At 41.0% G+C, this 1,130,450-nt stretch overlaps 1 protein-coding gene, 5 long non-coding RNA genes, 1 other non-coding gene and 4 pseudogenes across 42 annotated transcripts, besides 25 other annotated features; 7 read left to right on the forward strand and 4 right to left on the reverse strand.

Annotated features, from left to right (window-relative positions):
• Window positions 1-31,164: 31,164 nt before the first annotated feature.
• Window positions 31,165-38,578, reverse strand: LOC105371976 (uncharacterized). The gene is made up of 2 exons (XR_007066274.1): window positions 36,969-38,578; window positions 31,165-31,431 (listed from the first exon to the last, which is right to left on the reverse strand). It is a non-coding gene; the product is annotated as an uncharacterized LOC105371976 (long non-coding RNA).
• Window positions 96,110-96,479: a silencer, noted in NCBI's record as "silent region_9270". NCBI's record gives its function as "represses an Ori minimal core promoter by ATAC-STARR-seq in GM12878 lymphoblastoid cells {active_cell/tissue: GM12878}" and the evidence as "EXISTENCE:reporter gene assay evidence [ECO:0000049][PMID:35858748]".
• PTPRM (protein tyrosine phosphatase receptor type M) lies at window positions 96,429-935,969 on the forward strand. 36 transcript variants are annotated; one of them, XM_011525708.3, is made up of 35 exons: window positions 96,429-97,004; window positions 303,262-303,384; window positions 417,219-417,490; window positions 435,618-435,696; window positions 455,681-455,796; window positions 478,294-478,468; window positions 484,234-484,527; window positions 598,799-599,107; window positions 605,568-605,677; window positions 614,784-614,985; window positions 617,862-617,964; window positions 642,599-642,872; window positions 643,904-643,940; window positions 651,355-651,429; window positions 672,760-672,892; window positions 773,171-773,322; window positions 776,958-777,032; window positions 777,263-777,289; window positions 781,601-781,612; window positions 782,340-782,527; window positions 825,481-825,568; window positions 843,894-843,970; window positions 848,291-848,327; window positions 872,536-872,633; window positions 900,003-900,119; window positions 900,873-900,923; window positions 905,159-905,313; window positions 905,575-905,710; window positions 907,378-907,527; window positions 908,280-908,453; window positions 909,409-909,540; window positions 913,674-913,799; window positions 916,185-916,348; window positions 923,589-923,724; window positions 935,222-935,969. In XM_011525708.3, exons 1-35 carry the CDS (start codon window positions 96,932-96,934, stop codon window positions 935,273-935,275), a joined length of 4,524 nt encoding a protein of 1,507 aa, XP_011524010.1. In that variant the 5' UTR covers window positions 96,429-96,931; the 3' UTR covers window positions 935,276-935,969. The 36 variants fall into 36 exon arrangements, with proteins under 36 accessions (XP_011524010.1, XP_011524014.1, NP_001098714.1 ...); XM_017025894.2 differs by lacking the exon at window positions 96,429-97,004 and adding an exon at window positions 277,447-277,608; XM_011525712.3 differs by lacking the exon at window positions 651,355-651,429.
• Window positions 106,810-107,566: an enhancer, noted in NCBI's record as "H3K27ac-H3K4me1 hESC enhancer chr18:7577695-7578451 (GRCh37/hg19 assembly coordinates)". NCBI's record gives its function as "activates a minimal SCP1, AML or CMV promoter by ChIP-STARR-seq in primed H9 embryonic stem cells {active_cell/tissue: H9 hESC(primed)}" and the evidence as "EXISTENCE:reporter gene assay evidence [ECO:0000049][PMID:30033119]".
• Window positions 256,889-258,088: an enhancer, noted in NCBI's record as "MED14-independent group 3 enhancer chr18:7727774-7728973 (GRCh37/hg19 assembly coordinates)". NCBI's record gives its function as "activates an origin of replication core promoter dependent on BRD2, BRD4, P300/CBP and CDK7 cofactors, and independent of MED14, by STARR-seq in HCT116 cells {active_cell/tissue: HCT116}" and the evidence as "EXISTENCE:reporter gene assay evidence [ECO:0000049][PMID:35650434]".
• Window positions 263,939-264,440: an enhancer, noted in NCBI's record as "NANOG hESC enhancer chr18:7734824-7735325 (GRCh37/hg19 assembly coordinates)". NCBI's record gives its function as "activates a minimal SCP1, AML or CMV promoter by ChIP-STARR-seq in primed H9 embryonic stem cells {active_cell/tissue: H9 hESC(primed)}" and the evidence as "EXISTENCE:reporter gene assay evidence [ECO:0000049][PMID:30033119]".
• On the reverse strand, window positions 269,418-278,429 carry LOC124904242 (uncharacterized). Its single transcript, XR_007066277.1, has 2 exons — window positions 278,172-278,429; window positions 269,418-271,094 (listed from the first exon to the last, which is right to left on the reverse strand). It is a non-coding gene; the product is annotated as an uncharacterized LOC124904242 (long non-coding RNA).
• Window positions 486,825-487,326: an enhancer, noted in NCBI's record as "NANOG hESC enhancer chr18:7957710-7958211 (GRCh37/hg19 assembly coordinates)". NCBI's record gives its function as "activates a minimal SCP1, AML or CMV promoter by ChIP-STARR-seq in naive H9 embryonic stem cells {active_cell/tissue: H9 hESC(naive)}" and the evidence as "EXISTENCE:reporter gene assay evidence [ECO:0000049][PMID:30033119]".
• Window positions 495,824-496,118: an enhancer, noted in NCBI's record as "tiled region #1937; HepG2 Activating non-DNase unmatched - State 24:Quies, and K562 Activating non-DNase unmatched - State 24:Quies". NCBI's record gives its function as "activates a minimal TATA promoter and a strong SV40 promoter by Sharpr-MPRA in HepG2 and K562 cells {active_cell/tissue: HepG2 | K562}" and the evidence as "EXISTENCE:reporter gene assay evidence [ECO:0000049][PMID:27701403]".
• On the forward strand, window positions 524,683-524,898 carry LOC124904381 (small nucleolar RNA U3). Its single transcript, XR_007066495.1, has one exon. It is a non-coding gene; the product is annotated as a small nucleolar RNA U3 (small nucleolar RNA).
• Window positions 574,518-575,717: an enhancer, noted in NCBI's record as "P300/CBP strongly-dependent group 1 enhancer chr18:8045403-8046602 (GRCh37/hg19 assembly coordinates)". NCBI's record gives its function as "activates an origin of replication core promoter dependent on BRD2, BRD4, P300/CBP, MED14 and CDK7 cofactors, with strong dependence on P300/CBP, by STARR-seq in HCT116 cells {active_cell/tissue: HCT116}" and the evidence as "EXISTENCE:reporter gene assay evidence [ECO:0000049][PMID:35650434]".
• Window positions 591,709-592,313: an enhancer, noted in NCBI's record as "NANOG-H3K27ac-H3K4me1 hESC enhancer chr18:8062594-8063198 (GRCh37/hg19 assembly coordinates)". NCBI's record gives its function as "activates a minimal SCP1, AML or CMV promoter by ChIP-STARR-seq in primed H9 embryonic stem cells {active_cell/tissue: H9 hESC(primed)}" and the evidence as "EXISTENCE:reporter gene assay evidence [ECO:0000049][PMID:30033119]".
• Window positions 595,599-596,247: an enhancer, noted in NCBI's record as "OCT4-NANOG hESC enhancer chr18:8066484-8067132 (GRCh37/hg19 assembly coordinates)". NCBI's record gives its function as "activates a minimal SCP1, AML or CMV promoter by ChIP-STARR-seq in primed H9 embryonic stem cells {active_cell/tissue: H9 hESC(primed)}" and the evidence as "EXISTENCE:reporter gene assay evidence [ECO:0000049][PMID:30033119]".
• Window positions 613,169-614,035: an enhancer, noted in NCBI's record as "OCT4-NANOG hESC enhancer chr18:8084054-8084920 (GRCh37/hg19 assembly coordinates)". NCBI's record gives its function as "activates a minimal SCP1, AML or CMV promoter by ChIP-STARR-seq in naive H9 embryonic stem cells {active_cell/tissue: H9 hESC(naive)}" and the evidence as "EXISTENCE:reporter gene assay evidence [ECO:0000049][PMID:30033119]".
• Window positions 617,902-618,450: an enhancer, noted in NCBI's record as "NANOG hESC enhancer chr18:8088787-8089335 (GRCh37/hg19 assembly coordinates)". NCBI's record gives its function as "activates a minimal SCP1, AML or CMV promoter by ChIP-STARR-seq in primed H9 embryonic stem cells {active_cell/tissue: H9 hESC(primed)}" and the evidence as "EXISTENCE:reporter gene assay evidence [ECO:0000049][PMID:30033119]".
• Window positions 662,064-669,215, reverse strand: LOC107985119 (uncharacterized). The gene is made up of 2 exons (XR_001753548.2): window positions 668,973-669,215; window positions 662,064-664,395 (listed from the first exon to the last, which is right to left on the reverse strand). It is a non-coding gene; the product is annotated as an uncharacterized LOC107985119 (long non-coding RNA).
• Window positions 670,742-671,941: an enhancer, noted in NCBI's record as "P300/CBP strongly-dependent group 1 enhancer chr18:8141627-8142826 (GRCh37/hg19 assembly coordinates)". NCBI's record gives its function as "activates an origin of replication core promoter dependent on BRD2, BRD4, P300/CBP, MED14 and CDK7 cofactors, with strong dependence on P300/CBP, by STARR-seq in HCT116 cells {active_cell/tissue: HCT116}" and the evidence as "EXISTENCE:reporter gene assay evidence [ECO:0000049][PMID:35650434]".
• Window positions 691,924-692,218: a silencer, noted in NCBI's record as "tiled region #9307; HepG2 Repressive non-DNase unmatched - State 23:Low, and K562 Repressive non-DNase unmatched - State 21:Repr". NCBI's record gives its function as "represses a minimal TATA promoter and a strong SV40 promoter by Sharpr-MPRA in HepG2 and K562 cells {active_cell/tissue: HepG2 | K562}" and the evidence as "EXISTENCE:reporter gene assay evidence [ECO:0000049][PMID:27701403]".
• Window positions 716,586-717,087: an enhancer, noted in NCBI's record as "NANOG hESC enhancer chr18:8187471-8187972 (GRCh37/hg19 assembly coordinates)". NCBI's record gives its function as "activates a minimal SCP1, AML or CMV promoter by ChIP-STARR-seq in primed H9 embryonic stem cells {active_cell/tissue: H9 hESC(primed)}" and the evidence as "EXISTENCE:reporter gene assay evidence [ECO:0000049][PMID:30033119]".
• Window positions 761,739-762,561: an enhancer, noted in NCBI's record as "OCT4-NANOG hESC enhancer chr18:8232624-8233446 (GRCh37/hg19 assembly coordinates)". NCBI's record gives its function as "activates a minimal SCP1, AML or CMV promoter by ChIP-STARR-seq in naive H9 embryonic stem cells {active_cell/tissue: H9 hESC(naive)}" and the evidence as "EXISTENCE:reporter gene assay evidence [ECO:0000049][PMID:30033119]".
• Window positions 825,590-826,789: an enhancer, noted in NCBI's record as "BRD4-independent group 4 enhancer chr18:8296475-8297674 (GRCh37/hg19 assembly coordinates)". NCBI's record gives its function as "activates an origin of replication core promoter dependent on BRD2, P300/CBP, MED14 and CDK7 cofactors, and independent of BRD4, by STARR-seq in HCT116 cells {active_cell/tissue: HCT116}" and the evidence as "EXISTENCE:reporter gene assay evidence [ECO:0000049][PMID:35650434]".
• Window positions 889,933-896,147, reverse strand: LOC100192426 (uncharacterized). The gene is made up of 4 exons (NR_024419.1): window positions 895,970-896,147; window positions 894,858-894,942; window positions 894,022-894,102; window positions 889,933-890,204 (listed from the first exon to the last, which is right to left on the reverse strand). It is a non-coding gene; the product is annotated as an uncharacterized LOC100192426 (long non-coding RNA).
• Window positions 896,460-896,960: an enhancer, noted in NCBI's record as "H3K4me1 hESC enhancer chr18:8367345-8367845 (GRCh37/hg19 assembly coordinates)". NCBI's record gives its function as "activates a minimal SCP1, AML or CMV promoter by ChIP-STARR-seq in naive H9 embryonic stem cells {active_cell/tissue: H9 hESC(naive)}" and the evidence as "EXISTENCE:reporter gene assay evidence [ECO:0000049][PMID:30033119]".
• On the forward strand, window positions 923,737-932,710 carry LOC124904241 (uncharacterized). Its single transcript, XR_007066275.1, has 2 exons — window positions 923,737-927,113; window positions 928,726-932,710. It is a non-coding gene; the product is annotated as an uncharacterized LOC124904241 (long non-coding RNA).
• Window positions 930,337-930,867: an enhancer, noted in NCBI's record as "H3K4me1 hESC enhancer chr18:8401222-8401752 (GRCh37/hg19 assembly coordinates)". NCBI's record gives its function as "activates a minimal SCP1, AML or CMV promoter by ChIP-STARR-seq in naive H9 embryonic stem cells {active_cell/tissue: H9 hESC(naive)}" and the evidence as "EXISTENCE:reporter gene assay evidence [ECO:0000049][PMID:30033119]".
• Window positions 935,694-936,338: an enhancer, noted in NCBI's record as "H3K4me1 hESC enhancer chr18:8406579-8407223 (GRCh37/hg19 assembly coordinates)". NCBI's record gives its function as "activates a minimal SCP1, AML or CMV promoter by ChIP-STARR-seq in naive H9 embryonic stem cells {active_cell/tissue: H9 hESC(naive)}" and the evidence as "EXISTENCE:reporter gene assay evidence [ECO:0000049][PMID:30033119]".
• On the forward strand, window positions 941,098-943,744 carry COP1P1 (COP1 pseudogene 1; annotated as a pseudogene).
• Window positions 951,200-951,700: an enhancer, noted in NCBI's record as "H3K4me1 hESC enhancer chr18:8422085-8422585 (GRCh37/hg19 assembly coordinates)". NCBI's record gives its function as "activates a minimal SCP1, AML or CMV promoter by ChIP-STARR-seq in naive H9 embryonic stem cells {active_cell/tissue: H9 hESC(naive)}" and the evidence as "EXISTENCE:reporter gene assay evidence [ECO:0000049][PMID:30033119]".
• Window positions 952,446-953,069: an enhancer, noted in NCBI's record as "H3K4me1 hESC enhancer chr18:8423331-8423954 (GRCh37/hg19 assembly coordinates)". NCBI's record gives its function as "activates a minimal SCP1, AML or CMV promoter by ChIP-STARR-seq in primed H9 embryonic stem cells {active_cell/tissue: H9 hESC(primed)}" and the evidence as "EXISTENCE:reporter gene assay evidence [ECO:0000049][PMID:30033119]".
• Window positions 953,946-954,589: an enhancer, noted in NCBI's record as "NANOG-H3K4me1 hESC enhancer chr18:8424831-8425474 (GRCh37/hg19 assembly coordinates)". NCBI's record gives its function as "activates a minimal SCP1, AML or CMV promoter by ChIP-STARR-seq in naive H9 embryonic stem cells {active_cell/tissue: H9 hESC(naive)}" and the evidence as "EXISTENCE:reporter gene assay evidence [ECO:0000049][PMID:30033119]".
• Window positions 954,590-955,233: an enhancer, noted in NCBI's record as "NANOG-H3K4me1 hESC enhancer chr18:8425475-8426118 (GRCh37/hg19 assembly coordinates)". NCBI's record gives its function as "activates a minimal SCP1, AML or CMV promoter by ChIP-STARR-seq in naive H9 embryonic stem cells {active_cell/tissue: H9 hESC(naive)}" and the evidence as "EXISTENCE:reporter gene assay evidence [ECO:0000049][PMID:30033119]".
• Window positions 967,226-967,432: a silencer, noted in NCBI's record as "fragment chr18:8438111-8438317 (GRCh37/hg19 assembly coordinates)". NCBI's record gives its function as "represses an EF-1alpha promoter that drives an FKBP-Casp9 reporter gene in an ReSE screen in K562 erythroleukemia cells {active_cell/tissue: K562}" and the evidence as "EXISTENCE:reporter gene assay evidence [ECO:0000049][PMID:32094911]".
• On the forward strand, window positions 1,000,944-1,001,241 carry RN7SL50P (RNA, 7SL, cytoplasmic 50, pseudogene; annotated as a pseudogene).
• Window positions 1,041,940-1,042,954, forward strand: THEMIS3P (thymocyte selection associated family member 3, pseudogene; annotated as a pseudogene).
• Window positions 1,050,855-1,052,054: an enhancer, noted in NCBI's record as "P300/CBP strongly-dependent group 1 enhancer chr18:8521740-8522939 (GRCh37/hg19 assembly coordinates)". NCBI's record gives its function as "activates an origin of replication core promoter dependent on BRD2, BRD4, P300/CBP, MED14 and CDK7 cofactors, with strong dependence on P300/CBP, by STARR-seq in HCT116 cells {active_cell/tissue: HCT116}" and the evidence as "EXISTENCE:reporter gene assay evidence [ECO:0000049][PMID:35650434]".
• Window positions 1,074,721-1,076,070, forward strand: AKR1B1P6 (aldo-keto reductase family 1 member B1 pseudogene 6; annotated as a pseudogene).

Genomic DNA, 1,130,450 nt, shown 5'->3' on the forward strand with positions numbered 1-1,130,450 from the left:
GCCCTGTTCATTCCAGAGGAAAGTCCCTGTTCCTAATGGTATTTCTTTGGCCTGGAATGCCCTCTCATCGCTCCTACACTCCTCCCTCCCTCAAGCTCAGCTCAAAATTTATTTCTTCTGTGAGTATTTCTTGCTCATTTCAGACTTCACAACTTTCAGTAGGAATTAAACAAATATTTGTTGAACAGATGGAGGTACAGTATGGGATAGACAAAGGGCAGCCAGGATACACTGAAGGCAAAAGGAGGGGCCAGGTGCTATGGCTCATGCCTGTTATCCCAGCACCTTGGGAGGCCGAGGTGGGCAGATCACCTGAAGTCAGGAGTTCAACACCAGCCTGGCTAACACGGTGAAACCCTGTCTCTACTAAAAATACAAAAACTCAGCCGGGTGTGGTGGTGGGCGCCTGTAATTCCAGCTACTCGGGAGGCTGAGGCAGGAGAATCACTTGAACCTGGGAGGCGGAAGTTGCAGTGAGCTGAGATTGTGCCACTGCACTCCAGTCTAGGCAACAGAGCGAGACTCCATCTCAAAAAAAAAAAAAAGAGGAAGCCAAGCAGGTGGGTAAGTGCTATCTGGAGTAGGTGACAGGAGGTCTGGGTGGATGGTCAGGCAAAGTAGGACTGGAGTACTGAGGGCACCCAGTATCTCAAGTAGAGGGTTGGAGTGACCATAAAATCAGGAGAACTAATTACTGGAAAGAAGGGCACAGGGTTCTGACCATTTACTCAGAATCTTAGCAAGAAATCAGGCATACAAACCAAGATATCAGGTCAAAAAGGGACCAACAGCTCAACTAAGTTAACTCTCAACCTCATGAGTTCTTGGGCAAGGCCTTCTTACACTATGTTATCAGAATGAGGCAGTATTTGTCCTAAGAACTTAGAAAGTGTATGTTTGAAATATTGTGCATGGTTTTGCTCCTATAGTGCTATAAACTAGCGTTCTCACATTTTACTCTAAAGAATAGTAGCTTCCTAAGATGACCCATATCATCTTAGGAAGCTACTGTTTAATGATTAATTAATCAATTAATTTATCCTAAATTAATTGAGTTCCATGATTGAAAGATGTTTGAGAAATCTCACATGCTTAACAAATCGTTGGTGTTTGGGTGGACAGCCTGACTGATTCTGATATTATCTGGTGGTTAAACAAAATGGCATTTAAGGTGCCTCTCAAAGATGAGGGTTCTTAGAGTCTGTAATTTAATGGTTTCTAGAATCTGGAATTTGGTTCCCATTCATGTCTTATGAGTTTTCAATGTCAGATATCAATTTGTGATCCAAAATGTTAGAAAAACTTAAACGTTTTATTACTTTGCTTGATTTTCAACTTCACGTGGTTCTTACTCTGTTTTTGAGAGTGCAAATTGATACAACCTCTCAGGAAAGCAATTTGGCAGTATCCAATAAAGCTGAAAATTCCCATAGCATGTTGCTACGGACTGAATTGTGCCCCCGCCACACACTCTCACACACTCTCTCACACACACACACTCTCTCACACACACACACTCTCTCTCTCTCTCTCTCTCACACACACACACACACACACACACACACACACAGTCATATGTTGAAGCCCTAAGCCCCTATGTGACTATATTTGGAGATAGGAACTTTAGGAGGTAATTAAGGTTAAATGAACTCATAAGGGTGGGACTCTAATCTGATAGACTGTGACCTTATAAGAAAAAAAGAAGACCAAGTGCTGGGCTCACAACTGTGATTCTAGCACTTTAGGAGGCCAAGGCAGGAGGATTTCTTGAGCCCAGGAGTTCCAGACGACCCTGGGCAACACATCTCTCCACCCCATCTCTACAGAAAATTTAAAAATTAGCTGGGTGTGGTGGCGCATGCCTATGGTCCTAGCTACTCAGGAGGCTGAGGTGGGAGGGTCACTTGAGCTCAGGAGGTGAAGGCTGCAGTGAGTAATGATCGCACCACCACACTCCAGCCTGCGTGACAGAGTGAGACCCTATCTCAAAATAAATAAATAAATGGGAAAGAGATCTCTCTCTCTGTCTCTCTCTGTATTTCCCTCTTTCCCCCTACTATGTCAGGACGCAGCCAGAAGGCATCATTCTGCAAGCCAGGCGTAGGACCTCCATCAGCCATGCTGACACTCTTACCTCAGAATTCCAGCCTCTAGAATTGTGAGAAAATAAATTTCTGTTGTTTAAGCTATTATAGCTGTCTATGGTATTTTTAAATGGCAGCTCCAGAGGTTTAAGACACCTATAATCTAAGATATCGGAAGATCAACTTTGGCCGGGTGCGGTGGCTCACGCCTGTAATCCCAAGACTTTGGGAAGCAGAGGAGGACGGATCACAAGGTCAGGAGTTCAAGACCAGCCTGGCCAACATGGTGAAACCCTTTCTCTACTAAAAATACAAAAATTAGCTGGGCATGGTGGCGCGTGTCTGTCATCTCAGCTACTTGGGAGGCTGAGGCAGGAGAATCGCTTGAACCAGGGAGTCGGAGGTTGTGGTGAGCCAAGATCGCGTCGCTGCACTCCAGCCTGGAGACAGAACGAGTCTCCATGTCAAAAAAAAAAAAAAAACACCCTTCAACTTTTAGATATTCGAACAAAAGAAACTCTGAACATAAGTCTAAGGAGCTATGTACAACAAAAGTTGAAACTCACCTAAATATTCATAAATAGGAGAATAAAGAAATAAATTGTCCTACACTGATACAGTGAATACTATAAAACAGTTAAAAACAAATGACTCATCTACTAATCTGCAGTTGCCAATATCTCAAAATTTTAATATGGGGTGGAAAAGGCCAAGTTGCATGTTGATGTGTCAAATATGACAGCATTTGTATAAACTTTCAAACACAAAGCATTTTAATTTCTGTAAATATGCATGTGAAGCAGAAGTATTAAAATGTGTTGGAAAGAATATTCACCACCTCCAAAATAGTGGTTGACTCTGGATGGGAGGGAAAAAAAGAAGAGTGGGGGTATAAAAAGGACCCTCAATTGTATTTTGTTTGCTACCTGTAGGTGGGTTAGTCCATCTCCATTTTTCCTGTCATTCACTCTGAGCTCAGTGCAGTCTGTATTTTGCCCCAACCACAACACCAAAGCATATCTTGCCAAGACACCAACAACTTCCACAGTGACACTACACTGTCCATATTTTACTTGACTTCAGCAGGATTAGCCCTTCCTTTCTTCTCGATATTATCCCCTTACTTGGCTTCTGAAGACACCTGGCTCCTTTTCAGGTTTCTGTGTTACCTCCTTCTAGGTCAATAACAGAATGAATGCCCAGTGATTATTCCTGGGCATCTTACATTCTGGCATCTCTCTCCTGGTATTATCATCCCATCTAGATATTAATAACTCCCAAATTCAAATCTCTAGCACCGATTCCTTTCCTTGAGCTCTTGGCTCATATCTAAATGTCAACTTGACATTCGGACTTGGATGTCTACTAATTATCGCAGACATAATATGTTCCAGACTGAACTTCATGATCTCTTCCCATCCCCAAACATTCTTATGTGCCAGTCTTCATTATAAGTGGCTCTACATTCATTCAATTTCCCAAGTCCACATTCTAGGAGTCATACCTAATTCCTCTCTTTAGCTCCCTCTGCATCAATTATCACCAAGTCCTGTTGGCGCTACCCTGAACTTACCCCATCTCCACAATTTCTTGCCTGGATTGATGTATTTGCCAATCCTCCATTTGCTATCTCTGCTTTCACTCTCTCTTGCCATTTTCCACAAGTAGCTTAAGGGATCTTTTTTCTTTGTATCTGTTTTTTGTATCTAAAGGTTTCATAATAATATGTTGTATGTAAAAATAACAACCAAAAAAATCCCAGTCTATACCCATATACCCACTATATGCAACTTAATTAAAACAACATTGCAAACATTGGTGAAAGCTCTCAATATGTCTCCCTAATTAGGTCCCCTTTCTTCCCCATGAAAGGTAAGCATTAATCTGTATTTTGGTTTGTCATTTTCATGCATTTTTATACATTTTTATCCTTGTTCTTGATTTCTAAGCAATACATACAATGCTTGGGAGTTTTAAATTATATTTATGGGTATCATACTAGGTGTTTTTTCTACAACTTTCTTTCATTCCACAGTATGCTTGTGAAATTGATCTACTTTGATACCTCTGACTCTTATTCATCAATTTCTCACTGCTGTATAGTATCCTAAATATAGAAAATAATTTATTTTCCCATTGATACTTTCTTTTTTGTTATTACAAACAATGCTATTATGAACATATTTGAGGTGTTTCCTTGCATACATATACAGTACTTTATTTAAGATATGTATTCAGTGGTAGGATTTCTGGGTTGAAAAGAATAAGCGTCTTCAACTTTTCTTGGTATTTTATACCACTCTCCACGATATCGTTTACCACTCTAACCCCCACCAGCAGTGTGTAAGTACCGATTTCTCTACATCTTTTCCAGCATGTTATACGGTAGGTCTATTGACTTTTACCAATCTGATGGGAATGAAAGAGTATCTTTTGGCTTTTAAAATCTGCATGTCCCTGAACACCGGTCCCCTTGAGCATCTTTTTCATGTGAATTGACTTCCATTTTCCTATTGATATATTTAACCCACTTTTCTATTGAATTTTTTCCTTCTTCTTGATTTGTAGGAATTTTTATATTTATTCTAGATACTAACCATTGGTTGGTTTTATGATTGCTTGTCTCTTCCCTTTTTAAATCTTATTTTTTGGTAGAAGTTTTTATTTTAACAATAAAAAGTATGATTTATGAATCTTCTCCTTTGCAGTTTGCTTTCTATGTCTTGTTTAAGAAATCTTGCCCTACTCTGACCTTCCAGCAATGTAAATCAGACAACATCTGTGTTCTGCTTAAAATCCTCCAATGACTACCTTTGCCTGAAAATAAAATCCAATTTCCTTCCTTGCCTGCGTCTCTGACCTCACGGTGACACTGCCTCCCTCGCTTGCTATGTGCCCACCTTCTCTTCATTCCTCAAACACACCAAGCTCATTCCCAGTGCTCAGGGTCTCCCTGTTTCCTGCTGCCTTGATTGATCTTTGCTGATTAGGCGCATGGCTGGTGTCGTCTTGTCACTTTGGTCTCAGCTCGAAGATCACCTCAGAGCGACCTCCTTTGACCTAAGTATCCCAAGCTCCTCCCTCCATCATTTTCTAGAACGTCACCCCCACTTTCTATTCTCTGCAACCCCATGGCTGTATGGGATCCTCGTGTGTGTTCATCTGCTCTCACTCTATCATCGCTACTGATGTGCAAGCATCTTCGAAGCAAGGGCCCTCACCTTCCTGCTCCCTCTGTACCTTCAGCTGTGGAGCAGTCATTAATGCACAAAAATGCACACAATCGCTATCTGTTGAATGAATAAATAGAGAGCACGTATGGGGACCTCGTCCCAAGATGATGAGAAGGCAGCTGTCTGCAAAAGTCTGTAAAGATCACAGAGGTGAGATACTGAGCAAGAGACCCAAGACATGTGTCCTTCTTGTTTCTAAAGAGAATACCAGAGTAAAATGGAACCAAAACAATCAAAAATATAATAGATTTTTAAAGAAAAAGTGTTTCTGAAGGAAAGCTGAGTCTTCCCTCAACCTAATCTATTCTTAACACAGCTGTCAGAATGTTCCTTTCACAGCACAAGTCAGATCAGGTTTCTTGTCTGCTCAAAACGTTGCAGTGGCTCCCAGGTCACTCAGAAAGAAAGCTGAAGCCTCCGTCATGGTCACAGGGCTCTACTGGACCCAGCACCCTGCACTCCCTGACCTCCCCCTGCTCTCCCCTCCCGTCTCCTCTGCAGTTCGCTTCTCGCTGCTTCCCTCAGCTGTGGCTCCCTCTACATGAACCTCCTGTCCTTCAGGATGTGCACTTGGCTTCGACCCTCACCTCCTTCATCTTGGGCTCAAATGTCACCTTCCAAGAGAGAGCTACCCAAAACCACCCTACTGAAAATTGCATCCCACCTCTATCCAGCAGGTCCCTATCCCTTCCCAAACACTATGTAATTTACTCTGTTTTTTTTCTTTTTTAGACAGAGCCTGGCTCTGTTGCCCAGCCTGCAGTGCAGTGGCACAATCTCAGCTCACTGCAGCCTCCACCTCCCAGGTTCCAGCGATTCTCCTGCCCTGCCCTCCCGAGTAGCTAGGACTACAGGCGCATGCTACCACGCCAGACTAAATTTTTGTATTTTTAGTAGAGACAGGGTTTCACCATGTTGACCAGGCTGGTCTCGAACTCCTAACCTCCAGTGATCCACCTGCCTCAGCTTCCCAAAGTGCTGGGATTACAGGCATGAGCCAGCGCACCTGGCCTGTAATTTACTCTTTATGTTGTGTTTCCTAACCATCTCTCTCCATGAAAATAAAATCTGTGTGCTGGGAAAAAGTGATACAGAATCAACACCAAGTCACATTTGGGTAAATTTACAGAATCTCCATTTCAAAGGAATCCAGGCAGAGGAAGAGAATACCTCATGGGGGCAGGGAGGAGGGTGGAACCAGGCTAGCAATGATTTTTCCTTGACTGTTTGTGCCAGAACACAGTAGGGCAATGCCCGCGGCATTCTGAAGGAGAAAGCACATTAACACAGAACTGCAAAAGAGGCCAAGTTGTCCTCCATGTGTACATGTCTTTCATGTATAAAGGCAATAGATATTCTCAGCCATGCAAGAACCCAAGGAAATTAGAACTGCCCAACTACCACTTTCTGAACTAGTTCGCTGGGAATTGCATGGAGTAAGGTGAGGCCACGGTGTTTGCTGTGTGCTGTTTCTGTTCCCCGGGAGTGTTCATGACATAATTTCAGCTGTGGACCACAGGGCTGTCATTTGTTGAGTGACTAAGTACCACTGACCAGGGCTTTTCACCTCTCATGTATGAAAACCACACAACTTCATTTATGAGACAAATACTTTTAGCCCATTTTACAGGAGATGCAAAGCAGAGCAAAGGTAAACAACTTCCTAGAGTATTCAGTGGCAGAACCAGGGTTCAAATCCAGGTTTGCCTAGCAACAAGGCTTGTACTACATCGATTATAAAGATTAACCTGGCACCTGCCAAACAATTATGTGAACAGTCCCTACAGGCCATGTCACAAAGTTGAGATCTTCATTGTATAAAAATATTTTCCAAATCTGGATTTCTATGTTCCAATTGTTCAAGAATATGTCAGGGAGCAAAATCCCCACCCAGAAATGATACAGAAAGGACTGAGACTTTCCATCTAGAAAAGGAAATAGGAATAAAGAACTTCATGAATATAGTCTTTAATACCGTGAGTTTCATGGATACAGTTGATGCACTTTGAAGCTTGAGAACAAATAAAAAATAAGAGGAAGGCCCTTAACAGTCTGTAAGCAACCTGTGTAACCTACCCCAAAATGTGAGAGTGGCAGGAAATGTAACTAGATTCAAACCGCTTGGACACTTGGAAATCTGGTACCCTAAGAATCTATTTCCCATGTGAGAGTGTGGCCATCAGAAGGGAGACATGGTATCAGGAAGATCTGAGCCTGAATCTTATTCCTCCACTTATTAAACAAGCTATTTCAACACTGTGCAGCTCAGCTTCTTTAGCTATAAAAAGTGTCTAACTCACTGAATTGGTTTAAACAATTAGTGATAGAACATAAGTAAAATATTTAGCGTATCATCTGGTTCATTATAAGGTCTCAGTATGTGTTTACGATTATCAACGATAATGACAGTAGTTATAATACCCTCATGAAGCCTTTGGGAGCTTGATGCTAGCATGTTAGCAACAGGACTCCATGCAATATTGCAAGTTTTTTGTTGTTTTGTTTTGTTTTGTGGATGGAATCTCACTCTGTTACCCAGATTGGAGTGCGGTGGCATGATCTCAGCTCACTACAACCTCTGCCTCCCCGGTTCAAGCGATTCTCCTGCCTCAGCCTCCTGAGTAGCTGGGACTACAGGCATGTGCCTTCATGCCTGGCTAATTTTTGTATTTTTAGTAGAGATGGGGTTTTGCCATGTTGGCCAGGCTGGTCTCGAACTCCTGACCTCAGGTGATCCACCGACTTCAGCCTCCCAAAGTGCTGGGATTACTATTGCAGTTTCTTTACATTTGCTCCTATTGACTCTCCTCTGTCATCTATTTTGACCTTTCCTTTTTGACCTTGGCTTCTATTTGTCAGAGGGGAGGTAAAAATTGTCCTATCAACATCCACATTAGCTTCCACCAGGGCCTAAGGAATCATCATGTAACTTTCCCTTACCTATCCTTTTCCTCATTCTCATGGGCTAAAATATGAGCCTTTTGCTTCTGACCTTTGAAGGCTGAATACGCCACATTAATGTGGTGTGCAAATGTGTGCCAAGCATCCACGAGTAAAGTACACTTAATATTCAAGGGATATTTAATATATCTTTTTACTTATCCCATAGACTTGCTGTTAGAAGAAAGCAATAACTTGTTTCACCCAACTCTTATGACTGGCTTCATTTAATTTTTAAGGAATTATTTATTTACGTCATTTCTGTTGCTACTTGATAAAGAAATATTGCATTTTTAGAGATAATGGCTGGAAGCTCAGAAAACAAAACAATAAAGTGAGGAGAAAAATAGCAGAAGTGAAATAGGAGTAATTAGACTTGAATCTGACATCACTTTCTATAGCTAATGCAATATATTAGTGCAAGAAAGAGTAACTGTTTTCCATTTACCCTAGTATTTATGATCATTATAAAAAATCACAATCATATTTAGGGAAGTTCTTGGTGTAAGCCAGTGTATAGAAGCTTTTTACTTGAACTGCATTACGCTGACCCATTTCCGAGCAAGTGATTTTTTCTGCACACACACAAAAAATTTTTCAAAAAAAATGAAATGTTGCCAACATCATTCTTTTTATATCAAATTTACATACGTTCAAATAACGAATGCAATATCTGCTACTGTTCCAAAACATTCCCTTATTATTTCTGTATCACCAAAGTGTATCCTTTTGGGGGTTAAAATTTCAGCAATTACTGGAACATGCTGGAACATCTCGTCTTATTACCCTTTAAAAACATTTTGCTGTTGAGTAAGACACCGTGGAATCTGGTTTATATTTACTTTCCTTAACTGGACCTGTGTTGTGAAATGAGGTTTGCTTCTTATTATTGTATTCTTTTTTAAAAACTTTTTTCTACTTTAAACTTATGAATTGCAATCTAAGCAATGTGACAAAAATGAGTTCATGACATTGTTGCTCATCGGCAATGTGGGTCCCCGGCTGGGGGCCCTCTACACCCTGGGGTTCTCATGCCTGAGAACAGCGAAAGGAGATAAACACACTACTGAGCCTGAACTTGTCACCAGAGCCACCACTGTAAACCCCGGCCTGAGCTGCACATCACCTGTCCCCAGATGTGGCCATCAAGATGAGTACAGAGACTTCTGACTGCTGTCAATGACCCTGTGACTGCTGTAGGCTTTGGGCCCAGTTTGGGCATCTCACTCATGTGCCCAGCCTTTGTCCTGCTCCATCACCCCTGACTGAGGCCATTACCAATTCATGCTCTCAGAACTACCATCCAGACAGATGCAATGTCTAGCTCTTCCCCTCTACACCAGGCCTGGCCAAGAGAAGCCCCCAGCAGCACAGGAGGCCCAGAGTGAGAGCAGGGGTACATTGAATTGCCTACTTCATGGTGCTCAGGAGCCTCCTGTTTGATAAGGTAGCCACTAGCCACATGTGGATTTTCAAATTTCTTTTTTTGTTTGTTTTCGTTTTTGTTTTTTGAGACGGAGTCTTGCTCTGTTGCCTAGGCTGGAGTGCAGTGGCATGACCTCGGCTAACTGCAAGCTCCGCCTCCTGGGATCAAGCGATTATCCTGCCTCAGCCGCCTGAGTAGCTGGGATTACAGGTGCCCGTAACTGCACCCGGCTAATTTTTGTGTTTTTAGTAGAGATGGGGTTTCGCCATGTTGGCCAGGCTGGTCTCAAACTCCTGACCTTAGGTGATCCACCCTCCTCTGCCTCCCAAAGTGCTAGGATTACCGGCATGAGCCATCGTGCCTGGCCTCAAATTTCAGTTCATTAAGTGCAAAGAAAACTTGAGCTCAGTTTCTCAGCCTCAATATTTCACATGCTGAACAGTCACAAGTGTCTAGTAGCTATGGAAGTGGACAGCAAAGAGTATGGAAGGTTCCCGTCACTGCAGAACATTCCCATGGACAACACTGCCCTGGAAGGTATCACACGTCCTGCAGCTGACGATTGTTAGCCCAGGAGTTCTGCTAGCTCAGTCTGAATGGAAAGGAGCCCTGTCTTTTTCTGACTCTGTCACCTGTTGCGGATTGGGGTAAGTCAGCTCTTCTCTTTAGGGTTTTATGTCTCTTCCTGAGAGGGCTCCCCGGAATTAGATTTCAGTCCATGGTGGAAGGAGGGCGGGACTCACATGGTCATGGGTCCTAGGTTACTTGCCTGTGCTTTGACCTTTCGTAGAATGGCTTTTATTGAATTGAGGTTTTGCACTGTCTTCTACTTATGGGAGGACAGTCATAGAAAATTCAGTATTACAAATTTAGTGTAGGGATCTTTTGAACTTTAGAAAAATTATATTACATAGTTTTCTTTTTATAAGACCCAAGGGGAGAAATTTTTCTCAGATCCTGGGGCCAGGACAAAATGTCCTCCTCATAAGCAATTCATGGGTATTTAGGTTTTAAAACAAGGTCAATATTGTAACTAATTTCATTTTCCTCTTTGTTTGCACTATGAGGAGGCTCAGAGCAACAACATGCGAAGCAATTGGGCTGAATCTTGTGGTTGTCATTTTTCTTTCTTGGTTGTATCTCTAATAAAAGCTTTTTGAAAGCCACCAAAATATTTTTGAGAGAAAACTGGAATTGGAATAAATTACTTTATCAATAGAAGGAAATATATTTGCAGAACCTCCAAATGCATATATCATGAAAATACATAATCTAAAATCCAGGCTAAGAAAATCCATCTGTTGAGACGATATTCTTACAAAGGTGCGTTCTCAAGAGACTTGACCCTCCGTTGAGAAATCTGGTAAACAGGTATTTGTGGAGTACAACAAAAGACTAAAAGAACTTAATGTGCCTGAAGTTATAAACACAAATGCAAATGTTCTAAGGACTAAAAAATTTTTTTAAATTTATCACTTTGTTTTTAAGCAAAGGGTTTTTGTTGCTGTTGTTAAAAAAAAAGTTGAAAGTTTCTAAAACTGTCACATTGACAGAGTTCTCACCATTCCCACACTAAGCATGATCTCTATCATTGAAAACTATCTCTTGACTGAGGAATAAATTAGTAAAAGTAAAAGCATCTCACTCCTCAAAACACTTACTTTAGCATTGTCAAAATGTAGTTTGTTTTGTTAAAGGGTACTTTAAATTTTAAAAAACTTTCCTAGAAAGCTACAAATAAGGCAACTTCCCACTCAGAATTATATTGTCATGGTATCATACTTAACAAAGAAAGAAAAATAATTGTTTTGGAATTAAAATTTGAAGATTCTGACTAGAGTAGACCCAGATATAGTACATGAGAGCTGTCTGGAAAGTACTGAATTGTTGCTTAGTTGAAGTAACAGAACCCAAAAAAATCTCCTACACAAAGGCAGCCATAGAGTTTCAGCCCAAACATGTGCTCTATAGTGATCATCTGACATGCTGCTTTCAGGAAGAAGATACTACTCATCCCTGTGTTGAGTCATATAAAACAGTGCAGAGCATTCTTTTTGTTAAATATCTTAGTCTCTTTCATATTTGTAACACAAACACATGATCATCAATATAATTATGTCTTCTCAATCATTTGGTCAAATAAAGGGCAAGAAAAGAGAAAATTATTTAAATAATAATAAATTATGGTGTTTGAGAATTTATTGAGTGCTTTGCACGCTGGCCAGTGTTCTAGATGGATTCTCTTATTAATGATTTAACAAACTATGGGGTAGGTACTGCTCCTAATTTCATTATATAAAAGAGGGAACTTGGGGACTAATTTTTCCAAGGTCCACAGCCCCTCCTCAGTGATAGATGGGACTGTAATCCAAGACTGAGTGCTTGACCACAGCTCTGTAAACCCTGTAAAGAGGATAAAAGTCCTGACTGCAAGTCAGTGGTACAGCTGAGAAAAAAAAAGGAAGAGGGACCCAGATCTCACCAACCCCACACTGCAAGAGCCCTCCTAAGCTCCGTCTCCACTGCTTAGAATGAATGGGAGCAAGCCATGCCATTAGAACGAATAGGCACACACAAAGACTGGATGGATGGCTCTCCAAATAACTGGGAGAAAACAATTCTGCCTTGGCTCTTATTATCTGATGTCAAACTGTTTCATTCTGCATCTCTGTGAAGAGAGAATAAATGTGTTTTCACTTTTACAAAATTAATTTGCCTATAGTGTATTTAAAGTAATAATCATTCTAATTATCCATCTATTCTGACACCAGATAGTTGTGACCCTGAGTAAGCTTGGCTCTCCTATCTCCCTGCTCCCAATTCCATTAAACAAGGATGGATAAAGGGCTTTCTTATCAAAATACCTTAGTATTTGATGATGAGTGCAACAAACAAATGCTGAGCTGCCTTTGTATCTAGCCTGAAAGACCAGGCATTTTCCAGTGCAGCTTCTATCCACATTTAAAGGCCTAATCCAAATACAGTTTCTATTTGAAATAATAAAGAAATCATTTGGGCCAACATTTTAACATGCAAAAATAATTTAATACTAACAGCTGGCTGGACATCTGTCTACACATTGTGGCCCACTTCATCTTCCAAATACCTAGGCTATCCCTAGAATGAACCTGCATTGACCCTATGCCCCTTTCCAGATTGAGTAGAAGTGTTCAGGGAAGCGGGAGAGAGGGTCAACCCTTCCCGTTACTTCAGTCTTTGGGAACTGGTATGTCTCAGCTTGAAGGCTTGTGGCTGGTGGCCCTGCATATCCACCTCAAGGGTGTGGCTGAGAGGGCCTTGTGGCCTCCTTGAGAAGGGGATGGCATCTGAGCTCTCCCAGCCCCTGGGTGCTGCCAGCTGCCTCCTAAAGTAGGAAGCCTCTTACCAGCCCGCAGGACGGCTGGGTAAGCAGCCCTGAAGGAGCAATAATTCAAGCATTTTTATGATATATTTCAGCTGTCTTGGGATTCTCCCCCACTGCATCTAAACTTTGGCATTTATAACTCATTCCATGTGAAAGTAAGGGACTTCCTGGATTTGGGTCTAAGATTGCAGTTGCTGTTTATAAGTTTGATTAATCCAGCATTGTCTGTTTTTGTAAAATAGCTTATTTAGATATATTTGATTAGCATTTGTTGGGCTCCTTTGTACCTGCTTGTTCTCTCCTGAAGGTGAAGGAAAATACCATTCCTTACCAATCTTTCTTCTTTCCCTTGCTCTGGTCCAAAGGGGAAATTAACTTGGCTCTAGCTGACCAGCTACTGGCCACCTCCCATCTTCACCCTTACGTGAGGCCTGGGAACTTGGCAGGGGGTGCAGGGATGTAAGTCCTGATGTCCATATGCGGGAGAAGACAGATGCCCCAGCTCAAACAGAGAGGATAAATTCACCTTTCCTCTACCTTTTTTGTTCTATTCGGGCCCTCAAGGGATTGGATAGTGCCTATTTGCAATGGTGAGGGCAATCTTCTTTATCCAGCCCCCAGCTCAAATGCTAATCTCTTCTGGAAACACTCTCACAGACACACCCAGAAGTAATGTTTACCACTATCTGGGCATCCTTTAGCCCAGTCAAGTTGACACATAAAATTAACATCACAGCTGATGTGGGTCCTGAGTGGGCCTCCTCGGAGGGTTTGCTGTAGAAGGGCCCTCTGCAGATTTGAATAGCTCTTTCCAAGCAAACAGGCAGATCAAAAGTGAAATGATCAAAGAGAGTCTAACAAAGACATCGCGCCTGAGTGAGGTGAAGTGTGAATTGTGGAAGCTCTGTTTATGTTCCGATTCCTTGGGGAGTTGGGTACAAAGGCAAATTTTATTGCAGTAATGAAAAAAATCCATTGATTTACATGGTTCTGAAAATGCATCTAGCCAGATGAAAGAACACAAACAAAACAAGAATTAACATGATTCTCCTCCTGTCTCCTCCCTCCTCTTCCCTTCATGAATGTGGGTTTTGGGAGGAAATATGACTTGTGGATGAGGCAGAAAGCAGGGGCAAACTTCAGATGCTGCCTGGTTCCACCACGTGGACTTGTCTCGCCAGCCATCCAGATGGGCAGAGTGACAGGAGGAAGGCTTCCTGCCAGCTCCTAGCTGTCCCCATCCTGAGTTCCTATTTGACATGTTAAACAATTACTCAGATAAAGACATAAAAGGCATGGAGAGTATCAATTCTCCCCCCGACCTCTCTCATCTGAACCTTCTTCTTGTGTTTGGAGAATTGCTTACATAATAAGCCCTGATGGGAAGCAGAGCTTACCTCCAAAAATAGATTCTGAAAGTGTCAGACACTGGTTGGGCGCGGTGGCTCACGCCTGTAATCCCAACACTTTGGGAGGCCAAGGGGGGCAGATCACAACGTGAGGAGATTGTGACGTTGATGAAACCCCGTCTCTACTAAAAATACAAAAATTAGCTGGGCATGGTGGTGCGTGCCTGTAATCCCAGATGCTCGGGAGGCTGAGGCAGGAGAATCGCTTGAACCAGGGAGTCGGAGGTTGCAGTGAGCTGAGATCGTGCCACTGCACTCCAGCCTGGCAACAGAGTGACATTCCATCTCAAAAAAAAAAAGTGCCAGATATTTGGGTCCCAGGCCTCCGTGCAGCTGGAGTGTGGATAGGTGACACAACCACTCAGGCTCACCGCCCTCCACCCACTTTGAACAGAGGATAGGAACTCAGAATAGTGACTGAGACAAATTCCTTCTGGTGGCAGAAGCTCTGGGTTTCCAGGTCACCACTGGCACCACTGTAGCATCTATGTCCATGGTCCAGGGCCAGACACTGAGCAGGCAATGCCATCCAGGCGCCAGGAGCAGCAACATCCTCTGCAGCTGGGCTCTGTCGAGTGGTTTGTGATGCCATCCCTTCTGCTGCTCAGGCTACCTTCTCCCTGTTCCACCCAAAGTTCTGTGACCTTTCCAGTGCACCAATGAACCACTCAAAATATTTGCAATCAATTTCTTCTCTGCTTATAGCAGCCAGAGTTGGCTTTGTTGCTTCCGACTAAGAACCGTTGACTGGCAGCATGCTTTTCAAACTTTACCAAAGCCATGAGGCTGGAAGGAAAGCAATCTACTGGATGGCGTAACAGGATACAAAAGACTATCAGGAGTTGGAAACTAAGAAGAGGATATCAAACAGATAAATGGGTGTGCCCAAATTGAGCCCAAAATCCAGCACCATGAGACCAGGCTTGAGCAATACTTCTCCAACCTGAGTTGGAAAATTCAGACACTTTCACAAAACAAAGGGACACTCTCAGCATTGATTTTAAATATATTTTTTATCACATTGCTACTCAAATAAAAGAAATGTAAAATTAAGTATAAGCACCTTATGATCATGGCTCATTTACAGTTATAAAACCAAAACAAATTTACAAATTAATTACCAGCAGAACTACAAAAGCAATAACATCCAAATTAACGTCATTAATTTAATGTGAGAGATGATAATGTTTTGCTGAAACGGGATCATTGCTCGCCACATGACTCTGGCAGCGACTGCTAAGGCACGTGGGGTTTCTGAGAGGGGCTGGCCTGTCTACACTCCCCAAGCTAGGAATCCACTGAGCCCTGTAAACCCTCCCATCCGTCACATTTCAGCTTCCCCCCAATTTTTTTTTGTTGCTGCTGTTGTTGCTGTTCCTTTCACCCTTTCCTCCCTGCTCCTCTTAATTTTTATCAGAGTCTTGTCTCCAGCTAGCTGGGCTTTTGTCTTGGTGCCCTGACTTGCATCAGATTTTCTTCTTTCTGTGAATCAGTCCTTCCTAACTGAGTCCTAACACCCTGGGATTGAAGGCATTGGCCCAGTTGAAGCCCGGGGTGACCTCTGGTCAAACTAACTGAGGCCAGAAGGCAAGATCAAGTGGTGCTCATATGATGGCTCCCACAGCACCTTGGCATTAATGAAGATGCGGAGGGACAGTTCACAGCACAGTGATGTGGGACAGCCACCTCAGAGTAGTACAACATGGCTAAGTCATGTGTGACGCAGCTCCTCCACCCTGGTGCAAATGTCATGAAAGGTCTTAGGCATGTCCATCAGGGGACATATGTGAAGATGTTCATGGAAGCATTGTTTGTGGTGGCAAGGGGTGACCTGGTTTCCATCACTGGGAAAGTAATCCATGGCAGATAGATGCTGTGGCATACCATGCAGCAATGCAGCAATTAGAACCCATGGCAGTTCACATACCAACACGTGGTAGGAACTAGAATGAGACTTAAAATCCTATTTCAAAAGTAAAGATACCTACAAAAAAACTACGCATTTTGCAAAAAGCCATGCAAATATAAAGTGCATATCAAATTTAAATGTTTGCATGTAATAGTGAGCAGGAAGGGTAATGAAATGTGTTGATAAAAGACTAATATAAAAACAAACTCACTAACAAACAAGAGAAGAGCTTTATGTGAATGAATGAAAATAGTTTCTATGAATGTTAATGTTTAATGAATGCTTAAGTCGACCCTCTACGCCCAAAGCAAAAGAAAGAGAAGAGGAGAAAGAAGGGGAGGGAGAGAGGAAGAAATGAAGTGTTGAATACTACAGGTATCTGTCACACATGCAAATTACAAAGTTTTTTTTAAATCTTACATGATAAGAAAAAGTATTTTGAAAGTTGCAATTAGAAAATCACACTTCAAAAGGCAATAGGAAAATTAGCCGGGCCTGGGGGCATGCGCCTGTAGTGCCAGCTACTCAGGAGGCTGAGGTGGGAGAATTGCTTGAACCCAGAAAGTGGAGGTTACGGTGAGCCGAGATTGTGCCACTGCACTCCAGCCTGGGCAACAGAGCCATTACCCTGACTTTGACTTATCCAAATGCAAGTCTACCAAGCATGGTTGGAACATAATGAACATGAAGCTATTCTCTATTGCATAATAAGTTTGCACACAGCTTTATCTTTACAAGCCAGAATAATCTGTGCTATTTCAGTTACATTTGAGTGAAATACCCTAGTCAGGATTCACGAAAACATTTTATTAACTGATTATAGATCTTGTCGCTTTGGCAGGGAGACTAAGAAGTGCACTTCTGACCTAAAAATCCTTCGGCAGAGATTGAATGACATACCAAGTGTTACAATTCCCCATCCAATTGCCAGTAAGAGATGCTAGGAAAATGACATTTCTTTCTAACAGGCATCAGCCATATATTAAATAAGATGATGATTTTCATAGTTATCTTGGAATATGTGAAAATCTTTTAAGACTTTGCAGATAAGTTTTAAAAATAGTTGCTTTGTGTACACAAGAATCAACACCAGTTGATTCTTAACTCCAAGGCATAAAATGAAGCTTGTTATGGTTTGGCATTGAATTGAACTTTCACCTTAAATTAAATCACAGTAAGAAGACATACAAACAAATTATATGACATCTCTCAGCTGCAGGAAACATCATACAGCTTAAAATGTATTTACTTTCCAGTCCATTCTAGGTAACTATCAGTTTGTGTAAATATCTGAGTTATTCATGATGTAAATATTTTGCTTGATAGCCATGCGCCCTCCCATTCCTCAGCTCCATTACAGATAGGTGGAACCATGTGAATGGGGATGGGAATCATGAGTGTCACATGATGGGAATCATGAGTGTCATATCTGATTTGAGGTTTTAAAACCCGAAGTCAGCGCTCCACCCTCCCACCTTCCCACCTGCCGTGACCACAGAGTGCCCATATGAGGTGCTATAGCACCTCTCAGCATGGGTCTTTGAGAGACTATGAGATACAAGCTCCCTGCCTATTTGCACTGGGTAAGTGGCACAAATGAGAAAGAAACCTTTGTTCTATTTAAGCCACTGAGATCTGGGGGTTGTTTGGTTACTACAGCATAAACTAGTCTATTCTGACTAATATTCATATTGAATGACTTGGTTAACAAATAACCCAGTTGATTACCACAGGGAAGGAACAAAACCAGATTAAAAGATAATTGGCACCGGAAATAAAGGGCATCGAAATTGGAAAGGAGGAAGTCAGATTTTCCCTGTTTGCTAATGACATGATCGTATATATAGAAAACCCTATACAGATTCCACCAGAAAACAGTTAGTATTAATAAACAAATCCAGTAAAGTGGCAGGATACAAAATCAACGCTGAAAAAAATCAGTAGTGCTGCTACATGCCAACAGTCTGCCAAAAAAAGTGATCTATAGATTCAATGCAATTCCTATTAGAAATACCAATTACATTTTTTCACAGAAATAGAAAAAGCAGTCCCAAAATTTGTGAAGAATCCCAAAAGATCAAGATTTTTTTGGCTACATGTGATCTTTTGTGACCTCAAATAGCCAAAGCAATCTTGAGCAAAAAGAATAAAGCTGGAGGCATCACACTACCTGACTTCAAAATATACTAGAAAGGAATAGTAACCAAAACATCCTGGTATAGACATACAGACCAAAGGAACAAAATAGAGAATCCAGAAATAAATTCATGTACTTACAGCCAACTGATTTTCAACAAAGGCACCAAGAACACACATTAAGAAAAAGACATAATTAGCTGGGTGTGGTGGTGGGTGCCTGTAATCCCAGCTACTTGGGAGGCTGAGGCAAGAGGATCACCTGAGCCTGGAGGTCAAGGGTGCGGTGAGCTGTGATCATACCACTGCATTCCAGCCTGGGCCACAGAATGAGACCCTGTCTAAAAAAAAAAAAAAAAAAGAGTCAATAGGGAGTAACTGGGCTTTTCAAATATTAGATTTCACTATAGAGAGTGCAATCAGCTTTAGGTGAAAGTGGTTTTAGGACTATTAACAATATCAGTGTTCAGGGTCCTTTTGAGAGGTAGACTGAGTAGAAACCAAAGACTGGAGATCCCTCTCCAGGTGGGAGGTTCACTACTCCAGGTGGGAGGTCCACTAAGGTTGTGGTCATGAAAATGAAAGGAAGAGAGAGATATGAATGGCCTTTTGAAGAATCTACAGATACTTGTCACTGAATAGATGCACAAAGCAAAGGGGGATAACTACCAAGTCCCTCACTCATTCCTTCATTCTTTCATTCAGCAAATACATCTTAAGCACCCAGCACCTAGCAGACACTATTCTACACTCCTGGAATACAGCTGTCCCTGCATTACTGGAACTTAAATGCTAGTGGAGGGGAGACAAACAATAAGCAAATACGACACCATAAATCACATCAGGTGAAGAAAAGAGAACTAGATAAGGGGATAAAGAGGAACAGAGACTGGGGGAATAGTCATTACTATTTCAGTTACAGTGAGCAGAAGGCCACATTGGTAAGGTAACAGTCAAGCAAAATCTGAATAAAATGAAGAAGCAAACCATGTGAACATCTAAGGAAGAGCATTTAGGAAGCAGAACAGTAACTGCAAACACAAGAGGTAGGAGTGTGCCAGAAGTGTCCTTTCCAGCAAGGGATTCATTGGGGCTGGAGTTGAATGAGCAAGGGTCGGCATACAGAGGATGAAGTGGTAGAGGTACCAAGGGGACAAGCCATATTGGTCCTCCTGTACCATGTAAATATGGGAACTTAATTCTGGGTGAGGTGAGGAAGTTGTGGGTGCATTCTATGTCTAGAAGTGTCATTTAAAAGTATTTATTCTAGCTCTTATGTGAGGCATAGACTAGGGAAGGAAGAATGAAAGCTGAGAGACCAGAGAAGTTTGTTTCAGGAAGCCAAGAAAGAATGACGTGGTTTGGACTAGAATGATAGTAGCAGAGATACGGCCATATTTGAAGTGTGTTTTGGAGGTCAAGTTGGCAAAATTTACTAATAAATTTTATTTTAGCTGTGAGGGGGAAGATGGGTATCCAAAAATGATCACAAGTTTTCTGAGCAACTTGAAAAAATGAGTTGTGGATTACTCTGGAAGAAGCAGGTTTTGGGGGAAGTACACTAAGGATTCTTTCTGGGACATGTAAAGTTGAAGATGCCTGTTAAACATCCAAGTGGAGATGTCAGGTAGGAAGTTGGATATAGCATCTAGAGTTCAGGGAGATGGTATAGGTTGAAGATATAAATGGGGGAGTTGTCAGTTGCTATGATCTCCCCAAAATTTATATGTTGGAACTTACTCTCCAATATGATAGTATTGACAGGTGGGGCCTTTAGGAGGCGATTAAGTCATGAGGGCTCCACCTTCATGAATGGGATTAGTGCCCTTATAAAAGGGCCCAAGGGGGCTTGTTTGCCTTTTCCACTATATGAGGATTCAGTGAGAGGACACCATCTATGAGCCAGAATGAACCTTCACCAGGAGCAGCATCTGCTGGTGGTATGATCTTGGACTTCCCAGTCTCCAGAACAGTGAGTAATAAATTTCTATTATTTATAAGTTACTCAGCCTAACGTATTTTGTTATAGCAACCTGGATGTATTCTGACACCCACCTATAGTATTTAAAGCCACGGAAGTGAACAAGACCATTCAGGGAATGAATCTATGAAGAAAGGGGTCTGGCTTCAAATGGAGCCCCAGGGCAGTCTACCACTTAGAGGTCAAGAAGATGAGGAGGAATGCCAAGGAAAGAAACTTGAGAAGAAGTGGTGGGAGAAGACCCAAGAATGTGGTTTCCTGGAGGCCAAGTGAAGAATATGATTCAAGCAGGATGGAGTGGTCACTGTGTCATGTTTCCAAAAGGTCAAATGAGGACTGAGAACAGATCATTGGGCTTGGCACTGGGAGGACAGTGGTGACCCTCATCAGAACGGTCCCCAAGGAGCAGGGAGACCTGTTGGGACCAGGTTGAAGAGAGAACTCTATCAAGGTGTTTTACTGTAAAGGAAAGAAGAGAAAAGGGTCATTTCCCAGAAAAGAAGGGGGCAGGGTTCAAGGTGCTTTTTGTAGTGGGAGAAATTGTAGCATTCTTTTATGCTGATGAGAATGATCTAAAACAGAAGGAAAACCAACAATGGAAGAGAGAGAATAATTACCATTACAGGAAAAGACTCCCTGAATTGGCAGGAGGAAGTAGAATCCAGAGAATCACGGGAGGGTGTGTTAAGTAAATCAATTATGTCTTATAATTTGACAGATTACTTAGGTTTTGCTTCTTTTCATGTTTCAAGTTAACAGTGGAGTCTCTGGATGTTATCTATACCTTATCCCTATTTTTAACTAAATCGGATTTGTATCTAATGCTTCTTGTTGCAAATTATGGTGAAAAAAATTCATACTTTACGTACTTTAAAATGCCTGTTTGAGGGTAAGGGGTAGGGGGTTATGTGGGAGAGTGGAGAAGACTAATACATTGCAGGGGTGTAAATGTGGTTTAATTGGTTTTATAAGGGAATTGGATGGCTTATCTAGAGGTCTAATGGGATGGTTTTGAGGGCCCTAAATCATTGCTTTACACATACCACACCACCTTCAAAAGCCTTCCATAACTCTTACTGTGTAGTGAGGTTGTTTTAATCATGGACTGGATATTGTAGTCCTCAGTCTATCTCTGGAATCCTCCTGTACAACCTTGGACATATTCCAATTTCCTCATTTGTAAAATGGGGATGGTAATGCCTACTTGTCATGTTTGTTGTCATGATTAAATAATACAATGTGTGTAAACTGTTAAGCTAACATTGGGCCAACAGGATGTGCTCAGTAAACTTTAGCGAATACTATAACAGCTATTACTGACTTAGAGGACATTGTGGCAGCCTCTCCAGCGTTTACCAAAACCCCCGTGGTTTTGGTGGTACTGATTCTACTTCTAATTCCTGGGATAAACCCTGAAAGAATATCTTCACTATTTGGTTCAAGTAAGAAAAGTCTCTTTTTTCGTGACTAATAGAAAGGCCCCCTACTCCTTGGGGAGATATATTATATTAATATAATTAATAGAAAGGCCCCCCACTCCAGCAGAGATATATATTGTCCTGCAAGCATCTGGAAGCTATATTGCAACATGATTGGTGTCCACTCTAAGATGAAGTTGACATTTTGAAAGGCAGAGAAGAAATGGAAAGAAGCCAGCTCCATGATGAGTTTGAGTTACTAGTTTAAGCCAACATTTAAGTCAGTTATATGAGTTAACTAATGGTCCTAATATTTAAGCCAGCGTGTGTTGAGTTTTCTATCACCTATTGTTGTAGTCCATTTTGTGCTGCTATACCACAATACCTGAGGCTGGGTAATTTATAATCAACATACATTTATTGGCTCATAGTTCTGGAGGCTGGGAAGTACAACATCAAGGTGCTGGCATCTTGTGTGGGGCAATTTGCTGTTGGAAGGTTGAAAGGGCAAGAGCACAAGAGAGCAAACCCACTCTGGCCATCCTTTTTAATAATGCCATTAATCTATTCATAAGGGCTGAGCCCTCAAAACCAAAACACCTTCCATTACGCCTCACCTCCCAACATTGTCACAATGGGGATTAAGTTTCCAACACATGAACTCCAGGAAGCACATTTAAAGCATAACACCTATGTGTTGGAAAAAAAAAAAAAAGAACACAGACTTAAAGTTTAAGGTAAGATCCAGCTATTTACTAACAGCTAAATACTGGAGGGAAGGGGGAGCATTCACCATTCAGAAGCAAGGAGACTATTTAACTCCATTTCTTTGACTGGCTGCTAGGTTCAAAGTTTAGATCCACAAAATGGGAACGTGGGGAAGGGAAGGGAGTAGTGATAAAGACAATGGATTTTAAAAAAATATTTTTAACTTTTATTTTAGATTCAGGGGGTACATATGTAGGTTTGCTACATGGATGTATTGCAGGATACTGAGGTTTGGGGTTCAACTGATCCCGTCACTCTAGTGTTAAACATAGTACCCAACAGTTAGTTTTTCAACACTTGCCTCCCTTCTTCCCTCCCCCTACTAGTAGTTCCCAGTGTCTATTGTTGCCATCTTTACATCCATGAGTAACCAATGTTTAGCTCCCACTTAACAGTAAGAACATGAGGTATTTGGTTTTCCGTTCCCGCATTAATTCACTTAGAATAGTGGCCTCCAGCTACATTCATGTTGCGCAAAGGGCATGATTTTGTTATTTTCTATGGCTGCATAGTGTTCCATGGAGCATATGTACCACATTTTCTTTATCCAATCCACTGTTGATGGGCACCTAGGTTGATTCCATATCTTGCTATTGTGCCTAGTGCTGCAATAAGCATACAAGTGCATGTGTCTTTTTTGTAGAATGATTTATTTTCTTTTGAATATATACCCAGTAATAGGATTGCTGGGTCAAATGGTGGTTCTGTTTTAAGTTCTTCAAGAAATCTCCAAATGGCTTTCCACAGTGGCTGAACTAACTTACATTCCCACCAATGGTATATAAGTGTTTGCTTTTCAATGCAGCCTTGCCCGCATCAGTTGTTTTCCTGATGATGATGATTATTATTATTTTTGAGATGCAGTCTCACTCTGCTGCCCAGGCTGGAGTGCAGTGGCATGATCTCCACTCACTACAGCCTCTACCTCCTGAGTTCAAGCGATTCTCCTGCCTCAGCCTCCCTAGTAGTGGGGACTACAGGCGTGCACCACTATGCCTGGCTAATTTTTGTACTTTTAGTAGAGATGGGGTCTCACCATGTTGGTCAGGCTGGTCTCGAACTCCTGACCTCAAATGATCCTCCCACCTCGGCCTCCCAGCGTGCTGGGATTACAGACATGAGCCACTATGCCCGGCCTGTTTTTCTGATTTTTAAGTAGTAGCCATTCTGACTGATGTGAGACAGTTTCTTACTGTGGTTCTGATTTGCATTTCTGTGATGATTAGTGATGTGGAAAGTTTTATTTGTGTTTGTCATCCACTTGTATGTCTTCTTTTGAGAGATGTCTATTCATGTTCCTTGCCCACTTTTTAATGGGGTTAGTTGTTTTCTGCTAGTTGAATTAAGTTCCTTATAGATTCTATCCAGAATCTATAAGAATCTATAAGCATATTAGACCTTTGTCAGATGCATAGTTTGCACATATTTTCTTCCATTCTGCAGGTTGTCTGTTTACTCTGTTTATAGTTGCTTTTGCTGTGCAGAAGCGCTTTAGTTTAATTAGGTCTCGCTTGCCAATTTTTGATTTTGTTGCAATTGCTTTTGGGGACTTAGTCATAAATTATTTGCCAAGGCTGATGTCCAAAATGGTGGCCTCCAGGTTTTCTTCTAGGATTCTTATAGCATGAAGACTTATATTAAAATTTTTAATTCATCTTGAGTTGACTTTTGTACATTGTGAAAGGTAGGGGTCCAATTCCAATCTTCTGCATATGGCTATCCAGTTATCCCTGCACCATTTATTGAATAGGGAGTTCTTTCCCCATTGCTTATTTTTGTTAACTTTGTTGAAGACTAGGTGTGCACTGGTGTAGGTGTGCAGCTTTATTTCTGGGTTCTCTATTCTGTTGGCAATGGATTTTTTTTTTTTTTTTTTTTGAGACAGGGTTTCACCCTGTCACCCAGGCTGGAGTTCAGGGTGTGTTCATGGCTCACTACAGCCTTGACTCCCCTGGTTAAGGTGACCCTACCACCTCAGCCTCCTGAGTAGCTGGGACCACAGGCACATGCCACCACACCCGGCTAATTTTTTTTTTTTAATAAACGATATTTCACCATATTGTTCAGGCTGGTCTTGAACTCCTGGGCTCAAGTAATCCATTGGCCTCAGCCTCCCAAAGTGCTGTGATTACAGGTGTGAGCCACTGCACCCAGCCTGCAATGGATTTTTTAATCATAGTAACTCCTAAGAATATCTCGTCATAGAAAGGGGTTACAATACTGCAAAGTATTCTGTGGTGTTGAATATAGTTGTCAACTTAGAAAGCTAGTTTCAAGAGTGCTGAGAAACCCACTTGTCAACAAAGCCATAGTATTTGTCCAAGGAGAGTCAAACTCAAGGGTTCTAATGGGCTCACACTCTAGCCTTTTCTCAAACTATGTGACATGTAACTGTCTATTATGGGGATGACTTCTTCTGCACCTGCAACCAAAAGAGCCTTCATGGATACACAGGATAAAGTTGAAACTCTCATCCATCTGTCTAGACCTGTCGTAGCCCCTGGGACAGGTGCAGGAATAAGATGACCAACAAAATCTCAATGCTCTGCCCTCATGGAGCTCATGATCTACTGGAAAAGATGGATATTTCAATTCTAGGTCTCACAAATCAAGGGATCATACACACAAGTGAAAATGTTAAACCAGTGATAAGTGCCATGGGAGAAAGTCATGTGTTGCAATAGGAGCACATAAAGGAGTCCTGGTCTCTTGTGTTAGTGGAGTGTCACCAACCTTTTGTCCCTCATCCTTCTCCATCTAGCTGGGTAACTTGCTACTGAAGATTTCATTAGCTATTAATATCATTACTGAGTTGTCAGTAGAAACCTTGAGGTAAATCATTAGTAAGTCAATTTCACTACTTGTGAGCAGCTCTGTTGGTTTGTTTGTTTAAATCTAGTTGGGAAGGCTAATGTCTAATAGAACTTGATGTATATTGGTTTATTCAGTGGTTAAAATATAAAAGTATTGCCAAAAGTATGGGGAAACTGGCATACTTATGCAAATTTGGGGAAGAGAGAATCTTACACAATTAATTTGGAAGATTATTTGGCAATAACAAAACCGTGTGTGTGTCTGTGTGTGTGTATATAGTCAGGTACTTAGTTTCTCCCATTTTCTATTTGTAAAGTGGAGGTGCTGCTCACAGTGCCCACCTGGTAGGGGTAAATAAATCTACATGTGTAAAGGAAGCGCTCACAACAGTCCTCTTATAACTTTATCTTAGCTGGTTTTCTTACATCATTATTCTGAAAAAAATTTTTGTCTCATGTTGTAATTTTCCTTAGGAAATTATTTTTTTGAATAGGTATTACATGAACATGGCAGAAAAGTCAAAAGTTACAATAGAGTATACAGTGGAAAGTAAATTTTCCTCCCTCCCCAGCAACCACCCAGTTCCCCCTCCTCGAGGCAACCAATATACATGGATAAATGGACAAACGGATAGATGAACAGATGGATGGAAGGATAAATGCACACATATATAATTTTTTGCTTATGTTATTTTTCCAATAGAATTAAAAAAATATTCTCATCTCATGAAGAACAAGAAGGGAGGAAGAGGAGGAGGAGAATAGGAGGAGGAAGAAGAGGAGAAAGGAGGAGGAGAAGGAAGAGGAGGAGGAAGAGGAGAAAGGAGGAAGAGGAGGAGGAGGAGAAAGAAGAGGAGGAAGAGGAAGAGGAGAAGGAGGAAGAGGAGGAGGAGGAGAAAGAAGAGGAGGAAGAGGAGAAGAAGGAAGAGAGGGAGGAGGAAGAGGAAGAAGAACAGGAGGAAGAGGAAGAGGAGAAGAAGGAAGAGGAGAAGGAGGAAGGGGGAGGAGGAAGAGGAGGAGAGGGAGGAAGAGGAGGAAGAGGGGGAGGAAGAGGAGGAGAAGGGGATGATGGTGGTAATACCTGGCCAGATCTTTCCTTTTCCTGGCTCATGGAGTCTCTGAGAAATGGAGGAGTGATCTCTGGCTTTCCAAGGCATACCCTATAAAGGTTGGGGGCTCACTCTTGTGTAGAGCCTTCCCATCCTGTCTAGTTACCTCATGACTTGGGGAAGATGGTTATACAGAATCCTCAAAATCTCTCTCAAGACAGGATTTCAGTGTGGCACATCTAGTGAGTTCCCCTGTCCTGGAAAGGTTCAAGGTTCTGAATCAATATTTTTAAATCCATAACATGGAGTTTCTTTCTTATTACAAAAATAATAGGTGCACATTACCTTTTTTAAAAGTCAGAAAACATATAAAAGGATAAAAGAAAAAATTTATTCATAATCCTATGATTTATATAGTTTAATCCTTAAATATTACTATGGCTACTGAACTAATAATTTAAAATAAACTAAAGCAAATTAAACAGGAAAGTTAATATCATATCTAAAAATCACAATACAAAAAAAGGATTGGAAAATGTCTCAAATGAATACAGGCATTATTCTAAATAGTTTCTAGGCCAGGCGCGGTGGCTCACACCTGTAATCCCAGCACTTTGGGATGCCAAGGCAGGAAGGTCACGAGGTCAGGAGATCAAGACCATCCTGGCTAACATGGTGAAACCCTGTCTCTACTAAAAATACAAAAAAATTAACTGGGCATGGTGGCGGGTGCCTGTAGTCCCAGCTACTCGGGAGGCTGAGGGAGGAGAATGGTGTGAACCCAAGAGGTGGAGCTTGCAGTGAGCCAAGATCGCGCCACTGCACTCCAGCCTGGGCGACAGAGCGAGACTCCATCTCAAAAAAAAAAAAAAATAATAAATAAATAAATAAATAAATAAATAAATAAATGAAATAATAATTTCTAACATTTTTAAAGGTGGGATTTCAATATGATATTTGGATTAACTTAAGTTTCCTTTATCCTGTAGCTTTTCTTGACCTGGACATAAACATTTGGAAAGTGATAAATATATTCCTTGAGGGATGAATTTTAAAGCAAATCACCTATGCCAAATAATTTATCGTGTGTGAAAACTAGTCTCAGTATTTAATTGCTGGCATTTTGGTTTGTTGCTCTCGTTGCATAAGTTACGCACAGTGTTTGCTCCGGTTCCTTTGTCTCTGCCTCTTTTAATTCCACAGTCAGAAACTAAGATTGTCACTTCACAGGGAAAAAGAAGACAAGGAAGTAAAACCACAGTAGTACAGAGTCCATTATTTGAAAAATGTGATTAAGTGTAGACAGGGGTTGATTTTCTTCAACAAGTCAGTTTTCTTTTACTGTTAGTATGAATTAAAAGCTTAATCAACATAAAATGCTTAAAATATTTATAAAAGCAAGCTTGCCTTACATATTTTTGGAGTCATATAACTTGTTTGTTCATTAAAAAACAACCATTTTTTAATCCTAGTTGTGCTATGCGTAATATTTACCTTCAGATATTAAAATCATTTAAAATAAAATCCTTTGTTTTTTTCTCTGAACTAGTCCAAAATAGTAAGATGTTACTGTATTAAGCTTTCCAGGATATTATTGACTGGAAATACTTCTTTTTTTTCTTTATAGCTTTCGTATCTACCTTTTTCTTTTAATCACACAAAAATATGTGTCTTTGGGTGTGGTGGCACAGATGTGTAGTCCCAACTACTCAGGAGGCTGAGGCAGGAGGATCACTTGAGCCCAGGAGTTCAAGTCCAGCCTGAGCAACATAGTGAGACCCCACCATCTCAAAAAAAAGTGTCCATTATTTTTAAAGTTAAAATTATAACTAAGTTTTAAAACATTTAAAAGATGTGAAGATCTGAACTTGAACCATAGGTGTGTGACAAAGTAGAGATATTTATAAGGAATATCCCTTTTAAATTTCAATTTATTTTCCAGGATTTAGGCAGTTAAAACACACAGATTTATCTCCAAATTTATTTTATTTTAAAATGATTGCACGTTGACTGTGACTACCAAAGTCGCTATTAGTTTTCCTCTCTGTAACCAAATAGAAATAACTAATTCAACCCGCAAGCTGAACTATTCCTAATTAGTCAGAAACAAGTGCTTTTTAATTCCATTTGTAAAATGTCCAAGGGAAAAGAGTCCCAGTTTGCCTGAATAATCTGTTACTAAATTTCCTCCCTGCTCTTAATAGCTCTACCATAAAGAAGCCCTTCATTACAGTTCATTCAAATCTCTTAAGCCATAACTTTTAACCCCGTTTCTTCTCCCGGGATTGGTTGTGTTGAATTTATTGCCTTTGATTTTCACTTCTATCAAGACATGTGGATTGATTTATAGGTTGCTTTAGCTTCTTCCTGTATGATAGCAGTCATCAACCCGTGCTTATTTGTTCGGTAGGGACAATTATTTCAGCTCCATATGTGCCATACACATTCACAAATTCCACTTTTAAACTCAGTTTCTAAAATGGTTACGACCAGTAGGCCTACTTTTCTGGTAAAAATTCGTAAACCCTTGTAAAAATTATACAAGAAATACTCAAATACATTCTTACTGTAAAAGATTCAAAAATATAAAGTGTGTAGAATAAAACACTAGAGCATCCTTTCCTCTCCCCCACCCCATTTCATTTCCAATCCTTTCACTATGTACATTTTCTGTCCAATTCCTAGACATTCTGTCAGCGTGTTTTGAATTTTTTCCTCCCCAGACTTGATTAGGCCTTATTTTCTCTGTGTAGCACTGGAAGAAATGCAGATTCATAGACTCAAACAGACAGTTAAGCATCCGTCAGAAAAGACTCTTACATCTTCCTATGGAGGCTGGGCACTCGGGTCTAGCAGCTGCTTTTTTTTTTTTTTTTTTTTTTGGATGCAGAGTCTCGCTCTGTAACCCAGGCTGTAGTGCAGTGGCGCGATCTCAGCTCACAGCAGTCTCTGCCTCCCTGGTTCAAGCGATCCTCCTGCCTCAGCCTCCCCAGTAGGTGGGATTACAGAGGCCTGCCACCACGGCCGGCTGATTTCTGTATTTTTAGTAGAGAAGGAGTTTTGCCATGTTGGCCAGGCTGGTCTCGAACTCCTGACCTCAGGTGATCCACCCGCCTCGGCCTCCCAAATTACTGGGATTACAGGCGTGAGCTACTGTGCCCAGCCAAGTAGCTGCTATTTGATCCAGACTTTGTGTCATACCTAAAAGTAACATAAAAACATAAGAAACAGCATCTCGAGTCATATCGCTGCTTCATTGCATTCGGTGTCCAGCCTGTGGTAACTGGACTAGGACTCACTCATACAGAAAGGCATGATAGCCGTCCTCAGGGAAGCCCCACCCACCTCCCCAAAAGATCCTTTCTCAGCTTCCATTATCCTTGACATACTTGTTCCACTGAAATGCTCTTTCGTAGCGCTGAGTGACCTTGGGAACTTCACATAACCTCAGGGGCCTCATTTTTATCAGGTATAAGTCAGATTTCCTAAATCTCCTCCATGCTTCTACATGTTCTTATAATCCTTATGTTCCTCAAGTGAAAGGTTAAAATATGACAATGATATTATTAATAGTAAGAATATTCAAAAACACACATTCAAAAACGCAGTATTTTCCCCTGGGAAATTTTTTGCCTTGTTTTCGTATTTAAAATATTAATCAAGAGACGTCGACACCAATGGCTATCTGACATTTGAAATCCACAGCCTAGAACTGAATTCCTATTCTGGGGCTGGAGAGAACCGAGGAGTCTGCGCTAGGCTGTAAAGCCTCAGTCAGGGACTGCAACAACCAAGGGGAGAGGCTGGATCCTAGCGGAGGAGAAAAGCAAAAGGTCAAAGTTAAGAAAAAATAATCAACCGGCCAGGCGCAGTGGCTCACGCCTGTAATCCCAGCACTTTGGAAGGCCGAGGTGGGCGGATTGCCTGAGCTCAGGAGTTCGCGACCAGCCTGAGCAACACGGTGAACCCCCATCTCTACTAAAATACAAAAAATTAGCCGGGCGTGGCAGCGTGGGCCTGTAGTCCCAGCTACTCGGGAGGCCGAGGCAGGATAATTGCTTGAACCTGGGAGGTGGAGGGTGCAGTGAGAGGAGATCACGCCACTGCACTCCAGCTTAGGCGACAGAGCCAAACTCCGTCTCAAAAAAAAAAAAAAAAGAAAAAAAGAAAATCAGCCAGGTCCCACAGGTGAGGCAGGGTCTTAAAAGAGAAAGAAAATCACACCTCAAAAAAGACCAGAAACAAACTGGGCATGGTGGCTTGTGCCTGTAATCCCAGAGCTTTGGGAGGCCAAGGCAGGAGGATGGCTTCAGACCAGCAGTTTGAGACCAGCCTGGTCAAGATGTTGAGACCCCCATCTCAATAGCAAAATTCTTAAAATTTGCCAGCTATTGTGGCATGCATCTGTCGTTCAAGCTGTGTGGGAGGCTAAGGCAGGAGGATTGCTTGAGTCCGCCCAGGAGTTCAAGGCTGCAGTGAGCCTCAAAAAACCAAAAAAAAAAAAAAAACCAAAAAAATTAGAAACAGACTAGGGATATCAGACCAAGGAAGAAAGATAGTGCCCCAGTAGACAATACTAGACTGGCTGAGGTCTGTGTTGGTTATCTATTGCTGTATAACAAATTACTGCAAAATTAGCTGCTTAAAGGAGCAAATATTTATTTTCTTATATGCTGTCTGAGGGTTGGGAATCTGCGATGACCCGGCTGGATGGTCTGGGCCAGGGTTTCTCAGGCTGTTGGCTGAGGCCATACTCTCTGAATTCTTGACATCGGGCTGGAGGATCCACTTGCAAGCTCACTTGCAAGGCGTTGGCAGGAGGCTTCCTCTCCACACGGCCCCCACTGTTGGTTTGCTCACAACATGGTTTCCCCAAGCAGAGACATCTGAGCATGAGACTGCTAGACAGAGACCAAAATGAAAGCAACAGTGTCTTTATAATGGAATCTCAGGAATGACAATCACTTTCTCTAAATTCTTCTGGTCACCAACACCAACCTTAGCACACTGGGGCCATCTTAAGGGCTGGCTACCACGAGTCCCGGGTTGCAGCCTATCTGTTTGGGAACAGCTTTATTGACATTAAGAAAAGGAAAACTCAGTGTGGACTTACAATATGAACAAAAGCTCCACAGAGTGTGAGCAGCTGAGCTCAGGCTTAAAGGTAACTAGTGCTGGGGGCGGCAAACAAGGGGAGGCAGATGGGATTATCTGCCTGAAAAAAATCAACAGAACAGAGCAGGAGTTGTCAAACTTCTTCTGTAAAGGACTAGATCATATACTTAAGGCTTTTTGAGCCGTATGGTCCCTGTTGCAATTACCCAACTCGGCATTGCAGTATGTAAGCAGCCATAGACAAAATATAAATGGATACGCTGGCTGTGTTTCATTACAACTTTCATTTGGCTGGGTGCGGTGGCTCATGCCTGTCATCCCAGCACTTTGGGAGGCCGAGGTGGGTGGATCACAAAGTCAGGAGTTCGAGACCAGCCTGGCCAATATGGTGAAACCCCGTCTCTACTAAAAATACAAAAATTAGCTGGGCATGGTGGCAGGCGCCTGTAGTCCCAGCTGTTCGGGAGGCTGAGGCAGAAGAATCACTTGAACCCGGGAGGCGGAGGCTGCAGTGAGTCGAGATTGTGCCACTGCACTCCAGCCTGGGCAACAGAGCGAGATTCCATCTCAAAAAAAAAAAAAAAAACAACTTTGATTTATGGACAGCGAAATTTGAATTTTATATAATTGCCATATATCACAAAATAGTATTTACTGGATTCTTTTGTACCATTTAAAAATGTGAAAGTTATTCTTAGCTTACATGCCATACAAAAATAGACTGTAGCCAGATATGGCCTGTGGGCTGTAGTCTATGGATTCTGGAAGCAGAATGAATGTGGATGGCCAAAGCTAAAAAAGACCTGATTGAAACAGGAGCCATATAGCGAAGTGCTGTTTTTCAAGATAAGTTTTAACCATAATAATGTGGTGAATATTTGATGCTCTTCATCAAGTAATCAATCAAAATATGTAAAGTCCCCTAAAATCGTTTATAAGCAACTTTAGGGGTGTTTCAGGAAATGGAACCAGACCGGATATGAGGTTTAATCAAAAATTGTATCATCTTCTAAAAACAAAATTCCAGATTTTTTAAAATAAAAATGCTATTGAATATTTCATTTGATAATATTTGCTTGTTGAAGAGTTTTTCATTTTTTAAAAAAATAATTAAAAACTAAATTGACATATAGAGTAGTGCCCTCTTATCTGTGATTTTGCTTTCTGTACCTTCAGTTACCTGAGGTCAACCACGGTTGGAAAATCTTAAGATACTTTGAGAGAGAGAAAGAGAGAAAAACCACACTCACATAACTTTTATTACAGTATAATGTTATAATTGTTATATTTTATTATTATCGTTGTCAATCTCTCATTATGCCTAATTTATAAGTTAAATTTTATCATAGGTATGCATGTATAGGAAAAAAACAGTATATGTAGGGTACCATACTATCCAAGGTTTCAGGCATCCATGGGGAAGGGTCTTGGAACATATGTATCCCTGAGGATAAGGGGGAATGGGATTACTGTCATTAGGAGAATGTATGTAATTTGGCTAAAACAAAGAAAGCCACAGGATTTGAGATTAAGAATAAATATTTAAAAGGCTGAAGTTTTGAGACCAGTGTGATTCCCCAACAATAAAGACTTTTTGAATTCCTGCATCAACCTTAGTAGAATTCTAAGTAACAAAATGGCGAAAGGATTCACTGATACAAGTTGTTGTGATGGCTTGGGCAGAAAGTTAGTGATATCTGAACTCCTGCTCTTTTGAATTTTGTTTTATCCGTTAAAAAGATGAGAAATACAATAGAGAAAACATTATGCATGTTATTTGTATTTCCCAAATTGGAAAAAAAGTAAATCAGTTTCTTTTAATGACGTCCTATAATTCATTTCCAGAGCATATTGAATGTAAGTCTTTTCAATATCATCTCAGGGCAGTAACCAAACTCCTGTGTAGTATTGAAATGGGAGAGTTCCCTGACCTCCCTCACAGGACATGCGGTGGGTGTGGCTTTGTTTGGCCGCTGTGCACTCAACCCCTTATGGGAGGGGGAGCACGCAGACGGGCAGGTGCAAGAGCCAAGGGGAGCACTTTTGGGCTCTGGCCCCACTGTAGCATCTAGGGGTGGATGCCTGCAACTCCCAAAGCCCCAGTGGATGTATTACAGTGCTCTTTTAGCTCTGCCATCCACAGACGGCTTAAGTATTAACCAACTCAGTGCCCTCTTGGTATCCAGGTCCTTGTCTGGCATCCAAGAAGAATTGGGTCACACAGACAAATTGAAGGAGGGCAAATGTGGGGGATTTTAATGCCAGATGGAGGTGGCTCTAAGCAGGATGGATGGGGAGCTGGAAAGGGGATGGAGTGGGAAGATGATCTGCCCCTGGAGTTTGGTTGCCCCATGGACAATCTCCTCTCCAACCGTCCCCAGCCAAATTACTCTCAGCTTTCAGATGCTCCTTCTCTTCTCTCCTTCTCTGCTGTGCTGCTCTTCTGCTCCTCTGCTCTTCTGCTCATGGAGCCTGGGGTTTGGGGTTTATATGGGTGCAGGATAGGGCAGGTCAAAAGGCAACATATGGATGCACAAACAGGAATGGCTGCTCCCATTTAGGGCTGAGGGTTTCCAGTGTTGGGGGTGGGGCCTTTCCCAGGGAACCACCCTCTTCTACCCAGTATTTCCTTGCCTCCTGTCCATAGCAGTATCTTCCTTAACTGCTGATGGTCTCAAAGTACAAAGTTCTCCAAGTCATTCTCAGAGTAGACTGAGAAGTATTCCTAACTGGCGAAGTCACCACACACTGATGCCACCCCATTTCTCAGTCTGGATCCATCCTGATTCATCTATCCATTCAAACATCTACTATTGAGTTTTTGTTATTTTCCCAGCCCTGGGCTCAGTAGATATGATTTTGTAAGAGCTTAGACATTTGAACAAGGAAAAAAAAGAAAATTTGAACAAGGAAATGAGACATAAATGCATAAACTGTTAAATAATACAAAATAGCAAATGATTAAGTGCTAGAACAGATACTAGGGACAATAATTGTTTAAATGTTCAGAGAAAGAGAATACTGAATGAATTATCTGAATATGGTTTAGGGGAAGATGAGACTTGCAGCGGGCTCTAAAATATGAGCAAGGCAAATTCTGTGATTTAATTTGCTGTGACAGAGAGGTGAGAGCCTTCTATGCTGGAGGAAGATGCTTCTCTCATCTTCCTCTCTCTTCTTCCAGGGTGAGAGCATCTATCCAGGGCAAATAGGATCTCATCTCAGCAAGGCTAATCTCAGCAAGAGCCCCTCATCCCACATAAGGTTTTCCTCAGTTGTACAGCCTGAGAAACTCAATTCATCAGTGTGCTTTGACATTAACACAAATAAAATACAGTGTATTTTTTCATTGCCTTAATCTTTGTGGTTTTTAAATGTAACTAACAGCCAAAGCCCAATAGCACATCCTTCTACTGATTAATAAATGAACCCCATGTTTGTTTTATAGATATGTCTGCTAAGTAATAAATCTGTGTCATTAAATTAGGGGGAAAACAGAATTTGGAAAAGTACTTTTAATGGTTGTTGTTTAATTACCCCAATCAGGGTGTTGCATTATAAGGAAAATACATTTCTCATAGCTGTGCACCATTCTTAATTCAGATAATCTGTGCTCACAGGTGGACAAAAGGACCGTTTAGATGTGAAGCCTGGTGTTGTTCTCCCTTTTGACATCCAGCAACCTGGCATGATATCTCAAAGACGTGAGATGAAGAGCTGAGCCAGGGCAGAGGACTCTGATCATAAAACTGCATGATCCTTGTCAGTTATCAGAAGCTGTTTTAGTTGGAGAGGCTATTGGAATACCCTGGGGAAAATCCTCTGATTCTTTATTAATTTCATTTTGATCAGAGGACACCCTGCTCTATAAACCAGTTTCCTTCTTATGATGGAGCACAATTAGGAAGAAAATAAATGTACTCTTTGAAAGGAAGATCATGAGAAGGGACACTCCCTTGCGTGAACTGCTAACAAATCCATTAGAGAGCTGATAAAAGCTGGCACTTTTTTATGATATCTGAGCTGGGATGAAGTATGGCAAGATGGGCACTTCTATGTCATCATGGTATATGACGCTCTCAATTTTCCCACTCCAGCCTGTGAAGCCATTAGCCAAATATCCTCCATCTCATTCCTCTTTCTGCCATGTTTTGACCTCTGGGAAATTAGGTCTGTTAAAACTTTCAGACATTTGTCAAAATGATAGTTCTGAACTGATTTAGATCAGGAAAGATGCATATAATTTTAAAGGATTTCTTTTTCATGTGTGATGAATTTATCCATAATCTAACTCAATGGACAGAAGGAGCACTCATCCTCAAATAAAGAAAGAAACAATTTCACCTGTGGCATAAAATTTCTCTCTCTCTCTCTCTCTCTCTATATATATATATAATGCATCTAACTGCATAGCAAAGAAGCTTATACAAACTTAGTTCCTCTTTTAGGAGATGCCCATTCTGAGTGGAAACCATATAAATGAAACAGGAACTTTAGCATGAAAGTAATAAAACAATACATGAATATGCGCTGCCTTATTTGCATCAAATTCAAGTTAAAAATGATTTAAAGATAGCGATATCTTTATCTTTAAATCACTTTTGACTTGACCATATGGGGTAGGACTAGGAAAGTTGGGGGGTGCAATTTCAATTCTAGTCGGGAAGAAGTCTTAAACTTTTTCTAATCGATGCAGATTTTCACTGAACTGCATACCTAAAACAACAAGTTATCATTTGAAATGACCCTTTGTGGATAGGGCATTTCTTAGAAATAAAGAAGACATTGGGATTTAGAAGGAGTCAGAGCCCTGGGCTCTGTTGTCCATGGAAGCCCTAGGCTTGCCCCAGGGACTCCTGGGAGCTGTGCTGCAGACTCGGTAGACTTTAGGACTTCCTCTGTCAGTGAAGGTCCACACAGCACAGGCCAGGGGAGACTAGCGCCTAAGCTGGATTTGGGTGGTGATCCCGAGAGGCAGAAGTTAAGGAGGGAAAGTTTGAGGAACGGAAGGAATAAAAGCCAAAGCCAATGCAATGTATGTTATTGAGTTGTTTGCTGCTCTGGGCACCTGAGGCTCATGTCCCACTAGAAAACCCTTGAGGACCCATGCAGAAAAGTATCCCACCAAAACATAGAAGCCTGGACATTCTCTATCATTCCCATCACCTCTTGCTCTGGGGTTGCTTCTGAAGACATTAAATCCCTTTACTTTCCCAACCACATGTCCTCAGCTGAGTGAGCTAGTGCAACCTCAGAGAAAGTTCTGAAGCAGAAGGCACTGGAGGTCACATACTGCCACATACACAAGAACTGTCTGCCATACCTGCTGCTGAAATCAGGGTGGGTGGCAGGGCATGATGTGGGGCACCGCCCATGTCTGCTGGCCAATCTCTTGCAGATCTCAGCTCTACTTATGTCCACATTGGGTCGACTTTTTCACAGATTCACCCATCCTGGAGCACTTATGAGATGCCCCCATGAATTCCCTGGGTTCCAGATATGGTCCTCCAGGTTGCATAGTAGCAGGAACAATAAGTAGCTGTTCATGATAATAGAATTGATTTCCCATGTTCATATAGAAACTTCTTTTGCCTGCTGTTATCTCCTCTTGAAGAGACCAAATTGTCCAGGCTTCAGACTTGCTTTAGTTTCCATGGACATCTTACTGTGCCCAGGTTGAAGCAATGTTCTGCTGAGAACAAGAATTTTCTATCCATTGGAGCTTAGACTTGCAAGATTGGTGAGTCACTGTGAGTGATGTTGAAAGGGCCAATCCTTCTTTTACCCCTTAATTCTTGGACCCATGAAGTCTGACTGTCAGAGACACAACACTCTATATCAGCCAGTAGCTCAGTGCATAGACTCCATCCTGAAAGACAGCATCCCCAAGCTCACACCCTTTTGGAACCTTTACTATGTCATTCCAACATTCTTACTGCTTCCAGGTAATGGGAAGTATAAGGAGAACCACTGTATCTCATACTTCCTTTGCCATAAATGGGTCCTCTGAGGCAATACCGTGGAATCTGGAATCTGATGCCTATAAATGAAGCACTCAGCGCTCAAGCAGTAATGCTTGCAGATGTGCTGCAGGTGTGGAATGCAAACCCAAATCTGGTATAGATGGCAGTTCCATTAAAGATGAATCACTCCTCCTTCCAGGGTTGAGTGTACGTAGCATAACTTATCTGCCATCAAATGGCTGGCAGCTCAAATGTATCCAAAACAGGGCCCCTGATATTCTCCCTCAATCTTCCCCACCTCAGATAACGGCAACTCCATCCTTCCAGTTGTTCAGCACAAAAATCTGAGATAAACCTTGACTCCTCATTTTTCCTCATGTTCTACATCCAACCTGTAACAAATCACGTTGGCCCGGCTTTCAAAATATATTCAGAACATGGCTTCTCCTTCTCCATGGCCACCATCCCAAACTTACCCTCATCCACTTTCACCTGGATAGCATCTTAGTTGATCCTGTGCTTTTGTCCTCAGCCTGTGGGAGTCTATTTCCATTTGTTTCCTGTTAAAACAAATCACAGCATGTAATTCCTTGGTTCAAAGTCTTCCAATGGCTCCCAGTCTCAGAGAAAAAGCCAAAGTCCTTACAAGGGCATATATCCCTAGGTGATGAGTCCTTGTGGAAGACAGACTGTAAGGTGGCCTCATGATCCTCTCTCCTGGTGTTCATGCTGCTGTGTGATCCCCTTCCTTGAGTGTGGGTGGAATCCATGGCTGCCTTCTAACCAATAGAATACAGCAAAATGATGGTGGTTACTCTTTTGATTACATTATCTACCATTACCTCTTGCTAGCAGACTCTCTCCCTCTCTTGCTGGCCTTAAGAAAGCAAGCTGCCATGTTTTTATCTGCCTATGGAGCGGGCCATGTGGCAGGAAATTCTGTGCAGCCTCTAGAAGCTGAAGGTGGCCTCTGGCTGACACCCAGTAAAACAATCTTAAAGCTCTCAATTCTATAGCTGCAAGCAAGTGAATTCTGCCAACAACATGAATGAACTTAGAAGACAACCTTCCCTGGTTGAATCTCCAGTGAGACTGCAGCCCACTCTACATCTTGATTGCAGCCTTGTGAGACCTGAGCCAAGGGCCCTGTGATGAATCCCTGACCCATGGAAACTAAGACCATAATCAATGGGTATTGTTTTGAGCCTCCCAGTTTGTGGTAACTGATTATGCAGTGATAAATAACTACTGCAGTCCTACTACTTCTCTGATCACATCTCCTTCCACTCTACCCTTTCATCCACTCTGCTTGAGCCCACAGGTCTCTTTGCTGTGTCTCAAAAGAGCCAGGCACATGCCCATCACAAGGCCTTTACATTCTTGTGTTCTCTCAGCTTGGAATGCTCTTCCCTCCGATGTACACATGGTTTTGTACTCACTGATTTCTTGTTTTCGCCCAAAAGCTATCTTATCAGCAAGCCTTCCCTGGCCACCTTATCTAAAATTTCCCATCTCCCTCTCTTTTCATTACTTTCTTCCCTCCTTTATTTTTTTGCCTTTAGCATTTATCGTCCTCTAACTTACTATATATTTTAATGATTTCTCTTGCTTATTGTCTATTTTTCTCTCACTAGAATGATAGCTCCACCAGAATGGGGATTTCAGTCTGTTATGCTCCCTGTTGTATTTTGTGCCCAGTGAGTCCAGTCAGTGTGGTTGTGTGAGTCTTTGCTGCCACACTGAATTGCTCTGCAGCAGGTACAGATTTAGAGGATATCTAGGCTTAGCCAGGGTCAGAATATGATAAGGAGATTGAAAAGGCAATAGGGCGCTGCATGTTTTCCAGGGAGAGGTTATGGTGCTGGATCATCAAGCCCAGGAGAGAAATGAGGATGTGAAGGAAGCAGGGCATGACAGAGAGGTAGGGGCCAGTGGCTCGGAGGTCTCATTAAATTCAGGGAACTCGTAAGGTAGGCTGACTGGATGTGCTGAAGGATAGGAGGTAATTGCTGGAAATAAGATGTTTGCACTCATAATATTGGGAATGTGCTTGGTGATAACAAGGTCTAGGGCATGCTTTGTGAGTGGGTGGTTGAGGTGAGATGGAATAAGAGATTATTGGCTCTAAAAGATAAGGAACTGAATGACCAGGGTGTTAGATGGAACATTTATTAAATTCTGAAATCTCCAAGAATGATGGTAGGGTTGAAAACGAAGTGATTCAAGTGTTCAATTCATCAAAAAATGAGAGGAGATAACAAAGAGATTGGTAATGGATAGCTCAGATCTAGGAAGTTTCTAAGGGGGAAAAGCAACCTTCACCTGAACATTGTGGGAAGCACAATCCTTGGGGTATAGACAGGTTTCCCTCAGAACAGGCATCAAGAAACCACCACTCCTGGGCCAAGTGTGGCCCACCCCCAGGTTTTGTAAATAACATTTTATTGTAACACAGGCACACTCATTTGTTCACATATTTTCCATGGCTGCTTTTGTGCTAGAATAACAAAATTAAGTAATTGTGTCGGGGCATTAGAACCAGGATGACTCAATCTTGAATAAGACCTCGGTAAAATAAGGCTGAGACCTACTGGGCTGCGTTCTCAGGAGGTTAGGCATTCTTGGTCACTGGATGAGATAGGAGGTCGGCATAAGATACAGGTCACACAAGATACGGGTCACACAGACCCTGTCAATAAAACAGGAGGCAGTAAAGAAGCTGGCCAAAACCCACCAAATCCAAGATGGTGACAAAAGTGCTCATTATACACTAACTATAATACATTCACATGCTAAAAGACACTCCCACCAGCACCATGGCAGTTTACAGATGCCATGGCAACACCCGGAAATTATTCTATATGGTCTGAAAAGGGGAGGAACCCTCAGTTCCTGGGAAAATCCCACCTCTTTCCCAGAAAACTCATGAATAATCCACCCCTTGTTTAGCATATGATCAAGAAATAACCATAAAGATAACCAACCAGCAGCCCTCGGGGCTGCTCTGCCTATAGAGTAGCCATTCTTTTGTGTTCTTTACTTTTCCAATAAACTTGCTTTCACTTTACAGACTCACCCTGAATTCCTTCCTGCACAAGATACAAGCACCCTCTCTTGGTGTCTGGATTGGGACCCCTTTCAAGTAACAATGACAATGGAGATGATGTGGCCTGCAAAGCCTAAAATATTTACTATCTGGCCCATTACAAAAAAATGTTTTCCAACTCCCGAGTTAGAGCAAGAAGCGGAATGGAATATTTAGGTGAGAGGTTGAAGATACACTGGGACTTTATTGATGATGAACTATGAATTGCAAAGGGACATTTTGGAATAATTTGGGAGGATGGAGATGGGTGGGAATGAGGTTAGATTAGAGAATATTCAGAACAATCCAGCCAGTGGTGGTGATATTCAGACATGGACTCTGATGGTGACTGAGGCAGCTGGGTAGGTGGAAGGCTTGATGGGCTGAACTCCAAGGTGGGAGGACTTTGCTTTGAGGGAGGTGCTGAGGCAGCCAAGGAGCCTGCACAACTCAAAGCCTTAGAGAGGATGACTTGCCCTCAGCTGATGCCCGGGATCATGCAGCTGGGAACATCTCTGGGGTCCTGCGGCTCCTGGGAACGCTGGCAGGGTTCCTAGATGATAGAGGAAGAGAAGGAAAGAGAGAGAGAAAGGCAGGCAAGCAAACAGGCAAGCAATATAAATAAAAGCAAAAATGACAACGCTGTGTTCATATACATTAGTTCAAGAAATTCATAAACCATATAAAATATTAGCATGCCTTTCATATTTAAAAGCCTCTTTATGACCTTTGATGATCAAAGAAATAAATATTATCAGTGCTAAGGCCTATTCTGGGTCCTAAAAATCTGTGGTTCGGTGACAGCCAAGATACATGGCTGTCTTATTCCCTTTCAATGTATTGTCACTGTAATTAACTACCCACATCCTAAACAGGGCTTAGAGTGCTTCTTTCAAACTTGCCGGAGCTGGCATCAAAACTCTTGCAGAGTAAATGAGTAACACATGGCCGCTGGCTAACCCTGGCAGGCAGAACTGCTCTCCCTGTTTCTGCCACAGGCAGCTTTTCCCCATCTTCCATCAGAATGATGCCGGGAAGGCATTTCTTTTCCTTTCTTTCCACTCTGCTAAGATCCGTGCTCCACTGCTCCAAGTCCTCCTCTCTTCTTGCTTCCCATGAGGATGTACAATTTTGTTATACCCCCAGAGAAACTTAACCCAAAATCTCAGTAGGTAACTGCCAATTCTAGAATACTCCACTAGTTAATGACTGCATTTTAATGCATTTCCTTTTTTTAAGGGTAGAACAAACCCCCTCCCTTCTCTTTCATTTGGGGAGCTGCCTGCTGAATTTGCATACTGTTAAATATTTCTCATAGCTGCTGTCTTTAGCAAAGGTTTTTCCCTTATTCATTTCTTTACACCAAATGGCCACCCCAACCAGGAAAAATAAAAACAACATTCTGAAAAGGAAATTTAATAACAATTTTGAGCACAGTTGATATGGTTTCATCACAGAACCCCTGACATTCCACAGGGAAGAAACCTAATTTAAGGGCGGAGAGTAAAGTAACTCTGATAGCCAAAAGTTCTGAGAGCCAAAAGTGACATCTAAAAATAATATTTGTAAATGTACCCAGAGGCTATTGCATGATGGGCACCCACACGGGAGCAGGGCTCTAGGCATCTGCCTGTGCCTCAGGCTGCTTATGTTGATTGGGCGAAAATATCAATGGCATTCTTTCACCTAAGGCTTCTACCATCATTCCCCCCAGCTACAAATATAACTCCCAACCTAAGGATCAGACTGACTCTCTCACAAAGGATGTCTTCCATCCCCTTTGTGGGTAAGCCCACCCTTTGCTGCAGTGCACTGTCCCTTCTTTTTGGGGCCATTGAATTTCTGCCATCATTCTTCTAGCTGCTGTCTCTTGTGTTATTAAATGTATTTTTTCTTTATTTCCTCATTTCTGTGGGTTTTCTATACCTTTCCTGCCTCCATTACTTTGGGCTTTGGAACCCCAGAGGAAGAACAGTTAATTCTAGTGTGGGAGCTCTTGGGAAAACTTACATCCAGGGAAAGTCAACAGTGAAGTCAAAGTCACAGAGAGAGTGCACTTGGCATGTTCTGAGACCTATAAGCAGTTTATTGGGACTAAAGCAAAGGATATATATCACGGATCAGGTTAGCCTTTACCCTAGAGGCAGTGGTCAACTGTGAAAGAGTTTATGTCAGTGATACAGCTAAATCTATGCTGTGGAAAAAATTATCTTTCTATTATGGAGATCTGTAATTGTTATCTATGGCTGCATAACAAATTATCCCAATATTTAGAGACTTGAAACAACAAAAATTTACTATCTTAAGTTTCTGTGGGTTAGGAATTCAGCACAGGTAAGCTGGATGTCTCTCTTCAAAGTCTCTCCCAAGGCTGCAATTAAAGTTTCAGCCAGGATCAGAGTTCTCTCAAGGCTTGATGAGGGGAAGATCCAGTTCAACATAACTCAAATGGTGGTTGGTAGGATTCAGTTCTTACAAGGCTTGGACTGATGGCCTTAGTTGCTCACTGGCTGTAGCCGGGAGGCTACCTGGGTTCCTTGACACTATGGGCTTCTCCGTATAGAAGCTCACAATATGGCACCTAGCTCCACCAAGAGTGTGCAGGTAAGAAAGCAAGAGACGGCAAGTAAGACAGAAGCCAGTCTTTTTGCTACCTGCTCTTCACGAGGGACAGTTTATTGTTTTTGGTGTATTCTGTCCATTTGAAGCAAGTCACTACCAGCCCACACTCAATGGGAAGGGATTACACAAGGACATGAATACCAGGAAGTAGAAATCATTGGAAGTTGTTAAAAAATAATAGGAGGAGAACCAGGAGAGAATGATGTCTACAGGCCAAGGAAGAAGAGGATTTCAAGGAGTGGAAAGTTGTATATGGCGCAGAGGTGGCAGTGCCCTCCAGCCAAAGGCTACCAGGAAGACACTTAGAGTTGAACAAGTTGGGCTTATCTCTTGTTGCAGGCAGGGAAGACATACACCAGCGTAATTATGGCGTGTCTCAGTAAGATGTGTGACAACCTATTATAAGATCTGGGCTTTGGTTGGGTGATTTAGGAGGTGTCGAAGGAAGCAGGGGCATACCCTGAATTGGGTACTTTCAGGAGTACAACAATTCTGTGATTGGGTATCTCAATAAATCTTATGTGTAGAGAGGGACAATTAGAAAGAGGATAAAATTGTAATTGGTAAAGTAGCAGTCACTCGTTTTGGCTGGGAGAGGGGGTGTTTGGTATTTTGTGGGTGACACAGCGACCTTGCTTTTATCTCTTCTTAGACAAAATGACAAACTGGACTTGCTTTGACTCATTTTACCACAGTCTCAGGGTAGGCTTGTTTGAGGTTGGTATTCTGTGACGTTGTTTATGTCTAATAGGAAATTAACACATCCTAGCTGTGGGATATGATGAGGTTTCTCTTCAAATAGCCTGACCAATCCTTTATTCTTTAATTCATAGTAATCCACACCCCCCCCCCACCCCTTTTCCTTTTTTTCTCTTTTCTGCCTTTGTTACATGCCGGGACAAGCCACAGTACCAGGCTTATCAGTACCAGCTCACATTCCTTTCCTTATTTGGAAAGAAAACTAGCTCTCTAGCTCATTGCAGACACCCCTTCCTCTTCTTCTTTTCCCTCTCTCCCTTACGTGCCCACCTGATCTAAAAAAAGTTCAAATGTCTAGCCAACCGTGATTAGTTCAGATTGTGCGACCCGACCCCGGCCAATGGGGAAAGCGTACAGGGGCAGGACTTGTGTCAGGAGTAAAGGCTCTCATGCCCCTTTGTTCAGGTGTGCTCTCATGGCGACTGGCCAAGGGGAAGCACCCCTCTGCGTAGAAGTAAAATTGCTTTGCTAAGAATCCTCTGTTTGAGTGTTCAGTCTCCCTAGGATTTTGAGTGTTATTCCCAACACTAGCTATGAGTGCCAGGCCAGCTTCGGAATGTCAGGGGTTGCTTTTTTTTTCCATTCTCAGCGGTCAAATAAAAAGAGGCCATTGATAGGGCAATTAAGACAAGTAGTGGTTAAGAACATGACTCTGGAGCCAGCGTTGAGATTACAATAGTATCTATCTTATTGTCTGTTAAGAGGATTCATGAGTTAAAATATATATAAAGTATTTAGAACAAAGTTGGCAAATAAGTACTGTAGAAACGCTGATGATCAGTATCATATATGATCCTTGAAGGAGCAATTTCATTAGAGTGGGAGAAGGGAGAAGGCAGACCGCACTGATCAGAGATAAATAGAGGTTGATGAAGTAAGGTCAGCATGTGCCCAAGACCCCTTCAAGAGGAATCTTGACAGGGAAATCTGGAAACCAAGCAGAAGAGGAAGGGAAATGGTTTATCAAGGTCAGCATAGAGCAATGCTTCCCAATGTGTGTTAGAAATGCAAAATCTCAAGCCTCACCCCAAATTTGCATAATCAGAAACACTAAGTTATAAAAAGCCTTAGAGGTGATTCTTTTTTTTCCCCGAACAGCTTTGTTGTAGTATACTTGACATAAATTGCACCTATTTAAAACACACAATTTGGAAGTTTTACCACATGCACACACCATAAACCATCACCACAGTCAAGATAATGAACATATTTTTCACCCCTTGGTAGCCCCTCAGTCCTGTCTGCCTTGCCCCACCCTCCCCACATGATTCTGATACTAGTATGTGAAGATCAAAATTAATTGTCATTAAGAAGTCCTAGAGTCACAGCTCAAAAACCAGTAATAAAGATGAAATCCTAACAGCGAGGAAAGGAAGGAAATAGGAGGTAAGCAGCAAGATCAGTGTCTGCAAAAGGCAGCCTGGCCTTACAGAGCAGGTGCTCCTATTCTTTCTCCAGGTGGCCCGTTCAGGAAGTAGTGGGGCCACCACTCACACACTTCTGCCAGGAAAGTGTTTCAACTCCATGTCTCTGATTATGATATTTTCTGTCTCAAAAAACCTTTTATGGTTTCCCTTTGCTATAACATGTAGTAAAAAACAAAAAAGGAGACAAACAGCAACAAAACTTTCTTAGCCTGGCTTTTTGACGTCATGCAATCTGGCTTCATTTGCCCTTCCAATGTAACCTCTCATCCTTTCCACTCCAGATTGTTTGCTCTGATCCTGTACCATGGGTTTGCCCCGGTTCTGCATAATGAATTGCCTCTCCAGTTTCTCTTTCCTAGCTGTGCCTTACCTTAACCCTCTTCTCAGTGCTCCCCACTCCTCGATGTGATTAATACCTGTCTATTTAAATGCTGCCATTTCTTGGTGCTCCCTGATCGCACATCTGGGAATCATCTGGTTTTGCTCTGAATGTTCATATCAGATATGATGTCATTCTTGTTGAAAGTGGCAGATTCTTAAAGGCACGGATTGTGAGTATCTCATCTTTGCATCTTAGTACCTAACACACTGGAAAATAGGGGAAATTCACTAAATGTTTGCGAATGAGTGAATGGATGATCATGCGAATTTGACTGGAACTATTTGTCTTTCATTTACATGACTGTATTAGGAGACCAGGGTTTCTCAACCTTGGCACTTTTGACATTTTAGGCTGGATCAACCTTTCTTTTGAGAGCTGTCCCCTGCATTATTGGATATTGAGCAGCTTCTCTGCCATCTGCACACCAGATGCCAGTAGCACTGCTTTCCCAGTATGACAAGCAAAAATGTTTCAGGCATTGTCAAATTTACCCTGTTGTGTGTCTGTGTCTGTGTGATCAATTGGGGACAGGGGAGGAGTGTGCAGGGAACGGCCCTGGCCCTGGTTGAGAATTTTTTTTGCTTTTTTGAGACGGAGTTTCACTCTGTCTCCCAGGCTGGAGTGCAGTAGTGCGATCTTGGCTCACTGAAACCTCTGCCTCTGGGATTCAAGCAATTCTCTGCCTTAGTCTCCCAAGTAGCTGGGATTACAGGTGCCCATACCATGCCCAGCTAATTTTTTTAAGATTTTTAGTAGAGATGGAGTTTCACCATCTTGGCCAGACTGGTCTCAAACTCCTGACCTCATGATCCACCCACCTCGGCCTCCCAAAGTGCTGGGATTACAGGTGTGAACCACCACGCCTGGCCGAGAATCTTGAACATAACGGTTTTCCTATAAAATATTAAGAGAAGGAAAGTGACAACGATCTATTCAGGTTAAGGAAAGAAGGAAAATATTTAACACCTGGAACCCTTCCTCAGCCCTAGGAAACTCTATACTTTTCTAAGTGGATTCCTCCCATTTTCCCTTCTCCCTCCCCTTCCCTGCTGCATAGTACTTTATTCTAATAGACTGTCAATCAATCCCTGCTAACATCAAAGGAAAACACATCACAAACTAGAGTAGCAAAGCTTTAAGAATGGAATGACTTTAGGTAAGTGGGTATTTTGAAATAAGGTGTCCTGTAATATTCCTCAAACTGAGCTATGCAAGGTACCGCTTACTTTATCTCCTGATAATGCCTGCTGTGTATGATATATGACCATCTGTCCTCAGCAACTGAAGATGGTAAATCACTTCCTCGCATTTGTTATGAGATAAGACGTTTACCATCTTGACTTCATGTGGACAAGTTCTGAAAGTGACAAAGTCAGAAAACACGGATTCATGCTCCATTTTTCTGAACAATCTAGATCTTCACAATCTTAGGTATTTCCTCTTTCATCTTGTGGATCCAATCTTCTTTTAAATACATTCATTTTCTTCCTCATTACAATATGATATATGGTGTTCATTTGGCAAGTCTAATTCAATGAACGATTTGTTCGATGGACTATTAAAATAAAATAACGGCCTGTTACCCTCAGCCTCTCTTAGATCACTCAATGTCCTCAGCGTACCACCCTCTGACCCCACGTTCCACCCTCCTCTACTATAGATAGGGTGCTCCTCTCTCCTTTATAGCCTCTTCTGCCCACTTCTCTCTTTTCATTTTCAATCTATTTTTCACTGACATTTTCCTTTGATCCCTTTATGCTTTACAGACCCTTTGTCTCTGTTATCATACCTAGCTTCTCTCTGTTATGTGCTTCAATTTCAAATCACTGGGAACACAAGCTGTATATCACTGTTTCCCTCCTTAAGTCACAAAGCAAAGGGAAAAGAAAAAGGAAATTGTCATTCTGCCTGAGTGAAACGTTATTCATGCAGTTAGTCAGTGGGTTCGTTGTTTAAAACCAGCTGGAGTGAACACTGGACATGATCATGTCAATGGGAGAACTTCTGATGCAAATGAAAAGCATATGCTTGGGGGAAATGCCTGGAAAAATATGGTAAGATGCCCATCAGTAGGAAAACCAAACTGGTACTCTCATTGTTTTGAAATCATAACAATACTTAGCTTTCCACAGAATAGTAGAGTGTTTCCTTCACATAATGACTTTGGATTTATGTATTAATTCTGAATGTGTCTCAAACATCTGGGAAGTATCTTTGATTTTGGTCATTAATTAGTGGTAAGGTATTCAGCTAGCTGAAGTCAGAGTGCCTCTAGAAAGTCGGCCCCCATGTGAAGGATTCTGCCATTTCATGTGGTCACTTGTGTCTTTATCCATCTGTTTCTTTCTCTCGTCGTTAGGAGGAGTATCTATCACTGGAAATGGCACAAACCCTAAGATATGCAGAAATGGACATATAACCAGAAATGTGGATTTGAATGTATACATGATAGCAGGCTAGCAAATGTTACAAACCAGTTCTGGGAGCAGTGATCCACTGTTCATCCCTAAAAAAGCATGAAGCTCTCTCCCAGTGGCCCTCTATTCTTTGAACTCTCTTATTGCCTTGTCACCTTCCCTGATTACATATGCAGCCTGCAGAACCTAGAAGGAAAGAGATTCCAGGTTCTTACTCCTGACCAGAAAGTCTTTTCATGACAAAACAAAAAAACACTTATTTATCTCTTCTAACCCCAGGGAAGCTGAGAGCTTGACAGACGAGCAAGTTTAGAACGGCAAATGTGCTTTGCCTAAGACTGAAAGGTGATGGCAACTTTTGCAAATATGGAATGAATTGCATACTAGAGCTGATCAGAGAACCAGAGGGAAAATAGGGAGACTTTATGAATTTCTCCTGAGTAGATCTTCACAAGGGCCTCAGCATCTCACTCACTATGAATTCCCTGAATAGCAAATGCACACAAATTCATCCTGCAGTCCAAAATTCATTTTCCAAAACCAAATAGGAATAATTTTGAATATCTATAACTCTATCATCTACTAATAAAAGTGAAGATATTTTTGGACATTTTTTAAACTAGGCTGATTTCTTAAAATTTATAATTTCATAATATAATATAGAAAGGGGCATATATCTATAAAAAATAACCTCATCTTTATTATGACATTGACATTTCTCTTCATGAAGAGGAGGAAGATAATGCGAATAGTATTTTAGCCTTTCTCCCTTATGAACTCTGAGCTCATAAAGATAAATGTCATAAACAGAGATTAGCAATCATGGGGCATATATTACAAGGGATTTCATTTTGATCTGGCAGGAAGTATTGCTTTGTGATATTTTAGAAATTATTATAAAATTTTGGAGATTTTTTGCTTTTAATGTTAGCTTTTCAGCAGATGTAGTATTTTCTTTCTCTATTCTCACATGATCCTTGTTCCTCTCCTTTTTCTTTCTTTGAATTGGATTTGTTTTGTGAGGCCATATTTCTATCAGGTGCTTATAAATATTCTATTTTCTACCTCTTTCCTCATTTTCAGTCATAATGGATCCTTGAATTGCAACCTCGTGGGAAGCAAGATTCCTGGTCCATAATCTCTGGTAGTCTTTCTGATATTCTGAGGTAAAAATTATTACCTCAGAATTATTAATTATTAAATTAAATAATTATTAAATTAATTAAATTATTAAATTATTGAAATTATTACCTGGTGAATTATTAGATCTGGAAGTAAGACAGGTAATACAGCTACCTGGTTTGAGCTCTTGTAGACTTTGAAGTCCTTTGTTGGAACCCAGAGAAGCCCTGAACACAGCACGGGTAATTTGGCACGTGCTGCTCTATTGTTTAGAGTCATGGCTGATCAGTCCAGTGGTTATGCAGAGAGCAGAGATGAGGACAGGTGTGTGACCAGGACTTAAAACCACTAAATCAGAGTGCAGGGAAATTGTATCAGCAACTCGAATGCACAAAAGTATAACTTTGAGACGTTGGTATAATGTCAACAAACCGCTGAATGGTGAGGAAGGAGTTGTGCTAATTGTACTGTTGTAAAGGAAACTGACAGTAGTGGAGTAGGCAAAAGATGCTTACGGAAAGCTATTATGGTTCATAAAGATTCTTCAGAATTTGCCATTCTGAATAAATAACCAAACAGCATGGCTCCTGAGAAAGCCCAGGAGCACTGAGTCATTATTTATTTGGAAATACACTGAGGAGCTTGGTGAAACAGAAAGACTTAGAGGGCTGTGAAGGTTCTGAACTGTGGGAAAGAGAAGGTATTAAACCTACTTCCTCACCATCTGTTGTAGTGTTCTGTGACTCTACCTGCTATACAGAAAAAAAGCTGATCCGTAAGTCCATCAAAACAAAAAATAGGGTATGATCAAAGAAGTCTTTCTAGGGCAGTGAATGATTATGAAACACTAAAATAACAATTGTTAGCTAGAAGTGACTTTAGAGATCCTTTCAGCCTTTTGTGAGGAAACAAAGGTGCGGGGAAGTTAACTAACATTTATCAAATGCATGCCATTAAAAGACAACCATTTAAAGTCTCTGAAAAAGTTCTGAAGAAAAAGAGCAAGTAGAGAAACATCTATTTAAGAGAAATCTATGAAAATTTGGTAAGAAAGGTGAGTCTGTGGTATGTGCGCCAAGGCCGTTCTCTCTTCCCTCCTCCCTGCTCAGTAATGTGGAAACTCCACTCCACATCGCTGCAGCCAAGAACACAGGGTTCTCTTTCCCTCCAGCTCCCCGTAGGTGGATTTTCTTCCCAGAAAGAGGACATCAGCTTGTCTCATCTTCCCCCTAGCTGCTTGCTGATGAGGCTTGGTCCTGGGCAAGTGTCCTCAAGAGGTGGGGGCTCCCTTCTTCTACCCAGCCCTGACTCCCAGATGAGGCTTCACCTCAGACACAGCTCGCTGAAAAAACGAGGGCCCTGAAAACCCTTGCTCCACCTCTTGAGGCAGTGGTCCTGTGCTGAGGGAGTAAGCTGAGAAAATCTCAGCTGCTTCCCCGGTTCCTCCCCTACCCCCAGTCCAGCAAGCACTCAGCTCCTAGAGCAGGGGGACTAGAGGTTGCATTATTCCCACCCCAGTTCCAGAGCCCTGACTTAGAGATTTTCCTTGGAAGAAGAAGCTTGTTATAAAAAGGATAGCTCTTAATCTCTTCCCAATTTGCAGCAGAGCATGAAGAAGTTTAAACCTATCAAGAACAGTAGAGGCTATGTTGAGGCAACTGAGAGGAGATTCAAGATACAGACTAACTTCTTATGCCCCCGGGGGATTGTTGAAAACAATAGAGCAGGCCGGGCGCGGTGGCTCACGCCTGTAATCCCAGCACTTTGGGAGGCTGAGGTGGGCGGATCACGAGGTCAGGAGATCGAGACCATCCTGGCTAACATGGTGAAACCCCGTCTCCACTAAAAATACAAAAAAATTAGCCGGGCGTGGTGGCGGGCGCCTGTAGTCCCAGCTACTCGGGAGGCTGAGGCTGGAGAATGGCGTGAACCCGGGAGGCGGAGCTTGCAGTGAGCCGAGATCGCCCCACTGCACTCCAGCCTGGGCGACAGAGCAAGACTCCGTCTCAAAAAAAAAAAATAAAATAAAAATAAAAAAAGAAGAAGAAGAAAAAAAGAAAAAAAAAAGAAAAACGAAAACAATAGAGCAATAAACCAGCAGTTACTAGTGTTTAATAGCTGGGCATGGTTAGGGGAAAAAGAGAAATAGCGCCCTACCCAAACCACTGTCATTCCAGTGTAATTTTTGTAAGTTAAGAACCACTAGGAAAAAAGAAACTTTAAAGTACAATATGGCAAAATTTGCCAGGTGTGGTGGCTCACTCCTGTAATCCCCACACTTTGGGAGGCTGAGGCGGGTGGATCACGAGGTCAGGAGATAGAGACCATCCTGGCTAACACGTGAAACCCCGTCTCTACTAAAAATACAAAAAATTAGCCGGGCGTGGTGGCGGGCGCCTGTAGTCCCAGCTACTCGGGAGGCTGAGGCTGGAGAATGGCGTGAACCCGGGAGGCGGAGCTTGCAGTGAGCCGAGATCGCGCCACTGCACTCCAGCCTGGAAGACACAACAAGACTCCGTCTCAAAAAAAAAAAAAAAGAAAAAAAAAAGAAAAAGAAAAAAAGAAATAAGGAAACTGGGCCAGGAGCGGTGGCTTACGGCTGTAATCCCAGCATTTTGCGGGGTCGAGGTGGGAAGGTCACTTGAGGTCAGGAGTTCGACACAAGCCTGCCCAACATGGTGAAACCCCATTTCTACTAAAAATACAAAAAAATTTGCCAGGCTGGGTGGTGCTTGCCTGTAGTCCCACCTACAAGTCCTACAAGGGGGGCCGAGGCATCAGAATTGCTTGAACCTGGGAGGTGGAGGTTGCAGTGGGCCGAGATCGTGCCACTGCACTCCAGCCTGGGTGACTGAGCGAGACCCTGTCTCAAAAAAAAAAAAAAAAAAGAAAAGAAATAAGGAAACTGATATTCACAGAAACTATGTAAACTAGCAAAGTTTTGCTGTTCTTTTTACTGAGAGTGTGGTGCTATTCCAGCTTCCCATAGATAAAGGTCACATACCTCAACAATGGTTAACAGAAAGTAGCCCAGACCCAAGTACATAGATTCCTTTAGTGTAATATTCATATTAAATGGAAACTTTTAACGATATGCAAAAGAAGGAATACCTTCAAGTCTAGGGAAAAAATACATCTTCAAGTGAAACAATGTTCTCAATGTATTACTTCAATTTATTTATGATTCTTGGTCCCAGCTTAGTAGACTACAGAAAGGCAAAGAACACCCTTCTAAAAGCTGAAATTTTCAAAGCACTAATTTAATTCCTGTGAAGAGTAATGTGTTTTGAGCCTGCCCTTCTTCACTACTTATTTATTTAGCTGAATTGCAGATCAGCTTAAAAAGTCCATTAATGGTGAAATAACCTCTTTCAGAAGGGCAATTGTAAAAAATGTGTCAGAACTTTTATAAATAATAAAATGCCTAGCAAGAAGATTTGCCTTGGAGATTTCTGAAATTCAGGCTGATAGCAGCAACATGCATCTGCTGGTGGGATCCAACAGGTCAGCTCCCTCGCAGCTTTCTATGGTTTTCTTAAGAATGACTCAAAGGGCAATAGGCAGGCCCTAAGGCAAGGGCAATAGGCAGGCCCTAAGGCAAGCGGAATAAGGGAGCTGAGGGAAGTGGAACACTGCTTTTTTGGATGGAATGAGGGTCACCCAGAGGGGCCTTCCCTATCTGATTGTGCTGTCTCCTCCCTCCCCATCCTGGGAAATGAACAAAGAGTCACACAGAGCATCATTGTCAGGGAAGAGAACAGAGCCTGCACCTAAGAGCAGAGAAGCTGTGAATTCGACTTGGTTCTTCCTAAAGTAGGTCTTGGGCAGGAACTCTTATTGTCCCAGGCTAGTGTTCAAGGTGTAAAGCACTGGTTTCTGTTTAAAGACAAAATATCATGTTTTAAGACAAAATATCATGTATCATAAGTATAAGAACTATATTTAAGGGCCACCTGTCAGAAGTATCGTTTTGTGAAACCATGGGTGGCCTGCAAGAGTGGATTTCATGGGAGCAGCTCTCCCTGTAGGCAAAATACTTTTTTTACATCACAGCTTGAACAACATGGCTATTCTTTTTAAGATTCTTGGAATGCTGAATGTCATGCAGTCCTGCAAAAACAGAAGCAAAACCTGGGGAGACCTGATGAAATACCTATGGGAGTATTTGTCTGACAGATTCAGGCATTTGGCATTTTCCCAGGAAAGTCAGTCCTCCAACTGCTGCTTGGTCAGGTTTCCAACCTAATACTATCCCTGAATTCTAACTTATGCAAGTATAAAAAATCTTCAAGAAGGTGTTCAGAAAAAAAATTCACAGCCATTTAAAGTTAACCAAAACCCAAATGCCTGCATTATTTGCCTTTCTCAGTGTGTTGGTAATAGAAGCAGGATGTTTAATAAAATAGAGACAATGCTTCTTGTGGTGAAAACGCCTCATTGATGTTCTCTGCTTCACAGGACCACACCAAGTGCCCTTTACTAGTACATCTTTTGTTGGCTTCAGCTTCAGCCAAAATTTTGAACAACTTTGAGAGAAAATTAGTGCTAGGAAGCATTTTGGGTGTCTATTACTCTGAGACAAAACAGGAACCATTCTTGTTAGGAAAGAAATGCCTGCAAGTTCTAATAGTGAAAGAGAAAGCTACTTGGCTCATCCCCTCTCCCTCCCCCAGCTCTGTCTCAGATTTTTGGAAATGTCTGAACATCGTTTATCTAGATAGCAGCTGACACAGGCCAATGATTCACTTTGGGTTGGCAAAGTGATTTCTTGGGGATAATAGTCTCTTTAGCCTGTGATTGTAGAATTTTTACCCACTCTTTCCGTAATACCAAAAAAATCAACTTAGAAACAAACATATATGAAAGTTGTCTGTAATAAACTTGTAAGGCAGTTTCTTTTATTTTTCATTTTAGGTGGATAAACTTGACGCTACAGTGATATAACTTCCAGCTAATTGCCATCGTCCTCCTGAATTGTCATAGCTTTGGATTTCCTGTTTTGGGGTTGGACAGTGATTAGTGTGAGAGGAAGATTAAATTTCTGGGCTGTTTTTCCACATTTTCTGAAATTCTTTGACCTTATGATCCCATGAAGGGCTTTCCATCAAAGGAAGACTCCTGGCCTCTCTCATCTCCACCCCATTTCCTCCTTCCTATAAAGAGTTGTCACATCCTCCTGGAGATGGGGCAGGTCTTTCTGGGCACCTCCTCAAGGTCTGCCTGCTCAGAGAGGGGTCTGACTCCACCCAAGCTTCCAGCAGCCTGGGTGGGAGAGGCAGATGGGATGGGAGGAATCTGTGGTTGGCAAGTAGTAGAGTGAACTTAATTCTGAAGAGTTATTTAGAGCTAAGAAGCTTATTGTGTCCACACATCTAAGCTTTGTCCTCCAATCCAGCATTTATTTGTGATAATGCTGATTTTTAAAAATCTCCTTCTCTCATAGTTAAATTCTTAAAGACAGAAAGTAGGATGGTGGTTGCCAGGGAGTAGGGGCAGGGAGATATAGGAAGTTATTATCAAATGAGTATATAGTTTCAGATGTGCAGTATGAAAAGAGCTCTGGAGATGAATGGTGGTGATGGTTGCACAACAAAATAAATGTACTTAACAGCACTGAGCTATATATATATATATATTTTTGAGATGGGGTCTTGCTCTGTCGCCCAGGCTGGAGTGCAGTGGCAGGATCTCAGCTCACTGCAAGCTCTACCTCCCGGGTTCACGCCATTCTCCTGCCTCAGCCTCCCGAGTAGCTGGGACTACAGGCACCCACCACCACACCCGGCTAATTTTTTGTATTTTTAGTAGAGATGGGGTTTCATCGTGTTAGCCAGGATGATCTCGATCTCCTGACCTCGTGGTCCGTCCACCTCGGCCTCCCAAAGTGCTGGGATTACAGGCATGAGCCACCGCGCCTGGCCTGAACTATATAGTTAAGAATGGTGGCCGGGTGCAGTGCCTCACTCTTGTAATCCCAGCACTTTGGGAGTCCAAGGCGGGTGGATCACTTGAGGCCAGGAGTTCGAGACCAGCCTGGCCAACATGGTGAAACCCTGTCTCTAATAAAAATAGAAAAAGTTAGCTGGGTGTGGTGGTGCATGCCAGTAATTCCAGCTACTTGGGAGGCTGAGGCAGGAGAATCATTTGAACCCTAGAGGCAAAGGTTGCAGTGAGTGGAGATCATGCCACCACACTCCAGCCTGAATGACAGGCTCTGTCTCAAAAAAAGAAAGAATGGTTAAGATGGTGGTGAATTTTATGGTACATATATTTTACCACAATTAAAAAAATGGAGAAAAAGCTTCTCAGTTTAATTCTTTTCCTGTATTCCCCAATGTTGGGCAGTTTCTGTTTGATTATATATTCAACTACTTGTTTCCATGATTTAAAAGAGCCAAAATCTGGGAATGTTATAAAGGAGGATTCATCCCATGCTCTCTTGTTCCATGAGGGGGCTTCCCCTCAGAATAATTTTTCCAGCCACTCTCCACCTTCTCACTAACTCCTCCCCTTGAGAGGAAGAAACGTGGCTGCCTGCTAGGGGGGCTCTTGCTTGCTCTCTCAACACCACAGATGAGGTCTGGGGCTGTCCATGTCTGCCAGGAGGGGATGGGTGAGTTTAATTCTGGAGTAAATTATTAGGAAGTCAATTAGATTTTACAGTAAGCTGTGTTCTTCAATCCAGTTTTTTTTTTTTTTTTAGATGGAATTTCACTCTGTCGCCTGGGCTGGAGTGCAGTGGCACGATCTTGGCTCACTGCAACCTCTGCGTCCCAGATTCAAACAATTCTCCTGCCTCAGCCTCCTGAGTAGCTGGGATTACAGGTGCCTGCTACCACACGTGGCTAAGTTTTTGTATTTTTAGTAGAGATGGGGTTTCACCACATTGGCCAGGCTCGTCTTGAACTCCTGACCTCAAATGATCCACCCGCCTCGGCCTACCAAAGTGCTGGGATTACAGGTGTGAGCCACCGCGCACCCAGCCCAATCCAACTTTTACTCATTCGTTCATCCACCAAATATTTATTAAGTACCTATTATGTTCCAGGCACTGTTCTAAGCACTTGGGACAGAGTAATAAAGCTTTTTCTTTTCATCTCCATTTGCCCAGTGTCTGGGTTTTAATTCTTCATTGGGGAAGACAAAAACTAGGAAAGGAAAGAAAAAAGTATTATGCCTTGACCCCCTCAAGTCTCTACAGTTCATATATTTTTATTCTAATTAGCTCAATATGGAATACATATCAAATTATCAGTATATCCCAAATGGGATTCAACGCTACCCCATCACCTTCCTTTTAAATTCTAGAAGATGCCAGAAAGATGAAAATTTAGAAAGGAAGGCTAAGGAATAGCAACAACAAAAATGTATAAGCTAAAATCAGGACAATCCGATATTGCCATGCTTAGGGGTTAGCACTAACAGAAATCAACATAAAATGGGTAAGATTAGCCATCTGCAGAAATCATCCCAGGAAATAAGCCACCCAAGAGATGATTCACAAGCATATTGCTAGCAATTTGAGGGTGCTTTCTAAGTCTCACCAAGGGGTCTAGTATGCTTCCTTAAAAGGGAAGTCGTCAATTTAAAATGTAACTAGTGGAAGATTAGCAGTAATTTAAGAAATTGCAAACTGTCATAAGGAAATGACAGAGGTTTGGGATGACAGATAAAGAATATAGAAAATGAATGGTACAGTAGAATTTGTCAGTGTGTACTCACACTCTCTAGCAGAGGAAATGCTCTGATTCTAAAGACTTTTACGTATCTTAGAAATATTCTTAGGACCAAGAACGGCAAATTCATCTTATTCTATAGTTGGACAGCCCCTAATTACAGCCAATCATCTGTCTGCTCTTATTCTATATTCACTGATGAACCACCTCATTTAACCGTTGGCCAAGCACCAGCTCCCATCTGGGTGGCCCAGTGGTCACCACTAATAGTCATCCTGTTAGTTACAATCCCCAGGGTACACTAATGAATGGATATGCTCATTTCCAAACCATTCTTAGTGAGCTGGATCAGGGGAATTGCTCCTCCAGAGCCTGCTTTTCTTAAATCCCTAATAAAATTAATGTGCATTCCATAGTGTTGTATTGCTCAGCATGCTGCTGTCACCCAGGTTCAGTAGTGCACCTAGTTTGTCACTCTCTCATTCTTGTTTTATCCCTCAATGTCATTCATTTCCCATTCGCTCAGGCTCAAAATCTTGAAAACGTTCTTCAAATTCTCTATCTCTATCTTACTTTTAATATTCCATTCAAGTCCAATGGATTTTTCCTTCTTATTTTTTTGTCTCCCTAGTCTAGGCCCTGAGGACATCATTATTATGTGGCAAAAAAGTATTTCAAAATACCCACGCCTGCTCCTATGCTCACCTAAATCATTCATTTTTTTCCTAAGACCCTTCCCCCAATTAGAGAGGGAGGCCAGAGACACCCATGGTCCCCACAGAAGCCACGAAAGGCAGCAAAGGCAACCGATGCCTGATCCTTAAATTCAAAAGTCTCTGGTCTTGGGGTAATACTGAAAGATTTGGATCCACAGGAAAGACTCTCTTAGCTAGACTAGAAAAAGAAGAATCTCTAAGCTGGAAAAGAGGAAAATGAGGGGAGGGTTTGGCAAGGAAAAAGAGAGAGAGTTAAATGTATGTGTGGGGAGCATGTGCCCTGCCTTCTGCTTCCTCAGGATGAGCCCTGAGAGGGGACAGAATAGATCCCCTTAGTTAACTTTAGAGACCCATGGAAAGAAAGTTCTTCTGATACAGTGGGACTGGAAGACAGCAGACAGTGAAATGTGCAGAGAAACCTGCACCGGCCGCCCTGCAGTCATGGAGAAGCAGCTGCGGGAAAAAATGGCAGTGTGGCTCCCACTTGCGTGTCTGCTGGAGACAATTTGCCTAGTGCCCATGGGCTGGAGTGGTGTTGACGGAGTGGAAAAGTTCCCGTGGCCCTCCGAGAGGGAACCCAGGTTATTTAAGACAAGGACCTACAAAGTGTCTCCCAGCCATCGTGAGGGAACCTCTCCTAAGGAGGAGTCTGTGTAGGCCGCCTTTGCTCCCATGACCTCCAGCCTGGGTCTGAGGGGCCTCTCATGTGTCCTACACAAAGGACAAACAAGATGGGGACTCTGGAAACAGCCTCCACCATAGCGTTAGGGCTGAAACAAATGTCTCTCACTCCTACCTTCCTACCCTGTCCACACCCTCTTGAATTGATGGAGTTCAAAACCCTGAGAAAATGCAGAATTGGACTCATTTTACCTGGAAGTGACTAGACTAAATTTTCTGCAGCAATTCGAATGGAAACAGTGCTGGAGAAATGAATTATAGGACAGTTATGGGTTTTATTTATGCTATTGTTGCATACTTGAGTAGGGCCTTTAAAATTTGTACCTGCTATCCTCATATTACCAAAATATCTTTTTAATAAGCTCCCTGCATCCATTTTACATATTGCTGCCAAATTAATTTCCCTAAATGCCCACTTTAACAATGCATTCCGATGGCCCCCTGTTGTTTTCAGGATGAAGTCCAAACTCTTCATCCCTGAGGCATTGGGAAAGGTCCTACACCATCTGCTCCTCAACTCCTTTTTAACATTTTACCTTCTGCCATTTTCAATAGGAACCCTCTTTTTCCATAAAGCCAGCCTCTGACTTCCAGCCTCTCTGCCTTTGTTCATCATCTCTAATCGTCTTCACCATGTCTAAAATGTTCTCTCTGCTTCTTTCTTTTATATAAATCTAAACTTACCTCAGTCATTCAACAACTGGTTTTCTCAAAGTCCATCCTTGCAGTTTCCTGAACACACCTATCCAGTTTCATGTTTCTGTGTCATAAGAAAAGTAGCAATGAATGGCTACGGGAAATGAGAGAAAGAACAGATTACCTAAGGATGGGCAGCCAGGGAAGCCTTCCTAGAAAGTGTGTGCATGTGCTGGGCCATAGAAGTGGAAAAGATTTAAACATACAGAGACAGAAAAGATGAGAGAAGAGGCGTTTACAGGGAAGAAATACAGTTATCAGCAAGAAAACCACCCATGTGTTTGGGGATTATTGAATGGTTGAATTAAGGACAAACTGAGTTCCCCATTTTATTAACTCCTGAAATAGTTATTACCTATACCACTAACTCTTATTTGTAGTTGATATTTATATCCATACCATATCATCTCACCATATATACGATTTTACATAAATTATCTAACAACCTGAGTAGTAAAACAGTTCATGGAAAATGAACTGTAGAAAAATGTTACATGGATGTGGGTGGTGTGTCTTAAAGATCACAGATAATTTCTAACTGAGTAGCATTACCTTTATTAATAATAACACATGAAAAGTTAAGGAAACTTCAGTTCTGGATCTGAGCACTGACTTCTCTGTGAAGCTAAGTGCCATTTATCTCTCAATTAGAGCTTTTAGGAGAAGAAATATCTAAGATGACAGATGGCAAGATTTAACAATAATAATTAGAAAATCTGGATATAGTAAATGCAACTGGAGAGAAGGCGGTAGACATGGAAGAGAGAACAAGATGATCCAACATAAGGATAACAGGCATTCCTGATACAGAGAACTAAAAACAAGACAAAAAGGTGGTCAAACATATGATTTTTAAAAATACAGGACTGTCTCCTCCATGTTTCAGTTGTCTCTGATCCTTAATGTCACCGCTAAAGGACTAGTTCTTCTTGGCAGGACGTTGCGGCTCTAACACTGCAAGTTGGAAAACTGAATTTATTTTGCCATAGAAAATACGTGTTTAAATATAGTTAAATTCCTTTATTATCAGTTCAAGTAAATTTTGAGTTAAATGGGCTTTTGTGGGCTGGTTTATTTACAGAGTCAATGTTTTTAGTATGGCCTGTATGTGAAAACATGTTCTAAGTGAGAAACTTCTAACTTGGAAATAAACCTTCTGGAACATAAACCAGTTTTTAATTTGGGACATATCTGCATTTCTTTTGTAATAGCTTCAGAACCTAGCAGAAAACTACACTCAGAGCAGGAGTTTAGTAAATATCTATTGGGAAAAAATTTAATGTATGCAGGTGATTATTTCTGAATTCACCGGTTAAGAACAGTAATAGTTCGTGTGCCGGATGTGAAGTGTTCACATTCTTCAAATGATAATCATGGGAAATCAAAGCACAAAACAGTCACTGAACACTATAATAAATATTCTCACAGCAGGAGAGATGGTGGCTACCTCATGTTATCGTCTCCTTCAGAAGCTGTAGATGGAACAAAACTGACATGAATCAGCAAAGTGAAACAATATATTCTAAGGACCTTCAGGATTAACTGTACTTATGATTCCACTGGGTCTTTTGGGAAGGAATATAATAATTTCCACTCTGAAATCACCTTTAATTCATTTGTTCATGCATTTACTTAATTTATAATTTATCATTTATTTATTCAGTAAATGTAAGAATTTCCTACCACTGTGGCAACTGATACTACAAATTTAGAAGCCTAAACAACACAAATGTATTGACTCAGTTATATAGGTCAGAAGTACAGGTGGAAATCAAGGTATCAGCTGGCTGGTCTCTTATCTGGAGGCTCTGGAAAGAATCCACTTGGAAGCCATTCAAGCTGTTGGCAAAATCCAGTTCCTTACGGTTGTAGGACTGAAATCCTCATATCCTTTCTGGCTGCCAGCTGGGGGCTTCCCTGAGTTCCTAGGTGTCTCTCTGGTCCTTGCATGTGGGCGTCTACATACAAGAGCCAACAACAGGGCATTAACCATTCTCACTCTCAGACCTCTCTGATCTCCCCTCATCTGGATAATTCAGAATAGGGCCCACCCTCTTTTAAGGTCTCTAGCCTTAATTTTATCCACAAAATGTCTTTTGCCATTTAATATAGCATCCTCACAGGATCCAGAAAACTGAGTGTGAACTTCTTTGGGGGGCCATTCTGCACACCACAGTCAACAATTATTGTTATTACAGACTTAAAAAAATTCTGTACTCAATGAATAGCAGAAAAAAAAAGCGGGTCATTAACCTGTTGAAGCTCTGCCAAGAAGTGATCTCTTAGTCACATGTTTCATGAATAATCTTATTTTTTAGCTTTAAAAGAATCATTTCAACCCTTAGCTATATGAGCGGTTCTCCAGTGATTACAAATTATCAAAACATATTTTTTATTTTGGAGTCATGAACAGCATATGGACATTGTGTGCAAATATATAGCAAGCTATGCCCTGTGTAACTAATTTGTTGCCAAATCTATGGTGTGGGGATGTAAGAATTCTTATCCACTGTTGCTGAGAAGTAATTTGTTACATTTCTGGAGGGTGATTTGGCAAAATATAGAAAAGACTAAAAACATGCATATTCTTTGACACATAAATTGCCCTTCTAGGAATTTCTGTTAATAATGGATATGGATAAACCTTTCATTACAAAGATATTCAAGACCACATAATATATGTTCATAAAGGATTAATGTAATCTAAATATACAAGAGAATGGTTAAATAAATTATACTTCTTTCATACAATAAAATGATTATGATAATACTCCTAGAGTGGTTTAGAGATCTGACATCATAAGGGACCTGTGTCCCCAAGTCAGAACCAAAGCTGGAAGAACGGAAAGGTCTCAGATTTTCTCCATGCCCAATAAATGCAGAAGCAGAAGAGACATCTGGATGGGGAATCCAGGCCACATTCCTGATGGTCCAGCAGCAGTAGAGAGCACGATTTCCCCATCCCCGAGAATAGCACAGTTGTGGTGAAAGAATGTAGACTCTAAGAGTTTTCCATAACTCCAGAGCAACACGATCAGCCTGTCCAAGGTTCCTGAGAGATAATCAGACCTGGAGAGACCATGTGGTCAGGATTCCTGCATAGATCAGAAGCTGAGAAGCAGGCAGGTAGGAATGTAAATCCATGCAAGCTCCTTGGAAGTTTTAGATGCAAGCCTAGGCCTGGGGGGAAACCATGAATTGGCTGAGATTTGTTTTTGCTACCCGTAGACTAAGAGTTAGAATAAAAATTAAGCTGAATGCTGGAAAATAAAATTATATCTGATATTTCTACATACAACATATAAGTAGGGAGAGAAGTAGATACTTTATAATAATAATAATGGCTATCTCTCTAGATGTTATTATGAGTGATCTTAATTTTATTATCTGAGATTTCCTATATTTTCACACGTTAAAATAATGAAGTAGGTATGAGTCTCAAATGTAGGAGGAATATTGTAATTCTTTATTTTCTGTTACTCAGCCTAACATAGCCTCTAAGCACCAGCCCTGTCCAGCAGGTAATTCTACCTAAATTACTGTGTCAAGGTGTGTAAGTGTGTGTGGATAAGAGGAGGATCCCTCTTGTCAGTAATTATCTGTTCATACTGGTTCCCACTGGGTCATCTATTGTCAGCCACCCCATGGTTCCTTTGGCATACAGTTCTTCATTAGTATTTCCTTAAAATCCTTTTTTATTTCTATAAGAAGAGTAGTGATGCCCCCTATTTCACTACTGGTTTTAGCACTTTGAGTCTTCTCTCTCTGTCGCTCCCTGTTTCTCTCTGTCTCTGTCTCTCTCTCTGTCTCTCTCTCTCTGTCTCTCTCTCTCTTTCTCTCAGTCTGCCTTTTAAAAATCCTGGTCAGTCTAGCTAAAGATTTGCCAATTTTGTTGATCTTTTCAAAGAGCCAGCTTTTGGTTTTGTTGATGTCTCTATTGTTTTTCTATTCCCTATTTCATTCATTTGTGCTTTAATCTTTATTATTTTCTTCTACTTGCATTGGGTTTAGTTTTCTCTTTTCCTGTTTTCTTAAGGTGAATGTTAAAGTTATTGACTAGAGATCTTTCTTTTGTTTTAAATATACGTGTTTATAGCTATAAATTTCCCTTTATGCATTGCACTGTCTTAACTGCATGCCATAAGTTTTGGATGTTGTGGTTTAATTTTCATTCAAATAATTTTTGAATTGAATGAAAAATTTAATTTCTTCCATGTGAAAATTAATTTCCCAGTGATTTCTTCTTTGACCATTGATTATTTAAAAATGTATTATTAGGCCAGTGGTGGTGGCTCACACCTGTAATTCCAGCACTTTGGGAGGCCAAGACAAAAGGATCACTTGAATCCAATAGTTCAAGACCAGCCTGGGCAACATAGCAAGACCCCATCTCTACAAAAAATAAAAAAATTAGCCGGGCGTGATGGCACACATCTGTAGTCCCAGCTATGTAGGAGGCTGAGGTAGGAAGATCACTTGAGTCTGGGAGTTGGAGGTTGCAGTAAGCCATGATCATGCCACAGCGTTTAGCCTGGGTTACAGAGCAAGACCCTGTCTCAAAGAAAAGGAGGGTATTTAATTTTCACACATTTGTGAATTTCTCAGATTTCCTTCTGTTATTGATTTTGGATATAACTCTATTATGATTGGAAAATATTTTATGTATGATTTCAATCCTTACATTTATTGAGGCTTCTTTTATGGCCTAACACATAGTCCATCTTGGAGAATCCTATAATTGCACTTGAAAAGAATGTGTACCCCTCTGTAGTTGGGTGGAATATCCTATCAATGGCTTTTTTTCTTTTCTTTTCTTTCTTTTTTTTTTTTTTGAGACAGAATCTCGCTCTGTTGTCCAGTATGGAGGGCAGTGGCGTGATCTTGGCTCACTGCAACCTCTGCCTCTTGGTTCAAGTGATTCCCCTGCCTCAGCCTCTCAAGTAGCTGGGACTACAGGCATGTGCCACCACGCCCGGCTAATTTTTTGTATTTTAGTAGAGATGGGGCTTCACCATGTTGGTCAGAATGGCCTCGATCTCCTGACCTCATGATCTGCCTGCCTGGGCCTCCCAAAGTGCTGAGATTATAGGCGTGAGCCACCGTGCCTGGCCCCTACCAATATCTTTTAAGTCTAGTTGGCTTACAATATTGCTCGAGTCTTTGATTTCCTTTTAATCTTCTGCCAAACTGTTCTATCCATTATCAAAAATGGGATATTGAAGTCTCCAATTATGCCAGATTTTGCTTCTCCTAGAAGCAGAAGGCATGGCACCCCACATAGGGCCACGGTGGGAAGCAGAAGGTTGGTCAGGAGACAGAGGAAGTGAGGACAGAACATGGGCAAGAGCATTTATTATTTATTGTTATTTCTGTGGGAAGGAACAAGCAAGGCAGGGTAAGCACGTCAAGAATTTTCTAGTTTGAACAATTTCAGGGCTCTGGGGCACAAAGTTTGCCACTAGTTGTCTTGTACCTGGCCTTGGAGTGATTAGGAAAGGGGAATAGTGAGCCAGAGTATAAGATTCCATAAAGGAGGTGGCTGGGGGTATAGACTCCAGATTGGATGGTTGGTGTATTAGTCACGGTTCTTTAAAGGGACAGAACTAACAGGACAGATGTATATATGAAGGGAAGTTTATTAGGAGAATTGACTCACATGATCATGAGATGAACTCCCACAGTAGGCCCTCTGCAAGACAAGGAGCCAGGAAGCCAGTTCAAGTCCCAAAACCTCAAAAGTAGGGAAGCTCATAGTGCAGCCTTCAGTCTGTGGCCAAAGGCCTGAGAGGCCCTGGTAAATCACTGGTGTAAGTCTCAGAGTCCAAAAGCTGAAGAACTTGGAGTCTTCAGCTTTTGCTCGAGGGTACAATGTTCGAGGGTATGATGCATCCAACACAGGAGAAAGATGGAGGCCAGAAGACTTAGCTAATCTAGTCCTTCCACATTCCTCTGCCTGCTTTTATCCTAGCCATGCTGGCAGCTGATTAGATGGTGCCCGCCTAGATTATGGGTGGATCTGCCTTTCCTAGTCCACTAGCTCAAATGTTAATCTCCTTTGGCAACAGCCTGGCAGACACACCCAGGAACAATACTTTGCATTCTTCAATCCAGTCAAGTTGACACTTACTATTAACCATCACAAGTCCAACCCTTGTCAACTTGAACCCATACATATTTTCTGAAATCATACATAATCTTCAAATAAAGGCAATAATAAGGTCATAATTATGCCTAACATAATACAGCTATCCTTTGCACAACTGGAAATGCACCAATCCCCAACCCAAATGCTATTACATAAAGTTAACAATACTTAAATGCTGATATGAAGTCAATAAATATCTACGTCACATGATAAAGGAAAAAGAAAGGAAATAAAATGAAGATGTTTTCTTAGTACAAGTGTATACATGCACAAACATGTTCTTAAAATAAGGAGGAAACAGTCATGACAATTACAGTCCTTGTTTCTGCAACTGGTCATATGGTCATAGCTGGTATTGATGACCACCTTCTTCTACTACCCATTCTGTATCCCCTTTGCCTTCAGCAAGCACCTTGGCAGATCATGGTTTTTTACCTGGTGAAGTGACCCAAACCTTCATTCCTGAAGGGTCTGGGCCAATTGTAGTCTGCCTGGATTGAGCTGTTGTACCTTCCCATTGACCTTAATCACAGGGCATGGTAATACTAAGAAGTGCTCTTAGGGTGTCCTATATTCCACGCCTATTCTTCCTTACTTCCAGAGTGGAGTAGTAGACTGATTTCATCTTGATAGTCTGGGTCAATCACCCCAGCCAACACTGTAACTCCCTTTTTAGCCCACTGACTTAGAGATAGGAGGAACTCAAAGTGGCTAGGTGGCAATCTTAACTGCCAGTTTAATGGAATCATTGTTATGTCTCCTGGTGGCAGCATCCCTCCCTCTGAAACTAAGACCTCTAGGCCAGCAGAATGTAATGTCACAGGAACGGGAAGCAAAAATTTTGCTAGTGGGTCACTAGGGGTGATGGTAAGTGGTGCCACTTCCACTTCCACCCCTTGATTCCCGGACCCATGAATCCTGGCTATGGGAGAAACAGTACCACATATGGGACACTGATACACAGCATACACAGCCTTCTGGAGAAATTTGCTCCCGGCCCTGTAAAGTACTGTCACCTAGTTGGTGGTGTAACTGTGACCCATTCCACCATTTTGTCAACCCAGCTGCTTCAGGATGATAGGGAACAGTTGGCATATGAAAGATATGCCTGCAGGTGAGTCATTTACTATCTTTAGGAATTGGCTAGCCCTGGGAGAGTCAGTCCCTGCAGGGTCAGTTTATTAGTCTGTTTTCACACTGCTATAAAGAACTTCCCTGAGACTGGGTAATTATAAAGGAAGGGGTTTAATTGACTTACTGTTCTGCATGGCTTGAGAGGCCTCAGGAAACTTACAATAATGGTGGAAGGGGAAGCAGGCACCTTCTTCACAAGGCAGCAGGAGAGAGAAGAATGAAGGAGGAACTTCTAAACACTTATAAAACCATCAGATCAGCCAGGTGTGGTGGCTCACACCTGTAATGCCAGCACTTTGGGAGGCCAAGGCGGTTGGATCACCTGAGGTCAGGAGTTTGAGACCAGCCTAGTCAACATGGTGAAACCCCATCTCTACTAAAAATACAAAAAATTAGCCAGGCGTGGTGGTGGACGCCTGTAATCCCAGCTACTCAGGAGGCTGAGGCAGGAGAATTGCTTGAACCTGGGAGGCGGGGGTTGCAGTCAGCAGAGATTACACCATTGCACTCCAGCCTGAGCAACAAAAGTGAAATTCTGTCTCAAAAAAACAAAAAAACAAAAAACAAAAAACAACCCATCAGATCTCATGAGAACTCACTCATTATTATGAGAACAGCATAAAGGAAACCGCCCCCATGATCCAATCACCTCCCTCCCTCGACATGTGGGAATTACACGTGAGATGAGATTTGGGTGGGGACACAGAGCCAACACATCATTCTGTCCCTGGCCCCTCCCAAATCTCAAGTCTTTTCACATTTCAAAACTTATCATGCCTTCCCAACAGTCCCCCAAAGTCTTAACTCATTTTAGCATTAACCCAAAGTCCACAGTCCAAAGTCTCATTTGAGACAAGGCAGTTTCCTTTTGCCTATGAGCCTGTAAAATCAAAAGAAAGTTATTTACTTCCAAGACGCCATGGAGTACAGGCATTGGATAAATGCTTTCATTCCAAATGGGAGAAATTGGCCAAAACAAAGGGAATGCAGGCCCTATGCAAGTCTGAAACCCAGCTGTCATTAAATCTTAAAGCTGCAAAATGATCTCCTTTGACTCCATGTCTCACATCTGGGGCATGCTGAAGCAAGGGGTGGCTCCCACAGCCTTGGGCAGCTCCTTCATGCGTTGGCATTGAGTGCCTGCCGCTTTTTCAGGCACATGGTGCAAGCTGTTGAGGGATCTACAATTCTGGGGTCTGGAGGATGGTAGCCCTCTCCTCACAGCTCCACTAGGCAGTGGCCCAGTGGGGACTCCGTGTGGGGGCTCCAACCCTACATTTCCCTTCTGCACTGACCTGGCACAGGTTCTCCATAAGGACTCCACCTGTGCAGCACACTTCTGCCTGGAAATCCAGATGTTCCCAGTCAGCAAGGCCTCAAGATGTCAGATAATTAAAAATATAGATTTAAAAGACATGGTTAATACACACTCTATAATCTACCACATAGAAGATATACCATATAGCTTCTCTGGAATTCTGTCACCTCCCCAGGGAGTCCCAGGGCATAGGAAGAAGGTCCTCTTTGCCCTGGAAACCCTGAGCATGTGTGCCCTCCCAGTTAGGGAGTGCCCAGTCCCTCTTTAGAGCACAGGCTTTTCGCTCTAATCCAATCCTGCCTGGTGAGCTTTCACAGCATATCTGGTGGCTCACTGTCTGAAGAGCCTGAATCATTGGCAATCCCTGAAACTAGTGACCCTTTCCTCGAGATGAGGGAGGGTTTAATCTGCCATGAGAGGAGGAAAATTTTTTCGTTTCATTCCTCTAGTGCAGCAAAATAGGGAAGATAAAAACAGAACAGTTCAGATTTTACATTTGAACTGTTCAGATTTTACATTTAAAATCTGACTATTTATATTCTGTCACACATATACACATATATGTTGTATATATGTAATGTTGACATCAGAGAAATACAAAGATAAATAGTAATGTAAATATCCCTAACCATTCTTTAAGGCCTACCTCAATTGCCACGCTTTGGCTTTCTCATTTATTCTGTCCTCCTTCCAGTAATGTTAACTTCTCCCTCTTTTTGTTCAATAGTGCTTGGTCATGCCTCTTTTAGATCACTTTTCATTCTGAATTACTGTTATTTGTATGTATATATGTGTCTTCTGCTACAATGGTCATCTTTATGTGAAAACCCAATATTTAGACAGAGAGTAGGAACTTTTAAAAAGAAAGGATGAAATGGATGTGATTTCCTCCAAAAAGTAATAACATTAAATAATAAAAGAGAAATCCTCTGATTTTGCCTTTCATTTGTTTGATGATTTCAAAGTTTTAATGAAAATAAAGTTCTGTCTCCCTGAAGAAATTAAACAATTAAAAAAGAGTGGCCTGGCCTGGTGGCTCACACCTGTAATCCCAGCACTTTGGGAGGCTGAGGTGGGCGGATCACCTGAGGTCAGGAATTTGAGACCAGCCTGGCCAACATGACAAAACCCCATCTCTACTAAAAATACAGAAATTACCTGGGCATGAGGGTGTGCCCCTGTAATCCCAGCTACTTGGGAGGCTGAGGAGGGAGAATTGCTTGAACCCTGGAGGCGGAGGTTGCAATGAGCCAAGATCGTGCCACTGCACTCCAGCCTGGGTGACAGAGTGAGGCTCTGTCTTTAAAAAAATAAATAAATAAATAAAATTAAATTAAATAAAGTAAAAATAAAAAATAGTCATCACTTACTTAGGGGAGAGTCAGTCACAAGCACTCCCAGCAATGAAGACTAATTCTAGCTATGCCTGTGAGGTAAAAACTGATTCAGAGCCACGTGGATGAGGAGAGAAAAGAGAAGGTAAGGGACTGTGGACAACAGACTAGAGAAAAACTGAAGCGTGAGGAAGCAGATGTACTCAGTGGTAGATTTGTGAGCTTCTCTGTTACTCATCCCTGAAACAGGCCTTGAAGATGTTTCTGTCCATCTGTAGCTGGAAGCCCCTATATGAGTTCTAGACTCTGTCCCTAGGAAGAAATAAAGATCCTCCCTAGGACCAGTTCTGTAATTCTGGACCTATTTCAGTAATAAAGAATATGACCTAAAGTCATAAAAGATAAGTTAATATGGAAGTGTGTCTTCTTTTTTTTTGTGGGGGGGAAGAGTCTCACTCTGTCACCCAGGTTGGAGTGCAGTGGCGCTATATGGGCTCACTGCAAACTCCGCCTCCGGGGTTCAAGTGATTCTCCCACCTCAGCCTCCTGAGAACCTGGGATTACAGGCGCTTATCACCGCACCTGGCTAACTTTTGTATTTTGAGTAGAGACAGGGTTTCGCCAGGTTGGTCTTGAACTCCTGACCTCAAGTGATCTGTCTTGGCCTCCCAAAGTGCTGGAATTACAGCCATGAACCACTGTGCCTGGCCTGGAAATGTGTATTTTATAGATGTGGTAGATGGGGAAGCCAAGTTTAATATCCTTTAATATTTAAACTAAATAGAAGCTTCTCTTTGGAACTATGGCCAAATGGAGATTTTTCTTCATGTTACTATGAACTTTTATGTCACATCCAATGTCTTCTGGCTTGCAGCTCTGATGAAGTAGCATAGATTCTGAGTTGGTAGAAAGGTTGTAAGAACAATGTAAAGAGTAGCCAGAGTGGGTTAAAAATTCTGTGCCATTCTCTCTAAGCCTGAGTCTTTTAGTTTTGATTAAAAAGAGCACAGTGAATGAATTACTTAGATCCCTTCCTAAGGGGCTTGCTGGCTTAGAGACCACACTGATAAAACAAGAAAGATTAACTACACTCCATTTCTGATATGTGGCCCAGACTCTCTTTGGGTGAATGACGAGGCCTAGTTTTGGTTACACAGACGACTGAGTAGATTTTTCAGGTGAGAACAAGTGGAAAAGGCAAGAATACAGTATATGATGTATCTAATTGTAATTTTTATGTATATTATCTAAAAATAATGGCATAAATGGGCATGCCTATCTTTAGTTTCTTGGTATAAAAATGGGATAAAATAGGGGTCCGAGTGCGGTGGCTCATGCCTATAATCCCAGCACTTTGGGAGGCCAAGGCGGGTGGATCATGAGGTCAGGAGATCGAGACCATCCTGGCTAACACAGTGAAACCCTGTCTCTACTAAAAAATACAAAAAATTAGCCAGGCGTGGTGGCGGGCGCCTGTAGTCCCAGCTACTTGGGAGGCTGAGGCAGGAGAATGGCGTGAACCCGGGAGGTGGAGCTTGCAGTGAGCCAAGATCGAGCCACTGCACTCCAGCCTGGGCGACAGAGCAAGATTCTGTCTCAAAACAAAACAAAACAAAACAAAAAAAAAGGGATAAAATATCAGAAACATTAAAAAATATCTATACTAAAGCAAAGTAAAATTTATAAACATTAAACTTTGACTGTCATCAGTACTTTTAATATAACTTTAATTTTTACATTGGGGCTAAGTAGAAAATAAATATTCCATTAAGTATTGGTTCCATTTATGCTCTGTAACTTTTCAGTTCTGCTCACTCATTATTTGTAGTGTTTGAAGACTTAAGGAGATAGGGTATAAACATTTGTCACTTTGGTCTATTCTGCCTTCAAGTAGCAAAGCCTAGATTATCTGCAAACTTTAATCACCGTGGCTAGGTCTTTATCTGTGCCTTGCAACTGGCTGATTCTGTCCCTCTAGTCATGGTCCTGGATTCCTACCACATTGGATAACTTCCTTCCTAGAGCAGGGCATTCCTCTACCCAGCCACCAGGACAACAACCTGAGGAGAACCCTCGGTGGAGGCAGAGCTCTCCTTTTCATCAGGTTGATCACTTGGTGATCGCCATGAGGTGACCACATGAGTGGTCACTCATTCATGAGAAATGGACTTAACCTTCGGAACTGCTTTGGTAAATCTTTTTTTTTTTTTTTGAGACGGAGTCTTGCTCTGTCACCCAGGCTGGAATGCAGTGGCACGATCTCTGCTCACTGCAAGCTCTGCCTCCCGGGTTCACGCCATTCTCCTGCCTCAGCCTCAGGAGTAGCTGGGACTACAGGCGCCTGCCACCACGCCTGGCTAATTTTTTGTATTTTTAGTGGAGACGGGGTTTCACCGTGTTAGCCAGGATGGTCTCGATCTCCTGACCTTGTGATCTGCCCGCCTCGGCCTCCCAAAGTGCTGGGATTACAGGCGTGAGCCACCGCCGGTCATATTGAGTTCCCACATTTTACAATCATTCACAGTGCTTGATACAATCACTTTTTGTCCTGAAGGAGTTTTGCCTGCTTTTTTATTAGAACCATATTTTTATTATCCAACCTCAGAGATAAAATACTTGCAGAAATTCTACCCTATCATGTTCACATCAATTTGCAAATTCCAGATACTTCTGGATATATACAATATTAATTCCACGCCATTTAAAGGACCCTTTCATCTAAGTCTCAAGTTGGCTGTTTGTAGTAATGTCAGACTTTCAGAAGAGGCCCCTGATAATGTAAATTGGTGTTCTTTTAATTACCATCATTCTTGCTTCTCATAATGTGAGCCTTCCATCTGGGTTCTAGATGGAAGGTACTAGTTTTTGGTGAAGATTGGAATTGAATCAAATGGATGGTTTGTTGACCAAACGATGAAAAAACAAGATAATCAGAAAAATTTGTGTAAATTTTTAAAGTGTGTTTCCTCCCTCCCCCCAAAGTGAATGAAAATACTTATTAAGTAAGGGATCATTGCATTCTACTCATACCCATGTATGAGACTTTAATTAAACAATTTTCTGCTATTAGATATGTTTCCAGCTTTAACCTATAAAGACTAACATTATGCTGCATATTCATGATTGCTGTTTCTGTTTAAAGTTAATTTTTTAAAGCATTAATCAAAATACTTAATGTTATGCTATTTCTGTTTTAAAGCTCTTATTTTTTTAAAGCATTAATCAAAATATTTCATGTTATGAACATAACATTTATTAAATGTAGAATTTTAAGGAAATGTGCCTAGGAAAAAAGAAGAGATGAAAAGTTGTTCATAATACCACTACTTCTAATGCTTTGGGGTTTTAGTATACCTATTTCCAGAATGCAAAGTATTCCTGTAGGATGAGTGAGATCTTGTGATACGCAACAAGCTATAAATTATATATGCAAAGTAGATAAAATTCCTCATTAAATAGTAAGCTTCCATTATTTAAATTTTAGCAAACGTTTAAATTATATCTATAAAAGTCATCTCTCTATATTTCATCTCTATTTCTCCCCAAGCCCCTGAAGCCCAGTAAAATTTATTTTAGATGTGGTTTATAATGTTTGGAATGACAGCTACCATGAATATAAGCAGATATTCATTAAAGAACAAAGGCTAGCAATCAAACGATTTTGAGATCCCTGAAACTGAATTCTAAAATTTCCTGGGCAAAGATGAAGTAATACAAACCCCCCAAACCTGCCCAACCTGGCCAGAGATTTCCCAAATGTCCCTGGGAACTCAGAGCTGCTGCTGCGTTGCCGACTAGTCCAGAGGCAGATCACTGGCTCACAGGAACAAGAGACAAGGCTGATGTGTCCCCAACTAGGGATTGCTCTTCCGTATGCATCAAGCGATGCTCGCTTTCCTCTTCCCTCCAGCAAAATGTCCAAAAGGGAGATTATGCCTGACTTATCTACTACAGCTTTTTAGAGTAAATAATGAAAAAGCTGAGAAATAACTAATAGATCCTATTAATTTGAATCTTCAAAATAAAGTCTGACAGTTTCACAACAAAGGCAAATGAGCTATCTCAGGTTGGGGAGGTGGGCTGTGATACCTGGTCATATTAAAAAAATCTTATTAGCATCTAAAACAGTTTTGGAATAAATAAGCAGGTTTAGTCCTGCATGACTCAGAACTGACACTGATCTTATTTTACATTTTACAAAGGTTTGAAAAGGGAGAGAACATGCTAAGACATCCAGCGCACACCTGACATCAGGCTCCTCTGCGCACCAACATGCTGAGCCAAGTGGAAGCTACAAGCAGATCTTTTAAAGCAGAAATGAGCCATTGAAAGAGCTTCAGTGTTGGTAAGCATAAGCAGACAAATGTAGGGAATAATGAGGTAAACTGTGCTTATTGGATTATGGATTCACAATAGAGTATTTCTAGCATCTTACTTTGTGCTGGGCACCCTGTTAGATGCTGTCACACATTTTTTTTTTAAACATAATCCTCAAAACAAATGCTGCAAAGTCATTTATACTCATTTTACATATAAAGAATCTGACATTGGAAAGTGTAAGTTACCCAAGGCCAAAGCCCGCACAAGAGGCAGAGCCATCCTGGAGCACAGCCTTCATGGGCCACTGAGTTAGAATCCAAGGAGAGGTGTGGAAAGGGCTATAGACTTCACTCCGTAAACTCTGGCATAGCTTTTACTGTAGCAAACACTGTTAATACATTATTTTAGACATAATTATGAAAAATGTTAGAAAATAAATACAAATTACTACCCTAGCCTAATAACACAGCACTTTTTTTATATTTAGAATTGTATGTGTGATCTTAACATACAACTTTTCCAAAAAGAGATGTGCCAGACTTGGAGAAGTTCCAGTGATCAGCAATAAAAACAAATCTGCTCCTAGCAAGTGGTTCCTGATTAACTCAGTGCATCCTGATAATATGCTGCTCGGCAATATCATCACAGCTACACAAAAGCTCAAGTTCCATAACACTATAATATTCTTGCATATAAATGTTAACTTTGAACTTTTCTGTTTTCTCTGAAACAGGAAATGAAGATCTGCTGTTTTTTTTTTTTTTTTTTTTTTGTCCCCTCGTCCTACCTGCATCTATTTCCAGTTATGCCTTCCTTTTGGGGAACCTCTCCGCCTGCTATAACCCAGTCCCACCTTGTCAGTATGCAGCGATTGGCTCAGAAGTAGCCCTGTGACTCAGGTTTTCAAATCAGCACCATTCACATTACCTGGTGTATTAATTTCCTGGGGCTGCTGCAACAAATTACCACAAACTTGGTGGCATAAAGTAACTGAAATTATTCCCTTGCATTTCTGGAGGCCAGGAGTCTGGAATCTGTTTTAAGGAGCCAAAATCAAGTTGTCAGAGGGCCACGCTCCCTCCAGGGGCTCTAGGGGAGAGTCTGTTCCTTGCTAATTCTGTTGGCTGCAGGCATTCCTTTACTTGTGGCCCCATCACTCCTATCTCTGCCTCAATAGTCACACTGCCTCCTCCTGTTCTGTGTGTGGGGTCTCCCTCTGCCTCTCTCTTATAAAGACATTTGTGATTGCATTTGGGGGACATCTGCAATATTCAGATTAAATCTCCCAGGTCAAGAATCTTAAAGTAATCACATCTTTGAAGACTGCTTTTTCCTCATACGGTAGCATTTGCTTGTTCCAGGATTAGAACTTGATATCTTTGGGTGACTGTTATTCAACTAATTATACTTAGGCAGAATTAATGAGACGAAATATTGTTTCTTTTATTCTGGATGTGGGCTCTGACTGTGTGAGTCTGCAGATATATTGCTATTAACAGGAGAGTACCTACCAGCAAATAGGATCAGCAGAGGGAGAAAGTAGATAAGCAAGACAGAGAGAAACAGGGGCCTGATGACATCATTGTAGGATTCAAGCCGACCGAAGTGAGGCCAATGTCTGGACTACAAATTACGTAAGCCAGTAAATTCCCTTTCTTGCTTAAGACGTTTTTTGTTTTTCTTTTTGCAAACATAAAGCCTAATATAAGTTACATCTTCACTATTAGACTAAAACTTCTGGAAAAGTACTCACATTAGGTCCATTCATAATCTTAGGGATTTTGGAAATTTTGTATTTAAACCCAATGCTCTGGAATACCCACATGTGCATTTTATGAACAGTTACTTTGAGTCGAAGACAGAGTCCAGGTCTTCCTGAGAATTCTTGTGAGGTTTATTTTTCCTCTTTCCATTGTCCAAAGATGTTCCTTATCCTGGCCTTTCATCTTGTTTTTCTTTTAGCATCACCTGACTCCCACTCCATTTCTCTTTTTTTCTCACCTCAAAGGTCTCCTAATTGAAATGTGCTGAAGCAATTGAAATGTGGTACCTTGGCAAATTACTGTCAGACACTGTGGCCTTTGGACCAGCTAGAAGCTTGTCACGAAAGGTGACAGTGTATGTTGGTGGAAATTTAGAAAAAAGAATCTCGTAAGAAATTTTACTTTGGTAAAGCTGTTTCTATGAAAAGAAAATTTTAAGAAGAGATAGGTTGTGAAATGGGGAAATGCATCTATTGACAGCTAAATTTTTCACATGAAATATTCTGAGCATATAAAATAAAATATACCTTGCAGATACAGAGATTTGGGGTAATGTTAAATAACGTAGGTTTCAAGATTTAATTTCAAGGAAGGCAGCTTTACAAGCCTTTCTTATGGAGTTTCTATTAACAAGATGGGGAAGCCTGGGCTGAATGGTTAGACATGTGGCAGGTGTGTGGCCAGGTGAAAACTCGATCGAAGAGGGCGACAACTATTGTTCATGCAGAAAGGGGTCTTTAGGGATGTGCCTACACCTCTCTTTCCTTTAATGTGTTTCTTAATAACTTCAGTAAGGCCAGAAGTGGCTTGTTTACAAATCCAAGCATGACACTAGCTGGGGGAGACACAGATTAACATATTAAAAGATTAAATCCAAAATGAACCCGAAAACCTGGATCTTGAACTAAATCTAATAAGACCAACCTTAAGTGGCCTCTGCCCTAGGTTAACATTCAAATTCACAAACAAAAGATGGGGAAACTATGGCTTAACAATACTTTCAAAACAAACAAACAAAACCCAACATTTTTGGTTAACTGCTTGCTAGATCAATATCAGCCAAAAATGTAAAAACATTGCCAAATAGTTAACTGGATCTTGGTGCTCTGGTAGACCACAGTCCAGAATCTGGGGAAAGATGCCACCTCTCAACTCCACACCTGCCTCTGTGCTTTCAGTGAGAAACAGGCAGACGGATTTGTTCAAAGGACAGTGACCAGATGATCAATGGCAGGAAGCCACACCATCCAAGGAAGCACTGAAAGAACAAGGACTCTTGGGAAGAAAAATTAGTATTCCCACATGAGTCATGGTATGTGTTTTCAAAATTTTAAACCATACGGAGTCCTAGGGCCCCTCTCTGAAATTTAGATTCAGTAGTTAGGGAGGAGATTTTCGTAAATGATCCTTCCACAAATCTCCCCAGATGATTATGATGATCAAACAGATTATTTTTAAAAAAAACCTAGATTATATGACTTCTAGAGTGGCTTCCAACTCTTCTATGCTCCTAAAAATTTTCATTTTCCAAATAACTGTGTGTGTGCGCACACATACACGCGTTGTGTGTGTGTGTTTTATATGTATCTCACATTGGGTCTATTAACAATCTTAGGGACTTTTAATATTTTTTATTTAAACTCAATGCTCTGGAATACCCATATGTGCATTTTATTACTATGAATATTTACTTTTAGTCAAAGGTAGAGTCAAGTTGTTCCTGAGAATTTTCAGGAATATATATGTCTATATTATATATAATATACATATTTATGTATATATAATGTATAATGTATATATAAAAATATATTTTATAATCCTCCTTAAAATTGTTTTATCCTCAAATACGTATTATATGCTTACTTTTTGCTGAATACTGAGTTAAATATTACAGGGTAGTGCTACTGCTTCTCAAACCCTGCTCACACCCCAGCCCCCAATCTCATGAAGGTCTTTAGGAAATGCACTGCCAACTCCCAGCCTCAGAGACTCTGTAAACATAGGGCAGGGCCTGGGAATCCATCATTTCTAAAAAGCTTCAGTGATAAAAGGCTTTCCAAGTTTGAAATCACTCTGATGCAGGGAACAAACTAGGGAAAGAAAATGGGATCAGTTCCTATCCTGGCACCAGAAAAGCTTTTCTCATGTCTAAGTGTGAGGCTTTTCATTTACTAAAGCATTTTGTCTTTTATAAATTGACAAGTTTGATTTCAGGGGCTTCAAGGGAGGAAATGATGCCGGTAGAAGCAACGGTTAGAAAGACTGACTGACATCAGTAGGTTAGTCAGTTACGGTTCTGCCTCACCAGGTGTGGTGGGTGTCAACACGTGACACAGGAGGCTCGGGGACCAGATCTGTCATTTGTGCTCCTTAATTGTTTCTCGGGGTTTCATTGCGTCACGGCCATTACTGCTAATGGAAGTTGTGTGCACTCAGCGAGGGACGAGACCCCTGATAATTGTAGGATTCTGTGTTTGAAAAGTAAAGGCACATTTAATGTTTTACACTTTCGATAAGTCTTCCTGTCAGCCTTATTAATTTGCTCTTATTTTGGTAGTCACTGTTCTTTCATATGAGTAGTTATTTTAAAATGAGAAAGGAACCTAAATTAGCATTATACATTTTAAGATGTACATTTGCTTCCATCATAAACTTTAATTTATACTTTGGACAAATAATTGTAACAGTTGCTATAAAATCAGTTATTTAATAATAGTTTTTACCACTATATTGAATGCAGCAGGAGACAGGCTTAATGGCCTCGTGTCCACAACAAATTTCCAGCTATTATTGGAACATCCATGCCTTTGAAAACTCCACAGGCCAGCCAAATTCCTACTGATTGCATTATTCAAATCTTGCTAAAGACTAGTTCATCACGTGCACACAGTAGTTTTTTATTGAATACATCTGTTTCTCCAACCTCAATTTATTTCGCTTTCTCAGATTTATATCACTATAAAAACTACTGTTATTTTCAATAGAATAATTTTCCATAATCATATTTGTGCCCCTTCATGGGACATCTGCAATTCAGTTTTAAATTCAGTTCAATTTGGTGGGTAAATGAAATACACTTAATATTTGCATTTGTAGTAGTTAACATAAGATTTCAAGGGGGGAAAAAAAAAGCAAATTTTAGACATACGCCAAGATAGTTAAGTAAGAAAATTTCAACTGGACTATGTGAGAGAAAATGTAAAATAAAAAATACCAAAGTACGGCTGGGACCCGGGGCTCACGCCTGTAATCCCAGCACTTTGGGAGGCTGAGGTGTGTGGATCACAAGGTCAGGAGTTTGAGACCAGCCTGGCCAGCATGGTGAAACCCCGTCTCTACTAAAAATACAAAAATTGGCCAGGCGTGGTGGTGGGTGCCTGTAGTCCCAGCTACTCAGGAGGCTGAGGCAGGAGAATCGCTTGAATCCAGGAGGCAGAGGTTGCAGTGAGCCAAGAGAGCACCACTGCAATCTAGCCTGGGGGACAGAGCGAGACTCCGTCTCAAAAACAAAACAAAACAAAGTACAACTTGATCTCTCGTTTTGGCAACTTGCTTTTTAAAATTATGTTCCATTTTCTTAAAAGTATGAATATAGCTTCGAGTTCCTAAACGTAAGATAACTTTGATTATCTGAATTTAAGAAACTCTGAAATTATTAAATCCAATTAAGTGAAATACTCAAATCATCTAATTTATTTTTGTATTTTCTGTAATACCCAGTGTAGCACTTTGCACATGGAAATAGAAGGCAACATGTGAGTGGATAAATGTAAGGATTTTTTTCAGGAAATTATTAAATCTTCTTGAACTTGAATCATTGGTTTAGTGGCATCAATTTTTGACAAATCAAATGGTTCTCAATCTTTAAAAATTTGCAATACCTAAAAATAGTATGCAGAAGTAAATGAAGACCAACCAAATGAGAACAAGCAAAAGATATTTATACAGAGCCTGTTATAGGAAAGGAGTCGGCCACCATCACTTGTATTTTGCCAAGACTCAAAGGCAGGGAGAGGAGTGGGAAGACTTTATAGTGGAGAAAAGGCAGGCTCCAGGTGTGCTCTGATTGGAGGCCACTGGCCAGGGAAATTGGAGGCTGCTCACTGGGAGCAGAGCATCCTATGTGATTGGTTTGGGTTGTATATTTGGCTTTCTCTGATTGATCCTAAGTTGGAAGGAGGGACAAAAATTAGGAAAGCTGTCAGTTATTAATCAAGTTCTGGACTTTTGGGGCTGAATGCTACAGACGTTATTTTTTAATTTCCTGTACCGGTTGCTAGAGAGAGTAGTCCGATTTCCTATAGGTCAGAGTTACATCAGGCTGCTTTCACGGACTGGTTAACATAGAAAACTATTTGGCTTCCCCAGCTGGTTGCAGGAGATTGTGCATCAAAGTTATATTTTTATATATATTCTGGCCACTGTTCATTTGTAGATTCAGTACCTTGAGTGCTTAGAAATGGGGCAAGTTGTATAATCCAATGAACAAAGAAAAAATTCAAGGTGAGAACTTATAATTTTGTCCCTTGTGCCAAAAATGTAGTTTGGCAATTTAGTTGACTTTTTAGGAAATTTAGTTTATAGTTGTATTAAAGTTACATATGTACAAAATCTCTAGTAATGAATGCAGTATCCACAACCCAAACACACACATATGCATTTCCCCTTCTGAGAGATAGTCACCTTCAACTTTGTTGGCCATTTACGTTGGTATTGACCTTCATATCTCTAACTGTCATGTTTATACTGTTAATTTAGGACTTTGCCATTGACTCCCACCTTGGGAGATGAGAATTCAGCTCTTTATTTTTCTACCACCCCTCACCACAACCACTCCCATACTGCAGAAACACCACACTTCTGTCCTCTCAATAGAGTTGTATGATACTTTTGGTCAGAGAAATATTCATTGTTAACATTATTATGACAACTAATGCTGTTCACAGCTGAGATACTATTGTATAAGGTGATAACATTTCCTTTCCTTCCTAACATTTTAGGTTAATAATAGACTTGTTTTTTGCTGGCTTAAGTTGCTAAGCATCTAATTTCTACCACCAATTCATTCTGAATTCTACCCACAAATATTTATATCTCCTCATAGTATGCCTAGTGTATTAAGTATTCTGTCAATTTCATCTTCGTGATGACGTCTCTCATGGATCCTCTGATCCTATCCAGTTTTCACTAACTTTTCTGCACAGCTCTCACCCGTATATTATAATACCTGAGAACTTTTTTTGCCTCTATTATGTTGAATCTCTTGTATCCCAAATTCTATACTTTTTTTGAGACAGGGTCTCTCTCTGTCACCAAGGCTGGAGTGCTGTGATACAATCACGACTCACTGCAACCTAGACCTCCTTGGCTCAGATCATCCCACCTCAGCCTCCTGAGTAGCTAAGACCACAGGCATATGCCATCACCCCTGGCCAATTAAAAAAAAATCTTTTTTAGAGATGGAGGTCTCACTGTGTAGGCCAGCCTGCTCTCAAACTCGTGGGCTCAAGTGATCCTTCTGCCTCGGGCTCCCAAAGTGCTGGGATTACAGATGTGAGCCACTGCACCTGGCCATATTTATTTTTTATTAGGGATTTTCCTCAGTTTTCTTGTGGGGGCAGGGTCTCTGGTTTTCTACTCATATTTAAAAGTGGGCATTATTTTATTTTATTTTTTTCATCAAATTTTATTTTAAGTTCTGGGGTACCTGTGCAGGATGTGCAGGTTTGTTACATAAGTAAACATGTGCCATGGTGACTTGCTGCACAGATCAACCCATCACCTAGGTATTAAGCCCAGGATCCATTAGCTATTCTTTCTGATCCTCTCTCTCCCCGCAACCCCCTGACAGGCCCCAGGGTGTGTTGTGCCCTACCATGTGTCCATGTGCTCTCATCATTCGGCTCCCACTTATAAGTGACACCATGTGGTATTTGGTTTTCAGTTCCTGCATTAGTTTGCTGAGGGTAACGGCTTCCAGCTCCATCCATGTCCCTGCAAAGGATATGATGTCATTTCTTTCTTTCTTTTTTTTTTTTTTGAGACAGAGTCTCGCTCTGTCGCCCAAGCTGGAGTGCAGTGGTGTGATCTTGGCTCACTGCAACTTCTGCCTCCCAGTTTCAAGAGATTCTCCTGCCTCAGCCTCCCGAGTAGCTAGGATTATATGTGCGGTACCACCACGCATGGCTAATTTTTTGTATTTTTAGTAGAGACAGGGTTTCACCAGTTAGCCAGGATGGTCTCTATCTCCTGACCTCGTGATCTGCTCACCTCGGCCTCCCAAAGTGCTGGGATTACAGGCGTGAGCCACTGCACCTGGCTGATGTTGTTTCTTTTTATTGCTGCATAGTATTCCATGGGGTATACGTAGCACATTTTCTTTATGCAGTCTGTCGTTGATAGGCATTTGGGTTGATTCTATGTCTTTGCTATTGTGAATAGTGCTGCAATGAACACATATGTGTTCATTCTTTATAATAGAATGATTTATATTCCTTTGGTTATATACCTACTAATGGGATTGCTGGGTCAAATGGTATTTCTGCTTCTTGATTTTTGATGTATGTGGAGGGGAAAAGGCTGACTGTCAGCATTCTTTTCTTTTTTTATTATTATTATACTTTAAGTTCTAGGGTATATGTGCACAACGTGCAGGTTTGTTGCATATGTATACATGTGCCATGATGGTGTGCTGCCCCCATTAACTCATCATTTACGTTAGGTATATCTCCTAATGCTATCCCTCCCCACTCCCCGCACCCCATGACAGGCCCCGGTGTGTGATGTTCCCCTTCCTGTGTGCAAGTATTCTCATTGTTCAGTTCCCACCTATGAGTGAGAACATGCAGTGTTTGGTTTTCTGTCCTTGTGATAGTTTGCTGAGAATGATGGTTTCCAGCTTCATCCATGTCCCTACAAAGGACATGAACTCATCCTTTTTATGGCTGCATAGTATTCCATGGTGTATCTGTGCCATTTTCTTAATCCAGTCTATAATTGATGGGCATTTGGGTTGGTTCCAAGTCTTTGCTATTGTGAATAGTGCCGCAATAAACATACATGTGCATGTGTCTTTATAGCAGCATGATTTATAATCCTTTGGGTATGTACTCAGTAATGGGATGGCTGGGTCAAATGGTATTTCTAGTTCTAGATCCTTGAGGAATCACCACACTGTCTTCCACAATGGTTGAACTAGTTTACAGACCCACCAACAGTGTAAAAGTGTTCCTATTTCTCCACATCCTCTCTAGCACCTGTTGTTTCCTGACTTTTTAATGATCGTCATTCTAAGTGGTGTGAGATGATATCTCACTGTGGTTTTGATTTGCATTTCTCTGATGGCCAGTGATGATGAGCGTTTTTTCATGTGTCTGTTGGCTGCATAAATGTCTTCTTTTGAGAAGTGTCTGTTCATATCCTTTGCCCACTTTTTGATGGGGTTGTTTTTTTCTTGTAAATTTGTTTAAGTTCTTTGTAGATTCTGGGTATTAGCCCTTTGTCAGATGGGTAGATTGCAAAAATTTTCTCCCACTCTGTAGGTTGCCTGTTCACTCTGATGGTAGTTTCTTTTGCTGTGCAGAAGCTCTTTAGTTTAATTAGATCCCATTTGTCAGTTTTGGCCTTTGTTGCCATTGCTTTTGGTGTTTTAGACATGAAGTCCTTGCCCATGCCTGTGTCCTGAATGGTATTGCCTAGGTTTTCTTCTAGGGTTTTTATGGTTTTAGGTCCAACATGTAAGTCTTTAATCCATCTTGAATTAATTTTTGTATAAGGTGTAAGGAAGGGGTCCAGTTTCGGCTTTCTACACGTGGCTAGCCAGTTTTCCCAGCACCATTTATTAAATAGGGAATCCTTTCTCCATTTCTTGTTTTTGTCAGGTTTGTCAAAGATCAGCTGGTTGTAGATGTGTGGTATTATTTCTGAGGGCTCTGTTCTGTTCCACTGGTCTATATCTCTGTTTTGGTATCAGTACCATGCTGTTTTGGTTACTGTAGCCTCATAGTATAGTTTGAAGTCAGGTAGCATGATGCCTCCAGCTTTGTTCTTTTGGCTTAGGATTGTCTTGGCTATGTGGGCTCTTTTTTAGTTCCATATGAACTTTAAAGTAGTTTTTTCCAATTCCGTGAAGAAAGTCATTGGTAGCTTGATGGAGATGGCATTGAATCTATAAATTACCTTCACCAAAGTTGAAATGAAGGAAAAAATGTTAAGGCAGCCAGAGAGAAAGGTCGGGTTATCCACAAAGGGAAGCCCAACAGACTAACAGCTGATCTCTCAGCAGAAACTCTACAAGCCAGAAGAGAGTGGGGGCCAATATTCAACATTCTTAAAGAAAAGAATTTTCAACCCAAAATTTCATATCCAACCAAACTAAGCTTCATAAGTGAAGGAGAAATAAAATCCTTTACAGACAAGCAAATGCTGAGAGATTTTTTGTCACCACCAGGCCTGCCTTACAAGAGATCCTGAAGGAAGCACTAAACATGGAAAGGAACAACCGGTACCAGCCACTGTAAAAACATGCCAAATTGTAAAGACCATCGAGGCTAGGAAGAAACTGCATCAACTAATGAGGAAAATAACCAGCTAACATCATAATGACAGGATCAAATTCACACATAACAATATTAACCTTAAATGTGAATGGGCTAAATGCTCCAATTAAAAGACACAGACTGGCAAATTGGATAAGGAGTCAAGACCCATCAGTGTGCTGTATTCAGGAGACCCGTCTCACGTTCAGAGACACACATAGGCTCAAAATAAAGGGATGGAGGAAGATCTACCAAGCAAATGGAAAACAAAAAAAGGCAGGGGTTGCAATCCTAGTCTCTGATAAAACAGACTTTAAACCAACAAAGATCAAAAGAGACAAAGAAGGCCATTACATAATGGTAAAGGGATCAATTCAACAAGAAGAGCTAACTATCCTAAATATATATGCACCCAATACAGGAGCACCCAGATTCATAAAGCAAGTCCTTAGAGACCTGCAAAGAGACTTAGACTCCCACACAATAATAATGGGCGACTTTAACACCCCACTGTCAACATTAGACAGATCAATGAGACAGAAAGTTAACAAGGATATCCAGGAATTGAACTTAGCTCTGCACCAAGTGGACCTAATAGACATCTACAGAACTCTCCACCCCAAATCAACAGAATATACATTCTTCTCAGCACCACATCACACTTATTCCAAAATTGACCACATAGTTGGAAGTAAGGCTGACTGTCAGCGTTCTGAGAGGTGAGTGAAAAGAAGGGTTGAGATGTTTCAATATCCATCACTTGCGCTGTCACATAAACTTATTTTCAACAGGGCATGCCCAACCTCAGTTGTGGCAGAGTCTCCACAAGTGGGAACACCTTCTGTTAAAACTTTGTCAGAGAATTAACCTCTCATCTTCAGTCAGAGTGGATAAGAGGCCTCAACTCGCCTCAGCTAAGTGGACAAAGGATGATTTGGGGGAAGGGCAGTTCACTACATTAAAAAAAATTTAACCAATCCTCCTGGTTGCAGCCTACTTTAAGCTCCAATTCCTGAGGCCGCTGGCACTTCTTGTGTACAGATCAGAGCACTTCTTGGGTCTCCCAAATGCTGGCTGGCTATGGATCTGTTTTTCCTTGCTCTGTTGAGTCAGTTGCCACTCTTTTTTTGCCTGCTTTTCGACTCTCAAAAGTCTGTTGCTGTTGCCTTCTCTTGCATTCTTTGCCTTCATGGCTTAATTACATTTCCCCTTATCCTTCTATTGTTATTATTTTAAGCTTTCAGGAGGAGGCAAAGGTAAAAGTGTGAGTTCAGTCTGCCATCTTTAACCCAAAGCCCTGATAAATTATTTGACTTTTCTGCTCTCAGTATCTTTTCCTATAAAAAGGGCCTAAAACAGAGGCTAATGGTAATAATCATAAGACATAATTTTCATCCACATAGCACCTAACAGCATACTAAGTGTTTCACATACATCTCATTTCATCCTTCTGATTCTTTCACAAGTCAGCAAGCACAGGTATTGTTAGTCCCTTTAACCTGAGTGGAAACTGGATCAGAGAGGTTCCTGTGTGTCCCAAGGTCACACTGATAGCAAGGGGTGGAATCAGGACTGTGAATCCCCAAAAGAAGCATCTATGAGTCACGTGGCCTAATGGAGCTATCTGAACATACAGAGGACAATTAGAACAAGAGGGCACTAGGGCTGATTCTGGTTGCCGATTGAATATCTGTGAAATTTGACAAAAATGACACTATTATGCAGGAATACGACATCTACATTTCTACCAAGCAAATATTTTTGTTTAAAAAATCCAAGTAAATCTTTTGGTAGGGAAACAAAATGAAACCTAAATGTTCAATCAAGATTTCAAGACACCAGCTTAGTTCCCTGGTAAGGATGTGTATGATACAAGTCATGATTTAAGCATGAAACCCTATTGCTTAGGGTTAAATACTGATTTTTTAAATCTCAGAAGTTCCCTGGGAATCTTATTACCTTCAAGGCTATTCTTCTATCCTAAAGTAGCACTGAAACACAGAATTGAGCAGGCAGTATTTGCCTGTAACATCTGCTGGTATCTCTCTTTTTCTGCTGAGCTCTAAGTCTCACTCTGAAGAAAAATGCAGGCAACCTTGGGACTTATACTCCTTCGCTTCTTCCTGATTCTGTTATTGTAATGTTCATCCTCATTTTCAATCAATTAACACACACCCATGAAGTGCCTCAGTGAGAGGCCCCAAAGGGGATGCAAAGAAGAAAAAGACTGTCTCCGCCTTAAAGTGGTCATCATCTTTCCAGGGAAGCAAAACATCACATTGTAGCTATATTGTAGTGAGGCCAAGATCCCAGTTCCCATCAAAATAGTCACATCCCATCAAAATGATCTTTCAGAATAATTCATTCATTCAACATCTAGCTACTGCCCTGTACAGCTATGGAATTACTATGCCTGACCTAGTTAAAATAGTGCCATGTTGAACTTGGGATTTCTTTGAGCACTCTGCCATCTTCTCAGACTATTCTGTAGAGGTGGGCCATGAATCCTGATATTCTTGGACAGATCTGCATTGATGCCTGACCCCTTAGCTCTAATTTCATTTCCTTTTTTTTTTGAGATGGCATCTCGTTCTGTTGCCAGGCTGGAGTACAGTGGCAAGATCTCAGCTCACTGCAACCTCTGACTCCCTGGTTCAAGTGATTCTCCTGCCTCAGCCTCCTGAGTAGGTGGGCCTACAGGTGTGTGCCACCATGCCCAGCTAATTTTTGTATTTTTAGTAGAAACGGTTTCACCATGTTGGCCAGAATGGTTTCAATCTCTTGACCTCGTGATCTGCCCAGCTTGGCCCACCTTGGCCTCCCAAAGTGCTGGGATTACAGGCGTGAGCCACCGCGCCCAGCTCATTTCCTTTATTCTTTCAGTTATCTACTGCAGTAGGAAGGGGATGGTTTTCCACGTCCTCTCTGATGTGAGCTTCCACAGTATATCCTCCTTCCTGAGGTGACAGTACCCTTCCCTCTTACTAGGGCCATAGTTGTATACCTTGGGCGGGGAGAAAGCCCTGCTTATCAGAAATACAGCAGATATTCTCTCTCTCACTCTGAAAATTGAATTAAGCATTATAAAGGAAATAAACAGAGTGCTAATTAAGAGAGTAAGAGGAGGAACATATATTCAATGGGTGGCTAGAGAATCCCTTTCTGAGAAGACATTAACTGGAATCTGAAGGTTGAGAAGAAACCAACTATGCAAAAGTATTGTTCCTAGGCAGAAAGAATGAAAAATTAGTGCCAAAGAAATGGCTAGGTAATGTTGATAATTGGGAAAGACAAGTAGGTGGGGTTTGAGCTGGGCCTGCTGGGCGGTACTGAAGGTCAGTTCACTCAACCCCCATTCCCAGTCCCATTCTCCCCTGCCTTCCTCCACTGGAGAGGAAAATGAAGGACTAAACTTCCCCCCTCCACTGAAGCAAGCATGACCATAGGACATCATTGTGGCTAATGAGCTGTAGGAAAAACCCTTTGGGAGGCCTTCCCTTCTGGAATAAAAGCCAAAGGCCACTGGAATAAGTCATTTTTGTTCCTTGCCTTTCCTCTTTCTTCTGTCTGGAATGCCGAAGGAGGTACTTACATTTTACATCCCAGAGAATGAAACTGACATGCAGGAAATGTCCAAGCAGGGAGACAGAAGGAGCCTAGTTCCTTCCTGGCTTTGTGATGTGGCTGCACCACCTGGACTGCCTACCTCTGATTTTTTTTTTAATGTGAGAAACTAAATCCGTTTATTGGTTTAAATAATGACAACAGCAAATGTTTCTAGCACTTTCTAGGTAGTTTACATGAATTCATATTTAATCCTCATATGAACCTTAAACAGTGACTACCATTGTTATCCCAATCCTTAGATAAGGAAGCTGAGGCATGGAAAGGTTGAATAATTTACCCAAGTAACTCAGCAAGTCGAAAGGCTGGACTTTGAGAACAGGCAGTGTGCCCTTAACCAATGTTCTACCCCAGTGTTGGCCGGGTTTTCTGTTATGCACAGATTATCAGTCCTAACTTATACATCTTTGATGGATGAATACAATTTAGTTGGGAGCTTTTAGATCATTATCTAACTAGATCAGTGTAGCATGTGGTCAGTGGATGGCAAGTTAGACAACAATTTGATGGTGAGTTTATAGTAGGAAAAGTGACAAAGATGGAGATGGAAAATAGAGCAGAATGGGTAAGAAAGGGAGCTCTGGAAATTAGAATATTTGCCTACAAATCACAGCTCTACCAGTTACTACTAGCTCAGTGACCGTGGCCTAATTATGCTGCCTTATCTTTATAACATTTAAGTCTCTAGCTTTAAGCCTCAGTCTCCTCATCTCTAAAATGGGCATCAAAACTGTACATGACTTTCAGAGGTTTAATGCCCTAGCAAAATGCTTCGTTCACAGTAAGAGCTCAGTAAATGTTACCTTAAAAAACATACTAAGTTTGAATGTTTTCCTCTACAGCTTGTCTCATCTTGACAGTAATGACTGTCTAGAAATTGTCAATTCCAACCACAACATTTGGAAACTTTAAAATATCAAAGATGAAGAGAGACTAAAGATGATCTTTTCTTTGATGTTAGTATTGAAATGTTTTTATTTTTTTCATATTCTGTTGGAAACCCAGCCTTATTACAGATCACAGGACCTAGGACACCATTGTTGCAATAATTTAATCTGAGGTAAGAAAGACATTGTTAGCATAACGTTTCTTAATAGTATTAGTCAAGCTGAGTTTTAAGAAACATACCTATCAACTTCAAAGGATTTGTTTTAAAGAAAGTAAAATAAAAAGGAACTACAAATCCATGGGAACATGATAAAGTACTATAATTTCCACCCTGAGTTTTGGAAAATCTGACGAACCTCCAAAATGTGTTCTGAGGAAAACAGTTGTCTCAAAGGCACAAGAACTAATATGAAATGTTAGTTCAAAGGCTCTGGGCAAAAAGAGGGACACACAGACAGACGCTCTCTCCTTTAATGAACCCTCATGTGGAAAGTAGCTGCTACTTGGTGAGCTGCCGCCTGTGCCTTTGAACATACTATGATTCAAACAGTGAAGTGTTATTTCACACTCTCTGAGTTAGCCAGCAGATCTCTAAAACTTCCCAGCTCAAAAAAGTTTGCAGAAACCATTTTCTTCTAGTACTTCTTGGAGACTTAAACAAAAGTAGAGAGACTGTACAGTGACCTCCAGAGGGCTCTGATAAAATCTTCATAAATTGGCTTTTTGCTTTTTCTATAGATGATTAACCAGCCTGAAAACCATTGCCAATATGTGTGTGGGCAAGTGGTTACTATGTCTATACAGTGGCTGCAGCCGCTGGTCTTGTAGATGGAACCCTGCTTCCAGACAGGAAAAAGCCTGATCCGGGCTCTCCTGTCCCCAGGGGACAGGGCAGTTGGACTATTCTGGTCAGAAGACTGCTTTTGTGTAGGGAGTTGTTTCCCCTAGTTCAGGATGCAGGAGTGCAAGGAGAGGGTACAGCGTGACCTGTTGCCCCAGGTGGCCTCAGTGTCAGGCAGCCCTGGTGTTCTGCCCGCACTTGGATCAAGGAAGTCACCAGGAGACCTGGGCTGTCCCCAGCAGAGTATACAAAGCAACTCTCAGAGGGGATCTGACTGGTGCCAGGGACCTTCCAGCAGGTCATTTCCTGGGTCTCCTGGTTCCTAGGAACACAGGCTCAGACATGGCTGTAATACTCATATTTTCTGGTACCGTATATTGAGATTGCCTTGTAAGATCTGCCCTGCTACTGATCCCGTGACTAAAAGGAGAATTTTTAGAGATTATCAACCTACCTAGTCATTTTACCTAAAATAGCGAATAGGTAAAAGTTCCAATCAGAAAAAGATTTTTATAAAAATATGACCTATGTGTAAATTGTGAACTTTAAGTCCTATTTGATAAAATTAATTAAAAGAGCTTCATGAGAAACTCTGTTATAGATCTTAGATCATCCTTATTCATCAATCAAAGTCTAGTAATTGAGGGCCCAGTATACTACCTTCCATGTGCATAGGCTTTCCCTGTTTCTAAAGAACTTTCATGCACACTGTCATTGGCTCTTCTACAACACAGTGAAGGTAGACAGCACAGGAGTTATTCCCATTTTGTAGATGGAGAAATACTAAGGGCCTGTCATGATAAACCAGGCAGTTTTACTGGTCTGGTGCTGAGTCTGGCAGCTGATATTAACTCATTATGCCCAGAAAGAAGAGTGTGATGAGAAAGGACAGGAACATCTATTGGAAAGTCTTCCCATCTAAATGGTAACTGGGCCCAGTTAGATATTTCCAACCCATCTGCACACATATAGAACCCCAGCATGGAGTTTGTGCATGGTCGGTTCTCTCTAGTATTTAATTTAAAAATCAATGGTTAACATCATCAACAACAACAACTTTTACATCACTAATGATGTGCCAGGAACTGATGTTTTTTTTTGAGACAAGGTATTGCTCTGTCGCCCAGGCTGAAGTGCAGTGGTGCAATCATGGCTCACTGTAGCTGTGACTCCAGGGCTCAAGTGATCCTTCCACCTCAGCCTTCAAAGTAGCTGGAACCACAGGTGTGTGCCACCATGCCCCGCTAATTATTTATTTATTTTGTATAGAGACAGGGTCTCACTATGTTGCCCAGGCTGGTCACAAACTCCTGGGCTCAAGTGACCCTCTTGCCTTGGCCTCTGAAAGTGCTGCAATTATAGACATGAGCCACTGCACCCAGCCAGGAACTACTGTTTTATTACAATACTTATCACATTATTATTTAATCCTCACAACAACTTTGTGAAGTGTGGACAATGATTATCTTTGTTTTACAGATAAGGAAACTGAAACACAGAGAGGTTAAGTGAATTTCCCAGTATCACACAGTGTGAGAGGCTGATAACATCTTCATAACATAAAAAAGAATATGCAATACACTGCCTCAGTACCAACAATGCAGAGATTAATTTATATTCTGAGGGTAATGTGAGCAAAGCAAAGAACTAAAACCTATTACCTCTCTGCTTTTAATCAGGCCACGAGAAGGAATTCCTGGGGCATCTAAAAAATTCATCCTAGTAGTTTAAGCCTTTATACAAAAGTGGCTTTGAACTATGCTTGGATGAGCTTTGCCTTTTGTCAGTGACAGGTTCTGACCTTAGGTAGGATACGAACAGCCACAAAAAAGGGCACCTGCTCCCTTTTTGTCATTTGTTCAGGTGAAACAGGGCTTCGCTGGTGACAGTTGAAATGACCTGGTTTCTTCTGACCCCTGTGAAAAACTAATGATGTGTTTTTCATTTTCATTCCATTTTCCCTGGTTTCATGTATACACATTCAAAAGGTGAGGGAAGCTGTGAAGTGAAGTCAGTCCTGGGTGAAAAGTTCTATTTGCTCCTCTCATGCCTGAAGCTAAGTAAAGTCGACACAAATCGTGCGTGTGCACAAGGACAGGGATCTGCATATCACGTGGCCGAGGCCCCACTGCTGTGCATGCCTGCACTGTCCTCTGAGGGAAAGAATAATGGGGGCGAGATGGGTGGGGAGTGGGATGAGGCACTACTCACTCCCAGCTTTGCTTAGAGATCAACATAATAAATAATCAAGTTTGCTCAGCGCCTCAGAGTTTACACAGAGCTTTCACATGTAATTCCATTTCTACAAGTCAGGAAGTGGAAATGAACTCATTTAACTCACACAGTTGGAATTCAAATGAAGTTGGACTCTAGATAGTGCTAGCTCTCTCCTTTATCCCTTCCTTCCTTCTTCCCTTCCTTTCATCCTCCTACCTTCTCTTCCTACAACTTGCCATCCTTGAATATGTCATTTTGGAAATCTATACAAGAATGCTTATTTACATTTCCCATTTCTCTCAAACCACACTTTCATAATCCCAACATGCATCTAAAAGTGGGAAGTAATCATTTCAGCAAGGCCTAGATAAGAAAACATGAGCAATGGAAACAATGACAATCTTTTCTTTTCCTTTTCCATCGGTTACAATTGAGTGACCTTGGGAGGTATCCAAATGATCATTTTGTCCATGCTTCTTGGCAAATACTTCAGCTAGCTTAGGAACTTGCCGCACGGGGTTAACCTCCTAATTCGACATAACGTTTTGGATAGGTAGGGATGGGTTATGGTCAGATCAGTTTTCATTGTTATATTTACATTTTGACTTTAATGGGGTTTGGACAAATCTCAAGAGCAGAGTTGCTATTGCCAGGCCCCAGCACTGCACAAGTACAGCCAGCAATTCGGCCCACCGACTGGCAGGATGGGCTCCTGCCCTGGGCATCACACACCTATAAAAATAAATTTGTTAAGGAACATACAGCCACTTCTGTCAGTAGAGGTCTGGTGCTCAGTGTTAAAGACTGCATAAAACTTTACCCTAAACTTTTGCTTTCAAAACCAACACCGTTCGGGCCCCAGAGAAACACTTCTCCCCTATAGTCCCTTGTCCTTGAAACAAAGGTGAGTGCATCCCACAACCTGAAGATTTGCAGGGTGTGCTGCTGCTGACATGGAAGATGGACACTCCTAAACGTGTGGATGATGTATAGTGGAGGCGCTTGATTCAAAGAAAAGTCAAATGAATTAAACTGTCAAAACCTTCCTTTTAGATAGCAAGCATATCATACAGTCTTAAATAATGAGGGTTTCCTAGCAATGCCAAACATTCATTTTCTTGCTTCTCTTTTTGTTACAATTCATGGTTCTGGCAGAAGTCATACAGCAGTATAGCATTTGCATGCGGTTGAACGTGGTGATTGGCCAATATTTTGAAAAATTAACTAATTAATGTTACTGTTAAAATGGTAGATATGAAGTTATAACACATGAAACATAATACTGATTATTTATGTTAGCAACCAGGTGGACAATGAATGCTAGAATTGCTAAGTTTATGTTTTATTTACACATTAATAAGGTGTAATTAAATTTCCAAATATTAAATAAAATGTTTATGCTTTAAAAAAATAACTTTTCAGTGTTTATATTCATTGTCATAATTTGTATTTTGCATTTTAATTCTAATAGATAACTTTAAATCATTTGAAAGAAAACTTTTAACAACTATAGAAAAATAATTCTAATTTTCTGAAATAAAAAAAGGAATTTACATTTGTGGTGTAAGTACAAACATTTTGTATGATTTGACTACATTAATCCTTTATTTATTTATTTTTTAGAATTGGGATTTCATTCTTTACCCAGACGGAGTGTAGAGTGCACAGCTCATTGCAACCTCAAACTCCTAGGCTCAAATGATCCTCCAGCCTCAGCCTCCTGAGTAGGTGGGACTACAGGGATAAACCACCATGTTTGACTATTTAAAAAACTGTTTTGTAGTGACAGGATCTTGCCATGTTGTCCAAGCTGGTCTAGAAATCCTGGCCTCAAGTGATCCTCTGGCCTCTGCCTCTTGAGTCGCTGGGATTACAGGTGTGAGCCACCACATGGGGCCTGAATAGATGAATCTTTTAGATCAATGTTGTTCAATAGTGCTTTCTATGATGATGGACTTGTTTTCTCTCCATGTTGTACAATACATTAGCTCTAGCCACATGAAGCTACTGAGCATTTGAAATGTAGCTAGTGTCACTGAGGAACAGAACACCTGAAATGCTGTTAGGTGCTACCATACAGAACAGCAAAGCTTTCAATCACCGCTGTCAATGGAACACAAATTAAGTGAAAATCTCAATTATAACAACACAGTGATTTTACTAAAGAGAAATATCAATTTTATAGAATAAATATATATGAATCATGTATATTACTTATCCATATAGCCTATCAAAGAAAATCTAGATATGTATAATGTCTAGCAGATATGCATAATTCAGTTGCTGATATTTTGCTTTTTGTCATATAAAATCTGTAGGTTTTATATTTCAATTTTATTGTTATATGTGTCAAGGTAGGAATATACATAGTAGTTTGCTAGCTTAATTAATAACTTTGAAATATTAGGCATATGGTAAGTGGCTATGCATTTGTACTCTTGCCCAAGCCTACCAATGTCAGGGGCTGGCCTGACAGCACCCCTAACTCTGAGCAGCCATTCTGCAAATGTCACTATTGTCCTCAGTGAGTCAGGAGTGAAATGTGGTTAAAACTAAATCTCTACTGCTGAAAAAACAAGTCAAAGCAAATGTCCCACTGGGAGGATTCCTACAGCATCCCTTCCTTAGAGGAAGTCCAATCCATTCATTTCAGCAGAGGACTTCCATTTAGGCTCAAAGGCTGCTCTGACCAGTTACCTGTAAGAGGGAGTAAACTAACAGTAGTTGTCATGAATTGAGAGGGCAGAAGCTGCTGGCAAAAATCCCACCACCCTTTGAAATGTGGATGGAAGGCTGCAAAGGGTAGAGTCAACTTAACAGTGTAAAGATAGAGAACAGGGGTAATAGAAATTTACAGACCCTCCCACTAAGCTTTAAGTAACAGGCAGAAGGGACAGGGTTTGTAGAGGTTACCAAGAGGAGTCCTGTGGCAGCAGCAGTTGGAGTACTGGCAGGGATTTCTGTCTAATGCCTCAGTGGCAGGTCCGTAGAGTGGCCCTTTCCTCTTCCATCCAGCTCCTCATCGTCCCCCCGCAGGGGGATTGAGTTTCCCTTGCCCATAGTGGTAACCTGCTTATTGACACATCTCATATCGATGTCTGCTTTTTTTTTTCTTCTCTGTCTTGCTGTCTCACCTTCCTTATAGTGCTTTCTGGGATCACTTCCCCAATTCAAAACCACTTATAGTTAAATCCTAACCTCCAGGTCTGTTTCTGAGGGAGCCCAGCCTAAGACAACCTCCAGTACTTAGCACAGTGCCTGACATATGGTATTGACTCAGTAGATATTTGCTGAAAGAATAAAATACTTTGCAAATGAAATCCTACCCTAATATTAACTTCACCTAATTTAAAGAAGTTACTCTGAAGCAAAGTGATTAGATCAACTTTTGTCTCCCTAGCTTCCACCTCTGTCCTCCCACTAGCAGAAAAACTCCATTGGAAAGCCTATTACTAATTTTTTTTAAAGCAAATTTGAACTGCAGTATAGAACACAAGTACATCAAAATGGAAAGCCCAGGTTGCAGATTTGACCATCCTCACTTGCTGATCTTGAAGACATTGCTTCCTTTCTGAGATTTCAATGTTCATTTCACAATTAAAGATAAGGTTCCATAAGCACATAGTTGGGAGAAGTGGCAGGACAATGTAAGCTCATATTAACAAGCAAATGATTAATATAGAGACTTCTAAAGAGCAGGTCTGGTAAGTATCTAGTAAGTGGACTTCCTGAAGTAAGAGGAGTGTTGGTTGCCACACTAAAGGCAAGTCTTCTAGTCCCCAAATTTGCCTTGGGAGGATGACAGCTGTATCTTTCTTGGTTCTGGTGTACAGTGGAGAACAGGGTCAAGATGAGTGTGGAATCCATTTATTTTTTTACGTGTTTATAAGCACTAGAAAGCAGTGAGCACTAAGCAGAGGACCCCTCTTGCGGAAAAAGTGCAGGAGAGCTCCTGGGTGCCTCTGTATCACCGGTTTGCCTTCTAGCCAGAATCATTGCTAGAACCCTGTCACTCAGTTACTTTGGTTCCTAATTTAACCTCTTCCCAAGCCTTCTATTGCGTTCAGTTAGCTAGGCCAGGAGCTTACAGCTGTCTGGTTGGTGCTGGCTCAATGTGCTTATTCCCTGGAAGATAGAAGGATCACTTACAAAAAAATTTACAATTAAAATAAAAAAATTATTTTTTGCTGAAGCATTGTAAGGTTTTTTTAATTCACTCAGACCCAAAATCGTAAAACTAAAATATTTCAAGACATTACTTGATTCACCCCCCACTTCTCTTTCTCCCCTGTTTCTCAGCACTTTGCACCAGATACAGAAACCACGGGTTATGTCCAAACCCTGGTTTTGGTGTGACCACCGCCTTCCGTGTACTGCCTGCGGCTCGCTTCGGGCCCACACGGGACACCGAGGCATGATGAGGACGCAGAACAGCAGAAGCGCGCCCTGCTTCCCGGGCGCCAGTGCTCGGGGCCAGCGGCGTGTACCCGGCGGGCCCGGCCGGGAGCGGGCTGGCGATCGCGGGGCTCGGCGCTCCCGGCTCCCGCGCCATCTCCCGGCGCCCGCCAACTTCGCTCCGCCCGCGGCGTAGAGAAGCTCGCAGCCCTCCGGAGCCTCAGCGATCTCCTGGCTCGCTTTTCCCGCAGCCGCCGAGCAGCGCAGGCCCGGCGACTCCGGGTGCAGCTGGCCCTGTGCGGTGACATCGCCGTCCGGCGCCAGGCTCGAAGCCGCCTGGCCGCGCCCGCGGGGTCGCAGGCCGCTGGTCCCGCCCGGCCGCGCTCACAAACTACTCGCGGCTCGTGACCCGGGACAAACTTCTGGCGGCGGCGCAGCCTCTTCCACAGTCACCCTCCCCAGAGCCAGCTACCAAAATAGAAGACGCGGCCGGGGCGAGGAGGTGGGCGGGGGGAGCCCGGTGGCCGCTCCTCCCCGCGCGGCTGACGCCCGCTTCGGCGGCGGTAGTGGCTGTGGCCGCGGGGCCGCCCCCAGCCGAGCTCCCGGAGGCGCTCGGGCGCGGGCCGGCGGGGCACGGGCGCTCACGCCCTCTAGCGGGCCGCGGCGGCGCCGGGCGGCCGTGACGTGAGCGCTCCCTTCAGCCGGCCTGCGGGGCACCGCCAGTCAGTCGGGGAGCAAGAGCCCCGCGCGCAGCCGGCGCGGGCTCGGTCATCGGCGCGCCGCCGCCCGGGGCTGGGCTTGGGGCTGCCTGTGGAGAGGCGGCGGGCGGAACGCGCGCGGCCACGGCCACGGCCACCGCCACGGCCACGGCCGGCAGCTCGGGTCCCGGGTCCCGGGCAGGGGAAGGGGAGAGGCGGCGAGCTCAGCAACCGGAACCGAGGGAAGATTTTGGCTCCGCGGGCTCGCCCTCCGCTCCCTCTGCCAGCGGCGCCAGACGCCGAGTGGGGCCAGGGACAGGGGAGGAGGACCCAGGACCCTGTGCCCGCGCCCCTGGAGCCGCTGGAGTTCGGACTTCTGCAACTGTTGGCACTTTGGGGGCTTGGCTTAGCGCTCTGCTGTTTACCCGTCTCTCCTCGCTGCCTCGGAACCAAAGCTCCCGGCCCCCTCCGCCCTCGCGCGCCCACCCACCGCCGCCGGGGAGCGGCCCGGCCCGCACTCAGCACCATGAGGGGACTTGGGACTTGCCTGGCGACTTTGGCCGGACTTTTGCTAACTGCGGCGGGCGAGACGTTCTCAGGTAAGCGGGACCGCCTCTGCCGCCCCCGAGGCGCGCGGGCCGGCGCGGGACGCCCGGGACGCCGACAGCTCCCTGGTGGTAGAGCCCTAAGGCTGGCGTCGGGGCCGGGCGGGGGGCGCGGCGGGCCGGACACCGCTTCTGCCTGTGAGCCGGGCGCTGGGCGAGGGGCCGTGGGGCTGGCAGGCACCCAGTCCTCGGGCGGGCGGAGCGGACGGACCCCGAGGGCGAGCTCCCCAGCCGGGACTGCCAGCTCGGCCGCCGTCCTTCCGCGGCCTGGGCTAGTGCTCAAGGTTGGGCGGCTTGCACTCTTGAGTCCCTGGCCGGCTGCAAAAGGAACAGCAGAAAACTTTGCTTGAAGTTCCCAGTTGCAGCCGCCGGGCCGCCTGGCGTAGGCGCTGCGCGGTCCCCGCCGACCCCGAGCAGCGGCCGGGCCCAGGCCGCTGGTGTTCGGCTGCGCCCGCAGCGATCGCCGGGAACTGGCGGCCGCTCCGGCGGCGGCGATCTCCCGGTGCCCTGCCCTCCCTGTCGCCCCCTGCCCGGCGCGGCTGGCGACCCCGGGAGGTCCCCGCGGTCGTGCAGCGTCTGCGGAGAGGCTGGGGGGAGTTCCTCGCCGGTCCCAGCGGTAGGGCTTGGCGGCCGCGGAGGGAAGCGGGCAGGTCCCCAGGCCCTGGCCACGGCCCTGCGCCCCGCTGGGCTCCCCCTCCCCACCCTCGTCCCCCTAGCGGAGCGCCGCGGCCAGCTGCAACTTGTTCATCCAGCCCGGCTGCCCGGGGGTCCCAGGTGGGAAGGAGAGGCACTGGCGGTGTGCGAGCAAGCGTGTGAGTGTGTGCGCGTGTGTGCCTGCACGCGCGCGCGGGGGCGTTCTAAGCCCAGAGGAACCCCTCACGGAGAGGATCTGTGGATCGGAGTCGGGGGTCCGGCGTGGGGGCGAACCCGGCACGCTGTCACAGGGGTTTACAACCAGGATGACCTTTATTACCTGGGTGACACAGGTGGATAGACGGCAAATGCTGGCCCATTTGCACACCTTCTTTCTAGTGTTTATTAGATTAGTTTCATTAAGGTCCACATGCAGTGGGGGCGGTGGGCTTTCTTTTTCTTTAATAAAAAAGCCTGCTCTTTGGTCTTAAACTTGGTTTTTGCAAAATAGGTCTCTGCGTTTGGGAACAAGTGAGTTGAATGAGTAAGTTGGGCTTTTTAAGAATTTAATGAAGAGGACTTTCATAAACAGTAAAGAGCATATTTTAAGCAGTAAAAACCTTTGGTCCTCCGGTGCGTGGAAACCTTTTTATTTTCTTGGGGTCCAGGACCATTGGCTGCTGGAGCTCTGGACTCACAGGCACATTAGTTGTGTCTTGTGTGTTGCTGATCTGCAGGACCCTTGATCACAGTTGGCCTCAGAGAAGGAGTGGAACGTGTAGGTTTTGAAACCCAAAGCATCAACTTCAATACAGAAATATCCTTTCTCCAAGTTTTGTGTTTCCCTAACTGCCTGGTAATTGCACGTGCTCCAGAGGATTTAACACAATGATGCACTGTCGTCTGATTATAAAACTGATGCAGAATTTGGTCTGTGTTCTTATTAGTGAATAATAGAGTAGAATTTGAGAGCCTTGTAACTCATTAGTATTAGAAGCCAAGTATGAGAGCCCTAGTGATGGTTTTCTCTTTATTAACATCCATGACTCCCTTCTTGGGATTTGTTTAAAGTTAAGCTGTGTCAAATATCATTTGGATGGATTTTTAAATTGTGTGCAAGGGAGTGGAAACAAATATTTATATTGCTTATTTAAACCATGGGTTCCTCATCACCAAAAAGGATTTCAGCCTCAGTTGTACTGACCCATGTCCTTGTTAAGGCTGATGTAAATGATCAGTCAAGCCAAAATAGACTTCTACTAAAATTTAGCCTGATTTTTCATTTGGAAGAAATATATCTATTTGTTTGAGTTAATCATACCATTAAGTGAAATGTGTTTTCTTTTCTATCTAGAAAGCCAGAGTTATCCTGGCATGCTAGTGGGTAAAGGGCAGCATCCAAGCCATGCCTCAGAAACGTTGAACTTTAAAAAATGTAAAATTGGATTAGCTGGGTGTGGTGGCGTGTGACTGTAGTCCCAGCTGCTCTAGAGGCAGAGGCAGGAGGATAGCTTGAGCCCAGGAGTTTGAGGTTGCAGTGAGCTATGATTGCACCACTGCACCCCAGCCTGGGTGACAGAGTGAGAATCCGTCTCAAAAAAAAAGTGAAAAGTGAAGATGGCAAATTTCATATGTGCAAGGATCAGATATGTTTCACTTCATTATTTATTTTTCTCTCCATATTGCGTTTAGGTAGTACAGGTGTGAATCAGGGTTTTGTTTTTTGTTTTTGTATGTTGAGGAAGTTAATTCTGAATGCTAGGAGTGGCATTGACACATTTCTTTTTTATGTTTCTTCCAGAAATTGTAGTAATTGGCTGCTTTTCACTTGACATGGGAATAAATTTTAGAGCCAGAAGAGCTAGATTGTAAGCTCCCTGAGGGCAAAGCCAATTTTCGTTTTCTTCTGACTTTCTCACAAAACATTTCTCATAGATCCTTAGATGTCACAGGCATTATTACTATTTGTTGAATAAATCACTAATGAGAATCTTGATCATTTGCACATATTCAAATTGTGTGTGAATGGACCAATATATAATAAAATGGAGGGAGAGAAGTGATTGTTAAAAGTTAGACTTGGCTTGCCTTTTCCACACTGGGTTCTCTTTAGGCCAATGGACTAATCATGAGGGTTTATAAATATAATCAGTCAAGGGTTTTTGTATAACTCAGACATTATCTACACAAGGCACTCTGCCCTTTGCTTTCTGCAGTGCTCTCCTGTCCTCTTTTGGAATGGGTTTGGAATTGTTAAGATTGTTAATTAACCATTTCTGGAGGTGGACTACATGTGATTTGGATACCAGACATCAGAAATAGAATGCTAAACTTACTGGAAAAGTATTAGGATTTGGGCCTGTGATGACATTGCTTACTTATAATGATGGATTTCATTACAAAATTGTGGGTTTTTTTTTTTTTTTGGAGATAGAGTCTTGCTCTGTCGCCAGGCTGGAGTACAGTGGCACGATCTTGGCTCACTGCAACCTCCACCTCCCGGGTTCGAGCGATTCTCCTGCCTCAGCCTCCCGAGTAGCTGGAACTACAGGTGTGCACCACCACCACCGCCAGCTAATTTTTGTATTTTTAGTAGAGACGGGTTTTCACCATGTTGGCCAGGATGGTCTCAATCTCTTGACCTTGTGATCTGCCTGCCTTGGCCTCCCAAAGTGCTGGGATTACAGACATGAGCCACCGTGCCCAGGCTGAAAAATTGTTTTTTATCATTACCGTTTCTAATTTGTTAGGCAAAATAATGGAGGTTCACTTTATATCTTCTAGGTCTTTAGTGTTCACTAAAAATAACTGGTAAGATGGTATATAAGTAAGACATGAGAAAGAAAGTTAAATTATTTTACCTTTGTTGGAAATTCCCTTTTGCATGGTGAGAAACCAACGAGTTGGCAAGTTGTTCCTCTTTGACCCAATTTCTTAAAAGCCAAGTTGCAACATATATTATATAATACAATGAAGTGTTTAGTTCTACCTTATAATGGTTTTGATGTGTTAAGTTCTGCTAAGCAAGCTTTGGTTTGCAGAAATAGAAATATAGACTTAGCTCTTTGTTTCAGCTACAGTGGTATTTGAAATATATTAAATGTTAACATAACCTTGTGAATTTGGGACTCGTGGAGAAATTAATTTTTTAAAATATTTTAAGGATGTTTGTGGGAAAACAGCTGAAATCTGAATAAAGCCTGTAATTTAGTTAGTAGTGTGGTACCAATGTTAATTTCTTAGCTTTGGTAATTCTGCTCTGTGAATGTAAGATGTTAACATTAGGGGGAAGCTGGGTGAAGGGTGTACTTGCACAGTTTGTATTGTTTTTGCAAGTCTTCTATAAATCTGAAATTTTTTCAAAATACAGAATTTTAAAGCACCCTTTGCAAAGAGTGGTAATATGTTTGTTTAGCAGTTAAGTTTATTTTTTCTTTTTCAGATAACTATAGTCATAGCATTTTACATTTTCAAGGTGCTTTCGCTAGATTGAAAATTGATAATGAAGAAAATACTTCAAATTTAAATCAGTGAGCATGAAAGAAATATGCTAAGAAATTACTATAACATTCTTAGTGTTCTGTATATGTAAAGAAGAATTGCTTGAGCATAATAAATTGTTCCGATCTAGAAAATTATAGGTTTTAGTCTCTCATGTTTTCAAAGGGTTATTTTTACAGATTTTAAGAAAAGAATCTATTGACATGTAGTGATATATGGATAAGTGTGTATATAATTTTGGTAATTCAAAATGAATTTTCTTTAATGAACAAGTAATTTGAATTATGTCTTCAGATTATATAAATTCTTTATAAATGAAGCATAGCCTAGCCTTTAGATTTGGTAAAAGTTGGTTTCAGAATTTAAGCAATTCTGTGACAATTCTAGAAAAGTCAATACCTTTATTTAAATTTTTCATAATTCTCTAAGGATTGTAATATATTCTAGGAATTGTGAGGCTGTATACAGTAGAGGAACTATGTATTAGATTAAATATTGTTTTCTTTCAATTTTTGTTTTAGATTTCATTAAGTTTCTAGAATGAGCATGTATTATCTAAATATCCCAAGGCTTAGTTTTCATTTAGGGAATCAGGCATTTTAATGAGTTTTATGCTTTTCAACAGTGAAACATTTTTCTTAGGGGTTATGTCCACCATGCATTTTACTTTAGTTCTGAGATTCTTCTCTTTGAAAACCAACTTTCCTATAGTTTCACTTTTTAGTGTGCTTACTATCTTTATGAATATAACATGCATGTTAATAGGCTTATTTTATAAGCGAGGGAAGGTTTAATTATTAATGTCTTTCCAACTCACAAACATTCTAAAAAGGTACAAAATAATGTAAATCTTGCATTATAAGAGGATGTTGCTTTTTTGCTTCCTAAAATACCGCGGTGGTTTTCAGTTTAGTCATCAGAAAGCCTGAGTTGACACTGTAGCTCTGAAAAACCCAGCAGAGAAAAATAAGTTGGGCTGCCTTGGGTGGAGAGGAGGAAAGATTTAGTCACCAAGCTTCCTAGTCTGTAGTGCCCCCATCATTGGTGAGGAGGCTGGCAAGGCCAGGGCATAATTAAGGGTCTGGGAGTATGTGAGAGAAAAAGACAAAAACAGGATGAGAAGAGAAGTGTTGTGTACTCAGGTGTGGGATGTGACAAGCTCTAGAGATCTTAGCAAGGGAGGGTCACTCCCCTTGTGCCCTCTTAGCTATGAAGGAGAAACACATGGAAAGTTGAAGGAGGGCCATGAAGAGTGGCAGTTGTGCAGGTAGATCACAGTGACATCCTGCCTCAGTGACGTTAGGTGGCTCTGGGGAGGGCCTGGGAAACTGCACCAGTGTTGATGGTGAGCTAGGTTTTAATCTGTGCTTCTCAAAACCTGCTGTCCACGGGGAGCATCTGGAGGCCTCCTTTCAAAGGCTGCTTCCTGGGGCCCAGCTGTGGTGATTCTGATGTCCACGACAGAGGTCCCCCAGCATCCCTGGGTGGTCAGGGTTTGTAGCCACAGTTGAAGAAACGTTGTCCTGAAAGAGGAGGTTTTTGTTTTGTTTTGTTTTGTTTTGTTTTGTTTTTTTTGAGACAAAGTCTCGCTCTTGTCCCCCAGGCTAGAGTGCAACTGAGTGATATTGGCTCACTACAACCTCTGCCTCCCGGGTTCAAGCGATTCTCCTGCCTCAGCCTCCCGAGTGGCTGGAATTACAGGTGCCTGCCACCACGCCTGGCTAATTTTTGTATTTTTAGTAGAGACGGGGTTTCACCATGTTGGCCATGGCTGGTCTTGAACTCCTGACCTCAGGTGATCCTCCTGCTTCCACCTCCCAAAGTGCTGGGATTACAGGCATGAGCCACCACGCCTGGCCCTGAAAGAGGAGTTTTTAAAGTGTTGTCCTTGAGCCAGCAGCATCAGCATTACATTGAAAGTTGTTAGACTTGCAACCCTCTGACCCTGAATCCGCAACCCTGGGGATGAGGCCCGGCAATCTGTGTTAGAACAAGCCCCCCATGGGATTCTGATGTGACCTGAGATTGGAGAACCCTTGTTCTAAAAGAACTGAGATCTTCTGCCTGCCCTATCAGCCTCCCTTGACAAGAGCTGAAAGAGAACTGGGGGTAAAAATATCACATCCATTCATTCACTGCTTAGCCTCTTGATTAATACGGCCGGTATTACCAACATGGTGATGTGATCGTGTTGTCTCTGGCCAGACACTGGGGAAGAGACTAAATCCAGCCAGTTGTAAAACTCAAATGAATAAAAAAGTTTCCTATGTTTTTACTTACCACGATGTAACAATTAAATTTTGTTGTAATGGTTAGCCATTGGAAATTTCCCTGGGTTGATATTTTGTATAGGAGATATTTGTTGGCTTGTTATAATAAGCATGCAGCCCAGTGTGCTTATTAGAATATTTAATAGTGCTTATTAATAATTCTTATTGAAATATTTAATTCAAATAAATATTTATTGAGCACTTACATTTGTACGGCCCCTTTGTGGATGGTAATGGGCAAGGATAAAGCAGGTATAGTTACCACACTTTGAGAAGTTATTCATTTATTAAAATTTCAAAATCTACTAAAATGGAAAGAAACAGGGACTTTCTCAGGAGAGAACTGGAAGTTAGTAGATGTAAGATTTGGAATTGTAATGTGGAATTGTGAAACTTTGCCTTTGGCAATAAACTCAAATTCCAAATAGAAAGAAAATAAAGGTTTTTCGGCCAGGCGCGGTGGCTCACGCCTGTAATCCCAATACTTTGGGAGGCCGAGGCAGGTGGATCACGAGGTCAGGAGACGGAGACCATCCTGGCTAACGTGGTGAAACCCCGTTTCTACTAAAAATACAAAAAAATTAGCCGGGCGTGTTGGTGGGCGCCTGTAGTCCCAGCTACTCCGGAAGCTGAGGCAGGAGAATGGCGTGAACCCGGGAGGCGGAGCTTGCAGTGAGCCGAGATCGCGCCACTGCACTCCAGTCTGGGCGACAGAGCGAGACTCCGTCTCAAAAAACAGAAAAAAATAATGAAGATTTTTCTTGGACATTTATTTAAAGTACTGACAATGTGTATCCTAAAATTGAGCCTAATTTTTCTCTGAACCCTCAAAGACAACCATTGCATCTCTGTCATTTAACACTCCAGGTAAATAAAAATAATCATGATGTCTTTTAACAGATTGATCCTGAGCGCTTTGTAGCCGGCCTTTCTGAGAAACAGCTGAAGAGTGCTTCCCTGCTGCCGGTTGCTCCTGCTGCCATCCGCAGCTGATCACTAGGTGTAGCTGCGTCCCTTAACCCCCCTGCCTGAGCCAAGCAAGGTCCAGCCCCATCCATAGATGGCTTCCTGGACAGCTAAAGAAAGGCACGAGAGCGGACTTTCATCCGCTTACGTGTGCATCTCTAAGTCTTTATTGTAAAATTGAGTTCTTTAGTGGGAGTTGTAGTTCCACTGCTACTTGTAGTGTAGTTTGTTGAAATTCAGCACTGATCCAGAGACAACTTTAGATTCACCTGCTACAGTCTTACTCAATTTTTTCTTTTTTCTGCTGTGTCATATGTTGCTGCTAATCTACATGTAGTGGTAAAACTGGAAGAAGTAGTATATATTTGCCAACTAAGTAAAGGGTTCATGTTAACCTTTGGGGCCTTCTTGTAGTAGACCAGAAAAAGCAGTGGTGTGGATGGCTCTGTGTAGGTGTGTAACATCTTTAGGACATGGCTTGTCTGTACTTTTCTTACGTCTGCAAGGAGTGACTTCTACAGCACTGAGGGTTTAGGTATGTAATTCAAGAAGTCATGAAAATCTGCCTGGAAATCTGATTCAGCCATTTTTCCTGCTTAAAACTCAGAAGACTAATGAGTCATCAAAAACTTTATATGAAATGCAAGTGTTGGGCTTTGGGTTAGAAGTCAGGGCAGGGTGGAGAATCTGATTGAAGATGGCTGTGTGGCTTCCTTTCGAAACTGGGGCTAGCAGGGGTTGGAAATGACCTTGCAAGCTAAAAGAGCAAGGATTGCAGGACATACAGGAGAGATGAATGAGAGGAGAGGAGTCAGAGACTTGTCAAAACTGATAAGGTTTTAGCATCTCCCTCTGAAGAAAAGGCCACTGTTTAACAGAATGATTTATTTCAACATGCACCAGCCAAAGCAGAAGCAAAGCATTTACTTTTTATGGGCTGCAAAGCATAAAAGCTTATAGAGCATCAGTTTTTCAGATGGGTGAATATTCATTTTAATCTCTCTTTCTATTCAATATGCAGAAAGCAGATTTATTGCATACAATGAGAAGAGTGCATATTAGTGTGGGTTACTCTGGGAGTCTGAGGCCCCATTACTTTTCCCTGGCTTCTAGCTATGGAATCAAAATGGGCTCACAGGTAACAGGTAGGCTTTGACAGAGGGTGAGAAGGAATTGGACCACACCCTTTGTATAGTCTGTGTTTTTTTGATTTTTTTTTCTCAAGGCGTCTTGCTCTGTCATCCAGGCTGGAGTGCAGTGGCAGGATCACTGATCATGGCTCAATGTAGCTTCGACTTCCTGGGCTCAAGCAGTCCTCCCACCTCAGCCTCCTGAGCAGCTGGGTCCATAGGCACAAGCCACCATGCACGGCTAATTAAAGAAAAAAATTGATAGAGATGGGGTTTTGGTACATTGCCCAGGCTAGTCTTAAACTTCTGGGCTCAAGTAGTCTTCAGCCTCCCAAAGTGCTGGGTTTACAGATGTCAGCCACTCTGCCTGGCCCAGCCTGTTTTTGATGGATACTATTTGTTCTCTCTTCTCTGTTTGAGTAGCTTGAGGTACTTTACATCATGTAATAAGCACATGCTTAAAATGAACTTAAAATGGACTCAGTGTGATGTTCCATCTAGATATACAATTATAAGGTGGTTTAAAGCATTCCTTTTAACATACTCATAATGTGTAAAACCAGATTACTTAACAATTTTAGCATGTAGTAGTCACTCAATAAATATTTGTTGAATGAATGAAGAAACAATTTAAAGAAGCTCCCTTGGAGAAGAAAAAAATCAAATAACTTATGCTTAAGGCTGTTTTTTTTTTCCTACTTCCTATCAAGTTTGACTTAGGTATCTCCAATAACCTTAACAATAGAACCAGGCTGTGTGTTTAGTGCCTGGTGCCATTAGCAATTTATAGGTGTATAGAGACACAGTTGCTAAATTTAAAGGAAAAAGTATTACCTTTTGTTAATTAAATATATAAAAGTAAGACTGTAGTTTTATTGTGTATAATAAAAATGTATAAATCAGTTATTGCTATAAAGTAGCATTTTGATATAATACTGATCACTAAAAAATGAAATTTACTATGCAGTAGATTTATCATGACTGTACTCTAGGGGGATTTGATTTAGTCACTGGTATATTAAAGGAACCATGGTATCACCAGAAAGAAGATTCCATGACAGGGAATAATATATATTATCTCTGCTGCCTTTTATTTCTGATATAGAATGAAATGAATTATACCTACACAGAGCTCAGACAGCATCATGATAACATCAGGCTCATCTTCATTACAGCAGGCATGTTCTCGTTCCTTTTTCATTCAGTGTATCATACTCTCAAGTGATAAAACTTAATAAAAAGAGGCTACTTTGACAACAACCTCATAAACTGTGTTTTCTACTTCCTCAACTTCTGAAGTCTTGAACACCAAATGTGGTGTAAAATTTCCACCATGAGTTCAGGTCATTGGCTCTCATTGGCATTGTGTTCTGTGTGTGTGTGTGTGAGGGAGGTTCTCCCTCGTCTCTCTGTCTGTCATCATTTTCATCCCAAATGTGTGACTTTTTAAAGAGCCTCTGCTTTTCTTTCTAATCTTGCTCAGTAGGCAGGGGCCCCTGTGAGACAGCTGGTTGAGAATGCTTGGTATGTTTGGAGTGCAGCATGCTTTGTCAGAGAGGGACAGGACACAGTGGGGGTCTGAGGCTGTGACATCAGCCATGGGGATCCCTGAGCTGTTGAAAGAAGGGCAGTAGTAGCCTCTGGTTGGATCAGGTCTTCCTGGCATTGAGTTCTCCTTCTACCTCTAAGTAGCCATGAGACCTTGGGTGTGTTATTTCATTTTAAAATACCCTGCAGGATGATGATGATGATTATGATGATGATGATGATAATGATGATTTTTAGACAGGGTCTCACTCTTGTCACCCAGGCTGTAGTGCAAGTGGCATGATCATAGCTCACTGCAGCCTTGAACTCCTGGGCTCGAGCGATCCTCCCACCTCAGCCTCCTGAGTAGTTGGGAGCATAGGTGCATCACCATGCCTGGCTAATTAATTTTTTTTTTTTTTTTTTTTTGAGACGGAGTCTTGCTCTGTCGCCCAGGCTGGAGTACAATGGCGTGATCTTGGCTCACTGCAAGCTCCACCTCCCAGGTTCATGCCATTCTCCTGCCTCAGCCTCCCGAGTAGCTGGGGCTATAGGCGCCCGCCACCATGCCCGGCTAATTTTTTGTATTTTTAGTAGAGATGGGGTTTCACTGTGTTAGCCAGGATGGTCTCGATCTCCTGACCTCGTGATCCGCCCACCTTGGCCTCCCAAAGTGCTGGGATTACAGGCGTGAGCCACAGCGCCTGGCCAATTTTTTTTTTTTTTTTAAGAGACAGAGGTCTTGCTTTGTTGCCTTGGCTGGTCTCAAAACACCTGGGTTCAAGTGATCCTCCCACCTCAGCCTCCCAAAGTGCTGGGATTACAGGCGTGAGCTGCTAATGCCCAGCCTCCTTGCAGAGTTATTGCAAAGACTAAATCAGAGAACCAATGCTGTGATGTCAGGGGCCCCTGGGGTGATAGGGCTTCATGTGTAATTAGTGGTCAGAATAAGACGGGTCCATCAGTCTGTTCCCCCATCCTCATGCAGATTACAGATTTAAGCATAGGAACCCTGTGCTTTCATAAGTGAAAAAGTGTTGAATATTGGCAATTTCACATGATTCAGACTAACACATCCCCTTTCTGGGTCCAAGGCTTTGATAGTTGTGGTGCTGGGAGGTTGTATAAGTGACATAGAAGTATGTGTATGTGGTTATGTATGTCTAGATTTTATAAACAGGGCCAACATTATGTTTGAAAAGAAAAAAGCCCCCTGAAATTAGCAAAATAATCATGTTAAAATTGGCATCATGAAAAGCCAGCACTGCTCGGTGCCATGGAAGGCCCTGCATCCTGGATACCTGCATTACAGTCACCTGAAGCACTTGTTAAAAATGCAGATTCCTGGCCCCACCAGACCTACAGAGTCAGAAACTGGAAAGAAATACCTCATATGATTTTGATCTTCTTTAAAGTTGAAGAGCTACTGGAAGGAAAGTAACAGTGACTCAGAGACCCTGCCTTTGTATTGAATTTATCACATCTACTATGAGGAGTGTTAAGAAAGCATCTGAGGATTACTATTAATACATGAATTTTTACATAGCAAACTATAATTGGCCAGAGAGCATTTCTTTTATAAAGCAGAGGCTTTTCAGCATTAGAAGAGAAAATGAGTTATGAAACAATTACATTATAGAAACTTATCTGCTTCGTATATATCTTGCAACTTGGTGACCTCTAGTAAATGTGGCATCACTCTGGAATGTTTAGAATATAGTGAAAGAATAAAGACATTTTGGAGTAATCAGAACACAGATGATTTTAGATCTCTAAATTTGCCAATTTGAGCTGCATTTTGAGATGACTCATTCAGGGAAGATCATGAGACAAGATGATCTGCAAAGTATTTTGGGAAGATTATTTTCCAGCACTTAGTCCTTTACTTCATGTTCATTGAAACATGTGAACGTTGTGGAATGATTTGTCTTAGGTGCCCCATAAGGATGGACCAAAAGCTTGGTGCTTTGATTGCAGTAGTTTTAAAAAGTCTCACAAACCTCAAAATGGGCATATTGGTCTGTTAAAGCACTTGAAATTTCCACTAGCTCATCATTTTGGCCAAGGAAGAAAGGTCTTTGTCAAAATGTCGTCTCTAGGAGAGGTGGCTCATTAAGTTATCTTAAATATGACATCTCTAACTAGCTGTCACCTCGATAAGTTGACATCTTTAGATTCTCCCTTGTAAAATGACATTTGATTCAAGGATCTCTCCAATATCTTAAAGAGTATGAGGATTGTCATCAGCTTATGTCTTAGTTCAGATTAGTTTGTCAGATGGCACAGCAAAAGAGAATGAGACTTGGATCATTGGGTCATTTTTGATAGGTGAGCATGGGAGACATGTCTAGAGCACTGGGTCCCATCTGAGAGAGTGCCTGATACAGCATGAGGTTGCTTGCTAACAAGAAGTGGGTGTTGAAGGGCTGTCTGCAAGATTTTAGATGCTTTGAACATTTGCCATAGGCTTCATCTGCTAAGCTATGCACTTAGCATAAGCGAAGTTCACTCTTTCTCTCTGTACTTGAGAATGTAGCTACCATTCACAGGTGACGCCAAAGGCTCTTCAGCAACTAGACTGTTAAGGCCTGTGGCTTTCTTCTTAAATATTGATAATATACGTAAGCCTTATTTCAGGGGCTTAGCATTGATAGTCATAAGTGATAACCATATATTGAGCACTAAGTATGTGCTAAATAGTGTGCTGAGAGGGTATGATATTCTCAAACTTATTGCCCCCCATTTACAAATAAAAGCTTGGCTGAGAGAATCAACGGAGACTTTGGGAGGTAAAGTCGTCTCCACTCCCAACCCAACCATGTCATCCGAACGTGGGGTACATGTACCATATTATGTCTCCCTCCCCATACATACACAGAGTAGTGTTTTCCTGATTTATGCTTTACTTTGATGCCATCCTCCTGTATTGAAGTGTGCTCTAAGAAAAAGCATTTCAAATGTAGTGTTGTGGCTGCTAGGAAGATATTAAGTGATGTTGTATTATGTCATATAAAATCCGTATGATGACCTTCTGGAGAGATTTCTTTCCGGTTCAGGGAAAGGTGTGATTCTCCTGTGCAGTCAGATTCTTCTCGTGGACACAGTGAGCAATATAACCCATCAACTTTCTTTTTTCTGTCGGCTGTTAGAAAGCCAGATTCAAATGCATGTTTTGTAGTAGCTGGAACTTTTATATTGAACTGAAAACCTCAGTCAAAGCTGGCCTGCATCAAACAGGGAATTTTTTGGCTCTTGTAACAGGTAACAGAGAAGGCCAAAGGTGGGCACGGGATTCCAAGTCTTCCTTGCTAAGCATCTTTTCTCTCTATGTGATGTTTCTAAGGAGTTACAGGCTAAATCCCTCTGGCTCCAAGCCTAGTGGAAAGAGAAATTCTCTTCCCTCATGGTACAACTCACTCCTGTGATTGGGCTCCAAGAAAAAAATAAAAATAAATAGGTTCTGTTACCAGTTGAAGAGTAGATAGTACCTGGACGAAAAGCAGCAAACTGCCAGAGCATTCATCTATGCAGTCGATGCTTGTTTCTGGGTCTTTTTGCTGGCCTGATTCTTAGTCACTTCTCACATCATTTTAATTTATTTTGCTGTATTTTATGTATCATTATAAATGCATTAAACCTTTTTGGGTGGTGGCAGAAAGTAAATTAGTTTCAAATCTCATCATTTGCATCAGTGCTCCAAATGTACCTTTTGTGTGTGCATGTTTCATTTACTTTTTTTTTTTTTTTTTGAGACAAGGTCTTGCTCTGTCACCCCAGCTGGAGTGCAGTGGTACGATTATAGTTCATTGCAGCCTTGACATCTCAGGCTCAAGTGATCCACCTCAGCCTCCAGAGTAGCTGGGACTCCCAAGCAGCATGCGGCACTATTCCTGGCTACTTCACAAAAATTTTTTTTGAAGAGATGACTTCTCGTTATGTTGCCCAGACTAGTCTCAAGCTCCTCGCCTCAAGCCATCCTCCTGCCTCAGCCTCCCAAAGTGTTGGGGTTACAGGCATGGGACACCCCACCTGGCATAAAATTTATTTTTTTAAAGCATCAAAATCTTTTGGCTAAGCAAATTTTACATAGGTAGAAATGTGTACAAATCTTTTGGTTAAATAAAGTTTTATGTGAACATATTTTTAAAAAGGCTATCCAAATTGGCAAACAAGGTATATTGGTTAGCTATTGCTGTGTAACAAAGCACCTCAAAACTTAGTGACCTAAAACAACCACCATTTACTAAAACTTAGTGACCTAAAACAACCACCATTTACTATTCTTCATGTTCTATGGGTGCCTCTGCTGACCTAAGTTGGGCTCGGTATACTTTGTGTATATGTGTCTCTCCTCGGTGATCTTGGCTGAGCTTTCTTGAAATTTTGCTGCTGTCCTTCTGTAGGCTGGTCTAGGATGTCCTCAGCTGGGACAGTTGGACTCTCGTACATGTGATCTCTCATTCCAAAGAGAGAGCAGAAGTGAACCAAGACTTCTGGGCTAATGCTTGGGAAGAGTACGTTGTCACTTCCACCTCTTCTCCTGGCCAAAGCCAGTTACAAGGCCAGCCTAGAATCAAGGGTGGGGAAATAGTCCTCACTCCTTGGTATGTGAGGCTGCAGGGTCACATGGTAAAGAGTACGGATACAAAAAGAGGTGGGAAATTGGGACTTACAGAGGGGTCTGCTAGGACCAGCACATATGACCTAAATGCCTCAGCTTCTCAGAACAGTTGGGAAATCATGGGCAGCATGGGAAAAAGAAAAGTTTAGGGTTGGAAGAACTGCGTTCAAGGGCCAGCACTGCTGCTTACTGTCATCTGAAGGGTGAAGTTGTTAACTTCGGTGAACTCACTTCCTTATCTGCAAATAGGGTCAATCGGTGGCATTCTCATTCATGGGTTTACTTCAGAGATCAAATAATATGAATTTTTTTCAATCCCTGTGTCCCTGGGTGAGTTCTGAAGGTTATAATAGCCTCATTAAACTTGAGTTCTCAAGGTGGCTGTGCTATTTCCTCACTGTGAGAATCACATAGCTTCTCTAGTCCTTCATCTGTGAAAAGGGTATGAATTCTACTTCCTTGGTCATCCTGTGTAAAACACAGTGCCCAGTCCAGAATAGCTGCTGTTATTGTTGGAGCCCTATGACTACAGAATAGCCTTGAGCAATAACCTTGCCTTGTATTTTTCCTTTATGTCTACAAACCCCAAAGGGTATGGTTTTCCTCAGCCCCAGTTTTTCTTCCATTTGTGATCTTGATTCATAAATTTGCTACCATTTCTCCTGGTTTCCTAGAAATAAGGAAAAAGGAAATGTGACAATTGCATGCCACCTAGGTGCTAGGTCCTTTACATATCATTTATATACTTCTCCAATGTGATCCTATTAGGTGAAGATGACAGCACTGGTATTTTAGGGTTTATGGAACTGAGGCCTCAACACATTTCAGGATGTCCCATGGACAGTGGCTACAGCTGATTTTAGATCCAAAAGTGCTCATTTCCCTGGGCCCAAAGCCTGTTTTCTTGTCCCTGTCTGTTGGGTCCAAAGCGCATGTTATAATTTTCAAGTATGGCTTAAGAATTTGGTACAGTTTCTCATTTTGATGTTAAAACAATTGTAAGATTGGCACAGCCCAGAAGTGCAGTGTACTTACTGCTATTTTACAGCCCTCTGAAATAGTAAATTAAAAGGAAAAATACTTAGCTTCTTAGTGACTTGACTGAAATTAATTGGTTAGAGAATTACTTATATTTTTCATGAGCAGAGGAGGGCAGAATGTTGTCTTTTCTCTGGTTACAAATCCCGTAGATAGAACTGTGTTTTTGTAATTTCTTGTGTTTTCCATCCGAATATCTGTTTAACGTGAAAGGTGCAAAATCCTTTGTAAATCTCTAGTCTGTATGCCTGAGTGGTCTTAGGGAGAAAATGCCAGTAAGGTAAGCAATAATTTAAGACCTTTGACTTCAAGTGGAGGTGGGAGGCCCTAGGAGACTGATGTTAATCACCTTCTTTAGAACAAATTTCATTGCCTTTTGAGGCTTGACAAAGTAAAGAAAACATGTAGATCTGTATTTGAAGGATTTAAAATAATCTAGTGAGTAAATTCTTACTTTATCCGCAATGGGAAAGAACTGTTTGGTATATAGTACTCTACAGTGGTTATGTACTTTGCTTATTTAAATAACATTCTTGCAGTGTCATTAGGGAGAATTACATCAAAATAAACTGCATTAACAAAAGTAGAATAAGTGAGTATCGAGAATATTAGCATTTTTCAGAGTGACTTTAAAAAATTATGCAATTATGAATTCAGACATTTTATCAAAATTATTTATGAAGTAATGGTCATTGTCAACAGATGCAAGTTTGTAAGTAAGTACTGATTTTGGAAAGATTCCTGGGCAGATAGAGATAAAATGAGGTGTTTGTCGTCGATTGTTAGGGATGAGAAAGACCTCAGGACTGGGCTTTAGGAGATCTGAGCTCTGATGTCTGGTTCTGCTGCCATGTAGCATGTGATTTGGGTCAAATCTCTTCATGGTAACTCAAGGCCCAGAAAAGTAAAATTGATACTCTAATAATACTTTTTGGCTACCTAAAATAAAGACGAAGATCAGTGAGAAATTGTGATTGTGTTGGCATTTTTTTTTTTCTCTTGGGATGCTTTCTGAATACATATTGTTTATTAGATTCTGGGTACCCCCACCCCAAGATTATTCTCTCATGCCTCAGTTCTATAAACGGAAACTAAACACAGTGGTGAGAAGTCCTCCATGGCTGGAAGAATATTCAAGAGTTGTTTGCAAGGCATATTCTTTTCCAAATACAATGCTTACCTAGCACTGAGAGTGAAATGAGGTAGAATAATATCCCCCTGCTGGACGAGGTATCTGTGCCTTCTGTGGGTGAGTACCCATTTATAAGTCCTGTGCTGAGGCCCTGGGAGCCAGGCCTGTGCTGAGCATTGAAGATATAAAGGTTTCCAAGATGAGGGTTTGTCGTTAAGGAGCTCACAGGAAAACTGAAGGGATATCCAAGCAAGTCGAGCCCTCTATTTCTCAACTGACATAGACAGCGTGGAAATTAGGGAGGGAGAGAGGAGGTTGCTCCTTCCCCAGGCTGGCCTTGGCAAGGGAGCTTGAGGCCAAGTGTGCAGGAGGAAAGATCCGTGGGAAAACTGCAGGGAAAGCTCTCCTGTGGTCACCTAGGTAACTAGGAGGTTTGCAGTTAGACAATAGACACGGGAGCTGCCCATGAGGCCTTTAGGCACTATTCAGGTTGATGCAGAGGGAAGGGAGAGAATAAACTTTTACATAGTCTTTTGAAATGGTTTTTAATTTTTTTTTCTCTTAAAACGGGATGTCTTCTAAGCAAGTGAGTTTTCGAAGGCTGTGGTTATCTTAGAGTAGATGCAGAAAGGAGAACATCTGGGAAATTGCAGAGAGGATTGGAAATTGCAGAGAGGAACGAAGTTTGAATAGTTTTTGTTTTTGAACTTGGTGGCTTGGCAGTCTTCCCTTCTGTCCCATGCAGATCATATTTGGTGCTGTATTTAAGGGATGGATTTGTGCGGGATTGGAATTTGGCCAGAGGTTGGAAAAGTGTTGAGTATTGGGGAAGATTCATGACTCAAAATATTGGCTACTGTTCTATTCCCATGCCTGATATCAAGGTCCAAGGCTTTCTCTCTTTTTTTTTCCTCTTCTTCTTTTCCCTCATCTATCTCCCTCTCATGTGATAGATGGGTTTTGAAAGGAAGTGGTAAACCAAACAGGTATCTGTATCCCACTTAACCATGGCCACTCCTCTTGTAGTGGCATTGTCAGTGGCCAGGCCGCTTGTCATCGTATTTCTCCTCTGCAGATGTGGACAGGACAGAGTGTTCATTCACATAGAGTGAATTGGTAAGTGAAAGCATAACCAGTACCATGCCTGGTGAGGCACTGGGTGGTGCCTTATCTACTTTATATCTAATCAGCACTGAAGTTCTTGTGTGTAAATGTGTAATAACACCACAAAAGAACAGCTGATACTCATAGAATACTTAAAATTTCTAGGCATTGTCTTAAGCGCTTTTTAATTATGTATTATCTGATTTAATACTCATAACAACCTAAATTACCCTCAGTTTACAGGCCTGGAAATCAACTGAAGCAAAGTGGCCAAGATCAGGCAAATTGTAAGGGTAGAGCTGAGATTTGAACATTATCAGCTTGATCCTTTCAGCCACTAACCTACAGTTTGTAGTTCTTTGTCTACATCAGACAGGCTTACAATCACGCTGCATACATCGTGGGCTTAACCTGCTTCTGTTTCAATATCCGGGATCTTTTTGTATGCTTCTCTGTTGGTTGGTTAGTCAGGAGTCCACTACGGGTGGATGAATGGTTCAGGTATTGTAAGTGCACTGGCAATGAGGTGGCAGGACTAAGGACCTGGGGGAAAGAACATCAGTCCTTAGGCACTTAATCAGGTTGATATCTTTAGTTTGGGGGGTGACTTTTAGAACAAAGTCAACAGATAGGTTTGCTTATTTTGGAGATTATATTATAATATAAACCAGCCAAACTGTTAGGGTTGGGAGCAAAACCAGGGCTAGATACTGCGTGATGAAACCTTGCCAGTGAAATGGCTTTCTGAGCAGGGAGCTGATACTGCTCAGTTCCAAGGTCTGTGGGGCATTGGCATCTGACTTAAAAGCCTGTATATTCAATAAAAGAATGTTTAATAAAACAGCAACTCAAAGCACTATAAACATTTAAAAACAGAATTTTTAAATACTAGGCATTCCTTGCACATTGATAAGTTCACATCTGAAATTTGCATGACATAAACATACAGTTGAGAAGGAGAGAACGTATGCCCTATGGTAAATATTGACATTTTAAAATACAACTTGTACAAACATCTTTTAAAGGTATCCATTGTAAAGACCCAAGTACCAAAGGGATTCGATACCCTCCATTGTCCATTTAAAAATATATGAACAAACTTTTATTTAATTGAGAGAAACTTTACCTCTTTAATTTTTCTCCTTAAACTGGTACTCCCATTTTCTTTCCCTATAGAATCATATCCTATTATAACACATTTGTGCTTGAAAGTCTGTGATTACTTATCAGGCTTCTCTGTAACAAAAATATGTAAAAAGTTGAAATTTTAATTCTATATTTAATTTTATAGGAGTATAAACCTTTAAGTGTTAGATTTTTATGTAGTTGAATTATCACTAGTATGTAATCGAATCATTGTTAAAATTTATTGGAAGAATTGTTTCAGAAATCAACTGGGCTTTCGATGAAATAGTTCATTTATCTGTGGGTAGATATTACTTACTGGTTGAGTTAAACTGGGTTAAACATCAATTCTATTTCCATTTTTCATTTTTATAAATAGGTACTGAGAATCTTTGTTCATATAAATAGATGGATAGGATTAGCCACTTCTTTGAATTTCTTTTTCAAGTTTCATGCCAAGATTCACATCATTATCTAGTATCAGTAATTATTTTTAATGACCTGTTAGCTGACAGTTTGATTAAGCTCATTCTCAAAATTGTTGAAAGCAAAAATTGGGAAACCAAGTAGTCTCAAAAGGATTTGTTGCCCAGTTATGCACCCTCTCATTTGCTGGGAAGTAGACCAAGAGGCTTTGCAAAGATTTCCTCAATGACTGTTAATTTCACCTGTTGTTTTTTAACTTAAAAGCATCTTGTTTAACCCAGAAATATGAAGAAGTCATTGGGAAAACAAAAATAATATTAGTTTCAATATACTTTAGCCAATACATGTTTTAAATATATTTATATAAATAAATACACACCCAAACCCACATATGTATAGTTAAACCTTAGAGGTGAAGATTTAGGCTAATCAATAAGTGAACAATATATGATTCCATCGCAAAGCAGTTCTCATCAAGCTGTCGGTAAAATCAGACGTGCTTTCTATCAGATAAAGTCTAACATAGTTTTTAATTTCAAGTAAGTTTTAATTTGCATTTTGAGGAAAAAATTTTTAAATGGTAAAAAGAAATGATATGACAGATTACTAAAAGCAGTTTAGTCAATTTTGAAGCACTGTAGATTTAATAGAATTAATCATATTTTGTAATAAGTTATAAAACCATAATGAATCTACTTTGTTTCTTATTAGTCTATAGGAATGCCATATAATGGACACCTAAAATTATGAGCTATTATAAAGTGAGGATTCTGATTAAAAACATGCTATTTTTCTGGTAAATGTGTATGACTGTTTATACTGAACTCCGGCATTTGACTTCTGAGAATAATTAAACAGTAATTATATATATACTTTCAGAAATAACTACATTAATTTCCAAAGACTTCAGGGTCCAACTTTGTATTTAATTCTTACATATTTAATCAAATGGAGGTATGTGCTACTAAAAATAAATTGTTATAGCAGCTAGCATATTTTTGTTAAGAGGTAGAAAATACTAACTTATGAGGATTGACTATCATTGGAAAAATCACTACATAAATATTTGATAAAATAGATTTTAATGATCTTACTTTATAATGCACACCGAATCTAACTAAATCTCATTTTTGTGAGTTTTTATTGTATAATTAGAAAAATTTGGAAAGCATTGCAATTATACTTAAAAGAATCAGTGTCAGGAATCTTCACACTTTTGGTTGTTTGAAGATTCTTTTCTTGACAGCTAATGTGATGTTTGAGTGTGATCATAAATGCTCACAAAAACAAATTGTTAATGATTATATTTGGAAACACCAGAAGTAATTTTTTGTGTTTAATATTTACCAGTGTCATCTTTGCCTTAATGTCACCAGTTCTTCTGCTCTGAAATGTATCCTTTAACCGTGGTCACTTGAAGGAAGATGTGTGGTTGTTAAATTGTATATCTAATTTTATAACACCTCACAGGGAGGAAAACCCTCAATCTCTAGTACATTGCTTTACTTTTGCTCTGTTGCCTAGGCTGGAGTGCAATGGTGGGATCAGGACTCACTGCAACCTCAACCTACTGGGCTCCAGTGATCCTCCTGCCTCAGCCTCTTGAGTAGGTGGGACCACAGGTGCATACCACCATGCTTGGCTGATTTTTAAATTTTGGAGAGATGGTATTTCACTGTGTTCTCCAGGCTGGTCTTGAGCTCCTGGACTCCAGTGATCTTCCAGACTCAGCCTCCCAAAGTATGGGGATTACAGGTGTGAGCTGCTCCATCCATCCCATTGTTTTACTCTTAAATGAAATATGGATTTGACAGTGAAAGACAAGAAGCCCTCCAGCGAATGTCTGTTGTTTGAAAGCTTCCTTGAAAGCAGCAGGTCATGTGGTTCCTTTGGTGGCTGCATGGGAGTGTTTACAGGTGAGGGGTATGGCTTTCTTTTGGCAGCTATGAGGTCTGTTGAGAAACAGCAAATGGGAAAGGAGAATCTACCTGATCCTAGCACAGAAACGGGTGCCCTTTGGCCTGTCGGTGTTCTGTACCCCTGAGTTTCCATAGCCACGGAGTGTGGCTCTGCTGGGACTCTCATACTCATGGTAGGAATGCTGGAGCTGGGCCCTATGGCCCAACTTTAATCTTTCTAGATAGAGACCTGAACACTTGAAAGTGTGACATCCTCCCCTGCAACTCCCCCCCACCACCCTGGCCAAGAGGCAGAAATCAAGCTGGTGAATTCTGGTTTACAATATAGTAACTCAATTCTGGTCTTAGTCTGTGACTTTGGCAAATACTGTATGTCTCTCTGCTCCTGAAATCAAAACAAGTAATTCTGACATAATATAATGTAGATATTAAGACTTTATTAGTCATTAATAATTAAATGAACACTAAACAAAGGCATATACTCCTCATTTAACCTGAAAGAATCTTGCAAAACCATTAGTTTCCCATGCTGTAAGTAAATGTTTTGGACAGTGGGTAGTTTCCAGCTGAATTCGCACCTTATTCCAGGAAGCAGAACTTTGAGAGAACAAGAAGCAGATAGAGCTGTAGAGATGCTTAACACGTGCTGCATGTCATCAAGCCACTTATTATGTGACATTCACCTTTACACTTGGGTGGTCTTTCCAACTTGTCTCTAATGGGAAGCAGGTGGGTGTTGTTATCTTATTACATGGATCTGGAAACAATGGTTAAATTGTTGGTTCAGGCCCTAGCAGAAGCGAGAGCATGGGTTTCCCCTGAGTGAGTTCTACAGAGTGGTGGCAAAGCTTTTGTAACGCACTACCGAAGAAAATGACGAAGCACAGGGAATGGATGCTTATCCCTTTTGCTAATATTAAGTCAAGTTTCTCCTTAATTTTTCTTCAGGAAATATAACACTGGCATCTTAATCTTTGTATATAAGGATATTTATAATAAGCTTTGAACGGGACTGAAGAAGATAGTAAGGTGTGGGGGATTATCTGAGGTCAATTCATTGATCAGTGGCTGTTCCCAGGGTGATGGGTCATCCAAAACAGAGGTCTCCAGAGTGTGCACACCTGGAGGGTGGAAAGATGGTCACTTGGATACCTAAAGAAAATAGTGGAACTTTTTCCAAATATGATAAATGTCTCCTGAGGAAATAAGAGTGGATATATACAAAGAATCCCTGAAGGCGTATTCATTAAGGCATTATTTGGAGAAGTAAAAAAATTGGGAACAACCTAAATATCCGACAATAGAGAGTGGATTAAATCCTGGTATATTCATGTAATAGAATGCCATATAGCCACTAAGAATGATGACAAGAATATTTAAGGGTGTGAGATAATCACAAGATAGTGATGTGGGACAAAAACTAGTGACAAAATCATTTGTGTAGGATTATGCTGGTACTACTTAATTATTTAACATGTTTATTGAAAAATCTTTGGAAATGTATGGAATACAAGCTAAAATATTAACCACAGTTAATTATAGATAGTGGATTTATTGGTATTTTACTTTCAGTTTTTCTGGATCTACCAGGCTTTCTTGAACATGTTTATGTATCCATCTTATGATGAGAGAAAGTTACTTAAAATAGCTATTATGTGAATTTTGAATCCATGAGTGTTTAACTCAGTAAAGAAGGAACTGTGATGATTTTGTGAGTATGTATGAACTGGCTGGCAAAGAGTGACTCTCATTTCCTGCTTCTAGAAACCAAAAAGTGAAAGAGGAAGATTTCCAGATGACAAAACTTATCTCCATTTTTCTTTGCTTTCTATGTGTAAAACACAAAACATACAAAATGTAGGTGTGAAAATGCATCCCCGTGTGTTTTTTAAAACAGATTGTATCCTTAGCTAGTTGTCTTCTAATCCTCATTTGGCTGTCTTTTCCTCTGGAATTGTTTCTTTGCTGAAGTGTTAATGGATTGGTTAATTTGTGAGCAACACTCCTAATTGTATTAAATCTCTACAACCTTATTAAGCATTTGTGCAGGATTAGATCAGAGAGCTTGGAGAAGCAGCTTGCCAGTGGTCAGAGGGAGGGAGTGGGGAGAGCCAGGCTAACAAGTGAGTCTGGGCCACTAATTGATATCCCTAAGTCCCCTACTCCCCAAAATAAAACAACAGACTGGAAACCCCACCACTACAAGTTCAGAAGTATTCTAAAGCACATACAACAGCTTCTGTGCTGTATGTTTAAATGCCATTAAAGAGAGAGAATATGCAAGCCAACTTATTCTTTTTACTTTTATTTGAGGGAAAATAAATGATAATTAACATAAAGAATTAACGAAAATCTCCAGAGTGCTAGGTTTTTAATTCTAGTTGCTTGTGTTTATATTTAGACACCAGGCTACAGGTATTCTGTGCTTAAAGAGAGGGAAACAATTTCAGGAAATATAATTGAACCGTGTTTATTTTGAAAACGAAAGATAATAAATAGTCTGAAATATACTGACTTTTATGAACCGTGATTGACAGCTGCCTTCTGCATGTAAGGGAGGTGAATTCAGCACCTGAAGATGCTGGCTGTGCAATTGAGAAGTGGGGAAGGGGAGAATGCATGATGAGAGATTAATACCAACCTCAGGGGGCTCTCCCTATGTGTCCCGTTGCTTATTCCTGCCTGCTGATAATTCTGTTCCCAGAAAACTTTGAAGTTTATTTCCCAGCATTATCACAACAGTAATGGAACTCCCAGTAAAAATTTTAGTGACCCGTTGTTTGATTTAAATTATTTATTGCATTACATATTTTAGCATTTTTGAAGTAAGAGATACTGTAGTTCTGTTAAGGATGAAAACCAAGTCAAACCCATAAGCAGTCAGACTTGTTTTAAATTGGATGGTACCAGAGGTTTTTAAGAGCCACCTGAAAAAATAGAAAAATAAAGACACGAAATGGTTTTTGAGGTTTTACATAATCCATGTTTCTACAGGCGACATGGGAGCTAGGAGAGTAAAAATAGGGCAAATAGAACAAAATGTAAAGAGAAGAGTAGGCAATTTTGCCTTTTCAGTGCTTTGGGAGCTGTAACTCATCATATATTCCACTCAACAGGTCAGGAGAGCCATGGGGATGCCCCAAGGGTGTCATCAAATGCTTTCTTGCCCTCTGCCACTCTCTCAGGACTTGCCTGGTCCTAAGCAGAGCTGTCAGGCCTCTGCCCACCTGCAGGGGGAAAATCACTCCTGTCTCCTGACGCTACCCCCAGTTATGTGGTACAGAGCTGCCTGGTGCTATCTCAGAAACATAAGAGGAAGAGGCTCCTCAGTTAACTCTTCCCTTGCCCAGGGGCTATTATGAGGTCCATGTAATCTTTATAGTCAGCAGGGTCCTAGAATTGGGAGGGTAAAAATTGGAGTGTGTGCTATAAAAAAGGGGTGATGTTGATAGAGAAAGTTGTCAAGAAAGAGCAACATTCCCAGGGTTTGATTGATAAATACAAAGGCAGGTGTGTGTGTGCACATTCAAGTGTGTGAGCTGGGGAAGTGTTGCTGAACCGAGACAGAACATAGCCCTTTGCCTTGGAGGCCTTCCACAGCGGGCTGAAGGGAGACTCGGAGGTTCTGTCCATATCTGTGAGAGGTGAAAAGGAAAATGGCTTCTATTACAACCTGGATTAGAAAAATTCCTAGACATGGTGGCAGGTTTCTTCTGTTCCTTTCAGATTTTCTGAGTCCTTGTAACAATTGAAACACATTTCAGTCAGTTAAATATATAGGATATTTTCTACAATAAAATCAGTGGCAAGGAAAGTGTGCAAACTGCTTAGTTAATAATTGCTGGTGTGGAGCATCTCTTACTTTGCTTTTTCCCCCTTAATTGGTTGAGTATTAATAAACTCATGGTTTGTTTCAAGGGCACAGCTAGTTTTTAATGGTCTTACCGAAATTTCAGGAAGAAAGCTAAAGAATTAACATAATAAATAATTATTGCTTCCAGGGTTTTTTGTCGTTAAGATAATAAAATGTTAAAAAGCAAGCCACTTGAGCGGAAAGTAATTGCCCTGATAAGCACCACACAGGCAGCATTCACAATAAAGCAGCCCTTCCCTCAATGTCAGCCAGATTTGCATCCCACATAAATGCTTCCTCACATTATGGAAATGTACTTTTTCTATCAACAGAGTAGAATGAAACTCCAGGCTTCTAATTAATCTTGGCTGACATTTGATTTCATACCCAAGTTAAAGGCAAGAAGCGGTGGAGCTTCCCCCATGTACATGACCACAGGCAAATCTCTCCATTAATGTCAAATTGCATCTGTGCATCTTATTGTCACTGCCACATGTCAGTCATTAATGCATTAGCAATCACTTACGTCCACTTTCTACCTGCTGGTTCCCTGCTTGAGGAAATGGGCATTGCAGGAATTTTACTTTGCAAGCCTTTAACCTTGAACCTCTGGATTAATGACATAAAGAGCTTACTCAGATATAATGCTTTACAGATTTCAGCTTGCCTTTGCCTACCCTGCACATTGTAAATCTCAACAGCTTGGTGAAGAAGACCAGACACCCACAGTTTACAAATGTGGAGACCAAGACTTAGAAAACCTACATGGCTTATCTGAGGTTTCATGGAAGGTAAATGGTAGAGCTGGGATTTGAACCCAGAACTTCTTAGGTCCGATGTAATATTATTTTCTCTAAATGGATTAGAGAGCTCCTTGAGGGGTAGAATTAAGTAGCTTTGTCACTCTATACGACCCTCTCCGTTCTTTCCCAGTCAAGTTTCTGTTGATGTTAAGGAAGCAGTACACATTTTTTATTGGAAAAAGTAACAAATTCAAATTTATAGACAAAATAGTAAAGTCAGTTCCATTTAAATTATTTGAAGTGGGTCATAAAAAGAAAAGAAAATTGTCCAGGCGTGGTGGCTCATGCCTGTACTCCTAGCACTTTGGGTGGATCACCTGAAGTCAGGAGTTCAAGACCAGCCTGGCCAACATGGTGAAACCCTGTCTCTACAAAAATATAAAAATTAGCTGGGCATGATGGCAGGTGCCTGTAATCCTAGCTACTGGGGAGGCTGAGGTGGGAGAATCGCTTGAGCCCTGGAGGCAGAGGTTGCATTGAGCCGAGATTGTGCCATTGCACTCTAGCCCAGGCGACAGAACGAGACTCTGTCTCAAAAACGAAAAAAAAAACCAAACAAACAAAAAAAAGAAGGATAAGAAAATTACTCACATCAGGGTGAAAAAGTAAGGTGTGTATATCGCTCATTAGATGTTGGTTTTAAGCTCGCCTGCTGTCCTGCAGAAGGAAATGCAGAAAGCCTTTGTCTCAGAGAGAAACCATTTTCCTTGTTGCTACTCTGAGGTTTCCACCCAGGGTTTTATGTCAGAAAGTTGGACAACAGAATGGGTGATGCTCTTCTCATTAACAATTTTCTTGTCAATATGGCAGAATAATGTGTGCTTTTTAAAAATCTGGTCTCCAAATTAAAGGAATAACTTGAAAACAATTGAGTGAAGGTAGTTCTATGGGAGGCAAAGATGATGTATAACTGATTTGATTTAGAAACAAATCAGCCTACCTCACAAGGTAAAAAATAGCTTCTTTTAAATGATCATCCTCAAAGCCCACTTCTCGGGACTGAGTTTTGACAGTGGGGACAACAGTAGTACTCTTGAAGTGTCTTGGAGTTCTGGGGTCTTTCTGGCTAAGGGTGTTGTAGAATCACCTTGGCAGCCAATGTGCCACTCGTTGAATAGCTCCTTCAGTGACTTGCTAGGCCTGATGTTGACAGAAGACAAGCCATTCTCTTAAGGCCCAGAAAGGTCTTGGTTGTGATCCTAGAGCTGCTGCTGTTGATGAAGGCAGGGATGGCTTTTGCTGGACTATTTTAATTTCCATTTACCTTGAAGCCAGCATGAGAAGCATGCCTGGAGTATTTTGGAACAGGTATTGTGTGGGGAGCCATTATGACTATAGGAGAACTTTAGGAAGGTGCCCATGAAGTATCAGAATCTAAGCAACATTGATGCTTTCCTGATGTGCCTCTGAGGAGGAATTGGCTGCAAAATGCGCCTCTAGGTAATGAGGCAGATTGACCTGAGGATGGAATGGCTTTTTTATTAGCTATGTAAGTGTTGGGGAATGTCTGTCAAACAGTGATTTTGTTCTGGCATAGTTAATGTTGAGCCTTTTAGGGGGACAATAATGAGATGAAGGTTGTTTGGTAACATTGCTCTATGATAATGTCATCCTAGGAGACTTAGCATTGTAAGGGAGGCCCAGCATGTCAAATGCATTTTAGTCTACAGTGAAGTCTCAGGTGGCTACATTAAAAGCAGAAAGTCGTGGCACAGACTTCAATAGTAATGTTACTCTATCTGCATTTTAACATGTTTACTATCAGCAATAGATGATGATCTTCATAGTGATATTATTAAGACTATTTCTTGTGTAATTTTTGCATCTTTGCTGTTCATCTGAGAATATTTGAATTTGTGCACAGCTGAAGCCATTTGAGGCTTGCCTGTCTGATTATTTACGTAGAACAAATCACCCTAGATATATTAGTGGATCTCTGCCAAACTGCCTTCCAGAAACATTGTACCCATTTATATCCACACCTCTGAAAGATGCACCTGAATCATTTGAATCTTTTCCCACTTGTTTGACAAAAGATGGTTTTCTTGGAAAAAGATCGAAAAAGTATTGGTAAGGTGTTTTAGGCATTTGTGTATGGTAGTACCCCCTTATCTGCAGTTGTGCTTTCTGAGGTTTCAGTTACCCACAATCAACCCCAGTCTGAAGCTACTACATCTCCACCCTTGTGCTTTGGGGCCCTTATGAAGTGAAATATGTGAGTGACTTGAGCACAGGCACTGTCATACGGTGACAGTTGACCAGAGAACGGAGTCAGCTACTAAGTGACCACTGGGCAGGGAGTGTAGACAGTGTGGATCCTCTGGACATAGGGAGGAGTCATGTCCTGGGTGGGACTGAGTGAGATTTCATCACGCTACTCAGAACAGTGAGCACTTTACAACTTATGAATCGTTTACTTCTGGAATTTTCCATTTATGTCACAATGCCTTGTCTTTCACCTGACTTCATCTTATCCCATGGGCATTTCATCATCTCACATCATCACAAGATGCAGGGTGAGTACAGTACAGTAAGGTATTTGGAGAGAGACCACATCCACATACTTTTATTACAGTATATTGTTGTAATTGTTCCATTTTATTATTAGTTGTTAATCTTTTACTGCGCCTAATTTATAAACTTCATCATAGGTATGTGCATATAGGAAAAAACATGGTATATATAGGGTTTGGTACTGTCTGCAGTGTCAGGGATCCACCAAATAGGTCTTGGAACCTATTTTTGGGGTACAAGGGGGGACTGCTGTATGTTTATTGCCTTTTCCTTTGCTTTTTTCCTACTGGAGTCATTATCTGATTTGTTTGTTAAAACTCTTTGTAGAAATGCCACTCACTCCTTTCCTTCTCTTCAAAGTATTTTCCCTTACTTTCTTCATTTATCTTTTTTTTTTCCTTTATTTTCTTTTTTTTCAGACAGTTTCTCTGTCACCCAGGCTGGAGTGCATTGGCACAATTTCGGCTCACTGCAACCTCCGCCTCCCAGGCTCAAGCGATTCTCGTGCTTCAGCCTCCCCGGTAGCTAGAATTACAGGCACATGCTACCATACCCGGAAAATGTTTGTATTTTTTAGTAGAGACTAGGTTTTGCCACGTTGGCTAGGCTGGAATTGAACTCCTGACCTCAAGTGATCCACCCTCCTTGTCCTTCTAAAGTGCTGGGATTGTTGAGCCACTGTGCCAGCCTTCGTTTATCTTTTAATTCATAGCGTTTTTGTACCATAGAGAAACTTAACTGTGTGCACATGTGTGGTAAAGGGGGAATGATTGACTACTTTTATGAGCAGCAGTAGAAGCCTTGGTTCATGGAAGACCTCCAGAGGCCTTGAGGTGTGAAGTGGGGCTGGTGAGAGAATGCTGTTCTCTCTGTGTTCTCTTCTGGTCCCTTTGCTGGGTCTCAGACTTGGATGCTAATCGTTTCTTTACCTTTCGGATCAATATTGTCATGGGAGGTAATTTTCCCCCAAGTGGACAGATTCTTGACTTACTAGAGTCAGTTTTGTTACTCTCTTTGGCATGGGAATTTAATTATGTATTTTAGTGGGAAGGTGTGAGCAGGATGAAATTAGACACAGATAGGTAGTCACTGCCACAACCTGAGGTCAGCTGCAGTTTTCTTAAAAAGTCACTTTTTGCTAATAAAGTTTCCGTCCCTGCTTCTCCATTCATGTATTGCACTCATCTACACTAAGCTGGGTAGGCAGGAATCATGAAGTGGATTATGGAATGTCCAGTGGGTCTGGATACATAGCTCGCATATCCATTAATAGCCTGCATTACAGATTTTATGTAAAGTGTTAGTTTTAATTACGTAAGCATTAGATTTCCTGTAAAGATTTCAGAAACCACACTATTTGAAAGAGAGTACAAATTTGCAAAGAGAATACACATGTAGTGGATAGGTGAAAAGCTTACTCCCTAAAACTATCCAGATATGGACAATTCAGGGTCATCTGTCAGGCCATTTATAAATAACTCATATTAGCATTAATCAATAGTGCAGCGTTCCAGGCCTGAAACAATGCATTTAAAAAATGGGATATTTTGCCTTTAAAAAAAATTGTTAATATAGACAGTCCTCTTGAAATTAGTGGGGTTTAGGTATAAATTTAGATCATATTTGTGAATGAAACCAAGGCCAATTTAAAAAGCTATGTATTTAAAACTACAACAAAGTAAAATTCTTTTTATCTTAATCCAAATATATATTGGTCAGTATTTCTTATTCCAGAGCTCAGAATTACCCAGGAAATCTTTGGTTTCCTAAAACTCAAAATGTTTATTGCCAATAGCTAAGTAATATCTTCTCGTAAACAGTGTGGCTCAAAATTATGATCCTATGTTTATGAAACTGAAATCTGACTTAAGTGCTTGTGATTGTGTTTCTAGTTATACAAACTTTCATAGGAATGAAAGCAAAGCATAATTCTGAGGTTAAGACAAACATGTTTGGTATTCATTAAACTCTACTGAGCACGTCTACGTGTGTTTATTGATCATCTACTGCAGGCTTAGTTCTATGCTCAGTTCTTTGGGATGCAGGGACAGAAATTAGGTACTCAGAAATTTCTAGAACCAAGTAACATTATTTTTAAAATAGTGCAAGTCTGGGTATCCTTTTATAACAGGGTTTCTAACCATAGTTCAGCTTTGCTGTATTAATAGTATTGTTGATGTCAGCACTTTCTTGGAAGACATGTTTTTTGCTTATTCAACTTTTGCCTCATGTTAGATTTTTTTTTCTGCTAAACATTGCTGTTATCTTAGTGTTTGTTTTTTGTTGACTGGCTGTTTGGCCTGAGAATTTAGTTCTGAATTCCTTTTTTTTTTTTTTTTTTAAGGCAACAGAATAAACAAGCAACTGTGTGTCCCTTGGCGCGGTAGCCAATTTAAGGTGATTCATACCCAGTTACTTAATAGTAAAGTCTCATTCCTAAAGGATATAAACTCTATTTCTTGCAAGGATGCTTAAAGAGCTGAGCAAATCTTAAAGCATTATTATCACATTTTAGACTAAATAAAGATATTTTCGTTCATTCTAATTTTCGTCATTCCCAAACACACTGTGGCCTTCTGTGGCATGAGTAGTTTAATCAAGTGTTTAGAATTTCTTGGCCTCAACCAGATTAGAGGAATTTAACTCAGCTGTTGTTGAGAAGAAGTAATTCTTCAGTCACTACTGAGGTTTTGTAAGTGTTATTGTTAAAAAAAAGAAAAGGAACTTTGAAGTCTTTATTAGAAAATAAGGTGAACTCATTGTGTTTTATGTATGTTCTGAGATAGAGTTAAAATATTTCAAAATTACTACGGGGCAATTTTCAAGCTTAAAATAAAAAATGGCTCACTACCCCTGGACAGGTTGAATTTGTAATTCATAGCTGAACCGCTAAAGTTAGCATGCAGATTACACTATGAGAGTTCATGCAGGTCTAAATAGTCTCAAATAATTCTTTAATTTGTCTCTACAAGTGTAAGTTTACTAAAAGTACTATATGGAAATTCCACTATCCCAGCTTTTGCTGGGTCCCTTGCTATAACCCCTGACTCAGTTCCTTGCTTTCAGTGAGAGCTCCCAACAGCTCTCATCATTTCTTTCTGTGGCTTAAGTCTGTGCATGCTCCCAGTTGCCACAGCAGAGTTTCTGCAACCTGGGGTTCACAGGATCATCTGGGGGTGCTTATTCAAATGTAGCACCCTGCTACATTTTTCATTCCAGAGGCTAACACAGGGCCCAGGAGAATCTGCCATTTAAAAAAGCCACCCATGTGATAGAAAGCCCTCTTGAGGGAAAGCAAAGGCCTGTTTGTGATGAGAGCTGTTCTTGGCCTCCCTTCTTGTGGCACCCTCCCGAGCTGGGGACTGTGCACTGTGCATTTGCTACTCTTGAAGCACACTTGACCTTCACCTTTCACCCTAGTTCTTTTGCTTAGGTGCTGGGTGGGATCCATCCACCTTGCTCCTGGGATCTTCTACATGCCTTTTACCGTCTATCTGCATGTCACTGCCATTGCACCCTTCTCCTGTAATGCACCCTGCTTTGGTGTAAAGTCAGTTGCTCTCTTAGCTGTTCTCATAATGCTTGACCCTGCTTTCTTTTCACACTTACTGCAGAGGTTAGGAGCAGGACTCTGGGGCCCACCAATCTGGATTTGAAACCTAGCTCCTCCTGGTCTAGCTGTTTGCTGAAGGGTAAGTTATTTTATCTTTCTGAGCCTGAGATGCCTCATGTGTAGAGCGGGGAGAATAGTGACTACCTCACAGTCTGTTGCGAGGACCAAATGAGGTAATAAACATCCGGGGCTGAGAACAGTGACTGTCAAGTAGTTAGCATGCCTCGAAGGCCAGCCATTGCCATCATTGTGATTTCTAACATCGGCTTTTTCATGATCATCCTACAGAGCTCTGCGCAGCCAGAAATCTGGAGGCAGCAATCTTGTCTCCCCTTTCAAATCCAGCACATAACACACCACTTGCTCCCCACACCAACCCACAAGTGTTGACTGAATTGCACTGACTTTACTTGCAAATGCATTTCCTGACTTCAGTGTCACCAGACCTCATCAGTCTGTGGCTATCAAATACATTCTGTTGACTTCAGTAACTCAAAAGTCCATGTCCTTGTGATCACCACCTTGTGCGTTGTCTCTACCCGCTCCCCTCCCTGAAGGACTTGGTTCCCTTGCTCATTCAGCAGTCTCTCCACTCCAGGCCCTGCCCTTCCCCTGCTTCCTCACTAGCTGCAGGAGGGAGTAACCTGCTGGTGCTGGCTGTGCCATTGTGTGCTCTTGCTGCCTGCACCGGTAAGCTTGCTTGATGCACACCAGGCTGTGGCCCAAGAGGTGCCTAGAGGAAGACGCTGCGCCCCTCAGTTCCCCTCTGCTGCACTTGTGTCTACCTGGGCCTCTAGGTGCTGTCAGGGTTTCAGAGGAAACTGCTCCTGCATCTGCAGGGAGCTCTGCTGGACTGAGAACAGGCTCACCTCCTGAGAAACACAGAACCTGAATTCATGCTTGGAGAAGACAACAATTCTCCAAAGGCTGACCTCCCCTGTGTGACCGAGCCCCGGAGCCCCTCTGTTGGTTCAAGATCCTGCATTGGGGCTGCAGAAGCGGCTGGCCCAGTGGCGTGGCTTTCCTAGGACAGAAGGATTGCTCCACCCTACAGGGGAACAAATGTCCACCTTTTAGGAGACAGAAAACTGGCTGTTGTATCCAAATTACCGTTTTTCTAGCCCGCGGTTTCTGAACAGTTTCGTGGATCTTAAGTCTGAGTTTCAGTTAGGCTTTCCTCCCCACTGGCATATCTGCAGGAAGGACAGTCCTAGCTCTGGATATTTCTCTGCCCCCTTTTATTTCTTGCTGTATGAGTCACTACTCTCCCCCGGTGCATTAGTTTCCTGGGGCTGCTGTAACAAATGACCACAAACTTGCCAGCTTACAACCACAGAAATTTCTTCTCTCACAGTTCTGGAGGCCAGGTCTGGAGTCAAGGTGTGAGCAGCTACGCTCCTTCCTAAGGCTCTGGAGACACCCCGTTCCGGGCCTCTCTCCTGGCTCCTGGTGGCTGTTGCGAGCCTTGGCTCATAGCTGCATCACTCCAATCTCTGCCTCCGTCTTCACATCACCTTCTCCTCTGGGTTTATTCTCTTCTGTGTGTCTCTTTTAAGGATCTTTGTCATTGGATTTGGGGTCTACCTGAATAATCCAGGATTATCTCCACATTGTAGGATCATTGATCATATTTTAAAAGACCGCTTTATCAAGTAAGGTAGCATTTTACAAGTTTCAGGAGTTAAGACTTGATGACTTGGGGTGTTCATTATTCAACCTGCTACACCCGGGTAACAGTAATCTACATTCTCATACATCAGTTGCATTGTACCCATTTCATAAATTAATCTTGTGCCATTTAATTTGGTAATCTGGTTAGTGCTAGGAATTTTTCATATTTAGGGGAGAGAGAATAATAATAACTACAGAAACAGTATATAGTTCCTTGAGCCCCTAGGCATGCTAGGCACTGTCACACACAAATGCTTACACTGGCCTGGGAGAAAGGTGCCACCATTATTTGCATTTTACTGATGAGGGGACTTAAACCTGGAGCACTTAAGTAACTTGCTACGGTCTGCTTAGCAAGTCGGTGACAGAATCAGCAATGAATTGGCCGTCTCCTTCAAAGTCTGTGCTCTTTAAAGTGGTCAGGACTGCAGGAGGTGACCTCAAGTCAGAGCTGGGTGGGGACCTTGGTGTAGTTGTTTCTACCACTAAGTTGGTGGTAAGATCTTGGGCAAGTTATCCACTTCTATGAACTTGACTCCATCTAGCACAGTAAAAGGACTGTGAAGGAGGAATTAATAGGGAGGCACAAATTAAAAGAAGACCAGTGAGAAGCTTTGGGTTTGGTTGGATTCAGTTGAATTTAACATTAGATATTTGGGTTATCTGGGAAGTTTGATTGTGGCAATTTTTTTTTTTTTTTTTGAGACAGGGTCTTGCTCTGTAGCCCATGCTGGAGTGCAGTGGTGTCTTCATAGCTCACTGTAACTTTGAACTCCTGGGCTAAAGGGATCCTCCCACCTCAGCCTCCCTAGTTGCTGCAACTATAGGCACATGCCATCTTGCCTGGCTAATATTTTATTTTTTGTAGGCTTGGGGTCTTCCCATGTTTTCAAGACTGTGGCAATGCTTTTTTTTTTAAAGCATATTATTTACTATAGAGCTTTATAGAAATGTTAAATAGGACTATTGTTTAGTTAGTCCCATTTCTCCTTGCACTGTGAACGTGGAACCTTAAAAATAAAAGTGTTGGCATTTAAAAAAAGCTTGACAATGCTTCAGTGAATTTAAATATATATAATATATATATTTCAATACTTGACACTAAAAATATTAAGAGAAAATATGAGTTATTATGAAAATATCTAAGAACGATGTATTTGGAATTATTATTATTATTATTATTATTATTATTATTATTATTTGAGGCGGAGTCTCACTCTCTCGCCCAGGCTGGAGTGCAGTGTTGTGATCTCGGCTCGCTACAAGCTCCACCTCCTGGGTTCACGCCATTCTCCTGCCTCAGTCTCCTGAGTAGCTGGGACTACAGGTGCCCGCCACCACGCCTGGCTAATTTTTTTGTATTTTTAGTAGAGATGGGGTTTCACCATGTTAGCTGGGATGGTCTCGATCTCCTGGCCTCGTGATCTGCCTGCCTTGGCCTCCCAAAGTGCTGGGATTACAGGTGTGAGCCACCGTGCCCGGCCTGGAATTATTTTAATAATCTTTGGTCATGCTGTCAGTTAACTTTATGGTAAATAAGTAATTGGAGTTTTAACTGTAGAATTTGTTTTGTTGAGATTCATTGCAAAACTGTGAGACTACTTTGCAACTCCGTCTTGGGAGATTGGTGTTGAATCTTTCTGGTAAATGTTTGATTTGGATGTTAAGCTAACGTTTGCAGGGCCCCTGCCTGTTAACAGCTACCTGGGCTTTGCCTGTTTGGCCTTGACTCTTCTTCCTAACCTGGGGTGAGGTCTGCAGGATCCATGTGAGGCCAGATGTGCTCCATGGGGAGAGTCTGGTGGGCAGATCCTGAGTGATGGACTTCCCATTTCTCTCTCCTTCTCTGCTTTGCTGTCAGGAGTATCTGTTTGTCTGAAGCCTGCTGATTCTTTCTGTTCCTCCAACTTCCTTTCTGTAATGCCAGTTGGTAGCTTTGGCTTTAAAATGGGCAAACCTCCTGCTCTCCTGGTTCAGAATTAGTGATTTTTATCCTTTCAGGGATCATGCTGTGGAACACACAGCAGCCTGTGGAGTCTGCTAAGCCCGATTCACAATGGAGCATTGATCCCTGCTGCTGTGTGGCACCCTGGCCTCTGCAGCATACACATGCTTGGGCCAGGATCAATTTTCAGTGGGTTTTAGGTCTGACACACTGGCTTTAGTTTATAGTAACATCGGGGGCTTGTGTCTGCCTAACCCCATCCTTTATAAAGTGGGGATCAGTGCCTTACAGATTTTGATGCCAACATAATTATTTATAAAATCATCACATTACATAAGATGTGCTGTTTTTCTTTTTTCACACAAGAAATGATTTTCATTTGATGTATTGATCAGTGTAGTTACTGGGAATTGAGCCCAATACATTTATTCTTTTATTTGAGATCTGCTAAAATTGTCTCTTCCTTCGGAAGACTGAAAAATGATCCAGGTTGTGAATGAGTTGTTCCAATTCTTTTCATGCCGAGCAGGGCTTTACACTAAATTTGGGACCTGAGGGGCCAGATTTAGGATCTGGAGGGTTAAGAGTGAGACACAGCGGCTGCCTGGCCACATGCCAGATGCAGGAGGTAAGGCTGGAGGTTCGTGACCAGTTTGGACATAGCTGCTGCTCTGGTAAAACACAAACATCAACAACGAAAACTTGATTCCTGTGGAATATGTGCTATAATCTAGGAAACAGAGATTCTCTGGTATGGGAAATCCTTGAAGTCTTGGCATTAGTGACAGCACCTGGAAATACTCATTCCAATTCAAATGAGTCTGAAGTGGGCCCTGGAGGGGCTGCATGGGGAAATTTGCAAGTGGTGTCTGTGCCGGGAATGTTAAGTATTGATGGTGATGCTGAATTTATGAATATGGAAAGAATGCGTGTACTCAGAAGGAGGATGCAAACAGATTTTAAATTTTATTTTGACATTACCTTCCAGTGCAGTGCATGGTTAGCAGTAACTGTATACAGAAAGGGCCACAGAGGCTTTGGTTTCTGAAAGATGTCTGGGAGCTGCCCTGTTCACCTGGTGCCATACTTCCTCAGAAATACAGAAAGAGCACGCAGCAGCCAGCAAAGGTGTACTTCAGCTGGTGTCCCTATTTCTTCTAATTTAGTGTTGGATGGAATGATAAAATAGTTCTAATATGCTCATATTTGTCTGTGGTAGTACACAGTAATTTTCAGTTTATTTGATATAGCTGCTATAGGTCCTCAAAATAGAGTTTTGAATTTTCTTTCTTGGTGCTGACAAATTGATACCATTTGGAATACAGAGAAAAAGTTTCAGTGCAACACAGGTGAATTTTTTAATAGGATATACTAAGTAAGTTTAATCTCTGGCAGGGATGTCTGATCTTTTGGCTTCCCTGGGCCGTGTTGGAAGAAGAGCTGTCTTGGGCCACACAGAAAATACACTAACACTAATGATAACTGATGAGCTTAAAAAAATCACCAAAAAAACCCATGTTTTAAGAAAGTTAACAAATTTGTTTTGGGCCACATTCAAAGCCTTCCTGGGCTGCATGTGTCCTGTGGGCCATGGGTTGGACAAGCTTGCTGGAGTATTAATAAATATTGTGAAGCAGAAAGGCTGTGCTTATATAAAATTTTGATGATAAATTCTTAGAAATTAGCTGTATTTATCACACTCATTTTCTTTTAAGAAATCAGCAAAAATGTCCCCCCCCCACTTCCGTTCTAGTACCATACTTTGTAGCAAAGAGTTTTTGGAAAGAAAAGAGATTCTTGTTCATAGCACATCATCATTCTTTTCTCCTATAGATGTATAAGGGAGGCAAGGTGAAAATGAGCTCGTCTTTTTAAGCTCTTGTCGTGAATCGAACCAAATCTCTTTGGTTATTTTAAGGATTATTTCCTTGGTTATTTTGCAGAGTTCCAGTTGTGTGGGATGAGTTAATGTTAACCATACACTACTTATTTGCAATGTTACCTGTTGTGGACAGCTCTGGTTTTGCTTAAGCGTGTGAGGTTCAGGCCCTCATTCTGCAGTCTGAGGCTGTGGTAGTGATTTGGGAGAGGTCTGCCGTGTTGTCAGCCCAGCCCTCCCAGTCCAGCTCTACCAGGCAAGTCCTCCTCTCCTACTTAAGCACAGACCAAGAGCTGACATGGGATTAGGTGATATGTGGGGCCTGGTTCCTGCCATTGCAGAGCATGACAGACAGGGAGAGGGTGTGGCTTGAAACCTGGGAACCTTGTTTCTGGGGATGAGCAGGATGTAGGAAGTCAGGAAGGCAGGGAGCTTTTCTGGAGTCCCTCTCAAAGCAGCCACTCCCTTTACTGGTCTGCAGGACCAGGCAGAGTGGGAAGTGGGAGGTGGCTGCTCAGCACTTTGCTACCTGTTGTCTTTCTGAACTGAAGACTCAGACCATCTTTGAAAGTCCTGCGGATCTAGTGGCCTGCACTGGGTGTTTGGAGGAAGACTCCTCTCGTGAATAGTTTAAAGCTAGAGAAGCAAGTGGTTGCCATTCCTTGTTCCCTGGGACTGGTAATTTAGGGGACCCTTAGGATCTGCACAGGTCCAGAAAGAAGAGGCATCTTACTGTGGTTGCTTCTGTGGAAGAAGAGGCATCTTACCGTAGTGGCTTCCATGGCTGTGATCTTGGATGGGCGGGGCCAGATGGGGAGGAGACAGCAGGGATTTGGCTTCTTTTTCTCCCCTTCCCAGACCTGTGCGGTTGGAGAGCTTCTTATCCCAGTTAGCAGAGAAGGTAAAATCTGAAGTTAGCAGAGAAGGTAGAAATCATTTTTGATTTTTTTTTCATGTCTGACTTTGAATTGTTGAATTCATCCAAGGGTAAATATTCCTCTGTATACCACACTAGCCATAAGCACACAGTCACATATACTGCACATTAGATAGAGCGTGATGGTGACTTACAGGTCCTGCTTAATGGAGGTGAGCGAGGTGGTTTTATGTTATTTGGCTAATTTGTATTTGTTTAAAGGATAACTAGGCTGTTTCCCTTGCCCTTCATTATCTTTCTAGTTCATAACCTTTTTCTCCAGGCACAGACCTTGGCTTTGGTTGAGTGGGGAGGGAGGATGTCTTGTTTTCTTTAGTCTGCCTTACAGATGCTGGAGGAAGCTCCGTTGTTACTTTCAGGTCCCTGAATTCCCCAAAAAGCAGATTTTAAAAATCTTGGCCATGGATTTTCTACCTTGTTTTGGTGGAAACTGCTCTATTGGAAGTTGCCTGACTCCACCCAGCTCATCTGGGGGCTCCCAGAATTTTACTTGTAACCCATCAGATTTGCTCTTCTCCTGCTTGTAGACACTCAGGTGCCTAACCTGGGAGGTTTTCATGGGAACTTCACAAAAGACTTCAGAAAGGTGGAGAAGGAATTGCCGTTTATTTAGTACTCAGTGTATGCCAGGCCCTGGGTGCAAAGTTGCCAGTGTTACTGCATCAAACATTCTCACCAGCTCCTTAAGGGAGCTTAAATTAACACAATTTTAATGATGCAGAAACTGAGATCTGGAGCTGCGAGGAATAGAGATAGCTTAAGCATGTTTATTACAGAAATTCTCACTGCAACCAGTTGCTGGTTCTTTTCTTCACTCACTGGCATGTGGAAAAAGCCTGTTGATAAATTGTGATAAGAACGACTGATGTGCTGGGGTGTGCCGAGTTGTCTCTTCTGCACATCTCTCCTCTCCTACTTAAGGAGAGGAGGCAGCTAGCCTAGCCTAGCCTAGGATTAGGCTGGAGCTTGCACTCGGGAGCCGTATTTCTGGGTTCAGATCTTGACACCACAGGCCTTCTTGTGTGACCTCAGATAAATTACTTAACCTCTTTGTGCTTCACAATTAGTGATGTTTGTTAAATAAATTAAGCAGTTGAGTACAGTTCTAGTGATCTCTTACCACTGAAGGGGCAAAGATTTCTCCTGCATGTGCCAGCTTGATCTGGCAGAGGACAGGGTTGTGAGGCCCTCTCTGTGATACGTGCTAGGCTGCTGAGTGCTAAGATGTCACTTTCCTAAAATAAGTGTCCTGGATGCCGTAGGCAAGCCACTCATTCCTCGCTCTGCCTTCCTCGGAGCACTGCTCATCCTCTCTTCGTATATCAAAGCCCCCACACTGAACACGATTTCCTTTTGCCCCGCTGTCTGATATTTAATCCCGAATGGTGTAGGGGGTGAAGAGAGTGGAGTGAGGCAGTAGCCAGCTTATTACAGCTCCAGCCTTACCAGCTGCCTGTGTGGTGGCCTTTTAGGGCCATTGGGCCCTCCTGCTCTACAGGATCTCTCTCCCACCTGTTGCAGTAATGAGTGAAACCCTAAAGCCTTTCACTCCCCGGTCAGACAAGATGCTGGGAAGGCAGCGTTCCTGGGAGAGGCATCAGGCTGACTGATATTCACATCAAAGGAACGAACAACTCCTTTCTTTCTGAGTAGGCTGTTTTAGAGACGACAGGATAGACATACCTTGAGAGTATTGAGATGACTTGGGAAAAAGAGGCATGGATAGTCTGGAGATACAAAGAATACTTTTTTCTGATTCAGGTTTTATTTGGGGCCAGCATGCTTCTGCACACTCCTGACTTCACACAGATTCAAATACAGCTTGTCCAGAACAAAGACGGTTTCTACTAATTTTTTACATTCCATTTTTATGAAACATTCTCAGAGTTCCAAGGAAAAGAGAATCCTGTTGTTCTGTGAGATTACATTAAGAACCACTATATTGGTTATCTGATTTTCTTTTTCTTTCCTTTGAAGCTCTACATTGATCTCTGGAATTAATGTCAGTGAGCTTTTGAGGTCTCTAAAATGAGAATGGGAGGCACCTGGCTCCTTTTCAACCCCGAGAAGTTGAATGAAATTGGTGTGGGGATATCTGTGGAGTCAGATTTCCTTTGGATTTTTCATTTAACCCCTTGAGCCTTGAGCTAAAGGCACTGATTTTGTTCATGAAGGGCCTGCTCCCATTCTTGCGTCCCATTCTTGAGCCATGCTGACTGGAGATGACCGGTGACAACCACATCCAACTGCCCACAGCTGTCTTCGGGAAGCTGGAGAATTAGAATAGTATTGTCTGCTCTGAAACAGCCTGGAGAATTTTAGAGCTCTCTGGGAGCAGGGTGGGGTATGGGATAAGGGAAGATGTGATGAAAGAGCAGCCTTTCCCAGTTAGAACAGATGTAGGAAGCAAGCAACCCCAGAAACATCTGGAAAACTCTTAAAGTGCAGGCTAGTCCCTGTGCACCCCATAAGGTCGACTGATTAGAGGCAGTGGAGGCAGATGTCAGGGTCAGCTCTCTAGGATGCCCTTCATAATTCCTGTTTTCTTCCCCAGGGTATGTTTGTGCTATTATTAAATGATTACACATGCTTGTTCATTCCTTCCTAGTGTATACTTTCTAGCTAATGTCATTTCAAGCTAAAAATAAGTCTGGTCCTTAGTTAGAGTTCCTGAGATTTTTCTGCCCAGCCGTCTGTCTTTCTCCTGAGATTTGGGTCTTCTCACATCATAGTGAAGTTTATCCTCCTGGTCTGTCTTTGCATAGCTGTAAATGATGGGAGATTCTGGATGATGAGACAAAGTTCCCAGCTCACTACCCAGCTATGACCTGCATAGGGGGACAGCAGCATAGGTAGTCCTGTGGCGAAGCGTTGGCCTGGAGGACAGGCCTAGGTGCTCACTAGGTGCTCACTGCCTGGTGCTTTGGGGCGCCATTTCCCCTTTCGGAGAACCAGAGTCCTCTTGCATAGAATGAGATCATGGAATAGCAGTGCATTCTAGAAACTGCCTGTCTCCTTTTTTTTTTTTTTTTTTAAAGGCAAGCCCTGTCTTCAAACAATTTTGTATGGAATCTCAGTTTAAGAAGATATTTACTGTCCGTGGAACTGACAACCATTGCACCCCCTCTTCTCTTCATTTGCTGGTGTGGTTCCCAGGCATGCCTGCAGTTGAGGGCAAGACAGTTTCTGATCTACTGCCATTGGAGGATCTCCCAAACCCTGTGAGCTCTTGAGTGTCTGATTACTGCCCAGGGATGACCATTAGCCTTGAGTTAGGGAGAGTATTTCCACAGAGGTGAGAAGGTAGTTCCCATGGATTCCTAAAGGTTTAGGAGGAACTGGCCTCACCAGATGGTGAGAATTTTGCTAATGATGGCTGCTAATGAGGGACACTTCCCATGTTCCTGGTAATAAGAGTTGTGGCAATTTTGTTTCCTTGGGAACGTCCTAAACAAATGACTTACACTATTCTGTTAGTAGTGGGAATTGGAAGGCATTTTCATGACAGTGATAATTATATTACAAACATCAACAGGGAGACCCATCAGATAAAGTGGGATAGGAAAGAACAAGACAACACCTATTGGGCATTTTGAAAAGCTGATAAGGTAAATGGTCATTTTAAGAAAGGTCTCAAAGACTCCTTCAACTAGAAAACTTCTTATGCTGACCTTGAAATTAGGGCAAACTGACAAGAACAACTTATTTGATAGGAATTGCTGGGTTTTGCACAGTGGTTCTAAGTGAGGTTCTCAGACTTGGGTTCCTGTGATTATTCTCAGCCAACATGAATTTCACGTAATTTTTAAACTTTAAAATCTGGGTGTCTTAAAGTGTTTTCTATCATTTATGAAAGTCCGTTTTAGAATTTTTTTTTTTCTAGTATTAAGTCAGTGTTTCTCCAACCAGTGTCCTCCAGAACCCTTTAAGAAGACATTGTTTGGGTCCTTGAAAATTATTTTTCTTCAAAAATTTTCTGAACTTTATTCAAGTTTGAGAAATACAGACTAGGAGACAGGCTGGGGTATAATCATGTGTCACATAGCATTGTTTTGGTCAACAGTGGACCACATGTATGAGGACACATATAATCCCATACAATTATAATGGAGCTGAAAACTTCCTATTGCCCAATGACATCATAGTCTTCAGAAGATTGTAGCACAACGCATTATTTGTGTTTGTGGTGATGCTGGTGTAAACAAACCTACTGTGTTGTCAGTCATATAAAAGTATTACACAATTCTGTTCAGCACATGATTCTTGATAATAAATGACTATGTTATAGGGTTATGTATACTTTTAGATTGTTATTTTAGAGTGTACTGCTTCTTCTAATTAAATAAAAAGTAACCTGTAAAAGCAGCCTCAGGCAGGTCCTTCAGGAGGTATCTAGAAGAAGGCGTTGTTATTCTGGGAGATGACAGCTCCATGTGTGTTATTATGGCCCCTGAAGACCTTCCAGTGGGACAGGATGTAGATGTGGAAGACAGTGATGTGGATGGTCCTGACCCTGTGTAGGCCTAGGCTAATGTATGTGCCTGTGTATTAGTTTTTAACAAACAAAAAAAGAAAAACATATATAAAAGAGCTTAGAAAATAAGGATATAAAGAAAGAAAATATTTTTGTAAGCTGTACAATGTGTTTGTATTTTAAGCTAAGTATTATTACAAAAGTCAAAAAGTTAAAAAAAATTAAAAGTTTATAAAGCAAAAATGCCACAGTAAGCTAAGGTTAACTTATTAAAGAAATAAAAATATGCTTAAAAAAGTAAATTTAGTGTAGCCTAAGTGCACAGTGTTTATAAAGTCTATAGCAGTGTGCAGTAATGTCCTAGGCCTTCCCATTCACTCACCACTCACTGACCCATCCAGAGCAACTTGCAGTCCTGCGAGCTCCATTCATGGTAACTGCCCTATACAGGTGTACAATTTTTATCTTCTGTACCATATTTTTCTATGTTTAGATAGACAAATATTTGCCATTGTCTTACAGTTACCTACAGTATTCAGTGTAGTCACATGCTGTACAGGTGTATAGTCTAGGAGCAATAGGCCATACCAGCCTAGGGGTATAGTAGGCTTGATATGGTTAGGCTGTGTCCCCACCCAAATCTCATCTTGAATTCCCACATGTTGTGGGAGGAACCTGGTGGGAGGTAATTGAATCATGGGGGCGGGTCTTTCCCATGCTGTTCTCATGATAGTGAATAAGTCTCATGAGACCTAATGGTCTTATGAGGGAGAGTTTCCTTGCACAAGCTCTCTTTGCCTGCTGCCATCCACGTAAGATGAGACTTGCTCCTCCTTGCCTTCTGCCATGATTGTGAGACTTCCCCAACTGTGTGGAACTATAAGTCCATTAAACCCTCTTTCTTTTGTAAATTGCCCAGTCTTGGGTATGTCTTTATCAGCAGCATGAAAGCAGACTGATACAAGGCTCTACCATCTAGGTTTGTGTAAGTGTACTTTGTGATGTTCACACAATGACAAAATTGTCTAACTATACGTTTCTCAGAACGTGTCCCTGTCATTGACACATGACTGTAACTAAGACCACAGGTTACATGAATTCCTTTCATATGTGTTTGGAATAACATGTTTTTTTGCTTTGTCTCATTTTTCAGAAGGGAGAGAAAGTAAAGTGAACTAATTTGCATTGTGTATGTGCTCTGTGTGTGTGTGTGTGTGTGGTGTGTGCATGTATGACAGGCAATCTACTGTTATGCTACAGTTTACTTTTGCTCTCTTTTCTGAATAAATGTGCAAAATGTGTATGGAACCTGTTGTGAAGGTGCTGGCCACATTTTCTGATGCTTTAAGGACAAGTGATCCTTATTCTGCTTGAGAAATCTTCACGGCCTCATTTTTCACTGCATCAGATAATTTAAGTCTACGTTCTGGGCATTCCTCATGCCGATTTCTTCTTACAGATTTATCGCACTTTCTATGATTCCCAACATCTCTTGACCAGGCTGGTCAGACCTGTCTCTCAATTGTTCCACGATTCACTTTGATTTTATCAGCCTTGGACCCTTGCTTCATATTAGACCTCTTATTTAAAATGTCTTACCTTCCATTTATCTAAATCCCAACTTAATGTTTGGACTAAGTCATAGCTCTTCAGTGAATGGGAGTGAAGCTGTACGAAATCATTGCATTCTAGCCAGGTCCTCCAAAATTGGATATGTGAGAAAGAGAAGCTGAAATGCCCTTCTCTGTAAGGTTCTCACTCATTTCTGTTGTTTCTTTCATTTTGGCTTCAGGGAAGGTGTAATTTCTTTTAGCATTGTGTAGGTGAGGCCAGTCACTGCAAGAAGGCTTTGTAAAATAACATGTAACTAATTGGGCTTACAAAGTGGAATGTACCTAGCTCCCATCGAGTAGAAGGGAGGGTTCCCTTCATGTGTTTCTGCCACTCATGCTCCCAGCTCCTATTCTGCTTCCATCTCTCTCCATGAACAGTTTATAGGCAGGAGGGCAGGACCTGGAGGGTAACAGAAATCGCCCTCTTACCTGGCTCAGGAAACCAGCGTCCCATCTGTGATTCAGTTGCCACTGTAGTGTTTATCCACTTGAGGGCAGATATCACCCCATGTGCCTGGGAAGATAGGTTTGCTTATGACCTCAAAGGACAATTGGAGGGCTCTCAAACTTGGGTACCTATGGTAATTCAGATACAACACCAAGCATCCAACAATCCTGTAAGGATGTTGCATGGAGATTTTGAAGACTGTTCATTTAAAAACTCCCCCAGTCATTCTCTTCTCTCAGCTACTCCATACAATTTAATCCTTAATTATATTTTGTCATGTTCCCCTTTTTCATACAGTAGATGCTCAATAATGATTTCAGTCATATTGTTTCTTGAAATAAATTGAAAATACCGGCCAGGCGCGGTGGCTCACGCCTGTAATCCCAGCAGTTTGGGAGGCCTAGGCAGATGGATCATGAGGTCAGGAGATCAAGACCATCCTGGCCAAAATGCTGAAACCTGATCTCTACTAAAAATACAAAAATTAGCCAGGCATGGTGGCATGTACCTGCAGTCTGAGCTACTCAGGAGACTGAGGCAGGAGAATCAGTTGAATCCAGGAGGTGGAGGTTGCAGTGAGCCAAGATTATGCCACTGCACTACAGCCTGGGTGACAGAGCGAGACTCCGTCTCAAAAAAAAAAAAAATACCCTGAGAGCTGGGACCATGTTGCCTATGCAGTTATCCATCAGTAAATAAACACTTGGTTGATTCCAGTGCAAGGAAAAGGTTGACCCAGTTTGATTAACCTTCTGGGGTCAGCAGATTACTTTTGTCCCTTCCAATTGGTTTAATTCATAATGATTTTTATTTGTATCAGGTAGATAAATTATAATGTTGCATAGATGGAAAATGCTCTGTTGAATGGAAATCTGAATTTTCCTTATAAGGCTTAACATTTATAGTCTTACTGGGCTGCTAGATAGTTATTGGAAAAAAGAGAATGACACGTTCATGACTTAGTGGGGGGATTGCTGATTTGACTCATTTAACAATGGGGTCTGCCGATGGTGCATACATCACAGATAGGAAAAATACTTTTTCTTCCACCCTCTCCAGAATACTTTAGGGTAAGGAGAACCAGAGAACATGTGTTAAATGAATCCAAATCAAACCTACTAGTTATACAAATGATTTAAGCGTTATTGTGGAAATTTACATAAAACTCAGACTCAGCGTAAAACAGTACAAACACCAAGGCCAAATGAGTTACCACAGTAATAAAGTACACACAGGGCAACGTGCCTGTGATATAGGGAAGGCTGTCTTTAAAGTACTTCTGGAATGTCAGTTTCAGAAACTGAAAAAGATGCTAGAAGTTTGATTTTGTGTGATCAAACATCATTTAGAAGCTAAGGAACAGAAGGAATATTAAGGTACCCAAAGAATATTAAGGAACCTAGGAATGTTTGTGTTTGGGGTGATTAGAGCTTCTTGCAAGCTTAGAAGTAGGAAGCTAATGATAAGGGATCATAAAAAGAACAAAATAGATTGTTTTAACTCTGAAGGATTGTCTTTTTCTTTAGAGAAAATTGGATCACTTATAGGCAGCCAATCTGTTTAATAATCTGACTTTTATCATCCCCAACCAAAACATCCAGATGCATTTTGTTGCCTTCCCCTGTCTAATGTGAAATAGTGGTTCAGTATACTGTTCATTTTTCATTAAGAAATTGTCAGCTGCTGTTGACAAACAGGTAATGAGTTTGACACAGGATCGATGTGCTGTCAGTCTTGAGCACAGGCATGTGTTTATCTTGTAAGGTGGCTTTTTGCATGGGCTTAAAGAGTTGTTTTTGACTCCAGGGAACCTATGAATAAACTTCATTCTAATAACGGTTTTACAAGTTTTGTCAAGTTTTTAAGAGAGATGATCAGTTTTTTGAACCGTTTTACTTTTTAGAGGGAGTTTGGAGTTGAGAATTAAACTTTGATACTTCCTGTTGTCCATCCCCTAGCCAACACACACATTATTATAATAACATTTACCGAGTGGCTTTTTTCTGTATGTTAACATTTACATTGATGTTCCCATAGATTATAATTGAGAATTTTTAGGAAGGTTCTTCAAAATCGTTTGTTGCTTAACTCTGATAATTTTTCAATTTGGGCAGCTGGTTTGATTTTGCCTAAAACAAAAACCTCATCATTTAAATACAGTTACTTTAAACAATTAATGTAACAATAAACAAAATTCGGGAACTGTAACAGGAAAAAAAATCACCCATGATCTTATTATCAGTAAAGCACTGTCATCATTTCTATATTTTTCATTCTCTTTTTTTCAAGGATCATGCTTAGTTTTGCATACACACATGGAAGGGCAGGCTGTAGCAGGAAGAGAGACGGGATCACTCGCCCCTTTCTCTTTGGTGGTTGAGGCTTTCTAGCTGAGTGTAGCTGGCTCTCCGAAAGGCCCTGTGTCATGCTACAGAGACTAGGTCCATTCCCCAGTACCTCTCCAGCCTAGTCTCTGAGGAGCCATCCCTGTCATCTGGGAGGCCTCTGCCTTCCTTCTCTGGTACATGGAAGCAGCAGAAGGAACAGGTGCCCTTCTGTCTTCTCTTGAGAAGTCCTCCCCTCCCTTCCTGTAAGGTGGCAGGCCTCAACATTTTTGGCACCAGAGACTAGTTTCATGGAAGACAATTTTTCCACAGATGGGGTGGGGTGGGGATGGTTTGCAGGATGATTCAAGTGCATTACATTTATTGTGCCCTTTATTCCTATTATTACATTGTAATATATAATGAAACAAATATATAACTCACCATAATGCAGAATCAGTGGGAGCCCTGAGCTGGTTTTCCTGCAACTAGACGGTCCCATCTTGGGGTGATAGGAGACAGTGACAGATCATCAGGGATTAGATTCTCATTAGGAGCGTGCAACCTAGATCCCCCGCATACACAGTTCACAATAGGGTGTGCACTCCTATGAGAATCTGACACTGCTGCTGATCTGACAGGAGGTGGAGCTCAGGCAGTAATGCTCGCGAGCCGCCACTCATTTCCTGCTGTGCCGCTAGGTTCCTGACAGGCCGTGACTGGTAGCAGTCCATGGCCTGTGGGTTGTGGACCCCTGATTTAAGGGACATCAGGAAAGTCCAGCTGGGTTCCTGTTAGGATGCTGGTTTTTTAGACAGGGTCTCACTCTGTTGCCAAGGCTGGAGTGTGGTGGTGCCATCACTGCTCACTGCGGCCTTGACCTCTTGGTCAAGGCTGTGATCTTCCTGCCTCAGCCTCCTGAGTACATGGACTACAGGCATAGTGCCACCACACCCTGCTAATTTTTAAAATTTTTGTTGAGTTGGGGGTCTCACAGTGTTGCCCTTGGGGTCTTGAACTTCTGGGCCCAAGGTATGCTCCTGCCTCAGCCTCCCAGAGTGCACCCAAACGTGGTGTTTCAGACATGCCACAATGCTCCACTGCAGATCTCACTCCACACCTGACCAGGGGAGCAGCCCAAGGTCTTGGGATCACTCACCCCTTTCTCTTTGGTGGTTGTGGCTCTCTAGCTGAGTGTTGCTGGTTCTCAGAAAGGCCCAGTGTTGTGCGGCAGAGACTGGGTCCATTCCCCACTACCAGCCCGGGCACCCCTCACTCGTGGGCCCGCCTCTTTCCTCTTTGTCTCCCATCCCTGGCTTGGTTTCCTGGAAGAATGCCTTGAGAGAAGCTGCAGCCAGTTTGTGCTGGTGAGGAAAGCATAGTTTTCAGAAGCTTGTCCTCTGGTCCCCATCCTGCCTGTCTTCCCACTTGGGGTGGGAGGCCTGGGGAGATCTGCCTGTTCTCACTCGCATGGCCAAGCTGATCCTGGTGTCTGTTGTTTGTCTGGCCTGCTCTCCTGGCCAGCGCCCAGGATGTGCTTCCTTAGTGCTTCCACATGTGAGTGGCTGGGCTGGGGTGGGTTAGTCGAGGTTGTTCTCACTGTCAGCACCTCTCTGATCAAACAGAAGTACAGAGAGGGAGGTTCTGCATTCACAAAAAATCAGAAGGGTATTAAACGTAATATGTTTGAGTAGATGCCTTAGAAATAGAATTCACAGCAGAATGCCCTCTTTCCAGTAGAGAATAATTCAGGACCCCATACTGTAGCATGGTGGAGCATGTTTGGAAGTCACCCATCCCCATTATCAGTGGAAGTGCCGAGATCATTATTCTGAGCACAGGATCTTTTTCTAAGAGGATTTTATGGTTTTAAAGGGAGTTTGGAAAAGGGACATTTGGGAAGCTTGAAGTGATGGGACAGAAATATCGATTTGTAGGTTGAATAATTAGACTCCTCCTCGATGTTCAGGTCTTGCTGCAGTGTCCCCTGCTTGATGATTTTCTAGTGGCTGCAATATATGACCATTATACATTGCAGAAGTTATAGTTATTTGTTTAAACACCTTTCTCCTCTGTTAATCTGTAAGCTCTTTAAAGGCATAACCTCCCCTTTTTCTTTTATTTCCCTGGAGCAACTATTATACATACAATAAAGATTTATTGAAATGAGTCAGATAGTGTCTTCTTATTTTTGGGAAAAAACATAGTTTTCCAGAGTAAATTTAGAAGTTATTTGCTTAATTGAAAAAATATAATCCTTAATCAAAAAACTTAATTTTAAAGAGGGTTTGCACCAAGCTTAAACACTGGTGTGTGTGTGTAAATATGCATTTTTAAATGTAATATATGTGTTTCTTTCTCCTTTCCGCTGGTATAAGCATTTCGTGAGAAGAGGATAATCATCAACCGCTTGAGTTAATCTGGGGGAATGTCTGGGAAGTGGGAAGTTGAGGAATGCCGCATTGTTGAATACATTGAGAGCATTTCTGGTTTCAATTTGGTTTACCTACTCTTGGTCTGGGAGATCTGGAATGCTGCCCTGGACTTTCGGTTTTGTGTGAATTGGCTCTGAGGAAAAGGATTGCTAGAATTAGCTGTTGGAATGAGGAGCGGCAGAGACTGGGCTCTTGAGAAGCGAGTGGACTGGAATCTGTTCTCTGAGATGTTGCCTTGAATCTGACTTGTTGATGACAGACCCATATTGGAAATATTATTCCACTGTTAATAAGAACATTTTATTTTCACATGCAACTTGTTAAATATGTAGCCAAAAATCCTGAAACAAAACAAACCCCCTCTCCACTCAAAAAACTTTTCTGGAAGTGGTTACTTAATAGTGCACATTTCAATAGACCGTTGAATGAAACACTAAGATAAAGAAAATGTTCCCTGAGGGAAGAGTCCTGAGTTAATGGCTTAGAAAGGTGTTGTAATCAACTAAGTTTTCATGCCTCTTTCTTCTTCTCATTACTGCCATTTCCCTTATTCTGATTTACTGATTATTTTTTTGAATAATACATTTTAAAAGAGTATTTGTTTCTCTCACTTTAACTCAGATTTATCACAGTTTGAAACTTCTATTTAGTATAGTAATAAAATTAGTTTTAGTAGGAGTAGTAAATTGAGGATGTGACAAGTGAATAAATTACTGAAGGCTCAAAACAAAAAGCAATACAAAAAACCTGAAAGGAAAAAAACCCAAAAATAAATCCCCAAACCTGTTTGCCCACATCTACTATCTTTCAGAACCAAGTAAGAATCTCAGTTCTGCAGCACCTTTCCTCGTTCTTCTTTTCATAGTTTGTACCCTTTGATTTGTGATGCCTTTTACTTCACCCCAAACCCCCGTGACATTTAAGATGCGTGCTATACAAAATACGGTTCCTGGCTAACCAGCACCATAACGCTTGTTAAGCTTTTTCTATTCTGCAGAGGCGATAGCTCTGAAATATAGAAGTGATTGCATTAAATCCTTGGCTGGCAATTTTGTGTGGGATTGGGTATTGAAATGCAGCAAAGCAAATAATGAAGGCATATGTTTACCTATAATTCTTTTTTACCTTGGGAGAAGGATTAAATAGGAACAGTTTGGTTGTTGTCAAATTCTTAACAGTTGCTTTCAAGCATGAAACAGTCCCCGGGCTCTCGGAGGATTTACTTAGCAGTTTGAATAGAGAGGTCTTTACTGCTAATGGAACTGAGATGGCAGGCTTAAGCAATGGGGTGCTTTATAGCCTCTTTAGCCACTTGAGAAGATGTAACATCAAATAGCTGAAACCATCCTGATCTCCATTGGTGTTTAGGAAGTTGTGCAAAGATTGGTGAATAAATAATTCAGGGTTGTATGAATGTCTGGATGCCAGGAATGTTGAGAGTATCTAAAAGCTTGATTCACAGAGGATTTAGTTCTGGGAGAAACTCTGGAGCCCCTCCTTGAGCTTGGCACCAGGGAACATTTACAGATGATGACATTTTCTAAGAAAGAAAGAACTTTCACTTGGGATTGACTGGGCTTTGTAAAGCAACATTTCACTGGGGACTCCAGTCCCGGAAAAGTCTTATTTGTAAAATAAAGAATATTTTCAGTACAGATGGTTGGCAGTTGCTGCTGTGTGTGTGTGAATGTGTGTGTGTTTAAAATACAGGATGGTGATGATTATTTAGGGTCTTAAATAACCATTTAAGTTCTGTACTATTTAATGGTTAAGCTTTAAGAAATCACTTGTTGAAGACACAGGGGAGAAGTAGTCACAGTTTGTCTGTTGAAGCTTCTGCTTCACGCTCTCGTCATCTGTTTCAGACCTTAGTAAAGACGTCCCGAATGTGTTGTCCAATGAACAGGTGGGCAGCAGGTGTTGGGGACCCACTGGATATATGAATATTCACAAATATTCGGACTCTCCTCCTGCGCATAGAGTAGATAGCAGTTCCCTGTTCATTTGGACATAGGCGTGACCATATGACTTGCTTTGGCCAATTAAATGTCACTTCTGAGCAGAAGCAGGAAAGCTCGTGCTTGTTTCACCACATCCTGTGCCATGGAAACTTGCAGTTGATTCTTCAGCCCCAGGGTGAGGATGACTTGGAAAAGAGCTCCCAGCTGATGGCCAGTGGGCATGGAGGGTGCACAAGAAGTGATATGTTCCTTGATATTTTGTGATTGTTACTGCAGCATGACTTAGCCTGCCCCGATGCATACAACCTATAAAGTACTAGATTTTTCTCTAGGAGAAAACCACTCAGGCGGTCCATGGGTGTTTCCCTACCTTAGGCTGAATAGAGAACTTCCCATGGTGATGTGGTGGACAGGAGTTAGGGCAGAGAAACCGCTGGCTGCTACACAGGAACCACTGTACCAGGCATTGGCCTTTCTCCTTTGTTTCTTGTTGTCTGTTTCCCATAGGTTTCTACAACATTCTTTCTCTTCCTGCTTCTACCCGCTAAGTCTGTTTCTATCCTTTGCATGGTATCTTGGTGGGAATTCTCAATTTTATGCTAACCAAACATGGAAAGCAGCTTCTGTTCTTCCATTACATGACTCAGAATGCCTGGACCCCCGACCCCTCTTCTCTGCCACAGATGAGGACAACTCTGTGTCCTAGAGTGGGTGAAAGTGCTTGTAATTGCCAAGTGAGGGAGATTCACATGCTTTCATCAAGCCAGAGCTGGGCGGCTGGGGAATCGGATTCTAGACCTATTATCCTTAGGTGCATTGCAGTGCTTGAGAGAATCTGCTTTTCACAAATGTTTTCCACTCTTCACAAAACTCTTGGGAATTGGAAATATAATGCACACTTTATAGCTGGGAAGTTGAGGCTCACAGAAGGTAAGTACTGTGCTCAGATCATCACATGGACATGATATCACTGAAGCAGCTCCAAGAAGTCTCTCATTCCAAGATGTACACTCTTTCTACTGCTGTATTATACACTTCTGAGTGTGATTAAATAGGCATAGTTGAAAGAGGCAGTAATATTTGAACCTATCAAAAGCCAGTTCAAATAGATCATAACAGTAATACAGCAACAATAAAATAATAATAGGCTGGGTGCAGTGGCTCACACCTATAACCCCAGTGATTTGGGAGGCTCAGGAGGATTGCTTGAGGCCAGGAGTTTGAGACCAGTCGGCAACCTAGTGAGACCCCGTGTCTACTAAGTAAATAAATAAATAAATAAACAAAACTTTATAAAATAATAGCAGCTAAAACTTACGCAGTGCTTATTGTATGCTGCAATATTCTAAGGCCTTTAAATTTATTAATGCATTTAATCCTCATAACACTGTGAGTAAATATTCATATGAGGCAGTAGAGGCACAGAGAGGTTAAGAAACTTGCCCAAGGTCACATAGCTAATAATTGGTAAACTGGGATTTGAACCCAGACTCTAGAATCCTTGATCTAAAGAACAAATGTTTGAAACTCTGTTAAATTAAGACTAAAAGAGTATTTTTTAAAGAAGAGCAGTTTTATGTTCACAGCAGATTTGAGAAGGTGCTAGAGTTCCCATATAGCCCTGCCCCCACACATGCATAGCCCCCCATTATCAACAGCTCCCACAGAGTGGTGCATTGTTAAAGCTGATGAACCCACATTGACATGCCGTTATCACCCAGAGCCACAGTTTACATTAGTGGGCCACATTTGATGTTGAACATTATGTGGGTTTGGACAAATATGTAATGGCATATATCTGCCATTATAGTATCCTACAGGGTATTTTTACTGCCCTAAAAATCCTCTGTGCTCCATCTATACATCCATCACCTGATTCCAACCCCTGACAACGACTGATCTTTTTGCTTTCTCCATAGTTTTGCCCTTTCCAGAATGTCGTATAGTTGGAATCCCAAAATACGTAGCTTTTTCAGATTGTCTTCTTTCACTTAATAATATGCATTTAAATTCCCTCCATGTCTTTTTGTGGCTTGATAGCTCATTTCTATTTAGTGCCTAATAATACTCTCATCATCTGTATGTACCACAGTTTATCCATTCACCTACTGAAGGATATCTTGGTTGCTTCCAATTTGGCAAATTCTGTATAAAGCTGCCATAAACATCCATGTACAGGTTTTTGTGTGGACATAAGTTTTCAACTCCATTGGATAACTATCAAGAACTGTGATTGCTGGATCATATGGTAAGAATGTGGTTAATTTTGTAAAAACCTGCCCAACTGTCTTCTAAGTGGCTAGACCATTTCTCATTCCAGTGATGAATGAGGGTTCCTGCTGCTCCATATCCTAGCCAGAATTTGGTGGTGTCAGTGTTCGAGATTTTGACCATTCTAATAGATGTGTGAGAAGAATATTCTAAAAATTGAATTTTTATAAATAATAACATGGCCTGCAATTTCTGAAATACGTAGTGTATTTGTTCTTTTTTTTTGGTTTAAGAATCCTAAAATATGTACTGTGTATATGCATTATTCCTTTATCGATCAAGCTTCTAGCTACTTCCTCTACCCTCTCACACCCTCCTTACCATAGCAGCCATGGTTCATGGTCAGGCCTCTCATATGCTGCTATGAGAGGAATTGATACTGGGCTCCCAGGGGTCTATACTGGGTTTTCTGTGGTCTGTGCTGGACTCCCTTATTTACCTGTTTTGTCCTTTCAAAAAGGCTATTAACAGGGCTCTTGTCTGTATGATGTAAACAATTAGAAGGAAGGACACCCTAGATAAATACCTTGGGATGGTGCTGAAATTTGTTAGTCATCAAGAGATGCTGTCCTGTGGAACCCTAGGGAGTCAGGGTGGTTACAGAATGGCAAGCCCCAAGTCAGGCCTGCTGCCCTCCTGCAGGGCTGGAGAGGACAGTGAGATGGGCATAGGAGAAAATGACGTCCCTGCTGAAGTCAGTTTCAGCATCAGGCAGCAGGTACATGGTGCTGCTAGGGGAGTAGGGGAAGGTAGATTCTTGTATTTTTCTTTTAATCTGAGAGTTGAGAGTGAAATACTTCACTAGGCCCAGCTTTGTGTATGTGTCTGTTGAGGAGAGAGAAAGAGAATAAAAATTGGGCTTGTTGAAACAAGCCAAAGTTCAGCCAAGTTCTCATCTGAACCTCTAATCCCTCCAAGATTTTTTTTCCAGGCATAAGAAGAAAAATCATTTTCTAAAACTTTCCATTTCTGATTTTTCTGTGATTCTGGGCAGTCAAACTTGTGTAAAATTTTTATGATACCTTTTTATTTTATAAATTCTCAGCATGTTAAACTTGCTTATTTTAGTTTGAATTTTTGGAAATTATAATTTTTCTATTACTCTTCTTGGCATAAGGTAATTTCTTGTTGGGGTGATATTTTACAATTTAGTTACTTAAAACGATTTTGCTTTTAGTGTAAATCTTACCTTTTTTTGGAAAAATATGTATTGGGTGTCAGAATCACTTTGTTTTTAACCCTTTTTCTGATTATGAGTCTAATATTGTTATTGTAGGAAAAACTAGGAAATACCAGAAAGTATTAAAAGGAAGATAAAACATACTACCTACTCAAAGTAGCACTACTAACAATTTGTTGTATTTTTGCAGATTTCCATGCACGTATATATGTATTATACATGTGTACTTACTGTTGTGTATAATAGTGAATACAGCTATATAGGCAGTTTTTACAGCCTGCCTGTTTCAGTGGTCGAGATCATCATGATTTTTCCATGCTTTGAAATAGTCTTAGAAAATATGATTTTTAATAGCTGCATGTGACTTTAATACTATTCCATAATTTATATATTATTTTTTGGGTTGTTGGTATTTAGGCTCCTAACAGTTTTTCATTATTAATAATGTTACCTTGAGTGTCTTTGCTTGCATTTTTTATGAGGCTTAACAGTTCAGGTAAGAGGCCTAGAATATTAAAAATAACTCTTATTCACAAGCTCCTCCCATGTGACAGGTGTTTGACACTTTACTTACCCCCAGAACAAGCATGTGAGGTAGGTGGCATTGTTCCTCCTAAAAAAACAAACTGGTGGCTGCAAGCTGGTCAGCCATGGAGGTGGACACAGGACTTTCTGGACCAACCCCAGCTCTTTCTTGCTGCACTGTTCTGCCTTGGGCACACTTGGAGTGAACTGTGAGACCAAATTATGAGAGAAGGACTATAGAAAATCATGCAGGGGGTGGGGGTAACTATTATGATGAAACATACTGGCCAGTACTGGTGGATCTGAAACTGGATCAGGCGGTGTATACTGGAAACTATTATACAGATCCTCTTTCCCCTGCCTCTGGGATTTTACATTTTAAAAATAAGGTCTCCTGAAGCAAAGTGATTTGCCTGAGGCCATACAACTAACTATTTATAGCGGTGAGTGGGACCTTAACTCCCAGCAACTGCTTTTCCCAGCAACTGCTCTTCCATGTTCTTTCCACTGTGCTTGACTCTACAGGCTTCCCAAAGGATGAAGGCTAGAGGTCTGAACTCTGTATTCATAATAAGGTCAGAGTACATCCTTAAAGGGACATCTCCCCTAGTTATCTAGTTTGAAATCAGTTAGCCTCTACTGAACTATGAGGATGGCAGTACTGTAGACTGACTGACTGGATTTTGATCCTAGTTCTACCTTTTTCTTGTCGTGTATCCTGGGCAAGTTTCTTAACCTCTTTGTGCCTCAGATTCTGCTTTTTTTTTTGGGACAGGGTATCACTCTGTTGTCCAGGCTGGAGTGCAGTGGCGTCATCATGGCTTACTGCAGCCTTGACTTCCTGGGTTCAAGTGATCCTTCTCCCAAGTAGCTGGGACTGTAGGTGCGTGCTGCCACATTCAGCTAATTTTTGTATTTCTGGGTAGAGATGGGGTTTTGCTACGTTGCTCAGGCTGATCTTGAATTCCTGAGCTCAAGCAATCAGCCCACCTTGGCCTACCAAAGTGCTGGGATTACAGGCGTGAGCTACCGCACTCGCCATCAGATTCTGCTTTTATTAAATAGAGACAGCAGTAGTATCTACTGCATGAGATTGTTGCGAAGGCTGCATGAATGCACTGTGCAGAGCTCCTAGAACAGTGCTGGGCGTGTAGCAAGCCTGGTGTAGGTGTAGTGAGCCTGGTGTGTGTGTGGCGAGCCTAATGTGTGTATCAGCTGCTGCTGCTGAGTAACCAGGCACATTCCCTCTGCTGTTCCTCCATTAGCTACTATTTTCAAGGAACTCAAAATGATCACTTTTTGCCTCTAACAGAATTTACAGAAACTCTACAAGAGCTTGAAATGCACCTATAGTGGTCAGGGAGCGTATATATTTAGGGAGAGTAATAAGATAAAATCTTTCATGAAAAAAGCTTTTAGAAGACTAAGAAAACATAAAGGTCTTTTTAAGCAGGCATCAGAATGTCATCTCGAATCTGTTTCCTTTGTTTCTTGATAGGAAAGTAGTTAAAACAACCTAATAGCTTATCAATAAATCAGAAGTTTCCAGATTTCCTGATTTGCTTTTGCTTGCTAGTAATTTTCCCGACTCTTATCAAATTGGATACAAATAGATGTTTTTAAAAGTCAAGTTGCCCACACTATTTGATTCTGTTTGCTATTTTTGGCTTAAAAATGAAGAAGAAATATGGCCTAATTCTTGCCCTGTGGTGAAATTATATTGCAAGGTAAGAGAATAGAAAATAAAGCTTTTCATTATCACCTCTCCATGACCTCTTGAATGAAAAGGTTGGGAGTTTGAGAGGTTCTTTTTTTTTGAGACAGAGTCTCGCTCTGTCACCCAGACTGGAGTGCAGTGGCGTGATCTCGGCTCACTGCAACCTCCGCCTCACGGGTCCAAGCGATTCTCCTGCCTCAGCCTCCTGAGTAGCTGGGATTACAGGCACCTGCCATGATGCCCGGTTAATTTTTGTATTTTTAATAAAGACTGGGTTTTGCCATGTTGGCCAGGCTGGTCTTGAACTCCTGATGTCAGGTGATCCGCCCGCCTCGGCCTCCCACAGTGCTGGGATTACAGGCGTGAGCAACAGCGCCTGGCCAAGGGGGTTTGTTCATCAAGATAGACTTCCTCTGTCTCTATCAATAACTGGCAAAGTTGCAGTGAGACCAGTTACTAGTGGTCAGTGTGTGACATTGGGGCCCATGAGCCTGGGTTTGAAACCCAGGTCCTCGGCATCCAGCTGAAACAGCCGTTTCAGCCTCTCAGCTTCATTTTCCTGTAATATAGAGAAAATACTTCCTACTGTGAGGCTAAAATGCCTTAACATTCATAAAAGCATCTAATGCTAGGCTCTTGTAATTTTAGCACCTTTTCCTCTGATGACATTCACTGGGAAAAGGAAAGGCTCTGTAGCCCCGTCTTCAGAACTAAATTCTCCAAAGCAGGACTTCATTCTAGGCTTGCTTTTAAACAAGATTATTTCCATATACCATCCAATCAGGTAATATGACATAGGAAATGCCCTTCCCTCTGTGAGACATGCACTCGCGTTTGGCAAAGACTGTGGTCACCACCTTCATTTAAAAGGGTTTAATGATCTTTGGACTTTAGCAGACTCCATAGAGTACAGCCCTGATGGACAGAGTTTAGGCAGAGAGAATATTTTCCATTTCATAATCTCATACACAGGGACCTAAATTCCACTATCAGGGACTTCTTTAATGACTCCAACTGTCAGCCTGGACATGAGTGACCTGAAGAACCTGTATGGAGAGTGGAAGGGGCATACAGATGACTTCTGCTGGTATGACCCTCTCCCCTCTCCCAGCCACACAGCTGGTGGCTTCACAAAGAGCTAGGTTAGCAGTGAGGTTGTCCTGTGTACAATTTCAGTGCCCCTTGCTCAGGGTCTAAGCCTGACCCATGTTGCTGCAGATTGTACACTGGGGTTATCTGGGTTATTTATTTATTTTTAGAGACAGGATCTCACTCTGTCATCCAGGCTGGAGTGCAGTGGTGCAATAGCTCACTGTAACCTTGAACTCCAGGGCTCAAGTAATCCCCCCAATTTGGCCTCCTGACTAGCTGGGACTGCTCCTGAGTATCTGGAACTCCTGTGTAAACATTTTAAAAATTTAAAATTTTTGTAGACACAAGGTCTCGCTCTGTTGCTGGGGCTGGAGTCGGGAGATTTTTGACACAATTCCGTGGTTTATCCAATCCATGCCTGCACCTGGGAGTGCATCACACTCAGCTCACTCTCCCCTCGGCACTATCCCCCTCTGCAGGTGGCTTAGTGTCCTTCCTCCAAGCAGAGGGACTTCCCTGGTCTCCTTCCTCTTCTCGAGGTTCTGGGATGACTCACACTGAAATATTGGTGGAATGAGAATCCCCTGTGGAAGTTGTTGTTTCCATCCCTGCCATTTCTACTCACCTCCTGACCTCACTGACTTGCACAACCAGCCACCCTGTCATTACTCTGGGTGGGACAATTTCCCTTTTCAATTTTTGGTTATCAGATGTTACCATCCTTTTGGGCCTCCGGATATGGGCCTTTTCCTTTGCAGGGTTATAGCTGTCTCCCTCAAAGGCTTGGTTTAGTCCAGCAGCCAGGCGGGGAAGCATTTTATTCCTCTCTGTCCTGAGGCATATGTCCTGAAACCATTCTGTTCTTGGCCTCCTCAGCCCTTGTATGAGATCCTGTCTTCCCAGAGAACTGGCCCTTCCCAGTGACCACCCATCTTTGGGGTAAAGGTCTTTATCCTCATGTTTCAGGACCTGACTCTGGGCCTTAGGGTACATGGAAGGAGGGAGATTTGGGGACACAGAATGCCCAGTAACCTGCGGTGAGGCTCGGTTCATTCTAGGAAGTATTTAGGAAGTATTTTGCAGGCCTTGTGCTAAGGGAATGTGAAGATGAGAAAATTCGGCGGGCACCAGAGGCATGGGAGTTGAGTACTTGGCTTTGCCAATGTTAAATGCCTCCTTCAACATTTCAGACAGGGAATTTTTGTAGTGGAGAGTAGAGCTGAACTTTAACTCGGTGATTTTTCCTGACAGAAGGTCCTCTCTAAGGACAGCAAGGAAATCAACAGTAGCAGTTAGTTAGGAAATGGGGTGTTGTGCGGTGCTACAGTGACTAGAGTCAGAAGGAGTTCCATTGATTCCAAATAAGAGGCCCTGCACAAATGGAGATTCTGATGTATGCAGCTCTCTACCTGTGTCTATTTGAAAACAAAAAGCCACCTTATTTTGTCTAAAATAATTTGAAGAATTTTTAGATGGCCACATGACAAAGATACCATTTCAATAAGTAATATAAAAAATATGTGGTGTGAACCTGGGAGGCGGAGCTTGCAGTGAGCCGAGATTGCACCACTGAACTCCAACCTGGGTGACAAGAGTGAGACTCCATCACACACACACACAAACACACATGCACGCACACACACACAGGATATGTATTCTGTGAACCACTATTCATTTCTGTATACCAGACTGAATTTTTAAAAGCATTTGAAGCATTCACTATTTTTCACATTAATATCAAAGCAGTAAAATAATCCAGAAACAAAAAAAGATAAGTAGCTTAATGATTCTACTTAAAATTAATGCAACTAATGTATTTCTGTTATTCCCTAGTGTATTGTTGTTGCAAAGTAGTTACTGTCTTTCAAATGAAAGTTTAAAACGATAACTTTCTGAAAATTGCAGCTATCATACAAAAACGTGATTGTAAATCGTTTGTCTTTTGCCATTTTTCTTAAAAGAATTAGATATTTAAAAGATCATATAATCTGTTAAAACCATTAGTTGGCATTTTAAGAGTCACTTCAAGAATGTGCTTTAATTTAAAGGAAAACTAAGCTTGAATTCATTTTCATCTTTTTTTTACTATATTGAAAATTTTAACATTTCAATTCTAGTTTTGTCCATGACTGTTAATAATTCAGTCATTCAGCAGATAATTGAGGGCCCACCCTGTCAGGCACTGTCCTAAATGCTGCTGCTGCCCAACAAAATAGACCCAAAATGCTGGCTTCATGGAGCTCACATTCCATTTGTGTACATTTCTATGGAACAGGCACTGTGTACTTTCCGTGCATGCTTGAGCAATTTTAATTCTTCTATCAGCCCAAAGAAGGCACTATTACTATCCCAGTTTAACAATGAGGAAGCTGAGGTTGGCAAGGTTCGCAGTTTCCAGCTCATCTCCATCTACGTGATGCTGGTTTCATGACCACTGTGCAGTCACTTGCTTTAGAGTGGTTTGAACCATTGAGTTAGCTTCACTGAGAAGTATCATGGAACCACTTACACTGATATTACGAAGTATGCTTCAAAATGATGGTACACTCATGGAAGCAGCCTCAGAGGAAAGCCATTAAGATGGCGGGGGTGCCAATCATGTCATATGAGGGCAATTGTAAGATATTATTGAACTAAGATCAATGGGTACAGGGTTTGGGAGGAAGGATTCAGGTCAATGTAGGGAAGAACCATCTAACCTGTCCACAGAAGGGATGGATTGCCTAATTAAATGCCGAGATTAGAGAATTTAGCCTCGTGGATGTGGTCAAGAGGATTCAAGCATTAGGTTGATGATCATTTAGATCAGCTTCCCACACCTGCTCATCAGAATGATCCAGCCACTTGTTGAAAGGATGTGTTCTGGTTACCCTGAGATGTTTTCATTCATTAGATTTAGGGTGGGGCCTGAACATCTGAATTTTTAATCAACACAATAGGGGACCTGTTGCTGGGTAGAGGGTGGTGGGGTATAACAGAGGTCACAAATGTACAAAAGCCCTTTTTGGAGGAGCATGTATGAAATGTTTTAGGAACTGAAAGGTCAGCTTTGTGGTTGTACTCAAGAGAGTGAAGGGCAAGTTGTATTAGAAAAAAGTAGACATATAGGTGTGAGCCAGAAATTGGAGGTTTTCCAGAACCACATTAAAGATTTTAAGCACAACTGAAACCATTTTAGCCTAGAGTAACATAGGGTAACCAGATTTTGTGTGTGTGTAGTGTGTGTGTGTGAATGTGCAGACCCACACACTCAAAATACACATCATATTTTTAAAGATCTCTCAGACTGTGAAGAGAATGGACTTAAAAATGTTCATGGAGGAGGTAGAGTGGGTGGCAGTGGACTGGTTAATAGACTATTGAAGTATTCCAGGTGAATGACAAGGGGACATGAGGAGGTTTTTTTGGGAGCTAAAATCAGCTGGCCTGGATGGTAGACCAGATCATGGGGATAAGGGTAAGAGGGTATTCAGGGTGGAGAGGGATGCCATTTACTCACCCAGGGAATAGGTTTGTGGGAATGTTTTGAACGAATGGAAATTGAGGTGCCTGAGATGGCCACTCTGACATGTCTAATGGGTGGTTGGGTATGTGGGGTTAGAGCTCAGAAGGAGAGGTCAGATGGTTGAAGCCAAAGGGGTGGATGAAATTGTCGAGGGAGCAGGAAGAGTGTTAGAAGAGGGCTCCAGACATCTAATGTCTGGTGGTGGAGAGGAGGAAAACCAGGATTCGGCCGTCACCAGGGAAGCCCCTGAAGAGGGAGGAGGGTGTTTCCCAAAGGTGATATAGACAAGAGAGCAGGAGAGATGAGACCTGAGAAGAACAGCCTTGGATTCCTTGGCCTGGATGTCCCTGTGACTTCAGCAAGAGCCGTTTAGGTGCCACACTGGAGGCTGCAGGGAGTTGGGGTGAGGACCAGAGAGAGTGATTATGGAGACTGTCTCCTGAGAGATGTGGTTATGAGGAGGAGCAGAGACCTAGGACAGTCACTTACGCGCAACGTGGAAGGGAGGTTTTTAAACATTTTTAAAAGATGGAGTAGCCTTTTGGGCTATTTTGCTGGTTTATTTTAGAATTAAAAGTGGGGGAATTAAAGAAAAAAGTTTTGAGTAATGCTTTTAAAGTTTCATCTTTGTTATTTTAAAATGTTTTCTATCATGAACTCTGAAGAAATCTTTGAGAGGATGATGGATTTACATTGTCAGTCTCTTATACAAGTGAGCCCTTGTGAAGTAATTTTTTCAAAACTAAAGCTTTGTTTTTCTCTCCTTGAGATAAGATAAACACAGACACCATTAATAGCACATTTTGCCTTGTTATCTATGAAGGGGGATGGTTGCAGGCATATAGTGTAGTGTCACGTGAGCCAGTGGTAATTTACATGGGGACCCTTAGGTTGGGTTGGCTTATGTGCCATGTGAAAGTGAGAGCCTGTGCCCAGGATCTGATTTCCTCTTTAATTGAGTATCAAATTAAATTCAGAGATCCCGGGGACTACCGGCCAGAAACATTTTCCCTCATCCTGATTTGCTTTTCTGTTCTACACTTCTGTGTCCTGTTTTATTTAAAACAAATGTAAGACTTTAATTAAGAAGGTTTTAAAGTCATGAGATTACAAAGTAATCTTGAATCCAATCCTCTGTAATTTTAACCAAATCACTCAGTATCTTTAAGCTCAAAATGTCCTGTCAGCTTTAAATTGAAACTGAATCCCACTGAGAAAATATTATGCAGTCTCATCAAAACCTGTGCTAATTTCTTTTTTGTTTTTACCCATCCTTTCTTAAAGAATCAATAAGCTTGCTTTTCTATAATAGTGATTCTCAGTGTTGATAACTGTGATAAGATATATTTCTTTCCATTAACTTTGCTGTAATAACACATTTACGTTCAGAACTACAAGGCTGTTTTTTTTTTTTTTGTAATTTCACGATATGCCGGGGGATTAATTGGTGGGTGCTGTGCTCTTGAGGATTAAAGAGTCCAATTTGGGAGATAGATAATTGTCTAGAGCAAGGTTGTCCAGCCCGCGGCCCAGGATGGCTTTGAATGTGGCCCAACACAAATTTGTAAAATTTCTTAAAACATTATGATTTTTTTTGCAATTTTTAAGAAGTTCATCAGCTATTGTTAGTGTTGGTATGTTTTATGTGTGGCCCAAGACAATTATTCTTCTTCCAGTGTGGCCCAGGAAAGCCAAAAGACCGGGCACCCCTGGTCTAGAGATACAGACTATTTCCCAGATAGACGGGTAGGTTCCCTGTTACTGCCCTCTCTCTTGAGTCTGGGGTATTTTTGCAATTATTCTAGCACTACAGATCTGTCAAGGATAATAATGCATAGTTATTAACACTAAGTATGGATGTTATGAAATTTGATTGTCAATATATCCTGTGCTGATTGTACTCATTCAAGTTAAAATCACAGGGTGCAGATATATAAAAATCTCAAATGCTAGTTTATCACTTTACAGATAGAACTGTGATATAGTGTTCTATGCTAGGCACGTTGTGCTCAGAACTAAATAGCCTAAGTAGGAAGCCAAGTTAGAAGGTTGGTCCAGTATGGAATCAGCACAAGGGGAGTTGATCGGATGATGTCAGAGGCCAATTGTCATGAAGCTGTTTGCCTAGCATATCCATTTCACTGTAGTGACATACCTATGATGAGAACCAGACCATGGTGTTTTTCTGGATCAATGGCTGTGCTGTGTTTCTAGCAGTGCTCTACTCTAGACATTTTATATGTAAAGAAATGATGTTATATGCTCATTTTAGAGAAGAGGAAAGTGAGGCTCAGAGATGTTGCGTAATTGGCCTACAAGTTGCACAGATAGTAAGGGTAAAATTAGAATTGGAACTTGCGTTTAATTCCACAGTCTGTGTTTCTACTCTTTTTGCTTCATTGCTAAGATTTGGGCAATCCATAGGTCTTCAGTGATGCAAATCACCTCCAAGAAACCCCAGTGCCTTAGCACTTGGTGTCGTTTCCATGAACAGAGCTTTTGGTTTCCTTTGCTCAGACACTGTCCAAGTTGGGGCGGCTGAAAAAGGCTCCCTGAGCTGGCCACATCTGTTTTAATTAGGGATGTGTAAAATTCCAGCCATCAACTGTGCCAGAAGTCTGGATAGGCTGCATGTTACAGCTGATAAATGATCTAAGGCAAATTATCTGGATTTAGGGATGGTATTTGGGATGAAATAATGGAGAGTTAGAATGGTCTCTCAGCAAAGCTACGTGCTGTTTACTGTAGGAATTAGCATGCCTGATTAGTACAGCTCTGAGAAGGGATGAAAATGTCTAAAAAAATTCAGCAATTGCCTCAGTGCCCTAAATAGTCTTATGTCAGCAATTAGCAGTAACAGTCTTTCATTAATCCATCAGATTTCTGATGCTGCACATCCTAATGCAGGAGATAATAGAGAATCCTCAGGATTAGCCACTGATGCATCACACCACAGTATGTCATTACAGCAGCAGTGTTGAGACAGCATATTGAAGCAGAAAAACGGTAGAGCAACAATTCTCTGAAAGCAGGAAAGTGCTCCTTTTCTTCATTCATTTCAGAGTGCCATGTGCAATGAGCCATGACCAGGCAGCAGTCTGTATCACCAACTCTTTGGAGGTGTGTAAGTCGGCTTTTTAGTTGTATTAATGAGATGTTGCAAAAATAAGAGAGTCCAAGGAAAGAAACATATTGCTGGTAAATTCAAAGGGGTTCAGATTTTGCAACCATTCCTTGATGAAATGGACTCTCTTTCATGTATTCTGTGGTCGTGTTACCTAATCTTAGGAGGAGTCACCATGTTTTTGCTCTTCCCCAAATTCATCTTTGGATGGCTGTGTCTCAGAATCATTCAGCAAATATTTCACATCCTTTCTGGTTTCTTCAAGTCTCCAAATGCCTTCCCTTCCCCTCATTCCTGGCAGGGAGTCTTGCCTTGTACTTGACTTCCATCTTCTTAGCATCATGTGAACTCTCCCACCTTCCCTTCACTCCTCTTGGAATCCCCATGTTGTCACCTGTGTGTGTAGTGTGTGGTTGTCACACTTTGACAGATCTAATTTCAAATCTGACCTGCTCTCTCTATCTGGCAGAGTGACCAGGCACTACTCACTTGGAACCTTTGATCCCCTCCTTTCTTTCCAAATGCTCTTCCTGCATCCTCCGCATCGCAGGAAAGGACAGCATCTTTTGTCTGGTTCTCAAGCTGAGAAACTTGGAGTCATCCTGATTCCTGTTTCTCTCATGCCTACATTCAGCCAGTCAGCAGATCCTGTTGATTCTACCTTCACAGTATTTCCAACCACCATCCCGGCCCTCCTGCAGGTCTTTGCTGGCGTGATTCTTCCCTAGGACTTTCCCCTTTTCAGCATTGCCCCATAATGGTCTAGTCTGACCATTCCAAAATATGAATCTGATCACAGAGCCTCCAAAGTCTTCCATTTTTCACCTGGGAAAACACAGAATCTTTTCCAAGGCCCGCTGGGTATGGTGTGATTTGCTTCTAGCACTTCTCTTTGTTCATCTCCTACAGCTTCATCCCATCTCCTGCCATGGGCCCTGATGCTCCTCAAACACTCAAGCATATGTCCTCCTTGTAGCTCCTTTCTGTTTTTTCTTGTTGCTGTTTTTGTTTTAGTTGGCTGTATCCTCCGTGAGAATGTTCATTCCATAAAGAACAGGATTTTTTTTTTCCCATTTTGTTCACTGCCATCTCCAGCCTCTCGATTCCCATTGTACTGTTGCCTCTCTTCAATTTGAGAAATGCAGACCTATAGAATGAAGTTCAGGCTCTTTATCATAGTATTTGGTCTTCTCCACAATGCCCAGTTCCCTGTCTTTGGGCCATTACTGTTTGTATACTCACAGGAACCCTAGCTACACCCAGTTATACCATGGCTATGTCTTTGTCCCCATGGCTGTGAAGGTAGGACATGCTGAAAAGCTCTTTCCTCATTTTTACTTGTTAAAGGTCTATTCCTTATCTTTAATGCCCAAATGGATTGAACAATATTTTAGATTTCTCCCAATAAACATTTATCCTCCTTTCCTCTGAAATTTGCTGCCACTTGTATAGCATTTATCACATTTCGCCTTTGTAAGTTATTTGTGAACATCTTTCTCTTTTGTTATTCTTGTAAAATCCTTGACGATGGATTTCTTTTCATTTCAGATCTATTGTTGCATCCCTAGTTATCACCTTTTACACAGTGTTTAGCCAACTTATTTACAAATAGAAACAGCCTTAAGTTCATATTTCAAATGATCTCAATTAGTGTAGAAAGCTTTTATTATTTCCTCTTGTGTGAATTATTTACATGAACAAGAAATAACATGCATATGACAACAAATTAGGATATGTTATTTTCATATTAAATGTCCCTAAGATAATAAGCAATGAATTATTAATGTATCACACAGGCATATCTTTTATTTTATTTTTTGTTTTTTCAAATGTAAAAACAAAACTAAATTTGTCCTACCAGAAGCTCATAGGGTATGTTTAGGCTTTCAGGGAAAATAATTATTTTTACTTAGAGATCAGTAGCTAAATATAAAAAAGAACTTAAAATTTGCATTGTGCCCCCCAAAATTATGCCATGTATTTGGAATGTGTATTTCATATATGTTGGAGTTTAAAATATTTTTCCAGCAGTATAGAAAAACAGAAGAAAATGGACTTACATTTATTGTTAAAGCAACGTGTATTTTATATTTTTATATTTAAAATGCTTTTGATTATAATAGCTAAGGCAATTTTATAATGCAGGGCCCAAGTCTCATTTCCTTTCTGCTCTTCCACCAGGTAAGTAGTACTTCTTGATTTAATGCACTGATATTTTCTATAAAGTGCTTAGCATAGTACTATGTGCTTAATAGGTAGTTAGCACCCAATAAATATTAGCTTCTATTATTCATAAAGAAGTGACCTTCTCTTTTCAGAGTCCTTCTTGGCCTGTCATTTATCATATTATTGCCTTGTATTATTTTTATGTCTTTTCCAGCTAAGTGTCCTTTAATATTGTAGATAATTTTGTACATTGTAAAGGATTAATAAATTATTTATCCACTGAATAAATAATGAACTTGTGAACATTCTTTTAAAATTTAAGTAGCTCTGAAGTTTGCTCATATTGAGCCCAAACATGGCGGAAACTTCTGAGCATAGACAAGTTAATGCCATAAATAATCCCAGAAAAGCCACTGGACACAGAACGAGTCTCTGGGGATGAACCAGAAGTCACATTTGCCTGCCTACATTTTCCTTGCGGAGGCAGTTCTACTAAATTAACAGGGGATATATTAGCATGTTCAGAGACCTCTAAGGTACAGTAAAATCCATAGAATGCCCACTTCCACTACATTTGATAGAGTTACCCATTGGGTTAAGATTAGTTACTCAGTTTATTTATGTTGTAAATGACTTATTTGGCCATTTGTTTGGGAAAGGTAGGAAGAGCAGTGGAGAGAATGAGAGACTGCAGGGCAGACAAACGCTTCTGTTTTCTGACTGTGCACTCACATGAGAGAAAGAGAGCCTTTCAAAAAGTATTTGCTTGGGTGCTTCACATGGAAGATGTGAGCTGCTGAACTCTGGGAGCTGGCAGCCAGCCTGAATATGTCCTTTAAAGTGTACCTACCTGTTAACCACTGCAGTGCTTGGAATCTAGTAGGCATTCAAGGAAACTTGGATGTATAGATGACAAACTGGAAGTGACAATGTTCCAGGTAGAGGAGATAGCTTGCTTTTTATGGATGGCTTAGTTGCAGGCCTCCATTGGGTTCTCCCAAGGCTCAGTGTTTTGCCTGGAAGTTAAGCCATTTTCAGATCTATGAGTGCATAGGTAATGTAACCATTACATTATTATTGTTCTATTTCATTTACTTCCAAGTAAACCCCAGTCTTCCTTGTCATGATTATATTGATTGTATTCATTCCCACAATGATTCAAAAATACTGTGTGTCTCAGAATTGCATGGCCCTCCATTGGACAAGTGGGGCTAAAATGTAAGCAAGGTGGGCTTCCTAGAGAAGCCTACAGCCTAAGGGGGAGATGAGACCTGCTTACATGGCTGTCAGTACAGGACAGAGGAGGCGCGTGCTACACAGTAAAGGACTTCAGAGGAGGGAAATAGTCTGTACAGTCTGCAGGATGCCAAAGCACTTCAGAGAAGAAGTTGCATTTTAAGCAAGACTTTGAAGGAGATGTTGGATTTAAACAAAGGGACTGGGTTGGAGGTTTAGAGTGAGGACATTGAAGAGAAAGCAACAGGCATAGTAATTGGTAACTTTACAGTCATATCAATTAATTTATGTTAATTAAAAGTGTAATTCAGGCTGGGTGTGATGGCTCACTCCTGTAATCCCAGAACTTTGGGAGGCCTAGGCTGGCAGATGACATGAGGCCAGGAGTTTGAGACCAGCTTGGCCAACATGGTGAAACCCCATCTCTACTAAAAATGCAAAAATTAACCAGGCAAGGTGGTGCATGTCTGTAATCCCAGCTACTTGGGAGGCTGAGGCACAAGAATCACTTGAACCCAGGAGGTGGAGGTTGCAGTGAGCTGAGACTGCACCACTGCACTTTAGCCTGGGTGACAGAGCGAGACCCTGACTCAAAAAAAAAAAAAAAAAAACAGTGTAATTCATTTGCACATGTGTATCTGGCTAAGTAAAATGTTGTATATTGTCAAGTTTAAGATAAATTTTATTTCCCTTTATATCCTGTAGGACATCACAATAAAATTTTGTTTGGTCAGGCTTTTCTTATACTGTTTTATTTCTTTTAAGCATTGGGATTCTTCATACTCAAGATAAAAAAGGAAGTCATAATTGCATGTTATGATATTCTTTGAAGTTATGTTGGACAGCGTCCACAGTAGAAAAGGTTAAGTTCATTTCTTAATGTGTACACACTGCCTCTTACCCACTAGCATTGGGGCCACCTCATTCATTTGTTTGCTCATTCAACAAATATTTATTAGGCATCTACTGTGTGCCAGGCAGTGTCTAGTGTCTTTCAATTGTGTTTGCATTCCTCATGGTATGTTTTATATTCTTTTTCTTTCTTCTATTCTATGAACGTTTCTTTGGGGGATATAGTAGGTTCTTAATAATCATTGAATTAATGCACATTGAAAAATCTCACAAAGGAATTCAGGCATGAATAAGCAAGATGGACTTGTTGAAAGTTCCACTGCAGTTTTGGACTTGAGTACAAATATTGAATACTATGTTTCATAGGGTTTCATTAGAACAGAATGCGTTTACAACTTTTGAAAATTTTCTGGTGCTTTTCCTTAATTTAACAAATAATCCCACACATGAATCACATCACTGTTCAAAAATGTAACTTTGTATTTTGACTAACCTTACCTAATGGGGTTTTGGTATTAATTTAAGCATGAAGAACTATTCTTGGCTTTTGCCAGGAAACAGGTAGTTAAAGTTCTCTATACTTTTATTAATCATAACATTTCTTTAGGCCATTTCAGCTCTTATATGACTTGAGGGTGAATGAAAAACCATTCAGTTAACCAAACAGAGAAAACTGAAGACTGATTAGTTGAAGTCTCACAGAGTATATGCCCCTTCTACTCTACCCTAAACACTGAGATAGTCACATTTCCTAGAAAGACCCAGCGAAACCAGATTAGTAGAAAGAGGTCCAGAATAAAGTATCTGAGAAAGCATTATATCTGTAAGAGGAGAGTGTTTTACAGAAGATGAAGACTAATAATTTCAACTTCATGTGATAAATCCAGTTTGTTTCATTTTTAAATTTATGCTTCCTAATAAAGTAATTTATTCTAGGGCTCAAGGTTTTATAAATGGAGAAAGACAGTGCATATGATTAAGATTTCAAACTCTGTCATGAAAAGAATTATCCATGTTTCTGCCTGCCCCATGTTGTATAAATTTCTCTGTGACTTATAATTTCTTAGACATATTTATCTAATGATGTGTGTTTGAAAGCATCCACATTTTGTGTCTGCCCTAGTTTTTTAATGATTTTAAGTGCATTTTTAATGGTTGAAACTGTTATGTAGACCATCTTCTGAGGCAAAAACATGAAGTACTACATCACAATATTAAGTTCTTCAAATTAGAATTACAGTTTTAGTGCATTTGTTATTTAAGTATTATTAGGTTAGTTCTTATGCTAATTTTAGATTTATTAACAGATAGGCTGGAGCCTGCCAATTAATGCTTTTTACTCTTGATTCAGCAATAATTTGGGTAGTCAGAAATGCAGATGCATTTCTTATGGTCTTTTAGAAAATTATTTTCTTTTGATTTAATTACTTGGTGCAGGACATATTTCATTACGACACTTCTAAATCCAATTAAATATTTTTCTACAGGCAACAATTATTCTAAACTCTTTTCCTCACAGTGGAAAAGTTGATCATCTTGAATAATCTTAACCATGTTTATTTCTCCAAAACTGTAGTGTTTTACCTTGTAAATTTTCTTGTTTTCCAGGTGAATTTAAACTAGATATCTCATTTCCATTTTTCAGCATTTTCTCCAATTTGATTGACTTGTACTAATTGCTCTGTTGCCCAGGCTGGAGTGCAGTGGGGCGATCTCCACTCACTGCAAGCTCCACCTCCAGGGTTCACGCCATTCTCCTGCCTCAGCCTCCCGAGTACCTGGGGCTACAGATGCCTGCCACCACACCTGGCTAACTTTATTTTTAGTAGAGATGGGGTTTCACCGTGTTAGCCAGAATCGTCTCGATCTCCTGACCTCGTGATCCGCCTGCCTTGGCCTCCCAAAGTGCTGGGATTACAGGCGTGAGCCACCGCACCCAGCCTGACTTGTATTATTCTATATGCTTTTTTTTTTTTGAGATGAAGTCTCGCTCTTGTCCACCAGGCTGGAGTGCGATGGCGTGATCTTGGCTCACTGTAACCTCTGCCTCTTGAGTTTAAGTGATTCTCCTGCCTCAGCCTCCTGAGTAGCTGGGATTACAGGCACCTGCCACCACGCCTGGCTGATTTTTGTATTTTTAGTAGAGATGGGGTTTCACCGTGTTGGCTGGGCTGGTCTGGTCTCGAACTCCTGACCTCAGGTGACCCACCCGCCTTGGCCTCCCAAAGTGCTGGGATTACAGGCTTGAGCCACCGCTCTCGGCCTCTATATGCTTTTATATTCATATTCCACATGCTGTTTACATTTATATGGTGAACAAGCAGATATCATCCTGATATTGTAGAGCACATGATTTCTTGCTGTATTTTCATTGACTTTTTTCCAGTGAGCAAATAGAATATTTTTTACATTAGTTTTCACTTCTAGTTAGAATATATCTGTATTTGAAAATTTACCCAAAGAGTATTGCCACATCTTAACAAGTAGATTACTAAAGAAGGAAATAGCCTTGTTATCATGTTTTATTTTACTTGTAACAAATTCCAGTTTCTAAATATTCAAAGGAAGTGCATAACTAGTGTTTTCCAGATAACTTGTTTGGTAGGGGTTTTAGGGGTGGAGATGGTCTGTAATCAAAAATAAATGGCAGAATGGATGGATGACTGGCAGTGACAGATACTGAGCATTGAGGGGGAAATCATACTTAAAATGAATTTCCTATATCTTAGAATGTTAATAAAATATTATATAATTTATTATGCTGATGATTAGCCTGTGGGGTTTCTCTCCTGTTTCAGTACAGGTAGGCAGAACTTGCTACAGAAAGAAACTTCCAGTGTCCAGTTGAATGAATTAATTATATATATGTCATTCCAAATTATCTGATAGTTATATAATTTGAAGCAAATAATTATATGAAAGGAGCTTTAGAGATCATCTTACTGCAATTTTGTGATAATGAGGAAATTGAGGTCCGAGGAATTTTACTTTTCTCAGGTCATTGTGTATTAGGATGCTTTTGGTTGCAAGTGTCAGAGTCCCCAGTTGAAACTAGTTTAAGTAAACTAAAATATATATATATGACTGGGAAATCTAGGAGTAGATTTGGAGTCAGAAGTGCAGCAGCCAATTGGTGTGGTTAGGAGTTGGGTATTATAACTTTAGGTCATCCTTATTCCTAAGGATGTGGTAGGGAGACAGGTGATTGGCAGCTCCACTAGAACCATGGGGAAAGGGAGGAGCCAGTCTCTGAAAAAGGAAATAAACTCACCTAGTTTAGTGGAAGAATTGCTGCTGGAATCTGGCCTTTAGATTCCCAAGTTAATGCCATCTACATCAAAACCTTAATATGTAGTAGGATAGTTGGATTAATTAAGAGGGTGCTTAACTCTTAGTTGAGTAGATTGTCTACTTAGTTTTCATTTTAGAGCACCCTGAAGTTGGGGTTCTAAAGCCTTGTTTTAAAGCCAATAGAGCCTTTGGCTACAGTCTTTTGGAAGTTAGGGTTTTTATAAAACAAATGCATTGTTGGTGACATGATAAATGCAGATGAGAATAGAGCACAAATCTGCTAAAAATTTAGAATTTTTAAAAATGATAATGGAAATAACTCCCAAGAACATATAAACTATGATCTGTTCAACATGCAGGTCTTTTCAGCTTTTCTTTCTCTTTGTCCCGGAGCTAAAGCTTGATTCAGGACCTGGCTGTGTGTCCTACTTGGAGCTGCTGAAAGGTCCCCACACATTCCAGTCAACCTATATCTTCCTTCTCCAGGGACCTTGTCATCTCAGCGAGTAGATTTAATTTGTCTTTAATATTAAATATGTTCAGTAAGTATGTGTGTATGTACGTGTGTCTGTTTAAACTTTACATTTGATTTTTCCTAATTATCCTTAGTGAATTCTTAGAAATGTGATCAGAAATACCCATAATATTAAGAAAAGGAGAAAGAGAGACAGGAAAGGACTTAGTTAATTCAAAAACTGCATAATATATCAAGATATGATTGCTATCACATACTAACAGAATGTTTAAGTTCTCTCACTCATGAAAAAAAACACACATCTTCCAGATAAAAAGGTAACACAAATGTGTGTACCTTAATCATACCCATATGTAAAACTAGAGCGGTGGCATGAATCCCAAGAAGTGGGCGGTTGCCCACAGCTGTACTTCTGTCTCAGATGGATAACTGCAATCACTAACCTTTTTTGAAGAATTTGATATGATACTGAGAAAATAGTGATTAATCAAAGCCCCTTTTAAAATGGAAGACTTTCATCTATAGGCATTAACTTTTTATGATCAGAGAAAAAAGCAGTAAAGAATAGGTGAAACATTTATTGTATACTTACTTTCGGTCCAGCATTATGCTTTACATACTTAAATTTCTAATTCATCTTATCTGTGAAGTGAGTACTATTGCAAATATGAATTCACTTTACAGATGAGGAAACTGAGGCCTGGAGAGGTTAAGTAAATGATCTAAGGCGAATCCAGGTCAGAATGTGTGCTCTTGAGGGCTATGAGGGATGTGGAGGATTAGTATAGGAGCACTGTCTGGTTGTAAATGGCAGGGCAGAAACCTGACCTTTGAACCACTCTGTGTTCTACCTGCTTCCGTGGCAGACCTTGTCCCAAATATTTCAGGATTGATCAAGCAAGTAACAATACTAGGTTATTGACTCACGGTTCTGTGAAGGAAAGAAAATTGAATATTTCTGAGAAAAATTGTACCAAAATAGAGAGTGCCCTTAAACTGTATCAGCTTGTGAGACGTGTTTTAGGCAAGAAGTTTCCAGTTTTTTTCCTGGGAAATGCTGTACAGCAGTGGGCCCTGGGAGGAACGGCATATACATTAAACTCCTTCCAGAGAACTATTTGTTCTCTTTTAGGGACAAGATGTGTTCTTAAAAGTTGGGCAGACTTCACATCTAATTCTTCTACTGTCGTTACAATTTCCTACACTAATCCTAAATTCCGTGGAGTTTTTATTACATTGGTTGGTGGCATTAGCCTGTCAACAGCTGGATGAGATAGAAGTTAGAAAATGGACTTTTTGAGGTCAGGAAGCTAAGCAACCAGAAGAACCAATTTGTCAACTTAAATCATCTGGGGAATGGAAAAAATTATTCCACAATGTGGGAAATAAAAGACCGCCTGGAGCTACTGGTTTTTGTTTTTATTTTCTTTTTGTTATTCCTCTTTGCACTTCCCTTTTCCGAGCAGCATTATGTGTGGGTTATAGAAAGCTTACATGTTGACTTTGTTATGTGGTCATTTGATGTGGTCGCGCTAACGTTTATTGTAAATACTGTGAGTATTTTTCACCCTTCTGGCTTAATTACCTGTGGCCACATCAACCTGAATGTATTTGAGAGGTAAAGGGGCCCAAGACTTCAGTAAGAGCCTTTACTTAAAAAAAAAAAAAAAAAAAGAAGAAGAAAGAAAAAATTTTCATCTTTGTGTTGTTTATCTTTTAATAATGGGGCATTCATGCATTTTCCATATTTGGGGTGATAGTATTTGGGAAGGTGAACTTCATTTGCAGGTTTTATAAAACTTATTTCTTCACAATACTTAGGAATATATTTAGTATAATATTTTATAAAATTTAAATACTGTCTTATTCCCTTAAAAAGGATATTCCTTATGCTCTGGTACAAGAAAAAAGACATAAGATTCTTTTGTGAAACCATGAGATGATGATGTTCATGACTGAAAACACATGTCCTCCCATGGGTATTGGCTGGGTGCTCTCTTTCAATTACTTTTGCTTAGTTTTTCCCTAGTATAATGCTTTATAAAATAAAACTTTATGTACTGACATGGCCCAAAATAAAACCCATTATTGGAAAAACCTATGTTTCTTAAGGCCAAAAGGTACATTCCTTTATTTTTTATTTTTATTTTTATTTATTTATTTTGAGACAGAGTCTCGCTCTGTTGACCAGGCTGGAGTGCAGTGGTGCAATCTTGGCTTACTGCAAGCTCCCCCGCCCAGGTTCATGCCATTCTTCTGTCTCAGCCTCCCGAGTAGCTGGGACTACAGGTGCCAGCCACCATGCCTGGCTAATTTTTTTGTATTTTTATTAGAGACGGGATTTCACCATGTTAGCCAGGATGGTCTCGATCTCCTGACCTTGTGATCTGCCCGCTTTGGCCTCGCAAAGTGCTGGGATTACAGGCATGAGCCACTGTGCCCAGCCCTCATTCCTTTATTTTTTATGTGAATTTCTTCTCTATTTTTTTGGGGTGATTTCAATGGACCATGAAATCCAGGTTACTGTTTCTTTAAATAGTGAAGCAAATACACAATTTAAAATAATCTGAGCTTTTTTCTTAGCAGCCCGAAGAAAAGTGGTTAATTTTTACTCAGATTATCTCTTTTTCTTTTGACCATTGTGCTTTTACATATGAGCACAATTCATGAATGGATAATCTTAGTCATTAATTTCAAAACATTCTATTATGAAAACAATTTAATATTGATGAAATCAAGTTTTAAAAAAAGGTTTAAAGGGGAGAAAACTTGTAATAACCAGACAGCACATATTTAAATATAATAGTGTAATGGGAATGTTTTCTCTTTTCAAATGAATTTCCTTGTCTGCTAGTATTACTTATTAAAATAAGAGTATTTTTCTCTTAAAAGGTCCAATGAATTGAATTGCAATGAGTTTAAATGCCATAAATAGAATATTTTATAATACTTTGGAGGTTTCTACTTACAAAAGGTGCTCTGAGATTCTTTTGCAAAATGAGAAATGAGTTTTCAAAATAAACACCCTGTTATTTGTGTTTATAATAGATTGTTAGATACTATATTACCTTTACTTAAAGAGAAAGATGCTCGTATTTATGTTATTTTCAAATTAGAAAATCTTTCTATACTGTGGAAACATTTTAAACTAATACACTTGACTAATAATTCTCTATTACCTCTGTAGAACATGTAAACTGATGCCCACCCATGCTAAACACAGTAGAATTGTACGTCAGTTCTACTATGTAGAAGAGTCAGCTTTATGTCAATTCATCTATGTAGAAGGGTCAGTTGTATATATCTCAACTGTCTTTATGCCAAATCTATTTGTAATTTAATTAATTTACAAGATTACTCTATCAAGAAAATTGAAGAAATATGAGTAGGGGAATAGAAAGAGAGTTATTCCATAAAAACTCAGATGAGTCCCTTGGAAAGACTAAAAGTGAGCTATTAAAAAAATGCTATTGCACTAGGGTAAGCAAGCCAGCTGAAAAAAAATTGGAAAATAAGTAGAGGAAATCTAAGTAGGAAATCAGACAAAGTATAAATGGTTGAGGTTTATGCAAGACAAATGAGTGGGTATTCTAATTAGCACACCTATGCTCTGAAAAGACTATGGCCATACAGTAGAAGATGATATACGCTTATATCAGTTAAGTTCAAAATGAATTATTTATTTTGCAATTTTCATTTTGAAACGATGATCTTTCCAATTACCTAAACAATTAATCATTCCTCAAGGTTGAACAAAAGACCTTCTGTGCTAATGCTTACTATTAAGTATTCAATATATGTTTGCTTCATAGATTTCATTTCAGTTAATATGTCTACATAAAACTGTCATCTATTTGAAACAGTTATGCATTTTCTGTCATATTAAAGTAGTTAACTAGAAAAATAATATGTTTTTCCCTAAAACTCTACAAAATTTGTATGATTAGACTTTGGAGTAGTTTTCTAGTTTTTAAAGTGAAACCCAGCAAATAATTAAATATTAAATAATTAATGTAAAAGCCACCTTTTAATTTATACAAAAGCTAATTTTAAGTAACAAATCTCATTTGGCACTATTTATTAGGGGAGTAGTTCAGAATCGGGCACATTTTCATGCCTGTGGTTTAATCATCTTTCCATTTTACTTATGTAACGATTTCAACAATTCCAGGAAAATCCTTAGTGTTTAGAAATGAATTTGATTCATGACCCACCTATTTTGTCAAAATGGTAAAGCTTTAGTTGTTTTTGTTTGGGTGACTTCCTAATCATTAAAAAATAAAGACATTTTGAGAAGGCTTATAAAAATAAAAAAAGTCATTTCAGTTGTAGGCTGCTGAAATGGGCCTTGGTTGTTGCAAAGTATTAAAAGCACAAATGCTAATATAAACTGTGTAGCCTCAGAAGCAATATATGTGTGAGCTGTCTTTTCTGCCACTGTGGAATGCTACTCATTTTGGCTGTGAGACCAATAATAATTCAATATATAACACAGATAAAGACCAGCGATGGTGCCATTCTCTTCTGAATTTATAATACCTGGGAAATTAGAAGTCCATCCAGGGAGTGACACTGTAGAAGAATAGACCATGTAGCAACCCTGATAATCTCCTCAGAGGGTGCCATCTCCTCAGGAGTTTGCAAGGATCTTAGAATCCAGAGTCTGTCCCTTGCTCTTTTGAGAGACAGTAGCCAGGGTTTTGTCAGTCTGCCAGGATTGGGTCTCTGCCAAAACAGGTCATGTTGGTATTTTATTAATTTATAATGAGAAAATAAGACAAGCCTGGGGAAACTGTGTGCCCACAACCTTTAGCCAGCCAGGACAGTCATTCTTTCTGGCGAGCTCTGTGGGGAACCCATTAAAATCTGGTTTTTCTTGGTGAGCCTGGAAGCAGGGATTGGAATCCATTGGAAGACATCAGGTTTCTTTTGTAAACATATGCCCAGGATTTGAAGTGAGCTGTGTCAATACTCACAAAAACCCATTCTCCTCCCTTGCCTGTGTCCTGCCTGTACAGATAAGGGGTGCAGGTGGGATTACTGTCTCCAGAGTTTGCACCTGGGATCTTTGTTAGCATGGCCTTAGGCAGTCATTGCAGAGTCACACACACCTGTGTCCCCCAGGTCCAGCCTTTGGGCAGGGGCATCCTCATTGCCTCTGGGCTTTGATGGACATTGCTGGTGGTGGTAGATCACCATTGATGACAAGATGATAACGGTGGATAAACATGGCTTTTACTTTGATGTGTCTTTTGTAAATGTTACTTGCATACCTTTGTTGTGATTATAGTCCATTCCAGGCTCTTCCCATCTTGTTCCAGCTGTGTTTCTGACTTATCTCTCGTATACTGGAGGACTCGCTCTTCCCACAGGAAGCTGGGAACCTCAGTATTTGTGTGATTTTTATTACCTGGCTTTGCATTTCATTATACCCATTTCTCTGCTCCAGAGCCTTCCTCTGCTCTCCTGTGCTGAAATCCGAGCTTTCCATTAAGGCCTAGCACCTGTCTTACCTGAGCAGGGACTGCTTGCACATCCTGTGGTGTGCTCAGAGCGCTTTGTTAGTGATTCTAGGTGGTACTGGCCGCTCCTTCATACTGTGACAGTTATTTGAGTAACCTATGCAAGATTGAGAGCCCTTCTTGAGTGAGTGGCTTGTGTTCACATCATCCTTGTTTCCTCCAAGTTGGAATTGTCTAGGGAGGTCTCTGTATTTTTAGGGGGAGGTGGGGGATGGTTGGAGGGGAGAATGGCACGGACAAGGAGAAACGGGTTTCTGCTCTAGCATTTTGCATGCTTTACTATTTTTTGCCATGTGTCTTAGCACATTCGGAGGCCACCACAGGCCCTGTTTATCTTAAACAACATGTTCCTGAGACACGTAACAGTGATACCGGGGTGGGTGAAATGAATTCAGGGTACCATTTTCTTATGTATTTAGCTATTGAATGAGCAATAATTTTAAGATGCACACTGAGGGTAAACTCTTACTCATAAAGCAGCCAGGCAAAACTCTGATGAAATATGAATCAATAGTCTCCTGTCAAGTGCAAGAATTCCATTGAAAAACTCAATCTCACAAGGGCAAATTCAGATTATTTCTGCAATGTGTTGAAATAAAATCTGGTATAAAAATCTTGAGTTAGATTTTTTGACATTATCTCTCACTAATATATTTCTGGGCTTCTCCCTTAATTCTTACAAAGGTTAGAGTGAGAAAGTTATTAGGTAAGTTATTGTGACCCAGGCAGCCATCCAGATAAAGGTTCATTCTAGACAAGGTATGTATTTCATGGGCAGTGAGAGGGAATATATGAAGATACAGTTTCCTACAAGATGGTGAAATTTTGGTTCTACTTTAATTGTAGCATAATAAAGAAATATGATATAGTCAGAACTGCTCTACATTTGTAAGGCTACGCTGGTGTGTCCTGGTCATGCCCATAGCCAGCTCTCTTTGAGCCTGTCTCTGAACAGATTGGAATCTGGCACGTGGTGATTAACAACACTTGCTCCCTTGACTTCAGGGGTTGTTGACTTGGTCATGTAGATCAGTGATTCACAGCCATTACAGTGCATCAGAATCACCTGCCAGGAGGACTTGTGAAAACACAGATTGCTGGGCCCCAGCTCCAAAGTTGGGGTCGGGCCTAATAATTTGCATTTTTAATGTATTCTCAGGTGATGCACATGCTGCTGGTCTTTGGACCACCCTTGGAGAACTGTTGGTATACAGGCTTACCTCGTTTTATTGTGCTTTGCTTTATTGCGTTTCATAGATATACTTTTTTACAAATTGAAGGTTTGTGGCAATCTTTCATCTAGCAAATCTATTGGTGCTTTTTTTCCAACAGCATATTTGGAAAATAGGCCCACTTTGTATTTCTTTTTCAGATTTTGATAATTCTCACAGTATTTTAAACTTTTTCATTAGTATTGTATCTGTTACGGTGATCTGTGATTAGTGATCATCGATGTTACTATTGTAATTGTTTTGGGATGCCATGAACCGTGCCCATATAAGACTGTCAACTTAATTGATAAATGTGTGCTTTTCACTCCTCTGCTGCTGGGCTGGCTGTTACCCCATCTCTCTGCCTTTCCTTGGGCCTCCCTCTTTCCTGAGACTCAACAATATTAAAATTAGGACAATTAATAACCCCACAGTGGCCTCTAAGTGTTTAAGAGAAAGGAAGAGTCACATCTCTCACTTTAAATCAAAAGCTAGAAATGATTTTGCTTGGTGAGGAAAGCATGTTGAAAGCCGAGATAGGCAGAAAGCTAGGTCTCTTGTGCCAGTTAACCCAACTGTGATTGCAGAGGAAAAGTTCTTGAAGGAGATTGAAAGTGCCACTACAGTGAACGAATGATAAGAAAGTGAAACAGCTTTATTGCTGATATGGATAATGTTTGAGTGGTCTGAATAGAAGATTAGATCAGGACAAAGCCTAATCCAGACCAAGGCCCTAACTCTCTTCAATTCTGTGAAGGTTGAGAGAGGTGAGGAAGCTGCAGAATAAAAGCTGGAAGCTAGCAGAGTTTGGTTCATAAGGTTTAAGGAAAGAGGCTGTTTCCAGAACATAAAAGTGCAAGGTGAAGCAGCAAGTGCAGATGCAGAATCTGTTATCCAGATTCTGCAGATGCAGCCTGTTATCCAGAAGATCTGGCTGAGATAATTGATGAAGGTGGCTACACTAAACAACAGATTTTCAGTGAAGATAAATTAGCCTTCTATTGGAAGAAGATGCCATCTAGGTCTTTCATAAGTTGAGAGGAGAAGTCAATTCCTGGCTTCAAGGAGAGGCCAACTCTCTTGTTAGGGACTAATGCAGCTGGTGACTTTAAGTTGAAGCCAATGCTTATTGACCATTTTGAAAAATCCTAGGGCCCTTAAGAATGATGCTAAGTCTACTCTGCCTGTGCTCTGTAAAGGGAACAACAAAGCCTGGATGACAGCACATCTGTTTACAGTATGGCTTACTGAATATTTTAAGCCTGCTGTTGAGATCTACTACTCAGACAAAAAGATTCCTTTCAAAATATTACTGCTCATTGACAATGCACCTGGTCACACAAGAGCTCTGCTGGAGATGTACAAGGAGATTAATGTTGCTTTCATGCCTGCTAACACAGCATCCATTTTGTAGTCTACGGATCAAGGAATAATTTGTACTTCCAAGTCTTATTGTTTAATAAATATATTTTGTAAGGCTATAGCTATCATAGATAGTTATTTCTCTGATTGATCTGGGCAAAGTAAATGGAAAACCTCCTGGAAAGTGTTCACTGTTCTAGATGTCATTAAAAACATTTGTGATTCATGGGAGGAGGTGAACATATCAGCAGGAGTGTAATATTAACAGGAGTTTGGAAGAAGTTGATTCCAACCCTCGTGAATGACTTTGATGAGTTCAGGACTTCAGTGGAGAAAGTAACTACAGATGGTGTAGTTACCCGGGAGGCGGATGTTGCAGTGAGCTCAGATGGCACCACTGCATTCCAGCCTGGGCAACAGAGTGAGACTCCATCTTAAAATAATACTAATAATAAAGAAAAAGAAAAAGAAAAAAAATGAAATTGCCACAGCCACTCCAACCTTCAGCAGCCATTACCCTCATCAGCCAGCAGCCATCCACATCAAGGCAAGACCTTCCACCACAAAAAAAATTATGACTAGCCATAGGCTCAGATAACGATTAGCATTTTTTTTAGCAATAACATATTTTTAAATTAAGGTATGTACATTTTTTTAAAGACATAATGCTATTACATACTTAATAAAATACAGTATAGTGTAAACATAACTTTTATATGCACTGGGAAACAAAACAAAATTATGTGACTCAGTTTATTGCTATATTTGCCTTGTTGAGGTTGTCAGACCCACAGTATCTGTGCGGATTACTGGTACAGTATTCAGGGGATGCAGAGCTCTTAGATGTGGAGGGCTGACTTTTTGTATTAATGGGTTCTGCAGGGTGTACTACAGGACTTCGGCATTCGTAGGTTTTCATATCTTCAAGGGGCCCTGGAACCAATCCTTGCAGATACTAAGGGCCAACTGCATTCTTGGGATAAAAGGTAGATTTTAACCAGCCCTATATTTGTTTAAGGAAAGGATAAAAAGTCTTTAAAACAAATAATTTACTATGTCTGAAGCCAATGATCATTTTGCTTGATTCTGAAATTCTTAATGAGAAAACTCATTTGTATATTATATCCCTCTTGGAAACAATATACAACTTTCAAATCCCCCCCCCCCCCACTGTAATTTATTGTGGTTTTGGGCAAAAAGACTTAAAAATAATAAAACTCTGATATCTTAGTTTACAAATATTTAAATTTTCACATTAAAGAGCCTTAAAAGTTTATTTGAAGCACGTAACAGTATTTTTCTTTACCCTGATCTGTGACCAACCCTATACATTCTTATTCCTAGAAGGAAGACTCTTATAGGCACTATCACAGTGATATAGAGATTCATGATGCAGACTGTACCGAACCACCTTACAGTATGCTGTTTGTTCATTAGACACTTGTCAGCAGAAATGGTTGAAGAAACATTATAAAACACACATGGGTCCTTTCAACAAATGATGTCAGTTCAACATCTACATGAAAAAAAAAATGAATCTAGACACTGACCTTACACCTTCTACAAAAACCAACTCTAAATGGATCATAAACTCAATGTAAAATGCAAAGTTATAAAATTAGACAATAAGATAAGAGAAATATCTTTTTTTTTTTTTTTTTGAGACAGTGTCTTGCACTGTTGCCCAGGCTGGAGTGCAGTGGTGTGGTCTTGGCTCACTGCAAACTCTGCCTCTCAGGTTCAAGTGATTTTCCTGCCTCAGCCTCCCTAGTAGCTGGGATTACAGGCTCCTGACATGACAGCTGGCTAATTTTTGTATTTTTAGTAGAGATGGAGTTTCACCAGGCTGGTCTCAAACTCCTGACCTCAGGTGATTCGCCCGCCTCAGCCTCCAAAAATGCTAGAATTACAGGTGTTAGCCACCGCGCCTGACCAAGATGAGAGGAAGCCCATGTGACCAGGCTTCACAATACATTTTTAGATACAACAAAAGCTTGACTGATGAAAGAAAACATTGCTAAACTGGACTTCGTTAAAATTAAAAACTGCTCTTCAAAAAACACCCTTAAGAGAATAAAAAGCCACAGACTAGGGGAAAGTGTTCATAAAACATAAAAAGGGTTCATACCCACCAAAAAAGAGCCCGCATCGCCAAGTCAATCCTAAGCCAAAAGAACAAAGCTGGAGGCATCATGCTACCTGACTTCAAACTATGCTACAAGGCTACAGTAACCAAAACAGCATGGTACTGGTACCAAAACAGAGATATAGATCAATGGAACAGAACAGAGCCCTCAGAAATAATGCCGCATATCTACAACTATCTGATCTTTGACAAACCTGAGAAAAACAAGCAATGGGGAAAGGATTCCCTATTTAATAAATGGTGCTGGGAAAACTGGCTAGCCATATGTAGAAAGCTGAAACTGGATCCCTTCGTTACACCTTATACAAAAATCAATTCAAGATGGATTAAAGACTTAAACGTTAGACCTAAAACCATAAAACCGCTAGAAGAAAACCTAGGCATTACCATTCAGGACATAGGCATGGGCAAGGACTTCATGTCTAAAACACCAAAAGCAATGGCAACAAAAGCCAAAATTGACAAATGGGATCTAATTAAACTAAAGAGCTTCTGCACAGCAAAAGAAACTACCATCAGAGTGAACAGGCAACCCACAAAATGGGAGAAAATTTTCGCAACCTACTCTTCTGACAAAGGGCTAATATCCAGAATCTACAATGAACTCAAACAAATTTACAAGGAAAAAACAAACAACCCCATCTAAAAATGGGCGAAGGACATGGACACACTCTTCTCAAAAGAAGACATTTATGCAGCTAAAAAACACATGAAAAAATGCTCACCATCACTGGCCATCAGAGAAATGCAAATCAAAACCACAATGAGATATCATCTAACACCAGTTAGAATGGCAGTCATTAAAAAGTCAGGAAACAACAGGTGCTGGAGAGGATGTAGAGAAATAGGAACACTTTTACACTGTTGGTGGGACTGTAAACTAGTTCAACCATTGTGGAAGTCAGTGTGGCGATTCCTCAGGGATCTAGAACCAGAAATACCATTTGACCCAGCCATCCCATTACTGGGTATATACCCAAAGGACTATAAATCATGCTGCTATAAAGACACATGCAAACGTATGTTTATTGCGGCACTATTCACAAAAGCAAAGACTTGGAACCAACCCAAATGTCCAACAATGATAGACTGGATTAAGAAAATGTGGCACATATACACCATGGAATACTATGCAGCCATAAAAAATGATGAGTTCATGTCCTTTGTAGGGACATGGATGAAGTTGGAAATCATCATTCTCAGTAAACTATCGCAAGAACAAAAAACCAAACACCGCATATTCTCACTCATAGGTGGGAATTGAACAGTGAGAACATATGGACACAGGCAGGGGAACATCACACTCTGGGGACTGTTGTGGGGTGGGGGGAGGGGGGAGGGATAGCATTGGGAGATATACCTAATGTTAAATGACGAGTTAATGGGTGCGGCACACCAGCATGGCACATGTATACATATGTAACTAACCTGCACATTGTGCACATGTACCCTAAAACTTAAAGTATACTACTACTACTACTACTAATAAAAAAGGGTTCATGCCCCAAATATACGATTCTTAAAATTCAACAATAAGAAAACAAATAACCCAGTTAAAAAATAGGCAAAAGATCTGAACAGATACCTCATCAAAGAAAATGGCAAATAAGCTTATGAAAAAAATGTCTGAACAATACATGTCATTAGGGAATTGGAAATTAAAACAGAGATACCACTATGTACTTTATTATTATTATTATTATTATTATTATTATTATCATTATTGTTTTAAGACAGGGTCTCACTCTGTTGCCCAGGTGGGAGTGCAGTGGCATGAACATGGCTCACTGCTTTCTCGACCTCCTGAGCTCATGTGATCCTCCCAGGTCAGCCTCCCAAGTAGCTGGGACCACAGGCATGCACCACCACACTTGGCTAATTTTGTTTTAAAATTTAACTTTTAAGTTCTAGGGTACGTGTATAGCTTTGTTATATAGGTAAACTATGTCATGAAGGTTTGTTGTACAGATTGTTTCATCACCCATGTATTAAGCCTAGTACCCATTAGTTTTCCTGATCCTCTCCCTCCTCCCACCCTCTGCCCTCTTTCCCATAGACCGCAGTGTGTGTTGTTCCCCTCTTTGTGTCCATGAGTTCCCATCATTTAGCTCCCCCTTATCAGTGAGAACATGTTTTACTTGGTTTTCTGTTCCTGTGTAGTTTGCTAAGGATAATGGTCTCCAGCTCCATCCACATTCCTGCAAAGGACAATCTTGTTCTTTTTATGGCTGCATGGTATTCTATGGTGTGTATGTACTACATTTTCTTTATCCTATCTGTCATTGATGGGCATTTATGTTGATTCCATGTCCTTGCTGTTGTGAATAGTGCTGCAGTGAACATACACATGCATGTGTCTTTATGGTAGAATGATTTATATTCCTCTGGGTATATACCCAGTAATGGGGTTGCTGGGTTGAATGGGATTTCTGTTTTTAGGTCTTTGAGGGATCATCACAGTGCTTTCCACAATGGCTGAACTGATTTACACTCCCACCACCAGTGTATAAGTGTTCTGTTTTCTCTGCAACCTCACAGGCAGTTGTTATTTTTTGACTTTTTAATAATAGTCATTCCGACTGGTGTGAGATGGTATCTCACTGTGGTTTTGATTTGCATTTCTCTAATGATCGGTGATGTTGAACTTTTTTTCATATGCTTGTTGGCCATATGTATGTCTTCTTTTGAAAATTATCTCTGTTCTTGTCTTTTGCCCACTTTTTAAGGCAGTTGTTCATTTTTTTCTTGTAAATTTAAGTTCCTTAGAGATGCTGGATATTAGACTTTTGTCAGATAATATAGCTTGCAAAATTTTTCTCCCATTTGGTAGGTTGTCTGTTCATTCTGTTGATAGTTTCTTGCTGTACAGAAGATCTTCAGTTTAACCCACTTGTGCTGGAGGTTACAAATTTTTTTGTGTGAAAAATTAGACCTTGGCGATGACCTTGAGTAGCAGGATATAAAAAACCCCACAAGCTTAGTGTTCCAATAATGGAACACTAGGCATAAATAGGTTAATTAGATCCTGTTTGTCAATTTTTGCTTCTGTTGCAGTTGCTTTGCTTTTGGCATCTTTGTCATGAAATCTTTGCCTTTTCCTATGTCCAGAATAGTATTGCCTAAGTTGTCTTCCAGGGTTTTTATAGTTTTGAGTTTTACGTTTAAAGTCTTTAATCCATCTTAATTTTAGCATAGTATGTAGAGAAGGGGTCAAGTTTCAATCTTCTGCATATGGCTAGTCAGTTACACCAGTGCCATTTATTGAATAGGGAGTCCTTTCCCCATTGCTTGCTTTTGTTAGCGTTGTCAAAGATCAGATAGTTGTAGGTGTGTGGCCTTATTTCTGGTTTCTCTGTTCTGTTCCATTGGTATATGTGTCTGGTTTTGTACCAGTACCATGCTGTCTTGTTTACTGTAGCCCTGTAGTATAGTTTGAAGTCAGGTAGCATGATGCCTCTAGATTTTGTTCTTTTTGCTTAGGATTGCATTGGCTATTCAGGCTCTTTTTTTGTTCCATATGAATTTTAAATAGATTTTTCTAGTTCTGTGAAGAATGTCAGTGGTAGTTTACTAAGAATAGCATTGAATCTATATAAATTGCTTTGAGCAGTATGGCCATTTTAATGATATTGATTCTTCATATTCAGGAGCATGGAATTTTTTCCAGTTGTTCATGTCTCTGATTTCTTTGAGCAGTGTTTTGTAGTTCTTGAATAGGTCCTTTACTTATCTTGTTTGTTAGCTGTATTCCTAGTTTTTTTGTTTCTTTCTTTCTTTTTTCACACCGGCTAATTTAAAACATTTTAGAGATGGGATCTCACCAAGTTGCCCAGGCTGGTCTCAAACTCCTGGGCTTAAGTGATGGTCCTCCTGCCTCAGCGTCCCAAAGTGCTACGATTACAGGCATGAGCCACCACGCCCCACCTACACACATGTTAGAATGGCTAAAATCTAAAACACTTACAATGCCAAATGCTGGCAAGGATGTGGAACAAGAAGGACCTTCATTCATTGCTGGTGGGAATGCAAAATAGAACAGCTGCTTCAGAAAGCAGTCTGGCAGTTTCTTACAAAGGTAATCATAGTCTTAGATATGATCCAGCAATTCTGCTCCTAAGTTTTTGTCAAAAACATATGTTCACATAAAAATCTGCACACATGGTTATAGCAGCTTTATTCATTTTTGCCAAAAGTTGGAATCAACCAAGATGTCTTTTACCAGGTGACTGGATAAACTGGTACATTGAGACAATGGAATATTACTCAATGCTAAGAAGAAATGAGTTTTCAAGCCCCCAAAAGACATTGAGGAATCTTAAATACATATTATTAAGTGAAAGAAGTCAGTTTGAATAAGTCTGTATGTTTTATGATTCCAGTTATCTCACATTTTCGAAAAGGCAAAACTATGTACATAGGAAAAAGATAAGTATTGTCTCACATCCATTAGGAGCAAAAGAACAAGGAAAAGAAATGAAAAAGGAAACTAATGACTATTAGTGAGGATGCAGAGAAAGCAGAACCCTTATGCACAGTTGATAGGACTGTAAATGGTTCAACCACTGTGGAAAACAGTATGGCAGTTCCTCAAAAAACTAAAAAGAGAATGATCCAACATTGGATGCAACATTCCACTTCAGTATATATACCCAAAATAATTAAAATCAAAGTCTCTAAAAGAAATTTGCACACACATGTTCATTGCAGCATTATACACGATAGCCAAAAGGTAGAAGAAACCCCAGGTGTTCATCAGTGAATGAAAGGGATAAACAAAATGAAGTATATTCCTTTGATGTAATATTATTCAGCTTTAAAAGGGACACGTGTTACAACACAAATGAACCTTGAGGACGTTGTGCTGAGTGAAATAAGCTGATCACAGAAAGACAAATTCCAAATAATTTCACTTTTATCAGGCATCAAGAGTAGTCAGATTTGGAAACAGAAAGTAGAATTGTGGTTCCCCGGGGTGAGGGGAGGGCAGTTGAGATAGGAGAGAAGGGAGTGGGGAGTTATGTAATGGGGATGGTGTTTCTGTTTTGCGGGGATGAAAAGAGTTCTGGTGGCGATGGTTGCTTAACACTGTAAATGCACTTAAGACTGTGAATTTTATGTTATTTGTATTTTCCTATAATTTAAAGAAGAAAAGATCAATGGTTGCCAGAAAAGTTCAGTGGTTGGGGATGGTGGAGAGGGATATAAGGTAGAACAGAAGGGGTTTTTAGGGTAGTGAAACCCTTCTGTATGATGTTGTGATGGTGAATATGTGACGTGCATTTGACAAAACCCATTTGGTGGAACTATGGAACTAGGAAAAGTTCTCATTGTTTTCCCTATTCATGGTGGGGATTCATTTATGCTAATTGTTTTATCTTCTCTCCATCCTCAAAATTTGTCCTCCTCCTCCTGAGAACAGGTAGCCAGCTTGCAGTAGTAGCAGCTTTATCTTGTGCAGTCATCTGGTTGTCTTATTTTCATCTTCCTTCCCCAGTTCTTTCCCCCTTTCACTGCTGTAAGGCCAAGGTGGATGTGTAGGAAGCAGAGGTATCTCCATTTTCCTTTGGAAACTTTCTGCTTCTTACCAGCTCTACACTTTCCGACATACAATGACCCTTTTTGCTAAAATTTGGATTCTCAGTTTAACAAAAGATTGAGAGAAAATAGTTGTGTCCCTGTCCCTTGACTCTTCCTTTAAAAGATGTTTCCAGTCACCATACTTACCCTCTGAGTTTAGATTTTGCCAAATTGTTGGCAGGGTTTGAAGGCCAGGACGCTCTGTGTGCTGCTATTTCTGGATCTGCCATTGACAGCAACCAGATTACAGTGAAGCCCGTGAACTGACAGTCCAGGGCAAGTGTGCTGTTGCCGTGGGCAGTCCACGATGGGGGCCTCTCCATCCTTCTGAGTTAGGACAGTCATTCCTCCCGAGGTGGCTTGTCCTTTCTGATGATAGATTGAGGGAGACAAGCAGCACATGAGTAGACACACACCTTGCCCGAGCAGTTGGTGCCATTTAACAGTTTCTTCCCACTCTTGACATTTTCATTTTCCTCCTTCACCTCGCTCATCACTAGTTGTTTGCATCTTATTTTCTATACACAGCCGTAATGCAGAATGACAGAACACACACACAAGCTCCATTACTCATTTTCTATGCCGTATTCTACTCAAATTACACAGTGATTTTGCATGAGCTGAGCCATGAAAGGGGCATACGATTTTAATTGTACACTGGCCTTGTGCAGGGCATCATTCAAGATGGACCGAAATTTTCATGAAGCATGGCTGCTTAAAAAAGCAGCAGTGAAATGAAAAGGTGTTGCATTTTTGTTTCGCTCATGCTGGCTTGCACTTGCCTTGTTTATCAAGAAGTCTCTTTCCCAGGGAACAATGAGGATTTTTAAATCACATTCCTGGGGGAAGAACATTGTGTTGTCACCCTTTCATTCTCCCTCCCCTCCCCCAGTTTTACTGAGGTATAACTAGCAAATAAAAATTGTGTATATTTAAGGTGTACATCATGATGTTTCGATACATATATACATTGTGAAATGATTACCACCCCTCACCTCACATAGTTACCTTTTATTATTTGTGGTAAGGAAAGTTAAGATTTACTCTCTCAGCAGATTGCAAGGATACAATACAGTATTATCAGCTGTAGTCACCATGCTGTACATTACATCCCCAGAATTTGTTTATCTTGCACAACTGAAGCTTCATGCCCTTTGACCAGCCTCTCCTGGTCCGTTCATTCTTAAATGCTGTTCTGGGCTCTGGGGTGACTCAATTGTAGAAGCTATACAGCATTTGTCTCTTTTTCTCCAGCATGATCCCTAGAAAGCCTGAGAATCTATTAAAAACATTGTGGCTTCCTAAAATTAAAGTAAATTTATATATATATATATATATATATATATATACATACACACACACACACGCTATAAAAATGAACAACTTTAGTACAAGAGGTAGCAGAATGGTCGGTCACTGATGCAGACGTTTCTCAAGGATTTTAGCTTCAGACTTACATGGAATCAACCAGCCTCTCTACTTCCTTATTTCCATGATACTCAAGTCACCAGCTGTGTTAGGGGTTGCATGTCTGATGCCTTTGATTTTGAGTGCTGCTTTCCCCTCCTTGTAAAGACGTTTTATTCAAGGATGGAAGGTTGGCTCTGAAGCCTAACATAACTTACAGAAAAAGTGCCGCACACAGTGTCTTAACTCAGGTAGGTCCTGGGTTTAATGTTTGACGTAGTAAACAGCTGAGGACATGAGAACATGCTGGGACATGAGAATGTGCTGTTTTTCTCACATGAAGTTTTCCTAGTAAATAGACTGAATGGTGAATGTTAGCAGAAACCATTTCTTTTGGCCGCTTGTTTTGGTTTCTGGCAGTGCTTTTGTGCTGGTCACTGCTCTTACCTCATTCATTCCCCAGTTCTTGTTATCTTTGCTTTAGTCACATTGATGAGATTTCCAACCTTTTAGCTCACCAACCTTGCTTCTGCCTCAGGGCCTTTGCCCTTTCTGTGCATCTGCCTGAAGCTCTCCCCAGTTCTGCAGACAGCTACCATTTCCATATTCAGGTCTTCAGTCAAATTGTCCCTGGTTGCTAATGAGTTCTTATTTGATGACCATATTTAAAATTGCAGGTATACACATGCACATGTATGTACACACACACACACACACACACACACACACACACACACAATCTCCCTTCTCTGCTTTATTTTTTTCACTGACTGTTCTCCATCTTACATACTAAATATTTTCCTATTTTCGTTTGTCTCCTGCTACTAGTATGTGAGTCCATGAATTCAGGAATCCCTCTGCTCTGTATTCTCTGAATTCATTTCTGTGTTCCCAGTCTCCAGAACAATGTCTGGCACTTAGGATATCCATAACTATCTATTGAATAAGTGAATGAATGGTGGCCAGCCTGCCCACACTGTCTACAGCATCACCACAATTCATTTTCCACCTAGGCACTTACCTGCAGTCTAAAGTTATCTTGTTTATTAATGTGTTTCCTTAATTATCACCTGTGTCTCCTTTCCTGAAGTGAAAGGAAGCTCCAAGTGAGGACAGGCCTGGCTTACCTTGCTTAACTGACATTCCAGCACCTACTACAGTGCTTGACAGATAGTAAATGCTCAGTAAACAGCAGTTGGATCAGTGAAGGGCTTGTTCTTCCTGCTTCCCGTCTTCCTAATACAGCAGTTTTATGTCATTCTTCATAGCACTAGCTCCACTGAATATATCTTTTTTATATTCGTGACACATGTTTTCTTTGACCTTTGGGGTGCCTCTGGCAATGAAGACTCAAGTGTCAATGGGTTGATGGGAATCCTGGTGCCAAAAGAAATGGCCCGGTCTGTAAACTTGCTTAATCTAGTGCAGAAGCCTTAGATCTTTCCTAGAAAGTCAGTGATTTTGACTTTCTTGCCTCATTTCAAAGTCATCTGTCATGTGTTCCCACTCTGTTGGGTTCAGAGGGCTCTGTGGACAGTTTGGCTTGAAGATTTCCTCTCCATCCAGCCTTCTGGAGGGTGAAAGTGGACGTGCTACACTTGCTTACAAAAAGGAAAGATGACCATAATGTAGCATTTTCTGGCTGGGTGCAGTGGCTCACACCTGTAATCCCAGCACTTTGGGAGGCTGAGATAGATCACTTGAGGTCAGTAGTTCAAGACCAGCCTGGCCAACATGACAAAAGCCCATCTCTACTAAAAATAAAAAAATCAGCTGGCATGGTGGCGCATGCCTGTAGTCCCAGCTACTTGGGAGGCCAAGACAGCAGAATCGCTTGAACCTTGGAGGCTGAGGTTACAGTGAGTCGAGATCATGCCACTGCATTCCAGCCTGGGTGACAAAGAGAGACAATTTCTCAAAAAAAAAAATAATAAAATAAGTAAAGCAAGCAGTAGAAGTGGGTTTGGTCGATTTATGCTTCAAGAGGTTTTTGTATGGTGGCCCAGGCTGAGAAGCTGAGTGTGATTAAAAATTTTCTTTTGGGGAACCCCTTCCCAAAGTAGGGAAGACAGAGATCTGGAATGTTCCTGCTACCCCTATGGATCTATTCTAGATTCTTTTCCTCAGCCTCCGGGAGTCTGCTGGATTGGGGCCGGTGGGCCACACTCCTAGTTGAGATCAGAAGGTATGTCCTGCTCATGTTTTCCCTGAGTTTCTTCTCTTGGGCCTTAGCAGTGTCCACACAAAACCTCTAGAATGGGCTCTCTTGAGACCATCACAGCCTCCAGAGCCACAGTGTGCTGGTTTAGCGTGGCCTTGGCTGCAGTCAGACGTGGAATTTCTGTTTTGCCTTTTACACACCTACACATGATGAAACCTTGTCTCTACCAAAAAACAGAAAAATTAACTGGGCACGGTGGCGTGTGCCTGTAGTCCCAGCTACTCAGGAGGCTGATGCAGGAGAATCGCTTGAACCTGGGAGATGGAGGTTGCAGTGATACGAGATCACGCCATTGCACTCCAGCCTAGGTGACAGAGCAAGACTCCATCTCAAAAAAGAAAGAAAAAAAAAGCAAAGAAAAGAAAGAACATAGCATTTTCTAACATGACAATGTCAGCTTAGTGACAGGATGAATCACTTCAGGCTACAGCAGAAATATGTTTTGAAGAACAGGACTATCTTTGCACAGGGAAAAATGATGAAGAGGCAAAGCAAAAGATCTGTTCAATTTACAGATTTTTTTAAAAGCTGTTTTTCTTTTCATAAGGAATGATCTTTAGGATCTTTATTGGTCTTTCTAACACTCAGAATATTCATATTACGAGCTAATGTGGCACTGATGTGACTTTTAGAAGCTCCCCTTACAGATGTGGTTAAATTTCTGAATTCCACTAAGAAGACCTGAGATCTCCCATTGGTTTTGTTTCTTGTGTCAGCTGCATCTGCAGAGCATATAAACTGCTCATGTGGGATTCTTGCCAGTGCAGTTTGCTGTTGTAAAGACCTTAGCCCTGACTGAATTCTCCACAGGGAATGGTTGGGATGAGTCCTTGGGAAGGCAGTGACAATGAATGTGCCAAGAAGAGGGAGACAACTGTCTCTTGCCAATTTCCAGGCTAGTAAATGGAAATGTAATCTGCACCAAGTCAGAAGAATGTCTTTTACCCAATCATTCATAAAAATGAAGTCATGGATAAAAACCATCCAGGGGGATCAAGAAGACCCAGTAAGTAATCCTGTGGAGAGGTGAGCATGTTTCTGCTACAAACATGCAACTCCTGCCACATGCAAAATGATTTGCACTGCCAGAATATAATACTTCCAATAGACTCCTGGTGTATACCTTCTTTGTCCTGATTGGGTAAGTATTGAATGGCATCTGATGGTGAGGAGCAATGTGGGATCATGGGGTGAAGACTGCAGTAAGCCTGAATAATAATTGTTATTGCCATTCTGATCTTATTTTTAATGGCAATATAGTTTGACAGGTGTGCTCATGTATATGATTTTTTTTTTGAGACAGGGTCTTGCTCTGTTGCCCAGACTGGAATGCAGTGGTACAATCACAGCTCACTGCAGCCTTGAGTTCCTGGAGTCAGGTGATCCTCTCATCTCAGTCTTCTGAATAGTGGGGACCACAGGCGGGTGCCACCGGTGGGTGCCACCATGCCTGGCTAAATTTTTTTTTGTATTTTTTGTAGAGATGAGGTTTCTTCATGTTGCCCAGGCTGGTCTCAAACTCCTGGGCTCAAGCAATCTGTTCACCTTGGCCTTCCAAAATGCTAGGGTTACAGGCATGAGCCACTATATCCAGACCATATATATGATCTTGATAGAAGATTATGCTGAGATGCAGCACTATTCACAATAGCCAAGATTTGGAAGCAATCTAAGTGTGTATCAAGAGATGAATGGATAAAGAAAATATGGTATGTATACCCAGTGGAGTATTGTTCAGCCATAAAAAAGAATGAGATCCTGTCATTTGCAACAATATGGATGGAACTGGAGGTCATTATGGTAAGTGAAATAAGCCAGGAACAAAAAGACAAACTTAACATGCTCTCACTTATTTGTAGGAGCTAAAAATTAAAACAGTTGAATTCATGGAAATAGAGAGTAGGACGATGGTTACCAGAGTCTGGGAATGGTAGTGGTAGTGGGGAAAGAGGGAGGGTTAAAGAGTACTAAAAAAAATAGAAAGAATGAATAAGATCTAGTATTTGATAACACAACAGTGTGATTATAATCAATAATAATTTAATTGTACATTTAAAAATAACAAGTATAATTGAATTGTTTGTAACACAAAGGATAAATACTTCACGTGATGTATACCCCGTTTACCCTGATGTGATTATTACACATTGTATGCCTGCATCAGAATATCTCATGTATCCCATAAATATATACACCTATCAGTATGGATACCTATTATAATGTATCCACAAAAAAATTAAGAATTAAAAAAGATATATACATTTTAATAACATTATGCTGAGGACCATGTCTTCATCATGTTTGCACCTCCTTCACTTGCCTGGAATACTTGCTTAGGACAGAGTAAGTGTTCTGAACTTGTTTTTGAAATAGATGTATCATCCCCTCTGCTCTTCTTGGCAGGTCTGTGTGGCAGCACATTGGTCATGGGCCAGGACGTGGACTCTGAGGGCTAAGTGACTGGTCAGGAGCAAGGAAGGCAAGTCCTGCTTGCACAGTCCTAACTTGGTGCCCTCTCCCCAGAACCCCCAGGCCATGGACATAAGGAAAGGTCACGCACTCACTAAGCACACTGGCAGTCAGCAGCATCATTGCACACTTTCCAACTGTTTACTGCCAGTATTTTAAACTAGTTAAAAACTTAACTCTACTGGTGACCACCTAAAGATCAAGTTTCAGCAAAGTGGGACTTCATTCATTTATTGGGCAACTGAGAGGGGTGGGGCAGTGTTCTAGGCACTGGGAATACAGCAGTGAACAAAACACCCTCAAAATCACTGCCTTCATGGAGCTTCAGTCAAACTTGAACAGGGGTTGGAAAAGAAACTGCAAAGTAAGTGTTCTTGATATTTTGTTGCACAATCAGCCACCCCAGACTCAGTGACTTAAAGGAATATAGCAGCCATTTCCGTTGCTTACAGATCTGCAGTCTGGGCAGGGTTCCGTGGGGGAAGGCTTGTCTCAGCTTCACAGGGTGTCAGCCGAATGCTGGAGCAGGGCTCATGTACCATGAAGAGGACAAGGGCCTTTTGTTTGAAAAGCAGGGTAAAAGTGCCATTAAACATACTGAAATAGAAAACATTTTTCCTTTCTCTTGTGGTCTGTTTCTGGACATGTCGTGGTGTTTTCATTTGCCTCATATTGATGGGTTCCCTCAGGGCTGAGGATAATTGCTGGGCAGAGCAGACCGTCATAGGCACCTGGGGGTCCTGCCTCAGTGCCCCCATGGGACTAGCTGCCAGGTCCCTCTGCCCCCCTCCAGCCCCAGGACAGATGACTCATGCCTTAGCTCTGAGTGGGGATGTCAAGCCAGACTTTTCCCTTTCGCTTGGGCCCGCCACCTCAACCCACAGTGGACTGGTGACCCTCTAGGGATTTCAGCCTCCGTGCTGGATGTGCTTGGTAGCTAGATTGGGAAAGGGTAAGGGCTTACTCATACAGAGTCACCTGTCATACATGTCAGGGTTCTGCTAGCCCAGGATGGGACAGCCGCAACATCCCACACTCTGAAACATCATAGGCATGTGTGTACCCAGCCCTCTTTGTGTCTCTCTGCCAGGGGCAGATGAGGCAGCCCTCACTGTGTGGAGGAGCCAGGGTGGGGCCAGGGCGCCAAGAGAGTGGGTAGTGAGTGGCTGAGAACCTGTCCTGGGGATGTGGGATTACGCAGGAGCTAAGGATCCAGGTCCACAGCTCATGTGCCATTGTTCCACCTAAAGAACACATATTCACAGATAAAATAAGACTGTGACCACAGAGCATTAAACATTGAGCATAAGCCCTTGTGAGCACAGGGCCCTGGAGCCTGCGCTGTTCTCATATCCACGGCCCTAAGCTGGAGGAGATGCTTCCAGGTGACTGTCTCCCAAGGCCAGTGGGCTGGTGCTGGCTGTTGTCTAGGAGCGCATCCCAGGTCTTGGGAGGATAGAGTTTTCTCCATATGGGCCTCTTCATGCTACTCTTCATGTGGCTGGGCTTTCCTTGCAGCGTGGTGGCTGGGTTCCAGGAACCAGTCCTGGGAGATCCAGGCAGAGCTGCATTGCATTTTTAGGGTCTAGCTATGGGAACCACAGAGTCACTTCTGACATAACTCTTTTGTTGAGGGAATCACAAGGACCCAGCCAGGTTCAAGGGGAGAAGATACAGATGTCTGGATATATTACTGGGGCTGTATTTTTACAAAATACTATCTGCCACCGTAAGATGGTATGTGAGATGGGGATGAGATAGGATGTGAGATGTCATTAACTGTGATGTAGAAGTTTGTGGGGGAAAACAGGTTTGGGGTGTGATGGGGAAAATCAGAAGTTTGGCTTGGACATTTTAAATTTGAGATGTCACTACCTTAGTGGAGACGAGAAGTATGTATTGGACCTGTGGGCTGGTGTCCATGGAAGAGAAGTCTGGGTTGGAGGTGAAAATGTAGGAGTTGTCATAAAATTACTAAGTGTGAATGTATTTCCTGGTAGGGGACCCCTCAGGGATTGCAATTAATTTGCTATTGAAGGTGACCTATTCATTTTATGTTTAGACTGATGATTTAGAAGGTTTTATTGTCAAATCTTTTCAACTTATGTATTTCGATAGAAATGACAGTCAGCCAAGCAATTTTCCTTATGAGGGCTCTGAGTGTGTGTGCATGCATGTTTACCTGCACATATGTGTAAGTACTGCATTCTAGAAATCTCAGCCTTGAACTTTTCCTTATGATGTTGTACAGTCTATGGTTTTTAGTTTATGTGTATTTTGAGATATTCAAATTTTCATTTACATAGATATATGCATTTTACTTATTACCTCGTAAATTTTTCCAGGCATACTATGTAAGATCAGGTTCTAGTTTAAATAGTGCTTCAAAGATTGGGAGGCAAAATTATTCTTTCTTCTGTCTTCTGGTGATTTTATTTTGCTTGAAGTTATAATTTAGAAGAGCATTAAATTAGGATATTTGGAATTATTCTTTGGACCTTACCTATACTTGAATCAGGGTTTAATAGAATATATTGGACAGGCGCAGTGGCTCACACCTGTAATCCCAGCACTTTTGGAGGCCGAGGGGGGTGGATCATGAGGTCAGGAGATCGAGACCATCCTGGCCAATGTGAAGCCTCATCTCTACTAAAAATACAAAAATTAGCTGGGTGTGGTGGTGCATGCCTATAGTCTCAGATGCTCAGGAGGCTGAGGCAGGAGAATCGCTTGAACCCGGGAGGCGGAGATTGCAGTGAGTTGGGATCGCGCCACTGCACTCCAGCCTGGTGACAGAGCAAGACTCTGTCTCAAAAAAAAAATAGAATATATTTAACTTTTATTAATATTCTATGAATCATAAGTAGCAAATTTCCTCTCAAACAGTAAGATAAATTGACTGATGGCAAATGATGGGATGTGTTTTGATCTTAGGAGAAAGACATGCCATCATAAAATATTTTAAAGACATATCGTTAGAATACATTTCATTTAATAAAGAATGTTTCCATAAAAGACTTGAGGCAAAGCTATTGAAGTTTTATTTAAAAAGCATTTTATTCCTCCTTCCGTGAAGATTTTCCCCTTTAATCTTCTGTGTTTTCCTTTCTTTCCCACTTTCTCTGTTCCCTTTATTTTCTCTTCTCTTTCTGTTCCCTTCCTTTGTCTTCTCTTCCCAGAACAAAGACCTGGATTCTTGCTTGCAAGGGGGAGATTGAAATGCAAATGGAAAGGAAAACACGAATGATAACACTAATAACACTCCTGTCCATGTTACTCCCGCCTTTCACTGTAACTGAACCTGAAGAGGGAGCAGGTATCAGGGTGCTTTTGCTAGCATAAACACTGGGGCACCCTTATGTCTTAGCTAACTGTTCTCTTTGAGTTATTTAATAGAAAGACACCAGCGTCTGACGAGTCTTCACAGTACTTTGTCCCAACACTAGGGGCAATTATATAGATTTAATTCCACCTCCAACAGTTCTAGGCTGTCTTCTGGAAACCCAACACATTGTCCTCTCCTGATCTTTCCAGTTCTTAGTCAGTATATCAGGAATACAGTCTTCAGACTAAGGCCCTGCTGTTTTTGTCTAAACATTTTTGTTTTTATTTATCCCCTTCAAGCAACATTTTTCCCACTATATCCAATGTAAACAATTTGCATAGCAGTTTACAAAAGGGTTGTAAACCTTATTTTACTTGGAGGTTCCAAGAAAATCAGCAGACTTCTTGAGAGAACTAGGGATTTGGCAGGGGGTAGGTGGGAGGTATTAAGAGGAAGTCAAAAGCAGGGACTGATGATCTTATTTTAGGGCTGGCCTGGGAGGATGCTGGGAGTGTGCCACTCCAGGCCATGTTTCAGGTGCACAGTAATTGTTTTGTATTGAAGCAGATTTTCAGTAAACAATACTAGGGACCAACTCTGCCCAGCTGAGAGGAAATTAAGCACAGTTACTTGACTGATAATGATGCCAAACAGTTTCAGGTGTTAGGATTTCATTACGACTGTGTGTTGTCTCTGGCTGTACATTTACATTTTGTGTCAGGTATTTCAAATTAATCATGAGCATAATTAATAGTTGTAGTAATTAGATTACCATTTTATGATGATATCATGTAACAGAATATGAAGCAGCAGGAAAAATGCGGAGGACCACTCAGGTCTAGATAGAATCAGTGTTCTGTGAGACTTATCAAAACAGGTCAGCTCTAAGAGTTAACGTATTGATGCTTCATTACACAGCAGCTTCTTATTACAACAGGTGCAAATGAAGACAATTTTAATATTAAATGGAACCCCCTCGGGCCTATAGGTCCCAAAGCACTAACACAGAATTATTTTATGAGGATAATATTTTAACAGGCATTCTAGTTGAATTATAGGTTATTTGATAACTGTGAAGAAGCCAGAAAGCAATGTATGGTTTTACATTTCTTAAAAGCTAAATTGAGTTAAGGATCAGTGTGCGTAATAAGCTAAGAAAAAAGGGAGTTTGGCTTTTTAGAACTTTAATGAATTATTGAACATATTTCAGAAAGAGGATCTTTAAACAGCTTTTCGAATAGCTCTTGTTAACCTAAAGAGACACTTAGTAAACTATCCATAGGCTGATAGAAAAAGGACATTTGCATGGAAGTCACTTTTTTTTTTCCGCCATGGTTTGCCTCGGAAAGATTTCAAATGATTGTATAATGAGGGCAGAAAGTTGCAAGGCTACATATAAACTGCATGCTACTTAATAAATTATTCATGTTAGCCCAAAGGTATAATTATTCAGTGAAATGAGAACTCAGAAAATTAGTTCTGTATTAATGTTTATTTATACTGATCATTTTTTTTTTCTTTACATGCTCACATTTTCCTGCTCAGAGAGGTAATCGAAGGGCAGTCCACCTACGTGCCACAAGTTCTGAGTAAATGTGGAATCAGGTTGGAAGTCCCAGGGTTCATAGTGTCCCCCGTTTTTTATTTTTATGGTGGTGGTTGTAATGTATTTGCTTTTAGAGAAATGGTTTCTTTTGTATGAAAGGGAAAGTCAAGCTCTTATTATTTAGCAGTCCTTCTTCAAAGGGTGTGCATGGTGAGGAGCTGCACCACGGTGGTGCCCGCAGACGCTGCTTCGTGTCCCCCATGACAGCTCTGGTGTGAATAGTCACAGTGCCACCATTTTGGGTCCTGGTAATGGTGGTTTTCCCCACTTCTGTCACTTACCACCCACAGCCTTTTCTCTCTCAGCCCAGAGCAGACACCATTATTCTTATCTTTGTCTTGTTTGTTATTATGTAGCTCTCAGCTGCAACGGTATTTAACACGTTTTACACATTTTTGTTGGATATTCCCTGCTTGGCCCCTTGACTCCTAGAGAAGAATCCTCAGAACATTAGGCAGGTGCTCCTTTCGAGACAGACACAAGGCAGAGTGAATCATTCCTCTGCCATTCCAGAGGCTGCAGTCCTCACAGTGGCCTCTGAGTCCTGCATGGCCTGGCCCCATCACCTCTGTGACCTTCTGTCTCTCTGCCCCTCATGCAGCTGCCTCCTGCCAGTGGGGCCTCTGCTGCCTCAGCTCCCTCCCTGGAGGCTGTAATGGCTGCTTTCTCACCTTCTTAGGTCCTAGTGTCAACTTCTCAGCAAGGCTCACCCTGGCCACTGCCACAGAACTGCCATTCCTGCACCCAGAGGCCTAGAACTTCCTTACCCTGAGCTGTTTTTATTTCTGCTTAGTCACCACCTTCTAGAATACTATATAATTTGTCTTTTAATTATCTTTGTTGTTTATTGCCTGCCTCTCTGCTTGAACAGGGGATCTTTGTCTCTTTTCCTCAATGACATGTGTCAGATGCCTTAGACCAGTGCCTGGCACATAGTAGGAGCTCTATAAACATTTGTTGAATGAGTGAATGACTGAGTTTCCTGAAATTCTTCCTGGAAACACTAAATCTGCTGCCCCAGGGTCTGTTAGAGAGTGCTGGACTGCCATGCTATGAATGCTCAATGACCAGTGTGGGTTTCCAGTTATCCTTGAAACCTAGGAAAGAAAGGGCAGGGAGATGTGAAACCACTGAAGCAGTGGGGAGCTTTCGGAGGCTTAGGGGAGAATTCAGCAGGGGGATCCTGCTGGTCACAACACCGAATCCATTCCTCCATTGCTTCTTGGTTACCAGTCCTTTGGAAAGTATGCCTCTGCCTGGTAGGAGTGACAATACTACGAGAGCCACACATGTGGCTTGGGTGTTGAGCAGGGATGGCCACATGTGTGTTGAAGCCCTGCTTGTGTTTAACTGAGAGGGTTTTGTGAACTCCTACAGGTGTCTGTCCATTTGCATGCCTATTGGGCCCCCAGTTTCTAGAGCAGCATTGATTGCCATAGCTCAGCTGATTTATAAAGCATGTGCTTGCCTGGGAGATTGGGGTCACGGTTTGCTTGGAAACTTTTTGCAGCAGGAAGCAGTGGAGCAGAAGAAATTTTTGGAAGAGTTAAATGTCAGGGATAAGGCTAAAGGCAATGAGCTGAATCTTTTGTTTCAGTAAACTTCCTGATGGATAGCTTTGCCGTTCCCTCCCCATGCAAGGCACATGTGGTGAGAGGGTTAGGGAGAGAATGCATGCTATCTTTTACTTTATTTTTTTTGAGACGGAGTTTTGCTCTTGTTGCCCAGGCTGGAGTGCAGTGGTGCAATCTTGGCTTACTGCAACCTCCACCTCCTGGGTTCAAGAGATTCTCCTGCCTTAGCTTCCCGAATAGCTGGGATTACAAGCACCTGCCACCAAGCCCGGCTAATTTTTCTTTTTCTTTTTTTCTTTTTTGTATTTTTAGTAGAGAAAGGGTTTCACAATATTGGCCAGGCTGGTCTTGAACTCCTGACCTCAGATGATCCGCCTGCCTCGGACTCCCAAAGTGCTGGGATTACAGGTGTGAGCCACCATGCCTGGCCAGCCACAATTTTAAGTTAACATTTTCTAGTAGCCACATTTAAAAAAGTAAAGTTTAAATATATTTTATTTAACTTAATATGTTTGTTATTATTTTAATCTGTCATTAATATAAAATTTACTAATGAGATATTTTACCTTTTTTTCATGAAGCTTTCAAAATTTGCAGTGCATTTTATGCTTACACCTCAATTTGGACTAGCCACGTTTCAAGTATTCAGTAGCCACATGTGGCTGATAAATTGGACAGTGAAGCTATAGAGAGTTCCTTGATAACATAAAAAGCTTATCTCTTTGTTATACTTTTTACTTATATAGATTCTGTCTTTCTTTTCAAAAAAGTTTGATTTAAAGTATGTTTTCAGCCTATAAATTATGTTGTAGCATGCTTGATGTTATGAAGTCAGACTGTGGAACACAGAAAGAAAATGTGTATTACTCTATAGATGATCCTGAATATGTTTAATAGATGAAACCATTATATTTCTCCCCATTTAATAATTGATGAGTCAAGAAGTCTTAAAGGTATATCCAGTAGAAGCAGAGAACATAGGAACTGAGAGATATATAAATATCTGATACATGTTTTTATTTTGCTTAAGTGACACTTTATAGAGGTCTGGTGTAAGAATTCATATACTGTCGCTCTTTTGTATGTTGCAAAATTATTATCATTTCAAAACTGGGCTGGAACTTATATATAGGAGTTATATCTTAGACTTTCTCCAATGAATTTTGGCTACCAAACACCTCAAATGAATTCTGCAGATAGTATTTCAAGGATGCTTATGGTATGGTAAGTGTAACTTGATTAACTACAGAAGATGATTAGAAGTTGTAATAGACACTGAGAATCCTGTAGTGGTCTTTGATACCCATGATAGATAAGATGATGAAGGTAACTCTTAAAATTAGGAATAAATATTATAACATTACATTTTTGTCTTTAAATTTCTGAGCAAAACAAAGTTGATGACCTTTAGATTTAAAACAAGAAATTGTTGTTTAAAGATGTTAAAGATAAACATTTTTATCGTTGAATGAGTCCCTGAGTTTCAGCTCTCTTTCACATCAGGTCTTTAGTTTATTGCTTTCTTTAAACATCATGCACCTCCTTGTGCTGTTTTTCATTCCCCACCCCCGATTCAGAGAGACAGGTAATTATATACACACCAGCTAAATGTCTGGTAAAATCTCTAGGCAAAACTGAGTTGACTTGTGTGGAACTGAATTTAAAAATGCTTGACGGAATATTGCTCCAGTCTCTGAATACTTGTCAGGTTGCATTTACTGCAATTGCCTCCATTACCAGGATGTGTGCTTTGGTCCTGAGAGAGACACTTTTCCCTGCCTCTCCCCCTTTTCTTCCTTTTCACTATATAGCTCTGGCTTCTGAGGGGTCACAGTCCAGCAGTTATTCATTTTGTCCCTCTGAATTAGAAAAGAAGTATAATAATTTAACTGAAATTAGGTTTGTTTTAAACCTAGGCAACTGTCTTTTTATGAAGAAAACATTTACAGTATAAAATAGGAGAATGTCACATGAGCTGTATAAATGGAATATATAATAGTGTGGATGTATAATGATTATCATTTGTAAGGCATTCTTTCAAAAGTAAGTAACTGGATTTAGAGAAAATTAACCTTTCATTCGTAAGTGAATTAAATAAAGAATTGGACATTGCCAGGTGGGGGCAGAGAAAGCCAGAGTTTTTAAATTAAAAAAATAAGCAAATAAAATCTTTAAACATAAATGGAGATAAGATTTGAATTGTATCATATATGGTAACCTCTTTTTTGGCTGGTGTACCGAAGTCTAAAAATGTACAAGTGGTAGAGTTTATAAAAACTCATTCCTACTTGGCAAGGGTAAGAAAGGAAGGTGGTCACCTAGAATCAACATTTATTAACTTTTAAACGTCGTTTCGTAGGGAAGAATCTCCCTCCTCAAAGCATTCAGCCTGAGTTTATTTAGGATTCAGTTAATTGAAAGATAATCTGTGGCATCGATAGGAATCATCATTTTCCAAACATCTTATTTTTAGAAACGGGCTTCACAAGCTCTTTACAAACATTGGAATCCATAGTCATTGAAATGGGTGGCGTGTTTTTTCATGGGGATTGTGAATCAGTCTAAAGCAAAATATGTGTTTATGATTTGCATGTAAGGTAACTGAAGTTTAGCAAAAACAATAATTTGTCATTTAGAAATGATCCCAGTCTTTGGAAATATTTAGAATAATAAATTTCAGGTTAAGTTTTTTTTTCACGGTTTAATCAAGTTAAGATTTTTGGGATACTTAGTATTTGGTTGGCTTTACTAAAAGAAAAATATTTATTGGCATTACATTAAACTGCTTAAAAATTAAACGAAGACCTAGTTAAAAGATGCTGGCATTAAGACATGGTTTTACTCAATTTTTATACCTGGAACCCCAAAAGGAACAAAAAGAATGAGAAACAAAGAAGAAGATGCTATGCTCTGTTAAATAGCTACAACTTCAAACCACATTTTAAAGAATACCTGCCAAATAGAGTGACATTTGGACCAAAGGAGAGAGGATGCTGTGAGCTTACATAGTCCTCTAATTTGAGGCAGGGTATAGTTTTCTCAAGGAGTCAGGCCTGTAGAAATTAAATGGCTTCACTAAAATAATAAGAGAATAGAGGGGCGACTCTCTCTGTGCAACTTAGTTGTGCACCACAGAAAACTGGAGGACTCGGAGGTGAGGGAGGAAAAGAGCTTCTGTGTAGAGTTGGGCAGGCTGTGACTTAAACAGCTCTAGGGATCCCAGGAACATAAAAGTCTAGTGAGTGGAGGCCCCTGATGTTGGAGCCCAATCTGCACGCACACCTGCGTGCACACCTAGGCCACCATCGTGACTGAGTGCCATCTTAATGTCTAGGGCAGCTTCCTGAGAGTGGGAGACTTCTCAAAGTGAGACTGAAAGAAGGCTCAGGAAGGTGGTGTTCAGGAGCCTGTGACATGAGGGGCTTCTTTCTAACCTATATCAATGCTGCTAAAGTTTTACACTTGAGTGTAAAATACTCCCAGGGTACAGGACTTGACCATAGTGGAGAGAACTGGAGATTAATGCTGGACTTGAAGCTGGCTGCTCTTCCTATGAACTGACAGGTTGTCTCCACTGCAGCATGAATGCCTTCTAGTTCTGCCTGCCACACCTTGGCATAGGCAGGCAAGTTCATAGAATAATGGAACACAGACAAAGCTAGATGTGGAATATACATCAGAAGACAAATTATCTCACCAACAAAAGAAGAATTCAGAATCTTAGTATTTTGTGGCCTTAAAGGAATAATGAAAACTGGGTTTTCTCAAAGTTTAAAGGAAAGATATATGGTTAAAGAAAATAAGAAATATAGGAGATAGAAAGTGAGCTGATTAATCTGCGTGAAGAAGGAGAAAAACCATTAGGAAGAGGGAAGTCACATTGGAAGCCACCAAATATAACAAACACAAATGAAAACACAGGAATCAACAGACTTGAGAAACTTCTACAAAACAAAGTGAAAAAGATGAGAGAAAAAGGATTTCTGTGAAGATGATACATAGGAGAGACAAAGGCTTATTCATCACATATTACTTGTTTTTCCAAAGGAAGAGAATAAAAATGGAAACAAAAACATTCAAAGGTATAATAGGATAAAGCCTTGCTTATAAAAAAAGAAAGATGTATATGTGCTTGCAGGTCAGAAGGCCACACTATTTACTAGGAAAGAAACTAGAAACAAATCCCAAGAAATGTGCTGCTGAGCGGTCAAGGACATTGGGAACAACAGGACTGAGGGACACTGGGGTGAGCCACACGGCCTTTGGTAGCCTGGTGAAAGCAGTGCCAGGAGACAGCACAGCAAGTTGCAAGGCACTGGGTAGAGCAGAGTGGAGGTGAGGAAGGGGAGAAGAGTACACGCAGCTCTTCTGAGAAGTTTCATCATGAAGAAGCTGAGGGAGATGTGGATGGACCTGAAGGGGGAGATGGGACTGAGGGAGCCTGTGCTTTTTAAGATGGGAAAGACCTGCACATATTTAAATACCCCTAGTGAATGTGAGGAAAGAGAAGGGGGTTCTTAACCTTGCCTGCACATTGGAGCCACTTGGAGTGTTTAAAAAAAACACTGATGGTGGGTCCCACTCAGAAGGATTCCTATGTCATCGGTGTTGGGGATGGCTGGTGTTGAGATTTTTAAAACTGCCCAGGTGATTCTAAAAGGGAGCTGAATTTGAAAACCATCCTTGTAAAAGATGAAACAAAGCTTCAAGAGTTGGGTTTCCTCTTCCACTGTAGCTAGAGGAAGTGATGGAAGTACTTTGAGATAGGTAGGTTTGTGAGAGGGGAGCTGAAGGAGTTTTACTGCTTATGGCTTCTGCGTTCTCTTGAAGGGCTGGTGGTGTGATGGGGAAGCATGTTGGGAGGAAGATGGGCAGGCACTGAGAGGAGAGGAGTGAATTTGCAGCACTCTTTCATGGAGAAGGAGGGAGAACACCAAAGAGGTGTTGAACCAAAGGGTGGGCAGGCAGTGCTGAGAAGGCCGAAGTTTGAGATGATAATTTTATGGAGGCAGCTCTTTCTTCTTCCTAGGTAGAGAGTGGGCAGCCCATAATGTGTGGAGAAGTAAGTTTTCTAGTGAAGACTAGAGAAGTTAGTTACTTGGGAGATTTTCTTATTTTGCCCATAACATAGAGAATCAGACACTGGTAGAAATAAAATCAATTAGTTAATACACATAGTGCATTCTGTTAAATCCTGTCTAGCTCTGCCTTGGTAGGCTCTTAATCGTATTTCTGTAGTTACATAGAAATGAAGCTGAACACTATGATTTTGCTTATAGGGAAAAACATGACTTTCAGTCCCAGTGTTTCAAACGCATCAGTAGGAAGGGCTAATTTAGGCGCCGACTCTTTCCTTAAAGTGAAGCTTTTGTTATATTAATAGATCTAGCCTGTGATTCTTGTAAAGAGTGTTGTAAGTTGACATGGTAATAACTAAGATTTGAAACAATGTGCTTACCCAAGCTGTATCTTGAAATACAGTTTGAATCAACTTGGAAGAAAACCTAAACTAAATTGGGTTTTAGTAAAATAATCCTGCTTCGTAAATATTACAAAGAAAATGTTATCAGTCTTTTTGGGTATTGTTGGCGGAGTCCTTAGATCAGAGATTTTTGTTTTCGTTAGGGCCTTCCTTCTTTAATGTTTTAAAAACATTATTTCAGTTGTGCAGGTAGTTTGCATTTTAAATCATCTCACACAACTTGCTGGAAACTGAAATGGATGCTGAGGACATGGTGACTTTTTAAGGGAAAGATGAATAACATCCGCTGTGCGAGAGCCCTTGTTCCAGAGCACACCACATGAACACCAGGGCTTAAACTCACCAGGAGCCCACTGAGAGCCCATGTATTTAGATGGAAACAAAAATGGACATAAAAATTAAGTTTGAAACAGGTAGTCTAAAACATCACCGGGAGTTCACTAATGTCAGGACAGAATAAACATTGACTACTCAGGACAAGTTTTCAGAAGTTCCCCAAGCCCCTTCTCACTTGGTTGGGTTCTGCTGACGCTGGTTTACTCTGCATCTCACCCCTTTGCACACAGTAACCTTTGGAGATATTCGGCATCGTAGTAAACTTGGTGGTTGTTGGGGAAATTTTTGTTTGCTTTTTCATTCAGCATTTTTTTTTTTTTTGAGACAGAGTCCCACTCTGTTGCCCAGGCTAGAGTGCAATGGCATGGTCTCGGCTCACTGCAACCTCTGCCTCCCGGGTTCAAGCAGTCCTCCTGCCTCAGCCTCCTAAGTTGCTGAGATAACAGGTGCCTGCCACCACACTTAGCTAATCTTTTTGTATTTTTAGTAGAGACGAAGTTTCACTGTGTTGGCCAGGTTGGTCTTGAACTCCTGATCTCAGGTGATCTGCCCGCCTCAGTCTCCCAAAGTGCTCGGATTACAGGTGTGAGCCACTGTGCCCGGCCTTTCAGCATTTTTTTAACATTGTGAAATGGATGTATGGGTGATACTGTGCTAGGCACCAAGGCATGAAGACATAATTCAGACTTGGCTCTTATTCTCAAGAAGTGGACTCTAGACTTTTAGAAGCCCAGGGAAGCAAAGACATTTTTCTTGGCTTACTCTTTTAAGTGTTTCCACAGTATTCTTAGCTATTAGAAAATAAAAATTATTTATTGTTGCAATTGTTAGAAAAAGTCATTCATCTCCTGTCTCTTGGCCACTGTGGAGCCCTGGCATTAAGGAAAAAAAAGTTTGGTGGCTGGCGATCAGCTATAATTGTGGGTGTAACCTTCTCTTCTTCTAGGGTGTTGGTGAGCTTTAGCCTCCTGTCCGTCTTGTCCTTTGGCCTGACTTATACTGTGTTCAGCTTGCAAAGGACAGCTGTAAAGGAGCAGCATGAAGCCAAAATCAATAATAGTGATGTTTTTAGCTCAGCTGTCATCTCCCTACCCCCAAACCTCACCAAAATTTTATGTCTCAGACAGTTTGTCAAGGACAAATGTTTGGTCCATGTCCCACCAGGGCAGGTTTTCTGTCAGCCAGGAGATTCTAGCTGTGTGTGTGTGTGTGTGTGTGTGTGTGTGTGTGTATGTGTGTGTGTGTGTGTGTGTGTGTGCGCGTGCACGCGCACGCGCATGGATTAGGTGTTAGGACACCCAAGTCTAAAGATTTAATTGTACAAATCTTACTGACAAATGTTTTACTGATTTGAATGTGCCAGATTATTTAAAAACTGGAACAATATAACAGATGTTTTTTAAGTTCTGTGAATATGAAAATATTTTAAAAAGGTGAGTATGTTTTTAGTTCTTTGACAGGGGCTTATATGTCTCTGAACTGATATTAATTATCTATGCTTTGCTGTTTTGCCAGTGAAGTCACTGATAAGCCAAGACTAGGTCCAGCGATAAAAATTATTTGGGAATTTAGTTCAGGATTTAAAGAGTGGCATTTCCTCTGACCTTTTTTTAGAGCTGACACTTTGTGGCAGGCCAAGTGTAATATTCTATTCCTTCTAAATACCCTTCTCTTTTTCTCATCTTAAAATCTTTCTCTTTCAAAGCTGATGCAACAGTGGTGTAAAACCACGTTATTTCTAGAATTGCTCTGGGCCACCTGATGGTATACATATTTCTTACAGTTTACGAAGTCCTACCAGATTCTTCTCTGAATATGACCACGGGGAATTGTTTGGACATTAACAAGTGCATTGTGTAAGGGAAGTATTTTACTTTTCAGCAGTAATATTAGATGTTTGTGACCAAAGCTGACGAGTGATTACTGGTTTAACAGCCTTATGTTTCAACAGATACAGCATAACTATAATGTTTAAATATCTGCAGTGATGGCCACCAGGACTGAAGTTTCTTTCTCCTCTTACCTTGAACAAGAGAAGCAGAAGGGCCACTGTTTACAGGGAGTTGATGAGACCACCTTCCTTAGAAGGCCCTTACTTCTCTGGTTGATGAATGTCATACTGATTGCACCCAAGACTGAGTTCTTGGTACACGTGGCTGGGCAAATTCTTGGAACAGGTGTCTGGGCTCATTTCCCTGAGTGGCATGGAGAGCCTTCTTCCATGATCAGGCCTGCAACTTCCCTCCTACTCACTTATGGGCATCACGCTCCCCCTCTGGAGCCCGTTCCTGCTATTTCTCCTGCCTGAAATGCTCTGTGCCCCTTTCCTTCCATCTCTGCCTAAATGCTGCCTTATCAGAGAAGCCCACACGCCATGTAAAGAGCAGTACCCACTCCCTTGTCCTGTTGCCTATGTCCCCTACCCTGCCCTGGTTTGCTGTGTGGGACTTATCACCTATCCTATTAGATATCTGTTTATTTATTTATCATCTCTGCCCTAGGTGGAATGTTAGGTCCACAGAGACAGGATCTCTGTACTCCTCACTGTCGTACTCCGGGCACCTGAGTGTATGGCAGGCACTTGGTTATTGAATGAAGGACTGAATGAAGGAGTCATAGGGGCTCTGTGTGTATTTGTGGAATGAAAGAGGGGGGAAGGAAGGACTTGACACTTAGAGCACCTAAGTATGGAAGGACTTAGGACATTGTCCCTTGGAAAGTGGGTGGTGATTGTCCCGGATAAAGGAAAACACCCCTCCCCACAAAGGGGTTGCCTTGAGAAAGTGGGTAGTTAGGAAGTCCTGGCTTCACGCTCAGGGGTAGGGTGGCTGTATGTCTCCTTTTCCAGGGGATAGGGCTCCTGTTGACACCTATTTCTCCAGCTAATGTTTCAAAGCACCCTCTTCCATTCTTAAAAGTTTCCCAATCTGGGTGATAAATACATGGTCACCCACTTAAGGGATTTGATTGCATCAGGGATGGAGTTCTGTATATGAGAACTACATGCAGGGAGCACTGAGAGGAGTGACTCTGGGAGCACAGGCATTTTGTACCCTTGCCTGGACGGGGCCCTGAGGGAACGGGAGGCCGGCCTTCAGAGGACCACTGGGCGTGTGCAGTTAACAGTTTGGTTTGTGTTTTTCTCCATGTTTCTCTGTATACAGAGGTATATAAATTTAAATATGTACATACATATGAAGTCCACCCCTGTTTTATTTTTACAGAAATGGTATTATGTCATACCGTACTTACCAAAGTCTTTTTTATTTCGTATTTCAGAATATCTTTGCTGGTCTGTACCTATTGATCTCCTTCGTTACCGTTACTTTTAATTGCAGCATAATATTCTATAGATGGATATATCTGACTTATGCAGTCGTGCCCCTGTTGATGTGCTTTCAGACTATTTTCATATTCTACTGTTAAAAATACTTTTTTTGTGACAAAAGATATCTGTATGCATGTATCCGTATGCTGAGAGTGGGATTTCTGAGTCAAAGTGAATGTGCGTTTTTAAACAGTCATCACCAGATGCTTTCCCCAAAGGAAGTACAGTTCTTCCTGCCTGCAGCAATGTTAGGCGTGCCCTTTCCTCACATCTTGCCCAGCAGTGGATGCTCAGATCTTTTAATGTTTTTCTAATCTATCAGGTAAAAAATGAGATTATCTTTTCCTTTGGCTGTACATTTTTGAGCCTTTATCATAGAGTCAAGTGTTGTAATGCATTCTGTAACTCCAAGATATGTAGCATTTACTAACTGCAGTCATTCATTAAGTAAAACTTAGACCATTAGGAAGATATACTGTTTAAGTATTTAAATAACTGAACACATCTTCCTGTGTTTTATCACTTTTTTTCATATCTAGGGCATTTCACATGTTTCCAGGTTTGGTTCCTAGGTATGGCTATTAAAGAACTTTCAGATCAAGGTTGATAATTGGGCATACTGGGCTGGGGTGCAGTGGCTTACACCTGCAATCCCAGCACTTTGGGAGGCCGAGGCAAGTGGATCACTTAAGGTCATGAGTTCGAGACTAGCCTTGCCAACATGGTAAAACCCCGTCTTTACTAAAGATAAAGAAATTAGCTGGCTATGGTGGCATGTGCCTGTAATCCCAGCTATTCGGGAGGCCGAGGCACGAGAATCACTTGAACCCGGGAGGCAGAGGTTACAGTGAGCTGAGATCGCGACACTGCAGTCCAGCCTCGGCGACAGAGTGAGACTCTGTCTCAAAAACAAACAATAAATAAATACATAATTGGGCATACTGTAATATTCTCAGAGATCTATATGTAAAATTTGTATAGTCATAGTTTTATGGTGGGTTATAATTGTCTCTAGTAGATTCTGTGAGTCTAAAACAATAGGAAGACTGTGCTCCATTAGCTTGTCATGCAATTTTTAACTTTGACAATAGACTTTTTTTGAAAAAAAAAATATTTTATTTTTTGCGACAAGATCTCACTCGGTCACTCAGGCTGGAGTGCAGTGGCATGATCACAGCTCACCACAGCCTCAAACTCCTGGAGTCAGGTCATCCTCCCACCTCAGTCTCCCAAGTAGCTGTGACCACCGGTAAGTGCCACCACACCTGGCTAATGTTTTTGGATTTTGTAGAGACAGGGTTTCACCATGTTGCCCAGGCTGGTCTTGAACTCCTGGACTCAAGCAATATACCTACCTCAGCCTCCCAAAGTGCTGAGACTACAGGCATGAGCCACTACGCCTGGCTGACAATAGGCTTTATTTACTCATTTATTGAGATACAATTGACGGAAGCTATAAATGCTAAATATTTCAAATGTGAAGGGATGAAATGTGATGGAGGGGCAGGCAAAGGAGCAGTGGTGCCAGGTGTGGATTCTGTGTAGTGTGTGAATGGCGTCTCTGTCCCTTAAGCCCAAGGCAACAATGTGAATAGCCACTTGCGTACAGCAGCGTGCCATATTCAACTTGGCAGGTTTCCATCCCCAAGGGCCTTAGTGTGTTGTAAACACTTTATTGATTGATGTTCAATACATTGCAGCACAATATAAGAATATATTGTCATCATATAGTGATGAGGGGAATTGTGTTGTGGTGCCTCATGTTTGTAAGGGATGACATTTCGGGTAGACGTAGGAAAACCGTTTCACATGCTACAATTGTTGTATATTTCCTCTGTCCAATTGCACATGGGCCAGAGACTTATGTGTATGGGAAATGTTTCTTTGCTGCTTTACCAGGATGTCGGTCATTTTGCTCGGATAGGGAAAACTGGAAAAAGAAAAAGAAAAAGATGTGCCCAGATACTTACTGGTTTTCGGCTTCCTGGTGAAAGTACTTTATGAACATAGTGAAATGTGTCATTCTTTCTAATCCTTAAATCTGCATAGGCCATGCCCATAAGGGGCTAAGTGTGGGCTATGGGGTGGGAGTGTTGCTTTTCCTTCCCCCACCCTTGTTCATGCCTGTCTTAGCATGTGACTCTTGATAGTGAACTTGCCCAGATGCTTCAAGGTCACCATTTCCCATATTCTCTGGCAGCTGAAGAGCTGTTTGGATCTTGGAATATGGAGTGGGATGTTTGATATTGTCAAGAGAAATGTGGGTGAACAGTGCGTAGGTCCTCCTTGAGCCCCTGGGAAAGGCTTGACACCACAATTTAGAAACCCTTAACTTTCTTAAGGTTAACATCTGAAGAAAAGAAGTAATTTGTTCTGAGGATTTTTTTTCCCTTTTGTGATGTAGTTCATATTTTAATATGAATCTCGGAACTGCCTGAATAATAATAATAATAATAATGGATAAACTTAATGAGCCCATTTTATCAACTGTTATGCATTATCTCATTTAATCCTTTGGTAACTTTGAGAAGGTACTGATGTTATCCTTTTTGTTGTTGAAGAAATTAAATAGCTTGCCAAGATCAAGCATGACTAGAGAGTAGCCCACACTTTATAGGACTTGGCTGAAAGCACTTTTTCTTAATGAGCAAATGTGTAATTGTTGGTTTACAGGGAAGTGGAGCCTGATTAATGTCGGGGCTGTTACACGGGCCATCAAGTTCTCTCCTCATGATGATGTTTTTAGCATCAGTTCGTTGATGTGTATCTCTGCTCAGTACTCTTTCACTTCCTGTGTTTTGGAATTAAAGAGGTGTTAGATTCCTTAAAAAAAAAAACAAAAAACCCTTATTTTTGTTTGGAAATGGTTCCCAAATGCACTGCTGGTGTAATTACCAAATGCTGACTTCTAGATAGATAGCTATAGTCACTGCATAAGCCACGTTGCTCACTCAATTCTCAATTGCATTTCTTTTAATAACAATTCCGAAGTTCTAACATTATTTTTTTCATTTCTGTATCAAAAATGTGGTCTTCTCATACCTATGGCTGGAGATAAGTATGTTTATGGTTTAATTGGGTGGATATAAGGAGAGGGGCCCCTGGAAGTCCCCAGAGGTCTCTCCTGGATGCTTCTCATGCACTGACAGTGCTGTGATGAGAGTTTGTGAGTATAACAGAGGCAAACACTCATGAGGGCTGATAATTATAACTAAGTCTGGCACATAGGAGCACTATATCAGTGCTAGATGTATGTTTATTCATTTTACCTCTACAACCCTGTGGGGTAGGTATGATTATGATTTTCATTTTCCAGAAGAAGCAGCTGAGATTATATGTTGGTCTCAAGACTGCACAGCTAGTAAGTTGCAGAGCTGGGATTCCAGTTCAGTTGGTCAGATTCTTTAACCAGTTCTTAACCTGCAGGCTAGATTTTAGCCTTATCCTGGTTCACATGTATTTAAATATTCTGGCCGGAGGATACCCCACTAAGTATAAAATAGCTTTGAAATAAAGCTATTTCAAGGGAATGTCTAAGAAGGTATCTGAAGCATCTAAATGAAGAAACTAGCATTAGAAAACATACTAACTGGCAATTTTATTTAGAATCATGTGGCTGTGCATTCCATTTCTTAAAGATAGTAAATTTTCTTAAGAAAAAGAATAAAGAAGAAAGCCTCTAGCATCTTAAGTTTCACTCATTTCTGCTCCCTGACTTTTATTAGGTTACACCTGATTTATTTTAGCTTTCTCAGGGTATGGGACAATTGTTTATAGGATTGGTATGGTGTCTACTTAGTCTGCATTTGATAGGAGAAAGTATTTAAACTGCTCTTTTTGTTAGAGATGACAAATAAAAAGACCCATTGTGTTGTAACCATAGGGTTGATGAAATTTATGACCTCTTTGAGTTAGTTTTAAAATGTAGCTTAAAAATTAGACATTATTTATTTGTAAGAAATCACAAACATTTGAGGTTCACAAATAATTTGCTGAAGGGGCTTGGAGGAAGTCGTTTATGATTTTTTATTTTAAATGGGGCTCAGATGCTGCCTCTTTCCTCTCTGTCTTGGGCATTGGGGGGGTGCAAGTTATGCTGGCCAGAGGGCCCTGAGACTGAAACCTACTCTGGATACTTTTTTAGTGTTCATGTGGTTTAGTATCCTGCAGTGGTTTTGGGGTGAGTGCAAATTTAAGAGTAAAAAGCCAGTTTATAAGAGAGAAGCTTGTTCCTTGTTTGCTTTTTACCTGCTGCTGTGTAATGTTTAGCCCCTATTTGAGGTCATGTCCATGAGGCTTAGTGTCTCTGAGTAATCAATGAGGAAGAACAGTCTCATGTCAGGCTTGCCATGCACATTTAATGACGACTGCCCATGAAATCCCTGGCACTGGATTGGCTTGCCATTTTTTTTTTTTTTTTTTTTGAGATGGGGTCTTGCTCTGTCGCCTAGACTAGAGTACAGTGGTGCAATCATGCCTTACTGCAGCCTCGAACTCCTGGGCTCAAGCCATCCATCCTCCCTCCTCAGCCTCTCGAGTAGCTAGGACTACCAGTGTGTGCCACCGTGCCTGGCTAATTAAAAAAAATGTTTTTATAGAGACAGGGCCTTGCTTTGTTGCCCAGGCTGGTATCAAACTCCTGGCTGGAAGGGATCCTCCCACCTCAGCCTCCGAAAGCACTGGGATTATAGGCGTGAGCCACTGTGCCCAGCTTGGATCACCATTCTTAACTGTAACCATCCTTTCCTTTCTTTCTTCATCTTCAGTGACAAGTAAAGTATCTTATTGGATGTGGGAGATTGGCATAGGAAGTTAGAGAATGACTTCCCAAAGTCACTCTTTTCTGTGGGAAGAGACCTAGAAATCCTGGTGTGAGAAGTAATTTGAGGGGATCAAGAACTTCTTGATTAAAGGATGGATTTGTTTTCTTTTGTTGCATAATAAATTGCTACAAATTTAGCAAATTAAAACAACACTCACTTATTAGCTCTCAGTTCTGCAAGGCTGAAGTGAGCGGGCTTGCTATGCTCAGGGTATCAGGAAGCCCAGATCAAGGTGTCTCCTGACTCAGCCTTTACCTGGAGGCTCTGGGGAAGAATGCACCCCCAGGCTCATTCAGGTTGTTGGGGGAATCCAGTTGCTTGTAGTTGTCAGTCTGAGGTTCCTGTTTTCTCCCTGATATCAGCAGGGGGTTGCTCGCAGCTTTTCAAGGCTATCTGCCTGCCTTTTCCTGTGGCTCCCTCCCTCTTCAGGGCCTGCAGTGGTTTATCCAGTGGAAGCTCTCTGACTTTTCCCTGGACACCAGTCTAAGAAAGCGCTCCACTGAGAACAGCCTCAGTGATTAGGTCAGACTCAGAAATTAGAATCTCCTATTCTGTTTTTTCAGTTATGGTAGCCTGGTGTGGTGGTACATGCCTGTAGTCCTAGCTATTCGGGAGACTGAGGCAGGAGGATTCCTTGAGCCCAGGGGTTAAAGGTTGCAGGGAGCTATACACCACTGCACTCTAGCCTGGGTGACAGAGGGAGACCTCATTTAAAAAAAAATAAATAAATAAAATAAATGAATGAATAAAATAAATAACATGGTAAGAACACGTAACATGGGATCATAAGATCTACTCTTTGAGCATATTTTTGAGTGTACCATATGTTATTGTTGATTATGGTACAATATAGTACAGCAGATCTCTAGAACTTATCTTGGAGTACTGAAACTTTATACCTGCTGATTAGGAACTCCCCATTTCCCTCTCCCCGAGCCCTGGCAACCGTAATTCTATTCTATGCCTCCATGAGTTTGAATGTTTTAGATGCTTTGTATAAATAGAATCATACGCTATTTGTCCTTTTGTGTTGGCTTATTTCACTTAACAAAATGTCCCCAAGGTTCATCCATGTTATCGCACATTGCAGAATTTCCTTCTCTTTAAAGGTGAATAATAATACATTGTATGTATATGACACAGTTTCTTTATCCATTAATCTGTCCATGGACATTTTGGTCTTTTCTACATCCTGGTTGTTGTTAATAGTCCTGAAATAAATTTGGGAGTACTAATAGCTCTTCAGGATCCTGATTTCAATTTCTTTTTTGGGTAAATACACCTAAGTGGGATTGCTGGATCATATGATGTTTCTGTTTTTAATTTTTTTGAGGAATCTCTATACTGTTTTCCATAATAGCAAAACCAATTTACATTCCCAACAACTGTGTACAAGGGTTTCAGTGATACTCTCCCACTCTTAAGGCCAACTGTGCCATCTAACAACATGGCAAAATCATGTTATGATCATTATTATGCTTATGATGATAGGCACACGATTATAAACGTAATCACAGGAGTGGCACATCATCATAGTCACGAGTTCTACAGGATGTGGGATCTGGGGTGGGTAAGTGCATTTTTAAAATTCCACCCACCACCAGGGTCATCTCAGAATGCCTCCAAGTGCCCCTGCCCCTGTCTGAACCCTGCTGGAACAAGCCCAAGCTTGTACTGTTATTTGCTGGCCTGATGAACATCCTATTTCAGTAGTGATGGCTAATTTTATTTCATATTAAGGGATTTGTGGAAAGAAATTTTAACTAAAGTATGATCATTGTATCTTGATGCCCCGAAGGGTGTGAGAGATTCTTAAAGATGATAGTAAACGTATTAGAAAAGGAGCAATTACTGTTCTAGCTTTGTAGAACTATTTATATCCAGACTCTTAATGTGTATTATAGGTGAGACAAAGACATAATATGGATTAGTTCATTGCTTATTTTATTGTGAGAAGGAGTCTATGGAACTGGGTCACTGGAATTTTTACAAATATAATTGAGATTATGGATCATAAGTTAGAAGGTTGATTGTATGAATGGGCAAATGTAGCATTACCATGTTGATAGTTACCAAGTCCTAGGGCCACACAGCAAAAGCAAAACCATTAGAAGTAGTTTTCCTAAGGCTATTGGTTTTTTTTTTGTTTGTTTGTTTTTAAGTTTACCTCCTAAGGACTCCTCAGAGCCACTAGGCAAGGTCAGGCTGTAATTCATCTCTAGAAAGAGCACCTGATGGTTAAAATGGAGTCAATATCCATTACTTTATCATAGAGATGATCTCACAAAAGGGCACCTGCATCATTTAGGGTGCTTTGGTTGCAAGCAATAAAATTGGACTGCAGTTCACTTAAAGCAGAAAAGGAATTTATTATAAGGACATGAGGAAGCTCACAGACTCTAGTGGCAGGCCAGAAAACTGGGCTCAGAATAAAGATTGAGAGAGATAGAGGGTAGTTTTAGGGAGCAGGATCTACTATCTAACTACTGCCCTGTCTTTTCAGGGCATGTTGTAAAAAATGAAATAGAATCATGTCTCTGTCCTTGCACCATCCCAGTCAAGACCCAGAGTCCTTTGGAGAAAGGTCCATGGGACAAGGATCTCCCAGGTCTGCACCTGATGGAGGGATAAATCCATCAAAATGACTCGGGATGCTATTACTAACCAAAGAGAGAATGAATAGATGCTGGGGGCAAAACTCTAAAGCAAAAACCTGATGTTTACTGTAGAATCTCTTGTTACTTAAAATGCTTTCTCAAAAACTACTCAAAAAATGCATTGAGTGGTAATTTAAAAAACACTTTTGCCTTAAACAATAGTCTTTTATTACTACACAACCACTGCCTTAAATCATAGAAACCCCAAAGCACTCCTCCCAGTTAAGTTAGAATATTTCAGGCATATTCTTATTTGCATAATATCAATGAAATCCTTTGACTAGTGTATAAGAAGGGTCCATTTAGCATATCATGATGAAAACGGATTGCCAAAAAAAAAAAACTGCAAGCAAATACAGAGGAGCCAAAAATCATTGTCTGTTATCCTGGAGTCATGTTCACTGATTATTTATTTGTAAGGTGAATATAAACTACAAAAATAATCCTCATTCTATTTGTTGCATGATAATGGCTTTTAAAATGAACATTTGTGTCTAACATGAAAAAAACCTCTGTATCTAACAGTTTATGGGTAAGTGATCATGTTCTAATAGCATTGTATCAAAAGCTGCTTTTCTTTATAAATCCTTATATTTAATCCCTCCAACCAGCCAACAAGCCACAAGCTTCCCAGGGAATTAATTTAAGATTGAAGATAAAAAAGAGGCCAAAGTTAATGACATCAGAGAGAAAGCTCCTGAAAGAAGTAATAGTTTCAAAAAGATTTTGACTGTTTTATAAGACAAATATAAGCTGTCGTAGAAAGAATTGTTATAAAATAAGGTTATTGCTTCTGGCTTATTCAAAATGATTTTTTCTAGTTTATAACCTCAACTAATCTTGTAATAACATTTTAAAGTAAAATTTTAATGTGTACCTTGGGAATGACACTGACCAGTTTTACTATTAGATTGCAAAAAATGTTTTAAATATTGATAATGTAATTTTGTCAAGAGCAGATCATCACTTTTGATAGCACAGAATTCTATACTTAAAATATGAGATTTCTAAATTCACAGCAAAAAGGATTTTGTTGTGAATGAGATAAAATTTAAGATTTAATTGTGGTCTGGCAAGGAAATAATAGCATAAAACCACCAGGGAAATTCAAATATGATAATTTTGGTGAATGTTCTCAATTTTAAATAAAAATTTTTTAATGTAATGACTTTACCTATGGTGGGATTGAAGCAATACATTATTTACACATTTAATCTTATTTTGATTTACTCTAATTTATTTGATATCAGCAGCCTGTTAGATGATAATTTAAAAATCCGCTGCTACCATAGTTGCTTTAGGAAACCTTCCTGATGATAATTTTATTCACTAGAATAATTTAAGTTTCCATTTAAAATGCGTATTTAAACATTATAATGTGTTGGCAGCAGAAGATGTTTATATCAGGTAGAATGATGATTTCCTTAATGGACAGCAATACCGTACCTCATATTTTATGGTAAAGGAGATGGATTAAAATTACTTTTTACTACATGTACCTTCTATGTTTGCATGGAGCATAAACAAGGAGCTATAAGATTTTTTTTTTTTTTTTTTAAGACGGAGTCTCACTGTGTCACCAGACTGGAGTGCAGTGGTGCAATCTCGGCTCACTGCAACCTCCGCCTCCCGGGTTCAAGTGATTGTCCTGCTTCAGCCTCCCGAATAGCCAGGACTACAGGCACACGCCACCATGCCCAGCTAATTTTTGTATTTTTAGTAGAGACAGGGTTTCACCATGTTGGCCAGGATGGTCTCGATCTCTTGACTTTGTGATCCGCCCGTCTCAGCTTCCCAAAGTGCTGGATTACAGGCATGAGCCACTGTGCCTGGTCAAAATTTTTTTAAAAATTAAAAACATTCTCTAGTCGTGCCTTCATGGAGGCATACTGAGCATATGGCATCATATTTTGTCACACTCTCACGTATCTGCTAGTGTAAGCTACTTCCCAGCCCGGTAGCACTTTTGAAAGACTTACATTGGGCTTTTTGTGGCGGAAATGGGGAGCAGGATTTGTTCTTTGTCTTTCTGAACCTGTTTTAGCACTGCACACCCTCTCCTGATAGTGCCTGTGGCTTCTCTAAGGGAGCTTTATTCCTCAGAGAAGAAACCTCTGCTAGAAGAAAGGAAAGAGAATAATGGAGAAGGAAAGATTCTGTGGGGGAAATACACAAGATGGTCCTTCCAGAAAAGCTGCTCAGACATCTGAAGCTTTTGTCTATGAGTATTGTTGGCCAATTGTTGGAGGACTGAGGCTTCTACCTTTCTTCCTGCGAAGGTCGAGGACAGGTTAGGTGTTGGGTAAAACTAAACCCCAGATGATGGCCTTCAGGAGTATTCCAAGGTCAGCATGTGATGGGGAGAGAAGAGTTGTGGAAGAAGACTTTATGCCCAAGACTTTGGGAAGAGAGTAGTCCAGGCCCTTTCCAGGGATTTGCTGTAAGGTGACACCTGTTCCCCTTCTGGCATCTCTCATCCCGTGCGTTTGACTTTTGTTGGAACATCCAGCACGGTTGGTTGTGGCCAACTTGTCAGGAATAAATTTATTCCTGTATTTGATTTTGTCAGCCAGGGAAGATTTATGAGACAGAGCTGCTGTCTGGATATCCCTTAGAAGGAGACAGTGCTCCTGGTGGCTTGGGTGGCTTCTTGCCTCTCTAGTGCTGGAAGAAACCCTCAGCCCTGGTGACTGTGAGGGAGGTTTCAGCAACTAAATGCAAAATAGCATACTGATCTAGCTTTAAGAATTTCAGGAGTTACTCATTTAGTTTTTATTTTGTGCCTGTAGTCCAAACAGGATCTCAGCTAGGAATATGGCATGTCCTGTTCTTAAGGATCTGATTATAATATGGAAGGAAAGAGGATAGGTATGTAGGTAATTCAAGTATAAATGCCACATAAATGAGATATAAAGTAACTGGGATTCATGGAAGAAAGAACTGCATCCTGGTTGACGAGATTTTAAAAAAGTTTGTATCAATCAATCAAAAACTTTGTGTCAATGCAGAGAAGATAAGTTAAAGAAGAAGGAGCAGCTGTAGAAGTCCCTGAGTTCTAGGCAGTGTCATCTCAGACTGTTCGGGATTGGGCTCAAAGGGCTGGAAAGGTCTCAGGCACATCAGGTGCACGCACCCTTGGAGCCACAGTAGCAATGCCCTCCCTCGGCCCACCCCATGTCTCTTTGAGGTGGCTTTTGGATTTTCTCCTCACCAAGGAAAGATGTTGATCTCCTCATACTTAGGAAATACTCCACAAATGCTTTTAAAATTCCAATGACATCTACGCTAGGGTTACAGTTAAGCCCTATGGCCTCCTGCTCATTTTTTAATCAACTTGATCTCAGGCCTGAAAGTAACCAGAATGTTCATGTGTACTGTTCTTCCATGAGGTAATTAATTGAATGAGCAGGATGAATGGGAACTTGAAATTAACAATGAGCTATTGAAAAAATAAGCAACAAGTAATAATTGCTCCATTAATGGACTTTCCTTGTCTGTTGACATGACTGCCTTTATTCTTATTTACTGCACTCGTTAAGATGGTAATAAGTATTATCTTTTAATTTTTTAAAAATAATATTCTTAATTCATATTGGTGGTTTACACTCAGTGTTTTTACTGAATAATGTGCCTTCCTACAAAGAGCTTAACATGAAGGTGATAAATCATTATCCTTTATCACTCATTGCTCTATTTACATTATCTTTTACATTCACGTGCCTTAGGCATTTATACTGTATAAAGAGACTACTGTATGGACACTTTGTTTTTTTAAAAAGTATCATCAGAAATCAAAGGAGGGATCCATTTGCCAAATGGGCACCATAAAGACCTTTTAATAACAGCTACAGAAATCAATCTCATTCAGCAGCAAATCCTGAATTGTGATAGATGATCTGTATATCATCAAAGCTACAGAAAGCTAGACTTCTCTGTTACCATTCCTGTCTAGAAGAGCACATGTAAATACACATAGATTCACAATGGCCCTCTTGCTAGTCACAGGTGGTCACCAGTGTGCAGTGGAAGCTGCATTTCTGTAAGGTAATTTGTTAGTTGCTTGGAATGGTTTTCTTAAAAGAAATTGTGTTTTAAACTGTAGTTAGGTTCTGAGGTCAGCTCTCAAGGTACATAGTTAACCATTGTGTATTCTTCCATTGTTCTACTTTATATGTTATTTACATTATTATACATATCACATTATTTTATACTTTCTTTTATTTGTTGGAATGGCTTACTGGGCTGAGAGTACCTTATAAACAGGGACAGTGTGTCTTAAAAAGTGCTCAGGCCTATTCTTGGCAAATATGATTTGTTAGGTATTTTTAAAGTGAATGAAAGTTGACATTTAATAGGTTCTAGAGAACTATATGTCTGATAAGTGTTTTCAAGAGAGAAGTTTATTCAGAATTTCAAGTCTGAAAGCCAGGAAATATTCCTGGCATATATAAATTGAAGAATGTCTGCAAGTGATATAGTTCAGTACTTTAAAATTATGGTTGTTACCTAAAGTTCATTAACTCTTATTGCCTTGATAAAGCTCTTCAGGGAAAGCCTAACATTTCTTCAGCTACATAGTTATCAGAAATAAAGAGTTAGTACTGAGCTTCAGGGCAGGCCTTCTTCAAGTGTATACTTCTTTTCTGATTCAAAGATAAATTAAGTTATGATTATATGTATATTGAGTTCTTTGGGTTTTTTTGGAATTTTAATGGAATGTGAAACATGCCATTACAATAGATTTCAAAAGCTTAGTCCTATAACACAGAAAAATATTTACCTTTTTTTCACTATGGAGGTGAGGGTATTTCTGAGATGCCACATCTCGACTAAGTAATTTTTAAAAGAGAATTATTCAGTAAATGTTTTGATTTTATTTTTTTTTATTTTTAAGACCTTGCATTATTCTAACCAACTTCTTTATAGGGAAATATATGTAAATCAGAGTGCTTTTGCGTTTGGAAATATTGGAAGCAAAAATTCCAAAATGTTTTATGTTGAACATATGGGAACAGCATGGAAATTTGTGAGCAGTGCTTTAAATAAAAACCTGAATCATATTATATGTCTATATTTTGAGATTTAAATCTCTGTTAAACTAGCCCCATTCTGACTGCCAGGCATTTGAGGAGACACCATGTCTTAATTTTCTCTTATCTCAAGTGACACTCACAGAGCCTGGTACATAATAGAGCTACCGATGTTTGTGGGAGGAGTGGAGTATGAAAACTGACTTTGGCATGTTGAAAACCAAATTCGGTATTTCGGTGCCTTTTCTTTCTGGGATATTATATCTCATATAGTCCTAACTGCATATTAAAATCAGTGATGGTACCTTTGATCAAGCCTGAGGATATTAAATAACTTTAAGAAGTCAGAGCGTGAGGCTAGGCACCATAGTTCACACCTGTAATCCCAGCACTTTGGTACTTTGGGAGGTTGAGGCGGGAGGTTCTCTTGAGTCCAGGAGTTCAAGACTGGCCTGGGCAACATAGTGAGACCCTGTTTCTGAAACAGAAAAAACAAAAAACAACAAAAACAAAAAAACAATTGGTCATGGTGGCACATGCTCGTAGTCCAAGCTACTCAGGCGGCTGAGGTGGGAGGATGGCTAGATCCCAGGAGGTTAAGGAGGTGGGAGGATGGCTAGATCCCAGGAGGTTAAGGAGGTGGGAGGATGGCTAGATCCCAGGAGGTTAAGGAGGTGGGAGGATGGCTAGATCCCAGGAGGTTAAGGAGGTGGAGGATGGCTAGATCCCAGGAGGTTAAGGAGGTGGAGGATGGCTAGATCCCAGGAGGTTAAGGAGGTGGAGGATGGCTAGATCCCAGGAGGTTAAGGAGGTGGAGGATGGCTAGATCCCAGGAGGTTAAGGAGGTGGAGGATGGCTAGATCCCAGGAGGTTAAGGAGGTGGAGGATGGCTAGATCCCAGGAGGTTAAGGAGGTGGAGGATGGCTAGATCCCAGGAGGTTAAGGAGGTGGAGGATGGCTAGATCCCAGGAGGTTAAGGAGGTGGAGGATGGCTAGATCCCAGGAGGTTAAGGAGGTGGAGGATGGCTAGATCCCAGGAGGTTAAGGAGGTGGAGGATGGCTAGATCCCAGGAGGTTAAGGAGGTGGAGGATGGCTAGATCCCAGGAGGTTAAGGAGGTGGAGGATGGCTAGATCCCAGGAGGTTAAGGCTATAGTGAGCCAAGTCACAGCACTGCTCTCCCGCCTGGGTGACAGTATGAAACCTTTCTTAAAAAACTGGGTATTAGAGTGTGGATAGCAGAACATTTTAATGGGATTAAAAAATGTATTCCTTTAATGGTATTATTAAGGGGCCACCAACATTTTTATTTTGAATCATTATGTGAAACAGTTGGATAATTAGAAATTTTTCAGTGATTTGTGAAGCCAGCCATGCTTATTCTTGAGTTCCTTGGATGACTGCTACTATAGTCACAAAGTCCTATCTTCCTCTGTTTTCACTGGTTTAAATCAAATCATTGTTTTTCTAATGATAACAGCAACATGCCATACCTCGTGTCCACCACAATGTATGGATTACCTGATGATTGGAGAGAAATGCAGTGACTCTGGAAATGGCATTATTGTGATGTATATATGCATGAGAGATTTGGGTGAGAGATGGTACATTTATCCTTCCTTAATTAACTTGCCAATGAGAAAGAGAGAGTTCAAGAACAAAACCTTGGAAGTTATGGAAGAATCTGAAAATGATGTCCTGGAATTAGTTTGCTTATATTTTGGGAGTAATTTTTCAGGGGCACTGAATTTCACATGAGCACCTTACCAAATGCTTACGTGTTGTGTAGCACTAATGTAAACACTGTAAATGGTCACTCTCTGAAGATCAGTTATGATGACTGTGGCTAGCAGGCCGAGTTGGACTGCAGACCAGCCTGCCTTGACATTGCTTATTTTATTCTTAAGTGAGGGAGACTGATCTACATGAATGTGTTTTTATACAAAGATTAACGGGTGACATTGGAGGGGTACTACTTGATGAACACTCCACATGCAGGATCTTATTCTTCTTACCATCCTTATGAAGGTAAGAGCTGTTCTTATCCACTGTTACATAGGGCTCATTTGATGTAACTTGTCCACAGTCTCACAGTCAGTATGTGGCAGAATAGGATTGGAAACCAGACCATTCGATCCCAAAGACCTACCTTCCTACCGTTTAATAATACCCTCCTGTTCCAGAAATATGCAAAAGCCAATGACAAGACATAAACAGGAACATATGGTAAATTGGTAACCAGTAACATATGCCTAATATTTGAAAACTTTTAAGGTAATTCACTCCTTCTGCCAAAAAGATGTATTGACTACCTACCATGTGAAATGCTGTGTGGCGTGTATACAAGTCCCACTTAGGTTCTTGGTTCAGGGACTGAGTTGGGTGTAATAGAAGCAATCTGTAATATCAATGAAGAACTCTCCTACAAAGTGGGAGATTGCTGCTATTAAAGGACTGAAGAAGAGAGTAAATACACTTAAGGAAAATCTGGGAAGACATCATGGAGGAAGCTGGATTTGCACTGGGCTTGGGAAGGCCAGGAAGTTACCTGAGATGCAGACACAGGGTGGGGTTGGGGCACTGGGGTGAAGGAAGGTGGCACAGCTATGAACAGGAGTAGGGGAAGGAAGAGATAGGACTGGCGTTTTCAAAAATGGGAACAGTAGTGTGAATGAATCGTAATGGAGCAATTCTGTGGTGCCGTATCTGAGCAAGCCTTGATACCTGACTACTACTCAGTAGGCCGTGGGGTGTCACAGAAATCCTTGGAGTCATGTTGCTTTCTGCCATGCCAGTGAAGTGATCAAGTGTGACACAAGCAATCACAGAAGCCTGGTCATCTGCATTCTGGCAGTGTGGTCTTCTCCAGGCCTAATGACATCTCTGTTTCTGTTACGTTTCCCTTGTATTGTCAACTTCTCTTAAACTTGAGGACTCACCAGCCCTAGAATGGAGGAGGGGAGTGTGTTAGTCTTAGTGAATTCCATGTGTCTCATGTTTCTAAGTCACTTTCCATTTCATGAAACATTGTGAGAAATTACTGGTGTATAATGATGACTCCGCCTCATACAGAGAATGCTTTTGAACATACTGCCTTTGAATTTGATTAGGTGTAGACAGTCAATAGTAGGAAACGTAGGAAACTCCCTTCTTCCTTCCTTCCTTTTTTTTTTTTTTCGACAGAGTCTCGCTCTGTTGCCCAGGCTGGACTGCGGTAGTGCGGTCTTGGCTCACTGCAACCTCTGCCACCCGGGTTCAAGTGATTCTCCTGCCTCAGCCTCCCAAGTAGTTGGGATTACAGGTACCCACCACCATGCCTGGCTAATTTTTGTATTTTTAGTAGAGACAGAGTTTCACCAGGTTGTCCAGGCTGGTCTTGAACCCCTGACCTTAGGCGATCCACACACCTCGGCCTCCCAAAGTTCTGGGATTACAGGCATGAGCCGCCGTGCCGCTGGAAACCCTTTTCCACAGCCGTATAAAATATCTATAGAAGGACCAAGATATAAGAATGGGTGAATGTATTCATGAAACATTTATAGCTCTTTTAGAGAATGTGAGGTCAGGATCAATATATTTAAAACAATATTTTTTAAATTGAAGTTAAAAAAAAGTAAAAAGAAAGAAACAGAAACAAAGCTTTATTGAAGGCTTACTGACGACTTACTACAGGCTTCCTTAGCTCCTGTGCTAAGTCTTTCCTAAGCGCTTTTCCATTTAATCCTGACAGTCGCCATGAGAAGGAGGGCTTGTTGTTATCCCCATTTTGCAGATGAGGAAACAGAGGTTTAGAGTGTGATTTACTGATACTGTGTAACTGCTCAGTCGCAAAGTCAGGGTTGGAACACAGCTTGGCCTCACTCCCCATGCCGCTGTTTTCTAACGTCTCCTGTAAGTGGTGCTTCGGCTCGTAATGCCAGTAAAATCACTTATCAAGCAAACCTACAAACCGGAAAGGAGTCCCAGGTCGTTTATATTCTTTCTGACAGAAAAATGTATGCTTTAGATGTAAGACTGGTTTTGATAATACTTTGCTCCTTTTGGTTTTGTCTACATGAACACAATGCAGCGTATGGTTTGGGTTTCTTCGAGTCACTAGAGATGGGCTGCCTCACAATCATTTGTGTTATTGCATCTCATGCTGATCAATGGACCACTTATTGCTTACATGGGTTTGCTGGGGATGTTGGGTTCCACCGTCTTGCAGTTATTTCTGAAAGTTTTAAGTGCATTCAGCCACACATGCTATTCAGTAAGTTTACAACAATTTGCTCAATCTTTCTGTGCATCATTTTATAATTTTAGAGCTTTAAAAAATGCTCTTGTCTGTTTTTGACATAGAGTTGTTTATTTTCTATTTACATGGTATTCTTGTTTAGTTTTCATCTACCTCAGAAGGCTTTCATATAGAATTATCTGCTCTGTTGGCTTCTGCAGAGTTAGCAGGAAGAGTGGCACTTAGTGCCAGGCTGCATATTAAGGTAGTTCGAGTGGTATGGCCCACAACTGATGGCCACCCTCCTGTCAAAATGTGGTCTCCACTTTGTATCATCCACAAAGCAGTTGGATTCTGATTGGAATACTGACATTGTTCTCATAATCATTTAAAGATAAATGGGCTAAAAATGTTGCATAAATTCTGTGTTGTAAAATTTATTCTTTCGAAAGTTCGTTTCTCAGTGCCATAGATGACACTGACAGCATTATTAATACTTTCAATATTCTAGTGTCAGAAATCATTTGATGTCAGTTTAATCCTTTTAATGGTTAATGTCAGCATTTTAGCATGAACGTTTAAGTGTCCCCAAAGATTGGGTTGATTATTCTTCATCAAGTAGGCTCATTTTAAAGTCAAGAAAATGGCTCACTTGTACTATCAGCTATGCCTTTTCAGGGTTTTTTCTTCTTTAAATCAAATCATTACAACTTACTATGCTGACACTGAGTTATAGATCTATTTTGACTTACTTTATTTCTTAATAAGATCATAGGAAATCTTTTTGCAAATTAGGCCTTTGGAAAATGAAAACAATCTCGTGTTTCTGTGATTCTAACAATGTGTTTAAATCTTAGTGCATGACATCTAAATTTGAATTTTCGTAGAAACAGGTTTCCAGAGTGTATTTTCATGTTTTTATATATGATACTCTGTTGTATTTATATCACAGATAATTATTTGAATCAGATTTATCACTTTTCTGGCATATTTTGAAATAGTCATACATAGAAATGTGGAAATACTTCATTAGCTGTAGAGGTGCAAATGTACCATATAAGAATTATTTGAAAACTTATGTGCATTCTGAGTATCAGTACAGGACTTGGGAACACAGGCCACATGTGGAGTTTGGTGGTAGACTGCTATTGTTTCAAGGGGCGAGGATGAGATTTTGTTGTGGACAACTTCAGTTCATCCAACAGGTACACTGAACCACTCATGTCTTCCACGGTGTCCCGTCTGTTCTTGCATGTTCCTCTGCCATACAACTCACGAACTATTTGTGCACATTTTTTTGTTAACACATCAAACTTGACTACAACAGAACCAAATGACATAGTATTCTGTGTTTTCATAGCTTCCAGTTCATGCTGATCATCCTATTGCTGGGTTTTTGTTTATGCATGTTTTTATGCAGGGCCTGTCGATGGGGGTGTCTTTACTGTGCGGGCTTTATGTTTGCAGATGATCCATAGAAACACAAACAAGAAATTGTAGCAGCAGTATTTCATTCCTAAAGCTGAATGATGTCAGGCATAATTACTGAAACTAACATCTGGAGTGGTTTATTAAAGGGAAACCTGCCAAGATTGTTAGCATATACCAAACAGCATTATCCATATGTGCCATTTTATCACTATTGAATGTCGGGGTGTGTTAGTATGAAGGGAAATGAATAAAATCCAGCAAAGGATCACTACTAACACATTATCTTCCCAGAACTGATTTTAGTTTAGCTCGATGAAGCAGTTTGCTGGAGATTTTCAAAATTGTGCCCATCACCCATCTGGAGGGTTTCTGCATACCTCGGTACCTGGTTATTTGGTCTTGTTAGAATTAAAATGTACCCCTTCAGGAAAGTTCTCTTGAATTCTTTTTTTATGTTCCTGAATCCTAGACTATAAACAAACAAGCAAACAAACAAACAAGATATCAGATATTAATTGAGGACCCACTGTTCAGTCTTGTTGAAAACTTGGCACACATGCTTGAGGAGTTTAATAGGGATCTTGTCCAGTAGGGCGATGAAAGAACACTATTGTGTGATTGTCAGATTTCTTGAAGTAGTACTGAATTACTACTGTTCACTCTTTTCCTTAGAAGACATCTCAATGGTTGAATAGAGAGTCTTAAGGCAGCGAGGTGATCCTTGTCAAACTATGAGAGTTTCAATCCTTATGAGTAATATAGCTCTAATAATTTTGCCATTCAGCTTATTTACAGAGTAATCTAGAGAGGCTACACCAACCTGGCATGGTAAATGTTGTCTTCCTTAGGCACAGATAGAGGATGTCATGCCAGTCTACATTCTGTACATGGAGATGGAGGTGGAATTCATAGATCTTCAAAAATCATACTAGGACAGTTTTTGATACAATGGAAAAGAAAGTGTTCTCCAGAAAATGCTCCTAAGTTCTCCTTTGTGCCAATTATTGCCAAGTGGTAAAAACTGAAAGGCAAATGACATTGCTGTCATTTTGTTCTGTTGTAGTCAAGTTTGATGTGTTAACAGAAGAAATGTGTACAAATAGTTCGTGAGTTGTATGGCAGAGGAACATGCAAGAACAGAGGGGACACTGTGGAAGACATGAGTGGTTCAGTGTGTTTACTGGATGAACTGAAGTTGTCTACAACAAAATCTCATCCTCACCCCTTAAAACAATAGCAGACTACTACCAAACCCCACATGTGGTCTGTTGTTCCCTAGCCCTGTACTGATACTCCATTTCTAAATTCTGCACCAATACAGTGGCTCCACAGCTGCTACTGAATATCTAGCAATAGACACCCTGCTCTTAAATGGCTCTGGAGGTGAAGCTTCCATTACTTGTTTTTTTCCTGTAACAGCTTTTCAGAGAAATACCATTTGGCTCAATTTACTCATCATCCTAATCTTAGAATTTCCATGTTTTACGTAGTTCAATTTAGTAAACCTCTCAATTTATATCATTACTTTATCAATCCAGCATCATGATAAAAGGAAGATGTATCACATGAATAAAATTTTCTTGGATGATGGAAACTTACCTCATTAAGTACAAAATATTTCATTTTATGGGATAATTGTCTAAAATATATTACTGTATCAGGCTTCTAAGATCTTAGTGCCATCTTTATTTTCTGAGTATATATCTAGAAGTGGAATTCATAAGTGTTAGAATATGCATTTGTTTAAATTCAGTAACACAAGCAGTTTTCCAATGTGATTGTAAAAATTTTACTCCCTCAACAGTGTAAGAGTGTTTTGGTTTTTGCACATACTACTAACACTTGGTCTGTCATTTTCGTTTTCTCCATTCTGGTGGTTATGTGGTATTGTCACATTATGGGGCTGGTTAGCAATTCCCTGATGACTAGTGAAGCACCTTTCTTATATTATTGGCCATTTGGATATCTTTGAAGGATCTATTCAAGTATTTTTTGCATATTTTCATTGAATAGCCTATCCTTTAAATCAGGGGTCCCCAACCCCTGGGCTGGGGACCAGTACCAGTCCTTGGCCTGTAAGGAACCAGGCTGCACATCAGGACGTGAGTGGCAGGCCAGGGAGCATTACTGTCTGAGCTCCGCCTCCTGTCAGATCAGCGGCAGCATTAGATTCTCATAGGAGCACGAACTCTTTTGTGAACTGCGCATATGAGGGATCTAAGTTGTGCACTTCTTATGAGACTCTAACCAATGCCTGATGATCTGAGGTGGAACAGTTTCATCCCATGGAAAAATTGTCTTCCACGAAACCAGTCCCTCATGCTGAAAAGGTTGGGGACTGCTGCTTTAAATACTCATTAGGGTAGTTTCTTTATGTTCTGGAAATAAGTCCTTTGTCAGATATACTTATCGAAAATATATTTTTCTACTTGCTAGGTTGCATTTTCACTCTGTTAATGATGTTGTTTGATAAATAAAAGCTATTAATTTATTTTTATTTATTTATTTTTTGAGATGGAGTCTTACTCTGTTGCCCAGGCTGAAGTAGAGTGGCGCGATCTCAGCTTACTGCAACGTCTGCCTCCCAGGTTCAAGTGATTCTCCTGCCTCAGCCTCCTGAGTAGTTGGGACTACAGCCACGTGCCACCACACCTGGCTAATTTTTGTGTTTTCTAGTAGAGACGGGGCTTCACTATGTTGGCCAGGCTGGTCTCAAACTCCTGACTGCAGGTGATCTGCCTGCTGGGATTACAAGTGTGAGCCACTGCACCTGGCCAAAAGCTATTAATTTTAATAGAGTCTAACTTACAAGTTTTTTTTTTTTTTTAATAGTTAACATTTTCTGTGGCCTGTTTAAGTTTTTTTAGCCTATGCCAGGGTCACCAATATACTCTGTGATTTTCCGTGAACACTTTATTGCTTTATTTTTCACATTTACACTTGCAATCCATCTGGAATTGGTTTTTGTGAATTGTATGAGGTAGGATCAAGCTGCCTTTCTTCCACATTCAATTGATCCAGCACCATTAATTGAAAAGAGCATCCTTTCCCTCATTGCACTACAGGGTCACTGTTGCCATACATCACTCTATTATGCTGCCTTTGTAATGGAAAACTATAATGAGGACTTCTAGAAGTTTGTATGTGTCACAAGTTTTGTTTCTTAAAAATGTATGTGTTAGAATATGCAATCAGAGTCAGTTAATGTGGAACTCCCTGTCTTGCCATGCCAACATGAAAATAATAGATAAAATATTTTATAGAGATAAATATGTATCTGAGATTGAAAATAAGGAAGAAAAAATCTTTAGCTGCCAAGAAAGAAGTTAAGACTCTCAGTGCTGAGAGAGACTGAATCCACCTAGGTGATAAGGTGACTGGACCCAGTAAACCCTTTGTGTGCTGGGGGGTTTTATGCCTTGTAGAACCCAGTGTGAGCAAGATTTGGGTACCCTACATACATTCAGTAGCCAGGAAAGGGTGATTGGATTGCCAGACTCTGCCTGCTGGCAAAAGGATGAGCTGTAGAAGCTGAAGTCCTAGGTAGTAGATATAAAGAAGACAAATTAGGTGGCACCTTCTAGACTGTGCAATGCATGGATTTGGAATTGAATTTTTCCTCTAATTATTCTAGGGAAACCCTGGGCTAAGAAACCAATGTAAAACCTGATGAGGTAGTCTGTAGTCACACTGGGTAGAGGTAGAGGCAACCACAAAATTATTCTTAAGAATGCCTCCCAGGCGCCTGGAAGATGAAACTTTCTGGTGAATATGAGCTCATGGTAAAAATTTAGGTCGGATGCAGTGGCTCATGCCTGTAATCTCAGCACTTTGGGAGGCTGAGGGAGGAGGATTACTTTAGCTCAGGAGTTCAAGACTAGCCTAGGCAATATGGCGAAACCCATGTCTACAAAAAATACAAAAATTATCTGGACATGGTAGTGTATACCTGTACTCCCAGCTAAGTGTGAGAATTGCTTGAGCCCAGGAGACGGAGGTTGCAGTGAGCTGAGATCGCACCACTGCACTCCAGCCTGGCAACAGAGCCAGAGCCTATCTCAAAAAAAAAAAAAAAAAAAAAGAAAGAAAAAGAAAACAAGAAAAAAAAAGCCATGTGCGGTGGCTCACATCTGTAATCCTAGCACTTTGGGAGGCCTAGGCGGGCGGATCATGAGGTCAAGAGTTCGAGACCACCCTGGACAACATGGTGAAACCCCGTTTCTACTAAAAATACAAAATTTAGCTGGGCATGGTGGCATGTGCCTGTAGTCCCAGCTACTCGGGAGGCTGAGGCAGGAGAATTGCTTGAATTCAGAAGGTGGAGGTAGCAGTGAGCTGAGATCACACCACTGCACGCCAACTGGGAGACAGAGCCAGACCGTATCTCAAAAAAAAAAAAAAAAGGCTGGATGTGGTGGCTCACACCTGTAATCCCAGCACTTTGGGAGGCTGAGGTGGGTGGATCACAAAGTCAAGAGTTTGAGACCATCTTGGCCAACGTGGTGAAACCCCATCTCTACTAAAAATAAAAAAAAGTAGCTGGGCGTGGTGGCGCGTGCGTGTAGTCCCAGCTACTCCAGAGGCTGAGGCAGGAGAATTGCTTGAACCTGGGAGGTGGAGGTTGCAGTGAGCTGAGATTGCGCCACTGCACTCCAGCCTGGTGACAGAGGGAGACTCGTCTCAAAAAATATATATATAATAATAAAGCATATTGAGGAGAGAAGGAGACTATTATGAGCTTTCAAAGATAATAAGCAGGTAAGTATCAAAAAATGATGGACTTCCTACAGACTATTTTTTATTATTATTATACTTTAAGTTCTAGGGTACATGTGCAGAACATGCAGGTTTGTTACATAGGTATACACGTGCCATGGTGGTTTGCTGCACCCATCAACCCGTCATCTACATTAGGTATTACTCCTAATTTTCCCCTACTCCCCAACCCCCTGACAGGCCCTGGTGTGTGATGTCCCCCTCCCTGTGTCCATGTGTTCTCATTGTTCAACTCCCGTTTATGAGAACATGTGGTGTTTGGTTTTCTGTTCTTGTGTTAGTTTGCTGAGAATGATGGTTTCCAGCTTCATCCATGTCCCTGCAAAGGACAGGAACTCATCCTTTTTTATGGCTACATACTGTTCCATGGTGTATATGTGCCACATTTTCTTTATCCTGTCTATCATTGATGGGCATTTGGGTTGGTTCCAAGTCTTTGCTATTGTGAACAGTAAACATATGTGTGCATGTGTCTTTATAGTAGAATGATTTATAATTCTTTGGGTATATACTCAATAATGGGATTGTTGGGTCAAATGGTATTTCTGCCTCTAAATCCTTGAGGAATCGCCACACTGTCTTCCACAATGATTGAACTAATTTACACTCCCACCAACAGTGTAAAAGCATTCCTATTTCTCCACATCCTCTCCGGCATCTGTTGCTTCTTGACTTTTTAATGATAGCCATTCTAACTGGCATGAGATGGTATCTCATTGTGGTTTTGATTTGCATTTCTCTAATGACCAGTGATGATGAGGGTTTTTTTCATGTTTGTTGGCCTCATAAATGTCTTCTTTTGATAAGTGTCTGTTCATATCCTTCACCCACTTTTTGATGGAGTTGTTAGTGTTTTTCTTGTAAATTTGTTTAAGTACTTTGTTTAAGATTCTGGATATTAGCCCTTTGTCAGATGGATAGATTGCAAAAATTTTCTCCCATTCTGGAGGTTGCCTGTTCACTCTGATGATAGTTTCTTTTGTTGTGGAGAAGCTCTTTAGTTTAATTAGATCCCATTTGTCGATTTTGGCATTTGTTGCCATTGCTTTTGTTGTTTTAGTCATGAAGTCTTTGCCCATGCCTATGTCCTGAATGGTGTTGCCTAGGTTTGCTTCTAGGGTTTTTATGGTTTTAGGCCTCACATTTATGTCTTTAATCCACCTTGAGTTAATTTTTTAATAAGGTGTAAGGAAGGGGTCCAGTTTTAGTTTTCTGAATATGCGTAGCCATTTATTAAATAGGGAATCCTTTCCCCATTGCTGTTTTTGTCAGGTTTGTCAAAGACTGGGTTGTTGTAGTTGTGTGGTATTATTTCTGAGGCCTCTGTTCTGTTCCATTGGTCTATATATCTGTTTTGGTACCAGTACCATGCTGTTTTGGTTACTGTAGCCTTGTAGTATAGTTTGAAGTCAGGTAGTGTGATGCCTCCAGCTTTGTTCTTTTTGCTCAGGATTGTCTTGGCTCTTTTTTGGTTCCATATGAAATTTGAAGTATTTTTTTTCTAATTTTGTGAAGAAAGTCAGTGGTAGCTTGATGCGGATAGCATTGAATCTGTAAATTACTTTGGGCAGTATGGCCATTTTCATGATATTGATTCTTCCCATCCATGATGAGCATGGAATGTTTTTCCATTTTTTGTGTCCTCTCTCATTTCCTTGAGCAGTGGTTTGTAGTTCTCCCTGAAGAGGTCCTTCACATCCCTTGTAAGTTGGATTCTTAGGTATTTAATTCTCTTTGTAGCAATTGTGAATGTGAGTTCACTCATGGTTTGCCTCTCTGTTGGTCTATTATTGGTGTATAGAAATGCTTGTGATTTTTGCGCATTGATTTTGTATCTTGAGACTTTGCTGAAGTTGCTTATCAGCTTAAGGAGATTTTGGGTTGAGATGATGGGGTTTTCTAAATATACAATCATGTCCTCTGCAAACAGAGACAATTTGACTTCCTCTCTTCCTATTTGAATACCCTTTATTTCTTTCTCTTGCCTGATTGCCCTGGCCAGAACTTCCAGTGATGTGTTGAATAGGAGTGGTGAGAGAGGGCATCCTTGTCTTGTGCCAGTTTTCAAAGGGAATGCTTCCAGCTTTTGCCCATTCAGTATGATATTGGCTGTGGGTTTGTCATAAATAACTGTTACTATTTTGAGATACTTTCCATCAATACCTAGTTTATTAAGAGTTTTTAGCATGAAGGGGTGTTGAATTTTATCAAAGGCTTTTTCTGCATCTTTTGATATAATCATGTGGTTGTTGTCATTGGCTCTGTATATGTGATGGATTATGTTTATGGATTTACGTATGTTGAACCAGCCTTGCATCCTAGGGATGAAGTCGACTTTATCGTGGTGAATAAGGTTTTTGATATGCTGCTGGATTTGCTTCGTCAGTATTTTATTGAGGATTTTCGCATCGACGTTCATCAGGCATATTGGCCTGATATTTTCCTTTTTGCTGTGTCTCTGCCAGGTTTTGGTATCAGGATGATGCTGGCCTTAAAAAATGAGTTAGGGAGGATTTCCTCTTTTTCTTTTATTTGGAATAGTTCCAGAAGGAATGGTACCAGCTCCTCTTTGTACTTTTGGTAGAATTCAACTGTGAATCCATCTGGTCCTGGGCTATTTTTGGTTGGTAGGCTATTAATTATTGCCTCAATTTCAGAACTTGTTATTGGTCTATTCAGGGATTCGACTTCTTCCTGGTTTAGTCTTGGGAGGGTGTGTGTGTCTAGGAATTTATCCATTTATTCTAGATTTTCTAGTTTATTTGCGTAGAGGTGTTTATAATATTCTCTGATGGTAGTTTGTATTTCTGTGGGATCAGGGGTGATATTCGCTTTATCATTTTTTATTGTGTCTATTTGATTCTTCTTTCTTCTTTATTAGTCTGGCTAGTGGTCTCTCTAACATTAGATGAAAGAAGACATCGAAATTTGAAGTGCAAAGAGAAAATAAGTGTTAACCTAGAATTTTGTATCAAGCTGAATTGTCACTGGGGATTAAGGATGAGTATATTTTAAAACATGAACGGAAATATGGTATCTTTATATCAATAGGCAATGAACATAATTCTAATTTAGAGATAAAAATTTAAATAATAATTGTTTACTTATTTAAATCTGTGAAACTGAGAAAGATTGAAAAATATAGTAGACAATCTTGTTGACAAGAATCTTGGGACATAGAACAACTTCACACTTAGCTGGGAGATTTACATTATTCAATTTTTAGAGAAAAAGTGACAAAGGCCTTAAAATTATGTGAGGCCTTTGAACCTGTAGTTTCACTATGTGATATATTCTGAGGAAATAATATTTAAGCATTTAGCTACCAAGTGAGTTTAAGAGCTTGAATTTGAAAATAAAGTAAATGTGAAACATAGGGGGATGGGTGAAATAAATTGTTAAATCCATTTAATAGAATTACTGTACATTCACTAGAAACAAATTTTTTAACATGTCATTTGATAAGAAAGAACATGTTCAATGAAATAAATATATCAAACGAGAAATAAATACAAATTGTGAATAGCATGACCTACTTTTACAATAGCAAATAAGTATTTATATCTAAAATATTTGAAAATATCTATTTATCTATCTATCTATCTATCTATCTATCTATCTATCTATCTATCTATCTGTCTATCTAGCTAGCTAGCTAGCTATCTTTCTGTCTCTCTCTCTCTATCTTCCTATCTGCCTCTCTCTTTCTTTCTCTTTCAAAGTTTTAATGGTGGTTGTACTTAGGTGTTAATATTGTATAGTTTTAAAATATTCTTCATTGCCTATGTTTTATTATTTTTCTAAAGTTGGATTATAATGTTATATAAGAAGAGAAGAAACCTCATGTTGGAGAAACTCAAACCAGTGTAATTGTTATTATGTAGTATTGAATATACACATTGACTTTACAGTATTGTTGATAGACAGAACCTGTCTGCTGTGTTGGTTCATAGTTTTTTTGTTGATTTTAAGGATTAAGATGAATTTCTTTCTTTCTCTCTCTTTCTTTCATTCTTTCTTCTTTACTTTCTTTCTTTTTCTCTTTTCTTTTGAGATGAGGTCTTGATATGTTTCTCAATCTGGCCTCAAACTCTTGGACTCAAGTAGTCCTCCTGCCTCAGCCTCCTGAATAGCTGGAACTACAAGTGCTTTCTCTAAGATGAAGTTATTTCTGTGTTTTCAAGTCCACTAGATAGTTTTCATGTTTTTCTTACAGTTTCTTTAATAACCCAAATGATACAAGAGCACTATAGTGATTTATATATATATATATAAAAGGTAACATACCATATATAAATTTATATATTTATATATAATATATATACTATAATAGAAAACATACTATATATGTGTGTGTATATACATATATATAGAGAGAGTATGATTTTTGTTACCTTTTAAAATAGTTCTTTTTGATTCTCTATTCTTAAAAGCCTTTTTATATTTTTTTCCAGTATTGTTTTGGGTCCAGACCATTTGAGAGTGACATATAGAAGTCATTTGTTACACGCATGAGAGTGTTAGAAGTGACAAGAAAGAGGCAATAAAGAGGGTTTTCTGGATGGGGTCAGTTTTTAATTCCTTATTGAGATTTTACAGTAGCTCAAAAGAGATGCCTGTTGCAGGCCAGTTATGATGGTTCACATCTGTAGTCTTAAAACTTTGGGAGCCAAGATGGGAGGATCACTTGAGCCTGAGAGTTTGACACCAGCCTGGACAGCATAGGGAGACCCTACTTCTACAAAAAAATAAAAAAAATTAGCCAAGAGTGGTGGTGGTGCACCTCTGTAATCACAGCTAATTGGGAGGCTAAGGTAGAAGGATTGCTTGGGCCTGGGAGGTCAAAGCTTCAGTGAGCTGTGATCATGCCACTGCACTCCAGCCTGGATGACAGAACAAGACCTTGTCTCAAAAAAAAAAAAAAAAAAAAAAAAAAAAACAACAAAATGTGCCTGTTTCCATTAGAAGATAATTTATAAGGGATTGGAAACCAAGATTCTGGTATGGAGGGATGGACTATCCCAGCGGAACACAATGAAAAGTATACCTTGTTCTTGCCAATAAGAAAGAAAGTTGCTTCTACCTGTGTTATGAGATTACACTTAAATATACTATAAATATTGAGAATTTTGAGAGTATTAGCAGTGAGTTAGGATTTTTAAAAAACTATGGAAAGAAAACATCAATTATTAATCCTTTGACGTTTTAACCTTCCTAGGAGAGAAATTTTTTCTTTTGAGGGTAGCCTTGTAAACATACTTCCAGATTGGGGGATAGGGGTGAGTTGGGGTGTGGACATGAAACAAATACAAACATTGACATTTAAGGCAGTCATTTTTAGAATATTGTTATTTAGTAACTCTTGATGTCTGGATTTCTTATAGAGATAATGAAGGAGGTAGTTTTTAAAACCTGCCTCATGTATAAGAGAATGTTTAGGAATCTCTTTATAGGAAAATATAAAGCATTATTAATTACTTGAGCTTTTAACCTTTTAACTTTGTATTATAGAAGTCAAAATCATGAAGGGAGAAAAGTGTTTCATTAATCACTACAGGATATTTTTCAAAATGAGTTAATGGAAGTTTACTCTGGGTCTTTAAACAAAATATAAATTGACATACCGTGCCAGGTATCTAAAAATACTCTGTTTAGGGTCAGAAGCATGATGGCTCATACTTATAATAACAGCACTTTGGGAGGCTGAGGCAGGGGGATCACTTAAGGCTGGAAGTTTGTGAGCAACTTGTGCAACATAGTGAGAACCCTTCTCTAAAATAATAATAATAATAATAAAATTAGCTGCGTGTAGTGGTGCATGCCTGTCATTCCAGCTACTCAGGAGGTTGAGGTGGGGGGATTGCTTGAGCCCAGGAATTCGAGGCTACGGTGGGCTATGATCATGCAACTGTACTCTAGGCTGGGTTACAGAGTGAGGCCCTATCTCTAAATAATAAATAATGAATACATAAATATCTACTGTCTCATACTTTATAAGATATGTTCATATTCTTTGTGTTAACTGGAGTTTAGGGAGAGAAGCAGATAGAGTGGGATTAATACTTGATGGGGAAGCCCCAAACTAGTTCTGGCTCTAACAGTAACTTGGTATGTGGCTTAGAAAAACACTCAGCCTCCTTGAGTTCAGTTTTTTCTCAATTTTTGGGAGAGGGTTTAATTTATTAGTGGGTGATCTTCAAAGTCCCTGCCACTACAATATTTCATTTCTGTGTGCAGACACAGTGATCCCAAAAGTTGACATTCTGTCTATTGACTGTTTCTAATATTCTGTATCCAGAATTACTTTAGCACTAGAATATTGCAGAATATGCTACTCAAAAGTGTTTTTGATTATTTTTACCTAGCTGCTTTATTAGGCTCTTTCATTGGCTTTTAGAAAGCATTCAGTAAGGTTTTTAAATGAAGTGAATATATAGATTTTAGAAATATAAGTTAAACAGAGGTTCAAGTATATATATTTTTGGTACCATGTCCAGCTTTTACAATATCATATTGAGAGCCTTAACTGTAACCAAATAACGTTTTCCAGTCTGTGTTTAACTATACATCAACCCAGTGGATGGTTCATAAAGAGTATAATTGACAGCTAGTAAACTCCTAGCAAAAATGAATCAGCTTTTAACTTCATATTAAATTATCCTTTTCTAAAAAGACTGAAAACTATAATCAAGCTCTTTCTGTGTAATTTGCTATAGATTACTACTTTAAGAGAATAACATCCTTTGTTAAAAAGGCTTTTTATACTACTGGCTTGTGGTGTCCCCTCCTCCCACTGAATTAAAGCCTTCAACCTGCTGTTGTATTCCATGAGCTTTTCACCTGAACATTTTTACAATGAGAGCATAATGAGTGTTGAAACTGGTATAGATTATTTAAAATAGGCTTAGATTAGCTCTCTATTGCTGTTCTTGACCTCCAGGGAGAGGAAAAAAAACATGCTTCTTAGTACAGAAGTGGAATTTTTATCAAATACTTTAAAGCTTAAATTATACTGGTAGAGGCTAGACTCCACAGTTCATTTTTTTTATTTCTTTAGTCCACTTATCAGATGAGCAAATATGAATACTGTGACGGTTATGATGTACCTACAATAGAAACAATAGAAAATAGCATAATAATCAATATTTTACATAGAATAATTAGGAGCTTAAAATTGCTTATTTAATGATTTATCAAAAATAGTACTAAACTATTATAGAGTGTTGAAAAATGTGTTCAGGTTTGCTCACTTCATGGAATTTATGGAATTATGGTTCAGATGTTTATTATAATTCTTTTTATAGATGCTGAAAAGTTCAACACCAATTCCTCACTTTAAAAAGCACACTCCTGCTGCTGCTTCTACTTTTATATTTCACACTACTCCCTAAATCTATTCTGGCTCTAGGTAGGTTTAAAGCCTTTCATCAGCACGTGGAACATTCTCTAAGATAGGCCATATGATAGACCACAAAACAAGTCTCAATAAATTTAAGAAAATTGAAATCATATCAATTATCTTCTCAGACCACAGTGGAATAAAACTGGAAATTAACTTCAAAAGGAACCCTCAAAACTATACAAATAAATGGAGATTAAATAATAACTGAATGATCTTTGGGTTAATAACGAACTCAAGGTGGAAATTAAAAAATTATTTGAATTCAACAATAATAGTGACACAACTTATCAAAACCTCTGGGATACAGCAAAAGCGGTGCTAAGAGGAAAGTTCATAGCATTAAATGTCTACATCAAAAAGTCTGAAAGAGCACAAATAGATAACCTAATGTCACACCTCAAAGAACTAGAGAAACAAGAACAAACTAAACCCAAACCCAACAGAAGGAAAGAAACAGCAAAGACCAGAGCAGAACTAAATAAAATTGAAACCAAAAAAATACAAAAGATAAATGAAACAAAAAGCTGGTTATTTGAAAAGATAACCAAAATTGATATATCATTAGCGAGATTAACCAAGAAAAGAAGATGATGCAAATAAGCTCAATTAGAAAGGAAACAGGAAATATGACAACCGATATCACAGAAATGCAAAAGATCATTCAAGGCTACTATGAATACCTTTATGTGCACAAACTATAAAATCTAGAGGAGGTGGATAAATTCCTGGAAATATACAACCCTCCTAGAATAAACCAGGAAGAAATAGAAACTCTGAATAGACCAATAACAAGCAGTGAGAGTAAATCAGTAATAAAAAAATTACCAAGAAAAAATGTCTAAGACCATGTGGATTCACAGCTGAATTCTATCAGACATTCAAAGAAAAATTGGTATCAGTCCTACTGAAACTATTCCAAAGATAAAGAGGGAATCCTCCCTAAGTCATTCTATGAAACCAGTATCACCCTAATACCAAAATCAGGAAAGAACATAACAAAAAGAGAAACCTACAGACCAATATCCCTGATGAACACAGATGCAAAAATTCTCAACAAAATAACAGCTATCCAAATCCAACAGCGTATCAAAAAGATAATACATCATGATCAAGTGGGTTTCATACCAGGGATGCAGGGATGGCTTAACATATACAAGTCAATAAATGTGATACATCACATAAACAGAATTAAAAACAAAAATCATATGATCATCTTGATAGATGTAGAAAAAGCATTTGACAAAATCTGGCATCCCTTTATGATAAAACCCTGCATAAAACTGGTATAGAAGGGATGTAACTCAAAGTAATAAAAGCCATCTATGTAAAACCCACAGCCAACATCATATTGAATGGGGGAAAAGTTGAAAGCATTCTCCCTGAGAACTGGCACAAGACAAGATGCCCACTTTCGCCACTCCTATTCAACACAGTAATGGAAGTCCTAGCCAGAGCAGTTAAACAAGAGAAAAAAATAAAAAGCATCCCAATTGGAAAAGAGGAAGCCAAACTGCCGCTGTTTGCTGATGAAATGATTGTATACCTAGAAAACCCTAAAGATTCATCCAAAAACTCCTTGATTTGATAAACAAATTCAGTAAAATTTCTGGATACAAAAATCAGTGTACACAAATCAATGGCACTGCTATATAGCAACAATGATCAAGCTGAGAATAACATCAAGAACTCAATCCCTTTTACAGCAGCTACCAATAAAGTAAAATAAAATAAAATACATAGGACTAAACAAAGGAGATGAAATATCTCTACAAGGAAAACTGCAAAACACTGCTGGAAGATATTATAAGTGACACAAACAAATGGAAACACCCATGCTCATGGATGGGTAGAACCAATATTGTGAAAATGACCATACTGCCAAAAGCAAGCTACAGAGTCAACTCAGTTCTCATCAAAATACTGATGTGGGTTGGGGGGGAATCTCTCAAGATGGCCAAATAGTAACAGCTCCAGTCTGCAGCTCCCAGTGAGATCAATGCAGAAGGCGGGTGATTTCTGCATTTCCAACTGAGGTACCCGGCTCATCTCATTGGGACTGGTTAGACAGTGGGTGCAGCCCCTGGAGGGCAAGCAGAAACAGGGTGGGGCATTGCCTCACCCGGGAAGCTCAAGGGGTCGGGGAACTCCCTCCCCTAGCCAAGGGAAGCCATGAGGGACTGTGCCGTGAGGGACGGTGCACTCTGGCCCAGATACTACGCTTTTCTCATCGTCTTCACAACCCACAGACCAGGATATTCCCTTGGGTGCCTACACCACCAGAGCCCTGGGTTTCAAGCACAAAACTGGGCAGCCATTTGGGCAGACACCGAGCTAGCTGCAGGAATTTTTTTTCATGCCACAGTGGTGCTTGGAATGCCAGAGAGACAGAACCATTCACTCCCCTGGAAAAGGGGCTGAAGCCAGGGAGCCAAGTGGTCTAGTTCAGTGGATCCCACCTCCACAGAGCCCAGCAAGCTAAGATCCACTGGCTTGAAATTCTTGCTGCCAGGAGAGCAGTCTGAAGTTGACATGGGACACTGGACTTGGTGGGGGGAGTGGCATCTGCCATTACTGAGGTTTGAGTAAGCGGTTTTCCCCTCACAGTGTGTAACAAAGCCTGGGGGAAGTTCCAATGGGGCGGAGGCCTCCACAGCTCTGCAAAGCCACTGTAGCCAGATTGCCTCCCTAAATTCCTCCTCTCTGGGCAGGGCATCTCTGAAAAAAAGGCAGCAGACCCAGTCAGGGTCTTATAGGTAAAACCCCCATCTCCCTGGGACTCAGCACCAGGGGGAAGGGGTGGCTGTGGGCATAGCTTTAGGAGACTTAAACGTTCCTTCCTGATGGAACTGAAGAGAGCAGCAAATCTCCTAGCACAGCATTCAAGCTCCACTAAGGGTCAGACTGCCTCCATAAGTGTAAGGGAGCTCCGCTAAGGGTCAGACTGCCTCCTGACCCCTGTATCTCCTGACTGGGAGACACCTCCCAGCAGGGGCCAACAGACACCTCATACAGGAGAGCTCTGGCTGGCATCTGACAGGTGCCCCTCTGGGACAAAGCTTCCAGAGGAAGAAACAGGCAGCTATCTTTACTGTTCCGTAGCCTCTGCTGGTACCCAGGCAAAACAGGGTCTGGAGCGGATCTCCAGCAAACTCCAGCAGACCTGCAGCAGAGGGGCCTGATTGTTAGAAAGAAAACTAACAAAAAGAGAGGAAAAGCATCAACATCAAGGAAAAGGACATCCACTCAGAAACCCCATCTGAAGGTCACCAACATGAAAGAACAAAGGTAGATAAATCCATGAAGATGGGGAGAAACCAGAGCAAAAAGGCTGAAAATTGCAAAAACTGGAATGCCGAATGCCTCTTCTTATTCAAAGGATCACAACTCCTTACTGGCAAGGGAACAAAACTGGATGGAGAATGAGTTTGATGAATTCACAGAAGTAGGCTTCAAAAGGTGGGTAATAACAATCTCCTGCGAACTAAAGGATCATGTTCTAACCCAATGCAAGGAAGCTAAGAATCTTGAAAAAAGGTTAGAGGAATTGCTAAGTGGAATAACCAGTTTAGAGAAGAACATAAATGACCTGATGGAACTGAAAAACACAGCACGAGAACTTCGTGAAGCATACACAAGTATCAATAGCCAAATCAATCAAGCGGAAGAACGGGTATCAGAGATTGAAGATCAACTTAATGAAATAAAGCATGAAGAGAAGATTAGAGAAAAAAGAATGAAAAGGAACAAACCAAGTTTCCAAGCAATATGGGACTGTGTGAAAAGACCAAACCTATGTTTGATTGGTGTACCTGAAAGTGACAAGGAGAATGGAACCAAGTTGGAAAACACACTTAAGGATATTATCCAGGAGAAATTCCCCAACCTAGCAAGACAGGCCAACATTCAAATTCAGGAAATACAGAGAACACCACAAAGATACACCTTGAGAAGAGCAACCCCAAGACACATAATTTTCAGATTCACCAAGATTGAAATGAAGGATAAAATGTTAAGGGAAGCCAGAGAGAAAGGTTGCATTACCCACAAAGGGAAGCCCATCAGACTAACAGTGGATCTCTCTGCAGAAACCCTACAATCCAGAAGAGGGTGGGGGCCAATATTCAACATTCTTAAGAAAAGAATTTTCAACCTAGAATTTCATATCTAGCCAAACTAAGCTTCATAATTCAAGGATAAATAAAATCCTTTACAGACAAGCAAATGCTGAGAGATTTTTGTTACCACCAGACCTGCCTTACGAGAGCTCCTGAACGAAGTACTAAACATGGAAAGGAAAAACCAGCACCAGCCACTGCAAATCATACCAAATTGTAAAGACCATCAACACTATGAAGAAACTGCATCAACTAACGGGCAAAATAACACAGCTAGCATCATAATGCCAGGATCAAATTCACACATAACAATATTAACCTTAAATGTAAACAGGTTAAATGCCCCAATTAAAAGACACAGGCTGACAAATTGGATAAAGAGTCAAGACCCATCAGTGTGCTGTATTCAGGAGACCCATCTTATGTGCAAAAACACGCATAGGCTCAAAATAAAGGGATAGAGGAATATTTTCCAAGCAAATGGAAAGCAAAAAAAAAAAAAAAAGGAGGGGTCGCAATCCTGGTTTCTGATAAAACAGACTTTAAACCAACAAAGATCAAAAGACACGAAGGGCATTACATAATGGTAAAGGTATCAATGCAACAAGAAGAGCTAACTATCCTAAATGTATATGCACCCAATACAGGAGCACCCAGATTCATAAAGGAAGTTCTTGGAGACCTTCAAAGAGACTTAGACTCCCACATAGTAATAGTGGGAGACTTTAACACCCCACTGTCAATATTAGATTGGTGAGATGGAAAATTAGCAAGGATATTCAGGACTTGAACTTAGCTCTGCACCAAGTGGACCTAATAGACATCTACAGAACTGTCCCCCCAAATCAACAGAATACACATTCTTCTCAGCACCACGTTGCACTTACTCTAAAATTGATCACATAATTGGAAGTAAAACACTCCTCAGCAAATGCAAAAGAACGGAAATCATAACAGTCTCTCAGACCACAGTGCAATCAAATTAGAACTCAGGATTAAGAAACTCACTGAAAGTCGCACAACTACATGGAAACTGAACAATCTCCTCCTGAGTGACTACTGGGTACATAATGAAATTAAGGCAGAAATAAATAAGTTCATTGAAACCCAGGAGAACAAAGACACAATGTACCAGAATATCTGGGACACAGCTAAAGCAGTGTTTAGAGGGAAATTTATAGCACTAAATGCCCACAAGAGAAAGCAGGAAAGATCTAAAATTGGCATCCTAACATCACAATTAAAAGAACTAGAGAAGCAACAGCAAATAAATTCAAAAGCTAGCAGAAGACAAGAAATAACTACAATCAGAGTAGAACTGAAGGAGACAGAGACACGAAAAACCCTCGAAAAAAATAAATGAATCCAGGATATGGTTTTTTGGACAGATCAACAAAATAGATAGACCACTAGCCAGACTAACAAAGCAGAAAAGAGAGAAGAATCAAAAGACACAATAAAAATGATAAAGGGGGTATCACCACTGATCCCACAGAAATACAAACTACCATCAGAGAATACTGTAAACACCTCTACGCAAATAAACTAGAAAATCTAGAAGAAATGGATAAATTCCTGGACACATACACCCTCCCAAGACTAAACCAGGAAGAAGTCAAATCCCTGAATAGACCAATAACAAGTTCTGAAATTGAGGCAGTAATTAATTGCCTACCAACCAAAAAAAGCCTAGGACCAGACGGACTCACAGCCGAATTCTACGAGAGGTACAAAGACCATTCCTTCCGAAACTATTCCAAACAATAGAAAAAGAGGGAATCCTCCCTAACTCATTTTATGAGGCCAACATCATCCTGATACCAAAATCTGGCAGAGACACAACCAAAAAAGAAAATTTCAGGCCAGTATGCCTGATGAACATCGATGCGAAAATCCTCAATAAAATAATGACAAACCAAATCCAGCAACACATCAAAAAGCTCAACCACCACAATCAAGTCAGCTTCATCCATGGGTTGCAAGGCTGGTTCAACATACACGAATCAATAAACGTAATCCATTACATAAACAAAACCAATGACAAAACCACATGATTATGTCAATAGATCCAGAAAAGGCTTTTGACAAAATTCAACACCTCTTCATGCTAAAAACTCTTAATAAACTAGGTATTGATGGAAAGTATCTCAAAATAATAAGAGCTATTTATAACAAACCCACAGCCAATATCATACTGAATGGGCAAAAGCTGGAAGCATTCCCTTTGAAAACTGGCACAGGACAAGAATGCCCTCTCTCACCACTTCTATTCAACATAATATTGGAAGTGCTGGCCAGGGCAATCAGGCAAGAGAAAGAAATAAAGGGTATTCAAATAGGAAGAGAAGAAGTCAAATTGTCTCTGTTTGCATATGACATGATTGTATATTTAGAAAACCCCATCATCTCAACCCGAAATCTCCTTAAGCTGATAAGCAACTTCAGCAAAGTCTCAGGATACAAAATCAATGTGCAAAAATCACAAGCATTTCTATACACCAATAATAGACCAACAGAGAGGCAAACCATGAGTGAATTTACATTCACAATTGCTACAAAGAAAATAAAATACCTAAGACTCTAACTTAACAAGGGATGTGAAGGACCTCTTCAAGGAGAACTACAAACCACTGCTCAAGGAAATGAGAGAGAAGACAAACAAATGGAAAAACATTCCATGTTCATGGATAAGAAGAAGAACCAATATCATGAAAATGGCCATACTGCCCAAAGTAATTTATAGATTCACTGCTATCCCCATCAAGCTACTATTGACTTTCTTCAGAGAATTAGAAAAAACTACTTTAAATTTCACATGGAACCAAAAATAGTCCATATAGTCAAGACAATCTTAAGCAAAAAGAACAAAGCTGGAGGGATCACGCTACCTGACTTCAAACTATACTACAAGTCTACAGTAACCAAAACAGCATGGTTCTGGTACCAAAACAGATATATAGACCAATGGAACAGAACAGAGGCCTCAGAAATCACTCCACACGTCTGCAACCATCTGGACTCTGACAAACCCAAGAAAAAGAAGCAATGGGGAAAAGATTCCCTATTTAATAAATGGTGTTGGGAAAACTGGCTAGCCATATGTAGAAAACCTTTTACAAAAATTAACTCAAGATGGATTAAAGACTTAAACCTAAGACCTAAAACCATAAAAACCCTAGAGGAAAACCTAGGCAGTACCATTCAGGACAGAGGCATGGGCAGAGACTTCATGAGTAAAACACCAAAAGCAATGGCAACAAAAGCCACCATTGACAAATGGGATCTAATTAAACTAAAGAGCTTCTGCACAACAAAAGAAACTATCAGAGTGAACATGCAACCTCCAGAATGCGAGAAAATTTTTGCAATCTATCCATCTGACAAAGGGCTAATATCTAGAATCTGCAAAGTACTTAAACTTATTTATAAGAACAAAACAGCCCCATCAAAAAGTGGGAAAAAGATTTGAACAGACACTTCTCAATAGAAGATATTGATGCAACCAATAAACATGAAAAAAGCTCATCATCAGTGGTCATTAGAGAAATGCAAATCAAAACCACAATGAGATACCATCTCATACCAGTTAGAATGGCAATCATTAAAAAGTCAGGAAATAACAGATGCTGGAGAGAATGTGGAGACATAGGAATGCTTTTACACTGTTGATGGAGTGTAAATTAGTTCCCCCATTGTGGAAGACAGTGTGGCAATTCCTAGAAACTAGAAAACCATTTGACCCAGCAATCCCATCACTGGGTATATACCCAAAGGATTATAAATCATTCTACTATAAAGACACATGCACACATATGTTTATTGCAGCACTGTTCACAATAGCAAAGACTTGGAACCAACCCAAATGCCCATCAGTGATAGACTGGATAGGGATGGGAGCAAAGAAATTCTAGGCAGAAAAGGGATGGGGTTTCTGGTGAAAACCCCACTCTCAAGTTGAAAAACCTGAAACTGTGAGGACTTACATCCCTATTTTCCTGCTTGAATGTTGCCTTTTCCTAAAACACCCATGGCCCCACCCCACCCCATCCTCTGCCCGTAAAAACCCCAGACTCAGCTGGTAGATGGGACTACGGCTGGATGTTGGAGAGAAGCAGCTTGACTTCAGAGGGACAGCTTGATGGTGTAACTTCGAAGAAGAATCAGATCAGAGACGGCTGGACTTGAGGGAAAGATTACCTACCTGCCCCATCCCCTTTTTGTCTCCCCTTCCTGCGGAGAGCCACTTTGATCAGCAGTAAAATCGCCCACAGTTACCATGCTTCAGTTCATTCATGTGATCTCATTTTTCTTGGACACTGGACAAAAGCTCGGGATCCATTAGTGTAGATACAAAAGGCAGTCACACTAGTTCATTGCCTTCACTGGCAGAGGGCAGCTGCCTCATGCGAAAAGGCAAAGGGCCCACTGAGCTGTTAACACTTAAGTCATCTGTGGACAGCAGCGTTAAAAGAGCACTGAAGCCTCTGGGGCTTCAGGAGTGGCAGGCAATCCTGCCTGGATGCTGCTGTGGGGCTTCATGGAGTTTGCCCCTGCCTGTGCTAAAGCATCTAGCTGGTTCCAGCACCCACTCACCTGTGTGCTCCCTCCTGCAAGGAGTGGAACACAGCAAGTCTTGAGTGAGTGGAGTTTGATCCCGCTGTCACTGAAGTGGCTAGCCCTTTCCAGTGCTTGTTGACTCCAGTTCCCGCACCTGTTTGCTTGTGCTCCCTCCCTTGAGGAGTTGAGAGTGGCGGGCTAAGTAAACAAGGCACCCCTGTTGAGAGTCTCATGAAGGGGTCAGGGAAATATCCTGCTTCAATACCATCATCATTCTTCACAGAAGTTAGAAAAAAAAAATTTAAATTCATATGGAACCAAAAAAAAAGCCTGAATAGCCCAAGCAATACTAAGCAAAAAGAACAAATCTGGAGGCATCACATTACCATGCTTCAAATTATACTACAAGTCTCTAGTTACCAAAACGGCATGGTACTGGTATAAAAATAGACACATAGAACAATGAAACATAATAGAGAACTCAGAAATAAAGCCAAATACAGCCAACTGAGCTTAGACAAAGCATATAAATACATAAAGTGGGGGAAGGACACCCTATTCAATAAATGGTGCTGGGATAACTGGTAAGCCACATGTAGAAGAATGAAAGTGGATCCTCATCTTTCACCTTATTTAAAAATCAACTCAACATGTATCAAAGACTTAAATCTAAGACCTGAAACCATAAGCATTCTGGAAAATAACAACAGAAAAACTCTTCTAGACGTTGGCTTCAGCCAAGAATTTGTGACTAACAACTCAAAAGCAAATGCAACAAAAACAAAAATAAACAAATGGGACCTAATTAAACTAAAAAGCTTCGGCACAGCAAGAGAAATAATTAGCAGAGTAAACAGACAACCCACAGAATGGGAGAAAATATTTGCAAACTGTGCATCTGACAAAGGACTAATATCCAGAATCTACAAGGAACTCCAACAAATCAGCCAGAAAGAAATAATTCCATCAAAAACTGGGCAAAGGACAAGAATAGATGATTCTTAAAAGAAGATATACAAACAACGAACAAACATATGAAAAAATGCTCAACCTCACTACTTATCAGAGAAATGCAAATTAAAACCATAATGAGATATAAGAATGGCCATAATTTAAAAAATTAAAAAATAATAGATGTTGGTATGGTTGTGATGAAAAGGGAATTCTTTTATGCTGCTTGTGGGAATGTAAACTAGTACAACCACTATGGAAAATAGTATGGAGATTCTCTAAAGAACTAAAAGTAGATCTACCATTTGATCCGGCAATCCCACTACTGGGTATTTACCTAATGGAAAAGAAGTCATTATATGAAAAGACACTTGCACATGCATGTTTATAGCAGCATAATTTGCGATTGTAAAAATACAGAACCAATATAAATGCCCATCAGCCAATGAGTGGATAAAGAAAATGTGCTATGTATACACTGGGAATACAACTCAGCCATAAAATGGAATGAAATAATGGCCTTTGCAGCAATTTGGAGTTGGCAGCCATTATTCTAAGTGAAGTAACTCAGGAATGGAAAATCAAATACTGTATATTCTAACTTGTAAGTAGGAGCTATCAGGATGCAAAGGCATGAGAGTGATATAATGGACTTTGGGGACGTGGAGGGATGGCTGGGAGGGTGTGGGTGATAAAAGATGACATATTGGGTACAGTGTACACTGCTCAGGTGACAAGTGCACCAAAATCTCAGAAATCACCGCTGAAGAACTTACCCATGTAACTAAACACCACCTGTTCCCAAAAAACTATTAAATTTAGAATACAAAAAAAATAAAAAATAAAAAACACACTTAATAAAATAGTAATTGTTAAACAATTCATTAGGTGTAGATAAAACATTTAGACTACAGATAAGGTCAGCATAATACTTAGTGGTTAAATAAGAGAGGCATTCCTATTAAGTTTCCAAACAAGGCAAGGATCCCACTGTGTTCATTGCTGTTTAATATTACATTGGAGATAATAGCCAATGAAATCAAACAAGGAAAAATAGAGGCTTAAGAATTACACATAAGAAGGTGAAACTACCTCTTTACAGATGATACTAGAAAATCCAAACAATCAATGAGAAAACAAACACAGTAAAATAATTCAAATAAGATAGCAGAATATAAAATTAACATACAAAAGTCAAAAGCCAGGTGTAGTGGTGTGTATCTGTAGTCCCAAACTACTCGTTAGACTGAGGTAGGAGGATCTCTTGATCGCAAGAGTTTGAGTCTACCTGGGTGAGATAGCAAGACCCCGTCTCTTAAAAAATTAAGGAAACCCTTAAACTTCTCCTGGAGGGCCCACAAGTAGACTTGAACAAATGGATAGTTATAATTTGTTCTTTGATAGGACAACTCATTATCATAAAAATATCAGCTATCTTCAAATTAATAAATTTAATTCAATACTAATAAAAGTGACAAAGTTTTACTTTGAGCTTGATGATTTGATTCTAATATCCACATATAAAATAAACGTACAAAAATAGGAAGACCTGACAGTAGAAGAGTAATGGGGAAATTGCTTTTTCCAATATGCACACTCTAGAGCCTCTGTAATGAAATAGTGGGTGCTGGCATACGAATTGGTCATCAGAGAAAAAAAATCAGGACATAGACCCAAGAACACATGGAAATTCACTGTAATAAAAGTGGCTTCTCAAATCAGTGGGAAATGATAGACTTAAAAAAATTAATAGACTATGTTTGATTGTGGTAAAATCCATACTACATAAAATTTGCCATCTGAACTATTTTTTAAGGTATACAGTTCACTAGTGTTTTGTCATATTGTTGTGCAACCATTCTCCAGAACTCTTTTCACCTTGCTAACCTGATTCTGTACCCATTAACTAACTCCCAGCACCTCCCCATCCCCCAGCCACCGGAAACTATCATTCTACTTTGTGCCTCTCATTTTGACTACTCTAGGTATCCCATATAAGGAGAATCATACAATATTTATCTTTTTGTGACTGGCTTATTTCACTTAGGGTAATGTCCTTAAGGTTCATGCATGTGGCATGTCAGAATTTCCTTCCTTTGTAAGGATGAATAATGTTCCATTGTATGTGTATGTACCACATTTTGTCTGTCCATTTATTTATCAGTAGACTCTTGGGTTGCTTCTACTTTTTGGCTGTGATGAATGATTCTGCAATGAACATGGGTATACAGATTTCTCAGGACCATGCTTTGAATTCTTTTTGATATATACTCAAATGGAATGCAGGATCATAGGGTAATTCTATTTTAAACTTTTTGAGGGACTTCCATACTCTTTACCACAGAGACTATAATATTTTACATTCTCACCAATAGTGTGAAAGGGTTCCGGTTTCTCCACATCATCATCAACACTTATTATTTTCTTTTTTTTTTTTTGATATTAGCTATTCCAGTGGGCATGAGGTGATATCTGATTGGGTTTTGATTTGCGTTTCCCTAATGATTAATGATGTTTGGCATCTTTTTATATTCTTTTTGGCCATTTGTATATCTTCTTTGGAGGAATGTCTATTCAAGTCCTTTGGCTATTTTATAATTGGATTTTTTGTTATTGTTGATTTTTAGGACTTCTTCATATGTTCTGTATATTAACTCTTTATTAGATACATGATTTGTAAGTATTTTCTCTCATTCTATGGGTTGCCTTTTCACTTTGTTGATTGTGACTTTTGATACAAATAATTTTTATATTTTGATGTAATCCATTTTATCTATTTTTATTGTTGTTACCAGTGATTTTAGTGTCATAGCCAAGAAATCAATGCCAAATCCAATGTCATGATGAGTGATACAGTTTCACCTCTTTCATTTGGGTCTTTGATACATTTTGAGTTAATTTTTGATTATGATATAAGGCAAGAGTGAAAATTCATTATTTTTGCACGTGGATATCCAGTTTATTCAGTACCGTTTGTTGAAAAGACTGTTCTTTTACCACTGAATGTTTTTGACACACATGTCAGAAATTACTCAATCATATATGCCAGGGTTTACTTCTGGGCTCTCTATTCTGTTTCATTACTCTGTCTGTGTTTATGCCAGTACTACATTGTTTTAGTTTGATTTTATTTTTTAAGAAGTTTCAAGTTTACAGAAATAATCAAATGAAATGTATAGAGTTCCTATATATTCCTTCTCCCCACCAGTTTTCCTTTGTTCTTAAAATCTTGAATTTGTGTAGTGTATTTGTTGTAATTGCATAGGCAATATTGAGAGATTACTGTTAATGAAGGTTCATAGTTTACATTAGGATTCACTGTTTGTATTGTATATGCTATGGGGTTTGACAAGTATGTAAGGACATGTGTCTAGCATTACAGTATCATACATAAAACAAGTTTTACTGCTCTAAAAATCTTCTGTGCTCTGCTTATTCACCCTTTTGTCCCACTAATCTCTGGCAACCACTAATCTGCTTTCTGTCTCCATAGTTTTGGCTTTTCCAGAATGTCATATTGTTGGAATCATACAGTGTATAGTCTTTTCAGATTGGCTTCTTTCACTGAGCAATAAGCATTTAAGGTTCCTCTGTGTTTTTTGGTGGCTTGATGGCCCATTTCTTTTTATTTGAAAAGTTAGACTTTTAATAAGTTGTGTTGGAACACCTAGATAATCATTTGGTAAATATGAAGTAGGAGACATACTGTACACCGTACACCATCATAAAATCCAGATGGGTCAGACATCTAATTGTAGAAAAAAAGAAAAGAAAAATCAAGAAAAAAAGTGAAGCCAGATAAATACTAAAATAAAATGTGGGTAAATTCACTTATAAATTGGATATAAAGAAAGCCTTTCTATAACTCAAAACCAAGATGAAATAAAAGAAAAGATTGACAGGTTTGCCAGTGGCAACATAAAAACTTTCAAGAAAAAGTTTTTATGTATGAAGAAAACTACCATAAGCAAAACCAAAAGACAAATCATAAACTGGGAATAAATGTTTACAACACATCATATATAAAGGGATAATCTACCTAATATTAAAGGATTCTTAAAAATCAGAGAACACAGGAGAAACTTAAGAGACAAAGGGATAAAACAGGGACAGAGAGCTCATGTAAATCGGTACGCAAATGGCTTTTAGACCTATGAGAAGGTGTTCAAGTTCACTTATAATAGGAGAAATGCAAATTAGAATGGCACTATGTAACTAAACTCAGGTCTGAGCCACTTGAAAACCAAAAACTCAAGAGACAAGTTTTGGTGAATGGAAAGTTAGTTTTTTTTTCCAAGAAGCCAGCAACTCCAGGAAGTCAGTGAACTAGCGTTTGAAGACCGCCTTTCTAAGTTGTGAATCTAGATCAGGAGTTTTTAAGGGAAATAGGGGAAATGATGATCAGAGCATTCTTGTGAACATGCATAGTATCAGGTGGCTGTTAATCATTGCTTTTTCTTGGTGAAAGTCTTGTGGCCTCCTACAGGCTATTAACAGGCTGGTCAGCCCATTCCCAGCGCTGCTGGTATTTTCTTTTATCTTTCTTGAACATCCTGTTTTCCTGAGGCTGTATTAGATGAATAATCTACAAACTCATGCAAAATAATAATTACATTCAAGCAAGCAAGCTTTTTCTAACATGGAGTCAGTAGATACCATTAACCTAATAGATCAGAAAACATTTAAAATCTTGGTGAATTCTCTTGGTAAAGACAAGGGCAAAAAGAGCCCTTAAGTACCTGGCTGGTGTGAGTGCCCGAGGGTCCCACTCCATGGAGAGAGATTTGGCAGTGTCTAAGAATGAGACCTCCACTGACTGTCAGTGCCCACCCCTGCCCTCTGTGCTCTGCATCTTTCCATGTTCCAGGGTGAATTTTCGTGCTAGAACCGTGTAAGTTTCCTCTGCCCACCAGCTTGTAGGCTGGAATTCACATTCTCTGGGAGAAGCTCTCAACCAGTGGCTCTCCTGTTGCTGTTATTCCTCAGGAGGCATGATTTTGAGGCATGTTCCTTGCGCCACTTCCAGCGTTTCCCTTCGGGATTCTGAGACCCTGTCCCCTGGGGGCGCGGGCTGGGAGAGCACCCTTTTTGTCTGCCTTTTCCTCCTGTGTTACCTCCTCGCCTTCCTATACTCCCTGCATTTCCCTCATAAGCAACTTGCACTCTTTTCCTTGTTACAAGTTCTGCTTCTGAAGCTTCCTTACAAATATCTTTCAGTGATTGAAATTGAAATTAGTGTTCTGTGCCTCCAGGCCCTGCTCCCAACACCCTCTAAAAGTGACCTGCTCTGAATTCCTAATGATTTACCATTTCTGGAAACTTAACTCACATATCTTCTATGTACTCCCTAGTAATTTCCTTTTTTTTTTTAATGTGAGGTGTAAACTCCTGGAGGAGAAAAAGTGTGATTCTCAAGGGTCAGGTGTCGTGTCTTGCATATAGTTGTCACTTAGTACATTTGTTGAATGGAAAGTAGTAACACTTTTCTAATTTTTTCTCAAAATTCTTGTATACACTGATGTGATATTTATAAAGCTTCTTTCTTCTTATGTGTTTTCTTTTTCATCTGTTACACAAAGACAATCATGATCGTTTCTGTTGTTGAAAAAGTGTGACTTTAACCATTTTTTCCTCACTTCTCATTTAAAAATAAAAAATTTACAGCAACATGGACCTAGTAAAACCTGATTTAACCTAGACCAAACCTACAAGAAAATATGGCTCTTGACAAGTAGTAACTGTCTTAAAAAGAAGGCGGATTCATTTAAACCATTAGCACACCTGTAGGTTGCTGGTACCCGGCATTATCCCTACAACATTGGTTTTCTGTAAGATCGATTACTTGACCTTGCCTGAAAAGATTTTTTCAGAATCTAGCTGTGAACCTGTTATTATTGTTTTAACCCCAATATGGGTACATAAAATGGATACAATTCCCAGTGGTCAGAGGACATACACTGGAATACATTTAGCAGGAAGGCTGTAGCAGAGCGATTAGCAGAGATTAAGAAAGTAGTATTAAAGATTTGGTGGCTGTTCCTCGTATATTCATATATTCAAAATAAACTTTAAAATGTGTAGGGCAGTGGGACTCTGACTCATAATGTTAGTTTTAAACTAATTACTCTTATAGTAGTGCTGTTCCCTTTATTGAAAAATAAGTGTTGTATTACAATGTTCAGGCTCTTTGTCTTTATACACATACCAGTTACATAAACGGGTAGTATTTTCTAATTGTATTTGACCCTAGGACTCAACAGATGCAAATGGTTTATTTGCATTCCATCTATGGCAGCTAGTTCAGAAACTTATTCAACTTTCTCCTGAATTGGCAGAGACAAAGGGTCTTCAGTAGTGACACAGTTCATTCTGGTTATTCACCACATCTAAATGATGGACATCTAAATGATGGACTGTCATATTTATCCTGTCCCTAAATCTCATTTTCTCATTCTTCTAAGTGTTGATATTTGGGTCTCCCTACTGAAATTGTACAGAGTATCATTTTTGGGGGGTCCTTTTGTAAGGCAACTTTTTTGAGATATAATCCACACATTGTACAGTTCACTGACTTAACAGATGAGCATTCCCAGTTCTCCATATTTTTGCCAGTGCTTGTTATTGTCCATATTTTTTGTTCTAGCCACCCCAATGGGTATGAGGTGGTGATAGGGACAGGAGGCAGGGAAATTCTGGGCAGAAAAGGACGGGTCCCTGGTGAAGTCCCTATCCTCAAGCCAAAGAGCCTGGAACTGCAGCCCAAAGTGAGAACTTATGCTCCTGTTTTCTGCTCCAATGTTGCCTTTTCCAAAACCACCCATGGCCCTGCCCCCAACCCCCATCCTGTGCCTATAAAAACCCCAGAGCTCTGCCAGCAGAGGGGAGAAGCAGCTGGACATCGGAGACTATGGTTGGATGTCGGAAAGAAGCAGCTTAACCTCGGAGGGACAGTTTGATGATGTTGCTTTGGAGAGGATTCTGGCCAGGACGGCTGGACTCCAAGGGAACATTACCTTCCTGCCCTGTCCCTTTTTCATCTCCCCTTCGCGCTGAGAGCCACTTTCACCAGGAATAAAATCCCTTGCATTTACTGTCTTCAGTTCGTTCGTGTGACCTCATTCCTTCTGGACGCCAGAGAAGAACTTGGGTGCCACAAGTGTGGGTGCAAACGGTTGTCACACTGACCGTCCACTGAGCTGTTAACACTTAAGCCATCCACAGACAGCAAAGCTAAAAGGGCACTGTTGCACTTCCTCTGGGGCTTCGGATCACGGGCACTGTACCCTAAACCCTGCTGCAGGGCCAGTACAGAGTTCGCTCTTGCTCCTCCCCAAAAGCGCTCGCCCCAGCTCCTGCACCTGTTCACATGCACTCCCCCTCCTGTGAGGTTTGGAGCAGTCAGTGAGTAGAATTCGCCCCTGCCAGCACCAGCACGAGTGCACTCCATTTCCCGCCTGTGAAGGGGTCAGGGAAATAATCTGCTTCTGTGGTACTTGTGGATTTGAGTTACATTTCTCTAACGACTAATGATGAGCATCTTTTTTTGTTCATGGTGGTCATTTACATATCTTCTTTCAAAAACGTTTTCAGATCTTTTCAGATCCTTTGCTCATTTTTAATTGGGTCATTTCTTGTTGAGTTTTAAGATTTCTTTATAGATTCTGGTTAAAAGTCGCTTATCAGATAATATGATTTACAAATACATTCTCCTATCCTGTGCGTTGTTAATAATATCATTTTATATTTAATTTTTTAAGCTCTCATAGAAGGATTACTAATCTTTTACTTGCACACTTCTGGTACCCAGAAGTTCTTCAGTAGAGGTTTATGAATAAATGAGTGGTGTATCTTTACCTCCCTTCTCAACTACTAACCAAACTAAATATGCTTAGTTCCTCAGTTGAGCCTCATATTTTGCCATCTCTCAATCTCTCAAGAGTGAGAATGACCATTCTTTGGAAGTCTGTTGATGTACCATTGTGCCTTATTGCAGAATGGTGTTCCAAACTGGACTGTAATGTGACTTCCCTATTTTGGGTACATTGAGGGTATCAGTTCCTTTGAACTTGATACTGCTTTTCTATTTATTCAACTTAAGATTTCATGACTTTTTAATGCAACTCTGTTATTATTTTGCAAATCAGTGAACTATTGTTATATTCCGTGGAATAATAGATCAAAGTCAGAGAAAGTGCGTAAGTGAAAAATAGAGGATATCAGCCTTGACAGCAGTTCATAGAAAAAGACCTGGGCTTTTTAGTTAACTAATTTTATATAATTCAGTGGTAAGACAAACTTCAATAGTTTTGTTGTTCTTTGAAGTTTCTTGGTGGTTTTATTTTTAATGAAGTTCTTCCTGTCAATTAGAGCTGTGAAATAATGGAACGGGTGACTTGAAAAGTAATGACTTCCCTGTCACCAACATTATTTAAGTAGAGGCTGGGTGACTAACAGGGATATTGTAAGAAGGGGCTCTTGAATGGAGGGTCCATGACTGAGTAACCCATGAGACCAGCTTCTTTCACCTCTAATTTTGTGATCTAAGGATCACCTCTGCCAAGATCCTTAGGAGAAAAGGTCAGTTTTTTGTGTACACATGCATTATATTTTCAGTTTATTTTCTCATCAAGCAGATGCCTTTAACCTTGAAAGGCTGCTTTATTTCTTCATTGAATTATTTTGGCTTATAAGGAAAATATGTCTGTAGTACTAATCATTAATGATTTTAAGTGTATATACTCAGATAAATTTTTGCTTAGTTGTGCATTCCCACTTTTTTTTGTCATGAAGTTTCACAGCTGTATTTAGTAAAATCTTTTGAGAGACAGCCAAGTAACTGATTTTTTTGTGGCAAGCCAATGGCATGTCAAATTTGGATTTATGTTGGAAAGCTGTTTTGCAGACATAAAAGTTGAAATAAACAGCCAAATTATCATTTCTCCCAAATTTGGATGTGGGAAAGTGAATATGTGTTTGGCTTTTATTTCTGGAATAACTTGAGAATGGATAAATAGGTTTTCCTGTGTGCTGTATTAAACGTGTGCAATTTTGCAGCAAGTCCAAATGTGAGAAATTTAATCCCAAAGAATTATGTTAAGTGTTTGAAAAACATCTATTACTTGGGATCATCTCCTGTGTGCCAGGCACTAGGCCAGGTGCTTTACAAATGTTATCTCATGTAATCCCCAAAATAGAACTGTGGTTTTATAATCATTTCTGTTACAGGCACTAAAATCAAGGGCATCACAGTTTAAGGTAATTTGCTCAAGGTCACAGAATCAGTAAGTATGAATTACAAATTTGGGATTCGGACCCAAATCTTCTTGTCTCTGGTCTCTGGCCTATTCTTTGAAGGCTTCCCCAAGTTCTTCAAGTTTTACTTATTTTTGTGCTGTAATAGGAAATTATAAGTAAGGTTCAGATATTTGTTATTTAATAATGTGACTTCTGATTCATACTTAACAGTATTTCAGTATGTTTAATTCTGGTTTTGTATAATGATTTAAAATCCAAAATAGCAGTGATGCAGGATTTTGACTCCTTAGTTCAGCTAAATCTGGGTTCTTATCTCATGACCAGAAAGAATTAAGCACATGGACACATTGAAGGGTGAGGAGGGTGGAATTTATTAACCTCTAAAGGAAAGCTCTCAGCAAAGAAAAGGGTCCTGCAAGAAGGTTTCCACCTCACAAATTGAATACCAGGGCCACCATACAGGAGCTGAAGAGGCTACGCTCCTCCCTGCATAAGGCGCAAATTCCTGATGGCTCCGCCCAGTTCCCTCAGGGCACATGTGGGCATGCCCAGGCAAGCCATAGGTAGTATTGGAAAAGACAACATTCCATTGGTTAAAAGGCATTATTCAGAAAGAATCAATTAGGAAAGGGCAGGCAAACTGGGGCAGATGTTCTCCCTTTGGGTCTTGGGTTTCATCTGAGACCAGCAGTCCGGTCTTCAGCCTTCAGGCTGTTTTAGGCTTGAAGGTGAGGTTTCACCAGGGACCCTTCCCTATCTGCCTAGGCATTTGTCTGCCTCCTGCCTCTATCAGCAGCATTTCTCTATTATAATTGTTAGGAACAGAAATAATTAATCTGTGTCCTAGACTATTTGTAAACTCTACCTCAATGTAAATGTAGTTTTATAATTAAAATGAAGGATCATCAAGAATCTAGCTATTACTTTTTTTTGAAAATTAATTTTCCTCCAACCTTTTTTTTTTTTTTTTGAGATGCAGTTTCTCTCTATTGTCAAGGCTAGAGTACAGGCCCACTGCAGTCTTGAATTCCTGGCCTCAAGCAATCCTCCTGCCTCAGCCTCCTGAGTAGCTGGGCCCACAGTTGTGCACCACCACACTGGGCTAATTTTTAAATTTTTTGTAGAGACAGGATCTAGCTTTGTTACCCAGGCTGGTCTCAAACTCGTGGGCTCAAATGTCCTCCTGCCTCAGCCTCTCAAAATGCTGGGATTATAGATGTGAGCCCACACTGGCCCCCTCCAACTTTTTATGGGAGGTGTTCCTGAATGGAATGGCTTGGCCTTTGTTGTACATCAAGGTAATAAATAAATGGTCCTCACTTATGGCTTAACTTTATTTTCCCCAAGGATTTGGCACAGGTGTTGTGTGACCCTGATTCAGGGTTTGTGGAACCCCCTCTGGGTAGTGAAATAGATGATCTTCTCAAGATAGATTATACAATCATGCCTTAGGCTGGTCTTTGAGTGTTATATTATCTCTTCCTGGCTCTTTTAATTTTCTGCTACAGACAGAACTTCCATTGTATTTAAAATAGCATTTATTTTATAATAAGGCTGAAAAAAAAACAGTACAAAAGACTTAGAAGAATATAGTCAAGGTAGAGTTGATGTCAAATGGAAATGGTAACATTCATTTAAGTAGAGCAATTAAAAATGGCCTTGGGGCTCTTAGTTTTACTTGCCATATTGTCAGTTCTGGAGCCACTGGTAGGTATTTTGTCCTTATCATTTCAAAGCACACAGTTGAATTTATTACTTCAGTTATTATCCTCAGTTACTTCTATTTTTTAGGATACTTTTAACTTGAAGGATTAAAAAAAACTAATCATATAGAACCATCTAAAGCCAACATAAATTTAAATCTTAGTCTCATTTTTATCTTAATGATAAAATAATGAATTAAAGCTTTTATACATTCCGTGTTGAAGTTGTCTCTAGTGTATTCATGATTGAAAAATATACTCTACATGTACTTTCAGGCTTATATGAAATACTTTTCAAGTATCAAATATTTATGGAAAAAAAATCTGCGTTGGCTCTGAATCTGTTACACCTAGAGCCTCACTGTAACACTGTCCTTGGGTTCTGTAATGATTAACATTTGGCACTTAAGTAATAAAACCAGTTTTACAAGGGCCAAAATGGACCCTTGTAAATGAAAGTGGCCTCTAAACATACTAAAATGCATGATAACTTTAACAAATCTTTAATTCTAGATTCTTTAGAGGGTGTCACCATAGGATGATTGATGCTGAAAATGAGCTATGTCATGTTCACTTTTTCTCTGTTACGTACTGGATGCTTATTTATTTAGAAATTTGGTGCATAAATTGTTGTCTGACACTGTTTGAATATTTAATGGCCAGTCATTTCTATGTTACCCCTAAGGATGTCTTCCTTTACTTTTAGAGTTCCTATGGTTCCTCCTCAAGTTATGAATTAGTGTTTTCATGAGGTAGCAGAGAAGTGTCCATATTACCTTAAAGCACACATAATTAGAAACATAAATGCACTGAATACACTTAGCACTCAACAAACACCTGTATTGTTACCTAAAGGCCAAATGATTATTCTTGGATTATCCACAGTGTAGCTGGTCTGTATCACTCTTCATTCGAATTTAGAATAGGTAATTAAAAGTCATTTATCTGTGATTGTATTGCTCAGAAACATGAAGTATGAAATTTCTATACCAGTGCCTCATAGTAAATTCTTTCCCTAAAGACAAGTAATTATGGATCCAGAAACATTTTTCCTTCACTGAGGAGAGGGGTGATTAAAAAGCTCACTTCGAAGTCCAAAATACTGCAGATTTGTTGAGACAGTTTTGTTTCCCTGACATGTTGATTGCACTTCACATCACACACAATACCGAGGGACTTATTCTGTAAGGTTTCTGGCCTTCCCCTTTATCATAATTGCAGAGTGTCACATTGATCTGATGGAGATGGATTTAGAACAGTTGTTGATTGGAAGCTCTTGATAAAGACAGGGAGTTCAAACACAGACTCTGCCTGGAAATTCAGCGTGAACATCCCTCATCTATCATAATTTAACCGATGAGAAAGATCAAGTTAACCTGCCATCCATCATATCTATTTAACTGTACTCCAGAGTGAATTAAATTGTATTTAACAACTTTTATCTTACAGGGTTTGCACACTGAAAGAGAACAGCACTTCTTCATCAAGTTGTTGCTCTCTGTTTATCAATTTAAGATTTTGAAACTTGTTCTAAAACATTCAATATCCAGTAAATTCCTTTCAAAGACTTTATGGTCCTTAATTTTCCCCCAAGTTTTGTTCTTACTGGTAATAATCAATATCAGTTTAGTACTATAGCAATGGAGAAGTATTCTTAGGATGCAATGGTATAAAATAGTATCTTATCCTTGAAAATAGACGTGCTCAATTGAAATAAGCTTGGTTGGTATTGCAAGTATTAATTTGGAGTACTTTCAGACATTTTAAGAGGTATCGTTTTAGGGCCATAGAATAGTAGAGTTAGGAGGGCACCTGAAGATCTAATTTAATCCTTTAGTTTGCAGCTAAGGAAACTGGGCTCTAAGGGTACATGACTGTCATAACAAGGCCATCTAAGTTATCTGCAATAGTGCTGGGATAAACATGCAGGATTTCTGACTCCTGGAATAGCTTTTCTTTGATCCTACCATGTATCTTTATGTACAGATTCTATGTGGATTCTCTGAAACTCATGTCTTATCAGTATCTTTTAGGATTAAGGGAGAGGGGAAAGATAACCATGGCACGAAATAATATAACAGACCCTTAAAACTTGATACCATCAATTTTGAGTTACAAGAGGAAATAAATGGGGAAAGTAAGGGAAAGGAGATCACTCTCTGTTCTTGCTTTTCTCCAACCTACTAACATTAGAGAACTGATAAAAAATTTATTCATAGACTTTGCTGATCAAATTGTTATGTGTTGCCATCTTGAATAATTTGTACATCTGCAGAAGCAAGAAAAAATTAAGTTTTCTTTTTGGAGAGCAAGAAAATTCAATAAGAAAACATTTTCTAACGTCTTGATAGAAATTATTGGTATAAAAACTTAGGTCTTTAGTTAGGATTTGATCCAGCCCAAGATGGAAAACACAAAATAAGAATGGTGTAAGCAAGTAGAATTTATTTTTCCTTTAAAGGAAAAGGAGTACACAGGTTCCTTCTTTGCCTTCTCTGTCTTCCTAATGTGGCAATGAAGGTTCAACATACCTTCCCCAGCCCTGGCCATCACATCCTCAGCTAGCCTGAAGGGGTGAGTGATGAACAGTAGGGCGAGGGGAAGGGCCAGTATGAGCTGGCTTCGAAGGTGGTGTCTTAAGCAGCCACATGATACTTCTACTTCCATTTCATTTTCATTGATCAGAACTTAGTTATGAGAATACCTATTGCTTCAAGGAAGACTGGAATATTCAGTCTGTATTCTGGGTAGCCAGGAGTCCAGCTAAAATCAGGATTGTGTTACTTTATTTGATCTTAATAAATTATAATATTTGATTTTTTATTTTTAAAAATATTACTTTTTTTAGAGACAGGGTCTTGCTCTGTTGTTGCTCAGGCTGGAGTGCAATGACATGATCATAGCTCACTGCAGCCTTTGCCTTCTGGTCTCAAGTGATCCTCCCACCTTGGTCTCATGAGTAGCTGGAACTACAGGTATGCACCCCCATGCCTGGCTAATTTTTGAAATTGTTGTAGGAACGGAGTCTCACTATTGCCCAGGCTGGTCTCGAACTCCTGGTCTCAAGTGGTCCTCCCACCTTGGCTTCCAAAAACGCTGAGATTTCAGGTGTGAGCCACTGTGCCTGGCCTCACAATATGGACTCTTGAGCCCCATAACTGAACCGCAGAATAAGAATCCCTGTGTTTATTTGGAGGTTCTTTTCCAGCAAGCTTTTCCAGGGCTCCCTATGCAGCCAGCTTCACATGTTTAGGAATCATTGCACTACAATATAGGCTAGACATACTGATGCAGGATTTTTGCTCCTTAGTTCAGCTAAATCTGGGTTTTTGTCTCATGACCAGGAAAAATTAGGCATGTAGACACATTGAAGGGTGAGGAGGGTACAATTTATTTATTTTACTTATTTTGTATTTTAAGTTCCGGGATACATGTACCGAATGTGCAGGTTTGTTACATAGGTGTACATGCGCCATGGTGGTTTGCTGCACCTATCAACCCATCATCTAGGTTTTAAGCCCCACATGCATTAGGTATTTGTCCTAATGCTCCCTTTTCCCTTGCCCCCCACCCTCCAACAGGCCCTGGTGTGTGTTGTTCTCCTCCTTGGTTTCCATGTGTTCTCATTGTTCAGCTCCCACTTATAAATGAGAACATGTGGTGTTTGGTTTTCTGATCCTGTTAGTTTGCTGAGAATGATGGCTTCCAGCTTCATCCATGTCCCTGCAAAGGACATGATCTCATTCTTTTTTATGGCTGCATAGTATTCCATGGTGTATATGTGCCACATTTTCTTTATTCAGTCTATCAATGATAGGCATTTGGGCTGGCTCCAAGTCTTTGCTATTGTAAATAGTGCTGCAGTAAACATACGTGTGCATGTGTCTTTATAGTAGAATGATTTATAATCCTTTGAGAATATGCCCAGTAATGTGATTGCTGGGTCAAATGGTATTTCTGGTTCTAGATCCTTGAGGAATCAGAGCACAGAATGTATTAAGCAAAAGGAATGCTCTCAGCAAACAGAGGGTCCCTGTAAGCAGGTTTCCACCTCACAAACTGAATACCAGAGCCACCATGCAGGAGTTGAAGAGGCCAGGCTCCTCCCCTGCATAAGGCACAAATTCCTGGTGGCTCCACCCCATTCCCCCAGTGCATGTGGGCCTCCAGTCCACTGTGGGCATGCCCAGGCAAGCCCCCTGGGCAGGTTCTCTTTTCTGCACAAAACATCTGGTGTAAACCCTTGTGGGGCAGGTTGGAGATTCTCCGGGTACCCTTCCCTAATCCTAGGGGATTTGGCTGTCTGCTGCCTCTATGACTACCTTACCTACCATAGAGATGAAGGTTCCTCACACTAAACATTTCACACTTATGAAGGGGTCAGAACTCTCAGTATATTCCAAACCTACATCCAAAAGTAAAGCTGGCACACATCAGCTTTGCATTAAATATCTTGAAGCCATTTCTGAGCTCACTAGGACAATGGGCCCAGAGGACAAATGAGTAATCTTCATTTCGAGTACCACAAAGGACGACAGAGATCAAGCACCCCAAATCTGTATGTGTCAGGGGCAGTGGAGTGTGGAGGAGGATCTACAGGAAAAGAAGGAACATGATGGTACATTATTTCTGTTGAAAGCAAATGAGGGCACAGTGCAAATGCCAGGCAGGCACCTGTAATCTGTGACATTTCAGCTTTTAAATTTGATTTTGGCTTATCTAATAAATATGGGATCTGTTTATATTATTGTGATTTCATGTCTACTTAAGAGTTTAATGTTATAATTAAGTCCTTACTAGTTTTGTGAGTACTAAATCGAAGAATTGCTATCATGTAATTCTTTGAACAGATAAACATTTTTGGGAGAGGGAAGGCAAATCTGGATTCTGGTAGGGTTGATATTTAATATTTATCAGTTATGGTTTCAGAAGAAGTGAAACTGACTACAGATCTATTACCTATGTTAATTAAAAGAAGGGAGCAAATGGCATGGAATTTTACTACTCCTTGAAAAAGTTCTACTAGCATTAATGTTCTAGGGGGTATTGCTAAATTCAGTTAAAATTAGTCCATGGTAGCCTCGTTGGCATAATAGGGAAAAAGTGAATTCTCCAAAGAATGAAGCTTTCAAATTCATTAGGACAAAAAATTACCTGTCTTCCTCTGGGTATTTATTTTTGCTACAGCTTGAGCTCCTCTCTTAGTTTCAGTGCCACTTGATAGTATGGACAGATAAAACTCCACGGTGGGGGTCACACACACACACGTTAACCAAAAATAAAATTCTAAGCCCTGCAACCAACTGAATGGATCCCCCTTATGGCCGAGGGGATTCCAAAGAAACCTGAAAAACTAGTTCAGGTCATGAAAGGAAGTGGGGACCAGGCATGCCTCATTGTACCTTCTCTCTTTTGGAGTTTAGATACAACTGACCAGCATTAACATTAAAACAGAGATCTGGCTGGGCATGATGGCTCATGCCTGTAATCTCAACACTTTGAGAGGCTGAGGCAGGCAGATCACTTGAGGTCAGGAGTTTGACACTGGCCTGGCCAACATAGTGACACCCCATCTATACTGAAAATACAAAAATTAGTTGAGCATGGTGGTGGGCGGCGCCTGTAATCCCAGCTACTCGGGAGACTGAGGCAGGAGAACAGCTTGAACCTGGAAGGTAGAAGAAGTTGCAGTGAGCCGAGATTGTGCCACTGCATTCCAGCCTGGCCAACAGAGGGAGACTCTGTCTCAAAAGCAAGCAAGCAAACAAACAAACATTAAAACAGAGATCTTAAGACTGATAGAACATAGTCTTTGTACCAAATTCCAGCCTGACTCTAGTATAACATCACATGACAGATAAAGAAGGAAATAGAAATATTTTACCCTAAAATATGTCTCTAAATATACCTAAAAAATATACCTAAAAAATTTGCCATATTTTGAAATGGCTCTTTTCATCTATAAAGAATGTCTATTAACATAACTAGATCTTTCCCCTTGCAGTCCTTCCCAGTCCTAAAGAGATTAACTAATAGTCTGGCACCTTTCAAGGTCTTAAAAGAGGCATTTACCATCTATTCTTTCTGAAGCCTGCTACTGGGAGTCCTCATCTAATCTACCTAACAAGAACTTTGGCTTCCACAACTTCCCTTATCTTAAAGTCAAGCATTTTTTTTTTTTTTCCTGTTGACTTCAACTTCAGGTAAAGCTGAACTCTTTTAACCAATTGCCAATCAGGAAATCTTTGAATCCTTCTTTGACCTGAAAGCACCGCCTCCCCCCACCCCACCCTGGCCAAAATATGTAGTATTGATTGATGCCCTTTGTCTCCATAAAATATGTAAAACCAAGCTATAACCTAACTACCTCAGGCATATGTTCTCAGGACCTCCGAAGGCTGTGTCACAGGTCATGGTACTCACATTTGATTCAGAATAAATCTCTCTGAATATTTTATAGAGTTTGGCTTTTTTTGGTCAACACTCACATGACTTCAGGGCTGAGAGACAAGTGACCTTAGTCACTAAGTGGCTGGGCATAAGAAGGGTCACAACTGCTTAGCTCCAGGTAGGAATATAGGTCTAGTTTTGGCAGATCTTCTGAGTTTTCATAAATGCCAAACTCTGGAATTTATTTTATTTATTTTTATTTTAATTTTTTTTGAGATGGAGTCTTGCTCTGTCACCCAGGCTGGAGTGCAGTGGCATGATCTCAGCTCACTGCAACCTCCGCCTTCTGGGCTCAAGCAATTCTCCTGCCTCAGCCTCCCAAGTAGCTGGGATTGTAGCAGGACTAGCTGCGGACAAAACCTCTCAGACACCGAGTTGTAGAAGGAAGGGCTTTATTCAGCTGGGAGCATCAGGAAGCTACTGCCTTAAAATCCGAGCTCCCCGAATGCTTAATTACTGTCCCTTTTAAGGGCTCACAACACTAAAGATTTCACATGAAAGGGTCGTGATTGATTTGAGCAAGCAAGGGGTACGTGACAGGGGCTGCATGCTCTGGTGGTCAGAGAAAAACAGAACAGGGCAGGGAGTTTCACAATGTTCTTCTATACAATGTCTGGAATCTATGAATAACATCACTTTCTAAATTATGAGTTGATTTTTAACTACTGGGTTTAGGCCAGGCAGGGCCAGGCCTGGTTTCGGGCCTGGCGCTGGGCTGCCTGTCTTTGGTCTTATTTCCTTGTTGTTTTTTCTTAAAACAGGTACTGAGTATAAAACAATATAAAATAATATGAGAGGTCTTTCTCTTCCTTCAGGATTACAGGCTTGTGTCACCGTGCCCAGCTAATTTTTATATTTTTAGTAGAGATGGGGTTTTACATGTTTGCCAGGCTGGTCTCGAACTCCTGATCTTGGGTGATCCACCTGCCTTGGCCTCCCAAAGTGCTGGGATTATAGGCGTGAGCCACCACGCCCAGCCCCAACTCTGGAATTTTATTTTATTTTATTTTTTATTTTTTTGGAGACAGAGTCACACTCTGTCATCCAGGCTGGAGTGCAGTGGCACAGTCTTGGCCCACTGCAACCTCCGCCTCCCAAGTAGCTGGTATTACAGGTGCCCGCCACCACGCCCATCTAATTTTTTGTGTTTTTAGTGGTGACGGGGTTTTACCATGTTGGCTGGGCTGGTCTTGAACTCCTGACCCCGTGATCCACCTGCCTCGGCCTCCCAAAGTGCTGGGATTACAGGCATGAGCCACAGTGCCCGGCCAACTCTGGAATTTTTAAACGGAAACTTTTTTGTCTTTAAATGTTGCCAGTGAATTTGAAACCCGTATGTAATCTTCCGTCTACCTGTTTGTTTTTCCTCTGCTCCATGTAATAAGGTGTAGTTTGTTCCCATAGATTAGACAGACTCCAGGGCTTGTATTCAACCAGTGTGCATCTGGCTACTAAAGTGTTAAAATACCTGTGGACTGGCTGGTAAGTAGCCACTGCCTAGTGCTAGTGGTCCTGGGGAATGTTGTGTGTTCAGTGCTGGGGCCTGTGCCAGCCCCTGGTCTCCTGGCCTGTCTATGGCAGTTTCCTGTACTAGCCCTGTCTTCTGTACCTTTGGACCAATGTGGGCCCAAGTCACGATGAGAATCTGGCATTCTCAGCATAGGGGCAATGAGACACGCTGAAAACCAAAACCTGGATTCTGATAGGCTCTGCTCCTTCTCCCCAGGCTGTGGCTGTTGGCTGCTCATTGGCATATCCCAGTGTTGTCTTTGTGTGGCCAGTTCAGGGTACTGTAGCTTTCCCTTTGATTAATGAATATAACATTCATTAAATATTTTGGATTTCACTCTGCCATCTTTAATGCACGCTTCTCAAAGATGCTTTATCAATATGTTTTGCCCTTAGAGTGATCTTTTTCCATAGACATAGAGTTTTATCATTCATTCCTTTGTATTGATAAGGCTGCCTTTCTTTTGATTATATTAGGTTGGTGCAAAAGTGATTGCAGTTTTGGACCATGATTTTTAAATCATTATAACTAGGCTCAAATACATCTTTATTAATCAAAATAGGAACCATTGCAATCAACACATTTTTGCCAACGAGAAGTAAGTTTGTTTATTCCTGTAGCATAAAAATCCATGCTTCGGGATTCAGTGAACTCTTGGAAAGCATTTTCTGCATTCTGCTGGTTGTGGAAGCGTTTTCCCTGCAGAAAGTTGTTTAGATGCTTGAAGAAGTGGAGGCCAGTTGGCGAGAGGTCAGGTGAATATGTTGGATGAGACAAAATTTCATAGCCCAGTTTATTCAACTTTTGGTTTTTTTTTTTGAGACGGAGTCTCGCTCTGTTGCCCAGGCTGGAGTGCAGTGGCACGATCTCAGCTCACTGCAAGCTCCGCCTCCCGGGTTCATGCCATTCTCCTGCCTCAGCCTCCCGAGTAGCTGGGACTATAGGCGCCCGCCACCACACCCGGCTATTTTTTTTTTTTTGTATTTTTAGTAGAGACGGGGTTTCACCGTGTTAGCCAGGATGGTCTCGATCTCCTGACCTCGAGATCCACCCGCCTCGGCCTCCCAAAGTGCTGGGATTACAGGTGTGAGCCACTGCGCCCGGCCAGTTCGTTCAACTTTTGAAGCATTGGTTGTGTGACATGCAGTCAGGTGTTATTGTGGATAAGAATTGGGCCCTTTCTGTTGGCCAATGCCGGCTGCAGGTGTTGCAGTTTTTGGTGTATCTCATCGATTTGCTGAGCATACTCAGATGTAATGGTTTTGCCAGTATTCAGAAAGCTGTAATGGATCAGACTGGCAGCACACCGCCAGACAGTGACCATGATTTTTTTTTGGTGCAAGTTTGGCTTTGGGAAGTGCTTTGGAGCTTCTTCTTGGTCTAGCCACTGAGCTGGTCATTGCTGATTGTCATATAAAAATCCACTTTTCTCGTCGCACATCACAATCTGATCGAGAAGTGGTTCGTTGTTGCACAGAATAAGAGAAGATGGCACTCAAAAATGACAGTTTTTTTTTTCTAATTTTCGCTCACCTCATGAGGCATCCATTTACTGAGCTTTTTCCCCTTTCCAATTTGTTTCAAATGCCAAACCACAGTAAAGTGGTCGACGTTGAGTTCTTTGACAACTTCTCATGTAGTTGTAAGAGGATCAGCTTTGATGATTGCTTTCAGTTGGTTGTTGTCAACTTCTGATGGCCAGCCACTATGCTGAACTTGAATAAGAAAATTGCTCAAATTTGCTTTCTGTCTAACATCATTTCCATAATAAACAGCAAGTAGTAAGTCATTAGCATGACAACATAAAGCGAGAAATGTGCATTAAAATGATGTATAACATAACCACATTTGTTTAAAAATGTATTCCAATATCAAACAGAAAATTTCAGCAATGCAAAAACTGCGATTACTTTTGCACCAACCATTTTCCTTTTGCTTTCCCATTCTTCAACTTTAGGATAAATGGGGAGTGGATACAGCAGGCACCTTGGGAGTCATTGGATTTTCCTAGTTTGTCTAGTTTGTCTCTTATCCGTTGTATTGCCATGTTCTGCTCATTACCGTCTTATGGGCCTGCTCCTTGGGGCTTAGACAGTCTCCTTGCCTTTGCTTCTGCGGCTCTTGCTGCTTAGAAAACACTTCTGGTTCTATCACCTATGCTGGTGGGGTTGCATCATCTTTGATTTTCTACAGCTATAGGTAATGTCTTTTCCTTGAACATTTAAGGAAAGTGGCTCCATCTGTGTGTCTCTTAGAGTATTTACCACTTTGTATTTCCTGTCCTGTATTGACGTGAAAAAATGTCTTTTGTCTCTACTTAAACTCCAAGGCTGCAATGTCCATTACAGTCTCTGTTAGCCACATTGTGCTGTTTAAATTTAAACTCATAAAAATTAAGTAAAAAATATAGTTCCTCAGTGGCATTAGCTGCATGTGGCTGGTGGGGACTGTATGGAACAGTACTGAACATTTCTATCCTCAGAGGAAGTTCTGCTGAACTGGGCTGCTCCCATGGCTTGAGGGCATTGGTTGGTCCTGCCAACCCCACCCTACCCCTCAGCTCCAAGCTTGAAGCAGGCCTGTGACCCTCCTGAATTGTAGTAGGTTCTATTGCAGAAGAATCAGTATAGAGTAGTGGGATTGACCTAAAAGGAGGAAACTGAAGCAAAATTAACATAAGTAAAGAGTTTATTGGGGCCAAGTTTGAGGATTGCAACCTGGGGGCATAAATGCAAGTTGCCCCGAATATACACTCTGTATAGCAGCAGTTACAAGTGGATTTATTTCATTTTATTTTATTTTTAGAGATGGGATCTCGCTCTGTCACAGGCTGGATTGCAACGGTCTGATTATAGGTCACTGCAGCCTGAAACTCCTGGGCTGAAATGATCCTCCTGCTTCAGCCTCTCCAGTAGCTGGGACTCCAAGCATGTGCCGCCGCTCCTGGCTAATTTTTAAAAATTTATGTAGAGATAGAATCTTGCTATATTGCCCAGGCCAGTCTCAAACTCCTGGCCTCAAGTGATCCTCCTGTCTTGGCCTCCCAAAATGTTGGAATTACAGTTGTGAGCTGTGGAGCCAGGCCACAGTGGATTTTTAAAGGCAGAAAAAGGAGACAGAGTGGGCAGATGCAAAGTTGTTTGTCAGGAATTCTCATTGGTTTACAGAAATAACATTGATTAGTGATATGGCTATACATGGTTAAGCTATACGGTATGGGTTATAGTGTCCAGTGTGGCATTATTAGATTAATTTATAGCTACTTTTGGCAACAGGAAGCTGCTTTGAGAGACGAATACATAGCTGAAGCAGGGAGTAGGGCATGATTGAGTTCTCATTTTAATGCTTCTCTGGGCCTCACAGTTTGTAAGGGCTCACATTCCTCAGATGAAAGTGCTTTCTTTCCCCCGTGGTGTGTGTGTAGTGTAAATTCTTGGAGCTTAGCTGCTTGGCTCTGTGTACTGGAGCAAGTACTAAGTTTTCTGAGCCTACATTTTTATAATGGGTAAACAGTCATAATGTGTATAAATAACTCTTTATTCTGAGTTCAAAATGAGAAACCTTCTGAAAAATTTTTAGCATAGTGGTGGCCATACAGTAGGTGTTCCGTGAACATGTTCTTTCATGTGTTGTGCACAGGTGGGCATTGCTCCTGAGAATGCAAGGTGGTAGGCGGCCACCTGGGTCTGTAGCCGGAAGGTGACATGCGTTTTCATTGAGGCCAGAGGAGAGTGGCCTTCTACTCTGAAACATTTGTCTTTTCGGCTGAGCAATGGCCCAAATGACTTGCAGTTTAATCCACAGACAGGATCATTTTTAAAACATGGGCATCAAGGAATTTATCTTCCCAAGCCTGGTTTTTCTTGATGATTTCTAATGAAACTTTGTATTTGTTGGTCACTGATATTTTCAGTTAACGAAAACACATCGGTATTGGACTTTGTTTTTTTTATGGCTTCTGTGAAGCACTGAAGGCTGTCATTTTTGACAAAACTATTGTAACTCTTAATAAGTTGTCTAAGCTTTAAGGCTGGGCAAATAAATCTTAAGGAATTTTCATCTTGGTAAGGTGCCTGTCCCTCTGATGAGATTAGCTTCATATTTCAGGGTGTTCTGTTCTGGAGGAAACCAAGAATTTCTTCAGTATAAGTGAAACCTTAGCACTGGCTTCACCTCAGCAGATGCAGGGGAAATCAGCCTCTTTGTCCTGTAATTGCTTTCATCAAATTGAAGATCCCATGGGAGGAAGTTTTCCTGCAGGGAAATTCCTGTTTATGGGAATGGCTGTGCATCCATTTGTCAAGAGCTATTGTTATTCTGATGTGACACCTTCCATTCCTCCCAGTCCTGTAAAAAATATGACATCTATTAGAACCTAATTACTTATGCCATTAACATGTTGTTCCCCACTGAAATTTCCTGGAGTTTGAAGGAAGACAAGATGTGGGTGTATGATAGATATATTTAGATATTTAAACATTGGAATTACGTGGGAAAAGGTGGTATATGGTAGCACAGTGTAAGAAATTCTATGTAGAATTTTTATCTTCCTATTTTTAAGGCATTATATACAGTTAAAGTCAAATTATTTTAAGTTACAGTGACTAAAAAATATGTTGACAGTTTCTAATAACTTTAAAAAGTAGTCCAACACAGAATTTTGGATGAATGGATGCCAAAAAATGGGCTTTCAGTTCATTTTCTTTTATGGTGACTAGGCTCCTGGGATTTTCTTCGATCTGATTGTGCAAAATAGTTGATGCACTGGATTTTTCCTATCCATTCACAAGTATCCTCCCACCCATTCCTCCAGTCATTCAGCCAGCCATCTGGTAATCATTTTTATTTATAGTGCCAGGAAATTGGGTGGATAAAAAGATGTATATTTCAGAAGTGCAGTTTTATCTTTTTAAGGAACTCCTATCTGGGCACAGTGGTTCACTCTTGTAATCCCAGCGCTTTGGCAGGCTGAGGTGGGAGGATCACTTGAGCTCAGGAATTCGAGACCAGCTTGGACAACATGGAAGAGACCCCAGTCTCTACAAAAAGTGAAAAATAAATAAGTATATAACTCCTTTGGTTTGAAGGAGATTCTGTAATTCTGCATAGCAGATCAGAGTTCTGGCTCTGAACACAGACTCCAGAGCGTACTTGAATCCTACCAGCCAGAAGTATGAGAAATAGCCAAAGACAGCTTGTGGTAAGCCTCAATTTAGAAAATTGTCAATCATTTCTCTTGAAAGTAAAAATTTAATTTAAAAATTGGAAATTAAATTGGATTGATTTGCATAGATTATTTACCCATTAGTTAGGTGCTACATGTGCTTTATCTGATTTAATTTTCATAACAATGCTGTGAAAGAAGCAATCATATTCCTGTCTGACGGATGAGAAAGAGGGGCCAAACATGCATGGCTGCCACCTAACCATTAAAGGAGTCTGGTCTTGGGCTGAATCCATTAAAGTCCCATGCTTAAGCTTTAAGTTGTTCTCAATAGAAAGGAAAAAGTCCAGTCATCCAGTTCTACCACTTGCTACTGCCTGTATGGCCGCTGATTGTCACTTAGCTTTTCTTTGCCTAATTTTTATCAGCTACCACAATGGGAATTAATGCCTTTCTTATCAAATTTAATACACTGTTGTGAGGATGTCGTGGAATAATGTGTGTGAAAATGCTTGCTACAGTGTATCATGTTACATACATGAAAGTTAATATTCTTATACTTATTCCACTGCATTTTTAAATGGAGTCTTTCACAACAGTCTGAGAAATTCTTCTATTCTAGCTAATGTCAGTGAGTTGTCAATTTGTTCCTAAGTGTTTATTGGGCAATTATTGTGAAATACTGAAGTGGTGGAAGTAGAGACAATTACATGACAAATTTTGAATAATATGATATTAAAATAAAAAGAGAAAGAGCTGCTAAAACCTGGTATTTTAATAAATTAGACATATGGAACTCCTGCTTTATTTAAGAAGTAGACATAGGGCTTTATTAGTGCAGGATTAAGCATGTAGTTGGCTAATGTCAGTGAATTTTTCTTGAATATTCGGGACATAAAACAGAAAAGGAGTTTATACGTAGTGTAATTATTTCTTACATATGTTTTGGTCAGTAAGCCGGTTTATAGAGAAACCTATGCTTGTTCCTTAAACTGTAGATTAAGAATATAGGAGTTATTAAAATTAATAATACTTTTGTTTACATAAAAGTAGGACTGCATTATTTAGTAGCTGTTATTCAGAGCTTAGTGTGCTCTTTTCTAAGAGGCTTCATGAGTATCCCGAAATAACTGCAAAATTCATCAAATGGAAATGATTACCATGAAATCAGGCTTCTGACTTAGATTTTTCCACAATTAGTGGGAAAGCATCACACGTGGATTTATGTTATTTGGACAGACTGGGGAAAGCCTAAACCAGACTATACATTTTCAAGAATTACTCAGTAGAGCTTCTTAGAGAGGTCTAGTGAAAACTAAGTAAAATCAGGTTTGAAAAAATTAGACCACATATCTCTACAGATTTGAGGCTCAAAAAGGCCACGGTGTGAAGAAAACTGGATTCTGTTACAAAAGAATGATTAGTGTGTTTGTTTTCCTGCAAGTCATAAAGGCAAGCTAGTTTCTCAGAATGAATATTGAGTGCTGAGGTTTTTGTCCTAGGGCCTTGAAAGGTGGTGGAATCTAGGAAACTGAAATGGCAGGTGGAAAAAAAGGTTCAATTATTCTGTAAAGAGGCATGTCTTCATGAAGAATAGAGTGGGAGTAAGGTAGAGTAATTATCAACTATATTTGAGAAGGTCTTATATAAAAGTAAAATACTGCAACCTACCCAGCACTCTCAGTGCATTTTATGAGGTTCTGTTTTTCCTCTCATAGAATTTAAGATCTATATGATTGGCTTATTATGTTTATTGTTTAGGTTGTCTCACTTATTAAAATATATTCCTAGTGCCTAGACTAGTACCTGGCACATGGTAGGTAATAAATACATATGTATTGAGTGAATAAATGAACCAGAGGCTAGGTTCTTTGTGGCCCTTGGTCTATTTGTCTGAAAAATGAGAACTGTATTGGACACCCCCAATATTTTTCCCAGAGCCACTATGAGGATAATTGTGTTCATCGACTTTTATCTTATTTTTGACTGAGCTGGGGCTGTATTGTTTGCAGTTCAAATATATTTTCTCATAAGAAAAAAACAAAAGCTAAGTGTATTTAAATTCTTAACTCTAGTTGAGAGACCATCCAGGGGATCAGAGTCTGAAGTCAGAATACTAGCCCTGAACCCCAGCATGCCATTTTCTGAGTCTTTCTATCACTTATGTTATAGAAAGGATGAAATCAAAGGAATAATAATAGTGGTCAAGAAAATCACCTCTAACTTTTATTGAACTGGGTTCAAATCCTTAGCCTTTTGTTAGCTGATGACCTTGGGTAAGTTACCCAAATTCTCTAAACATTCCATCTTCTCTGCTGTATAATTTTAATAAGTGGTACTTCTTAGAGTTGTTGCAAGGGTTAAATAAGATAATGGAAATAAGAGTGTATCAGTTCATCAGTCAATGGCAATACGTCTAACCCTTTAAGCCAACCCTTTTGCTAAGAACAATCAGAAAACAGGACCATATATCTGGCCAGCTATTTGAAGTCATGAGAGGACTTCTAAAGAGGAGTTCCATGATCCAGAAGGTCCAGTGCAGTGATTCCTGCATTTGGGGCCACTTTTTTCCTCAAGACTGAGTGTCTCAGCCTCTCAGCCTGAACTTTGGTGTAACTTGACAGTAGACATCAAAGAGCAGAGCTCTCAGAAGACTCACAGGCTCTGGGAGAGGCAACTAAATTGAAGTTTAGGGCCTGCCAAGGAAGAGGTAAATACCTCAGGCTTTTGGATCCCAAAGGCCACATCTTAGGTGTTAGGGTGAATAGGAAGTAGACCAGCTTGACTCATCACAATTACTGATTAGATCAATGTGGGATGGATTGCCAGTGCCCCTAGCATATGTACTTGGCAGAAGACAATCACCATTAGCCAGGCATAGAAGAGATGGTAAATCAGTGACCAGAAACCAAGAGAAAATACAGATAATAGAAACAGATATAAGGGCATCTAGAAAAAGGAATTGAGAGACATTTGCTTTAAAGTAACCATGATTAATATGGTAAAGGAATTGAAGACAAGGCTGAGAATTTTGATATCAGTTACTGGAAATTATAAGATTGTAAAATAGCTAAAATTTTAAAATGATTTAAACCGAGGATTAGGCACATATGAAAAGTAGTGAAAATACAGAATAAAATATCCAAACTGAGTCAAAGAGAGACAAAGATGGAAAATACAGAAACAAACCTATGAGACAAATGGACATGGTGAATATAACCTAATATGGAAATGGAGTCCCAGAAAAAGAGGAGAGAATAGGGGGATAAAGGCAATGTCTGAAGAGATGATCCTTGAAAATTTCCAAAATTGATAAAAGACATTAAGCAGAAATTTGGGAAAATTACAAATGTTTACAAGACAAACACAAAGAACACTATATTTAGGCACATCATCATCAAATAGCTGAAAACCAAAGACAAAGAGAAAATGCTAGAACAGCCAGAAAAAAAAGACATGTAATCTTCAAAGAAGCAACAATAAGATTTTCAGTTGATTTCTCAACAGAAACAATGGAATCCAGAAGACAATGACATGATCTTTTTGAAGTCCTGGGAGAATTCTGCCAATGTAGAATTCTATATCTAATGACGATATCCTTCAAAAACATGAATATAATTCAGATATTTTCAGATATGTAAATTTTTGTCAACCTAGTAAATTCTTTTTTTTTTCTTTTTTTCTTGAGAAGAAGTCTCGCTCTGTCGCCCAAGCCGGAGTGTAGTGGTGCGATCTTGGCTCACTGCAACCTCTGCCTCCCAGGTTCAAGCAATTCTCCTGCCTCAGCCTCCCAAGTAGCTGGGACTACAAGCGTGCAACACCATGCCTGGCTAATTTTTGTATTTTTAGTAGAGATAGGGTTTCACTATGTTGGCCAGGCTGGTCTTGAACTCCTAGTCTCATGTGATCTTCCTGCCTTGACCTCCTAAAGTGCTGGGATTACAGGTGTGAGCCACTGCACCTGGCCCCATCATAGTCTTGACAGTAGGACAGTAAGACGCTTCCTTTCCACATTTCTTTTTACCAGCCACGTGGTGGCTGGATGGCGATTGGTTCTGTGGCCAGCTTGCTCTCTGAAGGGTGGATGGAGGAAGGTGACCCAGCTTCAAGTGTACGTGTACCTTCCAGGGAGAGGGCAGAGGTAAAGCAGGTCTCTGCTACTCCAGGGTTTCTCCCGGTGTGAACTCCCAGGGCTGTTTCTCACTCTCAGTGAAAGCTTTTTCCTCCTTTTCCCAGGGTGTTTCCCTTCTGCTTTCTGTTGTTTGTGGCCATGATTTTTGGTCATCTTTGGAATCTCAGTCTCAAAGCTTTTCTCTGGCTTTTTTGATCCTAGAACAAGCATAGGATCTTTTTAAGTTTCACTTTTGTTTTTTAAATGTAACAGTATGGGACATGTAAGGAGTCAGAACACCACTCCCAGACATACGCATTACTGCAAAGCATGGCAGTGTCCAGGATACTGAAGTAGGAATCAGGTGCACTCTAGAGATGCACCACATGGCTTGTTTGTCTGTCCACACTGGAACAGAGAGATGAAGAGGCAGAAAAGGAGAGGGAGCCTCCATGAGCTCCTGTTTCATATGCCAGCCATCCTAGGTGGTGGTGTATTAGTGTGCTAGGGTGGCCGGAAGACTGGGCGGGTTCCACAGCAGAAATTGATTGTCTCACAGTTCGGGAGACTAGAAGTCCAAGATCAAGGTATTGGCAGACTTGGTTCCTTTGGAGGGCTGTGAGGGAGAATCTGTTTCATGCCTCTGTCCTGGCTCCTGGTGGTTTTCTGGCTCTCTTTTCTGTTCCTTGGCTTTGTAGGTGCATCACTCCTGCCTCTGCCTTTTTACTCATATGGCATTCTTGTTCTCCCTGTGTGTGAATCTTTGTGTCTAAACTCCACCTTGTATTAGAATACAAGTTACTTTGGATTAAGGGTCCACCCTACTTGATTATGTCCTCATCTCAACGAATTATGTCTGCAATGACCCTATTTTTAAATAAGACCTGATTCTGAGGTCCCGAGGGGTTAGGAGTACAACATAAGAATCTGGGGGGATGAAATGAGGACAGAATTTGACCCATAACATTTGGCATTTCAAGGGGACCATTTTTATATAAGGAATGTATGAAAAGTTTAAAAGCCTGTATTTGAGGATTATCTCTGTGGAGGTGACACCTTTGAGATTTCAGGAAAATGTTTGAGAGGCTGCACTACCCTCTTCCCCAACATACTGCCTTCTTCTACAGGAAGGGATTGTATGATTTTATTTGGGTACGTGGCCCCCCACCACAAGGACTATATTTCCTAGTCCCTCTTGCAGTAGGTGTGGCCAGGTGTGGGCTGTAGACCAGAACTGTCCAGGAGAACTTTCTGTGATGATGGAATTGTCTGGTACAGTAGCCACTAGTCATACAAGGCTACTGAACACTTGAAATGTGGCTAGAGTCTTTAAGGAAAGAATGTTTAATTTTAGTTAGCTTTAGTCACTTTGAGTTTAAAGAGTTACATGTGGCTAGTAGCCCTGTGTTGAACGGTACAGCTGTAGACAGTGGGGTAAATGTGGAAGTGCTTGCACAGCACCTGCCAAGCTCCTTGTGAGGAGGGAGTGCCCCCTTCTTCCTCCCCTTCCTCTGTCCTTCTGCGTGGGATGTGGATGTGCTGGCTGGAGCCCCCTCCTGACAGTGACGATGAGGACTGTACCACAGGTACTGTGGAACTGTGGGTGGAAGGGTTGGGGTTCTTTAAGGACACTGTGGAGCAGAGCTGCCAAATCAGCTCCGGGCTACTTACACACATGAAATATATTTTGGTGAGAAATATTCTGATACCTTATTTAACCCACTGACATTTGAGTTTTCCTGCCCTCTTTGTCTAATTGGATCATAGTTAATATAGGAGGCAAAAGCCAAGTATAAATCCCAGCATCATTAGTGATGATGATAGAAATCTTTTATCTCCCCCCAAATCCTCCTTGCCACTTTTAAACAATCTGAAAAACAGGAAGCAGAGTTGTTGACTTAGGAACCCACAGCCTTCCATTCCCATTATTGGAGGAAGCCCTTAAGGAACTCCCCCACCCCAGTGGGATTAACCACCAATGTTGACTACATGTCCTGAAAACTTTTCTTCTGTAAAAAGTTTAGACCAATTTGTCCATGTTAAACTCTAGTATAATTTCAGAATTCCTCCATTGATATTTCTTGATTACAATTTAAATGGTCTGTTTCTCATGATGAGACAACTGCATTTGAGGAGCAGTTTCACTTACCTGTGACATGTTCTTAAGTCTTCGAGCTGCTCTCATGCTTGCCTTTGGAGTTACTTGCCCAGAAAAACACCCTGAATAGTCTCATGAAGAACCAAGGGGCACTGCAGGAACAGGCCTGGGAGGTAGCCCACTCAGTCACTGCTGAAAGGGAATGGAGGAGGGGACAGAGTTGTTCTTCTCACCCAACTGCATTTCGGCACCCTTTTAGCTGGCAGAATTACCACCCACTATTTTTGCTGGCAGCACTACTGCAAGTTGTGAGTTAAAAAAAAAAACAACAAAAAAAACTCACATTTTTTTTTGGTCAAGCTGTTTTGACAGGGGTTTTGTCTTTAAATAGTAATCACTCATTAATTGCCTTTCTCCCTGCAATCCAGAACCTTCCTGGTTTCCTTGTATACTTTGGAATAGGCAGAGATGTGAGCCACTAACGTTTTTATTTTAAGTGAGATTATGGGTGTGTTTTTAAAAGTATTCCTTGGGGCCCTGTGGGAAGTGCATGTCCTGACCTCTGTAGGACTGGGGCCCTCTGGAAGGGTAATTAGAGTCTGGCCCCATTTGCTCCTGTCTGAGCCGATCAGTGTGAGGAGGTGGTGTATGGTTTGTGCTTATCAGGTCACAGGCATAAAGATGAGGCTTGCTGCTAGACTCACTCCAGTGATGGATGGATCTACTGCCTTGTGGTTTATAAAGTGTAGATATATATTCTCAATTCCATGTTAGGGATCTTGAAAAACCAAAAATCTTTGCAGAAATCTCTGGAGTTAAGCAATTGTGTTTTTAAGTGGAGTTATCTGCCTCCCAAGGCCAGACCTGTCTTCGCTTTGACAAGCATTTAAAAAATTCAGTTAAGCAAGTGGGATAAAAGCCTGTGTTTGCAAATGGCTTAAGAGGCCTGCTGTCTACCATTATAATGACACATAACGTTGGTTAACTTGGTTTTTTGACTCCCTAAGCAAAGGTCTTATTCATTTTTGGTTTTAAGATCTGGTATTCTACTTGATAAGGGTTTCCATAAAAATCCACAAATACATAATATCTAGGTTTTGCTAGGAAAATAGGAATTACAGGATAGTGTTGTGACTAAAGGATATTTTTCTCTGTTATCGCTTTAATAACTATAAAAGGAAATACCATGGTTTAAGTTTAGTTTTGATAAGCTAAATTTAAGTTTATATCCTCTTTTCGCTTTTACATTCTGTTGTTTCATTTGTTTTAAAAAAAAGAACACTCAAGTGATTTCTAAGCCTCTTAGTAAAACAAGCTCGTTAAAGACTGTTTTATAACATCTTTCACATTCCTCTGAAGTACTTTGTAGAATTAACCCTTTACCCTAACTTTGGAAACCACCTGTGTGCTCACTGGCTATGCCTGGTCTAGTTTTCTTTTTGTTCTGGTGAATATTGTGCAGCTGCGGATAGAATAACATTCCTCGTATCAGTCTTTACTCAGCTGTTCAGAATGACTTTTTACTGGCTATTAGAGCCAATAGAAGTTTTCTGTTTTATATTTAAGACCCTCCAACGCTCCAAAATCTGACATTCTTACCTCTCTCATGCCATGCCCCTACCTTATCCTCCCCACCTGTTGGTCACTTTCAGCACAGGTTCTTTTCCCCACAAATCTGGAAAAAATACGTGCTATCTCATGACCACAGGTTACTTCATTTGGCTTCTTTGCTTTCGTATGAGTACACACCCACCTAGAATTGCCTCCTTCACAGCCTCTGTCTCCAACAAAACTGAACTCCCAATGCGGCTATGCATTTCAACATCCAGAGTTGAGCATCAAAGGCCAAAAATGATCAAATGGAAGCAAGTCCCCCTTGGGGTAGGAACAAGGATGCTGCCTGTGGCAGAACAGAGCTCTCTATGCACCAAATGGCTCCAGGTGAACCCCCCCCCTCCATTCCACATAGCCCCCCTCCCCGCAGAAGGACAGACACTGTGCTTTTCACTTACCCCAGTGAGATGCACACATATTTGCTTTCTGTATGTGCCATGGTAATGAGGAAGGCTGGGAAGCACTGACTGGGAAGCATCAGCCTCGAAGATAAGCCCTTGCCTAATGTTCAAGGTCAATGTCACTTTGTTCCCAGCTTACCTTTCTGCCCTGATCTGCTGACCCCAGGAATGCCTGTGCTTCTTGGCTCAGACTACTTCTGCCACAACTTTGAGGTGAAACTGACATTTCTGCCTGTCTGCCGGATGTGTCTCCAGTCGCTTTCCACTGGACCCTCCCCTGACTCACTGTGCTGTTGTAAATAGCCTAAAATGTTAGAATCTCATTCAACGTTTTTGTATCCCTCCACCCACATATTTAACTTGCTTGGATCTTCAATTCCCATTGATACTCCTCTTAATACATTGCCACTGCCATAATCTGCCTTTATTGACCATGCCATTCCAGGTAAGTGATTTCATGTCCTGGGGTCTTGAGTCTCTCATCTGAAAACAAAGGGAGTCAGGAGTCATGTTCTTTACGTATTATTTGGAATTAGACCTGTGTCTGGAAAGTCAAGTTTTTCATGTCCAAGTTGTGTGATTTGGGGTAGAAAACATATTCCCTCCAAACCCCAGTTTCTTCATGTGTACAGTATATACAGTTCTTTACTGATGGTGTTGCTACATCCTGATAGAGAATTAAATGAGACCCATCTTTTCGGTGTGACCTGCACACTACCAGGCACCTAATATACATCTGGTATACACTAACTACTGCAAAAGCCTTCAACCTAGTCAGTTCACTCTCTAGGGCATGATTCTTCCTCTGTGAAAATTTTCCACATACCTTCCTCTCTAGCTAATAGAAAATGCTTTCTCAATTTTTGTCGTTTCTTTTACAGTTAGTAAATAATGACAAGTGTGTTGAGTGCTACCAATGTGAAGTGCAAGTTTGACGGGACATAGGGAGACCTTATTTGGTTAGGGTGGGCTGGGCTGCCACCCCAACCAAATTAGGTTGCCCATGCAGAGTTGTTGGCTGAATGACTTTTCTGCTGTCTGGCATTTACCAAGCGTAATGACACCTTTTTGATTTTTCTTTTTCCTCCTGTTTCCCCTCCAACTCACACATACAGAATTAATTAAATGTTTTTTGGTTTCAACTCTTTATCTCATCTTGTATGGATTAGCCAAATTTCCTGCCTAAGTTATTAAACCAAGTTGAATTCTGCTATATGTGTGTTTGTGTCTTCGGGATCTGATCATCTTTGAGGTATGATTCTGAATGTCATTTGAGCTTATTCTTTATGACATTCTAGAAAAGTATGTATGCTAGGCCTCGAATATATTCTTTTTTTAAAAAAATTTCTATAATTTCAAAAGGTAGGAAACATGACAGTAATGGTTAGTTTTAGATTTTATTTATTTTTATTTTTTAAGACGGAGTCTCTTGCTCTTGTCGCCCAGGCTGGAGTGCGATGGCGTGATCTCGGCTCACTGCAACCTCTGCTTTCCGGGTTCAAGTGATTCTCCTTCCTCAGCCTCCCGAGTAGCTGGGATTACAGGTGCATGCCACCATGCCTGGCTAATTTTTTTAATTTTTTTATTTTTTGTATTTTTTGTTAGAGATGGGGTTTCACCATGTTGTCCAGGCTGGTCTTGAACTCCTGACCTCAGGTGATCCGCCTACCTCGGCCTCCTAAGTGCTGGGATTACAGGCATGAGTCACCGTGCCTGGCCAATTTTAGATTTTATTAATGTTAGACATAGACTCGTGTGTCATAGAAAACAATACTCAGAGAAAACTACGTACCTAGATGTTTTTTGGCCTTTTAGTTAGGCACTTGGCAATGAATGTGTTTTCTAAGTTTATTAGTTACTTTGATAGATATTCCTGGTCTAAAATCTATTTCTTTTTATTTTTTGTAAGTATTCTTTCTGTCTAACCCCTCTTTAAAATAAAAAGTTATTTAGGAGTTTAATGATTTGGGGGGAGGGGCAGATTCTGGTAATGTGATGAACGAGATGGGGAGGAGCAGTCTTGCAAACCTTTGGTTTAGTAGAGAACCAAAACCAGTTTGGAAGGGGATACAGGTCTCTTTCTAGCCATATGTATTTGACTGAACATGTTTGTTTGGAAAAACTAGTAGTTTTGTAAATCATCCATTGAGAGCCAGCAAGTTATCTCTACATTTGTGAAAGAAAAAAATTGAGGTGGATATGGGTTTCCTTTTTCTATGTGTGTCCGTATTGTTTTGATTGTATAGAGGTAGATATTTTTCTTCATTTTGACTGAAAGTAAAGTCAGAATTATATGTATATCTATACATATATATGTATAGATATATTTATTTTCTACATTTTAAGAGGAAGCAGCGTGTTTTAAGAGTGAAAGAAAATAAGCTTTGAAAGCAGACACATCTTGATTTGAGTGCTAGTTACTATCATTAGCTTGCTTATATAATCTTGAGAAATCTTTTCTTTCTCGAAGCCTTAGTTTGCCCATCAGCTAAATGAGCACAGTACATCCTATATGGTAGGGTTGTTGAGTATGAGTGTTAAGTGAGGTAAGTTAAGTCAACACAACGTAGTAAGAGATCAGTAAGTATCAAATTCCATTCTCACTCACTATATGTAATATAAATAGGTTTAAATCAACAGAGTGAGTTTATCTGTAACTGCAGACTTTCTTTGCCATAACACCTTTAAAAAGTTTTAAATGCTTAAATTTACTGTTCTTTCAACTGCCAGTTTAGTGTTAGTTCATATCATTTTGTTTTGGCCGTATTTGCTAATGTTATTGGTGGAGTCATACCATTTTCTGTTGGCTTCATTTATAATTCTATTTTTTTTTTGGCTGTCTACACATTATTTCATTTTGGGACCTGCTACACTGTTGGATTTTTGGCTTTACTCACCTTTTCCCCCCTTCTCCACTTTTGACCCATCTCCTCCTATTTCATTTTGGCACCAGTAAAGTAATGGTTCATGTGTATGCTGGAAGCCTACCCCATACATCTCTATGGGTGCAGTATTCCTTTTTATTGTGTTTTATTTTTCAAAATGACAAGCTTATATTTCCAGTATGTGAAAATGCTTTAGAACTTCTTGTTGAATATAGATTAGTTGACATTTTAAGTCTTAGCCCATGTTGTATGGTTGTGTTTTGGTTTTCTATTTCTTCTTTACTCTTTTCATCATATACCTTGTAGTTTTTGTCATCAGTGAATGATTTTTGAGAATCCTAATGTGCACAGCATTCTGCTGGATCTTGTACTAAGCAGTTTAAAGAGACCCTGTGCAATTACCCGACATTTCCTGTGTGCTTCTTATAGGCAGAATTTCATAGAATACAAATTATCCTCTTCTAGGTACTTGAATCTAAAACAAATATGGACACACAGAGCAAGAAAATAGCTGAACAGTGAGTATGTGAAGAGTAAACCAACAGACACCAGGATTATTCACCATAGGCCAGCCTTCTAGCTCCCAAGATGTTCCCTCCCTGCCAGTCTTCATTGTCTCTCAGTATTGAGATGTCAGCCTCCTTTCCATATTACCTGGAATAATTGCCAAGCAGTCATGCCACTTGAAAATGAGGTAACAAGTCCTTTGATTGAACTGGCAGTCCCACTCCCTGTCATAGCATCCTTGTATCAGTGTTGTTTATTCATTTCATGGTCTGTTCTCTCAAGAAATAAGCATCAGGAGTGGACAGTGATGTTTGGGGGGATCCCAAGGCACATGGGAGGCAGATCTTACCTCTTTCTGAGGAGGCCACAGAGAGCTGGATAGTCCCTCTGTCTGCTCCCTGGTAGCTGGAATGTGGATCTGTGACTCCATGCAGCCAACTGGAAGCTTAATGCAGGGAATGTGAACTTTGAACTAGTTAGAGATTATTCACTGTGAGGCTTTTGCAAAGGGCACAGGCTGGATGAGTGGCCGTGAGCGTCCGTGTTCCTGAGCAGACTGTGCTGTGGCCCAATCCTGTGCGTGTCTCCTCTTCAGGCTCCTGCCGGAGCATGCTTCTCTAATCTTACCATTTATCACTGACCCTTCGGTGAAACTCTCTTCTGTTTAAATTTACCAGGGTACACTTTGTAATACTTGGGACCAAGAATTTGAAGATAGTAATCAGACAAATCAAACAACTAGTAGTAGTGGAGAGACACGTAGCCCTACAGGAAGGGGTAGAATTATCATTAAAAACACAGACAAACCAGAGACTGCCTGAAAAAAAAAAAAAGATGAACTGGAAAGATTCAAAGTAGGCTCTATTGGAGGTGAGTATGGAAAACAAGCTTAGCTTTTTATTTTGAAGTTTCCTTCCAGGAGTTGGATACTGTGATCTCTTCAATCAGCATGTTTATATAGTGAGGAGGAAGACCAGAAATGAGAAGAGGAATAAGAAAATGGCAGCACAGCCTTTTGGGGTATGGATAAGGGTGGTCTTCCTGCTACAGCAGAGGAGAGGGGCATGTGTGGCCCATGTGGAAGAGCAACTGAGTTGGTGGCTGACTGAATTTGGGTCCGAAGCAAAAATAGGATATGAGGATAGGTATAAGAATTTTATTTTGTGCTATGTGTGTCATTTGGCTTTTAAACTGTCTAGAAATAAAATGAGATGAAAACAATCTGCCCTCATTTCTTGGTTGCTTTTCTTAAATATCATTGGCCCAAAGCATAGCCAAGCCTTTTATTTAGAAAATCCTACCTTCAAAAAGTGATAGGTTACACTAATTATATTTGTGCTGTTCTACAGATTTTCTATTTTGCACTGGTCCTTTACCTGCTGCTCGCTGTGCGGGCAGCTAAGGTGAGAGTTTGAAGACTATGGACTTTTAAGCTGAGAGGCTGCTGTGGTCATACAGTTTTCAACACAAAACTTGTTCTCCCTCTAGTGTTCCACTTGCACAGGGGTAAGTTGCACAACTTTGTTCCATTTTGAATTCTTTGCAAGATTTGTCTTCATTTCCTCTGTTGTATCAGATTCCTATATTTCCTTGTACTGTTTGGCCAAACTCCATTGTTTTCATCTTACTGAGTGGAACAGTAGATACTGTTCCAGCTTTGATATTAATTTCCTCTCTAGTACAGCAATTCCGAGTCTGGAGTACATTAGCATTTCAATTTTGAAGAGAGATTTTGATCTCTGAGCACCCTTGCCTTGTGTCTGTTTTCTTGATGGTTCCTTGTGGTTGCTTTCAGTGTTAGGTTAGGTTTCTCCAGTTAGGTTTCTGATGCAGATTGAAAAGCAAACAAGCAGTTAATTCTGTGCATCCCTCATTCTTCTGTAAACATGCCTAGTGCAGTGTATTGCCTCTCCAAGTGCTCTTGCTTAATTAACATGCTTTAGTTTGTAAAGGATTGATTTGTTTGGCAGAATTATCCATAGTTGATTCTGGGAGCAAATTTTCTCGGATATCAATTTGAGGAAATAAATCTCACTTCTCCATGCCTTTTGTTAATTAATTTGTTTCTGTTACCATCAAATCTTTACTTAATAAGTCTGTAAAGGATCTCCAGTGGTGTTGAGATGTCAGTGCTGTTTGGCTATAAAATTCAAGGATGACATCTAATGTGTGCCTTTTAGTAGAGATGCAATTTACTTATGTAGTAGATTTGTGAGGAGCATCCATGGAATAGTCATCCCACTATGATTGTATATAACAATTGTATGTACAATATACAATATATATATACAATAAGGAAAATGTGCCTCTTAGGGGTTGGGAAACCAGTGGTCAAATTCCACCTCTGGCATCATCTGCTCTGGGACTGCAGGCAAGCCACATCATTCGGATGGCTTCCCTTGTGTTGTAAAGGGGGGACAACGTTTTTGCCCTCCTTTTTTGCCAGGCTGCTGTGCATGGCCCTGTGGAATCATCAATGTGGCAGTGTAATAGTCTCCTTCCTGCCCAGTGTGGACCCCAGCTTGGCCTGTGCTGCTCCCATCCACCTTTGTAGCCTGATCTTCAGCCATGTTTTAAATATTCTTTGCGCTGCAGCAAACTTTTATTCCACACACACACCATGGCCTTCTCATAACGGGCCACCTGTCCTCTGTTAAGGCTCTTTTGGAATGCTCTGTATGTGCCTCTCAGAACTTCTCCCAGCTTCCCAGCTACACCTTAAATGCCTTCTCCCCTGTGAATTCTTCCTTGTTCTTCCTAATCTGAAGTAGGCCTTTTAGTAATCTCTGATACCATGTCATCTTCTGGTCACAATGTTGAATTATAGTAGGTCACACATGTGTTCTGTATTCCTGACTAAATTAAACTCAAGGGTCAGGATTCTGTGTTGGGCATCTCTTACTGTGCTAAGAGTGCCCTCGGATGAATCAGGAGTTTTTGGATGTTGACTGGATTGCTTTTGATGAATCAGCCTTAGTTTTTCATATTTGCACAATACTTTTGAGTGTTCTCTAAGGTCAGCTTCACCTATGGAGAATGACATAATTCTGTGTTCCACTGTAGAAATGTAAGTTGGGTATCCTTCAGTCTTGCTACCATAGTCAAGGAGTGACCCCTGGGCAGCCAGCAGCAGGTGGGCGTTTCTGCAGTAAGCCTCTGGGGCTCATCTGTTCTTGGGAAGCCAAGTAAAAACACACACACCATGTGGGGTGATAAGGGGCACAATCTCGTACGTAGGAGAATTGGGATGAAGTGAAAAATGAATAACCCAGGAATAGAGAAGGGTGCTAGTACATTCTGTGGCAGTGGGTCTTAATGGATGAGTGAGCAGGAGCTTATTGGGATGGTAGGTGAGAAGTGTCTCCAGGTAATGTCCAGAAGGGGGTCTGAGCTTAATGTGCATGGTTGCAGGCGAGTGGGTATGGGGTATCCCAAGCCCAGGGTGAAGAGTGGGTGGGGATGCAGGGGATGCTGGTGGTGATGCCCTTTAGTCATGGGGAGATAAAAGAGCTTGGGCTTCTCAGGGAAAATTAAGTGCATGCCATAGCAAAATGGCCATAACAGAGGTGCTTACCTGCCCATCAACCAGTGGCATAATCACGGGGGACACATCCTAAAATTCAGAGCCCCAACCTCACTCCCAACAATTCTGATTCCGTAAATCTAGAACGGGACTCAATATTCATGTGTTAGTAATTTATCCCAGTGATTCTGATGCAGGTGGCCAGTGAAGCACACTTTGAGTAAGTGTTGAATTACCTCTAAGAAAGGAATTATAAAATTTGCACAGATACGCATTTGTCCTAGGGAGGAGGATCCTGGGTAGCTCTGTTCAGATACTCAAAGGGATCCATAAGCTCTTCAAAGTTTCAGAACCACTGAGCTAAGACAAAAGCTTGTAATCCAGAATGAGAATAGCAGCACCATTGCAGGAATATTGGAGATCAGTAACCTTTAAAGAAACATTTTGTGTGATAGAAATTGTTGGTGTTTTCAGGAGCCCTACTGGAAACACATTAGGGAAGTGAAGGCTTACCACCCAATTTGTAAATCAGGATTTAGGTTTGTGTTAATATCTCAGTGTTTAAAGGACATACAGTGTTTAGTGGCTCTAGCAATTAACAATTTGTCTGTAATAGGATTTTTTTGGAAACACTTCAAGTCCACATCTTTCTCTGACCTAATTAAACCTTCTGGTTTCCCCTGGGTTTTACTTTTTAATTCTGAAGTTAGAAATATATTAAAGTTCAGTAGAATGAAGGTCTTTATTACTAATTATCAGTAAAGATATCACATTTTGCTCTCCTGTGGTTAAGGTCTTATCTGTATTTCTGTGATAAACATCTCTCTGAAGTTTATAGAGCATATGGAGAAAAATGAGATTGATACAACTTGGTTTTTACTCACTCCCAACCCCAGAATTTTTGAATCAGTGAAGTGTACTGCTGAAAAGTGATGTACACGCCCTCATTTCTCCCCTGAACCCAGGGTAAAATGAACATACTGTTTATACTGGCAAATTCAGTACAGCAAATGGGATGAAGTAACTGTCGGAGGGAGTCTGTGATCAGGGATGTGTTTCCTGGTGATGGCTGAGACAGAGCTATCAGCTGGTAACTGTAGCTTGTCCTTCAGCAAGGGGTTGCAGCTACTAAGCACACATTTGATCATTGGTTTAAACCTTACAGAAATTGAGCTGGTCTGTGAAGCCTCCTCTAGGCAAATTTCTAGCTCCATGAAGGGTTACTATTTCTTAAGTCCAGTCAATATTCCATCGATGCACAAGTGTTTATTCTCTATTCACAACACACACAGTACTAGGTATTGTTAAAGGTAAGTGTCCAATATGGCCAAGGGCCAACAATAAGGGTATTTAAAGAATATCTCAAAGAGAGATCCAAGCCACAGATAATCAAATATAAAATTACCCACTCAGACTATTAAAACCAAATATATGGTGACACTTTGTTTAACTTATCCCAGCAACCACAAGTTCTTACAAGTCAGCCATATGAAAAATAAAAAAGCTTCCTGAGAAACAGAACTCCCTACTCTCTTGGTATATTAAACATATCCCAATGAATAGTTTCTGGACGCAGATAAGGCTCATCCCAGGCATATTATGAAGTCATTGAATTTGATACTGTCTTCTTTTTTTAAACTTATTTTCCACCCACTTTTCATATGTCTAATATTCTTATGTAATCTGCATCAAAATAAGAAATATCTAATATCTAGTTATCCTTACTTGTGGATTGTTTATGTGGCCCTGTGCACAATAGGTCTAAATAAATATTTTTTTGGAGTAGCTGTGGTTAGAGGACTGGCTATGTGAAGCCATTTTCATATTATGTTCTTTTGAGTTTTAAATTTCAAGCCTCTTTGTTACAGATGGAAAAATGTAGACTTACTCAAATAATTGTAGACGTTAGTAAGCAGAGGCTGAGAAGAGGTTTGGGTTAAGGAGAGTTGTACGGAAACTATAATATTAGGTGTTCTTCAGTGATCTTTTCAGCAAATATGATGTCATTTTGGATTGACTGGGATAGGAACAGTCACCTAAAATGGGTCCCAGCCCATGTAGGATTGACAATCCTAGATGCCTTGTCCTGTAACCTCAAGTTTCTTACTTTTTCACAATAGATAGGGAGTCTGGCCAGCTCTAGCACTGATCTTCATATCAGTAGGGTTTCTTCTGCCTTCTCTTCTGCTGCCGCTTCTCTTTTTGCTTTAGCATTGAGCTTAGCCATCCTTCTTGCTTGTATATTTAACATTATTTTATTTAGTTTTTCTATTATAGCCACTTTCCCCAACAGTCCACCTGATCTAACCTTAATTATGTTGCTGATAAAGAATTATTGTCTTTAAGGGAAGCAAAGAAAAAAATAATAGCATGTGCAATCTTAGAGTGGGAATATTACCTTAGAGATAATCTAGGCCTGGAAGAGTCTAGTATTGTTAAATATTAATTTTTTTTGTGGCCTAGTCTTTCTGTTGCCCACAGTACACCAACTTTTAAGTAAATGAAAGTTGAATATATCTGGTTGAAGCAGGGTTTTAGAAGGGCCTGCGCTGGGTTCGCCCTCGTGGGCTGAGAGAGCCTGAGGATTCTGAGGATCACAGGGTGAAAAACTCAGTGATCCAAGTCATCATGCTTTTTTTTATAGACAGGACTGAGACCCAGAAAGGAAAGGAAACCCACAGTTAACTATTTACTAGGTAGCTAGATAGGTAAGTGCGTCCCAGGTAGCTAGATAGGTAAGTAGGTCGATAGATACATAGCATAATGTATGTGTTTATAGAAACACACACATATATGCAGAATCACTTAATTCTTATAACATTCTAGAAGGTAGATGGTTTTATAGATGAATAGATGAGGAAAGCTTGTAAGTTGATAGGGTTGGACTCACCTATGCTCCTTCTGGTGGCAAATCTACATTCTTTCCACCCTAGCTCCATTCTGCTGCTTGGTTGCCTTGTCCAAAGCCACACACAGGCAAGGACAGGACTGAAACCCAGACCATCTGCCTCTTGGTCCAGGGTTGTTCTCTCAGCAGATCTGTTCTCTTCAGTCAGTGGTAAAATAATACATGCTAAAAAGTAAATGGAATATTGAGTAAACACTCAGTTAGAAAAAGAGAGAAAGACGTCCCAGCTGTGTTGACCTTGAGAAGGGTTAATGTTTTTAGTTCCCTATATTTTAGCAACTAATTGGTCATGGAAAAGGATGGGAAGGAAAGCTGATTCATCACAGTTTTTTGTGCTAAGTATTGCTCAGAGCTTGGAGAATTGCATGGAATCTAGCTTCCTTATTTAAAAAATTAATAAGGAAAAATTTTTCATTAAAGCATGCTTTCTTTATGGCCTGAGTATTGAAACTTGAGATTGAATATGTATTAACTACTTGTATGTTTCATAAATTTGAAATACACATAATATGTAATTATTGACATTCTTCTCATGTTTGAAACAAAAGCGGCAGACACACTGACTGAGGAGCTGAACCAGAGTTCCAGTATGATGCACATAAAGTCCGTGTGCTTTTTGTTGACTTATGCTGAGGTCTGCCAGATAACAGCCTTATTACGCACATTCTTAGAATAACAGGCCATTGATATCTTAGTAGATTCTTACATTTAGGTACTGACTCTCTGGTTTTCTTTTTTTTATCTGGCTCATGTAGGAAAAGGAGACCTTCAGGATGAGTTTTTGTTCTTCCTGTTGGCTCTTACAGCATTTTTCATATTTATCCTTTTAACTCCTCTGTGTTCCACAAGTTGTCTTCCTTGAGGACAAGGACTTCTTTTTCATCCTGTCCGTTCTCTTATCCCTTCCCCTTTTCCTCCCTAGTGCCTGACATCATGCCTGGCACACAAGTCCTTAGGAGGAGTGATGGTGACAGGGAAGGAGGGAGATGCCATGAGTCAGATAAAAAAGGCAAAACTCTAGAATCAGGAGTTTCTTCTTCCTTTGATGTAGCCAGAGTGTTCAGTGAATGGAGTCCATTAGATGTTTTTTCTTCAGCGCTCCTTTCTAATAAAGATAGAGCAGTAAACAGTTTTTATTCTTACCTTTGTTACAAAAAACTTTACAACATTCTGTTAAATCTAGCAAGTATTTAATGAGTGGCAAACACCTTTCCAGGACTGGGGAGACAGAGATGAACAGAACATTGTCCTTGTTCAAGGACCGCCCAGTGCAATAGAGAAGACAAGCATGTCCAAAGTTACATTGCCCTGCAGTATGATAAGGACATCAAGAAAACCTGTATATTTGGCAGTGATGGTTACCACATGGGAAGGAGTGATTGATTTTATCTGTGAAAAGCCCTCAGCAACAGGTACCTGGGAGAGGTGTTGTCCGAGCTGGGATTTGAAAAGTGTGCAAGAGTTTTCCAAGCAGATGCTGGGGGAGGGGTGGGACAAGTGCTGAACAGGTGCAGGGACCGCATGAGCATAGGGGTAGCATATGGGCAGGAGGATCATTGGGGGTGAATCTACAGATAGTCGGGAATTACTAGAGTGTAAAACTAAAGGGAAGTGGTGGCAAGGAATGAAGATAAAGAGGTAGACGGGGGTTGAATCAGAAAAACAACAGATGTCACATGATTAAAATTTGAGTACTATCCGATGGACAATAAAGGGCTGATGAATAGTTTTAAGTAGGGAGAGAGCATTTTCAGCTGTGTATTTTATAAAAATTCAGCTTGTTGGGAGTGTGTGGGATATACTGGAGAGAGCAGAATCCAGGTTTGAGGGAATGGGTCAAATCAAACGGGAACATGAGCTGAAACTCAAATTGTGGCATGGTAGGAATAGGAGACTGAAAGAAAAATTTAAGCAGTTGTTTAGGAGATAAGGTGTCAGGCAGAGAGAGGCAGTCACTCAGCCAATATAGGCAAGATAAAGAAAGAAATGTCTGTGACTTTGTTATCCTGTTTCAGATAGCATGTGCCAAACATAGTTGTGACTTTCTTTGATGTTCATCACCTTGTAACAGTGACTACACTTTCACATACACCTCTAAGTTCAATCTTCCCTATTTCCCTGGGAGTTAGGTGATAGATATTACAAAGGACTCATACATTCTATAGGGCCCACATTCTCAGGGACTTGCTCATGTTCAAAATTGCACCCCAAAATCCTTAAGGAACCTTTTGGGTGGGAGACCAGCATAATGTTTCTCAGTAAGTCCAATAAAGTCATCCCCTGCACCCCCTTGTCATTGGATTGCTGTTTATGCATTTGAGCATAGGATTAGATTGGTGATTTGGATTTTGGACACACTTTAATTAAAATGCTGATCTTTAAGCATGAAAATTATTTGGACCCCAGTGAAATGTCACACTAAGCAAAGCCTGGAGATGGAAGGAGCAGAGGCTAACTAGGTGGAGGTGGAGGAGCACCAGTTCATATTTCTAATTTCTTAGTTTCAGCTTGTTTGGAGCGTAAGATTGTTAGGCTTCTGGACTAAATGTATGATTTCTCTGTCATATGCCCCTTCCTTTTCAATGTTGAAATCATGTAAGTTGAGCATACCTTTGATATGAAGACTGCATATCTCCTTTTGATGCAAAGAGCAAGACACATGTAACTGATCCAGGACTCTCTGTATCTCAGTTCTATGATCCCAATTAAATACACTCATCTGTACGAGTTCCCCATGGTTGTATTAGAAGAAGTTCTCCTCATGATAGGAAATTGGAATGAATATTTTACCGACAGGATATGTGAAACTATATTTACTTTTTCCTTATAATTTGATTCTACCCAATGAATATAATGTGTAGAAAAAATGTTCATTGAGGGAAGTACATTTAGTTGAGTTTAGGTTAATCAATGTCTGGTGAAAATAAATAGTTGGCTGTCTGTTTTAAGCTGAATAAATAGCATGGTTTGGCTGTACTGCATATTGGTGAGTTCAGGAGTTTATCAGCTGTCCCAGATAATGATTTTATGCTAATAAAATCAAGAGGTGGATTTGTAAATCACACTAAACTGGCAGCAGTGCTACTGGGCATAAAATGCAATTCTTTTTTTTTTTTTTAATTAATTTCCTGGGTATCTCTAACCAGTAACCAGGATTGTTTTCTACCTAAGATATCTCTTCTTGTTTTGAGTAACTCTACTTAGGAGAAAAATTATAGATCAGGGTTTTCTTAGCATGAAATTTAAGCAAAAAATTCAACACTTTGATCCAGCCGTGCTATTCTGTTGTCCTTTATCATCTGAGAGGTGTTTATGACTGAAAAGCATTATTTAGAGCAATAATCTCTGAATCACTTTCTTCACAACCTTTTTGAGGAATACAGTACAACTCATTGATGTATGGAAGAAAAGATTTGAACTTCAGCTTACATGTATTTTCTAATAATACTTAAAAAGGTCAGTATATGCATGCTTGTAATAATCTGCATATGTAGAGCACTACATGATTATAATTTATACATAAACACACATAGGATGGTTATACCTTTTTAAGAAAGGATGTCTTCTGAAAAATGTTTGAGACTACTGATCTCTGGAGCACTCTTTCTGGGTCAATGATTAGATTATTCTGGGACCTTTTTTTAAAACCACAGATTCATGGGGCTGTTCCCAGAATATTCTAGTTAAATAGGTTGATCCAGAACAGTGATTACCAAACATTAGAGTGCATTGGAGCCACCTGGAGAGTTGTTGAAACTCTGGCTGCCGGGCCCAACCCCCAGAGGTTCTGACTCAGTAGGTCTGGGATGAAGCCTGAGAATTTGCATTTCTGAGTTCCTAGGTGATGGTGGCTTGTCCAGGGACCCACTTGGAAAATCACTGCTCTAGTTTGGGACTCAGGACAACAGTGATTTCAGAGATCAGGTCATAAATACTGATTTAGTTTGACGATCTTCTCCCTGAGACATTTCTGGCAGCTGTTTCATCATTTTGTTTTCATTTGTTACTCCTGCTTCTACGATAGAGGCAGACAACTATTTTTTACACTCTCTCTCGTTTTCACTATTGTGGTATAGAGGATAAGAGCACCAGTATTATATTCAGATAGATTCACATTTATGCAGGGAATTCATGCAAGTGGTTTAATTCAATCCAATAGTAGCTCTATGAGGTGTTTATTTGTATGTGGAAAAATTGAGATAGTCAAGTTCCTAATAATTTGGTTGCATCTGTACAATATTTAGGAATAGAATAATACTACTGCACATTAAAGAAAATTTTACTATCAATAAGAAAAATACATCTTTGTTTGTCGCAACTCAGCCTTTTAAAAAATTAGGAATCCATAGATTGATATGAAATGAAGATGGGGTAACTGTAATAAATCATAGAAACTTCAAGAACAAGGCAACTTATTTCCTTTGTATCATATAAAATATATCCATCGGCAAATAGCACTTCTTATAATAGAGCATAGCATTAGCCATTTAAATGCCTGTGTAATGTGTAAAAACTGCTTGCTAAATTAAATTATGTAGAAGAGCCTTTCTATAATGCTTAGTGTCTGATTCACTAAACATCACTGGGGCACTCAAAGTTTAGGAGGCATTATATGCTTTTATTGTTTGTCAGGCAATTAAATGTAGAAGTCACTGTGATTTAAAAGAAGAAAGCAGGGCCTCTGCTATGTTGGTATAGTTTTTTTTTAATACTCCTAAAATAATTATGTCTATTAAATCTCACTTTCTGTTTATCCTTTGCATTGTGTAGTTTATAGCCATTTATTCTACACAGTTTTAAATTTGAGATAAATAGGATCCTCTGAGATTTCATGTAATTTAGGAAAATAGAACATATAACATTAATTCTTTTGGGGGGTACTGTAGCACTATTTTTTGATCTGCCTTCTCTATTGAGAGACCCATTTAATACTTTATGCATTTGATGAAGGCTGACTTAAATGGGGTCATTCTGTATTTGGAACAATGAGAAAAATTTTCCAGAAAACTCATCAAGGAGTATTACAGTCTTTTTACAAAATAACTTTAAATGGACTATAATTATAACAGGAAGAATGTTTGCTAGTGTATGTAAGTCAATTTAACCTGTTAAAGGCAGAACAATTCAAAATATGTGTGTATCTTACAAGTTTATGAAATTAACATTTGATTGTCCTCCACTGGCTTCTTAGAAACAGCACTTTCGAGAGCTTATTTACAATGCAAATCACTGAACAGTTCGTATATAAGCACTGTAAATTGTTGTTTACTTACTTTCTAGAGCTTGGTGAAAATGTGTGAGTACAGACCTTGTTTGAATTGCTAGTCCTGCACTGAAGCTCCTGTGTCTTTGGGTGAGATTATTTGACCCTTCTAAACTGCCATTTGTAAAAATAAGAATGTACCGATCAGGATCCAATCAGGAGAGAGAAGCAACATAGTAATTTAATTAGGGAACATTTATAACTGTAACGGGTATTAGAATACAAGAGATGGGTTAGTACAAGCTAAGGAGAGCATTGAAGAATAAAGGAATAGTGGATGTATGGAGCTGACGTTAGCCCAGGGGCAGAGACAGAGCTCCAGGGAGGAGACTCTTTCATTGCTGAGATCCAGGGGAAGGCTGTGGCTCAGTGGATGGCAGAGGAGTTACTATGGGGCTGCACCTGCAGGACTCAGAGGTAATGTGCCCTCTGATTGGCCGTGAAAGTTATTCATAGGGAATGTTCTGCTGGAGGCACTTGCTACAGAACCACTGGGGCACTGTGCAGGGGCAAGCTGCTGCTACTGGAGGAGCCAGGCAGGGGGGCGACCCTGCGTTGTGCCCTGAGGGACCTGCCAGGGAGCTCAGGGAGGCCACTCCTTCCTCCTGCAGGATCTCTCCTGTACCCTCTACTGATAAAGCTTATACCTTCTTGCCCACTAGTACAGAAAACGTAGTTAAAGCATCTGGATACATTTTTGAAATGAAAAAGATTTAGAGCTAAGAGGTGTAATACCTTGATAACTAGTACAGGGAATATTGATGCTTGCCTTTAGAATTTTTTTTTAAATTAAAATTAGGTAATACATGTTTATATTTGCATGGCTTTTGTTCTGTAACATGTTAATTGAATCAGACATGTTGAGTGAGATAAAAGTCTTACTGGTTGTGAGGAGTCAATGACATCATGACTATATTTTGCCTTAGGCAGAATCTGACTGGCACATGGTCTGTGTTCGCAAAATGGTAGCTGTTGATACCAGAGAACTTTGTAGCTTACAGGTTCCCCTTAGACTGTGTGGCAGTGCTCTCACACAGTAGTGTTGGTTGATAACTTCAAGCTAAATAAACAGTCTTAGGTGATGGCTCTCACCCCAAAACCTTAAGAATACAAGTAGCAATCTTGAAGGATCTTGAAATCAATTTAGTGGATCTAGAACCTCCTTTTAGAACAGAATGATAAATATTTGTATATCTCAGTAGAGATAAATTTGGTTTTTAAAGTGTACAGATGATTTACGTGTACTGGGTCAAGATGTCATGACTATGAGTCACAATAAAAAAAACAATTTTTAATATACTGCTTTAAATGGTAGACTCTATTTCTTGTCAATTTGTTTTCCGTTGTTTTGTCTCCAGGCCTGAAGCTTCAGTAGGATGTAGAATGGTCACATAAGGTTTCCTTTGGGGTGAAAATGGGCCATTTTCTTTATAGCTTATGACTTAATGATTTCATACTACTCTTGGATCAACTGAATCATCCTCAGCTGTTCCAAAGAAATAAAAAAGATAAATATCCTCCATTATGCAAGTGACAATATTTTATTTTCATAAATCAAGAATGACCTTTATCAACAACTAGCCTTGCTGTCTAATAATTGCCAGGAAAAAAAAAGAAAGAGAATTCAACTTTTGTAAGTCAAAAGCCATAATTTGTGGAGACTTCATTAACATTTAACTTGCTTATAGTTTCCAACCATACTAGAAAAATGAACAAGTTCGTTGATTTTGTCACATTTTGCAGTTGGTTCTTCCTGGGATACACCAGGACAGGGCTGGATGGTTTGTGGAGGAAGGTTAAGATTGTTTTTGTTGTTCAGATGTTTATTATGCTTCTTTTGGAAATTTCCAGGCAAAATAATTGCAGCCAGATTTTGCATAGAACTTTGGGGGATTCATTACCTATCCTTTTAAAAAGGCTTTATTGGGTGTTTATCATGCAGCCTGCTCTAAGGAGTACCAAGGTGACTAAGACACAGTTATAATCAGTATTGCTTTGGAGCAGATTTTCTACTCTGCCTATGGGCTTTTCTGTTCTGAAACTCTGTGATTTTCAGGAGAGAATATTGGGCCCAACTCCATTTTCTTTGATTTCTAAAACATGTAGGATCTGCGCATGGTGGCTCATGCCTTAATCCTAGTGCTTTGGGAGGCTGAGGTGAGAGGATCACTTGAACTCAGGAGTTCAGAATCAGCAACATAGGGAGATCTCGTCTCTATCAAAGGAAAAAAAAATTTAGCTAGGCAAGATGGCATGTGCCTGTGGTCCCAGGTACTCTGGAGGCTGAGGTGGGAGGACTGCTTGAGCCTGGGAGATCAAGGCTATAGTGAGCTAGGACTGTGCCACTGCACTCAAGCCTGAGCAGCAGAATGAGATCTTGTCTTGAAAAACACAAAGAATAAAAAGCATGTGGGTCTGCACTTGAATAACATTAGCACACACTACCTGCAGTTTTTAGTTGGAGTAAATGTGCAAACTTATAGTAGCCCACGAAGTCATTGTTGAGAGCAAGAGTATCCATAAAGATATATATATATATATTTTTTTTTTTTTTTGAGTTGGAGTTTCACTCTTGTTGCCCAGGCTGGAGGGCAATGGCATGATCTTGGCTCACTGCAACCTCCACCTCCCAGGTGCAAGTGATTCTCCTGCCTCAGCCTCCCGAGTAGCTGGGATTACAGGCATGTGCCACCACACCTGGCTAATTTTGTATTTTTAGTAGAGATGGGGTTTCTCCATGTTGGTCAGGCTAGTCTTGAATTCCCGATCTCAGGTGATCTGCCCGCCCCAGCCTCCCAGAGTGCTGGGATTACAGGTGTGAGCCACAGTGCCTGGCCCATAAAGATAATTTTAAAGCATATTTCAGTTTTAATCTAGAATGCACTGGGCTCCCACCAAATCAAGCTTGTTGACTTGGAGTGTGGTCACATACTGTCATAAGATGTTATTGAATGGGCCCTAAACCTCATTGCTCTGTTCTGAGGGATGCTGTTGAGAACTCTGTTCATTAACTTCCAACAATTGCTTCTTCCCAGGGTTCTGGGAAGGAAGATAGTTCTCTCTGAATTTAGGGTGAGGGTAGTTGTGTATCTTCTTGGTCTCCAGTTTGGGAGATACTATCCTGTAGTGTTAAGAATATGGGCCCCTTATGACTGGATGCCTGGATTCAAGTATCTGCTTCACGACTCTCCAGCTTTGAGACCTTGGACAGGCTGTGTAACTTTGTATGCCTTGGTTTCTGTATCTGTAAAATGAGGATCATAGTATCTACCTCATAGAGTTGGTGTGAGGATTAAACAAGTCCTGGGTAAATGTTAGTCTCTATTATCAGATTTATATATTATTTTATAGATACTGTAAATTTATGATCAGTCATATTTTCTTCTTTGCACTGGCTACCCCAAAACTCAAAGTGAAATCTGTGGATAAATTCCGGTACATGAACTTAGTGACTTTTTAAAAAATTTTTTGGTGGTGGGTGGGTGGAGTCCTAGCCACATTTCTAGTGTCCTTTTCTTTGCTCTACTTTCCTTGCCTTTTAACTTATACTTTTAACAGTTTTATCGATTTAATTTTTATGTTATTGTGTTGAATTGCATGTCTTGGAACAGTATAGGAATCATCACTGTCATCAATTACCTGGGTATTTGCCATCCATTGACGCTTCTTTTTGCATAGTAACTCATTCTTATCTAGAACCTGTGTGTTGTATTCAAAGTTGCTAAGGAAAAGCCTTTCCCAAGGTATGATGGAGACATGCAGGTACACGTGTGTGTGTGAGAGACAGCGAGAGAGAAAAAGAGAGAGAATGAGTGATGCCAACACCACCCCACCCAGCTTGTATCAACTTTCCTCCATCTTGTATATGACTTGGGTTTAGTCGTGATTTAGTCGTGATTCCCCCCTGTGAAACATGAATAATTTACTTTGATTTAACAGAGAAATATAGTACAACCATGGACTGCTGGGAGCCAGTCCAGGTGTGACAGTTCTGGAGAAAAGTTAGGGAGTCTGTTGCTGACCATACTGCTGTAGATGATGGCAAAATTTGTCTGTATTATTCAGAAAATCAAGAAGACTGTATTTTTAGAAATGCGTCCTTTTACTGTGTTTCAGGGGACTTTGCCTCCTTAACATATATTTTTCATTGTCCCCCATAGCATTTATTTGAAGAACCTCACTAACTGCCTGTTCTTGGCACTTCCATGTTTAATAGAGGAACCTACAGGATGTTACCTATGTGAATGCTCACAACTCTTCATCTTCTCATGAAGTGCAAGTTTTCAATTATATATTCCAACTAGTTGCAATGAAATGCACTCCTGAGAGTGCTTTGTTCTATGAGGTATATCTGGCAAGAAGAATTTAAGAACTGATAATAATTGATGCTGGCTGAACATGCCTGACTCTTGTTACACTGACTTTATATTTGCTGTCTGATTTAACTGTCAGAAATACCATGTGAGGTACATGTTATCTCTGTTTTTTACATAAAGAATCTAGACTTGGGAGACTAAGTGATTTGTCTAAAATCACCAAGCTAACAGTGGAAGAATTGGGGATATGCGTGTGTTTGACTCAGAACCTATACATTTTGCTATTACCTAAAGCTGTCCTGAAAACTGAAAGCTTAGTTGTTCTTTCTTTACTTGGTTATTTTAATTCTGATGTCATTTACTTTAACTCATCTTATTTTAGCTCAATAAACCATCTTTGTTATTTTGGGGGGGTCCCACATCTGTTGAATGAAGGCTAGGGGTGGATCTGAAAATTGGTGTGCAGGGAAATGTATCTTCACTGGGAAATATGAAATTCATAGTTGATCCCATTTTCCAGTAGTTCAATAATCATTCATAAGTCCCGAAAGAACCATATCATACTTTATTTGTTTCATTTCAAGTGATAAGAACAGCTTTGTGTAATGGGAAAATTATAACCTGGCACCAGTGTTGTATTAGTCTTCTGGGTTTGCTCTCAGCCACACGTGCATGCTTTTGCTTTATATGTGGTTCTATTTTAGTGCAATAGTGGTTTTGTAAACCGGGTCTGTAGCCAGCCTTAAGTTGTTTTGTGGATGCTTATCACTATTTCTCACTGTTTTAAGATCGCACTGTAGGACTTTCATCTGAGTGCTATCTGTTTCCACTGGGGGACCTTCTCTGTCAAAATTGAGGATTTCATTCTTTTTGAATGTTATTAGTGCTGTTGCCATTTGAGCTTATTGCTAGAATACTGAAGCTGTTTTCTACATCAAAATTAGGGTTTGCAACCGAGAGACAATACTTCTCGTAAATGTTTGCAGTCTTCTAACATTTCGTACCCCAAACTGGAAAGTTGTTAGTATTACGCATTTGAAACAAATCCATTTTGTTTCTGGAGTTGTTAAAACTCAGTAAGAGGGCAATATAAATGACCCGTTGTTGTCAAGTGAAATATTGAATTAAGTCTGTATCTTTTGAGTTGTTTTGTTCTCAATGGAGTGTTTAGTTGAAACAAGTAATTGTTAAAAGTGTTAGAGAAGACAGTGTCCAGGGACACTAATTTCACCATCAGATCTGGAGCTAACAACTAAGACAAATCTAGAAAGCTGGGACAGACAGTCTGAGGCTCCTTGATGCTATCCTGTTTAACATTGTTTATCAGAGCCTTGGAGGCAGATGTAGAAAGCATGCTCATCAGATTTGCAGACAACACAAAACTAGGTAAGATGGCTATTACCACAATTGAATGACAATGTCAGAGTTGTAGAATGGAGTGATGCACAAAAGCATGAGATGGGATTTAGGAAGGATAAATGGAGAGTCCTGGATTTAATTCAGAAAACCATCTACTTTCTTACAAAGTGGAGAGATGACTCAGTGGCAGTGGTGTACAAAAGCCGTATGGGATTTCAGGCTCGCAGAAGCTGAGAATGGACCAGCACCCTGTCTGCACTGTTGAGAAGAGAATGTGGTTAAGGGCAGTAGCCCGTTGAATTCTAAACAGCTGCCAGGATGGTTGAAGGGCCTGTAAACCTTTTAGTAGCAGGAATTACAGGGAGCAAAGCATACTTTGCCTGTTGCCTGGAGAAGTGAAGACTTAGAACATGACAGCTCTTTTCAAATAATCAGCTTTCCTGTGCAAAAGCTAAGATCTTTTTTCTTTTCTTTTCTTTTCTTTTCTTTTCTTTTCTTTTCTTTCTCTCCTTCCTTCCTCTCTTCCTTCCTTCCTCCCTTCGTTCTTTCTTTTCTTTCTTTCTTTCTCTTTCTTTCTTTCTTTCTTTCTTTCTTTCTTTCTTTCTTTCTTTCTTTCTTTCTTTCTTTCTTTTCTTTCTTTCTCCCTTCCCCTTCCCCTTCCCCTTCCTTCCTTCCTTCCTTCCTTCCTTCCTTCCTTCCTTCCTTCCTTCCTTCCTTCCTTCTTTTTTTTCTATTTTTTCACAGGCTAGAGCAAAGATAAATGGGTATACATTTCAAGAAGCAGAGTTTGGCCCTTTTTAAGGGGGGATGTTCTACATAGTCAGGATGCTTTACAAAATTCTGAGTGCCTCATCTATTCAGAGGCTGGCTGGCTGGCTGGGAAGTTGTACAGTTGACCTAAGCATTTGGATAGAAGTTGGACCAGGTGACCTCTAACATCTGTTTTTGCTCTGAGGTTGGACAATGGCTGTTTTACTTATCTTCTTGCCAACAGGACACACATTGTGGACATAATGTAAAAATATTCTTAAATTCATGTTTTCTTGAATGAGAACACTTAATTGTCATCAGTGGCAAACAATTATAATTTTTTGAATTAATATGATTAATAGCATTATATGGATAGTAGAATTTTCATAATAATTAATAAGATCAATTTAATTAATCACTTTCCCCATGTGAAACATGGAGAAAAGATCTTATACTATAAAAAGTAACAGGAGGCATTCAAGAGGATATGAGATGGGACAAAATCATCAACGTGCTGAATGCTATTGATGCTGAAACAGCTGAATTACTATGTATATTTTGCATTTTCTATTATTCTTTGTTTTTTTTTTAAGTAGTTTCATTTCTAGTACCAGAATTCAGCAGATGTTTACCACATGCTTAGTCTCGAATTTATTTTTCCCTTTAAAACTTGTGTGGACTGTAAGTGAATTTATCATCTCTTTTGATTTTGAGACCTCATATCTCCAAAGTATTAAAGTAAAACCTGTTTCTTTGTTAGATTTAGAATAATTCTTTGGAAAATATTTTGCAAGCTGTACCATGGTTTGTACTGCATTTTGTCCTCTATTATTGTGCCAGGATTGAGGTGAAAGCATTTCTTTTTTCATTTTTTGGACAAATTATAAATGTTTCTTCTTTATTGAAAACATGTTGAACATTTAAGTCAGTTCTCTTAAAATTTTTAATGCAAGAGCAATTTTTCAAATTCCTATACATCTGGAAACTATGAATTTTAAATTTGCTTAGGTCTTACTTTCTTTTTTTTCTTTTCTTTGTTTTTTTTTTTTTTTTTTGTTTGTTTGTTTTTTGAGACAGATTTTCGCCCTGTCGCCCAGGCTGGAGTGCAATGGCATGATCTCGGCTCACTGCAACCTCCGCCTCTTGGGTTCAAGCGATTCTCTCAGCCTCCTGAGTAGCTGGGATTACAGGTGCCTGCCATCATGCCCAGCTAATTTTTGTATTTTTGTAGAGATAGGGTTTCACCATGTTGGCCAGGCTGGCCTCGAACTCCTGACCTCAGGCGATCTGGCCGCCTCAGCCTCCCAAAGTGCTGGTATTACAGGCATGAGCCACCATGCCCGGCCAGATCTTACCTTCAGCTGGCTTCTACCAACATTAGATTGCTTTTGGAGAGCTGCGTAATACAGTGATGTGGGTGAGGCATGGTTAATACTCAGCAGCACTCAGCAAGGGATCACTAAGTGTTGGATGCACAGCTCCTGAGTGGAAAGACCTAATCAGATTTAGTTTGGCATCAAACTTGGCATCAAGTCTAAGGCTTCCTGCAATCATCATAGCTTATTCTAGAGGTCTGGTTGGTATTTACATTACTTTTTATTCTTTTACATTTTAGGTGGCTGCCTCTTTGATGAGCCGTATAGCACATGTGGATATAGTCAATCTGAAGGTGATGACTTCAATTGGGAGCAAGTGAACACCTTGACTAAACCGACTTCTGATCCATGGATGCCATCAGGTTTGCTTTTAGTTTTAAGTTTTGTTTTAAAGAGGAACACAAGAGTCTCAATCATACTATGTGTTCACTGGATATTGGTTAAATGAGTGACGGTGTTGGTCTTTGGATGTGGCAGTCAAAGTTGGATTAGCTAGTGAGAGTGGTGCAATTAACAGGATAGGTTATAAAAGTTTTATCTCTCTCCCCTTAAAGTCTAAATTATACTTCTTTTATTTGCAAGTACATCTTAGCTAGATTAGTGGGCATTACCCAGTTGATCTTTTCCCAAGCAGCAAATATGAGAAAAAGATTGAGATCTCTTCTGGTAAATGTGTCTAAGTGTTAGAACTCCAGTTGGGGAATCCAAATAACAGTCTCCATAGGAGGCCTTGGTGGGGGACTTTTCTTAGCCTCAGGGGCTCCCTTGGCACCTGGGAGATCTAGGAGAATGCCCAGTGATCTTGAAAGTTTTCTGAAGACAAAATGGCAATGCAAAAATGTGGGTATTTTTTCCACTGAAGAAATGTTTAGTGAATTTCTGATGAGTGAAAGATGTGTTCCACTGAACACCAAAAAGAATTTTACTTCTTGTTGGGAGGGAAAAGTAGGAAGATGGTGACTAGTGAGCTCTAATCAGCTTGGAGCTTGATTATTGCAATGGACCCTTTTTCAGGCTATGACATTGGACATCCCTTTAGGACTTTAGGTCTGCAGATTTGGTGATAAGTTTGCTCCACTCAGGATTCAAACTGTGAAACATGTTGTTCTGATTTGGATTTCAGATACAACACAATTTTTACACTTTTTAATGAATGCAGAGTTTTTCATTAATGCTCCAAAGCGTAGGAATAATTACACTTAGTAAGTAATCTTGTAAAGGTAGCTTTTAAACGTGAAGTAGAGTTTAATGTTGTCACTAAGGTTTAACAGTATGATGCTCACTGTGTTCCTGCCCTCTCCTTCCTACATTTAACTACTTATAACTTCAAAGAAGGGAGCATTGAGCTCTTTATCACTGTGGCTTCACTGGACCTCAAAACCTTTTTAGCTGTTGGTTATTTCCTTGCAGCTGCAGCTCACACCCTCCTTTTCTGTGTCTCTTGTTTTCTTTGTATGTGTGTGTGCTGTTGAATATGACTGTTTAAATCAGGTTTAGTTGCTTTTCCAAATTCCAGTTCCTGCTTCTGTTCTTGTCAGCGATAAAGAGAGGGGAAGAGGAGAACACAGCTGTGCTCCTCCTGTGGGGCCGTCGTTTCCCAAACAGGTGTCTTCCCCTGATGGCCTTTTGGTCTTTCCTGCCCTCTCAAGAGGATCCAGCCTGTGTCCAGAGAGGCTGGGCTAGCTGAGGCTGTGAGAGTGGGGAGGGTCCTTAGATTTAGTCCTGGTAGATTGCCCCAGAAGAGTGCACTTACTCTTGCTTTGTCTATTAACTCCTCATTTGATAAAAAATTTGAAATATTTCACATTAGGTAGTTGACTTCATTATTTTTGTTCTTAAATTGAAACTTGACTTGAAAAAATCAGCTTTTAAAAATAAGCCCAAGTATTTCAGAATCTTTTCTAGCCTCTCCTGACTCTGTTTCTGGCACAAGATAACTCACCTCCCTTGATAAATGAGGCCAAATAAATAATTTCTTGTCACCATCTTGTCCTTTTCTTTTTTTCAATGGCCCACCTTAGACTAAGTTGTCAACTTTAAAATATTAAAATCATAGGTTTCTAGCACAGGCCGTTAAAAAAATGGTAGTAAAGTTCAAAGCCCAGGTGTATCCTGGCACAGCCAGTTAGGTAATTGAAAGAACAAAGGTGAATGAAGAGGAAGTGATGCTGCACATATATGGCCTTTGAAGGCTCTTCTGACTTGAGAAGAATGACATGGAGGCATTTATATGTTTTCTTATGATTTATTCTTCTATTGATTAATAGAATACTTGATAATTAATATTAGGCCTTTGTAGCATAAGATCTGTGAGTGTTACATCTTGTAACGCTTTTGTCAAGTCTGACTTATTTCTGATAGTTACAGAAGGTGTGTTTTGGACCCTCACCCCCAAACAGATTGCAACTCATTGTTTGGACCTGAGAGTGGTTTAGGTGTCAGCATTTGAGTGAGGAAAGGGAAGGACTGGCAGTTCCCCCACCTCTCTGGCTGTGCTTATGTGCATGGGTGCAGCTCAGATTTCTGAAAACTATTGTTGCTCCATCAGATTAAATATTTTTGCCATAATATAGAACTGAAAATACAGTTTTTCTTTTTCTTTCTTTTTTTTTTTACTACTCATTAAACAAACTTTAGTCATTAGAAATTGTTTTTGAGCCCCAATGTATGCTAAACATGATGGTAATTATTGTAGGAGAGGAAGGATTATAAGAAATGACTTTTTCTCTTTAGGAACTTATCTACTTGGGGAAAAAAAGTTACAAAAATACAATTAGTGAACAATCTAAAATGATATATAATTAAGTGTGCTATAGACTGGAAGTGTTCTAAAAGCAGTTTCTCAATATCAACCCAATATTTTATAAAAGAATGTGGAGCTGTGCCCAGCTGACCCATCGACCAAAGTGAGGAGTTACATTCTCAAAGCACCGTTGTTAGAAGTGAGGAAACAGCATCTTATAAACATGCATGTACTATCCTAAAGTCTAGATTTTTAAACTGAGTTTCCAATATGTATATACAGCCATAAGTTTTAAATGCTTCTTAGTTTCCAGGGTTTTCACCTTCTTTTTCTTCTCCTCTTCCATTAATGTGTGCAAATGATTTATTCCTTTCAAAAACTGATTCCAAGGCTGGTTTTCCCATGCTAAAACAGAAATGACTCTTATGAATTTCTCAGGGCAAATGGGTGGGAAAATCAGATAGAACCATAGCTTTCTGAGGGCAAATTTTCTAAACCTTTATGTAAAATACTATTGGATTTATTCTTTCATGGGTATGTGTATTTGTCTTATGTATATAGGTTGGTTCCGTAACACTTTAGAGACCAAGAGTTGGCAAACTGCCCTGCTGGTCAAATCCAGCTCGCTGCTAGTTTTTGTGTGGCTTGTGAGCTAAGAGTGGTTGTTACATGTTTTAATAGTTAAAAAAAAAGCAAAAAGAATAATAAAATTTTGTGATGTGAAATTCAAAATGCAGCGTTTACAAGTTTTACTGACACACAGCCATGCCCATTTGTTTAAATGGTGTCAGTGGTTGGTTTCAAGCTACAGTGAGAGTTTAGTAGTGGCAACAGAGACTGGTCCACAAAGCGTAAGATATTTATGCCCTGGCCCTTTATGGAAAAATGTTGCTGATGCCCGTCTTAGACCATTTTGGCATCAGCATGTAATTGTTATTTTGGACCCATGGTTTATATTGTTGTTGTTTTCTATATTCATATAATTATTAATATACAAACATTTCACATTTTCTCTCACTTTCAGAAGATGTGTTTTCTAAACATTGGGCTATCAAAATCAGTAAGAAAAAGAAAAAACATGATTAGAGATTTCCTCTATCATTGCCTTAAATTTGCTATCTCTTGAAAAGCATCGTGATGTGATTTTCTTTATTTTTTAGTACCTAAATCTTTGTCACAGTCCTGTAATTCTAATAAGTGAATAATTCATCAAGGGCTGGGTGCGGTGGCTCATGCCTGTCATGCTAGCACTTTGGGAGGCTGAGGTGAGAGGATTGCTTGAGTTCAGCAGTTCGAGACCACCCTGGACAACGTGGGAAGACCCCATCTTTATAAATGAAGAATAATAATTCATCAAGATGAATTTAAAAGTTATGACAGTGAGAGACTAACATTTCATTCTAATTTTTAGCTTTTTACTTTTTCTGTGTCTTTTTAAAAGTTAGTGCTCCAGTGTATAGATTTGTTTCCCCATATCCTTATGTGTGAGGTTATTTTTAACCACATTTTAAAAAATTAAAATGCAGTTTGGAGTTTTGTGCAAGCTGGCTTGATAACTACTCTGGAGCAGTGACGTTAGCTCTGGAAATACATATTTAGGGGGAATAAATACTAAATGCCGTTTAAATTTTTGTATTTCAAGTGAACATTCATGTCATAGTAGATTAAACTTTTGCTGCTAGCTCTGAGTCATCACGGTTTTCTTGGTGGTGAAACCATGCCAAACCTAATTTCTCTGTTATCAGTGAGTGAGTGATTCGTTTCATATCAGTTGATCTTCTCTAGTAGCAATGGGGAAATTTCTTTCTTTTTTCTTTTTATTTTTTTGAGGCAGAGTTTCGCTCTTTCACCCAGGCTGGAGTGAAGTGGCACGATTTCAGATCACTGCAACCTCTGCAGCCTCCCACTACCTTCCCGCCCTGGTTCAAGCGATTCTCCTGCCTCAGCCTCCCGAGTAGCTGGGACTACAGGCACCCACCACCACACCCAGCTAGTTTTTGTATTTTTAGTAGAGACGAGGTTTCACGGTGTTGGCCAGGCTGGTCTCGACCTCTTGACCTCAGGTGATCCACGTGCCTCAGCCTACCAAAGTTCTAGGATTACAGGCATGAGCCACTGCACCCAGCCCACAGTGGGGAAATTTCTTGAACTTTATCATAAGGATTACTATTTGAACACAAAAATCTTGATATAGTAACCTGGTATTTTTTGTTAGCACTGTTACATCCTATCACTTTATATACTGCAGCACATTCTATAATTATCACATAGATTAAGAAGCATTAAGAAGGGTTTTATGATATAAAAACACCTACCTGGTTTGATAATGTGGTATTTTGTGTACTTGTACCTCAGTGTTCCAGTTCTATATAATTGATACTTAGTAGATTCTATGTGCTTAAAAATGTAACCCTGTCTTATAAAAAAATTATCAAATTCATCTACAATATTAAAAATGTGAAGGTAACTTATAATCATAGCTATAACCGTAGCTATTTGATACTCATGACATGTATTTATAGTCTATGTTGTCCCCTTAAGTTTTCTTACCTCTAGAAAGGCTGTAATTAAGTGAAAGTGGATATCAGTGTTGGGAAAACATAATTCTCTTAGTATTTTTCCAGGTAGTATAGCATGGGACTACATAAAGCTCATTTAGCTTTCCATGTCTTAGTTATATCTGTGGGGAATTGGGAATGATGCTGCTGCTAATTTTCATGGAAATGTGACTAAGAATTGAATCACGTCTGTGGGTGCCCGTATGAAAGACAGAGAGGAAAGTGTCAGGATGGAGCAGCGTGTGCACTCTGTGTGATGACCCAGAAAATAGAAAAATGACTACATATATTTGTTTAGAGTCAATTTCACATTTGGGAAGGAAGATGGATTGACAGACAAAGTAATTGAAGTTTTCTCTTTGGATGCACTTATCAGGCACATTTTCCTTGTGCTAAGGAAGACTTCCCTATTTATTCACACTTCAGGACTTATTCAGGTCTTAGAGAGTAACAAAGAGAAGATGACGGTGGGCTTGAAGACTTTTCCCCTCTAAAATTTCAGCATGTCTCCAGTGAGAAATGTTTTTGGCACAGAATATTCAGACAGTTCTCTAATTATCCTATTCATTCTTTCAAATCAGTCAACATTCAACAAATGTTTATTAAACACCTGCTATGTGCTATGCATTGTTTTAGATGCCTGAGATTTTTCACCGAGTGAAACAAATAAAGATCCTCTTCTCAGCCTACCTTAAATTCTTCGTCTGATAAGATCGTTCCTGGATGGGCTTACGATTATATGCTAGAAAACCACATTTTCCCACATTTATTAATGACTTTCTAGTGGCGAGTATTTAAGAGGTAATCCAAAATATAGTTCATCAGACCCAGCACATTAAAGCATCAAATCTAGCTTTCCATATAGCTTTCTTCTCTAAAAAAAGTAAGATAAAAAGTCTAAATCTTAGGCAAGTGGCAGCACAGTATTTTCAGATCAGTCTGCCTTAGAAAACAAAGTAATCTTGTACATATAAATGACACTAAGCAGTCAACAACATTTGCTTTTTTGTTCTGTATCATTTGGTTCTCGTGATGGGCCTGGTAGATTGGGTGGCATTATCCTCATTTTACAACATAGGAAACTGAAGTTCAGAAAAGGAATACTTTACCCAGGCATCCATGGCACAACGACAGCCTTCACTTTTGTTCTTTGGAGTACCCTTATGTATTCTCTTCACGTGAGAACATGCATCTGGGGAAGAGGCTAGTCTTTCATTTCAGGTGCATGCATTTGGATCTTCTTGAAATGAATGTGAAGGCTGTTGACCATGGGTCTACATGCCCTGCCCAGGTCAGCTGCTGGCTCTATCAATGTGCAGCTGTTGACCTTGGTCAAGTTCTGAAGCTCCCTGTTTTAGTCCTATTATCTGTAAAATATTAGTAATAGCTGTTCGTGGAACGACTACTATGGGCCTGGCTATAGGTGCTAGAGCTGTAGCAATGGAGTTTCTAGCCTCTTGATGATTAAATCCCATGGAGGAGGCAGGCAGTCCACAGGTAAGGGTAGAAAATAGACTGTCATGGTGGGAAGTGCCAAGAGTGCTGAAGAGGAATCAGGATAAGGGCTTAGAGAGCAATGGGGGTTGCAGACAGGGACAGCTTTTCTGAGGATGCATCTTTCAGTAAAGACCTAAATCCTGTCAAGACCAAGAGGCCATGGAGGCTGAGTGATCCAGCGTAGGGAAGAGCAGGAGTGTGCTCTGCTGGAGCTAGGGGTGGGAGTCAGACCACATAGGACCCTGAAAGCCATGGGAAGACGTTTAAAACCTACCTCAAAGAGTTATTGACCAGGTGAGACCCAATAACACACACCAGGAGCTTAGCCTCTAACCCGGCCCAGTGCAATGTTCAACAGATTTATTTCCTTTATTAGTATTATTAAATAATTTAGAGGCAATTTGGTATGAATTCATCTCTTAGCTTAATTTTGACTCAGCTAAATGGGCAGCTTTTGCTAAATTCTTATTTTCTCTTCTGAATGACGCCAGGTAAGAAATAGAAGATATAAATCTTCATCTAATTTTTGATTGGATTAAAAAGCCCCAAGCTGAAATAAGTCTATTAAAATACAATAATTAAAAAAAGTCTTTAATCAGTATATTTGTTTCAAAACCCTATTAATATCTCAAATGAAATTTTCAGATATTTAGATGCAGCAGTGCCTATTTTTTTGAGTCAAGATTTTTTAAGTTGTAAAAAATTAATGTTGAATCTGCAAACAATCAAATACACTGATTTTTTTTCTCCTTCTTTTATTTTAGGTTCGGGGGTACATGTGTAGATTTGTTAAATGGGTAAATTACGTGTTGCTGAGGCTTGGTATACAAATGATCCCATCACCCAGGTAGTGAGCATAGTCCCCATAGGTGGCCTTCCAGCCCATACCCCTGTCCCACCATTCCCCCCAAGCAGTCCCCATTGTCTATCATTCGTTCCCATGTTTGTGTCCATCTAACAGTGTTTTTTATCTGGATGGTAGGATTTGAGGTTATGGCCCCAGCATTTCCATCTGACACATTTCCTTTATAACCAAGTCTAACTTTATCATAAAAATTAACACTTAAATGTTTGGGAGGTGGGCATTGAATTTGACATTTTTTTTTAGTTGATTCTGAATAATTCCAGTCACTGAACCCAAGAAATGAAAATTGAGTTACTCTCCTTCCTTGAATATCTCATTCAGTTGTCCACACTGAGGCTCCCACCTGAGTTCTAGCTGTAATATAATCACTAGTGAGCATTCGTCCTCCCTAGGTCTTACTCAGACCACCTTGGTGAGGCTTAGAATGAGTTTACAGTCAGCTTTTATATGGTGAATGATGAGACAAAGCAAAATAAATTGGACTGGAGTTGTAGTCTCTCAGCAGTTTCAAAATTACAAAATTTAGAAAAATAACTTTAGATGATTATGAAAAAACAAACCATTTCATGTCAGTGACCTGTGGGGAGCACTTAGTGAAACACCACAGGCTCTGTGTAGCCTCTTTTCCATGTGCGTGGACACCATGTGCCCCTTCAGTGGCCCTTACTGGTTGTGTGGGTAATGGGTGTGTGAGGGAGGGTTCTTCCCATGAGGGAGATGCTGGGTGATGGAGCCAAAGGCTGGGATTACGTTTCATGTTAATTAGGAAGGAAGGAAGGAAAGAAGGAAGGAAGGATGGATTTTAGTTCTTGAATTACACATCTGATTTGGTGTTTTCCTCCTTTTAAAAAATGTAGTAGAATATACATAGCGTCAAATTTACTATGTGAACCATTTTTAAGTGTACAGTTCAGTGCATTATAAATGCATTCACATTGTACAACCATCACCATTGTCCTTCTCCAGAACTTCTGTGTCTTCCCCCAACTGAAACTCTGTACCTATTAAACTCTAACTCCTCCTTCCTCCTCCCCCAGCCCTGGCAACCACTGTTCCACTTTCTGTCTCTATGAATTTGGCCACTCTAGGTAGCTTATGTAAGTGGAGTCATACAGTGCTGTCCTTTTGTGTCTGGCTTATTTCATGCAGCATAATGTTTTCAATGATTCAGTTTTTCTATACAAAAACTTTCAGAGATTAAAGCAGTCATTCTTTAAAAAATATTTTGATTTTTAATATCACACTGTTTCAAGGGGGCCAATGTCAGCCACTATATTATGTATGACCACTTATTTCAGTAGTTTATATTTAACATTCAACAAATGTTTTCCTTTAAATTTGTTCCAAATTCCTGTCTTGGCAGATTGGAAGCTTACAAAAAGTAAGAATAGTGGCTAGCTGTGTTTTAAATATTTGCTAAAAAGTATACAAATTAGCCTGTGTTTATAAATAATGTGTTTTAATAGTTTTATTTCCTGCTTAAATTTCCCATAAAATTGTACAAGATGACATCATAAGAGTTATGTGGAGCCAAGTAATGGAATAAACAGGCTGATCATGACAGATGTTGTACATCTTTTAGTTAGCATCTGGTAGTGGAGTGGGTGAGAGGTGGGAGAGGTGAGGACTAAGGGTGATCAGCAAGGGGATGGTTATGCTACCTTTCCTGAAAATATCCACCGAGGATTCACTCAGCTCTCACAGCCTGTGTGTTCCACCTGTCGGGCTCCATAGTGTGAGGGACTCATGCTGGGCAGGGCCAATTTACTGGGACAGAGAAACCCACCTTGGCAATATGAGTCAAGAAAGGGACAATGAGTTTTGAGGTGACACTCATGGACATTCCCTTAGTCCCAGAGTCAGAGGGGTTAGTGGGTAGAGATGGAGCTGATTTTTGAAAACATTTTCTCTAAAGACCAGAAAGTCCAACGCCTGAGGAAGACTTCCCACTTGGATTCAGGGCAGCAGAACAGTGCCCTCTCTTTTTATTATTATTTTATTTATTTATTTGTTTTTAGAGATGGGGTCTTGCTTTGTTGCCTGTGTTGGAGTGCAGTGGCGTGATCATAGCTCACTGCAGCATCAAACTTGTGGGCTCAAGGGATCCTCCTGCTTGGGCCTCTGGAGTATCTGGGACTATAGGTGCATGCCACCATGCCTGGCTAATTTTTAATTTTGTGTGTGTGTGTGTGTGTGTGTGTATGTGTGTGTGTGTGTAGAGACAGGGCCTTGCTATCTTGCCCAGGCTGGTCTTGAACTCCTGGACTCAAGCAATCCTTCTGCCTTGGCCTCCCAAAGCACTGGAATTACAGGTGGAAGCCACTGTGCCCAGCCCAGTGGCCTCTCTTTACTGGGGTGGATCCATGGAGTCACAGGGGTTTGGAGTGGGCCATCACTGTGCTAACCGGCACAGCCCACTGGCCAGTGGATGGTGACGTTAGAAGATCCCTCACATTGACACCAAGATGGGGAAGGCCTTGAAAGTTCTGTGTGACCTAGGGCACTGCTTCACTGTATTCTCCTTCTGCCTGTGGGGGATCATTACAGGGTCCCCCATAAAAAAGTAGCTGTCCAGACTTTCCATAGTCCAAGAAGTCAAAGAGCCGAATACATTTAAATAAATAATTGGTAGGCCTAGATTATCCTTTTCACTTTAAGACCAGGAACAAATAGAAGTTCCTTCCCACTGTGAAAGGTGATCCCAGGAATTGGGTCATTCTTGTCATACCTAACTAAAACAGAGTCAAGAGGCCGGAGGGGAAAAGCACCCTGGACACACACCATTGCTCCAAGTATGTCGCTCTCTGCCAGCCCAGCTGCTGAAGCTGCCTGCTGTAACCTGAAACCAGTTTTATGTAATAGTTCCTGGAATACCTGCTGTGACTCCTAAAACTCCTTTTATCCCACCACCTTACCCACCATCGTCACTCAACAATCAGAGCTTGCCCAGCTTCTCCAAACTTTTCTAGTGCCAATGAACTATGGCACTAGAAATTATGTTTCAGCTTTTTATAAAACTATGTTTCAGCTTTTTATAAAACCTCCAACCTTCTATATTCTTCAGATCTACCAAGACCACCCAGTCTGCATGTGTGCCCAAATTGCAGCTCTTTTCTCCTGAATAAAACAGTAAATTCAGAGATTAGTCTCTACATTTTTATTTTGACATTGACACTGCTTTTTGAGCACTGCTGTGTGCAAGGTGCTGTTCCAGTCACCAGGGATTCAGGGAGACATCAGCCTGCAGTCTTCCAGGCCATGTAGAAGTGGTGTTGCAAGTGAATGCTCTGGGGGAAGCTCCATTTGTCTGCTCTGAGCCCAAGGAGGCTGCCACCCAGTTGGAGGCCATGGGGTGAGGGCAAGGGGAAGGCTTCCAGGAGGTGGGAGCACCCAAGAGGGGCAAGAGAAGGTGAGTAGTGATGCTGGAACAGGTAGAAACGCCAGACAGAAGGACATCCTGTGTAAAGGCAGTGAGGGGTGGGAAGGGAGCACAGGTGTTCACAAGGCTGCCTGGGAAACTGCATGTAGTTCTAGGGACTGCCAAGTACATGGAATGGGAAGAGGAAGAGGTCCAGACATAGGCGATGAGCTGGTGAAGGATATGAAGGAAGAGGGTGATTTGAGTGTTGATTTCTGGCAAAGTGAGAAGAAAAGAAAATATTTAACTGAGTATGTGTAGAGGAAAATTCAAAATTTCTGATAAGAGTGTCTCCAGAAAAGATGTAATAAGGAAATTTGGTTAGTAAATGAGTACCAAAAAGCATATGAATATGTTGGAGAATACCCTCGTTCTTAGGAGATTCATGCTGAAGTGTTAAAAGATATAAGTGTTAGGATATCTTTGCAGAAAAAAGTGTGTGTGTATGTTGAGAGAGAGAGAGAGCGCGCATGTGTGCAGATATGGTAAGATGTTAACAAATGTTGAGTCTAAGGGAAGTGTGCGTTTATTACTTAATTTTTCTGTACTTTTGAAGCTAAGCAAAATTTGCAGTATAAATGTGGGGCTACAAGAGACATTAATTGAGGTACACCGACTTCGTGTCATGCCAACACAGTTTTTCTCCATTGGTACATTTTAGGCAAAATGCTATTCCATCAAATTGCATTGAAAGTGTTTATTTACAAAACCCAGGTTGAGCCACGTCTGCACTTTCTGAGCATATCGTGATGATCATTGGTCATTACTGGAGAGGTTTAGTAGAGCTGATGGACTTATGTAATACCGATTTGGAGCCACTAACTTAAAGTGTGTAATTTTAGGACTTTCTTAAATAGGACAAATGCTTCACATGGTTTTATGCCTCAGTGGGTGTCTCAAATATAAAGATTCTTATCCTATTGGTAGATATTTTGGTGGTTAACTTTGTTGGAAAATGCATAAGGAATTATTACATTTTATTTTTGGATACATGCTTGCATTCATTTGTATCCTATCCATAATATGGGACTGAATACAGAAAAAATCATACAGAATTTCTTGGCAGACTCCACTAGATGATTGTGCAGATCATTATTTTAAATAAGTGGACTTTAATGCATAGTTAACTGATACTTTATTCTAGGAGATTGTGATGAATTATATCTTAAAGCAATATGTAAAAGCTTAAGTGGTCGAAAGAGAAATAAATATAGCTATTTAATTAATTGTCTGCCGGACAATTGTAATGCCTCTGTCTGGTGGGTGGACAAATTGAAACAACTGATTATGCAGCATTAGTAAGTGTCTAATTGGATATGTGGGGTAGCATATTAATATAGTGGCACTTTTAGAGAGGGTGTCACTGGAAATTTGTTTTTCAAATGACCAGTCCTTATTTGTATGCTTTGAGTCCTCTAATATGTGGTTGTTTCTTAATTGTATATTTCCTTGCTTTGTATCTTTCCTTGAAAGAGGTATCTTTTATATTTATTCTGTTACCCATAGAAAATGCATAAAAAATTGAAATCCTTGGCATAAAACTTGAAGGTGCAGACTAGGTTTGATCCAGTGCTTTTCAAAGTAAGTATAAATAAATGAGGTTTCTGGTAGTCATCTTGGGAAATTATGAAAACCATCATATGCCTTCTCATGACACATCTTTTTTCTCTGTTGAAGACGCATCCTATTACACACCTTGTGAAAATGGTGTCACCTCCCTAATTGTACTCTGTAAACAAAACATCCCTTAGTTCCTGATTGTCCTGGCTTACTGTGGAGTGACAGGCTGCAATTTGCCAGTAGGTCAACCACTGAACTGATGACAAGTGACCTTTCTAACACTGCAATCAATGCTTGTTATTTGGAAAACAAAATGATACAGTTTGTATTTTTTAGCAGATGGGTCATTGGGTCAACCCACCACTGACATGTGAATTTGTTACTTGGGCTGGATGAGTCAGTTCAGACAGAAATGTTAATTTATTTGAATTGATCTGAGTCTTGCTCTTATAAAAAGGTGTTGGACATTTGTTGATGGCACAAATTATTACAAATAATTGGTTTTATACATCAGTCAAACAAAGACTTTTAGAGGGCCCACTTGATACAATAGCATTATATACTAGCTTTGGGAAGCATTCACCATAATGTATTTTCTCCACACTTGATATTTCTCAATGGTTTTGAGAAAACCCAATTTACATAAGTGATCTTGCATGTGTCATATTTAAATAGTATCTCTCCCCATGTTGCCTGAAATGTGTTTGGTGTTAGACCCCATGAAGAGTCAGGAGGATGATTAAGTTCTGGAAAAAATGCTGGGAAGAGATGAACTGTCATAAGAGATAGCCCCTGTGGTTGTCAGCGTTGTTGAATGACTGCTTCCAGCTTTCACCTGCTAGAAACATGGGAACATTGGGCATCTCTGTTGCATTTGACTTAGATGTTACTGCACATGCTTTGGCTGGTGAGTGTGAGTGAAAGTGACATGTGCTATTTTCAGGCAGAAGCTGCTAGAACCAGGATGAGAGTCAAGGTGTTCTCTCCCCTTCTTCCTGTCATGGTGACTGTGGCAGCATTGAGACGCTTTTAGCCCAGATGCCTGAGTGAGGAAGATGTAGAAATGCCTTCCCTTGCCCCTCACACATTCACACACACTCAGATGACTGCAGTGGGTGTGTGCCTGAATGAGAAATAAGCTGTGTTGTATATGCCACTGAGATTTTGGAGTTGTTGAATGGTTCTCTAACTCTTTGGTCTTAGGACTCCTTTATACTCTGTAAATGTTTTGAAAAATCCGCAGAGCTTTTGTTCAAGTGGGTAATATCTACTTCTATTTTCTGAATTAGAAATTAAAACTGAGAAAGTTTGAAAACACAAGAGTCCATAAACATCTCTTCCATTGGGCATGAGAGCAGTGGTGTAGACCTGTGAGAGTTGAGCGTGAACTGAGAATAATAAAGTCAAATAATGTCTTCTTATGATCATGAAAATAGTTTTGACCTTGTGGCCTCCCTGAAAGGGTCTCAGGGATTTCAGGGGTCTCTGGCAGATACTTTGAAAACGACTGACCTAGGCCATGCTAAGTGATGAGCATACCTCGATAAGTTACAGTTACAGGCTCAGAGAAGTTGAGAAGGAAAAGAAAGAAGGGAAAAAGATTTTGGAAGCATTGCAAAAGACTATCCCTGAGTGTTAGGGTTTTCTTTTTCTTTTTGAATAAAGTCAATATAAATAATTCATTCCTGTTTTTGAGAAGTAGTCCCTCTTTATACTAATAAATGCCTATTTTACTAGGCTATCAAATGAAATAATGCACATAAAATTATATTGTATGAAGCCACATAACTGTAAATATTAATTCTATGAAGGTTGAGATTATGAAATATTTTGCTTTGGAAAAATATGAAAGTATGAGTAGTATTCATATACTTAGAATTAGGTGTAGGCTTTCTGGATGGTAGAGGGTTGGAGAAAGTGAAATATTAAAACATATATGAGTGAGCTTATCTAAGTTCCATCAGTAGTGCTGCTTCTGGGAGTTTTAACGGTGAAATTGTCATATATATTGTAATGATGAAATAATTCCAACCCCTTTTATGAAGTGTGTAGTGACAAAATGATACAAAGGTGGCTAAACATGTTTTGAAAGACTTGAAAATTGTGCTTAATGGAAATTTCATGTGCATGGATAGCAAATCCCATAGGTGAATAGTCACATGCCTATCAATAGCCCAATTCTGTAAGGCAACATATTTATTTCCTAAGAAATGAGTCCTAACAGAATTTGCTAATATTTGAAAGGCATCATAGACAAACATTTTCTGAGCTTTTTGTTAATATAGCCATGGGAAAGGTTACCAAGGGAATCTGATGATCTTTATAGATTTGTCCAGCTGTTATAGATAGTTAATATTTAAGCTTCAGGAAGGAGACCTAAGTGGGTGACCTCCCTAGCTTTTTGGTTCTCCTTTTTTTTCAGTAAATACTTATGAAGTATGTACTGTGGAATAGCTGTTATTGTATCCTACCAGATAAAGAATATCTTGGGCTGGGCACAGTGGCTCACACCTGTAATCCCAGCATTTTGGAAAGCCAAGGCAGGAGGATTGCTTGAGCCCAGAAGTTCAGTACCTGTCTGGGCAACATAGCAAGACCTGTCTCTACAAAAATAAAAATACAAAATTAGTCAGGCATGTTGGCACATGTCTGTAGTTCCAGCTGCTTGGGAGGCTGAGGCAGGAGGATTGCTTGAGCCAAGGAGGTTGAGGCTGCAGCAAGCCGTGATTGTGCCACTGCACTCCAGCCTGGGTGATGGAGTGAGACCCTGTCTTTAAATGATGATGATGATGATTATTATTAATATTGTCTTGGAGGATCTATGTACAAGGTTTCTGAGGTCACAGATTTCTGAGGTTAGCAAAGTTGATCAATGCTTTACTTGACAGAAAAATCAAGCATTAGAATAATGCACTGAATGGAAGAAAAGAAAATTAAATTCATGAAGTGGCATAGACTTGCTGAAGATTAATTTCCTCTACTAATTGGCTACCCATTATGGTGGTTTTTGAAGCCTGGGACTCACTTAAGAAAGGGCTTGTTATCTGGAGTCCCTAGCAGGCTGAAAACGCTAAGATTTGATAGATGTAATCAAGACAGCCAGAAGTCGCTATCTGCCCATTTGCTCTGGCTGGCATCTTTAGGAAGCTGAATACATATCATTCTCCTTTCTCAAGTATAGTTGTGCTTGTGCAGGGAAGGGTTGCCTTCGCTGAGAGACCGCTTATCTTCATAAAATGCCTATATTTTGTTCATATACGGTTACCCTGGCACTGAAAAGAGAAATGGTTGTGTGTTGTTTCATTGCAACCTTTAAGTAATAAAAGTCTGTAGTTGTGATTAGTATGAGCATTCACATTTTCTTACCCCTGAAATGAGGCAGTAGCTTCTTTTCTCATTTAATTTATCTTTAATAAGATTGTTGATAAGCTTTAAGCCATGCCACACTTTAAAATTTCAGTAATTCCTTAAATCCCCCAGCAGATGGAGACGTGGAATTCTTTGCTCCTTCACTGGGGCCTCTGCTGTTGCCCCAGGTGACTTTGCTTGACTTCTAGTTAAGATGCAGTGTCAGGTTTTGCAAATGAGCTAATGAATATGCTCTTTTGCATTTCTTTTCCTCCTCTTGTTGGCCTGCTTAAGAGTTCTTACTTACTTTTGCATCTCATAAGGTCATTATCATTACTGACCTTCCCCAGTAGATACGAACAATATTTTCTTTAGAGACATATTCTCAGCAAAGCACAGAAGAGAGAATCCTCTGAGCTCCAGGGGAGCACGTTTAAATCCCATGTGAGCCTTTCACAGGCAGCATCCTGCCCATGTTTTGATTCAGAGTAAATCCCAGAGGTCAGATGCTTTTTCAGCCAGCAGGGTAAAGTTTGGTCACGGTTTTCTGGGATCAGCATAGCGGCTAGAGAGCCTCTCCTCTGTGGCTTGTGGCTCTGCATACCCACTGACACAAAGAGGAAGGGATTATTAACAGTCTTATTTTGAAAGGGTCTTCTGATTCAAGTGATTATTTTTCTTTCCTCCCTGATTCACTTATATCTATTTTACGAGTATTAAAGAGGAGATCTCTCTAAGACTTATCTTTGACAAATGCAATAAAACCTTTCAAAAGTATTAATTGGTGTGAAGCCCTTTAGAAAGTCATGCCATTTGTTGCATTTCCTGCCTTTATTGCTATTTCTACTAATCACCTGGGAAAAATTACTGGTTTTTAAATTCTTAAGTCCAGTTCTTTCTAAGCTGATAAACTTTCTCCCAGTAAATTAAAAAGAAAAGGAAGGTAACCTTCCGAGGTAGCTCATGGGAGTGGTTGCTAACTCTTAATAATTGAAAATGAAAGTTGGTTTTAAAAAAAAAAACACATATGCAAAATAACTCACCAAACATGAATCAATAAAAAACAAATTGTGATAAAAGGCATGCTCTTTAAAGGAGCTGGTAGTTTGTCATGTTTATTTATTTTTTATTATAAGGCTTTCTTCATTATTTGAAGACTCATCTTACAAATGTGTTCTTTTCCAAGCTAAATAATGAATTACATTCATGTAAGACATTTTTACTTACCTTTTATGCCATTATAAGAGCAAATGACATGGTTATTTCATATATGTCTATCGACTTACTGAGATCTGAGAATAGGACACATCTGAATTCAGTAGGCCCTGTGGTCTAGATCCCTTTTTTTTTCAGATTAAAGAACTTTCCAAAGAAAAGGAAACTCTTTGTTTTTTGCTAAGAATTTACATAATAGAAAAAACGTATGTCTTGGTGTAACACTAGATGCTGTGACAAATAAATCTCACAATGTCAGTAACACTGTGGACCTTTATTTCCCATTCACATTATAGTCTATTGTGGTCCCAGCTTGGAGGTGGTTGGGTTGGGAGCTTGTTACACATAGACATCCTGGTTGAAAAGGACTCTGCATCTTCAACATGTATTTTCCAAGATTCTAGATGTCAAGTGGACATCCAGATGGCACAGGAAAAGTCCCTGGAGGATCTGTGTGGAGGTTTCTGTGGGCTAAGTCTGGAAGTGGAGAGAAAGGCAGCTGGGAGTATGGTTTAGTTGGATGCACAGAAGAAGAAGAAAAGGACATTTGATGAGTAGCTGGCAACTTCTGCCCCACTTGGCCTTAGAGGTTATTACTTAATAAAATGGTCCTGGTAAATTATTACAGGAGAACATTATTTAAATTGAATATAATGATTACTTTTTTGTTCTATAAAGGAGTGCTATCTTTAAAAATCCAATTAATTGACTAAAATAATGTTTTGAGAATTAACTTTATGATGTTTTGATATAAAAGTCAAGAATTAATCCATAACAACTAGATCTTACACAAGTAGATTTTTTCCTAAGCTTTATATTATTAAACCATACCCTAATATTTTCATAAAATATTCTCTTCCCTTAACTCTGATAATTTCCCAGATAGAGCAAAGATATATGAGCATATATTGCTACTTAATTCAGTAAAGCAAATATCATTGAATAAATGTCAGCTTTTCCAGGGAAACCACTGCATATAACCTCTCTGGATAATATATTTATCAAAAAATCAATACTAAAAGTAAACGGATTTTTAATACATCTGAAGGAGCTTCTTAATAAACCAAAATGCTAACCCATAATTTAAAGCTGTTGGTACCAGTAGGTACTTAGAGATGACATCATAATTTTTGTAGATTATTCTTCATAGTGGTCTGTATGCTACATTTAATTCAGTTTTTACTTTGTGCTGGGGAGATGTGATTTATTTTAGAGGCATGTAAAGACTATTCTGGCTTCTCTTTCCACAGAGGAAAACCCCAGAAGGTGCATGAAGAGCCTGTGGCTCTTCTGATCTCTTCCCTTATGTTTTGCTCTATTCAGTGCCGGGTGGTTTTGCCTGTTTTCTCCTGTCTATCATCCCTCTGAAAACATCTGCTTAACTTCCCCGGGCTCATACCCCTTGTTATTTGGGCCTGCATTTCTCAAACTCTTGCTATCCATTGATTATATGACTGACACATAATACATTTTTTAAAAGGTCAATCACAAATTTTAAAATAATTTTTGAAAAATTGTATTTTAAATTAACAAAAGTGTTTTTTTGTTTGTTTGTTTTTGCTTTTTATTTTGAGATAGGGTCTCATTCTGTCGCCAGCTGGAGTGCAGTGGTGCGATCACGGCTTACTGCAGCCTTCACCTCCCCAGGCTTTGGGGATCCTACCACCTCAGCCTCCCAAGCAGCTGGGACTACACAACACAACACTACACCTGGCTAATTTTTTTGTTTTTTGTAGAGATGGGGTCTTTCTGTGTTGCCCATGTTGTTCTCAAACTCTTGGGCTCAAGTAATTCAACCACCTTGGCCTCCCAGATATTAATAAAAGTAGCCTTTTACTAGTGAAATAATTTTTTTAAATTTTATTACCAAGTTACCTACATAGATGGCCCTTGAGATTTCTTTCTGCAGACTCTGCAAGGACCAAATCAAGGAATGTCCCACAATTAAAAGCTGGACATTTGGATATTTCAACTTGGAGATAATAATAAATATATTCCCAGAACACAGTTTGATGGCATTTGGCTTGTACATTTTATTGAAGTGTTAGGGTGTGGTTTCTAGTTATGTTCTGTCATATGCCCAATAGGAAGGCAGCTGTTAGCGTAGTTGTTAAGAGCACCCTGACTTCACCTCCTCACTACGTGACCTCATTCAGGTTACTGACTTCTCTGAGCCTCGGTTTATTCGTCTGTAAAATGGGGAAGTTTATGACTCACACCGTGATGTTCTTATAAGAAGTAAATGAGAGAATGTGTACAGAGCTTAGGACAATGTCTGATGCAGAATCCAATTAATCATTTTCTTTTCTTATGGGTACTACTTTTAATATTGTATCTCACAATGAGGAGCACTTTCTCTTATGTTTTCTCTTAAATTTTTTTCACTTACCTTCCTTCTAAATGACAATGTTCCACTGTAGCAAAGCAGTTCTCCTTCTCCATGCACAGTGTACTTGAAATGTGGTTATTTGGAAATTTGGCTAAAAGTTGGTTATTTTCCCCATTCTTCCTTATTCAACAGTGGCTCAAGATGGGGAGGATTATTGATATGGAAGGGAAGTGGTGGGAAGGGAAGGGTGTGGTCACTGGAGAGAGCTTCATGCCCGGCCTGTGCTCAGGGACCTAGGTGAGGACAGGCACTCCTGCCTTTGTGCCCAAATGTTGCATTTCCTAAGACCATCCTGGCCCACCACACCCCCATCTTGTCCCTATGAAAACCCCGAGACCTTTGCAGGCAGACACACAAGCAGCTGGACATCGAGGGGAAAACATTAGTGGAGGAAGACATAAGGGGCTGGAGGTCAAGAGGACATCGAGGGGAACATAGCGGCAGAAGAGCACACCACCAGACACTGGCACGCCTTCGGCCTACGGAACGATGCGGAGGTTAGCCTGGGGCAGTTGGAGGAGAGCCTGGGCCACTAAGTGGTCCGACTCCAGGGGAAAATCATCTCCCTTCTGGCTTCCCCATCTGCTGAGAGCTACTTCCACTCAATAAAACCTCGCACTCATTCTCCAATCTCACGTGTGATCTGATTCTTCCGGTACACTAAGGAAAGAACTCTGGGATACAGAAATCCCTCTGTCCTTGTGATAGGGCAGGGGGTCTAATTGAGCTGACTTAACACAAGCCGCCTATGGATGGCTAAACTAAAAGAGCACCTGTAACACATGCCCACTGGGGCTTCAGCTGTAAACATTCACCCCTAGACACTGCTCTGGGGTCGGAGCCCCTCACACTGCCTGTCTGTATGCTCCCCTAGAGATTGGAGCAGTGGGGCACTGAAGAAGTGAACTACTCCCCCTGTCATATACCCTGGGAGGGGGACAAGGGAACCATTCCCGTTTCATTATGATGTTGAGTTCCACCTGGGTATGTCGTGGTGTGAGGGTGAGGACAAGAGGACCATAGGGCCCAAGTCTCATCATTAGACTTTCCACATTATCTTCCAAAAAGGATATACTATAAGGGATAGAGACTTATGAGTAAGATTAAAAGTAGAATATGTTCATCATATCGCCAAACCTGCTCAATCACACTGCTGACAGTGTACCAAGAATTAGTATTTTTAGTGTACTTTTTAGATTGTGAGTAGCGTAACTATATTACATTATAATTGTTATTGTTTGAAGTGTTAATATGTTAAACATTTAAAGTAATACCACTTAAAAATTAAATCTTGGCATCTATTTAATATGCCAGGGACCTCACAATAGAATTGAAATGGACTCTTGGACCTCAAGTTGCCCTGTACCAACTGTTCCCTGGGGATAAATCAGGTATGGAGTGGTAGTTGTGGCTGTCAGCTCCCTCCACAGATACCTGGCCAGTGCTCCAGTAGCACCAACCTCAGAGGACTGTTCCCAGTCTACATCCTGGCTTACAAAAGCGAAGCTCACATATATTTAAAAGATGCTCTTCTCTCGTCAAAAGATCAAAGTTGTAGAGCACTTTTTCCTTGTGATCACCAGATGTACTAAGAGCTGATTCACGGGCTTCACTCAGGCGTTTGGCTGCTGGCAGGTATTGTGGATCGTCGTTGTTCTCCATCGAGTGCCTCTGATTTTCTGTTGCCATTGTATTTTGGCATTAGACTGGTGGCCAGTGGTGTCATTTGATGTAGGAATTCTGTCAGTAAGCTCTTCTATCTTCTCTCTGACCGTAGCCTGGTTCATCAGCCTTTCAGCTGTTTTTAGGAGCGTCTCAGAGTGGGATCTGTTTTTTAAAACTCTGAGGAGATTTTTAAACCTCTAAGGAGAACAATTTTGAATGGTGCCTGTGTAACTCAGGGTTCTTCTCTTTCTTTCCTGACAACATTCTTAGGTTTATAGAAGAAATTAATTGTGCTTGTTCTGGAAAAAAAAAAAAAAAGCTATATTGGAGTACCCAGAGAAGCCACTTTGAGACTTTCGTAAACTCTTTGTTATGTCTTTGTTTGTGAGAGTGTTATGATGGTCAGTTTACAGAGGAGTTGAGGTAGATGCATTGCAGGTCAAGTTACATCTGACCTTTAGCTATTCATCTTCTGCCTTCCTATTGGTACTTTCTCTATTTTGGCAAAATCTATGAAACCATCCCTCTTTGAGGTATTTTTGAATGAACACATACTAGTTTACATTGTATATTTGTATCACACAAAGTTTTGTTCACCAAGATATTACCACTATTTTTATCGCATTTTTTCTTTCTTTCTTTCTTTTTTTTTTTTTTTTTTTAGAGAGACAGGGTCTTGTTCTGTCACCCAGGCTGAAATTCAGTGGCAAGATTATAGCTCACTGAACCTTGAATTCCTGGCCTCAAGCAATCCTCCTGTTTCAGCCTCCCAAGTAGCTAGGACTACAGGCATGCACCACTACAGCTAATTTTTAAATTTTTTATAGAGACAGAGTTTCACTATTTTGCCCAGGTTGGTCTCGAACTCTTGGGCTCAAGTGATCCTCCTGCCTTGGCCTCCCAAAATGCTAGGAATAAACCACTTTTGAAACAGGATTTGTTTTTTTGAATTTGGACTCAAACACCACACAGCAATAACAAAGATGGTAGATTTAACAGATGTGATTAGTAACAAGCAGATGATGTAAATACACATTAACGGATGTTCACTGGTGATTGGCTGAACCTGCAGAGATCAGTGCCTGTGGATGGCAGGTGCCCCTTATGCTCACACAAGTCACAGGCCAGGCTGCAGATCACAGTACAGATCCCCTAACTTTGAATTTTGAGGAAAAGAAACACACACATGCGTAACCTATAAGAGTAAACAAAAATCACTTGCATTACCATGCAAACTTAGACCACATGGTTCAAAAAGTGTGGGCAGGAGGGCATGGGTACACTTTTTACCCTGCCTTTGCTGGAGCCAATTCATTCTGGGAGAGCAGCGTGAGAGCTCACCTCACTCCACAGCAGGTCTGAGCAGGGTACAGCAGTGTCACCCAAGGGGGTGTCCCTGATACCGTGGGCCATTCCCAGTGGTAGGGGAGCAGGCCAAATGCCACAGTCCTCTGAGGCTCAATGGCTCTTCAAGTCCACCAGACTTAGAGCAGTGGAGTCCAAGCAGCTCTGGATGCTGTTGTCAACCTCCAGTCACATCACTGGGTTCAGATTCACCCCCACACCCGTATCGCCATAACACAATGCTTTACAATCTGAGGCCTAATTTAGCCAGTCATCTGGTGACCATCTCAAGGGACCTTTGTCCAGTGGTGCACTGAGCCTGAGCATGCCAGCCTAAAGGGGAATTTTCTTGTCATTTCCCTCTGGATGCGTGTATATAGCACACATGTAACTTTTAGGGACCAAACAATTATTACCAAGGTGACTGTGAACATCATGACTTTTCTTATATTTCACATCTGTGACACGTATGCAGTGGCTGCATCACCATTGGGGGTCACCAGATAGAGGTCAGTGCTTCATGATGCCACGTGTCCATGACAGACTCAGCTCCACTCATGTACCTGTCCTTTTTCACCCTGAGCACTGGTTTCTAGGTTCTCTAAAATGAAGATGAAACGCCTACTTGAGTCGAGTGTCTAGGGCTGGGCTTTAATCAGTGCACATGGCCTCATCTCTTGTGACCCTGCTCTACTGTCCTGAAGCACATGCAGGTGCCTGGCCTTGCCTGCCTCCCTGCTGTCACTGCTCATGACACTGGTCTGTGAAGCCTCCTGTCCTGTCCTGAGGTCCACCAGACATTTGCTGTTTGTCCTTTGTGCTCCTGTTGCTTTGTGTGGAGATTAACAAGGTGCTGCCTTTATTTCTCTATTGCATTTGATGTGCCCATATCCAATGCCAGCCTCTCTTCTCCTTAAGATTAGGGTGTTCCTCCACTCAGAGTAGCCTCATCTCTGACCCTTCAGTTTGTTTGTGTAACGTTGCAGTGATCTTCAACATTGCAGTTGAAGATGACAATGTTGAAAAGAGATAATTTTGCAGATCATCTAGATGGCTTACCAGCTAGTTAGATGCATGTGAACTCATGTGGGCTTTTAGGCTGTTGTCTGAAAATACTCAATTGAGCATAATCCTCACTTCTTCTGGCCTTCAAATGTGGGAAAGCAGCACCCAGGAGAATGTGCTGTGATGACAGCAGCAGCAGAATCCCTGGAACATCGAGTTCCTAGAAGATTGTCTTTTTCATAGCAAGGGCCTGGATGACACCTGCAGTGTTTCAGGCAATCTAGTGTGTTCTTTAGCCACAGTCTTGAGAGCTGCTAATCTTAAATTTAGGGTCTGCAGCTGCTGCTGCCAGCACTGGTGGACATTCCTTCCAGCTGCAGAATCCCCTCTAGCCACTGGGATTTAATTTTTAACCTTGATATCTGCCTTGACTTCGGATGTCCCTGTGCTATTTTCATTGAAGCAGGGGAGGACTCTTCCATTCAAGTTAGGACTCTCTAATTAGATTAATTAATTAGGTCTTGTGGTCTGCTGGTGATAGGTACCCTAGGGTTAGAGGTCTCCCACTTGAGTGACAGAGATGAGTGAGCTTGTGATATGCTATCTGTGCAAGAAAGAGTAAATAAAATACCCACGAGGGTTGGTAGTTCAAAAATCTCATGGAGATTGGTAGCACAACAATGTGAACATACTTAACATGATTGAACTGTACCCTTAAAAATGGTTAAGATGGGCCGGGCATGGTGGCTCACTCCTGTAATCCCAGCACTTTGGGAGGCCGGGGTGGGCAGATCACAGGGTCAGGAGTTCGAGACCAACCTTGCCAACATGGTGAAACCCTGTCTCTACTAAAAATGCAAAAATTAGCTGGGCGTGGTGGCAGGCGCCTGTAATTCCAGCTACTCAGGAGGCTGAGGCAGGAGAATTGTTTGAACCTGGGAGGAGGAGGTTGCAGTGAGTAGAGATCATGCCATTGCACTCTAGCCTGGGCGACAGGGCAAGAATCCGTCTCAAAAAAAAAAAAGGTTAAGATGGTAAATTTTGTGTGTATTTTATCACAATTACAAACAAAACTTCTTAAAAAATTACCTCAACACCTCTCAATCTCTTTCAGTTCAGCTCTGATTTTTGTTTTTTCTTTAGACCATATTTTTGTGCATGATGTGAAATAAGGGCCAAATTCATTTTCCCTCTTCCTTTCTCCTTCTCTCTCCTTATGTCTTCTTAACACTCTTTTTGCTTCCTGCTAACTTCCAATATGGAAACTCACATTCCCCAACACCGTAATTTAAAAGACGATTATTCTCTGTTCTGTACCTTTGTTAAATAAATGTAAACACATAAACATATACCTATATGTATTTATGTATCTGGGCTCCTCATTCTGTTCCATTGCTTAATTTGTCCATTTTTGCACCGGTAATTACACAGACTTGACAACTATGGTTGTATGCTGTGTTTTGATATCTGCTAGACCAAGTCCCACCTTGTCCCTTTTCATGTTAAGAGTATCTTAGATACTGTTTTAGTCTGTTTGTGTTGCTATAACAAAATACCCAAGACTGAGTAATTTATAAATAATAGAAATTTATTTCCCACAGTTCTGGAGGCTGGGATATCCAAGACCAAGTTACTGATGGATTTTGTGTCTGGTGAAGGCTCACTGCTTCCAAGATAGTGCCTTGCTGCTGCATCCTCACATGGCAGAAGGAGGAAGGGCAAAAGGGCAGATGGAGCTCTCTGAAGCTTCTTTTATAAGGACATGAATCCTCTCCATGAGGACAGAGCTTTCAGGGCCCAATCATCTCCCAAGTGCCCCCCTTCTTCATACTATCAACTTAGAAGTTCTAATATATGAATTTTGGAGAGACATGCACATTCAAGTCATAGCCAATACTACTGGCATTTCCATGTGAACCTTAAAGGGAACTTGTCAAGTAAGGCTTTGGTTATATTAAATCTATAGATCAGTTTGGGAGAGGTTAATGTCTGCAATATATCATGTCTTTTAATCAGTGGTTTTGATATCCCCATTTATTTAGATCTTCTTTTTTCTTGCTAATTGAGGCATGAATATATATACCTTTTAAAGAATATATATAATCTACTTACCTGATAATTCCTTGAACACCTTTGGTTAGATTTATTCTTGTTAGTTGATATTTTTTGATGCAATTATAAATGTTGTCTTTTTAAAAAAAATGTTGCTGATACATAGAAATGTATTCTACATTTTTATGTTGAACATGTATCTTCCTGCCTTGTTAACTTCAGTTACAAATTCTTTAAGGTTTTCTGTAGATTATTCTGTAATTTTTATATGCATATATAACATCCTTATTTTGTTCCTGATCTTAAAAGGAAATATTTCCATGAAACATCATTAATCATTAAATAATGGTATTTACTAAGATCCCTTTATGCTGTCCTTACCTTTAACTGGGGTACAAGGCATGGCAGTATCTGTGAAAGTGACAGGATACTACCCTGCCCTAAATCTAGTAAGTATTGTGGGATATTTGGATTTGGGCATCTTACAAATATGAATCTAGGTGTATCCTAAGCAATAAAGTTGTCCCAGCTACTGCAAGCCCACATTAATTGTACCTATTACTAGTATGAACATTGGAAACATTAAATCCCCCCCTTCAGTTGATAGCACTTACGTTAAATAGCCAGGTGAGCGCCAAAGCATACACTAAATCTATTACAGCGCTGCCCAATGTCATTTTTGGTCATGGTGGAAATATTAACAGCCATGCATTGCTTAACCACAGGGATATGTTCTGAGAAATGACTGAAAATATGTTTATCAGTCTTTTGTTTATAAATTCATGTTTTTCCTCCAATGCAATGGAACCTTGTGCATGATACTGGGGGCAATGGTAAGCTCTTACTACTCTAAAGGGAGTGGCTGAGGGCAAGGTCAGATGCATCAGAGAATATAGTAAATAAGTTTCAAAGTGTATTTGTAGCCATCACATGCAATACAAAATAACAGAAAGCAAGTTGTCTTATTAATTTAAGGCACCCAGTTTGACAGGTTGGAGTATCATGTAATGGACAAATCAAATAATTGAATAAGAATTTTCAAAGAAGTAATCCAAATCTTAGTTATCCAATTTAAAGGTTACAGTTGGTCATATAGTCATGTGTCTTTTAATAGCAGGGATACATTCTGAGAAATGCATTGTTCAGGCAGTTCTATCCTTGTGCAAAGATGATAAAGTGTACTTACACAAACCTAGATAGTAGAGCCTATAAGACATGTTGGCTGTATGGTATACCCTATTGCTCCTGGGTTACAAACCTGTACAGCATGTTACTGTACTGAATACTGTAGGTAATTGCAACACAATGATAAGTATTAACGTATCTAAACATATGATGGCATAGAAGACTTAGAAAATATGGCATGCAAGATAAAAACGGCACAGCTGTATAGGGCACTTACAATGAATGGAGCTTGCAGGATTGGAAGTTGCTCTGGATGGGTCAGTGAGTGAGTGGTGAGTGAATGGGAAGGTCTAGGACATTACTTGACACTACTGTGGATTTTATAAACACTGTGCACTTAGGCTGCATTAAATTTATTTAAAAATATTTTCTTCAATAATAAATTAACCTTAGCCTACTGTACTGTTATTTTATAAATTTATAATTTTTAAAAAAACTTTGACTTTTGTAATAACACTTAGCTTAAAACACAAACATACAGCTGTATAAAAATATTTTCTTTATATACTTATTCTATAAGCCTTTTTCAATTTTTAAAAATTTATTGATTTTTTTCTTTACTTTTTAAACATTTTTGTTAAAAAGTAAGACCAAACATCTTACCCTAGGCCTAGAATTGGTCACTGATATATCACTGTCTTCAACCTCCACATCTTGTCCCACTCACTGGAAGGTCTTCAGAGGCAGTAACATGCATAGAGCTGTCATCTCCTAGGATAACAGTGCCTTCTTCTGGACACCTCCCGATGGACCTACCTGAGGCTGTTTCACTTTTTTTTTCATATGTAGAAGGAGTACACTCTAAAATAACAACAAAAGTATAGTATAGCAAATTCATAAACCAGTAACATAGTCATTTATTACCTTTATCAAGTATTATGTACTGTACATGATGCATGTTCTGTATTTTTACATGACTCGCAGCACGGAAGGCTTTTTACACTAGCAGCAACACTAACACATGAGCACTGCGTTGCACTATGATAGGATGACTGTAGTGTCACTAGGCGATAGGAATTTTTCAGCTCCCTTAAAGTCTTATGGGACCATCCTTGTACATGTAGTCCATCATTGGCTGAAATGCTGTTGTGTGGTGCATGATTGTATATTTGTGCTGTCCAGTATGGTAGCCACTAGGTGCATATGACCATTGAACATGAAACCTGGCTAGCATCACTGAGGAACTGAAGTTTTAATTAATAAATTTTAAATTTAGATAGGCAGATGTAGCTAGTGCTTACTATATTGGAGAGTATAGTGGAGAAAGTACATTTAGAAATATCCTATGTCCTTCCTTCTCTTAGGGATAGCAGCCTTTGGGCAGAAGAACTTTCTCCTTCTCCCCTCTCCCTTCTCTGAGGTTCTCACCGACCTTTTCCAGTTTGCCGCAGCTGCTAAGCTTCACTTGCCACTTGTTTCCTGAGGATCATCACCTTGGGCAGTCCACTCAGCCTGTTTCACCTTCTGACTCTGTTTGCTCAGGGTCCCGCTGCTGCCTCCTGTGTCCCTAAAGAAAGGAGTAAATGTGCTCTCTCTTTCCAAGGGGCCACTACTGGGTCAGGGAATTGTTTTATTTATTTCACCCAGTAAATGATTTCAGAGCTTTCAAAGTTAAGGGCAGAGGACGGTAAAGATGATGCCACATCACCTAGGCAAGGTTGTTGGAACTCCAGAGGGTTGGATGGGGTTTGTTCATGGAGGATTACCACTGAGACATGGGGACAGAGGGGAGCCCTGGTGACAGAGGACACCAGATACTCGTTGGCATCAGCATTTAAGGGAAATGTAGTTTATTTCTGCCCTGTTTTCTGATACTTTAATATGACAGCCCACTGCCGTTATTACAAATGTGTAGTATTTAACGCTGTATTGCAATTTGGAAAGACTCCTAGATAAATCTGAACAAGCGATTATGTCACTTTGGAATCCGATTTCCTAGTAAATTGATTTTTTTCCTGCAATAAGAAAGCTAGTATATTTCATTTCTACAGAAAGTATGACATCTTTTTATTGATTCTTTGATTCAGTCATTGATAACATCATTCACTCAACAAATGATTATTGAAAAACTGTTATGTTTCATGCACTCTGCTGTGTAGAATATACTCAAATGTAAAAAAACTCAGGGAAGTTACAGTTTACTGGGGATATAGACAAATAATTCTAATTGTATAATGGCAGTTAGAATTATGGGATGTCAATGCTGGGTAATACAGAGTGTTACGGAAGCATGGAAGAGGGGAACCTAACATGGGTGGTCATACAATGCTTCAGAAAGGGGGTAGTATCCAATCTGAGACCACCAGAACTGTAAGCATTTATGGTGGGAGGATGGGGAAAGGAAGAATGTTCTAGATAAATATATTGGCAGGTTATTGCTGTTGTAACAAGTTACCACACACTTTGTAGCTTATATTAAGAAAAAACTTCTTATCTTACTGTTCTAGAGACTAGAAACCCCCAAATGCATCTCACTGGGCTAAACTCAGGAGGTTGGCAGGGCTGCATTGCTTCTGGAGGCTCTCAGGGAGAGTCAGTTTCCTTACTTTTTCCAGCTTACAAAGGCTGCTTGCTGTCCTTGGGTTGTGCTTCTTTATCTTCAAAGCCAGGAGCTGGACATCTTTAAATCCCTAACCCTAGCCTCTTGCCTTGTTCTTCCACTTGTAAGGACTCTTGTGATTATGTGGAGCCCACCTGGATAATCTCCCCATCTCCAGGTCAGCTGCTGAGCAACTTTAATTCCCTCTTTCCATGTAATTTAACATCCTCATGCATTCTGGGGATTAAGACACGGACATCATTGGGGCTGCTATTATTCTGCATACTACAGCAGACAAAAGAACAAAGTATGTATGTAGAGCTGAAATAAATTTAGCATGGCTGAAGGTTAGCCCATGGGGAAGGAGATGAGAAGAGAAGGGGCTGAAGAAGGAAGCCAGGTAAAAATGTGATTGAATTTCATTCTAAGGAAAATGAGGGGCTGTTAAAGAATGATATTAATGTAATTAGATTTGAGTTATTGAAAACTTCCTCTACCTGCATTTGGAGGCTCTTCACGGACAACACATGCCTACTTCACTGACTATAAATTGAAGCTAATTAACTTAGAATTATCGGAGCTTAACCCGAAATCTGAGATAGTAAAGAAAAAAAAGAATGTCTGTATGTGTAGGCAGAAGATCAAAAAAGCAATTCTGAAAAGAATTTGATTACAGGCTGTTCAAGATATTGATCAATATTTGGATGAAGACTCTTTCATCTGGTGAATACCCAGGTGAGCCTAAACTTACACAAGAGGATTTACTGGTTTATGTAAGTGAAAATTCCAAAGGTACTCCCTTAGGTATAGCAGAGTCCAGAGGCTCAAATGATGCCATTGCTGCTCTCCTCTGCATTGACTTCATCATCGGTTGGGGTGGACTCTTCCCTTGTGGAGCTAAGATGTCAGCAACAGCTGTGGGCTGTTACCCTCCTGGATCACACACCCCAACACTGAGGGGGGTGGGCTGGCAGTAGTTCAAGTAGAAGTCCTGGAGTTGAGTCTCACTAGACCACCTTGAGTTGTGTGTTCATTTCTGAGCCAGTCACTGTGGCCAGGGAGATGTGATCTTGGGCAGGCCGGAGTTAATAGTTGACTACCCTGCTATTCAGGCAACTCCGAAAGCTTGCTTCTGTAAATAGCAGTATGTTTTGAGAGCCGGGCTCTGAGCTTTGTAACCAAAATTCAATTAAAACTGTTTAAATGGGGCCACTGTGTAAATTTCTTTGTCATATGTTATTAGTATGGATCTAAAAACCTATCATATTATTGCTGTTCTCTGATTGTTCTCTACAGATGGGCCTGGATTTGAAATCTTAAGATGTACATGTCTATGTTCTGTCAAATTTTCATTTAAAATCAGCACAAAGGCTTTTGGTAATTGACATCATTTGCCTGACTTCGAAAGTGGAAATATTTAATTAAACTTTATATAATAATGAAAGAAAATCATGCTTTTATTTTAGATCACTTTCTTCCCTTGAGCAACTGACTGTCTCTTTCAGTCTTTGTCAGCAGATTTAATCTCACTTCCAGTAAATGCTTTTCCATCACATTATCTTCATTAAAATACAGATGTTCATTAGAATCATCCCATGTTCTTTAGACATTGAGTACGTAATGACATTCTGCTCCCAGCATTTCTGTCATTTGTGCCTTAATGTTTGTAAATGGGGCATCTCTTTTCTTTTAAGGGTACAATTTCAGATTGAGCCAATGGAAAATATATTCGAGTGTGGTTATTTCCCTGATTGGCTTTATTTATGTTAAAAGTGACAGAAGCACTTGAAGTCACTCTTCGTCTTTATCCTCTTCTTCTCAGAGGTGCTGCTGTTTACTACTCAGCCTTCACCAACACATCTCTGCAGATGACTTGAAGCACATCTCCAAACCTGACACATTTTTCTACTTCCATTTCCAGCTTTGTTTTTCACATAACAGTTTTGTGAACTTAACATCTCTTAAACCGCCCTCATTATCTCTGATGTCTCTGCTGTGCTGACATCCCACGTTCACACTCTCACCACAGCTCATCATTTCTTCTCTAGCAGTTTCTACCCATTTCTTTCCAGAATGATTGCTACCAACTATTTAGTGCCTTATAAGATTTCTGAACCTCTTCAATAACCTGCTGTGCTTCTGTTTATGAGCTCTTTCACTTCCATCTTGGTACAACTGAGATAAAAAAACTTTCTAAAACACTATTAAAGCTTGAAGCGTTTTGAGAGTTGAGCTTTATATTCCCACTCCTTCTTTTGACAGTAGGTTGAGAAGCAATTTTTCTCAAGTATTAACCCTTGGTGATTGTATTATTTACTCAATACTTACTTGTTCTGTGTGCAGCTGTCTTATCTTTTAGTCTGGACTGTAACTTCTTGGAGGGCAGAAGACATGGTTTATACTTTCCTGTACGAAGTGTATACAGAACTGAGTACTAATCTTTATAAAAGGTAAATGCTTAGTAAATTTACTATGAAGATGATAAAAGGGAGTTTTGAGGTTGAGGAGGCTGTCTTTTTTTCAGAATGGCAGAATCAGTTAAAATGGATAGCACCCTTCAATCCTAAATCAAAGACTAGAAAAACATACCATATTTGTAATGTTAAAAGTATTTTAAGAATACGTACTCAAGCTTAAAATCAAGAAAGGGAATTCTTCAGGTGTCAGAAATGAAGAGGGAGGCCACAGCATTGAATGGCAAGGGGAATAACTTGAGAAGATCTGTGTAGTGGGGTCTACAGTTTTAAGCAGAGGCTGCAGGCTGCCAGCCTAGTGGCATACCAGAAGTGGGCTGAGACTTGGGCAGGGCACTCCCACTGGACATACTCTGAACTGAACCCACAGTGGAAACTGGGCCCTAGCTTTCCCTTTTCTGTTTGATGAGCCAAATTTTCATTGTGTGGAAGAACCAAGCTCAGGAACTAATGTCAAATTTGGTCTGCAAATTCAGACACCCCATATGACCTCATCAGGGATGTCTCCACAACCCAGGTTACTCAAGGGACTTCCACGAGGATAAAGGATTCTGAATTATTATGAGCTCACAGACAAATATTGCAAGCATATTAGAAAATCCACTGGGTGATAGCTAGTCAGCAGACACAGAAACAAGATTAATCAATTACAGATAATAAACACTAAAGGACCACAACCTGCAAGGAACAATAAGGGCATTAAAATTAATCACAGACTAATTTGGGGAAAGGGGAGTCTACAAATTAAAATATAGCAATGAAAAATTTTAAAAAATCAATTGACTGATTTATGAGCAAAAAGGGCATCATTGTCTTGGAAAGATGGAGCCACAACCACATTCTGTATTATTTTGTGCAGTGCAGTGCTGGGCTGTGGCCAGAGACTCTGGCCGCTCTGTGGAGCGCAGGCACTGCTGGTGGTAAGGACATTCTTCATTTATTTTCCCCCTTTCTCTTTAAATTTAGATGACCTTATTTTAGTTGCCTTTGTAATGTGGAGGTGAATTTATAATCTTTGTTTACAAAGAACAGGGTAATACACCAGCTGGTAAGATGATGCAAAAGCCTAAAATTGTGCTAGTGATGGAAGGGAGAACCTATGGGAAGAAGGTTGCTTTTTGGAAGACAAAACTTTGTTTTCTTTTTCTTTTTCCCATTTTCCCTGACTGCATTGTGTTCTGTGCCAGAGGTTTGTGGCCCTCTGCCTTTCCCACCTCCCTTTGGGGTAGCTACAGGTAGTATCTCCTTCATCTGTGGCACCTGGGCAGTGCTTTTTTTGAGAGTCTTGCTTTGGGCAGTGGTGCTCATCATGAAATAAGCAATTTTCATTTTGTATCCTAGATTTTTCTCCTATGCTAGACCTGGGTCTGCTTCCAAGTGTTCACGCTTTTTCACGGATTTCAGTTTTCAAAGTTGGAAGTGTTGAATGTGTTTTCTTGTAGTGCTGATATAGAGTAGATTTGTGATGAGATGTTTACTACCATGTCTCTTCCAGGAAAGACTCTTCTTACACTGCCATGGAACATGGTCAGCAAATACAGAAGGCAGAAACAGTAAACTTCCTGTAAGCTAACTTGACTAAAGTTTATTAAAATGCAGGATATTCAGCTGTTCTTTGACACTTTAGTGGTTGCTTTAAATTAAAAACAGCTGATACGCATAGGTTTTTAAGAAGCTTGTTCTTGCCCCATCCACAAGTTCTTCTATTTATCCAACCCCCACCACCTCCCGCCCATGTTGTGTGTCCCACAATAAGGGATTTCTGGATGTCTAATTAAAGTTACTTAAATATCAAAAAGGCAGCTAGAAAAGAAGGTGTGTCTGTGCCACTCATGTGATTGCCTGCATTTCTTTTTGTTGTTGTTGTCATCTAAGTGATTTTTGGAAGCCCCCAAGTGAAAAAACAAGTGCACCACTCTGTTGAGAAATGAAAGATAAACATAGCATAATTGGCTAAGACTAGGATCATGACGTGATGTGTGCCTGTGTCGTATTGCTGACGTTTATGTGGTTGAAGAATTACATCTAAGTAATATTTGAATATATGCGATTTTTGACTTCATAATAATTGACGCAGTGTGGGTAGAGTCTATGTAATGTTACCGTTGGTTAAATGGGTGTAGGTTTTGCCCCCCATAATTTACCCTGCAGGTACAAACATAACCTTTTATTTTTTACTCCTCGGATTCGTGGCTCTTTTTTTCTCACTCCAGAGATAAAGTAGCATATCTTTCCTGCTGTCCAAGGAAGACGAGTGTTCCTGTGTCCCTGCGTCTTATGCATATTCATAACACACTGAACCCTGGTGGTTGTGAGCGATGGATGGAGCTTCAGGGATTGTATTATAGGCAGTCTCCAAACCGTGTGTTTGCCAATATTTCTTTGTTCATCTCTATTTCATCAAATCTGTGAACTAGAAACAAGATTGACAGCATGGAATTCAATTTTCCCTTTCCGTGTTTTCTGGCACTCCCTTGGATAATTAGAGCCATGTGATGAAGTGGTGCAGACGGAGGTGGAGGTGGCTGAGGGCACAGAGGAGAAGCAGGGTGGGGGTGCTGGTCTAGGAGGCCCCCCTCCATCCATGTAGAGGCGAGTTAGATTTGGTCTTAACAGTGGGGAAAATAGAACTTATTTACTGTGAGATTCCACCCAGTAATTTCTGGGATGAAATCTGTGTCTTCTTAATTTAAATGGATGAACCTCACTGCATGTGGAAAACATAGCCTGCCTTTCTTACAGAAACTCTGCCTTTGTGAGGATTAAAGCAAAGAGTTGTCCTAATTTTTAATTCTTCACTGGATTCAAGTCATAGGAAATGAGCCTGAATTTGGTGACATACTTCAGATTTTTTTCTGTTGTGCTCAATCTTATTGTTTGACAAAGGACTGAGGTTGAACTGTTGAAGTTACATATGCAAAATCAAAAGATCTCAGCTAATCTTGAGGAAAGTTTTTGATGGGTTGGATAGGAAGTTAAACTCTAAATATAAGAAATGACAAATGTGTTAGAATAGAGAACATTTTATTAGCTTATTGGTATTATAACTGTCTCCTGAGTTTCCTTCAATGTGTGACTCTAATATTCTATAATATTCAACGTGAATTTGCAGTGAGTATAAGATGTTCACATCTGATTTGTAGCACATTCCTCATTGGAAGAAACATAAGCAATACAGACTTCCAGATTTTAACAACAACAGTAATAACAGCTGCTGATTATGGAGTACCTGCTCTAAGTCAGACGCCCTGGGAGGTTTTCCCCATGAATTTAATTCTCAGCAGTCATTACCCACATGTGACAGTTAAGGACCCTGAGACTTGAGGAGGCTAAGGATTCAATCTCAGTCCCTGGAGCTGGTGGGTGTTCCCATGAGGCTTCTAGCCTGGCTTTCTCTCTCATCAGCCCCCTTCATCACCTGGTGTTTTCCAGGATGCCGGTAGGAGGCGGCAGGCAAGAGAGTGAAGCTCTCTCTCCAGGGCTTGGCCGAATTGCTCTGCTTCTCTGTGCTCTATTTTCCATCTGCAAATAACAGCACCTAGCTCATGAGTAGGGCTCCATGAGTTAGTTCAGGAAGCGAGATTTAAAGGGTCACCAGGCACACAGGAAGCCCTCAGCAAGTTCACGGTCATGTAGGTTTCCCTTTCCTACCCCTTCCATGGTCAGCTGCTGGGACCGCTCTTCTCCCCTAGACCACCGCACTCACACCCCTTCTTCTCCAGCCCAGGTGCACTGTCATGTGTTGCCCTTTCCAAGACAGGGTGCAGGGGAGGGGATAACTCTGCCTCTGTAGCTCCTCGGTCCTCCACGTGGCCACTGCCCCTCCTGTGTTACCATGACCTCTCCTCCTGGCCTCAGCTCCTGGCCTGAGGGCCCAGCGCCTCCTTTCTCTGCATTTCCTACCGTAAGCTCATCCTCTGCCCCAACACCCACCCTGTTGTGATTAAATGCTCTGGATACCTGAGCCCCTTTCGGTGTTACAGTGATGTTTTACTAGATCCCTTCCTGTGATGTTTATCTTCCCTTTGAGTTTAAGATGATAAGGGGAGGGTGATGGTAGACTAGGGAGGAAAGAATGAGAGGATTAAAAAGGGTTGGGAACAGAAGACACAAGTGCCTTAAGGGATAGGAACTATAAAATTCTGAAGAAAACCTCTAGGTGTGTTCCTGTTTCAGGGAATATCTGCAATATTACATTCTTTGACAACAGATTGTCCAGAGAGAGTGATTATTCCTGAGCTTCTGTGGGACTTGGTGAGTTTGGAATAATAGGAGGCAGGTGGAACCTGGAGGTGGGGTTGGGGGAGAGGCAATGAGAGAGCCAGCTGGAATCAGAAATACCCAGCTTAGGGATCTGCAGTAGCCAAACACCCCTCGCACCTACCCGCTGCCTTTGTCACCGCCCCCACCACCTTTCTCGAGCTCTAGTCCTTGTTCCTCTAGGCCCTGGGAACTGCCCTTTGGCATGTTGAGCTTGAGATATGAATGAAGATAGGACCTCAAAATGCAAGACAAACTGAATTTTCCCCTGGTAGCGTTTTAATCTGGTAGTTGGTTTCTGTTGTGCATGTGTTACTGTGCTAACTGTGAGGATACAGTGTGTTATGTTGCTCATTATGAATAGCCTGGGGATGCAAATTACTTGAAGTACATAGTTTTCCTTAAGAACATTTATTATGATTTCTATATAGTCTGCTTACAAATGAATTTCTTGAGCAAAGCCTGTTTGTAAGCAGTGGATGTATGCATTTGTGCTTGATTCATAAAGCATTAGAGTTGCAATGGAAATAACCTGAGCCTTAGTTTCCTGAGAGACACCTACTTAGTAGCTTGTGTGTGTTGGGGAGAGACTGGGGTGGGGGGAGGAGGGACAAGGATTTAAACAGAGATTTGAATTGCACTGTCTGTGAAGTTTGCAGGGGGGCATTAAATCTATGGATTAATTCAAACAAAATGTCTCATGTATGTAACCTTTATAAACTGTGTTGTATTTATTAAGCCTATTTTATATAAATTCAGCTTCAACTAGAGGGTTATTCTCCATAGCATTATTTTTTCTATTGAAACATACAGATTTTACCAAAACCCCTTTTCATTACCTTTAATTCTTTCTGCTAGGTCATAGGCAGGATTTTGAATTATGCTATTAATTTAACTTCATTTTAAATGAATAAAATCAGCACATCCACAGTTTGGATATTTTTCTGAACGATTGAATACTTGTTTTATTTTATCCTTTGCCCAGTAATTTTTTTTCAACCAATATTGGGCCAGTGGCCACCAGTCATATTGCAGCATAGGCAAGCAGTGTGCCTCATGAAATAATCCTATAGGAAATAAAATATGCAAAAATCAATAAGGTTTCATGGAACAGTTTCTGCAAGGAGCAGAAAGGCAAGCGTGGCTCAATAAAGTGGCAACAGCCTGTGACAACAAGCCTGGAACTGGTTTCCATCAGAGACACCCTTTTACTGAGCACAGTGAATATTTCTGTGATATCCTGTCCCCATGTAGCAGGAGCATTTTGCCCTGGTTGCACAGTCCCAGCAAGGGGCTTTGCATAGGCTTTGCACAGGATGCTTGGGAGACTCAAACTCTCTCCCCACCCCGAGATGGAGTCTTCCTCTGCTGCTTAGCATGGAGCTCAGTGGTGCAATCATAGCTCACTGCAGCCTTGATCTCTGGGGCTCAAGTGGTCCTCCCATCTCAGCCTCTCAAGTATCTGGGAATACTGGCATGTACCACCAAGCCGAGTTCATTTTTTTATTTTTTTATTTTTAGTAGAGATAAAGTCTTGCTATGTTGCCTAAGCTGGTCCAAACTCCCAAGCTCAAGCATTTCTCCCATCTCAGCCTCCTAACATGTTGGGTTTACAGGCGTGAGCTACTGTGCCCAGCTGAAGACTTGAAGTCTTGATGCCAAAGGGAGGGAGGATTTGTTGTCTGCTCTTTGGTATTCCTGAGAGTGACACATGGGGCTGGGTTCTCTGTGGCACTGTTATATAAGTCAAGCAGATCCCTTGGAACTTTATGTGGGAAGTGTTGTTGGGCAATTATAATCTATATTCTGAACACTTGAAAGGGTTAATATAACCAGTGTTTGGGCATTTGGGTGGTGTTTGCACATATATGGCAGCCTCTTCCTGAGAGACTGGATAGATTAATACCCAGAATTACTTTATGTAAAGTTTTCCAGGATATGTTATTGGAGTGAATTTGAACTCTGGTTCTGAAACCTTTTATATAATAGTTATGTCCATCAAGGCTCTTGTGCACTGATTCTTAATCAAGAAAAAATGAATTAAATCCCCTTAAATGAATTAAACACATTTTCAATTTGATGCGTTATTACCAACTTTATCTCTGTGATAACAATATTGGATGAAGTAGGCATTACTGAGTGACTGACACTTCTCAAATTCCCAGTTTTTCTCTGCCCATCATTCACTTCCTTTAAGTATTACTTTTTTCCTTATTTCAGGTTTTCAAGTGACTTCTGACATTTTAAAAAACCGGTTTTGATGAGGCCATAGATTCTCTTAGGTGCATTGTGCACTGCTGTTGCTCTTCCTTTTATCTCTCTCCTTCCATAAGCAGGAGCATATTTTATAAGCTGCTTTTCTCTTTCTAGTCGAGGTACCTGGAGGCAGCCCCATTCACATTTGTGGGACTGATGGTGAATGGTATTTTGCAGTGGAAAGTGAGCCTCTTAGGTCTTAAGCTCCATGGGTTTAAGCACAGGAGGGGCATGAGCTGCTCCAGGAATCTCCTGCAGCTATTTATAAAAAGATGGACTCTTTCTCTTCCCTAGGGGACAGAGTATGATGGATTGTCATGGCAGTGTGTGAAAATAAAACTCTACAAAGCAGCACAGGAGAGCTGTGTAATCAGTCTGGAATTTAAAATATCTACTTGCCAACTTCACCAGTGAATGTTGAAAACTGAGACTTGGAAAGTTTTTTTTTTTTTTTCTTTGACAGCAATACTTGTTCAAAGTGCACTGGCTTATGATGGAGAAATTGGGTCTGGATGGTCTAGCTCTTTGAAGAGTGAACATTAAGTGCCACTGCACAGTGTATGAATGAGGCATGAAATGATGCCATCAGAGCAGCAGTGGCGCAGAGGTGCTGGGTGGATCTTGTCAGTTTGAGGTTGAACCGAAGCACAGAAGCACAGAACAGGGTATGTCTAAAACCTGACATGGCTTCTTTGTGCTATTCATGTGCACCTAGCAGTGCCTTAGCCACCTAGCTCTATGAGACATCATGCTGACGAATTACCCCTGTGACTTACCTGTGTGCAGGTTATGCCCACTTTGGTGATGTTTCCTTTCTAGAGGGTCTCTTTCTCTTGTTCTGTAAGAGACAAACATATGCCAGTGCCATGTTCTTCCATAGAAATGAAAGTACGAGGGATAAATGAGTGAGGGGAATGGCAGAGGGAAAGAAAATGTGAATGTAAGGGTACAGTAGATGTACATTAGTGTGTTGTGATCTCAGTGCAGTAGATTAACGTTAGTGTGTTAGGACCTCAAGGAGAAATTTAATAGCTGAATCATTGCTGAGATTGACAAAGATCAAGTGCTTGGAACCGGTAGCCAGTAAGACTATTTCTCAAAGACAGAGTGCATCATTTATTTCTGGGCTCTCCGTCCATGCTGCAGTTCAGTTATTGAATATCCTTTAATGCAACATTCTTGGTAACCACGTAAGAAATACTCAAATATTGAAGACAGAGGACCTGGCTCCAGGGCACTTATCATCCAGATGTGGACCCCCTTCCTATTCATCCTGCTTGGAACTTCGTGGGCCTTCTGGACCGAGAGGATATGTGCCTTCAACTCTGGGTACTTTTCTTCTCTTATCTCTTTAGTTTTGTCTGTTAATTTCTCTATATTCTTTTAAGTATTTCTTCTTAATTTTTTTTTCATATTAGGCATATGTTAAAACTTCTAAGTTCTTGCTTGTCTTAACTTTTTTTTTCACATTTTTTCATCTTTTTTTCCCCCTATGGGAGATGAGTTGTCTTGTGGGATAATTCTTTGGCTCTGTCTTCTAGATTACTAATTTATTCTTCAGCTGTATCCTTTCTCCTGTTTAGACCAAATGTTGTTTTTCCTCATTTAAAAATTGTCTAAAAATTTCAGATCACCTTTAAAAAATTATTATTAACATGGTAGTCTATCTATTTTCAGACCCCTTTTAAAATCTCCTCTTCACTTTAATACTTATTTACTAAAGCATTCCTTATACTATTGGTTATATTTGCTGCTTCTCTTTCTTGGTCTTCATTTTCTTCAAATATTTAACACTTTGTGGTTGTGTACACATCTCCATGCTTGACATCTGATGGTATACAACTTGTGAGGTTATACTTGTTTTCAGCTACTTTTCTATAGGGATTGTGGGAGATGGGTGCTGAGAGGGGTGTTTGCCTGTGCTGTGGGGATCCCCGTTCTTCCAGGGTCTTGGCAGCCTCCTGCAACAAACTTGCTGGGGCCTGCTGTGTGTACACACTGTATCAGGCTGGGTGTACCTCGTTAAGCACATAGGTGGTAAAATAAGTACCACGGTAAAATTATGGCTTAGGGCTCAGGGTAAAATTATAAAAAAGGAACAGATTACATCCCACTGTGGGCAATAAGAAACACTTTCTGCAGGATTCTGAGATGGGCCTGGAAGAATGGATGATATTTCAACAGGGGGTAATGAGGAAATGCAGTTTCGGTGTGGGCACCTGAACGGACAAAAGGACAGGTGTCATGGAAAACAGGTTCTGGGAAACCTGCATCACCTAATTCACTGGAGAGGGATAATAGTGATGCTATAAATAGCAAATGAAGTCAGTTGGGCTCTTATATGTGTTGAGCACCACCATCCATCTGAATAGTTGCTTAAGCCAGAAACTGGGGAGTGGCCCCAGCTGCTTCTTCCTTCCCTTCATCCAGAAAGTTAGCAGTTCCTGGATTTTCCTCCTCTAGAATGTCCCTCAAACCTGTCCTCTTTTGTCTTTTCTCATGTCTGCCACACTTGTCTTAGTCATTAGCGAAATATCCACATTTTATACTTCTGTTTTGAAACTGACGGAATTGTCCCAGAAAACTGATGTTTATGGTTTCTTTTAAATAAGTACAGAAATTTACCCTCCCAGTCTTAAATCTTGAGAAAGTTACATTTATCTTATCTGAGTTCCTTTTTCAGGAAACCAATCATCAGTCCTCCCAGTCTTAAATCTTGAGAAAGTTACATTTATCTTATCTGAGTTCCTTTTTCAGGAAACCAACCATCAGTCCTCCCAGATAGTATCAAGGAACTGAAACTTTCCAGATCACAGCATCAGGACAGTGAGACACCACACCCCTCACCCAACATGATTGCCTAGCCCACCACCTACTGCCTGTTGGCTAACTCCTCTTCCTTACCCTTTCCTGGTCTTGTTTTCCCACATGTCATTACGTTTCTTTCCTGCTGTGTAAATCCTTAATTTTAGTTGGCTTAGGAGATGGATTTGAGACTGATCTCCCATTCTCCTCTGCCGCAGTACCCGAATAAAGCCTGGCAATACTCTTTGTCCTAGTAATTGGCCTCCTGTGCGGCAGCAGTGACACCTATCTGTACCATACCTTTGACGCTTTGGGGGCAGTTCTGTGAAGGTGGGAAAATTGATTGTGGAATAAAGTGATACATTTGGTTTGGGGCATGTTTCTATCTTATTAATAGTATATTTTTCCTCATAGAGATGTCTACTACACAGTTAGAAATAAAGGCCTAAGCTGGGCATCATTGCCCTTGCCTGCAATCCCAGCTACTAGGTAGGTTGAGGTGGAAAGATCGCTCGAGGCCAGGATTTTGAGACTGTAGTGTGCAATGAGCATGCCTGTGAATAGCCACTGCGCTCTAGCCGGGCAATAATAATATTAATATATAGATGCCCTGTCTTTAAAAAAATATAGAAAAGAAAAGAAATAGAGGCCTAGTATTTGAGGGAAAGGTTATTGATAAAGCAGCACATTTTGAAGAGATTGTAGTTTAAAGTATGGGAATAGATTTAATATATGGACAGCAAATCAATAAAGAAAGGCAAAATGAGGTTCTACTACAAAATCAGTGGAACTCCTAAACATAAGGAAACGGCTGCCCTCATGTAGTGAACACAAGATCCACATTGTTTGAAGGACATCAGCGTATGTTCTGTCCTCTCCCTTTGAAGAGAGTCTAATTTAACAGGTGTGATAAGACATCAGTAATGGTGACTAATGTATCACTGAGTGTCAAGTGAGTGATATGTGCCTTAGGTCCCAGTTTATATTCTGGAAGGTCTAATAGCTTTACCAAAGCCAAAGAATTCTGTGATAAAATAAGCTTGGCAGTTCCTTTACTCCAGGACTTGGTAAAGTTAACACATCTGATTATATACAATATTTTCCCCACCAAGTACTGGAAACTTGTGTTCTGCTGGTTAAGGACTATTTCTCTGTTGTGGTAATCCCTAGAAGCTAGAGTCTCAGAGTTCATATGGCATAGACAGTTGGCATAGAGATCTTCCAATTAGTTTCTTCCAACTTTTCTCTTGCATATAACCTAGAAGAATTTTTAAACAATAATGTAAATAATATACTTCCCTCATATACTTGTAAATTGACATGCAAAGCTTTTAAGAATTGTAAGTTGCAAAATAGGAATAAAGGATGTCATTTCTAATAAATTACAAATCTTGGCACTTAAAAATTAAGTGGTATAATTATTCTTCTAAAGATGTCATCTAGAATCTACATTCGTTAGTATTGTGAGGTCAATTTTTTTAATATTAAATCATGAACAAGTTCTTCTTTAACATTTAGAAATTTTACGTCATTCCTTTTTCTTGGAGTCATTTCATTCTACATCCTCCATTGAATTTACTTCTAATATCATGTGTTTGCTTCCTTAACACTTTTATAGCTCACCCTTTCATGTTTCTCTACATCTAAAATAAACATATAAATTAAAGGAATACTTTACAAAAGTCTCATTACCATAAAGTTCTGTTGTAAAAGCAAATTCTTCTGGATTGAGTCATCATTACAATGATCAGTAACACACAGTTGATCTGAACAACATAGATATACTCAGGGCGGATAAATAATAGTTAAGCATAATAACTGAAATTTCATTTGAAATGCATCTCTTTGAGAAGAAAACGTCTTTTATTTTTTCTAGTTAGTTAATTAATTTTTTTTTTTTTTTTTGAGATGGGGTCTCACTCTGGCGCCCAGGCTGGAGGGCAGGGGCGTGATCTCGGCTCACTGCAACCTCTGCCTCGTGGGTTCAAGTGATTCTCTTGCCTCAGCCTCCCGAGTAGCTGGGATTACAGACATGTGCCACTATGCCTGGCTAATTTTTGTATTTTTACTAGAAACAGGGTTTTGCCATGTTGGCCAGGCTGGTCTTGAACTCCTGACCTCAGGTGATCTGCCCGCCTCGGCATCCCAAAGTGTTGGGATTAAAGACATGAGCTGCTGCCCCCAGCCTTTTTCTAGTTAGTTTATTTACCTATGAGTGATAATGATATATTGCTATAACGGGTATCAGTAGATCATATTGATAATCCAGTGTAAACCTGACATTAAGGAAAGATACAGTGGTACCTCATAAAATATTTATGTATTATGTGTAATAAGTTGATAGAAATGTAATATTAGATACCATTTGGGGTTATTATTGTACTACTCCTGCTCTTTTCTAGTAATTAACAGTTGGCCACTACAAACTTGCACTTGGATAAAATATAAAATGTGTTTTTTATAATTACAAAAGGGTTCCTAGCTTTATGAAAGATTTTAAATGATTCAATATGTGAAGTGATTTCTATGCTCTTTTTCTATCATATTATTCCATGAAATAAGGCATTCTTGTACAGGGATGAACTTTGGCTGTTCTGTTTTGCTGTAACAGTATGATGGATAGCATTATCTCTGGTAGGATAATTGGGGTCAGATTGTAAAACTGGAGTTGCGTTTGCACCATGTGATTCTCAGAAGTCTTGGGATGTGCAGATCCAAGGCAGCCTGTCGTGTTCCTGTGTGCTGTCTTAGTCTGACTGCTGGTCTCCGCTTGGAGTAAGACTCCCGGAAGCTGGAAGGGAATGAGGCTACAGACCTCTCTATTTGAGCTTTGAAAGAAGAAAAAATGTTTCCGTCCAGAAAAGAAAGCTCCGCAAGGCAGATGGTACACAGGGAAGGTGGTGTCTGTCCTTAACCTCACACTCCCTGGGTCAGGGCAGCCTAGGGATTTTGCAAGTTATTCACTTCCCTCCTCCAGGGCAAAATTATTTCCCTTTTATCTTAGCCAACACCCTCTTTGGAGGAAGCTCTTCATTAGAGTTGTGTGGGAAAAATGTCACTTAATTTCTAGGGAATATGATTTTATACAACAGCAGTCTCTCTTCTCTACTAATTTAGTTTTTTTTCCGACGAGTCTTGTATTGGAAAGTAGCTTAATAGTTAAGAAACTAGTATTAATTTCTTTGGTTAGGTCTAGGTATTATGGCCTCTCCATGAGAGCTTTAAAATGTATCTAACCATTCAGTTCCTTTACTTCGTTCAGTCATTCACAAACAGTTTTGACTCCATCCTAGGGTAAGATTAATTCCTTCCTTCTTTGTGCCTCTTCCTACCAGGTACAGACTAACATCCTAGCTCCTGCAACACTCACTTGCTCCCTGCGTGCCTGGTGTCCTCCTACTGGACTCTGAGGTTGTATTCATCTATGTATCTACTCTAGAAGGTGGGATACACAGTGAATTCTGAGAGAGGATAAAGAAAGAACTGCCCTAAGCACTTGGACAGTATTTAATCCTCTCTTTCTTTTAGTAGCTATGATATCTTGGGGCAGCTTTTGCTCCCCCAAAATGGAAGTAACAATAAGCCCTGCTCACAGAGTTGTGGTTGAAATTAAACATCAGTAAAACACTCTCTCTGCAGGTGTGAAATGCTTAATTCATATGAAGTGCCACTCTTAGTGTTACTGGTGGAGCAAATGCACAAATGAATGAGAGAGGATTTATTGATTCTGTGAGGCTTGTGAACACAGCTCCTGCTGTCCATGGAGGATTCATGTTCCAGTAGAGCTGGATACATACAATGTGTCGTGAGAGTACAGAAGGGTGGAGAGGATTATAGACAGAGCCCTAGAAACCTCAGGTGTGAAAAGTGTAATTCTTTTTAAGGTTAGGCTTGAGGAAGCTTCCTGGGAGAGGTAAGGCCTGAGCAGTGATTTGAGGAAAGGGTATTATTCTTGTCTAGATGGTCAGTATGGTAAAGTACAGATAGTGGGCCTGAGAAATGTCCAGTGGTTTCTTACTTCTATGGTGTTATTGATATGGAAGAGGGGCAGGGGAGTCCTGGGAGGAGAAGGTGGGCCCCTGGCTTGGGCTTCACCCCCAGGCCTGTGCCTGTGGACATAGGTGAGGACAGGCACTCCTGCTTTTGTACCCAAATGTTGCATTTCCCAAGACCACCCTGGCCTGCCATGCCCCCTTCCTGTGCCTATAAAAACTATGAGACCCTAGCAGGTAGATACACAAGCTGCTGGATGTTGAGAGGAACACATTGGCGGAAGAAGATAGAAGCGGCTGGATGTTGAGGGGAGCACACTGGCAGAAGAGCACACCGACAAAAGAGCACACCGACAGTTGTCATCAACCAGTGGAATGACGCAGAATTTGGCCAGGGCAGAGGAGAGCCCAGGCCACTAAGTGGCTCAACTCTAGGGGAAAAGCATCTCCCTTCTGGCTCCCCCATCTGCTGAGAGCTACTTCCACTCAATAAAACCTCGTCCTCATTCTCCAAGCCCACAGGTGATCTGATTCTTCTAGTACACCAAGGCAAGAACCCTGGGATACAGAAAGCCCTCTGTCCTTGCAGTAAGGCAGGGCTCTAATGGAGCTGACTAACACAAGCTGCCTATGGACAGGGGCTTCAGCTGTAAACATTCATGCCTAGACACTGCTGTGGAGTCAGAACCCCACAGCCTGTCTGTCTGTATGCTCCCCTAGAGGTTTGAGCTGTGGGGCGCTGAAGAAGCAAGCCATACCACCATCGCATGTCCTAAGAGGGGGACAAGGGATCTCTTCTTGTTTCATTTTGAAGGGGAAGGGGCCTGGAGCGGGAAGCAGACCCCTCCATGAAGGACTTTTCCCCAAGAGGCAGCCAGGAGCCATTGAAGTGATACATAAAGTGGATGGTCTCATGTTAATTTGTGAAGTCACCAACCCCTGTTTGTGAAGTGCGTTGCTAATAAATACTTTTGCTTTATCTTAAGCTTGGGTGAAACTGTGCAGGATCTTCTGGGAAAGACATGGAGGGGTCTCTTACAAGACCTCTTGTTGTGCCTGCCTGTATCCAGCTTCCAATTAGCTATATCCACTCTTAGCCAGATGCCATACTCAATGGCAGTGGGAAGCTTTGTCCTTGGAGCTGCCTGCCACAGGTACATCTACAGAGGTACGTTAGTTCCTTGGCTGTGAGCTGCAAGGAGGGCCTGGCCGGGGATTGGTGAGGGCCTGCTCTGCTCAGAGGGTCAATTAAATAACTAGGTTCAAGCTGCCCTAGCTCATTCCAGTCAACAGGCACCTCCAACTGAATAAAAGGTCATTATCCTAGAATGTGGCCTCTGCAAGTCTTCAGACAATAACCCCCAAATCCATTCACTTTACACAAACTTGCTTTACTTTTATTTTTTGTGTGATTCTTGAGGAGAGAACACTTAGAATCTGTTGGCAAGACACTGATTTTGACTGTAGAGGTAATTATGACAGACACCCTAGCAGCTTTATTGCTGGAAACTGGCCCCTTCGAGGCACCCCCAGTCAGAGTGTGTTCCCTGAAGAGCCTCGCCTCTTCAGTTCAGAAATGTTTCCCTGGAAGGTTCCAGGCCTCTTATGTTGCCAGGCTGATGATCCTCTGGGCACAGCCACCTCCCGTGGGTGACTTCCCCGGAAAGCACCACGGTGGCCTCGCCTCTCTTTGGCTTCTCTCATGGCAGCTGGGCCCTTTCCATTGATTCTTCACAGCACAGAGACCAAACTGCCATTTGCAGCCTGCCTTTGCCAGAGGCTTAGCTGCTGTGGAGGGAAGTGCGGCATGGAAATAGAGCAGCAGGTCAAGGTCTACACATGAGCTCTTCTGCTGGCTCCCACCTGCCTCCCCCAGCCCTGGTCAGCTGCCCCCCAAGGACTGGGAGAGTTCCACAAGTCAGCCTGCCTTGTGGAGCTACTGATTAGAGAAAGAGGAGGAAATTCTTCTGTAACCTGAATTCAAATCCCACCTCCTCATTCCCTCCTAGGAATGGTCTCAGTGTTAGTGGTGGAGAGAAAACCCATCTGGTAGAACTCACTCTCAGCCCCAGGACGTTGTTCTGGCTCTATGGCTTAGCAAGGCAATCCCATAATAGTCTACCATGGACACTCTCCATAGTCTGGGTTCCTTTGAGTTAAACAACACCTTATTGGGTAGTATGTGAACAGTCTCATCCAAGGTGGGCTGTGCCATGCAGGGACAGTTGCTTTTCAGTCCCTCTCCAGTTAGAATCTAGAGAAATATCACTGTGAAACAAGGAAAAGACATTCTTGTTGCCGAATGTGATAATGTGTTCTAGATGCCTATGTAAAGTAGCCCTTTTTTTACTCATAAGACAAATACTTAGAATTATGATGGAATATGGTAGTTTCCTCTTATCCACAAGAGATACGTTCCAAGTCCCCTAGTGGATGCCTGAAACCACCGAGGCAAGTACCGAATCCTATATATACTATGTTTTTTTCCTATGCATATATACCTATGATGATGTTTAATTTATAAATTGGGCACAGAAAGAGTTGAACAACAACAATAATAAAATAGAACAATTATAATAATTTGCCAGTATCACTAGTCTTGTGCTTTGGGGTCATTATGAAGTAAAATAAGAGTTCCTTGAACACAAACACTGCAATACCCCAACAGTTGGCCTCATAACTGAGCTGGCTACTAAGTGATTTGTGGGCAGGGCAGGTGGTATCTACAGCATGGATCTACTGGTCAAAGGGATGGTTCCTATCCTGGGCAGGACAGAGTAACATAGAATGAGATTTCATCACACTGCTTAGAACAATGCACAGCTTGAAACTTAGGAATTGTTTATTTCTGAAATTTGCCCCATGATATTTTTGGACCATATTTAATCATGGGTAACTGACACCATGGAAAACAAAGCAGCAGATGAGGGAGGACTACTATATTGCCACATTATAAATATAGCTGCTTAAGATGTAACTCCAAATATAGTTCTACTTCCTTCCTTCGTCAAATATTATTTTACATTTATATTTATTGACATCACCTTGCCCCTGATGTGTACTTTTAAACTATACTTTACCTCTCTCTGATGCTCAATACTTCTTGTCCCCCATCAAGTTTCACAGGAGGTGTGTGTATATCCAGAGCTATTGAAGCAAACTCTAAACTATCTCATCCACTTCAGAATGCCTGGCCTGGGCTATAATGTGGAAATATACTTACCTCCCCTTGTGATTTATTTGAGTCAAAACAATTTCTAGCTATAACATTTCCATTTATAGTGACTGAGAAAAAGGGGCAACATTAGTGATAGAACTCATTCATTTGCATTTGACTTGAGAGTTTCTGTTCTGATTGGTACTTTCTATACTATGAACTTATGGACTGATATTTACAATTTCGCCAATAGATAGAGTCACCAGAGAATCTTGCATATAAAATGGGCACAGAATATTTGTAGGTTTAGTTTCATTGCTCAGGCTCTTTGATGTGTTCTGTGGGTGGGAGAGGAGTGTTATCTCCAGCTTGTTCTGCATTGTCATTTTTTAAGGCGAGCCAAGCATTCTCAAGTTGCTTTTGCTTTCATTACAACCCTTAGAATGAATTCTCTCAAGGCCTCTGCGGACCTTGAACTAAACCCACCTAAATAAATGGCCAAATTCTACTCTGCCTTCTTAGTTTTTGTCCCTGTCACCTGAAATGCTTAGCCTCTCATGGCTTCCCTGGTGTCACACACTCATGAGCCTATTCTTGGCCGTCCTCTCTTGTTTTCACACTGCCTTTTGCACTTCCTTTCCTGCCGCAGCTGTGTGCTGTGGGCCAGGCTTGCTCTCCGGGGAACATTTGTTGTATAGTCTCCGTGACATCCTGTGCAGTGTAGGATGTTCAGCAGCATTCCTGGCCTCTGCCCACTAGATGTACACCCCTCTTGGCACTCAGAAATGTGTCTAGACATTGCCACCTGTCCTCTGGGAGACAAGAGTCTCCCCTGGTTGAGAACCACTGTCCTAATGTTTCTCCTATTTGTAGTATCCGTTCTACTCTTGTTGCCCTATTCAGGATTTAATATTCCATAGCCCCAGGATGCTTACAAAGCTTCCCCATGCAGAAACTCTCTTCCCTCCACTCCCTGCAGAGACACAGAATAGAGCAAGCTGACACTGTGGTGTTTCCCTGGGTGAAAGGTTATTTGGAGACTTCACAAGTACAGACTAAGAAAACAGAACGATGGTATTGTGGGGACATGGGAAAGGGGAATGCCTGCATTTCACACGTTTAGTTCCACAAACAGAAGGATGCCCATGGACAGGGGTGCCCAGCAGGCAGATATAAATTTAGCCTTGGTGTGATCATTAAGTGTCAACTTGATTGGATTGAAGGATGCAAAGTATTGTTCCTGGGTGTGTCTGTGAGGGTGCTGCCAAAGGAGATTAACATTTGAGTCAGTGGACTGGGAAAGGCAGACCCACCCTCAGTCTGGGTGGGCACCATCTAATCAGCTGCCAGCGCTGCTTGAATAAAGCAGGCAAAAGAAGTTGGAAGGAGCAGACTTGCTGAGTCTTCCAGTCTTCATCTTTCTCCCGTGCTGGAAGCTTCCTGTCCTCGAACATCGAACTCCAAGTTCTTTGGCTTTTGCACTCTTGAACTTAAATCAGTGATTTGCCAGGGGCCCTTGGGTCGGCTTCCCTGCTTTTGAGGTTTTGGGACTTGGACTGGCTTCCTTGCTCCTCAGCTTGCAGATGGCCTATTGTGGGACTTCACCTTGTGATCGTGTGAGTCAGTACTTCTTAATAAACTCCCCTTCATCTGTACATCTATCCTACTAGTTCTGTCCCTCTAGAGAACCCTGACTAATATACTTGGACAAAAGGGGCCCCAAGCCCCAACCTGCTCACTGGATGGATCTGTCTTTATTGGCCCCTTGCACTGGCTGTACAAGAGCCAAAGGAGTGAGTGCCCCCTTGTCCTTCCCTCTCTAACGTGCATATCTTCCATCCCCACTCCTAGGCCACTTTCACTGTCATCTCACAGACAAATCCCTGGTCTTCATCCGGGCCTCATTGTGGTCTCCCTTTCTAGTACCCCGAAGGTCAGAGCACCATTGTTCTTGCCTGAGCATTACCTGGACTCTGTTATGAGTTAGTCCCACTTTCCTGTGCTGCATTTGGGACATCACTGTTCAGAGAAAGCCTCTAGAGGAAGTAGGATCTCCCACTGTTCTGCGGGTGACATCAGTCAGGAGAGTGCGCACCAGTCATGGTGGGGACACATGAAACAACTCCGTGGGGTCTCAGGTGCACCAGGCAGCCCAAGAGCAGGTGGACGTGGTGATGTGGTTGGATTTTCCTGTGTGTGTGTGTGTGTGTTTTTTCCTCAGTAGCATTTTCTTTATTTGTAAGAAGAGATCTTTTAGCATTTTATAAAATTACTTTTATTGCTCGTTTTTTCCCCTTGTAACTTGAAGGGTTTCCTTCTCTCTTCTTTTTCTATTTACTTATTTTTCCTATTAGTAACTACTAGACTATTTCTATCAGCAAGGTACATTTTTAATATAGTTGTATTTTCTATTTTCCTGTCCAGTTACTAAGATTAAAAGCTTTGCTTTGCCCTTAATAATGGAACAAAACACCATCCAAACTGTGGTTAAAACATGGTTTTCTTCTGGGATGTGGTAAAACGAGAAAGCCCTCATCATCCCAGCATGCTTTGCCTAAGCTGACTTACAACAGAATTGTGCCCTGGATGTCAGTGCATGAACTCTGGCCCCAGGGAGGCTCTCTGGGCAGGCAGCGCTACTCAACATGGTGTCAGCTGCTTGCTGGGGCTCCCAGGATGCATGGAACCTCTATTGTATTTTCCAGACTTAAGCTTCTCTTCATGGATTTACACCAAATGCTTAAACATGTCTGTCTGTTTTTAAGATTTGGAGATATTGGTTTTCTCTTAGTTCAACTAGCATCAAGGCTTGCTGCGTTTCATGTGCAGGGCCATCAGTGCTACTGGGACCAGCATTTCTGTCCAGCAATTAAAGGAGGAAATTCCCTAGGAAGAAGTGGCCGGGAGCCAGGAGGCTGAACTAAATAGCATTCCAAATTAGTTGCAATTGTCCGAAAGAGGAAATTGCTAAGGCCCTGGTTCCCAAACTGTGGGCCAAGGCTCCCTGGAGTACTGGAACAACTACACCATGTTGTAAGTGTTCACGTTTTCAAGGGAAACACAGCTAGGTACCATGCAGAGGACTACTATGAGATTGCTTAGACTTCGCTATTTAATAAATGGAATGGATAGGTTGATTTTGCATAGGAGTACCATGAAAAAAATCACTGAAAGGTAAGAGCACTATGAACTGAGAAAGTTTGGCAACTTCTGCTCTAACGGTATAATGAAGGTTTTTGAAAAGCTGAGGATATAGCCAGGTGTTTGTGAGGGATGGAGGATAGGTATATAAAAGGATGTGAGGGAGGAGAAGACACAGGTTTGGAAGGTGGATAATTGGGCCAAAATGACTCTTAATTTACAAGGAATAGAGGTTGGCTGATCCCTGTGATGCCATGGGCTGGCAGCTCATTATGTTATCCCTGACATACAAGCCCCGAGGCTCCCATCCCCTAGAAGTAAGCACCACCCTAAGCCCCTCAGACCAAGCGTTTGCCTCTGTTTTTACCTTGGCATTTATTCATTCATGAAATATATTTTCAGTATCACCTGCATGCTAGGAGCTAGGGAGATGGTAGTAAGCAGAACAGATGGAAATTCCTGACGTCTTGAAGCTTATGTTTTTCTAGAATAATATCGAATGGGACATAGTTGGTGTTTCCTGTGTGCCTGGCATTGTTCTAGAAGCTTTCCATATATTAACTCATTTAATCCTCACCATATTTATTCCATAAGGATAGATAGGATTGCCATTTACATGTGTCTGGTGTTAACAGTGGCTCTCAGAGCACCTTGTTGCTTGTCCTCATTGGATGGCATCCCCGTCAACCTGATATTGGTCGAGAGCTCAGGTACAATAGCAGCGTTCAGAACCTCTCTGTGTCACTGAGTGAGGCTCTGTTAGGTGGTGTGAGCCTGCTCTGTGTTACCTCGCAGAAAGCTACACGCTGCATATTGACTAAGAAAACTTCTGTCCTAGCACATCTTCATCTCCATATGTGAGATTTATATTTCATAAAACTTATATATGATGAAGTATTTAAATTCAACAGAAGCTACATTCACAAAATGGTAAGCCTTGCTTTGGGAATGTCCCCTATTAACATGCCTTTCTAGGGCTTGCTCTTCCCGTACAGCAAGCTGAGTAGTACTGGCACTGCCACTCAAACAAGTTTCTGATCATAATGAAGAATGGCTGACTTATTAGTTGTGCTATCCTGGGATGTCAAGCATTGTTAAATTTGAAAATGTGAACTGGACATAGAAAAGTGGTTTATTTCATTTATCGTGTAGCTCAGTTGTTTCCTTGAAAAGCAGAAAGAAATTAAAGATGTTGAATATTTCATGGTTATAACAAATGAAACTCCCATGAAATAAAAGAGTTCACACTGTTACTTTATTTTCCAATAATGAAAGTACCATTTGTTCATCATGGAAAATACCGAAATTTATCAAACAAAATAAAAGTAACTCCCATCATATTATCCAAAGAAAACAACTTTTTGTTGTGTTTCCTTTTACCCTTTTTCTGGGCATAGATAAGCTTCCATTTTTTTAAATTAAAAACTTACTGTGGGCTAGATGCAGCGGCTCATGCCTGTAATCCCAGCACTTTGGGAGGCCCAGACAGGCAGATTGGTTGAGGCCAGGAGTTAGAGGCTAGCCTGGACAACATGGTTATATCCCGTCTCTACAGAAATTAAAAAAATAAATAAATAAGCCAGCTGTGGTGATATTCACCTATAATCCCAGGTACTTGGGAGGCTGAGGTGGGAGGATTGCTTGGGTCCAGGAGGTCGAGGCTGCAGTGAGCTGTGATCATGCCATTGTACCCCAGCCTGGGTGACAGCAAGGCCCTGTCAAAAACAAAAACAAAAACAAAACATCTTATTGTGTATGGACTGTGTTCAGGGCACTAAGGTTTGCTTTGGAGCAAAGTAAAATAAACATATGTTCCCTGTTAATACAGGTATAAAGAAAGGCAAATTACTGTGTCCCTCATCTTAAAAACAAACACAGTACTTTCCTTCAATCATACATCACTCTCGACTCTCCTGTCTGCCCCTTATTTTTCTTCTCATAGCTGTCGAATCGATTTCATTAAAGATAGCTGAAGCCTTGTAGCCCTTCTGGATTTTCTATTAAAATTCACCTAATGGTAGAGGTAAAATAAAATGTGCATCTTCACCCCTTCACTGTAGCACTCCCCACAGCTGTACTCTGGTTTACAAGACTCTCCCATTCTCTTGAGAGCAAATTACTTGAGGTTAAGGACTTAGGGCTTATCTGTCTTTTTACCTTTGGAAAATAGTGAATGTTTAATAATGTTTGCATCTTTCTGTGAGAGCCTTCGCTCCAGCACATCAATGATCTTGGGCACCAAGCACCAAGAGTCACCTAGATTTGTACATCAGAAGCCAAAATGGAATCAAACCATACACTGAATGTTCAGGGAATCTGTCTTATCTTTATCAAGGCTACTCGTCATGGTTGAACTGGTAGTGTTCTGATTTCCCATGTGAGCACGTGTGCCCATGTCAATACATTTATATATCCATAGTGGACATGTGGTCCATGATTGTCAGGAGGCATGGTTTTCTCACAACTGTGGGCGTGATTAATTACTTGCTAGAAAGTCCACCCACATATTCCACTTGTATTGTTACAGGGCTATTTACCAGACACTTCAGGGGCTTTAGAGAGGCACTGGATAATGCCCATGACCACAGGCGGTTCATCATCTGGAGCAGTGTGAGAGTGGCTGACATGATGATCTGAATCAGCAATGGCTGATAATCCGAATCATTTGGGAAGTTTAAAAAAAATTGTGCTTGTATAGGTGTATAAATATGTGCAAGTGTGTTTAATGTTTATATGTGGTCCTATCTCATAATTAGTAAAGTCAAATGAGGCAGGATTGTAGAATTACAAAGCTTTCAGGATGGTTCAGATGAGTAACTAGTTTTGGGAACTAATGAGTTAGAATTCTTTTTTTTTTCTTTTTTTATTTTTATTTTTTAATTTTATTATTATTATACTTTAAGTTTTAGGGTACATGTGCACAATGTGCAGGTTTGTTACATATGTATACATGTGCCATGTTGGTGTGCTGCACCCATTAACTCGTCATTTAACATTAGGTATGTCTCCTAATGCTATCCCTCCCCGCTTCCCCCCACCCCACAACAGTCCCCAGAGTGTGATGTTCCCCAGAATTCTTAATGCCAAAAAACGTTTGTCAGAGGGCAAACTGAAACCTGGCAGTGACAAGAGGGCCACGTCTCATGCTCCCTCATGGATGCCACGTTGCCGTATGTCCTGCCACTGCTGAACCCATACAGGGAGGCGCTTCATTTATGAGTGAGGTGAAACTGCGTTGAGAGTGGCGGAAGTGTGCTGTGCAGTACATCTGTGTGAAAGGATTCCGTGTTTTTCTAGGCTGAGATGAAAAGTAGGAAAGAACTACAGTGAAAGAGATTAGTCAAATGCAGAAGCAGTGTACTAGAAGCTGTCTAAGGAAAGCTGGTTTTAGAACTAGCCCTACTGGTCCTACAGCTGATATAGTACCTGTGCTGCATATATTTAGTGTTCTTGTAAAGGTAAATGAGGGAATAAGTATGAGCAAAAAAATTTTAAAGATAAAAACGTTTACACAAATGAATGATGGCATTATATAAGTATTGCAATAAAGAACTCCTTTTCTTCTCTCTCTCTTTTTTGTTTTTTGGTCTGGCCTCTAGTTAGAGTTCCAATAGTTTACATTCAGTGCTGTTAATTCCCACAATTTCAAAGATCTGCATTTCCTGTAAATACCTAATTGTATTTTGAAATTGAAATGATTTTTGGATAATCTGCCATTTGGACTATCTGCATCATTTTTATCTTAAATGATGGAAACCTGAATATAGATGATGATAACAGTGATATAATTGTGACATATTTATATGGTTCAAAGCACTTCTGTTGAGAGGAATAAACAAAACAACATACATAAATGTTAGAGACATTTTTGTGCACAATATTTTCAGGAAACTTGTATCTATGTACATAATAATTACATATTTGCTTTCCTTAGAATTCAAGATGACACTCTTCACATTCAAGATAATAATAGATGCACATTTGATATCCAGGAAAATACTGTTACATTCTATCCTAGCTAATCAACGTATTTGTATTTCAGAGATGGGTGGCCAAAACTAGATTACTAACTTAAAGTGACATTTTTACATGTTGGGTTTGTAGACAGGTGAGATATCCTTTCAAAAATTATATATGTAAACAAACAAAACATAAGTTTGTGTTATATTATTGAAATATTAAAAGCATGGCTGTGAGATTGCTCTTAAAGATATCTCAAGTCAAGGGGACCTATAAATCTCACAATATTATAAAGGATCTGCAAGACCATTTGCAAGGCTTCTTAGTATATGTGAGGCTTATGAAATGGAATTCTTTCATTTGGCCATATAAAAACTTTCATGTGGTACTTCCAAAACATTTCTATTTTAGCAGAAATGAGATTGCTCTTTCTTAGAAAAGGATTTCCTAACCAGAGTCCTCCTGTGTTGGGAATTGGAATCTCCCTCCCTCTCTCCCTCCCTCCTTTGTTTACTTATGTATCTATTTACTTTCCCCCCTTTTTTGTGTGTGTCAGACATTTCAATGTTTGAGTATTGATTATCCTCATTTTTTTAATGTTCAAGTGGTAATTACATTATTTAACAAATATTGTCCTATAGTTTTTGGAAAGGATGTTCTAATTAACTTAGAGCCAAATGGCATACCTCCTTTCTCACAACTCTTATGAGTTAAAATCTCGTTAACCTAATTCAATATACTTCATTGTTTTGGTAAATTTAATATAACAGAATGTAGTAATGTAGTATATTTATTCTCCATATCCATTCCCTTTCTTTCACTTCCCAAACCCACATTTCCTGTGGGCCCTTCCCCTCTTACTGGGCATGTGTTTCAAGTGGAGCCCCATCTCTGGCTGGAGGAGTGGGACACTCCTCAGGGCTGGCCAATCAGAGCCTCAGTTTCCCCCAGCCATGTGACTGGTTCAGAGGTAAGAATGTGACTTAGATACCGCAAGTCCATGTAATTCCATCTCCCTGTGTACACATTTACAGACATGCACCACTTAACAAGGGGGATATGTTCTGAGAAATGCATTGTTAGTCAATTCCTTTGTGCAAACACCACAAAATGTACTTGCACAAACCTAAATGGTATAGCCTACTACACACCTAGGCCATTTGGTATAGCCTATTGCTCCAACCACCATCATATATATGGTCTGTCACATGCAGTCTGCTGTTGACAGGAAAGTCGTTAGGCAGTACATGACTTACCTATGTAGAGATTGAGTTCATCCAATCAGAGTGAATAATGAGACATATGTCATAGTTGCTAGGAGGAGATATGTTCTATTTCCCAAGGGCCTTGAAATAGGTCGCATAAAGCCCACTGAAGCTGCCAATCATCCTGTCTAAAGAGACAGCAGCCAGTGGAGGGCAAAGCTGAAGGATAGAGAGGTAAGTCTGTGTCCTTCCTCCAACACACACCCGAAAGCATTTTTACCTCTGCACTTGTTATTTACCTGGTCCAATATATTTCCCTTTTGGATTAACGTAGTTTGATTTTTCTGTAGTCACTGAACAGAAGAGACTCTGCATTTTGGTTGTTTTTGGTGTAGGATATGGAGTTTGTCTTGAATTGCTTATCTCACTACTTAAAAATGTTGAGGGCAGTGAGAAGATTTGTAAAAGAAGGGGTTAAATATATTTTGTGATGTTCCAGAATTGTGTTCAGGCAGAGTTATGGTATAGGATGGAGATGATTTAAGGTTTTTGAAAGTTTTGGGCAATCACAGTCTTTACTGCACTTATTTTTTGAGGAAAATATACACTATTTTTATTTTCAATAAGGGCTAGATTGCAGTTCTTAACTAGGAGCAATGGTCTTAAATATTGCCAAAGATTATTTATATTTTACTTTGAAATAAATCTCTTGGGGAGCAACTCTGCCTTTCTTATCATGTCAGTCTTACATCAATAAAAAATATATTTATTTTCTGAACATTACAGATAGGCTCACTGACTGGTAGGGAAAGCCTTCCTGAGTTATTTTTTTAATGCAGACATAGAACATTTATCACCTTTTATTCTAGCAAATCTTCTGAAGAAAATCATTTTTGTTGTTCATAACCATTTTATTTTTTCCAAATCTCTTTTAATTTTTTAAAAATTGTTATGGTACATAGTAGGTATGTATATTTAAGGAGTGCATGAGGTGTTTTGACAGAGATGAAGTGCATAACAACCACATCATGAAAAGGGGTATATATCCCCTCAAGCATTTGTCCTTTGTATTACAAACCAATTATACTCTTTTAGTTATCTTTAAATGTACAATTAAGTTACTATTGACTGTAGTCACACTATTGTGCTATCAAATACTAGGTCTTATTCACTCTGTTTTTTTGGTATCCATTAACCATCTCCACCTTCATCTCCACTTCCCTCCTAACCCCGCATTACCCTTCCCAGCCTCTAGTAACTATCATTCTACCCTCTGTCTCCATGAGTTCAATTGTTTTGATTTTTAGATTCCACAAATAAGTGAGAACATGTAAGGTTTTTCTTTCTGTGCCTGACTTATTTCACTTAGCATAATGTCCTCCAGTTCCATCCATGTTGTTGCAGGTGACAGGATCTCATTCTTTTTATGGCTGAATAGTACTCCATTGTGTATAAGTACCACGTTTTCCTTATCCATCCTTCTGTTGATGGACACTTATGTTGCTTCCAAATTTTGGCTGTTGTCAGGAGTGCTGCAACAAACATGGGAGTGCAGCTATCTCTTCCATATGCTGATTTCTTTGCTTTTGGATATATATGTGCAGTGGGATTGCTGGATCCTATGGTAGCTGTAATTTTAGTTTTTCGAGGAACCTTCAAACTGTTCTCCGAAGTGCTAGTACTAATTTACATTTCCACCAACTGTATATGAAGGTTCCCTTTTCTCCATATCCTTGCCAGCATTTGTTATTGCCTGTCTTTTGGATATAAGCCGTTTTAACTGGGGCGAGATGATATCTCATTGTAGTTTTGATTTGCATATCTCTGATGACCAGTGATATTGAACACCTTTTCATATGCCTGTTTGCCACTTGTATGTCTTCTTTTGAGACGTGTCTATTAAAATATTTTGCCATTTTACTTATTAGATATTTTTCCTATAGAGTTGTTTGCACTTCTTATATATTCTGGTTATTAGCCCCTTGTGAGATGGGTAGTTTGCAAATATTTCCGATTCTGCAGGTTGTCTCTTCATATGGTTGATTATTTCCTTTGCTGTGCAGAAGCTTTTTAACTTGATGTAGTCCCATTTGTCCATTTTGGCTTTTGGTTGCTGGTACTTGTGAGGTATTACTCCAGAAATATTTGCCCAGACCAATGTCCTGGCGAGCTCTTCTGATGTTTTATTGTAGTAGTTCTATTGTTTGCAGTCTTAGATTGAAGTCTTTAATCCATTTTGATTTGATTTTTGTATATGGTGAGAGTTAGGGGTCTAGTTACATTCTTCTACATATGAATATCCACTTTTCCCAACACCATTTATTGAAGAGATTGTCTTTTACCCATTATATGTTCTTGGCACCTTTGTCAAAAATGAGTATACTGTAGGTCTGTGGATTTGTTTCTGGGTTCTCTATTCTGTTCCATTCATCTCTGTGTCTTTTTTTATGCCAGTACCATGTTCTTTTGGTTACTATAGCTCTGTAGTATAATTTGAAGTCAGGTAATGTGCTTCCTCCAGTTTTGTTCTTTTTGCTTAGGATAGCTTTGACTATTCTGGGTCTTTTGGGGTTCCATATACATTTTAGGATTTTTTTTTGTTGCTGTGAACAATGTCATTGGTGTTTTGATAAGGTTTGCATTGAATCTGTAGATTACTTGGGTAGTGTGGACATTTTAACAATATTGATTCTTCTAATCCATGAACATGGAATATTTTTTAATTTTTTGGTGTCCTCTTCAATTTCTTCAACAGGGTTTTATAGTTTTCATTGTAGAGATCTTTCACTTTTTGGTTAGGTTAATTCCTAGGTATTTAATTTCATTTTTGGCTATTGTAAATGGGGTTACTTTTTTATTTCTTTTACAGATTATTCACTCTTGGTGTATAGGAATGCATATTGATTTTTGGCCAGGTGCAGTGGCCCATGCCTGTAATCCCAGCACTTTGTGAGGCCAACGTGGGCAGATCACCTGAGGTCAGGAGTTTGAGACCAGCATGGCCAATATGGTGAAACTCTGTCTCTACTAAAAATACAAAAATTAGCCGGGCATGGTGGCAGGTGCCTATAATCCCAGCTACTCGGGAGGCTGAGGTAGGAGAATCACTTGAACCCAGGAGGTGGAGGTTACAGTGAGCCGAGATCTCACCATGGCACTCCAGCCTGGTCCACAAGAGCGAGACTCTGTCTCAGAAAGAAAAACAACAACAACAACAACAACAACAACAACAACAACAACAAAAGCAATGCATATTGATTTTTGTAGGTTGATTTTGTGTCCTGCAACTTTACTGAATTTATGAGTTCTAATAGGTTTTGGATAGCATCTTTAGGTTTTTCTAAATATATCTATCATCTGCAGAAGGATAATTTGACTTCTTCCTTTCCAATTTGGATGTGCTTAATTTCAGTTCTCTTGCCTGATTGTTCTAGCTAGGACTTCCAGTACTATCATCAATAACAGTGGGGAAAGAGGGAGTTCTTGTCATGTTCTAGATCTTTAATATGATACTAGCTGTGGGTCTGTTATATATTGCTTTTACTATGTTAAGGTATGTTCCTTCTGTACTCAGATTTTTCTATGATTTTTATCATGAAGGGCTGTTAATTTTACCAAATACTTTTTAGCATCAATTGAAATGATCGTATGGTTTTTGTCTTTCATTTTGTTGATATGATGTATCACATCGATTTTCATATGCTGAACCATCCTTGCATCCCATGGATAAAGCCCACTTGGTCATGATGAATGATCTTTTTAATGTATTGTTGAATTCAGTTTGCTAGTATTTTGTTGAGGATTGTTGCTTCAATATTCATCAGAAATATTGGCCTGTATTTTATATATACATATGTATATATAAATATAATATATGTATATGTAAATATAAGTATGTATATGTAAATATAAGTATGTATATATAAAATACAGGCCAATATACAAGTATACACACACACACACACACACACACACACACACACACACTTCCAGACTCATTCTTTCAGGTCAGTATGACCCTGTTACCAAAACCAGTTCAAAGATGTCTGGTTTTGATATCACAGTCATACTGACCTGAAAGAATGAGTTTGGAAGTACTCCATCCTCCTCTGTTTTTCAGAGTAGTTTGAGTAGGATTGGTATTAGTTCATATTTAAATGTTCGTTAGAATTCAGCAGTGAAGCCATCATCAGGTCCTGGCATTTTCTTTACTATAAGGCTTTTTATTACAACTTCAATCCCATTACTCGTTATTGGTCTGTTCAAGTTTTGAATTTCTTCGTGGTTCAATCTTGGTAGCTTTTATGTGTTTAGGGATTTGTTCGTTTCTTCTAGATTTTCCAATTTATTGGCATATAGTTGCTCATAATAGCCACTAATGGTTTTTTGAATTTCTGTAGTATCAGTTGTAATGTCTCCTTTTTCATGTTTGATGTTATTTATTTGGATCTTTTTTTTTTTTTTTTTTTTTTAGTCTGGCTAAATGTTTGTCTGTTTAACTTTTCAAAAAAACAACTTTTTGGTTCAGTGATCTTTGATATTCTTTATTTCAGTGTCATTTATTTCTTCTCTGATTTTTGTTATTTATTCTACTAAACTTGGGTTTGGTTTGTTCTTGCTTTTAAATTATTCGTTTGACATTTTTCTTTTTTTTTTTTTTTGTTGTAGGCACTTATAGCTCTAAACTTTCCTCTTAATAGTGCTTTTGCTGTATCCCATAGGTTTTAAATGTTGTGTTTTCATTGTCATTTGTTTCAATAAATTTTTTAATTTCCTTCTTAATTTCTTCATTGACCCACTGGTCATTCAGAAACATTTTGTTTAATTTCCATGTATTTGTATAGCTTCCAAAATTCCTCTTGTTATTGATTTCTTTTTTATCCCATTGTGGTCAGGGAAGATGCTTGGTATTATTTATATTTGTTTGAATGTTTTAGGACTTTTGTGACCTAACATATGGTCTCTCCTTGAGAATGATCCATGTGCTGAGGAAAAGAATGTGTATTCTGCAGCCTTTGGATGAAATGTTCTGTAAATATCTACCAGGTTCATTTGGTCTATGGTGCAGAATAAGTTCAATGTTTCTTTGTTGATTTTCTGTCAACAAATACTGAAAGTGGGATGTTGATATCTCCAGCTATTCTTGTATTGGGGTCTCTATCTCTCTTTAGCGCTAATAATATTTTCTTTATATATCTGGGTACTTCAATGTTGGGCCCATATATATTTACAATCATTATAGCCTCTTGCTAAATTGACCCGTTTATCATTATATAGTGACCTTCTTTGTCTCTTAAAGTTTTTTTTGTTTTGTTTTGTTTTGTTTTGTTTTGTTTTTTATCTTGAAAGCTATTGTGTCTCCATAGAGCTCCTCCTGCTCTCTTTCAGTTTCTATGTGCCTGGAATATCTTTTTCCATCCCTTTATTTTTAGTTTACCTGTGTCTTTATGCCTGAAGTATGTTTCTTGTAGGCAACAGATTATTGAGTCTTGTTATTTAAATTAATGTCGTCACTCTTTGTCTTTTGATTGGAGAGTTTAGTCCTTTACATTCAATGTTATTGATAAGTAAGGACTTACTCCTGCCATTTTGTTATTTGTTTTCTGGTTGTTTTGTGATCTTCTCTTATTTCTTTTCTTCCTGTCTTTCTTTTAGTGAAGTTGATTTTCTGTGGTGATACCATTTAGTGTCTGGCTTTTTTGTGTGTGTGTAAACATTGTATGTTTTTTGATTTAAAGTTGCCATCAGGGTTGCAAATACTATTGTATAACTCATTATTTTAAGCTGATAACAACACTGCATAAACAAACAAACCAGCAAAAAGAAAACGAATAATGCTCTGTGCCTCTTTAATATTTTGTAGTTTCTGTTTATATCTTCTTGCACTATGTCTTGAAAAGTTGTTATAGTTTTTTTATTGGTTCATTGTTAATTCTTTCTAATTAACATAAGTTCATTGTTTATTCTTTCTACTAAATATAAGAGTAGTTTACACACCACAGTTATAGTGTTATATTCTGTGATTTTCTGTGTACTTACTATTACAAGTGAGCTTCAGATGATATATTGCTCATTAACATCCTTTTCTTTCTAATCGAGGTACTCCCTTTAACATTTCTTGTAGGACAGGTCTGCTGTTGATGAAATCCCTCAATTTTTGTTTGTCTATGATAGTCTTTATTCCCCTTCATGTTTGAAGAATATTTTTTTCCAGACATATTCTTCTAGGATAAAAGTTTTTTTTCCTTCAGCACTTCAAATATGTCATGCTACTTGCTGCTGGCCTGTGGGGTTTCCACTGAAAAGTTTGCTGCCAGATGTATTGGAACTCCATTGTATGTTGTTTGTTTCTTTTTTCTTGCTGCTTTTAGGATCCTTTATCCTCGACCTTTGGGAGTTTGATTATTAAATGCCTTGAGGTAGTCTTTGGGTTAAATCTGCTTTTTGTTCTATAGCCTTCTTGTTCTTGGATAGTGATATCTTTCTCTAAGTTTGAGAAGTTCTCTGTTATTTTCCCTTTGAATAAACTTTCTACCCCGGTCTCTTTCTCTACCTCTTCTTTAAAGGCCAGCAACTCCTTTTTAAGTCCAATAACTCTTAGATTTGCCTTTTTGAGGCTATTTTCTAGTTCCTATAGGTGTGCTTCATTTTTTAAAATTCCTTTTTCTTTTGTTTCCTCTGACTGTGTATTTTCAAATAGCTGGTCTTCAAACTCATTGGTTGTTTCTTCTGCCTGACCTATTCTACTATCAAATGACTCATACATTCTTCAGTATGCTAATTGAGTTTTTCAGCTCTAGAAATACTGATTGATACTTTTTAATTATTTCAGTCTTTTTGTTAAATTTGTCTGATAGAATTCTGAATTCCTTCTCTGTGTTATCTTTAATTTCTTTGAGTTTCTTCAAACTCAAAACACATTTTTTTTTTGAGTCAGAGTCTCACTCTGTTGCCCATGCTGGAGTGCAGTGGTGTGATCTCAGCTCACTGCAGCCTCCACCTCCGAGGTTCAAGTGATTCTCTTGCCTCAGCCTCCTGAGTACCTGGGACTACAGGCGCATGCCACCACACCTGGCTAATTTTTGTATTTTTAGTAGAGACAGGGTTTCACCATTTAGGTGAACTCCTGACCTCAGGTGATCCACCCTCCTCAGCCTCCCAAAGTGCTAGGATTACAGGCATGAGCCACTGCACCTGGCCAACACAGCTATTTTTAATTCTCTGAAAGGTCACATATTTCAGAATTGGTCCCTGGTGACTTATTTAGTTCATTTGGTGAGGTCATATTTTCCTGGATGGTCTTGATACTTGTAGACGCTCATCTGTATCCGGGCATGGAAGAGTTAGGTTTTTACTGTAGTCTTCTCAGTCTGGGCTTGTTTGTACACTGGCAAGGTTTTCCAGATATTCTAAAGGACTTGGGTGTTATGGTCTAAGCTGTATCTGCATTAGGGGGCACGCTGATCCCAGTAACTCTGTGGTTCCTGAAGAGAAGACTCATGGAGTGTATTAGTCTCTTCTCAGGCTGCTGTGAAGAACTGCCCGAGACTGGGTAATTTATAAAGAGGTTTCATTGACTCACAGGTACACATGGCTGGGGAGGCCTCAGGAAACTTACAGTTATGGTGGAAGGGGAAGCAAACACATCCTTCTTCACATGGCAGCAGGAGAGAGAAGTGCTGAGCAAAGGGGGAAAAGTCCTTTATGAAACCATCAGATTTTGGGAGAACTCACTCACTATCATGAGAAAAGCAGGATGGGGTAACTGTCCTGTTTTAATTACCTCCCCCCAGGACCCTCCCACGACATGTGGGGATTATGGGAACTACGATTCAAGATGAGATTTGGGTGAGGACACAGCCAAATGATATCATAGAGGTACCACTTTAGTGGTCTTGGACAAGATCTGGAAGAATTCTCTGGATTACCAGGTAGAGAGACTCTTGTTCTCTTCCCTTAATTTATCTCCCAAAAAACAGAGTCTCTGTCTTTGTTCTAAGCCACCTGGAGCTGAGGGTGGAGACACAAGCACCCCTGTGCCCACTATCTCTAGAATTGCTCTGGGTCAAACCTGAAGCCTGTACAGCACTGGGTCTTTCCCAGGGCCTGTTGTAAGAACTCCCTGGCTATCACCTAATTTCACTCAAGGCCTTGGGGCTCTACAGTCAGCAGATGGCAAAGCCAGTCAGGCCTGCCTCCTTCCCTGCAGGGTGGAGAGCTCCCCTAGGCCCAGGTAGGGCCAAAGGTGCTGTCCCAGGTGCATGGAATTTGAGTCAAAAACCTTAGAAGTTTACCTGGTGTTCTGTTGTCCTGTGGCTGAGCTGGCACTCAAACCACAAGTTGTGGTCATTCCCACTCTTCCCTCCCCTTTCCAAAGGCAGAGGTGCCTCATTCCATCGCCACAGCCACCATGGGCCCACAGGGAGTACTGCCAGACTACCACCAGAGCTCCCTTCTGGCCCAAAGGGCTCCTAAGTCAGCCTGTGGTGAATGCTGCCTTGACTCTTGGATAGCATTTCTGGACTCACCCTTCATAGCAGTATGCTCCCCTCTGGCACAGGACATGTCCAGAAATGCCATCCAAGAGTCAAGTCCTGGAACCAGGGACCCCCAAATGCCCACTTGGTGCTCTACCCCACTGTGCCCGAGGTGGTACCTAGGGTGCAAGACAAAGCCCTCTTCATTTTTTCCCTCTGCTTTTCTCAGGTGGAAGGAGTCTTGCCTCGTATAGCCACCACAGCTGGGAATGTGCTGAGTCTCACCAGAAGCCAGCAAGTCTCAGAGGCTCACCAAGGCCCTTGACATAGCACCTCAGCATCCCTGCTGGCTATTCAGAACCCTTGGACTCTCAGTCAGCAGGTGATGAATTCTGCCAGGACTAGGTCCTTCACTTCAAGGCAGTAGGTTCCCTTCTGGCCCAGGGTGTGTCTAGCAATGTCATCTGGGAGCTAGAAGCTGGAAAGGGGGCCTCATGATTCTGAGCATTGCCCTATCCTGCTGTGGCTGAGCTAGTATTATAGATGTAAGATAAAGTCCTCCCCAGACTTCCCCCACCTCTGCCCAAGCAGAGAGATGGGGTCTCTGTTGGAGCCACAAGCTGTGGAGCTTGGGCTTAGGGTAGGAATGATGCCAATACTTCTTTAGCTGCCCTTGGGGATGTCTCAGTGGGTTACATGCCACCAAGTCCACTGGCTCTGGGCCCAGTTCAGCACTAGGCCTCACCTACGAGTTCCAGTCCTTGTGGCCTAGACTGCCTTTCAAGTTTGGGTTCCAGAGTACTTTAACTTGCTTGAGAGGCATGTGGGAGTTCAAGTTCGGACTGTTGGGACTGGTGATTCCCCTCTTCCTAGGGCTGGTTTAAATGCTCCCTTCATGGGTGGGCATCAGTTGAGTTTGCTCTGGTTTTGTTTTCTGCTGTAACAAGGCAGCACTGAGTTTAGTGCCTCATGGCTGCTGTGCTCCCCTCTCCCCAGCACACAGAAATACTCTCTGCACCATGTTGCTGATATGTGTGTATGGGGTGGGGTGGGGGGTGGGGTGGAGGTGGGGGGGGAGGGCAGGGTGATGGGGGAGGGGTGGTGTCCTTGGCAATTCAAGACTGTTTTTCCCACCTCTTCAGTGCCTCTTTCAGAGATAAGTTAAAACCAGTTACTGTGTGTGCTCACCTGATTTTTGGTTCGTAAGAAGGTGCTTTTTTAGTGTAGATAGGTGTTAATTGGTGTCCTTGCAGGAAAGACCATCCTTCTCTGCCCCCTGTCTGAGTTTTAAATTTTATTCTAGATATTTTTTCAAGAAAAAAGGTATATGTGTGATTAGTTGAGAACTAAATTACTTATTGGAGGACACATATAGACATAAGGTGATTAGGCAAATTCTTCCTCTGAAGGTATCGTATTTTGAAGCACTTGTTTGCTATCATACCTGGGTGCTATGAGAATCACTTGATAGATCTGCCTCCAAAAACTGACAGTGTAACTTTCCTGATCTGGATTTCTTAGCATTCTGGCAGGGTCTGTGCTATAAAAGCCATTGGCAGTGTGTCTGTTATTTTCAGGCAAGATTCAACTTCCTGTTCAGACTCCAGAACTTGCTGTAGCAGGAAATTGACAAATGATCAGAAATGTGCCGTCAGTGACTAGCCTCTGTGATGTTGTGTTTTGTTCAAAGGATGAATTGGCTTTATGTAGAATAAAAGCCATTGGAAACATATGGTACAACAGTTGGCTGTAGAATTTGTTTTGTTATAACTTCAGAAGCTGCTACTATTTTGCTTTGACATGCCCTTGAAAATCCAAGATGCTTTGGTCAATGTGTTTGTTATATTAAAACTAACATAAATTTTAGTGGAAGTTTGGTAGTGTAAGACAGGCTTCACTTATTTTTTGTGTGTGTTCCAAATTGACCTGAGATGAAAGGACAAGATGTAATTTGTAAAGTACTACAATAGAAGTAACTGGAGAAGCTATGTGCAAAAATCAGGCTCATTATTTTATAGTCACATAGCATCATTTTAAGTTCCTTGAACTGAAAAGCAGATCTCATACAAGGAATTTCTAGCCATGTTGAGCCCATGGTGAATTGTAAGTGATCATAATATAGCCAAAAATGTGTAATTCAGAAAAGATACAGGGGCTGTTCTGGAGCTTTGCTTTTGCATATTGCTTCCTTATAGGAATAGAATAGTTGTATTTCTAACTTCAGGTCAGACAGGTTTGGACATTTTTGGCTCAAATCATTTCTTTTTTTTTTTTTTTTTTTTTTTTTTTTGAGACGGAGTCTCGCTCTGTCACCCAGGCTAGAGTGCAGTGGCCTGATCTCAGCTTACTGCAAGCTCCGCCTCCTGGGTTCACGCCATTCTCCTGCCTCAGCCTGCTGAGTAGCTGGGACTACAGGCACCTGCCACCACGCCAGGCTAGTTTTTTTGTATATTTTTAGTAGAGACGGGTTTTCACCATGTTTGCCAGGATGGTCTTGATCTCCTGACTTCGTGATCCACCCGCCTCAGCCTCCCAAAGTGCTGGGATTACAGGCGTGAGCCACCACGCCTGGCCCAAATCATTTCTTAATGTGAAAAATGATTAGCACTTGATTATTCAGAGAGTATGTACAGGTTATCTGGCACCACGGTTGCTTAAATACTCTGACATTAGCATAATCGTGAAACTAGTCAGTTAACTAGAAAATGAAATGCCTTACACTACTGAAGCTATGAGTGGCCCCTTGTAGGTGATTTGAGCATTCTGTACAATGCCATTACGATCTGTAGGTTCAGAAATTTTATAGGATGAAACTTGGCTTGGAAGTGGGGTGTGTAAAAGTGCTAGAACAAAACAACCTACTTATATTTTGAAATTTTTATTCTTCATAGATATAAATATGACAATTTATGTTATTATTTTTTTTTCTTTGCTGCTCTCTTTAGCTTTTCTTGTTGACTTTGGCTTTTTCAGAGGCTTACTTAGTATGAAGGAGTGTGACTGTAGGTCCAGTTCCTTGAGCAGGTGAGGGCACCTGGAGCTGAAGAAGTTGATGACTTAGATCCATGTTCCCAGAAACACCAAGCATGTCTGCTTCCTTTTTCTTTTAGACCCACTTTCACATAAAGATAGGAAAAATATGAGGCTAAATGAACCTCTGGTTTATAAGGTTAGTTTGTAAGTAATAATGAAGGGACACGAGGGTGATATGAACAATTATGTGAGAACAATAGGTATAAGCCAGGGCTGTTCTGGGCAAAATGGTTGTCACCCCGATAATAACTAACATGCTTTGATCATTTTTTCATTGCCTGGCATTATGCTAAGCATCTATGGGCGTTAACTCAAGCCACCCAACTAACCAATGAAGTGTAGGTACTATTTTCTTATCCTTATGATGGTTAATTTGTGTCCACTTGGCCAGGTAGTGGTGCCTAGTTGTTTGGTCAAACAGAAGTCCAGACGTTGCCGTGAAGATATTTTTAGATGAGATTAACCATTTAAATCAGTGGGCTTGAGTTGAGATTAACATTTAGATAAGTAGACTTTGAGTAAAGCAAATTACCCACCATAATATGGGTGAGCCTCATTCAATCAATTGAAAGCTTTTAGAAAAGAGACAGAGTTTTCCTAAGGAAGAAGGAATTTTCAAGATTGTAACATAGAAACCCTGCCTGAGTTTCCAGCCTGCTTAATTTGGACTTGCCAGCCCCACCACTTACATGAGACAGTTTCTTAAAATCTCAATCAATCTCTCTCTCTGGCTTTCTGTACATATGTTTATGTGTGTGTGTGTGTATATATATATGTATATATATATATAGAGAGAGAGAGAGAGAAACATATATATATATATGTTTCTCGTGTGTATATATATATATGTTTCTCATATGTGTGTGTGTGTGTGTGTGTATATATATATATATATAGAGAGAGAGAGAGAGAGAGAGAGAGAGAGAGATTATATGAGCCAGGTTCCTCTGGAGATTCATGTAGTGCCTTTATGTTTCTCATATATCTACTATTGATTCTGTTCCTCTGGAGAAACCTGGCTTATACAATCTCCATTTTACAGATAAAAGCACAGAGAGGTCAGTTAACTCAGCTAAAGTCACACAGCTTATAACTGGCAAACATGAGATTTGCAACTAGATTTTTGGACTCCAGGGCTCACATGTTTTACTGTTAAGCTTTATTGCCTCTTAAAAACAGAAACAAAACAACATCAAGAGAAAGCTTTTATGATTTTTCATTCAACTGGCCCTGTCTCTCCTGAGAGTCTCCATTGTTAAGCAGCTGGCTGTTTTCTTTAACTTAGGACCCTGAAGCAAAGTTTTGTGATTATTTTGTATCACTATTACAGGGGACCACAGGCATTTCTGGTCAAGATTCTGCATTCTTTAATTGCCCTTATAGATAGTTTATTCAGGGCATGTGAAGGAATATTTCTGTGCAGTTTTAGAATTTCTGATAGGTGTTTTAGGGGAAGACCTACTCCCAGACTACTAATATATTATCATTGTCATCATGAGTTAGTGCTAATTCAGATGTGATACTCTAGGCTAGCATTTCCCAAACCTGCTTGAATGGGCTGTTGCATGAACAACATTGCAACTTTCATTTTCATGTTACACTGGAATATGGAATTTTTGTATAACATTAGTATTTTGAGGCACTATATAACATATGTATTTGTCATCTATTGCTGCATGGCTCAAAACAACAATCATTGTTATGCCTCTCAGTTTCTGTTGTCTGACATTCAGATAGGACACAATGGGAATGGATTATCTCTGTTCCATCATGTGTGGGGCTTCAGCTAGAGGTCTCAAGTACCAGGGCCTGGAATCATCTGAAGGCTTGTTCACTCACAAGTCTAGAAATTAATGTTGACTGTCAGGTGTGGACCACCTGGGGCTGCTGCTGGGATAACATACATATGGCCTCTTCATGTGGTCTGGGATTCCTCACAACATGATGACTTGATTCCAATGGCAAGCACCCTGAGGGGGCAGGTGGTCACTGCTGCACTGCCGTTCATGACCCAGCCTTGGATATCATGCAGCAGCACTTAGCCCAAAGTTGTAAAGACCCCACCAAGTTCATGTGAAGGGAATGTAGACCCCACCACTCAGTAGAGGAGTGTCTGTAACTTTTTAAGAAGAGCATGTGTAACAGGATATAAGTGTGGCCATGATTGCGAAATACAATGTCAGTATCCTCTTACCATAAGAATTCACATCATATGCTTCCTACATGTAAAATACACTCACTTCTTCCCCTTAAGATCTATAAATCTTATCCTCATTGGGATGTCAGATCAAAGTCTAGGATCTCAGCCCTTAAATCAGGTTCAAATATGGAAGAGATATTTTCATTGTGGATTTGCACAGCTTCTCAAATATAGATCTTAGTCTGAAGACCTGTGAACTAAAGAGACAAGTTATCTCCCTCCCACCCCCTCAACATGCAATGGTAGGACGGGCAGAGGAGAACTTTCATGTAGAGCCTCCTGTTCAGGAAGGGTGGAAACAGAAGGCATGCACGAGTCACTGGTTCATAGAAACTCTGAAAAACCACCTGGAATGTGATGTAATTACTTGACAAGGTCTCAGTCCTACTGCCTAGGAATGATTCTCCATAATTCTTGACTTCTGTCTGAGTCACTCCTCCTCTTCCCTAAGAAGTGGCCAGTTTCATTGGGTAGCTTTCCAAGTCTGATTTCTGCCTGTAGTACTTTTATTTTAGCCTCTTGGTAGTCCAAAGGTCTATTTTCATTGTAAGTGTCTCTGTCCATTTTGGTCTGAACTGGCAGTGTTTCTAATGGCAGTGTCAGACTAATTCTCTTAAAAATCCTATGGATCTCCTGTGAATCTTACTGAGGTTCATTTTGTTAGACAAAATTCACATTCATCAATCTCTTTGATGAATGAGATTCTTTGATGAATGAGAATCCCTTGAGATTCTGCTGAGGGATTACCCTGTTAAGGTTTTTATAGACAGTACTGTTAATAGACAGGATCTATAAGGTATGTCCGTAAGATTCTTAGCCTTTTATCTGAATGAACAGTTCTCTGAGGCACTGACTTAACACGTTTCTGAGATTTTATTAAGGGCTTTTATAGTGTACCCTCAGCTTTTAAGAGTTGTTTTCTGGGAGGAATTCATGATCTATCATAGGTAAGTATTAAACTAGAAAAAGTATGCATTCCAAAATTACTTTTTTTCTGAACAAGAATGAGAATATGGCTTTAATTGTGTTCAAAATTGTTGCATTTCATGAGCTTGCATTTGCTAAGATGGATTAATTTATGATATCTTTGAGAAGTTCATGAAAACCTGACAAATGTCCACGTCAACTTATGCTTTATATAAGTTAGCTTGTGTGTTCAGTCACTTTTTTTGTGAAGCAGTGTAACCATACTAGTAATAATTTATGTGAAAAGCATCTCACTCTTTCATGACCGCAAAGTTCCTGCAGGATTTTCTTATGATCAAATATTTTACATTGTAAAAATTTTTCGATACACTGAAACCTAAATATCCTATAGGACAAATGAAACAGTCTGATTAGAAATGTTTTTCTGTTGCTGTTGATTTCTCCTTTTCACATTTATGGACAACATTCCCTGTTATTCTAAGTTTGACAGTGTCTTTTTATTTTTGCCCTTCGTATTTCAATGGAGGAAATTTAGAAATAAGACTTCCTTATCTTTCTTTCCAGAGTCTCTGTGGTGGTCCTCCGTGTCCATACATAATAGTGCAGTTTTGCAGGTGGGATTCCCTGGGAAGCCAACTCCAAGGTGCAGATTAGCATACAGGATGACTCTTAAGGGTTGCTCTTGGGGTCAGTGTCTAGTGGAGGGAAGGGAAGGAAGCAGCCTTACTTCCCCCTCTGCCCAATCCTGTAATACAGGCTCAGCAAAGGCCTCTGCTGACCCTATTTGAAACAGCTGAAGCTTGGCTGTTCTTTCAGAGTTGTCCTGAGTCAGGGCAAGGAGATTGAGTCTTTAGACCCCAGTGTTCATCAGTCATTTGATGCGGATTACCTCGGGCAAAAACACTCTCTTCATTCAAGGCAATTCTAGAGGATGACAGCTGATGGCCAGTAGTGTTTGCTGCAGCTGGGACCATAAGCTTTTTAGTCTTAAAGCAGAGGAGGGATGTACATCAGAGTGTCCACTCACACGCCTGAAATAGAATGAGGTGGAAGAAGGCAAGACAAATTATTTGTATGTGATGGTGCTAGATCCCCCATTACATACAGCAGTGGTGTTTTTGGTTGATTTGTTTTTGTTTCTAAATAAAGGAAAATGTTTATATTACTGTACAGTGAATAAAACAATGAATTCTGTTCCAAAAGAATCATAGGTAACTTCAAACTCTTTTGACTGTTTTCCTGTATTTGCTATAACGAGTAAGAACTGTTTTTCTCTAGGATGTTAGGGTGTTGCTGTGGCAACTGGTGTCCTATGCTGTACTTGTTATTGCCTCATCCTTCATCTGGGCCTGGTGGCCCTCTCCCGTGCTTCTGTAGCCGGGAATTATGCACAGCATGGTTGTTATCCTTACAGGATTGTTATTGGTTTGTGTTCCTGGGTTCCCCAATGAATTGGAGGGCTAGGCCATGTTTTATTAATTTCACCTGATTTGCCTAGGGAAGCGCACAGCCCTGGAGGGCACTCACTAAATGCTTAGTGAACTGACTCTTGCCTGCTTTCCTGTCCTAAGGCACTGTTTTGCCTACCTGCTTGTCTTCGGAGCTCTGCTCAGCTATTCTGAGTAGTTACTGCTGGCTACTAATTCTGATACCTAATCAGACCAGGGTTTCTGATGTCTCTTCCTCTTCAGTGTTCTTGCCCACCTTCTTATTCTACTGTATTTTATCTTATCTCTGAGACTTCTTGGATGATCTACCCTTTATTTGATTTCTCTCCCTATTTCAGACTATCACTGTATTTTGAAGGATATAGCAACTTATATTCAAGGAAGTAGTTTAAACTAGGAATCTTTGCAAGGTCCCTTAGAATTTCATCTGCAGTTAGTTATCTAGTAGTTGCCTCTTCACTGACAAAGAGCAGAGTGTAGTGTTGGATTTAGAGGGGTATTCTAGTCTAGCTGCTTGGTTGTAGTTTCTGAAATACAAATCTGGCTTTTTTTTTTTTTTGACAGAGTATCACTTTGACACCCAGCCTGGAGTGCTGTGGTGCAGTCACAGCACACTGCAGCCTCAGCCACCCAAGCTCAATCGATTCTCCCACCTCAGCCTCCTGCGTAGCCGTGACTACAGGCATGTGCCACCACACCTGGCTAATTTTTGTATTTTTGGTAGAGACAGGTTTTAACCATGTTGCCCAGGCTGGTCTCAAACTCCTGGGCTTAAGCAATCCACCCGCCTCAGCCTCCTAAAGTATTGGGATTACAGGTGTGAGCCCCCATGCCTGTCCACAAATCTAGCTTAATCATAAATGGGGATTTATTGGCTTGTGTAGTTGGGAGTGGAGGAATAGAGTTTGGTTTCAGGCATAGCTGGATCCAGCAGCTCAATGACAACTGGGCTCTGTCTCCCTTTCCAGAGCTCAGCTCACTTCTCACTGTGCTGTGGCTTCATTCTGAGGCAGAGTTTCTCCTATAACATAAGAGATGACAGGCTCAAGCTTATCCCCCTACAACTAAAGATTAAAAAGGAAGGACCTTCCCACTCTCTCTCAGCATCTATATTACACATCTTATAGAGAGGGTCACCCATCCAAACCCAAATGATGTATTCACTGTTACCAAGGGTGGAGAATTCTCCTTTGCCAGCTGGTGGCATCTGCTTGTCTTGATTGATGAGCTGACCCAGGCGCTATGCCATCAGAGAGGCCCCCTCAAGGGAGTGGACACTAAGCACACAGCCGGTATTTTCTGTCACAGAAGAGGAAGAATGAGTACTACTGTGTAGAGAGCTGTTTCAGGGGAGAAATGGGCAAAGCAAAACTAGAGGAAATCTTCCTATCAAACTTAATGAGTCTGAATTCGCACCCAAATGTATTTACATTTCAAAATATGTGGACATAGACCTGCCCATAGTCACATTGCATTTACCTCCTTTTATCTGGGTTGGTCTCCCCCTTCACTGTCCTCCCCACCAGACTGTGTATCCTTGCTGCCTATGGGAGGTATTGCCTAATAGTCTGCTGGACTGAAATCATAATGTTAAGGCTTTTATTTGTATACTTACTTAAATAAGTTGAACATTTTGGAGTTGAGATTGGCCAGGCAGCTGTAAGAGATTTTGTCTTTCTGTAGTCAAATAAAACAGTATGAAAATTGCTTGCTCAGCCATGCTGGTTGTCATGTTGCTAATAAAACTTATGCAAGAATAGGCCAACCCCAATATTTCATGAAAAAAATGTGCTTTGCTGTCATTTAGTGTCTTCATTTTCATTAAGTTCTGAATTACAAGGAATTGCTTAAAAATAAATTTTGTGGCTGAGGCTGGTGGCTCAAGCCTGTAATCCCAATTTTGGGAGGCTGAGGCAGGAGGACCACTTGAGCCCAGGAATTTGAGACCAGACTGTGCAACACGGTGAAACCCTGTCTCTACTTAAAAAAAAAAAAATTAGCCAGGAATGCCTGTAGTCCCAGCTACTCAGGAAGCTGGGACAGGAGGATTGCTTGAGTCCGAGAGTTTAAGGCTGTAGTAAACTAGTGTCACACCACTGTACTCCAGCCTGTGTGACAGACCAAAATACTGCCTTGAAAGACAAAAATTTTAAAAATAAAATAAAATTTGCTTTGGGAAATTTCTACTTTACACAGTGAGAGTAAGCCACTGTTTCTAAAATGAAGTTTTTTTTAAATTTTCATTTAAAATGTTGGTAATTTAATGTATAAAGTTGGACATTAACTTTGGAAAGTTAAATAGCTTTCACTGAAAATGTGGTAAATTTTCATATAAACAAAATACTAGATATCTCTGAGCTTTGATTCTGATTTAGGAATTTGAAAGTTCTTGGTTCTTTTCCTCTCCCCTGCCACAGGGGAACGCATAGCAAATTTGGCTTGATCTGAGATGGCATCTGCCTCGTTAATTTTTTTTGGTAGAATATATTGCACCCAGAATGATTTTGGCTTTCCCCTCACCTATCAAATGGATTTTCATGCAGCGGCCAAACTGTGATGTTTTGCTCATTTCACTTTGGGTTAAATTCCTATGTCTATGACTGCAGGTAAAATGTCTCAAGTTTCATTGGGGATTCAGAATGTTTCAGGTTATCAAGAAAGTGTTTTTCTCCTGGAGAAGGCTGGTGTGTGGCTTAATGACTTCTCCACATGGCTCCTTCCTATACCCTGTGCTCATTCCCTGCCCTGGCAATCTTTAGCAAAGAGAATGAATCCTAGATGGGTCTCTTTTAGAGTTGTAGAGATAAAGTATAGCTGGAAAATTCAGATGAAAGTGGATCTCTAAAAAATAGATGTTAACTCTAGCTCCAATTCTTAAGTGGGGAATGAGGAGTAAATGTCTTTTTCTGGGGATGCCAGTACTAACAGTGAGGCACTTTTTAAACATATGTCTTTCAGTTTAAATGAAATGATTGGAATTGGGCTGTCTGTTAATATGTTTCTTTGCAGCTATGATATGTATACTTTTTGGAAATACTTTAAAATAATAAGGAGCTGTTGAAAACTATGCAGAAATAACTTAAAAGAATGGACCAGTTGTGCTGCAGAAATTAGCAGTGAGATGTGTCTTTACTTAGCAAAGGTTGAGAACAACATATGAGAGGGGGAGGCAGTCACCAGAAGTGAGCAACTCCAGAAAAACCACCAGTATAAGACACATAACTATCTTCCAAACAGCATGGTATGTAAGATGCTACTTACGTTGACATTTATTTTAATACTAGTAATCATAATAGTTTGCTAACATGTATTTGTAACATGTTAACTTTCCTAAACACATTCATGTGTTTTATTTATTTCCTCAAAGACACCTATGACATTGGTAGTAAAACTATCCCTGTTTTACAATCATGAAATGGATGCACAGATTGAGTAACTTGTCCAGAGTCTAACAGCCAAGATTTGAACTTAGGTGATCTTCAGATGTGGGTGATTCATGTACCAATATGTCAGTCTTGAATAAGAACTTATATTGTATATGCATGTTTACAACAATTTTGTCCCAAGGTGTATTTGAAGATATATGTTATTTGGGAGAAAATGAAATAGTGCCTTAAGATTCTGGGCTTTGTTCTTGAGCTTTTAAATAACAGTCTAGTAATTCTGTTTTCAGTAATGGTTAATGTGCTTGTTTCAGACCATTCTCCATTTAGAACAAATAGAAAATCTGGAAGTGGGGAGGGATATCAATTTGAAAGTATTGAGATCTACAAGATAGCAAGAATTTGTGGGGCCAATATTCCAGGGAGAAGGTAACCCAGAAAAGGAGCAACTTTTCCCATTCAGGCATTTGCTGAATTAAAAGTCTCATCTGGGAAGCTGAAAAGCTGAGTGGAGTTTTTGGAAAACTCAAAGAGCTGTGAAATTCATATTTTGCTAAGGAGGAGGAGCTCTGGAAAATAGCTCAAGCTTTTATTGGGACCTCAAAGGGTTTCACTGTAGGAATAAGAGTGAATCTGAGAAGTGATTTCTCACAGTGACTGAAGCCAAGCTTCTGATCATGCAAGCACTAGAAAGAAGTAATCTGTTCCCAGCCTGTGCCTCTGCTAGCTGCAAAAGTGAATCCACTCTGGATGAAAGTAACATTAACTGTAGCCTCAGATTTTCTCTACAAGTTTTTATTTCCAGTGTTATTCAATTAAAAATAACCAGGTACCCCAAAACATAGCACTTAACTGAAAATCAGTAGCACAAAAAGTATACAAATAGGAACTCTTAGGAGATCCAGATACTAGAGTTATTTAACTTCAATATAACATGGGTTGAAGGAGTTTAATATAACAATGATTAAAATATTTAGAGAATTGAATGACAAATGGAATAATTTCATAGAGAACTAATTCTGTTAAAAAGTGAAAAGAGATTCTAGAATGAAAATCTATGTTAAAACCTAGTGAGTTGGTTTAAGAGAAGATTTTACACAGCTGAGAGCTAATAAATTAACCAAAATTTCTACAGAAAAAAGTATTTAACTGGATATACAGAGAAGAACAAAAGAACGGAAAACACCAGAAAGAATGTACAAGCTGTATGACATGGCAGGTCTAGCATACATAATTGGAGTATCTTCAGGAAAGTCAAAAGGCAGAGGAATTGAAGCAATATTTTAGTAGATAGTCACTGGAGGTTTTCCAAAACTGACATCAAGCCACAGATGTAAAGAAGAGTTATGGACCCAAATGTGATAAACACAAAGAAAACTTATATATGCTGTCATCAAACTGCTGGGAACCAAAGACAAGAGAAAGTCTTAAAAGCAGCCAGAGAAGAAAGACATTCCACCTTCAAAGGAGCAATATAAGACTGAAAGCAGCCTCTCAGCAGAAATAATGGAAGCTACAAGACAGTGGATTGACATCTGCAAGGTACAGAAAGGAAATATCCACCAACCCAGAATTCTACTTCTAATGAAGGAGAAATAAAATTATTTTTATACCAACAACAAACAAAAAAACAAAAAAAAAAACTGAGGCAATTAATTACCAGCAGAATTGCACCAAAGGAAACACTAAAAGGAGTTCTTTTGGCAAAAGAAAATGATCCTAGGTAAAGCATGATCGTGCAGGGAATAAGGAGCGGTGGCAAGGAGTATTGCTGGAGGTAAATCTGAATAAAAATTGACTGTAAAAATTCTAAGTAATAATGGTTTTTTGGGTCTCACATAGAGATTTAAAATATGTGACAGCAATAGCTTGTTAACTCAAGAAAAAGAGAATGGGGTTAGTGTTTTAAGTTTCTTGAGATTTTCAGGATATGGCATATGTACAAACTGATATTGAACTTCAGTAATTTAGGGAGCCATATTGTAATCTCTACAGCAATCACAAAAAGAATAGAGAAGGGATATGTAAAGAACAAGCTACTGGCATGGAAATTATAATAATAAAAACACCAATCTAGAAGAGAGCAGTAAAGGGGAGATAAACAAAGAACACAGCTCAATAGAGAGCTCAAACCCAAATATATGAATTATAGTAAATATGCATAAAATTATTTCAAAGGCAAAGATTGTTAGATCAGATAAAAAAGGATAGGAAAATGTCTGTTTGCTGCTTGCAAGAGACATAAATATGAAGATATAGAAAGGATGCAATAAAAGGTTATATCAGCTGGGCATGGTAGCTCATACTTGTAATTCCAGTGTTTTAGGAGGCCGAGGTGGGAGGATCGCTAGAGGCCAGGAGTTCAAGACCATCCTGGGCAACAAAGCTGGATCCTGTCTCTACAAAAAAATTTTTTTTAGAAAAGAAACAACTTTGGGAGGCCGAGACTGGCAGATCATGAGGTCAGAAGATCGAGACCATCCTGGCTAACACGGTGAAACCACATCTCTACTAAAAATACAAAAAAATTAGCTGGGCATAGTGGCGGGCGCCTGTAGTTCTAGCTGCTTGGAAGGCTGAGGCAGGAGAATGTGAACCTGGGAGACGGAGCTTGCAGTGAGCCAAGATCGTGCCACTGCACTCCAGCCTGGGCGACAGAGCGAGACTCCCTCTCAAAAATAAAAAAAAGAAAAGAAACAACTGTGGATGGTGGCATGCACTTGTATTTTCAGCTACTCAGAATGCAGAGGTGGGAGGATTGCTTGAGCCCATAAGCCTGGGAGTTCGAGGCTGCACTGAACTATGATCACACCACTGTACTCCAGCCAGAGAGAGACCCTGTCAATCAACCAACCAATCAAAAAATAAAAAATAAATAATACATAGTTACATAGCCTAAACAAAAGAAAAGCTGACATAGCTGAACTAAACTGTTAAAAAGTTGACTTTAGGCAAGAAACTTAATATCCAAAAATAGGAAACTTTACACTGATAAGAGGTTCAATATAAACGGAAAATACCACCCTTTTAAATGTTTTCTACCTTACAGCATAATCTCAAATATGTAAAAGACATCATGTTGCCTAATATTTTAGTGGTTTGACTTCAAAGAATAGAATGTTCTAAAGTCAGAAAGAACAGATAATGTTCTAATGTTCTGTATGGACATTGGAAAAATATTGATACTGATTCCTTCTTTTTGCAGATTTCAAATTCAGACCATGTCATTTCTTTCCACAATCCCTTTCAAAGGAGGTTGGTGTTTTCTGTTATCCTTATGTGAGTTACTTAGTTGAGGAAGTGTAAATGTAGGGCTCAGCTTGAAGTAGGAGAGAAGAGACTTGGTCTCCCTTTTGCAGGTGGAGTTGGTGCTAGGTGTCCTCCCTTGGGAGCTTCAGGTAAAGTCTGGAATGGGTAGTAAGGCTGTTTGTTTCTCTGCTGTTAGCAGAAGTCTTACCCCAGAGTACAGTGGCTTCAGAAGTACCTGGAAAAATGAAAGCATACCAGGAAGAGTAAGAATCTCACCTTGCCTTGTTCTTTGGTATTTCACTCATGCATCAAAAATGTGAGCATCAGGAAAATTGCACTGGATTTCTGAATCTTCTCTTCTTCTCAAACAGTTATTTGTTGGCTATTAAGAGCATCTCCATTGATTAGAAGTGGTAGAGACATACTTGTGCCTTTGGAAAGGGGGAATAGAATGTGAACACAACCTATTCTTGAAAGAGCTTGAAATAATATTCTATACCAAGCTGATTCTCTTTGGAACTGCTGTTGTCCACCAAGATAAACAGCTTCAATCAGGGAGCAGTTTTTTCTAATCAGGTTTACAGCTTTGAACTTCAATGAAAACTGATTTTCTAAATTGTTAGTCAGTGGAATTATATTTTCAGTCTGGTTGTCTTTTCATTCAAAGAAGCTGAGCTAATGAGAGCAGGTGTTGGAGAGAAAATGAGCCATAAAATTCTCTGTATCTGTTGGACCTAGACTGCTGAATTGAGAGTTGCAGAATTGGCCATTTGTTAGAATGCATTTCAGGATTTCCCCCTGAAGTTTCACAAAACAGAAAATTTAAACAGCAATATTAGTTTTTATGTACCATAAGAGAATGAAGGAAAATAATTCCTTCAGCTAAAGGAAATGATGGACATAGTTGCTTTTGAAGAAGTGGTTGTCTACCATTTTCCAGTAATTGTCTTTCTTCTATCATGTTACCTCTGATTCTTATTGCTGAAATGTAGAAGAAATAAGAGCCTACAAGGGAAAGAGTTCTCTGAACTTGGAATTCTGACCTCATACTTCTTACCTCTCTTAGCTAAAGCAGAAATAATGAGGATCTAGTATATTACCCCTTTACACTTCTGCAAAGGTTCTTAACTTATGTAAGAATCAAGTCAATTTTCTATGTAAAATCTTGACAGGGATTGTCAGAAAAATTTAGTGTGGAATGAAATGGAGCCTAATTTCATTTTACTTGAAACTCCATTACAGATGGAAAGTTTGTAGTATAAGATACTGGCAGGTACTTGAAAATGCAGGTAGCAGAACAGAAATTCTTTGGCTTGCTCCCTAACCTTAAAATACTATTTAAAGATGGATCTTGTATCTGAAAGTGCACACACAAGATTGTTAGCAGTTGATCACCTCTGAGGCATGAAATTAAAGGGTTGAGAGAGTGGAAGACTTAATTTTTACTTTTTAAACTTTTGAAATGTTAGGAGTTTTTTTTTTTTTTTTTTACAACTGATATATGTTTTTAAAAATGGATTTTTAATGACCTAGAAGTTTTCTGTGTAAATGCATTGTTATATAAAGGGTATGGAAGAGAAGCTTCACTGCTTATTGCTTCATCCAGCCGACCTAGACTTTTGATCTTTGACAGATTTGTTTCCAAGCAAATAATTATAAATAAGTTATCATTTTACTGCATATCCTTGAAGGTTAGGTAGCATCTCCTACCCTCAGAAATGAGAATGCCAAGCAACCGCCCCAGGCAGATAAACATTTTATATTTAAAGGCTTCCAGGGGAGAATTTACCGCTCTATTTACTATGAGGATATTCTTGAATATATCTATTTTGAGTGACTCATGCTATAATGTAGGTGTTTTCTTCTCCTTCTCCCCTGGTGGAGGAGAACAGCTGCTTGCTAACCTTCTGTGTACCTACACTCTTACATTGTTATTATTAGAATGCTGTGCAGGGGGGTATCCACTTAAAGCTGGGTGTGACTGAGAAGTATTCCAGACATTATGTGACATACTGGCATGTAGTGATTAAGGAGACATGGTCTCACATAAAGACACCAGCATGGGCCTGTGGCTCAGGGGGCCTTGTGGCTTGGGAAGTGCCTCATTCCCATCTCCACTTAGCACTCCTCTATCTGATGGGATTGTTCCCCACCACAAAGCTGCTTTTGGCTCCTTCTCTTTGTGACTTCCATGGAACATGCCACCTACACAAAGAAGGAAGAAGAAAGAAGGCTGTGGTACCATCCTATTTGCAAAGACTCAGAAACTGACCTTCCTTTGAATTCCATTTCCACCCTCTACTAAATCTTAATTCTTCATTTGTTAAATGGAACTAATAGCACTGAACTCACCTTGCAGTTTGTGAGAACTAAGTAAGCTTTTTGTCAGTACAAGGAGTGTGGATGAGCTTCTTGGTAACTAAGCTCCCAAAAGACTTAGATGAAATGAAATTCCAGTTTATTATTTGGCAATGGAAAAATAGAGCCCTCCATCTGAGAAGACACTGTTTCCTCTGGCTAGCACATGAACTACATGGAGAGACATTTGTGTATCTTTGTGAACACAGATTCAGAGTAAGGAGAATTAATGGCATAATTCAGATGTTTGACGTTGTCAGGAATGTGGCTGAAAATAGTATCCCACAGCAAGTAGGTCACAGTAGAAAAAGCAGAAGGTGCCTGGGAATCAAACAGTCATCTGGGACAAGTTGCTTTTTCTCAGCTTCTGGAAAATGGGTATGATAACACTTGCTCATCAGCTTGGTTTAATTATGAGATAATTCAATGTGAAAAAGGCCCAACAAGGACTAGACTTTTTCATCTCCTTCCTATAAAACATTGAGCCATATCTGATTTGTAATTAGTGAAGTTAATGATCCAGCATTCTAGATTCCCTTCTATTTTCCATGGGAATGGAAGAGGCTTCTGAAGCCTGTTTTGTTCTTATCTTTGCTTGCTTATATCATGCTGTCCTTGAAAACCATAGTTACCTGTCTTGATTGCAAAGATTTATAAACAAGGCATAGTCACACTTTATACATACATATTCATAGACATGGAATGCAACTATGATAGCAGTTTGAACAGAGGAAATTAAAAAATGTTTTGAGTAATGCCCATGTCTGCATAAATTTTACCTAGTCACCCGTCTCTACTTTTGTTTATTGATACCCACATTAGACCAGTTGAAAAGGACAGCAGGCCGGGTGCCATGGCTCATGCCTATAATCCCAGCACGGAGGGCTGAGACAGGAGGATTGCTTGAGCCCAGGAGTTCAAGACCAATGTTGGCAACATAGTGAGACCCTGTCTTTGCAGAAAAAAAAAAAAGAAAACTACCTGGATGTGGTGGCACATGTCTATGGTCCCACCTACTCTGGAGGCTGAGGCAAGAGTATCACTTGAGCCCAGGAGGTCTAGGCTGTGGTGAGCCATGATCATGCCACTGCACTCCAGCCTGGGCAACAGAGCAAGACCCTGTCTCAAAAAAAAAAAAAGTCATCAAGAGTGTGCCTGCTTTGAATGACACTACTGTTATCTCCATATCTAAGCTGTAGACAGATGGTGTATATGCAGACAATAAGAGGCAGTATCAGTATTCCCTGTGCTGATGCAGAGGCGGTACTCACCTCAAAAACATCTGACTTATAAATGACTCACAGATAAGAGCAAAATGGGAGCATTATCTCCTGGCTGATGTCTCTTGCCCTCGCTCCTGAAACTAGTTTTCAGAGGACCTGTGGCTTCAGAATGCTTTCCTGCTCCCTCTCCTTTTATTTCCCTATCATTGCTCAATCTCACATGCCATCTCTTCTGGGAAACACTTCTTGAATCCTGCAGAATGAGTTTCTGGCTTTTCTCTGCTGTGGGAAATCAGTAGATGGTCTCTGAGCTGAGAAGTGGTGCAGAGGGGCACATGACGGGCAGGTTGACAGATGGTCACATTCAGTAGGTAGGCTGAGCTCAGTTCGAAGGGTCCTGTGTGGCATGCTGAGGATGTTGAGCTTTATCTGATAAGCAACTTGGAAACTAGATTGTTAAACCTTGAAATAGAGTAACAGATTAAAATTTTAAAACTTGTTTTAAAATATGTAGCCTGCAGGCTGATTGCCCTGTAGTCTAATAAAGTGCTAACAGGTAACCTTTCGATACAGCTGGGATGCTGGCTTCAGGGATTCTGCATGAAAGAAATCTTCATGCAAAGGCTGAAAATTATAGAAGAAATATTATTGCAACAAATGCATGATGATTTGCTGAAAGACGTATGAGAATACACCTGTGTTTACATTTCACTTTGAGATTTCTGTGGCTCATGGGCCTGTGACAGGACAGTTCTGTCTTCTCCATTTGCCCTTCCTGCAAATGGAGCATGGTACAGGTATCCTCACTCCTCAGGGCCATTCATCCATCCTGCATCCAGGGACTCAGTCAGTTTCTTTCAGCCATTACCTTTCCAGTAATAAGTGTGTTATTTGGCTTGTTTGTGGCTGTTTGTACAGCCAACTTTTTCGACATCAGTAGAGGACTAGAACAAAGCCCTTGAATACAGAAATTTGAGGTGTGGGTGGAAATCAAGCTAAGATTACATCATAATGTTCATTTCTTAGAGCTGCTGACAAAGATAAAGAAGCAAATGATGGAACCCTGAAAAAGTAAAGCAAAGTAGAGAAAGAGCTTACTTTAATGGCTTTCTTCTTAAGTGCTATTAGAAGAGAGAGAGGGCAGATCTTTCATTTGAATCTTTCTAATTTCTTGGGTTATAAGGCTCTTGCTTGGCCCTAAGTATTTCCAGCAATTAAATCAAAGCCCATTAAGCTTAGGTTCATCATAGATCTTATTAAGGATTTAAATCTTTATGCAGATTTTATTTTTCTTATTGAATAGGATAAATAAAGGTGACGTACAAGGAAGTTCACATTTTGAAAGAGTACAAGATTACTTCACCAATGCTTCCTTGAAATGTGGCACTGAGAAACTGCAAAGTTATGTTTTTGTTTATTAAAAAGTAAGTTCTGGGCTGGGTAAGGTGGCTCATGCCTGTAATTCCAGCACTTTGGGAGGCCGAGGTGGGAGGATCACTTGAGGCTGGGAGTTCAAGACCAGCCTGGGCAACATGGCAAGACTCCGTCTCTTATTAAAAAAAAAATTAAATAAGCCAGGCATCATGGCTTGCCTTCAGTCCTAGCTATTCTGGAGGCTGAGGTGGGAAGATTGATCGCTTGCGCCCAGGAGTTGACATTACAATGAGCTGTGATTGTGCCACTGCACTCTACCCTGGGCGAGTGAGACCCTGTCTTTTAGAAAACAAAAAATAAGTAAGTTCAGAGGGAAACTTCTAGTTTTATTGTTGTGATGAGAATTACCAATATAATTTAATATATTTTAATACAAGTGTTAATATATGTAGAATACTTAACGCAGTGCGTGGAAATGTTTTGGAGAGAAGTCTTGAAATAATAAGAGCTAGAGCTATCATAATGGAGACTCACACTATCCTTGTAGGCTATATCCTTGTTCCATCTACTAAATAATGTGCCTTTATTTACGGAGCACCTATTAAGTGCCAGTTAGTATGTTGATACCAAGGATATCTATAAACAAGTCCTCCCAGAGCTGATATCCCAGTGGACGATTAGCTAGTCTTCAATAAAGAGAACAATTCATGATTTGATTTACTTGTTACTGTAATTATATGAGTGTCTAAAAAATAGTGCATCCTTGAATTTTAGAACAGAGTTCCTGAGGCAGTCAGTGCATTCTGGGGTTTTGCCCCAAAGTGCAGGAAATATGAAATCCAAATTTATATAAATGAGATTTGAGCAGCTTCACTTATAACCTAATTTCTACTGATATTCCCAGTTTTGTGTAAACGTCTACAAAATGAGTTCTATCTAAAGCTGACGCCAACTGTTTAATATGTGTATTAGATATACATATATGTATAGATATATATGATAAATATGTATTATGTATATTAATGTATATGTTGTGCTGGACCCAGTTTATTCATCTCCCAGGATCTTCTTGGCCATTCTTTTCTGCTGTGCTTCCCTGATCCCCCTCTAGGGAAATTCCCTGATGCCCACTGCATTCTTTAGACACAGAGCTCAGATTTCTACCCTGATCCTTGCTGGTGGCAGCCAGGTAGTCAGGACACCTCTGCTGGGCCAGCCAGGCCCATTATTACTCCCGTCTCCCAACTCTGATGTCACTTGTGATCAAGAACTGGCATTACTGCCTGGCACCTGGGGCTTCCATGAGCCTTCTGAACTTCAGTGCTCCTATTCTGACCCCCAGGCACCTCTGGCCCAAGTATGCCCACTGGAGTTCCCATAACCCTGGCCTGCATAGCAGATGTCACTCCTGTTGGGGAACTCAGGCTTCCAGGATGGCTGCCAGAGGGACCAGGGAACCAGTCAGAAATGGGGGTTGAGGAGTCGGTACCCTGTGGTGCAAACATTGATGGTTGAAGACCAGAGCTAGTAGAAATTCTGCTCCCATGGTGGACTGTGTGCAGATTCAGGGGTTTTTACAGATACTCTGATCTGCTGTGCCTGTGAAAACCGTGGCCAGGTCAGTAACCAACCTGCCCCATATACCTCCCTCCCCTGCCTCAAAGCCCTGCCTCCCTCACAACCATTTACATGGAAGCCAGGAAGTGTTTTCCCAGGCTCCATTTTCCAGAGAACCCAGGCAAAAGTACAAGTGGAGGGCTAGTAGATTGGAGGTTTATATTTGAGAAAATTTATGGAGAATTTTCTGATCCTTTTTGAATTGTGAGTATTTCTGCCAGTTTTATTTTTTAAATGTTTTTATTTTATTTTTTTTTTTGAGACAGAGTCTCGCTGTGTCTCCCAGGCTGGAGTGCAGTGGTGCAGTCTCAGCTCACTGCAACTTCGGCCTCCCAGGTTCAGGCGATTCTCCTGTCTCAGCCTCCCAAGTAGTTGGGATTACAGTTGTGTGCCACCAAACCCAGCTAATTTTTGTATTTTTAGTAGAGACGGGGTTTCACCATGTTGGCTAGGCTGGCCTTGAACTTCTGACCTCAAGTGATCTGCTGGCCTTGGCTTCCCAAAGAGCTGGGATTACAGGTATGAGCCACTGTGCCCATTCTGCCAGTTTTTTAAGTTTTTCTTTTAGTTTGGGAGAGATAAAATGGATTCAGATAAACAGATGGATCTATGTGCTCAGTGAGGGAAGAGTGCAGGGGGCGGGGGTCTGTCTTGTTCAATCTCAGATCCCAGGCAAAGCACCTGCTGGTATATGCAACTTGGGAAACCCACCTGCTGAAGTCACAGAACTAATTAGCCTTTCCAAGCTCAGGAATCATCTGGCCTCTTTCACCACCTTTTCCTCTCGTTTATCTTGTTCCTCTGGATTATTTGCATTTAACAGAAATGCTGAATACTTCTATTTAGCAGAAACATTAAAAACAAGGTTTGTCCAGTATGCAGGGAAATAATCTTAGATGTATGTTACAGGAGAACTTAACAGGTAAAGATCCATGATTTGCACCATATTTGCATGGGGATTGTGATGCTCTTGAGCAAGGTAGAGGCCCACTCCCTACTCTGTCTCAGCTTTCCTGTCTTTGTAGACCATCCCTTGCTTTCTGGTTTCTGCTCCTACCATTTCAAATGAATTATGCTGACTAGTGCTGTCAAGTACTTTCCTTCTGGATCCTTATCCCAATTATTTTCTGGCACAGATAGCAAATGCATTCTTAAAAGTTCTTCCACTGAGAAAGAAGCCATTTCTGATCTGACTTCCTACTCTGTTCCTCCTAGGTCCCTCCCTTTTTACACTGTATGTCCCTCTGTTGGATGAGCCCATGATCTCCCTGAAGCCCTAGTCCATGTCCTCTTCATTTTTGCATCCTGTATCCTAGGCTCTTCGCTCTGTTTCTAGACCTTTAATAAATGAGTTCTACATGGCTGAATGTATGATGTTTCAACCTTTCTTGCCTTCCCTACAATTTTTTTTTAACTGGAGGTTTGCAGCTCTGTAAATCCCCTAAAAAAATTATGGTTTGTGCTTTTAAGTTTCTGCTTATAAAGTAAACAGAATAATGATTAAAATAAACACACTCAGTATTTATAGTAATATGAAAACTAAGTGAGACTAACAATTACTCACTGAGGATTTTCATGTCTTTAATATTTGAATGCAATCTGGCTTATTGCAGCAGGACTTTGCAGGTGACAGCATAATATTTAAAAATATTTATACTTGTACATAATCAGCATTTTCTACAACTTATTTTGGGTAAATTGAAATGACCCTAAAAGTTCTATAAAATATACCTAAAACAAGTCTAAAAACAATCAGACTTTGAAAGCTTCTGTTAGGAGGTTTCTATTGCTTGTCTTTCTGAGGATCTGGTTCGTTTTGGTGGGGTCAAGGCACAACTCGGCACACAGGTCTTCCACCTTTTACTCAAAATCTTGTGCACCTTTCTTGGGATAGGTAGTGGAATGAAGACTGTTTGATATTGGGGTGTGTGTGTGTGAGAGAGAGAGAGAGAGAGAGAGAATCTGCACATAAACAGGAAGCCAAAATGCTAATATAGACAAGCAGTAAACCTACTCTCTTACCCCCACCCTGCAAAGTAGACATGGATATGTAGGCTGTATATTTGATTGAATATTGGGGAAAAACCCTCTCCTTAAGATTTCTGTCTTACCTAGGTGCCTGAAATTCTGTGCTTTTTGAAAACCACTTTATAATGCACATGGTCATAAGGGACGAGGAATCACAGAAAGACATGAGCATTTAGAACATGAATTCTTGATTGTTTTCATGCCGTGTACACCTTTGGCAGCCTGGTGGAGTCTACAGACCTCTTTTCAAAATGATATGCATAAATGCATAACATAAAATTTATAAGATTATAGTGAAATCAGTTAAGTTCAAAATAAAGGTATCCAAATATTAAAACAAAATTTGCTGTATAATAGTAGGTGTCTTTATTTATCAGTGCCCTAATAATGATATCTAGCAATAAGTCTATTCACTCAGGTAATTTTAAAGTAGTGAATGTAACATGTTGATGTGAAGTGAATATCTTCTCATTTTTTAGTGATGACAACGTCACAAATACTGCTAATAAAATTGTGCTTTGTCAACTACATCATATTTGAAGGAAGTGCCACATTCAAATATGAATACCACATTCAGGTGTTTTCAATACTTTCAGTTAGAAGGTATTGAAAATTAAGATGTAATTTTGTTATCATTGACGTTTCTGGACCCTTTGAATTTTATCCATGGACACCTCCCAGGGATTTCTCTGATTCCATTGAAGAAAGTTTTAAGCAAGTGAATGGAGGCACAAGGAGATGGAGGGTAAGAAAAGTAAAATGGGAAAGAGGAAGGTGGAAAACAAACTTGATAACTTTGCTGTGGCTAGTTCTGCTAAGACTGTGAATGGTGCTCCTATGATATTGAATAGGCTAAATGCAGTTGCTCAATAAATGTAACAAACTCGCAGAATCATTTTACCTTCATTTGAATCTAAAGAGGACATGATTCTTCTCTGATTAATACAGAATTCTGATATCCCCATCAACAGGTCTCGGTATGCAGCCTGCCTGGGCAAGTTACCTGGGGATGTCTACAACTCTCTAAGTTGCTTAGGTTATCAGAAGTCACAGCAGAGTCTTTGGTGAGAAAAAATGAAATACGGACAAACTTGTAAAGGGAGATTTCTTGGGAAACTCTGTATTGCTTCCAATAGTCATACTTAGCTTTCTTCTATTAGGTTTGGGGTAGAGAAAAGCTGGGAATAAGATTCGTTCTCACAATTTCACCATCAGTTTGCTAAAAGGCTTGTCTTTTTAAGTATAGAAATGGACTGTAAACTATGGGTTTGACTTAATTGGTCTGAGATTTGGCAGTTTCATGTGCGTAGGTGAATGGTGAGGCTTTTACATTTTTTAGATTAAAAAAATTTTTTCATTATACTTTAAGTTCTGAGATACATGTGCAGAATATGCAGGTTTGTTACATAGGTATACACATGCCATGGTGGTTTGCTGCCCATCAAGCCATCATCTACATTAGATATTTCTCCTAATGCTATCCCTCCCCCAGCCCCTCACCCCCGACAGGCCCTGGAGTGTGATGTTCCCCTCCCTGTGTCCATGTGTTCTCATCGTTCGACTCCCTCTTATGTGGGAGAACATGCAGTGTTTGGTTTTCTGTTCCTGTGTTAGTTTGCTGAGAATGATGGTTTCCAGCTTCATCCATGTCCCTGCAAAGGACATGAACTCATCCTTTTTTATGGCTGCCTAGTATTTCATGGTGCATATGTGTCACATTTTCTTTATCCTGTCTATCACTGATGGGCATTTGGGTTGGTTCCAAGTCTTTGCTATTGTGAATAGTGCCTCAATAAACATACGTGTGCATGTGTCTTTATAGTAGAATGATTTATAATCCTTTGAGTATATACCCAGTAATGTGATTGCTGGGTCAAATGGTATTTCTAGTTCTAGATCCTTGAGGAATCGCCACACTGTCTTCCACAATGGTTGAACTAATTTATGCTCCCACCAACAGTGTAAAAGCATTCCTATTTCTCCACATCCTCTCCAGCATCTATTGTTTCCTGAGTTTTTAATGGTCACCATTGTAACTGGCGTGAGATGGTATCTCATTGTGGTTTTGATTTGCATTTCTCTAATGACCAGTGGTGATGAGCCTTTTTTCATTTGTCTGTTGGCTGCATAAATGTCTTCTTTTGAGAAGTGTCTGTTCAAATCCTTTGCCCACTTTTTGATGAGGTTGTTTTTTTCTTGTAAATTTGTTTAAATTCTTTGTGTATTCTGGATATTAGCCCTTTGTGAGATGGACAGATTACAAATATTTTCTTCCATTCTGTAGGTTGCCTGTTCACTCTGATGATAGTTGATTTTGCTGCGCAGAAGCTCTTTAGTTTAATTAGATCCCATTTGTCAATTTTGGCTGTTGTTGCAATTGCTTTTGGTGTTTTAGTCATGAAGTCTTTGCCCATGCATATGTCCTGAATGGTATTGACTAGGTTTTCTTCTAGGATTTTTATGGTTTTAGGTCTTATGTTTAAGTTTTTAATCCATTTTGAGTTAATTTTTGTGTAAGGTGTAAGGAAGGTGTCCAGTTTCAGTTTTCTGCATATGGCTGGCCAGTTTCCCCAACACCATTTATTAAATAGGGAATCCTTTCCCCATTGCTTGTTTTTCTTGGGTTTGTCAAAGATCAGATGGTTGTACATGTGTGGTGTTATTTCTGAGACCTCTATTCTGTTCCATTAGTCTATATATCTGTTTTGGTACCAGTACCATGCTGTTTTGGTTACTGTAGCCTTGTAGTATAGTTGGAAGTCAGGTAGCGTGATGTCTCCAGCTTTGTTCTTTTTGCTTAGGATTGGCTTGGATATGCAGGCTCTTTTTTGGTTCCATATGATATTTAAAGTAGTTTTTTCTAATTCTGTGAAGAAAGTCAATGGTAGCTTGATGGGGATAGCATTGAATCTATAAATTCCTTTGGGCAGTATGGCCATTTTCATGATATTGATTCTTCTTATCCATGAGTATGGAATGTTTGTTCATTTGGCTGTGTCCTCACTTATTTCCTTCAGCAGTGGTTTGTAGTTCTCTTGGAAGAGGTCCTTCACATCCCTTCTAAGTTGTATTCCTAGGTATTTTATTTTCCTTGTAGCAATTGTGAATGGGAGTTCACTCATGATTTGGCTCTCTGTTTGTCTATTATTGGTGCATAGGAATGCTTGTGATTTTTGCACATTGATTATGTATCCTGAGACTTTGCTGAAGTTGCTTGTCAGCTTATGGAGATTTTGGGCTGAGAGGATGGGTTTTTCTAAATATACAATCATGTCATCTGCAAACAGAGACAATTTGACTTCCTCTTTTCCTAGTTGAATACCCTTTATTTCTTTCTCTTGCCTGATTGCCCTGGCCAGAACTTCCAATACTGTGTTGAATGGGAGTGGTGAGAGAGGGCATCTTTGTCTTGTGCCAGAATGCTTCCAGTTTTTGCCCTTCAGTATGATATTGGCTGTGGGTTTGTCATAAATAGCTCTTAGTATTTTGAGATACGTCCCATTGATACCTAGTTTATTGAGAGTTTTTAGCATAAAGGGTGTTGAATTTTGTCGAAGGCCTTTACTGCATCTATTGAAATAATCATGTGCTTTTTGTCATTGGTTGTGTTTATGTTATGGATTATATTTATTGATTTGTGTATGTTGAACCAGCCTTGCATCCCAGGGATGAAGCTGACTTGATCATGGTGGATAAGCTTTTTGATGTGCTGCTGGATTCACTTTGCCAGTATTTTATTGAGGATTTTCACATCAATGTTCATCAGGGATATTGGCCTGAAATTTTCTTTTTTTGTTGTGTCTCTGCGAGGTTTTGGTATCAGGATGATGCCGGCCTCATAAAATGAGTTACGGAGGATTCCTTCTTTTTCTCTTGTTTGGAATTATTTTCAGAAAGAATACCAGCTCCTTTTGGTACTTCTGATAGAATTCGGCTGTGAATCCGTCTGGTCCTGGAGTTTTTTTTGGTTGGTAGGCTATTAATTACTGCCTCAGTTTCAGAACTTGTTGTTGATCTATTCAGGGATTTGACTTCTTCGTGGTTTAGACTTGGGAGGGTGTATGAGTCCAGTAATTTATCCATTTCTTCTAGATTTTCTAGTTTATTTTTGTAGAGGTGTTTATAGTATTCTCTGATGGTAGTTTGTATTTTTGTGGGATCAGTTGTGATATCCCGTTTATTATTTTTTATTGCTTCCATTTGATTCTTCTCTCTTTTCTCCTTCATTAATCTGGCTAAGGGTCTATCTGTTTTGATGATCTTTTCAAAAAACCACCTCCTGGATTCATTGATTTTTTTGAAGGTTTTTTCTTGTCTCTTGTCTTTTTCAGTTCTGCTCTGATCGTAGTTATTTCTTGACTTCTGCTAGCTTTTGATTTTGTTTGTTCTTGCTTCTCTAGTTCTTTTAATTGTGACGTTAGAGTGTCCACTTTGGATCTTTCCTGCTTTCTCTTGTGGGCATTTAGTGCTGTAAATTTCCCTCTAAACACTGCTTTATCTGTGTCCCAGAGATTCTGGTATGTTGTGTCTGTGTTCTCATTGGTTTCAAAGAAGTTACTTATTTCTGCTTTAATTTTGTTATTTACCCAGTAGCCATTCAGGCGCAGATTGTTCAGTTTACACGTAGTTTTGTGATTTTGAGTGAGTTTCTTAATCCTAAGTTCTAATTTGTCTGCACTGTGGTCTGAGAGACTGTTTGTTATGATTTCCGTTCTTTTGCATATGCTGAGGAGTGTTTTACTTCCAATTATGTGGTCAATTTTAGAATAAGTGTGATGTGCTGCTGAGAAAAATTCATATTCTGTTGATTTGGGGTGGAGAGTTCTGTAAATGTCTATTAGGTCCACTTGGTCCCTGTCTGAGTTCAAGTCCTGAATATCCTTGTTAATTTTCTTTCTAGTTGATCTGTCTAATATTGACAGTGGGGTGTTAAAGTCTCCCACTATTACTGTGTAGGAGTCTAAGTCTCTTTATAGGTCTCTGTGAACTTGCTTTATGAATCTGGGTGCTTCTGTATCGGGTGCATATATTTTTAGGATAGTTAGCTCTTCTTGTTGCATTGATCCCTTTATCATTATGTAATGCCCTTCTTTGTCTCTTTTGATCTTTGTTGGTTTGAAGTCTGCTTTATCAGAGACTAGGATTGCAACCCCTGCTTTTTGTTTTTGTTTTTTGCTTTCCTTTTACTTGGAAAATATTCCTCCATCCCTTTATTTTGAGCCTATGTGTGTCTTTGCATGTGAGATGGGTCTCCTGAATACAGCACACTGATGGGTCTCGACTCTTTGTCCAGTTTATCAGTCTGTGCCTTTTAATTGGGGCATTTAGCCCATTTACATTTAAGGTTAATATTGTTATGTGTGAATTTGATCCTGTCATTATGATGCTAGCTGGTTATTTTGCCTGTTAGTTAATGCAATTTCTTCATAGTGTCGATGTTCTTTACAATTTGCCATGTTTTTGCAGTGGCTGGTACTGGTTGTTCCTTTCCATGTTTAGTGCTTCCTTGAGGAGTTCTTGTATTGCAGGCCTGGTGGTAACAAAATCTCTCAGCATTTGCTTGTCTGTAATGTATTTTATTTCTCCTTCACTTATGAAGCTTAATTTGGGTGGATATGAAATTCTGGGTTGAAAATTCTTTTCTTTAAAAATGTTGAATATTGACTCCCACTCTCTTCTGGCTTGTAGGGTTTCTGCTGAGAGATCTGCTGTTAGTCTGATGGGCTTCCCTTTGTGGGTAACCCGACCTTTCTCTCTGGCTTCCCTTAATATTTTATCCTTCATTTCAACCTTGTTGAATCTGATGATTATGTGTCTTAAGGTTGCTCTTCCCGAGGACTATCTTTGTGGTGTTCTCTGTATTTCCTGAATTTCAATGTTGGCCTGTCTTTCTAGGTTGGGGAAGTTCTGGATAATATCCTGAAGAGTGTTTTCCAAGTTGGTTCCATTCTCCCTGTCACTTTCAGGTACACCAATCAAGCATAGGTTTCTTCTTTTCACATAGTCCTATATTTCTTGGAGGCTTTGTTTGTTCCTTTTCATTGCTTTTTCTCTAATTTTGTCTTCATGCTTTATTTCATTAAGTTGATCTTCAATGCCTGATATCCTCTCTTCCGCTTGATTGATTTGGCTATTGATACTTGTGTATGCTTCACGAAGTTCTCGTGCTGTGTTTTTCAGCTCCATCAGGTCATTTATGTTCTTCTCTAAACTGGTTATTCTAGTTATCAATTCATCTAACCTTTTTTCAAAGTACTTAGCTTCCTTGACTTGCATTAGGACATGCTCCTTTAGCTCGGAGGAGTTCGTTATTACCCACCTTCTGAAGCCTACTGTCAATTTGTCAAACTCATTGTCTGTCGAAGTTTTGTTCCCCACTGGTGAGGAGTTGTGATCCTTTGGAGGAGAAAAGGCATTCTGGTTTTTGCAATTTCAGCCTCTTTGCTCTGGTTTCTCCCCATCTTCGTTGGTTTATCTACCTTTGGTCTTTGATGTTGGTTGGCCTTTGTATGGGTTTTTGGTGTGGATGTCCTTTTTGTTGATGTTTATACTATTCCTTTCTGTTTGTTAGTTTTCCTTCTAACATTCGGACCCCTCTGCTGCAGGTCTGCTGGAGTTTACTGGAGGTCCACTTTGGACTCTGTTTGCCTGGGTGTCACCAGTGGAGGCTGCAGAACAGCAAAGATTGCTGCCTCTTCCTTCCTCTGGAAGCTTCATCCCAGAGGGGCACCTACCAGATACCAGCTGGAGCTCTCCTATGTGAGGTGTCTGTCAACCCCTGCTGGGAGGTGTCTCCCCATCATGAGGCACAGGGGTCAGGGACCCACTTGAAGAGGTAGTCTGTCCCTTAGCAGAGCTTGAGCTCTGTGCTGGGAGATCCACTGCTCTCTTCAGAGCTGACAGGCAGAAACGTTTAAGTCTGCTGAAGCTGCGCCCACAGCCACCCCTTCCTCCAGGTGCTCTGTCCCAGGGAGATGGGAGTTTTACCTATAAGCCCCTGCCTGGGACCGCTGCCTTTCTTTCAGAGATGTCCTGCCCAGAGAGGAGGAAGCTAGAGAGGCAGTCTGGCTACAGCAGCTTTGCAGAGCTGTGGTGGGCTTCACCCCGTTCGAACTTCCCAGTGTCTTTGTTTATGTTGTGAGGGGAAAACTGCCTACTCAAGTCCAGTAATGGCAGACACCCCTCGCCCAGCAAGCTGGAGCATCCCAGGTTGACTTCAGACTGCTGTGCTGGCAGTGAGAATTTGAAGCCAGTGGATCTTAGCTTGCTGGGCTCCGTGGAGGTGGGATCTGCTGAGCTAGACTACTTGGCTTCCTGGCTTCAGCCCCCTTTCCAGGGGAGTGAACAGTTCTGTCTTACTGTCTTTCCAGGTGCCACTGGGGTATGAAACAAAACTCCTGCAGCTAGCTCAGTGTCTGCCCAAACAGCTGCCCAATTTTGTGCTTGAAACCCAGGGCCCTGGTGGCACAGGCACCGGGGGGAATCTCCTAGTCTGTGGGTTGCAAAGACTGTGGGAAAAGCGTAATATCTGAGCTGGAGTGCACCATTCCTTATGGCACAGTGCCTCATGGCTTCCCTTGGCTAGGGGAGAGAAGTTCCTTGACCCCTTGCGCTTCCCGGGAGGCAATGCCCCACCCTGCTTCTGCTCTCCCTCCATGGGCTGCACCCACTGTCTAACCAGTCCCAATGTGATGAGCTGGGTACCTCAGTTGGAAATGCAGAAATCACCCGCCTTCTGTGTTGATCTCGCTGGAAGCTGCAGACCGGAGTTGTTCCTGTTCGGCCATCTTGCCAGCCATCGATCAGTTTTTTAGATTTTTAAGCTTCCCAAGGAAAGCAATGATCTTTTCTTCCTGAAGTGGCCAGTAAGTGGCCATTATTTAACTGATGGCTTTTTGAAGAGTGCTGATTTTTCTGAGGATATTCTAATGCAAGTAATTATTAGATGCTTTCTGTGGGGCGTGGATATCAGCTCACTTGATGTCTGACCACATGATGTTGCTCTTCTGTAGCTCCTAACTGGCATATGCATCAGGAGTATCCTCAAGGCTAAGAGCCCCAGTGTCTTCCCTTAGGCTAGAGATTGGGCCATATGCAAGTTAATCTTTGTAATCTTATGAAAGCTCATGGTTCTGAAATGAAAAGTAAAACTGAAGTTGAAATTGCACAGTGGCATGGTGGACTTTGTCTTCAGGAGATGAAGTCGGTTTAGAGAGCTGAATTTTCAAGATGGCTGACAACTGGCTGCACTATGGTATCAGGAAATTTTACTGCTTTTAGGTGAATATCACTCTAAGCTTTATCAGGCACCTTTTTGCCTTACTCAACATAAATTAACATGTTTGTGGTAAGTTAAGGCCATGTTGAAAAACATAAATGTTTTTCTGCAGATTTGCTAAAGAGTAGTGGCTTACTTATGCTCCTAACTACCCCTGGCTGCTGTGCTGCAACTTGGCATGACTGTATTTTATATTTTATTATGTCTTCCCTTTTGGCAACTCAGTTTTCTCATTGTTGCTTGGGTGTCTGCTTTAGCAGTCTTTCTTTCCTGTGAATTTCTGAAGGTGTAGATACCAGATAACATAATTTTTGTGCATATGGTTGAGTACAGGCTGTGAGTCAACTGAATAAATGCATGGATTTGACGACATCTGTTTTGGCTGCTCAGAGGTTTTGTTTTGGTATATGTACTCTCTAGTACTTAATTTTCTGTGTAACTGAAAGATACCTTAACTCTAAATTGATGGTACCCCATCCCCTCCTCTCTTCATTACACTGCCTACCAATCAATAAAAAATCTGATAGACAATTTTAAATATTAAATCACCTGAATATTTTTTATTTGAAATATAAAATCACTGAAGATTTTTTTTCCTCAACGATTTAAAAATATTCTTTGCCTTTAGTTCAGCTTTCTCCTCTGGGCCTGGCTGTAGACTCTATGGAAGTAATTCTGCCTAATAAAAAGGTTTAGAGATGTTGTCTAAAACACTTTAGAAAAGAACCGTCTCTCTGGCAGTTAACTCTCATGGGGATAAAGTAGCTTTCAAACTCCAACAATAATGGTTAGTTTTGACGTATCTGACCTGTTTGTGTGCAAAGTGGGAGTTCGCCTCCCTGGAATGCCACTTAAGGCAGCAATGCAGCTCTTGAAAGAAGTTTTATAAAAGCAAAACACCAAGCTGTAAAGGACAAGGCATTTTAATGTGAACTGCTATTACTTTCGCAAGAGCCCAGTTGCTTTCCTAGAAAGCCATAATGTGATTCCCAACAATAACTGTGGACATGCTGTTCCTCCTGTGGTTAAATCACATCTTGATTTCAGCTGTGGAGCACTGATTAATCCTTCTAAAGTTTGGACAATGAATGAAGTGAATGAAGTTTGGACAGTGAATAAAGTATCTTCCTCTACCCTCCAAGGTATTGATGGTCACTATTTGCATTTGTGTGTGCTCTACAGTTTCTCAGTGACAGTCCAGTTCAGTTCTTAATTTACCCTGATGATGATCCTAAACTTGCGTTAGCCATTGTTTTCTGCGGTGCCATTCTGTCACTTTGGCATTTGAATATGTCTGACATAGCAATTACAACTTCGTGTTTTAATTACTTAATTACACAGTTGCTTACTCTGTTAGACTGGAAGCTTCTGAGGGGCCGTGGACATGTCTTTTTCATGCCCAATGTCAGTGTCTGTTCACTGTAACAGGCTCACAAATGTTTGTGGAATGAACAAATGTTGAATCCCCAGCCTGTTCTCCATCTGTGGCCTGTCTTAATGCCTCATCCTGGAGGACTCAGCTCAGAGTTCCCTTTCTCTAAAGAGCTGTCACTAGCACCCCACCTCCCTGAGCTAGCTTCAGTGCCACTTTTGTGTGTGCCCTCAGTGAATGTTGAACGAGGGAGGTGTTCACACCATTGCAACATCACTGTCTTCCTGCCACACCTGACTTAAGAATGGGGCTTGAGTTATTATACTCAACTTTGAATCAGTGGTGCTTACGACAGTGCCTGGGCAGTGATTACTCAATACATATACACAGTACATTTTAAAGTTTGCTGTTTCTTTTTAGAATAATTGTGTAAATGATAAAGAAGAAAAAATTAAAGAAAAAGTGTTTCTGCCAATGAGATACATAAAAGGATTTAAAATGCCTCTGTTGTTATTTTTTGTTCATAGTGCATTGTGGTAGTTAATTCAACTAATTGAGTGCCAGGCATATCTCAGATTATCCGTCATTGGTGATATAGATGTATCAAATTACTGTTTCTGCTTTTTTGTCAGATAAAATTCAGTTGTCAGCATAAACTGGAATCATGTAAGTGGTGTAAAAGAACCACCGTTCTTTCACATATTTTAGGCTAAGAATCATTTTGGACACCATCAGCTCCCCAGCCTCTCAGTATCCATTCAGACAAACAATCCTTTGATTGTAACTCAAGATATCCCATTTATCCTTCCCACTTCCTCATATCACTGCCTTAGATTACCATTGGTCTACTATTCCCACCTAATATTTTCTCTTCATGTTATTATAAAATTATATTATTGTGCAGTTATTATTCATATTATTTTGCTATTCTACCCAGTGTGTTTATGGGTACCTGGTTTGTTTTTTTTACCCGGATTGAAAACGATTACTTGAAAGAGTTATTTACAAAAATACTGGTTAAATGAAAGAAAAATTAGCCTTGAATAAAAATACCCAAGATAATCAGTGGTATTACTTCTTGTACATTTCTTCCCATTTCCTTGTCGGCAACAATAAAAGTGCCATTTATACAGGAGTGAATGTTGGAAGTGATTCACGTGGCATCTCTTGACAGACCTGTGGAGGGCACTCTGTGGAGGCAGAAGATGAAGAGCACTTAGTATCGAGTGCCTCTGTGAGTCATCACAGATATGCTTCTGACCTTCAGACCATTTTGGCACTTAATAGATAATGTTTGTCTTCTCTTGGGTTGTGTAAGCTCAGAGAATTGGTCATCTGTTTTGAATAATTTGATCTTAAATAACATTTTTAAGTAAAGCCACATGAGTGTTATTATATCATTTTATTGCATTAGGAAGCAACAAGAATAAAAATATCCTCTGGGCTTCTGAAGAGATCCAGGGGTTTATTTAATTGTTTATATTATATTAAATGTCTTACTTAAAATTCATGTTTTTCAATGAATGTTGGTAGTTTTTAAATGATAGATTTTATTTTCATCTCCTTATCTTGCATTCTGTCACTAATTCTTTTGTTTCCTTGAGAAGAAATAATAGAATTAGTTTTGGTTCCATACTGTCATCATAAGCATAGTGAGTTTTAACTTTTATTTTTAAATAAGAGAATAGCTCATGTAATTTGAGAATCGATTAATTTTACTTTTTAAGACTTATAATTCAAAGCTGAAGATGACCCTAATAGCTTCTAATGCACTTTTTTTTGTTCTCTTTTTAATTTTCTCCAGAGAGCATATGCCACCAATATTTGGTTATCTGACTCTGAGATGTGCTATGAAACCTTGATTATATGTTAGACTAAATCATCAGCTCCAGAATCTGACTGACTGGATTACAATCTGCTTTTCTGTGTGACCTTAGGGAAGTTTTTTTAAACCCTCCTGGTTATAAAATGACAATACTTCTCTCAATGGTTACCGAAGGGACCAAATGACATAAAGTGCTTAGCAGAGTGGCTGGCACATAGCTAGCACTCAGTACAGGTTCGGTAACAACAAGAGCAACAGTAACACCACCACCACCAAAAGGAGGGAGTGGGGGAAGTCAAGATGATTGCTTGTGCTTAGAACAGAGGATGCCAAGAGACTTCTTTTCTTTTGGGCTGGAAGCTGCTTTCACATTAGCCAGTCTTCTTTTCTTTGAAGTAACAGGGCCACTTTATATAACTTTATATAACTTTATATAAACCACTGACCATGATCATTAATAAATTAAAAAATACTATTTTCATGTCTGGAGCAGTTGCTTAGTATTTATATTCAATAAATCAAAACCCTGGAAGATTAAAAATACATATACCTTTTGGCTAGAAATCTGACTTGTAGGACTCTCTTCTGTAGAAATGAAGACCATTCACATGGCTCTTTATTGGATGTTCTTTGTCGTAGCAGGTGTCGAAAGTGTAAATTTGGGTCTCTGTGTCCTTATTGGCCTGAAGAGTTGTCAACATTATATTATTGGTAAAGGATCAGAACAAGCTGCAGAGGAATGTGTCAGCTTATTATTCTTTGAATAAAGTAGGAAAAGTTTTAAAAAAAAAAATCCCTTCGTATATGTGTCTGTATGTTTATTTGTATATAAAGAAGTATCCTGAGGGAAACATACTATTGTCTAAATGGGATAAGTTTGTGGTCAGTTAAGTGAAAGTTAGGAAGAAATGTTTAATTTTTCCTTTGAAATCTATTTTTTGACATTTTATAAAGGCATATGCAATTTTTGTTAATGTTTTTAATGAAAAGTTAAAATGGGGAAAGAACGAACTGGGTCTCTATGTAAACAAAACAGTTTGCAAGGATATCTAGAATTTAGCTATCTTGTTTTTATATTCTGAGAGCTGATATAAAGAATTTTCCCTAATATACAGTTATTTCCCTGGAAAGCTGATCGATCATTCATCATCAAGTGAGGACATTTCAAATGAAGCTTTTAAAAAATGAAATTTTTAAAGTGGTTATGCTAGAGGCAAAAAAAAAAGAGAGAGAGAAACACCTCTTTAGACCTCTATGAAAAACGAGTTTTAAAACCTAAGGTTTTAATAGAAATGTAATAAGTTATACTGGGTTCTGAATTAACAACAACAAAACCTGAAAACGAAATAGTGTACTCAGTAAAAATAACTTTCCACCCAGCCAAGCTTAGAGATACAGTGATAGAAATATATGTGTATAAATCTGTTTCTAGACCACCTACCTAAGGGAATAAATCAAGATGCACTGAGTTCAGTTATTTTAATTATCCTATAGCTCCCACAGAAAGGAGCTGAGGAGCTGAAAACACTAGGAGAAACAGAAAACCAAAAGCTTCCTTCAGAAATTCTTCACAAATGGCCTGGCGCAGTGGCTCATGCCTGTAATCCCAGCACTTTGGGAGTCCGCGGCGGGCGGATCACTTGAGGCCAGGAGTTCGAGATCAGCCTGGCCAACATGGTGAAACCCCGTCTCTACTAAAAATAAAAAATAAGTTAGCTGGGCTTGGTGGCAGGTGCCTGTAATCCCAGCTATTGGAGAGGCTGAAGCAGGAGAATCACCTGAACCCAGGAGGCAGAGGTTGCAGTGAACTGAGATCGTGCCACTGCACTCCAGCCTGGGTGACAGAACGGGTCTGTCTCAAGAAAAAGAAAAAAAAAGAAATTCTTTACAAATGATAAGTGACATATCCCACAGTGGGTAAATTGTTCACTGTATTATGGTGTATCCTAGGATACTATGCGTATCAGTGAAACATTCTTGGTAACGTGCACCATTTTTTTTTTTTTTGAGAAGGAGTCTCCCTCTATTGCCCAGGCTGGAGTGCAGTAGCACAGTCTCAGCTCACTGCAACCTCTGTCTCCTGGGTTCAAGCGATTCTCCTGCCTCAGCCTCCCGAGTAGCTGGAACTACAGGCGTGCACCACCATGCCTGGCTAGTTTTTTTGTATTTTTAGCAGAGACGGGGTTTCACCATATTGGCCAGGCTGGTCTCAAACTCCTGACCTCGTGATCTGCCTGCCTCGACTTCCCAAAGTGCTGGGATTACCGGCGTGAGCCTCTGTGCCCGGCCAACATGCACCATTCTTGCCAAAGACCTGAACTTTACCATCTTTACTCTTTTTTCAGCAAATTTGTTTGTAAAAACCATTTCCTCCCTGCCTCTTCCTTTCTCTCTATCCCGGTCACTCTCCCTGTATATTTGTATGTGTGTATATACCTGTAATAAAGTCATGCATTGCTTGATGACAAGGATGCATTCTGAGAAATGTATCGTCAGGCGATTTTTTTTCATTATGCGAACATGATAGAGTGCACTTACACAAATCGAGATGGTAGAGCCTACAGCACACCTAGGCTATGTGGTATGGCCTATTGCTCCTAGACTACAAACTGTATAGCATGTGACTGTATTGAATAACTGTAGGCAACTGGAATACTATGGTAAGTATTTGTGTGTCTAAACATGGCAAAGGTGCAGTAAAATTAGAGTATTACAATCTTATGGGACTGCAGTTGTGTATATGGTCCATCTTTCGCCAAAATGTCCTTAAGTGATGCATGACTGTGTGTGTGTGTGTGTGTGTGCATGTGTGTGTGTGAGAAATTCAAAACGTCTGTATTGATATAAACTCATTAGGTGATTTAAAAAAATTGGTTTAGTCAAATTAAATTTTCAAATTGGTTATCCTTTTTTAAATCACATGTCCAATCAAGTACCCAAGAAAGACATATTAATTTTCTGTAATGCATTCTCAATGATATAACATGATCCAAAATTCAGGTCATTTAGATATTGTTTGCTCTTTTAAAAACTTTAAAAAAAAACATTTAAAACTTTTATTATAAAAATGCTCAAAATACACATGAGTAAGAATCCACCCTCAAGCTTGTCTTAAAACAACACTCATAGCTGATAATTCTATGGGTCAGCAGTTGGGGCTGGGCTCAGCTGAATGGTTCAGCTGATCTGAGCCATGCATGGCTGATCTTGGCTGGGTTCACTTTTGCATCTGCAGTCAGCTGTCAGGTCAGCTGGTCCTAACTGGGAAGGCTGAATCCTGCTCCACATTGTCTCCTGTCCTCCAGCAGTCTAGCCTGGACCTGCCCCCGTGGTAGTGAGCATGTTCACATGTTGTTCCTTTCTCTGCTATCTTAGGTTTATTTAGCTCTGCTATCTTAGGTTTATGAATAAAATTAGATATTATTTATATATATACTTACAAGGATATAATGTTCCTCCTGAAGTTATCTAACTAATGTGCTGCCCCTTAAACTGAGAGGCAGCTTAGTATCATGCTTAAGAGCACAAAGTCCAGAGCACATTTCCCTGAGGTTCATATTCTGTCTCCACCACTTACAACCTACATGATCTTGAGCAAGCTACTTAACCCCTCTATGCCTGAGTTCTGTCCTTGTCTGTAATGAGTAAAAGAGTTAATATATGTAAAACATTTGGAAGAGTGCTCAGCACGTATTAAATATCATGTAAGTGTTAGCTATTATCAATTCCCATATTAATTGTTAATATAGATATATATTTAATGATTTGAAAGTTTTTAATAATTGGTTTTATAAGTATAATTAGCAGCTTTCATAATCACCATTAATTATTGTATCCTTTTGCTCTTATAATTAAATATATGTATTTATAATTTAACAGACTTGGTAGCATCTAAGCATTTAAATCACACTAGGAGATTTTTCACTCCACGTTGCACCTAGAATGATTATTTATATTTGAAAATTCATGTTTAGATATTGAAGATAAATTCAAGTGCCATGCCTAGTTTGTATTACTGACCTTGTTATGCTGATTTAAAGATGGATGTTGGTAACCTGTGTAATCGCATGATCATTGATACACATAAATTTTATGGGTGTAAGAAATTTCCTTGAAGTAAGAACTCTGTTATCTTGTCTTCTAGGCTAAGTTCAAATACATTTGGATAAAAACTGGGACCAAGGTTGAATTTTGACATATATCTATTCTATGCCAGTCACCCTTTTAAGAAGTATTTTACGTGATTTACCTTATTTAATTTATTCAACCACCTCTTTGATTAGGAAACTTGCAAAAGAGAGTTAGTTCACTTACTCAAGGACATACAAGGTGTGACTGAGTCAAGATCCTAATTCAGGTTGTTTGGCTACAGAGCTTAGCTTTTCCTACCAAGCTCAGGGAGCCCTCCTCAGGTCCTGCCCAGCACAGTCCAGAGTACTTTGCTTGCTTTAGTCCAATTCTTTCACAGTAGGCACTGTTTGTTTTTGAGTTTATGGACGAACTGACTCAGATTGAGAGTGATTTTCATAAGGTCACAGAACTAGCAAGTTTTGTAAGGTGAGATTTATCTACCAGCCTGCTCTTGGCAAGGAGTGTGACTCTCTCTGTGGCCTCTGCTGTTGGGATGCTGTGTGTGATAAAATCCCCTGCTTCTTTCTTTCCTGAACCCTTGCAGGAGCTTCACCAGAACCTCACAAGCATATAGTGTTGAAATGTTTATGTAATTAAGAAATTTATCCATGTTAAAATTATACCCAGCATTTGCTTTAATTTAAATTTCTTGGTTTAGTGGTAAGATAACTATTTTCCCAGACATCTCCATTCTAATTGTATTTCTGCTAATGCAGATTGCTTTTTCATATTATTTGCTAATTATTTATTGGTATTTTGATGCTTTTTCTGGTTAATTAATCCAACAGATTACTTAAATTCCAGACTTTTGATAATTTATAAACTTGATACTGTGTTGTTAGTTTAATGTGGACACCGTTTCATTTTCTCCACTGACTCACCTTGTTAAATTTTGACCATTCCTTCTTTCTGCCTTCTGATCAAGCAGTGAAAATTCCTGCATGACTCTGGTTTCTGACCCTAGTTGGGCTAATGAAACATCCTTTGGCTTCTTCTTCAGGAATGTGGGGAGCTGTCAATCAGGGATGTCAACAGAACCCTTGGAGTCTTTTGAACTGTTTTTTAGGACAAAGGATGATTTAGCAAGCTTCTTCTGAGTACCACTAGCAAGTGTTTGAATGTGTCAAAGACAGACCTTTAAAATATTTAAGTTTGGCCTGCATTTTATGTAAAAGCTAACTGCACAATTTCTTCTTAAGGCAAGTCATAGTTTAGCTGGTAGACTATCACCAGATAGCTCTGATCTGCAGACCATACTGAGTAGCATAGGCTTTTTTTTCACATGTGGAAAAAAAAGGTTTCTGAATCAACACTAATTTAGGGGAAAAATAAATGGAAGCTTATATTGTGATGGCTTATGTCATTCTGAGATTTACAACAGAAACTAACCCGTTTCTAAAGATGTCAATCAATGAAAAACTTGACGTATGGGAAATTAAACAGTCTCTTTAGAACGTTCTAAATAGTCAACCTGTCACTACTCAATTGTTGTATGTGTGGCTCATTTCCTGAGATACAGTCATTAGCGTCATCAGATAGTTAAAAGGTTGTGTTTGCTTTACTCAGTGTTTGTTTTTTACTTATAAATTACAAAGCTCACACCTAGTATTTTCTACCTAAGTCACTGAAGCAGTTTGTCTAAATGACACACTGTAATACAATTTAGTTCTCATTAAAGCTTCCCTTTTCTTATAAAAGGAGAGCACATTGCTTGTTACTACAGAACCCACCGGGTTTCCTCTCTGCAGTGAGCCTCTTCCAATACTGCTTTGTCTCTTATGATAACTGTGTTTCACAAGTCCCTTTTAAGATTGATGGTCCTAAATCCATAAAGTTTACAGCCACTTCTGGTTGTTACTTATGTAACTGTTGGTGAACTTAATGATCTGATTTGCTAATTCTGTGAATCTCTTTTTATTCTTTCTGTGCTCAGTGAAAACAACTTAAAATATGATATACAACTAAACTGTGAAGTTCTTGCTGCAGGAATAGGTCCAAGTTTGTCTCGTTTGTAGTTCTCAAAGTGCCCCAATACATAATGGGTGCTCAGATGAATCCTGCCATGGCTAAAAGTGACTAGTTAAGGTGAAATAATATATTTTTCTTCAGCTCAATATTTTTATGAATAATAAAAATGGCCGTTCAGTTGTGCTGTGAATCACTAAATTGACAATTGAATATCTTTTTGGTATTTAATATAAATGTCTTAAAGCAAAGGTTATAAGCACATCTGAGGTATATGAGCTGTGCTTATTAATTTTGTAGCACCTAGATTCATGTGGAATTCTCTCAAGTAGAACAGAGTAACGTGAACTAAATGGCATGATTTGTAGAATGATCCATGCCAGGATGATCCCATCAGCTGCTGTCCCTGGTGAGGGAGTGTATTAGTCCATTCTCACACTGCTATGAAGAAACACCTGAGGCTCGGTATTTAAAGGAAAGAGGTTTAATTGACTCACTGTTCCGCGTGACTGGGAAGGACTCAGGAAACTTAGAATCCTGGCAGAAGGTGGAGCAAACACATCCTTCTTCACATGGTGGCAGGAGAGAGAAGTGCCAAGCAGAGGGGGGAAAGCCCCTTATAAAACCATCAGATTTCATGAGAACTCACTCACTATCATGAGGACAACATGAGGGTAACCACCCCCATGATTCAATTAACTCCCACTGGGACCCTCCCACGACATGTGGGGATTATAGGAACTACAATTCAAGATGTAATTTGGGTGGGGACACAGCCAAGCCATATCAGAGAGTAAAGGGATGTGCAGTTGGTTAGAGAGTTTTACTTCAGCTTCCCTGTGATACAGTATTACTTCTTTTTGCTATCTTACTGTGTTTTCACCAGCATGTCATGAATGGGGCAAAAATTAATACAACTAACAAATGGTCTTTTTCAGTAGTTGTTGGGAATCCACAAGGAAGGCAAGAAGAGACAGGGCAAACGGAAAGAAAATGTGTCATTTGGGAGAAGAGAGAATTTTTGTTATTCATGTCTTATTCCCTAGTGGCTGAGAAATAAGTATTTTATGTTTGTAGGAAGGGCATAGAAGAGGCAGTAGCTTAGGAGGGATATATGATATCTGGTCTGCAGAATGTGAATGCAGCTTGGAGACTGTGGTTTCATCAGACTGAAATGGGTGCTAATAAACATTTTTAGGGCGATGGTGGCACCTCCCTGCAGAGGCTTTGTTCCCTTTGAGCTTTGCTCCCGTAGTTCATTTATTTCTCCACAGGCCTTCCTCTTCCCTATTTCAGGAAATTTCTGGAGACATATTCTTTAGGAGCTGTGTCAGTACTGACTGAGGGAGTTGGAGGAGGGGTGTAACCTGGTATTATGATAATCAGGGGATGAGATCAAAGTGTAAAGGACAAATTAAAAATGAAAAGCTTTCTTAGGAAGCAGAGCACAGTGGTTTTGATTATTGGGAGGAGTTGCATTATGGTCTTAAAGCATTTGTGGGCTCTGATGTCAGTTGTAGGTTGCAGCCAGAATTGATTTGATTTTGCAAAATGCAATTGAGTTAGAATAGAAAATGTACATGCAGTACATATATACACATGGTTAGAAGCGTAGTGGTACACTTTTTTTTAATGAAAGCCTGGGTATGTGTGTGTGTAGGTAAATGTATATAGAGACATGTCGCTTTACACATGTATGCTGAAATGTAAAGAACAATATATTGGCGTGGCACAGTGGCTCACATCTGTAATCACAGCACTTGGGAGGCTGAGGCAAGTGGATCACCTGAGGTCAGGAGTTTGAGACCAGCCTGGCCAACATGGTGAAACCCCGTCTCTACTAAAAATACAAAAATTAGCTGGACACAGTGGTGCGTGCTTGTAAACCCAGCTACTCAGGAGGCTGAGGCATGAGAATCACTTGAACCCAGGAGGCAGAGGTTGCAGTGAGCCGAGTTTGTGCCATTGCATTCCCACCTGGGCAACAAGAGCAAAACTCCGTCTTGGAGTAGGGCAGCGGGGGAAGTACAACCTATTATTTCGTACTGAGTTAGTCAAAATGTTTGAAAAATATTAGTCTTAGGAGCACTGCCTTTGCAGTTTGAAGGTAAAAACTTTGCATTCCCCTTGGCCCTATCCGATGCTTTCACTTGTCCTCTAGTGGGTTCACCCTGCTCTCTCTTTCTTCAGAGCTTCATTGTTGTGAGGATTTAATTAGATCAAGTTCATGGAGCACCTGGCTTAGGCACTGGTGGCCCATTTTGTTCCCGTACCCTCTTCCCTTCTCCTTAAGACATGCAGATGTACGTGGTGATTCCATGTGCCGTGGCCTATTGGCACCCTTTATTTTCTCCTTTCCTTGAAGCCGGGTCTTTTCTATATTCAGAGCCTGGGTGCAGCCTTTCCATTCACCATGACCATGTGTGTCCACTTGCTTCCCACTTTCCCTCTTCATTTTCTTCTGCAACGTTCTTTCGTAGTCAAAGGGGTTGGCTTTTATAACTTACCTTTGGGTTAAGAAAGCAGATTTTTCTTTTTTTCATTCTTTTCTTTCAATTTTCCTCATCTGCTGTTGAGGAAAAATGTATATTTGGGTACCAAGGATGCTATATTGTTTACTCTTTGCTATAACTTTAAGCCTATGCTACTCAGTATGGTCGGCAGATCAGAGCTGGCCCACTCATTGTTTCTGGTCCCTGACCAGTACAGAAACTGAGAGCAAGTCTTTAGAAAATTTTTATAGGAATTGGACAGAATAATTTTATTTCATCGAATAATAACAAATCTGGGGCTACCATGTTGTGTGACTAAACAATTTCATTTTTCTAGCAATTCATGTTTATTGTATTTTATATAAATTGGTCTGAGATGCACTGGACTTTTTTTTTTAAAAAAACAACAACAACTGGTTTTTCATTACAGGTTGTTTGAGAAGTGCTGCTCTAGTGAACTGAATTGTTCTAACTGGTTGTATCTGCATAGGTCAGATGAAGCACAAATAACCCCATAAACTAGAGTCAGGAGATATGCCTGCAGTGATGGAACTTGTTAACATTTTGTTTGCCTCTCGTATTCTAAATCCACAAATTTAAAGGCATGGTCATACAAGAAAAAGGCAAAACAGCCAAAGGGAGGCAAAGACCAATAATCTGTGGCTTTTGCTAAAATTAAGAAGTTTAAAAAGTGAATTTTATAATAGCTTTAAAGTTCATAAAATGCTGCTTCTCTGTAAGCCAAAGTATTGAAGAAGCCATGTAACTCTTTCTTCCTGCTGGATAATGGAAAATATTCTTTTGTTGTTGTTGTTTGCAAAGTTTCTCAAATACACTTGGAAGAGAATTCATGTAGTTTTCTCAGCCTTGACAAATCTAGAGCTCCAAACACACCAATGCAAATTTTAATGATGGGTTAGAAAGGAATAATTCTGTGCAGTTATTACTGCTGTCACAAACAATGATGGAAGATAGTTTAATCAAAAGCCTTTGCCAGTGGATATGATTGGCTAAATTTAATTCACCCAGAGATTTGAGAATGTGAACATTGCATGTTCTTATCAAAGAGTTTTCCTTTTTGGGGAAACCAAAATAATTATTCTTAAGAAGCTTCTAAGTCTGCATCTAAAGGCTGTCCCTTTTTGAAGCTGACTCCATCATGCAGAGCTCATTTCATTTGCCTGCAATGGTATATTTTCTACTTATATACTAGTGACTTAAGGGTGTTTTGTTATCTGAACACAAACGGAATTTCTATGCTAATTTGAATTATGATTTTTTAAAAATTTACCGAGCTGGAATGCTTTTTGTAGGAGGAAAGAATTGTAAGGAAGTAACTACAGAGGGAGACCCAATTACTCTTTGAAAATGCATTACCTCGCAGTCAAAACATTTAAGTAGAAGGTGAAAATTAAACATTCAGCCATATAGGGATAGTTTAAAAAACAGACTTAATAGTCTAAAATTGAATATAAATGCTTTGAATTCTGTAATTCTCTAAACATTGGTTGGTGAGTTGACTTTATACCTTCATAGCAGATAGGTGATAAAAACGAACTAAGAAGCAACACTTCTCTCCCTCCTGCCAACTGTAACTTTACTGCAGGTTGCTAGACTTTCATATTTGCTTCTGTAAACTCATTGGCACATAATAGTACACCACTGTCAGGAAACACGAGTGTGGATAGAAACGTCACCTTTTGTACTTTAAAGCTGTGAGTTAAGTCCTGATGGCCACACACTGAAATAAAGATACCCTTTCCCCAAAAACGTAAGGGGAAGATTAATTGAGTTGAAGGTTTTGTGTTATCTCAGTACTAATGTTCTTCTCTCGTAAAGAAAGGAAACTTAAAAATTACCACTTAGGTGAATTATAGTAGGACCAGGAGAGTTGTGAGGTGAACAGGGGGAAATAGAGATAAATGGTAAAGAATTCCAGCTGGGCACAGTGGCTCACACCTGTAATCCTAACATTTGGGAGGGTGAGGCAGGAAGATTGCTTTAATCTTGGAGTTAGAGACCAGCCTGGGCAACATAGTAAGACCCTCTCTCTACAAAATAAAAAATAAAAAAAATTAGCAGGGTGTGGTGATGCACACCTATGATCCCAGCTACTCGGGAGGCTGAAATGGGAGGATCACTTGAGCCCAGGAGGTCGAGGCTGCTATGAGCCGTGACTCTGCCACTGCACTCCAGCCTGGGGGACAGAGTGAGACCCTGTCTCTAAAAAAGAGCCACATAATTTTAAAAAGCCATACATTTAGGAGGGTTGTGGAGCTAAAGTCATCATAATGAAAGTCAGGAGCATTTGCTGGGCTTGTGTTTTGTGGCAGGCTTTGTCCCGCTTGCCTTGTATGCATTCGTGGTTAATTATGAGGCTGCATAGATACACCAATTGGGAGACTGTAGAGGAAGGGAAAAAGGGAATCTCACAGAGGAGTGTACCGCAGGGGAAGGTGCTTGGCAGAGACTTTTCCTCTAAAAGATCATGAGTGTTGAAATCTGAGTGCTGCTTAATTGATTTCCAGATCAGTTGGGAGAGACTAGCTGTGCTAGTGACCATGGGGGCAGTCCAGACAGAATTGCCTCCCAAGGACCTGAACCCCTGCCAGAGGAAGACTGTGCATAGAGTCTGCATTTCCACCAAAGCCCTGCCCCTGCACTTGAGAAGCCTCTCATGAATTTCACAAAATCACATGCTGAAAATAGCAGATCTTAGGCCAGGTGCGGTGGCTCTTGCCTGTAATCCCAGCACTTTGGGAGGCCGAGGTGGGTGGATTACCTGAGGTCAGGAGTTCAAGACCAGCCTGACCAACATGGTGAAACCTTGTCTCTACTAAAAATACAAAAAATTAGCCAGGGATGGTGGCAGGCACCTGTAATCCCAGCTACTCAGGAGGCTGAGGCAGGAGAATCGCTTGAACCCAGGAGGCAGAGGTTGCAGTGAGCTGAGATCACGCCATTGCACTCCAGCCTGGGCGACGAGAGCAAAGCTCCATCTCAAAAAAAAAAAAAAAAAAAAAAAAAAAGGAGAGAGAGAAAATAGCAGATCTTGTGAGAAGAACAGGGTTGGGGCTGACCCTTCCAAATCTATGCAGCTTTGTAGCTGGCAAGTGAACAAAAACATTGACAAAACTAATAAAAGTGCTGGCTCTCTGAACTCCACTCTGGCACAGACCCCATGAGACCATCCTTGGCCCTGAACCCCAGACCCTGAACCCAAGGCCTCCACTTCTTCCCACTCTCCATAGAAGTCCTCGAAGTCATTCTCTTCTAATAGAGACTACTTGCTGTGAACGTAAAAATATCATCTGAGGTTTGTCTTCTTCATCAGTCCTTTTCTTTTTTTTGTCCTTTTTAAACACAGAGGAAGGGGGCAGAGGCTTCACAGTTCTTCACCCGTTCTTACAGTTTCAGAGACAGCTTAGGAGTGGAAAGAGGAATGAAACCACCAAACCCCCCTTCTTGCCACTCCTTGCATTGAGGAAAGATCCACTTCTGTAGGATCTTCAGCTTTGTTTAAAAGACATCATGCACTGATAAAGCTTTCCCTTTATTTGAGAGGACAGTTGCCCCTCATCACTTCACAACATGAATGTCCTGCAAAAAATTGCACATAAACCAAGAGGACTTGTGTGTAATAGGGATGTCACTCCCCTGTCTAGTAATCCTCTATGAGTTAATCTGCACTACAGAAGCATGCCTCAAAGCAAAATAGACTATTCTTAGTCAAACAGGGAAAAAAGGAGGAGAAAAGACTATAAAAGCTAGGATCACTTGAGTAACTTAGATTATACCTGAATTTCACCTGGATCTCAACATAAAAATTCTTGTGTACTTTAGACACAAGAGTGTAAGAGCATTTCATGCTGGAATGGAGCAGAGTGGATTTAGCATTGGAGGCAGGCTGTGTAGCTAGTAAAATAACAGTTTTGGAAAACTGGGTGATTTCCTTAACAGTAATGGTAGAAAGGTACCCAGTTTATGTAAATATGTGAAAGGAGGCCCCTCTGAGTGCTTCACAGGATGTGGGCAACACTTATTTTGCCGTCCTGTGTATATTGCCGTGCTTTCCACCCATGCTTGCCCAAGCTTAAGTGATGGGAACAATGAGAGATACAATATTCTTGGCAATATGGCCATACTCCAGGTTTTGTTCATTCAGACGTGACCTCAAGAACATGTCATGCCTCAGCTCCACCAGTAAGGATATATGTGGTAACTGTTGTAGATAACAGAGCCCCCAGTGATAGAATCTGGCGTAAATCAGCTTCTATTTCACTAAGAGCAGGAAAACACAATCTGTAACTCATACACAGGAACGTCCTACTCTGGATTTATGATGGGGTTCATCAACCCTGCATGTTTTGAAGATTTTTTACATTTGTAAACAGTAACTAACCTGAATTATTTCAATGATACTCTCGTCACTTGTTCTTTCTCTGCCCCTCTTTCTTAAATGACAGTTAAAGTTCTTCCTTAATGCTGAAATATATTTCATAGGTAAGTTATATTTCACAGATAGGTTCGCTTGTGACTTGGCTTTTGTATTTCTAGGTACATAACATTCATTGCTTGAAAAATTGCTCTGTTTTAAAATAGCTACTATAATTTCCCTTCACTGCTGTGAAAGGGTATTTTTTTCATATGTGTTCAAAAAGCACATGAAGAAACATGGGGTTACTGGAGTGTGGCATAATGAGTAATGGGCTGGAAACTCAGAAGCTCAAAGTTCTGGTTTTGCCACTAACTCATCCTAAAACCTAGATAAGCTGCTTCTAATCTCTCTGTGACCCCATTCCTGTTTATCATAAATGGTGTTAAACCTGGCTCACCTCATAGCTGTAAAGGTAGCAACCATAAGAAAGCATATGATAATATAGATCCTTTAACAACAACCTCTTAATCGGTGAAGGATATCTACATCTGTATTTTTCATTTGATACTTACAGTCATTCTTTGGGAATTACTATAAAAAAGTGGTCTTCTTGTTTTGCTGTTTAGGCAATCACAGCATGTAAACAAGACAGAAATTCCATACATTTTCTAGTACCGTGTATGTGTGTGTTTACTGATAATGTGTGGGTAGACAATAAACACATATTAACATATATACACACCTTGAACATTGTGATTCACAATGAGGGTACCCATCTGTGTAGTATTTTTATTTTTTTCATTTTTATACTCCAAGTTCAGGTGTACTTGCTCCTTAGAATTTCAACGCATTTTTTCTCTGTGCTAAAGCCGACCTATGATAGCCTATTTTCCCTTGTATCTTAGAACATTTTGCTTTTATCTTTTACTGTGTGAAATATAAAATTCATATGGGGAAGGCTCAAGTGCTTGGTATCTGGAAAGCTTGAATCCATCTGGAAGCTCCTCAACACTCATGGGTAGGTTAGGGCCATTGGGGTCAAGATCCAAAGAGCTCGTGAGACTTCTTAGAATGATCGTCCTTCAGTTGGGACAATGATTGCCTAAGTCATCACCTTGTTGTGAGAACACCTCCACTGTCAAGGAGAAGTCAGTTGTTCCAGTGATGGAGGTGGGGTACTGGTGCTGAAGTGCAAGAGGATCGTATTACATTGACAGCAGGGAACAGATGGGGCCAATATCATGACCCTAAGATGCACAGCCCACCCAATCTTTTGTCTTTCTCTAGGTTATACAGAGTGATTACTGAGTATTGCTAACATGATGGGACAGTGCTGTTCAGTAGAACTTTCTGCTGGATGGAGATGCTCTGTATCTGTGCTGCCCAGTGTGGTAGCTACTTGTCACACGTGGCTATTGAGCACTTGAAACACAGTTGGTGTGAATGAGGACACGCATTTTAAATATGGAATTTTAATTTTTATTTTAAATAATCACCTGTGACTCCTGACTGCTAGACCTAAGGCGAGTCTACAAACATTATGCTACATTTCTGTTATTTAGAAGTCAAATTACAGTAACATCCAGGGAATTTTCCATTAATACTATGTGCACTCTTGAGAACATATAGGGGGATGATAGGAGGAGGAGGTGGTGATATATGAAATAGGAATGGAAGAAATGGCAGTTTAAGCCTAAGTAAGACATGGAATTGCAGTGCCAACCCATGTAAATGGTGGTGGGTTTTCAGAGATAACCAGAAAGTAGTGTTTCAGGGTATGACTCTCCTTGATTTTGTTTTTGCAGGTTCTTTCATGCTGGTGAATGCCTCTGGGAGACCTGAGGGGCAGAGAGCCCACCTGCTCTTACCCCAACTTAAAGAAAATGACACCCACTGCATCGATTTTCACTATTTTGTGTCCAGCAAGAGTAATTCTCCTCCGGGGTTACTCAATGTCTACGTGAAGGTCAATAACGGGCCACTGGGGAATCCTATCTGGAATATATCTGGAGACCCAACACGTACATGGAACAGGGCAGAACTGGCCATTAGTACTTTCTGGCCTAACTTTTATCAGGTATGTGCTTTCTTTTTATTACATATTTTGAAGCATCCTCTAATTTCTAAAAATATAAATTATTGTTATATCATTATAATCAGAAAAGGTTGTTGTATTTTTGTTGGCAAGGTTGTGGAGAAAGGGGAACTCTCATCCTATACTGTTGGTGGGATTGTAAATTAGTTCAGCCCCTTTGTAAAGCAGCTTGGATACTTCTCAAAGAACTGAACAGAGACTTACTGTTCAACCCAGCAATCCCATTACTGGGTATATAACCAAAGGAAAATCAATTACATGAGTTCAGGTGTTTTTTTGGTAGAATGTTTATCACAGCACAATTCATAATAGCAAAGACATGGAATCCACCTAGGTGTCCATCAGTGGTGGACTGGATTAAAAAAAACATGGTACATACACACCATGGAATAGTGTGCAGCCATAAAAAAGAATGAAATCATGTCTTTAGCAGCAACTGGAAGCCATTATCCCAAGCGAATTAATGCAAAAACAGAAAACCAAATGCTGCATGTTTTTACTTATAAGTAGGAGCTAAGCACTGGGTGCACATGGACATAAAGATGGGAATAGTAGACACTAGAGAATACAAAAAGGAGGGGAGCAAGGGTGGAAAAACTAACTTTTGGGTGCTGTGCTCACTACCTGGGTGACGGGATTAATCATACCTCCAAACCTCAGAATCATGCAGTTTACCCAGGTAACAAACCTGCACCTGTTCCTCCTGAATCTGCAATTTAAATAAATGAATAAATAAATAAATAAATTTTTATAACAGTGCAAGAAAAACCTATGCTATTTGATAAGGAGTGTCTTAAGGCTTTGTCAAATTAGTAAAAAATACAATTCAAAATTTGTTTATGCCTGGCATGTATTGTTTTAAGAAAATAAAAGCAGTCACTTGTAGGAGGGCAAGAAATGCTATGTACGGGGTTTGCAAATATATTTTCTTTTCTTTCTTTTTTTTTTTTTTTTTTTTTGAGACTGGGACTCGTTCCATCACCCGGGCTGGAGTACAGTGTTGTGATCACAATTCACTCCAGCCTCAAACTCCTGGGCTCAAGTGATTCTCCCACCTCAGCCTCCCAAGTAGCTGGAACTATAGACATATGCCACCTGTCGGGCTAATTTTTTATATTTTTTTTGTAGAGACAGGGCCTTGCTATGTTGCCCAGGCTGGTCTCAAACTTCTGGTCGCAGGTGATCCTGCCACCCTAGCCTCCCAGAGTGCTAGAATTACAGGCATGAGCCATTGTGCCCAGCTGGATATTTTAGTTTCTATATTAAGTAGGCCATATGTGACGCAGAAAGGCATAGCACCTGAGTCTAAAAGAAGACACCCTCTGCAAATGGGTCTCAGGAGTAAATGAGATGAGCCCTGTGGAGACGAGCCAGTGAGGGGCAGGTCCCTGCTTCTACCCATGTAAGCAACAGGAAGAAAGTACCAGATGTAGATGGAGTCCTTGTCACAGAGGCACTGCCACAAGACCTGTCCTGTTATTTTGGGGGCTCTGTGGAGACCTGCAGTAACTGCTTTGAGTTCCTGTTTAAAGTAACTGAAGGGCGGAGGCCCATGGACATTCAGAAGTGGTACCAAAGCAGTTCTGACGTCACGTCCTGTCTGCCCTTCTGTGGGGGATTCCTGTGACACAAGAGCATCCTAACTTAGGATCAAAGTGGGAAATTAGTGACAATGGGCATTTGGAGAGCTTTTTCTTTTTTGTCCACAGCATCTTTTAAAAATAACAGTATTGAAAATACTCAATTAATGGCCAACTACGAGGAGGAATAAAGAGGATTGCAATATTTTGCTTTTCTCTTTCTTTAATTCCTTTGGCTCAGACAGGAGCCAGCTGGAACATGCATCTAAGATCATTTTTCATGTTTAATTGAGGTGCTTGGCTAGACATAGGGAAGGGAAAGCTAGGGCTTTCCAGGGCTGCTTGTCTTCAAAATGGGCGTGAACAGCATCCAGTAATCCATTCTGCAGCTTTGGTGTTTATGAGTTAAGATCCATCAACCCCAATTTCTCTCTCCCTGGACTGATGAATAAATGGGCTGTAAATTTCTTGCTTAATTTATCTTTGTAGGCATATACCTACAACAATTTCTAGGATTTAATGAGTGACAAGTAAATGTGTTGTTTTTTTTTAATGGAAATGAAGACATAGGGAAAGCTCTGTGAGTACACGTGTAAATTGTTAAGATCTTTTTAGAGTATGTACTTTGGCAGTAAGTTTTAAAATTGTTAAAAAATTTAGATATGCTTAAATCTAGCAGTCCACTATTAGGAATTTATCCTAAAGAAGTAATGAAGAGTGATTGCAAATAATTAACTACTGGGATATTCATAGCAGCTTATTTATAGTAAAGAAAAATCAGAAACAGTATTTTTCCAACAATAGAGGATTTGTTAATTTATGCTACCTCAATACAAAAATTTATTTTGCAGCCATTAAGAATAATGTTATGGAAGAAAATTTAATGATACATTTAAGGTTATGTTGTTAAATGGATTAAACAGGTATAAAGCAATACATTAAATTCTATTTTTAAGTTTAAAAAATCTAATAAAGACTGAAATATATCCTGAAATAAATACTTAAGAAAGTGGTATCTTGGCAGGGCACAGCGGCTCAAGCCTGTAATCCCAGCACTTTGGGAGGCCGAGGTGGGAGGATCACCTGGGTCCAGGAGTTTAAGACCAGCCTGGGCAACATGGCGAAATCCAGTGTCTCCAAAAAAAAAAAAAAACAACAAAATTAGCAGGACATGGTGGCGTGTGCCTGTAGTTGCAGCTACTCAGGAGGCTGAGGCTGGAAGATCGCTTGAGCCTGGGAGGTCGAGGCTTCAGTGAGCCGTGGTCATGCCACTGCACTCCAGCCTGGGTGACAGAGTGAGACCTTGCCTCAAGAAAAAAAATAAAAATAAGGAAAAAAGAAAGCAGAATCTCTCTAGCTAGTGGGATAACAGGTAAATTTTTTTTTTTTGGCCATCTGTTATATTCTCAGTTTTCCCCAACGTACATGTACTGTTTTTATTTATAAAACAAAAAGTAAAAATTTGTTTTTCCTCCAGAAGGAAAATATCTTTTTAATAAACACATGCTTTTTATATAAATGTACTGGTGACCAATCAGTAGTTTAAAGCATATGGCCTCTGGGACAAAACTTAGGAAATGCGTTTCATAGGGTTAAAAAGCAAGTGGGTGGCCGGGCGCAATGGCTCGTGCCTTTAGTCCTAGCACTTTGGGAGGCTGAGGCAGGTAGGCAGGTGGATTGCTTGAGGTCACGAGTTCAGGACCAGCCTGGTCAACATGGTGAAACCCCATCTTTACTAAAAATACAAAAATTAGCTGGGCATGGTGGTGCGTGCCCGTAGTCCCAGCCACTTGGGAGGCTGAGGCACAAGAATCCCTTCAACCAGGGAGGCGGAGTTTGCAGTGAGCTGACATTGTGCCACTGCACTCCAGCCTGGGAGACAGAACGAGACCCTGTCTCAAAAAAGGAAAAAAAAAGAAAGGCAATCAGTAGAACTGGGTTTGGCCAAGCTAGGCCTCCAGAGGTTTTTGTATGGTGGCCTAGGCTGAGAAGCTGAATGTGATTAAAAACCTTCTTTTGGAGGAGCCTTTCCCAAAGTAGGGAAGACAGGGATCTGGAATGTTCCCACTGCCCCTCTGGGACCTATTCTAGGTTCTTCCTCAGTCTCCAGTTGTCTGCTGGATTGAGGCCAGTGGACAGCACTCCTAGTTGATATCAGAAGGTATGTCCTGCTCATGTTTTCCCTGAGTTTCTTCTCTTGGGCCTTAGCAGTGTCCACACAAAACCTCTAGAATGGGCTTTCTTGAGACCATCACAGCCTCCAGAGCCACAGTGTGCTGGTTTAGCGTGGCCTTGGCTGCAGTCAGACGTGGAATTTCTGTTTTGCCTTTTATGTCCCTACCTCAGTCAGCTGCATTAAAGGAATGATGCGGTTTATGAACAGTCTTGGAAGACCAGACTTTAAAAAGGAACTGTTAAACTACATTGAGAGTAAGATGGTCCCATATATTTCAGGCCATTGTCATTTTCAGTGAATTCTTACTTATCTTGAGCACCTTTGGATAACATATTTCACCTTCCCAATTGTGAACTTTTCTGCTCCTAACCTTTAAGCCCTCTCACTTTTCACTGTCATCACTCACACTTTACTGAGCAGTAAATGATTTGCCAAATTAAGTTAGAAGTTTTTTCTCATAGCTTTTTGGTTCATTTTTGAATGTATTGCTTCATTGATATCTTAGTCTGCTGTGCTGCAGTAACAAAATACCACAGGACTGTACGGCTTAAACAACAGACAATATTTCTCACATTTCTAGTTTGAGAAGTCCAAGATCAGGGTGCCAGCATCGTCCGATTCTGGTGAAAGTTCTCTTCCTGGTTTGCAGATGGTCATCTTCTTTCTGTGTCCTCACACAGTTAGGGGGAGGTCAGGGAAGCAAGAGCTCTCACGCCTCTCTTCTTATGAAGGTCTACTCCCATCATGAGGGCTGTCCCCTCGTCACCCCATCGCCTCCCCAAGGCCCACCTCCTAATACCACCATTTTTGGGATTAGGGTTTCAGCGTGAACTTGGGGAGTACACAAACATTCAGTTCATAGCACTGATAGATTCATTAGGAATAGCTTCATACTTTGAATTTAAAGATGGATTTGTAGAGATTCTTTAATACAGTGTTGCTAAGTTTTTATTTTTTTGTTGTTGGGAAAATTTTTATTTTAAAATGGAAATGGAAATATACAGGAAAAGCTTGTGCTTTCCTTTTTTTTCTTTGCATAAACAATAATAATGCAATCCAGGTCAAAGCACAAGGCAGAAACTTGAGAAAAGAACAGTTATTACAAGTACATGGTCTTCTTTTCAAATATCCATGAAAACGTTTAACGACTGGATGGCTAGGTACCTACAGAAAGCTCCAAAGCAGTAATCTGGCCTTTTAGTTTCAACAGGACTATTTTGAATCTTAGATTTATCAGTCACTCCTTTCCCATTCTACTTGTTCTAAGAATTAAGTATATAATGAAAATAAAAAGCCCACATCCTGACTTTAAATCTCCACTCTCCTAAAAACCTGTTTGAGGAAACAAAAATGGGGAAGAAGAAGATCAGAGCAAAAATATTGTTAACACTGGCCGCCCTCATGCAGGTGGGCTACTACCAACTCCTGATGAACATCTGTAAAGAGTATAGATCTACTGAAAACCCACTTGTTTGTTTAATTCCTGAGCACTTCCAGCAAGCATCGGCCTTGGAACTTTTAAAGACAGAGTTAAGGTAGCACTTCCTTATTATTTCCCCTTTATCTGCTGGGCAGTAAACAAATTGAAATCATTGCCCTAATAGCAATATAAACTATTAGGTAAATGGCACATTGTAGATGCGGCAAGAGAAATGTCAGCAGGAAACTTCCCAGACACTGAACTGCAGGCCTTAAAATCGCTATGTAAGACCTGAATGAGGTTTCCCAGTTGGGTTAAGAAGGACAGGCCGTATTCACAGATACAAAGTAAAAGGAAGACACCTACCAAATCCAATTTTCACCCCTGGCCTGAGGTGTCAGCCTAATTAGAGATGGTCAGAAGAAAAGCCTGGACAAAAAACAAAACAAACAAACAAACAAAAAAACAATAAGCTCTGAAGTTGAGCCAGGGGAGGGGCTTCCTTGGGCTGCAGATCCAGTCCCTAGTCCATGGGGCCAGCACACGTGTACCGAGGAGATGCCTGTTGTAGTCTGATGCTCTCAGAAATACAAGTCATGCAAGAGCCCGTCTGCTTTTGATATGATTTCCCATATAGATTTCTTTATAAGGAGTTCTGTACTGGCCTGAAAATGTGACTCTGGTTTTTGACTATTATATTTCTGATTCCAAAATATAAAAAATATATTTTCCAAGCCAGGCATGGTGGCTCACGCCTGTAATCCCAGCACTTTGGGAGGCTGAGGCAGGCGGATCATGAGGTCAGGAGATCGAGACCAGCCTGGCTAACACGGTGAAACCCCGTCTCTACTAAAAAACACAAAAAATTAGCGGGCGTGGTGGCGGGCACCTGTAGTCCCAGCTACTCGGGAGGCTGAGGCAGGAGAATGGCGTGAACCTGGCAGGCAGAGCTTGCAGTGAGCCGAGATTGCGCCACTGCACTCCAGCCTAGGGGGCAGAGCAAGACTCCGTCTCAGGAAAAATATATATATATATATATTTTTTAATATTTTTTTTCCAGTATTATGTGTGCATGGATACATGTGTGTAACATTTTCTTATGTGAACATGGTGCATAAAACTCAATATCCAAGTGATGCATTCTCAGGCTGTTTCTAGGCCTGAAAGCTGAAGACAAGATAATAGGATATGGGCATCTAAAGGAGGTGACACCTTTGAGAAGCCCTCTCTCAAGGTACAGGAAGTCAGCTTCCTCTAGACACCACCTCTACAATTATTACGTAGGCTGCAGGATATATTCTAGAATTCTAAAATATTAATATAAGTTTCATGTATACTTGAAATATTTATGTGTTAAAATACTTCATGCAGTACTTTATTTCTATAAGCAAATTTCACACTAGTAAGTAGTTTTGATATGAGTGAAAATTGATTAATGAATTCTTTTAAAGGAATTTCATATTATAAATTGTTTGCACATGGGCAGCATCAGAGGACAGTAAAAGAACATACACTTTGTGTTACAAAGAATGGGATTTGAATATCAGCCCTGCTTACTTAGAAGCTTGGGCAACTGATTTAAACTTTATGAGCCTCACTTTCCTAATTACAGCGGGGTGGGGGGTAGTGATTAGGGGTAATTAGGGGTTGGAGATGAAAGGAAAAGCACATTGGGGATATGCTAGCCTCTTAAGAAGCGGTGGCAGTTTGTTGAGCCACTGTTAAGATTTGTGGAAGATGGTAAAAAGAGGGAACCAGTTAATAGTTGATGCTTTCTCCCTGCTAAGGCGCTTCCTAAATGTGTTTAGTGGAATGTCAAAAGGTGTTAAATGAAAAAGGGTTCCAGGAACAAATCCTTTTGTGGAACACTGCATGAGACAAAGTGAACCAAGTTCCCTTCTGTCAGAACATTCCAGACCTGCTGTCATACAGCACTGCAAGGTGAGGTTCTGTGAGGGTCCGTGCAGTTCTCCCTTCCCTGGACTTGTTTGACTGCATCTCAAGGACCAGGTGCCCTTGGGTTGTATTCAGGGACCGCTGTGTTGGGCTCTTCAGTTGGCTATTTCCCATGACCTTCTGTGCCTTCTTCCAGAACGTCCATTTCTCACTTCGCTTTGGCTACAAAATACTGAGTTAATTTTCATCTTGATCAGCATCTGAACTCTGCAATTGTTGGACTAGGCAAAGTTTTCAGGCAATCTAGACACAAGTGTCCTGTGTACTTTTGATAACCATAATAGGTCTTTTGGGGCATCTCTTACTTTCACAGTTTTTTCCTCTAGCTTTAATATTGACATTGTTAGACATTTATAGAATTTTGAAAAGTTTCTTAGCAGAGTAAAGTGTTCTTGCCACAGTAGTCATTTTGTGTAGTTTTTACTATTTATGGTAGAATAGTATGCTACAGGTACACATCACAATGGTAACCTGCATGGAATACAGCTAATCGCAGGTTAATTACTGTTCCTTAAAACATAAATTGCCAAGTATTTAGTGATTAACACATATTTAATTCCTTAATTAATGTTTTTCCTAATTGCTTCTGTGTTGACCTGCCCTCCTATGGTTGGGAAGCAGTGGGGAAGGGCAGGTACCTGCCATCCTCAGGGCACCTGCCTCCTTTGATTTAGACATTGATTTTTTGCCATTTGAAGAATAATATTTTCCTCATGTACTCGCCCTTTTGCTTTATTGTGCTGATAAAAAAAAAGAACTCTGCTTTGATTCTGCACCCCCGCCTCCTGTTTCCCACCCCTACACCCTGAGGCAAAGGAGCTAGCCACAGATTTCGTCATATTCTAATCATGCATGCACCCCAGAAGCCTCAGCTCCTACCCAGAATTTCAGCCTTCCTCTCTGCTTTCAGAAGACAGTGATTTTGAGCCCAGTCAGAGGCCAGGGAGGCAGTGATCTTTGATATAAATGGTTGCTTTAAAAAGAGAAACAATGCATAGGTAGCTGAAAATCTCCTTCCCCCATGGGTCTCCATAAAGAAGTGGGGCTGGGGAGGGTGGGCATGGACTATAGGGAATGGGAGGATAAAGTTATCAAATATGAGAGCCTTGTGGGTTCACGAGAGCCTCCTTGTTAAAACAAATGCCTTAGATATACTGAAGGGTCCTGGGAGAAGATTAGGTGTGGATTCAGCTTGCGCCCTGCTTGGAGTTCTTTGTGCAGCAAGGACTCAAAGGAACTTGTACTGGGGAGAGGGGCACTAAACCAAGATTCACCCTTATCAGTCTGACATCTTTCCTGGTAAAAGAGGAGTTGAGGGAATAGGGATGACTTGATCTTACCTATCTTTTCACATTTTGCTGCAAACTTTATTCCCCTGCACAGCTAGCTCGGTGCCTGTTTCTTTGCTGTATTTGCCTTCAGCCCACTGATTTTACTACAAAGCCATGTAAAGCCACAGCTAAGTGACAGCAGGCCCGCATACATTTGCTGCCTAGAGACAGTGTTTTAGAGTTGAATTGGTGAGTCTTTTCTAGATTGTGTTCCACAAATCCAGGGAATGTTAGGAGGCATTAATTGACCAAATGGAAAGAAGCACTGGGTTAAACAAAGTAGAACTGCTTCGTTCTGCAGGCCATTTCGGAGGCTAGGAGTGTTTTTGAATCTCCGGGAAGGACACATGGTGAGTGTGGGTGCCCAGCTGGAGCCAGAATTTGGGCTTTGCTGAGTATTTCTTGAGTCTAGTGTTCCCTGAAGTACACTTGGGAATACTGATATGTGCCAGTTGAAAAATAGAACATACTTTGACTCCATAAATTCCTTGGCTATGGCCCTTATTCCAAGTGCAAGACAATTGAATTGCTTCATGCCTCTAGAGGATGTGGGGAATTTGCTGTGGCAGTGAAATATCACTCTCTCTCAAGCAGGAAAGCTAGTCTAGTAGGTGCCGCAATACTCTGCATTTTGTGCTTAAAAAAGACAATATGTCTCAAGAAGCCACTGGGGACACAGTAGGTTGTCAGTTTAATATTGACTTAGAACTGTATTTAGGAAGTAGAACAATTTGCGTGATTGTTTTCACCCTCAAAGATCTTATTTTTGATTATTTTTTAAAACTTGCCACATCTCTAAATTTCATTCTTAACTTGTACTTCTTATGTGATGATAAAGGATAAGTACTTCTATTGTTTACCATCTTAATCTCTGCGTGGTCTGCCGCTATATGCATATCAACCCTGTTCTTTATGACTTCTAAGCCATGTTTTTGTCCTCTACCTTAATTTCTGTGCACGGCCTCTTGAATGAGTATATGACCTATGATTATATCATACTTTTCTCTAAAGGGAAGGAGGAAACAAAGAGAAAAGTGAGGAAGGTTGTGTTATTGGTAGGAAAAACAGGTGAAGACATTTAAAAATAACATTGCAAGCACTAATAATTAGCTCCATTGCAAATTTTGCTGTCTTTTGAGTGCCTTTAGCTTTCTCAAAGTAGATTTTTATTTTATTTTCTGATAACATGTCAATACAAACACAAATGCTTGAATATTTTGCTCCTGATTCTTAATGTGACATGTTTTGTGGTTTTGCCTGGACTCTTTAATATTAAAGAAACTTTACTGTATATGTTTTATTTTTATGTAACTCATTTGACACAAACAAGATAAAGTTTTTGTAAATGGGTGTGACCCACCTTTGCATTTTATTTAAATCAAAACCAGAAGGATAGACTAGGTAATGTGTGGGAGAACCAACGTTTAATCCCCTTTGTTCTAGGGAACTGACTAATGACTTCCACCAGCACATTTTCCTTGGTGAGTATCTGTGTTGGTAAGCAAATCCCTTTCTTTGCTTACACATAGCAAGGAAAAGTGGCAGCATGGAAAGCTAATTTTGCTCTTCACTGAAGCGGGGAGGATCAGGGAGGCTGTGGTGTTAAACTGCTTCTGCATTTCTCCTGTTTGGCAGACATCTGAAGGATAGCCTGATGTCAAACCTCTCAGAGGCCAGTATCCAGGATGGATTTTCATGAGCAAATGAGAGCAATAGTCAGTTTAAACAACTGGTTTAACCAGTTGTTTCCTCTCTGAAAGCAAATGGCTTTTCCCACAGTCTCCAAAGGCTATAGGGATACAACATCTTGTCTCCTGAAATGCTATTAGTTGAGATTGAATGAATATTGATTCTCTCTATTCTACATTTTCTTACATCCCAGGGCTGCAAATATCTGGGCGTTATCAGCAAAACAGTGAAATGGAGACTCAGAGTGAACCACATCACATGAATAGAGTTGATTCTCGATTATTTGCAGCAGTTATGTTCTGTAAAATTACAGAGAACACTGAATTAGTGAATACTGAACTACTTCTATAGGAAATATGGGGTTAGGTTCCTGTGAGCCTTTGGTCACAATGTTTTTGTAATGTTTTTGTCTACTGATCAATACCGGATGCCGTATGTAATTTATGTTGTTGATTCATTAACTTTGAACCTATGGCAAAGGCCAGTACCACTGTAACTCATGCTGACTGGAGCGCTTCTAACATGTGTATTTTTTCCTTAAGGCTCATCTTAGCGTCCTTGCACTCTCAGGAGCACTAGACAGCCCTGAAGCACTATATTTGGGTTCATTTTAAAAAGCAACGTTACCAAAAAGAAGCACAAAAATGGAAAAGCATGGCACTAACTAGACCACGATAAGGATACTCTTTTATAGTATCAGAGCTGAAACAAGGCGACAGAACATTGCCCTGCCTGACTTCAGCTAGGAACATGTGTGTTGAGCAACTCACATTTTTTGCTGCTCTGTGCATGTCCGCAGATACCATGAAAGCTTTGCAAGTATTGATTTTTGGGGGTTACAAATAAATTTTAGGGAGTAGCAAATTCACAAATATGAGCCTTGAATAATGAGGATTGACTGTATTTTCTGTCAAGCCAAGTCAAAAAAACTAAGTTCTGTGTTGTGACAAAATTATTTCATAATAAGATAAGGTGACTCTGTGATTCTGTCAGACCCACAACTTTTAAAATAATCACAATTTAGATTGGGCTAAAGGGCAAAAACATTTTTCCTAAAAATGTTTGTTTCAGTAAAAACAACAAACAAAAACCATTTAGTCCAAATTTAGCTAACACCAAAGAAGATGGTATAAAATGAGATCTTAGGGTAGGTTTTAATATTAAAGTGTTACTAATTCTCAGTAGTTTACAGTGTCTTTATAGAAGATTTTTGACTTCTAAATGAGTTAGGTTTTATTTTATTTTATTTTTAATTTTTCTGATATTTTGAGGCCTATGAAGTAATTAATTTTTCTGGCTTTGTTTTGGTATATTGCAAATATGTATTTTAAAAATTTGATAATGATATTACAAACTTAAGTGGGTATTTAGAAAACCACACATGTGATATAATTGAAAACAAGTCAAGCCAGGGACAGGGTCTTCTTCTCATTGCTAGAATGTGAGGCTCCCCCATGGAGCGCAAGGCATATTGTATTTGGCTGTGATAAAGTATTGCTTTTGACATGTGCTTTCTTGTTAATCAGAGTATTGATGGTGCATTGGTGAGCCAAGCAGGAAAGTTTTCTCTAAAAACAGGAGGCTAGATAGTAAATATTTCAGGCTTTACAGTCCAAACGCTGTCTGTGGCAGCTACTCAACTCTGCTGCTGTTGTATGAAAGCAGCCATAGCCAAGATGTAAATGAATAAACGTGGCTTTGTTCCAATAAAACTTTATTCATGGACATTGAAATCTGAATTTCATATAATTCTCTTGTATCACAAAATATTCTTCTTTCTGTTTTCTCCCACCAGTGAAAACTATAAAAACCATCTTTAGCTTGTGAGCGATATAAAAACAGGTGGTGGGACAGATTTGGCCGTGGGCTGTAGTTTGCCAACTCTTGTATTAAACTTGATGCTGTCAAAACTATGCCGTATCAGTCTTCCCAATTGCTATATTTCTTATAAATCTGGATGTAAAAATTTTAGAACCTGTGTATCTATACATTAAAAGGTGTGTGTGTGTGTGTGTATATATATGTATGTAAAGGTATTCTATATACATATAGTGTCTCATACTTGCTAGTTAGGCAGTTTGGCAACATGAAAAGAGTCCAGACTTGGAAGCAAAATAGATCTAGGATTAGACCCAAATCTGTAACTACTTGTGTGAACTCAGAAAAATTACTTAACCTTTCTAAGTCATCTTATCCCTGAAAGGGAGCTAATATGACCTACCTCACATAATTGATGGGGGAAAATTAGATAATATATGCAAAGGATACCTGGGACATGGAAGTATACAAATAAATAGTTTTTTTTGAATTACTAAATTATTCTTTTTGAAGAAAAACTTGGTACATGGCTCCATAAGAAATTCAAACCTTCTAATATAGAATATTTTCAATATATTTTGTTCCGTTTCATAAAAATGAACATGGCACATCCCCAGATCAATTTCTTACACGTTTCTTTTTTCCTTTTCCAATGGTACTGTTGGTATTCTCATGTTACTCTTTCCTCTGACCTCAATCTTTTTCGACCCGGATGCTGGCATTTTCAAACATTCCTATGATTCCCACTGGGTTCTGCACACACTTGGTATACTTCACTAGAGCAATACCTGTACTTTTCATTAGAGTAGTTCCTTATTTGACAAAAAGAGAAAAAAGATTATTTTTGCTTTTGAAGCCTTATAAGGGCACTGGCTAGAGAGGTGTACATAATGGAAAATTTGCCAGATAGCCAGAGTTCACAACAGTGGAACCTTGAACAGAATTCCAAAATCTGTTTATAAGAAACTTGTTTAAGATGACCCTCATCCTTTGAGCTGCATGTTTTTTTTTTCTTTTTTGATAACGGAGTCTTACTCTGTCGCCAGGCTGCAGTGCAGTGGCACAATCTTGGCTCACTGCAACCTCTGCCTCCCGAGTTCAAGTGATTCTCTTGCCTCAGGCTCCCGAGTAGCTGGGACTACAGGCGCCCGCCAACACGCCCGGCTAATTTTTGTATTTTTAGTAGAGACGGGTTTCACCATGTTGGCCAGGATGGGCTCGATCCCTTGACCTTGTGATCCACTCACCTTGGCCTCCCAAAGTGCTGGGATTACAGGCATGAACCACTGTGCCTGGCCTGAGCTGCATGTTTTAATCCTCTTGTTTGTTAGAAAAAAAACAAAGGGAAATCTCTCAATGGTTGGGTGTTTAAAATAGGTAATCTCAGACTACTGTATGGCATCTAAATTCAGATAACTTCATTTAGTCGTATTTATTTCACAATAGGAAACTCTCCAGTACAGCTCATACCTACTTTATAATTGTGGTATGTATTGAAACAGTTGCATACTAAGTTGTAAACTTGATGAAGCAGCTAATAAAACTTGTACTCAAGTCCCTTAACAAGTTTCTAAGAAAGAACTAGAAAATGGTTTTAATAAACATAGAAGTTGTTGCTTCAAACTTGTGACACAAATGTATGACATAAGAAACTTTTGTTTATATATTATGTATTAATTTTGTATGTATGTATGGGTAGGCATGCACACATAAACGTATCAACAAAGATTGCTTTTCTCCTATCTTGACTCTGCAATTAGCTTTAAGTCAGTGTTGGAACCTGTCAAGTTTGAGAAGTTTACTTTTTAAAGTTTCTAATTAAACTCAGAGGGGGCAGGAAACATATTTGTAATCAGCTGCTGTCCTTCTTTGCCTCTTGATATTCTAGTTGGAAGACTGAGGGGAGCAAATAAAATTGCAGATAGAAGCTTGTCTCTAATTCTTTTTTGTGGCCTTGCTGACAAGTCATCTTGCTGGGAAATATGGGGCGAATTGGCTTGTTTCTGAGACTCTCTTTGCCTCTAGTCCACAGGGATGAAGGCAGATAGTTGCTGGGAAATCCATGAGTTGATACTAGCAGGCTGAAGCTCTGTGCTGGGGGTTGTGTGGCTGTGGCACAGGTTCCCTGGCTTGTTTGGAGGGGAGGAGTCATGGTTCTGCGTCAGGAAAGGATCCCATTGCTATGAGCTGTGTTTATTGAATCTGTCATTTGGCCATTGCTATCTTGTTCTATTCTTTCATCATTCATGTTTCTTGTTTTTTCCCTAACTAAAGCTTACTTTTTATAAAACTGTCTGCATTGCTTAGATCTTCCAAAGCATGCGGTAGATATTTTATAAATATTTGGACTAAAAGGCTCAGAATTTCTTAGCGTAAAACTTCTGAGTCATCCATTCTGTGACGCGATGGATGAAAAAACAGATCTAGAGAAGTCTAGATGGCTCTTCCAGGTCTCAGATCTTCTCTGCCTTTTTTTTTTTTTTTTTGTACTCTCCTTTGCTTTGGTAAGGGTATGACCCTGTATAGCTTTAAACAAAACATTATGGATTAAATTTACACATACAGATCAACTTAAAAGTAGATTCACACGAGCACGTCTCACATGTACACTATGTTCTAAAAGGTAATGCATTCTCTTCAAAGAATAAGGATAATTCCATTTTTAGTAGAAGCTTCAGACATTGTAGTTGATAAAGCAAAATAAAATTTCAATATGAAAGATAGTTTTGATGAGGAAAGATTTCTTCAGCTGTTCTATCCATGATATATTCCAAGTGCTTATCACAGTGCCTGGCAGAGAGGTGGCACTCAGTAGAGCCTTGAGTTCATTGAATGAATGAATGCATGGATGAATAAGAGAGAAGAAGGAAGAGAGGATGGCAGGTGGGATGAAGGAAGGTCTGATGAACATTTCTGCGTTTGGTTTTCAAAACACATTTTTCTAACCACAGCACCCATGCTCTTGGGTAGCTGGTAGTGGTAGCATCAGCAGCCACCCCTCAGCTGTCCCTGCAGTAGCCATTGTATCAGAGCAGCTTGCAGGTTCCTGCAGTGCCAACTGTAGCTGTTTCCTGGGAGGCAGGATGTGACTGTTATTGAGGGGACCTGTTTTGAGGGCCTCAGGAATGCTTTTTCCTTTACTTGCTCTCAATATTCATTTTCCTTTTGTACTCTCAGTTGTCTTCTTATAGACTTTAGTAGTAGACAGATAAATTAGCAGGGTCCCATTGCAGGAATATCCGTGCATATCTTCCTTTCTCTTGTATTGTCAGTGGAAACTATTTATTAAACTTACGAACAGGATGAAGTTTTATTTCATTTCTGGTTTTCTGTTGTGCCTTTCCTCTCCGCTGTGTTATATGTTATTGTAATAGTGTTGTGGCACAGTGTCATCTAGTCTAGCAAGAGTTTCTGGGATGTCTTCTGTCCCTGTACTCTTGAGCTTTTCCACTCTGGGCTCTGCTGATTGCTTTCTCCAGTTTCACATCCATCCCATACACAAAATAATGCAGGCCTAGGATCAAAGTTTTTGTTTGAGCAATGTGTAGAAGTGAAAACATCATATTTGGAATCAGAAAAATTGAGTTTAAAGATTGCATCTACGATAGACTCGTTGCATTTATGGACAATTACTTTGTATCTAAAGATTTCATTTTTTTTGAAACATGAAATTCTTGATTTTTCGTATGAACTAATGAGATAATGGAATGATATCTTCCTAGTGTGTGTAACATATCTGCTTACTAAATGTTAACTTATAATTACTTTTATAAATTGAAATTTTTATGGAAATCATTGTAGAGTCACATGCAGTAGTAAGAAAAAAGATATTCTTGAGTACATGTTATGCCATTTCCCAGAATGCTAACATTTTACAACACTGTAGTACAATTGCCTTCTGTACAATTGTACAAATATGTACAATTTGTTGTGTACAACTTTGTTACCTGAATAGGCTTGTGTATCTTCCACCACAGTGACGATGCTAAACAATTCCACCAACACAAGGAGTGGTGGTGATGTCCTTTTGTAAGCAAACCCATCTCCCTCCTGTCTCATCTTCCTCCATTCCTACCCCTGGCAACCACTAATTTGTCCTCCATTTCTAGAATCTTAACATTACAAAATGTTACATAAATGGAATCATAGAGTACATGATCTTCGGGGAGTGGTGTTTTTCACTCACCATAGCTATCGGGAAGTTCACCCAAGTTGTTAGGTACATCATTAATTTGCTCCTTTTTATTGCTGAGTAGTATTTAATACAGTGGATGGACCACAGTGTATTATTTACAAGTTGAAGGACATCTGGGCTGTTTCTGTTGTTTGGCTATTATGTATAAAGCTTCTGTAAATATGATGTGCACAGATTTTTATATGAATGAAAGTTTACATTTCTGTGGGATGAATCTCCAAGAGTGCAATGGTTAGGTTGTATTTTAAGACTTACCATCATGAGTCATGGTTCCCCGGTGAGATAGTTTCATTCTGTGTGTAAATGGAGGTCAAAATAACATTCATGTGGATCTTTTAAATGATAGCCTGACAACTGACACTTTTAGTCAATTAATCAGATTAAGAAAATTGATAACCCTTTTACTGGTTCTTTCTTTCTTTCCTTTTTTTTATTTTTTTTTATTTTGTTGAGACTGAGTTTTGCTCTTGTTGCCCAGGCTGGAGTGCAATGGCACAATCTCGGCTCACTGCAACCTCCGCCTCCCAGATTCAAGCGATTCTCCTGTGTCAGCCTCCTGAGTAGCTGGGATTACAGGCGTATGCCACCACGTCCACCTAATTTTTGTATTTTTAGTAGAGTTGGGGTTTCACCATATTGGCCAGCTAGTCTCAAACTCCCGACCTCAGGTGATCTGCCTGCCTCGGCCTCCCAAAGTGCTGGGTTTATAGGCCTGAGCCACCGCGCCCAGCCCTGGTTCTTTCTTTTTTGCCTTAATTTCTCTGAAGTGGCTCCACCATCTTAAAAAACTCCGCCATTCTTAGAACCTCCAGGCATGTAGGCCTTTTCCTCTTCTCTTGCTTCTCCAATTATCAAGGAAGAGCTAACGCCCTCTTGATTTTGCCACTGTGGACATTTTTATATTATTTTCCTCTTGATTCATAGCTTTATTGTCTGATTTTCAGTTAGCATATTCTCTTCACTGCATTATTAATAGGCTATCTTTCCTGGTGTCTCTGTCCTGAAGTGGAGTCTTCTGCAGCCTGGCCACAGCTGACCTTTGTGGCGGTAGGTCCCAATTCTCCCCTTGAAGGCCATGGTCATGACCACCTCAGGGCCTTCACATGTGCCCAGGACTGAGCCTGGTCCTCTTCACACTGTTAGCTCCTTCTCATCCTGTAGCTATTGGCACAGATTTCACCTCCTCATGGGAGGTCCTCCATGTGTATATTCTTATAGTACACTGCACTCTTCTTTCATTACACTTACTGTATTTTTTTTCACTTGTGTAAATCTTACTACCCCACATGGTCCAGTGTGGTCAGAGAGTTACTTTCAGAACCTTCAGAAAAGGTTTAGATCACCTAAAGCAATCTGAATCTTAACGTTGTCTCTTGAGGGAAAACAACCACAATCCAAATGTGTGTATGGCAGTGGGTTTAACATACAGTGCAACCTTAAAAGTCTTCTTTAGACTTTGTTTCATGTTCAGGATCTCTCACAAGCTCAACCCTGGCTTTGGGTGGGGAATCCTTTCTATCTGCTGAAACTGTTGGAGAGGTAACCCCAAAGCCTCTTCTATCTTGGTGTCCCCATCTTCCACCCAAGCAGCTTACCCACCAACAAGTTGCCGTCTGTGCCAACTCACTATCCTGTGAGCTTCCTTGCTTTTCCTACAGTGTATGTGTCATCCCCCGCAACCCCATGAAGTATCCTTTCACTATGGGTTTTCTAAGTTGGGGTTCTGTCTAACGCATTCACTACCTATTGACCTCCCTGAAGACTGGGGTGGGGTCTTGCCTATCTTTGTAGTCTAGAACCTGGAACATTGACTAGCAGATGTTACGTACATGAATGAATGAATTGGTGAAAGAATAAACGAAATTATGTGTCTTATATATAGGAGATACTTGGTAAAAGTAAGACAAAATGAATAAATAATGTAAATCTTTCTTAATTTTCCAGGTGATTTTTGAAGTGATAACTTCTGGACATCAAGGCTATCTCGCTATCGATGAGGTGAAGGTGTTAGGACATCCATGTAGTAAGTTGTCTTTATTTGTAAATATTCGGGTACATCATTGGGGGCATGTTTACATTATGAATGAAGAGAAGGGATGAAAACCTGTGAAGAGGTCATCTTGCCAAGACAGTTCCCTGACAGGCCTGTATTGTTGGTTTGCCAGCCCAGAAATCCAAAAGCATGTACTTTGTGTAAATGCCATGGTTTGTATAAGTCTTTTAAAATTTGGTTCAGGAATGGGGAATCAAGGAATTCTTTGGCATGCTCAGACATCTTTGCAAAGAACCTGTTTATTTGTTGCCGTGGTCTTTAGAATTCGCTTTTCAGTAGTAGCACAAAGTTAAATATTGAGAATCTGTGCGTTTTGTTTATAAGTCCAGTATGTTTTTGGCACAGTTCCTTAGTATTTATCACATGGTTTCAGGTGATATAGCTGCAAACAGGCCTGGGATCTGTCAAATAAAAGACACCTACCTAAACCACCTGGGGACCCCAGAAATGGCCTGCTCTTCATCTTTTAAAAATTAATACTTTAAAAAAGTACAATAGGTGATAAACATACAATTTTTAAAATTTCTACTATGAACAACTAACAGTTTGTCATATTTGTATGTGAACCTTTTTCCTTAAATAAAATAGTACAAATTGCTAGATCTGTTTCTCCCCAAACCCTGCCCCCCAGGGGCCACCACAGTGGTGAGCTGGTTGTTGCACCTGTTATGGTTTCTAGTCTGCACACAGCAACAGACTGTAGCTGCTTGAAGCAGAAAAGGCATCCTGTTGATAGAGAATTGGAGGGCAGTGGTATTCCTGAGAACACTAGTGGTCTAGACTCAGATGATGAGCAGGCCCCCAAAGTGAGGCTACGCAAGCAGCCACAGCAACCACTATGGCAGGGGAGCCAGCTGCGAGGACAAGGGGAGCTGGCGCTGTGTCTCTGTGCACCTTACCCTTGGAAGATGACCCTTGCCTAGACATTCTGCGCTGATTTGGGCCTTGGCATCTTTGGCCTTAGGTGCAAAGCCCTGAGGGGGATAGTCAGGGTGAGCGAGCTAGATCATGCACTCATTCATGCCTGGCAATTGGTGTCACTAGGAAAGTGAGTTGTTGGCTTTTCCCACTCTGTCAAGGGAGCTGGGCCTCAACTTTTACTGAGAAACATATAGTGCTGAGCAACTGAACACCGCAAATGTGTGTGTGTGTGTGTGTATGCGCATGTGTGTGCTCTTTCCCATAATCCCCAAGGGTTTATAAAAGCAAAAAAGTAAGGATTGCCTTTTATAAATGCTAATGAATGGTTTCCAGCCATACAAATTTCTCTGTATTCTTTTTTTTTTTTTAACTTAAGTGTTAGATATTTTAGGTCAATCCATGGTATTCTATCATATGGATTTACTACATTCTATTTTTCTAGTATTTTATGAACATTTAGTGTTTCCCACAGTTTTTCTCTATTAAATATTGCTGCAGTGAGCATTATGGATGTGCCTACTGGTGCAGTGTTGAGAGCCTCAGTGGAGTGTGTTCTTAGAGGCTGAATTGCTGGGATGTAGTGCAGAGACGTTCTTAGTTTTATTGGGTGCTGCCAAAATGCTATGAAGTGTCTGAACCAGTTTATATTCCCACCAGCAGTGCATGGTAGCTTTATTTTCCCTGTATCTTTGTTCAAAATTGATATCACCAGACTTCAAATTTTTGGCCATCTGAGGGATGATAACCTGCTTTATTTTTAGGATCTCTGGCATTAAAGAGAAACTGGCTAGTTCATATATTTCATGGGTCTTTCCTGATGACCCTATGCAAAATTATGAAAGAATGATTATATCTACAATAATAAAAATGGAAATATTTGCAGGAGTGGCTCAGCTTTTTATTGCATGGATTTGAATAGACCACCAGGACCCTCTTTGTTAAGCTTTATAGAGAAGACCTGTGTGGTTGTTACCTGATGAATGTATCATGACACAGGTGTTTTAATTCCATCTAAAGGGGTTTTGCTCTCTCTGATATCTTTATTTGGTGCTTTGAAGCTTGCCAAACATTGAAGTTAACATAAAGCAATCATTTGTTCATTACAAAGGCAGATGTTACTTTTGTGTCATGTTACATTTGTCTTTTCTTCTGTTGTCAGCAAAACTGGGGAGTTCAAGAAGATTCCCTGTCCCCTCCCATTTCATGAAAAGACTGGAAAACCATCAAGGCTGTACCTAATTGAAACAGCAGGGTAAATTTAGGAAGCAGAATGCAATTACCTGAGCTGGAACTCAGCCAAATCCTCAGAGTAATAGCCTCCAGCTAGAAAAGTGCCATGAGATCTTCTAATATGCACAAAGTTCATGGACTCTGATTCACTTCTTACTAGGAGGTTAAAAACATAAGAGCTGTAATTGCATGCCTACTAAGTGCTGAGCACTCTAATGACATAGTCTGCCTCCCTGTTTCTTAGAGCAGAGCTCACGGCAAGGCAGATGTACTGGGTGCAGGTGTGGTGGCTGCAGTCAAGGTTGCACATGGCTTTCTATTACATATCCTGGGCTCCATCTTCCACATCTGGCCACTAGCCAGCATAAGAGCTCCTGAAGTGTAGTGCCTTCTATTTTACTGGATTTTAGTCATTGTGTGCAGCAAAGACCTAAAGACTTCATGCTTATCAGTGCCTTCCTAAAACATGTCTCAAGCAATTTTGTTCTTCCCATAGGAGAGAGCTTTCTGTAGCCATAGAAATGGTGTTTATCTTCTCTCCTTTGGAGAATACCTGTGCTAATACCTAATTGGCTTTGGGAACTGCTGTGAGGGCACAGAATTGCAAAACAGGCTCTGTACCAAGGTGATGTATGGTACAACAGCATTGTGAACTGGAAGCCTTAAATGGTTTTGATGATAGCTCTTCCTTAGCTTATTTTTTCCTGAATCTCTAAGTTAATGGGGGAAGCATGCAAATAAAGATTTTAAAGAAGGCAATAGTTTGTTCTTAAAATGAAAGCTTTACAGGTAATATTTTATGAGCTTTCTTATCAGGATTTCATAATAATGAATTATTTTGAAATTTTGATGTTCATTAAATTTAAATCCTAAAGGAGCATTAATATTTTATATCTAAAACTATGCTTTCCAAATGGCTGCAAAATTGCTGAATCTCATTTGCTCCACTGTAAAGGCTCTTGTTTGGATTCATATAGGTTTATGAGTAAGCATTACAACATTTTTTAATATTAGATATTCTGATACAAGTATATAGTTGCTCATAAAATTGACTTTAGTGACAATAAGATGCAAGATCAGCCTGAAATATGGAGATGACTTTGCAAAATCAGCAGCTCTCTAGCATATGACCACTTCTAATAAACAGATAATTTTTGCATTTGATATGCACACTAAAAATATATTTGGAATTTGGTTCAATAATCCTGGTAAGAAAAGAAGCATTTTATTACAATAGCTTCCTAATGTTGCCTCCTGTTCTTAAATACATTATGAGCTGTGCATATATGGGTATTTCTCTTATTACCTTCTGGTGCTGATAATGTATTTTTATGTCTTAAAAGCCGTATGTAATTTTAATAGATTTATTGACATATCACTGACATAATTTATCCATGTTTAAAGTGTACAATTCAGTAGTTTTTAGTTTATTCACAGAGTATGTACCCGCGACCATAGTCAAATTTAAAATATCTTCAACATCCCCCAAAAGACCCACTACCCATTAATAGTCATTCTTTATTTTCTCTTGTTACTGGTGGAGGGTGTCCAGGTTCTTGGTGTCTTGAACAAAGAATTGGACAAAACGCACAAACAAAGCAAGGAAAGAATGAAGCAACAAAAGCAGAGATTTATTGAAAATGAAAAATACACTCCACAGGGTGGGAGCTGCCCGAGCAAGTGGCTCAAGATCCCCATGACTGAATTTTCTGGGGTTTAAAATACCCTCTAGAGGTTTCCCATTGGTTACTTGGTGTACACCCTGTGTAAGTGAAGTAGTGGCCGATGGTCAGTCTGATTGGTCGTGGGAGGGGACCATTCAGAGGCTGAAGTGAAGATACAAAGTTACACCCTCTGCAAACATCTGATTGGTTGCAGAAAGTGACCAATCAGAGACTGAAGTGAAGTTACAAAGTTATACTCCTATAAAATGAAAACTTAGCCCAAGACCAGCCTGACTGGTTGCAGGAGGGGACCAGTCAGAGGTACTTTCAATTTTTCATCTGCCACCCAGAAAAAGTTGGGGGAGGCAGTGTGCAAAGGAAGTAGTCTCTGGTCCTTTTGTCACTTGGGTGTGGAAAGTTGGGATTTTCCTTTTGATTTAGTTCTAGGAAGTCAGCATGATTCGGCCTCAGGTTCCTTGCCTCTAGACCCTATTCTCCCGACTTACTCTGGCCACCACTCCTAGCCCTAGGCAACCATTAATTTACTTGTTGTTCCTGTAGATTTGCTTGTTCTCCATATTCATTTAAATGCAGTTGCGCTATATGTGGCCCTTTGTGTCTGGCTTCCTTCACTTAGCGTGTTTCAAAGTTCATCCATGTTATAGTGTATATCAATATTTCACTCCTTCTTAAAACCAAATAGTATTTTATTCCATGGATATACCACATTTTATGTAAGCATGCATCAGTTGATGGACATTCAGGTTGTTTCACCTTTGGGCTATTGGGAATAATGCTGCTGTGAACATTTGTTATCAGTTCTCTTGGGTATCATGCTCTCAGACATATACTTAGGAGCAGAATTGCTGGGTAGCATTTGAAGAACTGTGAAATTGTTTTTTAAATTGGCTGCACCATTTTCCATTTCAAACAGCAGTGTATGATTTCAATTTCTTCATATTCTTGCAAATATTTATGTCTTTAAAAAAATCATAGCCATCCTTGTGGGTTTCAGGTGGCACCTGTTTGTAGTTTGGATTACCTAATGACTAATGATGTTGAGCATCTTTCCATGTGCCATTTATATGTATGTTTGGGAGAAATGTCTATTCAGATCCTTTCCCCATTTTTAATTGAGTTGTTTATCTTTTTATTATTCAGTTATAAGAGGTTTTATATATCTACATACAAATTCCTTATCAGACATATGATTCAAAAACATTTACCCCCAATCTGTGAGTTGTTTTCTCATTTTCTTGATGGCATCCTTAACAGCACAAAGATTTAAATTTTGATAAAGTCCAATTTTCTGTTTTTTCTTTCATCACTTAGATACAAAACTATTTGGAGTTGTAGCTAATAATTCTTCTAAGATCACAAAGCTTTTCTGTGTTTTTTCCAGAGTTTTATGGTTTCAATTTTTTTTTTTTTTTTTTTTTTTTGAGATGGAGTCTCTCTTTCTCACCCAGGCTGGAGTGCAGTGCTGTGATCTCGGCTCACTGCAACCTCCGCCTCCCACGTTTAAGTGATTCTCCTGCCTCAGCCTCCTGAGTAGCTGTGATTACAGGTGTCTGCCACCAAGCCCAGCTAATTTTGTATTTTTAGTAGAGACGCGGTTTCACCAATTTGGCCAGGCTGGTCTCCAACTCTTGACCTCAGGTGTTCTGCCTGCCTCAGCCTCCCAAAGTGCTGGGATTACAGGCATAAGCCACTGTGCCCGTCCTATAGTTTCAATTCTTACTTACAGGTCTATGAGCTATTTGAGTTAATATTTGTGTATGCTGTAAGAAAGTGGTGAAAATTCATTCTTTTGCATATGGATATGCAGTTATTCCAGCACCACTTGTTGACACACTGTTCTTTCCCCATTAAATTGCCTTGGTACCCTTGTTGAAAATTAATTAATAAATATAAAGACATTTCTGGACCCTCAGTTCTATTCAGTTGATCTACATGACTATTCTGCTACAAGTATGATACTATTTTGATTACTGTAACTTTTTAGTAAATTTTGAAATTTGGATCAGTGGGTCTTCCAAGTTTGTTCTTTTCTCATTATTGTTTTGGCTATTCTGAATCCTTTGTACTTTCTTTTCTTTTTGAGACAGAGTCTCACTCTGTTGCCCAGGCTGGAGTGCAGTGGCACTATCTCGGCTCACTGCAAGCTCCGCCTACCGGGTTCATGCCATTCTCCTGCCTCAGCCTCTCGAGTAGTTGGGACTACAGGCACCCGCCACCACGCCCGGCTAATTTTTTTTTTTTTTGTATTTTTAGTAGAGATGGCGTTTCACAGTGTTAGCCAGGATGGTCTCGATCTCGTGACCTCGTGATCCGCCCGCCTCAGCCTCCCAAAGTGCTGGGATTACAGGCATGAGCCACTGCGCCCAGCCAATCCCTTGTACTTTCAAATGAATTTGAGAATCAGCTTATCAATTTCAGCCAAAAAAATTCAGCTGGGATATTGATAGGGATTGTGTTGAATCTGTAGACTGGTTTGGGTGAGGGGTTATTGCTATCTTAACATTATCAGGCTTTGTGATCTGTGAATGTGGGATGTCTTTCCTTTTATTGAAGTCTTTTAAAATTTCCTTTAATAGTGTTTGTGGTTTTCAGAGTACAAGTTCTGTTCTTCATTTGTTAAATTTATTCCTAAGTATTTTATTTTGAAGTTGTTTTAAGTAGAATTGTTTTCTTAATTTTATTTTTCGATTGTTCATTTCTCGCTTGTAGAAATGCAGTTGATTTTGTTTATTGATCTTGTATCCCGAGATCTTGATGAACTTGCTTATTAGCTCTAATTGGTTTTTTGGTGGATCCATAGGATTTTCTGTATGCAAAATTGTGTCATCTTCAAGTAGGTTTTCCAGATTCCTCTTTTTCCAACCCAGGTGAATTTTATTATTTTTCTTGCTAGTTTGCCATGGCTAAAACCTCCAGTACAATGTTGAATAGAAGCAAAAAGAACAGAACTGCTTGTCTTGTTCCTCATCTTAGGAGGAAAGCTTTCAGTCTTTTAGCATGATGTTGGCTGTGGTGTTTTGTAAATGCTTGTTTTTAGGAAGAAAGTTCCTTTTTCTTCCTAGTTTGTTGGATGTTTTTATCAAGAAATGCTGTTGGGTTTTAGCAAATCCTTTTTCTCTATCAGATTATTATGTGGTTTCCATCCTATATTCTGGCATATTATATTGATTGATTTTGGGATGTTAAAACAACCTAGCAGTCCTGGAACACATCTCACTTAGGCATGGTGTATAATCTTTTTTAATATGTTGGCATGTAGTAATGAAACATTATACGAAGTTACTGGGATATATGATGCCTTCAATTCTGAAATCTTAAAATTATACAGAATCATGCCCCATTATTTTGATGCCAATTTAAAAACAAAATAATACAGTAAAAAAGAGATAAAGCCCTTCTAAACCCATGTGCTGTATATTGGATAAATTGAATACAAAATCCAAGACTGTCCTGTATTATTACTTGGGCAATAGAAAATAAGTCAGCAATTTCTTTAAATATTAAAGTTTATAATATGGCCTCCTAAATTCAAAATTATTCTTATTTTTTAAAATAGTATTTTCCTTATTAATTTGTGTAGTCACACATTGCTTACCACTCCCAAATTTAGATTTTTTAATGAAGATTTATTAAATAGTGTGATTGAAATAAGAATAACAGTGACAAAGCACAAATTAGAATTGTTTTCGGAATTATGTTCTGCTGAATAAAGACAGATTCATGTGCTTTGGTTGAGAGATGTGTGGGACTCAGAATTGACCTTTCATTTTAAACATGTGGGAACACAATTTGGACTTTTCTCTAAAGGAATATCATTCTTCTTAAGATAGAGTCGACTTCTAAAAGTTATTTATATGTAGTGGCTACCTTAGTTTTCTCTGATAAGAATGTTGAATCTGTTTTTCCACTTGAAAAATTATTTCATTAAAGCCTATTCTTACCTTTCAAGGAAAACAAAACTGACTTTGACCTGAAACATGTTAAGAGAAATTTTCTGCTTCTATCACAGGAATTACTTGGCTTTTTTTGGACCTATAATCTCATTTGTATAAGAAGAAAATAATAATGTTTTTCTCACTGAGTAAATATAGGGATTACATTAGTTAATGTACATATAGAATTTATCACAATGCTTACCACATTCTAAGAATTTAATTAATGTTAACTATTATTATTATTAGGCACTACATTGTGATAGACTTGCTAGAATTAGTTAGCTGCTAATGGTAAACCTCTAAATAGCTAAAATGATTGATATGCTAGATGGGGAAGTTTAATTGTATGTCCATCGTTAAATTCCAAAAATGTTTGCAAAATATATTGGTTCTCAGCGTTAGAGTAAGCAGTACCAGGCTGTTCTTTTTGGCAGCAATTTGCTTCCTTGTTTGTGATGATATGTTACACAAATAGAGAGAAATATTAACTATTTTTATTCTGGTGGTTGGGCATGCATCCCGTACATTTCAACCTATGCCATTACATTAAAATGTAAGTTAAAGCAAAAGGGGGTTAGGACATAGTCCTCTTGTTCCACTTCAGTTTGCACTTTGATCTCACAAATTACTCTTCTCTGATTTTGTTGCTAGTATTTGTATGCAGACTCTGAAGAATCAATAATAATGAAACATCTACAAAACGATTTGTATCTTGGTCAATGATAATTCTTGGCTTTGGGATCAAAGGCTTATTTGAGATCAATTAATACACGAAAACCTCTATTCTTTCTTAGTAAGAAGAAACAGAATATGGAAGCGATGAGAGGATAGGAGGGTTGTACTAAGAACATGTTTGTTATTCATGGAAGATATTTAGTTTTTAAATCTCCTACAGGTTTTAGAAGAAAGCTGGCATAGCATTTTGAAAGGGTATCCAGGAGACAAGTGGGCCTGTAAATTTGGAGAGAGAGAGAGAATGTTTCTTTTTGAATATGAGATAGATTGAAATTTCTGTTCTAAAGGTGGTATACACCTGATGTTACAATTAAAGTAGTATGGCAAGATTCAGAGCATACAGCTCAGCATGGGATCTACACTTTTCTGGCCATAGAGCTCTTTTTCTTGGGCTCTTTTCCAGGTTCCAGTGATAGATCAGTTATTTTAAATAGTAAGGAACATTTTTGTGGGCTAAGTATGAGGCACAGAGAACACCTTGGCTTCATCAACTTGTTTATTCTTTATATCAACACTGCGAAATAGGTACTTTTAAAAAATCTCTATTTTACAAATAAAAAAATTTTGTGAAGATTTAGGTTTAAGAATTTTTGCATATATTCGGAGATAATAAAGGACTGAAGGAAGTACTGATGCTTGAACACAAATGTGCTGAAATCCAAATCTTAAAATAGTATCAGCCTAAGCTGCTTGCCACCTGAAAATGGTTGTAGGATTTATAGCACTAAACAAGGGGAATCTAGGCATCTTAAAAGCTTGGAAGATTATATAAGCCTTTAATATTTACTGAAAAAATTTACACCATTAGCAGAAAGTTTGACTTTCATGTTCTTGGAGAAATCTGATCTCACAGTCATTTTGTTAAGTGAAATAACTTAGAAACAGAAAAACAAAAACTACACGTTTTCACTTACAAGTGGGAGCTAAACAGTGTGTATATATGGACATAAAAGAATAATAGACATTGGAGACCCTGAAAGGTGGGACGGGGAAAGAGGTGAGTGATGAGAAATTACCTATGGTGAATAATGTACACAATTCAGGTGATGGGTACACTAAAAATCCAGACTTCATTGCTATGCAGTATATCCAAGGAACAAAACTGCACTTGGATCCCTTAAATCCATTAAGATACAAAACTTTAAAAGAAAGTGATATTCCAAAACTGGGCGTACCATAGATGAACACACCTTTAGCAGAACCAGCGACAATTCTCATATTCACATTATTTTTTTAACTCTTATAACGTTTGCTGATAGAGTGTATGCATTTTATAACTTTCTCAAGAAAGATTATAGAAGTTAGTACTTATTGTATTTTTTAGAATAAACAGCAGAAATATACTTCTTACAGTTCTGGAGCCTGGAAGTCTGAGATCAGGGTGCCAACACGGTCAGGTTATGGTGAGGACCCTCTTCTGGGTTGCAGACTTCCATCTTTTTTGTTGTGTCCTCACATGGCAGACAGAGGGGGAAAGAGCTGAGTCCTTTTCTTTTTTAAAAAAAATGTTATTTTATTTTAAATAATAAAAACAAAAAATAAATCGACACATAATTGTACATACCTATGAGGTATAGAGTGATATTTTGAAACATGTATACAATGTATAATGATCAAGTCAGGATTAATTAGCTTATCACCTCAAACATTTATCATTTTTTTGTGCTGGGAACATTCCATATCCTCTCTTCTATTAATAGGTATTTGCAAATATACCAGAAATTATTGTTAATTATAGTCACCCTACAGTACTGTAAAACACTGTAACTTTATTAATACTTATATCTAACTGTAATTTTGTTTTCATTAGCCAACATGTTGTCCCTCTACGCCCTACCTTTCCTATCCCTTAGTAACCACTCTTGACTTCTGAGATCAACTTTATGATCTCTCTTACATGAGTGAGAATGTGGTATTTGTCCTTCTGTGCCTGGCTTTTATCACTTAACATCATGTATGTACTCTAGGCACATCCATGCTGCAGCAAATGACAAGGTACTTTTGAAAAGGTGGTGAAAAAGCTCCTTCATACCCTGATGGTAAAAATGTGAATTGTTATAAGCTTTTATGGAAAGCAGTTTGACAATTTATGTCAAATGTCTTTTAAAATGTGTGTTTTAAAAATTATCTTTGGCCAGGTGCGGTGGCTCACGCCTGTAATCCCAGCACTTTGGGAGGCCAAGGCAGGCGGATCACGAGGTCAGGAGATCGTGACCATCCTGGCTAACATAGTGAAACCCCATCTCTACTAAAAATACAAAAAACAATTAGCCAGGCGTGGTGGCAGGCGCCTGTAGTCCCAGCTACTCAGGAGGCTGAGGCAGGAGAATGGCGTGAACCTGGGAGGCGGAGGTTGCAGTGAGCCCAGCTCGCGCCACTGTACTCCAGCCTGGGCGACAGAGTGAGACTCTGTCTAAAAAAATATATACTTTTTTATTGATACATAATATAAGTGCATATTTGGGGGTACATGTGATAATTTAATACATGTATACAATTTGTAAAAATGGAAGCAGTGTAACTGGGATATCCATCACCTTAACTATTGTCTTTATGCTAGAAAAATTTGAATTGTTACTATCTTCTAGATATTTTGAAATATACAGTAGATTTTGCAAACTGTGGTCACCCTGTTGATCTTCAAGCACTAAGTTTTATTTCTAATAAGTGTATATTTGTACCCATTAATCAACTGCTCTTAATTCTGCACCCCCACTCCCCCTATCCATCCCAGCCTTTGGTAACCATTAATCTACTCTCTATCTTCATGAGATCCACTATTTTAGCTCCAACATAAGAGTGAGAATATGTTCTATTTGTTTTTCTGTGCTTGGCTTATTTCACTTAACATAAGGCCTTCCAGTACCATCCTTGTTGCTGCAAATGACAGGATTTCATGCTTTTTTGTGGCTGAATAATATTCCATAATGTAATATGAGATATTGTGTTCTTGTGTGTTTGTGTGTGTGTGTGTGTGTGTGTGTGTATGTGTATTACATTTTCTTTATTTACTTATTTATTGATGGACACTTAGGATGACTCCATATTTTGGCAATTATGAATAGTGCTGCAATAAACATAGGAGTGCAGATATCTTTTTGATATATTGATTTCCTTTCTTTTGGATATATACCAAGTAGTGGAATTGCTGGATCTTATGGTAGTTCTATGTTTAGTTTTTGAGAAACCTCAATGCAGTTTTTCATAGGGGCTGTACTAATTTATATTCCCACCAACACTGTACAAGGGTTCCCCTTTCTCCACATGCTCACCAGTATCCGTTACTCCCTGTCATTTTGATAAAAGCCATCATAAGTGGAGTAATGTGATAGCTCATTTTTGTTTTGACTTGCATTTCTCTGATGATTAGTGAGGTTGAACATTTTTTTTCCTGTACCTGTTGGCAATTTTCATGTCTTATGAGAAAATTAATTAGAGGCTCTTACTTAACAACAGAATGGGTCAAGCAGAGGAAAGAATCAGTGAATCTGAAGACAGCTACTTGAATGTCCAGTTTTAAATTGGACTATTTGTATTTTTGCTTGAGTTATTTGAGCTTCTTGTATATTCTGATGATTAGTCCTCTGTCAAATGGATAGTTTGCAAGTATTTTCTCCCATTCCATGGGCTCCCTTCACTTTGTTGATTGTTTCCTTTGCTGTGTAGAAGCTTTTTAGCTTAATGTAGTCCCATTTGTCTGTTTTTGTTTTGGTTGCTCTTGAGGTCTTACACAAAAATTCTTTGCCCAGACCAATGTTCTGGAATGTTTCACCAGTGTTTTCTTTTAGTAGTTTCATAGCTTCAGGTCCTAGATTTAAATCTTTGGGTCTATTTTGATTTGACTTCTGTAGATGTCGAAACAGAGGAGGCTAGTTTCCTTTTTCTGCATATTGTTCTCCTGTTTTCCCAGCAGCAGTTATTGAAGAGACTGTCCTTTCTTCGTTGTATACTCTTAGCACCTTTGTCAAAGACAAGTTGGCTACAAATGCGTAGATTTATTACTGGGTTCTCTGTTCTGTTGCATTGATCTATGTGTCTGTTTTTATGCTGGTACCATGCTGTTTTGGTTACTAAAGCTTTATACTACATTTTGAAATCAGGTAGTATATGATGCCTCCAGCTTTTTTCTTTTTGCTCAGGCTTGCTTTGGCTATTTGGAATATTTTCTGGTTCCATATAAATTTTAGCATTATATTTTCTATTTCTGTTAAGAATGGCATTGATATTTTGATAGGGATTCCATTGAATTTGTAATTTTTGAGTAGTATTGTCATTTTAAAAATTATTGAAACAAATCATAACAGAAATACAACATACCTAAACCTATGGGATTTTCCTCTTAATTTCTTCGATTGGTTGTTCACTAGCATGTTTTTAAATTTCCACGTATTTGCGTATTTACTGAGGTTCCTTTTGTTACTGATTTCTAGTTTTATTCCATTGAGGTCAGAAAAGATACTTCATATTATTTCTACTTTTTTAAATTTGTTGAGACCTGTTTTCTGGCCTAAGATATGTTCTGTTCTGGATAATTTTGTATGTACTAATGAAAAGAAAGTGTATTCCATAGCATTTGGGTGAAATGTTCTATAGACGTCAGTTATGACTATTTGGTGTAGCGTGTAGTTTAACTTTAATGTTTCTTTGTTGACTTTCTGTCTGAATGATTGGTCTGTTGATGTTCCCTGCTATGACTGTATTACAGTTTATCTCTCTCTTTAGATCTATGTTTGCTTTATATACTTGGGAGCTCTGGTGTTGGGTGTATAATATTTATAATTGTTTTATCCTCTTAACCAATCCCTTTATCATTATATAATTACCATTTTTGTTTTTACAGTCTTTGATTTGCACCCTATTTTATCTGAAATAAACATAGATACTCCTCCTCTTTTTTTGTTTTCCAGTTAGATGGAGTATCTTTTTCTACCCACTTCACTTTGTCTTACCTATGTGAGTGCCTTTATAGTTGAGGTGGATTTCTTGTAGGAAGAATTTAATTGTGTCTTGGTTTTTTATATGTTCAGCCTCTCTATGCCTTTTAATTGGATAATTTGCTCCATTTACATTCAATGTCATTATTAAGTAAAGACTTACTACTGCCATTTTGTTGCTTAATTTCTGGTTGTTTTGTAGCTCTTCTCTTTCTTCCTTTCTTACTACTTTGTAGTTAAATGATTTTCTCTGGTCACGTGTTTTAATTTGTTGTTTTTCATATGTAATGAATCTATTATAGGTTTTTGCATTGTTGTTACAATTAGGCTTATAAAACATATCTTATAGATATAAGTTATCTTAAAGAGATGACAACTTATCTTTGATGACAAATAAAAGGACAGAAAAATGAAAAAAATGCTTTTATGCTTTAACTCCATCCCCCTCACATTTTGAATTTATGTTGTTTCAGTTTGCGTGTTTTTATACGGCCTATCTCTTAACAGGTTACCATACCTATTACTGTTTTTGATAGATTTGTCTTTTGGGCTTCACAATACTTACGAATAGATTGCACACCACAGCTGCAGTGTTAGAATATTCTGGATTTGTCTGTATATTAATATTATCCGTGGGTTTTATATACTTTTACATGTTTTCTTGTTGCACATTAGTGTTTTTTTCCTTTCAGATTGAAGAATTCCCTTTAGCCTTTCTTGTAAGATAGATCTAATAGTGATGAATTTTCTCAACTTTTGTTTGTCTGGGAAAGACTTTATCTGACCTTTATTTTTCTGTGGATAGCTTTAGTGGCTGCAGTATTCTTGGATGGCAATTTAAAAAAAATTTCCACACTTTGAAAATGTCTTCTTATACACTCCTGTTTTCATTGAGTTCTGTTGCCATATGAACCCTGATTCCTTTATATGTTATTTGCTTCTTTTCTCTTGCTACTTTTAGGATACTCTCTTTGTCTTTGACCTTTGAGAGTCTAATCATTATATCTTTTGGGGTAGCCTTATTTGAGTTGAATCTGTTTGGTGTTCTCTGAACTTTCTGTCCCTGGATATTTATCTCTTTCATGTTTTGGAAAGTTTTCTGTAATAGGTAAGCTTTTTGCCCCTTGCTGTTGCTCAACTACCTCTTGAGCACCAATAATTCTTAAATTTGATATTTTGAGGTATTTTTCAGTATTTTGTAGATAATCTTTTTCCTTTTCATTTTTTTCTTTTTGCCTCTCTGGCTGTAAATTTTCAAATAGCTGTCTTCAAATTCACTGATTGTTTCCTCTGCTTGACCCATTCTGTTGTTAAGAGCCTCTAATGAATTTTTTTTTTTTTTTTTGAGACAGAGTCTTGCTCTGTCGCCCAGGCTGGAGTGCAGTGGCGCAACCTTGGCTCACTGCAAGCTTTGCCTCCCGGGTACATGCCATTCTCCTGCCTCAGCCTCCTGAGTAGCCGGGACTACAGGCGCCTGCCACCACGCCCATCTAATTTTTTGTATTTTTAATAGAGACAGGGTTTCACTGTGTTAGCCAGGATGGTCTCTAACTCCTGGCCTCATGATCTGCCCTCCTCGGCCTCTCAAAGTGCTGGGATTACAGGCGTGAGCCACCGCACCCGGCCTCTAATGAATTTTTTAATTCAGCAAATGTATTTCTTAGTTTCAAGATTTCTGTTTTTTTTTGTTTGTTTGTTTCTCTGATAAGTTTCTGAATTGCTTTTCTGTGGCTTCTTAGAGATCAGTGAATTTCCTTAAAATGGCTATTTTGAGTTTTTGGTTATAAAGTTTACATATCACCATCTTGTTCAAGTCAGTCACTGGTTCCTTGCTTTGTCCATTTGTAGAAGCTGTGGTTCCTCATTTGTTTTTGTTTCTTGTGGATGTATGTCTATGTCTTTGCATTGAAGGGTTGGTTATTTATTCCAGTCTTCCCAGTCTGGCTTGTTTTGTTTTTTATTGGACATTTTTGCTTAGAGCTTCTTTGTAATTTACCTGTTGATTTCCCTTTTTTTCCTCTGCTAGGTTACTGCCTAATTTTTGGCACTAGATGACACCTTAAGCCAAAGTTTGCCTCAGTTATGGTAAACAATGAGAGTGCTACTTTCCCTGAATTTGAGAGGTCCCAAAAGGGATATACCAGTAGTGTGGGAAGGCTGGCTAAGGGTTTGTGCAGAAAGGATGAACAATTCTCCTACAGTGAGGTGCTGCTTAACAGCCACTCTGATTTGGCATCCCTTTGGCCAAGTTACAGAGAAAGTTTCTAATGCTGGGGTGGCAGTCCTGCTGCCCCGTACCTTTTTCTCTGTCCTTAGGGATATTTCTCCCTTCAGGCACTTTCGATGTTTCCATTGGGTTGGGGAAGGGACAGATTTCCTGCCAGGCAATCCACAATAGTGGGGAAATTGTTTACCCACTTTGACCTCATTTTTTCCAATGTAGAAATTATGAGTCAGAGGAAATTTTCCGGTTACTTTCTGCTGGGCAGATTGGGGGTTGGGGTTTCACAGATATTGAAGTCTGGTTTTCTTCCCTCTGCTCAGAAATTTTTCATGTCTCTGGCTCCTGGAATAGTCTCATCCTCATATTTGAGTTCTTGGGTATTGCTGGTGATAATCTCTGTGCTGTATATTTATTTATTTTTTGTGGGAGTGAGTGAAGCCAACTTGCTTCTATGCCACCATTTCAGAACTGGCAAAAATGCATGTATTTTTTAATTAGTAATTTCTAATAGTTTAACTTATAAAAAAAAGGTTTTAATTATGAAAACTTTTATCTTAGCATTATATGTAGTGGAAACAAACCTCAGTGTTCAATAATGGGGGATGTTTCCGTAAACTTGTTTATGTATGATATGTATTAGGGTTTCTTAACCTTGGTGCTATTGAGATTTTGGCACCCGCTAATTTTTTGTTGTGGGGGCTATCCTGCACATTTTAGCAGTGTCTCTAGCCTCTGCTTTCTGGGTGCCAATAGCACTGCCTTTTAGTAGCATAATTCTGCTGCGAGACACCAGGAGTCATTACTGAAAATATTTAACAACCCTTCAGCACAGGCTCAGAACTGACCAGCTTAACTGAGCGGGGTAAAATTTAGAATAGTGGCCGCAAGTGCAATACCCCTTTAACCCAAGTTATCCTGAGAAATGGCTACATACCCAGACACCTTGTGTTAGAGACCTAGCTTGCTGTAGTAACCTGTAGCTGGGGGAGAGCAGGATTAGGTGTCTGGGAAATCCACTGGAGAGACCAGCACCAGGGAGAGAACCTGTTGTTCTGAGTGTGCCAGATAACTTCAGCCTTTAACACTCCACAGGGAGATGGAAGGCGGCGGGGGTTGGTCAACATGTGGAATGAGGCTTCAAGGCATTGTCCTGAGATATTATTGGAAGGAAAACTTTTCCTTTTCTGATTTGGGTCCAGTGGTTGGGGACCTGCAGATTAACTGACAAGAGACAGATTAATTGAAGAAAAGACAAAGTTTATTTTCACAGGACAGAGTTCCCAGCAATGGAAAACCCACTAAATAACCAGAGATAAAGGTTTATATTCCAAATTTAACAAAAGATTGGGGAGTGGTTTTAGGGCTTCAGTGGGAAAATGTAGAAAGTTCTATCAGGCTTTTTGATGGTAATGGCAACAGGCAGTTTGTCTACCTGGGAGCTGAATTAGACAACTCCCTTACAGGGGAGTTAATGGCAACTATTTTTTCTGGGAAAGCTCTGTTTTAGTCAACTACTTGAAGTTCAGATAAGATTTCTTTCTGCATCTTCTTTTGCTCAAATGTTTTCACTTTAAAATAATCTGTATACCAACTCTGGGGATCTGAATGGGTCCCCGTATTTTCCCTATGTAGAAGTTCCTTCAAAAAAAGAAAGTGGGTTGATTGCTGCGCAGAGACATTTGTGTTATAAATTGCAAGGTAAGAGATCTATAAAAGAGAGCGAATTTAGATTAGAACAAGGAAACAAAAAGAAACCAAAGAATAATGGTTGGAGCAAACTATAAACTCAGATTCTGAGTCCAGAAGGCAGCCAGTTGTGATTTCCGGGTGTTGGATTTGAAGCGTCTTCAGTGATGATAGTAGTGTCACAGCCACGGTTACTCCCTGGAGCAGAATGTGGAAGAGGCAGGTATTCCAGTGGGCTTTCTGAGTGGCCCACACAGTGGTGGTGATTAATCTTTTGAAGTTTTATCAAGTCATCCAGCTTCAGCTTGCACAGCTTTGGGAGTATGCTTAGAATTATTTCATTGGGGAATTTTTTTTAATGTTTCCAGTTAATGACACATGTACTAAAATAGATTTATTAGAAGAAATTTGTTTAAATTTCCTTGACAAGAAACAGCTTTTGGCTTCTAATATATTCCTATTAATTGAGTTAAATCTTAAAATTCTTAGTGAACTCTATTCATGTTGGGGACTTGTGGTGTAGGTAAACCTAAAATTATAATGATTATAAAGTTTTTTATATGGTAACATTTCATTAGTATCAGATGAGAGTGAGAGAGTAGAATTCTACAGAAATTGAAATCTAAAATGAACAGTCTTTAAGGATAGGTGTGTGGTTTTAATAATTGTAAGTAATATGAATTTAATGATGATAATGAGTATCTGGTGTGTGTGAGGCAATAACATCAAGTTCTGTTGCATCAAGTGCTGTGGCCGTTGTGATATGAGAAGGCCTAACCACAAGGTGAGCGAATCTACAGAAGCTTCATGGAAGGAACAGCATTTGAGAAATGCCTTGAAAATTCCCGCAGGCAGACCCAGGGGAGCCACTGCAAGTGGGATGAAGAGATAAGGAAAGGCACAGATGGTGGGAAGACTGGGGAGAGGCACTGTGGCTTCGTAAACCGAGCCTGGTGTTTGGAACTGGATATACTGGAGTTTGTTCTTTTTCTTACACTTACTAGCCAAGTACCCATAAGTGTTCCCCATCTTGGAAATGGAGAAAATATCTCCCTCACAGAACATTTGTGAGTACTCAATGGAAAAGTTTCTGGCACATAAGTACCCAATAAAGGTTACCTTGTTCCATTTTCTAAAAACAATGGGTCTTTGACTTTTTCAGGAACAAAGACTAAAAGAGAAATTCATTTAGGGACTTTTTACAGAGATCTTTTAAAAACACATAATTATGTTATTCTTGAGCAAGGGGTAATTTGATTAAGTCAGTGAAAAGCAGAGATCATAGAGTTGTATGTTAATATATTAGTATTAAGAAACAATGGTCCATGGTTATATTGCTTTGTTGGAAGTTATTTAGAACATTTTGCATGCTGAGCATCATGAATACTTTGTCTGAATTATTAGTGGCCTCCAAATTAATAATGGGGCTTTCCTGTGTGTTTTTGACATTAAATTAAGTTTTTCTTTGTTCTTTGTTCTGAAGTAGTAACTCAACTTCCATTCCTAATTACGTTCTGCCCAGGCTAATATGAGCACTAGTTTGTAATCTTTTGCTACCCAGTAGTGGGGCACCCTTTTTTGAAGCTGCCTAGACATGGCTAAAGACACATTTGCAGTGGGGAAAAGCTGGCAAGGCGTGACAGATGCATTCTGGTTATTATCCAGATTTATCTGTCTCTCCCAGAAAGTATGATCATCCCCTTTGCTTCCCACCTCTTCTGTGGGAAGCACTCTGCTGTGCCCACCCTTCCCGCTTTGTTACTCTTTCACTCTATCATTGTTATAATAAGGAAATGTTTTCCTAAAAGTAGAATTTTCATAAAATTTAAGTCCTGACTTACCGTCCTGGTTCCTGGACACCTGTTTTCAGTGTGATGCAGAAATTGGCCTGTGCTTCTCATACCAAATAGAATAATCCTTTATTTAAACAGCTGTCCCATATGGACAATGTACATTACGAGACAATGGTGTTCACCATTTGGAATCCTTCTTTGTTCTTGAATTAGAAATAAGAATCAGCAAACATTGCCATGCTATGGCAGTCTCAGCATCATTTCACAGAGTGTGTCTAAAGGAGTAGTATTTTTGGTAGCTGAAAAATATTACATAAGTAATGCTGCATACCAGTTAGTTGTATTAAAATATATATTATGTACAGCTGTGTACTTGGCTTGAAAAGCTTCCTTGACAACATCATTTAACTTCTTACTGTTCTTTTCATGTTGCTGGTATAAATATCTAATATGTTTTTGTTCAAAACATCAATTAGGTTTCAGTATAATCTTTATTAATACAGATCTGTTATTACAAGAAGACTGCCGAGCTATGATAATTTGCACAGCAGGAACAATAAAATATCTCCTTTCTGTTTCATTCTATTCCAGAATGCTTGGCTTTTTGTTATTCTTTTACACAACATACTAAAACCTTTTATGATTTTTTAAAAATTATAGTTAAATCTTTAAAGCTTATATAAGCAAAAGCATTATTTTTTTCCCAAGGTGAACAAAATTGAAAGGCCAAAAATTTCAGATAGATTGAAGAAGACATATATTAGTTACAAATCTCCACTTTTAATATCTTTCATTCTTTTTCTTTATGTAGCCAGGACTCCTCACTTCCTGCGGATTCAGAATGTGGAAGTTAATGCTGGCCAGTTTGCTACCTTCCAGTGCAGTGCCATCGGCAGGACCGTGGCAGGAGACAGGCTCTGGTTACAGGTACAGTAACTCATTTTCATCAGTTGATGAGAGTCCAGCGGGAAGAATACACTCCCCCTGGAGGAGGAACCCAGAGAAACAGACTCAGGTCCTAGTGTAAGAGTTTCCTTCTTTGTTAATAAGTAGCCAGATTACTTAGTAATCTATAAAAGCTAATTATTTTTGTTTAAACACCTTTTGTGAATTTCTTTTTTTTTTCCTTTGCTTATGCTTAGTCATCTTGCTTGGAAGATCTGATTGTCAAATTACTTATATGGCAGTTTATTAAATTACAAAATATAGCACTCTTCTCCTAAGTCTTCCTCTTGAGAAAAATCTAAAGAGTCTCTTTCTCTCTCTCTCTCTCTCTTACACACATACACACCACAGAACACTTCATAGGCCTTTTTGTCATTTGAATTTCCAAGCTGTAAGCTTAAACTTAGAAATTAATAATACATATTTTACTTTTGAGCTTTTAAATTATATTTCTTTGGTGTAGTGATCAATTGTGTGACTTGTTTTGTAATTATTCAAATTCCACCATATGTGTTTTGCATGGCAGAGGGTTGCGTGGATACATCCATGCTCTCAGGAATCCTGACAGAATGAGTGGGAGTAAATTGCCTGTCCCTTCTAACCAGAATGCCACCCACTTCTTTAAGCTCTAGGTTTGGGGTTTGCCCTGCCTTGGTATTCTCCAGTTGCATTCTTGTTTCTTTCTTTTAAGCATTAATCTGGAGGCTGCTCATTTTTCATCTTGAGTGGTGTTGATTTTTTGTCCTTATCTTTCCGTGTTTTGTGTGGGTGTGGGTTTTTTTTTTTAAAGTATTATCTATTTATTTTTAGTTTGCTACTGAGTTGAACTGTCCTTCGGGTTTTAACCCTTCTGTGTACGCGGTTGTGCTCCACACTGGCTTCCGCTCCATCATGTGTGCTGGCCTTGTCTCTGCACGTGCCATCTCTCCACCTCCTGTCATGCCTCGCAGTGTAATTATGATTGTGATTGGAGACTCCGTGTGACACTCTGTAATTTTTAAATCCTTCATTCCTTTTAATCACTGCAATGTAAATCTGTAGTCATTTGTTTTGTTTTGTGTTTGTCTTAGAGACAGGGTTTCTCTCTGTTGCCCAGGATGCGGTAGAGTGGTACCATCTCACTCAACCTCCTGGGATCAAGTGATCCTCCTGCCTCAGCCTCCCAAGTAGCTGGTACAACAGGCACATGCCACCATGCTTGAGTAATTATTTTGTCATTTTTATAGGGATGGATTCTCCCTTGTTGCCCAGTCTGGTCTCAAACTCCTAGCCTCAAGTGATCCTCCTGCCTTGGCCTCCTAAAGTGCTGGGATTACAGGTGTGAGCCACTGCACCCAGCCCAGTAGTATTTTTATTCTTCTCTTTCTGGGGAAAATGGGAGACATTTGAGTGTATGTCCCAAGATTAATCAGCAATGCATTGTCAGATGGGAAATGCATTCTGGAGAGGCTTCTTGTTGTTTTCTCTGCCAGGATGTTCCACCCCTCTGCCCAGTGTCACTCTGTTTTTTCATACCCTACTGTCCCTTTTAGAGACTTTGCTGGCCAGGAAGTGTATGCAGAGGATTATATTGTATATTCCAAGTTCATCTTTACTTTCTTCTTTGTCTGTAAAAGTTTTGTAACTGCTAACTTAAGAGTTTTTTGCCGCTTGTGAAAACTGTCCTCCGTATTCAAATTTTTTTTCTCTTTTTAACCTACATCCCAATTGTTTTAAACTCTTGATGTTAAAATTCAGAATTGTTTTCTCAGATAATGGCTATTTGGTATTAAACACAATCAAGATTGGCCATCTGTGGTAATTAATGATGAGACAAACATCTTCTATTGACATTTTCCACAGAGTATTAAGCACCTTTTAAAAATGAAACTATTTGTTCCTTTGATTTATCTCTAGAAATCTTAATTATTTGTGGAAAAATACGTTTTGCTCCTAATATTTATGATATTACTTGAGAGAATACAATATAAATACTATATTAAGTCTAGAGAATACAATATAAATACTATATTAAGTCTAAGCTCTCGCCTTAACAGAGTCATCTTAGATATTCCCAAGAATTTAAGGTTTGTTGAGGACATGATTTGCTCTTTTTATTTTTGCAAACGTCCTGGACTTGGTGTGCTCCTGCTTAAACTTGAGCACTTATTTGGGTTGGGAATCTTTCACTACTTCCTACACTTCCAGGAACTTTGTTTTAGAGATAATTTGTCATGTGGTATGGAGAAAGCTACTTACAGTTTTGGGGTTTGAAAAACAAAGGGTCTAAATGCAAAGTTATCAGCCCTGACTCTACTATAGAACAACTTGGAAGGGTTTTGTTTTGTTTTGGTTTGTTTTTTTTCACAAATGTCTTGTCTATTTCCAGATTCTCATTTAGTTGGTCTAGGGTGGGGCCCAGCGTGCAATGTTTTATTAAAGACTCTCCAAGTGATTCCAGTGTGCACCCAGGGTTGGAAATTACTAGTGTGAAGCAAAATACAACACACATTCTAAATCAGGAAAGAAAGAAGGCAGACATAACATATAACTGGTACCTGTATTCAGTTGCCTCAGTTTGACCCCAACGTTTAATTTTCCATGTACTGATCTTTGAATTTTTTCTCATTAGATTTGAATGATGGTGTTGGTAGTTGTTTTCACAGTCGGTCCCTTAATGCCTTTCTTTTTCTCTTGCTGAGTCTTTTCTGACCCCTCTTGTCTTCAGTGACCATTTATTGCCCTGCAGCTTTCTACACTGCGCTGTCAAGAAGGAGATGACACAGATAGAACTGTTGTGACTTTGAGCTTTTTACTGAAACTTACTTTATCCTGGAATCAGGACACTATTTGGTTAGTGAATCTTTGTGATGTTAGAATAATTTTACTGTTAAATAGTTTATTTTCCCTGGTTGGGTAGGCATTTTGTGGGGAAATATTTATTTTATTAATAGCTTATGAAATAAGACCCGTGTCCTTCACCTGCAAGGGTGGTTTTTATTAATCTATATGTGTACAAAGCAGTTTCCAGTAGTGATGAAGGTTTTCAGCAGATGCTGGTTTTGCACAGCCCTTCCTGCCCTCTTGCCCAGGACCCCTCACTCCCCCTTGAACATTTTCTCAGTCCATTCTTTAGAGGTCGTGAAGACATGTAAACCTTTCGTCATGGACCAGGTCTTTCTAATCTAGAGTTGTAATACACTAACACCTGTCTGCGTGTAAACTCATTTGGGTCCTCAAAATAATCCTGAGATCCAGGCAGAAAATTGAAGAAAAGAACTTATTTTTAGTTTTTTCTGTGATTCGAATCTCTCTCAAGAGTGAGTCAATATTTAGAAATTAATAATACATCTTTGTTTGGGGGTACATTGGTGTTTTTGAATATAATCATTTACAATATTTTTTTGAGACAGGGTCTCACTCTGTCACCTAGGCTGGAGTGCAGTGGCATGATCTCGGCTCACTGCAGCCTCGACCACCTGGGCTTAGATGATCCTCCCACCTCAGCCTCCTGGGTAGCTGGGACTACAGGTGTGCACCACCACACCTGGCTAATTTTTTGTATTTTTTGTAGAAACAGGTTTTCACCATGTTGCCTAGGCTGGTCTCAAACTCATGGGCTCAAGCAATCCACCTGCCTCAGCCTCCCAAAGTGCTAGGATTACAGACGTGAGCCACCATGCCCGACCTATTTACAATAATTTTTACTACTTGTGTTGCAGTCTTTTGAGGCCCACAATAGGTATTCTGCACAAAGTTTCATGGTTGTATCCCATGGTAGTTTATCTGTTTTGTAGGAGAGGAGTTGGAAGTTTAGGATTGTCCTGGGTCACAAAGAAAAATGACATAGCTGGCAATAATACAACTCTGTTTATTTACTTTTATTTCACCTTTAAGTAATTCCACTCTACTATACCGTCTTGTTGAATTTGGAAGGTAGATGAATAGGCATTATGCACTTACGCTTTGATAGAAGAATTTGGGTGTGACCAATATTACATCGTTAATATCAAGGTGCCATCCTGACCGTGGAAAATAATGCTTATATGTATTACATGTCATATTGATCCATACCTGTGAAAATGGCCAAGGTTTTGATTTTTTTAAATATAGATTAAATATAACCCTTGTCAGAGTCTTTCACAATAACGTAACGTAAATAAATCTGATGATGACACTAATGAAGAAATGTTTATGATTAACAGATGTGTCCCATCTGTTTATATTTTCTTAGTCTCATCTGTGGACCACACAGGTTATGTTGCCAAGTGGGATTGTTTTCTCTAGAACACTGAACAATAGAATAAGACCCAGTGTGTGAGCGCATCCATTGTTACAGCTACAAAATACTTTAAAAAATTTTCCAGACAGTAGGAAGACAACATCTGTAGAACTCTTTTCTTGTATCGAAAAACCTATATGCAATGCAGTTCTTGAAGATACTTGTGATATGTTATCGGATATGGCAATCTATTCATATAAACATGGACTGCAACAGTGTGAGATACTAAAATTAAGTGTATTTATGGAAATCATTCAAGCACCCAAAATATTACTGTAATTTTTTGCTATCAACTTTCCGATCACTTTTTGAGCCCACATTTTGAAAATATCTCAGAGTCTGTATACATATACTGTGTGTATGTGTGTGTATATATATATAACACTGAAAAGAGAAAATGGAATTTGAGATTTTCTTTTTATACTTTCTGTACACTTTTATACTTTTGAAAGTACTTTCTTGGCTGGGTGCAGTGGCTCACGCCTGTAATCCCAGCACTTTGAGAGGGCGAGGTGGGTGGATCATGAGATCAGATCGAGACCATCCTGGCCAACACTGTGAAACCCTGTCTCTACTGAAAATACAAAATTTAGCTGGGTGTGGTGGCACGTGCCTGTAGTTCCAGCTACTCAGGAGGCTGAGGCAGGAGAATCACTTGAACCCGGAAGGCGGAGGTTGCAGTGAGCCGAGGTCGTGCCACTGCACTCCGTCTCAAAAAAAATAAATAAAAATAAATAAATAATTTTTGTTTGCTGATGGGAAACTTCTGATGTTGTATATTTTTTATGTAGTCACTGACCTTTAAGCTATGTATGGTTGTATTAAAACCTTTATTGTTCTTTCTTCAGTATTCCAAATATTATTTGCCTATATTTGCTTGTTTCTCTCAGGACTTTCTATTTATAATACTTTCCAGTAAATGAAGGTGACAACCAAAGCTAGCTAGTGTTTATGTACCTATAGATGACTCATGCACGTGCAGTTACAAGACCTGTGGCATGGGGGCCACTGCCTTTCTCTTCCCCTGCCTGGGGTCCCATTTTGGTGTTTTTGTAACTTCTGCTCTTTAATTCATTTCTTGTAATCGTTGTAGAGGTTCCTGCATTCCTTACTCCTGTTAGCAACCACATCACATTCAGAGTGGGTGGGAAATACAAAGGTTCTGCCTCCAGGACAAAGAGCAGAAGACGGAGGTGGGGAGGAGCGATGTCTTTTCAACAAAGGATGAACAGATCTTTGATCAGGCTAGGGGTTGAGGTGTGCATGTTGAGTGAATAGCAGTTGGCAGTGGAAACCTGGAAAATAACCCCTTTCTCTTCACAGTCATTAGAGGTCCATACCATTTTTAAATATCTTACTTTTTAAAATTACACAATTATGTAACCTCTGAATTTGGAGCAATCTTCAAATTAAATTCCTAATTTTATTGACGAGAAAACAGAAGCCCAGAAAATGTAGGAAACTTTAGTGCAGCTGTATATCCTGTTTTTATGTTTATTATAGGTAACTCCATTTTATTATTGAAAGTCAGTTTTATATGTCTAATATTTTTATGTCTGTATATATATGTACATGTTTATACTTACGTATAAGTATTGTTATTTATTTACAAATGCATGAATTTTTTCTCTTGGACATTTTTCTTCACTGAGTGATCTTGCATCTCAAATATTAGCCTTTTAACCTGATAGTCTCAGATTTACTGTGATTTACCTGTGTTAAATTTAGAACCTTAAAATCCATCATAGCACAATATAATTGAGAGTTTTACTGTTTTGCAAGCAGAGTTTGGCATTTATTATAAGTAATGCACCAGAATAGCCTTTTAAAATGATTCCATAATATGCATTAGTTTATACAAATAGAAAAGGAAATCAGATGATGTTACTGTAAAGTACAGTAGTCCCCTCTTATCCGAGATTTTCACGTTCCATGGTTTCTGTTACCTGTGGTCGATGAAAATGTGGTCCGAAAATGTCAAATGGAAAATTCCAGGAATAAACAATTCATAAGTTTTAAATTGTGCACCATTCTGAGGAGCACAATGAAAAGTTATTCTGGCCCACCCTGTCCCACTGAGGACATGAATCATCCCTTTGTCCAACAAATCCCACCACCTACCCAGTAGTTACTAAGGAGGTGTCTTGGTTATCAGATAGGCTGTCTCAGGATCACAGTGCTTATGTTTAAGTCACCCTTACTTTACTTAACCATTGCCCCAAAGCACAGGAGTAGTGATGATGGCAATTTGGATATGGCCAAAGAGAAGGCATAAAGTGTGCTTCCTTCAAGTGAAAAGGTGAAAGTGCTCAACCTAATAAGGAAAGAAAAAAATTGTATGCACTGCTTGCTAAGATCTACAGTAAGAAAGAATCTTCTATACTTCAAATTGTGAAGAAGGAAAAAGAAATTCATTCTAGTTTTGCTGTTGTACCTCACACTGCAAAAGTTTACAGCCACAGTGCATGGTAAGTGCTTAGTTAAGATATACAAGGAGGCATTAAGTTTGTGTGTGCAAGACATGACAGAAGCTATCCATGGTTTCAGGCATCCACTAGGTGTCTTGAAATGTATCTCCCATGGAACAGGGGGGACTGCTATACTGTTAAAAACACTGGTACAACCGAGCACCTAGACTAGTGCTTGTCACATAGCAAAATGCTCAGTGAATACCTACTAATGCATGGGGCTTACTGGCTACCCAAACAAATCGTGTAGCTCCTTCAGGTGAGCATCAAAAGTAGATTTGTAGTTAGAGCAGGAAAACAAGCACAGAGGAAATCGTTTCTCTCTGGGATGATTGCTTTAGGCCTGCAGTTCCTGTTCAGAGGATGGTCTTTGATGAGAGGAGCAATTCATAGAATGTAGTGGTGCCTCTGCTGCTTCAGGCTATATAGCAAATATCATGCAGAGTTACAAAAACTGATTAATAAAAACAGGCATATGTTGGAGTAATTTTAGAAGCAAATATGGTCAATATATCATCTTTCCTAAATCTTCATTTCTTGTACCCTTTGCCTAGGTTTTCTTATTCTGTCATGAAACTTCTGTCCTAATTCTTCCTGTAAAAACTTTCTTGCCGTGGCATCCACATTAAACGTTATAGACATACACCTTTATTTTTTTCCATGATCCCCATGAACATAAGAAATATACCTTTAATAAGGATATTCCACTTGAGTTTGCACAATGGCAACACCTGTGTCATAGTAATAGATGAATTAAACCTACGCCATCCACCTTTTGTAAAGAATGTAATTCCATTTGAGCTCTTCCTTTGAGGAGTTTAATTTTCTTAAAAAAACTTACTTAGAGTTAACAGTTTTTCAGCTGTTGGCCTAGAGATTGATATATTTTTTTTCTTTTGAGAGTTTGACATATAATTCCACCAAGCTGGGTATGAGCTACGCAATCGTGAAAAAAGTATGTTTCTCCAGTCTAATAAATTGCTCACATTTTGTTTTTGAGCTCAGATAATTTTAAAACTTTTTCTGAGAGAAAAGAGGGAAACCTTGAGATTTTTATAACCTACAACGATTTTAATGGGAACAGTTTCACTGATCTACCATAGAATTTGGCTTTTGAATGAATAAATTAAAAATTATATGAATAGTGTTTATATTACTGACTTCAGCAGGTGTGTTTGAAATAAAGTAATTGCAGCTACATTTACTGAACACTGCTATGTGCTAGTTACTCTGGTAGGTGATGTTCAGGCATTTTTTTCATTGATCCCTACAAGAATTTTATTATACGTCCATTTATAGAAGAAGCGGCTGAGGCTTCTTCTTTAATGACTTTTCCAATGGTGCATTGCTAATCACAAGAGCTCGGATTTGAACCCAGGCCGTCTATGTTGTATCGTAACCATAATGCATGTTTGGTACTGCAGAAAAAGACATAGATAGTTCCTCATGAATTCATAAGTATCATGTAATTTAAATGATAGCATTGATCAGAATGTACAATTAAAGTTGTTTTTGTATGTATGCGATGTTGCCTTGGCTTTCGTGTTATGGATATATGCTTTTGGTCAACCTTTCTAGGTGGCTTTTAGTTTCATTTGTTGATTATAAGGAAAAAAATCACAACTGTATTTCAGAACAATTTTGTTATTATGTATAAAAGCCACAAAATGATATGAAAAGAAGTAAAATTATGGTTCCCTTCACAAGCTTAACTTGGGTATTTTATGCCATATATATTAAAGCAGAAATTTAACATCACTTAGCATTCCAGAAAATACTAGAAATGCATAAAGGAGGACTGTCTTTAGTTGCTATGGGAACCATTTGCTCTAAAAAATTTTGAGTACTTAAAATCACATCCATTATTGTTTTAGTCAGTTAAATATCTATATCTATATTTATATAATATACTGAACAATCAGACTGAAGCTACTGAAAACCTTTAGGCGTATACCTTATGTTTTAACTTAATATGATTTTGGATTACCTTTATTTAAAAATAAACATTTCTTTTATATTGATGAAACAGTATAACATGTCTAGGGATACTCTAGAAGAAATTAATTAATAATTTTTCCTTTGTGATATTATCTAACTCAGCCAAAAAAAGATGTAAGCAACAGGTGCTGTAGGATGTGGCAGGAACAGGTAGGGCAGTAGAGAGCCCCTTCCTCCATAGCAACCTTGAGGTCTCCTGGCCTCGACTTGAAATTGGACTTTTTATTTTTATTTTTTTCTTTCCAGCTTTTATTTTAGGTCAGAGGGTACACATGCAGGTTTGTTACATGGGTAGATTTTGTGTTGCTGGGGTTTGGTGTACAAGTGGTTTTGTCACCCAGGTGGCGAACATAATACCTGTTAGGTAGTTTTTTGACCCTCACCTTCCTCCCACCCTCCACCCTAAAGTAGACCCTGTGTCTGAAATTGGGCTTTTAAAACTACTGGTCAGGTTGTGTCAGTCTGGAGGGCAGAAGAGAAGGAAGGGCATCACCACTAATCTTAAGGTCTGCTTCCTTTGGCCCTACAAACCATACATTCTGGGAAAGCCTTCTTTCTTCTTTTATTATATTCAGCGGAAGGTTCACTTGCTCTTCTTGCTTCCAAGTATCCGAGGCTATCCCATGAGAAAGGAAGACAGAGATGGCCATGGTTGGGGCTGCCTGCTTCATGGGGCTGGCGGGAACTGGGAACAGGTAGAAGCCCCACCCACTGCTGAGCTGGCAGGGCAGGAACCTCATGCTCCCTGAGCACAGCTGCGGCTGCCCAGCCATGGCTGCAGACCCAGCATCCCTGTGCTCTTAGAGGCTGGGAGCAGGCAGGAGCCCTGCCCTCCCAGGTGCAGCTGCAGCTACCCAGCCACGGCTGTGGACCTGGGCATCTTTGCACTCTCAGGGACCCAGGAAGACACCCCTGCACCTGCAGGCTTCGAAGTACCTGCTTCCACTGCCTGGCCTCTCCCTGTTCCCAGTGCCCGCTTCAATCTTGGAGCAAAGTTGAGGCTAAACCCAGGTGCTGTCGCAACCCAGCCAGGTGTGTGTGCACCCAGGGCAGCACTTACATGCCAGCCCCCTGCCGCCTCAGCCCCTTCCTGACTTTAGGCACTGACAAGCATGGGAGGAAGGCTGAGGGGGTGTTGAGGGCAGTTTGGCACTGGCCTGCAGGTGCCCCTCAGCATGAACAGCCTGAGTACCATGAACAGGAGGCAGACAGGCTCCAGGGCAGATGGGGGAGTTCCCCGGTGAAGTCCCACCTTCAAGCCAAGGAAGGCCTGAAGCCTGGGAGCTGTCAGTCCTGCAGTTCGGGAGTGGGAAATTATCGTGCTTTTTTGATGCCCACCCATGGCCACCCATGAACCTGTCAGCACACACTTCCTCCCCTCTGAAGCCCATGAAATCCATGGACTCAGCCAGACTCGAGCACTCAGGCCGACCTGCCTGGAGAGAGAAGCTGCCCACTCCAGGGTCTCCTCTCTGCTGAGAGCTGAGCACTTGACTGGATGACCTGCCTGCATACAGGAGCTACCCACTCAAGGGTCTCCTCTCTGCTGAGTGCTAAACACTTGTTGGGACACCCTCACTGTGGAGCAAAGCTGACCACTATGGGTTTCCTTTGCGCTATTCTGTCATTCAGTAAAGCTCCTGTTCACCTTACTCACCCTCCACTTGTCTGCATACCTCATTCTTCCTAGACACAGGACAAGAACTCGGGACCCACCAAATGGCAGGGCTGCAAGGGCTATAACACAAGCAGGGCTGAAACATGCTCCTTGCTCACCACGTTGTGGGTGACAAGAAAGAAGGAGAGAAGACCTACAGCCCTTCAGGGAGCCCAGACCTAGAAGCTCCCCGAGCCAGGGCTGTGACACCCTCTTCGTGGCTCTGCAGTTCCTGGTGTCTGAAGTTTCTGGGTGCCACCACGTTCCCCATTGCCAGCCTTGGAAGCTGCTTGCAGGGAGCTGGTGCCCATGCCGGCACCTGGAGCTGCCCATCCCACCACAGCCAGTGTGCCTGGCTGTGCTCAGTGGCCAGATCCCATGCTCGCTCACTCACACACCCGTCACCTCTCCCAACTCGCCCTTGGCAGGCATGGAATCCAGGCCGGTAGTGTCAGCCGAGCGCAGCCTGCCAAGCCAAGTGGGCCCGCTGGGCCCGAGCAAAACTCAGGTAAAGGTGCCACTGGCCACAGAGGTTTCTGGCTGGCGAAGCAACACCCCAAGGATCCCATAACATTATCAGCCATTGATGATCATTGCCTTGGTTCATTAATTCATTAGGAGTTGCAGAATGGTCTAGGTCTATCAGTCACTTACTGTCATCACCTAAAAGTGACCAAGGTAGTTATAATTATTGTTGTCATCATCAGCATTGTCGTCATCAGCTTGTGTGTTTGAACACATTTGATGTGTTTCAGTCCATTGCGCTTAATATCTTTATTGCTGCTCATGTCTTCCCCAGCCTTCCAGTGGGGCTTACTCTGCATGGGTGACTCCTGTCCTGGTCCATTTCAGGGAGCTTCTTTGCTTTCTGGTGTGATGACATATTCTAGGTGTATATTTTCCATTTTCTACTTCAGACCTAGAATTGGCCATTTTTCCAGGGAATCCTGGTTGTTTTTCTGTGGGAAATGGCCATTAGAACTTACAATCTGAACATAGAGATGCTCATTACTACTTTATTTATTTTATTGTTTATTGTTTTTGGATCTTCTCATTGGAGAGAGCTAAGATATCTTGGTATGCACACATACACACATTTAAAGACAAACTGTGCCCTGAGTGCATACTGACAATTCCTATGCAAATTCAAAACTGTAGGGATTTTAACCTCCTTTATCTTACATCTTTATCCTCTTTCAACTATGTTTTCAGAAGAGTTGTATATTTTAAGGCATATTGACTAAGGAAAAGTGACGTTATTAACCAGCCGTGTGAATGACTAGCCTGGCCTTTTAGATCATGTTTGAGAGGTAGCACAAGCACTGCCACTCTCCCCATACTAGAGTGCTATAAATACAGTTTAAAAGTGAACTGGCTTGAGACCTAGTTTTGCAAAGGTTTGAACCTTTAAATATATGAAAAAATGTTCGTCAGTGTTGGGCTCCTTAGTTTGATTTGGCCAAGTTAACCCAGTTAACAGTTGGGATATTTGATTTTAAGACCACAGAACTTCTAGTTTTGCTGGCATTTCTAGTTACTGCATTTATTAGGTATATTCTATATTATTTGGATTAACTTCTAGATAAAATTTAAATACAGGTTTATTAAATGATGTTATTCAGCTATTATGAATATATCACAAAATGAACTATGTCTAAATAGCAAAATGAAGCTCTAAATTTCCATAATCAAATTCTTCTTGAATATACCAATAATAATAGGATATAACTTTGGATATCTGTATGTTATTTTGGCTATCTGTATATTCATTAGCCAACTTAACGTGTGCTTGTCAATATATATTGCTAGCATATGATGATACAAGTCAGAATTTTTAGTTTTAGTACAGTACTCCAAATTGATAAATATTTGGGTTAACTTGGTTGTGGTCTAGAAATCAAAGGTCAACACTATGTTAATTATTAAAATCAAACTTATGGGCTATATAAAGGTAGATTCTTCTTTGAGATGTTCGATTAATACAGGATTTAGCTTGCATAAGATATTTCAAACAAAATTACTCCAGGCCCTGCTGATGTTATTAGTGATGTCGGTGGTAAGAATTTCAATCAATATCTCACAAATGGGCACATTTGAAAGTTGGATAATACAGACTATTTTCACTATTGAAGAAATGAAAGTGCCGTTTAATCCCCACCTGTATGTCTGAGGAAGGGGGACTGGCTCAGAGCTCCCTGCCTGATGCCTGCGTACTCAGAGCAGCTCCAAAATGCCTGAGATTGATTAATTTGCTGCAAGTGCTGCTAACTTCCCAGACCTCAATTTCTTTCAATCATTGCTCTGATTATTGCAAAACTATTTCTGAAAGACTTAATATGTATCTTTTGCTGGTAAATTACTGCTCATTTAGAAGTCCTAGAGTTAGTCCATTGCATAGAGAAGGTTGTAAGTCTAATTTAAATAACTATCAGTACTTTTTTCTAGCCTGCTCAAATTGAAATACATGCACATTTGAAGATACTCTTGCTTTTATAAAGAGCTGTATTTAACCCGGTCAGATATCTCCTCTCAGGCATCATCATTATGGTTATTTCACTAAGTGGACAAAAGATGGGTCAGTGATTTATTTAACAACCCAGGACATTCGGTCACTGTGCTTTGCATGGTGTCTGAGGTTTTTGTTCCCAACAACTGTGTCCTAGGCTGTCTCTCCCAGTGAACTCTCATATGGTAAAGAACAGTGCGATGCCCATCCTTCATCATTTTTTATGGTCCTTCTGTCACGCTATTAAGAATGTAGAGTGCCAGTGCTTGACGGGGCTGCCTGTTTCTTATTCTGAAAATGGGGCAAAATGTGGCTGACAATTTTGCTGTGTCCACCTGATGTATATTTTCACAATTTTGTTTTGCTGTGGGTTTCTAGATGCTCAGTGGTACCTGAGGTTCTGAACACACTGACCTCTCCAGGTGTCACTGTCATGGGGAAAGGACGGTAGGGGCAGACTCTCATGCCTGTCTGCACCTGACTTGCAGCAAAGGAATTGGGGCTGGCCATCACTCCCCACACTTCACTGTTTAATTCCAGCCTAGGGAATGGAATCTGGGGACCAAAAGACATCTTAAAATCAATTTAGTCACTTGTTCAATGCCTGAATCACTTTTAATATCACCACCAGTCCTCCCTAGGATGTACAAGGCATGGTTTATATGTTAAAGTTAGAGCAATAAAAACCAGGCAAGGATCCCTGCCTTCATGGGACTTGTATTCTAGTAGGGGAGATAGAGAGCAACTATGGTAAGTAAGAGAATTATGCAGCATGTTAGGAAGGGGTCAGTGGCACTCATAAAGGAACAGCTAGGTGGTGCCAAGTAGGAGCATGTTTCAGTTTGGAATTTAGGCGTCAGGTTAGGCCTCAGTGAAGTATTTGAGCAGTCCCTGGAAGGAGATGGAGTTGGCTCTGGGGGATGGGTGGGAAGCATTCTAGGAGGAGGAAGAGGTCTCAAGGAAGGAGGAAGCCTGGTCTGGAAAGAACAGCCAGGAGTCCACATGGTGGGGCTGAGTCAGCCGGCACAGTGGTGCGGCCATGGCACAGTGGGACTGGGAGTGCCTGAGGATGGGAGGACTGGGTGTGTGCCTTCTCGGTGGTCGTTCTTAGTACCTTAGCCTGTACTCCAAAATCTATAATCAGAAAGTTTCCATATCTAATTTGGTAGCAAAACCTCCCCATTTTTGTAATTCATTTGGTGACCAAACCTGACCTGAATGGATGTGAAGCTATTTAGGGTTTCTGTTTTTTCCTCCTTAAAGTCAATATTCCTAGGTTTGGATGCAGAAATGTCAAAACCTAGGAATTATGGGGTGCTGTCTCAGACTTTCCTTGGGGTGTCAAAGAATATGCAGTGCAGATGCCTTTATGAAATAAAATAAAAAATCTGAATTCTGAACCACATTTTACTGCGAGGATTTCAAATAAGTAAGTACTGGTGACTTTTACTAGTATCCTGTGGCCCAGACATTCACATCCCATTCCTGTTTTACGTGCCTGTCCTTTTCATGCTGGAAGATGGTTGTCCTCTCCCCCTCATTCTCAGCCAGCTGCGTTAATGACTAGCCTGGTCTCCAGCTCCTCCCCTTCTTCAGTTCCCTAACTGTGGGCCAGGGGATTTATTCACTGTCTAGCCCACAGTCCTCTGAACAAGTCTGCTTCTCTTATGCTCTGCCGAAAGCCTGAGGCTCCAAATGGAATGCTGTGTGCTGGGACAGGGACAAGAGGGACCATCTCTCCAGATACTTCATTAATACAACTGAAAATTGAATTAGGATTTTAGACAAAAACCTGCTCCACAATTGTTATGTATGTTTTAATGATGAAGATGATGCTAAATCAGAACTCTATCCACTTAACAAAGTCTGATTTTACAGGGAAGCATCAGATGCACATTTATTTTTATTGATGTTTATCTTGTTTTAATTTATTGTTTGGCTTTGTAGATATCTTTTTCCATCCCTTTTTGTTAATTTATGTGCTCATATATTGTCACCTGTTCATTTGAGAAGCACATCTATGACTATCAAAGGCAGGAATAAACTTGTTGGGAGAAGTCAGGGATGAGGAAATAGCCTTGTGCCAAGGCACCAGAAACAGACGTCAGCGTTGGTGCCAACGAGCAGCTGCGACTCTGGTCGCTTGCATGTTTCTAGTCCACCTGATCTTCCTGGCAGTTAGCCCATCTTGTTCTCCTTGTGTCCACAGAGCTATCATAGGAGACATTGTCTGGTGCTTTGCCAGTGACTCTGAACACTGTGCTTCCTCATTTCCTCATGCTCCAAGAAATATGGTTCGACACTGGAGGAAGAAAAGTAATACCTTTCCTCACCCATCACAAGGTTTATGGCTGAAATCCCTATAACAAAAGACAGATTAACAAGATAAACACATAAAAAATTATTTAATATGGCTGGGTGCGATGGCTCACACCTGTAATCCCAGCACTTTAGGAGGCCAAGGTGGGCAATTACAAGTTCAGGATTTCGAGACCAGGCTGGCCAATATGGTGAAACCCTGTGTCTACTCTAAATACAAAAATTAGCTGGTTGTGGTGGCAGGCACCTGTAGTCCCAGCTAACTGGGAGGCTGAGGCAGGAAAATTGCTTGAACCTGGGAGGCGGAGGTTGAAGTGAGCCAAGATCGAGCTGCTGCATTCCAGCCTGGGTGGCAGAGCAAGACTCCGTCTCAAAAAAAAAAAAAAAAATATTTAATACAAGTTTTACATGGCACAGGAGCCTTCAGAAAATGAAGACCCGAATACTCAGGGAAAACTGTGTTTTTATGGACAGTCGTGTAGAAGTGTGATTGAGGGACAACAGGGCAGGATCTGATGGTAATAAGCGGGGTGCACTGAACAAGGCCTGTTTGTTCAGATTCTCTGTGGCCTGTGTGACATTCCTGCCCTCCAGATACAGGGCAGGATACCTGCCACATGAAGGCCTTTAGGGGAGGATGGAGGGAGAAGTCAGAGAGTGACCTCTGAGTTTCCTAGCCCATCTCAGGGCAGAAAGGGGCAAGTGGAATTTCAGTTTCTGTGTCCTGCTTGGTGGGGGGGCGGGGAGGGAATGGTCTGCATGATCTTTCTGATGTTGTGGTTTTCTCAGCTTCTTTCAGCTTAAATACTTAGTATGCCAAGGTGCCATATTTTGGGGTACCATTTCCTGCACTGCATCAACACTAACAAAGTGGAGGGTGAGGTCTCTCTCCTCCCTTCTCCTCCCCACCCAGTACTTTGAGGACATCCCCTCATTTCTCCTCCATTAGTCCCAAAGTGCATTTGCTGCCTTACGCGTGTCTTCTTAGAATGGGGCTGATAGAGAGCCTGATGTTGCTCTTGCACCTGACACATTTTTTGCTTTAAGAACCAAGGAGGGGTCTCTGAATGTGTGCATGTCAGGATTTCAAAGGAAACTAATAACGTCATTGAAGGCTTGTATCTTTTTCCCTCGTGGATCACATCTTTCTGCGTGTTGGGTCATTTGGCCTTTCGTTTCTGTGCCTCTCCCCATCCTTGCCCTGCCTGGTCCTTTCTTCCCCATGCTTCCTCTCCTGTTGCCTCACCCAGCTTTCCCCACTCCTTTCTGATTTTCTGTCTTCACACTGTCATTCCCCCGCTCTTCTCCAGTGTAGACGGCATGTTTTCCTGTTTCTTTCTTCTGTTTTGTTATCCCACTGCCCCTGTGGCTCTTCTGTCTCTTCATGCCTTCCTGGTCTGGCCTCTGCTCATTTCATTCATCTTATGGGGTGCCTCCATGGTTGCTGTCTTTGGGCTGCTATTCTAGCTCATGATTCCAAAGTGGGGTACTCTACTTCGGTGACCCAACATGACCTTAAAGACTTGCTTATGCACCTCTGACAAATCAAGATGCACGACCCCTGGACACCTTCAAAAAGCCACAGGGCTTTTAGTTTCTCAGATGATCACCACATTGGCATCCTATTGCTGCTGTAACAAATTCGAACCTCGTGGCTTCATCATCTTACTGTTTTGCAGGTCAGAAGCCCTAAAAGAAGGTGACGGCAGGGTTGGTTCCTCCCAAAAGCTCTGGGAAGAATCTGGTCCTTGCCTTTTCCAGATTCTAGAAACCTCCCTCATATTTTGCCTCGTGATCCCCTCCTCACACTTCAGAGCCCGTCGGCACAACCTCTGCTTCTGTTATCTTTCCTTCACATTGACCCTTCTGCCTTCCTCATAAATAGAACCTTGTGATTACGTTTGGCCAACCCAGATAATCCAGTCTATCTTTCCATCTCTAGACCCTTATTTTAATCATACCTGCAAACTCCTTTTTGCCATGTAAGGTAACATAGTCCCAGATTCTGGGGACTGGGATGTAGACATCTTTGGAGGCCCTTATTCTGCCTACCACAGTCATGATGAGTTGGGGCAATGTTGCTGACTGACGACACACAGAACCTCTAAAACATTCTTTTACTTTCCCTGTTCGTCTCCATTGTAAATAGGGATTCTTTGTCTAGGGTTTGGGGTTTAAGCCTGTTAATTTAGTAGAACCTCATTTTTCTCTTCTACCCCTGGAAGATTTTTTTCCACTGAGGCTGTGATTCCTAGAGTCAGCCAGTATTTCTTGAGTTCTATTTATTGTGCACCTGGGTACACAAAATGAGTAAGATACGACCCTGGACCTTATGGACTGCTAGAGGAGAAAGATGTTACTGCAGTAGAGTACATGTTGTGTTGATTTCATTTTCTAGATATCTTTAGGTTCCGTCCCTTTGTTTCTGTCTTCTCTCATTGTGTCATTTGTTACTATGATTTCTGAAAACAATTTACCCAGTTTCCCTTGACATCAGTTGGACTCACACCGTATCTCCTCCAGTCCATTACTGTACACACAGAGGTGTTTGTGTTACCTCTTTGCCTAAGGTCCTTCCATTCCCAGCATCAGAATACACTGAAATCTTTAACATGTCATACTTCTTGTTGCAGTCTGTATTGTGCTTTTCCTTCTAGCCTTTTTACCTGCCATACCAAGAAGCACTTCTGTTCTTGCCATATGGGATAAGTTATACTTCCCTTAGAGTTCCCCTAGAGTTCTCCTATACTTTCCCTATAGTTTTTTTATAGTTCTCCTAAAGTTCCCCCATAGCTACCCTATATTTCCCCTATAGTTCTGTGCTCTCTCTTGGCTCCTGACTCTGAAGAGCTTCTCTTATTCACTAGACTTTTCCTCTTTATTCCCTGCCTAAGAAACTTCTGTGCATCCTGAAGCCTGGGCTTAAGCAGTGCTTCCTAGAAAGCTTGCACTGACAACATCTCCAGGACTATAGTTTGAATATTTGTCCCCTCCAAAACTCATGTTGAAATATTAATCACCAGTATTAAATCAGTATTTAATCTCCAGTGTCATTATTGAGAGGTGGGGCCTTTAAGAGGTGATTGGGTCATCATAGGAGAGCCCTCATTAATGGATTAATACATGTGTGGATTAGTGGATTAATGGGTTATCATGGGAGAGGGACCAGTGGCTTTATGAGAAGAGGAGAGACTTGAACTAGCACACTCAGCCCCCTCACCATGTGATGCCCTATGCTGCCTCAGGAATCTGCAGAGTCCCGGCCGGGCGTGGTGGCTCACGCCTGTAATCCCAGCACTTTGGGAGGCTGAGGCGGGCAGATCATGAGGTCAGGAGATTGAGACCATCCTGGTGAACACGGTGAAACCCCATCTCTACTAAAAATACAAAAAAAAAAAAAAAAATTATCCAGGCATGGTGGCGGGCACGTGTAGTCCCAGCTATTTGGGAGGCAGAGGCAGGGAGAATGGCGTGAACCCGGGAGGCAGAGCTTGCAGTGAGCAGAGATGGCGCCACTGCACTCCAGCCTGGGCAGCCAAGTGAGACTCCATCTCAAAAAAAAAAAGAGAATATGCAGAGTCCCCACCAGCAAGAAGGCCCTCACCAGATGAGGCCATTTGACCTGGGCTTCTTAGCCTCCATTACTGAAAGAAATAAATTTCTTCATAAATTTTAGTTTCAGATATTCTGTTATAAGCAACAGAAAACAGACTAAGACATCCAGTCAGGTCTTCTCCTCTGTGCTATGGGAGGCAGTTCATTGCTCTGTATTGTAATTATTGCCTTGTCTGTTTTTTTTTCTAGCCAGACAATAAGCTCAATTAGGTAAATGATGGTTCTTTTAATTTTATGCTCTCTTATATGATATAGTGTGTGCCCCATAAAAGACTGTCACTGAATATTGGTTGAACGAATGCCTGAATCCATGCACACATGAATGGTTTAATACAAAATGGCCTGCAGATTTGAGTAAGATGTGTGATTTGCTATTCCTGTGTAGATTCTAAGCTAAAACGATTGCTGCTTGGTTTCTCCTCCCTATGTACTATTTCTCTTGAAGCTGAAGCTGACTTTTCATGTGATTAAGTACAGGAGTTAAAAATTTATTAAAGGCTCATTCCTGAGCATTCATATGACTCACTAGAGTCACGCAGGGCTCCTAGTCCGAGGCTGTTTATTTTATAGGGCCCATCTGTGGCATGAAGACAGTGCTACTGTGAGTCATACTCCTCTCAGCATATGCATAAATCCAAAAAGGAGGGTTTCTTTTACTTGAGTGCCCTCAGTATAGCCTTGAATAGTTGTGAGGGGTCAGTAAGTGCAAACTTGAAATTGTTTTTGAATAAACATTCTTTTGATAGATGCTTCTGTTTGGAAAAATATTAGGAGATTATTACAAAAGGATATTATTACAGGATTCATGCCGCAAGTAAATAGATAAATAAATGGATAGATAGCCCTAAGGCCTCTTTGGTTGTTGTTAGCAAACAAATACTTACAGATATGCAATCTGCCTTTATGGCTTAATTTCTTTTCCCTTCAAAAACCAGAGATGTGGTTCTTTTTCAGTTTGGAAAGAAGACTAGGGAGTAGTATGTCTAAGATTATCCTTAGGGCTAGAATTTGCTTATTTCCTGGGGTGGGGTGAGAATCAGAGACTGAATATCTATGGAAAGCAGAGAGGAACCTTTCTCCTGTTGTATTATTAATGCTAAATTTGGTTTTGTTTCATTTTTTAACTTCTTGATGCTGTCTATGAGAACAAATTTAGGGCATTTAGTGAAAAAAACACACACAGACTTATGTGGGACTTTATTTTCTGACTTACGGCATTGTGTGGTATAAACAAGACTGTTTTACAGATAATACTAAAGATAATGTTGATGGAACTGTTCTTCCCCACTCGTGATGTTTCCTTCCAAGTGGCAGGAACTGTACTATTGCAGCACTCCTGTCTGCTTTCTCACTGCCCAAGCTGAAGCTGCCTGGGAGGAAGGGCTGAGCATGCCTAGCCCAGCCCCTTCTTTGGGGAGCTGACTGCCTATGGGAACCCTCTCCCTCCATCCTGTGAGTTTTACAGCAGCACTGAACATATGGGAGGCCTTGTGGTTTTCTAGGGTGGCCTGGGACTGGGTTAGTGAGTCTGTTTATTCTGTGCTTCAGGATTAGCAAGCCCATTGTTCCTGCACTCTTAAGTCATATTCCTCAGTCTCAGGTTTATCAGTAATAAAGGTGGTACTTTGATAGCCGCTCTGCCTTTCTCCTTGAATTCATCACTCAGGTGTTCCGGCGCTTGGGCGGGGCTGCATGGTGGAATTGTTATGGCTGTGTCCTTGCGTATGCCTGTGGGTTCTCCCAGCAGCCCTGACAGTGGGTGGTATCATCTCCTCTTTACAGATTAGGAAGTGAGGCTCTATGAAGGTTAACCACTCTGGATGATCACTATAGGTTTGGCATACTGGTCAGGCTAACTCCCAAACTTGTGTCCCTTAGGTGATTCGGCCAATGAAAATATCACAGATAAAAGCTTTTAAAGGACTTTGCATAGTATAAATCACTGGGTAATACAGATGAGTTTGATTCCTTTGTAGGCTAGCATTTTCATAGCTATGAATGTAAACATTTTAATATAGCCTGCAAGTCCCTGAGCACACAGGTGCTTGCCCACCTCCCTAGCTCCACTGGCTGCCTTAACTTCATCCAAAGCCTTCATCTCTTTCTCACCATCTTGAGCTTCCTGTAGCGTTTCCTATAACTAGAATGCTCTTCCCCTCTCACCCTTCCCCTTTGCCTGGTTAGCTTCTGTTTACCCTTCAGATCTCAACTCACATGTCACTTCCTCAGACTAGCCTCCCACAGCCACTATATCTGCAGTTTGTCTGCAATGGGGTTTCTGCTAGCCAGCTCATCTTTCCTAAACCACCCTGGCCATCGTTTCTGATTATGTATTCACTCTAAACCTATACACCCCAAACAACTGCAGGCCCATAAGCCCAGCCACCACTTTTCTTTTGGGTACCATTGTGATCATGCTATCTTGACATAGTGATAGCTCCTGGTTGGGATGCCAAGAGTGGTTGCTGAGTGAATAACGGACATAGTGCTTGGGCATTACGCTTGGCATAATGATCATGTATTAGCCTTGAGGTCTTTGTCCATTGTTTTTTACTAATACTTATAAATAACATGTTAAAGATAGCCTCTTTCCTGATTATAAAATACACACACACACACACACACACACACACACACACACACACACACACAGGTTTCCGCTTTCAGGGCTAGATATTTGTCCATATTCGTATTTGTCTATGGGGGACTGTTGGTGTGAGAAACTTTATATATATGTGTGTGTATATATATTATATATAGAGAGAGAGAGAAAGAGAGAGAGAAGAGAGAGCACAAGAGCAAGAGCACATACAAGAGAGAGAACTAAAATCTCTAACCTGCTTTTGAGACTTTAAATCTCTAACCTGCTTTTGAAGCCACGAGGTTTGAGGCTTTAAACTATTGGAAGCATAGAATGGATTTCCAAGTGTGCATAACTAAAAGGGTTACTTAATATATGGGGATAATAAAAGACCATATATGGGGATAATAAAAGACCAAACTGCCCCAGCTGTGGAACTTTGTTTATGTGGTCCTGGGGATATGGGATGTAGAGAGGAACCTCTCTTGTTACGTATGAATGTCATTTAATAGTTACTAGGCACCTAATTCTGTTTGGTTTTGTATATCCAGGAAGAACGTCAAAAGGGTTGAACTATTCTTTTAGTCCTGTTCAATAGGGAGTACTCTAAAACCTAACTTATAGTTGAATGTTATTCTTAATACAGTGTTTATTACTTCATTTATAAAATGAGGTCAGTAATAGGATAGTGGGTGAGCTACTTTTATTTCCTAGTCAAGCATACAAATAAGAGAAAGTGCTATAAGACCAAATGTGGATAGTTTGAAAACAAGGTAACAAGTTTTCTGTATTTTTACTCCCCTGTTGCACTAATTAACATAATATTTTGAAGAGGCAAAAACAAAAAATGTCTTCACACTTAATTTTGCATCGCTCAGTCTTTAAGGTGTTGATCATGGCAGAATTTTAGTTTCCTGCTCAGCTATTCTCCTGGTACAACTGCCCATGGGTAATAAGCAACTGCACCAAGGTCTGCATGAAAACAGCATGGATAATATACCATTGGGTGTCTGACTGTTTTGCTCTGACAGCTTATATTGCTTCTTTTTGTCCTCCCCACCCCACTTGATACAGGGCATTGATGTGCGAGATGCTCCTCTGAAGGAAATCAAGGTGACCAGCTCCCGACGCTTCATTGCTTCATTTAATGTTGTGAATACCACCAAACGAGATGCTGGAAAGTACCGCTGCATGATTCGCACTGAAGGAGGTGTTGGAATATCAAACTATGCAGAGTTGGTAGTTAAAGGTATTTAATGTGTTTTTATACCAGAATATTCTTCTAAAGTAGATATGTTAGGTGTTGTTAGTTCATTATCCCTTTAAAGCTCAAACTTACCCTTGTCTGTTTCTGAGCAGTGGTTTGATGACAGGCTATTTTGATGGATTGCATTTTAAGTACAAATTTTGCACGTGAACAATATTTTTGAAAAATGTGTTTTATCTATGTTGATTTAGTTGCACAAAAAACAATGAATGTGCTCTTGGCAAAGTCTTCTGCCAACTCTATATACAGAGATTACAACTTATAAATTTTTTTTAAGGAATAAAATTTTTTACTGATGAAAAATCACTTAAAATGCAAATATTCATCAGCCAGCGTGTTTATGATAGCAGAGTGGTTAATAAAATGAAGCAGTGTCAGTATAAACATGCTCAGTCATATCACACAAGCCATATTGATAATTCTGTGTTAACATTCATAATGTTCCAGTTAGGTTCTATTACTATATTTTGCATGACTGAAAAATTGAGTCATTATATTTAAGAAGGTGGGGGATGAGGGAAAATAGAAAGGGGAAATAAGTTTCCTTTAGCCGGTTTAATGGGTTTTTTGTAGGCTGAGGAATTTATAGCATTAAGCCACCAAGACAATTTTTGGTCCCAGACAGGATAATTTGGACTTTGAGGTGTACCATGAGGCATTTTTAGACAACCTGTGGCAAGCCATTGCTGTTTTTCCTAGGAGAACAGAATGAGGACTGCTTTAAGAAAAGTTTTCCCTGCATTTGTTAAATATGGCACATAAAATTGATCTCTCTACATATATAATCCCAGCACTTTGAGAAGCTGAGGCCAGAAGTTCCAGACCAGCCTGGGCAACATATTGAGACTCCACCTCTACAAAAATTTGTAAAAATAAAAAAAGCTAGCCAGGTGTGGTGGCAGTGCCTATACTCCCAGCTAGTCAGGAGGCTGAGGTGGGAGGATTACCTGAGTCCAGGAGTTCTAGGCTGCAGTGAGCTATGATTGTGCCCCTGCATTCCAGCCAACCTGGACAGAGTGAGACCCTGTGTCTTAGACAAAAATTGTCTGTTTCTTATGTGGTATAAAAGCAATAGCTTTTATCTGCACATTTCTCAAGATAGGCAGCTTTAAAGATTGCTGGATTCAAATCCCAGAACTAGGTATGTGGCTATGGGCCAGTGGCTTGCCCTGTATGTGCTGCTGTTTCCTTGTGTGTAAGGTAGATATCAGATAATAATGTTATCTACCTTACAGGGCCATGAGGAAGATCAAATGCAAAGTGTATATTATATATAGGACACTTAGTATACATAGTGAGCAATGGGTGCTTGAAAGGCCCTTGGTGGGAAGGGAGAGGAGGACAGGGATAAACTTCTCTCTGGTCCAGTCTGTCAGTGGTCTTCACTGGGGAATGGATGTCTGAACTACCTTTCTGACTTTTTAAAAATGTAAATACCTGCCCACCTATTGTCTCCTCCCTGTCTGGCCACACCCATATTGAGTCAGAATATCCAGGGACACAGCCTCTGTTATAAAACCTCCAATGAGTCAGCCATATGCTCTGTTGTGAGATCACCACTGCCAGTGTTAGTTAGTCACACGTAGCTTATGGGGGACAGTGCACCCCAGTGAGGCCACCTCGAGAATCGTCTGCAGCAGTGACTGATGTTCGGCGTAAGGAAGTGCACATTAAGATATCTACTCGGATAATGTATTTGTCACAGCAGATTCTTAACATGTTTTTATTTGTGATGAGACTTGAACCAGCCTAATATTTAGGTTTAAAGTCTCTAACAAAACTAAGATTCTTCCCTGCTGTACACACCCTACCCTGTTGAAAGTGCTCTGGCAAGTGAGACATCATGATGTACAGAAAGGACACTAGTTTGCCTACAAACTGTTTTGTCATTTTAGAGTTCATCATTATCATCATCATTATTACTACCATTATTTAATTTTCATCTTGGTTCATTTGTTTTTGATTATTTTTCCTTTTCTTTCAGTTGCTATACTGCTTCACTGTGACCTGCCACTACCCATGTTATTGATTAGTGGGATGCAAATCTAGTAGTATCTCTAAAAATTCCCTTGTGGAAAAGTTAATTTGTTGGAAGTTATAAGTAAATTATAAATTTCTAGTCTACCTGAACAAACATAAATAGAAAGAATGAATAGATTCGTATTCATATTTGTGCACCACATTTTCCTGTCTTATGGCAGTGTAGTAGTATCTTGGCTCACTGTGATAAAAATTACCAGGGACTTATTTCCATTTCCGCACACTGCCACAGCTCATGACAATTTGCATGCAGTTAGGACTCAAATATGAAATTTAACTTTTTCTCCAATTATAATTTTATGGCCATATTTTGTATATAGATATATTTTTTAATGAGATAACATGCTAGATACTACTAGTTTTATAAGGTTATTACCTTGAGGCAATTACTTTAAAATATACACTAACATTTTTAGGCCACTTGTCTATAATTTAACACTTTTTTATATACCATATCATATTTGGAGTGCTAAATTTTACAAATGGGAGAAACTAAAGTCCATAGAGTTTTTAACCTTTTAAGGTCACACACTGATTTGTGGCCAGCCTCCCAAATAAAGACCAAGTCCTTTAATTGACTAACCATCACTCTCATCTTTATTCATGTCTAGCCACTTTTGATAACCAAGGACATAAAAATATTTCATATAATCTCCACAATGCATGTATATATGCATATATATATCAATACCCTATTTAGTTACGTTTCTATATTTCATATGTAAACATATTTCATACAGTTAAATATGATACTGACATATTTATTGATGTATTAGGCATTTACATGTGCGTATCCATTAGATATATGTCTGTGTGTGTATAAATACTGCCATTACTGGCTTGATTTAGAATTAGTTTTATGGTGTCCTTTCACTTGAATTAAGAAATATTTTAAATTGCATTTTATCACTTTGTACAGATTAAGATTCTTGCCTTCTCCTTCCTTCCTTCTTTACCTCTTTCATCCTTTCCCTTTGGGAAAATTTGTTGAAAATGCAAATGTGGCCGGGCACAGTGGCTCATGCCTGTAATCCCAGCACTTTGGGAGGCTGAGGCGGGTGGATCACAAGGTCAGGAGATTGAGACCATCCTGGCTAACACGGTGAAACCCTGTCTCTACTAAAAATACAAAATTAGCCGGGCATGGTGGCGGGCGCCTGTAGTCCCAGCTACTCGGAAGGCTGAGGCAGGAGAATGGTGTGAACCTGGGAGACAGAGCTTGCAGTGAGCCAAGATGGCGACACTGCACTGGGCGACAGAGCAAGACTCCATCTCAAAAAAAAAAAAAAAGAAAAGAAAATGTAAATGTTGGCCGGGCGTGGTGGCTCATGCCTATAATCCCAGCACTTTGGGAGGCCGAGGCTGGCAGATCACTTGAGGTCAGGAGTTCGAGACCAGCCCGGCCAACATGGTGAAACTCCATTTCTAGTAGAAATACAAAAACTAACCAGCTGTGGTGGCACACACCTGTAATCCCAGCTACTCAGGAGGCTGGGGCTGGAGAATCACTTGAACCTGGGAGGCGGAGGCTGCAGTGAGCCACGATGGTGCCACTGCACTGCAGCCTCGGTGACAGAGCAAGATTCTGTCTAAAAACGAAAATTTAAATGTTGCCGTATTCTTGTGCTGATTCTTCTGTAAACCAAAAGTCCTTTTGAATGTCTGTCCCAATTATTTCCAGGTTCTAGTTGAATACTTCATTTGATTTAGCATATCTGGTACTTTTCTTAATGGAGAATTAAAACAGAAAACATTCTCAGGAAACAAATGCATTAAAGTCCCATCTATTTTAGGATACTAGTTACAATGTCTTAAATGAGTGAGTGTACTCATGACCCTTTGTGACTTTGCCCCTGAGTTTCATTTTGAATGGCAGTTCAACAACCCTTGCTAGCATTTGCAACTCGAAAGTAATTAACTGCTCTTTCAGTCTGGCTACATAAATGCCTTAGGATGTACCATAAAAGGCCCATTTCATGTCTCGGTTCAAGGAATCGCCTAATGATATGAATTGATGTTAAATCATTGTGAGTTAAGGCAGAGCTGTTTAAAGAAATGAAAAACCAGCACAAAGTTTCAGTTTATAAACAACAGGAACAATATTTTAGTAAATTTACATTATGTTTGTAGTCTCTGAAGGAAAATTCATTCACAGTTTTGTGTCTTATTTTGACTTAGTCGAGTGAGATTTCCCCAGCAATTGTAAAAAGTCAGTATGACTTATCCCACCTTGAATATAAAAAAGAACTAAGACAACCAACTCAACAAAGGGAACCAATGTTGCTGGTTTTTAGCTGGTCTAGGAGTTTACCCGGTATCAGCTCAGGTGCAAACCTCATGTGGTGCTAGCTTCTCTGAGGTCCTCTGCAGCAGGGAACATGGCTGTGATCGATTAGCTATGTCTGCCATGCAAGAGGATGCAAGAGGGTAGCAGAAATTTCAGCAAGCAAGCCAGCATTCCAGTAATAGGATATAGCGGATTTTATTTTTCCGTGCATTTGTATGAGCAAAATGAGGAGTTAAAAACAGAACATGCCAAAAAGGCACAAACCACCCATAGATACAGTCTTGAAAAAAATCACTAGATTTATGTTTTTCTGAGAGGGAGATTTATGCCGGTAGAAATACGTTGTTTTGTACAATGATCTCATTTATCATGTGTGGTATCACCCACAGTGGCATCGGCATGTGGAATACCTTCATTTGGTGCCTAGAGAGCCTTTCAACGGGCATCTAACTAATATACTGGGAGTACTATTTATGATAAGATTGACAATGATATAGGAAAGAGTCGGTCTCAGATTTTAAACAAAGAGAGGGACTTTCTTGGGTTGTAAAGTGTGTTTGCTAGTGATTTCTTAGTTTTATCAAGCTGTGCATGGTATGTTTTTTGCTTCAGAGCTTTCCTTTCTATTCACTGCTTTAGTAAGACTTACTACTGGAAGTTCCCTGAATGGCAGCAGTGGTGGACTTCATTATCCAGAATGCTCGATTCTCCTGTAGCAAAATGAATCCATTGTGATAGTTATTTTGGAAAATGAGTCATCCTGGAAATGTATTTTTGATGAGATAAACTGTAATTTCAGGCATGTTTTTAAAGTGGTGATACCTTTGGAATATAAATATAAGGAAACAATTTAATGATATAAGAACTAATACCTTTGATGATTTTGAAGACATTCTCAATAAGGAGATTAACAATGAATGCTTCCTAGAGCTTAAATACTACTACTTGAGAGAACTTTTACCAGTTAACTTTAGTGGAAAAAAAAAATCCTTTGATATCTGTGTAACTGACTCACTGTAATGAGTGGGCTTACTCATTCAAGATATTGTAATTAGTATCCTAAAACAGGCATCACTTTAATGCATTTTTGTCTTGAGAATATTTTCTGTATTCACCATTACAAAAAGTATCAGATATGCTAATTTGCATATGCTATGCACGGTGGTTGGTGTCCTAAAACAAATTAGGGTTATGCCTACTTGAATAAGCTTATGTGTTTAAAGATGGTTTATTTCACAACTTTGAATGCTATGAAAATCTTTTTCAACATACTTTTTCTTGTTAACCCAAACAAAATTTTTCTCATCAATTTATTCCTGAAATTTTATTATCTTCTACATTTTAATAATTGATGCATGTTTAGCTCTTTTAAGACTGAAGACAAAGCATCTGAAAGACAGCTTTCTGGTTTGTCTTTCAGAACCACCCGTTCCTATTGCCCCACCTCAGCTCGCCTCTGTAGGAGCCACCTACCTGTGGATACAGCTCAACGCCAACTCCATCAATGGGGATGGGCCCATTGTGGCCCGAGAGGTGGAGTACTGCACGGCCAGTGGGAGCTGGAATGACCGGCAGCCAGTCGATTCCACGAGCTATAAAATTGGACACCTTGACCCAGATACAGAATATGAGATTAGTGTGCTCCTGACCAGGCCAGGGGAGGGTGGCACTGGCTCTCCTGGTCCAGCTCTCAGGACAAGAACAAAGTGTGCTGGTGAGTATAAGGAACCCTGCAATTAATTGTCATTGTCTTTCCTGGTGTTGACTGGCAGCACTGGGGTTGATCAGATGCCTAGCACGCTTCCCCTAGCTCTATCAAAACCTGCATATGAACAGAAAATGCCCTTAGCCTGTGAATAGTCAGCTAACAGCTTGTGAACTTGGGGACCAGTAACCTCCAGGCTTGGTATTTCTCAGCCTGCCCCCACCCTTTTTCCTATTGTTAATTTACTTCTTACTCTGAGTACCACATTGTTCATATAGGAATTGTCTGTGAAGTTTACAGAAACTGTCTACTCTAATGATGTCCTCTAATAGGTCAGACTCTCTTACTTGGGCCCCTTTGTTTTATGTTCATAGTTAATGTGCCAGCAGCCTGGAGGGGCTCTGGAATAACAGATTCCATCTTAGAGATAGCCTTAAAGATGTGTTTTCATTGATGAGTGTTTAATGGAGGGTCTGCTGGCGAATGACTTGGGCCTGTTTGTATCATAAGCAAGAGTGATTTGTGTGCTGGGTGCAGTCTTTAGTTTCTTAGATTATAAATTTCTAATTGTGCTAAACCCATTCCGCAACTTAAGTAAAAGTAGGGTTAATGGAGAGAGAAGTGTAAAATCTTCCAAAAATCAAAACCTGAATGAAGCTCCCCAATTAGAGATTGTAGTGTTGTTTCCGTATGGCTACTCTGTGGTAGGAAGCAGAGAGAAACAGTATATTGGGATATTTAAGTGCTCTTTTGTCTTGTAAATGAGGAATTTCTGTGTTGAATTGTGTGCTGAGATGAGGAGATTCCATAAATTGTTATGGTGTTAGTTAATTATTCAGATAGCATTAGATAAGAATACATTTATCAATGTTTCATTTCTTTCTTAAGTTTTAAAAATGCTTAGCATAGTCAGATTCTATCTGGTAGGAGTAAGAGAAATTATTAAACCTTAACCATTGTAGCTGGTTTTTAAATTTTTTCTTCATAATTTGTATTATACTGTTTCCACAAGTTCAATACTCATGGAAAATTCTGTATTTTAAAAAAGACTTTTGTTAGAAAAGGGAACAGGTACTTTTTTCTTCTGGGGATACATGCTATTGAGTACAGGGACTGGCCTGGGTTAGTAGACTGTGTACTTTGCTGTTTTGTACATCTTTCATCTGTTTCTCAGACCCCACATCTGTATCCTCGTGGCACCTTTGTGCAGGCAGTCTGGTCCCTGGAATAAGACCTGCTGTTTTGATTTGGTGATTCCCACAGCCCTGAGTGGTGGCTCTAAGGAGAAAGGAGAATTTCCCAATCCTTTCTCTTCCTGTCTTCTTTAAACCTCGTCATCTCCTCTATTTAGTTGAATAAATTCCATCATTGTTGTAAAAGTTTTATCTTACCATTTGTTGCAATGCAAACAATAGCTATGGATAATACTGCCTATATCATTTGACAAGATAGGCATTGCTTTCAAATCTGTTATTTTACCACTGCCTTATGAATTCTCCAGGGCAGGTTCTTTGATCCCCATAATACAGATGGTGAAAGTGAAGCCCGTGTGAGCTCCTTTCTACTTCTAAGCTCACTCTGTAAGAAGTAAGTTTAGTGTTATTTCACTTTAGTGTTAAGAATTCCTGTTTTGGGCATGGCAATATATGGTTTCTCTCTCTCTCCAAAAGCAGGTTAGAATTTCATTGTTTAGACTGGAGAGAGACTGTGATCTGTTTCAATTCTAGTCACTAGCAGCCCCACCTACATAATGTTTCCAGTCCTGTTCTTTTTTTTTTTTTTACACATTTTTGCCTTTTCTTTTGGTTTTGTGTCTGTACATCTCAGCTATTGACACATTGCTGTATATATATCCACTGATTATAATGCATGTGTCTGTGTTTTCAGGAAGCCTTTTGATGCTGCTGCATAATGTGTAAATGGATAATGCTCAAAGAGACAAATTACCTTTTAATAATAGATTGACAGTTATTTTTAAGAAATGAAAACCAATTTTGAATTGATATTTGTAGGCCCACACTGTGCCTCAATGTATGAAACCTCACCTAAACCAGGAAGCCTAATGACGATGCGCCCTTTCCTCTTAACTGTTTGCAGCCTGCAGTTGGCACTGTTCGTGATGCATGGTCTGGTTGTGCCCTGTGCTGGCATGGAGTCACCCTTAGAAAATGGAGAGAGATATGTTAGGTGAAAGGGTCAAAGTTAGAAAGAAGAGGGGAAGGCATGTTAGGTGGGTGAGGAAAGTGAAAGGTGAGGAAAGTGAAGTCAAATGAGACTTTTTGCTATAGGAAGAAATATGGTTCACCCTTTCTTGACCTGGGGTTTTGAGAAAATCTGCAGGTAATATCAGTAATCACTGATTATGATCAGTGTGGAATTTTGGGAAGCAGGAGCAAGTTAAAGGGAAACGTGTGCTGTAAATTATAGACTGAAAGTTTGGTATCAGTCCCAAAGTATTATTCAGATGGTTTGTGAGCATTTAGAGTACCTAAAGAGCAAATCATGGATTTCATAAACATGGGAGAGACTAGAAGCATTCTGCAGCAATAAGTGGAAAACATCCTTGGCCAGGGGCAAATGGTTGATGAATCTAACAGGGTGATAAGTAATAGGAATAAATCTAAATCCTTCCTGTATGGTTCAAAAAAGCCAAGAGTACTGGCTTGGAATTAGAGTAATACAATTTAGCAGCAATATGTATGAAGAAGAGATTGAGGATTTGGCTTCAATGCAAATGAATCTACAATATCATCCATCTTGTATAAATTATCCCTGTGATGTTAGTGCCTCACCATCCCCTGCAAAAAAAAAAAAAAAAAAATCCTAAAATAATCTTAGGTTGCATCAGGAAAGCAAAATGCCCATATTGAAGGAGGTGATAGCCTTACTCTACCAGTGCTGTTTAGGCTTCTCATAATTCTCACATTTATTTCTAGTTCCTGCTTTTTAAGAGAGACAGCACAAAATAGATTTTGCCCATGGGGAGAGCAATCAGGATAGGAAAGGATGTGGAACCTTTCTTAACTAATGAGGAATGGTGGAAAGAACTGAGAAGGGGATGGGGAGGAAAGGGCACCTGTGTAAACTCGACAAGATCTGAGTGAGTTTCTTGTGGCTGATTTGTTCAAGCATAACCTGACATGGTAGAAATTGATTTCTATATTCAGAAGAGGATTGAGCTGGTTGACCTTGAAGATCTCTTCAGTATGAAATTCTATGATTCATTTCTTGTTTGCTTTCTGATGAGATGATCCACCGGATATTTCTACCCTGAAAGCCTTTCAGTTTCATTTTTATTTCATCCTTGTCTAAATACTCCATAATCATGCTTATCAAGTACTATTCTTTGGGCAGTGAAGGTCTGCTATTACATTTCCAAAAATCCGAGCAAAGGGGGAGAACGTATAAGTTTTTATTACAGTGAAGTAAAATAAATTTGAAGGACTGACTCACTCTGAGATTTCCTGCCTGGGTTTTGTGCTAAAACATCACTTCAGTTCTTGAAATAATAGTGCTTTTGGGTGCTAGAGCCAGAGTCAGCGGTTGAGAACACAGGCTCTGGGAGCAGCTACCTGAGTTTTAGTGTTGGCTCTGCCTGGCACTAGACATAGGACTAGAGAAAAACTGCTAACCCTCTCTGGGCCTGAGTTGCCTTATCTATAAAACAGAGGTGATGATAATAATAATATGTGTTTCATTGTTTTGTTGTGAGCCTTAATGAGCTACTGAATATCAGTTGCCTAGAACAAACTCTTACATATAGCATGTGGTCAATCAGAGTTAACTACCATTTAATAAATTTTTGTCTTTTAATATTTTCATTCAGAAGAATTAGACACTGGCTACCTCATTACCCAATGTTTTAGAAATATTGCTTATCTGGGAAATCTAAAATCTGAGAACCATGATTTCTATTGTGGGCTCATAGAATTCTTTGCAGTTGTGCATTATGTTCTCATCTGTTAAATCTGTTTATTTTGGCCAAGCTCTGTGTTTTCGTTTCTGTGCTGCATCAGTGACACCTGTCCTATCATTTTTTGGTGACACCCATGAAACTGTATTTAGCTTCTTGTATTAAAATGGCAAGATCACTATTTATTACCCATCATTCCTGTGTGGCTTGTAGACACAGTCTCATTACCTGGTTGGATTTCTGCAAGGATTGTATTGTAACACACTTCCAAAACTCTTGCTTCTTATGCTTCTGAAAATTATTTCCAAATATATGCACAAGCTCTCCATGCAAGACCTTGATCCAATCACATAGCTTCCCTGATTCCACATCTTCATCTCTAATTTGGGGCAGCAACACCTGCCCTGACTGTATCAGTGGTGTTTTTGAAGATCAGGGTAGATTTTATCTGTAAAGACATTTTTCAAAGTGATAAAATGCCCTGTCAATATGGGTTATTGTAAAAAGTGATTATAGTCAAGCTACCTTCAAGCTTTATATACATATCCAGTTGTTTTCCAACTTTGCAGTTCAGCTATAGTTGGGTAACTTCAGAGAGTTAAAATTACTTCAGCATCCAGTTAAACAAAATGCAATTTAGTTTGTGATTTCTAATGTATCCTATATTCTCAAATTATGTGCAGCCTGTATATCATAAGCCATTGAATAGTAGCTACTTGAAACAGAGAAATGGGTGATGTTGTTAGATTAATTTTCACAGTGGGCTTTTTTATGTGTTTTATTTGGAGATACTTCTTTTTATGTATTCTGGTTATTGGTTATTAACTGTGGTTAAGTGACTTGCCAATAACTGGCCCCAGGAGCTAACGAAGGATTATTATAAACTAATGACTAAACAATTAAGATTGGTGAGAGTGAAGCAAAGCTTAATTAAAATGTGTCCTTTAGCATTAATATACCTAAAAATATTTGAAACAATAATGATTGCACCTTAAAAAATTATCCATAAGATGCATATTGAGCATCCGTATTTGCCGGGCACTATTCCAAGCCCTGCCAGTAGAGTGACAAGATTTCTGTCTTCAGAACTTATATATTTTGGGGTACTGGAGGAAGGGAGTATATAGGCAACATATATATATATATATATATATATATATATACACACACACACACACACACACACACACGTGTGGCCAAGGCAGGAGGACTGCTTGATACTAGGAGTTTGAGGACAGCCAGGGAAACATAGCAAGACTCCATTGCTACAAAAAATTAAATGAAGAATAATTAGCTGGGCACCGTGGCATACATCTGTAGTCCCAGCTACTTGGAAGGCTGAGATAGGAGGATAACTTGAGCCCAGGAGTTGGAGATTGCAGTGAGCTGTAATCACACCACTGCACTCCATCATCGACAGAGTAAAACCCTGTCTCTAATATATATATATTACTCACATACCTACACACAACACATGTGTATACAATACAGTGTCAGATAAATGATAAATGTTATGAAGAAAAATAGAAGAAGGGATAGAGAATAGAGAGGTAGGAGATGATATTTTTTATTATTTTACTATGTTTAAATACACATAACAAAACTTACCATCTTAACGAGTTTTAAGTGTACAGTTAAATCATGTTAAGTATATTCAGCCAATCTCCAGAACCTGTTTCTCGTGTGTGGGTACATAGTAGGTGTATATATTTATGAGGTACACGAAATATTTTGATACAGGCATGCAATATGTAATAATCACATCGGGGTAAATGGGGTATCCATCACCTGAAGCATTTATCCTTTGTGTTACAAACAATCCAGTTACACTCTTTGTTATTTTTAAATGTACAATTATTATTGACTCTTGTCACCCTATTGTGCTATCAAATACTAGTTTCATTGAGAATCTTTACATCTTCCCAAACTGAAACACTGCATCCACTAAACACTAACTCTCCACTCCCCTTCCCCATAACCCTGGCAACCACCAGTCTCCTTTTTGTCTCTATGGATTTAACTATTTAGGTGTCTCCTATAAGTGGAATCATGCAGTATTTGTCTTTCTGTGACTGGCTTATTCCACGTAGCATAATGTTCTCCAGGTTTATCCATGTCATCACGTGTGCGATTGCACCTTTTTAATTATGCTGATAATTGAATTGTATATATTTGTTTCATATAATTCTTTGTGAACTACTTAGAGACTATAAGCACTGACTTTGGCATTCAGTTTAAAAATGCACCTTCTTTATGACTTAGGGAAATGTTTACTAGTAAAGCATGTACTGCTGGGTTCCTGAGGAGTCCAAGTATGATCAGTTATCCTAGAAATGTTCTGTCCTAATGGCAGAGCCATCCCATCCACAGCTAGCCTGCTGCTTGCTGGGAATAGGAGTGATGTATTAGAAGTCTTTAATAAATGTGATGTGTAAGAAGTATACACATTTTTATAAATGTGATTTTTTATAAAAGCGATAGTGTTTTTATAACTTCCATTTTTTTAAATGATTGAGTGAGTTTTAATATCTGTCTGCGTAGAGCTATATATTTGTCTGCCTAGTATCTGCCTAGTTAGAGCTTTTTACATAACTATAATAAAAACTTGGAATATGTATTACATTAAAATGTATTTTGTTGTACTTAGATGCTTTGATAACATGCAGTAATAGCTATCATATCTGCAGTATTTTCAGTGGCAGAAGATACTGGACATACCTTGCCACTATTTGGAGTCATTTCACCTTTCAATCTTTGTTCTGTGAAACGTTCAGTGTCTGCTTATCCCATTTGTGATATGCAGTTTTGTGAATCTCCTATTTTTTTGTGATGACAGTCGTACTGTTGCACTTGAACAGATGTATTTGTGTAGCTTTCTTGTATGCCTGCCTTGTTCTTCTGTGAACAAATAACATACATAAACAAACATATATTTGGGGGTATTGGAGGGAGGGAATATATAGGCAACATATATATACATATGGAGGATAAACAAAGGATTAGTGTTCCTTCACAGTAAGGACCCAACATTCCCGACTGTGGGAATTTTGTACTAAATACAAATTTACGGTGTTGTGTTTTCTTTTATCTTATACCCTGAGAATATCTCTCAGTGTGCCTTATGTAGTAGCACACCCTGTCTGTCATACCCGGTCCAGTCTAAATGTCACTAGATTTAGGTTCATATTGGTTTTGAAATATTAATTCGCTGTGTTTGCCTAGTGGTAACACTGGAGTGATTCGTTTTAAATATATCTGAATGAGATTCTCATGTTGGAAATGAGTAGTGACAGGTTCCTTGGCAAGGGGGCATTACATGAAGCCCAAACTGCACCATGCCTGCATTCAACCGAAGGCTGACCTCGCTGCTATTTATTTATTATTTTTAGTTTGTTTCTGTGGGAAAAAAGGAAATAATTCTGGTTGAAATGGGAATAATCTGAAATTAAACCCTGCCAAAACCTGATGTATTTTCTCTTAAATCAAAGATAGTAGTATTTGTGTTTTCTGTACAGAATTATCACTGGCATTGCAATAAGTATCTGGACTTACAGGGCTGACCCTCAGGTACCTGGGGCCATGTGGGAGCTAATCTAACAATGGCTGTTATTCGGAAGGCATAAAGGCCAAAGACCTAATTGAGTGGAGCATAATTTATTTTTGATTTAAGTTTATTTACCAGGGAAGAAATTAAAAGTGTTCTAATTCTAAAACAGTTCTGCCACAGGGCAACATGTTTTAATGAATTTTCAATACATGAAGCCATTAAAAACCTTTTTAAATTATGAACATTAAAAGGGCATGAGGAGTACCTTCCCTATTATGCTGCAGATGTCAGATACTTTGGGTCACGTCACCGTGTACATAGGACAGGGGCATATCAGCAATGCAGTGTCTTTTTTATTATAATATATTCAGTCCCTTCCTTACAGGTGTTTAGGCCCCAGAGATTCTGTAATTAATACCTAAACCTCAAGTTCTGCTGCCCTTAAACACGGATTCAGCACTTTCCCTGTGCTTGAACCCTAAGGCAGCAGCAGAGGGGTATAGAATAGAACTGCTGGAGCAATTCTGCATGAGAGGTTCAGAAGCTCCTCTAAAAAGTGTGGACAGATGGAGGTGGTTGTTCATAGAGTTATCCAGTGACTCTTAAGGTGTTGTGACTCTCTGGAAGGTGTCAGGCAGGCCCTTTGGCTGTGAAAAATGAGCGTGCTAACAGTGCTCCTCAACTTCCTCTAGGCTTGTTTTTGAAATCTTTGTAGGTGGCTTCTTGTGTAGCTTTGAATACACTGAGGAGGCCAGGAAAATCAAGGGAAAGAGCTGGAGATTGCAGTCGGGGGCCTGTGGCCTAGTCCTGCTGTCCCTCTAATGAGCCATCTAACATGGGGAAGAATCACAGAACCGTTTCAGGCTGTATTTTGTCTGTCTATCTGTGAGGGGCTTGACCAGCTTCCTTGTTCTAGGGATCTGACAGGTCATCAGTCGCTGTCAGAGGGGGTTTGCTATGGGAAAAACATGATTGTTGTTAGTATGAGGCCTTGTCTGAGCACCAGCTACAGCTGTGAGCGTGGTCCTGCAGCCCCTGACATGTTTGAGGATGCCTCTGCATCCTGCTGCAATATCTCCTAGGAAAGGAAGACATCTACTAAATCTGCTTTGAACAATTCTTAAAGAGACCCCAGGCCATCTTAATTTCCCCCAAATCTCTTATATATTTAGTAAGAAAAAAAATTATTGATGATGACATGATTAATTTTTTATTAGAGCACATGCCTTAATTCTTTATCACATTTATAATGTGGAGAGGTTATATTTTATGATCTTTATGTTAGCATTTATACTACACTGGGGTCCTATGCATAATCTGTATGTACTGCATACGTATGTGTTTTAAAAGGACTTGGAGCATAATTGACTGCTTTAAATTATCATAGAGGCTTATACTTTTGTGACTGCCTTTGTGAACATTCAGAGGAAACAGTGTTCCCCTGGGAAACTTCTTTCACTTTATAGTCTGACTGACTTGGGTGGGTGAATGTTGGTTCTGGCACAAATAGCTAAAAACTCTCAACAAACGAGTTAACCTTGCTATTCCTAGTTTCTTAATCCTTCTGGTCAGTGTTTTTTTGTTGTTGTTGTTGTTTGTTTGTTTGTTTTAAACAGTACCAGCATTGTCTTCATAATGCTGCTGGGAAAATTACATATGCTAATGCAGGAAAACTTGTTAGCAGAGTACTTTGGTCACCTGGTGGCTCCCGAATGAATCCTAAGTAGGTTTACTATTAAATGCTGATACAAAATTATGTTTTGTTACCACAAGGGAAACACACTCCTATGGTGAAATCTTTCAATAGGACTTTTAAGCTGAATGGATTGGGTTGCATTTGACACATATACAAGTTGCAGTTTAAGCAAAACAAAAAATATGTATGTATCTTCAAGGTAGTGCCAAGAAAAAGAAATGATCACATGTTCACTGGAACCTGGGAAAACTTTTTGTTTTGCCTCCTTAAGGTGTGGTCGGGATAGAAAATAGCATAGTGACCCAGGGTCCCTGTTCTGCAGGGTGGCAAAAAAATAGAATAACTGCAAATACTTCATTTACATATGAGACACTGTTATGCTGTGGTTGTGGATGTGTTGCAATTATTAGTGACATGATAAGTGTTTTTGACACTTTTAACTTTTTGGAGGGTTCTGCCCCCACTCTAACACTTTTTTTTTTTTTTTTTTTTTGAGACGGAGTTTCGCTCTTGTGTACCCAGGCTGGAGTGCAATGTGCAATGGCATGATCTCGGCTCACTGCAACCTCCGCCTCCCAGTTACAAGCGATTCTTCTGTGTCAGCCCCCCAAGTAGCTCGGATTACAGGCACGCGCCACCACGCCCAGCTAATATTTTTGTATTTAGCAGAGATGGGGTTTCACCATGTTAATCAGGCTGGTAGTGAACTCCTGACCTCAGGTGATCTACCCGCCTTGGCCTCCCAAAGTACTAGGATTACATGCATGTGCCACCTCACCCAGCCCACTCTAACACTTGTAAGTTTATCCAGAGGACTCAAAGCTTGATGGCAGTTTGCTTAGAGCTAGAAGGCTGAGGTGCGCTGGGAGACATGTTTCTCTTTTGCTCATTTGCACACATACCCCAGGAAGGTAGGTGAACCCTTATTGAGTGAGATTGGATGGCTGGGGTCTTGGTGGTGTGGATGTAAGGAATTAAAGCACACAGGTAAGATTGTTCACCATAGGGCTGCTTGTGAGCCAGGCTTACCTTGCATCCAGTGTCGCTGGCCTCAGAGCGGGCAAAGCCAGTCTTAGCCTTTGTCTTCTGAACATTTTAGGAAAAGTTCAGTCACTCTTGACTTACCAGGTATGTTATGTGTTATGTCTGGAACCACTGTCATGCTTTGGGAAGCAGGTGGATTTTATCTTGACCTCATATGTCCTGTGTACTTCCTTCTATCCATGCTCCTCTCAGCACATCCAGATGCATTCTCTTCTTATTCACCCAGCTCTCAGTTTATTCGTCCTCATTAACACGAAATGTGGGCTCACTGGGACATACTCAGTGGCATCTGGCCTCCAGTTAGGACTTGCCAACTTCATCTGTAAGGATAATGCTGCTTGTGCTTTTAAAAGCTAAATAAGAAGTAAGATAAATGAGAGCTAAAACTTGTATAGTCATAACAACAGATTATGAAAGATTGATAATATGTCAAAATTTTAGTTTATGAGGGTTAGCCATGTTCCTTTGTGTAACACTTTTATAAATTAATTTTAAGAATATAAATAACTGGTAATTACCTATTAGAATAAACTGCAAGTGAATAGAATGCTTTAAAAATGAATAACGCATATAAATGGAATTTAAATTATAAATACAAGAAATTTTATTAGGAAGTATAGTTATACCTGTTATTAAAATAGAAAAGATAATAGAGCTGTTTGATACCAAAATTGCTGATCCTCCATCCATGTTATTACCATTGTGGAATGAGTAATATAAGTAATGTAACTATTCAGGTAAAATATTCCCATTGACCAAATAGCAATATTTCCTTCTTATCCATCTGGACAAGTGACTGTAAACACATATTTATAGTCAGCATTGAAACCCTTTCTAGAAGGAGGAGCCAAGATGGCCGAATAGGAACAGCTCCGGTCTACAGCTCCCAGCGTGAGCGACGCAGAAGACGGGTGATTTCTGCATTTCCATCTGAGGTACCGGGTTCATCTCACTAGGGAGTGCCAGACAGTGGGCTCAGGTCAGTGGGTGCGCGCACCGTGCGCGAGCCGAAGCAGGGCGAGGCATTGCCTCACCTGGGAAGCGCAAGGGGTCAGGGAGTTCCCTTTCCGAGTCAAAGAAAGGGGTGACGGGCGCACCTGGAAAATCGGGTCACTCCCACCCGAATACTGCGCTTTTCAGACCGGCTTAAAAAACGGCGCACCACGAGACTATATCCCACACCTGGCTCGGAGGGTCCTACGCCCACGGAGTCTCGCTGATTGCCAGCACAGCAGTCTGAGATCAAACCGCAAGGCGGCAGCGAGGCTGGGGGAGGGGCGCCCACCATTGCCCAGGCTTGCTGAGGTAAACAAAGCAGCCTGGAAGCTCGAACTGGGTGGAGCCCACCACAGCTCTAGGAGGCCTGCCTGCCTCTGTAGGCTCCACCTCTGGGGGCAGGGCACAGACAAACAAAAAGACAGCAGTAACCTCTGCAGACTTAAATGTCCCTGTCTGACAGCTTTGAAGAGAGCAGTGGTTCTCCCAGCACGCAGCTGGAGATCTGAGAACGGGCAGACTGCCTCCTCAAGTGGGTCCCTGACCCCTGACCCCCGAGCAGCCTAACTGGGAGGCACCCCCCAGCAGGGGCACACTGACACCTCACACGGCAGGGTATTCCAACAGACCTGCAGCTGAGGGTCCTGTCTGTTAGAAGGAAAACTAACAAACAGAAAGGACATCCACACCGAAAACCCATCTGTACATCACCATCATCAAAGACCAAAAGTAGATAAAACCACAAAGATGGGGAAAAAACAGAACAGAAAAACTGGAAACTCTAAAACGCAGAGCGCCTCTCCTCCTCCAAAGGAACGCAGTTCCTCACCAGCAACGGAACAAAGCTGGATGGAGAATGACTTTGACGAGCTGAGAGAAGAAGGCTTCAGACGATCAAATTACTCTGAGCTACGGGAGGACATTCAAACCAAAGGCAAAGAAGTTGAAAACTTTGAAAAAAATTTAGAAGAATGTATAACTAGAATAACCAATACAGAGAAGTGCTTAAAGGAGCTGATGGAGCTGAAAACCAAGGCTTGAGAACTACGTGAAGAATGCAGAAGCCTCAGGAGCCGATGCGATCAACTGGAAGAAAGGGTATCAGCAATGCAAGATGAAATGAATGAAATGAAGCGAGAAGGGAAGTTTAGAGAAAAAAGAATAAAAAGAAATGAGCAAAGCCTCCAAGAAATATGGGACTATGTGAAAAGACCAAATCTACGTCTGATTGGTGTACCTGAAAGTGATGTGGAGAATGGAACCAAGTTGGAAAACACTCTGCAGGATATTATCCAGGAGAACTTCCCCAATCTAGCAAGGCAGGCCAACGTTCAGATTCAGGAAATACACAGAACGCCACAAAGATACTCCTCGAGAAGAGCAACTCCAAGACACATAATTGTCAGATTCACCAAAGTTGAAATGAAGGAAAAAATGTTAAGGGCAGCCAGAGAGAAAGGTCGGGTTACCCTCAAAGGAAAGCCCATCAGACTAACAGCAGATCTCTCGGCAGAAACCCTACAAGCCAGAAGAGAGTGGGGGCCAATATTCAACATTCTTAAAGAAAAGAATTTTCAACCCAGAATTTCATATCCAGCCAAACTAAGCTTCATAAGTGAAGAAGAAATAAAATACTTTACAGACAAGCAAATGCTGAGAGATTTTGTCACCACCAGGCCTGCCCTAAAAGAGCTCCTGAAGGAAGCGCTAAACATGGAAAGGAACAACTGGTACCAGCCGCTGCGAAATCATGCCAAAATGTAAAGACCATTGAGACTAGGAAGAAACTGCATCAACTAATGAGCAAAATCACCAGCTAACATCATAATGACAGGATCAAATTCACACATAACAATATTAACTTTAAATATAAATGGACTAAATTCTGCAATTAAAAGACACAGACTGGCAAGTTGGATAAAGAGTCAAGACCCATCAGTGTGCTGTATTCAGGAAACCCATCTCACGTGCAGAGACACACATAGGCTCAAAATAAAAGGATGGAGGAAGATCTACCAAGCAAATGGAAAACAAAAAAAGGCAGGGGTTGCAATCCTAGTCTCTGATAAAACAGACTTTAAACCAACAAAGATCAAGAGAGACAAAGAAGGCCATTACATAATGGTAAAGGGATCAATTCAACAAGAGGAGCTAACTATCCTAAATATTTATGCACCCAATACAGGAGCACCCAGATTCATAAAGCAAGTCCTCAGTGACCTACAAAGAGACTTAGACTCCCACACATTAATAATGGGAGACTTTAACACCCCACTGTCAACATTAGACAGATCAACGAGACAGAAAGTCAACAAGGATACCCAGGAATTGAACTCAGCTCTGCACCAAGCGGACCTAATAGACATCTACAGAACTCTCCACCCCAAATCAACGGAATATACATTTTTTTCAGCACCACACCACACCTATTCCAAAATTGACCACATAGTTGGAAGTAAAGCTCTCCTCAGCAAATGTAAAAGAACAGAAATTATAACAAACTATCTCTCAGACCACAGTGCAATCAAACTAGAACTCAGGATTAAGAATCTCACTCAAAGCCGCTCAACTACATGGAAACTGAACAACCTGCTCCTGAATGACTACTGGGTACATAACAAAATGAAGGCAGAAATAAAGATGTTCTTTGAAACCAACGAGAACAAAGACACCACATACCAGAATCTCTGGGACACATTCAAAGCAGTGTGTAGAGGGAAATTTATAGCACTAAATGCCTACAAGAGAAAGCAGGAAAGATCCAAAATTGACACCCTAACATCTCAATTAAAAGAACTAGAAAAGCAAGAGCAAACACATTCAAAAGCTAGCAGAAGGCAAGAAATAACTAAAATCAGAGCAGAACTGAAGGAAATAGAGACACAAAAAACCCTTCAAAAAATCAATGAATCCAGGAGCTTGTTTTTTGAAAGGTTCAACAAAATTGATAGACCGCTAGCAAGACTAATAAAGAAAAAAAGAGAGAAGAATCAAATAGACACAATAAAAAATGATAAAGGGGATATCACCACCAATCCCACAGAAATACAAACTACCATCAGAGAATACTACAAACACCTCTATGCAAATAAACTAGAAAATCTAGAAGAAATGGATACATTCCTCGACACATACACTCTCCCAAGACTAAACCAGGAAGAAGTTGAATCTCTGAATAGACCAATAACAGGCTCTGAAATTGTGGCAATAATCAATAGTTTACCAACCAAAAAGAGTCCAGGACCAGATGGATTCACAGCCGAATTCTACCAGAGGTACAAGGAGGAACTGGTACCATTCCTTCTGAAACTATTCCAATCAATAGAAAAAGAGGGAATCCTCCCTAACTCATTTTATGAGGCCAGCATCATTCTGATACCAAAGCCGGGCAGAGACACAACCAAAAAAGAGAATTTTAGACCAATATCCTTGATGAACATTGATGCAAAAATCCTCAATAAAATACTGGCAAACCGAATCCAGCAGCACATCAAAAAGCTCATCCACCATGATCAAGTGGGCTTCATCCCTGGGATGCAAGGCTGGTTCAATATACGCAAATCAATAAATGTAATCCAGCATATAAACAGAGCCAAAGACAAAAACCACATGATTATCTCAATAGATGCAGAAAAAGCCTTTGACAAAATTCAACAACCCTTCATGCTAAAAACTCTCAATAAATTAGGTATTGATGGGACGTATTTCAAAATAATAAGAGCTATCTATGACAAACCCACAGCCAATATCATACTGAATGGGCAAAAACTGGAAGCATTCCCTTTGAAAACTGGCACAAGACAGGGATGCCCTCTCTCACCGCTCCTATTCAACATAGTGTTGGAAGTTCTGGCCAGGGCAATCAGGCAGGAGAAGGAAATAAAGGGTATTCAATTAGGAAAAGAGGAAGTCAAATTGTCCCTGTTTGCAGACGACATGATTGTTTATCTAGAAAACCCCATTGTCTCAGCCCAAAATCTCCTTAAGCTGATAAGCAACTTCAGCAAAGTCTCAGGATACAAAATCAATGTACAAAAATCACAATCATTCTTATACACCAACAACAGACAAACAGAGAGCCAAATCATGAGTGAACTCCCATTCACAATTGCTTCAAAGAGAATAAAATACCTAGGAATCCAACTTACAAGGGATGTGAAGGACCTCTTCAAGGAGAACTACAAACCACTGCTCAAGGAAATAAAAGAGGACACAAACAAATGGAAGAACATTCCATGCTCATGGGTAGGAAGAATCAATATCATGAAAATGGCCATACTGCCCAAGGTAATTTACAGATTCAATGCCATCCCCATCAAGCTACCAATGACTTTCGTCACAGAATTGGAAAAAACTACTTTAAAGTTCATATGGAACCAAAAAAGAGCCCGCATCGCCAAGTCAATCCTAAGCCAAAAGAACAAAGCTGGAGGCATCACACTACCTGACTTCAAACTATACTACAAGGCTACAGTAACCAAAACAGCATGGTACTGGTACCAAAACAGAGATATAGATCAATGGAACAGAACAGAGCCCTCAGAAATAACGCCGCATACCTACAACTATCTGATCTTTGAGAAACCTGAGAAAAACAAGCAATGGGGAAAGGATTCCCTATTTAATAAATGGTGCTGGGAAAACTGGCTAGCCATATGTAGAAAGCTGAAACTGGATCCCTTCCTTACACCTTATACAAAAATCAATTCAAGATGGATTAAAGATTTAAACATTAGACCTAAAACCATAAAAACCCTAGAAGAAAACCTAGGCATTACCATTCAGGACATAGGCGTGGGCAAGGACTTCATGTCCAAAACACCAAAAGCAATGGCAGCAAAAGCCAAAATTGACAAATGGGATCTAATTAAACTAAAGAGCTTCTGCACAGCAAAAGAAACTACCATCAGAGTGAACAGGCAACCTACAACATGGGAGAAAATTTTCGCAACCTACTCATCTGACAAAGGGCTAATATCCAGAATCTACAATGAACTCAAACAAATTTACAAGAAAAAAACAAACAACCCCATCAAAAAGTGGGCGAAGGACATGAACAGACACTTCTCAAAAGAAGACATTTATGCAGCCAAAAAACACATGAAAAAATGCTCATCATCACTGGCCATCAGAGAAATGCAAATCAAAACCACTATGAGATATCATCTCACACCAGTTAGAATGGCAATCATTAAAAAGTCAGGAAACAACAGGTGCTGGAGAGGATGTGGAGAAATAGGAACACTTTTACACTGTTGGTGGGACTGTCAACTAGTTCAACCATTGTGGAAGTCAGTGTGGCGATTCCTCAGGGATCTAGAACTAGAAATACCATTTGACCCAGCCATCCCATTACTGGGTATATACCCAAAGGACTATAAATCATGCTGCTATAAAGACACATGCACACGTATGTTTATTGCGGCATTATTCACAACAGCAAAGACTTGGAACCAACCCAAATGTCCAACAATGATAGACTGGATTAAGAAAATGTGGCACATATACACCATGGAATACTATGCAGCCATAAAAAATGATGAGTTCATGTCCTTTGTAGGGACATGGATGAAATTGGAAACCATCATTCTCAGTAAACTATCGCAAGAAGAAAAAACCAAACACCGCATATTCTCACGCATAGGTGGGAATTGAACAATGAGATCACATGGACACAGGAAGGGGAATATCACACTCTGGGGACTGTGGTGGGGTAGGGGGAGGGGGGAGGGATAGCATTGGGAGATATACCTAATGCTAGATGACGATTTAGTGGGTGCAGCGCACCAGCATGGCACATGTATACATATGTAACTAACCTGCACAATGTGCACATGTACCCTAAAACTTAAAGTATAATTAAAAAAAAAAAAACATTAAAAAAAAAAAAAAAGGAGAGAAACATGGAATAGAAAAAAAAAAAAGAAACCCTTTCTAAAGGGCTTTTTAGAAATACATTAACATTTGAAAAAATATACATATTAAAATATATTTCTGCTAAATATTATGTATTGCTATTTTGCTATTCTTTAGCTCAGCTATAATGCTCCTAATTTGAGTAATGAATTCATGATAAATAACATTTTACTTGTTAATGTTTATATCTTGTTAATGGCCTTTGAAAATCACTGAAGTCATAGATGTGATATAAGAAGGCAAAAAATATAGAAGTATATGATGAAGAAGGTAACAGATTCCCTCCTCTTTCAGTCCCTTTGCCAGAAATCATCATCGTTAATCCTTTTGTGTTTATCCTTCAACATCTCTATGTAAGCTCATTTAGGTGTGTAAATATCAATATATGTCCTCAGTCCCTTCCTTACTAATTCTAACAAATAGGATTATATTGTACATGTTATTCATCAGCTTGATTTCACATCTGCCAGTATTTTCTGAACAGCTCTCTAGTTGTTAGAGTCTAGTACAATACATGTTATATAAACATATATAACCCACATATAATATATATAACCCACTCTTATTAGCAGCTGTTTATTCTTTTGTAATATGGATGACCTAATTTATTTAGCCCCTCCTCTCTTGATGGATAGTCAGGTTTTGTTCATTAATAAAGGGAATATTTCAGTAAATATCTATAAATATATATAGTATACAATTATTTCGATTTCTATAAGTTAAGTTTACAGTTTTAAGGTAGAATTGCAGGGCCAAAGATATATGCATTTAAGACTTTAGTAGGTGCTGTCAGATTACTTTCTACAAGGCTCTATCAAGTTATGCTCTACCAGCAAGGTGTCACAATGTCAGGGTCCTCAAATGCTTTCGAGCATTGAATATTAATGATCTTTTAAAACTTAAAAAATCAATTTATTGGTTTTTAAATTATATGTTCTTGTTTTAATTCGCATTTCCTCTTTTCCATGCATGTATTCAGTATATTTCTTCCTCAGCAAATTGTCCATTTCTGTCCTTAGGATGCTTTCTAATCTTTTCCTTTTTAAATTGTAGGGATACTTTCTATAGTAGGGTTATTTACCATTTGTCATATGTTTTCAAAATATTTTTCTTATTCTACCATTTGCTGTTGACTTTATTTGTGGTTTATTATAGAGAAATCTTCACATTTTATGTAGTTAAATTTATCAATTATATCTTTTAGGGCTACCCATACTCATTAATACACACAATAAATGTATCATTGGAATATAAATCAGTCCAAATATATATTAATTTATCTTGGTAGATGTCTACATATGCAATTATGTTTGCTAAATGACCCATTGTTTCTTCCTAATGGCTTCTTACTTTCTAGTCTTGTTTTAGAAGATATTTTTCTACATTTTTGTTGAATTTTTTTTAGAACTTATTTTTATACTTAGAGTATTTAGTCAGTGAGATTCTGGTAAAAAAAAAAAAAGACTTGAGGGGAAGACTCCAGGGCTGAGGAGCCTTCTGGGGACAGTTCCTTTGCACTTCAATGATGCGCGAGGAGAATGGTCCATTCTCACCTTTGCATTTTGCTTGACGTGGAGCCTGAGAATGTGGCAGGCAGCATGTGACCACAGGGAAACCAGCTAAAAAGGCAGCTGCTATGAAAGCCGAGTAGGCACAACTGAGTCACAGCTCATTTTGGTTTGCCCCATTTGTTTATTCATTTATTGATTTAGTCTAATATTTTTGAGCATCTGCTGAGAGGTATTCTCCTAGGCTTTGAGGATACAGTTAGTAGGCAAAACTAACAAGTCTCCTGCCCTCCTGGACACAGCTTTCTAGTTTCTAAAGTTCTCCATTGGTGTGCAGTGTGTGCACACATTTACATGAAGCAAAGCTTACAGAGATTCCCAGAGCAGTTGTAGAGAAGAGGTTCTGAAAGTCAACATAAATATTAGGTCAGACAGGAGCATCACAAATAAATGGTTTTAATCCGGACGTTTTGGGCTGCAAGTAATATAAATGCCCCTATAGGCTAACAATGAGGAAATTTATTAACTCGCATTAATGGGAAATCCATAGGTAAGGCACCCTTTACAGTTTGTTGTTCAGTGACTCAGTAATCTTCCCAGGGACATGGGCTCTTTCCAAATCTCTGATCTATTGGCCTCAACCCCAGGCTGGCTCTCTTTGTGGTGATAAGGTGACATTTAAAAGCAACTGGGGAAACATGCTGTGTTCACATCTAACGGGCAGAGAAGAATAGTTCCCCAGTCATAGAATGTAACTTTTTTCTTTCAATCTTTTACGTCAATTAAGGACCGATAATAACTAGCAGATTTTCATGGATTGATTGCCTTAGTGCACTTATTCTTAAACTTTAACGTACTTCAGTAATGACAGTGTATATCAGAATCACCTGGAGGACTTGTGAAAAGATCCTGACTGGCTTCTATCCCATGTTTATCATTCAGTTGGTTTAGGGTTGGATCAGGAATCTGCATTTTTAACAAATTCCTCAGTGATGCCGATATTGAAAACCACTGATTTGCAATGATGAAGATGCATCCTTGCACCACACACCTATTAGAATGGCCAAAATTCAGAACACTGCCACACATCAAATGCTGGGAGGATGTGGAGCAACAGGAACTCTTATTTGTTGCTGGTGAAAATATAAAAATAGGTGCAGCCTGTTTGGAAAACAGGTGGGCAGTTTCTTGCAAGAGCAAACCTACTCTTACTGTACAATCCAGCAGTTGTGTCCTTTGACATTCACCCAAAGGAACTTCAGACTTATGTCAACACAAAAACTTGCACACCAGTGTTTATAGCAGCTTTTTATTCATAATTTCTAAAACTTACAAGCAACCTAGAGGTCAGTAGATGACTGGATAAACTATGGTACATTGAGACAATTGAATATTTTTCAGAAATGAGCTATTAAGCCATGAAGAGACACAGAGGAAACTTAAGTGTATATTAAGAAGTGAAAGATGCCAATATGGTAATGCTACATACTGTATAATTTCAACTACGGTAAGGTTCCACATAACAGTCTTTCAGTCTATGAGGTCTGCATATAAGATGGTAGTCCTTTAAGATTATAACGGAGCTGAAAATCACCTAGTAACATTGTAGCCACTGTAATTTCATAGCTAATGCATTACCTTTTCTATGTTTAAATATACAAATACTCTCATTGTGTTACAGTTGCCTACAGTATTCAGTACAGTAACATGGTGTATATGTCTGTGGCCAAGGAGGAGTGGACTACAACATATACTCTCCGTGTATAGTAAGCTATCCCATCTAGATTTGTCTAAGAGCACTCTATGATGTTCACACAATGATGAAATCACCTAAAGATGTTTTTCTTAGAATGTATCTCTGTTGGCTGGGCTCAGTGGCTCACACTTGTAATCCCAGCACTTTGGGAGCCCGAGGCAGGTGGATCACGAGGTCAGGTGTTCAAGACCAGCCTGACCAACATGGTGAAACCCTGTCTCTACTAAAAATACAAAAATTAGCCAGGCATGGTGGCATGTGCCTTTAATCCCAGCTACTCAGGAGGCTGAGGCAGGAAAATATCTTGAACCTGGGAGGCAGAGATTGCAGTGAGCCAAGATCGCGCCATTGCATTCCAGCCGGGAGACAGAGGGAGACTCCGTCTCAAAAAAATAAAAAATAAAAAATGAAAAAAAGAACGTTTCTCTGTCATTAGGCAACCCATGACTATATATGACATTCTGGAAAAGGCCAAACTATGGATACAGTAAAAAATATCAGTGTTTGACAGAAGCTGGGAGAGGCAGGGATAAATAGGTAGATCATAGAGGACTTTTTCAGGTAGTGAAATTATTCTGTATGATACTATAGTAGTGGATATATGCCATTATATAGTTTCCAAAATCCATAGAATATACCACACCAAGAGTGAATCCTGATATCAATTCTGGACTTTGTGTGGTGCTGATTGTTCGTTGGTACGATGTGTTGATAATGTGGGAGGCTACGCCTAGGCTTGAGGGCAGGGGATTGTGGGGAATCTTCATATGCTTCGTGCCATGCAATTTTGCTGTTAACGTAAAACTATTCTACAAGATAAAGTTTTATTTATGAAAAAAAAAGAGCCTCACCCTTGAGTCTAGGGATGGAATGAGCCATCCCTGAGCCACGAACTGTGGAAGACTAAATCACTGAACAAAATCAAGGGTTTGGGGAACTACTGGAAAGGAAGAGAGGAAAATGAATGCGGAGTAAGCAACTGACAGTGGCCAGTATAAAGGTTGATATGAGTTGAATATAATAATTGTAGTCAAATGACTACTGAGAAATTGGGTAAGATTTATTTCTTTTCTTGAGTAAATGTATTCGTTTGTTAAGTACTATCAGTCAGAATTGAGATCTGCAAAGAAACTTGCTGTTTTTTTTTTTTTTTAAAGCTTGATTTTAACAATAAAAAAGGTTGATTGTGACATGGATATTAGAAGATTTAACTATGGGGATCAATTGTAAATCCATTCCTCATATTTAGCATGGATCTCACCTTAGCTCCAGTTATAATGAAATAAATTAATAATACCTGAATTGTTTTTGTTTTGTTTTGTTTTGAGACAGAGTTTCGCCCTTTTTGCCCAGGCTGGAGTGCAATGGTGTGATCTTGGCTCACTGCAACCTCCACCTCCTGGGATCAAGTAATTCTCCTGCCTCAGCCTCCTGAGTAGCTGGTATTACAGGCACCTGCCACCACGCCCAGCTAATTTTTGTATTTTTGTAGAGACGGAGTTTTGCCATGTTGGCCAGGCTGGTCTCAAACTCCTGACCTCAGGTGATCTGCCTTCCTCGGCCTCCCAAAATGCTGGGATTACAGGCGTGAGTGACCGCACCCAGCTTCCTGAGTTGTTTAGAGGATGTTGGCATGCACTTCACCGTAGGTCCCTCACACGTGCACACCTTGCAAGCAGAGGCACCGATGGCCTTTGTTCTGGTCCAGGGAACAGCCTTGGAATATAGAGATAGTGTCTCTCTCTGGAGCACTGGATGAGCTTTCTAGTTGTCCAACATAAGAAAGATAATGTCTCTCTTGAGAGCAAAGGGTAGGCAGGTTTGCTTACTGCCCATAATAAGAGATTTGGTTTTCCTAACTCAGGGCTCTTTAGCTGTGATACAAACTGACTTCATGTGTAGCATCAACTTGGATTCCTCTGTATTCTCCCTTGAGACTTTGGGGGCAAGGGGAAACAACAAGAACACAAAGCTCATGTTGCTTTGTGCATGCTTTGCTTTGTTGTTCATAATACAGTTCTATGTCTCTGGCCCAGGAGTCTCCTGTCTTCTGCCAGCATCCATGAAACAGTGGCAGGCAAACTCGTAGGCTTGAAACTTGATTAAGTCTCAGACTCCTCACAGTTCTGGACAGAATATACTTGAAAGAAAAAAACTGACTTCTTCATAATTTCCTCTAACTCAAATCTTGTTGACTGGGAAACTGAGGCTGGGAGTAAGGAAACGACTTGTGCAGTTTTGCAGTGCGTCTGTTTACAGAAGTGCCTGGCAAGGCCACTGTTACCAACACCCTCTGATAACTGGTGCCTGCTCCTCTCAGCGCACTTTGCTTTTAGCCTCACTACAAAGCCAGCCTCTGTGAGTCTGCCCAATAGCTCTGGCTTAGGGTTGATTTAAGGATGGGATTGGACAGTAAGAATCTTTCACTTCAAGACAGAGCCAGATAAAACTGACATGAACCAAGTGAGGTGACTAGTCGTATAGAACATACAGATATAAGCTGACAGGGTTATTCAACACCGAGAGATATTTATCTGCCAGGGTCATTTAGCTGTAACTCTACTAAGAACTAGAATGGAAAACCAGCTGACCATCTCCATTGTTTTTCTATTTTGTTTGCATGTTGCTGTAAACAGTTTATTTTAAATTATAAAACGGGACTCTATTTGACCACTAAATGGACTCAATTTGACCATTAAATATGCCTCGTGGCCCAAAGGATATCTAGACTTAGTGAAGTGGTCACGTTAATTATTTTGTCTGCAAGTAAGCTCTTGGTGAGCCTGCCATGCTAACTTACGAGGCGAATGTTGGTAACACTTTCTCTGTTTGACACGTTAGCTTGGCATATAACTTTTTCTTTTATAAAGAATTTCTTTGTAGTACTGTGAAATCATAACTCTTATTCTATACTTTATCAATATTATACGTGGCTCTTACTACATAATGATCAGTCTCAGCTTTAATTCTTAAAAAGGTTTATATCATAATATTAAGGTTAGGATATGAAACATTATGAAGGGTCTGTGAGCACGTGACAGAGTATTCTTTCATATAAATTCCAATAATGTTATATGATTTTTTTTTGAAAACTCAGACATTTCTTTCCACCCTCAGAATTGCGTGTAGCGACCTTTAAAAAACAGTGCTTCACCATGGAGCTGACAGAACTTAGCTCTGGGCTCCCCACCTGTATTTTCACTGAGCCATAGGCCCGTGGCAAAGAAAATTGAATGTTGCCTGGGTGACCTTATCTATAAGCTGGGTCTTTAATTTCATTCCTGGCTATATTGAAGCTATAGCTGTTGCCAAAGTGTCTGAAAACAAAAGGGAGGGCAGAGAGATGATTTCTGCAGATGATCTATGTCCAGCCAACTGAGGAAATCACTGACCCGCCACTGTAGAGTCCTTTGTTCTGGCCACCTTTGTCTGACCCTGTCTAAGTATATAAAAAACACAGAAGCATTCCCTTCTAGGATAGAATCCTGGAGTTTCTAAGATTGACTTCCAAAGACATCAACAATATGGGTTTCTATGTACATAAAACTATTTGGGATTTGGGAGGCAGAAATTACAATAGTTGGCAATTTGTAATTCTTACCGATAGGTTCATTGGTTGGATACCTTTGGAAACATTTTTTGAAACGCAGATCTAAGCTAAACATCTCTTTTGGGCAGATTATGAATCTAAGGTGTTTTATTTGAGACAAATGGTTAACGTGTTACATGACATATTTATTAGTCCAAATGAAAAATACTCGTTGAAATTAAACCTTCTTTTCCCAAAGATCGTGCAGAGCTCATAATATGTATTTGCATTACATATTTTTTTCCAGGAGTTTATTCTCAGGAAACGACATCGTTTTTAATATAATAGAAGAAATGAAATACAAAGTCGAAAAATGAGACTGGAAAAGCCCAGGCACTGGCATTTTGTGTTGTGCTAAGTGTTCCCTCGTCACCTTGCAGTCCGCTGGCAGAAGTGTGGAGCGGACACAGGAGAAGGCTGGGATGGTGCTTGGAGGCTGGGGAACAGGCTGCACTGGCATTTCCAGTGAAGTGACTTGGGACACACTTCCTCTTTCTGCCTGAAAAGGACTGAGGGTGAGGGGCCACCTTGTCCCGCCCTGGGTTGATCCCTCCCAGATGCCCACATCTCCAGGGCTGTGTCTTCAGCCCAGCTCTCGCTCCTGCCTCTGGGCATGCTGGCTCCTGGACACCCCACATGGATTCCCTGGATATCTCCAACTCCTCTGCTCTATAATGCCCCTGAGCGTCTTACTCCTCCCCCTTGGCCGTGCCTGTCTTCGCAGCCCCACAAAATATTTTTTTCTACCAGTGTCTCTTACCTGAATCAGTACTTCAAGCTGCCCACTCATTTTGGCCAGAAACCTGAATTGCCCTTGAGTCTTTCTACTACCTCACCTCTGCACCACATCAATCATAAATCTCATGTACTCTCTTTCCTAGGTGTCTTGGTGTTTCGGAGGTTTCTCTGCAATGCTGCTTGCCTAGCCTCAGCCACTACTATGGCTCCTTATTGCACCCATGTTCACTCTGCTGCCCCCTAGAGTTGCTCTACCCTACAGCCAGATATCTTTTTTTTTATTTTTAGTATTTTTAGAGACAGGGTCTTGCTCTGTCACCCAGGCTGGAGTGCAGTGGTGATCACAGCTCACTGCGCCTCAACCTCCTGGGCTCAAGTGATCCTCCCGCCTCAGCCTCCCAGGTAGCTAGGACTACAGGCACATGCCACCACGCCTGGCTAATTTTTAAAATTTTTGTAGGGACTGGGCCTCACTATGTTGCCCAGGCTGGTCTTGAACTCCTGGGCTCAAACAGTCCTCCCACCTCGGCCTCTGAAAGCACTGGGATCACAGGTTTGAGCCACTGTGTCCAGCCATCAGAGGTCTTTTATAAATGCACATTCAGTCCTACCATTTCTAAGCAAAAATGGACAGTGAGAGACTCCTTAACACACAGCTCCCCTATCCTCCTCCCCGTTGCCTGCTTCCCGTTTCTCCATAATTCTTCTCACAGCCAGGCATGCTACATGCTGAGATTTCATGTGTTGATCTGTCTCCCTCCACTGGAGCATGAGCTGGCCTGGCAGGGCTTTTGTCTGGCTTGCTTACTGTGCCTGAGTTGAGCCATCGAAGGCACTCTGGGAATGGAAATGAGTGGTTGGCGCACATTCCCCTATCATCTGGCTTTGGCCCCCTCTCCATCAGTTCCCCTTGTTTTTCCCCACTGCTTTCTTAGCTTCAGCCTTAGCACTTTCATTTTCTTGAGATCAAGGTGCTCTTCCTGCTTATGAAGCACCATGAAGGTAGAATCACACCTCCTCTCCCGCTGGTTTTCTACTACTCCTACCTCTCTGCCCCCCGCCCACCAACCCCACCTTCACTCTCTACTTAAATATCCCCTCCTCAGGGAGGCTTTCCCTAAGCAATCTCTGGACAATGGAGTCGTGCATTCCCTTATTATTTTTTAAACATCTAATATCCCTGCTACACTGGAAGCCTGAAATCTTCAGGAACCATATCTGCCTGTCTATGAATGCACACACAGCACCTAGCCTAGTGTGGGCTTTCAACAGATATTTTGGAGACTGAGTCCATGTGATTCAGTCTGCATTAGTAGTGCCTAATCAACAATGAATGATCATTATCTTTTCCTCCATGGAGCCACTTACATCAATTAAAGTGTGAGGCAGTCTCCCCTCCACCCCAACCCCTATACTTTTCCCACCTGATCTTCCAACTGAAGTTCTCTGGCTCCCATACTTGCCCCGGAGGAATGACTGTGATGTGACAGGACAAAGTACTGAAATATATATGAGTATGAAGTATATGCAGTCATGCATCCTTAAGCAATGGGGCTGTATTCTGAGAAATGCATCTTTAGGTGATTTGGTCATTCTGTGAACATCATAGAGTGTACTTACCCAATCAGAGGTAGCAAGGCCAGCTACACACCCAGGCTATATGGTATAGCCAAGGCTCCTAGGCTGCAAAATTGTAGAGCATGTTACTGTATTGAATGCTGTAGACTCTTGGAACACAATGGTATTTGTGTAGCTAAACATTGAAACGTAGAAAAGGTACAGTAAAAATATGATATTGAAGATAAAAATGGCACACCTGTACAGGACATCCACCATGAATGGAGCTTGCAGGACTAGAAGTTGCTCTGGGTGTCAGGGACCTAGTGGTGAGTGAATATGAAGGCCTAGGACATTACTGTACACCACTGTAGACTTTACAAACACTGTACACTTAGGTTACATTAAATTTATTTTTTTAAATTTGTGTCTTTAATAATAAATTAACCCTAGCTTCCTTAAACTTTTGTACCTTAGAAACGTTTCAATGCATTTTTCATTGTTTGGCTCTTTTGTAATAACACTTAGCTTAAAATACAAACACATTGTACAACTGTACAAAATATTTTCTTTTTTATATTCTTATTCTATAAGCTGTTTTCTGTTTTTAAGTTTTTACTTTTTTTTTTTTTTTTTACTTTTAAAACTTTTTTGATACCTAAAACACAAACACACATTAGCCTAGGCCTACTCTGGGTCAGGATCACTGATAGCACTGGCCCCACCTCCACATCCTCTCCCACTGGAAGGTCTTCAGGGGGCAGTAACACTCATGGAGCTGTCATCTCCCAGAATAACAAGGCCTTCTGCTGTCTACCTCCTGAAGGTCCTGCCTGAGGCTGCTTCACAGTTAACTTTTTTTTTTTTTAGTATAAGTAGAATGCTGTAAAATAAGTATTAAAAAAGTATATTATAGTAAAACCATAAACCAGTAACATAGTTGTCTATTATCATTAGCAAGTATTAGGTACTGTACATGATTGTATGTGCTTGACTTTTATATGACTGGCAGTGCAGTAGATTTCTTTACAGCACCATCACCACAAACACCTCAGTAGTGTGTTGTGCTATGACGTTAGGACAGCTAGGATGTCACTAGGCGGCTGGAAGTTTTCAGCTCCAGCATACTCCTATGGGATGACAGTGATATATGTGGTTCGTTGTTGATGGAAATGTTGTTATGTGGCGTGTGATGGTGTATCTTTCTCTGAGGTTTATTGAAAGTCAGGAAGCTTCTACAAGGATTGTGAGGCCTCACATTCATGACTCAGGGCCCTGACCAGGCCCTCCTGATAGCTCCTATTTGGCACTATCTGCATTCGCCACGATTCTGGCATTCTCTTCCCTATTTCCATGTCTTTTTAGTGCTGTTCACTTTCTCAGAAATGCCTTTTCCTCCTCTTTTCTGCTTGTCAAACACATGTACTTTCATATAAAGTAGGGGTCCCCAACCCCCTGACTGCCAACCAGGTACACCTGGCTGCACAGCAGGAAGTGAGCCAGAGGCGGGCGAGCATCACCACCTGAGTTCCACCTCCTGTCAGATCAGCAGCGGCCATTAGATTTTCGTGGGAGTGCAAACCCTATTATGAACTGTGCATGCGAGGGATCTAAGTTGCAAGCTCCTTAGGAGAATCTAGTGCCTGATGATCTGAGGGGGAACAGTTTCATCCCGAAGCTATCCCCCCAACCTGGTTAGTGGGAAAATTGTCTTCTACAACACTGGTCCCTGGTGCCAAAAAGTTTGGGGCCTGTTGGTATAAAGGAACAGGAATGCCTGTTTTACTCACCAGACAGAGTCTTTGCCCTGCCCCTGTCCTGCCATGGCACTTTCAATATAGGCATTTGTCTCATAGGCTAGAACTATGCTTTTTGTCTCTGGCTTTCTCATCATTCTGTGTAAGACCTAAATCTTACCTTTTTTTCTCTTGTGCGCTATTGCCTGGCACACTGTAGAAGCCCAGGAAAGATTTTAAACATTTAAGTAACTGCTCCTAGTTCTGTCTCAATCAGAACTAGGAGCAGTCCTACTTTCTACTTGCAACATATTTGCCTGTCTTCTTTGCCACTAACCTTCGTTGAGAAAATAATCTGTGAAAGGTCATTATCAAGTTATCTCAGCACTTATTTAATGTGTGTTTAGCTGCTTTAGCTGCTTTACTGTCACATAAAAACGTGCCATAGTAAAATAAAGTAACAAAGCTGTCAATAAAAACCCCACTTCCACTCAATATTTAATGCTAAAGAGCCAGAGACATTTGAGATTTTCATCCATAATGCTAAATTGATGTTATCAAGGTCGGTAGCTGATCAATTTGCCTTGAAATACTGTTCACTTGATGAATGAAACTGTAACTTGTTAGAATATGGTGTGTTCTGGAAAACAATGTGTTTTAGTATTCTTTACATAATAGTCTCCAAATAAGGTCAAGATAGGAAGCAGCCTCATGCTATGAAGCACCTGGTGTTTCTAACAAAGCAAGGGCAGTGATGACTGCTGATCAGCCACCATAGTCACCAAAGAGTCAAGAAAAATGCAACCACCTTCTTGAGGGCATTAGAGTTTATAAGGTACCACCACATCCGTTTTCTTACCTAATCCTCGTAATGATTGCAAGAGAGATAACAGTATCCTCATTTTCCAAGTCAGGAAGCTTGGGTTCAAAGAGGTTAAATGGTATTCAGAGGTCACACAAAGCTCAATACAATCCCAAGTGTTTCCTGACTCCCAACTGGGTTCTTTCTGCTATGATGTAGCTACTTCATTGCTACAGGACTAAAAATTGAAAATCTGTACAGCTGTATTAAATATTTAGAAAATCTACCTTCGTGATTAATATTTTTTAATTTTTTTAATTTTTAATTTTTGTGGGTAGTATACATATATGCCCCATATATATATGCCCCATATATATATATATATATATATATATATATACACACACACACACACACACACACACAAACCCCCATATATGTATATGTGGGGTAAATATATATATACACACATATATAATTATATATATACATATATAAAAATATATAAATATATGGGGTAAATATAAATATATACATATAAAATTATATACACATATATAAATATATACACATAAAATTATATACACACATATAAATATATACATATAAAATTATATACACATATATAAATATATACATATAAAATTATATACACATATATAAATATATACATATAATTATATATACATATATAAATATATACATATAATTATATATACATATATAAATATATACATATATATACATATATAATTATATACATATAATTATATATACATATAATTATATACATATAATTGTATATACATATAATTATATATACATATATAAATATATACATATAATTATATATACATATAATTGTATATACATATATAAATATATACATATAATTATATATACATATAATTGTATATACACATATAAATATATACATATAATTGTATATACACATATAAATATATACATATAATTGTATATACACATATAAATATATACATATAATTGTATATACACATATAAATATATACATATAATTGTATATACACATATAAATATATACATATAATAGTATATACACATAAATATATACATATAATAGTATATACACATAAATATATACATATAATTGTATATACACATAAATATATACATATACTGGTATATACGTATATAAATATATACATATACTGGTATATACGTATATAAATATATACATATACTGGTAGATACGTATATAAATATATACATATACTGGTAGATACGTAAATATATACATATACTGGTAGATACGTATATAAATATATACATATACTGGTAGATACGTATATAAATATATACATATACTGGTAGATACGTATATAAATATATACATATACTGGTAGATACGTATATAAATATATACATATACTGGTAGATACGTATATAAATATATACATATATGGGGTAAATATATATATATGTATATGTATATATGGGGTAAATGAGATGTTTTGATACAGGCATGCAATGCAGAATAACCACATCTCGGAGAATGGAGTTTCCATCCCCTCAAGCATTTATCCATTTTAAAATGTACAATTCAGTTATTATTGATGATAGTCACCCTGTTGTGCTATGAAATAGTAGGTCTTATTCATTCTTTCATGATTAGTATTTAAAGAGTAAACTTTAAGTAGTGTCCAGGGGATAGGTGGACTCTAGAATAGTTGTAGAGTTTGAATGTACACAAACCCTAATGCAAATGAGTTATTTCAGAGTCGGGATACATTTCAAAAAACTCCAACTGACTGTCCCTGACAGTGTAAAACTTTCAGAATTCCTCAGAAAAGTAAACCTTTGTCTCAAAATTATGCTTTGAAGTTTGAAGATAAAAGGAGAGCTGTCTAAGGCCCAATGCTCAAATAGATGGACTAAAAACATTTTAGAAAAATTCTGGAGAGGTTATCAGAATTTGAAATGAATGTGATAACAGATCCCCTATAGTTCAAGTCCTCAGTAGTGCGTAACAGGATTTAAAGCAGCTTAGCTCAGACTAACGCATACAAGAAATTAAAGCCTTTTACAGGGTTTTGAAATGTGTTTCATTTTCTCAGGAAAGAGAAAAGCAGATTCCTTACTTTTATGTACCTGGTCACTTAGGAATATTTTGTACTGTATGGTTCTGGTCCGTTCTTAGAGCAATACAGAGAAACACAGTAGAACTTATTCAAATCTGTGATTGCCAGCTGTTGCCTGGGCAGTGTTTCCCATTGCCTTTTGGTGCCAGAATGAGCTAGCATTGTTTTGGTGAGGATTGGAAGCCTGTGCCCTGACATGGAGAACAGTACATGCACATCCCCAGCCAAGGCCGGTGAATGAAGGTGTCATGGTCTGTGAGAGGTTCAGCCATAGCACCTGGTGCTAGAGTAACTCAACATCCATATGCAAGTGCAGGGCAAAATTGTGAACTAAAATGGCCTAAATTTAGCAAATGTTTTAAAAATTGGAAAATATCTTTATAGACACTCATTTATAATGGAGGTCTGAGTTGGTGTTTTGGACTGAATTTGTGTTCCTCACTGATTCATGTGCTGAAGTCCTAACCCCAGTATTATAGATTGTGACTATATTTGGATAGGGTCTTTAAGAGGATAATTAACTTAAAATGTGATAATCCATTATGAATGGTGTCTTTGTAAGAAGAGGAGATTAGGATACAGGCATTGTACAGAGAGAAGACCATGGGAGGACACAGGGAGAACACATCAGCAAGCCAAGGAGACAGATCCCAGTAGAAAGTAACCCTGCCAATGTCTTGATCTTGAGCTTCCAGCCTCCATAACTGTAGAAAATGTGCTTATTGTTTAAGCCACTCAGTCTAAGGTACTTGTTTATGGCAGCCCTGGAAAATTTATTCAGCTGGTAACCCCAACATGGGGACTGTCAGTTAGACACAGCGCTTTTGAGCTGTAACTGTCCTCCAAAAATCTGTCTTTAATTCTCTACTGCCCACAGTAGATCTCTTGAGAAACAAGTGTAAAAGTTTATGTAAACCCTTGGTCAGTTGTGTTTAAATATTGTTTTAGAAGAATTATTCTTACAGTCAGAGGAAAGTTGACTTGGTTATGATGATGTTAGTGGGTTGAAGCTGGCTAAGCCACCAGTAAGGGAGCAAGTGGAGAAACATTTATTATCTATAATTGTTTTTAAATTATTAATAACATAAGCTCTTGCTTCAGAATACTTAACGTATAACAGACATGAGAATCAGTGACTGGGGGAAGATTAGTCATGAATGTTTCTTGGCAGGCTCCCTGTCATTCCACTAGGTCCATGATCTGCGGTGAGTGGAGACAAACCTACAGCAAACCGATCTCTGTTATTCTCACAGGGATAAAGGATGGGGAATGGGGACCCCTAGACTCTCCAGGGCACAGCTGGGGCTGATGGTGAAATTAACCTGGGAGGTGCTTTCATTTCTATTTTATCTGGTTTAGAAAACTCATAAAAAGTAAGTAGATTTAATATCCATTAAATCACATCTAATTTTAAAAACCTACTAAAGATTAAAACCATTTTTTCAGAGTCAGCATTATGATTCACTTTTGTTCACAGTCCTCATGGATTTATTTTGAAATTTTAAGTAAACAGAAACTTTTCATTCTTTCTTGATATCTTCACAAACAAATATGTATTTGAAAATGTAAATGATAGCAGGCACAGTGGCTCATGCCTGTAATCCCAGCACTTTGAGAGGGGAGGCAGGGGATCACTTGAGTCCAGGAGTTCAGGACCAGCCTGGACAACATAGTGAGACCCTGTGTCTACAAAAAAAAAAAAAAAAAAAAAATTAACCAGGCTTAGTGGCATGTGCCTGTCCTCCCAGTTACTCAGGATGCTAAGGCAGGAGGATCGCTTGAGTCTGGGAGGTTGAGGCTGCAGTGAGCTGTGATCATGCTACTGCACTCCAGCTTGGGTGACAGACCTAGGGGATCTGTTATCATGTTCATTTCAAATTCTGAGCTAGACCTTATCTCAAAAAAAAACCAAACAAACAAAAAAGAAAATGCAAATGATTTAGAGATACTTTCAATGATCTGAAGTTTTTGGTAAAATTAACATAATCCTTTCATTAGTTTATGGTTTTAAAATTAGGCCCTTTCTAATTTTGATTAAAATAAATGAAAAGGGCTTTAAAATTTTTTATTTTTTATTGTAATAAAGTATACATAAAAATATTTATCAGTTTAACCATTGTAAATGTACAATTCAGTGCCATTAAATGCATTCATAATATTGTGTAACTGTCACCACGATCTATATCCAAAACATTGGTATCATCCCTTACTAAAGCCCTGTACTTAAAACGACAACCTCCACTCCTCCCCTCCACCTAGTCCCAGACAACTTTTATTCTATTTTCTTTCTCTGTGAATATGCATATTCTGGGTATCTCATAAAAGTGGAATCATACCATGGTTTTCCACGTGTCTGACTTATTTCAACAAGCATGATATTTTCAAGATCTATTCATGTTGGTAGCATATATTAAAATTTCCTTACTTTTAGTGGCTGAGTCATATTCCATTGGATGGATATACCACATTTTGTTTATTCTTTCACCTGTTGATGGGCATTTTGGTTGCTTCTACCTTTTGATTATTTTGAATAATGCTACTATGAACATTAATGTACAATATCTGTTTGATTTCTAAGGGCTTTTGATACAAGTTAGATTTAGGCCCCAGAAAATGTCAGATTGGAGATCAAGTTCAACATAAGAATGGGGAAAATCATCTATAGAGCAAATAACTATTGCTAAGGTTAGAGAATATAGTACCTTTATTTAAGTACATATTGCTTATTATTATTAATACATATTCAATTAATACTTGTTGGTCATAGGTAAGTTGTAAATTCACTCTATATTTGTTTTTGTGGCTATTACATTTATCCTAATTACCACTGACACAAACCTGAGAGAGCAGCAATGTTGATGGGTGTGGCTAATTTTTTTTTTTTAATTTCCTAGTTACAGGCAAAGTAACAGGAAAAACTAAATGACTTCTAGTAACTGGCATTACTGTACCAAACCATGGGCAGTATATCAGAGGCTTGCAGGTTCCACTGAAATTTATGCTCACCTTGCTTCCATATTGCTATTATTAGCCCCAAACCACCATCTTGGTTCATCTTAACATAGTGCTTTATTTACAGTGCATGTTAATGTTTATTTCTTAACACTAATTAAGATTTAGCCATGCCTCCTTGAGCAGGACGTGTAAGCATAATAAGAAGCACTTCTGTATGTTCTTACTTATAATAAGAAGCACTTCTGTATGTTCTTACTTCCAAACAAGAAGCTGCAGGATTCCTGTCCACCCACTATGCATATGGGATTTATTCACTTCATCCTGCTAGATAACCTCCTGTCCCCTTGTTGACTTCAGTTTTTCTAGCATAGCCAATTCTTCTTGGTTAACATTTTTCTTAAAACTTCTGGTTAACATTTTTAATGTTGAATTGATTTACTTCCTCACACTTTCTATAAGTTTCCAGAATAGGAAAACCATTCCTATATTATTCACTGGCCACCATCTGCTCTCATACTCCTCACTTCACCTCTCACGGGCCTCACCTTTGCTCGCTTCTTTTGTGAAGCTCTTCAAAGCTTTCTCTTTTCTCAGGATGATGTTTTTGCCTGACATTTTCTTCCTTCTTCTTCTTTTTATTCTTTTGAGACAGTCTTGCTCTGTTGCCCAAGCTGGAGTGCAATGGCACGATTTCGGCTCACTGTAACCTCCGCCTCCCGGGTTCAAGTGAGTCTCATGCCTCAGCCTTCCAAGTAGCTGGGATTACAGGCATGCACCACCACGCCTGGCTAATTTTTGTATTTTTAGTTGAGATAGAGTTTCACCATGTTGGCCATGCTGGTCTTGAACTCCTGGCCTCGTGTGATTCACTGGCCTCAGCCTCCCAAAGTGCTGGGATTACAGGCATGAGCCACTGCACCCTGACCACTCCTGATATTTTCTGAACATTTACTCTTTCCATCTATCCTAACACTAACTGTCATGCAAAATGCACCAATGTCTTTGTATTTTTGCAGTGTGAAGAATCGTGTGTGTTTGTGTGTGTGCGCTAAGTGTGTTCTGTGGTTTGATTCTCCTGTTCCTTCACTGTAGCTAGTTTATTTTAGGTTATATTCTCTTAATAAGAAGAGACTATGTTGACTTACTTTGGATAATGTCATAAATAGATTGCTGTGTACTAAATGGTTTCAATGATAGTATTTTTGAGTGATAACTACTTACAAATATTAAAAATATGAATATAAAAATTATTCAATATTCAGCCAAAATCTTTTAGGGTTAAAAGCCTCAAATGGGTTATTTTTATGATTCAGGAGTTCTTCCCAAAAGGATGGCAATGCTGATTGGCATTGATTCATGGAGATGAAGCTCTTAGCCTTCTGTCCTTCAGGCTTAAACAGAGGAGGTATACATGTAGACAGTCTACACTGATCACTGAGACAGAGAAGTGCCTTCTCCATTCATGCTGCCTTTTTAAAAGTTGTTTTTTTCTTCAAGGATAGACTCTGTGTTAATGTCAGCCCAGTTCTCTGTGTATACATGATGGTGGGGCCTGGGGGACGGGGGATGGGTGGATTGCAGGAAGCTTGTCTCAGTGTGCCAGGTTTTGTAGGTGACAGGGTGTAGTAATGGTTTCTTACATGAATGATTGCTATAGCTAATGGAGGTCTTGTGAAAATGATTCAGATTAAGCTTCTGGTTTGCTTTAAGCTTACTGACCCAGTATAATTGAGTGTAATTCAGTGGAATCAGTGAATTTGTATTCTTACAGTTAATAGCAATATATTCTTGAGAATGAAGAAACCATGAATGAGGTTCTTAATTTGCTTTTCTGCATCTTCCATGACCTTAAGAAGGATTTCATGAGAGCATTAGGGAAACTTCAAAAAAATTCTCTTTACAAACACTTTACACCTCACTCACTGTTAAACATGATTTATGTTGATAACTGTGCTAAAGTGAGAAATAATGCAAAATAGGGGATGTCATGGTTGTTTTATTTAAGGGACACCATGCCTTTAACCACCTGAGGATTGTAGTGACCTTACCAGTAATGTCAATGGAACTATTATTATTTGTGACTAGAAAATGGCTTATGACTATAAAGAAAAGAAAGGAGAGAGAGAAGGAAAGCTAAAAGAAGGGAGGAATGGAGGGAGATGAGGTGACAAAGAACAGAGGCAAATCTAAGGCAATCTTCAGAAGTAGTAAAGTAAAACGGAAATATTGGTTTGCAAGGCAGTAGCACATAATAGAATCGCAGGGTCTAATTTCATTAACATTCTTGCAGCAAATAATTTTCCTGAATGAAAGGAACCAGCTGCACCAAGCAGATTTATATTTTCAGTAGCAACCCAATCTAGCAACTTTGTGAGCATCTTAGATTTGGTTTAGTTTTAAACTAATAAAATCTTAGCTGCCTGACCCAGGAGAGCTTTTTCTCATTAGTAACTGACACAAAGGATTTTGTTGATTGTCCACATGGTTTCTGATTCCCAGAAAAAAATGAGCAGTGAATGTTATAAAGGCCCATAAGTTATGGGATGTGAGTAGGAAGCCGAAAACTTAATAGGAAAACCATAGGAAAGAACCCATCATGAGATACATGGATGATGTTTCAGATTCTCAGGAGATTAACAAAGTATCTAGAGGTATTTATCCAATATGATGTTTCTTGGGCATAGGAAAAGCTTTTTAAACCATCGACCAGCCTCCAGAAAAAGATACATGATAAGGTAAAGAAAGTTAGTCAAAAAGAAAAAGAATCTGTGACTCCATTAAGGAACAAGAGCTACTTTGTGTAAAACTGATGTGTATTTTCCTCAGTACCGTGCCCTGAGTGGGTAGGAGAGGGAGTTATTATAACCTCATTCCTGCTTCCACCAGAGCACCTGCACTAAAAACTGTTTTATCTTTTGGGGTTCTGGGTATGATCCTGTTTAACAAGATATTTTGACTACAAAAGTGTAATTTTTTTTTGAACTATCTGCCTATATCATTCACTTCTTTGAGCATGGAGGCAATGGAAAATCTTACTACAATCAAGTAATTGCTTCATTAGAGAAGATTTATCCACAGAAATTGATGAGATTAAGTGTCAAAGCATTGTTGTTTCACTCAGTGCTTCTTTGAGGTTCAGAAGTACTTCCTTTGTACACTTAAATGGCAGAAGTGAGAAGCCAAACTTCACATTTGCTGATACCTCTAAATAGCTTTCTTGTCATCATCATCAGTAAACACACACAGGTAGGTAGACAGTAGATCCAGGGACCAGGGGCAACAAAGAGTTGTGCATGAATTTGTAGTTTATTTGAGAAACAAAACGTTAACACACAGAAAACTGGTAGTACGGTACAGGAAGTCCTAACTTATTGTCATTGATAGGTTCTGGGAAACTATGACTTTAAGAAAAACATTGTATATCAAAACCAATTTTACCATAGGCTAATTAATATAAATGAGTTAAGTTACTATGTGATATTTCTGGTCAAGAAAACATCACCAACCTTCAAAATAAAGACCCAAAAACCTTCTAATGTTAAATATTGAAACAAATGTGAGCTATGTGTAAATGTAAGAAAGATTAATAAAAACAAGTAAGACAATTATTTATTCAATTTTTGGTGAATCAGTGAATGATGGCAGTAGTAGTAGTAGTATTGGTGGGTTAAATCAAAGAATACATATTTACAAACAAAGTTATAATGAGCATCTGTTACCATCCTACCACCACACAATTAAAAAAACATTAATGACATATCGTAAAAAAGGATTCCTGGCACTGAAAAATTTAATGAATGAAATAACAATACAGTTGACACCTTCAGCAGTGGATTAGGTCAAGCAGAAGAAAGAATGACTAAAGTTAAAGATAGGTCTTTTGAAATAACCCAGTCAGACATAAATGAATGAAAAAAATAATTTTAAAAAGAAAGCCTAAATGGCATATTGGTCACCATCAAGTGAACAAGCATTCAACTATTGTGAATGCCAGAGGAGAAGAGATAGAAAAAAGCATTGAAAAACCTATTAAACCTGAAATAATAAAAATTTCTTAAATCTTAAAAGAGATATAGACATCCAAATATAGGAGGCTTAAAGACTTCTGAATATACTTAACACATAAGTCTCCTCTTTGAGGCACATTATAGTTAAACTGTCAAAAGTTAAAGAGAGAATTCTAAACAATAGAAAGAGAAAAGCATCAAGTCACATGTAAGAGAATTCCCATCAGATTAACAGCAGATTTCTCAGCTGAAACCATATAGGTCAGGAGAAAATCGAGTGATATATTCAAAGTACTGAAAGCAAGAAAAAGACTCCTGGTGAAGAATACTATATTCACCAAATGTGTCCTTCAGAACGTAAGGAGATATAAAGTGTTTCCTAGACAAACAAAAACTGATGGGATTTGTCACCACTAGACTGACTATATGAGAAATGCTTAAGAAAGACCTACATCTGGAAGTGAAAGGATGTTCTCCATCACCGTGAAAACACACTAAAATATATAACTTATTGAAAGAGCAGATACGTATATGAGAAACCGAAAGGAATGAAATGTTATTACTACAGAAAGCTACCAAATCTCAAAGATAAACATCAGAGAGGAAGAAATGAATAAAGGATTTACAAAACAAACAAAAAACAATGAAGAAAATGACAGGAATAAGTTCTCACCTATTAATAACCTTGCATATAAACAGTTTAAATCTCCCAGTTAAAAGATATGGACTCACTGAATGGATAAAAATATATAATATAGCAAGACCCAACCATATTCTGCCCACAAGAAACTGACCTCACCTATAAAGACATATAGATTGAAAGTGAAGAGATGGGAAAAAATAATTTATGCAAAAAGAAACCAAAAGTCTTCAGTAGTTACTATACTTAGACAAACTAGAACTTTAAGTCAAAAAACATAAAAAGAGACAAGATCAGTACATAATTATAAAGGGATCAATTCAGCAAGAGGATATAAATAACACACACACACACACACACACACACACACACCTAACACTGGTGCACAAGATATATAAAGCAAATATCATTAGCGCTAATGGAAGAGATAGACTCCGTTACAATAACAGATGGGGACTTCAACACCAAACTTGCTTGCAGCATTAGATAGATAACCTAGATAGAAAATCAACAAAGAAATATTGGACTTAAACTACCCTACAGACCACATGGACCTAGCAGACGTTACAGAACCTTTCATCCGACAACTGCAGAATACACCTTCTTCTCGTCAGCACGTGGAATTTTCTCCAGGTTACACTATATGTTAGGCAACAAAACATACTTCCATAAATATAAAAAAGTCAAAATCACTTCAAGTATTTTATCAGAACACAATGGAATAAACTACAAATCAGTAGCAAGAGAAATGTTGGAACCTGGAAAAAATATGGAAGTTAAATAATATGCTCCTGAATGATAATTGAGTTAATGAAGAAGTGAAGAAGGAAATAAAAAAATGGAAACAAATGAAAATGGAAAGACAACATACCAAAACCTATAGGATTTCACAAAAGCAGTTCTAAGAGGGAAGTTTATAGTAATAAATACCTACATCAAAAAGTAGAAAGATTTCAAATAATCTAATGATGTACCTCAAGAAACCAAGAAAAGCAAGAACAAACCAAATAAAAAATTAGTAGAAGGGAAGAAATAATAAATATCAGAGCAGAACTAAATGAAATGGAGACAAAAATAGAGACTAAAAGAGATTAACAAAATGAAAACTTTGGTTTTCTGAAAAGATAAAATAGATAAACCTTTAGCTAGACCAAGAGAAAAACAGAAAAGACCCAAAAAAAATTAGAACAAAAAGGAGACATTACAATTGATACCACAGAAATAGAATCATTAGAGACTATTAGGAACAACTAACAACAACAGATTCCTGGACACATATAATCAACCAAGATAGAATGAGGAAGAAATAGAAAACCTGTGCAGACCAATAATTAGCAATGAGATTGAATCAGTAATAAAAAGCCTCCCAACAAAGAAAAGCCCAGGATCAGATGGCTTTACCACTGAATTCTACCAAATTTATAAATTAGAATTGAGATGGATTCTTCTACAATTATTCCAAAAATTAGAAAAGGAGAGAATTCTTCCTAACTCATTGTAATAGACAAGCATAACCCTGATACCAAAACCAGACAAGGATGTAACAAATAAGACAACTACAGGCATCATCATGATGAACATAAGTGTAAAAATCCCCAACAAAATATTAACATAGTAAATCCAACAGCACATTAAAAAGTTACAAAGACTATACTTTCAGGGATCATTTCTATAGTTCATTACTAGAGAAGTTTCTCTGAATGGGTAGAGCACTGGAAACCATGAGGAGGAGGCACAGTGTTCTCTCCTGAGCATGAAGCTGACTCTTGGTGTTGCTTCACTGCACCTGCCATGTGCCACTGATGATTGTTCTTGTCTTCCTCTGGGAGAGTAAGACGGAGAGCATGCAGTCTGAGTGCTTCCCATTTTATTGTTGTGTACTAAGAACAGTGTTTTTGTTGTACATGAGGGTGATAGCTTTAACATTTAGCAGGCAAATTGTTTTGAGAACATGTCAAGTGAGAGCTTTTTTCCTTTGTTCTTTGCTTGCTGAAGGGATCCTTGTGGGGTGGGCTGCTTGGTCTGTCACATGGCTCTCAAAAATAGTCTTTCTAATTCCAGTATTCCTTGGTTTTTCTGGGCTTCTGAAGGTTTTTACTATGTAGTGATTTCAGAAAGTTCATTATTGCTTAGTCTGCTGTGTTTAGTTCCCTTCAAGGTTTTGTAAAAGAGACAAAAGCTTTTATTTCTTGGTAGGTAAAGCATGTTGAAGTTATCCATTTACTCTTTTTTTCCTTTTTTTCTTTCCTTTCTTTCTTAAAAAAAAAAATAAATAAACACCATGATCAAGTGAGATTTATCCCAGGGGAAAATGGATGGTTCAACATACGCAAATCGATGAATGTGATACACTACATCAATAGTATAAAAGACAAAAGTCATATGATCATCTCTATAGGTGCAGAAAAAGCTTTTGATAAAATTTAATATCTCCTCATGATAAAGTCTCTCAATGAACTTGGACATACCTCAGAATTTTAAAGGCAATATATGACATACAGCTAACATCATACCAAACAGAATAATTTGAAGCTTTTCCTCTAAAATCTGGAACAAGACAAGGAAGCCCATTTTCACCACTTTCATTCAACATAGTAATGGAAGTCATGGCCAGAGAAATCAAGCTAGAGAAAAAAAATAAAAGTCTCCAAATTGGAAAGGAAGAAGTCGGATTGTCCTTGTTTGCAGATGACATGATCTTATATTTAGAAATACCTTAAAAACTATTAAAAAGCTATTAGAACATGTAATCAATTTCAATAATGATGCAGGGTACAATATCAACATAACAAAAGTCGGTAGCATTTCTATACCTAAACAGCAAACAATCTGAAAATGAAATCAAGAAAGCTATCGCATTTACAGTAGTTACCAAAAAAAAAAAAAAATACCTAGGGATAAATTTAAATAAATGAAAGTTTTCTACAGTGAAACCTCTAAAACACTAATGAAAGGAATTGAAAACACCAAAAATGAAAAGATATTACATGTGTATGGATTAGAAGAATTATTAAATAATATTCTTAAAATACCTGTATTACCTAAAGCAATCCATAGATTCATTGCAATCCCTAACAAAATACAAATGACATTGTTCACAGAAATAGAAAAACAATCCTGATATTCGTATGGAACCACAGAAAATCCTGAATAACCAGAGCAATCTTAGCAAAAAGAACAAGGCTAGAGGCATCCCACTACCTGATTTGACAATATGCTACAAAGCTATAATAAGCAAAACAGCATGGTGCTGCATAAAAACAGACACATAGACCAACGGAACAGAAGAGAACCTGTTAATAAATCTACATATTTATAGTCAACTCGTTTTTGATAAAGGCTTCAAGAGCATACGATAGGGAGATGACAGTCTCTTCAAAAAATAGTGTTAAGAAAACTGGATCTCTGCATGCAGAATAATAAAACTAGACCCCCATCACCAAATATAAAACTCAAATAAAAATGATGTAGACTTAAATCTAAGACTGAAACTATGAAACTGCTTAAAGAAAATGTAGGAGAATTGATTTGGTACATCATTGGTCTGGGCAAATATTTTTTGTTAAAATATTGAAAACACGTGGGAACCAAAGCAAAAAATAGACAATTCAGATTTTTTAAAAAGCTGCACAGCAAAGGAGACAATCAAGAAAGTGAAGAGACAACCTACAGAATGGGAGAAATTATTTGCAATCTATCCATTGGATAAGTAGGGATTAATAGCTAGAATATATGAGGAACTCAAACAACCCAACAACAATAACAAAAATCTGATTGAAAAATGAGCCAGTGACCTAAGTGAACATTTCTCAAAAGCAGACATTCAAATGGCCTGCAGCTGTACGAAAAAAATGCTCAACATCACCAATCATTAGAGAAGTGCAGATCAAAACCACAGTGAGATAACTTTTCATCACAGTTAATGTGGCTATTATCCAAAGAAAGTTATAACAGATACTGGCAAGGATGCAGAGAAAGGAGAACTCTCATGTCAATGTTGGTGGGAATGTAAATTAGTGTAGCCATTATGGAAGGCAATATAGAGGTTCCTCTAAAACTAAAAATAGAACTACTGTATAATACAGCAGTCCCACTGCTGGGTATTTGGGTATGTTGCAAAAGAAAGGAAATAAGTATATTGAAGAGAGATTTGCACTCTCATATTTATTGCAGTTCTATTTACAATAGTGAAGATACGGAGTCAACCCAGTGTCCATCAATGGATGAATGGATAAGTAAAATATAGTGTATACACAAAAGAATATTATTCTGCCATTAAAAAATGAAGTTTTGTCATTTGAAGCAACATGGATGAGCCTGGAGGACATTATGTTAAATTAAACAAGGCAGGCACAGAATCACAAATGTTACAGGTTCTACTCATATGTTGGAGCTAAAAAAGTTGATCTCATGGAGTTAGAGAGTAGAATGGTGGTTACCAGAGACTGAGAAGGGTAAGGGGTTGGAAGCCCCAATTACCCTGATTTGATTATTACACATTGTATACATGCATCAAAATATTACATGTACTCCACAATTATGTGAAATTTTTATGTATCAATTTTTAAAAATTAAAACATGACACTATTAAAAGTACTGCGTTTATTCCTCATGAAGATATTTGTGGACTAATAGGAAAAAAGCATTAAATATTTTAAATATAGAAAGAATATTCATATAGTGAAAAAAATTACAAATATGGCAGGCTCCCCAAGTACTTTTATACAACATTTTTTTTTATGTTTTTTTGAGACAATCTTGCTGTGTTGCCCAGGCTGGAGTGCAGTGGCACGATCTCAGCTCACTGCAACCTCCACCTCCCGGGTTTAAGTGATTCTCATGCCTCAGCCTGCTGTGTAGCTAGAATTACAGGCATGTGCCACCACGCCTGGCTAATTTCTGTATTTTTAATAGAGACAGGATTTTGCCATGCTGGTAAGGCTGATCTCAAACTTCTGGCCTCAAGTGATCTACCCGCCTTGGCCTCCCAAACTGCTGGGATTACAGATGTAAGCCACTCTCCCTGGCCTGTATAGCATTATTTATTGTGCATTTGGATGATTATTGTATACTTTATGAATTTTTATAATTTGTATTCATTCCTTTTCCAATCTGCTTATTCCTGCTTAGCATCACAAGTAGTCAGAGCCTATATTGGCAGCTCAGGACACAGGTGGGAACCGCCCTGGACAGGACGCCTTTCCGCTGCAGAGTGCACTCACATAGCCCCACACTCACTTACAATGGAACACTTGAGAGAATCCCATTAACCTGTCATGCACATCTTTGGGATGTGTTAGGAAACCAAGGTACCTGGAGAAAACCCTCACAGACATGGGGAGAATGTACAAACTCCACACAGACAGTGGCACTGGCTAGAAATTGACATATTTTTCTCATCGGTGTTATAACCAGATGACATGGAGTGAGACAGTGTTATTGAGAACCTGGTATATAACCAGTATTTACCATAAGAGTCAAGTCAATGATACAGATGATAGTATCAGTATAGGCTAGGTGATTGGGGTGAGTCCTTTGAGAAAGCAAGCCTTGAGCTGGGCTTTCTGGAAAGAAGGTACAATCCTTCTCTGAGCAGAGGCAAGTGGGATGGGATGCTAGGCACAGAAGACAGTACTGATGACAGTTTGCAGGAGGGACTTTCAGTTGTTTAGGAGATAGTGGTAAGGTATTAGGTTGGTGCAAAATTGACAATGGCAAAATACACAATTTTGCACCAACCTAATATAATGTGTTGATGCTAATTGAGCATTTGTTTTGAAAGAGTAGTAACAGAGAAGGTTCCAAGATAGACAGATGCTCAAATGTGGGAAAATTATTGTACTAGGGTTCTCCAGAGAAACAGAACCAATATGATATGTGTGTGCACACACACAAAGATTTATTATAAGGAATTGGCCCACATGTATGGAGGCTGGCAAGTCCCAAGATCTGCAGTTGGCAAAGTGGAGACCAGAAGAGCCTGTGCTGGTGTGGTTCCAGTTGTAAAGGCAGCAGGCTCAAGACCCAGGAAGAGCTGATATTTCAGTTCATGTCTGAAGGCCAGGAAAACAAAAAGAAAAACAAAAAACAATGTCCCAGTTCAGAAGCGGTCAGGCAAGGGGAATTACCAGTCTCTTTGTTGTATTCAGCCTTCATTCTATTGGACAAGGCCCACCTGCATTAGGGAGGGCAATCTGCTTTGCTCAGTAACGTGATGCAGGTGTTAAACTCACCCAGAAACACCCTCACCAGAAACATTCTTCACCAGATGTCTAGGCTGCCTCTCACCTTGTCAACCTGACACATAAAATCAACCATCAGAATCATGAATGCCAGGAATTTACATTTAAATTGTAGATAGTTGAATATGATGCTTTATTTAGGCAAAAGTCCATAGTTAGATAAACTGTCAGCAGATACATTTATTAAGGTGGCATGTGTCTGTTATTAATCATATCAATTTGTTTATTCCCCTCTTTTGATGTATAATGGTCTTACTGTGTGCCAATAAGTGAATATATAAAATAATATGTTTGGATTTCTACAGGTGTATTTGAATAACAGAATTCTCACTTGGGGGCCCAGCTTCAATTCATATTTACATGCCAAGATAATTGTTGATGTTGTAGAGAGGTGCTTAGTTAAGCAAAGAGATGAGCACATCTAAAATCAAGCTGGGAATAGGATCCTTAGGAATAAATATTTATGTTCACGGACATTAGTCTAAAGTGGCATCTTTAAACCTACCTTTTTTGTGTGTGATAGAAACATAGAGTTACACCTTATGGTGACCGCCTCATCCATTTCACACCATATATCATGAAGTCACAAGAAAAGAAGAAAATCAGTTCTGGATGGCAGTGCAGACTAAATGTTCTTTCATAGGAAGTCAAGAAAGTAGCTTTTACAATTGCCAACGTTTATGTGCTTTTCCAAAGACTTGTTCACATTCTTCTCCAGCAGTGGCAGGCACTTGAATAAACTACTCAATTTGGAACATAGCAAATGACTTCCTGGCCTATGAAGAATGGTGGTGGCAATAAATGGGTGGAACATTGCAGGCACCTAGGAAAGAGAGCACCATTTCTAAAATGTTTAGTGAAAATAGCATTTTCAAGCAAACTGGAAATGTCTGATTGGGGGCAGAAGAGTGAGCAACTGCAGCTTTGAAGGAGAGCAGGGTAACATGCTACATTCAGCATGTGCCTGAAGTCATGGGTCCAGCAGCTGTACCACCTCTTGCTGTCTCTGACAGCATTGGCGAGGGGTCTGAATTCGTTGCAAGTCTCTGCTGAGAAGGGCTGGCACATTTCTTTCCTGTGTCCTCTGTTAGGGGATAGCGATAGACTCCTCGTAAACTCCAGGATGGAGCCTAGTTAGGCCTGTAAGTGCTAGTGTCTTTGCTGACAGAATTGCTGAGATAATTACTGCCACCTCCTCAGTTTTGTGTGTCACAGGCCATTGTCCAGTTATGGTTTCTCTGAAGTGAAATTTGGTGCATGCGAATGGGTGTGTGTGTATCTGGCTCGAAAGGTGGAGCTGCTGAGAGATTGGACTGCCACTCAGGCTAAAGGTTTTCTGGTGCTAGACAACTGGATGAAAGGTTTGTTTTTTTTTTTATTTGCCCCTCCACCAGCCTAGATACACACTGGCTTTTGTGACTTTATAGAGTTATTCTCAGGTATGTATTCCAAAACTAGCAATAATTGTGAAGTGATTCCAAGAATCCAGTAGTTAAGTCTGTATGGCTCCCAAAACCCATGTCCCCTTCTCTGCCTAATCTTCCTTAATAAAAAGCCAGTTGATAGTTTTTCTTTGCTGAGCTCTAGCAGCCAGTTGGCCTGGTGAGATTGAATAACATCAGGTAGCCATGTCAGGCGTTTGGAAAGCCTACAGGCAGAAGGCAGTAAGAATGGTCTTACTGAACACATCATATTCTACCAATGTTAAGACATAGATTTATGGCCTCTAGCACAACATTCACTGTCAGCACCTGCTGTGTGTCATAATTGATGTTTCCTTTGGTTTCCTTGAACAGTTCTGCCTCAGCTAATGCCATTAAGTTTCAGAACTTAAAAAGAGTTATTGTTAAATGTGGAAAACTGCTCCTGATTATTTTGGCCATTAGAGGACCACGTGAGATGAGATCATAGAAAAATTGCCGGTAATCCATCCACTGACATTCACACTCTATCTAGATTTATGAAGCACTCCCCCAAGGCAGAAAATGCATCTGGAAAGAGTGCCTAATAGACATTTAGGTGTCTGGATGCTGAATAGATGCATATATGCATAGTTTCTCCATTTTGTTATTTCACTTCTGTTTCTAAAAACCTTGATAACATTTAGAAGCAAATGTTCAGAAGGGAATGAAGGTCCTGCCATCAGGACAAGACATTTGGGTAGTAGAGCACATAATTCCTTACCAGGTATGATTTGACCTGAATGCATGCTAGCTCTTGAGTAGGTTAGAAGTAAGCAAGACTTGAAACAAAGCAAAAGTCAGAACCACAGGCAGAAAAGACATAATGTCACATCCTTGGATGCCTGGTATGAGAATGCAGAATGTTGGCAAGAAAGATCCATGACTCTGGGAGAAGATGGGGACCCTGTTTTCTCCACCATTGTGAGAACCAGCTCTGCGTATTCTCCTGTGTCCGTGATTGTCACAGGGTGGTCTCCAAACCAGCAAGCATCAGCATCCTGGAGAATGCAGACGCCCAGGCTCCAACTCAGATGTATTGAATCAGAAACTCTTGAGTGGCAAGACCCAGCAATCTTGTTTTAACAAGTCTTGCTGGTGATTCTGATGCATTTTAAAGTTTGAGAACCAATAAAGTATCATCCCCAACAGAGGTGGAGTAAAGTGGATTTCACAGAACATTTCTCCGTGATTGCAATTCTCAGGCTGAGATGGACAAGAAATGCTGATACATCTCTGCCCACTGATTTGACAACTTGAGAGACTAATGGGTTTTAGGAGTTCTTATTTTTTTTAATTCCAAATGTTTCGTTTTGATTAAAAACTGAAATATCAAAGAATTCTCTAAAAATTCTCTATTAGGACCAAAAAGATGAAATATACAAAACAGTCTGGCATTTGCTTTTGTGCTGTTACCCAGAGTGTTTCTCATTTTGCCATGGCTGAGAAAAAGTGTTGGTGATATAGTTTGGCAGTGTCCCCACCCAAATCTCACCTTGACTTGTAATAATCCCCACATGTCAAGGGCGGGGCCAGGTGGAGATAATTGAATCGTGGTGGTTTCCCCCATACTGTTCTTGTGGTAGTGAATAAGTCTCATGAGATCTGATGATTTTGTAAATGGAGGTTCCCCTGCACAAGCTCCCTCTTGCCTACGGCGACATAAGACAAGAAGTGCCTTTGCTTCCCACCATGATTGTGAGGCCTCCCCAGCCATGTGGAACTGTCAGTGCATTAAACCCCTTTCTTTTATAAATTACCCAGTCTTGGGTATATGTTTATTAGCAGCATGAGAACAGACTAATACAGTTGGCAAATTTGGGCATCCCATTTCCAGTATAGACAACAGAATTATTCTCCAGATTTAGAAAGAGAGAGGAAGGTGCCTCAGCCAGGGCATCTGATGACTACACTTGCAGAAGATGGTCTGAGCACCGTATCACATCTGCTGAATAAAGTACGGATCAGTTCCGGTCCTCATGTTACCTTCAAGATTACTAGGCAAAAATAAAGTCATAGCTGTGGCTTAAAGCCTTAAACTAAATTCTGGGAGTTAATTACATTATGGACACGAATGCTTTTAAGAGATTGTGTATTTCTTTGCATCTGTATAATTGCATCATTAGTTCAACAGCTTCATTTAATGCACATTTGAGGGCCTATTACATACAAGCTGGCATTCCTTACCTGCTCTCCTAGTGTTGCCTCTTGGCCTTCTGTCTGTGACCATTCTACTTAAAGAAACTTAGGGAAGAAGGAAGATAAATATTCGCTTTCCTTTTCTTGGCCATAGAAGCACCAAGTTCAGTCATTCATTTCAATGGGAGCTGAGTGCATTCTTCCAGCCCTCAAAAGCACTTAAACTTTTCTGATGGCCCAGTGTTGACTATGTGGAAATTCCACGTCTCTGAAAGGAAATGGAAATGCTTCCTTTGTGGACTGACCTATTCAGGAATTTCATAGGGCCTCAGAGAACATGACAGAGGGGGAATCTCAGCTGTGCACTGAATTTCTCTACTCCAAGTCACTTTCTCTGATTGAGAGTGCGCTGAAAATTGTTTTGAAAACCAAACTGAAAGCAACCACTTACTTACAGTAAGGGTTGAGAGGGGCATGTTGGATAAGACCCTTATGAAAGGGATCCATAGAATCACTGTAATTTTGCAATTCGTGGATCTAGCCTATGTTTTTATGTAAATTGTGTGTGTGTGCCATGTGAGTAATGTCTGCCTTATAGGGAATTGCGTAGAAAAATTACTCAGGCAATTCAAATGGATAACATTTGGCATGAGTTCTCATATTTTGACTGGCTGTTTGCCTGCCTATCTAGTGAACTTTAAAAAAAAAAAAAGAAAATGTTCTAACAGGCTTGGAACTGAGTTTGCAAAGATAGGATGGGCCCAAGTTAGTATTACTTGCAGCCCCCAGTAATTCAGTTCAGAAGATGACTGACCTCTGGCATGAGGGATGAAAGACATAATGAGGGAAAGCCGATGGCATCAGGAAAGGGAGCAATGTTTCAACAGCTATTAGGCTGGTGCAAAAGTAATTGGTAATGGCAAAAAACACAATTACTTTTGCACCAACCTAGTAATTGCTATAGATTGCACGAAGCCAGAAGGAGCCAGGAGGAGAGCTTATGGGGGGCCCTGTGGCTCGTGCCACAAGTTGGAATAAACACAGAATCAGATCAAGGCAATCGCCGTTTACCCTACTTTTACTGAAAATTTGATTTCTTTTTTTATTTACTTAAGGATTGAATTTGTTGCTAACTCTTTTCCCTCAAATGGTTCCCCCTCACCCATGCATTTCAGTGAAGAATATGTTTTCAGTGCATATAAGTGATGACAAAATTTGCATTTCTGTAGACTCCAGCTGTCTGGTTATGTAAATGATGAGCATACACTATATTGTATTTTCCAAAAGCACATGTGCAGCTTGTATAGCTAAGTGTTAAATTTATTTCAGAACTTATTTAAAGAATGGTCCTTTGGGCATGGCTGGTGAATGGTTGCATGGAAAAATATACTCAAAGGCAGGGCAACGAAACTGTAGAAAATGTCTGTCTCAATTAAGGAATGCCCTTTGATATTCAAGTCAACTGTGTTACAAATAAATCAAAAAAATTCATAAACCCTCTCAAGTAGAGCCATCTGATTTTTATACGTATATAACTAAAATATCTTCACATATTACCTCTTGTCTTTATCCTATTAAAAAACAAACAGGCTCTCTTCAAAGTCACATCTCTGGGAAGTTCTTATTTTCTAGTTCTAGCTTTCTAATGCAGAAATATTGCCTCACTTTGATACACACCTTTATCTTTTTCAAACTACTTTTACATAAGTAATCCCATCTAATTCCCAGATCAGTGGTTGAGGTTGACATATGCCCATTTTACAGATGGGTAAACTGTGATTCAGAAAATTGAAAACTCCTTAAATTGTATAGCGAGTGAATAGCAGGGCCCAGATTCATATCCAAGACTCTTGGCCCCACCTCCAGCAGTATTTTTCTTTGTGCAGTGGTGCCTTTTTTATCACCTCAGGGGTGACCTCCCCTGTCCCAGGAGCCTAATGTCCCTCAGGGCTGCTCACTCTCTTCCCCTCCTCTGATTACAGTTCTCAAAGGTCATTTTATTACTATTATTACACAGCTGACACTCATTTTATACTTAAATATTGCCTCAATCTGTCTTTTGTATTTTAAGCCTTTTAATTTCTAATTGTGGAATAAGTAGTCTTTTTTCCTGATTAAAAATAATTTTAAGTGCTATATTAGAGCTGGGGACATCCTTCAGAAAATCCCCTGAATCACAGAGGCTCTGTGGAGCTCCACGTGTTAAGCGGGAACCTAATTTATTTGGCATTACAGTGACGTAGCAGAGCAAGAGGTGAAAGGATTCATGGGTTGCCTGATGCTGCTGGAGCCCTTGTGAGGGTTTGTCGGAGCATATGAACTTGAGACCTTCCAACTCGCTGCTGTTAAGCCTGCTGCCTGTCAGCTCAGGTTGATCTGTGTTGTGGTTAGTAATTAAGATAAATCTATTTTTGCATAGCTAATAGCTACTGCTCTGTGATTACTAGCTCATATCTTCTGTCCCAAGTAAACATTTATAAATACTTTGAAGACATCTCAGTGAAATTTAAATTTCCTTATAAAACTTCATTTTAAGAATAATGGGCCTGTATGCTATGCATAGCCATGATCAGTGTTTCCATGAGTGAGAGCCACATGAGTTACAGTGGCCCTGTTCGCATAATAAATGTTTAGCAGGAAGCATTTGCATATTACATTATGAGGCTTCCTTTCTGGCCTTCCTGTGTAATTTATCACAAACTTTGTGAGAAAATACTTGCACCAAAGGCATCCTTGCACAAAACAACACAGGTAAAGGAGGCTTCCTCCTCCTGCTTCTCTCATCTTTTGGCTTTTCCCGGGAGTGGAATTGGCATATTTCTTGCCCTTTCTCCAGGAAACCATGGGTAGAACTGGGAGGATCTTATATTCCCAAAACCATGGCAACCCCAGACAGATTCAGGATTTTAGAACTGCTGTGGTGTGCTGGGTCCCTGACACTGAAGCACCAGTCACACCAAACACTGCCACAGTTCTTTGTCTTCCCTGGTGTCACCCAGAACACTCGTGTGGGTTTGCAAAAGATGCACAGGCAAAGTGGCCGCTTGTTGCATCTAAGTGTGGGTTTTAATGTGGATTTTCTCCAACAAGTCATTTGAATCCATTCGAGATTCTCTGAAGTCTTATTTTAGGAAATTACCTCAGTTAGATAACAAATACATATTATTTTGTTCTCAATATTCCTAAGAGTTTAATTTCCATTTCACTTCTCTGTAGGATACTTGTCAACTCTGTCCAAAAGGTAAGACTAGATCTGTGCTCCTCCCAGTGTTAAACCGCATCATTCCCTCTAGATAATTATCCTTTGCATAGCTTATCTAAACCAACCTCTCACTTGCTGATTCTGAATCTCAGGGGTAGGACCTAGGAATCTGCAGTTTCACAAGTGCCAGTGGTTTTTATGATCAGACAAGTTGGGTAATGGATCTGTTTCTTGAGCAAATATTTGTTAGATAAATACCACCTTTAGTTTTCCCTACTAACATACGCTTCTCAAAACACTTGGTACCTGCGTTCTATCTCTAATATTGGAACATTCTTTATTATTATTATTATTATTTTCCTTTTTGCAGGCAGGTAAGAGAATCATGTGGATCAGATTGTGTCCCTTCCAAAAATCCATAAAGCAATCCAGAGGAGCCTCACTTACTTGCTAAAGCCCTTTACAAATTACAAAGTGTTGCAAGTTATTTTTATGATTAGGGAACATTCTGGAATCAGTCACAGTAAATAGTTTATCTCTTTTTCAAATGAAATTAAAGCACAGCAAAATCAAGTGACTTGTCTAACAGTGCCCAGCAAGCCATCAGTTTGTAACAGATCTAAAAGGAGATGTCTGACCACTGTTCATCCCGATCTAACAAGCAGTAAGATACTGGAATTGATCAAATGTCTGAGACACCGTGGTTGAGACCCACTGTTGTAAAGCATGGAGATAGCTAACAGGATGAATCAGTGGTGGGGGCCTCTAGGTTAGAGAGTCAGTACTAAATCCGCTCTTGGCCACTGAGGGTCTCATTCCAAACATGGGAATGATAACATTGGATAGAAAACTATATGTTAAATTATTTCATACATTGCAATTGTTTCTGGTGGTAGATTCTTATCTAATAGTTAAAAGACGTTAGGAGAGGAATCGATCTTTTTTATTCATTGAGTTCCCCTTGGTAAGTGCGTTCCTGCCTGGGCTGGAAGGTGCCTTCCCGCTTGTGGTGCTGTCTTTATTTTTAAAGTGACAGCACATCTTTGCCTATTTTTTAGGGTACATTGAAGACCTGGGAAATATTTCTGTGGAAATTATTCCTGAAATCCCTTTGAAGTGTTTGCACTTTGGCTATTGTGTGAAGAATGGAAAATCGACTGAAGTGGCATTGGGTTGGGGTTAGTGCCTGTGTAATCAGATGCTAATGTAGCTGCCCTGCTACCAGCCCCATATCACATCCTCCTCCTACCACTTACCATAAAATTGCAGAGGATCAGCTGTGTACAGTAGGAGGTCGGCAGTTCAGTTCTGCACAATGCAGAATAAATCACTGAGAAATCAATAAACAGCAGCTGACAAGACCAACTATAGGAAAATTAAAGGCTGACGAAGAAGGTCGGGGAAAAGTTTGATCTTTCAGCTTAAAAATCTTAACAGAAAAATCCACTTTTTTGTTTTATATTTTAAAATAAAAGGTCTTTACTTATTGTTTTTATGAATAGATAATTAAAGAATGAAAAGAAAAAAGCGTTCCCCATCCTAGCTCTTGAATGCCTTAGTTCAAAACTTAAATAACTAGTGATGTTATTTATTTGTACTTTGGGTGATGTAGGGTTCAATAATGTGGTTGGTTGACAGAGACAAAATAATGAATTGTTCTCTTTGACTTCCTGTAGCTTTGGATGTGAATGTTATTTTTCCTTTTCTCTAAACTTTTTGGAGGCTTGCTTAAAGAAAAGTGTTGCTGCAGGAAGCCCTGACTCCCTGGTGCTTAACTCCATAGAAACACGCACGTGCTTAGAGATCCACACTGACCTCGCTCCCTCCAGACGCCATCATTTTGGTGCAGACATTATTCAGCAGACACTAGGAATATGAAAAGATACAAGAGCTGAGTCTTGACCATTTGGAGTTCAGAGTCTAGAAAGAGAAATCCTGAGTAAATATTAAGTGCTTAATAACACTGTAAGGAGGCTTAAAATCTGGTGGCTGAAGGTCCTGGCTTGAAGACAGTTTAATGCTCAAGCCCCTCAAAGGAGATGCTGTAGTTATCGGTGGCCACAGGAGAAGGCATCACAGAGGGTTGGAAACTTAAGCTGAGTTTCGAAGGGCAGGCAGTTCTTAAGTAAGCGAGGAGGAGAGAGCAAGGACATTTCAAACAAAGGAGCTTCTCCGATATAGCTTCATCTTGTGTGCTGGGTGAGAATTAACAGTGCTGTATGTAAGGTGTGGAGTACGATGCCTGGTTTGTGAGGTGCTCAGTTGATGTTAGCTGTCATTCTGAAGGATGTGGCTAAAAGATGAAGCTTCTGGAGACAGTGAATAAGGCAGTTATACCTTATTGGCTTCCATAACTTTTTTTTTTTTTTTACCCTGAAAGCCTGAAAGAGCCCATTACCTACTTAACTTGGAGTCCTGATTTTTCCAGCAACTAGCTAAGAAACTAAATGAATCACTTTGGCCGAGCGCGGTGGCCCATGCCTGTAATCCCAGCACTTTGGGAGGCCAGGGCAGACAGATCACGAGGTCAGGAGTTCAAGGCCAGCCTGACCAATGTGGTGAGACCCCGTCTCTACTAAAAATACAAAAATTAGCCAGGCATGGTGGCGCACGCCTGTAGTCCCAACTACTTGGGAGTCTGAGGCAGGAGAATCGCTTGAATCCAGGAGGCGGAGGTCGCAGTGAGCCAAGATCGCACCACTGCACTCCAGCCTGGGGGACAGAGCAAGACTCTATCTCAAAAAAATAAATAAATAAAAAATAAAAAAATCACTTTTTGCTTTACACCTCCCTTTTCTTCCATGTAAAATGTGTCAGTTGGACTAAATAATATCTAGTGTACCTTCCATTTGGAAATATAGTAAATTTACTTTGCTATAATGAATGAAAGAAACTAGAACTCGAGATAATAAACTATTTCCCTCTTTTTTTCCTGAGTTTCTTTTTTAATGTGAACTGTAATACCTACCTGAATATAAACTTACTTTACATTCCTACTAATAGTAAGGCACAAAATTATTTGGGAATTAAAATTTAAGAACAGACATTTAGGTTAGAATCAGATGGGTATTTCTTATATGTAAGTATCTGTTCCATCCTGAAATAAAGTAGAAAATCTTAGAATATCTATTTTTAGAAGTGTTTTGTAGTATTTGTGATTTCTGTAATGGGATGTTATACAGAGACATGAGTACATCCTAGACTAGGTGACTTTTTAGGGTTGCTTTGTGATTTATAAGACAACTCCTTGTTGTCTTCCTTTTTCCTAATATCATTACCAAATTAATTTTCCTAAAATCTCTTTGGTCAAGGCATTTCCCTTTTCAAAAGCCTTCGGTGACTTTTTGTCTCCCAAGGTAAGTACAAAAGTATCTTCTTTGTCCAGATTTTCATCATTATCTCATACTATTTCCATTTATGAAATTTCTGTACCCATCAGTATGGTTGACTGCCAGACCTCAGAAATGTCCTGTTCCCTAAACCACTGAGTTTTGTTTTCATGGTCTCACAGCCTGCCCAAACCTTGTCCATTCTGAAAGACCCAGTTCAAGAAAGAGGATTCACCATGTTGAAAACAGCAAGAATTGAGAAACAAATGTTAAAATGTTCATATTGTGACTGCCCAGGCTGGGTGGCAGCACAGGAATGGGGGCAGGTGGGTTAAGGAGGATGGAAGAGCCCATGGACTTGGTGAGATGGAGGGAGAGACAGCCTTGCACATGGGAGGCTGAGGTCAGGGAGGGTAGGATCTGAATTTAAGGAGGTGGCATACTTTGAGGCTGAAGGTGTCTTTGAAAACCACAGGTCAGAAGAAGAGGCAGGGAAAGGAGGTAAAATTCTTTGAGCCAGATTCACTTTTAAAGTGGCTTATAGAGATACAAAGATTATAGACTGCAGGAGATGAAAGACAGGAGAAGGAGGTGAGCTTCAGGGTAGATTCATTGGGAATATGTTTGGATGTCATGAAGATAATTTGACAACAGAATCTCCTTGAATGTGGTGTAAAACAAAAATAAAGCAAAACATATAAGAGGCATTGATGAACCCAGCCCAAGATCCTTTCCTGTAATTCAGGATATTTAGGATGAGGAAAGTATTTTGATTTAAGAAAATCTAGATTGGAATAAATGGAGTGTCTATTCCGGACAGAACAGGCTTTCCCAAAAGAGGGACTGTTAGGGCCTGAAGAGCAGCAAAGGATTTGACTTGGGTTGAAATTATACAAGGACAGATAGAAGAGAGTAGATAAGGTATACTCAGGTTAGAGGGTAGATTGGAGACAAATGTTGGCAGTGGAAAACCGCAGCTGAAATATCAATGTCCCAAATCTCTGAAACAGGACCTGATTGCTGGGAGGGTGCAGGCAAGCAGGGACTCTCTCCTGGAGAGGGAGGACTGATGGGCACACTTTCTGATGATCATTCTTCACAGCCATCAATCTCTAGCCCTCTGTGCCAGTCACAGAGGTTTCACTCTTCATGGTTTCACTACATTCCCGTTTCTTTTAACCCATATTTAGGCTCATTTAAATATTTGATCATTTTTACTTCTGATACTTATTCATTGCTCTGAGTCACCCTTTGCCCAAAGCAAACTGTTGTAGCCTAGAGGGGACTTTTGCAGAAATATGAGACTTGTTACAATGATTCCCTACTCCTGTCTTTCCAGCCTAGCTTTCCAATGCAAAGGCAGACTTTAGAGTTTCACCCTTGCAGCTATTAGGAAATAACTGCCCAAGAAAATTATCACAGGTGACATGCAGAATGCATGGTGGCTAATTAGTTCAACTAGAATATCAAGAATGAAGCTCAAGGTATCATGTTTATAACACAGCTAAGGACAATTTGATATTACCTGTGCCTTTTAGAAGGGATCCCTCCTTCACCTTGAAAAGGAAAAATACGAATTTATTAGTACTTACCTTAAAATCATTTCTAGTAACATGACCAAATTATACGTATAGAAATAGGTATAAGTTGAAATGTTTCCTTGCACATTTTTTCCTTCTCATAGTTCATCCCTCCTTTTTGTAGAGAAGAAAACCAGGATTTGTTGCCACCGTGGTTTCCCTTTCTGTGTTTCTGGTTACTCTCTAGTGGACCTATCTGTGTGGTCACGGTTCTGCAAGTTGGAGAGACGCCACTGGGGGGCATTGACCTGTGCTACTTGAGCACTATAGTGAATTCTCACCTTTTTCAAAGTAGTAATTAGACCTCTGGTAGTTTGTATTTTTAGATACATAATTTCCTTTATTGATTCCATACAACTTTGGGAAATAGTACATCTGCTTTTATTTTAAACTGAAGAGTTACTTTAGAAATGCCATTTTTTGTTTCCAGAGGCTCTAAAGGATTTTCATTTCTGTGACAGATCGACAGGCCATGAAGATTTTCTCCAGAATGGTAACTTGGCATCTGCCAGGACCTTCCTCTGGCTTTCTTCAGCCTTCTAATTACAATCATGCCTCGATGAAGGACAGGGTACCTTGTGAGAAATGTGTTGCTAGGCGATTTCATCATTGCATGAACACCATAGAGTGCACATACACACACCTACATGGTTGAGCCTACTATGCACCCAGGCTATGTGGTGTTGCCTATGGTTCCTAGGCTACCAAGTCAATAACATGTGACTGTACTGAGTACTGAAGGCATTTGGAACACAATGGTAAGTATCTGTGTATCCAAACATATTTAAACCTAGAACAGGCGCAATAAAAACAAGGTGTACCATCTCATTTGAGACCACCGTCATATGTGCGGTTCATTATTATACAGCACATGTCTGTATATTATCTTTGTCATTTTGTGAAAACCTGTCACTTTGAAATGCTGTCTCTTAGCAAAAGGGATCATAATTCATTGAATTTTTTATTTTTCAAATGAAGTGTATTTTTTTTTCATCCAGAATGTAGACTAGTGGGAAACACATGAAAGAGCTGGACTACTCAAGGGTGATTGGCAGTGGCCTCGTGCTGCCTCTTGCACTGGGGAGGGTGGAGGAGGAAGAGTGGTAGCAAAAGGCCATTTGCTAGCCCAACCCTGTCCTGCAGGGCTCCTGTCAAGAAGGGAGGGGAAGATGGAGGAGGACTTCAGTTAAGTAAGTCCCCTATCTTGGTATAAACACTATTCTTAGGGACTTCATGTTTATAAGGACAGGTTCAGTTTCACCAGCATAAAAACCTTCAAAAAGCAGTATGAAAATAGTATTAAATAATAAAAATTTTCAATTTGTTTGAAAATAAAAATTTTCAAATTGGTTCAGAAAATATTATGAACCAATCTGTTTTAGTTAACCCTTGAACAGTGTAGGGGCTGGGGAACCACAGTTGAAAATTCACGTCTAACTTGTGGCTCCCCAAAAACTTCTAATGGCCTACTGTTGACCAGAAGCCTTACTGATAACATAAACCATCGATTAACACATATTTTGTATGTTATGTGTTTCACATGCTATATTCTTATGACAAAGTAAGCTAGAGAAGATAAAATGTTACTGAGAAAGTCTTAAGGCAGAGAAAATATATTTACTATTCATCAAGTGGAGGTGGATCTTCATCCTGGTTGTCTTCAGGTTGAGTGGGCCCAGGAGTGAGTGGGAAGTTGGTTTGGCTGTCTCAGGTGCCAGAGATGGAGGAAAATCCACATAGAAGTGGACTCGTACAGTTCAAATCTGTGTTGTTCAAGGGTCAGCTGCACAGCCTCCTGGGGTACATACCATCCCCTCTGTTGGCCACTGTGAAGGAGGAACGCCATTAGTTCAAGGATAACAGGGTCAGTTTGAAATGACCATGTACTCATTTTGGGGAGAAAAATCTATTTGAGCTTGTCAAAGTTTTTCTGTAGCTTCAAAAATATCAAACTGTAGGAGTTATAAAACTCCACTTTTAGATAATATACTTCTTAGCATTAAGAATTTAGACCTTTTAAGAAAAAAGTATGAATACATGTTTTAGGTACAGAGCTCTTTTACATCCATTAGTGAAAATTATATCTAAACATATCATCCCGAAACTCAAGATTTCATCATAAACAACAAATTCAAGTTAAAATGAATAAACCTAAGGTTTTTAGCATGAATTCCAGTTTTTTCTCTCTTTTTTAAAACAGAGGCAGTATAAGAATAATGAGATCTTATTTTGGTTTGCTTCATTTAATTAGGATTTCAGGAAATTAGGTAACTTTTTTCATGACCTTTAGAATACAAAAAATTAATATTCGGTCAATTTTTTGAAAAAAATTTATCACCAGGAATTTAGGCAATTAAACTTTAAAAAATAACATGCAAAAGTTAAAGCAATTTAGAAAGCCCTTTTTAAGCAAATTATTTGGTTTTTCATGATAAGTAATCTTTTGACTGAAAATCTTATTTTTCCTGTTTTGTTATTTCAAAGGTTTTTTTGTTTGTTTTTGAAGAAGTGACATTTTCCTGGATTAGTGAATTGTTAAAAAGTACATCCTTTCTGTCTCCATTTTTTCCCTTTCTTAAACAAAGCAAACATTTGTATACTCACACACTGAAGGAAAAAAGTGCAAGTGTTATAAGATAATTAGAACGGTTAGGATAATTGCCTTTTATGGATACATAATGCTTCAGTTGTTTACTGCTAAATGAAATGTAAAAGTATATATTAGACTAAGGAATAGTGTACAAAATAGATCTAAATACAAAGGAAATTGTGTTCTGTCTGAAAATTTGTAGATGGGTCTAAATTAACAAGAATAAATTAAGAAGGATATATACACACTCATTTATACCCTTGTGCGTATCTCACATATGTGAACACACACACCAAATACACTGAAATGTCCATATTTAGTGCCAAAAATTGTGATGAAAAACCAGTGGGATTATCCTTTGTAATAGCTCATTCTTTAAGTTGCATTTCAATAAGGCATTGCTGTGAATCCAGAGGAGATTGTCAATTACAGAATTTTTTTCATGATCTAGTATTTGCTTGGTGCCTCAGAGAAAATGGTTGTTCATCTCTGCCCCTCACTGTTCATGTTTGGGACTATTGTTTGGCTGCGCCAGTAGAACTTATTCTGATAAGCTCACCAAATTTCAGGAGTAGCCTCCTTTCAATAACTCCACACTTGTGCATGTGGCTTAGTGAACTTACTGGTGACTCAGTCATAGCAAGAAAGGGCATCTCATGTCTATGTGACTACAAATATCAGGGAACAGATTCTCCATCACCAACCCCAACCTCTACCCTAACACAAAGGTGTATGACAAAATGAGACAAAATGAAACAAAATTGCTCCACATGCTACAGTGGCCTACTGTTGACTAGAAGCCTTACTGATAACAGAAACAGTTGATTGACACATATTTTTAAATAAATATAATATTTCTCTAGTTAGGTTTTCTATTTCATTTTATTTTAAAGATGACAAAAACTAAATATGCTTCTCAAACCTCTACCTTTTTCAAATTAAGTGAAGTCTTCTTCTCATTTAAAGCTGTTTATACTCAATTTGAAATATGAAACATAGCTTCAAATCCAACAAAGAGAATGTTGCTAACTCTGGATAACACTTGGGGACTTGAGTCCCTGAAAGGCTGATTGACAACCAGATTGACAACTCTGATTGACAACCTTGCTTACTTTGATAGGGCTTACTATACTTAGTATGATAGTTTTTAAATTAATTTAGAGCAGAACCTTTCCAAGGGATCTGTGACAAGAATGGTTAAATACTGAAGTGTTGAAGAAAGAAATAATTTATCCTGAACTTTGAAAGTGTATTATTACTAATGAATTTAAAGATAAGTGTAGAATTGATCATTTATCATTTTTAAACCTTTTAAATTAGAATTATAATGAAAAATGCACTCCCCATCCCACACACACAAACCCCAACAACTCTTTAGGTGCCTACAGGTAGGAAAAATTGCATTTATCTGAATTAATCTTGGAGTGAATACTAAAGTTAGTTGGAAAAGCTCCTGAAATGTATGAGACCTCGAAATATCAATTAACAAAAAATAGTACCTAAAATGTCTTCTAAGAAGTGTAGTCTTTTAACTAGGATCCTTCTTCCTGTGTAAACACTGAAATGAAATTTTGGAATGAACCTAAGGTGGTCCTGAAGTGCTGTGTTACTAGAAAAAGATATAATTGGTGGAAAGGGTGGATGGATACACAGGAAGAAGCAAGAACCTGAACTCCTGCTGGCTGATGGAAGAAAATGGGTGATCAAGTTTTTGCTTCTGAATATTTGACATAAACATCATAATTAACCTCACCTAAAGAAAACTTAAAAGGCCAGGAGTAGTGGCTCACACCTGTAATTCCAGCACTTTGTGAGGCTGAGGCGAGTGGATCACTTGAGGTCAGGAGTTCGAGACCAGCCTGGCCAACATGGTGAAACCTCGTCTCTACTGAAAATAAAAAAGTTAGCCAGGTTTGGTGGTGCATGCCTGTAATCCCAGCTACTCGGGAGACCGAGGCATGAGAGTCACTTGAACCTCTCATGGCGGAGGCGGAGGCGGAGGTTGCAGTGAGCCAAGATTGCATCACTGCACTCCAGCTTGGGTGACAGAGCAAGAGTCTGTCAAAAAAAAAAAAAAAAGAAAAAAAAGAAAAGAAAACACAAGAAAAATATTTGAGAGTCCTCAAAGCTTTGTATAAACACATTCTTTCTGGTACATTCAAAAGGAACTGATTTCAGATTGGTGTAGGGCAAAGCAGAAAGTAAGTGTGTGGTCACAGAAATGAAAGGACAAGAGAGTTGACAAGAGTTACAAAAGACAGACAACAGATCATTAACATTGCTGTTGATTTAATTTGGTCACTAGAAATGCGGCATTCATTTTTAAAAGAACGTCTATCTATCCATACCAATAATCTGGAGATGATCACACTTTCCAAGCAGAGAGCTGAAGTGAAGGCTTGAGGGGATGCCTCTGCCTCTCTTCATTTTCTTTCATCTACATGGCTGACCAATATTCACGCATTAATAGATTTTGGTTTCTCTCTGGTTCCAACATTTACATAATACAGTAATAGTTATAGGAAAGGGTTTGCATGTTCATTATATAAACCCATACCGATTTTTTTTCTACATTCATCTATAAATTACATACGAGTGGGGTAGCTCTATTTCTTGCTAATTCCTGACAGTATTTATTTTAAGCATGTCTTTAATTCAAAGGGATCAAATATGTTATAAGGACCACGTATTTATTATTTCAGGTGTTTTACACAGTATATCACATTTTATCCTTAAACACATGCACATATAGGTATGACACTTTATACTTGTATAGTATAAAAATATTAGGCCAGGCGTGGTGGCTCATGCCTGTAGTCCCAGCACTTTGGGAGACTGAGGCAGGCGGATCACAAGGTCAGGAGTTTGGGACCAGCCTGACCAACATGGTGAAATATACAAAAATACAAAATTATACAAAAAACATGCAAAAAATATACAAAAATTTTGTCCTAAAAATACAAAAATTAGTTGGGTGCGGTGACATGCACCTGTAATCCCACCTACTCAGGAGGCTGAGGCAAGAGAATTGCTTGGACCCGGGAGGCAGAGGTTGCAGTGAGCCGAGATCGTGCAACTGCACTCCAACCTGGGCAACAGAGTAAGACTCCTTCTCAAAAAAAAAAAAAAAAAAAAAAAATTAGAGCGTCCTCAGTGCTTTATATAAACACACTTTTTACTAAAAAAATTTACAAAGCATATTTCCAGTTTTGCTTTGGAGTGAGGAAAACAAGTTCCCAGGAGCAGGTATCATGAGTCCACTTTACAAGTGAAATAGCTGAGGTAGGTGATATCACAAAGGCCACTGTTGCTTTGACTAGACCCAAGAACTTTGTAGCTCAAAGGTCTCTGCACTACATCCACCAAGCATTCATGGAAAACCTGGGACGTAAATAGGGAACTGTGCTTGGGAAGTACAGAGATAAAACAATTCTGGCCCCACCTCGCAAGGAGCTTACAGCCTTAAAAAGAATGATCATAGAAACTGTTAGGTACAAATGGAAACTTCTTGCTAAATACAAGAACTACTAAAATGTTACATGACCCAAGAGAATGGGCCAATGCTGAAGCCCATGTCAGCTAAGGCTGAGGTGAGGAAGTGGTCTTTTTGCCAAGCCTTGAAGGACAGGTAAGACTGCACTTGATAAAAGAAGGAAAGTAGGAGAGAATTCCAGGCTGAAGTAACGGCATTTATGGAGACTCAGGAGGCTGAGGCGGGAAGGGAAGATTGCTGGAGCCCAGGAGTTCAAGGCTGGAGTGTGCCATGATTGTGCCTGTGAATAGCCACAGCACTCCAGCCTGGGCAACATAGAGTTCATATCTAAACAATAATATTAGGTATTTGGGGGGAACCTTAGGAACCTTTTTAAATGCAGCTGTATTTGCTGTGCATTTGTAAAACGAAGAAGCAGCATGGTGAACCCAGTTTGAGCAGAGCTGCAAGTTGCTTGTTACGCACCCCTCATTGTCACAGAGCATTCGATTTATCCTCTGGGCAGAAGGAGCTTCTGCTGCTGATGGACAGGAAATGAAACATTTATCACATTGCTGTTATTATTTTTAAGAATTCTTTAAGGAAAGGAAAAATAATCAATCCACAATAATAGAGAATCAACTCCTTAAAGAGAGGAAAAGTATCTGAGTGTAAATTGATGGGCAAATTAATTTCCCTTTTTTTATGTAAAATTGTTGTGACATGTTAATAATTTATGTAATTTTAGAAAGTAAATTGGATTTTCTTTCAACCTTTATATATGAATATGTGGTCAACCTAACTATATACTGAATATTATACTAGAAACTGAATGATGATTCAGAATAGTATAGGTGACATTCAGTTTCATTAAAGATTAATAGTAGCATGGCCTTGTGTGTTTTGCCGTATCACAAAAAGCAAGATTTAGTGACTAGGGCCCTGGATTATGTATTAGGTGGCAAGACTTCCAGTCCAAGCTGCCACACACTTGCTGACATTTGTGCTCACGTTAATTTTCCCATCCGTAATAACGACAGTAATAACATCCAAAACCAGTATACCCAGATAAATGGTAAAGATTAATAAGGTAATATCTGTGACAGGCTTTGGGCTTCTTAGAAAAGCACTGAATAAAAAGAGCAGCAGCAAAACCTTCTAGATAGATAGTGTCATCAGTTCACTGCACTCTGCACAGAAGGACCACGTTGAGATTCTGTTGTGCAGTGTCAGTCCCGTAGGTCACTGAAGGAGGAAGGGGTGGCTTTGGGAGTGACTTTGTCACTCATTATTTGAATGACTTTGGGCAAGTTACCTAATTTGATGAATTTGTTTTATCTGTAAGTACTGATAACATACATTACTTGGACTCATAAGAATTAAATGAGGTAAATTAATTCATTCACAATCAGAAAATTCTACCTAAATTTCTCTTTTTGTTTTGGCCCTTGTGGGAACATATGTAAAAAGCAGTGTTCTTCTACACAATTGACAAAATGGCGTGATAGACCTTAGGATTTGTTGGTCATATTTCTGATTTGGTCATTATTTCTTATAATTTCACCATCTCTCTAGTCTTTGTTCAGTATTTTTTAAAACTATGCAGCAGTGGAAAAGAAAACATTTTTTATTTTCCTCCTACTTCTTTTCTTTTCTTTTCTTTTTTTAATGTAAACCCTTCAATTATATCCACCTCTTATTTCTTATCCTTTGTTTACTATCTGGAATTAAACAAGGAGGATTAGGGGTGGTGCTTCACCTTTGTAAAATGCACTTGAAGTTCATTATAAACATAAATATATAATTTATAAACATTTATTTTTATAATCATTTTAATAATTATAAACTAATAATTTATAATATAATATAAATAATATTTATTTATAATATACTTGTTTAAATATATAAATTTAACTTATTTAATTTATAAATTTAACCCAACGCTCTTGGGTTCTCATGCATTAAATCCCTACCAACCCAGAGTAACTTAGGAAAAGATCCTCCTGAGAAAGTTCATCATTAAATTTTAAAAAGGGGACCTTTTTACTTCTTTTTGATAATCTTAGGATAGCAAGAATTGACACTTACAAAGTCTTATTGCCAAGGAGAAGGCTTGATGATGCCTGTTAGTATATATGAATCAGTCATTTATCATTAACTGTTTGCATTAATGCTCCTTAGCTATTTTTATCGAATTAGTTGTGACAAAAAGTATCTGAAGTTTTTGTGCTTATTACTTTTTACTTAAATAAAACTGCACTCTCACTCCAATCTTTTTTTCGTGCGTGTGGCAGAGGTCATCCGCAGTGCTCTGTCCAAATAACCATTCATTTACTTTGAATTATGGCAGTGGGATGCTCAGTGTTTGTGGACTCGCAGGTCAGTATGGGTAAAGAAGGAGAGAGAGTCCAGGCACAGCCTTTTCAGTATTTCTCTACACTGTGTCTGAAGGATAATGCATGTGGTCAAGAAGAATTTTCCTAGTCCTGTGACTGTTTAAAATTTGAGAGGGGAAAAAAAGTCTAAGACTTCTGTAATGCTCCAAATTGTTTTTCAAATGAGGTTTTAGCAAGATGAAAATACCTTTCAAAGGATTTATAGACCCATGAGAATTTTTAAAAATCTCTTTAAACATAAAATATTCTCCTAGCTACTGGAATGTTTCGGGTGTCTCTGCTTAATCAGCTGCCTCACTTCCTGGTCTCTCAGTACTGGCTTGGTGCCTTTACAGCCCAATCATGGTTTATTGATATTGTGCTGCACACTATTCTTTCCGAGTTTTTTCTCCCACAATTGTTTGACAATTTTGTTCATTGGTGATAATGAAAGAGAAAAAAGAAGTGCCAGCCACCCAACACAGTCAACACCCATTTTTGCATGTCGTTTCTGTGCAGCAGAGGCAAGCACAGAACCTGAACGTGCTCAGTGAGGTACTGTTTAGTGTCGTTCTGTGTGGGACTCGGATTTGTAAAGCCCCTGCACTTGTAATTCACCAAAGTTTCCCAGACACAGTTCCAGTGGCACATTCCAAGCCTTTTGTTTCCAGTGCAGTATTGGGACTTGGTTGTAACTACAAAAACTCTGATGATAAATGCCTGGGATTCTGGTTGGAAACACCTGTCAGAAGGACTTCAAGAAAGGTTTTAGAGCCTAGGGTCTTCTGAGTAGCAGTACCTGTTGACTGACCTGCTGTGTGCTCTGTTAGAAAATTATGTTGGAAAATACTCTGTGTACTTGGCGACAAGCCTTTCTGAGCCAGGCATGTGTTGATATGACATGGCGGCTTCAAACAGTCCTGCAGGTGCTGTGGTATATTACTTAAGCTTTTTTGATTCCAAGTAACAAAAACCAAGTGATTTGTGCTTAAGCATAAAAGAGACACACACACACACACACACACACACACACACACACACACACATATAAATTTTACTTTAAGTTCCAGGATACGTGTGCAGAGTGTGCAAGTATGTTACCTACATATACATGTGCCATGGTGGTTTGCTGCACCTATCAACCCGTCATCTAGATTTTAAGCCCCGCGTGCATTAGGTATTTGTCCTAAGCTCTCCCTCCTCTTGCCCCCCACTCCTCGAAAGGCCCTGGTGTGTGTTGTTCCCCTCCCTGTGTCCATGTGTTGTCATTGTTCAACTCCCACTTATGAGTTTGAACATGCTGTGTTTGGTTTTCTGTTCCTGTGTGTGTTTGCTGAGGTTGCTGGCTTCCATCTTCACACTGCAAAGGACATGATCTCATTCTTTTTTATGGCTGCAGAGTATTCCATGGTGTATTTGTACCACATTTTCTTTATCCAGTCTATTTTGGTGGAGATGGGATCTCACTGTGTTGCCTAGGCTGGTCTTGAACTCCTAGGCTCAAGCAATCCTCCTGTCTCAGCCTCTCAAAATGCTGGGACTACAGGCATGAGCCACCATGCCTGGCCTAATTTTGTTCTAACATCTCAGTAAATTTAGACTAATCAGTAGATATTTTCAGATAAAATATAAATTCTATCAGTTTTATGAGCACATACATTTATAGATTTGTGGAATAAAATTTGTATTTTGTGGTGTTATGTTTGAAAATAAAAATAAAATTCAATAATGAAAAAAGGAAAATAAGAATACAGGCCTGCCTCATAGGGAGAACTGGTCTAGGACTTGGAAGCCTATCTTAAGCCAGTTCTCTCTGCCCCTCACCCCCATGTCTCTGCCTCCCTTCATTTTTTCTTCTCTCTGAGGGCTGTCCCAGGGTCAGGGACACTTTAAATAAAGTAATCTCTGGGATTTACTTCTGTAGAAGAGAGGACCACTTCAAAAGACTCACTGTGAATTTATGAAAAACACCTGAAGCCATCATATGGCGCTTATGTTGCTCTTGATACTTCTTTCTTTTACCTGCTACACCCCACATGAGTAAGAGCACAAGACTGAGCTGTTTAGGGTGCTCCAGGCAGAGAAGGCATGGAAGCTTGGAAAGCGTTTTCTAAGTCTTTTCTGCTACACTTAATTTTTGCTCATTACTGTTTGTATATAATCCTTATCATTTCATAGCTCCTGGCACAGTTGTGAATCTGAATCTTGAAGGGATCTCTGAAGATCACTCAGACACAGTCACCTAGACAGAAACCATAACAGGTCTCCACCCACCGTTATTAAATCATGCATATGGTTAGGAAGTGCTTGCCTTGTAAAGTTAGTGATGGCTGGGCAGCTCCTAACTGCGCTCCTATTGATCTAGGTCCGTCTGTAACTTCCTCCAAGGTGCACATGTTCCCTTTGCAGCAATACAGAATAAGGCCTGTCCTTATCAATGACTTCAAATTCCTGAATATGTAAGAAGTCACTCTGTCATTCACTTAAAGATATTTAAATGCCTAACGTTTACTGGGCAGTGATTAAGTGCTATGGATGTCAGATTTTAAAATGTTTGGCAAACATTTGGAATAGCAACTGGACAAGCTTCTGAGGAAGTGGGAGAGGGCAGAAGAGAAGTGGAAGCTTTCCAAGGACACCTCAGCCCCAGGAAGACTGGGTATCATCAATCTGATGTAGAAACGTCCTCTTTATTCAGTCACCCGGTGGTTTACAAAGTCTTTGACATGGGAGCCAGAAGTCACAATGTAAGGTTAGCCCTCTAATATAGGAATGTGGGTTTCATGTTGCGGAGGTGATGGAAGGACAAGAGCCAGGGCATTGTAAGTGACAGGGAGGATCGTGGATGGGATAAGCCAGGCTACCCCAGCTAGGAAGGAAAAGAGGGAAAAGTCAGGAAGGAAAAGGGCTGATGGCTGGGAAGAGATGGACAAACTAATGAAAGAGACTAAAAGTTCAGTCAAATGAATTTAGAGAGGACATTAATCCTTGGTAATATAATAATAAAGTACTTGTATAAAGTTCTTGTATGTTCTCAGGAGTAGGGATTGCTGATACCATGTACCAATATGGAGGAGAGATATATAGGCTGATTGGTTTCAAAAAAAGACCATATTGGTCATCTTATGTGTATTTAACTTAGGATAATACTGGATATAGTTTTCATTTTAAATAGTGTAAGTTTGCATTCATAACTTGGCATAAAGTGTTTTATCTCAAGAACTTACTAAACTTGCTCTTTAAAGTTCATTGCAGCCAATTGGTACACAAATAGTTTTAGAGTGTTCTATTGTTCTTCCTGAGAATTAGACTAAGTAATGTGAGAGGAGTCTTAAAATGTTAAATGAAAAGGCTCAGTTTTAGGCAATTTTTGAGAGCTCATCATTTTCAAGCACAGGAAAACTTTTTTAAAAACCTTATAGAAGCCAACTGGAATTGAACATTTTAAAAATTGCTATGGATAATATACAATGTAAATAATAATTCTTTGCCAATTTAAATGGTAAATTATCAGAAGACACACACACACACACACACACACACACACACACACACACGCACACCCCTCCTATGAATGAACCATTTTCTGGCTTTGGATTTATTCTGTCTTTAATGAGTCATTTTGAAATATGTGTTTTAATCAACAGAAGGAGTGCTAATTACTCACGTAACTGCTTCAAATTATTATGTACTTATTTTTTATGGGCTACATGTATGCCTTTAGGTTGGTGTCATAGGTCCATAGGGGCAGAAAACACGGAAGGTGCTATACTTTCTCTTAGGAAATCTCACATTGGTCTGTGTATTATGAGGACAGAAATGATTTTTAATATCTGGTATGAGTTGAGCTCTGTTTTTGTTTTATTTCTTTAATTTCTGCTTCTTTTAGTATCAGTAGTCTTATTTATTGATTTAAGCATTGTTAGTTGATTTTTTTTTCCTTTATTTCAAGTAACTGAAAATTTAGATGTCACATTTCTGACAGCCATATCATTTGGTTGATCTCCGTCATTAGTTTCTCTTGGGGCCTGATCGATTGTTCACAGTTTTGGCTGTCATTCTTACTGCCCCATGGCTGTGGGTGTTTCTGTCAAAGAGAACTGTGAATTGAGAATATAGTGGCAGTTTCATGGCTTGTTGGCAAGGTGACCACGTAATTTGTCATCTGAACAAAAGTGCTTTTGGCTAATAACAGTGATGCCAGGACAACATGCTTAACCCATTTCAAACCAGGACATATGGGCACTCAACTTATAGGTGACCATTTTGCACTTCAGAGCCTTAAATTGTCCATGTTTCTGCAAATCTCTCTCTTACATAAGACTGTACTTTTCACACCAAATTCCAAAGATTTGGAAACCCAAATCTTTTTTTTTTTTTTTTTACTGAGTCAGGGTCTTGCTTTGTCACCCAGGCTGGAGTACAATGGCATGATCTTGGCTCGGTGCAGCCTTGACTTCTGAGACTTAAGCAATCCTTCCACCTCAGCCCCCCAAGTAGCTGGTACTACAGATGCATGCCACCACTTCTGGCTAATTTGTGTTGTTTTAGGAGAGACAGTGTTTCACCATGTTGCCCAGGCTTGTCTGGAACTCCTGGACTCAACCCATCCTCCTGCTTTGGCCTCAAGTGATCCTCCTGCCTTGGCCTCCCAAAGTGCTGGGATTACAAGCATGAGTGACCGCACCTGGCCCAAATCTTACTTTATATGCAGAACTATGCGGTAGAAGTGGTGCCTTCCTAGAATAGCAGTTTTAATCAGGGCTAAATAATGTGCAGTACTCTTTTTATATTAGACATATTTTAATGGAACATGACCCAAAATGTGCATTTTTTTAGATGAAAGTTTGGGTCTTCAGAGAAATACCACGTTTGCAGCAAGTTGCTTAATAGAGCATCCCCAGGCCTCTCTGGTTTCTCTCCACTTAGACCAAAGTGGTACTTTGGTCTACATGTTTGAAAAGAGCTGACTTAAGTGACCATACATTTTGAAGATGAGAAAAACTGATTAACTCTGGTCTGAAAACGTTTGGACATTCCTGCTGCTCTTCTTTTGTCAAATAGAGACATAAAGGTTATGACTGGGGGGATGGAGAAGACCACTGAGGCCTCACATCTCTCTTAAAAATCTGCCTGATTAGGTGCCAGGAGAAGTTTCTTCTTTGTGTTACTCAATGTCTTGTCTTTAAACCTTCTGGTAAAAGGTGAATACACTCAAGGAAGGTGTTTGTTGATTCATTTAACAATTATGTTTGATGTGTTTATTTTTTATATCTGTATTTTATATAACATGAAGTATTTACAGTAGCAGAAACATAAGAAATGAATTATTTCAACAGCTGGTACGATATTAGCGAGAGAACTTTGTTTAGAAAAATATCTTGACCTAAAACCTGAGGTCAAAGATTTTCAAGGGAACAAAAGTAATTAAACCATTCCGGATAAAAACAAGGATTTGAAGATGGGAGGAGTGAGAAGAGATAGGACTGAGCTTTAAGGTAAAAACTCCAAGGATTTCTTTTTAATATTTAGCTGTCTATCATGAAGCCCTTTCTGTCTACTCCCTGAGAACTTCAGTTATGTGTGCTGCACAGGTAAACACCTGTGTCAGAGATTTTCCAGGGAGAGCAGAAGGAGAAAGGTGCTTTTTCAGTGAATGTGTGTGAAGCCCCAGTGTACTTGAGCATTCACAAGATTCATCAAGACAAAGATTTGAGCAAGAGCTCAAAGCCCAAAGAGTAAATGTTTTCCCACCTACTCAAAACTCCTTAGACAAATTGCTAGGCTAAAATGCAAGGCACCTTTAGATCAAAGTGCAGGGTTGAAGATAATTGCTTTTGTATTCAGAGGCGGGATTTCTCAGCTTACCTCTGGGTTGAGTTCATAAGACTTTTATGCCTCCATGGAAAGTCTGAGAACATCCTGGTAATCAGGGATAAATTTAGAGAAGTGGAAGCAGGTGGTATCAAACACCAGCTTCTTTTCCATTTGCATAGACATATCCAAGGCCATGAATCCTTTGACATGGGCCAGAAGTTCTAAGTTGAATGGTATGAAGGAATTAAAATGACACCTGTAGCAACAGAAGAATATGTTAACTACAAGAAATTGGGATACAAAATCACAGTATTGAGAGTCTCAAGAGAAGTGTGTTGAACAATAATAGCAATTTTGTTTACTTCATGCTGAATCCTAGTATGTAGTATATTATTTCAACAGTATTTCAGTTATTATCATATTTTCAAACATTAATATGCTTAAGCCGGGCACAGTGGCTCACGCTTGTAATTCCAACACTTTTGGAGGCCAAAGTGGGTGGATCACTTGAGGTCAGGAGTTCAAGACCAGCCTGGCCAACATGGTGAAACCCCATCTCTACTAAAAATACAAAAAATTAGCCAGGTGTGGTGGTGGACGCCTGTAGTCCCAGCTACTCGGGAGGCTGAGGCAGGAGAATCACTTTAACCCAGTAGGTGGAGGTTGCAGTGAGCCAAGATTGTGCCACGGCACTCCAGCCTGGGCAACAGAGTGAAACTCCATCTCAAAAAAAAAAAATGCTTAAAATAGAACAAAGCTTGTCATTTTTTAAAAACATGACTCATTTGATGTGGTCTTGTACAATAAGGCATTGATTTCTGGAGCTAGTGATATATTCATAAACAAACCATTTCCTCTGTCAAAGAATCTTTTTAAAATATAGATATTGGATACCCAAGTTATTAATATTTATTAGGACACAAATAGATATCCATTTTTACTGGCTTATATTCTTCTGTATTGTGTGTATGAAATAAAGAGCATTTCCCCAAGTTTGAAAATACTCATTCCTTCATCATAAAACAAAATTCACTTCTAACAAAGAACTATAAAATACTGTAAAAGTTAATTAAGTCTTGATTTATGCACTTAAGGATTAGCCTTTCAGGATTTCAGTGATATATAATTCAATCTTTTTATTATCTTAATATAAATAAGCTTGACAATTATTTCGTGATCTTAGTTTCATTCAATTTTTACTTAGTGAGATGGCCTGATATTCAATTCTTATTCCAGAATGAGAAACATATCCCTTAAAATAATAGAAGTCTTTGCTGCTTTAGCATATGAGAGTGATTAGGATTTTACATTCCTTCTAGAATCTATTTTATATGGAAATGTGTACACTTGTAGGGTAATAACCTTCATAAGTCATTTGAGATTTCTACTTAATCAGATTCTGCCCATTTCTGCTAACATATTGCATAGCCAAATACATATGTGTATAAAAGTACTTGTTTATCAGTCAGATGTTAAAGAGACTTCCCACGTGGCAAAATAACAAACCAACATAGAACAGGAAGACCCTTAGCCTTTAAAAGTTGATTTTAAGAGAAGAGCATAATTTCTGAATTAGTATCAAAGATTAGATAAAGAAGATCCAAGTGAAAAACTATCAATTTACTGCAGTTTTAGAAAAACGATTGACTAGATACAAAGACAAGTCTTATATTTTAAAAAAATTGCAAATAAAGAAGTAGAATTTATCACTGGGTCACTTTTTATCTGTTAGCGATTTCTTCCATCTCTAGCCCCAGCCCCTGTCTTCTGTCTCTTCTCCACGCCTCTGTCTACCCCATCCCTTCACTGTTATCTCCTATCACTGTCCCCTGGTTAGTTGTCTTTATGCACATGGCCGTTCATTGTTTCTTTCTTTTTTTTGTTTTTTGAGACAGGGTCTCACCCTGTCACCCAGGCTAGAGTGCAATGATAACAATCTGGGTTCACAACAACCTCCGCCTCCCGAGCTCAAGCCATTCTCCTGCTTCAGCTTCCCAAGTAGCTGGAATTACTGGCACGTGCCACCACACCAGGCTAATTTTTTACTTTTAGTAGAGATGGGGTTTCGCCATGTTGGCCAGACTGGTCTGGAACTCCTGGCCACAAGTGATCCTCCCACCTTGGTCTCCCAAAGTGCTGGGAATACAGGTGTGCACCACCGTGCCCAGCCCACTGTTGCTTTCTAAACACCTTCCAGTCTGATTATCCATCCTGATGATCATTCTTAGGTATGTAGATCCCTAATCTGATAACCTGATTTTTCAGGTTATCAGAGGCCCATAATGCTTGGGCCCTTAGTCTCACTCCCGGAAAATTTATTAAATAAATGTAGATATAATATGTGTGTTTTTGTATTTAGAGATAGCACCTTCAGCATGTTTTTAATTCATGGGCATTTTCAATATGAACTGTTGTCCAGAACTTGCCCATTAAAACCATATGTGTAAACCATATGTGTAATACTTTCTATGCTGCCTCCCAGAGCCCGACTTAGCAGTGGCCTTAATCAATAAATTATTCATTATTTAAGCTAATATTTATTAAATACTTACTATATCAGACACTGGAGTTAGGGGGTCATTGTACTAGTCTGGGTAAAAGAAGAGCGTATTTCTGCCTTGCTAGTACATCAGCTGGCTGAATAACAATAGCATTTACCAAGAGAGCACGACGAGGAAGATGAAGTGCAAAAAAGATCATGAATGTAGTCATGACAGTGTCTCCTTCACCACTGTGCCCTTTAATATTGGCAATAACATCTCAAATGCTGGCAAAGTCAATGACTTTTAATTTATACTCTTTGGTTTTTACTTGTAGAGCATTCTAATCCCACTGAATCCCTCAGGAAATGAATGTGTAGGTCTTTCATTCTCTTTCTCACCAACACCAGGGCTGGGCCTTCCCTATGCAATGGCTTACTGCCTGTATATCCTACATGGAGGCTGTGGTAACTTCCTGTCTGGTTCATTCATATGGGTTCTCTCACCTCAAGATCAGTTTGACCACCCTGACATACCTGCCTGCCTGGAGTTCCCTCCCTCATACCTGTCCTGCCTGGAGTGCCTCTCCTCCACCTGTCCTGCCTGGAGTGCCCCTCCCCCACCTGTCCTGCCTGGAGTGCCTCCCCCACACCTGTCCTGTCTGGAGTGCCTCCCCCACACCTGTCCTGTTTGGAGTGCCCCTCCTCCACCTGTCCTGCCTGGAGCACCCCTCCCCCACACCTGTCCTGCCATCAGTGCCCCTCCCTAACACTTGTCCTGCCTGGAGTGCCCCTCCCCCACCTGTCCTACCTGGAGTGTCTCCCCCACACCTGTCCTGCCTGGAGTGCCCTCTCCTCATGCTTGCTTGGCCACTTTCTGTCTACTCTTCTAGTCTTAGCTGGAGTGTCACCTCTTTTGGGAAACCATCCTGTGCTGGCTCCCTGCCACCATCCTCCCACATCCCCACTAAGAATTCCTTCCTTCCCTCTGTGTACTCTTTTGTATCTTGTATATGCCTCTATCACTGTCCTGATAAACATCTGTCATTCTCAGCAGTTTACATGTCAGTCTTCCCCACCAATGTGAGCTCCTCGAGAGTAGAGATTGTGTCTTATATACTTATTCAGTTTAGTATCTCCTGCATCAGTATAGTGCCTGGCACACAGTGAGCCTGCAGGAAATACTGGCTAAATTGAGTGTTTTCCTCCTGATGTCTTCCCAATGTCCACAGGATGAGATTGAAACTTTCCTGCCCCCTGTGTGATCTGACCATCCGTGTGGCTGAGGTGGCCTGTCTGCATGCCTCGGCCCTGTGATCCAGTTGCATTCCGTGCACCGCAGCCTTTTGCTACTGATGTTATCCTTGCCCAGATGTGTTCCTTCTTTTTCCCTGCGAAGTAAACAGCGCAGACCAATCCATTCCTTTAAGCAAGAGCACAGGTGCCACCATCTTTAAAAAGCGCACACAAGTCGATGCCAATCTGTGTTATGTCTCTCTTCTCAGAACCTTCAAGGAAGATACTGCATATGCTTTGTACAATACAGTGTGGACATCATATGCCATCTTTATTCACATAGTCCATGTAGATTACATTCATGCCTACCATAAAAGAAGACACTTTTTGAGCATAAAAGTTGTACCTTATACGTCTTTAATTTTCCCAGCAGCACTGAACATAGTTTGAGGTCTTAAGCTGGGTAACAAGTAATTGTTGCTGTAGGCAGAAAGGAGTGGAAAGTGATTTGAAAGCCTAGGCCCTGAAACTGGTTTCTCAACATGACTTCAAGGGAGTGTCCAATAGTTCTTCCCTCATCATGGTCCGTCAGTGTGAGAATTTGCTCAAAACCATGCATAAGGAATACTATGTCAAAGTGACTGTGTTAGTGGCATTTCTTAGTGCGTGTTCCGATAGTAATAGCCTGTGGACCTTGGGCATATTTTGAAGTTCATCTGTCTATTTTAGTATAATACATTTTGAAATATTAAGTTCTTTCAATTCCATTATTGAAAACGTTTTGTCTGTTCTGTGTAGAGCACAGATGGGATCCCTCACATGAGGTGTCTTCTCTCAAAATGTATGTGAAGTAGCATCAACTTTACAGATAATCCAATGACAACATGAGGTGGTTCAACTGAGATTCTTAATACGGTGACAGGTACACAGTAGGTCCTCAATATGTTGATTGATGAATGAGATAGTTATTAAACTTTTGAAAGATTCTTTATATATGTTTTATATAAAAAATCACAAATTCTGTGTCATAAAATCTCACAAAAGATGAGTTTCTACGATTAATGGTAGAATAAAATGCCTGTGTACTACCCAAAATTTTCCTAAATTTCAACGTTGAATACTTGTGTTTTCTTTATACTTTGGATCTTTTTCTCCATTTTTGGAAGAGTGTGCGCTTGTTTGTATTTTACTCCCTCCTTGGAAAACGGTTGCCCATTCATTTGATCTTTGAGAAATTTAAGCAATTACTTAATATTTATTTTTGTCTTTGCAATTTTGGTGTAAGTTTCGTGTTGTATAGGCTATTCGGTAGTAAACACTTTAGTTAGCACATGCTAATCACACTCTTAAATCTTCACCCACTTGAAGATAACTGATGTAACCTACTGGAAATTAAGGCTGTAAATTTTCGGGTAGAGATTTCAGTGTTGCTGCAATCAATACTTTGCAGATAGTGCTAACAGCTTTTTCTATGAAATATGTTGGCTAGTGGGTGGAAAATCAATGTCTGGGAATGAAAAACAGGTGTCAAGTTTGATAGGGACATCATGCGTTTGATATTTGGAGGCCAGAGGGGCCTGTCAACAAACACGGCAATAATTCCGTCAGATGCAGTATGTGTGGAATTAATAAAAATGCCAGAAACAAAGCAGTCTGGACAGAAAGCTAGTTCTGCAAAAAAACTCAGGGCAAAAATGTATCTTACTCGTGCACCTTAAGTGAATGAATTACAGAAAGACATTGAGGTAGAGTTAAAATGAAGGCACGTTTGCAGCACTATAGAGTCTGACAGGAGAAAACAGTAGGCAGAGCAGTAAGAGGTAGCCACACCACCCCACTCAAAGGGACTCTGCCAAGTGTCCAGCAGATGTGTGGAGATATGACGGTTGCTGTAATAGAGTGCTGTGATTTAATTTGGAAGTCACTGAACCCAAGCAAATCAGCAGTCTTTTCTAGGCCAGTCAAGCTTGGCCTCATTCAGGAGTTGGTGAAAATGATGAAGGCCTGAGTTAGCCAAGAAGAGAGAAGGAGCAAGGGATAAACAACTGAAGACACATTGATCACATGCAAAACACTTGCCAAATACAGTGACCATCAGTGTCTTACAATAGAAAGGATGCACAGTTATTCAGTATTAGGGAACTATTTGTCTATTCAATAAATTAGGGGAAAAATAATGTTGAAAAAAGGGGACAAAATTATTAGTCATCGTTGTTCATAGTATTCTCTTCCTGGAAAATGTAGAAGAATCCACTGAAAATCAATTAAAACTGTTACAAGAGTCCAGCAAATACATAGTTACAAAGTAACATATGTAAAAACCAGTAACTCTGGAGCCACATTGCTTGGATTCTAATTCTGGCCCTACTATCAGTTATGCAAACTTGGGCAAGTCTCCTTATATTTGTGCCTCAGGTTCCTCATGTGTAAAAATGGGGATTGTTATGCATATGAAATAAATTATTATATATAAAACTTCATAATACTCCCTGTTACACAGTCCAACATAACGTTTCCTCTTATTGTTGTTTCCACTGCTATTCCTAGCTTTCCTATAATCTTCATAGAAAATGTAATTAAGATTTCATTTACAGCATCAATAAAGAGTATACAATACCTAGGATAAAATCTAACTAGAAATACTACAATAAATGGAGGAAGCCTTTATATTTTAGAGATGTCAGTTCTCCCAAGAGTAATCTACAAATTTAATATAATTTCAATTAAAATCCCAAAAAGAATTATGAAGACTTGCAAAATATTTTTAAAGTTTATTTGGAGAATTATGGGCATGTGAAACTAATAAAAAATAAATTGAAACAGAAGCATTCAGGAGAGGATGATTTGCCCCCATCATATATTTAAATATGTTATAGCTCAGTAGGATAAAAATAGAAAATACAAGCATATTAAATTTAGAAAAGCGGCATTTCATACATAGGTAACCAGAAATGAGTTATTTACTAACTGGTTTGGGGCAGCAGAGTTATCATTTGGAAAAAAAATACAGTTAGATTAACCCCCTATAGGTTAAGGTTTAACCCCATAGAGATTAAGGTTTAACTGAAACAGATGAAGCCTTGGAAGTACTAAAAAAAAGGACAGGCAAATATTTTTTGTAGTTTTGAGCATTGAAAAGCCTGAGATTCTTCTCAGTATGATCTCAAAATTCAAAACCATTAAATAAAAGATTGATGAATTTGACTACATAGTTTTACATCTATTCATATAAAAAATATTTTTAAAAGAGAAGGACAAATGACAACTTAGAGAAAAAATTTAAAATCTGAAGTAAAAATAACTTCAGTCTATTATAGGGTCTTAAAAATCAATTAAAAAATGAATACTATAATATAAAACTGGGCAAAGGATTATAACAGGCAATTTGTGAAAACAGAGATAAAAATACTTATTAAACATATTTTAAAAGTCAGTACCAGCTCTAAGCACAGATGTAACTATACATATGTACTATACATACACTGTATGTATCATGACTATACACTATATGTATAGACACTATACAGTCATGTGTCACTCAACAATAAGGATATACTCTGAGAATGTGTCTTTCACCATTTCATGGTTGTGCAAACATCGTAGAGTGCACAGACACAAACCTAGATGGTAGAGCCAACTACACACCCAGGGTATATGGTGTGGCCCATTGCTCCTAGGCTACAAACCTGCACAGCATGTGACTATACTGAATACTGAAGGCAACTGTAACACAATGGTATCTATTTGTGTAGAAAAGGTACAGTAAAAATGCGGTATTGTAATCTTATGGGACCACTGTCTTATACACAGTTTGTCATTGACCAAAATACCATTCTCTGGGGCATCACTGTATAGATTTGTTAACGTCTATCAAACCGAAAAGTTTGTTTTTAAATGATAGTACCTGAATTATGGACTGATAACCTTTTACTAGTTATTGTAACAAATTTCTAACTTCCTAACATGAACTTTATAACTTAAGGCAACAGAAATTTATTCTCACACAGCCTGCAGAAGTCTGAAATCAAGGTGTTGGCAGGGCCGTGCTCCTTTCAGAAGCTTTAGGGGAGATTCCATTCCTTGCTTCTTCTAGCTTCTGGTGGTTCTTGCCACGTGCTGGTTCATTGGTTTCATCACTCCAGTCTCTGCCTCCATCTTCATGTGGCCTTCACTTCATTTGGTTTTCAAATCTCCCTTGTGTATCTCCAGAAAGGTACAGATTATTGGATTTAAGGTCAACCCATGTAATCTAGGATGATCTCTTCATCTCTAGATCTTTACATTAATTACCTGTGTAAAGTTTTTTTTTTTTCCGAACTAGGTCACATTCACAGGTTTTGAGACACAGACTTATCTTTTGGGGAACCACTACTCAGCCAACCCTCTGACCCCAAAACATGGTCCTCCAGCCCATGTGTAAAATACGTTCACCCTATCCCAACATCTAAAAGTCTCAACCCACTATAGTGTCAAATCTAAGTCCAAAATCCCATTTAAATATCTTCAACTCAAAAGTACCAAGTTTCATCATCTAAATCATCTGAATCAGATATGTCTGAGCCTCTGGGTGTGATCCATCTGTGGGCAAAATCTCCATTCATCTGTAGACCTGTGAAACTAAAAAAAAAGTTATCTGCTTCTAAAATACAGTGATGGGACAAGCATAGGATAGACATTCTCATTCCACAAAAGAGAAACTGGAAGGAATAAAGGGGCCACAAGACCCAAGCTAGTTTGAAATCCAGCAGATCAAACTCCATTATATTTCAGAGCCTAAGAATAATACTCTGTGGCCCAGTGCTCCACTCTGGGCTCACAGTTCTGCCGGCTTCTGCTTCTGGGCTCAAGGCTCTCCCCTAGGGATTGTTTTCCTTTTCCTTGAACAATAGTATATATTTTCAGCCAAGTGGCTCTATCAGCCTGTTTTCTTCCTGTAGAATTCCGGAAGTCTAACAGCCTTCCTTCATCTCATCCTGTCTCTGTCCTCATTCTGTCCAAGCTGGTAGTGTTTGTGCTGATACAACATTTTCATAAGCCTAGTGGGTCTCCTGTGTATGTTAGAGGATCCAGGTCATTAGACAAGAGAGGCCTCCATGGAATTTTCAAGGATAACCCCATTCTTATTCCTGGCTTCTGCTGACATGGCTGATTGGATCCATGAGTCACACACATAATCCCCTTAGCAAAGGGCTGTCCAGCCATTCCCTTGACCCTCTCTCCAGAGCACCTTTCCCCACAGTGGACAGCCTAATTTTAATATCCTTTGCAATCTGGATAGCCGAGAATCTTCCAAACTATCAAATGCTGATGTCTTTGGCTTAATAGTTTCTCAATTCGTCTCTTTTCCACTTCCATTTTATTATAAGCAGCAATGAGAAACCAGGCTGCATCTTCAAAATTTGGCTTGGAAATTTCAGCTAAATTGAATAAAAAGTTTAATTCTTAGATTTATTCTATCTGTGAAGAAAAATAACCTGCAAATCATGCAGAAAAAATATAATCATCCCTCAGTATCCAGGGGGGATTAGTTCCAAGACTGCCCCCCTCCTCCCCACCAGGACACCAAAATCTGCAGCTACTCAAGTCCCTGATATAAAGTGGTGTGCCATGTGCACACCCTCCCATAGCCTTTAAGCCATCTCTAGATTGTATATATTACCCAATACAATGTAAATGCTATGTAAATAGTTCTTATACTATATTATTTTTTATTTGTATTATTTTTATTGTTTTTTTCCCCCAATATTTTTGGACCGAGGTTGGTTGAATCCGCAGATGCAGAAATTGCAGATACGGAGGGCTGACTGTACCTATAAAAAGAGGACAGATCCCATGTTACGTGTTCTCTCCACAAAAGAAATAAACACAAACTGGAGGGGTACAAGGAAACTTTTGGAGATGACAGACATGTTTATTACCTTGATTGTGGTACAGGAGCACATGGATATATGCAAATTCATCACATTGTATACATTAAATATGCACAGTATTTTGTATCTCGATTATTTTTTAACAACCCTGTTTTTTAAAAATTGAGGTTCAAGGTGAATAAGGAAATAAGCTACTTGAAATGATTTTATAATACTGACATATTTATTATGCCTCAGTGTATATCTTACTGAGTATCTTAGAGCACCTATGCCTCAGTAAGAATGAGGTGTCAAAATGGAGTAAACACTCCAAATATTATTGAAATACAACAAAGAAGGATAGTTTCAGGCGGAGTAGCCACATCATGCTGGAGGTTGCATCAACTGGTGGTGGTTACTGTGAGAAAGGAAGACTTGGAGGATCATGATAGCTCCTCACATGGCGTCGGGGTAACTCCGGGGAACAGAAGGATAAAAATTATTGTGTTTGGTTTCAAAGTAAAAATGAATTGGTTCAAGGAGGCTGTTCTGGCACAATAGAAAATGTTCTACACTCTGATTTGTCCCAAACAGCATCTACTGCCCCAAGGCAATGCATGCTGAGACAGAAGGCAAAGTAACCTTTTAGAGATTTTTATAGAGGTGCTTATGCGTTGGGTAAGTAGTTGTATTAAATTGTCCTTCATTCCTTTTTAACACTAAAACAGTGGGAACCCAGGCTGTAGGTAGAAGACCTCTTTTTCTACTCAGTTTCTCTAGCTATATAAGTTCCTCAAGGGAGGAGGATTGGCTAAGGTGCAAAAATGGTAAATTGATAGTACTTTGTTCCCAAGTGACTATTATTTTGACTGCAGCACACAATGAATTTTTGTGGACAGAATGTAATGTGTGGGCACTCAGCTATACACAGATTAAAAGTTATGCTTTCTCAGAGATGTTGTTAACCATGGTTAGATTTAAGACCAGTTTGCAGAACCAGGCAAATCTCTCAGGCACTCTCTGACTTCTGCACCATTTCCTCCCCTGTTACCTGAGCTCCTGCAACATTGAAGACTTAATTTGGGCGCTTCGCTTGAGTGCACATGTAATGTGGGTATATCCAAATTGGATATGTGTTGTTGTGGCTCAAAGATGGCCTTATTTACAACTGATGATGTAAATACAGTTTTTCTCATGTCCACAGTGGCATAAATTTTAAATGCAGGAAAGTTGCTGTTTACTGGGTGTTTATCGGTCCTAAGGTTTATGCTTAATGAACTTCCTCTGCTTCTGAACTGGGATCATGGGCTCCTTGTTTTATGAAAGAAATCATTCCCTAAGCAAATGAGTCTCTCAGCCAGAAATGAATGATCTGGACAGAATGATCTGGTGTTGTTTATAAGTAATATATGAAGTTGAATAAAACATCTAAGATAAGGAGAAAAGTCTATTTTTAGGGCTGTCTTCTCAGACTAAAGGTTTCTTCAAAATCCCTGTGCTTTTTCTTATAGTAGCTTTGTGGCCTCTCCTCACACTTAATACCTTCATTAGTTACAATTAGCACATCTTTTTCTCATCCACTTTACAGGAAATAAATTTCTTATATCTTTACTAAATTCCAGGCTCTCAGAAATGTGTTTGTGAGGAAAAATATTTTCTGCTTCAGATAATGGCTTCTTTAGATGTTTGAAAAGTCTCCCTTTCCTTTTTAAACGTGATTTTACTATTTAATTAATGAGACAGTATACTGTCCTCCTTCTGTTGCTGATTCAACATCTTAAGTGTGAGAAGCCTATATTGAGTTAACTGCAGTTATTGAAAATACCCATTTCTCTTGAGGTACTAAATTGCTCATTTTGAGAAATGAGTCAAATGTATATATGAATAAAACAGTCTGAATTCCTGTAAATATACTTTCTCTAATATCCTAGCTTCACAAATCTTTTAGTTTCCAATCCTCTGATTATTTTTTTTTCTCAGTCCAATTCTGATTTGTAAAATCTTAAGTGAGTTAATTTCCTTAATTCTGGGGTGCTCTCTAAAGGCTGAGTGTGGATTGGGTGGTAGAACTCTGCTAATCTGCAGAAGACAAGGTCTGAGATCGTGATGGACTAGTAAGAAATCCACACACCCAAAAAGCATATGGAAGGGTGCAGAGGTGCGAGCCATAGTGTTGTATGTTAGCTCCTGATCAGTGATGTTTATCTAATAATTTTGGTGTTTTCCTCCTCTTTATGTGTCACTCTTTGACCTTGAACATGGTTCTACTTTTGCAGTTCTTATGGTATATTAAAATTATTTATGTTTGACTGCTGTAATAGACTCTGAGCTTCTTGTCTTTTCATGTTTATATCACCTCTTAACTTATGGTGCATATTCAATTATTATTTATTGAATGAATGAAGATGTCTCCCCAAATACTACTTGTGAATCTTTTAGAATAGAGACACGTGGCTATCTCTGTCTTCCACTGGACTGTGCTCTAACCCTGGTATCTTCAGATTTACCCCTGAAATGGACTTGATCTCTGGAATTTAGAACAAAATTAATTGTCATATTAATCATATTTTCATTGGTTTTAGTGAGAAACAGTTGAGAGGGTAGGAGGAAGACAGGAACCTGTGCAGTTTTAAAAACCCAGCTTTCTGGGTTTTGTTTTTATTTTTTCCTCAATTAGCTTTTAGATTTTTTTTTTTTTTTTTTTGGTGTTATTTGAGACAGAGTCTCACTCTGTCGCCCAAACTGGAGTGCAGTGGTGCAATCTCAGCTCAATGCAACCTCCACTTCCTGGGTTCAAGTGATTCTTGTGCCTCAGCCTCCCAAGTAGCTGGAATTACAAGCGTGTACCGCCATGCCTGGCTAATTTTTGTATTTTTAGTAGAGACGGGGTTTCAACTTGTTGGCCAGGCTCATCTCCAACTCCTAGCCTGAAGTGACTCACCCACCTCGGACTTTCAAAGTGCTGGGATTACAGGCGTGAGCCACTGTGCCTTGCCAGCTTTTTAGGTTTTTAAGCACATAGCCGTATTTCCAAGCATCTTATAGTCACAGTGTTCATAGTATTTCCAGCAGCCCTTTAGTCAGCCTCTTGATTGTTATTATGCAAGTCTCTGTCTTACCCCTACCCCAGTTTTAATTCTGGAAACTGCAACATGATTGAAGTACGCACATAGCCAGAATTGGGATAGTTGTTAGAGTTAGTTCTAGGAGCATAATCCATAGTAAAGCGTTTGGAACATCTTGAATTGGTCTGAATATTAGTAAATAACTGGAACTATTTTCAGGGGTTTTTTTTTGCCAGAATTATATTAGAGAAAACCTGATACATTTTATGATTTTATGCAACTCAGAAGTAATTACCAAATTCATAATTCTGTAAGAGATTTTTAATACTTGCATTATTAGAATATACCAGATTTATTATCTAGAAACCAGCCTTTGAAAGTTAATAAAATGCAGTTGTCAGAATTGCAAATACCTGTTAAATCTTATATATTATTTTATATGCATATAAACCATGCATAAGAAAATGAAGCTTCATAAAAAGTTGTAGGAACCTTTACAGATTACTGTATTTCTCTCCTCAACAATATAATACTTGTTCAGATTTGTTTTTTAATAAAAATTAAAGGAGATCCATCTTAATCTTAATATTTCCACAAAGTTTAAATGTTGTTTTAGAATCATTGCTTTTATACTTGTTTTTCTTAAAAATACTTAAGTATACCAGTTTAGAATACTGTTTGATTCTATAATAAGTATTCAAAAAATGGTAGGGATTATCTTTATTATTTAAAATGTGGTATTTGATACCTGCTAAGTTCCGTATTTTTCGTTTTAAACATTTTTAAATTGACAAAAATTACATATGTATGGTATAAAACATGCTTTGAAATGTGTGTACCTTGTGGAATGGCTACGTTAAGCAAAATGATATACATCACCTCTCATACATCATTTTTTTGTAGTGAGAATACTTAAAATCTACTCTCCCAGCGATTTTCAAGTATAGAATACATTGTCATTAACTACATTCATCATGTTGTACAGTAGATCTCTTGCAGTTATTTCCCATGTCTAACTAAAATTATAGATCCCTATTTATTATTTTCCAGGATAGAAGATTTTTAGAGGTGACAGGCCATGTAGATAAGGCTGGAGAAGTTCTTGAACCTTTAAAATTATGAGAAGGACCTTTTCATATGCATGGATACCTGGGCCCTGCTCAGAAATAATTGAAAACCCCAATTAAGAAAACAAAAACCTTTTCAGATATATTGCAAACAGCATATTGTAAACCAATAGAACAAGTTACGGTTAGACATTTCAAATATTTTTTGTTCTTGGCTTTACCAAAGAAGTAGTCATTTTATGAGATGGAAGAAATGAAGCCTTTCAGGGTTGATTTCCCCAGAAGTAGATGATTGGATGCATCCCATGTGAAGACTTCTGGGTGTGTTGTGTTTGAGCATGTGGAGGGTAAAGAAGTTCTGGCTGGCATGCTTTCTTAGAGTGTCTACCACATATCTATGCTTGTTATGTGCAGCCAAGCATGAAGCCTGTTGTTCTCACTCTCATCCTAGTCATCTTCCCATTGAGAATTATTTTTCTATTTGGGTGATTACCCAGGTCCAGGGGCACTAATCCTGCTTCCTGTAGGATGGTTGGGTATGACAAAGTGTAAGGTTGCATTGGGCTCATGGTATGGGTGCAATTATTAAAGTTATGTGTCAAATCGAAGCTGATTTGAAGTTAAAGGAATAAGGTATAGTTCAAGGTCATTGAAAGCGGTAAGATTTAAAGAACAGAATCACAGATTTGTTTGTAAACAGTGATATGTATTTTTATGTGAGGAACTAGAAAAAGAAGGTTCAGTAAAAAACTACAAGTGAGTTTCTTGTCGTTTGCTACCTTTTAATCTCAAGTTTTTAAATTTTCACTTCTGTGTTCTATTGTGCCTTGTTGTCAGATATTTAAAACAGTAAACATATAATTGTTCGATGAGAGAGCTATTTCTGTTCATTCTGGACCTGGATGCACTGAGCAGTTCAAAGTTTATTTCACCAGTTTATCTGGAGAATGTTGTTCATTTATCAGTTTCTGCATTTGAGAGTTAACTTGCTAAAATTGATTTCATCCTATATTCCTTGGCTCAAGTTGATTACACCAATCAGAATCTCTCCATTTTTAAAAAATTAACTCTGCTATTTAGCCATGCAGCATTAGTTGATAACATTTCTTTAGCATATATTTATGTGACCATGCAGTCTTGTCACTTGGGTTCAGTAAAGTCTTGTCTCGCATTCTCCATTTAGCCAACATTGTTGGTGGTAATGACTTGGAATTAATGCAGTTTGTCAGCAGCTATAGAATGCAGTGATAGCAGGAACGTCCTTCTACATCTTCTTCAGACTGATGTATGAAATAGCATATCCCATTTATTTCTGTACCACATTATAAACAACATCTATGCCTGGCTTTGCTCAAGGATGGAGCTACTAACATCTGTGAAGATTGATACCATGGTTTATCATTTTACCAGGTGAAATTCATGGCAACCTTAAAAGCCTAAGCCAAGAGCTTAAAGTATTGCTCAGGTGTGGATCATGGATTGGATTAAATAGTGCCGTGAAAGCCATTTTACTCTTTCAGCTCCTTGGTGGTATATAGACACACACTTGACATTTGGTGGGGCTTTGAAGTTAATTAAGGCATCATTAAAGGCATGACTTTGAGTTAGTCTGCACTGAGATGCACCATGTGTGACCAAAAGAAAAAAAAAAGGCCAAGCATATTTGTCATTTCTACTACAGTGTGGTTATATCTTCTTTCTTATAAGATGTGTAAGCAATGTCCTGCAGTGTGTTTGTGCAGCATTTATACCCAGAACTTCTTATGAAAAGCTGGCCATACTATGATTAAGTCCACTTGTGGTTGGGATTCAAAGTCCCCACAGTAGAGCTTGAGTTGGCTTAAGCAGATGAACAATCGTCAGACTTAGTTACTCTTTGTTGACTTACATCTGTATTGTGGCACCTAGGGTGCAGTGGGGCAAACTGTCACTGCCACAAGGGTGAAGTGAAAAGTATATGTCTATACTCTTTTATCTTTCATTTATCAGCTAGACACATGTTTCCTTCATGCAAGGGAAAGAAAATCACAAGGGCCCATGCTTGTCTCTCTTTAGAACTCTCTAGAATTAGCTTGTCATGAAATGTAAAACTAATGTGCAGTTGTAAAAACTGCTGCCAGCTTTTTCCTCACTGCAGGCTGATGGCTAAGTAGATTTGGAAATGAAAGGGGTTATTATAAAGTGATTACTGAATAGCTAGGTATGTCATCTTAAACAAGCAGCTAAAATCTCTGTGTTAGACATTCAGGCTGTAGTCTTGTTTTGTATCATTCATATTTAAGATGATTTTGATTGTGGAGGAGTAATCAAGCACTGGGGTAATTTAAGAAAAAATATATACTGAGTGATTTTTTTCATTGCTTATTAAAATACATTAGAATTTAAATGAGGCATTCTCTAAAATGTGTAACTATTAAGTATGTACCAAATATAAAAATCTGAATAGCAGTTGGCTTTAGTTCAGAGTTAAAAATTCTTCACTTGACTAAAAACGTATTTATCTTCTTTTAAAATTTAAGTAAAACGTATTGTAAAATAATATATTGAAAATGGCATATATCAAAGAATGAATGGTTTAAAAATTATAACTCTTAATATCTTATTACTGTCAGTTTCATATGAGAGGGCAGATGCCTTGAAGAATCTTAAAAGAAAAACAAAATTAAAATAAACTGCACTTTATTACAGCAAATGCGGTCATTTTCAATATCCTTCTATTCTTTTTAAATGCTTTTCTTGGAATTGCCATCTATGTTGCTGGCTTGAACAATCACATAACCTCTGACTCCTTCTCCCCTACCCTTGAGCTTCAGATCTAGTGTAAGTGACATGCTGGGTGTCCTTTGAGGATATCTCAAGCAGCAAGCAGTGGGAGGCATCTCAGCCTAGGCTCTTGTCCCATTGTCCCCTGTCCTGGCAATACTGCCTTCAGTTTGAGCTAGCTTTTTGGGTGTCTTTTTCCTGTCCCTTTTCCCACCTTCCTGCTGTACACCTGCCCAGCTAATTGATCACAGCCCATGGATTGTTTCTCATGTTGCCATTTTCTTGGTCCAGGCCTCATGTACTCATCGCCAAGACAGTTCCCCCTGTAGACCCTCCAACTCCCCCTTTTCTGCAGGCTTCCCCTCTTCACTCCGTCTCAACCGCCTACAGCTGCTTATTGTGTCTGCTTCCCAGGTCCTCAGCCCTCTGTTCCCCACAGCTGGGCACACTGGGCTCAGTAGGCATAATCCTGTACTGTCTTCAGGCCCTTTGCTGACCTCATGCAAGGGAGATGTGAAGAGAACATACAGCTCAGCACCTAGTTCCCTTGCTTCTGGTTCCTGTATAGCCTGTTTTATCTTGGTGATACATGAGGAGATCAGATCCTAACTTATTAGCCCTACCAAGCAACAAGGTGCCTGTCTATGGTGGTACCTGGCCCTCTTTCTTAGTAGTATGCCTAGTATGTGCCGCAGATTCTAGTCCCTGCCTGGGAGCTTCTTAGTCACTGGTAGAATTTCTTAATGTTAACCTGAAGCCGCAGTTTTAGTCTGCTGCCCAGACAGGCTGTGTGATCCCCTGACATTATATCTTCATCAATATGGTCCACTCTGCCTGGATTGTTTCTGCCCTCTTTCAATTATTTGGTCCTATGGTAGTATCTTTATTATATGCTTGCTATTCTAAGTTTACATTAGAAATGAGACTTGAGTGTACTGATGCTGTTTTTTTGAGGTATGCTAGTTAGGTATTTTTTTTTTCACTTCTTTTTCACGTTGTTCTCCATGTTGGGAGGAATGTTTATCCTACAATCCTGATGCTTCCATGGAGAAGTCAGGGCCACCTCCCCAACCCTCTTCCCTCTCCTGCTTCCTATCAAACATAAACAAAGCTGGACACTAGTTAAAGTGATAATTATTGAAGTGGGGAAAAGAGTCCAGCATGATCTAAGGTCACCCTTGATCTGTGCAGAGAGGACTGGGCATTTATAAATGAGAATGAGGGAGTAGGAAGGGGAGGGGGCGAGCTGGGTCTCAGGAGAGTCAGGGAAATGAAAAATTATAAAAAGCAGAAAGGGAGGGTTAATCCATGTGAAACCATCTGGGTTTGTTAGCTAGTGCTTATAGAAGTTAAGTTTCTACTCTTTGGCAGAGACCGGGCTTCTGCACCCTCTAAGACTGGGAGTCAGGGAGCCCTATCTTCAAGTGATTGCCACGGAACAAACAACAAATTCTCTGTCTGGAGTTTTCTCAGGCAGGCACTCTCAGAGGGGCTAGGATCATCCTACAGATGAAGCCTCGAGCTTTTAGAAACTGTGTTAGTGTTTGTTCAAGTCTTTATAGGCCAGGGTTGAGGCCTAGTCAACAAGAGAGCTCATTGGGGCCTGACAAGAGTTTGTTCAAGGGGAGAATCTTGGTAAGCTCTCACTTCACCCTATGAGAAAAATGATTCATTGAATAGATGACATTTGAAAAGGGAACCGAAGATATTCAGTCTGTTTCTTCTGGGCATTGTCCACGGGACACAAATGCTCTTTTCTGCAACTAGAGGTAAATTAACCATCCCTAGGTGGGAGTGCAGAGTGCTTGGATCATCTAGTGAATGGAGGATGTGTAAATATGACTCAAGAGTGGATTCACTACGCAGTTGCAGTAATCAAGACATGCGGGCACAATGATAAACATGTTGTGCCTGTAATCACTTTGGGAGGCCAAAGCGGGCGGATCACCTGAGGTCAGGAGTTCCACACCAACCTGGCTAACATGGTGAAACCCCATCTCTACTAAAAATACAAAAGTTAGCTGGGCATGATGGTAGGTGCCTGTAATCCCAGCTAATCGGGAGGCTGAGGCAGGAGAATCGCTTGAACCCAGGAGGCAGAGGTTGCAGTGAGCCAAGATTATGCCACTGTACTCCAGCCTGGGTAACAGAGCAAGACTCTGTCTCAAAAAAAAAAAAAAAAAGAAAAAACAGAAAATAAAAACAAAAACCATGAGATACAACTTTATACCCACTAGGATTTCTATAAAAAAATATGGAAAATAATAAGTGTTGGCCAGGATGTGGAAAAATTGAATCCCTCGTATATTGCTGGTGGGAATGTAAAATAATACACCCACTTCATAAAACAGTCTGACAGTTCCTCAGATGGTTAGACAGAATACCATCTGACCCAGTAATTCTACTTCTAGCTAGGTACCCAAGAATATACCTAGCACATGTGAAAACATATGTCCACACAAAACTTGTATGTAAGCAGGGCATGGTGGCTCACGCCTGTCATACCAACACTTTGGGAGGCCAAGGCAGGCTGATTACTTGAGCTGAGGAATTTAAGACCAGCCTGGGCCACATGGTGAAATTCCATCTCTAATAAAAAATACAAAAATTAGCTGGACGTGATGGCATGTACGTCTGGTCCCAGCTACTCAAAAGGCCAAGGTGGGAGGATCACTTGAGCCTGGGAGGCGGAGGTTGCAGTCAGCTGTGATCGCACCACTGTACTCCAGCCTGAGTGACAATGTGAGACTGTCTCAAAACAAAACTTAAACACGAATGTTCACAGCAACATTTGTCATAATGGCCAAAAAGTGGAAACAACATATAGTTCTCATCAACTGATGAATGGCTTAACAAAACGTCGTATGTCTACCCGGTGGAATATTGCCTGGCAATAAAGAGGAGTGAAGTCTGCTACATGCTACAACATGGATGAACTTTGGGAACATTGTGCTGAGTAAAAGGAAGCCAGTTACAACAGACCACATTTTGTATGATTCCAGTTATATGAAATACCCAGAGTAGGAAAATCTGTAGAGGTGGGAGGTAGATTAGTTATTGCAAGGGCACAGGGTGGTGATGGTTGTGGGAAATGGGAGTGACTGCTAATGGATGTGGAATCTCTTTTTGGAAATGTTCCAAACATAGATTGTGGTGATGGTCACACAGGTCTGTGAATGTACTAAAAACCATTGAATTGTACACTTTACATGGGTGGATTTTATGACATATTAACTATAGCTCAAAAAGATGTTGAAAAAAGGGACTTAAGTGAGGAAAACTAAGAATGATTGTAATAGCAGACTTCCACAAATCAAGTCTTTTTTCTTCAGTCGCATATGTCAGTAATTGATGTGGTTTGGCCGTGTCTCCACCCAAAATCTCATCTTGAATTGTAATCCTTACGTGTCAAGGGTAGTGTCATGGGGAGGTAATCGGATCGTGGGGGCGGTTTCCTCCATGCTGTTCTCATGATAGTGAGTGAGTTTCACGAGATCTGATGGTTTTATAAGTGCTTGTCATTTCCCTTCTGGCACTTATTGTCTCTGCTGCCACCCTGTGAAGAGGTACCTTCTGCCATGACTGTAAGTTTCCTGAGATCTCCCCAACCGTCCAGCCATGCAGAATTATGAGTCAATGAAACCTCTTTTCTTTATAAATTATCCAGTCTCAGGTATTTCCTCATAGCAGCATGAGAACAGACTAATACAGTAAAAAAGTCTGATATTAGTGAAATCTTCACTTGTCTAAAATCAGTAGGTATATGTATCTCTCAGTTGAGAACCTGAAAGAGAAGACAGTTATTTATTGACCTTCTAAAACCTCCACATATTAATGCATAGCTGAGTATACCACTTACCCTCTGTGTATCTTGCATCTATTTTCTATCTTGTATCCATCCTGTGTCAGCACTGTTGCGTTGATGTTTTTAAATCAGTTCCCAACTTGCAGCAGGGGAGGGAGGGAGCGGTCAGGGACGAAGTATGATTCCCTATCCCAGCCCCTCCCCAGGGCCCCAGTCCGTGTGTCTCTGGGTCCTCCTTGATGTGGTTTCCGTGCTTGAATCTATTACATTTTTTTCCATGACATCATTTATTCTCCCTGCCTTCCCCTTCCTCACAAGAAGATCTAGTTTCAGGGGCCAGCATTCCCCAGTATTCCCAGTGTGGTCAGATTGACTTTGTGCAGTTGCATCATTCATGGCATAAATGAGATATTAATAATACTATATGGCTGTCCTCCAGACCCATCCATACTCCTGGACCTCCAACTCAAAGCTAAGCATCACCACCTCCCCACACTTGCTCAGGGAGTGTTCCCCGCAACATCTGCCCACCATGTACTCTTGCAACAAGGTATTAATAAGCGAGAAGGTGTCTAGAACTTCAAGTGACCACTAGACCAAATAAAGGTTTTTTCTTAATTTGAAAGATTTGATTCTTCCCTGAGAATTCAACTTCAGAAAGAATGAACGAAACTAAGACTTTTTAAGTTATTTATCATATCTATAACCCATTAGAATTAATAGCTGTAGATCCTCATGAAAATTTTTAGTTAATTTTCAACACGGTAAGAATCATGAGCATTTTAAATTAAATGGAACACTAGATGGCAAATGAATGCTTTACCTTATTAAGATGATTCAATGTATTCCATAGTTTTTAGGCCACTTCTAAGCAGTATTTCAAGGAAACATACTTGGTAGTAATAAAAAAAATTTTTGTGGCAAATAAACAATTAAAAATGAAAGATATGCACATCAAACTGTGATTCATTTTTATAAGTTTAATGAAGAATTAGCTATATGATAATTCTTATTTTGTGACAGTTACATTGTTATTGTATTCAAGAAAGTAATACCTACAAAAATAGCAAATTTTGAAAAAGAAGATAGCACCAAAGAACAAAAATGTCTTGTTTTATATCAGTCACACAATGCACTTTCTCTAGGTGTTAAATTAGTAATACAGTATATGTGTGTACATGTTTCCCATTCAGGGATTTGTGACCAGGTGGAATGAGGGTGGTCTCTGAGTCACCTGGAGAGCTTTATAAAACTCCACCTTACCCTCATCCCCAATAGTGCTCCCCAGCCTCCCACCAAGATAGCTGAATGTCAGAACCTAGAGGGAAGAGGGTAAGATGGGTGTGGTACGTGGATGAATTGGCCAGGGACTCCTGGGGCTGTGCAACCCACACTCTCCTCATGTTGGTGGACTGTGAAGATCAAGGATGTCTGGAACTTTTTCCAGTTGAGTGCTATGGACTTGAGACCAAAGTTAATTTGGAAAGGAAGTTTGGGGTAGCCATTCATAAATACATGTAATAGACTCCTCTTGAAGGACTACGGAACAGATGATAGGCCTCCAAGAGTGTTAGAGTAAGTGAGTATGAATCCGTCCATTTTCAGTAAATAAATGATTGATTCCCTGGCTTCCAGGAAAACAATGAAAAACATCTACATTGCCTTTGTATTTTTTAAATCAGCAAATTGAGCTTACTCAGATTACCTTAGGCTTGAGAGAGATAGAAAAGTATTGCAAAGTAGTCTGACATTGGTGGGAAAATGGAGTTGATCCCACACAAAAACTATGTTTAGGGAAAAATTGACATTAAAATGGAACAAATTTGGTAGCAAAATAAGGAGATAATTCAGCAGAGAGGTAAACTGCTCTTTATTAAGGAGCAAGCTTTTTTTTTTCTTAAGTTGTTTTATTTGTAACAGAAATAATTTCAAGTTAGAACCTGTATTTTCCTTCTTTCTATCTTTTTAAAATAAAAGTGGCGGGTTCATTTTTTCCATAGCATACCTCCTCCTGCCCTGCCATTCCAGTTGTCAGTGGGGTGCTGAGAACACACTCTTCTATTGAAACTGAGTTTTCTGTCATCTCATTCCCCAAGCTTCCCTGGAAGATTAGCAGGATGGAAAACCTAGGTTTAAAATAAGAACTAACTTATCAATCATAGGCTCTTTTAAATTGAGGAAGTCTTTTTTAAAAAAAAAAAAAGTTGGTAGTGAAAACACAGAAGAATAATTACAGTATAGCCATCAATCTAGCAGAGTTGAGTGTGGTCTTTTGTGAAACCATTTGCGTAGACTTGTAAACAACTTCAAATAGAAAACTATCTAATCATAAGAAGATTGTAAATACCAAAATAGGAGGCTCTAAACAGGTAAAAATATTTTAAGTAACACTTATCTGCTTAGTATTAACTAGAGGTAATAGTTACATTTGGGCAAAACTGAAATTGTATTTGATTCACTTTTTTCATCACTAATTACATTACTTCTGTAGCAAAGAGTGAATGGTTTGGGTTCTCTTTTGCCCTGGGTAAAATATCAGTTCCGGGTAAAATATCAGTTCCAAACTTCCAAGGCTTTTTGTGGATATCATAGCTTTATGAGGGTTACAAAAGGTCAAAACCCATTCCAAACCAATTTTTGACAGTTCTGAAAAACTCTGTGAAAATCATTTTGCCTCCTCCTGTTTTATATAGTCTGAAATAAATATCAAGGAAGTCTTTCACTGCAGACTCATATTTGTTTCATACAACAGTTTCCTTGTAAAGTTCATCTATAGGATGAATTGCAGCCTGTTTGTTCCACTGTATAGAAACAATTCAAGATTCTAATTTTGAGTGTAGCAGTGGTGCTCCTTCTATAGTGATGAACTTTACACTTTGGAAATGTCACCAAGGAGCTCAAGCAAAAACCGAACAGTTCCAGTGGTGAGTGAAATCCTTGTTTATAGTGCCTGTGTGACTTCCTTAAAACAGAAAAGCACAACAGAGATGTGAGTCACAACACAGAAACTTGGAAAGGCTTTTCACAGAAAATAGGTAAATACTGCAGAAAAGGAGATATTTCTAGAGTTGATTTATGAGACAAAGAGTTGATTTATGATCTAAATGTTCGCTATATATTATATTGTGCTAGTATCCTTTTACCAAATATGTTGATTAACAAATGTAGGCATTTTCCAGGATAAAGATTCATGTTAATGGGATGAGATATGTAACTTGATGGTTACAGAATGCAGTAAGACATAGAGAAACATAATAAACATATATATATATATACTGGGATCTTGACCATGTGAGTCCATGAAAGTCTGTGAGGTTTTTTTTTTTTCTTTTTTGAGATGAAATCTTGCACTGTCGCCTGGCCTGGAGTGCAGTGGCGCAGTCTCAGCTCACTGCAACCCCCGCCTCTCAGGTTCATGTGATTCTCCTGCCTCAGCCTCCCGAGTAGCTGAGACTATAGGCACACACCGCCACACCCAGCTATTTTTTTGTATTTTTAGTAGATACAGGGTTTCACTATGTTGGCCAGACTGGTCTCAAACTCCTGACCTTGTGATCCACCCACCTCGGCCTCCCAAAGTGCTGGGATTACAGGCATGAGCCACCACGCCCAGCCAAGTCTGTGAGTTTTTATTGCAACTAAGAAGGAATAGTCATAAAGGGATTTGATTTTGAACCAAGACTGAAAGGAACTGAAGGCTACTTTTTGGCAGATTAAAAGGTGGCTGCCACTGTATGCATATTGGATCAGTCTGAACAGAGATATTAATTTTGGAGGGAGAACCTTATTTGAAGTACAGCAGATAGATTTGCTTGACTGGTATGGAAAGCAAGAAGGGTTCTGTGATCTCTTTGATAGTTGTGACGTAATAATGGAAAGGCTTTATTTCGGTCAGACGATAAGAGCATGAATTAGAAGTCCTTTGATTGTTGCAGATGAACTGTCACATCAGGAAGGCATTCTGGCAGTGGCTGGAGGGACAGATAAGTTAGCGGGGAGTAACTAGACTATGAACCTTGGAGAAAATGTAGTTTAAGTATGAATATGAATATGAATATTGAACTCTGATTAGTGAATAAGTGGTATTAGTTTCCTGAAAAAAAAAAACCCTCCATACACTCATACACTCCTGTCAACATGCATACCTCATAGTACATTCACTTTCGTAGGCTTGATTCATCATAAGTTCTGAAATTGTTAATTATAAATATATTCTCTAAGGACTTTCAGTGTGCACAGCATATACGTATATCAAGTAGAAAGTGTATCTTTTTATCATGAAACTTACATAAACATAAACCTCGTAGATTTGTGTATTTTTGTGGCAGTTTTCCAACAGATGAAAATAAGTGTCTTGAGGAAGGAAGGGGCGGGCTCTCTTTTCTAATTGCACAGAGGTACAATGTGGGTTAGCTGTGGCCTTGGATGGTAACCTGCCTGACTGCTCTCTTCCTCCTGATGTGACAGCCCTGAGTTCCATTTCATATCTAGCACTAAGTTTCCAAGAATGAGATTCAGAAGTTTGGGTGAGGGGAGGGGGAGCAACAACTGTACCCAAGTGTCAGAGCCAGGCTGCACTCAGGCCTGAGGCTCAGCTTTTAGGAACCAAGGTCTAGTTTCAGGGATAAGAATATTACTGGTAGGAAGCCTATTACTGTGTGTTTTGAAAGAGGGGGCTTTGTAATTCTTTTCAAGTCACAGGACTCCATCCCGTGGGGGTATCTGTGGAACTGCTGAATCTTTAATGACGTATGATCTTGCTTCCTGTAAGTTAAGTTTGCCTGGTAGTAACCATTGTACCTCTCTCAGAAGAACCAAGATATACTGTTATCCAGAAAAGAAATCTCAAAGAGCCAACAATCTTTCTAGGATATTCATGCCTTTCCTATAATAATGTTTTCTGAAGTTATGTAATATTTGATACAAACAAAAGGACATACGTAACCTACATAAATTGTGCAGCATAACAATAATCAACTTCCCATCTTAAAAACAGAATACTTCTAGAACCTTTTCCCCTAACTGTAGTCTTCTGCTCATTTTATCCCTGTGTCTCCAGAACAGAGGTAGCCAATATCTTCATTTTTATGTAAATTTTTCCTTTGCTCTTCTCTTACATTGTTATTAAAATAGTTTTATCGCATACGTATGTATTCTTAAACCATTTCCTTTTGCATGTTTTTCAGGTTTATAAGATTGCATCATAGTAGTCCTGTGGGACTTGTTTTTTTAATTCAATATAATGTGTTTCTGAAACACATTATAGCTCATAGCCATAGCTAATTCTGTAGTCTAACTTTCCATTGTAGGGATATTTATCTGCTTTTGGCTCAGTAAATATTTGGATTGTTTCCTTGCTTTTCTTTTTTATTCTTTTGACAATAATGCTGGTAAAGACATTTCTGCACATGTCTCCTGGAGCCCAGTGGGAAGAATTTCTCTAGGAATGCATTTTTCAAACCCTTTAGATGCAGCATGAAATGTATTTTCGTTGTTACATGGTTATTACATGATACAATCCATATCTTTTAAAATCCATTTTCATGTTTCTTTTCTATTCTCTTTCATTAAAACAAATGCCACTGTGATATGACCTAGGGATACAGCCTGCACTCTGAAAAAACACTCCTCCAAGACAGAACTTCTCCAACTTCAGTGTGCAGGTGAAGATTCAGCTTCAGGAGGTCAGAAGTAGGGCCTGAGTATCTGCATTCCTAGTAAGCTTCCAGGCGATGCTGCTGTGCTGGTGTGAGAACCAACACTATTTTGAATAGCAGGGCTCTAGGCTCTTTCTCAAATTTCTCTGATGACAAGAATCACCCAGGCTGCTTCTTATGATACAAATTCTGGGGCTTCATCACAGGCCCAACAAATCTAAGTCTCTGGGGATGAGGCCTAGAGAGTTTTATAGGGTCATGTGTTGCATAATGACATTTTGGTCAACCGCAGACCACATATACCACTGTGGTCCCATATGATTATAATACCATGTTTTCACTGTACCGTTTCTATGTTTAGATACAAAAATAGTTACCACTGTGTTTCTGTTGCCTACAACATTCAATACAGAAACATGCTCTTCAGGTTTGTAACCTAGGGGCAGTAGGTGGCACCCTATAGCCTGGGTGTGGAGTAGGCTCTACTGTGTAGGTTTGGGTAAGTGCACTCTATGATGTTCACACAATGAAATCACCTAACAATCCATTTCTCAGAATGTATCTCTGTTTTTGGGAGATGCATGACTGTATTTTTGAAAATCTGCCAGGTTATTCTTCTAAGTGAAGGAATACTATTCTAGGATTTATGCCTAAGAATATAACAGCTGGATTGTATTCTAAGGTTAGCTTTACAAGATGATGCCAACTTGTGTTCCATAGTGGCTGTACCAATCCCACTCTCATTAATGATGTATAACACATTGCATTGATCTACATTCTGCCAACAATCAGTATTACCAGACTTTCTAATTTTTGTGAATCTGATTGGTATAGAATGGAATTTACTTTGACTCTAATGTGCATTTCTCAGATTAGTATTAAGCTTGAGCATATTTTCACGTTTGTGGTCTATAATTTTCCTCTTCTTCAAAAGTCCTGTTCTTTTACCAACTTTTCTTTTGAGTTGTCAGCTTTTTCTTGTGATTGGTGGAAGTTCTGTATATAATCAATATCTCTCGTTTGTTTAGTGGTTGCCAATGTCTTCTATTCTGTGCTTTGCCTTTTACTTTTCTACTAAATACCTCTTTATATCATTTGTCTTTATTGTGTTTGGTTGTTTTCCCTTCTTTACAATAATAAGGTTTTAGCTTAGGTTTTCACTTTCCTTATGATACATTTTGATAAATATGTTCTTAATTTTAGTGTAGCATAAATTATCAAGCTTTTCATTGATAGTTGGTGCTTAAGAACTATTTCTTTGCCCTGTAATCAGAAAAAATAATCCCCTACATTCTTTAATTTAAAAAATTAAATTTGGGTTTTTGTGCTTCTAATTGAGTCAGAATTGATTTTTGTATATGATACAGAGTAGGAATCCACTTCTCCTAGCACCACTTGTGTTTCCCCCAGGAATCAGAAACACCACCTCTATCATATAGAACATCAGGATTTCTGTTGTGCTCCATGTCTGTTCTTTCAGCAACACCACACTGTGTAGTTACTGTAGCTTTTAAATAACTCTTGGCATCTGATAGAACAAATTTTCCTACCTCATTCTTCCTACGGAGTGTTCTGTTTGGGGACCTTTGCACGTCTTTATTTACTTTAGAATCAATTTATCAAGTTCCTTAAAACTCTAATTAGGTTTTAATTGAAATTGTAGTGATTCTATAGATTAGCTTGGGGAGAACTGACACCTTTACCACATTGAGTCTGCCCATTCATAAACATGGTATAACTCCAATTATTTTGGTCCTCACTAATGTCTTTCAATGAGGTTTTGGATTTTTATCTGTTATTGGTGTCTTGTAAGATTTATTCCTGGGCTCCTTATATCATTTGATCTTGTTGTAAATGAAAAAAATTCAGTAATGTTTCAGTTTGATAATATACAAAAAATGCAGAGGAGTTCAAAATTAATCCCCTATTTGGTCACCTTGCTGACATTTGCTATTTTTGTATAACTTGTAGGTCCTGCTTGTTTGCCAAGCCTGTCACATTGTCTGTGTATAATTAAAGTGCTGTTTTTTCTTGTTTCATTCTTACACTTTTCATTTCTTACTGTACTGAATGGAACCTCCAGGAAAATGTTATAGTGAAACAGCTTAGATTTATTTTTTGTAAACAGATTATGGCACGATGTTGATTTTACCTTTAATTCTCTGGGCATTTTAATAGACAATATTTTATTTACATGTATTGTCATTACTAGTATATACTAGTAGTAATATATACTAGTAGTAGTAATATATATATATATATATATATATTACTACTACTAGTGGTAGACTTCTGTGTACCACTTTTCTGTTTGCTTTCTGGTTTTTCCTGTTTTTCTACATTTCCCCTCACCCCTTGCCTTTTTTCTTTTCTTTTGTTTTTTTCCCATAATTGACTGAAATAACTTTTTTTCTTTAGATGAGTTACTTGTTACTGAAGGTATTATCCTATGGCTATCTGTATAGTGATTACCCTAGAGAGTTTGCCTTGCATACTTAAAGTTTATAGTTGATATCTTAAACTTCCCTTCCCAGTGATGGAAAGATCTTACAACACTGTAACTCTGAGCATTGCCCTACCTGTGTGTATGCTCTTGTTGTCGGCAGTCTAATTCTGTATATATAAAAAGCTCTAAAATTAGACAGTATTGTTATTTTACAAACATAAGTTTTTATGTTTTTTTGCTCACCATTTCTTCTAGCATCTCAGACCTTCTTTCAAAACTCATTTTTCTTTTTGAAGGTGATCCTTTATTGCAGGTTCATTGGTAGTAAGTTCACTCAGGTACAATTCTTTGAAATTAGCTTTATTTTGTCTTGATCCTTGAATGATAGTTTTGCTACGTATATAGTTCTAAGTTGACATATTCATATTTTCTCTTTGTACTTTGAATATTTTGTTCCCTTGTTTTTTGCCTTCCACTGTTGTTGTCTAGAACTCTTTGTTCAATCTGCCATTACTTTGTAGGTGATGTGCTTTTTCTCTCTAGATGCTTTTGAGATCATCTCTTTGATTATTTTGGTGTTGGTGGTTTAACTACATTATGTCTAAATGTGGAATTTAATTTTTCTATCTTTTGTATATGTTATACTTTCTGTATCTTTTGACTGATATCTCTTGTCAATTCTGGAAATTTCTCAGACATTATGTCTTCAGTTAGTGCCTCTCCTCTATTCCCTGTGTTCTACTTCTGGAATGCCAATTAGACATAGATACACCCTCTAATTTTGCCCTCCATCTTCCTTTCTTATTTTCTATTATGTTCCTATTTCTATTTTTCTGTGCTACATTCTAGATAATTTCCTCTGATCCATGCACTACTTCACTAATTCTGTCTTAAGCTGTGTCCAATCTTGCTGTCTAGTTTTATACAGTACATAATTAATGTCCTATCCATTGAGGTTTTTGTTTTATTTCAACAGTGTTTTTATTTCTAAAAGTTACGTTAGCTGTTTTTAAAATTGGTCATTTTCAGTGACGTATTACATGTTCATTTTTAGAATTACATTTTTAATTTTAGAAGTGGCACGCAAATTTTATATTCTGAATCTGGTAATTTGAGTGATGTGAATCTGTTGTTTCTTATCTCTTTTGACTCTGTCAGGGCATCTTGTTTTCTGTTATTTTTGTTAATCTTTACTAGTGAGCTTATATTTGGGTGGGCTTTATTTGTGAAAGTAGGAGGCCTATATTTATGTATCAGTGTGTTTATAGAAGATTTGTATTTGTGTTTGCTGGAATCAGGAGATGGTACTGACTGCAGATACTTTACACACTGTTATTCGTATGAGATTACCTTGAGAACATCATATTTGGCTTCCCTGCCCCTGGCCCATGGCTTAATCTTTGGATGCCGGTGCTGATATAGACAACTAGAGTTCCACCTTACCCTTTGTTTTGGATAAGGGACATGGTGTAAGGTGTTGCTGGAGACACACTACATCCTACGCAATTAAAAAAATTGTCTTATACCGGATCTAGTTGTTTTCAAATGGGAGAGTCCTTGAGAGTAAATGATATGCCATTCTGTTATAATCAGAAATTGTAATAATTACTTTATGGATGTATTCTTCATTTATTAATTTATCTAATTATTTGATGAGTCTGAATATTTTGCTTTCATACAAACACAATAATAATATGATATAATGAGTGGTTGTTGAGAGAAATTCTTAACATAAACCTTTGTCAAATACAGTTGCTATAGCCAAAGAAAGAAATAGTTCTATGTATTGTAAATCTCTATTTGAAATACTATGCCAAATAAATGATGCAACTCATAATCGCACATTAGGGCTGGTTGCAGTGGCTCATGCCTGTAATCTCATCACTTTGGGAGGCCGAGGCAGGTGGATCACGAGGCCAGGAGTTCGAGACCAGCCTAGTCAACATGGTGAAACTCCGACTCTAAACTACAAAATTAGCCAGGCATTGTGGCAAACACCTGTTTTCCCTGCTACTCAGGAGGCTGAGGCAGGAGAATTGCTTGAAACCAGAAGGTGGAGGTTGTGGTTAGCTGAGATTGTGCCACCACACTCCAGCCTGGGCGAAAGAGTGAAACTCCATCTCAGAAGAAAAAAAAAAAAAGATAAATGCACATTAGACTTTGCTTATTTACATTTAACTGGAACCATTACTTTAAGATCTGTCCTTCGGAGCCAGTATAGGCCCATAGCCTTGAAATGCAGCCTTTTTTAGCAAAAAAAAAAAAAATGGAACATCTGAACATTGTTTTTCTTTTGGAGAGAAGTTTGACATTGTCTGTTGTACTTAGAGATGTATAACATCTACAAGTCAGCAGTCTTACTTTTAACATGCACTAAGGGAAACTGGCCAGGAGGGCGTATAGACAAAGATGCTGCTCATAGCACTGCTTGTAGTAGAGAAAAGGTAAACTCAGCTATCTTTTCTGCAGTAAGGGAATGGATAAGTAAACTGTATTTTATTTATTTAATGTAATTCTAGACACCAGTTAAACTAACATAGCTTCAACTCTGCTATATTGAATGAAATCTCATGTTGCAAAAAATAGTAGCATTTTTGAAAATTTTTAAGCATCCTAGATATATATAATAAAAGTACAAAACCATGTTTGGGAATGATAGATAATAACCTTTGAATAGGAAGTAGGAAGGTGGCAAAATTTTATATCAGTAATATTTTATTTCTTTAATAAAAAGTGATCTGAAACAAAACATAAAATGTTAACATTTGATATTAGTGGATACACAGAATATTGTTTTATTTTGTACTTTTCAATGTGTTTTAAAGGTTTTATTACTTAAAACTTCAAAAACCCTAAACACCAACAAAAAATTATTCTGTTTAAAATGAAAACATATTTCAACCATTGTTGTGATACTGTGATACTTCTTTTTTTTTTTTTTTTTTTTTTAGCTATTCTTTTTTTTTTATTATACTTTAAGTTTTAGGGTACATGTGCACATTGTGCAGGTTAGTTACATATGTATACATGTGCCATGCTGGTGCGCTGCACCCACTAAATCGTCATCTAGCATTAGGTATATCTCCCAATGCTATCCCTCCCCCCTCCCCCCACCCCACCACAGTCCCCAGAGTGTGATATTCCCCTTCCTGTGACCATGTGATCTCATTGTTCAATTCCCACCTATGAGTGAGAATATGCGGTGTTTGGTTTTTTGTTCTTGCGATAGTTTACTGAGAATGATGGTTTCCAATTTCATCCATGTCCCTACAAAGGACATGAACTCATCATTTTTTATGGCTGCATAGTATTCCATGGTGTATATGTGCCACATTTTCTTAATCCAGTCTATCATTGTTGGACATTTGGGTTGGTTCCAAGTCTTTGCTATTGTGAATAATGCCGCAATAAACATACGTGTGCATGTGTCTTTATAGCAGCATGATTTATAGTCCTTTGGGTATATACCCAGTAATGGGATGGCTGGGTCAAATGGTATTTCTAGTTCTAGATCCCTGAGGAATCGCCACACTGACTTCCACAATGGTTGAACTAGTTGACAGTCCCACCAACAGTGTAAAAGTGTTCCTATTTCTCCACATCCTCTCCAGCACCTGTTGTGTCCTGACTTTTTAATGATTGCCATTCTAACTGGTGTGAGATGGTATCTCATAGTGGTTTTGATTTGCATTTCTCTGATGGCCAGTGATGATGAGCATTTTTTCATGTATTTTTTGGCTGCATAAATGTCTTCTTTTGAGAAGTGTCTGTTCATGTCCTTCGCCCACTTTTTGATGGGGTTGTTTGTTTTTTTCTTGTAAATTTGTTTGAGTTCATTGTAGATTCTGGATATTAGCCCTTTGTCAGATGAGTAGGTTGCGAAAATTTTCTCCCATGTTGTAGGTTGCCTGTTCACTCTGATGGTAGTTTCTTTTGCTGTGCAGAAGCTCTTTAGTTTAATTAGGTCCCATTTGTCAATTTTGGCTTTTGTTGCCATTGCTTTTGGTGTTTTGGACATGAAGTCCTTGCCCACGCCTATGTCCTGAATGGTAATGCCTAGGTTTTCTTCTAGGGTTTTTATGGTTTTAGGTCTAACGTTTAAATCTTTAATCCATCTTGAATTGATTTTTCTATAAGGTGTAAGGAAGGGATCCAGTTTCAGCTTTCTACATATGGCTAGCCAGTTTTCCCAGCACCATTTATTAAATAGGGAATCCTTTCCCCATTGCTTGTTTTTCTCAGGTTTGTCAAAGATCAGATAGTTGTAGGTATGCAGCGTTATTTCTGAGGGCTCTGTTCTGTTCCATTGATCTATATCTCTGTTTTGGTACCAGTACCATGCTGTTTTGGTTACTGTAGCCTTGTAGTATAGTTTGAAGTCAGGTAGTGTGATGCCTCCAGCTTTGTTCTTTTGGCTTAGGATTGACTTGGCGATGCGGGCTCTTTTTTGGTTCCATATGAATTTAAAGTAGTTTTTTCCAATTCTGTGACGAAAGTCATTGGTAGCTTGATGGGGATGGCATTGAATCTGTAAATTACCTTGGGCAGTATGGCCATTTTCACGATATTGATTCTTCCTACCCATGAGCATGGAATGTTCTTCCATTTGTTTGTATCCTCTTTTATTTCCTTGAGTAGCGGTTTGCAGTTCTCCTTGAAGAGGTCCTTCACATCCCTTGTAAGTTGGATTCCTAGGTATTTTATTCTCTTTGAAGCAATTGTGAATGGGAGTTCACTCATGATTTGGCTCTCTGTTTGTCTGTTGTTGGTGTATAAGAATGCTTGTGATTTTTGTACATTGATTTTGTATCCTGAGACTTTGCTGAAGTTGCTTATCAGCTTAAGGAGATTTTGGGCTGAGACGATGGGGTTTTCTAGATAAACAATCATGTCGTCTGCAAACAGGGACAATTTGACTTCCTCTTTTCCTAATTGAATACCCTTTATTTCCTTCTCCTGCCTGATTGCCCTGACCAGAACTTCCAACACTATGTTGAATAGGAGCGGTGAGAGAGGGCATCCCTGTCTTGTGCCAGTTTTCAAAGGGAATGCTTCCAGTTTTTGCCCATTCAGTATGATATTGGCTGTGGGTTTGTCATAGATAGCTCTTATTATTTTGAAATACGTCCCATCAATACCTAATTTATTGAGAGTTTTTAGCATGAAGGGTTGTTGAATTTTGTCAAAGGCTTTTTCTGCATCTATTGAGATAATCATGTGGTTTTTGTCTTTGGCTCTGTTTATATGCTGGATTACATTTATTGATTTGCGTATATTGAACCAGCCTTGCATCCCAGGGATGAAGCCCACTTGATCATGGTGGATAAGCTTTTTGATGTGCTGCTGGATTTGGTTTGCCAGTATTTTATTGAGGATTTTTGCATCAATGTTCATCAAGGATATTGGTCTAAAATTCTCTTTTTTGGTTGTGTCTCTGCCCGGCTTTGGTATCAGAATGATGCTGGCCTCATAAAATGAGTTAGGGAGGATTCCCTCTTTTTCTATTGATTGGAATAGTTTCAGAAGGAATGGTACCAGTTCCTCCTTGTACCTCTGGTAGAATTCGGCTGTGAATCCATCTGGTCCTGGACTCTTTTTGGTTGGTAAACTATTGATTATTGCCACAATTTCAGCTCCTGTTATTGGTCTATTCAGAGATTCAACTTCTTCCTGGTTTAGTCTTGGGAGAGTGTATGTGTCAAGGAATGTATCCATTTCTTCTAGATTTTCTAGTTTATTTGCATAGAGGTGTTTGTAGTATTCTCTGATGGTAGTTTGTATTTCTGTGGGATTGGTGGTGATATCCCCTTTATCATTTTTTATTGTGTCTATTTGATTCTCCTCTCTTTTTTTCTTTATTAGTCTTGCTAGCGGTCTATCAATTTTGTTGATCCTTTCAAAAAACCAGCTCCTGGATTCATTGATTTTTTGAAGGGTTTTTTGTGTCTCTATTTCCTTCAGTTCTGCTCTGATTTTAGTTATTTCTTGCCTTCTGCTAGCTTTTGAATGTGTTTGCTCTTGCTTTTCTAGTTCTTTTAACTGTGATGTTAGGGTGTCAATTTTGGATCTTTCCTGCTTTCTCTTGTGGGCATTTAGTGCTATAAATTTCCCTCTACACACTGCTTTGAATGCGTCCCAGAGATTCTGGTATGTTGTGTCTTTGTTCTCGTTGGTTTCAAAGAACATCTTTATTTCTGCCTTCATTTCGTTATGTACCCAGTAGTCATTCAGGAGCAGGTTGTTCAGTTTCCATGTAGTTGAGTGGCTTTGAGTGAGATTCTTAATCCTGAGTTCTAGTTTGATTGCACTGTGGTCTGAGAGATAGTTTGTTATAATTTGTGTTCTTTTACATTTGCTGAGGAGAGCTTTACTTCCAACTATGTGGTCAATTTTGGAATAGGTGTGGTGTGGTGCTGAAAAAAACGTATATTCTGTTGATTTGGGGTGGAGAGTTCTGTAGATGTCTATTAGGTCCACTTGGTGCAGAGATGAGTTCAATTCCTGGGTATCCTTGTTGACTTTCTGTCTCGTTGATCTGTCTAATGTTGACAGTGGGGTGTTAAAGTCTCCCATTATTAATGTGTGGGAGTCTAAGTCTCTTTGTAGGTCACTCAGGACTTGCTTTATGAATCTGGGTGCTCCTGTATTGGGTGCATATATATTTAGGATAGTTAGCTCCTCTTGTTGAATTGATCCCTTTACCATTATGTAATGGCCTTCTTTGTCTCTTTTGATCTTTGTTGGTTTAAAGTCTGTTTTATCAGAGACTAGGATTGCAACCCCTGCCTTTTTTTGTTTTCCATTTGCTTGGTAGATCTTCCTCCATCCTTTTATTTTGAGCCTATGTGTGTCTCTGCACGTGAGATGGGTTTCCTGAATACAGCACACTGATGGGTCTTGACTCTTAGATCCAACTTGCCAGTGTGTGTCTTTTAATTGGAGAATTTAGTCCATTTACATTTAAAGTTAATATTGTTATGTGTGAATTTCATCCTGTCATTATGATGTTAGCTGGTTATTTTGCTCGTTAGTTGATGCAGTTTCTTCCTAGTCTCGATGGTCTTTACATTTTGGCATGATTTTGCAGCGGCTGGTACCGGTTGTTCCTTTCCATGTTTAGTGCTTCCTTCAGGAGCTCTTTTAGGGCAGGCCTGGTGGTGACAAAATCTCTCAGCATTTGCTTGTCTGTAAAGTATTTTATTTCTCCTTCACTTATGAAGCTTAGTTTGGCTGGATATGAAATTCTGGGTTGAAAATTCTTTTCTTTAAGAATGTTGAATATTGGCTCCCACTCTCTTCTGGCTTGTAGGGTTTCTGCCGAGAGATCCGCTGTTAGTCTGATGGGCTTCCCTTTGAGGGTAACCCGACCTTTCTCTCTGGCTGCCCTTAACATTTTTTCCTTCATTTCAACTTTGGTGAATCTGACAATTATGTGTCTTGGAGTTGCTCTTCTCGAGGAGTATCTTTGTGGCGTTCTCTGTATTTCCTGAATCTGAACGTTGGCCTGCCTTGCTAGACTGGGGAAGTTCTCCTGGATAATATCCTGCAGAGTGTTTTCCAACTTGGTTCCATTCTCCGCATCACTTTCAGGTACACCAATCAGACGTAGATTTGGTCTTTTCACATAGTCCCATATTTCTTGGAGGCTTTGCTCATTTCTTTTTATTCTTTTTTCTCTAAACTTCCCTTCTCGCTTCATTTCATTCATTTCATCTTCCATTGCTGATACCCTTTCTTCCAGTAGATCGCATCGGCTCCTGAGGCTTCTGCATTCTTCACGTAGTTCTCGAGCCTTGGTTTTCAGCTCCATCAGCTCCTTTAAGGACTTCTCTGTATTGGTTATTCTAGTTATACATTCTTCTAAATTTTTTTCAAAGTTTTCAACTTCTTTGCCTTTGGTTTGAATGTCCTCCCGTAGCTCAGAGTAATTTGATCGTCTGAAACCTTCTTCTCTCAGCTCGTCAAAGTCATTCTCCATCCAGCTTTGTTCCGTTGCTGGTGAGGAACTGCGTTCCTTTGGAGGAGGAGAGGCGCTCTGCGTTTTAGAGTTTCCAGTTTTTCTGTTCTGTTTTTTCCCCATCTTTGTGGTTTTATCTACTTTTGGTCTTTGATGATGGTGATGTACAGATGGGTTTTCGGTGTGGATGTCCTTTCTGTTTGTTAGTTTTCCTTCTAACAGACAGGACCCTCAGCTGCAGGTCTGTTGGAGTACCCTGCCGTGTGAGGTGTCAGTGTGCCCCTGCTGGGGGGTGCCTCCCAGTTAGGCTGCTCGGGGGTCAGGGGTCAGGGACCCACTTGAGGAGGCAGTCTGCCCGTTCTCAGATCTCCAGCTGCGTGCTGGGAGAACCACTGCTCTCTTCAAAGCTGTCAGACAGGGACATTTAAGTCTGCAGAGGTTACTGCTGTCTTTTTGTTTGTCTGTGCCCTGCCCCCAGAGGTGGAGCCTACAGAGGCAGGCAGGCCTCCTAGAGCTGTGGTGGGCTCCACCCAGTTCGAGCTTCCCGGCTGCTTTGTTTACCTAATCAAGCCTGGGCAATGGCGGGCGCCCCTCCCCCAGCCTCGCTGCCGCCTTGCAGTTTGATCTCAGACTGCTGTGCTGGCAATCAGCGAGACTCCGTGGGCGTAGGACCCTCCGAGCCAGGTGTGGGATATAGTCTCGTGGTGCGCCGTTTTTTAAGCCGGTCTGAAAAGCGCAGTATTCGGGTGGGAGTGACCCGATTTTCCAGGTGCGCCCGTCACCCCTTTCTTTGACTCGGAAAGGGAACTCCCTGACCCCTTGCGCTTCCCAGGTGAGGCAATGCCTCGCCCTGCTTCGGCTTGCGCACACCCACTGGCCTGCGCCCACTGTCTGGCACTCCCTAGTGAGATGAACCCGGTACCTCAGATGGAAATGCAGAAATCACCCGTCTTCTGCGTCGCTCACGCTGGGAGCTGTAGACCGGAGCTGTTCCTATTCGGCCATCTTCCATTGTGACACTTCTAACCTTATTTTTGTACAGTTCATCATTCAGGGAGAATAAAATATGACATGTTATCATTATTAAGTGCCTTACCAATACCCACATTTCTTTATTTTGGAAGGTATCAACAGTAAATTTCTACCCCTCTTTTTCCAACCTCTCTATTCAATAACACTTTTATTTTTTATGGATTTAGGGGTACAAGTACAGTCATGCAATATGGATATATGGCGTAGTGGTGAAGTCTGAACTTTCAGCATTCAACAAGCTTTTTACTTAAAAATTTAACTTAAAAAAATTCTCAAAATATTTATCCTGAAAGACTTGGTGAAATTATTCTGAAACCAGATACCTTGAATGACTAGCCCAGGGTCCAGTATGTATTCTTTTACTTTATTTTTTAAATGTACTAGCCAAACCAAGAACTAAGCAAAGCATTTGGACATACTGCATTACCTAACATTCAACATTACCTAACACCACTAGGGAGTGCTCCTTCTAGGCTGTCAATTGTGGCCTATGTTTAGAGTGTTATTTTCCCTTACCTGAGATCTGTGTTCTTACTGTAAGTGTATATCCTAGTCATTTTATTATACAAGATAATCCTGAATGTTTGCCATAACATGTAAATAAGAATTCCAGCTTTCAAATATGATGGAAGTTTAAATGATTAGTTTTTTAAATTTTAAATTTAATAATTTAAATTAAATTATTTAGTTGCTATGTAGATAATCTATTTCCCAGCGAGATGGGGCAGTAGTTTACTTACCTTTACAATTTAAGCGGAGTTCAAACCAGCATTTGGAATACAAGAAAGACATGGTGAGACTATGTCCATCTTAAACCAAGAAATAAAGTAGAATGATTTTGTGTAGACTTTGGCATTGTTACACTTTCCTTCATTTATTCTGTAAGACTATTTTTTTTTTTGCTTCTCTTAAACGAGTACTGTTTTTGAAATTTGGCCTATTTGTTAGGAAGATACTATTCTCCCTTATATAGGATTGTATGATTTTTTGAAGAAAAACAGATTGTTTCCAAGGGCATTTTTTGATTTTTGTTATGATAAAATGTGAAAACTATTAATGTGATATCTATGAAAAGTATTCTGGAGGAAAAATATATTCAAATTTATATAATTTTTAGGATAAGTTTGAATTCGTTCCATTACATCACCAGTACATAGATGCCTGTAGGGCAGTGTAAATTAAAGATTGTTGTATCCCAGCAATTTCAGCTTGACTGACAAGGTACTTTTTAAACTCTGGAAAGCACTGACCAATTGAAAGCCTTTAACTACTTCACCTAAAAACAAGGCCATGTACCCAGAATCGTTGCTGCCTAGGAATACTGAATTTTGGGGTAGGCCACTATAATATTAGTTACTCAGACCTTTGCTCTGATTTCACTAAATAGTAAAGTAAAGGGAGCTATTGCTTTATTATTTTGTCACCCTCTAGTGTGACCGGTGAGGCAGGAGTACAGTAGCTGGAGGTCCTGAAGGGGCCCACCATGCCATTCTGGTTGTTATTCCCTTTATTGTAATACACCTCCATAGAGTTCATTGAGAGGTAGAAAAGAGAAACCTGTTAGTGGGAGCATTGGTTGTAATCTATGTTTTTGATTATCAATGACATGATCCTAAAATTATACCCAAATATCTCTCACAGGTTCTGAAATTGAGTTTCTGAAAAAGCACTGTAGTAGTAATAAAAGGTAAAGTGCAGAGTTCCAAAGAAATGAGCTGTGAATTGAACCTGCAATGGAAATTGATCCTATCAGTCAGTTTTTGCCCTTGTTCATAGAAAAATAGGACTGAATGTAGAAGGAGCCAGGATCACTGATTAAATAGGATGCTGAAGTGCTGGAGGCTAGAAGTGGGCTTGCTCGTCCCTTAGGTCAGACTTCTCTGCTGGAAACCTGGCTCAAGCTGGCAGAAAAAGAACAGAATGAAAAATGCTGCAGGCATCAGTGGGAGAGTCGGTAAGAGCTCACTGACTGAGCTTCCTGCGTGACAGCCAGTGCACTTCTCCATAGGGAGGCCATTCTCATCTCTTATCATGAGTCAGTGGGCCCACAGTGGACCCACTGGCCTCATGATTCATGCCAACGGGGCCTGTCATGATACCCTTTCAGGGAAGCAGGGAGGCATCAGTGTGGCCAGAGGGTGTGAGTGTGAAGAAAAATGGCTTTGCTATCAATTCCATTCTCAGTAGCATCCTCAGGATTGTGAGGAAAGAGGACAAATTTCCTACAACTAGTGGTCCTATGAATACCATTTATTACCCTTTTATCTAACTGTAAGAGATCTATATTGTGCACATAGAATGCTTGTAATGCTGTGCCATGTTTTGGGGGGACAGTGTTTGTATTCTACTCCCAGAAATGCAGTGTGAGTTGCAATTAGCCTACCAAAATTACACATTTCTGGTTATGAAGTTGCCATTTGTTTCCTACAGTGTAATATATTTCTACAGTGATGCCCTTCAGAGTGTTCAGTGATCATCAGTATAACTCACTAGAGTAAATGTCCCTGTGGAATGCCTCATTCACAGTTAGTAGCACACTAATGGAAATCGCTCTGTAGAAACATTGAAAACAAAGGTATTATAAAACACTAACTTGAGATGTAATTATTATAAATCCATTTCTGGATCAGAATTTAATTTTGCAAAATGGCAGAAAAAAAAGTAAAAACAAAGAAGCATTGAAATCAGGCAATTTGCTTAGTATGAGAATTGTAAAAGAATTGTATGAGAATTAGTAAAAGAATTGTCAGATTTCCTTAGTCATTGGTCATAGCCTATCAACACTATCATTAAAGAAGGCTGCTGTCATAGGTACATGGTAGCACATGGCATTTCCTTTATGTTATTGTATGTATCTGCTTTTCCAGCCATTTCCCCATCCCTCTTAACTTTGCGTTTGGACCCTGGTAAGAGAAAATGACAGTACTCCATCTGAAGTGGACCATGTCCCTGTGTCATGGTATTGATTTAACTTATCCTGTAAGCTTTTGACAAATGAGAATCAGAGTCAAAGAGGCCTTCATCCCTATCCTATGTTGACGTGACCCTTCCTACCCCCATTGATATTGACCCTGCCACGTTGATAGCAACACATTAGTAGGCACAGCAGAACTACAGACCATAGTCAAAGGCTCACAGAGGGCACAAAGGAAAATACTCTGCAAAAGCTTCCGTAAGATAGTTTTGCTTTGGTTAACTGTAGTTATGCTTCAACGTAAAGATGCAAAAAAGTGAGTGTCACCCTCTTTTCATCTAAGATTTAGACCTCATACAGCCTCTGTCTCCTGTCTGATTACCACTCATGACAATAGGCAATTTAGAGCCTTTGTCATAGAAATGATTGTTTTGTGTTAGGCTTAGCTGTAGTACTTGGCAAATGTATGGGAAATGTGAGACATAATTTTACCATGATGGAATTCTAAAAGGTGCTCACAGAGAAAGGGAGCATGCAAAAATACTTGACCGGTACACAGACAGAAGCCTTTGTTTTCAGTCCTGAATTTTAATTTAAGTATATATTTTCTTGGATAAGGAATACTGAATGATGCAGACTTATTTATGCAGTGAAAAATAGTTTTCCATTGAAATTAAGTTAGAACTGTACTTCTTGTTTAAACTAATATCTGAAGCCTTTAGTCATTTTATTAGTCAGTAAAATTGATGAAAACCTTAGGAAAATGCGTTAGAACAGTCCTGTGATGAATAGGAGGCCTGGGATTAATAAGGAAAAGGGCAAAGGGACACATGTTGATCTGTGTATGTATAGAGATCTGGAGCTTATTAGAAGTTTTTATGAACATTCAACTAATGAAGCATTATATAAAATTAGACATTTCCGTTAAGTTGTAAAAGTTACTAGTCTAGGGAAAAAAACCTTCAATGTTATTTCTAAATAATTTATTTATGACATTTTCCCAACAGTAGTAATTTAAATATGAAAAATTAATTTTGTAATAGGGAACATTCCATGAGAATGCCACTCACGATTTCTTGGAGGAGTTTTCATCTTTGGTTCTTAGATTTATTACAGGACAGAGTAGCATGAATGATCTTTATTAATCCCATTTTATGATTGCAGCAGATATCTGGTAAATGCTACGTTGCATATTTAACATTATTCCATTTTAAACATTTTCATTTGTCAGAGGTTGCAGGTAAAAAGGGGGGATTTTAAGTTCTCTCTGTGGCATAATTGATGGAGAAAACAGACACAAAGAATTTATGCACAAATAGGAATCAAGAAGGGAACTTCAACAATAGTCTAGACAAGTTTGCAGCACCCTGAAATGCAGGCCAGGCTCTCTGGTACAGCTGAACTGGGGAATGTGGCCTTGACCCTCTCGTCTATAGAATTAGCAGGAAAAGGGGGAAGAATTCCTCTCAGCACTTTTGTCTCAAGTTTAAATTCATTGGATCTTTATTATATTGTACATTCTTTGGTCATGTTTTAGGTGAAGTCTTAGTATCTTTAATATCCTGATTTCTTCTTATTTGATTCTCTTTAGTTTGGTAGAGAAAACAGTGGAGTGGGGACAGCATGATTTGTAGTTGTCAGGTCTAAATTTGAATGCCACAGCAAACCCTGACCCTGATCAAGTTATTGAGCCTACCTTGGTCACAATTTTTATGTCTATATATTAGAAATAAAAATATTTACAGGATTATTTTGAGGAATAGGAAATTTATAGAAAGCAACTCACACATAGTAAGTGTGCAATAAACTGTAGCTTTTATATCTCAAGTTTATTGTCCCTTCTCAATTGTAGATCTCTTTACATTCATATTTGGTGAGCACACTTCAGACAAACAAAAATCAAAATTATGAATCAAATGACCTATGGGTGTATAACACAAAACATTTTAGGTTAGGCTTTTCCTAAAACCCTGAATGCTGAATTTTTTGTAGTAGTGCATGGTACATTATAAGTGCTTGGTAAATGTTATTTATGTAGTAGTATTTATTTTCATCATTATTTCATAAACAAATTTAAGCTTTCTCTGCATATATTTTGTTTTAAATTATGCAAAAATGCTTATATTCTCTCCATGTCATTTAGATTTCTAAGCTTGAAACTGTACCTGGAGCTTGGGCTAAAATAAGATTACTAAAAAATTGTCATGAACAGGCAAGAATTACTTTAGCATTGATTGTGTGGAATTCTATTCAGATTGAAATCCAAAAATACCTGCTCTGCTCAGAAGTTTATGTTCTCTTACTATATTATTTCATGTATAATTCTCAAGCTTTTACTCTTGTTTTCCAATTACATGATTATAAATTAATGTTTAAAGATAAAACACATGTATCAGTATTAAGATTGGTTTATTTTGGCCGGGTGTGGTGGCACACGCCTGTAGTCCCAGCACTTTGGGAGGCCAAGGCAGGCGGATCACGAGGTCAGGAGATCAAGACCATCCTGACTAACATGGTGAAACCCTGTCTCGACTAGAAATACACACACACACAAAAAAATTAGCCAGAGGTGGTGACAGGTGCCTGTAGTCCCAGCTACTTGGGAGGCTGAGGCAGGAGAATGGCATGAACCCAGGAGGTGGAGCTTGCAGTGAGCCAAGATCACACCACTGCACTCCAGCCTGGGTGACAGTGTGAGACTCCGTCTCAAAAAAAAAAAAAAAAAAAAAAAAAGCAGATTGGTTTATTTTATCAGAGACCCAGAGAAAAAGAGGCTTAAGTAAGATAGCATTTAATTTTTCCTAATGACAAGTTTGGAAGTAGGAAGGTCAGGGCTGGTATGGTAGTTCAGTGATATCAGAGACCCTGGCTCCTCCTTCATCATTGCTTTGAATTCTTAACATTTAAGTGTCTCATGGTTCACCATGGCTGCCTGAGCTCCAAACATCATATCCTCCATCCAGCTAATAGGAAATAAGAAGGACCAAAGATGGTGAGCCCCTGCCTTTTAAGAACACCTCTCAGAAACTATTTTGGACATTTCATCTTATATGCCATTCATCAGAACTTAGGCACATGGCCACATCCATCTGCAGAAAATAATGGAAACTTTCATCTTTATTCTGGGTAGCCAAATGCCTAGCCAAGATTTAGGGATTTATTATCCAGGAAGAAGAGGAGACCAGGTGGTGGGGACAACTGGGAATATCTGTGACCTTTGGGATTGACCTGAGCCTTTATCTTTCTTCTCTCTCATGTTTTCTTTTGTCTTCTTTTCTAAATAGATCCCATGCGAGGCCCAAGAAAACTAGAAGTAGTGGAGGTCAAATCTCGGCAAATCACTATCCGCTGGGAGCCATTTGGATATAATGTAACTCGTTGCCACAGTTATAATCTCACTGTCCACTACTGTTACCAAGTTGGAGGACAAGAACAAGTGCGAGAAGAAGTAAGCTGGGATACAGAAAACTCACACCCTCAACACACGATCACTAACCTGTCACCATACACCAATGTCAGTGTGAAACTGATCCTCATGAACCCAGAGGGCCGGAAGGAAAGCCAAGAACTCATAGTGCAGACAGATGAAGACCGTGAGTACCTTTGAATGATATGTTTGTGTAAAACATGTTCTTTCAAAAAACAACTTTTGTTTCGAGATCTTTGCTGTGCAGATGGAAGAAAGAACTACTTATTTTGTTGAACAACACAAATGTGTATCTGTACTCTGTATTCTTAAGCGCTGATTGAAAGAGGGAAAAGGGAGTAGAGATATAGAAATGTCATTCTTTATTACTCATACAGTTACTTTTCTATATATAATCATTCCATATTGCTCTCAATAGTTCTTCAAGTTTTATTTCATTGGGCTGAAAAATTGTTGTTTTGGGTATTAGATTATTTATATAAAATCATTGGACTGAAAAATTGTTGTTTTGGGTATTAGATTATTTATATAAAATGTTTACCTAAATATATTTAAATGGCATTCTGAAACATTTTTCATAGTTCAGATAAAATTTCAGCACTAAATAGGGGCTGCCCTTGCTTTTCAACACAGTCTTGAGAAACTGTAAGTTGGTGGTCATGAAACAGGTCATTTTTCTCCACAGGAACAATGTTGAAACCGGATGTTACTTTAATAAACAACTACTTTACAAATAAACCATGCATGTCACCAGTAACGCATCAAAAAAGCAAATATACAGGAAACCTCCATAGTAATTTAAAACAGTAAAATTATGCCTTGAATCTCAATGCGTGGATATAAATGTTTCTTTACACAGATGACACAGGGAACCCTTGTGTGTAATGACATATTCATATAGTACATAAAATACAATGGTAGTATATCATAAATTTGACCTAAAAATCATTTTTCCGGCATCAAAATGAATGACAAAGAATGTAGGAAGACCATTAAACGAATGAACTGACTATTCCTAAGAAAAATAGTTGTTTAGCTTTTTGTTTCTTCATGTAACTGATAATGTAATTTTGACCATTGATTAAATTGTGAGTTGAATGTTTAGACTACTTTATCGTTTCATTTAAAGAGCTAAAAAAGTATTTTTGAGTGTTTCTACCTACCCAGCACCTGCGTATTTTTGTAGAAGAAAAACATAGAAATAGCTGGAGTAGATGAGGAACTCACTGCACATCCTTTCTTTCCTCTTTTATTGTCCCTCAAGTCCTGCTTGTGTTGGTTCCTCTCAAGCAGTTGTTTGAGAGGGAGTCTAAGTTTGATGGAAGCCACTCAGGCAAGGCTGAGACCAGAAGCTCTATTTCTGTTTCTTCCAACTCTCTCTCATCTCCCAGAAGAGGAGAAGATGGTGTCCACATTGTCATCAAGTTATGGCTGGCTCCTTCCTGCCTTACATTTCTCTATTGACTCTGGTCCTAACATCTGTTGTTTCTACTTCCAAAGTTTTAGATTGTTCTTTTCTGTCAATTTCCATTGGCTGTATTCAAATCCTTATTATTTTATGCTGAAATTTCTATAATTGTTTCTACCTTTTCTTTGTGGTTCCAGCCTTTTTCTATTCTAATGTCCCCCTACTCACTCACTCACTAATCTTAAAAATGTATTTTCATCTTGGCTGTCTCTCTACAAAAGTCTTGAGTGGCTCTTCACTTAATCTTCATTCCAGTGCCTTGGCTGTCAAGGTCTTCTGTATTCTTGGCTCATATTCTAGGAGTAATAACTTCTCCTTCACAGCATCTTGTTCTGCAAAGCCATCCCTGAGTGCTGGTCCCTGTGCCTGCTCTGTGCATCCTGGGCTTCCCATCGTTGCCTGATTGTTCTCCTTGGCCAGTCGGGGCCTCTCCTGGCCGCTTCTCAAGCTCGCCTACTCTGCTACCAGCTGAAGCTCTCCTCACATTTCAGGTCCTTCACATAGCTGTCTCCAGCTCTTCAGTCTGTGTTATTCACATCCCTCTGACCTTAATTGTACTTCATAAGATCCTTAACTCTCTGACCCTCAATTTCCTGATCTGAGAAGTGAGAATAATAACAATTCTTAGATACATTAGGGATAGAAGAAATTTATGTGGAGAGCTGGTTGTAGGCTGTCAGAAAGGGGCCTTTCTTAGTATTGTAATGATTCATAGCCACTCATGATTCTTCTTTGCTCCCTCATTATGTTATTTGTATGTATTTTTTTCTTTTTATTGTAAACTACTTGACAAGAAGTACTGTCTGTTTTTCTTCTATAGCAATAGGCGTGATATTGAGTAAGTAATAAACACCCCAAAATACCTTAGGTCTTTAAATGAAATAATAAAGTATTGTTGATAAGCATTTAGTTCATGTTTTAATAAACAATAATGGTTACATCAATGAGAGAAATAAAATGCAGTCACTTCCAGATATATATTGCTAAAGCATGAACCTATTGAACACTATGGGTTTCAAATTGAGAACTGTCATGAGCTAGGAATTCTGTTAAATTCCATCAAAACATGAGGACAGAATTACTTTGTTTGTTTAAATTATCTTGCTAGTCCCTGAAGCTGGAGCATGCATTACTTCCAAATAAAAATCTATTGTTTTCCTAGCACACTAGCGTTTCATTAATTAGAAAAAACTTTAATTTCAAATTATATTTTGTAACCCCTCCAAAAAAAATACTTCAGAAAAGGCAGAGAGAAGAAAGAAATAGAATAATTGTCAAACAGTATCCAGTTTGAAGAGAAAAGAATTGGGGAGTCACTTTGTTTATCCATCAACAAAAGTTATAATTCATTGAACATTGTGAGTTTTATTATAGTATAATACTTTTATTGAAATACAGTTTTTTTCATCAGAAATTGTGTGGGAAAAAATTTACCTTTCATTAATGTTAGTAGAATCCTATACAGCCCAGGGATAAGTTGTACAAACTTAGGTATTATGGCTTTATATCCCAGATCCTGAATTCCCAGAGCTTCTAAAAATAGGTACTAGACCTAAGTTACTATGAGGTACTATCTTCCGTAACTTAATTAGTAGTATATTAATTATTTATTCATATTGTTTTAATTTACATTGTCTTTCTCTGACCTTAAAGTGATTATCTGAATCCCCATTAGGGTTTCCTGTCAACTATTCTACTGCCATTTACCACAGGGTCACCACCAGTACATTCTAATAAGTCCATCCTTCTGAGATATCCTCTTCCTAACATGATTTTGAATACCTCCTGTGTCATATTACTGTTAGTATTTTCTTTTATACGAATTGAATGAAACAAATATTTGTTTTGTCTAACTCTTCACCTTCTTTACATCTGCACATGGATTAACACATATTTTCAAATAAGAAATATCACTGGCTGCTCCGCCTATGGAGTAGCCATTCTTTTATTCCTTTGCTTTCTTAATAATCTTGCTTTCACTTAAAAAGAAAAAGAAATATTATCACAAAATAGAGTCACTCATCTTAGTTATCTTGATGGTGTGAGAAAACTGATGATGTCATCATCATAAACACTTTCAAGGTTAAGAGGAAGAGACTTAGTCGAGTTTTCTCAGGCATGGCCTGTTTTAGTTCAACTTCTAATTATGATGAACATTTTAGTCTCAGAGCTTGGAATTCCAGTGTTCTTAGAACTCACCAGTGTTGTCATTTCTAATGTTTTTTGTTGCTTCAATGTAGTCGTATATAAATTTCTTCAACATAGGACTAACAATTATTTTCATATTTATGTGCTATTTAGGGTTTCAATGTTAAAATTAACTTGGCTGGGTATAGTAACTCATGCCTATAATCCCAGTACTTTGGGAGGCCAACACAGGAGGGGACCACTTGAGCCCAGGAGATTGAGACCAGCCTGGGAAACATAGTGAGACCCTATCACTACAAAAATTAAAAATAAATTAGCTGGCATGCTGGTGCATACCTATGGTCCCAGCTACTCAGAAGGTTGAGGTGAGAGATCACTTAAACCTGGGAGGTTGAGGCTGCAGTGTGCAATGCTAGCCCCACTGCACTCCAGCCCGGATGACAGAGCAAGACCCTATTTCCAAAAAACAAAAAATCAACTTAATCCAACTTCATTTTAGGAATGAGGCAAATGTGACCTAAAGAGGTTCAATGATTTGTCCAAATTGCACAATTTAATCATTTATTAGTCTTAAGTCAGAACCCGGGCCTCCCATATGAATCAGCATTTTTTTTGTGCCAAACAACACTTGACTTTAATTGGAATAACTGTAAATGTTCTACATTTATATATAAGTAGCCTCTAATCTCAAAAAAATAGGCATACTATCTATGAGTCCTTTTGAAATCCTAGGCAGGCTTTCCAATCTGTGGTAGTCTTAGCAATCATTAAAAAACTGCTCATATCCTCTCACAATCTAAAACATTTTTTCCAACCCCTTTTAAAAAAGTTTATTGAGATATGTTTGTCCATTCACCATTTGATAAATATTTGGGTTGTTTTCACTTTTTGGCTATTATGAATAATGCTGCTATGTATATTCATGAACAAGTTTTTGAATTAACATTTTTTTCACTTTTCCTGAGTACATACCTAGGAGTGAAATTGTTGGGTTATGTTGTAAATCTACCAGTGTTTAACCAATTGAGGCACTGCCGGAGTGTTTTCAAAGTAGCGGCATGACTTTACCTTCCCTCCAGCAGGGTATGGGGTTTCCGATTACTCTTCCTTCTTGCCAGCACTTGTTATCATGTCTTTTCGTTATAGTAATGCTAGTGGGTATGAGGTGATATCTCATTATGGTTTCGATTTACAGCGCTTGCTAGCTAATGATACTGAGTATCTTTTCCTGTGCTTATTGACTATTTGTTTGTCTTTTTTGGAGAACTGTTTATTCAGGTCCTTTGCCCATTTCTAATTGTACTATTTGTTATCTTATTATTGGGTTTTAATATTGTTACTTTTACAGTCTAGATACAAATCTCTTATATATATGATATGCAGAAGCCTTCTCCCATTCTGTGTCTTGTCTTAATAGTGTCCTTTGATGCCCAAAAGGTTTTCATTGTGATAATGTACATTTTATCTAGATTTTCTTTCATTGCTTTTGCTTTTGGTGTCATGCCTAAGAAATTGTTGCCTGATCCAAGGTCATGAAGATTTATTTATATGTATGTTTTCTTTAAGAGTTTTATAGTTTTGGTTCTTACAGTTAAGTCTTTAAACTATTCAGATTTAATTGTTATATATGGTGTGAGATAGAAATCCAACTTCATTCTTGTGCATGTGGATATCCAGTTGTGCCAGTAGCATTGGTTGAAAAGATTAATCTATCCTCATTAAATGTTCCCAGTACTCTTACTGAAAATCAATGTACTGCAACTGTAAGGGTTTCTTGAGTACTGGGATTCTCAGTTCGATTCCATATCTATATCTATCTATCTATATATATATATCTTTATCTATGTAAAGATATATATGTCTCCTATGCCAACACCACACTGTCTTGATTACTGTAGCTTTGCAGTCAGTTTTGAAATCAGGATGGGTGAGTTCTCTCCGACTGCTTATTGGTCATTCACTTCATCACCAAAAAATGTGATCATGTGCCCCAAAATATATGCATATTTATAAACAGGATAGCTATTTTGTAAATAAGATAGGCATACTAGTACACTAAATTGTCTATAACATGAAGCATACTAAAAAACTACATTTAAAATGATGATGGGATAAATAACATTTTATAATGATATTGAATATTATTTTATAGAAAACTGGCAAATGACATCTTCACTTTTGTTAGTTTTTTTGCAAACTTATAAGAAGGTGTTATGTATTTTAAGTTTTGAAAAATGGCATCAAACTTCCCCCAAATCACATATAGTATTAACAAATAAAATAATGTTTAAAGACTATATTGTTATTTCATCTATATCAACTTCTACTTTGTATGTATTTTAATAGATATATTAGTACAGTAGTTCATATATATTTTTAGCATGGTTTTATCATTCAGTGTTATGGTTATAACTTGAATCCATGTGATATATAACTGTTACTTACTTTCAATCTTTTCAGTATTTTATAACATAACTTACTAAACCATTTGACTTGTTTCTCATTTATTATTATTACAAAAATCACTGCTTTGTGAACATTTTTGTATATGTCTCCTGGTGCATATATGCGAGAATTTTACTAGGGAATATACCTGCACGTGGGACCATTGGGTCATATGTTCTGTGCATCTTCAGCTTTACTAAATGCTATTAATAATTTTCCAAGGTGGCTCTACCAGTTTACACTTCCACAAGGAGTATGTGAGAATTCTCATCACTTGAAATCCTTCCTCATTTCTTTTGGAAGAGTAAAAACGTTTATTTAATAGATGGGACTGAGCTCTGTCTAATTGATTAAAACTTTTAAGAAAAAAAATGATAAAGTTATTCTTTTAATCAAGACAGTGTAGCTAAAATTGTTTAAGATTCCAGATTTTTAAAGAAAAATTGAGTATATGTGTGGACTATTAAAATCTTTTCTCTCAATAGAAGGTTAAAACCAAGTCTAGAAAAATCTACTTTTTAATTGTTTATTACTTAAACATTTATTTCCTCCCACCCTCCTTTAGTCCCAGGTGCTGTTCCCACTGAATCCATACAAGGAAGTACCTTTGAAGAGAAGATATTTCTTCAGTGGAGAGAACCAACTCAAACATATGGTGTAATCACTTTATATGAGGTAATATATATGTTTGTTAGTAATTTTTAATTAGAAATACTCATGATCATGATAATGTAGGCTATCTAGTATTTAAAAATGCATACTTACATAATATATTTTAAGAAGTTTAATGCTTTCAGTAGTTATAATGGTTGTTATATAGAAGAAAATTGTAAAAATAAGTTTTTGAATTATATATAATTTGAGGATTTAGCTTTACAATGAGTTGGACCTTTCCAGATTATATGTTATTATATGTTAAGACACAGCATTACATTTAAAAATTACCTTTATTAAAAACAATAAGTATTTTGAAACATGCATTGATTATAAGACAAACACAGAATTCTATTCTTGCTTAGCTATTAAATATTTTACTACTGAATTATAGAAGGACACTGATTATCCAGTTAGCAAAGTCAATAAATATTGTCTCAGGACTAACAATAGAATAATATCTTTTGGTTTCTTAGTATTACCAAAACATCCTTTCGACTTCTGTGACATAGTTTTGTCTACTGAGGCATATCAAATGGTTGAATGATAGATAGCAGAGAAGAATTTGATGAATTGTTCAAGGAAAAAAGTAACAGCAATAACAGGGTGACATTCATCATCACATCTGTGCAAGCATCATTTCACTATGCCTATTGTCATAGAAACAAGCAGGTGTGTTTTTTTAAGCTAGCATTTATTTGAATGCAAATTCCACAAAATTATATGTTGTAAAGTTTCTAAAAATCGTGGCAAATTCTCATATGGAACCTCTGCTTGAATACCTTTCAGAACTACTGACAAAAGCCTGTAAAGATGAGCTGTCAGACAGTGATCACCAGTAAACCCCTTCCCTGACCCAACTAGCCTCACATTTATGTTTCCTTGTAATTTTTGAAAATTGGTATTGAAACACACACAAAAATTAATTCAAAGCTAAGCGAAGAAAGATAAAAGAAAAAAGTTGATTTTTGTACTGTTATTGATGCTGTTCATTGGCTGCTTCATTGTAAAAGAATTGAATATTATGAAAATTCATGGCTCAGCTTTTATAGAGCTAAGTGTTATAAACAAATCAAACAAGTTCATATTATTTTTTCTCAGTGATGAGAATCTTTTAGTTTTTATTTTTGGCCCCATTGCCATTTTTAGGTCTCAGTTTTGGGGGATTTTTACCTAGTAACAGGATTTTAAACTAGGAAACATGCAATCTTTGAAATCAACTTTAATTTCCAAGCCGTAAGTTCACCTGTCCTAAAAGCCACATGTTGCTATCTAGACAGACAGAAAATATTTAACAGATTCTTTCTTTTTAATCCTACAAGAGATATATCTCTGTGTGGTAAGTCACTTTAACATGAAAACAATGGGAATAATAATTCAAAGGAAAAACCCATTAGTCTCTCTGATTCTGCAGCCAGGACTACCCAGTTGAACACTGATCTAAATACTACTACAATGGGGATGCATGAATGTGTCATAAATCAGGGTTTTAAAAATCAGATATGTGTAAGTAGAACAGATTGGTTCAGTTTTGTAGGGACCAAAGGGGAAATATGTGATCCAGGCCAAAGTGATTAAATACAAGCTTTCTGGCCAACAAGTCTTTCTCCCTTTCCCATGTTTTCTACAAGTAGGAAGGAAGGGAGTCCCCAGCTCCCTCGAGGTAGGTCTTAGGTGGAGTCTCAGGAGGAGCTCTTCTTGAGCTGAAATGCACCTGTGAGCTACGATTCACCCAGCCTATGCCAGAGTTTACAACAGGCACATACAGCTTCCTCCCGGAGCTGAAGATACATGTTGACCCAGATTCAGTACCTCTCTGGAGAATCACAGACTTCTGAGACAAAATCACGCTAAGGAAATCAAACACTTGCCCCAAAAGAAGCAGGGACCATGGCAACATTGTTTTCTGTCATGGAGTCACATTTGAATACTGGTAAAAATCAGAGGGTGAGATAAATTGCCATGGTTGGAAAAAAGTTTAGTAACCAATGACACAGGTGTTTCTTTAAGGGAGGCAGCACACAGGATAATTTTTGAAGGAAAGAAGAAAGCACAGATGGAATATTGTTGATGTTTGTATTAGGCCGCTCTTGTTTGGCTATAAAGAAATGCCAGAGGCTTGGTAACTTATAAAGAAAAGAGGTTTAACTGGCTTATGCTTCTGCAGACCGTACAAGCATGGCACTTGCATCTGCTCCAGGCGAGGGTCTCAGGAACCTTATGAATGTGGCAGAGGGTGAAGGGCAGCAGGCACGTCACATGGCGAGAGCAGGAGCAAGAGAGAGCAAAGTAGGGGGTGCCACACTCTCCTGTGAACTCAGAGCAAGAATTCACTCATCACCAAGGGGGTGGCCCAAAGCCGTTCACGAAGGTTCTGCCCACATGACCCAAACACCTCCAACATTGGGAATCTCATTTCAACATGAAATTTGAAGGGGACAAACATCCAGACCATATCAGTGCTGGAAATGAATATGCTGTAGCTTTAGATTATTCTCTGTTCTCTCTTTGCTTATTATGAAAGATACACAAAAGCATTAATGATCAAAAACGGCTGACAGCATTGTTTTTTCCAGGAGTTATGGCAGTTCACAGCCTTACATCATTCTTCTGGTTTTCTTCCTTGCTTTCTCCTTTTCACTCCTCTGACTCCATTCTCAGCCTTCCAGCACTAGCCTTGCCTCTCTGACCTTGTCTTCGTTCTGGCTCAAGTCCTTCTCGTACGTTACCCTCCACCTCAGTCATTTAATTTTGTCAATCATCTTCCTACAACCTGGGTCTGATCATTACACCTTTACTCAGTAGCTATCAAAATCTCTTATTTTGTCGAGTTGTCAATTTAATACTGCCCTCTGAAAGAATACTTGTAAGTGCAGAAGTATTCAAAATAAAATATCCTTGCTTCCGAATTTTACTTTTCAAATGTAACTACTATTAACAGCTAGATACACATCCTTCTAAAATTTTACAAGGTAGAAACTGTAGTGCAAATTCATTAATGAATATAAAATGGATGCAGTTTAATAAATATTATCAAACCCAGCATTTTATTACAAGAATAAAATACCATATGAGACTCCCACCTCACATCATACAAAAATAAACACCAGATTCATGATCTAAACACAAAAGTTTAGAAGAACCTTCTAAGAAAAAGGTAGGAAGACATTTTTGTTATATATTTTTCTAAGCTTGATATAAAACTCAGCAGTCATTAAAAATAAAGATTGACAGATTTGGTTATATAAAATTTTAAACTTCTGAATGATGAAAGATACCATGAAGGAGGTCTGAGTACAAACAGAAGACTTGGAGAGATTATTTTCAGCACTTACAGCAGTCAACAGGCTGGTGGCTATAATATATAGAGACCTGCTACGTAGTAATAAGAAAAAAACAAAACACTCTTTTAGGAAATAAAATGGACAAAGACACTTCAAAAAAAAATTCACCCAGCATGTAAGTATATGGTAAAGTACCTACCCAGCCTTACTAATGATTGAGAAATGGAGTATTACAAGTGATACAGAAGTTTAAATTTCTATAATATCAAGTGTTAATCAGTGATGTGGAGAAATGTGTACATGCATAGTCTGTTGATGGGAACACACATTTTGCAGTCTTTTTTTTTGTAGGCAATTAGGGAGATTCTATCAAAATGTAAACATAGTATGCCAAACCTATTTCTAGAAGTTTATTAGTAATACTCCCCAATGTACAAGGATATTTGCCCAAGTATTTTCATTGTATCCTACTAACTTTACATATCTCTAGTGAGTAAATACCAGACTCCTGGTCATGAGACTAACACATGGATTGTTTTAAAAGCTTTAGTATGTCTGAGATATTGGAAAAAGACAAAAGTAGAAAAGGTACTGTTCCTTTTCTGTTGAAGTAACTACCCCATCAGCAACCAACTATAGAAAGAATGAAATGAGTTCCAAACTTAGGGACTCAATACATGAGTGTGTGACTAGAGTATCAAGTGCAGTTTTGGTTGGGCACTTTAATCAAGTAGAATGGTCTAGATTTGCCAGCTGATTGGGACATTCAAGAGTCTAGAGTTGAAGACACCTTAATATCCTTAGCCTGGATAACTGGGCTGTTAGTCACCATCAGCTGAGATAGGTGGTTATGTAGAGGGAATGAGAATTTAGGGGCCATGTTAAGAAGTTTGTTTTCAATACTCAAGGGCTTCTGTGATCCAACCCAAATCTATATTTATAACGCCATCTCCTACTATTTTTCTTCTGGAACTCAATGAGCCATGTATATGAAATTGTCTCTTCGCCAAGAGCCTTCTGAGCCATCACACACCCTGCTTTTGCTTAGATTCATTCTGCCTGTGCCATCCCATCGCTCTCCTCCTATAGCAGCTCTGCCTATCTTTCAGTATTTTATTCAAGTACTTTACTTTTCCTTGAAATATCCTAGGTCCTTTCCTCCCCTAAAATCAGATTTAATTATTCATTCCTTTGTTTTCTCAGAATAATTGCTTAAACCTCAATTAGAGGATGGTGTTTTATGCTGGCTGGAATTACCATCAACTCACAGTCTAGAAGATTTTGATTCCCCTCTTCTATAACATGCAAGTCAAAGATTGCATGTTATTCTATCTTGGTTTCCCATGAATCTCTCAGTTTAGAATTTGAGGCTTTAAGTAGAGAAAGGGAAGACAATTTTGGAAGATTTCAGGCACTTACCTGCAAATCAGAAATCATCCAATAGAAGCAACAGTTTACTCCATCTCACCCAAATCTAACCCTCACACATGATGTTGAGATCTCAGTTTGCTTTTGACATGGCACCTCCCATAAAATTACTTACATCCAACACTGCTGCAGCAACGTTTTTTACAGAGGCTTCATTACAGTTTCCTGGACCTTCAGCCAGGGACAGAGTACAAGTACAGAAGCTTCCAGACTTCCTTCTTGTAGTTTGCTGCTGTACTGAAGTACTTAACAGGCACTTAATAAGCATGTATTGAATGAACAAGTGGAAAAGTAAAGCTGAAACCATATGGACATTTGAGTTTGAGCATGGGAGTATATTTTGGTGCCCTTTAGAGCAGCTGCTGAGGTTGGTGAATGTCTACCATCAGCTCTGTGGCAGGCAGTGGGGTTGTAGAGTTAGAGTGCCCCTGCTGCCGAGAAGCTTTTCTCATTCTGATATTCAGACTCCAGGGCTCTGTGGATGGGTCTGAGATGGGGAAACCCATCACCTTTGTGACATTTGGTGGACATATACATGCCCAACATATTTGTTTGTTAGGCGTGAGGGAGAGGATCTGTAATTTTTAGGAGTGCATGAATTAGTGTATACATGTGTTTTTTAGAAGTAGGAAAGAGAAGGTGTCTAATTTTTACCAAATTGTCAAAGGGCTATGACTGGAAGCCAGCTAAGAACCCCAGTGTTATTTTGCAGCCACAAGGCTTTCAGCAAGTCCAAGCCCATCAGCCCTGCTGGAACAACAAGTCCCTTAGTAAAGCGTTTGCTTGATAGTCTCTGTGGGTGGAGCAAAGATCCCACTTGTCTTGAGTGTTTACATGAGCGGATGCACACACCCGCTCTCCCCAGGAGTAGTTTTAGGAAAATAGATACTGAGTGCCAAATATTTACTGATCACAGTGGGATCAGGAAAAGAATAAGACATCAGTCACTCCTCAGAAAGAAGATACAATTACATGAAATGTTCCAATTCCTCTGGTATATTTAAATCATGATTTAAGATCAAAGAAGAGATTTCACAGTACTCCAAGATTCATTGCCCAGTGAATTGTATGAATAGTCACAACACAGGCATTCAGTGGATCTAGTGATTGTTAGGCCAGGTTTAGGAAGGCTTTACAGATACACAGAATGAGAACTCTGGATTGGGACATGGATGGGTACTTTTTTTGTCCCAGTCTCATCTTTGGAAACCAACCCTCCCTCCCTCCCTCCTTTTCTCCCTCCTTCTCTCCCTCCCTCCCTCTCACCCTCCCTCCCTCTCTCCCCTTCTCTCTCTGCTTTTTTTTCATTTGGTTTCTGTGACAGCTTTCTCTCCTTTGGCTCTCTTCTTGCATTTCTGGCTCTTCTGTTGGCTTCTCCTCCTCTATCCTGTATTAAATACCTACATTCATTAGGGAGTGGTACCAGGCTCCCTTCTTTTTTTTCTAAACTTCCTTCCCTAGTGACCCCCTCCATTCCAGAATTGAATATCATCTCAATGTTCATCACCCCCAGTCTTCACTTCCAGCCCAGTCCTTTCAAATCACAGCTTCATGTCATACATGTGTGTCCACCTGACTGCCGTGGGCATTTCCAACTTAGTATGTCCACCTGTGTCTGTAAATTTCTCCTCATATGTTCCATTCTTTTCGATACATGGGACCGTCTTCTGATCAAGCCCAAAATGGAACCTATCCTTTATTCCATCCTCTTTTTTTTATATCCAGTCCTTCACTGAGTTCTGTCCATTTTATCTCTAAAAGATGCCAATTCTTTTCATCTCTTGCTGTCTGTACCAGCCCCACCTTATTCCAAGCCCCTGTATTTTCTCCCTTGTGCTATAGCTCTAGGCCCTGGACTCTGCTGTACTTCCTAGTGCCCTCCCTACTACTTCAATTGCCCCACCAATCAAATCAACCTTCCACCTGCAGTCAGGGTGAACTCTTTATAAGGGAAATTAGATCATTTTATTTTCATGCTTAAAAACGTTCAAGGGCTTCCTGTTGTATGTATCCAAACTTTTTATCTTGGGGTGCAAAGCACTGTACAGTATGGTCCTACCCACTTCTCAAGCCCCCAAGGAACCACACCGACCTCCTTTCTGTTCATATACTGTGCCCACTCACTCCCGCTTCACTGCCTTAGTTCCTACTGTTCTTCCCCAAACTCTCAGCATGATTAACTCCTTGGGAAAGTTCAAATCTCTTCAGCTTAACTGACATCTCAGTGGGCCCTTCCCCAGCCACTCTAAGTGGCTGTGTAATAACCTCTCTCCCCTGACAGTTCTCCTTATTTTAGCACCCTATTCGTTTCTTCCATGGAACTTGGTGTTTTGAAAGTATTCATTTACTTACTGTATGCCTCCCCAGCTCCATCCCACCCTGTCCAGATTCTCAGTTATCTGAAACAGGGCGTGTATTTACCTGCTGGCCATGGTGCTTGCAGAGTGTCAGTGTTCAATCAATGTTTGAATAAAGTAAATGAATCTGAATAGGTAGAAAACATGGAAACAGAGCTAACTGTCTCATGTTCCAGGCAGGTGAAAGCTTACGAGCAAAAGCAGTGTCAGAAAAGCCCCATTAGTGTTTGTAGGGCAGTTAGTCTTTATCCTCTGACCAGAACAGAAAGGAATATAATGGTGTAGTATCACAGATTCAGAAGTAAGTTTGGAGAAGGTGAGAGCAAAACTAAGGAGTTTGGGCTTTCTCTCGTATGCATTTATGTTTCATTAAGGTTTCTAGACAGGCAATAAAATGAATGAGAACACTAAGCTAGCCACGGTGGGCAGCGTCAGTCCTCATTTTAATTATACTTTGTCATAGTTGTTGGATCACTTCTCCCCTTCCCCTACCAGACTGATACCTCCTTCGGGGAAGGTACGATTCCTAAAGCACCATGCAAGACCCCAGCTCCGAACACAGTGCTTGGCACATGAGAGGGGCTCAATGAATATGTTTCAAATGTGTGGGTGAATTAGTGAGTAAACATTGGAAGCAATTATGCATTCATAATAGAGGTTTAGATCCGTCTCCTCCAAACTGCCTTGTTCCCTGGAGGTATCCGAATGGAGGACCAAGTAATCATACAGCGGTTACATCGCTGACGTCCTTCGCTCAGCCACTAGGGGGTAGATTGGCTTTGTCTCTTCTTGACTTCCTTAACCTTGCAGAGGAAGTCTGTTAGAGGATTAACAATAGATACTCTGCATGACTCCAATAGTGTCATGCAGTGCAGTGATTAATATATATAGCAAACAGTTTTCTTGCTAAAGCTTAGTTGATTCAATCTAAATATTCTTTCAGAGAGGTCTTCCTAATTGTAATGACATGGTATAAATATAAGAAGAAAGAATGTCAATTATCACTTCGTATAATAACAGTGTTAGTGTTCATGCACATAAATTACAAGTAAGTTTACCTATTTAAAAGCAAGAAAAGTGCTCAGTTTTGCAATTTAAAACTTTCGAATATGCCACATTTTAAAATTATGTCATTACAACCAGTAGAAGTTAGTAATCACCACTAAAGTGCATGTTCTTGAATAGTTGATGAACTACTCATAGTGAAATTCTTTAAAATATCATTTGAAAGGGTAGGATTTAAAGGCACCTATGTTATATTTATTTTCAAACACTTCAGACTCATCCAACATGCTTTGAATATCTGTTATGTAGCTAGTATCATGAAAACTTCTAGAACTGCACTGTCTCATATGGCAGCTACTAATCACACATGGCAATTTAAATTCAAATTTTCAGTTCCTCAGTCTCACTAACCACATTTCAAATGCTCAGTAACCAGATGTGGCTAGTGGCTACATTTCCATCATTTCAGAAAGTTCTATTGGAAGACATTGCTCTAAAGAAAAGAAATTAATATGACCCATAATGATCACTCTATTTGTAGCATCAGGAATGACTGGAATCTGTCTAGGATTCCAGTCATTGGAGCAGATGTCCTCACCCACATTGATGAAAACACTTCAGTGCCCTCGTTCCCAATAGGTAATGATCCTAAGTCAAATTATGGCCACTAGATTAAAGATGAGGCCTTATCCTTGTCAGTATCTTATCTGTTTGAGCTAGTTGTATATTTTCTTATTTTGTTCTAAACCCATTGTAATGTAGTTTTACAAAATGACATTTTGAAAGCAAACAACTTCAAAGTATTAGCTTAACCCCGAACTCATCCTGTATATTCTAATCTACTGGCTTAAGTTCCCCTGTCTATAAAAGTAATAACTCAGCAGCTTTGGCGGAGTTCCTTCATCCCTTCAGTGGATTCAGGATTTCAAGAGTCTGAGTAGGAGCTTATCATAAAGTGTCTGACAGTGCATACATCAGAAGGGTTTATTGGATAAAGATGCAATCTGAGTCCATCTGCTCCAGATATTTTATCACTTTCTCATTCTTTTGCAGATCACCTACAAAGCAGTCAGTTCCTTTGACCCAGAAATAGATTTATCCAATCAGAGTGGAAGAGTTTCAAAGCTGGGAAATGAAACCCATTTTCTGTTTTTTGGACTGTATCCGGGGACCACATACTCCTTTACCATCCGAGCTAGCACAGCTAAGGGTTTTGGGCCTCCAGCAACAAACCAGTTCACCACCAAAATATCAGGTACTCTACATTCGTGAGTTGTGTCTTTTATCAGAAGTAACATTTTTGTCCGTTTTCATTCCCATTGTCAAGTATGCCAAGCTCGCCCACACTAACATTGTATCCAAAGGAATACTCCTGGATGCCTGAAGCTCAGACTCACAGCTTTAAATGAAGTACTACAAATATTTCTCATTTGGGAGCTTAAGATCCTCACATGTTAGGAAGTGGCTATTGTTTTAGCAGGGCGTCTTGGAGGACTTGGGCATGAGGCAGAAGGTTCTGTTGAGACACTCTCATCCCCTTGTCAATCCCAAGTTGCCAGAGCAGTACTGTTGGAAAAATCTCTGTAATGAACCATGAACCATCGGGAGCTCTGCAGAAAGACAGTCATATAGAGTCTGCTTCCTGAAGGATCAGCCTCCTTGGGATCTCTACCATAAGAAACTTCTGTCCTGAAGAGAGAGGCAAATACATGAGGGTACCAGGAACTGAGGGCCTCCAGCTTTTTGCTTTTAGAGACTTAATTATGCCATCTAACAAAAGACGTAATTTGAGAAATATTTCTAGGCATGTTCAACTGTGCAGAAAATGTCTTTGTACTTCAGACTAGAGGAAATTAAGCTGCCATCTGGTATGGGATATACAACAGCAATAAAAAAATTGCATGAATATTTTTTCCCATTTTTTCCCCTTTGGGTATGAGTGTGGAAGTGTTGAGTTTTGGCTTTAACTATTTTGTTTGGGGTGGAGCAGGTGGGGTGGAAGTAGGGAAAGGAGCTAACTCTTGTTATCAGCCATGGTTAGGTCAATAATATTTAGCCTGACCTTTATATCTTTTATCTCTCATTCCTTGTTTTGTATTAATAAAAGTTATCATTTGGAGTTGAAGGAAAGGAATATTCACAACTAGAGTATTGTAAGTGTTTGGCTAGGTTTTGAGGGAGGGTTTAGAATTTTCTTTTTAAGCAATTATAACAAGGGATAATTTTTTATTGTGTAATATTTTATGAGCACAAACTTGACTTGAAATTTAATACACTTGATATTCTGTGTATAGAATTAGGTTATAGAAACAGTATGGAGAGTTGAGAAAGAGAAAATAAGTCTTTGGGAAGTTAGAATAATTAGAGATTAGAAAACTGACACAGATTGAAGAAAATGGGTTGGTAGAAGAAAGACCACTGGACTTGGAATCAAAAAATCTAGGTTCTAGTTATGATTTTGCCAGGCACTTCCTCTCTGATTTTGATCAAATAAATTTACTCCTACATACAAATTAAGATAATATTATCTAGCGCATGAATTTATCATGGGGATTTAAAGATGAAATAAGTGCCAATATATATACCTCGAAGCATGTTTTAAGAAATTTTTCCCATGTAAGTTACACTACAAAGATTATTGTCATAATGAGTGTATTTTTTGAATAAAATAATTCATTTTTGCTATTTTTATTAGATAAGAATTCTGATCAACATGGCCGTATTAGTCCGTTCTCACACTGCTAATAAAGACATACCCGAGACTGGGTAACTTATAAAGAAAAGAGGTTTAATTTACTCACAGTTCAGCATGGCTGAGGAGACCTCAGGAAACACAATCATGGTAGATTCTAATCAATGGTTTTGACCACTTTCAGCATGCCAAGTTCAAATAATTTTATTGAAAATCAAGCAACCTGACATTTTCATTAGCCTATATGGCTCATCAAGAATAAGTATTTGATTTTTATAGTCTTAAAACAGTTACAGTTTACAGGTCCTGTTTTCAATTTTCATGGACCTAAGAGAGGGAACCACTCTTGTTAATTCTATGTTATGAATTGGAGTTAATTTTTAAGAGAATTGAAATAAATTTTAATGCTGAGATCATTCAATAAATGGAACTCAGAAGTAACCCATATCTGTTATAAACAAATCTTTTTGTATATGTAAGACAATTTTAAAAACTGTATTTGCAAGAAAACGACCTCTAGCTTTCTCATCAGGAGTCTCTACCAGTGGGCTGTGAAAATATGGTATGCCCTCCCACATCACAGCTCCGTGTAATGATTTGTCTTGTCCGTAATTACTGAAGACCTCTGTTGCTATCATAATAAGACTTAACAGTCTAGAGAAGGAAGATGCTGGAAACTGGCCTTAGAAATAGGATTTACATTGGGAGGAGAACTAACATTTGTAGAATTATATTTGCCTGTCTCTCTGTTCTCTCTTTGAATTACGATAATAAACGTAGAGGGTAGTTCCCCCCATTTTGAGATGTATAGAAGCTCTTATGCTAATTAAAACAAAACACAGCAAAAAGTCAAACCCAAGCCTTTCTTATTTCAGTTCCTATGTGTTTTCCACTGTCATGCTTTTCTGAGAGCCCACAGATTGTCACTAATTAATTCCAACAAATCTCTCTGACTCCCACTGTCCTCTTTAAATCCCCAATGAGTCTGGTACATGAAAAACCTTGATTTAGATGGAATAACTATAAAGTCCAATGATTATTTCCTAAATATGCCTTTAGCATAAACAGTTTATTTGAGAATTCATATGTACAGAAAAGTGTACCAATTGTAAGTGTACAGCTCGGTGATTTTTCACAAGCTATGCTCATTTAGCCAGAATCCAAATCAAGAAACAGAATATTACTCACACCTTAGAAGCCCCCTCATACCATCTCCCAACTTCAACTCAAGATCACAGAGGACAGTATGGGCTGCTTTTAGCAGCTGTCCCTGTGATTCTATGTAGGGAATATATGTGAAGCTTGCTCGTGGTTGTTGATAGCTGCAATGTAAAGTAAATGCACTGTGTTCTTAATGCTCTTTGTAAAAGAAAGTGGAAACTAAACTGAGAAGATAAACCAGAAATAATGAGTCTCCCATTCTACGCCTTTTTCCCCAGCACCCTCTATGCCAGCTTATGAACTTGAGACACCTTTGAATCAAACTGACAATACCGTGACAGTCATGCTGAAACCTGCCCACAGCAGAGGAGCACCTGTCAGGTATGGAACAGAGGGTTGGGCCGGCTCTAGATAGAAGAAAACTAAATCAAGTTGATTAATTCCTCCAATGTGTTTTCTAGGGATTTGCTGCAAATCTCAGCCAGCATGTAAATCCATATGTTTATTAGCTCTAATTAAAAGTAATGACTGAGGAAAATGAAAGGGCTTTGATGTAAGGTGATCAAGTATTGTTTAAAGGGTTTTATTCTGATGCAAGTGAGTTGTTCTTTTGAAGATAAGGAACAAAGCACTAGTCTGTTGAGGAGGTAGTTTTAAATTAAAAGGTGACTGCTTGATGCAATTTGGTTACCCAAGGGCAGATGACATTTTTGTTCTCAGCTCTGTTCTTTGAATGGATGTTTCGATTTTTTCATTTGTGTGTTTACTTTGGGTTTTATGTCATTTATTTTTTAGTAAATTGGCTAATTTCTCAATAAAATATGAGATGTATAGTTTTTTGAAAAAATAACAGATTATTGGAAAGAACATTGTGAAGTCTTTATCTGAACAGATTAGAGTTAATTACCAACATCTAGGCCCGCATCTTATTCCATGATGATTTATATAGCTAAGCAATTATAAAGTATAACTTGTATAGTGACTGAATAAAATAAATTGATTATTTCCACGACAGAGCAAAGGATGCCTGAATAGCTCTGGAGTATCAACTTGTCATAAACTCATTAATCTACATAAGTGAAATTTCTACTTGATTCAGAGGGATTTAAATGTTTTACCTTTGTATTTTGGAATAGTTTCCCTTCAGAGTCATCTATTACTTTGAATAGAGTACTTGGAAGAAAGATTTACATTGACAATTAAGGCATTATAGGGTTTATTTTCATGTTTCTTTTGTAGAATTTGATTTCATTAATGTTTTGACACCTGGCTATATTTGATCATGTTTTCACTGCAGTATCATAAGGCAATCAGTTAGATTTCTTTCTATTCAGTAAAATATATATGGAGGTTTCGGTTCATAAAGTCATAAGTAAAACCAGAATAGTATTAGTTTTTAGTGAAGTCAGATTAGGGAAGAGTCACAGAAATTTTTATTTGAAAAATCTCCAAAATGTTTAAAACAATTTTTAGTTTATACTGTAGAATAATGCAACACAGTAGCTCATATGAGGTTTCATGCTTGCTGTTCATAGATGCAGTTTGTGAGAATACTATGAAATATATAAAATCTCTATTCCAAATTGGAGATAGTGTTACTGCTACCTTTCGAGTGATGTGCTTGACACTCCCCAGGCCCTCTGGGTTGATTCCTGTGGGTGGCACTGAGAGGTTGCACTAATCCAATGGACCCAAGGCACGCATTAGATGCTATCCAAGACTCAAGTGTACCCATGACCATGGCTCAGTCTTTTTTGACTTTAAAAGCTGAAATTTATTAAATGAAAATGTATGCTCTGACCATGGCCTTGGGAGTGTCATTTGTTTCTGACCCACTTAACAGTTGCTCAGACTCAGCAATAAAGGGTCATTGGGACAGGACTCAATATTTTACTGCAAAGCATCATGATCATGTGAATAGTTAGAGTTCACTCAGATTCAATGCCTCCAAACTGAAGGAAGCTGAAAGCTTAATCATTTTTCAAAAACAGCCAGTTATCCCATGGTACTTTGTTCTTATATGGATACCTTTTGCACATTTTCTATACTTGTATCTTACTTTCAAACCCTTTCAGTTGGATTTTCATTCGCATCTTTGTATAGATCTTTCCAAGACCAAGTTTTGTTGGTTTGTTTGTTTTTGAGATGGAGTCTCACTCTGGTCGCCCAGGCTGGAATGCAGTGGCCTTATCTCAGCTCACTGCAGCCTCTGCCTCCCAGGTTCAAGCGATTTCTTCTATCTCAGCCTCCCAAGTAGCTGGGATTACAGACGTGCTACTGCACCCAGCTAATTTTTGTATTTTTAGTAGAGACAGGGTTTCATCATGTTGACCAGGCTCGTCTTGAACTCCTGACCTCAGGTGATCTGCCCATCTTGGCCTCCCAAAGTGCAGGGATTACAGGTGTGAGCCACCATGCCTGGCCAAGACTAAATTTTAAAATAATTGCTCTTTGCGCAATATACCTGCACCCCTTTCCCAGTCCTCTTCCCTAGTCTTTACAAGGTGCCAGGCACACTCCAAACTACTGTTCCTATTTCTAGCATATGCCTCACTAAGACATTATTTTGTTGTTGCTTACTTTTACACATGTCTAGTTGTTTTTCGGAGACTTTGGGACCTTACTGGTAGTTCTTGGTGTCCTCAGGCTTCCTATTCTTACATCTATAAAAATACAGATCCAAATGCTTGTCAGAGTCCAAAATACATAACTTTCACTGCAGACCTTACATCATTTCATCACTTTGTATTGCCTCACCCTCTTTTACAGTTGTCATAACATCCCGGTTTCCAAGTTCAACACTGCTGTGCTTTTAGGAAGGGTCATGTCAGTATTGGTGAATATGCTCCTTGAATTTGCCAGGGGCACTTTGCATCCAGTCTCTAATACCTTCTTCCCCTGTTAGCATCTTGAAATTAATAAATATATCCATGTTCATTATTCACATCTGTAATTTTAGAATCATGATCAATCCTTAAGGGGCATCATTCAGTAAGCATTATGGGGAAACCTGCTATAGACATCATCTTTATTGGAAGGATGCCTATCTTAAATGGGTAAATCGTGTTGGCACAAATTTGAGAGAGGAAATTATTTCAACCTCACCTGTCGAAAAGATTTTTTTTTTTTTTTTTGCAGAAAAGTGAATGTTGTCTTCAAGGGATTCATTATATAGGACAACATAATTGGACTGATTATCTGTAGAATAGATGGAAGACCAATATAGCGAGAAAGACTAGGTTGGGGAAAAAAATGTGTATAGTACCCTCTAACTAAATAGGGCATATTAAAATTCTCAATTTCATGTAATGTTTAGACAAATAAGAACTCTGATTATGGAATCGTATGGACCTAAATATAAAGCCATAATGTAAATTAAAACATTTGAACACATCTGGAAATCTGCAAAATGCACATGTAATCAAACTGCAGTACAAGAAAGCTTTTCCCAAATGATAAGATAAATACTAGAAGGAGGAGGGAAATGGAAGCGAACATCTGTTTGCTTTCCTGGATTTTGCACAGTATTGTGTGTTCAAAAATACTGTCATTGTGTGATTTCCAAAACCCATTTTTTTCAATTGATTTGATTTTTTTTTTAATCCGTATTCATTGATGTTGAAAATTCAGTCGAATTTCGTTTATGCACTTCACTAAGTAAGGTGGTCATGTATTGATTTCCCTACAAACACTCAGCTTGGTTCATGTAGATTCTTGAAATTGCACTAAACTCTCAATGTAAATGATTGTTGTCTTTTTATTGATCAACACATCAGCTCTGTCACATAAAATTATTTAAATCCTGAGATGGCCAAGAAGAACACAATTCCATCATTCCAGCCAGTAAACTAGCATGTAGGAGAGAATTTTAATGTCTGTTCATGGATTCAAAGTTTTTTCATTAATAAGATATGGAAAAGTGTAACTTTCTTTCATTTATTTATGTATTTATTCTTTTTTTGAGACAGGTTCTCACTCTATTGCCCAGGCTAGAGTATAGTGGTGCAATTGTAGCTCACTGCAGTCTTGACCTTCTGAGGCTGAAGCGATCCCCCTGCCTCAGCCTCCAGAGTAGGTATTAGAGACAGGATGCACAGTGCCCCTGGCAAATTCAAGGAGCATATTCACCAATACTGACATGACCCTTCCTAAAAGCACAGCAGTGTTCAATTTGGAAAGCAGGGCACCTCAAATGTGGAACTGAAGCCAGAGAGAGATTATTATTGCTAATGAAAGTCTGTCCCAGCACTTTGGGAGGCAAAGGTGGAAGGATCACTTGAGGCCAGGAGTTTGAGACCACCCTGGGCAATGTAGCAAGACCCTGTCTCTACAAAAAAGAAAATTAAAAAACAAAAACAAACAAACAAAAAACATAGCGGAGCATGGGTATGTGCCTGCAGTCCCAACCTAGGCATGGTTGTGTGTGCCTATACTCAGGAGGCTGAGGCTGGAGGATTGCTTGAACACAGGAGTTCAAGATCAGCCTGGACAACATAGAGAGGCCCAACATAGACCCTCTACCAAAAAAATTTTTTTTAAGAAAGACAGGAGATAATCATGCATTTTTGTTTTAAAACGTTTCTCAGAAATTATGGTTGTTGGCATACAAATGGTTATGGTTTAGTAGTTCAAGGTTATGAAGCATAAAGCATGTTTTTTTTTTTCTCAAGCAGCAGCAACCCATTTGTTTATCTCACTGTCCGTAAGTCCAAGGAAAGAGATGTTCAGTCCATTAACACTACCTTCCTAGACATCCTATTCTCTTCTCCACGCTAGGAGCCTTTGAGCATGCCAACCTCATGGGGTTCTTGTGAAGACTAAATGAGGTGATATTATTTAACACTTCAAACCATGCTTTGCACATACTCAGCACCATGTAAGTGTTTACTCTTGCCTTAGCAGTAGTTCTCATTACACGTTTCTATTCATAAGACCAGCCCTGGTCCTCCAGCATTTCCTTTTTTCGTCTCATTTTATTCAAATCTGATATCATGAAAAATCTAATTTTACATGAAAAATATAATTATTTCCTCTATCAACAGAATCATAAATAGAATTCATATAAATTCAGATTTCTCTGATGAATCTTAAGTTTGATTGCAAGGAGCTACCAGTTTATTTGTGCATTTGCAAGTTTTCAGGAATTGATCTTATAAATAATTAGCAAACTCCCCTGACCCCAAATCTATATAATAACTCAGAAAAAAAAATGGATGTGTTTCCCTATTGATCCCTGAATCATTATGTGATTGTGGTTATTATCAGCTTAACTGAATAAACTTAGCCATAAAACAAGCAAAACGGTCTTCTGTTTATAACCACTCTAAAAGGAAATAAACACTTGGCAACATAGTAAATTTCACAATGTGCCATGGGTATGAAGAACCAGTGAGATGTATTACTTACGTAACTTAACAAAGCCTAATGTTCTAGTCACCCTTTAAGTATATGAATCTCTTTCCACTTTATTAAAAAAAGATATTTGTGATTTACATGCCATTTTATAATAATTCAGTCCTTATAATTATGTTAGAATTCACTCCCCAGATTCCAGAATTTGTTCTTTTAATCAGAATAGGTTTGTTCAAGAGTTTGATCCTGGCTTAGAGGAGCCAGCTAAATTCTATTATTTATTCAAAAAAGTTTATCCCTTTATAGTATTTTCCTGCTGGAATGACAATATTATTTTGAGAAACAAAAAACTTATAGTGTAAAACCTTGCAATGCAAAGTTTACCTTAAGATATAAATATTCTGGCCAGGTGCAGTGGCCCATGACTGTAATCCTAACACTTCGGGAGGCCAAGGTGGGAGGATTGTTTGAGCTCAGGAAGTCAAGGCAGCAGTGAGCTGTGATTATGCACTCCAACTTGGGCAGCTGAGCCAGACCCTGTCTCAAAAAAAAAAAAGATATAAATGTTTTGTAATATAAATTTTAAAGTGGCTTTATTTTAACTTAGCCTATTATAAATCAATATAGGGGCTAGACACGGTGGTTCAAACCTGTAATCCCAGCACTTTGGGAGGCCAAGGTTGGAGGATTGCTTGAGCCTGGGAGTGCAAGACCAGCCTGGGCAACAAATTGAGACCCTATCTCAATTATAATTAAATTTTAAAAATTTAAAACAAAATATAAATAAAATAAATCAATATATGGTTTCCAGATCTAAATAATGCTTACTCTAAATTAATTAGAAACTACTGAATCCATTAATAATTAATACAACTATTGCCCCTAAGATACAAGATCATATCAAGTGTCGCACATAGCCTTTTAGACAGAATTTTTCATTCTTCCTTTGGCAAATGTTAAGGAGGAAACTTCTAATATTCAAATAATCACTCACTTTATATATCACATAAATTATGGGCCTAATTTTTAAAACGAGTGCATGACATAGAGAAGGACACATTTTGAAATTAGATAAGCATAGTTTCAAATCCAGGCTCTCTCCACTTGTAGTTACGCCACTGTTAAAAATTCCATCTTAAGGTCTCTGAGCCTGGGCTTGCCTGTCTTTCCACAGCAAGGATAATACCCCTTATATCTTACAGCTGTGCTAGGATTGGATTTGTTAAATACTCATGAGGTTCAAGCACAAGGTGGTGCTAAGCATTGGGGATATGGAGGAGGCTGCTAAGGGCTCTCTTCTCCAGGGGCTGGCAATGTAGATTGGAAAGAGAGCAACATGGAATCTAGTGTCCTGTAGTAAGTAGGGATGAGGATGGGAACCAGTGGCCTGACCAGGGAGTGGTCAGTACAGGGAAGAGTCAGCTAAGACTTCAGAGAGGAGGTAACCCTGGGGCCAAGTAGCTGAATCTTGACAGACGGCTGTTGTTCAGAGCATCTGTGTGATGTGGAGTATGTTGCCAGGGAGGTTAGATATGTGGCAAGGAATAAAAAAATGAGAGAGACAGGTTGGCTCCATGAAGACAGGGAGGACTGAGTTTGGCCTGATCTGAGAATGAGAAGTGTGTTATAATCAGAGAGAGGGGTGGGATGGGAGAAGAAGCAAGGGAGATAGAGGATGAATTGGACAACCTTGTACTCCATACCAATAAGTAGCCATTCAAGGGATTCAGGTCAGGGAAAAAATGTAAGGAAGAGCTGCAGCAGCAATGGAGGATGGGTTAGAGGGCGTGCGGCCTCAGAACAAACTAATAGGAGCGGCATAAAGGCTGGAGGATGTGCTGGGCCCAGTTAAGATAGAGCTAACCCTGGCGGCATGGAGGAAGGGGGTTTCATAAATGCCAGATGCTGATTTTCATTAGAAATAGGATTTAGAGAAATCAAAAACACTTAGTCCTTTTTAGAAGGAAAAAAAGAGAATATATTGATGTTAAAAATACTGTCTGGGGTATTGTTAAAGTGAATACTAGAACGCTTGAAATTGAAAAACTAGCCTAGCAATGACTTTCCAATAATTCATTGGAAATCACTAATTATATAAATATTTTTAAACCCCAATTTTCATAAGCAGTAAAAAGTTGTTCTTAGTGTCTCTTGTTTGGAAGAACCTTCTGGATCTTTCTTTTGTTGCTTCTCCTACCTTCCTTATATTGCACCTTAACCCCTTTGCTGTGGGCCTGTGTCCATCAATTTTGTGACAATGACTGTACGTGTTGAGGTGTTACCATGATGCCTACTCAGTGGATGTGGGTGGCACCTCTGGTTACTAAAAGCTAGAGTGTGAAATGCTTCTCTCGGCTTCAGAAGGCATGCCAGCAGCACACTTAGTGGGTGATTGTGGCTCATTCTTGGCTAGGGCCGGGGAAGACCTAAGTTTTTTATCATACTGCTTTGCTATCCCCAAAAGAACCCATGCCTGTCCCTGAAAAGGCAAATATTTGAGTTGGAACTACAGACTCCATGAAAGCTCTCGAATGTCCTTCACAGTGGAGGCCACACCTTGCACATTCGTGGAGGCGAGAGCCAGGTTGTGTTATGCGTTCCCCTCTTATTGACCAGCTGCACAGAAGCCATTCGGCAGGAAGGAGGGAGACATTAAAGTCTACTTCATTTTCCATTGACCGTAGAGAAAGTTACATGCTGTTTCTTTTCCCTCATCTAGATAGACCGTCTTTAAATGTTAATAGTGGAATAAATTAGAAATAGTTTCAATTATAAACTCAGAGCACTAAAAGATTGCAAATGCCTGCACTGAACAATATATTACTTTACGAATTGTAAAGCTGCTCTGCCATTTGCTCTCGGGAACCCTTGGGTCTTCTTAATCACAGTTATTGATTTAGGGAGTTTAAGGGATGAACTTCTAGAGGTGTTCCAAGCTAGGGCTGATAGCCTTTCTTGGAGAGGATCTTGGACATTTTGAGAAAGATTAACTGATTTGACTATAGATGCCTCACTTTCACATATGTGAAATGTGAGGAAAGGTTGCAAATTCCAAGAGACTGATAAAGTCATGTGTGATCACTAAGCCGGTATGCTTCTTAGAGCCCTAGACTTTTAGAACTGAGGACGACCAACTCAGAAGTCCTGACCACATTCCTCATGTTACATTTCTGCTTCATCCTATTTTGGTGGTGGGGAGAGGAATGAGGGCACAGATACAGAAGGAATTATGTTTTACATCATTCTCTTCAGCAGGGCATTTTATCAACCAGCACTTATAAGTATACTCAATGTAACTATTTATTATAAGAACACCAGTGTACACAAAAGTGCTAATATGCCTTCTATTTCCTTAATAACTATTTTTTAAGTATATTATATTATGCTTGTGAGGCTTACCTGTATTTCATTGCAACTTAATTAAATTAATATTCAGCTCTTCAATCAGACAGTAGAAAGATTAGGGAGTGGTTTTGGTGTTTTTTCCCATATAATTATGTCCCTTTTGACATGTATGTATGGCCCAGTTCCATCTCATCTCTACTTCTACCTGCTAAGTGTTTTCCTGTCCTGTATCAATGTATTTTCCACTCAATGAGAAGTAGTAAGAGCTCTGTCCAGTTATTAGTACCTGGTTAAAATCCTGGCCCTTCATAGCATTGAAAAGTGTTGTAGGAAATGTTAGGATTGACACTTGGCTACTGTTCAGTTATTCTTCATTCATTCACCAGATATCTACTGAACACTTATTGTCTTCATGTCATTGTGCTAGGGTTGTGATAAAAGCTGTCTAGAAAAGTACAGGGTACTCTAAGAGTATGTGACAGAAGGATGAAATCTCAACAGGAGAATCAGGAGTGTCTTACTGAGAATGTGTTACTTAAACTGAAACCTGAGGAGGAGGTAGGTAGATAGGTTCACCAAGTAGGAGAGCAATCAGTAGAAAAGCCTAAGATAAGAGAAGTTAAAGAGACCTAAACAGTGGTCATCCTAGTCAACAAAATTAAAAACACACAAGGTTTGACCATCACTCAGGAGCATTAATTAGATTTACATGCAGTTGTGCAGAGCATAAGGACATTTCATTCAACAGACTGCGTATACAGCAGTGGTCCTGAAATATTATAATACTGTCTTTTCATTGCACCTTTTCTACATTTAGCTTTAGGTTTACAGATACTCCCCACTGTTTTACAGTTGCCTACAGTATTCAGTAGAGTCACATACCATATAGCTCTGTAGCCTAGCAGCAATAGGCTCTACCATACAGCCTAGGGGTGTAGTAGGCTGTACCATCTAGGGTTTTGTAAGTGCACCGTATGATGTTTGCACAAAGATGGAATGGCCTAATGAGGCACTTCTCAGAATATATCCCCATCATTAAGTGACTCATGACCATATTTAATGTTGAGAGTGAGCATTTCCCTAGGCTAAACATTATGTAAAACATATAAAAATATAATCAGAAATGCAAAATCATTTGATCACAAAATGATTTTAATAATTTAGTTTTTGAATATCATGCAATACCTCTAACCTAATTAAGAGTGCAATAAATGTTTATTGAATGAACCTCATCTTTTTCTTGCCAGCAGTAATAATTATCACCTGAAACATTTATTACAGATAAGAAGACCCTAGACCTTCATTTAACTAGTGGGACATACCAGGAACAAGTGGAGTTTTAAATTATATTTTCATCCCTAAATAAAAGTTAAATATCATGAACCTTCCATAGAATGCAGAGCTATAAAAGAACACCCTGCCTTTACCTTTGAAGCAATCTTTTTTTTTTAATAAGAAGAGTAATTGAGAAAGATTGCTTCAAATAAGCCATTGCTATAAATTCAGATCCAATCAGGAAGGTCACTCCAATTTGCAGGCTTATACTGACTCCTGCAAAAACTTGTCTTCTCACCTCTTGAGGACAGTGATGACACCCCCTCCCCTCCTTTTCGCTTTACCTTCCATCCCCCACAATCACTGTCTTAGTTCATATTTGTCTTTCTCAGGTCTCCAATCCCCATTCACCCTGTGGCTGCAGGGTCTTTCCTCCCAGCTTAATAACCCATCAGTGTCTCCCTATTGCCTTCAGCATAAATCCAGACTTCCTCTAATGGGGAAGCCTCTGGCTTCTACTCACTTCCTGGGGCAGCCTCCCTTCCACCTGTAAATATTTGCCTGAGAATATCCTGGGTGGTTCCATGCCATTTTGTGGGTTTATTTTGCAGCTGATGTTTCTTTCATGGAATCTTCTCTCTTTTATCTTCCCTCTGTCCTGCCTGCACACACACACACAGTCTCTCCACAGTCTCTTTCTCTCTCTCTCTCTCTCTTTCTCTCTCTCTTTCTCTCACTTATTTCCACTCCCCTCCTAGCTATGGCCCAGATGTCACCTCCTTGGAGAGCCCACCCTGGCCCCCTGCCCATCTGTGTCCTGCAGCTCTCCCAGAGAGCTCAGCCCTAGATTCATTCACTGCACTGGCTGGTGACCGCTTGTCCTGGCCACCTACTAGCTCCTTCAGGGCCAGGCCTGTCCTCTGATTTTACTTCTGTATTTCCAATCCTGGTTCTATGCCAGACACAGGCTTCCATGAGTATTTGTTTATTTGTTTTGTTTTTATTATTTGTTTCTCATTTTTTTAAACTGTAGAAGAATTTTTACTGAGGCAAAAACTATGACTGGGTTTGCATATTAGATCAACCACTGGGGCCGGGACATTGGGGAAGTAAACAGGCCAATGTGTCTTCCGGATGGAAAATTAACAGATTACCGTGGATGGATGCATCAAAACTGTCTTTTGCCAAACACAAAGATTTTGAATGGAGCAGGCTGTGCTCAGGGGTTCCACCTCCCAGTTCCCACCAAATGACTGAAGTTTCATTTGGTAGTATAAGTGACATCTAATCTCTCTGATGTAAACAATTCATACAAGTTAATAGTTTAGAAAGGTAGTATCACAAATTAAGAGAACACGTGGCACAGACACAAGAAGACTTGGGTTTGAATCTCGGCTGGGACATTTACTAATTGTGTGACCTGAAGTCACCCTGTGTGTGAGGCTCTTCTTGCATTGCTATAAAGATACCCGAGACTCGGTAATTTATAAAGAAAAGAGGTTTAATTGGCTCAGCATTCTGCAGGCTTTACAGGAAGCATGGTGTTGGCATCTGCTTGGCTGCTGGGGAGGCCTCAGAAGCCTCCAATATTCCACTTAAGACCATGGCGGAAGACAAAGAGGAAGAAGGCATGTCACATGGTGAAAGCAGGAGCAAGGCAGAGAGTGAGGAGGGAGATGCCACACACTTGTGTGTGTGTGTGTGTGTATGTGTGGAAACGGAGTCTTACTCTGTCACCCAGGCTGGAGGGCAGTGGCGTGATCTCGGCTCACTGCAACCTCTGCCTCCCCGGTTCAAGCAGTTCTTCTTCTGCCTCAGCCTCCTGAGTATCTGGGATTATAGGCGCCTACCACCATGCCTGGCTAATTTTGTATTTTTAGTAGAGACGGGGTTTTGCTATGTTGGCCAAGCTGGTTGTGAACTCCTGACCTCAAGTGATCTACCCACCTTGGCGTCCCAAAGTGCTGAGATTACAGGTGTGAGCCGCCACTCCCAGCCAGATGCCACACGTTTTTAAGAGACCAAATCTCGTGCAAACTCAGAGTGAGATATCACTTATCCCCAAGGAGATGGCCCAAGCCACTCATGAAGGATCTGCTCCCATGACCAAACATCTCTCACCTGGCCCCACCTCCAGTTCCCAATTGGGAATTACATTCAGTATGAGATTTGGGCAGGGACAAATATCCAAACTATGGCACCCTGTAAATTCTCTAAGTCTGTTCCTTCATTTGTAAAATTCGCATCAAGTATACTACTTGCCTGTCTCACAGCCTGGTCAGAAGGATTATGATCAGTGAAAATTATTTGCAAACCGAATTGCTCAAAGAGAATAAAGCTATGATATCATGATTTGCTTAAAAAATGTTGACTAGATTGCTATTCAGTCTTTATGCCCATTATACTCCGCTTTTAGTAATACACTTAAAATTTCCTATCATTACTGCCTTTTATCTTCTATGCTGATATTCTGTGGTTATCACCTATATAGGAACTATGTTTTAACAGTCACTGATATTTGACAATACTTCTATAGAAGTTGTAAGAAATATGTGTGTTTGGTATTAATATTGTGCATTCATTTGGTAAAATCATCAATGTTTTAGATCTCTTGTTCCATCAAAACATCCCAGCAATAAGAGAAGGCATTGTTGGTAGGACTGTTTATAGATAACAGCTCATTCCAGGGAGTAAAAGTGCAATGTTGTTAAGAAGCATAAAGAATGCAACCATAGCATGGAGCTTGATGCTTCTGGGTTTAAATTCTTATTTGCCAAGATTTATGTCCACCTCAAAGGTAATAATAATATCTACCTCAAAGGACAGCTGGGAGAATTAGTGACCTGTAAGCAAAGCAGTCAGGACAGCATCAAACACAGATGTTATCTGTTCAGTACAGGAAGCCTTTTCTTATTGTTGATTTCTATAGTGATAGAAACAACTTATAGATAACATGGTAGCCCCTTTTATTCTGCCTATGTCTTGGGAAATTTTCTGGGTCCTAGCATTGTATTCCTGAGCCTCAGTTATGTTCTTCTTAGCAGCTTGTGATAGATAAATAATAATTACAGCAATAGAAAATGAATAATCATGGTTACTTGGATTGAGGAGCTGTGATGTGCCAAGCCCATGCTTGGTCCCAAATGAAATAATTTATCATGATTCAGAGCAGGCTTCCTCGCTAGATGCCAGCATTTCCCCATTACAGTTGAAAGCACTGAGGTTCAGGGAGGTTAACAGACTTGTCTACTCTAACCCCAAAGCCATGAGCTTTCCGTGTAACACTTAATCTTGTGCTCAGAGCCACAGGGCACGTGAGCTGTCAGGACCTTGCCTCCTCCTGGGAGCTGTGCTCATTCTCTTGTCCCCCACTTTGCTTGATCAGAAGACATCTTTCCTCCTGACCCTTCAGAACCAAGATGGTTACACCTCCCTTTGCAGACGTGGACTATTCTGCAAATTAATATCCTTTATTTATTGTCTTTTCTAGTACAGGCATATCTTGGAGTTATTGCAGGCTCAGTTCCAGATCACTGCAATAAAGTGAATATCACAATAAAGCAAGTCACACACATTTTTTGTTTCCTAGTGCATAGAAAAGTTATGTTTATATTATACTGTAGTCTGTTAAGTGAGCAATAGCATTATGTCTTAAAAAATGTATCTACCTTAATTAAAAAATACATTATTGCTAAAAGTACTGATGATCATCTGAGCCTTCAATGAGGCATAATCTTTTTGCTAGTGGAGGGTCTTTCCTCAATATGGATGGTTGCTGACTAATCAGGGTGGTAGTTTCTGAAGGTTTGGGTGACTGTGGCAATTTCCTAAAATAAGACAATGAAATTTGCCACATCAGTTGACTTTGCTTTTCGCAAAAGATTTCTCTATAGCATGGGATGCTGTTGGATAGCATTTTACCCATAGTAGAACTTCTTTCAAAATTGGAGTCAATCCTCTCAAACCTTGTCAGTGCGTTATCAACTATGTTAATATAATATTCTAAATCATTTGTTGTCATTTCAACAGTGGTCACAGCATCTTCATCACAAGTAGATTTCATCTCAAGAAACCACTTTCTTTGCTTACCCATAGGAAGCAACTGCTCATCCGTTCAAGTGTGATCATGAGATTGCAGCAATTCAGTCATGTCCTCAGGCTCCACTTCTAATTCTAGTTGTTCTTTCCACCACATCTGAGGTGACTTCTTCCATTGAAGTGTTGAACCCCTCAAAGTCACCCTTGAGGTTTAGAAACAACTTCTTCCAAGCTCCTGTTAATATTAATACTTTCACTTCCTCCCATGAATCACAAATGTTCTTAATGGCATCTGGAATAGTGACCCCTTTCCATTGACTTTGACCAGACCCATTAGAGGAATAATTATATATGGCAGCTATAGCATCACAAAATCTATTCCGTGTATAATAAGACATGAAAGTTAAAATGACTCCTTGACCCATGGGCTGCAAAATGGATGTCATGTTAGAAGATATGAAAACAGCATTCATCCCATGTACGTCTCCATCAGAGCTCATGGGTGATCAAGTGCATTGTCAAATGAGCAGTAATATTTAGAAAGGAATCCTTTTTTTCTGAGAAGTAGGTCTCAACAGTGGGCTTAAAATATTCAGTAAACCATACTGTAAATAGATGTGGTATCATCCAGGCTTTGTTGTTCCATTTGTAGAGCACAGGCAGAGTAGGTTTAGCATGATTCTTAAGGGCCCTAGGATGGTAAATGAGCATTGGCTTTAACTTAAACTTGCTAGCAGCATGAGCCCGTAACACAAGAGTCAGCCTGTCCTTTGACACCAGACATTGACTTCTCCTCTTCAGCTATGAAAGTCCTAGATGGCATCTGCTTCCAATAGAAGGCCATTTCATCTACATTGAAAATCTGTGGTTTAGTGTTGTCACCCTCATCAATGACTTTAGCTAGATCTTCTGGATAATGTGCTACAGCTTCTACATCAGCACTTGCTGCTTCGCTTTGTACTTTTATGTTATGAAGATGGCTACTTTTCTTAAACCTCATGAACCAACCTCTGCTAGCTTCAGACTTTTCTTCTGCAGCTTCCTCACCTCCCTCAGCCTTCATAGAATTGAAGAAAGTTAGGGTCTTGCTCTGCACTAGGCTTGGTTTAAGGGAATATCATGGCTGGTTTGATCTTCTATCCAGACCACTCAAGTTAGTTTAATATTCTATCCAGACCACTAACACTTTCTCCATATCAGCAATAAAGCCGTTTCACTTTCCTATCATTCATGTGTTCACTGGAGTAGCACTTTTAATTTCCTTCAATAACTTTTCCTTTGCATTTACAACTTGGCTGTTTGGTATAAGAGGCCTAGCTTTCGAACTGTCTTGGCTTTTGACATGCCTTCCTCACTGTGCTTAATAATTTCCGGCTTTTAATTTAAGGTGAGAGGCTTGCAACTCTTCCTTTCACTTGAATACTTAAAGGCCATTGTATGGTTATCATTTGTTCTAATTTCAATATTGTGTGTCTTAGGGAGTAGGGAGGCCCAGTGCCAGGGAGAGAGATGGCTGTCTTATATGGACACAGTTCATAGCACCCCAAAACAATTACAAGAGTAACATCAAAGATCACTCATCACAGATCACCATAACGGTTGTAATAATAATGAAAAAGTTTGAAATGTTGCAGGAATTACCAAAATGGCACAGAGACATGAAGTAAGTGCATGCTGTAAGATAAATGGCACTGACAGACTTGCTGAAGGGAGGGTTGCCACAAACCTTCAATTTGTAAAACTTTAGTTCAGTATCTGTGAAGCCCAATAATGTGAAGTGCCTTATTAAGCTGGGTACGCCTTTATTAAGAAAATACGTTACACCTTTGTTTCTATATTATGATCATTGGAATCTCTGGGGTTTATCCCTACTGCTTGCTTAATTCTTAAATGCAATACTTTTGTATTCTTCATTATTTCCTTGTTATTATTTTTAAGCTGAAACATTTTGGGGTTTTGTTTGTTCGTTTTGTTATGTTTTAGTGGGGGAATCTTGCTCCATTGTCCAGGCTGGAGTGCAGTAGCATGATCATAGCTCACTGCAGCCTCAAATTCCTTGGCTCAAGCGATCCTCCCACCTCAGTCTCCTGAGTAGCTGGGACTTAGAGGTGGTGTGCCACCACACGCAGCTGATTTTTTTTTATTTTCTATAGAGCAGGGTCTCACTATCTTGCACAAGTTGGTCTCAAACTCCTGGGCCCAAGCAGTCCTCCCACCTTGGCTTCCCAAAGTGCTAGAACTACAGGCATGAGGTACCACACCCAGCCCTTGTTAATTGTTTAGCCATATAATTTTGAGAACTTGAAGAACTTAAACGAAATTGTTTTAGAATATTGGATTATTTTAATCAAATTAATCAGTGTTTTTCTGCTGGTATGTATGTTCTTTTTCCTTTCACCATTTTTATTAGTCTCCAAAGAATCAATAAATTAAGGATCAGTGCTTTTGAGGTACTTATAAGTGGCTTTTTAATTGTTCCCTTTTTATTTATTGGAGAAATGCAGACTGCAGGAGCATCTTAAACCTTCAGGGCTAAATGCACTTTTGTCACAGTTTTCAAACCTTTTGAAAAGGCTCTATCTGTGGCTAAAATTGTTTAGGGAAAGCAACTGACTTCTAATAATTTTCCTTTATTCATTGAGGTACACATAGGATCAAAATGTCATTGAGTGGTAAAACTTCAGCCTGCTTTTTATAGAATTTGTTTTTATTATTACTTACTGTTGCTGAATCGCTACAGTGAGTGTTAGCAAAAGGTGCCAGATCCCTTACTATCACCACCACCACTACCCCCACCCCACCTGCTTTTAAGTGAGTTTTATTGTATTAAAAAATAATACTCTGGATTCCTTTACTGCCAGAAAACAAAGATCATTTTTATTAATGTTGCTTCTAGGATGACAATGTCAGTCATCTCTTTGAAAATTCATTTTGGAAACTAAGTTTGTTCTTTAAGAACCTTTGAAAAGAAGCTTTAAAAATGGCAGAGGAAGATAATAATAATAGAGTAGATGTATTTGAGCTTTTATACAATGAAACTTAATTTAACTTTCCCTCAAACTCCATTTCAGACTTGCTTTTGTGCATGAAAATATGCTGCCTAGCCTTCCCTCCCCTACTTTTCACATTTTCTTTTCTTCAAAGTAATCTCTTCTGAAGGATTCTCTGCATGGGATCAGACCTCCATTCTCATTCCCAGGCCCCCAGTGCTGAGGGCGGCAAGCCCAGGGCGCCTGTGGGAGGGTGTACAGGGAGGCTGCTATAGACAGGGAAGGTCAGGAATGGCTCTCAGAGCCAAATTCCACTGCCAGTCACCCCCCAGAAAAACCAACAAAATACTTACGTAATATTTTGATATAACTTTAAGGATTAAAATGGATATCCAGTGAAGTACTGAAAACAAAAAATTATGGCCTTTGTAGCCTAAGGAGTGATTATAGACTCGACAGAGAGTAGTTCCAAGTTTGCCTGACAGTGATTTGGAAAGAGAGAGGAGAACAAAGACGAAGACCATGCATGCCTTCAAGCTTCTTTCCCGGCCCACCCTCAGGTACCTCCTTCTTCATCCTTACCTCAGGCCTTGTGGGCGCCTAGAGGAGTCAAGACTAGGAAGCCTGGTTTTCATGCTCTGCAGGACAGGAATTGAATGAGGAAGACCCTGCCATTCTTGTGTAGCTCTTGGGGCCACTCTGGGGACTCCTGGGGGCATACCTGCTGGGACCTGGGCAGTATGTGAGGTAGGACCCAGCTCATTGTCTTCCATCTTCTGTGCTGATGAAGGGTACTCACAAGCAATTGGAGTGAATGGAGACTGTATTGGGATCTGTTAATAAACATGTTGGCTTTTTTTTTTGTTGCTGTTGTGTTATCTTTAATTCAGGGAGAATGTTGGTGACTGTAGCATTGCAGGAGCAGTTTTAGGGTGAGAACATTTGGGCACTTGGTTCAGGTCAGATGCCCTCAATGTAGTAGATGCTAGAAGAGATTTTAACGTAGAGATTGACACATCCCTGGGTCCTGTTACTTTGTCCTTTGTACAAACCCTTATCAGATCCTTGGCATGGTAGTTCTTCATTGGTGTGATGTATTTCTGACACTCTTAGCCTGTGCTTTTCAAGGACGGGGCAGTCTGTGCCTAATTCCTCTTTTTATTCTTCCCCTGTGCCTGGAACAAGGCCTGATACGTGGTGAATATTGTGGAAAGAAAGGATGGAGGAAACATGAATGAAATAATTTTCTTCTCATTTGCTGATGTCACAACTTGCCTGATCTTGTGCTGAGAGTCATAAAATATTAGCGCCTGAAGGGCTTTAGTGGTCAGTTGGTGATTCAGGAGCAAAGCAGGAGCCAGTCACCTGTGGACGGTGATTCCCAAGTCAATGCTCTCTCATCAGCACCCCCTTGGGCACAGCTGCCTTTCTCTGATAGTTGCATTTGTATTCCAGCCCATCTGGCCCAAAGCACTGGAACTTTTCGGGACTGAAAGATTTTGAATTGGATAAAATACAAACTATAAAATATCATTCAGACAAACATACAGGAACAAAGCTATTTGGTGTGGCTTTGATAGTATTCTCTTTCTATTTTTATTCAAATCATTAGGACTATTTAAGAGAACATACTTTTCATAATAGTAACTAATTTTGGATTATACTTTCATAATCATGTGTTTATGAAATTGAGATGATTAAATTGTGTTAAATTTATATGAAATAGGAAATGCAAAGGAAATTGTCTTCACTTGTTAAAAGCAGGAGACATCACCCTTAAAGATGTTCCATCTAGGACTAATTTACTCGAAATGTGGTGCCTGTTGTGAAGATTAATGATAGGTGGCCTTTTACAGAGCTTCTCAGCCTGAGCCTAATGTTCTAGTTGTTCTTTTTATTATCCCAAACCTCCATAACTAAAGAATTTTTTTCACCCTGCCCTTTGTTCATAATATGGGATGGTAATTGAGTTCATATTTCTCACCCAACCTTTCATCTGTAATTAATATTTTATTATATCAGATTTTATCACTAACTAGCAGAGCAGCAGGGTATTGAACCGAGTATGGGAGCATGTGCACAGACACACACCCACAGAGCAATAGTAACTTACTGATGCCAGGCAAGCTCCTTGTTATGAGTTACGGCTGAGAGAACATAAAAAATGCTTGTGGTGCCCCACAAATATTCCACAGCAATTTCTGGCCAGTCTTGTCTATATCAGAGCAGGACAAAGAGAAATTAAAGTTGCTAATATAGAATATTCAGCCCCACAGGTCTATTTATCCTGTGTGATGTGTTACCCATTGCCAATTGTCTGTATAAAACTAATTACCATTTATCATTGATAATTTAATCAACAGGTGTGTGTCCAGTCAGTTACTCTCAGTGTTACCTGAAGGACTCTAAGGAATCTGAGCAGTAATAACAAACACTGAATTCTGATTTTTTTCCAGTAATTGTAATTTGGTGACATATTTTTTAAAACTGAGTTTAGTTTTATCAGGTTGTTTAGAGTATTAGGGTGTCATTTCAGTAAATGCTGACAGATTTAGGAAAAGACAATGTCAGAGCAAAGAACAAGAGGTAAATAAATTCAGTGTGGCTGCATGGCATTAACCCTTAGTTACACATTTATTTTTCATGCTTTGCATGTAATTAATATTTTCATTTTCTTTCATCTCCCCCCATATTAATCTTCAGGAAGCTATCAATACTAATATCTATTCTTTTTATACATATATAATGGATGGTTTTTACCAAAAATTACAAATCAAGCCAAAAGTCACTACTAGATATGATAAAATGAACAATATTCTAAGTCCCTGAAATGATCAGAAGTGCCTGTTTTAGAGGATTAGCAAAAACAACAATGAAAGCGTTACAACTTTTCTCCTTCTCTGTTCTCTTCCTTACCTCCCTACCTTCTATTATCCAATTGGTAACCCTCTGATATCTTATGGTGAAAAGAAATACGATAAATGGATAACAAAAATGGATTTACAACTCATCTTGAAATGAATTAGGACAAAACATTTTAAGTTAATTTCACATATGTATGAGGCTTCCTCTCCAGGAACTCGAAAGTTAGGAAAAAACTAAAAACATTTTATCACATTTGAACTTTCAAGTCTAAAAAAGTAGATGAAAGATGTTCAGATGTTCTTTTCTAGATTATACTTCATGTGCTATTCCATATAAATGCAGATTTTTCATTCTCCTTGTAAAGGCCTTAGAATTTTGTTGTAGAAATGCCTAGCATAAATTAAACTTTAAATTAAATTTCCTTCCATAGGAAAGTTCTGATATAATGATGTCACAGTGTTGGCAGATTCATCCTCACTGTGGATTGTGCTTTTAATATCGCACATGCAGTAGGAAGATTTGATGTTACTTTAAATTCCAGAATAATGGTAGGACAGGGCTAGGGTGGTGCAACTTTAATAAACAAAGGCAGCATGGGCAACTCATTAAAAGGATAATAGAATTTAAATTCAGCTCACTAAGCTAGAAATTTCTGATCAGTTTTCTATTCTCAGAAATTTGCTTTTTAAAACTCTTTCTAGAAACACCATTCCAACAGTGAGATTTTCAAAGCTAGTTTTGAGATTATGATTGTGGATGGAAAAATTTTATGAAACTCATTAGTGAAGTGATGTTACTTGTACAGATGAAAAACACATCAGCTATAAAGTTCTGTCAAGGTACTATTGACCTAGGTGCTAATAATGTGTTAATTTCCATCAGGGAAACAGCAAATTATGGCAATTGGGCAGCAGATAGGATTTAGCTATTTTTCATTAGCACTTGGGCTTTGATAAAGGGGACTAGAAAAGAGCTGCTTGACCTTTCAGTGCTTAAATTATTAAAGAGCAAATAGATTTGAGGTCTGGATGCTTGAAAATCTAATTTGTCTTGTGGAGCAAGGATGAAAAGACATTTTGGGTTTGAAATTGCTCCAGTCAACTTAGTTCTTTCTTTAATATATCTGAAGATGAGTGGATAGTAGCCATTTAAAAAGCAGTATGTCTGGAGTAGAGTGTATAATAGAACCCATGCCAACTGGCTAACATGGAGGCCTGTCCAATGATTGTTTAATTCTTAAATTTTCACCTAATCCTCATTAAACTACTGCTTGAAACAAATGATTTTTTTCATGTTTGCTTAGATGATATTTATATTACAAAACAAAATTTTGTATCATTAGAGAATGTCAAACATTGTGTTGTTTAAGGCAAACTAGAGCAGTGCCTGACACCTATTAGGCACTCAAAAAAATTTGTTGAAATAATAAATCAGTGTACACACTCACCCATCACACCTACGAGCCAGGTTAGGAGAGAGGAATGGGAAGTGAGAGATGGAGGTGTGGGGGGCACATAGAGACACAGCGTTTGATTCCCTTAGGTTCATTATTTAATTGTGGGTTATCCAGGATAAACTAAAACATAACTAGCATCCTCTTACCATAAAACCTTTTCCTTGGTCATTGCTTTCTCTTTGGCTCTTGAGTATTTGGGTAATGAATACAAAATAAACTTCACATTAAATTTTAATAAGGCAAAGCATCGTTGTGACTATCGGTGTGCTTCCTCCCTCCTGGTACATAGAATGTGTAATATACCCCCAAACCAAATAGAAGCAACTTCAGGATTATAGCATGCTTTCAGAAATATGTACTTCACAGCCGAAGTGTCACGAGACACAACAGTGACTAAACCTTTGCCCTTCTTCTTCAGAAGCTTGTAGGACTTTTGAAAATAGTGATAAAAGGACACAAAATGACTATGTGCTCACAGAAAACATGTTTTTGTGCATTTGGAGCAGAGCAAGAGAACATGAAAATGAGGGAACAGACTATAAGCCCTTGAGAGAGACTCATTGAGGGTCTGTGTTTTAGGACACAGGGCATCTGAGAGTGACCTAGAGTTCATTGCCTTGAGGAGAACTACATTTAAGTGGCAAACTTGAGTCCAGGCCAGGGTGAAGGAAAAGAGGCAAAGATGTTTGCAGTAGGAGAATCTAGGATCTTGGGACATGGAAAGTCTAGGAGCAGCTGTGCTGCTTTTTTGTCTAGCTGGGTTGTAACAGGAGGGAGCTCCTTGCAGGTTGAGAGAGGTGGGAAGATCACAGTGCTCCGAGGACACCAGCCCGGTGCTAAAGTCACTGTGGAGCCCAGGAGAACGTCCTCCCTGAAAGTAATTAATGATTCAGATATAGAATTGAGGAATGATTCTGTACATACCTTGATTCCTCATTCCAGTGAATGATTCCTCAATCATTCATTGAGGAATGATTCAGATACAGAAGGAATTGAGGTCAAAGCCAACATTATCGTCTATAACTCCCTTGATGTGATAAGTGTGAATCTTTACAATACTCAAAAGAAGTTGACTGTGGAAAGTCAGTGGAGACTAGCTTATGTGTTGGTTGTGTCTACAGGAGCAAGTGAAAATTCCCTTCAGGCCAGATGGTTTCCATCAGTGCCTTCACTGGACCTGTGAATGAGGAATGCCAGCACAGCCTGGTCTGATGATTAGGAGAACTGGCTCTGCTGTCAGACCACCTCTGCCACTTCTGTAGAATACCCTGGTAGAATGGCACTTCACCTCTACACCTCAGTTTTCACATTAGGAAAATGGGAAAGATAAACTCTGTGTGTGTTGGGCACCTGGCCTAGCACTTCCAGTATGGAATATCTGCAACATTTTTTTCTTCACACATATCCTTATTTTCCTGCTTTGTCTAGTATATGGATTTCCCAGAAGTTGTTTTTAAGTTGAAGTTTTGAAAATCATGTCATACAGGAAATGAACTGGAAAAACGATTTGAAGGAAGTGATGTTAAAAATTATTATATTGGCCAGGCGCAGTGGCTCATGCCTGTAATCCCAGAACTTTGGGAGGCCGAGGCGGGCGGATCACGATGTCAGGAGATTGAGATCCTGGCTAACACGGTGAAACCCCGTCTCTACTAAAAATACAAAAACAAAATTAGCCGGGTGTGGTGGCGGGCGCCTGTAGTTCCAGCTACTTGGGAGGCTGGGGTGGGAGAATGGCGTGAACCCAGGAGGCAGAGCTTGCAGTGAGCCAAGATCGTGCCACTGCACTCCAGCCTGGGTGACAGAGGGAGACTCCATCTCAAAAAAAAAAATTATTTTATTAAATGGAGAATCACTTTGCAAAGAAAATAATTATTCTTACGGTTTCTCTATTTTGTGAGATCAGTCCTTGTAAGTTGAATAAAAATTCTAGATATATGAACTCCATGTTAGAGATTCACTTAATTCTCTCATTTCGTAGGAGAAAAATAAAACTCAAATAAATTAATTGAAATGCATTTAAAACCCAAGCTTTTAGCAGAATTAGAATTAGAGCTCAGACCAGTGCATTGTCTTTACCCCTCCAAAAGCGATTTCAAGAGAATGGTCACGCTTCCTTAGGCCTGTTTGTTTTTAATGGTATTCCAGGTGAGACTTCTTTCACCGCTGTCAACTGTGGCTGTGCTACAGAACAGGTAGTATTTAGTCTTCCACTTTGACCTTGACCCTTTACCTTTACTACTGTATGAATGATCCACTAATGTGGAGCATTTTACGTGACTCAATCCGATAGAAAGTATCTGCTGTTTAGGAAATAAGAGTTGTACTCCTTTTTTTAAGTTTACATCACTGGTAATATTCACTTTATCATTGCCTTATAAACCTGCTGGTTACCTGTCTACAGAGAAATCAGTCTGATATTCTAAAACAATTGATTTTTATTTAGACAGAATTACCAACGAAATGGCAGCACACATTTTGTTTCTGTAATAGAAGGTGCTAAGTGGTTGTGCCCACAGAGATAGGTGGTTCTATGAGTGCAGATTCAGAGGTCACATAGACGAGAGTGTAGAGACAAACCTTTCTAGGCATTCCCCCCATGGGTGGGGATAGCAGGCAGCCCTCTTCTGTGCTTTTTCCTTGGCATTAATGGGTTCTTGTACTGGGCAGCTCTTGGTTCCTGGGAATTCTGGTGCCTTTCTGATACTGTAAGAAAAAGATCCCTCTTCCTGCCAGAGGACTTAAAATCTAATCTGGACTCAGTTCAGGGAAGCTGTTGTCAGGCTTTAGTTTTTCTCAGCATGAGAAAGGTTTTTTTCCAACAAAACTGCAAACAACATTCATCACTCTGGCAAATGTATTAAATAAATACCTTAATTTTCTAAAAATCTATCAGTTCAAGGTTTCTGCCATTCTCCTGAGGTTACTTCAGAATTCAAAGACATTGGAAGAGGATGAGCGGGTACCAGAGACCTACTCCTTAGTGGGGCTGTCATCCTTGCAGGCGTCTTCAGAGATACCCAGCCCATTCTTATATGAGATTCGAGGGGCCTTGTTCATTAGTTAGTCTTACTAATCACTTGGAACTCCAAGGCTTTGGCTTTTGAAACTATAATCCCTTATCTCTGCTTTTCTTATGCATTTCTTTCCACTGACTGAATACGGTGAGTGCAAAGGAACATAAGAAAACATAGGAAGATAAACCTTAGTTAACATGAATCACTACACATTGTGTTTTGTGATTTGTTAAAACTTTACTTGTGTTGTCATTAAAGAAAATAATGCATTGCTTTTTAAAATAAACTTACAGTTGGTATAATTTAATTGTATTTATCAGGTAAACTGAGTTAATTATCTGTAAAATCATCGTCAGTTACATGTGAGAAAAACATTACTTCTGCTCACATAAACAGTAGAGATTATCATATTAAAAATTTAAAATGATGGTGAATTTTGTTTCTCTCACTAAATAGTGTTGTTTTGGGTGAGAGAGTTCTGAAGAAGAACTGAAGAACCCTCCCTGTCTTTCACTGAGCAAGTGCTGCATGAGAGTCTGTTATATATCAAGCACTTAGTATGGACTGCGTCCAGTGTGTTCTTTATTTTGCGTGTCCTGTGGGTCCATGCAGTTGAAGGCAGAGTGGATCAGTTCAGTTATCATAAAATATCATTGATGGTACTCTTGTTTTTCTAGTGTCTATCAAATAGTTGTTGAGGAAGAACGTCCTCGAAGAACTAAAAAGACGACAGAAATCTTAAAGTGCTACCCAGTGCCAATTCACTTCCAGAATGCTTCTCTGCTGAACTCACAGTACTACTTTGCTGCAGAATTTCCTGCAGACAGCCTCCAAGCTGCGCAGCCTTTTACAATTGGTGATAATAAGACATATAATGGATACTGGAACACTCCCCTTCTCCCCTATAAAAGCTACAGAATTTATTTCCAAGCTGCTAGTAGAGCCAATGGGGTAAGTTGTACAGATAACTGTTTACTTAGGCTATTTGGGGTTGTTAATGTGAACATAGATTAAGTAAAATAGTAGTAAAATGGAAGTCATGCTTTTCTGCATTTCTACTTGTAAACAAATGTGATTTTCTTCTCTTAAAATTATTTTTGTCTAGAGAAATTTATGGAAAGAAACAAATATACTCATCTTTTTTTTTTTTGATTGGGGGAGTTTATCATCAACATGATAGGTTTTATTTTCAGTTTTCCTGTTACCAAAAGTTGGCTGGCAATTCTGCTTAGCTTACTATTTTACAGGAAGACAGTATAGCTCCAACACATACATTCAGCTCATTTAAAATTTTGTGAGATTCACAGCATCTGTCTTTTCAGCATAGTCTGTCCCATTAAAGAAATGGGAACTGAAGAAGTTCCACAAGAGTTTCTACTTCCTATACTTTGACTAAATTTGGTATCTTTTTTTTTTCCTAAGAGAAAATAGAAAAATGAGACGGAAACAAAATAAAAAGTGTCATTTCTGAATTTGCTTCCCCTTCCTGCTCAGACCAACCCAGAACTCTGATAAGATTGTAAACTCTCCTTAGACAGAAGGAAATGTTTCGCAGATACCACAGTGGGTCCCTCCTTCGCAGCATAGGTCTAGGTATCGTGGTCAACTTGACTTTTGCCGGTGTAAAGGGGGGAAATCTGAGATGCATCATGCTTCTCCAATACTGTTTGCTCAGGGGCAAAGTACAGATCTGGTCCTTTACTTTACCTCCTTACTAAAGGAGGTCCGGGGCCACCAGGCAGAGACATTTTATGTGTAGCTCCTTGCTCATCACCTGGTCTAGAAATGCCCAGCACTGCCTGCCACTGGAGCCAGAAAATGTATCTGAGTATGGTTCAAAGAATAATTGCTGTGTGATTAAAGACACGCTCAGAACAGTGAGATCCTTCCTTATCAGTGCTATTTAAATAGAATTACAGATATTTCTATTTGTCTTAAAGAAAACATGAATAATGATTTTTCCCTCTCTTTATTTGACACAGGAAACCAAAATAGACTGTGTCCAAGTGGCCACAAAAGGTAGGTTGAAATTGTGGGATATTCTCCTAATTAATGTTCCTTAAAAGTTTATTTTAACCTATGTTTCAAAACTTTTTGAACTGGAACTTAATTGAAAATAAAATGTGTGTATTATATATACATATATATATATGCATGAATGCATGTATGTATTAGGATCTGATGGTAATTAACATTGACTGACTGGAACTCATATAGATACTTTTTAAAATAAGAAGCTATATTTCTGTGTTCCAAGCAGTTTTCAATAGTTACCTTTTTCAGATTTTTTCAAATGACTTTAATTTTTATATGATCTCAGTACACGTTTTTTAATCCATAGTGTCATGCCTGGTAGTACCACATCTAGTGAATCTTCATATGCAAAGGAATAAAATATCACCCACTATTTTTAAGTAGTTCTCTAGTTATAATAGCAGTAGAAAGTGGAGTCTACGCGGGCTTTTTTCACTGGTGGTGCGTGTCTCTCTGAACCTAGTAACCAGGTTATGTTGCTGTGGAGCATCTATTTCCCAAGCCTGGTTAAAACTCTCTGAGAGAATGTGATAGAGGATGAGCTGCAAAAGTGGGTAGGGCGAGTTACCCTGAGCTCCCCCAGCATCTCCTGCAGAAGCAAGTGCAGACGTGTGTTTGTGAACATGAGCTGTCATCTGGTCAACTTGACAGTGTTGTTTTAACCGTCACATACAGAAATGTATAAGAAATGCTTTGAGAAATTTAAAATGTCGTCTTAAAATGAGGCAATATAAATTAACACTCAAAGTCAAATACAATCATTTAGATCATTGGAGTAACCATGAATACAGTGGGAAGTTCTGTATGATTTAATTTAGAGACGATGGTAAAAACACATCATTAGGTCTGTAGCAGAAGATTTAATCAGGTCATACTTGATGAGTTGTGTTGGATAAAATAACTTTTTGTTGTTGTTTAACTCTCAGGTGAACATAGTTTGAATATACCATGATGTACATGTGCATTTTCAAAATTCTCACTGAATTCTTATTTTGTGAACTTACATGACTCTTTTAGTCAGTGTTAGCTCAACAAATATTTCTTGGTTGCATGTTTTGTGCCAGGCATTGTGTGAGGTACTCACCTCATTTGTATCTTGTTTGTCCTCATAGGCTTGTAGTTCTATATCCAAAAATCTATTTATACTAATTTTAAAACACTCAATTTTTATATCATATTGTACCTAAGTGACTTTATGTATAGAAATAAATTGATATTTACTGAAATTATAGCTGCTTATGTGTTTCATAAACTGCCGTATGCTATCAGCTATTAATTATTACAGGACGATGAAGCCCTTGAACCAGGTATCCATTGATGCTCTTAGATCTCAAGATTATGGTCCATACTCAACAACAGGAATTTCAAAATACTGCTGTATTACATTTCACTTACACTTAAGGTCTGAAAAAGTAAATCCTGTTCCAGGGCCCCTAGTTTATAATGCTTAACGTTTAACGTCACAGCTGAAAGTTTTGAAATCTCTTTCATGCGTGTGTTCTCATTTATTTCTTCATTACTATGAAAAGGGAAACAGGTACTGCTATTCTTATTTTTAAGATGAGGAAAAGGTGTATTTTTGGAGACGAATTGACTCACCAAGGTGACTCAGCTGATAATCTGGGGGTCAAGGCCTGCACTCCTAGCCCCAGTGTTTCTTTCACCATTGCTCATGGCTCGTCACCCAGCAGCACCTCTGGCCAGTGACAGTATTGTGTAGTGTAAGCATCAGACCTCCTCTTGGTGAGGATTGAGTCACTGCCCAATTTACTGTGAAAACAACAAAATATCTGTCATCATGCTCATTTACATAGTTAAATAATTATATAAATAACACACTAGTAAATGTGGAAACCTGACAAGTTTGCTGTTTTCACAATAGATTGAATTAGATAGTGATTTGGATCATTTTCTTCCATCAGCTAGATTTCATCAATATTGTAATTTGTTTTTCAATTCACCAAAGGATGATTAAGCAATCAGATGACCTGATTGACTAAATATTCCCCACTCCTATTTTCTGAGTCATTTGCAAACATTTACACAGCAACAAACTCTATCCAAAGAACCTCTTTTGGGGAAAGAGGGACACATTTTAATATTTCCTGCATAACATTGTCATTCTGTTTCATAAAATCACAGCACAAGAGGAAACCTTGGAAGATATTCTCCCTCCAGGCAAAACTACACTGTTTTGTGCTATTTTATTAAGTTCTACATGGACGGATTCATCAACCCTCCTTTCAGCACAGTGTAATGTTTCACCACCTTTTAGTCAGAAAATGTGTCCCTATTGATACTAGAAATTCTCTTGCAACATGGGAAGCCATTCCATCTTGACTACATAGTCAAAACAGAGAAATAGGAAGATCTAATAACTGTTGATACCACAGAGTAAAGATGTTTAAAATGTAGAAGAGTTCAAACATCCTGAGTGTGTGTTGCCACATACTGCTCACAGTGCGATGGCTTAATTGAGTTTTCAGATACAGAATTGCTTTCCTAAGCAACATTTTGAATGTACAAAGATTTCAATGTTCTCCTGAAACAACTGTTGACAAGTATCTTTATAGAGAAAGTATGGAGGTGGATTTGTTTTCACTAAGAGCTAGCTTATAATTTAAAGTAAGGGTATGTCTCTTAAAAATATATTTCATACTATTTATAAATTTAATGCAGTGATTATTTTAATCATATTCCAAAGACATATTTTGACACTCATCATCTTAAATATAAACTTCATAAAAGTTAGACAGGAAAAAACCTAAGCTGTATTATTATATATCTCCATACGTGTGGGGGATTGCCTATATTTTTATGCATCCTCTTCGTTTATGCACCTAGATGAATTTCCTATAGGTACAAGTTAACTATAGGCAAACTCATCACAGAATATTCTCTCTTGAGTTAAAAGATAAAGACACCATAAACCAGGGTATACGTGATGTTTATGTGTTACCTGCCCAATTCAAGGGATTGTTTTTAATTGTATAGTGGAGTGAATAGAGTAGCTTTTAAATATTTCTTAAAATCTATGAAATTGTATTTTTCATTAACATTCACATTTTTATAGTTGGATTTTTTTATGACCATTTGGTCCAACTGTGTTTTAGTGATTAGTGTATGTGTTTTCTTTAGCTTTTATATTCACCATGGTGGTCTCATGGTAACTAGTAGGGTGGAAACTCTTTGCAGCTAGTTTTAGAAGGCTTCATTGATGATCAATTCTAAACTTGTAGGGTACACTAAAAAATCCAAATGTGTTATTAGTAAGTTAATTTCTTATATTGAATGAGGTCTATTCATTCTAATTGATGTAACAATCAGTTTAAAGTATGCACATTATATTAATCTTCCATAAAATAAGATTTTTTCATAATATGTTAGCACCGCATGTTTGTCCTTGGCAGTATAGCCATTTGGGAGCTTTCCTGTTGTTCATTTAAAAATTATTTGAGTGCCTCCTTGATTTATAAAAGTGCTTTGGGGTTTTTTTGGGTTTTGATATATGGGGAGCAGTCATATATGTTAATTTGATCCTCTCCTTGCTGTTATTTGACTATTGTCTAGCTCAAGCTTGTACAACCCATGGCCCTTGGGCCACATGCAGCCCCGGATGGCTTTGAATGCTTCCCAGCACGAATTTTTAAGCTTTCTTAAATCATTATGAGATTTGGCTGGGCATGGTGGCTCACGCCTGTAATCCCAGCACTTTGGGAGGCTGAAACAAGAGGACCACCTGAGGTCAGGAGTTCAAGACCAGCCTGGCCAACATGGCGAAACCCCGTCTCTACTAAAAATACAAAAATTAGCCGGGCGCAGTGGTGGGTGCCTTTAATCCCAGCTACTTTCAAGGCTGAGGCAGGAGAATCACTTGACCCCGGGAGGCAGAGGTTGCAGTGAGCTGAGATTGCACCATTGCATTCCAGACCAGAAGACAGAGTGACATTCCATCTCAAAAAAAAAAAAATATATATATATATATATATATGAGATTTATACATGGGCTTTTTTTTTTAAGCTCATCAGCTGTTGTTAGTGTATTTTACATGTGGCCCAAGACACTTCTTCTTCTTCCAGGGTGGCCCAGGGAAGTCAAAAGATTGGACACCCCTGGTCTAGCTAGAAGTCAAAGCAAAAACTTCACGTAAACACATGCTGAATTATTTTCCAAAACTATTAGAAAAATCAGACTGTAAGCCTTAAACAAAAAGAAAACAAAGCATTTTTCAATGTTATATTTTAAGGGACTTTTTCATGAAAAAGTTATTCATTTCACTGTTTTTGTAAGTAACATTTTATTTAAGTTAAATTTGTAATGGAATGTGAATATGGCTTATTGGAAGACCTTGAGGAAACTTTGAAGGATTTCCATTGTCCTGATATAATTTCTAGATTCAGAAATTTGAATGTTTCTTTTTTTAATCACTAAGCTTTTTGAGAAGTTTCTACAGACTGTTTTTCTGTTCACTGTTTTGTTCAATGAAATACCATCCTTTGTAGGCCATAATGGTACAGAATGAAAGAGCGCTGATAAAAGAACTGAAAAGAATGTCTGTTGAGATGTAAAGCTAATTAAGATTCCGTTTAATTTCTCATATTCTCTACATGAGAAAACCAATTATATAGCAAGACCACTCATATATGCTAATCTGCTGTTATTTAGGCTTTGGATTTTGAAATAGGAACATTAACATTCATCGTTCAGCATTTTATAGAGAAAATGTACTTTTTTCATGTCTGAAATAGTCTTTATAATGTACATCATGAGTATATTAAGGCCCCCTGAGAAGTTCCTAAAGAAAAGAATCCGGAAAAACCCTATGCTTTCCAAATTTATTTGATCCGAATTCATTTTTTAAGGAACACTGGAGTCATGCAAAATGCAGTTAGGTAAATGCTGGCTCAACAAGCTTCCAGGAGATCCCGCTGCACGTAACTGAGATGACCATTTAGAAGTCTGATCCACAGGGACCTTACATTTATCAGCACCAGATATTGTCTTCAAAGTGTAGGATTGGAATTTCTGTCTTTATTCCAATTTTATACTTTGAAGACAATATCTGGAGCTGATAAATCCTTTATCTTTTTTCATTATAAAAGAGAATATCACCAAACTTAGTGATAATTCTCTTTTATAATGCATCTTTATTGATATTTTAAGTTAGAGGTCAGCAAACTTTTTATGTTAAGGGCCAGATAATAAATATTTGAGGCCTTGTGGGCCATATGGTCTCTGTCACAACTACGCAGGTCTGCTCTTGCTGGGCAAGAGCAGCCATAGGCAATACATTAACAATTAAGCATGTGTTCCAATAAAACTTTATTTGCAAAAGCAGGTGGTAGGCCTGCTGGCCCATTTGAAGATAAAGTATAGCATAATCAAATTTTTTCCTCATGACTAAAAATAATAGTTACAAATAAACACTTTACAAAGCAGAACATAGAGATCATATAAAAATCCTTCCTGGTATTTATAATATACTTTTTACATGGTAGACTTAGCTTCTGATTATAGTTTGAGTTCCTTTTTATTTGTGAATACCTGGCTGACTGACATAGCTATTTTCGAGTAACTTTTTGTTCATATTGTTTACCTTTTTGGATATTAGGTGCTCTGTTTCTCTTTTTCTTTTTCTTTCTTTCTTTCTTTTTTTTTTTTTTTCTTGAGACAGTGTCTTCCTCTGTTGCTCAGGCTGGAGTGTAGTGGCGCGATCTCTGCTCACTATTGCAACCTCTGCCTCCTGTGTTCAAGCAGTCCTCCTGCCTCAGCCTCCCAAGTAGCTGGGACTACAGGCGCAAGCTACCACGCTAGACTAATTTTTGTAATTTTTTTAGAGATGGGGTTTCACCATGTTATTCATTTGATCTTAAACTCCTGAGCTCAAGCGATCCACCCACCTCAGCCTCCCAAAGTGCTGGGATTACTGGTGTGAACCACGGCACCTGGCCTGCTCTGTTTTTCTATAAAACAATTTCATTTTTCTCAAAAGGAGAACAGGTCAGACTCTCCTACAGATAATGCGGAACTGCATAGGAGTATTGGTTGGAGCAACAGTAGTCTATGACCAAACAAAAATGTTATGTGTATAAAACTTGGAATTGGTACCAACTTTGTAACCATCTTAGAAATAACATTTTACTGTGTACAGCTTATTATAACAGTATTCAAAATTGCATAATACGTCATATTAAGAAAATTATCTCTGTAATGCGTTAATGCACTGGGAGCTGCCTATTCTCTGACCAAACTGTTAGTTTGTTAATCTCACTTAACAAAACTAGAATATGTTCATTAATAATGTGTGAAAGACTGTTACACCATTTTTAACTCAGTTGCTGCAGTTGTCTAGTTGTAAGCAGCACTGCTTGCATGGTGCAGAGGGATATTTCAAAATATTATGCAGCAGCAGTTTTGGGTTTAATTGTCTGCAGATGGTAGATGATCTATTTTCCTTACTCGCTGCCACATTTCTAATAGTACCCAGGCTGTTCCATGTAAATTAGTAATCTTTCATGTAAGCCTGTCCTTAATTTTCCAATATTTTTTTGCATCATTTTCCAGCTGTATCATGTTAGAACTGATGTTTTAATTTTCTATTTTTTTTAAATATCTGTGTGTCATTAATGTTAACCACTTAAACACAACTGCTGAGCTGTGCAGGCAAACTAAGAAGCCAGCCTGGTCTGCTTCAAGACTCTTAATCATTTCTTTGTTCACATGTTAACCATGATAACTATAGCAAAGGCAATTCGTAGTTTCTATTCTTTTCCAACCAATACTTGGAGATGCATTTTTTATTCTCTTAAAGTGAAAAAATAAAGTTCCTGAATGGAAAGCTGCATGAAATTTAGATATCAGAGAAATTTTTCTACATAAAAACGTTTTTAGTGAAAGAGTGTAATATTCTTCTTTACAAAAGGGATTTAGTAAGAAGAGAAAACATTGTGATTTCAACAATAGAATGTTGAAAAACCTAATACGTTCTAAAAGCCTAAAGTTTGGATCACCAGAATTAACAATGAATCTTTCAGCACCACACTCAATTTCAATTGGAAACACTGCTCAGTCTTCACCTTTATTTAGGATGAATGTTTTTGGTTTTGTTTTCCTTTTTTTCTTCTTCAGTTGATCTATCCAAGATCTCAGCCAAACCTTGCAACTGTGTCATAGTTAGAAATCCAACTGCCTGACTAGAGCTTGTTTAAGGGAAAAGAATTCAGAATATTCAGCACCTTGCTATGTTTTTTTTTTCTTTTTTTCCTTTTCTTTTTGTTGTTGTTAGAACAAAGTTGAGACAATTTGATATACTGATGGGGATTCTTCTTGCTAGCCTAGCTTCAGTCTGGCTTTTTTTTCCCTCATGCATGCTGACCTGGAAATCCTCCTTTGCCTTAGCTGCGATAATCGTGACTCAGCTTACAACACCTTACATTCGCATCGCCCCCGCTGCAGGCGACGGCCAACTAACAGGTCAGATGTTCAAGTATAGACGAGTCATCTTGCCCATTTCCCACTCATTTTTCTCAGCTCTGTTTCCCCTCTACATTTCCTCCTTTGCTTAAGGCCTGTTTACAATGTTTCAGACCCTTGGTACAGACCTTTGCTCGTATTAAATTAAGTGACATGCTTGGCCTCTTCTGTGTGCACATTTATATCCATGCATTAAGTACAACTCCACTGCATGTTTTCATTGTGTGTTTGGTCTGTTGGTATGTTTCTTTCTAGACTAATGTTATATAGAAATGAAATTTGCTGGACTTGAAATAGCAATAACATCAAACAGGGTTTCCAACAAAATACATAAAGATATATTCCTAGTTTTCCAAATTAGTCTAAAATGGTATTCAGATTTGAGGGTGCAAGAGATTTATTTTTTACCTTGCCTGGTCTAGTTTGCACATACATTTAGCTATACACAATCTTGGCTGCCAGTAGTATTAAACGAAGCCCCCCAAAGGTGTTTAGGGTGGCAGTGTTCTAACAGCTTTGTGTGTATGTACAATAGTTGCAGAGCTGATTGCATTCCTTATAGATCCTTGTTTCAAAGCATAGTGTTTATATAAATCATGCAGTGGCATATCTGCAAGTCAAATGCTTTGAATAATTTAGGAAAGTTTAGAAAAATTGAATGGCTTAGAGTCATGGAGTTGAACTGTGCTTCCTTATACCAAGAGAAGTGAGCTTGTTCACTCTTCCCTCTAAAGCCTTATAGACATCTCTATACATTCATATAGGAAAAGAGTCCAGTAAATTACTTCAGATTGAAGGTGAGTAGTTAGTGAACTCCAAAAGACAAACTTTTTTGCTTCAGCAAAGGCAAGTCATTGTCAAGATTTCTAACATGATTACCTGGGCAGGACTCAAAATTCTGGTTTCAGAAGCACCTGCTTACAGTCTAGGCCTGATGAAAGCCAAGTAAGAAGCAGAAACTACTTTCTATATGATTTTCACTCCAGCAATTGTTTTTTGTGTGTGAAACTAGGCAATGTCCCCTAACATTTAAGAAAATGGTAAAGCTTAACTCATGGTAGTAAATTACAAATGTTTAAGTTGTTCTGTGAACTTATTATTTTGGACAGTAAAGAAAACTAAGCCTCAGGAAAATTGTAGACTGATGTTATAAGGTAAAGAAATGTAAAATAATTCTATTTCCTTCTCCACTGGAATTCTGTACATATTTTCAGTTTTAAAGCTATCAATTTATTGACAGTTCTGTTGCCCTTGCCTGCAAGTTTCTTTTAAGAGTATTTCTTTTCCTGATTGAAGTTCTACTTGTTACAGACTCTTCCTGCTCCTGAACTTCTGAAGTGTTCTTCCCACAAGTAAAAGTATTTGAGGGACAGTGCCTTTCTTAATAAGTCCTCCCCTCTAAAACCTTGACCTTTCAGGACTGGCCTGTGGCACTCTGTGTAGGGTTAGGAGTCCATCTTGAAGGTTATTGGGATCCTTCAGCAACTCTGACCACCCATTGTGTCTGAGCTGGCCCCAGACTCATCAGTACATTGTTAAAAATGGGTTGTTCCCACCTTCATAAAACAAGTACTTACGAAATATAATTCAGTAGTCCTTTTACCAAGCTTTACCTATAATCCACTAACTTCAGATGAAGCATGCTGTTTACTAGGAATGAAGTAAGCGAGGCTTCTGAATATAGTTTTCACTCTAAAACTCGCCTGATTCAGAAGATACTTCATAAAGCAGCCCCCGTCGTAAGGCATTTAGACACAGTGAGTGTCATTATTTTGGAGCTAGTCTGAAGGACACACACACAACTGCAGTGCATGGCTGCTATTCCTCCTAAGGGCTACAGGTGATCTACCTCATTTACTTTGGTTTATTAGGGATTAAAATGATGGTGTATCAGAATAAGCCTCAAAAACCAGTAAAAAACTACTCTTGTTCTTTCTTCAGTATTTACTGCTGGTTTTAATGATGGTTAGTCTTACCCAGATAAATTCACACTCAAATAATATTTCTTTTGCATTTTCCATTTGCATCACCCATCAACTTCGATAGCAGTGACACTGTCTTTTTTAAGGGATTTATTCATGAGTCATACTGCAAGCCTGAGACTTAATTCATTCAGTCATTTATTTGACATTTATTGAGCACCTTATGTGTGCCAGGTATGAATCGACCAACTCTTTTCAGGAGTTTTACTTTGTATGGTTGCCTAGACACCTTGGCATCAAGTACATTTGCATTAGTAACCCCAAAACCTACATAAGTGCATACTCAGATGAGTGAAAAATTGGTATCATACTTATCATTTAGCAAAGCTAAGAAAAGACAGCAGTTTTATAACTGATGGGAACCAAAGGACCTGTATTTCAAACCGTTTCTCACTGTGGTAAACAGCCTAGGAAGTGGTCGGTGTGACAGCTCTGAACATTTTCTATCTGTGACCCATTCAACCGTTGTGTTTAATAGATCAATCCTGTCCCTTCCAGAAGCCAATAGAAGATATAGGAGGTATACATTCTGAAGTCTTCAGCCATTTTTTGTTCATTTTGTTCTAACTGTGCTGACATCTTGCCCCTAAAAATCCTATTTGATGCTATACTTGCACTGGGAAGCTTTTGTGAGATGATGAGTCCTTTGCCTTGCTGTCCCTGTTGTACTGGTACGTGGTGCTTGCTGGTTAGGTTTCCCTTGGTGTAGGTGGGCCCTCCCCTACTTGTCTACCACCAATGAAAACAAGAACCTTGGTGATCTGACCCCAGCACCTAGGACTGTGCCAGGCATGATAGCCACTCAGGAGGCTGAGGCAGGAGAATTGCTTGAACCCGGGAGGCAGAGGTTACAGTGAGCTGAGATCAAGCTACTGCACTCCAGCCTGGGTGACAGAGTGAGACTCTGTCTCAAAAAAAAAAAAAAAAGTGCTCATAAATATTTCTTGACTGAGTTCATTGAACGGCCCAGTTGTCAGGAGGGTTCCAGAGAAGGAATTTGTGGAATGCTAGGACATTTCATGAGCAGTCCTGTCATTGCACTAGGGAGTGTTGCTTAAACTTCTTGACCCCAATCAATGATAAGAAATACATAACTACCCAGTACTGTATATACACATATACATACATGTACATTTAACTGTAATGAAAACTTTTAGAACCGTACTTCCAACACTACTCACTGCAAACATAAGATATACCCTGATTTTTGTATTCTGTTCTACATTATTCTTTTTCATTTTTTTAAAAAAAATTCTGGTTGCTGCCTTCTAAATTGATTTCATTTCCCGTTAATGAGTTGTCATCCACAATTTTTAAAAAAATGCTTTGCTAAGTTACTAACTAGATTTAGGAGATAGTAAAGGGGAGTGGAATGTCTGATTGGAATGAAGGTTCTGTCTACCTCAGAAATCCTACTCTAAAGAGTACACACAGAGTAAGTTCTAGAAATTGGAAATGCCCCTAGTCTCTTTCTTCCTTTTATCTCGCGATTCACTGTTCATAATACAGAAATGATTTGGGAAGAAAGTAGAAAGCTATACATGGTAGGAATTTCTCTTTAAAAACTTTTTATTTTTCACATATATCTAGGCTTTTTAAATTAAGATATCTTTGTTTATGATTTAATAACCCAGCCAACCCTGACATGCTGTGGAGAATGCTATATGTGTGTGTATACATATATATATATATATATATATATATATATATATATATATATATATATATATTTTAAATCAGTAGACCTTTCCATTGCAAATAAAACAAATCCTAGGTGTTTCAACTCACAAAAGCATGAAACAGCATTGTCTGTCTGTCTTGTTCCCAGTGTAGCCCACAGGCACCCAGGAAGTGTTTCAAATTGTTTGCTGAATGACTGAATGAATAACAGTTGATGACCTGTCTTACTAAATTTATTCCTAGGTATTGTATAGCTTTCATTTATTATTGTGAGTAAATTTTGATTGAGGGGAGGAATATTTTGAAATTGGTTTATTTTGTCTTCTTTTGACTGATTTTATGTTACTTTATGCAAGATTACAAAATATCTCTTTTTAATATGTATATATATATAAATTTAATAAGCTTTTCCATTGCAAATAAAACAAACCAATGGTTTTTCAACCCACTTACAAAAGCATAATTTCGATCACCCATTTCTTTTGGCAAGAGCCATAAAAAGGTTGAATGTTAATTGATTTTCTAAGAGAATGACCCAGCCACTCCCACCAACATTATCTGTTTTCCTCCTACTCTGCTGACTGTCTGTCCATTTCTCTACTTCCCACCAGTCAGATCCCATTTCACATCCTAAGTCCTCTTTATCTTCAGTAAACCGTGGCAGAGCTAAGATGTAGGTAGATAATGTCTGTCCTTCTGGGGACCCAAGGTTCTCTATTTGTAAGATGAAGATATAACTGATTGGATCTTAGCCACACTGAGTAGCAAGGAGGACAGTATATGGCTTGAAGATGGTGGGATTGTTTACTGAACATTAGCTTAGTTAGTAGCAGTAACAGCAGGTACAAAGGTCCGGTGGTGTGATGAAGCATGGTCAGATATGAAGAATTGCAGAAAGGTCATCATGGCTGGAGAGCAGAGAGCGAAAAGGATGTGTGGGGTGAGCAGTAAGGTGATACAGGCAGAGCAAGGCCAACTGTGACCGTGTACCTTACATTAAGGACTTTGGTCTTGATCCCAGGAGGAGTGGGAAACAATTGGAGTGTTTTAGGAGAGACAGAAAGGATCAGTTTTGCACTGTGTACTCCAAGCCACACTAGAAACATTGGAGAAGAGATGAAAAAGGCCAAAAGACCAAAAGTAAAACTATAAGAAATGGAAGACTGTCCAACACACTGGAAAAAAAAGAACAGAGTAAGTAGATGTGAATAGAAGAGGTAAAAGCCAGGAATTAATACAGTAAGTACTGGTCATGGGGAATGGATCAGCTGCAGCCAGCATGGAGGAGCACATGCTAGGGAACTTAAGGGACAGGGTCAGCCATATCAAAGGAATGCTTAGAATCCCTTCCAGGGGCCATATTTTATATATCTTTAAACTTTCCTCAGCCTGCCACTCAGTGCTTGGCACATGAACGGCACTCAGAGTCCAGCTGTATTGTTTTTTTTTTTTTTTTTGATGGGATGAAGTTATTTGTAAAAGATAAAATTCCCTTGAAGGGTGAACTAATTTTCACACTGCTTTTTAAAAAAAATAACATCCTTGCCACAGTGGCACTTCCACCTGTGACTGCAGTCAGGGTGAATGTGGTTTCAGGAGGGGCAACTGGACCAAGAGCTACACAGACCCCCTCCAGTTAGCCTTCCTTCAGACGGTGCATACAGTTTAGCTCTGACAGAAACCAAAGTTGCAGCTTTCTGTCCCTGAAATATGTAGCTTTAGGGAGCTGTCCTGTGAGCACTATCCTCTACTACTAGAGAAGCTATCATTCATTCATTCATTCATTCACTCATTCATTGTTTCCATCGATGCGCTTTCACCCCCTAGGAGAGCTGGCCCTACCATGAGCTCTACATAAGAGAGGAGGAACATTCATGGAAGTGTAGGGTATGCTCTTTGCTCTGCAGGAACTTATATTTAGTGCCTTTGTTAAGACCAACATAAACAGTTCAATAAATGCTCCACTTCCATAAGCTTACCAACACCTTGAACTATTTGTAATAGTGGTAAGTGGGTAATGAACTAAGTTAACATATACTCAGTTGCACTCGAAAACGTACTATCTCTATGATACCAGAGTCATTTTCAGTGTCAGAAGCTTCAATTTAACCTTTTGAGAGAATTTTGGATAAAAATTAAGGGAAGAAAATGCCTCCTTTAGATTTCTTTGTAAATAAAAGATGGCTAAACTCTTCATTTAAGCAGATAACCAACTGATTGAAAGTAGTGGCTAACTTAAAACTACCATTTTCCAACTAACTAGGTATCTTACTTTTTGTCAAATGTAGTATTCTGTAAATATAAGATGATTAACAATTCACACACACTGTTGTGGGCATTTCATATTAAATGGCAGAGGGGGATATCAGTGCTATGTGTTTCAGCTACGGAAGTTAATATAGAGGGTTGGTGTGAGGAGAATTTGAGATTTTTGAGATTTTCAGCATCTCTTTCAAGGGCTGCTTGAGGATTCTGAAATTTCCTTTCTGGCTAGAAAGAATGTAAAATGAGGGTAAAATTTTATTCTTTCTGCAATACCAGCTGACTGCATTTTAATGGGCTATAGTGTCACTGTTGATTTATTGCCCTTTTTGTTCTTTTATGTGTTATATTTGTCATTTTGCTGTGGCAGTTTCATCTATAAAACAGTATAGTTACAAGAAAATGGTGAGAGGATACAGGCATGCCATGAGGGATGCTGTTGCTTTTTTCTTGTCATTTTTTGGAATGGAATACTGAGTCAAATGTCAAGTATTTGATTTCAGAAACAATATATTTTAAAATCTCTATATTGCACTGAAATAGTATTATTTTCCATTTGTATTATGTAAACTTAAGAATTTCTATGTAAAAGATTTTCAATGTATAAAAACAATTTAATTTTTTGATACCATTTTGTGGTTTTCTTTTCTATCAGCAGTGTGATGAAGGAAACCAAAACAATATTTTATACTGTCTTTTGTTTGCTTAAGGCATAGAGCTTTCTGGCTTGAATGGCATATATTGAAATTTCATATTTTAGGAAACCTAACTTTTAATTTTGACGTTAATTTGGTGTATTACGCATATCCAAAAAGAATACTGAAAAGAAAGTTTTGAGCTCAAAATTAGCCAAGAGTTTGGTAAAAGATACGAAATACTATGAAAAAGAAAGTACTTTCAGTTTAAAAAACACTTGAAGATTTTTGCATGAAAGATTTTATATTGATAGTGAAATTGTTCTTGCCTTTTTGATAAGGAAATATATTATTTCAATTTTTAAGTAAAATTAAACCAGTTCATTCTTGATGTTAATAAAAATGAGAAAGGCTGAATGTTTTTTAAGTATTTATCAAAGCTGAATAACAATATCTGTGTCACTAGTTCTTTATCTTTACTCTGGTGACTAGCATGGAACTAGACACATAGTTGCTGTTCCCTGGCTGTACTGTTGATAGATACCAATTGTGATATTTTGATTTTCATCCATTTATTTATTTTAGGAAATTATTACTACAATTTAAAGTATAAGGAATCAATATTCAGTCTAACAGTTTTCAGTCTAAAGATCCCAGTGATGTCCCTTAGCATCTGTAGGCAAATGGCTGTGTTGTACTGCTGTGTGATTAACGTTGTGGTTGACTTTGGATTTAGGCTCTCTTGTACATAAACACTTTTAGATTACTATTATTATAAAATACCTAGTATTTGTGAGAGTTCTTTGAAAATATTTATGGTTGTGTTCCAATATATTAGATCCATTCAGAATGGAAAGGAAGTCAGAATTTCCTTCATCATCATAAGACAGCAGGATGTAGAGGAGGCAACAGATCAAGAAAATATCAAGAATTAATTTAGAATAAATGATACCCCTTTTTGAAGAAAGGATTCTTGTTTTAAATACTTTCACCAACCTTGTCAAAAAATCAAGGGAGAAGTCAGGCTGGTGAATGGAAAGAGAAAAAGCACAGTCCTTAGAGGAGATGCACCTCATTTGCCCTTTCAGCAATATCAGTGTGAAACGTGTTCTTCCATGTCTCCAATGGGCTGAGAGTGAGGCCCAAAGTCTTTTAAAAGTTGTCTTCTAAGATTCTATCATGTTAAAAATATCACCTACCTCCCCATTCTGCAACATGCACATACTACTTTTCTACTTTTAGGATTGCTGCTGTTGTTTTTAATGTGAAAGGATCTTGGATTTGGCGTTCATTTCTGATTATTTCTCAAGTCATGGCTTTTCCAGCTTAGCTACCCTATATTCTTGAAATAACCTCTCTCTGTCTGGGGAGGTTGTCCTTAGGAAAAGGGGAGGAGAGGTCGCTCTCCATGGTGGAACTGTTGAGTGAGAGCCGTTGTCCAGCTGCTGTCCCATCTCAAATGCTTGTTGACTGGAAAGCCTGGGCTCCATGAAACCGCAAGGCCAAGCATGGTGCATCTTCTGGGAGCATCACTTTCCTTGATGATAAATAATGCAAAAACGTTTTTGTCAAAAATTGATGTATTGTGGAATGAAATGCAACATTTGCATGCTTTATTAGAAAGATCAAAAGTCTTAAAAGAAAGATCGACAGTCTTAATAAAAATGTCAAGCTTGCAGTGGGCCACCTAAGATAAAGCTGAGCTTCCTGCTGGAATTTGTTCTCTCTCCTTCCCTTAATGGTACAGATGATAGGAAAGTGTACCTCAGGGGTAGACTCCAGATCATTTTCAAACCCACATGGCCCACTTCATTGGCAGTTTTCTAACATGTTAGATAGGAATCTGGACTTAACAGTCCCCTAACTGTGATTTTAAAAGGGAAATTCACACAGGAACTCTGGAACCCAATGCACACAGTTTAGAAAGCATGTACACAGCAAGTAGTGGGTTCAAGTCCAGGCTTCTTGGGGAAATCTCTTGATCTCTCAACATCTCAGCTTCCATATCTGTAAAACAGGGAGAATACTATTTCTTTACCTCATAGTTAGTGGTGAGACATCGAGTGCAAAAATGCACGTAGAGTAGAGCACAAACCTGGCTCCAAGGGAAGGCAGTGGAAATAGCAGTTGCTGGTGCTTCTCATGTGGCTTTGTTGTTGTTACTCTAATATAGGATTGTTTTATGGCCCATGAGGCTTTCAAGATGACTCAGTAATTAATCCAGGCCACTGCCAGTCCCAAGTTGACACTGCAGCTCTTCAGAGACATTCAAAATTGAACTTCTGGGAAAATGAATGGATTTCTTGATAGTATGTAGGGTATTATTTACTTGAACACCATGTGGATGCTGTGGTCTCCAGGAGCACCGAAGCAAGAGAGGGACATTATTATTCTGTCACATGTGAAGACCTGTGATGAGTCTCCCACTGATGATATTTTCCATTTACCTGTCTTTGGGATAAAAGCAGCATCAGCATGACCCAGGCTGTTACCTTGCTGTTGGCAATGATAAGCAATGCTGGTGTTGGTGATGCTGATGAATAAAGTTACTGCATTTTCAAATACAGCTATTTTATTTCAAGCAGTAATAGCCCAAAACAGAGCATAACCTATTTTATACTTCCCTGCCACCCAGCACACTGAATAGAACACCAGGCTCCCTTTCTTGGCCATTTGAGGTTCCTTTGTCCCTCAGCGTCCTTAGTTTAGATGAGGATGCCTTTCTTTGTGTTTATATTTCAACAGCATCAGTTCTCAAGAGAGCATGAGGGGATGCACTTTAATAGAACTCTATTATATGGATTATAGATATCTTATGTAATAACCTTTTCAGACACTAAGTATGAAAGTAGACAAATATAAAGCTATTTGTAAGGGAATGAGAAGTCTTACTTAGAAGCAGGGCTTAGCCACGAATTTTCTTCAACATGCTGTTTTTCTGTTTAGAGGAATAAATAACTGTCTCTGAGAAACAATGTTTGAAAATAAACTTGGCACCTGCCTAGGAGTTAATAAATGGCATCTGCTTAGTATATCGATCAGTATCTCTGATGAGCTTTTCCATTTGCTCTAGTAAATATCCAAGCAATGCATCACTTTAGCAGTGTAACTGATGTTCAGTTTAATATGTGTAATTTACTTATTGGTGTTGCTAATGATGCAGTTATTAATTATGGCTTATTATTAATTATAACATAGTTTATTCAAGTTGGAGCTCTTAGTCAAAACACATACTGGCATACCAACTTTTGTCTGAGATTTTGTGTAGGTGTTGTCCTTACAGTGATTTAATTTGGTATTTTTTACTCAGGATTTTATGTAATACCTCTTCACAGTAAACATGATAAACAAAAGTCTTTGTGATTGTAGTACCAATTCAGTGGGTTCTCCTTATATGTCTTTGAATAATTTCTTTAGATATTGGTATATGTTTATGTACAAATGCACACACGTGCACATAGGTAAAGACAGCATCAAAGTGAGTTGCATGTGTCTTTTAGCCAGTTTAGGGACTTAATAAAGGGAATTATTTATATTTCTGCCTTACTTCTATGAGTAACAAAGTCCGAAAATGCTCCCATGGTAGGATCATAGGACTGCAATAGCCATTTTGTTAAATAAAATTACTTTTAATAGTTTGAATCCTACTAATTATCTTATTAGACATTTCTCTGTTTTTTACTTTCTGAAGAGCCCCAGACCATTGTAATTAATATACAGCAGAAATTTTGGCTAGTTTAAAGACTTCTAAAACAAACTCCATATACAATCATGACAAATTACCTATATCTATTTAATCATTGCAAGTATTGAGTTTATAACACTTTATTCTTGACAGATACTCACTTTGTGTCTCTCTGATATGTACCTAGTTAACGTTCTAGTCATTGTTGGATATATATTTCACAGCGTTGAGTGCTGAAGATATAACGTTTTGCCACTAGTATTTATTTCCATGCTCTTACTTCCTGTTAGTCTCTTTTTATCATTGATGAAAGTTTGGCCAGCAAATTTTCTGGTAAGGATTTTGTCTTAGTCTGTTTTCTGCAGCTGTAACAGAATACCACAAATCAGGTCATTTATAAACAATAAAAATTTATTTGACTCATGGTTCTGGAGGCTGGGCAATCCAAGAGCATTTTGCTGGTATCTGGTAGGGTCATCTCATGACAGAAGGCAGAAGCAAGCAAGAGAGACAGAGAGGAGAAATCAGACCAAACTCATCCTTTTATCAGAAACCCACTTCCACAATAATGACATTAATCCATTCATGAGAACTCTGACCTCATGACTTAATCATCTCTTAAGGACTCCACCTCTTAATACTGACTCTTACAATGGCAACTAAATTTGCAACATGAATTTTGCAGAGGACATTCAAACCACAGTAGACTCTCATCTGTCATCACCATACTAAGAAAAACCCTTCTTTTCTTCCTGGCCATCTCTTGGCATCCTCAGTGGAGCTCATGTTCAAACATCTTCCTTCTTTCTTAGCATGTGAGGGCCACAAAGATGAGTAAGACTACTTTTGTCTCAAGGAATTTATGTTTAGTGTATGACATAAAGATTTACCAAAATAACTGAACTTGAGTTTGAAAATAGTTAAGTTCTGTGCAAGAGGGGACAAGCAAGGTGCTCTAGGAGTTCAGCAGGAGAGAGAATACTTTTCTGCAAAGCAATTAGGAGCAGTAGTTGGAATGTGTGGCCTTTGAAGATGGATAGGATTTGAACCTACACAAATTGAGTAGGGAAAGCTCCTATGCAGCAGGAGCAAAGGCCTTGGGAAGGGAAATATTGAGGGTTTGGGGAAACTGGGCATTTCCGTTTGGTGTATTTCAGAAAGGAGGGTGGCATAATATTAGGAAAGGGGGTTGGAGTTAGCTCATGGAAGGCCTTTTGAAATAATCATTTAGAAGCTCTTGGATTTGATTTTGTTTTTTTAAATGAAAGAGTGACTTGATTGGAGCTATTATTTAGGAAGATCCATACGGCTGCACTATGTCAAAGACACTGGCTAAGGTATCTACTTGGGAGTCAGGCATAAAAATCCAGAAGAGAAATAGATGGCAGTGAGAATAAAGAAAAAAATATGTAGCATTTTTAGACTTGTTAGAGATTGGGAAGGACAGTAATAACTGACCTCTCTAGTGTCAGATGACAATTCTTTAACCCAAGGGCGGAATAAACCTCCTTTGTAATTTATTCCAGTTTCATGGACTGAATACAACCAAAATTCATTTACTTGCTCTTTTACTGAATACTGACTACATTGTGCATAGACAGGGGAAAGCCTCTCTCAGCCTTTCTCTGTACAAACTTGAACTCCTGCTTTTACACTTATATGTTCAAAAATATTTTTCTCCATCTATACACAGACCACTCATGGTTATTGTTCTCTTTACAAATGCTTCTTGTGTCTTTTACAATATCCGTTCAGTAAAGGCTTGTCAAATGCCCACCGTGTTAAAGAGACTGTTAATCACTAGACAGCAAAGGTGGTAAGAAATGATCTTTACTCTTGGGAAGCTCCGATGGCAGGTCACCTGCTTGCCTTCTCCTGCATTAGATAAATGACCCTAGTTCCTTTTATCCTTCTTCGTAGTCCTTCTTTTTTACCTCGTTGATCATTTGTGCTTCTTTTCTTTGATTCCTTTTCCTCATCCACATGATGACTAGTATATCATGCTCCAGGATTATGTGCATGCCATTACTCTCATACATTTCAGAATTGTATTGATCATATTACCAGATCTTTCTTTTCTGCACTTTGGCCAGGAAGTCCTTTCTCCTCTTGTTTTTCTTTCGGAATTATTAGTTCCTTATTGAATTGTTCATTCTTTCCTTTTTCATTCTTTCCTTTTTCATTCTTTTGTTAGGCCCTCCTCTTTACAACTGACCAAGATCACTTTTAACTTGAGTCTTGTATTCCATAGCATGAGCAATAACCACTTGAGTTTTCTGTATTATATTGGGGAATGCTGTAGTGCAATGAAATAGGAGTCAGCTTCACAGTCAGACACCCTGGGTTCAGAGTATAGCACCATTCCTTCTCTTTCACTGACTTAGGACAAGCTGTTTATCTTGATGGCTTCTGTTGCTTCAGTTTCCTCATTTGTAAACTGGTATTAATTATACTTCATGGTATAATATTAAATAAAAATTATATAAGTTACCCAGCATATAAAGTAGGTCTTCAAAAAGATTAGTTTTCTTCCTTCCTATCTTATTTAGTAGCACCCAGGCAGTTGATCAATATACTTTAAATTCCTTTACAATTCAGAGTGTCTTCCAATCTCTACATACTGGGGCTAGTCATAAATGAGGATTTGATTCCACCACGTTTGCCTCTTCATTGTATAAAAGGATCTTTTCAAATAGTGCAATCAATGATGGAAATTGGATCGCTGAGAAAGTAAGATATTATTATATTAGGAGATGTTTTAAGGATAACAACACAATTACATTTTTTTTCTCATTTTGCCATAGTCTGAAAAACTTCCCCACTCATACTTTGGAGCCATAGTTCTAGAGTTGGTTTTTTCTCCATGTTGTGTAGGGAATCCCCAAAAGTGTTACATAGATTCCTGGGTCCTACCTCAGACCTTTGATCCAGAATCCACGGGGAACCCAGCCATCTGCATGTTTCAAAGCTCTCCAAATGATTCTTCACCCAGCCTGAGTTTTAAACTTCCTATAATTGGAGACCCTCTGTTTTAGAATATATTAAACACAACGCCACAATAAATATAAGCCATATTTATTAAAGCCATTTATTGTTTGAGGAACTATTGTGTGTTTACTAAATGAGAGTCTGGAGAGTACATGACTTCCACTCTCTCCTAAGACCGTGTGAGTCCTCATCACAATTCTAAAAGGCCATCTTTTGTGTGTGTAGTTCTTAGGCCCTGTGAAAGTCATGTCACACATCTCATGCAATTTGCTAGGCTCTACATTTTTTGAGCCTCAGAAATACTGATACTTCTAGCAAGCATACAGAATAGACTAGGTATACTTACTTTTTGATGAGATGGTGAATGACAAATTTCAGACAGCAGGAAAAGCTCTAAGTGGTTTTTGCAAACAACAACTACTTTGTGTAGGAAGCTGTGGTGATCCTTTCTCCCACAGGAAAAAATGTTAAGAGGTAAACACGAGGTCTAGACCATGACCTAAAATACAAATCTGGAAGAAATTTTGAGAGACAGTAGGTTTCCATTTTAATGCCTTCAAAGTTTAGTTTCAAGCAAATGGTTGGAAACTTCCATTCTGAACTACATCACCTTCAAGAATCATCTGTTTTGGAAGCAGCCACCCCCACTTCCTTTCTTGATTATTCACTTATGTGAAAGTTGCACACAGTTGATAACTTATTATTGACAGTTTGTTTCCCTATTTTATTACTTGATAATGATTTGAGAAATTCAAATGGAAAAAATAAAACTATTTCATCAAAATAGTAAGAGCAGTAATAATTCTCTTGGACTTTTAGTGTCCAGATGATAAGTGATAAGGCTTTGATAGATCATCTTCTCCACAGGGCGTCAGCCACATCAATAAATGAGGCAGTAACTGTCATGAAATTAGAACAAAAATAAAAAAAAGATTGATTTTTTTAGAGAAGATATATATCAAACAATCCATTATCTCAGTCTTATATGAAAAATTATGTTTCTGATTATTACTTGTACATTGTATATGCTCTGTTTGCCCTACACTGGAAATTAGGGACAGAAGAAGAGTTATAAATTCAAAAGCATAATCAGGTTACAAAGAATACACAAAATGTGACTGTAGATTATTCCAGGAATAGTGATTGACTTCGCATTCCCAGGAAGAAAAACAATAATATGTAATTTAAATGAAAAATCTAGGAGGTGTTTTGTGATTATGTATAATGTGAAGAAGGAACAGCTGGAAAAAACTAAACAAGACTGCAAAGGATTTTAATTCTCTGGGCAACAAGACCTGAATGAACTGTCTCACAATGATCTTTAAAACAAGGATGTTGCTGTTTTTAAGAAAAAGTATAGAAATTTACCTCTGCATATGTTCACACACACACAAAAGGAAAATTAATTAAAATAGAGTATTCCATGAAAGTCATTAAAATGCTAGCACAAAGTGATGGAGTACTGAATTTAAATTTTAGATTATCTTTTGGGACCAGTGCTCTTTGAAACGCACTTGAAGGAACAATATTTTTACATATTTCCACTGCTTCCATTTTATTTTCTACTTTTAGCTCTTCTCCCTGTCGCATCTCTTAAGGTTTTTCAGCCTCCTCAGCTTTTCTTTTCAGCAGTTCCCATTGTTACTGTCCTTAGCCCCTTTTTTCTTCCTTTCTCCCCAAAATACCAAGAGTGGCTTTGTGGTATTTGGTTTGCCACCGAAACCTTTTGCATGTGGTGTGAATGGGGTAGTTTGTTGCTCAGGTTCAATTCAGACATTGAACCCAACACACAGCCCCAGCTGGCCATGTAGTCCCAGAGCCATTGTGGGTGTTGTCACCTGTACACAGCTGACTGTGCCTCTGTGAGTCTCTTGTGTCCTGCTCGTTCCAGCCACCCTTGCAATTCAGGCAGGGGAGGCTCCAGGCCTGGGTGGGGCAGTAGCCTTCCCATGGCTCCCCAACTTCCTTCCCTTCCCTTCTTCAGTGAGCCTGCGTATTGCTGCCCAGTTGTTCTCAAGGTACTGTTCTGTTATTTTCTGTGGTTCCTTATTTACTAAATTTAATCTGGGCTGTCCTACCCAGTGAGCAACACCCATCCCACCATAAAGCCTCAGTTCCAAATCCTCTTCCCAATCACCCCCAGCCCCTGCTCCAGACCCTGCCCTTGAAGCTAGTATGTGACTCCAGAGGCCCCTTTGTTCTGGCTTATGAGGCACTCTTCCCACCCAGCGTTGAAGCCTTCCCGGTCCTTCCAGCCCATTCATTATCGCAGCCTCTGACAAGGAGCCCTCCCTCATCCCCTCCACTCTTCCCCAGCTGGACTCTGTAGCTTACCTGTGACACTTAAGGCTTCTGGCCTTATTTACTGTGGTCAACTCCCTGAAGGAAGAGGCACATACTCAACTCTAATTCCCCTGCAGAGCCTTGTTCCAGTACCTTGAGCACAAAACGTACTAAATAAGGGGCTGCTAATTCGGAGGCTGTGGAAGCCAACATGAGCCACACATATGAACAGGACAGTGCTGGCCCACGTTCACGGCTTCATCCCTTATATTTAGAGGGAACGTCAAGTGTCACAGGGATGCTTCTGTATCTCTGATCTGAACACTGGTCACACCCCTCCCCAATGTAAGTCTGAGTGGGGATCACCCCCTACCTTTTTTTTTTTCCCTCCTCTTCCCCTTCTTCATCCTAACTAGGAGGAGTGAAGAGACGGCCCAGGGCTCTGCATGCTCTTGGATACAGCCACAGCCCCACTTCCCACCCTCACTGTTGGCTCGTGGCCATCAGGATTGCTCTCACTGGCCCACCTTCCCCTTCTCTCTCACGCCTTAGCCCCCTTCCAACCCTGTCTTCTGTGTCCTTGGAACTCCTGGTTGGCTACCAGCAGATCCCACCCATGCCCAGCCTGGGACATCCCTCCCTTCCCTCTTCTAGACAACTTCAAAACTTTTTGGCCTGAGATTTCTCACACCTCCGTTCTGGTCCTCAGTCTCCCCTCATCTTCTTGGTTCCTTTTTCCCTGGGAAAATGAAGCCATCAAAAGAGACCTTTCAAATGCTCTGCTCCCAGACCAGCGCATCTGCCAAGAGCCTGTGCATTGCTGCGTGTGTGGCTTTCTGCTGTTCCTCTGGGTGAAACATCAGCCCTCGTGGTTCTGCGCGCTGGTCTCACCTCCCGCCTCTGCAAGGGCTTCCCTCCAGCAGGCAGCTCCTTTCCCTCCCGCATCATCAACTTGCCCTCTCTATGGTATCATTAGCATTCGCATTCAGAGATGCTGTCATTTCTCCCATCTTAAGAAAAAAAGACTGTTTCGTGATCCCTTTCTTCCTCTCTGGCTGCTCCGTGCGGATGCTCCCTGTGTCTGTATTCGCCTGGACATCCGCCTCCATGTGGCTGAGTTCCATCCTCCTTGACCCGCCATTGTTTCCCTTGTTCACTTCCTAAGTGTCCCCCGGCCGACTCATGACTGTAATCACCATCTTTTTTATGACAACCTCAAATTTATCTTCTACACCCAGATCTCTCCCCTGTATATCCATCCAACTGCCTACTTGCTATCTCTTTTGTATGTCAAATATCTCAAACCTCATTGGTCCAAAACTAAACTCTTGGTCTGCCCACCCACCCCTCCAAACCTGCTCCTCCTGCAGTTCTCGCCCTGTCAGTTAGTAGCAGCTGTGTCTGTCCAGTGACTCCTGCCAGAAATCTGGTTGTTATCCTAACACACTCGACATCCAGTTCATCGGCAAAACTGATGGCTGGACTGTCACAGCGTGTCTCAAGTTTGATGGCATCTTGCCACCTGCACTGCTACCTTCTCACTCCAAGCCATGAGTGTCTTCCCTGCATCTTCGTAATAGCCTCGTAACTGAGGTCCCTGCCTCCACCGTGGCCCGCTACAGCCTGCAGTACACACGGCTGCCGGGATAGTGTTGTTGAATATAAGCCAGATCAAGTTCCTCCTCTGCTCAGAATCCTCCCAAGGCTTCTCAAGCAGAGAGAGTCCTTCCAGCTATCTAAGGAGGTGTCCCCACCCTAAAATTATGCTTCACCTTCTCCGCAGTTCACCGCACTCCAGTCACACTCAGTATTTCAGTCTCATTTGCACCTTTTCCCTTTTTCTCCTCCCTGGATGTCACTCTCCCACTCCCTTTCCTCTTTCAGGTCTCTGCTCGAATGTTATTTTCTCAGTAATTCCTTCTCCAATCCCCCATCCTAATAGCTGCCTTGCCTTCACCCCCCAGCCCACTCCCCTTGATTTTTCTCTACAGCTAGCCTGGCCAGACACTGCCTACAATATTGGTTTACCTTGGTGTCTGTCTTCCCCACAAGGATTTAAGTTCCATGAGGTCAGAAGTTTTTGTTTTGTCCATCTGCTCACCACTGTATTCCTTAAACAGTGCTTGGCAAGCAGTTAGCTACTCAATAAATGCTTGTTGAATAAATGAAGAATATTGCTGGATTTTTTTCCTCCACATTCAAGGTCAACCTCGTACTAGTCACCACCGTGCAAAGTTCTGCAGCTGAGCTGTCCCTGCGGCTCTTCCTAACCCTGCCACTCCCCTCCCTTTGGGAAAGCTTCCCGTTCACTCGGGGTGAAAGCAGCCCGTGCTGTGGGCAGCATGGTCAGTAGCTCTGGGCACCACTGACAGCCTTCATGGCCTTCTGGGCTTGTACCCTTGGATCTTCTGGGAAAATTTGTGCAGCCAGTTCAGTAGTCAAAATTGGGCCCAGACCTCAAGCCAGTGGCTGAGTACATCGTGTTCTCAGCCTGGCTTGCTGCTGTTATTTAATTTAATGTTGAACACTGGGCCAAAGTGGAATTGTTTTCTGCCAAGTTGAAAACCAGCTAAATACTGCATTGGTTAATCATTCCATTTGTTTTGAGTTTTTTTGTTTGTTTGTTTGTTTGTTTGTTTTACATACTAGATGTTATAACTGAAATCTTAATGCAATTTGACTGGAATACCACTCTTTTTTATTTTCTTGGCCATTATAAAAATAATAACCAGCGTTATCACTAGGAGTCAGTAGACTGGGCATCTGTGAGGATTATGCTCTATGATTTTAGCAGTCTCTTAATCTCCCTGTAATATTTAGCTTATTCACCAGTGCAATGAATACGATACAGTAGCAGGCCTAGATAATATCCACTGATAAATGGACACATGCAAGTTTATTCTCTTCAAAAGGAACTAAATGCACACTGCTGTCCTAACAGAATACACACAAGAAGAGAAAATGCCTTTTAATAAGCAATTAAAATTTATACGAAAAAAAGGAAAAGTTTATACCATGAGAAACCTGGCAAGAAAATAACAAGACCGAGGGGGAAATAGAATGAAAACAACTCTTTTGCCAAGCAGTTTAGAAATTATACTGTTAAATTCATAGATTTGGGTGAGGAAAAATAAACAACCATCAGTTGCAACCATGTTCTGTCAAAAATATCCCCTGTCCAAGGCCCGCTGACAGGTCATAACCAGAACCACATGTTCCCAAAGCAATAAAAGAGGAGAGAGGAGCATCCTATTTAAGGAGAGCCTAAAGATGTTCATTTCAGGCAGGGATAGAGGGACAGGGCACAGGCAGGAAAGCAGGAACTTCCTGGGCAAGGGGTCTGGAGTCAGTGACACCCACCCATCAGGTTATCCGAGGGCTGTTTGTGTTTACACTGATGCTTCTGCAGAGTCCTAAACCCAAACACCCGACTCAACCGGATGGCCACTCCCAGGCAGCCCTCCCACCTTTTCTGAGTCACTGTCCCATTTAGCGTGGTTGCTACCGTCATCACGTTGCAACTGTGTCAGGCCAAGATAGAACATTTCATTCCCTTGACCTGCAATGTGAAATGAGTTAAAAGTCAGTGCTAAGAAATGATAATACTGAGCTTCCACAGGCTGCATAGCAATGTGCATGCTGCTTCCTAAAGGGGATGAAAGGCTGCAGGTAACCACCCCTCCTTGGCCCAAAGCAGAATAGTCATTCATCAGTTCCCACAGAGCCAGACCCTCCTCTACTGAGTGTTCACAATGTATGCATTACATGTGTGCTATTTTTATATTAAAATGTCTTAAGGTAAATAAGTTTTTCTAAACATTTTTTCCCAAGTGTTGCATTTAGTGACATAACTTAGTTACAAAACATACCTTAACTCATCTATTTAGGAAATATACATGGAGAGCCAGCTATCTATAACTAGTGAGATAAATGGAATGGCTTTCCAGTATGTCAACATTTGGAAGAATAAAACCAATTTGATTTTATTTTAAAAATTTGTTTTAATTGGACACAAAATCAAAATGGAAAAACAGACTTTTTTCAGTTTCGTGAATTTCAAATGTTACTTCTTTTTGTATAGATTGCTTATTTAACTTAAAAAAATTTTGTTTATCCACATACACATTTTATCTTTAGGTTTTTCTTAGCAATTTGTTTAATGTGACAATTTCCTCCCAGTCAGCCACCTGGTGATATGTTCCAATAGAATATTGGAGTGGTGTATTTCAGATGTAATTACCATAAAGGATAATTAACATTAATACCTTAAAGATTTAACTGAACAACTAGTTTGAGGGATATTCATTGAATCAAAATAGCAGGACTTATTCTCGACATTGTCAGAAATAAAATTGACCTGTAGAGGCTTCTTCAGAAGGGTTTTTATTTCATAAGGTGTGTTTTTTGCATCATGGCTGCTGCTGTTGCGGCTCTCAAATGATTGGAATATGCTTTGTCATGGAAACACTGACGAGCTTCCAATTTGCTTCTTCCCTGACCTTGACTCACTTCCTGGGGTCAGTCTAATGACTACAGCCATGTTCAGAATGCAGGGCCTCATGTATAAAATCTCACCAGGAATAACTTTGGAAAGAAACATCATTTACGTGTTCCCAAAGGACACAAAAAAACAGATGGAAGGTGATATCTGGCACTCCCTCTTTCTCAGTGATAACTCATTTTAGAGTTTGTCCTCCTGGTCTTGGGGGCTCAGACACAGTGACAACTAAGGTTTTCGTGAGTCAGGTGACGTAGGAGTGGAAAACCTCATGACAGAGTGGAAAGAGCTGGTTTACAAACACTCCGATTTAATTACATTTTTACCAACACAAAAAGAAAATTCTAAGGAGGAAAATTTGGACATAAAATTCCTCCATTCGGAATGACCTGTCACCTAGTAAGGGTGGTGTGGCTCAGAGCATCATCACATTCTGATTTTAAAAGTACAAGCCCTTTTACAAAGGAGTCTTTTTAGGGAATTGAACATTGCATTCCTAATATTTTTCATCCTGAATGCACTTAGCAGAGGAAACGTATATTTCATCAGACATGGATTTGACATTCCATTACATTGTAGTAAACGGGACAAACATGTCTCATGTTTTAGACATGAGAAAGGGGAGCTAAGACAGCCACCACCACTGTAAGACCCTGGTTATCTCATTTAAACAGATTTTAAATGTGGGTGCCAGTGGTGTGATCATCAGCCGCTTCCACTTTGTGAATAAATTGCTTAGAAGGAGTCTTTTGCCTACCAGATGTGACCTAGATTTAGATTTCCAAAGGCAGGGGGAAAAAACTCTATTGTGTTAAAAAACAATTGCTGGTAAAAATGCATGGTAAATGAGCTTATCTCAGTTTTCCAGGTGTTTGGACTAATATGTTATGGAATTACTGCTTCGTTTATGAAAAATAACTGAGGAAAATGTTCCAGCAAATCAAATTTGGATAAAGGCTTAGGGATAGCTATTGTGCTGTTAGTAAGTTTTTAAATGGCAGAAAGAGCAGGAGCCAATAGAGATAATAAAATAATATTTTTCTAAAAAAAAAATGTTTGAGAAGAGTCTCATAGAAAAGGGTCAGGCATGGGTGTGCTATCCAGCTTGTATATGGTTTAGTAAAATATTGAAGAACAATGTGAACAATTACGCTGCTTTCAGTGCATATGAAAGCTGTTTAAAAAATCAAAGCTTGTCTGTCTGCTGGCTCTGATAAGTCTTATTACTCTGTTAAATGCAGCGAAATTTTTTAAACTGTGGCATCTTTATTCTCTCTTACCTACAGTCTCTCCTTTTTCATTTCCTTTCATCTTCAGGAGCTGCCACTCCGAAACCAGTCCCAGAACCCGAGAAACAGACAGACCATACAGTTAAAATTGCTGGAGTCATCGCGGGCATCTTGCTGTTCGTGATTATATTTCTTGGAGTTGTGTTGGTAATGAAGAAAAGGTGAGCTCCTAGCTGTTGCCAAAGATACAGTTATATCCCATTGTTTGCTGGAATGTTTTGTGTGTGTGAAAATTCTCAGTTACTGAACTGGCTTTGATAACCCAGACACATCTGTGACTCTGTGATTGTTAACATTTTTCATCATGTGGCATGGAAGGTTATGGGACAAAAATTTAGAGTAAATGGCTATGATTCTGTGTGAATACGCAAAGCATATCATATCAGAATAACCATCCTGTGTCTTCCCACACAGTGGCAGATAAAGCTCTGCAAAATCTTAGAAGCCACTTATTCACCAGGAAATGTTTAGTACTGATTTCCAACATACTAAGACATTTGGTAATCACAAAGATATGAGAAGACTTTACTTTTTATTATAGTGAGGATGATGATGATGACAGATTTTATGGGGCCTGTGTTATATGTAGGCACCGTGCTAGGGAAGGTCATCAGCACAACATCCATGAGAAAGAGAACCCGCAAAAACAGCCCGACAGAAAAATGCAGCGCGGGAGCAGCTCGTGTTAGAACAAATCACAGAGCAAGTGGTGTGGCTGGGCACCGTGGCTCATGCCTGTAATCCCCGCATTTTGGGAGGTGGAGGCAGGTGAATCATTTGATCACTTTATCCCAGGAGTTCGAGACCAGCCTGGGCAACATGACAAAACCCTGTCTCTACAATAAATACAAAAATTTGTTGGGCGTGGTGGCACACACCTGTAGTCTCAGCTACTGGTGAGGCTGAGATGGGAGGATCACTTTGAGCTATGATCACTCCATGGCACTCCAGCCTGGGCAACAGGGCAAAACCCTGTCTCCAAAAACAAACAAACAAACAAAGTTGTGTGTTACAAGAGCCAAGGGATAGTCTGGGGGAGAGAAAAACAGATATGGCCATAATAAGTGATCCTCACCTCCCATACTTGAAAACTATGCAGTGTCTTGTTTTGTGGAAACAAGCAAAAACTTGCTTAATAATAAAATCTTCGATTTATGTAAAAATCAATACAAAAATATAGATACTAAGAATTGATGGCATAAAGTTTCCCAAATTGAGGGAATATGTGGATCTTGTTCTTTTCTCTATTGTTTCGAAACAGTTGTAGTCATGCATTGAGAGTGAGTTCATGGATGGGAGAAGGTAAAGGTGGAGAGGTTGGCAGAGTGAAGACTAGAAACTCTGATCTGGTCATGGAAGGAGGTTGACCTTGGGCCTGAGACTGTTGATGGCCTTTGAGTAGGTGGTAACATGATCTCATTTTTAGGAATATAACTCTAACGTTAGGATTGGACACAGTGAGGAGGGGAGAGAGCTCAAATCAGGAAGACCAGTAGAAGGAAGAGAAAGAGCAACTTTAGAAACAGTTAAGAGTTAAATTTTAGTAGCCATTTGGAGAGAGAAGGGACAATATAGAAAGACTTAGAATAGTTCCTGGTTTGGGCAAGTTAGTGGAGATATTTCTGTTCACCAAAATGTGGAACATAGGAACTACAAAATGGGGTGGGGGCACTAAAAATGGAGAGTTCAGCTTTGCACATTTTTTTTCTTTTTCTTTATTATATTTTAAGTTCTGAGGTACATGTGCAGAATGAGCAGTTTTGTTACATAGGTATACACGTGCCATGGTGGTTTGCTTTACCCATCATCCCATCACCTATATTAGGTATTTCTCCTAATGCTATCCCTCCCTTACCGCCCTACCCCCTGACAGGCCCCAGGGTGTGATGTTCCCCTCCCTGTGTCCATGCATTGTCATTGTTCAACTCCCACATATGAATGAGAACATGCAGTGTTTGCTTTTCTGTTCTTGTGATAGTTTGCTGAGAATGATGGTTTCCAGCTTCATCCATGTCCCTGCAGAGGACATGAACTCATCCTTTTTTATGGCTGCATAGTATTCCATGGTGCGTATGTGCCACATTTTCTTTATCCAGTCTGTTTTCTTTATCAATTGATGGTCATTTAGGTTGGTTCCAAGTCTTTGCTATTGCGAATAGTGCCACGATAAACATACCTATACATGTATCTTTATGGTAGAACAATTTATAATCCTTTGGGTATATTCCCAGTAATGGGATTGTTGGATCAAATGGTATTTGTAGTTCTAGGTCCTTGAGGAATCACCACACCGTCTTCCACAATGGTTGAACTAATTTACAGTTCCACCAACAGTGTAAAAGTGTTCCTGTTTCTCTGCATATTCTCAAGCATCTGTTGTTTCCTGACTTTTTATTTCTTTCTTTTCTTTTTTTTTTTTTTTTTTGAGATGGAGTTGTTTGCTCTTTTTGCCCAGGCTGGCATGCAATGGCATGATCCCAGCTCGCTGCAACCTCCGCCTCCCAGGTTCAAGCAATTATCCTGCCTCAGCCTCCTCAGTAGCTGGAATTACAGATGCATGCCACCACGCTAATTTTTGTATTTTTAGTAGAGACAGGGTTTCTCCATGTTGGTCAAGCTGGTCTCAAACTCCCAATCTTGTGATCCGCCTGCTTGGCCTCCCAAAGTGCTGGGATTACAGGCGTGAGCCACCGTGCCCAGCCTTCCTGACTTTTAATGATCGCTATTCTAACTGGCATAATATGGTATCTCATTGTGGTTTTCATTTGCATTTCTCTAACGACCGGTGATGATAAGCATTTTTTTATATGTTGGTTGGCTGCATAAATGTCTTCTTTTGAGAAGTGTCTGTTCATATCCTTTGCCCACTTTTTAATGGGATTGTTTTTTTTTTCTTGTAAATTTGTTTAAGTTCTTTGTAGGTTCTGGATATTAGCCCTTTGTCAGATGGATAGATTGCAAAAATTTTCTCCCATTCTTAGGCTGTCTGTTCACTCTGATGATAGTTTCTTTTGCTGTGCAGAAGCTCTTTAGTTTAATTAGATCTCATTTGTCAATTTTGGCATTTGTTGCCATTGCTTTTGGTGTTTTAGACATGAAATCTTTGTCCATGCCTGTGCTCTGAATGGTATTGCCTAGGTTTTCTTCTAGGATTTTTGTGGTTTTAGGTCTTATGTTTAAGTCTTTAATCCATCTTGAGTTGATTTTTGTATCAGGTGTAAGGAAGGGGTCCAGTTTCAGTTTTCTGCATATGGCTAGCTATTTCCAACACCATTTATTAAATAGGGAATCTTTTCCCCATTGCTTGTTTTTGTCAGGTTTGGCAAAGATCAGATGGTTCTAGATGTGTGGTGTTATTTCTGAGGCCTATGTTCTGTTCCATTGGCCTATATATCCGTTTTGATACCAGTACCATGCTGTTTTGGTTACTGTAGCCTTGTAGTATAGTTTGAAGTCAGGTAGCATGATGCCTCCAGTTTTGTTCTTTTTACTTAGATTGTCTTGGCTATGTGGGCTCTTTTTTGGTTCCATATGAAGTTAAAGTAGTTTTTTCCAATTCTATGAAGAACGTCAATGGTAGCTTGATGGAGATAGCATTGAATTTATAAATTACTTTGGGCAGTCTGGCCATTTTCACAATCTTAATTCTTCCTATCCATGAGCATAGAATGTTTTTCCAGTTGTTTGTGTCCTCTCTTATTTCCTTGAGCAGTGGTTTGTAGTTATCCTTGAAGAGGTCCTTCACATCCCTTGTAAATTGTATTCCTAGATATTTTATTCTCTCTATAGCAATTGCGAATGGGAGTTCACTCATGATTTGGCTCTCTGTTTGTCTGTTATTGGTGTATAGGAATGCTTGTTATTTTTGCGTTGATTTTGTATCCTGAGACTTTGCTGAAGTTACTTATCAGCTTAAGGAGGTTAGGGGCTGAGACGATGGGGTTTTCTAAATGCACAATCATGTCTTCTGCAAAGAGATAATTTGACTTCCTCTCTTCCTGTTTGAATACCCTTTATTTCTTTCTCTTGCCTGATTGCTCTGGCCAGAACTTCCAATACTATGTTAAATAGGAGTGAGTGAGAGAGGACATCCTTGTCTTGTGCCAGTTTTTAAAGGGAGTGCTTCCAACTTTTGCCCATTCACTATGATATTGGCTGTGGGTTTGTCATAAATAGCTCTTATTATTTCGGGTTGTGTTCCACCGATACCTAGCTTATTCAGTTTTTAGCATGGAGGGCTGTTGAATTTTGTCAAAGACCTTTTCTGCATCTATTGAGATAATCATGTGGTTTTTGTCATTGGTTCTGTTTATGTGATGGGTTACGTTTATTGATTTGTGTATGTTGAACCAGCCTTGCATCCCAGGGATGAAACTGACTTCATTGTGGTGGATAAGCTTTTTAATGTGTTGCTGGATTCAGTTTGCCAGTATTTTATTGAGGATTTTCGCATCGAAGTTCATCAGGGATATTGGCCTGAAATTTTCTTTTTTTGTTGTTGTTGTCTCTGCCAGGTTTTGGTATCAGGATGATGTTGGCCTCATAAAATGAGTTAGGGAGGATTCTCTCTTTTTCTGTTGTTTGGAATAGTTTGAGAAGGCATGGTACCAGCTCCTCTTTGTACCTCTGGTAAAATTCAGCTGTGAATCCATCTGGTCCTGGACCTTTTCTCGTTGGTAGGCTATTAATTACTGCCTCAATTTCAGAACTTGTTATCAGTCTGTTCAGGGATTTGACTTCTTCCTGGTTTAGACTTGGGAGGGTGTATGTGTCCAGGAATTTATTCATTTCTTCTAGATTTTCTAGTTTATTTGCATAGAGGTGTTTATAGTATTCTCTGATGGTAATTTGTATTTCTGTGGGATCAGTGGTGATATCCCCTATATCTTTTTTTATTACACATCTATTTGATCTTCTTTCTTTTCTTCGTTATTAGTCTGGCTCGTGGTCTAGCTATTTTGTTGATCTTTTCAGAAAACCAGTTCCTGGATTTATTGATTTTTTTGAAGGGTTTTTCGTGTCTGTATGTCCTTCAGTTCTGCTCTGATCTTAGTTATCTCTTGTCTTCTGCTAGCTTTTGAATTTGTTTGTTGTTGCTTCTCTAGTTCTTTTCATTTTGATTTTAGGGTATCAACTTTCGATCTTTCCTGCTTTCTCTTGTGGGCCTTTAGTGCTATAAATTTTCCACTACACATTGCTTTAAATGTGTCCCAGAGATTCTGGTACGTTGTGTCTTCATTCTCATTGGTTTCAAAGAACATCTTTATTTCTGCCTTCATTTCATTATTTACCCAGTAGTCATTCAGGAGCAGGTTGTTCAGTTTCCCTGTAGTTGTGCTGATTTGATTGAGTTTCTTAATCCTGAGTTCTAGTATGATTGCACTGTGGTCTGAGAGACTGTTTGTTATGATTTCCTTTCTTTTGAATTTGCTGAGGAGAGTTTTACTTCAAATTTTGTGGTCAATTTTAAAATAAGTGTGATGAGGTGAAAAGAAGAATGCATATTCTGTTGATTTGGGGTGGAGAGTTCCGTGGATGTCTCTTAGGTCCACTTTTTCCAGAGCTGAGTTCAAGTCCTGAATATCCTTGTTAATTTTCTGTCTAATTGATCTGTCTAATATTGACAGTGGGGTGTTAAAGTCTCCCACAATTATTATGTGGGAATCTAAGTCTCTTTGTAAGTCTCTAAGAACTTGCTTTATGAATCTGGGTGCTCCTGTGTTGGGGGCATATATATTTAGCATAGTTAGCTCTTCTTGTTGCATTGATCCCTTTACCATTATGTAATGCCCTTCTTTGTCTCTTTTGATCTTTGTTGGTTTAAAGTCTGTTTTATCAGAGACTAGGATTGTAACTCCTGATTTTTTTCGCTTTCCATTTGCTTGGTAAATATTCTCCATCCATTTATTTTGAGCCGTGTGCATCTTTGCACATGAGATGGGTCTCCTGAATACAGCACACTGATGGGTCTTGACTCTATCCAATTTGCCAGTCTGTGTCTTTTAATTGGAGCATTTAGCCCATTTACATGTAAGGTTAATATTGTTATATGTGAATTTGATCCTGTCATTATGATGATAGCTGGTTATTTTGCCCGTTAGTTCATATAATTTCTTCATAGTGTTGATGGTCTTTACAATTTGGTATGTTTTTGCAGTGGCTGGTACCGGTTGTTCCTTTTCATGTTTAGTGCTTCCTTCAGGAGCTCTTGTAAGGCAGGCCTGGTGGTGACAAAATCTCTCAGCATTTGCTTGTCTGTAATGGATTTTATTTCTCCTTCACTATGAAGCTTAGTTTGGCGGGATGTGAAATTCCGGGTTGAAAATTCTTTTCTTTAAGAATGTTGAATATTGGGCCCCACTCTCTTCTGACTTGTAGGGTTTCTGCAGAGATATTTACTGTTAGTCTGAGGGGCTTCCCTTGTGAGTAATCTGACCTTTCTCTCTGGCTGCCCTTAACATTTTTTCCTTCATTTCAACCTTGGTGAGTCTGACGATTATGTCTTGGGGTTGCTGTTCTCAAGCAGTATCTTTGTGGTGTTCTCTGTATTTCCTGAAATTGAATGTTAGCCTGTCTTGCTAGATTGGGGAAGTTCTCCTGGATAATATCCTCAAGAGTGTTTTCCAACTTGGTTCCATTCTCCTCGTCACTTTCAGGTACACCAATCAGACATAGATTTGGTCTTTTCACATAGTCCCATATTTCTTGGAGGCTTTGTTAGTTCCTTTTTATTCTTTTTTTCTCTAATCTTGTCTTCTCACTTTATTTCATTAAGTTGATCTTCAGTCTCTGACATCCTTTTTTCTGCTTGATTGATTCGGCTATTGATACTTGTGTATGCTTCACAAAGTTCTCGTGCTGTGCTTTTCAGCTCTATGAGGTCATTTATGTTCTTCTCTAAACTGATTATTCTAGTTAGCAATTTGTCTAACCTTTTCTCAAGGTTCTTAGCTTCCTTGCATTGGGTTAGAACATGCTCCTTTAGCTTGGAGGAGTTTGTTATTACCGACCTTGTGAAGCCTACTTCTGTCACTTCGTCAACTCATTCTCCAATCAATTTTGTTCCCTTGCTGGCGAGGAATTATGATCCTTTGGAGGAGAAGAGACATTCTGGTTTTGGAATTTTCAGGCTTTTTGCGCTGGTTTCTCCCCATCTTTATGGATTTATCTACCTTTGGTCTTTGATGTTGGTGACCTTCAGATGGGGTCTTTGAGTGGATGTGCTATTCCTTTCTGTTTGTTAGTTTTCCTTCTAACAGTCTGGCCCCTCTGCTGCAGGTCTGCTGTAGTTTTCTGGAGGTCCGCTCCAGACCTTGTTTGCCTGGGTATCACCAGCGGAGACAGCAGACCAGCAAAGATTGCTGCCTGTTCCTTCCTCTGGAAGCTTCATACCAGAGGGGCAACCACGAGATGCCGCTCAGAGCTCTCCTGTATGAGGTGTCTGTCGGCCCCTACTGGGAGGTGTCTCCTAGTCAGGATACACGGGGGTCAGGGACCCACTTGAGGAGGCACTCTGTCCCTTATCAGAGCTTCAACACTGTGCTGGTAGATCTGCTGTTCTCTTCAGAGCTGCCAGGTAGGGACATTTAAGTCTGCTGAAGCTGCGCCCACAGCTGCCCTTTCCCCCAGGTGCTTCGTCCCAGGGAGGTGGGGATTTTATCTACAAGTCTCTGACTGGGGCTGCTGCCTTTTTTTCAGAGATGCCCTGCTCAGGAAGGAGAAATCTGGCAGTCTGACCACAGTGGCCTTGCTGAGCTGCAGTGGACTCCACCCAGTTCGAACTTCTTGGTGGCTTTGTTTATACTATGAGGGGAAAACCGCCTACTCAAGCCTCAGCAATGGCAGGCACCCCACCGCCCCCCCCCGCCCCCCACCAAGCTGGGGCATCTCAGGTCAATCTCAGACTACTGCTGTGCTGGCTGCAAGAATTTCAAGCCAATGGATCTAAGTTTGCTGGGCTCCATGAGGGTGGGACCCACTGAGGCAGACCACTTGGTTCCCTGGTTTCAGCACCCCTTTCCAGAGGAGTGAATGATTCTGTCTCACTTGCGTTCCAGGAGCCACTGGGGTATGGAAAAAAAAAAAAAAAAAAAACTCCTGGAGCTAGTTCGGTGTCTGCCCAAACAGCCATCTTGTTTTGTGCTTGAAACCCGGGGCCCTGGTGGGGTTAGGCGCCAGAGGGGATCCCCTGGTCTGTGGGTTGTGAAGACCATGGGAAAAGCGCAGTATCTGAGCTGGAGTGCAGGGTTCCTCAGGCTCAGTCCCTCACGGCTTCCCTTGGGTAGGGAAAGAAATTCCCCGACCCCTTGCACTTCCCGGGTGAGATGACACCCCACCCTGCTTCGGCTCGCCCTCCATGGGCTGCACCCACTGTCCAACCAGTCCCAATTTGATGAACCATATACCTCAGTTGGAAATGCAGAAATCACCCACCTTCTGTGTTGATCTCGCTGGGAGCTGCAGACCGGAGCTGTTCCTATTCAGCCATCTTGCCAGCAATCCCAGCTTTGCACATTTTAAGTTCAATACTCCTTTAAAATTAAGTGGAGATGTTCACTGGGAGGTTGAATATGCTACTGTGGACTAGAAATAATAATTTCCATAGTCTGAAAGTCATCAACATTTCTGGAGCTGAAGCCATAGGTTTGGAAGAGGCTCCTCAGAGTTTTTGTAGAGTGAGAAGAAGGAATATCAAGGATGAAGGTAAAACCGTTGGCAACAGCAATATTTCAGGGCGAGTTAATATTCCAGTATAGATACATGCATCTACTCCTTTTCTGAGTCTCCCTCCATTTATGGTTCTGTTCTAGTCAAGCCCCAGGACAAACCGTTGCTCTGTCACAGCTGTGCGCATCCCTGGTCTTTGGTCCCCACCATTACAACTGTTTTTCCCCACTTGTCATGTGCCGTTTATCTCTTTTTCTACCCATCGTGTGATTCCTATCTTTATTTTTCATTCATTATTTATTTTCATTCCATTCCTCTCTACCCCTCTTTTCTTTACCCTTCTTTACCTATTTCTCTCTTTATTTCCTTTTTCCTCCATATTTCCCATATTTCCTTTTTTCTTTCTCTTTTTCTTATGCCTCACCTCTTTTTTTTTTTTTTTTTTTTTTTTGAGATAGGGTCTCGTTCTGTTACCAGGCTGAAGTGCAATGGCACGATCTGAGCTCACTGCAACCTCCGCCTCCTGGGTTCAAGCAGTTCTTCTGCCTCAGCCTCCCAAGTAGCTGGGAATATAGGCTCACACCACCAAGCCCAGCTAATTTTTGTATTTTTAGTAGAGACAGGGTTTCACCATGTTAGCCAGGATGGTCTTGATCTCCTGACCTCGTGATCCCCCTGCCTCAGCCTCCCAAAGTGCTAGGATTACAGGCATGAGCCACTGCGCCTGGCCTTTCCTGGATGTTCTTCGTCCATTCCCCACCTCAATGTGTATGTAGATAGCTTATTTTTGGCACCAGTAGTTTGTACTTTTTAAAAACATATGACCCAGTGTAAGTCCTAAGGAACAATAGGCCCTTCCATGCCTGGACATCCAAACTAAACATTTTGAAGAGGTTTATTTTTAATTCCGGGAATATGGTGGATATATTTTGTCATCTGGCAAGTTCTCTGTGAGGAATAGCCTGCAACTACTAATCCAGTTGCCCTTGTGACCCTAGCTAAATGTCAACTAATCCTCCAAGGGTCTATTTCTGCAATATTAATTCATGATTCTACCTGGGTCTCTCTGGTAGTCGTTGAGGTTATGTTATAAATTATGCATTGAAGAGATGCCTTTGGTAACACGTGGCCTTAATGCAACTTTAGACTAAATGCCAACAAGTCATGTCAGATTTACATGATTATTTACTAGATAATAATCTTAAAAGGGTTGTCTTCACAGCATGTGCCACTTTGGGATTTGCTTTTTCTGAAAAATAGAGTATATTCTCTGTCAGATGAATTAGCCAGTATACCATGCTCAGAAATACAAAACTTGCTATTATCTTTAGACTTGAGCAGTCTTGTACAAACTATCATATTCCATAGAAATTCTTAAAACGTCTAATTGTCCAGGACTTTTTACCAAATTTCAAGTCTAAATTTGAAAGGTAGTGTTTTTAAGCAGAAAAGTTAAAGCATAACATTAATCATAGAAAAATTGTTGGGGTGTTATTGATAGGTAATCACCACATTGTTTGGTTAGAAGAACACTGAACTTAGATGTGGAATTCCTAGATCTGTATTTTAACTGACTTTGTGATTCTGAACTTCTCTGGCCCTAGTTTCCTCTTTTGTAAGTTGAGAAAACTCAACTAGATGATCTCTGAAGACCTTCTCAATTCCAAAATGTCAGGTTTCCTGGTAGGTAGTAGCCACTGGTGACACTACTACGCATTTGCTATTCTAGAAGTACCGCATGTGTTTTGTTACTGTGTTTCCCTACTTAAACCTCTGCAGCAGCTCTTCCCCAGGCTCTCTCAGTTCAGTTCAAGCCCAGAGGTGATGGCTGATGAGTGGTTTATCTTCCAGCTACATGTTTTCGACCTTCACACAGGAGGCCCTCAATTAAAAGGGAAGCCGTAGGGAAATGGAAAAAGGAATGAGAGAGAGGGAAGGAAAGGAACTGCCTCGGGTGTGGATTTCAATATATTATTAGTTGTTACTGTCAGTTAGAAGCAAATGCTGTGAAACTTTGCACTCATTCCTGTGTGGACTGGTTAGCCTATGTTTCCTCTACCGCAGCATTCTGAGTCGTCCACCTCAAATATGTGCTGTTGGTCATAAAGACAGACTGGGCCCAAGAGACAGTGTGGGTGAAACAAATTCATTCATTCCTTCTAGAAATAAAATGGGAAGTCTGTCCTACAGAGGATGAGCCAGCCGCCATCGTCTGTACTTGTCACATGCCAGGCCAGCTCGCCTGCTAGCTTGGGAGCAGGAGGACAGCAAATTCAAACACTGGAAAATTGCTTGACATTTTATTGGGAGGCATTGTCAATTATTAGCTAAGATTGTTTTGTCTTCTGAAGAATTGGCCCTCTATAAAAAAATAGTTGTGGAAGGTGGGCTTTTAACAGAAAATGTAAAGTCTGTTCAGTTCATACTAATTAGTACATGGAATTATTTAACATATAGGCAATAATGGCTAAAAACTGACATGACCATCAGCTTTATTTTAGGATGTTTTACAAACCTATCACAAAGCAACAACTAATTTTTTGTTCATGTATATTAATTCATTTGGCCTTTACCTGGACTAATATCATCTGAAACCTTCTTTTCTTTGAAACATTTTATGAAATGTATACACTTATTTTTACTTTATTATGTAAGCAAAGCAATTTTTTATTTTCCGTCCCACAAATTATGTGTTCCTTTAAAGATTTGACATTTTGATGCAGCAAATGTTAAGAAAAGGTGTGAGATAAATGTCTACAAAATAAATGTTTTATACAGAACCACGGGGCAATGTACTCTCAAAATTAATATAAAATAACTTGAATAGGACATATTTTTTTTACCAGGTTTCATCCATGTATAATTAGATATATTTGTATAAATGAAAATACCTGTATTTTTAACATTTTTCATAAGGAATAATGTATCTCAATAACATGTTTGACAGAACTTAGTATGTAAGCACTATCAATTTTACCATGATTAATTATATTTACGATTGTTTCTAAAATAGCTATAGATCTTTCAGGAATTTGAGAACATTTGTATTAATTATAGTAATATTCCTGTCTCAGCCACTGTGGTACATAGAAATCACAGAAGTTGCAGCTATTGAAAATAATTAAAGAGTTAGGCATTCTGGGGCAAAATAGCAAGTGGTAGCTATTATATTACATAAATACCTGTTATAGGTAAATATAACTATTTTAATTCTGAAACACTATACCTCCATCTCCTTTCCATAACACATTTAAACAGATGTACATTTTGCAAATGCAGCATATTATCAAATATTTGGCACCCATTCTATTATATTTAAACAATGCTAGCACTACCAAGAAAAATCACAATAAAAATGGGAAGTTTTTCTGAAGACAACATGAAACAAAAAAGATAAGAGGGAAAATTTGATGAAAGCCCCATTTTCAAAGAGATGCCTGCAGCATGCAGCCGGAGGCAAGTTGACATTAACTATAGTTCCCCCGGCCTATCCATTTACATGTGAGGTAGTTTCTTTCCACTGTAAGTAAGTGTGACTTCTGTGTGGAAAATAGCTTAGGTCTGGATGCATTATTCAAAGTTTTATTTCAAAATCACCTTTCCTGAGACTACACTGAGAAAGTCACACATAGATGTTTCTTTGTGACAATTATTTAAAATATGTGGCTTTAATATGCAGTCCTATAAGTATGAACCAGATGCTGAGATCTTGCCTAGCACATACTTTGGCATGCTTGGAACAGGCCATATGTGCACACAAACATGTATGGATGTTTTATCTCAGTCTATCAATTAGCTGCCGTCCTTCAGGTTTCCAGATAATTGAATAGGGTTGAGGTACAAGGGTAAGTTGAACAAATTGACTTTTGTAAAGGCCTCTTCTGAGCTGGACTTTATATGATTACTGTAACAGTTCCTAAAGTAACCCCTATTTCTTGACTCAACCTAATGGGAACTCTTTTTAAAGAAGATTTTATTTTAAAAAAAGAGTGTGGGGAACATAGCTACCAATTTTTCATCTTATAGGAGGAAAGTGTCAGAGAATGATAAGAGTCATGGCTTTAGAATCTGACGAACCTGATTTTACACCACAACTCTTTACTTTGTGGCACTGTAAATTTAAATGAGTTACTTAACACCTCTGAACTATTTTGCACATGTGAGATGTGACGATGATGATAATGTGTACTGCATAGGGGATGCGGTAAAAATTAGATGGTATATGTACATAGTTGGTCTTTGATAGATAATAGCTTAAGAACCCAGCAGTTGGAGAACTTGTCCCAGGGCACGTAGGTAGTCCGTGGGAGGGCCTAGTCTAAGTCAGTGCATCTGACTTTTAACTGCCCTGCTACCCTGGCTCAGGCAAGTAAAACTCAAACATGCACCTTGCTCTGTAAAGCTCAGGTACTCTTTATAATTAGCTGACAACACCGTGCAGTCATCAGCTTGTTGCAGTTTACCATTGCTTTAAGTCTATAAATATTTGAAATTCTGCCAGCATGTCTTATTCTTTTCTTTGAGCCATCATTGCAGAATAGCTAAATAAATGCTTTTTTCGTATCCTCCTTTGCAGAAGCATTTTTAGAATTCTTTTGAATAGCTGTATTTTGTGTCATTTGTTGATTCCTGAGTTTACTTCTGATAACTCTCAATGGTGAGGATGCTGTATCCTCTTGTCTGGTTTACTGAACAAGAGAATCTTGTTAAGTTTTAGAGGAAGCCATAAAGCAGGGGAGCATTAGCTGCACCTTTCCTCCTCAGAGACAAATGCTGGGGTCTTCCGTGGTGAAAGTGGAGACCCTGGGGACAGCTGCCTTATGCCCACACCTTGGTTCCGTGGCTTACTGGCTGTGTGATCTTAGACAAGCCACCTAGCTCGGTGTCCCTCAGTTTCCCCAGCTATTCCAAGGGCATAATAATAGTTCTTACATCATAAAATGTTATGACAAGAAAACAAGTTGATACCTTTAAAGTGCTGGCCCCAGTAAATATTAACTCTATTGATAATATGCATTATACACCAGTATACAAGCTGTAGCTGCCTCTCTGGTTTCAATGCTCATGGCTTGCGTGCCTCGAAGTCTTTGTGTCCGGACATGGGAGAAGACCAAGGAACGGAGCTGTCTCCCCTTGAGAGGGGGTCCTCTCTCCTTTTCCCATGGAGAGCATCATTTCTTTGTACCCAAAGAAACACACGGGATGGGTCTTTAATTATGAAGCTAGCTAGGAACACAGCTAGCTGGAATGAGACAGCTCATTTTCTCCTTACCTTAAGGCCATGCCTTGGTGAAGGTGCCAGAGCTGATAGCACAAAGTAAAATCATTCTTCAGCCATGCTCAGCCACTAGTATTCCTTATGCCCAGGCTCCTACTCAGTCAAGTGGAGAGCCGGATTATAGGAAAAATTGTTCTCTGCAGATAAGTAAACCAAAGGTCCTGGGGCATCAATACTACCATGCTTGGGGAACGTCCTCTAAACCCCAAATGCTTCTGAGTGGGCATGGCATTGGCATTAAATGCAAATACTTTGGGTATTAAAACCTTCCAGACCCAGACGCAGCAAGGTGCCAAGTGGTCTGCCACCTGGGGTGGGAACAGAAGGACAGCATCACTGTCTTCGGTGTGCATAAAGGCCTTGTCATGTATCTGTGTGGACTCCCTGAGCCTCTCCTCAGTGCTGCTTGTTCACCTTCCACAGTTGCAGGAGGTCGAAGGCCCTGTGGCCAGGCACCAGCCCTGAACTTGCACCACATTCAGCAGGGCTGAATTCTCACCAGCCATCTCAGGGCACAATTTTCCTACTGATTCCTCATTTGAATGCCTGGTAACTCCACTCATTTTTAACCTCTATCTATTAGCATAGCTTATTAAAACTGGTTCTATCTGTGTCTCTTAATTCCTAAACTCAAGCCCTAGACTTCTTAAAAGGGTATTGAGAGAGGGCTGCATAATTACTACTAAAATTGATCATTCTTCACAGTTGATGTCTCAAGATGGAGTGTGTTGACATTCCCAGTCCCACCCAAGTGCTTCATGATCTTTACTGGGTGTGTGTTTTGATTCATGTTGATGTGACTTCACTTTCTAGTTCATAAGAGCGTTAAAAACTGAGCATATTTTTCTTGGGATGATCGTTTAAACTTGTATCTTGGTTATCGAATCCAGGAATTCAAACCTAATAATACCACTTTTCCAACTCTTTCCAGTTTTGTTTTATATTAATAAGTAAAACAATGAAGAGTATGAGGAAAGAAATATATGCATTAAGAAAAAAATAGTCCAATTTCTAACCTGACTTATTTGGGCAATGTATTAGTCCATTTTTGTGTTACTATAAACGAATACCTGAGAGTGGGTAATTTATAAAGAAAAGAGGTTTAACTGGCTTATGGTTCTGCAGGCTTTACAAGCATGGTGCCAGCATCTGTTCAGCTTCTGGTGAGGCCTCAGGAAGCTTCCAATCATGGAGGAAGGCAAAGCACAAGCAGGCGTGTCCCATGGCAAGAGCAGGAGCACGAGAGCGAGCGGGAGGGTGTCTCAGACTTTGAAACAACCAAATTTCATGTGAACTGAGTAGGAACTCACTCACCACCAAAGGGATGGTGTTAAACCATTCAAAAGGGATCCATCCCTACCATTCAGACACCTCCCACCCAGCCCACCTCCACTGTTGGAAATCACATTGCAACATGAGATGTGGGGGACAAAGATCCTGCAAACCATGTCAAGCAAGATTCATGACACCTCTTCTTCTAACATAAATCTAAATTTCTTTTTAACAGGGAAATGGTTTACCTCTGGAATCTTTAATTTAGATTCATTTATAGAAAATTACATAAAATTAATTTTTAAGAAGGATACAGAGGCGCCACTGTGTTGATTGAGAAAGGAATATTTTGGATGGATCTCAGCATTATAAGATGTAGTATTATATTAAGTACTATATTTTCTTGAATAGTAATATAAATTTTGCCTGGTATCCTTACAGAGTGTGCTTTTTAAAGTAAATAAAGCTTCACTGGATCCCCTGGAAGATGTTCTTATCATTGTTATATTCATATGTGCCGTTTGCTTATGGCACTGCTGTGGTGGAACTAAAGTGAAACTGTTTTTATGAGTTTTACTGCAAGTAAAAATGGATTCATTTATTAAATCCCAACATACTATTTCTTTGTAAAAACAAAACAAAATTTGACAAAACTGTAGTCCATGTTATCGTGTCTAAAGATGGCCCAGTGTTCATTCCGGTGTTTATTATGTTTCTGTGATGACTTAGGCAGCACCTGCCTGAGTACCAGAATTCCAATTTGGACACCTGGGATTTAGTGCTTTGCTTACTGTGTCCCTCCCGACAGTGCCGACAGTACGCTCTCCTGCATTCACAGTCCTGAATGATCTGGGTACCATATGTCTTTTCTATTAGATCCTTTTTAATCATCTTCAACATCCTATTCTTACATCTAGTCTAGTGTTTTCCATAGAAGACATGGAGTATACCGTCAGTAAAGAAAAATACTCTTCTTTCATGCAAGCCCTTTAGTGCAGCACTGGACTTTGAACAGCTTTGCTTTTTAAAAAAAAAATTTCAGGGATGTAAGTTTCATAATATTATAAGATGTTTTAATTTTTCTGTAGTGTAGATATTATAATGGACAGACTCCCTACGTGTAGTAGTATGAATTTGTTAAAGTTTGAATAATAATTATTTGAATTAAAAATTTAATATATTAAAATAGTTGAAATGAATAGGAGTACCTTTAAATTCAGATACAGCTTAATTCAAAAGAAAAATGGGCTCATCACTATCATTTATTTAAACGATCATTTATTTTTAAGCCACCTTTGAAATATTTTTTATAAATCGTGTATTCCATTGCATTTTTATAACCAACATCAATTGAGATTAACAAGTCCTTTGTTCAAAAAAACGAATAAACCTCCTTAAGATGAAATTTTTTTAAGGGAAGTCAGGGAGAACTTTATTCTTTTTATGTATTTTCTATTTATTTATTTATTGGAGATAGGGACTTGCTCTGTTAACCAGGCTGGAGCACAGTGACACAAGCTCGCTGCAGCCTCAAACTCCTGGGCTCAAGTGATCCCCCGTCTCAACCTCCCAAGTAGCTAGGACTGCAGACATGCGCCACCACGCCCAGAAAATTTTGGGGTTTTGTTGTTGTTGTTGTTGTAGAGACAGGGTGTTGCCATGCTGCCCAGGCTGATCTTGAACTCAGGGCCTCAAGTGATCCTCCTGCGTAAGCCTCCCAAAGTTCTGGGATTACAGGCACTGAACCACTATGCCTAGCCAGGATGAATTCTTCTTATACTGTGGGCATCTTAAGTTAAAATATCTAGTTTTTCAAGTCTTCTATTCAGTGGTTTTATAACAGAAATATCTAGACTTCCGTCTTCAGTGGCTAGGCTGCAGCCTAGTAATTTATTCAGGACTTAGCATTTCCAGGCAGCTCTTCTCGCTGTTAGCTGTCTCACTGCATCATTGTATGGTATTATTCCTCCAAGGGTGTTTGATAAGCATCTGTGATAAACATTGATTCATTGTTCCCATTGCCAGAAAGAAAGCATTAATTAATAAGAACAAATTCAGGAAAAGGCCGCTTAGTGTAAGTGCCTAGTTATTGGGAGCTATCAAAATGTTCTTTGTTCTTTATCCTTTTACCTGATTTCTATAAAAGCCTGAGTTGTGGGTTTGGAGTCAGTGGTCAGAATTTGAAGAAATTGGCCACTCTCTAAAGATATGTTCAGCTATCAATGACTAATTCTTAGGTTTAACTTTTATTAAAAAGGAAAGGAAGAAAATCTCAGAAATATATTAAGATCTTCAAAATGAAGAGGTGACATAGCATTCACTGAAAATATTAACTTGGAAGCTGTCATGCAGGAGTGGTGTTGGCTCCTTGGGGGACACTTGGGGATGCCTGAGGGTGTCTTTGCTGAGAATTACCTTATTGTAATTGCATCTGTTGGTTGCAGTTTTGTAGTCACAATTGTCAAGATTTTTCTTTAATAATTTGTCAGGCTAAGGTTGACTCTGAGTTCAGATCCTAAAGGTCATAGAAGGGTTAAAATCATAACTGCCTAGGGGGGCCAGTAGAGTTGACCTGTGTATGGATGAGCTCCTGGTGCAGAGAGTGTGGTGAGAAGGCACCCACTGTCCAGCTTCAGGCAAGTATATTACAGTGTCACAAATCTTCCCATCTCCCCTGAGGGAAGGGAGAAATCTTGATTTCTTTACTAAGTGTTCTAACTTTTTGGTTGGCAATGAATCACTTTTTAAAGTATGTGTTGGCCAAATAAAATAGATATCCAGTCACCCGCATGTGATTCTTAATTGTATTTTTAAGATAAACCAAGCAGGAGACATTTAAAAATCTTCTGTCACTTACATGTCTCTGGCTACACATGTTGTCTTATACCAACCAGGAAAGGACAACGGATCATTTCCTGGTCGTGCTACCCCTTTACCCACGTGCTCATTCATACCCTGTGATGCATGCAAATGGCACCACTGGCCTGCATCCTACTTCGTGATAACTGGTTCTTGCTCAGAAATCCAAGAGAACTTAGGCATCAGTTATCTTGTAGGTGATATGGCCAGATGGTTTGGAATAAGTGTGCCTCCCATTTCTAATTAGAGCTCATCCCTGTGTTCTGCACTGGGATTGCTGTTGACTCCTGTTATTTCTTGCTAATCCAAGCTGGAATTCCTCTGGACTCTTGTTGAGCCTCAGATAGCAATATCTGTTAGAATACTTTTTCTCATAAGACTACAGTTAAATTTTGTGGGGTTTTTTTCTTTTTTTTTTTTTTCCTACGGAGTTTCACTCTTGTTGCCCAAGCTGGAGTGCAATGGCGCCATCTCGGCTCACTACAACCTCTGCCTCCTGGGTTCAAGCAATTCTCCTGCCTCAGCCTCCTGAGTATCTAGGATTACAGGCACATGCCACCACGCCCAGCTAATTTTTTACATTTTTAGTACAAACAGGGTTTCACCATGTTAGCCAGGCTGGCCTTGAACTCCTGACCTCAGGTGATCCGCCCACCTTGGCTTCCCAAAGTGCTGGGATTATGGGCATGAGCTACCGCGCCTGGCCTAAATTAAATTTTGTAAATTCTGTTTACATGAATGGTCTTTCTGGACTTTGAAAACAACTCCGCCAGTGTAGGAAAGAGGAATGGGTGGCCCTGGCTGTGCCCACTTCTGCAGATGGTTCCCAGGAGGGAAGCCAGCCCACCCCAGCATGGCTCCTCACCCTGAGCACTGAGTGCTGGGGACCACCCGCTACCTCCTCAACACAGGTGACCAAGGCCGGAGACCCAGAGATCATCTAAGAACAAGGCTGTTGCTAACACGTGGCTGATGATTTCTTTATGTACCCTTTTATGCCGGGTTTGAGGAGTAAGATTTATCTGAGAATAAGTACATAGCATATTTCCCTATGTATCCATTCCTCTCTCCACCCCATACACACATCTTTACGTGTGTTTCAGGAGGTGGGGAGGGAATAAAAATTTAAACAGTCTCCAGGGCCCTGAAGTTTCTAAACTGCTAAGTGTCCAATCCACAGCCTGGCGAGCTGATGTGGTCTTGGCATCAGGCTGCAGTTGTAAAAATGCTCTGCTGCTTCTCCAAACAAACACTGGAGCCCTCAGGGCACATCTAACAGAGCCAGCCGTCAGCCACACACCTGCCCTCAGCCAGCTCTAGCGCCTTCCTGCAACCAGTGTCCACACGCCCCACGACAGCTAGCTCCCAAGGACTGAGCCAATCCACTTTCACTCCTTGGCAGGCAATTGCTCAAGTGCCTGAGCTGAACAGGCTTAGCTTCAGGATCAGTTTAATTTTCTGCTGTCCTAATTGCTGTGCTGGTGCCTGGACTTAAACAACCTATTCATTTGAATCTCCAAACAACTTCCTATTCATTTGAATCTCCAAACAACTTCTAACTCATGTTCCAAAACTTCCTAACTTCTAAAGTTGTGATTTTTTTTTTAACCTGGAACTTTCAGGATGCTAGCCTGATTTTCTAAATTTTGCCTGACTCTAGATTAAGTCTAGCTTGTCGAATGTTCTTCAAGAAACACACTCACCATTCCTCAGCTTGCCAGTGGTGAGGTCCAGTCTCTTTCACCGTATAATTAGCGGGAAGTGTCCCCTGCCCTCCTTAGCCAATACCCAGGCTGTTAGCCATGTCTCTCAAGGGAAGTCTGCCAAGCACAGAGGACAATATTTTACCAAAGGAACACAGCATAAATAAATGTTCTTATCCTGTGTACCTTTTTCACTTTTATGATCAACACTGATATAAAGAACAACAATAGCATTAAAATTAACTGAAGTTATGAGTACCTAAGTAGAATGATAATTCATTATGTGAAGAGGGTGGTTGATTAATGAGCACCATTAACAAGTTCATAGTTTCAGTGGTCAAAATTACAGATCTGATTATGTGCAGTGTAACATGCTCCATTGATTTTCAAGTACTTTTTCCTAACACCAACAATTATTTAAATACCATGTGTTCTATGACTTACACAATTTTGAGTTCTCAAAAACATCTTTAATTACTATCCTGACCACTGTGTTAGCTTTAGCACTTTTTAGTTAAATCGAGGACACTAGCAATCATTTCTCTTTCAGATGTTATACTGCTAATTTTAGTGATAATACGTGAAGAACTTGCAACCATTAAACCAGAGCTGTGTGCAAGTAACAATCTAGTTAAGCCAGGGTAAATGAAATAGCCATTATGAAAGATCCATAAGTTAAGAGAGCAACTAAGAAGAATAGAAGAAAAGAAATCGAGTTTTAGATTCTAAAATGTTGTTTAGTATCATAAGTTGACCTCACTGGATGAGACTGTGTTAGCCAAGAAGTCTCTTGCTTAGTTAATTTTGTGATTTGGCAAATACAGTCTGTAAAACATTTTTCTTTAACAGCATGCAGTCCCTTTTTAAGTGTGCATTCAGTGAAAAAGGTTCTATGCTGGGACCCAAAAATGCAGCCCTACCGCCATTATTTACAAAAATATATTTCTAGGTATATGTCCAAAAGAAATGAAAACAGGGACTCAAACAAATATTTGTATACCTCTGTTCATGCAGTATTATTCATGATAGCTGAAAGTTAGAAGCAACCAAGTGTCCTTTGACAGAAGAGTGGATAAACAAAAATGTGGTCTATCCATACAACGGAGTACTATTCAGTCTTAAAAAGGAAGGAAATCCTGACACATGCTACAACATGGATCAGCCTTGAGGACATCATGCTACATGAAATAAGCCAGTCACAGGAAGACAAATACTGTATCATTCCACTTATATAAGTACCTAGAGTAGTCAAATTCATAGAGACAGAAAGTAGTATGGTAGCTGCCAGGGGCTTGGGGAAGAAGGCAATGAGGAATTGATGTTTAATGGCTAGAGAGTTTCAGTTTGAGATGAAAAATTAGCGAGACAGACAGTGGTGATAGTTGCACAACTATGTGCATGACTCAATGCCACTGAATTATACACTTAAAAATAGTTAAAATGGTAAATTTTAAGTTATATATTTTATTACAATAAATATCTTCTAAGGCCAGGCGCAGTGGCACATGCCTAATCCCAGCACTTTGGGAGGCCAAGGTGGGCGGATCACTAGGTCAAAAGACCGAAACCATCCTGGCCATCCTGGTTGAGTGGAAACCCCGTCTCCACTAAAAATACAAAAATTAGCTGAGTACGGTGGCACACACCTGTAATCCCAGCTACTCGGGAGGCTGAGGCAGGAGAATTGCTTGAACCCAGGAGGCAGAGGTTGCAGTAAGCGGAGATCACGCCACTGCACTCCTGCGTGGTGACAGAGCAAGACTCCATCTCAAAAAAAAAAAAAAAAGAAAGAAAGAAAGAAATGTTCTAATACTGGTAGAGTGATTTAGACAGGTTTTGAATTCTTGGCACCGCTCATCATTCTAATCAATGGTCAGCCTCTGAGCATTGGAGCACTCAGTGGTACTTGTACACTTGGCTTGTCATCAAGTGTTTCCCTTTTAGACTGTTAGGCCAAGGATGGCTAAGAAAGTTACTGTCCAGCCGATAGCAAGAGAATATTTATGTTGTTGGTACATGTCTACCAGAGACCACAGAAATGCACAAAGCTACATTTGAAGCATGTCACCGGCAGTATTCCAGCATTATTACTGACAGTGGTGACAGTGAGAAAACCAAACTGCCTTGAAAAAACACCTCCTGAATTGTTACCACAATACCCCAGAGTTAGGCAGCGTGTACCGCCAAAACACTGGTGATGCCCAGATTCTTGCAGTCTCAAGTGAAGAAAGCAATATGTTCTGCTGCATTATTTTTAGGCACCAGAGAGTGAAATATGGGTAGTGTCAGGCCAGTCGCTTCCATGGCTATCAATTTTTGATCTTCTTTACTAGTAACAGTGAGGGTGGCACAAATTATCCATGGACAGAATAGGAATGTGCCCAGCATTCTGGAAGCTTATAGTGCTTCAAATCAAATCCACACAGCTCCCCACGTGCAGAATTGTGCAGTTCCCCCCTTATGGGCTTGATTTTTTTTAAATGTAAGAAAAGATATTCAGCATTTGCTACCTAACACTTAGGGCTCGGGTCCCTCTCAGTTGAATGAAGCTCTAATTATGCATCTTGACTTATTCTGTAGTTTCTAAGTAGCCTTTCCATTCAGGGTATTCTTGTGGCTGTCTGTGAACTAGAAACTCACAGAGGGCAGGAGCCATGGCTTGATCATGTTTGTCTCTCCCATTCCTAAAGCAGACTAAGCACATGATAAATGTTTATTGATCCACTGCAGAAATGAGTGAATAAACGCAGATCCTATCTATGGGAGTGCCTTGGTGCCTTGCCTACTGTGTGGTTTCTCCTCCCAGCTCTGAGAAGTGGCTTGGCGGACTCCAACCTATGCGCTTTACGTCATTACTGAGGCAAGGAACAAGTCATACTCTTGCTTCCCACTTCTCCCTGCAACCCGCTTTCCCTGGGCTGCAGCCTCTTTTCTGTAATTGAAGTCACCTTGAAGAAGACCATGCCCAGAGCATAGAATTTTGCCTCTCTCCCCATGTGAGGACCATATATGTTTATATTTATTATGTGTGACATCTGTAAGGAACCTATTACAGAGCCCTTCCTTCCTTCAAACAAGTTTATTAACCAGCAGAGATAATAATGACCAAATGAAAAATAAAAGCCAGATTTACCTTGCATAATCTAAATTAATAATAACACATCCATGAACAAATGTCTTGCCACTTGTATTATTTATTACTTATTTGGTGATGATGATGACAGCTAATATATATTAAGTGTTAAGCATCTGCCTCTTACTAAGCCCTGCTGTAAGCTTTTTACGAGTATTATCACTGTTTCGCTTTGTAATGACTCTGTAGCACATATTCTGTTGTCCTGTTTTACACTCAAGGAAACCAAGACTGAGCAAACTAAGTTGCTTAAAGTTGCATGGTCAGTAAGCAACTGAACCAAGGGGTAAAGCCAGGCTGCTGGTCTCCAGAGCTTCCACTCTGAGCCATTATGATACTTTGGTTGAAATAAAATAGACCTAGGCAAAGATAGACACAAGATCTACCTGTTGAGCTGGAAAGAAAGCAGCTGAAAATTCTGTGACTTGAATTATTATGATACTCATATCTCTCCCTTCACCCAGTTAATAAAAGAAGCACCCTGCAAAGCCAAGTGTGCAGGCTCTAAGCTACTCTTGGACACAGGCTCTGCTCACTTAAGGTCAGGAAGCAGAGAGGAGACCTGGGTGCCTCTGGCTCCTTTGGAAGCTCCTTTAGCATATGAAGCATCTAAGTAGGCTTGAAATATGCCACAAATGAATGGTCATCTTCACGCACCAATAGTTTTCAAGCCTCCATGGTATGTGTGCATGTTGTAAAATCCACATTGGTGCAGCAGCCTGTCTTACCCACATGCGGTGACTCTTTCCCTCCTCCTATCTGGTACCACATGGCATTAGGCCAGAGACTCCCACAAACAAAGCCTGTTGTTGCTTTGTGTACACTTCATTGTCACAGGGGACCAGGCTCCACACTTCTCAGCATCACTCTTAGTGGTTTGGCTCACCTTGGTGACTCAGGAGTCACAGTTAACATCATTTCCAACCCACAGCAAAGACTGGGACTTGAAATTTCTTCTGTGTTCTTATTACTTCTTCCATTGTCACTTGTTAGATTCTGAGAGAAGCAAATAAGGCTGCCCGTCTGTGGATGGAGCAGGCTCCAGCGCCCTTTTCATTGTAGTTGTACCTCTGAGGACTAATGAGGAGTCACTTGCTTGTGTTCTTGGAAGCATCTGTGGTCCAAAGGCAGGAATTCTCAACTCTGGACTGAAAAGATGCCATGCAGCAGGAGGAATTGCACTTTAGCAAGTGAAATATTGTGGGCTTGTGAACCCTTCCTTCAGAAACAGACACGGTTAGTATGTGGCTCTGATATGGGAGCAGTTGGTGAAGATGAATGTGATACAGCAGTTCCTGTTCTTTGCCCCTGATGATGCAGTGTGGCACCTGATGCTGAGATAAGTATTATCTTCCAGCGATGTCGCGAAGTGGCATGTTAAGCCTTTATGGTGATTTGTTGCACCTTGCCATTTTGGCTGGCATTAGAGCTCTAAACTCATTTTCTTCCCAGCTTTCTGCCCTTGCTTGTGTATTCCCAGTGGTATTTCTCATTAGCATTATCTTCTGTTAAGCAGGAAATGGTCTCTGCTTCTCAACCCTGGACAATGCTGAGTATGTTTCTAGCGCTCAGTTAAAAATATTTACTGGCATTAGTATGCCTTTTTTCATGTATTTCAATATTATTTTACTTTACGACAGTATTAGTATTAGTCTGAAAAGTAGTTCCTGAAAGTTGTTAAGTATTTTTACATAAATTTGACAAGGACGTATTTTCATTTTTAATCACAGCTAATCTTAGTTTTATACCAAACCATTTGGTTTTCACATTAAACCTTGCAGCTCCAGACCACTTTATAGCCAAACCAAGTAATAGGAAACTGGCAGGGCCTTATAACATCGTTTGTAATTGTTACAAAATATGCTTTGAAATATCATCATAAATATGTAAAATTAAAGTTAGCAAAAATAAGTGTATAGACTACATTTGGAGCCTGTGATACCCCTGATTTTAATTTTTTTCTCTCTCTCACTAGCAAATTTGCTAAATTTGTTAATTTGTAGACTGTTTCTTCTTAATTTGTGAGAAAAATAAGTTAGTTCCATATTCACTTTTCTTAAAATAACTGTTTTCTAAAGTTCTGTTTATAAGTGGAATCAACACTAAATTATTTGTGTTACTAGAGGAGAAAAGAGATCCAACTAAAACAATAGATAATCACAAATTGTTTAGATACTAAAAAAGTGCTGAATTTTGTGGAACAAAGCTGATTTATGGACCATCTACTCCTTTCTTACTATAAATTGTATGGAGCAGGATTTAACCATCTCAAACCTACATAGTGACAAGTATCTTTGCAATGGAATGCCCCTCACTGGGCCTTATCATGGTGTGTTCACACCTTTACTTATAGCACAGACTCCATGCCATGGTAGATAGTTTATGAAGACGAGTTTTTGCTCACCCATAATCCAGATTCACTATAATATTATGCATGTAAGTTCTGCCTAGACTCAATGGAAGAAGTTAAATTAAATATATTGCCTTCCTGTTTGACTTTGGAATTAAATTTCTCTATAAATATCTTATCACGCTCCTAGGAGATAGTTTCCTTAGATAAAGAAATCTTGTGAGTGAAAGGAAGGAAAATGAAGGTGGAAAAGGATAAATGTCATCGATATAGCACAATGAGAAACACCACACCTAGCAAGAAGAGACCCGAGTCCTATTTTCTCCAACCATTGTATATTCATTTTCTTTCTCTTCCGCTCGAAAAGTGAATTTAAAAGGTCCTATAGCAGTATATCACAGACACATGTTAACAAATGGCTGCCCAAAAAGTTACATCTTCAAAAATACCATGTTGATTTGGGCAAAAAAAAAAAAAATGCTTATCAAATTAGTAAGACAAAACCTTTTGCTTTTTGTGGCAGCAGTTGTGGGGGTGAAGGAAAATAAAAATAATAAGTCTAAAAGTAATAGGTCTACTTCCCCTGTTGCCGAGTACACTCTCTGAACACTTCATAAAGTGTACCTCCATGTAGCCTTTTCAGATAGCAGTGATTTAGACATAGAAACAACATTATCAGTAACAAGGAAGAAAAAAACCTTAATTGTCTAATTGATGGCTATTATGAGATTCCGTATAATTCATGGAATTGGTAAGAATTTCACCCAAGGCAAGAATTTAGCATGGTGTATGCGTGTACTTTTATTTAGTCTTCAGGAATCACATGGATTGATTGCTGATGAGACTATTTTTTAACTACCAAGCATATATATTCATATATGCTCAATGGATACAAATTTTCCAAGATGTTATTTTTTTCTTAATGTTGGGTCCATTTTTTCTTCTGTAAGTACTCATTTCTGAAACAACAGTGTAAGTAATTTGGAAACATGATTTAGTATGCAAGTATTCACTTTACACTCCTGTCTTTTGGAATGCATTTGATGCACATATTTGTTCAAACTAAATAAGGCAAAGAATTTAAAGAGCTAGAAAGAGTCTTGGAGTTCATCTCTTGCTAACCTCTCATTTTATAGATGAAAAAACAGAAACCCAGATAGGTTCGATGCTTCTGTTGGGTGAGGGGAAAACCCACAGCTGTGAATCCTAATTTACAGTTTCTGCACACATTTCTTTAATGTGACTTTTTTGATGACTGCTTAACAGAGTGATGTCAGCTATGCTAAAGTCCTGACATGTCAGTGACAATACAAGGACCACACGATGAATTTGAGGATATCTGTATTTTTCTGGTACAGCTAGGTGGGCTCTTTTAAGACAGAAGTCTTAATCTGTGAGAGCCTCCCGAAATCTAGAGAAAGTTCTCAGCCAAGAAAAGGTCCCGGTGTGATTGATGGCTGTGCTGGCCGCACAGTTATAGTCAGTTACAGTCCTTGCTCCTTCAAACTATCAAGCAGTAAATTTGTAAATGAGCTGAGCGTTTGTTGTTATTAAAGCTTCATTTTACCATTCTCTCTGTGCAACAAGCACTTAACATTGTACTTGCTCAAGGGTTAAAAAAAAAAAAAAAAGCATCCCTAAATTATATATAGGTAGTCTTGGGCCTATAGGTAATCTCTTTGGGGCTTTTAAAAGAAATATACAAAGATTTTCCTACCTTTCTGTGTATTCTTACAAATAAATGTTAAGACTCATGGCCTGGGGAAGGAGGAGAAACTCATTAAGGGAGCAAATTGCAGGGAGATTCCTGAAGAATCAGTCTCTGAGCCAGTCCAGGCACTTTAATTTTGTCTGGCCCTGGCATTATTATTGTAACTGAGTAGAAGGCCATGAGATCATAGCCTCTCCATAGCTCCCGATAGCCATCAAAGGTGACTGGCTTCTATTACTTTTGAAGTGACAACCACATTTGAAGATGGTATAGACTGACCACTGATTGTCAAAACTAGTCCAAAATAAAACCATTCATCCATACTTACTTCTGCCACATAACTTGCAGATGCCCTGCAGCAAAAATAAATTAGCTCTAAATTTTCTGTTGAGCACAGTCTTCCGATGGGGCCTCTGTGTGAATGTTCTTCAGTCATTTTGCTGAGGGCTAAGAGATGAGGGTAAGACCCTTGGGCTATAGGAGTAGCTAAAAACTGAAATATTCCCAAGGAAAGATTCTACATTAGATTCATGGATAATTAAGGCAAAACACAAATCTCATTCATTCTGGACCTAAATAACCTTTTCCTGCTAGAGAACTTTTTTTAAAAAGTTGCAGTGTTTACTGTCTGAGGAAGGCTTATAAAGGTTATGCTTCTTGCATCCAGAATGTGCAGAAATTCTACAGCTATAAATGTCTCAGCAGCAAATGGGCTGTGTGGCATGCTACAGCCACAGCCTGCTAGGTAATTTACGTTGCTCAGGGACTGTAGTTTTTCAATAGATTGAACTGTTAGTTTTCAGGAGGATTTAATGAAATATTGAACCAGATGCCACTGGTCTGCCATAGATGTGGGACTATGAGAAATGAGGAAATGTCACTCTGTAAACAGCTTGGACCTCTGTGAGTAGGGGAAAAAATTGTGTCCTTAGTGAAAGAGAATCACAACCAAGAGAAAACATGGCAGTTTGGGGGTAAATGTGTTTGTTTCTATGTCCATGTCCTGTGTTCATTTAAAATGGGAGGCTGGGTCTAGGACGGAGATCCAGAAAAATTGTCTGAATCTGGAGAAAGCTAAATAGAGGCTGAGATTTTTCCGAGTCTTTCTTGTTGTCCAGTGGTAATCCTCTGAATGGCCCTATACAGATGCTCCTGGACTTTTGATAGGATTATGGTCCAGTCAACCCATCATAAGTAAGAAATGCAGTTATTGCACCTACCCTACCCAACTTCATAGGTTAGCCTAGCCTCCCTTAAATGTGCTCAGAACACTTAGGTTAGCCTAAGTGTTGGGGAAAATCATCTAACACAAAACCTATTTTATAATAAAGTGTGGAATATCTCATTTAACTTATTGAATACTGTGCCGAAAGTGAAAAACAGAATGGTTGTATGGATACTCGAAGTACAGTTTCTACTGAATGCGGATAGCTTTAGCACCATTGTAAAGTCGGAAAATCATAAGTCAGGGACCGTCTACAATTGCTTTTGCTGTATTCTCGTTTTCAGCAATATAAAGACATACCCGATACTGAGCAGTTTACAAAAGAAAGAGGTTTAATGGACTCACAGTTCTACGTGGCTGGGGAGGCCTCACAATTATGGCGGAAGGTGAGAAAGGTGGCAAAGATACAGATAAAGCACTGTTCCTGAATAACATTTCAAGTCTTGACCTTTTTTTTTTTTTTTTTTTATAACTTTACAGACTTACCTATTCCCTGCAACTCATTCAGGGTATAGATGATCTTGTTTTATGGTCTTGCTGCAATTCATAGCCTGTTAGTAGCTGTGTCTTCAATGTACTGGGAAATTTATCTTTGTACAGGAAGGCACTGTTTCAAGACCCAGAGCTGTGTTCCTCAATAGTCCAAGGAACCTGTCTCAGAATCATCCGGGTACTTACAACAGTGCATACTTCTTTGTCATACCCCAGGCATATTGAATCAGAATGCAGGATGGAGGAATCTATACAAGTTCCCCCAGTGATAGGGATCCTCACTGATGTTTAACAACCACTGCTCCAGAGGGGTGGGCCAGCTGCCGACATTTCTTGTGTCCTAATTGTGAGGAAGGTTCTTAACCATAGAATGTTAATGTAAACACAAGAAAAAAAAAAAAGAAAAAAAAAACTTCTGCTTAACCTCAGCCCATTTGAAGCAGAAAGAAAATTGCAGGGAAACCCAAATCTGTGGTCCTGATTCTGCTGTTGCTTTAAGATCATCTCACCAGCAAACACCATGGTTTGGTCTCGAAAGGGTCCCAGATGAACTAACTCACCTGGCACTGTAATTAATTGTACCAGAGTATGATGATGCATGAAACAATGTTCACTGTGTGTATGTATGTATATCTACTTACATATACACACAAACACATATGTTTTTCTTGTGCTTATTTAAGTTTTCATCTTTCTTAATAAGGAACTGTACTCAGTTCAGGGATTAGGAGTGGTAGAGAGACATATTGATTCATTCAAAGAATACTTGAGATGACTACTTACTCAAAGCCCTAAGCTAGGTGCCGAGTATTATAGTCTAAGTGGAACCATTAACCATGTACCTAGACAATTTTAGATTGAAAATGATAAAACACCATAGGATGTGTGGGTAAAGGCTTCACAAGCTCAGAGGGAAAACTGGCTTTCAGTTGGAAGAATTTGGCAAGAAGGTGGTGGCAATTATGTTGAAATTTTCAGATATAATGGTAATGATATATATGCTGTTGGAACAAGTATTAGCATATGAATGATTATTATTTTCACAATATTTCTTAACACTTGGTAAAACCAGCAGAGCATCTATTTTGCTGTGTTAGAATCGGGCCAGGGTCAGACAAATAATATGAGTCAATTTATAAAACAAATAAAAGATTAAATATGACTTTGGAAGTAAACTCGTAACTGCCCAGTGGGTTCTTGCTGCCTGCTGCACAGATAAAACCAATTCACTGAGACTGTGGCATTGCAATAAAGAAAGAGCACAATTGACACGAGGTCGGCTATGCCATGTAGGAGACAGAGTTATTATTCAAATCAATCTCTCCAAACATTTAGAGGCTGGGGTGTTTCAAGAATAGCTTGGCAGGCCAGAGAGTCTGCTTCTGGGTAGGGCCACAGGATCTGTTGGTGGGTCTGTGTGGGGCATGGGTTGCCAGCAATGCAAAAACTTCAAAAGACATCTCAAAAGGCCAATCTTAGGATGGATGTGGTGGCTCACCCCTGTAATCCCAGCACTCTGGGAGGCCGAGGTGGGTGGATCACTTGAGGTCAGGAGTTCAAGACCAGCCTGGCCAACATGGCAAAACCCCATCTCTATTAAAAATACAGAAGTTAGCCTGTGTGGTGGTGTCGCCCATAATCCCAGCTACTCTGGAAGCTGAGGCAGGAGAATCTCTTGACCTGGGAAGCAGAGGTTGCAGTGAGCTGAGATCACGCCACTGCACTCCAGTCTGAGCAACAGAGCGAGACTCTGTCTCAAAAAAAAAAAAAAGGCCAATCTTAGATTTTACAATAGTGGTGTTATCCACAGGAGTAAAGGGAAGTTGCAAATCTTGTCACCTCCAGAATAATGGCTGGTAACCATTTTCCTTTACACTTTAGCAGAATTCTGGCTCTTCATCCCCCTAACCTGGTGGTCTTTCATTAGCTTTACAAAGGTGGTTTAGTTTTGGGGAAGGGTTATTATCATTTAAACTATAAAAGAAATGTCTCCCAAAGTTAGCTTGGCCTAAGTCTAGGAATAATTAAGGACAGTTTACAGCTTAAAGGCAATATGGGGGTTGGTTAGCTAAGATCTCTTTCACTGTCATAGTTTCCTCACTGTTATAATTTTTGCAAAGGCAGTTTAAAACCAAAAGATCAGAGCAAAGACATATGGGTTTGAGGTTTTACAATGTAAGAATTGTAATATATTATAGTTGATTTGATGAAAGAATTATCAACCAAGCAGTATAAGCACAATACTGACCAAGTGTGGAGGATTATTGAGCTCAGAAATAGTCATGCAGTAAGAGGCGAGGGAAATCTATAGGGAAAGTGCAATTTGCTGTCTCTTATTAAAATAAAAATATGCCTTGCTACCTGAGTAAGAATGCACATACTTTTTTTAAAAAAAATCTTTGTCATATGACTGCCTATTACTGTTTGAATCATAACCTCCATTGCTGCTTTCATTCAAAAGAAGCCATTAAATTCACAGACTTCCTGCATGTGCCCAGTGTGTGAAAGCTTTAATTAAATCTACAAGTAGAGCCTTAAAAGAACAAGAATCAAATTAATTGCAACATGGTCCACGCATTTGTCTCTCTGACAGTCCCTGTGCTTTGGAGAAAAGGCAATCTGTGCACTCTTATCTGAATTAGTAAACTCAATATCACTTTCCATTAGCATGGCCAGTTGCTGCCATGTGTCTTCTGGCTGACACTGTTTACATGCTAATGCCCTCACAAATAGAGTCTGTTCCAACTGGTTTGCTATAGGATTCTGGAGCACTAAATCCAGGAGGTGGAATATGCTGTCTTCTGCTTTCTGCATCACTGGCTTTTGTGAGTTCTCTAGATTGAGCTTCGTAATTAGACTGCAGACTAATTAAGGAAAATTCACCACATGCAAATAGAGCAAAAGGATTTGCTGCTAATTATGGTTCTTATGCCATAGTCAAGACAAATTAATTTGTAATATTATTATTCAACTTTTTGGTGGCCTGCAATAGTGTAAAATAAGGAAGTGATGTTTGTGCTTAAGGAAGACTTCTACAACTGGAGTGAATAAATATTCACCCCATGAGGAAATTAGAGGTAAAATCTGTATATTTGAGGTTTTAGACAAAAAAGACTCCACAATTCCTATATAAGCTTCAGTGTATAATTACTTTGTTTTTATTTTTGTTTTATATCCAGAAGGTACTGTTTCTTAATATGTCAATGCTATAATATAATCACACCGGCAATCTAGAAATACCTACTTCCCAACTTTCAGCATTTAAATGGGAGTTTAATTCAACAGTGTATGATTTTCTTGTTTTTAAAGGCTTCACCTATGAATCCCTTAGGCCAAATGTTTAAAGCTAATGAACTGTAGCTCGTTATATTCTGCTTATATGAGGGAAATAGCCTGAAGCAGGGTGGCCTGGCTTAGTGTGCTGAGTCCAGTAGGCATCTTGAAGGTAATTTCGTTGGTTGCACATAGTTTAGAATTATAACAAGGATTTCTGCCTTGAAACATTACGTATTTTAGCGTGAGAATTGTCTCACCGGCAGAGAATTAGGTTTTCTTGCTGAAAATGTAAAGCAGATTTATTTATGAACTGTCTGCCCCATGCTGCTGTTTTCTGACTTGCTTCTCATTCCTTAGACGCTGAAGCCTAAAGAACAAGCATGTGCTCTTCTTATGACTAAAAAGTGGTTCAGAAAGCAGCATTTTAAGAGTTAAAGGCTTTGCATTGCTAACTGAGAGAAGCAGTATTCACAAAGTATTAAAAATTAAAGATTTAGTCCATCTAATGTCAAATTGGGAAATTTAAAAATTTATGAGCTTATATTGTTAATAGTTTCCTGAGGGAAAATTCATCCAGTATTTGGAGCGATTAATGAATTGCTTGTTGTATGGCAGTATAATAGAGAGAGAGAGAGAGAGAGAGAGTACAGTTAGACATAATATCGAAGTTATTTTTGGAAACAAGCTAACAAAGAAGGCTGTGTAATCTCTATCTACTGCAATCTCAAAAAATAGGCCGAATAGCCATCTATTGCCAGTGATTTCAGAGGGATGTGCCTGAAGGCAGGGAGTTGGATCTGGTGACTTCTTAAGTCCTTTCCACATCTCTCATTCCCTTAATTATTCATCAAATATAAACACAGACAATGTGATTTTCTTTATTCACAATGTCCCTGTGTGAAAAAATATATGTATACATATGTAGGATTCAGTACTCCTTTTATAGAACATTGCTGTCAACTATTAAGCTTAACCCAAAAGAAAGTTCTCTGTTAATAAGAGAACCAAAGTGCACATCATCCCCAACAGGATGGCAATTTATGATGTATTTTGATCGTCCACATGACTTGCAGGAGAGTCTGGAAGAAAGGTCATGGGAAGATTAACTGCAGGCGCACCCGGTTGGTACTGAAGCAGGATTTTGCTCTGATTAGCAAAGCACTGAAGGCCAGTCAGGGAAAAAGATCAAGGTCAGTGACCTTCCAGAAGGGAAGTCAACCTCGGCAATAATAAAGGCTGCCACTCTGTCAGGACTCCAGTCTCATGCAGAGTTGGTGACTAATATCCTTCACTCTAGCTTGAAAGCCCTGTTGACAGTTTAGTTCTAATTATTTGTGGATCAGATTGAGCAGAAATACATCTGCTTCTTTTCTATCTTGTCTTTTGACCCTCCTTTTTTCTGCCCTTTTAAAAAATGTGCACTGATTTCTCAATTATGTTTTTACTTTTTTCATATTTCTTCTGTCAACCCCATTTTCTCCTGCCTTTCTGAGGGGATGTGTTTTCTTATTACTTGTTCAAATACTGATGCCTTTTGGAAAAAGCTAAATGACTTAAGTATTTTTTAACCTTTATAAAAGTATGAGAAGCATATTCTTAGAATCACAGTGTACACTTTCTCAGCCAACCATTCAACCAATAAAGTAAGTAGTTTCTTTAGTAATTCTTTGCAGTTTCCACACCTCTTTGTTTATTCATTCAACACATTTTTTGAGAACCTACTGTTAAAATAAAAACTTTAGACAAATTAAATTTAGCAGAGTTTAATTGAGCAAAGAATGATTCACAAATCTGGCAGCCCTCAGAACCAGAAGAGGTTCACAGAGTTCCCCTTCACAATGCGAGACAGAAGGCAGGTACAGAAAGGCTGGGCTGGTTACAGCAGTGTTTCCCTTATTTGAAAGTGATCTGATTAGTTGGTTCCTGTGATTGACGGAAGCTCAGCTGCTGTGATTGGCTAAGGCTTGTTATACTTGTTACAAAAGTATACTCCTCTTAGCAGCAGCAAATCAGTAAGTGTTGGGAGCAACCTCAATTCTTGCCTCCTCAGAAGAAAGAATTCAACCCAGGGGCATAAGGCTGAGTGAGAGAATGAGGCAAGTTTTAGAGCAGGAATGAAAGTTTATTGAAAAGCTTTGGAGCAGGGAGGAAAGTAAATAGAGTACATTTGGAAAAGGGCCAAGTAGGCAACTTGAGAGGGTCAAGTGCACGGTTTGACCTTAGATCTGGGGTTGTACATATTGGCATGCTTCCAGGGTCTTGTGTCTCTTCTCCCCTGATTCTTCCCTTGGGATGAGCTGTTTGTATGCACAGTGGCCTACCAGCACTGGGGAGGGGCTGTATTCACAGTGTGTTTACTGGAGTTGTGCACATGCTCACTTAAGACATTTTTCCCTTAGCAGTTGAACAATTCTAGAAGGTCATATACCAGTTAAACTCTGCCACTTTGCCTCTTAGTGTGCATGCTTGAGCCCACTTGCCCCACTCCTGAGATCTTATTGGGAAGCTGCTGATCACCAGTTTCAGATGTTGGGTGCATGGAGTTGCTAGCCGATTCTAGTATGTGCCTAGAATTAGAATATTAATCCAAATTTTTACATTACCCACCCTCTCGTTTCTTCTGAGCTATAGCCAGAGATCATTGGTTTGTTCACAGGAATAAGCAAGGTTAGTCTAAATTGCAGACAAAAACTCAAAAAGAACTGATGAGACTAGAATCTTTTAACAGGTTTGCCGTCATTCTTGAAACACAATTTTTCTCCCTCCAATCTCCATTTTCATTAAAAACAAATCATGATAGGACTGATTTGTTTGCAAAATAAGCTTTAGTCTTGTTATACTTGGCCTGATTATTTGCATAAATCACAGCAAGAATAATTATTTGCCACATAGGCTCCTTTTAAAATTGGCTTTGATGGGCTGGGCACGGTGGCTCATGCCTGTAGTCTCAGCACTTTGGGAGGCCGAGGCAGGTGGATGAACTGAGGTCAGGAGTTTGAGACCAGCCTGGCCAACATGGTGAAACCTCGTCTCTACTAAAAATACAAAAAAAACTAGCTGGGCATGGTGGTATGTGCCTGTAATCCCAGCTACTCGGGAAGCTAAGACAGGAGAATCACTAGAACCTGGGAGGTGGAGGTTGCAGTGAGCCAAGATCGCATCACTGCCCTCCAGCCTGGGCAACAGATCAAGACTCCGTCTCAAAAATAATAATAATAATAAAATAAAAAATAAATTTGGCTTTGATGGAACTTTGTTCCATTAGGATCTCAGATAAAATGTTTTAAAGCCATAAGCCTAGCTGTGGGTTTGTACCATCAAATACCTGTATGAGTTGGGTACATTCCTCACCTCTTAAGGTCCCAAGATAACTTGGTGCTCCTAGGCCTGTGAGAAAGTGATATTCTTTACTTACCACAGGTCAGGAACACTGTACAGGGACTGCATACAGAAGGTATGAGGCCAGCTTTCCCAAGGGACTTTTATTATCTCTATAAGTCAGATTTGATTCCTTAAAGGAAAGCATGCCATTCCATTCAAAGCCTTGGTAAAACAACCAGTTTCTCCAATTGTGTCCTGCTGCGAAAGAAGTCAGATTATTACTGCACTTATGCAAATAATGTAAGTTAACTTTTTCTTGCCACAAGTTAAGAATACACAAAAATAGTTTCCAAATTCTGGAGAAATCAGGTACAGAGAAACAAATATGCTCCAAATTTTGTTTGTAGGAATATACTTTACTCAATTGTTAAAAGCTCTAAATGGAAGGATTATTTCAGTCTTCTATTAGTTCAGTCCATACATTTAACTCCTGTTCTACTTGATATTCATGACACACCATTCTTGGACTTTCTGACTTGTCCTAAATATCCCTCTTTTTTTTTTTTCTTTTCTTTTTTTTTTTTAGATGGCGCCTTGCTCTGTCACCAGACTGGAGTGTAGTGGTGCAATCTCAGCTCACTGCAACCTCCGCCTCCCAGGTTCAAGCAATTCTCCTGCCTCAGTCTCCCAGGTAGCTGGGACTACAGGCATGAGCCACCACACCCAGCTAATTTTTGTAATTTTAGTAGAGAACGGGTTTCACCATGTTGGCCAGGATGGTCTTGATCTCTTGACCTCGTGATCTTCCCGCCTCAGCTTCCTAAAGTGCTGGGATTACAGGCATGAGCCACTGTGCCCGGCCTAAATATCCCTCTTTTTAAACAACCAGTCATTTTACTTTAGGACAACAATTTACCATACAAGATCCTTTCTCATATAAAATCTATTTTCTTTATAACCTTCCTTACCAAAAATACCTCTTTACCTTTATAACCTTTGAATTAGACAACAGTCATTTTCCTTCTATTAGGAAGTGATGGTTTGTACTACATGTTGCTGTGTGAGTCCTGTGTAGGGAAAGCAAATGTGGAGGTTATCTACGTACTGTGACTGCTAATGTGAGCCACCCGTTGGGGTGACCTGAAAAATCAGCTTGGAAGAGCAGAACCACAGTGGCCAAGAGGAATTGTTCTAGGGGTTGATTAGTAAGCAGGAGAGTGAAAGGGAGGGGAAAAAAAACATGTATGGAGGTTGAACACCTGCAGCCAAAGAAGGCAAGGTGTAGAGGTGTCTTACCACTGGGGAATGTATCAGAGTCATGTGGCATCAAAGTATATTACCACTAGAGAATATATCCAAGTCATGCAGCACCAAAGTTTGTTAGAAGTAGCAAATCTGTAAGGATCTGCAGCAACCTCAGTTCTTGCCTCCTCAGAAGAAAGAATTTGACCAAGGAGCATAAGACAGAGGGAGTGACTGTGGCAACTTTTAGAGCACCAGTGAAAGTTTATTAAAAAGCTTTAGAGCAGAAACAAAAGGAAATAGAGTACACTTGGAAAAGGGTCAAGCGGGCAACTTGAGAGAGTCAAGTGCATGTTTTGACCTTTGACTTGGGGTTTTATACATTGGCATGCTTCCAGGTCTTGCATTACTTCTCCCTGATTCTTCCCTTGGGGTGGGCTGTTCGAATGCGCAGTGGCCTGCCGGCACTTGGGAGGGGCTGCATGTACACTGTGTTTATGGGAGTTGTATGCATGCTCACCTGAGCTTTCTTCCCTTACCGGTTCATTATTCCTAGAGGAAGGTCATATACCAGTTAAACTCCACCATTTTGCCTCTTAGTGCACATGCTTGAGCCCACTTGCCCAAATCCTGAGATCTTATTAGGAAGCTGCTGATCACCAGTTTCAGGTTTTTTCTGTCTACTGGGAGACTGCCATTCCCATGTGCCACCTATGACCAATTATTATTTTAGTGAGACATTTAACTACTTCCTGACCATCACCTGATGGTCGACTGATGTTCTTAGTTTGATGGCGGGTGGGGGGGCCCTCTCCTGCCCTACTTGTGTCTGACTAGCTACCTACTGTGACACTCCTGAGTTAGGCTTTCAGTTAATTTACTGCTAAGTTCAGTTGCAGTTGGTTAGGAAAGGACTCAAGTATGGAGGCATACTCAAGCCAAATTTAGTTTAGTTAACTACATGTCCGACACTGTTCTAGACATTGCAGATATAGCCATGAACAAAACAAACAGAAATCTTTGCCCTTCTGGAGATTTGAAAGCTATGTCAGATGTTTTACTCTGAGCGATCATCAAGGAGGAAAAAGTGAGAATTGAGAGTGATTCCATCTTTCTCCAAGTGTACCCCGTCTTTTTTATTTTGGGTAATGTTGGTTAAATTAACACAGTCTGCTAAAACCAGGCCATAGAAAGCGTGGCAATTGCTGGAGGCAACTTCTGAGGAGCCCACTTTGGTGGGCAGAGTGGCTTCTGCTGAGCCTATCACAGAGGGCGGCGACCTCTGCGGATCACGCACATCAGAGCCTCACTGGAAGCCTGTGTTCCTCTGGAAGTAGACGAGCTATCCATCCTGAGACTGAGGGGCGAAAAAGGAAATGAGCCTGAACCAGACTCCACGGACCAAACAAATGACCAAGTGCCAGAAAGCCTTCTGTCTTGGGCAACTGTACTTCTGCCGGAGTTAATAGCATTTTCTGCTGCTTGTGCATCTTAGAAGAGTAAAATCGTTTTGTGAACTATTTCCACCCATGACTTCTCATGACACTCAGTTGAATCAGACAAGCTGAGGGTCTCTGAGGGAAGATGAATCCGCATCAGGCTTTCCCCAGCTTAACAGTTCAGAACCCACTTTTCCTTCATCGGTGCTGGCAGTGTTGCAAAGATAATTCTCAGCTCTTGAGCCCTTTAAAATATTTAGCTTTTTAATACGTGAAAAAAAAAAATACCTTAAAAAAGAAAAAGTGGAACTCAAAGGAAACCCCTTCTTTTAAATATAATGGTTCAATTTTAAGATGAAGATGAGTAGCATTTGTTGGGGGTCTTTAATTACGCTGGTCTGTGGCTTACCTTAGGAGCTAGCTGCCTTTGATGCTTTCAGTTCTTATTCTAATTTAACTATTTTTTTCCTATGCCATTATTGTACCATGAAAGGAAACTCCCTCATAAACCCATCATATTGTTCACTGTAGAGAAGCAGCGTGTGAATATGTTTATAGTTGCTGAATATATTCAAAAATGTCTTTTTTATATGATTATGGTCCTGAATGTTTATTTTTATTTATTTTATTTTATTTTTTACTTTAGCTTCAGAGGGTACGTGTGCAGGTTTGTTACTTGGGTATATTGCATGATGCTGAGGTTTGGGCTTCTAGTAATCCCATCATCCAAGTGGCAAACATAGTATCCAATAGGTAGTTTTCCAGCCCTTGCTCCACACCCTCCCTCCTCAAGACTCTCGTATATCTCATGTATTTTGAAATAATGGAGACATTACGCAAGCTAAACTTGAGTTCATTTTAAATATTTTAAGCTAAAGTGACCTGTCATGAATGTCACACTAGTGATAGTACCCTTTTCTCTTGCACTTATTTGTTGCTAAGCTGACTTCCAAATCGGAATTACCTAAAGGACTTTTCAGATATATAGATGTCTAGCCCACACTTTGAATTGCCCAAATAGAGAATAAACAGGAATCTTTATTTTTAGAAAGCATCATAGTTCCTACTTGGGGACCACTATTGCACTCTACTCAAAAATACATACTGCAGCTGTAAAATCACTATGATTAAATTATAACTTTGATCGCTTTCTTGTCTTTGGAAAACTAATACATGTTTATTATAAAATCTTGACTCATAGCAGAAAAGTGCCAAGAAAAAAGTAAAATAATCTATCATCTTTCCCTGCCCCCAAGTGCTGTGACTGCTCTGATGACCCTCTTTTCGTATAGCACTGTGAGTGTGCACGGGTATGCATCTGTCAGTCTGTCTCCCTGTTGGAGGGAGAACAGTGCTCTATGTGCGTTTCATAGCCCATTGTTTTTCGCGCAGTGTGTCACAAATCTTGCCACACCAAGAGTTGTATTTAACGATGTACTGTTAATAATCCCCCCAGACTCAGCTACAGTTAAGGTTGTAGTCACACAGCACTTATAATTAGATAAGTTTACTTTTGTTTCAAAACTTTCTTTGTTTTCATTGTAAGTCATGGACTTCCTCGTTTCCAAAACCTAAACAAAATAAACCATAGCTTCTAAATGGATTTAGACATTAAAAGCCTTCTCAAGTATGTCACTTTTTTTTCTTGATTAAAAATATTTAACTCTTACAAGTTATTTAAATATGGCTAAATTCTGTTATGGCTAAAATCCTAATTTTTTATTTTATTTCCAAAGATTTGATGCTGTGACTTTCTTATCAGAATCACCATTGTTGCTCATAATATAATCAATCGGGAGAGACAAAAAAGAGGCAGGAAAGCGGTGAACTTGTGATGCGATGACATAAAGGAAGAGAAGCTAATGCTGTGTTGTTTGTCCTGCAATATCTGCTTCATTTTGCTTTCAGCAGAGGTTTCCTGGCTGCTTTTTCCTCCTTTCTTTGCCCTTCTCCTCCTTCGTTCATTCTCCAGGAGCCTCGTACGGAATCTCATTCATCCTCAGCAGGAATATATGTATTGAGTCACATTCCAGGCACCGTGTTAACCAATGGGAGGAATAAAATAGTTAACCAATGGGAGGAATAAAATAAAGTAGGAGGAATAAAATGGAATAATCAATGGGAGGAATGAAATAGTCAAAGTTGCCACCCTCATGAAGCTGTCAGTTTTGGGGAGACTAAAAATAAACAGGTAGACAAAGGGTATTATGTGGTGTTTACATCCTCAACCTCAGAGGTGATTTGTCCCAAGTCTAGGTGGAACCGGCCTGCCACTTGGGCCCCAGGCTGTCTCCAGCTCAGGAAATCTGACATGGGGCACAGGTGGCCAATTCTGGCCCATGAGTAGAAGTCCACTCTGGGTCTGTGAAGGATGACTTAGACTTCTGTGTTCTATCCCTGTCTTTATGCTGATCTCCCAAGATACTGGAATGACCAGGCAACCACTTTGAACTTGAATTTCCCTGTACTGCATCCTCTTCCTCATCCCAAAGTTCCTGCCCAGGTCCACACCCACACTGCCACCCTAACCAGAAGATCTTCTGTCCCACCTGCTCCCTCCGTTTCTTTGCACAGACACAGTATTCAAGCAGGCAAGTTCATGGCCTGCCCTGCTGAAGTGGACAATCTTTGGTCTTGAGCTCCAGCATTTTGCCATTCTGGAGCACGAATAAATCTGTTTCAAGTTTATTTCATCTTCTCTGTTTCACTGATTGGTTTGATGTGTTTTATCCTGCTGCAACTATGTAAAAGGAAAGGGATGTGCTGTTTTTGAAAGTCAGAGGGTAAAGTCCCACTGACTTTAATGATAAGTCCATTAAAAAGATCTGTCCTGAGAGTCTTGGATACCCTGTCCTCTGTGCCTTCAGAGGAGACGAGTGAGATGAGTGAGGTTGCACAGACCCCACTGGACTGTTGGGTGGAGAAGAGAAGGGGAGCCTCGGCCCGAGCCCATATCATAGGCTGAAACATAGATGTAATGCTAAGAACAAGTGACGAAGGTTTAATGACTTATTTTACTTTAATATATACCAAGAAGCTAAGGAAGACAATTTGCCCTAATCTATAACACTGGCCTAAAGCTGAACAAATGCCTATGCTGAACAAATATCATTTTTAGGAAAAAGTTATATGAGGATTTGCCCTATGTATTTAGGATTTATTTTTGATGTTTAACCTTTTTTAGATTTTTTTCAGTTCTTAAATTTTTAAAAGTTGTCACCTACCACATGAGTGTTAGTAAAGAGTGCTGAGTGAGAGCGTCCCTTTGTCCTAGTCCTCTGGTCCTAGGTCCAGGCTAGCCTCACAGATAGCAGTTGCCCAGGTAAGACACCTGAAAGGGTCTTGCCACGGGCCTTGAATTCTAATGCAGACTTTCAAAGGATACCACTTTCTTTCACCAAGTATAATCTAACTATCTTGTTGGTTTTCTTTTTTTAAGAGTAATAAGTTAGTTGCTGTAGTTTTGAGATATATTAACAGCAAATGTACTTTGCCAATGAGTAGACAATGGTATATTTTACATGCAAAGATAGAATTAAACCCACTAATTTCATCTGATTACTAATTGTTAAAAAAAATAAAAAAAAAAGATAGTTTCTATCCTTCTATCCATGCCAAATACTTTCAAAATTTGTACATGACCATCCAGACATCCATCTCTCCTGTAGGGCTCAGCTCTCTGTCCTCTAGGGTAAGGCTGGCTGGGTATTCTTGCACCCTGTGCTGTGCAGGCCACACTTCACCAGGCCCCCCAGGAGCCCCACCAGGAGGCACCGCATGATCTCCATATTCTACACGCGTAAACTGAGACACAGAAGCTGATCACCTTGCTCGGGGTCCTGTGACTAGTAGGAGTGGGGCTGGGGTCGCGAGCCAGGCAGTGTGGTGTTTGGGCCTCTGCCCTGACCAGCCTGCCTCCTGGTAGTTGTCTCCCTATTCAGGTTTGTCACTAGACATTACCGTCTGGCACAGGGCCTGGCAGGTCAGTGGCCTCAGGTGGCTCTGGGTCTGTGGCCACCGTACAGAGCGATTTGAACTGTTCATCTCTATGACCCGTCTTTGTGTGTCTTGTTAATAGATGTTTCCCAGGGAGTATATGAGTTGCATAAAAACATATGTTCCTTTTGTGAAAAGTTTCTCTAGGCAGGCATATGGAATAGAGTGTGAAAATCATGTGACCACTGGAGGCCTAGTGCCTTCACCTGAAGAGGCAAAATTCCTGGGTAACAAGAATCTACAGAGGAAAAACAAAATAAAATACATAGGTACTATGTTAACGTATAAATGAAATGTGTCTCCCAATGTTGCCCCTTACCTCCTCCATACACAGTCCTGTTCCCCAGGGGGAAATCTGGTTTCTAAATCTGGAAAAGGAAGTATATTTACTTCTATTTGTTATTTGTTGGACATTTTGTGAAGAGATAGGAAAGAAATATTATGCAGAATATCTCATTTGTAAAAAGAGAGATACACAGAAGGTTTTTAAGAATAAAAAGTATTGGAGGCTGAGGCAGGCAGATCACGAGGTCAAGAGATCAAGACCATCCTGGCCAACATGGTGAAACCCCGTCTCTAATAAAAATACAAAAACTAGCTGGGCGTGGTGGCGGGCACCTGTAGTCCCAGCTACTAGGGAGCCTGAGGCAGGAGAATCACTAGAACCTGGAAGGCGAAGGTTGCAGTGAGCGGAGATCGTGCCACTGCACTCCAGCCTGGGCAACAGAGCGATACTCCATCTCAAAAAAAAAAAAAAAAAAAAGAATGAAAAGTATTTTGTTTCTTTGTAAGCTGAATCACCCCATCTTGATGGTCTGTGACTTTTTATTTAGCTTAATATGTATGAGGGCTCTTTCCATGTTAACCAGGATATATTGATCTACCTCAACTTTAGCTGTAGCTTCGTATTTTAACATTCCTTTTTTGACAGAAATGTGGGCAACTGCCAGGATTTTCTTCTGCTTTGTTTCTGCTTTCAGAGCAACAGTTGCCCTGCACTCTTGTGCATGGCCCTCAAAGCTGTTCTTTCTTGCCAGCTCTCACCTCATTTTCCACATAGCACTAAGATTTGAACCAAGGCTGAGAGACTCCACCATGTCTGTCCAGCCACTGTGTTGCACTCATGTGTCAGGCACAGCGCAAGGTGACATGGGGGAAACTGAGGCAGAGGCATTCCTGCCCTTCTAGGCCTTACATTTGAGGTTCAAAGACATCTAGATACTAATAAAATAATCACAAATTTAAATGTACAAATGCACTGTGACACAGGTAACAGAGGAGTGACGTGCATGGTTCTGTCTGCAAGCTCATAATAGAGAGATTGACTTAGAGTGGGCAAGGAGGGCCTCCCTTGGGAAGATTTTTTTTTTTTTTTTGAGACAGAGTCTCGCTCTGTTGTGCAGGCTGGAGTGCAGTGGCTTGATCTTGGCGCACTGCAACCTCCACCTCCCAGATACAGCAATTCTCGTCTGTCAGCCTCCCGAGTAGTTGGGATTACAGGCGCATGCCACCACGCTGGGCAAATTTTTGTATTTTTAGCAGAGAAGGGTTTTCACCATGTTGGCCAGGCAGGTCTCGAACTCCTGGCTGCAAGTGACCCACCCTCCTCGGCCTTTCAAAGTCCTAGGATTACAGGTGTGAGCCACCATGCCCAACCAAAGGATTTGTGTGATAGCTACAAGCGAAAAGGAGTTAATGAGATGAACTGGGAGGTGGAGCATTCTGTGCTGTGGAAGCAACATCTGTCTTGGGTCTGTGGTGGGAGGGAATATGGTGCATCTAGGGGCTGGAGAAAGGCCAGCAAGAGAGCAGCCACTGGTAGAGCGGGCAAAGCCTGGTGGGCAAGGCGGTGGCAGACGTGGGCTGGGCCTGAACTGCCTGGTGCCTTTAGGTCAGGTGGAAGAGTTTCCATGCCATCTTAAGTAGCGTAGAAACCTCTATTGTGTTTTAAGTAAGGGCATGATGTGATCAAATTTGTGTTCAAAGTGCTCTCTGGTAACAGTGTGGACAGCACGGAGGCCAGTATGGCTTCAGAGAGATCAGCAGAAAAACGTTAGCAAGAGTAGGTGAGAGCCTAGACTAAGTTGGCAACAGAAGAGATGGAGATTTAAGAGGTGAAGTTAACGGGACTTGGATAGAGCCAGCTGTACAGGAGGAATAGCAGTGACGGCAACCATGGGGTCTGGAACCTTGGCCCACCATAGAGTGTACAGGCTTTGAGTTGGTTTCATGAGATTACCACATGTTTTTTAGGAATTGCTTTAACCTTGAAGAGCAGTTCCACTGGGCACATCAAATAATACATCTTGCTCATTCCATTCGCCTTTTGGAGATTGGTATGCAGATGGCAACTGCAAATGCTTATATTAAACATCGTATTTTTTTCTGTTTCTTTCCAGTCATTCTTAAAAGCATACAAGCTTCTCATTCCATGAGCTAAAAACATATTTCATTCCATAAACAGAAGAAACTATGTCAGAAATTGTAGGCTCCTAAATCTCACAAATGAGGTAAACATACATTAATTGTTTCTCAGATATTTATGGAGAGGCAGAAAGGAAATGTTCAGTAGTATCTCACTTTTAAAAGGTAAAACAAAACAAAAATCCAGAAGCACATAGTTCAGCGTAAAGCTAATCACAGTTGTGCATAAAATTTGAATACCATGTAGTCAGAGGAAAGGCTCCTCCCATACTGTGGACAAAGGATGTACACAGCTGAAACCTTTAGTCCTTCCCTGTGGCAGCAGCCAACATTTTGCTGCATTCTGCAGTACTGAACCAACTCATCATTTTGAAGCAAGCTCCCTGGGAAATATGTAAGTGAATAATGCTGCTCTGTGATGAATCACGGACTGAACACTTCCTGTATGTAACAGGTGGTGCGTTACCATGATGTCCGAGAAAATGTCCAGCTGAAATACTAGCCCCACACCGTGACGAAACGCACATAGAGCTCAGGCTCAGACCTATTGCCTGTGCCCAGCCCTGGAAAGACAGTGACCAAGTAATGCCCTGGTCATTTAAATTTGCTAAGCAGCAAATGACTTATTGGTGAAGACCATCAAGTTGATGGTTTTATTGTAAAATTTTTGTTAGTTTCACTGTAACTAGATTAAAGAGCAAAATATAATTTTCTTAAAATGAGGGGCTGTGCTTCAGAAGAACCTAAAGAGGCTTTTGTGTGTGTGTTGGGGGTGGGGGAGTTATGTTTAATACAGAGATCCAGACTCCACCCCAGACCTAAGACCTACCTGACATCACCAGAGATGATGTAAAAGCATGTTATTTGAAATTTTATGGCATAAATATAAGTCATAAGCCACTGGATTATTAAGATAACAGTGGCCACATTCAACCAGTTTTTCAGAAAATACTTTTCCAAAGATGGCTGAGTATAAATTATTTTTGTATGTTTTTCATTCATAGATCTCAGGGTTGAGGCTGGGCGTGGTGGCTCACACCTGTAATCCTAGCACTTTGGGAGGCCGTGGCAGGAGGATCACCTGAGCCCAGAATTCATAGCCTGGGCAATATGACAAGACCCCATCTCTACAAAAAATAAATTAGCCAGGCATGGTGGTGTGCACCTGTGGTCCCAGCTACTCAGGAGGCTGAGGCAGGATCACTTAAGTCTGAGGCTGAGGCTTCAGTGAGCCATGCTGGCACCACTGTACTCCAATCTGGGTAAGAGCAAGACTCGTCTCAAAAAAAAAAAAAAAAGGTCTCAGGGTTGAAAGGTAAATGAAGAAAACATCCCCTGTTTTTGGAGAGATCAGCTCACGGGGGGTTCTGCTACTTCTGAGTGGTAAGGGGAAGGGCATACTGATGTCCTTCTCTGTCCACTCTGCATCTCCATGGACAGGTGCTTTGTCACCCTGTTCCACCTTATAAAAGCAAAAATGTTCCCACTGAGAATTAAGCCTATTTTGTTTTATCCTCAGCCCAAAGCGAAATAAAGCCATAGAAAGTTTTTGGGATGATTTATCAATGCCTGAATTGGCATCCTTCAGAGCTGATATGTGGGCTCTTTATTCGTTTATTCCCTGGGGGTGGAGTATAGGGGAAGGTGGCTTACCTGAGTGAGGAGCCTGGGGTTGGCACTGCCCACAGGTCTCCCTCCTCAGCTGGCCTGGCATATCCAGGGAAGACTTCCATCTGGAATACCTGAGTGACTGCTGGGTTACCCATCACTGGAGACTTTAAAGAGCCCTCTTTTAAAATCCAACAAGATAGTGTTCGTCAGTTTATTTTATTGACGTATAATTTGTTTGCATTTAAAATTCTTAGAAATACATCAGTCTTTCTCTGCAGTCACTTTTTTACTTTACTTACTTAAAAATTAAAATAATGCTATATGTTAAACATATATTCAATACCAACTCTCTAAGACCGAGTTATCTTTTTTACTTGTAGAGTACTTTTTAAATTGTTTAAATGACTTATAACAACTATATATATTTATGGTGTACAATATAATGTTTTGATATATGTATGCATTGTGAAACTGCTCAATCAAGCTAATTATGCTTATTTTTTGTGGTGAGAACACTTAAAATCTACCCTCAGCAATTTTCAAATGTACAATGTAGTGTTATTAACTAAAGTCACCATGATGTACAGTAAATCTCTTGAAATTATTCTTCTTGTCTAACTGAAATTTTGTGTCCTTTGACCAACATCATTCCAGCCTCCCTCCCCACACAGCCTCTGGTAACCACCTATCTTCTCCCTGCTTCTATGAGCTTGAGTTTTTACACATTCCACATATATGTGAGGTCATGAGGCATTTGTCTTTCTGTGCCTGTCTTCACTTAGCGTGATGTCCTCTAAGTTCACCCATATTGTCACAAATGACAGAATTTCCTTTAATTTATCCCATTTTTGTAAATGATAGCACAGTTATAGCTGCTCACGTCACTTTTTGAGTAGTTGTTCTAGTCTTCCTTCCCTTTCAGAAAGACAGAGATAATACAATCTGTTCAAGAATCAGTGACTAAATTAATTTTATTTAAATATTGTATGTTTTATTTCACCCTGTTTGGAAATAATAAATCTATGTTCTGTTTATCTGTAGTAATTTCATATAAAATACAGTTAATTTAATAGATAAGTTAGATTTCAAATACATAGATAAATTAGATTTCAAATACATAAATGTTAAAAGTAATATACAAGATGATGGTTTTATTGAGTGAAGATAGTTGTAATTCAGAGAATATATGTGGGGAAATACAAAAAACAACATTGTCATGGCCAATTTTTTTCCTGATATTATTACTAGAATGACTTTCCTCTTAATAAAAAAAATTGTGTGTTGGGGAGGAGTGAATGTTGGTGGGATAGGTCATACCTTAGCAGTTACAGACTTGCATAGGAAAGATTAATTAATATCTTATCAGCTGGAAGCCTGCTGCCTGCTAAGGACACAGCTGGGAAATTGGGTGAGCCTCTGGAGAAGTCTGTCTAAAAAGGAGTTACCAGGAAGAAGGGGTTGGAGGAATGGGGATGGGCACAGAGTAGGAAAGGGAACCTTAAGTTGGCAGGGTTGGTGAGAAAAGCTGCAGTCACACAGAGCCTGTTTTATGGGCTTGCCCAGCCAGCCAAGGATACTCACCCTGAGCCACCTATGGCCTCAGCCTTGGTAATGTGCCCTGCAAACTCTTAATATGGGCCATATCATTTGATACTTAGTTTAAGGCAGAGATTGGCGGAACACAGACACGTCTGAGGGGCCTAGGGAGCACATACTTGAGTACTGCACGGCTACAGAGGAGGTGGGAAAGGACTTCTCTGAACAGGAGTGGGGTGATTTCCAGAGACGGTGACACGCAGGAGAAGCATCTCTTCTTCATAGAAAGATGCCAGCTAATAAATGTGGAAGAGGCAAGGGAATAGGAAACCACCATGCTGAAAAGGCCTGAGAAATACAAGGTGCAAATGACTGTACATGGAGCCAAGCCTTCTGTGTAACGAAAAAGGGGGTATGAGTAAGTGTATGTGTATGTCTGTCACCTGTGTCACACAAATGCATGTGCACACACATCCCCCCAACACACACACACCCAAGAAGGATAAACCCAAAGCAATGGAAAATGGCTGCCTATGGGGATGAGTGAGCAGGGGAATGGGGAGGAGGGAATAAAGGTGAGAGCTGCACAGGAGACTCCTCTGACTACATTTTTTAATACAGTTTTGACTTTAGAACCAAATGTTTTTCATATCCCAGAAATAAATAGAATATATGAAACAAGCTCACCCTGAGATTGTATATAGATGGAAGCAGATGAATCTGACTATGTAGCAAATTGACAGTATTACCAACCTACAGGGAAAAAAAGATTTCAAGTAACTTCTGAACACATATCATTTTCTATATATTCTTGTAGGATGTAGTCTAAGGACAAAAAACTGAAATGAAATCTTAAGCTTTATTTAGATTTATTTTATTATTAATAATATTGATATTATTATTCTAAACTTATTTTACATATAGTAGGACTAAGTAAATAAGCCAATATATTAATGTAATTAAGAATCTAAGTTATCACTGTAAGAAAGATGCAGATACTTTGTTTAAAAGTAAGGAAAATCTCTGTAATATTAAATTTGAATTGGAAATAGTACAAAATCATATCAATATTCGCACACATATTCTAGGCTTTATTCATGGGAATGAGCTAGAAGCTATGAAACTTCAGTAGCAGTGAGCATGTATTACAACTAGATCTTGCTTTCTAAATACCACTCCCCAATAAAAGAAACCAGGACTTCCTGGAGAAATTGCTAATGAATTTTAGATCTTGGTCAGGGATAAACCAGTTGAACCTATAGCATTTTATGCCAAAATCAAGGTTGTACTCAAAGACTAATGAGATTATGTCAAAAGAACACAAGAGCCTGCATGAAAGGGCTCCCACAGGCCAAATTTGGGACAATTTGATCACCCAAAGAATATTGACAGGAATTGATTATAACACATTGAATTTTTTAATAAATATATGCATCTATGGTAAACTTAAAAAAATCAAAAATACTGAAAATAAATAGAAAGGATGGGGGATGTTTTTCCTTACAGCATACTGTAATGCCAGGAAATAAATGTAGAAATGATAAGATTAGAGAATGACTATTTTGCAAAGGCCAATATAAGATCTAATAATAAGAATTGTCAGTGTTTGCCAAAATGACCAGGTAAGAGATATTCTGGGAGTCACAATATTCACATGACCTTCAAGTGTCACCTATAGATTACTTAATTTCTTTTTTATGATGGAAAACTGAGCCTTAACAACAAATAGAAGAATCTAGTAGTCAACACCTTGCTCAAATTTAGCAAAGCCAGTAGTGATACAGCTTCACATTATGTCCTTGAGCTTGGATGTAGGAAAGAAAAAGCAGCTACAGAAAGCATGTGGGGGACAGTTGGATATATTGAATGTAGGCTTCCCATTAAGTGATATTGTAAAATCATTTTTCTTAGTTGTGATAACATTATTGTGGTTATATAGGAGATCCATGCTGAAGTCATATTTAGGGATAGAAATAATATCTAAAACTAAGTTGCAAATGGTTAGGGGAAATTCTATGTAAGATATAGATAGAGAGATATTGAGAAACAGCAAGAGAAAGCCAATGTTAACAACTGCTGGAACCAGGCAAAGGGTATTCAGGTGTGTGTTATACTGCTCCTTTGCCTTTACTGTGGAGGGGAGGATGTTCAAAATGAGAAGCTGTGGTGAAGAAAGCTATCAAGGGGCAGTAATACAGCTTCATTTTCTCTTCCAGGTGCTTACAAATTGATTATGTGTAATTTTAATTCTTCTTTCCAATTTTATACTTTCCAGTATAAAAGTCAACAAAATGTCTGTAACTCCCAAAGCCCTTTAAAAAATATGATTAAATGACAGCATAAGGGTTTTCTTCCCCAGTGAGCTATGGTCAGCTGTAATGAACATCAACTGTCCTGTAGCCTGTGGCCAGATGCCCTCCCCACAGGGGCCTCTCGCGCAGACTCAGGGAGCTTTGGTCACCTGGGCCCAACAAGTGTGGAGCAGAGAGCAGAACACAGTAGTGAGTGCACAGCTGGCAGCCTTCTGCTTTGATTAAGATGCAGAAAGTGTTGAGGGACCCAGGGCTTCCTGAGTTAGAGAGACTGTGGGCCACAGGCCAAGGCTTAAAGAGAAAGAGCTGCCCCTGTCTCTACTCCAGGCACAGTGGCTGTAGGGACAGCACCCAGGCCACTCTGCTATGTGTCGCTGAACCTTGGCCTGTCTTCTTAAAGTACTGTGTGTTTTCCAAATTGTTTCAGACACACTGGGTCTTCAATTTCCAGTTCTCATGGATGCTGTATTAAGAAACGCACCAGACCATATTAATCTGACATGGCTGATTTGGGTTGACATTGACTGTTTTATCTTCGTGACACTCTGTAATGTCACACTCCTACAAAGATCCTCCTTGTCAGACAGGGGGCCTTGAGAGGCCATCGTGAAACCAAATTTTCTCTCCAGACATCTGTCCTTTAATCTTTTCCCCCTTATTTTATGTGTCTAAACACCACAGTTCAAAATATGTTTAGAATCTTTAATTTGGTTCTAAAACTTTAATGCCATCTCCTCTTCTTATCATTTCTGTCTTCATCCCCTTCATCTCCCTTGGTAGCTTGACTATTTCAAAAGCTGGTTGTATCCATAATGGTTTTGTAGTAAATGTGGTAGCTTATGGTAGCTGAGAACACTGGTTATTTTAGCCAATTGAGTTTTGAGTTGGTGGGAAAGAAATCATGGCCGAGGTGTTCAAAACCAAGAGCTGATATGTGGAAAACAAGCATTAAAACAGTGTCACTAGAAAGTGACGGCGGTGGAAAGTTGTCCATAGAGTAACTCTGCTTTCAGGGCTCCGTGTGAGGACTGAGGGGGCACCCTGAAATCCACACTGGAAACAGGCAGGCCCCTTTATGAATAGGAGCTCCAGCTCCATCCATGGTAGCTGTGCGTGCTCATTCATTAGGCCTTACTGGTTTGTTGTGAGTGCAGTATCAGCATGATTTATGGCATAGGCAGCCTGGAAATAACATGAGCAGCACATAGCACAGCCGTGGCTGTATTCATCCAACATATCCTGTCTGTTCAAAGGAAATGTAGAAATCTACTTCTTAATGACATTTTGTGCTGCTTTTTAATTTTTCTTGCTTTTGAAATACTGCATTGTTCAGTACTCCTGTTTGGGAGTCACTTAGAGTGACGCAGTGTCAGTCAGCCCAAGACTTGGTGGTTATCTCTGTTTTGTCAGATCTGAGCTGCACTCGCCTCTTTTATTCTTGTAAGGATTGGGCATACAAACGTTTCTTCTCAGGAATCAAAGAAGGCTCTCATGAGAAACTGCCTCCCCAGCACCTGAGGGCCCCACCATCCCAAGGCAGGACTCTACATGCAAACAGCATCCACCCTGAGGACAACATTCTGCACAGAAACCTCTCAAAACTACAGAATTGTCATCCACACTTTGGCCAGGAGTACTGGGAAGTAGCTAGAATGGAGTTGAGTCAATTCTCAGCTCTTAGAAGTTCTTTTTTTTTTTTTTTTTTTTTTTAAATAATGTTCTGGGAAAGCTAGTTACAGAGGCCTTTCACAAGGACTTCATTGGCTACCTGTAACCTCTGGCCTAAGTATGTATTTGCTTCGTGGTTCCATCTCACATGAAATTAGTATAAGGTGAACCCAGTGATGGCTGCCTTTAACAAGGGTTAGCAACTGTTAGGATGGATGTGTGGATTGACTCAGCCAGCACCACCATTTTGAATGGGTTAGTGAACAGTAAAAAAGAAATATAAAATCCTATTACTAGTTATCTACCCAAAGGAAAAGAAAGCGCTATTCACAATAGCAAAGATGTGGAATCAACCTCGTATGCATCAGTGGATGATTGTATAAAGAAAGTATGGTATCTGTACACTATGGGATACTATTTAGCCATTAAAGACTGAAAGAAGTCATGTCTTTGCAGCAGCATGAAGGAACTAGAGGCCATTATTTTAAGTGAAACACCTTAGACACAAAAAGTCAAATACCACCTGTTCTCACTTACAAGTGGGAGCTAAATAATGTGTACATTTGGGCATAGAGGGTGGAATAATAGACATTGGAGACTCCAGTTAGTGGAAGAGTGAGCGTCGGGTGAAGAAGAAATTCCTTAATGGGTACAGTGTACACTGTTCAGGTGATGGTTACACTGAAAGCCCAGACTCCACCGCTATGCAGTATACCCATGTAACAAAAATACACTTGTACCATTAAATGTTATACAAATAAAAAATAAAGACAAAAAAATCAATCCTCACATCATATGAGAAAAAATGAAAAGAACACAGCTGACTCCTTATCTAAACTTAGGTAAAATTATCGTTACTAGTTAGTTGGTATTCCTTTCCACTCAAGCACTCTGACCAGCTGGCTAGAGGTAACAATCTTTCAGAAAGGTCTTAAAGAACTAAAATGACTGAGCACCTGCTTCTATCCAATGAGCCATCCCCTAGAGTGTGAACCGTAATTTGGCTTGGATATAGCTGGCAGTGAGGAAGTTTTGTAGGATTATCTTGCCTCAGCATTTCTTAAGAACTCGGGGAGTGGGGCCTGTCACCTTAATCCCTTTCAGAAGTTCCAAGGTAAGCCTGCCTTAGGCTGCCTTAGATCAGGAAAAGGTCATCACTACAGATGTAACAAGAGCTGTCAGATGCTTGCTTTTATTTTCAGGTGAAGTCCTATACCTCTGTTCCTTAGTGCTATTACTGTTAGAGAGATGGGAACAGGAGAGAGTGGAATGAGCAGTGTTTACCTCCTTGAAGGAAAGTGCTATGCCAATACAAGGAGGTGCTGCGCAGGTCAGCAGTGCGCCAGCATACTGGTTTCGTACAACTCAGAAACTATCCTGTTTGCACATAGCATTTGCTGAAAATATTCAGCTGTCTAGGACTAGTGCCCAGTAGAGAGATTGGCAGAAAAACACTCATTTTAGCTGGCTTTCAAATTATTTTTCAAATTCAACACGAAGTCAGTTAAGGAAGACCATTAGATTATGTCAAAAAGCAGTTTGGAAAACATTTATCATTTGTAGGGAGCCCAGCACTGACGTTTCTAAATTGTGTGTGACGTTGACATGTTCCCATATGTCACGATATGTTCCTTACTTCCCTTGTTATGAGCTTGGGTTAGAAGTCACTGTTCTTTTGAACCTTGATGTCACCTCAGGGCAGTTTGCTAGCACTCAGAAATTCAAAATTGCCTAAAGTGCGTGGTGGGATGTCTATCTGTATCATACCGTGGGCAAACGTCTGACTTGAAGGCATCAAACAGGCAAACGGAAGAACCATGAAGGATGCTAAGTTTTGACTGTGTCTGGGTAGCCAATTGGGAGTGTATTATGTAGAAAGCCAAATAAATGCTTATTTCAAGCACTTCAAGGTAAAGGACAATATTTAACTCTGGTTTGTTTTGAGAGATTAGAGTAGTTTATGCCCATAAGAAATATTCAGAAATAGTTGTTGAGTGTGTGAGTGAACAGCAGGGCATTAAATAACATTATAGTCATGGTCTTTATGAGCGTTAGGCCAATGTTCTATGTAATGAGGTAAATTATTTAAGGTTCTTATAATGTGTTATTTTAGGTAAGGATGTTGCTATTTACTCAGTGTTTTTTCACGGAAGATAGTGTGCTCTACAGATTCCGTGTCACTAAGCTAAGCATCTATGAAGCATTATTGATAATCACTCAGTTGACTATTACATACAAATTTCAATGTGGTCATCAACTCTTAAATTTCTTTATAGTTAAAGGATAGGAAAACTGACAAAAAATGTTACTTTTTATCACTTAGTAGAATTTCATGAGTCACTAGTTTAGAACTTTCATTTCCATTCACAGGACAAGGTTAAAAGAAACAGAATTAAGAAGTTGCTTAGGAGTAGGCTTTTCTGTTTATTGGGAGTCGGTATTGGACATTCATAAATTTATAATCTGCATTATGTTTCAGCGATACGTTAATGCTGAGTTCATAGGATTAATCAGGCCACATGCTGTCCTGTGGCTTCACTAATATACTCCTCAGTCACATCAGCACTTTCTCTTTCACACCACACACAAAAAGCCTTACGGAGCAGTGGGTAAGCAGTCCTAACAGGCAAATGTTCACACATAGTGAAAGAGAAGTTTAGTTTTTCTGTCATGGTTGCTGAACAAGATAATATTCTCTAATTCTTTGATAGGAAAATAGAGCCAAGGCATTTGACTGCCGACACACTCTCATTGGAACTCCATGCAGGACTTCACCAGTCATTAGAAGCTCATTCCAGGAATCCCAGCCTCGAAGGGATCATGGAGAAGGTGGGATGGAGTGACCTGAGTCTGATGGGTAGAAACAGCCACCCTTGCTCTCTCCCACCTTCTTCTGTGTGGACACTCTGCCTCTGGAATTTTTAGTAACTGGGTACCTGTTGGAAGATTAGTTCCTTTTGCTAGGCTATGAACTAGAGGGAGGGTGTGCATTCATTTCACTAAAGTAAAATTTTGCCTTTTCTTTGTTGTTAGACAGGATCTTACTCCCATCATCCTGGCTGGAGTGTTGTGGCACAAACATGGCTCACTGCAGCCTCGACTTCCCAGGCCCAGGTGATCCTCCCACCTCAGCCTCCCAAGTAGCTGGGACCTACAGACGTGTACCACTATACCTGGCTAACTTTTGTGTTTTTTTGTAGAGACAGGGTTTTGCCATGTTGCCCAGGCTGGTCTCAAACTCCTAGGCTAAAGCGATCTGCCTACCTTGGCCTGCCAAAGTGCTGTGATTACAGGCATGAACCATCACACCCGGCCAAAATTTTGCCGCTGATTTTTAGAAATTGAATTATTATTTTAGACTGAAGTTGTATCTTTTTAAAATGAAAGCCATACCTCCGTATTTCTAAGAAATCAGATGGGATCATCATCCCATCAGGTATTCACTGAGCTCCTGCTTGTGCTCCACTGTCTGCTCAGTGCTGGTTCTGTATTGCGGAGAGGATCTAAACAGAAAGTAATCCAAAGGGCTACATCTGTCTTTCTTAATGACGAACCGACGGCTTTCCACCTTACCCTTTTGGCTACAACCAGTGGGATTGACTGCTGTCTTATTGACTCTGTTTATCTAGATATGGTGGACATATTGCCCAGTTAGATGGGCTAAGATACCGATAGCCCCCCAAAATGCCAGATTCCAGAATAAATGAAATCACTCAGTCATTAAGGTGATATATTTAACTGGGCTGGCTGGGCTAATTTGTCCATGTTACCAATTATTATTGAGCAGACAAACTCAGGTAATGATGGCAGCAAAAGCCCATCTGGGGCCTGAGACTAGAGGAGGAGGAGGCTGGCCAGACCCTCCTCAGATGCGCAGAGGACAGCTTCAGGATAAGGAGAGATCAGATCATGCCTGCTCCATCTCGGCGGGCTCATCTTCTCTCGCCCCCATCTGCATGGTCCTCTTGATTTTCTTCATAATAATAACACTGAAATCCTTTGAGTGCTAACATTACTGTAAGTGTCAGCTGTTTATGCTGTTATATGCCTTAAGTTATTTCAGCCTTACCACATGCAGTGAAGGAGACACTAGTATTATCCTTATGTTGCAGCTGAGGAAACTGAAGTGTGGAGTTTAAGTAACTGGCCCAAGGTAACAGATGCAGTGATCAGAGGAGCAGGGACCCACAGCCAGGCACTGTGACGCAGAGCCTGCGCTCCTCACTCATATCCTGCTTCAGGCTTCACAGGTCTTGGGAAGAAAAAGAGAACGTTTACACCCTGAATAACATTGCAAAAGGATAGTGCGCTGTGTCTGCCGGTCAGCAGAGCTCTTTGATGATATTAGTAGGAGACACCTAAGCAAAGTAAAGTTGAGGTCAGTGTAGCTCCATAACAAAAGATAGGGAATGCTCTAGGTCTCCTCAAGAAAAATCTACACCATGGTTTTCTGTTTTCACCTACAGCTTAGTTGCCCAGGAAGATTCATTTATTATTTATTTAAGTAATACATCACAGGGACAAGATTCATTGAAGTGAAGGTATTTCACTTCCAACTGTCCTACAGGGAAACAATGAGCCTAAATAAATCCTACAAATTCTCCCTGGAGAGGGAGCAGTGATTGATTCATTTTTGCATCTGTCAAATGCCTCTATAGTCCAAAGAGTGCGTTTTGTTCCCTCCCTTAACAAGATTCTCTTACCTTTGTTTTGTTCAGGCTTTATTGGCGCTGTGTGTATAAATAAGATTACAATGAATAGAAATTAACACTGTATCCCAGTTTTCTGAGTCAAAGCCCCAATTCCAAACAGAAAAAAAAAATCTTGTTGTTAAATAATATATGGGTATTATTTGTCACATATGATAAATATTGCTACTCATGCCCAAAAAGAGACTTTACAACTGTCCTTGTGCTAGACGAATGACTGGTCTACAGGCTACAGACTATTCACAGAGCTTTGGGGAAGCCCTGAAACTCACCTGATAGCAGTGTCCTTGGGACTGAATATAAACTTCTACAGTTACAAGGCCTTAAGAGGTTACAAAGTAGAGCAAGTTTGGGGACTTCAAAAGCAGTGCCTGGGATGGCAGACATCATTGCCGTGGTGCAGGGGCCTCTCTATGATCCCATCGCTGTGCCCCCACCGAGACCCAGGTGGACAGTTTGGAGGTGGGGAGGGAGCTGGGATGTGACTCAGCAGTCATGTGGGGCAAAACCAGGGTGGGGGCACGACCCTGCTAGATTAGCCTGAAGGTGGGGCAAATGACTGGCACCTTGTCACAAGACATTGTTGTTTTTACGCATTTGACTTGATTTCACCCTTCAGGCTCAGGGCTGGCCCTGTGAGGCCTTTCCACTGCATTCAGTTGTTCTTTCTTGAATGTTAGAGGGAGGAAGTTGGAGTCTCTGTTCTGGGGAACTGAACACACCGCACGCAGCCCATCTGGCCTGTGCCGTGACCCACGCAGCACAAATCACTAGTTCCAGCGGCGACAACACTAACATTTATACATCATGCAAGTTGTAGTCTTTTATTTTAACTTAAACTTTTTATTTTCAAATAATTTCAAACTCACAAAAAGTTATAAAAATAGTACAAAAAATTGCCATATACCTTTTACCCAGATTCCCCAATTATTAAAATTTCACATTTGTGTGTTTCTGTATATGTGTGAGAAAGTAAAAAACACGAAGCCTTTTTACTCCTAAATACCTGGGAGTAATTCCTAAAAGATAAAACATATATTCCTTTACATAACTGCAATACATAAATTATAATGTTCAATAATTTAATAAAGTATATTTGTGTTACTCTAAATGGTAAAATAAGTTTTTTCTCCTATTAATTAATATGATTAATAATACTATGACATGGAGATTAGAAAAATTAAGATTTAAGGCCAGGCACGATGGCTCCCGCCTGTAATCCCAGCACTTTGGGAAGCTGAGGCAGACAGATCACCTGAGATCAGGAGTTCAAGACCAGACTGGCCAACATAGCAAAACCCTGTCTCTACTAAAAATACAAAAATTAGCCAGGCATGGTGGTGCGCACCTGTAGCCCCAGCTACTCGGGAAGCTGAGGCAGGAGAATTGCTTAAACCTGGGAGGCGGAGGTTGCAGTGAGCCAACATCGTGCCACTGCACCCCAGCCTGGGCAACAGAGCAAGACTCCGTCTCCAAAAACAAAAAAGAAAAGATTTAAAAACTAAAATATAATCTTCGGTTTTACATATATATTAATGATTGTTTCTTTTTCAGGTGATAATTTTTTTAAATATGTGAATGGCTCATTAGTACTTGTGTCCTTTTAAAAACACTTATGAATACCACAGCAAAATTAGGTTGTGGTGCTATTACTATATCTATTTATTAGTCTGCTCAGGCTTCCATAACAAAATACGATAGACTGGGTGGCTTAAACAATGCACATGAATTTTTCACGGTTCTGGAGGCCAGAAGTCTAAGATCACGGTGCTGACCAATTCGTTTCCTGCTGAGGGCTCTCTCCCTGGTGTGTGGATGACCACCTTCTTGCTGTGCCCTCTCGTAGAAGAGAGTTCTCTTCCTCTTCTAATAAGGACACCAATCCTATCAGATTAGGACCCACCCTAAAGACCTCATTTAATTCTAATTACCTCCTAGATACCCCATCTCTAACTATAATCACATTGAGGATAGGGATTCGACATATGAATTTTGGAGGGGCACAATTCAGTCCATAGTGCACAGTCCGTCATTTCATTTCAACATCATTGGAGAACACCTTCAAGCACATGATACCTCCTTTGATGTGTTTTGCTGTTTAAAGGCGTGGTGAACCCTTGACAGAAACATTATCATGGATTCTTCTCCACATGTTTACTGACTTCATTGTGCTTTTCAAGTTTTCTTCCTCCTTAAACAACATAAAACATTTTGGAAAAAGTACTGGAATATTAAATGTGTTGTTCAAATTTGATGCTGATGCTTGAATTTCAAGGCAAGGCACATCATGGGCTTGACCTTCATGTCTTCAGACTCACAGAGCTTCCAGTTTCTCAGACTGGATTATTATAAGATCTCATACGAGTTATTTTGAGGGAAGGGAATGGAAAATAAAGATTAACCAGAAATCAAATTCCATTTTCCCAGCCCTCCCTTGGCAATGCCTAGTGGTCACATTTCAAAATATTATACAAACCTATTTTACAGTAAATAGACATGTTTTGAAGTGGTGCTAGAAAGAAGAGGGGCGTCTCTGCCATATTCTAGTTATCATATTTCTGTTCATTCTCTGCTCAGTGTGGGCCCAGAGGACTGAAAAACAGTCAGTAAGCACCTCTACTTTTTGCCTATGGCATGCAGAAATTTCTCCATATGCAAAAAAGTGGGGAGAGGGGAGAAAGATTAAGATGTTTCTGTCTGGTTTCAGTCACATTTTTAGTTCTTTCCCACTTTCATTTGTTCTCTGATTTTTTTTTTTTAATGGTAAGAAATTGGCAGGTTTCTCACGGAACTGCCTGTGTTTACCATACTACTGATAATTCTTGTAAACTGTCTACCATCTCAGTTCCTTACCTCATCGCAGCTTTTTATTTCTTTACAGATCAAGACCATCATCCTTTTAAGCATTTTTCTCCTTGACTCTGTCTCGATTGTCCTGTTCTCTCTCACCTCCTAGGCAATTACCTTATCTTAATAAAATATAATTGGGCCGGTAGACGTTTCTTTCTATTTGAAAAGCCTCCCAGCCTAGCCTGTGGACTGATCTCCCTGCCAGCCAGTGTATAGGTCTCCACAGGCCTCCTCTTCTTCCATGAAGGGACTGCTAAACTCAGCTCAGGCAGCATAGGGCTATGATTGCTTTCCCATTCATCACCCCGAAAAATGAGTTTGCACTTTAATTTATAAATATAAAATATATTTTCTTGGTTACGGCGAATCAAACTGAATTATATTTGTGCAATTACTGAGTTACATGACCGAATGTATATCTACGTAGTTGAGATTATTCTTGGGAAATGCAAGGAGGGACTCCCATCTGATTCAGTTATATGGAGCAGCTCTAGGGTAGCACCATTCTGGGCTTTGAGGGTAACACGATGTAACTGGTATTGTATACATTAACATTAGTAGAGTTCCTTGGCTGTTTAAAATAGCTAGAAATCAGAGAAGTATGATACAAACTACTACGGACTGAATTTCTGGGTATGTGTTGTATTAAAAGAAAACAACAACACAAATTTCGGAAGTTTTTGTAGAACAACTGGCTTTCATTCTTTAAAAAGGTTGGTGTCATTAAAGGAAGAAATGCTGGGGATTGTTTTAGGTTAAAGAAACATGATGACTTAATGTGGTGCTTGATCCTTGATTCTTGAGCAAAATGAAAAGTTTAAAAGACATTGGGAAAATTTGGAAGATGTAGATATGCATATATATTAGATAATATTTTTGTATCAATGTTGTATTTCTTGAGAGTAGTAATACTGCAGTTATATGGAAGAATTCCTTGTTCTTAGGTGATACATGCTAAAGTATTGGGGGAAATTGTCATAATGTCTTCAACTTTCAAACGGTTTGGCAAAATAAGTGTATATATGTATGTATGTCTATAGTGTGTGTGTGAGAAAGTAAACACACACACACATGCATAGTGAAAAATAGAAGTTGCAAAGATTCATTTTTGTCATTCCTTATTTCTTCTAATCGAGTAAAAGTTTTCTAAATTAGCTTTCCTACTAATAAATAAAATATTTTTCTTATGCTCGGTCAGGAAAGCTAAATGGGAGAGGCAAGCCCACCTAAGTCCTTCCCTGTCAAGGAGGGGGTAGAAAATACATCGTAACAGTACACCCAGCGACCTCCAGAGTCACTGGTTCCATATGTGCAGGATTCACCTAAGCCACATGCCAACCACAAGATGGTTTTCTCTGAGACTTCTTGGAAAAATAAACCCAAGAAATTCAAATCACTTGATGTCAAAGGATCTAAACAGAGATTGCAGACTTTAGCTGTGTAGCTCTCTGGTTTGTGAGCAGAATGAGATTGGGGGTGGGGAATTGCACTCATTATTGAACACCTCTTCTGCTTGCAGTTTCAGCAGCAGCAGCCTAGCTTCCCCCTAAATGTGACACTTCTTACTTGTCATCACTTACCATACTTTGGGAGGTATTTTATCCTCTTCTTTATGTGTGTGTGTTCAGTTGTGTGGGGAAGTGAATTGAGTCTTAACATTTTGAAGTAAAATAGGCTTGTTTTCTTTTTAAATCCCTCTAGTCATTTAGTGAAATACTCTGATAAGGTTTTATTAATGAAATATAAATAGAAGGAAGATTCGTTTTGAAAGCACAGTGCCATCTTAGAAAACACCAAAAGAGGAAAGAAAAAAAAAATGAAGACTGTACCTTGATGTCAGAGCTTTGGGGGAGAAACTGATTCCACCTTGAAGGGAGATGACCCAAGCTTGACAGCTGCCTCCACAAGGAGTCCTATTAGCAAAAGAAGGGGAGCCATGTGCTAGGAGGGCCATTTTCTCTGTTCTTCGCATCACTGAGGAGTGTTCAGCAATCACACTTGGACTTGATACAGAAAATGACTGCATTGAGAGCCCTTCTTCATAAGTAAGCCATATATGGTAACTAAAAAAACAAAAACAAAAAAAAAACAAAAACAAAAACCCTAACACTTCCCATCACAAAACCAATTTTTTTGAGGATTACCAGGCTCGTGTTTTCTCTCTAGTATGTCAGGGTTTGTGATACTTCTGGTCAGAGTGTGGAAAGAGTTTGGGCTATCAGCACAGGCCATATTCTGTTTGCTTCATATGCATTTGGAGACATGAAATGATATTTTACTGGTTAAGTTTCCGCTAAGTGCTTAGATTTTCTTTATTGCGTTTCTCTTACACTGTTAAACAAAATATTGTGTGGCTAAATGATTTCAGCCTATCTAATTTGCTTGACAATTAGACAGTCGTTCTAGCCTTAGGAACAAAATATGTTCATCATAAAAAAATTAAGAATGTGATCTAAAGTTCAAAGCTGAAATATTAAAACATTAATAAATAGAAAGCTTTAAGAACTATTCACTCAGTATGCAAAGAAACAGTCATTTCTCGCTGCTCTAAATTCTATTCCTGCACATAAAAGGAAAATATATCAAGTTTAACAATTCAATACAAAAAAAAACCCTGCAATGTGAGTTCTCCAAACAAACATCCCTATTATCCCTACATACAGGTATAGCCTTAGGTTATATTTTTATGATTTCATTTTTGAGGTATATACAAAACATGCATATGGTTTTCATCACTAGAAATAAACTACACTGAGTCCTTTGGGTTTGCTTTCTTTATTTCTTTATTATATGTTTAATTGATCACGTACTTTATAACTTTCAGTATTTTGACATTTTAGAGTACAGCAATGTGCTGTATTGCTGTAATCCACATATAGTTATATTTGGAATGATACGTTATGCTTGAGTTAGAAAAATAATTTGACACATCCACTACCCATAACACATGTTCAGTGGATATCATGCCTGCCAGAAATATTTCCATTTACACACTGCTAGCTCTCATACATAATTACTTACTTGTTCATCTCAGGACATAGTGTCAGATTGTACTATGTAATATAAAATAATCTTATCTAGTTGCATAATGAATTTTATTATCTGAGAGTTGTTTATATTTGATGGCATTTTCCCTCTTAGAGAAAATGAATTTTAATGAGAGAAAAATTGCTAACGTTTTTAAAGCCAGCACTCACATTTTGGCATTACAGCATATTTGGAGTGCCCGGTGATTAGGATCACTGTTCTTTGGTGGCAGCGTGTGAGGTCTGTGAAATGTGGGAAATGGTCTGTAACCTAATGGATCTCATAAGAACTATACATATTGAAAGGTGATTAATTTAAAATAAGGGATGAGTTGAGGATAATGATTGCTTTGGAGTTGAGCGAAAAGAGAGGTTACTATGAACCAAAAGAGAAGATGCATGAAGATGAACAAAATGTGAAGATGCACCAAGAAATGGCTATTGTAGTAGTAGAAGCAGAGAGAAATGCAGAGTGAGATGAGGGGGAGAGAGAAGACTGGAGGCACAAAAAGACTTTATCAAGGCTGAATTTTTATTTTATTTTATTTTATTTTGAGACGGAGTCTTGCACTGTCGCCCAGGCTGGAGTGCAGTCGCGCCATCTCGGCTCACTGCAAGCTCCGCTTCCTGGGTTCACACCATTCTCCTGCCTCAGCCTCCCGAGTAGCTACAGGCGCCCGCCACCACATCCAGCTAATTTTTTGTACTTTTAGTAGAGACGGGGTTTCACCATGTTAGCCAGAATGGTCTCGATCTCCTGACCTCATCATCTGCCCGCCTCAGCCTCCCAAAGTGCTGGGATTACAGTCGTGAACCACCGCGCCTGGCCCTGAATGTTTTAATAAGCAACAAATGACTGATGTTCCTAAAGTAATCCATTCAAATTCACATACTTTAATAGAAAAATAGGCAAAGGACATGAACCATCAGTTTATAAAAGAGGAGATGCAGATGATCAATATATGTATTAAAGGCTGCACAACTTCATTAATAAGCAACAAAATGGAAATTTTCAAAGTAAAATGCTAGGTATCACATCATATTGACAACTTTTGAAATCCCATTAGGGTACAGTGAAAAGGGCATCCTTGTGTGTGGTGACAGAGAGAGACTCTGCTTCAAAAAAAAGGGGTTGGCGGGGTGGAAATTGAGACACAGGGAGAGAATGTGAAGAGACACGGGGAGAAGGCTGCGGGAGGACAGAGGCAGAGATTGGAGGGGTCCTGCCACAACCCAGGGAACATCTGGGCCACCAGAAGCTGAAAGAACAAGGAAGGGTCCTTCCTCTACAGGTTTCAGAGGGGGCATGGCTCTACCAGCATCTGGATTTGGGATTTCTGGGCTCTGGAACTGTGAGATAATAAATTTCTCTGGTTCTGATCCGCCCAATTTAGGGTACTTTTTACAGCAGCCCTAGGAAATTAGCACAGAATCCAAGTGGGACAGCCGAGGTCATGGGTGGATATGAAACTGTAGAGTTCAAAGGAGAGATCTGGACTAGAGAAATAAAATTTGGAGTTTTCACCGGATGATATTTCACCAGAATAGAAATTGGTACAGTTTTGTGGGGAAGCAATTTATAGCTTGCACCACTACTCAAACATGAGTCTCAGGTAAATTAATATACTTAGAATTTCTTCTAAGGGAATTTTCCAATGCAGTGATTTATAGATAGGATTGATGGTCACGGGATTATATATGACAGTGAAATATTTGGGCACTACCTACGTTTCCAATAATGGTGACATAAATAAATGATGGTGCACATTTCATTAAGTGCGGTTAGTCATTAAATCCTGTGTTTTCAGGAAAAGAATTCATGACATAGAGAAATGATGAAATAAGTGGTACAGTAAAATCCAAATGTCATTTAAAATAAAAATGTATAAAAAAGACTGGATAGGAATACTCTGAAGTGTTAGCAATTCTGAATAGTGAAATAATGATTTGTATTTTCTTAGATCTTCTCTATATGTTTTAGATTTTATGCAATGAAAATGAATTATTTTTAGAGAAATTATATTACATGTTCTTGTATTTTAACAATTTATTGAGACAGAAAAAATAAAATAGGTAGAGTGGAGTCCCAAAGAGAGGGACTGATTTTATGAATCAGTAAATGCCAGTGTTATCCCTGGACCAGCAATGAGGTTGCTGAATAAAAAAGTGTATGTTTGTGTGTGTTAGTGTGTTGTAAAGCTAGGAAAAATGTTTGGCAGTTTGAAAGAAATATATCTGCCAACAAATATTCAGAAATTACGTGCCATATTTTTTAAAAAAGAAAACTTTAAGCATTCTTTATAGTAGGAGAAACAGGGACTACCGAGGTCAGAGGAAATGAGCAGAGTCTAGAACCTCAGGGAGCAACAAAGGATGGGCATGGTCAGCAACCATAACCGTAAGCTGAGCTCTTTCAGACTCCTGCAGGCCTTGGCCTGATGCGTGCTCTCCTGTGCAGCCACGCCACTTGTACACAGTTCATTTTAGTGCAGGCGAGTTATCTAAATCCCACAGTAAACACCCTCAGTATGACTAGTGCACAGGTACATGCTGAATATGTGTCTCTTCATTCATTTAACAAATTCCACATGAGCAGCTGTGATAAGCCAGGCAAGGTTCTAAGCTTTGGAGAACAAAATTAACAAAATCTCTCCTCTTGTGGGGCTTGCTTTCTGATGGGAGGAGATAGAATGTAACTAAAATAAGTAGCTTATTTGTACTATGGAGAAAAATAAAGCTGGGAAGGTAGATAAGGAGTGGGGTAAGTGAGACTTGTAAGTAGAGTGGCCAGGCAAGGCCTATTTTTTTTTTTAAACAGGGTCTCACTCTGTCACCTAGGCTTAAGTGCAGTGGCACCATCATAGTTCACTGCAGTCTTGAACTCCTGGGCTCAAGTGATCCTCCCATCTCAGCCTCCTGAGTTGGGACCACAGGTGTGAGCCACCACCCTGAGCTAATTTTTTAAAAAAATTTTGTAGAGACAGAATCTCACTATGTTGCCCAGGCTGGTCTAGAACTCCTGGCCACAGGCAATCCTCCCACCTTGGCCCCCCAAAGTGTTGGGATTACAGGTGTGAATCACTGCATCCTGCCAAGGCCTTACTTTTGAGCACGTGATTCATAAAGAGGAAGGAAGCCATGAAGACATCAGGGGAAAGAAATTCGAGGCAGAGGGAGCAGACAGCAGTGCATGCAGGAGAGCATAAGCATGCGTGCTCTGGGAGGGGACAGCAAGGAGTCCTTGTGGCCGGAGCAGGATAAGCAGAGGAAGGAGTGTTGGCAGTTTAGGTCTGTGCTGGTGGGGAAGCCAGTGAAGTCAGATAGGGCATAGGGGCTGCTGTAAAAGGCTTCAGCTTTTATTCTGAATGCAATGGAGTCCCGTCGGAAGGTTTTGAAAAAAGGCGTGACATTGTCTGCTTTCTACTGTAGAACAGAAGAGTTTTCTGTGCTTGTCTCCAGTTCCTTTTGGAGGACTAAGTGTGGCTGCTGTGTTAAGCATAGACCAAGAGATGGCAAGGGAGGAGGCAAGGACACAAGCGAAGAGACTGCACCGACAGCACAGGCCAGAGGCAGTGATGGCTGGTCCCGAGTGGTAGCAGGAGAGAGATGGGTGGGTTTCAGACGTATTTTCAAGGTAGGACCAACAGGGTTTGCTGATAGATTGAAGTGTCAAGAAAAAAATCAAGGATGTCTCTGAGGTTTTCAGCTTGAGCAACTACAAAGATGGATTTGCCATTTTCTGAGAAGGAAACTACAGGAAAATGAGGTCCGGGTGGGAGATGAGGAGAAATTAAGAAGTCGGGATTTGTTTGGGGACTGAGAAATTTGAAATGTCTCTGACATCTGTGATGGATTTAATTGTGTCCCCCCAAAAAGATGTTGAAGTCCTAACCCCCAGTACCTCCGAAGGTGACCTTATTTGGAAACAGAGTCTTTAGGGAGATAATCAATTTAAAATGAGGCAATTAGGGTAGACCCTAATCCAATATTTTATAAGGACAAGAACAGAAAACCAGACACCGCAGGTTCTCACTCATAAGTGGGAGTCGAACAATGAGAACACATGGACACAGGGAGGCGAACAACACACACCAGGGCCTGTCAGGGTGAGGGGTAAGGGGAGGGAGAGCATTAGGACAAATAACTGATACATGTGGGGCTTAAAACCTAGATGATGGGTTGATAGGTGCAGCAAACCACCATGGCACAGGTATACCTGTGTAACAAACCTGCACTTTCTGCACATGTATCCCGGAACTTGAAGTAAAATTAAAAAAAAAAAAAAAAAAAAAAAAAAAAAAGGTGCTCGGGCAAGGTGGCTCATGCCTCATGCCTATAATCCCAACACTTTGGGAGGCTGAGGTGGCAGATCGCTTGAGGCCAGGAGTTCAAGACCAGCCTGGCCAACATGGCGAAATCCTGTCTCCACTAAAAATGTGAAAATTAGCTGGGCATGGTGGCAAGGGCCTGTAATCCCAGCTTCTCAGGAGGCTGAGGCACGAGAATCTATTGAACCCGGGAGGCGGAGTTTGCCATGAGCAGAGATTGCACCACTGCATTCCAGCCAAGGCGACAGAGAGAGACTCTGCCTCAAAAAAAGGGGTTGGGGGTGGGGTGGAAATTGAGACACAGGGAGAGAATGTGAAGAGACACGGGGAGAAGGCTGCGGGAGGACAGAGGCAGAGATTGGAGGGGTCCTGCCACAACCCAAGGAACATCTGGGCCACCAGAAGCTGAAAGAACAAGGAATTGTCCTTCCCCTACAGGTTTCAGAGAGGGCATGGCTCTACCTGCATCTGGATTTTGGGTTTCTGGGCTCTAGAACTGTGAGATAAATTTCTCTTGTTCTGATCCGCCCAATTTAGGGTACTTTTTACAGCAGCCCTAGGAAATTAGCACAGAATCCAAGTGGGAAAGCCGAGGTCATGGGTGGATATGAAACTGTAGAGTTCAAAGGAGAGATCTGGACTAGAGAAATAAAATTTGGAGTTTTCACCAGATGATATTTAAAACAACGAGACTGTATGACGTTCTGAAGGTGTATAGACAGTGAGCCCTGGGGGAACTGTTGCTTTAAAGGGTTTGGGAGTTGAGGAGGAACTAGCAAAGCAAACTGAAGGCATTGCCAGTGGTGTAGAGGCAAACCAGGAAGGATAGTTCCCAAGTAAATAAAGTGTTCTAAGGAGAAAGGAACATTCATCTTGACCAAATGCTACTGGCAGGAAGGAATGTTCATCTTGACTAAATGCTACTGGCACATTATGTAAGGTGAGGACTAAAAAGTGACCATTGGATTTAGCAACATGGAGGTCACAAGAAATCCACACTCATCGATTCAGATAGGATCAAAATCCTCACTGGAACGAGTTCCAGAGAAACTTGGAGAGGAATTAGAGATGGAGAATAAGTAGCTCTTTAGAAGACTTGGGCTATCGAAAGCATCAGAGCAATGGGATACCAACTGGAGGAATAACTGGAGGAGAGTTGCACAGGCAGGAATAGAGAGAATTGCTAGGGCGGCCTCCTGCACAACAGGAAGGGGTGAAATGTGGGGCATGGGGGAGAGCCCGTCTCAGTGGCACAGTCATCTCAGCATCAGAACAGGGTGGAAGGTGGAGAACCTTGGGGAATTGGGGAAGCTTGTGTAGGTCTCTTCTTCTTTTTTTTTTTTTTTTTTTTTTTTTGTTTGTTTCTAAGACAGAGTCTCGCCCTGTCGCCCAGGCTGGAGTGTGTGGAGTGCAGTGGTGTGATCTCGGCTCACTGCAACCTCCACCTTCCGGTTTCAAGTGATTCTCCTACCTCAGCCTCCCGAGTAGCTGGGATTACAGGCACCCGCCACCACCCCTGGCTATTTTTTTCTATCTTTAGTAGAGACAGGGTTTCACCATGTTAGCCAGGCTGGTCTCAAACTCCTGACCTCGTGATCCGCCTGCCTCGCCCTCCCAAAGTGCTGGGATTACAGGCGTGAGCCACCGTGCCCAGCCAGGTCTCTTCTGATTGACTCATTTTCCTCAATGAAACAGGAAGCAAGGTCATCAGCTGAGAGTGAAGATGTGGAGTGGGAGATCTGAAGACAGAGGGGGAGGCATGAAATTGTTCTGTTGTGGAAACGAAGGGTGAATGGACTGGGAAGGGCAGCACAACTCCCAGGCAGCATGGAGGGCTCGCTGGAGGCTGTGGCCATGCACTCGTCAGCATGGCTATGCCAGCCAGAGGGGAGTGGACTCGGTGCAGGGCTGTGACCAGGTGTCAGGGGTAAGCTGGGGAGTTGAGGGTTTTGTGAGGGAATGATGGGCATGACTGGCTGTAGGGTGAGCTGGGTGAGAAGAGAGACCAGGACAGAAGATGTCAAGACCTTTGTTGAATGAATGGGCAAAGATAAAAAAAAAGAAACTGTCATCTCAAACAGTTCAAGTCAGGACTGCAAAAGAGGACCAGGTGCCTGTGCCTGGTAGGAAGGAGGACCAAGATGGCTTCCAAGAGGAAAAGTCTTAAAGCATGAACGGAAATTTGGACAGACAGATGAGCAGGTGAGGAATGGGCAGGTCCAAGGAGAGAATGTTGTGTGCCAGTGCCACCCCAGAGGCGGCAATACAGGTGTGGCCTGCAGGTAATGCACTTACCAACAGGCCTAGAAACTGCCTTCTTCATTACTGAGGATTAGTAATAGTAATTATTATTTCTTAATTATAAATTTAATGCTCCTTTGTCACTCCCAGTGTGTGTGTATACACACACACACGAGAATTATGTATGTAACAATGACATATTTACATATGTAAGAAATTATAAAATTATCTATGGCTGGACACAGTTGTTCATGCCTGTAATCTCAGTGCTTTGTGGGGGGCCAAGGCAGGAGGATAGCTTGAAGCCAAAAGTCAGAGACCAACCTGGGTGCCATAGCGAGACCCTGTCTCTGCAAAAAAATTTTTTTAATTAGCTGAGTGTGATGGTGCATGCCTGTAGTCCCAGCTACTCAGGAGCCTGAGGCAGAAGGATCACTTGAGCCTAGGATTTCAAGGCTTCAGTGAGCTATGACTGACCTCTGCGCTCTAGCCTGGGTGACAGAGTGAGACCTGGTTTCTAAAAATTTAACTAATGTGTACATTGTATAAATATAAAACAAAAGCATATTGTCTGTCTCCTCCCCCTACCCACCACCCGTCTCCATTCCAATTTCCTTCTTCAGATCTTATGAACATTCTTCCTAGCCACCTTTAGGCCAACTCCTCATCTGCTGGGTTTCATGCAGTATTCCAGAAGACCAGCCTGAAAATAGAGAACTCAAGCTCTTGTATGTTTAGTCTGGGTTCCTGCCAAATAACGTGCAGCACTGTCGAGAATGATGTGACGGACAGAGCTTGATGCACAGCATGATGGGGCACCCTGTCCACTTGCCTGTGAGTCATGAACATTTCATCATAGGGTTTACAGTTTTTTGTTATAGATGTTTAATCACAAAAATAACAGAGGCCACTTACGCTAAGTATATTCTGTGAGGATCATTCTTGCACACGAAAGGTAACAGCATGACCTTGATATGGTAAGGCCTTGGCATTGCAGAGGAGAACAGGCTGCAGAAGGTAATGTGCAATCTCATAAACTGGACTCCTTGTCAGCATTCTTTTGATATTTCACAAATGACAAAAGTCATCAAGAGAAGATTCCAATGGTTCAGATATTTAACGGTCACCCGTGTTTATACTACTTTTGAATGGGTGAAACTTTAGGATGGGGATTAGTTAAATCATGCTATAAATTCAGGCCCAGAAAATAATGGAGAAAGAATTCCCAAAGCTACTAGAATTCTCCCACAATTGAGATGTCAGTTCACACCCACAGAGGGCTTCTGGTGGTGACAGTTGGTGGAATGAGAGCCAGGATCCTACAGCAACAGCCCTTCATGAAGGGCACATGAAAGCTCTGAAGAGTGCAGAAAGTCTCACTGTGGTCACTGGATGAAATTATGACCTCCAGTTTCTCAGAAAACTAAAAGTGGATCCACCATTCGATCCAGCAGTCCCACTACTGGGTATGTAACCAAAGGAAAATAAATCATTATATCAAAAAGACACCTGCATGCATGCGCTTGTCACTGCACTGTTCACAATTGCAAAGATACGGAATCAGCCCAAATGCCCATCATCCGATGAGTGGATAAATAATATTTATAGAAATATTTATATACCATGGACTACTACTCAGTCATAGAAAAGAATGAAATAATGTCTTTTGCTTTAACTTGGATGGAGCTGGAAGCCATTATTCTAAATGAAGTAACTCAGGAATGGAAAACCAAATACCACATGTTCTCACTTATAAGTGGGAGCTAAGCTATGGGTACGCAAAAGCAGACAGAATGGTATAATGGACATTGGAGACTCGGAGGGGGGCAGGTAGGGGAGTGAGACATGAAAAACTGCCTATTGGGGTACAGTGTACACTGTTTTGGTGGCAGGTGCACTAATATCCCAGACTTCATTGCTATCCATGTAACCAAAAACCACTTGTTCCCCTAAAGCTATTATAAAAACTTGTTTTGCAAGAAATTGAAACTTAAATTTTAGAAAACTTTTAAAAAATTATGACTCTGGATTCCTATAAATGTCTGCTTCTGTTTGGTGTTGTATCTATAGCAACATAGTGACAATATTAGGTAGCAATTTCTGAACCACAGCTTTGAAAATTTGAGCAATGGTGTTTCCAATTTCATTTATTAAATTCTTTTAAAAAGTTTAGTTATTACCGATGATGGCAAAGAACATTTAGGTTTCATTAAGTGAGAGTTTTTTATGTTATAGTATTCTATGTTTTCTTTATCTATTAATGGGTTTTTCTTCTTATCTGCAGTGACCCTGTCTCTTTGAAGTTTTAAATCCAGCCTAAGTTTTCAATAGTTGGTTTGTATTTCTAATACGAAATTCAGAACATCCTTGATCATGATTTTATTTATTTATTTTGAGATGGAGCCTCTCTCTGTCACCCAGGCTGGAGTGCAATGGCGCAATCTCGGTCCACTGCAACTTCAGCCTCCCAGGTTCAAGCGATTCTCCTACCTCAGCCTCCTGAGTAGCGGGATTACAGGCACCCGCCACCGTGCCTGGCTAATCTTTGTATTTTTAGTAGAGATGGGGTTTCACCATGTTGGCCAGGCTGGTCTCAAACTCCTGACCTCAAGTGATCTGCCCCCTTGGCCTCCCAAATTACAGGCGTGAGCCACTGCGCCTGGCCATCCTTGATAATGATTTAAATCCACTTTTCCATAGGACTAAGCTTGACTATCTTTGACACCATTTTGACCACATTATTAACTCTAGCAAATAGGATAAAATATAACAGTCATACTTTTAAAAAATACCTTCCCTACATCCAGAACTGGGTTTCTGAAAAATAATAAATAGGAAAATTCATGGTTGAGGGACAACATTGGGAAGCAATAGCAATAGGTGACCTGTGAGAACCCGAAAATAGTTATTTCTTCATTCCACATAATACAATAAAGGTGAAGCACCACATAAACAGTCCGCCAATTGTATAAACATATTTTAAAATAGTAATAACAAATATTATTCAGTAGTTCGTATTTACCATCTCCTGCTTGGCAGAAACTTTTCAAGAATCTGCCATTTCCAAAATTTCATGAAGATACTTATAAAAGCATCTCCCTTATTTCTGGAAATATGCCTATTTTCCCATGTGTCTGTTGTGATAGACAATTGTTCAGAGTCATTCTGGTTTTAAGACTCAGTTATTCTTTCTCTCCTTGCCTTAATTCTTTCCTTAAGTCCTACCTAGTGCTTTTTTTTCTTTCTTTCTTTCTTTTCTTTTTTTTTTTTTTTTTTTTTGAGACAAGATCTGTCGCCCAGGCCGGAGTGCAGTGGTATGATCTCAGCTCACTGCAGCCCATACCCGCCGGGCTCAAGTGATCCTCTCATCTCAGTCTCCTGAGTAGCTGAGACTACAGGCTCATGCCACTAGGCTCAGCTACTTTTTTTCGTTCATTTTTTGTAGAGACCAGGTCTCCCTATTTTTCCCAGGCTGGTCTTGAACTCCTGGACTCAAGGGATCCTCCTGCCTTGACCTCCCAAAGTGCTGCAATTACAGGATCACCACACCAGGCAGCTATTGCTTCTTATCTGGTTCCTTGAGATGCAGAGTAACCGGGCTGCTTTGAATGAAAGAAGGCTTGGAATAACCATCATTTAACCTATTTCACTTAACCCAGCCCCCTGTCTGTCAATAACCAGGTTTCCCTAGCCTAAGCTCTATCTGTGATTCCTTCCTGCTAAAGCACAGGCCTAAGGGCCTCTCACAGGAGAGTGCAGTTCTCTTTCTGTCTTCCTCCTTTCCCTTCATATTAATTGGTTTTGTTGCAAAAACCCGTATTTCTTTAATTTTTTTTATTTTTTCCCTTCTTTTCATGGAAGTCATAAAAACCTGGTCATTCTATTTCTAACCCCGGTTCTCTCTCTCTCTTTTTTCTTTTTCTTTAACGTTTTTCCAACAAGATTGTCTGTTTATGCATATCCTCTGTATCTGGAATTGTCCCAATGACTTCAAATATGTGGGGGTATACATTTTTGTGCACTAAAATTTTGAATAACAAGAATTTTTGTTTGAAAGGGATCATGGCATCCTATTTTAATTAATCTCAATAACAAATAACTTGTTCAATTCTAGAACCACAGTCTGTCATATCTACATATAACAGTAATAGCAGTTCAGATATGTAAAACTTGTTATTGCTCATCCTGTAAGGCGAAGAAAACACATTCTGCTGATGTCTTTGTTTTCAATACTTTTTCTCTCATTCATTGTGATCAGGGTGGTAATACACCTGTTTTAATTTATTTTTGATCATTTTTCCTATTTTGTTTTGTTTTTCTGAAAGACCAAAACTTTCATTTGGTTACCCCTTTCAAAAATTTTGTTTTTTGTTTTTCTTTCAACTGTTGACATACTCTCTCTGAGACATATGGTAACATATTATTTCCATGGGGCATGCCTAGGCATTTTGTGGGAAATTACATGTATTTCACAGAAGTAGATGCTCTTTTTGACCAATATTTTTATTTTAAATGCTATTAACCAATATGCTGTTAATATTCAGCAAGAGTAATCAAGTAACTCGTCCAGTGAAGCTGATGGGATTCTTGAGAGAGTGCAAGGTTTCCCTCTCTGGAGAATCTGTTGAAGGAGGGTTTTTGCATATATGCTGGTTTAAAGGAAATGGAGGTGTTGAACTTTAGAACCATGTTGCTTATGGAAATAGCTTCGCGTAGAGTAACTCTTAGTCCATTTTGAAACCCTCTTCCCTAGAAATTTCTATCTCTTTCATTTAATACTGTGGCAAGGTTAATAATATTTACACATACTTTCTTCTGTGTTGTGAGATGTTAGTTTAAGTTGGAACATGCTGGCTTGTCATTTTCTAAAGTGAATCAGTTTATCTTTGGTTTAGCCTGAAATTGCAGCAGAGAGTACGCATCCTCCTGGGATCTGAATGTAAAATAACTGAAACAGATTGAAGTTGGCAGTGACTAATGAAGTCTTGCGCATAAGTCGGCAAGTCAGTAGGTTTCTGCGTATCAAGAAGGAAGAGCAGAGGAACCCGAGCCCCTGGGGTCTAGGCATTTCTTCCTTCTTCCCCCTGTGCCCAGCTCTGATGGAGGAGGGGAATTTAACCACAGATATTCCACCTACATTCTTTCTAAAGACATCAAATTCCTAGTATACAAATTCGTTACATTACTGGTAATTCCCAGCTAGCTTCCTTGTTTAACGAGCCGTTTTAGCTGCCTAAAGGTATTCTACATAGCAATTTTAATCAGTCATATAAAATTGATGAAGCTGAGATACCAGGGAAAATTAGAATGGTTATATTGTTTCTTTGATAACTCCTTCCGCAGGCTGGCTACACTGTTCCACCTTTAGTGCCCTGGAAATGACTCCATGTCACCAATTTACATAGTAAAGACCACTTTGCTCATAGCTGAGTCTCAGTATGCCCAGTGAGGCTTTGTGTTGTTTTGTTTTGTTTGTGGTCAGCATTCATATATTTCCGTACATCACTACACGTATACACCTTTACTTCAGAAAATGCCAGATTAATTTCTTTGTTTCTTTCTTGAAATGTTTTCTTTTTGCACTTTTTTTTAACCATTAACATGGTATCAGGGATCCATAGTATCGCGTTGTATTTACAAGATTACAGAAATACAATCTGCTTGGCACATTTAGAAATATGTTTTGAAAGAAATTGGTGTGCTGTTACCCTTCGGTTCAGTTCTCCCAGCCCGTTCCCACATAGAGAGCAACAAGATTTGTGTTTTCCAGCTCATTAAACTGACAGCAGAAATTAGATTGTGGTATTAAAAACTAAAAAGTTAAATTACAGCTACACATGTCCTTTATGCAGTGGGGCGTGTGGAAGATGTTTGATTTTAATGTTTGCTATAATGGAGAATTTAAATTACAATGTTTGTCAAATCTCTAATCTTTGTTACAGAGTGGAATATTAATTACGCTTTTAACTATGAGAGGTAAATAAAATGAGCATCCACTGCACGCCCAGGGGTAAATTGCAGATTACCAACAACGTGACATAATGCACTAAATGTCAGTTTTGTCAAACAAATTTAGAAGAACGGTTAAACTATTAGCTTCCTGTTGTTCTAGGGCCTTTCTTGCAGCAAGCAACTATTGGGAGCAGCAGGGACACTGTGCCTTGTGGAAGACTAAGGGAGTTAAATTGAATAAGCAAGATGAATGGGGAGACAGCACCACAGAGGCACTCAATTAGTTTATAACTGTCTATTAACTTCTGTAGGTGGTTTTGAATAAACAGCAGATTATCTGTTGCACTCTTGGGGGACAAGGGGAGCCATGGGAGAGGGTCAGTGTAGCGCTCAAAGGAAAGAGATTTTTTGATTCTCAATTGCCCTCTGTCTTCTCCTTTCCTACTTTTGTGCATGAAGCATGGGTAATGGTTGTCAAAACCTTCTACATGTTTAAAACTTACACGCATACAAAGGAGCAGTGCCCGCCTTGACATTTCTCTTGGCAGTTCTTGCATGGAACACTGGTGTGATGCCCCCAAAGAATAAGTTGAATTTAGGTTCTTTGGCTACTTTTTCAGAACATGTTCTTGGGAAAAGAGTAGTAACTCTTGGTTCTTAGAACTCAGGAAGATAAAACCTCTCCATGAATGATCATAGCCAGGATTTCTTTCCAGAGAGGGCTGAGAGTGTGGAGGGAAACTGATGGAGCTCTCTGCATCATGCAGTACATCCTGGAGACTTGCAGGGCGTGGGAAGTCCCCTTGCTTCCAGTGAAGGCATTGTTTCTAGCTTCAGTGTTTATGCAAGTTCTAATCTCCTGATGCTTACCTTAGAGTACATTTAGGAACCAGTGCTCTGTTAATGGAAAAACTAAATTCTAAAAGATTTTTAAGAGGCTTATTCTGGCCAAGCCCGGTGGCTTACGCCTGTAATCCCAGCACTTTGGGAGGCCGAGACGGGTGGATCATGAGGTCAGGCGATCGAGACCATCCTGGCTAACATGGTGAAACCCCGTCTCTACTTAAAATACAAAAAATTAGCCGGGCGTGGTGGAGGACGCCTGTAGTCCCAGCTACTCGGGAGGCTGAGGCAGGAGAATGGCGTGAACCCAGGAGGCAGAGGTTGCAGTGAGCCGAGATCAGGCCACTGCACTCCAGCCTGGGTGACAGAGCAAGAGTCCATCTCAAAAAAAAAAAAACTTATTCTGAGTCAATATGAGTAACCGTGGCCCAAGGAAAAACAGTCTTAAGAGATCCTGACAAAGTCAAGAGAGTCAGATTACAGTTTTCTACATTTTGGAGAGGAAGGAGTTACAGGCAAAGACATAAATCAATACATGGAAGATATTGATTAGTTTAGCCCATAAAGGTGGGATATCTTGAGGTGGAGGCTTACAAGTCAATAGATGGATTCAGAGATTCTTTAATTTGCAATTGGTTAAAGGAACAAAACTTGGTCTAAAAACTTGGAGTTAGCAGAAAGGAATGTTTTAAGTTAAGATAAGCATGCTATGTCAGAGTCAGCCACAATATGACCTGCTTAACAAAAGCAGTGGCTTGCAGGCATGACTTAACCCTTGCCTTAGGTATTGTTTATAATTTGATATATCATTACCACAAAGAGTATGTTTAGTCAATCTTATGATCTCTATTTTAACATTAATGCTGGTCAATTATTGTGCCTAAACTCCAAAAGGGGGCGCTATAACGAGGTGTGTCTGACCTCCCCATCACATCCAGGAACTCAGGAAAATTTTTAAGATTTTTCTGAGTTCCTCTTGGCTACAAGTCAGTGGGGAGCTTAGGATTTTCTTTTACCGCATGGTACAATCACTAGATCATTATAAAGAATTGCAAATTTTAATGAAATTGCTGAAGAAACATGGTGAGAATTAAAGGGGAAGGAGATAAAAGATTAGAGATGAAGGAAAAAACAAGACCAAGAAGATGTGGAAACTATGAGTGATGACTTCCGAACTTTAAAGTATTTTTAGTGCTTCTGAATTTATGTCCTTCAAACTGTGTACCAACTTGCTTTTTTGAGCATGCAGACATTACATAATGCAAGCCATTTATCAGAGTTCTTTTACATAGCACAGAACAGTCATAAGATACTCTTACTTTTCAACACACATACACACACATATATCCCACAAAGGGATTCATTTTTCTTTTGCTATTTTGAAAAGGCTGAGAAATGTATGCCTCCACCAGCAGGATTGGGGCATTCTTTATGTGAACCTGTCCCACTTAAAACCAGTTGTCAAGGAGAGAATCAAGATAAAACACAGTGTGTGGTGGGTGGATCCACTAAGTGAGGAAAGCTTATTAGGAAAGAGTTAGGAAAGCTGTAGTTCCTCCTGAATAAGACTCCTTTGAGAAAAAGAGCCAAGACTTAATCTAACTCTTGGGTATCTGTTTTGACACCTGTGTCTGTAATTGCTGGTTTGCTTTGTAATAGGGGTGTTTTCTTTGGTCATCCATTGAATTACCTTTAATTCAATTACCATTGAATTACATTGAATCGATGCTCTTAATACCTAAGTTTTCTTTGAGCTAAATGTAAGCATTTATGTGCTGATGGATGTTATTAAACCCTACATCTCCTTTATAATCATTCATGAGATCCATCAGCATGAGGGCAGTTTCTTCATCAACAGACTGTACAAAACCCTTATGAGGTAAGATCTCAGTGAACAAAATGAGAATAATCAGATGAAATAATAGTCAAGTGATTGCCCTTGAAAAATAGAGGCACTTGATACAACTTAGACTTGAAGTCTCTTTTTTTTTCTGTTTTTCCTCCCACTAAACTATTGCAGATTTGACAGGGTGTTTATTTTGCAAATATGATTGGAGGGATTTGTCAAGGAAGACTAGGATAGCAATGGTCATGAAGAAAAGCATTATCCAAATTATAACCCAAAGTTTACTCACCCATTTCCCTGTGTTCCCTGGCACTTTGTGGAGCCTGTATTGTTGTCGCTGTGGGGGTTGGTTTCACATGCCGTCTATCCCAGTACCTGTGAGTTTCTCAGAGGCCAGGGCTGTCATTGTCACCCTGCATCCCAAGTACCTAGCCCAGTGCTGAGCTCACAGGGGATGCTTATGCAATGTTGAATGGATTGTTAAAAGAAAAATGTTAGACAAATTAAATTTAACAGAGTTTAATTGAGCAAGGAAAAATGATTAGTGAATCAGGCAGCCCTCAGAATAAGAGCAGATTCAGAGAGAGCCAATGCTGCCATGAGGTTGGAGAAAATTTATAGATAGAAAAACGAAAGTGACACACAGAAGACAAAAGTGAGGTACAACAGCTCCATTGGTTACAGCCTGGCATTTGCCTTGTTTGAACAGTTGTTTGCCTGTGAGTGGATGAAGTCTGGTGCTGAGTTTGTCTGGGGCTCGGCTATTGTTACAGAAGCACACTCCTAGCTCAGGTTTTCAGTCCGCTGATACTAAATCAAGTTTAGCCTAAACCTTCCTCCTTACATATTTTAATTTTGGCCTACAGATTTCCCTGTGCATAGTGAACTGTAACCTAAACAGACTGTAACCTACCAATGATTGTGATTGTGCCAATCACCAAGTCTTGGCCAAAGGTGGCCAACTGCTCAAACTGGGTTCAAGCAAGGCAAATACCACACTGTACCCAGTTCATTGTTTCTGTACCTCACTTCAGTTTTCTGTATGTACCTCACTTTTCTTTTTCTGTCCATAAATTGTCTCCCACCACGTAGCTGCACTGGAGTCTCTGAGCCTACTTTGGCTTGGGAGGCTGCCCAATTCAAGAATCATTCTTTGCTCAGTTAAACTCCATTACATTTAATTTGGCTAAAGATTTTCTTTTAACACTGACCTGCTAAGATAAGTTGTGGTTTGTCCATAAGAACTCAAGTATGCAAATATGGAGGTTTTTTCAGGCCAGATTTTGGTTGATTTAACAGAATGAATACTGGAAAAGACACCTTTCATGGGTATCCAGATATCCAAGAAGAAATCACAGTGCTGTTTAAAACAAAATTAAGCCATTAGGGAAAGTTTTTGTCTCATTTTTCCCTCCTATCTGTTGAGTCCTTACCAGGTATAGGAACTGTGCTTTACATGTATTCTCATTTCATTTTCATCAACCCCCTACAAAGTAGATGACATGCTTTCTCTGTCAAGCATATGAGGAAACCAAGATTTTACAAAGTTTCCATCTCTTTCATAAGGAAAGCCGGAACTGACAGAGTATGGGGGCTGGGGACGGGATCTCTTCCGATTGCCATTTACTCATTGAAATAAGTTTTCATCTGAGCGGGGACAGAGAATGGTTAATGGAGGTAGAAGGAGGTAAGAGAAAAGGGAAAATCAGTTTTCCTAAAATGTAATGTCTGTCATATTATTCTCCTGCTCAGCAGGACTTTCCTTGTCTAAGAATTATGTACCCACTTCTCAGCTTTGCCTCCAAGGCATTCCACAGAATGACACCAGGGTTTCACTATAGGCAGCTTATGCCTTATTTGGTTTTCTAAGCATTTTTTGAACTGGGCATGGTGGTTTGCACCTTTAATCCCAGCTGATCAGAAGGCTGAGACAGAAGGATTGCAAGCCCAGGAGTTCGAGACCAGCTTGGGCAATATAGTGAGACCCCCCATCTCAAAAATAGATAAATAATAGGCTAGTGTGGTGGCTCACACCTATAATCCCAACTCTTTGGGAGGCTGAGACGGGCAGATCACCCTGAGGTCAGGAGTTCGAGACCAGCCTGGTCAACATTGCGAAACCCCGTCTCTACTAAGAGTACAAAAATTAGCCGGGCGTGGTGGCACATGCCTGTAGTCTCAGCTACTCGAGAGGCTTAGGCAGGATAATTGCTTGAACCTGGGAGGTGGAGATTACAGTGAGCCACGATCGCACCACTGCACTCCAGCCTGGGAGACAGAGCGGGACTCTGTCTCAAAAATAAATAAATAAGTAATAAATAAAAACTGGTTGACTAATTATAAATAAACTGAAATGCATAGCCATGTGGTAGTAATTCTAAGAGTCAAGAGTTAATTCTTGTGTCTTATCAAAATGAAATGTTAAGGAAACATCAAGTCAGTGGCCTAAAGTTGGATAGATTAACAAAAGGCTTTTCTATTTTCTGTTCATCTAAGTCAACCTCAAATATTACAGATATTTTTTAAAGAACTACTTATTTTTAAAGGACTAAGAATTATTTTCAAAGAAGTATGTCTTCAAGCATCATGAGCAGAATGAAAGGCCGAATGCTCTCCTTGTGACAAAGTGAGTGGACAGACCCATCCGCAGTGCAGCATGCCTATCACCAGCCACCAGCGCAGTCCAAAGTTACATGATTGAAAAAGAAATTTGCACCTGATTGAAGATGCTTTGGGCTCAGTTTTGCTGTCCTCTCCCCACAGAAGTCTAAGCTGTTCAGACTGCTCAAGATAACACTTCACACAGTTTAGGAATTGTGGTTTATGTCGAACGCCAATCTATATCAGCTTTCATAACATTTAATATGGTGGGGGGAGTGATAGGTGTTTGAGAAATTAAGCAAAACCATAAATTTTCTCTTGGTATGTATAGTATATACAAGGAGAGCTTTCGAGTACCTTCTTCCTAGTGTTCTCTCTTAACTCTTGATGTGAGTGAAAAGCTTCATCCATTGCATGACACAGACTAGGTCATTGTGTTTGAATTCCTTGGGTTGGGGAGAAGTATGGTAGAGTCTTTCTCCTCACTTCAGAAATCAAAAGAAAGTACAGTACCTGCTTGGTAGGTATTCCTTGAAAGTTGCCAGCACTTTTGGCTAGACAGCTCCCAGATAAGCAGATGGCTTCTTTAATGATGAAACCCCACTTTTCTACAATGCTAATTAGTTAGAGAAAGATAATTTGAAAGTCTGCTGTACATTGCAGGAAATGTCTTTTGTGTCTGTGTCATTTGCTTCTAAGAATCATGCAACTGCCACCTGAGTAGGCTCCAGTTTTCTCTTTTTATTTAAATCTTGTGACTCTTCAATCACAAGAAAAGGGGAAAGACAGTCAATGAGGAAAAGGAGAACCCTCTTTCAGGATGAAACACTCAATTACAAGTGCAGCTATATTTCTGTTTTCAAAAATCAGCCTTATTGTTATGTTTTGAACTATACATTTGGAACAGTCTCTTCAGTGGCTTCATATGGCGTGTGCATCTCAATTCATTTCTCTACAGATTGCCATTGAGACTTGGAAAAACCAGATTGCCCATTTGAAAGCTGGTTCTGACTCAGCTTGTCAAGCCAGCCATCCTGGTCAGAATGTATTGGGGAAAAAAATGAATAAAAGTAACAGAGACCTGGATTTTTATTCTGATCCCACACTTGATTCATTTGTGACCCAGGGCAAGTCACATAACCTTTTATATATGATTCCTTATTTGTTATGTGGCATAATATGGTTCATCCCTACCTTACTTATTTGTTGAATAAACCCTTCATCCTGTAGAATTCCCCCACATTCCAAACTCACTGATGCATTCTTATGCTGTCATTTAACGCGTCCCTCAGTTATCTGGACTTGCTGTGAACTGGGGCTAGCACTAGAGGATTAATTGATTCAACTTTCTTATTTTGGTAAGAATTTTTCATAAGTAGTGTTCTGTACTTCCTCTTGCATTACATTAGGAAGCATATAAGGCTGAACTTGATTAGCGAGTTGCAGTTTTGCCAACCTCATCCATCCATTTTAAAGTTCCACATCAGCCCTTCACTTAATGGTTTTTTAAGCTACTGGTGATGATTGCCTGATACATTATTTTATTAGGGATTTCAAAATGGTGACATCTTAATTCTGTCATTCCTTCTGTATTTATTAAGTGTCATTCTCTACTCACCTGCTAGGTTACTGTGAAATGCAGTTCATATAGGAAACTCAAGATAAATGTCTGAAGTTTATTCTTCTTATTTACCAATTTCAGAATGAGTTGGTGCCTTAGGATTTTGTAAGATGACCAGTAGTGTCATTATCAGTGATTTTAACATATGTGATATGTTTGAATATTTTAGAGTAATTACTGTTTGGATGTTCAGAGTATCTCACCTTTGGCCAATAGGAGTTCATTCAAGTTGTCTCTTGTATTTTTTTTTTTAACATAACCCCAAAACTTTGGAGAGCTTCTGGTACAACAGGATGTTCTTAGCTCATCTTCTGTATTGTCTGCCCCATGGCTGGAATCAGTCATTTCTCTAATAAACCCTGGTTTCTTTTACTGGAAAATGGCATTTAGAGACCACAATCTGACCACAAGGGGAGCTCATTGAAGTGGGTCAGCCGTTGCTTCTAGGCTCACATCAGCCACTTTCACCATCGGTAGCCCTGCTGTCTGCTTACCTGACATGCCAGCAGCTAACTCATCCCCTTTGTCTGTGTTCACTAAGCAGAGAAAGACCATTGGTAAATAGTGAAATATAAGAGAATATCTTTATGACCTCAGGGTAGGGAACGTCCTAAAATCATAATAGACTTAATTGATACATTTGAGTATATCAAAATTATAAATTTCTGTATACCAAAAGATAACCATAAACAAAATTTCAAACAAGCTATAGATTAGGAGAAAACATTTCTAATACTTATATGTCAAAGTATCAGTAGCCTAAATATAATGAATTTGTAGACATCAACAAACAATAACAACCCAATAGAAAAAGGGATATAATATATAAACAGACAACTACAGAGTAGGAATATAGGCTGAATAACATTTGAAAAGATGTGAAACCTCACATATAATCAAGTATATGCAAATCAACAAATTATAAGATGCCATCTTTTCACCCATCAGATTGAGGAACGTTTCTGTAACAGATAGCAAATGTTGGCAAATGTGTGGTTAAAAAAAAAATGCATCACTCCGTTAACATAACACAACTTTGGTGATGCTTTTGAGACTTCATTTTAATTTTTGAAAAAGCAATCCCTTCTGTTCCCCATCATTCCCACCTAGCCCCCAATATCCCCCCCACACACATACATACAAACACAAATAAATAGCATGTAAAGGCCAAATCGTTTGCTTTCTACATTCTTATTAACAAGTAAGAACCTTTCACTACCAGTATACTCAAGTTCTGCAATATAGCTAGTTCATCTTGAGATCTATATCTGTGAAACAAGAAATTCAGAATCAGATCTAAAGATTTTTAAAGTGTGATTTTTATATTTTTCCTAGGAGAAAAAGGCATTTTTTACAATAAAGTGACAGTTGTTTAGGATAAATTAATAAGAAAATGTAGGCCCTTGTTGGGAAGAATTGTTGATAGATGGGTGTTTTAGAAAAGCCAAATGGTTAGTCAAATGACCACAGAAATGCCTGTAGGAAATAAAATATTAAAATTCTGAACACTGTTTGATTATATGCCTTGTATTAGTTTCCTGTTCCTGCTGTAAATAAATTCCTACAAACCTAGTGGCTTAAAGCAAAATAATTATCTTATAGTTGAGTAGGTTAGAAGTCTGACACAGGTTTTGCTTGGCTAAAGTCAAGGTGTCAGCAGGGCTGTGTTCCTTTCTGGGACTCTAAGAGAGAATTCATTTCCTGGCCTTTTTTCCACTTCTGGAGACTACCCGCATTCCTTGGCTTGTGGCCCCTTCCTCATCTCCAAAGGCAGGAAGGGTGGGTTGAGTGCTCCTCACACCCATCATTCTGACCTGCTGTTTTGCCTCTTAAGGTGTCATGTGATAACACTGGCCCACTTGGATAATTTAGGATAATCTTCCTTTTTTAAAGTTAGCTTATTAGCAACCTCAATTCCAACCACAGCTTTAATTTCATTTTGCCAAGTAATGTACCAGATTGGTGCAAAAGTAATTGCGACTTTTGTCGTTACTTTTAATGGCAAAACCACAATTACTTATGCACCAACCTAATAAAATATATTCACAGGTTTCGAGATTAGTAGGTGGATGCCTTCAGGAGACCATTCTGCCCAGTGAATGGGATCTGGGCCCTCCAAAAAGAGACATCCTTTTCTGGGTTATCATTCATGCACCTGAAGCAACCTCTTTTAGTTACTGCTTTCCATGCCAGTTGCCAGGGCTCCTGAACAAACAGGAAGTATTTACTCACACATAAATTAATCAGCATCTATGTTTTTAACTTGGAATAGAAAGGTTTTTTAAAAAAAATTTTCATCCTTTGTGTTTATGAGATGCTTGGATACTTAATTCTGCACATCCAAGGGATCACTTGGATTTTATGAAGTCAGTGCTTAAAGTGGGATCCAGAATATGCAATTTTATCAGGCCCCCATTGTCCTATGTGCAGACATCAGTGGCTTGCCTTGTTTCTATTACATAGAGACATTCCAGAATTTTTTAGCGAGTTTAACAAACATCATCAAGAGGAAAGTGGAGGTAGTGTTCCAATATGACATGCATTAAAAATTCTTCTCTTTCTCACTTATATTTATAGTCTGATAGAGGATCAACAGTATACCAATTTAATCTTGCTGCAGAGTGACATTTTTGAAACCATTAAATTTCCAGATAATGTGCACATGTGGAATTCAGCAGCATAAGCCAGCTGTGAGTGGGGACCCACTATCACTAATGTCACTTGATTCCCATCTTGCTTGACTATGGATTGTACCAGTTTCATATTTCTTGCACTGTCACCGGTTCCAGCCCCTCTGGATTCATATTGCTGTGATGTGAGAAATAAAACTAAACAAAATATTACTAAGGATGACAGATACTACATCTATTATTTTTATGGCTGACTTATTTCAGTGTTTAAAAATCTTCGGTTGGTTTGGGGAATGGCGTTAGGCGCTCACGTGAGCTGTGGGTTACTCCCAAGTGGAGGGTGTTGTTTCAGGAGGGATCTATTTGCAGGTGGATATTGGAGGGCAGAATGCCTCTTATGTGCAGGTCTTGCCACACTGTGTGTTCAGAGGAGCCCAGCTGAAGACACGGTGGAACTGATCTGTATGGGGCACTCCTGCTCCAGGCCCAGGGACTGATAGAAAATGAGAGGGAAAGGAGGAAACAGAGCTCACAAGTTTTTCCTTGGTGGGAACGATATCTAAGGGACTTAGGGAAGGTGCCCCAGCCAGATATATAATGAGAGACAGTGATGATTAAGTGCATTTCAAGATCGACCCAAAGGCTTTTTTCCAGGGCTGTTATATTGTCATATGAATAACATTAAATTCAAGTTATAAATGAAGTTGTTTTAAAATATGTGTATATGTGTGTGTATATGTATTTATATTCCTCTTTATCATTTAGAAAAAATCAGAAATAGGCTGGGTGTGGTGGCTCACACCTGTAATCCCAGCACTTTGGGAGGCGAGGCAGGTGGATCACGAGGTCAGGAGATCGATACCATCCTGGCCAACATGGTGAAACCCAAACTCTACTAAAAAAAAAAAAAAAAAATACAAAAATTAGCCAGGTGTGGTGGCATACGCCTGTAGTCCCAGCTACTTGGGAGGCTGAGGCAGGAGAATCGCTTGAACCTGGGAGGTGGAGGTTGCAGTGAGCCGAGATCACACCACCGCACTCCAGCCTGGCGACACAGCAAGACTCCGTCTCAAAAGAAAAGAAAAAGAAAAAGAAAAATTCAGAAATTAAAATATATATACCTATGAAGTGGTTAGGTGTTTTCAACTTCCAAGGTCTTTTTCTTTCAACAACTTGAAAAGTGGTAGACCATAGGATCAAGCCATGAAATGTGAGAGTCGTCACCAAGCCCTGAGCTGGAACCTTCAGGATCATTAGACATGCATCAGTCAGTGTCCGTCTGTCTGTCTGTCATGCCTCTCTCTTATGCACGATTATGTTTATCATATATTTTTTATGATCAGGAAGTAAGGTATTAAGATTAATCAGACAAGCAGAATAAGAACAAACAAATGTTTGGTGAGCGCCTACCACATGCCAGGCACTTTCTAACAGGAGATGTTAGAACAGAAGAGGCATAAAGCCCTGTCCTCACCCAGCTGGCACGTGATGTTTGCCCAGGAGCATAGTAAAATACCTGTTGGCTAAGAACAAAAACAGTGGCTTCCAAGTACGTAAGGATAATGCTTACTAACCAGAGATTCTTTTGAAATTAAAGAGTAGGAAAATGTTTCCTTTTGATCCATTGAACACTCTACAGTTAGAAAACTTTAGGTACTCGTGCCCTCTCCAGAAAGCAGCAGGCTCTTTTCTTAATTTTTTAGTTCTGAAAATAAAAATTATTTAACATATAAGGATATTGGGTGTATTTTTTATCTCACATGTTGGTTTAGCATATGATTCCTTGAATTTTGTTGCCATAAATAACATCATCATGATTCTTTTGTTTATTGTAATTTAATTATCATCTCAGAGTCATGCAAGACATTTGTGTCATGGTTTTGAGGTGATCATAGATACATGTAATTTCAACTTGTTTTAAAAGAAAGCCAATCTTTTCCAAATATTTGATTTTCAACTTGTAAGTTTGAGAAAGACTAATTTTTATTATATTTGTATAATATGACTATTATTTGAACCTCTTCAACATGAAGTACACATGGTTATATATATATGTGTGTATACACACATGTACCAAGAGATCCTGACAGTTACTTGCTGAAGAGATCCACACACCTCTTTGCTTCTTTTGCTCTGGTGCAAGTTCATTTGCAGACACCTTTCCTCACCAGTGACTCATCGTGTGGTGTTGTTACCACTAGGTCATCTGAAATAAAGTTGTAGCCTAAAGCGATATGTGAATAAAACCCATACCCGTTTCTCACTTGGTGAGGTAGGAAGATACATATCCAAGTCCTTCTGTCTGGTTTCTTTTTAGCCTATCAGCCTTTCTAAGAGTCCTTCAGTCTGTCATTTGATATAACCCCATGGTGTAAAGAGGTGAACTCTACAACAGAGGCCCAACAAAGATAAAAACCCTGACTTGTCTTAAAAAAAACTGTTTTTTTGTGATAAATGTATGTCTGTTAACTAGTGAATGAAGAACAGAGAGTGGCTGGGTAGGTAGTGTGTGCCATAGTTTGTTGTCTCTAGAGTGGGCTTCTTAAGTGATGATACAGTTAGCGATGTTAGAAGAACACTTTCACCTCAGTCAACAGCTATAAAGTCCAAGCTGGGAACTTTATGGACAGTGTCCAGACATAAGCAACCATAAGTGTAGCTAGTGATGCCAATAGATTCCAGATTCCCAGGATCATTTTATCTCAACATGGGAAAATAATGCCAGATGTCTAAAGTTCTCTAGCCATGTGGCCATGGACAGCTTAGCACCACTGTGCCTCAGTTTCCTTCTCTGGAAGATAGGGATAATAATGGCAGTTTCCTCATTGGGCTTTTGTAAGAGTTAAACGAATTAATGAACATAAAGTGCCTGGCATGGCTAATCTGAAGCCCTACATAAATTTTTGTAATTACTATTTTCATGTTGTATTTCTGTCAACTGTTGCAGTGCTGGTTCTTTTGAATTGGAATAATTAAATATCAGACCACTATGTTTCTTTCTTAAAATTTTACCTTTAAATGCAACAGGATCTGCTAATTCTTACAGATCCATCTTTAATGTGACAACCTCTTATTCATTCTGGTTTATTTAAGTGGATCTTGTAATTTGGTATAATATATGCATTGTTTGACTAAACCAATAATAATTTCATCCCTTCTTTAATAAAAAATAAACACTTATTCTTGTTACCAGCTCCTACTGCAGCCCTTAATTAAGTCTAAGCACACACGTAATTGTAGATGCCAGGACCAAAGAGCCATTTACCCTTTCATTCTTAGTTTATATGTGATTTACCTTTCCATGAGTTTTGCTATCCCTGTAGTATTTGAAAAACACCTTTTCTGTGGCCAACAGTGATCTTTGGCTCAGTGCTAATAAGCATTTCCCCAGTGACAATCTGTTGACATAACCTAGCATGGCAGGGTCTATCACAGAGGGTGGGGGTAATCAGGCTCTGGGGAACCATGGCCTGTGACCTTGAATGGCAATAGACCAGGACTGGGAGGAGCATCCATATTGAATCCACTGATACCCATGGCAGACGGGCCCATCCATCCTGCTCCTCTCCCAATTGCCACTCAGTCCAGTTTCAGAGCGGGAAACTGGAGGAGGAGTGATTTCTTCTTCCTTCCAGCCAGGTGGCAATTTGTTCTCCTAGTTGGCAGCAATTTGTCCTGCAGCTCTCCCATAGGACACATTACTGAAGAGTTCATTCTTCACCATGGTTTCTTTATCGGTTGTGATTCATACCCATCATAAACATAATAACTTGCCAAGAGGTTTTTCTTCCATTTCCCTTATTTCCATTTCATACTTTTAAACATTTTTACTGTAGAAAAGAAATACTCAGGAAATAGTAGAGTATAATAACCATTCCTTTAATTTGAATTCAGCGCGCATTTCTCTCCTGTCCTACCTTTATTCTACTTTACAGTTTTTGAGCTATGACAGTTTTTCTCCCTCCAATTATTTTTCTAAACAGTATTGCAATGTTTAATAAACTATTTTTAGAGCAGTTTTTGTTTCACCACATAAGTGAGCAGAAAATACGGAGTTCCCATATAGTTCTAACACCCCCCTGCCAACACACACACACAGTATCCTCATTTATCATAATCCGTGAGGCTCTATTGCCACATCATTATCACCAAAGGCTGTAGTTCACATCAGGGTTCATTCTTCATAATGCACCTACTATGGGTTTGACAACTCTATAATGACAGGCATCCTTCATTATAGTATCATATAAATAAGATCACAGCCTAGAACCTCCTCTGTGCTCTGCCTGTTTATCCCTCCCTTTCCGTTAACCTTTGACAATCACTAATCCTTTTACTGTCTTCATAGTCTTGCCTCTTCCAGAGTGTTATGTAGTTGGAATAATAAAATATTAGGTCAGTGCAAAAGCAATTGCATTTTTTGCCATTATGTAGCCTTTCAGATTGACATCTTTCACTTAGTGACACACGTTTAAGTTTCCTCCATGCCTGTTCATGGCTTCATAGCTTATTCCTTTGTAACACTGAACAATATTCCATTGTCTAAATGTACCACAGTTTAGCCATTCACCTATTGAAGGACAGCTTGGTTTCTTCCAAATTGTCAGTTATGGATAAAGCTATATGAACATCTCTATGGAGGTTTTGTGTGAGCATAAGTTTTCAAATCCTTTGGGTAAATAGCAAGGAGCATAACTGCTGGATCATATGGGAAGAATATGTTAATGTTGTAGGAAACTGACAAACTGTTTTTCTTTTTTTTGAGATGGAGTCTCACTCTGTCACCCAGTGACAGTGCAGTGGTACGATCTTGGCTCACTGCAATGTCCGCCTCCCAGGCTCAAGCCATTCTCCTGCCTCAGCCTCCTAAGTAGCAAGTACCAGAGATGGGGTTTCACCATGTTGGCAAGGCTGGTCTCAAACTCCTGACCTCAAATGATCCACCCACTTTTGTGAAGCTCCCCACGACCCTATATTGGACTGAACAAAAGAGGACGAACGTGGGAATAGAAGACAAAGACAAAAGAGTATATTTGGAAGAAGGGGTCAGGGGGCACCTTGCTTCTAGTGAACAAGGGCCCTGAGCTGTACACAGCCTTCCATATTTATTAGGCAAAAGAGATAGCAAGGAGGGGGGTGGTGGTTGTCAGGTAATTGTCAGTCGGCCATTTGGTTCACAGCAGGCTTGTGAGACTGCATTCCTGGAACAATGGGTACTAGATGTCTCAGGAGATAACTTCAAGGAGTCCCGCACCAGGAAGTGATGGTCCTCAGCAAACCTTTTGGCGACAGGAGCAGTTTGAGTTTGCCCACATCCTGCATTCATGATAAACAGTTTGCTGTTTGATCATATAGCCTCCAGTGGAATGCTGAGCTAGTCACAATCCCTTTGCCGGCACACTACACACCTTGGCCTCCCAGAGTGCTGGGATTACAGGCGTAAGCCACTGTGCCTGGCCCAAACTGTTTTTCAAAGTGGCTATGTCCTTTTGCATTCCTATCAACAATGAATGAGGAGTCTTGTTGCTCTATATTCTTACCAGCAGTTGGTGATGTCAGTGTTTTTTAGATTTTGGCCTTATAACAGATGTGTGGTGGTATCTTGTTGTTCTGATTTGCATTTTCCTTATAACATATGGTGCAGAGCATCTTTTTATATGCTCGTTTGCTATGTGTACATCTTTGGTGAGGCATCAAGGTCTCTGGCCCATTTTTTAATCCCATTGTTTGTGTTCTTATTGTTCAGTTTTAAGAGTTATTTGAACATTATGGATACCAGTTCATTACCAGGTATGTCTTTTACAAATATTTTCTCCAAGTTTATGGCTTCTTTCTTGACAGTGTCTTTCACAGAGCAGGAATTTTTATTGGAAAGATGTCTATCTTATCATTTTTTTTCATGGATTATCCCTTTAATATTTTAACTGAAAAGTCATTGCCATATCCAAGGTCATCTAGATTTTCTCCTATGTTATCTTCTAGGAGTTTCATAGTTTTGCATTTTACATTTAGGTCTATAATCCATTTTGAGTTAATTTTTGTGAAGGGTGTAAGGCCTGTGTCTAGATTCATTTTTCTGCATGTGGATGTCTAGTTGTTCCACCACCATTTGTTGTCCATTGTAGTACCCTTGCTTCTTTGCCAGTTGATCGTATTTATGTAGGTTTCTTTCTGTTCTCTCTCTTCTGTCCTAGTGATCTGTTTGTCTCTTATTTCACCAATACCACACTGTCTTGATTACTGTAGCTTTATAGTAAGTCTGGAAGTCAGGTAGTATCAATCTTCCAACTTTTTTCTAATCAGTATTGTGTTGGCTATTCTGGGTCTTTTGCCTCTCCATATAGAATCAGTTTGTTATTAACCCTAAATAAGTTTCTAGGATTTTGATTAGGATTGCACTGAATCTATAGATCAATTTGGGAAGAATTGACATGTGGACAATATTAAATCTTTCATTTATTTAGTTCTTTGATTTCTTTCATCAGAATTTTACAGTTTTCCTCTATACTTTTTGTACGTATTTGTTAGATTTATGCCTAATTATTTCACTTTTGGAGATGCTAATGTAAATGGTATTACGTCTTTAATGTCAAATTACAGTTGCTCATTGCTGGTATATAGGAAAGTATTGACTTTTGTATATTAACCTGGTATCCTGCAACCTTGCTACATTTGCTTATTAGTACTAGGAGCTAATTTTGTTGGTTCTTTCAGATTTTTTTACACAGACAGTCATGTCATCTGTGAACAAAGAGCGTTTCATTCATTCCTTCTTAACCTGTTGATATTTTCATTTTCTTGTCTTATGGCATTAGCTAACTGAGACTTCCAAGAGGATATTGAAAAGTATTGGTGAGAGAGGACATTCTGGCCTTGATCCTGGTATTTGTGGGAAAGCTTTTATTTTTGCAACATTAAGTATAATATTAGCTATAGCGTTTTAGTAGATCTTTTTTTTATCAAGTTGAGGGGTGTTCCCCTCTATTCCTACTTTGCTGAAAACATTTATCAAGACTGGGTATTGGATTTTGTCAACTCTTTTTCTGCATCTATTAATATGACCATCTGACTTTTCTTCCATAGCCTGTCAATGTGATGGATTGCATTTTTTGAGTTTCAAATGTTGAACCAGCCTCCCATACCTGAAATATATTCTACTTGGCCATGGTGTATAATTATTTTTATAAATTGTTGGATTCAATTTGCTATACTCTGTTGAAGATTTTTGCATCTGTTTTCATGAGAAATTATGGTTTGCAGTTTTCTGTTTCTGTAATGTCTTCAGTTTTGGTATTAGGGAAATGCTGGCCTTTTAGAATGAGCTAGGAAGTATTCTCTATTTATGTTCTGGGAGACATGGTAGAGAATTGGTATGATTGCCTTAAATATTTGGTAGAATTTAACAGTGAAACCATCTGAGCCTGGTACTTCATGTTTTGAAAGGTTATTAATTATTGACTCAATTTTTTAATAGCTATAGGCCTAGTGAGATTGTGTGTTTCTTCTTGTGTGAGTTTTGGCAGATTACACCTTTCAAGGAACTGGTCTATTTCAACCAGGTCATCAAATTTGTAGGTATAGAGTTGTTCGTAATATTCTTTATTATCCTTTTAATGTCCATGGGATCTGTAATAATGTCCCCTCTTTCATTTCTAATATGAGTAATCTGTGTCTTCTTTTTTTTTTTTTTTTTTTTTTTAGCCTGGCTAGAGGTGTATCAATTTTACTAATCTTTTCAACCAGTTTTTAGTTTTGTTAATTTTTTTCTATTGACTTCTTGTTTCTGTTTCATTGATTTCTGCACTAATTTTTTTTTATTTTCTTCTACCTTCTTTAGATTTAATTTTATCTTCTTATTTTAGATTCCGTAGGTGGGAGCTTAGATTATTGGTTTTAGATGTTTCTTTTTGTCTAATATGTGCATCCAGTGCTACAAATTTCACTCTAAGCACCTCTTTTGCTACATACCACAAATTTTGATAAGTTGTATTTTAATTTTCATTTGGTTCAAAATATTTTTTAAATTTCTCTTGAGATTTCTTTTTTGACCTGTGTTTTACTTAACATGCATCTTTTATCTTCCAAGTATTAGGGATTTTTCCAGCCATTTTCATGTTACTGATTTCTAATTTAATTCCATTGTAGTCTAACAGCAGACACCGTATGATTTCTATTCTTTTTAATTTGTTAAGCTGTGTTTAATGGCTCATGATGCGGTCTATCTGGTGAATGTACCCTGTGAACTTGAATATAATGTGTATTCTGCTGCTGGTGGATGAAGGATTCTTAAGATGTCAGTAATATCCAGTTGATTGATGGTGCTCTTGAATTCAGCCATGTCCTTACTGATTTTCTGCCTGCTGAGCTGTCCATTACTGACAGAGGGGTTGAAATCTCCAACTATAGTAGTGGATTCATCTATTTCTCCTTGCAATTCTATCACCTTTTGCCTCATATATTTTGACACTATGGTATAGGTGCATACACGTTAAAAAATTTTATGTCTTCTTGAAGAATTGACCCTTTTATCCTTATGTAATGCTTTTCTTTATCCCTGGTAATTGTTTTTGCTCTAAAGTCTGCTCTGTCTGAATTTAATACAGCTTATTCCAGTTTTCCTTTGATTAGTGTTAGCATGGTACATTTTTCTCCATCTCTTTACTTTTAATCTATGTGTCTTTATATTTAAATAAGTTTCTTGTAGATCATATGTAGTTGAGTTGTGTGTTTTAATCTGATAATCTGCCTTTTAATTGGTTTATTTTTTATTTATTTTTTTGAGATGGGGTCTTGCTATGTTGCCCAGGCTGGAGTGAATTGGTGCAATCTTGGTTCGCTGCAACCTCTGCCTCCTGAGTTCAAGCAATCCTCCCAGCTCAGCCTCCCGAGTATTTGTGACTATGGGTGTGTGCCACTATGTCTGGTTAATTTTTGTATTTTTGGTAGAGACAGGGTTTCACCATGTTGCCCAGGGTGGTCTTGAACCCCTGAGCTCAAGCAGTCCACCTGCCTCTGCTTCCCAAAGTGCTGAGATTATAGGTGTGAGCCACCTAGTGCATAGCCTAACGGGTATATTTAGACTACTGACATTTACATGATTATTGATAACATTGGATATCTTTTTTTATTACTGTTTTCTATTTGTTGCTCTTATTCTTTCTTTGTTCCTGTTCTTTTACTGCCTTTTTTGGTTTTAATGGAGCATTTTATATTATCCCATTTTGTCTTCTTTATTAGTTTAATGTTTTGTTACTTTTTTCAGTGGTTGCCCTAGAGTTCACATATGTTTACAGCTAGTCCAAGTCTACTTTCAAATAACACTGTACCACTTCACAGGTAGTGAAAGTTCTTATAATAGCAAAGTATTCCATTTTCCTCTCCTGTCCCTTATCTTATTGCTGTTACTCATTTCACTTGTCTATAGCTATAATCATCAAATACTTTGTTGCTGTTATTATTTTGAACAAACTTCTTTCTGCTATATCAATTAAGAATTTTAAAAAATGTTTTATTTTACTTTTACTAATTCCTTCTCTCATGTTCTTCCTTTCTCTTTGTAGCTCCAAGTTTCTGATCTATCATTTTTCTTCTCTCTGAAGAACTTTTTAATATTTTGTAGAAGGCAGATCTGCTGGCAACTGATTCCCTCAATTTTTTTTTTTTTTTTTTTTTTTTTTTTTTTCCTGAGACAGAGTTTCGCTCTTGTTGCCCAGGCTGCAGTGCAATGGCACGATCTCAGCTCACTGCAACCTCAACCTCCCGGGTTCAAGCGATTCTCCTGCCTCAGCCTTCTGAGTAGCTGAGATTACAAGCATGCGCCACCATGCCCGGCTAATTGTATTTTTAGTAGAGATGGGGTTTCACCATGTTGGTTAGGCTGGTCTCACACTCCTAACTTCAAGCTATCTGCCCACCTCGGCCTCCCAAAGTGCTGGGATTACAGGTGTGAGCCACCGCACCTGGCCCAGATTCCCTCAATTTGTATTTGAGAAAGTCTTTGTTTTTCCTTCACTTTTGAGGGATAAATTCACAGGACACAGAATTCTAGGTTGGTGGCTTTTTCCTTCAACATAATGAATATTTCACTTCACTTTGTTCTTGTTTGAATGGTTTCTGAGGAGAAGTGCAATGTAATTCTTATCCTCACTCCTCTGTAAGTAACGTGTTTTCCCCCCTTGGATTTTTTTTAAGACTTTATCTTTGTCTGCAATTTGAATATGATATTACTAGGTGTAGATTTTTTGGCATTTATCCTGCTTGGTGTTCTTTGAGCTTCCTGGATCTGTGGTTTCATAAAATTAGAAATCAGTAATAGAAAAATAACTGGAAAAATCCAAAATGTTTGGAAGATAAATGACATGCTTTAAACATTAGTTTTAGGAAATAGTTATTATTGCTTCAAATATTTCTTCTGTTCCTTTCTCCTCCTTCTTGTATTCCCATTACATGTAAGTTACACCTTTTGTAGTTGCCCCATGGTTTTGGGATATTCTGACATTTTGTGTGTTTTTGTTTTTGTTTTTGTCTTTTTTCTCTTTTCAGTTTTGGAGGTTTTTACTGAGATAATCTTCAAGCTCAGAGATTCTTTTCTCAACCATTTCCAGTCTGCTAATGAACTATCACAGGCGTTTTCATTCTGTTACAACGTTTTTTGTCTCTAGCGTTTCTTTTTTGGCTTTCTTAGAATTTCCATCTCTCTGCTTACATTACCTATCTGTTCTTGCATGCTATCTACTTTATCAATTAGACATTAGAGCTCATAGCATACTAATCGTGGTTGTTTTAAATTCCCACTCTGTTAATTCCAACGCCTCTGCCATATCAGAGTCTGGTTTTGTTGTTTGCTCTGTCTCTTCACACTGTTTTGTGTGTTTTTTTTTTTTTTTTTTTTTTTTTTTTTTTTTGCGAAGCTACACATGGTGTATTGAGTAACAGGAACTGTGGTAAATAGGCCTTTAGTAACATGGTGTAAGGTGTGGGGGGAGGGGAGGCACTCTGTAGTCATATGATTAGGTCTTAGTCTATAGTGAACCTGTGCCTCTGGACTGTGGACTTCACAAATACTTCTCATTATTCCTCTCCCCCACCGTTAGTTGGGATAGGATGGCTAACGTGGGATGGAGTTGTATTTCTTCCCCCAGGTCAGTTAGGCTCTGACAAAAGTCTGGCAGGTTAGGTACTGGTAAACATAGCTTCTCTTTTTTTTTTTTAATTTAATTTTATTATTATTATACTTTAAGTTTTAGGGTACATGTGCACAATGTGCAGGTTAGTTACATATGTATACATGTGCCATGCTGGTGTGCTGCACCCATTAACTCGTCATTTAGCATTAGGTATATCTCCTAATGCTATCCCTCCCCCCTCCCCCCACCCCACAAGAGTCCCCAGAGTGTGATGTTCCCCTTCCTGTCTCCATGTGTTCTCATTGTTCATTTCCCACCTATGAGTGAGAATATGCGGTGTTTGGTTTTTTGTTCTTGCGATAGTTTACTGAGAATGATGATTTCCAATTTCATCCATGTCACATAGCTTCTCTTAAGAGCAGGCTTTGTTAAGAACAGAACAAACCTGCTGACTGCTGATGTATTTCAGAGTGGCTACTTACCAGTGCTTCTTGCTGGAGGCCTGAGGGGATTTGTCTCAAATCTTCTCTGTGAAAACCTGGTAGGGTTCCTGGAGGTAAAACTCACAAAACTGTGTGAGCCCCCTTAAAACTAATTCCCCCTGGAGTTTTTACCTCTAAGATGTGTCCACACTGAGCTCCAGCAGTTTGTCAGCTACAGTTTAGGTTTTCCTGGCTAGGTTCTGGCTCTCACAGAGGTTTCTGTTCATGAAGTTCAGCTCCAGTAAGTTGTGATTCTCTGTATTTACCTTTTGGTCTCTCCAATTTGGGGGGCAGTGGTTTGCCCTGTAGCCTCAGTTCTCCAACAAATCTAAGAAAAGTTATTAATTTTCAGTTTTTTCAGCTTTGACTTACTGTTAGGAAAAAGTTATGACTTCCAAACTCCTTTCATGCCAGGCTAGAAACCACCAAGTCCTTTCTTTAAATTTTAATGATCTATTTATAGATATTCGTAAGAACCTTTAATTTAATTACTAAGGGCCTTTGAGATTCATGCAGTGCAAGTTTGGAGATTGGAGATTAAAATATTTTCGGCAAACCATTTGTTGTAAATCAAAATGGAAAATAAATTTACTTGTGTCTTTACATAAGATTGCAAAGAAAATTGTTTCAACTTTAGTTTTCCTACACAAAAGACTTTGTTTCATTAAGTTCACAAAGCTTTTCTGATAGTGTTCCAAGTTTTCACTTGAAAAAAGTAAGGTCTGAAACGGGAGGCTCAAAAGAGGGAGAAAGAAAAAGAGAGAAACAAACTATTACTTATCGACAATCCTAACAGAGTCTCTTTCTTGATGTAACCCTTTCAGCCATCTGTAGTTATGGACAAAAGCATTTGACCTGTACAGGCATACATTGATTTACTGTGCTTCACTTTATGGCTCTTTTGGGTATATTGTATTTTTAATCAATTGAAAGGCTACTGGGGAGGCTGAGGTAGGAGAATGGCGTGAACTCAGGAGGCAGAGCTTATAGTGAGCCGAGATCGCACCACTGCACTCCAGCCTGGGTGACAGAGCAAGACTCTGTCTCAAAAATAAAGAGAGAGAGAGAGAGAGAGAGGGAGGGAGGGAGGGGAGGAGAGAGAGAGAGAGAGAGGAAGGAAGGAAGGAAGGAAGGAAGGAAGGAAGGAAGGAAGGAAGGAAGGAAAGAAGGAAAGAAAGAAAGAAATTGAAAGTTTGTGGCAACCTGCATGGAGAGAGAGAGAGAGGGAGGGAGAGAGAGAGAGAGAGAGAGAGAGAGAGAGAGAGAAAGAAAGAAAGAAAGAAAGAAAGAAAAAGAAAGAGAGAAAGAGAGAAAGAAAGAAGGAAAGAAGAGAAAGAAAGAAATTGAAAGTTTGTGGCAACCCGCGAGGGAGGGAGGGAGAGAGAGAGGGAGAGAGAGAGAGAGAGAGAGAGAGAGAGAGAGAGAGAGAGAGAGAGAGAAAGAAAGAAAGAAAGAAAAGAAAGAAAGAAAGAAATTGAAAGTTTGTGGCAACCCTCATGGAGCAGGTCTGTCAGCACCGTTTTTCCTACAGCATGTGCTCACTTTCTGTCCCTGTGTCAACAGCTTTGTGTAAAGCATTGGCTAGGCACTTTTAAACTTTTTCAAAGCATATTGAACTTGGGGGTGATAGATGATGTATATTTGAAAGCAATTTGGTGGCCAGGCGCAGTGGCTCATGCCTGTAATCCCAGTACTTTGGGAGGCCGAGGCGAGCGGATCACCTGAGGTCAGGAGTTTGAGACGAGCCTGGCCAACATGGCGAAACCCCACCTCTACTAAAAATACAAAAATACAAAAAAATTAGCTGGGTGTGGTGGCTCACACCTGTAGTCTCAACTACTTGTTAGGCTGAGGCACGAGAATCACTTGAACCTGGGTGGCGGAGGTTGCAGTGAGTCAAGATTGTGCCACTGCACTCCAGCCTGGGATGACAAAATGAGACTCTGTCTCAACAAAAAATAAAAAATTAAAATTAAAAATTAAAGAAAATGAAAGCAATTTGGTGATAATTATATTATAACTTCCTTCAGTTCCAATACAATGACATTTCCAAAGTGCTGTTATTGATGAAAAACAAAAGTGCCCACAAACATGCTTTATTTGGGCTGTGTAGTGATTTATTTTTAAATTTGAATTATTTGACAACACGTAAAAATTAAGAGTTGATATAAAGTCGGGTCTAGTTTCTCCTGAAACTTGAAATGACTTGAACCTCCATGGGGCATCAGTGTGCAGGAGCTGAGTTACTGTTCCCCTCCAGCTCTCCACAACCCTTTATTGTCTTACACTGTCTTCCTCCACTTATATTACTTGCCTGGTCCCAGGGAGACATTCATGTTTATGACATCTGCTGAAAGTAAAAAGGTGTCTAATGTGTAGGGTTAATGCATGAAGGCTTGCAGAAGACATTGAGAACTGGGTTTAGAAGGTGGTTCACAGACATACAGTATGTCCTATGGATATGAGCTTAATGTTGTGGTGTCTGCCTGGACCTCTGTTTGATTTGAGCATGCTCTCACAGTCTTTACAGGGCTTCTTTTGTGCTTAAAGATCAGCAATTAAGTGATGAGTGTGACATCACTGAAATTAGTTTATGCACGTGGAGGATTAGAAGGGAGAAAGAATTTTTCCAGTACAAGCATAGCTTTTATTGGCACATATATCCCTCCCAGCCAACCACACAAGAAGCACAGTACCTGTCATTTCCTAACCTTTAGGATTAGAGGAATTCAAGCAAGAAAAGGCAAAGAGGAAAGCCTAGTAAAGTTCACAATGCTTCTCTTTATAGGCAGAACAAAAAAGAATATTGAGGCAATTACTGGCATAAATCAGTCCAAAGCAAATCAAAGAAATTCAAGCAAAAAGAAGGCATTTTGCCTGAATTATGGAGCTAATGATCTCAGTCCTCCACTTCAGTGTTCCTGAGGAGACCTGGCCTGAGAATGTTTTTCCAGTGATCTGGCAGATTCAGAAGTGAAGAGAAAATGTATTATTGTAAGTGCAGCTATGGAGATGGAGTCCAGTGCTGCCTCTGTCCAGAACATGTGTTGAGAACACCCAGGCTCAACTAGCATGGCTAGCTGGGAGGAGAGAGGCTCTAGAAGGGATGATCATGATCCCCACGGGGCAAGAGAGGGGTGGTGTCAGTGCCCAGAGGAGTCATGCTGGCTCATCTTTCAAAATCTTTGTAGCTTTAACACTGTCAGAGATGTTATAAGTAATTTTCATTTTTCTGTTTAAAAATATGTCTCTTTTCTAACAGCTTTTAGCAATAAAAAGGCAACTTATTAATGAAACCCTTCTGCCTTCAAAGTATGAAATTAAAATATTATTGTAACTACAGGCAAGAAAGCATTTGGATTATGTGTCATTTAGAAATGGTAATAAAGATTATCCGTATGGTCTTATGTTGTCAGTGCCTTACATTGCATTAGCAATCACCTAATATGAGTGTGATTTTGATTATGTGGTTCATTTTAAATTCTGTGTCCTAGGTCAATCAGTGTCAAGATGATTTACTAGAAGGAGGTGCGGTTTTCTTTCATAGATGCTGTTAAGTGCTTGGGCACAATTAGAATATTTTAGGGCATAGTATATTTGGTATTATCGTGCTGTGGGTGTTCTTAAACCTTCTCACTGTATACCTTCTCCTTAGGCATCTCTAATTCTCATCTTGTCTGTCTTGGGTACACAAAACAATCTCTGGTAGCAAGATCTATAAAAATTTGTGTTACCTGTTTATTTATGTTAGTTTCCCTTTAAGTCTTCTGGCTTTTGTACAGGTGTCAGTCATTTTAGATGTTGAGTTTTTGATGGTCAGCGAGCAGGATGCAGAGGCCAGGATTAACCTATGTCTCCAAAAGAATTAGAAATCTCTCTGCTTTTTTTTCATTCTCTTCCACTGAAAGAGGGAACAAAGAAGCCTTACTCCTGCTGAACGTTGCAGGGAACCCAGCGACATGACATTTTTTAACCTTCTGCTCTGTAGGGGTTGACAAAACTTGATGGGAACTAATCTGGGTTCATTTGGGATTTGGGACAGGGTCATAGCCTTTTGAGAATTCAGTACCTTCCCCTTGATCCTCCTACAGCCTGAGCTCTCTGAGCTTTGTAGGTTCTGTGTCAGGTTCTGCTCCCTGTATGAACATACTCCAATTATACGTTCTTGACTCCTCACCTAGTTCTGTTCTTTAGTTTTAACAATGTGCCTTTTAGATTCATCTGTTATTTCATTTTTGCTTGGAAAATATTTACTCAAGGGAGTCTTCTCTTTGACACTGTATATGGTGATGTTGACAATAATTTCGTAAAAACTTAGTAACTCTAGGAGTGTAACAATTAGATTATGATTGTGTTGTACTAGAATCATTGGTCATTTTAATCTAGCTTATAATAGGAGAAACAGTGTTTTAGGCTGTGGTGTTTTATCTTTCTGGTTGTTTGGGGTTTTTTATTTTGTTTTGTTTTTTGAGGATAGACAGTACCTGTTTTTCATCTCTGTGTCTGCAGCCTGGCAGAGTGCTTGCCACAAATAAGGCACTATACATCCATCTCTGAATGAATAGGATTAATTCAGTAGATGTTATTCCTGAACATCTGTCAATATACATGCCAAAGCTCTGTATCCCGTTCAAATGCATGCCTACATAATTGAATTCTTTATCCTAAGGAAACTGGCCAAGAAGCGGAAAGAGACCATGAGCAGCACCCGACAGGAGATGACTGTGATGGTGAACTCAATGGACAAGAGCTATGCTGAGCAGGGCACAAACTGCGACGAGGCTTTCTCATTCATGGACACGCACAATCTGAATGGGAGATGTAAGTGCATATGTTTCTTGGCTTCTAACACATCTCCTTGGTTTTGCAAGATTCCAGGTGGTACTAGGGGATTTCAAAAAAAAAAAAAGCTTCCTGAAGAAATTTTTATGCCGTGTTGGTTTCTTCAGTCATTTTCAGTGATCCTTTGTGCCACAGGTTGCTTAGCAGAGATGTTCTAAAGGTGATAGGACCAGATCAGAGAGTCCAGAAAACCACAGTGCAGTTTCTGTAAAGATTTAGAGAGCAGTGACACGAGGCTTTCCTTCTTTTGAGGAAGAAGGCACCTGCTTCTCATCATCCTTCTTGTTGTTTAGATCCCATTTGTAAACTATCCAGGTGTGGAATTACACATGGGAAGCCTGTTATAAAAACAGTTCACTAAATGGCAGTAACAAGTTAATTGTTTATTTGTTTAGATGACAGGTTCTGCCTTTATTATAGGGCTGTCAGTGTCAATTAATAAATTAAACTCTATTTCAGCTTCACAAGTCTTATGCTTCATACCAGGTGTGTAAACCAACCTCAGCTACTGCCTTCCCATACTACTACCTGTGATCCAGGTAGAAGGCATTATTTTAGGAAACTAACAATTAGATTGATTATATCAAGCACAAAAGGAGTAGTTGCTTTGTCCCTGGTAATCTCGGAGACCAGAGGGAGATACCTCACTCTGTGGTTTAGGGCACACTTTGGTGAGTTCAAGGTCGGGGGTTTCTTTACTGTGTGAAATCTGTGCCTCAGGCCTGAGCTGCATAACCAGGATTCTGGTCAGCATGGGGATGGAATTAAAGTGCAGCTATTCCTGTTACAAAAAAATAATCGTAGTATTTTAAAGGCCGGTGGGCCTTGTGGCTGTGAGGAGCACAGAAATGGCATCTGGCGTGGGGCGACTGGGAGCAGTTTGGACGGTGTGGGCTCATGTCCTAATACCCACTGTGGTCAGTGTGGTACTGCAGCTCCCCTCCACTCCTCCTCTTCCAGATCACAGTGTGGTCAATGCACGTGCCTGTCCCTGAGCTTTGCGTTTCTCGTACACGCGGCTGAGCTCCGAATTCAGTCTTACATTTTTCTGCTTGTAGCGGCTGCAGTTGTCCCACTTCATCCTCCTCCATCAGTTTGTACTACACACACACATGGCCCAGTGGAGCATGCACAGGTGCTGCTTTGGCACCAATGGGCAGGGCAGCACTGTTGCTTTCATCCTTGATCTTCTTTCTTTACCCTTTCCTGTCATTTTCAGTGCAGGAAATAGAAGCTATGGGGTCTCAGTGTACCCAAGCTCCTTCCCATTTTTTCATAGAGTTCTCTCTGCTTTTTTTGTGGCAGATATAATGTTTTTCATTTAAAAATATGTATGTATAATTTATTTAACTGCCATAAGAAAGCAACCTATGATGCATTCGTTGTGGGCTGGAATTGGAGAAGCCCTTTTGGCCACACACAGGATTAGAATTTTTGTAGTAGCAGGTATTCCTTGAAGGGGACCACACAGATACATCTTCATTTTGCAGTATAACCCATTAACGTTCCAAATCTTCTATTTCATGGTGAAATTCCTCAAGAATCAATTTACTTAGAATCACTCATCCCAAAAGCAAGAATCTTCTTTAGTAGTTCTAGGTGTTTGAAGTTTGAACAACAAGAATATTCACTTCTGGACAGGAAGTTTAATTTGGCAGTTACTTTTTTGAAAGTGAATGTATCTGTGGAAATCCAAAAATGTTCATGTACAAACGGCAGCTGCAGAGGCCAACGGAGCTTCCACAACTGATCGGCTATTAGACGTTATTTTTTGCCTTCCTTCAATAAAGCCAACAGAAGGAACACAGCAGTAGACTTTCCATTTTCCTCCCACTCTGAGCAATGAGTTCTCATCAGATCTCATCTGATAGGAGCGACCCTAGAGGTAGATATCATAATACTGTCTTGATGTCTTTGAAATAAGACAGCAGTTTCTGGGGAGGAAACCTTCAGGAAAGATGTTCCTTAGACCACAAGGCTGCCAGCACCACACCTATGACAAGTGTGGGTATGCATGAGCTCTTTCAGGGTTGGGAGAAAGTGCTGGAAGTTGTGAAGTGAGCAGTTTTTAGAAATGAGACAAGGGGAAAAACGAAATAGGAGAATTTAAAAATAAGCATGACCACAGTTATGAGAATGGGGATTAATCTCTCCAGCAAAGCAAGTATGAGTTGCACTATCTGCTTTAATATGCTATAAAAAGGGGAGAATAGATACAGGTAGTGGGAATGGGTTTAGTTTTTATGCTAGAAGATGAAAATATTTTTAAAATATTTTGACAGGAAGGTGAAGATAAACACAGTTATTTTATATCTGCTGTGCACATCTTTACCAACCACATAAAAATGTCTGCAGCTAATAAAAAGGCTTTATTCTCACTGACCCTGGCATATTTTATTGGTACTCATTTTTTTCATTCTTATTTTCATCCATTGTGCTCTTTTTCCAGGCTTCTTACCATAAACATGCGTTGTAAGTGTGATACATTTCTATTTTGTAAAAATACCTGTAAATGACAGGCAGCCTGAGTTCTGGTCTTTGTTCTGTCACGTACTGATTCTACACTTTAAAAATATAAACACAGGTAAATGCACTCTCCTAAACGGACTGCTCCTGGAGAGTTAAAATATATTAATATGTCATCAGAATAATTACCCAGTATGCACAGGGATTTGGTCATGCTTCCCATAAATATAATGGTATAATTGTGTCTTAGTGTCCTGATGAGGAACTTAGCATCAAACAGATCATGTAACTACATCAGAGGAGTTACAATTTAGACTTAAGTTTAACCACCTTGAGCAACTTTCAAGTCTTTATACTTTAATGAAATTAAACTGTTTTAAAAACACTAATCAATTAATACATTTGAAGAGGTTTTTTTTTACTTAAAAAAATTATTCTATCAAGGCTCTGTCATCCATGAAGAGCGTTTTAAAATGTCTCTTAAAATTAGGAAATACCCATTTTTAATGAAATCAGATAAATTGGATGGGATTGACTATCCTGCTTGATAAAAGAGAGGAAGAGAAGGTGCAATAATTCAGTCTTGAGTGTTTCAGAGGAATATTTTAAAGAAGAGCATTTTTGTAAGGATTTAAAATACTAAGGAACACGCATGGAGCACCACCTTTGTTTTTCATAAAGCATTGTGGAGTATTCTCTGCATATCCAAATATGAGCAAGGAGAGGATTTAGCAAACTATGGGAACATTGACATTGGGAATCGTCTCCAAAAGCCATGTGTAGACACCTTCTTCTACTTTTACTTGTAAAATTCAGCTTGGCCTGAGAGCAGATTTCTATAAGCAAAGGGCAGAAGTCAAAATAGAAGTCTGATGAATTTCTCTATCCAAAATGGTGGCTGTGGTTGTGGGCTTTCTCTTTATTTGTGGGGTAAGAAAAGTCTTTAAGTGACGAAAGGTTGCTTGTCTTCTAAAGGATAAGTAAGTACTCAGAAACAACTGGGAATGATGATATTTCCCACATAGACATCAGTGAGTCCCGGAGTCACCGTGGGTAGCATGGAGTCACCATGGGTGGTCTCAGAGCATTGTGTGTTCAGAGTGTATTACCTCTCTGCTGCCCCTGACCAGCCTCTCTTTTATTTACAGCTGTGTCTTCACCATCGTCCTTCACAATGAAAACAAATACACTGAGCACATCGGTGCCTAATTCCTATTACCCAGGTAACAGTTTTTTCCATTGTCTCCTCTCTGCTCTCTCCTCAGCAGTCAGAATCACTCCGCCCTCTCTCTGCTATCCCTGGTGCTTGAGGGGCTTACTGTGTTTGAGATGTTGTAACCCAATGCGTTTCTACAGCTTTCTATGCAGAAAATAGGGGTGGGCATTCATCAATCATTTACTGTTCTTTCTCTTTTTACTTTCTCTGCATTGACCTGCTTACGGTGTATGACAGACCCATTTGTGCCAACTGCAATTTTAGGTGAGAACATTTCCCTTTACCACAGTTTATTGCAGGAGTAATTTAGAAAGTCAGTGACCACTCTGTAGGAGATTGGAGTTTTAATTCTGTATAATGCAGTGATTATAAGCACGACATGTGGGAGGTGGGTGGCCTGGGTCATGGGGTTAAAGGAAAAAGAGACTTTTCTCTAAACAGTCGCCATTAATAAGAGGGGTTTGCTGCATGTATCTTGGGGATGATACCAACAGGTTCAAATGAACAATCTCAGCCCCAATATTCTCCCTTTCTGTGTTCAGAATTTAAAGTTAGGTCTGATCCCAGGGGAAAAAAACAAGGTGTCATCACTCAGCTGTGTACTTTCCAAGAGCTGAATTCTGTCTAGTGTGATAGTCATAAAAGTGAAAATAGCTTCTCATTATTTTCACTTATTGCTAAGCACTAAAAACTTCAATTTTAAAAGTAGCGTTTTTCTAATTATGCCAAATGTCATGCAGAAAAATGATCACAATGGACTTCTGGCCCTCTACCCATCCTCGGTGCCACTCAGGGCACCCCACCCCCCCACCAACATTCCAAAGTGTCTGTCACACAGTGGAATTTCAAAGGAGCTGATGATCTGAACAGCAAAATGACAAGATGGCACTTATAATCATATGCTTTATTATGTGTCAGATGTCACTAGAAATGAACTAAGGTGTTAGCCCGGTGGGGCAGAATGCATTTAAAGTATGAAATATTCCCAGCAGGGGGTTACAGAAAAAGTCCCGTTTGTCCAATATAAGAAGGGTGAGGAGAAAAATGGCATTACCTGGCTGTGATAACCAAACAAGCATGAGCTGCTGTTGCATTTGAGACGCATAAATAACCTGAGTGTATCACGGCTGTGTTCTCTTTCTACTACTAACCTTTCCGAAAAGGAGCACAACAAAAACGACTTCAAGGTATATAACAATTCATTGTAGCAAGAGTTCCACCCTCAGTTGTTCGACTTCTCCTTCCTAATTCACTTGACAAGGGTTTATATCTTTCCAACATGATTTTTCCCCCCTCTGCTTCTCTTTTCTCTAAGTTGTTACGATTTTTGTATAGAAGGTAATTTTTATTTTCCTAATGGTGTTCTGTGGGCTTAAGCAAGTTTGTTGCCTAAGGAAAAAATGAATTAAGATAGAACTTTAAGAATGGATATAAAACAGAGTTTTTAAATTTTGCATCATTCTGAGGGCTAACAAAGCCCACTAAACCCTCCCTGCCCACACACTTTTAATACCAATTAAAAGGGGAAGAAAATTGCATTTTATTCTTTTCATAAGTGAGGGGCACAGGCTAATCTTAGGCACCAGAACAATGTAATCTACATACAAATGACATTTGCAGAATCTTTTGATAGGCGAAGATTTGCGATTTCTTCATGTGCTGTGGCATTCATTCTGAGGTTCCTCTAGTAGATTTTCTGACCTTGGGGGAGCCGTGAGTGGGGAGGGCTAAAACGTGCCTTGTCAGAAGGAAGAAAATGTTCAGATTTCACAGCAGGGTTAAGACAAGCTTATTAAACAAATATCATTCTTTAAAGTCGCTGCTTTGTTATTATGAACATTAATGACATCTTTTAAAGTTGATTAGTTTTCTTTACTGAAAGGGAATCACTTGGACAGACAATTCAAGTAGCAAAAATGATGCACATTGTAAAAAATAAGTCACCCAGATAGACCAATAACTGTTATCATGTATGGCTTATATAGGTACCAAATGGTAGTACTTGGGAACTGCATTCCTTACACGTTACTTGGTGCAAATGTGAATCTATGTATTGAGTAACAAGGATTGGTGAGGTTAGCACTTGAAACCACGGAAGAATTTAAGATATATATATCTACTCTGGCAGTTTTGGGGGATAGTAGCAGTTATAATTTACACAAAGACAACAAGAAATGTCTTGCTGTGAGTCAGAGCTCAGCACAATTAAATTCTCTGGCACCTTCAGCTCCACCTCTCTCATGCTAAGATGCCCAGCCCTAATGTATAGAGCTGGAGTATATCTTTACTTCATTTGCTTGCAAAAATGTAGATGATTAAATGGATGGTTGGATAGCTGGATGGATGGATGGATGGATGGATCGATAGATAGACAGACAGAACCTACCCTACCTCAAATATATTGCATCCATTTCAACTTAAGGTTTTTCAGCTAGTTTGTTAAAAATTCAAGATAATTCATAAAGAATATAAGTAGAACTAATTTTCAGTTCTTAGAAAACCATCAAAACTATTAGTGAGAAGCTTTGTTTCTTTATTTCTAATGTGCTCTTCTGCATTATTTTTAATTAAAAAAAATGTTGAGGCCAGGCACTATATAGTGCAAGCATGTAATCCCAGCACTTTGGGAGGCCAAGGCAGGAAGATCGCTTGAGGCCAGGAGTTCAAGACCAGCCTCCGCAACATAAGGAGACCCCCATCTCTTCAAATAATAATAATAATAATAAATTAGCCAGGCATGGTGGAACACACCTGTATTCCCAGCTACTCAAGAGGCTGAGGCAGGAGGATTGCTGGAGCCCAGGAGTTTGGGGCTGCAGTGAGCTATGATAGAGCCACTGCCCTCCAGCCTGGATGATGGAGAAAGACCCTGTCTCCAAAAAAAAAAAAAGTAGAAAAAAAAATTGTTGATGGGTAATTTTTAAACACATAAAGGAAATTAATGACAAGTAATATATTTTATCAATAATAATTCTTTTTTAAGTTAGAGAAGATTAATCACTAATTTTAGTGGAATCAAGAATGTCTAGTAGTATAAGTGACCCAATTTCATAGCAGCACACAAGAAGCCTTCTATTCCCTCTTCCATATGCATGTACTAGATAATAGGGCTCTTCTTTCATGGACTTGGTGGTGTTTAAATGCTTGAAGACGTGTTCCACACTAGTAATGAGGGCAAGATGGCATAATGCAGCACAGGATGATTACATACAACAGTGACAGTTGATGTAGCTCTATGGATTTAAAACTTCCAAGAATACCTAGCCCTGGGATCAGAGCATTGCTAGGTTGCTGGTGTATCCACGTGAAGGACCCAGATCACTTCTGGGAAGTTTAGAAGGTCAGCCCACCATGGAGGGCATGTTAATTATGTTCATCCCATAAGATACAAAACTGAGAGAACGAGAGAGGCACAGAGGGGAAACTAATTAATGTTCCATTTATTTTAGTATAAAGAACAGAACTTCCTGCTGGAGTGGCTCAAAGCTCAAGGGATTCGGTACTTCAGCAGGGTTCCTGTATCCCAGTTTATAAAGCTTGGCAGTTGCCAGCAAGCAAATCTGATGTGAAAATTTCCAGGTTTATTTGTGACTGTTAAAATGGGAACATGTGACTTGCTAAATTTCAAAGCAAATCCAAATGAAACAAAAATCATAAAATCAACTTACCACCCTTTTTTATTTTGTCTTTGTGTCTTTAGCCACGTTGTAGTGATCCAGGTGCCATTTCAGCAACAGCAACATAGCTACACACTTGTGTACCACCTTTCATACCATGCATCCCCAGGTGCTTTGCGATGCAGATAGAAGTGAGGTTCCCAAACCAGGCCCTGCTCATCAAGCACCCTTGGACTAAATTTTCTTCAGAGCTGAACTTCTCCGTAAAAAATAAATAACATATGAATAACTATAGCTGAATTCCCTATTGATATACAATCTGGTAATTTTTAAAACTTGAATATATCTTTTATATGTTTTATATAACATTCTCATTTTAAGTGACTTTAGCATTATATTTTGACAGCACCCATCCTCAATCATAAAACTGCTAAAGGGATTCAGCATTATAATGAGTTAACCTGTAGAATGTGGAATTCTTAATCTAATAGCATTTCCCTGCATAAGACATTTTTAATAGGTACCATTTCTGCAGTTCATTAACCTAATTTTCTAGTAGGCCTCCATTAAAATAGAGCCTCTTTAGGCTTCTTTGACCAAATTTTGACATTAATTTTATAGTACAATTTGGTTGACTTGTTCAAGAAATTTAAATGAGAAAATGTGTTGAATACAAATAAGACTTATTTAGACATTACTTGGTTCATGGGGGATGAAAAGCAATTATGATGCTAATTTTAACCTCCTTTTTGTTATGGAGTACTTAAATTCAATGCCTCCATCCTAACGTGATGGAAGAATTGAGGCTTCGCCCTCTGACCACCTCTGAATAGAAAACTTAACTGGAAAGTTAAAGCATAAAATAAAAACTACCTGTAATTATGCACGCAGTACTATTGCTTATGCCCTGTTTCCTTTTTCTCCTCCTTTTTTCTCCTGATATGTATCTTCTTAAAAGTGCCAATAAATGGTAAGTTCCCCGATTCGCCCCATGGAAGAGTTGTGGAGGGAGTGGGAGTGTGTGTCTTACTGGTAGATTCTGACAAAGCCAGCTGGTGCTGCTCTGTGCTGGCCTGCATGTTTGCCTTTGTAGAACATTCCATGTGTGATGTGTTGGTCCACAACATTTTGTCAAGCTTTCTGATACCAGAGCATGCAAAGTGATTCATCAAAATGTTATCCCCAAACCAGGTTCCCTTTTATTTTTCCATTCTTCTTTGATTTCATGTATTAAGTCCCCATTTCCATTGCTAGCTTTATAAGCCACACCATTTTGTGCACTTTTATTTTGCTCACAGAACATTTGTGCAGAGTTTATTTATGTCATCATACGAACTACTGAACTAATGTTTCAAAGAATACAAGACTGGTTTTGCACCAGGTCTTGATGAAGTTTCAGGTTGAAACTTTCACAAACTTTAGCACTGGAAGGCTAAAGGGCTCTTCTCAATTAGCTTTGTGAAAGCAATATATCGTTTGGACTGCTTTGTAAAAGAAAGATTTCTGCGCATTCTTATCAGTATTGCCAACCCCATTTAAATTTCTAAACATTTAACTTTTCTTTTTTGCTGAGCCATCGTAGGGAATTTTGCACCCCTAGGTGAGGGGATGCCAGGAGCCAGCTTCTTAGCATTCTCAGTGATGCCGACCTAGCTCCCTGGCTCTCCCTCATTTTCTCCCTGGCCTTCTTTTCCTAGATGAAACCCACACAATGGCCAGCGATACCAGCAGCCTGGTGCAGTCCCATACTTACAAGAAGCGAGAGCCGGCCGACGTGCCCTATCAGACTGGGCAGCTCCACCCCGCCATCCGGGTGGCAGACCTCCTTCAGCACATCACACAGATGAAGTGTGCGGAGGGCTACGGCTTCAAGGAGGAATACGAGGTGAGCACAAGCTCTGTGCCAGGGCTTTCCCATTCCTTCTTGGATTCCATGCCAGGTACTGTGCTCCCAACTCAATCAGAAAGCCAGAGAAAACCCCCTGCCCCGAGAGATGCCAGAAAGAGATGAAGTACAGTTGTCCCTCAGTATTCTGGGGGATTGGTTCCAGGACCCCAGTATATGTCCAAGTCCCGGTGTGAGCCCTGTGAAACCTGAGAATCCAAAAATCCAGTCCTCCAGATCCATGGGTTTTGCATCTCAAAGATATTATATATATTCTTTTCAATCCTCATTTGATTGAATCTGCGGGTGCAGAATGCTAGGATATCAAGGCCGACTGTATTTTATCCGTGGATCCACTTTCATCTGATAGTAAAACTTGTTACCAAGAAGTTCACATGCGTTACATGGAAAAAGGAAGAATGCTTTGCCTTTTACCTTATTCTGCACAAATACACAATGAAAACAAATTTACCAGGGTCTCTTCCCCTCCCCATCCTGTTTTTTTTCCCTTTTTTTCTTCTTCCCTCTGGCAGAATTAAGTTTTAGTTCATGTCTCCCTCCCCATTCTTGATCACCTTTCTTGGCTTTTCCTGTAATTATGATATGAAATCCTAATGATTTTGTAGTCATTATCTCAGGAAGAAACTGTCCACTTAAAGCAATTATAGACCAACCAGCAATGTCATGTGGTGGAGATCAGACAGCAGTACAGGGACTGGCTATTGTCATGGCAGTGACAGCTGTTACTGTCCAGCCAGCCCAGAGAGCATGCCACTGTCTTGGGCTCTTGTGTGGGCAGCTGTCAGGGACATTTCTGGGAATAATGATATTCTCCGAATACATAAAATACAGGGCTTACCCCTTTCACACCCTGTGCCATTAGTTAATTCTGTCAGAAGGTCATTCAAGAATTGAAGAGAATTAATTGATTGAAGAAATCTAATTCAAAGAAGCATGCCATCCCTTGAGTGGGTGGTGTGGGGCCCAGGGAGCAGGACAGGAAAGTTGGATTGCTTTTTTATGTTATTAAAATCAGTCCGCAGTCATTGATGAAGTTAAAGTAGCATGCTTACTCAGAGTAAAAATAGGATTATGTAGACATGTGGTTTTTTTAAACCTTAGAATGTGGTTCTGGTCTCATATTCACCTAACTAGCTCAGAGTTGGGAAACATCTTGTCTGGAATTAGAGTGTTTTTGAAATCTGTTTCTACCACCTGGATAGTCTGTGAGTTTCCAACTCTGTTTCTTCTCTTCCTGTGGGCACACTCACAACACTTCATTTTATGCCCCAGACACTGCATTGTCTTGGGTTTAGCTCTTTTTCCAAGCTTGATCATCAGAGATTCATTACAGCAGTCAAAGCAACACATGGTACCACTGTTGGCGGAGCCTGTGCTACACTTCTTTTAGGAATAAGGCTTTGGTCCAAAGCAGACATAGACACACTTTGCTCTGCTAACATGTGCATCCTGGTGTATTGCCAATGACCTCAGTTCAGAAGACTGTGAAGCCAAACAATCCCATCCAGACCGTGCTCCAGGGTTTAATTGAAGTCCAGAAAATATTTTCAGTTGAAGTTCTGCCTTTTAGCAACCCTGAAATTCTTAGATTTATCTTTAGCAATTCAATGTGTAAATTCAGTGAAATTGACTGCCTTTGCATATTTCCTCATGCACTTTTAAAGTCTAGCTTAGGAATTAATAGGATTAAGAGTAAGACTTCCAAAAGCTTAATATCGTATGAAAGACAAAATTAGGTTATTGAAAAAATATAAGCCTAATGAATAGGGATGATGTCTAGGTTCTATCCAATATTCTGAATGCAGATATTACTGAAATGTTTATTAAAGATGTTAAAGAGATTAGTTTTAGGCTCAAATAACAATTCATGAAATAACCTGAGCCCAATTTTCCATGGACTATTTAAAAATACCTACTTCCTATAACATGCTACAGACAATGCATATTTGAAAGATGTAGAAAATATTTCCCATTCAGATCTTTTGAATAAATATGATTTATAAGTATAAACTGAAATATTATATACTAATTTGAACCATATTATGACTGACAACTAATTCAGTTCTCAAAATAAAGTGTTGTATTCATTAAGTACATTGCAGAAAACTTTTTCTCATTTTAGCTATTCCGTGGTCAGAGAGGACTGCCAAAAAGTGAATACTTTTAAACCCTAAAGCCATTGTTCATTTAAAAAAAAAGAAGGAAAGGAAATAATGAACAAAACACATATACTAGAGATGATATCAGGAACAAATAGGAAGGAGATGTTGGGAGAAGTATGAAATGGGCAGTTCTGTTAGGAATAATCCCGTCACTGAGTACCGTGCCCCTTGTGCTGCCCTCCTGGAGGGATGCTGATGTTGTCGTCTAGTGGGGTAGATGACAGGGAAGTGAGGAGTGGTGATGGTGGGCGGGCATGCCTGTGCCATGGCCGCAGGGAGAAGGGGACGCCCCCTAAGAAGCGTGTGTCATGGAATGACATGCTCTGGTCTTGATGGAGGCACAGCCAGGCTTCTGGGAACTGGTGGTGGAGTGAAAGGTCCCAGACTGCAGGTACTCATATGTCCCACTTTCTCTAACCCCAGGGAGGTGTTATTCTCATGAGAATCTGGCAAATCCTTAAACAGTTATTTTTTTGAAGTTTATGTAGTTTTTAGACCTCTAATAAAACAGACCTCTTTCCATCATGCTGTAAAGTCTGCATCCTTTTCATTAACACCCACCCAGAGTCAAGAGTGTTGAGTGCTAACTGGTGTAGTGGGAGTCTCTGTGCTATTCAGTGAGGCCATCCCACCCAACAGATACTGAGAGGCTGTGGTTTGGAACACAGGCTCTGGCACCCGACTGCCTGTATTCAAACTCAGCTCTGCTTCTTAGCTGTGTGACCTTCGGCAAGTTATCTAACCTCTCTGGGCCTCAGTTTCCAAATCTATAAATAGAATAATTATAGTCTCAACCTCAAAAGGTTGTTGTGAGGAGTAAATCATTTTAATGTAGGTGCTAGAATTATATCTGGCATATAGTAAGTGTTCATTTGAAGTGTTAGGTAGTAGAAGAAAAAAAATACTAATGTATAATAAGACCAAGAGCAGAAGTTGACACCATGTTCTTTATAGGGAAACTTCGTTATACTGAGGTTTCAGTAAAACTCTCATCTCTTGCGCATAGCAGTCTGAGGATAGAGTGAGCCACATGTTATGGAAAGGGGTTATACTTTTCCTTCATCTCCAGGGCTGGATAACTTTCTTACCATGTACCATATATCATCAAAAATTCCCGTTAACAAGTAACTTACACATAAATAGGTAGACTTGATTCTATGGATTAAGAGTTTAAGAACTGAGAAAATAAATTTTAAGAAATATATGCTGTCATGTTTTATTGCTATAATAGTATTTCCATATCTAAGTTGGAGAGTCCTAAGGAATACTATAACTCTAGACTGCATAATCCTCCTAAAAAATTATTGGTTGCTGCATTGGTGTCTTTGGCAAAGTAGGATTTGGGGAAGAGTTTAATTTTACCAATCATACACTGTACATGGCGCCAGGGATACAGAGAGGAGAACTGCTTCTCCGCTGTCCCCTGGGGAAGCTGACAGGGCAGGAGAAGGCAGCCAGGTAATGACTGTAGTTTGTCCAGTCAAACCCCACACCCTCTAAGAGAGATGCGCAGGCATACTCTGAAGGCCAGTGGGGTCACCTGAGCCAGCCAAGAGCAAGGATGACTTCTCTCTTGGAAGATGAGTGGGAGCTGACCAAGAGAAGGTGAAAGAGGGTAGCCATCCAGGTAGACCCAAAAGCAGGAGAATGGGGTTCTCTGAGGAAATGGCAGGAGTTCTATATGCCTGAGTCCCAGGACGGGCTGGTCTGTGGGATGAGGGTGGTCAGGGCTCCAATCACCAAAAGCACCTCCTGTGTCACACTGAGAGGTTTGGACATCATTATAGAAGTAGTAAAAGAGAAGAAAGACTCAAATAGCCTGAGTCTCATTCCTGTACTTGGATGGAGAGCTATTTAGTCTGAACAGCTCAATTTTAAAATATTATTTGTATGAGGCACACAGGCAATGCTTAAAAGGTAATACCCCAAAAAAGTAAAGGAGAAAGGGAATGTGTATTTACTTTAAAAGTTCCTGTTGTTCTATCTCTATTCAAAAATGCCGTGGAATGCTTGGCTTCAAGACTTGTTGAAGCAGTGAATTACTTCAGTACTGAAGCATCTTTGGGGATAAAATCTAAAGAATGGCTCTGGTTGTTGCTGTGACTCTGTGTAATCATCCCATCGGCCTTTCTGGTCTTCTTCAATCTGTATATTATCAGGAAAAGCCAGTCATTTATGTTGTAAAATTTTTTTGAAGTAGTGATGTTCTCTCTGCTGAACAGGTTTCAACCAATTCTTCTTTATCGTTTTCAAGACAGCAGTGTCTCAAAATTGGCCTAAACACCAGAAGGATTCATTACTGATCAAGTAGCCGACAGAAGTATGTCCGAACAAGAGCATACCATGTGGTGGGGATGAGATGGAGCAGAGCTCAGTGCAGGTTTTTTATTTGATTTTGTTCTAACAAGGTAGTCATATGGCACCTCTCACCAGGGAGATGCAATAATTTGATTCAAAAGAAACTCAGACATGAATCACAATAAAGAAGTAAACATGCTGAATTGAACAGAAAATGGCATGTTGTCAACAGAGAGTGGTGCAGGGACCTCTCCAGGAGAGGAGAAAGAGCAGAAAGGGCAAGTTTGTTTATGTTGCTGTGAGAGAAGAGCTGCCTGGTTCCTCTGACAAGCAAAGGGCAGTCTGTGCTAAGCCTCTGGGGGGAACCTTTGGGCTTCCCAGAAAAGTAGAAGAGAGAGCGCTTCACTCACGAGGGACAGACAGGTCAGACTCAGCCACCCTGCCCCACGCAGACTTCTGGGCCTTTCTCAGCTAGAGTTGAACAGGGACATTTGCCATGACTGCAGCTCTGCCCTGAACCCTCACACCCAGCCCTAGACAAGGGTGTGTTGCACCCCTTGTAAGTGGCTTGATACCACGTCAGGTCCAACGTTGTGGTGATCCTGTGCGAGTGGAGAGTGAGTTCCTCCCCTTTTGCAGTCCCCAAAGGACCTTGTTGATGGCTCGATTATTTTTTTTATGCCTCAATTTTTGAACTGATTCTAAGTCCCTTTGGGGATCCAAGCAGAAAGACAACCTTAAGTAGGAAAACAGCCAAATTATTCTGAAAGAATATGTTTTGCTATAACTGTAAAATTAAGATAAAGAAAGGATGTCAGTTGAAGGCTACTTCCAGAGAGGATGTCCTGAAAAACACAGATGGTACTATTTTATTAGCTAATAGTGTCACTCTGGGGCACAAAAAAATGATTTCCAATTACTAGAGCTGAAACGTATCAAAGACTGAAGTAACTCTTTGCATCCTATTCTTCAAAAAAAAAAAAGTGTGTGTGTACATGTATGTATCTAAATATATTAAGAAAAGCATTATCTTTATTCCACGTACTTTTTTTGTTTTTGTTTGTTTTGTTTTTGAGACAGTGTCTTGCTCTGTCACCCAGGCTGGAGTGCAGTTGCACAATCTCAGCTCACTGCAACCTCTACCTCTGGATTAAAGCGATACTCAAGCCTCAGCCTCCTGAAAGCTGGAACTACAGGCTTGCACGACCATGCCCGGCTCATTTTTGTATTTTTAGTAGAGATGGATTTTCGCCATGTTACCCAGGCTGGTCTCAAACTCCTGACCTCAAGTAATCTGCCTGCCTCAGCCTCCCAAAATACTAGGATTATAGGCATGAGCTGCTGTGCTCGGCCCCACCTACTTTTCTTATATTATGCCTCTCTCCTGGGCACAAACACTGTTAATTAATTTTATAGTTGAATGTGAAGATTGTTTTTTAGCTCAGTTTAAACTGGGGAATTGAAAACATTATGCCAGAATCTTCAGAATTAGGTACAGCCTATAAAGTTTTCTGAGGAACCTGAATTTTCTTTAAACACGTCTGTCTCCTTGTAGCTCCTTTTAGGTCTTTTTTAAACATATGAGTTGTATATCCCCCCACCTCTTATCCTTCCCCCGTTTTCTAAGTAAAACAGCTGACTTTGTTAAATGCAAGTTCAGTGTTTTATTTGCTGCCTTTGTCTATATTTGACAAAGCTGTGGCAACTTAAGAAAAAATTATTATTAAAATGTCTCACCTGCACTCTAAAATCTTGCTTTTTTTTTTGTGACTTAGTCTCACTCTGTGGCCCACCCAGGCTGGAGTGCAGTGGTGCCATCTCAGTTCACTGCAACCTTCGCCTCCTGGGTTCAAGTGATTTTCCCAACCCAGCCTCCCAAGTAGCTGGAGCTACAGGCACACGCCACCACTCCTGGCTCATGTTGTATTTTTAGTAGAGTTTTTCACCATGTTGGCCAGGCTGGTCTCGAACTCCTGACCTCAGGTATCTGCCCATCTTGGCCTCCCAAAGTGTTGGGATTACAGGTGTGAGCCACCCTCTCTGGCCCCAGATCTCCCTCTTATTTACTTGCCTCCTACCTCAGTGAAGCCAGCTGTTCTTGTCTGTTTAATGTGGCTACAACAGAATACCTGGGGCTCGGTCATTTGTAAAGAAAAAAGGTTCTGCAAGCTGGGAAGGAGAGAAGCATGGCACTGCCTTCTGGTGAGGGCCATGTGCTAAGTCAAAGGGGAAGTGGACACGAGCAGTGAGAGAGGACCAAACAGAAGGAGAATTGCTTTTTTCATTTTTTTTAAGAGACACTCTGTTGCCCAGGCTGGAGTGTAGTGGTGTAATCATAGCTTACTACAGCCTTGACCTCCTCAGCTCAAGAAATCATCCCACTCAGCCTCCTGAGTAGCTGGGACTACAGGCACGCACCACCAAGCCCAGCTAACTTTTTTAATTTTTTGTAGAGACAGAGTCTCACTATGTTGCTGAGGCTCGTCTTGAACTCCTGGACTCAAGTGATCCTCCCACCTCAGCCCCACAAAGTGCTGGAGCTACAGGCATGAACCACCTCCTGGAATTGCTCTGTAACAACCTGCTCTTGTGGTAACTAAGCCAGTTTTGCCAGAGCATGACTCACTCATTAGCATGAGGATGGCACCAACCCATTCATGAGGGATCTACTCCCCTGATCCAAACACCTCCCACTAGGCCCCATCTCCCAACACTGCCACACCAGGGACCAGATTTCAACATGAGTTTTGATGGGGACAGGCAACCCATATTCAAACCATAGCACCAGCATATCCTACAAAAAGCACTCCCAGAAAGCCACCTGCTCTCTGCAGAGATCGCAGTTCTGACTCCCTCCCTTCAGATGCCCTTCCATGGGAAAGGCCTTGAACTGGGGAGGACAGCCCCTGGAATTTTGAGACCAGCCCAGCAGCAGGGCGCGGGAGGAAGGCGCCCCGGGCATCTGGGCTCCCCCTTGTTGGGAGTTGGTTGGCAGAGGGAGAATTGCACACACTTCTAGACGACTTTTCAGAATGGTGCACAGCAGCCCCTTCGCTGGCTTTTGCACAAAGAAGCAGGGGCAGGTGGAATCAAAGGCGCTTTGTGTTACTCAGCTGACAGAACATTGCCTGTGCACAGCTGGTTCATAGATTCTGTGTGCAGTCCAGAGGGAGAGGCGCCCCTTCCCTCACCTCCAGCCCACACACTTTTCAGATGTGCTTTTCAGTTCCTGCTTCATATTTCGAGGGACCAGCTGAGTCAATCAATTGGCACAATCAGTGCAGGTTGTTTTCTGTCCCATAGGATACAAAACAAACAAAACAAAACCAAACCATTGAAGGCTAAGGATGGGGAGCTGGGGGTGGGGAGGCACTGGCAGGCACTGTAAATGCATTAAGAATCACACGGCTGTGTCTCCAATGGCTGAAGCAGCCAAGTGATTTTTGACGCTCTTTTTTCCTTTAATTATTATGGTGCTGGTGAGCCAGGTCCATAAGAAAATGATAAACACTTCTAGAACTCTGAAATTTTGAGATGGCTTCAAGCTATTTGGGCAAGTAAGGTGTATGTGTTTATGGGTACTTTCTTAGTGGGTGAAAGTTTCTGCGTATTTTTAAATAATGCAATAGAGAGTTGGTTTTGACATGAATATTTGGTTTATTTTTTTTTCTGAAGTACCAGTAGAAAAGTGTGTTTTATGTGTTGCCTGCTTCACTCAGTCCGCCTGCTTTCGGGGCCTCTTTCACATCAGCTAATTTTTTATACAGTTTTCGTTTGCCCTTGCCTCTGATGACATCATATACAAGCTCAGACTTCAGAAAATTAGATTAAAAATTGTTATTTCCTACAACTCTCCATGCTCCCGCTGATGATAATTCATGGCAGTTGATGTTTTCCTATTTGTGTGAAGCACTTCTAGGCAACTGTCTGGTTTCCATTTTGAAGCTGGTTATTAGAATTTTCTGTATCTAACCTGAAAGAAGTTAAGCAATTTTCCCACTTGTTAACATGCTTTTAGTGTCAGATGCCATTAGCCACAAGTGCCTTCTTGGAGGACCTGGCCCAGAAAGGATAGTGAACGTGCCCGTGTGCCAGCATCTGCGGACCTTATGTGTGTCTGGTACTGGTCCTCCTGCTTTTGATTAGTTTGATGCTGTCACCGCCCACTAACATGGTCAAACTAGATATTTCACGGTTGCCATTGCCCCTGCCGCTCCCTCATTTCCACACCAGCAGGCTCAAGTCCCAACTGCTCTCTCTCCTCCCCATTTTCAGTGGCTGCCCTCTCTCCCCTCCCCTAGGGCCTGCCCTGATCACTTGTCTGTGCCATCGGAAGAGTCCCCTGACTTGTCTTCCTACCTAGTCTTTCCCCTTCAAATCTGTTCCAGACTCTGCAACCAGTTTTCTTTGTAAGACATGGATGTTATCATGTTTGACTGATGCTGAAAACTATGCCACGGATTCTTTCCAAAAATAAGAACCTCAGCATAGCACATTCAGCCCTCTGTGTCAAGACCTCACTCTGTGTTTCAGACTTTCGTTGTAATGCAGGTGCTTCCCACCGTGCAGGCTGTGCTCTGCTTCTGCTCATGTACTCGCCACCCTGCCATCCTCCAGGCCTCCAGGGCTCATGCTGCAGGTTGTGGCCTCTGCCTGGCCGTGACTTCAGCTCCTCCTTCACTTGCCAAATCCCTTTGGACACAGCTCAGATGTGACTGCCCCCCAAGCTGTCCCTGATCCCAACCAGAAACAACCATTCCCCCTACAGTCTCACAGCTCTGTGTTTGAATAATATAGTAGGCAATATATTAACTGATAATACAGTAGGCAGTATATTAACTGATAATATAGTAGGCAATATATTAATTGATTTATTCAGTACGTATTTGACAAACAATACTGAATATGTGCTGAATTGATTTCTATGTAGTTACACCTTGTAATTCATATTTGATGAATTGATTTCTGCATATTTAAACACATACACCTGTTCCTGGGGAAATGATAGAGATGGATATAGAACTATTAAAAAATACAAGCTCAGAATGTTACAAATCATCATATAGGATCGGGTGGGCTAGGGGTATCCAGTCAGAAAAACTGTATGGACCAACTTGAACCTGATCAATACTGATCACCTAAAAATGGAAAGCATAGATATGTTCCATTTGGTCATTTTACTTATTGAAAGCCAACCTGTTTAAAAATTTGAGGATAGACTTTTTTTTTTCAAGGTGGAGTCTCACTCTGCTGCCCAGGTTGGAATGCAGTGGTACAGTCTGGGTTCACTGCAACCTCCATCTGCCGGGTTCAAGAGATTCTCCCACCTCAGCCTCCCGAGTAGCTGGGACTACAGGCAAGCACCACCACACCCGGCTAATTTTTGTATTTTTAGTAGAGACAGGGTTTCACCATGTTGGCCAGGCTGGTCTCGAACTCCTGACCTCAAGTGATCCACCTGCCTAGGGCTCCCAAAGTGCTAGGATAACAGGTGTGAGCCACCACTCCCAGCTGAGGATGAACATTTTTAATACATGTTTGCTTTACATTTCTTATTTAACCTTGTGGCAGGAATGAAATATATTTGGTCTTTGTGCCTGGTTCCTGACACTGAGCTCTTAAAACCCTTGGGATTTTATGAGTGATAAGAGCATCTTTTACTAAAATCTAACTTGATGCTAATGTTGACTTAGAGTGGAGCCCTTAGCTAGCCTCAGGATGGGGTGGGTCTCCAGAAAAACCTAATGATTAGAGAGTTGGAACTTTTTCAGCCCCACACACCAACCTCCAGCGAAGAGGGGTAGAGGCAGCTAGAGATCACACTCTCTAAAAACTCGAACAAGCTGTGATGAGCTTCTGGGCTGCTGAATATATACATGGAGGTGCTGGGTGGTGGCACATCCACAGAGGGCATGGAAGCTTGGCGTCCTGGCCCCATACCCAGTCCTACGCACCTGTTCGTGTGGTTGCTTGCCTGTATCCTTTATAATAAACCAGTAAATGTGTGTTCCCTGAGTTCTGTGAGCTGCTCTAGTGAATAAATTAAACCTAAGGAGGATGTCATAGGAACCTTGATTGATAGTATAGATGACAGCCTACTACTGGGGACTGGCATCTGAAGCGGGGGGTTGCCATCTTGTGGGACTGAGGCCTCAGCCTATGGGATCTGACTCCAGGTAGAAAGTGTCAGAGTGGAAGCGAATGAGAGGAAACAGAGTTGATGTCCACTGGAGAGTTGTTTGGTGTGGAAAAATCCTGCACGTCTGATGACAGCAGTGTTCTGTGCTGGGCTGAATGTGTGAGAGGAGAAAAAGCACTTTGGCTTTTCCTATCTCTTACCAACCGCTAATAGAAGCAATGTAGAATTATTTACATGAGACTGTAGTGCATTTCATAACATGACTATTCCAACAAAGAAACTCTATATCATCATAGACAGTTTCACAGCTCATAAAGGCATTTCAGAGGCAAGTGAGGCTTTGAGGGGTGGACTTTCCATAAGTCTTGCTTGGCTGCTAGAACTTTCATGATGTTGAGGGTACCTGCCCTTGTACTAACACCTACTATATCGGCACTGTACAAAGAACACACCAGGCCGGGCGTGGTGGCTCACTCCTGTAATCCCAGCACTTTGGGAGGCCGAGGCGGGCAGATCATGAGGTCAGGAGATCGAGACCATCCTGGCCAACACAGCGAAACGCTGTCTCTACTAAAATACAAAAAATTAGCTGGGCGTGGTGGTGCGCACCTGTAGTCCCAGCTACTCGGGAGGCTGAGGCAGGGGAATCACTTGAACCCAGCAGGTGGAGGTTGCAGTGAGCAGAGATCCGAGATTGCACCACTGCACTCCTGCGTGGTGACAGAGCAAGACTCCATCTCAAAAAAAAAAAAAAAAAAAGAGTACACACCTACACACACAGCACACACAGAGATGTTTATTTCTAACCACAATGCTATTACATTACTATCAAACCCATTTTCCAGATGAGAAAATGAGTCAGAATTTAAGTAACTCGCCCCAGGCTGTCCTGTCTAGAGTTGCAGGCAGGCTGGAGCAACACAAAGCCTGTGTTCTTTCTACTGAAGCACATGACTTCTGTATGAAACTCCATGAAGACACAGACCTATGGAAATAACCTTGTGTTTTATTGATGTGACTTGTGATTTCAAGGCAGGAATGTTAGTTTTCCTCTCTGCTGTTGTGTTTGCTTTGAACAGCGATTTGTTCTTTGGCAGAGGACCCATCCAGCCTGGGGCCCCGTTGACAGCGCCAATTCTGCTGTGTTTCAGCAGCTCAGCAGCAGCAGATGCTGTCCATTAATCTCACTCAGGGTCTCAGCTCTGTGACATGAGGTCCCTGCAACATTGCTCCTCCCTGCTCTAGTTTCTCATTGTCTGAGGAATGCAGGAAAATCATTCTGAAGATATCCGCCATCCTGGCTCATCTGACATGACCAGTTCTAGGCTAAAACCAAGCTACAGCTCTTGAGAGCCGTAGATTCCATGTGCTGCTCTCCTGGGTTATTGCGTGGCTGCCAACCAACCTTGCAGCAGGAAGAAGGGAGAAGAGAAGAAGAAGACAAGTTTGTAAGCCTGAGTTGGGCATGAAAGCCCAAGGTTTTCTAAAAAATCTTCTCTGGAAGTTGATGAATCTTTTTTCAATGGAATGATACAAAATAACTGACAATCTTATTAACCTCATGGCAGAGCCAAGAAAACACCTTATGCTTTGATTAAATGATACAAAAAATAACCAGTTGAAAAGTCAATTTTTTTTCAAATAACAGTGCTGTGTTATAGAAAGGACAGTGGATTAGGAATCAGAAGGCAAATGTGGGTCATGGTTCCTCTCTGCGAACTCTCTAACACTGGAACATTGAGGAAATCACGGAACTTCCATGAAGGAACTTCCATCAGTTGTGACAGCAACTACTCACAAAATGTCTCTGATATTAGCAGTAGTACGGTCTCCTTAGAGATGCTGGATTTCCAGTTTCATGGGCGTATTCTCATGGATGGAATGTTTTTCAGTGGGCGACACTAACTGGCTGTTGGAGATCTGTGTGGGGACATGGCCATCACGTATGATCCACAGGCACTTCTCTGGTTCTCTGTGGCTGGTTCTGATTTTATTCCAAGTTTCTGAATGAGGTGGTTTCTATCCCGATGTGCCCTTCCTATCTTTTCTTCCTCTTGTCTCCCCTCATTTCAGCCTCTTCCGAATCTCACTTCTAACCCACACCCCATCTCCAAAACACTGGGAAGTCTGCATTGAGATGATAAGGTTATAGTATTAGCACACTTTTGTATCAAGTTCTCACAGTGTCTGAAATGTGGTTATGATTCCATGATGTCTCTAATCCCTACTCACCCAGTTCTTAAGAATCATGGGCAACCCCGCTTGGGTCCCCTTCCACGCTGTGGAAGCTTTGTTCTTTCGCTCTTCACTGTAAACCTTGCTACCACTCAAAAAAAAAAAAAAAAGAATCGTGAATGATAAGGAAATAATGTGGACTAAATGTTTTGAATTACTTAATGTTTGACATTTTACAGTGTATAAATTCGTATTATTGTCACATGTATCATTCAGAACACAGTAATATTGAATTAGAGCCCATGTTTTTGACCAGTCATGTCACGGAAAAGAAAGGGAATATGCTGACTTTTCCAATTTCTATTGTCTCTTCTGAAATAAAGTACTTTTATGTCCATGATTGAAATATAATCAAATTGGCTGGATGCCACGGCTCATGCCTATAATCTCAGCACTTTGGGAGGCTGAGGTGGGCAGATCACAAGGTGAGGAGTTTGAGACCAGCCTGGCCAATATGGTGAAACCCCACCTCTACTAAAAATAGCAAAATAAGCCAGGTGTGGTGGCAGGTACCTGTAGTCCCAGCTACTTGGGAGGCTGAGGCAGGAGAATTGCTTGAACCCAGGAGGCGGAGGTTGCAGTGAGCCGAGATCATACCACTGCACTCCAGCCTGGGCAACAGAGTGAAACTCTGTCTCAAAAACAAAAAAAAAAGAATTCACCCATATTATTCATTATGCTATAGATTTTAAAAACTTCTTCACTCCCTTTATCTTCTATTATCGCCCTTTAGGGAGACATGGAAAACCTTTTATCTGTTTACTTCAGGGAAACTATATGAGATACTGAATAATTGTAATGTATTCAGTGTTAATTATAAATACGCAGCGTATGTTTTTATATGTATTGTATTTATGTGCTTTAGGTAATTATGCATGTGAGTTCCTTGCCAATTTTATGGCCAAAATATTTTACTTGGCTGATTACTAAGTATATTTTAAGCTTACTTCTTGAAACATGAAGAGAATATACTATAAATCCAATTAACATAATTTATCTGCCTAAAGAGAATGGTTGCTTTTATTTTTTTTCTCCATTTTAATGATGAAAAATAGTTGTAAGAGTATGGAGTATTTAATTTGTTTTTAAAGCTTTCCAGGCCCAATTTTGTTGTTTTCTTTTAAGAGAAAAATATAATTTTAAAAAGAAATTTGGAAATTTTAAAGAAAGCATTAAAAAAATCACCTATAACTCACTATCAATTTTCAATAATTTTCTGCCTAATATTTTAAGGCATTACAATCTTAACACAAAGAGTTTCATATCTTATTTTTACACTTAATATTATATCCCAAATGTTTCCTTTATCTTTTCTATGAACACTGCTATAAATAACTCTTAAGATTTACCTCCATTCCTTTCTAAAGATGTATTTCAAGAGATGAAATTACTAGTTCGAAGTATATAAAATGCTTAAGATTCATTACATACTCCTGTTTTGACAACCTGTTTTCATGAAGGTTGCATAAGCTCACATTCGCATCAGCACTCTGTAAGAATGGTTACTTCAGTTCCTCACTAAAATGGCTATTAAACTTTTAAAAGATCTTTGCCAATTTGATGAGTGAAAAAAGATTATTTCCTTATTGTTCCATTTGAAGCTATACATGTCTTCATATGTTTACTGACCAGGTGAAAATTTTCTTTTGTGAATTGTTCGTATCCTTTGCATCTTTACCCACTAGAGTATTATTATTTGTCTCCTACTAATGTGTCTAAGCTCTTTTATTGCCTACCTTTCCTTTCTTCTGTAGAAACATGTTGTTAATTCTCAGTATTTGTGTTTCCATAATTTTAGAATCACCAAGGCCATGGGAAACATGGACAATTCAGTCAGCGTTAGGAAAAACTCTGTATAGTTTTGTTTGAAATTGCATGGGATGCATTTATAAATCTTGGGAGAATTGTCTTCTTGGCAGTATTGGCTGTTCCTATCCATTAATATGGTTTATGCCTCCATTTGTTTGGATCTTCTTTAATGTTTTTCAATAAAGCTTCAAAATCTTCTTTATAAATCCTATACATCTTTTGGTTTGATAAGATTAAAGTATGCCAACTAATTGGATAACCTAGAAGAACTGGGTAAATTCCTAGAAACGTACAACTTATTCATGAAGAAATAGAAAATTCAAATATAGCAATAGCAAGGAGATTCAATCACTAATCAAAAATCTCCCACAAAGAAAAGTTCATGTCCAGATGGCTTTACTGGTGAATTCTACCAAACATTTAAAGAAGAATTAAGGCTAGTATTTCTCAGATGCTTCCAAAAAAGTTGAAGATGAGAAAACAGTTCCAAACTCATTTTACAAGGCCGATATTACCCTGATCCAAAGCCAGATAAGGACCCTATGAGAAAAAGGATTAACCAATATCCCCAGTGAATGTAGATCCAAAAATTACCCACAAAACACTAGCAAGCCAAATTCAACAGCACATTAAAAGGATCATACACCATAATCAAATGGGATTTATCCCTGGGGTGCAAGGATGGTTCAACATATGCAAATCAATAAATATGATACCCCACATTAAGAGAATGAAGCATATAAATTATATGATCACCTCAATATATGTAGAAAAGGCATTTCTCAAAATTCAAAGTCCTTTCATGATAAAAACTCTCAACAAATTGTGTATAGAAGGAATATACCTCAGCATATATGAAAGGCCGTATATAAAGTTTCCAGCTAACATACTCAACAAAGAAAAGCTGAAAGCTTTTCTTCTAACAAGACAAAGGTGCCCACTCTCACCAGTTCTGTTCAACATAGTACTAGAAATCCAAGCCAGAGCAATTAGGCAAGAACAAGACATTAAAGGCATCCAAATTGGAAAGGAAGAAGCAAAATTGTCTCTGTTTATATGTAACATGATCTTATATATAGAAATACCTCAGAGACTCCACCAGAAACTGTTATAACTAATAAATTAATCAGTAAAACAAAATAAACATACAAAAATCAGTTTTACTTCTATACACAAACTATTTGAAAATGAAGAGGAAAAATCATATTTATAATAGCATCAAAAAGAATAAAAATACTTAGAATAAATTTAACCATGGATGTGAAAGATCTATACACTGGAAACTAGAAAACATTTATAAAAGAAATTGAAGATACAAATAAGTGGAAAGAAATACCCATGTTCATGGATTGGAAGGCTTAATATTGTTAAAATGCCCATATTACCCAAACTGACCAATAAATTCAGTGCAATCTCCATTGAAATTCCAATGGCATTTTTTAACAAATAGGAAAAAAAATTCTAAAATTTGTATGGAACTACAAAGGACCCCAAATAGCCAAAGCAATCTTAAGAAAGAATAAAACTATAGGCATTAGACTCCCTGATTTCAAACTTTATTGCAAGCTACAGTAATCAAATTAGTATGATCCTAGCATAAAAACAGACACAGAGACCAATGGAACAGAATTAGGAGCCCAGAAATAAACTCATGCATATATGATCAACTAATATTTTACAAGAGTGCCAAGAATACACGATGGGGAAAGGATAATCTCTTCAATAAATGGTGTTGGGGAAACTAGATATGCACATGCAAAAGAATGAAATTGGGTTGCTCTCTTATACTCACAAAACTTAACTTGAAATTCTTCAAAGACTTAAACATGAGACCCGAGACAGTAAAACTCTTAGAAGAAAACCTAGGGAAATACCCCCTGACATTGGTCTTGGCAATGTTTTTTTCTTTGTTTGTTTGTTTTCTTAGGACCCACTACAAAGCAGTCAATGACATTTTCGATATGAAACAAAGACATAAGCAACAAAACCAAAAGTAGCAAGTAGGTTTATATCAAAGTACAAAACTTCTGTACAGCAAAGGAAACAATCAACAAAGAGAAAAAGCAACCTACAGAATGAGAGCATATATTTGAAGACCGTATATCTGATAAGAGGGTTAATATTCAAGATATATAAGAAATTCATACAACTCAATAGCAAAAAAAAAAAAATCCTTAAGAATGAGCAAATAACCTGATACATTTTTCCAAGGAAGATATACAAATGGTCAATAGGTATAATAAAAGGTGATTAACATCACTAATCATCAAGGAAATGCAAATCAAAACCACAATGAGATATCACCTCACACCTTTCAGAATGACAAATCAACCTAAGTGTTGGCAAGGATGTGGAGGAAAAGGAACTCTTCTGCATTGTTGGTGAGAATGTAATTTTTTACCACCATTATGGAAAACAGTGTGGAGATTCCACAAAAGGTTAAAAATAGAAGCATCTTAAAGAGACATCTGGACTCCAATGCTCATTACAGCATTATTCACAATAACCAAGACATGGAAACAACCTAAATGTTTATCAATAGATGAATGGATGAAGAAATTATGGTGCATATATGCAATGGAATATTATTCAGCCACAAAAAAAGAAGTCTACCCTGCCATTTGCAGCAACATGAATGAACCTTGAGGACGTTATGCAAAATGAAATACGTCAGAGAAAGATAAACACTGTATGGTTTTACTTACATGTGGAATCTAAAAAAGTCATAGAAACAGAGTAGAACGATGATTGCCAGGGGATGGGGGTTAGAGGAAATGGAGATGTTGGTCAAAAGGTACAAACTTTAGTTATTAGATGAAGAAGTTCCGGGAAACTAATGTACAGCATGGTACAGCATGGTGACTGTAGTTAATTATACTTATTACATACTTGAAATTTGCTGAGACTTAAGTAGATCTTAAATGTTCTCACCACACACACAAAAGTAACTAAATTAGGTTATAAGATGTGTTAACTAACTTGACTGTGGTAATCATTTCACAATATATATGTTACATGAAATATTTTAAAAACATAGGTTGACAAGTACCCTTAATAGCTTGTCAGTTATGATTAGGTTAAGGAAATTCCCTTTAATCCCTGGTTTATTTATATTATTTACCATGGATAGATACTGGATTTGATAGGATCCTTTTTAGCATTTTTTGAGATACAAAATAATTATTTGATTTCTCTTCTTTGGTATGTTAACATAGAAAGTTAATATAACATATATGTGATTTATATAATTAATATTATTATTATATACCAAAAAGCCAACCCTTCATCCTTGGGATAAACCTAACTTGGTCATGATATATATTAAACATTGCTGAGTGCTGTTAACTGATCATTTTTCATTCATGTTCATAGGCGAGTCTAATCTGTTAGTTATCCTTATTATATTTTCATATTGTGATTTTAGAATTAAAATAATATCTGCTTTTTAAAATGAGTGGAATCACATTCTGTATTTTTTTATTCTCTTAAAATTATTTTTCCCTTAAGTGTTTAAAAGTCACCTGTAAAACTGGCTAGATCTGGCAATTTCCCCATGCTAAAATTTTAGATTACTAATTTTTTTCAGTAGTTAATAGGTCTGTTACAGATTTCTCATTTTTCTTGAGTTAATTTTGATAGTTAATATTTTCATATGAATTTCTACATTTTATCTTTTTTATTTAGAGGCATACATTTCTTAATATATTCTTATCTTTTTAATTTGTTTCTACTCATGTTTCTTTATCCCTTTTTCATAATTATATAGTTTATTTATGCCTTCTTTTTTCCTTTAGCATTCCTGCCAGACGTTTGTCAGTTTTATTAATCTTTTCAAAGAAATAACTTTTGTTGGCTGAGCGCAGTGGCTCACGCCTGTAATCCCAGCACTCTGGGAGGCCGAGGCAGGCGGATCACCTGAGGTCAGGAGATTGAGACCATCCTGGTTAACATGGTGAAACCCCATCTCTACTAAAAATACAAAAAATTAGCTGGGCGTGGTGGTGGGCGCCTGTAATCCCAGCTACTCGGGAGAGGAGAATCGCTTGAACCTGGGAGGTGGAGGTTGCAGTGAGCCAAGATTGTGCCACTGCACTCCAAGCCTGGGTGACAGAGCAAGACTCTGCCTCAATAAAAAAAAAAAAAAAGAAAGAAAGAAAGAAAAAAGAAAAAGAAATAGCTTTTGTGTTTGTTGATCTTTAATATTACATTTTTTAAAAATTTCTTTTAATACTGTTCTTTATTAATTTCCTTCTACTTTCTTTGAGTTTATTCTTTTCTTATTTTTAAATGAGGTGCTAAACACATTAACTTGCCCTCTTTTTTTCAAATATAAACATTGATTTGAGAGTATTGATTTTTCCTCTAAGTATTGATTTTCCTCTAAGTAACACTTGCCCTGCATCCAGTAAGTTTGACAGTATTTCTATTATCATTGACTATTAAATATTTTTAGTTTTTAATATGAATTATTTGACCCATGAATTATTTAGAAGCATGTGAGTTTATGAGTGTATATTTTAGTTCTCAGTGCATGGAAGATTTTTATCTTTTTATTAATGATTTCCAAGTTGATTGCATTATATACAATCAGAACATTCATTGCAATTTGTGAACATTAGTTAGAGCCTTATACATAATGTTTTCTTAAATATTTTATGTATTCTTAAAAACAATGTTGAGCACAGTGTTTTATATATTTTTTAGATCAAGCTTTTGTTCACATTTTCTGTATACTTAATTTTTGTCTATTTAATCTATCAGTTACTGAAAGAAGTGTGTTGAAAGAGGTAATATATTTTGGAGCTAAGTTATAAGGAAAATACAAGTTTAGAATTGCTATCTTTTAAAGTGAATTTAACATTTTATCATTAAGCACTGATAGAATTATCTTTAGTAATGTTTTTCTTTACAGTTTATTTTGTCTAATTTCAATATAACTTTGCCAGTTTCCTTCTAATTAGTATTTTTTCTAGAATATATTTTCAACCCCTCTATTTTAGTGGTGTCTCATAAATAACATATAGCTAGATTTTAGTATTTCAATCAAGTCTCACAGCTTTTACCTTTAAATTCTACCATGTTACCACTTAGTACATTTTTAGTTTATTGTGGTTCATGATAGATTTGAATGCATTTCTATCACCTTATTTTGTAAGAGATGTTTCTTCCATTTGTTCTTAGGCTTCTCCCCCACCCTACCTTTTCTTCCCTATATAGGAAGTTCATGTAAAATGGAGTGAATATCTGTAATTTACTTTGATTCTATAGATCTCTCTAGTCTTGATCTTTATGTGAGCCCCTGACTGCTGGCTCATTTTCCCTCTATGAATTGCAGTGGTTCTGAAAGATGGGATTATATGTTCCATACCCTCTGCTCAGTTACCTCTCCTTTGCTACTGCCCTGGGCTCATCATTCATCTTCTCTTTTGTCACTGACCCAAAGCCTAGACTTCAGCCAGGTCCATGCATCTTCCTCCACAGCTCCTGTTCCTTCTTGTTTTCATTGCATTGCTGAACCTTCAGAGCTTTGTCTAAAAGCTCTAATTTTTAAACAAGATCCTCCCAGTAAAAACATATTCTCAGGCATCAGAGGTTGTGGGGATTCAGCAGTATGGTAGGAATCATTGGTATATATGGGTCTTTTATAAGTTACATTTGCAATTCAAGACTGACAGTATTTAGAAACAATACGACTTGTCCTGTAAGTCTGATGAGCAGAAAGGAGGAGAAAATGGAGCTCGCCAAACAATTCAGAACTGATGGAAAAGCAGTTTGCTCAAAAGCCCCATATGGTTTGCCCATTTTCCTCTGCCCTTTGGAAATTCCTCTAAACATTAGTTCTGACTGTCAGCATGCAGTCCAGTAACATTTTTTTTTCAATCCCCCAGCTCCTCTGCAATGGGGAGGCAACTGACCTACTCCAGTGTGCTTGAAACCATTGTCACTGTACTCAAGAGCACCAGGTAGCACTAGTACTTCTCCCAATAGATGGAGCATTAAGCTCACCAGTGTTGCTCACTGTCATGCTGTTTCGTGCTTTGTTGGTGGGGACTAAATCTTGTATAGAGTTTTCAGCGGTTTATGCTTTGTTTAGGGTCTTGATATCCAATTTCCATGTTGGACTTCTTGTTTATAGTTTGGCACAGAGCTCATTAATGTTGACCCCTTAGCCATTTTAAAGAACCTCAGATACGCTGCAGAACGTGGAATTTGATCTATTTTTCACTAAATAAAATTTTTAAATTTATGTGTTTGAGTACTAGCTATGACTACTGCATTGGTCAGATAATTTTAATGCTTTTTTAAAAATCTGCCAATATTTGACATCAGTGTTCCCATAAAATAAATAAATGATTCTTCATAATTGCTTTTCCAATGCTTTTCCCATGTGACTCTTTTCAATAGTTTTCACTCCAAAATTGTGTGAGTAGTGGCTGTCATGATTCTTCTGAACTGGCAATTATGTCAGAACCATTTAATCAGTGCCTGAGCTGTGCTGGCATTGCTCTTGGAAGGCCATTTTTCAGAATGACATCCACCTAAGCATTTGTTAAATTATTAGACCTATAAACCCTTCCCATGAGAACTCTCAGAAATACTGTTAGATATGCAGAGCCTTAGGGACACAGCCCTTTGCACCACCGTAAGTACCAGAACTCTGTTAAGCAAAGTTCAAAACTTTGAGCCAGAGTGGATAAGAGTCACAGCTCTCTGTCCTCAGGAAACATCCCTCCAATGTCCTTGTCAAGAGCTTGCATGCATAGTTAATCAAGGAAGAACTCACTGGGATTTTGAGTGACATCAGACACCATTCCAGCATTGCATGTTGAAGGATTACTAGCAGGGTTTCCCCTTAATTTACGAGACATATATGATTATCCTTCAGCCTGCAGTCACTGTAGGAAACATGTTTCTTCTGCAACCTGCAACTGGTAGATGCCGTAAGAAAATGCATAAAAAATTAGTGCTAGATTTTGAAATCGTTATTAAAAGGATCATAAAAATCAAAGCATCCCTGTCTCAGTTCTGTCCATTTGATTTATAAGGAGGCTAAAAATGGAAATGTAGGTTTCAACGGGACCAGGTGTGGTAGCTCATACCTGTAATCTTAGCACTTTGGGAGGCCAAGGCCGGGGAATCACTTGGGCCCAAGAGTTTGAGGCTAACCTGGGCAACATAGTGAGACCCCGTCTCCAAAAAAAAGAAAAATTAAAAAATTAGCTGGCCATGGTAGTGTGCACCTGTGGTTCCAGCTACTCGGAGGCTGAGGTGGGAGGATCACTGGAGCCCAGTAGGTTGAGGCTTCAGTAAGCTATGATTGCACCACTACCCTCCAGCCTGGGCAATAGAGTAAGATTCTGTAAAAAAAGAAAAGAAAAGACTTCAATGGTTCCAGGAAACTCTGTTGCGTTTAGAGCTTTATAGGTAGGTAAAGAGATTTTTCTGCTGTTTGAGGCATGAATGCGGTCAGAAAGTCTTAAAATCTCAAGCCTTTTCCTGGCAATTTTCTTGTGCTGCCTGACATAGGGCACACGCTGCTATAGGAAACTGCGGTTTGCTTTTCCCTTCTGCTGAACCTCTCAAAACCTCTAACTCCTCGAGAAAAGGGATTCGTGTCTATTTCATAGGACTGTTGTGAGAATGACATTTTGTGTATGCGTCAAGATATCAATAGATATTTTCACTGTGTTCTAGAACTGGGTCCCTTCATTCTTGGATCACTGCCAGTGTCTCTGATCGATTCAGTCATTATACCACCAGACTTTGCTTTCCTGAGTCATGTTGAAACATTATTCACTTCCCTGTGCTTAGAAACTCACAGTACTTAAAGCCCTGAGTGTTTATGACCCCTCATTAGTGAGCTCCATCCTACCTCTCTTGTATCTCCTTGTTCTGTGGTAAAGACCTCTCGCTTGGGTCATGTCCACATTTTCCCTCAATTCCACGCCACTGTCTTTGTTGCGGGCATCACTTGCCTCTGCTTGGAGCCCATTTCTGTTCTCTACCTTTCCAAGTCCTTTAGGTTGGTTCCACTAGGACCAGCTCAACTCCTGCCTCCTCCTTGAAGTCTTCCCACCCAACCCATCCATCCCTCACTGTTTTCTCCTTTCTCTAAACTTTCACAGCATGTTGGAGTCCCTGCAGTTTAATTTAGACTCTATTTACTACCTCTCTATCCTGTTTACTGCCTATTTCATGAGTGTTACAACTGGACTGCATCTTCTCTAAGTAGGAGGCCTTCAGTTCTTTGATGTGGTCTCCACACTGCCCATTTTGGACAAGCTGCTCTTTACAGGATTGTCATATGATAGGTCAACGCAGACCAGTAATGCTTAAGTTTAACAACTGATCATAATTTCTTGGTTTTGAAAATGTTTAGTACCAGGTAGTGGACTTCCTCGTGGTGGTGGGAAGAGAAATCAATATTTTTATCCTAACAGCAGTTGATGTTATTGACCATCAACTGTGGGCTGGGCACTGAGCTAACCATTTCCATGTGTGATCTCATTTAAGCATCAGCACAGCCCTCCTCCCAGCAGACATGAGGAAACTAATTCTTAGAGAGCTCCATCTCATATCTGTGTCACCACGCTCATGAGAGGTACTGCAATCTGAACCACAGGACAGCTGACTCTGGGGCTCATGCCGTTCTACAACAAAAAAATACAATCTCCATCCTCATCTTCCCTATGCTTTGGGTCTGTGAGACCTGTGAGACTTTGGGTCTGTGAGACCTGAAGTGTTGGAGGACAGGTTGGAGCAGGTCTTCTATGTACATCAGATACCAGAATGCAACCTGACAACTTTCTCCTAATTGTGAATGACAGAAAAAAAGGATGATTTGTAGAGATTTGCCAAAACTGTAATTTTTTTTTTTTTTGAGACAGTCTCACTCTGTTGCCCAGGCTGGAGTTCAGTGACGCAGAGTTTCACTGCAACCTCCCCTGCCTGGGTTCAATTGATTCTCCTGCCTCAGCCCCCTGAGTAGCTGGGACTACGGGCACCTACCACCATGCCTGGCTAATTTTTCTATTTTTAGTAGAGATGGGGTTTTACCATGTTGGCAAGGCTGGTCTCGAACTCCTGGCCTCAAGTGAGCCACCCATCTTGGCCTCCCAAAGTGCTCCTAAACTGTAATCTTTTTTATTTTTATTTTTTCCCAATATAGAAACAGTAGAAATGTTGGAAATTGAGGTTATTGATGGTGCAACTATATGATGTTGATGTTAGGATTTTCATCATGTAAAGTGGCTTAGTTTTATTTGTGTTGTTTGTATAACTTTGACTAGTTGAAGTCAGACTTACCTAGTGTTGAAAGTGAGACTTGAGCACAAATTTGCTTGAGTTAGCACTGGAGAGGCACTGCAGGAGGCAGCCAAAGGACAGCAAAGTGTATTTTTCTTTTGCGTGTAAATGTTGTAATACTGTTTTGCAATAAGTGAAATATGTGTGATCACATAAAGGAGCAGTGGAGAAGAGATACTGAAATTCTTTGTCAATGGTTGATATATAGAAATAGACATACTTCCAAAAGTTAATATTACAGTTATATAAACTTCTATAATCTAACTGATTAGAAATCTTACAGAGTAGAAATGAAGCTTGAAAATGAGCAAGATTTTTCTAAAGTTTGTTTTCTGTGCCTGTGTGTTTCCGTGTGTTTCACATTCTCATGGCATGGTCAACTGGAAGGTATTCCATTGGTTATCATAGCTATGCTACTAGGAGAGCTATACTTTAAAAATATTTTCTGTTAACTAACGCAGTGAGGTGCCTTTGAAGACTTGAGATAGCCATGATTTAAATGGAAAAGCCAATATGTTGTGCGTATCTGTAAGTACACATGAGTAGGGAGAGAAGTGGGCTAGAAGAAAAAAATTAACTATGGAAAAACATAAGCATATCCACAAAGTAGGATTTTGGTTTCTCAATCTATAATATTATTTCATTTCCAGATTGTGAACAGGTGGCACACACTGTTTCTTTAGCTCTTTTGTGGCCAACCACACATAGCTATTTCTCCATACCTACTCATATGTCACCTAAGAAACTACCTAAATTGATCTCAAATGGATCTAATGAGAAAGACATGCCTGGCATCTTTGTAAAAATAATATCTATACAGCAGGCAAAGTTGCTTTAAAGTGTTTATTTGGGGAGCAATGCAAAGTATTAAAGCATCTGTTGTCTCTGCAGCTGAACTTTTCTAATATTTTTACAACAGCTAATTTAACCTGAGTGCACAATTCCAAAGAAGGAAGTTGTAGGATAAAAAGGTAGAGCTGAAATGTACATAAATCTTTAGTGTCCTTGTAGATCTGATACACTGCCGTACTTTCCTAAGCTTATGCAAAACAGAAAGTGAAGAGGCATTTTGCAGAAAACTAAATTATACATGAAGTCATTAAACCTCACCCTTCACTTCTGATTGAGGGATTGCTGCAGTCGTCAGTGAAAGCAGAGGCAAAATGAAAAAATAAATAAATGAAAGACCTGATCACATTATACATTTCAGTGGAAATGTAATTGCTTAGAAGTTCGTTTGAAGTTATTGGGTATGTGCAAAATTGCATGTAGCTGCTGAAAATAAGAAACGGGTCATGGCACAGAGCATCCTTGTGAACCCAGAATCTATCTCTCACATGTGTGGGGTACAGAGGGCAAGAGGGAGGGTCGCCTTGGATGCTCTGCTACAAGTCTGCGTATCCCAATCAGCCCCAAACTCTCCTGTTCATTGAAATGTTTACTTGTTGTCTTGACTTGTTTTTCCACCCAGAGATGTATTTATGCACATAACACACACTGTTTACTTCTTTTTCCAAAGGAGTTTTGTAACTGCCTCTTTGAAAGCATGTCTCAAGAGGGGGAGGGATAGCATTAGGAGAAATACCTAATGTAAATGACGGGTTAATGGGTGCAGCACACCAACATGGCACATGTATACATATGTAACAAAGCTGCACGTTGCGCACATGTACCCTAGAACTTAAAGTATAATACAAATATATATATATATAAACAAAACAAAAAAAAACTCTTTAGGAAGGTTGTGAGATCCCCTTTTTTGAAGATCATATATCCTCAAAAATGTTCTCATCCATCAAGGATGGTCTAAATATGAGCATTGTGAAAGAATAATGATGTAATAATGACCTCTATCAAGGTCATCTTCCATGGTGAGGAACGTGAAATGGAAAAGGCATGAAACGGCATCTGTGCAAGACTTCATAGCTCTCAAGCCTGATGTAGCAGGGCTGGAGAAAGAAGGAAAGGCCTTTTCCGACCCTTAATTAAAGGGACTTTTGCTGGCTCTTTGCAGATTGCTGCTGGCGCCCCATATAGTTCTTAATTAATTCCGCCTGTGTCATTACAAAGTAAGCCCTACTGAAGAGTGGGTTAACAGCCGGAGTAAGCTCCCTGGACTGCATTTTCTTTCACTTGACGCTGTGTCTTGAAGGCTCCAGCAGTGGGGTGGAGCTGCCTCTAGGAGCAGGCCTGTTTTAATCAGCATATCACAGGTCCGTAGTCGTGAGACAGAACGTCTCCCTGCTCACATGAAACGTGGCTTGACTAAGAACTCAGTGATAACAACACCTCTAAAAAGAAATAAAACATTGAATGTTCACTATGGAGAGGATGCTCAGAGAAGCAGAGATTGTCTGTGTGTATCCAGCACTGACTCTCAGCCTGCCGAGGGAGAGCCATGCCTGCAGAGTTTGCAGTCTCCTGGCCCTAAGATGACATCCCCAGAAAGCTTTCTGCTTCGTTTACTCCAACCCAGTGCTCACCACACAGCCTCAGCTCAGGGGTCTGGCTTTCTAGATAGTGCCACTGGCTAGGGCACAGCAGGCACAACAGACACTTGGAAAGAAAATCTCCCCATTTTAAATTCATATGTTGGCATTCAGGGTTACACATCAGAATCGCTTCCATTTAATGTGTGTGCAGCCGTGACTGGAAATGATGCATCTCTAAGAGTGGGAAGTGTACGCATCTGCTAGGGCTGCTAGACTGGGTGGCTCACACAACAGAAGGTTACTTTCTCACAGTCTGGAGGCTGGAAATGCAAGATCAAGGTGCCGGCATGGTTGGCGTCCTCTCCTCACATGTTGGCTTGCAGGTGGTCAGTTCTGCACGCATGCCCCAGGGTCTCTGTGTGCCCTACTCACCTTTTCTAAAAAGGACACCAGTCATATTGGATTAGGATCCACCCATATGACCTTAGTTTAACTTAAGTACTTCTTTGAAGGCCCCATCTCCAAATACAGTCACATTCTGAGGTACGGGAGCTTAGGACTTCAACATATTGATATGAATTTGTGGTCGGGGGTGGGGGGGGGGTCACAATTCAGCCTGTGACACTGAGAAATCATATTCTTTGTTCAGGAATGCTGAGAGGTCTCGCAATTTGAGACCCGACCAAGGTTGGGCTGGGCAAGGCATCAGCCTCATTGGTGGGTCCCCTGTGAATCACCACCTGAGCTGCCCAAAATGGTTGCTCCAAGGCACATGTGGCTATTTAAATGTAAATAATTTACATTAAATGTTAAAATTCAGTTCCTTGGTCATCCCAGCCTCGTTGCAAGTGCTCAATAGCCACAGGTAGCCCTAACAGCCATCATATCAGGCAGTGCAGACTAGAATGTTTCTGCCAACGTAGAACTGCCCTTACGTTCTTGTTCTGGAGGGACCACGCACAATGGCTGTGCAGTGATTAAAAGAATCCCGCAACCAGCACCCTGCACCTGCCTGCTTTGTGCCCAGCTCTGTGCCTGTGGAAGTTAAAAATGGGGATGCAGGCCCCCTCTTCAGGCAACACGGTCTAATTGTGCCAGTAAAAATAACATTAAATCTCACATATTAGAGATGTGAAGAAAACTTAAATGGCACATATTAATACCCATGATAGACTTTTGAAGGATAAAAGACCAATCAAAACTAAAGTAGAAAATACATGGAAAAGATAGATTTGAGCTGAGTTATAATGGTTACACCAGCTTTGCAAAGGAAGTGAAGGAAGGGCCCCCTGCTCAATGAACATCATATCCCACAGCAACTGGAACGCAGCGGGCGTAGAAGCCAGATGTCGTCATGCTCTTTATCTGAGACACACAATGACACCATGCTGCATTCTCTCCCTTTCATGTTTTAGTGTCTCTTGCTCCTTCTCAGCCTTTCCTGTGCATTTATCGCTACATCCTTGGGTTCTTGGACATCCTGGCAGATCCACTGGGATCTCCTTCACTGTACTCTCTTCCTCTAGAAGTGTTTTGTTCCTGGTCTCTCCTCCTCCACCTACAGCAGGATGCTTGTTGCGGGGATTATCTTAGGGACTCCAAAATCACTTAAGCATGGCCCTTCTACAGCAACAAAAATCTGTGCCGTGCAGTAGGATGGCCACTGCTGCTTGTGGTTCTGAGCTCTCTCTAAGTGGCTGTGATGACGGAGGAATAGGGCAGGAGTGCTTGACTGCACCATAAACTAAGAACCCACAGCTTCTTTTGCCTCAACTCTTTCCGCAACCCTGACCTTTCTCTAGTGGATGCAGGAAAGTTTCAATAACCCTAAGAAATGAGTGCCACCTCCCTGTTCACTCATTTAGAGGTAGAAGTGGATTGAGGTCCACAGACGCATTTGAAGAAGGCGTCTCCTAACATATCCAGTATTGATAACAACTCTGAGATCACAGATTCAATGTTGATTATTCAATATTAGCTATTATTTAGTTTAGTAATTTAATTATCAGACATTACAGGTATTTGCAATATTTCATATCAAGTTTAAGTTATTTTTTCAGGACCCAAGGCTTGGTGGAGAATTCTTAGCCATTACACCAAAAGCATTCTCCATTAAAGAAGAAAATCAAGAAATTAGACTTCATTAAAATTTAAAACTCTTGCTGTGTAAGAGGATGAAAAGACAAGCTGAAGACTGGGGGAAAATATTTACAAACTACATATCAAAGGATTCATATCTAAAAAATATAAAGAATTCTAAAAATTTAGTTTAAAAAATCCAATTAGAAAATGGGCAAAGACATGAAAGACACTTCACCAAAGAGAATGTACAGATGACAAATAAACACATGAAAAGAAGTCAACACGACCAGATGATAGGAACATGAAAATTATGACCATGATGAGGTACATCATATTAGAGCAGCCAAAATAAAAAGCAGAGACAATACCAAATGTTGGTGAGAATGGAGAGAAACTGTATTTCTTGTAAACTGCTGCTGGAGTGTGAACTGGTACAGCCACTCTGGAAAATCTTTAAGCAGTTCTTAAAAAACTAAAACAGATGCCAGGCGTAGTGGCTTACACCTGTAATTCCAGCACTTTGGAAGGCTGAGGTGGGTGGATCACCTGAGGCCAGGAGTTCGAGACCAGCCTGGCCAACATGGTGAAACCCTGTCTCTACTAAAATACAAAAATTAGCTGGGTGTGGTGGTGGCCGCCTGTAATCCCAGTTACTAGGGAGGCTGAGGCGGGAGAAACGCTTGAACCCTAGAGGTGGAGGTTGCAGTGAGCCAAGATCGCACCATTGCACTCCAGCCTGGGCGACAAGAGCTAAACCCTGTCGCAAAAAACAACAGCAACAATAACAACAACAACAGATTTACTACATGACCCAGCAATAGCACTGCTGGGCATTTATCACAGAGAAGCAAAAATTTATATCCCCACAAAACTCTGTAAATAAATATCCATAACAGCTTTATTTGTGATCACCAAAAACTGGAAACAGTCAAATTGCTCTTCCCTAAGGGAATGACTAGACAAACTCTAGTACATCCATATACCATGGAATATTACTGAGCTGCAAAAAGGAATGAACTAATGATATAGACAACAACTTGGATGGATCTCAAGGGCATTGTGCTCAGGAAAAAGAAGCCAGTACTTGATGATTCCATTTGTAGAATCTTCTTGAAATGTTACCGAAATTAGAGAGATGAACAGTAGACTAGTGGATTCCAGGAATTAGGGGATATTCAGTGCCTATTCAGAGATTCCACAAGGAAGTTTTTTTGTGGTGACAGGATATTTCTTTATTTGATTGGAGATCTACACTTAAGACGAAATGGCATGGAACTATACACACACACTGTACCAGCTTCAGTTTCCTGAGGTACAGTTATGTGAGGTGTAATCATTGGGGAAAACCGAGGAATAAATGGAAGCTCTCCATACCATCCTTGCAACTTCCTGTGAATCTAGAATTATTTCAAAATAAAAAGCTTTTTAAAATCTATTTATTAGTATAATTTAAAATTTATGTCAAATTTATTGGTTACCAACATAATGATTCTTTAATTAACTCACTGGTGATTATCCTGATAATAAGGTTAACCTTCAGTTTGAAAGATGCTGGGGTCTCTTTTCATGAGCATAATTTACAACTGTAATGACAAAATGAGGCAAGGATTTATGTCAATTAACAGGCTTACATCTATGAGACATTTTGGGTAAAAATTTTAGCATGGTACTTGGAACACAGAGAGCTGCATTTGTTATCTTGTGTTATTGTTAGTATTATGTTATTTATTTATGTTTTTTGAGACAGAGTCTTGCTCTGTTGCCCAGGCTGGAGGGCAGTGGTGCAATCGTAACTCACTGTAGCCTCAACCTGAAGAGATCCTCTTGCCTCAGCCTCCTGAGCCTGAGTAGCTGGGACTATGGGCATGTGCCACTATACCTAGCTAATTTTTTTTTTTATTTTTAGTCGAGGTGGGGTCTCGCTATGTTGCCCAGGCTGTTCTTTCTCCTGGCCTCAAGCAAGGCTTCTGCCTTGTCTTCCCAAAGTGCTGGGATTACAGGTGTGAGCTACCACACCTGGCCACCATTGTTCTTATTAATACTACTGAATTGGTTATTTATTGTGATTTTACTAAAAGAATTTTTTTGTCATCAAAATCGTTTGAGCCTGCATTTTTTTCTTATGACATTTCTTGGCAAAAACTCAGATTCCCTTTCAGGAATTTTCTTTGCTGAAACAACAGTCTAGCTATTGTGTGAAAGTCCATTCTGGTAATGTGGGTCCTCCAAGGGCATTAGCTCTCGGCTGTTTGCATTTCAAAATTGACCCTCAAGTTTACTTTCATTTACTTTCAACTCTGTTGCCTTCTTGAAAATGTTTTAAGGCAGTACATCTAATAAGCATGAAGCATCTTACTTTTAGTTTAATCCCAAACCTTGTAGTTCTAAATAAAAAAATTGAACCACGTGCCCCTAAGGTTTTAATCTAATATCTGGTTTCTTGAACTGGGGCCAGCTCTTCATTTTTCAAAGCATCAACAGATTCTAAATACAACTTCTGGCAACCTCCTTTTAGCATCTGACCTTGGTTCACTTAAACTAATTGTTATCCTTTCAGCAGACTGTGATTCTGAAGGGGGAAGAAACACTATACTGTGAAACATTAGAGGAGTTTTTAACATTTGGGGTATAATGCCCTCCATGTAAAATGTCTATTTTCAGTATTACCCTCTCCCTGCCTCTACTAAAAATTAAAAAAAAAATTAGCTAGGTATAGTGGCACATGCCCATAGTCCCAGCTACTCAGGCTCAGGAGGCTGAGGCAAGAGGATCTCTTCAGGTTGAGGCTACAGTGAGTTACGATTGCACCACTGCCCTCCAGCCTGGGCAACAGAGCAAGACTCTGACTCAAAAAACATAAATAAATAACATAATACTAACAATAACACAGGATAACAAGGGCAGCTCTCTGTGTTCCAAACATGATGGTAATTTATTTAAAACTAGATATAAGTATATACTTTTTAAAAAACATATTCAAGAACCAAGCCTCAAAAATACTAAATTTGAATGCACTCAGGATGCATGAATCTTCTGATTTATAATTATCATGTATTTTTCCTCATACAGAGCTCCTCCTATGTTCCAGGTAGATGCTGGGTGCTGAGGATGTGGAAGACTCAGCCCCTTCCCTTGTGGAGTTTATAGTCTGGGGAGGACAGAGATGTTTGTGACTCTAATGATATGTGCATTTCCATCAACATTCTACAAGTTCTACACATTCTACTAATAACATGCCAATTCAGTGGCACTTTATATATGCAAGCCAACATGGTTTTTTCCACTGACATTCACAGGTTTTAATACAGAAAGCAATCCTGTTAAACAATTTAATTATAAAAATTCTACTGTAAACATTAAAAAGCAAATTCAGTAACCTACCTGTGGTCACACAGTTAGGAATCAGTCAGAGCTGGGATTTAAGCCCAAATCTTCTGGTCCTACATCTCATTCTTTTGCCTCAGCACCACTTAAGCCAAGGTGAGACAGTGAATTCAGTTTTCCCCAAGTGTGAGATGCAAACAACTGATGATGTACAAGGTGATTTTTAGGAGGCCCACTCATGGGGAATAAGCTGTGCTGAATTGCAGGTGAGAAAGTGATTGGCTTTCCCGTTAGTTGTCGTTCAATACTTTTGATTCGCCAGGGAACCTTGGTTTGAGGCAAGCGTTCTCTCTCAGCCAAAGAAGGGCCTGGCCTCAGGCTCCGAAGTAGTCAAGCAGCACTGCCTGGCTGGATTGGATGCTATTCCTTCATTTTTGTTGTCTCGACTTTTTCTATTATCTTTACCTGAGGAAAGAGTTCTTGGCTTGGCTGGGCGTGGTGGCTCACGACTGTAATCCCAACACTTTGAGAGGCTGAGGTGGGCAGCTCCCTTGAGCCCAGGGGTTCGAGACCAGCCTGGGCAACATGATGAAAACCCGTGTCTATAAAAAATACAAAAATTAGCTGGGCATGGTTGTGTGTACCTGTAGTCCTAGCTACTCAGGAGGCTGAGGCAGGAGGATCACTTGAGCTCGGGGTCAAGGGCTGCAGTGAGCTGAGATCACACCACTGCACTCCAGCCTGGGCAACAGAGTGAGACTTTGTCTCAAAAATGATGCGAAATTTCATTTGCAAGTACTGTAAATGTATTTGCATATACACGAGTTAAATTTACATCATTCAATAACAGAGGGAAGTGGTGAGGGGATGAGGGAAGTGCTGAAGGTGTACATGAGTGACTAAAATTTGGAAAGACCTCGTGAGTTGCTGCTGAGTCCTCCTGACTGCCTTTGTCACTTGCCTCTAGGGATTCTCATTTGCTCCTTCCCATCTGCTAGTTGCAACTTCCCAATTTCAAATCACATTAGTGAAATGAGTAACGTTTCAAGGGAGTACATTCAGATGACTACGACATTCACCCAAGACCTACTGTAAGATGATGATCTCTCTGTTTTGAGAGGTGAATTGGTTCTTCCAGGATTCCCAAGGGTGGCTGGAACCACCTCTGACTCTACAGATGAGTGATCAGCACCACGTGGAAACTTCCGCCATGCTGGGATTTCTGCTCCATACCAGTGCAGGCTCATTGTTTTCACTTATTTAGAATCTCATATTTACTCTTGTAGACTAAGGCTGACTGCCAAGGCTTCCCTTACAAGAAGTAATCCATGTGATCTAAAGTGAGAGTATTCACATTCTTCAGTAAGATATGACATTTGGCTAAAAGTCAGTCTTTAAATAAAAGGAGAGCCTCTATGACTCTACAGATAACTTTGGGTTATAAAGTTCCATACAAGTGTTTGCTTTTAAGAGTAGGCATTGAACTTTCTGGCAGAGTAAATTGAGATGTAATCATTTTTTGCTAAACTGTTTTAAAAGATATTTCTAACCTTATTTTCTAAATTTCTAAAATAATTATACGTTCTAAATTTTGATCTTTAGTTACCATGACTTAAGTATTGCAGGAAGAGCCTGGGAATTGTGCTGATGGGTTTTATAAATTAATAGGTGTCAAAAAAAGAGTCACAAATATCACATTAAAATTCCTTTTTCTGCTATACTTATTCATTTCCAAGCCTGTCATCTCTTAAAAAAAAAAAAGTATCCTTAGATTTTCAGTCACATTTGATGGAGTTTATGTGCTCTGATTTCCGAGGTGAGGACATTTAAAACTTCACAGCTCTCCAAGAAATACCAGGAAGGGATGTTTGCTTTAAAAAAAAAAGAGAAAAGAGGGACAAGAATAAAACCCCCACCCAACTTCCAAATACTATATAGAGTCAGTGAAGGAAAAATACAGACATGGGAGGAAAAATTGGAAAAAATTTTCTTGGAGACAACAGCAAAAACTGGCAGTCAAGTCAGTAAGGATGTACTGTCATCAAGGTCTCAGGTTTTCATATTAGAATGAGAATAGTAACAGGTGGCCTGATGGAGCACTGGCTGCATGCTGGGTGTGTCACACATGTTGAGTCTCACCGCCCTTCATGTGGCCATGGTGTCAGGAGGGAGACTTGCTCAGTTTTCAAATAGGAAAGTGACAGCTGCCCTGGTATGTTTATAACAGCTTACTCTGGGACAAGTTTATAAACTGGAGGGTGGCAAAGAGACCAGTCAGGAGGCTACTGCAATAATGCAGGCAAGAGATGGGTTGGAGGCTGCTCTCCAAAGGAAGGGAGCAGCTGAATTTCCACAAAAACATCCATCTGCTCTCTAGATGTTTTCAAGATGCCTTTTCCAAGGAGGTATTCTTACTGCTCTCTAAGGATCTGGGCGCATTTGCACAGGCTCACTGTCAAAGTCAGGTGCAGAGGTGGAGGAAATTACAGCTCTTGAGTAGTGTGAACCTCCCAAACTCTGGCAATATCTGCATCAGAGGCAAAATGAAAATTACTGTCTCTCTGAAATTTGGGGTGACAATCCTAGAGACAAGACCTAAGCCTAGCATGACTTATAGAAACACAGATACTTTCAGCTGCCTCTAAAACAGAGCAGTCCTCTTTGGGGGACCTGTGACAGATTGCTCACTGACATCACTATTTTGACACCCCATTAAATTACCATGGCCTCTTTGGGTTTGCAAGGGCACTGCAGTGAGAACAGGGGCAGATCCAAGTTCCAGAATCTTCAAAGATTGATCTCATTGATATACATGGGAATCAAGAGATAGGCAACTCAAAAAAGTCAGCTTTGACCAAGTTTTATGTAATAAATCTAAACACATAGAAACCCTTTGGTCCAGCTTCTCCAGGACACCATCCTCATTCCATAAGAAGCAGCAGAGAGTCTTGCAGGAAGAAGTAATCTGGAAATGCAGGCTTTGACTTCCAAACTGATGAAATATTCTTGTGATGAGCCCTTGAGAGCCCCTGAAGGGGGGTGCCAAAGAAACAAGGACTCCCTGAAATGCAGCTGAGAGCTTCATCATTGGCAACATGACAGAGGCACCCAGCCTCGAGAAGACATTCCAGATAAGGGGGAGCCCCAGGCATGGCTGAGGATGTAGGTCTCTGTTATTAAACTGTTTTTTAGGGAACAAAAGAAAAGAGTAGTGCCGGCCAAGAAAGGGTTGAATATCCCCTAACACCCACCGTCTGCTTCTTACAATTAATGCCCTACTGACACTCACCCCAATTATATCAAAATCATCTCCTTTTTGGAGCCACCTTATTCTGCGTCAGTCTCTATAATCCCACAGAACAGTGGCCTTGTCCAAGGAATGTTCAGCAGCCGTGAACACTCCGCAGTTACTGTTTCCATGACTATTTCCCCTTGTCACTCACTTGAAGGATATGTTTTTTTGCTCTTGCCACTTGATCAATGGTTCTCAACTTATTTCTGCTCCAGTGCTCTTGAGGGCTGTGTCACTTCATTAGCGGGAGCTGACTACCACAGTGCTTCTGAAGGTGGGAAGAAAGGGGACTTTTGAAATGGAGCAAATTTGAAGAGAAAGAAAGGCAACTTGATTGAGGGGCCCTCCAGGGTGTTCATACTCACATCACCAGGAAGCATCGCTGTGCAGGTGGTGATAGGACTGTGCCACTGAACTGGCTCATTCCATAAAACGTGGTAACCAGAAATCCTTGGTGGCTTAAGACCCATGGCCAGGGTGACTTCAGAGTGCCACATGCACAGTGCAATGCATCAGGCACAAAGCCACAGGTTCTGAGCCAGTTTTGAGGCCAAATGGAGGCGCACTAAGTTCAGAGTGGAATGGCCTTGGCTTGGGTCCCAGCTCTTCTGTTTACCAGCTGTGTGATTTCAGGGGAGCCACTCAATGTCTTTCATACTAAATTTCCTTATCTATACAACAGGATTAAAATGCTCACCCCCCAATAGAGCTTCACAAACCTCATAAGCATGTATGGATCAACAGGAAATATATGACATTGCTGTGGAAAAGGCACTTGTAAAATCCCTCATACAGAGTAATATTCAATAGAATAAGAAACATATTCTAAAGCTCAGTCAGACATCATGGGGACTGTTTATAGGCATGAAAACATTGTGTGTGTGTATATATATATATACACATATATACGTATATATATGTATATATACGTATATATGTATATACATATATATACACACATATGTATATATATACATATATGTATATATGTGTGTGTATGTATATATATACATATATATACACATATATATATATACATATATATACACATATATATATATACATATATATATACACATATATATATACACACATATATATATACACATATATATATACACACATATATATATAGGCGGCAAACCTCAATCCCATTATCAAAAGAGAAAGAGCTATTAGGTAAAGGAAGATAATTGTACGATAACAATTGCCGAGATCATGATGGCTGCTCTGAATCCTGCAAAACAGAAAAATTCTGCACAATTTCACGTTGGATTAAGTTGCAATAAAAAGTGGCCAGAGATTAGCAGCTTCTTTAAAAGATCAGTGAATGTTCACATTTAGATTTCGGTTTGTTTAGAAACCTAGTTCGTGTGTCTAGATTCTTGTTTTCACCCAGTCCTCACCTCTCTTAGCCGTGAAGCATCACATGCTCCTTTTGCCTGCCTTTGTTCAGGACACTGGAGAATGACAGTGACCAGTGACCATTGCCATCACTGTGCCTGAACTTCTGGGGCACTCTGCCTTGTGGCCCATCAGGCAAAGTTAGGTGTCTTCAGTTGCTTTAGTGCTATAGCAATAAATAGTTTATATGGGATCTAATAAAATGCGATGCTTCGAAGCACCAGAAGAGAAGTCTGAGCAGAAAACAAAGAAATTTCACAGACTTTGCATGCCCCAGTGAGTTCATCTTCCTTCTTTCAGGGTGATGATTTTAGTCATTTTACATGCACAATTTTATTCATATGAGAAAGGGAGGAAAAATTTTATTTCAGAAGCATCTAAAAAACTTGACTCTGCACTGCCTGAAAACATACTGCACATTATGTACGGCCTTGACCTGCATCCCTTTCTTTCTGGCAGCTTTTCTGTTGAATAGGATTTTTTTCTCCTTTTTTAATATCTAGGAGTTGTGGCATTTTTAACAGACTGCATCGTTTTGGAGTAATGTTCTCTTGAGGTGGGCAACTGAGATGTATAATTATATCCTGTGGAAAATGGTGGCGGTATGAGGGGTGGGGAAGGAGGTTATTAAATCACAAAAACATGTTTCCTATTCAGAAAAAAATGACAGTATGCAGGATGTTCAATTTCCTTCTGCTCTGTGCCCATGGAGAGTACAGCATCTTCAAGTGGGGAAGTCATTGGTATTCACTGGAGCTTGCCTGGTTTCATTTTTATTGTTTTGGAGACTTATTACTCTTTCAGAGTGGTTCCCAGGTCTGCTGCCTCTTCGCAGTATATATGAGCTAAGGTAGTCAGAGGAAACACTTTAATTACATTTTAAGTAGAATAAAAGCATAAGTATATTTATGAAAATTCTAACAGAAGGTGCAGTGAGACCATTAACTTAAATCCCAAAAATACATCTAGTGTTTTTTTCATAATAGGAAGTTCATAGTTGGTGTGTTAAATTATACCTGCATATTTAAAATCTGCCCTAAACACTAAATATTGCCTAAATGTGCATATTATATTCAAAATCCCACCTATAAAACTTGTGCTGGGAGCAGGGGCCATCATTGCCTGCCTCACACACCTGTCCTTAAGTTGCTGCTCTGCAGATGGGATGTCCTCAGGGGCTAAATGATGCTTTTAGCCTTGGTTCCCTCAGCCATCCCTCCTGCTCTCTCTCATTGGGCCTCTTGTTCAAAATTATGCCTGAGCTTTGGTCGAATTTGATTTTAGCAAGCCTGAACATAATTCTGACAAGGGAAGACTCTGAGGTGAGAGTTAGAGGAGGAGTTGGAGGTTGTGCTTAAACTTGAATGTAAGGATTTGTCTCAGGCATAGAAAGATGCAAGGTGAAGATAAGCAAAATTTCCTCCCAGAGACCAGAAGCCAGTCGTTGGCATATGCTTCGAAAATCCTTATTCCAAAGAACAAAGTTCTTTTCTGTCGCACTGGGAGGATTCAAAACCTGATTAGCTTTACTTTCAACAAGTTTGAGAGGAACCCTTCTTTTCTACAATATAAATTATTTGGTGATTACTTCCCAAGAATATTGGTTCAGAGTAGAATTCTTCTTAAAGCATTCAATATTCAGTTTCTGTAATTTTAAAAGAACATGTGTAACTTTTGACCTCTTAAAGATAAAAAAGATAGCTAAAGAACCTTTTATTCTTGCCCAAAGAAAAATGCACGGGTGAACATCTTACAAAATGTGCACTGACTTTGCTTAATTTATTAAAAGATATTTAAAAGTAAAAAAGTATGTGAAAAGGAACATAATAGAATAATTGCATAGTAAAGTTACACATAACCCAATGTTATTTGATTTTCCCCAGGCACATTTTACTGTTGTGTTTATTAGTGATTATGCCCATCTCATGGTCTTCCAAAAAAAAAAAAAAAGGAAGGAGGGTGGACTCACAGGGTCGTTAAGAGAATCCTCAGTCTCTCTAGGGAAGGAAGAATAAAGGAAGTGTATCTGCCACCTCTGCAGCTGCACATCTGTGGCAGTCCCGGCTGCAAACTAGACATGAAGCAGTATTCTAAGGCACTGACGGCAGTGTTCCTATCCCAGTTACTGTACTTGCCCTGAGAATTGTTAGCCAGGAAAGCAACCAGGGGCACACAGTCTGAGAGATCGTACCATATCATGGCTTCTCTGAATATTCAGTGGCTCCAGAGCTACAGATGAAGTTTTATTTTCTAACTAAAAATTTAAACAATTGGTTTTTGTCTCACTTTAGGCATAAGAGGGAGTCTAAAGTAAATATTTTCTCAGATATCTTGAACGTATATGCTAGAAAAAAGCCATAACATTCAAAACTGGATCCATCTTAGGAAAAAAACATTTTTAATCTCCATAACAAAAGGAAATAAAAGCCAAGGCAACCAATCTAGAAAGCCTTTCCCTTTTCTCTCTGGGCTCCCATAGGTTTATTACTTATTTTCTAAGCCAGGGATAAAGACTCGTGGTCTTAATAATCCAAATGTATCCATGGGGAAATTGGCTATATAATTGAAGGAACACTTACGGAAAATGCAAGACACCATCACCCTATCTGTATGGAGTCAGGAGACAGTGACATTTATCTATGGAGGCACTAGTTATCTGACCTTTTCCTCAGAGCATTTCTAATTTTGTTTTGTTTTTTAAAAAACACATTTTGCCATTTATAGTGATTCATGTAATTCCTGGATAAGAAGTTGGGAGGCTCATTGCAAGAAGTTGAACTTTTCCTGCAGTGGCTCCCATGCAATGAACACATATCATGTATGAGAAGAAAAATTCCTGTTTTATAGAAGTAATCAATAGTTAAAATTTAGGTGACATTTTTAATATTCTTTTGTTGTAAACATTCTTTCAGAGACAAGCAGAGATAATCTTGGCATGGAAAACAATTGTTGGCCATGTGTATTTAAGTTGACTTAATAGTGTTTTCTTCTCAAGGTCATTGGGGTAAGAGTGGTAGAGAAAAAGCAGTGGATAAAGAGTCAGAAAACACTGACTTCGGATCTAGGTTGTGTTAGAAGATGTTGAGGTGTCTGTCTTCATCTCATGTCCCTCAGCTGTAAGGGACAGCTCATGTCCTCTCCTCCAGTGAGGATCAGGTGAGAGGATGGACTCATTCATCTGCACATACTTTTGATGCTCTCATAATAAGTGCTCAGAGATGGATAAAACTTGGGCCCCATCTGTAGGAAAACATTCTGGGAACTGTAGTGCTCAAATGCAGTACAATTGGTTATTATTTCATTTGTTGATTTGTGTCTGTTTCTTGGTCACCAATTAAATGAAAATAATACAACTAAAATAACTATTTTTAAATACAAGGGCTATTGGCAGTCCTGTGATAACCACAAATGCTGAAGAAACACAGCTGTGATGTGAGCATCATTCCCCACAAGGGAGCCTCTGTGTGTCCAGAGAGGGCAGGGACCCTCATGTGGCTCGGGTCCCCACGTGAAGGCTCAGGGAATCTAGGGGCATTTTCTGTATGAGTTGAGGCTGTGGATTTACTGGAAGACTTCAAGGTCTCAAAGTCACTTTTCTTCTTCCATCTTCCTACAAAAAACAAAATCTGAGAACTTTTTAGATGGGTGGAAAAGGCAGAGGGAAGTGAAATTGGTAATTAATCATGACAAACTCAAAGTGGAATTAAATTTTTGGAAGTCAAATAGTAGTTATTACTCAACTATAAAATTATTGTCATTCATAGAGTAACAAAGACAGTATTCAGAAAAAGAGTATCTGACTTTAAAATCCCTGAAGCTATTTTTAAATGCATGTTATGTAGCAGAATAGAAGCTACATGTTTGAATAAATCCCCTGATTATATAAAGGTCTTGTTCTAGATGGAATCAACTAGCGATTTTTAATGATAGTATTTGTATTGAGTTAATTTATTAATAACCTGAAAGTGTTTTTATTTGTATTTGCCCTGTATCATACAGGGTTTTACTTTTTATATTAGTCCATTCTCATGCTGCTGTGAAGAAATACCCAAGGCTAGGCACAGTGGCTCACTCCTGTAATCCCAGCAGGTGAATCCCAAGGCAGGTGAATCACTTGAGGTAAGGAGTTCGAGACCAGCCTGGCCAACAGGGTGAAACCCCATCTGTACTAAAAATACAAAAAGTCAGCTGGGCGTGGTGGTGCATGCCTGTAATTCCAGCTACTCGGGAGGCTGAGGTACAAGAATCATTTGAACCCAGGAGGCAGAGGTTGCAGTGAGCTGAGATCGTGCCACTGCACTCTAGCCTGGGTCACAGGGTGAGACTCTGTCTCAAATTAAAAAAGAAAAAAGAAATACCCAAAACCAGGTAGTTTATAAAGGAAAGAGGTTTAATTGATGCACAGCTCCACAGGGCTGGGGAAGCCTCAGGAAACTAACAGTCATGGCAGAAGGGGAAGCAAACACGTCCTTCTTCACCTCGTGACAGCAAGGAAGAGTGCCGAGTGAAGGGTGGGAAAAGCCGCTTATAAAACGATCAAATCTCATGAGAACTCACTATCAGGAGAATGGCATGGAGGTAACCACCCCCATGATTCAATTACCTCCCACCAGGTCCCTCCCACAACACATGGGGATTATGGGAACTACAATTGAAGATGAGATTTGGGTGGGGACACAGCCAAACCATATCACTCTTCAACTAGCGATGCATAGTGTGAGTCTGTTAATACAGCTGTTCATATATAGCACATCTGATCCTACCATGTTTTTGAAATGATAAATATAAGGTAAAAACTATTATGATAATGAAGTGTTACCTATGATCACGACTAAGGGACCTTAAGATGAGCAGATTAAACCTCTTAACTCTTAGGTTTGTAGTGTTATTTTTTTCAGTCTTCTGTGTTGTGTTTTAAAATGGTGTTGCTCAACTGTTTTATTGGGTGGATGTACAGGGGACAAGATCTGAAGCCTGAGGGCAGAACAGACCTGGGGCTAGGGTCTTCTCCAGCCAGTCTCTGATGCAAGCTCGGTTGTATGGTAACAGCAGTGTCCATATCCACCAGGCCACAGAAAAGACATGGACTTGACAAACTATGTAACTAATTACTGGATTCCAAACATAAATGATGAACACATAGCTCCCACTCTCAGGGAGTCCACAGCCTGGTGGCAGAGACAGACACAGAAACAACAGAGGATGCCAGGCACTGTCCACTTAGTGGTCAGAATACTATGCAGCACACAGGCAGGCAGAGTGGGGCACAGACATCTCGTGGCGTCTGCGAGCAGTGTCTCCTACTGCAGCAGTGCTAAGCAACAGTTTACCTCATGGGGGAGAGTTGGACCCACAAAAAGGAATAAATACATTCTACCTAGCGACAGACTAATCTGAAAATATTGTAAATGGTGGAAATGGCCAAGACGGCTGAACACCACAGGTGAGATGGAGACCGGGGAGGAAGGAAGAGCTTCTGTTTGGGAGAGAACTGAGAGAACTTGAAAGCCACCCTGGAGCACATCTGAGGACACGAGTCCCTAATGCCATGTTCTCTGGCCCCAAAGCGTTCCCAAATGGTGCTCTCATTCATCTGCTCACCCTTCATCTCTTCCTCTTTCCCTCTCTCTTCCTTCCCAGTGGGTGCCAGGAAGTATGTGAGTACCGTGGCAAAAACAAGAAATAGCTTTACTGAATCCTGTTCACTTCCATCCTTTTCCCATAACCTCCTCACATAGTTGACCACATAAAGGTAAAATGTAGTGTGAACTAAAGTGGAAATAAAGACACACATTTTATTTTACTTGTCCACTGAGAGTAGGGGACATTTTCATTACAACTTGAACAAAAAAAAATTGAATAACCTGAAGATTAAAGACTCCAGGCATCATAGTGCCAAATCCCTAAATAAATGGACATCTAAACTCCATTAAAAATGAAGAGAAAACTTTGGCAGAGTTTATTACAGGATTTTAGCCTGGAAGTCATAAAGTCTCAGCTTACCTACTCTCATGTTTTAACCAAAGATAACCTTTCTTCAATTAGCAATTAGGGAGAAAAAGACATCACTGTATCTCTTACAAGAATATTGAAAAATGACAATATAATTAAGAAATTGAGTGAAACATTAATTTCTCTGTATTAAATATTCAGCTGAGATGGGGATGAACATGTGACCATTTTTACTCGGTTATACAGAGAAATTGTGGGTTCACTCTTCAGCTTCCATCCCTGTGTTTGTAAGGTACTAACTAAAGGAAAACAAAGTTTAGAAAAAGCTAAATGAAATATTTAAAATATAAATGTAGTGTAATAATCCCTTGTCTCATTTCTGTCGGCATTCTTTCCTTCTTGACCCTTGTTCTACGTTTTTTAAGAACATCCTCCATCGTTAAGATCCCTCTGTTTACTGCGCCAAATTGTAATTCTCAGTCTCACTTTCCTTCTAGAGCTTCTTTGAAGGGCAGTCTGCACCATGGGACTCGGCTAAGAAAGATGAGAACAGAATGAAGAACAGATACGGGAATATCATTGCATGTAAGTGTCAACAGTGTCATTGTGCTGTTGTAGAACTTCCTTTTTGCATCTAGTAAGATTGACCACCAGGCTCATACAGAGGAAATTTACAGTGCAATTACCTCCTTCATCCTTCTAGAACAGCTGGTGTTAACGCTCGTACTAAAGAAAGGAATAACTGTCTACCCCCACTTCATCATTGTACTGTTGTCGTGGGCCCTGTTTTCCTTTTAGATTTAAGGTTTGGGTAACACAGGTAACGTTAAGATGCTGAGAAGGAAAATGCATTTTGGATGGAGTAAACATTATAGTCCTAATGGTTCCCAGCTGCTACGTGAGAATGAATGGAAATAATGATGCACAGCTTGCCTTAATGCAAAGAGCTCAGAGTTCTCAGCAAACATTAACTCATTAATCCTGTGGACACTGGGTTAGGTAGGTCAGTAATAGCCCCATTTTAAGGACAGGAAACTGAAACTCAGAAGTTAAATGATACTCCCCATATCACAACACTCATTAGCAAAAGAACTAGGATTATAGCTTAGACATTCCCAGTGCCTGTGAAACTGAATGTTACCAACCCGTAATGCCTTGGATGGTTTCTAAGTCGAGCCCAGCCTCATTAATGTTGCGTAGCAATGCTGAGACACGCGCTAGATTGATGAAACCCCTTCTCCCAGGGCCCGCACTATCCATCCCCCACACTAAACTGCTCTCCGTCATCCATGACTGCATCAAGGCACTGACAGGCCCGCTGTAGTCGCCTAACATAATTAATACTATTTATAAAGATACATAAATTTTAAAAAGCAACACAACAATGCAGATTAGGCCAAGAGAACATCTCGCTCCTCGTGTCTCATTTCTTACGAGAGAACAAACTTGGGAGGTTTGGTTATTCCAGAGGAGCAATCTATTAGCTTTATTGATTGTGAAAGTGCTGTTAAACTGTCTTTGCCTGAGTTCACATTTCTTAGTGTGACAGTACAGATTGTCTACCAGTGCTGCCCACAGAATTTCCTGTGACTGCAGAAATGTTTCGTGTCTATGCTGTCCCAGACGGTAGCCATGAGCCACATAGGAGTAGCTGCACTGTGTACTTGGAATATGGCCGTACGACTGAGAAACTGAATTTTACTTTATTTCTTGTTTTTGCTGTTCAAGAGTTTGACAACATGAATTTTAAATTGTATTTAATTTTAACTATTTTTAATTTAAACAGCCCATGAGGCTAGTGGCTACTACATAGGGCAGCACAGATTTCAGTGTGTTGTAGAAAAAGAAACTGGGGGGTAGAGTGGAGCTTACATATGACACAAAACGTCCCAGCTGAGCACATGCTGCTTTCCCTCCGGCCATCAAGAAAGCCAGATCGCCAGTGTTGCCAGGTATAAATGCTAGCTTCATGTGTTTTGTAGGTTGGTTTTAGAGCGTGCTGTATTTAGTAGCATTGGAGTGGTCATGTCACAGTCCTTTGTAGGTAGGAGATGCTGTCCTGAGGTCTAGGGTTGATTACTCCTCAGTGGATCCCATCAACACTTGTGGGATGCATTCTTGATACTGGACACTGAGGACGCAAAGGCCATGGAGATGAGATGGTGCCCCTGTCCCCAGGACAAACCCAACCGGGCAGTCAGATCGCTGTGGCAGTAGTCTAGCGCCGTGACACAGGGTTTTGTTGCAGCCTGGTACACAGTGTTCTAGAGGCTCAGAGAAGGAAAACATGGTTTCTTGGTCTATCTAGACTCTTCCAAGTTCCTTCATTTTCTCTGGGAGCCCACTGAAGCTTTGCGCTGTTAGAAGAATTCAGATTTCTCCTGATGGCTATGACATCCTTTCCAGGAGTCCCTTCAGCTCTGCAACAAACTCACAGAGAGTCTTGGAAGTGAAGTGGGGAATCCCCTTCCATACCAAGTGGAAGAGACATTGCTGAGCCTATAACCTCATCATTGTGGCATCACTGATGTGGCCTCGTGCTGAGCATACAGAATGCAATGAATGTCAAGGGGTGTAGCCTTGGGTATGCTGAGAGATCCAGCTAGCCTTTCTCCAATACAACATTGAGTCTGCTTCTTCCCAATGTATAGTTTAGTACCTCCTCATGGAGACACTGAGATATATTTTTGAATCATGAGTGAAAAAAGCTAGCATTTGCTGAGCACTTACATATGCCAGACACTACTCTAAGCACTTTGCACATCGAAACCCGCTCACTAACAACACCACGAAATAGGTAGTATTTTTGTATCTATTTTACAGGTGAGGCAATTGAGGGATAAAGAGGGTTAAAGAGTTTCACGGTTAATAAGGTATGGAGGCAGGATTCCAACCCAGGAGCAGCTTTTATAACCACTGCTGGATGGGTGCTGGGATGACTGGTCCCACTGGCTTGGTTTTCACCAGGTGTGGTGGCTCATACTTGTAATCTTAGCACTTTGAGAGGCTGAGGTGGGAGGATTGCTTGAGGCCAGGAGTTGGAGACCAGCCTTGGCAACAAAGCAAGACTCTGTCTCTACAAAAAAATTTTAAAAATTAGTTGGGCGTGATGGTGCGTGCCTGCAGTCCCAGCTACTCAGGAGGCGGAGGCAGGCAAACATGAGGATGGCCCTGTATTGATTGTTTCCTTTCTATAAAACGTCTGCAGGCTCCCCACCACGTTCCAAGCAGGTTTTCTCCTTTAAACCTCCAGAGATCCTGCCCATTTGTCTCCACTTGGCCCGTGTGGGTATTTGGTGTACAGCTGCTTGTCACAGGAACACTGAATTCTGTTCCTGTACCCGTTGCTCGTCACAGCTGGACAGAGAGTATGTACTTAAAAGGGTCCAATAATCCATCTCTTCATTCAGTAAATATTTATTCATCACTTTCTTTTTGCCAGACTCTGTGGGAGGCACTGCTATAAAAAGATAATGAAGGCTGAGGCGGGTGGATTACATGAGGTCAGGAGCTTGAGACCAACCTGGCAAACATGGTGAAACCCTGCCTCTACTAAAAAGACAAAAATTAGCTGGGCATGGTGGCATGTGCCTGTAATCCCAGCTACTCGGGAGGCTGAGGCAAGAGAATTGCTTGAACCTGGGAGATGGAGGTTGCAGTGAGCCGATCATGCCACTGCACTCCAGCCTGGGCAACAGAGCAAGACTCCAGAGGTCTCAAAAAAACAAAAAAAAAGGAAGATAATAAAACACAAGATACTGCCCTCCTAGTAGTTACAGTCTAGTGCAGGGGGTTGGCAAACTTTTTTCTGTAAAGGGTCCAGTAGTAAATGTGTTAGCCTTTAAAGGCCAATCTCAGTCTCAGTTCAGCTTCTTGGCTCTGCTGTTTTCATGCAAAAGCAGCCACAGACAGTACAGAAACAGATGGGTCTGACTATGTTCCAGGGAAACTTTTTCTGAAAGCCAGACAGTGGGCTACTTTTGGCCCACAAACAGTAGTTTTCTGACTCCTGGTTTAGTGAAGAACAGATTCCACAAGGGGAACTTTTTCTTACCCCCCAGGGCACATTTCTACCACCAGGATAGTTTTCAACTCTCAGGACCCTGAACTTGGGATCAATTTTTTCAGCACCCCAAACAGAGGTATCAGATGTGATTTGTGTGTCTGGCACAATGTTGTCAGAGGCGGGATGGGTTTAAATCTACCTCCTACCACCATGAATTTGCAGTCTGTGGCCAGATCAGGATAAGACATGCATGAAATAATAGATCTCAGGTCCATAAATAAATGGAGAATGTGTTGTGAGGACACCACTGGGGACTTGCAGGAGAAGGGTGAGTGGACGAGTGGCAGACTAATCAGGAAAAGACCTCTCAGGCAAAAGAGAAGGTCGTAGGGTTTGGAGATAGGAGGAACAGTTTGGAGTCCTTGTCCTACCACATACTGGCTCAATGACCTTGGGTGAGTCATGAGCCTTCTCAATGTCAGAATTTCCTGACAAGATCACGTGTTGTGGAAATGAACAGAAATGCCACATTAAAAGAACATTGATCGTTGTTACCTGAAAAAAAATCTCACTTCTTCATTACTTCTGTGTTACTCATCTTGAGTTTAGCAGATTCATTACTTCATTAAAAAAAAAAAAAAATCAGCATGTTGAAGTCTCCGATCCAAGTGATGAGCTGGTAGGTAATTCAGGGACCATCCTGCTCCTTACTAGTGAGCACGTCTATGTGCAGTGGCCCACTTCTGCCCAGGCGGGACTCTGGCTTCTGTTTCTGGGCATTGCGGTGGGCTGTCATTTACCCATGACCTCTGGGGCTACGTTTTCTAGCCCCCACCGCCCTCCATCCCATCCCTTCCAGTGCTCTTTTAGTGTTTCTTTACTGGGTTGTGTTATTTTTGTATCTTTCTAGGGACAGTGTCAAAAAGAGACTTCTCTGTCCAGCCTCCTAATCTTCCTCTCACCTTCCATGGCGTCCTGAAGCCCTTCCCTGGGTATCCGTGTTACCCCTTCCTCTAGTTTGCTGTTGCTTCCTGTACCCACACACACATAATGACCCACGCATACATCATGACTCACACGTACATAGTGGCTGTTTCTTTATGGGCATAGTGAATAGTATTACCATCCCCTGCCTAAAAATTATGTAACTGTAGAAAAGTCAGTTCCACTGCCTGTAAAGTCTGCTTCCTAGAGCCTCGGACTTGGGATAACACCACTAACTAGAATAAGGAATTGGGAATTCAGTCAGCATATCTTAGAGATTCTTGTTAGTGCTTTTCAAAGAACACAGAAGTGGTGTAATGATCACATTCATTGTTTTTGCAGCAGTGTTTGCATATAAAATAGTTTTAATGGTCCTTAAAACTGTTTATTGGCTTTTGCTCTTAAGTAAGTTAACTTTTCCCTTATTTACACTATAAATTTGCTGAGCTAGCCCCTTCCAAATATAAACCAACACCCTACCCACCATTACCGCCCCTCCACACACAAGCATAGCCCTCCTAATACTCTCAACAGTTCCTAATTATAATTAACTCTAAGCTTAAGGCACACACCAAATCTCCCTGCTAACGAGGCAGCCCCCTTGCAGCCGGCTCCTCTTTCTAGGGACTGGCAATTGGAGATAATGAGCCAGAATCTGCAGAAGCTTCCCAGGCTCCCTTCCTCCTCTCTTCTGATCTTTATTCAACAAGTATATATTGATCTGCCATGTGCCAGGCACTGTGCCAAACCACAGTCATTCTTTCAACAGATATTTGCTGAGTGCCTGTTATACACCAGGCACTATTCTAGGTGTCAGCGAGAGAGCAGGGAACAAAGCAGACAGGATGCTATGCTGGTGTCGTGCTGCACCTTCTTGTGGGGAAGACAGGAGCAATTGCTGAGTGCAGGGTGTCAACACCCATGTTAGGAGGTGAGCACCCAGCAAGGAAAATGAAGCAGGGAATGGAGATTGGTCAGGGTGGGTGATGTTTTTAGACTGTGGTCAAGAAAAGCCTCCCAGAGGGGATGAGATGCCAACCAGGACTTGAAACAGGTGAGAAGACGGAGGAGTGTGGCCGCCCAGGTGGCCGGTACAGCAGGGAAGGCTGTGCTGCCGGAGCAGCGGGAGTGGGGTAGGGGCAGAGGTGGGAGATGCAGGGACTCTGGGGTGACCACAGGAGCAAGAGCTGACAGGGCACCTGCCCTCCTGAAGCTGATGGTCCTGGAAGATTTCGTGGGGGAGAAGGGGGTGATGTAAATGATTACAAAATAAAATTCAAGTTAAGGGCACAGAAGGAGTTAACATGGTACCATGAGAACTCACAACGTGGGGACTGAGTGAGGAGGTATGGGAAGGCCTCCCTGAGGATGGGACATGGAAAACAACTGAACAAGAGGGGACGGAGCAGGGAGGATGCTGCAGAATTGGGAGGGGTTCATGTGAACAGACCCTGTCATGCCGGGGAGCCCCTTGGGTCTGAAGAACTAAAGGAAGGCTGGGTGGCTGGAGCTGGAAGGACAGGGGTTGGGCAAGAGAAGGAGGGAGGTGGAAGCCAGACCTACAGAGCCTTCTGGGGCAGGTTGAGGACTTTTGTCTTTATTATAAGAATAACGGAAACTTCATTAAAGGGGTTGGGGGGGTGTTAATAAAATTTCATTGGAAAATTTAGATCTGACTGCAGAGAAAGTAGGTTCGAAAGGGACAGCTGTTGAGGAATTTCCAGTAGCCCGAGTGTGACACGATGATGATGTTGGCTAGAAAGAAAATAAGTAGATGAATTCAGAAGAAGTAATGGACCCAACCGAAAGATGGATGGGAGACAGGGTGAGGAAGACAGAAGAGCCAGAGATGACTCCTGCGTTTCCGACTTACTGGAGGATGAATGGTTAGATGGATGATGGGCAGTTGAACAGGTAGACACATGGAAGGATGGATGGGCCATTCCCTTCCAGTATTATCCAGGATGGATAATACTGGAAGGGAACCAGCTGTGGAGAGGAGCTCAGGTTGGCATGAGATCAACAGCAGCTTATGAGTTTGATTTGGGGACATATTGAGATGCTTTTGAAACATGCAAATGCGATGCCAAGCAGACAGTTCTGTAGACTGCTGTGAAATCTGAAAGAGAGGGATCTGGGCTGGATTATAAATCAGTGACCCATTTCATGGGTCATATGGGTGGTGGTAGAAGCCATTGGCAGGAGGAGGTGATCTGTGGAGGGAGCAAGGAGGGCATAGAGAGCCCAAGACCCAGCTAAAGGGGCTTTAATAATGGGCGGTCCTGAGACAGAACTGCTCAGCGGTGCAGGGAGCACTCTCATGGAGAGAAGGGGTGCTGCTAGTGTCCTGTTGGTAGATCTAGTAGATCTAGTACAGCAGAGACTCTGATGTAGTGCTGAGGACACGAGGTCCCTTCTGAGGTGGGTTACCATGCCCTCCTACTCCATTTCCTAACAACGAGGTGTGACTAATCAGTGACTGGAGCTTTGGACCTACCCCAGATTCTTCTAGCCAGTGAGCCAATCTTGGTTGCTCACATTGAAGGCTTCACTTTTCTAACATTTTGTTTTATAGCAGTGTGCTTCTCTCTGCTAATTGAGTGACTCCAACAGCGTCTTTGAACGAAGGGAACCAGAGTTTATAGTTAGGTAAGAATGGCCTGGCAGAGCGAGCTTTTGGCATTAAATTCAGGTGGGCACGAGCAAGAGAGAAGCAGATGGACACAATATGTTTAGGAAGGCATAGGGTAGAATAAATAAATCCCTGCCAGGATTCTGAAGAATAAAGAGAGAGCTCTGACACAGGGATTAGTCAGTCAGAAAAAGAGTTAGAAAACAAGGCAAGACCCACATGAAACCAACAGGAAGAGGAAAATTCATATGGAGCCACCATCATCGAACTCAAACTTCCTGCTCAGAACCTGCATGGCAGAGCTGGGAACCGGGTGGAAACAAGCAGGGAGACTGCACTGGAGGTGGCATCTCCACCGGGTAAGGCGCCAAGCACTTCCTGAGTTGCAGGCACACTGGGTCTCCTGTAGACCCTACCTTGAAACAAGCACAACAGCAATCCTCAGCCCAAATGCAGCCACGGGAGGAGCAAATCCATTATTTGCAGAAATCAATTGTAATTAAAATTAATTTCCAGCCTTCTCTCAGAGGCTAAATATTACCTTGATAATTGTGATTCCAATTTACCTTATATATGTCACCAGTATGTAGCAGAGAGAAAGAATTGGTTAGAGGTGAAAGATTATCAGTGATACACTCTATTTCTGCCGCTGTGGGAATATCTAATCACACACAAGTTAAAACTGCATGACTATTGTCAATATCCGTCATGTTTAATATGGAAGTGTTAAAATATTTGAAGTTACTTAGAGATATTTTTAAACGTAATGTTACCTGATGGAAAGGGCAGAAATACCATGTTCTACAGACTTAGGGTGGGGCATAGACCTGCCCTAAATCTCGCATCACCCCAGTCCAATGCATGCCTATGTACACGGGGGGAAAACCTCAGCGGATTATAATTCTTCAACGCTAAGCACTGGTTTGTTGTGACAAGGTCTTTATGTGCCTGTTTCTTACCCAAAAATATCTGCTTTTCTCTGTTTCATCTAGTAAAGGCTTTTTTTGAGAGATATGAGACAAATAGCAAGTCGTTTTTATGCAGATGGAGTTTCTCAAAGTGGCAGAGTTTGTTACATTTCTTGATGGGGTAACATTGAGTTGTGATTATGATATAAACATGAGTTTAATTTTGATCATATTCAAGTCATGCATGGCAAATAGATTTCTTTTTCTCCAATTCATACACATTAAAGAAACTTTGTACACTGTGGAAAACTTGGGGAACATATCCCAGAATCTCACCATCCAGATTCAAACCCTGCTAACATTTTTTTTATGTTTCATTCCAGTCTTCTTATTTTTCTATCTCTTGAAGCTGTTGACTTTATTTTTTTTTTTTTTTTGCTCTTTGTTTTTCAATGAGAATAGATGTGTTATTCTCTTTCTAATTACAAAGATAATATAAACCTTGTGGACCATTAAAGTAGTACGTAAAATCATAAAGATGATAATAAAAATCACTCCAGATTTTATCCCCTGCAGAAACCTCATTCTTCCAGTTGTCCCACTGTGCATACCTACACGTACACCAATGCGTTTGATTATTTCATGTAAATAGACTCTTATTAGACATGCTGCCTTGTAGCCTGCTCTTCTTCACTCTGTAATATGTCCCAGAGATCTTTCCAGGTAAATAAATTAAAGGCCTGGTAATCCTTTTGAATGATTTTATCAGATTTTTTGCTTGTTTGCCCACCATTCTTCAGTCTCCTGTTTATATCATTGAATGGTTACCAAGGTGGTGTTAGGAAAAAAACGTCTGTTTTAGAAAAAGCAGTCCTTGGCATGGATTCACTAGTGAGGGAAGCAACTAGAGGCAAAAATGAAATAGTGCAGATGAAAATGATCAGGTCTTGAATTAAGTCATTGGCACTAATAAGACAAGTGATAGCTAACTTTCCCTTACTTCTTATTGTATACCAGCTACTTACTAATGATTACTTATATTAATTCACTTAATCCTCACAAAACTCTATAATATAGGCAGTATTGTTATTCCCATTTTACAGTTGGGGAAACTGAGGCACAGAGCGGTCAAATAACTTCTCCAAGGCCACACAACTAGAAAGCAGCATAACTGAGATTCATACAGGGATTCTGGCTCGGGAGCCCGGGATCCTAACCTCCGTGCTCCACTACACAGAAATAGGGATAGGTTGTTGAGCAGATACCAGGAGATTAAAATGTAGAAGTTATTGAAGAGCATTCAGCATGTCTTCAAACATTTCTCCTGTTTCCTTTTTAAAAGTATCTCCACCTCCTCTTCCCTGAAAGATTGGCTGCTTCCAGTTTTCAGTTCTGCCCTGCTCTGCTGTTCCCCAGTAAGCATACTGGCTCTTTGTGCTTTGAAGATTTTATTGGTAAACTTCAACAAAGATGTTGCTTTTATTCACAGAAAAGGGGTAATTTTTTTTTTTTTTTGGATGGAGTTTCACCCTTGTTGCCCAGGCTAGAGTGCAATGGTGCGATCTCAGCTCACTGCGGCCTCTGCCTCCTGGGTTCAAGTGATTCTCCTGCCTCAGCCTCCCAAGTAGCTGGGATTACAGGCGCGCATCACCACACCTGGCTAATTTTGTATTTTTGGTAGAGACGGAGTTTCTTCATGTTGGTCAGGCTGGTCTCGAACTCCCGACCTGAGGTGATCCGCCCACCTCGGCCTCCCAAAGTGCTGGGATTACAGGCGTGAGCCACTGCGCCTGGCAGCGTAATTTTTTTTAAGGGGAACTAACTGTACTGTGTTCCAGGCACCTGATAATACTATGCATTATCTTATTTGGTCCTCCCAGAACTCCTAGGAAAGTAGCCCCTTGTCACCCCTTTTTACAGATGAAGCTCAGCAGGACTCCAAATTTGTGCAGATGCATGTGAGTTGTAGAGCCAGCATCAAATCATGGTCTTGGACACCAAAGCCCCTGTTAGTTTCATTTCCTGCAAAATGTGAATGTGAAATGGCTTTGGAATAATCAAGGAAAAGCACCCATGCTGGCAGAGAAATACAGATGGTAATTAAAAACTACAGCTCAGGTCTTCTCAAACTTAGCAGGCTGTGTGCCCCAGAAATACCAAGTCCTCATAGTCTTGACCCCGTGGTTTTCATGGTTAGTAATTGACCTGTTGTTAACCACAAAACTGATTGAATTCTACAGATCTTATGCCTAGGCAGTTGAGTTTTCCAAACTTTTTCCTCCCTTCAACCCCAATGGCTAGACCCTGGCCCTGAGAGAGGGCCCCTCCCAGCTGGTAAGCCTTCAAAACAAACCTGCAGAACAGGGCTTATCATTGGACAATTGGCATTTCTTTGGATTCTTTGTCTGAGTGTCTCCCACATTTGCCAGATGCCAGAAATGTCTGTGAGGCATTTCCTCATAAAAATTTGATATGATTTAGCCTCAAGAGTACCCCAAGGAATAACTGAGTTTTCCTGAAAGAATGGTTGATACATATTTGTCTTTGTAATTGGCATCTGATTCAAGGTGAATGATATTTCAAGAACATATGGTGAGGGGCATCCATATACTGATTTATTTGCCCCAACAGTCTATATCTGTTGTTTTCATAGTCATCTGAGAGCTTTGTTTGAGAGAGGACGCGTAAGAATCTGCAGTTTCTGTGCCAAGTCATTCTTAGACGTCCAAGCAGCAGAGCATGGGGGAGCTGGAAGAGCCAATCATTTCACTTCTTTAGCTTTTACATTCACCGACTTAATGTGAGTGATGGTGATACTTACCTATTTCTTGTATTCTGGAAGACATAGGGATTAACTTGAGAAGTGCTGACCTGTTTCAGCCAGGAAGTGCAATCATGTGATGATCAGCCTGCTGCTCTCCATGGCAGAACACATGTCCCGCGTTCTCCACCCCAACTGGACCCTTTCTTGAGACTTACCCCACGCTCACTGCTAACACAGGTATCTCCTGGGCTTGAGGTGGATTCACTTATCAGTGTTCACCTTATTTTATCACTAAAACAAAAATACTTCATAAACTACATAATGTATGACTGTTATCCTCTATTAGAAAGCTATAGAGGCCAGGCGCGGTGGCTCACACCTGTAATCTTAGCACTTTGGGAGGCCAAGGCAGGCAGATCACCTGAGGAAAGGAGTTTCAGACCAGCCTGGCCAACATGGTGAAACCCCGTCTCTACTGAAAATACAGAAATTAGCTGGGCATGGTGGCAGCTGCCTGTAATCCCAGCTACTCAAAAGGCTGAGAGAGGAGAATTGCTTGAACCCAGGAGGCAGAGCTTTCAGGGAGCCAAGATCGCGCCATTGCACTCCAGCCTGGGCAACAAGAGTGAAACTCTGTCTCAAAAAAAAAAAATAAAAATAAAAAAAAGAAAGCTATAGAGTCACCGTCACTCCTGCCTTGATTTCATCAGGGAAAGGGAACTCACCATCTCAGGAAAATGTGCCTAGCAAAAGAATTCACAGGGCTCTAGGCTGCAAGTCCATGAATGCCCTTTCCTAGGATATCAGGGACCAGAGTGGAACATGAGCTATTATTACAAGGGAGGGATGGAAAAATTAGACTTTTTTTATTTTTGGAAAAATACACATAAAATTTACCATCTTAACCATTTTTAAGGTCAGTGCCATTAAGTACTGTTAAAAGAAAAACTTTAGACAAATTAAATTTAGCCAGGTTTATTTGAGCAAAGACCAATTCATGAGTCAGGCAGCCCTCAGAAACAGAAGAGGTTCAGAGAGCCACACCTACAAGTGTGAGTGGCAGGCTTTTGTAGGCCAAACAGAGAAGCAAAGTAGAGAAATCACCTAATTGGCTACAGCTAGGCATCTGCCTTATTTGAGCATGGTGTGATGAGTTTGGAGTTGGCTGCCTGATTGGTTGAAACCCTTCCTGTTTTATGTATTCCCTAGCACATGGTCCAATAGAAAGAAACTATGAAATATAAATGCAAGCCACATGTATAATATTAAATTGTCCTTAAATCTAATAGCCACACTAAGTAACAGAAAAAGAAATAAATTACTTAAGTTTAGTAATATATTTTATTAAATCTAATATGTCCTAAATGTCAACTTTTCAACATGCAGTCAGTATAAAAAATATAAATGAGGTATTTTACATTCTTTTTATCGTGCTAAATATTCCAAATTTGATGTGTATTTTACACTTACAGCACAATTAGGATTAGCCTCATGTGGCTAACAGATACCCTATTAGACAGTACAGATCTAGACAATATAGTTACATTTTGCCTGGCTTTTAACTTTACATAAGTAAAAGTATGTAACATATATCTCTGTTATCCAGTATTGTACCTACTAACTACACATAATTGTTTAAGTTCATTAAAATTAAATTAAAATTTCAGTTCCTTTGTTACTCCAGCCACATTTCATGTGCTCAGTAACTAGTGTGGCCTTTGTACTGGTGAGCACAGATATAGAATGTTTCCATCAGCACAGAAAGTTCTACTGGACAGCGTTGGTATATACTCTTCTGTGTATTGCTTTTTTTGTTGTTCAACTATGTTTGTATGATTTGTTCAAGTTGTATGTAAATGTAGCTTGTTCATTTTCATTACTAAATAGCATTCCACTTTATTAATATAGTACAATTTATGTCTCCCTTCTGTTGATGGACATTTGGATTGTTTATAGTTTTGTCAATTGTAAACAGTATTGCTTCAGTACGTTTCAAGATGCACACAGTATCCATTTCCTCATGGCTGGGTCATAGGTCGTGGATGTCTTCAGCTTTACTAACTAGCAAATTGTTTCCCAAAGTGATTGTACTAATTTTCATTTCCACCAGCAGAATCTGTGAGTTTATATTATTCCACATCCTCACCTGAACTTGGTGTTCAGACTTAAATGTTTTGCCTTTCTAGTGGGTATGTGATGGTATCTCATTGTAAGCTGGGCTTTTTTTCACTTACTGATAAAAATAAATGTTTATTGATTATATATTTATCAATATATATTTATACTATTATTTTCATAGAAGTGTGCACACAGGAGGTGAAGATGAATATAAGACACAGCTCCTCTTAAATAGTTTTTGTTTTTATAGAGACAGGGTCTTGCTCTGTTGCCCAGGCAAGTGCAGTGGTGTAATCATAGTTCACTGCAGCCCCAAACCACTATGCTCAAGGGATCCTCCTGCCTCAGCCTCCCTAGGACTACAGGTGTGCTCCACCATGCTAGGCTAATTCTTTTTTCAATTTTTATTTTTTATAGAGACAAGGTCTCTAAAAATAATAATAAAAATGTCATGTTGCCCAGGCTGGTCTTGAACTCCTGAGCTCAAGCTATCCTCCTGCCTCGGCCTCCCAAGTAGCTTGGTCTGCAGGCATATGCCATCACATCCAGCTAAGGTATTTTTGATCTGTAGGAGAAATAAGTCATGTCTATAGATAACCATATATAAGAGCACCAAAAAGTGAAATCAAAGGACTATTGACATTTAAGGAAGGAGAATTTATACCCAACAACCTACTCCATATCTCTATTCAGATGGTAAACACCTCAGATTAAATATATCCAACACTGCGTGCCTCATTTCCATCACCCACCCCAAGCTGGCTTTTCTCCATGGTTCACATCTTAGTCAATGGCACCATCTTCTGCCCTTTTTCTCAGATCAGAATCCTAGAAGTCAACATGATACCTCTTCTCATCCACAATAAGTGAACTGATCATTGTGGTCAGTCCTACCACCTAAATACCCCTCAGATTCAGCCCTGTCCACTAGCCCTCTCTATGCTAAACTGCCATTGATCCCCTAGGACTCTTGCAGTAGCCTCCCCATTGTCTCCCCACTCCCACAGCCCTTCCAGTTCGTCCTCAACAATAGCGGGCATCTGATGAAATGAAGCACGCCCCTGCCTGTGGCTTCCCACGGTGCTCAGGATGAAGGTCCTAATGACCTGGCCTTCCCTCCTCTCTGTTCTCATTTCCCACCACTCTCCTCCCTGGCTTCTGACAGCACATTCACCACACCAACCTTCTTTGGTTTCCTGAACATACTAGATCCTTCCTACCTCCTGGCCTGAATACACACTATCTCCTGGACTTGAAATTTAGGAGTTCTGCCCTCTCCACTTTCCATCTTCATGGTTTGAGCTTCAATGTCCCTTTATTAGGGAATTGTTTGCTAGCTCTTCAGAGTAGGTCAGGACCCATGCCATTCACTCTCATAGCTCTCTGTCCTTTCCAACTTAGCACTTATCAAAATTGTATTTAAGTCATTATTTAAGCAATGACTGTTTAATGTGTTTTCCATTGCCTTAAGTCCCATGAACTCAAGCACCGTAAATCTAATTTGTTTAACACTACATATCCCCAACACTTAGCATAGTGTTTGGCATATAGCAGATACTCAAAAAGTCACTGAATAAATGAGAAGACCTTACTGAGGAGGGGACATCTGAGTTGAATACTGAAAAATTGGCAGAATTTGGACAGTTAGAGATGGTTAGGAATGATTAGGTAAGAGATTTCTAGAAGATGAAATAGCTCAGTATTCTGACAATATTAGACAAGCCTGTATTAAAACTGAAATTTAGGCTGGGCGTGGTGGCTCACGCCTGTAATCCCAGCACTTTGGGAAGCTGAGGCAGGTGGATCACCTGAGGTCAGTGGTTCCAGAACAGCCTGGTCAACATGGTGAAATCCCATCTCTACTTAAAATATAAAAATTAGCCAGGCGTGGAGGTGTGTGCCTGTAATCCCAGCTACTCAGGAGGCTGAGGCAGGAGAATCACTTGAACCCAGGAGGCAGAGGTTGCAATGAGCCGAGATCGCGCCATTGCACTTTAGCCTGAGCAAAAAGAACAAAACTCCGTCTCAAAAAAAAAAAAAACCTGAAATTTAAAAAGGCACTGTGGACCCATTCAAGGTATCTTGGATGATCCTGGACCACCACCCATTCATTAGCATGGGGAAGAGTTCAATCCTTGTTGCTCACTTGCTGTGTATTAGGCAGGGCCCCACACATGGGACTGCAGCCTGTGCCTCTGTGCTGTGAATGGAGTCTTTTGGAGTTAGGCATGTGACCTTGGGGAAAGGTACTCTTAGGGATGTTCAGATTATATATGACACTGTCTCTGACCACAGGACATTGTAATCTAGTAGAATCAATAAAAGAAAAAAGATACTACCATGTATATAAAGGCAAAACCCATCTCATTCTGTTAGGAAGTCAACTGTACATGTGTCTTACAGGTTTCTCCATCCTGAGGGGAGTAAGGGCAATTGAATCTGGAGAAGTAGCAGCCAAGTTAAATTTTGGGGTGTGGATAAACTGAACTGTAGGAGATGATGGTAAAACTCTACTTCAGAGGCTCTGTTGATAGGAAATAGGAATTCAGTCCTGGTGGAGATTGACGTCCCTAAAGAGAACCCTCCAGAATAGCCTGAGCAGCCCATGGGTGGTAAATCACAGGGAATGAGCAGCACTCATCCTGAGGAGCTCAGAGAATTCAAGCACAAAATAGACAGGAATCTGACGAGGGGGTACAACAGATCTTCGAGACAGGCCTGCTTAGATTGCAAGGTTCTAATTCGGTCGGTTGCCTGCCTTTTGAAAACCTGCCCAGGGAAAGCCTGAGTATCCAGGAAGGTGAACCTGACCTCCCTTCAGAGGAGCTGACGAAAGCCCAGTGTGTGTGGAGTAGCCGTGATTCAGTTCTAGGGTGCATCTTTCATTCTTGAAGTTCAAATGGCATTGCCGGTGCTTGTGGCACCCTTCTGTGCAGTAGTTGCATGTAGGCACTGGCTCTCCTAAGATACACAAAAGCCATAACAATCTACACATGTCCAGTGCACCAGCTCACCTCCCCCAAACCCCCAACAGTGGAAAACATATACAGGGAGCCACTGGTTTTAAGCAGCAAAATGTGTCCTAGGAAATTGGTTCTTAAAGCAGATCACCATGAGGAAACATTCTGACTGCCGGTGAGTCTGTTCCTGGGGTTGCTGTTATCTGCTTGGACATCATCTGTAAAAACAGCAGGAAGAAAAATGTGGCTGTCCATTACATAGCCCATGACAATAATAACTGACATCTATCCATCGCTTCCTATATACCAGGCTTTTTTATGATCTCTTTATGTGTATTATTTTGATGCTCACAGTAATCCCACAAGGTAGGCACTCTTCATCTCCATTTTACAGCGAAGGAAGCACAGAAAGATTAAGTAACTGGCCCAAAACCACACGTGAAGGATTCTAACCCACCAGCAGCGATTCTCACCCACACACTCGACCCCAGAAATTGCTCATCCCATAGTCTCCTGTGAGCAGAGCAGGAAGACATGACCTCCTCTCAGCTTTTCTCCTTCTCTGGCCCAGCTTGTCACCACATTCCAGATAAACTTATTGCACCCCAACTAATGGTAAGGCACTGACATGAAATAATGTGACTACCTGTCATGAAGTGGAAAGCCCCGTCAAGGAAGGAAAGTTAGAAAATTGACACCGATTTCCTTCTGCCTGTGCTGTTGACAACAAACAAAACATTTACTCGACAGGAGGTTAAACTCCAGAAACCAATATGAAATTTTGACTTTCACCCATTAGCATTTCAAGGAATGGGTCCAGGTCAATAGTTGCTCCAGTGACTGAGGATAAAAGGGTCCGTCATCTGCAGCTCCCCTGGCTTTTATCTCAAAAGCTGTGGGCTTCATTTCTCACCCACTAACCCAAAAGAAATGTTGAGTAAAGTTAGCATCAGAAAAAGGCAGTAGCAGTTTAGAAGCAGGGTTTCCCACTGCTCTAGCAACATTGGAAGTGAAGTTTTGCAAAATGTTCTTATCAGGCCCCCCTGTGCTTTCCTTTCAGGGCAGCTGGCTTTTATCTGTTCTGAATACTGAGTTTTAGCATACACTTTAATTGGAAGGAAGGGTCCCTCTGCTAAAAGGAACAGTTATTTAGGTAAATACTTTTTAAAGGACATATATTTTCAAAAAACGACAATGCACTTTTTATTTCTTCAAAAGTTATTTTGGGGGTAAATCTGCTATGTTCCAGGCTCTAATCTAAAGGCCAGGGACACAGCAGTGATCAGTGCAGGAAAATTCTGCCCTTAGGGTGCTATTAGCACATCCTTTCTTTTTTTTTTTTAATTTTTAGTTTTTTATTTCAATAGGTTTTGGGGGAACAAGTGGTGTGTTTGGCTACATGAATGAGTTCTTTAGTGGTGATTTCTGAGATTTTGGCGCACCCGTCACCCAGGCAGTGTACACGGTACCCAGTGTGTAGTCTTTTCTCCCTTACCCCCTTCTCCCCCTTTCCCCTGAGTCCTCAAAGTCCACTGTATCATTCTTATGCCTTTGTGCCCTCTTAGCTTAGCTCCCATTTATGAGTGACAACATACGAAGCACATCCCTTTTTAAAATATGGATTTGGGGCCAGGTGCTGTGGCTGACACCTATAATCCTAGCATTTGGGAGGTTGAGGCAGGAGAACTGCTTGAAGCCAGGAATTTGAAACCAGCGTGGGCAACATAGCCAGACCCCATTTCTGAAAAAAATTAAGGTAACAAATAAAATACAATATACATTTTCAAGGAAATAATTGAGATACATCAATAGTATTTGCAGATAATTTTTTTTACCCTGGAAATACTTAAATATAACTAATTAATACCATAAATATGAGCCCTCTATAGTACTTATGTGTCAATTTGTGTTTTCATTGAATCCTGGACACAGCCCACTTTGAGGCAGGTAGTGTCATCCCCTTCTCCAGATGAGGAGGCTGAGGCTTGGTGCCTTTATTTCCTGGCCTGTGGTCACATGATGGATGGTGACAGCTTTGCTCTTGCTGGCTGATGCCCGCAGATACAGATAGGACTTAGGGAACTCACCAGTGACTAAGGCTAGGATCACATCTGCACATCCCAGAAGCCTGCACCGTGAGTTTGTAATCATCATTTGTCAAGGTGGGTGTCACAGCCTTCAACATCTCAGGGTTTGTATGTGATTTAGTGAAGTTGCTCAAACTTCCAGTCCAAGATCTACTTATGTTTGTGGTTCACAGGATTGTATGTAAAAGTGTCAAACCTTTGTCAATGCTTTAGGCCCGTCAATGATCAAAGAATAAGTTAATGAGATTTACTGTAAAATGTTAAAAATTACAAATCCTTCCCAATTTTAATAGCAAAATGGGAAGTAGAGGGTGTGTACTATTTAATTCTTTATCTTTAAAGCAGAGTGTCTGTGGGTGATCTCTATGTAATATGCTTACATTCTGGGGCTCAGAGCCACCTACCAGATTGCTTTTGTTAATCGTTATTTTCTGTCCCTTTTCCTTTGCAGACGATCATTCCCGAGTGAGGCTGCAGACAATAGAAGGAGACACAAACTCAGACTATATCAATGGCAATTATATCGATGTATGTATTTTATTATTTTTAATTGATATATAATTGTTGTACATATTTGGGTGCTATGTATGATATTTTGATACATGTATACAATGCATAATGATTAAATCAGAGTATAAAACTCAGTAAACCCAACCATTCTGACATGTACCAGATTGTGTGTCTGCTGAACGATTGTTGGACATACATTGGGCTCAATCTAAAAGCAAACACATGAATATTACCCTGCACACCACAGAACTTAACAGTGAAGACACGGTCACTCCTTTTCTCAAGGTAGCCCATTCGTTGGTGAATTTCTCTGTAACATTCTATGCCTTCTTTGCCATCTCATGCTTATGTGGACTAAGAAAATGTTATTTCCATTTTTTTGTCAACAACTCATATTATTCGACACTTAAAAAATTTGTTTGCATATTAATGGGACAAAACTCTCTAATTCCTAATACGGCGATTTGCAATCCCTTGTCATCACTGCACTTTTAAGTTGTCTTCAAAGTAGTCTGCATCTGTTCACCAGGACTTCTAATGCAAGCAAGACATGTCATTAAATATGTAGGCTGTTTAATTATTGAAGACTGCCTCTTTGTTCATTCTGCATCATGTTAACTTAATGTTTTACATTAGAATAAATTCTTTAGGAGACAGCATGTTTTCAGTTGAAAGAATGAATGAAATCAAAAGTAGACTGAAAAATCAAGGGAAAGTTGCTGTTACCTCCAAGGCCCGAGTTTATATTAAACAGATTTCTGCTCCCTTGTGGTTCCGAAGGCATACTCTGTGCTTGGCCTTCACACTATTGCTTAGTCTATCAGTACTTCCATAGACAGGATTGATCCATATATATGGATTGTTTTGCTTCTTGATTGAATATTACTGAGATGCTACTAAAAGTAAATAGCATCACAATCTCTAAGAAAGTTATCTAAAAATAACTATGAGAATGTTATCTTTAGTGCTAATTAGACAGATTTGGCATTTTCAGTTATAGATTTTTGGGTAGGGACTGGGGTATGATTATTTCAAGAATAGTTCATCTCTCATTCATCAAACGAAGACCCCTGCACTATTTTGATAACAACCAAAACCATACCCTCTCCAGGTTCCATTTATTTTTTATTAAAGCAAGCTTTCTTCATAAGGTGCATTGCACTTACTCTTTTAATCAGCACATGTTTAGTGAGAACCTCATGGGAGTACTCAGATGTTCCAGACCAGTTATCTCCTCCTCACAGTCTCCCAACTCAGAAGCTGAGAAGCTGAAATATGAGTGTCTTATCCAGTCCACTTACCTCCAGGCCAACTGTAGCACACCTTCCCTTGAGAGGCTCCAGGGGACACCGTTCACACTCCAGTCCCAGCTCCTGCAGTCTCTACTGGGTCCTTGAGTACAGGGACAGTGTCCTAGGCATCTTACTTCCCCTGCACCTGGCACATGCCTGAATATAGAGAGCCCTTAGTAAGTGTTTCATGAAACACCCACTGAAGGAGTCATTGTGATCAGATTAGGCATCATAGAGGATGTAATTTGAATAAGCTTTAACCGGTGAGTAAGTGGAAATGCAGGAGAGAAGATATTCCAGCTCAAGGAGGTCACATACATGAGCAAGGCTATAAAGTAATGAAAAGACTGGATTACTGAGTTTGAATTGTATTTTAAGAGAGAAGAGCCAATACTGAGGGCCTCTTTATTCTCTTAGTCAATAGATCTTATTGAGTACTTGTGCGTTATTTACCTTTCTAGGTGCTAGCAGAAAAACTGTGAACCGTTCAAACCAAAACCAAAAAAACCTCTGACCCAGTGGAGCTGCTGTTCTAATTAGGAGAAATGGGCAATAAATTAAAAAGTTAATTCTGTATGGTCAATTAGAAAGTTGTATGTACTGCAGAGAAAACTAAAGCCGTAAAGGGGGACTCGGAGCGCCAGACCTGGAGGCCCTGATGGCAATTTTGAATCGAGTGGCTCAGTCCCACTGAGAAGGTAGCAAGTGAGCAAGGAAGACAAGGGGTTGAGCTATATAGATACCTGGAAGAAGAGCATTCTGGGCTGAGAAACGGCCCAAGCAAAGGCCTTGTTGTGGAATTTGTGCCTGGCGATTTTGAAGAAAAGCAAGCAGGCAATCATTGGCATGGTGTATGGGGGCCTGCGGAGTTCCATGATATGGGGAGAGGTCATGGGCCAGGTCAGGTCCACAGTTGTAAGGACTTTGGCTTTTACTGTGAGTGAGATGGGCAGTCGTTAGAGGTATCTGAGTAAAGCCGTGATCTGGCTGCTGGGAGGGAAGTGAACTGCACTTGGCCAGGAGAGGAAGCAGAGAAGCCTGCTATGTGGCTGTGGGAATCATCAGAGAGGTGGCAGTGGAGGTGAGAAATGGCGAGACCCTTGAGCTGCATTGAAGGTAGAGCCAGTAGGATTTGCTGGCAGATTGGCTACGGGGTTCAGGAGGGAGAGAGGGGTCAAGGATGCTGAGGAGAAGATGGTGTGTGGAACAGATTCAGGTAGGGGTTAGGGAGGAAATGAGGAGTTCAGTCTTAGGTGTGTGAAGCTTTAAATATATATTAGACCTCCCAGTGGAGGTGTTGAGCAGGCAGTGGGTATGCATCAAAATTCCCAGGAAAAGGTCTAGGCTGGAAACAAGAATATAGGATTCATCAGTGTACAGACGAGCTTGAAGGCCATGGGGCTGGAGGAGCTCACTCAGAGAATGAGAGCAGATGGAGGAAAATGTCCAACAACCAGGCCTTCCACATCAAGTTGAAAAGGGAGAACCAGCCAATGAAATTGAGAACAAGCGGCCAGGGAGGTAGGTAGGAAGAAAACCAGGAGAGTCACATCATGGAACCAGGGAAGAAAGCATTTTAAGGGGATTGATTATACTCATGCTGCCGATGGCCAAGTAGATAAGGACTGAGAAATGATGGTGATGTTCAGCAATACAGGCCACTGTGGACTCTCTGGGTGACTTCACCATCAGATGAGTCCCTCCTAACTACTGGGCACCTTGTTAGGCCCTCGGACATATAGTATGGATAAGTCAAGCAAGGTTGTTGCCCTTGTGGGACTTAGCAGCCAGTGAGAAATGAGTGATGGTCTAAAGAGTTCTATTTAATATTGGTCATGGCTCTATAATTTGAGACCTACAGCAAGTCAATTGTATAAAAGAATGTGTTTGCTTTTGTTGTTCATTGTTTTCAACTTGTTTTTAAGGGCAAAATGATCTAACATGTGCATTTAAGTTATCTGAGAAATCTGAGTTTTCTCTTCAAGTTTCTTTTTTCTGTTTTCCAACCAGTTTTGGGCATGGTATTTTGGGCAATCTTGGGGGACAGAAATAGAAAATATTAAGATCCATGGTGATATGTTAGCTGGCTGTAATTTTCTCTGAGTGGATATTTTCTTTCCCAGATACTTATCCTACAATTTTTTTGTTTCCTTCTTTTTTTTTTTTTTTTTTTTTTTTTTTTTGAGACAGGGTCTCACTTTGTCACCCAGGCTGAAGTACAGTGGTGCAATCTTGGCTCACTGCAGCCTGGAACCCCTGGGCTTATGCAATCCTCCTGCCTCAGTCCCCAAAGTAGGTGGGACTACAGGTGCATGCCACCACACCTGGCTAATTTTTGTATTTTTTGTAGAGATGGCTTTTTGCCATGTTGTGCAGGCTGGTCTCAAACTCCTAAGCTCAAGCAGTCTGCCTGCCTCAGCCTCCCCAAAGTGCTGGGATCACAGGCATCAACCACCACACCTGGCCCTTTTTCTTTGGCCTCAATTTTTATCTGTCTTGTTTCTTATAGGGTCATGATAAAAGGAAGGAATCTTTCAGAACTTCTGCCTCTTTAAATTCCTGGCCCTTGCTACAGTAGCATGTCATGGTATTAGCAGTGTTTAAGAATGGTTTTGAGGATCACTATTGATATAACTGTCTATACCAGTATAACAGAATGTGTGTTAAACCCTTGGCATATTGCCAATGACATCCCAAACACAAATGAAATTCTGTTGCAAATTCTCAGTTTGTTTGCACTTTGTAAGAGTAATGCTCATGTTATTTCAGAGAATCCATAAGTTGTTAGTGTTTCTTGCTCATCCATCATCTCATAGCCAGTTATGATTAAGTTACCCACACCTTTGGTGCAAGCATCAGAACTGTTGTATTTGATGCGCCTTCACTAATTAAGAGAAACTCAGTGGTGCTGGGTTGGCCATTTAACTTTCAGGTGATGCAGCTATTGGCGTTTGTGTGCACATTCCTTTCAGCAAAGTTAGCATGCGACTTATCTGCTGTTTATCGATTTTATGTTTATCAAATATTCTCTTTTATTTATTTTTAGGGTTATCATCGACCCAATCATTACATTGCTACCCAAGGTAAGTTTATTTCTACTTTGTTGTCTTTCTTTGTTTCTTTTGCCCACTTCCTATCATTTTGTACCCACTTCACCCTCCTTCAGGAAGATATTGCACATTTATTGCGGTTCTAGCCATCGGCAGGTACACTCTTGCCTTCCCATCAGACATTCTGGTCATGTAAATCATTTAGTTAGAACTTCATGTTGAGATCATTAGGAGAAATGTGTCCATCAATTCCTTATTGAATTCAATATGTCTACCTTAGGAGTAAGTTGGACATTTGCAAAAGTAGATGTATAGATAGCCATTCCATCAATATACACCAGCTGCTCTCTACACAGGGAACTGTGCTGGTTGCTGCTGGAGAGCTAGGCTGAATCCAGCAAGCACCCCCTTCTCACAGTGGTTGTGTTTAGTGGGGAAGATGTGCAGTCACCTGTATGTACTTTAGTAGGTACAGTGGCAGGTGACATCTGTGAGAGGAACAGATACAGATAAAACATTAGGGATATTTGGAGCAGGAAGGGGTTGCTTTCCGGTGGGATGACTCAAAAACCGTTTTGTGGCAGAGGTGAGATTGGGAAGAGCCCTTGTGAATGGAGAAACATCATGAGCAAAGATGTGGAAGCAGAAAGTTAGTTCTCCCAGGTGGAAAGCAGCTGGTGGGTCACCTTGGCTAAAGGAAACAGAAGAGCTAGAGGACATGTTGAGGAAGCTCATGGCAGTGGTTTTTGGGTGATTTTCCCAGCGTATGAAGTGGGTCATCTGCAGATGGTGGGGGTCATGAGGGAGCGAGGTTTTAGAGAATGAGGCATCCTAAAGGATGAGTCAGTGAGTCAATATGGGATGAACTGAAGAAGGAGTAAGAAGCAGAGAAGACCCAGCTAAGGCTGAACAGCACATGTTCTCCCCATTTTATTATTTTATCATTGTTTTCAGCAATAGGCTACATCCCAGGAACAGTAGCAGGGAAGTGAAAAGGATGTGATCTGCCAAAGGTTAGGCATGGGGGCAGGGTGTACACAGACAGTCAGTGACAAGGGAATCAACGATGCCAAGATAATTGGGGTTGGAAAGTCCAGGCTTGGACGAAGGGCAATCAGAGGTGTCCACTGGACCGTGAGGAGAGGGAAGGAGTTAACAGATTGAGGCTGGGTCCCATTGATGAGTCATAGCTTAGGAAAAGAGGCAGTTGTAGCCAGAGAGCAGAATTCCAATGCTTGGATCTGCCTGTGCAGTAGAACTTTCTGCAGTGGTGGGAATGCTCTCTATCTGCACTGTCCGATATCATAGCTACAAATCACATGTGGCTCCTGCATACTTGAAATACAGCTACTACAAATGAGGAACTGAATTTTAAATTTTAATATTGATAGAAATAGCTACATTTGGTTATTCCCTGTGGTGGCATTGGACAGCAAAGCTTTGGGGTGGAAAAGCTCCAGCTATGGCTGAAATGGAGCCACTGTGGAAACTGATCCTGCCCCATGCCCACAGCCACCCCAAGAACCTGGGTGACACCACACAGAGTCCACAGTCTCACATCACCACTAGGTTACTCTGCACTCAGGTCTAGATGACCTGCTGGAGCTCCCACTGTCTTTCATCATCTATGACTTGAAGTTGGTAATGGCTCCTTCCAAGGTCACTTTGCTAGCTAGATGCAAAGTTGTCTGTAGAGTTTCCAGTATGAACCTGGCACAAAGCAGGCCCTACTACATAGAGGTTGCTGAGGTCTTCAGGAAGCAAGGCTCAGCTTGAGCTCTTACATATGGGATAGAACAAGGATGCATGTCAGAGTCTGGTCCTAGACATCTCCTAACCCTGCTGCTTCCAAACGGAATTCATCAATGCCGTTAGAGGAACCTGTTGTTAGGGGTTTGAAATTCATTCTGATGGCTTTCAGAATGTTCTGAATTAAGCCTCACAACATCAGATTTAATACATTCTATGATAATTTGAAATTAACAGTTTTTGTAAATTCGTGTGAAAATTTGATTGTAAAATACCCAAAATACTCCCGAGCTTCATTTCTCTCCAATAACTTGATTAGCAAGCTATGTTTTCATAGATAACAAGAACATTAAGTTGCTCTTATTTGTATTTTCAATATTGAGGCCCTCTAGATTAAGGTGACTAAACGAACAGCTAAAGTAGAGACTGAAACTGCCAAGTCTAGACATGGCTCTTTACCAGGCTTCCTTCCCTTTGTCCATTCTCTCTGCCCCTCTCCCCCTGTAAGAGATTATTCTTTAAAGAGAAATGCCAATAGAGAAGTCACTTTCTGCAGAATTCATGTGAGTGATACTTAATAGCTCAGTAACCCTCTCTGGCAGCATTCTAGTGTTAATGAGCAAATGTATTTGTAAGCAGATAAGAAATAGCAAATGTCATCAGTTTGCAGTAGACAATCAGTCTGCCCTTAATGGAGAAGGGCATTGACTAATGCCCTGTTTACCAGGTCGTGGCAGCCTTTCCCTGGTACAAGGTGGGCTGCAGATTGGACTTCTCAAACTGGCAGTACTAACATCACTGCTGGTGGCGGTGCAGGGAGAGGAGGGAAAATGAATGAATATTTTTAATCTAACATGCAGTCAAGAATATACATATCATATTAAGAATAATACATTCATACCATGATGTTCAGATGAGAAAGCTAGAATCTTCTATTATATACCAGAAGATAATGGACTAATAGCCTTAGATCACCAGTAATCAAGATCACTGATGATAATCTTCACTAATTGGCATGGACAGGTAGAATATGTTCGTAGATCACCTTTGTTGAAAAACAAACAAACAAAACATTAATACCTCCAAGAGGCCAACAAAATGGGCAATGAAGACCAACAGGCAGATGCAGTCTTTAAATGTCTTCTTGCTCTATTTGTCCTGTGTTTTGCACTAACATAATTCTTTAAAATATATTCACAGCAGGAACCTATGAAACTATACAAATGGTGCAATTTGCTGACAACCAGTTTTACTTCCAAGAGTTAGTAATGCACAGATGTTCATCAAGTTCCTTCAATACAGAGGACATATTATAAATTTAAGTATTGGGTCTCCTCCTCCCATCCACCCTCAATTTTATTGATTTTTCTAGCTGTAACTGACTTTGACCTTTGATAATAATGGGTGACGTTTCTGCAAATTGAAAGCATCCCATTCAAGCCAGATCTGTTGCTTTTTTAGTATTAATATGTTCTTCCTATCTCCCCTTGGTTTAATTGTCTTCTGTCTGGCCACTAATATATGATGACCCAATATTAACTTCATCATGTCTGACTGACCAGACATTAGTGCAACAGTAACATTCAAGATTTATGATTTAGCAAACCAGGAGCTCAAAGGAGAGGAAGTCATGTCCACTACTGCATGTCTCTGTATGTAGAGGCAGGGCAGAGTGAAGATTTCAAAAGCAGGCTCAAGTGATGGGCAGAAGAGCATGCAAGTGGGTAGGATTGCCCAGAAGTGATCGTATTTCACAATCAAAATGCAACCTTGGAGATTATGTGGCCTGCAAGCTGGATGAAGCCACACACATAAGAACCGACTGGATAGAACACCTGCTGGCCTCATGGTGGCAGCCATGGGGGCCCTGGATAAGTGTTCTTTTGATTTTTGTTTGGTTTTGTTTAGAGACATGATTTCACTCTGTCACCTAGACTGGAGTGCAGTAGTGGGATCATAGCTTACTGAAGCATCGAACTCCTGGGCTCATGTAATTCTCCCACCTCAGCCTCCAAAGCATCTAGGACCACAGTTGCACACCATGCCTGACTAATGTATTTTATTTTATTTTTTGTAGATTTAGGATCTCCCTAAATCTGTGTTGTCCAGGCTGGTCTCAGACTCCTGGGCTCATAGGAGCCTCCCACCGTGGCCTCCCAAAGCGCTGGGATTACAGGCATGAGTCATTGCACTCGGCTTTGTTTAGTTTTAATTTTAAAACTTACCTCAAGAGTCAGATAACTCAGGGAAAGACCATGCAAGGCTGTTACTGAAGAAAGTGCTGTGAGTGTGTTCTAGACATGGCTTGCACAGTCCTGAGCATCCTTCCTCACTTCTAAGTGAGCATTTTCCAGAGTCATTTGTGCACCGGGATCCCCCAAGAAAGAGGCTCAGGCCTGGTGTGGTCTTTCCTGTGTACTGCATGCTCACCCCCCAAAACCATATGGTTAATCCAGATCCAGCCCCTGCTTTCTAAGTTATGATGCTTCTCATGACAACACAATAAAAAGCAAATGTTCGATGATAGTCATGTCTGAAAATACATGTTAATTATTATTGTCTTCAATGTTGTAACCTGAGCTATAGATTGTTGAGATGCACGCGTTACTTTTTTGAGTTTAGGTGCCTCAATGCCCACTTCATCATTTCTTTCTTTCTGAACTGTGCTAATTTGACAGGGTTGACTACCTGATTGGGGTTCCGAACTTAGCCTTCATCTTGCCATATATAGTTTCTTTTTGTCTCCATCAGCATTAGCTCTGTACAGCACCCTGTAGAGTCCAGGACTAGAGAGAGGATCTCCAAACAGAAGCCCCCATGCCCACGTGAGAACAGGGAGACGCTTGTGCCCCCAACCATGTTTTCCATAGGACCGCCCAGCCATGTGCACTCTGGCCCAAATGTCCCTCACCTTTGGAAGACACAGAACTTCCTTCAAAACTAATGAAATATCAAGATCGTTTCCCCAGAAAGAAAATTTCATTTAAGGTGGTTCATGGACTACCCCCACCCCCCAATTTTACTCATGAATTATAGTAATTCTATGGACCTCAGGTTATGAACTTTACTTTGGTCAGAAACATTAAAAGCTATTTGGGGATAAGACAGAAACCATAGACTTAATTAATCTACTTTTTAAAATTATACTTTAAGTTCTGAGGTACATGTGCAGAACATGCAGTTCTACTTTTTAAAAAACCATACTTAGGGGTTAACAAAATGTCACAGATTGTTTATAACTATGTGAAATACATTCCTGAAAGCATCAAAATTTTTACTAACTTTAACAAACTATTACTAAAATGTTTACTAGCCTAACCCTGTAGTAAAATACCCTAGAGTATTGTTATAATCGTTAGTATTTTGAACCATGGTCAGTTTGGGTTTTACGGTTCATCTCAGGCTGGGTTTTCTGCCTATCTGTTATTTTGCATTCGTGCTGAAAAGTTTATGCCTTTGCTCACCTTTCAACAATTTTAGCAATTATAATATATTAGAAAATGCTCTCTCTGAATGACAGAGACTAGAGTAGCAGGTCCCATAGCTGATGTTTATTTTGTAAAAGCAGGATGTAGTAGAAATAACACATGTACCACAGCCAGAAGGCTGGGATCCAAATTCTTGTGCTGTCACAGAAAAGGTATTTGAACTTCCTAAACTTATTTCAGGTAGAGTCCTGGTGTTTGGTAAATAGTAATAATAGTCAAGACCTTACCATGTGCCAGACAGCATTCCCAGCACTCACACATACAGAGCTCATTTCATCTTTACCACAAATATGGGAGATATATGGGATTGTCCCCAATTTATAAATGAGAGGAAAGGAGACAAAGAAACTTGAAATAATATGCTCCAAGTCACAGACCTAAAAGTGCAAAGGCCAGATTCAAGTGTAGCCACTGAACTCCAGCATCAAGGCTCCTCCCCACCTCACTATACTGCCTCCCATAGGTGACCTTGGGGATTACTTTAACTCATGTATGTATCAATGCTTAGAGCAATTCCTGGCATGGAGCAAATGCCATGTATGCGTGACCTGTTACTGTTTTTGAGAAACAGCACAGAATCGCTTAATCATTAGGAACACAGACTCTGGAACTACATTGTCTGAACTCAACCCCCAACCCTGGTTCCTCCATTGGCAACTTGTGTGACCTTGGACAAGTTACTTAACATCTCTGTGCTCATCATAAATGAAGATGAAAATAGTCTACCTTGTAGGGAGCTATTTATTTATTTTTTAACTTTTAGGTTCAGGGGTACATGTGCAGGTTTGTTATACAGGTAAACTGCATGTCATGAGGGTTTGGTGTACAGATTATTTTGTCACCCAGATAATAAGCATAATACCCGATAGGTAGTTTTTTAATCCTCTCCCTCCTCCCACCCTCTACCCTCAGGTAGGTCCCAGTGTCTGTTGCTGCCTCCTTTGTGCCCATGTGTTCTCAGTGTTTAACTCTCACTAACAAGTGAGAACATACAGTGTTTGATTTTTCCGTTCCTGCGATTGGTCAGTTAGGATAATGGCCTCCAGCTTTATCCATGTTGCTGCAAAGGACATAATCTCATTCTTTTTTATGGCTGCATAGTATTCCATGGTATATTTGTACTACATTTTCTTTATCCAGTCTACTGTTCATGGGCATTTTGGTTGATTCCATGTCTTTGCCAGTGTGAATACTGCTGTGATGAACACATGTATGTATGTATCTGAATCACGCATGAATCATATAGAATGATTTATTTTTCTTTGGGTATACAGCCAATAATGGGATTGCTGGGTCAAGTGGTACTTCTGTTGTAAGTTCTTTGAGAAATTTCCCACACTGCTTTCCACAATGGCTGAACTAATTTACATTCTCACCAGCACTCTATAAGCGTTCCATCTTCTCCACAACCTCTCCAGCATCTGTTATTTTTTCTTTTTAATAATAGCCATTCTAATTGGTGTGAGATGGTATCTCATTGTGATTTTAATATGCATTTATCTAACAATTGGTGATGTTGAGCATTTTTTCATATACTTGCTGGCCGCATGGTACCTTTTCAAGTGTATCTGTTCCTGTTTTTTGCCAAATTTTTAATGGGGTTATTTGGCTTTTGCTTGTTAATTTGTTTAAGTTCCTTATAGACTCTGGATATTAGACCTTTGTTGGATGCATAGTTTGAAAATGTTTTCTCCCATTCTGTAGGTTTTTCTGTTTATTCTCTGGATAGTTTTTCTTGTTGTGCAGAAGCTCTTTAATTAGGTCTGATTTGTCAATTTTTGTATTTGTTGCAATTGCTTTTGACATCTGAGGAGGTGTAAGATCTCTACAGCGAGAACTACAAAACACTGCCCAAAGAAATCAGGGATGATACAAACAGTGAAAAAATATTCCATGCTCATGGATAGGAAGAAGCAATATTGTTTAAATGGCCCTACTGCTCAAAGCAATTTACAGATTCAATGCTATTCCTATCAAACTACCAATGACATTCTTCACAGAATTAGAAAAAACTATTTTAAAATTCATACAGTACCATAGAAGAGCCCAAATAGCCAAGGCAATCCTAAGCAAAAAGAACAAAGCTGGAGGCATCACTTTATGTGACTTGAAACTGTACTACATGGCTACAGTAACCAAAACAGCATGGTACTGGTACAAAAGCACACACGTAGACCAACAGAACAGAATAGAGAGCCCAGAAATGGTGCCACACACCTACAACCATCTGACCTTTGCAAAGTTGACAAAAACAAGCAATGGGGAAAGGACTCCCCATTATTAATATTATTGAATAATAAATGGTGCTGGGATAACTGGCTAGCCATATGCAGAAGATTGAAACTGGACCCCTTCCTTATACCATATACAAAAATCAATTCAAGATGAATTAAAGAATTAAATGTGAAACCTCAAACTATAAAAATCCTGGAATATAACCTAAGAAATAGCATTTTGGACATAGGCCCCAGCAAAGGGGCCTTTTCTTTTTAATACCCAGTAAGTTGCCCATTTACAAAATAATGTCCTTTTTTGCTGACCTTGAAAATATACTCAGACAAAGCAGAGTAGGTCTTACTAATTGCATATGTTCACATTTCAAAATGTAAGTAGTCTTATGTAAACCCCTAAATAGCTAGTGACATGAACTTTTCATTTCTCACATGTGAACAAACTTAAACTGTGCATAGTTAAGAAGCCTTGGAACAATTCATAGAGATTGTGATCTGTGGAGAACTGGCTATCCAGATAGGCCCCACCACATGCCATTGACCTTATCACCGCCATCACTGTCTTCCTTTTATGCTCAGAGGATCCAGATGCCCAGTGTCATCTTTGAGGATGCCAGGTCACATTGGCAAAGACCACAGAAACTGATATGGAGAACCAGATGCCAGATAGTCATTTACAATGAAAACTGTAACCACCCATCAGACAGAACTGCCAAGGTCAGGCAGGGGCATTCTGTGTGAAGAGGAAGATGCCTTGGCAGAAGATCACTTCATCATGACCAGGGCATCTGAAGAAGGGGTCGGAGAGTTTATTCATGATTCAATAAGTATGCACCACCTGTCTTGTAGTGAGTTGGCATAAAACATAAGCTCAGTAAGAACACAAGAATGAATGAGTGAATGAGTAAATGAATGGATTGGGACTTACGATGTGCCACGCACCACTTAGACAGTAGAATATCTCAGCCAGGTAGAGAGGATGGCTCATGTTGGCCCGGCAAAGCCAAAATCCTGGGGCAGATTTTGGTGGCATTATCTCCAACATCTCTGACTATTTCTGTTTCAAGTTAAGGGCTGGTCAGCTTCTATTCTTAGAAACACTTTCTTTACATATGTCAGTAAATCAAATCCTGTATTTAGAGACAGTCCATCTTGTTAAACTAACTTTGCTTGGCTCTACCCTGACCCTGTTTGTGTAACCCCTGTCCCCATACATATAATCAGTTTTGTCTGTAGTTATAATTTGTCCATAATTTGAAAAAGAGAAGCCTAAAAAGTTCCCTCCAGACACTTTCAGCTAGGAACAAACTTTTATGTGAAAATAATAAAAATGTGGGGAGTGAAGGTTTATAGTGGAAATATTTACAGAGCCTCAAACACTGCACAACAGTTCAAACTTTGTTGTAGTGCCTTCATTCTTTTTGCTGTCAGTTTGTTTTTCTTCTATCTTTATTCCACATACTTCTGGTATAGGTTTAATAAGGATTTTTCAAAAAGATAAATATGGTTTATATTTTCCCAGCTCAAAATTCCCCTTCAGGCCTCTGAAGCAATAAATAATAGTGCTTTGAATGCTGCACTCACTTTCCTGGGCAAGCCATTCCGGTAGTGGAGGGTTCTCAGAGCGTCAGTGTAACTTCTGCACACTCTGTAAAGCAGCTTTTTTCTCTTGCATTCTGGCCTCCAGATGGAGATGAACACTTGAAATTATTTCTCAGTAGAATTGAAAGAACTTTTTTTTAAATCAAAAGCTCAGCCTTCAGTAAACAACTTTTGTTTTTATTCTTCCAAGAACCAGTGCAGCTTGCACTTCAAGTGCAAATTCTGTGTTAGCTAGCACTGTGCTTCCTGGCAAAGTTGTTCCTGCATTGTCAGTGAGTTGTAGGTTATGTTTTGGATTCATTTGTTATGTCCTATTTGAGACTAATTTAAAAGTATTACCTAGTGAAGTGGAGTATTCTCTGGTTTCCAAATTTAAATAGGGATGCTTTGAGAAAATGTGATTTATATACAGGCGAACAGTGACTCCATAAAAGTCACTGTCGTAAGTATTCCAGCGACCCAGGGCCAAGTTTATACAGACCCTGCCTGCATTTTACCAACCATCTGTGGTTTTACAAGAGAGAATGAACAATTGCAATTAGCAGCTTATCCAGAAACTTCCTTTTAAACAATAATTTCTCTTCACTAGATTAATTTCAAAAGATAGTTGCCAATTAGCCAAATGGTCACTTTCATAGACATTTCTCATCCCTGTGCTCTAAATAAACTTGCTCATTAGCAATGAGAACATTTAAAGGAAGAGTTAAAGTTAAAAGATGAAGTAAAAAATAGAGCATGTCAGGTAACATCCACCTATGTTGTTATAGATGCCATAAGGAAAATGTGGCCCTCTAATAAGAGAACCAAAATTAATACAGAATAATTTGAAAATAAATGATGTCCTGTTGTTAAGCAAGCACTCAGATTTAAGGTGTCTTAAAACAAATGCTTTTTAAACCTTCAAGAGTATTTAGAGGGGTTCCTCATTTGAAGTAGAAAATTTGTAGAATCTTTTAGAGGTGACAGAAACTTTAAGAAGCTCACAGTCCAGTTTCCTTGTTTTGTTATTATAACAGTTGGCACTTAAAGCAGAACTATATTTAAGTGACCTTCATCCACATAAGTTCAAGTGAGTCATATATGCAAAAGTATTTGCAAACTGCATGGACTAACGTTCATATTTTAATAGAGTGTGTGCAAAGTTCAACCTAGGAGAAACGTCATATGTTAAGACAGACCTGTTCCCCCATAGGGCCTTTTATTCAACAGGAAGAAAAACTGTGAGGTTACATCTTTCTCTCAGGTTCAGCCCTTTAAAAGGAGAGAGCTGAAACTAATACCCATGTACTTTCCAAAGTGCTGGCTTCCCCGTGCCTCTGGCAACATGAGTCCTTGCAAAGCAAAGCTACTCCTTTACAGCCTGGTTCATTCAAAATTGAACAAAGGTTTCTGTGCACCTGTCACTTGCCAGGATCAGCACACGATCCGGAATATACCAGTGACTTCAGAATTACCCAGTGTGGAGTATAAATAAATGATACCCAACTCTTACTAATTTGTGATTTTAATGCACCCACAGATTTGGGGACTTCATTTTGATTTTTAATTATTTAGATTTTTTTCAAGAGACATGGTCTCACTCTGTCACCCAGGCAGGAGTGTAGTAGCATGATCATAGCTCGCTGTAGCCTCCAGCTCCTCGGCTCAAGGGATCCTCCTGCCTCAGCCTCCTGAGTAGCTAGAACTACAGGGATAAGCAACCACACCTGGCTAATTTTTTATTTTATTTTTTATAGAGACAGGGTTTTGCTATGTTGCTCAGGCTGGTCTCAAACTCCTGGCCTCAAGCAATCCTCCTACCTCAGCCTCCCAAATTGCTGGGATTACAGGCATGAGGCACTGCACCCAACCTAGGAACTTCTTTAAGCCATTTCTCTTCTCCACCCCTACCCCATTTTACAGAAGAAAAAATAAGACCAAGTGCAGCCCTAGAACCACTTTTCCAGAAATCTGGGCACCAGGTTTCTTTTTCACCCATGGGCACAGTTTAGGACCAGTTTTTCAAGGCAGCAAACAGTTTAGGAAGTTTCTAGCTATAACCAGTGACTTTTTTTCTTGCCTTCTCACTCAAAAGGAAGCTGCTGGAAATTTCCTCATGCAACACCCTTCACTGCCATGGAAAATTTGAGACTGTCTGCACTGAGCTATGTCTAGGGAGCCAATTTATCTGTATTTCATTCATTTATTAGATTTATTCTCTTTTTTCTTAAATAAAAGAGGATTCCACTTGTGTACTGAGAAGAGCTTAATTAAGGAAGATAGAGACTAATGAAAGCTTTTATTTCTCTGGCAGTAGCCCCTGAAGCATATGAATATAGGCTGTTCCCTTCACTTTACTTCCTTGACAGAAGGCAGCCAGATCCTTTGGGTCACCAAACCCCTCCATTCTGAAGGCTGCCGTTCATTTTTTTTTTTTTTTGTCCTTGATTGCCGTCTCTCTGTTCCCCTCTTTACAGCATGCGCAAGTACCCAAGCTCAGTTTCTGAGCGTTCTCTTTGGAGACCGACACTGATGAATGCTCTGTACCTCCGCCAGCAGGATGCTTCTGTGCTGTGGACATCTGTCATGTTCCTTCCTTCCGAGGCCACAGCACTTTCTCCTGCGCCTCTTTTTAGCTCCCCATGCATGCCGCCATTCGGTCTGTCCCAGGGATCAGGGACTGAAGGTCCCTCTGGAAGCAGTGTCTCTATCTCTGCATTGTATAGCATATTGTTGCCACACACTACCTACCCCCATTTTATTCTTTTCTATATTAGAGATCCTCTTTGGTGCCCTAATCCATATCCCATCACTCAAATCTGATGGGTCTGCCTTTCTCGACCTGCTTTCTGTGTCAAGAATAATAGAAACCTTTTTGCATTCCTTTTCACAGTGGTACCACTGCAACCTGAAATAGTTTACGTAACTGCTAGGGAGGTCCGATTCTAGAAGAGGACTGAATATCGCCCAAAAAGAATGAAATGCAAATAATGGTTTCTTTCGGTAGATGGAGTTTCCAGAAATGCTTTGGAACATTTCAATTCTAAGAGCAAGTCATGCTAGGCTACAAACCACCCCATTATTGGTTTTACCCATAGATATCTCTTTGCTTTATGCAACATAGTCACAATCAGATCTCTTCAACTTGTTCTTAAAATTTCTTCCATATACAACCATGTTTTATGTCAGTAACTAGGCCAGGACTGTCCGCTCCCCACTAAAAGAAGATAGGCAGAATGGTTAATGAAAGCCTACACTCTAGAGTTGCACAGCCTAGGCTCAGATAGCAGCTCTGCAAGTAACCTCTCAATAGATATTAGCTACTTATTGTTATTATCATTTTGTATGTTCCAAAAGACATATCTCTCAATAGCAGAGAAGCAGTTCAGGTTTTAACCCTAGTATAATGTATACTCATATAGTTTTCATGAAAGCTGATACATCCTACACCTGTTAATGCTTCCTTCCAGAAGGATGTATCAAAGGGAGCCACTTAAGTGTGCACCAACATCCTGTACTCCCTCCAGAGTACAAAGAGTGCCATCATTGTTCACTGTTAAACTGTAGACAAACATAGGTTGGAAAGACAACAGCTGCATCCTAAGCTGGAAAAGCATATTTTCCTTCTGTTTTTGAAGTCTTGCTGAAATTGAGCAGCCTTGATAGCAGCGCCAGCTCCACGTCTTGGTGTTCTGAAGGCTTCCCTGGTGCACACTTAAAGTCAGATGACATGTGAGTGAAAACAGCTTAATTCCAAAGACCAGACAAGTTCCTTCCTAACAGGCTTCATTGAAAGCAGTTCCTGAGATAAGAATTACACAGGGGTGTTTTAGAGAGGAGCTTTAACATGGTAAGTTCCTTATATTTCTTAGGAAGAAAATGGCTATTGATTAAATTTATCTTTATTATAAAGACATACTAAATAATATCTACTATGTAATTATTTGTCCTTTTTGTTTTTAAACATTTCATAATCATTTTAATTGAATAAATGATTAAAAGAAAAGATTATTAACCAGAAAAGAGAAAATAGATGATGGTTGAAGGGTTGTATAGCATATTATAGACAGAGGTTTCCCAGGCTATTTTAGTGTTTATTTAAAACCTGTCCGTTAATGTTTGGTTTATGCCAATTTTCTCTTAATGAAATTTGACATAACCTTTTGGTGTCCAATCAGGATTTCATATGTTTTAGAAATACACCCAGAAACAAACATTCCATGAAACTAAGTATGTAGAGAAAGCCACAAATAGTCACATGGTTTATATTGTCACACTTTCTTACTTCAGTCTGAAATGAGAATTTTGGGGAATGGAATGAGTGAAATGTAAGCATCAACATGTGGGTTGTGTGCGCTGGAGAAAAGGCTAATCGTGGATACAGCGGAAAGTGTATGCCTGATTTTAGGTATAAGAAGAGTACACACCTGCAAGGCAATTTAGAAGAAATTGGGCAAACAGCAAGTACCCGCCAACCAGAGAGGGCCAGGTGAGGGGAAAAGACTCTTGTCACAGGAAACCCTACTCCAGTTGAGAAGAGATGTGTCATTGTGTGGCATCACTGTAATTTATTAACAAAACACTCTTTAACATTTATTATTTAAGTCATCACTTTCAACACTACTTCTAATAAGGTATATTTTATTATAGCTTTTCTCTTCTTTTACTGTCACCAAATTGAAATTCCAGTGGACCAGTGAACACTTCTAACCCTATTATGTAATTCTAGGCATAAAGAGTTTTTCGTGTGAGAGTTGTCCTTAGAAAATGCGATTTTAACAGGCCAGTTATATTTTTGATTTTAGGTTAAAGTATTGCCGAGTTTTCCCCATCATAGAACAATTCTCAGTGTGTTTGCTTGTAATTCATTAGTTGATTTCCATTGTTTCCTTTAAATGGTAATTTTCTTGGGATATTCTTAGCAATTCGGGATAATGAGCAAATCATGTCCCTTATACCCACCCATCTCAACTTTGCTTTTCCTTTTCTGCAGCTGAAACAAAAAATATTTCATGAAAGTTGCATGATTTTAACATAAGTAGCCTCAGGGGAGAACAAATGCAACTATCAAATAAGTGATGTTAAGGATTATTAATGCTGAAGCCAAGTATATTCTGTGTCACTGTTACCACTTCTGTGACACATGAGGCAGATTCAGTTTGTAAAGCATGGTGGCATATTTTACCGTTTACATCTCACTACTGTAAAAATGAAAAGCTACTCAATGTAAAATTATAGACTTAAGTGTTATGGAAGCATCATATTGAAAAATCACATAAAGCTTTATAATAAAAACTTAGAAAACCACTGAAGGGACAACTAGTTCTCTAAATGTTGAGTAACTGACTTCGTAACCCTTATTATAGATTATCACCAACAGCAACAGGAGCAATCATGGATCAAAAATTTAGGACCACTTTTATTCCTGTAGCAAGAGCTTTAAAATGAATGCCTCTCAGGCTCATCGTCTTCTGTGGTTAAGTCCCACCTTCAGCCATCTTCATTGCTGATGGAGGGAACTGGCTGCCAGTGCCCAAAGGAGGGAGCCCAGGTTTCCTGCAGCTGCTTTGCCTTAACATCCCTCCCCTTTCCCTTCGCACTTCTGCCATTCAGTGTGTACCCCCACCCACCACACACTCCCTCCTTCAGGTCCCAGAACCACGCTAGAAACAAACATTCTGGTGATGCGCTCAAACGGGCCCTGGTCTCGGGCAGTTCAGTTCATTCTGCAGTCAGAATAGTGGTGCTGGGCTGACCTGAATTGGAATTCCAGCTTTGCCACATACTGGCAGTGCTGCTGTAACAAAGGCACTTCATCTCCTAAGCCTGTTTCTTGGGCTGGAGTAGGTGCCTCACACTGCTGTGTTGGGGAATGAATGAGATCGTGCATATAAAGAGCAGCATCCAGCACCTGCCTGGCAGGGAGCCATCTAGTTGTACCTATTTATTTGTCCAACACCCTTGTCCTGGGTTCCCCTTATTCCAGCCTAGAAGCCTTGGTTCTCTTATTGCTGACAGAGCTTTAGGGATGGCAAGAGTCCCCCTTGGTTTTAACACTGTCTTCCTAGTACAGCCCCAGTCCTCCCTGGTCTGAATCAAGAGGTCAGCCTATCCACCAATCCCCTGGTTCCTGAGCCCACCTGAGCCTCATTGCCACACTGGGGAGCCTTGGAGCCCACGCTGGCCCTGCCAGCCACACGTGGCCGGCTTAGGGCCTGCCCCCTGCCCTATAGGCTCTGACCTTCCTGCCCCCAGGCTCTCCCTGTGCTGAGCCATCACCTGCAGCCACATTGCTGCTGTCTGTTGGATTCCCGACCCATCACCACCTGGACATTTCTGCTGCAGATCTCCGCCAGCCATTTGGATGCCCAGGGAGCTGTTCTTGCCATAATAATTGTAAAATTATAAAATATGTTTAAACTTTGCCTCTCATTAATCAATACGGACCATCTTTTTGTTCACTGTTCTTTACTGTTCACATTCAACATATTCCTGTTTCTTAGGAGTTGTTTTGTTCAATGGAAAGAGTAGACCCTTCTGCTCTGGACACTGGCGTCTGTCCAGAACATGCAGGAGAGCTCAGTGGGAGCCTTTGGACTTGGCTTTGGATAGCTGGGCTCAGTTTACCATTTCTCTCAGCCCACCGTACCTTGCTCCTCCTGTTCCCACTTCATCCTCAGCTGCTGATGGCTGGTCACACCTAAGGCTGAGCCCACACCTGATCAAACCTCCTTGCAGTACAGGTGCCCCCCGTAGAGTCCGTTCCAACAACCAAACACTTCTTCCTCTGTTTTCTTTCTCTGATTTTTCCCGAGCTTTGATTCTAAAACCGGAACTTTCCTTAGTCATGTTTTTTAGTATCTGTCATGGTTGTCTTCCACTCCTAAAATCTGAACTTGCAAATCTTATCAGAATTTTACATTTCCTACAAGAGGGCCCCATGGGAGTCTCCTTCCCTCCCAAGTGGCAACAAGTGGCTCCTGCTGGAGGACCTGCTATCCCCACCCTCCCTCCCCTCTCCCCTCCTTCAGAGTCATACCCTGTCCTTTGAGACCTATGGCAGGTACCTGACTTCAACAATGCTAGTCCTGCTACTGCGTCGCCAGTCAGACCTAAGCTCTTCCTGACTTTGACTGCCACAGGCATCCTCATACATCAGTTACCGACCCTGGCCTTCAGACTTTTCTTCTTGTGTATCCCCAAAAGAAGTTTGAAGAAATTATGCACCTGCTCTAAACATTTGAGTTTGATATCGAAAACTTTCATCACATGTTTATGTAAGTGTATTTGTTAATAAGAGATAGACAGTATGAAATACTTTCTAAGACAAAATGAGGATTGGTGTAATTAAGATAAATATTTTATGATATGTGGTGTTTTTTAACTGCCTTACAGATTCAAGCATACCAAACCTGAAAGAAAACTCATGAAACTTTCACTTACGGGTTTCATCCAAGAAAATTTGGCTCTCCTCGAAAGCATTCTGGTTCCATTTAAAAGAGTAAATATGGCCAGGCGTGGCAGCTCACGCCTGTAATCCCAGCACTTTGGGAAGCTGAGGCGGGCAGATCATTTCAGGTCAGGAGCTGGAGACCAGCCTGGCCAACACAGCAAAACCCCATCTCTACTATAAACACAAAAGCTAGCTGGGCGTGGTAGCGCACGCCTGTAGTCCCAGCTACTCTGGAGGTTGAGCCAGGAGAATCACTTGAACCCAGAAGCCAGAGGTTACAGTGACCCATGATCGCGCCACCGCACTCCAGCCTGGGTGACAGAGAGAGACTCTGTCTCATAAAAAATAAATAAATAAATAAATAAATAGTAATAAATATTACCAACCTCTACTGCTTCAAGGGTTCTGAGTTCAGAACATCTTAACATAAGCCAAAATGCTAAGTTTTACTCCTCACAGAATTGTTTCAGACAGGGAAGTGAGTTTCTGGAGCCAGAATTCCAGCCCAAACCTGTAGGTTTTTACACCTGGGCAGTGCCCCATGGTCATATTTGAGATAGGTGGTTTTTCAAGTGTATGAAAGACTATTGTGAGGCTGGACACAGTGGCTCATCCCTGCAATCCCAGCACTTTGAGATGATGAGGCAGGCAGATTGCTTGAATCTAGGAGTTACAAACCAGCCCGGGCAACATAGTGAGACCCTATCTCTACCAAAAGTACAAAAATTAGCTGGGCATAGTGCCTGTGGTCCAAGCTACTCAGGAGGCTGAGGTGGGAGGATCACTTGAATCAAGGAGGTCAAGGCTACAGTGAGCCGTGATCATACCACTGCACTCCAGCCTGGGCGACAGAGCTAGACTCTGTCTCAAAAAAAAGAAAGAAAGAGAGACAGACAGAGACAGACAGAGAGAGAGAAAAGAAGAGAGGAGGAGGGGGAGGGAGAGGAGGAGGAGGAGGAAAAAGAAGGAGAAGAAGGAGGAGGAGGAGGAGAGAAGGAGGAAGAGAGGGGAAGGAAAGGGAAAGGTAGGGTCACACCTGTAATTTCAGCACTTTGGGAGGCTGAGGCGGGCAGATCATGAGGTCAGGAGATCGAGACGTTGGTGAAACCCCATCTCTGCTAAAAATACAAAAATTATACAAAAATTAGCTGGGTGTGGTGGTGCGTGCCTGTAGTCTCAGCTACTCAGAAGGCTGAGCCAGGAGAATTGCTTGAACCCAGGAGATGGAGGTTGCAGTGAGCCAAGATCACGCCACTGCACTCCAGCCTGGCAACAGAGCAATCGTCAAAAAAATGTATATAATAATACATTTTAAAAAGAAAGAAAAGAAAAGAGAAAAGAAGTGGAAAGAAAAGAAAGACTATTGCATATGGAGGCTGGAGACTCCTGCCTAGGGAATAAGTTTTGGCAGAGTCCTTATAGATATTAAGTATCTGGAAATTAATACTTGAAAAACTACTCATATATGCCTTAGATCGTCTTTATGTATCTCCAAGGGTATGCATAGCTCAGTTTGAGGAGGTTTTTTTCAATTTTTTGAGACAGGTATGTTGCACAGACTGGTCTCAAACTCCTGGGCTCAAGCAATCCTCCCATCTCTGCCTCTGAGTAGCTGGAATTACATCAGTTGAGGTTTAAGTGTCCCAGGATGTTTGCCTTACTGTACTTTACATGAGAGTGTGGGCTGTTCTTATCTTATCTCTACCTCAGAAAATTTCAAGCTTCTGGATGGTGGAGACCATGTATGTATTACTCACCTTTACATCTCTACTATACCTCACAGAATGCCTGGCATTTAACACTAGGCTGAGTGCTTAACTGCTGCACGCAGGGGTGGCCACTCATACCCACTGGGGCCAGGACAGTGGTATAAACGAACAAAGCAAGTTAGGCATGAGGCCACGTTAGGAAAATGTGCATGGAAAACACACTGGCAGCACAACTCACTTTAAACATCATGAAGAAACAGGGAGCCTCCACTTGGGTCTTGGAAAAGTGACCTGAGGAAGTGACTTTTGGACTGCTCAGCTGAAACCAGCAAGGAGATGTGCAGGCTTTAAGTGACGCATCAGCAGAGGGGGGTCTTGCGGGAGGACGCTGGGAAGGAGCGTGAGGGAGATAGATGGTCAGGGAGGGGCAGGTGCCCTGACACAGTCCAGGCACAGACTGTGTGGGACCGCATTTGCCTTATTAAAGAATTTAGGGCTTACTCTGAGAGCAGCGGAAAGCTGTGGGAGGATTTATGCAGGAAAATGACATGTGGGGTTTACAGTCTTCATAGATGAGCCCTGGCTGAGGGATAGGGAACGGATTCAGGGGAGGCCCCATGTGGGTTTGGGGTGTTGTATTCATCCACTTGGTAAATAGGTGAGTTGTCATGGTGGCTGGGGTTTGGAGGGGGACAGAAATGGAGTGGAGGAAACAGGGTGTGCTGTGCTCTTGAAGTAGTCCTACCGGGTAAGCACAGACGCTTGGGGGCTGGCTGTGCTTGTGAAGCTGAATTTGATTCTGTATCAGTGGGAGGCCCTTGGATTGGAGTAGTTAAAGGAGGGAAGTGACCTGAGATCATGTACCCTAGAACTTAAAGTATAATTTAAAAATATATATATATATATGGAAAAAAATTAAAAAAAATGAAAACCTAGAAAGATACAAGGTTCTATGTCATTACATTAAAATTGTAATGCTTAAAAAAAAAACACCTTTAAAGAGGTGGTTTCAGTGTGGTTAATATGGGTTCTCTCCTGTTTTCTTCTTGCCGGGATTGTGAGGACTGTGTGGTACACACCTGTCTGGTAGAGCCCTTCTGAGTTGCTTCCGATGTTCAAATGAGGCGGTATGATGTAATGCAGTCAGACTTCTGGTTCAAAACTCAGCCCTATAGCTCACTAGCTGTGTGACCTTAGACAGCTTGTTTGACTTCCCAGTGCCTCAGTCTCCATCAGTAAAATGGGGGTGAGCAATAGGACCTATTTCATAGGATGGTGTTTTCTAAATTTAATGCAATAGTACATGTAAACTACTTCAAACAGGACCTGGGAAACAGTAAGTGTTTAAGGGACATTAGGTATTATTCTGTTTATGATGGAATGCCAATTTGTACTTATATTATCTTTCTTTACTTCAAAAAACTCGAAAATGCCACTGTGAGCTTAAGGGACCTTGACTTCTCAGCAGCTCTAGTTAATGTAGAAAACATAGTGTATAGAAATTCAAATGTGAAAAGCAGGGGTACAAGTCATCAAGGTTTGAAAATGATCATTTTTATAGATGTAGGGGTACAAGTGCAGTTGTGTTACGTGGATATATTGCTTAGTGGTGAAGTGTGGGCTTCTAGGGCACCCATCACCTGAATATTATACATTGTTGAAACGATGATTTTTGATATCTCTCACTTCCCATGAACTAGAGAACTCATCTTATACAATAAAGCCCATCCTTGAATGTCTTTCATTAATGCTTTTCATTGCTTGTTAAAGGTTAATGTTTTTTATTGAAAAAAAAAAACGTTCCGCCCCCTTTTTTTTCCCTTTGGGGCTTGGTGGTGGCAGGAATGGCCCCCTGCACCTTTCCTTCTCAGTAGAGGTCTCTGTGTGCCTGCCAGCTGGAGGAGACGGAATGTATTACTGGCCTGATATTATAGAAATTTCTAGATGTTACCTTTCAGATTTCCCACAGGGGGACAACTGCTGAGATTAACCGTGTTGCCTATTGTGCAAACATCTGTAAACGCACCACCACAGCAATTGCAGTGGCTCCCCCCCAGCCAGAAACTGCGGAAATCAAATGCCCTGTCTTGCAAACACATCTGTTCACACCTTGAGAGAGGGAGGCTTTTCAGAGCTCCTTGCTCTGAAAAATCTTGGGAGTTTGTTTGTTTGTCCACTCTGTGAGCAATCCACAGTGATCTTGGGAGTCAGAGGTCAAAGGCAAAGGCTTACTGACCTCCCATGCTGTTCCCCCTGTCTTTAGGTCCTTCAAGGGCATGGGTGCTAAGAGGAGCCTCCCTGTGTACCAGGCTCACATCTTTGGACTTGTGATGTTGGCTCATGATGGTCGTGGTCACTCAGACCCCACCAGGAGCTGCTGAATCCAAATGGAGTAGCTCTTGGTGACAGTAAAGTCCACCCCTCCCCTGGCCTGGAGGGTATGTTCTGATTTTGCCAGGAGACAGGTAGCTGAGTAATACTTGAGATCTTGGGAAATGATTTGAAATATGTGGAAGAGAAAAGAAAAAACAGGATTGATACATTCTGCATTAAAAACCTTATTTGGGCACCTTCCCTATTTTCTACCCTCAAAAAAAAAACCCCACAAAAAACAGGATTTGAATGAACATTTGGAAAAATGCCTGGAATCATCAGCCACGAATCACCAGTGCCCACCCCTGAGCAATTTTACTGTAGAGCCACCACAGTGACCAGGCCAGGGAGGGAGCCATGCGTGTGGCAGAAGGAACGGCCGCCAAGTGTTGGCTGCACAGCGCCCCGCGCCTGCAGGAGAGCGGAGACAGGAGAAAGCGAGGCCAGCTGCACTGCAGGGAGATGTCTCTGCCTGTACTTTTTTTTTCTTTCTGGGATCTATTTAGAATAATCTTTGTGTTCAATTTCATTTTTAGATTTTAACACCGAATTCTTTTTGTTCTTCTGGATCCACATATCTAATTTTAGCATTGAAAAGAATTTCACCTAGTTTATTTTTGTATCCTAATCTTTTTTTAGCGTAGGTCAATGGATAAGAAAATCACAAAAACTAAGTGTATATTATCAGCCAAGTGAGCTGCTAGTGCTTATAAACACCCTTTATTTTAAAGACAATGCGAATTTCATTATGTAAACATGTAAAAACCCAGGCCATCTTAACTGATGCCCAGCCGCAGAGGTGAGGTGGCATGGTCATGTTCCTAGATGACATGTTATGAATGGAGTTCCTTCTACATCCAAGCAAAACAGGATTCCATGATTCACAGAGCTTGCAGGCAAGGTTAGACTAGTCAGGAGATTCAGAACAAACAAATCTTTGGTGTTTCACAGTTACAACTCCATAGGAGAGCACCTGATGGTTATACTGGAAGACGAAGCCGATGTCCTTGATGCTATAGATCAGGAGAGATCTGAAAACACACCCAGACCCACCTCCACCCCAACCCAGTTCAGTCAGAGTCTCTTGGGTTAGGACCTGAGAATTTAAAAAAATCTCCACAGTAATTTTAATAAGCAGCTAGAGTTGAGAAACATTGCCTCCCGTAGAGAACAGTCACTGGGAAGCTAGGATTGTACTGTGGTTACCTAGGGTGATGGACTGAGCTAAGCTGAAAGCAGAGCCTTGGGTGGGGAAACTGAGAGGAGTGATCTGTATAGTGCTTGGGAGCAGTGGTTTAATTCCGGCTGTGCTGTGAGGACAGTGATAATTATGCTCCTTCTGAAGAAATCCTTGCAGAAGATGTCACCTTTCCATGAATTGAAAAGGAGGAAAGGTGCTGTGTTTTCAAGCTTCTCCAGATAATCTTAGAAATGTAAGTCGAGAAAGGGAATCATACAAACATCATGTCTTAATTTGACTTAGTACCTAGTATGGGTTTAACATAACACTGTCATAATAATATGGTTTACACACATGCATACAGACTTACCATCCATTCATTGATTCACTGGGTTCCTGCTATGTGCCAGGCATTTCCTAGGGCACTAAGAAAACAGCAGCAAACGAAGAAGGCTGAGTTCCCCTCCGGGAGGGGTCTTACACCGAGCAATCCCAGAATGTCGGCTGGCAAGAAGGGGTGAGTGAGGAATATGCTGGAGGCAGAATGGGGCCCCTAGCCTAGAGTGCCTATGAGAAGACCCCTGTTGGGCCCTGACAAGGGAAGTGGCTTTGCTCTTCCTGCAGGCACAAGCTGTCCATGATGCTGGGACCTCTGATTCATCCACTAGAGCCATTGTCATCAGAACTATTTCTGGAAGTTTCTGAGTAGGTGGCACAGCCCTGTGTACCTAGTGAAGCCCCCCCCCCTTTGATTCAGGGGTCACATTGGGCTGTTTGCGCAAAGAAGGACTCACTGCTTCTTTTTCCCCTTGTGAATAAGTAACAAGCTGTTAAGTACACAATGAATGTACCTCTCTGCAAGCCAGAACTGTAGTGATTGATGGAATCCGATGTTTACTTGTCCCCTCTGTAACCTTAGATTAAAGTCACTGAAATCTTCAGCCTCTACATCAGGAGAATGGCACGCACATGCCAAGGGACGTGGCCAAAATGGCTGGTGGAGCTTTGTGGGAGGCAGAGTGCATGGTCCCTTCCCCAAAGGGATTAGATGCAGAGACATCAGGAGAGCAAGTCAGCTTTTATGGGGAGGGTAACAGTGTAGTCAGAAGCGGCAAGGGAGAAATGATAGGAATTTGTGTTGTGGAGAGAAAGGAAGGAGGCCTGGACAGGGAGGAAGGAGAAGAAACATTACACAAGAACCGATTGCTAATTGGTCAAGAGGGATGGGGAGTGACTGAAGGGCCCCTTGGGTGTGTCACTATTATTCAGTGTCCAGGCTGCTGCAAAAGGACAGCTATTAATAAACATCGTTAAATGCATCTTGTTTTCTTTCTATTGCTTTGTTGTTTATAAAATGCCTGAGTATACATTAATTCCAAGAATCCTCAAAATAACTTTGAGAGGTGTTACTGTGATCAGTATATAAAGAAAGAAGACATTGAAACTCATAGAGGCTAAGTAACTTGCCCCTAATCACACAGCCAGTTAAAAGGCAGAAGCAAATCTCAAATTCAAATATTTGAGCTCCAGCTCCAGCAATCTGAAATGTCAAGATACCTAGTACAATTGGGTTCTGGTCCTGGATGTGCCTGAACATTTTTATGATTTCACATATATCATGTGACTCTCCAAGCCTTTGAAGTTGCATTTCTCTCATTTCCTTGCCTTTCTACATGTCTTATAAAGATTTCTACGCTTACATTTATACCCTCAAGTATGCATGGACACAAAGTCGAGTTTGGGTTTTTTTAAAATCTGGATTAAAAGAAATTTTAAATTCCAACTTTCTTTACCTGATTCTCTCTGTAGCACTGGCCTTTTGTAATATATATTTTTCCAGCCATAGGAAAGAGCTTTTTAATGCTCAGATCCCAAGAGCTAAGGAAGTAGATGGCTATTTATGTTCTGCCAGGAATCTTTATGTTCAGTGAGAGGAAGTGCAACTGCTTAAAACTCTTAACTTCTCTCTCTTACTTTAGAAAGTCAAGCAGAAAAAAAAATGGATTAATTTGACAGATAGCACAGAATAAGAAAAATATTAGAAACAAGAAGAGGCCATTTTTCCTATAGAGGCTCATTTCATTCTATATACCACTTCCCTGGGATATCTGCTAATTGTTAGCAGAAAGAGTAATGTTATCTATTTTTTAAAATTTCACTCTTGAGTACTATGGAGATAATAGCTAAATGATGGAGAAATAACTTTCTTTCACGGTAGTAGTTTAAGAAGGGTAAAAAGAGCTCAAAGGCAGATGTTTGATGACATGAGAAAATTCAGCGACAAATGACAAATTTGATATTTCTATAGGTGCAGTTTTAGAAAGAGTATCTTTTTGCATTGACACTAGAGACCTGTGTCCATCTGTACAAGTGAGGGAACTGCATGTGGGTATTAATAGATGTATTTGTAAGCCCCGGAAATTTTCCAGTTGAAACTTACAACAAAAACAAAAAGTTTCTGTTGTGTTTTGCTGCAGGGCCAATGCAGGAAACCATCTATGACTTCTGGAGGATGGTGTGGCACGAAAACACTGCAAGTATCATCATGGTGACCAATCTTGTGGAAGTGGGAAGGGTGAGTGGACCGTCTGCTGCAAATGGCCATTTTGTTCCTTGCTTAGTTGGTAACAGAAAGTAAGGCATGAGGCAAGCTTTTGAACTATTATGTGTACTCCCCAAAACATTAACTACTCCAGCTCCTCCTATTGCTTGCTGCACTTGCTTATAAATTATCAGTAAACATAGCCTGAATTGCTTTCATTTGTTGCGATAGCAACAGACAGGAAAGGCACTCAAGATTTAAAAGCAGTTGTTATCGGGCCATATTGAGAGCACAAAAATACCTCTAAGCATGAATGCTGATTGTTGAGTGTCAAAACTCAATGGGTGCTGCATTAGACATGACTACCTTCCCAAACTCCCAAAATTGGCTCTAAAAACAGTGTGCAGCTCTAGATTCAATCCTTAGATTAGAATTCCAGCATCTTCTCTTGCTTAAATTGGCCTTTCCTGTGTCTCAGTTTCCAAACCTGTGGAATGGAAAGCATCATCTTTCTGAAGGTCTTGTACTACCTTCTCCGTAGTAACTGTTTATGAGCAGTGCTTTTATTTAACCAGGAAACTTTTACATAGTTGTAATCTCAGTAGTAGTATGCTATAGGATTATTTCCAAAGTGAAATTTTAAAATGAGCAAACACACAGCGTGCAGTTGCCTTTTTTACAGTAGGTTGAATTCCATGGTTGTGCTAACTGAAGAGAAGTTGGCATCATGAGATTTGCCCTCAGCAAAGGCAGCCTAGAGGTTATCCTAGAATTGAAACAGTGAGACAGGAGCCATAAAGGGTTTGTCTCTTAAGATTCTCAGGTTTCAGGAGGCACAAACCAGGAAGAAGAAAGACATCACAATTCTCTCATAATGAGAATATTCAGTAAGTAGGATATATATATATATACATACACACAATATAAGTAGGAGATATATATATGTGTGTGTGTGTGTGTGTATATATATATATATATATATATATATCTAGCAAAAATGGCACATTAACCTGAAAATCCCCCTACAGACATCTGGAAATTCTAGATAAAAATATAAATATGTATTTTAATATGTTTATATGTATATCACATGCATATGCAAATATATATATTTTAAATGTTTAGCTTAGCCCTTAATAAAGACAGCTACTACAGACCAGAAATAAAGTGAGGACTAGAGATCCTAGGGAGTGTAGCGCTTGCATGCACCCTTAGGAGGCTGGGCAGGGGGTTCTGTGTGAGTGTTGGGGGAGGGTGGGCAGCACCAGTCTTTGTGATCTTGGATCCCGGGTTTTAAAGCCCACTGAGGGCAGGAAATAATGTGGACACGTACAATGCTAAGAATTTAGATGTTGACTGCCACACAGAACCAAAACCCACAAACAGTAGACCCTCAGAGAAAGGGCAAACTGGGGAAGTGGAGGTAGGGAGAGGGAGGAGGGAGAAGGGAGAGGAGCACCAGCCAGCCCAGGGAATTGGCAAGGAAGTTACACCATTTTCACTTAGGTAGGATCTGTGGGGGTAAAGCACTTCGGCCAACTCCAGGGTCAAAGTAAACACCTAATAAAATCAGAAAATAATTAGAACTGTGAATCATAAAGTATCATGATAGTGTTAAAGTTGTCACATGCAAATAACATGGTACCAGAGAAGGAAATACATGTTTTTAAATGTTGTTATTAGAAAAGAAGAAATACCAACTAAGCATCTAATTCAAGAAGATAGATGAAGAACAGAGCAAAACCAAAGAAAAAAAAAAGGAAATAATAAACATGAATAGAAATTTATTAACTAAACAGCACAGAAGCAATAACAAAGTTCAACAAAATAAAAAGCTGGTTTTGTGAAAAGGTTAATAACATGGACCTCTGGCAACAGATCAGAAATAAATAGAGAAAAACCACATATAGCCAATAGCAGATTTTTTTTGTACTGCAATAGAATAATATGAATAACAATATATTTGATGAATTAGGTAATTTTCTAGAAAAATATGACTTTCCAAAACTGACTCAAAAAGAAACAGAAATTCTGAGTAGATAATAATTATCTTAAACTCGAATTCTGGTTAAAAATTGACGCATGGAAATGTACCAGTGTATTTATAGGTACTAAATATTCAAGGAACAGATAATTCAAATGTTGTAAATGTTAAAAATATATAACATTTTATAAATATATAAAAATACATAAATTATATACATTTTATAAAAATTATTCTAAGAGAACAGAAAAGAAAACTTGTTCCCCCATTTCATTTTAAGAGGTTAGTATAACCTCAATATCAAAACCAGACAAGACTACAGTAAAAGGTAAAATTATAGGTGCCACACATAGATAGGAAGAGATGAATAGACCAGTAGGTCCAAGCAGGCCAGATGTAAGACACCAAAAGCCCAACATATTAAGGAATAGGATAGGAAAATGTATGATAGTAAGATTTACGTAAAATTATCTGTATTACAAAGGGTATAATAAGTGACCAGACAAGGGGGGAGGTACTATGGGGCTATTATGCAAAGTTTAAACACTTCCAGAGCAATATTTTATATACTAAAAGTATAGAAACCATTTCTTTCTTTCAATGATGTCTCTGCCGGGAGCCAGCATGGGAGTGCAGGTGAGCTGGTGAGGAGGCTACTGAGGCAGGGAGGACCACCAGCCCGGCCTAGAAGAGGGTGCTGGGCCTCTCCTTCCACAGACCTTTCTCTGGAAAGAGGAAACTAGCAGTACTGTGTGTCCACCTGGTTGGGCTGCCATAACCAAATGCCACAAGCCAGGAGGCTTACACAACAGACATGTACTATCTTCCTGTTCTGGAGGCTGGAAAGTCCCAATCCGGGTCTGGCAGGATTCTGCTTCTGGTGCAGGCCCTCCTCCTGGCTTTCATGTGGCCACCTTCTTGCGGCAACCTCACGTGTCAGAGAGAGCGCACGCTCTGTGGTGTCTCTTCTTACAAGGACACGAATCCTATTGGGTGAGGGCCCCACCTTAATGACCTCATTTAACCATCATTATCTCCTTGGAGGCCTGTCTCCAAATACAGTCACACTTGGGGTTTAGGGCTTCACCATTTGAGTTTTGGGGGTACACAAATATTCAGTCCATAACAGCCTGCTTAATGGGGTTCTCGTAAAGATTCAGTGAGTTTCCACATGTCAGGAGGTTAGAGAAGTTCCTGCCCATTCCGAGGACTCAATAATACAGCTATTAGTGTAACCGTAGGTTTCCACCAACAAACCTAAGACTGAAGAAAAAGACCCTTTTTGTTCCGCACACCAAATCTACCTACTTTTACTATGAAAACATTAATGACTATTGAAAAAAAAAAGGCCAACTCCACTGGAAAGCAAGTTCCTTGAAGGGAAGAGATGGCCTTGCTCAGCAGCCTCTCCCTCCAGGCCCAGGGCCCTGAGCAAATGCCCAGCAAGGTGAATAAAGAGAGTACCTCGCCATAGTGTCACGGAGCACACCAGAGCCACCTCATGTAGCCTAAACATTTCATCTGCTTTCATGTGCTTGTGTTTCTTCCCCTGAGAGGTATAGTCCCATCTGACTCCTTCATTTACTTCACACATCCTTGCTGACCACCCACATGTGATGGGGAGAAAGAGGTACCTGGAGCCCACTCTCGGGTGCCTTCCTTTCACAATCCCAGCACTCCCAGAAAGTTGTGCACCCGTGCACACGTTCAATATTTGCACTGGAGCTCGCTTACAGGAAGAGTCCTCAGTAAATTATTTTGAAAAGTAGATAATTGCTAAATAACAACTATTACTGGATTTTTAAAAATAAAGGCACATGTATTTTTTGCTTAATTGGAATTCCAAAGGACACCACTGTGTCTGGACTCAGTGGCTTAAAAGGTTAAGCTGATTTTGTATGATACAGCCTTTTACTTTAAGGAAAGATGAGGACAGCATAGTCTTTGGTTGAAAAGTCAAAAGAAAATTGTGCTGTAAAATTACTGCAGCAAAAAATAATAATTACACACTAAAGCCCACTGTGTCTGAGACATGGCACAATTTTCAGGGAGCCAGGTTTCATTCAGAGCGACCTGGGTTTAGAAAAGGAATGAAAATGCTATGCAGTGGTGGTCGCTGTTCCTTCCATCAGGCACCTGGACCCGTCACATCCAGGGTAGTCACTGGTGATTTTTATGACAGCAACTATTCCTTCTGACAAATAACCATGGAAATTTTGTTTCCAATAAGGTGTGGCTGAAGTGGGTGGTGGTAACTAGGTTTCTGGTTTACCCATAAATCTAAGTCCGTAGATTTAAAGTAACTCAACCATTTCAGGTCTGGTAAGGTTATTAAAAAAAAAAATTTCTTCCAAATCCTTACCAGGTTTGTGGGGACACGGGTAAGCTCTGAAGAGGCCCCACCTCATTGCCATCAGCCCCTTGGATGGGCCTGACTTTAGTAATGAAATTATGGCATCTGTCCTTGAAATGTCTGGCATGATTTGGGGGTTTTGACAAGAGGTCATGTTCCCTCATGGGAAAAGCACTCTCCTTGTTCCAGGCTGTTTCCCATTGTTAATCCTGCACATTTGTTTACAGATAGCTCCTCCATTTTTAGCTTAAAAACAACAACAACAAACCACCCAAGAAATCAAAATGACATGGTTTTTAAGGGCAATAGCTACCTACTTAACATGTGTACCGCACATAGTGCGTCCTTCATGCATTAAGCATGAGCTAGGCGGATGCGTGTTTGTTTACACAGACTTGCTGCCGATTCATTAAGGCAGAGCTGGGGACCTGCTTCCCCCCATTTTGCCCTGAAGCGCTCTGCATTAGGCGGCCCTAATTGCTGGTGTTGGAGCCGCCAGGAGACCTTTCCTGTCGCAGCACCTGGTGCAGAAGACATAGATGCTGCACTTCCCTCCAGCGGGGTCCCCGGTACATCTGACAGGACCTGTCATTATCTAAGACTTCCTTGTCACCACCATGCCTCCCCTTTTAGCCCACGTGTTCTGGGAAGAGACCCTTGTCAGTTTTCCTGGCACCTGCCACCGGCTGCACACCTGGCATTGAAATGGCGCTGGAACGTGTTGTGATTATTTTCCCTCTTTAATGAACCCACCTGAGGGACATTTAGTTTCTTAATCCAGTCGCCTGTTTCCCAGGCATTCCCATTTACACCGTTTGTGTGGAGATTCAAAAACTCTGTTGTGGTATTGAGCTGTTCCATCTGCCAGAAGTCTTATAACCAAATCTGCAGGACTCCCAAAGGAGACTTTTTACACCGGTAATTTAAGCTAATTATTTCTAAACATATTTAGTCAGTTTTATGAAGACCTCATTAGAATGTGACTGTTTATTAAAAATCCAAATGAGGTCTCACAGTCACTTAGGAAAATTATTGTTGAGTCACTCTGAATAGTTCTGATAACAGAAGATAAAATGTTTTGGAGCTGAGAGAAGTGGGGACCAGAGCTGTGGACCTCTATCACAGTAGGGGATGGGAAGAAACCACCTACATGGATTCTTGGATATTTTCCACCCAAGGAGCCTGCCCTAAAATTCCTCTCACAGTACTTGTCACTAAAAGAGTCATGAAAGGAAAAGTTTACTATGAACACTAGACGTCAGAACTAACAACTTTCTAATTCACATACAAGGAAGGTATATTAAGATTCCAGGTGCCCCTCTCACAGCCAAGAAAAAAACATCTTCTTTTGTGCAACAGCCACCAGACCCAGGATCAATGAGGAAGCAAGAGAGAGGCAAGGTTGCCCTTTTATAAAAAGTGTGGAAATACTGGTTAATTATAAGAATAAAAATATTAGTAATCGTTTTTACTACAAAATCTCTTGAGTTGTTCCAAGACATCAAACTCATAAGAAAGGGAAGAGGGAAATTGTTTTTATAGACATTGCTGACAGTTTTCCGTCTTGAGCACTCACTGTTACTTTCATAGGTCCTTTTTCATAAACTGATATTTAAGATTGATCTTTTGTGACCTGTGTAATTACAGTCTTAGCCTTTGAATAATTTATGCTCATTCAGCAAACACTCCTCATCTCAATCTACTGTCATCCTTTCGCCTATCATAGGATGAAGCTGACATAAGCCTTACCTCCCTCCTGCATGTTACCCCTGGGCATTTAACTGCTCATTGGCCATCTCTACCTCTGTGTCCCACAACTGGCACAAACCAAGCACCTTAGAAACTAAGCTTGTCCATTCATCTTCAGACTCCTGGTCCCCAGTACCTATTCTTATCATTCAGGCTTGAAAACAAATTTCATTTTGTACTCAGCCCAATCCAATGTCAAGCCATAAAAACACCATGTGAACAGCACACCTGCCTCCTGTTTTCAAGGTGCCTCCAGTGCAGCTTGGGAATTCACAGTCTTTCATATCAGTCCCAGTAGCAGCGTCCCCACTGGTCACCCTGGTGTTCACACTGGTCACCCCAGCATCCACAGTGGTCACCTTGTGCTGTTGTGGTCTCAGAGGCCAAAATGGATGCCCCATTATCAACTAAGACAGAAAGGTGAAGGAAACAGAGTTACCTACAGGTTGAAGGTTCAGGGCCTGTCGGGGCAAATCCTCTAAGTTCCTATGGCCAAACTCCCTACCAATAGGAGCTACAGCTCTGAGTCACAACCCAGACCACTGCAACTCTGACTGGCCAGAGGACCAGCCTTGAAAACACTCTTTCCTGATAAGCAGCTGTAGATCTTGAGCCCATTTCGGCAGCTCATAGAGGCTGCATACAGACTGTCTTTGTGTCCCATAGCTGACCTTTTGATGTAAAGAGCCAAATGCCATTTTCTTTTCATGGTAAAAACCCCACCCCAAAGTGAACATGGGATGTATGGTACATGTATGTTTACCTATTGCACATGTGCTCAGCTCCCCTTATAAATATGTATAGCTTTCCCCCCAAACCTGCTGATATGTATGACTCTGTTGTGTGATACAGACCTGGTGAGGCATAAAAGCCAACCTGTCCTTCTTTCTGAAGAGAGAGCACCTTCAGTCCATGCTGGAGACTCTTCCCAGCTTGCAAACCGATAACCCCCATAAAGCTCTCCTTTCTACTGTCCAGCCATCCTGGTGGTCTTTTAGACAACACCATCTTCTATCCATTCCATGTGTCAGTGCTGCATTAATTTTTATAAACATTGGCTCCTGACACACCACTCATCTGTTCAGAATCCTTCAGTGATTCCTGTCGAATCCAGAACAAAGCCCAAACCTCAAGATCCCTCTATTCTGTGCCTTCACAGTGTGGCTCTAGTCTACGGCAAGCTTATTTCCCAGCATTCTCTTACAAGTGTTTGAAGTGCCAGGCAGACAAAGTATTTGCCATTTGCCACACACGCCCAGCACTGCATTCCTTGTGCTTTTGGTGCTGTCTGGCCCATGCACAGTGGAGCTCTCCAGGAAAACCCCTGCCAGTTTGGAATGCTCTAGGTCTACACAGTCGCCTGCAGAGCCTCTAGTCGCAGGGGTCTACTGAGTATTTTCAGTGTGGTTATTGTGACTGAGAGATTGACTTCTGAGGTTTATTTCATTTGTATTAATTTAAATTGAAATGTCCACATGTGACTAATGGCTTTTGTCTGGGACATTGCAGGGACAGCACCTCCTTGCCTTCCTCCTTATGCCTGCTTAACCAGGGCCCTTCATTTAATACTAATTGAAAATTCCACCCTTTCTAAGAAGGAAACCCGACCTGATTATTCAACTGGCTATTTTATCTCCCTCATCAGCATCCTCTCTGTATGTCACTTGCCATATTCTGTCCTTTAGTATAAGTTTTAGCCCTTCCTCATTTATAGTAAGTCAGTCAGAGAATCAGAAGGCCTTGGCTCTTCCCATGCCCATTGCAACATCTCTGAGCCCCAGATTCGTCATCTGTTAAGCATAGGGAATGATGCACTAATACCCTTCTGTGTCACGGGATTACTGTAAGGATTACAGAATAAATTGAGCATCTGTTGTGCCTGTTTCCACTTCTGCAAACTCACCTTCTCAGCCATTCCTGTGCACAACCACCAGGCTGTGGGTCCTTCCAGGTAGGCCCAGTAGAAGCAATTGGTCAAGAACCTTTCCCTAAATCTGGCCACAGGGACGGCCTCTCTGTTGTCAGAGATGGTGGAGTTTGCACCTTGCCTTGAATTCCTTCAATTCTGTAGGTCATGAATTATCTGTTTCTGCTGGAAATAGCAGCAATTCCTAAACTAGAATTGCTGTAACTTTAACACAAAACTAGAAGTCAAAGAGGAGATTGGCAGTGTGGCCTGTGATGATTCCCATCCAGACACTGCCAGGCTTCACGCCACTACCCCCAGCACATCAGCCAAGAAAGGAGGCACTAACGAATACTGAGCTATCAGCAGCAGGAGAAAGGCCTTCTACAGACTCCTCAACACCAGCTCCTCCAGGAAAGATGGTTCCCTGGCTGCCCTGGTGAACCTGGAGGTTTTCTCTGCCTGAAAACCTCAGTTCCCCTCTGTAAAAAGTTCAACCAAAGAGCTCAATTTGTCATGTTCACAAATTAGCCCAAAGATAGGCTTTTTAATCCCTTCTCAGCACAATTTAACCCAACATTTAGTGCTGTACTTACTGTATCTATGACACTAATAATCCAAAGATAGTTATAATTCACTTGTCCTCAAAGAATATCACCTGTGGTCATTGAGAACCGTATATCAACAATGAACTGTGATACATGTTCAGAATGTGATAGTACCAACAAAGGGACTCATTCTGCCTGTGGCAATCTAGGTCTTCTCGGAGCACGTGGTAAAGAGCTGGACCTTAGTAGGAGGAAGGATTTTATTTTGTCTTTATTTTAGATTTAGGGGGCACATGGGCAGGTTTGTTAAATGGGTATATTTAGTGGTGCTGAGGTTAGGGCTTCTAATGATCCCATCAACCAAACAGTGAACATAGTCCCCAGTAGGTAGTTTTTAAACCCTTTCCCTCCTTCCTCTCTCCTCCCTTTTATATTCCCCAGTGTTTATTCCCATCTTTGTGCCGTGTATACCCAACGTTTAGCTCCCACTTACAAGTGAGAACATAGTATATTTGGTTTTGTTTCTGAGTTAATTCACTTAGGATAATGGCCTCCAGCTGTACCCATGTTGTACCAAAGGACATGATTTCATTCTTTTTCTTTTCTTTTTTTTTTTTTTGGTTTGGTTTTTTTTGTTTGTTTGTTTGTTTGTTTTGTTTTTTGAGATGGAGTCTCACTCTGTCACCCAGGCTGGAGTGCAGTGGCACGATCTTGGCTCACTGCAACCTCCGCCTCCTGGGTTCAAGCAATTCTCTGCCTCAGCCTCCCAAGTAGCTGGGATTACAGGCACCCACCACTACGCCTGGCTAACTTTTTGTATTTTTAATAGAGATGGGGTTTCACCATCTTGGCCAGGCTGGTCTTGAACTCCTGACCTTGTGATCCACCTGCCTTGGCCTCCCAAAGTGCTGGGATTACAGGTGTGAGCCACCCCACCCGGCCCGATTTCGTTTTTTATGGCTATGTAGAAAATGTGTATATACCACATTTTCTTTATCCAGCCTACCATTGATGGACACCTGGGTTGATTCCATGTCTTTGCTGAGGAAGCATTTTAAATGGCAGGAGTGAGACAGTAACCACTTCAGCAGCATAAGGAAGGGAAAGCACAGGAAGGGGAGGAAATGGCAAGATGGAGAAAGAGCTAGTGGCCTGCCTGATGCAGCTGATGAGGGAAGAACTCTGAGGCCGGGAAGCTAACTGCAGGCTTGTTGATGAGGATTTGAAATGTGTTTCTAGGAAGGAAGGAGAGGTAGCAAGTGGGCAGTGTGTGTGTTTGTTTGTTCACTTTAATGGAAGGCATTGAGGTAGTGAATCGTGTTCTAATTGGTATTGAAAAGCAATCTTGGTGACCATTAAGAAAAGGCTGAGAAAGGCTATGGAAGAGTATGGAGACACGTTTAGGAGGTTAGAGCAAGGCTCTAGGTGAAAGATGATGTGGGCTTGAGTTTGGGCAGAGGTGTTGGGAGCTTATGAGGAGTATACAGTTTGGGTGTTATGGTGGGTAGGTGGTGCTGATAAGGAAGGAGGAGAACTTGAGAATGAACCAGGGTTTCTACCACTGTGACTTGGGTTGCTATAAAGGATATTAACCAAGAATGGGTATCTCTTTCCAGCCCACCCCCACACCCCCAAATAAAAGTAGGTGTAAGGAGAGGCAATGTGTTTCATCTTGGACATGCTGAGTTTAAGAAGCTGAATGAGCAATAATGTGGTGCTTTCCAGGAAGCTCAAGAGAGAGATGTGAGCTGAAGACACAGAAACAAACTATGAAATATTAGCGTCCCCCTTTATTCACAAGCATCTACTGTGTGTTAGGCTTTGGCTGCACTGAGGATATCAAGATGAAAAGACATGGCACAAACTATGGGACAAAAAGGCAAACAAAAAAGAGTATAATGCGGCTGGGCGCAGTGGCTCACACCTGTAATCCCAGCACTTTGGGAGGCCGAGGCAGGTGGACTGCCTGAGGTCAGGAGTTTGAGTCCAGCCTGGCCAACATGGTGAAACCCCATCTCTACTAAAACCACAAAAAATTAGCTGGGCGTGGTGGCGGGTGCCTGTAATCCCAGCTACTTGGGAGGCTGAGGCAGGAGAATCGCTTGAACCCAGGAGGCGGAGGTTGCAGTGAGCCTAGATCGCACCATTGCACTCCAGCCTGGGTGACAGAGTGAGATTCCGTCTTAAAAAAAAAAAAAGTATAATGCAAAGTGATAACCACTGCAACAGAACAGAGTTCTTGGGAGAAAGTGGAAAGAGAAAAGAGGAGGACTCACAACAGAACACTGGAGAATATCTGTTTCTGGGGGCAGTCGGGAGGAACAGCTGGGATGGAGTCTGGAAAAGGAAAGCAAGAGGAATAGGGCGAGAACAAAGAGACCCAGATCATGAGAACGAAGAGAAGACAGCATTTCAACAGGAAGGGGATAGCGACCAGGTCACGAGCTACAGAAAGGCCAGGTAAACAGGAATCAGAGAGCAAGGTAGAGAGAAAGAATGTACTGAGTCAGGCATCCTGCTAAATGTTTCACAAGCCCTATTGCTCTTATCACAGCTACCCTGAGTACATTTAAAGATTCCTATTTTTAAACTAAGTAAGGCTTGGTGTGGTTAAATAATTTGGCCAAGGGCATAGAGCTAGAATTGAAACTTTGGTCTGTCCAGTTCCAAAGCCCATGCTCTCTCCCCATTCCACAGTGCCCCCCGTTAGCACTGGAGATGTCTTTGGTACGTACCAAGTTCCCATGGGATGATAGAACCAGGAATCCAGCAGCAGTAGAACAGTGGCTAAGTGTGCAGCAAAGATGCAAATGTAGCTTGTTCTTGGAGCAGCGAGTCACAGGAGAGAGATGAAGCAGCACCTAGAAGGGAACAGGGTCTAGACAGTGATTATAATGGTTGGGAGTGTGTTTTTAGTGATAGAGTAGACATAAGAGTAACTGGGAGTCTGAAAAGAAGATGTAATTGCCTTCTCAAACTAAAGGTACAAGAAAAGGGGAAAAGTGACAGAGGAAAATCACAGACAAGACAGAAGGGGATGCCTTCAGTTCATAAGCATATGCTGCATTCACACCACTCAATGTGCAGTCACAGAAAGCCAGGGATGCTAAGACAAATTAAGTGTGTCCCTGTACACAGGGAGGGGGCATCAAGCAAAGGGATGAAATTCCGTGATAAAGGTTTCACAGCATGCTGTGGAAGTTCATGAAAGAGGCACCTCATCTAGCTGTGGAGTTGAGTGGAGGTTGAAGGGATTTGTCAATAAATGCATCTCAGAACAAGGGGTGCCTGGTGCTGAGTACAGGAGGTGGGAGAGCAAATGAAAATTAATTGGCAAAGGAGGGAGGGAAGGTGTTCCAGGCAGAGGCAACCACAGGACCCTGGAGGGAAGCTGCAGGGATTCAGTATGAACCAGGGGAGATAGGGAATGGGGATTCTAGGGAGAACTGAGGCCTTGTCATGGATATACCACGTCAGGAATTGGGCTTCAGCTCATGAATGACAGAGAGCCCCAAAGGATTTGGGTGTGGAAGTGACAAGGGGAAAGGGCCACACTGGAGATACTGCAGAGACAGAGTGGATCATCCAAAGGCAGAACAATCAGCATCTGACTTAACAAGGAAAAGGTTACTGGCAACCTTTTGCCTCAGTGTTTTCAGACTGATGGCCTATCTGAGTTCTTTGATTACATGCAACAGAAATCAACTCTGGCTAATTTCAGGAAAAGGGAAAAGAATATTATAAGCTCAAAATGTTGATGTGAAGAGTAAGGCTTACAAAAGATAGGAAAGAAGGTAACAGCTCCAGAGGGCTAGTGAGCCAAATGGGTCTCACAGCCAGACAGTCTAGTCAAGGCGCTGATGCTAAGACAGTGAGCTCTCTGGTCTCTTTGTCACTGTGCTCAGGATTCTAATAACAAGGATAGAACCTCCGACTCCCAAAGGTTGGTTCATGTGCTCATCCCTCGCTGTCCAGGGCCTCTAATTGACAAGCCACCCAATAGGGAAGAAGTAATTCCCCAAAAGGAAGTCAAGGATCCATTAGGAAGGATGAATGGATGAAATGGATGTTGACAGACCAAATGATGCATTCAGTACAAACGGCAAGCACTGAAGCCAGCCTGCAGCGTTGAGGCAGGAGTAGCAAATGAGGATGCATAGACTGAGTGTGGACTTGACAGAAGCTTAGCTCTGCAGGGAAAAGAGAGGAGTGCAGCTGTAAACAGAGGAGCATTTCTGATCAAAGGATATTTATAAGGTGAAAGACCCTTGACAGTAGTTATGTGTTAAGGAAAAGAATCAGAAGAGAGGGAGAGACTGGACATCTTGGGAAGTGGACGGAGTCTTTGCCAGGGAGCCAGGAGGGAAGGGACCCTGAGTGCAGGTCCTCCATTCAACCTTACAAGAGATGACATCTTTTCCTCTGAGCCTGCAGAGCAGAGACAGGCGTGGACACACTTAAATAAATTGAACCAAACAGAAACACACTCAGGATGGCACCCTCTCCTGGTAACAGTGGTTTTCCCAGTGTAGTAAGGAACAAGGCCATGGGCTGAGAAGCTGGACGAAAAGGGAAGTAGCTATTTTAGGGATGCATCAAGGACATAGGTAAAGGTGTTCGCCTGGAATGGGAGTGACCTCTTCTCTGGGGAGAAGGTAAGGATGGGCAGATATAAGTGAGACTCCAGTTGGCGGCTACAGGATGCAGGTAGGTGGAATCCCAGGACAGCCAATAGCCCAAATCCTCCAGGTACTAGTGGCAGGGGAATGTGACTCCAAGGAGAATAGGGTGTTGTGAGCGTTTCTAGGTGAACTGAAAACCAACCCATTCTTACCCCACACCTTACTTTTTGCAACCTTGGAATGAAGGGAATTATCCATATGAACTCTAAAATTCCATGTTTATATGAGAGATATTTTCCTGTTTGCTGTTTACATTTTGGTGACGGGATCCATTTGAATAACAAAAGCATCTGCACTCCAGATCCAGTTTAATCCACATGCTTCCAGAGTCCTTGATGCTTCCTGTACACTCTGAATACCACCAACAGCAGAAAACGATTGAGTGTGGATTGTTAAAGGGGAAAGATTCAGGACAAAAACATGAGGACTGTCACTCCCTTGGGAGAGAGCCCTCCGCTCCCATGTCCTCTGCACTGTTTTCACATGAATTGTGTAGAGGATCTGGAATGGAATGTTGCCATGTGATCAGGTACCAGTGAGACAAATTCTGTCAGTGATCCTTCTGTATTTTAATTTATGCAGACCATAAAAGATATTCAGTCTGTTCTCTAATTTATAGACCTTCTTTTGAAAATAATCTAATCTGACTACAGTAAACTAAGATTTTTGAAGAAATATATCCTTTTCAGAAGTTCTCAAAATTACTTAAAGCTATCCCCCCAATTTGTCAACTGCCACAATCAGTCGCACCCGGTGAGCACATTTCCGTGTCTTTACCTAGTGATCAGCAGGGCCGCAGCGGGTTCCTGCCTGCAGTAGGGAGGGGGTCCTTGGAGAGAATGTGGTTTCTTTGGAGGACTCTCACGATCGTTTAATGAAGATATCTATGCATGCCCCGTTGTGTTCTGTATAATTGCAAGTGTGACTGTTACCTCTGGAAGATCTCCTTAGGCAACGAAATGGCTATTTTACTCAAAGTGTTTAATCAATAGAGAATCATCGTTTCACATCCGTCAATTCAATTTGGACAGCAAATCCATTTAATTAAAGGTAAACTGTGGTTTAAAGGAGATGCAAAAACATATACAATTATAAAACAACTTCATTTAACCAGGAAACACTTAATTGACTACAAACTGGGTAATGATTTTGAAAAATATGAGACTAAAAGAAACACATACTCGCAGACTAAAGCAAGGAGAAAACCATATAACTTTTTTCTCCAATCTTATTGAAGGCTTATTCAGTATTTTAAATACTAAGTTCTGCATTTTATAACTTAGAGTAATGAGGTTTCTTATATAAAACTTCATATCATATGCCAACCCCAACCTCTGTAAACTTTATTCTGATAGTATTCCTGCAAATACATACATACACAACATATTTACACATGCACATTTTTGTTTAAGGCTAGCTATTCCCCCCCCCACACACACACACATTTGCCTGCGTGAGTAACCAGACTAGATCTCTTTTACAATTTTCACATTCCCCATATCTGATCAGAGGTTCTTCCCAAATGTATGCACATGACACGCACACACACACACACACACACACACATGCATACACTTGGACATGCACACACACACATCCCTATCTCCATTTCAGAAATGTTCTTTGCTTTGTTGGGAGCAGGAAGCCACTGTTTGTTCTGAGTGCAGACCATGGTCTCTCTTGTTCTGAATTCTGGTGAGTTGTCACCATGAATGAATGAATTTCCTGTGGGGAAGACAGGATCATCTTCCTATCTGTTTCTCACGCCTCCTGTGTCTCTGCTGTTGCCAGTGTTAGAAACCTTAACCCCTTGGAGTCTGTTCATCTCTCTTGCTGGTTCTGCTCCCTGGTATGCGTGCAGCTAGTGACTGTGCAGGCATCAGGTGACCTCTCCGCCTACTTTAGGCAAAAGCCAGAGAATAAAAGAGAGGATCCTTCAAGACATGTACAACCCAATTATAGAGGTATTACATAAGGTTGTACACGAGAAGGAACAAAACACCTTCAGCTGCCATGTTGCCTTCCCTGCCAGACCATAGGCTTCTGTGAGCAGAACCCCGAAAGGCTGGACACAGAGAAAGTATGAGTGACTGTTTCAGGAGAGGTGGAAGAATAATTACAAAGGAACATGTAAGCTGCTGCAAAATAACTGAGTGCATACGAAGGGAATTTCTGTGTACTGCCCTCCTTCTGTTGATTTCTTCTACATTGGAAGAAGAGACTTGAATCTGAAGCCATACAAATATGTATAATATATTCACTAAGGATGTGAGTGAAGGTCACTACACCTGTTTGAAATGACAGAAATGTGTCTACATTTAGCCTACCCAATTAATCCTTTTGTATTAAATACTTGGTAATTCAGCCTAATCCATTATGTCCCTTTAAAAAGACAAAAAAAGCAAAAGTCGTTTTCACTCAAATATCGATGAAATACAAATCAGGCTTCAGAGACAATTCTTTATGTGCTATAAGTCATCTGACACTTTTGTGTCAGCCATCTCTCATGCTGCCACAGTGGCAGGATATTACAGGATCAAAGCAAATTTGCAGGTCTGAATAACAAGTGCTGCTCTGAGCACGCTCTCCTGGCTCCTCCAGGTAACTGCGAGCTGGGTGCAGATCAGCTCTTTCACATTGTCTAGCTGAGCCTATGGAGACACCTGTGCCTGGGCACCTGCCTCCATGGTCACCCCTGCGGAGCCCTGTCGCTAGCCTTCAATGGACACTCTTGCTGCTTTGCCATAATTGGCTGACCCTGGAAAATCCTCACTTACATCTGTGCCTGGACTTCTTGTCTCTTTGCCATTTTACTGGCCTGGGCTTGGGGCCTCTGTTGTGTCACTCTGTCACCTCTAACTTTGTCTGCCACAGTCTTTGGGGTACATACAGGTGGTCACCTGCCTTTGTATCTAAAAAGTGCTTCAGAGGGCAGGGAGCCTGCATGTGTAGCAGATGGACAAGTGCACCTGGGACCGATGCATCACAGCCTGAGCGGTTTTACAGTGTGGTTCCAGCACATTCCTACCTGCTCGGGTGTGCACAGCTGGAGTTTCCCGGCACCATCATTGGACGCAATATGGGACAGTCTCAGAGCTGCAATAGTCTGCCTTCCTTGTTCTGCTCACGAGCCCTTGAAAGTCAGTTTTTCTCCCGTTTTGCGCACAGCAGGTATATCCTATTCTTGAACAATTTGCTGAAAAGCAGTAAATGAGGTCCTTTCTTGAAGGCAGGATTCTTTTCTCCTTTCTCTACTTTCCAAATCTACTCCCTGAGCCCTTCCTCTGCCTTAGAAGGCTTAGGGTTGTCTGGCCACATAAATACATGAGTAACCACTGGGGCCTCTCCCAGGAGGATAGGACCAAAGAAACAGAAAAATCCAGTAACTGGTTTTAGATAGAGCCTTTACACAACTGCGTTCAGACTAACAAAGTGGCAAAGACATCAGTATCTCTACTTTAGTTTCATGAACTAAGGAAATAAATAAGGAGAAATGTAATTCAGTAGGCTACAGACAACCAGAATTCACTGCCTCAGAATTTTTTCACTGAAAGTGCCTGCCACATGTCTAAGACCAGAGAAAGACAGCAACTTATGCATAAGCTACCACTCCCTGTCTGTAGGACCAGGTTTCTAGCAGTGAGAAGGTGGAACGGGTCTGGACACACCTCTGCCGTGAAATCTATGCAAAAAAAACCCTTCATACCCGACAAGAAGATAGTGTGTCAGTTGCTTCCCTATGCCTGAATTACAGGTTTGTAGAGCTCAGGACAAGGAACGTGCATTTGGGTAACATTATTTGAAAATTGTGGGGGTGCTGCTGAGTTCCAAAAGTGGACTGGTCACCTTGGCCAATACTAGCTGAGGAAGCAGAGGTGAGTTAGCCCCCTGGTATTGCACTGGATTACTTGCTAGGACTTTGTATAAAGAAGCACAGTCTGAAACAGACGCACTGCAGGAGACCAGGGATGAACAGTGGGGAACACTGCCTGCAGAAGGGGATGTGAAAAGAAGCTGGGAGTAGATGTTTCAACACCCGACACTGTTTGGATTTACATCTTTTAGCTTTAGAGTGTCTACTGTAAAATAGAAGCAGAACTCTTATCACTTAAAATTGTAAGTAAACAGATGTCTTTATTCTAGAGTAACATAGCACATTTGTTATCTCACCAAAAATAGATTCTTTTCTGATGTTGTAGAGTAGAGAATCTGAAACCAACAGTGTACGTGTAGGAGCTTCAATCCATTCAACTGGTGGCATCATATACTTCACATCCTTAGGACTGCTTATGTGATGTGCAGTCAAGGATTGGGCAGGTCATATATCATGTCACTCCATCCTTCAATGCCTTTTGATCTGTTTAGCAGCTCCTTGTGACAACCTAAGGAAGAGGGTGAGGGTGGTGAGACTCAGATTGACCCGTGTCTTTTGTAAATTCTTCTTCCTTTCTTCCTTCCTTCACCCCTAGAGCCCTTTATTTCCTCAAAGAGATGAACTGGGACAGGTACGCACTTCAGACTGTCTCAGAGGCATTTAGCCCTGATTAATGCCTCTGAAATTAAAGCTTGTTATCTTCCTAATACTGATACAGACCATAAAGCATTGTGTGTTACAATAAATGGAGCACCCGGAGCTCTATACTGAGTGCTGTTCCCTTCTCGATAGCAGAAGTGCTGGGGGATGGTGACCACCACTAACAGTTACTGGACATTTCTTATGGGTAAGTCAATGTGGTGAGTCTTTAGCTCATCAGAGTGATTAAGAAATAGACATGATTGTTATTCTATTCTCCAGATAATAAACAAACTTAAAAGACATTAATAAATTGGTCCAACTTCATACAGCTAGTTAATGTGGGACCCAGGATTTGAACTCTGGAACCCATGCTCCTGACTCCTAAGGCTTCCAAAGAACCACATTCTAGAATCACATAATCAGATAACTGTAGGACTCAGAATACCTTTAACAATCATATGGTCTTGTATCCTCTTTTGCCAGTAAGGAAACTGAGTACTAGAATGGTTCAGTGACTTGCACAAGATCACAGAGCTAGATTGGAACACAGCTAGGATTAGCCCCAAGCCCTCCTGCCTGCCTGCCAGGCTTCTTTCTGTTACAGCACACTGTGTCATCATTAAATGTTCATTTTTAAGATAGGCTACAAAAACTTTATCCGAGGTTCTTAAAAATAAAATGTTATCCTTCTATCTAGAAGAAAAGAATATCGTGTGTGTGTTTCAAGAACTTTCCCAGGTCTTGACTAAGTCAGAGAGGTCACATCTTGGCAACTTGGGAGACACAGGAGACCCAGTGCCTGAGCTCACCAGCTCTAGGAACCCTGATATGTGCCTGTTATCCTGCCACCCCAGTCCTGAAGCTGCTGCCCTCTTCTCAAGCAGTGTGAAGGATCCAAGCAAGCCGCTGGTGATGGGGTTGCCAGACACCTAGTCCTGGGTGATCCCCGGCCCCAACTGCTCCCAGCTCTGCCATATCCGACCTACTCACACATCCCTTGTCGCAATTAGTTCGCACCTTGCACTTAGCAGCCCATCCCAGCAGGGCAGCTGCCTCAGCTGCAGAGAGCCCCATGGTGGTGGCAGTGATTACATACACCTACACAAAGGAACTAGGTACCCTTTAAAAACACTGCTCCTACAGAAAACCCATTCCTGTGTCTTCCTGCTCCTGTTGAATACAAACTTTCCTTCCCAATACAATTCCCTTTATTTCAAAGTGTAGCATCAAAGTGCAGCAAGAAGGGCCTCAGAAGCAGCTGACGGTCACAAAATAGTGACTGCTTCCTGCTGCTGTCGGAGGATCGCGCCCTCCCAGCCCCCACCTGCCAGAGCCTCAAGACCACTCCAGCTGCCCTCTGCCAACTCCCCAAGTCTAGAATATCCCTCTCTTCCATATCCACCCATAGAAACAGCACTCCATATTTCTGTCTCATTTGTAAGGTAGTTTCCCTTATGAAGCTTTGCATACCTTTCTTTGGAATTAGCATACTTCTGACTGCCAACAGCAGTTTTCATTTTTAAAATTTTAATGAACATTTACTTGTGCTGAGCATGTTCTAGGTGCTTTACAAGGAAAAGAATTGAGTTAATATTCATAACAACTCTCTTAGCCCATTTTACAGATGGGAAAATGGAGCCAAAGTCACACAGCTAATAAATGGGACCTGGCTTTGAACCCAGACAGTGCGGCTCCAGGGAATGTGCTCTTGACCAGTCAGCTTGCCCCTTATTCTGCCTTGAGTTGAGTTTGTTGTTTACACATCTGTCTCTTAGTGACTATTAGAACTATGTCTCCTTGCTCTCTGCATCCCCAGCAATGCCCAGTCCGGGCTCTGCTTGTCATGCGCTTTCAGGGCTGTCTGAATGACTGGCAGGACAGCCTGGACACCACAGCCCGGAGCTAAGCACAGGATTTCCCTCATTGCAGCCACAGTGTTGGTCCCTTAGGTCTCCTATCTCTTAATCTCTCCCAGCTTTACGTTATGTGTTTGTAAAATAAGGATAATAGTACTTACCCCACAAAGTTAATGGGAGCGGGCGTATAATCAGATAGCGTTAGGAGTTGGAATCGTTTTCACCAGCATGTGATCTAGTCTTTGGCACATAAGGAAACTGAGGGCCAGAACGGTTCTGTGACTGGCACAAAGTCGTAGATCTATACTGTGACCCTGACACATGTGAAGACTGACAATGACAGAAAATACGGATTTCTTTTCTCAACAGATATATCATGTACCACTCTAAGAAATGTCCTCTCTGATGTACCTGGCGGCATATATATGTATTCTAATAATGTCATTGCTCAAAAGATTTCTGAAGTTCTTATTTCAGAGTAATCTGTAGAGTAGTATGTGACACTCTCTGTTTATTGCCCTTGCTGGTGGCAAATCTCCCTCCCCTGGCAGGAGGACTTACATTTGGGGAATAGCTAAAAGTCAAGCTGAACCTCTTGAATAAGATGGGGAACAAGCAGTGGAAATAACATGTCTCCTGAAAGTCTGGTTGTAGTTTGAGTGATGCTGCTTTCTGATTAAGTTTTCATCAAGATGAGGTAAGAGAGAAAAGTAACAAGACAGATTTCTCGTGTGGTTTGTAGGATAACACTTAAAATTCCACAAGGGGACCAGGCTGCATGTTTCTTTACAGCTGATGAAAACCAGCGTTGTGGGTACAGATGCGGCCTTGTGCTTATAAGTATTGTATGCCCATTAAATAACAACATTAACGAATAGATGCAATTGGAAAACAGACGCTTTGTGAGGGTACTTTAAGGCAGGACCGTAAAGGCATGAAAGAGGGATTTACTTATGATATGAAGTTATTTCCCAAACTGAAACTATCCAGACTTCCAGAAGCTCTTGATGTAGTGCCAGTTTTGAAATAATCTTCAAGGATGTTTCCCAAGGAAGGTCCCCCTTCCAAATAAAGCCAGTATGAAAGGAAGAATCTAGGAAAGCTATGATAAGCCAGGTACTTAATCAGCAACTTTATATATACTTTAAAAAATCTCATCTAATCTTCACACCCTCCCTAAGAAGTTAATAATAGGATCTCATATTATGCATGAGAAAACAGGCTCGGGGTGGAAGTCATGGAAGTCACCTGCCGCATGAGAAGACTGAGGCTCAGGGGGTGTAAGTCACTTGCTGCAACATCACAAGGTAGATGGAAAAAAAATCCATGTGCATCTTACTCCATCACACTGAGACCAGAGCAATCTGTGTTCTCAGGATATTTAAATGAGTAATATTTTATTCCTGTGAGACCTCTAAACCAAAAGGTTTGGGGATACAATAAATCTGTTATCTTGGAAACAAAGCTGGCAGCTGCTCTTGGCTGGGCTCTATGTGGTAGCTGTGCTTCATGGCAGTGTTTTTGCTCTCACTATCCAATATCCATCCACCCTCTTCTCAGCGGGCCCAAACACAACTATTAATAGAAGTATGGATACTCGGTTTGGATATCTCTTTCAAAACAAAGAAGAGTCTCTTAAAAACTCTTGAGAAATCAAAACTTGTAACTGCCTTATTCTTTTTCATCCCTTCTTCCCCTTTAAAGTTGTATTTATTGGATCACATTATGGTGCCCCCAACTTAAGAGCTAACAAGTACATTTCTTAGTCCTTCTTCATCATGGGTTTCTTAGCAAAATGAGTACTCATGCGCATGCACATAAACACACCTTCAGTTCTGCCCAGACTCCTTCCTGTGGATGGGGAGAGTTGCTGACACAGGAGGCAGAGTAGAAACGCAGCAGCTTGTGCTAATGGAAAAAGGAGGATGATGGTTTCAGAGCATGCATTCTGCTCTCCTGCCCACCCCTCCACCCGTCTCCAGTTCTGCCCCCAAAAAGGCAGCTGAAGTCATTTCAAGGCTTCCTACTTTGTTTCTGTTCCAGAGGCCAAGCCTCCTGGTAAGACTGAGGAAAGCGTAAAGCACCTTGAGTTCCATCCTCCCAAAGGGCCCTGTAGCTGGAGTCAGAGCCTGCGTTTCAGCCTCTCCTTCACCACCATCTAATTTATTGCCTTGAGCAAGCCACTTGCACTCCCTAGGCCTGCCTGTTGCTTCTTCCTTCCAGAGCACGAGGAAATACAAGGAATGAAAAGGATCGAGACCAGCCTGGCCCTTGCTAGGTCTCTTCTGGGCAAATCACATGCTCTTCCATCCACTAAGTGAGGCCACAGATGTCAGAATGCAGCCATCCAGTGTGTCCAGTTCAAAGTAGAAACTGCTCGGTGGATGGGAGTTGCAATGATCTTGAAAATGAGTGTTTGGAAATTGACTGTCTCTGAGATTCCTCGCAGCTATATTTGATTTGAATCCCCTTCCCCAAAACCACCTATTGTGTTGGGAGTTAATCAAACCACACTGATAGGCAAATGGACATGCCAATCTCTCTCTCCCTCTCTCCCTCTCTCTCCTCTTGTCAGATAAGGTTTGAGGGAGAGAGGAATCAGCAGGGGTTCCCCCTAGCTGTCCCTCCACCATCATAAGCCATGCACAATTGTCAGTACTCACCTCTGCCCTCCTCCTTCTCCGGGACACCCTGCCTCCTCTCTCCAGGCCTCCATGGGCTCCTTGGCCTCTGAATTCCTGTAGACATCTAGAGTCCAGATCACAAAACAATCACTTAATAGTCGGAATTTTCATTTGTTCAATTTCCATTTTTGGATAAACTGGGCACATGGCTAAATGTTTTCATCACATTGTATCAATTAATCCAGTGGTTCCCAAATGTATCTACACTTCAGAATGGCCTGGGGAGAGGGGGGCTTCAATAAACTACTGATACCTCTGTCCCACCCCAGAAATTATGATTTAATTAGAGTATGGCCTGGGCTGTAGAATTTGTTAAGACCTCCCTCCCCCCAGCTAAGTGATTCTAATGTGCAGGCAAATTTGGGAACTGCTGACTTCTTAGAACTCTCTGCCATAGGACTTATAATCATGTCCTATTTACAGATGAAGCTCCTGCAGTTGAGCAAACTCCAGTGAGCCCCTCAAGCTCACGTCCACACTGCGTGAGAGCCAGCACTCCAGCCTGGCAAGACTGCAGCTGTGCTGTCTCAATCCTTGCTACCCACAGTGTGGTCCAGAGACCACAGCATCACCTGGGAGCTTGTTCAAAGCGCACATTTTCAGGCCCCACAAAGTCAGACCTACCGAATTTATTCAGAATCCCTCCAAGGGAGTCTCATGCCTGCTTCACTTTGATAACGGCTGCTGTAGTCATGTCAAATGCCCTGAAGGTTACAGTCATGTGCTGGCAGCCTCGGGAGCCACAGCTCTGGCCCCTAGCCATCCTCTGACTTTAATTTACCTGAGTATTATCTGGGCTGCTGGTTTAAAATGACCCACCTCAAAGATCTTTTTTCAGGAAGTTAGAAATCCTGGAGTTATAGCGTTTCTGTGCTGTTTCGTGTTTGTGAGTTTTAAAGCCAATAAGGATCACCCCTTTGGAGCAGGGACCACACATCTATTCCTGCCGCCCTCTGGCAGTAATGAGCAGGTGGCAGGGCTCGGGACTGTTAGCCTGATTGATGGCCTGGTGGAACCACCACCAGGGCACTAAGGTAATTAGACGATCTGTTTCTGGACCTTGCTTTCTGGGCTGGAGGCTGCCGCCTTACGTGATTAGGATGCGTGGGAGGCGCCGCCTCTCCTAGAAGCTGTGCAGGTAGCGCTGGGCTGCAGGAGGCAGCCAAGCCAGGCGCACGATCAGAGCAGGGACGCCTCCCGTTCCTTGGTTCCTGGGCTCCAACGGGCACCTCCAAACCAATAGTTCCAGCATCTCTGTATGCAGACCTTAGAGGACAGGAAGCGACTGCGAGCCCCACACTCTCCAGACACGGAAACTCTAAATGCAGAGAGAACGAAGCATATTTTGTCTTCCTTTTCCTTTTTTTTTTTAAGCAAAATAATAACTTGACACAAGTCCAAGTAGTTAAAAAGATACTAAAAGAAACCCAATTTAGAAGGGCTTTTAGTAGGCTGAAAACAGATGTGGCAAACCATTTCGGGATATTCTGGGAGATGAGATGGGGAGGACCGGATTCGAAATGCCTGGGCCGCCTGTTCTGGGCCCGCCCCGCCAGGTGCCTGTGCTCGGGAGGGGCCTTGCCCAGCACGCATTCTAGAAGGAAGCGGCCCCGCGCCTCCTCCCTCGCAATTACCGCCGGGTCGGAGGCATCCGGGCGGTGCGAAGTCAGCACCGTGCCGAGCAGTTGAGAGCAGACGGTGTTTTCTTTTCATTGTTCCCTCGCTTCGCTGGGAGAGCGGCGGCACCTGTTCCGCGGAAGCGCGGCCAAAGTTGGAAGCCCTGGCGGCTGCTGCCTGCAGCCGACGCGCGGGGGCGCCCGGCTTCATCCGGCCGCGGGGGACCAGGAGCCTGAGAGCCTGGAACTGGGTGCGGGGGGACAGCCAGCCCGAGAGGGCCCAGGGTCGGATTTCGGATGGAACCAGAGCTCGCTCCAGGGAGTTGAAGGAGTTGGGAGCGCATCTCCCAATAATCCCAAAGAAACCGAGCTTTCAGTGCATGCAAGGGGCATTTGATTTCCCTCATTTCTGAGCACTGAAGCACTCCACTGTCATATTTTTGAAATTCGAGAACAAGGAGGTTAAAGAGTCTAAATGGAAGACTAGGTGACCATCCAAAATATCATACATCAATTGCATCTTGTAATTAGTAAAATCATTTTTATTACTTAAGGTAAATCTTGATAAGGTGTTTTTATTAGGTAAGATAAACCTGGTATAACATACGTTGCGGGTGTGTGTGTTTTGTTCAGTTGTCATTTTCAGAGAAATAAATGAATTTTTAAAGTGTATATTTATTCATCAATAATTATTTTTAAAGTGTGCCTGTATACCATATATGTAGTTTTATATCTATCCCACTACCTTCTGCTTGCATAACTGAAGTCACAAAAAGGTAAAAACTAATCCCCCAATATACAGAAGAATCTAGTATGTCCCATAAAAGCATCTTTGCTAACTGGCATCGTGAAAGTATGGTGCTGGACACTCTTGAAATGAAATCATTGTTACTGTCAAATTAGACATCTCCACAAATATACATGATCTGCTCAAACTGACTTTACATCTGGGAAAGGAGAAATTGTAGGTCTCTCTTACTCTGGGATATTTTTGATAGAGCAAAGGTATCCATGATGTAAATTTCTGAGATATTATAGATAAGCCCTTTATAAAGTCACAAATAATATTCCCATAATGAGGGGGGAAAAGATTCCAAAGAAGGCTGAGCACTTACTGAGGGCAGGGACCATCATTGTCTCCTGCTTTACAGTATCTGCAACTCCTAGCATATCTGGTTTACGTCTTGCCAACTAAAGGTAATGAGGCTTCCCTGGAAGGGCACTGAATCCATGGCCAGAAAGTTTCACAAGGAGGCAGCTGAAATAACCAGCCACATAGCTCATGGGGGAACATCAGTGCACCTCAGGGGGTTGGCATTCTGGGAGAGGTCCTCTCAGCTCAGATTTCTTTTGTAAACTTTCCCAGTCTGGGACTTTCCTTCCTACACTGATCCTATGACTCTGCATAAAATTCAGTTTTATATGTATACATTGCATATTTAGTGCACACAGGACACAGCGATCAGGTGTTGCAGGGTTTGCAGAAATAAGCAAAACAACACCCTTTATGTGCTGGCCAGGAATAAGTTTACAGTCAAACAGTGCAAGAAGGGCATCATACCAGGGTCAGAACAAGCATGTTTCATCAGGGCAGCAAAAAGAGCTCACATCTATGGAGGAGTCTTTGAAGGAGTGCAGCGTGTGAGATGTACTTTAAAGAATGCAAAAAATCTTCAACTGGGAAGAAATGGATGGGAGGAGAATATTCTGAACAGAAGGAATGGTGCGAGTAGGAGTTTGGATCATGGGGTATGTTTGGGGAACAGGGCAAACACTTGTCCTTGAACATAAAATATATGTGCATAGAAAAGAGAGCTATAAAAGATAAGGCTGGAAATGCTGGTTGGGGCCATATTTAAAAACTCGTTCTTACCTGCCTGGCCAAATAATTTGTATTTAGTTTCAGAAAGTAGTTAGAAATAGGAGATTCTTGAGCAGAACAAGTAAATAGCACTGGGATTACACATTGAGAGAGTTTTTGTGGTATTGGGACACATAGAATGCCCATGCAGGAAGACAGTAGAGCCTGAATTTAGGATTGTGGCAGAGGGATTAAGAAGTTGGAAAATACACTTTGAGAGCTGCTTCAAAGACACTCCTAGCCTTGGCAAATGGTTGGGTTTGCGAGAAGGAATGGGTTGGTTAAGGGAATCATAGCAGTCACATAGGAAGTCAGGAAGAGCGCAGTGACTGTGGGGCAAAGAATTCTCTTTTAGACTTATGGTCTTTGAGGTGCTGGCAGGACCTCCAAGGGAAGATGCTCACAGAAGAAGTTAGAAATCAAATTCAGAAGGTTGGGCACAGCGGCCCATGCCTGTAACCTCAACACTTTTCGAGGCCAAGGCAGGAGGATCGCTTGAGGCCAGGAGTTCAAGACCTGGCAGCATAGCAAGACCCCATTGCTATAAAAAATAAAAGATTAGCTGGGCATGGTGACATGTGCTTGTAGTCCTAGTTACTTGGGAGGCTGAGGAGGGAAGATCGCTTGAGCCCAAGGATTCAAGATTATAGTGGGCTGCGATCACGCCACTGCACTCCAGCCTAGATGGCAGAGCAAGACCCTGTCTCTAAAAAAGAAAACAAAACAAAAACAAATAAAAAACATTAAATTCAGCACATGGAGAAACAGGGCTAGAGTTACAGAATAGAAATTCATCCATGGAGGGGCAGGGACAGGAATAGATGAAAATGCCAGGAATCCTGGGGAGGCAGAAGAGGCCAAGGACAGAGCTTTGAGGTGGTCACGTGTTCCTGCCCAGCCTCTGGTCCTGCTCTCCTCTCGTTGATGTCTAGAAAAACATTCTTACCAAAAAAAAAAAAAAAAATACAATTTGCTAGGAGAATTTCAAAAATATGACAGTGGAGTGCTTCAGTGCTCAGAAATGAGGGAAATCAAATGCCCCTTGCATGCAAAATTCTTCCACCTGAGATTAGTTAGAGGCTTCAGACAATATGGAAAGACAATTTCAGATTTTAGGAAGTTTTGTTTATTGAATTTATTTATACTAAAATGAATCTGTAGTTCTAATTTGGGAAAATGACTTAGCTACTTCCTTCAGAAAAAATATAATTCTAATCTTTAGTGTTCAATCTGATTTTCTGCCCACTCCTCCTAAAAAGTTTTCAATCACTTTCTGAAACTAGAAATAATTCAAAAGAAGAGCTAAAATATTGCAAACTTCCTTCACAGTTTATTTTTGCAGGCCGTTCTCTGAGTAGAGATGCACAGGAAATGAATGGTTACAGTAACTGGGATGTTTGTGGTAAAAATACAATTTTTTAAACTTAGACCATTTTTCCAGGTTTTACGTCTCCCATAACTCAAATATTGTTTTCTTCTGAGAAGAATAAAAACACAGGTGATCTACAAAAAATAGACCTTCCTCTTGAGTATACAATTAACTTTTGTGTGCAAATTTTGTCCTATAAATCATAGTGTGACCCATCATGGGAGGAACTCCAAAAAAACCAAACTGTAAACCCATAATTTCTTTTATGTTTTCTAAAGGTCAAATGCTGCAAATACTGGCCAGATGACACAGAGATATATAAAGACATTAAAGTTACCCTAATAGAAACAGAACTACTGGCAGAATATGTGATAAGAACATTTGCTGTTGAAAAGGTAAGTTTTCATACTGCTTTTAAAAGCTATGGTCAGACACTAGTGGTACCATACTAGCCTCATTAACTTACCTAGGATACTTTACACATGCTCATATCTCAATGCAGGTAGGCTCTATCTGATGGTTTCTCAAGATTGCATCTTGCTCTCTGATTCTATAACAGCTCAGTTCCATCTTTAAAACAAATCATTCTCATTTCATAAGAATCTATATTTTGCAAGTAAACCAAAAGTTAATGTCTATTTGTTTATTTTCTTTCCCTGGTTGATATTGTTCTGCCCGTCTCTCTTTCTTTGTTCACAGAACAAAGTTTGCTAAATTTTGATAAATGTCCTTCCAGTTTGGTAAATTTCCTTCATGGTGTATGTCGATATGCATTTTCCAGTAGGGAGTTAGTATCAGTGTTGAGACACAGGTCCTAACTCCTCCTGGAATCTCTCACTTCCTTGTGGCTTTCGAAACCTCTGGTTTAATGTGGACTGATGGATTTTCCAGGTGGAAGTGACCTACCTGGAAACCTAAGTGACTGATCTCCATCAGACATGGGACACTCTTGCATGAACCAGCGCATTCATTCATGCTCACTCCCATACTGGTTTTCCCCTTTTGTAGTTGCTGGTGTTGGGTCGGTGAATGTTCTGCTTTGGTTCTGCCCTGCCTCATCCCATGTGCATGGATGGGGCTTCTTCTCTGGGATGCACTGTAGGGCATAACAGGGAATTTCCTTATTCCCCCTCTTTCTGCTGACATAGGGAGGGGCCGGAGGTGAAGCAAACTGCAGTCCATCCAGAGAAGTGTCACAGGTAGGCTCTGGGGAAAGTGGAGGTGATGTGGCTGAGGAACACTCTGCCTTCCAAAGATCCACAGACTTTTCTATCCAGAGTTGATTCTCCATAACCGAGCCCTGCACAGCTGCCCTGGACTTAGGGATCTTGGTGTGAATTTGTTAGCTTCTACTCATGTAATAGTAGCAGGTCTTCTTGGAAGACCTGGGTTATAGGCAGATTGCTAGGGAATTGGATTTTGGCCTTCCTCTCCACTCTATATTCTTTTTTTTTTTTTTTTTTTTTTTTTTAAGACGGAGTCTCGCTCTGTCGCCCAGGCCGGACTGCGGACTGCAGTGGCGCAATCTCGGCTCACTGCAAGCTCCGCTTCCCGGGTTCACGCCATTCTCCTGCCTCAGCCTCCCGAGTAGCTGGGACTACAGGCGCCCGCCACCGCGCCCGGCTAATTTTTTGTATTTTTTTTAGTAGAGACGGGGTTTCACCTTGTTAGCCAGGATGGTCTCGATCTCCTGACCTCATGATCCACCCGCCTCGGCCTCCCAAAGTGCTGGGATTACAGGCGTGAGCCACCGCGCCCGGCCTCCACTCTATATTCTCACTGCATCTAAATGCGCTTTTTAGATGAACAAGACCAGTTTTAGGAAATCAAGGAAATTGCAACATCTGCTTATTGGCTAATTTAGTCTGATGTTTTGAACTACCTTTCCTGGTTTGCAGATCCAAATTTGTCATAGAATCACAAAGCTGGAAAGACTTTATTTTAATCTGTTTCTCATACTATTTAGCATTTTTTTTCTTAGCCTGTCTTTTTTAATAAGCAGGCAGAAAGCTTGGAGACTTCAAAGAATGAGGAGTTCTGGTTGACTCAGTTCTTCAAGTTCTGAACCTCACACTTTGATGTCAATTTTTTCCTTCTTAGGCAGAATTGGAAAAAAAAAAAAACACATGGAGGATTTTTGTATGGCTGTTGGCAAGAGCACTCATGAATAACCGCATTAAAACAGCGATAAAAGACCCTCAATATTTTTTTCTTTAAAAAAAAATCCAAAAGCCATCATTTAAACATGGAGTTTTTTTGAACAATAGTCAGCTCTCTAATAAGCTGAAAATGCACCTCTGTAGCTAAAGGAAGGGTTTGTTTGTTTCTTTCCTCTTTTTTTTTAACCTCTTATTGTACTCCCCTGAATTCCCAGCTGCACAGAAATGTGTCTGAAATATCCAGTCATTTTAGTCACTAGACAACCAGTGAAGAGGTGGTGGAGGGAAGAGAAGGAATAAGGAGCTTGTTAATGCATTTGGGGAAATCAAAATGACACATTAGTGATTTTCTAACCGGGCAATTGGAATCTTTAAGGAAAACAAATCATTAGTACTTTTGTAGAGCATTTCTTATAGGTTTTAAACTTTCTCATTAGAAAGGAAAGAAGAGAACAGGTAAGCATGTACTTTGAGATGCCTGCAATTCTGATTCTATTTTGAGAGCATGTTGCATCGAGGGACCTAAAGGTGAAAGTGGATTAGGGCTCTGCTCTGCAAAACAAGCAGATGCAATGCACTTTGGAACTCATGAATTCCTGCTTTGCATCTGATTGTTGTCTTTTATTTCCCACATAGCTGATGATTCCAAGCTAAACAGATTTTAAATAATACACAGTACCCAGAGTGTCAGAAGGAAGACACCCCTGAAGTCTCCATGCATTTAGGCTGTCTGGTGAATCTATCCCTGACTATTCTGGGAGAAACAAAGTTGACAATGGTCACTGAATTCTCGCTACCCAGGAGCTGCCTAGGATTCAGAAAGGGCATGAGAAGATGATCCTCCTGTCTCCAAGACAGAACATGTATTATACAAGACAGAACATGACTATTCATTTCACAAGTATTTCTTAAGCACCCACTTCAGGCCAGGGACTATTGTATGACTTGGATCAAAATTAAGTGACTAACTGGGTGTGGTGGCTCATGCCTGTTAATCTCAGCACTTTGGGAGACTGAGGCTAAAGGATCGCCTGAGCCCGAGAGTTCAAGACTGCAGTGACCCATGATTGCGCCATTGCACTGCAGCCTGGGCAACAGAATGAGACCCTGTCTCGGAAAAAAAAAAAAAAAATTAAGTGACTCTCACATTTTTGTATATAACATTAATGCTTGTTATGATGAAAAACCAGGAAGTAATAGTATCAAATTGGGAGGTATTTGGGCTGTGATAACTGATGACATCTATGATGTTCTTCCCCAAATGTATTACATTCCAAAACAGAAAAAAGGAGACACTGCTATGTCAATGAACAAGAATGAAAACTGGATCAGAAGCCGTTTCCTTTGCCACTCTTGTCAATAGCAAACATATTCAAGGGTGGAGGTTTAATTTTGAGAAATGTTTTCTACTTTCCAGAAACTGATATTTACCTTGCTCAGAAAAAGAGTCTTAGATCAGTTAAGAGCTGTAGTTCAGCACTTGAGGTTGCTGGAACTGAAATCTAACAAAGCTAGAGAGAGAAGCACACCCCATGCTCCCACTCCCCAAAAACCCCACACCCCAAAAACCCACCAGGACATGGAGAAAGATATGCCCCTTTTTTCCCCTTTGGAATAAAGTATTTACCGTCAATAAGCTTTCCCAGTTCATATATGGGAATGCATACCACCAAAATGGGATCACTCCTATGTGGGTCATCATGCAGAAAGCTGGGGGAGCTTTCTAGGGGTTTTGAGGGTGACACAGCCTCAGCTGTATGTTTTCTAAGGGAGACCATGGCACTGGCAAACATTCCCTTGGTTTTAGGGATAAGGAATTTGGGCTCCTAACCACCTAATCATACTACTCTGGGATCACAGAGCCTATTTAGCAGACAACAATATTGATTTGCATTTGTGAATCCCCGACTGCTTAATTCCTTATAGCTTAAACTCTAGTAAAGAATGGCATTTTCACAGAGAAGTAAAGCTTCAGCATTTGTGGGTTATTAAATGAAGACATGTTAACACATGGGTGCCAAGGAAGTCTTATCTCGAAATCTGCAGTTGTTTGCTTTTCTGGTCTTTCAAAGCACATAAAAATTCTGAATTTCTTCTTTGCTCACTAAGTATGTGTGAACAATGATTGATGGTGAAAGTGATGAGGTTAATGAGTGTTTACTTTTAAGATACAATAAAACCAAATGCAGAAATGGTTCAGAAAATGATCATGGAATGAGAGAAGGAAGAAAGTCTAATTTGATCCTAGATGTACATCCAGCGTTGATTCCGGTTTTGTTTTCAAAACAGTCTTTTGCTTTAAAACACAGTCTTAATATATAGGCTTATACTTAGAAAACAAAATTGACAGGTATAAATTACCTTAATTATTCTCAAAACAAAAGTAAATTAAAACCAAGAGCAAACCGTAAAGTCTCTTTCTTTCTGCCTTCACTACAGTTGAGTGGCAGGCAGCTCCCCTTCGATTTACTGACCTAGCCTAGAATTCCAGCAAAAATATCTTTCGATTCCCATAGTATGTATTGGCTTACATGCCTGTTTGCCACAAGCAGACTGTGACAGCCACTCAAAAACATATTTCTGTAGCCCTAGCACCTCCCATAATGCCTGGGGCAGTGTAGTCACTCAGATTGCTAGCAATTGGATGAATGGGTAAAATATTTACCCACATTAAAAAGAGAAACCTAACAAACAGAGCTGTAAATGCAAATGAGCTCTCTGACCTGTCTAGTTGGAAAGGTGTCCTCATTCATTCCTACTGCAAGCATCATCTGAGCATGCTCAGTGAGTGTGCACCACTCCAGTCCCTGCTGTGAGAGGTACCAGGATGCCGGAAAGCCCCAACACGGAGTTGGTATTGAGCACACAGACATCCTTTAATTTCTTCAGGCCCCTCTTCTGTGCCTCTTTCTCTACAGACTCTCACCTCACCAGCCACCTTGTGATCTAAGTGAGACAAACCTTTAACATAGTCTACTTTTTAGAAAGGAATTTCAAACAACCCAACCAATTCATCCATTTGCTGGAATTACACCTAAAAATTAGCATTTTCCCCAAACATCATCCCCCTTTCATACCCAGACATCTTCCTAAGGGTACAATGCCTTCCACATTGTGTGTGAGATCTAAGGATGGCCTCTTTCCCCAGCAGTCCACTGTTTCCTGGCCCTAGACTTGCTACCTGGGGACTGTTTCCACTCCCCCAGCTATCCCTGCTTATTTGTGGTTTGTTTTCCCTTGTTCTCTTCCTTGTTCTGGCTAACCAACTACTGCAGAGAGGTGTGCATGAAATCCGAGAGATCAGACAGTTTCACTTCACTGGCTGGCCGGATCATGGGGTCCCCTACCATGCCACCGGCCTGCTGGGATTCGTGCGGCAAGTCAAGTCCAAGAGCCCGCCCAGTGCAGGCCCACTGGTGGTGCACTGCAGGTAAGCAGAGCTCCAGAGCCTCTTGAAGGAAACGCAGTGGGTGATGGGTGCAGGGCCACCTTTGGGGATGATGAGTATGTTTTAGAACTTCAGAGGGGTGATGATTGCACAACATTTTGGGAGCACTAAATGCCACTGGAGTGTACCTTTTAAGAGGTTTAATTTTATATTATGTAAATTTCACCTCGATAAAAAATTTAAAAAGCAGCAGCAGCAGTGTGGTCCTTCTTCCTCCACTGACAGACCCCCCTTTTCATTCAGTGCTGGTGCAGGGAGGACTGGCTGTTTCATCGTCATTGATATCATGTTGGACATGGCCGAAAGGGAAGGGGTCGTAGACATCTACAACTGCGTCAGGGAGCTGCGGTCACGGAGGGTGAACATGGTGCAAACAGAGGTACTCCCGCTCATCACCTAGCCTGGGGCCTTGGTCCCTGGGCTCCCTCCTGCATCTCCCCATTTCAGGGCCAAGGGCACAAGGAATCCAGGCAATTATCTGTTCAAGTGATCTACCTGGCATTCCCTGTTCCTTCCCTCCCTCCCTCCCTTCCCCCTTTTTGTTTTTCCTCTCATAAACAAACCAAACAAACCCAGGAGTTTTCCAGGTAACAGAATCAAGAGCCCAAATTTGCACACTTTTCTGTATTAAGGGACCCAAAAAAGTCTCTGTTAAGTGCTCAGACTTTCAATACCATTTCCTTTTATTATCTCTTTTAAACTAGCTGGTAACCAGAGCAAGACCGCTCCTGAGAATAGTGGCTGAAGGGTTATCTCTGTGCACTTTGTTCTTCTCCCAGGGTCCTGGGAAGAACAGAAGCCTCCTGACCCTAAAAATTCTGCCCAGTGTCTGGCGTCCTGGGGATTTGCCCATTTTGTGAAGTACTGTATACTAACTAGTAACTCTGTAAGTGGAAATTCAAGGTATATCGGGAATTTCCATTTTTTCAGAAGCAATGTTACATCCTGCTCTTAGGACATTCGTATTTTTACTCATATTTGATTGTTTTAAGTAGGCGTCACACCGACCACCTGGAAAATGATTCATGAAGTGAAGTGAAGAAGAAGTAAGAATCCCTTACATTTAGATGGTGCATTTAAGTTTATGAAAGCCTCTGGGAAACCTAATCCCATTTTTTTAGCTAACATAAAAATAACAGAAACTTTAAATGCTGCTTTCATGGGTTCTTTTCCTTAGAAAGGGGATACTGTGTTTGAAAGATAATAATCGTAATAATTTATCTTTTAATGTACTTTATAGTCAATCAAATGTTGCCACTCGCATTTCTCACTTGGATCTTCCATTTTCAGGTGTTGTTTACTGGTAGTGTGCTGTTTTTGGGAATCAATCTGTTGGACAAGAGGTTGTTGAAAAAAAATAATTAAAGGTCATATTTATGTATAGAAAAAACCGAATTAACTGTAATAAGAGGCTTTTTAAACTTCCCATATAACTAAAGATTAATAATAAATATGATAAGACTCTACCAATGAATTTTAAGAAAAGTCAGTGCCAAATCAGAATTAGAGGCCCCATATTTACACTGTGAACTCATTGAAGATATATATGAGAACAGCTCTCTGTACTTCTAAGAGGTTTCATAATCATATTAACTTTTATGTTCTGAAATAAGAACTTCTAAGTACTTTTATGTTTTGAATTAAGAACTTCCAGACTTCTTGTCTTCACAGTAATGCCAAGTTTTTCTGGACCTTCTTTGCACTATTATTTTGACCAGCAAATCCTACCATAGACAAAATTCTGCTCATTCCTCATGTGAAATACTGAGTTCCAAGTGAGTAGGATCAGAATGACAGAGGTCTTCAGCCACAGTTTTCATGGTGCTGCAGTGCGTGTGGTGGTTTGTATTGGGTCCGATTGGTTTTAATCAATCTGTGTAATATTTGGCATTGCACCCCAGTCTCCTAGCACTTGAGCCCTTGGACCGTGTTTCTCTCTGGAGGAACTGTCTCCACTCTCTTGATGATGTGGGGCTAAAATTGATACCGTCTTTCCTCCTTCTCTGGTTCTCTAAAGTTAGTAACTCGTTCCATCTCCTTCTCCAGGAGCAGTATGTGTTTATCCACGATGCGATCCTGGAAGCCTGTCTTTGTGGGGACACCTCTGTGCCTGCTTCCCAAGTTAGGTCTCTGTATTATGACATGAACAAACTGGATCCACAGACAAACTCAAGCCAGATTAAAGAGGAATTCCGGGTAAGTGATGCCTAAGGGAGGGGCACTGCACGGTGACTTGCTCCTCAAGAAGGATTTCAAGGTCAGCACCTGAGTGAGCCCTTGAATCACAAGGTTCCTTGGCCTCCATAGCACTGTTCGTATTCAGGGCTGGGTAACCCAGAGCTCTACCCAGGAGACGTCTATGGTATCACCACCACACAAAAATGTGTGTAGACATTGCCAGGTGTCCCCCTGGGGGACAGAAATACCTGGTTGAGAACCACTGGTCTAACAACCATTTCCACTCCTTCCCTCTGAAGGCAGACATGGACTAGTCCCCAACACCATGGCTCCTTGTCCACAGCATAACCATGGCACAGTTACACCATGGAAGTGTGTGTTCAGACTTTCCAACCAAGAGCTCTCCATTGTATTCCTCACATATGCATTTTGTCCAGATGTACCCGAGTCAAGGCCAGACTCTTCCCCCACCTCTGACCTCCCAAATCCCCAGGTGCCTCACTCCACTGGGACTTGAGGGCTCTTAATTCTAGGGACCCACAGTGGCCCTTACGCCTCTGCCTCTGGCCCCTGTGTCTGATGGGCACTGTCAGTGGACGAAATCCAAGGAGCAAAAGAAAGAAAACTCGAACTATGGTGGGTTGGGGAGGGAGGGGGAAGGGACCGTCTTGCAGTCAGCCACAGGAAGTTTGCATCTTTCGAAAACTGCACGTGAGAGGAGTCCGCTGCCAAGGCTTCTTGTCCTCATGTTCCTTTCTTTTCTCACGCAGACGCTAAACATGGTGACACCAACGCTGCGAGTAGAGGACTGCAGCATCGCACTGTTGCCCCGGAACCATGAGAAAAACCGGTGCATGGACATCCTGCCCCCAGACCGCTGCCTGCCCTTCCTCATCACCATCGATGGGGAGAGCAGCAACTACATCAATGCTGCCCTCATGGACGTGAGTGCCCCGCTTCCCGCACGGGTCCGAGGCTGGGGTGTTTGGGGAGACTGCAGAACAGGCTTGGGTCTTCCCCATTCTGCTCACCAGCCCTTTTGTTTTTTAAGACACAAACTTTTTTTTCCAACAAAAAATAGATTTCAGATTCCACGTATGTTTTTGTGTCGGGGCTGATATCCTTCGTTTCTCAAAGACCACCAGGCCAGGAGTATCCGTAAATGCAGCATGGCACAGTTGCCCTCTGAGAGCTGAGACTTTTAACCTGCTGGCTGGGGAACAGGGGACACCATGGCAGGAAAATGGGTTAATAGATTTGCAGCATTATTTTAGTTCATTTTCCTGTAATTTAGCCTGCAGTTAACATAGGGGAAAGTTCAACTCATTACTTCCTGCCAGTCTGTTTTCTTATTGCTATTCCGTTGATGCAAAGAGTGAATGGGTATGTTCTGTGCTAACACGGAAATTTTAATTCTGTTGGTGTCATATCATAAAAGGTACCTGAACTTTTTTGAAGCTCTTCAGAGCTGTAAAAAAAAAGTACATGTATTCTTTACGGCAGAAATAAGAACACTGTCACACATACAAATTGCTAGCAAACAAGTTTTAGAAAAAGCAGAACTTTTAATTATGTGTAATTTTAAAAGTAAAGTTAAATTTTCTCCATCAAGATAATTATGTATAGATTCGATATTGCCTCTCTACCAGAAATATTTTAAAAATTGATAAGAGATACTAATTAAGTTTTCTTGGTATCAAAGTAAGACTTTTATCACTATTATTCTGCAGAGAAGTTTATATTTAGTCTATGTTGGTGCTGACAATGGTGACAGAATTCAACAGCTGTTAAACATGTTCAGTGTTTTGTGCCACAAGCTTCCTTCTGCATGAAATAACCTAGCTTCTTCTCTTCCCATTTTCCTGAGTATATTTGGAGCATTCTTGTTTGTGTTTGCAGAGCTATAAACAGCCTTCAGCTTTTATAGTCACCCAGCATCCTTTGCCAAACACAGTGAAAGACTTTTGGAGACTGGTCCTGGATTATCACTGCACATCCGTAGTTATGCTAAATGATGTGGATCCTGCCCAGGTGAGACCCGGACTTCTTACAGTCAGAACTAGTGCCAGGGGGTCAAGTTTGTTTTTACACTGAGTTTGTTTGCACCCGAGAAGTGCAGGCCCTAGTGCCAGATCTCAAGTGCCAGTTGAAGTTGAGAACTGGGGATGCTGAACACAACGGTTAAAAATCAGGCGGAATTAGGGGTTAGAAAGTCAGTTGAAACCAGAAATACAGGCTGAAATCATAGATGGTTGAGGTGACAGGGCAAGACACGGCCAGAAGTTGAGCTGTTCCTAAAAGATGGAAATACTCACTGGAGGTTGACAAGGTCGCAGACCGAGTTGGAGCTCAGCAGGAACCTGAACATCGCAGAGCCAAAGCAGAATGAGCAAACCAGAGGACAGTGGAGAAGGGAAGATAGCGTTTGACCCAGCCCAGATCCCATTCCTGGAGTGACTGTGTGCTTCCTGGCACAGCTCACCGGGAGCCTACAGGTAGAGATCGTCATGCAGGGCAGGTAGAGATTGTCATGCAGGGTGACAGTGTCGGGGTGACAGCAGAGACAGGCAAGCAATTTTAAGGCACAGCAATTAGTTTTCTCAATGCTTTAGTAAAGATATTAAAAAGAAATAATACTGGGACTTGGAGATAAGAGAAGTTTGGAATGATAAATGGGGCTTTTGCATAGTTACTCTTAAACATTAAAGAGAAAGAATTGGACAGTGATGACTCAATGTTAGTAATGGAGTTAGACACATTTTCTTGAAGCAGGTTGTCAGGCAAGCATTAGCACAGTGGTCCTTTAGGAGATGAATTTATTGCTTTGGGATGTGCCTATACCAATCATAGACAACCACCATGACAGTAGGCATTATGGGAAGTTTGACCTTAGCGTGTTTTAAGAAAAAACTTGTTCTGGAAATGAATTAATTTCCTGTCCAGTAGACACAAATTCTTTTTCTTAAAAAAAAAAAAAAAAAAAGTCTGAAGCATTTCGGCATCCCAACTGGACATGATGGCAAGATTTTTCCTTCCTACAATCTGTTTTCTTGCCATCATCCAGCCATAAATGGCATGGACATTCAATTCAGTTCTATAAGGTTTTTAATTATGTCTGAGGCACTGCATTATATTGTCAAAGCTCTTGCCTGAAAGCTGGTTAATGAAATAGTAATGATAATCTTTGTTCTTATCCAGTCCTTTTGGCTTAAGAAGCTTAAATATTTTAAAACTCTTCCCCACTGATGCTCTGAGAAGGTTAGCTTACAGTCATTTATAAAGACAAGCAGACACCACGGCTTGTGAAGCTTCAAAGACCCAACTCAAAATAGAACCAAGGGTCCTGATTTTCTCACTTACAGTGGCACGGCCGAAATTTCACTAATTCTAGAGTCTTAAGTTGCAGACACTTATAGAATAAGGGACTTCTTCCTTATTTAGAATCATGATGGTTTTTTTCTTAATGTGAATCCTGAAATGTGGAGATATTTTTGTTCATATTAGTGAACAAGACATCAGTGATTCTAGTGCATTCTTTTTGAAAAACTGCATTGGAATTCTAAAGCCGCATTCTAAACCCGAACTATCTGGACTCAAACCAAGCCTTGGCTGGCTCATGGGTAGGAGAGACAAAAAGACTCCAGTTCTATTCAGCAGACAGAGCTGATTTTCAGAGTGAGAGAAAAGAGGCTCCTGGGATTCAGTCTTTTAGCGAACACTAAACTGAGCATTTGAATGTAAAGGCTTTGCAATTCTACAAGAATAGCACTCAACTATTTTAAGTATTTATAGGTCCGGTTCACGGACGTGTTATGCACCATTTAAGCCATTTTCTACATGGTTTACTTGGGCAGAGCATAGAATGCAATGTGCCAAGAGGCAAGTGCAACCCACGTCACTCATATTTCTTTGGTGTAAGTGGCAAGCTTTTGGTCAGGAGCTTGAACTGAGAAAGCAAGCAGAAAGCAGAGTAAGCTCAGGCAGTAGAAAAATGGGCAGAACGGTTCAGATGTACATGTTACAGCTTTTATTAACATCTCGGCTTCCCATCATAATGCCTATTAATTTCAACAGTGGGTACACTTTGGGCATCAAAAAGAACATAAACATCACATGCTATTATTTGACAAGGCAGTTTTATAACTTGTCACCAGGAAGTGCTGGTGAGGAAGGAAATATTTCACGGAAGCATTATTTAAAAATAAATAAATGTAATTTTTAAAATACTGTCAGCATAGCTAACATAAAAGGCACCCTTGGTTACCCTACTTTCATTCTTACTTATAAAATCCCAACCTTAACTGTTCTGTGATGGAGAGAGAGATACTGCTGTTTTGATTGGCCCACTGCTAACTGAAAACTATCCTGCAATCTTGGGTATAAATCAACCTTAGCAACCTTTGACAATGAGATTTTAGATCCTTTGGAAAACAGAAGTCATCTAGAAATTCAGCCAGTGGATCCTCCTTTCCTGACACATCATTCTGCATAAAATTAGGTGATTGTCTTCCTCTGCTCTTGGCCCAGGATAGAAACAGGTTGTATAATAAAGTAGTTCTCCCCTTGCCTTTCCATAGGCCACCTGTCCCTCAGCTAAATCAGAAAGATAAAAGTTAGATGCGGCCAGGCGCAGTGGCTCACACCAGTAATCCCAGCACTTTGGGAGGCCGAGGCGGGTGGATCATGAGGTCAAGAGATCGAGACCATCCTGGCCAACATGGTGAAACCCCCTCTCCACTAAAAATACAAAAATTAGCCGGGCGTGGTGGCGCATGCCTGTAGTCCCTACTACTCAGGAGGCCAAGGCAAAAGAATCGCTTGAACCCGGGGGGCGGAGTTTGTGGTGAGCCGAGATCACACCACTGCACTCCAACCTGGCGACAGAACGAGCTTCTGCCTCAAAAAAAAAAAAAAAAAAAAAAAAAAAAAAAAAAGGTAGATGCTACTCAAAAAAAAGTTATAGGAATAAGAAGTCCCAAAGGAAGAGTAATTTCAAACTTTAAATGCCTGTTAAGGTTTCGGGGCTTTGAGAAGGGTTTTTGAAGAAAAAAATCTTAGCAGTTCTTCCTTCCTGACTATTTCCAAGGGTAGGAATTTTGTGGGGTGCTGGCTAATAAGCACCTTCATAAGCCACCATGCCCAGCACCACTCCTACTGCCCTGAGTTGTGCATTTACATTCATGCAAATGTTTTAGTTACTCAGTATCAACAATACCTAGAGTTTGAGGCTGTAGGAAATTGCTTTTTTAATTAGGCCACTTCCAGGCAGAACAGCAAAGCATTTATTCTTATTACAGCAGATTTGCTAGATCTGAGCTGCAAGGGTTTGGACTGGAACATAAAAATGCAACCCAACAATGTTATCAGTTCCAAACCTTGTCACAAAATAGCCTTATTCCCAATAGTGGTTATAAATCCACATGCAATCCCAGCCAGCAGAGCGTGGAGATCTGGGCATTAAGAGTTGTATAGCCATCTTGAGTACCTTACATCCTGGGGTGGCACCTAGTGCCTCTCCCCGGGGCCTGATGAGAGTTCCCTTCACCATGCAAAAGGGGACATGGCGACTGCCATCCACATGACCTCGTTGGAAAGCAGAATTACTCATGGCTTAAAAGGTGCTTTCTGAGAAAATGAAGGAAAAAGTCCCAGGAAAAGGACAGGTGGAGTTGAGGAATCAGCCAGCAAGGAAGTCCAAAAGCCTACATTGCTGGGAGGAAAAGAGAAAGAAAAGAAAACAAAGGGAGTCAGTGAAATCTTCAGAATTCCTGAATGATGTCTCCAAACACAGCATCCCACATCCGTAATCCCAGCAATTTGGGAGGCTGAGGCAGGAGGATCACTGGAGAAGAGGGCTTCAAGACCAGCCTGGGCAACATAGCGAGATCCCTGTGTCTCCAAAAATACAAAAATTAGCCAGGCATGGTAGCACACACCTGTGGCCCCAGCTACTTGAGAGGTTTAGGTGCAAGGGTTGCTTGAGCCCAGGAGCTCAAGGCTGCAGTGAGCCATGATCGCACCACTGCACTCTAGCTGGGGAGACAGAGCAAGACCCTATCTCTTAAAAAAAAAGGATTACTGAGTGTCAATACTAACCTTATCCAAACTGTTAGGAGTAAATTTCCTCTTATAACTAACCTTGTGTTTATATGTTTTGAATTCAGTTGTGTCCACAGTACTGGCCAGAAAACGGAGTACACAGACACGGCCCCATCCAGGTGGAATTTGTCTCTGCTGACCTGGAAGAGGACATCATCAGCAGGATATTCCGCATTTACAATGCCGCCAGAGTAAGAGACGGGCCTGTCATGCCTGTGATTATGGTTTCATTTATTTTCTCACTCACTGAATACTTGGAGCACTCACTCTATGTCAGTCACTGTTCCAGGAGTTTGGAGTATGTCAGTGAACCAAAAAAACATAGATTCCTGACCTTATGGAGCTTACATTCTAATAGGAGCAGTATTTAGAAAGTAATGATACTTATTAAAGCACGGCAAGGCAGATTTTATTCAAGACCATCACGATAGGTGCAGGGACCCCTGTCACAGGACCTTGCAGTGGGTGAGAGAGAGTGGGCTCAACTCCGAGTGTGGCATGGGCAGGCAGGAATTTATAGCCAGCAGGCAGGGTGGGGGTCAGTGGATGGAAAATTACTAAGGGGAGGCATGAAGAGTAAGGGGGGTTCTGGCTAAACTGACTTAACAGGATTCTGGCTGAAGGCAGGCCAGGTGACCAGACATCCGAGGAACCTGATCAGATATCAAACATGGTCAGGTATTAAGGGTGGGTGGTTCTTGCCCACGGTGACTTAACAGAAATTGCTAAAACTGGATTTTACAAGGAAGTTCATGGATAGGCCTAGGAGAATATTCAGGAGCCTGACGAAAGTTTGGTCAAGCAAAGAATTATTGTCAGAAATCAGACAATAAATAACAGATACAATAATAGATGTAGTAAGTTAGGAAGTGACAAATTCTACAGGAAAAGAAGTACTGGGGTTAGAAAGTGCTAGGGCCTTACAGTGGGGAGCAAGCTCTGTTGTAAGCATGTGTGCCCTGTGAGCCAAGACGGAGGAGTCCAGGGAGCACCGAGGCTCTCTGGGGAGGCAGCTTTCCAGGCAGAAGGAAGGGTCAGTGCAGAGGCCCCAAGGCAGGGCCTTGCATGTGAGTGCCAGGACAGCAAGGAGGCGGCATGGCCCAGGCTCAGTGAGCAGAGGCAAGAGTAGCTGATGGGGAGTGAGCAGTTCACCTGGAAGGACAGTGGCTTGGGGGCCCCGGCTGGAAGGGCCTGGCAGTCACTGTCAGCATTTGGACTTTTGCTTTGAAGGAAATAAGGAGCCATTACAGAGTTTTGAGTGCAAAAATCCAATGGTGTAATTTACATTTTAAAAGGAGCACTCTGGCACCTGTGTTGAGAATAGACTGGAGGAGAGAGGCATCAGGAGGCTGTTGGGATAATAATCCCCGTGAGAAATGACAGTGATAGGAGAGGAGATCATGGTGAGACGGGAGAGAGCAGGAGTGGAGGTCATGAGAAGGGGGAGGTTCTGATATTTTCTGAAGGAAGAGCCAGCACAATCCTGGGGAATGGAGTGGGCTCTCACGGTTCCTGTCCTGAGAGCTAGGATGATGGAATGGACACTGACTGAGTTGTTGTCCAGGCTGCCCGTGTAACCGGATTGTTTGTGGGTGGGGGGCATTGTGGAGAGAGGATCAGAAGCTCAATTGTAGACATACTAGGTTTGGGATGACTTTTAGGCCCCTAAGTGGGAATATCAGGTGGGCCTTTGAAAATATAAGGGTGAAATTCAAGAGAGAGGGCTGAACCAGATATATGAGTTTATGACTTATTGGGATATTGGTAATATCTAAAGCCGTGAGCCTGAATGAAATCAAATGAGAGGCAGAGGAAGAGGAAGGGCCCCAGGGATTGAGCCTGGGGGCTTCTGTCAGCAAGAGGTCTGGGAGAAGGGGAGACTGAGGCAGAGAGAGAGGGAGGGACTGCTGTGGGAGAAGGACCAGCCAGTGAGGAAAGCGTGTTGACAAGAAGAGAGTGTCACCCATGTCAGATGCTGCTGAAGGCCACAGAAGATACAGTCCAAGTGATTTAGCCGTGGCCAGATTAAAGCTGTTTTCATGTTTCTATCATAAGCTAAGTAACACTTTTTTGAATTCTGCAATTCTATTTCACTATGACTAAGGATTAATTAACTATTGCTATCTTAGCAAGATTCAACATCAATAAGCAAAACCATATTATGCTCACAGGAAGCAGTGTTCTCTATCTTCACACTGAGCTCAGAGACATTTCCAGGTTATAAATTATTCATTACCTGTAATTTACCTGTAATTGAAGTTATTTTACCACTTAACATGACAATGTGGTCAGTGCTTATGCTGTGTTATTTTTCTCTTGGCTTTTGCAGAATGGGAAGCATTCTGCCTCACTGGCCTGTCATTTGTCTGGCCTGTCATTTAAAACCCCTGGTTGTTTTTAACTGCTCGAGATTAAAAACCATAACTCTTCAGGCCAGCAGAAGCCACGTTGGTAATTTGTAGGCAGGACTCGCCTTTAATAATGGGAAGATCAAGTAAGTGGAATCAGCCCACTGGAATTCAGTAAATAATGCCTGTTTTCTTTCCACTCCCCGATTGTTGCCTTGTTCTTCGTAGCCCCAAGATGGATATCGGATGGTGCAGCAATTCCAGTTCCTGGGCTGGCCGATGTACAGGGACACACCAGTGTCTAAGCGCTCCTTCTTGAAGCTCATTCGCCAGGTGGACAAGTGGCAAGAGGAGTACAATGGCGGGGAAGGCCGCACGGTTGTGCACTGCTTGTAAGTGCTTGACAGAGCTCTTCATTTCAGAACAGCGAGGCCCCACACTCACTCTCACCTCCTAGTTCTCTGACTTTTGTTTCACTAGAAATGGAGAAGAAATAAGTAGGTCTAGGTGAAGGGGTGATCATGACACTCAGTGAGGGATTGGTTGGCTTTTCAGGAAACAGGATATGCACATTCTGCATTTGGATGGTGTGCCGCTGCCGCACAAGCAAGCACTGACCGTTTCATTAGGACCCCTGCCTCCGCCGCCCACTGCCAAGAGGAAAAAAAAAAAAACACTGGCTCTTGAGAGCCAATTGTTAAGTTTTCAGGAATTTTCTGAGCTGGGTCTTCAACTGTTGGTAACTTGAATTCATCCATGGTAGAAGGATTTACATCATGGAAATCAACAAATGCTACAACTCAGGGCTCCTTCCCACCAGCCAAAGGCCAGTTTACCACCACATTACTTGATTATTCAATTGGAAATCATGTCAGGTCTCAAAGGACCTGGAGTGTGTGTGTGTGCGTGTGTGCGTGTGTGTGCGCGCGCGTGCATGCTTTTTGGGAGAATGTGTATATTGGGAGCATTTGGTTACAGCCAGTGTCCCCAGAATGAGGCTTCCAGGCCAGCAGGTTTTGCAGGTGCTAAATATGGGCACCCCTGCTACACATAGCCCGCAGCCTTACCTGCACATTGAGAATTATTTGGGGAGCTTTACATGAAAAAAAAAAAAAGCCCACACCTAGGCCACACCCCAACCAATTAAATCAAAATCTCTGGGAGTGGGGCCCAGACATGGGTGTTTTTTTTAAATGCCTAGGTGATTTCAATGTGTTGAGATAATAAGGTTGAGAGCCACTGAATGGAGAATGCCATGTTTCTCAAAGCACTTTCACCTGCATTTTCTCATTGGCAGTGATATGTAGCTAATCAACCAGCTGCAATCGGCTTAATAGAACAGGCAATTAGAAAGTCACGGCAGATAAGGAAGATGTTTAGAGAATTTGGGGAAATTTAAAGGATAAGCGAATGTCACTTTTCAGTGAAGTATCATTAGAAGTACACAATGAGATCTCTCTTAAATTGAAGGCAAAATAAAGTTTCACTCCGGGTAGATCAAGCCTAGTTAAAGTTGCAGACCTGGCTCAGGGCGTGGGTTACTCTCCAGTCAGTGCCCTTGTCTGATGCAATGCCACCTCCTACCCCGGGCCTGCAAAGTCTCCCTGGAAGCCCAGGACTCTGCCTGCCTCTCAACGATCAAAACACGATAGTGTCTCATCCTGCAGGAAACTGATATTCCTTTGGAAGGAGCCTTAAGAACCTACCCACAGTTGTCTTCAACCAGAAGTTCCAATCTTTTGTCCTCTAAAAAGCAGTTTATTAACCTCACCTTTCTCTAGTTGCTGTCATCCCCCCTTTCTTCTCATGGACCCAGTGCATTAAAAAATCTCTGTTGGCCAGGCGCAGTGGCTCACGCCTGTAATCCCAGCACTTTGGGAGACCAAGGCAGGTGGATCACGAGGTCAGGAGATCAAGACCCTCCTGGCTAACACGTTGAAACCCCGTCTCTACTAAAAACACAAAAAATTAGCCAGGCATGGTGGTGGGCACCTGTAGTCCCAGCTACTCGGGAGACTGAGGCAGGAGAATGGCGTGAACCCGGGAGGCGGAGCTTGCAGTGAGCCGAGATGGCGCCACTGCACTCCAGCCTGGGGGACAGAGCGAGACTCCATCTCAAAGAAAAGAAAAAAAAAATCTCTATCAAGAAAATGACAAAAAGAATTCATTAGCAGTCCACATCCCTATTTTTATTTCTCTTCAATCCAGATCCAACCTCTGATCAGAACAAGAGGCTCACGCTGAGATGATACAATCCCAGCAAAGAATATTAACATTGTAGTTCGTTTGTATTAGATATATCAGATTTTTCTAAAATACTAAAAATAGGTTGCAGTTACCCCTGCCTGCATCTGGAGACCCCCAGCGTCTGGAGCTAGATGTATAATGCATCGCTCCCCCCGGGATTAGCAGCTTTCTAAAAAGGGTCAGTGCTTTAACCCACAGGACTAAGTTACTAGTGACTCGAAGAAGTTGAGGCACCAGGACAGGCCTAACAAGAAGACATAAAGACTTCTTAAATCACTGCACCTTGTCAACAACACACTTCCCAGAGGCAGCTGTGACCACAGAACTAACCAGTGACATTGCTGTTCCATGTAAAACCTAAAGCAATCAGCCGTTCTTCACAGTGGACGGTGGGAGGCATCCGTTGTTTCTTCTCTCCTGCCTGTGCAGCATCTCTTCCCATTTTCCACTGAGAGAACCTTGATTATTCTTTGGAATACTCCCCCCTCCCTAAAGCCCCGCCTCTGTTCATGTGGGGCTGTCTCTTGCTCTCTTAGCATCAAGGTGGGCATGAGACCTAGGCCTGGTGAGAATGTTTATTTTTGTTTACATTTATATATCTAAATCTAAGGCTTTTTTTAGCTATAAGAAACAAAGTTAGTTTACATTGGCATCCCCCAGTACTGGCCAGGAAAGAATCAAACCACTCCAGTCTTCCTCTTGGAGGTAAGAGCATGGCATTCAGCATAGTGTAGCGCCACCTAACGGCTGTGGGTGGAGAGTTCCCGGCTGAGACAAGACCTGCCGGTGCTTTGAAGTGAATGGTTCCTTGAGCCACAGATATTCAAGGTAGGCAAATAGAGAGTGTTTTTCTTTATATGTGTCTCCCAGCTAATAAAGCTAGATTAAATGGATAGAATTAAGATTTCACCACTTTGCAACTCTTGATGAAAATAATAGATTAGACAGTGGTCTTCAACAGCTGCCGAAAGTATTAGGTGCAAAGCTGATAGGAAAAGCGGTGTAATGGTAAGGCAAGGATAGAAAACAGCTAATCTTCTAATTAGCAGAAGAGACAGTCCAGGGACAGATCCGTACCTCAGCGTCATCTGACTTACAACAAAGATGCCATTGCAACGCAGCACTGCAGTGGGTGGGGAAGACTGCCTGGACACGTTGGTCTCCCTCACTCCATGTACAGAATCCCTTCTAGATAGATGGTAGACCAAAAGGGGAAAGTAAAATAACAAAGCTTCTAGAAGAAAACATAGGAGAATATCTTCACGACCGCGGGTAGATTTGTTAAACAGGACACAGAACAATAGCCTTAAAAGAAATATTGACAACGTGGACTTTCATTAAAATTGAGCCCTTCTCTTCATCAAAAGATGGCAATAAGAGGGTGAAGAAGCAAGGCAGTGGGAGGAGACTTTTATAATACATGTGTCTGACAAAGGACTCGGCCACAATGTCGAAGAACTGCTGTACTGCAAGCCAGTAGGAAAATGATAGACAACTCAATTTATTAAATGGGCAAAAAACTTGACAGGTACTTCACTGAAGACAAAAGATGTCCCAGCCCAGCGCAGTGGCTCACGCCTATAATCCCAGCACTTTGGGAGGCTGAGGCGGGTGGATCACGAGATCAGGAGATCGAGACCATCCTGGCTAACACGGTGAAACCCCGTCTCTACTGAAACTACAAAAAATTAGCCGGGCGCAGTGGCAGGTGCCTGTAGTCCCAGCTACTTGGGAGGCTGAGGCAGGAAAATGACGTGAACCCGGGAGGCGGAGCTTGCAGTGAGTCAAGATCGTGCCACTGCACTCTAGCCTGGGCGACAGAGCAAGACTCTGTCTCAAAAAGAAAATAATAATAATAATAATAATAATAATAATAATAAAGATGTCCCGAATAGCCAATGAGCATAGAAAAGTTACTCAATATTATTCATTTTTAGGCAAATCCACATTGAAACCAGGATCACATGCCACTGTGTACTCACCAGAATGGCTGAAATTTTAAAGACAGACAAATAAATGATAATCCCAAGTGTTAGTGAAGCTGTGGAGTAACTGGAACTCTTATACACTGTAGGAAGGAAGTAAATACTGTACAACCATTTGGAAACTGACAGCATTTACCAAAGCTAAACATATACGCAGTCTGAGGCTGAGCTCTTCTGTTCTTAGAGAAATGACTGCAGAAATGAATCATCTACCAAAAGATAAGCTTATCACAGGTTTACTCATAATATTTAAAAACTGGAAACAGCCCAAACATTCATCAGCTGTTGGATAAATTGTACAGTGGGTATTCATTCAGTGGAATTCTTCTTAGCAATATAAAACAATAAACTACCAATATAACACCGTGGGTGATTCTCACACAGACAACACAGAGTGAAATAAGCCAGTCTCAGAAGAAGACATAGTGTATGGTTCATTTACACAAAGCTGAAAAACAGGCAAAAACAATTGATGATGCTAGGCTTAAGAATGGATTCTCTTTGGTGATACTGATGGTATTGTTGAGGAAGGAACGTGAGGGAGCCTCTTGGGGACTGAACGTGGTTTGTATCTTGATCTGAATGGTGGTTACATGGTGTATGCATTGGTAAAAATTGACTGAGCTGTCTACTTACGGTCTTTATTGTAGGTATATTATACTTTAGTTAAAAAACTGATTCAGAATTTCATAATGGGCTGATCAAGCTGATATCCGAACACGATGATCTCTCTTAAAACCATAAAACAAGGGACAACCAGATATTTTTGGCTTGCTTCCTAATGAAAGTATACTTTAAGTATCCTTGTATAAATAAATCAATCTTGAATTCTTACCAAGCCCTGGAACTACCTACCGATTTACAGGAAATACAGAGTTAGAAAGCAGCATATTAAATAATATCACAGAGATGTGATGAATGAGAAAAATCTAGGATGTGGGACTCTCTACAGGACACAGATGAACTTGTTTCCTCAACAAATAAATTCTCAAGAAAAAAGAGAGAGCAAAGAGGAACTCACAGAGTAAAATAAATTTGCAAGACATACCAACCAAATCCAATCTGTGGACTTTGCCTAGATGTGGATTTTTTAAAAAGCATCTGTAAGAAACAATCTGAGAGTGGATTTTTTAAAAAAGCAGCTGTAAGAAACAATCTGGGAAACTGGAACACTGACTAGAAATTTGATAATTTTAAAACAGTAATGTTATTATTTTAGGTATGATAGTTATACTGTGTACTGTGTTTAAAAATAAAAAGGTCCCATGGCCGGGCGCGGTGGCTCACACCTGTAATCCCAGCACTTTGGGAGGCCGGGGCGGGCAGATCACTAGGTCAGGAGATTGAGACTATCCTGGCTAACACGGTGAAACCCCATCTCTACTAAAAAAATACAAAAAAATTAGCCGGGCATGGTGGCAGGTGCCTGTAGTCCCAGCTACTCGGGAGGCTGAGGCAGGAGAATGGCGTGAACCCAGGAGGCAGAGCTTGCAGTGAGCCAAGATCGCGCCACTGCACTCCAGCCTGGGTGACAGAGTGAGACTCCATCTCAAAAAAAAAAAAGGTCCCTTATCTCCTTGAGGAGAGAGTGACTGCAGAGTTGATGCAGGGATAGTGCGGGATGAGCCTGGACCATTATGTGGTTGCAGAGAGTAAAGAAATAAAACAGGCTGGGGACTTGTCAGAAAAGAACAAAAGAGCCAGCCTGACGGAGCTCCCACTGGCCAAAGCTGGAACAATGTGAACAAAATCAATATTAGTACCCTTGGATTTTAGCTGATAGAATAAAATTATTATGTATAAGCTCACACTGAAATAAACAAATCATAAAATAAATAAACAATAATAGGGAAGAAGAGACAGCTCTTTCTTAGTGTAGAATGTTGAAAGAGAGGGAAACAGGAAATCACCATTAGGCAAACACCACAGTGATAATTAATTGTTGCAGACAAGATCCACCAACGGATGCTCAAATCAGTGGGCGAGAAACAAAATATTTGCGTAGTCCCAAAATATCTTCCTCCCAGATATTTATTGACTGCAAAGAGAAAGATGATAACTTTATGGTGAGAAAATCTGGCAGACACCATCTTAACAAGTGAGCAAGTTAACATCACCAGTAATAAGACAGATGGACATCCTGAACCCCTGGGAGGAGGGAACATCCCCTCTCTGGTTTTCTTACCGAAATGCACGGCCTTGTTTCCAGTCATGAGAAGACATCAGACAAACCCAAATGAAGGGATGGTCTACATGTTATAGTTTGTGATGACTTCTCAGATTGCGGCTGGGGACGACAGCTACTTTCTACTTCTGTGTTCTACATTCTTTATATTCTACAAATCACTGATCAGTGCTCTTCAAAAGTGTCAAGGTCAGGAAATACAAGGAAAGACTGAAGGAAACTAAGGAGACAGGACAACTACATGCACGACTGGATCCTGGACCAGAAAAAGGACATTCGTGGAGGAACTAGTAAGATGTGACTACAGTCTGTGGTTTAGTTAATAGTATTGTCCCAGCATCACGTTCTTGGTTTGCATAATGCGCTGTGGGCAAGTAAGGTGTTCATATCAGGGAAGTTGGATATGCATTCTCTATGCTATTTTTACATTTCTGCACATCTAACATGGGTTCATAGTAAAAAGTTTTCTTTAAAAAGAGCCTCTATGTTTTATAGATAAATAATGAAATGCCAATGGATTTGTTGTTGTTGTTGTTGTTGTTGTTTGAGAGGGAGTCTCGCTCTGTTGCCCAGGCTGGAGTGCAGTAGCACAATCTCGGCTCACTGCAAGCTCCACCTCCCGGGTTCACGCCATTCTCCTGCCTCAGCCTCCCGAGTAGCTGGGACTACAAGCACCCGCCACCACGCCCGGCTAATTTTTTTTGTATTTTTTAGTAGCGATGGGGTTTCACCGTGTTTAGCCAGGAAGGTCTCGATCTCCTGACCTCGTGATCCACCCACCTTGGCCTCCCAAAGTGCTGGGATTACAGGTGTGAGTCACTGCGCCCAGCTGCTAATGGATGTTTTTAAAGGCCAGATACGTCTTTGAACGTAACCCGTACTTGTCACAGCAATTTTCCTGGCAGAACCTAAATAAGGTTCATTGAAAATTTTCTACCATGGGCCCTTATCGATGAATTGCTGTATCAGAGAATGTGACCAGGGCTGAGGTGAGCTGGGAAAGGCTCTGCAGTCAGGTGACCTGTGGCCAAACACTGCGGATGGCTTGCTCTGTTTGCTTTAATTAAAAGAATCTGCCCAGGTAAGAGGTCCCCCGGCCTCAGAGCCCTTTGTTGTTACTGTTCCCCAGGGTTTAGACAGCTTGTTTCCACAGGTGTTTGCAAGATGCAGTGTAAAGACAGACCGAGTGCAGTCATCTGATCTTTTTCACGACAGGAACGGGGGAGGCCGCAGTGGGACGTTCTGCGCCATCAGCATCGTATGTGAGATGCTCCGGCACCAGAGAACCGTGGATGTCTTTCACGCTGTGAAGACACTGAGGAACAACAAGCCCAACATGGTCGACCTCCTGGTAGGACACCCCCTCTGAGCTGTTCCATGAGACACCCCATTAGCATTAGAATCCACTCCAGCTCCCAGATTTGCAGGGAAACTGATGCGTAGAGGAAGAGACTCATTTTCAAAATCACAATGTAATCACTTTGCTTGTAGGGCTTTTTTCTTCTTTCTTGTTCTCCCTCTTCCTCTCTTTGTTCTTCACACGGAGACTTTGTCTCCAGCTCATTCGAAATGCGGAAATAGCTGAAACTCACAAGTGAACATCCTTATTAACTTCCCTTCCTGGCAGTGCCTTCCATGTGGCTAAGCACTTAGTCTTCACAGAGAAGAAATAATCATAGTACGTGAAATGCCAGATTTTCAAATTATATATTTTATAAATAGCTTAATCGCCTAATATTTATCAAAGCTGTGAATTTTAGTTTGACATCCAGAATATTGCATTTAATTATGGTGGCCATATCTGAGAAAAGTATTAAAGGAGATGAGAAACAAAGGACAATGTACAATTATTTTCTTAAGAGTATTTTATGAAATCTCTTTTTATGTGGAGCTGTTGAAATGCCAACCACCGTGACTCTAGAATAGTTTAAAGGAGGAAGCTTTTAGATTAGGTTTTTGCACTTCTCTGTGAGTGGAGGAAGGATCTGTAGGAAACAGCAGGACTAATCCAAGGTTGGAAAATGGCTTGGGGGCAGGAGAGGGAGGAAGAGATGGCCGATGGGACAAGCGCCAAAGCCAATGTTCCCAGGTCCACAGCATCACAACACTGGGGTTGATGTTAAAAATTAAAATAAAGGGACTTAAGAGGGAGTTGAGAGTCAAGCTGAATTTGAGGAAGTAGCCATGGTCCTCATGCAGTTTAAGAAGTCATAATAGCAGTGCTCCAGGCTGGCTAATAGTAGTGACCAATGACAACGAGCTCCCAAACGTGTCCCACTCATCACGAACCACTCTCCAGGGCATCCACTTTGCCCAGATACATGTCTCGTGCCTGATGAGCTGCTCCATTTCCAAGAAGCATGGCTGTTGGTCAGAAAATTTGTCACACCCACTTGGTTAGGCACACTCTCACCCATCAGCTGTTAGCATGTTGGCTTCTAGAAGGGGCAGAAAGGACTGTGCTCCCCAGACTCCTGCGCCCCTCCTCCCCACCCTACGGGGAGCCCATGGAAACCCAAATTCTAGTCTCAACTCTACTACTAATTCTAGTTAGGTGACCCCAAACACATTAGTTTTGTCATTTAAGTGTCCTTAAGCATGTCACTTAACTCCCTTAGGTTTTAGTTTTGTAAACTAGGGATACCATGAGCTCACTGAGGTACCCAGTGTGCAGAGAGATGTGAAAGTGTTTTGGAAATTGCAAAGGGGAGAGGTGGTTGTAGAGAGTGTAGGAGTCTGCCAGGCGTGATGCCATCAGTGGCCTGGCAGAAGGGCTCTAAGTGCCCTGGATGTAGTAACGGATTTCCTGTGGGTTGTTGAAAGGCTGGTGTGGGGCTTCACTAGGACCGTCTCCCTCCCTGCAATCCCACCTGAATGGTAAAGAGTTCTACCGCCATGGAATTCCCAGTGTTCCAGGATGGAGGCAATTGAGCAAAGAGTGGCCATGCTGTCGGCAGAGGCCTGAGTTTGGGCTAGCAGAGGATAGAAACAAATGCACAAATGAAATATTCTGCCTGTGGCTTTGTGAGGTGGTTAACCTCACTAATTCAGGGACAGGTATGTAGCCTCGAGACTCTGGTTGGTACTTGGGCACAGCTGACCTTGATCAAAAAAAATGTCACTTCCCTCTCACTGCAGCCTGAATTAAGCACATCATTAGAAACAGACCCTTCCAGGCCTTTCCTCTAATGGCTCCAGCTGCAGCTTTCATCACTCACCAGGTTTTATGGGCAGGAGTGATGGGGCTTTTTCCAAATCAGTGGTGCACGCTGAAGGACAGGGGTGATTTTTCGTGAAATAAATGGAGGCTTAGATGGCCGAACCAGAAGGGAGCTTGCGGTCCCAGCCCACGATTCTATCGTAACTTAGGACTTTTTGTATTATGTGTGATCCTGAGGGAGAAGATGGGATTTCTGGGTGCCCAGACCTCCAAAGTCAGCAGCAGGTGGAGGATAAGGTCAGGGTCTGAGAAATGTAGGAAAGTTTTGCAATGTCTGGAGAAAACTATGTGACATATCTGTCACGGGGCTGTTAGCAGGGTATTAGATAATATCTGGTGACAAAGAAAATCTCACCATCCTCTTTTCAGTGGGTTTGAAGCTTCCAGAACTGAATAGGACCTGTTGTCATTTGGTTTTGCCTGTAAATACGACTTCTGTTTAGTTTGGTGTTGATACCTCTGTATGTTGTCTGAGAGAATTAATTAGCTTAGGCCAGGGTGATAAAGTCTGGTACAGTTTTATTGGGCATCACAGGCCATCTGAGGCCTGAGTGTGTCCTAAGCACAGAATGTTGTGCCAGCAGCTGAAAAGAGCAGTGTACTGAGTCTACTTAGCCGCGTCTTCAGAGGATGACGAGCATGTGCCAGACAGCCCTGGGGGCACTTCCGAGTGTCTGCAGAGGCAGGCTAGGGTGCAATAGAGGGGCCCTCGCCCCAGCCCCACCAGATCACATGTGTGGCTGCATTCCCTCATGGTCCCTTCCGTTCAGAACAGGCAAATGCTACCGCTCTACCCTCCCTGCCAGGGCGGGTGAGCACACAGAGGGACGCTGTGTCTCTCACCATCTCCCTTTGCAGCTCTGATTGTTCTAAATTGCTTCTGAGTGGGAAGATTCGTCGGTTCGTGTTGAAGCATGACACTCTCCAGGGAGATCCAGAAAGCCCTCAAGATGTATTTCTGCAAATTTTTAGCTTTGGGAGCTCTGGAGAAAAGCCAGTGGATTGCCAGGAGGCAAAATAGTTTCTAATACAAGACTAGATTTTTTTGTATCCAGCAGGGGCAGCTGCATTTTTCCTGACCCCTTTTTCAGCCCGCTTCTAAGTTATCCATCTCTTCAACCAGCCTCAAGTCCCCATCAAAGAACTGGGTCCCCAGAGGATGGACAAGGACAGCACAGCCTGAGATTCCCCACGACTCGCCTAGTTATATTCAGAAGGAGTGCTGGCACCTGAGCTCCTTTGAAGAGACTCCGGCTGCAGGAAAGCGGCTGCTTCACGCTGGCAGCTCCCCTCTCACTTTTGCCTTCCTTAATGGCTTTTGAAGTTCCCAGGGCTCTGTTTTAACATAGAAATGGTCTTCAAGGGCAGATCTTGCCTAGAGAAACATAGTGTCCCCTGTGAGGTGGTGGGAACTTTGGAAGACTCCCCTCCACAGCCTAGTGCACTGCCCAGGAAGTGAACAACTGGCCCCATCATTTACCCAAATGCCTTGGGCAGGGCTGACAAAGCTGCCTCTGCAGGTAATTACACACTTTAATATGGAGTGCAGTGGCGTGATCATAGCTCACTGCAGCCTCAAACCCCTGGGCTCAAGCCATCCTCCCACCTCAGCCTCTCAAGTAGCTGGAACTAAAGGGGCATGCAACCATGCCTGGCTGGTTTTTTATTTTTATTTTTATTTTTTTAGAGATGGGAGTCTTGCAGTTTTGCCCAGGCTGGTTTCAAACTCCTGGCCTCAAGCAGTCCTCCTGCCTCAGCCTCTCAAAATGCTGGGATTACAGGCATGAGCCACAGTGCCTGGCCTGGCATCTTATCTTAGTTTCATGCCATTCTGCACATATTTCTCAGCCTCTGTTCTATGTGCAGCATCACTGGGCATTGATGCAAGAGAAGTAGAAGATACAGTCTCTCCCACATGGAGCTTAGAACTCACTGGAGATGCAAAAGTCCTACCTGAACCTCAGTTTTCTCATCTGTAAAGTGGGAGTAAGAATATTAAGCCTGGCCAAACACGGTGGCTCACGCCTGTAATCCCAGCACTTAGGGAGGCCGAGGTGGGCAGATCACCTGAGGTCAGGAGTTTGAGACCAGCCTGGCCAACCAACATGGTGAAACCCCTTCTTTACTAAAAATATAAAAATTAGCCGGGCGTGGTGGCAGGCACCTGTAATCCCAGCTACTTGGGAGGCTGAGGCAGAAGAATCACTTGAACTCAGGAGGCAGAGGTTGCAGTGAGCTGAGATCGCACCACTGCACTCTAGCCTAGGTAACAGAGTGAGACTCCTTCTCAAAAAAAAAAAAAAAAACTATTAATTCAGTCACAAAAGGCCACATATTCTATGACTCCTTGTCTGTGAAATGTTCAAAACAGACAAATCCATGAGACAGAAAGTAGAGTAGTGGCTGCTGAGGGCTGGGGGAGGGAGATGGGGGTGACTGCTGATAGGCACAGGGTTTCTTTCTGAGGTGATGGGAATGTTTTAAACTTAGATTGTATATAAGTCTGTAAATATACTGAAAACCACTGAACTGTGTTAAAGTACAAAATTACAACACATTTAATTTGAAGGTCTAATTGGCTTGTATTAGTGACCCTAGAATCAGGCAACATGTCATTCTGTAAAATAGAACGAGTGCTCCAAGGAGCTGAGCAGAGGAGGCTGCTTTATAGGCAGAAAAAAGCTTGAGAAGGCAGAGACAGGGAACACAACGCAGATCGGTTGTTTCAAACTTCCTTCCATCATACGGTTAAAACAGAAGGGACTTCTTTATCATGGCAGCTCAGGAAAACCGGGTCGCTTCTGACTGGTTGTTGCACTTCTCCTGATGTTTGGAAAGCTGCCCTATTTCAAAGTTCAGTTGGATGGCGACGTAGCACCTAGCACGAGGGACTCCATTCTGGTTTGGTCTAGTCTGTCAGGGCCTCATCCAAACAGTGGCCTCTCATGAACTTTATGTAACAACTGTATCCTTTAAAGAGGCCAATTTTATGGTATGTGAATTATATCTCAACAAAGCTGTTGTTTTTTACAAAGTAACATCAAAAACAACAAAAAAGAATACTGTTCATAGAAGGCTACGGGGCTTTTCTGTTTATGGAACATGTCCCAAGAGTTATCTTGTTATACTCAGTCACCTTCACCAAAGCCAGAAGAGGTGCTGCCGCTGCACCCCCTTTACAGAGAAGTCTAGCGTTTCGTCATTCGTGCAAGCCAAATCCAGATCCGGATCCCTCCTCCCAGCTCCAAGCCTGCTGATGTTCAACCACCCTACAAGGAGCCCCCCAAGCTTTCTCCCAGCCTAGAGGCTGGACACCAGCGGGGCTCTCAGGGTTCATGATGTGTGGAAAAGGTAAGGGAAAAAAATCGACAACTAAAAGCCATTAGACGAAAATTCCAAATAGAATGTAGCCGGATAAGCAGTCCCAACCCACCTGGGAGTCTGAAAGGGAGGGCCCTGTAGGAAGGTGATGGTCATAACCCTTCGCTGGGTTGATTTGTTACTGAGTTGCTGGGAGAAATCCAGGATAAAGGGTGGTAAAGCAGTGCATGCTCTTGCACCGGGAGAAAAAGGGCACAGGTTAGTGTAGGGGACCTGAGAACAGGGCAGAGCTCAATCACTGTGTGTGTGAGCTTCATCTCAGACCAGGTGTAACAGGAACAGCCCCGTCCACCATCACGTGCCTTGTAAGATTCAGAAAAGAGCATCTCCTCAGTGGTTCTCAAGCCTGGTTGCCCACTGAAGTCATCTGGGAGCTTTAGAACAATTCTGATCCCTGGGCCCACCTGGAGACTGATTCGATTGGTCAGGGGCCTGGCTGCAGCAGCCGAGTGTTAAAAGCCCCTGGTGAGTCTCATGTGCAGCCTAGCTTAAGAACCATGTCTGCTCTAGACGCAGTATCAGCCCAGGCTGCACTTGAGAATCCGCCCACCCCCAACTCCCGGGGGAGCTTTCAGAAATACCAGTGCACAGGCCTGCCCCAGCCCACTTCAGCCAGAGGCTCTGAGATGGAGCCCCCGCCAGGTAGGATAGACGTGCCACACGGCTGAGAAAGTTGGTGTAGGAGGATCAGCGGGCCTCTCCCTTCCCTGCAGTGCCATGCGGCGGTGTTCACAGCTCGCCGCCCCCTCCCCCTCCGTCCCACTTACTCCAGAGCCAGGCCCCATCCTGATCTGCGGATCTGCCGCACAGGTTCAGGTTGCCCCCTCTGTAACTTACAGCCGACCCTCCAGACTCAGCCTCACCTCCCCTTTAGTAAGCCAACAATGGACTCACATACAAAATGCAATGTGGTGTGGGGCCTACAGCTCTCCCCCTTGTGCCACCAACTGGTGTGTATAGGCTGTCCCTCAATAGCTCTTGCTGTGAAATTTGCAGCCTATTTAACGGCTGTGCATGTGTGTGTGCATGTGTTGGGGTGGTGAGTGCAGGAGTTGGGTGGGAATCAGAGGTGAGCTAGGGTCCCCAATCCACACTCCAGGCACCTTGAATCCACCCATGGTCAGTCTTCCTGCACTGTTGAGGAAGGTTTGTAATAATTTTTGCTAATACCCCATCCCCTCTCCCCACCCCCAGATTCCACTTGCCCATCCTGCCCCCTACACTCAGCACCAGCCAAGCGCCTGGCTCCCAGGAGTTTCCCAGTAAGCATTTTCTGAGTGACTGAACCATTCTTCTCTGCAGCCAGACCTGAGTCCAACCTGAGCCACCCTTTGCTGCCCTCTCCAACCTAGGGGAGGTTGTGGCTGTGCTCAGCAGGGCCTCAATAAGGAACTGGGCATGGATTTTGCAGGGGGCTTTGGTGAAGAAAGTTCTACCTATAGGTATTAAAGATAGAGATTAAGGGAATGAGCCACTCATCATTCCAGGGACATGCTGCTGTCTCGCTGAGCAGGGATGAGAATTTATTGGTCTCCTTGGCACAGAGTGGCTGGCCACAACCTGGCTGGGAACACTGAACTGAGGGATCCCACCACGGTAATAGGGCCCACGCTGCCCTTCTGGCAGGGCATCACTCAGAAGAATTTTTCCAGCCCGAAGGATCTGTCCGTTCAGGGTCTAGCCAAAATCATAGAGCTTGCCTTAGTTTCAAAAGCAACCAGGTCAGAGGTGGAGGCTATTCTCTTTGAACCTTTGGAGGCCGTTGATGTGGTGTTTGAAGTGCCCACGCTGGCCGCCAGCCTGAGTTCCTTAGACACAGGCAGCCTGCGCAGACGACAAGGCTCGGGCCCCTGACGGAGGCCCCCAGTGCCGCCCGCTGGTGTGCTGGCCTCGTGACGCCCTCACCAAGCTAGCAGTGGCTTTTAACAGCCAACCTCAATTTCCAGTTCCCTTGCACATTTTGCTTTCTCCCACTCATAGGTACAGGAAGTCTGATCGGGAGCGGGGCCAGCGTCAGGGACCTTGGTGAGGAATAGCAGCAGGTTGCCCTGGTTACGGTCTGACCCAAGGATGTGAGGAGGACCGGGCCAGGCTCCCACCTGAGCCCCTACTCAGGGCACCTCCTCATGCCCGAAGCCAGCTAATGTCACCCAAATTGGAGCACTCAGGACCAAGGCCTAAACATTCCTTTTTCCCCTGGAGCACAGGGATGGCTCATGTGGCTTAATTATACTGTTCAAAAGGGAGTGAGCTGAGAGAGGAAACTGCAGCAGATAGACCTATACCTGGTAATCAAATGTAATCAGTTTCCAATGTAGGAAGATTTCAGGCATTTACCCAGGTGCTTGGGGGAGGGGACACAACAATTTGTGGTCTTCCTTCTCTTTCCCCTTATTTTTCTGATTCAGAAACCAGTCATCACAGAATCTATGGGGACTGGGTGCTTGCTCAGGAAGGATAAGGTGGGAGAGGGAGAATTCATTTTGAAAATTATAGTCATGCCTGAGACAGGGCAGCTTCGGTGACTTCCAAGCAGCAGCTCCTTAGCAGCGAAGCCCAAAATCCCTCCTGAGTTTCCGGCCTGTGTTGTGGCCTGAGGGCAGCAGCCACATCTCTCCACTAGGTGCATTTTAACATGTTAAAAGGAAATATGTTAAAAGGATGGCTCTGAGTAGCCACTGAAATTAATTGCACAATTAGGCTTGTATAAAATCTTTTTTATGCAGTAAGGGATGGGACCGTGTAGATTTCCATTACAGAAAGAATTGTCCCTGTGATTCACAAAAGCATGATGGGAGCACTTCACAGCCAAGATGTCGGCCTGGTGATCTGACAACGTGGCCTTTTGGAATTTTGAAATTCCAATTATCTCTTTTAAATATTCTGAAAATAAAAGTATCAAATCCTGAAATAATAAATACTAGAATATGAATCAGAAATCTAATTTTGCCCAGGGCAAGAAATAATTTTTTCCAGTTAAAAAGTTAAAAAAATACTTCTACCTTTATTGGCATTGTGTGTGGAAAAAGTGGTCTATTTAAGGGAAATACAGGCTAGTAAAATATTTGTTATTTGCACTAGGAGATAATTTAAGGAACACCTTCTCAAATGTCATCAGACTTACTTTAAAGGCAAACCAAGTCCAAAAGTTCTAAATTGAGAAAGCTGGAAGGGAAACTTAAATATGATCCAACCCCCTGTTTTATGACCAGAGGGGAATGGATTGGCCAAGATGTCGGGGATGGTTAATAGGACCTCAGGCTCCTGGTCAGTGTGGGGCACTCAGACCCATGAGTCTAGAAAGCAAAGAACAACTGGATTCATGTTTCCTATGTCAGAGTCCACCCAGTTGCAGTTCCACCTGAGTCCTTCACAGACATTAAAGGTAGGATTCACATCATGGAATAAGCATTTTTCTACTAGCGATTTGTTTAATAAAGCTTTATTGGAATATAATTTGCATGCCATAACATTTCCCCTTTTAGATGGAAATAATAGACACTGGGAACTCCAAAAGAGCAGGGAGGAGAGGGAGGGTTGAAAAATTACCTGTTGGGTATAACATTCGATTGTAATCAGTTTCCAGTGTTTTGCATTCCTACCAGCCGTGTAATGCACTATGAACATTCATTTGGGGGATGAATACCCTAGGAGCCCAATCCCCACCATTACATGTGTAATACCCATGTAATAAACAAGCACATGTACCCCAAATAAAAAAAAATCCCCTTTTAAAGTGTGTCATTCACTGGTTTTCAGTGTATTCACAGAGTTATGCAACCATCACCACAAACCAAATGTTTAACATTTCCATCACCCACTTAGCCCCCTCAAAGAAATCCTAGACCTACTAGCAGCCACTCCCCATTACCCACTTCCAGGCTCTGGCAACCACCCTTCAGCTTCCAGTCTTTATAGATTTGCATGTGCTGGGTGTTTTCATAGAAAAGGAGTGTGTGCCCTTTTGAATCTGATTTCTTTCACTCAGCAGATTCATCCATGCTTCAGTTCATCCACGTTGTAACATGGATTAGTACTTCATTCCTTTTCATAGCCAAGTAATATTCCACTTTATGGCTATACTACATTTTATTGATGTACATTTGAGTTGTTTACCCTTTTTGGCTGTTAGGAATAATGCTCTGTGAACATTTGTTTACAGAGTTTTTGTGTATACGTATGTTTTCAGTTTCCTTAGGTGTACACCCAGTAGTAGAATTGCTAGGTCATATGGGAATTCTGTGTTTAACCTTTTGAGGAGCTGCCAGACGGTTTTCCAAAGTGGCTGCACCGTTTGACATTCCCTCCAGCCGTGTATGAGGGTTCGCTTTCTCCACGCCCTCGCTAACACCTGCGATTTTCTTGTTATGTGAGCCTTCTCGTGAATGTTATTCCACTGACATTAATCTCATGGCACCGTCAGTGATTGAAATGATCTTCTTGTTCTCTGTCTTCGCCTCTGGATCATGACCTTCCCGAGGACTGAATGTGTCATAAAATCCCCAGTCTCTAGCAGTACATGTGTATTGAGTTGGATCACATGCTGCTGGACCCATGGCTTGTCATCATGTGTACATGTAGCCGACTTTGACTCTCAACTGTGTCAGTTCTGGGCTAGAGACTGTTACTTTATACAAAGAGAGATAAACTGTGTCCCTTGTCCTCAAATAAATAGGTTGGACTACTAGGGTATTTACAAAACAGAGTGTAGGTGAAGAAAAGGAAATTTCAGTGACAAATTAGGAGGCACTTAAGAAATACTGGACGTTTTCAATTAATTTGGCAAAATGAAAAGTAATAGATACATTTCCTTGGTTGTGGCTGTGATGGGTAGAGACAGTGGTGCTGAACCTCGCTCACACATGTGAAAGCTTGTCTGCTCCAGAAGTAGAAGAGAGCCTTCCAGTTGCTAAGGCTCTGTCCAGGGCCGGGCTCCTGCCAGGTGGCAGGCAGAGGCTTCCTCAAGCCCTGCGTCCCTCTTCTGGGTTCAGAGACCACTCCCAGGCTTGGTTCTATCAGCACACTCCATGCATACAGGTGCAGAATGCTCTCCCCGGCCACCCGAGACCACACCTCAGCCAGGACCTTGTGCAGAGCTTGCTTGGGCCAAGGTACACGATCCAGGAAAGCTGAGCTCAAGAAAAATGAATCCAATGCTGGATGTGGTGACTCGTGCCTATAATCCCAGCTAATTAGGAGGCTGAGGTGGGAGGATTGCCTGAGCCCAAGAGTTCGAGGCTGTGTTGAGCCATGATTGCACCACCGCACTCCAGCTTGGGTGACAAAGGGCCATGTTTCTTAAAAAGAAAAAAAAAAAAAAAAGAAAGGAGGGAGAAATTAATTCCCTGTCTGATGAAGAACTGGTCTATGGGTCCCAGAGGATCTCAAACATTTCCCCTTCTGTACCTTTCCTCGTCCTGTTGCCTCCGCCTGGAATGCCTGTTTTAATTAACGGGTGAGGATGGCCACGTACTTTATCCAAACTAGGGCACTTTGAGAGTGAAAGAGGGTTATGCCAGGACAACAGGCAGAAGCCAGGACCGTCCAGGGCAAACCAAGGCTGCCTCCACTCCACGCATCAGTTCCGTCCTCTGGGGAAGGCGCTGTCCACTTCCCACTGCCATCTTCCCTAAGAAGACCTGCCGTCCCCTGAGCATAGGGACCATTCCACCTCATGTGTTGTCATTGGGTTACCTGTCTCATCCTCCTCACTGGATCACGGACTTCTCAAAATCAGGGACCAGGTCAAGGGGCTTGGTATTCAGGAGGTGCTTATGAAATTCTCATGAGATTGAGGAATTCCCACAGACTGAAAGTCAAAGGTAAAGCTGGATCATGCATGAGGCCTCATCTAGGTACCAAGGGCCTTGTGAGAGATGTCAGGAAGGCATTTCCTGAAGCACTCGTTACTTTCTCTTCTACCCCTGACCCTCCTGCACAAAGCTCAGCATGTTGATATCCTGGAAAATACATGTGTGGACAAACATATTTAGAGTTCCAAGTGTCCAGAACCTTCCGGGAATTCTAGCCAGCACAGGTAGCAAAATACCTTCCACCCAGCATTGTGGGGAGCATCTCCAAACAGTGAATGTATCTGGAGTTCAGAACCGTGACTTTCTGATTCATTTCTAATTCAAATCCTCCCAGATTGATGTCTTCCCATTAAGACCCTACTCTATGGTAATTGCTTTACTAGGAACAGCGTTGAGATATTCTTGAGCTGACACTTTCCCCTCCTGTTTTCCAGGATCAGTACAAGTTCTGCTACGAGGTGGCCCTGGAATACTTGAATTCTGGCTGATGGTGTAAACAGCTCTGCAAACAATCCCTTTCATACCACAAAGCCAAGACGTTCCATGGTATTTGTGCAAAAGAGATGAAGACTTCTCAATATGCTTATTTTGCTTTGCATAATTGGCTCTTTTTAAGAGCCCAAGAAAGTGTTTCTAAAATTGCTTGCACTGCCCAATCCCAGTAATGCTGCTGCCTGACAGAAACACACACACAGCCACAGTTGCCAAATCCCGTACTCCTTGCCACCGGCTTCCTAGAGCAGCGTAGACAGCTGGTAAACTGAAGAGCACAACTATATTCTTATGAAGGAATTTGTACCTTTGGGGTATTATTTTGTGGCCCGTGACCCTCGTTATTGTTACAGCTGAGTGTATGTTTTTGTTCTGTGGAGAATGCTATCTGGCATTATGGTAATATATTATTTTAGGTAATATTTGTACTTTAACATGTTGCATAATATATGCTTATGTAGCTTTCCAGGACTAACAGATAAATGTGTAATGAACAAAGATATGTTGTATGAGTCGTCGTTTCTGTCAGATTTGTATTGTTTCCAAGGGAAAAGCTTGGGGGAGGACTCAGTTCACAAAATGCAAAACTCAACGATCAGATTCACGGACCCAGAGCTTTTCCATGTGTTTATATTGTAAATATTTTTGATTTCATCAAATTATTTATTCATTAAAAGAAATTTTTGTGAAGCACAGTGAGTGACAATCATTTTTCTTAAGGCCTGGAAACGATTTTCTGTATGATGTTACTTTATGTGAATTCTCATCTCAATAAATGATGACCCGTGAGCAGCCGTGGCATGTTCCTGGTGTCCCAGTGCACAGGCGGTGGAGGCCGCACCCGACACGCCAGCACACAGGGGGAGAGAGTGCGGCCGGGGCCTGTTTGCCGGAGCAAGTAGAGTAGAGTTTTTTTGAGAGAGAGTGTTCGTCAGTGAGAGCACTGAGCCCTTCACGGTGGCCTGCCCTGGTGCCGGGGAGGCTCAGCCATGAGCCTGCACCATGGGGCGTGAGCCCTGACCTTGTGGGGCAGCCAGGCCAGGGGCCATGGCAGAGACTTGCTAACTGGAGCATCGTCTTCCTTTCTCTGTTTCCCCTCAGTCTGCGGGGGATAATATCTCTCTTCTCTATGCCTCAGGCCAACCTAAGACTTGCTGAGAGAACAGTTTTTAAAGGGTTAGAGAATCAGAGTGCATTGAAGGACACCGAGCTGAACAAGTTCCCACCAGAGCACCTGCTCTGCGCCACCCTGGGCTCTGGCCGCTGACACAGAAGGCAGGTGCACGGTGGCCTTGCAGCTTGCATTTAGCTTGGGTTTTAGGCTGTGTTAACGATTGCCAAGAGCTGACAGAGGCAAAGCTCTGTCGAACACCTCTTGTGAACCAGATACCATGCAGAGCATCTTCCTGTGTGGTAGCACGTGCTCCCCAAACATGAGCCAGGTACAACTGCGAAACCCACCTGACAGATGAAGAAACTCAAGCTAGAAAAGATTAAATAACCCGTCCAAAGTCACACTGGCTAGCAAGTGCCAGAAGCCTCCAGAGCCCATGGGAGGTGGAAGGGCAGCACCCTCACCATGGCAGAGGAGCAGAGTCTGCTAGTGCCGAGACAGAGACTGGCCCGCCACCCGCTGTGGGAAGTGGAGAGGCTTGAGGGCACTGTTCCTGCCTGCTCTGGGGATCTTGGTGACCAAAGACTTCAAGGGCAGAGGTTGCCCTCCAAGAGGACTGACCTGGACATCTGCGTGTTAGACCTTTACTGCTTCGCTGTACCCTGAGCAATCTATATGCCCCGATTGGTGTAAGTTTCTCTAGACCCCTCCTTAAACTGGGTGGGTGGGACCCTGTCCTCCCCCAGGAAGAGCTGGCTGCAGCGGAGCTTCGAGTCTGTACTCAATGCCTCACATTCAGACTCCTCCTGGAGGATGGCCCCTCGCCATCCCACCCAGTTCTCTTTGCTAAGCTCCTAAGAGACTAGCAGGCTGCTATTTTTGTCTGTCCCTCTTCCAAATGATTTCTCCAGGATATAGGAATAGGGATGAAGACATATGGACCGCTGCACCCTTTGCGGGTGAGCTGGGCCCTGACCAGGGGAGTGTGGTGAAGCCCTTGGCCCTCCGTGATCATGGCGGCGTGGCTCTGGGCTCCAGTCCGTCAGCATGGGTGAAAAGACGGCTCATCTGAGCATGGCGAGGAAGTGACCTCAGATGTGTGAGTCTAATGACACCGCCACTTCCCAGTCATTCCCTGCGTCGTCATACCCCGGTCTCACATGGGAGCCAGTTGTTTTCAATCTCTTGGATTTTTATCTTTCTTTCACTTATTTCACCTTTTAGCGGAAACAGTGATAGAAAAAAAAAGGCACAGGCATTTTGTGGCTTTTTCAGATTTCCCACGAGGCCTCACAGCATGGTTGAGACCTGTTATTTCCAGTACACTGAGAAAGTCTCTGCCCCTCGCAAGCAAGAGAAGCCACCCTCTTGGCTGAGAGTCCTTCTCTGTCTTCTCGCAGTGCTCTGGGTTCCCCTCTGTTGTGGCATCCGGAACCCCCCAGACACTTCAAAGCCTGTGACTGCTCTGGAAGCTGATGGTCCTGCCCCTGGCACGGTCCCCCTCTAAGTCAGCTTCACAGCAGCACCTCATGATGCTTTTGTAACGTGTCAGCACAGCAAGACTGAGGTGTGTTTCCAGAATTCCATTCTCTGTATATTTCCAGATGGGGTGCGCTGCAGGGGTCATTTGGTGTAAGACGTAGAGGCAGAAGGGAAACAGCAGCCACATTGTTTTTACACTCAGAAAGTGGAGCAGCTGTGGGCCCCGCAGGTGAATAACAATGGTGTGAGCTCCTCCACCTCTCTCCTAAGGGCCCTCCTAGCCTCTGCTCACTGGGTCAAAACTCATGCCTGCATTTTTAGGTTTTGTTAAGGTATCCTAGTGCCAGGACTAAAACGTGCATTAGTTACCTTCTGCTGAATAACAAATTGTCCCCAAAGTTGGAAACTTAACAATGAACATTTATTATCTCATACCATTTCTGTGGGTCAGAAGTTCAGAAATGATTTAGTTGGATGATTCTGGCTCAAAGATCGCTCGTGAGGTGGCCATCAAAATGGGTCAGGGCCGCAGTCATCTGAGAGCTTGACTGGAGCTGGAAATAAACTTCTAAGGTAGCTCAGTCACAGGCCTGGCAAAGTGCAACTGGCTGTTGATGGGAGGCCCCAGTTTCCCCCCATGTGGGCCTTTCCACAGCTGCTTAACTGTCCCCACAGCATGGCACTGGCTTCTTCCAGGGATTCAGAATGGAACAAGGCAGAAGCCACAATTTCTTGTATGATCTGGCCTTGGAAATTATATACTGTCATTGCCACAATATCCTATAGTTTCAAAAGTCAGTCCTATTCACTATGTGAGGGGACTGCACAAATACCAGGGCGTGGGGATCATTGGAGCCATCTGGGAGGTTGGCCACCACCTGCTGGCCAGCTGCAGACCTCCCACATCAGCCAGCACCTCAGCATCTGCAGGCTGGTTGGCTGGAGCTTAGCAAATCTCATCCCTGGAACATGTGGCTTGCCAGTCAAGGCTCCTCCCATATACCATCCCCTCTGTCCTACTATGCGTTTTCATCCTAACACCTTCTACTGCGACAGTGCTCCAAGTCGTTTGTAGTATGCCCTAAGGAAACATTATTCCATTGTAAATAAACTTGATTAACACAGGCTTGATTAACGAGGCTGTCTTTCCCCGAACTCCACGGAAATGCTCCCTCTGAAACTTTCTCAAATAGAGGTAAGTCATTCTTTCATGTCTCAAAGATTTAATCAATTTCAACAACCACCCTCATACTCCACTTGAGCTGATGGTCACACCCTGCAGCCTGTCACCTTGAACTGCCTGACCTCTGAAATCTTGAATAAACATGCCACATTCTGACTCCAGCCTCTTCAACTGCTAGCTTTATCTTTGCCTTATTCTTTTATTCTTGTTCTTTGTATTTATGAAAACCTTCAGCCCAATCCTGAGTGCTGCACCCTTTCTTACCTTTTCCACAGAACAACCCAAGCCCCATGATGTATCACTTCAACCAGTTTTGCTAACACCCTCTCAATGCCCTTGACACTTCATACTTCCATCATATCCACTCTACAAATGGTTAATTTTAGAGAAACTCTTCCAGGACTTTTGATCTCAGACAAACTAGGGTAACAAAAACCAATCTACCCTCCTAAGTGTAAGAAATAACTGGGAAATATATATATTTTTAAAAATGGTGTGCAAGATACTGGACATCAGGCAATGAAGGATAACAATCTCCAAGAAACAGGAAACAAATTAGGTGACCCCTAGGATTGCCCTAGCTTATGGCCTGAGAGAACTTCTAGAACATGGGTGCAGGGAGGGGGGATCCAGGTGGAGCCACATGGTTTCTCTTATTTGAGGAGATAAGGCTGAAAGTCAAAAAGGCCAAAGTGGCAAAGATCTGCAGGGCAGAGTATGAGACATAGAGCTACGTAGAGAAAGAGTTCTGAAGATCTCAGAATGTCCCCCTCAAGTCTTTAGCTAAGTACTGATCACAACAACCTTGTAAGGACATTACAAAGAAAAAAAAAAACCTGAAAAGATTAGAAGGAACAATACTCAGAGTTCACACAGGCCAGAATAGTTCCTGTTTCCATTGAATAGAGCACTCATGTTTTTGACTCTGTAGTGGGGCAAAACTATCTCTGGTCTAAGCACAGCTGTGGGCCTGCCTAACAAAGCAATAACTGAGGCATCCAACTGTTTCCAAGTAACTTAATTGCACCTCAGAACAAAACTCAAGAACATTTACAGGAATACAAAAATATCCAGCACCCAAGAAAGTAAAATTCACAATGTCTGGCGTCCAATCCAAACTTACTAGGCACACAAAGAATCAGGAAAACATGACATATGATGAGAAAACCAACCAATGAAACTGACTCAGAAATAATACCAATGAATTAGTAGACAAGCACATTAAAGCAGTTGTTTCATAACTGTACTCCAGATTCTCAAAAAGAGGAAAGATTTAGCATGTATGGCAAAGACATGGAAAATATTTTTTAACAACCCAAATTGAACTTCAAGAGATGAAAACTACAAAGCCTGAGACAAAAAATATATATATATTAAATGTGGTAAACAGCAGATTAGGCGCCAAAGAAGAAAAAATGAGCAAACTTGAAGACATCAGTAAAAACAATCTAAAAACACGGAAAGACAATATTGGCAAAAATAAAACAATGAAGAGAGCATGAATGAACCATTGGAGTCGCAGTAAAGTTAGGGAGAAGGGGCAGAAAAAAATAATTAGTGAAATAATGGCCCAAATTTTCAAAACTGGGTGGAAATTATAAACCCACATATCCAATAAGCTCAGAAAACCCTCAAGAACAAGAAACATGAAGAAAACTATACTAAGGTACATCATAATCAAATTGCTTATAACCAATGACAAGGAGAAAATCTTATAAGCAGCCAGAGAGGACTCACTGTGTGCAGAGAAAGGTAAGAATGACAGCAGACTTCCTTTCAAACACATTGAAAGTCAGAAGATAGTAGAACAGCAATTTAAAGTTCTGAATGAATTTTTTTAATATCAACCAAAAATTCTGTACCCAGAAACAATATTTTCCAAAGTAAAAGTAAAATAAAGAAAATTTCCAACAAAGAAAAGTTGAAAGAATTCATCCCCAAAAGGCCCATGATACAAGAAATAAAGGGAATGATCTCAAATAGAAATCTGCATCTATGCAAAGGAATGAAGAGCACTGGAAAGAGTAATTAAATGGAGAAATATAAAATACTTTTTTCTTCCCACCTCCCAGCACAGCAGGCATTCTCAGGATACACTAAGGCTGAGGAAAAGGGAGGTGGCAAAGGGTCAAGGTCATGGTCCCTCTCATCCAAGTGCCCGGCCAGATGGGAGGGAGTCGTAATGTCTGGTAGCCACCATGCCGGGTCAGACTCCACTGGGATGAGCCCCTGCTCCTCAGCCTCTTTGGTGACTTTAGCCTCCTTGTCCTTATCGTCTTCCCCATTGCCGCCGCTGTGGCAGCTTCGGCAGTAGTGCTGCTGTCCAGTGGGGCGGCCCAGGCCACCAGCTTGGATAGCCTTGGGGCCCAGTGTGGCCTGTGTTGGTGGTGCCCACTGTGTCAGGCAGTGGCAGGGTGCTGTCCATAGTCCTGTCCCGGCTCAGCTGCATGCCCAGGCCCCAGTGCTGGTATAGGAGGCAGCAGCTGTAGCCTAGGCAGCAGCAGGAAGCAACCTCTGCTTGCCCCTCCCCTCTCCAACAGGCTCATCAACTCATATAAGGACAACAGCAATGATTTCATATGCCCCATCTGCTTTGATATGATTGAAGAGGCATACACGACAAAATAAGGCCACAGCTTTTGCTATAAGTAGATTCACTAGAGTTCGGAGGACAATAATATATGTACCAAGTATAACTATGTTGTGGACAATACTAACCATCTGTTTCCTAATTTGTTGGTGAATGAGCTCATTCTCAAACAGAAGCAAAGATTTGAGGAAGAGGTTCAAATTGGACCACTCAGTGAGTAGCACCAATGGCCACAGGTGGTGAATATTTCAAGATTTGTTGGGAACTGACCAAGATAACCTTGATTTGGCCAATATCAACCTCATGTTGGAGTTACTAGTTCAGAAGAAGAAACAACTGGAAGCAGAATCACATGCAGCCCAACTACAGAATCTTATACAATTCCTCAAGGTTGCAAGAAGAAATAGGAGAGAGCAACTGGGACACTTCCAGAAGGAGCTAAGTGTTTTGGAAGAGGATATTAAAAGAGTGGAAGAAATGAGTGGCTTACACTCTCCTGTCAGTGAGGATAGCACAGTGCCTCAACTTGAAGCTCCTCCTGCATCACACAGTAGTATTATGGATTCCACAGAATATAGCCAATATCCAGGTTTCAGTGGCAGTTCTTAGACAAAGAAACAGCCTTGATATAACAGCACATTAACATCAAAATTAAAATGGCCCACTGCTCATTTTGAAGACCTGGAGCACTGTTACTTTTCTACAAGGTTGTCTCGTATCTCAGATGACAGTTGAACTGCAAGCCAATTGGATGAACTTCAGAAATGCTTGTCCAAGGTTACTCAATATAAATCAATATGAACTTTAGCCACATTATCATGCCCTAGTGATCTCTATAATGATTCCAGGATAGTCTCTGGTATTGAATTTGACCAGGATTGTGACTATTTTGCAATTGCTGAGGTTACAATGAAGATTAAAGTCTATGAATATGGCACAGTCATCCAGGATGCAGTGGATATTCATTACCGTGTGAATGAAATGACCTCAATTCCAAAATCAGCTGTATCAGTTGGAGTAGTTACCATAAGAACCTGTTAGCTAGCAGTGATTATGAAGGCATTGTTATCCTATGGGATGGATTCACAGGACAGAGGTCAAAGGTCTAACAGGAGCGTGAGAAGAGGTGTTGAAGTGTTTCATTTGATGGATCCTAAACTCCTGGCTTTGGGTTCTGATGATGTAAAAGTGAAGCTGTGATCTACCGGTCTAGACAACTCAGTGGCAAGCATTGAGGCAAAGGCTGATGTGTGCTGTGTTAAATTCAGCCGCTCTTCCAGATGCCATTTGGCTTTTGGCTGTGCGGATCATTGTGTCCATTACTATGATCTTCGTAGCACTAAACAGCCAATCATGGTATTCAAAGGACGCCAAAAAGCAGTCTCTTATGCAAAGTTTGCGAGTGGTGAGGAAATTGTCTTTGCCTCAACAGACAGCCAGCTAACACTGTGGAATGTAGGGAAACTGTACTGCCTACATTCCTTCAAGGGTCATATCAATGAAAAGAACTTTGTAGGCCTTGCTTCCCGTGGAGAGTATATAGCTTGTGGAAGTGAGAACAACTCTCTCAACCTGTGCTATAAAGCACTTTCTAAGACTTTGCTAACTTTTAAGTTTGATACAGTCAAAAGTGTTCTGGACAAAGAAGGAAAAGAAGATGATACAAATGAATTTGTTGGTGCTGCGTGCTGGAGGGCACAACCAGATGGAGAGTTCAACATGCTGATTGCTGCTAACAGTGAGGGTACAATTAAGGTGCTAGAATTGGTACGAAGGGTTTACTCAACCCTAAATGTACTTGATCCTGCTGATATACCTCTGCAGCTGACAATGATAGAAGAAACAGAAAATGTCATGTGATGTCTCTCCCCAAAGTCATCATGGGTTTTGGATTTGTTTTTGAGTATTTTTCTTTTTCTCTTTTTCCTCCTTTGTGACCTTTGGGACATTGGGAATACCCAGTGAACTCTCCACCATCGGTGCGACTCCATGGACATTGCTACTGTTGGTGGTGTGGTTGTGGTTATCTAATTTTTGTGATAGGGAAACACATTCTTTGAAATAAAAATAAATAACAAAAAAGGTTATTGAGCCACGAATAAATAAATATGTATATATTACTTTTTTCTTATTTAAATATTTTTAAAAGATAATTTTTACATAAAAATTATGTAGGTTACAACATGCAGAAGTACAAGGCATAACAACAATAGCTGGGAGGGGAAAAATTGAAGTATTCTGCTATAAGATTCTTCTAGTATGCATGAAGTATAATATCACTAGAAGGCAGACAGTGATAAGTTTAAGATGTACACATACACCCTAGAGCAACCACTATAATAACACAGCAAAGAGTTACGGTTACTAAGCCAACAAAAAAGATATAATGGAATCTAAAAGAGACTCAATTAATCCAAAAGAAGGCAGAAAAAGAGGGAAAATGGAATAAAGAACAGATGGGATGAATAGAAAGCAAAGAGCAAGATGGTAGATTTAAACTTAACTATATCAATAATCACATTAAAATGTAAATGGGCTAAACACCCCAATTAAAAGTCAGAGACTATCAGATTGAATAAAAAGAAAGATCCAACTATATGCTGCCTACCAGAAACCCACTTTGAACATTAAAAAAAACAACAACAACAAATAAAGAAACCCATCCGGCTGCTTTCTTCAATACTCCAAGCTGTTGAGAGCAGCTAGGAAAAAAAATTACCCAAATGAGTATCTTATTGCTGCTATAAATTCATGGTATCCATCTTTCTTTTTACACTCTTCATGGCCAATAATCTAAGGTTTCTCCACACTAAAGCTACCTATGCTATAGCAATGGCATTCTTCCCCGCTCCACAGGAAAAATAAGCTGTTCACCCTCATACCTGTTACGTTTCCACACCCATCCTCACCCCATTTTTGCCTAATTCAGAGAAACATCATTCATTTCCCTCCTTCAAAAGACAAGTCTTAAGAGCAGGAATGGTCTCTGAGGCCCCCTGGGCACGGAAGGTGCGGGTTGCTTCCTCTCCCCTGGGAGGTCCTTCTCACTGCCTCTGTATTTCACACCCCATTTCCCCAGGTGCTTGATCAGAGAACCTAAGCATTCTCAGACAACCTCCTAAATATCTCATAGATCCATTCTGATCTCTCTAATTCCACTAGCAGGGTGCTTCCAAGCCTCATTTATCTGGTCTCTACCTGACTGGCAAACTCTTCTCCTAGTATTTGATCCTGTTCCTCCAATCCACCCTCCAGTCTGCACCCAGACTGATCCTTAGGAAAGCCAAATATGAGGCTGTCACTCATCCCTGCTTCCCACTCCCTGCCTTCCCAGTGGCTTTGAGACGAAGGTCTGGCTCTTCAGCCAGTCTCATATGGCCAGTCACCTCATTCCACTCCACTCCCTGCTAGGGGCTACAGTCCTCCTTCAGGTCCTCTGCATCTCATCTCTTTCTTATCTCAAAACACTGGCATATGCTCTGCCCTCAGCCTTGAAAGCAACTCCACCCTCTCTCCATCTCCTCCCCATATCCATCCTCCAGCTTTAGTGGCGTGACTTATCCCACAAACACAGGGCATGCAAGTTTCACTGTCAGAACCTTCTTCCAGTCAACTTATATCTGATTCCAGCCCTATCATGCCAGGCTGGAGGAAAATTAGATCTCCGTCTTTCCTGAGGCTTTCACTCTACCCTACCCTCCAAATTTTACAGAATCCTGGGGTCTTATGCCGGGAAGCCCCCAGCGTCCAGTCAGCGTTCATCAGTCTGCCTCTGCCTGTGATTGCCTGGAAACCCCTGTCCAGTCCGTGTGGTCATGGGACCTGCAGGCTCCACTGTTTCCTGGAGCTGCCTGGACCACAGGACACTGGGGAAGGCGGGGCAGCCGGGTGGCCAGAGCCCTGCCTTCTGTGTGCACCACCCAGACAGCCTCTCTGGGGTCCTGCCACCTCCTGGGGTTGCAAGGACAGATGGCTGCATAGTTCGTTTGTTCTCTCTCCACAGTCCTGAGACATTGTTTCTCTCTTGTGCAACATCTCCCAGTCTCTCTCTCTCCCCGTTGGGGACACCTGTAACAACTATTTCCGTGTGCTCTCCTCCCACTAACAAAGGTCCTGGAAGCTAAGACTCAGAAAGCCTCACTTCCTGCTTCCAGGGGGAAAGGGAAATGATAACAGAAAGGAAACACCAACTCAGAAAGGTATCCTGCCTCATTCCAGAGAGCCTTCCCTGGCCCTGCAGGCTACGCTCACTGATCTGTCTCTTAGGACTCTTCTCCTTCCTTTCTAAAGCTCAGTGTCCCCGTATCCACATGTTCAACGTCTGAGTCACCCACCAGACTGGAAGCCCTGTAGGGCCCGGAGCCTCACACAGTGCCTGCCACTTTGTGTTTATTAGTACTGGTAGAATAAGTGGACGAAGGCAGGAATCAGCAGACAGTATACTTGCTAGCCCTTTTGTCTGCGCAGGCAAAACCTATATACTTGGAAAATCTGTTCTGGGTTTTGACAAACTCTGAAACACCCAGAAAAAAAAAAATGCTTGCTCTTTCTTGAGAAACTGCTGTAAAGCCCAGGCTAGAAAGGATAAAGGAATCGATTACTGGTCTTGGTCCTGATAGAAAAAATTGTGGAAAGCCAAAGGAAAGGTACCTGTTTTAAAGGAAGGGAGCTTAAAATGCAGGCAAACAGCAGACAACATGTCATCGTCACTTGTTTTTATTCTAGCTAATGGTGTTTAAGTGGCTGCGGTGATACAGTGTCTCAGCCCTGGATGACACACACTCTGTAAAGGGAAGTCTGAAGTGTGGGAGCAACCACTGCGCATTCTATTGTGTCCCACATCAGAATAACAACTCTTACCTCCTCTCCAGCACTCGTGCTTAGGGGAGCGGTGGTGGTTTCAAAATAGGTCCACAAATTCTCTGCTGAACCTCCCTGCAAGAGGTGGAGCCTAATTCCCATCTTCTTGAATATGGGCTGGACTGAGTGACTCAATTGTAACAAGGAGGACAAAGTGGAATGAAGGTGTACAATTCCAGGATGAGGTCATGAGAAGGCACAGGGGTGAATGCCCCTTTGGAGAAGCCCCACAGATGAGGAACCGAGGCCTCCAACCAACTGCCAGCGAGGACCCAGCAGTCATAGACTGAGTGGGAAATGGATCCTCCAGCCCCAGGCAATCCAATGACCTGAGCCCCACAGCCTACACCTTGACTGCAAGCCCATGAGAGACACTGCACCAGAGCCTCCCACCCAAACCATACTGACTCCCGGCTCTCCAAAACTGTGTAAGGTCACTAATATTTGTTATTTTAAGCTGTGAGATTTGGGGGGTAATTCTGTACCTCTGACTTAGGCTCTAATTCTGGCATCCAGTTCTGGAGGTTCCAGAGAGAGGTACTTCTAGCCTAGAAACTTAAAGGTGTAGGTCAAAGTTCCTTATAGTCCAGGTTCTGGAAACTTCTACCCATGGGGTATTTCCCCAAGTATGGTACAAAAGATGATTGTAGATGGTGTAAAGATGAGTATTTATTTTCATAACACTTCTGAATTTAGTTTACTATGTATTGGAAAGTGCTGGTTTTCCACTTTGGAAAAGTGATGGATTTCTTAGTGTCTAAGGGGAATTTGTGCAGGAAAAGGAATGCACACTAGTAACTGTAATTTAGGCAATGTGCCAACTATTAATCTTTGGAATTTATTAGATAATTAGCATTCTTTGAGATATTAAATAATCAACACCGTCCTAAATATATATACTTACTTACAACTAATAAATAAAAAATTATGGATTTAACAAAACAAATTTTCCCAATCAATAAGAACCTAGATTGCAAACTTAACCCAGCACTTTCAGGCATTTAATTAAAATCTCAATTCTAACATATTAACTTCCTTCGATGTTCTAAGACCCTTCAAATGCAAACTGGTCTCACACATGAAAAATAGATTACTAAATTGATTAATACCCTTACTCCAAAAGCAGTTACGACGATGTGGATACCAAGACTTTAATCAGTGTCCTTTTTTGATCCTCTTCTCCTTGTATATTTTCACTGTTACATTCTTTACATTGTCCTAAGATTTCAGTAACTACGAGTTCAGTAACTCCTATTTTTCACCTTTCTGGAATTTCACAAATTTTACCAGACTCCAAAGTAAGAGAATATTTTCTTGATCCCGCTGGGACTTGGCAGGTCTCGTTTGGGTGACCTGTTGATTTTTGGTCAGGACATGGTTATGTAGACCAAGCAGATTCAAACCTGAGCTTGGCCATCAGGATGTTTCTTTTTATTACAAAGAAGCTGCACTGGTTATACCCTGGGACTTCTATGTTCCTGTCTTCCTTAATGATGGTAACTTTGGAGACTTGGTGTCTTTCCCGGGAATGAAATGGTCTTTAAGTTTTGTATTTGACCTCTCCTTATTGTCCAATAATTATGATTTATTATTCTGGTCTATTAGCATAATTGGAAGTTTATGGGCACATGTCTTATTAGTATCTCTTTATAATTAGTAGAGTTATCCGGAGGTTTCCCCCTTTGAGAAAAGATGGAGTAAGTCTGGAGCTGGCTCATTCTTCTTTTAAGGACATTTGACATCTGCGTTCTGCAGGAACGCATATTTGACTCCTCTTTAATTGGTTAGTGTGTGAGAGCAGCAAGGCTGACCAACAGGTGGGTTACTTCCCATCTGCCATCCACACGTTCCTCGTCATGACACCATTCCTTTTTATGCTGCCATGATTTTAACTGACTCACCAATTTCAGGTCACTCTTTCCTGCTCATGCTGGTCCATCAAGGTATCTGCTAAATAGACATGTGTTTACCAAAGACACAGGACACCCATAGACAGCAGCACTTTTCCACTATTGAAAATAATAAGGATGAGGCATATTCTATTAAACTCACTCTTTCTTTAAATCACTCCATTTTTAATACTTAATATTACCTATCCTGAAATTCTTTTCTTGCCCCCAAATATACCTGCAGGCTGTACAGGAAACATAGCGGCTTCTGCTTCTGGGGAGGCCTCAGGAAGCTTCCAATCATGGCGGAAGGCAAAGAGGGGAGGAGGCATCTCACAGGGCCGGAGCAGGAGGAAGAGAGGTTGGGGGAGGTGCTACACTGTTAAACAACCAGGTCTCATGAGAACTCACGAACTGTCACGAGACAGCACCAAGGGCACAGCGCTAAACCATTCATGAAGGATCCACCCCCATGATCCAATCACCTCCCACCAGGCCCCACCTCCAACATTGGGGATTACAGTTCCCCACGAGGTTTGGTGGGGATACAGAACCAAATCCTATCAACCTTCAACGGAGTCTTACTTTCTTTCAGTTGGAGAATGATGTTAGAGACCAAAATCTGGGTCCCAGGCATGTGTGTGAGCTGTGGTGTTGGAAAAATGCTGTTTCTGATGTTGCTATTGGAACATTTTTTCTAAGAGTTGTCATTTCTTTTAAAATCGTATCTTCACATTGACTTAATCTGAACTGGTGTATGATTATATTAGCAGATCTTTCTAATAGCATGAGTCCACCAACCACCAAGACATTCTCTCTAGGATTGATGTGCTATAGAGATATAGTTTCCTTTTGAAATACATTATTTAACATCAAAAAGTGAAACGGTTAAAAAATACGTTGCAAATATTAGTACAGGCAGTACTGGAATATGACAAGCAACTTGAGTGTGAACTGTGAACGAGCAAAGCTAAGCAACAACCGCAGAGCAAGCTCTGAACTTGCTCACTGGTCTGACCACCTGGGAGGCCCTCTCATGCAACATGTTGGATTGAGTTCCAGGGTTGCCACAGCAAAACATCATAGGCTCGGGCTGGAAACAGCAGAAACGTATTGTCTCAGCTCTGAAGGCTGAAGTCCACAGTTAGGGTACAAGCAGCGCCTTGCTCCCTTGAAACCTGTTGGGGAGACTTTTCCTTGCCTCCTCCGAGCTTCCGGTGTGGCTGGCCATCCTTGGAGTCCTTGGTTTGCAGTTGCGGTGCTTCAGTCACTGCCTCTGTCTTCACATAGCCGTCTCCCCTGCATGTCTGTGTGTTTCCGTGTCTCTTCTCCTTTTACAGGACGCCAGTCATATTGGATTAAGGGCCCATCCTATTTCATCTTAACTAATTACATCTACACTTATTTCCAAATAAGGTCGCATTTACAGGCACTGGGGTGACAACTTCAACATACCTTTTTTAGGAGCATAATTCAATCCATAACAACAGGCCTGTCAGGGAGCAGAGCTCAGCCTTGGCCCGATGCACATTCTAGGTCTGCCCTTCACTCAAGGTCTGCAAGTGCAGAGGCTGCAGGTGTTGAGGTTAGAGACGCTCATCCCGGCTCTGTGTGGGCCCCAGGTTCATGCCACAGGCCTCAAGCCCATCTTCAGCCTCTGGGCTGGACCACAGGGGCCACAGCTTTCTCCTTTTGGTCATCAGGGCAGGATCTCAACCGGAGGGTTGTTGGCTGATCAGAATTCAAACTGAGAGTGGAGAGGTAGTTTGGAAGAAGAAACTTATTTCTACCTTAGAGTTTCCTCAACTATAAAATGAAGGTTTTAGGCTAATTCAGAGGTTTTCCAACTTCACTGTGAGGAGTGACCTCAAGGTCACGTGCAGAAAGAGTGGAGGCTGAGTTCCACGAGAGCGATACTTTCTGTTCTTTCTCCATTTGTGCAACTGTCTGCTCTATACCAAAATCAAGCCTAGGTTCTTTGTGCGTATTTACTCTCCTTAACTTTTCTTTTTCTTTTTGTTTTTTTTTTTTTTTTTGAGACGGAGTCTCACTCTGTCACCCAGGCTGGAGTGCAGTGGTGCGATCTCGGCTCACTGCAACCTCCACCTCCCGGGTTCAAGTGATTCTCCTGCCTCTGCCTCCCGAGTAGCTGGGATTACAGGCGCCTGCCACCACGCCTGGCTATTTTTTGTATTTTTTAGTAGAGATGGGGTTTCAACATGTTGGTCAGGCTGGTCTTGAACTCCTGACCTCAGGTGATCCACCCGCCTCAGCCTCCCAAAGTGCTGGGATTACAGGCGTGAGCCACCATGCCCAGCCTACTCTCCTTAACTTTTAAATAAGCCCATGATATATATGCTCTCCCCACTTTTTAGAGCGAAACAGACTCAGAATAACTTTTCGAGGTCACTTGAATGTTGCCTGAGATTCGTTCAATCGGTGTGTGTTTTGTATTTTGTTTGGCAGCAATGAGCAAAGTGGTCTCAGTTCCCACCCCCGGGGAATGAACAATCTAGTCAAGGAAGAAATTTTAAAACCACAAAAGTGAATAAATTACAGGTCGCAGAGAACACTGTACAGATGGGGCACATGGAGGACATAAGCCAAGTTCAGATGATGGGTCTGATGACGGCCTCTGTGAGGTTGTCAGGGGAAAGCAGCCCAGGCCGGGCGCCTGGAGAAGTGCAGGAATTGGAACCCTCTGCGCCGCTGGTGGGAAGGCGAGTGGTCCCTCCGCGGTGGGAAACAGTGCCGTGTTTCCTCAGAAACGCTAAATGGAGAAGCATCGCATGATCCAGCAATTGCACTTCTGGGTATTTGCCCAGAAAAACTGAAAGTAGGGAGTCGAAGAGATATTGGTTGGTAGAGTTTGGATGTTTGTCCCCACCCAAATCTCATGTTGAGATGTGATCCCCAGGGCTGGAGGTGGGGCCTGGTGGGAGGTGTTTGGGTCATGGGGACAGATCCCTCATGGCTTGGTGCTGGCCTAGAGATAGCAGGTAAGTTCTCATGAGCTCTGGTTGTTTAAAAAGTGTGCGACACCTCCACAGCCCCCACCGTTGCCCCTGCTTTCGCCATGTGACGTGCCTGCTCCCGTTTCGACTTCCACCATAGTCAAAGCTCCCCGAGGCCTCTCCAGAAGCTGAGCAGATGCTGGCACCATGCTTCGTGTACAGCCTGCAGAACTGTGAGCCCATTAAACTTCTTTTCTTTATAAATCACTCAGTCTTGGGTATTCCTTTATAGCAATGCAAGGACAGCCCAACACATTGGCACACCCATGTTGATAGCAGCATTGCTCACAAGAGTCAACAGGTGGAAACAAGCCAAGTTTCCATTGGTGGAAGAAAGGATTTTTAAAATGGGGATATACACATACAGGAATACTATTACTGTTCAACCTTAAAAAGGAAGGAAATTGTGACTTCTGCTACAACATGGATGAACTTGAAGGCATTATGCTGAGTGAAGTGAGCCAGTCACAAAAGATCGAATACTGTCTGATCCCCCTGGCGTGATGTCCTGAGAGCAGTCACGTTCCTACAGGTAGAAAATAGAGTGGCGGCCACCAGGGGCTGGGGGATGGGTGGGCTAAGAGGGTTCGTGTTTGACGGGTACAGAGTTTCACTTTGGGAGGATGAAAAAGTTCTGGAGAAGGATTGGTGACAGTTGCACGACAATATGAATTTACTTAATGCCACTGAAGTGTCCACGTAAATGATATAAATGGTGAATTTTATGTTATGTGTATTTTAGCACAATGATATAAAACAAAATACTTTTCTCCCTCCTGTTCAGGTGAAGGCAGTGCCTCAGAGTAAAGGAGCGATCTCCCAGCCCTGGGCCTGCACAGCTCACAGGCGGCCTTCTGTGCTGGTGACAGCCTCCCTCGTGGGTCCCCTCTCCTCACTGTTCCCAGGCCCGGTTCCAGTCACAGCCTTGCCCCTGCAGGGCCCTCCGGCTCTGGAGAAAACAGTCTGAAAATCCCTGGGCCTTGGATTTCCTCTGCATGTAAGTCCCATGGGTTGAGGGTTTGCCTGGGCAGGCTTTGAAGTGTCTGGATTTTTCTCAGCCCGGAAGAGAAACGCTGATGACTCATGGGACAGGGGCAGGACATTTGCTTGTGGAAATCTAAGCCCTCTCATCAGTTTGGATCATCCCAGCTCACCATGGCCACAGCAGCCCCCGGGTCTGCACTGTCCCTCGGGTGGGAGCTCGTCCTTAAGGAAACATCTGTGTCCGTGTAGGCAGCATGTGTGAGCATCAGCTCCAAACCACCAGGATAACAGGTCCTATTACGAAGCCTTCCCTTCTCTGTGGGGCTGTCTCTTCCACATCGCCCCCCTTTAGGAAGGGGTGGGTAGGCTTCTGCAATGAAAGGGCTGGCACCAGGTCTCTGTCTCTGACCCTGGCGTGAGCTTCCAGTGCTTTCTCTTGTGCCAGTGCTGAGCTGGAGCCCACTGAATTAAAGATCTGAGTTAGGGGAGCTGTGTGACCATGATTGCCCCCGCATGTGCTGCTGGGATCGGGGAGCACCTGACCCTGCTCACCTTTTCCCGTAAGAGAAGCGGGGCCAGCCCCTCAGCCCTCTCTAGTTGTTCGAATCTAAATGTACCATTTAAGTCATGGGTGATCCCTAGAAACCCATTTTCACTGGGTGCTTCTCAAGACTATTTGGGAAAAGAACAGGACAGTGACTCAAAACCAGAGACTGTATTCCCAAGCTCCCCATGCCTCCTGTCAAACAGAAATGAAACCAAACTAGCCACAGCCAACTGGGGGGCTCTTCCCTGCCTCAGTTTCCTTGCCTGTTGAAGGCACACACAAACATGTATGTGGTGTGGAACAAAATGAAATAGGAAGCTGTGGTGAAAATTAAAAGAGCTATGCAGATGTAAAATGCAGCCACTGTGAGTATTCGAGGTAAGGAATTATACCTACAAAAGACGCTCACGGCCGGGCGCAGTGGATCACACCTGTAATCCCAGCACTTTGGGAGGCCGAGGCAGGTGGATCACCAGAGGTCAAGAGTTCAAGACCAGCCTGACCAATATAGTGAAACCCCGTCTCTACTAAAACTACAAAAATTAGCTGGGCGTGGTGGTACGTGCCTGTAATACCAGCTACTCGGGAGGCTAAGACAGGAGAATCACTTGAACCCAGGAGGTGGAGGTTGCAGTGAGCAGAGATCATGCCACTATACTCCAGCCTGGGTGACAGAGTGAAACTCTGTCTAAAAAAAAAAAAAAAAAAGGACTTTCACATGGATAGATGGATAGAGTGAAAAGTGTGGTAAGTGAAATACTAACTATTATAACTAACAACCGTGGGCAGGCAGAGGGGGCTGGTGCTCTTCCCTGCTGTGTCTGGGCTGCAAGGAGGCCGGTGATGACTCAGGCTGGAGGGGCCCTCGACCCTCGGTTATCAAGAGCACCCAGCGGGGTCCTGTAAACAGTGGCAATGCCACAGCCCTGGCCACACGCTGCTTGGCAGCCCATGTAGGTTTGCTGTTGGTTCATTAAAGCAACATTAAGATGCCCTTTATCCCTCTCTGTTAACACAGATAATCGAATGAAAATGTAATTGCCACAGCTAACTCAATTAAAAGCATTTCTGAAAGTTGCCCCTTGCTCCTGGTGTATTGAAGACTAGATTTGGAGCCACTTGCCCCCATGGTGGACTGTGCCATTTACTCCCCCAAAGGACCCCAGGAAACCAACGTAATCAGCCCCATTTTACAAGTGAAGAAACTGATGTTCTGGGAGGGTGAGTGGCCTCCCTGAGGCTGCACGGCTGCACAGGGGCAGCTGCAGGATTTGAACTCAGGCTGACCCCACCTGCCAGCCCCACAGCACCTCCTGGGGTGTTGGGCATCTGGGGCCAACTGCCTGGGTCCCAGCAGCCAGCGCCTGGCTCTTGGGCTGTTTGATCTTGGTCAGTGTATCTAATCTCTGTATCTTAATTCCTGCATCTGATCAACTCAATTAAGTTCTTCCTCGCATACTGCATATTTTGAGAACATGCCTGGGTTCTTCCTTCCTTTCCTTCTCTCCCCTTATTGAAAACGAACTGCTGTCTTGTGACTAGTGTGGCCTTGGCAGTTTTCACCTGGGGCATTTCCACCGAGGCAGCTTCCTCCACTTCCTCCCACGCGAAAGACAGCACATTAGCAGCTAATTCATGGGACAAAAGGAAGAGGCAGTGCAGATCAGTGAGCCTGGGAGCAGATGATGAATGCCAGGGGGTGTCTTCGCTGCAACAAGCACTCAGCCCTGCAGCGTGACTCAGAGAGTGGCCTCGGGCAATCCACCAGCCTGAAACCACAGGACAGGACTGGCAATCTCAGCACAGAGCACTGATCCTGTCATCATTTAAAGACTCAGAAGCGGTCACAAGGGGGAGTGGATCAGAGCCATTCTGGACTTCTCACGGCCAGCTCAGACGCTCGCATATGTGACATGCACAGGGTGCCCACGACTTCCTGGACCTTTGGATGGAGCCCCCGGCCACCTGGAGGGAGCATTGAAACGGATGATGCTAAACTCGCACTCTAAACTCGCACTTGGCGTTGCCTTCTCAGGTCCCAGCACCTGTGCAGAGGCCTCTCAGGGTGTGACAGTCCCCTGCTGAATGGCACCTTCCCCTCCAGCACCTGCAGGGCTTCCCTGCCCACTGCACCTGCCTTGCCCCAGCATGCCTGCCTGACCCTGGAGAAGGATGGAGATGCAGGGTTTTGTGGGGAGTGCCAGGAAGAGGCCTCCTCGGGGGAGGGAAGCTGATAGCAGCCCCGCCCTCACCTGCCCCAGCAGCTGAGCTCATCCCCTGGGGGGCACTCATGCTCCCTAGAAGTGACAGGTGGGCCCACTATCCACAGGCCGGCAGAACGCAGCTCCTTTGGGGTGGGGGAATTCCTGCCCTGGCCTTGGCCACAGAGCCCCAGGATGAGTTTTGTGACAGAGCCATCCCCACACACCCACTGAATGAGAACGGAGGCCCAGCCTGGAGGCGGGGGCTGGAGGGAGTGCAGAGGGCATGAGGAGGCACTCCAGCCATTCCTCCTTCTAAGTGGGACCTCCCTGGGAGGACAGATGACTGCTGCATTAGGAGGGTGTTTCAGGCCCACCTGCCACTTCCAAGGAGCGTAAGTTGGCAATGTTGGAAATCAGCCTACAGCTGCTCCTCGAGGTGACCCCATCAAGGGACCAGGACTACGGGACTAGCAACGCAGGTATTGAAGAAGTGTCACTCTCCAGGGACCTCGCTGCTGGAGCCAGGCCAGTGCTGGAATCCCCGCCAGCAGGGGGCAGCGTGCAGGCTTTCCGGGGCCTGCTCTAGCCTGCCAAGAGAATGTGAGATTCATGGGTACGCATGCGGGCGGCTGCACCCTTCCAGGCCACAGATTGGACCTAACAGCTCCTGTCTGCTTGGCAGTGCCCAAGAGATTTTCCTGGCGCTGGAAACATTGGATTTGGGGTGTGCGTGACCCACCTGGGTCAGAGTGCTTGGCTTTCTGCTCATCTGCTGACTCAATAGGGGGTCTGTGTCCATCTACCCATCTCCCCTTTTCCTTGCACTATCTCAGAATCTCTATCTATTTCATAAAACACCAATTATTTGTCTATTATCCTCATTTAAAATTATATATATTAGTTAGAACGTAATCCTCCTTCTCTCTCTGATCTCATTAGCTGACAAAAGCATTAGCAAATTGTCACATGTCTAAATGACCGTGAAATAGGTATTGGTTTTAATTGTTGGTACTTAAGTGGCTGTTATAACAAAGTGTTTTGCTTCATAAGCCAGGTGAGCCCCTCACTCTCTGAGGAGGAACGCTGGAGACTCGGCTGCTCAGAGCCGGATTTGCAATCTGCTGGCCACCCCTATATAAGACTCCAGTATTTTGATATTGGCCTCTAGAGTCGTTTTGTTTGTTTGTTTGTTTTTTATCTTTAGAGGATATAAAATTTGCCAGTTTAAATGTACCGGTCAGTGGCATTAACTACATTACATTGTCATGTAACCATCACCACCATCCATCTCCAGAACTTTTTCATCCTCCCAAGTTGTACCCAATAAAGAACAACTCCCTTCCCCCAGGCCCTGGCGACCATCACTCTACTTTCTTTCTGTATGACCTGACTACTCTAAGTACTTCATATAAGTGCAGTTGTCAACTCTTTGTCCTTTCATGGCTGGCTTATTTCACTTAGCATGTTACCTTCAAGGTTCCTCTATGTTGTGGCATGTGTCAGAATTCCCTTCCTTTTCAAGGCTGCATAATATTCCCCTGTGTGTATATATTACATTTTGTGTATTCATTCATCCATTTGTAGATGCTTGGGTTGTTTCCATCTTTTGGCAATTGTGAATTGAATTACTGGCCTCAGGTGCCTTTGTTTTGTTTTTTATTCCAATTTTTTTTTTTTTTGAGATGGAGTCTTGCTCTGTCACCTGGAGTTCAGTGGCGTGATCTCTGCTCACTGCAACCTCTGCCTCCCAGGCTCAAGTGATTCTCGTGCCTCAGCCTCCTGAGTAGCTGGGACTACAGGCATGTGCCACCACGCCCGGCTAATTTTTGTATTTTTAGTAGAGACGGGGTTTCGCCACATTGGCCAGGCTGGTCCTAAACTCCTGACCTCAGGTGACCTGCCCACCTTGACCTCCCTAAGTGCTGGGATTACAGGCGTGAGCCACTGCACCTGGCCTTTTCTCATCAGCTTCTAATTTTTACTCTTCAGTGACTGACATTAGACTCCTTTGTGGCCCCTTCGTAAATTCTATTAAACTACCTGAGCAACATGCGAGATGAAATTCCAAGAGCCAGTGAGTGAACTCTTTTCCTATGCAGGAAATAGCTCTTAACCACTGAGGGGGTCACCCACCCATTTGAGAATCTGAGAAAGTTTTAAATCCTCTCCCATCTGCAAACCATACAGTCACTCACACAAATGTGACCTTTTCAGTTTCCATGGACACCACTGAGACCCATTTTTAGACCACAGGTTTATCTCTGCTCTAGATAATTCATTTCTTCCCAGAACGTGGTAAATCAAAAGTTTTCTAATCAGAGCGTGGTTGAAATGCTTGAATAAAACACAAAATCACTTCCAGTTTGGCAATGATACAAAGCGGAATGTCTGTATTTGGAACTTCCCCAGTGCAGAACACGACAGTAAAAAAAAAAAAAAAAAACACTCAGTGCATCCATGCAGTGTCTCCAAAAAGCATGGGAGGCCAGGAGTTGAGTGTGGGACTCTCCTTCTGGCTGCAGAGGGGATTGGTGACTCTAGACATGCAGGGGAGAGCATGCTGGGGAAAGAGGCAGAAATGCCCCCTCCAAATGGGAGTCCCTCCCAGTACCTGCCTTCTGCGCCCTGACCATTCTGATTGCTGGCAGCTCTAGCCCCAGCCCACCAACCCCACCTAAGCACACACCCCCTCCCACCGTCCCAGCACAGCGAATCAGTCAGGGAGCCAGGAGGCCCTAGCTTCCAATTAGACCGCACATGACTGTGTGTCACTGCCCAGGAAGGGGCTTCTATGGGTGGCAGCCGACCTCTGCCTCAGGGCAGCTCCAGTTGCACGGGCCATGGAGGCCGCTGCCATCCAGCTTCAGCTGCAAGAGCCCAGGATCAGCCAGACTTGTCTACTGAGGATGGGGAGTGTTTAGATAAGTTTGCCATATCCGAGCAGGAAATACAGATATAACACAGAGCTGGAGGCTGAGCCTCAGCTGAGATGCCACGTGCGGCAGTGTGCTGGAGGATGTGTGTGCTGATATCCAGGCATCTTTACAGAAGATGATGCGTCTGGGAGACATGGGTCTTCAAGTGTGTGCACCTGGAGGTGGACACAGGTCCCTGTGTGTGTGGAAGGGTGAAGTGGGAAGAGGGAAATAGACCAGGAGCACAATGTCTGGGGCCTGGTTCCCTGCAGAGGGCAGAGCTCCAGAACCAAACCTAAACCCTCCTGTCCTGGGGCCTGTGCAGCACGGGACGCCTGGGACAGCCATTCCACCTGAGTGTCCCACAGAGTGAGGGACAAGGACAATCTCCCTTCCCCCTTGGTCAGGGACTCCCAAGGGGCTGCAGCCACATTGCTCCTTTTGAGGTTTTGCCGCAGCACTTGGGCAGAGATGAAGCCATCGCTCAGGGCAGCCCTGATGGGGGCTCTCCCCCTTCCCAGGAACCCTGGAACCTCATGGCCAACTGACACCTAACCCTTGCGGCACTTTAAAATCACCCGGGGAGCTTTGGAAACAGTCCCCCATTCCAGACCCATCATTATAAGAATCTCCGGAAATGGAGGCTGGGCCCCGGGCATTTTTTAAGTCCCCAGGTGATTTGAATGTGCAGGCTAGACCCACTGATGGCCTCTTCTTTCCCCTTGGGAAGCCCTCACCCATCTTTGGTAAATACATGATTGATTATGTGTAAGGCGGGTAACTGCCAATACTGAGTCCACTGAAAGATGCACATTTTAGGATTCTGATAGGGATGTTCCTTACAATCACTGTCAGGCAGGTGACAGGTATAAAAAGCTGCCATCATCATTAATGAAGCGTGTGTTTACCCCATCAAAGTGTTTCATGTGGTTGTCACTTTAATGGGCATTATTGGACGACACATGGAGAGTTTAATTGCTATTTTAAAATATCCTCAAAAATGTTACAGTGTGATTTGGCCTTGAAATGAAAAAATATTGTGTGTTTGATGAGCATGTACACAGAGCATCAGGGTGTACCTTTGATGTCATTGAAGCAAATATTTCTCACTTCCATTTCATGGGGGTTTTTGCAAAGTCATAACCAAGGGCTTTATAGAACCTGACAAAGAAAGACACCACAAAGAGTGATCCATGAGAAGGAACTGTCCATCATACACCTAGAAATGCAACCCAAAGGCCAAGAGATCACCAAATCTCGGAAACAGCTTTCTAAGAGACACACGGCTCTACTGCACTCTACGGCCCAGTCACCAGGGGAAACACAGGCCCATGCTCTGAGCCCAAAACAAGAGCCATACAGTTGCACAAGAATGCGGAATAGAGAAAAAATTTTAGAAAGACCCCCACCAATGTATTTCACTCATTTATTCAATTTTATGTAAGTACGAGGGTGACATGATACAATCCATGTCTATGAATTTCAAAAAGAGATCTTTCAGTAAATATAAAGAAAAACTTGAAGTGATATAAAGCATTGTTTCAGCTTTATTGGAAATGCTTTTCTTAGTGATTCACAAAATGAGTGCATCTTAGAATCAATGGTTTGTTAGTTTCTGTGAAATATGGTCATTTGCTACTGGGTCTAATTCCTAGCACTCAAGTTTAACCTGCCCATTGCACGGGCCATCCGAGCTCCCATACTCTGGCTCTATTCTCTTCTGAGAATGCCAATAGGCACCCCCTTCCCAGGCTTTTCCATTTCACAGAGAGACTCTGTGGCACTGGCCTCTGCCCTCACACTTTCTCACCCAGCCCCATCCTGACAGGTCTTTCAGCACTTCTCCCCTGAGTCAACCCTCAGTCTTTCTTCTGCCATTTCTCATTTTCACAGTGCCTCTTTCCCTGTAATTCCAGCCTATTTCCACCACACACTGGCAAACAGCGGCCCTAATTTCAATCTGTCACACTTGCTCATCTCTAAAATGGGAGGCAGTAAGACAGAGACCGAAGGCATGCGTTGGGGAGTCACAGATATGGATTCCCTCCAAGCTTTCTCACTCCTAAGCTGGGTAACCTTGGACATGTTACTTCGCTTCGCCTGAGAAGGGAAGAAAAGAATCACCATGTCTGGGGTTGCTGCAGGATTAAATGAGAAAGTGCATGCATTGCAGACCCTCTTAATTATAGCTGCCTCGGTGGCATCCTTCCCAAGTGCAGCTACTATGGAGTTTGGGTGGCATTGACCAGGTCAGGGCTTGATTGGCTTAATCCCAACCATGTGATCTAGGGCATGTGACCTAGGTTGGTCTAGTCAGAGTAAAGCTCAGCTCTTACTCGGATGGTTTGGGGAAGAGAAATTCCTTTTTGCCCTGATGGTATAGTACAGTCATCCCTTGGTATCTGCTGGGGGTTGGTTCCAGGACCCCTGAGGATACCAAAATCAAAGATGCTCAAGTTCCTGATATAAAATGGGGTAGTATTTGCAAGTAACCTACAACAGTCCTCCTGTATTTTTAAAATCATCTGTCAATTACAGCCGGGCGCGGTGGCTCACGCCTATAATCCCAGCACTTTGGGAGGCCGAGGCAGGCAGATCATGAGGTCAGGAGATTGAGACCATCCTGGCGAACACTGTGAAACCCCGTCTTTACTAAAAATACAAAACAATTAGCCGGGTGTGGTGATGGGCGCCTGTAGTCCCAGCTACTCTGGAGGCTGAGGCAGGAGAATGGCATGAACCCGGGAGGTGGAGCTTGCAGTGAGCGGAGATGGCGCCACTGCACTCCAGCCTGGGCAACAGAGCGACACTCTGTCTCAAAAAAAAAAATTATCTCTTGATTACTTAGAATGCCTAATACAATGTAAATGCCATGTAAATAGTTGCTATACTGTATTGAGTTTTCATTTGTATTATTTTTCATTGTTGGATTGTTATTTTTCATTGTTGTTTATTTTTTTCTGGTCCTCAGTTGGTTGAATCCAAGGATGCTGAACCTGTGGATCCAGAGGGTCGACTGTGTCTATGAAGGCGGTAAGTAACCCCAGGAGCTCTTGGCTACCAGGAAGCCAGCCTGAAAAAGAGGCTGGCCTTTGAGGAGGACAGGAGGACAGAGGAGGAAAATGGAGCCAGGGCCCCTGTCAAACCACATCTGATCCCTACAGTGACTCAGGTATGTGAGCCATAAAAATTATTTTATTTAAACACATTTCAAGTGTCTTTTCTATCATTTGCAGCCAAAAGCATTCTAAAGGATCCAATATGAAAAGCATTTAACAAGAACTTAACAGACAGTAGTTATGCTATCAACTCAAGTGTTTAAAATTTATAACGGAGATGAGGGAAATGAGTGACATGTCTGTCACTCCAAATGAACCTGTTCTGTAGCAGCATGTAAACCCCTGTGCCCTGTTCTAGAATTTTGCCAATAAATGATCACCCCAGAACCCCTAACCTCCACTCTACCAACCAGAATACATCCCATTTCCACATTAAAAGTAAGTAACTCAGGGCAAACCCTTTTAGTGACAGAAAGTATTGACTCCGATCCCCATCTCTCCACTCTCCCCTAGATTAATTAAGTGGAAGGAATAGGAAGCCTGCTGCTCCTCCACAGTGCCCTATGGCACCAGGGTGCCTCACAGAAGCCACACCGGCCCTACACGCCTCGCTGTGTGCGCAGAAGCCTGGGCCTGATGCTCCTGAGTGTTACTGAACTAGGCTGGGGTCCATGCACCTGCCGCAGTAGAACCAGATAGCCACACTGAGCTTTTGTAGCGGTAGAAAGGAAGGTGTTTGCTTGCAGGGCACCATGCAAGGAGGCCCAGCAGCCTCTGCTCAGCCCTGGCCTCCCCGATGGCTTGCGGGCAAGGGCTCTCCCAGGCAGGGATGTGCCGCAGGAAAGCGGATGCTTCGGGCACAGTTGTAAATCAACAGGTGGAGGGGACACACTGGTCTTTGCTATTGGTTCAGGGGGCAAAGTTCGTTTCAATTTTAGGATCTGCCAAAACAATGTTAACTGGCTGGGGAGGGAGGCAGTGGGAGCTCCCCAGGAAGAAACTTAGAAGAAAGAACGGCCGTCAGGGTTCAGTCCTCAGCTCCCCCTCATCTGAGGTCTGCCTGCCAATGGATCTGTTTGGTGAGGGCCCTCGGCGGCGGGGTGGGGGTCCAGGTTTCTGGATTTGAACTTCCTTGGCTATTGTTTTAGGCTACTAAGACTTTCTTGCTTTCAAGTTGCTCATTTTCTTCTCAGGGCTAGCTAGGTGCCTGGAATTTATCTTGAAGGCAACTTAGGATTTTCTTTTATTTCCATGCTTGGCTGGGGGGCCACGAGCCCCCAAAAATGCGGTCCTTACTCTGGCTCAAGAGAAGGCAGGTGTCCAGCCAAATCAATCCTCCCAGGGAAGTGCGGTCTCCAGGAAGCAGAGGCTCCGGATGCCCTTCTGAGCCTTCCTTGTCTGGCCTTGGCTCCACACATGGAAGGAAGGCCAGAGCAGCCCCAAGCTTCCTTCTTCACCCTCCGCGGGCGGCCAAGTGCCTCCTGCAAAGAGGTTGAGGCGCACTGCGGACCACAGAGCCCCTGTGCCTCCAGCAGGTCACCGGGCGCGTGGCTGTCCCTTCAGAGCACAAGGGTGGCGTTCCTGAAGTTTTCACAGTGGTGGAAAGGGCTCTTCCCGCCCTGGCCCTGCCACCTTGGAGGGGCTAGAAGGTGGCCCCCAGCTCCGTGGTGAGCTTGCCTGCTGCGATAGACTCATCACAGCAGCACACTCGGTGTGCACCCAGTTGTGACAACATAGGTGGTATGACTTGAAATCCAGTTCCTCAGAGCGGGGGGAGCAAACTGGGGTTGGGGGGCTCTGAGTGGGGAAGGCGCTTTGGCTGGCAGAGCCGAGCAGAGCTAACTGTGAAGGACGGGTTGCCAATATAAATTCTTCCATCAACAAGCAGAAAACGTGCTTATGACTTTATCATTGTACCCAGGGCTCTGCTACAATTCATATCTTCCTCATGGTTAATGGCGTTTTAGCCCACTGATGCCACATAATACATTTCATCAATTCTAGGGGGAGGCTGCTGCCCAGAACATCAAAGCCAATTTGTAAATTATGGAGTGATGGATTTTGTCAGTAAATTCATATCAGAACAAGGCAATAACGTTCCCACACAAATTAATGTATCTTAGCAGATGTTTAACTTTGAATATCCTGTTTTGAATATATATTACCTGATAATGTATATACACAAAGCATTTTTTATTTCCACTCATTAAATCTCAATCAAACAAGTAATCGCCCTAAACTACAGAGGCACAGAAATCCGTTTTCCCTGCCCATCAAATAGTAGCAATTTATTGTGGTGTAAAATAAATGAACTGCTAATACAATTTTTTAAAAACAGCAATAATAAAGCTAAAGGGCCGTGCCCCTGAGGGAGGATTGCCATGGTACGCAGGGGCGCAGAGCCAGTGACCAGGTTTGAATTCTAGCTCTGCCGCTGACTGAGCGACCTCAGCCAGGTAGCTCCCTCCCTGAGCCTCTGTTTCCCCTCTGCTGAAGGAGATGAGCATCATCTACTTCATAGGGTTGTGGAGGGACTTAAATGGATTAATTTGTGTGAAGCGTTTAGAGCCCTGCCTGGCATTATGTACCTGCTCATATTATTATACCCTAAATGACATACGAGAAAGGTGGAAGCAGGACTATGCTTCTCCTTCAGGGGAGAGCCTGGGCGTCAGGAGCAATGCCAACCCCTGCATCCAGCTGGCTCCTCCCTAATGTGACTCCTGGAAAAAGAGAGCCTTGATTTCCCGAGGTGCAGGTGCAGATAAGCATTTTCGTCTCCTCCTGGTACAGCTGAGCCCAGACCCACCTTACAGGTTCTCTCTGAAGTGCCAATTTCTGGCTCACCTGTCCCCTGCCTCGGGAGGTCACCAGGGCAGGGGGCTTGATGGAAGCTCCCAGTGATATGGGAGCGGGGCAGGGAAGTGCTAGGTAGAGAAAGGCGGGGTCCCTGATGAAGGCTCCACCCTCTGGCCTGTGCCCATGGACCTAGGTGTGGACAGGTACTTCTGTTTTCATGCCCAAATGTTGCATTTTCCAAGACCACCCTGACACACCATGCCCCCCAACTTGTGCCTGTAAAACCCCAAGACCCTAGCGGGCACACACATGAGCGGCTGGACGTTGAGAGGAACACACCGACAGAAGAACACACTGGCAGACTCCAGCAAGCCATTGACAGCAGAACCATGCGGATGGCGTGGAATTCGGCCGGGGAATGTCGGAGGAGAGTCTGGCTGCTGAATGGCCTGAATCCAGGGGAAAACCACCTTCCCACTCCATCTCCCTTCTGGCTCCCATCCATCTGCTGAGGGCTACTTCCACCACTCAATAAAACCTTGCACTCACTCTCCAAGCCCATGTGTCATCTGATTTTCTGGTACGCTAAGGCAAGAACCCCAGGATACAGAAAGCCCTCTCTCCTTGTGATAAGGCAGAGGGTCTAACTGAGCTGATTAACACAAGCCACCTGTGAACCGCTAAGCTGAAAAAGTGCACTGTAACACACGCCCACTGGGGCTTCGGGAGCTGTAAACACTCAACCCTAGACGCTGCCATAGGGTCAGAGCCCATGCTCCCCACGACCTGCCTGTCTGCATGCCCCCTCTAGGGGTTCGAGCTGCGGGACATGGAAGAAGTGAGCCACGCCTTCATCACATGCCCAAACTCCTCCTGTTTCACCAGGCAGGACAGAAGATGCAAACCCGGTGTGCAGATGTCCTCAGTCAGCAGGCGGCAAGCGGCACGACGCTGCACACCTGTCCTCCCTTTTCCAGGGCCCTTGCTCACAGCTGTCTGGGTTTCCCGTCTCTTTATTCTTCCCTTCCTCATCTCCTGTCTTTTCTCATTCCATCCACTCATCTGATACATCGTAGATGCTTTTCTGTCCTTGTTGCCATTTCTGACATTGATTTCTTTTCTTTTGCTCACTTGGTTACTTTTCTCTCACTTGATTACTTTTCTCTCACTTGATTTGTCTTTTTGACTTCTGATGACCTTCCCTGGGAAGCTCACTTCAAGAGCCTGGTCTCCCCCTCCAACCTCCCTTAGAGGTGGACCGTTTTAGACAAGAGGGGTGGGCGAGAGGCCCTTCCAGGCCCACCTTTGCCTGCCTGCCACGTGCCAGGCACCGTGTTGAGTGCTTGCCTGCAGAGCACCTGGAATCCCACACGCCACCCCACATAACAATAACAGTCACAGACACCTTTTGAGTGTGTGCTTGCTGTGTGCTACGTGTCTGATTCTTCGCTTGCCTTCACTATTGAGTCCTCACGAACCATATACCTAGGTACTATTGTTATTCTATCCTTATAGATGAGGAAACCGAGACACAGAAAGGCTAGGTAGCATGCCAGCATGTCATCGACAGCAGGTGACGGCAGAATTCAGACTCAGGCAGTGCACTCTCAGCCCCCTACACTAAATGGTAAGGTTATTCCTCTTGATTTTTCCTTGATTGGGAACTGAAGTTCAGGGAGAATGAGTGACTTACCTGAGGTCACAGAGCTTAGCTTACCCAAGGCCGAGCTAAGGGCAACATCTTTGCATTCAACTGATGTTCTCCTTACATGCGAGTCTGTGTCCAAATTTCCCCTTTTATGTGGACACTAGTCATACTGGATTAGGGGCCACCCAATGGCTTCATTTTAGCTTAGTAGAGACCCTATCTCCAAATAAGGTGACATTTTTGGGGAGACACAATTCAACCCTTACCACAAGGGCAGTGCCTGGATGCAGCAGCCTCAGGAGTGATGATGCAGCCACAGCCTCCCATTAACAGTCCCAGGTCTACATTGTTTCAGTACAAACAGGTTCCAAGGCCACCATGTGGTGAGTGATGACAGTGTTACTGCTTTTGTCTCATGGAGATATGAGCTTAGCCAGCAATGGCGCACTTGACAATAAAGAACATGGAGAGATGCTGCCTGGACACCTCGGAGAACTTTCTTGTGTGCTGATGACAATAAATACATAGGTAAGTAGGCCTTCTCTCATCATCCCAGATCTTCATTAGCCAACCACTAGACCTCACACGGACCCACGAATTTTTAAATACATTTTAATCATACTAGTCATACAGACACGACTCCCAGCAAAATATTTTCTCATGGCCCCTCACACCCAAAGGGTGACCCAGGGACCCACTCTGTGCCTGGGAAGCACCGCTGCTGGCCTGAGCCCCCTCTTCATTCTGGCTGCCACCTCCCTGTGTCTTCTTTCTTGATGAGGGTGTGGCTCTCATTAATCATCAATGAGATGGTGACACGGGGTTTCTCTCCACCTTAGCAGTGTGTCCTGATATCCCACTTTCTATTCCTCCCTCCGGAATTCCCTCCACCCTCTCCCAGCAGGGAATCTTAGCCTCTGCGGAATTTTCTGTTTCCCTCAACTTGGGGTGCTCAGACCCCCCAATCTACCACTCTTGCCCTCTGCTAATTCCAGAACCCTTTGACATATTAGCCAGGTGCTGGCTCAGCATCTTGCTTCCTGCAGCCCTGAGTACATTGCACAGAGAAATGGTGCACCTCCCAACCAGCTTCTCCAAGAGCTTTCCCTTCTGCCTGCAGATGGGGATGGACTAGCAGTGCTGGAGGGACCACTCAGCACCAGTGCCCTTGCACTTGCTTCCTCGTGGAATCCTCACGCTGGCCTGGGTTTGGCAGATGAGAAAAGACCGGCCTGGGTTTGGCAGATGAGAAAAGTTAGGCTCAGAGCAGGGAGTGAGCTGCTCAAGGTGGTGCAGCCGTTCACACAGGAGCTAGCACACTGAGCCTGGTGCAATGTCTCAACACGGCTGCTTAATAAAGCTTTAGAGAGGGCATAGATGAACCCAGGTTTTGTGGGACCTGAAGCTTACACAATGTGGAGGACCCACTTGAACTTATGGAGACATAAAAGACAGGGCTTTGGAAGGGGCCTGTGCAAGTGAGGGACCCTGAGGCTTCAACTTCATTAGCTTCGCAGTAAATCTGCCTCTGAGTCAATAAGTAAGTGAGTAGATGAATAAAGTCGAAGTACAAAGGTGTATAATTTTAGAGCTTATAGGACCTAAAAAATGATCAAGTCCTATGTCCTTTTTTAATAGTTGCAGAAACCAGGACTGGAGAGAGTAGCTTTCTCATGAACACACAGCTAAAAGTCTTACCAAGGTTGAGTGGCTGTCCTAGGATATCATGACTGCAGCCTGGTGGTGCTGAACCCAAGGCCATGTCTTTACTCTGCCACTAACTCCATCCCTACCTTAGGAACAGTTGCTGCTCATCTGCCATATATAACTCACCTCTCCACATCAGGGCTGCCCAATGTCAAGGGCCAGGCACAATGAGGTCTTTGTCAAAGGACTCCCTGGAATTACGGGGCACTTACACTGGGTAGCCATACACAGTGTGAACCTGTTAATGGTCTTGACCTCCTCTTTTGGTGCTGATTTCTGGAGGGAAGAGAAAGGAAAAGTGCTTCTTCCTCTCCCAGAACCTCACATTTCCTTTTTTTTTTTTTTAATTTATCAAGATTTTTTGAAGTTAATTTTTAGTTCAGTAGCTTCTGGGGTACAAGTGGATTTTGTTACATGGATGAGTTAGACAGTGGTGAATTCTGAGATTTTAGTGCACCTGTCCCCTGAGTAGTGCACATTGTGCCTAATGTATAGTTTTGAATCCCTAGCCCCCCTTCCAGCCTCCCCCTTGTGAGTCTCTGAAGTCCATTATATCACTCTGTATGCCTTTGCACACTCATAGCTTAGCTTGCACTTGCAAGTGAGAACCTACGGTTTTTGGTTTTTCATTCCTGTGATACTTCACTACAGGTGGAGAATAATGGCCTCCAGCTCCATCCAAGTTGTTGCAAAAGACATTATTTTCGAACCTCAAATTTCTTGACTCATGGGAATTCAATTAACTCAGTTATGCCAGTTATCAATTCATTTCCTGTCAGTTCCAAACTCAATTTTCATTGCCTGCTCTGCAAAAATGGAGTGGGGCCCTGTAAATACGTCCTTTGCAGCAGGCGGGCTGCTGCTCCTTCTCAGTAGAGGGCACTGAATAAGAAAGGCGTTTTTCTCTCTCTGGCCCTGGTGTGCATCTCACCAGGTGCCCACAGCAGGCAGTTTCTCCAGCACTGGCATCTGCCGTGTCCAGGGGCCAGCAGGAGCAGCTGCTCTCCCCAGCATGCCCCAGGGCAGCTTTGCAGCAAAAAATTCAGCTCCACCCTATGGACAGCTTCCCCCATTTCTCAGAGGGCAGATTTCCATCAGGTTCTGGGACAGCACCACAGTCACTTCTCTGCCCAGCAGTGAGTCACTACCATGCCCTCTCAACAGGTCTGGACCTCAGCCCTAAGGGGTAGAGAGCCTCTTCCCTGGATGTTTTATCTCAGCTCCCGGAGTAATAGCTACTTCTTACGCCTGTGATTCCTGCATTCTTTAGCGTTCTCCTGACTTTTTACTAGGCAATCTCCCATTATGCAATCATTTGAGTTAGTTAATACCTTTTATATTAAACTTTCAAATTACTGTGTGGTTTCTGTCTCCTAGTTGGACCCTAACTGATAGCCAGTCACTTAGTTCTGAAGTCATGGGCCCTTTGTGCCTGGCATTCCCAACTTAGCTTTGTCAGCTCCGGAGATCTACAGACCTAGCTAAATTGCTCTGAAAAGACCCTACCTGTGTGTGGTTCTTCCCCAGAATGGTGTGTGGCAGTGACTCTTTGGAGGCAATCAGGGATTAAAGCCTACATACCAGCCACCCAGCAAGCATCACATATGTGACGTGTGTTTATATGATCCAATTAGAAAAATGGACACACTGAAAACACATTTACAGATGGGCTCTATACCGCTAGAATCAAGGATTAAATTCAGCATTAAAACTGTCAAGAGTGCTTGTTCTTTCTGAAACATTTTTTTTTTTTTTTTTGAGATGGAGTCTTGCTCTGTCGCCCAGGCTGGAGTGCAGTGGCGTGATCTCGGCTCACTGCAAGCTCCACCTCCTGGGTTCACACCATTCTCCTGCCTCAGCCTCCCAAGTAGCTGGGACTACAGGTGCCCACCACCAGGCCTGGCTAATTTTTTTGTATTTTTAGTAGAGACAGGGTTTCACCCTGCTAGCCAGGATGGTCTTGATCTCCTGACCTCGTGATCTGCCCATCTTGGCCTCCCAAAGTGCTGGGATTACAGGCATGAGCCACCACGCCTGGCCTCTGAAATATATTTTTGACACCAACAGTTGGCCATTCGTAGCCGGAAAGAATGGGTCATAAATCTGATAGCTGGAAGAGACCTCAGAGATCCAGAGATCGATCCACAATCAGTCCCACCAAGTTTGTGGTCAGGAATCTGCCCTAGGCCACAAAGATATTTACCTATTTGCTCAAAAAGAAGGAACAAAGAAAGATCTTATAAATGCGTGAGACCACAAAGAGTGGAGGATGGGGCTATAATACAGGGCCTACCCTCTGGTCACACCAGAAACAGATCTGGTGACTGATGAGGATGTAAAGGGTGACATTTTGGCCAAACGTAGAAACCACAGAGTTTTAAAGGTCAAAAAAATCTTAGAATTTTTATTTTACCCCCTCCCCATTTTACAGATACATCAGTCTGTTTTCATGCTGCTGATAAAGACATACCCGAGACTGGGCAATTTACAAAAGAAAGAGGTTTAATGGGCTCACAGTTCCACGTGGCTGGGGAGGCCTCACAATCATGGCAGAAGATGAAAGTCATGTCTCACATGGCAGCAGACAAGAGAAGAGAACTTGTGCAGGGAAACTGTCCTTTATAAAACCATCAGATCCTGTGAGACTTATTCACTATCAGAAGAATAGCATGGGAAAGACCTGCCCCTGTGATTCAATTATCTCCAACCAGGTCTCTCCCACAACACGTGGGAAGTATGGGAGCTACAATTCAAGATGAGATTTGGGTGGGGACACAGCCAAACAATATCAACAGATGAGGGAACTGAGGCCTAGGACTACAAAGTTGCTTGAGTGAACTCCACCTTTGGTCCTGCAGAGCTCACACAAAGTGGGGGCCAAGGCATTGCTCAGAGCAGCTGAAGACACCTTAAGCAACATCCTTGACATTTGTTGACTTATGACCTTTGGACAGTCATAAAACATATGCACACTACTCCCCCACATCTTTGATGGCATATTCCCCTTGACCCAACTTTAAAATAAATAAAAATCAATATAGTTTTTTTTTTGAGATGGAGTCTTGCTCTGTCGCCCAGGCTGAAGTGCAGTGGCACGACCTCTGCTCTGCTCACTGCAAGCTCCACTTCCCAGGTTCATGCCATTCTCCTGCCTCAGCCTCCCAAATAGCTGGGACTACAGGTGCCCACCACCACGCCCGGCTACTTTTTTGTATTTTTGATAGAGACGGGGTTTCACCGTGTTAGCCAGGATGGTGTTGATCTCCTGACCTCGTGACCCACCCACCTCGGCCTCCCAAAGTGCTGGGATTACAAGCGTGAGCCACCACACCCAGCCAAAAATCAATATAATTTTTTAAAAATTAAAAATTACAGTTCAGCAGCCACCTCAACAGACAAAGAGCCCCAGATACAGATACAGGGAGGCCTTGTTGGCTCCATTTCTTTGAGCCTCCTCAGATCCTCTCCCTGAATGTTTTCCCTCAAGGCCCTGCACCCAGGGACACTCCAGAATTTTCCTAACTGACTAGTGGAGTGTTACTGAGATTATTGTCATGGGAAGAAGGGCTGATGAAGGTGAATTTAGAGTGATTTTGTAGACGGAAGAGCTGCAGCTTGGGGATCTCACACCAAGCTGGATCTTCCTGTGTCATTGTGGTGGCCATCATCATCATGGTGAGTATTTGAGGAGCACTTGGCCCAAGGCAGTGCTGTTGTAACTGCTCTGTAGAGAGGAGAGAGCCCCAGGGCTACTTACTGGATCTCCCCAACCCTAGCCCACGCTCTCCCAATTACCTGGCCTATGCATTTTTTTTCTATTGCTTCTGTAGTAAATTATCACAAATTTAATGGCTTAAATCAACCCCCATTTTTAATTCACAGTTCTTATGTAGTATGCTTTGGATGTTTGTCCCCTTCAAATCTCATGTTGAAATGTAACCTCCCGTGTTGGAGGTTGGCCCTGATGGGAGGTACTTTGACCACGGAGGCAGATCCCTCGTGAATGGCCTGGCACCATCCCCTTGGTGACGAGTGAGTTCTCGCTCTGAGTTCACAGGAAATATGCTCGTTTAAAAGCTGGTGGCACCTCCCTACCCTCTCTCTTGCTCTTGCTGTGGCTCCTGTTGCTTTCTGCCATGATTGTAAGCTTCCTGAAGAATCACCAGAAGCAGATGCCAGCACCATGCTTTCTGTATAGCCTGCAGAACTATGAACCAATTAAACCTCTTTTCCTTATAAATTACCCCGTCTCAAGTATTTCTTTAGAGTGACGCAAGATTGGGCTAACACGTTGCGGGTCAGAAGTCTGAGCACAGTGTGGCTCAACTGGTTTTCTGTTCAGATTCTCACAAGGCCAAAATCAAGGTGGTGGCAGGGCTGTGTCCTTTTCTGGAAGTCTCTATAATCCGTGTCCAGGGTTATAGGCTGTGGTGGGATTCAGTTCTGTGTGGGTGTAGGACTGTTTTCTTGTGGGTGCTCAACCAGGTCTGGTCCTTAGATTCTAGAGCCACTCATGCTGTCTGGCTTCTCACCCCTTTCAAAGCTGGCAGCAGCAAATCAAAAGCTGTGAGTCTTTTTGATCCCCTACCTTCCTCATCTCTCCTGCTTTTCTCTTTCACTGAATCTCTCTGATTCTAGCCACAGAAATTTCTCTGCTTTTAAGGGCCAAGTGGTCAGTTTGGGCTTGTCTGGAAAATCCAGAAATTGCATCTACAAAACCCCATTAAAGCAGTACCTAGATTAGTGTTTGTTTGGATAACCAGTGATGGGAATCTAGGGGGACATCTTTAGAATCCTGCCAACCTTACCTGGCTGTGAACTACCTGGGAGTGAGGATCCCCTCTCCCCCAAGAAGAGAGGACGGGCCACTTGAGGTCTCAGCCCACCGCAAGGTCATTGTGGGGTAGAGATCAGAACTGGTGGCAGCCCCTTAGGCAGCTCAGTCACCATCCCCACCCCAGCCCCTTAGTTGTCAGCAGTCAGTCACTATCCCCAAAAACCTCCCTCCAGGACAAGGGGCAGACATCCCCTCTGTGTCTTCATCTGCAAGGTGAGGGTACTAATTGTGGTTCACAGTCTGAGACCCCTGGTCCTTCTGAAGTTCTCCAATGGTCAGTATTTAAAAATTGTATAATAAAATCATGTGTTTAGAAGCAGTAAGCCAAAACTGCTCAATTTACCCCAAGTCTGTGTGGCAGCTCTGATAATCAAATGAGGATCAGAGGCTCCAACTTGCCCTTCAATAGCTTTTGTATAGTTCCTGAATCATTTCTGAAAAACAAAAAGCAAGCAAACAGATAACAACGTGAAGTAAATTTCAGACTGCTGAAAAATGGCAAGAATAGAACAAAGAATTCTCATATACACTTAACCCAGATTCCTCAAAAGTTAACATTGTATTACATTTACCAATTCCCCTCTCTCTCAATCTCTCTCCATCCCTCCCTCAATTTTCAAGCTGCTGGTAACAAGCTGCTATATTGTAACCAGTCCTCTGGAGGATCCTGAGGGGCATGATGAGGAATGGAGTAATACACACAAAAAACTGAAGCCTGCTGACAGCCACATGAGTCAGTTTGGAAGAAAATCCTTCAGCCCCACAGCCCTGCTAACAGTGTGCTTTTATACTTTTTACCTTTGCAGATCTAATAAATATGTGAGAAATAATATATTTCTTCTTTTTTTTTTTTTTTTGAGATGGAGTCTCGCTGTCACCCAGGCTGGAGTGCAGTGGTGCAACCTTGGCTCACTGCAACCTCGGCCTCCTGGGTTCAAGCAATCCTCCTGCCTCAGCCTTCAAAGTAGTTGGGACTACAGGCACACGCCACCACGCTAGGCTAATTTTTTTGTAGTTTTAGTAGAGACGGGGTTTCACCGTGTTAGCCAGGATGGTCTCGATCTCCTGACTTTGTGATTCATCCGCCTTAGCATCCCAAAGTGCTGGGATTACAGGCATGAGCCACGGCACCCAGCCCGAGAAATAATATATTTTAATTAGTTTTAATTTGTCCTCTTATTAACAGTGATGTTGAGTCTTTTTTCATATATTTAAGGAACATTTTAACATATTTTTGTTAATTATTTGTTCATGTATTTGCCCATTTTTCTCTCAGATATATATATTAGGAATATTAGACTTTTCTTATATATGCTGCAAATTTTTTTCCCAGATCTTCATTTTCTTTTGATATGCAAAAGTTATTTTCATTTTTATGTCGTTGAACTTATCAATCTTTTCTTTCATTTCATTTAGATTTTGAGACATAGAAAGCTTTTCCCTACATCCAGGTAATAAGTTACAGAGAAATTCATCAATGTTTTCTTCTAGCTCTTGTGTGGTTTCAGTTTTTACATTTGGACTCCTGACCTTATTTATCTTTGTGTGTGGTATGAGGTATGGATCTAATTTTTATCTTTTTCCAAGTGGTTAACCAGTTGTCTCAGTATCATTTACTAAAAATTCCATCTCTGCCACAAGTGATTTAAGATGCCACCTTTATCATATACTAAATTTTCATATGTAGTTTGGTCTATTTCTGGTGTGTGTGTTCTGTTCAATAGGTCTTTCTGCCTACTCGTGCAACAATATGAGAGTTTCAATTGTTGAGGCTTTATAGTATGTTTCAATGTCTGATAGGGCTAGCCTCCCTCATATATATGTTTTGGCTATCCCTGCATATTTATTTGCTTGTTTTAGAGACAGTGTTTTGCTGTGTTGCCCAGGGTGGAGAGCAGCGGCGCAATCATAGTTCACTGCAGCCATGAACTCCTGGGCTGAAGTGATCCTCTGACCTCAGCCTCCCGAGTTGCAGTGACTACAGGTGTGCAGCACCACACCTGGCTAATTTTTATTTTTATTTTTTATTTTTTACAGAGATGGTGTATTAGTCCATTTTCATGCTGTTAATAAACACATACCAGAAACTGGGAAGAAAAAGAGGTTTAATTGAACTTAGGGTTCCACACGGCTTGGGAGGCCTCAGAATCATGGCGGGAGGTGAAAGGCACTTCTTACATGGCAGCAGCAAGAGAAAATGAAGAAGATGCAAAAAAATACCCTGATAAACCCATCAGATCTCATGAGACTTAGTCACTACCACAAGAACAGTATGGGAAAAACAGCCTCCATGATTCAAATTATCTCCCACCGGGTCCCTCCCACAACACGTGGGAATTATGGGAGTACAATTCAAGATGAGATTTGGGTGGGGACACAGAGCCAACCGTATCAGCTGGAATCTTGCTATGTTTCCCAGGCTGGACTAGAACTCTTGGCCTCAAGTAATCCTCCTACCTTGGCTTCTCCAAGGTCTGGGATTAAAGGCATGAGCCACCACATCCAGTCATGTTTATTTAGCATATAAGCTTTAATATCAACTTGTCAGGGTTTTAAAAGTTTCTTGGGATTGTGTTAAATGTATAAATTAAAATAGAGAGGACTAACATCTTTATATTGCTGAGTTGCCCTATCCAAGAGCAAGCTTAATATTTGCTCAAACCTAAGTTTGTACCTTCAAGACCTTGTTTATCTTTGTGTGTGGTATGAGGTGTGGATCTAATTTTTATCTTTTTTCAAGTGGTTAACCAGTTGTCTCAGTATCATTTACTAAAAATTCCATCTCTAAAATTCCATCTCTAAAATGGGCGGAAAAAAAAAAAAAAAGCATTGGGAATACCTGGTCTTTGAAACTTTGGTAGAATTATCCTATAAGACCATACGGGTCTGATGCCTTTTTTGTGTAAGAGTTCCTTGATAACTTTCTGTCTCTAATAGGATCAATTTTGGTAAACTCTATTTTTTAAGGAAATTATCCCTTTCAACTCAGCCTGTAAGTGATCTAATGCTTATTAAACTTCTTTCATGTCAAGTTATTTCCTTGTTGCCGTTTCTTAGTTTATTTATTTATGCTTTCTACCCCCTCTTTTTTTCTAAGTTAGCTAGTAGTTTATCTGTTTGGTTACTTTTTGAATGGAGGTATTGATTTATTGATTGTGAGTTATTGTATTAGTTTTCTAGGGCTCCTGTAGCAAAGTACCCCAAAATGGATGGTTTAGGCAGCCGACGTTTATTCTCTCACAGTTCTGGAGGCCAGAAGTCAGCGTTTGGTCTCAGCTCCGTCATACTACTTTATGTTAAAATTACCACATTGTGTTGAAAGTGCTGTGTTTCTTCTTCTTTGTGATGAGTTTATTTTGCTCTTTTAGTTTTTAAAACAATTTCTTTTGGGATTTAGGAAGGTTTCAAGTGTTGTTCTACCGACACTTTTCAAAAGAAGACATACATGCAGCCAGCCCAATCATATGAAAAAATCTCAACATCACTGATGGTTAGAGAAATGCAAATCAAAACTACAAGGAGAAACCATCTAAGGCCAGTCAAAATGGCTATTACTAAAAGTCAAAAAGTAACAGATTCTGGCAATGTTGCAGAGAAAAAGGAATGCTTATACACCGTTTGTGGGAGTTTAAATTAGTTCAACCATTGTGGAAGACAGTGTGGTGATTCCTCAGAGACCTAAAGACAGAACTACCATTCGACCAAGCAATCCCATTACTGGGTCTATACCCAAATGAATATAAATTATTCTATTATAAAGACACATGCACATGTATGTTCATTGCAGCACTATTCACAATCGCAAAGACATGGAATCAATCCAAATGCCCATCAGTAATAGACTAGATAAAGAAAATGTGGTATATTTACACCATGGAATACTATGCAGCCATAAAAAGAATGAGATCATATCCTTTGCAGGGACATGGATTGAGCTGGAGGCCATCATCCTTAGCAAACTGACACAGAAACAGAAAACCAAATACTGCACGTTTTCACTTATAAGAGGGAGCTAAATGATGAGAACACATGGACACATAGAAGGGAACAACAGACACTGGGCCCTACCTGAGGGCGGAGGGTGGGAGGAGGGAGAGGATCCGGAAAAATAACTAATGGTTACTAGGCTTAATACCTGGGTGATGAAATCATCTGTACAACAAACCCTCATGACTCAAGTTTACCTATTCAACAACCTTGCACATGTACCCCTGAATTTAAAATACTTGTTAAAAAAAAAAGTTGTGCTCTAGTAGTTATATTTGTACTCACAACGTTTTAAATGCCACTAGTCCCTTGTTAGTTTATTTTTATCTTTTACCACGTGGCTTTTAATTGTTTTCAATAAATTATTTAATACTATACTGAAATGTGTCTGTTGTACTCTTGAACACTCATCCACGAGATTGACCACAATTGCTGTGGCTTGCTGGTTTTTAATGGTATCCACCAACTGCTGGTGTCACAGTCAATGATATTGTTCTGCTTTTTCCTTTTCTGCTCCCTTCTCCTCCCACTTTTAGTTGCATTATTTCCCTACCGGAAAAATAAGCACTTTTTCTTTTCTCACACAGCCAACACAACACAGAACAGCTCTGGTCACTAAAATGGGGTGAGAAGTGCATTCCCCACACACTAAGCAATTCTCCAGAGACACTGGCTGGGTGTCCTATGATTCAACTCCATTCTGACACCACCTACCTGGATTTAGAGTCAGATCGCACAGGTTAAGGGCTCAGACCCACAAGACTGCACCCATTTCAGACACTAATTCCAAGTAGTAGGTTGTCACCTATATGTCTTACTGATTGGCTATAAATTGGGGTTCCCATGACCCACTCTTTGGGTTTGGTTAATTTGCTAGGAAGGCTCACAGAACTCAGAGAAACACATTTACAAGCTTATGAGATTAATAGAGGATGTGACAAAGGACAGAGATGAAATTCAGGTAAAGAGGCGCAATAGGGTGAGGTCTGGAAGGGTCGTGAGTGCAGGAGCTCCTGTCATCAGGGAGTTGGGGTGCACCACCCTCCCAGCACACAGATGTGTTCAACCCTGAAGCTCTCTAAACCCCATAGTTCAGGTGTTTTATGGAGGCTTCACCCATCATGTAGGTGTGATCAACAATTAACTCGATAACCAGCTCCTCTCCTTTTCCCGGAGGTTGAAAGATGGAGGTGAACGTTCCAAGCTTCTCATTACGGTGTGGCCTTTCTGATGACGATCCCCAATCCAGGAGTCCACCAAGAGTCACCTCATTGGAACAAAAGACGCTCCTACTGCCCAGGAAATTCCAAATGATTCAGCAGCTCTGTGTCAGGATCCAAGATCGAAGCCAAATATTAGAACAAAAGATTATCTCAGCATCTGTCTACAAGGGTTTTAGTAGGAGTTTGGTCTCAGGAACTGGGGGCAAAGATCAACAGATACATATTTCTTATTATTCACAGAATATATGACACATGGCATATAACATACAACATATAAAATACTATTCCTCCACCCTTGTTCTGAATTATTTTTATTCATGGATCTACAAATGACTATTAAGTGCTTATTATAAATACTTCTGTTGAAGTTTTCCCATTCAGATGTTGGTTGAATGAAGTTCATCCTGTAGTTGATTCCTCAAGAGAGGCTCACAGAGAATTCTCTATATTTTTGTTTGTTTAAAACTCTTTTTCTATAACCTTCATACTTTAAGCATAGCTTCACTTGATATAAAATATTTTGTACATATTTTCCATGACTCTGTTGGAAAATACTGCTTAGTTGTTGACATACGTGTACGTTGTTTTTGGGAAATCTGATACCAGTCTTATTCTCTTGTCCTTGAAGGTTATTTTATTTTATTTTATTTTGAGATGGAGTTTTCACTCTTGTTGCCCAGGCTGGAGTGAAGTGGTACGATCTTGACTCACTGCAACCTCTGCCTCCCAGGTTCAAGGGATTCTCCTGCCTCAGCCTCCTGAGTAGCTGGGATTACAGGCATCTGCCACCATGCCCGGCTGGTTTTATGTATTTTTAGTAGAGACAGGGTATCATCATGTTGGCCAGGCTGGTCTTGAACTCCTGACCTCAGGTGATCCACCCGCCTCAGCCTCCCAAAGTGCTGGGATTACAGGTTGAGCCACCGCACCCTGCCAGGATTTTTTTCTTTATCTTTAAATTCTAATAGTTTCACTGGGATACGTCTCAGAGTTGATGATTTTTGGTTTATCCAGGTACTCAGTGGCCCCCTTCAGTATTGAGATTTCAGTTTCCTCATAATTCCAAAAGGTTTTCTTGCAATGTAGTAGTTTGATATATAAACTTTGTTCCAGCATTTTGTTTTTCTTCTTCATGGTCTTCAATTACATATATTGTCTGCTTCTTCCATTTCAGTTGCTTTCTCTCTGAACTTTTTTCTTCTTTCTTTAGCTTATTTGTATTTTTTAGCTACTCTCCTGCCTTCCTTCAATGCTTCTTCTTAAATTTTCATTTCTGTCTATTATCCCTTGTGCAACTGGGAATGTATTTTTTATTCCTGAGATCATTTTGTCTTTTTCATTTTCTTTCCTGAGATCAATCAACTCTCTTTATTTCTTTCTATTTTTGTCTTTCTGGTTTAAGCTTTTTAATTTCTGATTGAAGATGATATTTTCTATCCTGAAATGTTTGTTTGATGAGATCTCACTGAATTTTGAGTGTAACGTGACTGTTGTCTTCTGCTTTGTGATCATTTGGGGGAGGAAGAGTTTGATGCACTGAGAGGTTCTCGTTGTTAAACTAGGTTTATATATATTTAGTTTGCTCTGCCTATTCATTTTATGGGATGGGTTACAAGACTACTAGTTAAGGGCCCCTCTCTGTCAGCGTAGGAAAGTGTGGTTTCTTTAATGGGTGGCTTGTTTTGGAGGGGCATGGGCGAAGGGTTATGCGAATGTTTTTTGCTTCTCTCTTGCCCTTCAGAGTCCTAAAGCTTCCCACTTATGCCCTGTCTTCCAAAGAATCTTCCTTCCTTTTAGCTTCTGCCCTAGAAGTGATGCCCTTGGAGACAGGTCACTTTGTATTTTTGGCGTAGGAGCCTCTCCTGTGGGCAGTAATCTTGGGTCAGTCTCAGACCCACCACTAGGCGGACTCTCCTCTCCTCCATTCCCTTTTTCCCATACCGCCCTTGCTTTCCATTGTCTTGAGACCCGGACATGGGAAATGGCTTGCTGAGATTTGGTGTTCATTGCTCCACTCTCCAGCAGCTTAAAGTTTGTGAATTCTCCATCTCCTACATGTGCTGAGGGTTGGGCTTCACATCACCTCGTCTGACCTTCCTGTTGTTGTCTACTGATTTTTGGAGGATATGTTGGGAGATTCAGATTAATCCAGATGCTATTACTTCAACTTCCTAGAATTCTTTATATGTTTTTGATTAACATAAAAAGAAAAAAATTACTTGGTGTTTTAAAATTCAAAAACCTTTCAGCAAAATTAAATAGATTATAATTAATTTCCAGTTTTTGGAGGTCCCGGAAGGTGACTTTAGTTCTAACATGCAATTGGATGAACAAAATATTTCAACATGTGATGTCCTCGGAGAGAAAAGCAATAAAATGTGTCCTTGGTGGTGTTAATATCAGGAACCTCAGAGTGAACTTTTATGCCTGAATTCTTATCAGTGTGGTCACAGCCACAGTGACACTAACGGGGGACATCCCAGGCCCTAAGCCAGGAGGAGTAAACATGGCCCCTTCAGAAGCCCTCCCTCTCCAGCAAGCAGCCCTCCACTCACGGCTCATTACAGCCCTCCTTGGGTGTTTGGCTGAGGGATGTTCCCCCAATATAGGCACGAAATTTACCAACATCCTGGCATTTGTCTCAATCAAAGAAAAGAAAAAGATTGAGTCTATGGCCAAGTACGGGAAAACACTATGTGACTTCTTTGCCTCTTTTCTTTCTTGCCCTCAATAACCATCCTCAATAACTGGTAAATAAGACAAATGGACCCAAGTGCATACACAGAGACACACTCACACACACATGCACGCCAAGCTGGAGCCATGCCCGCAGCCTAGCAAGGCCTCCCTTTCCTTCCCTCCAAGCACACGCGCCATCAGGGGTATCTGAGAGGCCTTGGTCAAAAAGGAGTGACAGGAACAGACAGCCCCACCTCCACCCCACATGCTATGCTCCCAGCTTGGGGCTCCTGCCCAGGAGTCAGGGCCACAGAGGCCCTGCCCCATGTGCGGTCAGCACCACTCAGGGTTCTCAGAATCAGCTTACCCTCCAGGGGCCTGCATTGCTCATTAGTAGCCATCCCTAACATTCGTGCTCATAGAGTCCCCATGAGCTGATGGGTGGACTAGAACATGGAATATTATGCTCAGTAAATGTTTGGTTTCGGGAGCTACAGTGGTGATCGTGAGGTGCAGAGGTTGAGTATGGGTCACCGTGGGGCCAGCCTGTCTTCCTTTGTTCCCTGCCTGCAGAGCCGGCCCCATCCTGGCTTGGGTGTGGGTTCAATTGTTCAGTGGTGTCACCGAGGTCTTTCCCACTTCCTACAAGCAGCCGCCAGGGGTAGGGTGCTGAAGCAGGGAGAAAGAAAACTACAATACGAAGATTTTCCCTCTCACCTCTGCAGTTTTTCTGTGGCTCCAAGGATTTTCTTTTGTGCAAAAACAAAAAGGAAAAAAGAGTCTTTCATCTGCCAAGATTTTTACTTACCACATATGAAAGGGTAGCGTCTTCTATGGATTTTTAAATGCCTTGAAATGGGTATCAAAGAGTCCGAGGCCCATTAATCTAAATTGCTTTAACACTTGGAGAAGAAAAAAAGGCATTTTCTAAAATCTGCAAATGAGACTAACCTACAAAATTATGCATTAAATGCTGGGGGAAAAAACTTTAGGTTTTCACTTGAAACAAGCATCTTTAAAAGGAAAGAAATATTTCTCCAATATTTAAAAATCATGTTTGAAACAGATACGAAAAAGACAGATATGTACTTAGACTTGATGGAAAGACACAGGGGAAAAAATTCTAGTTCAGCTAAGACTAGCCACCAACAAGTTTCATTCAGTGAAATTTCCCAAGGAGGATCAGCTCCTAGACAGGCTGTTTTTACCACCTTCTACATGAATCTCAATTTCTAAGTCATTTTTCTCCCTTGGAAAAAAGATACACAGTTTTCAAAGTTTAGAGCTGAATTCTCAACTGTTACAATTGGTAGGAAAGAGGTCATCTTACTTTTCAGTCTCTCCTATTTAAATTTATTATCCAGTACTTCAATAGTAAAAATAGAACGTAAGGCCTATAATATTTAATAGTCTTGATTTTTCAGCGCCAGCCAGGATGGGAAAGCCATAATAATATAATAACACCTTAAATTTACATCCTGAATATCTCTAAGGAGCTAATAGACTTTTATCAGGCAATTTTAAAATCTGATTAATCCTGTCATCATGCCTGACAGGTCGGTACCTAGATGGGGTCTTTGCACGGGCCGTCTCTGCTCAGCAGTGTGAGGCCGAGTTCCAGAGACCGCATCTCCAGCACCCACAGCTTCCCTCAGGCTCCTTCCCCGTCCCTTCTGAGCTGCTCTGATTCTGCTGGAGGAACAAGCTCTCTTCTAGAGGTCTAGAGGTCATGTTTGACTTTTTCCTAATTTTCCATATTATAGAAGAAATACAAGCTAATGCAGAAAAACTAGAATATTCAGGCAAACAAGCTATTGGGGGAAATGACCCAAAACACCACAACCGAGAGACCACTATTATCATTTTGGCACACATCCATCCAACAAAGCTGCTTCCCTGCACTCAGACATAAAGATAGGATTCTACTACATTTGTTTATATAAAACATAAATATAAAATATATGTACATACATACGTATATCACACACACACACAAACATCCCTTTAACAACATATACACGTCAACATTTGTTAGTGGCTTCAGAGACTTTTGTTTTTTGCAAATACGAAACCTCTTTAGCTAAACAATTATTTCCAAGTATTTATCAATATCAACAGTGTTACCAATGAAAGATATATATTATTTATGATCTTCTAAAGTTATTTTCTTTTAAAATTTTTAATTAAATTTTACTCTTAATTGGCTTGAATTTTTCCCTAAAAATTTTTTAAATTACAAATAATTTTCTTTAAAATGTTTTAAATTTAAAAGAATTTTCTTTAAAAATTTTTTAAATGTAAAAAATTTTTTCTTTAAAAAATTTTTAAAATAGAAAAAAATTTTTCTTTGAAAATTTTTCTTTTTCTGTTTTATCTCCTTCTTCCACATTTGATCTCCCCCTATACTTCCAATATAACCAAAATTATTGGCTTGATTTCTATCTTTCCACGTACTTCTCTGTGTGTAGAGAAACACATATACATGTAAGAAGTAAAGTCTGCATTTCAAGAAAGTTAGTAAGTGAATTAGACAGGTGTGTTTAGCCAAAAACAACAGAAAGCCTAATGAACTGCTGGTTAAAGAGGAATTTATTTTTATCATTAACAAGAAGATTGGAAACAGGAAGCTTGGGCGTGGGTTCAACTGCTCAGGGGTGTCACCGAGGCCTTCAGCTGGCTCCATCTCTGGGCTCTGCTATCCTTGGGTTCTTTTCATTTCATGTTTGTTGCCTCGTGTTCACAAGGTGGCTGCCCCAGACACATGCAAGTTTGGAGCATGAGAGGAAGAAGCTGCCTCTTAGGAGGAAACCAAGCATTCCCATCATAGACTTTCCTTTCATCCCATTGGCCAGAGCTGGGTCACATGGCCCTTCCTCACTGCAAAAGTACCTGGAAAGGCAAGAATTCGTATTGGCTGCCTTCAGTGAGCAAAGTGGCTTCCCACAGGGAAAAGGAGCAGAAATGGCTGTGGTGTTTGGTAACCACACTTTCTGTAAGAATAATACACTAATGTCCAGAATAAAAGAGCAGTTATTCCTTCTGTAGGGACCAAAAAGATTCCCTTCCCTGCTCCAGGGTCCAGAGAGACTGTGGGACTGACTGGCTTCCTCAGACCCTCTTCAGGTCTCTGAATAGTCCAAAGTCATTTTCGCACAAGAACTCTGGGACTTGGAATTAAATTTGGCCAAGGTGGAAACGCATCTTACCTCTGATTGGTCATTTCCTTCTGGGATTTCTTGTCTCCCAGTTCCTTTGGTCTTTCTGCAGTTGAGACTTCTATATCACACAGGTGAAATGTGACCAAATGTCAAATGAAAAATTGGGGCCTTTCACTCCTGGGAGCACCTTGCAGAATCCCTGCCACCACTTGTCATAGGCAGGCATGCAGTTGACTCCACCATGCAGAGCTGCACTCTTACAGCTTGGCCACACTTTCCTTTTTTCATGCACCATGGGTTTCTGCAGATCACATCTCTCTGGACATACCCTCATGTGAGTGAATTTGGGTCACCTTCTCAGGACATGGGTAGTGGTCGTCCTGACTTCCTGGCCAGGCCTCTGCTTTTCATAAAAGACCCCAACACCTCTACACAGAACTTAAACACTCTTCAAAGATGGTGGTTCCAATGACTCTGTGATTGACAAATCTTTCACCTTTCCTTGTGTTACTACGCTCTCCTGTAATTCTGTGTTATACTTAATGCCACTGTTTGGTGAGGGAGAATTTTATGATGAATTGAAATCGTTATAATTGTCAAGCATAAAACTGACAATATCTGAAACACAAATAAGACACCCATCTCTGGACTGTGTTGAAAATTTTGAAAACCAACAATAACAACAACTTTGCTACAAGGAAAACTCTTTTTGATAAAAATAGTTATCAGTTACAATATTGTTTTATTTGCATGAAATTCTGGTTTATGCAGGAATCCACACCTACAGAACTCGTGCCCAGGTATGATTCAGCCACTAAGAGGGCTCACGTTCACTTTGATTACTTAGTTTATATCTTTTTTATTTGATTGAAAGTTGCTTCCCATAAAGAAAGAAATTTGCATGCAGCGACCAAAGGATCAACCCAGTTACCTGATCCTTCCCATTAAGAGTTTACTTGTTTTACGTTGTGTTGTTAGACTCTGTCCATTAGTGGGAATGGTTCTGGGCATCCTCTCTGGACTTGGGCTTATATTTCAGGCTCATGGCTGCTTGAGTGAGCTGTTTATGTTCAGTGTTAAGGAAGTCTGTGAAGAGATGTTTTTCCCCCATAACCTTCTGATACAATCATCGACACAGAAACCCAATGCCATTTTTAGGAGAAAGTTGGAGTAAAGTAAACACTCAAAGTGGTTTCAGGAAGGTGAGTGCTCTGTCTCCCCCAGGAAGCTTCTCCCTCTTCTCTCACACGGGAGTCCAGCAGACCCACCGCCTACCTTGGGACATGTGTACAAAAGACAGATGAGGTTGCTACTGAGAGGATGCTACTTTTGGTGTTGATTATAAACAGCATGGCAATTCATTTAGAAGCTAAAATTATAGAACAAAGCATCATCCTAACTATTGTCTACAAATATTTTTTACCTACCAGTGGCAGTAGGATAGACTTTACTACTCTTAGATCCTGTGGTCTCAGATGCATGCCTCTCAGATGGAGGTGTCTTGGTGGCAGAGTTGAGAACACTAGCCATCATTTCTGATCATTGTTAATAATCTTTAACACTAGCAAGAAGCTCTGCTATTGAGTTCCTCTCCTAGGAGACTGTCATTTACACCTGATGGCCCTTGACGTCTCCATTTTTCCAGTTGTTACTCCAAGACAAGTAGATTCTCTTCACTGGTTGTTCTTCTCCCTAAGCCAGCAATCCTGCCCTCTTCTCTTTGTCCTTCTTCTCAGGCTCAAAGCAGACACCTGCACAGTCATGATATGGCAGCTGCTTCCTCCCTGAGCAAGAAGTGGGCTGGTGACAGCTCTGAGGCCACAAGCAACAGCTGAGAGGAAGGAGGGGATGGGAACAAACAGAGACAATGACAGAAAACCTGGCTTTAGAATGGAGCAAGTGACCAGAGAGCAAACATGTGCCGCAGGAGGTTTCAGTGAGTGTCTGGTTCAGTAACTTCCTCGTTCCAAAAGAAGGTGCTTAGCTCAGTGCCCACTTCAAGGTAAAAGTTGTTGAAATGCAAAAGTTGGAGAAAGGGATTCCTGTAGAGTGGCATTGCTGGCACTCAGAACTAATGAGAGGCTTCACAAAGAACCCGCAGAGAGAGCTTCTCCTTGGGGATGCCTTGTAGCATTGGGCTGGTAGACGCTGCATGAAGCCACGTGGCCAACAGGTAGGTGGGGGCTGAAATCCAGCCAGTTCCCTTCACCAAGCCTTGCACACCCCAGACATCTTTTTCTAATCTGTACCTGCGCTGGAGTGCATACACATGCAATTTTGGGGATTATCAGGGGCCCTGCTGACACTCACCTGAGATTGCAGAGTCCTGGGGAAAGAGATGGGCTACAGTGACTGGGCCAATGAGCAGCTGGGTGGGCTGGGAAGGAGTTGCCTGTGACCAGGGCCAGGTAGATACAGGCCTGCCCAAGGGCATGCTCTGGGGTTGAGGGGACCCCTCAGAAAAAGACTGGACATAGCCACTGGATGCCCAGAGGCGGACAGAATTTTTCTTTCTTTCTTTTTTTATTATACTTTAAGTTCTGTGTTACATGTGCAGAACATGCAGTTTTGTTACATAGGTATACACATGCCCTGGTGGCTTGCTGCACCCATCAACCCATCACCTACATTAGGGTATTTCTCCTAATGTTACCCCTAGCCTCCTACCCAATAGGCCCTGGTGTGTGATGTTCCCCTCCCTCTGTCCATGTGTTCTCATTGTTCAGCTCCCGCTTATAAGTGAAAACGTGCAGTATTTGGTTTTCTGTTTCTGTGTTAGTTTGCTAAGGATGATGGCCTCCAGCTCAATCCATGTCCCTGCAAAGGACATGAACTCATCGTTTTTTATGGCTGCATAGTATTCTATGGTATATATGTGCCACATTTTCTTGATCCAGTCTATCATTGATGGCATTGATGGACATTTGGGTTGGTTCCAAGTCTTTGCTATGCGAATAGTGCCACAATAAACATACGTGTGCATGTGGTTTTATCGTAGTAGAATGATTTATAATCCTTTGGGTATATGCCCAGTAATGGGATTGCTGGGTCAAATGGTACTTCCAGTTCTAGATCCTTGAGGAATTGCCACACTGTCTTCCACAATGGTTGAACTAATTCACACTCCCACCAACAGTGTAAAAGCGTTCCTATTTCTCCACATCTGGCAGAGGGAGTTTTTCAAGAGGAGACATGGAAAACAGTCAAGTTTCTTAGGATATATGGCTCTTACAAGTTCTGTTCCTACCGTAATTGGCTATAGACATGAACAAATGCCCATCACTACATAAAGAAACATGAAAGCAACAACGACATATTATTTTTCATCATATTGGCAAATATTCCAAAACCAGTAGTATTCAAAGCTGGTGAGGGCAAGGAGAGATGGGCACCCTGATGTACAAGTGAGGTTTTCAATTACTTAAAACTTTCTGAAAAGCAACTTGGCAATAGATAATGTAAGTCTTACAAATAATAAAACCATTTTGCACAGTAATTACTGTAATTACAGTTGTAGGACTCTATCCAAAGGAAATAAGAAATGAATATAAAGATCTTCCTTGCATGTATAGAAAGAAAATTTTTAACATCCCAAATGTCTAACATTAGTATGAGAAAATTTATTAATTTCTGCTATTTCTGTTGAGCATTTGTAGGAATTAAAATTATGTTTTAAAGCCTAAAAAGTATCAAGTGAAAAAAAAAGTGGAATTCTAACAGCATGTAGAAAAAAGACTAGAAGAAAAGATAGCAAAGTGTCAATGATGGATCTTTCTGGATCAGGGATTATGGGGAACTTTTCTTCTTTATGCTTTAATTTCCCACAATAGACATATATCACTCTTCTCTTTAAATCAAGAAGAAAAAATGTCAGTGATAAAGGCCTGGTAACTGGTAGCTGAATGAAAGGCCTGGTGACTGGTGGCTGAATGAAAGGCCTGGTAGCTGGTAGCTGAATGAAAGGCCTGGTAGCTGGTAGCTGAATGAAAGGCCTGGTAACTGGTGAAAGGCCTGGTGACTGGTAGCTGAAAGAAAGGCCTGGTAGTTGGTAGCTGAATGAAAGGCCTGGTGACTGGTAGCTGAATGCTGGTGCTGGTGGGGGCTGTAGCCCAGCACGCAGGTGACCATCCTGGGCCTGGTCTTGCCTGGCAGAGATGCTCAGCTCTGAGCTGTGTGGGTGCTGGTGGAACACCTTCTCAGCAGACACAGGGGTCTAGGCTGCAGGCAGCCACCCCCAGGTTTAAGGCGTGTCCCCCCCACCAAATGCTCAGGGCTGTTGCCACTCTTCGGAATAGTTCTTTAGGGCAGTGCTTTTCAGACTTGAATGTGCAGACCTATCACTGGAGGACTTGTTAAAATGCAGACTCTGATTCAGAAAGTCTTGGGTAGAGCCTGAGGTTCTGCTTCCCTGTCACCTTCTAGGGTACAGAGATGACCCAACTGAGGATCACGCTCTGAGTGCTCATGAGTGGCACAGCTCTAGAGCAGTTTCTCAAACTTTAATCATACACGAGGATCCCCTGGATCATTTGTTAGACACAGCTTTCTGGACCCTGCATGCAGAGATCCTGACCCCATAGGTCTGGGCGGGGCTTGATCACCTACATCCTGCTCAGCTCCCTGGTGATGCTGATGCTGCCTGTCTGTGGACCACACTTTGGGTAGTGCCCCGTTGCACTCACATCTCTAGCACCTTGTTCCTCAAAGAGCGGTCCCAGACCCAGCAGTATCAGCATCACCTGGCAGCCTGCCGAAAATGTCAATGCTCAGACTCCACTCAGACCTGTAGAATCGGAGTCTGCAGCTTAACGAGATCCCTGGGTGATTTCAGGTACGTTCGAGTTTGGGACACTCTGGTCAACAACAGACTCTTCAAGAGCTGATTGACTTCATTTTCCGGATGATCAGTGGGTGTCCTCCCTCTCCCAACCCTCGATCACTGGGTGAATCAGCACTCCTCCTGAGCCAGCTGAGCTGCTTCCTCGGTCTCCCTATCACGGTCACCATCAGGGTCATGCGGCTGATTACCTGCTGACAGGGGACGACTTCTGCTCTCAGTTTATTTCCTTGAGTGGTGCTGACTGTCGTTCAGGAGAAAAGCAGCTCAGCGGCCATGGAGCAAACATGGAATTCTTACATCAATTCCTTAAACCAGAACTCCTTGCCTGGATAAGTGGAGGTGACCAGGGGAAACTATTTTCCAGGTAAGAAATGTGGGCTTGCTTAAGGTTCCTTGATGTGGGACTTCGGGAATAGGAGCAGGGGAAGGAAGTCTATGTTCTAGATCACCTCAAAACAATGCTGTGCTCAGAAAAATTGACTGTCCTTTCACTGGAATGAATTTGCTTAAAAATACCCTGTCCTTATTTCTTTTTAATACACCACAACTTTAGGAGAACATTTTTCTTTTCCCAAGATGGTAGAGTATTGGAAAAGAAAGAAAAAGTGCTCTGTTTATGGAAGACGTATTTATTTGCTAAGGTACTTTCCTTAGCCCTGGGCAGAATGAAATGTACATTCTAGATTTTCTCTTTGCTTGAATTTAAATGCAGTGTATGTTGTCATATTTCCTGCTCATTGAAGGTGCAGGTTTTTTTTTAAATCTGACAGGAGGATGGGGAGGGACGCTATTCACTAGTGGCTATTTGAAATATAGTGATTCCCTAGAAAGGAAGAAAAAAAACCCACCCCAATGTTACTTTTGAGCAGTGAATATTTTTTACTTTGCTAAGAAATTACTGCAAGGGCCAGGCGCAGTGGCTCATGCCTGTAATCCTAGCACCTTAGGAGGCCAAGGCGAGCAGATCACGAGGTCAGTAGTTCGAGTCCAGCCTGGACAACACGGTGAAACTCCATCTCTACTAAAAATATAAAAAATTAGCTGGGCGTGGTGGCGGGCGCCTGTAATCCCAGGTACTCGGGAGACTGAGGCAGGAGAATGGCTTGAACCCAGGAGGCAGAGGTTGCAGTGAGCCGAGACCACGCCACTGCACTCCAGCCCAGGTGACAGTGTGAGACTCTATCTCAAAAAATAAAAAAGAAATTACTGCAATTTGACACACAAAATATAAGGCATAGATAAGCATGATCCTGAAAAATTATCTTTTGTTGGCTTGATAGTAACAAAAAAAAATCATGTCAATGCTATAGGCATTTTCTCATGCTTCGTGAGAATTCTGCCTGCGCAGCAGAAAACCATCCAACACTCTCCCTACATTATTATAACAGGAAAAATGGGGCTGACTTCTGAAAATGATGGGGGTGACCACTCTGCCCATTGGGCAAGGCAAATCATGATTGTCACTTATTGCAAGAAAATCATTTCAAATCATTTTAAATGTAAGATGCATTACACATTCTGACATACTTAAAATAATGCCTCTTTATAAAAGGTTTAGTTTTACCAAAAGAGTGGTCTTTTTCTGTTTTTGTTTTTGAGAAGAATCCATTTGTCTTTAAGTCATATTTAACAAGTTTGAATAACCAAATTTTTTCTTAAAATTGTCATTTACCAATAGAAGTATTAGATACAAATGTTGGAATATAACTTCAGCTTTTGAAAATGTTTCCACGCAAATGAACTCTTTCAGGGTCACTGTGTAATCTGTCATTCTCCAAAGGGGACACCATCACAGTCATTGAGCTAATACTCTCCAACCTCAGAGCAGAAGTGAATGATGAAGAGAAGTCTCTGGGCATGGTTAATATACTTCTTGGATATGAAGGTGAAATATACAATATTCCATTTTAGCTTTTGAGAACTTTTGTGGAGTATGAGTATGTGTGTGTAAGGAGAAGAGAGGAGGTAAATTTTGCTTAGTTTTGCCAGGCTCATGAAAATAAGTTACCCAAAGTACCTGTTGGAACTTGGCTTAATTGGAAAGTGAGTCACAAATAGGCATTTCCCAGGGACACAGGCCCAGAAGGCTGACTGCTCAGTCCTAGGTGAGCTCCGTGAATGGTGCTCTAAACTCCTCATGGCGCTGAGGCATGAGAACGAGGACATCTCATACACTTGTCTTTCCTTTATTACATCACTAACCGTGTTCCTCCTGGAGATTACCATATCTGAGAAAACCTGAAACCTTTTTGATCGCATGATAGATGTAATCAGTGAATGTTCCTACATGGAGAAGCTGGCTTTGGAAATCTACTGGCTCACTGTGGTAAAGACTGATTCAGGGGCTGCACTGACCCTGCAGCTCAGTGGTGGGATTGTTGGTGGGGTTTTGCTTAGTTTGTTTTTTTGAAATAGAAAGGAATAAAAATATTCCATTAGTCATTTGTAACTTGGGAAGGGTATATAAAATAAAAAAAAAAGATTAAATGAATTTCATATTTATATGATGACCAGTTAAGAGTGACAGAGAAGTCTTGAGGCCATGGGAGGTAGAAATAAAGAGAGAAGGGTGAGGAGGAAGCATGAGCCTAGCCACAGGGGGGCCTCAGATGTAGACTGAGAAGGATGGAGACAGACATATACATATGAGACTGTCAGAATTTATTGTTTAGAAAAGCAAACAAAAACTGGTTCAATCTAAGCCTAATGCTCAAAAGCACAGCAGTGTGAGAATCTTCTCTCTCCATCTTTGGAAGGGAGCAGTGATTGGAACTGGGTGTGTGGGGAGCTGCAGCATCCCTGATGTGTGGGGAGCTGCAGTATCCCTGGTAAAGCCCTTCCTGAGGCCCTGTCTTGTTGCAACACTTGTAAAATGCTGCCCTCTCTAGGAGCCCTCCACCGTCTGGAATCAAGTGAGGGGCTATGTCAGCTGCAGGGTGGTTGGTTCCAGAATGTGTAAGGCACTGAATTTTGAACAAATGAGCAAAAGACCGTTTTTAATGGCTGTTAATAAAAAGTTACCATGCTTAGATGTTAACACAGGACTACTGTCAAAAGACAACTTACAAAAAATTTAAACATCTTACTTGACTTTTATGTGTGATTCTAGAATTGGGAAACACCTTGTTCTATAAGATAGAAAGTGTTCCAAAGAGCTGAGCAGAGGAGCTTGGTTTTCTAGACAGGGCTGAGGAAAGCAGAAACAGGGAACAGACAGCAGATTGGCTATTTCAAACTTACTTTTCTTGTGAAGGTTCAAGCAGAGGGGACTTCCTTATGCCACTAGAACTGGCCTGTTTGGGGATTTGACTATCACCTCTCTCTGTAACTTCTTGGCATGCTGAAGATCTTAGTTTCCACTTGGTGGTGTTGAATTGGCAGGAGTGACTCCATTTTGTCTGGTCCGCTGGGCCTGGTGCGGGAGCTTAGTCCAAACCAATGACCTTCCATAAATTGTATCTAACATGACTAACTACGACGTAAGGAAAATTGTCTAGGTAGAGGAAGATCTTTTCTTCTTTTAGGTGGCCTCTGTGTTGTTTTAAGAATGGATCCAGAGGCCCCAGGCTCTGTACACAAATTAAGAAGCCACACATTTCCAACCTCTCCTAGAACTCAAATGAAGACATTTCAGCATGGATTCCCTGAAAAGAAGGACTAGACACCTCATCTTGGTAGTTCATTTCTGCACACAGTATTTCTAGATCCTGGAAAAGCATTTCCAGCATCAGGGTTTGGGGATGGGATCTGAGGGTCACCTGGAAGACAGGAGTCCCCTGTGTTCCCAAGGGTGATGTCCCTCTAGTCCTGCCTGTCGGCCAGCCCAAGTGGCCAACCCACTCCCCCATGTTTAACATGGAACCTGCCTTTCTCTTTTCACAATGCCCCCTCCCCTACTGAGGTCCAGAATGTTCTCATTGAGCGATCTGTTCCTTTACTATAGGACTTGAGCCGTCAGTGACTGGTGACAAAAAACTCTGAGGATGGGCTTTGTGAGGGAGCCGGAGGCCAGGCGGGAGGCCCCCACATGGCAAGTCTACTCTTCCCATTTCACCTGCTTCCCCTCTCTCGGGCGACTTTGCACTTTGGCCCTGCCCTCACCACAGAAGGGACAGCTGGTCTGTGTTTCCACTAGGACCACAAGCAATCAGAATAGCTTGCCTCCTGGGTCAGTCCGCTGGTCTCTCTTCCTGCCACTGAGACTCTAAGACCCGCCCACTGTAGTATAAAAAGGACACAGAGCTGCAGAGTTGGAAATGGCTAATCAACTGGGTGCGGTGGCTCACACCTGTAATCCCAGCACCTTGGGAGACTGAGACCGGAGGATGGCTTGAGTCCAGGAGTTTGAGACCAGCCTGGGTCTCAAATAGTGAGACCCTATCGCTACAAAAATATTAAAAATTAGCCGAGCATGGTAGCTCACATCTGTAGTCCCAGCTACTCAGGAGCTTGAGGTGGGAGGATCACTGGAACCCAGGAAGTCTAGGCTGCAGTGAGCCATGATTGTACCACTGATTCCAGCCTGGGCGACAGAGCAAGACTGTCTCAAAAATAAATAAATAAATAAATAAATAGAAATGGCTGATCAGAAGCAGTGGCTCTATATGCTTGAGTGAGCCAGATGGGACAGGGAGTGGGTGAGACGAGGCAGTGAGCAGCCCAGGAGCCCCGAGGGTGACCCAGGAAGAAGGAAGAGCAGGGAAGGTGGCCCTAGAGAGCTTTTGCAGTTCCTGCCAGAGACACAGCTGCAAGGCTGGATTTCGAGAAGCACATTTACTTCTATGATTGCCTCCCACCAGCTGGTTGGTGATGCCACTCCCCTCTCAGTGTCTTTACCCAATAATCTGTAAAATGGGGATAATGATCCAGCCACATAGCCAACTTACCAAGCCACCAGGGGCCACACAGTTCTTTAAAATCACGTGGGCAATGTTCAAAGTACCAGCCAGGATGTTTCTCTAGTGGTGAGAGCTTTGAAAGAGCAAGAAAGCTTTGGGAATGAAATGTGATGTTTCCTATTTGACAGAGGGATGTTTTAGGTGACAGTGCAAAAGACAGGAGGGTTGGCAGGGAGAGCAAGGGGCTTGGCTGGGGAAGACCAGGCGGAGCTGGACACCTGCCGAGCTGAGTCTGCCTCTCTGCATTTATTTTCTGATTAGCATTCTAATGGTAGCCCAGAGGGTCAGATTAATCAAAGTGGGAAGCATTTCTCTTTCAATTGCAATTACAACCATTATTTATGTTATTGAAATTAATCAATCACTATTGACTGCCTTTACTATTTTTTATATCATTTTGAGGAATGGGACAAACAAATGTCCCACCCCTTCTCTGGTAGGCAGCCCCAAACCGAGAGGCACAAAAATTCTCCTCACCATGAAGTAGAGAAAGTAAGGAGGGTGGTGTGGTCAACGTGAAATTTTTAACATGCAATTTCTGTGTAAAGCAACATGCTGTTTGCATTCTTAGAATTTCTTGGCAAAAAGCTGGCACTCCTTAATAGACCTGTGTCTCATACGCAAGTCACCCACATCAGTACCACATTTTGGGGTGTCTTAAAGGACACTTTTTGGTATGGCATAGCCATTCTGCTTATCAGGGGATGTTAGAACTGGCGGCTAGACCACTGTTTTCAATCCGACCACATGGTTGTCTGTACATAAACTGAAAAAAGCATTCACGCTGTTCTCTTGCTAGTTTTAATGTACAGCAGTTTTCCTTAGCACAACAGAAAATGGATGAGTTTAATATATGGTTAAAATCATATCCACATTTTGAGTAAGACAACGATTAAGTCTATGACAGGGAGTTCTGAATACCTTCCAACGTATAAGACTTCCTAAACGTATACCTACTTCTAGCATCTCCTTTCATCTTCATTACTCTGAGAGCTGAGCCAGGCAGTTGTTAGGAAGCCGCATGACATAGTAAGAAGAGCAAGGGTTAGCATCAAAAAGATCTGCCTTTGAAGGTTAGGTTCGCCGTTGTCCAGGCTGCAGGGAAGAGTGGCATTTGAGTCTACTTTGTAATTGGAGTTAAGGAGATAGAGAAGTAGGGTGACCGACTTGTCCCAATGCCTAGGGGCCTTCCTGGTTTTAGCACTGGAATTTCCCCATCCAGGCAATACCCTCAGGCCAGGGGAAGCCAGGGTTATTGGTTACCCTATGAGGGATAGTGGGTGGTGGTGGATGGATTCTAGAAAAGGCAATGAACAAACGTTCAGGCCATGATCATCCCCGGCCTTTCATGGAGGAGAGAGCTTGGGTGGAAGCCACAGGTTGACAGGAGTTGCTAGAGAGGTGGGGGACAGATCATGAAGGCCTCTGAAAGGAGGGCCAGGCCTGCACCAAAAATCTGTCAAGAGGGTGGATCTCATATTGGGTTTTTACCACACATACACACACCAAAAAACAAAACAAAGAACAAAAAACCAAGGGGCATGAGGCAGCTTTTGGAGGTGATGGCTCTGTTGATATGGTTTAGATGTTTGTGCCTCCAAATCTCATGTTGAAATGCGACCCCGAGCCTGGAGCGGCAGCTCACGCCTGTAATCCCAGCACTTTGGGAGGCCAAGGCCAGGCGGATCACCTGAGGTCAGGAGTTCGAGACCAGCCTGGCCAACGTGGCAGAACCCTGTCTCTACTAAAAATAACAAAAGTTAGTCAGGCGTGGTGGCACGCACCTGTAATCCCAGCTACTTGGGAGGCTGAGGCAAGAGAACTGCTTAAACCCAGGAGGCAGAGGTTGCAGTGAGCCAGGACTGCACCATTATAATCCAGCCTGGTTGACAGATCAAGACTCCATCTCAAAAGAAATGCAACCCCGAATGTTGGAGGTGGGCCTGGTGAGGAGTGTTTGAGTCATGGGCACGGACCCCTCATGAGTGGCTTGGTGCTGTCCTTGCAATAGTGAGTGAGTTCTCACTCTATGAGTTCACATGCAATTGGGTTGTTTAAAAGAGTGTGGCACCTCCCCCTCATTCTCTCTCACCCAAACTCTCGCCATGTGACACACCTGCTCCCCCTTTGCCTTCTGTCATGATTGGAAGCTTCCTGAGGCCTCACTAGAAGCAGATGCTGGCACTGTGCCTCTTGTACAGACTGCAGAACCATGAGCCAATTAAACCTCTTTTCTTTATACATTACTCAGTCTTGGGTATTTCTTCATAACAATGCAAGATCAGCCTAATATATCTGTTTATTACCTTGATTGTGGTGATGGGTTCATGGGTCCATATTCATTAAATTGTGTAATTAAATATGTGCAGGGGTTTTTTTATGTCTAAATGAAAGAAAGGAAGAGAGGGAAGAAAGAAAGGAAAGAAAGAAAGAAAGAAAGAGAAAGAAAAGAAAGAATGAAAAGAAAGAAGAAAGAAAAGAAAAAAGAAAGAAAAAGAGAGACAAGAAAGAAAGAAAGAAAGAAGAAAGAGAGAAAGAAAGGAGGGAGGGAGGAGAAAGGAAGGAAAGATTGATGTTCCTTCTCTTTGGGGACACCCTGCTCACAAGTGAGGCCCCACGGAGGACAGAACAAAGCCTGAGCATGGCCAGACCAGCCCCACACTCCCTGGGCATGGGCCAGTAGAGCCCAGTTGCTGTTTAAACTGACTTGACGGGCCTTTTGTTTGTTGCCTCCAAAGTATCCTAACAGAAAGAAATAATCTTTTTCGCCACTGAACGTGTGGGAGCTTCATTTAAGGTGCTGCCCTCCACCCACCTTAACCACGGCCTCAGCCTGGGATCCCTGTGTGTCCTCCATGCACGCCACATCCACACTGCCTGCTGCTCCCCTTTCCTGATCCCATCTCCCACCTTCTGTGGAAGTGCAGGCCTGGCCCTTCTAGAAGAAGCAGTGCAAGGGAAGGATGGGGTCACTCAGTGATCCCCTGGCTTTGGAGACTGAGGGAGAGAGATGAGCAGACCACAGGCCTCCATGGTTTCCAGCTCCTCCCTGACCACTGAGATGTGCTTGCAGCCTCCTGCAGCGAGTCAGGTCTGGACCCTAGGCCGCTTCCTTCAGGCCTCCTGGGGCTGTCTCTGCAGGAAACCCAGACAGAGGGAAAGCAGAAGGAAGCAGACCCTGGATTGGGACAGGTGAGGCAGTGATACCCCTTCCAACTACCTCAACCCCCCACTCAGGTCAGGTGTCATCCAGGCATATTTTATAAAAGCTCAAAGGCAAACTCTTTCTCACGTGTTGCATGGGGCCCTTCAAGGTTTCAAAGCGTTCACTTGTATCTGCAAGGTTGGAGGCTCTAATCAGGAGGAAGACGGCCTCATTGGAGCATAGTGGTTGTCTCATCTTGATGTACCGACTTTTCCCATAGCTCAGAAGAGTTCCTTCCACTCCCCGTAGTTGTCTCCAGAACTCTCTCACCAGCCCCAGGCCCCAGATCTTGCAGCTGATTAAAGTCTAGTTCCAGAGGCTATTGTGCCCAGCTCTGTGCAGCTGGGCTAAGTGTGTGGGGTGTTGGGGTGTTGACTTTTTCTGCCTCCAATAGGAGAGGTGACTAGACCACTCCAGAAAACCACCATCCCATGACCAGAAAGCTTTGCAGATAAACGCCAAGACTCAGGTTAGGGCTCACTTCACCTAGGAGCCTCTCCCTCAGCCCCAGACCAGATGAGGACGGACTAACCTGTGCACGCCACGGTCATATTTCTCCATATGTTTAAATCACGTGTTTAAGTGCCTGTTTACCCCTCTCCTGCCAAGTCATAATCCAGGAGGTTTCAAAGACCAATTGCAAACCGAGCACAGTGGCTGCAATTTAGTACATTCTCAACGTGTTGAGTTGAACTGAGGAATTCGTAGAAATCAATTACCGTGTTCACGAACGTTAAGCCCGACTGTCATCTACCCGTTTGGTTCCCCAGCTTTCTTCCAATTAAGAAAACGAATGATCCACTGAAATTTGAATGAATGGTAAGATCAATAATAGTCTTGTGAAGCAATTTATCCCTTATCCATCCATATACGCCCAGACACCATGGGCATTTCAACATCTTAGTCTCAGGCCCAGTTTGTTAACTTTACAGATAAAAAGATTTCTCAGCTCTCAAATCCTATTTGACTTTTAAAGCCCCTACTAGGACTCGAAGCAGAGCAAAATACATTTTCTGCTTATTCCTGGAGCGTGTTATGTTTTGCTGTTCAGCCAAGAGAAGTGCTTCCTTGGGATTGTTGATGATCTAAGGCTGACACCTGGAAGCATTTCTCAGCTTCCCCTTCAGAACAAAGGAGTGAGAACCAAAACCTCTGAGCTGGATAAACCCACTTCCCATCTCTGCATTTGCCCTGCTTTAAAACGCCACAGTTCACAGAACAGCATTGTCTAAAGTCTCTGAAATCTAGTGCATCTCCCATCACGATTGCAAGCAATTCTGCCCTGATTGCTGTAACCTAGATGACCATGCGTTTTCCTGTACAGGGAGAAACTAATGAGATGGAGAGCTTCCTCGGATGGGAACCTGCTGGCCCACTGCCTAATGCACCATGCCAGGGACCTCTGGGAGCCCACCTCACAGATTGCCTATGTGCCTGGTTGCAGCAGAACGTGCTGATGTGTCTATTGATTGCAATAGGATGCAAGTGGACTGTAAAATAGAACAGCAGGTGAAAGGAGAGCCTACCAAGGAGTGACTAAACGTTCCTCCCAGCATGCTAGATATTAGCCTTATCACCGGACTGGCCTCTTCTCGATCACAGGGCATTTATCTACCCAGAGCATCATTAGGAACACACAGCTATGGAACTGGGAGGGGAAAACCCCAGTCTGGTATGCAGCAGCTTTCTGTTCACAAAGTTTCAGGCCTGGAAATCTGTGTCAGGGAGCAGAGCCTTATGCTTTATTATTTGTAATGGTGAGTCCAGCAGCAGCTGGTCAGCATTGCTGCTAGTGTTCTAAGGTGAGTGAGCAGGTTGGTGGGGAGTGCTGGGGACAGGCTCTTCACTGAACTTGTTCATTTAAGTTAAAAGGGGAGACGATAAAATAGACAGGAAATAAGACACTGATGATTTGTTTCTCTGTGAGATCCAAATGCTGACCCAAGGAAAAGTAGAGGAACAAGGGCTTAGACAGAACACCATGAGGTCTCCAGAAAGGACTCGAAGCTTTCAGAAGTGAACACCCAGCTGGCCCTTCTATGCACCCTGTCGGCTTCCCTGACAGAGGCAGGCAGGATGCCAGCTTTGACAGAGGGTCGTCCCTGTGATAGATGACTCAATCACAGCCGCTTTCCTTCCCGCCTGATTCGGCATGCTTTCTCATCCAGTCTCTCAGCTGGAATCATCATGGGCTGGCCGCATTAAATAGAACAAACAGGAAAAAAGAAACGTTCTGCTTTGCCCTGAATCACTAACTCTTTCCTAAGGAAGAGCCACCAACACCACTTTCTGCATTCTGTTTGCTAATGTCCCAGGAGACTCATGTGAATCGCAAGCCTGACACATGTCTTTCCCACATTTCTCTCTACTGGGTTATGAGGCAAATGAAATGCTGGAGAGAGTAAGCGTTACAGAATCTGTGGCCGGGTTCTATCTGCAAGAACTGTCACTTTGACCTGGCAATAGAGTCCACTTGGTATGTGGGCTTAACTGACTTTCCCCAGATCACAGTGTCTCCTGGAGAGACAAGCCTGTGTCTCCGCTCTCAGCTCTGCATCTTTGGTCACTGCTCTGGATCCTGTCACCAGAGCAAAGGGGGCTCAGCTTTGTCATTTGAGCAGGAGGAAGAATGTGATCCTCTGTGTAAGAAAGATACGAAACAGACCAACCCCGCAAGATGTAACCACCTGGGCTCCGCCACAAAAACAGAGGCACATTAGGGCTTGAGGGTTTGTGATTCCGTCAGCCCATCCCTTTCCCAGGCTCTCTTCTGAACCAGCAGCAAAGCTCCTCCAAGATCTCTATGGAGACCAGCTGCAGCCACTTGTGTTTTTAGCATTTTCCCACCTCGACACCAAGCTCATTCAATCCAGCAGTTGGCAGAGGATCTAGAGAGTTCTGCTCTCCCCTAATTTTTCAGTCCTCATTGTATCAGCCTTCTTCCAAGTTGCAGAATACTACTTCCTGCTTTTGCGATGAGGAATGCTTTGGCTCTGATCTGGGGACTGCCTATGGCTATGCTGGGTAGTTCCCAGGGAAGAACATCTGAGCTCCTGAGTCAGCCTAGGCAGGGGACTTGCAAATCCTTGGTAAAGTCACCTCTACCCAAGCTCTGTCATGGCCAGAATTGTCTCTGCATTCTGTGATCCATCACAAATTACAGCAAAGAGAGGTTTTTCTGTGCATGATGCTTCTTAACTGGAAAATTAACACCATCACAAAACAGTCTGGGGCTCTGTCAACACTGGCAGTACGCATGTTGAAATGAGTATCTGTACTTCGACTGGTCCATAAATATTTTTTGAGCTTGTACTTTGCGCAAGGTACTGAGCTGAGTGCTTAGAGGATTGATTCTGAGTCCTGTCAAAGAACGTGTGTCCAGCCACAGCGATGAGCCTCAGACACTGGGAAATGACACTGACAGGGCTCAATAGAACAGAACACATAGGTTGCAGGATGGAGGTGGGAAAGGTGCCGAGTGAGGAAGGAAGGCCTTTTAGTGTGCCTCCTCTGTTCCCCTGCCCGGCAGCCACCTGCACCCTTGTTCCTGGCTGCGGGATGCTGTCCACGAGGCAGATTCCTTTCACAGGAGACAAAATCCTCTTGGCCTAATTTATCAGATGAACCTGCAGAAACAGGATAAATATTTATCTTATGAATTAGTGAATCTCTAAGCCTTCATTTGTACACCCAGCTGGGAGGATGCCCTCATGCCTCAGCCCACGCCATCCTGGAACTGGCTCCATCAGCTAGGGAGAGCTAATGGTTAAATATGCATGACTTTTAGGCTGAGGCAGGCAGATCACTAGAATTCAGGAGTTGAAGATCAGCCTGACCAGCATGGTAAAACCCTGTCTCTACGAAAAAACACAAAAATTAGCTAGGTGTAGTGGTGCACGCCTGTAATCCTAGCTACTCGGGAGGCTGAGGCAGGAGAATCACTTGAACCTGGGAGGCAGAGGTTGCAGTGAGCCAAGATCACGCCACTGCACTCCAGCCTGAGCAAAAGTGAGGCTCTGTCTCAAAAAAAAAAAAAAAAAAAAAAGCATGATTTTTGTGAGCCAGTGTTAAGCAGTTGGTGTCTTGACACTGGCCAGGAAGAGAGTATCACGCCATGGAAACTCACAAACATTGCCCATTGGGGTCACCTTGTTTTGTTTTATTTTTTGTGCACCCGTTTACCAGCACAACAGTGCTTTAACCACTTAGATTCTGAAAGTCTGTTTCCACCTGTCAATCTAGATAAGGATACCAGTTTCACAGCTCGGTGGGGAGGGTCCCATGGATATACAGCCGTGGACATGTGGGAAGGTCTCACTAAATGGGAAGCCTGTTAGTCTGTGTATAGAGGGAACTGCCGTTTCCCACAGTCTAAAGAGGATTGACTCGTACCACAAGGATTTTCAAAAGCCTCATTCTCCCCTGAAGGGAAAATACTGCTATCCTGGTGGGCCCATGCCATTTTCTAAGACTTGCCAAGCTTGAGAAGTCTTGCCCTGTTCAAAGAAACCACATGGATAATTCCCGTGACCGGCGCTGGCGGGCCTGGCTGTTCCCACCAGCAGAACCAAAGGGTCCAATGAGTCACTGCTGCTTTGAAGGCTCAGGAAGCTCAGCCACTGCTGATAGCCTGACCTATCCACAGGGAAAACCTATAATGTGTCCTTTGACAAAAATGTGGGCTGCTCTCTGCTCAGCTGACATCCTCCTCAGATGCTATGTGTATGTGCCACTCCCTCCCATTGGCGTCAATGCAGCTGTCCCTGGCACATGAACCACAACAGTTCTTTCTGGTGCTGCTATTGACAAAAAAAGTGAGCAATTTTAAGATTCTTACAGAGGGCCAAGTGCAGTGGCACATGCCTATAGTCCCAGCTACTTGGGAGGCTGAGGTGGGAGGATGGCTGGAACCCAGGAGCCCTGGGCTATAGTGCACTATGCTGATTGGGTGTCCACACTAAATGTGGCATCAATATGGTGACATACTAGAAGCAAAGACCACCAGGTCACCTACGGAGGAGTGAACCAGCCCAGGTCAGATGCAGGGCAGGTCAAAACTCCTGTGCTGATCAGTAGTGAGATTGTGCCTGTGAATAGCCACTGCACTCCAACCTGGGCAACATAGCAAGACCCCATCACTAAAAAAAGAAAGATTCTTAGAAGGGACTGTTCTGATATATCAGGAAATCTTCTATTCTGTTTTTCACATTAAAATTTCATGTATTTTTTTTCTGATTACTAAAGCCACACAGCTCTCCATAGAAAATTGGGAAATTGGGCCAGGCACGGTGGCTCACACCTGTAATCCTAACAATTTAGGAGGCCTCAGCAGGCAGATCACTTGAGGTCAGGAGTTCAAGACCAGCCTTGCCAACATGGTGAAACCCCATCTATACTAAAAATACAAAATTATCCAAGCGTGATGGTGCGTGCCTGTAATCCCAGCTACTCGAGAGGCTGAGACAGGAGAATCACTTGAACCAGGGAGGCAGAGGTAGTAGTGAGCTGAGATTGCACCATTTCACTCTAGGCTGGGCAAAAAGATGGAAACTCCATTTCAAAAAAAAAACGAAGAAGAAGAAGAAAGAAAGAAAGAAAGAAAAGAAAATTGGGAAATTGGCCTTCATTTTAGAATAGATGATATTTGTACTGGGAGTTTGCCCAAATGGAGCTATTTCAGTGGTGGAATAAGTAGGAAAGATAAGAGGCTGGTGCCAGTTAGCTGCTACCATCCAGGGGGGCAAGAATGAGCTGGTAAATTTGGGGTACTTTTTTTGAGGATGGGGTTACATACTGATTTTTTTCTACAGCCTTTGCTGACAAAAATCATGTCAGGCCATTTAAACCTCCTTTCTTCATCAGGGAATTCTTCAGCTGGGCTCAGCCTTCCTCAAACAGGCGCCCAGCCTCCAGGAAGCAATGAAAGCCTGATAATCCTGTGTACTCAGGAATACATTTTCCTTCAGAGTCATCAGAAACCTAGATTCATTAAACTAATCAGAGGCTGGAGGCTGTGATATGATACCTTCAAATGTGCAGGTTGGTCGGCTAAGGGCGCCAGGCTGCGAATATTTGCATCCTCAACGTCAAGATCATCATCTTGGAAAACCAGGTTGCATCTTTTGAGGGAAAGAGCTGTAGCAGCAGGGAAAAAGCAAAGATCCCAGGACAAAATGCTGCCTACTGGGTTTATCCAGAACATCCCATGAGTTTGAATTTTATTCTTTCCTAGCTAACCCCTGTGGGGCGGAACTGAAGAATGTTGAAAGAATGAAGGAGTAAATAGATGAATAGTGAAATGGCTGTTAGTCCATTCTCACATTGCTGTAAAGAAATACCAAAGTCCGGGTAATTTATAAGAAAAGAGGTTGAATTGGCTCACATTCTGCAGGCTGTACAGGAAGCATGGAGGCATCTGCTTCTGGGGAGGCCTCAGAGAGCTTTGACTCATGGTGGGAGGCAAAGTGGGAGCAGGTGTCTTACATGGCAGGAGCCAGGACCTAGAGAGAGAGGGGGGAGGTGCTACACACTTGCAAATGACCAGATCTTGTGAGAACTCACTCACTATGATGAGCACAGTACCAAGAGGATAGCACTAAACCATTCATGAGAAACCTGCCCACAAGATCCAATCACCTCCCCCCAGGCCCCACCTCCAACACCGGACATTATAACCGAACAGGAGATTTGGGTGGGGACGCAGATCCAACCACATCAATGCCTCTCTGCGTTGAACCTCAGACCTAGATAGCAAGTTCGTGGGCGAATGTTGCTAGTGACAGCACAGCCCTGTGATGTCCCAGTCTCCCCTCATGTGGCCCACCTAATGGGCCACATCCCAGGTCAGGGCGGCTGCCTGTAGCCAACCACCCCAGCTGGTGTGTGATGTAGATCCAGCCCCCAGAACAAAACAGAGCTTCTCCTAAACTCCCCTTTCCCTTTCATTTCCTTGCATCTTTGTGCCATTTACTTGAGTCACTCTGCTCCAAATACTCCCACTTCCTTCTGTCCTTATTGATGAGCATGGCCCCGATGACCTGAGAAGGAAGCCAAAGTCATCATCAATGTTCCCCTGACAAAACCATAAAGGCTGAGGGGTAAGAAACAGCGTGCTACCCTTATTTTCTATTGTGATTGAAAAGATGAATCCACAGACTCGGTCACATTTAAGTAAACTTCAGGGGTGGTCACTGGCAGTGGTGAGTCAGGTAGCTTCCTAAATCCCACCTCTTTAGGTGAGATAAGACGAGCCATTCTCGTGGTATGCTGGGGATGGCCCGATCTGTGGTCCAGCCTCATGGAGACGGTAACAGAACTTGAGGTATTTTGACAGAATTATCCTATTAAGCCAAGGGAAGTGAGTATGTTACATCTGCAGTAGTATCGGCACTACATGCCTAAATCTGACAGTCAAGGTCTGTTGAAAGATGGTCTAGTGAATTTAAGACAGAAAATCTGTTTGTACTTTTTGTTGTTGTTGGGCTGGGATGTTTTTAGTTTGAAAAATAATTCACAAAGTGATCATTATATAAAATAAAATAATTTCTGTGTACCTTTATCTCTGATCTATTTTATAACAGAGCCTATGTAATGACTTCTTACAATTTGCTTCAATATTTGACTCAGTTTTCATTTATTTTCATCATTGTTCATCATATTTTAGCGTTCTCCTGGCATCTGTGATAGCCAGTGGGAAAACGATTGAAAATGTATTTTAAAAATTCAACAAGATGCATGGTTTGAGGCTTATAGGGCTGACTCATGATAATATCATCACAATGCTTTATCCTTTATAACACCTTTCAAAAAGAGATTGAGAAAACCTTTAAAACCGTAATTTAATTCTTGTGGTATCTCTATGAAAGAGGTATTATAATCCCTGACTTATAAATGAGGAATCTAGCTTTAGGTATTAAATAATAAGCCACATCCTATTACAGACTCATGGTCAACTTTCTGATACCAAAAAGCTCAGAGTGCAAACTGTGCCATTGACACACACATCACACACACACACACACACACACACACACGCACACACACTACAGCATTGGGAAGAAGAAATGGAAGTTTCTGCTTTTCTTGATTAAACAAAGGTATGTTATTCACCTATGTTCCCAAAGTTCACCTTGTCCTCCTCTTTCCCTTGCCCCTTCCCCTCTCTCCTCTTCCCCCATTCCCTCCACCTGTAGAGCAAAGCCATTCCCCCCTTCCCCTCCACGGCTTCATAAACAGATCTTACCCCTGGACTCTAGATTATACACTGTCAATAATGAGATACGTGGAGTGCCAGCCACTAGTTAATCACTTGACAGGAACCAACTCATTTTAAATCACCAACCCATGGATATAGAAATGAAGACCAAGATCTCAAGCCAAGGTTATGCGCTACTCCCACCTGGCCCCCACACCTCTTGAGTGGAACCCAAACATTTGTGAGACCAAACAGATGTTGAGCACCAGCCTGATACAAAGCTCTGTGCTGGGCACTGGGAACATGGAATCCCCAAGGTGAAAGATCTCAAGGAGCCACAACCCTGTATGTGGGGAGGGAAGTTTAGTTTACGTGAAATGTCAACAGTCTACCACAAAATGATGTAAGAGATGTGCTAGATCCATGCACCTTGGTGTTATTGGAACACATAAGGAGCACCTAGTCCAGGCAGAATGGGGTGCAGAGAAGCTTCATAGAGGAACTGATGGATGGTGCACTGAATCTTCAGGCTGCAGAGAGAAGCCTAGGCTGGCATAGTGAACTGCAGGAGCACAGCAGGCTCGAAGAGCTCGGCCTGCGGCTGAACCACAAGTGCTCCTCTTTCCAGGGCATGAAGGCGCATATGGGGGTGGCTGGAGATGAGGCCAACAGCTAGTCAGACAGCAGGTTATGAAGAGCCTCAGATCCCATCTTATGCTGACGTGGGTGACGGGCACCCGTGAAGCTTTTTGTCTCTCACTGGGGTCTGTTGGTTGGGGAGCAGGTGGGAGCTGGCAAGGCCACTTATGGAGTCTGGTTGAAGAGGCTCTGGGACTCCAGGGAGAATTGTCCAGAGCAACTGGATGTGTGATCCTGGGGCTGGAGCATGTTCTCTGGGAGGAGGGCATCCTCAACGTGGTATCAGTCTATGGAGAGGCTAAGCTCATGTAAGGAAAGGACAAACTGGGAGGAGGACAGGACAGATGCCACTGAAAGGACAACTGTGCTTAAGGGGAGACACCTGGACTTAAGAAAAGGAGACTTCCAGAGGGTCTGAGAAGGAGTGGTCACGCAGTTTTAAAAAGAAAATAAATTCAAGAATGACCAATGGATTTGGTCAACAGTGTCAAGTACTGTAGATGGAGGAGAGCAGAATGTAGTAGCTACAGGGAGCACTGGCCTTGGGGAGAACGCAGTCAGCTGCAGGGGAGGAGCTGCAGGCAGGAGTGGGGGTGGGGGGAGAGGGAAGGGAGGGAGGAGGTGGGGAGGGTGAGTATAGATAGCAGGGCACTGGCCAGGCCTCGAGGGCAGGAGAGGGACGGCCGACAACAGGAGTTGTCTTTGGGTTTTTTTTTCCCTAAGAAGGAAAAGATGTGCGTGTGTGTGTGTGCATGTGTGTGTGTGTGCATGTGTGTCTGTTTAGAGAAAGAGCCTGGGGAAAGGGAGAGGATGAAGATGCATTTGGGGGAGGGGGTGATTTGTCCCTAGGGTCGTGAGAGGGGTTGGGATCTCAGGCACAGATGGAAAACTTAGGCTTAGAGAGGGTACCAGGAAATGCAACTTCTTGGGAGTCTGGAGAAGATAACTAATCACACCCCTATGTTTCTTCCCTCCACCTTTAGAACCTAAGAAAGAAGGAGCCAGAAATCTAGCAGCCTGATTTCTGATCAGAAGCTGCTGAGAGAGCTGGCTTCTCCTCTGGACCCAGGGCCTTTCCTCTCACTCTTCTCTCCACCCCAGCCCACGCACCCTCCTGGCTCCAGCACTCAATTTCCCACCAGGACACAGGACACACCGCAGATCACAGCATCTTGTGCTAGAGGAAACCACTTACTACGTGTGGCCAAGGAGGGCTATTCGCCTTCCTGGGGATGCCAAAGAGAGAGTGAGAAGAAGGCTGGGCCCCGTTGCCTTCCTTCTCCCACACTTACCCACTGGTGGAAGTGAGGGAGGAGATGGAGAGAGGGATAGAAAGGCTCTTCCTAGGTTCTGGACTTGAAGGGTAAGTTTTCCATTTAATAGACCTAGGCAGGAATGAAGAATGGAGAGACTATTTCCCCGATGCTTTCACAAACATGGGAGGTAGACAAACCAGAAATTGAGGGGTTCCTGGCTATTTGTGCAGTTGGTAGTGGGAACATCCTCTGGGAGTAAGTGACAAGCACCAAAACAATAATAACAAGACTGCTCAAGGACTCACCTTTCAGTGAGACAGGAGGAGTAAGTTCCAGGTCTATTGTACAACATGACGACCGCAGTTAACAACATGTATCATAAACTTGAAAATCGCCGACAGTAGATTGTTAAATGTTCTCACTACACACAAAAAAAGATGTATGTGAGATGATGCTGATGTTAATTAGCTTTCTTTAGCCATTCCACAATATGTGCATATTTCAAAATGACATGTCATACACCATACACATATGCAATGTTTTATCAACTAAAAAAATAATAACAAATAACAAAACAGTAACAAGACCATTGATGAACTCCTCACATACAGGATTCTGTCTCATCCTTGCAACATCCTCCACCTGGCGGTTGTCCTTGCCTTTGACAGGTGGGACAACTGAGGCTCAGAGGTGCTGTGACCTGGTTGGGGTGTGTCTGGCCCCAGGCCCGTGGCCGATGAGCCTGTAGGGAGGTGGTGAGGGAGTCATCACAGGGTGGTTGAGCAGCGTTAAGTGCTCAACAGAAGCTGGAAACTCCACACTTATAACAGTCCCAATCTGTCCGCTGTGTGTGTTCAGCAGCCCAGGTTCAGCAGTGGAAGCAGCAGGAAGGTGGATTGACCTAGGATTGTGATTTTGCTAAGCAAGGCAGGGACACTGAGGGTATTGATCAGAGAGAGATTGAAGAATCAGAGGTAGGGGGAAGAAACAGAGGGGGAGGAGATCCTCAGAGCAGCAGGCCTCCATCCTGGCTGTGCATCAGAGCTCCCGGGGAGCTCTGAAAAACTCTAGGCGTGCCCAACTCCAGCGATTCCGATTTAATTAGACTAGGGTGGAGTTGGGACCTTGCTGGCTTCTAAAGCCCTCCAGGTGATTGGAGTAAGCAGTCCGGGCTGAGCTTCAGCTCAAAGCAGCACTTCTTAAGGGTGGTCCCGCAGTAGCTGCAGCAGCAGCACTGCATATTTCTTGGAAATGCAAATTCATGAGTCCCACCCCAGACCTGCTGAATTAGACCTTTTGGGGGCGGGGCCCTCTGGGAGATTCTGATGTACCCTAGAGTTGGAGAACCACCGGGTGACAAGATCTGAGACGGAGCAGTGGCATTTGGGATGCTCAGAGCTGGAGTCGCCTGAGTGTGAGGAAGGACCAGGATGGGGTGGGTGGCTGACATGGAGTGCAGATCCAGGCCAATGGGGATCAGGGCCTTGGGAGATGGGGAGCTGGAGAGCTGGCTTGTCATTGTTTCAGGTGATGTGGGACTTGTGATAGGCAGAGTGTGTGGTGAGGAGCTCAGGGACACAAGTCTTCCATAGATGTTTGGGAGGGGGAGTTGGCAAGGGACAGTGACCATCGAAGGCAAATGCTGTGCGCAGAGGTTTTTGAATAGGGTCAACATAACTCCTCAGCTACAGGTCTGGAGAGCAGGAGAATGCGGACCCTGCTGTCCTGGGATTGCAGGTTAAAGGAGGTCCTCGCAGAGTGCAGTTCCAGGCATAGCCAGCAGGTGGAGGGGCGGAGGGAGTGCTCTAGGAGGAGGCGGAGGATGCAGAGGATGCCGAGATGGTGCACAAAGCAAAGCTTCCAGGGGCAGGTGGAAGGTCTTCAAAGAGGAGAGCACAGAATGGGAAGGGCGGGAGGGAGCATGATCAGGTGCCAGGGCCACACCCCTGCTGCACTCTTGCTGTGAGGTCTTGGGAGAGTTACCTAGCCTCTCTGAGCCCCAGTTTCTTCATCCGCAAGCGGGAGTGATGATAATAGGATCTCGGCTGTGGGTGTGAGGCATGGTGGGTCTCGCTGGTCTCCCAGGTCAAGTCGCGTCTGGGGCGGTGCAGCTTGGGTCTGGCTGCTGCTGGACTCTGGAGCCCTTGCCGGTGCCAATCTCAGTTGCTCCTCGTCTGTTTTCCAGGCCTCCCTTCATCCTGGCTTGCTGTCTATGGCGCAGAATCCTCACCATTTTACTTCTTTCCTGTATGATGCTGGGCAAAGCAGACAATCACTGTGACACTCAGTATTTTCATCTGTAACGGGTTAATCTCACCTCGCAGGATGGTGGTGTGATGAAATGAAATGGCATAAATGCAGACACCTGGCACATTACAGAGCCCGACTCCTGGCTTCCTTTCTCTCTCCTTTGCACCACATGCAGGGCTGGTAGGGGTCCAGCGCTTCATTTAGAAGTTACCTTGCCCTGTCTCTGATGACCCCAGCCGCTATTACAAATCCTCATCCTCTGTGTCTTTCAGAGGCTCTAAGGTGCTATAGGACAGTTTTTGAAATAATTCCTCCAGGTGCTAAGTGTGTGTGTGTGGAGGGGAGGGCAACAGGTGTGTCTCTTACTCCAGCGCCTTCTCTCCTGTGAGCTCATTAATCCAGTGGTTTTCCACCCTGTCTGCACACTATAATCAAATGGGGGAGTTTTCAGCATGTCACTGTCCATCTTCAGCCCAGGCCATAAGTCTATTCATCAGATTACTAATCTTGCTTTTTTATTACTGCTATTTGCGAGTCTGATGTGCTCCCAGCTTCCTGCAGAGGAACGCGGTACCCGGCAGAGTGGTGGGGAAGGTAGGTCGGGGCCTTGCAGAACTTCTCATGTCTCACTACTTGAAGAGGTGACCCCCCCACTCCCACCCCGGTCCCAAAGCTCCCTCGGGGCATGCTTCATGCTCTGCTAACTCTGTCGCCCCCTCGCCCACCCCCAGGACCAAGTGCACGTGTGTGAGACCTCACTGCTGCGACGCTGGAGGAAGGTATCTTTGCCAAATGTGTACACAAAGAGGACTGCTTATATTACCGAAGCACTGCACTAAGTTTGTTCCGGAAAACGCTGTTTTCCATGAGTGAAAACGGAGAGCTACCTGAGCCCCCATCAATTACCTTTGCCCTTGAGATCTTGAATTAAGTGCTTTTCAATTGAATCAGGCATAAGGAACAGTGTGCTTCTTGCCTGTTAATAGCAGACACCAACCCATTTTGAAAATTGCATTGGGAAATGTCTTCTTGGGGATTTGACAAAAATTGTTCCATGATTTTAAGCACAGCTTATTTTCCTCCTGTTTACACAAAGTTTGTAAGGAAAAAAAATGGTGATGTTCGGAACAACTGTGTAAATATGTTTACGGATGTACTTTTCTATAGTGTTAGTATCCAACACTAAAAGTCACCTAGCAACAAATTAAGGAACCATGAAAGAATCAGAGAAGCAGCACGCCTGCCTCCAGATCATAACCAGGAGGCCTGGTGAATCTTGGCCGCCAGTTGCAGATACCCTCATAGAAAACGTCCCTGGAACTTCACAAGCTTTGCTGTGGCTACAGAGCCATCTCGTGGTTCTGCACAGTATCAGCTACAAGGAAGAGGACTGCACCAGGCCTTCCTCAGTCTATCAGCACCTAAAATGCGGCTTGGGACAAGTCCTTGTTTGTAATCAATAAAATCCATTCCTTCCCACCGCACCGTGTCAGCGTTTGCGCTGCTCTCCTGAGTCGCGGGAGTGAATAAGACAGAAAGAACAGGTAAAGAGGAGGGCAGGCTTGAGAACTGACAAGAACTTGAGCTCTGGGAAATCTCTGTAGCTTAAGGAATAATATGTTCATCTATCCGTGGTCCTACGCAACCAATTTACTGGCTAGGCCAGGAGAAAGAGCTGTCTAGCCTTTTCCATGTGACAAGGAAACGGTAACAATAGATATGAGACCTTTCAGAATTTTCAACAATTCTCAAGGCTTGAAGCCTGGCTACCTTTGGGAAAAGACATTTCTGTAGGATGTGTCAGATCTCGTCCTTCCGTGTTTTAATGTTTCTGTCAAACAGTGTAGGTCAATGTCAGTGTTCTAGGATGCAATATTTATAGGGCTCCCTTTTGCCTGGCCTTATCTTGCTTTCAGGGAGAAATGCACAGCCCTGTCTGCAAACATGCTCTGTGGCCTTTTGATTTGATGTGTTCCAGTTTGAGTGACAGCTGGGTTTGTTAATTATGACTGCTATGTATCCTGGAGAAAATCTAGTAATCTTTATCAAATAATTTAAAATGAATAGTATAGTAACGTCTTGAAACACTTGGAATAAGCTTGAGACTTCTAGCAGAGAATCTGAAGAATAACTTGAGATCAACAATAACTCTACAGTTATCCACAGATAGATATTATGATGACTGGATTTTTTGGATTAATTTTTAAAAATTCAATATTGATATAGGTGCTTGGAAACAAAAGTAGCTAAATATGTTAGAAGGTACTGGAACCTCGGGATATGTTTCATGAGGTTGTATGTTAGTAACCAGATTGCAGGGGCATAAATCTATTGATGCTATAGGAGTTTTTCTTACAAATATTAATTAAACTTTCCATTAAAAAGCAAAACGTGTACATTATATAAATTTGAAACCATGTAAATTTCAAGAGACGATAAATGACTCATAGTCTTATTACTGTTAATATTTCATACATTGCTTTCAATTTTCTTTTTTCTTTTTATGCAGTGTTTAAAATACAGCTGGTGATAATAGACACATTGTTTCATTTTTCCTCTAACATTGTGTCTCTATGTTAGCTAATTTTTTATAAATATCATTTTAATAACAGCACAACAGTTCTAATATAGACAAAAAGTTATGCACAGACATACATTTACCTTGTTATTAAAAACACTCCCCAAAGCCTGGGCAACATAGTAAAACCTCATCGCTACAAAAAAAAATCTTTTTTTAATTGGTTGGGCATGGTGGTGTGCACCTGTAATCCTATCTACTCAGGAGGCTGAGGCAGGCTGATCCCTCGAGCCGAGGAGTTCGAGGCTCCAGTGAGCTATGATCGCAGCACAGCACTCCAGCCTGGGCAACAGAGCAAGACTTCTTCTCCTAACAACAACAAAAAACCTCCCAAAAGAGAAGCAAATATGTAAGCTAGGATTGCTTCTTAGTCCTTGCTATTATACATAACAGCAGTGCAAGTCTTTGTGCAAAAATTTATCTAGTTTTTTTTTTTTTTTTTTTTTTTTGAGACAGAGTCTCACTTTGTCACTCAGGCTGGAGGGTAGTGGCGTGATCTCGGCTCACTGCAACCTCCGCCTCCCGGGTTCAAGCAATTCTCCTGCCTCAGACTCCCGAGTAGCTGGGATTTCAGGCGTGTGCCACCATGCCTGGCTCATGTTTGTATTTTTAGTAGAGATGGGGTTTCACCATGTTGGCCAGGCTGGTCTCGAACTCCTGACCTCAGGTGATCCACCCACCTCGACCTCCCAAAGTGCTGGGATTACAGATGTGAACCACTGCACCTAGCCTAGATTTAGAATTATTACTTTAGGATGCAGTCCCAGAAGTAAAATGATTGCATCGAAGGGTATCCATGTATTCACAGGCCTCTATCACCATCCTGCTTTCCACAGGAGGTACCCACAAGCACTTCCACAAAAAATATCTGAGAATACTTACCTTACCTATATCTGTCGCATGAAATGCATGATGTTAAGAAAGGATTCAGAATTAACCCCTCCCGCCATGGACCAGATCATCATCACCCTGTCTTCAGTGAATGAACCCTCTGCCAGGGTATGGTGGTGGAGCAGGTGTCCTGAGCTTGAACATGACACCTTTCATGATAAGTACTTATGGCCCCCAAAACAAATAAGCATGTGGACATTGTTTCTGGCTTTCTGTTTGTACTCTGTCCCTCTTCTTAGGTCAACCAGGCACCGCCCAAGCTTCCCAAGCTGTGCTTAGCTCCCCTTTTCTGTCATCCAGGCCCTGCCAGGGGTTAACACAGCAGTCCTTGCTGTGTTGCTCTCGTGCCTGCTGGAATGACTTTTTTCTCTCTTTCTTTCCTCCAGGTGTCCAACGTCCTCCTATTCTTCTGCTCGTGGTTTGCAAGACACTGTGTAACCTCAGATTATAAGGTTCCCACATATATTCCCCTTTTACCCACTGCAGAGCCTAATACTTTTCTTTTCTTTTTTCTTTTTTCTTTTCTTTTCTTTTTTTTTTTTTTTTTTTTTTTTGAGACAGGGTCTCATTCTCACCTAGGCTGAAGTGCAGTGGCACAATCATGGCTCACTCGAGGTCACTATCCTGGACATCCCAGGCTCAGGTGATCCTTCCACCTCAGCCTCCCAAGTAGTTGGGACTATAGGCATGCACTACCACACCCAGCTATTAGTAATTTTTGTATTTTTTGTAGAGATGGGGTTTCACCATGTTGGCGAGGCTGGTCTCAAACTCCTGGCCTCAAGTGATCTGCCCGTCTTGGCCTCCCAAAGTACTGGGATTACAGGCGTGAGCCATGGCACCCGGCCCTGATTCATTTCTTTGGTTTAAAGTGTAAATGGTGTTTCTTGTCACCTTTTAAAATGTGAGTGCTCTTGGGAAAGGAAATTCATTAAACTGCTTCAGACCATAATTATCTTAATATGAGGTAATCTGTCAGGCCCGTCCCTTCTCCCCCTTTTTTCTCCTCTCCCCCATTGCCTCCTTTTTCTTTCTTCCTTTCCTCCCTTTCATGCAGTTTTATGTATATAAGTGTTTTTAAAAGTCAAATAGTTTTATAAGGCTTATAACAAAAAAGAGGCATCTCTCTCTCCACCCTTCCTCACTCTCAGTTCTGATTTCCTAGAAAGCAACCACTCTTTTAAGTTTTCCTTATGGTTTTTGACTCCATATTTCTAAATAAATGGGAATACTGTGATTTTTTGACTTTTAAAAAAATTTTTAGATAGTGCCTGTTGGTTTCTGTTATAGAAGATGAATATATAGCTCTTTTTTTTACCCCAACCCACATAAACACACACCAACATCAAGGTTTACGTTATTATAATTAAATATTATTCACAGCTGAGCCACATAGGTACAGTAATTAAATGTCCCTTCTATAAATTTTCATTTTTGTTTTCTTTGATTATTAATTTATCCTCAATTCCCTACCACTTGTAGTATCTCCTTACAATCTATTCAAATGCCTCAGAGCATCTGATCAATTTCATCTTCTTTCTTAAGACCTCCTTCTTGGTGTCCAGCCCATTATAACCTCGGCTGCTTTCCTGATGTCCCTATACCTCTTTTCCTGGGTAAATCCCATGTCTTCCTCTTCTTGACTCACTTGCTTATTTTGGAGGAGGACATCTTCCAGTAGCTTCCTTAGAAGAGTACATGGAGAATGAAATTTGAGAACTTGTAGGTCTAAAATCTTTTTACCCTACTCTTATTCATGATTTGGTAACTTGGCTAGCTGTCTTAGTCCAGTCACACTGTTATAACAAAATACCATAGACTGGGTACCTTATAAACAATAGAAATTTACAACATTAGTTCTCGTCCACCTAGGGTATGGGGAGACATGTCCGAAATCAGGAAGGCCCTTGACAGCCAAGCAGCAGCCTGAACACTCAACTTCATGGAGGATAAAGGCTACCAGGAAGGAAGAGAAGGGGGGAGAAGGAAAGGGAGAGATTGTCAGAGAAAAATTGTTACTTCAACGTGGGCATTAGGTGAGCCAGGGCCTCCGTAAAACTAATGCACTAAATCAAGGATGGTCCAGCTACCAGGACAGGCCCCCGGTATGAAGTGCAGCAAGACACAATCCAAGTCCTGTCTAAAGTCGCAGGATGACAGATTAACAGAGCCGAAAGGGACCACAGTGATCATCTCTCCAACTCTTTCATTCGAGGCTCAGGGCTTCAGGGCTATGTCTTGGTTCACAGAACACAGTGCTGGCTGCAACCGGTGCCACCATAGAAGGACAGCACCCACTGCCCATGTGCGTTGCTCTCCGGCTCCACAGAACTTGATGCACAGCTTTGTGCACTGGGCACTGGCTGACTCCCTCAGCGGTAACTGTTTCTCATCAGCTCCTCACAGTCTGCCTTCCAGCCACCCGGGGGGCCCCTGGGCTCTGCAAATTCACCATCAGCTCTGCCGCTTTGAGCTTCTGACATGCTGTTTTCTTAGGTCCTCTTGGGTTTCGAGTTACATTTTAGGATGGTCACTTTTTTTTGCTTTTTGGACTGGAACAAGAAAAGACTAAAAGGAGGCTGCTGTAGTGGTCCAAGCCCTCCATCACAGTGGCATGGACCAGGTAGAGATGGTGGCCGTAGCAAGAAATGGGCAAATTTGAGGCTTATTTTTGAAGGAGAACTGATAGGACTTGCTGATGGACTAATGATGGAAGTGGGGGAGTCAGGTGTAACTCCTCAGTTCCAGCTTAAGGAAGTGGAAAGTCATGGTGCCACTCACTGTCAGAGGCAAAGCTGGGTCATGAAGAGGTGGTTTGGGGGGGAAATAAAGAGATTTTTAAGACATGCAAAATTAATTGCAGTGTTTCAGACAGATACAACAGGAGGTTGTCTGAAAATGCCAAATGAACATAACCCTGAACCCTGGGGGTCTCAGAATACTCTTCTGGGAAATCAAAAGGCTGAATAATATCATCCTGATGTACCCCTCCCACACACCAACAACCTTCATTCCAACACTTGGTCTAGGCTGGTCTCTCTCCAGAAGTTGGATATGTCGACTCGTATCTCAGAGGAGAGATCTAGGCTGAAATGCATGGACTTGAGACAGCAGCATGAAGATGAAACTTAAATTCAGGGTAACTTATGCAGTCATATGGGAAGAAAGTATGGGAAGAAAAGAGAAGATGACTCTGGGCTGCCTGAGCCTTCAGGAGTCCCAGCTTTCAGAGGTCAGGTAGGTGAGAAAGACTCTAATAGCTCCTGTTCTTTTAGCACTTCTGGAGGAAGGTGGGCAAAGCAGTAGAAAACCTGTTCAAACTTAAATGACTCAAGTTTTCCCTTGACTTCTGGAGTATGCCTGGTAGGGACGAAGACTACAACTATTACCTAAAACCCAGCCTCTGGCAACCAGGAAATGACTCCCTCTGTGAGGACCATGACCCAGTTAAATCGAAAGCTACTCCAAACCCCAAGAACAGGTTTTCTAAAGAAAGACCCTGTCTATTAAAACCCCTGGAAACTGAAGATGTGATTTCACAGTTTGACAGTTGATTCTGTGGTGGACTGTGTTTGTGACACATAGGGAAACAGTTAATGATAGAAAACATCATCACTTCTGAAGGAGGGCATTAGAGAAGGTTACTTGTGGCTCAATAATTCTTCAGGGGGCCAGATGTGGTGGCTCACGCCTATAATTCCAGCATATTGGGAGGCCGAGATGAAAGGATCACTCGAGGCCAGGAGTTTGAGACCAGCCTGGGCAACGTAGTGAGAACCCTGTCTTTACAAAAAAAAAAAAAAAAAAATTAAAAATAGCTGGGCATGGTGGCATGCACCTGTAGTTCCAGCTGCTCAGGAGGGTGAGGCAGGAAGATCACTTGAGCCCAGGAGCTGGAGTCTGCAATGAGCCATGATCACACCACTGCACTCCAACAGCAGAGAAAGACCCTGTCTCTAAATAAATAAATAGTAATAATAATAAAAATACTAGTAATTCTTCAGGGAGTACCAAATTCAAGATCAGGGCAAAGTTTTCCCACATTCAGAGAAAAGTGGACAGTGAGAACGAAAGCATGAAACTCAAATGGTGAGTCCAGGCCCAAATGGAGTCATTCATACAGTAAGCAAGTTGCTGTCATTTTTTAATGTAAAATTGGGCAGCTTCCCCTGCCTCTTTCTTCTTCTCATCAAGATAAGTAAGTTTTCTGCCCCATTGGATATCAGGCTAATTTCCAGCTTCTTTGTATATTAGAAGTAAATTTAGAAACGACAATAGGATTAAAAAGAAGACATGGTGCTTACTCACACACTTTCATCTTAAACAATTTAATTTTTAAAACTGCTACCTAAACGAAAATGAACAAGATCATTTTAATTTTCAAATTACATATTTCTAAAAAACACAACCCAGTAGCTTCCAGCAGAGGAAAGTCCTCTTACTGTGAGTCTCAACTAATCATTTGTGACTCTGAAAAATGAAGCTTTAAAATTGAGATTTTTTTAAAGTGCAGCTGTAATTATTTATTCAAAAACAACCTCAGCTATATTATGTCCAGCAGAATAATATATAGTCTCCCACTCGAGAATGAGGATTATCAGGTCTTCCAACAATCTATCAGAAGCCAGTAGAAATGAGTGTATTTTCATGCAAATAACTGAGATATTCTTTTTAAAGAATTAATATCCAACTTCTGTTGCATAAAATTGTCTAGCATTATTTTAGTTTCTTGCAAACTAGAAAACTACAAGTTATACAAAAATGACTAATAGGATGGAAAATACTTTTGATAGCTTTATTGATTAGGGGAAAGGATATACTTCTTGCTCTTTATAAAATAAAATGGAAATGGTACAGAAAAGTACAAAAGGAAATAAAGATCATCTGCAATCATATCACCTAGAGATGGCTACGGTAAACATTTTGTGTATGTTCACAATCTTTTTCTCTGTGGCTGCTTGTGCCCTCCACAGCACATACACAGCCCACCCCCTACACACAACATTGAGATCCCATTGTTAGTACTTGCCTGGTGATCTTTTCCCCTTAATCATGAACAAGCTCTTTTGTGGTTTCATAGTCTGCTCACAAGTATTAACATCTACATAGTATTCCATGGCATAGCCACACCAGCATTTACTTAACATTCCCAGATTACTGAGCATTGAGTGTGGTTTTTTTTCCAGTTACAATAATGGTGCAGTGAATAATCTGTACATAAGAAGCCTCGTTTACATCTCCGATAACTTCCTTAAGATAAATTTCTATAAGTAGAATGGGTGTGTCTAAGTACGTTTCACACATTCAAGTTTTTTTTTAATTAATAGACTATTTTCTAGAACAGTTTTAGTTTCACCCCCAGTGTGGTGCATTCGTTACAATTGATGACCTATATGGATACAACATCGTCACCCCAAGTTCATACTTTACATTGGGGTTCGCTCTTGGTATTGTACTTTCTATGGATTTGGACAAATGTATAAAGAAATACATTTTCCAGTATAGAATTACATAGAGTAGTTACACTGTCCCCAAAATCCTTGGTTACCCACATTTTAAAGGCAAGTTAAATATTACCTAAGAGTGGACCAATTCATACTCTACCAGTGTGTATGAAAGTTTCTGTACCCAGAAATATTGTAACACTAAGAATTTGATATGATTTGGATCTGTGTCCCCGCCCAAATCTTATGTTGAAATGTAATCCCCAGTGCTGGAGATGGGGCCTGGTGGGAGGTGACTGGATCATCGGGGCGCTTTCTTGTGAAGGGTTTGACACCACTCCCCTTAGTGCTGTAGTGAGTTCTCTTGAGATCTGGTTGTTTAAAAGTTTGTGATACCTCCCCATCCTCTCTCTTGCTCCTGCTCTGGCCATGTAAGATGTGCCTGCTTCCCCTTTGCCATCTGCCATGATTTAAGTTTCCTGAGGCCTCCCCAGAAGCAGAAGTCATGGTTTTCTGTGCAGCCTGCAGAACCATGAGCCAATTAAACCTCTTTTCTTTATAAATTACCCAGTCTCGGGTATTTCTTTATAGCAGTGCAAGAAAGGACTAATACAGAGTTATAAGAAAAAAATCTTTACCCATTTGATAGCCGAATGATGATATCTCGTTTTGATCTTTTAGTGAGTTTTAATGAGTCATGTAGCTGTTGGTTATTTGAATTCTATAAAATGTTCATACCCTCTGCCTGTTTTAAAGTTGAGTGTTCATTCTTTCTTATTGGTTTATTAGAGATACTTATATTATTCATTTTCATGTATATTGCAATGATATTTTCCTTGTTCAGAGACTGTCTTTTATGTTCTGTATTTAATGGTTGTAGTTTATTGATTTTTTTAACATATAGATGTTTTATTTCTTACATAGTTAAATCTATGGAAAATTAGTTGGTCCTGATTATTTGAAACTAGAATTTATAAATAGTGATTTTAAAAAGAAAATACAAATCACCAATACAAATAAAAAGGTCATACCATCACAACTAGGAAATCCAACATAAAACAATAATATACCATTTTAAATCTATTATATTAGCAAAGATTAAAAGCCTTGATAATCTGACTTGTTGATGAAAGCATATGAAAATAAACACTTTTATACTCTGCTGGTGGATGTGTGAATTCAGCAACTTCTTTGGAGGGCCATTTGTCAATACCCATTTCTATTTAGAATACAGAGACCCTTTGACCCAGCAATTCCTCTTCTAGTCGTTTAGCCTATTTTGTCATTTATTCTGGTAGAAGTGTGTAAAGATATATGTACAGGAGGTTTATGATAGCATTACTTGTAATAGAAGAAAGGTAAAAACCAACCTGTATTATTTATTTATTCAACAGACATTGATGTAGTGCTTACTATGTACTAAGCATCACTCTAAGCATTTTACAAATATAAACTGATTAAATCTTCCTAGAAGTCCTGTACAGTTAAGATACACAAGTTTCAGAAACTGTGATTCCAGCTAGCTTAAGAAAACAGAGAAGTTAGTCTCTCATATAACGCTAAGTCCAGAGGTGAGAAGCCCAGATGTGGTGTGAGAAACAACTCAAAGCTGCCCCCCAGGAGCTAGGTCTTTCCTGGCTCAGCTCTGCCATTTCTTGGATCAGCACCTCTTCTCGCAGTTGCAAGATGGCGGCACGTTTCCTGGTGCCTTTCTAGAGAGGAGACAAAGAAGATAGAAGGCAGAGCATAGCTCCTCTCCCCTAGCTATGCATGTGCTCTAAGCCCTAACCTTCAGTCTAATTGATCAGTTTAGGTTAGGTATATATTCCCAGACCAACAACTATCACCTGGGTTAAGCCAGGTTCTGCAGGGCTTGGGTTAATCAGTCTTCTCTTCTGGAGCTGCGGGAAGGGATAAATAATTGAACAAACTTAGAATGGAAAGAGGGAACAGATGATGTTAGGAAGGCAACAAATAGTGCCCATCACACAACCTCAATATCCATAAGGAGTTGATTAAATATATTCATGGTGTATCCATTAAATGGAAGCTTGTATACCATCGAATAGAACAAGATAATCTATATATGGTGACATGGAAAAATCTCAGCTGTATTGTCTTAGTCCATTTGTGCTGCTATAAAGAAATACCTGGGGCTGGGTAACTTATAAAGAAAAGAGGTTTATTTGGTTCACGATTCTGCAGGCTGTACTGGAAGCATGGCACCAGCATCTGCTTCTGGTGAGGACCTCAGGAAGCTTCCAATCATGGTGAGAGGGAGTGGAACAGGCATCACATGGTGAGAGAGGGAGGAAAGAAGAGAGAGAGGGGAGGGGTCCCACATTCCTTTAAACACCCAGGTCCTGCATAAACTAACAGAGTGAGAACTAACTCATTACCGTGGTGATGGCACCAAGCCATTCATGAGGGATCCACCCCTATGACCCAGACACCTCCCACTAGGCCCCACCTCCAACACTGGGGATCAGATTTCAACATGAAATTTGGAGGGGACAAATATCCAAACTATATCATATATTAATTTTTTTTTTTGAGCACAGTCTCTCTCTCTGTCACCCAGGTTGAAGTGCAGTGGCACGATCTCAGCTCACTGCAACCTCCGCCTCCTGGGTTCAAGAGATTCTCCTGCCTCAACCTCCCAAGTATCTGTGACCACAGGTGTGTGACACCACACCTGGCTATTTTTTGTATTTTTAGTGAAGATAGGGGTCTCATCATGTTGCCCAGGCTGGTCTCAAACTCCTGATCTCAAGTGATCTGCCCACTTCAGCTTCCCAAAGTGCTGGGATTACAGGCGTGAGCCACCATGCTCGGCCAATTTTTTTTTTTTAAGTAAAAGAATATTGGGTATCATACGCTGTTAATTGGTAGAAATAGAGAAATAAATCAATTATGTTTGGATACACATAGGAAATTACTGAAATTACTTCTAAGGAGTGAAATTAAAATGGAAAAGAAGTAGGGAAATTATGATGAGTAAATTTTGGTTTAAGAAAGCATTTTGGATTTCAAACAAAGTTTTCTTGGAATGTGTGGTAGGCAGAATAATGATCTCCTAAGATATCCATGTCCTAATCCCCAGAACCTGTGAATATGTTACTTTATGTGGCAAAAGAAACATGATTGAAGTAAGGATCTTGAGATGGGGAGTTATGTAATCTTAGGGGTCCTTATGAGAGGAAGGCAGGAGGGTTAGAGTGCAAGAAGATGTGACTAGAGAAGCAGTGGTCAGAGTCAGAGGGAGAGGGGATGATGAGGATATATTGCTGGCTTTGAAGAGGAGGATGGGGCCACAAGTGAAAGGGTGCTGGAGGTCGCTAAAGACTGGAAAAGGTGAGGAAATGGATTCTTCCCTGGAGCCGCCACAAAGGACACACACCTGAAAACATCTTGATTTTAGCCCAATAAGACCCATTTTTGACTTCTGACTTCAAAGCTGTAAGTTAATACATTTGTGTTGTTCTAAGCCACTAGATTTGCGGTAATTCGTTACAGCAGTAATAGGCAATGGATGCAGAAAAGACATTTTCATTCTTACTCTGTTGAATTAATTTTAAGTTGAAAATATAGGGCTGGAGAAAGTGAATTACTTGCCTCTGAAGTCCTGCTATCAAATATACATAAAACACTTTTAAAGGCAGGTGTGGTGGCCCATGCCTGTAATCCCAGCACTTTGGGAGGCCAAGGCGGGTGAATCATGAGTTCAAGAGATCGAGAACATCCTGGCCAACATGGTGAAACCCTGTCTCTGTTTAAAAATACAAAAATTAGCTGGGCATGGTGGTGTGCACATGTAGTCCCAGCTACTTGGGAGGCTGAGGCAGGGGAATCGCTTGAACCCGGGAGGCAGAGGTTGCAGTGAGCCGAGATGGTTCCACTGCACTCCAGCCTGGCAACAGAGGGAGACTCCGTCTTAAACACACACACACACACACACACACACACACACACACACACACACACTTTTAATAGTCGCATAGAGCAAATTAACTAAGTGCAGCTTTGTATTATAGATGCATAATAATGGTTGTTGGAAAATAGGAGCTCTGGACTTGGCTTCTCATTCTGCCTTTGCATTTACTATCTCTGTGACCTTGGGTTGGTTATTTGTCCTCTCATTTATTAAGATGGAAACCATCATGCTTTCTTTTATGGGGCCACTGTGAGAACTCAATGAATTAATGTATTGTTTTAAAATGTACCCGAGATTTGGGTTTTATTCAAGTATGGTGAGGCCAACAAATCAGGAGACAGCTGCCATTGAAAAGATAGTTTATTATTCACAGTTCCCAAGAGGAAGGGCCATACCCACGCAGGGCCACAGGAGGGAACTGCCTGGGTAAGTCATGAACTCAGGGGAGAGGTCCAGGCTGGAGAGCAAGCTGTCACCTAAGAACATTCACACTTGGAAAGGAAAAGGAGGAAGAGGCATTGTTGTAACCTGGATTCTCTAGGTGCAGAGCCTATGATATATCGAGAGTGTATTCTCAGGAGAAAATGGTAAAGGAGTCCAGGGAGGGGAGGGAAAGAAGCCACATGAGAACATGGGTTTTGGATAAAGTCTAGCTTCAGCTTTATCCTGCTCTGGAGTGTGAATTCTAGCACAGAGTCTTGAGGCAGGTGAATGAGATATCTATATCCCTACACCTTTTGGTCCTGGACCATGGGCTGCTAGAGCAGAAGTCAGGGCAGTAGAAGAGAGGTGTCTTTGAGGCCAGGCACAGTGGCTCATGCCTGTAACCCCAGCACTTTGGAAGGCAGAGGTGAAGGGATTGCTTGAGCCCAGGAATTCGAGACCAACCTGGGCAATATAGTGAGACTTTGTCTTTACAAAAAAACATTTTAAAAATTAGCTGAGCATGGTGGCACATGCCTGTAGTCCCAGCTACTAGGGAAGCTGAGGCAGGAGGACTACTTTAGCCCAGGAGTTTGAGACTGCAGTGAGCTATGACGGTCCCACTGCACTCCAGCCTGGGCAACAAGAGAGGTGGTTTTGAAAGTTTGGGGGCAAGCCTCTAGAGAAGGTCACAGGTGCAAACCATTAATCACAGAAGCCAGAGCAGCCGGGAGATGGGCGCACCAAGCAAGCTGGTCAAAAGGCCCCCAGGGCATTGGCAGAGCATGATAGCACCTGCTATAAGCCACCCCTTACCCCACTCAGATCCTCCTGCTTCTCACCTGAGGAGTCCCCATCCTGCCAGCAGTAGCATGCTGGCTGCTCCCAGACTCTGGGAAAACTCACCAGATGCGAGTTAAGGGGCAAGCTACAGCCCAACTGGAGCAATTGGTCCCAAGGCTGCTACTGATGCTCATCATTGCCGGATCCCACCACCCATTCCAGATGCCCTTTGCCTGGTGCTCTCACTGCTGTCAGAGAGCCAGATCTTGAACAGCCTTTCCTGCCGTCAGCCCTGGTCTGCAGGAAAACAACCGTGCTGAGCCTCACAGCAGTGCCAACTTCCTCCTCAGCAGCACCTTCTCAGTTTTCTTGTCTTTTTTTTTTTGAACAGGGTCTTGCTCTGCCACCGAGGCTGGAGTGCAGTGGTGCCATCATAGCTCACTGCAGCCTCAAACTCCTGGGCTTGAGCAATCTTCCCACCTCAGCCTCCTGAGTAGTTAGGACTACAGGTGCACACCACCATACCTGGTTAATTTTTTAAAATATTTTTTAGGGGCAGGGTCTCGCTATGTTGCCCAGGCTGGTCTCAAGCTCCTGGGCTCAAGTGATCCTCCTGCCTCAGCCTCCTAAAGTGCTGGGATTACAGGCATGAGCCACCACACCTGGCTTGTCTGAGTTTTCTTTCTATTGCTGCATAAGAAATGAGCACACACTAGAACTTGAAACAATGCACATTTTTTATCTCACAGTTTCTGACAGTTTGCGCAGGTCAGAAGTCTGGGTGCAGTGTGGTTAGATTCTCTGTTCAGGGTCTCACCAGGATAGAATCAAGGTGTCAGCAGGATGAGTTCTCACCTAGCACAGGGGGTCCTCTTCCAAGCTCCCTGGATGTTGCCAGAATTTGGGACCTTAGGGTTTTAGGACTGAGGTCCCAGTCTCCTGCTAGCTATCAGCTGCTGCTGGGAGTTTGGTACTGGGAAGTGGGTTGCTACTGTAACAAATACCTAAAAATGTGGATGTGGCTTTGGAACTGGGTCATAGGTAGAGGCTGGAAGAGCTCTGAAGTACCTGCCAGAAGCACATCCTAGATTTTCTTGAAAAGGCTATTAGTAGAAAGATGGCTGTAACAGGTGCTTCTGGTGAAGACTCTAGCAGAAATAAGGAGTGAATTATTGCCCACTAGAGGAAGGGTGATCTTATGTAGTTGCAGAGAACTTGGGGCTGTGGCACCCCAGTGGCCTTGGCACGCCAGGGGCCATAGCACCCCAGACTGCTCCACCTGCCACCAGTGCTGGGTCCTCACTATTGGTAAGCTGGTGGGTGACCCAATGCAAGAGCCCTATGTCTAGAGTCTACTTTTAGAACTACTCCTGATATTGAACACTTTAATTATGGTTCCTTAGAAGCAGAGCCCACGACAGGGATTTTAAAAACAAGAACACTCATTACTGGCAAGAATGAAACTTGTACTCTGTTCTCTGTTAATGGTTTAGGTTGCTTTGGAAACAACTTTACAATGTATATGAGTTTGTATCCTGAAGTTTAATTGAATAATTCCATTTCTGGAACTGTATCTTATGGTAATCATAAGAAGTAAACACAAAAATATTCAATTCAGTGGTTATTTATTGTGAAAAAATGGAAGACAACCAAATTGTTCTGTAACTGAATGTTCAGTGATAAATTATTGAATTATTTACACCTTGTTTCATTGCCAAGACTGCTTCAACAGATTCTAGTTACTTAATAGTATATTAAGTGATAATGGCAGTAATAAACATGCTTGTGTTATAATTGCAGGGGAGTGAACCAATCCATAGACTTGGGGGGAAGACAGAAATATTCATTTCCTATGTTCTTAAATGAAATGAAATCCAAATGCAGCCTTCGTCTCCCTGGACTAGCAGGAAATTTCATCCCAGGCATAATCTATTCCTCCCTCACCTTTTTCCAGTTCAGTAAATTATGTCCCCACCATATAGCCCTTAAATCTAAACTCAGGCCACATTCCTGGATTGCTGTCTCTTCCTCTGCCTCCCACCTCACACCCAGGATCAGCAGGTGCATGCCCCCTGAGCCCACTGCCAGTCTGTTCATCCTCCGAGTCCCAACCTACCCATCCCCTTTACCGCCCTGGACTGGTCCCTAACTGGCCTTCCTGAAGCCCATCTTGCTCCATCCACTCCTCCAAAGCCTCCGAAGAGCATCCAGATGATCTTTTAGAAGAATCCGGCAGGACACATCGTATTCCTGCCCACAACCCTCCTGCAGTCACCCGTCACCCGAGGCACGTCTCACCTCCCATCCCAGCTGGTGAAGCCCTCCTAGATCTGGTGCCGTGACTCTCACCCTCCCCTCTCCCTGCCCTCTCTGCAGGAGCCCCCATTTTGTTCTGTAAGCATTCCAAGCTCAGCCATGCCTGAGCCCTCTACCAACTGCCCCCTGCCTGGGATGGCTTCCCTCAGGGTCATTTCATGGCCAGCTCTTCAGCCTGAGAGTCATTTCTGTGGAGGTCACACCTATCGCTTCACCTGATCTTGATTCTTGGCAGGACACTCAGCACATGCTAGGTTTCTTTTTCATGCACTCATTCCCCATCCCTCCCCGCTGCTCCACTAGATTATAAGCTCAAGGAGAAGGGGGGACCTCATCCACCTTGTTTATCACTGAATTCCCGGTACCTTCAGTGGTCCTGACACACATCCCTAGGAAATGTCTCTTGGATAAATTTTTCCTTCCAATATGCTCAGGGTCCCAGCCAGCTCTGTCCCTTCTGGCCCGAGTGCTTTCCAGTCTCTCTGTGATGCCTGAGGCTGAGGGGGCCTAGAGGAGGCAGAAAGGCCCCTGGCTGGTCTCCAGCCTCCCTGTGTGCCCTGGGCGGACCAACTCATTCCGCACGGTGACATCCTCTCCCGAGGGGTTGCCCCTGAGCAGGATGGGATTCCCTCCTCACCCCCACCCCATACTCCCTGCGTCCTTCAGGCTGGGCAGGGCTCCAGCTCTCCTGCCAAGGCCCAAGGCCTGGGCTCTTCCTTGGTATTCGAAGCATTCAGCAGAAGCTATGCAAAAGTGTTTGGGGTTAGGGATTGTTCGTTTATTTAAATATCCGTACTGTTTAAGCAGCTCTCAGTTTTCCTGTGGGAAAATCTTTGAAGTTGAGAGTTGGAATACACAAAGAATAGGGGAAACGCAAATTATCCTGCCACACAGTGTAGAGTGAAAACCACCGAACGCAAAATTGTAGGAAGTGACTGATTATAATGCTTTTTTGAATGCATAGACAAAACACTCAGAGAAAGTAAAATAAAGTATTATCCATGGTTGTTTTGAAAGAGCTGTCACTATGGGTAATAGTGACTCTTCAACTTTCACATCTTTTCTCTATTTTATGTAATGAGAGTATGTTACTTTTATAAATCTTTAAAAGTTTTAAAATTGTACTTAAAATTTTTTAAACCAAGAATTTCTCATCTGATTATTATTTGAAAATATTCAAATGTGCATGTAGATTTTGTTACAAGAATGTTTATTAAATAATTTTTCCATGATAGTGAAAAAAGTAAAAGCAAACTAAACATCCAAAAATGGAGAGACCCACCATGGTGAAATATGGGCAGGTGTTAGAAAGCCTGGTTGTAGAAGAATATGCCACATTACAGAAAAATGTTCGCTATGCAGATAGGTTCAAAAAAGACTATAAAACAGAATATGACCTCATTTTTGTGACTATATGTAAATACTTGAGAAAAACTGCTTCAGAATATAAAGCCAAAGTTAGCCTTCCTTATTGTTCAGAGGTGGCATTACAGGTAATATTCATTTTCTTATTTGTACTTATCTTTTTCCCCCACTTTTTTTTTTTTCCCAAGATGGAGTTTCACTCTTGTCTCCCAGGCTACAGTGCAGTGGCGCAATCTCGGCTCACTGCAACCTCCGCCTCCTGGGTTCAAGGGATTCTCCTGTCTCAGCCTCCTGCTGAGGTGACACCTGCCACCGCGCCCAGCTAATTTTTGTGTATATTTAGTAGAGATGGGGTAACACCCTGTTGGTCAGGCTGGTCTTGAACTCCTGACCTCAGGTGATCTGCCCATCTCAGCTTCCCAAAGTGCTAGGATTGCAAGCGTGAGCCACCGTGCCTGGCCTTTCCCCGACTTTTTTAAAACAATGAACATTAGGTATTACTCTTCCAGTATGGAAAAGACAGCGATACAGGTTTTGCACATGCAGTTTTTTTTTTTTTTTTTTTTTAGACTTTTAAGTTCTAGGGTATATGTGCACAACGTGCAGGTTTGTTACATAGGTATACATGTGCCATGTTGGTTTGCTGTACCCATCAACTTGTCATCTACATTAGGTATTTTTCCTAATGCGATCACTCCCCCAGCCCCCCACTCCCCCGACCCATGACCCAGTGTGTGATGTTCCCCGCCCTGTGTCCATGTGTTCTCATTGTTCAATTCCCACCTGTGAGTGAGAACATGCGGTGTTTGCTTTTCTGTCCTTGAGACAGTTTGCTGAGAATGATGGTTTCCAGCTTCATCCATGTCCCTGCAAAGGATATGAACTCATCCTTTTTTATGGCTGCATAGTATTTCATGGTGTATATGTGCCACATTTTCTTAATCCAGTTTATCACTGACGGACATTTGGGTTGGTTCCAAGTCTTTGCTATTGTGAATAGTGCCACAATGAACATACGTGTGCATGTGTCTTTATAGTAGCATGATTTACAATCCTTTGGGTATATACCCAGTAGTAGGATGGCTGGGTCAAATGGCATTTCTAGTTCTAGATGCTTGAGGAATTGCCACACTGTCTTCCACAATGATTGAACTAATTTACACTCCCACCAACATTGTAAAAGCATTCCTGTTTCTCCACATCTTCTCCAGCATCTGTCGTTTCCTGACTTTTTAATGATTGCCATTCTAACTGGCTTGAGATCGTATCTCATTGCGGTTTTGATTTGCATTTCTCTGATGACCAGCGATGATGAGCATTTTTTCATATGTCTGTTGGCTGCATAAATGTCTTCCTTTGAGAAGTGTCTGTTCATATCCTTTGCCCACTTTTTGATGGGGTTATTTTTTTCTTGTAAATTTGTTTGAGTTCTTTGTAGAATCTGGATATTAGCCCTTTGTCAGATGGGTAGATTGCAAAAATTTTCTCCCATTCTGTAGGTTGCCTGTTCACTCTGATGATAGGTTTTTTTTTTTTGCTGTGCAGAAGCTCTTTAGTTTAATTAGATCCCATTTGTCTTGTTTTATACAATTGGCCCTTGAACAACACAGGAGTCAGGGGTGCCAACCCTGTCCCCCACAGTCAATCTGAATATAACTTGACTTCCCAAAAACTTGGCTCCTGAGAGCCTGTGTTGACCAGAAGCCTTGCTGATAACATAAACATTCGATCCATACATGTTTTGTATGTTGTAGGTATCATATACTGTATTCTTATAGTAAAGTAAGCTGGAGATATTATTAAGAAAATCATAAGGAAGAGAAAAATATATTTACTATTCATTAAGTGGAAGTGGATCATCATAAAGGTCTCGGTCTCAGCTTCATCCTCTTCTTCACATTGGGTGGGCTGAGGAGGAGGAGGAAGAGGTGGAGGAAGAGGAGGGGCTAGTTCTGCTGTCTCAGGAGTGGTAGAAATAGGAAAGGTGGAGGAGGTGGTTAGGGAGGCAGGAGAGGCAGGCACACTCGGTGTAACTTTTACTGGAAAAAGCCACGTATAAGTGGATCCACACAGTTCAAATCCATGTTGTTCAAGGGTCAGCTGTACATGTATATACATTTTTAAAGACCTTCACAATAGCCTGTTGCTGTGTAGGAAAGCCACGTCCTGGCAGAAGCACCCAGGAGCTCCTGCAGAAGACAGGAACACAGGGGAGAGAGGAAGGTTCATGAGACTGGACAAGCCCAGGACTCGGGGGCCCACTCAGCTTCCTGGTACCTAGTGACAAGAAATTGTGACAGTTGGTGACAGTTACCTCTCTCTTCTGGTTCCTCTGTTTGGGTGCTTTTTGAGAGCATATGATGTTTAACAAGTATTTATTAAGCAGTTACTATGTGCCAAGCACTACATCTGAGCTTTGGACAGATGAGGGGCTGAAGAAGTGGCCCCACCCACAGAGTATGGCAAGCGAGCTTGCTGGGATCCGCTGACCCTCATGCAGGGTGAGTAGTATGTGGCAGGTGTAAGAGCTAGTGCAGAAGCAGGAAGCTAGATGGGCGGTTCTCAAAACAGGGATAAGAACTGACTTAGGCACTCTGGACTTCCATCTTACATGAACATTTTGACAAAGTAAAATGCATAGTCTTGTTTATCCCTGTCTGTAAGTCACTCAGAGCACAGGTTTTGCATGCAGAGGCCTGGGTTTCGTTGCACACCTGTTAGCTCTGAGACTCTGACACATTGCTTGACCTCTGTGTGTTCTGTTTCTGCTTCCATAAAAGGGATCAATGCTACCTACATCAGAGCTGTTTTGACATGTACATTGAATGAGGTGGATTGTGTGAGGTGCTGGCGGCTTTATTATTTATAGAGCATCACAAAATGATGACAGTGGCATGACCATCTAGGGCTGTCACCAGGGACCTGCTCTGAGAACAGGTGGTGACTGTACAGGGTCCAGCCAGCCGCAGCTGTGGTTCTCAGCCCAGCTACCTTGGCCTGCTGGGAGACAGGAAGGTGCATTTGGCCTCAGGTCTCGGATATCACTTTGAACTTGGCCTCCTGGAGGGAGGGCAGGTAGCTAATGACCCTCTGCATGGCAGCAGGGCCACTGAACTGGCCAGGGAAACACAGCAGGAAACCCCACCCTCTCCCTGGCTTGGTGAGCCCTGCTGGCCTGTTTACACACTGACATCAGTGTGTGCCACTTTCCCTTCTGGGCATTCTTGGTTCTTCTGTGAATTATAGCCTTCGGAGTTGCTGAGCCCGAGAGATGAGGGCCTGTGGTTGCCTCTCAGCTTCTTCCAGACTCACCAGGGGACATGCCCTGGCTCAGATGTGGCTGGACTCCCTGACTACTGCTAAAGGTTTGCACTCTCCGGCCCTTCTCCTGTCTTTTTGTGTCCCACACTACCATCTCCCTGTTCACAGCCCTAATTGCCTAATGGGGTGTGTGAGTGTTCATGTTATTCACACATCATTGCCTAGGATTTTCTGCCAAATGATGCCCTGTTGATACAACCTTTGTCACCTTGTTTCCCACTGTCGATGATTCTCTTGAGCTGTCTTTGACCAGGTTTTCAACGTGTGGTGTCATGGGAAGAACACAAGCCATGAAAAGGCCAAACTTGGACTTGAACCCAGGCTTTGCTGTGTGACCTAAGCTGACAAGCACGTGAGTTAATCTCTGCACCTCACGTTCCCGCCTACAAAACAGTGGAACAGTACCTGCCACAGAGGCTGGCAGAGAGGATTACGTGAGTCAATAGGGACACACATAGGACACAGCTAGGGTGGTGCCTGGCATACAGTGGGTGCTTAATAAATGCTCTGTGCTATCCAGTGAGTTTCACAAGACCCTTTAGAAGTTGCTATCTAAGATTTCACCTTAGATCAATCCTTCCATCAAGAAAACTAAGAAAAGTTTGTCTTTTCCTAGTAAGAGCTACGTTACTGAAGGAGAAATGAATGGTGGGGCCAGGCGGTTCCCCAGGGAAGCCCGGGGCTAAGTCCGTGCCCCTTCCTGTCTCCCTGTCGAGGGGGTCTGGTGCCTCGTCGACGTCCAAACTGATCGCTTTGGCGATGCAGATAGACAGGATCTGGCAGAGCATTCAGGCAAGCTTCACACTTGCTGAGCCGAATCATTCCCTTTGGTTACACCCCAGGCAATGCCAAGTAAACAACTTCAGCAACCCAGACAGAGCAATTAAAATGATCCTATGCAGCTGCCTGCCAAGTGAAGTGATTCCTGCTAAACTCTCGATTAGCATTCACTAAAGTGTGTTCTGTCGGACACAGGATCAGAGGGAGGTAAATAAGAGCCATGGGCAGAAAAGGATGCCTGTTAAGGGCACTCAGGGGATTCGAGGCCAGGTCAGGCTGAGCCGGTTTCTTTCCTGCACGCCTTCTCAGGCCTCAGTGTTCTATGCCTTGTCAATCTCTCCACGGGCTATACCTACAGTGTTTCTCAAACACCCCTGACTGTTCGGCTCCCTTATTCAGGAACTCCTATTAACACATTGCAGAACTAGGATTCCTTTGAGAAATGTTTCTAGAAATATTGCTGGGTTTTTTATAACTTTATTGAAAGATATTTTACATATCATATAATTCACTCATTTCAAGTGTAGAATTCAATGATTTTTAGAAAATTTACCGAGTTGTACAATCATTACTCTAAATCAGTTTTAGGACATTTTCATTGCCCGCCTGAAATCCCTGTGCCCATCTACTGTTAACCCCTGCCCCCACCCCCTACCCTAGGCAGCCACTAATCTTATCTGTCTCTATAGATATGCCTTGAGAAACATTGCTTTTTTGAGGGGATGGTAAGATATACATAAAATCAAACTTGCCATTTTAGCCTTTTTTTTTTTTTTTTTTGAGACGGAGTCTCACTTTGTCACCCAGGCTGGAGTGCAGTGGCGTGATCTCGGCTCACTGCAACCTCAACCTCCCAGGTTCACGCCATTCTCCCACCTCAGCTTCCTGAGTAGCTGGGACTACAGGTGCCCGCCACCACACCTGGCTAATTTTGTTTTTATATTTTTAGTAGAAATGGGGTTTCACTGTGTTAGCCAGGATGGTCTTGATCACCTGACCTCGTGATCCACCCACCTCAGCCTCCCAAAGTGCTGGGATTACAGGCATGAGCCACCGTGCCCGGCCCATTTTAGCCATTTTTAAGTGTGCAATTCAGTGGCATTAAATACATTCACATTGTTGTGCAATCTTCACCATTGTTCATCTCCAGAACTTTTTCATCACCCCAAACAGAAACCCCGTATCCATTAAACAGTAATTCCCCCTCTCCTGTGCTCCTGGTAGCCACTTGGCCACTTTCTGTCTCTTTGAATTTGACTGTTCTAGGTACTCATGCAAGTGCAATCACACGATTTGTCCTTTTATGACTGGATTATTTCATTTAGCATAGTGTCCTCAAGCTTCATCTTTATTGCAGCATGCATCAGAGTTAGGCCAGGCGCAGTGGCTCACGCCTATAATCCCAGTACTTTGGGAGGCCGAGGTGGGCAGATTGCTTAAGCCCAGGAGTTCAAGACCAGGCTGGGCAACATGGTGAGAACCTCATCTCTACAAAAAATACAATTAGCCGGACATGATGGCATGCACCTGTAGTCCCTGCTACTCAGAAGGCTGAGGTGGGAGAATCACCTAAGCCTGGGGAGGTTGAGGCTGCAATGAGCCATGATCACACCACCGCACTCCAGCCTGGGAAACAGTGAGTCTCAAAAACACAAAAAAAGAATTTTAATCCTTTTTAAGGATGAGTAATATTCCATTGTATGTATATACAGGTTGATCATCCCTTATCTGAAATGCTTGGGACAAAAAGTGTTTTGGATTTTGGATTTGTTTCGGATTTTGGAATATTTGCATTACACTTACAAGTTGAACATCAAATATTTTGCCCATTTTCTAGTAAGACTATTTTGTTGTTGTTGAGTTGTAGGAGTTTCTTTATATATTCTAGATCTTAATTTGTTAAGTTGTAGGAGTTCTTTGTATATTCTAGATCTTAATTCCTTATCAGATAGATGATTTGCAAATATTTTCTCCCATTCTGTGGGTTATCGTTTCACTTTCTTGATAGTGTTCTTTGATGCACAAAAGTTTTTAATTTTGTTGAAGCCCAATTTATCTCTCTTTTCTTTTGTTGTCTGTGCTTTTGGTGGCAGAAACACTGCTTATTGCTTTTTAAAGATCAAACCAAAAAAGAGCCTACCTGTGAAAATCAAATAGTAAAATAAAGTTGCCAGGTATTCTTATTATCCCCCTAGAAATAGTTTTTTAAAACAAAAACTCTCAAATATTCAGTTGTTTCAGTCATGTGACTTGGCATATAATTAAACAACAGTTGCTGCTGTTACTGAATATTTATTGCTCACTGACAATGTGTCAGACACAGCCAGAGACTGAAATACGAGTAGATGCCAGTTCTGGACTTGTCTGCCTTAAGTGAGATGAGAGGCATATTTATTAGTAAAAACTCAGTTGCAGGTGACAGAAAACCAGTTTAAAATAACTTGGATCAAAAGGGGAATTCACTGACTTTTTTACCAAAATGTTGAGGAGGAATGTGGAAGTTTTTACTAGATCTAGAGGCTATATGTCAATTGCTTCTCTTTTCCTCTCTCCTTTTTTCCTTCCTCCTCCCCAGCTGTTTTCTAAATGTCTATGTCCTCCCAAAACTCACATGTTGAAATCTTAGTCCCCAGGTGATAGTGTTAGGAAGTGGGGCTTTTGGGAGGTGATGAGGTCATGAGGGTGAAGTCCTCATAAATGTGATTGGTGCCCTTATAAAAGAGGCCCCAGAACGGTCCCTTGTCCCTTTCACCCAGCGAAGTTATAGAGAAAGGACAGCAAACTACAAACCAGGACATGCACCCTCACCAGACACCACATCTGTTGGCACCTGGATCTTGGACTCCCCAGCCTCCAGAGCTGTGAGAAATAAGTTTCTGCTGTTTATATGGTATTTTTGTTACAGCAGCTTTAACAGACTAATGCCCTCCTTGTCTGTGTCTTTTATTCTCTCTCAGTGTCTTGGCTCTGCTTTTAGGTCTCCTCTTACCCACTGGCCTCTTTCCCTGCTACTGTATATAACTTCCTGTATGCATCTAGGGGAGGTCATGAGCAGCTGTAGCATATGTGATGTTAGTGAACCATCCCTGTAATTGAAATCCGAAATCCCAGCAAATGCACTGAAAGGGCCATAGGAATGGACCACCCTGATTGGCCAGCCTGGTCTAACTGGCTTTGGCCTGCAATGACGGGTTTTATTTACATAACTGAAGATTCCAGGGATAAATCCTGATTTCAGGCATAGCTTGATCTAGGACTCAGTTCCTGCAGGATCCATGTCTGAGCTCCACATCCTCCTTCTCAGGTTTTTCAGAGAACCTCCAGTGCAGTTCCCAGTGCTCCCTGTGGTGACAGTGATTCTGTGCCTCCTGTCCTCACACCACTGAGCCCGGGAATGAGAGTATGTAGGTGTCAGGATTCCCAGAGCAGGCCTGAGGCTATGAACAGACAAGCTGAGATGTGGGCCCACCCCTGCGTGAGTGACCGTGGCTCAGGGCCCCTCCCTGTTGTAGGGGAGAGGATATGCTAACTGGCCTCTGGACCTTAAGGGGGGGTCAGTCCCACCCAAACCCCAACTGAGAAAGGAGAAGGGGTGGTTTAAAATACCAACATAAAGCAAAACACACAGAAATTTGAGATACTGATGTCAGGAAGGAAGAGGAAAGGGTTCCAGCAACGAGCAGGTGCCCATTATAGGAGAATAATTTGATTATCAAGGACAACAGGCAACAGTAGAAGGTTAAAATGAATGATCAGGTTCGTGCTGGGTGACAAAAATTGCTGCCTGGGGTCAATTACGAGGAGGGCAGCTAGTTTCCAGGCCTTAGAGATGTTGCTTTGTACTCTTGTGTGCCTGCAAGCTGGTGTGTTCCCCTCAAGGACAGCAAACTTTTCACGAGCACCTGCTGTGCCCTGATCTTGCTGGGTGCTGTCACCCTGCCATCTGGAGCACCTGCCACGGTTGGCAGATAAACCCACCAGTGCTGCAGTCAGGGGCACTGGCATCCCTCAAACCCTCCAGGACAGCACGTGAAACACTTAGGACCACAGATTTGAGTTAGGAAACTGTGATCCTGGAGATAATGAAGGCCTCATTGACGTGAGCTAGATGCAGGTTGAGAGAATGATGGACGAGCCCAGAGAAGTCCTCCCGGAGGGACAGTGCCTGTCAGGCCAGAGATTTCTGACAGTCGGAGGACAGGGCAGAGTGTGCTCAGCCTGGGAGAGGAGGGGACAGAGACCTGCTCAGGGGTGCACTGAGCTGTGGCCTGCACTGGGCCAGGTGCTGGGAGGGGGTGGGAGAGGGGCCTGCAGGACATGGGCTGAGGGACAAGAGGCTAGTGGGTGATGGAGACCACTATGGGGGTTGAACACAGGAATGACGTGCGATTCAGGGAAGTCTCTGGGAAGGGGAAGAGACTGAAGACATAGAGACCATTTTGTGCAAATGGGAGAGATGCTGAGGCCTGACTTAGGGTGTGGGTTGGGAAGGGGAGAAGGGATGACTCTGAGGGAGACAGTGGGTCCCAGTGGCTGTTTGGAATTCAGCAGGTGAGGGAAGAGTTGTATTTAAAAAATAACAGGCTGGGCACGGTGGCTCATGCCTGTAATCCCAGCACTTTGGGAGGCCAAGGTGGGTGGATCACCTGAGGTCGGGAGTTCGAGACCAGCCTGACCAACATGGAGCAACCCTGTCTCTACTAAAAATACAAAATTAGCTGGGCATGGTGGCGCATGCCTGTAATCCCAGCTATTCGGGAGGCTGAGGCAGGAAAATCACTTGAACCTGGGAGGCGGAGGTTGCAGTGAGCTGAGATCGCACCATTGCACTCCAGCCTGGGCAACAAGAGCAAAACTCCGTCTCAAAAATGAAATAAAATAAGAAAATAAAATAAGAAACATGTATAGTCATGCATCACTTAACGACTGGGATACAGCCTGAGAAATGCATTGTTAGGTGATTCCAGCACTGTGCTAACATCATAGAGTGATTTGCACAAACCGAGCTGGTAGAGCCTACTGCACACCCAGGCTGTGTGGTATGGCCCATTGCTCCTAGGCTGCACAGCTGCACAGCATATGACCATGCTGAATACTGCAGGCAACTATAACACAGTGGTAACTATACATGTATCTAAACATAGAAAAGGTACAGTGAAAATTAGAATCTTATAGGACCACTATCACAGGGTCAGTCTTGATAGAAATGTCATTATGGAAGCAGGACTGTTCTTGTAAAGGGCGTGGAATTTGGCCTGGAGTCACAATTCTTCCTGTGTTCCTACTGATGGATGTTTGTGTTCCTACTGATGGACTTGGACATTTTGTTCCTGTTGTTTTCTCTGCTGGAAAGGTGATTGCAGATCCAGTTCCGTTTGAAACTGTGGCCAATTTGGTCTACTTGGTCCAAGTTGCCCAGGGTCCCACAACCCACAGAAGCCCTTCCTTCTTCCAGAACTTGGTCCCCATCTTCACAGCAGAGTTACCCATAGTGCTCAAGAAAGGAGAAAAATTGTCTTCAATTGGCATTGAAGAGAGTCGAGGGAAGAGGCTCCTAAGACGCAAAGTCCTGGGAAAGAAGACCCGCCCCTAAGCTTCTCCTCCCCATGGTCGACCACGGCCGGTTCCTGGAGTGCCAGGATGGTTTGCTCTACTCCATCTACAGCATGTGAAGTGGAACCTGCTTGCAGGGAGGAAATGCATGTCAGGGCGGTGGTGGGGAATTGCCTGAGGAGTCTTGGTGCCCTGATTCCAGAGAACTTTGCTGGTCCTCTGGTTTTGTAACCCTATTTCTCGGTGATGGCACTTTGGCCAGGTGAGTAAGGGGAAGTGGTTTGGAGCTGTCTCACCATCAATGTGTAACTCAACTCAGGTTCAGCTGCTCACCACTCAAAAGCCAAACTGGAGAGACAAGACTTGGTGGAAGGAAAAGCAGGTGTATCCGAGAGCCGGCAACCTGGGGAGATGGTGGACTAGTGTCACAAAGACCATCACAAGTCGGTACAAATTTCAGGCTCTTTTTATGTTAAGGGCAGGGGGAAGAGGAGGGTGTTGGGATCAACACATAACCTATGACTATAGACAGCTGGGTGCCAGCAAGGGTCCAAGGAAGTTGGGAATTTCTTTGTCCCTGGTCAGGTCACAATGCTCCTTCCTCCTATAAATCTTTAACAAAATATGGTCGGTTGCTCAAATACTCCTTTTTAATCCCAGAGTTCATTTCAAAAACTGTATGACTCCCATTGTAGTGTTTCATCCCAGTGCTCTAAAATTATTCTAGCCCACATGCAGGAATGGGTATCTAAACATAGATAAGGACCACTCAAACAAAAATGGAGTTAGTCATGTTCATTCTTTTGCTGTTTCACTGTTACAAATGTGAGAAAGGATGTCGCCCCCAGCAGGCATGTAAAGGAACTCCTAATACACCATCCGGCTGGGGGTCCAGCCTGGACAACGTGCCGGGCACGGAGGTTTGTAGATGAATGGGCTGAGGTTGTCCAGAAGTAGCTGTGGAGATTCCATTTCCAGAAATTGTTCATCTCTTACTTCACTGACTTCACATCTTGATTTATGAAGAATGATTAGATGCCAAAAGCATATTCCTAACACATTCTTCCTGAAAAATATGATTTATTCTATTATTTTAAAAATTCAGTCCATCTCATCATTTATTATTATATTTTTGTCATTATATATACTTAAACACATTCCTTTAGTAGACTTAAAATGCTTTAATTTTATTCCCTTAATAAATATTCATTTCAAGGTGACAACCCGAAGGGCTGCAGGCAGAAAAAAAAAAGCTTATCCTTCGAGCAAATTTATTATTGGTGCATTTTCTTATATGCTGTCATAAAGGCCAGGCTCTTACCACACATTAATTTTATGACTGTGTAGTTCACGTGAATGCCAAACTCCGATTCATTTTTCTATCTACTCATGGACTGAATCATTTTATTTTCCTTTGCAGAAAAGAAATGTTATACTATATGAGGTGTAAATTTATAGCAGATGTAGTATTTAGCTTGCCAGAAGATCTCTTTCAGGAGGCAATGTTTATTTAAAAAAAAAAACTAATTCAGCTTCATGACAGGGCAAGAGTATTCATATTTTCATTATTAGAGTTTCCAGTAGAAACCTTGCTTTGATTTGCCCTGTTATGTCTTTGCTAATTGGCTGTATTCAGACTATAATACTGAGCATCCCCAAATCCTCACTCCATCACGTCTCAATAGCTTATGTCCATTTGTCCTTCTCATGCTCCTCCATCTTCTGAATAATGATGACAACAATGATGAGAGCAGTAGAGGTAATTAGTCAATGGCACTGTCGTTCCCAGCAGGCTGCAGGGTGAGGAGTGAATCACCCACCTCCGTCCAGGTGCTTTGCATGCGTTGTTGACTGCAGAAGCATGTCTCTGAGCAGGGACATGCAAATCCAAAATTGGGTTTCAGGCCAGGCGTGGTGGCTCACGTATGTAATTCCAGCATTTTAGGAGGCCAAGGCAGATGGATCACTTGAGGTCAGGAGTTTAAGACCACCCTGGGCAACATGGTGAAACCCTGTCTTTACTAAAAATACAAAAACTTAGCCGGCGTGGTGGCATGAGCCTGTAATCCCAGCTACTCAGGAGACTGAGGCAGGAGAATCACTTGAACCCAGGAGACGGAGGTTGCAGTGAGCTGAGATTGCACCATTGCACTCCAGTCTGGGCGACAAGAGCGAGACTCCATCTCAAAAAAAAAAAAATTGGGTTTCATTTCTTCCTCCTAATCAAATCTCGATGAACAGTTTCTTCTTTTGTTTGTGCTCCTGCTTCAGACACTTAGGTCATATGGGCTGCAACAATTGGTACTAAGAAGAATGAATAATATTCATGAAAATATGATGCTGGATTAATGACATTAACGACAAAGCATACTCTTGCATTGAATCAGCCTTTTAAGTCTTCTGTTAAATTAAGGGCATGATATGCAAGAGTGCCACCTAAAACCTTAAAATCCACAAAACTCACTTGCAGGAGAGACTCTGTTCTCCCAGGATGTTAGCTGAGCCTCCTCTGGTCAAAGGTAGCCTCCTGGCCCTGCCCACACACCTTGGGCTGTGGTTGTTGTACAATCCCTGGTGGGAGGCGGCAGGTGCAAAGCTGTGCCCCAGCCCACCCCAGCGCCCTCCCTCCAAACACTCAAGCCTCCAATTCATGTTGAGTTTCCTACATGGGAGGGCAAAGCACACATGTGGATGAACAGGGTGGGCCAGTCAGTGTCTGGAAGTAAAAATGGGAAGGAAAGGCTACAAGAAGGGATGGGAAGAGTCAGACCTGAACCTTTCCATAAGCTGATCTCTGGGACAGCTTTTGTGTGAGAGAGCTGCTATTCCTCACATTAAAGATGAGTTTCAGCTGGGTGCGATGGCTCACGCCTATAATCCCAACAGTTTGGGAGGCTGAGGTGGGCAGATCACGAGGTCAAGAGATCGAGACCATCCTGGCCAACATGGGGGAACCCCGTCTCTACTAAAAATACAAAAATTAGCTGGGCATGGTGGCATGCACCTTTGATCTCAGCTACTTGGGAGGCTGAGGCAGGAGAATTGCTTGAACCTGGGAGGTGGAGGTTGCAATGAACTGAGATTGCACCACTGCACTCCAGCCTGGGAGACAGAGTGAGACTCTGTCTCAAAAAAAAAAAAAAAATGAGACTAAAAGAGCAAAAAGAGCAAGGTCCACTGTGGGTGGCCTTTAGGAAGGCTAGGCATGTGTAGACTTCAGGCAGAGTCTGTCTGGTGAGGGAGGGAGCTATGTGGCTCTCAGTCCCCAGTCAAGGCTGGATCAGGAATATAATTTTTAGAACAACCCACTGGCTGGGACATTGGCCCAGGAAGCAGGGCAGGCGTAGCCGGAAAGGTGGCAGAAGGCTGGGTACCCAAGGTTCACCAGACTGGAGCCACACCAGGGGCTTACCCTGCTTAGCCACATCCACTGTGAAGACTGCTGTCTCCTCCAGCCCAAGTCCTCACTCTGGACCAACAGATGGATCTAGATTTCTTTCCAGGTATCTTGGCCTTACCTCTTTGGGATGCAAACAGCCTTGCTAGGGTATTCTGGCTCTGGAGTCCTTCATCATCTGGAACTGGAGTGGGGGCATCTGTCCTAGCCCCCAGAGACTGTCATTAATAGACAATAAGCCTCTGCTTACTTTAGATTTCAGAAACATTGTGCATTAACTGCTCAAAATGTTCCTAAATCACATAAGATCACAAGAAACCTTTAATTTGAGGGCAGCCCTGGAACTGCACTCATGCTAGTAAACACTTGGGCATTGAGGGATTTTGGATTTGTAGTGTACGTTTCTACACTTTCTGAGGAAGATATTTTCAGTTGAACAAAAATAATACCTTAGTTTTGTGAGCCCAAAACGATTTGCATCGCACTCTCACATCCATGATCTCACTGGATCTTTACAACTAATAGTGAGATAAGCAAAGTGATTATTATTCTCATTTTACAAATAAGAACAAAGCCTAGATTAGTTAGAAAACATGCGTGCGGTGTCATGGCTAGGAAGTGGCAGATCTAATCACCAGATCTCATGGGCCCCACTTCCTGCCCTGGAGACTTTGGTCTCCACAGACTGGTCTTCATTCCTTAGTTTACCCCTTCAACCTGGCATTGCATGTTGTTGTTTCAGTGGCTCAGTCACCTCCCAGGAATCCTGGATCCAATCTGCAACAGCCCATATCTGTTTCATGGCTTCCCATAGTTTTCTTGTTTACTTGTCGTTTTGTTTTGTTTTGAGACAGGGTCTCACTCTGTCTGTCACCCAGGCTGGAGTGCAGTGGCATGATCATAGTTCACAGCAGCCTCGAAGTCCTGGCCTAAAGCAATCCTCCCACCTCAGCCTCTCAAATAGCTGGGACTACAGGCGTGTGCCACCACATCCGGCTAATTTTATTTTTATTTTTTGTAACATGGCAGTGACAGGGTCTTGCTATGTTGCCCAGGCTGGTCTCCAACTAGTGGGCTCAAGTGATCCTCCAGTCTCCGCCTCCCAAAGTGGTAGGATTACAGGTGTGACCCACTGCACCTGGCCCCATATTTTGCTTAAATGAAATGTATGTCTAAGTTGATACTCTGAGTTTTATTAAGGAAATTCTCTCTTCTCAACTTCTTACTTTCTCCAGGAGTTTCAATGACCATGTCCAGATACTCCTAAAACCATTGGCAATGAGCATTCTTGATCTGGGTACAACAATTCCACAGGTCATTTGTAGTGCATGTTTATATATAGGTATCCCTTAAAAAGAATGGGGCCTCAATTTCAGTTTTCAGGAATCAATCAAATATAGTCAGACTCGCAATATTTTACTTTAGGGTAAGTCCTCCTCCCCAGTGAAAGTGAGGTCTCAGTTGCAGCAGCTGACCTTGATCCCGTTATATCCTTATATGCACAGGAAGACTTAAGGGTCCATGTCAGTCTGTAGCCTTCAGACGTAAGCCCAGCTCAGAGAGAATTATTGCTTCCACTGGCCATAAAAATGACATATACACTTAAGCTTCCTCATAATCATTTTAAATTTTTAATTTTTGATTGGTAACCTTGAAAGGAAAGATGAAGAGATGATGGGCCAGCTGCCAGCTCATTGTGCTGTATAAATGTTGGTTCTCTCATCACTTGTTTATGGCTATTTTCCATTTAGAATGTTGAGGCTTAAATGACCACGTTGAGATGTTCTGAAAACCATTGCCTGAGTAGCAGTGCATTGTCACTTTCATCTTCATAGGGAATTTAAGCAAGAGAGGGCTCTGCCACCACACTTGCACTCTGATGAGCTTTCTCATGCCCCCACATGGCGGTGTGGAGAGAGCACTTAAACAAGTGTAAAAACCTTAGTTGTCTTCCCACATCTGTTCCTTCCTATCTCAGCCTCAAGCAAATCACTTAACCCCTCTCTACGGGACCCTCCATGTGTCCAAGCCCTCATTTGCCCCTTCTCCATTCTGCCCTGTGCTCTGCCCCAGAGGCTGAAGCTGACCTGTGAGGCTGGCATCAACTCACCTCCCTTGCTGTCTGGCTACAGATTCAGTTCAGATGAGAAAGGGGGCTTCCCACAGGTCAGAGGTTGGAGGAGAGTGAGGACAGAGTACATAATCCTGACCAAATTGCTGCAGTTAGCTCTGTCCCTCTGTGAAAAGCTCCCATTGGTCACCTGGTGTATTAGTCAGTTCTCATGCCGCTAATAAAGATATACCTGAGACTGGGTAATTTATAAAGGAAAGAGGTTTAATGGACTCATAGTTCCATATGGCTGGGGAGGCCTCATAATCATGACTGAAGGCAAAGAAGGAGCAAAGTCATGGCTTCCATGGCAGCAGGCAAGAGAGATCATGTGCAGCGGAACTGCCATTTATAAAACCATCAGCTCTCATGAGACTTATTCACCATCATGAGAACAGCATGTGAAAGACCCACTCCATGATTCAATTACCTCCCACTGGGTCCCTCCTAGGACAAGTGAGAATGATGGGAGCTACAATTCAAGATGAGATTTGGCGGGGGGACACAGGCAAACCATATCACCTGGGTTCTGCTGTCTTCCTTTGCACCTTCAGACCTCCTACTAATCATCTCCCTCCTCACTTCCCCAGGTGCAATCCAGGTTGCCATCCCCTCCTACCTAGACATACATGTCACTGATATTACAGGCCTAGGAAGTCTGCCCATTAAAACAGTGACAATGAGACAAATATACAGTATGGAAAAAAGCAAATTCCCGCTGAGAATCAAAATAATGAGTGTGGTCCTTACAGAGACTAAAACAGGCACAAGCAAGCCCTTTCTGTTCAAGTGCAGGCAGCTCTTAACCATCCTTGGGATGAACAGAGTGATAAAGTTCCTTGCCACAGAGATTTCCTAAGGAAAGAAGAGGCAGCATTTCCTCATCACATATGCCTATCAGGGCAGGGTCCTCGGGAGAGGTCTGTATTTTAACTCAGTTTCTGACATTACTGTGGCTATGCCAAGTGGACAGCTCTACTTCCAGTCCTCCAGAGACTACACTTCCCACGTGAAGCCATTTGCATCATTCACAGCCAGTGAGTGTTTCCTTGCTCTGAAGAAGGGTGTGGTTTCTGCCAAAATTCAAGGTGAGCTACACAGTGTTGAAGTCCTAACGTGCCAGAACATTATCGCCAAAACCATAGTCCAGCTTCTCCTGTTTGCAGAAGGAGACTTCCGGGAACTGGTTGATGATGCTGGGCCAGGGCTCCTGCAGGAGCTGTGTGAAGTCAGAAGACTCCCGTGCCATGTCAGAGTGACCAGTCTGGATCCCTCCATGGCCAGAGACCCCCTTTATGGGACTGAGGATCTGTGGGTTGAAAATGTCATCATTGAACAATGCCTTGTAGCCACAGATGAGACTTTGCCAGAAGACATATACACAGATTTCTCAGAAGACGTATACTTGAGCTTGTCAGAAGACTCATTTGAAATCCCAGTTGAGAAGATGAGCTCAATGGTGTTGGTAGTTGAAGAGCACTCATGGATGAGAGATGCCAGGAAGGAGCCCAGCTTGGCTGTCCATGACAGAAGAGATAAATGAGGCAGAGTCCCTGACCTCTAGTAATTATATGATTGTTCCCCAACCACCACCATGCCCTCCAAAGCCCAGAAGTTTGTCTTACAACAAAAATTGTGATCATTAGGCATGCCTTCTCTCCAAGGAATAGCACCAGCACGTCCAGGACCTGTGCATTTTGGGTTACTGGAGAACTGAAGCAGCCTTCTAATTGGCATTCCTTTCTCCAGCTCTGCCCCTTTCCAGTCCATCCTGCACACTAACCAGAGAGCTGTCTTAAAATCTATATGGGGCCAGGCATGGTGGCTCACACCTGTAATCACAGAACTTTGGGAGGCTGAGGCAGGTGGATCATCTGAGGTCGGGAGTTCGAGACCAGCCTGGCCAACATGGTGAAACTCCGTCCCTACTAAAAATACAAAACTAGCTGGGCATAGTGGTGCACGCCTGTCATCCCAGCTACTCGGGAGGCTGAGGCAGGAGAATCGCTTAAACCCAGGAGATGGAGGTTATAGTGAGCTGAGATCTCATCACTGCACTCCAGCCTGGGTGACAAGAGTGAAACTCCGTCTAAAAAAGAAAATCTAAACTGAAAGAAATCTTTATTTATTTATTCCTCAGAACTCTTCCCTTTGCCTTGGGATAAACTCCAGATGCCTTAATGTCCTTTCTAGGGCTCTTCCTGGGTTGGTCTCCTGCCTGTGAATTCATCTCTCATCCCCCAGCTTGCTTCTCTGACTCTCTATATGCTGCAGCCAGACCGCACTACTGCCAGAGCCTCCCAGCCTGCCGTTGAACCCCAGGACACGCTAGTGCCTGGAATGCTTTCTGTCTGCCTTCCCAGGGATGATTTCTGCTCATTCTGCAGATCTCATCATAGATGTTACTTCCTTCAGAATGGCTTCTCTGAACTCCAAGTCTAGCTCAGTCTCTATTCTACGTGCTACAGAATCACCCTGGCACACTGGGTAGGAAAAGAGGTTCTGCATGATTGGAATCTCCATACTGGCAGCATAACCTCTCTGGAGCCTTGGTCTCTTCCTTATAAAATGTAGGTAATAGAAATTCCTACCTAACTGTTGTAAGGGTGACTGAGATGACCCACGGAGCACTTAGAACATGGCCTGCATCTCCATAGGGTCTCAACAGATGCTCAGTAAGTGTTACCTTGGCCAGGCATGGTGGCTCATACCTGCAGTTCCAACATTTTGGGAGGCCAAGGCGGGAGGATCGCTTGAGGCCAGGAGTTGGAGGCTGTGGTAAGCTATAGTCATGCCACTGCACTCTGGCCTGGGCAACAGAGTGAGATCCTGACTCAAAAAAATAATAAAGATAAGCATACCTCAGGTGCTTCTGAGCCACCTTCTTTGGCCTGTGTTGGCAAGATAAAAGCTGGATTAGTTACCCAAGTTCCTTCTGTTGGGTTCATGGCGATGCCTTTGCTCGTGCTGTCCTCCTGTGTGAGGTGCTCCTTTCCCCCAGCCCCTCACCCATATCCTGCCACTCCTCAGGGGCCTGCCCACACACTGCCACCTCTCCCACGATGACACTGGCCCTCACTGACCCTCCCATTGTGGCTCCTCGAGTACTTGTCTATTAATGACAGTGGTCACCTCTGCTCACTGATTGCCTACTGTGTGCCCCGCAATACAATGCATGGCTGGCACTGGATGTGTATTTCATTTCCTCACCCCCACCTCATAAGGATTGAGCTCAGATTCATTCTCTCCTCTTCAGATGAGGAAACAAGGCTTGGGCAAGTTCTCCTCTTCATCACAAGGACGAGCTGAGATGCGAATCCCCCTGACTCCCCTGGCACAGCCTGCCATCCTTCCTGGCTATCACACTGCACTACAATTGTGGCTTACCCTCCCCCAACCCCAGTAGAATGAAAGCACAAAGCTATGAGACAAGGACGGTCTTGTTCACTGAAGTGTCCTCAGGAAATGGGACATAAAGCCAAGAGCTTTGGAAGCTGGCTTAATGTGACAATCCAGGGTGGGGTAGCCAGGAGGTGGAGCAGGCGAACTCAGGAGGGCCAGGCTCCAGGAGCTGCTGATAGAATTGCCCTGCTCTAGATGTCCCTGGTTTGTAACTTTGGGGGATGGAGAAACAGAAAATCAAATTTACCAGTCTAGGAAGAGGTCTAAGAACAGAACCAGACTCTGAGAGGGCTTTGAGTGCAAATAGCTTATTTAGAAGGTGACCCCAGAAGAGTAGGCAAAGTAAACCAGGGAAGGGAAGGAGCCAATCACTCCAGATTACCGCTGCGGGCAAGCAGGGCTCCAGCTCACTGGGACCTCTGGGAGATGATTTAGACTGGGGTCAGCAAACTATAGCTGAACCCAGCTCATTGGGTTTCTATAGCCTATGAGCTAAGAATGGTCTTTATGTTTTTATTTTTCGTTTTATTTTATTTTATTTTATTTTATGACAGAGTCTCACTGTGTCGCCCAGGCTGGAGTGCAGTGGCATGATCTTGGCTCACTGCAATCTCCACCTCCTGGGTTCAAGCGATTCTCCTGCCTCATCCTCCCAAGTAGCTGGGATTACAGGCACCAGCCACCACGCCCGGCTAATTTTTGTATATTTAGTAGTTTCACCATGTTGACCAGGCTGGGGTCTTTATGTTTTGAAATGGTTGACACATAATCAAAGAAAAATATTTAGTGACATGAAAGTTACTGAAATTCAGGTTTCAGTAGCCATGAATTCAGTTGTCCTGTAACAAAGCCACACGCCTGTGTTTCTGTTCTCTACGTGATGGCTGCGTATGTCCTACCACGGGAGAGTTGAGTAGTTGTGACAGAGACCATATGGGCACCAAGGACCAAAACATTTACCAGCTGGTTCTTCACAGGAAAAGTTTGCCGACCTGGTTTAGACCATGCATCATCCTTGTCTCACCCGAAGGCCAAGGGGTGCCTCTTTGTCATTGCTTGAGGGCTGTTCCGGAGGGCTCTGACCTCCCAGCAGTTCTAGCCTGCCCCTCTGCCCAGCAAGCTCCTGTGCTGCGGGAAGCCGTCTGGCAATCATGGTGCTCAGAGTAGAGTAAGAGGCCTTTTGCATATTTGAAAACTAGTGAGAACCAAGCTAATCCAGGCAAGGCACTGACAGGGGAACCTTCTCCAAATGGGGCCGGAATCCCCAAAGCCCGTTGTTACTGGGCATCAGCCATAGTGCATGGGGGAGCTATACCTCCTGTCAAGAAACAGGAAGGAGCGAACATCCAAAGATGACTCACCTGTAAAGAAGTCGTCATATTACCAAATATCTAATTTCCCTAAAAAGGAAAGAGGAGAACCAGTTCCTTGCTAACATGAGTGTGTGCTTTTATCACCATTTGCCGAGAAGCAAGGTGAAGGCCGATCACAATGGCTCACACCTGTGACTCCCACATTTTGGGAAGCTGAGGCGGGCAGATCACTTGAGCCCAGGAGTTTAAGACAAGCCTGGGCAACATAGTGAGACCTCGTCACTACAAAAAAATGAAAGAATAAAAAAATTAGCCTGGCGTGGTGCTGCATGTCTATAGTCTGAGCTTCACAGAAGGCTGAGGTGGGAGGATCACTTGAGCCCAGGAGTTCAAGGCAGTGGTGAGCAGCGGTGGTGCCACTGAACCCCAGCATGGGCAACAGAGCAAGACCCTCTCTCAAACAAACAGCAACAACAAAACAAGGAAAGATTGCAGATCTGAGGAGGGAGCAGACCCCAAGAAGCAAGCTCAGTACAAGCAGGAGTGTAAGGGAGTTGGGCTTGGGCTTGGGCTCGGGTGAGCCAGGACCCGGGAGCCAGGGCAGGGAGGGTGTCCTACTCTCAACTTCTGTGGTCTGAAACTTTAGAGGAAAAGGCAACAGGAGAAAATACAGTCTACCAGTCTGGGAAGAGGTCTAGTAACTGGATACCCAAATTTATGCCCAAAGATAAGAAGAGGAGTTAGTGTTAGCAGATATTGTTGGTCCTTAAATGTAAACGGAAACCTCTTCATTCATGGAAGGAAAGTGGAGAGGGGTCAGGCCGATTGTTTGGTAAGCAATGAAGCTGGGTCCAAACCTGGATCTCCTGTTTCTTGTCCCTTGCAAGTCACCCTGTGTACATCTCCTATATGTCATCTTGATTGCCACAACACGCCGTAGGGGACAGGGATGTTATTTTGGGGGTTGGGGAATCAGGTAGAATTCTTTTGCTCCAGTTTATGTGCAAAAAACAAAAAAATCTAACAGAACAAAAAAATGGACAAAGGAGAGAAAATGGAAAAGCAAATAAGATGAAATAGAAATGGCTAATAAATGTATTCAATAATGCTCACTTTGATTAGGAATAGCTTTGTCCCTAGATTACTAGTAATTAGGGAGACCCTAGATCATAACCTGCTTCACTGTTTTCAGCAAGAAATTTTCCAACATTCTAAAGAGGGGAAAAATATAGCTACTCCTCTTTTTCTGGATGTGGGTGAAAATGTGGAGAAGGCTGTTTGAGAGAGGCTATGATCCGAATTGCCATTTTTTTTTTTAAGAGATAGGATCTTGCTCTGTGCCCAGGCTGGAGGGCAGTGGTGCAATCATAGCTCAGTATAAATTCAAACTCCTGGGCTCATGTGATCCTCCTGCCTCAGCCTCCTGAGTAAATGGGACTCCATGTGTACACTACCACGACTGGCTAATTTTTTTTTTTTTTTTTTTTTTTTTGTAGAGATGGAATCTCTCTATGTTGCCGAGGTTGGTCACAAACTCCTGGCCTCAAGTGATCCTTCCACTTTGGCCTCCCAAAGTGCCAGGATTATAGGCATGAGCCACCACGCTGGCATGAATTGCTCTTTCTTAAAATGGATTTTTTTTTCTTTTAAGGGGTTTTCTGAACTGTTTTTTCACTTAGAGAAAGGGGAGAGGTTGAAGAGGTGGTGAGATGTCCATAGGGATTGGGGGAGGTAGTCCTGGAACCAGATGCCTGATGCCTTGATAATGTTGCAGCCAATATTTTACCCAATAGTGTGTACCTTAAAAGTCTGACAAGTGGTAGATACGCAGCCAAAGAGATGTGCCACCTTTATCATCACAAGAGAGGGTCCGAGAACTCATTCTCTTTTCTGTGCAGGCACAGGCTGGCCCCTTGGTGCTTTAAAGACAAAGTTCCTTGAGAAAGGGCAAACTCCCCAGGGACAAAGTGGATAGAGCAGCTTTTCTCTGAAGAAGATCCAAGGCAGGCCCTGAGTACCCATGGCCACTCTGGAAGTGGCATAAAATATCTAATCTCTCCAAAAGCTCCACTTCCCCTCTGATTCAGGGATAGTGAGTATGGGTCTTCAGGGAGCTCGCTTAGGAGGTCCACTGTCTTCTATCTAACTTTATTTCAAGTAGGCTCTGACACTGGAACCTCTTTGTTATACCTCAGTAACCTATGGGTAAAACCTATGGGTACAGCAAAATTTGGCCACCTGGATGTCTCTGTGTTTGTGAGTGCCTTGCAGCCCAAATAGACTCTAATAGGTAACAGGGAAGGCCTTCTGCTCTCAGCCACATGCCTTGGCTTTCCAAGGAGCCAGAGTGTGCACACAGTTGCCAGAAAGCTGTCACTCATTTGACTGATGGCAAGGGCCTTGTGTAGACAACCTGGAAGAAACAGATGCCGTTGAGATTTGTGAGATGGTGCCACGAGTTACCAGCTGGCTTTCTACATCCTTATTACTTAGACTAGGGCATATAATACTCTTCAGTCAATCATAGTTGAATTTGTTAGCATCCTAGATCAAAAAGCTTAGAACCAACATTTCCTTTTTTTAAATTAATGCTTTTAGATGATAAAAATAAAACATATCTAAAATTTCTATTATGACAAAATATATTCTTAAACAAAATTGAAATATAAATGACAAATTGGGAGAAATATTTGTAATAGTTATGACAGGCAAATATTCATGCTGAGAATATTGTAAAGAACTCATCAACTGGTAAAAAGACAAAACAATTTAGTAGGAAAATGAACAAGGAAAAGAAAAGTAAAATCAGAGAAGATGAAATAGAAATGGCCAATAAGGCCAGGCACGGTGGCTCATGCCTGTAATCCCAGCATTTTGGGAGGCCGAGATGGGTGGATCACTTGAGGTCAGGAGTTTGAGACCAGCTTGACCAACATGATGAAACCCTGTCTCTACTAAAAATACAAAGTTAGCCAGGCGTGGTGGTGCATGCCTGTAATCCCAGCTACTCAGGAGGCTGAGATAGGAGAATCTCTTGAATCTGTTAGGCAGAGGTTGCAGTGAGCCAAGATCGTGCCATTGTACTCCAGCCTGGGCAACAAGAACAAAACTCCATCTCAAAAAAAAAAAAAAGCCAATAAATATATTAAATAATGCTCACCTTCACTAGGGATCATGAAAATGAAAACACTAAAAACTGAGATGTCATTTTGCTAATTGAAATGCCAAAAATTTTAAATTTGTTTATATTAGTGGTTGGTGAGTAAATGGGAAAGGATAGTATCAATATTGATGATGGGAGTGTAAACCTACATGACAGCATTGGAGGATAGTTTGGCAATACCACAATTAAAGGGAGCCCTCATGGCCAGTCATCCTTCTCTGTGTCTTCACACTGGAGAAACACTTACGGTGGCAGAGGCTACCAGTCATTCCCACATCAGTTCCCCATTGCCTTGTCATAACAATCTCACTACCCAGCTAAAGGCTACACTTCCCAGCCTCCCCTGAAGCTAAGTGTGACCATGTGACCAAGTTTCAGCCAATGAGATGTGAGAAGAGACTTTGCAACTTTTAGGATGTTCCCTTAAAGGGAAGGAGCACACCCTCCCCTTCTCCTTTTCTCCTTGTCCAGTGGCAATGCCCTTAGAAGAGGAGGAGAGAGAGACACACAGGAAGCAAAAGCCATGTGAAGACAGAAGCAGAGATTGGAGAGATGCATCCACAAGCCAAGGAAAGCCAACAGCTACCAGAAGCTGGAATAAGTAAGGCTGTCCCCTAGAACTGTCAGAGAGAGTGTAGCCCTGCCAGCACCTTGATTTTGGACTTCTAGCATCTAGCGCTCATGAGAATAAATTTTGGTTGTTTTAAGCCACCAAGTTTCTTTTCTGGTTATAGCAGCCCAAGACGACTAATACACCATGGTATACTCATTTCATAGAATACCGTGCAGTAATTGAAAAGAGTGAGGTCCACCAATATGTGCTGTCATGAAAAGATCTTGAAGACACTGGTGAATGAAAAAAGCATGTGGCTGAATTATATTATATATCCATTACAATATCACTTACACAGAGGGAAGCCATAACCAAGACTATACTTTCTACAGGAACAAATAAATACATGTACATGCAGAAACACGTCTGATGTGTATCAAGCAAAGAACAGTGCTGACCTGTGGGGTAGGAGAAGGAGCTGAAGAGAGGATCAGGATTATGGAAGATGGTCAGAGGACTTAGTTCTATTGATAATGTTTCCATTTTTAAAAAGATAAATATTTACATATGAATTGTGCAATAAAGTTACTTCAATCTAAGATGGGAGTGGTAAGACCGGCAGTAGGGAAGGAGCCTGATTGGACCACTGGGCACAGGGTCTTGGGCATATTATCTTTCAGAGTCACCAATTGATCTGCCCCACTTACCTCCTGTGGTGGGCTGAATAATAGTCCCTCCTCCAAATATGTCCCTGTCCTAATCCCTGGAACCTATGAGTGTTATATTGCAAAAGGGGCTTTACAGATGTGATTAAGTTAAGTTTCTTGAGATTTTGGGGTTATCCTGGAGTAGCTGGGTGTGCCTGATATAATTACAGATATAATTACTTTTATAAGAGAAGGCAGGGTCAGAGGAGAAGATGTGACTATGGAAGCAGAGATTGGAGTGATGCACTTTAAAGATGGAAGAAAAGGACCAGGTAAAGAATACAGGTGGCCACTAGCAGCTGGAAAAGTCATGGAAACAGATTCAGACTCCGTCTAAAAAATAAAAAACTTCTTAGAAGTTGAGGCACTCTCTTTCTGGAAAAGAAAAATCTCTAAATTTCAAGATTTTCCCTAATGAATCTTGAGATATTGACTATGATGAAAGTGAAGACTTTTTCTGTCTTTCCAAATTTGAATTCTAAGTGTGCTCAGCAATTTCAGCTCCGCTCTGGAAACCACAGCAAGCTGAAGGTGAAATGAAAATCGTCCAGTTCTAGCACATCATAATGCCAGCCGAGAAAATTATAAAGCCTAGCCACGATGACTGGCTATCTTAAAACTTAGACATAAATGCCTGAGAAACTCTCTTCCCAAATGGCAGGAACTCCCACTATTCCCATTACCACCCTTATCACTGGGAAATCAGACTGGAAGAGAAGGCTCACTTGGAGAAATGTGGACATCTCCTCCCAGTCCAACACCAGTGTGCGGCGCAAACAGAGGAGCTGTAGCAGGCCAGGGCCATCCACATGAGGACTCCTGTCTGGACAGCTCCAAGAAATAGGACAGAAGATGTCTCCTGCAGGAGCATGAGGAATATTCTGTCTTTACGAAGCAGTATTTTGATCCTAAAAACAAAGTTTTCCACAGAAGATACAGGATAACAATCCAGAACAAATCTTCTCATCTATTGTTCTAGTAACTTCTTGTGCATAGAACTTCTTGAGTTCTATGGATTTCTTCATCTAATGCCCTGCTAGTAGCTACAAACAGAGACATAATAACCTAACCACTCTGTTCATCTTTGTTTTCCCTTAGAATGTGTGAGAAGAGGATGTAGAGAACTTGGATGTGATGAATCATTTTCAGAATATGCTTTGAAGCATTGAAACAGACAATTTTAAAAGACAAAACACAGGATAATTGCATGCCTGCGCCAAGAGGGAATCCTGAAGAAAGTCAGCGCTTCCAGAGGAATTACTTGCTACCAGGGTGTCCCTTCCTTGACCCCCCTTCTCTCTGTGAGACATTGCACATTCCAAACAAGGAGGGCTCTCTCACGTCCATCTTTTCACGGATGTAGCCTTCTTGGCTGGATGGAGGAAGATCGTCTTGAATGTGGAGCATGTTCTGGGTTGCCTCCTGCTGCTCTGAGCCCACCCTTAACACGTGGAAGCCATAAGGAGGCATCACTGGAGGCAGACCGGACACCTGTTTGCTGATGATCCTCAGCCCCCACCATTAGGTGCTGCTTCCATGTGGAGACCAAGACCTTTCCATCATCCATGGGACCCACCTACTCACTGTGGCACGGACCCAGTTGGGAAAGCCTACAGCAATCCTTGTGTTGTGGAAGGACTCAACTCTGAGATGACAGAAGAGAGGGTCCTAGGTTGTCTGCTCCTTGAAGAAAAACTGATGAGGAGAACAAATTGTCCCTCTGGGACTGGCTCCTCTTGTCACTCAGCCTTGACCAAGTCCTTCGCTCTTTCCTACAGCATTAGATTCCATCACAGGTGAAAGTGCTTCCAGTTCCAGCCCCCTACTCATCTCTCTGGTTCCCCTCCCCACATTTTCCGTCCTGTTCCCTCTAATCTCTGGGCGGGATGAACAGCATTTCTAAACTGTTGTCTAGAAAGAGGAAGCACTGAGTCAGATCACTCCAGAAAAAGACAAATAGCCAAATGGGCATACTTGTCTACACCAGCTCCGTCACAGCCACTTCTGAAAAACAAGGGAGCAGGCATACAAGCACACCTTCAGGGGGATCAGAGATGTGGAGGGAGCATCAGACTTCCCAAAGCGTTTCCCTGTTGTAACAAACCAAGACATTTATGTACATTCTTTTAACGTGCATATGTTTACTGCCTGTGTGTGCACTGCCATCCTATCTGTGGCACATATGTAGTATGTACGACCTATCTAGACATGAAAGCAATCTAGGTCAGCTGCCACCACGTGTTCTAGGTCCTTGTGGAAAGCCACTGGCTTCACCCTGTGCTGTCTGCATGCCCTCTTAAGGGAGAGGCTCAGAGGTAAGTAGAAGAAAAACTTGTGACTGAAATAAGTTTAGAAGAGCAGATTTCATGGCCACTCCAGCAGCTGGATAGCCCAAGCATCAGGAGGTCTTACTGTTTCTTTTTCTTTTATTTTTTCTCATCCCTCTGGGATGCGGCCAAAACACATCTGAGAGAGAGAGCTCGTCCCTTGCTATCCTGTGCCCCTAAGTGACCAGCAGAGGTAAAGCCATGTCAGGTTTTTAGCTTCTGTACATAACAAAAAGCTTTTATTTTCAAATCTTAAGGCAGCATTTTCTCCAGATGGGACCTCTGTTGGAGCTGTGCCACTGAGGAGAGGAGTCATATCCTTAGGGTTCCTGGTTCTTGCCTAGTATCTGACTATCCCCTCCTTCTAGAGGACCTGGGGTGGCTGGGTTTGGGTATTTGGCCATTGGAAGTGACAGGATGAAGACTCAAGGAAAAACAGCCATTTTTTTGAGGAAACATTCTCCTAGAGGAGAGCGCATTGCATTCCTCACCAGGAGAGATTTCTCTAGGATGTCCTCCTTATTGTCCTTTCTTTCAGTGTGCCTCAGTCATTTAAGTCACAAAGCAAGCTCAGTTGTGCTTCTGCAAAAACTAAAAAAGGACGGGTATGTTCCCACGAGAATTTTTTAAATGTTAAAGGTTGAAGTTTTGTGGCACACTTTTAAAATTTATTCATCTTTTAATTTTGATTTTTCTTTTTCCTTTTTTTAAATTTTTTTGTTTTTTACTTTTTTGAGACAAGGTCTCACTCTGTCACCCAGACTGGAGTGCAGTGGCATGATCTCAGCTTACCACAGCCTCTGCCTCCCAGGCTCAAGTGATTCTCCTCCCTCAGCCTCCCAAGTAGCTGGGATTACAGGCGTGTGCCACTACCACTCAGCTAATTTTTGTATTTTTAGTACAGACAAGGTTTCGCTATGTTGGCCAGGCTGGTCTTGAACTTCTGACCTCAATGATCCACCTGCCTCGGCCTCCCAAAGTGCTGGGATTACAGGCATGAGCCGAGGCACCCAAATTGTCATTTTTCAAAATAGCAATACAACGAACTTGCCCCAAGCCCACCCACTGCTAACACCATACCCTGCCTGTGCTGGCTCTCTGTGTACACACCTCCTTCTTGCTGAACCATTAGAAAGGAGGACACAGGTGCCCGACAGGCCCCCTAGACCCTTCAACTACAATGCTTCTGCCACCACTAAGGAAACAAACATGTATTCAATAAAAGAATCTAACACAATTTCCCCAATTGTCCCACTGGTGTTTTTTATAGTTCATTTTCCTTTCAACTCAGAATAAAATCAAGGCTCACACTTTAGCATTTGGGTGCTATGCCTTGTTATTCTTCCTTAATATAGAACAATCCTATCCCCTCACTCTACCTGGTAATGAGTCCTTTGAAGGGTCCCTGCAAAACATCCCACATTCTATATTCGTCCCTTTCCTTGTGACTATATTTAGGTGCAACATTTCTGGCAAGAACACTGTTTGGTGAATTTCTGAACCTCTCACTACTTCACAGCAGGAACACATAGTATTGTTGGTGTTTGAAGCCACAGTATCAAATCCAGTAACACAGGCTTCTTCCACAGCTTCTCTCATTCCACTTCTTCCACAGTGAAAACCCTGCTTCCCAAAACAGGGATATATTGATTCCTGTGTGCTAACCCACAGTTCACACCCAAGAGTTTTAGTATTAAGGTGCCAACACCATTTTTAAAAAACACATCCAATACTAAGTTTAAAATGTCTTTGCCTCTTAATTTTATTTTTGTCTTTAGAATATATTCCCCTGAGGATACACTGCCAGAGTATTGTTTTTAAGTTACTTTAATCAGTTATGTTATATTTGTACAGGACATTATGGATAATGGGAAAGAACTATAAATAATTCACATATGTCCTTCTGTGAAAATAAATATAAAAATGTAAAGCGATTTCATTTTCTAGTAAAATAAATTAGAGGTGTAAGAAAAAAGGAAATGCAAACAGAATCAAGGGATTTTTAACAGATTCGTGGAAGAGAAGTGGTAACTGGTTTAGCAGAGAAGAGGAAGCCACAGCCTAAAGTATGTGCCTGAATCACACATAGAAAAGGAACCAGCCCATCCTACCTGTCCCCGAACAGCCGGAGGCTGGGGCAGCAGACACCACAGAAGCCAGGCTGAGGCTGGAGAAGAAAGCAGGGCTCAGATGAAAGACTTCACATGGCGCAGCTGGCCCCACAGCCCCCTTCTCTCCCTGTGTGCAGAATGCCCCAACAGGCTCTCAAGGACCCTCCCTGGAGACCTGTGCTGCCCCCTAGGGAGAGCTCTCTGTACGGGACATTCTTCCCCTGGCCCCTCAGATCTGCTGTCCACCCTTCTCTACCGTGCCCATCCCCAGGAGGTGAACCACACACACTGTGTCCCTTGGGCTCTCTCCCTGTGGCTTTAGGGTGGGTTTTGCTGGGCCGGGGGCACACAGGGGGCTGGCGTATTTATTCTCCTTTTTCTTCATGCCAGGCTATAGTTAAGCCAGGGCTGCATTCCCCTGCCTATGACAATGGTTTCTATTGAGAAGCCCCTCTCCCACAGCTAGGAGCATTTACTAGAGTCCAGAAACTTCTATCGCTCCAGATCTCAGGTGGTCATGGCTCCTGGCTGTTGCAGTCACCACCGAGCACTTTCACATCCATCACTGGTCCCCTTGGCCCCTTACAGTCCCATTGTTCAACTCTCTCCCTGGCCCCGTCTGGAGCATCCATGTATTTCCCGACCGGATGGCGGCTGACACAACCTCCACACACCAATAACTTCTGGTCCCCTGACAAGCTGTCCACCACCCACTCGACAGAGAGGCCCACTGGGCGACTTCCCATCTGCTTCTAAGTGACTCACTCTTATTTCTGAATGGGAAACCATGGTACAATAAGTACAAGGAAAGCTCACCACATGCAGGCAAAAATACACAGAAAAAAAGGAACTAGAGGAAACAGAAGTCATGCCGGCAAAAACTTTAAAATATAAATAAAATGTAAATAATACCCTCAGAGACGTTCAAGATGATATTGAGCCCCTAAATCAATAAATGAATGAATTAAAAACAAGAACACAATCTTGCTATTTAAAAATATAACACGTAGTCAGATGTATTGCGGTCATTCCCCTTTACCTGCGGTTTTGTGTCATTGCCCCCAGCATAGCCTCGCCTATGCTGATTGATACAATATTCAACAGTTAAACATGCAACATTAAAAAATTCATTAAAAGGTTTGAGAGGTAAAAATTTTTTAAAATCTCCTGGAAAGTAGAATAGACAAGATTTTTAAATATAGAGATTCAATACACACACACAAAAGCCAATGTAAGTGTTCTAAATGAGAGAATATAGAAAATTATTCGGAAGAAAGTATCCAAGAAATACAAAAATATGAGCCTTAATTAAAAGATATAAGTCTCCAGAATTACTGTATCCATTATCAACCCAGTACCATAAAGAAAAAAAACCAATACCGAGGCAGTTTTAAAGAAATTTCTCATCACCAGAAAGGAATAATTCTATTAGCTTCCAAAGAGGAAACAAACAAACAAAAAACACAAAACACAGGTTACCTGAAAAAGGAACACAAGTGAGAATGGCCTCAGGATTCTTAATAGTAACACTCGAATTTAGAAGATAATGGAATAAAGTCTTCAAATTCCAAGAGAAAATATTTGTAGCTAAGAATTATATAACCAGCCAAATTAGCAATAACATATGAGCAGAATAGGATATCTTCAAACATGCAAAGACCTATAATATTACTTCTTAAGCTGTCTTTCTAAGAAAACTCCTAGAGAATGTTCTCCCATAATATGAGGGTATAAATCAAGAAAGATGAAAACATGGAGTCCAGGAGACAATAGATTCAACCCAAAAGAGCAATGAAGATAAGACCTGTAATACTATCTGTATATGCCTGACGAGCAACCAGGCCACAATGAACTCAGAATGTGAAGGGCCTCCAGGGTGCAATTATGATTGCTGCTGACTGTGTGCTGAATGATACAGCAGAGAAGCCTCACAAGGCATTTCCATCAGCAAGAGGACAGCATAAGAGAGACCTAGATCAGCCCCAGAGAAGGGAGCACAAACTTAAAACTTTGCATTATTTGGCAACCATGAAAATGCTAAGTTGGGGGCAAGTATCTATAGATGGCTGAATGTCTATAGTCCATTCATTCAGCAGATGTTAAAAAGAATGAGGCAGGGTGGCCAAGATGGCTGACTGGAAGCAGCTGGTGTGCGTGGATCTCACAGAGAGGAACAGAAGGGGCAAGCAAATACAACACCTTCAACTGAAACATCCAGGTCCTCGCATTGAGATTAATCGAGGAAACAACCTGACCCACAGATAATGAGGAAAAGCAAGACAGGACAATGGCCCACCTCGGAGCAACACGGAGCCAGAAGATCCTCCCCAACCCAGGGACACAGTGAGTGAATGAACCACCCTGGGAAACCACACTTCTCCCACAGATCTTTGCAACCCTTGGGTCAGGAGATCACCTTGTGAACCCACTCCACCAGGGCCTTCAGTCTTAAGTCTGACAGACAGAGCTATGCAAAGTCTTGGCAGAGCAGCCACTTAGGCATGCATGGAGACCCTGGAGACTTACATACTTGGGCTTTCTGGCAAAAGTAGCTACAGTTCTGGGAAAGTGGGAGGTTAGACTCCTCTACATACCCCTAGGAAGGAGGCTGAATCTAGGGGGCTGAACAGCAACAGCCTGCAGGCCCCACTTCCACAGCACCACACAAGATAAGACCCACTGGTTTGGAATTCCACCCAGCTACTAATAGCAGCATTACACCTCCCTAAGAAGGAACTCCTAGGTGGAGGAGCAGGCTGACATCTTTGCTATTTAGGCACCTTAGCCATTCCAGCCTTCAGGCTTTGGAGAGTTTGAGCTGATCTGGGGCAGAAAGGATGCCCCACCATGGCACAGCTGCTCTACCTCAACATAGCCAGACTGCTGCTTTAAGCAGGTGCCTGATCCTGTTCCTCCTCACTAGCAGGACTCCCGAATGGGGCCTCCAGCCAGCCCCAACTAAGCTCTCCAGCTGACAGAGATCTGAATTCCCCCTGGGATGGTGCTTCCAGAGGGAGGGGTGGGCCATCATCTTTGTTGTTTGGGTGACTTAGCTGTTCTAGCCTTCAGGCTTTGGAAAGTCTGAGCCCACCCAGGGCAGGAGGGATCCCCCAGCATAGCACAGCTGTTCTACCACAACGTGCCCAGACTGCTGCTTTATGCAGGCACCTGATCCCATTCCTCCTCATTGGGCGGGACCTCAAAACCAGGGTCTCCAGTCACTTCCTATGATGCCTTTGGGCTGGCAACAGGTCCATACCTCCCTGCAACAAAGCTCCCAGAGGAAGGGACAGGCTGTCATCTTTGCTGTTTCACAGCCATCACTGGTGACACCTCCAGGTTCTGGAAAACCCAAGGTGACTAAGGACTAGAGTGGGCCCCAAGCATACTGCAGCAGCCCTATGGAAAAGTGGCCAGATTGTTACGTGGGTGCCTCTTCCCATATCTCCTCACATGGCAGGTCCTCCAGGCCTGGACCTCCAGCCACACCCCCTGCCAGAGCTATTGAGCCAATACCAACTCAGCAACTCCCTGGAAAGAGCCTCCAGGGGTAACTGAAAGCTTCTTGGCCACTGACTCTGCTGCGGAACTGCCCTTCCCACCCTTGGACTAATGGAGAGAAGACCCTACATGCCTTATCCACACCTCCAACAAACCACAGTCTTCCCAAGGAGAGGGGGCCAGCCCATCTCCCACAGGTACCACACACCCCCCATGACTCGTCACCAGACAGGAAACCCCTGGCTTGGGCCCACAGCATAGATCCTCCATCTGGGACTGACTGCACTGAGTGATTGCTCACCTGCATCTCTCTAGGGTGGAACTCCCAGGAGTCAAGCAAAAGATCCTTGGCCATAATCACTACTAAGATATCTTCCTCTGCTGCCTCTAAGCTGGAGAAGGAGCATAAACACTGAGATTGCCCCAGAGCTGCAGTGGGCAGCCCAGGAGTGCCAAGTCGTGATCTACAGTGAACACTCAAGGGGAAGAGAAACCCACACTTTCAGAGCACTGAGAAGGAACACGGCTGCAACTGTGAGGAAACATAGGGTAGCCACATAACTGAGCAAGAGTCTACCAAATGACTAATAAGCCTAAGTGCCACCTGCTGGATCACACCCCAAAGCCTCAACACAGAAAAATACCTCACTAACATACCACCCTCTGAACCAGTGACAAGAAGTCAGCTTCAAATAAAGGCCCTACACAAAGCTTTCGCCTGGTGAAAACATCCAGAAAAAAAGTCTATTGACTGTACTCAATCTACACTGCAGTTAAAGGAACACCCATATGGAGAGATGAGAAAGAACCAACACAAGAACTCTGGTAACTCACACGGCCAGAGTGTCATATATTCTCCAAACAACTGCACCAATTCTCCAAGCATTCTTAATCAGGCCAAACTAGCAGGAATTACAGAAACAGAATTCAGAATATGGATATGAACAAAGATCACTGAGATTCAAGAGGATTACAAAACCTAACCCAAGGTAAATAAGAATCACAATAAAGTGATACAGGAGCTGAAGGAAGAAATAGCCAATATAAAAAAGAACCTAATGGGTCTGACAGAGCTGAATAACACAAGAACTTCACAATGCAATCACTAGTATTAACAGCAGAATAAACCAAACTGAGGAAAGAATCTCAGCACTTGAATATGGGTTCTCTGAAATAAGACAGACAAACATTTTTTAAAAAGAATAAAAAGAAACGAACAAAACCTACAAGAAGTATGGGAATATGTAAGGAGGCCAAATCTACCAATCACTGGCCTCCCTGAAAGGGAGGGGGTGAAAGCAAACAACTTAGAAAATATATTTCATGATATCATCCATGAAAACTTCTCCAACCTTGCTAGAGAGGTCAACAGTCAAATTTAGGAAATACAGAGAACTCCTGCAAGATTCTACAAAAGAAGATCATCCCCAAGACACATAATTGTCAGATTTTCCAAGGTCAAAATGAAAGAATGTTAAAGGCAGCTAGAGAGAAAGGGTAGGTCACCTACAAAGGGATCCTCATCTGACTAACGGCAGACTTCTCACCTAAAACCCTACAATTAATAGAAGAGACTGGGGACCTATATGAAACATTCTTAAAGTAAAGTTTTCAACCAAGAATTTCATATCCAGCCAAACTAAGCTTCCTAAGTGAAGGAGAAGTAAAATCATTTTCAGATAAGCAAGCATTGAGGGACTTCATTACCACCAGATCTGCCTTACAAAAAATCTTGAAAAGGGTACTAAATATAGAAAGGAAAAACCACTATAAGCTAATATAAAAACACACTTAAAGACAAAGACCAGTGTCACTGTAAAGCAATCACGCAAACATAATAATCAGCCAACATAATAACCAGCTAACAGCACAATGACAGGATCAAATTCACACATATCAATACTAACCTTGAATGTAAATGGGCTAAATGCCTCACTTAAAAGGCACAGAATGGCCAGTTGGATAAAAAAACAAGACCCAATGGTATGCTGTCTTCAAGAGACCTATCTCACATGTAATGAAACTCATAGGGTCAAAATAAAGAAATGGCGAAAAATCTACCAAGCAAATGGAAAACAGGAAAAAGGCAGGGATTGCAATCCTAATTTCAGACAAAACAGATTTCAAACCAACAAAGATCAAAAAAGACAAGGAAGAGCATTACATAATGGTTAAGGATTCAATTCAACAAGAAAACCGAACTCTCCTAAATATATATGCACCCAACACAAGAGCATCCAGATTCATAAAGCAAGTCCTTAGAGCCCTACAAAGAGGCATAGACTCCCACACAATAATAGCGGGAGACTTCAACACTCCACTGACAGTATTAGACAGATCCTCGAAGCAGAAAATTAACAAAGATATTCAGGACTTAAACTCAGCATTGGACCAAATGGATCTGATAGACCTTTACAGAAATCTCCAACCTCCCCCGCACACCAAAAAAAGTATATACATTCTTCTCATTGCCACATGGCACATACTCTGAAATCAACCACATAATTGGACATAAAACAATTTGCAACAAATGTAAAAGAATCAAAATCATACCAAACAGACTCTCAGACCACAGTACAATAAAAATGGAATTCAACACAAAGAAAATAGCTCAACACCATACAATTACATAGAAATTAAACAACATGCTCCTGAATGACTTTTTGGTAAATAATGAAATTAAGGCAGCAATCAAGAAGTTCTTTAAAAATAATGAGAACAAATGTACAACATACCAGAATCTCTAGGATCATTAAGGCAGTATTAAGAGGGAAATTCATAGCACTAAATGCCCATCAAAAAGTTAGAAAGATCTCAAATTAACAACCTGACTTCACAACTGAAAGAATTAGAAAAGCAAGAACAAATAAACCCCAAAGCTAGCAGAAGACGAGAAATAACAAAAATCAGAGCTGAACTGAAGGAGATTGAGACACAAAAAACCATTCAAAAGATCAATGAATCCAGGAGTTGTTTAATAAAATAGGCCTTTAGCTAGACTAATTAAGAAGAAAAGAGAGAAGATCCAAATAAACACAATTAGAAATGACAATGGCAATGTTACTACTGACCCCACACAAATAAAATCAACTATCAGAAACTACTATGTACACCTCTACACACACAAACTAGAAAACCTAGAACAGATGGATAAATTTCTGGACACATATACCCTCTCAAGACTGAGCAAGGAAGAAATTGATTCCCTGAACAGACCAATAAGGAGCTCCAAAATTGAATCAGTAATAAATAGCCTGCCAACCAAAAAAAGCCCAGGACCTGATGCATTCACAGCTGAATTGTACCAGATGTACAAAGAAGAGCTGGTATCATCCCTACAGAAACTATTCCAAGAAATTGAGATACAACATGCCAGAATCTCTAGGACAGTTAAGTCAGTATTAAGAGGGAAATTCATAGCACTAAATGCCAGCATGAGGCCAGCATCATTTTGATACCAAAACCTGGCAGAGACACAATAAAAAAAAAAGAAAACTTCAGGCCAATATCGCTGATGAACATCAATGCAAAAATCCTCAAAAAAATATTTGCAAACCAAATCCAGCAGCACATCCAAAAGCTAATCCACCATGATCAAGTAGGCTTCATCCCTAGGATGCAAGGTTGGTTCAACATACTAAAATCAATAAATGTGATTCATCACGTAAACAGAACTAAAGACAAAACCACATGGTTATCTTAATAGATGCAGAAAACGCTTTTCTTAAATAAAATTCAACATCCTTTCATGTTGAAAACTCTCAATGAACTAGGTATGGAAGGAAAATACCTCAAAATAATAAGAGTCATATATGACAAACTCACAGCCAACATTATACTGAACAGGCAAAAGCTGGAAGCATTCCCCTTGAAAACCAGCACAAGACAAGGATGCCCTTTCTCACCACTTCTATTCAACATAGTATTGGAAGTTTTAGCTAGAGCAATCAGGCAAGAAAAATAAATAAATAAAGGGCATCCAAATCGGAAGAGGGGAAGTCAAACTATCTCTGTTTGCAGATGACATGATCCTATATCTAGAAAACCCTATAGTCTTGGCCCAAAACCTCCTTCAGCTGATAAGTTTAGCAAAGTTGCAGGATACAAAATCAATGTACAAAAATCACTAGCATCCCTATACACCAACAATAGCAAAATTGAGAGCCAAATCAGAAAGGCAATCCCATTCACAACTGCCACAAAAAAATAAATACCTCAGAATACAGCTAACCAAGGAGGTGAAAGATCTCTACCATGAGAATTACAAAACACTGCTCAAAGAAACCCAAGAAGACACAAACAAATGGAAAAACATCCCCTTCTCATGGATAGGAAAAATCAATATCATTAATATGGCTATACTTCCCAAAGCAATTTACAGATTCAATGCTATTCCTATCAAACTACAAAAAACATTCTTCACAGAACTAGAAAAAACAATTTTTAATTTATATGGAACCAAAAAAGAGCCCCAATAGCCAAGGCAATCCTAAGCAAAAAGAACAAAGCTGGAGGAAGTCACATTACCCAACTTCAAACTGTATTATTATACAAGCTACAGTAACCAAAACAGTATCGCACTGGTACAAAAACAGGCACATAGACCAATTGAACAGAATAGAGATCCCAGAAGCAAGGCTGCACATCTACGACCATCTGATCTTTGACAAAGCTGACAAAAATAAGCAATGGGGAAAAGGCTCCCTATTCAGTAAATGGTGCTGTGATAACTGGCTAGCCATACACAGAAGATTGAAACTGGACCACCATAAACAAAAATCAACTCCAGATGGGTTAAAGACTTAAATGTAAAACCCAAAACTATGAAAACCCTGGAAGATAACTTAGGCAATACCATCCTGGACATAGGAACAGGCAAAGATTTCATGACAAAGACACCAAAAGAAATTGCAACAAAAGCAAAAATTAAAAAATGGGATCTAATTAAACTTAAGAGCTTCTGCACAGCAAAGAAAACTATCAACAGAGTAAAAAGACAACCCTACAGAATGGGGGAAAACATTTGCAAACTATGCATCTGACAAAGGTCTAATATCCAGCATCTATAAGGAACTTAAATATACAAGAGAAAAACAAACAACTCCATTAAAAAGTGGACAAAGGACATGAAAAGACACTTCTCAAAAGAAGACATACATGCCGCCAACAAGCATATGAAGAAAAGTTCAATATCACTGGTCATCAGAGAAATGCAAATGAAAACCACAATGAGATACCATCTCACACCAGTCAGAATGCCTATTATTAAAAAGTCAAAAAATAACAGATGTGGTGAGGTTGCAGAGAAAACTGAACGCTTATACACAGTTGGTGGGAGTGTAAATTAGTTCAGCCATTGTGGAAAGCAGCATAGCAATTCCTCAAAGAGCTGAAAACAGAACTATCATTCAACCCAGCAATCCCATTACTGGGTACATACCCAGAGCAATATAAAGCATTCTGCCATAAAGACACATGCACGCGAATGTTCATTGCAGCACTATTAACAATAGCAAAGACATGGAATCAACCTAAATGCCCATCAATGAGAGACTGATAAAGAAAATGTGGTACATATGCACCATGGAGTATTATGCAGCCATAAAAAGGAATGAGATCAGCCGGGCACAGTGGTTCACACCTGTAATCCCAGCACGTTGGGAGGCTGAGGCAGGCAGATCACAAGGTCAGGAGATTGAGACCATCCTGGCTAACACAGTAAAACCCCACCTCTACTAAAAACACAAAAAATTAGCCAGGCATGGTGGTGAGCGCCTGTAGTCCCAGCTACTCAGGAGGCTGAGGCAGGAGGCGGAGCTTGCAGTGAGCCGAGATCGCGCCACTGCACTCCAGCCTGCGGGACAGAGTGATATTCCGTCTCAAAAAAAAAAAGAATGAGATCATGTCTTTTGCAGGAATGTGGATGGAGCTGGAGGCTATCATCCTTAGCAAACTAACAAAGGAATAGAAAACCAAAGACTGCATGTTCTCACTTAGAAGTGACAGCTAAATGATAAGAACTTAAAAACACAAAGAAAGACACAAAAGACACTGGGTCTACTTGATGGGGGAGGGTGAGAGAAAGGAGAGGAGCAGAAAACATAACTATTGGGTACTGAGCTTAATACTTGCAGGATGTAATAAAATGTATCACAAACCCCTGTGACACATGTTTATATATGTAACAAACCTTCACATGTACCCCCAAACCTAAAATGAAATTTTTTTAAAATGAGGCAGATATGTGTGCACTGATAAAGAATAATCTATACAATTTTTTTTGTTGGTTTTTGTTTGTTTGCTTGTTTGTTTGTTTTTTGAGACAGGGTCTCACTCTGTAGCCCAGGCTGAAGTCTGGAGTGCAGTGATGCAATCATGCGATCCTCCCCTTCAGTCTCCTAAATAGCCAGGACCACAGGTGTGTGTCTCCACACCAGGCTAACTTTTTATTTTTTGTAAAGATAGGATCCCACTATGTTGCCCAGGCTGGTCTCAAGCTCCTGGGCTGAAGCAATTCTCCTGTCTCAGTTTCCCAAAGTGTTGTGATTATAGGTGTGAGCCACCATGCCCAGCTATATATAATGTTATTATTAAATAAGACAATCAGGACACAGAATAGTGTGTGCAATGTGCTACTATTTGTGTGAAAAATAAAATGTATTTATATTTATGGACACACACAAATATTTGTATTTGCAGAAAATGTGATATTTGAGGTTGGCCTGTCAGATAAAATTTAGGATACCCAGTTACATTTTAATTTTAAGTTAACAATGAATAATTTTTATTATATTCCATTCAATATTTGGGATGAAAAAGTATTCATTTTCATCTGAAATTCAAACTTAACTGGGAAACCTGTGTTGATATTTGCTAAATTTGGCAATCCTACTTTGAGGTGATGAAGGTTAGTATTAAGATATGTAATCAAATATGCAGTTTAGTATTCTATTCTCAAAAATCTAACATGATGGCATGCACACACACAGAAAAGGCAACCAATAACCCCGTCTCCCCTGCCAAGCACATTTGCACATTGGATTCCATTTGCACAGTGCCCCTGGAGGTGTGGGGTGCAGTGTCCTGGTCCGAGAACAGCAGGCTGAATTGCCGGGAGGCGGTCCTGCTGGTGAAGGCGACTCATCACCCAAGGAAGTTCCTGGCACTTGTTATAGAGCATCCTGTATCTGTCCTTCAGGCACCAGTGGAGCTGAGGGTGATTCCCGGCCGTACGTGCAGTTGAGATGCTTCAAGAATTTTCTTCCGGTCTAACCTCAAGAACAGCCACACAAAGTAGCTGCAATCATTCAGTTTCCTCCGGGACCGCATTCTCCCCACCCCGACCCCAAGTCCCCTCTGCTCTTATGGCCATGTGGAATTTGTGCTTATATTTTGTTGGCAATTGGATTCAAACACATTACAGTATTTTGAATTGAGGGATTCAAAAATTATTATTATATTCCCTTTGCAGCTACCTATAGTTATTTATGCAGTAAATTCTGTTTAAACTCACTTGAGTGGGCCCCTGCTAACTACTGAAGGGCTGTTAGTAGCAAATTTGTCCAAGGACAAATAAATCATTGAAGCCAGTTCTCCTTCCCCTCCTACAGGGTGAAAGAAATACTTCCCCTGGGGTAGGAAGAGGGGTGAAAGCTCCCTCCTACCCTTTCTCAAAAGCTCTGCTCAAACCCAGCGGACTCCGTTCCCTGCCAGCAGCTGTGACTGCTGAAAGCCTGGCGTTCAGTATCATTTCCAAGCTCGCCCAGGGGCTGCCAGGAGCATGGCAGGGTGCTGACTGCTGCAGAGGCAGGTGGCTTCAGCCAAAGGGATTCGAAAGACTGTCCCACCCCACCCCAGCCCTCTCGCTAAGACTAAGTTCAGAGAGGTCGCGTGACGTGTCCAAGGTTGCGAGGCTGGTTAGCAGCCAAGCAGGGCCTGCCGTCCTGCCGTGTCGGACAGGGACCTTGGGCAGCTTCTCATACCCTTCCGCTGCCTTCTTCTTTCTCTTCTTGGTCCAACAACACCTCCGCAGCACCCCCACCTCCAGCCCCCTACCTGGGCTGCCTTTCCCCTTCCAGGCTTTAATAAAATGTCACACCACCAGGCGGAGGCTCCCACTTCTGGAGAAGGCTTGAGGAGCCAGGTGCTGCCCCAGAAGGCAGGGCAGTGGCCCCCACGGAGTGTGTCTTGACTAGTTGGAAAGAGAAGTTAGGAGAGAAGTAAGCAGACGGTGCCCACTCACCCTCCTCTACCCCTGCCCCCAGCAGCCTGCTCCACACGCAGCCTCTCCTTGCAAATCTCCAGATGGGTCCACCACGCTGGGCACGGGCCCAGGCCTGCCTGCGAGCTCACAGGGTGCATTGACCCACGTGGCAAGGCATCACGTCACTTCGCGCTTTTCCCCGCCTCGCTCCCTCTATCTCCTCATTCTCACTGCTCACGGCTCAAACCTCCCAAATAAAACGCTGGGACTCGAATTCTCGCTGTGGCTCTGCTTTTCAGAGGACCCTGGCCCGAACATCACTGATAGCCAGACTCAACACTGAGGCTGCTGGTGCCTCCCAGCACATCCTTAACACATCGCTGGCACCCGGGTTCTCATCGCAGGGACTGCTTCTAGGAAATCCAACCTAAAACACCATTTGGTTTTAAAACACTTTTCATAGGCGGCACGGTGACTCACGCCTGTAATCCCAGACCTTTGGAAGGCCAAGGCAGGAGGATCACTTGAGCCCAGGAGTTTGAGACCAGCCTGGGAACATAGCAAGACCTCATCTCAGTAACAAAAAAGAAATATTTTTTTTTTCTTAAACGACTGAGCACTTATAGCCCTCCCAATGCTCTTTCCCTGCCTGATTATCCCCATAGTATTTAGCACCATGTAAGTTATTTTATTTTCTTTCCCTTGCCTTCCTAATAGAGTGTAAGTTCCATGACGGCCTGGACTTCTGCCAGTTTTGTTCACTGCTGTTCCCTCAGCACATAGAACAGTGCCTGCCACAGGTAAGCACACTAAGTGTTTGTTGAATGAATGAAGGTACCAAGGATTGGGCTACAAGCCAAAAATAAAACAATGAACAGGAAAGACATGGCCCCAAGCCCCAGAAAGCTTCGTCTAAAGGGAAGATGCATCATTAAACGTCATCCCGTGTCTCCTACTCTTCAGATGATCCCAGTTGCCTTGCTTTATGGTATTCTACGTTGGAGTTCCATTTCATCATCTAATTTGGGGTCTTTGCATTCTCAAGGGATTAATTCCAATATGTTCTGCTTGTGGCACCTGTTTGCACCAAGGATGGGTTTTTCTGGCCTTGCAGCTCTTTAAACATCAGCAGCCTCTCCAGCCCATGTTTTCTCCTGCCTTTTATGTTGTTTCATCAGAAATTAGTGTCCTTTTTCTGCAGGAATCATGGAGCACATGTTTCTAATCCTACTTCTGGTCAGAATACATAGTTGTGTTCCATTTGGGATCTGTGGCAGAGACTGTCAGATGTCTACCCATCAGCCATCCCACCCTTTCTCCTTAATAACAAAACTCTGATATTATTTGCAGCCCAGTGGTCTATAGAGCAAGCCTGTACCAGCTCCCAAGAGCCAATTAGTAGATTTGCAGGAATTGGGTAAACTAATCATTAAACCATTGGTAGCTTGAAATTAACCATGGTGGTAGTATTTATACTGCAGAAATTAGCAAATGCTACAATCAGGAGTTTCTTTCTCTCTCCCTGCCATCTCCCACTTTGGGGTGGGGGGAGGATAAAACTGGCTTACCAGCACATCACTAGGGGGTGAATACGTACCCAGCTAAAAGACTACATTTCCCAGCCTCCCTTGCAGGAAGATATGGCGAACTGGATGAAGCTGGTCCCTAATGACTTAAAGGCCCTGGTTACCTAACTCCAGGGCAAAAATCAACTTCTGCTTTTTTAAAAGCCATTTTTTAGTTGAGAGTTTTTTTTATTACCTGTAGTGATGCCTGATCCTAACTGATCCAGGGTCCAGCTGAAAGTTTGTTTCTCATCAAGGAGATACATATTTCCTATGCAATACCATTAATGTCCCGGGCCACAGTGGCTCGCAGGCATTACTGCTTAATTATATTGTGCCCTTCATCAGGTAGGCTGCAGTTGCCACCTACCTTACCTTCAGACTTACTCTCTATGAAGTGGCCACTGATGTTTTCTTCTTCAATTTTGACATATGACAAATGACTAAAGTCCATCACAAGTCCTGAATCCTTCTAGAAATTGCTTTATGGTATTCTACCTTGGAGTTCAGCCACTTTCACACACCACAGCAACTGGCTAGTGCCTTCTGCCACTGGATGGTGTCCTCACGCCAGGAGCTAAGCTCAGACCATGAGTCTGCAAGAGGAGAAGGGCATTTCAGGGGGATCAGCTCAGGCACACAGAGTCCAGCTCCAACTAAAAAACACCATGGATGGGCCGGGCACTGTGGCTCACGCCTGTAATCCCAGCACTTTTGGAGGCCGAGGTGTGCGGATCACTTGAGGTTAGGAGTCCGAGCCTGGCCAACATGGTGAAACCCATCTCTACTAAAAATACAAAAAATCACCTGGATGTGGTGGTGAGTGACTGTAATCCTAGCTACTCGGGAGGCTGAAGCAGGAAAATCACTTGAACCCGGGAGGCGGAGGTTGTAGTGAGCCGAGATCATGCCACTGCACTCCAGCCTGGATGACAGAGTGAGACTCTGTCTCAAAAGAAAAACAAACAAACAAACAAACAAACCACAACAAAAAAACCCGTGGATGGACAAACTATTAAGTGGGTGAAAATAGTGATGAAAGTGACCCCCTTTTTCTGCATAATTTAATAGGATGTACAATTTTAGGACTAGATTGTGCCTTCTGATTTTTAATCAATGGGTCAATGTGGAAAAAATTTAATCTGTTTACAAGATGATTGAGTGATCAATTGATTTTTACTGAATTAACTTAATTAACCAGCTGTTAGGCCTTATATATGTAATCTCTAAATTTACAAAATAAGCCTTATAAAACAAAATTAGCCAATTTCACTACTGAATAATCACTGAAATCACCCTGAAAGACAGACATGTGTACTTATGAAGCGTGACAATGTGTCATTCAAGGAAAGTGGTTTTTGAAAATTCGTATTTAATGCCTTTTTAAAATTACAACTCTATTAGGGATAGAAATAAAATAAGTACATGCCTCTTTTGTTCCTATTGATTAGACTAATTTAATCTGATCAATTTTAAACCGGGGGGGGGGGGTGCTATTTTAGTAAAATGAAAGTGAAGATGACCTGTCTGTGTAAGTCCAAGAAGAATTGCAATGTTGCATTTCAAATGTAGTGTATCAAAAAATTACGCATTTGAAACCAGACTGAAGGCTTATTATCATAAAGATAATTAAGCATGCTTCGGTGGCTTTTGCAGGCAACTGAAATGTCTTTTGGGTACTGCCTATTTACATTCATTCCTAAACGGTATCCACCGCCATTCATATCTTGCTGTGGGAACACCCAGCTGTCTAACTTGTAGTTTCTTAATTGAGGTCAATTCTCTTACTTTGCTCAGGACAGGTAAATCTACCTCCAAGAAATTGCAATGGTCAAAGGCAGTGTGAACTCATAAAAATCACCATTCCCTGACACTTTTTAATGTGATAATACAATTGTCTGCCCAAAACTGAGATGCTTTTTTAAATAGAAGAGAACAAATATGTGTTTAGAATGAACATCTCTTTTCTATTCCTATTTTTACCTCTTTAGAAGAATTTTGCATATAAATAATTTTGTTTTTTAGTTTATTTCTAGAAATAACCATATCTACTTGTAAATCATTATTTGGGCCCTGTTGGGTTTTTTAAGCAACTAATATTATACTGTTATAAATATATTGTAATATATAAACTAATTATATCGTTATAAATTATTAGTTATTAATGTCAACTAAAGTTTTTCCATGTATTGATTCCTTTCAAAGTTATATTTAGGATTACGAAGTTCTATAGACATTGAGTTTTATATAAAGGTAACAGAAAAAAATGTAGAAATATCATAAAAATAATGTAACAGCCCTTTGGGATTATAACTGATTTATGCTCATATTATCAAAATTGGAAGTTTGGTAGAGAGGATTTAAAGCCAGGAGAACTGGTTTCTGGCTCCAGGACTCATTGTAATGAGCTGCAAGTCATTGGCAAAATGTCTTCAGGTCTCCTTATGTTCCTCAAACCAAACCAAATCTCACCTAATCTTTGTGGATAATGACTGTGCCATGAGCCACACTGCTCAGTTGTGGGGATCAAAACAGAATTTCTGAAAGTTTTTTTTTTTAAGCCTTGATTTAAGAAGTGACTGATGGAAGAGGCCCCAAGTTTTTGTTTGTTGATTTGTTTCCTTGTGTGTTTTTAAGCAGGAACTTAAAGAGGATGAAAAGCTGTAGATACAAGTGGTTCTGAGAAGGCAAAGCTCTGCATTACCCTTTGTCTTTTATTTTGAAAAACAGATGAAAAAGAAGGTTAGGAAAAATTCACAGCAAGTTACCAAAAAATATAAATTGGCCAGGTGCAGCAGCTTATAGCCGTAATCCCAACACTTTGAGAGGCTGAGGTGGGAGGATCACTTGAGCCCAGGAGTTTGAGACCAGGTTGGGCAACATAATGGGATCCCATATCTACAAAAAATAAAAAATTAGCCAGGCATGGTGGTGTGCGCATGCAGTCCCAGCTACTTGAGGGGCTGAGGTGGGAAGATCGCTGCAGCCAGGGAGGTCAAGGCTGTAGTAACCCATGAATGCGCTACTGCACTCCAACCTGGGGAACGGAGTAAGACCCTGCATCAAAAAAAAAAAAAAAAAAAAAGAGAGAGAGAGAGAATAAATGACTATGCAGATTGCCTTAAACTTAGGAACATATCAGATGTCCCACTACAAAAAAGAAGGTATTTTTCAAGTGATATAAATAAGGAACTAATGCAGAAATTCAATTTTCCATGTCATACTAAATGTGAAGTGTTTTAGAAAGTGTGAGATAATACATAAGTGCAAGCTGTTATCGCATTTTTTTAAAAGCTAGAAAATAAGAATTGTCAAGTGACAGTGACATATGTTAATGCAGAAAGTCATCTACTTTTCAGATGATCTTGATAATCTCTACTGGTGAAGTGCAGCATACAGATATCAGTAAATGTCGCTGCTATTTGAGGAGCATCGTTACTCTCCAAGCCCCTCACAACAGGTGAACAACTGGTCTCCAACACTGCCCTCTCCAGGTTGGGCAGGATGGACATGAGGGCAAGTGCAATTTGTCTAAGGATGTCCAGAACAAGCTTTGTGAGTGCACACGTCCCAAACCGTAGCACAAACCTGACAGCAAGTTAGAATAGGCTCTGTTACAGAGGATGTGAGGGACGTTCCCTAAGTGTGGCACATGAAGAAAACCCACACATATGAGAACCTACTTTATGCAAGGAGCAGGCCTATCTATAATAGTTGATGGATATGGGGCAAGAATACAAATGTAGATTCATATACTATATATCTAGATATTTGAAAGTTATGGCCACGCACAGCGGCTCACACCTGTAATCTCAACACTTTGAGAGGCCAAGGCAGGTGATTGCTTCAGCCCAGGAGTTCAAGACCAGCTTGGGCAACATGGTGAACCCTGTCTCTACAAAAATTAGCCTGGCGTGGTGGTGCATGCCTGTAGTCCCAGCTACTCAGGAAGCTGAGGTGGGAGGATTGATTGAGCCTGGAAGGTCAAGGCTGCAATGAGGCAAGATCACACCACTGCACTCCAAGCTGGGCCACAGGGTGACACCCTGTCGGAAGGAAGGAAGGAAGGGAGGGAGAGAGGGAGGGAGGAAGGAAGGAAGGAAGGAAAGAAGGAAGGAAGGAATGAAGGAAGGAAGGAAGGAAGGAAGGAAAGAAAAGGAAGCAAGGAAAGAAGGAAGGAGAAAAGAAAGAAAAGAAAAGAAAAGTTACAAAGCAAGCTAATGGCTGGAAAATAAAATACAACCTATCCCCCTTCCTAATAATCTGGAAGGCCAGTCTCACATGTAGAATGTTCAGCCTCCTTGGAATTCTGCACCAGAACATGGCGATTGGCCATCTACTTTCTCTTTCCATCCTCAGCTTCACTGTGCACCCAAAAGGGCCCAGTGGGTGCCTGGTCTTGATGCTCCAACTTGCACATCGAGCCTCTCCTCACTGTTTCCAATAGCTGTTGCTTGGCTGCCCCGCCCAGCTAAAGAGTGCATGAACCAGGGATGCCATTCACCCTGATCTGGAGGAGAGGCTGGTGCAGGCCTTAGATGTGGGCTCAAGGAATGTTTGGGTGGAGAGTTCCAGGGACCCCAGTGTTCACAGCATGGCTTGGAAGAGGGACACATGGGTTCCAGTGGGCACTTCCCCTTGACCCCATGACTCCACTCCCTGTAAGGGTCATGGCTGGAGGAGGGCTGAAGTAGGGGACTCTCAAGCACCAGATGGAAAGGAAGCCCCATTGCCTGGGTCCAAGGGCGATGCTGGCAGGGACCGCCAAGATAAAGTTGTAATAAGGTGAGTCAGTTCATCACAATACTTTTGACCCACAGGTGGTTTCTGTTTCTTCCAGGTAATACAAGACATTTTAATTATCTGCTCAGAACTGTATCCTTAATATTCCAGAGTGATCCATAATAAAACAGTAAGCAAAGGAATTTGTCTTCTAGACCATGGGTAGCCAAGTGGCAAGAAGACTTCCATTTAGTGAAGGTAGGCACTACATTTAATATGCACTGGGCTCATCCTCTTGTCTTCCTTCCCTTTCAGAACAATAACGTTCCAACAGCATCAGGTAGACCCAAGCAAAGTAGGGGTCTGCCTGGATGGCGAGGGGTGGAAAGGAGCCCTGCAGAGAGTGAGGAGGTCCCCACAGGGGGCTGGCCTGGCACGGGGATCAGACCAACCTGTGTAGGGTGAGCAGGCCCTCCCTGGTGGGGTAAGGAGGGTGTTTGCAGAGAGAGGTGGGCAGGGCAGTTGTAGTGATGGAAGACTTGGTATAGCTTGGAGACTGACCAAATAAGCCAATATGCTGAGGATAATGGGAGGCAGATTTCTCACTGTGGGACAAGCGGGAAGGGAGAAAACCAGCGTGAACGCTGTTGTTTGATTGGAACTGGAGATATCAAGGTTTTCAGTACAGAGAGATAGACATAGAAATAGATACAGGTGTGTGTGCGTGTGTGTGTGTGTGTGTGTGTGGTTCTGTGCACTGACAGGCCTGGGAATATCAAGCAGCAGATAGCAATGAGCACATGCAGTGCAAACAGCTTAGTTTCTAAACAGCATTTTCCACTAAGATGAACCAGGGCACCTTGAGAAGTGGCTGATTCTGGGACGGGGGCAAGGAATGCTCAAAATGAGCCTGGAGTCTCTCCTCGTGCCAGTAAGTGAGGCAGTGCTCCAGGAACAAGAGGACCTAGCAAAGGGACACAGAACCAGCTTAAAGGGGCCCCCCACCAGACCTGGGACATTTTTGAGCTTACAAATAGATAATGATAGCAATAGATACAACCCATTGAGTGACATTACAACCCACAGGACCATGTTGATATAAATAAGAAAGGAAATAGGTAACTTGAAAGTTTCATGAGGAACAGGATATTTATAAAGGATCAGAGAATCTCTCCCCAAAATATTTGTCACTTACTAAGGGAAAGAAGGGGTAGCTTTAGGGAGGGGAAGCTGGGAGACACCACCTTAATCAGGAGTGCTGTTTGCATCATTACCACTAATGAGGCAAATGGAAACGTGCCACATGCAAGGACTCAGTGAGAACACAACACTCGTGATATTCCTGCAAAGGGGCATCATCTGAGTTTTACCACGAGAAACATCAGACCCACCCAAATCCGGGGACTTTCTACCAAATAACTAGCCTGTTATCTCCAAAAGTCAGGGTCACTGTAATCCCAGCACTTTGGGAGGCCGAGGCGCGCAGATCACCTGAGTTCAGGAGTTTGAGACCAGCCTGGCCAACATGGTGAAACCCCGTCTCTACTAAAAATACAAAAAGTAGCTGGCCGTGGTGGCAAGTGCATGTAATCCCAGCTACTCAGGAGGCTGAGGCAGGAGAATCATTTGAACCTGATAGGTGGAGGTTGCAGTGAGCCGAGATCGTGTCACTGCACTCCAGCCTGGGCGACAGAGTGAGACTCCATCTCAAAAAAAAAAAAAAAAAAAAAAAAAGTCAGGGTAATGAAAGTCAAGGAAACACTAAAATTATTCAGGACTGAAGAAGACCGAAGAGATGGACAACTAAGGCAAATTGCAGGCAGGGGTCTGTAAAACAACGCAGCCATGACAGCCACATCATGCTCAACAATGGCACCAAGACGGACATGCTAGGGCTAGGCACCTGGAAGTCCCCTCCAGGCCAGGTGGCCGAGGCTGTGAAGGTAGCAATCAACACTGTATACCGCCACATCGACTGCAGCCACGTGCACCAGAACAAGGACCAGGAGCAGCTCAAGGAGCAGGTGGTGAGGCGTGAGTGGCTCTTCATCATCAGCAAGCCATGGGGCATATGCCACAGGAAGTGCCTGGTGAGAGGATCCTGCCGAAAGGTGCTCAGTGGCCTGGAGCTGGACTACCTGGACCTCCACCTTATTCACTGGCCAACAGGCTGTCATCCTGGGAAGGAATTTTCCTTTTTAGATGAATCAGGCAACTCATTCAGGGGCTGGTGAAAGCTGCTGGCATCTCCAACTTCACCATCTCCAGGCCGAGAGGACCTTAAACAAATCTGGCTTAAAGTGAAAGCTGGCTGGGTATGGTGGCTCACGCCTGTAATCCCAGCACTATGGGAGGCCGAGGCAGGCGGATCAGGAGGTCAAGAGATCAAGACCATCCTGGCTAACATGGTGAAACCCTGTCTCTACTGTAAATACAAAAAAATTAGCCGGGTGTGGCGGCGTGTGCCTGTAGTCCCAGCTACTTGGGAGACTGAGGCAGGAAAATCGCTTGAACCCAGGAGATGGAGGTTGCAGTGAGCCAAGATCGTGCCACTGCACTCCAGCCTGGGCAACAGAGTGAGACTCCGTCTCAATGGGAAAAAAAAAAGTGTAAGCCAGCAGTGGTTCATCAGATTGAGCGCCACTGGTAGGTCCCTAACTCAAGAGAACTTAATCCAGTACTACCAGTCCAAGGCAGCATAGTGACCGCCTACAGCCCCCTTGGCTCTCCCGACAGGCCCAGGGCCAAGCCTGAGGACCCTTCCCTCCTGGAAGACCCCAGGATCAAAGTGATTGCAGCCAAGCACAATGAAACTGTAGCCAGGTTCTGATGTGGCTCCTCACACAGAGGAACTTGGTGGTGACCCCCACATCTGTGACACTGGATCGCATTGCTGAGAACTTCAAGGTCTTTGACTTTGAACTGAGCAGCCAGGATATGACCTCCTTACTCAGCTGCAACAGGAACTGAAGGGTCTGTGCCTTGGTAAGCTGAACCGCCCCCAAGGATCACCCATTCCATGAAGAGTTTCGAAGCTGTGGATGTCTGCTCTTCCGCAAGTAACCTACACCTGGTTTTCCCGCCTCATTGTTTTCTTGCAAATGTAGTATGGCCTGTATCCCTTGGCAGTGGGGCAGCAATCTGCAGACTGACCAGCAAGGGTCTGTCAAGCTTGACGTCAGGTCTGAAGAGCAGCATCAGTAGAGTGGAATTCTTTTCCCACTTTCTTTGCCATTTTTGTTCAGCTGAAGGAAGTGCAACCTGAATACCCTTTTCTGACCAAAGAGAAGCAAAATCTACAGAGTCAAAATAGTGCCTCTAACAGTTGAGTTTCGGCTGATGGAACTGTAATCCTTACGGCAAGACTTCTCTTTGCCTCAAATAATAAGTGCTTTTGTGAAAAGAGACAGAGGGGGGCAACAGAAGGCAATATAAGACTTTGGATTGAATCATTTTGCTGCATAGAACACTCAGGATAATTGGCAAAATGTAAAGGGGGTTTGAGGATGAGATGGAGGTGATGTGTCTTTTAATTTCCTGGTTGGAATGGTGTAGTGTGGTTACGTAGGAGATAGCCTTGTAGCAAATACATCCGAAAAATTGGGGCGAGTTGGGATATGACATGGACAAATTACTTGCAAATGGCTTAGGAAAAAATCGTTGTGTAGTGTACTCACAACTCTAAGTTTAAAAGTTCCTTTAAGCTTGAAAATTTCACATTTTTAACAAAATAAAAGAAATGCGTTAGCCACAGAAACATGGCACACTTAGAATAATAGGATAAATAAGCAGGTCATAGTGATCTATGACAGTCAAAAGGTAATCTTTCCTGATGCATTGGCTGGCATCATTAAGAGAATGTTTCCCTTTGGGAAATGGTATTAGGACAGTTAATATTTTACCTAGTTTATTTCTTTTTTTTTTTTTTAAATATATAGACAGAGTCTCACTCTGTGGCCCAGGCTGGAGTGCAGTGGTGTGAACACAGCTCACTGCAACTTCGAACTCCTGGGCTCAAGGAATCCTCCTGCCTCAACCCCCTAGTAGCTGGGACTATAGGTGTGCACCACCATACCTGGCTAATTTTTCAAATTTTTTTGTGGAGATAGGGGTCTCCCTATATTGGCAAGACTGGTCTCAAACTCCTAGACTCAAGGGATCCTCCTACCTTGGCCTCCCAAAGTGCTGGGATTATAGGTGTGAGCCACCATGCCGAGCCTAACATAGTTTCAAATAGGAATTATAATAGCAGGGGGTATTGCTATTTTTCTTATGATTTGGAATAACACAAGGCAGAAGTAAAATAATAAGTAAAACAACATGGACAGAGAAAAATAATAATCAGTTGTTTTTCATAGGAATAAAACCATCTAGAAAGGCACGTGAAGTATGTGGAATGGAGGCCAAATGTGCAATATTGATGGAGGGGGAATCTAATGCATCGGGAAAGGGAAAGCCATCAGCATGGATGAGCAGAAATGAAAACAGCTATTTCAGTGCACTCAGGAAAGACTATGTAGGTCAGCCAGAGTTAGGAGTGGTGGGGAGTGGAGGCGGTGAGTGGAGCCCGGCAGAACCGGGCTGTGGTTTGCATTCTTGGGACCACAGAAGTGAGGTAAGCCAGGAGCAGACACAACTGGAGTCCGACCAACAAAACACAGTGAGTCAGAGTCTAATCCAAACCTGTTCCATCCCTGGTTGCCAGGCAAAGGGACCCTCTCATTAAGTTCATGGACTATAATGAGGTGAACCGCCAGAAATTAAAGGAAACGGTAATTACCGACAGGGCCATGCAAGGTCTGGGAGGAGTTAGGTGGTCATCTGCCCCTCAGACGAAGGAGGAACGGGGAAGGCTTTGACTTACTGAACCCGTGTACTCAAGAGAGCTGCTATGTTCTGCTGTCTGCCCCTGGTAGACCCTGATGAGCCTCAGGGTTGCAAATGCCTATGGTCCCACCTGTTCTAATCCCAGCCTCCCTGTCTGGAAGGAAGATAGTCTGGGATAAGGCTGAAAAGCACATTCCTGGAGCCCAGGTATAGGTGTCCTGGGCTCCTGGGGGCCAGGTGAAGGTGTCTTGGTTCTGCACCATGTAGGCAGCAATTGCATATGTGGTTCCCCTCCGTTTTATCACCTGGAGGACAGGGCTCAGAAGAGGGTAGAGCTGTCTCCAGGACAAGCCCCTAAACAGTGGAAGCAGCTGCATGTTATTTCCCTTCTTGAGGCACATCATTTTCCTTGCAGTTGTATGTATAGCCCCAATACACACATCCTGTATTTGTAGCTCTAATTGGACACTCCAGAAATTCTCTGACCTCTGCGTTCTTCTGTTCCCATGTTTTCAGTAAGTCCTTTCAATTACTTTGACAGTAGGTACAACTGCCTTTCTCAAGCAGGAAAATCTTCTCACTGTTTTTCCCAAATTAGAAAACTATTTATACCTCATTTATGGTGTGGCAGGAGATCCTGCAAATCAAAACAATTTTCTACTAAACATTATTTACATTATTTACCATTTTCTGTGAAATTCTAACATGCCGGGATAACCACAATTTAAATTTATTCAGAGGTCACAGTTTAACACTAAGCAAACTGGAAACCTCTGAAAAGATCCCTTAAATATTCCTGTCTTCTGTCAACATTTTCAACCTGGAATATCAACCATTTATGCTTGATTTTGTGTAACTGGGGATTCAAAGCACTTTAACAATCGTGATCTGCTTTTCTACCTTCACTGGCGCCAGCGTGGCTTGGTTAGGATTCTCTACACATCTGCATTTGGTATTCATTAGATGCAAAGAGCATTCATGCATAGCCTCCTAATAGATAGGGAGAGGATGGTTTTGAAAGTGTTTTAAAAATACTCCGAGGGGGAGGGAGAGAGGGGCGAAAAGGTTGAAAAAGTACCTATCAGGTACTGTGTTCACACTTGGGTGATGGGCTCATTAGAAGTCCAAACCTCAGCATAATGAAATATACCCAAGTAACAAGGCTGCACATGTTCCCCCAAATCTGAAAAAATAAAAATAAAATAAAATTCCTTTATTATGAAAAATTTTTTGTTATACATACACACACCTGTTAGAACTAATAGACAAATTTAGCCAAGTTGTAGCATACAAAATCAACAAGCAAAATCAGTTTTGCCTGTATACATTAACAATAAACAACCAAAAAGAAAATTAAGAAAACAATTCCATTTACAAAAGCATTAAAAAGAGTAAAATATGTAGCAATAAACTTAGCCAAGCAAGCAAAAGTCTTATACACTGAAAAATACAAAATGTTGCTGAAAAAAAATTAAAGAAGACAGTAATAAATGGAAAGACATCCTGTGTTCATGGCCGGGTAGACAATATTCTTCACATACCAGTATAACTCAAATGGTCTACAGGTTCAATGCACTCTCTACCAAAATCCCAATGACATTTTTGCAGAAAAAGAATAATCCATCCTAAATTTCAGATAGAATCTCAAGGAACCCTAAAGAGTCAAAACAATCTTGAAAAAGAAGTACAAAGTTGCACATCTCACATTTCTTGATTTCAAAACTTACCACAAATTTACAGTAATCAAAACAGCCTGCTACTGACATAAAGATAGACATATACAGGCCAGGCACAGTGACTCAAACCTGTAATTTCTATAATTGGTTTTTTTTTTTTTTTTGAGACGGAGTTTCGTTTTTGTTGCCCAGGCTGGAGTGCAGTGGCACGATCTTGGCTCACTGCAACCTCTGCCTCCCAGGTTCAAGTGATTCTCCTACCTCAGCCTCCTTAGTAGCTGGGATTACAGGCGCCCACCACCACACCCAGCTAAGTTTGTTTTGTTGTTGTTGTTGTTGTTTTGTATTTTTAATGGAGATGGAGTTTCACCATATTGCCCAGGCTGGTCTCGAACTCCTGACCTTAAGTGATCCACCTACCTCAGCCTCCCAAAGTGCTGGGATTACAGGCATGAGCCACCATGCCTGGCTGGAAGTCACAAATATTGTGACCTCTGGCCCCATGACTCTTGAGCAGGAAGGAATTATAGACACTATGCCTGCATCTTAGCAGAGTTCAGACCCCTCCCACAGTCCTATTCTTGTGGCCTTTCATTAATCTTACAAAGGTGGTTTTCAATCCCTGAGCAAGAAGGGGGTTAGTTTTAGTGAGGGACTATTGTCATCCTCACTTTCAAGTAAGGGTGGCTCACACCTGTAATCCCAACACTTTGGGAGGCTGAGGTAGGCAGATTGCTTGAGGTCAGGAGTTGGAGACCAGCCTGGCCAACATGGTGAAACTCCTTCTCTACTAAAAATCTGAAAATTAGCCTACTTGGGAGGCTGAGGCAGTAGAATCACTTGAACCCAGGAGAAGGAGGTTGCAGTGAGCCAAGATTGCGCCACTGCACTCCAGCCTGGGTGATAGAGCGAGACTGTCTCAAAAAAATAAGAATAATATAAAAATAAATTTCTCCCAAAGTTAGCTTGGCCTATGCCCAGGAATGACCAAGGACAGCTTGGAGGCTAGAAGCAAGATGGAGTCAACTATGTCAGATTTCTCTTACTGTCATAATTTCACAAAGGCAAAATTATGCTATGATCCACCAATTTCACTTCTGAGTGTATATCCAAAAGAAGTTAAAGCAGGGTCTCAAAGAGATATTTGAACCCCATGTTTATAGCAGCATTATTCACAGTAGCCAAAAAAAAAAAGAAGCCCCAAGTGTCCATCAGTGGATAAATGGATAAGCAAAATGTGGCATATACATACAGTGGAATATTATTCAGCCTAAAAAAGGAAGGGTAAACTAAAAATAAAATCCTAGCTGGACGTGGTGCCTCATGCCTGTAATCCCAGCATTTTGGGAGGCAAAGACGGGAGCATTGCTTGAACTCAGGAGTTTGAGACCAGCCTGGGCAACATGGCAAAACCCCATCTCTACAAAAAATACAAAAAATTAGCTGGCCACAGTAGCGCACGCCTGTGGTCCCAGCTACTCAGAATGCTGAGACAGAAGGCTGAGTCCAGGAGGCGGAGGTTGCAGTGAGCCAAGATAGTGCCACTGCATTCTAGCCTGGGTAATAGAGCAAGATTGTCTCAAAAAAAAAAAAAATCCTAAGTCCCCACAACTGACTGAAAGGACCCCCTCTTGGCCAAGGGGACCCCAGAAAATTCTTAAAAACTTAATTCCCAGCCGTGACAGGAAGGGAGGTCAGACATGCCTCATAATACCCCCTTCCTGTCACAGTTTAGGCACAACTGACCAGCATTAACATTAAAATAGAGATCATAAGACTGACAGAATAGACTCTCTGTGGAAATAAGATACCGAATTATAAATAAGACAGAGCAAGACTCAGTCTCAAATAAATAAATAAATAAATAAATAAGACCCAAGACTATGCAAGGATAAGGTTAAATGACACCCTACAAACCATAAAGTCTCCTTAAATTGTTTTTTTAAATTAACCCAGTATAACGTGGCTTATTTTCCAACCTGACTCTGGTATAGCATCACATGAGAGATAGCAGACCCCCTTATCTTAAGCATTCCTTTTTACTGACTTCGCGTCTTTAGATGAAGCTTAACTCTTGCAATCAATTGCCAACTAAAGAATCCTGAAAACCCACCTATGACTTGTAAGTCCCTGCTTTGAGATGCCCTGCCTTTTCTAGCTAAACCAATATATACCTTTCATTTATTGATTTATAATTTTACTTACAATTATGTATAAAACCTAACTGTAACCCAACCACTTCGTGATCACTTACTCAGGGCTTCTTGAGTTTTTGTTTTCTCCTGGCCACAGTCACTCACGTTGTTAGCAGTAGCAAATCTGACAGGTGTGCAGCAAACTCAATTCTTCCCTAGGAGAAAAGAATTCAGTCAAGGGGCATAAAGCAGAGTGAAAGACCGAGGCAAGTTTTAGAGCAGGAGTGAAAGTTTATTAAAAAGTTTTAGAGGCTGGGAGCGGTGGCTCCCAGAGCTTTGGGAGGCCAAGGTGGGTGGATCATGAGGTCAAGAGATCAAGACCATCCTGGTCAACATGGTGAAACCCCGTCTCTACTAAAAAAAAAAAAAAAAAAATACAAAAATTAGCTGGGTGTGGTGGCGCGTACCTGTAGTCCCAGCTACTCCGGAGGCTGAGGCAGGAGAATCACTTGAACCCTGGAGACAGAGGTTGCAGTGAGCTGAGATCGCGCCACTGCACTCCAGCCTGGCAACAGAGCGAGACTGTGTCACACACAAAAAAAAAAGTTTTAGAGCAGGAACAAAAGGAAGTAAACTACCCTTGGAAGAGGGCCAAGCGGGCAGCTTGAGAGATCCACGTACACTGTTTGGCCTTTCACTTGGGGTTTCATACATTGGCATGGTTCCATGGTTTAGGTCTCTCCCCACTTGATTTTTCATTGGGGTAGGCCATTCACATGCACAGTGGCCTGCCAGCACTTGGGAGGGGCTGCATGCACAGTGTGTTTACTGAAGTTGTGCACATGCTCATTTGAGGCAATTTTCCCTTACCATTCAAGTGTTCCTAAAGGAAGGTCGTATACCAGTTAAACTCTGCTATTTTGCCTCCTAGTGCACATTCATGAGCCTACTTGCCCATTTCCCAAGATCTCATCAGGAAGCTGCTGATCACCAGCTTCAGGTGTTTCCATCTATTGGAAGACTGCCTTTCCCTGGCAGCAGCTGCAACCAATTATTATTTTAGAGAGACAGTTTAACAACTGCCTGACCATCACCTGATGGTCACCTGACATTCCTGGGCAGGAGTGCAGGGGCCTTTCCTGCCCTGTTCATGTCTGCCTAGCTACCTACTCCGACAATATGGGCTCAGAAACAAACCTCTTTAAAATGTTTTACAGAGTTTGTTTTTTCCGATAACAGAAGAAAAATCTGACACATGTTACAACATGAATGAACCTGGAGGGCATAATATCAAGTGAAAGAAGCCAGACACAAAAGGGCAAATACTGAATGATGACATTTCTATGCGGGAGGTGGAATAGCCACATCCATAGAGACAGAAAGTACAGTGGTGGGTGCCAGGGGCTGGTGGCGGGAGAGATGGGGAGCTATTGTTTAACAGGTCAGAGTTTGAGTTTGGGATGGAGAAAAAGTTCTGGAGATGAAAAGTGGTGATAGTTACACAACAATGTGAATATACTTAAGACCACTAAACTTTACCCTTAAAATGATGAAAACGGTAAATGTTATGTTGTGTGTATTTTACCACATTAAAAATAAAATAAAATGTATACTTTCTAAGCTACAGTTCCTTAGTGTAACTTTGCCTGAGGTTGTGTTAATAATAAAACCAATAAACAATAATGTGGCTGAGCGCGGTGGCTCATGCCTGTAATCTCAGCACTTTGGGAGGCCGAGGTGGGTGGATCACCTGAGGTCAGGAGTTTGAGACCAGCCTGGCCAACATGGTGAAACCCTGTTTCTACTAAAAATACAAAAAAATTAGCCAGGCATGGTGGTACATGCCTGTAGTTCCTGTTACTCAGGAGGCTGAGGCAAGAGAATTGCTTGGAACCTGGGAAGCAGAGGTTGCAGTGAGCCAAGATCATGCCATTGCACTCCAGCCTGGCAAGAGTGAAACTCCATCTCAAAAATAAATAAATAAATAAATAAATAATGTAACACAAAACACCCCTCTTGCAGCCCTTAGATTGAGGAAACCAAGGCAGACCAACATTTGAAGCTACAGGGAAGTGAATTTTGATTGAGTGGAATCATTAATACACCAAAAACAAAGTCTAAATCAAGCACTCCAAGATTGACAGGACAAAGGATAAGATATGTCAAAACAAGGCAAATGAATGCGAGTTACTTAAGAGATCATAGAATTTAAGAAATAAAATGGCAGGCAGGTAGGAGCAGGTGATAAACCAGGCTGGGGTGCTGTGAGGTTTCCGTAGCACTTGGCCTGGGTCTCCAGAGTGACAGAGACCACCCACATGGACCCTTCTTTGTAATCCTTGATCTGAGATGCAGAGCTGCTTCCTCCATCAGGCCAGGACACCCACTGACTGATAATAAATGTACTAGCATGGTCACCATTCTTGAAACTTGCTGTGTGTTAGAAGCATGCTGGGCCCACATGCGTCACTTACTGAGTCCTCTACATAGTTCGGGGCATCACCACATGCCTGGCACAGAGCTGGGCCTCAAAAAAATATCCGCTAAATTGCTTAACAATGCAGGGAGGAAAATGATATAATAGTTGTCACCAAGGTATGGACGAGAACTCTGCAACTCAGAAAGGTTAACCTACATGTCAAGATCACCCAGCAGTGGAGCCACTGTTCCAGCTTCCAGACTCAGCTCTGTCTTTCCAAGGCTCCCCCAAAATCTTCTGTTCTGATGCAACAGCCAGAGAATCCTTTTGGGATGAAAATCAGATCAAGTCACTCCCTATCCTCGAAGGCTTCCAGCGCACTTACTGTAAACCAAGTGAAGGTGCTGTCCATGGCCTAGGAACCCCTGCCTATGATGGGCAGGTGTCTCCCACTGACCACTGTACCATCAGGGCCCAACTCTATCCTCCACCAGCACCATCGCCTCTCAGGGCCTTTGCACTTGCTGTGCTCTCTGCCTGAGGTGCCATCACCAATTCTGGATTCTGTTCAAACAGCATCCCCTCAGAGAGGCCTTTCCTGAACACATCATCTAGAAGCATCAAACACTCTGCAACCCCTCATCCTGCTTTATGCACACAAAATTATGTTATGTAATAAGATGTGAATTGGGGATTTCCCCCTTTAGAATGGAAGCTCCATGAGTTCAGATTCTTTTCACATTTTGGTCACTGCATCCCCAGAACCTAGTGTTCAGTAAATATTTGATAAATAATGAAGGAGTTACTGACAAGCTATTTAATCTTGAGGACACTAAGTTGACTTTACCCCAGGTCAACTTCCTCTTGCTACAAAGCTTGTGCAAACTGTCCCTTGAGCACAGAAAATCATGCCATAGCATACTTACTGAGTGTGGCATCTCCTCTGCACACTTATCTGCCATATATCACAACACACCTTGCCTCATTCCATAGGCCTCTCACCTTGCACACACGGCACAGCGCCTCTTCCTTGACTTCTCCTATGCCCATGTCTTTGGCCTTCCTTTCTTAGCCCCCTTCACTCCCTAATAACCCAGATTCCGAGGCTTAATACCCTTGGATAGGTGTTACCCAAATCACCCCACACCAGCTGACTAATGGGGTCATTTCAAGGGAAGAGGCTCTCACAGTTCAGAACTTCAGCAGATGCCTTCAGGGTAAAGGATGGGAGATAGGCAAAGGGGAGCTCAAAGGAATATTGGTCTTTCTCCTTCACCTCACGTCTCTTGACTCAGGATTACTCTGAAAATAAAATTCATTCCTCACTCACAATGGCTTTTGGCTAAATACAATAGAGGGCACGTCACTAATCCCAACTCTCTATGCAGAATGGCCAGCCAGGAGAATCTCTGCCACAAGAAGCCACCGGGCAGAGCAGGACCAGCTGGGCATGGTGTCAGGGACCCCTGCATCAGAGGCAGGTTGCAGTCGATATGCTCCAGGGACACTCGCATTGCCACAGTGCTCCGGTGATGGCCCACTGTTTAGTGGACAGCAGCTGCTCTTTTATAGGCTACTGATGGTTGAGCACTAACTCAGCCCCAGGCACACGGCACCATCACATAACAAACCTATGAAATACTGGAGATTCTTGTTCCTGCCTGTATCTATTAGCTTTTGCTGCATAACAAACCCTCTCAAAACACAGTAGCTTAAAACAGCTGTTTATTTGTTTGCACTTTGAGCTAAGCTTGCTGGGACAGCTGGTCTCTGCTCTGTGGGATTTCAGCAGTGCTCACACATGCATGCCGTCAGCCGCCAGTCAGTGGCCTCACTCATGTGTCCACCAGTGGCTGACTATCAGCAGGGCCCGTGGAGAAAACCAGGTCATGTCCCTCTGATCTAGCAGCCTAGGCAGGCTCCTCCAAAGGGTGTTGGTTCAAGCATTTCCTAGAGCAGCAAGAGAGGCAAGTTCCAATATGTATGCACTTTGCAAGCCTCTGCGTGCTGCACATTTGCTAGTGTCCCTTTGGCCAAACTAAGTCACAAGGCCAAGCCCAGCTTCAAGGGGTGAAAAAACAGACGTCCTTTCTTGACTGGGGAGCTGCAATATTATGTTGTGGAGCGTTGCAACATGAATGGGAAGAATTTGTGGCAATGTTTGCAATCCACCATATTGCTTGTTTCAGCATAATGCCACATCCAAAAGAAACATAAGTCCAATCCCCAAAAGAGAGATACTAAATTGCAAAACACACAGCAGCAACATTTCCTAGAAATCTATTTTATCCATCCAAATCCCTGAAGTCCCCAATTTCAAGGCAACTGTCACAGCCTTGTTCATATCTTACCTACAAAACTCCCAGTCCACAATGACTCTCTTCAATTCCCCATATCTCCTCCAACCTCCAACCTTCCTCCTGCTTCCAGATGTTTTTTCTATCTTTTCCCTTCTTCCCCATTGAAACTCCCCTTCACTCATGAACGTAATCAGCACCATAAATGACCAGCAACAAAGAAATGCAAACACAGAATCCTTAAGCAGGATCAGAGCCTGTAGTACCAGCCACTTGGGAGGCTGAGGTGGGAGGATTGCTAGAGGCCAAGAATTGGAGGCTGCAGTGAGCTATGATTACGCCATTGCACCCCAGCCTGGGCGACAGAGCAAGACCTCATATCTAAGAAAGAAAAAAGAAAGGCCGATTGTCCATATCAGTTTATCACATACAAATGAGTCCTCGTGTGGTCACCCTTTTTTGTGATGATGAAACTTCACTCTGAGGCTGAAGGAGGATGAAAGCACTGCTTTGAGCTCTGTGTTGGGTGGCCTATGAGCCTCTGCTGTTTCTCAGCTTCTATATATTGTTTCTGGAGGCTATTTATTTATTTGAGACAGGGTCTTGCTTTGTCACCCAGGCTGGAGTGCAGTGGCACGATCTCAGCTCACTGCAACCTCTGCCTCCCAGGTTCAAGCGATCCTCCCACCTCAGCCCCACAAATAGCTGGGACTACAGGCACGCACCACCACACCCGGCTAATTTTTTTTTTTTTTTTTGTATTTCACCATGTTGCCCAGGCTTGTCTCAAACTCCTGGACTCAAGCAATCTGCCAGCCTCGGCCTCCCAAAGTGCTAGGATTATAGGCATGAACCACAGTGCCCCGCCTCTGGAGGCTATTTAAATATTTCCTCTGCCCCTGTGTGCTGGAATTACCAAGTGTAAGTTCATTACTGTGGGGTTAAGTGTCCCAGCTTTTGATATCCTATCTTTCTAAATACTATGGGGACATAAAAAGATAGAAGATAGTTACAACTACTAATTACAAAGTCCATGGTATGTACCAGTCTCTGTATTTGGTGTACGACAGTTGACATCTCAATTAGTCTATTCCTCCCAACAGTCCTATTAGGGAGACATTATGATCTGCATTTTCTGGAGAAGGAAACTGATGTTCAGAGAGATTGAAGTCTCTCAGAGAGTGGGGTCCCCTGGCTGATTCTCCTGAATCTGGCTGAGGTCTGGCTTCTTTTGAGAGAATATGTTCTTGCTTCTTGACTGATGCTGGGAAGGACTTGTATAGAGCCTGTAGTACCTGCTGGAAAAGTGGGCTGGTGTTGCCAAGGGGGCTCCAGCCTTCACAGCAGAGCAGGAAGTAGAGAGTTCTGGTGCCAGGCAGCTGCTTACTTCGGCCCAGAGCTGTGTTCCTCAACGTTGGTTGCTGACATCCTTGGTGGTCTATCAGTGACTCCACAGGCTGCTGAGCAATTTCAAAAAACAAAATACATGAAAGAAGTTGTTTGTATACATTCAAATTTTCAACGTAAAATTAGACTTCACTTGGCTACAAGAATTGTTGGTCAGCCCATCTCAGCTATAAGTCTATAGCTTGTCCTTGCTAAGAGAGTTTCACATTATTTTGGTGGTTTCTGTTCATTAAATTGGAGTTTTTGTTTCTTTCCACTGTGCATCTCATATTTACAAATCACAAATGTGGAGCAGTGATTCGGAAGTGGCTCATCAGGTGTAAACTAGTATTGAAAATGATGCTAATACATTTCAAAACAATGTGAAAACAAATTTGAGCACTACTTCAGTAAATTTGTAGGTGTTAGAACAAGCGAATCTCCAACTGGGATGGTGTTGCTTAAAATGCCAACATTGAAAAATGCAAATGGATGGGAGTCTGTCACTCTCATAAACTTTGCCAAATGAAAGTCCAAAACCACTGAAGCTGTTATATCATTTTAAGGCCCTATGAAATTCCTTTGGTAAACTCCATGAATTCCCCCTAGAAAAATCTCAAAATAATGATTTCTTTTCTTTTTTTTTTTTCTGAGACAGAGTCTCGCTCTGTTGCCCAGGCTGGAGTACAGTGGCGCACTCTCGGTTCACTGCAACCTCCGCCTCCCAGGTTCAAGCGACTCTCCTGCCTCAGCCTCCCGAGTAGTAGCTGGAATTACAGGCACCCACCACCATGCCCGGTTAATTTTTGTATTTTTGGTAGAGACAGGGTTTCACAATGTTGGCCAGGCTGGTCTCAAACTCTTGACGTTGTGATCCACCCACCTTGGCCTCCCAAAGTGCTGGGATTACAGGCGTAAGTCACTGTGCCCAGTCAATAATGATTTCTAGAAAAAAAAAATCAGTTGTTTACACAGAAAAAAAGACAAAAACAACGTTTTGAAACTGCATTTAAAGTGACATTCCCTATAGCAAAAGTAGGTGCAAGTCACAGGATTCTTCAGAAGCTTGGGAAAAGTAGTGTTAAAGTTAATGAAAAATGTTATGCTCAGAAAGAGAAATAAAAACTACTTGTAGAATCCCTTTATCAAAGGATGCAGTAGAGGGTGACATGGTGTCAATGGCAGATAATGTGGAAAAGAAATTACTGTCACATGTCCCCACTAGAAGACACCGTGCTTGACAATCAGACAAAACCACTGATGAGAAGAGGGTGAATCAGAGCTTGTGTATACAAACATGACACCTCTAAGAAGGGGAGTTGTTTGATGCCATTTTATTCGTTTATCACTGGAAACTCATCCAGAAAGAGCAAAGATCTTTGTTTAGGTAACTGTTGTAATGTGAGTCATAACATAGGCTGGAAAATCTGCATCAAAAATCTCAGCTGATGGGATATTATCATTCAGAGTCCTCCTGAGCCAACGAGTCTGGGCGCTGGGAACATCTGGAGTCAACATTCTGGCCCATCACAACTCCTTAGGGACCTCCATTCCTCAGGGAATGCACTCAGATCTCAGGCACCAAAACCAACATTGTCTGCTCTTCCTTCCTTTTCTGTCTGGACTTTGTTGGCTGTTGAAAAAAGGAATGAGATTTTCCAAAAGTTTCTTCACAAACTGCTAATGCCAGTACAGGCCAGTTCCATGATTTTACCAGTTCAATCCAGTGATATAGCTCAGCAACACAGACAGGATCTCAAATATTCTGAACCACTCTAGGGCTGGATAGTATGATTTCTAATGTGGAGGGCAAAATTAGTATAAATGGCTTGGGCAAAGAGTTTTGATATGCTGATGTTTAATGTTGTTTTTCAACTGTAAGTTTAAAAAACAACAGGTTTATGACTTGAATGGATTTTAAAAAACTCATCCAGATACCGTACATGAAGAAACACTTCCCAGAAAGCCTACTGAATACAAGTAAATGAATGGCAGAAGGGTCACACCAAGTGTGCAGAGTCTAAGGATTTCAGGGCTGATTGCAGAAAGACCAGGAGAGGCAGGTTACCAAAAATGGAAGTATAATTTAACCAAACTCAATTAGTATAATTTTTAACAAAAAAAAATTGTAGAAAGAGAAGATGAAGAGAGGGGAAGTGAAGCAGAGATGCTATTTGAGCACTAAATCCTGACTTCCATGACAGACGGTGAATACACTGTCACAGCCCATACACCCAGAAATTCTAAATAAAAAGCAATCCCTCTCCCTCTCCCTTCCTCTGCATCCGTCCCGCTCTCTTTCTCTTTTCCCTCCCTTCCTCCGTTTCTCCTTCTCTTTGAGTATTTGTCATTAGGTATTTGTTATACACACACACACACACACACACACACATATATATATATACATATATATATACATATATATATTTTTTTAAGATGGAGTGCTGCTCTGTCACCCAGGCTGGAGTGCAGTGGCGCAATCTCAGCTTACCGCAAGCTCCACCTCCTGGGTTCAAGTGATTCTCCTGCCTCAGCCTCCCGGGTAGCTGGGATTACAGTCGCCCACCACCACACCTGGCTAATTTTTGTATTTTAGTAGAGATGGGGTTTCACCATGTTGGCCAGGCTGGTCTTGAACTCCTGATCTCAAGTGATTCCCCAGCCTCAGCCTCCCAAAGAGCTGGGATTACAGGTGGGAGCCACTGCTCCTGGCTGGTATTTGTTACATTAATCAAGAATATAAAAATATATACTATAATATATATTTTAATATATGTTAATATATTATAATATATATTAATATATTTTAATATATATTTTAATATTGCTACCAAAAAATGTGTTACATTGATTAAAAATAATAAAATAAAGTGACTTAAAGCAGAATGGAAGCAAAGGGGGTGTGGGGGAAGGAGAGTTGCAGCCACCCAAGGGCAGAACTGGAGGAACAGACGAAGCTGCCAGAGACCTCCGGAGTGGAGGGAGATTTTGAGGACCTCTGAGCGCAAATCTCTCTCCCTTTTCCAGTGGTTCTGCTAGTTCGTTTTTCTACTTGTTTACTACTTGACATGGCCTGAAAATGTGCTGCCTAGAGACAGGGCTTCTGTCCCCTCTCATCTCTTCTAATCTGTTCAGCACACTGGCATGGCAGCCCCGTGACATTCAGGCACTGTGCCCAGGGCTGGAGAATGCCTGGGCTGCCATGGGATTTGCAGGATCTCTGCCTTTATTATATATCATTCCTCCTTAGTCCGTGGCACTGCACCAGCAAGTGGCCTGTGTCAGCCACGTGCCCTTAAATGTGTGTATTTCAGGAGCACAGTTGTCCTCGCACACAGCCACCCATGTATTGATGAAGCTCATGCTGTCTTCCCAGCACCACTCTACGAGGGCCTTGAGTTGACATTCAAAATCCTGTGAGCCTTCCTCATAGAAAGCATTAGACTGCCTCAAAACCCTGCACAAAGAGCAGGACAGCGATAGATCTCAATCAACCGATACAAACCACCTGATATTTTGCAGTAGAGTCACCCTTTTAGTTTCGTACCAGTGCTGAAAATATGAGAGACCTCATTCATGTATCCTGACCTATAACTAAGTTTTAAAAAATAAGCTAAAACCTTCAGGTCACATTGTCAGTAAGTTGCAAAATTGTCACTGGCACTGTGCAGATCAGTGCCACAGCGATGCCAGGAAAGGGCTGGGGACAGGAAGGCTGCAGCCGAGGGTGGAGGAGTATAGTTAATGCCTTAATGATGGCTTGGGCGGGAGGTCATAATTGGTTTGTAGTAATTGTTTTTACTTTCCCATAGCATGGCTTCCTTTGACCTAATTTCTCCTGGGCCCGAGCCCAGTGCCCTCTGCTAATTAAGCTGGCCGTATATGGGCCTTTGGACATCACTGTTCCAATGTATGCTTCAGTAGGCTGCTTCATGTTTTGATCTTCAAACTGCATACTCAATACAGGTAACAATCGATTTTTCTTTATTTCAGAATTAACATACATGTTGCCAAAAGGTTTTTTTTATTGTATTTTGAAAAGTTGTTTTGGATTGCCAAAAACACCTTCAGTACAAAAATTGTTGGAAGCTAGAGGCTTTTGTTCACAATTTATAAGATATTTTATTTCTAATACAGAAAAAAACCTTAAAAAAATTTAGATCTGCAGCTGGAGGCAGTGGCTCAGGCCTGTAATTCCAGCACTTCGGGAGGCTGAGGCAGGAGGATCACTTGAGGCCAGGAATTCAAGACCAGTCTGGGCTACATAGCAAGACCTCACCTCTTTTTTAAAAAATAAAAATTAAATCAAATTTTTTAAAAAGAGAAAAATTTAGATCTGCTTATGGCTTGAAGTTTTAGGGCAAGGGAAAGAAACTAGTTTTCCAAGCAAAGGGATTAGCATGTGCAAAGGCTCAGAGGCAAGGGTGGGAGGAAGAAAGACAAGCCCAGACTCTGAAGGGCCTGTAAACCGACATTTGCCTGTGAAGCCACAGTAGAAATTAGATAAGTCAATATACAAGCAGAGCAGGCCACGTTTCAAGCTCTGGGCAAGGCTGGGTGCAGGACTGATAAGCAGATGCAGTAACCCGGGGAAGCACTGGCAGCCCTGCACACTCACTTACCCTCCTCCATCAGGTGCTGGCACTCTTCCCTGCAGGATCAGAAGCCTGATGATCTGAATGCCAAATGTAGGTGCCCTCTCAAGGACAGGCTCAGTTAACCATGCTGCTTATTCACAAATGTGGGAATGGTCATGGGGACCTAATACCTGGAGCTGTTCTGAGCAGGCCAGCCTCTCCCCATGGGCACACTGGCAAGGGAAGTTCAGTGAGCTGCAATCCCAGCAGGAGATGAATGTAGGCAGCCTGTGGCCGAGACGCCCTCCCTGCCAGACAGCACTCAGGGCGGCACCTCAAAACCCTTCTCTCCTCACTAATTTTCTGAATTTCCTTCTGATTCTCATGGTCATGCTCTAGGGCTTCCCTGTGACACAATGGCCATGCCACCTGCAACCAGCCACTAAGCACCTGATGTGTGTTTAGTTTGCAATGAGATGTGTGTGAGTGTGAAATACACACTGATTTCAAAGACTTCATAGGAAAAATCAAATGTGAAGTAGCCCATAGTTTTGATACTGTTGTCATATGGAAATAATGCTATTGTGAATATACTGGGTTAAGGAAAATATCATTAAAATACATCTCACCTATTTCTTTTCACTTTTCTAAGTGGCTCCCAGAAAATTGGAAATCGCACCTGTGTCTTGCCTCTGGTTTCTGCCAGACAGAGTTGCTGTGGACACATGATTAAGTACAGTGGCACGAAAGTCAGGTGTCACTGGCCTGAGCACCCTTCTGCCTCTCTGAGATGCATGTATCTGTCCTGACCATTGTTGTGTTGTTTTCACATGAAACAGTCAGAGGGTGCCCAAAGTCAGGCTCCCCCAGAAGTAGATCCCAAGGAAGCTTCATGTGCAAGTGATGCACCAGGGACAGGTTTGTAGGGAGATGGGTCAGAGAGTAGGAAAGCACGACGGGGGAGGAAGGCCAGCCAAGGAGAGATCAGGCCCAGCCACAGAGCGGCAGCCTCCCCACCCGAGCCAGGCAAGGTGTATTTTCACATGCAGTCCCATCTGGTGGTCAGGCGCCAAGGGTCATACCGAGGGTGTGTGCAGATTTGCAGGATCTTGAGATGGGGAGATTTTCCTGGATAACTTGAGTGGGCCCAGTGTCATTACAGGGACCCTCACAGTTAGAAAAGGCAAGACAGTCAAAGTTAGAGACAGGAGATGTGATGCAAAAACAGAGGTTAGAGTGATGCGATTTCAAGATGAAGGGAGGGGCCACGAGCCAAGGAATGCAGGAGGCCCCTAGAAGCTGGGAAAATGCAAGGAGTAAATTCTCCCCTAGGGCATCCAGAAGGAACACAGTCCTGATGCCACCTTGATTTTATCCTTGTGAAACCCATTTTGGACTTGTGATCACCAGAGCTGTAAGATAATAAATCTGTGTTGTTTTAAGCCACTAAGTTAATGGTAGCTTGTTACAGCAGCAGTGGGAACACATGTAATGGTCAAATACATAGCAATAACTTATTGTTGCCATATTCTACATGATAAATAACAGTATCAACGTGTCCAGACTTGATGGCCACTCTACAGTTTAAAAGCTCCTGCAGCCTTCTGGTGCACAAATTAGAGTGGCCAGCTATGAAAATTATTTTAAAGCTTATGATGACTTAGGTGTAAAGTCTAGGTGGTCTTGATCCAGAACAAAAATGAAGTCGGTCTGCTCTTCCATTTCCAAATTACAGAGCATAATTCATCCTTTGAAGCTACTGAACAGCAGGGACACTACACTGACGCCCTGAGACTTTTTTCTAAGTCATGCCCCACTGCAGCCACTGAGGCCTCCTCTGCCTAGGAGGGCCAGCTGTGGGCCTAGCTAGCCAGACGCTAGAGAAGGTTGACTATATTCCTTTAGCTCCCACATCAAGGCCACAGGGACAAGATGTAGACCTTCTCTCATGACAGGGAAGCTGGCAACCTCAAAGACTTGGTGGTTAGAAGAGGCAGGATATGGCGCGGGGGAATAAGAGAGCACCCTGTCCCTACTGGACTCATGGCACCATGGCAAGGAGAGGGAAAGGGAGATGGAAGAGAAGAAAGGCAAGCATTTGCGCTCTCCTGTTAGATCCTCCTCACCTTCTCCTCTTTGAGACCAAACCTTGTGAGGGGAGAGTTTAGAACGTGCAGGTGATACATAGCATAGCTCAAGGTCAGAGGGTATCTGCCTACTTTCTATCTATAAACTGCTCACTTCTTATCTTCAAATCTGGAGGAAATGACTGTTATTAGGCAGAGGGAAACCCAAGTTCTCCTGAGAATCTCCCTTGTGAGAAGGAAGCTATCCAGAAAAACCCCTATGACTAGACCCAGAAGGTAAGAGCAGAATGCACAGTTGTTCAGACTGTGCACTGCACAAGAACACCACATATAAGGAGACAGTCGTTCACATGAGAGACTGTTTATCATTGTAGATTTTGAATATTATATCTTTATCCACTTAAAAATGGGCAATTTGGGCCAGGTGCGGTATCTCACATGTGTAATCCCAGCAGTTTGGGAGGCCAAGGCGGGTGGATCACTTGAGGCCAGGAGTTTGAGACCAGCCTGGCCAACGTGGTGAAAACCCATCTCTACTAAAAATACAAAAATTAGCTGGGCGTGGTGGCACACATGTGTAATCCCAGCCACTCAGGAGACTGAGGCATGAGAATCGCTGGAACCTGGGAGGCGGAGGTTGCAGTGAGCCAAGATCGCACCACTGCACTCCAGCCTGGGTGACAGAGCAAGACTCTGTCTCAAAAAAAAATGTGGGAGGCAGTTCATACAATTATGATGACAATTTTCTAGGAGATGGCAGTAACATATCTTGTTTTAACAAAATAAGTATACTTTGATCATTTTTGATGGATAGAAGAAAAAGACTTTCTCCAATAGTGTAGCATACAATGATTCTTCATTGACTTGTGAAGACGGAATCAGTCAATAATCAGAGCCTGTTAATCAAATTCATTAAAATAAATATGTATTTTTAAGCAAGGAGCCGTTTTTGGTCTGAAGTACTGGTCAGTGAGCATCTTAAACATTTTTTAAACCCCTTACTGATATCAGTGCACTGACTAAATTTAATATTTCATAATTCAATTCTGTAATTTGCTGTTATAAAAATCATTAGTAAAAAACTAAGTACTGTTAAAATTGAGACGTTTGTTAAGTTCGTGTTATTTCTTAAAGTTAAAAACCTAATATAAAAAACTAAACTATTATATAGTTGCCCCCAAGATGGCCAAAAAAAAAAAATTAATCATCAGGGTCAGAAAACAGAAAACAAAGCCACAAAGGATTACAACTACTTTGATCGTTAAGTAAATCTTCAAAGAAAGCAAGTAAAATGTAAAAATAAAATGAAGCAACTCCAGAGAAGACTATAACAGGGCTGTATCATCGATGAGAAGCACGTGATCAAACGCTTTGATTCCATGTCAACCGTAACTGATTGATTTCCAGAAAAACTAGAAGAAGATATTTTTTAAAGAGAATGCATTAAACCAAATATGTTTTCTGCCCAGCCAAGTACACGGCCATGTGATTGAACATTAAAAGCCAGATTCTCTTGAAAACCCTTATTAGAAACATTCTGAAAGTAGTACAGGTAGAAAGATTCAGAAACTTACTATACACAAGTTATTCCCAAGTAGAGAAAAGATATAAATAGATCCTCCTTATTTTATTCTATCTCATAGACTCTATATTGTCTGTGTTGCAAACTCTCTAGGATAAAAAAATAATTAACTGAAGTGTGAGAATGGACATAAAGATTGTCAGTAATTGTCACATGCACTTGGTAAACATGAAGTAAGTGAAATGTACATCTTCAATAATGTTAAGTATTTAAAAATAGGCCAGGTGCGGTGGCTCATGCCTGTAATCCCAGCACTTTGGGGGGCCGAGGCAGGTGAACCACCTGAGGTCAGGAGTTCAAGACCAGCCTGGCCAACATGGTGAAACCCTGTCTCTACTAAAAATACAAAAATTAGCCAGGCGTGGTGGTGGGCGCCTGTAATCCCAGCTGCTTGGGAGGCTGAGGCAGGAGAATCACTTGAACCCATGAGGCAGAGGTTGCAGTGAGCCGAGATCACACCACTGCACTCCAGCCTGAGTGACAAGAGCAAAACTCTGTCTCAAAAATAACAATAATAAAAGTAAAAATTGGGGGTAACAGTCTAAGCCATAGGGCAGAAACTAAGTGAAAATTCAAACAAAAAATGGTCACACTGAATGCACAATATACACGATACAGTTTTTTTCTGTAGACGATGTCTAGTGCTCAGAGGATTATGAGCTTTTATGAATATGATAGTGGTAATTTTCTCCATTTGGCAGAAACAATAGCAAAATTTAATAACATTAAAACAGAACATTTACACAGAATATAAGGATCAATATGAAATATTACACATTATTTAGGGAATAAAACACAAAACCACATAAAAGTGCAGTAGAAGTGGTGAATGAACTAACTTTGATAAGGTAAGAAATGTAAAATGCTACACATCTGTTTTAGATAAAATCCCATAAGTAGCCACGTAGAGCAGGTAATTATTGCTTTACTTCTGGATTTCCAAGATGCAAATACTCTGTATGTGAGCATATTGTGTGATTTTGCCCAGGAGATGACATGACTAATGAGAATTTGTGCCATTTTTCAAAGACTAATACCAAAACTAGATTAGTAAATACTTGAAAGGCCATGAATATGTCTAGAAAATAGAATAGACTGCAAGAGCAGAACCACAAAAAAATTCTAAGGCATCCTATATTTCTTGTTTCGAACATTTTTAAGCATGTCGGTGAACATTGCAGCAAAAACTTTTTTGTGACACTGAAATTTTCGTTAATATCCGAGAGCTACACAACTACTTTGGTGCTTCAGTGAATATTGGGGTGTAGTAAGAACACACTTGGGCCGGGTGGTGGTGGTTCACGCCTGTAATCGTTATTTTATTCTATCTCAAAGACTCAAGACTTGGACTATCCCCTTGGCTCAAGTGATCCTTCTCCCTCAGCCAAGGAAGACCAGCCTGGGTAATCTAGTGTGACCTCATCTCTACAATGAAACTTTTTTTTTTCAATGACAGAGTCTTTCTCTGTCACCCACGCTGGAGTGCAGTGGTGTGATCTCAGCTCACTGTAACCTTTGCCTCCTGGGTTCAAGCGATTCTCCTGCCTCAACCTCCCAAGTAGCTGGGATTACAGGCATGTGCCACCACACCCGGCTAATTTGTGTATTTTTAGTAGAGATGGGGTTTCACCATATTGGCCAGGCTGGTCTCAAACTCCTGGCCCCCAGTGATCCGTCCGGTTTGGCCTCCCAAAGTGCTGGGATTACAGGCATGAACCACCGCACCCAGCCTCTACAAAAAAACTTTAAAAATTAGCCAGTTGTGGTATGCATGCCTGTAGTGTCAGCTACTCGGAAGGCTGAAGCGGGAAGATCGCTTGAGGCCAGGAGTTCGAGGCTGCAGTGAGCTATGATTGCACCACCGCACTCCAGCCTGGGTGACAGAGAGAGATTCTATCTATAAGAGGAAAAAAAAAAATTAAAAAAAGAACACAAGATGGGACACGGTGGTTCACACCTGTAATCCCAGAACTTTGGGAGGCTGAGGCAGGTGGATGGCTTGATCTCAGGAGTTCAACACCAGCCTGGGCAAAATAGGGAGACTTTGTCTCTACAGAAAATTAAAAAATTATCCAGGCGTGGTTGTGTGCACTTGTAGTCCCAGGTACTTGGGAGGGTGAGGGAGGGGAATTACTTGAGCCTGAGAGGTTGAGGCTGCAGTGAGCTGTGATCATGCCGCTGCACTCCAGCCTGGGTGACAGAGCAAGACCCTGTCTCAAAAAGAAAAGAAAAAAGAAGAGAAGATACTTGCTAAGCATAAATTTGAAAATGTTAAATCTCAGTAGGAAGGCAAGGTTGATGACCTCAGGCCTCAGATTAATCCACATACAAATTTTGGAAAATATAAATAAAGATGCATATTCTAGAATGCAAGCAAAAGTTATGCTTTTTAAAAATACCTACTTTCAGTTGTATTTGCTTGGTACTTATTTGGAATGATGGTTTAAGTAAAATTAATGTTATAGGCAAAGTGATGCAGTAACAAAAATTTAATGTACTAATGACCATGAAAGCATCAAAGGAATTGACAAGTTCTTTGAAGAAAAAATGCGGTAATATTTATTTTGAAAAATATGTTATTTAGGTGAAACAAATTGCAGAGTTTTCTGACACTGAAACCAACTTTTCAAAAGTAGAAAATACTGGAAAAAGGAGGAAGAACACTCATTTTGATTACAGGTTGCACAATTTATGACCCAACTTTAGATTTCAAAATTAATTATTTTTGCCATATTAAATACAATAATATCCTTAAAAGAAAGTTGTATAATATCAAAAAGCTAAATTATAGTCTTATAATTTTAAATCATACACAATTTGAAGATTATAATAAGCATTAATTTCTGCAACTAAAGTTAAATTTACAGTTGAAATTGGTGGATAAACATGGCAAGGAATGTTAAATTAATAGAATATCAACATGAAGAACTAATTAACGTGGGTGATTTTCTTCTCTTTTTTTTTTTTTGTTTTTTTTTTTTTTGAGATGGAATCTCATTCTGTTGCCCAGACTAAAGGGCAGTGGTATGATCTTGGCTCACTGCAACCTCCACCTCCTGGGTTCAAGCAATTCTCCTGCCTCAGCCTCCCGAATTGTTGGGATTTCAGACATGTGCCACCACACCCAGCTAATTTTTTGTATTTTTAGTAAAGATGGGGTTTCACTATGTTAGCCATGCTGGTCTCGAACTCCTGACCTCAAGTGATCCACCAGCCTCGGCCTCCCAAAATGCTGGGATTACAGGCATGAGCCACCTTGCCTGGCTGTGATTTTCCAATACTATGAACCCTGTTGAAGAATTGCAATGTATTTGCAGCAATAACTTACCAGGCATATTTCTGAGCATTTTTGTTTTGTTTTGTTTTTAAATTTTGAATAAAGTTGGACTTTACTTAAAAATAATGTATCATCATTGATTCATTCATTGTAACAAATGTGCCATATACTACTGTAAGATGTTAATGACAGAAAAGTTGGGTACGAAGGATACTGGAAGCTGTACCAGCTTCATGACTTTTCTGTAAATCTAAAACTATTCTCACATAGAACGTTTATTGAGAAGAAAAAAATAGAGAAATAGGCATGAATCCATGTTATTCTAGCACAAAATTTCCACTATTTAAACTTTTTGGTCTATTTTCTTTTCTTTTAATTGTTTTAAATGCCTCTACACACTCAAAACCATATACGTACATAATTGGGAAATTATTCTATATACAACGTTGTCTCATCATTTTGTATGTGATACTATTTTGTAAATATTTTCTTATTTTATCAATAACTCTATTAGAATATGCATATTTTATTTTAATTTAGGTAGATCTACAGGCTGGGACATGGAAATGGTATTAAGTAAAAAAGGCAAATTGAACTTTCACATCATACATTTCAGCAGTTTATGACTTATTTCTTTTTTTGAGATGGAGTCTCACTCTGTCACTCAGGCTGGAGTGCAGTGATGTCATCTCTACTTACTGCAACCTCCACCTCCCAGGTTCAAGCAATTCTCCTGCCTCAGCCTCCCTAGTAGCAGGGACTACAGGTGCGCGCCACCACGCCCAGCTGACTTTTTGTATTTTTAGTAGAGACGGGGTTTCACCATGTTGGTTAGGCTGCTCTCAAACTCCTGACCTCAAGTGATCCACCCACCTCGGCCTCCCAAAGTGCTGGGATTACAGGCGTGAGCCATCGCGCCCAGCCAGCAATGTATGATTTTTTTAAACTCAACAATGTGCAGGCATTGCTTTCACATCCATTCCCTGCCCGTGACGGTCCATCCCTGCCCGTGATGGACACTGTGGCCAGCTGTCCGGACTCCCCTTCAGAGATGAAGGCATTTCTCCCTCAGCTGCTGGGCATGGTCCCCTACAGGGATTGCTGCAGCTGAAGACAGCCACCTTGACCAAAGTCTCACTTCCTTCCTGGGATAATCTGTTCCCTCTTGGACCACTCTAGAGGGCCTCACACTAGTTTAAGAAGCTCCATAGAGCTGGTGTGGCCTCCAATAAGCATCGCGTCCAGTAAGCATAGCAGCTTACCTTCACCCCCTGCACAGTCCTACTTTCTTGCCTTCCTGCCACAGGTGCTGATCTCAAAAGCATTCTCTAATAAAACCCCAGGCATGCTCATCTCCATTTCCCAGTCTGTTTCCTAAGAAACTCACTGTGACACTGCCTTTCCCCTAATCTGCCAGCTCAGAGAAATGACTTTGGCTACTGCATTTCCCAGGCTCCCTGACCCAGGAATCTGGCCAGAATAAGCCAATGGGAAATGACGACAGAAGGCAGGAGGGCGGGAAGAAGAGAGGAATCCAAATCCAGCTTCCCTGTCCTCCCTGCCCCACGTGGGACCCATGTGATGGCCGCATCTCCCCAGGTTCCAGCCTCCACAGGGAACCCCTGGCTCCCAAGCTCTGATTTCACTCTCTTTTTCTTTTGCCCTTCCCGCCCTCTGAGCATTTTTGTAATTCACAAAATATATTTAACCCTGCCATTTTCAGTCACCTGTGGAGAACACAGCTTCTCAAAATTAAAATTTTTAAAACATTGCTCAAGGTCTACAATGTCACTACAAAATCTAGTGAGCATTTCTAGAAATCGGTATCTTGGAGCGATTACGCATTGGAAACGCTACGCAGATTTTCAATGCAGAGATTTTTCAACCAACTCTGACTTGATGAACCTAATTATTGTTACTGACCATTTACATTTTATGTTATCTTACGTTCATTTATTTGATGTGGATAACTTTTTTCACTTTTATTTTTCATAAAAATTGTATACTTAAGGTGGACACCATGGTGTTTGATATACATATACAGTGAGTGAATTACTACAGCTGGGGAAGCTGCCCAAAGACTGTGTGCATTAGTCCTGTCATTGAGTTGCAGCACAAATTATGCAGATTTAGGCGTCCATTGGGAGTTTACCTAGATTTTTTTTTTTTTTTTTTTGAGATGGAGTCTCGCTCTGTCACCCAGGCTGGAGTGCAGCAGTGTGATCTTGGCTCACTGCAACCTTCACCTCCCAAGTTCAAGTGATTCTCTGCCTCAGTCTCTCAAGCAGCTGAGATTACAGGCACCTGTCACCATGCCCAGCTAATTTTTGTATTTTTGGTAAAGATGGGGTTTCACCAAATTGGCCAGGCTGGTCTCTAACTCCTGGCCTCAAATAATCCACCCGCCTCGGCCTCCCAAAGTGCTGGGATTACAGTCATGAGCCACCGCACCCAGCCTTTACCTAAATTTTATTAACCAGTGAGAGCCAAGGTAGGAGCCGGCCAGCAAGAAGTGATGGTCGACGCTTTCTGGAAGCATCTCTTAGGCCAAAAGAATAGTCCAGATTCTTTCCCCGTGGATTTCAGCACCAGAGGCCCCCAAAGACCCAAGGTATCCCTCTGCAAAGAAGCCACGGTGAGCTCCTCCACTAACACAGATGCTCTCGCAGGAGGAGAAATTGGGTGTGGGGAGAGCCTCTGAGACTGAATATGTTACAGAGAACGAATAAACATTTCCTAAGTTGACTGGATGGAACTGAATGAAATTTTGACTCCCTCCCCTAGTACGCAAATGATGAGCTACAAACAAAACAGATGTTTATGATGGACACCTGAATGGTGGTGTGAACAGGTCTGCACCCCCTCTACACTTCCATGGACAAGGGACGCCCCACTTTCTCTGAATCAGCCTAGAAGGAGGGTCCTCCTAAGACTGACCACTGTCCACCCTGAGAGCCACCATCAGTCAACCTGGCTGATTCATATGTCTTGATTTTCTCCCAAATATACTGAGGGATCATGAAGATTTTCGCCACATGGGGCTGAAAGAAGAAAATGGCAATGACAGAAAACTTGACTAAAAATCGATAAAACCATTTATTCTTGCGCAGCTCTTTGCATTCTGTTGACCATGACAAACTGAGTCAGCGGTCCATATTATAATTTTTTTTATTATACTTTAAGTTTTAGGGTACATGTGCAGTGCACAATGTGCAGGTTTGTTACATATGTATACATGTGCCATGTTGGTGTGCTGCACCCATTAACTCGCCATTTAACATTAGGTATCTCTCCTAATGCTATCCCTCCCCACTCCCCCCACCTCACAACAGGCCCCGGTGTGTGATGTTCCCCTTCCTGTGTCCATGTGTTCTCATTGCTCAATTCCCACCTATGAGTGAGAACACGCAGTGTTTGGTTTCTTGTCCTTGCGATAGTTTGCTGAGATGAGGGTTTCCAGCTTCATCCATGTCCCTACAAAGGACATGAACTCATTGTTTTTTATGGCTGCATAGTATTCCATGGTGTATATGTGCCACATTTTCTTAATCCAGTCTATCATTGTTGGACATTTGGGTTGGTTCCAAGTCTTTGCTATTGTGAATATTGCTGCAACAAATATACGTGTGCATGTGTCTTTATAGCAGCATGATTTATAATCCTTTGGGTATATACCCAATAATGGGATGGCTGGGTCAAATGGTATTTCTAGTTCTAGATCCCTGAGGAATTGCCACACTGACTTCCACAATGGTTGAACTAGTTTACAGTCCCACCAACAGTGTAAAAGTGTTCCTATTTCTCCACATCCTCTCCAGCACCTGTTGTTTCCTGACTTTTTAATGATTGCCATTCTAACTGGTGTGAGATGGTATCTCATTGTGGTTTTGATTTGCATTTCTCTGATGGCCAGTGATGATGAGCATTTTTTCATGTTTCTCTGGCTGCATAAATGTCTTCTTTTGAGAAGTGTCTGTTCATATCCTTCGCCCACTTGTTGATGGGGATGTTTGTTTTTTTCTTGTAAATTTGTTTGAGTTCATTGTAGATTCTGGATATTAGCCCTTTGTCAGATGAGTAGATTGCAAAAATTTTCTCCCATTCTGTAGGTTGCCTGTTCACTCTGATGGTAGTTTCTTTTGCTGTGCAGAAGCTCTTTAGTTTAATTAGATCCCATTTGTCAATTTTGGCTTTTGTTGCCATTGCTTTTGGTGTTTTAGACATGAAGTCCTTGCCCATGCCTATGTCCTGAATGGTATTGCCTAGGTTTTTTTCTAGGGTTTTTATGGTTTTAGGTTAAACATTTAAGTCTTCAATCCATCTTGAATTAATTTTTGTATAAGGTGTAAGGAAGGGATCCAGTTTCAGCTTTCTACATATGGCTAGCCAGTTTTCCCAGCACCATTTATTAAATAGGGAATCCTTCCCCCATTTCTTGTTTTTGTCAGGTTTGTCAAAGATCAGATAGTTGTAGATATGTGGCATTATTTCTGAGGGCTCTGTTCTGTTCCTTTGGTCTATATCTCTGTTTTGGTACCAGTACCATGCTGTTTTGGTTACTGTAGCCTTGCAGTGTAGTTTGAAGTCAGGTAGCATGATGCCTCCAGCTTTGTTTTTTGGCTTAGGATTGACTTGGCAACGTGGGCTCTTTTTTGGTTCCATATGAACTTTAAAGTAGTTTTTTCCAATTCTGTGAAGAAAGTCATTGGTAGCTTGATGGGGATGGCATTGAATCTATAAATTACCTTGGGCAATATGGCCATTTTCACTATATTGATTCTTCCTATCCATGAGCATGGAATGTTCTTCCATTTGTTTGTATCCTCTTTTTTTTCACTGAGCAGTGGTTTGTAGTTCTCCTTGAAGAGGTCCTTCACATCCCTTGTAAGTTGTATTCCTAGGTATTTTATTCTCTTTGAAGCAATTGTGAATGGGAGTTCACTCATGATTTGGCTCTCTGTTTGTCTGTTATTGGTGTATAAGAATGCTTGTGATTTTTGCACATTGATTTTGTATCCTGAGACTTTGCTGAAGTTGCTTATCAGCTTAAGGAGATTTTTGGGCTGAGACAATGGGGTTTTCTGGATATACAATCATGTCATCTGCAAACAGGGACAATTTGACTTCCTCTTTTCCTAATCGAATACACTTTATTTCCTTCTCCTGCCTGATTGCCCTGGCCAGAACTTCCAACACTATGTTGAATAGGAGTGGTGAGAGAGGGCATCCCTGTCTTGTGCCAGTTTTCAAAGGGAATGCTTCCAGTTTTTGCCCATTCAGTATGATATTGGCTGTGGGTTTGTCATAGACAGAGCTTATTATTTTGAGATATGTCCCATCAATACCTAATTTATTGAGAGTTTTTAGCATGAAGTGTTGTTGAATTTTGTCAAAGGCCTTTTCTGCATCTATTGAGATAATCATGTGGTTTTTGTCTTTGGTTCTGTTTATATGCTGGATTACGTTTATTGATTTGCATATGTTGAACCAGCCTTGCATCCCAGGGATGAAGCCCACTTGATCATGGTGGATAAGCTTTTTGATGTGCTGCTGGATTCGGTTTGCCAGTATTTTATTGAGGATTTTTGCATCGATGTTCATCAGGGATATTGGTCTAAAATTCTCTTTTTTTGTTGTGTCTCTGCCACGCTTTGGTATCAGGATGATGCTGGCCTCATAAAATGAGTTAGGGAGGATTCCCTCTTTTTCTATTGATTGGAATAGTTTCAGAAGGAATGGTACCAGCTCCTCCTTGTACCTCTGGTAGAATTCGGCTGTGAATCCTTCTGGTCCTGGACTTTTTTTGGTTGGTAAGCTATTAATTATTGCCTCAATTTCAGAGCCTGTTATTGGTCTATTCAGAGATTTAACTTCTTCCTGGTTTAGTCTTGGGAGTTTGTATGTGTCGAGGAATTTATCCATTTCTCCTAGATTTTCTAGTTTATTTGCATAGAGGTGTTTATAGTATTCTCTGATGGTAGTTTGTACTTCTGTGGGATCAGTGGTGATATCCCCTTTATCATTTTTTATTGTGTCTGTTTGATTCTTCTCTCTTTTCTTCTTTATTAGTCTTGCTAGCGGTCTATCAATTTTGTTGATCTTTTCAAAAAACCAGCTCCTGGATTCATTGATTTTTTTGAAGGGTTTTTTGTCTCTATTTCCTCCAGTTCTGCTCTGATCTTAGTTATTTCTTGCCTTCTGCTAGCTTTTGAATGTGTTTGCTCTTATTTCTCTAGTTCTTTTAATTGTGATGTTAGGGTGTCAATTTTAGATCTTTCCTGCTTTCTCTTGTGGGCATTTAGCAGTATAAATTTCCCTCTACCCACACCTTGAATGTGTCCCAGAGATTCTGGTATGTTGTGTCTTTGTTCTCATTGGTTTCAAAGAACAGCTTTATTTCTGCCTTCATTTCGTTACATACTCAGTAGTCATTCAGGAGCAGGTTGTTCAGTTTCCGTGTAGTTGAGCGGTTTTGAGTGAGTTTCTTAATCCTGAGTTCTAGTTTGATTGCACTGTGGTCTGAGAGACAGTTTGTTATAACCTCTGTTCTTTTACATTTGCTGAGGAGTGCTTTACTTCCAACTGTGTGGTCAATTTTGGAATAGGTGTGATGTGGTGCTGAAAAGAATGTATATTCTGTTGATTTGGGGTGGAGAGTTCTGTAGATGTCTATTAGGTCTGCTTGGTGCAGAGCCGAGTTCAATTCCTGGATATCCTTGTTAACTTTCTGTCTCGTTGATCTGTCTAATGTTGACAGTGGGGTGTTAAAGTCTCCCATTATTATTGTGTGGGAGTCTAAGTCTCTTTGTAGGTCTCTAAGGACTTGCTTTATGAATCTGGGTGCTCCTGTATTGGGTGCATATATATTTAGGATAGTTAGCTCTTCTTGTTGAATTGATCCCTTTACCATTATGTAATGGCCTTCTTTGTCTCTTTTGATCTTTGTTGGTTTAAAATCTGTTTTATCAGAGACTAGGATTGCAACCCCTGCCTTTTTCGATTTCCATTTGCTTGGTAGATCTTCCTCCATCCCTCCATCCCCTTATTTTGAGCCTATGTGTGTCTCTGCACGTGAGATGGGTTTCCTGAATAGAGCACACTGATGGGTCTTGACTCTTTATCCAATTTACCAGTCTGTGTCTTTTAATTGGAGCATTTAGCCCATTTACATTTAAGGTTAATATTGTTATGTGTGAATTTGATCCTGTCATTATGATGTTAGCTGGTTATTTTGCTCGTTAGTTGATGCAGTTTCTTCCTAGCCTCGATGGTCTTTACAATTTGGCATGTTTTTGCAGTGGCTGGTACCGGTTGTTCCTTTCCATGTTTAGTGCTTCCTTCAGGAGCTCTTTTAGGGCAGGCCTGGTGGTGACAAAATCTCTCAGCATTTGCTTGTCTGTAAAGCATTTTATTTCTCCTTCACTTATGAAGCTTAGTTTGGCTGGATATGAAATTCTGGTTTGAAAATTCTTTTCTTTAAGAATGTTGAATATTGGCCCCCACTCTCTTCTGGCTTGTAGAGTTTCTGCCAAGAGATCAGCTGGTAGTCTGATGGGCTTCCCCTTGTGGGTAACCTGACCTTTCTCTCTGGCTGCCCTTAACATTTTTTCCTTAATTTCAATTTTGGTGAATCTGACAATTATGTGTCTTAGAGTTGCTCTTCTCAAGGAGTATCTTTGTGGCATTCTCTGTATTTCCTGAATCTGAATGTTGGCCTGCGTTGCTAGATTGGGGAAGTTCTCCTGGATAATATCCTGCAGTGTTTTCCAACTTGATTCCATTCTCCCCGTCACTTTCAGGTACACAAATCAGATGTAGATTTGGTCTTTTCACGTAGTCCCATATTTCTTGGAGGCTTTGTTCGTTTCTTTTTATTCCTTTTCCTCTAAACTCCTCTTCTTGCTTCATTTCATTCATTTGATCTTCCATCACTGATACCCTTTCTTCCAGTTGATTGAATCAGCTACTGAGGCTTGTGCATTCGTCACATAGTTCTCGTGCCATGGTTTTCAGCTCCATCAGGTCCTTTAAGGACTTCTTTGCATTGGTTATTCTAGTTAGCCATTCGTCTAATCTCTTTTCAAGGTTTTTAACTTCTTTGCCATGGGTTCGGACTTCCTCCTTTAGCTCAGAGTAGTTTGATCATCTGAAGCCTTCTTCTCTCAATTTGTTAAAGTCATTCTCCTTCCAGCTTTGTTCTGTTGCTGGTGAGGAGTTGCATTCCTTTGGAGAGGAGAGGTGCTCTGATTTTTAGAATTTTCAGTTTTTCTGCTCTGTTTTTTCCCCATCTTTGTGGTTTTATCCACTTTTGGTCTTTGATGATGGTGACGTACAGATGGGGTTTTGGTGTGGATGTCCTTTCTGCTTGTTAGTTTTCCCTCTAACAGTCATGACCCTCAGCTGCAGGTCTGTTGGAGTTTGCTGGAGGTCCACTCCAGACCCTGTTTGCCTGGGTATCAGCAGCAGAGGCTGCAGAACAGTGGATATTGGTGAACAGCAAATATTGCTGCCGATCGTTCCTCTGGAAGTTTTGTCCCAGAGGAGTACCTGGCTGTGTGAGATGTCAGTCTGCCCCTACTGGGGGGTGCCTCCCAATTAGGCTACTCAGGGGTCAGGGACCCACTTGAGGAGGCAGTCTGTCCGTTCTCAGATCTCCAGCTGCATGCTGGGAGAACCACTACTCTCTTCAAAGCTGTCAGACAGGGACATTTACGTCTGCAGAGGTTTCTGCTGCCTTTTGTTTGGCTATGCCCTGCCCCCAGAGGTGGAGTCTACAGAGGCAGGCAGGCCACCTTGAGCTGTGGTGGGCTCCACCCAGTTCGAGCTTCCCGGCCGCTTTGTTTACCTACTCAAGCCTTGGCAATGGCAGGCACCCCTCCCCCAGCCTCACTGCCACCTTGCAGTTTGATCTCAGACTGCTGTGCTAGCAATAAGTGAGGCTCCGTGGGCGTAGGACCCTCCGAGCCAGGCGCGGGATACAATCTCCTGGTGTGCCGTTTTATAAGACCATTGGAAAAGCTCAGTATTAGGGTGGGAGTGACCCAATTTTCCAGGTGCTGTCTGTCACCCCTTTCCTTGGCTAGAAAAGGGAATTCCCTGACCCCTTGTGCTTCCCGGTTGAGGTGATGCCTTGCTGTGCTTCGGCTCATGCTCAGTGCACTGCACCCACTGTCCTGCACCCACTTTCTGACACTCCCCAGTGAGATGAACCAAGTACCTCAGTTGGAAATGCAGAAATCATTCATCTTCTGCGTTGCTCACACTAGGAGCTGTAGACTGGAGCTGTTCCTATTCGGCCATCTTAGCTCCACCCCTCTATGATTTTTATTAATCTCATTTTAGAAACATTTATCTAAATAACATTTATTCAGAGACAGGAAATTAAACTGTGCACATTTGTAGACATACTCTTCCTCCTGAAATCTCACTAAGAGGATAATAATGGGCTTGGGTTTATTTTTAAAGAAAATAATCCCACAAGGATGGAAAAGGAGACAACATCATTTAGATACTAGAAGCAGATGGAAGAGTTATACACGACCCAGTAAACCCAAGGAAATTTACTTAAGCCAGCCATAGAGAAAGCTGAGAAGCAACATGATAGACAGCACAAAAGCCACCAAAGGACCCAGGAATTGCAGTCCAGATACTGCTAGAAGCAAGAGATAAATAGGAGAACTGGTTGCTGTACGTTTCATTAAAAAAAAAAAAATCCCAACCCTCCTCTGATTTTATGCAGTAGAAACTCCCCCTCTTCCATCTCAACATAAGACAGGGGTTTACTCTCTAAGCCAGTAAAACAGAGGGTCTCTCTAACAGAATTGAGTGTCCAGAAGTAGAGATGTGTGTATTTGAATTTATGACAGAGGCAGCATTGCAGTACAAGCCCACTTTTCCCCATCTGATCACTGTAAAGTTGTATTTCATTGGAGGTTGAGCACCTTTTCGTCAGATAACTGACATTTGGGATTCCTCTTTTGTAAAATGCTTGTTCAAGTATTTTGCCCATTTTTTTAAAAACTGGGTGGTCTTTTTCTTATTAATGTATGATCATTCTTTATATATTCTAGATGGACAGAAATTCTTTATTTTAAATGTAGTCAACTTATTGCACTTTTCTGTATGACTAGAGCTCTTTGTGTCTTGTACAACAAATCAGGAAGATTTTTTTTCAAAGAAATTTGTAAATCTTTTATAGTTTTGTCTTTTCATGTAAGCTTTAATCCACCTGGAATTTATTCTGATGGATGGCGTGAGATGGGGGCCTAATTTCATTTTGTGGCCATATGGATGCCCAATTCTCCTAGAGCTGTTCTTTAAAAATATAGCCTTTGTGGCTATATTTTATATACTCTCGTATTTTACTAGGGCATCTAGAGTTCTTGCCAGTTCTTGCCTCACTGTTGTATGGTACACCTCTGCCACAAACCAAACATCCACATCTATGTTTCTGGGAACTTTTTCCTGTCCTGTTTGTTAATCTATTCCTGTATCAGTACTGCACTGTTGTAATTAGTTTTAGTAATTAGTTTGTAATAATAACTTTAATATTTGTGCAGATCAGGTGCGGGACCCTAACCCATGCCCAGTTGCTTGTGTTGCAAGCTTCCTAAGCTAATGCGGGCAAGCAGAACTCTTAGGTAAATAATGGTAGCCACCAAAATGTTTGAGGTGAGTCAAGATTGCCTACAGTTAGTGCTAAACTATCATGAAAACAAGTCTTGCTGGGTGCTGTGGCTCACGCCTGTAATCCCAACACCTTGGGAGGCCTGAGGCAGGCAGATCATGTAAGGTCAGGAGTTCGAGACCAGCCTGGCCAACATGGTGAAACCCTGTCTCTATTAAAAATACAAAAAGTATCTGGGCATGGTGGCACATACCTGCAATCCCAGCTACTAGGGAGGCTGAGGCAAGAGAATTGCTTGAACCCAGGAGGTAGAGGTTACCATGAGCCGAGATCGCACCATTGCACTCCAGCCTGGGCAACAAGAGTAAAACTCTGTCTCAAAAAAAAAAAGAAAGAAAGAAAGAAAAGAAAGAAAGGAAGGAAAAAAAGAAAATATGTCTCAAAAGGGATTCTTTCACATGCATAAATATTGAATAAATAAATATTTATTAATAGGCAGGTACAAAGCAGAAAATAAAATCTCTTTTGTAAGCTCTATGAAATCCCAAGTTGACAACCACCCTATAGAAAAGTGTTCCCTTGAGGCAGATGCAACAATTTTTCAGAGGCAGGAATCTGTTTTCCTGACAGTAGATATTAAGCAGCCAAATTTTCTGCTAACACACAGGCAGTTATGGCACAGGACTGTTTACAGATCAAGCCCTGGATCTCATCTCTAAGCATGCAGACCTTACCAGCTCTTATAACCTCTTTGTGCAAGTGTAAGGTATCGCTACAATACTTTAGCCCATCTATGTATCTTGCATTTAATTTCATTAATTACATGGAGTTCGAATCCACCAGTCACATCCCTGTCTGGCCAAGCCATTTGCCACTGCCCAGAAATCTATGGACACTTGTACCTCCGACCACTTTCCACATAGGGGAACAACTGAGAATACCACTTGCAGCTCTGCCCACTGGAAGAGTTTCTTTCAGTACTGTTTTGTTGTTGTTGTTGTTGTTGTTTTTGTTTTGTTTTGTCTTTGAGACAGAGTCTCTTTCTGTTGCCCAGACTGGAGTGCAGTGGTGCTATCTCGGCTCACTGCAAGCTCCGCCTCCCGGATTCATGCCATTCTCCTGCCTCAGTCTCCCGAATATCTGGGACTACAGGCGCCTGCCACCACACCCAGCTAATTTTTTTTTGTATTTTTAGTAGAGACGGGGTTTCACCATGTTCGCCAGGATGGTCTCGATCTCCTGACCTCATGATCCACTCGTCTTGGCCTCCCAAAGTGCTGGGATTACAGGCGTGAGCCACCGCACCCTGCCCTTCTTTTAGTACTGTTTTTAAGGCTACTTCAAACAGTGGCAGCAATCCATTGATGGCTAGCACCAAAATATCATGATAAACCATCTGTAAACCAGGCCTGAATTTTGTCTACCTCTCCCAGCTCATGAGGAACCTCTCCTCCCTCCACCAATGAAGCCCAAGGGTTGAGTTGAGGCAGGGACATCATTGACACAGAGATTGTTTCCTTGGGATTCAGGGCCGCCTGTCTATGTAATACTCAGCTCCTCTGGGCCTGCTCACGGCTAACCTCGAACGCAGCATTACCTTCCCATGGCACAGCTGCATATCTCCAGCTCACGGAGGTCAGTTCTATCACAGAGGTACTTGGTGTCTCTGGAAAGGAAGTCAGTCCCTACTAGGGCCAGGAACACACCAGGAGTTGTTCTTCAAAGGGCAAATAGTTCTCTGCTGCAGGATGGCATTACTTCAGAACACTAAGGACTTGCCATACAGCCTCCTCACCACCACAGATACCTCCAGCAGCATCACTTCTGCTTGGTCATATCACCTGAATGGAAGGGTAGCCTGGACCCACTGCAGAGCCCTCTCTTGATCTGAACCCCACTTAAAACTGGTGGCCCTAGGCTGGGCACAGTGGCTCATGCCTATAACCCCAACACTTTGCGAGGCCGAGGTGGGAGAATCACTTGAACCCAGGAGTTCAAGATCAGACTGCACAACATAGTGGGATCCCATCTCTACAAAAAGTTTTAAAAATTAACCAGGTGTGCTGGCATGCACCTGTGGTCCCAGCTACTTGGGAGGCTGAGGTGAGAGGATTGTTTGTGCCTGGGAGGTCCAGGCTGCAGTAAGCCGTGATGGAGACACTGTACTCCAGCCTGGGTGACAGAGCCAGACCCTGTCTCAAAACAAAAACAGAAACAGCTGGTGGCCTTCCAAGCCACTCTACAAATGGATGAGAGTGGCATTTCCAAGTGTCTCCACAACCCAAAGAGCCTCATGAAGTGCCTCATCTTTTTTTTTAACTAGTAGGGGATGTGAGGTGCAACCATTTCCCCTTTCCCAAGGTGGCTTTGTCTTCTTTGCCCAGACCACTTGATCCCTAAAATCTTTACCAAAGTAACAGATTCTTGTATCTTCATGGTGTTTATCTCTCACCCTCAGCCACTCTCATATTTTACTAGGGCCTCTAGAGTTCTTGCCAATTTATACTCAGCAAGTCCACTAAGCATGATATCATCAATAAAGTAAACTGGCATGGCGGTTGTGGAATGTCTAGGTAATCAATGTTTCAATAGATTTTATGATGACAAAGAATAGGAGAGTTGACAAAGTCCTGGAGTACTTTCCTGTAAAAGCAAGCTGCTTTTGATACTTTTATTGATGACAATTGAAAAAAATGCATTTGCCAGATCAATAGTTGCATGCCACATGCCAAAACAGGAGCCCACGTGCTCCCATAAAGACATCACATCCAGCACAGCTGGTGCCACTGGCTACCAATTGTTTATGTTTGTATAATCCACTGGCCTCTGGCATGGTCCATCGGGGGTGTGCAGGGACCACCCAGAGAATTTACGAGGATATGATGGGGTTCACACCCCCTACATCCTTCATCTTTGATGGTGCTGATCACTGCAGTGTCTCCCAGGATGTGGTATTACTTCTGATTTACTTCCCTGACAAAGCAATGAAAAAAGGAAGCTCTTGTCACCCACTGGCCAAGGGTGCCCCACAGGAGTTAACTCCTTTGTGTGTAGGTTACACATGCACAGGTGCTAAGCAGGTGCCATGGATGGCATCCAGGAAGCCCTGGGGAGGGGAGTGAGAGGTGCTTGGCATGGGCCTGTGGGGACTCAAGGCATCACCAGGCTGCACCTTCACAAAGCCATCAGAGCCCGCACTATCTGGTGGCTGCAACTGTAGTTGGACAATGTGTGAGTGAGGCTGAGAGGATCTGAATAAGCGCCGGAGGCATCTTGTACACTGAATCCTTAGCAGGCCAGTAGGCAGAGACAGAAGGAGACACATAGGATCTTCTGTGGGATTGACAGGTCTCCAAAGGCTGGAACCCTTTAAGCAGCTGGCTCAGGACTCAAAGCAGTAGAAGCACTCAACAAACATTTTTTGGATGCAAAAACTAAGAAATTAATTAAATAATAAGTCAACAATTATTGAAAGATCCAGGTCACATTAAAAGATGTGGCAAACATGGATTTCACCGTACCTTCCAAGCCTGAAATGAAAAGTGTCCCTGGGAAGCCAGGTGAGCCTGAGTATACCTGGGCACAGACTGGGGGCCATGATAGACAGCGAGAATGTCCCCCAACACAGACCAGGAAGCAGCACAGCACTGTGGCTGAGGGGTTCTGGGTCTAAGAGGGTTCGACAGGCCCCATGTTACTCAGAGGGAAACCCATTTGCTCTGATCAAATATCTTACAGAGGTAGACAGAGCTAAGAGATGAGGTCATCAGGAGACAGGGTCTAAGGTTAGCCCACTTCCTCATAAAGGCTGGGTGACTCCCTGGCTCTCTGCGCCTCATGCCCAGGTACAAGGAAGAACTTGGTATGGGCGGCGGAGGACTTTGGCTTCTGACTGCCAATTCTTTCTCCCCGGTGGGGAAAACAGAGAGCTTCAGTCGCCAGGCAAGTGCTAAGATGTCTCCTGCGCTAGTAAAGTTGGAGAGGAAGGTTTAAGTAGAGAACAAAATAGAGAGGGAGGGAGGGAGAAGAGGAGAGAGGGGAAGAGGGGAAGGGGAGAGGGAGGGAGGACAGAAGGAGGAGCAGCAGCAGGAGGAGCAGGAAGTGGAGACAATTTTTAAAGTTGTCTTTTATTTTGGGGATGGAAAGCAGTAGTTCCATCATTAACAAGCCTTTATTCCAAATAAAAGGACTAGCCCCAGTGTGGAGCAGTCCCGTCCCGCTCTGCAGATGAAATTAAGGCAGCAAGTCAAAAAGCAAGCATGCATTGTCTGGGTAATGCAGTGGCTTAGGCACCGACATTCTCTGCAAATCCCTACTTGGAGAGCCCGACCTGGTCTCGGGGCTGCCTGCGGAAAGCACTGGAGAGCAGTCATTTCACACCATTCACACCGGCCAGCATAGGTTAAATCTTCCCAAGTTTGAATGCCTCTTTCCAGGGAAGAACAAGAAAAATCCAAAACGTTTTAAATAGTATGACCATCAATGAGGAAGAACATTTGAGATAAATAATAAAACTGTCATCTTGATCGAGGTACAAATCTTCTTCCAAAGTTTTAAAATCCTTTGTGTGCTTCCTCACTTGCTTATGGATTTGGGGTGGACACAAAGGCATGCCTTATTTGTCTTATTTGTAGCTCCATTTTTTCTTAACAGTTCTTCCATGTCTCCTCATTTTGAACAATCAAGTGGTGAAATAAGCAATTTGAATGCCCTCCTTTTTAAACGCTAAAGTGCTATATAAATGAAAAGTATTATCATTTCCAGTTTTAACTCGAAAGCAGAGTGATGTAAGGCCTCCAATGCCTAATTTCTTTAAATGGATGGACTGAGAAAAAAATACAGTTGCATTGTTTAATTTTCCAAAGAAAAAACAGTTTTCAAAGATGAAGTAATATTATTTTATTTAAAATTAATGTATTAATAAATACAAAAATATGTATTGTGTAGTAATAATTATTGCTGGGTGGGGCTGTGGGTGGCTTTCTGGGAGGCATTATATAGTACATAATAGAATATAAAAATGGAAGTTTTGAGCCGTGTACAGTGGCTCGTGCCTGTAACCCCAGCACTTTGGGGGCCCATGGCAGGAGGATCATTTGAGCCTAGGAGCTCGAGATGAGCCTGGGCAACATAGTGAGATACCATCTCTACAAAAAATTAAACACCTAGCCGGGTATGGTGGTGCATGCTTGTGGTCCCAGCTACTCAGGAGGCTGAAGCAGGAGGATCACTTGAGTCTGGGAGTTTGAGGCTGCAGTCACAATTGCGGCAATGCACTCCAGCCTGAGCAACAGAATGAGACCCTGCTTCTACAAAAATAAAAATAAAAATAAACTTTTTTAAAATGGAAGGTTTGGCTGAGACCCTAAGATGAGAAAGATCGTGTGCCAACCTGAGGTTCCAAGTAAGGAGTCTAGCTTTTAGGGTCTTTGGTGAGAAGCTTTAACCCTCACCTATATCAAAGGCCAGAATGTGTGGAGATGGGAGGGATTTGTGCAGAGACTTTTTAGGGAAAGCTGTTGATCCGTTCTAAGTCCCAGCTCCCAAGGAGGAAAAATGGGGAGGTTTGTCCTCAAGCTGCTAAGAGGGGCACTGAAGGTGCCACATGGAGAGCTGCTGTGTGTCCCATGTGGTAGGGGGCCCAGGAGGCTGGTGTGTGACTCCCACTTGAGAAATCTAAAGGGTGAGCCATGTGGCAGCTCTGCCGATAGCTGAGGGGAGGACGCCTGCACCCCCAGGATGCTGGGGCAGAGGTGATGGGGTCATGCCTGTGAGAAAGCCATTGTGGGTTACTTTAGGTTTTGTCCAAGAGGGCCAGCTGGAGGGGCACAGAGCTGCAGGTGTTGCTGGATTCCCATGGCCATGGGGAAACCACCGTGAGCCACAGGAGAAGCATCCCCCCGAGTTAGGGAACTTCCAGCGGGAAGTGCCCACCTTCGTGGGTGGCTGGAGGAGGGGCTCTGAGGAACCCACACAAACCTCCACGGGAGAAGGCATTGGCCCTGAACGTCTGTCAGGAACAGAGAGCAAAAAGGAAACTGGTGACAGCGACAGTTCCATCCTGTCAGCCCTCTCTTGTCTCCCAGTTACTCCCTATGAAACCAGCAACCCACAGGCATCGGAAACCATGGTGAGCAAACTGGAGGATGTGTGGGAGGCGGAGAACGTTGGATGGGGAGAGAGAGAAGGACCCATTGTCTAGCCCCCTGGCTCACAGCAGCCTCCCCACCTGCAGCTGCCCTCGATGATGGAAGAGAGACGCCTCCTCTTACCCCAGCCTTGAGTTTAGAATATTGCAGGGGACTGGAAATGCCCATTTCTGTGTGGAGACACTTCGTATCACACATCAGTGACCTGAAATGTTAAAGGACTGCCTGAGTTCTTATCCAGGGACAGGGAAGAACTAGCCCTGCTGAATACATTTAAAAGAATAGTGACAGATAAAATACAATGACTTCAGGATGGCAGCCCATAAATCATGTCTGCCCAATGCACATGTTACGAGTGTTCAGAAAACAGAAATGAAACTTTGAAAACCTGATGTCTCCCGAAATTACCTCTATTTGTTTTTAAATATATGTTATTTTTTTCAAATGATAAAAGCAGATTCATAGTAGACCATTTAGAAAACACGTTAAAATATTAAAAGGAAAACTTCAAAAATGTTCACACAATCCTACCACCATTTCTTTCTTAAAGTGTAAAATCCTTCCTCCCTGGGGTAAAAAGATATTCAGATATTCCAAGTGTTCTCTTTAAATGTACGATTATGGGTTACGCCCTCTTTTCTGCCTATATGTGGAAGCAGACAGTTCTAATTTTGTCTCTCTGGCTCACGCCCACACCCTCTCGACCACCCCTCTCCACTCTTCTGGATTCACTCCCCACATCTACTCCATCCCACCCATTAAACTGGTTAAATCAGAGCTGCCATGTTCTTTTTTTTTTGAGACGGAGTTTATCTGGGGTGCAATGGTGCAATCTTGGCTTACTGCAACCTCCAGCTCCTGGGTTCAAGCTATTCTCCTGCCTCAGCCTCCTTAGTAGCTGGGACTACAGGTGCCCGCACTCACACCCAGCTAATTTTTGTTTTTGTAGTAGAGGCAGGGTTTCACCATGTTGGCTGGGCTGGTCTTGAGCTCCTGACCTCAGGTGATCCACCTGCCTTGGCCTCCCAAAGTGCTGGGATTACAGGCATGAGACACCATGCCCAGCCTAATTTTTCCTTTTTTAAAAAAGCATATTTACTTGCTTGACTAACTTTTTTTTTTCTTTGAGACTGAGTCTCGCTCTGTCTCCCAGGCTGGAGGGCAGTGGCACAATCTCGACTCACTGCAACCTCCACCTCCCAGGTTCAAGCGATTAACCCTGCCTCAGCCTCCAAGTAGCTTGTATTACAAGCACCCACCACCACGCCAACTAGTTTTTGTATTTTTAGTAGAGACGGGGTTTCACCATGTTAGCCAGACTGGTCTCTAACTCCTGACATCAAGTGATCCACCCGCCTCGGCCTCTCAAAGTGCTGGGATTACAGGCGTGAGCCACCACACGTGGCCTAAACTTTTCCAAAGACATCAGACTAACCTTGTTTCTGTGTGGGATCTGTGTCCACTCTTAGGGGACAAAGACAGAAAAAAGTACAGTGGATATTTCCTTTTCAGTCTATTCCCATGTGTGTGCATTTTGTATGGGTTTTAAATAAATAACAATATTAAAGAGGGAAGAAAAATCACAAAACAACAGCTGAGGATTGTGTGTGAGACACTCATTCCTCCTCTTTCCCACTGTGGTTAAAGTTATCACCAACTTCTTGGCTGTCTAATGGTCTCCTCACCTTTTAGAATAAGCTGCTGGAGCCATTTCTTCCCTCCATTACATTCTGCTATCTATTAACCAATGAAAAAGAAGAAGATACAAGAAGTTTGGTCCTGCGCAAACAGGCGATATTGTGTTAGCTTTGTCTGAGATATACTTTCTTCTTTAAGGTTTGGCTGAAAATAGCTGTAGTATATCACCCCTCAAGATGCCTACCTAGTCCCAACCTCCAGATTTGACTCACTCATTACCAGTATCTCCTGCAGATCCAGGAGGCCAGGTCTCCATGTTTCTACCTTGGGACGCTCCTCTACCAACTGCTACAGGTTTTGTTATATCAGGAAGTCCATTTGACCCAACTGAGTTGGTGTGATGCTCTCTTCTGGGAAACTCCTACAGTAAGTTTGAGGCACTGGAGCTGACAGAGGTCACTTAGACTCAAGGCTGGAAAGACCATTTTTGTCATATGTGTTCCATGTCAGAGAAAGCTAGTTTTTAGAGAGATAGACAAATGAGCCAAGAAAGGCAGAAAAGAAGGGTCCTGGCTGCACAGAGGCGGACTTGTCATCTTGTGACCTCTGTGTACTAGTTTGCTAGGACTGCCATAACAAAGTACCACTGATACGGCAGCTTAAGCAACAGACATTTATTTTCTTATAGTGCTGAAAGCTGGAAGTCTGAGATGAAGGTGTCAACAGGGTTTCTTTCTACTGAGGCCTATCTCCTTGGCTTGCAGGTGGCTACCTTCTCCCCGGGTGCTTACATGGTCTTCCCTCTGTGCATGTCTCTCTCCTAACCTGCCAGTCACACTGGATTAGGGCCCACCTATATGACCTCATTCTACCTTAATCAGCTCTTTAAAGGCCCAACCTCCATATACAGTCACATTCTGAGGTTCTGCAGTTAGGACTTCAACATATGAATCTAAGGGGGCATAGCTCAGCCCATAACACTCTTCTTCTGACTCTCCAGGTCCTGATTGTTACCCCTCCTGGGGCCTGGTTACACTTCCCATCCTTGGGATATAAGATCAGTTCTATCTTTGACTTGTGATAACTTAAGCAGATTTCTACTCCAGCCAGTCAAACAATTCCTCACAAAGATAATTACCCTTTTAGCAAAAGCTGCTCTGTGATTTTTCCAGAATATGAGGATCAGAAATGTTAATACTGTCTTTATATATATGAATGTTAAACAGCAACAGTTTCCAGCTATCTCTTGACGTTTTCATTTTGAACTGATCTCAAATTTCTCAAAGCTTCCTCTTCTTCGGTTGAAATCCATATTCAGGCTCCCATGTCACATGCCAAATCCAAAATGCTATCACTAGCATTCCTGCTCTCTTGGAGGCTATCCTCACAGGTGTTTGGGGACCACCCTCTGGTTCACATTTTCTAAATTGTATGATGTTAGATGTACTTTCCTGGAAAGATACCTGACTTTTCAAGGAAAAATAGAGGATAACATTTGGATAGAAAAAAATGGACACGTCTAGCAGGCAGAAAATAAATAAGGGCTTGGTTAACTCAACACCATCATCAATGAACTGGATACTATGGACATGTACAGACTACCTCATCCAGCATTAGGAGAATATATATTCTCCTTAAGCTCACACAGAACAGTCAGCAAGACAGACCACACCTGAGCCATAAAACACACCTTAATCAATTTCAAAGAATAGATATGATACAATGTCTGTTCTCAGACCACAGTGGAATTAAACTAGAAATCAGTAACAAAGATAGCTGGGAGATCTTAAAATACTTGGAGGTTAAACAGCACACTTCTAAATAATAGATGGGTCAAAGAAGAAATTTCAAGAGAAATTTTAAAATAGTTTGAATCAAATGAAGATGAAAGCACGTCCTATCAAAATCTGTGGGATGCAGCAAAAGCAGCATTTAGAGGGAAATTTATAGCATTGAATACATAGATTAGAAAAGAGGAAAGATCTAAAATCAATTCTCTAAGCTTCCACCTTAGGAACCTAAGAAAAGGAGAGCAAACAAAATCCAAAGTAAATAGAAGAAAATAAATGATAAAAATTAGAGCAGAAATCGATGATATTGAAACAGAAAATCAATGGCGAAAATCAATGAAACCAAAAGCTGGTTCTTTGAAAAGATCAATAAAAATAATAAGCAGGCTAACTAAGAAAATAAGAGACAATACAAATTACTATTATAAGAAATATAAGAGGGGAAATCACTATGAATCCCCTAGATATTAAAAGGATAACCAAGGAATACTATGAACAACTCTGTGTCCACATATTTGATAACCTAAATGAAATAGAGCAATTCCTTGAAAGTCACAATCTGCCAAAACTCACACAAGAGGAATCTGAACAGGACTATATTTATTTTAAAAATTGAATCAATAAGTAATAACCTTCCAAAACAGAAAGCACCAGGCCTAGATGGCTGGTGAATTCTAAACACTGAAGAAAGAAATTATACCAATTCTCTACAATCTTTTTCAGAAGAGAGAACCAAAGAAAATACTTCCTACCTCATTCCCTGAGTCCAGCATTACACTAATATCAAAACCAGATAAAGACATAACAAGAATGGAAAACTACAGGCCAATATGTCTCATGAACACAGATATAAAAATGCTCAACGGCCGGGTGCGGTGGCTCATGCCTGTAATCCGAGCACTTTGGGGGGCCGAGGTGGGCAGAAAACTTGAAGTCAGGAGTGCGAGACCGGCCTAACCAACATGGTGAAACCCCATCTCTACTAAAAATACAACAATTAGCCGGGCGTGGTGGCGCATGCTTGTAATCTCAGCTACTCAGGAGGCTGAGGCAGGAGAATCACTTGAACCCAAGATAGCACCACTGAACTCCAGCCTGGGTAACAGAGTGAGACTTTGTCTCAAAAAAAAAAATGCTCAACAAAATATTAGCAATTCAAGTCCAACGATGTCTAAAAATAATTATATACCACAACAAAGTGGAATTTACTCCATGCATGCATGGCAACATTAAAAAATCAAATAAATGTAATGCATCACATCAACAAGCTAAAGAAGAAAAATCACATGATCATATCAAAAGATGCAGAGAAAGCATTGACAAAATCCAACACCCATTCTTGATAAAAACTGTCAGTAAACCAGATATGACATGGTGCCTATAGTTCATAACAATGTATTATATTCTTGAAAAGTACCAAGAGATTTTAAGTGTTCTCACCACAAAAAAAATAAGTATATGAGGTAATGTTAATCAGTTAGATTCAGGCATTTCACAATTATACATATTTTACAACATGTTGTACATGATTGTACATGATAAATATATGTAGTTTTTATTGGTCAATTTAAATACATGAATGCATACATAATAAATATATAAATAAATAACTCAATCTCAGTAAATTAGGAATAGAAGGGAACCTTCTTCAACCTGATAAAGCATATCTGCAAAAACCTTACAGCTAACATCATGGTGAGAAGCTCAAAGTTTTCCCACTGAGATCAGGAACAAGGCAAGGATGTCCCCCTCTCACCACTGCTTTTCAACTTTGTACTAGAGGTCCCAGCTAACACAATAAGACAAGAAAGGGAAACAAAAGCCATGTTTGATTGGGAAGGAAGAAATAAAACTGCTCATGTTCACAGATGACATAATCATCTCTACAAAATATCTGAAAGAACCAACAAAAAATAAAAACTACTGATACTAATCAGCAATGATAGCAACATTGCAGGATATAAGTTTAATGAATTGCTTTCCTATATACCAGCAAAGAACAAGTAGAATTTGAAATTAAAAACACAGTACCATTTACATTAGCATTCCCTCCAAAAAATGAAATACTTAGATATAAGTCTAACAAAATATGGATAAGATCTATATGAGGAAAACCGTAAAACTCTGATGAATGAAATCAAATATGAAATTTTAAAATGGACACATATTTCATGCTCCTGGGTAGGAAGCCTCGATATTTTCAAGACATCAGTTCTTCCCAACTTGATCTATCAGTTCAATGCACTCCCAATCAAAATCACAGCAAGTTATTTTGTGGATATTGACAAACTGATTATAAAGTATATAGAGACAGGCAAATGATCCAGAATAGCCACACAGTATTAAAGGAGAACAAGGTTGGAGGACTGAAGCTACCCAATTTCAAGACTTATTATAATGCTGCAGTAATCAAGGAGTGTGGTATCAGCAAATGAATAGGCAAATAGATAAATAAACAAAACAAAGAGCCCAGAAGTAGACCCACATAAATATAGTCAACTGATCTTTAATAAAGCAGCAAGGCAATACCATAGGAAAAGATAGTCTTTTAAACAAATGCTGCTAAAACAACTGGACATCCACATGCAAAAAAATAAATATAGACACAGGCCTTACACACTTCACAAAAATTAATTCATAATGAATCACAGACCTAAAGGTAAAATGCAAAACTATAAAAACCTTAGAAGACAGTATAGGAGAAAAGTATGGATGGCCTTAGATTTGGCTTTTTAGATTCAACACCAAAGGCACAATCCATGAAGATTAAAGAACGAATTGATAACTGGACTTCATTTAAATTAAAAATTCCTGCTCTGTGACATCTTATAGAATTCAAATAACCAATAACTATATGGCTCACTAAAACTCACTTAAAAATCAAAGTGCAATGTCATCCTTCAGCTATCAGATTGGCAAGAATTTTTTCTTTTTTTGAGATGGAGTCTCGGTCTGTTGAGTGCAGTGGTGCGATCTTGGCTCACTGCAACCTCTGCCTCCCAGGTTCAAGTGATTCTCCTGCCTCAGCCTCCCAAGGAGCTGCGATTATAGGCGCCTGCCACCATGCCTGGCTAATTTTTGTATTTTTTGTAGAGACTGGGTTTTACTATGTTGTCTTGGCTGGTCTTGAACTCCTAAACTCAGGTGATCCGCCCACCTCGGCCTCCCAAAGTGCTGGGATTACAGGCGTGAGCCACTGCACCCAGCCAGATTTTTTCTTATAATTGTTAGTGTTATGAGAATTGAGGAATACAGAAAATTTCGTATACAATGGTAGAATATGAATTGGTTCACTCTTAGGTAATATTTAACATGCCTTTAAAAGGTATGTAACCAAGGATTTTTAGGGCAGTGAAACTACTCTGCAGTATCCATGATACTATACTGATAGATACATGTCATTATACGTTTGTCCAAACCCATAGAAAGTACAACAGCAAGAGCAAATCCCAATGTGATAATGATGTGTTAAGGCAGGTTCATCAGTTTCAAGAAATGTTGCACTCTGATGGAGGATGCTGCTAATGGGGGAGGTTGCCCATGTGTGAGGGTGTGTGCCTTCTGCTCGGTTTTGCTGTGAACCTAAGACTGCTCTAAAATATAAAGCCTGTGGCAGGCCAGTCCTCCCTGACAATCACACAGACGGGCCTGCATGACAGTCAATGCAGACAGGCCTGCATAGCACTTCAGTTACCCAGACAGATTTCCACAGAATCGCCTTAACATTGAGCAAATAGTTAAACTGAGAAATCAGTGCCCAGACATCAAAGCTAGAAATGAGACATATGGTCAGTAGGCACCTTGCACGGGCTTCTCTCTAACCTGGAGCAAGTCAAAATAATAGAGACAGTCTTACATTCCCAGTGCCAGGACCGGTCTTGGGTCGTCAGAATCCAAGTCAAGGTAACAGAGGCAGCTGTTTGAATAGATAGATGTATCACGTCAACAAGCTAAAGAAGAAAAATCACATGATCATATCAAAAGATGCAGTAAAGGAGATAAGATAGAAATAATCACTCTGGTATCGCAGTAGACAGGCCTGGAAGGTACTGAGACACTTTTAAGTGGACTTGGCAAGTATTGTTTTGCCTGTGACCTTCCAGTTGAAACAAAATTAGTTACTAATAGACTTAGGCAAATACTATACTTCATGAAGGCACTTAACCCCAACCAATATAACAACTAAGAAAATTGTAATGCTTTGAGTTGGTCTGGTGGAATTATCTCCGGCCTTCTCCCTGTATCCAGTTACAGCAAAACATTCTCTTCTTTTGTAGTTTGTCTGCTTCTCGTTATTGGGCCTCGAGAAAACGCAGCCAGACTTGGCTTGGTTCCGGGAATAAGTTTTTAAAAACTAAGTGTAGGGGCAGGGCATGGTGGCTCACGCCTGTAATCCCAATACTTTGGGAGGCCAAGGCAGGCGGATCAACTGAAGTCAGGAGTTCGAGATCAGCCTGGCCAACATGGTGAAACCCTGTCTCTACTAAAAATACAAAAATTAGCCAGGTGTGGTGGCATATGCCTGTAATCTCAGCTACTTGGGAGGCCAAGGCAGGAGAATCGCTTGAACCCAGGAGGTGGAGGTTGCAGTGAGCCAAGACTGCACCATTGCACTCCACCCTGGGCAACAAGAGTGAAACTCTGTCTCAAAAAAAAAAATTTAAAAAAAAAGTGTAGGGAGATGGTCGGCTACTGACAAAGATTGTGGGTGCAGGGAGAAGGAGACAACACTATGACCAACACAAGTCTTCTGCTGTCTGTGGCACTCCCTTAGCCCGACTGCATCACTGTGGGTCTCCTTCCCAGAACCTACTGTGTCCCTCGGCAGAAGCTTCCTGCTTTTGAGGGCACTGCTATGGCCTAGTGGCAGGTAGGGGTTCAGCCAGGTTGGTTTCTGGGATTCCAAGGTGCTGACTCTGGTTTCATTAGAGCTGGATGCTAAAAGCAGAACATTGAATAGGTCTTTGTAACGATCACCAAACACATTACAGGGACAGAGAGAAAAGAACTTCCGTTCTGAAAAACACAACCAACTGACCAAGCCTATACCTGGAGCACCAGGAAAACACAGGCACCAGAAAAGAGCGGCAGGGAGAGATTTAAAGAAAGAACTTCATAAAGGGATAATTATCAAGACAAACATCAGAATTCTTTGGCCCTCTGTTGGTTTCCTACAACTGCTAACCGCAAAGTACCGCAGAGAAGATGCTGAGAAGTCTGTAATCAGGGGGCCAGCAGGGCCATGCCGGCTCTGAAATCTGCAGGGAAGAATCCTTCCTTTCCTCCCCCAGCTTCTGGTGTTTTGCTGGCAACCTTTGGCATTTCCTTGGCTTTCGGCTGCAGCACTTCAGTCTCTCCTCTGCCTCTGTCATCATCACGTGATGTTCTCTCCCCTGTCTCTAGGTCTCCTCCTTCTTACAAGGATGCCACTCACACTGGATTAGGGGCCCACCCTGCTGTAGTATGACCTCGTCCTAATTTAATTATATCTGCGGCAATCCTACCTTCAAATGAGGTTGCATTCTGAAGAGCCAGGGGTTAGGACTTTAACATATCTTTTTGAAAGACACAATTCAACCCTATTAGGGGTTGAACCCTTCTCACATTTATATTGAATTCTGCTGTCTCTTCTTTGGAATGACACGTAGGGGAGGTAGCAGTGGAGGACATCCTCTTCATGACTTAGGGCTTCTCGAGGTCTTGGGTCACCCTGGGACTTCACAGACATGACAACATAATGGCTGTTGGGGGGCTTTGAGTAACCTTGACATACTCAAGGTTACTCAAGGGACCAAGGGACACACCTTGCCCCCTTCCTTCCTTGCAAACTTACTGACCACCACCCACCACCCTCTTTCCTCTGAGAAAAGGGGCAGCTGTCTATTTGCTCAGAGCCCTCCCATCTCTTCCAGGGTTTTGCTCTCTCAGTTCTTCCCTCAGTAGGTTTCAAACTCTTTTTCTCGTCCACATTTTTTTTTTGAGACAGGATCTCACTCAGTCACCTAGGCTGGAGTGCAGTGGTGTGGTCTCAGCTCACTACAACCTCGACCACCCAGGCTCAGGTGGGTTTCCCACCTCAGCCTCCTAAGTAGCTGGGACTACACGGGCATGCCACCATGCCCAGCTAATTTTTCTATTTTTAGTAGAGATGGGGTTTTCCCATTTTGCCCAGGCTGATCTCAAACTCCTGGGCCCAAATGATCCTCCCACCTCGGCCTCCCAAACATAAATTCTTCTTCTTTATTTTTTTCTTTCTTTTTTTTTTTTTTTTTGAGATGGCGTTTTGCTCTTGTTCCCAGGCTGGAGTGCAATGGTGCAATCTCAGCTACCGCAACCTTCACCTCCCGGGTTCAAGCGATTCTCCTGCCTCAGCCTCCCGAGTAGCTGGGATTACAGGTATGCACTACCACGCCTGGCTAATTTTATATTTTGGGTTTCACCATGTTGGTCAGGCTGGTCTCAAACTCCCGACCTCAGGTGATCTGCCCATCTTGGCCTCCCAAAGTGCTGGGATTACAGGCGTGAGCCACAGTGCCCGGACTCTTTTCTTTTTTACCTGCCCATCAAGTTTCCAACAAACGTGAATTCTTATATAGATTCCCCAAATACAAAACACATTTTTCTTAAGTATAAATACGTTTTATACGCTCATATTTGAAATATTTATTCACCTTAATTGTCATGAGGAGAAAAAGGTTACTTTGATTTGGAATAATATACAACTGAGTTTGGCTCTATGCAGATTTATCACAAGCCATGAAGCATAAGTGTCAGAGCCCTTCATTTGCAGAAGCCCCTCCAAGGCCTGGGAAAGGTCCTAGCACTGTGTCCCTGTGGTCAAGTGTTTTTGTAACATTTGGGCCAAGTGTGGTGGCTCACGCCTGTAATCCCAGTACTTTCGGAGGCCAAGGCAGGTGGATCACTTGAGAACGGGAGTTCGAGACCAGCTTGGCCAACGTGGTGAAACCCCGTCTCTACTAAAAATACAAAAAAATTAGCGGGCAGGCACCTCTAATCCCAGCTACTCAGGAGGCTGAGGCAGGATAATTGCTTGAACCCGGGAGGCTGAGGTTGCAGTGAGCCGAGATTGCACCACTGCACTCCAGCCTGGGTGACAGAGCAAGACTCTGTCAAAAAAAAGAAAGAGCAAGAAAGAAAAAGAAAGAGAGAGAGAGAGAAAAGAAAAGAGAGAGAGAGAAAAGAAAAGAGAGAGAGAGAAAGAAAGAAAGAGAAAGAAAGAAAGAAAAGAAAGAAAGAAAGAAAGAAAGAAAGAAAGAAAGAAAGAAAGAAAGAAAGAAAGAAAGAAAAAGAAAGAAAGAAAGAGAAAGAAAAGGAAGGAAGGAAGGAAGGAAGGAATTGCAGGAAAGTACCTTGACTGTGATTTGTTCAGGCCACTGTCTCGTCTCGTGCCTTCTCTGTCCATCACACTTCCCCTTGTGTCAGGCGGTATTTGAGTGGCCAGACCTAGGCGGAAATTAAACTGCGGGTACTTTTGGTTCAGGCTTAACGGGATCTATTTATGTGGTTCACAGTCACTTCTATGGATAGCCAAATTACTGCTAACAATTCCAGGTAAGAATGAGCTTTCTGTTCACGGTAACAACTAATCCAAGGCTGTGACACAAAGGGTCATGGTCAGAAGCTGCACTGCGATTGGAACATGTCCTACAGGTGTGCAGGCAATGGGGAAGCAGCATATGGACCTGGAAACTCATCTGTAAAAAATTCTTCCAATCACCAGACAGGAAAATAAAAGTTCAAGTGGAGAACCAGTCTTCATCAATGTCTAAGCAAAGTGGGGTTCTTCCTTGTAAGGGATGCTTTTCATGATAAAACACAGGCAATGGCACATTTTGTTTTCTTTTGGGATGAAAATGATGTGAAAAAAATCCAACATAATTCCCATATTTCTAGACAAAAGCCTAAGGCAGAGGTAATAAACAGGGAGTATGTCTGAATAGGAAGTCACATAATTTACACATTTCAACACTCAATCACACACACAAAACCCAGTCAATTCTAAAACAAAGGCTGCATTTCAGTTATCTCTATAAAAGATTATATTACAAAATCATTGTCATATGATTAAATGTATACAGCCAATAAATGCAGTAAAAAAATTGTAGAAATGGGCTGGGCACAATGGCTCACACCTGTGATCCTAGCACTTTGTGAGGCCAAGGCAGGCAGACCACCTGAGGTCAGGAGTTTGAGACCAGCCTGGCCAACATGATGAAACCCCATCTCTACTAAAAATACAAAAATTAGCCAGGTATGGTGGCAGGCACCTGTAATCACAGCACTTTGGGAGGTTGAGGCGGGTGGATCACCTGAGGTCAGGAGTTCGGATCAGTCTGGCCAACATGGCAAAACCCCATCTCTGCTAAAAATACAAAAATAAATGAGGATGGTGGCTGATGCCTATAATCCCAGCTACTCAGGAGGCTGAGGCAAGAGAATTGCTTGAACCCAAGAGGCGGAGGTTGCAATTAGTTGAGATCACACCGTTGCACTCCAGCCTAGGCAACAAGAGCGAAACTCCATCTCAAAAAAAAAAAATAAATTATAGAAATGATCCAGGCAATTAATACAACTACCAAGTTTAAAAATTATGTTTACGGTGGCTCACACCTGTAATCCCAACACTTTGGGAGGCTGAGGTGGGCAGATCATGAGGTCAGGAGATCGAGACCATCCTGGCTAACATGGTGAAACCTCGTCTCTACTAAAAATACAAAAATTAGTCAGGCGTGGTGGCAGGTGCCTGTAGTCCCAGCTACTTGGGAGGCTGAGGCAGGAGAATGGCGTGAACCTGGGAGGCAGAGCTTGCAGTGAGCCGAGATCGCGCCATTGCACTCCAGCCTGGGCAACAGAGTGAGACTCCGTCTCAAAAAAATATATATATATGTATATATATATATATGTTTAGAGCTTTTATCAGCTCTTCTAAATGTACAAATTGTTATTTATTTTATCATTTGAAATAAATATTTGCTGTATACCTAATTTTTGTTGGGAGACAATCCTCCATGGATCTCTCATGTTTCTGCATATCTTGTGAGCAGGGCACTGACCGCTTTTGTTCCAGAGTATCTTTTTAGGAATGTTTGCATAGTAAACAACTTTGGAAGATAGAGACTGTGTCTCCGTCCAGGATGGAGGGAGGAGTTGCCTGCTGAGCAGTATAATAATGTCTCCCTCTTGGGCAGTTTGGGCAAGTTAGCTGCAGTCCCTTTAAAAACTGGGGTTTCCTAAGCTTGAGGTTCCTCTGCTGTGATACAAACCTACTGTGTGTGCAACATTCACCTGGGTGCAGCCCTGTGTCACTGCATGGGACTTGGGGACAAAAGGAACTGAGGCAAATATGAAGCTCGTGTGGTTTGCTGTACCGTAATAAGGTAACGAGCTAAAGTAATAGACTGCATCCTGGTAAAAACAGATTGAGAGCTGCTTGCTTCCCTATGTCTCTATCTCTGACCCAGGGGTCTCATGTCTTCCACCAGCATCTATGAAACTTTGAGAGGCTATTTAGCTTGTGAGTACAGCAAAATCTCAGATCCTTCACAGTTCTTGGCAGTTTTGCATTTGTATTTTGAAACTCCTTTCCTTGAAGAGGAACCCCCAAATTGTAAAGGCTTCAAGCCCCATAAACCTTGATCCACTCTAAGTTTATAGATGATGATTTTGATATCAGTTGCCATATTCACTAGATTTACTTTGACTTCCAATATTGGGAGATATATTGAACTCAACATTCTCTAGCTGTTCCTATCTGTTGCCTTTCCCCATAACTAGTATGTAGTACAGTTCTCAACTACAGTACCTTCAAACACTTGATCAGACATAAGGCACGGCACAAGTGATTTGTTACTGATCACTAAAGTAACAACATTTGTCAATTATCTTCTTTTTAATAGATTGGGGTGATTCAAGCTTACTTCTATAATGTCATTATACTTGTAAGGATGCATTCATGTATTTGTTAGAACACTTTTAGCTCCAAATAATGAAAAAGCCTAACTCAAATGCTTATCTAGGAAGAGAATTTATTATCTTGCATGGTAAGAATGTCCCTAGATGGGAGTCTTCATGGTTGATTAATTCAGTGACTTCACAACTACAACAAAATTTGAGGGCTTTTTATCTTTTTACTCTGCTGTCTACAATCTATCAACTAGCTCTCCTCAAGACTGCAAATGGCAACAGCAACTGTAATGGTTATACCCTTCCACACAAAGATTCTGAGGCAAAAAAAAAAAAAAAAAAAAAAAGGTGGGGAGTGGTGACTCTTTCTCCCTTCGGTCATTTTTCTTTGTTTTTGTTTTTTGGTTTTTTTGAAACAGGGTCTCACTCTATTGTCCAGGCTGGAGTGCACTGGTACAATCACAGCTCACTGCAGCCTCATCCACCTGGGCTCAAGTGATCCTTCCACCTCAGTCTCCCAAGTAGCTGGGACCACAGATGCATGCCACCATGCCTGGCTAATTTTTTAATTATTTGTAGAGACAAGGTCTCACTATGTTGCCCAGGCTGGTCTCAAACTCTTGGGCTCAAGGAATCCTCCTGCCTCGGCCTCCCAAAGTGCTGGGATTAGAGACGCGAGTCCCTGTGCCCAGCATGGTAGTTTTAAAATTATTATTATTATTACTTTGAGATGGGGTCTTACCTGTTATCCAGGCTGTAGTGCAGTAGTGTAAACATGGCTCACTGTGGCCTCAAGCTCCCAGGCTCGGGTGATTCTCCTGCTTCAGTCTCCAGAGCTGGGAGTACAGGTGTATGTAGCTGGGAGTACAGGTGTAGGATCACACTCAGCCAATTTTTTTTTTTTATTTTTTGTAGAGACCGAGTCTCACTATGTTGCCCAGGTTGGTCTCAAGCGCTTGTGCTCAAGTGAGCCTCCTGTCTTGGCCTTACAAAATGGTCATTTTTAAAGAGCTAACAACATTTTATTAGAAGTCTCTAGTCTCCTAAAAATTCCCTTCATGTCTCACTGACCAGAGTGTGGTCATATGCCATTTCCTAAGCCACACTCTGGAGAATAGAATCAGAATGATTGACTTAGAGAATCAACATTCAACTTC

This window comes from Homo sapiens, chromosome 18, assembly GCF_000001405.40.
Source record: "Homo sapiens chromosome 18, GRCh38.p14 Primary Assembly".
In the NCBI taxonomy this organism is placed as follows: Eukaryota; Metazoa; Chordata; class Mammalia; order Primates; family Hominidae; genus Homo; species Homo sapiens.

Excerpts from the sequence above, each read along its gene's own strand:
- PTPRM (XM_017025894.2), top strand. The coding sequence starts at position 277,461 with ATGTGGAAGTGCTTGCACAGCACCTGCCAAGCTCCTTGTGAGGAGGGA. Across the intron at positions 782,528-825,480 it reads GCTTCAAGGAGGAATACGAG|AGCTTCTTTGAAGGGCAGTC; the intron begins GTGAGCACAAGC and ends CTTTCCTTCTAG. Across the intron at positions 908,454-909,408 it reads TCAATGCTGCCCTCATGGAC|AGCTATAAACAGCCTTCAGC; the intron begins GTGAGTGCCCCG and ends TTGTGTTTGCAG.